At 42.7% G+C, this 1067104-nt stretch overlaps 2 protein-coding genes and 1 pseudogene across 13 annotated transcripts; 2 read left to right on the top strand and 1 right to left on the bottom strand.

Annotated features, from left to right (window-relative positions):
* The first annotated feature begins 92918 nt into the window (after positions 1-92918).
* TMEM163 (transmembrane protein 163) lies at positions 92919-347581 on the top strand. 2 transcript variants are annotated; one of them, XM_515803.7, is made up of 8 exons: positions 92919-93253; positions 98676-98795; positions 251069-251112; positions 252503-252594; positions 300334-300430; positions 337071-337182; positions 345154-345295; positions 346560-347581. In XM_515803.7, the coding sequence occupies exons 1-8, from the start codon at positions 93052-93054 to the stop codon at positions 346618-346620; spliced, it is 870 nt and encodes a 289-aa protein (XP_515803.2). In that variant the 5' UTR covers positions 92919-93051; the 3' UTR covers positions 346621-347581. The 2 variants fall into 2 exon arrangements, with proteins under 2 accessions (XP_515803.2, XP_063647190.1); XM_063791120.1 differs by lacking the exons at positions 345154-345295; positions 346560-347581 and adding an exon at positions 344643-344798 and having other exon boundaries at positions 92943-93253.
* A 1143-nt stretch (positions 347582-348724) lies between these two features.
* MGAT5 (alpha-1,6-mannosylglycoprotein 6-beta-N-acetylglucosaminyltransferase) lies at positions 348725-679246 on the bottom strand. 11 transcript variants are annotated; one of them, XR_010150065.1, is made up of 18 exons: positions 679108-679246; positions 549059-549438; positions 533102-533266; positions 486128-486204; positions 484994-485083; positions 467437-467508; positions 465327-465488; positions 462022-462191; positions 458715-458849; positions 453841-453974; positions 440928-441061; positions 400247-400396; positions 390385-390531; positions 380480-380596; positions 374952-375026; positions 361465-361622; positions 353480-354691; positions 348725-348901 (listed from the first exon to the last, which is right to left on the bottom strand). XR_010150065.1 is itself a non-coding variant. In XM_009443348.5 (18 exons), exons 3-18 carry the CDS (start codon positions 549297-549299, stop codon positions 354493-354495), a joined length of 2226 nt encoding a protein of 741 aa, XP_009441623.1. In that variant the 5' UTR covers positions 549300-549438; positions 550489-550612; positions 551377-551436; the 3' UTR covers positions 348725-354492. The 11 variants fall into 11 exon arrangements, 8 of the variants coding, with proteins under 8 accessions (XP_009441623.1, XP_009441621.1, XP_009441620.1 ...); XR_010150064.1 differs by having other exon boundaries at positions 549059-549441; positions 679108-679245; XR_010150066.1 differs by lacking the exon at positions 679108-679246 and adding an exon at positions 549525-549672 and having other exon boundaries at positions 549059-549441.
* LOC107973651 (epididymal secretory protein E3-beta-like) lies at positions 483654-484138 on the top strand (annotated as a pseudogene).
* Positions 679247-1067104: the final 387858 nt, after the last annotated feature.

Genomic DNA, 1067104 nt, shown 5'->3' with positions numbered 1-1067104 from the left:
AAGAGGCTTGGATCTGGATCCTAGATGGGAAAGTAAGGAAGAACCTGCCAATTTCATTTTATGGTGCAAACACTAATAAGACTGCTTGTACTATGTCATTTTATAGATTTTTTAAAAAACAATGGTTTGTCCCCAAATTAAGTTTCCAAAGCTGCACAGAAGAGCATAGCAAAAATAGAATAAATGCTCATATTTCACTTAGCCAGCTTGGCTCCCATTTTAGTCAGTAAACAATGTGTATGTGATATGCTATGTTGTAAAAAAAAATTTTTTTTTGAGACAGGGTCTCACTCTGTCACCCAGTGCCGTGGTGTGATCTCAGGTCACTGCAGCCTCTATCTCTCAGGCTCAAACCATCCTCCCACCTCAGCATCCCAAGTAGCTGGTACTACAGGCACATGACACCACAACCAGCTAATTTTGTTTATTTTTTGTAGAGATGAGGTCTCACTATTGAGAGGTGAAGCCACCTGGGCTTCTGGGTCAGGTGGGGACTTGGAGAACTTTTCTGTCTAGCTAAAGGATTGTAAACACACCAATCAGCGCTCTGTGTTTAGCTAAAGATTTGTAAACGCACCAATCAGCACTCTATAAAAATGGACCAATCAGCACTCTGTAAAATGGACCAATCAGCAGGACGTGGGTGGGGCCAAATAAGGGAATAAAAGCTGGCCACCTGAGTCAGCAGCAGCAACCCACTCGGGTCCCCTTCCATGCTGTGGAAGCTTTGTTCTTTTGCTCTTCACAATAAATCTTGCTGCTGCTCACTCTTTGGGTCCGCACTACCTTTATGAGCTGTAACATTCATCGTGAAGATCTGCAGCTTCCCTCCTGAAGCCAGCAAGACCACGAACCCACCAGGAGGAACAAACAACTCCAGACGTGACACCTTTAAGAGCTGTAACACTCACTGCGAAGGTCTGCAGCTTCACTCCTGAAGTCAACAAGACCACAAGCCCACCAGAAGGAAGAAACTCCAGAGGCATCTGAACATCTGAAGGAACAAACTCCGGATACACCATCTTTAAGAACTGTAACACACACCACGAGGGTCCACGGCTTCATTCTTGAAGTCAGCAAGACCAAGAACCCCCCAGAAGGAACAAATTCCAGACACATTTTGGCACCCAATGTGGGGCACATTTTGGTGACCACAAAGGAACCATCGACTATCGCCAAGTGGTGAGTAATATCGGACCCCTTTTGCTTGCTATTCTGTCCTATTTTTCCTTAGAATTTGGGGGCTAAATACCAGGCACCTGTCGGCCAGTTAAAAGCGACTAGTGCAGCCACCAGACTAAAGACATGGGTATCAGGCTTTCTGGGAAAGGGCTCTCTAACAACCCCCAAATCCTTGGAGTTGGGAGCGTCGGTTTGCCTGGAACCAGCTTCCGCTTTTCCTGTACTTCTGGGCTGAAACGAAGGTCGACAGAGAGGAAAGTCATTCAGCTCTGGGGTCCTGACAACAAGTTGGTTGACCCTGCAGCCATGAACAGAACTCTCAAAGTCATGTCGCCCAAGCGAGACTCGTCTATCCATCCTGCCTATCCTGACCCTTGCCTCTTGGGTCCCAATACCTGTCAGGCAAACTTCCTCTTGCCTCTCTTCTCCGAGGCTAGTCCCGCTTCTAAAAACCACTCCCTGTCTCTGGTGCTTTTCTAGTTTCTCCTGTAAGAATGATTTCTTGTGTAAACTCCAGGACTCTGTTACCCTTATTTAGGTACCCGGGCCCACCAATCAGAAAGACATAATTTTTGCCCAAAGTCCCATTGTAGGGGGGCTATCTGGAATTTTAGGATCCCTCCTCAGACAAGCAGGCCTAACAAAAGCTATTCCTGAAGCTAGGATATGGGAAGCCTCAGAAATTGTATCCTTCCTATTCATATAAGTAAAGACAAAAGGCATCACTCTTCCAACTCTGGAGATCCCTCCCCTCCCTCAGGGTATGGCCCTCCACTTCATTTTTGGGGCATAACATCTTTATAGGACAGGGGTAAAGTCCCAATACTAACAGGAGAATGCTCAAGACTCTAACAAGTTTTTGAGAATGTGTCATTAAGGGCCACTAAATCCAATTTTTCTCGGTCTTCTTTGTGGTCTAAGAGGACAGGCAAGGGTGCAGGTTTTTGAAAATGCGTCGGTAAGGGCCACTAAATCCGACATTCCTTGGTCCTCCTTGTGGTCTAGGAGGAAAACTAGTGTTTCTGCTGCTGCATCAGTGAGCACAACTATTCCGATCAGCAGGGCCCAGGGACTGTTGTGGGTTCTTGGGCAAGAGGTGTTTCTGCTGCTGCATTGGTGAGCGCAACTATTCCAATCAGCAGGTTCCAGGGACTGTTGCGGATTCTTGGGCAGGGGGAGAAACAAACCAAAACTGCAGGCAGTTTTGTCTTTCAGATGGGAAACACTCAGCCATCAATAGGCTCACCTTGAAATGCATCCTAAGCCGTTGGGAACAATTTGACCCGCAAACCCTGAAAAAGAGGTGGCTCATTTTTTTCTGCACTGTGGCTTGGACCCAGTATGCTCTCTCTTATGGGGAAAAATGGCCACCTAAGGGAAGTATAAATTACAATAGTATCCTGCAGCTTGACCTTTTCTGTAAGAGGGAAGGCAAATGGAGTGAAATACCTTATGTCCAAGCTTTCTTTTCATTGAAGGAGAATACACAACTATGCAAAGGTTGCAATCTGCATCCCACAGGAGGACCTTCCAGCTTACCCCCATATCCTAGCCTCCCTATAGCTCCCCTTCCTATTAATGGTAAGCCTTCTCTAATCTCCCCCACCCAGAAGGAAATAAGCAAAGAAATCTCCAAAGGACCACAAAAAAACGTGGGCTATAAGTTACGTCCCCTTTAAGCTGTAGGGGGAGGGGAATTTGGCCAAAACCGGGTACATGTCCCCTTCTCCCTCTCTGATTTAAAACAGATCAAGACAGACCTGGGGAAGTTTTCAGATGATCCTGATAGGTACGTAGATGTCCTACAGGGTCTAGGGCAAACCTTCAATCTCACTTGGAGAGATGTCATGCTATTGTTAGATCAAACTCTGGCCTTTAATGAAAAGAATGTGGCTTTAGCTGCAGCCCAAGAGTTTGGAGATACCTGGTATCTTAGTCAAGTAGATGATAGAATGACAGCCGAAGAAAGGGACAGATTCCCTACTGGTCAGCAAACTGTTCCCAGTATGGATCCCCACTGGGACCTCACCTCAGATCATGGGGACTGGAGTTGTAAACATCTGTTGACCTGTGTTCTAGAAGGACCAAGGAGAATTAGGAAAAAGCCCATGAATTATTCAATGATGTCCACCATAACTCAGGGAAAGGAAGAAAATCCTTCTGCCTTCCTCGAGCAGCTATGGGAGGACTTAAGAAAATATACTCCCCTGTCACCCGACTCACTCAAGGGTCAATTGATCCTAAAAGATAAGTTTATTCCCCAATCAGCTGCAGATATCAGGAGAAAGCTCCAAAAGCGAGCCCTGGGCCCTGAACAACATCTGGAGGCATTATTAAACCTGGCAACCTCAGTGTCCTATAATAGGGACCAAGAGGAACAGGCCTAAAAGGAAAAGTGAGATCAGAGAAAGGCCACAGCCTTAGTCATGGCCCTCAGACAAACAAACCTTGGTGGTTCAGAGAGGACAAAAAATGGAGCAGGCCAATCACCTGGTAGGGCTTGTTACCAGTGTGGTTTACAAGGACACTTTAAAAAAGATTGTCTTATGAGAAACAAGCTGCCCCCTTGCTCATGTCCACTATGCCAAGCAATCACTGGAAGGCATACTGCCCCAGAGGACAAAGGTTCTCTGGGCCAGAAGCCCCCAACCAGATGATCCAACAACAGGACTGAGGGAGCCCAGGGCAAGTGCCAGCTCATGTCATCACTCTCACTGAGCCCTGGGTATGTATAACTATTGAGGGCCAGGAAATTGACTTCCTTCTGGACACTGGCGTGGCTTTCTCAGTGTTAATCTCCTGTCCTGGACAGCTGTCCTCAAGGTCCATTACCATCTGAGGAATCCTGGGACAGCCTGTAACCAGGTATTTCTCGCACCTCCTCAGTTGTAATTAGGAGACTTTGCTCTTTTCACCTGCCTTTCTTGTTATACCTGAAAGTCCCACACCTTTATTAGGGAGGGATATATTAGCCAAAGCTGGAGATATTATCTATGTGAATATGGGGAACAAGTTACCCATTTGTTGTCCCCTACTTGAGGAGGGAATCAATGCTGAAGTCTGGGCATTGGAAGGACAATTTGGAAGGGCAAAAAATGCCTGCCCAGTCGAAATCAGGCTAAAGGATCTCACCACTTTTCCTTATCAAAGGCAATATCCCTTAAGGCCTGGAGCTCATAAAGGATTACAGGATATTGTTAAACATTTAAAAGCTCAAGACTTAGTAAGGAAATGCAGCAGTTCCTGCAACACCCTAATTCTAGGAGTACAGAAACCAAACTGTCAGTGGAGACTAGTGCAAGATCTTAGACTCATCAATGAGGCAGTAGTTCCTCTATATCCAGTTTACCCAACCCCTGTACTCTGCTCTCTCAAATAGCAGAGGAGGCAGAATGGTTCACTGTTCCGGACCTCAAGGATGTCTTCTTCTGTATTCACCTGCACTCTGACTCCCAGTTTCTCTTTGTCTTTGACGATGCCACAGACCACATGTCCCAACTTACGTGGACAGTCTTGCCCCAAGGGCTTAGGGATAGCCCTCACCTGTTTGGTCAGGCACTGGCCCAAGATCTAGGCCACTTCTCAAGTCCAGGCACTCTGGTCCTTCAGTATGTGGATGATTTACTTTTGGCTACCAGTTTGGCAGCCTTGTGCCAGCAGGCTACTCTAGATCTCTTGAACTTTCTAGCTAATCAAGAGTACAAGGCGTCTAGGTCGAAGGCCCAGCTTTGCCTACAGCAGGTCAAATATCTAGGCCTGATCTTAGCCAGAGGAACCAGGGCCCTCAGCAAGGAATGAATACAGCCTATACTGGCTTATCCTCACCCTAAGACATTAAAACAGTTGTAGGGGTTCCTTGGAATCACCAGCTTTTGCTGACTATGGATCCCCAGATACAGCGAGAAAGCCAGGCCCCTATATACTCTAATCAAAGAGAACAAGAGGGCAAATAATCATCTGGTAGAATGAGAACCAGGGGCAGAAACAGCCTTCAAAACCTTAAAGAAGGCCCTAGTACAAGCTCCAGCTTTAAGCCTTCTCACAGGACAAAACTTCTCTTTATACATCACAGAGAGAGCAGGGATAGCTCTTGGAGTCCTTACTCAGACTCATGGGACAACCCCACAACCAGTGGCATACCTAAGTAAGGAAATTGATGTAGTATCAAAAGGCTGGCCTCACTGTTTAAGGGTAGTTTGCGGCAGTGGCTGTCTTAGTGTCAGAGGCTATCAAAATAATACAAGGAAAGGATCTCACTGTCTGGACTACTCATGATGTAAATGGCACACTAGGTGCCAATGGAAGTTTATGGCTATCAGACAACCACCTGCTTAGATACCAGGTGCTACTCTTTGAGGGACCGGTGCTTCAAATATGTACCTGCATGGCCCTCAACCCTGCCACTTTTCTCCCAGAGGATGGGGAACCAATCAAGCATGACTGCCAACAAATTATAGTTCAGACTTATGCCACCTGAGATGATCTCTTAGAAGTCCCCTTAGCTAATTCTGACCTTAACCTATATACCGATGGAAGTTCATTTGTGGAGAATGGGATATGAAGGGCAGGTTATGCCATAGTTAGTGATATAACTGTATTTGAAAGTAAGCCTCTTCCCCGAGGGACCAGCACCCAGTTAGTAGAACTAGTGGTGCTTACCCGAGCCTTAGAACTGGGAAAAGGAAAAAGAATAAGTGTGTATACAGATAGCAAGTATGCTTATCTAATCCTACGTGCCCATGCTGCAATATGGAAAGAAAGGGAGTTCCTAACCTCTGGGGGAACCCTCATTAAATATCACAAAGAAACCATGGAATTACTGCACGCAGTGCAAAAACTCAAGGAGGTGGCAGTCTTACACTGCTGAAGCCATCAAAAGGGGAAGGAGAGGGGAGAACAGCAGCATAAGCAGCTGGCAGAGGCAGCAGAAAGGAAAGGGAGAAAGAGACAGGAAGTCAGAGAAAGAGAGAGAGAGGAAGAAACAGAGACAAAGAGAAGAAGGAAAGAGAGGAAGAGACAAAGAAGAAGTCAGAGAGAAAGAGAGAGATAGAAGTAGTAAAGAAAAAACAGTGTACCCTATTCCTTTAAAAGCCAAGGTAAATTTAAAACCCATAATTGATAATTGAAGGTCTTATATGTAACCCTATAACACTCCAACACCACCTTGTTGTCAGTGTAAACAAGGGCATAGCTCAAAAGCACTGAGGCCACTGACAACCCATAGCCTTCCTATCAAAAATCCTTAACCCAGCAGGTTTCCTAACAGAGGATCTGAATCTTAATTAATTACCATACAAAGATCTGACCAGATCTAGGAGGAACTCCCTTCAGGACAGGACGATAGATGGTTCCTCCCGGGAGATTAAGGAAAAAAGACACAATGGGTATTCAGTAAATGATAAGGAAGCTCTTGTAGAAGCAGAGTTAGGAAAATTGCCTAATAATTGGTCTGCTCAAATATGCGAGCCGAACCTTAAAGTACTTACAGAATCAGGAAGGAGCCATCTATACCAATTCTAAGTTAATATAGACTGAATGAGGTCTTATTAATAGCAAAGAATAATTGAAATCCCAAACTTACAAGGTTTTCAACAAAAGTAAAGTTTGCTAAAAGTTAACAGTGTAAACATATATTATCCTAACTTCCAGTCTTGTGGAAATCAGACCCTATCAGTACCCCTCAAAGCTCAAGTCCATCAGCACAGAGACATACAACTAATACCCCTACTTATAGGGTTAGGAATGGCTACTGCCACAGGAACTGGAATAGCCAATTTATCTAATTCATTATCCTACTACCACACACTCTCAAAGGATTTCTTAGACAGTTTGCAAGAAATAATGAAATTTATCCTTACTCTACAATCCCAAATAGACTCTTTGGCAGCAGTGACTCTCCAAAACTGCCAAGGCCTAGACCTTCTCACTGCTGAGAAAGGAAGACTCTACACATTCTTAGGGGAAGAGTGTTGTTTTTACACTAACCAGTCAGGGATAGTACAAGATGCCACCTGGCATTTACAGGAAAAGGCTTCTGAAATCAGACAACGCCTTTCAAACTCTTATACCAACCTCTGGAGTTGGGCAACATGGCTTCTCCCCTTTCTAGGTCCCATGGCAACCATCTTGCTGTTACTCCCCTTTGCGCCCTGTATTTTTAACCTCCTTGTCAAATTTGTTTCCTCTAGGATTGAGGCCATCAAGCTGCAGATGGTTTTACAAATGGAACCCCAAATGAGCTCAACTAACAACTTCTACCAAGGACCCCTGGACTGACTCACTGGCCCTTTCACTGGCCTGAAGAGTTCCCCTCTGGAGCACACTACAACTGCAGGGCCCCTTCTTTGCCCCTATTCAGCAGGAAGTAGCTAGAGTGGTCATCGCCCAATTCCCAACAGCAGTTGGGGTGTCCTGAGAGGTGGTACTGAGGTGGTCCTGTTTAGAGGGGGTACTGAGAGGTGAAGCCAGCTGGGCTTCTGGGTCGGGTGGGGACTTGGAGAACTTTTCTATCTAGCTAAAGGATTGTAAATACACCAATCAGCTCTCTGTGTCTAGCTAAAGGTTTGTAAATGCACCAATTAGCACTCTGTAGAAACGCACCAGTCAGTGCTCTGTGTCTAGCTAAAGGTTTGTAAATGCACCAATCAGCACTCTGTAAAAATGCACCAATCAGTGCTCTGTGTCTAGCTGAAAGATTTGTAAATGCACCAATCAGCAATCTGTAAAAATGCACCAATCAGCACTCTGTGCCTTGCTAAAGGTTTGTAAATGCACCAATCAGCACTCTGTAAAAACAGACCAATCAGCGCTCTGTAAAATGGACCAATCAGCAGGATGTGGGCAGGGCCAAATAAGGGAATAAAAACTAGCCACCTGAGCCAGCAGCAGCAACCCACTTGGATCCCCTTCCACGCTGTGGAAGCTTTGTTCTTTTGCTCTTCACAATAAATCTTGCTGCTGCTCATTCTTTGGGTCCGCACTACCTTTATGAACTGTAACACTCACTGCGAAGGTCTACAGCTTCCCTCCTGAAGCCAGCGAGACCACAAACCCACCGGGAGGAAAGAACAACTCCAGACGTGCCGCCTTTATGAGCTGTAACACTCGCCATGAAGGTCTGCAGCTTCACTCCTGAAGCCAGCAAGACCACGAACCCACTGGGAGGAATGAACACCTCCAGACGCACCACATTTATGAGCTGTAACACTCACCACGAAGGTCTGCAGCTTCACTCCTGAAGCCAGCGAGACCAGGAACCCACCGGGAGGAATGAATAACTCCAGACGTGCTGCCTTTATGAGCTGTAACACTCACCATGAAGGTCTGCAGCTTCACTCCTGAAGCCAGCGAGACCACGAACCCACCAGGAGGAATGAACAACTCCAGATGTGCTGCCTTTATGAGCTGTAACACTCACCACGAAGGTCTGCAGCTTCACCCCTGAAGCCAGCGAGACCATGAACCCACCAGGAGGAATGAACAACTCTGGATGTGCTGCATTTATGAGCTGTAACACTCACTGCGAGGGTCCGTGGCTTCATTCTTGAAGTCAGCGAGAACAAATTCTGGACACACTATGTTGCCCCAGCTGATCTTGAACTCCTGGGCTCAAGCAATTCTCCCACCTTAGCCTCCCAAAGTGCTGGGATTACAGGAGTGAGCCACTGTGACCAACCTTGGTATGTTGTAACATTAAGAGCCCTATGCTAGAAGTCGAAGTGGTTTCTAGGCACTGAACCTGGTGGCCAAGAGCACAGGCTTTAGAGTCAGAGAGAACTATGCTAGAATGCCAACTCCTCTGCTTACATGCTGAGTGACTACAGGGAAGTCACTCAATCTTTCTGAGCTTCAGTTTCTTCATCTATAAATGGAGAATAATGACACCTACCTCATAGGGTTATAGTAAGGACTCAATGAGAAAGACCTGACAATGTCTGGCACGTAACATGTGTTCAATATGGGGTAGCTGCTGCCACTACTGCTGTTTGTACTCTTGCTGCTACTGTTATAATTAATTATGCAACCTTAGACCAGTAAGTTACTTAAATTCATTCATTCATTCATTTAGTTAAAAAATCAGATATGAAAAGATGAACATTGAAAAATGTACCTCTCCCACCCCATTTACCTCATTCCACACAGCCTTGTCTTCCATAGGTAACTACTTTTTTAAGTTTTTGATGTATCCCTTCAATATTTAAGTAAGTATAAGAAAATATGAATGTATATTCTTATTTTCTCCTTTTCATACACCAAAGGTAGCACATTATATAAACTACTCTGTACTGTGCTTTTTTTCACTTAACAGTATATTTTGGAGATCTTTCCATATCAGTCTGTAGAGAGCTTCCTTGTTCTTCTTCACAGCTGTATGCTATTCCACTGTAAATTTCACTTCACTATTGCTCTAGAGATAAACAAATGTATTGTTTACAATATTTTTCTCTAATGAACAAGACTGCTGTGAATGATTTTGAACATGTGCCATTTAATGCAAAGCAGGCATATCTGTAGGATGAGGGTAAGTGGAGTAAATGCGTTGGTAATTTTTTTTTTTTTTTTAGACAGAGTCTCACTCTGTCACCCAGGCTGGAGTGCAGTGGTGTGATTTCGACCCACTGCAACCTCCGCCTCCCAGGTTCAAGCGATTCAAGCGTTTGGTTCGGCTCTTTAGTCTCTGTCTATGCCCGATACCACTTGGTCACTAAGTAGATCCTCCATATATATAAAACTTTTGGGCCAGGCGAGGTGGCTTATGCCTATAATCCCAGCACTTTGGGAGGCCGAGATGGGTGGATCATGACATCAAGAGATCGAGACCATCTTGGCTAACATGGTGAAACCCTTCTCTACTAAAAATACAAAAATTAGCTGGTCGTGGTGGCGCATGCCTGCAGTCCCAGCTACTTGGGAGCCTGAGGCAGGATAATTGCTTGAACCAGGGAGCGGAGGTTGCAGTGAGCCGAGATCATGCCACTGCACTCCAGCCTAAGCGAGACTCCGTCTCAAAAAAAAAAAAAAAAGTTTTGATATATGAAGGAATGAATGAAATTCTTAGGAAACATATAAAGCATTATGTTGAAAAACCATTTTTTGAAAGGGGATTTGTATCCCAATCATCTCAGACAGAAGATATGACAACTGTGAACTCTTGAGCCATTATTTTGCCAACTTTTAAGATTCAGTAATACAATCTGTTCTTATTCAAAACATGTGCGTTAGGCTAGGCACGGCGGCTCAGACCTGTAATCCCAGCACTTTGGGAGGCTGAAGCAGGATTGCTTGGACCCAGGAGTTTGAGACCAGCCTGGGTAATAGAGTGAGACCTTGTCTCTACAAACAATTTTTTAAAAAATGTAGCCTGGGCCAGGCATGGTGGCTCATGCCTGTAATCCCAGCACTTTGGGAGGCCAAGGTGGGCAGATCACGAGGTCAGGAGATCGAGACCATCCTGGCTAACACATGGTGAAACCCTGTCTCTACTAAAAAAAAATATGAAAAAATTAGCTGGGCATGGTGGCGGGTGCCTGTAGTCCCAGCTACTCAGGAGGCTGAGGCAGGAGAATGGGGAGGTGGAGCTTGTAGTGATCCAAGATTGTGCCACTGCACACTCCAGCCTGGGTGACAGAGTGAGACTCCATATTAAAAAAAGAAAAAAAATTTGCGTGGCGTGGTGATGTGGACCTGTAGTTCCAGCTACTCAAAAGGCTGAGGCAAGAGGATCACCTGAGCGTGGGAGATCAGGGCTGCAGTGAGCCATGACTGTGCCACTGCACTCCAGCCTGTGTGACAGGGCAAGACCCTGTCTTCAAAAAAAAAGCATATATATATATATATATATATATATATATGCTTTATATCTCAATGTAGAAAATGCATCTGCCCATGTCTAAGGAAAAAGATTTTCAATTTTTTCAATTTCAAATTAACATGTAATATAGTCTGTCCCACTTTTCCCAGCTCATGTCACTGAGTTACATGTCCGTGGACCAAGAAACAGACTGGAATAAAGCTAAGAATTCACAAGCAGGGAAGAATTCTGTTTCTATGCATCAAAAGAAAGCAACTGTTGTAGGAGAAATCGGAGGTGAATACAACAAATGAAGAAATATTTATTCAAGAGAATTTATTAAATCTCATAATTTTGAGAGTTTGTGGCACTTGAACCACAATCTTCTCTCTCCCTCCCTCTTCCCATCTCAGACCAATGACAGAAAAAGAGCTAGGAGAAACAGCCACATGTTCTTATTTATCTGTGTACTGAGGTCTTCACCATTTCTTCACTTTTAGTGATGAAAAGCCCACTTTTCATCATTAAAATGTGGGTCGTGATAGTACAGAATTGACATAAAGAGCTGTAAAAAGGAAAAAATATTGTAGACCAATTATGTCAAGTAGAGTTTATTTGAGCAAAGAAAAATTATGCAAAAGAAAACAAAAAACGATTCTCAAATCGGGCAACCCCCCAGAACCAAACAGATTCAGAGGACTCCCACCAACAGAATATGTCAGCATTTATAGAAAAGTGAGGTATAGGACTGGAGGAAGAGGGAAAAAGAAAAGAAAAGAAAAAGTGAGGTATAGAGGCAACTTAATTGGTTATAGCTTAACTGGTTAATTGGTTACAGAGCCTCCTGCAATTAACTAAAGCTCAGCTACTGGGATCAACTTCTACATTGGTTTGGTCTGTTGGGCCCAGTACAAGAGCCTAGTCCAAGTCAATGACTTTCTAAAAAAATTTATTTTAGAGAATAATTTTTTTAAATTTTATTCAGATGAAATGATACAACACTTGTAAAGTACTTAGCATAGTGCCTGAATAAATGCTAGCTACTGTTCTTATTATTGTCAGTCACTCGTATCACCACAGGGTGATGTCACAGGGTCAAACCCAAGATGAGATCATCAATAACTACCGCACCTCTAACATCTCAATGGCAATCATCCGGCTTGGACCATTGCCCCCATCCTTCCATTGGGCATACCACTTTCTCACTATCCATTACTCTCAGCTCCTTTCTTCTCAACTTAGATTCCTAAGTGCATACTATATGCCTCCCTTTTAAACATTCTTGACTTCCATAGTCCAATCTGTCCTTGTATCTGCCTGGCAGAATCCCAGCCTTGGTTAAAACCCAACTGCTTGCCTACTCAGTACCTGAGCAGTTGGCAGTAGCTGGAGAAAATCATACAACACTAAACCGTGATTTGCTTTTTCCACTGTGCTGACATTTACTCTTATAGTGTAAAAGCAATGGTGGGTAAAACTGCTGAGGCCTTATTAAAAGGAATCAAGCCAACACCACCGAACTGCACCAGCAGTGATTGTATTTTCACCATTATGCACTTGCAGTTAAAAGAAAAAGCCAGTTTCACTTAAGAATGTCCTTAATGAAGCAGTAAAAATTATTAATTGTATTAAATCTAAACTCTTGATTACATATATTTTAAATATTATGCAATATTTGGAAAATATTCCAGTGGAAAAATGGGACTGTCTGCATAAAAAATTGCTGCTGCATATTGAAGGATGCATATCTTGAGTAAAATACTTGTGTGATTGAGTTATGAGCTGAGCTAGCCACCGTTTTCATGAAATAACATTTTTACTTAAAAGAATGTCTGGTGGACAAGCTATGGTTATTAGTTTTGTGTAACTGACATAGTTTCTTGAAAATTAGCAAAGTTTGACTTTAAGGAAGGCAATCAATTTTTTTTGTCAATGATAACATTTGAGGTTTCAAGCAAAAATTAGAATTTTGGAGAACATGCATGATCCCCTATGGGCTCAACAACTTTCTGATACTTAAAGACTTTTTTCATGTGATTGATAGTGATATTAATGAATGTAACTTTAAAAAAATTATATAATATTTATAATTATGTATACAACATTATGTAATATTGCCCACTGCAAACTTATTCCTTCTCAGCTTTGATGTGGCACTGTCAGTAGTCATCTGGTCAGTGTTCCAGCTCTGAAAACCAAAGACAGTGATCCAAGGATGGCAGGCCTGACAAAATCAAAGTCAACATCCCATCAAGTTTATACTCTCCTTTTTGCAAACAGTCTTCATTTGATCCCTTTTCTTTCCTGTGTTTGTTGGGGAGTTAGTATCAAATAAAATATATTTTATTTTATAATATATTTTATTGTAAATGTATTTAAATGAAATATATTTTATTTTATTATAAAATATTTGGAGCTCAGAGAACTAATATTTTTCAGGTGACCAATGCATGATGTTCCAAAGTAATTAACAATGCAAGATAGACCACTGGGTTTTAAAGTAACAGAATAGAAAGAATTAATGTGGTTTCAGATTCCGCATTGCAACTAACTTTTAAGAAACTGCTACTTGTCAAGTTTTGGTATAGAATCAAAGGAGAATATCCACAATTATCTGAGAGTGCTATTATAATAGTTCTTCCTTTTCCAACTGTATGTCAATGTGAGCCAAGATAATCTTCATATCCTTCAACCAAAACAACATATCACAACAGCTTGAGTGCAGAAGCAAATGTGAGAATCCAGCAGTCTTCAACTAAGTCAGATATTAAGGAGATTTGAAAAACTGGAAGACACTACCACACTTGTCTCCTTTTTTTTTTTTTTTTGGCTTTGGAGAATATGGTTATTTTTCATAAAAAGTTATGCTATGATTAAGTAGGGTTATTGTTTTTATGTGAATTAATAAACGTTTAAAAAATTTTTCAGTTTTAATTTCTAATGTGGTAAAGATTCATAGATTTAGCCTACATAAACAAAAACTCTTCAGTGTCCTCAATTTTTAAGTATGTAAAAAGGTGCTGAAACCATAGTTTGAGAACCACTGCTATGATGCAAGATATATAATATAACCCTGACCTAGAAAGTCTGGGCAGAGTCAGAGCAAGGAAGAGTCGTTTTAGTGAAGGTCTATTTCATTATTGGTGGGCAGCATTTTACAAATAAATACATTTAAATAATGTGTAGTTGACTGTGTTGTAACTGAATAATCAATTTAAGTAGAAACCAGCAGGCAAGTAATTGTCTAAATATTCTTGTACTCATCATCCTTTGATTATATCATCCCCTTGAGAAAAAAGAAATTGGAAATATAATAAGGCCAAACCTGCTGTCTATGCCCAGCCTCCAACTCCAGATCAGCCAGTGAGAATGTCATACCAGGGTTCAGGGGCTGAGTAGGGTCTGTTCCAATTAGAGTGGAATTGTTGACTTCTTCAGAAAAGGAAGCAGTGGGATCAATGGCTATTTAGCTGCGGTAGCAGCCTGGAATCACTTAGTACCTGATGTCCAAGCTGGGTATCAAGGTCTTTACATACTTTTGACAGACTGAACCTCTAAATGCTGCCCATTATTGGTATCAGTGTGCCGTTGCCCACTGCAAACTGATTCCTTCTCAGCTTTGATGTGGCACTGTCAGTGGTCATCTGGTCAACGTGCCAGCTCTGAAAACCAAAGACAGTGATCCAAGGATGGCAGACCTGACAAAATCAAAGTCAATATTCCATCAAGTTTATACTCTCCTGTTTGCAAACAGTCTTCATGTGATCCCCTTTCTTTCCTGTGTTTTTTGGGGAGTTAGTATCAAATGTCAGTTTCAAACCATGACAGTTCTGGTCTTCAATAATTTATATTCCCTAAGTGTAATCAATGTTCCTGACTTTCTATGAAAGTCATACCATATCACCCCATTTCTATTCCCTAAGGCCTCTTTCATTTTCCTGCATGAGTTTGTTTTCACATCCAGTTTTACCGACCCCAAGTCAAATCCTTTGTTGAAAATGTCTCTGGGTGCTTTGCTAAGGTCAGCATGTGACAAAGAAATACGTATGAGTCTCACTAATGTCTGCCCATAAGCCGCCTTGATGAGGCCTCAAGACCAGGTGATGTGGTGGTTGCCTGAGGGTGCTGATCTGCTAGCCTCTGCGGCTGGAAGAACAAAGTAAAAAATAATTCATATTTCTGGTTTCTATTCTGGCGGTGAATTTTGCTTTGTTCTTATCTGGGATTTGGAGATTTTAAACCTCTCTATACTCAAGCATCGATTTCTCTGGATCCAGGAGGACCCTTAGAAATCTATTCCAACACCACTATTTGCTGCTGAGGCCATTAAAGGCAAAGAAGAGAAGTGACTTGAGAGGTCAGGGTCAGGCAGTGCCCAAGCTGGGATGCCTCCTCTCTCTCCTTTCCCCTGCCTTGCAACTGCAGGAGTCTCAAAGGCCTAGGTCCAATATCTGTCTGTAGGTCCTAGATTTGAGGCATTTAGCTCTAGCCTGGTGCCCTACAGCCATGGTGTGATGGATATTTGTGGTTTTTTCCTTCCTAGGATTTCTTCCTCTTTTCCTGACAGCATCCACTCCCCTTTCCCCCTCTCTCAGTCCACGTGGCTTCAGCGGGGCAAACCCTATCTCCTGATTCCAGTCTGGACAGTGGCCAAGATGATTGGTAGAGGGATGAACATGTGACCAAAACTTGGCCAATCAGACCCATCTTCAGGCTGTTGGCTGTTGCTGTGAAGAAATATGGTGTCCATTTAGTAAGATATAAAATTGAAGGTGTTCACGGTCGTTTTGCCACTACTTGGAAAGAGACTGACTGAGAAGCAAATCAACCCTGAGGAAAGCAAAGCTGAGAAGGAGAGACTGAGGGAGAAACAGACAGAGAAACAGAGAGAGGGGGAAAAGAGAGGAGCAGGGGGAGAAGGAGCAGGGAGAGGGGTTCCTGGTGAGACCCTTTGAGCACCCGAATCCAGCTACGTTTCAAGCAAGATTTACCCGTGGATTTTTTTGTGATATGAGCTAATACATTTTTTGTCCTAAGCCAATTTGAATTGATTTGCTGAAACTTGGTCTCCTTGGTTTGCTAAAATTGTGCTTGCTGGCTAGAGTTTGGAGCTCCAGGATGGCCCTGCATGCTATTTGTTCAGGTACATTATAGAAAAGTGCTAGTTGCTGGGGCAATTTGGTTTCTCATTCTGCTGGAGCCTGTTGGTGAGTTGTCTGTGCTTGAAGCTGCTCTTGCCCTCTGAGCGGCCTAAGCCCCTGAGCTATGGGTGATCTGGGTTGCCTCTGAGTCCTCATTTGATTTCGGGACTCACTTGTAGAGACTGGAAGAGGATGACTCACTGTTCACTGGCCTTTGGTAGATTTTCTCCAATGAGGAGGCCTGACTTGCTTCTTTTCTGTCTTAGATTTTAGGTTTCTATTTGTATTAGCATCTCTTATCACTAGAGGAATAAAAATAATGAACTCGGCCAGGAACGGTGGCTCAAGCCTGTAATCCCAGGACTTTGGGAGGCTGAGGCGGGCGGATCATGAGATCAAGAGATCAAGACCATCCTGGCCAAAATGGTGAAACCCCATCTCTACTAAAAATACAAAAATAGCTGGGTATGGTGGCACGTGCCTGTCCTTCCAGCTACTAGGGAGGCTGAGGCAGGAGAATCGCTTGGACCCTGGAGGTGGAGGTTGCAGTGAGCTGAGATAGCACCACTGCACTCCAGCCTGGGTGACAGAGTGAGACTCCTTCTCAAAAAAAAAGGAACTCTCATGCCAGTGAATTAAAAGGAGCTAGGAATAGTGTGCATACTCACAGTAATGACGTTATATGCATAATATGAGGTGTGTAATATAACAGATCATATAATCATACTGAGAGAATGCTGACCCATGCACAATATAAATTAACACATTTTATTTTCTGTATTCATGAAAGGTCCTGGCAGAAACTGATGGCACATTCAAACTAGAAAATTTGAGAGACCTGAATGAAGGGACTAATTACAAACTTGTGGGCAGGGTGGAGGGAAGCTGTTGGGTAAGTGCAGTGCCCCAGGGCGGGAAACATTGAGGTGCAGTTACCTCTCTGAGGCCTGAATGCACAAGGGAAGAAAGAGGTTCCAGAACCAAGACTGTGAGAGTTGTGTGGATCTGCAGCCCACAGGGAGAGAGCCAGGAAGAAATACTCTGTCAGAAGTGGATTTATCCTGAAGCTCTTGAAACTGAAGCCTGAAGTTCCCCCACTCACATGGGCCCCTGGAGTGCCAATTGCTGTTGGGATGTAAAACGTGTTCTGTGTGGGGAAGCAAAATCCATCAACAATTGAAAGTATTTCTCACTTCCGGGCATAGTGGTTCACGCCTGTAATCGCAGCAGTTTGGGAGGCTTAGGCAGGAGGATTGCCTGAGCCCAGGAGTTTGAGACCAGCCTGGGCAACAAGTGAGACTCCATCTCTAAAAATAAAATAAATAAAATAAAATAATAATAAAATAAAATAAAATAAAATAAAATAAAAATTTCTCTGTAAGCATTTTTGATAAGTTGTCTGAAGAGACCTCGAATTAAAGTGACGGGAATCTCCAAGGCTCTACTGCTTTGTTCTGATTTTTCTTCTCATTCTAAATAAATATTCATCTTTCTGTCTCCTTATGTCTTAGTATTTTTCTTAGAGAGTATCTCAAAAATTGTGTAAGCTTTTGGGCTCCACAAAACCTGGATTTGCCTCAATCTCACTCCCTCCCAGCCTCTGTTGGAACAGAGAGAAACTTAGATGAAAATGTACAATCTCTGTCCTCATGGGGCTTAGCATCTAGTGAAGGAAATAGGTGGGTAAACAGTAGTAGCCTCTCCATGGTTTTCTACGTCTCATATCACCCCATGTAAGCATTATACATCGTGGTTCTTATTGTATTGCCTTGTCACTGTCTGGGTTCGTCTTTTTCTCTTCTCAGAAATCCAGGAGCTTCTCAGGTGCAGGAAGTGAATCTCTCACACCAAGCAAAGAGTAAGAGAAGAATACATGAATGTATGCATGAATGAATGAATGAGTGGATGGAGTAGATGAAGGAGTTGGATGAAGGCTGTAACTGATCACTATAGGAGGTACAGTCAGAGTATAAGGAAGGTGCTGTTAAGTATTTCATCTTTCTTTATGGTATTCTATTTTACTTTAGATTCATGGGCATGGGATTTAAAAAGTTCTAGAAGTATATAGAACATGCATGCTGCCTTTGTCAAATAGAAAAGAAAAAGAACACACAAGAAAACTTATACCGCTCATACCTATAATCCCAGCACTTTGGGAGGCCCAGGTGGGTGGATGTCTTGAGCCCAGGAGTTCGAAACCAGCCTGGGCAACATGGCAAAACCCCATCTCTATAAAAAATACAAAAATTAGCTAGGTGTAGTGGTGCACAACTGTAATCGCACCTACTCAAGATCCCGGGATGTCGGGGCTGCAGTGAGCATGATCACACCACTGCACTCCAGCCTGAGCAATGGAGTGAGACCCTCCCTGTCTCAAAAAAATTACACGTTATATAAACCTTACCTGGGAAGTTTTTTTTTTTTAAATGCTGATGCCTGGGCCTTGCTTTAGGACTACTCAGTCAGAATTTCTATAGTTGAGGCTGGACTTCCAAATTTTTAAAAAGCCATAAATAATTCTGATGTTCACCCTTCGTTAAAAATCACTAGATTTAAACTATGTAATAATTCCATATACCAAGAATGATATTGCACCACATATCTATCTGTTGTTTTTGCCATCTCTTCTCCTTTTTCTAGTATTAATACTCTGGCTTTCCTTTGAGGGGTCTCCTACCTCACTCTCAGTTGATGTGGTTTGGGTCAGGGTGACCTTATGTCCTCAGACCTCCTCAACCACCCTGCTACCCCATCTGGCTCCAGAGATGGAGCTGAGACCCAGTTCTGGCCCATCTTATGTCCCATCCGTCTGGCCACAAAGATTGGCTCAGAGATAGGCACAAGATGTCAGTTAGTCCAGGAGCCCCCAGCTGGAAATCCTTGTGGGATATTTTGGGAAAGAGAAGTCCTCTTTCCACTGGGATGGCCAGATGATAGGAGGTCAGTCTGGGGCTGTGAGAGTGCCTGTTGGAGTGTGAAGACAACAGAGAAAAACAGATCCAAGTAATGGGGTGACAGGGAAAGTCCTGGAGACTGTCTTTAGGCCCTCAGAGCCAGCTGTTTGAAAACAACTCAACTTGGAACCATGTGACGCCTTTACTTGAGTAGTCACTTGCAACCAGAACAGTCCTAATAATTTTTATTAAGTTCTTTTTTTTGTAAATTTGATTAAAGTTTTCAATAAAAACAAGTTGGAGTAATTCTTATAGTGATAAGAGCTAACATTTATTGAGCACCTACTATGTGCCAGGCACTGTTCTGAGAGCTTAACATACTCACTCATGCAATCCCCACAGTAACCTACAAGTGAGTACATGCCTATTTTACAGATAGAGAAACTGAGGCACTTAGTGAGCCCCACTTCCATCAACTCTGTGTTCATCATGCTTCCTGCTCTTGGGTCAGGGAAATATTACAAAGACCTTGCCTGCGATTTGAGAAGCCACCATTTAAGTGAGTGATTGTACTTTTATGGGTTCAAAGTGTATTGCTGCTTCGAGAAGTGTCTCACTTTAGCCTTGAGAGGATAAGACAGAATGATGGTTACTACCATGCAGGATCACAGAGGAAAATTGGTGGTAGGCTGGTATCACACGAGGAGGTCTTTTTGTGCAGAAGAAAGGTTAGAAGGGTTCTTTTCTTTCTGCAAGATTAATTACATAATTAAGCGTGGCACACTACTCTCAGAAATTTAGACTCCTGCAGAAGGAAGATGGATGAGGAAATAACAGCACGTTGCCATGGCAGAGGAGATGGGGAGTTGGCTCCTGTGCTATCTCCTGGCAACCATTTGACAAGGAGCCGCACTTGACTTTGAATTACAGGCAAAGAAGCTGCCACTCGGGGATCATCTGTAAGGGAACTTTTATCAAGCTTACCTTGGTGCCTTGAGAGAAGCCCAGATACATTAATAGAAAATAAATACAATTTCAGGTGCCTCTCAGTGGGCCACTTCCTCACTCTGACTAGTCATGAAAGCCATGGAGGCTTTGCTTATGGAGAACCTTCTGCTTTAATTTTCTGAAAGCAGCGTGCCCTATGCCAAGGAGGATTCGCTCTTGTTTGCAAATGCCTTCAACCCAGGGACCAAACCACGGGGGTGGTGGAATCTGGGATACCTCCTAGAATAGAGTTGCCAAAAATCTTACCCTTGTCCAATAAAAGGAGCAAACCCCTCATTTGGAAAGAGGAACACTGTGTGTGGTGAGTAGGGCAACCAATTCATCTGGCTTACTTGGGACTTTTCCAGTCTTAGCACTGAAAGTCCAAGTGCCAGGAAACCTCTCAGTCCTACACAACCAGGAATGGTTTGCCAAGACCGTCCCTCTATTCAAAGGGAAAGTCCCACATCCCAGGCATCCTACTCTGTTTGGGCTGCGAAAACAAAATGCCATAGACTGGGTGGTTTAAGCAACAGATATTTATTTTTCACAGTTCTGGAGGCTGGAAGTCCGAGCTCAGGCTGCCTGCTTCATCAGGTTCTGGTGAGGGCTCTCTTCCCAGATTGCAGATGGCTGCTTTCTTGCTGTGTCTTACATAGTGGAGAGAGAGACAGAGACAGAGAGAAGGAAAGAGAGAGTGAGAGAGAAAGCTCTCTGGTCTCTTCTTATAAAAGCACTAAAATCCCATCATGAAGACTCCAAACTCATGATCTCATCTAAATTGAAATACCTCCCAAAGTGTTGGGACCTCAACATATGAGTTTTGGGGGCACATATTCAGTGTCCCCAAACTGGTACAGTTGGTCATCTGTGGATGACCCACCTTCCCCAATGGTCATCTTTCATAATGCTTTTTAGAAATAGAGAATGTACTCTTTGAGCATACAGATATGTTTATTTTCTCTTTTGAATTTCCCATAGGTTAAGCCCACTGTGACTAAATCTCAAAGGGGCAATTATCTGCTTGCATAGAAACGAAGTATCCTGTCCACCTTACAAACACAGTCTCAAGCACACCACAAGCTTCACCTGCTCTAAGTTCTTCTTGGCCAGGAGTGGTGGATCACGCCTGTAATCTTAGCACTTTGAGAGGCCAAGGCAGGAGGATTGCTTGAGGCCAGGAGTTCAAGGCCATCCTGGGAAACACAGCAGAACCCCGTCTCTATTTATTCTAAAAAATTAAAAAAAAAAAACACTTTTTTTTTTTAAAGTTCTTCTTGATCCTTTCACCTCTCCTTGAGCAGGGTCTGTGTTCTCTTTTCAAGGGCCAAGCACATAGTAGGTGCTCAATAAATAACCAAGCAAGTAAAATTTTCTCTAATTGCATATGTCTTCAAAGTTCCTTAGTTGGTTGTGTAGCTTTCACAGTCTTGTGATGGTCAGTGGTGTCTTCTCAACTCAGAGGCCAACATGTGCGTGCCTGTTCTCTGACAATAACTCATAGTTCTTGGTGAGGATGGCTTTAGCAATACCCTTCCCAGCCACTAGTCTTTGCCAGGGCATGGCAATTCCAAGCTGACTAAAGCCTCTGGGCCAGTTTTTGACTTTCTGACCCATGGAATAAAGATACCATAGAACAGGAGTTCTCAACCTTGGCTGCACATTGGAATCATTTAGGAGCTTTAAAAAAATAAATAAATAACCAGCTCCTACCACAACCAACGTATGGGGCCCGAATGCCATCATTTTGAAAAGCTGCTTAGGTTTTTCCTATGAGCAACCAAGGTTGAAAACCACTGGCCTAAAGGATCTTTAAGGACGAGGATAAACTATAGGAAGGAATTATTCTGGGAAAGCTTATCTGTTCTAAGACTAAAATTCACAGATACCAGCAGTGCTTGAGTCAAAAAAATCTCGTTTTCTGTTTTTAAAATATACTGTACTTATTTTTAATTATGGAAATTATGCACAAATTACCTTCATAAGCCTTCAAATGATTTAGAAGTTTGAAGCCTTTGTAGGTAGGTTAAAAAGGCAAAAATTCCTTCTTACCCACACTGCAGTGGTAACTCTCTTGTTGGGATGGGGTATATCCATTCAGATCTTTCCATTGCTGTTATATTTGAATATGTTTGTATAAAAATATATTTTTCATAAATGCAATTATGCTTTTTATATTCTTCTCAATTTTTTTTCTCCATAATGACTCCATCTTCTAGATATTTCCAAGCTACCCTATCTCTATCTACTTCATTCATTTTCGTTGCTGCCTGGTGCTTGTAAGATGAATGTGTCATAGTTGATATCACCATTCCCTTGTTTGTTTCCAGAGATTTGCTGTAACAAACACTGCTGCCCTCAACATCAGATTAACACTGTTTTGTGCCACACTCAAGCAGATTTGCTAGAATAGAAACCTAGTGGAGGTTTGCTGCATGCATATTTAAAAAATTGATAGCAGCAGCTAAATTGCCTCTCAAAAGACCATGGATTTACATTCTTACCAACAGCTCTCAGTGAACCCTGCCCCTGCCCCCACCCCTCTGGGGGCCTTTGCACATGCCATGCTATTACCTCTACTGGGATTCTTCTCCCTTCCTCATCTTTCAGATCTCAGTTCAAGCCCTGCTTTCTCACCCCCTTGCAGGATCATCCTCCTGTGTCCTAAGCTGTTAGGACATCAAGCGCTTGTCCTTCAGAGTGTTTAGTGTGTATATTTACTTTAATGTGGGGATTGTTTGGTTCATGTCTGGCTCTTTGTGCTGTTTTAACTCTCTCCGTGGCCCTCCCCCAGGCCCATTCCTCACCCTTCCCTGTCCCCAGAGGCTGACCCTGGACTCCCTCGCCACCTGGCTTCCCATTGGGTTTAGCCACAGGAAGCACTGGCAGGTGATCTGGAGGGCTGTGACTGATACATCTTCCCATTCTAGAAGGCATTGCAGAATGTAAGTGATGTTATTATAGGGATTACTGTAAATTTCATTTAATACACACACTTCAGTACTTCATGATGAGTCCCAGTGACAGTCCATTATACCTTAGAAGCCCCACAACAGAGAAGTTTGAGAACTAGGATAAGGTTATCAAATAGAAACTCCCAAACTGACAGCCAAATGAGGGGCTTTTAGATACAGATGATTCTTCTTATAATTGGCAGTTAGATTCTATATAGTAGCAGCAAACACTGAATTTGCAAATCTTGAACAATTGCTCCTAAGAGAAATACAGGGCTAAATTCCTATAGCTTCTGGTCACAACGTTTTTGTCAGCCAATAAATCTATAACCTTGTTTTGTGTGTATTTCTGTTTAAAGACATCTTATTTAATATACAGTGCTGGCTTGCTAATGTTGAACTCATGGCCAACAGCAATGCAACTCACGCCTGAACAAAGCTTATTTAACACATGTTATTTACCCTACAGGGCACATCACAGCCTTTTTGTGCTTAGGAACCCAAGGCAACACTTCAGCACGACACTTGGAGGTCATTTTCAACAGCAAAATCACAGACAAAAACTCCATCAAAACATGACAAATGTGGCAGTAAATAGGTAGCAGAAAGGACACTTATTTACAGTATGGCAGCTGAAACAGGAAGGCAGAGTGTGGCTAGTTTGACCTCAGCGGGGAACAGGTGGGTGGGGAGCTTCCAATTTTTGCTGCTTATGCATGCCTGCAAATGACCCACAAACACAGGCAAGTATTCATTTGGAGGCTACAAATACATTTTAGCAAGTAGGTGAATGCACAGATACAGAATCTGCAGACAATGAGGATAGTTGGTATTTTGTTTGACCAGCATGGTGATGCAAAGAAAAAAAGAAATGGAATGGGAATGATTGGGAATGAGGGATGCCTTCTGGAGCTGGCCACAGTTCCCACCACTCCCATTTGTTTCCTGTGGACTGCCTCACACATTTACTTTCCCTATCCGGACAGTGGAGGCATGAGTCTGGGGCACCTGGAGGGGGTTGCCAGAGGTAAATTGCCCCTTCTGTCAGAGGGCAGGTCTGAGAAACCATTCACTGTTACCTCTATCCCAGTGAAGTAGGGGAATGAGCATCCAGGGAAGTGGACATAGAGCATGAGAAAATCAGGGAAAACAGTGCAGCCTGCAGAGGGGAGGACAGAGGTGTGCTATTGGCTGTCCTGGTGGGGTTGGGTGTGACTCAGGCCTCTCAAGGAGTCCAAGCCCACGGGGCACTTTGGAGGCACTGCCTGACTTCTGCCTCCCACAGCCCCAGCTGCTCCCTCCAGGTAGACAGTGAAGGTGGGGCCTGGGCCAGCTGACCCTCTCACTCTGCCCTAAGGACATTCCCCTGCAGTTTCAGATGAGTGGTCTCACCTGAGCCAGCAGAACTAGGGGGAAGGCCATGGGTCAGATAAGTTCCCATCATCTATTCACAGACAATGAGGTCTGAGTTTTCCAGGGACCTGAAACGTGTCTGTTGAGCGCACAAGTTGAAATTTCTAGCCATGGGAGGGAAATCTTTTTGATCAATTTTTTTTCCTTTATTGCCAGGTAAAATGATACTAAACATAAAATAGCATAGCATCACTCTGTCACCCAGGCTGGAGTCTCGCTCGTTCACCCAGGCTGGAGTGCAGTGGTGTTATTTTAGCTCACTACTACCTCCATCTCCTGGGTTCAAGCTATTCTCCTGCATCAGCCTCCCGAGTAGCTGGGACTACCGGTGTGTGCCACCACACCCGGCTAACTTTTGTATTTTTAGTAGAGGCGGGGGTTTCATCATGTTGGCCAGGCTGGTCTCGAACTCCTGGCCTCAAGTAGTCCACCCACCTCAGCCTTGCAAAGTGCTGGGATTACAGGTGTGAGCCACCGCGCCCAGCTGTAGCATCACTCTTAACACAGTACCGTTTTGAACTAGCATGATTTCCTCAGGGCCTGAAGACTCCTACACTGAATGCCTCCTGCTATTTTCCTTTTATTTGTTGGATTTTTGTATGTTTTAGCTGATCAGTAATCCCTGTTTCCTGCTATCAATGTTCTGATGAAGTCCAGAAAAATGGCAGAGACAGACTTAGCAAAGTAGGCCTGAGCTATTTAAGTCTACAAAAGCAGGAAATATTGTTTGGAAGCTCCAGAGTGCTGCAGTAGGTGTGCTTGCTGACTGAGTTCCAGGGAGGTCTGCCAGGATAACTCTTTAGTATTGCCCCTTGGCCTAGTCTATGCTGTGCCCTGGTCAGGACTTTCGACACTAAGATGAAAAGCTATACTCCTTCAACTTTCTCCTGCTTCTGGTCTCCCAGTGACAAACCCACTGCCTTTTGCCACACTGTGGTCTTTATATTCTGATTGACAATCTTCACATGCACAGCTCCTGGCCAGCATGGGCTTTGGGGCCCCTCTCTCTTCACTGCTCACTTACTGTCTGATGCAGTTGTTGAAGCTGGTGCTGCTGGCCAGAGATGGTGAACCGTAGCCCAGAACTAAGTGTATCATTCAGAGAGGGACCAAGAAGGTGGAAAGAAAAGCTCAATGGGCAGGAGATACAGGCGTGGCAGAGCTTTCTCCTGAGAGGCTAGAGAAAGAAGACAGCAGGAAAGCAACTCTCTTAGTCTGTTTGGGCTACCATTAAAAATACCATAGACCAGATGGCCTATAAACAACAAGAATTTGTTTCTCACAGTTCTGGAGACTGGGAAGTCCAAGATCAAGGCAGATTCTGTGCGTGGTGAGGGTCCACTTCCTGGTTCTTAGATGACACTTCTCGCTTTGTGTTCACACTGAGGAAGGGGCAAGCTTGCTCTCTGGAGTCTCTTTTAAAAGGGCACTAATCTCATTCATGAGGGTTTTGCTGTCATGACCTAATCACCTCCCAAAAGCCCCACCTCCTAATACCAGCATCTTGAGGGTTAGGATTTTAACATATAAATTTTAGGGGGACATAAATATTCAGCCTATTCCAGTAAACTCAGACTGCCTGAACCATCAGAAGCAGTTTCTGGAACTCTTAATGAGGAACTATTTCCAGGAAAGTAAATTGTCTAGCAATTTCACAACCAGTAAAACAAAGACAAATTTTTCTTGCCTAGAACTAATGTTGAAATTCTGCCATGCATCAGCATCCTACTACAAGCAAACTCCTCGTGGATTAAAAGTGTCCTCCCTACCTCTGGGGATGACACCAATGGCCCATAGACCTACTCACCCAGGCCAGAAGACAGGGACCCACACAGACATTGCCTTTCCCTTACTCCCCACAGCAGATCTGTCACCAAGTTCCATCACCGCAATCCCCCAGTATCACTGGCATCTTTCCGCCTCTACCACTGCCTTGTTTCAGATTCTGGTGTCCGACATTTCAAACCTCACACTGTCACCAGAGAGAAATTCCTAAAAAGCCAATGGGATCATGTGTGCCCTTGTTGGCACGTTGCCAACAAGACAAGCCTAATTTCATTAGCATGGCATGTTCAGCTCTTCTTGATCTCACCTACAAAACACATGCCAGTAGTCAGCTAGTGACCCTTCACCAGACTCCTGGCTTGCCTGGGAGTGCCCATGCAGGTGTTAGAGCCAGAAAGACTTGGTTCTGTACCTCAGATTTGCCACCTACCAATGGTGTGACCCAGACAACTTACTTAACATTTCTGAGACTCAATTTTCTCATCTGTAAAATAGAGATAATAATATTTAGCTTCACTACTTACCAAACTGTTCATACTGGCTCCTTTTGGGAAATGCAGTCAGGGTCAGTGTGAAGAAGGGGCTTACATTTTATACAATTTTAAATTGTTGACTTCTTTCATAAGAATATGAATTGCTTTTTACCAATAGAAGTGTTCAAGGAATGAAAAAAGTCTGGTAGAGGTTGCATAGCATGGTGGTTAGACTCCGGAGCCAGGCTGCCTGGTTTAAATCCAGCTTGCCCACTTACTCGCTGTGAGACTGTGGGCAAGTTGTTCAACCTTTCTGTGCCTGCTCTACTGATTTGTAAAACAGTGCTTAGCTAGTAGGGTTGTTGTGATGATTAAATATGTAACATACATGACATGTTTGGAATAGTGCCGGCTCATACATGCTGCATATGAGTTTGCCGTTACTAGTAATGTATGGTGAAACACAGCAAGTAAGTCATACCTGTCTGATGTCCTCTGCCCTCCCCCGCAGATTTCATAGGGTTGCTATGAGGATTAAAAGGGGTCTATGCCAGTGGCAGCCGGCTCATATTGAGCACATAGTACCTGCTGAATAAATGCTAGTTCCCCTCTGTTTTGCTTTCCTTTCCTTTCCAGGCTCAGTTCAAGGACTTTTCCTTTGGAAAGGCTTTCCTGACCCCGAGGCTGTCTTGGCCACCCCTGCATTTTCCTATATTAGGACTCTTTGCACAAGGCAGCGCCATTGCTGGTTTACTTCTCTGTTCTGCACCAGACCCTAGGAACTTTGACGGTAAGGATGGTCTTAATTTAGCCTTGCATTTCTAGCACTTGACACAGTACCTGGCAAACAGTAGGAGCTCAATCCATATTCTTTGTACTTTGCATGAAATAATATGACCTCCACCTTCAAGCAGTTTATAATGTATCTAGGGTGAAATATGAACATTCAAGAGCTTAATCTCATAAAATGAAAAGACCTGTTTTCGACAATATCATGGCACTGGTGCTGAGGGTCCCCTGAGGCCTCGGGACAACCACTACACCTCTCTGGGATGAAATTCCCTTAGCTGTAAAAGGGGAGTTCGGAACATACGTTCAGGCCACATGAAAATGCTTGGTCAACACACCGGTGCTTAAGTAGCAGACTTGCGGAGAACATCTATCCATTCTGGAGAAACTCAGAGAGGGAGAAATCTACTTTGGCCTCTGTGGTTCTGTAAATCTTTATGGAAGAGGCAGTATCTGAGTTGAGCTTTGAGAGGGTGAGCAGAGATTAGGGAAATGGGGAGGAAGGCAGACTATTTCAGGCAGGATAATTTCTTGAGAAGAAAAAGTTTAAAGGAAATGAAGAGACAGATGGGAAAGAATTTTTTTTTTTTTTTTACTTTTTTGTCCAAAAAGAGGAATTAAAAGAAAAGGCACATTGTCTTGTGAATACTGGCATTTTATTTCCTCTATTAGTTTTGAAGTAAAGGAAAGGAAGGGAAACACGAACTGGAGGCTATTTAAAACAAAACGGGCTGGCACAGTGACTCATGTCTGTAATTTCAGCACTTTGGGAGGCCAAGTTGAGAGGATTGCATGAGGCCAGGAGTTCAAAGTTACAGTGAGCTATGATTGTGTCCCTGCACTCCAGCCTGGGTGACAGAGAGAGACTCTGTCTTGCCTTTTTTTTTTTTTTTTTGAGACAGGTCTTGCTCTGTTGCCCAGGCTGAAGTGCTCCAGTGATCCTCCCATCTCAGCCTCCCGAGTAGCTGGGACTACAGGCATGTGCCACCATGCCTGGCTAATTTTTGTATTTTTTGTAGAGACAGGGCTTGCCATGTTGCCCAGGCTAGTCTCAAACTCCTAGGCTCAAGCAATCTGCCTGTCTCAGCTTCTCAAAGTACTGAGATGACAGGCATGAGCCACAGCACCCAGCCAAAAAATTTTTTAAATTAAATTAAAAAAAAAAAAAGCCAGGAACACAGAGGTCTGCTCAAACCTGGAGAAAACTGTGATTCTAAAATTTGATAAGACAGTAAAATTATTTTTTTTTTAGAAAAAGCACACTAGAGTTTAAAACAAGCAAACAAAAACAGTAGGTGCAAAGATAATTAGCTAATAACCAAATGTTCTTATTGCTTTGGAATTTGACTTATTAAAATGAACTTTAATTTTCAAAATCCACGACTCAGTAAAAAGGTCTTTAAGAAATAAAACACTGACACTTAGTTGTTTTGTACTCAACTTGCAAGAACTGAAAGTGGCATAAAAAACATGTAAAAATTTACCTGTTTTTTTAAGTTTTCTACAATGTGGCATTACTCAAGTGATTTATAAAAGTTCTAAAATAAAAATAAAAGCTATTTACAATAACCTCTGAATTTTTTGAGCCCATATTTTCCCTCCTCTGGTTCATTTGCTTTCTATATGGCAATAGCCCAAAGTATAACAATACAAAGGAATCCTAATTGCAACTGCAGGTCCTCTAGCATCTGTTATGTATGTGCTTCTACCTTGCCTACATTTTTGTCATGCTGTAGAGTATGACAAAGATAACAGTAAACTTAAATACCATCTCTTCTTAGTTTAACCTTTAGCCAGTGCCAGTGCTGAGTGACAGGGATCTGTTATTAATGGATATTGCCCCCTAGTGGAAAATTGACAGGACCGTTCACATTTTGGACAGCTACTTGGCCACAGTGCAATTTTCAAACCACTCTGTTATGCAAGCGGGATGAAACTTCCCAGTTTCAAGCTGTTCTGTCAAACCTGGCTGTGGTAGACAGAACATTCTTTCCCACCCCCCCCATCAAAGATGTCTGTGTCTTAATCCCCAGAACCTGTGAATATGTTACCATACATGGCCAAAAGGACTTTGCAGATGTCATTAAGTTAAGGACATTGAGATGGGCAGTTACCCTGGATTTTCCAGGTGGGCCCAATGTAATCAGAAGGTCCCGTCAAGAAAGAGGCAGGAAGGCCAGAGTGAGACAAGGAGATAGAACAGAAGCAGAATGAGAGCTGAAAATGCTTTGATGCTGTCTCTGAAGATGGAGGAGGAGACCATGATCCAAGGAACACAGGCAGCTTCATAAAGCTAGAAAAAGCAAGGGAACAGATTCTCCCCTAGAGCCTCCGATAGGAACCCAGAACTGGTGACACCTTAATTTTAGCCCAGTGAGACCCATTTCAGAGTTCCAACCTCTAGCACTGTAAGATAATAAGAGTGTGTTGTTCGAAGCCACCAGGCTACTGGTGATTAGTTACAGCGGCCATAGGAAACGAATAGACTAGTTTTTGAGAAAAGAGAAAGCCGCTATGGGGCACGCTGCCAGGAGACCTAAAACCCTGACCCTGGTGCTGTTGCTTTTGTGTTAATCACCCAGGAAGAACGTGAACCAAATCCTTGAAAGTCATGACACTGTGAAAATGCATTTACAGGAAGAGAAATTTTACTCTCTCTGGCCCAACAGAGAGCCAACCAAGGTGGCATCCTTGCAAAAGTAAATGATGACAGTTACCTGACTGATGAGAATACACCTAACTGTCCTAGGGAGGGGGATCTTTTTTCGAAATAAACACTGTTTTCCTTAGGCAATAGATATATGTTACATGTGCACTCTAGAAAATTAGAAAATATAGGAAAACAGAGAATAAAAATCACCCATAACTCCACCACTTGGGGAACCACTAATGCAGCATTTTTCTTCTAACCAGTTTTTGTAATTGTCAAGAGTATGTAGCATGAGCAATTTTGAATCATTTTTTTTACTTCATATTATATCATGAGCATTTCCAACATCACTATAAATCCTCTGAAAATATTGCTTTTAATGATGACACAATACTCAACCGTTTTCATCTTCTAAAATGGACTTAATGTTGCTGTTTTGAGCATTTAAGCTGTTTGGGATTTCCAGTATAATGAATAACAGTGTAGTGAATATTTTTGTGCAAAGCCTTTGCTGAATTTTGGATTATTTCCTTAAGGTAGATAACCAAAGATGAAATAAGTGGTTTAGAGGTGTGGCTAATTTCAAGGTCTATGAAACTTCTTGAAAAATTATTTTCCATTAGGTTTGTACTAGTTTTCTCTCCTACTAGCAATATGATGGGCTGGGAAATCTGCGTGTAGTAATCTTAGTGGCTCTCAAAGATATTTAACTGTAACTCACCCTAAAAAACACATTTTGTATCTTAACCAAACACACACCCACACACTCATAAATGAACTGAAACAAAGCTTTCTCTTTGAACACATAATGCATTCCTCTGATGTTGTGTTTTCTTTTATCTCCTATTCTATTTTTTTAAATGCTAGCTTTAATTCATAAGTTGATTTCAAGGCCTATGAATAGGTCATGACCCAGTTTGAAAAAACACTGGTAAGATCCTGGGAGAGGACACAGCTGAGTGTAATTCACATATGCACCTAGGAGGATCACAGGAACTACCCCTTTTAAACATATCTCAAGACCCAAATTTCCTGCCACTTCAAGAAACATGCTCGTTTGATGAAATGATCATAGCACTAGATTAAAACAACATCTGCATTGAACAGCTGACCACCTTTTAAAATCTGAATTTAGCTCTGCCTCAAAGCCTAAATGTCATTCCCATTAGTTCTACATTTTCGGATGTTTGTTAATTCAAGAAATTCTCACAGGCACACATCTTGTGATTTCTATGCATTTAATAATGGAAGATGAAGTGGCAACGATGCAGAATTTTGAATTCTGTGAGATTTTGATGTAACTTCCACCTTTGGTGTTATCAACACTTTTGTGTATCTGTGAGTTCTTCTACCTAGGCTTTAAAAAAATTTAGACTTTCCAGCTAACATCTGGGAAAGGCAAATGAACAGCAGTGGGTTTTCAAAAATAGAGAAAAGGACATAGAAGAAAGAAAACAGGCTGGGCGCAGTGGCTAACACCTGTAATCCCAGCACTTTGGGAGGCCGAGGTGGGCAGATCACCTGAGGTCAAGAGTTTGAGACCAGCCTGGCCAACATGGTGAAACCCTGTCTCTACCAAAAAGTACAAACATTAGCCAGTGTGGTGGTGCAAACCTGTAGTTCTAACTACTAGGGAGGCTGGTGGAAGAATCACTTGAACCCAGGTGGCAGAGGTTGTAGTGAGCCAAGATCAAGATTGTGCCCCTGCATTCCAGCCTGGGTGACAGAGTGAGACCCTGTTCCAGAAATAAAAAAATTAGAAAAGAAACCATCTCTATTTTTAGATAGATGTCAGATTAATTTTCCGGATTCAGTGTAAGAGAAATCCCTTCTTATGTTTAACACATGAAAATTTATTTTAAATCTAAATATATTAAATACAAACATAAGAAAATATATTAAATACATATCATAGGCCACCCAGCTCTAAATTTTATAAGAGAGCTGAGGGACAAACATTTCATGAAACATCATATTTTTGATTGGTATTCTTTTTTCTTTTTCTTTTTTTCACCTGGTAAATAGAGAATACTAGAAGAAAGACAACAATGTGAAACAGTTAGACATAAAAGATTATGAAAAAGTGCCTCAAAAATTAGATCATCTTTTATTTATGATACACTTTTCCTGCAGAGAATTCAAAGCACTTCACAGACATCTTCCTTATTCATTTCCACAGTCCTTTAGTGTAAGAAACAGACAAAAGAAACTTATATCCATAGTACAGAGGTTTAGGAGAAAAGAAGTTTTGTAGCCCAAGGACCTGCCCAGATTCCAAAAGAAGATTGGACAAAAATAATTTTACATTTAAAAATTCTAAATGGTTATCTCACACGTGCCCTGTGCCTTCAACCACAGGGGACCCTCCGGAGTTTGAGGTTCTGAGAGCAGTGTTCATTCGTTAAACACAGCACCAACTGTGTGGCCAGGCGCTATTTCAAGTGCTTTTCAAATATCAACTTATTTCACGTTCATGACAACCCTAGGAAGTGGGTACTATTATTTCCATTTTACTGATGAGGAGACTGAGGCACTGAGAAAAATGACTTCCTCAAGATCACGGCTAGTCAGTGGTGGGACTGAGACAAGAGAATAGGGTCTGGAGGCAGGGAACCTAAGGCCAATTCACGCTGACTTCCTAGAACTAAATCAAAAGGAAAATCCCAACTTTCCATGCCTAAGTAGCAAAAGGACCAGAGGCTACTCCCTTTGCAATCCCTACCACCCCACTTTTCTGCAGGCATATGGAAAATGGAAAGTACCTCTGATTGGTCACAACCAATCAGACTGATTGTGAGCCACTACTTCATTTGCATGGGGTAAATATCAAGTAGCCAATGGGAAACCTCTGGTGGGTATTTGGACCCCAGAAGATTCTATAACCGGCTCTTGAGCGTTTGACGCCCTATGCTCGGGACCTGCTCCTACCCTGTGGAGTGTAATTTTGTTTTCAATAAATCTCTGCTTTTTTGCTTAATTCTTTCCTTGCTTTGTTTGTGCATTGTGAACAATTCTTTGTTCAGAATGCCAAGAACCTGGACACCATCCACTGGTAACAGAACTAGGGTCCGAAGACTCCCAGTCTGGTCCCTTGGGCTCAGTGATTATACTCTGTAATGATTATACTCTGTAAATGAATGCTCACCCTTTTCATTGGAAAGCCACCCTTCACTGGGATTTTTTGTTGTCTGCTACATCGGGCCATATTTTTTGACACGCTCGTTTCTGTCAGAGAAGGAATCCAAAAGCCTGTGTGTGTGTCTGTGTGTGTATATGAATACACACATATATACTCACATACATATATGAAGCAGGATAGAAGTTTACACACTACAACTCACACACACACAAAGCCTGTAATTTTGTATTTACTCAGTGAGCCCGTCTTGCCCGTGTTGAGGAAAACACTTAAAATTTTATATTAAATTTAACTCAGTCTCCCAGTTTAAATCTGTGAATTGTGGGTAAATAGTGGATTTTTACCCTATTTACATTCTTTCTCAAGACTGTATCTTCCCCTCTCCTTGGGCACCTGGGTATAGGTGGCAGGCGGTGGGGCGGGGTGGGGTGGTGCCCTCTATGGGTTGCCCCTGCTGACCACTAGATGGCCCTTGTCCTACAGGGCCATCTCTAACCATGATGTTGAGGACAAATAGGTCCTGGCTGGAATTTTGGATGTTACCACAAAATATGAAGGTCCCTGCTACATCCTTCAGTCATAAGATCTTACGCTGTGGGGCCTCCTCTTTTTGGTGCCCAGGCTTTCTCTGGTCCACCAATGTTCTTAGTATTTCCACATCCCCTCCTGGAGCCCTGCATGCACCATGTAGACTGTGGTCCAGTGGGACCACTAACTCCACTTGAATGAAGCTGCTCCACCACTTCCCTACAGCATCATTGCCCAGTGTGGGACTTCCTTTCCTACAGCTTCCTCATGCATAGAACGCCCAGTGTTCTCAGGTTTCTTCAAACGTAAGAGTGGGCTCATTACACGTCTTCTGGAAGTTTCCACCCCCCAGGACAAGCCAAGGCATTTGCATTTGATCTTTTGCCCCCTTTCCTCTACCCTTTTCAAATGCTCCCCCTTTATCCAAGTTCTTTCCTTCTCTATGATCGAAGCTTTGTTTCTTTTTATTTAAACAGAAGGTTTCAGAATTTAGAAAACACCCTTGTCATTCAACAAAGCCCAGCTTTCAAGATTATTGTCTTCACCATGGAATTCAAATATACTTGAAACTTAAAGCTGAGCTATGATTTCTTTGATCTCAGTGGTGTCTGCCTTCTCTCTGAAGCAAAGAAGGCCACTGCTTCAACAGGTGGGAAGTTGCTCAGCAACATGATTTACTGGTAATGATAAATAGCATTCCTTGATTCAAGTACCAGTACTAGAGAACAATGAGCCTTCAACTTAAAAGTCTTAATTATATCGGCCGGGTGCAGTGGCTTATACCTGTAATCCCAGCACTCTGGGAGGCCGAGGCAGGTGGATCAAGAGGTCAGGAGTTTGAGACCAGCCTGGCCAATATGGTGAAACCTCATCTCTACCAAAAAATACAAAAGTTAGCCAGGCGTGGTGGCGTGTACCTGTAGTCCCAGCTACTCAGGAGGCTGAGGGAGGAGAATTGCTTGAACCCGGGAGGTGGAGGTTGTGGTGAGCAGAGATCGCGCCACCGCACTCCAGCCTGGGGGTGACAGAGTGAGATTCCGTCTCAAAAAAAAAAAATCTTAATTATAGACTACTTATGGGAGTAGAATAATATTAGGGGTAAATATAAGTGAATGGGGTCTTTTTAAAAATCGCACAGTAGACTGCTGCCATGGCCTTGCCTCCCATCTTTCTTTTCTACTGCAGTCTGTCCTCGATGCCCTTTAACAAAATATTTTTGTAATAAGTTCCTTCTGTGTTTAAAATCTTCTGAATTCCTATCACCTTCAGGATTAAGTTCAATATTCTCTGTGATCTGGGCACTGCCTGGAGCTTCAGCTTTCTCTGATGCTACCCCAACCACTCTATCCTGCACCCTCCCCACCCAGTGCATCCTATGCCCCACCTGCCAAAGAGCTTAATTCCCTGCAGACTCGCCGGGGACCCCCACAGTCACAACAGCAATCCCTCACACATGCTGCCATCCCACTTGAATGCCTTTCATTCTGCTCCTCCACCCTGGCCACTTGGCTAATCCTGCAAGACTCAGATCAAGTGATCACCCTGGAAGATCGCCCCTCAAGCCTTGATGTATTGTGATGTGTCTGATCCAAGCAGCCTGATGACCCTCTATCCTAGTATTTAGCAAGCTGTGTTTTAATTGTCTATCTCTAAAGTATTTCGTGCAGTCCACATATCTTAAATACCATTATTTCACCAACGAGAATGCATATCTAACCATGAATCACATTAATCAACAAGTCGCCAATTTCATCATTCAACAGCAATTTCTGACATTTACTGTCCTAATTGGCAAAGCATTGATGGAAATGCGATCAGAAGCATGTGTTGTGGCCTTTCTGATGTAAAGCCAACTGATCACCCCTAGAACACATATGTTTGATTAAGACAACTGACATGCTCAGAGATGACATTTGAACCATCTAGCACGTATGTCTAGCACACCTGGTCTATGATGAAATGTTTAAAGCAATTTATAGACATGGGGACATGCTCTTCGAGATGTCAAGAACATCTGTTCCGAAAGCTCTCTCCTGCTGTTGCCAAAGTCCCTACTTCCGGAATGGACTTCTAGAACAGCTTTGGGCTAAATATGAACATAGGTCTTCTTGACCTCTGTGACACACTTCGTTACCTGGCCTTGAAGCAATATTGCAATAAAGTGACCACCAGCCCTTATCGTACCTTTGTGCAGATTAGAAAAATGCCCCTTCCTCCAGGTGGATGCAGCCAGTGCCAGGCATTTCAATTAGCAGGGAATGAGCTGGATTTGCATGCCTACTTGCCCCCTTGGCCAGGTGGCCTTGTGTGGAGTGGAGAAAAGTCCCTGGCTGTCCATGTATAGACTCCCATAAAAACCCTCAGAAAAAGAACTCCTTTAACTTTTTCCTTCAGCTCCTTGTCTTTTGCAAGCAATCCTCCAAGGGCATCCTCCCCTTCACAGCACACACGTACATACACCCTAGTGAAATGTGAAAAGGCAACCACTCATCCCCACAGGAACAAACAATCATCCAGGCAAATGCTAGTCTCAGTTCGTAGACAGCCAAGAAAGATTGTGCTTCCTCTCTCTTGCTGTGCCCCTCATTTCCCCTGCTCCCTTGAAAAACAAAGTAGAAGCTTCAGAGAAAAACAATCTAGTCTTGTGACTATGTATATAATTAAAATACAGCATTAAAAATCGACTTCAAGTCGATGGGACCATGTATCACTTAGGATGCTTTTGGTGGGAACGAACAGAAAACCCATCTCAAAATGGCTACAACTATAGGGGAATGTATTATGTCACTGTATAGGAGAATGTATTATTTCACTCTATAGGGGAATGTATTGTCTCACTCAGCAAGAAGTCCTGAGGTAGAGCAGCTGCAGGGCCAATTAGTCCAGCGGCTCAAACAACATTCTCTAAAGCCCAGGTTCTTTTCACCTTTTCCCTTTGTTATCTTCACATATCAGCTTAGCTCACTCTCTGTTACAAAGTGGTTGCCCTTGTTCCTGGCTTCACATACAGACATGGGCGGGTCCAGCAGAATAATAGGAGCTTTTTGTTTAATGTGCTTTCTGGTTCCCCACTCCCCAGGGAACTAGAGATTTCCCTTCTAGTTCTTAGCCAGAACTCTGTTCCATGCCCACACCCAAATGAATCACCTCCAGGGAAATGGGATTGCCAGGCCTGGTTTAGGCACTGCCACCATTCACCCCTGGAGCTGGGATGAGGAAGGAGGGTTTTTGTCGGGGTACTCAAGGAAGTGAGTCAAGTTCAGGGTGGCTGGAGGGAGCATACATCCCTCCGGATGCCCTGGCCTGTCATGCTGTGGTGAGGAGTTGGCCTTTATCCTGCCTGTCACATGGAGGCATTTAGTATCTGTTTGTAGAAATAATCTTGAAACTACAATCTTTAAGTAAAAATTGTCTTCCATTCACACACTGCTCTCCGCTGTGTCTCTTCTGAAGAAGCCTAAGTGGAAAAGGATAAGATCACTTACCTTGTGCTTTCGCGTTTCCTGTGGGGAGGACTCCCCCTTCGAAGTGTCAGGAGATTATCTGATGAAGCTGTTTATAAAAGCAGGGCTCAGGCACTCCTCTGGGACCCACATGCACGTTCTTCCACAGGCCACACCTGGGCCCAGCAATGGTTCTAATCCAAGAGGGCCTCACCGCATGGGGCTGGGACATCCGTGCCATCCCCAGGCCCCAGCAGGCCTTCCTCCTCATTAAATGTTTCTGTTGAGGCAGTTTTGGGAAGCATCTACCTTTTTCCCCAAAGAGAGTTACTCACATTTTCCCAAATTAAACTTCTCACCCCAGGTAATTTTTATTTTGAACCCTCTTTAGGCCCTGAACTGTGACTTTCAGTCTCTGAACTTCATATCAGGTTCTGTTTTAGTAAGCACTGCAAATGTCAAGGTAATGACATGTGATTCCTTTTTGGGAACACTGTGGAAGACGCTAATGGAGAAGTGTGTCACCAGATGACCTCCTGAGGTCCCCAGAAGAAACATATATAGAGAGGGAATCCACTTCCACCGGACTGGCCTCTGTGAATAGGGAAGGGAAGTCATGTTTGCTGTGACTGTACTCTAGGCCAGGGGCTTTGCAGCCATTTAGTCTGCCCAAGAGACCTGACGTGGGCATTACCATTTCCATTGTTCAGACATGGAAACTGAGTCTGAAAGAAGTTAAAGAACTTGCTCAAGGGGGAATTTGAGCCCAAATGTGCTGCCTGTAAAATCCGTGCTTTTATCAATGCATCATGCTGGGCTCTGGCAGGAGTGAGTAAGGCTGAGTGTGCTGAATTCATTGTGATAAGAGGCGCTGACCTCCATGGAAAGGAAAACCCTGAGCCTGGGGCCCCTGGGGCCATGTCACACTTTCACTTTGTCCTGGCCAGAGCATGTGGGATGATGAGGCAGGAAAGTGGGAAAGGTGTGTGGCTGGGGAGGGTCGCAGCAGATCTTGCCCCACACCCCTCCTCCATTTGTGAATCAGTATTTAGAGCAGTTGCTCCCTGGGGACTTTCACTTTGGGCCTCACATTAAGGGGGAAAAAAAAGAGCAGGCTAAAGACAGGCAGGGCATGAGTTCTGAGCCTCGTGCCAGGTCAGAAATAGAAAGGTGACAGCTCCCCTCTGAATGAGATGTTCTGGGAGCTAAGAAGACAAAATGAATTCCTGAGATTTATTTTTTTTCCCATTTTGTCTGAAACAGTTTTCTGTTTCCACTGTGAAACCACTCCTGAATAACCTTCCCTGAACCTCACAGTTTGGATAAGGAAAGAAATTTCCTGCTGCCACGGCAACAGCCTCTCACTTACCCAACTGCGGAGTGGGGGGAAGCCCAGGGCGGTAAGGTCTGTGATGCACCAGACAGTCACACCAGCGAAAGGCCCATTTACCGGTGTATTCACCAGGTGCCAGGGACCCACGTCAGAAACCCAGGCTCCCTTATCTGCTCAACAGATGGCAGAGCCACATGGCCACATGGCCCAGGGCAGGGCACTGAGAATTCTTATGCAAAACCAAGCCTCCTTGGGCAGGAAGCCTGCACTGGGGATAGTGATGGATGGTAATTCTCCACTCTTTCTCCCGGCCAGCCTCCCACTGGGGCTACCTGTTTCCCTTCTCACATTCTTTTATAAAATAAAAAAGTCAAATCAACTCATACTTTTTGGGCGGGACACTGTGTGACATACAAAATATATACTGTACACTGGCGAGAGTCTGAAAGAAAATATGTCAAATGGTTAAGAGCAATTATTTGTGATTAATGAGATTATAAATAATTTTTATTTTTGATGTTTATTATGTTTTCTTAGAAAGTCTCTAAGTTGAACATGAAATACTTTCCTACTAAAAAAGGAAAACAGAAATTAATTCTTTTACAAACAGAACAAAACAAAAACTAACAAATACAGTCGGTTCTCTCCTCGCATCTTCAGTGTAGAAGGGCAAGTGTAAGTAGATCTGGGCCCAAGCTGTGGCTTCACCAACCCATGGCCCATTGTTCTGTCAGAGGCATTTGAATCGCAGCACCTCTATCTTGAGTAAGGGCTGGGTAAAATGAGACTGAGACCTGCTGGGCTGCATTCCCAGGACGTTAGGCATTCTTAATCTCAGAATGAGCTAAGAGGTTGGTAGGTCTGGTATCACAAGATACAGGCTATAAAGCCCCTGCTGATAAAAGTGGATGCAGTAAAGAAGCTGGCCAAAACCCACCAAATCCAAGATGGCCATGAAAGCAACGTCATCACTGCTCATTATACACTAATTATAATGCAGTAGCATGCTAAAAAACTCCCACCAGCGCCATGACAGTTTACAGATGCCATGGCAACGCCCGAAGTTACCTTATATAGTCTAAAAGAGGGAGGACCCTCAGTTGGGGAGGCAATCCCCACCCCTTTCCCAAAAAACTCATGAAAGATCCACCCCTTGCTTAGCATATACTCAAGAAATAGCCATAAAAATAGCCAACCAGCAACCCTCAGGGCTGCTCTATGGGGTAGCCTCTCTGTTGCTTCTTCTCTAATCCACCTGCTTTCACTTTACTCTATGGACTCACTCTGAGTTCTTTCTTGCAGGAGATCCAAGAACCATCTCTTGAGGGTCTGGATTGGGACCCCTTTCTGGTAGCAGTTCAGTCTCATGCTTTTCAGTGCCATTTCTCTGACTCCTGATTTTCATCTCCAATCAGACCGCTCCTCTGAACTCAAGATTTGGATTTATGGCTACCCATGTATCATCTCCACTTGGATGCCTGATTCTCAAACTTAACATGTCCAAAACTAAATTCCTAATCTTTGTCTCCTGGCCCCCAGCCACTCCCAAATCTGCTTCTTTTGAAGCTCTTCCCCTTCTCCAGTGGTAGCAGTGCCATCTTTCCAACTGCTCAGACCAAAACCCTTAGAGTCATTCCTGACTTATCACTTTCTCTCACATCCCACATCCAATCTGTCTATAAATCTGTCTGGCGTATATATCATATGCTGTCGTCTCATAAAATCAAATTACTTCTCTTCACCTCTGCTGCTACTACCATGAACCACACTATCACCTTCTAATACCTGGATTACCACAATCTTTAATCCACAATCACTGCCTGGTTTCCTCCCTTACATTTTAACAGGATTTTTGTAAGACAGATCTTGTTACGCCTCTGCTCACATTCCTCCAGAAGCTTCAGGACATTCCACATGAAAAGCAGGCTTACAACGGCCTTGAAGACCCTGCACTGTGTGCCCACTCAGCTCTTTCTGGCCTTGTCTCCTACCATCTCCCTCCCCATCTCCAGCCACACATGTCATTTTCTGTGCTGCGGTGAACATTTCAGAATCACTCCAGCCTTGGAGCCATTGCATTTGCTGTTCCCTTTGCTGAGAATGCTCTTCCCCTAGATGTCTGCATAGCCACTTCTTTATCTCCCCTAGATCTTCACACCAGTGAATTAGATCTTCCCAGTGAAGGCTTTCTGGTTCTAAATTCCTCCACCCCAGTTCCAACACCCCTTCCCCCAATATCCTGCTATCTGTCTGTAGCAAGAGTCACGAGTCACCATCTAACAGTATTTATTTCATCCATGTGTGTTGTTTACTGTCTCCCTCCCCCTACTGGATGTGAATTGCCTGAGGCAGGGATTGTATGTCTTGTCGCTGCTGTATCTTCAGTCCCTGGTTCAGAGTAGGCACCAGCACAGTAAAGGGGATACCAGTTGTTTGGGCCTGGGGGAGGTCCCCAAATGCCAGTCAGACCTCGACCCCAGCTAGTGTCGAGGTTCTTGACGCCATCTCAAGAATGTGAATTCAAAGATGCATCAGAAAATAGTGAAAGTACAGGGATGGATTGCAAAGGGAAAAGTACACACTGAAGACATGGGAGTGCAAGCATACTCAAGAGAGACACGCGTGAGGGAGGTTGATCTGCTACCTTTATGGTTTTCTTTAACCAAGGGGTGGGATAGTCATGAAAATTCCTGGGAAAAGGTGGGGATTTCTCGGAACTGCCATGCCACCCATTTTTGCACCAAATATGAGTGTTCTCAAAACTGTCATGGTGCTGGTGGGTGTGTGATTTGTATGTTAATCAAATACATTACCATGTTGGGTCCAGTCGATCCTAAACCAGCTTGGTCCACACCCTGTTTTTCAGGGTCTTAATCAGTTCCTAGCTTCTGCAGCTATTTTAACGGTTTCCTTTTGCTTGTCATGTGAAACTGCTGCCTGGAATTTTCTATTCTCCTATGACCGCCTTGTATTATTCCTGTTTTAAAGGCACTTGTGGTAGCCAGAGTAATAATCCCCCAAAATGTCTATGCCCTAATCCCGAAACTTGTGAATATGTTACCTTACATGGAAAAAGGGATTTTGCAGACATGATTAAAATAAGGATTTTGAGATGAGGAGATTATCCTGGATTATGTGGGTAGATCCAACATAATCACAGTGGTTCTTATGAGAGGAAGGGTAGAAGGGTCAGAGTCAAAGGAGATGTGATGATGAAAGCAGGGCTGGAGAGATGTGATTGTTGAAAGGGGCTACGGACCAAGAAATGCGGGCAGGCTCTGGAAGCTGGAAAAGGCAAAGAGATGGGTTCTCCCTTAGAGCCTCCAGGAAGAATGCAGTCCTTCCATCCCATTTTAGACCTCCTAGAACAGTAAGAATAAACTTGTGTTGTTTTAAGCCACTGAATTAGTGGCACTTTGTTACTGCAGCAATAGGAAACGAAAAGAGCACTCAAAAGCATTCAACGAATGAATAGGCTGGGCTTCCATTCCCTTGTTTGTGAAATGGGAGGTTTGGACTCAGTTAATGATCTGTAATGTTGTATTTTCAACTACATTTTGTTTGCTTAACTGAAAACAAATGCATGTAGTTGGCAAACAATTCACATAGTCTGAATAAGATGTATGATAAAAATAAATTTATCTTCTACTGCAGACTTACAGTCCTTGGTCTCTCTCTCCAGATGCAAGCACCATATACTTTCTTGGGCATGCTTTCGGAGACTGTATGAGCACAGATACAATTTCGCCCTTTGTCCACAAATGGCGGTATATTACACACCCTGTTTTGCATATTGCTTTTGTCATTAAAATATAATTTGAAAATTGTTCTGTATCATCATACATAAGAGGCAATCATTCTTTTCCATAACAGTGTAATGTTCCATTCTCTGGCATAGATGTACCTTGGTTTGTTTAACTAATTCCCTAGTGATAGACAGGTTATATCTAGTCTTTTATTCTACAACTTTGACTATACATCTTTGCACACAGGTACTGTTCATCTGAAGGATGAGCTCTTAGAAATGGAATGCAGGGCCAAAGAGTAGATGCACATTTATTCTGATATTGCCAAACTCCCCTCCAAAGTGGATCATACCTACTCTTACCAACCGTGTAGGAGTCTGTTTGCTCATGGTCTTACTAAAACTTTGTTGTTAAATTTTTTATCTGTGTCAAGCTAATAGATGAAAAATGATATTATGTTGTTTTGTGTGAGGCTGATCATCTTTTAAGTGGTCATGAGCCATGTATGTTTATAGTTAGATTTCTGTGGATTTTCTAGTCACGGTTGGTTATTTTTAAAAATTGATTCCTTGACCTCTATTTAAAATTGATGTAGAAATACTCTATGTATTAGGGAAGTTAACCTCCTAATATTTATTATGCAAATATGTTTCCAGTCTGCAGTTCGTGTGTTTTAGGTATTTGTTGCCATGTAGAAAAAAATTTAATTTTATCAAGTCAAATGCATCAATAACTTCCTCTATGGTTTCTGGGCTTTGTGTATTCTTTAGAAAATCACTCTGCATTCTGTATTTTACATATTCTCAAATTCTGTTATACTTTATTCTAATACTTTTATAATTTCTTTTTTTAAAAAAGAAAGCCAGGTGTATGGTTTTTTTTTTTTAATCATTATACTTTAACTTCTAGGGTACATGTACACAACTGCAGGTTTGTTACATAGGTATACATGTGCCATGTTGGTTTGCTGCACCCATCAACTGGTCATTTACATTAGGTATTTCTCCTAGTGCTATTCCTCCCCCCAACCCCCCACCCCACGACAGGCCCCGGTGTGTGACGTTCCCCACCCTGTGTCCATGTGTTCTCATTGTTCAACTCCCACCTATGAGTGAGAACATGCAGTGTTAGGTTTTCTGTCCTTGTGATAGTTTCCTTAGAATGATGGTTTCCAGCTGCATCTATGTCCCTGCAAAGGATGTGAACTCATCCTTTTTTATGGCTGCATAATATTCCATGGTGTATATGTGCCACATTTTCTTTATCCAGTCTATCATTGATGGGCATTTGGGCTGGTTCCAAGTCTTTGCTATTGTGAATAGTGCCGCAATAAACATACGTGTGCATGTGTCTTTATAGTAGCATGATTTATAATCTTTGGGGTATATACCCTGTATTGGGATCACTGGATCAAATGGTATTTCTAGTTCTAGATCCTTGAGGAATTGCCACAGTGTCTTCCACAATGGTTGAACTAATTTACACTCCCATCAACAGTGTAAAAGCGTTCCTCATGATGAACAGTGGTTACCTCTAGGGGAAAGATTAGGACAGAAGAAACTGAACTTCAATACTCTACCTCATAAATTACAGAATTGCCAGAACTTTTTTTTACAATGAGCATGTATTATGTCTATAATAGAAACAGCATTTTAAGCCCATTTAAAAGTATATCAGGTATTGTAAGTATGTTATGTTACCATAAATTAATCTATAAATATAATGCTCTCCCAATGAAAATATAAATAGAGGCTTTTTGAGGGTAATATAACAAGCTGATTTTATTTTCATTAAATTAATTAATTAAATTTTTTTTAGGGATGGCGTTTCACTATTTTGCCTGGCTGGTCTTGAACTCCTGAGCTCAAGTGATCCACCCGCCTTGGTGGATCAAAGTGTGTTAGGATTACAGGTGTGAGCCACCATGCCCAGCCAACAAGCTGATTTCAAGTTAATATGAAAAAATAAACACAGTAGAATAATCAGGAATTTTGTGAAAAGGAAGAGAAATTAAAAGAGATAAACCCTAGCAGATACTAAAATTTACTGTTATGAGGTGTTCATTCTACAAGGTGCTTTCAATAAGCACATTTGTAATTATGCATACACATATATTTAACATGTGTATATTTTCTTTTTTAGACACAGCGTCCTTGCTTTGTCACCCAGACTGGAATGCAGTGGCTCACTGCCACCTCGAACTCCTGCACTCAAAGGATCGTCCCGCCTCAGCCTCCTGAGTAGCTGGGAATACAGGTATCTGCTACCGCACATGGCTAATTTTTTAATTTTCTTTTTTTGTAGAGACTGAGTCTTGCCATCTTGAACAGGGTCTTGAACTCCTAGGCTCAAGTGATCCTCCTGCCTTGGCCTCCCAAAGTCTTGGGATTACAAGTATGAGCCACCACACCCAGCCTATATTTTTTAATACAGCTATATCTAAGTTAATATCACACATACTGTATCTAACCCAATTTTTTCTTTAATTATCCGTCATATTAATACCTGGAGACCTACCTTATCCTTTTAAAGGTCACATGGTGGCCCACTGTGTGGGGAAATAAGAATGCCATAATTAATTTACCTATTCCCCCATAATGAATATTTTCATCACTTCCAGTTTTTCTTAAATACAAATGGTGCTGCAGTGAAGAGCTTCAAGATTATCTTCGTACTTTTGTGTAGATATTTCAACCAGCCAGAATCCTAGAAACAGGACTGCTGGATCGAAGTCTAAGGGTCCTTTCAATGATTAAGTGTCGTGATGTAGAAACGACTTGTCAATCAAAGGGAGACTTGTCTCAGAGTGCTCCATTCTCTAAAGCCTTCTTCCCCAAGCACACGTGGTGGCTGCTGCCATTTGTGTGGAATTCAGAAACTCTGGGGGATGCTAAGTCCCACTACAAATGCTTACAGGTCCAGTGGCTGGCTGAGTGAATGGAATTAACAACAAACTCTGGAGGCACAGAGTCTTGGTCCCACCTGCAGGCTGGCACTGGAGGCTGACCAAGGCTTTCACCACATGTTAGGCGGGGAAGCTGGAGGAGAGTCTCAGAGATGGGTGGTAAAAGGGAAGGGTGCTATTGGTCTGCTGACCTGTAACATGGAATACATTTTTCCATACAAAGCTTACAAATAGTAATAGTGGGAGTTGACATTGAAGTATTACTACAGCCATCAGCTCATGACGTCAGCGACTTTGAAGAATAAATAGACTTTGATGTGTTGCTGGTTGAAGAATCAAACCACTGTAAACAATAGTTCTGATAGGACAATGCTGTGTGAGTCCAGATAAGTCACTTAAAAATGAGTTTTCTAACCATATGTGAATTGGAGGCTGTGCGTGAAAGACACCCTTCCAGCCTTCACCATCTCCCCCGACTTCACTTCTCAGCCTCCCCTCCTTTCCCTTTGGATGGTCCCCAGGTCTCCCGGACCCAGGTCTATGATCCCTAGGACATTGCATGTAATTTAGTTACATTCTTTTACTTGTCTTTCTCCCCTTCCAAACCTTTTTCACATTCCTTAAGACCTTCACACAGTCCCAGCCCTGTCATAGTTGGATGGTTTCATCTCCCATATTACCAAAAAAAATTAACCCACTGGGCAAAAACTGCCCTAATTTCCTGCCTCCCACTTTACTCCTAATATATTCATCTATGTTCAATTTCAAAGGATGAGCACCCCAACTAAAGCCAAGCTATGTTCTAGATAGATCCCTGTCTATCTTCCTCTCACTGATGATCACTCCCTGCCTATGTGCAACTGGGCCACTGCATTGCACAACTGTAGGGGGTGCCATTCACAAGTAATACAGTGTAAATTATGCCACCTGGAGTTGGCAATGCACAGCATTGTCCTGAAAATAATACTTCTCTACCATCCCTTTCTCTCCAGTATATTATTATTAACAACAACAACAACAACAACAGCCATCTCCCTTCTTAACAGTCATTTTCTCTCCTTAAGAAGCCAACCTTCTTAAAAAAGTTACTTACACTTGTCTCCACGTCCTACCTCCCTTTGACTTTCCATTGTACAGTTCACCCATTCTTTCAATATATATTTATTAAATACCTATTATATGCCAGGTACCATCCTATATGCTCAGACTACTAAATAAATAAGGCCCTACACACTCACAGAGCTTACAGACTATTGAGAAAGAGAAACAGGGTTAATAACAAATTACATTTTTTTTTTTTTTTGAGAAAGAGTCTCGCTCTGTCACCCAGGCTGGAGTGCAGTGGTGTGATCTTGGCTCACTGCAAGCTCCGCCTCCCTGGTTCATGTCATTCTCCTGCCTCAGATTCCCAAGTAGCTAGGACTACAGGCACCCGCCACCACGCCCAGCTATTTTTTTGTATTTTTAGTAGAGACAGGGTTTCACCTTGTTAGCCAGGATGGTCTCGATCTCCTGACCTTGTGATCTGCGCACCTTGGCCTCCCAAAGTGCTGGGATTACAGGCATGAGCCACCACGCTCTGCCTACATTTTTTTTTTTCAGACAGAGTCTCACTCTGCCACCCAGGCTAGAGTGCAGTGACGTGATCTCAGCTCACTGCAAACACCGCCTCCTGGGTTCAAGCGATTCTCCTGCCTCAGTCTCCTGAGTAGCTGGGATTACAGGCATGTGCCACCATGCCCAGCTAATTTTTGTATTTTTAGTAGAGACGGGGTTTCACCATGTTGGCCAGGCTGGTCTCGAACTCCTGATCTCAGGTGATCTGCCTGCCTCAGCCTCCCAAAGTGCTGGGATTACAGGCATGAGGCATCACACCTAGCCACAAATCACATTTTAAAGGTACTTAATGTCAACTGAAAAATCATGAGATCCATAAATTTGGAAAGGGGAACTTTATTTCTTATAAAGGGCTACATCCTGCAGGCTGGCCATCCTGTGGGCTGGGAAGTGTAGCCTCCAGCAGAAACTAAAAGCAGGTACTTCAAGGGAGGGAAAGATGAGACAAGGATTTATGCTGAATAAGTTGGCCAAGTATGCATATGCAACAGGTTATAGGAGGAGCTATTAATATTCACAAAGAGAGGGATGCACACATGTGTTATAAGCTAACCAAACATGCCTGTTACATGCATCCCATGTTCACTTTGGGGCAGAGACATAACATTTAAATGTATTACAATTAAGCCCTGTGTGTCAAAGGGTAAAGCAGGGACATGAAGGCCCTCAGTGTGCGGCCTCTGTAAACTGGCCAGAACCAGTCCACCATCAGTGATCTCTTAACAGGAGAAAGTTGGCTGGGCATGGTGGCTTATACCTGTAATCCCAGCACTTTGGGAGGCTGAGGCTGGCAGATCGCTTGAGGCCAGGAATTTGAGGCCAGCCTGGACAACATGGTAAAACCCCGTCTCTACTAAAAATACAAAACTCAATCAGATGTAGTGGCACATGCCTATAATCCCAGCTACTCTGGAGGCTGAGGCATGAGAATTGCTTGAACCCGTGAGGCAGAGGTTGTAGTGAGCTGAGATCACACCATTGCACGCCAGCCTGGGTGACAGAGTGAGACTCTTGTCTAAAAACAAAGCAAAAAAAAAAAAAAGAAAGTTACTGACTTCAGTCTCTTATCCAATCAAAGCTGTAGTTACAGCTGTTTGAACATGGGGCCAGTTAGTCAGCATCTGGTTGTCAGTGAGCTCCAATTGTTTCAACATTGCTTATCTCAAGGCCAGTGCTTGTTTAGCTGCTAGAGAAAAAGCAAAAAGTCTTGTAGCAGTTAGAATATAGTTTATTCTTTGGGATGTATGACTTAACCCTTGTCTGGCATGGCTTTAGGTTCTTGTTTATAATTTGGTATCTTATTGACACAAAGAGTCCATTCTGTCAGTCTTATGATCTCTGTATTAACAATTGTTTCAAATAGAGATAGGTTTTATTTCCACATAAACGGAGGCAGCATATAAAAGCCTCCTGTGTAACAAGGAGGCTGATCTAAGCTATCCCTATTAAGTAATATATTTGCAAAATATACAAATCTGTATATTTGCAAAACATACAAATTTTGAAATACTACTATATTTCTTTGGATTGGCTAAGGGTAGGAGTTCTCACCCTATGCTAGGTCAATGGGGGAGACATCTGTAGATGACTGAAGCTTTTGGCATTCCTCAGATCTCTTTGCTTCAACAATTACAGGCCAGCCTGTTGGGGCATAGGGTTAGACCAGGAGTGGAGAGAGGAGAACACTCCAGTCACCCTCCCTGAGCCCTCTGTGTACAGTACAAGAATGAGTGGCTTGACTTCTGAGGCCTCCCAGATGAGAACATAATAATTTGGGGGAAGGATTTTCCTGTTGAGTTCTAACTCCAGAAAATAAGGCTGAGTGGAGTCAACCAAGCTCCAGACATAAGCACAGTGAAATGCAGAGTCATGAAGGCAGATGAGTGGGGAGGCTGAGTGGCTTCCTGTGAGTCTCATTGTTTATTATGATGCACTGGTGCCCCTGACTACCGTTTCCCAATGCTAGGGGATGGGGGTCCCTGGTTCCCACAGAGCTGACTTCAGGATGGTGCAGCCCAGGAGGGTGAGAAGAGCAGCTGTGTTCAGATCTATGCCCAGCAGCAGCTGCGGCTCGGGAGCCCTTGAATGCTTGTTCGACTGCAGCTGATTACAGAGTTGTAGAGTTGGAATTAAACTAGGGGTGGGACAGAGGCAAGAGCCTGGCCACTTTGGCTTTCCAGACAGACAGAGAGATAGACATGGTTTTGCAGTCTGGCAGTGCCACTTCCTAGCTGTGTGTCCTTAGGGAAGTTGCTCCTGTGTCAAGATGTTTTGGGTCCCATGTAACACGATTCTTGACTAGCCTGGCTTAATTTCTAAAGACATTTATGGTTCACTTAAGAAGCAGCCCAGAGCTAGGCAAGGTGAGGTAGCTTTCAGTGGCTCAAGGACATCACCAAGGACCGAACTTTCTCATCCTTTTCTTCTTCCATCCTCAGGTACATCTCATCCCACACTGCCCCTTATGATTGCCATAAGACTGACAAAGACCCCAGCTTCACCTCCTCTCATGATAATATCCCAAGCATGAAGTAATAGGAGCAGTGGCATAATTGTCTCCTGCTCTTTTATTTCTTGTGGGGAGAAAAGACTTCCCCAGGAGCCTTCAACAGACTTTCCCTTCTGTCTGTCATGCCCACCTCTGTACCAAACATGGATAAAGTGGACTGTGGCTAGCAAAACTGGCTTGGCTAATCTTGTCTCACTGACTCACCAGGAGCTGGGCTCATTGCCACTCCCAGCAAAATCAGGTTCTGTTAGCAAGAAGGCACAGGATAATGGCCTTAGGTAGGCACCAGCAGCATCTGTCACACTCAGCCTCCATAAGCCTCTGCCATCTCATCCTTTCAAAGGGGGAATAATAGCACCTACCTCGTTGGTTGGCATGAGGAAGGAAATAACAGAAGCAGAGCACTTAGTACAGAGTAAGCACTCAGTACAAGTCCACTTCTATGAGTTAGAATCTAGACCTTTAGGACTAGCAGAGACCTCAGATATTAGCGGGTCAGACCTGAGATATTGCTTCAGTGGGTCACAAAGCAAATGGGCATTAAAGCCAGACCTGGGAAAGAAATGCCAGTGGCTTAGACATAGGTGGTGGAAAAAATTAGGCTAGGGATATATGACGACAGTACTTCTAACTGAAAGTGCTGATGGATTGGGCATACAGGTGGGAAAGAGTAGAATCAAGGTGGACCCAGGGTTTTCATTTTTCTATTTTTTATTTTTTAAATTTGTTTATTATTATTATTTTTGAGACAGAGTCTCACTCTATTGCCCAGGCTGGAGTGCAGTGGTGTGATCTTGGCTCACTGGAACCTCTGCCTCCCGGGTTCGAGCGACTCTCGTGCTCAGCCTTCCGAGTAGCTGGGATTACAGGTGCTCACCACCACACCTGGCTAATTTTTGTATTTTTAGTAGAGACGGGGTTTTGCCATGTTGGCCAGGCTGGTCTTGAACTCCTGACCTCAGGTGATCCACCTGCCTCAGCCTCCCAAAGTGCTGGTATTACAGGTGTGAGCCACTGTGCCTGGGTGGACCCAGGGTTTTTAGATGGTGCCGTGTGCTGAGATGGGGGAGACACTTGTGGGGAAGGTAATTTGAAGTTTTCAGACATTCTTGTTGTCTTCAAATTCTGTGTTGTATAGGTTTAGGAATGATTTATACCATATAGGCATAATGGGCAATTTCTAAATACATAGAAAAATAAGATGTCTAGAGATTTCCACATAACTTAAGGTCCTACAAATTTCTCAGGATCCTATTAGCTAATGTTGACACCTGATCAATCCAAAAAGTCAAACTAATGTTTAAAAATAGTCTCTGCTTCCTGAAGTTAACATTCCCTCTATTTGACTCACTCCATCTGGGTGGCAGAAACAAAAGATGAAAAAACAAACCGTGATTGCCTTTCTGTGGATTCTGGAGGCTTCCAGGCAATGTCTTTAAGAGATATAACCCCTGCTCTCCATAAAGTGGTAGTTTTCCTTGATTTAGGAGACATCAAGGGCAGGATCTTGCATGCAACCCAGGGAGGCTGGTTTTGCTTATATGCTCGAGAACACACCTTCAAATACTGGTTCTTCATAGCCAGGCTAGATGTGGTCCTCCTTGGACTGAACAGATACACTCTCTGGTACTGACTGGGATACAGTGTACCCCACTCATCCTTGCCTTGGAGTGGTGGCCATGGGTGGGGATCATGGGAGCCAAGGAAAATACAGATCAGAGAAAGAACTTTAAGAGTTTTTTTTCTCTCTCTTTTTTTTTGAGATAGGGTCTTGCTCCGTGGCCGAGGCTGGAGTACAGTGGCACAATCACGGCTCACTGCAGCCTCGACTTCCTGGGCTCAGATGATTCTTCCACCTCAGCCTCCTGAGTAGCTGGGACTACAGGCATGTGCCACCATGCCTGACTAATTTTTGTATTTTTTGTAGAGACGGGGTTTCACCATGTTGCTCAGGCTGGTCTCAAACTCCTGGGCTCAAGCAGTCCTCCTGCCCCGGCTTCCCAAAGGCTGCCCCGGCTTCCCAAAGGCATGAGCCACTGCACCTGGCCACTTTAAGCGTTCTTAATGATCACCTTACATCAGTGGTTCTCAGCCTCAGCTGCACAGTGGAATCACCTGCGTATCTTTCAATGCTACTGAGGCCTGACTACCACCCAGGGATTCTGATTCCAGAGGTCTGGGATGTGGCCAGGGCATCAGTAGTTTTAAAAATCTCCTCCCCAGTGATTCTGATGTTCAGCTAGGGTTAAGACTTTGTTCCACTGATTTTGTTCCATGCTCCCTGTACAGATAAGCTAATTGTGTCCCTGAACTTGAAAAAGGCCACATGGCTAGTTAAGTGGGACATGAGGTTTCAAACTCAGGTTTCATAAATCAATGGTCTTAAGAAGAGGTGGATATAGTCAGAGAAAAAAGAGAGGAAGACCAATTAAAAGGGTTGGTGGGAACACTTGTGAATTCCATGAATTCTAAATAATTTCAGTGGTTCATGTCAGAATTGTGGTTACATCATTTTAAAACAGTCCCTGATAGGAAGTCTGGCATGGAAACTCCAGACACCAGCCTAGGTAAAACTTTCTCCTCCAAAGTCGTGTCCTGTCTCTTAGGAGTGGTTCTCACCATCCTGGGCAAACAAAATTAAGTGAGAAAGAACACAGTGCACAGAGAAAGCTGGACATTCCCTGAAAGAACTTTAAAAAATGAATCCATTCTTTTATTATGAGTATTCCAATGAAAAAATTTTTAAATAAAATTCATACATAATAGATGTACTTATTTTTGAAGTACATGTGATAATTTAATACATTCATATAATGCGGGATGATCAAATCAGCATAATTGGGATAACCATCACCTTAAATATTTGTCTTTTGCTAGAAATATTCAAATCATTCTCTTCTGACTATTTTGAAATATACAATAATTATAAATTATAGTTCCCCTACTGATCTATCAAATGCCTGTTCTAATTTCTTCTATCAAACTGTGCATTTGTACCCATTAATCAACCTCTCTTTATCTCACCCTCCCGCCTCCTCTTCCCAGCCTCTGGTAACTACAAGTTTACTCTCTATCTTCATGAGATCCACTTTTTTAGCTCCCAAATATGAGTGGGCAACATGCAATATTTGTCTTTCTGTGCTTGGCTTATTGCACTTAACATAATGACCTCCAGTTCCATCCAGTTTGCTGCAAATGACAGGATTTCATTCTTTTTATATGGTTGAATAATATTCCATTGTGCATATATATCACCTTTCTCCCTCCCCTCCCCTCCCATCCCCTCCCCTCCCCTCCCCTTTCTCTCTCCCTCTGTGTCTCTCCCTCTCTCTTCCTTCCTTCCCTCCCTTCCTTCCTTCCTCCTCCCCCTCCCCCTTCCTTCCTTCCGTTCTGTCCCTCTCCTTCCTTCCTTCCGTCCTTCCTTCCTTCTTTTTTCTTTCTTTCTTTCTTCTTTTTTTTTTCTAAGGCAGAGTCTCACTCTGTTGCCCAGGCTGGAGACTTCGCCTCCCAGGTTTAAGCAATTCTCCTGCCTCAGCTTCCCGAGTAGCTGGGACTCCAGATGCCCGCGACCATGCCTGGCTAATTTTTGTATTTTTAGTACAGGTGGGGTTTCACCATGTTGGCCAGGCTGGTCTTGAAATCACATTTTCTTTAACCATTCATTTATTCATGGGCACTTAGATTGATTCTATGTCTTGGCTATTGTGACTATTGCTGCAGTAAACATGGGAGTGCAGGTATATCCAAAAGAATCCAACTGATTAATATATTGATTTCCTTTCTTTTGGATATATACCCAGTAGTACATTGATAGATCATATGCCAGTTCTATTTTTAGTTTTTTTGAGGAAACTTCATACAGTTCCCATAGTGGCTGTACTGATTTACATCCCTACCAACAGTGTACAGGGGTTCCCTTTTCTCCACATCCTCACCAACATCTGTTATTTCCTCTTTTTGATAAGAAGTCACTTTAACCAGGGTAAGATGATGCCTCATTGTGGTTTTGATTTGCATTTCTCTGATTATTAGTCATGTAGAACACCTTTTCATGTACCTTTTGGCCATTTGTATGTCTTCTTTTGAGAAATGTCTATTGAGATCTTTTACTCATTTTTAATCAGGTTATTTGTTTTTTTGCTGTTGAATTGTTTGAGCTCTTTCTATATTGTGGTTGTTAATCCCTTTCAGATGCATAGTTGGCAAATATTTTCTCCCATTTTATGAGTCATTTCTTCACTTTGTTGATTGTTTCCTTTGCTGTGCAGAAGCTGTTTAGCTTGATGTAAACCTATTTGTCTATTTTTGCTTTAGTTGCCTGTGCTTTTTAGGTCTTACACACACAAAAATCTGCCCAGACCAATGGACTCAAGCATTTCCCCAAGTTTTCTTCTAGTAGTTTCATAGTTTTGAGTCTTGATTTAATTCTTTAATCCATTTTGATTTGATTTTTGTGTATGTTGAGAGATAGGAGTCTAGTTTCATTCTGCTGCAAATAGTTATCCATTTTTCCCAGCACCATTTATTGAAGAGACTTTCCCCATTGTATGTTCTTGGCTCCTTTGTTGAAAATGAGTTGGCTGTAAAAGAGTAGCTTTATATCTAGGTTTTCTATTATGTTCCATTTGTCTATGCATCTGTTTTGTTTTTGTTTTTGTTTTCTTGAAACAGAGTCTTGCACTGTCGCCCAGGCTAGAATGCAGTGGTGCAATCTCAGCTCACTGCAAACTCCACCTCCCAGGTTCAAACGTTTCTCCTGCCTCTGCCTCCTGAGTAGCTGGGATTACAGGCACCTGCCACCATGCCCAGCCTATACATCTGCTTTTATGCTAGTACTATGCTCATTTGGTTACTATAGCTTTGTAATATATTTTGAAGTCAGGTAGCATGATGCCTCAACTTTGCTCTTTTTACTCAGGATTGCTTTGGCTATGGGGGGTCTTTTGTGGTGCCATATACATTTTAGGATTGTTTTTTCTATTTCTGTGAAGAATGTCATTGGTATTTTGATAGGGATTGCATTAAATCTGCAAATTGGTTTAAGTAGTATTGTCATTTTAATGACATTAATTATTCCTATTCATGAGCATGGAATATCTTTCCTTTTTTTTGGTGTCCTCTTCAATTTCTTTCACCAGTGTTTTATAGTTTTCATTGTATAGATCTTTGATCTTTCACTTCTTTGGTTAAATTGATTCCTTGTAGCTATTGTAAATGGGATTGCTTTCTTGATTTCTTTTTCAGATTGTTCATTGTTGGCATATATAAATACTGCTGATTTTTTTTGCTGATTTTGTATCCAGCAAGTTTATTGAATTTATATATCAGTTCTAATGGTTGTTTGATGGAGTTTTGGTTGTCTTTAATTATAAGATCATATTCATCTGTGAACAAGGCTTATTTGACTTTTTTTGTGATTTCAATACCCTTTCTTCCTTTTTTTTTTTTTTTTTTTTTTTTTTTTTTGAGACAAGATCTGGCACTATCCCCCAAGCTGCAGTGAAGTGACATGATCTTGGCTCACTACAAACTCTGCCTCCTGGGATCAAGCCATCCTTTTACCTCAGCCTCCTAAGTAGCTGAGACTACAGACACACATCACCATGCCTGGTTAATTTTGGTATTTTTTGTAGATATGGGGTTTTGCCACATTGATCAGGCTTGTCTTGAACTCATGAGCTCAAGCCATCTGCCCACCTTGGCCTCCCACAGTGCTGGGATTAAAGGCATGAGCCATCGTGCCTGGACTTTTTCTTTCTTTCTCTTGCTCATTGCTCTGGCCAGGATTTACAGTATTATGTTGAATAAAAATGGTGGAAGTGGGCATCCTTGTCTTCTTCTAGATCTTAGTGGAAAGGCTTTCAGTCTTTCCCTGTTCAGTATATTAGCTGTAAGCTTGTCATATATACGGCCTTCATCATGTTGAGGTATGTTTCTTCTATACTCAGTTGTTGAGGAATTTTGTCATAAAGGAATGTTGAGTTTTATTTAATGCTTTTTCAGTGTCTATTGAAATGATCCTATGGTTTTTTTTTTTGTTTTTTTTTTTGAAAAAGAGTCTCACAGTGTTGCCCAGGCTGGAGTGCAGTGACACAGTCTTGGCTCACTGCAACCTCTGCCTCCCAGGTTTGAGCGATTCTCCTGCCTCAGCCTCCCGAGTAGCTGGGACTACAGGTGCACCACCACGCCCAGCTAATTTTTGTATTTTTAGTAGAGATGGAGTTTCACAATGTTGACCAGGAGGTCTCGATCTCTTGACTTCGTGATCCACCCACCTTGGCCTCTCAAAGTGCTGGGATTACAGGCGTGAGACACCGGCTCCCGGCTGATCCTATGGTTTTTGTTCTTGGTTCTGTTAATGTGATATATCATGTTTATTAATTTGCAAATGTTGAAACATCCTTTCATGTCTAGGATGAATCCCATTTGATCATGGTGAATACTCTTTTTAATGTATTGTTGAATTTGGTTTACTAGTATTTTGTCAAGGGTTTTTCCAACTATATTATCATTGCCATTGGCCTGTAGTTTTCCTTTCTTGTTGTATCCTAGTCTGGTTTTGGTATCAGGGTAATGCTGGACTTGCAATATGAGTTTGGAGGTAGTCCCTCTTCTTAAATTTTTTTGGAGTGTGAGTAGAATTGGTATTAGTTCTTTAAATGTTTGGTAGAATTCAGCAGTGAAGCTATCAGGTCCTGGACTTTTCTTTGATGGGAGACTTTATTATAGCTTCAATTTCTGATATAGTTTGAATATTTGTGCTCTCCAAATGTCATGTCAAAATTTGATCTCCAGTGTTGCAGGTGAGGCCTAGTGGAGATGTTTGAATGATGGGGGCAGATCCCTTATGAATGGCTTGGTGCTGTCTTCATAGTAACGAGTGAGTTCTGGGTCTATTATTTCCTAAGAAATCTGGTTGTTGAAAAGAGCCTAGCACCTCTTCCCCTCTCTCTCTTGCCCACTTCCCACCATTTGATCTCTACATGCCAACTTTCTGTCACCTTCTATCATGAGTGGAAGCATCCTGTGAGGCCCTCACCAGAAGCAGATGCTGGCACCATGCTTCTTGTATAGCCTGCAGAACAGTGAGCCAACTAAACCTCTTATTTTTTTTTTAAATAAATTACCTAGCCTTATGTATTCCTTTACAGCAATGCAAAATGGACTAAGACAATCTCATTACTTGTTACTCATTTGTTGAGGTTTTCTCGTTCTCCATGGTTCATCTTGGTAGTTTGTATGTGTCCAGCAACTTATCCATTTCTTCTAGGTTTTCCAATTTGTTGGCATGTAGTTGTTCACAATAGTCTCTAATTATTCTTTGTATTTCTCAGTTGTTATGTCTCCTTTTTCATTTTTTATTTTATTTATTTGGGTCACTTTTTTTCCTTAGTCTAGCTAAAGGTTTGCCAACTTTATCTTTCTTAAAAAAGCACAACTTTTCATTTCATTGATCTGTATTGGGTTTTGTTTTTGTTTTTGTTTTTTGAGACAGGGTCTCACTCCCATTGCCCAAGCTGGAGTGCAGTGGTGCCATCTCAGCTCATTGCAGCCTCAACTTCCCATGCTCAGGTGATTTCCTACCTCCTACCTGAGTAGCTGGGACTACAGGCATGTGCCACCATGCTCAGCTAATTTCTTGTGTTTTTAGTAGAGGCAGGGTTTTGCCATGTTGCCCAGGCTGGTTTTGAACTCCTGGGCTCAAGTGATCCGCCTGCCTCAGCCTCAAAAGTGCTGGGATTACAGGGGTGAACTACTGTGCCTGGCCTGTATTACTTCTTTCCTCCTACTCATTTTGGATTTGGTTTGTCTGGGTTTTCCTGGTTCTTTGAGGTGCCTCATTAGATCGTTCAGTCTTTCTACATTTTTGATATAGGTGTTCATTGCTACAAGCTTCCCTCTTACAACTGCTTTTGCTGTGTCCTATAGATTTTGGTATGTTGTATTTCCATTTGCATTTGTTTCAAGAAATCGTCAAATTTCCTTCTGAATTTCTTCATCAACCCATTGCTCATTCAGGAGCTGTTGTTTAATTTCCAGGTATTTGTGTATTTTCCGAGGCTCCTATTGCTACTGATTTTCGGTTTTATTTCACTGTGGTCAAAATACATACTTAATATGATTTCTACTTTTTTGAATTTGTTGAGACATGTTTTATGATATAAAATATAATCTATTCTGGAGAATCTTCCATGTACTTATTAAAAATGTGTATTTTATTGCAGTAAATGTCAATTAAGGCTATTTGGTCTAGTGTGTAGTGAAATCTAACATTTCTTTGTTGATTTTCTGTCTGGATGATCCGTCTATTACTGAGAGTGGGGTGTTGAAGTCCTCTGCTGTTATCGTATTGCAGTTTATCCCTCCTTTGGAACTCCTAATGTTTGCTTTATATACTTGGGAGCTCTGGTGTTATTTGCATAGATACTTAAAATTATTATATCCTCTTGCTGAATTGATCATTTTATCATTATACCATGACCTTCTTTGTCCTTCTTACAGTCTTAGATTTGTAGTCCATTTTTTAATCTAAGTACAGTTATTCCTGCTCTTTTTTGGTTTCCAGTTGTACAGAATATCTTTTTCCAACCCTTCACTTTTATTCTATGTGTGTCTTTATAGGTGAAGTGGGTTTCTTGTAGACAATGTATAGTTGGGTCTTGTTTCTTTATTAATTCAGCCACTCTATGCCTTTCTATTGAAGAATTTAGTCCATTTACATTCATCGTTATTATTTATAAGTAATTACTACTGCCATTTTGTTGCTTGTTTTCTGGTTATTTTGTAGTTCCTCTCTTCTGTTTTTTCCGTTCTTACTGTCTTCCTTTGTGGGTAAGTGGTTTACTCTGGTAGTATGTTTTAATTCCTTGTTATTCATTTTTAGTGAATCTGTTGTAGATTTTCACATTGTGGTTACCATGAAGCTTACAAAAAACATCTTATAGTTATAACGAGTTATTTTAAAGAGATTATATCTTCAATGGCAAAGAAAATAGAAACAAAGAAAAAAATGAAAAAAAAAAACTGTACTTTAACTCTATCCCCTCCAAATTTTGACTTTGTCATCTCTAATTACATATTTTTATATTGCCGATCTCTTAACACATTGCTGTTGCTAAGAGCTTAACATGTTGCTGTTGCTAGTTTTAATAGTTTTGTCTTTTGGGCTCTATACTAGAGTTATGAGTGGATTACATATCCCAATTACGGTATTAGAGTATTCTGGGTTTGTCCATGTAGTTAATGTTACCAGTGGGTTTTATATGTTTAAGTACTTTCTTTTTGCATGTCAGAGTTTTGTTTTGTTTTGTTTTCACACTGAAGAACTCCCTTTAGCATTTCTTGTAAAACAGGTCAGGTGGTAGTAAATTCTCTCAGAATTTTGTTTGTCCAAGAAAGACTTGATCTCTCCTTCATTTTTGAAGAATATCTTTGCTTGACACAGTATGCTTGGATGAGTTTTTTTCTTTCAGCACTTCGAAAATGTCATGCCACTCCCTCCCGACCTGTATGGTTTCTGTTGAGATGTCTGTTGCCAGATGAATTGGAGCTCCTTTGTATGTTATTTGCTTCTTATCTCTTGCTGCTTTTATCTTTTGAGAATTTGTCTTTACCCTTTGAGAGTTCGATTATTATATGACTTGGAATAGTCTTATTTTGGTCAAATCTGTTGTTCTCTTACTTTTCAGTATCTGGCTATTTGTCTCTTTCTCAAGTTTTAGAAAGTTTTCTATTATTATTTATTTGAATATACTTTCTACCCCTTGCTCTTGTTCAACTTTTTCTTGAACATCAATGATTATTAGATTTGGTCTTTTGAGATAATTTTCTTTGTCTTGCAGGCAATCTTCATTCATTTCATTCTTTTTTCTTTTTCTCCTCTGACTGCATATTTTCAAATAGCCTGTCTATGAGCTTACTGATTCTTTCCTCTGCTTGATCTATTATGTCATTGAGAGTCTCTAATGCAGGGAATGTATTTCTCAGTTCCAATATTTGATTTTTTTAAAATTTCAATCTCTTTGTTAAATTTCTCTGAGTAATTTATGAATTGCTTTTCTGTGTTATCTTAGAGATCACTGAGTTTCCTTAAAACTGCTGTTTTAGGAGGAGGTTCCAAGATACCCAAATAGGAATAGCTCCAGTCTGCAGCTCCCAGCATGAGCAACACAGAAGACAGGTGATTTCTGCATTTCCAACTGAGGTATTGGGTTCATCTCACTGGGGCTTGTTAGACAGTGTTGCAGCCCATGGGGCAGGGCAGGGCATTGCCTCACCCGGGAAGTGCAAGGGGTCAGGGAATTCCCTTTCCTAGCAAAGGGAAGCTGTAACAGACAGTACTTGGAAAATCGGGACACTCCCACCCTAATACTGTGCTTTTCCAATGGCCTTAGCAAATGGCACACCAAGAGATGATATTCCGTGCCTGGCTCAGAGGGTCCCACGCCCATGGAGCCTTGCTCACTGCTAGCACAGCAGTCTCAGATCGAACTGCAAGGCAGCAGTGAGGCTGGGGGAGGGACATCCGCCATTGCTGAGACTTGAGTAGGTAAACAAAGTGGCTGGGAAGCTCAAACTGAGTGGAGCTCACCGCAGCTCAAGGAGGCCAGCCTACCTCTGTAGGCACCACCTCTAGGGGCAGGGCATAGCTGAACAAAAGGCAGCAGAAACTTCTGCAGACTTAAACGTCCCTGTCTGACAGCTTTGAAGAGAGTAGTGGTTCTCCCAGCATGGAGTATGAGATCTGAGAACGGACAGACTGCCTCCTCAAGTGGGTCCCTGACCCCAGAGTAGCCTAACTGGGAGGCACCTCCCAGTAGGGGCCAACTGACACTTCATACAGCCAGGTGCTCCTCTGAGACAAAGCTTCCAGAGGAAGGATCAGGCAGCAACATTTGCCATTCTGCAGTATTTGCTGTTCTTCAGCCTCTGCTGGTGATACCCAGGCAAACAGGGTCTGGAGTGGACCTCCAGCAAACTCCAACAGACCTGCAGCTGAGGGTCCTGACTGTTAGAAGGAAAACTAACAAACAGAAAGGACATCCACACCAAAACCCCATCTGTACGTCGCCATAATCAAAGACCAAAGGTAGATAAAACCACAAAGATGGGAAAAACCAGAGCAGAAAAGCTGAAAATTCTAAAAATCAGAGCACCCCTTCTCCTCCAAAGGAATGCAGCTCCTCGCCAGCAACGGAACAAAGCTGGACAGAGAATGACTTTGACGAGTTTAGAGAAGAAGGCTTCAGACGATCAGTAATAACAAACTTCTCCGAGCTAAAGGAGGATGTTTGAACCCATCGCAAAGAAGCTAAAAACCTTGAAAAGAGATTAGATGAATGGCTAACTAAAATAAACAGTGTAGAGAAGTCCTTAAATGACCTGATGGAGCTGAAAACCAAGGCATGAGAACTATGTGATGCATGCACAAGTTTCAGTAGCGGATTTGATCAAGTGGAAGAAACGGTATCAGTGATTGAAGATGAAATGAAAGAAATGAAGCGAGAAGTTTAGAGTAAAAAGAGTAGAAAGAAACTAACAAAGCCTCTAAGACATATGGGACTATGTGAAAAGACCAAATCTATGTCTGATTGGTGTACCTGAAAGTGATGGGGAGAATGGAACTAAGTTGGAAAACACTCTTCAGGATATTATCCAGGAGAACTTCCTCAACCTAGCAAGGCAGGCCAACATTCAAATTCAGGAAATGCAGAGAACACCACAAAGATACTCCTCGAGAAGAGCAACTCCAAGACACATAATTGTCAGATTCACCGAAGCTGAAATGAAAGAAAAAAATGTTAAGGGCAGCCAGAGAGAAAGGTCGGGTTACCCTCAAAGGGAAGCCCATCAGACTAACAGCTGATCGCTTGGCAGAAACTCTACAAGCCAGAAGAGAGTGGGGGCCAATATTCAACATTCTTTAAGAAAAGAATTTTCAACCCAGAATTTCATATCCAGCCAAACTAAGCTTCATAAGTGAAGGAGAAATAAAATCCTTTACAGATCAACAAATGCTGAGAGATTTTGTCACCACCAGGCCTGCCTTACAAGAGCTCCTGAAGGAAGCACTAAACATGGAAAGGAACAACCAGTACAAGCCACTGCAAAAACATGCCAAATTGTAAAGACCATCCATGCTAGGAAGAAACTGTATCAACTAATGAGCAAAATAACCAGCTAACATCATAATGACAGGATCAGATTCACACATAACAATATTAACCTTAAATGTAAATGGGCTAAATGCTCCAATTAAAAGACATGGACTGGCAAATTGAATAACAGTCAAGACTCATCAGTGTGCTGTATTCAGGAGACTGGTCTCATGTGCAGAGACACACATAGGCTCAAAATAAAGGGATAGAGGAAGATCTACCAAGCAAATGGAAAACAAAAAAAAGCAGGGGTTGTAATCCTAGTCTCTGATAAAACAGACTTTAAACCAACAAAGATCAAAAGAGACAAAGAAGGCCATTACATAATGGTAAAGGGATCAATTCAACAAGAAGAGCTAACTGTCCTAAATATATACACACCCAATACAGGAGCACCCAGATTCATAAAGCAAGTCCTTAGAGACCTACAAAGAGACTTAGACTCCCACACAATAATAATGGGAGACTATAACACCCCACTGTCAACATTAGACAGATCAATGAGACAGAAAGTTAACAAGGATATCCAGGAATTGAACTCAGCTCTGCACCAAGTGGACGTAATAGACATCTACAGAACTCTCCACCCCAAATCAACAGAATATACATTTTTTTTCAGCACCACACCACACCTATTCCAAAATTGACCACATAGTTGGAAGTAAAGCACTCCTCAGCAAATGTAAAAGAACAGAAATTATAACAAACTGTCTCTCAGACCACAGTGCAATCAAACTAGAATTCAGGATTAAGAAACTCAAAACTGCTCAACTACATGGAAACTGAACAACCTGCTCCTAAATGACTGCTTGGTACACAACGAAATGAAGGCAGAAATTAAGATGTTCTTCGAAATAGATGAAAGCAAAGACACAACATACCAGAATCTCTGGGACACATTTAAAGCAGTGCGTAGAGGGAAATTTATAGCACTAAATGCCCACAAGAGAAAGCAGGAAAGATCTAAAATTGACACCCTAACATCACAATTAAAAGAACTAGAGAAGCAAGAGCAAACACATTCAAAAGCTGGCAGAAGGCAAGAAATAACTAAGATCAGAGCAGAACTGAAGGAGATAGAGACACAAAAAACCCTTAAAAAAATCAGTGAATCCAGGAGCTGGTTTTTTGAAAAGATCAACAAAACTGATAGACCACTAGCAAGATTAATAAAGAAGAAAAGAGAGTAGAATCAAAAGGACACAATAAAAAATGATAAAGGGGCTATCACCACCGATCCCACAGAAATACAAACTACCATCAGAGAATACTATAAACACCTCTATGCAAATAAACTCAAAAATCTAGAAGAAATGGATAAATTCCGTGACACATACACCATTCCAAGACTAAACCAGGAAGAAGTTGAATCCTTGAACAGACCAATAATGGGTTCTGAAATTGAGGCAATAATTAATAGCCTACTAACCAAAAAAAGTCCAGGACCAGATGGATTCACAGCCAAATTCTACCAGAGGTACAAAGAGGAGCTGGTACCATTCCTTCTGAAACTATTCCAATTAATAGAAAAAGAGGGAATCCTCCCTAATTCATTTTATGAGGCCAACATCATCCCGATATCAAAGCCTGGCAGAGACACAACGAAAAAAGAGAAATTTAGACAATATCCCTGATGAACATTGATGCAAAAATCCTCAATAAAATACTGGCAAACCGAATCCAGCAGCACATCAAAAAGCTTATCCACCACGATCAAGTTGGCTTCATCCCTGGGATGCAAGGCTGGCTCAACATACACAAATCAATAAATGTAATCTGTCATATAAACAGAACCAAAGACAAAAACCACATGATTATCTCAGTAGATGCAGAAAAGGCCTTTGGCAAAATTCAACAACCCTTCATGCTAAAAACTCTCAATAAACTAGGTATTGATGGGACGTATCTCAAAATAGTAAGAGCTATTTATGACAAACCCACAGCCAATATCATCCTGAATGGGCAAAAACTGGAAGCATTCCCTTTGAAAACTGGCACAAGACAGGGATGCCCTCTCTCACCACTCCTATTCAACATAGTGTTGGAAGTTCTGGCCAGGGCAATTAGGCAGGAGAAGGAAATAAAGGGCATTCAATTAGGAAAAGAGGAAGTCAAATTGTCCCTGTTTGCAGATGACATGATTGTATATCTAGAAAACCCCATCATCTCAGCCCAAAATCCCCTTAAGCTGATAGACAACTTCAGCAAAGTCTCAGGATACAAAATCAATGTGCAAAAATCACAAGCATTCCTATACACCAATAACAGACAGAGAGCAAAATCATGAGTGAACTCCCATTCACAATTGCTTCAAAGAGAATAAAATACCTAGAAATCCAGCTTAGAAGGGAAGTGAAGGACCTCTTCAAGGAGAACAACAAACCACTGCTCAATGAAATAAAAGAGGACACAAACAAATGGAAGAACATTCCATGCTCATGGATAGGAAGAATCAATATCGTGAAAATGGCCACACTGCCCAAGGTAATTTATAGATTCAATGCCATCCCCATCAAGCTACCAATGACTTTCTTCACAGAATTGGAAAAAACTACTTTAAATTTCATATGGAACTAAAAAAGAGCCCACATTGCCAAGTCAATTCTAAGCCAAAAGAACAAAGCTGCAGGCATCATGCTACCTGACTTCAAACTATGCTACAAATCTACAGTAACCAAAACAGCATGGTACTGGTACCAAAACGGAGATATAGACCAATGGAACAGAATAGAGCCTTTGGAAATAATACCACACATCTACAACTATCTGATCTTTGACAAACCTGACCAAAACAAGAAATGGGGAAAGGATTCCCTGTTTAATAAATGGTGCTGGGAAAACTGGCTAGCCATATGTAGAAAGGTGAAACTGGATCCCTTCCTTACACCTTATACAAAAATTAATTCAAGATGGATTAAAGACTTAAATGTTAGACCTAAAACCATGAAAACCCTAGAAGGAAACCTAGGTAATACCATTCAGGCCATAGGCATGGGCAAGGAATTCGTGACTAAAACATGAAAAGCAATGGCAACAAAAGCCAAAATTGACAAATGGGATTGAATTAAACTAAAGAGCTTCTGCACAGCAAAAGAAACTACCATCAGAGTGAACAGGCAACCTACAGAATGGGAGAAAATTTTTGCAATCTACCCATCTGACAAAGGGCTAATATCCAGAATCTACAAATAACTTAAACAAATTTACAACAAAAAATCAAACAACCCCACCAAAAAGTGGGCAAAGGAGATGAACAGACACTTCTCAAAAGAAGACATTTATGCAGCCAACAGACACATGAAAAAATGCTCATCATCATTGGCCATCAGAGAAATGGAAATCAAAACCACAATGAGATACCATCTCACACCAGTTAGAATGGCGATCATTAAAAAGTCAGGAAACAACAGGTACTGGAGAGGATGTGGAGAAATAGGAACGCTTTTACACAGTTGGTGGGACTGTAAACTAGTTCAACCATTGTGGAAGACAGTGTGGTGATTCCTCAAGGATCTAGAACTAGAAATACCATTTGACCCAGCCATCCCATTACTGGGAATATACTCAAAGGATTATAAATCATGCTGCTATAAAGACACATGCACACGTATGTTTATTGAGGCACTATTCACAATAGCAAAGACTTGGAACCAACCCAAATGTCCATCAGTGATAGAATGGATTAGGAAAATGTGGCACATATACACCATAGAATACTATGCAGCCATAAAAAAAGGATGAGTTCGTGTCCTTTGTAGGGACATTGATGAAGCTGGAAACCATCATTCTCAGCAAACTATAGCAAGGACAGAAAACCAAACACCACATATTCTCACTCATAGGTGGGAATTGAACAATGAGAACACTTGGACACAGGGTGGGGAACATCACACAGCGGGGCCTGTCGTGGGGTGGGGGGAGGTGGGAGGGATAGCATTAGGAGATATACCTAATGTAAATGAAGAGTTAATGGGTGCAGCACACCAACATGGCACATGTATACATATGTAACAAACCTCCACGTTGTGCACATGTACCCCAGAACTTAAAGCATATTAAAACAAAATCTCAAAAAAAAAAAAAAAAGAAAAAAACTGCTATTTAAAATTCTTGGTCAGAGAGTTCACATACCACCATTTCATTAGGGTGCTCATTTGCTTTGTTCGTTTGGGAAGGCATCATTCCCTGTTTGCTGTTCTTTCTCGTGGACATACATCTATGCCTTTATATTGAAGGATTAATTGTTTATTCCAGTCCTCTCTGGCTCATTTTGCTTCTTATTGTATATGTTTGCTTAGAGATTCTTTGCAATTTTCTTTTTTTTTCTCCCCTACTAGGTAACTGCTCTCTTTTTAGCGCTAGATGACACCTTAATTCCAGGTTTGCCTCAGTTCTGGTTAAACAATCAGAATGCCACCTGACCTGAGTCGGGGATGTCCCAAAGGGATTATCCCAGAAGTATGGGGAGGCTGACTAGGGGTTTGTGTCCCTGTGGAATGAATCTCCCACAGAGTGATTCTGTTGAAAAGCCACTTTGATTTGGCATCTCTTTTGGCCAAGTTACAGAGCAGTTTCCACGGCTAGGGATAGTGACCCTACTGCCCCTGTTTGTCTCTGGCTGTTCTCAGGGATATTTCTCCCACCAGGCATTCTTGATGCTTCCCATGGGTGGAGGCAGGGATAATTCTCCTGCCAGAGAACTCAAGAAAGCAGGGAAGCTGGTTGTCCACCTTCATCTCACTTTTTCCGCTGTAGAAACTGTGAGTTGTGGGGTGGAGAGGTTCCCTCATGTTGGGTGCTGGGCAGACTGCTGGGAAGGATGTGGCAGATTCTTAGCGAGAACAGTCTGTTTCTGCTCAGAAAATTTTCACTGCTCTGTGGCCCCAGGAACTGTCTCTTTTTCATATTTGAGTTCTGGGATATTGCTGGTGATAGTCTTAAGCTGTATATTTGTTTTTGGTTTTCTGTGAAGTTCCGTTTTTGAACTACGGGAAAGACTTTTGATGTTGGCTTTCTTAGGGCCAAACCAATGTGAATGGGAACAGGATATCTATACTCTTGACACTAAAGATGAACATTAGACTATAGGAATTAATTTTTTAAAATCACCCATTGTAACACTTTCAAAATAATGCATATAGCAAATTAATGTACAAATCTTGCTGTGCTTCTGAATTGCCTGAGGGAACTTTTTCTTTTTTAATGTGGATTATAGCAACAACCACTAGCAGTCCTGATTCAGTAGAAGCAGAGCCCAGGAATCTGTACTTACAGGAAGGGCCCTCCTCTCCCTCACCCAACATGCACACACATATACCTCCTCTTGCCTCCACCCACACATCAGCCAGGGCTCTCAGCTGTGGGTGATAATGAACCCTCAGAATTTAACCACAAAGCCTGTCTTTTCCAGGTCAAAATATAACCACAACTATCACCACCTCTATTCCCACAGTTCCTCTCTATCTTCTTTCCTCACTATGTGTTTCATTGTCAGCAAGTCTGGTCAACTTTACTAACACCAGAATCCCATCAGTTCTCACTATCCTCACTACAATCATGTTGGCTTAAGCCATCACCTTCACCTTAGATCACTACAACAGCTCCATTCCCCTACTAATTACCCCCAGTTTTCTAAACAGCTGTATTAAGGTATATGTTATCTTCATAAATTTCATCCATTGTAAGTGTACAAATCAATTGTTTTTAGTAAATTTATAGAGTTGTACAACTTTCACCATAATCTAGTTTGAGAACATTTCCATGTCTTCCAAACAGGGTTGACCCATTTTTGGTCAGTCCAGTGCCCACGCCCAGCCTAGGCAACCATTAAATCTTGTTTCTGACTGTATAGATTAGCCTTTTCTGGAATTTCACATACATGGAATAATACTATATGTGGTTGCTTATGTCTGATTTTTTTCACTTGGTAAAATGTTTTTGAGATTCATCCAGGTTGTAGCATGTATCAGTAGTTTGTTCCTTTTTTTGCTCAACAGTATTCCTTTGTATGGATACATCAAATTTTGATTATTCATTCACTAGTTGATGAAAAATTTTATTATTTCCAGTTTTGGGCTACTATGGATAATGCTTCTGTGAATTTTTGCATACAAGACTTTGTGTGGACATATATTTTTATTACTTTTGAGTAAATATCTAGGAGTAGAATTGCTGAATCATATGATAAGTATATATTTAACTTTTTAAGAAACTGCCAAAATACTTTCCAGAGTGATGGTACTATATTATGTTCCCATCAGCAATGTATAAGGTTTCTCCACATCCTTGCCAATGCCTAATATTGTCAGTCTTTTTGACACTAGTAGTAGATGTGTGTTGTAGCATCTCATTTTGATTTTAATTTGCATTTCTCTAATGACTGATGACATTAAGCATCTTTTCATGTGCTTGTTAGCTATTGAACATCTAATTTTTGGTGAAATGGCCTATTGAAATTCCTTTCCCATTTAAAAATGGGATTGTTTATCTTATTACTGAATTTATTAGTTCTAGTAGTATGGGTTTTTGGGTTTTGTTTTGATGATAGATTCCTTGGGATTTTCTGCATACAGAATCATGTTATCTGTAAATAAAAACAGCTTTACTTCCTCCTTTCCAATCTAGATGTTTTGTTTTTTTGTTGCCTTATTGCAGTGATAAGATTTTCTAATACCATGTTGAATAAAAATAATGAGAGGTGACACCTTTGCTTTACTACCAGTCTTAACAGTATTTCATATTAAATATGAAGTTAGCTGTAGGTTTTGCATAGATACCCTTTATCAGATTAAGGAAGTTCCTTTCTTTTCCTATTTTGCTGAGAGGTTTTGTCATGAATGGGAGTTGGATTTTTTCAAATGCATTATTTTCTAAAAAGTATTAACAGGTTTTATATTGGAATTAGATTGTCGGTGGAGCTGGAAGAGGAGAGTTCTGGAAGGCTGCAGCTGGAGGATCAGAGGAAAAGTCACTAATGATGTCAGCCTGAAACAAAGGAAAGGCTGGGCTCACAGGGAAGTCTGATCAGCTGCATGGGCTTGTGGAGAGCACTGTGATGCCACATCTGCCTGTCATGGCCTCACAGCCACAGTAGCTTTCATTTCATTTCATTTATTTATTTATTTTTGACATGGAGTCTCACTTTGTTGCAGACGCTGGAGTTCAGTGGCGTGATCTCAGCTCACTGCAACCTCCACCTCCCGAGTTCAAGCAATTCTCCTGCCACAGCCTCCCAAGTAGCTGGGACTACAGGCACACACCACCACGCCTGTCTAATTTTTGTATTTTTAGTAGAGATGGGGTTTCGTCATACTGGCCAGGATGGTCTCGAACTCCTGACCTCAAGTGATCTGCCCGCCTCAGCCACCCAAAGTGCTGGGATTACAAGCATAAGCCATCCCGCCTGGCCCCATTTTTTTTTGAATTGTAAAATGCACATACCATGAAGTTTACCATCTTAACCATTTTTAAGTGTGCAGTTCAGTAGTGTTAAGTACACTCACATTGTTGTGCTACCCTCATTACCATCCATCTCCAGAACTCTTTTCGTCTTGCAAAATGGAAACCCTATACCCATTAAACACTAATTCTCCATTCCTTTCTCCTGCTAGTGCCTGGCAACCACCATTCTACTTTCTATCTCTGAGTTTGTCTAGGTACCTCGTGTAAGGGGAATCATACAGTATTTGTCCTTTTGTGTCTGGCTTTTTTCACTTAGCATAATATCCTCTAGGTTCATTCATGTTGCAGCATATATCAGAATTTTCTTTCTTTTTAAGGCTGAATAATACTTCATTGTAGGTATATACTAAATTTTGTTTATCCATTCATCCTTTAAGGGACATTTGGGTTACTTCCAACATTGGCCCATTGTGAATAATGCTGCTGTGAACATGGGTGTACAAATATCTGTTCAAGTCCCTGCTTTTGATTCATTTGGGCATATACCCAGATGTGGAATTGCTGAATCCTGTGGTAATTCCATTTTTAACTTCTTGAGGAACTGCCATATTGTTTTCCATAGCTACGCCATTTTACATTTCCATAGCAAGTGCATTTTGTGCATCTGTTGAAGTGCATATGAAAGGTTTGTCCTTTATTCTTTTTTTTTTTTTGAGATGGAGTCTCACTCTGTCGCCCAGGCTGGAGTGCAATGGTGCGATCTCGGCTCACTGCAACCTCCACTTCCCGGATTTAAGAAATTCTCCTGCCTCAGCCTCCCAAGTAGCTGGGATTACAGGCGCCCACCACTATGCCCGGCTAACTTTTGTAATTTCATTAGAGACAGGGTTTCACCGTGTTGGCCAGGCTGGTCTGGAACTCCTGACCTCAAGTGATCTGCCTGCTGCAGCCTCCCAGAGTGCTGGGATTACAAGCATGAACCACTGTGCCCGGCCTTCTTTATTCTATTAATATGTTGCAGTTCATTAATTGATTTTTAGATGTTACTAACCTCACATTCCTGGGATAAATTTCTTGATCATGGTACATAACACTTTCTACATGTTGCTGGATTCAGCTTTCTCACATTTTGTTAAGGATTTTTGTGCATATGTTCATGGGGTTATTATTCATTAGATTTTAGTCTTCTTTTCCTGCTGTATTTGGCTTTGTTGGTAGGATAATGCCAGCTTCATATGACAAATTGGGAAGTATTCCCACATGTTCAATTTTCTGAAAGATATATATGTGGGATGTTGTAATTGCTTCCTTAAATATTGGATGAAATTATCCAGGCAAACTTTTATTTATTTATTTATTTATTTATTTAATTTTTTGAGACAGCATCTCTCTTGGTACCCAGGCTGGAGTGCGGTGGCGCAATCATAGCTCATTGCATCCTCAAACTCCTGGGCTCAAGCAATCCTCCTGCATCAGGTTCCTGTGTAGCTAAGATTACAGGCACTGCGTACCACCTATCCTGGATAATTTTTTCCTTTTTATTTTTTTGTAGAGATGAAGTCTTGCTGTGTTGCCCAGGCTGGTCTCTAATTTCTGGCCTCAAGCGATCCTCCTACCTCAAACTCCCAAAGTGCTAAGATTACAGGCATGAGCTACTGTGCCAGCTCCAGGTGACCTTTTAAAAGCCTGTTTCAGATTATATCTCTTTTTAGCTTAAAACCCTTCTGTTGCTTTCTATCCCATTTAGATTAAGAGCTAAACTCTTTACCTTGGTCTATGAAACTAAATGGTCTTTTCTGTCCACTGTTCCAAACTCATCTCTCCTCTGACCACTCCCCTTCCCCACCATACTCCAGCCACCCTGGCCTTTTGTGTGTCCCTTAAACATACTGAGCCTGTTCCCACTATGCCTAACTGTTTTACTTCAGGGCCTTTGCACTCCCTCTGAAACATACTTTCCCCAGGTGATTTCGCCAGTGGTGCTGCTCATCTGGGTTTTTGTTTTCTTTTTGAGACGGAGTCTCACTCTGTTGCTCAAGCTGGAGTATAGTGGCATGATCTCAGCTCACTGCAGCCTCTGCCTCCTGGGTTCAAGCAATTCTCCTGCCTCAGCCTCCCGAGTAGCTGAGATTACAGGCATGTGCCACCATGCCTGGCTAGTTTTTGTGTTTTTAGTAGAGAAGAGTATTTTAGTTTCACCATGTTGGCCATGGTTGGCCAGGCTGGTCTCGAACTCCTGACCTCAGGCGATCCGTCTGCCTTGGCCTCCCAAAGTGCTGGGATTACAGGCATGAGCCACCGTGCCTGGCCTCATCTGGGTTTTTGGATCTCAGCCTGAACCTCACCTCTTAGAGAGGCCTTTCTAAAGTAGAGGCCAGACTCAGGGATCTATTCCATCACTCTGTCTCATCATCCTATTTTAATTCTCTATGTGACTATCGCATCCTGTAGGTTTTCGTGGTTCTATGTTAACTATCTCTCCTCGCTTGAATGTAAGCTTCTTATGCACAGGACCCTCATGTTTTTTTCTTGCCAATGTCTTCCCACCACCAAAATCAATGTTGTCACATGGTAGACAGTAAATACTGGTTGAAAAAATGAACATCAATAACCACAATAATAGTTGCTTTTTGGCAGCAGGCACTGACTCAAATGGACTGATGTAAGACCAGGTACTGATTTAAGTGTTCACAAATACCATTTCATTTAGTTCTCTAAAATAATCCTAAATGCAAATATTATTTTCCCCCGTTAACTAAGAAGGAAATGAGGCTTAGGAGAGACTAAATAAGGTTCATGGCTACACCTTTATTAGGGTGCGGGGCAGGGCAGCCCCAACTAATCTATACCTCGACACACATCCTATCCTCTTTGATTACAGGCAGGAAAAGCTGATCCACCAAATTAAAGGTGGTGGCCTCGGGCTGACAAATCTCTGTGGAAGCCCAGGGTGAGGCCCCTTTGTTCTGAGCGGTGGCCTGTGTGAGCATTTGAGGAGCTGCTGTACAGCAAAGGCCCTATCCGTGGCACAGTCTTGATGAGTAACAGACAGACATCTTTAGAGGCTTTGTTTTCACATCCTCTTTTTGAAAATGGATTTGCTTCCTTAACACAGTTGGCTTCATCTTTTACATAATACACATTCATATTACTGCCTTTCGTGAAGCCAGTGTCTTCTTGGCCTCCATGTGTGTCAGCTGAAGCTTTAGACTGTCTGACCACAGAAGCTGATGACCCACAGTCACTTGAATGCTTCCTTCTGTTCCAAGAACCGCACCTAGAGCACCATGGGGATGACCTCATGTCATCCTTGCAACAGCCCAGCTCTGGTTACCTAGCCCATTTTATGGATTAGAACCCTGAGGCTCAAGGGGGCTAAATTTGGCACCCCAAATCACATAACTAGTCCATGGCAGGGGTGGCACAGGATATGAACAAAGGACTGTCTACATTCCTACTGCCTATGTATGTCTGTGCAGCAGCCAGCCAAGAGGCATGTGTTATGTGATGCTTACTATTTATTACTTCTCTACCACAGGGATAAGATAATGATGATGACAATGATAACTCCCAGCCTTGTGATAGGACTTGAGCTTCATTATCTCACAATAGCCCCATAAGGGGTATAGTTGGGGCCCCCACCAGATACCCTTTAATCTGCCAGGCACCACCCCGTAGCTGAGTGTTGGCTGCTCACAGGTTGCAGCTGCTTCCTTCTTCTGAATGCTCAGCTAAGGGGAGCCACCTTGCCTAGAAATGCCTGCTTTCCCCCTAGGGGTGGCCACAGACAATGAGTGACAGATATGGGGTGCAAAAGTCTGGTGCCTTGTCTCAAGGTTGCATAACTTTGTGGTGTTCTTCATGCTATGGTGGGATCAGGCTGAGGTGGGATCAGACTGAGAGGTTAAAATGCAGCTGAATCTACATTTTTCTTGGCTTCCTTTTTCTTTCTATCTTGCCACTCACATTCTCTTTCTGAGATCACTTGCACCAAGAATCTGTGTCTCAGGTCCTGCTTCTATAGAACTTTAGACAAGCCCTATGAATCCAGAACTATTGTCCATATTTTGCTGAGCGGGAGCGTGAAGCTGGAGGTGGCTGTCCCCACTTCATCTTGTCCTAGAGATGTGGCATGTCTCTGACCTCCTTAGCCGTGTTGGGAGTGTTCATCTGCAGTGCCCCTCTTTGAAACCACTGCCTCCCAAGGACCAGAGGTGCAATCTCATGGGCTGTGCTCCTCTGGGCCCACTCTTTTTTATCTTCATTCTTTCCCTGGCTTCTGTCTTATCCTGGTTGCCCATCACCCATCATGAACCATGGCCATGGGACACTCTCAGACAAGCTGGAGGCTGAGGTAACCATGAATTTGCCTTGCCCAGCATGATTTTCTTCCTGTGCCTTCTCCTGATAGTAATCCTGCCCTCCAGCTTTGCCCACAGTGTGGACACATGACCCAGGCTGAACCAGGGCACCATCCCTGGCTGGTTACAGAGATTGGCTCAGAAATGAGCACATTGCAGGAACATAAGTCCCTGGATGACCTTGGCCAACCCAGCTCTTCCCCTTCTTGCTTTTAATTCCTAGACAGAAACTACTGAAAATCCTGTAATAAGGAGGAAATGTCTGGAGCAATCCAGGCTACGTTCTTATTCCTTCTAGAATAGGATGTTCTGCAGTGCTTGCATTCAGTGGTCCAAGTGGTACCCAGGGTATATAAACCCAGGATGGAGTGCTTTCAGAGTCCCTCAGCTAGAGTGTAATGTGAGGCATGCTTAGACTGCATCTGCCCTTGGCAGCATTCCTGAACCCTGGGGAACTGCTCATGGTGGACCCTGGGTTTCTGTTGATTTTTGCTGCTTAACTGTGAGTAACAAAGTTGCTTTTCATAAATTGTGCCAATGTTCTGTCTTCCCAGACTAGACCAAAAAATGCAAGTGGTGAGGGATTGGGGCTCCTTTTTTCTCCTTGCAACTGTCCTGATGGCGTGGGGACTGCTGCAGCAGCCAGGGCTGCTTTGAGCCCCAGAGTAAGAACCCTCGCAGAACTCTGGAAGCTGGGTTTGTGCAAAACCTCCTGCCAGACTTGAACTTTGCATACATTATCAAGCCAGGATAATTAGAGCCGTTCCTTGGGACTGTTTTATAGAAACTAAGGGAAAGGACAGCCTCCTGCCTCTCGAGTTTTTAGAAGGATTCAAATCTAGGGCTGTCAGCGTTCATCTTTCCTGCCATGTGGGAAAGACCCTTCAGAGGTAATATACAGTATGCCGACATTCAGGAAGTGACAGCAGCAAGGCATGGAGAGAGTAAACAGCAGTCTAACAACAGTGATGCAGTTCAGGGTCTGCCACACCTGGTGCACCCTGTCCTTCCTGCTGACACAAGCCAGCATAGGCTCTGTCATCGATTTCTGTCTGTTTCACCTTGAGATTATCCTGGCTTATCTGGGTGGCTTTATTTGAATCACAAAGATCCTTATAAGAAGAAAGCAGGGGAATCAGAGTCAGAGAGAAGAAGGCTAACTGGCAATAAAAACAGAGATTGGAGCAATTCAGCCAGGAGCCAAGGAGTGACAGCCACCTTTAGAAGCTGGAGGATGCAAGGAAACAAATTCTCTCCTGGAGTCTCCAGAGAAAATCAGCTTTGCTGACACCCCATAAGATGATTTCAGCCCCATAAGACTCATTTCCAGCTTCTGACTCCCAGAATTGTAAGAGAATAAATTTGTGCCGTTTCAAGCCTCCAAGTCTGCAGTAATTTGTTACGGAGCAATAACAAATGAGCACACACCGCTGCACCTCAAGTTTCTCACTTGTAAATTGGAAGTCTTGCCAAATTTAGCTGACCTGTGAGGCCTCATCTAACTCTCCTTTTCGTATTTGCATTCTATAATTATTCTCTTGGCTTTCTTTTGGGCTAGGCAGAATAAGTATCTATAGTATCTATCAGCTGGCTTTTTCAGACATTCAGAAATTGAGGAGCAGTGAGGTATAAGAAGGACACACAGCTCTGGCCAAGGCGAACCAGAACCCAGTCACTCATCTCTCCAGTTCTGTTATATTACAAAGTCATAGAAGAGGTCTTTCTTGCTTATGTTTTGTTTGGATAAGAATAATTTGGGCCAATCCCAATGGCATCGGCATCATGAGATGACAACACAAGATCAGACTAAGGGAGGACTTGAAAGTCAGAGTCAAGGTGATGAATAGCAGCCCTTCCCAACAGGCATTGAGTGTTAGAACCAATTATCAAGTTTATAAACAGCCACAAAGCTTCACAGTTTCCCAAGGTGGCACAGACGCTTGCACACATGGGATTACTATTTTAGAATTAAAGTACTATCAGGACTTTTCCCCTCACTTATTAAGGGGCCTTTTCATCTGAAGATCTTGATGTCCATTTCTGCCCAGTGAGAACTTAGAATTTTCAGTCTTCATCTGAGAAAAGAGGAAGAAAAACATCACAGAGGAGAAAGAGGAACAAAAATTTCCACCCTTATGTAAAGGTTCCTTAAACAACTGTGTTGAAACAGGGTCCTTAAACAACAGTAGTGAAAAGGACTACACTGAGTTATTTTAATAGGGTCATTGTTAATTCACTCTTTTTTCATTAAATCAGTAAATATTTTTCCACTTTATAAATGTCTGTCTACCTTATCCCAGGCACTGTTCTAAGCATTCATGATACATTTTGAATTTTGAGAGGCAACCCCTCTCATCCACATGGGCCACACATTCTTAGGATGTCTGATGGAGTGTGGCATTACTGATTGTGAAAAGCTGATGGCTGTGGAATTAGAGGGCTTCCTCAGGTTCATTCCTGGGAAGTGAGTCACATTGTCAGCCTGTGTCTCCAGCAGCCATTCCTCCTTCTCCACTGTATTGCAAATATATTCTTAAATTTTCTGTATATTATGATGTTTTGACATCATCAAACATAAAACCCATTTTGGGTCCAGGGGAGACTGCCCCTCTGGGGCTAGCCAATTCCTAGAGATAACAAAAGGCCCAGCCTGGAGCGTGGTCTTCGTTTATTTTTTTATTTTATTTTATTTTATTTTTTTATGTTTGTTTGTTTCTCTTTTTGTTTTTTTTGAGAGAGGGTCTCATTTACTCTGTCGCCCAGACTGGAGTGCAGTGGTATGAACATGGCTTAATGCAGCCTTGACTTCCTGGGCTCAAGCCATCCTCCCACCTTAGCCTCCTGGGTAGCTGGGGTCACAGGCATGCACCACTACACCCAGCAAATTAAAAAAAAATTGGGGTAAAAACAGGGTTTCGCCTTGTTGCCCAGGCTGGTTTCAAACTCCTGGGATCAAGTGATTCTCCCACCTTGGCCTTCCAAAGTGCTGGGATTACCACGCCTGGCCCTAGAGCATTTGATTAGCAAACTAACCAACCAGAGCCCTCCCTCATCTGACCCATACACCCCAGGAGACAATGTCTGTCTGCGTTCATCACTCCAGGGCCAGGTGCCAGGCAACCAGGGACCACCCCTGTAGCCTAGAGCCCACTGAAATTCTTCAAACTAGCCAATCCTAAACTGTTCACCCTGCCCTACCTTGCTTTTTCCACAGAAACACCAAGGAAGGCTCTGGTCTAAACCTTGCCCTCACTCCTGTCTTCTGGCTCCTGACCACCCTGGTGTCTTCCCCTGTGGCCCTGCAAGGCATATCATGCTTCCTGTCTCTAGGACCTGTGAGTATAATAAACTTTGTTTTCCTGAGCCTCCCCTGTGTCCCCTGTTGTGCCCACACGGACTCATCCTCGCACAAAAGAACACAAAACAGCCACTCACCAAGCTCCTGTCTCTTTTAGTGGATGAGCACAGGGCCCAGCAGGAAAGGCTGGAGCTCATGGAGTCAGATTCTGTGATTCCAGTTTTGGCTCGGTCACCCCCTAGCTGTGGGACCTCAGGAAAGTCATTTTCAACCTCTCAGAGCCTCAGTTTTCTCAGCTGTAAGATGGAGGCGATAATGATGACTTTGTGTCGCTTCCATGAGGGTTAAAGAATGGAAAGTGCTGGGCCCAGAGTAGCTATGAGTCTCTCACCTGTTCTCGCCCCAATTATGGGCTGGACGAGCTCTGGTATAAACAGTTATTCTGGGATTGAAGTAGACATGGAACATGGAGGTAAGGAAACACCAGAACTGAGGGAGCCAAGCTCATTTGTAAATGGTAACCAGACAGCAGGCGCTGGGCAAGGGCATGGCAGGGAGAGGCCAGGTATCCACTTATTCATCCATTCAACAGACGTTCATCATGCCCTACTGTGCACATGCTGGGCACTGTATTAAGACCCAGGGAGACTGAGAATAAGATGGGTACAGTCACGAGAAGGGGACCAATGGAAAGCAATACAATACAATCTGATACGTGCTCTGAAAGAGGGGTGCACTGGTGTGTTTTTGGAAAAGGAGGAGGGCCTATGTCCCACCTGGGCATGGGGAGAGTGTCAGGGAAGGTTTCACAGATCATGCAAGCACGAAATGGAAGGCATTAGCCAGGTGGAAGAGCATTCCAGGCAGGTGGGAAAACAAAGGGCAAGACTTAGTGACTTGGGGGAACCCAGGATATGAGTGTGGCTGGAGCTTAGGGGTCAAAAGGGAGATAGAAAGGTGCAGAGGCCCTAAGAGGCCAGAACATGGGTGGCTTTTGATGTCAGGCTAGGGAACTTGTAAATATTAGCCTGTGATAATGAGGAGCTATTGGTGGCATTTTGGCAGGGAAAAGACACGACTAAGCTTGTGTTTTATTACTTTGACTGCATTGTGGAGAAGGAGTGGGGCAGAGGGAGCTGTTAGGGGAAGCAGAGCCAGCAGGAGGCTCTAGCTCAGTTCAGGTGAGAAACGATGACAGCTCTGGGAACATGGCAATGGGACTGGACTAGTGGTTCCCATTTGGCTGCATGTTGGAATTACCTGGACAAATTAAAAATAAAATACCCATGCCCCATTCAACAAAATCCAGCATCTGTTTATAATTAAAACTTTTAGCAAAATCAGACATACCTCAACGTAATAAAAGCCATCTATGACAAACCCACAGCCAACATAATACTGAATGGGAAAAAGTTGAAAGCATTCCCTCTGGGAACTGGAACAAGACAAGGATGCCCCCTCTCACCATTCCTCTTCAACGTAGTACTGGAAGTCCTAGCCAGAGCAATCAGAAAAGAGAAAGAAATAAAGGCCATCCATATTGGTAAAGAGGAAGTCAAACAGTCACTGTTTGCTGATGATATAATCGTTTACCTTGAAAACCCTAAAGACTCCTCCAGAAAGCTTCTAGAACTGATAAAAGAATTCAGCAAAGCTTCTGGACACAAGATTAATGTACACAAATCAGTAGCTGTTCTATAAACCAACAGTGACCAAGCGGAGAATCAAATCAAGAACTCAGCTTTTTTATTACAAGAGCTGCAATAAATAAATAAATAAATAAATAAATAAATAAAATAGTTAGAAATATACCTAACCAAGGAGGTGAAAGACCTCTACAAGGAAAACTATGAAACACTGCTGAAAGAAATAATAGACGAAGCAAACAAATGGAAACATATTCCATGCTTATGGATAGGTAGAATCAATATTGTGAAAATGGCTATACTGCCAAAAGCAATCTACAAATTCAAGGCAGTCAGCATCAAAATACCACCATCATTCTTTGCAGAATTAGAAAGAACAATTCTAAAATTCATATGGAACCAAAAAAGAGCCCACATAGCCAAAGCAAGACTAAGCAAAAAGAACAAATCTGGAGGCATCACACTACCTGATTTCAAACTATACTATAAGACCATAGTCACCAAAACAGCATGGTACTGGTAAAAAATAGGCACATAGACCAATGGAACAAAATAGAGAACCCTGAAATAAACCCAAATACTTACAGCAAACTGATCTTTGACAAAGCAAACAAAAATATAAGGCAGGGAAAGAACACCCTTTTCAACAAGTGGTGCTGGGATAATTGGATAGCCACATGTAGGAGAAAGAAACTGGGTCCTCATCTCTCACCTTATTCAAAAATCAACTGAAGATGGATAAAGGGCTTAAATCTAAGACCCAAAACTGTAAAAATTGTGGAAGATAACATTGGAAAAACCCTTCTAGACATTGGCTTACTCAAGGATTTTATGACCAAGAACCCAAAAGCAAATAGCTGGGATTTATTTAAACTAAAGAGCTTTTGCATGGTAAAAGCAACAGTAAGCAGAGTAAACAGACAACCCGCAGAGTGGGAAAAAGTCTTCACAGTCTATATATCTGACAAAAGAATAATATCCACTATCTACAACAAACTCAAACAAATCAGTAAGAATAAAACAAACAATCCCATCAAAAAGTGGGCTAAAGACATGAATAGACAATTTTCAAAAGAAGATATACAAATGGCCAACAAACATATGAAAAAATGCTCAACGTCACTAATGATCAGGGAAATGCAAATCAAAACCATAATGCGATACCAACTTACTCCTACAAGAATGGCCATAATCAAAACATTAAAAAAACAGTAGATGTTGGCATGGATGCGGTGATCAAGGAACACTTCTACACTGCTGGTGGGAATGTAAACTAGTACAGCCATTATGGAAAATAGTGTGGAGATTCCTTCAAGGACTAAAAATAGAACTACCATTTGATCCAGCAATCCCACTACTGGGTGTCTACCCAGAGGAAAATAAGTCATTATACGAAAAAGATACTTGCATATGCATGTTTATAGCGGTACAGTTCGCAATGGCAAAATCGTAGAACCAACCCAAGTGCCCATCAATCAATGAGTGGATAAAGAAACTGTGTTATACATACACGATGGAATACTACTCAGCCATAAAAAGGAATGAATTAATGGCATTCGCAGCAACCTGGATGAGATTGGAGACTATTATTCCAAGTGAAGTAACTCAGGAATGGAAAACCAAACATGGTATGTTCTCACTGATATGTGGGAGCTAAGCTATGAGGATGCAAAGGTGTAAGAATGATACAATGGACTTTGGGGGCTTGGGGGGAAGGGTGGGAGGGGGCGAGTGATAAAAGACAACAAATAGGGTGCAGTGTTTACTGCTCGGGTGATGGGTGCACCAAAATCGCACAAATCACAGCTAAAGAACTTACTCATGTAACCAAACACCACCTGTACCCCAATAACCTATGGGAAAAAAATACCCAAGCCCCATCCCAGACTAATTAACCCAGAATATCTAAGGTGGGCTTAGGCATGGGTGTTCTAAAGAGCCCCCAGGTGAATCTCATGTGCAGTCAAGGTGGCAGGCCACTGGGTTAGAGAAACAGGAAAGAGGACATATCTTCAGTGGTGTTTCTCAAAGTGTGGTCATATACCTCAGAATTACCTGAGAGTATTTGTTAAAAGTGCAGGTTTCCCAGCCCCATCACTGAACTAGTGAGTCTGCATCTCTGGAGCCGTGGTCTGGGAGTCTGAATTCACAAAGCAGTGAGTCTTAAGCCCTGAAAGATTGGAAAACCATTCATCTACAGGCACCAAATAAGGGAAGTAAGCACCAACTCTAAGCAGACTGGTGGGCAGAATCTGGGAGGAGTAGAACTGAAGGGACCACCCATCAGAGGTCAGGAAGACAAAGGGAAGAAGGGGCCTAGGAGCCACCCAGACAGCAACAGAACGTCAAGGAGGCTCCTTCTGGACCATTCAGGGGTTTCCATAGCACACTTGGGCTTGGGCATTGTATTAGTCTACTAGGGCTGCCATAGCAAAAACCACACACCAGGGGCTTTAACAATAGGAATTTGTTTTCCCTCAGTTCTGGATGCTGGAAGTCCAAGATCAAGGTGTCTACAGGATTGCTTCCTTCCAAGGCCATTCCCTTGGCTTGTTGGTGGCTGTTTCCTCCCTCTGTTTTCACATGGTCTTCCCTTTGTGGGTATCTGCGTCCTCATCTCTTCTTATAAAGACATCAGTCATATTGGACTAGAGTCCACCCAGGTGACCTCGTTTCACCTTAATTGCCTCTTTAAAGGTCCTATCTCCAAATACAGTCACATTCTGATATACTGGGGGTTAGGGCTTTGTATTAGTCCATTCTCACACTGCTATAAAGAAATACCCAGGACTTGGTAGTTTATAAAGAGAAGAGATTTAATTGACACATGGTTCTGAAGGCTGTACAGGAAGCATGATGGCATCTTCTTGGCTTCTGGGGAGGCCTCAGGAAACTTTCAATCATGGCAGAAGGCAAAGGGAAAGCACACATCACATGGCTGGAGCAGGAGCAAAAGAGAGGGGAGGGAGGTGTGACACATTTTTAAGCAACCAAATCTCATGAGAACTAATCACAAAGGGAATGGTGCTAAACCATTCATGAGAAATCCACCCCCATGATCCTATCACCTCCCTCCAGGCCCTACCTCCAACATTGAGTATTACCGTTTGACATGGGATTTGGGCAGGGACACAGATCCAAATCATATCAGCTTCAACATATGAATTTTGTGGAGATACAATGCAGCCCATAACAGATATCTTGGAGCTGGAAAGGGAGATCGAGACATATGGGCCCTGACACCCACAAGAAAATAGATCAGATGAATAGAAGATTTCCACTAAGGGCAGGTGAGAACACAGGCCTTCAGGAAGCCTCCGACAGGACGGAGCAGGCCTCTGGAGCACCTCCTTCAGGGACCCAGTTGATTCTCTGTCAGGAAGATGAGGAAAAGGGAAAGAAGTTATAATAAAAACTACAAGTAAAATATTACAGAAAAGAGTAAAGAAAGAATCATGTTTACAGTTGAATGCAATAGATAAGTTATTTCATGGAAAATTCTCCATATGAAATATTTTGTATTAAAGCTCTAAGTTGCCTCCAGGTGACACTCTAGCTAAGAGTTTGCATGTGTTTAAGTCGATTTGAGCTTGCAGGCAGGGGAATGGACTGGGCTTCCATGGATTTTGGTATCCGCGAGGGTTCTGAAACCAATCCCCCAATACCAAGGGATGACTGTATCTCTTCCAAAAATTACTTTACATTTTCTGTTTAAGATATTGTTCAGAATGAAATGGTCAATGTAGAATTTTTGCAGAAGAGATATTTAAAACAATCTAAATGTTCATCAGTTAGGGAAATAGTTAAATAAATTATTGTTCACTCATACAATGGAATATCTTGCACCTATAGAAGGTGAGGTAGATTTATATGTATATAAAGGTGCAGAATAGTGTGAGTTGCAGAATAGTGTGATTTATTATAGTTAAAAATTAACTGTGTGTGTGTGTATATATCTATATATACAAATATATATATATATATACAAAAAATGGCCTCAAAGGATATTTACAGCAATGAATAATATGGTTGCCTTCCCAGTCTCCATTCCAACTATACCCCATCATGTAGTAGCCATTTATTTGATTTGGGTGGAACTGACCCCTCATCCTTCACAGGTTGGTCCTATTCTTGGAATCAGTTAGGATAATCCCATCCTTTTTGCCACAGAGATTGATTCAGGAATGGGAACTGCTCCAATTATTACTTGACATTCCCCAGGCCTTAATGATTGGCTTGTAAGTAGGCATATAACCAAATTTGATCCAATCAGAATGAGGCCTAGGACTTTCACTCCACCGTTGTTGAGTTTCTCTCTCTTCCTTCTCTTTCTTTTCTTTCCCTCCCTACCCACTTCTCTCTGATAAAATATGTAGCCCTGTTGTCAGCTATGTTACAACCTGAAATAAGCCAGCCTCGGGATGCAGCTGATATCTTGGAAGCAGAGCAAGGAGATAGAAATGGAGTCTTTGATGACATAGTTGAGTGACTGAATTAAACAAATCCCAAAGCCTGCCCAAACTCTGGACTTTCAAGATCTCTTTACATTATCTGTTTAAAGTGTTCAAAATGAAATGGTCAATGTGGCATTGTTTGTAATAGCAAAACATTGGAAACAAATGTTCATTCACTCAGAAAATGATTAAGTAAATTATGAGAGGCAATACATTGTTTTACTGTATTGTCCACTTGGAATTGAGCTTTTCCTTACTGGTAGCATAGTTTGAACTGATAAATGCACCAAACTGTTACAAGTTTTTAACCTTGGGAATGGAGGTGGTGGAAGTCCGGGGTGGGCACAGTGTTGATAGGGAAACTCTTTCACTTTCTACAGTTTTGTACTTCTGTTAAGTTTTAACTTTTTACAATGAGCGTATGTTGCTTTCTTTTAGAATTAAAAACTTTTTTAAATAAATGGAGAGTAAAATATAGAAACTTTTCACAAAATAGTTTGTGCCAAAGCAAATTTGGAAATATTTTCATCTAGTCGTGGGAGGGGTGGGGTTAGTGCTTGGAGGGGGACAAAGGAGACACTTTAGGGGTACAGATCATACTCTGTTTATGGAAATGTTTCTGTGTGTGTTCACTTGGTGAACATTTGTTGAGTGTAACCTTAAGATTTGTGTGCCCTCTTACATGTGCGTTAAACTTCAATAAAATGTTTACATAAAATATTGCAGGCTTTTAGAGAGGGGTTAAAACACGTGTCAGGTTTGAAATAATGTAATCTCAGCAGCATCTGCCACACTGTACATATGAGACGGGAAGGGAAGGTTGTCCGCTATCTTTAGGAGGATGGTAAAAGTTACATTTTTTTTTTTTTCCTGAAAGTTCCCCCATCTTAGCAGTTTCAAAGCTAGAACATGTTTCTCTTTATTTTTCTACTGATGGAGGGGGAAGGAAGGAGGCCTAGGAGGAAGATGCAATCTCTGGGAACTGCCTCAGTGGCTGGATGTGAAGTCAGTCACAGATGACCTGGTCAGCTCAATTATCTAAGGCTTGAAGAGAGCAGCTAAGCATTTACTCATTTGTTCTTTCAACAACCTTTTCTTTTTTTCTGGGCACTTAAACTCTGCCTGCATTCTGGTAGACGCCTGAAACACTAGGATGAATAAACTGTGTTCTTGCCTCAAGAAATTTCCCATCATGCAGAAAGAAATTGGTATATTAACAAAATTAGAGAAATACAGTGTTATAAGGGCTGCAATGGAAGTATGCATAGAGTATCAATAGAGAGAGGGAAAAATCAGAGCCCCTTAGTGGGTAGTTTTTCAGGATGCAATGATCTAAGGGGTGGCAAGAAGGTGGAATTATCAGAGGTTGGTCACCTGCCGCTTGTAAGGTGTGAGGAAGAGTGAAGTCAAGGGGAGGTATTTCTTGGATCCTGGCTTGAGATGATATGGTGGATGGTGCTGAAATTCTCCAATACATGGAGGTTGAAGATGCATAGATTTTGGGATTCTGCTTTTGGACATATTGAATTTGGGGAGTGGGCTTACTCAGCAGGAGATGTTCAAGGACAATTGGATTTGTGGGTCTAGGGCGAGAGGTCAGAGGGGTAGGAAGAAAATCATGGAGAGTAGATGCCATAATTTTTTTTGATATGTGAGCAGAAGAAAATGAAACAATTTTTTGAGCGTACGTAACTCCCTTTTCCCATATCAGTTGCAGCTGACTTTGTTCTTTATTCTTTTTATTCCCCTACTCCTCTTCATCTTTGACATTTCCCATGGAGCTGAGTGAGATGACTCATTAGTTCTGCATAGTCAGTAGCCCCTAGCAACCTCTGACCGGTTTCAGTACAAACTGTTTAGCCAAGGCAGACCTATTCCTCCCAATATATGTGGTCATTCCAGATAAAAACTTTTATAAATTTTTTATTGTAAAATAGTATTGTAAAAACACAGATACTAAAAATCACAGAAATCAAATGCATGGCTTAATAAATCATTATAAAGCAAGTACCACCCAAATCAAGAAATACAACTCTCCCAGCCACCCCAGAAGTTCCTTCAATATGCCCCATCCAAATTCTTTTCTTCCCCCACAATTAAGCATTAGTCAGAGAAAATTGTGGATTTGTACACTTAACAAAGTTTTAGCTTATTTTGTTGCAGAATCCTTTATGCACACCATTGCCTTTTCCTGGGATGCCCTTCCACCCTTGTAAGTCAGTGTTAGAACCCACCCCCATTAAGCATTTCCAGATTATATGTGTCAAATACCTACTATGTGTAGTCAGTGTACTAAGGAATCCAAGAAAATGTGTCTTAGGACCTGCTCCCTCTCCTTACTGCATTACTACCTACTTATGTTTTATTTGATTTTTCCCCCTTTTGTTAATTTTGTCCTGACATCCTTCTCTTCCTGACTCTATTGTAGATTCTTTCAAAGTAGAAACAAAACATACTGCTTGTGTTTTCCAGATCCTTGCCATTCAGAGGCTGGTCTGTACACCAGCAGCACTGGCATCACCAGGGAGCTTGTTAGAACTGCAGAAAATTGGACCCCACTCCAGACCTGAGGAATTAAAATCTGCATTTTACCAAGATTGCTAGGTGATTCTTGTGTACTTTCAAGTTAAGAAGCCTGTCCTTGAGCAGGGCTTTCTTGTGCTTTGCTGTACATTGGAATCACTTGGAGATCTTTCAGAAACATTTAAGCCTGGGTCCCACCCCCAGAGATTCTGTGCAATTTGTCAGGGGTGGGTTGGCTTGAACATCAAGATTTTTAAAAGCATCCTGATAAGGTGACTAACTGTCTCAATTTCCCTGGGACTGAGATAATTTTCCAGGACATGGAATTTTCAGTGCTAAACCCAGGAATGTCTCAGGCCAACCAGGGTGAGTTTGTTGCCCTATCCCTAGTGATTGTAAAGTTGAGACCCACTGCTGATGAGAATGCACAGCAAAGGCTGGGAATGCAGAACTATGCCATTCTATTTAGACTGCAAGTCTCTTAAAGGGTGAAATGACATTTAAACATTCTTTTTGTATGTATATTTTCCAAATGAAGACTCTTAATAATGCTATAAACAACATGATATTTCTGCAAATGCGCTGTAGTCATACCTCAAGTTTATACTTTTTATTCCATGGTAAAGGGAGTTAATAAATTTAAGATTCACACTTCAGGCATGTGGACATACACATACTTCCCTCTTTCCAAGTGAAGATCTTAGAGCCCTTCCTATAAGTGCTGTTGGAGTTGACCTTGGCAGCCAGCTTAGATACTCCTGTACTGGACAGGTCCTCACTCAGCCCCAGCCCTAGAGTCCATGCCTGCAAGGGTGCCACACCCTAGGTCTTGAGTGTTGCTTATCTTTCTTCAAGACATGCAAAAGATGAATAATATGTTTATATTTGGTTTTCCAAAGTCCATACAAGAAGTGAAGTAAAGTAACTATATACCTTAACCTAAGTAACTATACACCTTAACCTGAAATCTCATGGAGCTGTATCAGGTGCAAAAGCCATGCTCTTGGCCATCTGTAGATTCTTCCATAGAGGCTGTGCATGGTAGTGGATAAAAGCAGACCTCAGGAATGAGATCTGGTTTCCTTATCTTTACAACAGGGATGCTAATAATGCCATATCTGATTTATAGGACTAAGAGGACTATGTGATTTCTTATGTGAGTTTCATTAGAACACTCATGACCCTTAGCAAGTGGCTCCACCAGAGATAACTGTGATGTTTATTCCCAGTGGAGGCTCTTATGTCTATTGTGTTTCCTTTGTCTTCTTGGTCTTTCTTCTCTTTCCTATGTATATTCCTGAAATTAGGGCTCTGGGGACATTTACTAAAAATGTTAAAAAATAAATAAGAACAAAAAAATACAGCACTCAATTTCTTACAGTCTTTCAGTTGTCAGGTTTAATGACCATGTGCTCTTACCCATATATGACTTTCTTTTATTTTATTTTGTTTAAATTTTATTTTAGGTTTGGGGGTACATGTGAAGGTTTTTTTACATAGGTAAACACATGTCACCAGGGATGTTGTACAGATTATTTCATCATCCAGGTATTAAGTGCAATACCCAATAGTTATCTTTTCTGCAGCTGGGCATGGTGGCTCATGCCTGTAGTCCCAACACTTTGGGAGGCTGAGGTGGGCAGATCACTTGAGGTCAGGAGTTGAAGACCAGCCTGGATGACATGGTTGGCAGGGGCATGGTGATCCTCAGACGGCAGGTGGAGTGCTTGGGTAAAGGGTGGTAGCAGCTGTACTGAGGCCCTGCCACTGGAGAGGGTGGGGTCATCCTCAGTGGTCACAGCCTGGGCCAGAGGGTAGGAAAACCACATCTCTCTCATGCTCCAGTTCCAGTGGGGCTTGTTCCCCACCTCAGCAGTAGTAGCCTGTTCCTAGTTTATGCCCCTCCCTGGCTGTAGGAGCTCCCACCCAGCTGGCGACTAAGACCAAGCAGCAACTCACACCCTGCTTGCATCCCAGTCTTCTGTCCCAGTGGCACTCACTTCTTGGCACCAACAACTGCTGCCCACACCTTGCTTGCTTTTTAGCTCTGGCTGTGGGACAACTTCCAGCTTGCTACCCAGTCCCAGCAGCAACAGAGTCTCTGTAATGCCCCAGTCTTGCCATTGCTGGGCTCCAGGACAGTATGCAGTCTGCCAAAGGCTAGGTCTGAAAATGGCACCTTGCCATAGCTGCTTAGGCTCAGAAAGGGTATGGGACCCAATGTGAGCTCCCTCCCTGGAGCGGTTCCATCCCATGATCTCCCAGCAGCTCCCTATGTTAGTGTCAGGAGTTGGGAGGGTTGAGGGGCTCTCTTGTGGCAGGAATGCAGGATTCCATGGTGGGGATGTGGGCCTCTGGAAGTCACTCACCCTTTCCTTGCCTTGGGAAGTTACTCCTGCTCCCAGTTCATCCCCTCCAGGCAGGCTGTCTCTCTCCCTTCTTACCTGCTTTCTGGCGTTTCTTGTTACTTCTCTATTGAATCCCGACATTCTCTCGGATGGTGTATTCAAAGTATGACTGTCTATACACACGAAGTGGAAGAGGTGGGCATGAAATGCTTCTAATCAGCCATCTTGAAGCCCCTCCTCAGCTTTCCTTTTTTAGAACAGTTTTAGATTTGCATAAAGTTGAGAAGATTAGAAAGTTCCATGTACCTTGCATCCAGTACCCCCATTACTAACATCTCACATGAGTGCACTTTTTTTTACAACTAATAATTGAGACCTTACTAACTAAAGTCCATACTTGATTCAGAATTCCTTGATTTTTACCTAATGTCTTTTTTCTGTTCCAGGATTTCATCCACAATGCCATATTTCAGCTAGTGGTTGTGTCTCCTCAGGATCTTCTTGGCTGTAATGGTCCAGTCTCCCTTTTTATACCAACTGTTTTGTTTGGTTATTTATTTATTTATTTATTTTTTGAGACAAAGTCTCGTTCTGTCGCCCAGGCTGGAGTGCAGTGGCACAATCTTGGCTCACTGCAGCCTCTGCCTTCCGGGTTAAGCAATTCTCCTGCCTCAGCCTCCCGAGTAACTGGGATTACAGGTGTGCGCCACCAGGCCTGGCTAATTTTTGTATTTTTGGTAAAGACAGGGTTTCACCATGTTGACCAGGCTGGTCTCAAACTCCTGGCCTCAGGTGATCCTTTTGCCTCGGCCTCCCAAAGTGCTGGGATTACAGGCGTGAGCCACTGTGCCTGGCCCCAACTGTTTTACATTATTCACTATTGTGATTATGAAATTAATTCATGGCTAATGCATATACACATAGTTGAAAAATCAATATAATGATCTAAATTATAATAGAGGAGGAATAAAATAAAGTAATACATAATTAATATTTAAATGCTCACTCAGAGCTACACCAGAGGTCATAAATAAGCAGTCAGATATTTGTACCTATTTATAATTTAAGAACAGAGAGTCAGGCACTCTGGAATATTTTTTACACTTTTTCTTTAAATTGCTGTTATTTTGAAACAGGAGCTAAAGAAGTATACACATATGGAATTACTGGGCTTGTGGGCATCATATATGTGTTGATTGCTGAAACAGATAACATGAATGGAACTGGCTTCTGTGTCCTGATTTTCCAAAGTGGTAAAAAGAGTACCATCCCTTCCTAGACTTATACAGCAGTTGCATTTCCAGAAATTCCTGTGTGTATTCACAAGATGCAAAAACATTTTGTGTTTATATGTAAAACAAAGTTAAAGTTCCACCGTAATTCGATGCACATTTCAACTGAAGCAAAGGTCAGGTCTGACAAATGAAAGCCATGTGGGACACAGACCAATCTCCTGCATCTGGGGCCACCCCCAACTAAATGTCAGTGGCCCCCTCCTCCCATCATTGTGATGACCAATGAAAGTACCTGCAAATTTCCAAAATGCCCCCTAGGGGGCAGTACCCCTGTGGATTATGGTGGTGGGCAGAGGTCGACAAGGCAGATCGGCCTTTGTTTGTTCATCTGTGAAATGAGGACAGTAGTAGCTGAATGAGGGAGACAATGCATGTAAAACACTTAGCTAGGTACCCGGCACATGGTATGTCCTCCAAAAATGTAAGCTAGTGTTATCTTCCAGTTAATCAGCAGAGATTGTTTGAGGGGACACTGTGTCCCCGATGCCCAGGTAGGTGTTTGTAAGGAATGCACATCAGGCAAGCACCACTATCCCTGCTCCACACATGAAATAAATGGTGAATTATTAATCAATTACAGTTTAGAAAAAGGAGCACCCAAAGGGGAGCTGGAGTCAGAGAAATCTTTCTGGAAAAGACAATAGTGGCTTGTTTAACCAGGGCAGCTGGAACATGATGGGAAATATATTTATTCCATGAATAACAAACAACTCCTAGATCCTTGCTTCTCAAAGTGTGGTCTTCAGATATGCAGCATCAGCAGCATCGGGAGGTTTGTTAGAAACAGAATCTCAGCCTGGTGGAAAACAAACAAACAAAAAGAAACTTTTAATCTGAGGAATGCAAGCCCCTTTACATTATCAGCCCCAGAGACTTACTGGAATGAAACAGCAGCAAGTGACAACCATTTGAGTGAAATAATGATATCTAGAAGCCACTGACTATGTGGGCTCTAGACTAATTTATGCCAAATAGCCATAAAATGGCCATACACTGGACACCATAACTCCTACCCGACAGTTCAACAATCTATAGCCAATCACTAACCCAAGTTATCTCTGCAAACCAATGAGGATTCCTGTCACACAACTTTATATCGGCCCTCTCTTTGTTCCCTTTGCCTTTAAAAACCTGCTTATAACAAAGGCTAATGGAGCACTCCTCAAGGCAACTTAGAAACGTCCTGGGTAGCTGTCCTCATTTGGGCTCAAGCAAATTCTTTCAATTATATTTTGTGCCTCAGCCTCTTCCTTTTAGGTTGACAGCCTCTATCCCAGACCAACTAAATTAGAATCAGCATTTTAAGAAGAATTGTGGGTGTTCATTGCCACGCTCACCTTTGAGATATGCTGGACTTACAGAACCAACTGAGGAACCAGAGGAAAGAATAATGATACCGGTTCCTTTGGTGAGAATCTGCTGCAGACCGTGTGTGTGTGTGTGTGTGTGTGTGAAGGGCACAGAGCTAGATGGTCCATATTGTGGAGAGTAATCATAAAGGGTGGTTGCAGAATAATTGACATCAGAATGTGTGTTGGAGGCCGGGGGGCGAGAGGGGTTTAAAGGAAGGTTCCCAGCCAGATCCCAGATCTATTGAACCAGAATCTCAGAGAGCCAGGGAGGAATAATTTTTTTTTTTTGAGATGGAGTCTCGCTCTGTCGCCCAGGCTGGAGTGCAGTGGCATGATCTCAGCTCACTGCAAGCTCCGCCTCCTGGGTTCATGCCATTCTCCTGCCTCAGCCTCCTGAGTAGCCGGGACTACAGGCACCTGCCACCACGCCCGGCTAATTTTCTGTATTTTTAGTAGAGACGGGGTTTCACCATGTTAGCCAGGATGGTCTCGATCTCCTGACCTTGTGATCTGCCCACCTCGGCCTCCCAAAGTGCTGGGATTACAAGCGTGAGCCACCACGCCCAGCCAATTTTTTTTAAGCCCCCAGATGACTCTTAGAATGGGGAAGGGCCTTACAAAATACCCATGCCAAGGTCCCAGCCAAGAACGATCACGTTAAATATGATATCAGAATCTCTAGCAGTCGAAGCTTCGGTATTTTTGTTCTTAGACTCCCCAGGTGATACTTTGAGAGCCATTGACAGGGGGATTAAATGGGATAGACTGGAGGAAAAAAGTGGAGGAGATGACTCTGCAAATATATCTGAAGGATGTTCTACCTTAGAGGATAGAACCAGGATTAATGGGTAGAGATTTTCATTGTCTTTATCCAAGTAATCATAGCATTTTTCTTTTTCTTTGCAGCAGGAAGGGATCTTTGAAATGACGTAGTTCAACTCTTTCAATTTGTAGTTGAAGAAATTAGTGGTCAACAAGGTAAAGTAAGTTGGTCAAGGTCAACTCAGATCTTCTCATTCCAATCCAGCAACAACAATAATAACAGCAGCAACAAAATAAAGTAAGACCCCTCTCCCCATTTCTGGTGATATTTTCAGTGCACCACAAAGGCATTTAAATCCTACTCTCATTTCAATCACAAGCAAAGCAGACAAGAAAAAGGAAAAGGGTGACTCTTCAAGAAACGAGGAGGACTCCTTTAAATGAGGAATTGACATTTTGGAGTACCCGGATTAAATTCAGAGACTGAATCAATCTAAAGACGAAAGCCGGACTCTAGAGCTTGGATGTTGATACCATTGAAACGGTAGGGGCAGAAAAGGTGTGATACCTTTCCTCCCCATCATAAGGGGCACGGCTAACATGCTTATAACAAAAGATAGGCTAATAAGAGAAAAGTGTAACAAATTTATTGAATCAAAGTTTTATGTGATACAGGAGCCTTCAGAAATGAAGATGCAAAGACTCAGGGAAAACTGCCTGTTTTTATGCTTAGATTCAGTGAAGAATGGACAGCCTTACAGAAATGTGATTGGACAAAGGGTGTGATCTAATGGTAATAGACTGAGGGTTGAACCCAGCGAGGCCTGTTCAGATTCTTCTTGGCCTCTCTGTGCAGCATGTATAGAGCAGGACCTCTTCTGGAATGAGGGTCTCAGGATCTACCATCAGACAAGGTAGGTCTGAGTATTGCTTCATGGCCAGCTCCTACACAGAAAGGCAGAGGACCAGGGAGGTTGGAGTACTATTTCTAGGTTGTATGACCACCGTAGGGAAGAGGAATTCTGGTTTCTGTGAATTGCTTAGTGGGGAGAAAGTCGGGGGGGGAGACAGACTTTGTTTCTAAGACGGCTTCAGAGGCCTGTTTAGTTTTTTAGTTCAAACTTAGCATACCAAAGTGCCATACGTTGGGGTATACTTTTCTGAGCCTCAACAAATCCAAGCTGAATTTATTAAACAGCAGGTCCTCTTTTGCTCCTCTCTGGGCATCAAGAGAGCTGGCGTGTGCCCTGCGGTGGACTCTCACTGGTGAGATCAGCCCCACCGCACAAAATGAATTAAGAGCTGCAGGGGTCAGAGTAGGGGAGACTTCTCGTAGAAGGGAGGCTTCCATGGATTTCTGAAGATCACACAAGACTTAGATGAGCAGGGGAGCGAACTGTATGGGACAAAGGCCCAGGAAGAGTCGAAATGGGGAAGCCTCGGAGTTCAAGCATCTTCTATAGCGCCCGCTGTCCTAAAGATACCCCATCCCTGGCTAAATGGGTGCTCCAGGGAGAAACTGGGAGGGGAGTTAAAGCTCCGAGAAGGACGGAGAGCGACGGGCTTGGGGACAGAGGAACCCTTTTTCCCTGGATGAGCAGTGAGAATGGAGGCCCAGGCGAAGACCCTGTACAGCCTCTGAAGCCTGTGCAGCTCCAGAAGAGAAAGATGCCAAATTAGGGGCGCTGTCTGCTACCCACGCGCGGCCGCGGGCTTCGCGGACCCCAGAGGAATCCAGTGGGAGGGGTCCCCTCTGGGCACCATCCCGCGGCGCAGGTGGGGCGGGTCCCCGCTACGCCCTAGCCAAGCTCTGCCAGGGCCGCCTGTGGGTCCTCACGCTGAGTTCCTCCCTCTCGTCCGCCTCGGTGCGCCGGCTCCCGCGCCCGGGCCTTGGGGCGGGTCCCTGCCGCCCGCACCTGCCCCCAGGGGCGGAGCGCGGCGGCAACAACGCGGCCCCAGCCTCCGCCACCGGCCGCGGAGCCGCGCGGCTCTCCGCTCGTCCCCGCCCCCGCCCGTGCACCTCCACTCCGCGGCGCCCGCCCGCCCTCCCTCCCTGTCCACGCGGCCAGTCCGTCCGCTCCTGCGCCCGCCAGAGCCGCGGCGCCTCGCACTTCTGACTCGAGTCCCCGCCGCGCTTGTCGTCGTCGCCGCCGCCGGGATCCGCAGCCCCGCGCCATGGAGCCGGCCGCGGGCATCCAGCGCCGCAGCTCCCAGGGGCCCACCGTCCCGCCGCCGCCCCGGGGCCACGCGCCACCGGCTGCCGCCCCCGGCCCGGCCCCGCTGAGCTCCCCGGTGCGCGAGCCGCCCCAGCTGGAGGAGGAGCGGCAGGTGCGGATCAGCGAGAGCGGCCAGTTCAGCGACGGGCTGGAGGACCGAGGTGAGCGCGAGCCGCCCGACCCGGCCGGCGACCGGGGTGGCTGCTCGGGGCCCGCCTCTCCCCACTCGCGGGCCGCTCTGGGCGAGGCGCGGGGCTCGGAGCGCGCGGGGGCGCGGAAGCCCCGACTTCCCGGCGAGAACGCCGCAAGCCGAGAGCGGCAGCCCCACCTTCTGCGGCCGGCACCGCCTCGGCTGCGGTTCCTTCCCTCGAAGCCCAGACCCCAGCTGCCTTCAGGCCGACCCCGCCTGGACTCGCGCCCTCCTCTCCGCCACCTCCAGGCCCTCCGGCGCCCACGGGAAAAGTTTGCGGGAGGCATTTTTTGCGTTCGGAGTCGAGCGCTTCTGGGCCACTCCGGGCCCTACTCAGCTCGGAGGGACCCAGGCTCGTTGCATCCTCCTTTCCGTAGTCCCCTGCGGCTCCGCCGGCTGCCTGGGAGAACTTCCCTCTGCGGGTGTAGCCGCGAGATGTCCCTCGGCGGCCGCCCGGCTGCCCGCCCCGGCGAAGGGCGCAAGGAGGGGAGCGAGCCGGGACTCGGGCGGCCTCTGGTCTCGGGCAGTCCCCGATTCTCATCGCGGACGCGGGTCACGGTGGGTCCCTGCCCCGTCGTCTCATGATGGGGCAGAGGAATGGGACATCTGGATTTGGGCCACCAACCTCATCTGGATGGATGCCACTGAAACCTGATGTTTCCGGAGGGCGCGTCTGCAGACCCTTCAGAGCTCCCCTCCACTGACACTGGCCTGGAGGTCAGCACACTTGCCTCTGCTGGGAGACCACACTCTGCCTCCCACCGACTGCCGATGCCCCCTTGAGTCGCCAGTGTAGGACGGGAGAGACTCCCTGCTCGTTCCCGCGTCTCTCTTCTCCATCCCTTCCGCGTTTCCTTTGGGCTTGGATTCTTTGCAGAGGGAGCCCTGTTCTTGGCCGCGTCTGCACCTTTTCTACTTCTTGCTGAATCCGAATCCAAATTGTCCCCCTCAGAACGAATCCGTGGTTCTGCTAAAACCGTTTAGTGGCCAAAGAGGGATTCTTGCAGCCAGGCCCTTTAGGGGAAGCCGGCTCTTTTGCACCTCCACCCCCTTTTCTTGGAAGCCTTATTTTGTTGGCTGTGGCGGGTTTATATATTTTAGACTTAGCAGGTTTCTGTCCTATTCTTAGTATCTCCTGTACATTTTTATTCCGGTTTAGTGTTCGGATGCACGATCTCTTTCTCCTTAGAAATTCTAAACTGTAGCATGTGAAATAAAATGACATGGAAACGGCAGTTCCCAGAGAATCCGCCTAGATGCTCAGCGAGAACTGGAGCTGCTCCAGTGGCAACGAATTCTGCACCTCTGTTGCAGTTTCTCCCCCTGTTCTCACATAACTAGATGCCATTTAAGAGGTGAGGACAGGGGACATCACGAGCATGGAACAAAACCTCTCACTTTTATTATAGGATGTGTTCATTACCTTTGCCCCTCTCCAGCTAATATCGTAGGATTTAAAAATTCCATATTGAAGAAAGACAGAAGCCTGGGTTGAGCTTATTTTTGTAGCATTGCAGGTCATCTCTAAGAGCTGGCCTGTTTCTCCCTACCCCACAAAATGATAGGAGGGAAGACAGTGCTAGGGTTAGTTCATATTTAGCATCATTTTGTAGTTCATGTTCAAGTGTAAAAAGCCCTTCTGAATTCATTCTTAAGGTTATTTTTCTCTGGTCAACGGAATTTCATTTTCCATTATATGATAGCATGAAAGCATTGACTGTTCATAAACTGTCACTGTTTGAGAGCGTGGCATATCACACACAGCCTCTCTGTTAGGATGAACCCTATTCCCCAAAGAACCAGGTGCTGTGTGGCATTGAGAGCTGAACGTCAATGTGACATTCTTTTGTTTGACCTCTTCCTGATGGCAACCAGTATGTGGTGAATAAGTGATTTTTGTTAAGTAAACCAGAACGTTACCTGGGGAGGTTTACTGTAAGATTTTGTGTTTGTTGTTTCTGTTATTTTTTTTTCTTATGGGGCTGCATTTTTCCAGTATTGATTTTTATATCCTTTGGGAATGAGTTGAGTGCAGCTACCTCTTTCCTGCTGGTGAGAGGAATTGGGGAGGAGGAAGCCCCAGCACTTGCCTGCCGTGTGTCTCTGCATCCTGCCTGGCTTGCTTTCTTTCAGGCCTAAATACCTATAGGCTGTCTGTAGAGGGGTTGAGGGGTACCTCGGATCTGCACCTGTATTTGGCATTCTCTTTTGTCCTAACTCCCTTTGGAGCTATCAGGATGTGGTTCCAGACCACGGTTAACTCTCATCAAAGATTTGCTTTAAAATCTAGTGTTTTGAGACTTTGGAGGCATTTGCGCCTTAGAAATGATGTGGGCTGGTTCTCAGAAACCTAGCTAGCTCAGAATGTCAGTAACTGCAGTGCCATCTGGTTGAACTTAAAGCTCAGGGAGCAAGAGCTCTGTGGCCTAAGACCTTTGGGGACTAAACACAAAAATTAGGCCAGGTTTATCTTAATCATTCTTCCCATCCCCTTTGAATACCTATTCTTCTCCCTACAAGTATTTTCCCATCATTCTGTCCGTAACCTTAGGGCCCAGCTTAGCCTTAGGTAATTATATGTGTCAGCATTTCCCAGTACTTCCCCATCTAACAAAATTTCCCTTTCTTCACAGAGTTCAAGCTTGACAAACTTAGGAGAAAGGAATTGGAACTAATGCATACTAGTGTAGAAATAACTGATGGCTTCAGCCTCTCCATATGTATTTGTACCTTTCCCCTCTCCAAAATAAATAAAGGATCAGTCTCTCATTAGTACTATGCTTAGTATTCCCAGGCCAAAATTGCAAATATATGAAATTTGAGTGAGTTTAGAAATTCAAATATGGGGGCCAGCTATGGGTAGGGAGGATCCAGCCCTGCCTGCAAATCCGAGGCCTGTCGTAGCTTCTCTAGGCTGTCCTGTCTCTTCAGCCTGGCTTTCTTCCAGCTTTAAAGCACAGCTTCCTGAAAACATTAGGAATTCTCACTACATCTTTGTAACTTGTGAGTGTGCCTGCATCCAACATGAGTGTGGAGGTACCTGTGTGTGGAACATTCACTAGGAACTGAGTCTTTATACATCATCATACTACACTTCCCCTTGAGGAGTGCAAAGTTTTCCATTCTTAGGATTGGCTATATTTTTAGAAAGGAAAATCAGCAGAAAATAAGCAAAAGTTGAATAGAAATGGGGAAGTCCTTCCATTTTTGGACAGTCTTCCCATTGTACTTATTCCATTTTATTTTTTAATTTTAAAAATATCACGGAGGAGGCACACACAGGCCCAGATCTGGGGAAGAAGTACTGGTCGTAATGCTGAGAAGTCCCAAGTGCCACCTTAGCGGGACAGTCCAGCTGTCCTGGGCTGTCATCTGAAACTCCTCCAGGGGGGTGCTGTTTCACTGGTGGGTGAAGCATGTAGATTGGTCCGCATGTGTGGTCAGGACCAGTTATATTATTGAAACTAGCTGACTTTGGATGGAAAAATAAATGTTATGCGGCTGAAGAGAAAATGGGCATCATTGTCATTCCTCTTAGAAAATGAAATCTACTTCTCAAAGGAACCTTGTTTTTACCTCAGTGGATGACAATCTGGAGATTGTTGCTGTCAAAATACCTAACAAACAAACTGCTTATTTGAGCCAGTACTTAAATGTTATAGCTTCACTTCTCCTGAAAATCAATTGGCCATGATGGAAGGAATATTTTTATATCATTTGGGAAAAGGGACATAAATTATTAAGGGTGCGTGGAATCTGCTCATTCTAGGATAGGGCTATAATTGGTGATTGTATAGTTGAAAACTGGAATAGGGTGGTTTTTGGCAGCTAAGGAAGATATAGACAAAGGGACATGCTATATTTTTATTTAAATTACTTGTACCTGGGCAGAATTTGACAAGAGAGAAGGTATTTATTTTTTCCCTCCAAGTCCACTCACAAAGGAAGGTTTGGGGAGATTTTTACAGAGAGAGGATGGTGATGGTGTTTATGCTCAACATTTGCATTTTCATCTCCCTTTTGATTCTGTGTAAGCCTGTGGGTTTCAATTATTTAAAAATCTCTAGGCTGTGAGCTGGGCTCACTCAGCAACCTGCTTGACATTCTGGCTTGTTTTGCTCAGGACTTGTTCAGCGATGCTCAATTCTGGGTTATAAATGAGAAGTTTTAGCAGGGTCCTGGCTTTAACTTTTGATCAGGATGCGGTTTTTGGCAACCGGAGGCTTAGTGTGGTACCCAGTTGGATGAATGAGATGGTGTCTTTTATGTGATGCGTAGGTGTGATATGTCTCACACTGTGTGATATTTTACAAATTGGTACCTGAGCTTTCATTACCAATTTCTTCATTCTTTGGAGCTACTCTGATGAGGCTGCTCAACCTCTGAAAGTTGTATTGTGGGTTGTTTCACCAGAGATGGTGTAATAAGCTCCTGTTTATGTAAATGCATGGCTGAAAATGTGGTACTGTGTGCAACTAAGAGATGCTGTATATGATCTACAGTCAAAGGAGAAGGATAAACCTATAAATCAAGACCATTCTGAAGACATTTTAGTCTTTGACCCCAGGCAGTTGTGGGCATTGCCTGGGAGTTGTTATGAATTTCTGTTGTTGTCAAGGACTCTCCATGTTGAAAGCATAGGAGATAAAAATAAAATTTGTCTTATACATGGCCTACCTGGGAAGCTACCTCTAGTTTTAGTAGGTTTGCCCCACTTTAATATTCTGAGAATTTTTTGACATGTGCTTGCTAAAAAGGATGTGTATACTATAGAGCAGAAAAAGGAGGGAAGGAAACGTGGCACATAATTTGGGCCTGGAGGCTCCTGCTGGATGTGGTTAAAGAGAAATGGTTCTTCTCCTGATTGTTGGGGGAGCAGCGAGGTCATTTGTAGACTGACTCCTTGCTTTGGGCAAAACCCAGTCCACCAGTTGGGACTGTGCTGGTGAATCAATGCAAATCAATGCTCACAGCTGAGGAGCCTGAAGGCCCGGATGAATGTGGGTGGTTTGTGCTGTTTTCCTAACAGAAAGGTCTTGTGGGCAGGAACAGCATCTACCTGAGGCCAAGCAACATAACACAGGGGCAAAGGAATGGCCTGGTGTGATATGTCAAGGAGCGGTGGGGTCTGTGGAGTTCTTCGAAAGAGGACAGCTGCTGTTACCCTGCAGAAATACACGGCCCATATTGTCAGAGCCTGTGATTTTTCAAGGGGTGCCAGAAAGCTTGATTTTCATGTGAAATCTAATTGTTAAAACACAGTGTGGGCCAAACAAAACACGTCTTGGCCCACGGGCTGTTAGTTTGCAATCTTTGGGTAAGAAATTGTAGCTCTCGCTGTGGGTTTCTTAGTAAGGAAATGTCTAACTTCCCTTTCTCCTTGTTTTTGTCAGGCTTACTAGAAAGCAGCACCCGCCTGAAACCTCACGAAGCCCAGAACTACAGGAAGAAGGCATTGTGGGTGTCCTGGTTCTCCATCATTGTCACCCTGGCCCTCGCGGTGGCTGCCTTTAGTGAGTATCAAGGGTCTCGTCGGCCAATATGTGCTGCTGTTGCCTGTTTTATTCTCTAATTCCTGTGGGATGTGCTTTTGCTTTTAGTTGACTATTATTGATGAGTAAATTTTTTTAGATTGTTGGATAGTCAGGGTACTGATAAATTAGTCAAAAGGCTTTCTTCTCTGCAGAGGAAAGGGTGGTAAGAAGATGAGGTGGAGAGTGACTGCGAGCCTTGGCTCTCATCAGTATGCGGGCTTGCGGAAGTAGATGCTGGCTGCTAGCTGAATAGTGAAAATACTCTTGGTGGATGCCTTCAGCTTGGGCTGACACGTGACACATATATATCCTTAAGATTCTTATTTTGAGCCTAATGCAAGAAGATGGGTGCAATATTGCAGCGAGCCCTCTCCTTTTCCCTGATCATATCTGTGTAAGGCTTGGAGGAAAATCCTATGCACACTTTAGTGAAAGGAAAATGGGAGGGTCTTCTGTCAAGTTTTCAGTGGCCGTGGAAACAAAAACATGTATTACAATTAAGAAAAACTAAGGAAGTGGAACAGTTTCTGCCAGATAATCCTGTTTGGGGGTTAGGAAGACTGATGGCATGTGTTTTCTGGACTAACATTTTGCAGCCTATGGAAATGTACGTGTGCTATTTATTCTTATGAATTGTGCAATGACTCACAAGCCTAAGCAGTGTCAGTTACAGCTCAACCTTGGTAGAAACCCGTGGTGTTTTGTTTTTTTTTTTGATGCTGGGGAAAAGACTGCATTTTGTGACGAATTTATTACGTAACAGAAAGATCTATTTTCTCAGTGATAGGCATCACACAAGGTGTCTCCTGTGACAACCCTCAGATTAGGAGAAAAAAAGCACATGTCTGCTAGAAGACAAGCTATGTGTGTGTGTTGTTTAAAATTCTATTCTGCAAGGGTAGATCTGCTGCTGGAAGTTGGGGTTGGCTCCCAAGAGGGAATATTAAAATTTGACCAAATGCTCCCTGCAAAACTAGGCATATATTACTTGAAGCAATTTATATTGGAAACACTATACCACATCTTGGCTCTAAAACAGCCAAACATTTAGAAGTGGAGGGCAATGCATTCCAGAGTATAAACGTTTTTTACCGGTGAGCCAGAAATCTAATCAAGGGGAATTCTGATTCCTGAAAATAGCTACTCCTTCCCCTTGCCCCCACTTTTTTAATGCTGTAACAAGAATAACAAGCTGGATTGATGTCCCTAGGGGATAATTTGGTTGTGGTGGCTGGCGGAGGACTTTGGATCAGGCACCATAATTTACATATGTAAAGAAAAAGGAAAGGAATGAAGGGAGGTGATTTACAAACAGAATAGTAGTAACTCAGACGTGTCCATGTGCCTGATAAAGCTGTTTTGATTTGTCACATGGATGTTTGAATGAGGACCTGAATGAGAAGAAATATTGGGCAAGTCTTTCTTCTAGGAGAGTAATATTACATTGGATGTTACTTAAGTCTCATAATAGACAAAAATTATGAGGAAATTTTGGTTTCACATGTTACACCTGATCAGTTGGGTTATCTTAAAAATGTTGTTCATTTCCTTTAATAAAGAAAGACAGTTGCATAGTGCATACAGAATTAGAATGTTGCTTTGTGAAAAGGGCTTCTCTTTCTTTTTCTTTTAAAAATGATTTTACACCTTCATTGCAGCAAGTATTTAATTTAAATCCTCTAACTTCTAGCCAATAAAATGTTGGTATTGGCATATAATATCATGATTTGTGTTATCTATAGTACATTCAATTTGTTCTCACATTACTTTCAGTTTGTTCTGGTTTAGTCAAACCAAAAAATGTAGAAGGTGAATTATATTTTCCTCCACTTTAACTATAGAGTAGCTTTAGTGTTTGTGTGTGTGTGTATGTGTTTCATATTTTAAACCCTTGATATGGTCTGTGATTGTGTTGTTAGGGTTGTTGATTTTACTATTTAGTTTCCTAAATGTATTTCTAATATGCAGTATTTAAAATCTCTTCCAAAGCATCATTTATATGGCACCAGACTTTTGTGAAATTATTTTCCTAGTTTTGAATGGAAATAAATAGAGATTAAGCAATATAAACTGACTTTCAAAGTTATGTTTAAATTAGTGTCTAAAGAAAAATGGAACATTTCAAAATGGCAATAAAGGTTTTTGTAAAGTGTCAAAAAACTCCCAGTCCTACTCTTCAAGGAAGGAGGTATTTAACAGATGGATGAAACGCAATGCTCTGACTTCCTGCATCTCTGTCCAAACCAGTGAAATGGCCGAGTTGCATCAATTCGTATTTTTAAGAGGATTGCTATAGAATTACTATATATGATGCTTTGGTGTGGCGGGGAAGTTTTGGAGTGTGTGCCTGTGTGTGTGTGTGTTGGCAGGGGGTGTTAATCATGATGAAGAGAAAGCGACTGTATTTATGGACATGGCTTCTTGCTACTGTTGGATGGTGAAAAATTTGGGGCAGGAAGAGCATCCATCCTTGCATGGAATCAGTACTCAAGACTGAAATAAATGAACTGAGAGATTTTTTAACACTTTTTTTTTTTTTAGTTAGGTGGAAGGACAATATTTCTTGGAAAATGATAAATTCTACCTAAAGATTTACATACAAGGCTGAGATTTCATTTATTTTATAAACAATTACAATTTTGGGGGGCAGTTGGGTCATCCTATGGCCATTCTCTTGCTAAGGGAGTTGTCTTGGAGTTGCATCTCCTGGGGTCAGCTGGAGTTCCTGTCTTCACCTCCTCAGCTGCCATTTTCTATTTATTTAATCATAGTTACTGATTTTTAGCTGAGTATCTTCTGAAGAAATGCTGTTGGCTCTTTTGAGTTTGGAAATGAGGAGGGTGGATAGAAGTTGGGGGGCACACCTCTTTTCCTCAGTCAACTGGAAAGATTTGTATTTTTACCTGACATGTACATTGTAGGTTGTGAACCCAAAAGTCTCTGAGACAGGTCTCAATCAATTGAGAAAGTTTATTTTGCCAAGGTTAAGGACGCGCTTTTGACACAGTCTCAGAAGGTCTTAAAAACATGTGCCTAAAGTGGCTTGGGTGCAGCTTGCTCTTATACTCTTTAGGGAGACATAATATATCAATGAATATTTGTAAGATGTATATTGATTTGATCTGGAAAGCTGGGACAACTGGAAGTGGATGGCTTCCAGGTTATAGGTAGATTAAAAAATGTTCTGATTGGCAATTGGTTGAAAGACTTAAGTTATTATCTAAACACCTGGAATCAATAAAAATGAATCTCTGGATTCTGATGATAAGGGGTTATAGAGACCAAAGTTTTATCATGCAGATGAAGCCTCCAGGTAGCAGACTTCAGAGAGAACAGACTGCAAATGTTTCTTATCAGACTTTATGTCTGTGTTGATGCTAATGCTGGTCAGCTTTTCCTGAATTCCAGAAGGGAGGAGGGTACAGTGAGGCACCTCCAAGTCCCCTTTCCCATCATGGCTGGAAACAGCTTTTCAGGTTAACTTTGGAGTGCCCTTGGCTGAGAGGAGAGGGCCATTCAGATGATTGGGGAGCCTTAAAATTTTATTTGCGGTTTACAAGTTAAAGATTGTTACCCTTCATCTCCTATAAGCTTCCAGGTAATCAATATACCATGTCTTCTCAAGTTAGTAGTTTCTAAAAGACCTGATGATAAAACTAGCTTACGTCAGTATTACTGAGTTATTTGTTATAGATCACATATGTAATTATGGTTGGCATTCATATGTCTGGTATAGTTTGAAAAATTAGGTGGACTTTCAAAGTTTGTGCCTTGAGTATGCTTTGAAAGGGATGTGAACTATTTTTTAATGTGAACTATTTTTGATAATACTTGGTAATGTAGTGATTTTGGATCTGTTCAAATGCTGATATAAAACCAGATGGTAATACATCTTGAATATTTCAGAGAGAGCTCTAGTTTGGTTTTAAAATTCATTCTGTTTATAATCGGTAGGCAGCATGGAAAATGGCAATCCTGTTATGAACAAATGTGAAAAAAAAGTCTGTTTTAATAATGAAGCTAGAAAGAGAACAGAAGTTCTGTTTCAAAACTCAGGGTTTTGACATCACTGATATCTTTGTTACAGTGATTTAGGAAAATGCATTCTGACTCTGTTTTTCAGGTTTGAGTGCAAGTTAATTTTTAGGCACTCAGTACATGTTCTGTGGGAAATGAAGACATATTTGAAACATTCTCAGGGGAAAACCTTTCCTAAGATACACAGCTCCGTTAAAAAAGTACTCCAAACCCAGATCTTCTCAGAAAAAGCTCACTCAAAATTAGGTGCAGCTGGCTGGGAGCGATGGCTCATGCTTGTAATCCCAGCACTTTGGAGGCTGGGGTGGGTGGATCATGAAGTCAGGAGTTTGAGACCAGCCTGGCCAATATGGTGAAACCCTGTCTCTACTAAAAAATATACACAAATTAGGCAGGTGTGTTGGCGCGTGCCTGTAGTGTCTGCTACTTGGGAGGCTGAGGCAGGAGAATTGCTCGAATCCAGGAGACGGAGGTTGCAGTGAGCCAAGATCATGCCACTGCACTCCAGCCTGGGTGACAGAGCAAGACTCTGTCTCAAAAAATAAAAATAAAAATAAATAAATAAATAAATAAATAAAATTTAAAAATATATAAAAAATTAGGTGCAGCTGTAGATTTAAGAACTAGAAAAACACCTTGGAAAGAAGTGATTTTCTTTTTAGATGTGGAGATTTTAAAATAATTTATTTGATTTTAATGTAAACTCTTAACCCTTAAAAATGGTAAGATATGTGTTTTTATTCTTTTTCTTTCTAAATTATGAGACTAAGAGTTGAGAGATGGATAAAATGAAATTGCACGATTCTTCTGTAAACTCAGCAAAAAATGTTTGGGAACTTTCTTAGGTGTTCTCTCATCTAACAGACACATTGGGAGACAGAAAAGACATAAGACTCTTCAGATACTTTCTGGTGTGCTGAGTAACATGGAAATAGTTGCAGTGGCCTTAAAGGTCTGGCCTTGGCCAGGCATGGTGGCTCATGCCTATAATCCCAGCACTCTGGGAGGCCGAGGCAGGTGGATCATTTGAAGTCAGGAGTTTGAGACCAGCCTGGCCAACGTGGTGAGATCCTGTCTCTACTAAAAATACAAAAATTTGCCAAGTGTGGTGGTGCGTGCCTGTTATCCCAGCTACTTGGGAGGCTGAAGTAGGAGAATCGCCTGAACCAGGAGGCAGAGTTGCAGTGAGCTGAGATCGCACCATTGCACTCCAGCCTGGGAGACTATGTCTCAAAAAAAAAAAAAAAAGGTCTGGTCTGCCCTGACTTTTGCCCCCCTTTTTTCAGACACCCCAAACTTCTTCTCCTCAGGACTGGAGCCCATGTCCTTTGGGCAACCCATCTCACGGATCTCACATGGCAGCCTCCTCATTGACAACTCCCCTCCCCAAAGAGGCCTCACCAACTGCAGGCGCCCATTCCCCCAGAGCAGTTTTATCCATGACACCGCCAATTTCCTTCATCACAGTTCTTCCCTTTGTGCCCCTCCTTCATGGATGAAGGCTGTGAAGCCCTTGCCTCTTCTGCCCATGTCCCTAAACTTGCCTGTTTCCCCTACCCCTGAAATACTTCCATGACCCAAAGCCTTAACCGTGCAGCTGACATTCTGCATGTGGAATGATGCTTTGCGTAGCTTGCTGGTCGTGTATTTATTTTACTGAAAAAAGCGGAATGTACACAAGATAAAAATTCCTGAAACCAAAGGTGCACAGTCCAAATCTCTGTCCCGTCCTAAAGTCTCTCTCTTCCGCTGGCAGCCTTTGTTACCAGTGTCTTAATTGTTCTTCAAGACATTTTCTGTGCATGTCCAGGCCCAGGTGTGGTGCCTGCCTACACTTCTGGCCGCTCCTCATGTCAGATGTGGCATCTAATCCTTGCTGGACTTTTCACAGCCCCGGGCCTCTTCGCAAGCTCCTGTGTCCACCTCCTTGTATGAGGTGGAACTATTGTGGAGAATCTGCAGGAATGTTTTCCTGCCTAGCGTCCGGCTGCCGCCACTGAAGCAGGCAATGGTACAGGGGCCAGGGGATGTGGGCAGGAAGTTTGAGAGCCACATCCTGGCGGTGTTCTGAGGGATAATGTGCTCCCTGTGGGTGTGCTCGGGAACGATAAACCCGGAGGCTGCTTCTGAGAGGTGGAGACCAGGAGGGAGGAACAGGCAGACCAGCGGTTTGGGAACCTTGCTCCGACAACTCTCCCTGCCTTTGCATTCTGTCTTCATACCCTGTGGCCACGTGATCAGGGATTCTGTGCCTGTCACCCTCTGTGCTGTGAGCTCAGACAGCACACGGAGTACGGACGCATATTTCAGACAGGCCCCTTTGGTTACCACGAGGTCCCTCATGATCTTGTCCCCTTCATCCTGGCTGGCCTCACCTCCTCCCATCCCCATGCACTGCAGCCCCCAGAGGCTCCTTGTGGGCCCTACAGGCTGTGTCCTGTTTCTTGCCCCAAACCCACGTACCTGCTCTTCCCTTGGTCTCAGATGCCTTTGGTTTCTGACCTCCATGCTTCTTTTTCTAGCGAAATTTTACTTATCCCTCAAGATCAAGATGAAAGATCACCTTTTCTGGGAAGCCTTCCAGGCTGATTGAAACACCTCCCTTCCCCCATAGCCCCACGGGAACCCATAGATCAGGAACTCGATGCACAATACTTGTATCATTGTGTTACTGCTTCCGGCACTCATGTGCACTCCTCCACACCAGGACCCGTCTTCTTCAGGCGGTGTTGTCAGCCGCTAACACAGTGGAAACTCAGACGCTGGTTGGACTGGAGTCAGTTTTGCCGCCTCCCTGCTTGGGCACTGTGGTTGCAGCAGGCTGAGGATGTACATTTGCAGGTAGAGATCCCAGACAAAGGAAACAAGGAGGGCGTCTTCAACTTTGTAAATGGTGGGGATGCAGGAGCTCATTCTCTCACCCCTCCTCCATGCTGCACTGCCCAGCATCCCCCTAACCCCCGATTGAAGCATCCAGGCTTCTATTGACAGGGACTTGCCTGAGGCTGTTAGGAGGACTCATCTCCCTGAGTCTCCGCTCACAGTGGGCTGCTGTTTCCAGCCAAGAGTGGGGGAGGGGTCTCAGCAGCTGCCTGCCTGCCCTGCCTCCCTTCTCAGTGCCTTCTTCACACAGCGTTTAATTGGAAGCGTGGCCAGGGTGCATTAGCACCAGGTGCCCCTGTCGCACAGCCGTGGCGGTGACACAGGGTAGCTGGGCGGCGAGCCTCAGGTGGGCTCATCTCATGCCCAGGGTCCCTCATCCCTTCTTGCCTGGGTCCTTGCTGGCAGGGGCCCTTTGGGACATTTGTCAGGGTTTTTCCTCTTGCCTCTCAGTCTTTTTCCAGTCATATTTGTTAAGCAGCTGGGTGAGAAGGGGTTTTCTGGTCTGTGGATATCTCAGGGCTATAATTTGGTCCTCTAGGAATTGCCTCTGTCAGGTGAATTTCTGGCGTAGCTCTTCTTGGACAAGACGTGACTTCTCAGTGCCTTGTGCTGTGGTTTGAGATGCAGAAGTATTGAGACACAGAAGGAACAGAGGAAGCCGGGGTAGGAAGGGAACCCCTGCTCCTACCCCAGCAGGGGAAACTCTTGCTCCCTGTCCACCTTCTCCCATGCCTGACGGCCATGCCTCCTTCCCATTGGCGAATGTGGGAAGTCCAAGATCAATGTGTCAGCAGGGTTGGTTTTCTTCTGAGGCCTCTCTCCTTGGCTCATAGATCGCCGTCTTCTCCCTGTGTCTTTGTGTGGTTGTCCCTCTGTGTGTGTCTGTTTCCTCATTTCCTCTTACTATGAGGACACCAGGCATATGGATTAGGGCCCACCTTAATGACCTCACTTGAACTTAACTACCTCTTTAAAGACCTCATCTCCAAATACAACTGCATTTTGGGGTACTGGGGGTTAGGGCATCAACATTTGAATTTTTTTTTTTTTTTTTTTGAGATGGAGTCTTGCTCTGTCGCCCAGGCTGGAGTGCAGTGGTGCGATCACAACTCACTGTAATCTCCATCTCCCAGGTTCAAGTGATTCTCCTGCCTCAGCCTCCCGAGTAGCTGGGATTACAGGCACATGCCACCATGCCTGGCTAGTTTTTGTATTTTTAGTAGAGCCGGGGTTTCGCCATGTTGGCCAGGCTGGTCTCGAACTCCTGACCTCAGGTGATCTGCCCCCACTCAGCCTCCCAAAGTACTGGGATTATAGGTGTGAACCACCACACCCGGCCTCAACATTTGAATTTTGAGGACACACAGTTCAGTCAGTAACAAATGCTTTGGCCAGCACCAAGCAGATAGAGGAAGCTAGTAACAAATTCCTTAAAAGGACTTTACCTTCAATGAAAGGGTGGACCAGAATAAATACCTCCAGCAGCCCAGAGATAATGAAGAGCTCATCTGTGTCAGAATAATTCTGTGTGGGCTGAGGAGGGGAAGAGCGTGGGGGAGCCTTCACTGGAATTCAGAACCATGAGACTGACCTCATGTACATTTGTGTTTGGAATTTTCGTAGGTTGATACCCTGGGAAATAGACTCGGAGACTCAGCTTCCCTCCAGGAGGTTTATTGGCAGTGGGGCGAGGGACTAAGGGAGACTCTCAGGAAGAACACCTGCAGGGAGCCAGGACTGGCAGAGGGGAGGTTGAACTGCAGTGTTGTTGCCTTAGAGGCTTGTCCCACACGGACCTGGAAGCTGAGATGGCTTCCAGGTGAAGCATGGGGACCAGACCAGTCTTTGGCGTGGGCTGCCACAGGGACATGTACAACCACGGGGAGGCAGCGTCCTTCAGTGGAGGGGGATTCTGGGAAAGGGATGCAGCCATCAGCAGCCCTCATTCCTGGCAGCTGGGGAAATGAGTGCCCAGGTCCAGGAGGAGAATTTAGGAGACACACCAAGGCATCCGCTCTGGGAATGTATACCCTGCACTTAGCTTGGGGGCCCTCAAGCTGAGATAGTAACATGGACATGGTCCCAGGTTGGAAATACCCCTGGAGCACCTGAAAGAAGCAGGTGCAGAAGAACTTTGACCAAGGCCCAGTAGGTGTCCCATGGAGGCAGCCCCACCAAAGATGAGCTCACAATCCAATACTAGAAAGCTCCTGAGCAGGGGACCCACCATGATTGAGTGTCATACAGATAGCGTGATTAGACCTGAAATTCTAGGTGAGAGAAGTAGCTGACAAAATCCGTAAAATAAGTGTGTTTAATATGAGTAGAAAATAAAAAAGGAATCAAATATACAAATGCTGAAAAGAGCAGCTGGAGAATAACCAAATAAAGATATTTTCGATCTTTTTTTTTTTTTTTTTTTACTTTCTAACATGGATGTAGTTATAAGAACGTTAAGAATGACAGCAGCCCCCATTCTCCATCCCTCTCTCTTATTCCCCCCTCATTCTCCCCCAGCAAGCTCTTCACCTCTTGTAGTTAGTTCTTGTATTTACTTGTGTAAATAACAAGGTTCCAATGCTAACTCTTAATTTGTTTTTCAAGTTTAGGCATTATTTGTTAACTTCCCCAAATGGAAGGAAATAATTTACTCTTTTATACTCCTGGCCCCACACAAGCAGACTGACTTCCTGCATTTCCATCCTTGTATTGTAGTTATGGTTTTCGTTATCATGACTATGTAAATCCTCCTCCTAGAGCCATAGGGTGAAGTATGATGACTTCTTTCTTGTACAATTTTTTTTCTGGATTTCATATCTGTTTTGTTTATTCCTATGTTTACTTTTCTATGAATTTATTTCTTATTAAACTTTCATTCAGCATTTCTTTTCTAACCTCAGCTTCTCTGTGATATTTTCAGATGCAGAGGTAATTCTATTGGTTTCTTCTTGAAGAAACCTCTCATGGAGCACCTGACCTCCTGTAACCGGTTCTGATTGCTCATTTCACCTGGTGCACAGCTGCATCCCAGACTCTTCCTTCCCCACTTTTTTTGGGATTTCCTTTATTTTTCTCTTCTGTTGGACCCCCTGTTTCCTGGATACCATGTTTTTCTCTTCTCTGGCTTACTCCCTTTTAGGGGGCACACATCTACTCCTAGCTCCCTAGGTAAGGTCACATGGGAGGTGTAGCTTTCAAGCCATGTAATGCCTGAAATGTCTTCAGTATATCCTGACACTGGATTGACAGCTGGATAGAAAATTCTCAGTAACAAATAATGTTCCCTTAGAGTTCTGTACACTTTGCTTCATTTTATTGTCATTTGTAGTGTGGCTATGAAAGTCCTAAGATCTTCTGAAACTTACACCTTTGCATGGGACCTGCTGTGGTGGGGGCTGTTTTATCCATACACACCCTACTTCGTATTTCTTTGTCTTTTTGTTCTACTTCCTGGGAAATTTAATCACCTTTATATTCCTACCTTTCTATTGAGCTTTTTCATTTCCATTATCAAGTTAAAAAAATTGTCTGAGTGTATTTCTTTAAAAAATTTTCCAGCTCTTGTTTTGTGGATCTTTTTTGAAAATTAAATTTTTTTATTTTTAATTAATTAATTTATTTTTTATTTTTAGATAGGATCTCTCTCTGTCACCCAGGCTGGAGTGCAGTGGCACAATCACAGCTCACTGCAGCCTTGACCTTCCAGGCTTAGGTAATCCTCCCACTTCAGCCTCCCAAGTAGCTGGGACTACAGGGGCGTGCCACCATGCCTGGCTAATTTTGGAATTTTTTGTAGAGACACGGTTTCACCTTGTTGCCCAGGCTGGTCTTGAAGTCCTGGGCTCAAGCAATCTTCCCACCTCAGCCTCCCAAAAGTGTTGGGATGACAGGTGTGAGCCACTGCTCCCCTGGTTGGATCTTTTTAATAGCGGTTATCTTTCTGAAAATATTTGTGATGGTTAAAAAATACTTTTCCATTTCTTGCATTGTCTTCCTCCAGGTGCTTCTTTCCCCTGTTGCTTTGGACTCATCATTCATGTTAGGGGAGGAATCCTATGAGTGTGGTCCTAGATAGTCTGTTCTTGTTAAAAATAGGTCGTTAAAAGGCTGTCCTGAGCTCCGAGCATGTCGGCAGTGTTCACTGTAGGGTGACATGTTGGACTGTTTTGTTGGTGGATTCCAGTTTTAAACTTTCAGATCCTTCTTTTTGGGCTGCCCAGGCTTCCCTGAGATGGTTACTCTGAGCCTCTGCTTTGAAGGTGAACTCCTGACTGCCTGAATTTTGGGAGCTGAGTTGGGGAAGAGGATGGAGATTTCAGCCTTCTGTTTGAAATTCTTTTTTTTGAGACAGTTTTGGTCTTGTCTCCCAGCCTGGAATGCAGTGGCGTGATCTCAGCTATCTGCAACCTCCGCCTCCCGGGTTCAAGTGATTCTCCTGCCTCAGCCTCCCAAGGAGCTGGGATTACAGGCATGTGCCACCACGCTTGGCTAATTTTTATATTTTTAGTAGAGATGGGGTTTTACCATGTTGGCCAGACTGGTCTCGAACTCCTGAACTCCTGACCTCAAGTAATCCGCCCACCTCAGCCTCCCAAAGTGCAGGGATTACAGGCATGAGCCACTGCGCCTGGCCTGAAACTCTTAGCCACTTTGAGTTTGGTTTCCCCATCTTTGGCTGAGTTTGGTATGCCTCAAAGAAGAGATTGTTGCACCTTCTCCAGAGAAAAATCCTCCAATAATCCAATAGGAGAGTTGGGGATGAGTGGGTATTGCCCTTCTGGGCAGAGCTGGGGAGGGATTCTGGAGAACTCCTTTTTACACAGGCTTTGAACAAACCTCCCTATTGCCAGTCTTCTCTTTATTATACTGTGCTACCAATTTCTGTTTTATTGGGTGTCCTGAGGTGTAAATTGGGTTGCCTTTTTGCTTTCACACTGTTGTGTTAGGAGTTTGCTTTCTGGAGTCTGTTAAATCAATTACCACTTGCCCATATGCTTTCTAGCTTCTAAAAATTGTTTTTGTTGCCTTTTCCATTTTCTTTTTTTTAAAATTCACTCTGATTTCTTTCTAATTTTTATGGTTTTACTTTTTATATTTAACTTTTTAATTTGTTTGAATTTACTTTGGAGTACCGAAACAACATGTTTAGTGTCTTTGTACTTCGTCTGAGCTCCAGATCTGTGAGTGTCTTTGTACATCGTCTGAGCTCCAGATCTGTGCTTCCAACTGCTGGTTAGACCATGTGGACCGTCTCTATGCCCCATGCATCTGCGTTCATCTAGTTTTCTGGAGGGGCCTCTTCCATTTTTTTTAAACTAATGGGTTTTTCTTTTTATTTTTTACTTTATTTATTTATTTATGTATTTTCAAGACAGAGTTTTGTTCTTGTCACCCAGGCTGGAGTGCAGTGTCACGGTCTCAGCTCACTGCAACCTCTGCCTCCTGGGTTCAAACAATTCTCCTGCCTCAGCCTCCCAAGTAGCTGAGATTACAGTCACCTGACACCACGCCCGGCTGATTTTTGTATTTTTAGTAGAGATGGGGTTTCACCATATTGGCCAGGCTAGTCTCGAACTCATGACCTCAGGTCATCCGCCCACCTTAGCCTCCTTAAGTGCTGGAATTACAGGCATGAGCCACCGTGCCTGGCTGGATTCGTCTTTTTAAAAACACTCCTCTGTTCTTAGTTTAGTGGGGTTTTTAGAGGAAGCAAAAGTACATGAGGAACCATCCTGCGATATTTCCTTGGAAGTGTCAGAAGAACAATTTGTAATGAAAAATATAGTATGTGAATCAGAAACCAATGAGGAATAACTAGAGAATCGAACTCTACATCAGAGGAGCTTATCCAGAATATGGAACAGGGATTCTCAAGTTCACGTTTACTAAAAAACATGGAGGATAGGATAAGCTCCAATACCAACAAGTAAGAATTCCAAAGCAGAAAAGAGAGGAAATAGAAAATAGTCAGTGTTTTTAGAGGCATCTGAAACTGTTTTGGAGCTGATGGGAGGGATGGGGTACATACCTTTCAAATCATTAGATGGAGAAAAAGAAATTAGGAAACTTCCCTTAATCAGTAGACAGCAGAAGTGAAATACATAATACAAATAGCATAGAAAGTGCAAAATAAAATGTAGAAACAAATCCAGATGTTTCAGAAATTATCAAAAGTGTAAATGAATTAAAGCCATCAGGTAAAAGTCAGAGATAGATTGCATTAAAAAAAATCAAGCTGTATGCTGTTAATAGGAGACAAATTTAAAACGTAAGACCACAGAATTCCTTAAATGTAGGGATAGAAGAAGATGATCTGGCAAATAATAACAAGATAAAGTTGGTGTAGCTATTTAATTAGTGAAAATAGATTTGAAAACAAAAAGCATTATTAGGCATAAAGGGTGTTACCATATAAACAAAAGTTCCAACCACCCAGAAGATAAAACATTTGTGAATTTGTATATACCAAACAACAAAACCCCAGAGCACTCAAACAAAAATTGATGGGATTATAGGTAGAAACAGACATATCATAATTACAGTGGTAGACTTTAATGCACCTCTTTTACTAGTTGATAGATAAAAAGAAAAAAAATTCATGAAAATATTGAAGATTTGACTTGTGGAATTCAGTGTTTTTCAAACACTTTTGACTGCCATCCATAACAGGGAATGCATATGTGACGTAGAATATATCAGAATATGTAAACTTATGTGGTTATATACTCTATGTCATCATATCTACAACATTTTTTTTTTTTTTTGAGATTGAGCCTTGCTTTGTTGCCCAGGCTGGAGTGCAGTGGCACAGTCTCGGCTCACTGCAACCTCTGCCTCTTGGGTTCAAGCGATTCTCCTGCCTCAGCCTCCCGAATCGCTGGCACTACAGACGTGTACCACACGCCTGGCTAAATTTTTGTATTTTTAGTAGAGACAGTGTTTCACCATGTTGGCCAGCCTGGTCTCGAACTCCTGATCTCAAGTGATCTGCCCGCCTTGGCCTCCCAAAGTACTGGGATTACAGGCGTGAACCACCATGCCTGGCCACTCTACAACACTTTTGATTATAATATGCTACATGATTTTTTGTACTAGAAAATAAAATATTGCTGCTATTGAACTGTGCGCTATGCTAGTCATTCTGTGAGCTATTAATACTTGATTCTAGAGTTGTTAAAATGTGAAAAAAATTTCACTTTGATAATTTCTATCCTTTTTCATTAAAAAAAAGTGCTGGTCACATCCTACCAAATTCATTTTATGCCTTACTAGTGAGTTGTTACCCTTTAGTTTAAAGAATATTGATCCAGTGGCTCAATGTGGAGCCATGCATCCAATAAGGATGTTTGCACATTATGGAATATTTGTAAAAGGTGACTGCTTCCATCATATGCAAGAGAATTCTCATCACATTCCTAAGGATGTGTATTTTACAATGTTCTCTGACCACGGTACAATAATAATTTGAAATCAAATATAGCTAAAATACCTGTACATATCATAATACATGTTGGGAAATTAAGCAACACATTTCTGAATAGTTCAAGGATAAAATTTATATTAAATATTAAACAATATTTAGAGCTTACAATGAGAAATTGAAAGTTGATAAACAAAACTGTCCAAAACAAGAAGATAAGAAACAGAAAAAAACTGTAAATGCAAGATAAATAGAAGAAAGGAAACAAAACTTTGAAGAATACAAATAAATGAAAGAGAAAAAGATATGAGAAATCAACAAAACTAAAAGCTGTTTATTTTAAGACTAATAAAATGGGCTTAACTCTGGTAAGATTGATTGAAAAAGAAAAGAAATGAGTGAAAGGTAATTAGAAGTGAAATGAGGAGTGTAATTAGTAATACGAGAAAATTTAGGAAATGAGACTATTATTTACAATTGTATGCCCATAAATTTGAAGACTTGGATGAAGTGCATAGTTTACTAGAATAACTTGCCGTGAATGGTTTATGACCATTAAAGATATTAATCCAAGACGGTAGTTCACGATCAGAGGTGATTTTGCACCCCCTCCCTTCCCTGGAAACATCCAGCAATGTCAAGAGACACTTCTGTTTGTCACAGTTGGGAATGGAGCTGCTACTGGCATCTATTGGGTGGAGGGCAAGAATGCTGTTAAACATCGTAGAGTACACAGGACAGCCCCTCACAGCGAAGAATTGTCTGGCTCAAAATGTCAGTGGTGCCCATGGTTGAGAAACTCTGATCTAGGCCAGCAGTGGCTTTATGAGTGCTTTTATGAATGTTCAAGGATCAGATAATCCCAATCTCATGCACTCCATTCTACAGAAAAAGAAGGAAAGCTTCCTATATCATTTTGGGACTACTACTACTGTGATACCTAAATCAAAGGCAACAGAGAATTTATAGGTCAGTATCACTCATGAATATAGATACAAAAAGTCTTTAATAAGATATTTGCAAACTAAATCTCATTGTGTTTATATAAAAATAAATAAATAAATGAACATGCTCACCACATGTGTTTATTTTTGGAATCTGGGATGATATAATCAGAATGTTTATTATGTAATTTACCATGTTCATAAAAGGTCAGGAGTTCGAGACTAGCCTGGCCAACATGGCGAAACCCCGTCTCTACTAAAAATGTAAAAATTAGCTGGGCATGGTGGCAGGCACCTGTAATCCCAGCTACTTGGGAGGCTGAGGCAGGAGAATCACTTGAACCCGGGAGGCGGAGGTTGCAGTCAGCTGAGATCGCACCACTGCACTCCAGCCTGGGTGACAAGAGTGAAACTCCATCTCAAAAAAAAAAAAAAAAAAAAATTGAGAAGAAACCTATAGTATCTCTCAATACAAAAAGCATTTGATAAAATTCAAGACAAGATAAAAACTTTTAGCAACTAGGGTGGGAATTGCTGATAAAGGTTATTTAACCTAAAATATTAATTGTAACTGGTAAATTAGGCAGACTCAGCCCATAAAAATCTAAAATGAAGATAAGGACGTCTGCTGTTACCACTTCTCCTTATTATTATACGTGATGTCCTACCCAGTGTAGTAGGGCAAGCAAAAGAAAGAAAGGTATGTATATGGATTGGGGAGGAAAAAAGTAACCATCATTGCTTGTGGATATTATAGTTTACATAGAGCTTTATAGATATTATAGTCAATATAGAGCTTTCCATAGCTCTACATAGAAAAGCTAAGGGAAGCCGGACATGGTGGCTCACACCTGTAATCCCAGAACTTTGGGAGGCCAAGGTGGGCAGATCACCTGAGGTCAGGAATTCGAGACCAGCCTGGCCAACATGGCGAAACCCCCTCTCTACTAAAAATACAAAAATTACCTGGGCGTGGTGGCAGGTGCCTGTAATCCCAGCTACTCGGGGGGCTGAGGCAGGAGAATCGCTTGAACCTGGGAGGTGGAGGTTGCGGTAAGCTGAGATCATGCCACTGCACTCTAGCCTGAGTGACAAGAGCAAAACAAAAGAAAAGCCAAGGGATTCTGCAGATACTATTAGAAGTAAGAAATTCCAACAAAGCTGCTGGGGTTGGGTAGAAGTTTAATATACTAAAATCAAATGTATTCTTATATAATAGCAACACAGCAATACATCTTTAATTTTCATAATGATATCATTTCTCATAGCAACAAACCAAAAGGAATAAATCTAATATAGGTATAATTCCTTCATGAAGAAAATTATAAAATGCTATTAAAATGATAAAATAAGATCTGAATAGAGAGAAATCTCATGTTCAGAGCTGGGAAGACAATCTAATAAGGATGTCATTTCTCCTTATATTAACCCTAATACATGCAATTTCACTAAGAATTCCAGTAGGCTTTTTCCAGTGCAGTTGGTAAGCTCTAAAATGTTGATGGAGGAATAAAGGGCTAAGAATAGTCAAGATAATTTTCAAGAACAAGGTGCATATATATCTCAAAACTTCTAAAACTAGGGCAGTTGAGATTGTGATATTTTTAGGAACAAATAGACCAGGAAAGTTGAATAGGGAGTCCAGAAATAGTAACCACATATATGGAAATTGGATATGTGAGAGAGGTAGCATCACACATCAGGGAGGGAAATAATGATACCACCACAATTGGCTGTCTATATGGAAAAACTAAAATAAGTTTGTACCTCCCACATATACAAATATAAATTCCATGTGATTTAAGAAACTAAACCTGAAAAGAAAGAATTTAAACTTTTTTTTTTTTTTTTGAGACGGTGTCTTTCTCTTGCTGCTCAGGCTGGAGTGCAATGGCATGATCTCGACTTGCTGCAATCTCCGCCTCCTGGGTTCAAGAAATTCTCCTACCTCAGCCTCCTGATAGCTGGGATTACAGGCACCCACCACCACGCCCGGCTAATTTTTTGTATTTTTAGTAGAGACGGGGTTTCGCCATATTGGCCAGGCTGGTCTGGAACTCCTGACGTCAGGTGATCTGCCTGCCTTGGCTTCCCAAAGTGCTGGGATTACAGGCGTGAGCTACCATGCCCAGCCAAAACTTTTAAACAATAATATGAGACTCTCCGTTTGACCTGGAAGTAAAAGAAAGGCTTTTGAATTTAAGACACAGAAAGCACAAACCATGAATAGAAACTTCAAAAAATTTAACTTCAAGCTGACTAAGAAGAACTTTGTGCACAGAAAACACTATATAAAACAACTGTGTCTTGGTAATAGCTCTTCTGGGTTAACTTTTTTCAGGTAAAAGGTAGTTTCATGTCTTTCTAGTTCAAGAAAACTACAGTTTTTAGTATTTGTTCTGTTCTGTTGCTTTGATTTAATTCCTTAGGGATTTATAATGTATGTGTATGTTGGCTCTTTTTTGCTTGTCATTTTTATCTAGTATTTTTTCCACATCATTTTTATTTTTCATTTCTTTTTGATTAAAAATTTGCCCGGGCACGGTGGCTCACGCCTGTAATCCCAGCTACTGGGAGGCCGAGATGGGTGAATCACCTGAGGTCAGGAGTTCGAGACCAGCCTGGCCAACATGGTGAAACCCCATCTCTACTGGAAATACAAAAAATTAGCCAGGTTTGGTGATGGGCACCTGTAATCCCAGCTACTCAGGAGGCTGAGGCAGGAGAATTGCTTGAATCCAGGAGGCGGAGGTTGCAGTGAGCCGAGATTGAACCACTGCACTCTAGCCTGGGTGACAGAGCGAGACTCCGTCTCAAAAAAAAATTTTTTTTTTCCTCCTTTCCATCATTTAGTTCTCTAAAAGTATTAGCTTTGTTATTGGTTTTGCTATTTTAGTTTTTCTGATGTCTTTAAGGAGGAATTCAGGGAAATCAAAAAACTTTCACCACCAGTTTTTTCTTTCCAGAAAACCATGGAGTTTGTATTTCTTTTTACCTGGGTTCCTTTTACATTATGCTTTTATTTATCCAGGGAGATTTCTGGCATTCCAGTTAATTATACTTAGAGACATTGTAGTATTTTTAGATGTCAGTTGATCTTTGTTCATTTGATAAAGTACATGTTCAAAATGGAAACTTTCTGCTATATTTTTTAAAGAATAATGTGTGTATATAGTCATTTTGTGAGAGTTTGGATCTAATCCCAGGTTATTCTTCAGTGTGAATGAGGAGATATGGTATCAGAACTGAATAGATATTTATTACAGAGTAATTGATGTACCAGTCTCCTGAAAAGAGAAGCTTAAACTTTACATGTCCCATAAAGAGAGCATTCTTAGGGAATGAATTCTGCATTACAAAAATGGCCATTTTTTTGTCCAAAGCAAGGACAGATGTGATTTATTTCTGGTGAAATAAGAATAAGTTCTTAGTGGTAAGTAAATCTCAGTACCTTTAAGTGATAAAGTCACCATGATAATGACTCTAGTCCTTTAGTTCTCCAGTATTGGCAGTGCCATTCTTCCCAGATGCCATCATTAGAGATTCGTTACCCTCTTTAGGTCAATTCCAATAGTTCTTCAGCTTTTGTTTGAATACTTCTAGTACTGGGATTCTAATAACTTAGCGAGACCCAGTTTATGTTGCCCAGTCCCAATTTCAGAAAGCTTTTTTAATGGTTAATTGAATGGTTAACCTTTTTCTAACTCCTCTTTTATAGTCATTATTTTCTTAGCTAACACTTAGCAAGCACATAGTATGCTGGGCACTGTGCTAAGTGCTTCCCACAGATCACACTTCATTCTTGCAACATTGCCCTGAGGTAACATTATCATCCCCACTTTGTAGATGGGGATTTTAAGACTCAGAAAAGTTAGGGAGCTTTCCTAAGTTTCCAAGCTCATAAGAGATAGAGTATTCACACTCTGCCCTACTTGACTCAGAGCCTCTACTCTCAACCATGGGACCCATCTCCATTGTTCACAAGACAGATCTGCAGTGCGAGCTTATTGTGTTGTTTTGTCACCTCTTCCAAAGACTGAACATCCCCAGACTCTTCAGCTGTTCCTCGTGTAGGAGGAAACCCACTCTCCTGGCCAACCTTGTCTGGACCTAAAGGTGTCCTGTTTAAAGCAGTGCCCAGAGGTGTCTTCTAAGTCATGTCATCAACAGAGAATATAGTAGACCTGCTACCTGACAGGTGTGGAATTCACAGTAATTCCTACCAAAGCAGGTCAAGGTTGATTTGTTTTTAAAAGCTCCGTCATGCTGTAGGCTCAGTTTCAGGTTTTTTTTTTTTTTTTTGATGGAGTTTTTGCTCTTGTTGCCCAGGCTGGAGTGCAGTGTTGCAATCTTGGCTCACTGCAACCTCTGCCTCTTGGGCTCAAGCAATTCTCCTGCCTCAACCTCCTGAGTAGCCAGGATTACAGGCGCATGCTTCCATGCCCGGCTAATTTTTTTCTATTTTTAGTAGAGATGGGGTTTCGCCATGTTGGCCAGGGTGGTCTCGAACTCCTGACCTCAGGTGATCCACCCGCCTTGGCCTGCCAAAGTGCTGGGATTACAGGCATGAGCCACCGCGCCTGGCAAGGTTTCAGTTTTTGATTACCTACAATTGCTGGAGTTTTAAAACAATGTTAAAATTTATTTTTTTAAATGTCTTACTCTTCAAGCAGGGCCCATATCAGTATCTGCTAATACTCAAGGTTTCTGGATGAAGAGGGAGAGTAAAGAGTTCCAGAGCCTAGAGGGTGGGGAGGGCGGAATCTCTAAAAGAAATAAGGGATTAGAGACAAAGCGAGGGTTCTGTGGCACTGTGGAGGCTGAGGCACAGGGGGGTCCAGAGATGTCTTCAGTGTGAAGATGCTGGGTTATGGCCTGGCAGTACTTTGGGAAGGAGACAACTGATGATCAGTTGGAAACGTGCAACTGGAACGTGACTGAGGTGCTGGAAGAAAGATGGATTTTGGAGTGTTTTGCTTTAGGGCAATGACTGAGGCAATGTGGTGGATGGGTCAAGTAGCCTGGGATCATGAGGAGGAGAGAGGAACTGCTTTGGACTGAATTGTATCCCTCAAAATAAATATGTGAAGCTGTCACCCACAGTGTGATGGTATTTGGAGGGGGAGGCTTTGGGAGGTGGCTCAGTTTACACAAGGTCATGAGGATGATGAGGTGATGAGGGCAGGACTCTCGTGATGGGATTGTGCACTTATAAGAAGAGACACCAGAGGGCTTGCTTCCTCTCTGCCTCCAACCTCTGCACTGAGGAACGGTCGCGTGAGGACGCAGTGAGGAGGCAGCCATCTGGAACCCACGGGGAGCCCTCCCCAGACACCAACCCTGCCGGCCCCTGGATCTTGGACTTCCAGCCTCCAAAGCTGTGAGAAATAAATTCATGGTGTTGAAGTCCCCCAGCCTGTGGTATTTTGTTATGGCAGCCCAAGCAGACTAAGGAGGGGAAACGGCAAAGGACAGAATTTGGAGAATGACTTCTCTTGGGGTAGGAAGATGATAAGGAACTAGTGGAAGACATAGAGGTCAGAAAAGTTGAAGGGAATGTATTCATTTTCTTTGGCTGTTGTAACAAATGACTGCAAACTTGGTGGCTTCTAATAACAAGATCTATTTATTCTTTCACATTTCTGGAGACCAGAAGTCCAAAATCAGGATCGCTGGGCTGAAGTGAAGGGTCAGCAGGGCTGTGCTCCTGCAGAGGTGTAGGGAAGAATACTTTCTTTGTTTCTTCTGTTCTTGGTGGCTGCTGGCATTCCTTGGCTCATGGGCACATCACTCCAGTCTTTAAGGCTGGCATCTTCAAATCTCTATTTCTCCCTGTCTCGAATCTCCCTCCACCTGTCTCTTATGAGGACACTTGTGATGGCATTTAAGGCCCACCTGGATAACTAAGGGTCATCACTCCTGCTACGGTTCTGAAATTAATCACATCTGCAAAGATATCCACTGCAGCCCCTGCCTCAATCCTATTTGTTGCTTATTTAAGGTAATGTGCACAGGTTCTAGGGATTAGGATGTGGAGCAAGGATTGTACAAGGATACAGAAAGGCGGATACAACACTTCAAGAAGGTGTGACCAGCGATGTTACATGCCGGCCAGGGTCAAGGCTGAGGAGACTGTTCATTGGAGTTGGTGTTTAGGAGGTCACTTTGCGACCCTGCAGAGAACATTTTGTCAGAGTGGTAAATAAGGAAGCCAGTTTGCTGAGAGATGGGTATGAGCATTGGAGAAGGGAAGGGACTGTCAGCATAGTGCTGTCTGTTGGAGAAGCCTGGCGGCACCTAGGGTTGTCTGAGAAGGGTGTATGTGCGCATGTGTGCATGTCTGTATGAGGATGTGTATGTGTACATGCACGTGTGTGTGTATTTACAATAGAGTTGTTTGGAAATACAATGAATAACATTCATTTTCTCTTCCCAAGTTCAGAACCAGAGGAGTCAAACAGAGGGAAAGCAAAATATCAGCTTCATGGCTGAGAAACCCGGATTGGAGAATGGGGCTCTCAGTACAGACACAAGGGCTTCTTGATGTTTGGTGCCTATGCTAGGCAGACTCAGTGACTTGACTGCTCCTCCAGGGACGCGGGTCTACTTGTGGAATGACAGGTGCTGACTTGAGATCCCCTTTTCTGCAGAAGGCCAGCAGCAGAGAGATGAAGAGGGGGCTTTGCTACCCTTGTTCTTGGAACTCACCAGGCATTTTGATTTCTCCCCTGTTCTCCCCAAAGTCCTGCTCTGGGAGAGTTGGCTGCTCCCTGCTGAGGCCCTCACTGCTGTTTGTATGAACCACTGCCCTCCTATTTCCCCAGTGATTGGCAGAGTGCCTCCCCCACCCCTGACTACCATTCCCGCCAGCCACACTGTGAGCGCCTGGAGTGTGGGACCTGATCTCCTCCGTTTTGTCACCCACCCCTGGGGCACCGATTGCCTGGACCAGGTAGATGAGTAGTCAGGGTTTCTTGAATAAATGAATGAGGAAGTTGTCTCTCAAAGTCGTTATCCAGGGCCCTGTCTTTACTTTAATAGTGTATTTCCGTTTCACTGATATTTGCATTTTGCTAGTATTAGGCTTTACACTGGTGGGAATGGCCACAACTGTGATTATACAAGGTCTAATTAGTCAGCCTTGAGAATAGCTGTGTAAAGAAAGCCAAAGTCATGAAGTTCTTAATTGTGTCAGAGGGAAGGATTGGGTTTTTTGATAGTTTGCTCAAGGCTCTGAAGAATTCAGTGGCTTTTCTTGTGGTAAATGAAATCCATCCTTCACCTTGATTTGTGACTTTTTTCCTTTATAAATTGCTGATATAGGCTGGGTGCAGTGGCTCACGCCTGTAATCCCAGCACTGGGAGGCTGAGGCTGGCGGATCACTTGAGGTCAGGAGTTCAAGACCAGCCTGGCTATCATGGTGAAACCCTGTCTCTACTAAAAATTAAAAAATTAGCCAGGTGTGGTGGCACACACTTGTAATCCCAGCTACTCAGGAGGCTGAGGCAGGAGAATCGCTGGAACCCAGGAGGTGGAGGTTACAGTGAGCCAAGATCATGCCACTGCACTCCAGCCTGGGCAACAGAGTGAGACTCTGTCTCAAAAAAAAAAAAATTGCTGATGTAGGTAAAGTTTGATAACTTGATGGATATCCAGTGTATATAAATGCAAAGAGGCCGGGTACGGCGGCTCACCCCTGTAATCCCAGCACTTTGGGAGGCCGGGGCGGGTGGATCACTTGAGGTCAGGAGTTGGAGACCAGCCTGGCCAACATGCCGAAACCTTGTCTCTACGAAAAATACAAAAATTAGCCAGGCATGGTGGTGCGTGCCTGTAGTCCCAGCTATTTCAGAGGCTGAGGCACGAGAGTCGCTTGAACCTAGGAGGTGGAAATTGCAGTGAGCCGAGATCACACCACTGCATTCCAGCTTGAGTGCCAGGGTGAGACTCTGCCTCCAAAAACAAACAAACAAACAAACCGCAAAGGAGCAAGTTGACTTTTACTTTTGGGCTCTGCATGCCGTTCTTTGGAGAAACCACATTTTTGATGGGGACCTATATTTGCTTGGGTGTTCATTTGAAATAAAGTTAAAATGTATAACTTTATGGTACATTTGGCTGTTAAAATTTAGGAAGCCATAATATTTGGTCATAAAAGCACAAGCTATTAGTTTTTCTAACTGTGTCTTTTCCTCTGAACTCATTCATGTGCACTAGGGAGAGATGAACTGTGAACGTTTCCCCCACCTCTCTCATCTTGTTTTCCTCAAGGAAGCCCCATCCCTGAAGCAGGCCTCCCTGGAAGTTTCTGGACCTCTGAGTTCCTTTGAGTGGCAGCAGGCCTCTCAGGAGTGGGCAGTTGGAGAGGATGTCACAGTGCTAGTCATTTGGGGAAGTGAGCTGAGTCTCTAGACCAGTGCTGTCCAATAGAAACAAAATATAATTCTAGTCACAAATGTGACTCTCATGTGTAATTAAAAATTGTCTCCAGGCACGGTGGCTCATGCCTGTAATCCCAGCAGTTTGGGAGGCCGAGGCAGGCAGATCACCTGAGGTCAGGAGATTGAGACCAGCCTGACCAACATGGTGAAATCCCATCTCTACTAAAAATACAAACTTAGCCAGGCGTGGTGATGCATGCCTGTAATCCCAGCTACTTGGGAGGCTGAGATAGGAGAATCGCTTGAATCTGGAAGGCAGAGGTTGCAGTGAGCCAAGATCACGCCATTGCACTCCAGCCTGGGTGACAGAGCGAGACTCCATCTCAAAAAAAAAAAAAAAAAAAACTTAGGTACTCCATTAAACAAAGAAGTAAAAACAAACATAAAATTAATTTTGCTGATATTTTTACTTATCCCAGTATATCCAAAATATTATACTTGGTAATAAAATATAAGAATTATTGAGATATTTTACATTCTATTTTTCATGTGAAATCTTTGGAATCCAGTGTGTGCTTTACACATGGAGCACATTTCAATTTGGACTAGCCACTTAGCCACGTTTCATGTACTCAGTACCTACATGTGGCTAGTGGATACCATAGTTCCAAAGAGAGTGTGCGTGTGTGGTAGCAGGGAGGAGGGAGTGGGGGGTGTGTTGGAGTCCTGAAAGGAAGATAATCTGTTGCTTAGTATTATAAGACATTAGAACAGGATTAATACTTTGATGAAGATTGAAGGTCATTTCTTCCATTGCTGCTCAATGTCTGTTGCAGGAAATATGTAGAGTGTCTATGAATGTCTCCAGTGGAGAAATAGTTACAGCTGAGGGATTTGGGTGGTGGGAGAACTAAAATTATTTCTCTTCCAAACTCCAAGTAATATATTACCTAATTACTCTTTCCTGTTTAGGAATATTTTGAAGATTAATATATTCCCCTGTAGAAGGACTGAGAGAATCTAGGAATTTGTATAAGGAGGAAATTTATAAGGACTAGAGAAATTATTTCTAATTTGTCATAGGTCGATTATTGACTTTTTATGTGTATTCGGTACACCCACCAAGGTGACATTCATTTTGATTTGTTTTCTGGCAGCCGACCTTTGAACCTCTTTCATGAGTTTGGAGACACCCACCGTTTGTGTCTTGGTGGGAGGGGAAGCAGGGCTCTGGGAGGCTGGAAGAAACTTATTTCTCAAGATGCTTGCAGCTCGGGCCGAGGCACATAACTGAAGCAGAACCAGTGAGAAGCTCCTGCTTGGGGTTGTGAGTCTGGCAGGAGTGTCTTTTGAGGTTCCTTCGCATTGGAGATGACAGCAGTGTCTGGTGCGCGGTGGGGAGCTTGCTGCGCAGCCAGAAGTCAGGTGCCTTGGTGTTGAGCGGCCAGTGGTGGCTTTGTCATTGGAGTGGTCTGGCCATGCTCTCTGCTGTGTTTCCAGTATCTGGCCTTCCTTGGTTCCTATGCCCTTCCTGAGCTTGTTTTGCCAGTCTTCCAGTCAGCTGAACTCAGAACTCTTCCCCATGTAAATCCCTTTTCTGTTTGTTAATTAGAGTTGGTGGGTGCTGTTGGCAACCAATAATTAAGCTCCTTAAGTTTGGGAATTGTCTTGATACTTTTATGTCATCCCTTGGTGCCTTGCATAGAGTTAAACATTACATTATTGGTTGATAAGCTAGGTTCTGCCTTTTACCACACTGATGTCTTTTCTGATGAAAAAGTCCAGGGTACCTAAGTAGGGTGCTGGTCACAGTATGTGATTTATAAAGAATTAACCTCCACTTGGAATAAGTTTACTGAGCTGTTACCTGAATCATGCATTGCACAGTTGAATGGCATTTAAGAATGAGTTTTGCCACCTTCGCCATATTCGCTTTGTCACAGCCACACTGCATCACTTTTAGAGAGGCCTCTGATGTTCAGCATTTTCATGACATTGTTGAAATTGTATATGCAGATGAATATACATTCATTGTGCATTGTTATTAAACGTATACATATTTTAACATTGATTTTGTTTATTAGCATAATATGTGCTCATGATTTAAGTGAAATAGTGCTAAAGTTGATCACAAAAAACAGATCCCTGTGGGTCCTTTTCCCTCTCTCCACCTCCCATGGCTACTTCTTACCCGAGAAGCAACTCTTCCCAACATTTTATCTGTGCTTTTTTTGTCAACCCCATTTCTAAAAGCCATCACGTTTTGGCATTTCTGTGGACCTATTTTAGCAAGTGGAGATTTTCACTCTCTTCCTTTCTGGGAGATGATTCTTCCTGGGTCTCACACATTTCTGGCCATCTTGCAAGTAGAGGTACTAACTCGCTTTCTTTCTGACTATTTTTTCAAGGATGTTTATATAGTCTTGGATGATATAGTGTCTTCCGCCAGAGCAAAAGGCAGTTTGCTTATAGCTTTGGAAGATAGAGATGTTATGGGCTTATTGCCCATTGTGAAAAAATCAGCTTCCCTAAGCTTGGGTTCCTCTCCTGTAGTGTAACTCACTGTGTCTGCAATTTTCATCTGCACTTCTTTGGATGGCCAGGGGAATGGGGACTTAGGGAACCAAGACAGAAATGCTGATTCTCTGGCTACTACTATTGCTGTGAGTAATAAATCGTCCTTTGTGTCTGACCCAAAAATCTCATGTCTTCTGCCAGCATTCATGAAACTGGCTAACTTGTTACCTCGCAAGTAGGGTAAAATCTCTGATCCTTCACAGCTTTTCACTTCCACGCCTCCAAATTTCTTAGTATTACAATCTTTGGTTAAATTTGTATCAAATGTATTTATAATTTTTACTGCATAAAAATTGTATCATGATGAGCCGAGTAGCATGCTATGATTCTACCTCCTTTTTGGCCCCATAAGTCAATCACTGCCTTTGAAAAATTTTTAGTTGGTGAGTTTTCTTTTACTCTCTGGTCAAGTAGTCCCTTGCTTTTTGACAGCTCTATAATACAGAAAACACAACTCACGAGTCAGCTGTCATATAACCTAGCAGTTCTTTCTTTTGACTGGGGTTCTGCCCCTGGAAGCCACCACCATCCTGCTTTAATATGTACGGATTGCTTTTTAGGCTCTAGGCTGCATGGTTGAGCCCGGGGGCAGGCTTCGCAACCCATATTCATGGCCTCCTCTCCCTTCCTCCACCTGCTGTGGAGGTTGGATAAGCCGTTCACTTAAAAAGCTTTTACCTTTTCTCTTCCCCAGCCTTTCCTGCAGTCCAGGTGGCTATGGAAAACTTCTGGCAGGTGAAATGTGAGTAGAGGCTTATCAGGCTGTGGTGGGGAGGGCAGCTGGGTTCAGGGAAGGTTTGTCCTTTTTTGATAAAAGAGACAAGTGGACCCAGATGCCACTCCTTTCCTCCTGGCTGGACTCTGGGTATGACACCAGGACCTGTGGCAGCCATTTCTGTGATCAGGGCAGACAGGTATACGGCTGGCAGAGTCTTTAAATCAAGCTATAGCTGAAGATAGTCTTGTTCTAGACATTTGTTGGTGTGTGTGACATGAGTCAATACATTTTCTTTTTGCTTAGGCCATTCAGGGTTGGAATCTCCATTTCTTGTAATGAAAAAGTACAAGTGAATGCAAAACCTATTTGCTGTCCCTAAGTAGGTAATGGAGAGTGTAATCATACTCAAGAATCTATGAGGTGGTCATTTCAGAAAATGGGTTTAATGATGATTGTATGTTTTATTTTTGGACAGAGAATTCTTAGTTTTGGTGGTGTTTCTTCCATGTTCCGTTTGTAAGTTTTATAATGATTGCATAAAATGCTGATGGGGGCAAGTGGGAAAGCAGGAGCTGTGGTGACGGGTCCTCCAGATCTAATTAGGCTAACCTTGGACCTTACAGTGACTTTTCTTGAAAATACCTTATTTTATAACTCAAATAGTAACATTATGCTAAATTATGCTTTATTACTCATAAATAATTCATGTCCATAATTTAGTATTCCTAGCATTCTGAATTGCTTCACTTAGCAAAGAGCAAAATTGCTCCCCCAAAACTGCTCGTGATAAAAAGACTTCAAGTTACAGATCCAATTATTGGTTTGTTGTTTTCTACCTACTCACAGCTCTTTCTGGATTAGAAATTAATATGCTATTAGGATATTATGATGACTTATATAAAGCAAGAGAATTGTGAGTGGTGGGCTTATAGTGGAAATCTAGAGCAACTAAATGGGAATTTTAGAAACAGTTATTCTTAAGGGTCAGACATCTTTAAGATGCAATGAGTGGCTTCAGAAGCTGACTCAGCCAGGATCTTTAAATGTTAATACTGTTTGACCCTTGAGAGAAGACATATTCTGTCCATTACCTTGTCAACTCAGCACCCAAGGGAAGGTTTGGAGAAGTAGTTCCTTTTTAATTTTAGTATAACATCAGCAAGGTGTGGACATGAAGTTTGAGAGTTAGGTGGGAGAGGATGGACGTTCTTGGAGTGCCGTGTTTGTGTAGGCCATTCTCTTGGGAGCTAATTCATTCTGCTTTTTCTTTTTTTTTTTTTTTTTGAGACAGGGTCTTGCTCTGTCTCCCAGGCTGGAGTGCTGTGGCACAATCTTGGCTCACTGCAACCTCCGCCTCCCGGGTTCAAGCAATTCTTATGCCTCAGCCTCCCTGGTAGCTGGGACTACAGGTGCCCGCCACCACACTGGCAAATTTTTGTATTTTTAGTAGAGATGGAGTTTCACCATGTTGGCCAGGATGGTCTCAATCTCCTGACCTCATGATCCACCTGCCTCGGCCTCCCAAAGTTCTGGTATTACAGGCATGAGCCACCTCGCCCGGCCTGCTTTTAAGGTATCTCTCTGTGTTCCCAAAACACTGAGGGTGTGGGGCTCCATCCTATTCTTGTGCCCTTTTATTTGATACCTCTGAAGTGCAGCCTCATTAGCTGATAGCTCAGACTCCGAGGTGCCCCTTGCTCAGGGGGTTCCCTCAGAAGAAAGCCTCTTCCCATTGTCCTTGGCCTTGGAGAAACTTTCAGCTCCTTCAAGGCACCACCTGAGCCTTCACTCATGCTCATAGAATTATTAATAATTACCATCCCACAGCACTGCTGCCTGTGGTTTTAGCTAGGGCTCATTTTGCCTGTAGGTGGTAGTTGGGTATGTCTGTAACCTTCACTAATGAAGCCTCTCGATGGTAAGGTTTATGCCTGATACATCTTTTCATTTACTCGCAAATAGAAGGTACTCACTTCAACATTTGTTAAGAGAATCGGGGGAGTGGTATATATCATCAGGCAAAGACCAAGAGCTGTTTGTTTGTTTTGTGACCTTGAACAAGTCACTAAACCTTGTTATAGGTCTTGCTTTCCTCATCTGTAAAGCAAGATAATAGTACTTACTTCCAGGACATGGTGAGTATTGGTCCTAACACATGCAACTGCTTAGGTCATTTTAGCACAAATAAATGGCAGTGATTATCATTAGTCATTGCTGGTAAAATGCCCATTTTACTGCTTTGAATTGACCAGAAGTTAAACTGTACCCTTCAGAGGCCTCTATAAATTGAGGGCATATTATGTCCATAGTCACCAGTGCTAAAAGTGTTTGTTCTGTGTTTCCCCCAATGATGACCTTGGTGTTGACATGTCAAGTTCAGGGAATTGCAGAAATGAGTCACTCTAGTTGCTATCATTGCCCTTTTGCCTGTTGCTGGCCATATTTGTTTTCATAGCAAAATCTGATAAACTTCTTCCTCCTTCCCTCCCAGCGTCTACTAAACACCTGCTATTGAGCCAGGGGCTGTGGTGGAGACAGAGGAATGAGTAAGGCCTGTCATTCAGCATGCCCAGTAATCAGCATGACTTATTATGGATTTAGTCAGCAGAGTTGCAGAACCACTAATAAGCAGAAATTTAGGTAATAGTGTCAAGTTATTCATGTTTTGTAATTGCCACCCCAGTTGTTTGCTCTATGATCAGAAAAGTTGTTCTGGTGGTTTATGGCTTCACAAATGAGTTTAGTTTAGGTTTCCATTTTCTTTTCTTTTTTTTTTTTTTTAAATTAAAGACTTTTTTAGAGCAGTTTTAGGTTCACAGCAAATGTGAGAGGAAGGTACAGAGATATTCCATATACTCTGCCCCCATAAACACATAGCTTCCCCCCGTTATCAATAGATCCCACCAGAGTGGTGCATTTGTTACACTTGATGAACCTACACAGACACATCATTATCACCCAAAGTCCATTATTTACATTAGGGCTCACTCTTGGTGTTGTACATTCTGTGGGTTTGAACAAATGTACAATGACATGTATCCACCAGTATAGTATCATGTAGAGTATCTTCACTCTCCTAAAAATCCCATCTTTCACCTATTCATCTTCTCCTCCCTTTAGGTAACCTGTTTCTATAGTTTTGTCTTTTCCAGAATGTCATACAGTTGAAATCATACAGTATGTAGCCTTTTCAGTTTGGCTTCTTTCTCTTTGCAATATGCGTTTACGGTTCCTCCGTGTCTTTTCCTGGCTTGATAGCTCATTTCCTTTTGGCACTGAGTAACATTCCATTGCCTGGATGTAACAAAGTTTATCCACTCATCTACTGAAGGACGTCTTGGTTGCTTCCAGGTTTTTGGCAAGTGTGAATAAAGCTGCTATAAACATCTGTGTGCAGGTTTTTGTATGGACATAAATTTTCAACTCTTTTGGGTAGATACCAAGGAGCACAATTGTTGGTAAGAGTGAGAAACTGCCAAACTGTCCTCCAAAGTGGCTGCACCATTTTGTATTCCCAGCAGTAATGAATGAGGGTTCCTGTTGCTCCACCTATTCATCAGTGTTTGGTGTTGACAGTATTCAGGATTTTGGTCATCCTAATAGGTGTGTTGTGGTAGCTCGTTGTTTTAATTATATTTGTAAGTGTGAGAATGAAGAACTCTCCCAAGGCTCTTCACGCTCTTAGCCTGTGGTGCTGTAGACTTGGGCCTACTTTCTCATTAGTTTTCTTTCCGTATAAAGGGATGGCCCCTACTCACCTCAGTTTACTGAGGATGCTGCTGACACAAGAAATGGTCAGCGGACTGAGACACAGCTTTGACCCTGCAAAATAAGCTGAGCATGACCTGTGTGTGTTCTTGGCCTCTCCCCAAACAAGAAGAGAAGTTGCAGCTTTGTGAAGTGATAAGGGAAAGTGAATAAAAATGTATGAGAAAATCCCCCTCCCCCAGCCTTTCTCAACCTGGGTTCTGCAAGAGATGTAAGCTCTAATACCCTGAGAAGAGTGTTGTATATGATGGATTAACCGCAGTCCCATGCATCAAGAATAGCAGTAGCCATGTACCATGCCTGGGAGAATTGAGAAAACTCACACCAGTCATTTTCTGTGCTCTGTAGGTCAGATGAGGAATCCCAATTGAGAAAGGCTGAAAGACTACGTAGGATCCTTTGGGTTAATTGAATGCAGATTCTGTATTTGTTTTCTTAGGCATCTCTTAATTGCGTGTTTGCTGTAGTAAGGTTTCTGCTGTGTGTAATGTGTGTCCCCCTCCCCCAAGCCAATTGTTTTAGAAGTTTCCTTTGAATCTGGGTTCTAAATGTACACTTATGAAAATATGCCTACTTCCAAGGTGCTTTGGGGCATGTGAAAACTAAATTGGCAGTAGGTGGGCATCAGGCTGTTTTGTTTCTTGAAGAAGGTGCTTGTTGGTGACCTGTTTATTTGTCTATTCCACACACCCTGATTGAAGTTGCCGTGTGCTGGGCACCAGGGTCATCAGGAGGAATGCAGTGTGGGATGATTTGTAAACCTAGAGTATACTGTCTCCTGGAGGTGATGCTCTGCTAAAAGAAGGCATGATAACCTGTGTGACTTATAGAAGCTGAGTGATAGGACTTACAGACGGAGGCTTCTATTCCTGTTTGCATGGGATGTAGGGGGTTGGGGCAGAAAGAGAGAAAGAGTGGGGGGTAGAGAGAAAGAGGTTTTGTGTGTGTACGCTGTGGGGCAAGAAGGCAGAGTTCTTCAAAGGCCTTTGCATCTGGGCAATTGCCAGTGGTTGGCTGAGCTTGACCGGGACACTGGAATGCGGTTTGTGTGGGAAGAGCTGTGAGGCTGAGCTGGAGAAGAGGGTAGGAGGCAGGTAATGCATAGCCAGCCTTCCTGGCATGGAACTGAGACTCTGTCAGTACCTATCGGGGTCACCAAAGGAGGTCAGACTGGAGAGAGGCATGACCAGACGTGCCTGTCAGAGATGGCCACGGTGACCCTTTGCAGTGGGGTGCACTGCTGGGTGGCTGTGTTGGACATTTAGAGAAAGGAGAGGCTTCTATGAGCCGGCAGTATAAGTTGGATGGAGGGAAGAGGATGACTTGGGAAATGATGGGAACTATTAAGGCACCCTTGAATAACCCAAGAATCTCAGGCAGTTGATCCAAGTGGTTATAAAGATGGGTGGCAGCTCCATCCTGGATTATTGAATGTGTGCTATTGAACTACTTTTATTCCAATAGTTTCCAGAGGTTGAGAAGCTCATCTTTACGCTTACTGTGTGCCAGGCAAACTAAGCTCTTCATGTGCTTTTGTGTAATTCTCATGACAACTCCACAGAGAAATGGAGGTATGGAGAGGTTAGTAACTTGCCCATGATCACAGCTGACACGTGGCGAAGCTGGGCTTGAACCCCTTTCTGGCTCCAGTGCCATAGTCCAGCCTTTCTCAACATGTCCTCATGATAAACCCTGTCTGTCCCAAACTTTCTGAGACTCTGAGCAGGGATGGGGGCCGTCCCTACTCCTTTGACCTGGCCAGGGAGTGGGTAACTGCCCAACATACAAAGTAGCTGTCAGAAGAACTGAGAGAACCTTGCTCATTAATGTGGTCCATAATGAGCCCTTGGGGATATAACACTAGAGGAAAATTACAGATTTTGATGATTTAGTTAATAAGAAAGTGAAAGATTCGTGAGAGGTGGACATTTAGTCAAGTTTGACCAGTAACTTTAAAGGTTCGTTTTTTTGTTTGTTTTTGAGACAGGGTCTAGCTCTGTAGCCCAGGTTGGAGTACAGTGGTGCGATCTCGCCTCACTACAGCCTCCATACAGAGCTTTTTTTTTTATAGGTCTCATTTTTGTGTGTTAAATCCTTTCTTTGATTTTAGTCTTTTAATTTAATCCTTTTATCTATCCCTTGAGGGTAAATATTTATTTAAAATGAAAATTTCATGAAAATAGTAATTAATTATTTAGAAAACAATTAAAAATTCTCTTAAGACCTCATTTAAGATTTTTTGCTCCAAAACATTATGTAGAAAAACTTCTTTTCTCATGCAGCCATTTACGTAGTTAACAGGCTTCTGAACAGTCAGGGTCTTGCCTTAGCAGCCTGACTTTCTCAGCCATCATGCCACCTGGCCCAGAGCCATGGAAACTCAGGTTGCCTATATTTTCTGAGCCTTCTGTATGCCCGGATTCCTTGGTATTTTTGTTGGAATTAGCACTTACAGAACAACTTAAAATACGTTTATTCTGGCAGGTATAGGGTGGAGTCATTAGGGTTGCTGGGGAAGCTGGTGTGGTTAGAGAAGGAAGTCATGGCTGAGTATCTGGGCAGGGTGGGCGGGGACCTTGTGGGTGAGCTCATCACCTCCCCATAATTCAGATGTGGGGTGGTGGTGGGAGCTGGCGACGAGGGTCTGGGATGTTTCTAGGCAGGGCACCTCTTACTAGCTTTGTTACCTTGTGTAAGACTGAATATCTCTGCGTCTCTTTGGTCATTTGTAGAATGGGTTTAGTTATCCCCATCTTAAGTCCTTTCCAGGATAGGTGTAAGAATCAAATAAAATGTCTTCGAAAGCTCCTGGGAAGCTCCTGAATGCATCTTACCTTTTTGCAAGCACTTACTTACAAAGTGCTCTTCCTTCCAACCCAGAGCACTGCGTCGCTCACTTCTATCACTCTGGTGAATTGTTCTAAGTATAAATTCTCACAGGGGCCAGGCAGGTGTGAAAATGATTGAAGTGGGTGGCCTAGGCAAGGCCATGACATATATCTGTCACCTACTTGAAATGCCAGTCTTGTTTTCATGGAAGGAAATCTTTCCTGATCTTATGATGCATGATGTAACGTGCATGAGTTTGTCCTAGAGTCATGGAACAAACACATGAGGCCAGACATATATGTATAGTCATGTACACATATTCATGAGCTGCAGGGCTGCTGTTCAGTGAGTGCGCCCCAGCATGGCTCCGCTGATTGTTAAAACACCACTTGGTAATCAGCCACTGCCCAAGCCCCTTACCTCCATCCTTGTGTCCCCCACCCCAGATCCTCTGGAGGTCCCTATCAGCCAGCAGCTGAAAGGGCTGAGGCCTGGCCTGGTCTCTGGGACCTTCCCTAGGCCAGGGACAGACACTGTGCCTTAAGCCTGACAGGGGCCAGAGCTCTGCTCGTTGTTAAATATGTTGATTGTCACCTCTGTGGACAAATCCATTATTTTCATACACATAGATAGATATTGGAAGAGATTTTCTGCTTGGTGAAAGACTGACATTCAGCAGTTGAATTAATAGCTGTTCTCACATACAGGAGCCTCATTAAAGTGTAGCTTATCCACTTGAAGTTAGAACAAAATAGCTTTATAAAAATTCAAATTTTAAAGCAATGAAAAACCAATAACTTGAGAGGATTAATTTATTCTGCAGACATTTATTGATCACCTGCTTTGTGCTTGGAAAAATAATACAAATGTGCCAGGGCTTGCTATTGCTTTTGGTACTTGCAGCCCGGTCGACCTGGGGAATGAGAAAGGACTCCCCAGGCTGACACAGCTTGTGAGTAGCAGAGACGGGGCTTGAGCCCAGGTCTGAAGATTCCAGGGCCTCTGCTCTGACCTTCAGCCTCCCTCTCAGCGGATATGTGGAAGGAGAAGGTGGAGATGGCACAGTCCTTTCCTCATCCTGGTGGGAGGATTTATATGTAAACTGGGAAAGTCCCTACAATTGTTATTTTATTTACAGAAAGACAAAAGCCTTTTCCTGTTTTTCTTTTCTGAGACCATTTGCAACCCTAAAGTCTGAAAAGGCAGCCAATGAGAATAACAGATTCACGTGTTTCCACGGGCTTGAGAATGAGACAGGGCGTACTGCCACTGCTTTGACCTTGAGGCTCAACAGCCATCTGCCTGGATTTACACAGTGAGATTGCTCCCTGTCCTGGCGCTCGCACCCGTCGGATGTAAAGCCTCGGAGTTCCTGCAGTCACTCTGTGGCTCCCTTTACCCGTGGGTGTTTGCAGCTGGACTCAGAAATGGAGCAGATGTGATAAAAACGACTTTAAATAGCCCAGTGCAGTCCAGGAAAATGGACGTTCTGGAGCAGAAGCAGCAGAATCAATTAGCTAGGGTCGATCTGCTTTCCTGAGACCGGAAAGAAACCAGGACAAAGAGTGCACTGCAGGTTGTGTTGGGCATTGCTGGCACACCTTCGTTTTTTGTGCTTGGCTGCGGGTGGGCTTACTGGAACGTGGAGGGGTGTCTCCTGGCCAGAGTCTCTCCTTACTGTCAAACTGTATGTGGAGAACTCATGGCCTCATTAGGTCGGTCCTATGTATCCAATGACATTGGAAGAACTGCTGCCCATTTCATTAGGAACTGTTGACACAGGGGTACGTTTATTTAAGAAGACAAAGATTACAGAGTTAATTACTACAAAATAATATTATAGAAGTAACACATCATTTTGGAAAAACTGGGAAATAATCCTCTACTCTTCTGTATCTCAGGGACAGCCATTTTAATATTTTTTGTTCATTCCTACAATCTTAATCCATTTTAAGAAACATATAGCTATGGTCATATTATAGATAGAGTTTTTATACACTGCTGGTCTTGGGTGACTTTATTACAAAAAGACTTTTCAGAGACAGAAACTACCTTCCCCCTGCTCCCCGCAAGAGGAATTTAACTTTTTTCTTTTGCTTATAAAAGCAATACATGGCTTGGCTTAAAAAAAAAATCCAACTATATTGAAAGCCAGTAGTTTCTTTATGATTCAAAAGGCCACTGCCACTTTTATTTTTGTCTTCTCCATGCCTTTTCGTGTGTGGATTGCATAAGCTTTTTTCTGTAGTCTTTCTCTTATAAGGAGTGGGATTTGGTTCTGAGGGAGGGGGTCTGGCAAGATCAGTTGCTGACACTTCAGAGACGCCTTTAAAAATAGCTCCATGTCGCAGGCCAGCGGGCCTCACTGCTCTGCAGCCTCCGTCCCAACGTGAGGGTCTGAAACCTCTTCAAAGCCATAATTCTCTGCACGCCAAAGCCACGAGGTCTGTGGAAGGAAGCGAGAAGAGCAGGGTCGCCGGAAGCTGACCTGCTTTGATTTGGAGCATCACAAGTTACACTCAGGGAGTGTGGACATTTTCATAGTGTTTTATCTCTCTCTCTCGGGTGGGCTGCATCTGGTTAAAATGTCTTCTGCAGAGAACTGTAGAAGAAAAGCTGCTGACAGAAAGCATCAGTACAGACTCTTGTATTTTTTTCCTGCCCTATTTATGGTGGTTTATCAGTTGGTTCTACAAGATAATCATGAGGGTAGTTAATTTTCTCATTTAGCACTGGCTCCTATGGTGCTTATCCATTAAGGTCTGTTCGTCTCAAATATTTTTATGTTTAGATGTATATGTATGATATTGTATGATATTGATTCCATTTATGTGAAGTCTTGATTCTATTTATGTGAAATATCCAGAATAGGTAAATGTATAGAGGCAGAAAGTAGATTAATGATTGCCTAGGACTGGGGCTGTTGAGGGACCGTGAGAGGTCACTTCCAAGGACTTCCAAGGACAAGAAGAATGTTTTGGGGCAGAGGAGTGATGAAAATGTTCTAAAATTAAGTCTGGTGATGGTTGTACAGTTCTGAATACACTAAAAACCATTGAATTGTACACTGGAAATCAGTGAATTGTATGGTGTATAAATTGTATATCAATAAAGATGTTAAAAAATATGAATATTTATATATATATCTATATCTACTGCAGTACTAAACAATGCAGCCAGTGTATCACCCATTGGAAGGGCATGTCCCTTAAAGAGAGAACAGACATGTAAGAAACAACACTTTACCCATAGGAATGAGTGGAGATTCAGGCCTCTGAAGATTATTTTTTATATTTCTGAGGGAGGATGGAGGGCTACTCAATAGTGCACTGGAGTGGGCTGGCTCACAAGAGCTGATGGTTACATTTTCAGTATTTTGCAAGCTAATTGACATCAAGTTGGTAGCTTGAAATTGGCAATGGGGAGAGTGTATTTACACCATAGAAATTGGCAAATGCTGCAAGTCGGGGCCTTTTTTCTTCCCAGAGAGCCAGTGAAACATTGACCATCATGCCACTGGCCCCATTCTGTTGTACCTTATGTCGCAGGTCAGTTTTACTCCAGGCAATTGAATTAAGAGCTGAGCTTAGGAGAACTGTCTTGATGTGGGGTGGGGTGCTCAGGAGGGCTGACTGTGAAATCTGCTAGGCTCACATTCCCTCCACCAGGAAGCATCTGGCTAGCTAACATGTCTATTTAGGGTTGGGGTGCTGACCTGAAGGGCCTCCTGTTTTGGGGGAGTTATGCTCTGTGGATAGTCTGCTAATCATCAGTGATTGCTTTTGCATGGCCTTTCTGCTTTTGAGAAAGAAAAATTTGATTCCTAAATCCTGGGACCGGATTTGTTAATTAGTGCTGCTGTTTCACTGGAGGCTGCCCTGTTGGGAGCTCTGGATGAAATTTGCAACAGTAACTTGTGAAGCTAAGCAACAGAATCCACCTTACTTCTTATTCATCTTCTTTAATTTATTCAATCTGATTTAGGCTTAGATATCTAAAAGTCATTTTTTTTTCAGACAGGGAATATCTGAATTATTCATATCCTTCTCATATTATGAGCTGAGCATATCGGTCCCTTGAGAAATCATTGCCACATATCTTACTGCTGTTCCCGTGTGTTACTTTGTCAACATCTCTGAGTGAGATTAGTAATTAGATGGTCAGGCACACTGGAAATTGTGGAAATAATAAAGGTTTTGAAAAACCTCAGGCGATACAAGTGGCTAAAGTTTAAACCCAGATATAAATTCTCCTTATGCCTACATGGTTTAGATTTCTTTCACTTGTTGATTATTTTTTATTAAAAGGAAAAGTCACTGCATGATCTGAGTGTTTTATTATAGTTTACTAATATTTGGTGTGTAGTTTTTCCTTCTGTAATGATCAAAATGAAATTTTAACAGGAAACTTTCCTGAGAATGGATCCTTCCCCAAAATGGAAACATTCATGTGTTTCTTTTCGATAATACATATTGTAAAATTCAATCAGTACATAAAAAGTAAAAGTGATGCTTAATTCTGTCAACCTGAATAAGAAACAGAGAGAGAGGCTCTCTAAATGAAAAAGATATTTATTTGGAAATGAGCTTTGCCATGGGAGTACACTTGCCATAGCAAATTATGTACGTATTCAGGGAGGTGAAGGAACACAAAGGTTTTTTAAAGGAACATGAAGAGGGTGACATAATTGTTTTGAGATAATTAGCCTTGGCTACAAAGATCAATAACAAGGGTGGTGCCAGTCTGAGGTTGGATAGGCAGTTGCTGGGTAGATGTACTTGCAGAGGTATTTTTAATGTAAGGTTGTGAGGGCCTTTGCGCAAGATTGTGGTTTTTGCAGTCGTTTGTGATCATTTTTGTTATTAGGCAGACAAGCATGAGAACCCTCTCTTCATGGCCTTCTTTGGCTCTATTTGTCAGGTTTTGTTTTTTTTTTAAACATTAGTCGGCAAGGTGCAGTGGCTCACGCCTGTAATCCCAGCACTTTGGGAGGCCGACAGGGGCGGATCACGAAGTCAGGAGATTGAGACCAGCCTGGACAACATGGTGAAACCCCTTCTCCACTAAAATACAAAAAATTAGCCAGATACGGTAGCGCGCCTGTAGTCCCAGCTACTTGGGAGGCTGAGGCAGGGGAATCACTTGAACCCGGGAGGCGGGAGTTTCAGTGAGCCGAGATTGTGCTACTGCACTCCAGCCTGGCGACAGAGCGAGACTCTGTCTCAAAAAAAAAAAAAAAAAATTAATGACTCTATTTTGATTTTGACAACGTTCACATCCTACCCTCCAGAGATGAGTGTGAGATACTTTTTATAAAGCTGGGCTGATACCTGTGATGTAATGTGTTAAGTGCAAAAGGCAGGTTAGAGAGCAGTGTGTAAAGTATGATGTGATTTATGTACAGAAAGTATACTCTCAGATATGGGAGAATTTATACCCTTGACAAAAGTATGTGTTTGTGCACATAAATGAGGAATAGACCAATAGCCACTTTTTCCTTCCTGATAGCAGTGAGGTACTTCATTGTACATATGCACCATAATATATGGAACCAGTCTGCTATTTGTGGATGCTCAGGAGACAGTTTTAGAATTCTAAACAGTTATGGAATGAAAATGTACAACATTCTGATTCCGTATAGTAATTTGTATTAGTTTCTTATTGCTGCTGTGACAAATGACCACAAACTTAGTGGCTTAAAACAGCACAAAGTTATTATCTGACAGTTCTGAAGGACAGAAGTCCAAGATCAGCCTCAGTAGGCTAAAGTTAAGGTGTTGGCAGGACCGTGTTTTTCCATAGGCTTTGGGGAGAATCTGCTTTCTTGCCTTTCCAGTTTCTAGAGGCTGCCTGCATTCCTCAGCTCGTGGGCTCTCTCCACCCAGCAATTACATCACTCCAATTTCTGCTTCCATTGTCACATCTCCTTCTTCCACTCTCCTACCTTGCTGTTTCCCTTATAAGGTCCCTGTGATTATGTTGGGTCCACCTGGAAAATATGGGCTAATCTCGTCATCTCAGGATCCTTAGCTTAATCAAACCTGCAAAGTCCTTTTTGCCTTGTAAGGCAATATATTCACAGGATCTGGGGATTAGGTTGTGAACATCTTTGGGGAGCACTGTTTGGGGACCTAGCTGTAGGTCCTAGGGATACAAAAATGAACAGCACAGTTTTCTGCATTTCAAGGGGTTGTAGGCTTGAAGGGAGTGGGAACTCATGAAAGGATGTGCAGTGTTGGAAGATCTGCATTCATAGTGGCTGAGCCTCGGGTATAAGGTGGGAGGCAGCCAAAAATGAAAGTGGAGGGAAAATTGGAGCCATACCAACATGTGCCAATGCGAGCTCATGAAACGGGACTGTATCTTGTGGATCAGGACTTCTTGTCCTGGGGTTAGTAGAAGGCTGCCAGGTGTTCCTCTACCACCTGGCCTTGTATGTAAAACTTTAGGCATGTGTGCATTTTTCTGTGGAGAGGGTCCATGATGATATTCATCAGATAACAATGGGGTTTATGAGCCAAAAGTTCAATGCTGCAGCTGTGGGTGATGGGATGCCTTTGGAGGACTTTAAATGACCTAATTAAAGTTGCGCCTTGGAAAACTAGCCATGAGTGGAACTTGCAGGTATAGGAGTAGAGGCAGGGACATCCTTAGGAAGCCCCCCAGTACTGGGCCAAAGATGATGGGCAGGGCAGGCAGTGGGAGCAGAGCATTGGGACTGAGTCCAGGGTAGATGGGGAGGTAGAATTGACGGAACTTGGATGATTTAATGGATGAGCAGGGCAAAGGGTAATTGGCGGCATTCTGGATGGATGAAGGCTCTGTTAGTGGACCAAGGGGATATAGATGGTGAGCAGGCTTAGGGGTTATTGTGGGTTGGGAGGGAGCTGATAAATTCAGCTTTAAGGCCAGGCACAGTGGCTTATGCCTATAATTTCAGCAATTTAGGAGGCTGAAGTGGGAGGATCGCTTTAGTCCAAGAGTCTGAGATCAGCCTGGGCAACAGAGTGATACACTGTCTCTACAAAAAAAAAAATAAAATTAGCCAGGCAGGTGTGGCTTGTGGTCCCAGCTACTGGGGAGGCTAAGGTGAGAGGATCACTTCAGTGAATCTTATTACTGCACTTCAGACTCGGCGACAGAGTGAGACCCTGTCTGTGCGCTCACATAGGCACATGTTGGTCTGCCTCCAATTTTCCCTCCACTCAAAGGCAGTAAATACATAAATTTGGTTTTGTACATATGCATATCGTAGAGCCTGTGGGACATTCAAATGGAGGTAAGTAGTATATAGTATGTGGTCATAGCCATTTCTAGAGTCCAGAGGTATAGAAATTCATGAACTTTCTATATTTTTATTCTTATTTAATATCTCCACTCTGTTCTTCTTCAGTAAAGCTAAACCCTTAAAATGGGCAGGACTTAGGAGGTTTTGAGGCAGAAATAGCAACAGCTAATACACTTTTTGTTACTTTTATAATTTATGGGACACTTTTTATAATCCAAATACCATCTTATCATTGCATCAGTCTGATGAGGGGTGGTGGATGAGCTGTCACTGACATGAGGGTGATGATAATAATGAATAATAATTATAGATAACATATATGAACATTCACCATGCCAGGCTAGGCTCTGAGCACTTTACATTTATTAGCTTAGTTCATCCTCACAGTAGCCCTATAAGAGTTGCTTTTATCATCCCATTTTATAGATGAGTCAGTCAAGTTCCAGAGAGGTTGAGAAGTTTGTCCTAAGTCACAGCTAGAGAGGGGTGGAGCTAGGATTTGGACTCAGATGGCTGGGTGTGGCTCTAAAGCTTGTGTCAAGCCCCTCAGGGGTGGGGCTGTGGCCCATATTCATGCTCGTCAACCCCAGTTCCTGTGTTCTTTCTATTCTGCGACCACTGTCTTTCCAGGGGGTGGGGAATGTGGAGGAGGTTAACAATGGCATTTCATAGCCAGTGGTGGGAAGAAAGGGATCCCAGAAGAGGGTGGTGGAGGTATTGTCAGCAAGGAGCAGAGAGCTGTGGCATCCCTGGGGGCTGCAGCACCATGCAGCAGCAGCCATGTGCAGAGGAGTTTGTTTCGGGCTTGAACCCAGGGAGGTCAGTGTTCCTGTAGAGCCAGGCTGGAGACAGAGTGGCCAGACACAGGAGAGGGAGGGCAGCGCCATGGGCATCTGTGGCTGGATCTGAAATGGTTTGGGAAGAAGTAGCAAGTGATCCTGAGACTGCAGGAGCCAGGAGTTGGGGAGGGGTGGGTCTCCTTGCTGCAGGGATGTCTGTGCTCCTGAGAGTCAGCTTAGAATCTCAGGGCCTGCTGAACTGGCACCACTAGTAGTGAGGATTCTGCCACACGGCAGGACTCACAGCCTTTGGGAGCCTGAGAACTACGGGCCAGGTGCCAGTCTTTGCCTTATTTGCTCTTAGTCTTTGCTGAGGGCCAGCTCACTGCTGGTGAGGAAAGGAGAAGCAGTCCCAAGTCCCAATCACTGGGCTGCTGACACGGCTGGACAGGGACACAGACATCGTTCCCAGAGGGGGTCCTTTGAGAGCAACCTGGGGTGCAGAGGGCAAGCCTTCCACAGGGCAGGGACTGAGTTCCTAGAGTCCTGTGAAGACCCAGCAGCTGATAGGAAGAACGGGGCAGTGCTTGAAAGAAAAGACATGAGCCAGAATATCACAAGCTGACATTTTGTTTATGCAAGCACTTATGTGGTGTTGGTTTCAAAGTCCTTTAAAATCGGGGACTTTAATGTCAAGTAATTGGCTCTTTATGGAAAGGTTTCCAGTTACAAATGGGGAGCAGGTGATCTCAGATTCCAGCCAAACTCAGTTAAAAGGCCAAGTCTTTGGTTTTCTGAAATCGAAGCTCTGGGGTCGCATGACATGCCTTCTTTCCCCTTCCCCGCTCTTGCCTGAGCTCATTAATGCACCTTTCTGTGTCATTTGCTGCTGTTGCCCACAGCCATGGTATTCCAGCAGCTCTCAGTGAATTCGATGAACGTCACCAGTGCTGTTTTGCTTTTATGTATTGACAAGTGTGCCTGATTGTGGTTTTTCAGAAGCCTGCTCTGTAGGCGTGGCTGTTGTGGTAGAGGAAGGGTAGTGTCGGGGCAAGATTGCTGGAGAGGGAGGGGAGAAGCCCAAATCTTGCCCAGCCCTGCCAGTGTTCCCCCACCTGGGGTCTGCCCTTTGGAAGCACAGGAGGCCATGCACTTCTAGCCATGGCGACTGCCCAACTCCTGTGTGAGATGCTGTGAGGTCTCCAGAGTGACCTTGAAAGAGGTATTGTGAAATTCTTAAGAGCTTGAAGTAAAAAATTAAACTCTTACTTTTTTTTTTTAAAGGTGCCATTTACTCTACTAGGAAGTAGAGTTGTGAAATTAAACACTGACAAGATGTTCTAAACCTACCCTGGAGGAGGTAAATTGCTATTTTGAGAGAAGGAGCCATGTCTACTAAAGTTCCCATGTTTCAGTCACTGTGGCTGCACAGAAAATCATCCCAAAACACAGTGGCCTAAAACAGCAGTAATCGGTTTTTATTGCTCATGGTTTCGGTGGGGCAGGAGTTTGGGAGCCCCTCATCTGGGTGGTTCTGGCCCAGGGTCCCTCGTGGGGTTACAGTTGGAGGGTTGCTGGGGCTAGGGTCATCTCACAGGCTTCTTCCTCACATGTCTGGTGCCTGGTCAGGGAACCCTTGAACAACCGGGGGCTGGAACAGATGGGGCTGTTTGTCCATCTCTCTTCTCATAGTCTTTCCACCTCATCCCTCCAGCATGGTGGCCTTGCAGTTGCCAGACGTCTTCAGTGATGGCTCTGGGCTCTGAAGGCACATGTCCCAAGAGCCAACCAGGTGGAAGCCGATTTGCCTTGTGTGACCCAGCCTCAGGAGGTGTGCTGCATCACTTTTGCCACATTCTCTCTTGGTCAAAGAAGTTGCAGAGGTCTGCCCAGGTTCAAGGGAAGGGAAACCAGACCCACTGTCAGTGACGGAATGTCAGGGTCACACTGAGAGAGATGCACATGGAATGGGAACCACATTGGCATAGCCATCTTCAGAAAAACAATCTGCTGCGCCCCGGGATGGGGAACTTGGTTGGAATTAACTTGTTATAACTGATGAGCTTTGGAATGAGGGTGTTAGAGAATCTTTACTAGGGATCTGATTTGTGTCTTCCATCTGGAGATGATCAGAATTGAAAGCAAAAGTAAAGGATGTAGAGGTAGCTGGGCTCTTGACTGTTGATTCTTCTTTTCTGTGTGATGAAGGATAGAACTAGGACTGGAGAGACTCGGTACCTTGTGACCGAGGAAGGGACCTCGTGCCCGAAGTAGGAGGGAATCTCCAGGGGAAACAGAAGCTCAGGAACACATGAGTGGGCATCAAGAGGGTTCGTATTTGCTGTGGTGAGGGACTTTGGTCCTTATAGTGCCAGCATATCCTGGTCGTGATCAAAGGACTTTTCATTGAGTCCCCATGGCCCCTCCTGTTCTTTGGAAGTGAGGGGGAGCAGCCCCAGGCTCTGCTCTCACAGATGCCTCTGCGGTGAGGATGTGGCCACGGGGCGCCCTGGCTTCTTGTTTGAGTCACTCCTTGGCGGTGGTCTCTTTCATGTAGCTCATGCTGGAGGCTGTGAGCCAGTGAGTCTCTCGGTGTGAGAGCTCCTTTAGGAAATGCTGTAGTTGTTCAGCAACTGAAGTGGAGAAATGACCGCACTGGGCAAGGTTTGGCCTTCCAAGTGTGAACACAGGCCCATCTTGCCTCCAAATATATATATACATGTATGCTTAGTCCCCTTCGTAGATTTTTTTTTTGTGTGTGTGTGACTTGGTTCTTAGAGGATCAGACATTTATTTAAGATATATTCAGTTAACTATGTGCTTACTATGTATTCACCCATGTTATGGGGTGGAGAGGAGAAAGGGCACCAGAAAACCCATTTTTCTTTTCTTTTTTTTTTTTTTTTTTTGAGACAGAGTTTCCCTCTTGTCACCCAGCCTGGAGTGCAATGGCACGGTCTCAGCTCACTGCAACCTCTGCCTCCTGCACAAAACCCATTTTTTACAATCTCTGTGTTCTCTAAGCCTAGTGGAAGAGGAAAAGAAATGGCAGTAAAGACCCCTAAAAGTGAGGACTGGCTCTCTGGGTTCAGGAACTTGAATTTGAGGTCTGAGTGTTTGGAAGAATGTTAATGCCCATCAATAAGCCAAGAGATGGGACTCTGTTGACCCCATTGCCACTGCCGTCCTTCCCCTTCCAGCCCCTCAACAACGGGTCTAGTGACCTTGGAGAGAGGGATATGTGGCCACTGATGAGCGCTGATGAGAACTGTGGGCTTGTTCCAGGAGAGGTTTGTGTGCCAACTAGGGAGACATGGTTATAAAGCAGTCTGATGGACAACTCTTGAGTTTCGGTTTTTCATTTTGTGTTCTTAGTAGTTTTCTTTCTCCTTTGAGTTGCTACTTTTGGACCATTTCTTTCTTTGGTTTGTAGGGTTTTGGTCCCTGGCCCCATCCAAGTCCCTCAGCCTTAGTATCTACAGATGCAGAAAGCGAGGCCCAGCAGGTCTTGCTGCCCTCGGCAGGGCTGGATCAGCAGATCCGATCTCCCAGCAGCTGAGCCAGTGCTTGACCTGTTGGAATGGTCTCTATTCTTCCAACTGTGGTGTTCAAAAAGTTTGTTAGAATAAAATATTCTAAATGTCACTGAATGTGTCTAGGTGATATTGGTGGATTTAGACCATTGGGTTGCTTTTTCTTCCTATTTCAGGAGATGTAACGATTAACTGTGTGACTAATTAAACAAACAGCACACAAATACTCCAGCTCAATGAGTGTTCTTTAATAAGTCACTTTGGGAAAATCCATACAGTGTTATCCTTGCTTAAAACATAGTTTAAACTTTTCTTTTGCAGATGCTTTTAGAAGCGGTTACATATATGAATTATTAATAGTTGAAACATAGGTTTGGTTGTCATAAGAGACCCCAGATAGTCATGGTATAAACACATAGCCTGGGTGGAAGCCGTCCAGGGCTGCTGTAATGACACATGGCATCAGAGATGCTGTTTCCTTCCTTCTGCTCTGCTTTTTCTAGAATGTTGAGTGCGTTAACATGGAGAGAAGAGGTTTCCATATTCTACATCCCATGTCTGCCATGTCACATGCCAGTTAGGGTGAAGGGAGAAGGGGGAGGAGAAAGCTTGGCCTCTCTCTGTAAGGGAATCCCTTGGAAAACACAGTTTGCACTCAGATCCCATTGGCTAGAACTTCATCTCATGGCCATTCCTGGCTGCAAGGAAGGCTGCGAATAAGATTTTTATTCTCAATACCAGGTGCCCAGCTAAACGCTGTGGTTCTGTTACTACAGAAGAAAGAGGAAATATCACAGCCTAGCCAGCAGCCTCTGTCACAATGTTGGTTTTGATTATTCTCAGAAGGAGCACTTCACTGGGTGCACGTTTGATTTCGGAATCAAACTTGAGTCAAATCTGGTGAATAAGGATGTTCAAGCACTAGGTCACACTCATGCTGGGATGCACAAGGGGTAATCGTGAGTGATGAGTAGACTTTTCTAGTGGGGCTCATCCACTGGTTCTGGAAGCCACAGCATCACAGAGGGGCTTTGGCGGTGCAAGGAGTGAAGGCTTTGATGGAGAAGACGACATCCTCCCAGGACGATGTCTCTGAAGGGGAGCACTCAGATTATGCAACTTCTGGTGACAGTTTACATTTATCGAATGCCTGCTGTACGCTGGCCATCATTTATTATGTGGATTATCTCATTTAATCCACATAAAATTCATATGTGGTAGGCAGACACCATTACGATCTCCTTTTTATAGATGAGGAAACTGGAGTAAATTGCTGGAGATCTTAAAATGAGGAATTGGTGGAACTAGGTTTTGAATGTGGGAGTCCCTGCTCTTAGTCTTAAGTGAAAGTCTACACTCTGGATGGTGCAGCCTCGAAGGTTGCTTCCCCTACTCAGTTCCAGAAGAGGGATAGCCAGGCTTATTCTGCCCCCAGGCAGGAAGGTGGAGGATTCTGCTCTGGAGAAGTTCACACATCATGGCTGTGCTGAAGGTGGAGAAGGTGGAGAGCCGGAAGCGCTTTCAAGGCGGAGCAGGTGGCATAGGTGGAGGCAGAAACGTCAGCAGCTTCTGAGGAACTGGAAGTCCTCTACTTAAGTTTGGAATAGATGGTCTGTGTGGGTGAGGGAGAGCCATGAGAAATTAGACCTCAGGGATGGGCAGGGGCCCAGTGTTGGAGTTTCTAGGCTGTGCCAGGGAGCTTGGGTTTTATTCTGTAGTGCAATTTGGGGGTTGGGGGAGGGTGGGAAAGGATTGCGGGAGATGAGATGAGAGGAAAGGCAGGCAGAAGTCGGCTGTTGTGAGCCCCATGGTGGAAGGTGGTGGTGGGTGGGATTTAGTCTGTGGGATTTAGTCTGATTAGCTGTATGTGCAGTGCAGTGTAGAGGATATGATTTTTTAAACTTCCTATGTATTTTTTTCTCATTACTATTCTGTCTGTTAATTTGCAGATGACAGTATCAGATCTCAGAGGGAGCTGCTTACTAATTTGGGTCAAGAAACACACATCATTAAGAAAGAGGCTTCTGTTGATCTGAGTGGGGCATATGCATTCAGCTACTTTAAAAGCAGTTTTCAGTCACAAAAATAATAATAGCTGCAGACGTTTGGTGAGAGCTTGCCACAAGCCAGGCGGAGCTTACATGCACTATCTTGTTTAATGCTCTTGAGAGTGCTTTGAGGCTGGTGGTGTTATACCCGAATTTCAGATGCAGATGCTGAGGTCCGGAGAGGCTGAGGAACTGGCTTAGCTGCAGGACCAGTAATCAGTAGAGGCAGGGTTGGAATTCAGCTCTGTAATCCCTCTGCTGTGTGCTTTCCCACTGTACGAGTTAAAGTGAAGGGGGTGGTGGGTGTGCTGTGTACTCACCTAGTATTGCACTGTTCTGAATCATCATCAGAGTTTCCAGGGGACCATTCACACAGACCCTGATCCTCCAGGTGGCGTTAGATATGGCCAGGGGTAGATGTTGATATGGTTGGGCTGTGTCCCCACCCAAATCTCATCTTGAATTGTAGCTTCTGTAATCCCCAGGTGTCATGGGAGGGACCTGGTAGGAGGTAATTGAATCATGGAGGCATGTTTTCCCGTGCCGTTCTCATCATAGTGAATAAGTCTCATGAGATCTGATGGTTTTATAAGGGGCAGTTCACCTGCACATGCACTCTTGCCTGCCACTATGTAAGACATGCCTTTGCTCCTCCTTGACCTTCTGCCATGATTGTCAGGCCTCCCCAGCCTTGTGGAACTGTGAGTCCATTAAACCTCTTTTTCTTTATAAATTACCCAGTCCTGGGAATGTCTTTATTAGTGTGAGAACAGACTAATACAGATGTCTTGCAGTAGTTTGCAAAGTGTGGACCCCCAAACAACAATATAAGCATCACAAGCTGTTTGTCTTTCCTGTGGCTGTTGTTAGAAATTACCACAAATTTAGTGGCTTAAAACACCAATTTAGGCTGGGCATGGTGGTGTACTCCTGTAGTCCCAGCTCCTCAGGGGAGCTGAGGTGGGAGGATCGCTTGAGCCTGGGAATTCGTGAACCGAGACTGCACCACTGCACTCCAGCCTGGGTGACATAGCAAGACCCTGTCTCAAACAAAACAAAACAAAACAAAACAAACAAAAAAAAAACCCCAACAATTTATTCTGTTACAGTTCTGGAGGACTGAAGTCTGAGCCGAGTCTCACAGGGCTAAAATCAAGATGGCAGCAGGGTTTGTTCCTTCTGCAAGTTGCAGCAGCAGAGAATCCGCCATTCGTTGCCCCTTCCAGCTTCTGGTGGTGGCCTGTATCCCCCTGCTTGTGACCACACGACTGCAATCTCTGCTCCTTCCTGTCACATTGCCTTCTCCTCTTCTGTCATCTAATCTTCCTCTGCCTCTCTCTCATAAAGACCCCTGAGATTATACTTCGGGTTTAGCAGATAATCCAGGATAATCTCCTTACCTCAAGTACCTTTACTGAATCACATCTGCAAAGTCCCTTTTCCCCTACAAGGTAATGTTTACAGATCCCAGGGATTAGGACCTATATATCTTTGGGGGCCATTATTCAGGCTTTCATACCCAAGAATTTATTAGAAATACAAAGTTTTAAACCCCACCCTAGACCTACAGAATCAGAGACCCTGGGGCTGGGGCCAGCATTCTGCGTCTTAACCAGTCCTCCGGGCGATTCTGATGGACCCTGAAGTTGACACTGAGCTCACACAGCTCAGCCTGTAAGTGGAAACTGTCCACTGAGCTAGGCGCTGGGAAGAGATTAGTCCAAGCCATGGACATTATAATCTCTCCACAAGGATATGAAGTGGCAACAAGAAGCAGAGGTACTCGCTGTGAGGGAGCTTGCTTTTCCTGCTGTTGGTGAAAGCTGGTCTGAGACATTTAGACCTGGAATTTATGCAAGAGGAAAGGGACACATGATCTAGATGAAAATGCTGTGACACAGATGGGAGGAGGAGAGGCATGGAACAAAAATGGGAGAGGTGACATTTGACTTGGGTCCTTCAGACAAGCCTGTGCCTATAGGGCTACTGAGGATCAGCAGGCTGGCCAGGTTGGGTGCTCACCTGCCAGAGAGGCCTCAAGGCATTGTGGAGACAGCTTCCTACTGTCAAGGCTTCAGTGGTAGCTTTTGGAGCATCTGAGAGGAAACAGGTGTGGTAAAAAAGGCAGGAGTCAGATGTGGAGGGTCCTGGCTTTGCCATCTGTTAGCTGGGCAGCCGGGCGTGCTGTCTAACACACAGCATCTCCCTGTCCTCACCTGTTGGTTGGAGACAATGCCATCTTGCAGGGTTGGGAGAGGATGCAGGAAGATGAGGAAGGATGCAGGAGGATGCTTGCAGAGCATCTAGCATTCATGCCTGACATGGAACAAAATGAACACAGACCTGACAATGCTTCCACATATGGCTGGAGCAGGACACTGCAGAAAGGGACCTGTGGTGCACACATTTAGAGCATGTGATCATGGCTCCTAGACATCTTTATCAAGACTCCTCCCAGAACCAAGTGCGGTACTCATCCAAACAGTCAGGCAGGGTCTTCTGCAAAGGGTTTATCATCTTTGATTTTTTTTGGAAGTAGCAAGACTTTGATGAGGCATTTTGCTCTGTGGCTCCTACTGAATTCTGTCCCGCATGTTTGCCTCACTTACCAGATCAAAGGCCTTGGGGTCCACCCAGCAGGCCTTGAAATATTAGGACAAACAGAAGATGTAAGTCACAGAAACCAGCCTGAGCTGTCTTAAGCCAAAATCAGTGTTTATCATAAGGAATCGCAAGGCTTATTCCTATAGGAAGGGAACCCTGGCCATCATCTCCACCTATGTGCCTTTTTGCAGTTCTGTTTAATTCTATTTCTGTAGCGAAGTTTTTTTTGTTCTTTTGGCCACAGGGTGAAGTATGGTTGCCTATGATAGAGGGTTGATCACACAAAGAGACGTAACAGTCCTGCAGACCCAACTCAAGACTCCCATGCCAGAGAGTATGACTTGTCTGTGGAGGGGGCCTGATCCCAGCCATGCTTTTAGCTGTGGCTGGTGGGAACTGGTGGGGTGGGCATGGAGGATACCATCACACAAGGTGCCCACTGGAGTGTGCTTGGTTCCCAGAGAAACAGGGTTTTGTCAGCTGGGCAGGCAGCCCCAAGTCTGCCAGGCATGGTGCAGAGAAACCGTGATTTGGTTATTAGGTACCCAGAGATATGAAAGCATGCTGGAAAGCTCCTGGCTGTTCCTCACTCTTTTGAAACCCATGATCTGATAAGTCCCAGGAGCACTGGTGGATTTCAGGTCAGCAATGTCAAGGGATGATAACAATTGCATAAGTCCCTCCCTCCCTTCTTTTCTTCCTTCCTAGGAGAAAGATAAAAGGAGAGAATAAGAATTGCTCACCTCCCGAATCCCAGAATGAAGCACTATGAACCTTTCAGTCATCTTTACAGCTAGTCTTTTTTTTTCCTGTATACATATTTTGAAATTATATGAATAATTATCTTAAGAACAGAACATTGTAGGTGAGAAGTTAGTCTCATCTTTTTAACCAATACCCATTCTGGCTCTGCCTCCCCCATATCTGAAGGTACCCATGAGCTTGACACATATACTTGTCCTTATATTGTCTCTTTCCTTACATCTTTCTGTTTGAAGAGATCACTTTTTACCCAGTTCAAAACATCAGTTTTAAAGAAGGAGAAACTATGTAATATGATTGGACCTTGTTTCCAAGGGTGGCAATCGAATGAATGAAAAGTAATAAATCAGGCCAGGTGCGGTGGCTCATGCCTGTAATCCCAGCACTTTGGGAGGCTGAGGCGGGCGGATCACGAGGTCAGGAGATCGAGACCATCCTGGCTAACACGGTGAAACCCCAACTCTACTAAAAATACAAAAAATTAACCAGGTGTGGTGGCATGCGCCTGTAGTCCCAGCTACTCAGGAGGCTGAGGCAGGAGAATGGCATAAGTAAACCCGGGAGGTGGAGCTTACAGTGAGCCTAGATTGCGCCACTGCACTCCAGCCTGGGTGACAGAGCAAGACTCCATCTCAAAAAAAAAAAAAAAAAAAAAGAAAAGAAAATTAATGAATCCATGAAAACTTACTTGAAAGACTGTATCAAATCTTGTTATTTATTCCAAATTTTGACTCCATTAAAACTCCCCATTTTGAAATCACACAGTTCTCCAGAAAATATGCAGAACTAGAGCCTTTGGGTTCTTAATCTTGGATTGGCAAAGTGCCTTCTCAAGAATGTGTGTGAGCTCTACGTACATTTGCATAATGTGTAAATGGAAGAAAAAGGTTAAAATGATCTTTATTCTACAGAATTTAAATGGACTATGTATTGTGAATGGCTGCTCTCAAGATCATCACAAGCCCCTTGAACTTAGCAAATTAGCAGGTGTCCACCTGAAAAATTAAGCAACCATAACGTTTAAAAGCCTTTGAATAGGGTTGCACGATCTTCATCTGGACTTGCTGTAAAGAAACACTTCGTAATGGTGCTGGGCTGTGGCGGGAAGCCATTGTTTTGAAACATGAATGTGGCTGCATTCCTTTCATTCGCCCATCGATATAAGTTCTCCTGCAAATAAATACCTGGTGAAAATTATGCATGTGTATGTGTGTCTGAGTTTGTTTCGTGTTGCTATAACAGAGTACTTGAGACTGGGTAACTTATAAAGAACAGAAATTTATTTGCTCTGTTGTGGTAGCTGGGAAGTGCAAGATCAAGGCACCAGCATCTGGCGAAGGACCTCTTGCTGCATACTCAAGTGACAGAAGGCATCACATGCCTTCTCTTTCACATCTCATGGGAGAGAGAGAGAGAGCAAGCAAGAGCTGTGTGTGTGTTTGTGTGTGTGTGTGAGAGAGAGAGTACGTAAGCATGTGTGAGTGCAAGAGGGGGCCAAACTCATACTTTGATAATGAACCCACTCCTGCAATAAGGACCCTAATCCTGCAGTGACAGCATCAATCCATTCATGAGGGCAGTGCCCCCATGACCGAAACGCCTCATAAAGGCCCCACCTCCCAACACCCTCTCATTGGAGATCAAGTCTTCAACACATGAACCATGGGGACACATTCAAACCATAGCAAAGTGAAACTACCTTTCCTCAGAGCTGCCTTTCATTTCTGAACTATCAGGAAATACTACTTCTGTCTCCTCCAACCCCTCTTTTAACTGAGCAATATACTGAGCTCTTCAGCAATGCCACGGGGCATGCACACTTAGACTGTGCAGCTATTGAGGATCCGATTGGGGTGTGTCTAATGGCCTGGTTTCTCTTGCTTCTCTCTGCCATGGACTGACTCCATGGTGGATGTCATGTGGCTGATTTCAGAAGCTGGCCATGGGTTACCAGTGGGCACATTTAGAAGATGAGGCAAATCTGTACCTCCTACAGGGGGACACCTTAAAGCATGCACTGCTGATTTTTAGATAAGGAAAGGAATTGTTTTTGTTCAAAAAAAGTTTCCTTTCAAAGTGATCTCTGAGCTTCTACCTATGACACTCTTGATTTACCTTTTTCTTATGCCTGTATCCAGTCCATTTGTGAGTTCTGTTAGTAATCATCCAAAATATGCCTCGAATCTGCCCCCTCTCCCTCTCTGCTGCTTTGGGCCTCTGTTATCTCTTGCCTTCCTGATTGCAGAGGCCTCCTACATGCCCTGCATCCAGGGCCCTTCAAGCTGGCTTATGCTCCTTCTCATAACAGGCAGCATCATATTTTTTTAGTTAGAAATTAATCTTCCCACTCTCTTAAAAACCCTCTGGTGTTTCTCCATTGCACTTGAACAAAAATCTAAACTCTCCACCATAGCGTCTGGGTGCTGAATGGTCTGCCCCCCACCTACCTCCCCACCTCATAGGAGCACTTGCTGACTTATTCCCTTCCAGCCACAGCTGCCTTCCATGATCCCCACTCATGTCCAGATCTGGGCAAGGCTGGCTCCTTCCCTCATTCAGGTCAAATCACCCTGTTTCACTTTCTTCATGAACTAAATAAACATTGTGTGAAGTAATTTTCTTGTCTTTGTTGACCTTTTTTTTTTCCCTCAGAGATGGGGTCTTGCTCTGTTGCCCAGGCTGTAGTGCAGTATAGCGGTTGTGGCTCACTGCAGCCTCAAACTCCTGAGCTCAAGGGACCCTCCCTCTTCAGCCTCCTTGGGACTATAGGCTCACACCACCACCCCCAGCTGATTTTTAAATTTTTCGTAGAGATGGGGTTAATCTCTCTTTGTTGCCCAGGCTGGTCTCAGACTCCTGGCCTCAAGTGAGCTGTGCCTGGCCCTTTGTTGAATTTTAAAATATTTGTCTGCCTTCACTTGAATGTAAGCTCCCTGAGGACAGGGCAAGGACTTGTCTTTCTCTTTCATCATGGCATCTGCAGAGCCTAGAACAAACAGTAGGCACTTGGTGAATATGTGTGGAGTGGGGAAGCTAACGTGCCAGCAGGAGATGGTACATCCCAGTGAGGAGCAAGGAGGTCCCTGCCATCCACACTTGCTCATGAGGGGACCTGGGCAGTGGCACACCCAGAGCCGCTGCAGTCATTCTATGCCTTAGCCTGAGGGGCCCCTCTACGGTCTGTGCTAAGCATGGGGAAAGCAGGAAACCCTGAGTCTTCTTGGACTCTCAGACTTTAAACCCTGTTTTCCTAATTCTTTTTGAAGTAAAGTTGTGTGCTGCATAATGATGTTTGGGTCCGCTGCATACATGACAGTGGTCCTATAGATTAAAATGGAGCTGGAAAACTTCTCTTGCTTAGTGACATTGTAAAGTCAAATTGCAACACATTACCTTTCCTATGTTTAGATGTGTTTAGATACACAAATACCATTGTGTTACAGTTGCCTATAGTATTCAGTCTAGTAACATGCTGTAGGTTTGTAGCCTAGGAGCAGTAGGCCATACCACATAGTCTAGGTATGCAGTACGCTATCCCATCTAGGTCTGTGTAAGTACACTCGGCGATGTTTGCACAATGATAGAATCACCTCATGATGCGTTTCTCAGAATGTATCCCTGTTGTTAAGAGACACATGACTGTATTTGAGTTCTTTTGCAAAGCAGACGCTTCATAAAAAATTATGTTTCAGGCTGGGTGCTGTGGCTTATGCCTGTAATTCCAGCACTTTGAGAGGCTGAGGAGGGCGGATCACGAGGTCAGGTGATCAAGACCATCCTGGCTAACACGGTGAAATCCCATGTCTACTAAAAATACACAAAATTAGCCAGGCATTGTGGCGGGCGCCTGTAGTCCCAGCTACTTAGGAGGCTGAGGCAGAAGAATGGCTTGAACCCGGGAGGCAGAGGTTGCAGTGAGCCAAGATTGTACCAATGCACTCCAGCCTGGGCGACAGAGTGAGACTCGGTCTCAAAAAATATATATATATATATTTCAGAGAAAAATAAGTGATGTTTATGTTACCTGTTGTTTTGGAATATGCATTCCGCTTTTTCTCCATGAGTGTGACAACTGGGGCATAGGCTCTGCTTTGCTCATACCAATACTCAGAACAACACCAGGATCTGTCCTCCGAAAACTCATGAAAAATATTTAATTTTTCATATTATACATTGACCGCCTTTCTACGTAGTGCTGGTGGGAGAGTTTGTCATTTAAACAAAACCTCACGAAGGCCTTTCATGTTGCTTTTGTTCTCTAAAACAAGTAGAATCCTGAATTCAGAGCTAGGTTTTTGTGACCTTTGAGCTGTTAAATTGGAACAGTGAATGTTACTACATTTTTCTTAGCTGCATGCTTTCTGCAAGTTCTGCTGCCTTTCGGGATGTTGCTTCATGTTCTCATAGGCTTTTGCCTATGCATAGTAGGAGGTTTCTGAAGTCTATAGGAATCCGCAAGTGGATCGCTCTGACCAGCCTGACAATCAATAAAAGTAACAATAAAATAGTCGATACTCATTTCTTCCTGTTATGGCTATTTGTTTCTAAAGCAAATGTTTACTTATTTGTCTTCTTTTTCAACTTTTAAGTTCAGGGGGTATGGGTGTCAGTTTGTTACATGGGTAAGTTGCATGTTGCTGAGGTTTAGTGTACAAGTGATCCCATCACCCAGGTAATGAGCATAGTACCCAGTAGGTAGTTTTTCAGCCCTCACCTTCCTCCCGCCCACGCCCTCTAGTGGCCTCCAGTGTCTGTTGTTCCCATCTTTTTTATTTTTTATTTTTGAGATGGAGTTTCACTCTTGTTGCCTAGGCTGGAGTGCAATGGCGCGATCTTGGCTCACTGCAACCTCCGCCTCCCAGATATAGGCGATTCTCCTGTCTCAGCCTCCCAAGTAGCTCGGATTACAGGCATGCGCCACCACGCCCAGCTAATTTTTTTGTATTTAGTAGAGATGGGGTTTCACCATGTTAGTCAGGCTGGTCATGAATTCCTGACCTCAGGTGATCCATCTGCCTCTGCCTCCCAAAGTGTTGGGATTACAGGCATGCGCCACCATGCCCAGCCTGTTGTTCCCATCTTTATGTTCATAAGTACTCAATGTTTAGCTCCCACTTATAAGTGAGAACATGTGGTGTTTGGTTTTCTGTTCCTGGGTTACTTTATTTAGAATAATGGTCTCTAGCTGTATGCATGTTGCTGTAAAGGAGGTGATTTTCTTCTTTTCTATGGCTGTGTGGTACTTCATGGTATATACACAACTTGCCAAGACTGAGTCAGGAAAAAATTGAAATCCTGAACAGACCAATATTGAGTTCTGAAATTGAATCAGTAATAAAAAACCTACCAACCAAAAAGAGCTCTGGACCAGATGGATTCACAGCTGAATTCTACCAGATGTACAAAGAAGAGCTTGTACCAATCCTACTAACTAAAAGTATTCCGAAAAATTGAGGAGGAAGGACTTCTCCCTAACTCATTCTGTGAAACCAGCATCACTCTGATATAAAATCTGGCAAAGACACAACAAAAAAAGTTCTTACAGGCCAATATCCCTTATTAACATAGATGCAAAAATCCTCAACAAAATACTAGGAAATTGAATCCAGCAGCACATCAAGAAGTTAATTCACCATGATCAAGTAGGCTTCATTCCTGGGATACAGGGCTGGTTCAAAACATGCAAATCAATAAATATGATTTACCACATAAGCAGAATTAAAAACAAAAACCATATGATCATCTCAGTAGACAAAGTAAAAGTGTTTTATAAAATTCAACATCCCTTCATGATAAAAACCCTCAACAAACAAGGCACTGAAGGGATATATCTCAAAATAATAAGAGCCATCTATGACATACCCACAGCCAAAGTCATACTGAGTGGGCAAAGGCTACAACCATTCCCCTTGAGAACTGGAACAAGACAAGGATGTCTAGTCTCACCACTCCTATTCAACATAGCATTCGATGACCTTGCCAGAGCAGTCAGTCAAGAGAAAGAAATAGAAGGCATCCAAATAGGAGAAGAAGTCAGATTCTCTGTCTTCATTGATGATATGATTCTATAAAAATGTTTATTTAAAAATAAATCTTTCAAGTTTGATTTATATCATCACCTATAATCTTGCTGCTTCAACCTTATTATTTAAATTTTTTGCTTATTTAATTGAAGATACAATTGATTTTTTTAAGTAAAAAGTTATTTATGTTAAAAATATATATGATAGAGAAGGGTAAGAAGTTAAAAATTAAAGGTTCCGAGCTCCTTTTTATGTGTTAATGAGTTGAAATATATACTTCCAGATGTTTTTATACACATACATATACATACTAAAGCATATATAATATAGTACAGTTTTTTTAAACACAAAAATGTGGTTGTACTGTGCGTATTGCCCTATACCTTCCATTTTTTCACTCAATTGTATATCATGGACATTTTTGCATGCCATAATATGCAGACCTACATCATTCTTTTTTTTTTTTTTTTTTTTTTAAGACAGGGTCTCACTCTGTTGCCCAGGCTGGAGTGCAGTGGTGTCATCATGGCTCACTGCAACCTCAGTCTCTTGGCCTCAAGAGAACCCCCACTTCAGCCACCCAAGTAGCTGGGACTACAGGCCTGTGCTACCATGCCTGGCTAATTTTTTGTAGAGGCAAGGGTTCACTACATTGCCCAGGTTGGTCTCAAATTCCTGAGATCAAGCAGTCCACCCTCTTCAGCCTCCCAAAATTCTGGAATATAGGCATGAGTCACCATGCTCAGCCTATATAGGCTGCATAATGTTCTATAGAGATACCTTATGTTATTTTACCGATTCCAACACTGATTGACACTTAAATGGTTTCAAAGTTTCAGTTATTAAAATATGCATCCATATTGTAATGTAATTTCACTGTACTTACAAGTTTAAAATCAGTGTAAGCATTTATCTATGTCTCTATCTTATTATTTAAGATTGATATCTTTCAACCAAGAATGCACCTAAACATTACCAGATTGTTATGCTCTTAAATGTCTCTTTTTCTCTACTATAGAGAGTGCTTCAATGGGCTACATTGCACTATTGTTTGCAAAAGGGATTATAAACATTTCCAATGCATTAGCGCTTTGAGGGTGTATTGGTCACTGATATCAGTCATAGGCGCTAGGACATGGGAGGGATGGAGGGGAGCATGACGATTCCTCAAGTTGTGTTTGATCATTAGTTGACATTGAACATTTCAAGTGTTTGTTTTTGTTTTGTGTAAACTGTGTGAGTCTGTTTTGCTCATTTATCTCTTGATGCCTTGATTTTTTAGTGAGTTTGATAATTTTATATATTATACGTATACTTTGTTGTATTTCATGTGAATATTTTCTTCAGCCTCTTTGCCTATTATTTTGTCGCACACATTTATTTACTTTGATGGACTCAAATGTGTTAAACTTTTTGATATGTCGCAGGTCTGAGAATTATGTCTCCAGTGTTCTGACATTCAGTTCTTTCTTCAATTTTATTTTCCCCCACTACAAATACATGGATATATAACGATTTCTTAGTAGTCAAAATGATTCTTCAGCACCAGGGAAGTTTTTAGCCGTGAGCCATCAGCTGTGGTAATACCCTGGGGAAGTATTTACTTCTGGTTGAAGCGAAACATTTACATCCCATATTAGCAAGGGCTAAATGGATATAAGAAATATTACAGTTTAATACTGTTGGCAGGAAGCAAGTTCTTAGCACCATGAATCATACTACCCATTTCAGAAAGCCTATTATAATTAGAAGCAACAACACTTACACAGATTGATGAGTTATCAGTCTGTGTGGAGTTATCACTTCCTTTCACATCTTTGTGTATACAATTCAAATAGAAAAGTAAATACAACAATCTTTCGTTGTTGCCAGCTGGATGATGGTTCTTTTTCCATATCCTTAATATGTATCTTTCCTACTCATCAGGTAGTGATAGGGACAGGAGGTAGGGAAATTCTGGGCAGAAGAGGGTGGGTCCCCAGCAACCACCCCACCCTCAAGCCTGGAACTGTGGCCCAAAGTGAGAGCATGCATGCCTGTTTTCCCGCTCGAATGTTCCCTTTTCCAAAACCACCCATGGCCTGCCCCACAGCCCCATCCTGTGCCCATAAAAACCCCAGGTTCCACACAGCAGAGAAGAGAAGAGAAGAGAAGAGGAGAAGCAGTGAGATGCCAGAGACTATGGTTGGACATTGAAGAGAAGCAGCTTGACTTCAGAGGGATGGCTTGATGGTATTGCTTCAGAGAGGAGTCCAACTGGGGATGGCCAGACTCTGGGGGAAGATTATCTTCCTGCTCCATCCCTTTTTCAGCTCTCCTTCCTGCTGAGAGCCACTTTCATCGCCAATAAAATCCCCCACATTTACCATCTCTGATTTGTTTGTGTGACCTCATTCCTCCTGGACGCTGGACAAGAATTCAGTTGCAGGTGCAAAAGGCTGTCACGCTGACCCTCCACTGAGCTGTTAACACTTAAGCCATCTGTGGACAGCACTGAAAGAGCACTGACTGTAACACACTTTCTGGGGCTTCAGGGGTCGTGGGCACCCTCCTAGATGCTGCCACGGGGCCACACAGAGTTTTGCTCCTGCCAGCATCCAAAAGCGCTTGCCCTGGCTCCTGCACCTACTCACCCGTGCTCCCCGCTCTGTGAGGGGTGGAACACAGTGGGACTGAATGAGTGGAGTCTGCCCCTGCTGGCAATGAAGCAGCCAGCTAGCTCTAGCACCCGTGCACTCCAGTTTCCACCTGTGAAGGAGTCAGGGAAAGTTTCCTGCTTCGGTAGGTTTTCCAAATGCTCAAAACTGGTGGTGGGTGATGTGGTTTTGATCTGTCAGCTGTTTTCTTAGTATCTGTGGTGTGTAGGGAATGTAAATCCCTCTATCAGTTTTGACCTAGTCTATAACCTCCACAATTTATATTGAGCCTTATTACTTAATGTACAGTGCGACAGATTGAGGGTCCAGATGCAAACCCCACTGTCCATGAGTGCTCAGGAATTGTTGACGAAGATCCTCTGTCAGTGATTTCGGAGGTTGGTAGCACATTCCAAGGCCATTTGCTCCCAGGTGCTTTTGAGAGGTGAGGGATGCTGGGGGAAACTAAGAGTCTTCCTCTTTAAATTTTATAAAAAGGCTGAGACTATTTCTTTTGTGATTGCTTTCCTTTTTGCCATAAATGTTCCCTCTGTGTCAGTTTTCTTTTTAATGTTTACTAAATGTAGTTCCTAGACATTTTGACTAATGAACTGGAAGATAATAATCATATAAACTTAATTTGAGCTGGAAGCAATGTAGAGGATATTGGGACTCTTCCTTTTATAAATGAGGAAACTGAGGCATGCAGAGATTGAATGACTTGGCTAAGGCACACAGCTGATGATTGGCAGGTCTGGATTTCCCGAGCCTGTCTTCTTGTTACTTCTCAAGCTAGGACCTTGGCATATGGTGCCCTTTGTCAGTGTTGACAGTGTATTCTGAGAAACTGGAAGAAGGGACCCATATTGGGAATGAACTTTGGCTGACTTGCCTCTTATCAATTACACAACTCCAGGTGGATTCAGAGTGTGAGGATGAATAGTTTATGAATATGACTTATCCTGTGGTCTCCTGGAATTGTTTCTTGTATGCCTTCATCATGAATCCAACCACAGTGGGTTCACATCCCTGACCCCCTTGTTGTCCCAGGATTTGTATTTAGTTTAAAAACATGGAATGGCCCAGACATGGTGGCTCATGCCTATAATCCTAGCACTTTGGGAGGCTGAGGCAGGTGGATCACTTGAGGTCAGGAGTTCGAGATCAACCTGGCCAACATTATGAAACCCCATCTCTATTAATAATACAAAAATTAGCTGGGCGTGGTGATGCACACCTGTAATCCCAGCTACTTGGGAGGCTGAGGCACAAGAATCACCTGAACCTGGGAGGTGGAGGTTGCAGTGAGCCAAGATTGTGCCACTGCAGTCTGAATGACAGAGTGAAATTATGCCTCTAAATAAATAAATAAATAAATAAAAGCATAGAATGAGGGTTGAAGCTGAAAAGAAGCAAAGCAACAACTAAAAAAGCCATCTAGGCCACGCACAGTGGCTCATGCCTGTAATCCCAGCACTTTGGGAGGCTGAGGCGGGTGGATCACCTGAAGTCAGGAGTTTGAGACCAGCCTGGCCAACATGGTGAAACGCTGTCTCTACTAAAAATAGAAAAATTCGCCAGATGTGGTGGCGGGCACCTGTAATCCCAGCTACTTGGGAGGCTGAGGCGGAAAAATCCTTTGAACCTGGGAGGTGGAGGTTGCAGTAAGCTGAGATCGTACCATTGCACTCTAGCCTGGGTGACAGAGTGAGACTGTCTAAAAAAAAAAAAAGCCATTCCATAAGTTACACATTGAGACTATGTTTGCATGTTAATCCTCAGATACTGTAAGTGAATAAATGTCTTCTACAAGGAAATCATAATATTAAGAGTAAAGTTTATCTTTAAAAAAATTTTACTTTCTAACTTAGCATAGAGTAAAATCAACTTTGTTTTTTAGTGTATACAGTACCATGACTTTTAACAATTGAAAGATCATGTTAACTACCACCATAATCAGAATACAGCACAATTTCATTATCCCCCAAAAGTCACTTTATATATACCCCCAACACCTAAAGCCTGGCAACCACTGATCTGTTCTTGCCACTATAGTTTTGTCTTTTTGGGGATGTCATATAATGAAATTGTATAGTATATAACCTTTTGAGATTGTCTTCTTTAACTCAGCTTAATGCCTTTGAGATTCATCCAAATTGTGTATATCAATAGTTTGTTCCTGTTTATTTTTGCATAGCATTCCATTATATGGATATACCACAGTTTGTTTATTTGTTCTTTTATTGAGGGACGTTTCAGTTGGTTCCAGTTTTTGGCAATTATGACTAGAGATGCCATAAATATTTGCATACAGGTTCTTGTGTTAACATAAGTTTTCTCTTTTTTGGACCAGATGTTGGCAAACTTTTTCTGTAAAGGGCCAGATAGTAAGTATCTTTGGCCTTGCTGACCATGTGGTCTCTGTTGCAGCTATTCCACTCCACTCTTACAGCACAAATGCAGCCATAAACAATACATCAATGAAAAGGACCTGGGCACAGTAGAGCTGCTGCTGGATTTGGCCTGAGGACATAGGTTGAACCCTGTTCAAGGGTAAATACTTAGGTGTAGGATTGCTGGGTCATATGGCAAGTGTATGTTTAAATTTATCAGAAATTGTCAAACTGTTTTTCAAGACTGGTTATACCATTTTGTATTCCTACCAGCGATGTATAAGAGTTCTGGTTCCTCTACATTCTTGTAAGCATTTGGTATAAGCAGCATTTTTAACTTATGCTATTCTAACAGGTATGCAGTAGTATCTCATGGTTTTAGTTTGCATTTCCCTAATGGGTAATGATGTCAAATACCTTTTCATGTGCTTGTTTGCCATTTGTATATCTTTTTTAGTAATGTGGCTTTTCAAGGCTTTTAACCATTTTTCAAAATTGTGTTGTTTACTTACAGTTGAGTTTTGACAGTTTTTAATATAGTCTGAATCCATGACCTTTGGTGGATATGTGATTTGAAAATATTATCTCCCAGTGGTAGCTTGTTTTTTTCATTTTCTTTATAGCATCTTTTGCAGAAAAATATTTTTCATTTTGGTGAAGTCAGTTGATCAATTTTTTCTTTTATGGAGCATGCTTTTGGTGTCGTGTCTAAAAACTCTTTGCCTAACTTCAGATCCCAACGGATTTCTCCTATGTTTTTTCTAAAATTTTGATAGTTTTATGTTTTACACTTAGATTTATTATCTATTTTGAATTAATTTTTGATGTATGAGGTATAGGTTGCAACTAATTATGATGTGTATAGATTGCAACTTATTTTTTGCATATGAATGTTTGGTTGTTCTAACATCATTTGTTGAAGGGGCCACCTTTTTAAATTGAATCGCATTAGTATCTGTGAAAGGAATCATATGGCCATATTTCTGCGGGTGTTTTTGGACTCTGTTCTGATCTACTTGTTTTTCTTTTGCTAATACCCCATGGTCTTAATTACCGTAGCTTTCTAGTAAGTCTTCAAATTGGGTAGTGTATTCCTTTAATATTTTTCTTTTTCAAAAACTTTGTTTTAGTTGTTCTAGTTCCGTTGGCTTTCCCTAAGAATTTTAGAATCAACTCCTCTATATCTAGAAAAAAAATCTCTCTGGAATTCAATGGCCTTTTCTTAAATCTATAGATAAGTTTACAGACATGTACATCTTTACTGTGTTTAGTCTTTCAATTCTTGAATGCAGTATGTCTATCCATTTATTTAGAACTTCTTTAACTTCTTTCATCAGTGTTTTGAAGTTTTCAGCATACTGTTACTGCACACATTTTATTAGATTTACCTGCATTTAATGTTTTGGAACTATTGTAAATGCTTTATAAAACTTATTTCCAATTATACATTGTCAATGTATAAAAATATGGCTGGTTTTAGTGTGTTTATCTTATACCCTGCATACTTGATAGTTTTACTTATTAGTCCTAGGAGTTTCCTTTTTTACTTTTTTGAAGATTCCTTGAGATTTTCTGTTTAGAAAATCATATCATCTGCAAATAAGGACAGTTTTATTTCTTCCTTTCCTATCTGTATGCCTTTTATTTCTTCTTACATTACTGTACTGGCTTTTAGTGTCATGTTGAATAGGAATGGTGAGAGTGAACATTCTTATCAGCTCCCAGAAGTCTTCTATTTGTAGTTTCCTAAGAGTTGTTTTTTTTTTTAACATGAATGAATATTGAATTTTGACAATTGTCAATTGATGTGATCAATATATTTTGCTGAATTCTTTTTATTAGTATTTTGTTGAGGATTTTTGCATCATATTCATGAAGAATATTGATCTGTAGTTTTCTCTTTTTATACTTTCTTTGGTTTTGGTATCAGGATAATGTTCACCTCATAAAATAATGTAAGAATTATTACCTCTTCTTATATTTTCCAGAAGACTTGGTGTGGAATTGGAGTTATTTCTTCTTTAAATGCTTGGTAGGATTTGCTAGTGAAACTACCTGGGCCTGGAGATTTGCTCTTCAGAGAAGGATTGTAAATTATGGATTATATTTCTATAACAGAGTACTATTCCATTTATCTCTTTCATTTTGAGTAAAGTTTGGTAGTTTAGGGAGGAATTGATCAATTTCATCTAAATTGAAAGATTCAGGTACATAAAGTTGTTGTTATATTACTTATTATTCTTTTAATGTCTGTGGGGTCTAGTGATGTCTCCTCTTTCAGTTCTGATATTGGTAATTTGTGTCTTCTCTCTTTTTGTGTCAGCATTGCTAGAGGTTTACGTATTTCTTTTTCAAATAATCAGCTTTTTGTTTCATTTATTTTGCCTTTGTAATGTTTTCAATTTCATTGGTTTCTGATCTCTTTATTATTTTTCTGCTTCTGCTTGCCATGCTTATTCTTTGTTCATCTCTTTTTTTGTAGGGTAGAAACTAAGATTATTGCTTTGATACCTGCCTTCTTTAAAAAGATAAGCATTTAATGATCTAACGTCCTTTGAAGCACTGCTTTGTCTGTATCCCACAAATTTTAATATGCTCTATTTTCATTTTTGTTGCATTTGTAATATTTTCAAATTCTTTTTTGAAGTATCCTCTTTGAGTCTGGGATTATTTACAATTGTGTTGTTTGGTTTCTAAATGTTTAAAGATTTTCTTGTCATCTTTCCATTGTTGATTGCTAATTTAATCCCATTATAGTCAGAGGATATACTTCATGTTTTGTAAACCAGGCTATGGTTTATCCTAGTGAATGTTCCATGTGCACTTGAAACACATGTGTATTCTACTGTTATGGTGTATGGTATTGTGTAAATTTCAATTAGTTCCAGTTGGATACTGGTGTTGTTCCATTCTTCTACATCTTCGCTGATTTTCTTACTAGTTCTATCTGTTACTAAGAAAGTAGTATTGAAGTCTCCAACTGTAATTATGGATTGGTGGCCGTTCGCGGTGGCTCGTGCCTGTAATGCCAGGACTGTGGGAGGTCAAGGCGGGTGGATCACCTGAGGTTAGGAGTTCGAGACCAACCTGGCCGACATGATGAAATCCCATCTCTACTAAAAAATACAAAAATTTGCTGGGCATGATGGTGCATGCCTGTAATCCCAGCTTCTCAGGAGGCTGAGGCAGGAGAATTGCTTGAACCCGGGAGGTGGAGGTTGGTTACAGTGAACTGAGATCACACCACTGCACTCCAGCCTGGGCGACAGAGCGAGACTCCATTTCAGGAAAAAAAAAAAAAATCGTGGATTGGTCTTAATAACCAATCTTTTTCCTTTTTCAGTTCTTTTTTCATGTGTTTTGAAGCTCTGCTGTTAGGTAAATATACATTTAGTATGTTGTGTTTTCTTGAATCGACCCTTCACCGCTATGTAATGTCTCTCTGTATCCTTGATAGTTGTTTTTGCTCTGAAATCTACTTTGTCTGATATTAATTTATCTGCTCTAGCTTGTTTTTGATTCTTGTTGACATGGTATATCTTTTTACATTTGGCTTTTAACCTATTTATATAATTATATTTGAGGTGAGTAGTCTGTAGATAGCACATAATTGGCTTGTTTGAAAAATGCAATCCTTATAGCCTCTGTTTTTTAATTGGTGCATTTAGAGCATTCATATTTAATATAATTATTGATGTGCTTTTCTTTAGATATACCATTTAATTATCTATTTTTTGTTTCTTTGTCTTTTCCTGATCTTTTTGAATTATTTGAACGTGTTTTAGCATTCCATTTTAATTTAATTATTGTGCTTTTGACTATGTCTTTGTATATAAATTTTTAGTGGCTCCTCTGCCAGATATATGTATTGCACATATTTTCTCCTTCTGTCTGTTGCTTGACTTTTTATTTCCTTAACTATGTCTTTCTAAGCAGAAGTTAAAAGGTTAATTTCTCTGAATGGTATTGCTTTCTATGCTATTTTAAGATATCTTTTTCTATGCTCAGTTCGCAAAGATATTTTCTTATGTTTCCTTCTAGAAGTTTTATAGTTTTAGCTTTTATGTTCATGCTCACAATCAATTTCTAGTTAGTATTTGTATATGGTGTGAGGTGGGAATCAGAGTCCATTTTTTCTTACAGTCGACTATTCAGTTATTCCACCACCACTTTTTAAAAAGATTTTCTTTTGGCTCTTGAAATACCTTGGCATCTTTGTTGAAAATCAATTGACCATATATGTGTGGGCCTGTTTCTGCATTTTATTTTGTGTGCCATTGTTTATTTGACTACCCTTATCTCAATTTTGATTACTACTGAAATTTTGTATTCATGGGCAATTTCCTTTTGTTTTTGTAGCTATGTATTATTTCCAACTGCATCTTCATCCATGTTCTCAAGAATGCTTTGAAACTTTCTTTTTGCTGTTTGTAGTATGTTTATACACATGCTTGCTCTTTGTCATAAACATGGACAGCAAAACATGGACAGCTTTATCTACAACTATTCTTTGTTTTAACAAAGTAAAGCAGATTTCTTCATGTTATCTTTCCTGTCTTAAATGAGACCTGTTTGCCTTCCTCTCTGAGCTGCAGTTTGAGGACATTGAGTATTATGTGTAAGTTTTCTATGATCTGAAGGTGCATGGTAGGTAAAGGGCTATGGGGATGGAGCTTGGCTGAGCATGGGTGTAGTCTGTTTTGAGAGACCTGGGCTGTGCTTTCTCTTCTGAGATTTGGTTAAAGGTCTTAAACCAGGGTTTGTCCCCCTGGGGCGTGTCTTTTCCCGTGGGTTGGAGGCTAGTCTCAGGCTTGAAGCATTTCCCCGGTTCATAGAGAACTGCCCAAAGAACTGTTAACAGTTTTGATGGCCTCTGCTGAGATCTAGAGATACTGCAGTGATGGTTAAAACTCATCTGTACCAATGCCATTTTGCTTGAGTTTTCTAGGCTATTATCCATTTCCTCATCTTGCTTTTCATGAAATTGGAGTGTATTAGTGAGAATTTTCAGTATATTGTCATCTTCTGCAGGCTAGGCACCCTGCAAAAGCTATTTCTTTTCTTTTTTGGGATTGATGGGTAAAGTTTTATCTACTTCATTTTTCTTTTTTCTGGGGTTGGGCGTGAGGGGAGAAGGCTGTATTTTTCATCAGTTTGTTAGGAATTAATGAAGTGAGGAGGGACCCTGGTCCTTGTGCTCTGCCATCTTTAACACAGATGTCGCACACCATGGCTCATCCCTTCCTTTTCTGCCTTTTATAATTTTATCTTCTGATTTTGTATTTCATATCCCATATTATTGACTTGAGTTTTAACCTTTTCCCAAGTACTGATTGCAGAACTGGTACTTTAAAAATTAGGACTTTGTTACCAGGAAATAGAAATGGCAGTAAAGAGAACCAAAGTCTTAGATAAACTATACTCTGGGGAAACTGGGGTTTATTTTTAAGGAAAATTGAATTGTAAGTGCTCATTGTGTCCAGGAAAGAAGTGAGTAAGAAGATAATTTAATATCTGAAAGAAGCGGCTTGCTGAATTTAATGCTATTACTGACCTGACAATAAAGGAATGAGCCAAAGAAGAAACATTAGAATCTTCCTTTCCTGGGAGACATGGGGCATATTCAGAAAAAATATTTTAATTTCATTGTCAACGGTGGTTTGAAAAGTATCTAATACGCTGGGCCTCGGAAAGAGTGGTATGTCATCTTTTGTGTTGTTGCATGTTTCTATGGCATTTTCTAGATCTTTATTTCTGATTTAGCAGACGGTTTGCTATAACTAGACAAAAGGGTCCTCCATGGATAAGGTTACACAAAAACAGCACATTTAGACGACAGCCTGTGTCAGTGATATTTTGCTGTGAGCCTCTTTGTTAGAAGCTTCTCTCACTGCAGAAACACCATTGGGGATTGGTGGCTCTCAGCATCTCCAGTGAAAGCAAAAGCTACCAGAAAATGGGAAATGGAATCAGAAACCACAAATAAAAGAGACCATGGCAGTACTACACAGTGGGCTAATTTTCAGATGGTCAGAATCTCTCAGCAGTCATGATGATGAGGCACTTGGGACCAGTTGTCCTGAGATTTTGCTATATATCAGTTATCTGCTTTGTCTCTTCTTCAATATTCTGCCTTCTTCACTTAAACCTTCTCTTCAGCTTATGAATGCCAAACAGTCTTCCTGTCCTGTGAAAAATCCACTCTGATTTTACTGCTCTCCTTCACTCCTGTGTTGATTCTGCTCAGTGTCAGCTCGGTTGAATGCAGCTCTAGTCTTACTTCCTTTGCTTCCTTTGGTGTTTTTTCAGGTTGTGTTGATAGATGACTGTGGGTCCAGGCGTCAGATCATCCCTTTCCTCCTTAAATGTTGGTGAACTGAGAGAGAAGTGGCACTTGGTGCTCTGTACCCCTCTCTCCCTGGGTGACCTTGTCCCATTCCAGGCTTCAGCCATCACCTCTGTGGGTGGTGCCTAAAGGTCTGTTCCCATTCCTGTCCCTTCTGAGTTCCATGACACATTTTCAGCCACTGTTAAAAACATCTACCTGGTTGTCCCATAAACATTTCAAGGTCACCACATGCACCATGGAGCTCACCTTCATTCAATTCAGCGTCTCCCGTGGTGAGGGTGTTGTTTTGGCACCCGTGTCCTCCTGACATCTCAGGCTTGGAAACGCTGTAGGAGCCTTTGGTTCTCCCCTCTCCTTTCCTCACTGTCCTACCCACTTGCTCTGCTCTCTGTTCCTGTCCCCATACCATCAGGCACTAACAATTAATTTTTCCCTCTGTGGTTTCTCCTGTATTGGTCCTAAATCCTTTTCCTTGTATTCTCTCCATTACCCCTGCCTTCATTCAGGTTCTCTTGCCAGCACATTGCTAGCGCCTCCTAAATGGTCTTTCTCCATCATCTCCTTCCTTTAATCCTCTTGACTCTTCTATCCAGATTTCCCACCATAACACAGATGTCTGTGATCCTGCCAGCCCCCTTTTCTTGACTTTCCTACTCATTCAGGAGCTTTCAATGATGCATGCCCTTTGATTGACGTCTTCCACTTCTACTAGGATTTATCTTGCAGATTTACGCAGATGTGCATGCAGAAAGTCTGACACACAGTTTGCTAACATGTTTGCTGTCGTGTTTTGTAATGGCAAAAGGGGTAATAACCTCTATAACCATCAATAGAGCACTGCTTAAATAAATTACGGTAGAGTAATATAATGCATAGAATATCCTGCGGCTATTAATAATAATGAGGTATGTGTCTATTTGCTGATACGGAACAAATTCCAAAGTACATTGGTAAATTTTTAAAAAGGTGAGAGGCAAAACAATGTATATATTAATACGTCTCTATTTGTGTTAAACAAGCAGGATGAATATTCATCAAATATTTTTGGAAGATTACTTAACCCTGTTTTGTGCAGTTTACTTTTTTAAGCCATGCACAGTAAGTCCCACTTCACATTGTTGATTGGTTCTTGGAAACTGACCTTACCAATTTTACCACAGGCTCATTGATATAAGCAAGAGCTAAGTTCCTAAAGGCATATTTCTTATTACAAACTTCCAAATACATCATCAAACTTCCAAATAAAGACCCAAAACACTTCTAATATTTAACATTGAAATAAATGTGAGCTGCACATACATTTAAGAAAGTTTAAGAGAAAACAAGTAAGAGAATTATTTACCCAGTTTTTGGTGAATTGGTGAGTGATGGTGGTTGTGGTGGTGGTGGGTTCATTTAAGGAATAAGTGTTTGCAAAGCAAAAATCATCAGGAGCACCTCCTACCACTAAGCAGCTCAAAAACAATCACAAGTAGGGTGGACTCACTGAGCACACTCAGCCTGCATCGGATATTGTTGTGAAATTGTATGATTATAGTAGAATTGATGAATTTTTATTTTACAATAATTTATGTTTATTCATTCATTTATTGATTCATTCATTTTTTCAACCCATTTATTCTAGTTCTAGGTTGAGAATGGCTGGAGCCCATCCTGGCAGCACAGGCTGCCAGGCGGGAACCAGCCCTAGATGGGATGCCATCTCATCTCAGGGCACACTCAGGCACACCCACACTCACTCATGTAGTATGAGTGGGGACCATGTAGACTTGGCAGTTCATCTCACATGCACAGCTTTGGGGTATGGGAGGGAACTGGAGTCTCCAGAGGAAACCCATGCAGCCGTGGGGAGAATGTGCCAACTCCACACAGACAGTGGCCCTGGTGGGGAATTGGATGATTTTTCTCATCAACGTTTTGTAATCGCCCAACAATTCACCTTGCCTGCTGCCTAGACAGAGCTAATTTATCAAGACAGAGGGACTGCAATAGAGAAAGAGTAATTCAGTCTGAGCTGGCTGTGTGGGAGACTGGAGTTTTATTATTACTCAAATCAGTCTTTCCAAGCATTCAGGGATCAGAGTTTTTAAGGATAATGTGGTGGGTGGGGGGCCAGTGAGTCAGAAGTGCTGGTTGGTTGGGTTGGAGATGAAATCATAGGGAGTTTAAGCTGTCCTTTTGCCCTGAGTCAGTTCCTGTGTGGGGACCACAAGACCAGAGGAGCCAGTTTATTGATTTGGATGGTACCAGCTGATCCATCAAGTGCAGAATCTGCAAAATATATCAAGCACTGATCTTAGGTTTTATAATAGTAATATAATCCCCAGGAGCAATTTGGGAAGGGTCAGAATCTTCTAGCCTCCAGCTGCATGACTCCTAAATCATAATTTCTAATCTTTTGGCTAATTTGTTAGTCCTACAAAGGCAGTCTAGTCCCTAGGCAAGAAGGAGGTTTGTTTTGGGAAAGGGCTGTTATGGTCTTTGTTTTAAACTTTAAACTATAAACTAAGTTCATCCCAAAGTCAGTTCACCCTATGCCCAGGAAAGAACAAGGACAGCTTGGAGGTTAGAAGCAAGATGAAGTTGGTTAGGTCAAGTCTTTTTGACTGTCTCAGTTATAATTTTGCAATGGCGGTTTCGATGATAATTAAATGACATTGAGCGAAAGATACTATATAGGAGCTGCTGTACATGTTTACGTTTTCCCTAAAGAAACCTTGGCAAGTAAATAAATTAACAAAACCTTGCAAGTAATTCTTGTGGACTGTAGAAACAAGTCTGGATTTCTGAAGCAGCCTTCCATTAAAGCACCTTTAGATTTGGTGCCTGTACCTGGTCTTTGCCAGCCAGCCTGAGCCCAGTGATGAAAGGCACAGACTTCTGATCACTGGTGTGGTGTGGTGGACACAGCCCTGACAATGCACTTAGTGCTAGATCAGGTCCTGGCAGACCCTTGGTCCACATGTCCTCGTGTTAGTGACTGGATTGCAGAGACAATTGAGAGAGTTCCATGGGGGAAGGGAAAGGAAGGGTGGCCAGGATGAGGGTAGCAGAGTTGCATGAGGCAGGAGAGGAAGGGCCAGCTAGCAGCCACATACCTTCTGATATGGAGGGTTTGGGGGATTTTAACAACCAGCAGGACCATTCTGTTGTCTCCCCAATGAGTGTCAACCCCGAATGTTGTTCATGGGGTCTCTGCTTGCTGATTCGAGTATGTGTCCACACCCACACGGTCTTTTCCACTTGGAACACTCCTTTCCAATCCCCACTTTTGCCGATCTTGCCCCTGCTTCAAGGCTGGCTGAGATCCCCTGTTCATTTTTCCTTGCTCCTGGCTACAAGTACTCACCCTCCGCTCTCTGAAGCTGGAAGGCCTTTATCTGTGTCTGGGTTTCTGTATTTCTTTCTGCATGGGCTTATTGGTTTTTTCCTTGTCTTATCTCCCCTGGTAAAGACTTTAATGACATTCTGGTAAGACCGGAGTCATTTGTCTTTGTGTCTCCTCTATTCTAGTGAAGGCATTTTCCAGGACTCTAGCGGTATCGAATGCTTGTTCTGGTCCCTCTAGTATAATACTTGTTAGTCCAAGGATCTTAGAAGATTTTGTCACTCTGAGATACCTCAAATGGTAACTCAACTGATGATTGATGGAAGAGGGATAGAGAAGGACGAATTGCTATTCCTTTAGCAAAGGAAGTAGGAGATATTTTAAGGGGGCAATTTTGGAGTTGGGTGGGAGTCTGAGGGGGTGGCTCAGGGATGCACAGAGCCAACAGATAGAAGAGCCGTCTACTGAGCATTGGGAACAAGTCCCTGTCACCAGGAAATAAGGTTGTAGTATTCCTGTTCTCCAGTCAACACAGAAATCTCAGCAAGGAGTCAGAGACTATAATTCTCTCAATTTTCGATGTAGATGGATTTTCATAAATGTTTTTACTTAGATGTTTCTTTAACTTGCTTGTTATTTTCCATGAGACCTTTTCATGTTTTTAAGCCAATCTCACTGTCTTTCCTCCTGTCCCCTTCTCCATCAACAGCAATGACACATTACACATGTGAACCCAGTTGGCACACTTGAGATTCTTCTGGCTGAGATTCTTTAAAATTTGGTTTCACTTGTTCAATGTATGTTTCTCATCTCTCTTTTATCCTTTTCTCTAAACTTAGCAGCTATTCTAGAGTTAGGGATTGAAGAAAATTTGCCCTGCTTGGCATTATTCCATCTTTTATTGCAGAGGTTAGCAAACTATGGCCTATGGGCCAACCACTGCCTGTTTCTGTAAATAAAGTTTTATTGAGATTTGTTTACATAATTGCTGTGCAAGGATAGATTTGAGTAGTTCTGACGAAGAATATATGCACCCAAAGCCTAAAATATCTACTGTCTGGCCCTTTTCAGAAAGAGTTGGTGGATCGCTGTCATATTGTGTTAAATTGTCATCCCACTTCTTCTCCCCCTCCACCTTAATCCTATTTTCTCCTTGGCTGGTTCCTCTATCATGTTCATGCCATGACATATCCAATCAGTCAGCCAAAAGCACTAGCTGGAGATGTGCAGCCCCATCCTTCTCACCTAGTCACTGCCTTGTGGTCCTCCGGTCTGGGTGAGGGTGGAGGAGGAGCTGGTCTTGAATTATTGTTCATGGTACCAGGCACTAAGTTAAGTGCTTTACATGCTCAACCTCTCTACAACTTACATGGAGAGAATGGAATTATCCTCATTTTATTGACAGAAATGAGGCACAGAGCAGCTTTGTAACTTGTCCCTTGTCTCATAATTGGCAGGTGCCAAAGCCTGGCTGTGAACTGAGTCTGTCTGACTCCAGAGAGCAGCCCATTTCCTCCTCTGCTGTGCTACTGCCTCATCAAAACCAAGCCTAGCTTTGAGGCACACAGGCTTTTTTCTTCATGCCCCATCTGACTTGATCTTTCTGTCATACTTGAACTTTTGCTGCCTATGTTTGTCTTTTCTACTTCTTCTACCTAGAGAAAGAGAAATTCCTTAGAGACTTCATTTTCTCATCCTTCCTCTTACTTTTGCATCTTAAAACAGTCATATATATATATATATTTTTTTTTTTTTTGAGACAGTTTCACTCTTGTGGCCCAGGCTAAAGTGCAGTGGCATGATCTCTGCTCCCTGCAGCCTACACCTCCCGGGTTCAAGTGATTCTCCCACCTCAGCCTCCCGAGTAGCTAGGATTGCAGGCGCACACCACCACACCCAGTTAATTTTTGTATTTTTAGTAGAGACAAGGTTTTGTCATGTTGCCCAGGCTGGTCTCGAACTCCTGACCTCAAGTGATCCACCTGCCTCGGCCTCCCAATGTGCTGGGATTACAGGTGTGAGCCACCACATGTGGCCTAAACCAGGCATATTTTAAGACTGTTCTTATTCACTCTTTTCTTCTATAGGGATCTAATCTATGGTTAGACCTTGAAGAGCCAGCTTTGTACAGAATCTGTAGTCTGCTTTTCTTTGTGAACTAAACTGTGGTCCTGATCTTTTGCAAAAGCTCCCATCTTTCTAATTTTTTATGGAACTTGTATTAAGAGTCTGCATGACATTAAAAATTCCTGTTCTTCCCTAGGATTAGTTCTTCCTCTCGCCTCAGGGTTTCTGCTCTTGGCAACATGATTCTGCCAGTCACTAAGATTTGGAAGATAATGATTACATTTCCTCCTATCCTCCTCCCTCACCTCCCGACCGCTCATGTCTCTGTCATCTCATGTATTTGTCCTGGCCTGTCCTAATCCTGCCACTCCAACCCCAGGCCAGCATTTGCAGTATCTTTTGCTTGGACCAATATAATAGCCTTTTTCTGTCTTTAGTGCTCTAGGCCAGGAATGACAGACTGCCTTGTGGTACTCTCTCCTTTTAACCAGATTGTGCCTCAGAAACCTTCTTCTGTGGTCTGAATGTATCCCTCCAAAATTCATGTTGAAACCTAATCTCCTTTGTGTTGGTATTAAGAATGTAGGGCCTTGGCCTGGTGCAGTGGCTCACTCCTGTAATCCCAGCACTTTGGGAGGCCGAGGCAGGCGGATCACGAGGTCAGGAGATCGAGACCATCCCGGCTAACATGGTGAAACCTTGTCTCTACTAAAAATACAAAAAAAAAAAAAAAAAAAAAAATTAGCTGGGTGTGGTGGCGGGTGCCTGTCGTCCCAGCTACTCCGGAGGCTGAGGCAGGAGAATGGCATGAACCCGGGAGGCAAAGCTTGCAGTGAGCTGAGATCCCGCCATTGCCCTCCAGCCTGGGTGACAGAGCGAGACTCCATCTCAAAAAGAAAAAAAAAAAAAGAACATAGGGCCTTTTGGGGAGTGATAAAGACATGAGGCTTTGCCACCATGAATGGGGTCCATGCCCTTATAAAAGAGATTGAAGGCAGCGCCCCTCTCCTTCCACCCTTTGAGGACACAGCAACAAGGTGGCACCTGTGAAGCAAAGAGCAGGTCCTCATCAGACACCACATCTGCTGTACTTTGATCGGGGATGTCCCCCGCCTCCAGAATTGTGAATAAGACATTTCTATTATTTAAAAGTTACCCAGTCTAAGGTATTTTGTTATAGCAGCTTAAATGGACTAAGACACCTTCTTGACATAGTCAGTGATGGCACTGCAGTCCATCCCATGTCTGATTTATTTATTTTATGTAGTTATGGTTGAAATAATTTTCCTCATTTATATCACTTATCTGCTTGAAAGCCCAGTTGTTCCTACTGGTGAACAAATTACTAACCAGTGTCCAGAGAGGCACATAAAGCCTTCCCTTCTATGGCCTCTGGTTTTTCTTGCTAGCTCATTGCCTGCTCTGTGTTCCGTGAGTCCCAGGCAATTGGGCAAGTCACTGGTCCTAATCTGTGGTTCCTTGCTTCCCACCTTCATGGTATTATCACTTCTTTCTGGAATGCTTTTGACATCTTGCAAAGCCCTTTTCAAGGGCTATTTCCTCCATGGTATCTCTGATTTCCAGACAAATGTGAATTTTGTCCCTTTTGAGCCTCCATATGACTTTGTTGGAAACTTTCTTGTGGAATTTAGCTCCTACATGTACCGTGGTGACTGATGAACTTGTCATACTGTCTCTTCATGGCACCACAAATACGCTAAAGCACGAAATCTTCTCTGCTTAAATAATGTTTAAGATGCCTAAGAAATGCTTAATAAATATTTGTTGAATTATTCTGAATGGAATTATAGGAGAAAAGTCATATGGTTGGCCATGAAATGTAACAGGCTTCTCATTCAGGTATTCCTAATATACTGTTGATCAAGTGGTGCTCAGTTCTTCAAAATATGCCTTTGGTAACATTTATTTTGAGCTAAAATATTATTGTCTTTAGCCAAGGCCCAGCACATACCAGCTCAGTATGATGGAACACGAAGAACCCAGAAATAGCTCCCATGGCATGTAATACCATCTTGGCCACTAACTCAGTGCTCTGGCATTGGATTTGACCCTTGGCCTTTCTGGGCTTTAGTTTTCTCATCTGTAAAGTGGGCCTGGATAAATACCCTTTCCAGTAGAGCAGCAGTACCCCCCAGGGGACGTCTGGCAATGTCTTGAAGTAGTCACTACTTCTTGGGGGTTAGTGTGCTACTAGGCCAAGAATGCTGCTAGACCTAATTGCACAGGAAGGCCCCCCAGCAAAGAATGTTTAAAAATGTCATTACAGTACAAAAACAAAACAGAACAAGAAAAAAAAGTCATTAGTGTGAGATTGAGGAACCCTAAAGTTGAGCTGAAAACTGAAGGTTTAGAAGCAACATAGCAAGAAATTAACAAGCTGTGCTTATCTAGGACCCTTCCCAACTGCCTGCGAATGTCGGAACTGCCATGTCCCCCTTGACATATTCTAGCCACCCCAGTCCAAGATCTGTAAACCTCATTTGAGCCTGCGTTTTCCTTTTTATTAGAAGCATTAGAAGGTCCTTCTGTACACCTGGAATGCCTTTAATTCATTCCTTTTAGGTTCTTGTTTGTACTTTGTTGCCGGTTTTCCCTTTTTAAACCAATTTTTTTTTTCCCTCAAGTGTTTGACACTTAGCTGAGTGAGGCTGTCAAAATGTTTTACTTCTCCATTAGCATAGCCTGTCTTAGCTCAGTATTGTGTGTGTGTTTGTGGTGGTTTTTTGTTTAATCTGCTGAGCCACAGATTAACAACCAGAACTCCCCCTCTGTCCCTCACACATCTCCCATACAAAACACAGATATTACAAAATCAGTTTCAAAAAGCATCCTAGACATTTTGCAGTGTGAAGAGGAACTGGAGGTGGTGTGCTTCTGATGGAAGGTTGCCATGGCAACTGTGTGGCGATAACTCAACCTGGGTAGGGAGGGAGGGGCCCAGGGGAGAGGACCTGGCTGTCAGACCCCTGTTCAGCCCCTCAGCAACATCTGATTTCTCAGCACAGTCTTGGGATCAGCATTTGACTCTCCAAGAGTGCAGGGGATGTGCCTGTGTCAAGATGGCCGGGCCCATGTCTAGGCTGTTTGCTTAGGTCTTTCTTTCCCATTCTAGCACTGGGGGCTTTTCCCTCTCGCCCTGCTTGTCTTATTCTCTGCACAGCACTGCATTGGATATGAGGGGCCTAATAAGGGAAATTCAGATATATGAAGACATCACTGATTTGAAAACGCTGGAAATAAAAGGAGTATTATTTAGAGTTGTTTTTTTTTTCTTTTTGGAAATAAGCTACAGCTTTGAAATAGGCTTATTGTGTGGCACTGGTACCAATGATCCCTTCCATTTCTGAGAAACCTACCCTGTCCTAGAGACTTATCATGTGTTGTCTCGTTGGGTTCTTGTGTATATTTTCATGTGTATAATTATTATTCCTATTGTACAGATGCAAAAAGTGAGGATCAGGGAGGTTAGGTGCTTGCCTAAGATCACACAGCTGGTAAGTGACAGGAATGAAGCCCAGATTGTTACTCAGTTAGGCACTGTGAACAGTCCTGACACATAGTAGGCACGTGGTGAGCATGTTGCGTGAATGGATTCAATTGCTTCTGGTGAGGCCCTCAGAGGGCCTGTGGATACTGATATTGATATATAATTCATCATGTCCTCTAATTAAAAGAGCAGCTCATAGCTGCTTAGATGTAGCTGTTCCCATTAGTTTATATGTTTATTTGGAATACCTGACCAACACTGGTCAGTTTGTCCGTCAACTCTTTTCTTTACACACAGAGATGTCAGCTAGGAGCAAGCCCCCTTGAAATCACGAATTCTGAATTGATACTCTCTTTTATTAATGAGGCTATACTCTTATGTGAAACCTGTGCATATAACTGCAATTAACACACCAACGGAATTTTATTAGAGAACTTGATAGAGTGATAGTGAAGTTTATTTAGAAAAGTAAATATGCAGAAGTAGCCTAGAGTTTGGGCAGAGATTGGAGAGGGGGAAGTAGTATAATCAGAATTATCATGAAGTTTAAATTGAAGATACTAAATTAAAACAGAATGGTACAAGGGCTGATCAGTGAAAGAAAATAGAAAAACCAGAAATAGTCCCCCCTTGTATCTATACAAACTTGCCATGTGATAAGGCAGATCTTCTAATCTACAAAAATTATATCATTAATATATTAATACTGTTACATGCTTGTTATATAGGAAGCACAGTATATCTGAAAGTTCAAAGTCAAGACCACATCTTTTCATCCTGTAATCTCACTTCTGAGAAGAAACGATTAATATAGTTTTTGAGGTATATTACAAATACACCTACAGATATGCACACTTTTGAGAGAGAGGCAGCATAGTGCATTGCTTAAGAGTGCTGGCACTGAGACAAGACAGTCTGGTTTCAAAACCTGCCTATATGATCTTGGATCCATTACTTAACCTGTCTGTGCCACAGTTTTCTTATCTTTAAAATAGTGGTGACAATAGTATTTACAGGGGTTTTGTGAGGATCAAATGAGGTAATACATGTAAAACACTTAGGTAAGACCTGGCACATCATGAATGCTCAATCCAAGATAGCTTTTTAAGATGTAAGGTCATATTTTGCAACTAACTGATCATCTAACAGTATATCGTAGGCATCTATGATGAGCATATGCTCATACACATATATTTGTTTTATTTCTTTCAATGGCTATACCCTGTGCCATGATATCAATTAAACAAAATTCCTCATTGATGGTGTGTTGGGGATCCCCAAGGCTACCCTCAGGCTTGAGGATTTGTTAGAAGGACCCACAAGACTCAGAAAAGCTGTTATACTCATGATTTATTACAATGAAATAATACAAATTAAAATCAGCAAAGGGAGATGGCACATGGCACATGGGGTGAGGTCAAGAGAAACCAGGTACAAGCTCCCACTTGAACTCCCAGTGACGTCACATGGATGTCCTTAATCCTCCCAGCAATGATGTGTGACAACACATGCAAAGTGCTGCTAGGCAGGCTCATCTGAGCCTTGGTATCTAGGATTTTATTGTGGTTCAGTTATGTAGGCAGAGAGTGCTTGTATGACTGGCTTCAGCTAATCACACTCCAGTCCCTCAGAACAAAACTAGGTGTCAATCATATATCCCATTGTTGGCATAAACTGGTGAAACCAGGACTGCATGGCCCACGGGCCCAGGCATATGAAAGTGCTCTTATCAGAGAGACTATTGCAAAGGCTCAGAGTTCATATCCTAGTCTCTGGCCAAGGGCCAGCCTTGAAAGGAGGCCTTTCTTTGGGATTGTGCAGGGTTTGAGCAATCCGGGTCTGCTGAAGTAACCTATCCTGCACAGATAGGCATGTAGGAATCTTGCGTTATTTTGCTATTGTGAACAATACTTCAAGAAGTAGCTATATACATTTTGTCTTGTGAACTTCTCTGAGAGTTTCTATAGATAGATTCATGAAATTTAAATTGTTGACTCAAAGATTCTTATAGAATTCAACTTTGACAGTTTTTGTAATATTGTCCCCAAGAAGGTTGCTCTCACATTTCCATCAAGAAAATCAGAGTTGACATTTCCCCACATTTTTTCAATGATATATAATAAACCTGTTATCATTTCTAATCTGATTGAATGACAACTTATTAATTTAGTTTGCAATTCATTGTAATTAGATAGATTATACATTTTTATATGCAAACTGGCCATTTCTATTTCTTCTTAAATTGAAGAGCATCATTTCAAATTTGAAAAATAGAAGGATTTAATACACGGTATTGGGACAATTGGTTTCTTTGAAATTTCCATTGGTACAATAGATTTCTTTGAAAAAGATATTGTATTCTATTTCTCCCCATATACACTAAAATACATTTCATAGGAATAACTTTTTCTGTAAAGGACCAGGCAGTACATATTTTAGTCACTGTGGGTTATATACTGTCTCTGTTGCGTATCCATACATCTTTTTTTCTTTCCCAAACAGCTTGTGGATCAAATAAAAATCTGTGGTAGGCCATAGTTAGCTAATTGTGTCTTTAAATTATTAAATGTAAAAAAATAAGCCATCTGTTTCTATGTGGTTGTTAACTAATTTTAGTATGAGAGTGTTTTGTATTAAATAAAACTCAAATATAAAAGTTTTCTATTAATATTTGCAATTCAGTGTTCTCTTACATCCCAGTTTAGGCTAGTAAGCAATAAAGGAAGTCAACATAAGGCAAGATATGTACCAAAGAGAAAAGCCTGGTAATTAAATATTTTTTATAAAGATTCAACTATTTAGTCCCAAACATCCATAAATAAAATGCAAAAAGAAAATAAGGCACTTGATTTTTCTAAAGTACATGTATAAGGGATGAGATTAAAAAGTTTAACACTCTTAAAGGCAGATATTTTTCAAATGCATAGGATGAAATGCCCTACTGTACCAGAGACACAGGAAAAAGACATGAGCAGACAATTTCAAAGGGAGGAATATAGGTTACCAATAAATATAATGTATAGTATACACATCACTGGAAAGAAAAGAAATACAAATTTAACATTAAGCTAGAATTTCCTATTGAATTGGCAATGCTTTTTAAAAAGTATAATATTCTGTGTTGGCAAGAGTGGCGTGAAATGGGCTCTCTTAAACGCTGCTGGCGAGCATGTAAGTAAAGTCTTTCCAGAAGGCAGTTTGGAAGCATTTCTCAAGAGGCTTAAATGTGTGCTCAGATTCTTAGATCTGAAAATAGCTGTAGGAATATTTAAATATTTACACAGTATAGTTTTCTATTTCAGCATTATTAATGATAGCAAAATATTTAGAAACAACCTAACAGAAGCAATAGGAGAATGTTTGACCTACCCATAAGCTGGAATACTAAGCATATATTAAAATTCATGTTTCTGAAGAATGTTTTATGAATACTTGTGATAGGCTGAATAATTCAACTCCTCATCACTACCCAATGATGTCCACGTCTTCATCCACAGAACTTGTGGATATATTGCCTTTCATGGCAAAAGGAACTTTGCAGGTGGGATCAAGTTAAGGATATTGAGATGGAGAGATTATGCTGGATTATCCGGATGGGCCCAACGCAACCACAATGCTCCTTTAAGAGAGTGGCAGGAGGGTCAAGGTCAGAAGAGGTGATATAATGACAGAGCAGAGGACAGAGCCATGTGGGGCTAACAGCCAAGGAATGTGGGCGGCCTTAAAAGCTGGAAAAGGAGGCTGGGCATGGTGGCTCACACCTGTAATCCCAGCACTTTGGGAGGCCGAGGCAGGCAGATCACATGAGGTCAGGAGTTCGAGACCAGCCTGGCCAACATGGTGAAACCCTGTCTCTACTAAAAATACAAAAATTAGCTGGGCGTGGTAGCACATGCCTGTAATGCCAGTTACTCGGGAGGCTAAGGCAGGAGAATCGCTTGAACCCAGGGGGTGGAGGTTGCAGTGAGCCGAGATCGTGCCACTGCCCTCCAGCCTGAGCGACAGAGCGAGACTCTGTGTCAAAAAAAAAAAAAAAAAAAAAAAAAAAAAGCTGGAAAAGTAGAGGAAACAGGTTCTCCCCAGAGCCTCCAGGTGACATGTAGCCTTGCCAATGTCTTGATCTCCAGTGAGACGATTTCTGATGTCCAATTGTAAACTAATAAATCTGCATTGTTTTCAGCCACTAAAATTTGTGGTCATTTGTTATAGCGGCAATGGGAAACCTGGACTCTGGGGCTAGCTTACACGCTGTAAGTGGGTTGGGGAGACAGGGTATCACAGTGGGACGGTTGGTGGGGTGAGGAGCTGCCCCTACAGCTGACTCTCTGATAAGCTGTTGACCCTGTCTGCCAAAAGGACAGATTTGCCAGATTGTAAACGCTTAGGCTTAATTTTGTCCTGTGTCATAGTCCCTTTTGTACCTTTTGTGTCACTATTCAGGAATAACATAGGCAATGCTGTATCTTTTCAATAGGTGATATTTTCAGCCAGTCAGGACCTATTTGGGTTTTGAGCTAAACCCAGAATCATCAGGGCCACATCTCATATAAAGGAAAAGAAGGAAGTCAGAATCACAGGTATCTCTGCTTCCAGCCTCCTGATATCCCCAAATGCCTGTTTGCCTATTGTGCTTCCGGACTCTGACTCAGAGCTGCGTATGACTTGTTTTCACAAATCCGCTCCTCTCCCTGATGGAAAGCAATACATATGTGTGTGCGTCACGGTTCCATTATGAAATGGCTCCATGTAGTTCTAGGCAGAAAAAAGGCCAGTGGCTGACTAGGTGGTGGGGTTAGGGGATATACTCTTTGTTTAGTTTACTTTGGCAATCCATGTGTATTGACTTCTTAGAACAGAGCAGTGCTTTTTGTTTTAAAAGAAAGAGGAGAAATTTCTTTTTTTGAGAGGCATTAGTTATTAAACCTTTTATTATAATTAATGGTAGTGGACACAAACTTTTTCTTTCTCTGTTTTCTGTGCAGTATGTACATTCTCTCTTTCTCTCTCCCTTTCTCTCTAACTCAGATAAGCATGTACCCACATATACAGCATATACACAGCAATATTTGCATCAATTAAGTAAAGAATAAGTTCAAAGAGTTAATTTGTTAAAATGTAATATACTAGGCATTCAGCATAATACACTAAGTAACTACAGGTAGTATAAAAAGGGTTCATTGTGGACATTTTGAAGATAAATTTTTATTATTTTTAAATTTTTTATTTTTATTTTTTGAGACAGAGTCTCACTCTGTCACCCAGGCTGGAGTGCAATGGTGAGATCTCGGCCCCCAGCAACCTCCGCCTCCTTGGGTTCAAGTAATTCTCCTGCCTCAGCCTCCTGAGTAGCTAGGATTATAGGCTCCTGCCACCATGCCTGGCTAATTTTTGTATTTTTAGTACAGACGGGGTTTCGCCATGTTCCCTAGGCTGGTCTTGAACTCCTGGCCTCAAGTGATCCGCCCACCTCAGCCTCCCAAAGTGCTGGGATTACAGGCATGAGCCACTCCACCTAGCCGTTTTTAAATTTTTAAAATTTTTATTTTAAGTTCAGGGGTACATGTGCAGGTTTGTTCCATAGGTAAACTATGTCATGGAGGTTTGTTGTACAGAATATTTCATCACCCAGGTATTAAGCCTAGTACTCATTAGTTATTTTTCTTGATCCTCTCCCTCCTCCCACCCTCCATAGACCCCAGTGTGTGTCGTTCCCCTCTTCGTGTCCACGTGTTCTCATCCTTTAGCTCCCACTTATAAGAACATGCGGTATCTGGTTTTCTGTCCCTTTGTTAGTTTGCTAAGGATAATGGCCTCCTGTTCCATCCACGTCCCAGCAAAGGACATGATCTCATGAAAGATGAGAAATTTCTATGTGCGTTTGATGCTTCTTTCTATGTAACTTTACTACCTGATCACAGTTTTCAGCAATGAGCATTCCTTCATATTAGCAGAACACAGATATTTATTTCTAGACCTGCCTTTATGTGCTGGCCCAGATTATAGAGCAGGGGCTGGTGATGCCTGGGAGGTCTGAGCATTCATGAAAATTATTATAGACCAGGGATTGCCTGCCATCTTCAACCAATGACTTCCTTATTTTAACGTCTGGATAGTGATTAAGAAACTCCAGTTCTGGGGCGGAAGGTTTCTGTGGCTTCACTGGTGAGAACAAGTAGTCATCTTACTCATCAATGATCTTACATGGTCTTCTTAAATGGTTTTCTCTTTGTTGTAAAAGTATAGTGTGGAGTAATGCAAAGAGTACTAAATTCGGGGTCAGAGGCTAGAATTCTTACTATTAGGTTGTTGCTAACTGAACTTCTAAGATTTGTTTCACCTCTTTGGGCCCCATATACTTATATCCCTTTTTTCTTTTTAAGATGGAGTTTCACTCTTGTTGCCCAGGCTGGAGTGCAATGGCGCTATCTCGGCTCACCGTAACCTCTGCCTCCCGGGTTCAAGCTGTTCTCCTGCCTCAGCCCCCCGAGTAGCTGGGATTATAGGCACCTGCCATCATGCCAGGCTAATTTCGTGTTTTTAATAGAGATGGAGTTTCTCCATGTTGGTCAGGCTGGTCTTGAACTCCCGACCTCATGTGATCTGCCTGCCTCAGCCTCCCAAAGTGCTGGGATTACAGGCGTGAGCCACTGCGGCCGGCAACTTATATCCCTTTTAGTAAAGTAGGGTGGTTTGGACATTGTGAACTTTCTGGTTTTTCCCGTGTCTAATATTCTAGCATTCTTAATAGAATCTAGTACTTGGGTGTGAGTGCTGCTCGAAAAAGTATAAATGGAAGTCTTAAGACTAACTCAAGTATAAGATTGGGTATGTGGACTCTGGTGAGTGGCTGCCATCAGAATTTGTCTGAGGTCGGCATTGTTATGCAAGAAAAATCCCCACATATATACAAAGCCAGTGTTGATGAGAAAATGATGTTTCTGTTCCTTTTCTCTTTTTTCTCCCCTCTATTTTCACCACCATCAGAAACCTTTAGAAGGGAGAGATAGAAAATAGCATGGGAGGGAAGACTTGGTGCTGTCCACTGAAAATCCTTAGGAAAATGATGGTGCTTGGGTCAGAGATGAGAGAATATTGTTTGCTTACTTGTGTGTTTTTGACACTTTCTGCTTTTGCCCTCCTCTTTTTTCCTGCTATCTTCCTATGGTAAGAAGTGGAGATTTTTGAAATCCCACCTCTACTGAAAATACAAAAAATTAGCTGGGTGTGGTGGTGGATGCCTGTAATCCCAGCAACTCGGGAGGCTGAGGCAGGAGAATTGCTTGAACCCAGTAGGCGGAGGTTGCAGTGAGCCGAGATCGTGTCACTCCACTCCAGTCTGGGCAACAAGAGCAAAACTTCGTCTCAAAAAGAAAAAAAAGAAGTGGAGATTTTATTTAATATTAGCTAGGTGAATTCAATGAAAATATCCACAATGACCATTTAGCAAGCAGGCGGCTGGTAGTTGCTCAGGATTTGAGAAAACAACTTGACTTAATTGAAATCAGCAGACACTTTAATTTACATAGACCTGTCTGTGCTGCATTTGTAATTTTCTTAAGTAAGTGGAATTAGGAGAAGCCAGTATCATTTGCCCAGTGGAGAATAACCAGACCTCTTGTTGTCTTATGCACACTGAAGCCAAATGCTTCAGTATCACTCAGTTTCACCACAATATGTTAGTGATGCAAAGACACGGCCTTTGCTGTAACTTAACAAAAATTCTTGGCATATTTCATTACAGCAAATTAGCATCCTTCCTGTACAGAAGTGAAGCCACTGACCCCCTGCCGTGGAGGCAATGGAGAGATGGGCAGCAAACATATTTGCTGAATTTATTCGAGCTATGATTTTTTAAAGTATAATTTATATATTATAAATTTGCCAGTTGTAGAATTTATAAACTTGTGTATCACCATTATTCCATTGTAAAACATTTCATCACCCCCAAAATCTCCCGGATGTCCACTTGTGTTCAGTCTCTATTCTCAACTTCAAGTAACCACAGATCTGCTTTCGGTTTCTGTAGAGTTTGCCTTTTATGGAAATTTCATATAAATCGAACCACGCAATACACAGTCTTTTGTGTTTTGCTTTTTTCAATTAGCATAATGAAATTTCAATGAGCATAATAAATTTCACTCATGTTGTGGAAAGTATCAGTAGCTTGTTCTTTTTAATTATTGAATAGTACTCCATTGTGCAGATATACCACATTGGGTTTAGTTTTTTTTTTTATTTTTTATTTCAATTTTTTTGAGACGGAGTCTTGCTCTGTCGCCCTGGCTGGAGTACAGTGGCGCCATCTCGGCTCACTGCAAGCTCCACCTCCCGGGTTCACACCATTCTCCTGCCTCAGCCTCCCGAGTAGCTGGGACTACAGGCGCCTGCCACCACGCCTGGCTAATTTTTTTGTATTTTTAGTAGAGACGGGGTTTCACTGTGTTAGCCAGGATGGTCTCGATCTCCTGACCTCGTAATTCGCCTGCCTCAGCCTCCCAAAGTGCTGGGATTACAGGGGTGAGCCACCACGCCCGGCCCACATTGGGTTTATTTATTTAGTTGATAGACTTTGGATTGCTTCCAGCTTTGGGGTGTTATGAGTGATGCTGCTATGAATATTTGCATACAATGCTTTGCATGGATGTATAGTTTCATTTCTCTTGGATAAATACTTAGTAGTGGAATTTCTGGGTTAAAGGGTAAGTCTTACATTTAACCTTTTTAGAAACTGTCAAACTGGTTTCCAAAGTGGCTGTACCATTTTACACTCCCATCAGCATCGTATAAGCATTCCAGTTTTTCCATACCATGTGCTAACATTTGTTATTGTCTGTCTTTTGATTATAGCCATGCTAATGAGTATTGTAGTAGTATCTTGTTTTTATTTGTATTGCCCTAATGACTAATATTATTAAGCATCTCTTCATGTGCTTATTAGCCATGTGTGTTTTCTTCTTTGGTGAAATATATGCTCTAATCATTAGCCTGTTTTTAAAATTGAGCTGTTTTACTCCTTTTATTGAATGATACGAGGGATATATATTCTGGATGCAAGTAGTTTATCAGAAATATGATTTGCAATTATTTTTTCACAGTAAGTAGCTTGTCTTTTCATTTTCTTAAAGATATTTTTTGAAGCACAGAAGATTTTATTTTGACTATGTTCGGTTATCAACTTTTTCCTTTGAGAATTGTGTTTTTGGTGTTGTGTCTAGGAAATCTTGGCCCTTAATCCAAGGTCATGATGATTTTCTCCTATGTTTTCCTTTATGAGTTTTGTAGTTTTAGCTCTTACATTTAGTGCTGTTACTCATTTTTCTCAGTTCTTGTATATTATATGAGGTAAGGGTTTAAGTTCAATTTTCTTTCTTTGTATATGGGTATTCAGTTGTCCCAGCATCATATATTGAAAAGACCAAGCTTCCTCTGTATTGAATTGCATTCCACTTTATTAAAAATTAATTCACCATAAATGAAAGATTTTTTCCTCCCTGCACTCTCAACTGTATTTCATTTATACATATTTCTGTCTTTACAACAGTGCCACTTTTTGATTCCTGTAGTTTTATAGTGTTGAAATTAGGTAGTGTAGCCGGGTGTGGTGCCTCACTCCTGTAATCCCAGCACTTTGGGAGGCCGAGGCAGGCGGATCACCTGAGGTCGGGAGTTCAAGACCAGCCTGACCAACATGGAGAAACCCCATCTCTACTAAAAAAATGCAAAATTAGCCAGGGTCATGGCACATGCCTGTAATCCCAGCTACTTGGGAGGCTGAGGCAGGAGAAGCGCTTGAACTCGGGAGGTGGAGGTTGCAGTGAGCTGAGATCGCGCCATTGCACTCTAGCCTGGGCAACAAGAGTGAAACTCCATCTTAAAAAAAAAAAAAAAGAAATTAGATAGTGTAGATCCTCCAACTTTGTTTTTCTTTCTAACAATTGTTTTTGGCTATTTTGGATACTTTGCATTTCCATATAAGTTTTAGGATCAGCCTGTCAGTTTCTATAAAAATAAATAAATAAGTAAACCTGCTGGGATTTAATAGTGTATGTATTACATCTATAGATCAGTTTGGGGATTATTGCCATGTTACTGTATGTAAAGAATTTCTCTTCTATTTAGATCTTTATTTTCAGTAATATTTATAGTTTCTAGTGTACGAGTCTCACACTTTATTAATTTTGCTTCTAAGTGTTTTATTCTTTTTGAAGCCATAGTGCATGGGATTGTTAATTTCACTTTTGGATTGTATATTGCTGGTATATAGAAATACAATTAATATTTGTATATTGATCTTGTGTCCTGCAATCCTACTAAACTTGTTTTTTACTTCAGTAGTTTTTTGTAGATTCCTTAGGATCATGATATCTGTAAAGATAGTTTTTCTCCCTTTTCAATCTGGGTGCCTTTAATTGCTTTTGCTTACCATATTACATTGGCTAGAACCTCTAGTGCAGTGTTGAATAGGTGTGGCAAGAGCATTTATCCTTGCTTAGTATCTGCTTTGGGGGAAACTAGTTTTTAACTGTTAGGTATTATTTAGCTGTAGGTTTCTCATAGATGCTCTTTACAAAGTGTGTGTTTCTTTTTTTCCCCATGAATGGGTATTGTCACATACTCTTTCTGCATCTACTGATGAGACCATTTGGCTCTTATTCTTATTCTATTAATGTAGAGGCATATTACATTGAATTTTGGATGTTAAACTAACCTTGCATTACTGTGCTAAATCTCTTTTACTCGTCGTGTATAATCCTGTTTATATGTTGCTAGATTTGATTTGCTAATGTTTCATTAAGGAATATTGGATCTACATTCATAAAGGACATTGGTTTCACCTTTCTTGTGATGTCCGTCTAGCTTTGGTATTAGGGTAATACTGGCTTCATAAAATTAGTTGGAAAGTGCTCCTTCGTCTTCTACTTTTTGAAAGAAATTGACTACTATTAGTGTTATTTCTTCTTTAAATGTTTGATAGATCTAATCAGTTGAGCCATCTGGGCTCAGATTTTTCTTTATGGACAAATTTTTCATTACAAATTCAGTTTTTTGCATATGTAGGGCTGTTATCATCATAGTTAAAAGTCTGTTTTGTTAATTTTAAAATAACCAACTCTTAGGTTTATTGATTTTTTAAAAATTGATTTTCTGCTTTCTATTTTTTCTTAATTTCAATTTCACTTACTATTCCATCCTGTTTACTTTGGGTTTAATGTGCTTTCCTTTAGTGATAGAAGCTTTGTCTTTTTTTCTTTTCTAATGTAAGCATTGAATGCTATAGATTTCCCTCTAAGCATGCTGTAGTAGCACCCTATACATTTTGATATGTTGTGTTTTTGTTTTCATTCAACTTGATTGTGATTTTCTTCTTCAACCTGTGAGTTATTTAGAAATGTGTTGTTTAATTTCTAAATATTTGGTGATTTCCCAAGTGTCTTTCTGTTGTTGCTTTCTAATTGGATTTTTTTGTAGTTAGAGGACAGACTTTGAATTAAGTACTTTAAATTTATTGAGACTTGTTTTGTGGTCTGTTCTGGAGAATGTTCTATATGCATCTGAAAATAATCTTGCTCTTGTTAGATGGAGTGTTCTTTAAATATTAGGTCATGATTGTTGATAATATTATTCAATTTTTTATATCTTTACTGATTCTCATTCTATTAATTATTGAGAAAGGAAATCATAGTTTCTAAGTATTATTGTTGAATTATCTATTTTTCTTTTTAATTCTGTTAGTTTTGACTACATGTGTTTTGGAGATCTTTTGTTAGATGCATATGTATTTATTATATCTTCCTTATGTATTGACCCTTTTGAATTATGAAGTATCCCTCTTTACCTCTAGTAATAGTCCTCATCTTAAAGTCTATTTTGTCTGATATTAAGATAGTCACTATAGGTCTCTTATGGTTACTGCTTGCATGGTAAATCTTTTTCCATCCTTTTACATGAAACCTAATTGTACATTTGAATTGCAAGTGTGTCTCTGGTAGATAGCATCTAGTTGGAGCTTGCCTTTTTTTTCATTATTTTTTCTGAGTCAGGGTCTCACTCTGTTACCCAGGCTGGATTGTAGTGATGTGATCATGGCTCACTGCAGCCTCAACTTCCTGGGCTCAAGTGATTCTCCCACATCAGCCTTCTAAGCAGCTAGGACCACAGATGCACGCCACTATGCCTGGCTAATGAAAAAAAATTTTTTTGGTAGAGATGGGGTCTTACTATATTGCCCAGGCTGATCTTGAACTCCTAGTCTCAAGCCCCCCTCCCACCTTGGCCTCCCAAAGTGCTGGGATCATAGTGTGGGCCACTGTGCCTGGCTGAGGCCTGCTTTTTAAATCCAGTCTGACCATCTCTTCTTTTGATTGTGGTCCTTAGTTTATTTACATTTATTGTAATTATTGATATGATTGGTTTCACATTTATCATTTGCTATTTGTTTTCTATGTCTCATTTTTTTTTGTTGTTCCCCTGTTTATTCTGTATTGCTTTGTATATTAATCAGATATTTTCTAGTATACCATTTTAGTTCCTCTAATTTTTTTTTTTTTTTTTTTGAGATGGGGTCTCACTTTTTTGCCCAGGCTGGAGTGCAGTGGCACGATCTTGGCTCACTCCAACCTCTGTCGCCCGAGTTCAAGCGATTCTCCTGCCTCAGCCTCCTGAGTAGCTGGGATTACAGGTGCCCGCCACCACACTGGGCTAATTTTGTACTTTTTTAGTAGAGTACATGTTGGCCAGGCTGGTCTAAAATTCCTGACCTCAGGTAATCTGCCCGCCTCGGCCTCCGAAAGTGCTGGGATTACAGGCATGAACCACTGCGCCTGGCCAATTCCTCTGATTTTTAAACTCCACTTATTGAGTGTTTCTTGTGATTGCTCTAGGGATTATAATGTGCATTTTAGTGTATCATAATCTACTTTGCATTAATACTAACATAATCTGAGAAAAATATAGAAACTGCCTCAAATAGTTCCATTTGTTTCTTTTTTCATTGTGTAATTGTCTTATATATTATACCTATATCTGTTACAAACCCCAAAGTATTGTGCTTATATAACCTTATGCCATTTAAAGAAATTAAAAGAAGAAAAGAGAAAAATATATGTTCATACAGTCTTTTATTTTTGCCACCATGATTACTATTTCCAGTACTCTTTATCTCTTGCTGTGCATTCATGTTACCATATGGAGTCATTTTCCTTAAGCTTCCCTTGGTATTTCTTGTAAAGCAAGTATGCTAACTACAAATTCTTTTAGTCTTCATTTGGCTGGGGATGTCCTTGTTTTGCCTTCATTTTAAAAACCATTTTATTTTGAAATATTTGTAAATTCATAAGAATTTGCAAAAAAGATATACAGGGAAGTCTTATGTACTTTGGCCCAGTCTCCTCCAATGTTAACATCTTATATAACTATAGTACAATATCAAAACCAGGTAATTGACATTGGTACAATCCATAGAACTCATACAGATTTTACCAGTTATACAAAAGGGCTTCAAAGCATTTGCGGAAAAATGGAATTAAAAAATAGAAATAAAAAGAGTAAGCTTTATTTCTCAACATGAGCTCCATCAAGTTCAAGACACTTTTTTAAGTGATGATACCAGCCACTTAGTCTATCCCTAAAGAACTGGGGGTTTTGGAAATGTAACCATATCAATGCAGTCTTTTTTACATTATTTACTGATGCAAATGGGTTCCCTTTAAAAACTTTTAAAGATTTTGAAACAAAAAGAAGTCAGGAGGAGGCAAATCAGTACTCAAAAGTGGATGCCTAAAGATCTCCCATTGGAACTCTTGCAAAATTGTCTTTGTTTGATGAGAAGAATGAGCCAGGAGAATTGCCATGGTGAAGAAGGGCTCTCTGGTGAAGCTTCCCCAGGTATTTTTCTGCTAAAGCTTTGGCTAACTTTCTCAAAATGCTCTCATAATAAGCAGATGTTGTCATTCTTTGGCCCTCCAGAAAGTCAGTAAGCAAAATACATTGAGCATCTCAAAAAACTGTTGCCATGATCTTTGCTCTTGACCAGTCCACTTTTGCTTTGACTTGACCACTTCCATCTCTTGGTAGCCATTGCTTTATCTCCCGAATCATACTGGTAAAGCCACGTCTCATCTCTTTTTACAATTCTTCAAAGAAATGCTTCAGGATCTTGATCCCACTTGTTTAAAATTTCCACTGAAAGCTCTGCTCTTAGGCTGGGCACGGTGGCTCACGCCTGTAATTCCAACACTTGGGGAGGCCAAGGCAGGCAGATCACCTGATGTCAGGAGTTTGAGACCAGTCTGGCCAACATGGTGAAACCCCATCTCTGCTAAAAATACAAAAATTAGCTGGGCATGGCAGCGGGCACCTGTAATCCCAGCTACTCAGGTGGCTGAGGCAGGAGAATCACTTGAACACAGGAAGTGGAGGTTGCAGTGAGCCGAGATTGCGCCACTGCACTACAGCTTGGGTGACAGAGCCAGATTCCATCTCAAAAAAAAAAAAAAAAAAAAAAAAAAAAAAAAAAAAAAAAAAAGCTCTGCTCTTGTTTGCAGCTGATCTGGCACAGATCAAGTGGAAAGGTTACTCAACTTTAATTTTTCAGTTAGAATTATATAAGCTGAACTGATTGAGATGTCTATGGTGTTGGTTATTGTTTCTGCTGTTAATTGTCTGTCCTTTTCAATTAGGGCACAAACAAGATTAACTTCTTCTTTGCAAATTGATGTGGATGATCTGCTGCTATGGGTTTCGTCTTCAACATTATCTCACCCCTTTTCAAAATGAGCTATCCACTTATAAACCGCTGATATTTTTGGAACATTGTCCACAAAAACTATTTGTAAAGCATTAATGATTTCACCATTCTTCCACCTAGGCTTTACCATAAATTTGATGTTTGTTCTTGCTTCAATTTTAGCAGAATTCATGTTGCTCTGATAGGGGCTCTTTTCAAATTGATGTCTTATCCTTTTTAGTGCTTCAAACTACATCTTGTTTAGACATGTTATAACAAGTTAGTACATTTTGGTGCAAAAAACATTGAAATCCATCCATAGTTTTTTTCATAATCTTCCATGAGCTTTTTGAAGACCTTTAGTACATGCACTCACTTGTGTGTCTGTGTGTCTGTGTGTGTGTGTCTATGTTAATGTTTTTGCTCATCTTCTAATTAGATTAATTTTTAATGTTGAGTTTTCATCATTTCTTACGTATTTTAGGTATGCCTTTTGTCTGATATGTAGTTTGCAAATGCTTTCTCCCAGTTTGTAATTTGTCTTTTCATTTTTAAAGTCTTTTACAGAGAAAATGTGTTTTTTTTTTTTTTTTTTTTTTTTTTTTTTTTAGATGAAGTCTCTCACTCTGTCGCGCAGGCTGGAGTGCAGTGGTGTGATCTCGGTTCACTGCAACCTCCACCTCCCAGGTTCAAGTGATTCTCCTTCCTCAGCCTCCCAGGTAGCTGGGATTACAGGCATGTGGCACCACGCCTGGCTAATTCTTGTATTTTTAGTAGAGATGGGGTTTCACCATGTTGGCCAGGCTGGTCTCAAACTCCTGGCCTCAAGTGATCCACCCACTGCAGCCTCCCAACATGCTGGGATTATGGGCATGAGCCACTGTGTCCCACTGAAAATGTTTTAATTTTGATAAGGTTCAATTTATCAATCTTTTACTGAGCATTCTTTTGTTCTCAAGTCTAAGAATTCTTGGCCTCACTGTAGATACTTAATATTTTCACCTACGTTGTGAAAATATTAGAATATTAGAAAATATTAGAAAATTTTAGAAATATTAGAAAATTAGAAATATTAGAAAAATTAGAAAATATTAGAAAAACCTTTATAGTTTTAAGTTTTACATAAAAGTTCATGTTTCATTTTGATTTAATTTTATATAAAGTGTGAGGTTGCGGTTCCCTGTTCTTTTTGCCCTTTGATATCTGATATCTCCATCATTGTATGTTGAAAAAACTGTCCCTTTGCCATTGAATTGCTTTTGCATCTTTGTCAGAAATAATTGAGCATATTTTTATAGGTCTATTTCCAGTCTCTGTTTTGTTTCATTGACATTTTTGTCTGTCTTCTTGCCAGTATTATATTGTGTTGATTACCATAGCTCTATAATAAGCCTTAACATTAGGAAAAGTGATTCATCCTACCTTTTTCTTCTTTCTCTGTTGTTTTGGCTATTGGGACATTTTCCTTTCATATAAAATTTAGAATAACCTGTCTATATCTACAAAAAAAACCTTACTGGGATTTTTACTAGAACTGAATTAAACCTATAAATAAATTTTGAAAAATTGACACCTTTACTGTGCTGAATCTTCCAAACCAAGAATGTGGTAAGTTTCTGTTATTTATTAGGGCTTTTTATTTATCAGACTCTTATAATTTTCAGCATATAGATCTCATAAGTGTTTTCTTAGATTTAGGCCTTATTTTATTTTATTTAGTGTATTTATAAATGGTATTGCCTCTTTAAATCAGCTTCCATTTGCTTGTTGTTAGTTGCCTTCATTTTTGAAGGACAATTTTGCTGGATATAGAATTCTAGATGGACAATTTTGTTTTTGTTTTTTTTCTATCTGCACCTTGAATATGTCATTCCACTGCTTTTGTATTTCCATTATAATGATAAATCCACCATTAATTGTACTGTTGTCCCACTATATGTGATGAACTATTTTTCTCTTGTTTTTCAAAATTTCCCACTGTTTTTGGCTTTCAGTATTTTGACTCTGATTTGTCTACAGTTACAGAACCCTTTCTGTTGTGCTCCTTGAAGTTCATTGATTTCCTTGGATTTCTAGATGAATTCTTTTCCTCAAATTTTGGAAGTTGTGAACCATTATTTCTCCAGTTTTGGGGGTATCTTTTACACATCTTTTGCTGGAACTCCTATTGCACATATGTTAATATACTTGATGTTGTCTCACAGGTCTCCAAACTTTATTTTCCTTTAACTTTTTTTCTTTCTCTTCTTTTGGCTAGAATATCTCAATTGACCAGTCTTCAAGTTTGCTGATTTTTTCTTTGGCAGCTCAGATCTGCTGTTAAGCACCTGCTGTAGAATTTTCATTTCAGTTATTATACTTTTCAACTCTAGTATTTTATTTGGTTCTTTTAAATAATTTATGTCTCTTTACTGATAGTCTCTATTTGCTTAGACATTGTTGTGATATTTTTAAAGACATGGTTTCCTTTAGTTCTTTGACACATTTATAAAAGCTGACTTAAAGTTTTTGTCTAGTAAGTCTAACATCTGGCTTCCTCTGAGACAGTTTTTATTAACTGCTGTCTCCCTGTGCATATGGGCCCAACTTTCTTATTTCTTCACATGTCATACTTTTTTGTTGAAGATCAGACATTTAAAATAATATAATGTGGCAACTCTGGAAATAAAATTCTCTTGCCTCCCCAAGATTTGTTGTTGTTGCTGATTTGTTTTGGCTGCTAGTTCTTTTTTAAAATAACTTTCTAGGACGAATTCTGCAACATCTATATTTCCTATAGTGTGTGATCTCTGAAGTTCTGCTCAGTTAGCTTAGTTGTCCACTAGTGATTAGTCAGAGATTTCCTTATATGCCTTTGACTAGTAAGTCTTCCATCCTTTGCCAAGGAGCTGCGTGTGTGTGTGTGTGTGTGTGTGTGTGTGTGTGTGTGTGTTGGGGCAAACCTTCATTAGTGTTCTGGCATTTTACAAACCTGCCTAGCCTTCAGTTCTTGCTTTTGTGAGGGCTTAAAATCTGCTATGGATGAGAGACTGGGGCTCTCCCAGGTCTTTCCTGAGCTTTCACACAGCCCTGCACGTGTGCAGCCTTCTGTCTTCCCAGAAAAAGTTAGAGCTTTCCAAAGGCCCCTGTGGACATCTCATTTCCTAAATCTTCAAGTTTACAGGCAGCTCTTCTTATGCCTTGACTACTAGAGGCAGCTGTGATGTCAAACAACTACTGCTGAATGTTTTCAACAAGCACCCTGGAGATAGAGCTTTTCCTGCAGGGTGATCTCTAAGCCCAGTCAAATAAAGTTTGTGTCTTGCAAATGAGGCTTTTTCAGGTGCTTGAGCTAGGTCAAATAGTGGCAATACTTTGTGGATTGGCTTTTCAGGGAGCTCCAAGTCCAGTCTGTCACCTGTGGTGGTGGCAAGGCTGTTGGTTTTTAGGTAGCCACCATATGCTGACCTCTGTGGAAGGTCCTGTTGGTTTCCCGGTGTTTCTTCCACTTCCCCTGTTGGGAGGAAGGGGATGGGAATGGATGCCAGTGTTTTCAGGCAAACTCCTGGTTTCATTTACAGGCCTATCATTGTGGCTAGTGTTTGGTTACTTTCCTGCAAGTGACTGTCGTTTTTGCCTGTTTCCCCCAACATGGGGCTCACCTCTTCACTGCCTGCCCTGGCCGTCGTTGAGAGGGCTGCAGGTGTTCCGGGTGGTTTCTCTGTCTGGAAAGCCGTGGTATAAATGGAAAGCAAAGAGTCCACTGTACCAGGTCTCCTCCGGATTACAAGAAAACGTGTTAAATGGGTTCAGTCTAGCATCATTTTCAGGAAAATAATGCAATTCTTATGATTTTAGCCTATGTGTCCTTGTTCTTTTGCTCATCACTCTCTAAAATGCTGTTCCTTGTTATTGTCCCTACCCCTCCTCCCAGTGAACACCTCTGAATATGTCACGACTAGGTCAATTGTCTGCGCTGTGGTGAGATCATACTTTCCAACATCCCTGTCCCCTAGTTAAATATGACACTCTTTAAGTGGCTTTGCTGTACTCCATAGAAATAGCTGTCAAAGCACATTTAACACTTCATTATATTTTTTGTTTGTTTGTTTAGATATTTGTCTCTTCCTTCTATCCTGTGATTCCCTTAAGGGTAGGGACTATATTTCCCTGTTTTACTAATTTTGCATCCCTAGCACTGTGCCTGAAAACTGAGTATCTATTCATTGTTGAATGAATGAGTGGGAAAATTAGGTGAGACCCAAGCTTGGAAAGTGATCTTTGCCATTTTGGGACAGCCTGGATTCTACTGGGCAGAAATCATAGCTTTAATGGAGAGATGTAGTAACTGACTTTTGGCTACATGATACATATTTTGGGTAATTGTTATTTAAATTTTATTTTTATTTGTTTGGTTTTTTTCCAAAATGCTTGAGTAAAAAACATCTGCTTTCAGTTATTTATATCTAATTTGTCAGCTGTGCATACACCATTCTATGTGCTAGTTGTGTGAAATAGTGCTGCTGACCCGTCTCTTCAAAAGACAGTTTGGGAGTGAGAATCATAGTCTCGGTATAGAAGCTCTTTGGATTTAATGATTTTGCCTAATCTGTAGCAATTAGCCCAAGCTTTGAGGCTCTACCCCCACACTCACATTCTCCCCTGGGTCCCCTCGTGCTGTGTTCTTCACCCTGGATGCTCAGAAAGATTCATCAGGGGAGCTTAAAAATATATATCCCTGGGCTCATCCCCAGACAAACTGTGTTCAAATTTCTGAAAGTGAGACCCAGGCATGGGTATCATTTGTATAGAAATCTCCAGGTGACTCAAACGTGCTACCAGGCTGAGACTCGAATCCTGTGTGCATTCCTGGAGGTCGGTTCTAAACCTGGATCCCATCGACTTATGACCTGTAGAATACCCTCTGGGCAGATGAATGAAAGCAGGGTTTCTCCAGGTGTGGTCCCAGATCATCAGCAGCAGCATCACTTGGGAATCCACCAGGACTGTATGTCCCCAGACCTCCCCCCAGACCACTAAATTGAAACTCAGGGACTGGGCCCAGCAATCTATTTTAAGAAGCGCTGCAGCTGACTCGGATCACGCTGAGATTTGCAAACTGCTGAGTTCCAGGGAGAGCTTGGCCTTGGAGCTGGCCAGCAGGCACCTGGGTGGACTTCAGCTTTCCAGGGCACAGGCTGCACGTGGCTGGCGGCCGCTGTGGCTCTGAGAGAGCCCTCCATAGGTTCTGTCCCGTCTGTCCCAGCAGTGCAGAGGACTGGTTCTGCCTTCACTTAGGGGACGAGGGTCCATCCGGTCACCAGTGTTTACGGCCATCTCTTCTCCCTTCCTCAACCCTTGTCAGAAGAGGTGTCTGGATCTCCTTGTGCTTCTTAAGATTGGCCCTGTGGCCTGTTTTCTCTCTCCCTCTTCCCCTTTCTGCTTCTGCCAGGGGTCTTGTTTGACCAGTCCCTTTTGCCTCACCCCACCCAGCAGCTTTGATTTTCTCTCTCTGCTTTCTCCTCCCCTTCCCCTGTAGGCCTCGTAAAACCTTTCCTCAGCCCTTCTGTGCCCTTTTCACCAGCACAGTTCTCAGGGTCTGTCCTCCTTTTCACCAGCACAGTTCTCGGGGTCTGTCCTCCTTTTCACCAGCACAGTTCTCGGGGTCTGTCCTTTTCACCAGCACAGTTCTCGGGGTCTGCCCTCCTTTTCACCAGTACAGTTCTCGGGGTCTGTCCTTTTCACCAGTACAGTTCTCGGGGTCTGTCCTCCTTTTCACCAGTACAGTTCTCAGGGTCTGTCCTCCTTTTCACCAGTACAGTTCTCGGGGTCTGTCCTCCTTTTCACCAGTACAGTTCTCGGGGTCTGTCCTCCTTTTCACCAGCACAGTTCTCGGGGTCTGTCCTCCTTTTCACCAGCACAGTTCTTGGGGTCTGTCCTTTTCACCAGCACAGTTCTCGGGGTCTGTCCTCACTGCTGCGCCACACCTGAGCCTGTTGCTACTTCACTGTTTTATTGAAACTGCTTTTCGCCAAACGAAAGTTTACCAAATCCAGAGATTCACTCACTGCCCCCATCAATCCTCATCTTCCCTGAATTCTTTGTGACATTCAGTGCTGTGGCCACCCTTTCCTGATGGACACTGTGTGCCGTTTGCTTGTTACTGACCCTCTTGATTTTCCCTGTCTTCCACTGGCCGGTCGCCACAGCCCTGTGCTCTGCCAGTTCATCTATAGGTGCTGGGGCGCGATGACACATGAGGCACAGCCCCTGTCTTCGCGCAGCTCCTCTTCCCCAGCCCGACTCTTCCAGGGGGATGGAGGTGGGGAGAGGCAGGGAACATGGCTCTGGAAACACCTTGGGCAGAGTGATTCTGCAGGGCGGGCCAGGAGAGACTCGAAGAGGAGGGGATTTGGAGTCAGGGTCTGAAGGATGCCCTTGACTTTGATTGTGGCGAGATGAAGGAAGAAAACATTCACTGTGAGCAGAGGGAGGAACATGGCATTTTCAGAGGGCAGAAGTATTTTTTTTTTTTTTTGAGATGGAGTTTTGCTCTTGTTGCCCAGGCTGGAGTGCAATGGCGCGGTCTTGGCTCACTGCAACTTCCACAGAGGGCAGAAGTCTTAATGCTAGAGCGTGGGATTCATGGGGGCAGGTGCTGGAAGTTGACCCTGGAGGGGGGTTTTGGTGTCAGAGAAAGACATTACGTGCTGTGTTTAGAAATTTGCAATTTACCTTGAGACCAGTGAATTCAAAAACACATATTTTAAGTTACCCATATAACTTTTACCAAAACTAACCCACTTTCAGTATATCCCCTTCTAAAACACAAACAACCCGCCACTGCCCCCTGCGTATACTCAATTGTTTAAAAGGAAAAGTGAATGTTCTTCCCAACCAAAATCACCCCCAGGGGGACTTCTGTTATCAATTTTGTATGTGTCCCAGATTTTTTGTGTGTGTATGTAATGTATATATAAATTTCTAACATGGCATCCTACTCTACAAACTATTCTGTAACTTGCTGTTGTCACTTACACAATACATTGTTGTCATCTTTACCTTTCCATGTGTTTGGATCTGGCCTATTTTTTCTCAGACTCAATCAGTGTCACATCTTTTCTTTTCTTTTTTCTCCTCTCCTCTCCTCCCCTCCCCTCCCCTCCTCTTCCTTCCCTTGCCTTTCTTTTTTTTGAGATGGAAATTTCATTCTCATCACCCAGGCTGGAGTGCAATGGCGTGATCTCAGCTCACCTCCCGGTTTCCAGTGATTTTTCTGCCTCAGCCTCCTGAATAGCTGGGATTACAGCCGCCCGCCACCATGCCCAGTTAATTTTTGTATTTTTAGTAGAGACGGGGTTTCACCATGTTGGCCAGGCTGATGTGGAACTCCTGACCTCAGGTGATCCTCGTGCCTCAGCCTCCTAAAGTGCTGATATTACAGGCTACCCTGCCTGGCCCAAATATTTCCTTTAACCACTCCCATTGAGGGGCGCTGCTGTTGTTAAATTTTCTCTATTATTAGCAATATAGTAGCAAATATCCTGCACATGTTTCTTTGCTCTTTTGGGTTCAAGTGAACTTTTGTAACATGGAATACCACAGAAAAATTGCTAAGCACAAGATTATGCTCAATCAGAAGGCCCCTGCAAGGTGGTTGAGCCAGCAGTGGATGAGGATTGTGGTTTTTTTTTTTTGCTGGAGACCAAGTCTCACTCTGTCGCCTAGGCTGGAGTGCAGTGGTGCGATCCCAGCTCACTGTAACCTCCGCTTCCCAGGTTCAAGCTATTTTCCTGCCTCAGCCTCCCAAGTAGTTCAGATTACAGATGCGCCACCATGCCCAGCTAATTTTGAATATTTAGTAGAGACAGGGTTTCACCATGTTGGCCAGACTGATCTCGAACTCCCGACCTCTGGTGATCTGCCTGCCTCAGCCTCCCAAAGTGCTGGGATTACAGGTGTGAGCCACCGCACCTGGCCAAGGATTGTGTTCTTAAAAACAAACCTTTGCCAAACTGATAGGTGAAACATTTAGATATGATAATAGGTATTCCTGTTATTAGTAAAATTGAGAATATTTTACCATGTATATTGACCAATGATTTCTTCTGTGAAGTATCTTGCATCTCATTTGCTAATTTTGAAAAATTGGGTTGCTTGCTTTCTTATTGATGTGTGGAGGTTTTAAAAATACTTTAGGTGTTACCCTTTTTATTTGAATGTAATCATTTAATTACATTTTCAATGACTGCCGCCTTGTAGGTGTGTTTCCAATTCCCATGGTTTTGCCCATCCCAGTCCCACCCCTCTTCTCCTCTCTCCAGAACTTAAGCTGTTACCAGTTTGGGAAATGACCCTTCAGACCCCTTCTTATCTCTTTACATGAACATTGGTACCTAGAGAAAATGTCTTGCTTTATTTTGAGGTTTTTTTTTTTTTTTTTTCCAGTAAAAGCTAAGGTTATGGCTCAAGTTCTCAAACTTGGTTTTTCATGAACGGCATATCTAGTTCATGTTTCTTTGTTCCACATGTAAACCTAACCATTGTCTTTCCCTGCTCTATTCCATTCTCTACGTGGTAACAGAATTTAGTCCGTCCCCCACAGATGGACATTCGGCATCCCCAGCTTTCCCTGTATTGTAAACAGCGCTGCAGCAGGCGTCCTTGGGCAGGTCTCCTTCCACACATCAATGCTTTTCATGGGAGGTTTCAGCAGGGGAGAGTTACTTAGGATCAGATGTGTCTGTCAGAAGTTAATCTGACAGCGGAGTGAAGGAAAAGGAGTTACGTTGGAGCTAAACGACTTCACTCCTTTGATTGCAGTAGTCCAGGAGAAAGTGAAAATGAATCTCAGTGGATGCAGTGGGGATGGAGAGAGGGTACCTTTGAGAGGGGCTGCATAGTGGGATAGACTGTCCAAGACTAACTGCAGAGTCCAAAAGTGGAAAGAAAGCTTCCTTCCTCGCTTCCTTCTCTCTCCCTTCCATTCCCTCCCCTCCCTTCCCCTCCCTTCTGTTCCCTCCCCTCCCCTTCTCTCCCCTCCCCTCCCCTTCCCTCCCATTCCTCTTCCCTTCCCCCACCCCCACCTTCCACCTTATATACACTCACCAGATGTGGGCAAAACAGTGCCAGCTATATCAATGTTCCTGTCATTGCTGGTCCAAGGAGAAGGAGAGGGTCCTTAGCGTGGGGGAGGTAGGTGCTAGAGGCTACAGCCTTCACCCTGCCAGGCAGGATACAACATGTACTGAGGTCTTACGTGATATGTGTGTGCATGTGTGTGCGTGTGTGGTCTCAGTAACCTGTGGGTCTTTAGGAGCCGCCATATAGCTTTTTAATTTGTTTTTGTCAGGGAGGGACAGCAGTTCTACTAGTGGTGTTCAGAAGGTGCCACAGTAGTGGGTGTGTGTCTTGTTATCTCAACGTGCCCAGGACAGAGAGTCTGAAGACGCTTTCTTTGATGGGGCTTCTTTACTAGGGCATCAGGATTTTATCAGGTCTGTCCGCTTGCCATTTTAAATTACTTCCATAAAATTCCTCATTACCATCAGTTCAAACATGGCCTTTGGGGCCAAATCCAAACCATTATAATATAATAAAATCCCTTCGTGTTTTAAAATAACGTTTATGGTTTTTGAACTTGAACTAATTTAGAGAAGAGCCTGGTAATAAAGGGAAAAAGCCCTATTAAGAAGTGTAATCTGCCCAGGTCCTTGAGTGGATTTTGGGGTGATCTCTTCCAGCAGAAAGAGACAAGGTTGAGATGATTTAGTTGTGGCTATGGGGCTGGGAAAGAAGAGTCTAGAGTGACTCTGGATTTGTAATTCAGGTGGCTAGAAGGATGATGTTATTTCTGATCCACATGGGGCAGCATCTTTTGGAGGTGAGATCAATCCTGTGTTGGACATACAGTTTTAACTTGACAGCACCTACACCCCCAAAGGCAGATATGTCCAATAGGGAGTATAGCTGGGGAGCTAGGTGAGGACTGAGATACAGGTGGTAGACTCAGGAGTGTGTAAGTGGGAGCTGAAGCTTTGAGAGCCAATGGGATCCCCAGGGAGAAGGGGGGACGGGAGGAGACAAGAGTCCTCGGCGGTGGGACACTCCCTCTCAGGGACAGGCAGAAGACCCAGGAGGGCCTGGGGAAGAGAGCATTTCAAGGAGGAGAGGAGGGAATGATTTAGACATATCCAGTAAGATAAAGGTTAATTAGTGTCTCTTGTACTTGGAAATCAGGACATTTTCATTCTCCTTTTAAAGTGGTTTCAAAAGAGGAATGATCCCTCAGTGATGCTGGTTCTTTCCACTTTATCTCCTCTGTAGAGATGTTTACTGTGCTCGTCAGGGCAATTCAGGCTACCTGCTTTGACAGCAACCCTAGAAACCTGAGGGACTTCACACAGTTAAGTCAGAGCGTCTCACTCACACCACTTCCTAACTGGGGCTAGGCAGTCCTTCTTGGCAGCAATCCTCCAAGCAGTGACTTGGGAATCTCAGAGCCATTACCTTATGATGCCACCATCTTAAAAATGAGGTCGCTGCTGTGGCTGTAGGAAGGGGAAGATCATGGACAGGCATGCGGGAGAGTTTATGGTCAGGTCTGGAAGCAGTGTAATTAACCAGAACGATGTCACCTGATTGCAGCCTAATTGCACAGGAAAGCCAAGAATGGAAAATGGAATTGGTGCACATCTAATTGTCTCTGCCACACCACAAACTGCATCCCTCCAGCCCAAGATCTCTGTCCAGTTACAGGGTCTGCACCTCTAATTTCTCACCGGACATTTCAGACTCAGCTTGTTCAAATGAGACCTTAACTACTTTCATCCTCCATTTAAAGTAGAGATTGCTTTCAGCTGCAGGTGACATTTTAATTTTCTCCTTGAAGGACAAGCTTGGGAGTGGTCAGGGAGGAACATTCCTACCTCCAAGCCTTTGTTCAAGCTGTTCCCTCTTCCTGGAATGCTCTTCCCCCAGGTATCTACTCATTGCCTTCATGTCTTTGCTACAATCTCACCTTTTAAGTGAGGCTTGCTTTGTCTACTCTGTTTAATACTGTAACCCCCACCCAGAATTCCTGATCCTCCTTACTCTATTTTTTTCATAGCTCTTACCACTTTTGGATGTACCATATGTTTATTTATTATGCGTATTGTTTGCCATCTCAGAAGAATGTTCCCAGGGCGGCGTTCTTTGTTTTTATTTCCCTGATGGTACTGATGTTGTGTCTTGAACACACAGTGCTGGCTGCATACAGCAAGCACTCCATAAGCATTTGTGAACTGGTTCTGAATTACTTAGACCAGAAAACCTTGGAACCCATTTAGGAGGCAGGCCGGGAAGGAACACAGTTGTGGTCCAGCCCTGCCGAATTGCCTTTGCAGTGGCATTGCATCTGTCTCCTGGAAGCTCATCATTTAGTTAGGACTGGCTGTTGGGTTGGTTTTCACCTCACTGGCTTCCGGGGCTCTGGCCTTGCCTTCTCCTGCTGCTCTTATTAACATGCTGCCAGATGGATCGCTGGCGATGTCGTTCCGATCCCACGATCATTTCTTGTGCATTTGAGAGGGAGGGAAGGCTGGTATTATTTGTTCCCATGAAGTAGGTTTAGGTGACTGTGGCTGACTTATCCTTTAGCCAGAACAGATGAAGTGCTTAGGGCCTATGATGCTTTTGCATTACACTCAGGAAAATGTTTTAATTTCTTTTAAAATCAGAAGAAAAAAAGACCTTTTAGGTAAAAGAAGTTTTAATCTATATTGTTAATATATTCATCTTTCCTCCATTGCAGTTGTAAAATATAATTTTTAATAGTTAACTAGACAATAGATATACTTTATAAAGTATATATTTTTACTGTGAAAGCATATATATACGTGTGTGTATGTTTTTACTATGAAGGCAAAAGTGTCCAGGGCCCATGAAAGTCTTAACACAGCCCCAGTTTTGACTTGGCTGGGGCCACCCAGGATATGGTGGGCTGAGACCTAAAGTTGTCTTTGAGTTCATGGGGCAAATGTAGTCCCCTCTTTCATGGGTGAGGGAGCTGGGGCCCAGAGAGGCTGTGCTTGGCTGAAAACCGCATGGCAACTGAGCTGCTACAGTCATGGTTAGGACTTCTGAACCTCTGGCTAATGCTTTTGCCATGTGCTGGCCTCCTTTACCTGAGAAACCTGAAGAAGGAGCAACTTAGATGAGTGGAGAGTCTAAGGATCTCATTTGTTTTCATTATTCACAGGTGCTTTTTGATGCCCTATTCCCCCTCATGACCCCATCACCTCTTAAAGGCTCCACCTGTCAATTCTGCCACACTGGGGATTAAGTTTTAACTTGAGTTTTGGAGGGGACCAGCATTCGAACTATAGCATTAATAAACCAAGTCTTAAAGGGAATCAGGCTATTAGCTAAGTAGATAAAACTCTTAAAAGGGCTAAAACCTGCTTTACTGATTTTGTGTATGTGTGTGTGATTTAAGATAAAAATGGATCTGGAGGCAAGTATTACAGGCCCTCAGGTATTAGATTCCCTTCCCTTCCTTTCACTAGACAAGATTTTTTATGCCATTGTTGGGTCATTATCCTGTTGGATCAGAGGCAAGTGAAGAATTGCACTACTAAACAATTAAGTCACATGACAACCACATTCACCTTCATTACCTGTGAGGATTAAGGAATCTTTCAAATTCCCTGTTTTGCTTATATAGACCTCATGTCACTGAGCCAGTGTCACAGTTGTATGTTATTTTCATTCATTTAGTTATGTATTCATTCATTAGAAAATATTGATTGATTGGCTTTTACGTGGTGGGCAGTTTTCTAGGGTCTGGGGATGCAGAAGGGAACAAAGCAGACAAACTCCTGCTCTCAAGGAACTTGCTTTATAATGGGAGTAACACTGGAATTGCTTAGGTAACACTTTCTATTGTGAGGTTCTTGATGACTCTAGATGCATGTAGGGTGTGTGTGTGTGTATATGTGTGTGTAGGTAAACACATCTACACACAGAAATTGTCTTAGCCAGTGCTATTAGGACCAAGTGTTTTTTGTTAATGAAAAAGTAGAATAGGATGGGTGGGTGTGGTGGCTTATGCCTGTAATCTCAACACTCTGGGAGGCCAAGGTGGGTGGATTGCTTGAGCCCAGGAGTTCAAGACCAGCCCGGGCAACATGGCGAAATCCTGTCTCTCTTAAAAAAAAAAAAAAAAAAAAGATGGGAACATAGCTATCTTCAGTGTTTGTTTTAAGTTTGTGTCTCGGGTCTTGGTCAGCTAGGCTGCTGTAACACATTACCATAGACTGGGTGGCTTATAAACAATAGAACTTTGTTTCTCATAGTCCTGGATACTGGAAGTTCTAGATGAGGGTGTACGATCAGGTTCTGCTGAGGGCCCTCCTTCGGGTGCAGACTGCCATCTTCTCATTGTATCCTCCCATGGTGGAAAGTGAGCATGAGAGACCTCTGGGCACTAATCCCATTCATGAGGGCCCCACCCTCATGACCTAATCACCTACCAAAGTCCCCACCTTCTAACACTATAGCCTTGGGGGTCAGGATTTCCACATATGAATTTTGGAGAGGCATAAACATTTAGTCCCTACTCTTTACATGTTTAAAGTTTACATGGCTACACCTAAAACGTGTAAACTCTTTCCTGGGATTCCATGGCAGGAGCTATGAATTGAACTTCTTGTCATGAACCATATGCAGAGTGTGTAGCCTCCAATTCCAGTTTGCTTGGGGTTACAGCAGAGTCAACACCTACATACTTGTAAGGTCATCTGAGCCCAGAATTCTAATTTTTAATGATTTCTTTCTCCCAGTCTTTCATAATTATCTTGTCCACAGCTGGTGTGAAGTCCTTTTTTTTTTTTTTTTTTTTTTTTTTAACAGAATGGCTTCAGTGAGTCCTTTCAAAGCATTTAATCCAATCCATAGAAATGGCGATGCTTTCTTTTCTTTCTTTCTTTTTTTTTTTTTTTTTGAGATAGAGTCTCACTCTGTCATCCAGGCTGGAGTGTAGTGGCACTATCTAGGCTCACTGCAACCCCCCACCTCCCAGGTTCAAGCAATTATCCTGCCTCAGCCTCCCAAGAAGCTGGGACTTCAGGCATGAGCCACCACACCTGGCTAATTTTTTGTATTTTTTTTTTTTTTAGTAGAGACGGGGTTTCACCATGTTGGCCAGGCTGGTCTCGAACTCCTGAGCTCAAGTGATTCTCCGCCCACCTTGGCCTCCCAAAGTGCTGGGATTACAGGCATGAGCCACCACGCCCAGCCTGCAACGCTTTCTTTTTGCCCTCTTGTGTATCAGTTTGCGTCATATTTACACAGCAAAGCCTAGTGGCTAAAAGCACGAGCCACGGAGCAGGCTGCCTAGGTTCTTATCTGAGCTCTGCCACTAGCTGGCTTAAAGCAGAGCTGTGGCCTCTATTTTTTCATTGGTAAATTAAGGCTAATGATCATATATACCTCACACGATGGCTGTGAGAATTATATCAATTAATACAAATAAAGTTCTTAGAACAATGTATAGTACATAGTGCTAGCTACTATTATTACCATAAATATTTAGTGTTTGTAAGTGTATTAACAAATACAACTGACATAAGCAGGTTTGGAAGCAGGTGACACCATTTCTTGGCTAAAAGCTGGTGAAATGAAGGAAGGACCAAGTGAGTACCCCAAGACATAGTCTAGATCAGTCAGGGCATTTTACACAGGGAATGGACTGTCAGCTACTCTGGCACATGAGTAAGTGGAGGTCAGTTTAAAAATTTATGCTTTGTGAGCAGAACTGAAGGAGATAGACACACAAAAAACCCTTCAAAACATCAATTAATCCAGGAGCTGGTTTTTTGAAAATATCAACAAAATTGATAGACTGCTAGCAAGACTAATAAAGAAGGAAAGAGAGAAGAATCAAATAGACGCAATAAAAAATGATAAAGGGGATATCACCACCGATCCCACAGAAATACAGACTACCATCAGAGAATACTATAAATACCTCTATGCAAATAAACATGAAAATCTAGAAGAAATGGATAAATTCCTCGACACATACACCCTCCCAAGACTAAACCAGGAAGAAGTTGAATCTCTGAATTGACCAATAACAGGCTCTGAAATTGAGGCAATAATTAATAGCTTACCAACCAAAAAAAGTCCAGGACCAGATGGATTCACAGCCGAATTCTACCAGAGGTACAAAGAGGAGCTGGTACCATTCCTTCTGAAACTATTCCAATCAATAGAAAAAGAGGGAATCCTCCCTAACTCATTCTATGAGGCCAGCATCATCCTGATACCAAAGCCTGGCAGAGACACAACAAAAAATGAGAATTTTAGACCAATATCCCTGATGAATATCGATGCAAAAATCCTCAATAAAATACTGACAAACCAAATCCAGCAGCACATCAAAAAGCTTATCCACCATGATCAAGTGGGCTTCATCCCTGGGATGCAAGGCAGGTTCAACATACGCAAATCAAAAAATGTAATCCAACATATAAACAGAACCAAAGACAAAAACCACATGATTATCTCAACAGATGCAGAAAAGGCCTTTGACAAAATTCAACAACCTTCATGCTAAAAACTCTCAATAAATTAGGTATTGATAGGATGTATCTCAAAATAATAAGAGCTATCTATGACAAACCCACAGCCAATATCATACTGAATGGGCAAAAACTGGAAGCATTCCCTTTGAAAACTGGCACAAGACAGGGATGCCCTCTCTCACCACTCCTATTCAACATAGTGCTGGAAGTTCTGGCCAGGGCAATCAGGCAGGAGAAAGAAATAAAGGGTATTCAATTAGGAAAAGAGGAAGTCAAATTGTCCCTGTTTGCAGATGACATGATTGTATATCTAGAAAACCTCATCGTCTCAGCCCAAAATCTCCTTAAGCTGATAAGCAACTTCAGCAAAGTCTCAGGATACAAAATCAATGTGCAAAAATCACAAGCATTCTTATACACCAATAGCAGACAAACAGAGAGCCAAATCATGAGTGAACTCCCATTCACAATTGCTTCAAAGAGAATAAAATACCTAGGAATCCAACTTACAAGGGATGTGAAGGACCTCTTCAAGGAGAACTACAAACCACTGCTCAACGAAATAAAAGAGGATACAAACAAATGGAAGAACATTCCATGCTCATGGATAGGAAGAATCAATATTGTGAAAATGGCCATACTGCCTAAGGTAATTTATAGATTCAATGCCATCCCCATCAAGCTACCAATGACTTTCTTCACAGAATTGGAAAAAACTACTCTAAAGTTCATATGGAACCAAAGAAGAGCTTGCATTGCCAAGTCAATCCGAAGCCAAAAGAACAAAGCTGGAGGCATCACGCTACCTGACTTCAAACTATGCTGTAAGGCTACAGTAACCAAAACAGCATGGTACTGGTACCAAAGCAGAGATACAGACCAATGGAACAGAACAGAGCCCTCAGAAATAATACCACACATCTACAACTATCTGATCTTTGACAAACCTGACAGAAACAAGAAATGGGGAAAGGATTCCCTATTTTAAAAATGGTGCTGGGAAAACTGGCTAGCCATACTTAGGAAGCCGAAACTGGATCCCTTCCTTACACCTTATACAAAAATTAATTCAAGATGGATTAAAGACTTAAATGTTACACCTAAAACCATAAAAACCCTAGAAGAAAACCTAGGCAATACCATTCAGGACATAGGCGTGGGCAAGGACTTCATGTCTAAAACACCAAAAGCAATGGCAACAAAAGCCAAAATTGACAAATGGGATCTAATTAAACTAAAGAGCTTCTGCACAGCAAAAGAAACTACCATCAGAGTGAACCGGCAACCTACAGAATGGGAGAAGATTTTTGCAATCTACTTATCTGACAAAGGGCTAATATCCAGAATCTACAAAGAACTCAAACAAATTTATAAGAAAAAAACAACCCCATCAACAAGTGGGCGAAGGATATGAACTGACACTTCTCAAAAGAAGACATTTATGCAGCCAACAGACACATGAAAAAATGCTTATCATCACTGGCCATCAGAGAAATGCAAATCAAAACCACAATGAGTTACTATCTCACACCAGTTAGAATGGCAATCATTAAAAAGTCAGGAAACAACAGGTGCTGGAGAGGATGTGGAGAAATAGGAACACTTTTACACTGTTGGTGGGACTGTAAACTAGTTCAACCATTGTGGAAGACAGTGTGGCGATTCCTCAGGGATCTAGAATTAGAAATACCATTTGACCCGGCCATCGAATTACTGGGTATATACCTAAAGCGTTATAAATCATGCTGCTATAAAGACACACGCACACGTATGTTTATTGCAGCACTATTCACAATAGCAAAGACTTGGAACCAACCCAAATGTCCAAAAATGATAGACTGGATTAAGAAAATGTGGCACATATACATCATGGAATACTATGCAGCCATACAAAATGATGAGTTCATGTCCCTTGTAGGGAAATGGATGAAGCTGGAAACCATCATTCTCAGCAAACTATTGCAAGGACAAAAAAACCAAACACTGCATGCTCTCACTCATAGGTGGGAATTGAACAATGAGAACACTTGGACACAGTAAGGGGAACATCACACACCAGGGCCTGTTGTGGGGTTGGGGGGAGTGGGGAGGGATAGCATTAGGAGATATACCTAATGTAAATGAGGAGTTAATGGGTGCAGCACACCAACATGGCACATGTATACATATGTAACAAACCTGCAGGTTGTGCACATGTACCCTAGAACTTAAAGTGTAATAAAATATATATATATATATAAAAAATAAATAAAAATAAAAATTTATGCTTTATGTATAATTGATAATACACTTGCACATAGTCTCATTCAGAATATGCACCAAGCTGCCTGGAAATAGATTTTCCATCTTTTTTTGTTGTTGTTTTTCAGTAACCTATTATCTTGGTATATTGCTTCTGTGCCAAAACCTTTCCTTGTCATTCTTTTTTCTTCTGAGAGAGAGGAGAGAGAGAGAAGTAGAGAGAGAGAGAGAGAGAGAGAGACTCAAGGTCTCTTGAGTCCATGTAGCATATTATTGTACCTTGAAGTTTATATTCTGCAGCTTCTGTGGGATTCAGAGAATTGGGCACCAAGCTTCCTTCTGAAGTTGGCACATTTGCATGTTTGATGAAATGATATTTACTTGCTGATCATCTAAAGCAGTAGATCGAAATGGACCTAAATGAACCAACTCAGCAAGCAGGCTTTCTGCCAGTGGGCGTGCCTCCCTGATCTACAGTTCTGCCACATCCTGGGCTCTCGGGGAACTGGAGAGTCGCTTTTTGTGCCACATATGTCTTTGTTTTTATCCCGCTGTGTGTGTGAGAGGGCACAGTGACAGGCAGCATATAAATAGCTAGCTCCTGTTTTTATTTTTAGTGGTAATGACATTTTTTTTTTGAAATGGGATTTCTTATTTAATAAGTTATGGGATGTAATTACCACCTAGCAGAAGGCAGACTGCATCACACTCACTGGAAACTCACAGTAAAGTCCACATGTAATGGAATAAAATAAGCCTGGTGATGACATAGAGAACCTTTAGATTGCATTAATGTTCAACATTTCCCACCCCCTCTCTCTGTCCCCGCTTCTCTCTTTCTCCCCCTTTCTCTCCCCCTGTCTCTCCCTCACTCTTTCCAGGCCCATCCTCCTTTCTATCTTATAAACCAGAATGATGCAGATTACAAGTGTTTCTTGAGTAAGCCAGATACACACGTTTTCTGCTGCTGGGTAAGGTGGGGAAGTTCTGCCATCTTGTCTTTTCCGTTGTTCAAGAATTGTACCTAGAACTGCCTTTTTGTTTCTTGTCTCTTCATTTAAGTAGTTGTCCACATCTTTTAAATTCTCCACCTGGAGAACCTGAAAATTTCATTAAAGGACCCTCCTGTTCCATCTGGCATGTTGATTTCTATGCCTCCCCTGCAGGAATGCTCCAGGAAGGCTAGATGGGGGCTGAGCGGCCTTCATAGGGATTAATCGCATTGCTACAAGGCAGCCGGCATCTTACTGAGTTAAACTTCTGCATGTAAAAAAAAAAAAAAATTCCCAGAGTCAGTGTCGTAGTCTTCAATTTTTTATGAATCAAGCTTTTAGGCCATAGAAATGATTAACCCTGCAGTAGCACGTGTTCTGAACTGCCTGGGTGCAGACTGATCAGGAAGCAGTAACTAAGCCGTTTCGAGACTCGGCTTACCTTCCACCCCTCCTCTCCTCTGCCCCAACTCCCTACCTAGGCTGGACATTCTCCTCACCCTAGTCCACATCCTCCTGGCCCAGGAGAACATACAAGGCTTTTCATCAGGGCACCTTCTTTGGCCATCTCCTCCAAATCAAACTGCAGACAGCAGCGGGGCATGTGCCTTTTTAAGTGTTGTCATGACAAGTCCTGCTTCCTTCCTGGCGCATGTTAATGGCAGAGGGAGAGGGGACTGTCTCTTTGGCCTGCTCTTTTCTGCAGTCTCCTCAGGGGATGGTGTGGTGTTTTGTCTGGGGTCCATGTAGCTGTCAGGCTGTGCTCTACAGAAAGGGGCTTCCTAATGCAATCTTAAGTGAATGCAATTAGAATCACAGTGGAACTTTTAGGAAATTTGCATATTTTCCAAGAAGCTGAAAGTGCCATCTCCCCCTTCCCTCCCTGTCTAAATCCTGCCCTCTCCTTTCCAGGCCAGCTCAAGTTCTGGTCCACCTCTGAAGCTAGGTCTTATCAGTTCACATGGATTTCTCTCATCTCAGAGCTCGTAGCATCTTAATCAGTACCACATAACCCAGATATTGATCACTTACTATTCTGTCTTTTTAAAAATGCCTTGTCTTGTATTCCCAATAAAACAGAAGCTCCTGGAGCCTGAGGCTGCTTAGGAAACTTTGGAAAAAAGCTGAGTAGAGCACTATGAGAATAGATGGTACTTGTGACATTGCTTTTCTAACTCTCTCATTTCCAAGGATATAGGGTTGGTCTATCTATCTATCTATCTATCTATCTATCTATCTATCTATATCTATATTAATATCTGTATCTCTATATACATGTGTATATATACATACAGGGAGAGATAGTTATCTGTTATAAACCAAAACCAAAATAAAATCCTGAGCCCTCACAACCAACTGAACAACCCCCTCCCCAACCCCCTGGGCTAAGGGGACCCCAGAGAAATCTGAAAACAGACTTCCTGCCCATGATGAGAAGGGAGGACAAGCCTTGTTATACCCCCTCCCTTTTGGAGCTTAGGCATAGCTGACCAGCATTAACATTAAAATAGAGATCCTAACACTGACAAAACAGATTCTTTGTGGCCATAAGATACTAAATTCCAACCTTACTCTGGTATAGTATCACTTGACAGATAGGCCCTGAAGGAAAAAAAATATTTTAACCCAAAATATATTTCCTTGACATATTTTGAAATGGCCTTGCAAAGCTATCTTTTGTGGGGAAATTTGCATCTGTAAAGAATATTAATGCAGCCAGGCTTTTCATGGATCTAGGAGAGATTCACTAAGAGTCTGATATCCTTAAAGGTCCAAAAGGAGACTTTTACCATCTATTCTTCCTGAAGGCTGCTACCAAAGGACATCATCTACATAACAAGAACCTTGGCTTCCACAACATCCCCACTTATCTTAAGTTTTAATTTTTACTGACTTCAAGTCTTCAGACAAACTTAACTTTTTAAACCAGTTGCCAATCCAAAAATCTTTGAATCCACTTATGGCCTATAATACTGTCCTTCTCCCTCGCTGCCTGCTTCAAAATGTCCTGCCTTTCCAGGCCGAACCAATTCTCGGGACCTCTTGCGACTGTTCCCTGGGCCATGGTCACTCATAGTAGCTCAGAGTAAATCTCTTTACATATTTTACAGGTTTTTTTTTTTTTTTAATCAACACTGTCTGTGTGTCTGAATGACTGCCTCATGTGTGCATTCATGGGCTGTGATTGCTACAGGAAAACATAAGATTGTGTTGCTTCTGAGAGCTAAATGGGAGGTAGTAGCATATTTAAGTGATGGCATTTGACGGGTGGTTGGAGTCCCTGAATGTCAGTCTTGGAATGTGAGCTTTATTTGGTAGACATTGGGGAGCCAGGAACATTTGTAAATGGAACAGTGTTGTGATGCAAACCTGGCTTTGGGCAGATTTATCTGGAAGCATTGAGTGAGAACTGGGAGAAACAGATTTGGAGGTGTGACTGTCAGAGGCATTTGAACCAGAGCAACTCCATCTTTAATAGGGGCTGGGTAAAATGAGGCTGAAACCTACTGGGCTGCATTCCCAGATGGTTAGGTGTTCTAAGTCACAGGATGAGATAGGAGATCGGCACAAGATACAGGTCATAAAGACCTGGCTATTAAAACAGGTTGCAATAAAGAAGCCAGCCAAATTTCACCCAGCCGAGATGGTGACGAGTGACCTCTGGTTGTCCTCACTGCTACACTCCCACCAGCATCACTGTTACAGTCTTCCCAATGCACCACAATGCAGCAGTCTCTCATTGTGAGAGACTCACAACTGAGAGAATTAAGGAGCATGGACACAAAGGGTGAGGTTGGAATGAAAGTTTAATAAGTGAAAGAAGAAAGCTCTCCGCCACGGAGAGGGGAACTGGAAGAGGGTTGTCACTTTTACAGTTGAATGCAAAGGCTTTTATAAGAAATTGATGAGGGATGGGTGTCTCATTTGCGTAAGGCACAGATTTCTGGTAGCTCTACCCCATCCTTCTAATGTACATGTAGGCCGTTAGCTTGAGTTACTCCATATTGCTTTGTTCCCCTTACTGCACATGTGTCAGGGAATGGAACTTTCCATTGCAGGCATGTCTGGGTAAGTCACCTGTGTAGCCTTTCTTATCTTTGCAGCTGTGGGCATGTCTTAGGCAAGGCCCTCTGTGTAAGTTCCCCCATCTGTGCCTGCAGGCTGTTCTTTTTTTGTTTGAAAGAATTCAACTGAGGACCTATCCTTACTGCCTGCCTGACAGGTTTCTTCCTTTCTTGTCTCTCACCATGACAGCTTACAAATGCCATGGAAATGTCAGGAGTTACCCTATATGGTCTAAAAAAGGGAGGCATGAATAATTCACCCCTTGTTTAGCATATAATTAGGAAATAACCATAAAAAGGGACTACCAGCAGCCCTCAGGGCTGTTCTGCCTATGGAATAGCCATTCTTTTATTCCTTTACTTTCTTAATAAACTTGCTTTCACTTTACTATATGGACTCATCCTGAATTCTTTCTTGCACAAGATCCAAGAACCCTCTCTTGGGGTCTGGATCTGGAACCCCTTTTGGGTAACATCTTTCTGGTGACCACAGAAGAAATAATACTGACCCAAAGGTTAACTTTGAATAAGTGGTGGGGTCAGTAACATGACTGGGGCAGCCACAGTAGCTCAGATGCTGAGTGACAGTGGTCAGGCTGAGCTGGGGTCTCTGAGAGTGGGAAGAAGGGTTAGGTAGAAGATTTCATGGAGATGAGGCCAGGAGGAACACAGGGCTAGAGACAGACAAGCTGGTTTGGCCACCGACTGGCTTTGTGATCTAGGGCAAGTTACTTAACCTTTCTGTTTCTGTACTAGATCCTTGTCTGAAATTGGGGACCCTAACCTTAAATTTCATAGAATTAGCTTGGGTATACTTGTCAATGACTCTTATAGAAAAAAAAAAAAAGAATCAGTTGGGCTTGGGCCTGGAGGGTGGGAGAGGGCATGAAGGATGATGGGAATTTTATGAGTGACTGATGAATAAGAGCAAGTCTATTTATTAAAACTCAGATCATATAGCTGTTGTCATTAGTACTGTGGCTGTTGATTCCCTGTCTCACCCAGGTTTCTTGAGGACTGGGTGGGAGGAGTCTTATTGATGTTTGTATTACCAGTGTGCTGTTCACAATAGGCACTCAATGAGTGCTGAATGGGTCATTCTGTTACCAGAAAGGAGTCCCAATCCAGACCCCAAGAGAGGGTTCTTGGATCTCGTGCAAGAAAAGAATTCAGGGCGAGTCCATGAAGTGAAAGCAAGTTTATTTGGAAAGTAAAGGAATAAAGAATGGCTACCCCATTGGCAGAACAGCCCTGAGGGCTGCTGGTTGGCTATTTTTATGGTTATTTCTTGATTATATGCTAAACAATGGGTGGACTATTCATGAGTTTTCCAGGCAAGGGGAGAGCAATTCCCAGAACTGAGGGTTCCTCCTCTTTTTAGACCTTATAGGGTAACTTCCTGACATTGCCATGGCATTTGTAAACTGTCATGGTGCTGGTGGGAGTGTCTTTTAGCATACTAAAACATTATAATTAGTGTATAATGAGCAGTGAGGACGACCAGAGGTCACTTTCATCGCCTTCTTGGTTTTGGTAGGTTCTGGCTGGCTTCTTTACTGCATCCTGTTTTATCAGCAAGGTCTTTGTGACCTGTATCTTGTGCCAACCTCCCATCTCATCCAGTGACTAAGAATGCCTAACCTCCTGGGAATGCAGCCCAGTGGGTCTCAGCCTTATTTTTCCCAGCCCCTATTCAAGATGGAGTCGCTCTGGTTCAAATGCCTTTAACAATTCTTCTTTGAATTTTGACCTCTTTCTTGAACATTACCTTCTCTCATTCCCTTTTCAGTGCCTGGGTCCTGGGTATTCTACCTGTACCTCAGAGCTTACCTCAGTCCCTTCTTTCTGCTGCCTCTCACTTCTGGATGTCATGACCATGTGCATGGACTATTGCAGTAGCCTCATAGTTATACTCTGCCTTTGACCTTTGTCTCTTCCTATTTATCTTTGGCATTGCTGGACAATAAACTTTTTGAGGGGTATCGCCTATTCCCTCTAACATGAAATGTCCCCCATTTCCTACTAAAGAAAGCCCCTACTCCTTTGTTTGCTGCTCTTCATGAACTCTACACTTTGGTCTAACTGGTCCTCTTCCTCCCCACCGAATGGCCTCTTCCCCTCCCAATGTTTTGCCTGTTTACTTGCCATCCTTCCATGTAGCCCTTCTTGATTCTGACATGATCAAAGAATAAATGCTATGGCCCTTGTTCTCCTGTGAGAGGCAAACCTTTCATTGTGTACATTGCCTTACTGGAATGAGTTTGTAGGGGTCAGGGTCCATGCATAACTCCTATTAGTTTCCTCTTACCCCATCTAGCATTTGTTCTTTGTATAGAGCAGGCATCTAATAAATGTGTGAATGCAAGACTGTCCCTCTGGAGAGAGTCTCAAGGCACATGAGAGAGCATGTGCCTTGGTTAATGGCACATGCTGGTTCAGTGCCCTCTCCTTGTCCCGAGGGATGACCTTGTCTTCTCTCTTACTGCCCATGCCACTCCAGTTTCATCGGGTTTAGGAACTGCTGATTGGACCCCAAGGTGATAATTGTCTTTTCTGTTTGACTTTGCTTCTCTGTCATGAATGATGATGTGACAAGGTGTGATTGGCATAGCTTAGCAGTGGTGGACGATGCCTTTATTGCAGAATCATTCATCTCTTTCCCCTTTCCCTCCTTTCTTATTGTCTGACTCACTGTTTTCTTTTGGAGTTGCCAGAGAATGGTTAATTCCATTAACAACTTAGCAGCTTTCCAGGACTGTGGCCTGGCTGATTCTCCAGGATCTGCTCACAGCTCTACCAGGAGTGGGATTTTTGGAACGATACCAATAGTTCCCACATTCACGTGGTGAATTCTCTTGGTTCCAAAAATGTCAATTGTAGGACCACAGGGTAAGTAGACTTTTGGCTTATGGAGATGTTACAAGTTGGGTAGGAACCTGGCTGATGTTGAAAGGACTCACATTTACATTTTGTCTGGCCTTCTGTAACATTTTCCTTCCCTTTGGATGTGGTGATTTATAGAGAGGTTGTAACTGCCTGGATTATTTTTCATACTACACAACAGGGAGCACTGTGAAGTTGCTTTCCTCCTAAAAGTAGATTAAATATAAAACAGTAATTGGATTTGAAGTGCATCCCTTCTTGTTATTTGTTTGAATACCTTCTTGTCAGTGCCCAGGAGGATATCTCTGGAGCCTTCCAGGTTTTCCACATTGTGTGGATAAACTGCATCTTTGTTACCTACAAAAAGAATCCCATCAGCCAGAAGCCTTTGGGCCTCTTTGGTTAAGGAACTGCTTTCTTATTGAGAGTCTTAGAGTCTTAGTTTTAGAACAGTTAGGAGACAGAGTTTCTTGATGCCCTGACTGTGTGATTGAACCACGTGTCTGGATTCTCTTGTGTCTTAGGCCTTTGACCTGGACGTGCAGGAAGACAGGCACAAAGGCTGGCCTCGGGGACTGAGGCCTGCTGCGTTCAGGTTTTCTGTGGATGGTGTTCTCAGCCTAGCTTCTCACACGGGGGTGATACTTTGTTTTTTTCTTTGTTTGTTTTGACAGAGTCCCGCTCTGTCACCCAGGCTGGAGTGCAGTGGTGTATTTTGGCTCACTGCAACCTCTGCCTCCTAGGTTCAAGCAATTCTCCTGCCTCAGACTCCCTAGTAGCCAGGATTACAGGCATGCGCCACCATGCCTAGCTAATTTTTTGTATTTTTAGTAGAAGCGGGGCCTCACCATGTTGGCCAGGTTGGTCTCGAACTCCTGACCTCAGGTGATCCTCCCAACTCGGCCTCCCAAAGTGCTGGGATTACAGGCGTGAGCCACTATGCCCTGCCAAGGGGTGGTACTTTGGTTCAAAGTTGAGGGTAGACCTTTTATTTAAGCCATTTTTTTTTCAGGACTTTAAAGGCCATGGCTTCTCAGGACTCACAGATGAGATCTTAAGTCCAAGATTTACCCTAATTAGACCCCTGTTTCCCCTTCTCATTTTGCCCGGGTTTCAGGGGAAAGGAAGTGTACTCTGTCTACAGCTTACTGGTGTGGAAAGGATAATAGGAGCCTTTGGGGTTTTTCTGGTGGATTGAATTAACAAATATAGGTGATGCTTGACTTAAGATGGCTTGCTCTAATAACCTCTGCCACTTGCTACATTTCTGTGGTTAATTACAGATGTCAATAACAGCCCACACTGGTGCTTCCTGCCATCTCGTGACTGGGCCAGGAGTTCTGCTGCTGTTGCACCAATCCCACTGCAGCCCTAGCTGACCAGGCCTGGATTCTGTCAACAGCTCTGTCATGGGTTGAATTGTGTCCCTCCAAAATTCTTATGTTGAAGTTCTAACTCCCAGTATCTCAGAATGTGACTTCCTTTGGAAATAAGATTGTTGCAGACGTAATTAATGAGTTAAGATGAGGTCATGCTGGAGTATGGTGGGACCTAATGCAACATGACTAGCATCCTTATGAAAAGGGGAAATGTGGACACAGATACGCACGCAAAGAGAATGCCACGTGAAAATGGAGGCAATGATCAGCGTGATGCAGCAGAAGCCAAGGAATGCCAAAGTTTGCCAGCAAACCACCAGCAGCTAGAGAGCGGCCTGGGGCCAGTTTCCTCTGCAGCCTGTAGAAGGAACCAATGGTGCTCACACCTTGATTTTAGACGTCTAGCCTCTAGAACTCAGACAATAAAGTTCTCCTGGTTAAGCCACCTAGTTTGTGTTACTTTGTTTTGGCAGCCCTTGCCAACTAATACAAGCTTGGCCTGAGATTAAGGAATCACTAAAGAAAAGGAAGTTGCCCTGGAAACAGCCATTTCTCCAACAGGTGCCATCCGAAGAATTTCAGTGTCATATATGTATCTTGACTCAACTGTAAAACATCTCAGAATTGATGACCCAAACTTTGAACACTGTTTTGTGGTCCTTAGAGCCTTGCTTGCTCTTCGTTCCAGACTTTGTTGAGCTCTTCTTTCAAAAAGTCTTAAGTCCATGCACAAAAATCTTCCCTGGGAGGAACATATACTATAAGGCATTTATACTAAAATGTTGGCTTTTATATTTAATAAATATTTGAAGAAGCAACTGGTTCTTCACATGACTATTTGTTAATTAAATATTCCAATTTTGCTTTGTGTTTATAAGAAATATTGATAATAACAGCTAACGTACATTGAGCATGGACTCTGTGCCAGGCACTCTTCCAGGTATTTTTTTTTTTTTTTTTTTTGAGACGGAGTCTCGCTCTGTCTCCCAGGCTGGAGTGCAGTGGCGCGATCTAGACTCACTGCAAGCTCCACCTCCCGGGTTCATGCCATTCTCCTGCTTCAGCCTCCCTAGTAGCTGGGACTACAGGTGCCCGCCACCGCGCCCGGCTAATTTTTTGTATTTTTAGTAGAGACGGGGTTTCACTGTGTTAGCCAGGATGGTCTCTATCTCCTGACCTCGTGATCTGCCCACCTCGGCCTCCCAAAGTGCTGGATTACAGGCGTGAGCCACCCCACCCGGCCATTCCAGGTATTTTTAATGTATTAACTCATTTGATTCTCACAACAACCCTCTAAGAGGAAATGGAGGAACAGAGAGATTAAATAACTTGCCTAAAGGTTTTACTAGATGGTTCTATTTGCAGCCATCACTTGAGAATCTATTAGGTCCAGAGTGTGAGGTAGCCAGACTCTGTGCCTGCAGTCCCATAGTCCCAGCTACTCAGGAGGCTGAGGTGGGAGGATCACTTGAGCCCAGGAGTTTGAATCTGGCTTGGACAACACAGTGAGACCCTGTCTCTAAAAAAGAAAAAAGAGGACGAGGTTGCCATCTCTTTCTGTCCCTGTTTCCAGGTGGGGTTGAAATGTGATGGTTAGATTTAATAAAGATCTCTACATGTGACGTAGTTATAAGAGGATGAAATGTCTGCAGGCAGAGCTCACAGTTTAGGGGCCTCTCAAGTTCTATATGAAGAATACCCAGGCATCCATGAAGTGTCCTGTCCCTGAAGTGTCTGTGGAGTAGTTGGCAGGTCACTGGTGCTGGGTCTGGAGCTGGGCATTGGACTCTGCTGCTTACCAGCTCTTTGATTCTGGACAAGTCATTGCCTTTGGTGAGCCTCATGTTCCTTAGCTAGAAATGGAAATACTACTCTAAGTTTACATGCTAAGCTTAGTACCTGGCACATTGTGGATACTTTCACATTATAGATAATTTGAATGAACATTTGTGTCTGAATCCGGTAAAAGTTGCCACCCAGACTCTCTTATTTCTTTAGCAAGAGTCTCGAGTCTTTATCACATGCCTTTGTACTTTTTTTTTTTTTTTACTAGAAATTTCAGAGAGGTCTTCTAAAATGCAATGGTCAAGAAACTCACGTTTCTGGGTACTTTATCTTCCAAACAAACATTGAGGATTGTGCCTTGCCTGGAACTTAGTTAATGGGGAGGGGTTTTTCACCTGTGATTTTTCACATGGGTGACCATAGAGCAGGCATATAGGCCACCTGGCTATCCTACATAATGATCTCTGGACATTCATTCCATGACCTCTGCCTTGTAGGATCTTAGTGCACACATGCTTTTGTGGATGTTGCTTCAGACACCATGGCTGGGCAGTGAGTCTGTGGTTTTTGCTAGAGGCTGCTGCCCTTCCCTGATGCAGCCGTCTCTTGGCAGCGTGATCTGTTTATGTTCTTCATTTCAAGGTTTTTCATTGTTCCTTAGTTCTGCTGCTGGCAGCAGTTGAGAAATTATACTTGGATATCAATTAGGGCATCTAAAATATGACTTTATCCTGGAGCAGGGCAAGGAGAGCTTAGTGATGTGCTTGCTTTATCATTTAACCTTTACATCTGCCAAGCAATAGTCTGCATTTCCTGTGCAGAGATTTTGTAGCCCATCTATTCAGCACTACTAGGAGCCAGGTGCTGCTCTAGGCCCTGGAGATGGAGCAGTGAACAAATGGTCAGAAATTCCTACCTCAGGGAGTGAGAAATAAAATACATATTATATTGTGAGAGATGCTATGGAGAAAAATGAAGCCAGAAAGGGGATGGAGGAGGACAGGAATAGCAGTTTATGTGTTCAATAATGTGGTCAGAAAAAGCCTCCCTGAGAAAGCTACAAAGATGGGAGGGATTGAGGGAGCAGAGAGCAAGCCATGGGCCTGAGAGCAGGTGGCATCTCATAGGGGGCAGGCAGACAGTGTGGCTGGAGCAGATGTAGGGGAGGGGAGGGGACCATGAGGTCACTGGGAGTGATGGTGCGTGAGTGCTAGGCTATGAAAGATCTGTTAGTGGTTTTACAGCATGGCTGACAGTAGCTGCATGGATGTGGTGAACCCCTTTTCCGAGAACTCCATTGCCTTCAGTTTCGTTATTGGCCCTTGAGTTCTTTCTCGATTGTAGATCAAACGGCCTCCCATTTCTAGGGGTCATGGCCTTCTCCATGGGGTTTGAGTGAGAAGTGTCATGGTGCTGAACTTGGTTTTATTGCTTTTGTTTCTTCAAACTCTAGGAGCCTCTTAGATTGTCGTCTGAAATTTTTATCACTGTAAGTGACAAATACAAAGCGCCCAGAAGGTAATAATGATGAGAACTATTTATTAGAAACTTACATGCCAGCAAGCACTTGCTGTGGGTCTAAATGTGTCCATGTGGCAGCTCTCTTGATACAGAGCAACTCCATTAGCTAGAACTCCCATTTTGTGGGGAAGGAAACCAAGGCACAAAGACATTAAATAAATTGTCCAATTTTATGTGGCTTGCCAGCGTGGGTTGAGGATTCGAATCTGGGTAGCTGGATTCCAAAGTTGGTGCTGTGACTGCTGTGCTGAGAGGAGCTTTCTGGTGAAGCTCCACCGTTCTCTGTCCCCAGGACTAAGCAGAAATGAAGTTCTTCTCATATTTTTTTAAAATCCAAATAATCATTGCACAGAGATGCCTGGTAAAATAGAGGAATATGTTTTAGTGCCATTTTTATAGGAAGAATGGTCCCAGAGTAGAGATCTCTTAGCATAAATGTGGAGTGTGTTCAAGCCAGTGGATTCTTCTCTACTTTGGCAGGTAGAAGGGAATTTAGGCCCCTTGGACCCAGAAGCCATTTTTCTGCCCCCTACCTTTCCTCCTCTCAGGATGGAGGCGACCCCCAGCCCCCACATGAGATATCACCACTTCCTCTTCCTCACCTGCCAGTGACTCATTGTTGCCAAAAATAAAGCATCAACTTGAGACATGATTATTTTTTTCTTCCTTGTTTCAGAGACAGCATTTATAATGACTGAGTGGCTGTATGCAAGTCATGAGAATCACATGGCAGGACCTAGCACCACCATGCACCAGCTTGGGCTTGGGTTTCTGATTAGTCTGAGTGAAGCTTTGACGTGAATTTTTGTCTTGTCAGACTCCAGTTAACTTCAACAGGGACGGCACTAGGTTCAAGAGTCCAAAGAAGAGACCCAGAGCCAGCAAATGAGATATGGGGTTTTATTTGTGAGAACTTACATGCAGGAACAGTCCAAAGGTGGCAGACTGGACAGGAGAACTGCAACCTCTTGCAAAAGCGTGTGGTTTATAGAGCACTTTCACTTAGCAGCAGCCCCCACATGGCAGCTGTCATTTCTTAAGTTATTGCTATTAGGTGCATCTACCTTCCCCCACCTACAGGAGCTGAGAACATTCTTTATGCTCTTTGGGGGATTTGGGTTGCCTTTTTTGAAGTTGATGAGAAAACAGTTTTGCAAAACTTACTCCCCTTCCCAGCCTTTGTCCTCTCTTTTAGTTCCTTTCTAACTAGGCATCTTCCCATAGCACATGGCGATCTTCTTGTCTTCCCTTTTTGACATGACTGTGGTTTCTAGGAAACTGAAAGTTTTAAACTCTTGCATACCTTGTGCTCTCTCATGGTTCTCTGCCATGTGTGTGTGAACCCAAGCAGTGCTGGTTGCAGTGCTGTTGATACTTCTATGCACACTCATGGTGACAAGGAAACCCTTCAGCTTTATGACACCGTTAGGAAGGACAAAGTCTTCAATATGTGTAGCCATATTTTGAACGATGGAATATTTAACATGGAGACTCAGTGGTTCAAGGGCAGGAGGGAGATGGAAGGGTAGTTGCCTTTTTGGTTCTGCTGCTTCTTGTAAAGTTGTGTTCTTTGGTCACTCTGGTATCATTATTGTACATGTGTATATGCATATGCTGACATGGGCAAGGGGAAAGTATGGGGAAACTAAAGGTAGGAGATCCTCCCCTCAAAATGAGCTGACTTGACTTTTGAACTTGTTTTCTCATCAACTTCATAAAAGGCATCTCCCCCCCAACCCCCATAAAGAGCATGAAGAATGTTCCCAGCTCCTGTAAGTGGGGGAATTGCTGGTGGTTTGTTTGGGTGAAGGTCAGTGCGGCAATGCAGCCAGAGTGGGGTGGCAGCTGCTATTTTACATTTGGAAGGAAGTGGACCCAGTTCTGGAATGAACATAAATGTTGACATTCAATTTCTCTCACCAAAGTAAAGTGGAGAATTTTAGATATATTCTGAAAGAGATAAGCATGATGTGTTGCTAAGGCTATTTGCATGTAGACACTTATGAAGAAGGTGTGAGAATTGTTTCTGTGGTATGTATATTCTAGTTAATTTAAAAAAAATTAATTGGCCTTTTAAGGGAAAGGAGCTTGTTGAGTTATTCATCAAGTAGCTACTTTGGGTGATAGAAGCTTGGTTTAAAAAAGAAAAAAAAGGAAGATCAAGGTCAACCAGAAATGGTGCCTCAGGAAGCAAATGTATGTACTGGACTACAAATCCTTTTCCGTTGGATTTGCCCCATGTGTCTGTGACTCTCCCTTCAGTGCCCTCCTGCCCTGATTCTGTTGTTCTTGGCACCTGCATCTGTGATGGTCAGGAAGTTTAGGTCTTCATTAGAGGGTCCAGGGACTGAATTGAGCCCCAGAGGTTATCTCATGAAGCCCCGCCTGGAGAGATTGGTTAGTCAAACCCAGAACCACCATCCACATCTTGCTCCTGTCCTAGGGCTGGTTTTTTTTGAGGCAGAGTCTCGCTCTGTCACCCAGGCTGGAGTGCAGTGGAGCCATCTTGGCTCACTGCAACCTCCACCTCTGGGGTTCAAGCGATTTTCCTGCCTCAGCCTCCTGAGTACTTGGGATTACAGACATGCACCATCACGCTCGGCTAATTTTTGTATTTTTTGGTACAGATGGGGTTTCACCATGTTGGCCAGGCTGATCTTGAACTGCTGACCTCAAGTGATCCACCTGGCTCGGCCTCCCAAAGTGCTGGGATTACAGGTGGCAGCCACTGCGCCCGGCCTCTAGGGTTGTTTGACTTATTTTTGCATTGATCTTGGGCTAATTCCAGATTAATTTCTTGTTGTCTCAAAGACTGACATCCTTTGCACAATAAATGAATGAATTTTATTCCGTATACACTTACTATAGTATATAGTATGTGGGGAAGCCAGTGAGCTCTTGAACAAGGATTTTCTTTTACGCTTCTTTTGCAAAAGGAACACTTTATAGCACCACATAGTATGTTCCATCAGCCTGCTTAATTGGGCTTGACAATTGGGCTTTGGTTCTTAAACAGTTTTGTAACCCTCCTAATTAAAATCCAGTGTATGCTGTTACGTCTCTTAAATTGATGGCTGTGACTCATGGGGTTGAGGTGGCCTAATTAATTTTCAGCCCTTAATGAATTCTAACTCTCTTCACCTTTGTTTCCCTCAGTACAAAAGTCATTGAGGTGCAGACATCTAGCATTTAATGTGCCGTGAAAATACATTGTCTCAATTTAAGAAAATTCCTTTATTACCACGTAATTGGACACGTAAAATAGTTCTGCTTTGTTTATTGAAGTGCTTGATGAAAGCCTGGGATTGAGATTTTTTTCTTAAGTCTCAAATCTTACTGAGTACTCTGGTTTGATAATTGATCTTTGGTACCTAAGGTACTTTTTGTTTCTTGTCATCATTTTATTTTTTTAAAGACTAGGTCTCTCAGTCTGGTATCATGTGAGGTCCTTCATGCCCTGTATAAGAGAACAAATCATTACCATTAGCACAGGGGCCAAGTTGTCAGCACGAAATACCCATGCAGTAAATTGTTTACTATGTGACTGATATTTTACATAGATTTCTTTTAATTTTCACAACTTTGTGAGTATTTCACTTTTCAGATGAGATAACTGAGGTTTGGAAACATTAAACAATCCGCCCTGTCTTTATGGCTGGTGTAGAGCAGGACTGGATCCAAATCCCGGTATATCTCTTCCGAAGCCCTGTGGAACCAATTTAGTTTCCTACCCCTGGGAGAGCATTCACCCTGTTCATTAGCTCCTTTGTTAAGGGAGAAAACAGGAAAAAAAAAAAAAGGATGGATTTGTTTAGGTGATGACAGCAAGAACATTCAGGACGTAGGTGAATCCAGAACTTTTAAATTCAGTGAGTCTGTTCATTTGGACAGTGAGTCTGTCCAAAAAGCTTCTTAGTGTTAGAAACTTCATATTTGTTTTAAAAAAATCATGGAAGAATCATCCTAAAACATTATGTCACTTACAGCTTTAGAGTTGTACTTGTAGATGGATAGATTATGGTGATGTGATTTTAAAATCCATTTTATTTTGTAGCGTGAGAAAAACAAATGAACTTCGTGAAAGAATTCTGTGCCCCACACTATAAATGCTTTGATAAACTGGAAAGTTTACCAGTAATCCTTGCATCAAAAGTTCTAATGGGAATAGTTGCCCCTTTGTAGATATAAAAGTGTCTTCTTGGATTGAATTGGGGATTTGGGGGAAGCCATTCACATGACAGCCTGCTGTAAAAAATCAGGTGGGACATGATAGGTCCAACGCATCCTCCCACCCAGGAGGGCCTGACGCCATCCAGCCTGGGGTGCTGGAAACTTCACTTTTGAAGTTTCTCTCCTGCAGGAATAACTGAACCATCTATTTCCTTTTGTGATCGCTCTCTCCATTCAAATACTGGGTGCATCCAGGATGGAAGTTTGTAGCTCTGTGGTAGGGAATTTGGGGTGGAGGGAATCTAGTGAGATTGTTGGTGAATAGAGCAGTCTCTTTTTACCTCCCTTCTGAAAATGCAGTTAGGCTCCACTTGGAAAATTGTTGCTTTGTATGCACACACATGCACACACACTGCCTCTCACACACACATGCACACACACACTCAAACCAGTTATTTATCACTTAGGCCATGAGATTTTACGTGATCTGAATTACTGAGTCTAGGCCCTGTGTCAGGTTACTGGACACGCAGAGAAGGGAATAATCACAGCTGCTTGTTAGTATTACTTTGATTGTGCATAGTATTTTTCACACTAATTGTACTGTGGGGGAAGGGTTGTCCAATGCCTTTTGCTCTTCGTTATCCAATCTTTCCAAATGGCTGCATGCAACATTACACATACAGACGCTAACCACGATGGGAAATGCTTCCCTGTTCACGGGCATGACAAGCTGCAAATACAACTGGCTGATAGGAACGTCACACATTACATTTCTGGTTCTAGAAAGGCGAGACCAGTGCAGTGGAGGCATTGACATACACAAAATATTATGCTCTTCCCTTAGTTAGGTGTGTCTGGGTGCTTCTGTTTGGCTTTGGTGAGAGTAATCCTTTTGAAATGGGGCACATCCAGAACAGGAAATAGTGTGAGCAGAATCTGTAAGTGGACTTTTCTTTTTTGAGCAAAATCTTGTGCTTAAGACTTTTAATGAAAGCCTGCCAGAATACTGCACAGCTCCTCTAAAACTACCCTTTCTCTTCCTCTTATTTTTAAGTTATGGAACTAATATAACTGTATTATCAAAAATAGGAAAATTGGAGGGTTAAAAGAGTTCAACATTTCTTTTTTTATGATAGAAGTAGAGTCATTCCTCCGCACCCGAGAGGGGTTGGTTCCAGGACCTCCCCATACAAAAATTCCTGGATGCCCAAGAGCCTGATGTGAAATGGGATAGCATTTTGCATGTAACCTACACACATCCTCCCGTATACTTTAAATCATCTCTAGATGTACTTACAATACCTAATACAACGTGAATGCTATGTAAATAGTTGTTATGCTGTGTTTTTATTTGTATTATTGATTGTTGTATTTTTTTCCCCCCACATGTTTTCAATCTATGGTTGATTGAATCCACAGATAAAGAACCCACAGAGAAGGGCTGACTGTAAATACCTGGTGGGCACGGAGGCTCCCAAGGGTGGGTGGGGAGGGCTGGGGAAATGCCTCCCAGCTGAGATAGGTGTGTCTGGAGTACCTGGGAACACCTGCGGAGACCTGCAGTGTGAAAAGGAGAGAGGCTGGTCCCTTTCCTGCCCCCTCTCTCCTGGCCCTGCACCTCTGGCTGTAGCCCCTCCAGACTAGCTTCTTTCTCAGTCAGCGCCTCGTGCAGGGCTCCAGCTTGCTCTGGGGATGGTCTCCTCCTCTCACTGCAGCCCTCAGCGAGGAACTGGCTTCTGACCCTTGTGCATTTCTGGTGCCTCAGCGTCCCAGCTGTGCCTCCTCTAACCCTGAGAGTAAGTTACAATCTCTTCATTTTCGCCGTCTAAGGGGACTTCTGGTCCCTGCCGGGACCTTGGCTGATATAGGTGTTTCCTGAGGGAAGGAAGAAGACCATATGAAGAGCCACGATGTGTGCTACAGAGAAAGAACACAGATTTGGGCTCTCAGAAGGTATCAAATTAGAGTCGACGGCGTCCATATCTTTATGCGTGTGCATGTCTACGTGTGTGTATATGACATGTAAATGTCTATCAAAAAAGGCTCAAAACATGGCAGGTACCCTAATTAAGTTCAAGAAAAGTCTGTTGGGTGTCTGTTTTGTGCTGGTCTCAGCCTCATACTGGGGTAAGGTTGGCGCAGGAATTCACAGATAGGAATAAGATAGCTGCAGCTCCTGGAGCTTCCAGGCCAGAGGAATCGGAACATGGCAGACAATAGTTGGGATGGAATGTGATCATGCATAAAGGTGTTTATGAGGTTTAGAAAGAGTTGGCTCTGCAGCATCTCAGCAGTGAGTAGATATTAGTGTCTGTGTTTAATAGTTCAGTTTAGGAGGTAAAAGGGTTGTTCCCCACCTCCCATCCTGAGATAGTGTTTTCCTTTTGGGAAAGGAAGGAACTCCTGTGCATCAGAGGAACTTAGGTGGACCTGTCTGCAAGGTGCCAAGTTTGTCCTTTCTTTTCAGGACTTGCAAATACTTGCAGATGCCTCAGATTTTAAGAAAGGTATGACCCCTGCTGGCCCCGAAACCTTCAGCTTTGTAACAGAGACTCAGGAGAGGCCAGGCCATTATCTGTCTCTCCTCTTGGTTCCTTTTTGTGTGGGAGACCTTTCTCTCCTAAAAAGAAAATCTTGGCCTCTGAGAGGCATTCTGTGTGATTGGGAAGGAGTCCTGCTGGGCCATTTGTTCAGGGTTAAAATTCTTATTGCCACTTAATGGGTGGCCCTTTTATGTTAGGGGAGCTTAATTCTGTCAGCTAAAATTAGGTCTATATGGGATTAAACCGTCAGCATTGGGGATACAGTTTTTCCCCAGGTGTGGCCATACCAGGGCCTTGTGGCATTTTTGTTTTTCTGGTTTAGGGTTTGGTGAGAAATGCAACAGTCACAGGCTTGTCTCACGACTAAAACCACTTCATAGAATTTCACAGGCAAGTCACAGTCCATAACCTAATTCTTAGCATGTTTCCTCCTAAGATCTCCAGGACTTTTCAGAATCCTCACGTCCCCTCAATTCTTCCTCTGTATCCCCTGGTCTCACCCCACCCCGCTCCGGCTGACTGGTCAAATACCTTTTCCTCAGGAGTTATTCTTGGACACGTCTGTGGCCACCACCCTGAAAACCCTCCCTTGACTGCACAGCCCTGCACCTTCAAATCCTCATCTTACTGTGCCCATGGGTGTCATTTGTTTCTTTCACTGGCTCTCCCATCTTTGCCCAGTTTCTTAAGCACAGGTGTTCCCTAGGACCTTCTGCATCCTGGGCTCACCTCTGTGTGGTTGGTCCCCAGGAGTCTCACTCTTCCTGGGGCCTGTCCTTTTTGGAGACCTGCCTCCCCCAGACATGCCTCGTTTTGACTTAGGATGTTCTCCCATAAATGCCACCTGCTCCCACGCACCTGCTGAAATCTGCCTAACTTAAATCAAACTAGGTTCATCTGTGCAGTCTTTTGTGTTCTCTCTCCACAAAACCAGATCCTCTTTAGGAATTGCACTCTCTTATGGTCCGGTTTGGTAGGGAGCTAAAGCTAAGGACCCTCATAGCTGCTTAGCTTTCTTCTACCTTCCTAGGGTGCTGGGCATTCACTCCGTGTGGCGAGTGACACATCTCATGAAAGCATGACCCAGAGGGATGGCATGGAGCTAGGAAAAACAATGAGAAGCCTGTGTGTGTGCCTCTCTGCTCTACCAAACTGTGACCTAAGAGGCAGAGATTGTTTTCAGCCACTTCTATACATACCGCAGGCCCCTAGCATTGAAGGCAAGTGTGAGTATGACATCAGGGTGTCTGACAGCTGAGGGGGCGATTCTCGGCCTGGCTCTTGGCTGACAGCAGCAGGAATGGTGGGCACTGGGGGTGGGGTAGGGGCCTGACCATGGTTCAGATGGCAGATGGATTTGCTTCCAGAATGGCTTAATCAGGGTCCATTCTGTAGATGAAAAATCAAGGCCAACCATCTTTATAAGTTTATTCCCAGCTCTCAGTACCTGTGGTTTGTGGTCACTTACTTCCTCTCGATTCTTCCCACTCAAGCTGTGCGGAAGAAGAACCCTACAGCGCCAAGAAGGTCATTGCGTTCCCTTCCTCCCTCTGGCCTCCCATTTTGCATGCTCAGGACTGCCACATGGTCCCCTTCCCCCACCCCCCCACAGAGCCCCACATGTCTGGGCTGGCCTTGCTTGGCAAATGGACCATGCCTTCTCTACCATACAGTTACAGCCCTGCTACACCACGGGGACCTTAGTGCATATTAGAAAAAGCCCTCTTCTCCTAATGTAGATGGAACCCCATGCCAAGGTGCTCAGTCCAGCAAGCCTAACAGCCTGGCTTTCAGCAGCCACTCCATCCCTCACCTGGGAGCCCTTAGGCAGCAAATCTCCTGCACAGCTGCATCAAATCGAGCCATCCGGCAGTCTGCTCCTTCCTTGCAGCTGGGAAACATGAAAGCATGCTGGATCCTGTTAATGAGCTAACCGTCCCATTTGGTCTTCAGATAATTTCTTCATCCAGGTGGACGTTTTCTTGGTGCAAATTTGAGGAACACTGGAAGACCCCGACAAGTACTAAATAATTTTGGAAAAGATGACATTTGAACACATCTTCCTAGATTTTTTTTGTTTTGTTTTTGTTTTGAGACAGGGTTTCTCTCTTGTTGCCCAGGCTGGAGTGCAGTGGCGCGATCTTGGCTCACTGCAACCTGCACCTCCTGGGCTCAAGCGATTCTCCTGCCTTAGCCTTCCGAGTAGCTGGGACTACAGGCGCATGCCACCGTACCTGGCTAATTTTTGTGGTTTTTGTAGAGATGGGATTTTGCCATGTTGCCCAGGCTGGTCTCGAACTACTGGGCTCAGGCATCCTGCCTGGCTCGGCCTCCCAAAGTGCTGGGATTAGAGGCGTGAGCCATTGTACACAGCTGTGTCTTCTAGATTTTGAATAGAGCCTATGTCCTAGCTCTTTTAATGCTTGGCTATTTTTTTTCTATAAGCACAGTTTGCAAATCTTATTTTTATAGTATGCATCCGCTCTGTTGCCTAGATTATAAGGATGTGCTGCTATGGTGTTTGGTAGTATGAATTTTCTTTCTTATTCCTAATTGCTATCTTGATTTCCCAGTGTTTTCACAGTGGTTTCTAAAATTTGGCTGTAAATTCTTAGAAACATAATTAAAAACACAAACTTCTGGGCAGTAGCCAGAGGCTCTGGAACACAGGCCACATAATAGCTGATGGCTGTCTGGGCAAGCTGTGTTCTGTGGGTCCCTCCGGAAGTTCACCCTGAGAGTTCTTTACTCCTGGATTCCTGGGCTCTAGAAATGGAGGCAGCATTGCTACTGCATCCCAAGCAGAATGGCCCAATTGGAAACAAAAGGCATTTGAAGTGTTGCAGAATGCAAAGACACAAAGCCTAAAACAGTGAGATAAACTAAAATTTGGTCTAAAATTTATGGGAACTGGAATCCTGGTTAACTGTGTTTTTTAATTCTGTTTTCTCATTTTTATTATATGTCATTGCACTTAACACTGAAACAGCACAGAACTCTCGGCATCACATCTGTCTCCACCCTCTCAAGAAATGTGAATTGGCCTGTATCTGCCTAGAAGGGAGTTTCTCAGCCTCGGTGCTATTGGTGTTTGGGGCCCTGATTCTTTGCTGTGGGGCTGTCCTGTACCTTGTAGGCTGTTTAGCAGCATCCCTGGCCTCTCCCGTTAGAAGCCAGTGGTGATGACCTCTCTTCCAGCTGTGACAACCAACAATGTCCCACTGCCAAATACCCCCTGGTGGCTAAAAGTGCCCCCAGTTGAGAAACACTGGCTTATACCTTTCTGATACATTTAAATACTACTTTCTAGACTGAGCCCCTTCTATCCATCAGCTTTTATGATGTGACAGATATTTCAGGTTAGAATAGGGAAGCATTCTCAGCACTTGGGTTCTTCTAGTTGCTGGATGATGCACAATGAGAATCTGTTCTGGAGAGAAATGACTGCTCTTCTGTGTTCATGCCTTTGTGGCTCCTTTGTGCAGTGTGATAATAACATGTGGGGAAGACTGAATCTCTGTTTCCTTGGGCCATGTAAATAAGCCCCTTAATTTTCTTTCAGGCCAGTTGAGCCTGAAAGAATCACAGATTGCTCAGGAACTAGACAGGGTGTGGGAGATCCCTCGGTAGCCAGTCCAGCAGCTTTGGTTGTGGGGCAAGATGTCCCAGGCATGTTGATTCTTTCCAGATCAACAGCGTGTTGTACTTCTGGGTAACTGCATATATTTAAAAGAGGATGCATATAAATCGCACCTAAATGTCATTTGAGATCGTTGCCACTGCAGCAATCATTTTTATTCTCTAATTTCAGGAATATTGGCTCTTTGCAGGGCTGTACAGGCCTCCTTGCAGGGGTCATGAAGTGGAGCTCATTTCAGATCATTAAGCGCTGAAGGGTTTATAATAAGCACACAGTCTTCCGAATTCTGAGAGTCTGGCTTGGTAGGACAGCAAGAGGCAGCAGGAAGGGCACGTGACATCAAGCCAAGTGGGGAGGATTCTGGCCCTGGCATTTAGACCTATTGATGATGGAGGCTCAGTCAAGTTGTTTCCTCTCTGAACCACAGTACTGCTTCTGTGAAATAAAGACGTTGGCATAGATAGACCATCTCTAAGGATTCCTCCAGCTTTAAATGAAGATGTATGATTTTAATTAAGGTGGTAATGAACTGGGTATTTTCAGATATAATTAAATAGGATTGGAGAAGTATCTTTGTCTAAGAGGAGGGATAGTGGTAGAATATTAAAAATTATATTCCATCAGTGAAACTTTCAAGTGAGGGATGTAATTAATGTTGCCATGGCGAATTTGTGGACTGAGAACAGAGCTATTTTCACATCAATTTGCAGTCTCTGCTCTGAAGTGGACAGACTTTGGGAGACATAGGCATCTTTGGAAGATGTTGGGGGTGTGGCTGACGACATCTTCTCTCTGCAATCCTGGAGACCTGGGTGCTGGTTCTAGCTTTGCTGTGTGATTTTGTGCAAGGTGCTGTATGTCTCAGGGCTCAGTTCTCTTTTTCATGTGAGGAATTCAACTTTGGTCTTGTGTAGAGAAGGTTAATAGAGCTGTTTTGGGATTCCCTCTCCTTAGAAAAGCCTGCTTGCAAGGTTGGCCCTTGGGTACTGTTTGGCAACATAGCTAGTAAGTAGTTCCCTATGTGAATATTAAACTTTCCGTAAAGAAGTATGGCTCAGTGTGCCCAAACCATTTGTACAAACCATGTGGTTTATGCTGAATACCTGCCTTCCTTCCAGAAGTCTGGAATTCTGGTACATGCCAGGCAGTATATGACCTATGCAACAAGCCCCCAGTAAAATCCCTGGTCACCGAGTCTCTAACAGGCTTCCCTGGTACACAACACTCTGCACCTGTTGTCCCAACTTGATGCTAGAGGAATTAAATATGTCTTCTGTGACTCCACTGGGAGAGGACTCTGGGAAGCTTATGCCTAGTTTCCTCCAGACTTTGTTCCATGCACCTTTTCCTTCTGCCGATTTAGCTTTATATCCTTTTGCTGTCATAAATCTTAGCCATGGGTGTGACTATATGCTGAGTCCTGTGAGTCCCTCTTGTGAGTCACCAAAGCTAGGATTAGTCTTGGGGACCCCTAATATAGGTACTCTAAAGCTCTCTGAAAACGTATTTTGTAAGTAGAATGCTTTAGATTTTTTTTTTCGCAGTAAAAATTATTTCTGTATTTCAGGTGTTTGTTCCCCTTAAATTGGTAGTGAGAAAAATGTCATGGCAGAGGCAAGTGGGGATGAGCCAGCAGAAGCTCCCCTGTTCTGTGGTCAAACCATAGCCTTGTTGGCCATTAGATAAACGCTTTTGATTGTGAGAAACACAAGCAAGAAAGGGTCAATGCAAAGCGAGACAGTATATGGGCAATGCCATTTCAGCCATTATTCTGTTCACTGTGTATTTTCCATATTGGTGTGTCCTTCTGTGTTTTTGAATTAGATATAATTGGATTCTTAAGACTGAGGCTATCTATAATTTGAGGGGAACTTGTTGAAGAAATTCCTTGTGTGAATCGGTTCCTAATTTATCTTTGAGGTGATGCCAAGATGAGTGGGGGAGTACTATGAGCTTTAGCATCAAGCATTTTGATTAAAAGAGACATATGTATGTGGTAGCAGCTGAGAGCATCACAGTTACAAGCAATGGAAATCCTCATGTTAGTTTAAGCAAAATAAATGAGAATGCATTTCAGAATGTAACTGGCCAGATTTATGGCGTCGAATGATGTCAGAATCCTGTTTCACTTCCTCCATTCTCCTTTCTCTCTTCTCTCCTCTATGTCAGCTTCATTCTTGGGCTGGTTCTCTACACAAGTGGCCTTGAATTGACCCCAAAGGGTCCTAGCCCTTACAGTATCAGGGGAGGAAGACCTTTTCTGTCGCACCATTTATCTCAGTCTCTGAAAAAGGATTCTGATTGTCCTATCACTGTGTCCAGGGAATGGGACACTCTGCAGTTTGGTCACTTGCTTTCCTCTGACGCAGGATAGGATCATATTACTGTCAACTGCTCCACTAAAAAGGAACAGCCCCTACTTAGAAAAAAAGAGGCTTTCTTTTATTAGAAGAAGTAAGGAGGGCAGAATGAGCAAAAATGACTATGTTGTATATGTATATGTATATGTATATATAGTAGTACCCCCTTATCTGTGGGGGCTATGTTCCAGGGCCCCCAGTGGATGCCTGTAAACTTGGATAGTGCTGAACCTGATTGTCACCTAATGGAATACATTTCTGTTCCTGCCTTGTACCCACAAATTAATGCCTTTTCCATCTTAACTAAGCGCTTATCATGCACTGTGACACTTTTGCATTTTGAGATGCAACAACAAACCTAGCACATGTTTCTTTTTTCCTTCTTCACAACTCCACAGATAGAAGATTCATTCTTACTATAGATCTTAGCAACATCAGCATGTGATTTTTTTTTTCTTTCCTTATTAACAACTTTCACCTTTTCACTTAAAGGAAGCACTTTACAGCATACCTTTGACATACATGGATTGCCAGCATCAACTACTCTTGCCTTTGGGGCCACTATGAAGTAAATTAAGGATTCCTTGAACACAAGCACTGAGATACCATGATGGTTGACCTGATTACCCAGGGGCTAATAAGTGACCAACGGGCAGGGAGTGTCTATGGTGTGGATTTGCTGGACAAAAGGATAATTTATGTCTAGGGAATAATGGAGTGGGGTAGTGTGAGATTTTATCACACTACTCAGAACAGCTTGCAACTTAAAACATATGGATCATTTAGTTCTTGAATTTTCTATTTAATATTTTCATACTATAGTCGACTGTGAGTAACAAACTGCAGACAGTAGAATCATGGACAAAGGGGACTACTGTATATGGATCCCAGGAAAAGGCTACATGACTTCCATGAAGTTGAGTGTTGGTTGGAGGTAGTTGATGAATGTCTCTGAGAACCGTCTCTGAGTACTGAAACAGAATACGACCTTATTTTCTTGGTGGGTAATAATTATATTAGAGGTTCGATCTGGGCCAGGGACTGGGGATGTGACTATGGCTAGAATTCCAGTCCTAACTACAAGGATGAATGTGGCTGGGGGGTCTTCATTCATATGTGTTTCATTTATATGTGTTTTCCAAGTGTTCTTTTTAGCTAAATCTTTGCAGGTAAATCTTTGACATAACTCTCGCTCCTAATGGAGATGATAAAGAAGTCGTTCTGATTGAAATGATGTGGGGGTGGGATGAGGGGCCCACTGTGGTCCCTTAGGGCTTAAACCTACAGGGTCTAAGGAACTTGTTTTGAAAAACCCTAAGGGTGGTGGTCCAACCGTGGCAGTGTTCAGTTCACTGCCCTGATACCTGGTTATGAGTTACTTATTAGCACTGAGTAGAAGTAAAGCTGATGCTGTCAGGGAAGAATTATTGTCATTGGATCAAGAAAAACTATGACTCCTATTTTTATTTTCTTTTGAAGCATCAACACTGATTCATTTTTGATTTATAGCTCAATATCACTGGGAAATTGTTCTGGTTCATGTAGAATGTCAAAAACACAGCTCTCCATCTATAAAATCCTATCAGAGCTCAGTCCAGGCTATTTGTAACTGGTAACCAGCGTCACTGTGGGTCTTTGGCATAGTGATTTCATGGAGTGTCTGAATCTCACTTTTGAGAGTTGTTATCTTTCATGTTTGTTCTTGTGACAGATTCCCCAGACTTCTCCTGTGAAGTTGTGTTGATTGGTTGATGGATCTGATGATGTCTTTGTGGTCGTACTCTCCTTGCTTTAGAATGCTCACAGGGCTCATGGATAGCTAATACATTTGCTAATTCAGAAGCCAGACCTAAGATTTCTTTCCTTCATTCTTTTTTCTTTCTTTCTTTGTTTCTTTGTTTGTTTCTTTCTTTTTCTTTTTTTCTTTCCTTTTTTCTTTTCTTTCCTTCCTTCCTTCCTTCCTTCTTTTTTCTCCTTTTCTTTTTCTTCTTTCTTTTTTCTTTCTCTTTCTTTCTTTTCCTTCTTTTCTTTCTTTCCTTTTTCTTTTCCTTCTTTTATTTTTTCTTTTTCTTTTCCTTCTTTTCTTTCTTTTTCTTTCTCTTTCTTTTCTTTCTTTCTTGATGGAGTCTCACTGTGTCACCCAGGCTGGAGTGCAGTGTGCTATCTCAGCTTACTGCAACCTCCACCTCCCAGGTTCAAGCAATCCTCCTGTCTCAGCCTCCCAAGTAGCTGGGATTACAGGCACCCGCCACCATGTCTGGGTAATTTTTTTGTATTTTTAGTAGAGACAGGGTTTCACCATGTTGGCCAGGCTGGTTTCAAACTCCTGACCTCAAGTGACCTGCCTGCCTCTGCCTCCCTAAGTGCTGGGATCATAGGTGTGAGCCACCATGCCCTGCCTTCTTTCCTTTATTCTTGTTTCTCTATGTGGCCTGTATACTTACACTCAAAGTTAATGAAAGCTGGTGATGCCCTACTGGAACATGATAGATCTGGGGCACCCCAAAATATATCAGTTACCACACACTTTCAAATAAAGGGAGTCATATTTGTTGAGTAAATTACCTTATTCTATTATAAATCTTAAGTCTAGTTTTATTTTAAGTTAGAAGAATGCTAAGACTATGCAGTTGCCTGGGATATGATGGCAACCTTTAAAAAGGAGAAACACGTAGGTTTTCAGCCCCTAACAGAGGAGACGATGTAGCCAAGTGGACCTTTTTTAGCCACTGCAGAATGTGTTCTCTGACCTTTGTATCTGCCCAGGGCTTGTCCAGGAGAGTTACATCATTGCAAAGACTTGCATCTGTTCCTCCTCCTCTTGATTCCCTGTTAACATCATCCACAACTAGGAAGGAAAGGTTTTGTTGCAAATGGAGAAAGGTGCTATCTTGGGGACTTAAATTTTGGAAAGTCCCTGACTCTTTATTATTATTATTTATTATTTGAGATGGAGTTTTGCTCTTGTTGCTTAGGCTAGAGTGCAATGGTGTGATCTAGGCTCACTACAACCTCTGCCTCCTGGGTTCAAGCAATTCTCCTGCCTCAGCCTCCTGAGTAGCTGGGATTACAGGCCTGTGCCACCATACTCGGCTAATTTTGTATTTGTAGTAGAGACGGGGGTTCACCATGTTGGTCAGGCTGGTCTAGAACTCCTGACCTCAGGTGATCCTCCTGCCTCGGCCTCCCAAAGTGCTGGAATTACTGGTGTGAGTCACCATGCCCAGCTCCTGACTCTTTATTTTGTGAATATTGGCAAATCAGGATCTATTTGCTTTGTAACTGTAAAAGTGGTGAGTACACCTAGGTAGTTTAAAATATCCGGAACTTAAATCTCTCGCTGCACGAGCTCTTTTTGGCCAAATTCCATTTAAGTCAGTGATGGCAAGGAACCACATAATTACTGATTCTCAGTGACTATGTGGAAAGTGGTTTGGCTGCTTTCTTTGGTTGTGGAGCATGAACCCCTATCTCCCGCCTCAGAAATACGTGCAGATATTATACATACACAGAGTAAGAAAACCGAAGCATATGGAGGGATGTAGGTGGAATGAGAGCTGCCTTTCAACCTTGTACTCCCAGTGCCCTTCTAATGAGGAAATCATCTGGAATTTCTTGTGTAGCTTCTCTGAAATTGTATCATAAAGAAAAATTTCTGTACACACCCATGCACACACAGAAGCTTTGATAATCTATTAATTACCTTGCTTTATTCTGTCACTACATTTTGCAGCGTTACACATCTATCTTTTTCAAGAGCTTAATGATATCTTATGGTATGCATGTGTGATTTATTAAACAACTCTCTTATTAATGGATGCCTAAGTGGTTAATATTTTGTTGTTATACATCTGTAATAAACACTCCTGTATGTATTCTTTCTGCATTTGTGCCAGTATAAATGTAGAATATATTTCTCAAAGTAGAACTTGTTGGATGCAAATAATGTATATCTTACCTTTTGATAAACATCTCCAAGCTGCACCTCTAAGAGGTTTCCCCACTGACACCAAATGAGACATTTGTCCTCATGCCCTCACCAACACTCAGAATTTGCAAAAAAAAATTTTTTTTTGAGATGGAGTCTCACCCTGCCACCCAGGCTGGAGTGCAGTGGCATGATCTTGGCTTACTGCAACCTCCACCTCCCTGGTTCAAGCGATTCTCCTGCCTCAGCCTCCCAAGTAGCTGGGACTACAGGCACGTGCTACCACACCTGGCTAATTTTTTATGTTTTTTAGTAGAGATGGGGTTTCACCATATTGGCTGGGCTGGTCTCGAACTCCTGACCTCGTGATCTGCCCACCTCAGGCTCCCAAAATGAAATTACAGGTGTGAGCAAAATCCTTTTATATCTGCCATTGTAAAAGGTAGAAATGGGACTGATCTTCATTTTCTTCTCGTTTTTTCAGTTTTGCTACCTTATGTTTATCAGTTATTTTAAATTCCTTTTCTAAAATTGCATGTTCATGTTGCTTTCTTGCCTTATCTTTTAGGCTCTTGGGCTTTTAAAAAATTTAGTGATTTGCAAGTATTCTTTTAAAAATTGAAGTATAATAGACATACAGAAGCATCATTGATGAAAATCCCATAGCTTAATGAAGTTTCACAAAGTGAACATAGCTGTGTAGCCACCACTCACACTCATCTTCCCACCTGAGAAGACCTGTTCATGCCCCGTCTTTGTCACCACTCCCTGCCCGGGAGGTGACCACCAGCCTGAATTCTACCACTGTGGATTTGCTTTGTCTATTTTTGAACTTTATACAAACCAAATCATACATAGATTATCCAATGAGTGCTTTTGTGTTTGCCTTTTCTGAGATGCATACGTGTAGTTGTGATTAGCTGTAATTCATGTATTGTCATTGTTGTATTTCATTGGATGAATATACCACCAGTTTATCCATTTCTACTATTGACCAACGTTTGTGCTGTTTCCAGTTTTGGCAATTAGGAATAACACTGCTGTGAACATTTTGTTAGCATCTTCAAGTATCCATATGTATGTATGGTTTTTTTTTTTTTTTTTTGAGACAGAGTCTTGCCCTCAGTCGCTCAGGCTGGAGTGCAGTGGCTCAGTCTTGGCTCACTGCAACCTCTGCCTCCCAGGTTGAAGTGATTCTCCTGCCTCAGCCTCCCGAGTAGCTGGGATTACAGGCTCCTGCCACCACGCCTGGCTAATTTTTGTATTTTCAGTAGAGATGAGGTTTCACCATGTTGGCCAGGCTGGTCTCGAACTCCTGACCTCAGGTGATCCACCTGCCTCGGCCTCCCAAAGTGCTGGGAGTACAGGCATGAGCCACTGCACCCAGCCATAAGTATGTATTTCCATTGAGTATATATCTAGGGATGGAATAGCTGGGTCATGGAGTAAGATCACTTTTGTTTTTGTTTTAGTTTTTGAGACAGTCTTGCTCTGTCACCCAGGCTGGAGTGCAGTGTTGTGATCTCAGATCACTACAACCTCTGCCTCCCGGGTTCAATCGATTCGTGTGCCTCAGCCACCTGACTAGCTGGGATTACAGGCACGCGCCACCACACCTGGCTAATTTTTGTACTTTTAGTAGAGATCAGGTTTCACTATGTTGCCCAGGCTGGTCTCAAACTCCTGGCCTCATGTGATCTGCCTGCCTCAGCTTCCCAAAGTGCTAGGATTACAGACATGAACCACCGCACCTGACCTGATCAGCTGTTATAGAGACGGGCAGCCAGTTTTTAAAAGTATTTGTACCGTTTTACACTTCCACCAGCAGTTCAAGAGTTCAGTTGTATTGCATCCTTACCAACATTTGAAACTGTCAGCTGTTTTACTTTTTAGCCACACTTTGAGTATGTAGTGGCATCTGTGGTTTTAGTTTTATTGTCCCTGGTTACCAATAAGTAGAGTATATTTTCATATGTTTATTGGTCATTTGTGTATCATCTTTCATGAAGCTTGTTAAGTCTTTCACCCATTTTCCTATTGGGTTGATTTCTCTTTCTTAGTGATTTATAAGTCTATATATTCTGGATATAAGTCCCCTGGTAGTTATGTTTTATAAATATCTTCTCAATAAACTCGATGGCTTGCTGTTTTGCTCTTTGAAGGAGGTCTTTAATGTAGTTCAGTTTACGAGTCCTTTCCCTTATGATGAATGCATTTATGTCTAGTTTAAAAAATCTTTACCTTTCCCCAAGATTATGAAACTCCATGCCAATATTCTATTTCAGACCTCTCCTATGTTAACCTTACACTTTTATATCTACAGCTCATCGACAGTTTTCTCTATATGGAGTAAGGTAGGGTCATAATTCAGTCATTACATATGGATGTCCAACTGGCCCAGTACCATTTATTGAAAAGAACTTTCTTTCCCCCGTGTATTTTAGGGGTACTTTTGAAATATATAAATCAAGTAACCATATCTGTGTGGGTCTTCTTTTGTTCTGTGGTCTCTTTGTTTATCCTTGTGCTAATATCATTTTATTTACTGTAGCTTTGAAATCTTCGTATCGGGTAGTGACTGTCTTCCAGGTTTTTTTGGTTGTGGTTGTTAACGATTGTCTTGGCTATTCTCCCTGCCCACCCTGCCACCGCCACTGCTGCCGCAGTGGAGTCTCGCTCTGTCACCCAGGCTGGAGTGTAGTGGCATGATCTCGGCTCACTGGAACCTCCGCCTCCGGATTCAAGAGATTCTCCTGCCTCAGCCTCCCGAGTAGCTGGGACTACAGACACCCACCACCACGCCTAAGTTTTTTGTATTTTTAGTAGATACAGGGTTTCTCCATGTTGTCAGGTTGGTCTCGAACTCCTGACCTTAGGTGATCCACCTGCCTTGGCCTCCCAAAGTGCTGGGATTACAGGTGTGAGCCACCGTGCCTGGCCTGTCTTGGCTATTCCTGATTCTTTTCACTTTCCACATGAACTCTGGCTTCATCTTATCAATTCTGTCACCACCTGCTAGGATTTTAATTGGCCACAGTGAGGCTTCCAATCCACAAACATGGTATGTTTCTTCATATATTTAATAGTTGTCTTTAATTTCTCCTAAAATATTTCATTGCTTTTCTAGGTAGAAGTCTTGCATATTTTTTTAGTTTCATTAGTTTTTTCCTAGGTATTTGATAATTTTGTTGTTTTGAATAGAGCCTTTTAAAAATTACATTTCCTTCGTTTGTGGCTAATATAGAAATAACTGGAATTTGTGTATTCACTTAATGTGTGGTGGCCTTGTTGAATTCACTTCTTAATTCTTTCTAGTTCCCCTATTCTGTCTGCCAGTTTGCCAGTGCCTCACTGCTCTAATAATTGTGACTTTGTGGAGAACCAGGCATGCAGGGAGCAGCAGGCAGCTTTAATTTGAGTACTTATTCTCGGGGCACCTGATCTCAGTGATCTACCTTGGGGAACATCTTCCTGCCTTGAATATAAGAGAAGACTGCCTGGCTGGCGGTGGAGCCTTGGCTCCTCTCGTTGATGGAATGGTGGTGTCTGATTCTTGTATCAGTGTCTGTCTGAGCACGCACTCCTTTGGTTCATGCCTTTGCTCTCTAGTGTGTAGAATATCAGGAAAGGGTCCAGGGGTGGATGCTGGAGCTCAGCTCCAAGCTTGCCATTGCATATAAGGGACAATTGTTTGGATTACTGATGACTGTGCCATCTAATTGTGGAAAAGTCTAAGCTCTGCCCAAGGTTTGATTGAGACATATTATCAGCTGTCAGCATCTTCTCCTAGCATGGTCTAAATTTTAATGTATTTTGTAGATTCCCTTTATAACTTAGGTTATTGGGGGTTGGCCATTTTCTGGATCTTTGATCATTTTATTCTTTTTCTAGTTTTTTCCTGTTTCTTGTTGCTTTGGGTTTTATGGAGCAGGGTGGTGAGGAGAGAGGACAAAAGGGCTGTATTCCACCATGTTTAACTTGTATTCTTTGAGTGATCACGTTAATCTTCAAATTACTTTGATTCAGATCAAATGAGTTGGTGTTTGTTCAGCATAGTTTCTTTAAGCCAAATCTCTGGACCCTTATTCAGTGTATTTTTCTTCTTCATAGTATGTTCTGTTCTTTAAAATGTTTCTTAAGCGACTTTTCAAACCAAAGAGGTTCAATGTGTTTGGAATCAGCAGTGCAGACCAAGGGCCATCTCAGTGGCCTGGCAAGGATGACCTTGGGTGACAATATCCATGCCTTTGCTAGCTCTTCTTGCCCATAGTGTTAGCTTTTGGTTCTGGTCTGAATTGACTGTCACACATTAAATAAAAGCCAGAAATTATAATTGGGGGTTAGAGATTCTTCCAGTCTTGTTCAGTTTAACAAGGATTTTTTGAGCACTGACAATGCACTTGTGCTTGAGCACACAGACCCTGAGGATAGAGACAAATATGATACAACCCTTGACTTCACGCTTTTGTGTGCTGCTTGGGAGAAGGCAAGGAGCATTTCTGTGTTTTATAAAAGAAAGGCAGCTAGGGGCAGGGAGCTTTGGGGCCCAAAAAGACACCAAGCCAAAGTAAAAAGAATGGACTGAAAATGAGTTTACCTAGAAACAAGCTTCAAACTCCCAGCAACCTCACAGGTATTTAACATAGAAGACAAGAGAAGATAAAATGCGAAAGTTCTGTTCTATAAATTTTATCCCCATCTCTGTTTATCTAATGAATGCTTTACTTACTGGGCTAAAGGAGCTGCATTCTATGATTAAGGGAAACATAAGGCTTTAAAATGTATGTTTTATCAAATTGTTGGGCAAGCAACTGCTGCATCCCCAGCTCAGCAGAATAGTGTGGGACACATAGTAGGTGCTCAGTAAGCACTTGTTGGTTGAATGAAAGAGTGATTAGTTGAGCGTGGCTACTCATGTTAGTCTGGCAATGTGGGTTGCAGGACATGAATTGAGTGTGGTCTGAGGACACCTGACCAGGCCTGCCTCCCACAGGCTTACTTGATAGCTCTGCTGGCATTGTGGGCAACCCTGGCACAAGGAGGTGTAAGAGCAAGTGTTAGGAAAGTGTGAGTGACATTCAGCAAGAACCTTGCTGCTCACTTTGGGAGGCCAAGTCAGGCGGATCACGAGGTCAGGAGATCGAGACCATTCTGGCTAACACGGTGAAACCCTGTCTCCACTAAAAAATACAAAAAAAATTAGCCGGGCGTGGTGGTGGGTGCCTGTAGTCCCAGCTACTCGGGAGGCTGAGGCTGGACCTCGGATCACAAGGTCAGGAGATCGAGACCATCCTGGCTAACATGGTGAAACCCTGTCTCCACTAAAAAAATATAAAAAAATTAGCCGGGTGTGGTGGTGGGTGCCTGTAGTCCCAGCTACTCGGGAGGCTGAGGCTGGAGAATGGCGTGAACCCAGAAGGCGGAGCTTACAGTGAGCCAAGATGGCGTCACTGCACTCCAGCCTGGGCGACAGAGCGAGACTCCGTCTCGACAACAACAAAAATAATAATAATAAAAGAACTTTGCTGCTACTTTTAGCTCTGGCGTGTGAAGTCTGTGGAGCAAATGTGCTAACAAGTTGAGGGGCTGTATACGCCATCGGAGACGGCCCATAAATGCTCATGAAAGTTGGTTAACTGTGCCTTCAGGGGATGTTCCTCCTCCTTATTCCCAGACTGAAGAAGCAGCACAGTGAAAGTGTGCTGTGGTGTTGAGGAAGTTTTGCCATTAAAAGCTGGGGTCTTGTCTTTTTGTCTCTGAGCTGGTGACTCCTGTGTGTGAGACTTCTGAGAGCTTCTTGAAACCCAGGTCTCTCCCTGTTGAGTGGCAGGCATCCTGCCCATGTCCCAGGAATGCCGATCCCTGCTTTGGAACGGGGGTCATGTGCATTTCATGTTATGCTAACTGGAACAGAGCTAGTCTGGTGGTGTGTGGTAGCAGGAACGAGGGTGCCCTGGTCCATGCTAGAGACTTTCCTTGGGTTGTTTTTATTTGGATTTTTTTTCCTGTTATACTATTCTGTGTTGGCTCTTGGCTTTCTGGGTCTGGGGCTATCCTTACTCTTTCCTTAGTCCTAGATCTTTGCCATTTGCAAATGCTTCAAGCTGTCCCTAAAGCAGTGGTCCATTTAGAGGCTGGTTTCTCCATTGTGCCCCAGAAAGTGCCGGCTGCGGCTTCATTTGCTCAGGGAAGGGCTTCTGGGTAGCACGGCTGGGCCTCCCGGTGTTTTGAGCCCTTGGTCCTGTCTGCCTTCTCCCTGAAGGCTCTGTTTGCTGCATGCTGGACCTAAGGGGAAGGTGTTAATGAATCCATCTGAAAGTTTTCCATGTTCTATGTGTTTAGGCACTGATCTTGGCATTCGGGATACATCAGGGAACAAACATTCAAAGCTTTTGCCTTTGTGGTGTATATATTCTAATAGGTGGGAGTAGGGTGGGGCAGATGAAACCTACGTAAGTACATTAGATAATGTGGTAGATGAGATGTACTTCAGATAAAGAAAATTTAGAGGTGGGTGACAGAGAGCTCAGATTGGGAACGAGGGCAGGTTTCATCGTTAAATGTGGTGGCCAGGACAGCCCTAACCTGAAGGAGGGGAGGGAGCAGGCCAGGCTGATCCCTGGAGTAAGCTTGTTCCTGGCAGAATGAAGAGCCGTGGCCTGGCTGTGGGGAGGTCAGCGAGGAGCCCCATGTGGCTGGAGTGCAGTGAGCAGGTGTGGCCCGCAGAAGAGGAGATCAGAGAACAGAGGCTTCCTCCATCCTAAGGACCATGGCCTTTCCAGGGAGGCCAATGTGTACAAGTACCAGGGGCATGGAGGGATGAATGACAGTCGCTGCTTCCTGTTAGAAATTGGAGTGCAAGTGACCTTTCATTGCAAAGTGGCCCAGAACACTAGCAAAAGGCACTCCCTACCCCCATAGCAGCAGCTCGAGGGCAATATTTTCTAACCTCTTCAAGCCCATTTTTGTGGGTTTTATAGGTTATTGTGGGTGTGGGATTGGGGCGGGGTTGTATAGTCCCTTTTTGTATGTAGCCACCCATTCGTCATGTGAGAGAGACCCATGATCATCCCTGAGGTCTTGGCAAGGGTTTGCCTGAGACAAACAGTTGCTTTCCTAACAAACACTTGCTCTCCAGACAGGCAGAGCCCCGGAGGGTGGCAGGCCAGTGCCCATGGCCTACCTAAGGCTAATAATGGTTCTCAGGGTTGTCTGTAGAAGTCAAAGAGCTCTCAAATAATGGTTTTGGCTTTGAGAACCTGACCATGGTACAGCTTTTTGTAATTTGCTGAGAGCCAGACCTTCCAGTAGAAAACATTGGGAACCACAGTCCATACAGCAAAATGAATATTTAGCAGGCACTTTGCTGGACATTGCTGGACATAGCAGGTTGCTCATGCCCTACATGTGAGGTCCAATACTCAAGCCTTACGGGGTCAACTAGATGCCACAGGGGCCAGGCAGGTGGAAGAGGTGAGTGAGGCAGGCTGGCTGTGATGTTGCAGGAGAGGTGTGTACCCCAGAGCACATGCCTCATCCGAATGTAGCATTGGCACCACTGGGAGAAAGGGACAGCCAAGGGTGGGCAGATTTCAGTGTTTTGAGAGAATCCAAAGATCCAGATTGGTGTTTTCATTATTATGTTTTCTTGTTAGGCAGCAGAGGAGGTGGAACTAAGAGGGGTCCAAATTTATGTATGTGTGTATGTATTTTTATGGTGGATGATGGAAAGATGGTTCTCCATTTGAGTTAATTACATGGCTGGAGGTGAGGTTGTTGCCAGGCCCCTGTGTAATAGAGGCTGTCCAATTAAAGTAGGATTGATTTATTAACGAAACTTACAGTCACATAATTTTGCAACTTGGAGGTGTTACGGGGCCTGGGGGCATTGCTGAAGAGTGCTAAGGCTCAAGATAATTGTTGCATGACTTTGGAGAGAATGACAGATGGGTCCTCATTTTTGCTGCAAATCCTGCCAGCGATTGAAATGGCATTCTTTGTTTAAGGTTGTGGAGGGGCTGTCTGCACTGATCCTCTGTTGCCTTGCTGGCATCCTTACCTCTTTGTGCATTTCCGAGGTATTTTGTCTCTACTGTCCAGAACCCTCCCTCAAAGCCTGCTGCTGATTCAGCTGCACGATTTAGCTTTGCCCTAACAATGGGTTGCCTGGGTCCTGTCCATTTTCCAGCTGTCTTTCTATTTGAATTCGAATTTCCAGCTGATATGCTTTCTGGCCTGGTGTGTGACTTAGTTAAAGAAGGTCTGGTCTTTTAACCAGACTTGTATAAATATTTATTTTAGACTTCTGTTGTGTGTGTGCTTCTGGGAGAGTAGCTGTTATTACCCCTTTGACACGTAAATGAAAGTAGTGTGTGTGACACGCAGCATCCTGGGAGGCAGGAGGTTCCTTAGACTGCAAGTGACATTCTGCTCGTGCTCCACTTGCTGGCTTTCTTGGTCCGCCACTGTACTTCCATGAACTTTTTGGGCCATTAACAAACCACTCATATAGGTGATTTGACCTAGAAAGATGGATTCAGAAACTTAGATGTAATAAAGACACATATGGTCATATGCCACCCTGTTAGAGCATTTGTGAACTCACAGTGCAGCCTAGTCCCAGATATGTATCACAGATCTGGTTTCTCTTGACTCCATTTTAGACCTTTGTTGATATTTTTGTGAGTTGGATATCTTTTTCCCCACATAGATTTCTTTTTCTGGTTTAAATGATGTGGTGGTTGTAGAAAATGTAGAAAATAAATCTCAGGACCCCCAAATCCCTAATCTAATGGGAAAAGTCAAGCTGGGGACAGTCTGGCAAACCTGCCTCGCATTTTATTCCTAAATAAGATAGCTACAGAGATTGAGAAGCTACATACCTCCCTCACAATTTGCCCACAAAGAAATTCTTTGTGCACAAAAGACAGACCTTGAGTCCTCCCTCTGTTCACCTGAGACAGATGTATATCCAATTGCTTCCTCTGCCCTTTTGTTTCACCAAGCTGGGCAAAGGTGTAAGTGACTGTTCCTCTACCCTCCCCTCACATAGAAATTGTGTATTCTGTGAAAGGCTAATCAAAGACTTTAAAAAATACAACCATTTGTCTGTTACCTACCTGTGACCTGGAAGCCCCCTCCCCACCTCGAGTTGTCCTGCTTTCCAGACAGAACGAATGTATATCTTACACATATTGATAGATGCCTCATGTCTCCCTAAAATGTATAAAACCAAGCTGTGCCTGGACCACTCTGGGCACATGCGGTCAGGACCTCCTGAGGCTGTGTCATGGGCATGTCTTTAACACTGGTAAAATAAACTTTCTAAATTGATTGATCTCTGTCTCAGATACTTTGGGGTTCACAGTAGAAAGGAAAGAAACCCACTCAAATATTCCCACCCTTCAAAGATTAACCACTGTTAGCATTTGAGGGAATTTTTTTCTGGTTGTTTTCAATGCAGCCTGTAAAGCTAGTTGTAGCACATGCTTCATCTTGTATCTTGCCCGAATTATCTCTCGTAACTCTCCTCCTGCTTCCTTTGGCTTTAGCCAGAATGGCCTCAGACATGCCAAGTGTTCTACCTCAGAGCGTTTTACTGACTCTTCTTCTCTGGAAGGTCCTTCCCCAGGTAACAGCATGGTTTACTGTCCCCATCTCCTTAAGTCTTTGCTTAAATGTCCCCTTCTCAATGAAGCCTCTTCTGATCTTCCCATTCAGTTTGCACCTGTGCTGGCTAGAACTCCCCCTGTTCCAGACCCATCCTTTCCTGTGGCACCCAATGCAGAACCCAACATACAACCTATCTGTTTATTATCAATGCCATTGTTCTTTCTAATATGCTAATAGAAACATTAAACAGTATTTTTCTAAAAAATATTTTGAGACAGGATCTCCCTCTGTTGCCTAGGCTGGCTTACGGTGGTGTGATCTTGGCTCATTGCAACCTCTACCTCCTGGGCGCAAGCAATCCTCCCACCTCAGCCTCCTGAGTAGCTGGGGCTACAGGTGTCTGCTACCACGCTCAGCTAATTTTAAAATTTTTTTGTAGAGATGAGGTCTCACTATATTGCCCAGTCTGGTCTCAAACTCCTGGCCTCAAGCGATGCTCCTGCCTTGGCCTCCCTAAGTGCTGGGATTATAGGTGTGAGCCACCACTGCAAGCCAGCAACAGTACTCTTTGCAAAGGCTTTAAAATATCTACCTATAGCCTATTCTTTGAATAAATCATACCTCAATCATCACCCTACTATGGAACATTTAGTTACATCTAATGTTTTGCTGTTATAAATCACATGAACCTATTATGAACCTTTTGTACTTAAAGTGTTTTTCCATTTCTTACGCATTAAAATCTTGGGCATGGGATTACTGGGTCAACATACTTTGTATTAAGACTCATGTGGCTGGAAGTGATAGAAACTCAACTCACACTGGCTTAAGCAAATCAAAGGAAATTGTTGGCTAATGTATTTGAGGAGTAGAGGGATAGATCAGGCAGGACTGATTTAAGAGGTTCAGTCTGTCTTTGGGAGTCTGATCTGTGTTTAATATCTACTTTCTTCTTGTGTTGGCTTCATTCTCAGGCAGTCTCCTCCCACTTATGTCCAAATCACTACCTGTAGCTCCTGTATTCAGCCTCCTATCTCTAAAATCCCCTCTAAGGAAGACATCCCCTTTCCAATATTTTCAGCAAAAAACTTGGCACAGGTTCTCACTGGCTCAAATTGAATTGTGCCATTTTTGAATCATTAACTCTGGACATGGGACAAGTTAATGGGATATACTAGCATGGGAATAGCGTCATCCCACCCAAATCACATAGTCTTGAGGGTAGGGCAGGTGCCATTCCCAGAGGAGAATCAGGATGCTCTTATGGGTTGGGGACTGCACGCTGGGCTGGCCCCAAATGACACATCTTCATTTTACCTATGAACATTTTAGGGACTCTGTCTCTTAAAATAAATTAATAATAAAAGCCAGCAGAGAAAGAGATAGGAGCTCAGCTGCATCCTAAGCATGCATTTTTTTGGATGTGTAACTGCTGCCTAATCAGATAGCAATGTGTTTCTACTCTGACCACATGGGGCCAAGAGCAGCCTTCATAGGAGAGCTCTGCCCCACGGCTGCCTGGTCACCCATCTCTTTGTGGATGTGTTGCCAGTTTGCAACATAATTGTCCGAGTTCAGAACGGCCCTTGTTTCTTGTCCACTGTTTAATAAGCAGCTGTCTTGAGGCCTTTGTTGGCCCTGTGGTGGCTTTCCACTACACTCAGCCACATGTGCATGGAGCTCCAGGTGCGTCTACCATGTAATCTCTCCCTTGTAATCATCCTGGCTCAGGCCTGCTGTTCTCCAAGCCAACCTCATTCTTAGCATGAGGGAAGTTGGAAACGTCCTGGTGAAAACCCCATGGAAGTTGGGGGGTGGGGTGCTGTGTAAACCATTCTGACCCTTCCATTGAGTTTGTTCTTTTCTCAAAATTGGGATGTGTCATGGTGAGTTATGAGACAAATAAAATGAAGTTACTACTTGACACTCTTCAGAAATTCCTGAAAGGCCATCTGAACTCTTTCATTCAGATCCTGTGCTAATGACTATTTGCTGTTATTTAGTAGCAAGAGTTGGGGAGTTGGCCACAAAAGGAAGCTGTCAGAGCTAAGGCTGTGTGGAGGGCCCTTCAGAGTAGTCTCAATTCCCCATGCAATTTTTGGCATTTCTCCCTTTCCATCTCATCAAGGAAATTAGATGGAGCCAATTTATAAGTAAATGATACATCTCTGTGAAGGACTCTGGGTTAACTTGGAGCCATCTCGCTCATATTTTCCTTGGTGCAGGTGGGATAGAGAGTACTAATATTCCACTTGTGCTCTAGGTCATCCATTCTCTGGGAAGGCTTTATTCTCACAAGTGGATCGTTCCTGCATAATTTTGAGGGTATTGGAAATCATGGACACAACACTCCAATTGAGTCGGGGACACCCCACCCACCATTTAGTGGCCATCTCCTTTGTTTGATTCCAGATTCCTGAGACAAGGTTCCTTGTCTTTCTCAATATAATCAAGTGAATGTCTACTTGAAATCTGTTTTGAAGCCATGGTTCACTGCTGGTGAGGCAGGTGCTCTTCTGCTGTAGCGAGTCGGGGGAAGTGATCTTTCTAGCTGTGCCTTTTCCATGGTGCTCAGCCCTAGGAGCACAGGTGGAGACAGACTGGGAGCCTGGTGGCAGCATTTCTCTCTTTTTTTTTTTTTGAGATGGGGTCTCGCTCTGTCACCAAGCTGGGGCAGTGGCGTGATCTCGGTTCACCGCAACCTCTGCCTCCTGGGTTCAAGTGATTCTCCTGCCTCAGCCTCCCGAGCAGCTGGGACTACAGGCACACGCCACCACGCCCGGCTTATTCTTTTTGCGTTTTTAGTAGAGATGGGGTTTCTTCATGTTGGCCAGGATGGTCTCGATCTCTTGACCTCATGATCCCCCCACCTTGGCCTCCCAAAATGCTGAGATTACAGGCGTGAGCCACCATGCCTGGCTCTTCTTTTATCTGTTGTAGATCTGGAGCATCTGTGCAAGATGTTAGTTGGAATTAAAAGGTTTCCACTGCTGATAAAGAAGCAACCCACAAAAAGCACATAGCTAAGATATTCTAAAAACAGGTTGTAGAGGGAAAGAAAAGATATCCTCCTTGACTTATTTCTGTGAAATTTTGTTACGCTTAGTTAACAGTTATGGAGCACGTGCTGTGAGCCAAGCTGTGTTTTATAGGCCACCTCGGTGCTTGCAGCAGTCCCGCCAGGGATCAGCTGCTTTTTTTGCACACGTCAGCATGGCTGGCATGGCTGGTGAGTTGATGTTCTCCAGGAAGGGCCAGTGCCCCTTTACAGCACCATACCTGTGTGTCCCGTGAAAGCTCCAGCTGGTCACCATGCACAGCTGGCTCTGCCCTTCTCCCTGTGCCAGTAAGAGCAACAGCAGGGACTCCTGGAGCAGCTCATGTCAAAAACAAAGGTGGTTGGGGATTTAATGGGTTGTATTCCACCTCACACAGTTTGAGGACCTGAATATGGCTGAGTTTCAGGAAGGGTCTGGAAACGCTTGGACACCAGTGGTTCACTCTCCCCAGCGCTGTGGCTTTCCCACGCTTGCCTTCCTGCTCCTCAGTCTTTATGGCAAACAGTGGCCGATGGCAACTCCAGCATTTACAAGTTACTGTTCTAACCACATAGATTGACCAACTAGACTCTCTCTGTCTCGAGTCCTAAGTCACAGAAAATGAACTCTGTTTGGTTCACAGTGGATCAGGTGCCCTCCTTATAACTGGAGGGCACAAGGCACAACACAGTTGTGTGGGGACTGTCCCTGGACCTTGTGGAGAGGACAAGGAGCAGGTCCTAGAGAAGGGATATTGTGATGAGCTGATGGAAGTCCATGTAGGCGCTGGCCTCTGTGCCTCCCACCCACGCTTCTTCTACTGCGCCACTGACCACTTGCAGAACGTAGGCCTGGGAACAAGCCACTGCCAGCTTTGCTGACCCTTAGTGTAGGGCTTTAGTCATGGTTGGAGGTGCATGTATGCTTGTTAAATATGGCTTTCTTCTGGAGATCTGCCTTTGTTATGTCAAATTGAGAAGTCTTTGAAGCTGTCATTGCTTTAGCACAAAACAGAATTAGGAAAAAGTGCTACCCAATTGACGTTCTCCAATTTAAAAATATGGATCAAGGCCGGGTGTGGTGGCTCGCACCTGTAATCCCAGCACTTTGGGAGGCTGAGGCAGGTGGGTCACCTGAGATCAGGAGTTCGAAACTAGCCTGGCCAACATGGAAAAACCCTGTCTCTGCTAAAAATAATAAAAATTAGCTGGGTGTGGTGGCAGGTGCCTGTAGTCCCAACTACTTGGGAGGCTGAGGCAGGAGAATCACTTGAACCCGGGAGGCAGAGGTTGCAGTGAGCCGAGACAGCACCATTGCACTCCAGCCTGAGTGACAGAGCAAGACTCTGTCTCAAAAAAAAAAAAAAAAAAAAAAAAAGGATCAAAATATGTCGTAATTAGAATTGTGGCATTGACATTTGTAGACATCTCTATTTGTAGACATCTGTTGTTTAAGATCATTTGTCACTCTTTTCTAAACAACTGTTACTGGTGTCTACATTGGATTTTAAACTCTGGTGCCCACAGATTTTTTTCATCTATCTTAGCAATGGTGTATGCCTTACTTAGCCACACCACCTTATTATGGGAACAGTTTGGGTGGTTGGAGTTTTACTTTGAAAGTTTGATATAGTTCCCAGTTGCTAAATTCTCAAAGTATCAGAAGTCATTTGATTGACAGCTGTTGAAGCAATTTTATTTGGAAATTGGCCCTCAGGTGCTTCAGAACACTGTGAGGGGAAGTTGTTGCAGGTGGAGTCTGGGAATCTTTTCAGTTCACTCTTCATTTTTAAAAATTCTTAGATTTTACGAGTACAGTTAATTTTTGGTTTTGTTCTCTTGGAACTTCCCCACTGATGTTTAAAAGGCCATGTGATGTATTAATATACTCAAAAATGAGAGAGGTTTTAAAATATTCTGAATAATATTTTCTTTCTTTTTAGCTGTCTCCGTTATGAGGTACAGCGCCTCTGCTTTTGGGTTTGCAGTAAGTAACCTGAAATGTACTTTCATCAAGTTTTGCACGTTTTTTCATAAGCCCATAAACCTCACCCTGAGCCCTCAAATGAGGGTGGTTAGTGTATGAGAGCTTAGCATGAGAAACATATTTTATGGAAACCCACTTCTATTAAAAAATGAAAATTTAACAGAATTAAGCGGCAATGAGGGCTGTGTAATTCTCATGCACAGATTGGGGGGAACCACATTTCCCACAACGTGGTTGGGTGAGAGGATGTTTTGGGCATTTTAGCCCTTTTTTGCCTTCCAGGTTGTATGTGGACCTGGCACGCACTGAAGCAAAGCATTTTCTGGTGTAGGCAGACGTGCTGCGAGTGAAGATCGGGGCTACTTGGGCTAGGATGAGTCAGTCTGTAGCCAGCTAGGGGTAACCTGGCTTCCCAGCTGGCCTCATGATGGAAGCTAGTTGGAGAAAGCGGGTCTCTGCTTCACAGGCTAGGTCTATTTAGAAATTGGGTGAAGTTTCCCCAGGCCCCTTGGAGAGGATGCTAGTGCTTGTGATTTTCCAGCTGAGAAGTGTGGTGTGGTGTAGTGACCCATAAAGAGAGCTCTTCTCAACACCCCCGCCGTGTAACTTTAGGGTTTCCTGTACCCAAGGGTCGGTATGCCTGTTCCCAGACCCACTTCTGCCCTTTGTTGTGAGAACTTGATATTGTAGGGACATTGCAGATTCTTTTCAGAATCTTATGAAAGATGTGGACCATCCAGGAAAAAGGCACACCACCACACACACACACACCCAGACATACCACATATACACACGTACACACACACATGCATACACACACACACCCAGAAACACACAAACACACACCTACATTTTTCTCTGTCATTCTCTCTAGCTTTCTTGTGCATTCATGCTCTCTCATTCAAACAAAAGCATTGAATTTTGTATGCAACTTTAAAGTGCTGGCAGACTTATCGCAGGTCCTGGTGACCCCCACCCTCAGCCCTGGACCCCAGATAGAATAGTCCCGTTGAGAGTCAAAAATAGAATTCTTACCCGAATCTCTTATCTGGGATGTGCAGGAAACTACTGCAATTATCTTGACTGTCATGGGGAAACCAATTCCATGTGTTTCAGAACAGTGAACTCCCCCACCTTCTGCTCTATATCTCCAGAGTGCTGGGAGCCAGGGGCCCTGGGAGCAGAGCCCCCCACATGGCACGCTGGGTGTCTGAGCTCCAGACGCCCCGGGCATGAGGGCAGTAAGTGGCTGCGTCGTAATGATGGGAGGCCTCTTTGCTCAGAGTTTACTCGTGCAGATGTTCTGAGTCACAGCACAGTTGTCCTGTGTCTTCACATTTGTGTGCTATTAACTGTGGAAAGCCTCTAATGCCATGTCTCCTTCTCCTAGTTTGATGCCATCCTGGACGTCCTGTCATCGGCGATTGTCCTGTGGCGTTACAGCAACGCGGCCGCTGTGCACTCTGCCCATAGGGAGTACATGTAAGTAGATTCTTGTCTTTCTCCAGGCTGCAGAACCCGTGCAGATGAAGGCCACGGAATGAGGCCCTCAGCACAGCTTGCCCTGCAGCTTTTGTCCCAGTGATGAGAAGAAGGTCCCCAGGTTGCTTCTGAGAGTGACTAGTGCAATGCCAGCCATGTGGTAGGGTCCTCTTGGGGTGGTCAGAGAGAGAGGATGTACCTTTATAATTTTCTCTGTTCTCAGATTTTGAGAATATGTGTTTGCTGGTCTATCCATCCGCTCATCCATCCATCCTGTTGCTTTTTCTTATCGGAATCTTTGTTCTCTTGGATTTTTATGCTGTTTTTCTTCTAAGTAAGATGAATTCTCCACTGTCATTTACAGAAGACATCTTAAGGGCATTCTAAATTATTCTATTTGCCTTCTGCCCCTCTCTGTATTAGGGGATGTTGCTTGCCCCAGTCTTCATATCCCATGGGTGAAGATTTTGACTTTGAAGGACTTAACGTTTGTAACTCTAAAACATATGTCTTTTCCAACTTCCATCTCTTTATATCATTTGTAAACCCCAGGGTAATAAGGACACAGGTTCTGTAATCAGATTTGCTATCTCTGTGATTATGGAAGCCAGTAACTGCTCTGTGCCTCATTCCCTCATCTGGAAAAGCAAGAAAAAGACAATTCCTCTTTCGTAGGATGATTGCAATGAGTACACACACACACACACACACACACACACACACACACACACACACACACATTTTTATGCATATACCTATACGCTAATATGTGTATGTATATGTGTGTGCATGTAGTTATATGTATATATGTGCATGTATACGTGTATGTGTGAGTATCAGGGCAACAGTTTTCTCTGTCTCTGCAGCTTTTGGACAGTTGAACACAAATGAGTAAATGCCCCTTTCTGTGGTTTGTAGTGGTATCCAGATGGAAAGTACTCTTGAGGCTGGGTGTGGTGGCTCACACCTGTAATTCCAGCACTTTGGGAGGCTGAGGCAGGTGGATCACTTGAGGCCAGGAGTTCAAGACCAGCCTGGCCAACATGGTGAAACCCCATCTCTACAAAAACAAAAATTAGCTGCGTGTGGTGCTGTGTGCCTGTAGCTCACCTACTCGGGAGGCTGAGGTGGGATAATTGCTTGAACCCAGGAGGTGGAGGCTGTAGTGAGCCGAGATTCTGCCATTGCAGTGCAGCCTGGGCAACAGAGCGAGACTTTGTCTCAAACAAGAAAGTACTCTTGAATGGGATGTTAGGCCATATTCCAACATACAAGTGTTGCAATACCTCTTTGAGGCCAAGTGATTCAGACAGTAACATATCTGAGATTGAATATGCCAGATGGAAAACTTTTAAAAGATGACACCATAACTGACTCACTAATGAGAGCAAATTTTAGTTCATGTCATTATTAGCTTTAGTGTACAAAAACTTACTTTAAATGTTAAATGTCTATTTTAATGGGCATTAGTTTTTTTTTTTTTAACAAATTAAGAATCAAACTTGTGATGTTACAGATGATATCATTTAGGATAAAGTTAATTTTTAAAAGTGAATTTGTGGTTGAAAAAAACTAGAAAATAGTAGTAAACTGACTTTTAAAAATTTCAAATGATGGTTGAGCATCTCTACTCTGAAAATCCAAAATTTGAAATACTCCCAAATTCAAAGCTTTTTAAGCACCAACCTGATGTCACAAGTAGAAAATTCCTCACCTGACCTCATGTGACTGGTCACAGTCAAAACTTTGTTTCATGCACAAAATTACTTAAAATATTGTATAAGATTACCTTCAGGCTATGTGTACAAGGTGTATACGAAACATAAACGAATTTCATGTTTAGATTTGGGTTCCATCCCCAATATATCTCATTATGTATATGCAGCCATCCCAAAATCCAAAAAAATCTGAAACCTGAAACCCTTCTGGTCCTAAGCATTTTGGATAAAGGATACTTAACCTGCCCTGTGATGATCAACCTTGACTTAACGCTGGTCTAGCCAAAGGAGCAACTAATGCACCCAACCCAAGCTGTTCTGGGTATTTGAGGAATTCAATAAGAAGTCTAGAGAGTATAATGTAGAGATATACTCGGATTTCAGGAGCTAGCCACTGTCGTGTCAGAAGAACATGTCATCTTTGGTTCTATAGCTGCACTGTCCAATATGGTTGCCACTAATGCAATATTTTAGCACTTGATATGTGGCTTGTCTGAACTGAGATGTGTTGTAAGTATAAAATACACACTAAATCCTAAAGACTTAATGAGAAAAAGTATTTATTAATAGTTAAAAAAATGTTCATTACATGTTGATATTAGAATATTTTGGATATATTGGTTAAACTTAAATTTTTTTTTTGCTTTAGCTTTTAAAAATGTCTTTTAGAAATTTAAAATTACATATGTGGCTTATATTATATTTGTATTGGCCAGTGCCCTCAAAGGAGAAAGTTTTTCCCTCTGCTTTTTCTTTCTTATTTTAGAGCTAATAATACATAATTTGATTTGCAGTTCCAGAAGGAATTGAATTCAGAGTTTTCCAATTTCATTATTCTAATTTGCTTTTTAATCTGATTTCCTTTCTGCTGAAATGAGTTTCGTACATGTTAGTCAGAAAGCCACGAATAACTGTGGCTTTTCTATAGTGTTGGGATCTGTGTGAACATTTGTTAGGTCTGGAGGTTTTCCAAGATCAAAATTGATGATGAGAAATGTCTTTGGTTTCACTGTTTTTAATAATCCCCCAAACAGGTTACTGTTTTTTAAAAGTATATATCATTGTCGAAAAGGCAAAAACTCACAGAGGAGTTGCTTTAATTAATTCCCAGGTAATTGTTCACGTGACAATGCCAATGCCAATGAATTCACTTGGAGATTCCTAACCTAGGGATTTAAGTGATACTCACAATCCTCTATATTGTTGGCTTTGGTTTAAAGTTTTAATCCCTGGCTTACCCCATGTAAGTTTAAAATTAATGAAATCACTGCCAGCTGAGAAGCTGATATTTGCCTATTAATGAGCATAAATGAGTTATGAGGGGCACAGCTAGAAAAGCCATTGGTTTTCAGTTAGTTGCTGGAGAGTAATATTAGAGGAAATTGGAAAATATGCAACTGGCCCTTAGCTAATTCCCTTTATTTTTTTGAACTGGACCCAAAACCTTGGGATGAATTTTGAGCTTGAATTAGTCATGCAAAGCAACTGGAAACCTTCCTTAGCCTTGCCACCTGGTGACTGTGTATCCCTACTGTGGATATGATGGGGTATTTCATACTCAGGGAAAGAGAGTTTGGTTTCAGCACCACCAGAGCGTACCTAGCCCTGATAGTTTTTGTTTTGCATTTTAAAGATTTTTATTGTGAATTTTTATTTTTATTTTATTTTGTTAAAACACATAACATAAAATGCATTAGCCTAAGTGTTTTTAAGTATACGGTTCAGTAGTGTTAAGCGTATCTCATGTTGTTGTGAAACAGATCTCCAGAACTTTTTTCATTCTGCAAAATTGAAATGCTACCCATTGAACAACTCCCCATTTTCCCCTGTCCCCTAGTCCCTAGCAATCACCATTGTACTTTCTGTTTCTATGAATTTGACTGCTTTAGATACTTCATATAAATGAAATTATACAGTATTTGTCTTTTTTGTGACTGGTTTATTTCAGTTAGCATAATGTCCTCAAGGATCCTCCATTTTTTGTAGCATGTGACACAATTTTCTTCCTTTTAAAGGCTGAATAATCTTTTTTATTTATTTTATTTATTTTTTTGAGATGGAGCCTTGCTCTGTTGCCCTGGCTGGAGTGCGGTGGCACGATCTTGGCTCACTGCAACCTCAGCCTCCCAGGTTCAGGCAATTCTCCTACCTCAGCCTCCCAAGTAGCTGGGACTACAGGCATGCACCACCACACCTGGCTAATTTTTTTTTTTTTTTTTTTTTTTTTTTGAGATGGAGTCTGGCTCTGTCACCCAGGCTGGAGTGCAGTGGCGCAATCTTGGCTCACTGCAAGCTCCGCCTCCCGGGTTCATGCCATTCTCCTGCCTCAGCCTCCTGAATAGCTGGGACTACAGGCGTCCGCCACGGGGCCCGGCTAATTTTTTTGTATTTTTAGTAGAGATGGAGTTTTGCCATGTTGGCCAGGCTGGTCTTGAACTCCTGGCCTCAGGGATCTGCCTGCCTTGACCTCTCAAAGTGCTGGTATTACAGGTGTGAGGCACCGTGCCCTGCCTAAAGGCTGAATAATATTCTATTGTAAATATATGCCACATTTTGTTTATCCATTCATCCATTGATGGACATTTGGCTATTGTGAATAATGCTGCTATGAACATGAGTATGCAAATATCTCTTTGAGACCCTGCTTCCAATTCTTTAGGATAAATGCCCAGAAGTGGGATTGCTGGATCCTATGGCAGTTCTCTTTTAAAATTTTTGAGGAACCTCTATACTGTTTTACATAGTTGTTATATCATTTTATAATTCTACCAACTAGTTTTTTTAAGTTCCAAATTTGGTTACTTTCCTGTGGTAGGAAATAAAGGTGTGGAGAAGGTGGACCATCAGGTTTACTCATGGCCAGGATTTTCAACAGGTAATATAGAAGGAGGGGCAAGGGAAAGTTATGTTTACAAGCAAGGGGTTCTAAGAAGAGAGAATAAAGTAGCCAAGGAGAGGTGGAAGGATAATGGCAAAGCTGATGAATAATCACCATGGATTAGCAGCCTTGATTAGAAGATGAGAAGCCTTGATAGGTCAGTGATTGTTGGCGTGGGGTACTAATCTGAGAGTAGGCTGCTAAAAACCAAGATTCCATAGGCGTTTCATTTATTGGCACAGATTTAGGGTAGAGTGAGTGGCTGAGGCAGGGTGGGGACAAAAGGTCAGGGACATGGGTGAGGCCAGGTGTTGGCAGTATGATCCATTTGAGATTTAAGTTACCAGGAATGTGTGTAGAATTTGGGGAGGAGGTGAAGGCCATGAAGCAGGTCATCATCAGTGAGTCATCAGTGAGTGCAGGGAAGGGGCCAGGAGGTGAGGGGGCAGTGCCAGGAGGGAGGTGTGGTGGGTGCTTTAGTCTGATGGCAACTGGCAGTGTTGAGGGAGGAAGCTGGGGGCAGCCACCAGGAAGAAAGAGGCTTGGAGAATGTGGGATCAGAGAGCCTCTACTGCAAAGGCAGGGAAAGTAGCTTCCTCAGAGAACAGCTACATTTTTATTAGGGCAAGAAAGGTAAAAGGAAGAGTCAGAAAAAGAGTTTGAGGATGTGGAGACTGGGAGGGTAGGATGAGAGTGTTTGGGAGAGAAGGGAGACAGCCTCACAGTGGGTGACAGAGGAGCCTGGGGGTGCGGGTGGGGTTGGTGACACTGATCTGGTGACAGTGGATTGCTATGCAGCCACTCTAAAGAATGAAGCACTATCTGTTTACTTAACGTCGTGACCTCCAAGCTGCATTAAGTGAAGAGAGCATGACACAAAATAGCGTGTGTGGTCTTTTCTCATTTGTTTTAACAAAAGAGGTTTGCATCCACACACACTTGTGTAGGCATATAAAGGATACAAAGGAGACTGGCAGCAGGGTCGCCTCCCCTCCAGGAGGGGGCTGGGGACAGAGGAAGGAGGGGACACATTTTATGACAACCAGAGCTGTCCAACAGATGCTCGGCGGCGATGGCTGTGTTCTGTATCTGTGCTGTGCGATATGGTAGTCACTAGCCCCATGTGGTCATTGGGTACTTGGTATGTGGACAGAGTCACTGAGGAACTGGATATTTATTTATTTATTTATTGAGACAGAGTCTCACTCTGTGGCCCAGGCTGGAGTGCAGTGGGATGATCTCAGCTCACTGCAACCTCTGCCTCCCCGGTTCAAGCAATTCTCCTGCCTCAGCCTCCCGAGCAGCTGGGATTACAGGCATGTGCCACTACACCCGGCTAATTTTTTGTATTTTTAGTAGAGACGGGGTTTCACCATGTTGGCCAGGCTGGTCTCAAACTCCTGACCCCAGGTGATCCGCCCACCTTGGCCTTCCAAAGTGTTGGGATTACAGGCACGAGCCACCACTGTGCCCAGCCAGAACTGGATTTTTAACTTGATTTAAAGAATTTAAATAGGCCCATGCAGCTAGTGGCTACTGTATTGGACAATGTCTCTTCAGTTGGGTCATTTTTAACTTGTTTTCAAAAAACAGACGAAAGTTCTTTAAAAATGAAGGTTGAGGAGATTTGGAAACGAGAAGAGTGGATACTGAGGAAAGGAAGGAGGTGCTGGAGATGGAGGGCGTGGGGAGAAATAAGTGTAGGAAGAACTTGGCAGGGCTGAATGACATGGAATTTCGTGTCTGTCCTGCCTTCTCTGCCCTGTGTACTGTGTAAGGCCCCAGGAAGAACAGCCTCCTGCCACCATCAGCTGCGAGGGCCATGGGATGCTTGCCACAGAAGGTCCAGCTTGACGCTCACTGGGGGGTCTCTGACATTTTGCATATGATTGCAGTACAGGTGGGGCTGTGTGGAGGGTCCCCAGGCCCAGCTGTCTCCTGGGCTGTCAGTCAGCTTGCTGAGATGGAAGTGAAGGCAGGTGGGAGATGTTGTTCACCTGGACAGCCTTCTAATTCTACAACACAGCGTCACAATGCAGCCCGAGAGGTGGTTCTCCTGTTCCAATGTACCTCCCAATGGTGTTCTGCTCAGCAGCACATTGGGATGGGAATTGGAGGGCCCCACAGTGGATGTCCTGAGAGAGGCATAAGTCCTTTGTGTGTCTTCTCATGTGAAATAGACAGGCCCACCGGTTCTCACCCAGGCTGCTTGCTGTGCGTTCTTTTCCAATTTGCTGAGCCAAATGCATCGGCCTGAAAACCACCAGTCAACAGGATAGCTTGATAGCCTTTTGATGACTGACTCCACCAGCACCCTTGCTGCTTTTGGAAACAACTCCAGAAATTTAAAAAGAAAATTGAGTCAAGAAGTGATGGATTGGTAATTTGCTTTTGGTGCCTGAGCTGGACTGTGAAGGCAATGAGTTATACCAAGAACATATTAAAACAGTATCATGTCTCTCCCCGCTTCTTCCCGTAGGGTGTTTGATCTGGCCCTAAATCAGAGGCTCTGAGAAAGTGAATCCTATTTATTCCACACTTGTCTAGTGCTCTTAACTTGACAAAGCTCTTGAATGTGTTTTAACTCAAGAGCAGAACCTGAACTAGAAGAATAAATAACTTCAGAGATGCCCTCGATGGCTGATGAGAGTTAAGGCAGAAGGTGGAGCCATTTCAGCAGGATGGGAGCTCCTCTGCCTTGAGTAGTGTGAATTTAGACTCACCTGGAGGCAGAAGGGAGTGGCCCTCCACTGTCCTGACCAGGACAGATGAAACCAGGCACAACACAGACATGACACTACTGGGTTATGGTGCTGCAGGTAAGATGCACTAGAGGAAGGAGTGTAGGCTTGGTTCCTGTTATGGGCTAAATTGTGTCCCCGTAAAAGATATGTTGAAGTCCTTGTCCCCCAGTACGGAAGAATGTGACCTTATTTGGAAACAGGGTCTTTGCAGATGTAAACAAGTGAAGATCAGGTTATGTTTGATTAGGGTGGGACCTAATCCGATATTACTAGTGTCCTTATAAGAAGAGAAAGCAGAGACACAATCAGACATGGGGAGTAGACTCCCACGGGACAAGGAGGCAGAGATTGTAGTAATGCATCTACAGGCCAAAGAATGCCAAAGATTGCAGCAAAGACCAGAGGCTAGAAGAGGGAGCTTCCCTGTAAGTTTAATAGGGAGGGTGGCCCTGCAGACACCTTGATTTCGGACTTGTAGCCTCCAGAACTGTGGGACGATACATTTCTGTTGCTTAAGCCAGTGGTCCCCAACCCTTTTGGCACCAGCGACTGATTTCATGGAAGAAAATTTTTCCGCGGACTGGGGTTGGGTGGGGGATGGTTTGGGGATGATTCAAGCACATTACATTTATTGTACACTTTTAGGGTTTGTGCTCCTATGAGAATCTAATGCCATTGTCGATCTGACAGGAGGTGGAGCCCAGGCGGTAATGCGAGTGATGGGGCGTGGCTATAAATACAGATAAAGCAGGTGACAGTCTGTGGCCTGGGGATTGCGGACCCCTGGTTTAAGCCACTTGGTTTGTAGTGCTGTATTGTGGCAGCCGTACGAAGCTAATGTGGTCCTGAGAAGAGTCCTCCATCAGAGCTCCACTCTGCTGCTTACCTGCTCTGTGACTCCACGTGATTTATTCATCTTTCAGAACCCCAGTTTTCTCATCCATGAAAGGGAGGGAGGGTCACGACAGCTGCCAAGTGGCGTCATGGTGAAGATTAAACATGGCATTGAATAACTTACTTTCTATCCCTAAAATTTTGAAAATTTTTTTATTTGTCATCCTGGAAGAGTTTGAAATTGTCTACCCTCGCGTTTTGTTTTGCTTTTCAAGAACATGGAATAAAAGAATTTGTAATAAAATTGTAAGAAAACCCAGACATACACTTCAGCATATTTAGAAAGTTGCTTTTGACTTAGCAACAAGGGATAGTCATGTAGTGAGGGGATAAAAAGATTGTTTCTTGATGCCTCAATTTCATTCCCACCCCCGCCCATGGTCTGCAGTAAGAAAGGTGTGGGGCAAGGCAAAGTAATATATGTTTATTGTAAACAGTTGAGGTAATTCATAAAGGTGCAGAGAATACAGTGAAACTCACTTGTTATGGGGACTTCCAGGGATAACCGGAACTAACATTTTGATGTATGCTCTGTGTGTGTGTATGTGTGTGTGTGTGTGTGTGTGTGCACGTGTGTACACACACGTATATCCATTTAGCTTTTTTAAAACATAGAGATGATCTACGTATAGTTTTTTTTTGAAAACTGTTTTTTCTGTATTTAACACCATAGTTTGAACATCTTTCCATGGATAAATAGAGGTTTGTTATTTTTTGATAGCTGTGCGGTATTCTATGTATGGGTTTAGCCTATTTTAGCAATTTTATGCTGAAGACATGGGTTATTTCCAATGTCTTGAGGTTAGAAAAAATCCAGAATAACTGTCCTTAAACATTTGTATTTTAATGCCTGTCTTGTTATTTCTTTAGGATAAATTACTAGAAGTCTGGGTCAAAGAAAATGCTTACATAATTTTGACGACCAGTGTCGAGCCGTGCTCCAAAAAGGTCATACTAATTTACCACTAGCAGGGGATGAAAATGTTTATTCTCCTTTGCCAGCACTAAGTGTTATAATTCTTTTTATCAGCAATGCTAATTCTCCATGTTAACGTGCATTTCTTTAGTTAGCAGCCTAGCTGAACATATTCTCATATGCTTTGGGAGCATTTGCATTTCTTTTGGGAAATGGGTTGCCAGGATTTCAGATGGGAATGAAAAGCCTTTTATTTCCGTCTTGGGACAGTTCCCAGACTGTGGAACCTAGGCAACTAAGGAAGTACAACTTAGTAATTGACCAGGTAGTTCCTGCTTTGCCTTCACCACTCATATTCTTTTTCTGCAATGCCATGGGTGTTTTTTGTTTAAAGATTTAATTACCTGCATTTAATTAATGTATTGGTCTATTGACTTGTCCATCTCCCTCACAAGCCTTTAAGCTCACCGAGGCAACAGTATTCCTTAACTGTCTTCTTTTTATCCCTAACCCCTAGACTCATGCTTGGCATTTAGTAGGTGCTCATAAAGAATTGCAGAAGGAAAGACTTAACTATGGAATTTCTTCATTTTATGTAAGGTTTGGATGACCCTTATTAAGATGATAGTAATAACCATGTACTGAGCACCTGATTTGTGTCATGTATTATGCTGGACTCTGTTAAGTAGAGGTATTATTTAACACCTGGTGGAGAAGGTAAATTTTGTTCCTGAAGGCTCCTGGTTAGTGATGGATAGAACTGGAGTTTAAACAGGGGCCTTGCTTGCTCTGAAATTTGCTCATAACCAACTATGCAATGCTATCTCTCCAAATGGTCATTTGCATGATTCAGTTTCACCAGTGTGACATTCCACCTTCCCTCTCCTTCCTCCTGGAAATGCATCTTCCTAGCAATTAGCTACAACCCAAAATTAACTAGAGGGAGAGAGAAAGTGGTTATGGATCCACAGAAATGGAGAACTATAAAATTCTCCAACTTGAAATGCAGTCCTGGGCTTTGGTTCTAACTGCAAGGTGGGGAAATGGCTGGCTGTTGGCCAGACACAGATAAACTGCCTGGGCCACTGCAGGGCAGTCTAGGGGCCAGGTTGGTGTTCCCAGGAGCTAGTGTTCATTTCCTGGGTCCCCAGGCAGATGGCAGCCATGACAAGTAACTGGGCTGCAGCCCTGTGGCTTTGCCATCAAGGAGTCGTAACTGGCCTTTGTCTGCAGCTGTAGCCCGTCCTCTGGCACCTGCTGCCAGGAAGCATTTGCCAAAAGGAGAGTGTTCTATCCCTGGAGTGCCAGGGCCTAGCGCTATGGATGGGGCCCCTGTTTCACCCTGAGGATGGTTACCCTTGGACACTTGCACCTGGAAGTCATGGTGTTTGGCATCCTTCCATCTTCTGCTCCCTGCTGCCCTCGGTCAGCTGCTGCCTGTGCATGGATGTGAGCGGGCTGAGTTCAGGAGCCCTCCTTGATGGTGAGATTTCAGGAAGACAGGCACGAGGGTGAGATCCTTCTCCCTTTGTGGCCACCTTTGTCAGTGGGGATTTGGGCAAGCTCCTTCCCTTCTCAGATGTCCTGTGTTCAGAAGAAATCTCTGCGGGCTTGTTTTCCCCACAGCTGTCTTTGAAGTTTTAGGCTCAGAGCATGGCATGTTTTTTCTCATTTCTGTCTCCAGATTTTGTCCAGTGTGTTTGCTACTGGACATTTAAAATTCTATTTGATTTTGCATAGGTCCTGCCATTGACTACAAATCAATACCAAAGTGTTGATGTTAGGTTATGGCTCATGCTGACTTTCTCCTTAGACTTTTTAAATTTTCTGGAAAAATATTTTATAAGATACATATACAGTTTTTTAATCATATCAAGCATACTTTTTCCCTTTAGTGGGGTACAGGGGGAAGCAAGCCAGTGTGAGAACAAAGACTAAAGCTCTCATTTCCTCTATGCTGGCATTGCTTTCCTGTGATTAGCCCACTGGGTGCTATTGTGCATACACCGTCAGCACCGCTGGGTGTGTTTACCTCCCTCATGAAGGACCCCACCACAGTGCATGTCGCCTTCCTCGGGTGTCCATGAAACTGCATCGAATGGAATTCTGGTGACTTTTTTTCTCCCCATCTCTTGCCTTTCTCTAAGTAGTTGCACCCTTTGAGCTTTCAGTCAGTGTGGGTTTTACCAGCATCTTTCTGTAGCATGATTCAGCTTGTTCCTATCACTAAATAGGAGGCATTTAAATAAATCCTTGAGTGGTTTTTCATCGTTCCTACCCACTTTGTAAGATCGTTATAAGAAACACATGAGATAATAACATTGCTTGGTACAGTGTTTGACCTAAAGTAGGTACTCAATACATGGGGGTTATTTTTAGCAGGCTTTCCAGGCAAAACAGAGATAGGTGGTTTTTATAAAGTAGCTTCATTAAAATATAATTCACATAGCTCACTATCACCCCATTAAAGAGTATGGTTCAATGGCTTTTAGTATAGTCAGTTGTGCCTCCATCACCACAGTCTATTTCAGAACATTTTCATTACCACAAAAAGCCCCAATCCCTGTAGCCTTCACCACCCAGCCCCTCCCAGGTCTCCTTCCCCATGCCCAGCCCCACACAGCCACTGTCTATTTCCTGTCCTTAGAGATTTGCCTGTGTTGGACATTTCATACACATGGAATCAGGTACTCTTGGTCCTTTGTGGCCTAGCATATCTTTTCTTTCTTTCCTTAGTCACTCAGCATAGTGTCGTCAGCTTCACCCTCACTGCGGAGTGTGGTGTGTCAGTACTCCATTTCTAGTGTGGCATCATATTCCACTGTATGGATATGCCACAGTTAAGTGATCCATTCATCGGTTGATGGGCATTTGTGTTGTTTCCGCCTTGAGGCTGTTATCAAGGATGCTGCTGTGACCCTCCGTGTGCTAGTGTTTGTGGGAAAATATGTTCTCCTTTTTATTTCTTGGGTATAGAGCTAGGAGTGGAATTGCTATGTGTCATTGTTTGGGCTGCTGTAATGAAATATCATAGACTGGGTGGCTTATAAACAACAGACGTTTATATCTCACAATACTGGAGCCTGGGAAGTCTGAGATGAAGACGGATTCAGTGTCTGGAGAGGGCCTGGTTCATAGATGGCATTTTCTTGAGGTGTCCTCATATGGCCCAAGAGGCAAGGCAGCTCTCGGGCCTCTTTTATGAGGACACTAATCCCATTCATGAGGGCTCTGGCCCCGTGACCTAGTCACCTCCCAAAGGTCCCAGCTCCTAACACCATAGCCCTGGAGGTAATGGTTTTAACATATAAATTTTGGAAACATGTAGCCCCTGGCACTGGATTATATGGTAACTCAATGCTTAACATTTCAGGAATTGCCAAAACGTTTTCCAAAGTGGCAATGTCATTTTACATTCCCACCAGCAGAGTACGAAGGCTCCAACTTCTCATCCTTGCCAACTCTTGTTATCATCTGTCTTTTTGGTTCCAGCCATTCTAGTGGGTGTGAATGGTATCTCAGTGTGGTTTTGATTTGTACTTGAGTGTTATTAAAGTACTATTGAAGTAGTGGGTCATTGTTCTGGAGGAAACTTCCAGGAGGCCCTGCACCTCACTGACGTTTGTTCTACTGGCCTCTTTACCACTCTGCACAGTCTGGCTTGTGGGCTCATGGATTGAAGCTTGATTTTAATGGCACAAAGTCAGGGGACTCAGATGAATCAAGCTCAAATAACTGACAAGCAAACATGGATAGGATAGCAGGTTATTAGTGGATGCAAAGATCTCCTTTAGAAGACCTTGTCTGGGTGTCTACTATGGACTGGGTGTTTATGTCTTCCCTGAAATTCATGTATTGAAGCCCTAATTCCCAGTGTGATGGTTTTAGGAGGTATGTGTGCTTTGGGAAGTAACTAGGCTTAGATGAGGTCATGAGGTTGGGGCCCCCATGATGGGATTAGTGCCATGATGAGAAGAGGGAGAGAGGCCAGCACTTGCTCCCCCTGCCTTGTAAGGACACAGTCTGTGAGCCAGGAGGAGGGCCCTCGCCAGAATCTGACTGTGCTGGCACCCTGATCTCAGAACTTCAGCCTCCAGAACTGTGAGAAAGTCACTGTTGCTTAAGCTGCCCAGTCAGTCTGTGGTATTTTGCTGTAGCAGCCTGAGCTCTGACAGTGTCCATGTGGTTTCTTCCCTTTTTCTCCCTGCAGGTAGACCCACATAGGGATCCTGGGCCTTGGGATAAGCAGGAATTAGGTGAATACAATATTTAGGGCCATCAGCCTCTGATTGCCTGATCTGTCAGTCTGGGTATTAGAGATGTGGTTTGGGTCTAAGTGAGACTACCTTTGAGACCAGAACAGTGGCCAAGGTCCTTTCCCTGTGGGCAACATACTTTGAAGTGATCTGCCCTATTTTCCCTTATAACTATCTTTTTTGTGTTTTCCTAGCAGACCAACCCCCTTCCTGATTAATAAGCCTTTTCTTTGGCTATGTTGATACTGTGATCATCTGCTGATAATTGAGGCTTTCTTTACTTTTTTAATTGCACATTTTCTAAGTTTCTGTAGGCCCTAGACCTAGAGCTATGGCTCTTACAGCCTGTCAGGGAACCATGGCCCAGGAGTCAAGGGGTTTTTGTATAGTTCCTTTTCTAATCTGACAGGTTTTTGACCTAAAAGTTTAACTCTGAAGATAGTTTTATTACTGACTTTCTTAGTATGCTTCGGGCACTGTACTAAGTATATTCTGTATTCTGTCTCATTTAATCCTTAGAACAATCCTGTGAGATAGAGGTTTCGCTCTTCCAGTTTTATAGGGGCAGATGGAGGTTTAGAGGCTCTCAGTGGTGGACAGAAGCCCAGAGCTGTAGAGCTGGGATCCTGCTGGTGGGGTGAGGATTCATGCCCTGTGCCGCTGGCCTCCAGAGCCCGGGGCTGCCTTCACTTCAAGGCAGCAGCACACGTCCTGCTCAGGTGGGAGGCCCCAGGGAGTCTTCGCGTGCTATGTACTCAGGAGGAAAAAGGAGGAAGAGAACAGCTGTGAACAGCCCCAACCTCAGTCACTGCCACTGGGGTGTCTCACAGATTTCCAGCAAGCTGGACAGGGAGCCCAGAAGGGGTTTTTGGGCAGAGTCTCCTTTCATTTTCCCTGCAGCCCAGAAGGAAGTTGTTTTCCCAATCTGAGAGGCAAAAAAATGGTGTTTTAGGTTTGTTTGTGCTATACATAATGTAGTACCCTTTGCTTCCATTTCCTTATCTGTTAGGTTAAGGTTGAAACTTCTTATCTTACCTGCCTTAAGAAAAGGATTAAAAGACATTGCTGTGAGACTTGAAAAGTGCACGTATATACGCGTGCGCCCTCCGTCTAAATATATATATACACACAATGTAAAACATACAAACAAGGCTGGGCGTGGTGGCTCATGCCTATAATCCCAGCACTTTGGGAGGCTGAGGCGGGCAGATCACTGGAGGTCAAGAGTTCGAGATCAGCTTGGCCAACATGGCGAAACCCTGTCTCTACTAAAAATACAAAAATAAGCCAGGCGTCGTGGTGCACATCTGTAGTCCCAGCTACTCAGGCAACTGAGGCAAGATAATTGCTTGAACTGGGAGGTGGGGGTTGCATTGAGCCTAGATCGTGCCATTGCATTCCAGCCTGGGCCTCAAAAAAAAAAAAAAAAAAAAAAAAAAACCATACAAATAAGTAAATGTATAAAATATTTATACATATAAAAGTAATATATATTAACATGAAATCTACCTTTTAAATTAAGTGTACAATACTGTATTGTTAACTATAGGCAGGTCTCCAGAACTTATTCGTCTCGTATAATTGAAACTTTATGCCCTTTGATCAGTAATTCCCATTTGCTACTCTCCCCTTAGATTCTTAAACACAAACCACTAGAGGGGGAAATCTCTGAAAGGACTTTAGTGTTTGGACAGGAAGATTGCTCCAGGCTTACATGGAAGAGTTAATAAAAATCCTCTTTCCATAGCTTTCTTAGGGCGACAGAACAAGCAAATTGCTTTGTCTCTATTTGCTTTTGTGTTTGTTGCTACATGGGTGTTAGCACCCACCAAAATTTGTTCGTTGGCATTTTCAGCCAAGAAAGTGCTTGCTCTTTGTGTGTGTGTGTGTTTTCAGTGAGAAAAGCAATGTGCACGATGTGTCAGTGGCGTGGAAGTCACCTGTGAACAACCAAGACGTGAATCTTGCCTGCTTTTAAAATCCAAGTTCAAATTCTCCTCCTCTTCCAAGGTGACTGAGGCTAAGATTATGGAAAAACCATGTTTCTATAGATGTAATTCTTCCAGAATATGAGGACATGTGTTAGAATCTGAAATTGAGTACTTTTCCAAAATAGTAGTGGTGTGAGGTGTCTGTTGACAAGTCTCTTCTGGGAAAGCAGATGGAAGTTTGGGAAATGAGACATTCAGGCCCCTGTATCTCAGTGCTCCCCTTACCCCGACTTTGAGCAAGGTACTTTGTTAGCTGCATCAAGACCAATCTGGCTCAATATCTCTTCTTCCTCAAGGATTCACTTGGCTGTTTGGGTTGATGACTCAGGACAGGTGGTCACAGAGAGACTCTTTACGGCCTTTTCTAAGTAGAATAAAGATTCATTTTTATTTTATTTTATTTTATTTTATTTTATTTTATTTTATTTTTGAGATGGAGTCTCACTGTGTCGCCCAGGCTAGAGTGCAGAGGTGCGATCTCGGCTCACTGCAACCTCCACCTCCCAGGTTCAAGCGATTCTCCTGCCTCAGCCTCCCAAGCAGCTGGGATTACAGGAGTGCGCCACCCCACCTGGCTAATTTTTTTGTATTTTTAGTAGAGACAGTGTTTCACCATGTTGGTCAGGCTGGTTTCAAACTCCTGACCTCAAGTGATCTGCCTGCCTTGGCCTCCCAAAGTGTTAGGATTACAGGCGTGAGCCACTGCACCTGGCCAAGGTTGATTTATAAATCAATCTTGAGGAACTTCCATGACAGGTTAGTGAATGTAAACTCCATTCTTGTTTGAAATTTCAGGTCAACATCTGCATCTGTGGAATGGTGGGGTGGTGGTTTGGTTTGTGGTTGGATAGCTGTTCTGTCGGTGTAGCCTACATTTTGTTTCCTATGTGAGAAGGTAACATTTTTTTTTTTTAAAGTCCAGTTTTATCAATCAGAGTCCTATCAGCTGCATTTCCTAAAACCTGTTTTATCAGAGTCCTATCAGCTGCATTTCCTAAAACCTGACCCTGATATTTACTCATTTAATGAGTAAAATATTCAGTTCAATTCAGCCCACCCTGAGCTGGCTGCTTTTTGAGGCACCAAACCAGCTCTCTGCTCTCCTGGACCTAAAGAAGGAGATGGGCAGGGAAGTGACTGCAGAGAGTAGGCAGAGCTGTGAAGGAAACAGAGCAGGGTGATGTGACAGCATGTGAGGAGGACCACTGTGAAGTTGGGGGCCAAGGAAGGTCACTGAGTAGATGACACTTCAACCTTTGGTGAAACTTCAACAAAGGAGACTTGAGAAAAAGCATCCCTGGACAGAGGGATTGCTGCAAACAAAGGGCCTGAGGTGAGACCAGCGTGGTGTGTTTAAAAGTCAGAAAAAGAGGCTCCTGTGGTGGGACCCAATTAGTGAAGGGCAAAGGTGAGATGCAGCTGAGCCTCGGGAGCCTGGGGAGGAAGTTTTGATTATAGGAGCAGTAGGAGGCCACGGGTGCATTATTAAGCCTTGGGGTGATGTGATCTGCTTATATAATTAACCTTGGAGAGCTCAGATGGTTTATTACAAGAGAACCCTGACATTCTTGTGAATATGGAAGGCCCTGTGTTTCTTTAAAAATGAACATATTTTCATTCATCTCACTGATTTGTAACAGTGGCGCATATTTGTAGAACCAATATGTTTCAATTAATATGAATGTTAAAGTGAGTGTTTTCCTGTCCTCCATTCCTCATAAAAGATCATCACAGTGAACAGTTTGGTGCATGTGCTTCCAGAATACTTACTTTGCAAATAAAGTGTGATGCACACCCATATGCTTTACACACGTGCACGTGCACACACACACACACACAACTAGGTGTAATGAAAATAGGATCTTTCTGTTCATATTGTTCTGGATCCTGGTGCTTTCTCTTAACATAAAACCAAGGACATTAAAAAACTCCCTATATATGTAACCCATTCTTTTTAATGACCTCATGGAGTTCTTCTGTTGGCTATAGCATAATTTATTTAACAGTCTATTAGGAAATCTGAGTTGTTCCATTTCTTGCTCTTTTATGTTGTGATGACATTTATGGCTGGTGCATGTATCTGTGCACACCTCTTTGTTTATTTCTTTAGGCCCTGTGCTTGAGATGTGGGGTACTTTTTTCTTTAATAAGAAACAACTGAACTGAGTTTAAACGTCCATAGTGTGTCCTAGCCCAACACGTATTCTGAATGAGAATGAAGGCTGGTTTGTTGGTAAGGGTGTGCATTATACCACAGACCTGTCACTCCCAAAGTATGGTGGGCTTGCAGTTTGCCACTGATCTGTAATTTTGATTGTTCATGGAGTGGCTGCTGTGATTGGAAACACTGCCAGCCACAAATGCATAGAACAATGAGGAACATATGTGGGGAATGGTAAGCTCACCTATTTGATATGCACATGAAGCCAGCAGTATTCCCCAAGCGGCCTTCACTGTGTGGGCACAGCTGCAGGTCTGTATTAGGTTGCTTTTCCCCAATATCATGAGTAACTAAAGCCAGGGACAGGCTTACAAACAATAGACTACAGAAAGCTGGGTCTGCCCTTTGCATAATTAACCTGCAATTCTGCATTTCAAGAAATGTGATTGTTTGAGGCAGTAGCAAGCATGTTCAGGATAAAATACATGTTTCCTTATTATTGGATCCACATTCTGCAAATATCATATCCTATCAAAAGCAAAGGAGCTTAGGGAGGAGGATTTGGCTGATGAAAGGTCTTGGGAGAAAGAAATGATTCCAGAGTAATTTTTCCGCATCTGTTGTTATACCCAATCCCTAAGACAGTTCAAGAAGATAGGCTTTACTGAGATGTTTGGAAGGAATCTCACAGCACTTGGGGCTTGTTGTGTTATCTCGACAGGAGGCCTGGTGTGCAGATTTTGGAGAACAATTTCTTTACTCGTGGTGCATCCAGCTTTAATAGCTGGGCCAGCATTTAGGCGCAGATTGGTATCTCTGCCTAAATGGCTGACTCCCAGACACAGATGCGCTAGACTTTTCACTTCTGGCTTGTCAAGGATACAAGATTATGGTCTCGTGCTGAATGCACATACCTGAACTTTGTTTTGAAACCAACTGAGTCCATCCTACCTGTGATATTATGAAATACGTATTTGGTCATCTTCCCGGTTTCCTGGCATAACAACTCCTAAAATTCTTAGAATCTTCAAAATTGTGTCCTAGTGAATGCTAATGAGTTCACTGATGGCTGGCAGCTCCTGGGTAGCTTCAGGATGGGGCTGGTCACCTGAAAGACCAAGGCAGAATTTAGAGGGTCAGGACTTCCAGCCCCAGCCCCCAGCCTCTGGCAAGGAGAGAGGGACTGAAAGTTAAGTTGATGTGCCCAGTGGTTTAATCAATTATGCCTACACAAGGAAGCCTCCATAAAAACCCATAATGACAGGGTTCAAAAAGCTCCAGATACCTGAACACGTGGAGGGTGGTGCACCCCAGAGGGCATGGAAGCACTGTACCCCCTTCTCCTGTGCCTTGCTCCATGCATCCCTTCTTCTGTATCCTCTGTAATCCTTTATAATAAACCAGTCAATGTAAGTTAAGTGTATCCCTGAGTTCTGTGAGCCACTCTAGTAAAATAATTGAACCCAAAGAGAATGGGTCATGGGAACCCTAATTCCTAGCCAGTGGGTCAGAAGCACAGGTTAAAACACCCTGGGGCTTGGAGCTGGCCTTCGAAGTGGGGCAGTCTGGTGGGACTGAGCCCTCACCTTGTGGGATCTGACACCGTCACCGAGTGGGTAGTGTCAGAATTGAACTGGAGGACACCCAGCTGCTGTCTGCTGCAGAATTGCTTGCTTAGTGTGCGGGGAAAATCTCAATATGTTTTGGTGTTCAGCAGTCACAGAAGTCTGTCACGGTTGCTGTTGAGTGACAATAGAAAAATATTTTGAGTTTGGTTTTCTCATACCCACACACCACCTCGCCTTCGTCGGCCTCTGTCCACTGCCTCTTTCTGCCCATTGCTAGCAAGGGAGGTGGGTACTGGCATGAAAAAATCCTTGGGGACACATTTAGGATGTTAGTCACAGTACATATTTCAGTGGCCTTTTAAAAGGGGGCAAAGTAAAACAAAACTGTTAGCCCCCTTACTCCCCACTCTGCATCAAAACCAGATTGATATAAGCTGATAGAAGTTGGAGCTCAGGCCAGAAAGAATCAAACCACAGTTGAGGAAATGTAGAAAAGGATATGTCAGTTTCTCCTTGAATCCTAAGCTTGATAATATTGGACTGGCTCATTTCAAAGGAAGGGTGTGTGTTGTGTGTGCGTGCGCTTGTCTGTGCACATGGGTATGTGTTGAGGAATTTTATTGTGGGCGAAAATATATTTGCACATTAGCTACTTTCCAGAAATAATTACTTTGATTTATTCTTCCTCCAACCCCAGATGGAAGCCTAGGTTATTAAATTTAGTTCCAAAGAAGGCATATGTTACTGAGTTAAAGAAAAAGCCTTAACCTAGTCATTAGTTTTGTTTGTTTTTTCTTCTATAGAATAAAAATGGTTTGGGTAGATTTGTTGAGGAAGCCTTCTTTGAATTTCTCGGGGGCCCATTTTATATTGGGAAGTAGGCCTGGCACGGTGACTCATGCCTGTAACCCAAGCACTTTGGGAGGGCAAGGTGGGAGTATCACTTGAGCCTAGGAGTTTGAGACCAGTCTGGGCAACACAGTGAGACCCTGCCTCTACAAAAAATGAAATAAATTAGCTGGGCATGGTGTTGCACACCTGTAGTCCCAGGTACTCAGGAGGCTGAGGTAGAAGGATTGATTGAGGGTAGGAGGTTGATTGAGGTTACAGTGAGCCTTAATCACACCACTGAACTCCAGCCTGGGCAACAGAGTGAGACCGTGTCTCAATGTATATATTAAACACACACATCAATCAAGGGGGCATTTTTTTTCTCTAACTGCCTTCTGGAGAGTAGAATCAGAGGGCATCCACAGTGAAAGATGGGTTGTTTCTGGGGCATTTCTAGCATGAACTTTTAGGGAGAAGGGCTTGAAGGAAGAGCAGATGCGTCCCCTTCCCCGGCCTCTACATATCTCTTGCTTCTGGTTCGAGAGTCAGATGGGGACATGGGCTTCCTACCTGTATGTCTAATTTTCCTGTGAAGGCCTGGACTGGCTGCAAGGTGGGAAGTGGCCTTGGCAGGCACTGATGCCAGCCCTTTCCTTCCAGCATAAGAATCCTCCCGACTGCATTCCTACCACAGCCCTGATGGTAGCCTTCCACGCCTCCAGCTTCTGCTTGGTTACTCGAAACTTTTCCTTTTCATAGTTTTTGAAAACCAATTGTAAAAATACATATAGTCTAAATAACATTTCATGATTTTAAAATTAGTATGTACTCATTATTTTAAAACTGGACAATTTTTTTTTTTTTGAGGTAGGGTCTTGCTGTGTCGCCCAGGCTAGAGTACAATAGTGTGATCGCCGGCGAGATCTTGGCTCACTGCAGCCTCTGCCTCCCGGGTTCAAGTGATTCTCTTGCCTCAGCCTCCCAAGTAGCTGGGACTACAGGTGTGTACCACCATGCCCGGCCAATTTTTGTACTTTTTTTGGTAGAGATAGGGGTTTCTCCATGTTGGCCAGGCTGGTCTTGAACTCCTGACCTCAGGTCATTCCACCTGCCTTGACCCCCCAAAGTGCTGGATTACAGATGTGAGCCACCATGCCTGACCAAAAACTGGACAATTTAATGTATGAAGAGTCACCCCTCATCCTACCACCCAGAGAATGGTTAGCTTTTGGAGATTTTTTTCTTTCCATTTCTTTTATGCATGTGCGCAGGTTTATATACATTTTGTTTTTGTTTTTGAGACAGAGCGAGACTCTGTCACCCAGGCTGGAGTACAGTGGCATGATCTCAGCTCACTGCAACCTCTGCCTCATGGGCGCAAGTGATCCTCCTGTCTCAGCCTCCTGAGTAGCTGGGATTACAGACATGCACCACCAGGCGCAGCTAATTTTTGTATTTTTAGTAGAGACGGGGTTTCACCATGTTGGCCAGGCTGGTCTTGAACTCCTGGCCTCAAATAATCCACTGGTCTTGGCTTCCCAAGTGCTGGGATTACAGGTGTGAGCCATAGCATCTGGCCGGGTTGGTACACATTTTTATAAAGCTGAGCTAATGGTACGTGTTCTGTTGTGCATCCTGCTTTTCCCCCCACTTTCTAAAGTGAGCATTTCTTTGTTATTGAAAATCTTGATGTACTTCCTTTTAAGTGTCAATGTTGCATCTTATTGATGCACCGTTATTAACCATTCACCTTAAATACCCAAGTATGGTTTTTCTTCTCCTATTATAACATAGCAGTGAAGGGCTTTATACAATCTTGTGTCTGATTATTTCCTTAGGAAGAATATTTCTTAAAATGGAATTTCTAATCAGAAGTGTGAGACATATTACTAAATTGTCCACTGAGATTGACACTTTGTATTCCAACCAGCACTGGCTGTTTTCATTTTTAAAAATGGACAATTGAAGAGGCAAAGTGGTATCATTACAACTTTTTTTCACTTTTCAAATGGCTTAAGAATTGACGCTAGAGATGTTACTCCAAATTGTTTGGCTGATCAAGATTTTCCAGAATGTTTGTCTAACCAGAGTTTAGTTCACCTCACCATACCCTAACTTTTCTATCTCATTCATAACAATGTTATAAGAAACTCTTATCAGATGCCTTGTTAAAATCAAAATGTATCATCTGAGGCATTCTCCTGGTTTACTAGGTTAGGGAAGCCATCTCTAAAGGAAATGGAGTTAGGCCAGTTAGATTTATTCCTGGTGAACCTAGGTGAGCTGAACAAAATGTTTTTCATTTTGGAATTGTTAGACTAAATCTGTTAAGTAAGCCATCTGATAATTGAAGTAAGCCTTTCATCAGTCTTGAATTTCTAAGATCTGCTTACAAACACCAAGACCCATTTCCCAACTTCTAGAATAGTTTCCTGTTTGCCCTGATTTTTTAAAAGGCTACTGGGAGTTTTTCCATAACAACATGGGATGATCTTTCACCATTTGGGATAATGTGATTTAGGATCTGGATGGTGTTAGAAGGACCAGGTGTTTCTTTTTCGGTCTGTCTTGTTGGACTTCTGTGTCCTCTTAGTTAGTTTTATTTTCTGTTCCTTGCCCAGTTGACAGGCCAGAAGTGGTGCTATTCTGTCTTTTGTCTCATGTAAACATTGACCATTCTTCTGGGGTTGTAGATAACGTGAGAATTTTGTTCTGAATGGCATTTGGAAATATTTTTTCCAAGACTTAGCCCATTTTGGACCTATATCTAACATACATGTTGGCGCTACTCTTTTGATTGTGTCTTTGGCTAATTATTTTCGTATGTTCCTCTTAAATATCACCTCATCAGAGGGCTTTCCATGCTGTTACAGTGATTTATTTATGGGCATCCCATCTCAATCCTGTCATTTTCCCAGCCAGTGTTTGTGGTTTCAGCCAGGACCGGAATGATTCCCAAGGCTAGGACAAGTCATTCCTATAGCCTTGCTCAGGATCCCGGGAGAGCGGGAAGTGGAGAGCCCTGTGGTGTTGGGCTCACTGTCACACACTTTTCTGGAAATTGTAAAGCCCTTAGACCTTCAATTTCCTGCCACAGCTGCTCTTCCCCTTCACTCCTCAACCCTCAGCGATAGCAGCGGGATTTGGGGATCTGGGGCTGTTTTTTTTGGCAAGTGTCTTTTGCACATGTTAAAGATTTGTTGTATTTTTTTCTGAAGGTTTTTCTTTTTCTTAAACTTCTAAAATTTCTTTATAATATACTTTCTAAGGTTTCCTCCCCTTCCTCTCTTCCTTCCTCTCTCTCTCTATAGTAAGTGTATATACACACAAGCATGCACATAAACACATGCATGTATGTATAGATGCATACATGTATGTATAGATGCATACACATATGTAAGCATGTACACTGTATAGATTTGCAGAGGAGTCAGGGCAAGTGAAAGGAGATGGAAGAGACATGATATCATAATCACCAAGAAGATGAGATTTTATCCTAGTTATAGCTAATAGTCATGACTGACAAATAGTCTGTTATCATGAAAAAGAAAATGAGAAATATGGGAGATTTCATTACCAGAATTAATTGATAACTCTCTAGAAAACTCTTTGTGGCGAGGCATTTTTATAGGGACTTAGCTGAGTGGTTACAGCTTAGACTAAATAATGGGAGACTTCATCTGTTTATCTGTCTTGAACAGCATATACTGAACCGTGCTGTTTTTTAGACATACTTAAGTTTTCATTATTAGGTTTTCTTAGTGAACACTTTTAGGGGGTTGGTAAAAGACAAGGCTTGGAGGATGAGCATTTACCATGTTCTTCTTAAAATATAATGGCCCAGTTAGGGCAAAAGCAGACATGGAACTTTTATGATGCTTTTCCAGTGGTTCTGTAAGAGGACCTGTCAGCCCCCACTGCATTGCCGGGCTATTTTCCCTGCTGGGTGTAAAGTAGCTTACACTCTGATTTTAGAAGTAGCTAATCTAGTTGGAGAGACTTTATTAATTACATAAAAGCTCAATTTCACATAGTTGATTTGTCTAGCATAATTGTGGAGGAGATTTTAATTCAGCCCCTTCTTGAGAGTCTTCTGATGTGGAAGCCTCATAAAGTATATGCATAATGGCATATGCTTTATTGTTAAGTGTTCTTTTGGTTATAGGGTTTGTAGGTTTTTCTTTGAAACCTTCTCCGATTTATGGGGGTCTAGGGATAATTATTAGTGGTGCTGTAGGATGTGGAATTGTGTTGAATTTTGGTGGGGCTTCTGTGGGGTTAATAGTCTGAGAGACTTCTGATGTGGAACACTAGTTTACTTAAAATATTTTACTTAACCTTGGGTGGTTGTATAAGATTCTGTTGTCCTGCTAAATGTGTCCTGAAGTGTACGCTCCCTTTTCTTTTATTAAAAAGAAGGAAAAACTCCTTTTCTTCTCCCATCGGTTTCCCAAGAGCAAGTGTGAAATGCGAAGGTAAAAGTGACCATGTGTTTGGACCTACTGTGTGCTGAGCAAATCTAGCTTTGCACTAGCTCTGAAAGGTCTAGTGCCCAGCACCATGGTTGGCACTAGAAGCAGCAACACCTGGGGCACACCCGAGGCCTGGCCTGAGCCAGTTCTCCAGCTGTGTTCTCTATACCCTCTGCTGAAATCCCTTCCAACAGCCTGATGAACAAATTTGTTGTGTGAATGCCCGCAGCATCCCTGCCTTCTTATTTGCAAACCGTTCTCCTTGTTGCCTTCCACCTAACTTATCTTAACCCAACTGCCCAGAAACATTCTGGAAAGCTTTTCTGGACTACTGGACACCCCCAGGTCTGGGAGACTGATGCAGGAGAGATGCCCTCAGGTCCAGCCAGGTGTCAGAGGCAGGCTTCTGAGGCTGTCTGAAGGGAATGCCCACCTTGGTCTTGGGAGTGTTAGACAGGGAAGGAGGCAGATTCTGTTTTTAGTGGGTTCTTCCCTAAACACAAACTTGGAGGTCAAAGTTCCATTGAGTGGTTCCAAACTATAGTAAACTTGTCCCCTTAGCCCAGAGGGTAGTCTCAAAAGCAAAATGTCTACTTCATTAGGCGCTATCTTCACACAACACTTATAATGTCACAACAAAGGGGGCAAGTGCCCTTCCAGTGCTCCCCAGCAATTGATTTTGTAGTTGAATTCCTGCAAAATGGGGGCTTTAATCTAGAGGTGATTGTGATACCCATCTGATGGAGAACACAACAATCTAATTGCAAATGATCAGAAATTCCACGGAAGCTAAGTCTTATCATTTAACGCAGTGCTGCTCAGACTCCACGGGCCTCAGAATCTGCTGAGGGCTTGTTAAAGGGCATGCTGCCAGGCCCACCCCAGAGTCTCTGATCAGGAGGGATGGAGTGAAGCTGAGAATTTGCATTGCTAACAAGCTCCCAGGTGATGCAGATGTTGCAAGTCTGGGGAACCACACTTTGAGTAGCACTAATTTATCCTTTTGAAGACGGTGATTCTTATATTTCACTACACACAGGAATCACCCGGGGAGCTTTTCAAACTCTTGCATTAAATTAAAACCACAATGAAATACCACCTGACGCCAATCAGAATGGCGATTATTAAAAAGTCAAGAAACAACAGATGTTGGCGAGGCTGTGGAGAAATAGGAACGCTATTACACTGTTGGTAGGAACGTAGATTAGTTCAACCATTGTGGAAGGCAATGTGGTGATTCCTCAAAGACCTAGAACCAGAAATACCATTTGACACAGCAATCCCATTACTGGGTATATACCCAAAGAAATAGAAATCATTCTATTATAAACATACATGCACATATATGTTCATTTCAGCACTATTCACAATAGCAAATACATGGAATCAACCCAAATGCCCATCAATGATAGACTGGATAAAGCAAATGTGGTACATATACACCATGGAATACTATGCAGCCATAAAAAGGAATGAGATCATGTCCTTTGCAGGGACTGGAAGCCATCATCCTCAGCAAACTGACATAGGAACAAAACCGAACACCACATGTTCTCATAAGTGGGAGCTGAACAGTGAGAACACATGGACACAGGGAGGGGAAGAACACACACTGGGGCCTATGAGTAGGGGGTGAAAGGGGGAGGGCATCAGGATAAATAGCAAATGCATGTGGGGCTTAATACCTAGGTGATGTGTTGATGGGTGCAGCAAACCACCATGGCACATGTTACCTATGTAACAAACTTGCACGTCCTGCGCATGTATCCCAGAACTTAAAATTTTAAAAACCCAAGCTCTCAATTACAGCATTAAATATTATCAATATTAAAAAACAAAAACTCTTGCATTTCCCCTAGGCTGCTTCCCAGACCAATTACACCTCTATGGCTGAGTGTGGGACCCAAGTGTTAAGCCACCTGGGTAATTCTCGTGTGTAACCAACTTTGACAACCATCGTCCTAAGACTGCAGCTCATTTTAATGCAATTACAAATCAATCTGGGCTATTCAAATGCAGGCTGTAGTTCAGGAAGTCTGGGGAAGGTCCTGAGATTCTGAGATCCTGGGTTATGTCGCTGCTGCTGGTCCAAGAACCACACTTGGGGTTGCAAGGCTCTAAAATATTGGAGTAGAACAGGGTTTCTCAGTCTCAGCTCTGTGGACACTTTGGGCTGGATAATTATTTGTTGTGTATTGTAGAATGTTTAGCAGCATCCCTGGTCTCTACCCACTAGATGCTGTCAACACTCCACCCACTTGGTTTTGACAACCAAAAATGTCTACAGAAAGTGCCAAGTATCCCCTGTGGGAGGGAGTTGGGGGAGAAGTGAGGTGGAGTTGGGGGTAAAAATCTCCTCAGGTGAGAACCACTGGAGTAGTGTTACTTACTAAGGCTGGGTTTCAGGACCCCTCCCCATTTCCCGTTTCTCTGTTTAATGGAAACTTTATTTCTTTGACTAGGAGAAAAACCACTTGTCTACCTCTAGACTGATCCTAAATGCCTGGAAGAGGCCTCACCACGATCAGAGTAATTCCTACCAAGATGAATTAGATATCAGCTCCTTTGCTGAGAAACGTGGTGTAATGGTGGCAGTGAGCAGTTGAGGGGAGACTGGGGGAGAGACAGGAGTGCTTTTCTAGGTTTTCTCAGTAATGGATTTTGAAAGACATCAGTAATAGCTTTTTAAGCATTTTTTCTAAATGAAATTTGGCTTATCCTCATTTCCAATCATCTCTGAGTTTTAAAAGCAACAAAACAACTGAGTACCGCACCTCAGCTCTTTCCTGTTAATGAAGTTTTTGGCATGTGACCTTTTAACAAGCTCACGAATAATTCCCTTAATTGACTGGCTGGTGATGTTTTTATTCTGTGGTGTTGTCGCAGTTCAGTGATAGCACATAGACGCTCCGACCCCCACCTGCAGACCCACCCCCAGGCTATTAAATCAGTGAAGGTTGCAAATTGCATGTCTCTTTCACTGTTTTGAACTGGAAGCCCTTTTTACACAAAGCATGTTCATGGTTAATAAAATTACTGTGTACACACGTATCAGTCTTATCTGCAAGACCGTAATTCTCTAATTTGGTGGAACCACCTCTGTCATTAATGGGGCAGATTGAATGTGGAGTCGTGATTACCAGCACCTCATTATATAAGTGCTGTATGAGGCGGTGTGGTTCTATCCCATCTGTCAGAAAGCCAGCAGGCTGGTAATTAGGAAGGGAATGGGCATCACAACGTCTGCTCAAAGCCACACGGCATTTTTCTTTCAACATGCAAGGGATTCGCTCTCCCCACCCCGCCCTCGTTTAAAATCAGCATGTGATTTTAATTCAAGATCATTGGGCAGACAAATGAGAGAAAAATGGGGTACTTGTAACAGTAGGGAAAATTGGGATGAGCCTTAGATATGCCAGTGGAGTAATCATGGCAGGAATAATAAATGACTTTTCTCTTTACTGTTCCCACAGTCATTCGCCCTTTGTGGCTACCTGTCCTTACAAGGCTGCTTCTGTTGTGGGCAAAATGCCACAGTTGGTGAAGCCACTATGGGATCTGTGGCCTCTAACACAAGCACCGTGGGTTATTTACAAATGTGCCCTCCTAATTTCTGGTTGTGGGACTTTTGGGAGCAAATTTTCCAGTCCATGAATCCACAGGCCTTAAAGTGCTAGCACTTCGGATGCCGTCAGTGCCAAGATGGCTTAGTTTCTGGGACTAACCTGCTTAGTTCACCTTTTAGGTGCTCTCTTAGCAGCTGGCTTCTCTCAAATAAAGGGAAGCAAATTCAAATGCATTCCTTCTCTGTGATGAATTCAGCCAGTGTGTTTTATGCTGCTTTCTTTCCTCTTGAGGGAAATCGGATAGTGGGCAGTGCCAGTCTCTCCCTCTTGTGGGAAACAAGCCCCTAGTTGGCCTGGCAGTAATTGTGCCTGGGCAGACAAAGGCTGTCACAGTGACTGTCCTGTTCTTAAACTTCTGGGTGCTCTAGAGCCATCAGTGGAGCTTATAAAGACTCCTGAGTCTAAGCCCACCCCCCCTAGAAATTCTCCACGGATCTAGGATGGGGCAGTATAACAGGTGCCTCAGGGCATGCTTCAGAGAAACGGACAGAAGGAGATGAGAAACAGGATGGTGAGTGTCCGGAGTGGAAGCTTTGAGCCTTATGGGCAGACAAGTCCACATCTCAGCTTGGCAACCTTACATGTTTCTCATACCCTTTGAACTTGGGCTTCCTCGACTGCTTAAATATCTGTCTTCTCAGACAGGTATGAGGAGTGGTGGGAGATAGTGTAGGCAGAGTGTCTCCCCAGTGCCTGCCTCCTAGGAGGGGTTATGCAGGTGCAGCTCTGCATCTGATGTGTCCCCGATCCTGGGATTATAGGATGCTCTTCAGCGAAGTTGATGTTCACCTTGTGTGCACAGAGGCTGTGGTGGCCTTTCTGTGAATTCACCATTGCTCCTTCACAAGCCTTCCTGTTAGCTGGCAGTCCACATGTTACCCAATTTGGTTCTGTTGGCTTTGTGGGTTGGCCCCAGTTGATGGCCTTGGGAATCTTATCCTTGGTACCACCAAGTCAAAGGCACACCCTAAAATGACTTACAGCAGGGTTTCCCAAAATTAGAATGGTTGACATTTTGGACCAGATAATTCTTTGTTGTCAGGAGGCTTTCCTGTGCATCGCAGCATCCCTGAGCTCTACTCACCAGAGGCCAGTAGCACCCTTGCCCAAATTATGACAATGGAAAATGCCTCCAGACATTGCTAAATGACCCCTTGTTCTCTAGGGTGCAAAATTGACCCTGGTCGAGAGCCACGGACATAGAGCCATGCCTAAGCCTTAGAAAAAAAGTTCCTGGCTGGGCGTGGTGGCTCATGCCTGTAATCGCAGCACTTTGGGAGGCCGAGGCAGGTGGATCACGAGGTCAGGAGATCAAGACCATCCTGGCTAACTCGGTGAAACCCCATCTCTACTAAAGATACAAAAACTAATTGGGCATGGTGGCATGCGCCTGCAGTCCCAGCTACTCAGGAGGCTGAGGCAGGAGAATTGCTTGCACTTGGGAGGTGGAGGTTGCAGTGAGCCGAGATTGTGCCACTGCACTCCAGCCTGGGTGACAGAAGGAGGCTGCCTCTCAAAAAAAAAAAAAAAAAGTTCCCAAGGCCCTTGCTTCATAAGGAACACCTGGAGAGCTTTGTAAAAACAAAAACTAACACCTTCCCAGACCCTAATGTAAGACTATGGAAGAAGAAACTTCAAGGGGGAGCCCAGGAATCAGAATTCTTTATGAGCCTCACAGAAGCCTCTGATCAGCAGCCAGTTTGGGGATCAAGAGACTTACCCTGTCATGATCCCCCTTCCAGTAGCTTTGGGTGAACTTGGCTGCTACAATCTCATTCTAAAGATGAGTTTAATATCTGCCCATGCTGTGTCAGAGGTTAGTAATGGGGAAGTCAGTTTGTAGACAAGAACACATTTGGACCTTATGGGGTGAGCTATAGACCCTGTCATAGGAAGATGGGAGTGTAAACAAGAAGTGTTTGTGTGTTTGAATCAGTTACATTTACTCATCATCTAAAAAGCTCACACACACAAAACTGTGCCAGGCACTTTGCTAATAAGACCTGCATGTGGATTAACTCACAACAGTAGTACTACAATCATACAGACAATGAAATCATGGCATAGAGAAGTGACACAGCTTACCTCAGGTCATACCCTGCTAGGTTGCTGGTGCTGTAAGTAGCCAGACACAGGTTCCGGGGACTGTGCTTTGTGGAGTACTCTACTGCCTTTTCTCATAGCAAGCATGAAGGGACAGCCAGAACTTCCACTGTTATTGCCAGACATTAGGGCATTGCGGTGGACTTCATGGAAATGTTCATGCATGAGAATTCCTTATTAGAGGTGTCTATACCATTAATGAATGGACAAATCAGTCATTTTTAGGACATTGATTTGATTCTGTCTTTGGGGGAATGTGTGGACCTATCAAACACACAATGACAGGTTGTCTTATTATAAGGGCCTCTCCCTCCCTTGCTTCTCTAAGGTGGTGGTATGTAGAGTTATGTAAATGAGAATGAGGTTTTCTTCCTCCACGCCCCTTCATCTTTATGTTGACATGAGAGCTCAGGTGATGCGAACTGTCTTTGTCTCTTCTTACATCTGGCCCATAATCATTCACATTTGCCTCCCTCCCCCACATTCATCTGCTCAGTCTTCAGAGGATGTTTGTGTGTGGGATTTTTTTTTTTTTTGAGGTGGGGTCTTGCTCTGTCACCCAGGCTAGAGTGCAGTGGCGCCATCTCGGCTCACTCCTGCCTCCACCTCCCAGGTTCAGGCGATTCCCCTGCCTCAGCGTCTCGAGTAGTCGGACTCCAGGCGTATACCACCACGCCTGGTGGATTTTTGTATTTTTTTTTTTTTTTTTTAATTTTTGACACGGAATCTCGCTCTGTCACCCAGGCTGGAGGGCAGTGGCACGATCTCGGCTCACCGCAAGCTCTGTCTCCTGGGTTCTGGCCATTCTCCTGCCTCAGCCTCCCGAGTAGCTGCGACTACAGGCACCCCCCACCACGCCCGGCTAATTTTTTTGTATTTTTGGTAGAGACGGGGTTTCACCGTGTTAGCCAGGATGGTCTCGATCTCCTGACCTTGTGATCTGCCCGCCTCGGCCTCCTAAAGTGCTGGGATTACAGGAGTGAGCCACTGCTCTGACCTCATTTGTGTTTTAAAGCTTGCTCACATCCCTGATGCCACCTTTGTCCACTGTGCTCATTTGAGGCCGACACAAACCTCAGGACAGACTTATCAAGGCTGCCTCGTATGGAGCCGTAGAAGGTTTTAAAGACTGCCCCAAGAGGAGGGGAACGTCAACAGAGTTCATGGCAAAATATGTAGTGATTTGAAGGCGGGAAGTCTTGCTTTTTGGGGCTCTCTAATCTGATTTATTTGGCTTGGTCTAGCGATAGCCTTGCCTTTAAGTCTGTGAGTATCTTAAATGGCAACACGGAATTGTGGGCTACTACAACACTTCTGCCAAGGACTGTCACTTTTGGTTGGACGTTTGAGTCCAGGAGAACGTCCTGATCCTGGGGTCCTGAATAGATTTAATTTGCAAAGCCAGGAGAATGTTGAAGTCCTGGGTCTGCATTTGGTTTGTTCACATGGATGTTTGTGGTTAGACTCTGAGTTTGCCTGTGTTATCTCCCAATTGTCTTGCTTTCCTTTTATTTTGACAGTATAATATACTATAACTGTCCCTGCTGTAAGTTCTTCCTGGAACACCCCCTGCCTGGGATTGGGGCCTGAGACAAGGAAGGCAGCAGATTGGACAGTGATTCCAGGCATGATCTAGGAAGTGGGAGTGAAGTAGGGGGCGAGTTAGACAGGAAAAGAGGAAAAGTCAATTGAGGTGAGATATCGTGGTCACTTCTGTAGGCAGAGGCGGCTGGATTCTACCTCTGAGAAGTCTATACCGTGCTGAATTGGGACCGTGCTAGAAAGTACATGGTGTTGGAAGGAAATCTGAGCTGGCCAAGAAGATGTGATGTGGCACCAAAAGTCTTTTACGCGACCCCGAGTGGTTAAAGGACCATCCTCCCTACCTGTCTTGACTCCGGGATGGCCTTGTATTTAGTCAGCACTGTGGCGCGTTACATTTAGGTTCCTTAATTTCCCATTTCTAGGACAGGCAGGATGATAATGGGTGTGGAAACACCAGCACTTATCTCTTGAGATGGTGTGATTGTGATCTTTTACTTGTACTAGTGATTGAGGCACAAACCAATAGCCTATTTATGGGCAGATGTGTATTTTGTAGGGAAGCCAGCATTTTGTGAATCTGATAATCTGATAACACATTTCAGTGTAACTTGATATTCCAGAATTTTCAGAAACTCGCCCTTCTAGGTGAAAGCTCTAAGATGAATCATTAATGTGCTTTTCCCAATATAGTGAGGCTCTGGGGTATTGATATTCTTCACATAATTAAATATCATTGCTCTGTTTAGAAGACCAGCTTCCCAATGCAATGGATGAATAACATTTTCTTTTAAAATTTTCTCCTTCTGCTTTCTGTATTATCCTTTTTCTCTTACTCTGGGAAATGTCAGCCTTTCAAAATAGTAGAGTGTATAGGTCACAGAGAAGTTGCAGAAATAAGTAAGATCAGCCAAAAACATGGTGCATTTTTTTTTCCATCTGACAACTCTGTAGTGATATATGAAAGGAAGCCCACAATTTGCAGATCACTCAGTGGGAAACTCATACTTTTTCTCCTAACTAGCCAGTGGGTAAATAATACCTATGGTTCAGTTCTTACATTTTGGTTATGCAAATAAATCTGAGCCTTAAACCTATTGATTTAAAATAAAAATCTTTAATGAGCCAGAATTCCCATTGCTCCATCTAGATTGGAGTTTTAGTATGTCAGGATCTTGGCGGTTAAGTCAAAGTGGCTAACTTTCAACATGAGGAAACTGAGGTCTAGAGATATTTTCCATTTTTTTTTCCAAGTTAATGACAAGAACTCCTGGGATCTGCTTCCAGTTTAGTGAATCCAGCAATATTGCTATTCCAGTTAGAAAAAATGAAACACAAAACTGTGTGTGAAAATTTTGTGTATGTGTTTAGGTTGACAAACACCCAGATAAAGAAAATTCTGGCTTGTCTACGTTGCAAGCCTCAAATTTGGCTTTGAGTCCCAGCTCAGTTGACTAGCTTCATAACACTGGGTAGCTCATAGACTTTTCCCAGACTGTCTCCAGCTCTCTATTTCTCCGTAATTCCCCATCTCCCCATCAGCCTTCTGACTTGTCAGAGGGGAAAGGTAATGTATACTCCATTTGGCAGTGTCAAGGAAAAGCATGCGAGAAGTCCACAAGAGTTCTCTGTAAGCCTCACATGCTTACCCACATGCCATGGGGTGTTTGCCTCAGGGAATTCATGTCCATGGAACTTGGCCAGCTTGATCAGCTGTGGAAGTTTGATCAGCTTCCCAAAGGGCACAGTATGGTGAATTTTACCAGAGGTCCCAATGATGGAAGATGATGCCACAGGATTAGATTAGAAATGTTATTTTTTTGGCGGGGGTGGGTGGGGGTAAAGCAAGTCAGCATGATAAGCAGTTGTGAAGTTACAAACTAATGACAGAAAAATCCATGTAAACTAATCCACTAAACACATAACCATTAATTACAGCTCACAACCTCCCTTCATGTTTGCCTCTGTTCTCTAATTTGGGGTGCTTGGTAAATCTCTAGTCTAGAGTAGCATTTTAGTTTTGCAGTCCTTGGCCGTAGACAGAGTTTGGCCTCTTCTCCACTCACCTGGGAGCCTTACCTTTCATACATATATGCATATATATATATGAATATATATATATATGCATATATATATGCATATATGTATGAAAGGTAAGACTCCCAGGTGATTCATATATATATGCGTATATATATGAATATATACACGCATATATATGCATATATATGCATATATATGAATATATGCATATATATGAATATATGTATATATATGAATGTATGTATATATGAATATATGTATATATATGAATATATGTATGAATATATGTATGAATATATGAATATATGTATGAATATATGTATGAATCTGAATATATGTATGAATATATATGAATATATAAAAAATGAATATTTATGAACATATATATGAACATATATATGAATATATATGAATATATATGAATATATATATATTTATTTATTTTTGAGACAGGGTCTTGTTCTGTTGCCCAGGCTGGAGTGCAGTGGCGCAATCTCAGCTCATTACAACCTCTGCCTCCTGAGTTCAAGTGATTCTGCTGTCTCAACTTCCCGAGTAGCTAGGATTACAGGCACCCACCACCACGCCTGACTAATCTTTGTACTTTTAGTAGAGATGGGGTTTCACCATGTTGGCCAGGCTAGTCTCAAACTCCTGACCGCGAGTGATCTGCCCGTCTGGGCCTCCCAAAGTGCTGGGATTACAGGTGTGAGCCACTGTGCCTGGCTTGAACCTCCGCACATGGCCCATATTTTATATATGCTTAATATCATCTTGGGTGACCTGTGCCTACCCATCTTATTTATGTTTGCTACAGTTTTGGGAGGGAAGTGGTCTTTTTATCATTCCCATTTTCCTTCTAAGGAAACTGAGCCTTGGAGAAGAAGCTATGAACAGCTGAGCTTGGGTAGCAGCTTTCTATGTTGCCCCAGAAACAGTGCAGAAACTCACCAAAACTGCACCTTGCACACCTGAGCCCCAGCACCCTGCAGGACACGTAGTACGTGCTCATGAAAACATGGTTGATTTACATGTCAAGTCTGAGACTTGATAGAGACCAGCATTTCATGTCTTGTGAAGATGCAAATACAGGTCAATGTTAGAAGTGATGTAGCTGGAGAAGACATTTCTAGAAATTTTGTTTTTGTTACAAAAGTACAGCACAGAAAAGTAGAAGGGAACAAAGTCTGTCTTCTTACTATTATTACTTTACTGTGTGTTTCCTTCCAAAAATTTCCCCCTGGGTTTAGATTTATTTTTATGTATTTCTAATCTGCATATGTATATTTTTATATCCTGTTTTTCATTTATCTTTAACAAAAAAAATTTTAATGGCATCTGATAGTCAACTGAATTGATGTATCACAGTTACTTAAACACTCCCTTTGTGGCACATTTAAATTTCCCACATTTAAATATAAATAACACTACTGTGAACATTCTTCTGCAAAAAGCCTTTTCTTCAGGGATTGATTCCCAGAAGTGGATCAAAGTGAATGAATAATTTAAGTCAATTACTTGAAATACTATAATCAAGGTTAGAAACACTGGAAAATAGGTTACTAAGGAAATTATGGAGTATTTTTATAGGAATCAAAATAAATAAAAGATTTAATTAACCATGTTATGCTGAGAAGCCTGTGTTCAGAAGGTGCTGAGCTCGTCATTTCCCACAGAGACAGAGCAGAAGAGTGGCTGGATGCTTCAGACCCCGTGTGAGAGTTCAGAGACCACGGGAGGCTTCCATTCTTGTCTTTTTGATTCAGTAAGATTATTCACTCAGGTGGTTTTCTGTACATCTTGTGTCAGTGGGATTGCCTGGTTTTCAGGATGGACTAAGGCTCGAGATGACTCATCTGTTATCATCGGACAGGCAACTTCTTCCCTTGGTTCCAAGTATCGCGTTGCTGAGACAGCCTTTTGCTGCCACTGCCATAAGATGCGTCCCTTTCAAGAATCTTCTATCTGTCAGCTTTGCTGCAATAGCAGCACCCAAAGTCTCAGTGACTTATGCTGCAAACTTGCATTTCTTAATCATTTCCATGTAAGCCAAGGTTTGGTGGTGGCCTTTTCCACATGAGATCTCATTCCAGGTTTTAGGCAGAAGGAATAGCTCCTCTCCTAGGACCACTGGGCAGAAATGAGGCCAAACCAATTGTGCACGTGGAAAGTTTCTGCGCAGGTACAGTGATGTCATCTCCACTCACTGTTGACCAGAGCAAGTCACACGGCCAAGTCCCATAGTGGGCAGGATGTATACATCCCCTACGCAAAGGTGCTGTGAATCACGCAGCAAAGGTAGGGGTGTGAGGTTGAGAGCAATTGATGTGAGCAATGATACACACTTCTGCAGGCCTACTGGGAATTGGCCTCCTTGTTTTCTTTTGACGACCACTCATCGCCTTCTGTACCGTAGCATAGAAACCTCAGAATCTGGCTCTGTGCGTGAACTGCATTGACCATGTGGCCCAGGATGGCTTTCAGTGCATGGGCCATGGGTTGGACAAGCTTGGTCAAAGTAGTTCATGCACAGAGCCCAAAACAAATTTGTAAACTTTCTTAAAATAATATGATTGATGTACAGACCTCTTTAAAAAAAAAAAAAAAAAAAAGATCATCAGTATCGTTAGTGTATTTTATGTGTGGCCGAAGACAATTCTTTTTATTCCAGTGTAGCAAAAAGATTGGACACCCCCGACTTTGACTCTAGCATGAGAGAATTTCTGGAAACAAAGGGTTTGCTAACATAGTACGTGACCAACCTGGTCTTGGGCCTCTTCATTCTTGTGACAGGTGGCATTTTCTGAAGATAACCACAACCATAGCCCCCCTCCACATGTTGTTCTACAATGCTACCTTGTCACTCCTCCATCAAGAGGTGGCGTCTTGTCCCCTTCTTCTTTAACCTCAGCAAGCCTATGGCTTACTTAAGGGCTGCAGAATGCCCTGGAAAGACGCGGCATGCTTCCAAGGCCTTGGAGCTTCTGCCTGGTTTGAGTGGAGCACTGGCTCGGGGGAAGATAGCCCGCCTGCTACAGGAAGCCTGGCTACACCCAGGGGTGTTGGTTCAGCACTCTGGTTGACAGTTTCAGCTGAGCATGGCCTTCTAGCCATCCCTGCTGAGGGACGAATCATCTTGGCTTTCAGTCCTTGTTATCATTCCTCTTGGATTGAAAGTCCAGGGAGAGTGTCTGATGGGCCCAGCTTGGGTCAGGGGCCTGGGTTCCAGGTGGGGTGCAGTGACTGTCAGTCCTCCCCTCAGGGAGAATGGAGCTTGGAGGGAGCATTGAGGCCCATTATCCATGAAGCGGGAGGATGAATGCAGGTCAGGCCCTGCAAGTGTGCAGCACAGACAGTGCCTGAGTCAGTGCTGGAAAATGCAGATCTAATCATCTTCATCATTTTCAAAGCTGTCAGGGGCTCTGCATGGTTTTTCGCAAGAACATTTATACAGCTTACCTTATTAGCACGTGAGGCTCCACAGGGTTGGGTCTCACTCTCCCTCCTACTCAGCTTCCCAGCTGGATCCGTCGTGGAACCTTCACTCCAGCTTTTCTAGGGCATTTGTAATTTCTTGGAGGGGGAAAGAATCTACTTGACTTTGAAAGATTTTGGTGTAATCCATGTGCTGATGATTCCTGAGTCAGGTTTGAATCTAAACTCCTGTTCCAGCTCCCTTCTCAACACCACCACTTGGATGTCTAACACACACATCCCACACTTACTGCGTCCACAGCTGCACTCCTGATCTTTTCTGCCCCCAGACCTGCTTCTCCTACAGTCTTCCCTGTCTCCAGAAATGGTAACTGTATCCTTTGCTTTTCTCAGGTTCAAAGCTTCAAATCATTCTTGGCTCCTTTGTTTCCTACCACGCATTAACAAGACTTGTCAGCTGTGCCTTCAGAATATATCCCTGAACAGACCAAAACTCAGAATCAGAAATTGTCCAGACTCACACTTCAGTACTATATCCTGATCCATATCATCATTTGCCACATCCTTACCTGCCTGGATATCCATGACATCATTTGCCACATCCTCACCTGGCCTGGATAGTCATGATATTGTTTGTCACACCTTCACCTGGCCTGGATAGTGCCACAGCCTGCACGCTGCTCTCCCTGTTTCTGCCCTTGGTGAACAGTGGTCCTGTTAAAACATGCCACATCATGTTGTTTCCAAGTTTGTGCACCCTGTGGCTTCCCATCTTTGTAAATGCCTAAATCCTGACAACAGCTCTAAGACCTTATATGATCTGCCTTCACCATTCTCCCTCTTTCTCACTCCCCTTTGGAGTTAGGAGGGTTCCATCTCAGCGCCTGAAGCTGCTTCTCCCTATACCTGCATGGCTTGCCCCCAGAACAGTGCCTGGCACAAGGTGCAGTGGAAATGTGCGGGATGAATGAATTCTGGCGTGCCTTTGGACTTGCCTTCCTTTTCCCTGGAACATACTTTTCACTCCTCTTTATCAAGTTAATTTCTTTGGTTTGTTCAAAGTCAGCTCAATTCTCAGCTTCTCTAGGAATATATATTTTTTTGAGACAGAGCCTTGCTCTGTTGCCCAGGCTAGAGTGCAGGGGTGCAGTCTCAGCTCACAGCAACCTCCACCTCCCAGGCTCGAGCGATTCTCCTGCCTCAGCTTCCTGAGTAAGCTGGGACTACAGATGTGTGCCACCCTGCCTGGCTAATTTTCATATTTTTATTAGAGATGGGGTTTCACCATGTTGGCCAGGCTAGTCTCGACCTCCTGACCTCAGGTGATCTGCCTACCCTGGCCTCCCAAAGTGCTGAGATTACAGGCATGAGACATTGCGCCTGGGCCTCTAGGAATATTTGTGTGTGATTTAAATGCCCCCTTTCTCTACTTGGAGGAAAAGGGCCATGTTTTGTCCTCATAGCTAATGCACAGCAGGTTTATTTGCAAATGGTAGACATTCGGTGTTTCTTCATGTTTCATAGGTTGTATCTGCACACACACAACTACAAAAACCATGATCAGCTTCTCTAAGAGTATTTTTTCCTAAAGCAGACTTCTATTCCCCATCCGTGTTCAGCAAAAGCTGTTGTCACTCTCTTTGGGTATCTGCCTGGATATATTCCATGCATAGACAAGCAGTTGTACCTTCAGCAGATATTTAAGAAAAAATTGGAATTGGTGCAGCTAATTGCCCTGACATTGAAAATACTTGCATGGTTTACTTGAAATAACCAGTTGGCTAAAGTAGCAAGGTTTTTAGATGTCCATATTCTCCTGAGAAGCAGGTTGACCCTGAGAGTACCTTTAAAATCTTTCAAAACAGCCACTGGTTCCCTTATTCCCTCAGCAGCTGGAATGCACTGAATTCCGGCCAGTCTGGCTTGGATCTCATGGGAGCCTGTAGGACCCGTGTTCCCTGTGCTGCCGCTTCTCCTGCCTTGTTCTAGCATCACCTCTTCCAGCATCCCTGCAGGTGCCTTCTCCTGGTCTCCCTGCTTCCACCCATGTCCCTCTTTGGTCTTTTCTCAAAAGAGCAGCCAGAGTGATCCTTTTCGAATGTGAGTCAGGTTGCGTCATTTCTTTGCGGAGTCCTCCAGTGGTGCCCTGCCATCCTTAGTGGAAAAACACAAGTCCTTATGGTAATGGCAAGGCCCCTGGGTTCCAGCCATGCCGGCCTCGTTGCTGTAGGTTGAGCATGCTGGGTTCCCTCCTGCCAGGAGCCTTTGCACTCACTGTCCCTCTGCCTGGAGTGCTCGTCCCCAGGTGGCTGCAGAGCTGACTCTCCCATCTGGTAGGTCTTTGTTCAGATGTACCCTCATTAGAAAGAAGTGTGAGTACTGGATATAAAGTAACAGCACCGCCCCCCCCACCCCGCGTTGTTCTCCCCTTTTTTCTGCTTTGTCTCTGTATATAATGTACAGAGTGTTCGTGTGTTCATTGCCTATCCCCATGTGAGTTCCACAAGAACAGGCAATTGCTGTCCTGTTCATGCCAAATCCTTACCCTGGAACACAAGAATCAGTGTTTTGCTGATTAATTGGAAGACCTTGGGCCACGAGTCTCCGCATGCATTCCCTGTGCAGTGTATATTGGAAGCAGAGATCTTGGGTAGGGTTTGGCAACCTTTAGACGGGCTGTTCCCTGTTCCTTTCTTTCTATCCATTCCCCTCCACCCTGAAATGTGAAACCTGGAAGCCCCAGGAAAATGGCCCTGGGAGCCTAGACTGGGAAGAGGCCTCTCAGGCTCAGGTCAGTGTATCTCACTGTCCAGACCTTCCTTAAGCTTGGCAAGCCCCAAACAGACTCACTACCGGCTCCTCACTTCCTGCTCTTGGATGCACCACTACCTACCTCTTCCTTTGTGTCCAGTCTCAAAATTGGGGTTGTCCTTGTACCCTTCTCCTCCTCTGCCTGTGTCCAGTCAGTCACCAAGTTCTGCCAGTTTGATCTTCTTGGTGTCTTTCCATCTTGATTCTTTTCAGCTGTCATGGCCTGTGCGTAGAGTCATCAGTTTGCTTTCGTGGCCATTGACATTGTCTTCCAGGCTATTCCCCTCCCTCTAGTTCTTACCCTTCAGCCTTCCCAATCCCAGCTGCAGTCAGGAGGGTCTTTGCAAAGCCCAGATCACATCATGGGTCTCCTTTGCTTAAAATGCTGCAGCGACTTCCTGTCACCACAAAGGTTTCCCCAACCTCAGACCTGTGTGTTCCAACTTGGTGATCCTGCCCTATCTGTGTACTATCTATCCGATCCTTTTATGAACTTAATATTTATCTCAATATAATCATATTCATTTTTTCCCTAAGCAGCAATATCTTTGCCATCATGGAGCGATGGTCTTTTTTTTCTGAGGTACATTAAAATATGTAACTATTAAATACAACAGGTTTTGGTCTGTATGCTGTCTAAGATCCGTTATGTGTACCATGGGTGATGCACCTGCCATCTTGAGGGAGCTTCCAGGACACACAGGGCCTTTCTTTGTGGCCACTGCATTGCTGCTCCCCTGGGGCCAAATGCTCCAGGAACAGCATCTCCATTTTGAACTCCTGCTGAAATAGGGCCCCACAGTGCTGTGTCTTTATGCTTTAGTCCATAAAATTTCCTCTGCTCTGTCTGGAGTAACCTCCAAAGCCTTCTAGTTTCTCTGCTTCATGATTCCTGTCCATTGTACACCCAGCTTAGATGTTGCACTACAGAGCCATCGTTTCTTCCTGTTCTGTCCTCCCAGGTTGTGTTTTATCACTCTGAGTTCTGTCTTCATTTTATTCCTTGTCCATTGCCTATTTTCACATTCACAAGTGATGGACTGTCCTGTAGTGATTTCCAGGTTTCCTATCCTAGATTCGTGCTCTCTGGAGGCTGGGTATAGATTTTGTTTGCCTTAGCCTCAGGGCTTGACATGTAGAACTTAAAATGTGAGTGACTGAATTTTCAAGTCACTTTCTAAAATGCAGATGCCCTGGTGAAGCAGTCGCTGTGGCTGGAGATAGGTTGATGTTAGATGAAAACAAGAGAGAGACTGGCATGTAGACCTGGGGCTTGGTGGGCTCCCTGGAGGGAAGGAAATGGCACATTGATTGGTGCAGGTACCAAAGGCCTGATGTGCCTTCACATAGTTTCCTAGAGCAGTCCCTGTTAGTCCACATAAATTGACCCCATCTTGAGGAGTGGCTTGGGCAACGGCCCGTTTGGTGAGCCTGTGTATTTTAAGCCCAACCTTTAGAGCTGTACTGTCCAGTATGGTAGTCACCAACTACATGTGGCCATTTGGTTTTTGATTAAAAGAAATTAAAATTTCATTTCTTCAGTTGCAGTAACCACATTTGCAATACTCAATAGATACCTGTGGTGAGTGGCTACCATATAGAATAGCATCCATCATCACAGAAAATGCCCTGGGTCTGCTCTGCTCTAGAGACTAATCATTTAACAAGTTCCTCATGTTGACTTTTGTCCCTAAAGTAGATGCCAGAAATAAAGTCCTATCTAAGTGGGATTTCAGTTGGTTGGGTTCTGTTCAGCTTGTGTATTATTACAGATGTAAACCACAGGTCATTTGTTGAGGAAGGAGAGGTTTTAATGGTTGCAACTTGAGGAAATGGAGGCTCTTACCATGGAGAGGGTAGGGAACGCTTGTGTGGAAAGTTGTGGTCTGAGTGACTGTCCCTGGTCCAAGTCAATCTCACCCACTCCACAAACACAGCGGGTAGATGAAGTTGAAGATAGAGGAGAGAGATGGGAAATGGATGGAGAGAGAGGATGAGGGGCTGGAGCTCAGGAGAGTTGAGGGAAGAAATGAGGTGAAGATGAGTACAAACATGAAGGGAAGTGGGGGAGTTCCAGAAGGAGGAGAGGAGAGAGGCATTGATAGTGACGGATTGAGGGAGGGGTGGAGTCTTAACCAGATGGTGCAGGTTTGGCTTCTCCGTGATAGACAGGAGAGAATGGCTCACAGCCATTCCTTGCTCACTTTCTCCTTTTATCCTGCCTCCAAGATGAGCTTCCTCTGTGGCTTTGTTTGAAATGTCAGAACACACGGAGAGAAAGAGGGCTTAGCTGGAGAAAACCAGCATTAGGAATTGTGCAGTCGTAAGTACCGTGTTATATGCTCACACCACTTAACTCTTTTATTTTTCATTATTTGCTTCACATTTGAGCACTGTCTCAGATTACAAATGCTTTGGAGACCAGAGTGAAAGATGATACATAAAACAATTACACGTTAAACTGTGGGATGAATTGGTTAATCACCAGGGCTACTTTGTGTTTAGATCTATCGTAAATTAGAGGGTGATTGGAGAAGCTTCTCTTGTTTGGCTCTTTTGATCTGATAGGAAGTAACCTAGAATTGATAGGCTAGGACTCAGGCAATTTTAATGTGAGCCACAGGCCTTTAAACCTACAAATGACAAAGGGCCAAAGTTTCAATCTGACAACATTTTGTGTATGAGTGTCTGTCAGTAGGTTTTGCCCTTATGACTTCAGAATCAAAAACTGATGCTTCTAGAGATTTACAGTACTGTGCACGGTTAGCAATTTGGAGCCTTTAGCAGAATAGAAAAAAAAAAAAGGAGGCTTTAACTACCTTTAATCATTTCTTTGAAGTGGCTTGTTAACCATTGCTTCCTTTCAGACATTAAGTATGTCTGTGTGTGTGTGTGTCTGTGTGTGTGTGTGTGAGACAGGGTCTCTCTCCATCACCCAGACTGCAGTGCAGTGGCACGATCATGGCTCACTATAGCCATAACCTCCTGGGCTTAAGCAATCCTCCTGCCTCAGCCTCCTGAATAGCTGGAACTACAGGCACACACCACCATGCCCAGCTAATTTACTTTTTGTGGAGGTGGGGTCTCTGTGTTGCCTAGGCTGGTCTCAAACTCCTGGCCTCAAGCAGATCTGCCTGGGCCTCTGAAAGTGCTAGAATTACAGGTGTGAGCCACCACACCCGGCCTATTCAGTGGTTCTTAAACTTGAGCGTACATCAGAATCACCTGAAGGGCTTATTAAAACACAGATTGAGGGGCCACATCCCCAGAGTTTCTGATTCAGTAGGTCTGGGGTGGACTCACTCAGAATTTGCTTTTCCACCAAGTTCTTATGTGATGCGGGTGCTGCTGATTCGTGGACCACACTGTGACAACCGCTGATCCGGTGGGTATTTATTTATTTATTTATTTAGAGGTAGAGTTTCGCTCTTGTTGCCCAGGCTGGAGTGTAGTGGTGTGATCTCAGCTTACTGCAACCACCTCCTCCCAGGTTCAAGCGATTCTCCTGCCTCTGCCTCCCAAGTAGCTGGGATTACAGGCATACACCACCATGCCCAGCTAATTTTGTATTTTTAGTAGAGACGGGGTTTGTCCGTGCTGGGCAGGCTGGTCTTGACCTCCCGACCTCAGGTGATCCACCCACCTCGGCCTCCCAAAGTCCTGGGATTACAGGCGTGAGTCACTGCACCCGGCCGGGAATTTAAATTTGGTTTCAGTCTGGGTTGACTGGGGGATTATGCTGAAGGGGTACATCTCACTTGCCTCTTTCTGATCCATGAAGTTCTCCCCCAGAGTTGGGGCAGGAGGGAGGAGTCTATATTCTTTTTAGTGACCTGGTTCCTCAATGCCCTTGTTACTGGCCAGGCCAGCCTTTCTGGGTTGAGGCCAGGGATTGCTGATGGAGCAATTACCCTTTGGCCCCCACCCGTCTCTAGTCCCCCAAGCCTGGAAGCAGCTTATACTTGCAGATGCATAAGCAGTCATATTTGCACTGTTTGCTCCTGACTCAAATCTTCACAGCATCCTGGAGACCACTAGTCCCAGGGCAGTGGTGGTGTGAGCACGTGATGTGGCTGCCCAGAGCTTTCGTGTGGCTGGATGGTTGACCAGGGCTGGCTGTTAGGAGGTTGGCAGTTGAATGGGATTCTATTTCTGGGTGGACTTCACAAACTCCTTGAGTGACCTTAGGCAAGCCGGCTAATCCTTGACTCCTCCATTTTTAAACACTAGTGTTTATAAAACACCTCTCTCCCCACCCCTCATCCGTAAAACAGCAGAAAAACAAAAACCTGGGTCCGGTGAGTGGCCTCCAGGGCACTGATGAGCTGATGTGTGGAGCTCTGAGTGCTAGAGGAGAAAACTGCTGTGTAAACACAATAAATATTAATAAATCGTTAAAAAATAGCACCGTGCCCTCTGCTAATAATAGCTGCTTTGGGCTGTTGGAGACACTCTGACATACAGGCTCCCAGCAGTGTGGAAGGAGGGGTGACTGTGGGTTTTGAATCTGTAACACATTTAAAAGATGCAAATGAGTTTTTGACACATTTTGGAGTATATTCATAGGTATATTGGTGAAGAAAATAGGATTACAATTCTGTGAAATTCAACTTTAATAAACCAAATCACAAATTTCTTTTGATTTTCATTATATTTCAGAGCTGCCTTACCGTGTGGGCTATTCCACGGGCATTTGGCTGACGTGTTGGGAGTCTCTTTCCTCCTCCCATCCCCAGTGGTAAATGGTTGATGCCTCCTCAGACTCCATGGGGGGAGCTTACGATCAGTCGGGGATGAATCCATTGATGTTCGATCCACTCTACTGCATGAGGAGTACCTGCTACATGCTATGTAGTTTTTGCCCTTACAGAATTTATAGTGTAATTTTGAGTAAAGATAAGTAAGCAATAAATTACCTACGAAGCCCTTGCATCCTTCACATTCATCTCCTTAGGTAAATGTAAACAGAATCCATATCCGCCTTTTGTGCGTGATGGAGGCGTGGCTGCAGTGAGCTGGTGAGAGGCAATTCCGGCATTATCACCACTGTTCCCTGTCAGAAAGAAGCAGGCATTTGTTCCTTCCTTCCCCCAGAGGAGTATGGAGATGGAAGCTCCCTTGGGGATATGGTGACAAATTGCGTGTAGAGTATAGCACGCAAGTTGTGGCTGCCCTACTTGATTTTCAGGGAGTGAAAGCTGGTTGACAAACAAATGCACTACAAGGCCTATTAGGTCCCACGAGACCCCCTTCCTTCCTCCCCAGCTTGGATGTCGCTTCTATCTCAGCCTCTGTTCCAGGGAGTCCTGTGTTGTCACCTCACAGTGGAAGCTTCCTAGGGACAGGGCCCCACCTGACTCTAGGCCGGACATTCTCAATCCTGTGTACACAAGAATTGCCTGGGGAGCTTTTAAACAAATGCAGAGGCTTAGGCTCACCCCTGGAAATTCTGATAAAATTGAACTGGAGTGGTGTCCAGGAAACTTTAAAAAAAAAAAAAAAAAAAAGGAATTCCCCAGGTGAGTACAATGTGCTCTCAGTGCTGGGAAGTGCTGAGTTGATGACTGAAGTTACCTGAAAAGGTTAATTGAAGAGCGAGTCTCTGTGAGTCACTCAGGAGTTTTGTGAATGGAGGGAAGAACCACATTGTGAAACTTACCTTGGAGGCTTATCCTGATTTTAGGCTCTTCTCCTGTAATGGGACCTCTCATGCACATGTGCTCATAGGGAGGAATGGTTACTCCAGGTCCCTAGCACAGCTGGTCCAGAACTGTCTTCCAAACAGGAGGCAAGTGCTTTGGGAGTGATGATCCCCAAGCCCTAGGAATCCCTGCTCTTGCTACAGTATGTAGTCATTAAAGGGCCCTCCAGTAGGTTCAGCTCATTCCTCCAGGACTCTATCATGGCCCCCTCTGTCCCTGATTCCAGCGTTAGGACTGTGGTTCCCAGCCCCAGGAGCACTGTCACATGCAGGCAGCACATTAGCACCTACTTATTACCTGAATTGTCTCTTCTGCCCCTGGTGGATCATGGGGCCACGTTGCTCACAGCATTCATGTAGGTTCTATAGGATGGCAACTTCTTTCCCCTGTTGACTTTGGTGATCAAACCCTGAACTGTATGCTCCTAGAGGTGACTTACTGTCAATCCTTGGTCTAGGGGTGGTCACCCTGGGGGTGTGGCAAGTTACAGTTGAGTCCATTCCCAGGTTGTGTCCTTGTCACTGTCATTGTGCGGACTCTTCAGCAGTGTGGAGTTCTCCCAGTTAAGATCCTCAATGTTTCATTTTTTTTTACAGAGCCTGTGTCCCTTGGGGGGTGATGTTCCTTCCATCATCCATGTGTATATTCATTTGCTCAAGTCTGTGCTGATTCCTAACCCATTCATTCCTTTTCCTTCCATCTCTGTTCTTTTTTGTGTTTTGCTCCAACCTGCGATGATTCCGTCTTTGCTTTTGAAGGAATAAAACCTACACCACAGTGTGACTTAGAAGCTGAGTGGAATCCAAGCAGCCTCGCTTACCTGCTTTTATTCCTCACTCCTAAATGTGGAGGATGGGGTCTGTTCACAGGTTTACTGGGATTATAAGTAGGTACCACTTCAAAATTAGGTGAGCAATTTGGGGCCATGCTGTTACTCTAGAGAAGGGACTCCATGGTGGATAATAAAACGTGATTTTGTTTGATAGTTGGAGCAAGATTGCTCAGGAGGCCACCAAATGGTGGAGACATCAAGCTGGGACAGGAATGATCTCAACCTCACTGTAGTCACTCTTGTATTTTTTATCTTTTTTCTCCCTCTTCATTTGATATTTTAACCCTTGTAATGGTATCATTTCCTCGGGCCTACCTTCATCTTCCATCACTCTTCATTTTTCCATCCTGAGATTTGTTGTGTCTGGGTTGTCAGAGACTTTTCCTATGTCCTGAGTCCCATAGCCTTCTTTGCCAGTCCCCATGCCACACCCCCAGCTGTGTGTCCTCTCACTTCACCCTTGGCCTCACTGCACACCTGCTCCTGCCTCCGCCTGTGCTGAGTGTCTTGGTTGACCTTCTCCTTTCTTACCCCTCATTTCTGCCTTTTAGAGTTTCTCTATCTTACCACAAACTCCTGTCTTGTCATTACCAAATCATTTCTCCTTTTCATCATTGGGAAAATGCAAAGGTGTCTATCAACGTCATATCCAAAAGTGACAGAGTAGACTTTCCTTTGCTTAAGCTAACAGTAATGGCTTCCCATTTTATGTTTGGTGCATTGTCTCATTTCCTCTTTAGGTAGGGAATATATTCCCATTTGAAAGATGAGGAAATCAAGGCTAAGAGAGACAATAATCAAGATCACACAAGTTAAGTAAATGGTAGAGCTTGGCATGTCTCATGCCAGAGCCTCCATTCTGCTGTTAAACCATGTGCCTTCCCGTTTGAGCAGGAATGAAACATCACATTTGCCAGGCAAGGGAGAAAGATTTCACGGCCTTGAAGACCCTTCCATGACAGCATTCATGGTATGCTGTGAGCTTCTGTAGGATGGTGATCTCTTTTCCCTGTGGTTGACTTTGGTGATCAAACTCTGAACTGTATTCTCCTAGAGGTGACTTAGTGTCAATCCATGGACTGTGGGTGGTCACCCTGGGGGTGTGGCAAATTACAATTGAGTTCATTCCCAGATTGTGTCTTTGTCACTGTCAATTGTGTGGACTCTTCAGCAGTGTGAGTTCTCCCAGTTAAGATTCTCAATGTTTTGTTTTTTGCAGAGCCTGTGTCATCTTGGGGGTGATATTCCTTCTGTCATCCATATGTATAGTGGTCAAAGCCATCCATGACCTCTCAACTAGGCTGCTCCCAGAAGTGGTAAGGTCCTTCTTCTTCCTTAACAATCCTTCCTGCCAGTGCTGGCCCCCTGGGCTGCCTCTTATCACAGGGTTCCCGGGTGGAGTCGGGCATGTTGAGAGGGAACAGACAACATTCTGGGGGTCAGAAGAACTTGTTGCAGGGATGCAAATGACCTGGTGGAGAGAAACACTGGGCAAGGTGAAGAGACTCCAGATAGGTGAGCTAGGACTGGGTTCTGTGTGCCTTTCCTTAGCTATTTTCACTATTTTTAAAGCAAGATTTTTTGTGTGTGTAAAGAGAAATTGGGTTATTTTTGTGAAGCAGAGTGATCCAATCTGTGTTATTTGCATCTGTTGTTCTGTGTTCATTCAATGATCGTTGTATTAAGAATTATTTTTTTCCTTTGCACCTCAATTCAATCATAAATCTATTCATGTTAGGTTTTCTGGCACAATTGACACTGGGATATTGAAACTGGAGGACACAAATTCATATTAAAATGTGTCTTTGACTGCTTTGTCCTCTGGGTGAGAGTCATTACCGGCACTCTGATTCTTTTTCCCTCCCTCCCCTTATGAGTGCTGAGAAAAGAAATATTTTTACAGCCTCCTGTCATGCAGTCTTCGTGACAGGCAGCTGATGTGGTTACCAGGAGATGAAGATGCTGCCATTACAATAATTCCCTGTGTACAAGTTGCAATGGAAATTTGAATGTAAAATCTGGTCTCCTCTTAGGATGTGATTTGATGTGAGCTTGGCTACACGCACCATCTGATATAAGACCAAAATGATTAGACCTTTAATTTTACTTTTGAAAAAAGATATTAATCCTTGTTGGGTGATGTATTGCGTGTATGTGTGTTTGTGTGTATATGTGTGTTTTTATAGGGAAGATGAAAATGAGGTGAGACATTCTCCTGCATTTAGTAGAGGCATGAAAGTGGCTGCTTTAAGTTGTTTTCCTCACTCCCTTGTAAATGATTAGTGCCATCCCTTTAATGATCCACCAGGATTTTAACTGTTATTTATCACCACAGTTGGCCAGCGCTTACTCTCTAACATCTCAGTGACAGGGAGGAAAAATGGATACGGGGATAGGAATGTACCTATTTGTGGTATTTAGTCTTTTTCAGAAGCAGAGATAGCCCGAACAAATATTACCGTTTATTACAGTCCTGTGCTCTTCATCTCCTACTTAACCAGTCTCCCTGGTTGCCTGGCATATGGGACTCTCGCATCCTCCTCCTCCATCAGACTTGCTAGCCTGCATTTCATTCAGTCAGAATCTGAACCTTAGGTAAGATATGAGGGCACCAAGTGTGATTATACATGTTAGATGTCAGTCAGGTAACGTCTACATTTTATAGGCCTTGCAAATATGCCTCCACTCTGAGAAATGTTTGTTGGTGGGAATTTTCTGCACTATGCCAGTTGACACATTCATTTATTTGGCATTAAAAATTAATTTCCAGCAGGGCTCACGTGATAGGGGATGGATGGCTGTGCTCACGGCCCTTGTAATGGCTCTCCTTGTTATTCTCCCGATAGCTGAACCACTTTTAACTGAGAGCGATCTGTTATTATCCCACAGTGCAAATACTCTTAAGAGAAGCAGCTCACCGACTTACATTCCCCCTCAAGGTGTACATGTCCAACACCCAGCCTCACCTGGGGTTCAGAGAAGCTGAAGAGTCCATGGTTGCGCCTGTCCTTACAGAACCCATACCATCTGCACCTTTGATGATTTGTGCTATGGGATTGTAAACATTTAATTTACTTATTTTTTTAAATTGACAATAATGATAATTTATGGGGTACATAGTGATGTTTTGATACATATCATGTATAGTGACCAGATTAGGGTAATTAGTGAATTACCATATCCATTATCTCAAACATTTATTATTTCTGTGTTGGGAACATTCAATATCCCTCTCCTAGCTATATAATATGTGATATATTATACAATTATAACCTATATAGTATATTATTGTTCACTCTAGTCATCCTATAATTGTTTACAACACTAGAACTTATTCCTCCTATCTAGCTGTAATTTTGTATCCTTTAACAAGTCCCTCCCTTCCCCCTCCCCTCCCCAGTCTCTGGTATCCTCTGTTTTACTTTTTACTCTTACACAATCACCTTTTTCTAACTCGCACATGAGTGAGAACATGTGATGCTTGTCTTTGTGTGTCTGGCTTATCTCACTTAACGTAATGACCTCCAGTTCCATCCGTGTTGTAGCGAATGACAGGATGTCACTTTTTTTTTTATGGCAGAATCGTATTCCATTGTGTATATATGCCACATTTTCTTTATCCTTTCATCCATTGTTGGTGTGGGATTTAAAAATCACACCCATTTATGGTCATCTCATCAGAACTCTGAAGAAGCGATGCCAGATGGTTTTGCTGGTGGTTTTGTTTAAGCCTTCAGAGTTGTTAACTAAGGAGCTTTCAAGCTGTGTGAGCTCCCATCTCCAGAGGGGAAGGCCTCCTCCTCGGCTGAGGGCTGAGTGGCCCACGGGGCCAGGTAAATGCTGCCAGGTGGCAGCTGACCGTGTCTGTCTCCATCCTGGGTCTTCTGGTTCCCTTGGCTAGAGGTTTATAGAAGCCAACAGGTGACAGCCAGGCCCCTGACCTCTGGCCTGCAGTAATCCAAAATGTGCATTTATTCACAATGCTTCATCTCAATTAGGAGTCACAAACTCAAATGCTGGTAGAAGCCAGTTCTGAAGCAAAAATAGGAGAAACTGACCAGGTCTGTGGCAACTGGGGTGTGCGCACTTGGATGAAGGGCCTGGCCTCCTCTGGAGATATCATGCTGGAATGTGGGCTGCACGGAAGACTCATCATCATCATGTCTTCTGAGTGTTAAAAAGGAAGTGGAAACCTATGTTTAATGTGAGATAAATTGGCAACTAATTAAACATTTTTGAAAACTCTGGTTGAGAGTGGGTGGATAATTTCATGCAGATTAAATAAAGCATGCCTCCTGGCTGCACATAGAGAGTTTGCTGCTTCTGCAGAAACCAGGCTGTGAGGGTAGGATCTGGGCAAAACCAGGGAGACCAGTGTTTAGGGCCTCTGTGTCACAGACTTAGCTCCGAGTGACACCTCCCCCTTAGTCTCAGTTGCAGAACTGCGTTTTACATGGGATTTCTGTCCAGCTGTGACTGTAGGTTCTGTCAGAAACAGCGTCTTCCCTTCCCCAGCCCTGTCCCTTGGCAGCCTTCTTTTTAGTTTCGCTGCACGGTTCTCAGAGTGGGAATAATTGCAGGAATGGGTGAGTTTTGAGTAAGAGAGCTGTGCAATTGGAATTTCCCAACTGTAAAGTTGGTTGACTCTGAGCCTCGTGGTGTTGCCTGCCCCTCAGGGTTTTGCTGGAGCAGTCAGGCCAGCTGGCTCTCTGGGGAACTGGAACAGGACCTGGGGACTCTGCTCCAGGGCTGTGTGGGCAAATGGCTACAGGCTGCTGCCTCCCAACCTGCAGGTGGTTCATGAAACAGATTCCGCAGAGCCGTCTCTGAAACTGCAGTTCTGGAAGCCGGGACGTGTGTGGCCTGTGCCACAATGGTAGTAATAGTGCTTTCCTTTTACCAATAGGCTGCTTTATTTTTGTTTGTTTTATTTTAGCATGAAAGGATAGTTTTAATCAAAATAAGCAGGTTCCAGAAACCCATGACACTACTGACCCTCTGCCTCCCTGACTGCATCTTTTTTATTTAGTTATTACTATATTTTTTTAATAAGTAAAAATGGTATATCTTTATGATGTCTTAACCATTCCACAGTGATGCGTATATTAATATGGGTTGTTTTAAAAGAAGTATCTTGCTCTCCCCATTTTTACCCCACCAGCCATGCCTGGCTTTGGTAAGAAGGGGCAGGTGGCAAGCTTCTCCTTTGCTCGAGGACCCAGGGGCTCTGAAAGCTGAAGTGATCTTCCTGAGATCGTCAGCTGGGTGGCGGCAGAGCCTGGATTTGAACCTGGTCTCCTTGTCCAGGACTATCTTGGCCCTGGCACATGGGGCCTTTAGGATCCTGCTGCCCATTGGCTTTTTGGCTCCGGCCTCCTGTCTGTCTTCTCCCCACACTCCTGAGGGCAGTGCTGCCGAGGGCTGTCCCAAAGCAGGAGGATGTGCAGGCCCCCAGCTGGCCCTGCCTGTCCCTGGCCTTTCTGGCTACTCCTGCCACCTACGACCCTTTCCATATGGGCCCCTTCACTCTGTGCTGCTGACCAGGGTGTGCCTCCACTGCCTTGTCTCTTGAAAGCCCACATGCTGGCTGGGCGTGGTGGCTCACGCCTATAATTCCAGCACTTTGGGAGGCCGAGACAGGCGGATCACCTAAGGCCAGGAGTTCGAGACCAGCCTGGTTAACATGGTGAAACCCCGTCTCTACTAAAAAAAAACACACACACACACACACAAAATTAGCCAGATGTGGTGGTAGCCTGTAATCCCAGCTACTCGGGAGGCGGAAGTGGAAGAATCGCTTGAACCAGATTGCACTCCAGCCTGGGCGACAGTGCAAGACCCCGTCTCAAAAAAAAAAAAAAGCCCACATGCAAGTGCACCAAGCATCGGTGGAGACTGCAGCAGGACAGTGTGGGATGAGGGGAAGGGGGGATGCGTGGAGCACGTGGAGGGTGGCGCTGGAGTGAAGCTGCTGAGCATGGTGGGAGGGCTTGGGCGTGGCCGCACCTGTCCAAGGTGTGGCGCCCTCTACCTTTTCTTACCTGTGTGACCGCAGGCAAGTCACGCAGTCACCCTGACTCTGAGCCCCCTCTTAGGTAAAATGGAGATGGCACCTCCATCCAAGGCTTATGATAAGGATCAAATGAACAGTTAGGAGAATCGGCAGTAGAGGAGAGCCCTGCTGTGGAGGCTGCTGCTCTTCTGCCTTTTGAAGTTTCTGAATTGCTAATCAAGGTTGCCCCAAATAGTGGCCAGAGGTGATTTCAGACTCAGCTCCTGAGCACCATCTCAACATGTCCAGTTGTGGCTTCTCTGATGCTTGGCCTTGTGGGGTCCCTGGATGGAGCTTGTATTGCTCTCTCTTGGGCTTCAGTCAGCTGTAGCTGTCTTTGTCTGGGGAAAGCTGAACATGCCATTGGAAGACCTGACCTCTAGGGCTAACCCACCCCTAACTGGCTGAGTGACTTTTAGCAAATCACGCTTCCTCTCTGAGCAAGTTTCTTCACGACAAAAATGGATGCAGTACCCAGTACTCCACAACAGAGCTGTGAGAAGTAAATGATGTAATAATGAATGTAGAAATGCTTTATAAACAGTTGCACGCTTTACAAAGGAAGAAGATGATATTGTTTCTAAAGTTAAGGTTCTAGAAGTCCCGTCCTTGCCCTTGAGCTTTCTCTGTGTCCTGATCAATGACCAGCTCATTAGTGGCCTCTGCCTTGCGTGGACCATGACCTCTTCACCTTGCGCTCTTGGCCGGTGTCTGGGCCCAGACTCCTTAAGTGGTCATGTGGCAATAATGCTGATTATCATTATAATTAGAATAATAAACAGCCACATGTTGTCAATAAATAATACATGAACATATGCTAATAATAATAATATTGGCTACCATTTGATTGCTCATCTCCAGACCAACCCTCTGTCTAGGCACTTGGGATTCAGAGTCAAATAGCAATAACGGCTAGAGTTTTTGCATTGCACTGCAAAGCCTTTTACTTCTTAGAGGACTTGGCTTTTGCTACCAAGGAGCACAGTTGGGGGAGAGACTCATTAGCTGCTACATTAAATATGTAGTGATAACAGCTGTAATAGACACGATCACATGAGAACACAGAGGAGCTTTTTTGTCAAGCCTGGAGTAGGGGGAGATATGTGGGGACCTTCCCCAGTAAGCAGACACTCCATGCGACATCTGAAGGAAGGGTGGTTATGGGCAAGGCAGGCAATGAGTGGGAGGAGGCGTGGGAAGAGGAGGCACTTCCAGGCGGAGCTGCAGAGGGAGCCACAGGTTCTGTGTGCACCTGTGGTCTCTGTCATACTTTTGTGTCCTGTTTACATGACAGTCTCTGGGTAGAAGGAGGAAGGAATAGGGAGAGCAAAGGAGGAGGGACAAGGAAGAAAGGAAAAATGACTTTGTGTTGTAAGTCAGAAATGATGCTTAGCAAAATTTTGTTTTATCTGTCTTAATTAGTAAGGTTACCCTTCCAAGCTCTCCTTGTCTGTCTCCTCCCTGAGTTTTTGCCTAAAATTCCTTCCCATTCACTAGAACCAAGCAGCTTCCCTCCAGTGATAAAAGGGAGCCCCTCTCAGTTGTTCATTTCCCTGCAGTCATTAGCGTCATTTGGTCTCCAGTCCCCATGGATTGTGGCTCTGGCGAGGTGGCCATCTCTGTTCACTGGTGCATCCATTCAACATATGTTTTCTGGTGTGTCCTGCTCTTGAGGCCAGGCTGGCTCTGCAGGCCCTGTAGAGGTCGGTGGTGTTCCTGTAGGAGCCTCAGATGGGATTCCATGCTCCTGAGCAAAACTGGAAATAGAACTCTTGTCAAAGATATGTTAGGTTTGGGGCCTGGTGCGGTGGCTCATATCTGTAATCCCAGCACTTTGGGAGGCTGAGGCAGGCAGATCACTTGAGGTCAGGGATTTGAGACCAGCCTGGCCAATATGGTGAAACGCTGTGTCTACTAAAAATACAAAAATTAGCTGGGCGTGGTGGTGGGCACCTGTAATCCCAGCTACTTGGGAGGCTGAGGCAGGAGAATTGGTTGAACCCTGGAGGTGGAAGCCGCAGTGAGCCAAGATTGCGCCACTGCACTCCAGCCTGGGTGACAGAGCGAGACTCCGTCTCAAAAAAAAAAAAAAAAAAATAGTTAAGCCTTGGATTTTGTGAAATTACAACAAATTTCGTTATAGATCTAACCGACTTCTATTCATGGTGGATGAACTGGGGAGTCCTCCGTTCTATAACATAGGATGGGAGCTTCCAGGGGGCAATGGCAGAATAGTGGGCTTCATGAGGTGGGAACAAGGAAACAGAAATAGAAGAAAAGCAGACTGGTTAACATTGGGTTACTTTAAATTACTTTTTTTGTATGGATTAAAGCAGAGGGGACTTTCTTGTGACACTAACTTAGGTAGACTGGAATCTTCTGTTTTCAGGAAAAAATAGTCTGTTTTGGGATCTGTCTGCTTCATGAAAGTTTCAGTTTGGTTATGTGGCATTTAGCATGAACGACTCCATTCTTGTTTGGTCTGGTCTGTTGGGGCCTAGTGCAGGAGCTCAGGCCAAAGCAATGGCCTCTCAGAGTTTTGTGTAACGATTTGGAAGCCCCCAGCCAAGAACTTTTCCCAGAGATGTCCCACCTGTGGAGGTGACTGTGATTCTTCCATCATAGGCTTCTGTGTATGCACCATGCTCAGTATTCAACCTGTAGTTTGGGGTGTCAGGAGTGATTGATATGTTCTTCAGCCATTTATTATCTCACTCTTAGTGAGTTTTGCCTTGAGGAGGATCGAGACAGCCTCGCCTGCCTTCTTCCCACACCCTTGTCTACAGTACAGCATGCCATTTGTCCTCTCACTCATCCTTCCCTCCCACTCAGGGCCGCTCCCCTCCACCCAGGCTGGAGTGCCAACCTGAACTCTGTAAGCTCCCTCCTGCTTTCCTCCTTGAAAATGTGGCTTCTATACACATGCCTTCTTTTTCGGGTGTCTCCTAGCCACTTGTGGCCAAGCCACCTTCCCAGGCATTGACTTCCAGCCCCTTCCCTGACTTTGCCACTCGTGAAAGTGCTCTCTGAAGACACTCATCCTTTCCTTTGCCTCCCTTTTGACACATCCAAGTTCAATCCCCACCTCCCCTCAGCCTGCCCTGGCAGTAGATTCTTCACGGCAACCCTTTGGAGGCAGGAAACGTTTGACAGAGGGAGGGAGATCTGGGAGGCAGCAGTAAAGGGTGAATGGTTTCCCAGGATTGCTGCCCACGCAGTCAGCGTGTCTGCCGGGGGTCTTCTGAAGCAAGTGCCTCACCCATGGGAATGAGTTCCTGAGGGTTCTCTTGGCACCAGTGAGTGCCTGGGGGACCCGGAGCATAGGGGTTAAGGATGCCCAGGAGACAGCCCAACCCTGCCATGCTCTAACTGGCTGTTTAATCTCTCTCTGTCTCAGTTTCTTTGTAACATGGAAATAATAATGGTAACTTCTTTATAGGATTTTAAGAAAATAAAAAGATGTAGGGGATGTGCTTAGCATATAACTATGAAAGGAATATTGGCTTACATGATGGCCGTTGGAGTAGAGGAGAGGCTTCCAAGCAAGTTGGTGGGCCTTTTGGCGCCTCTAGTTCTAGAAGATTAAGCCGTATCAAACAGTCCATGAAATGCCTTCAGGGATGCTCTTCTCAGCTCAGGATGGGTAATGCCGTAGGTTCCTTCTTGAGCATAACCTATAATTCCGAGATCCGCCATCAGCAATAGAAAGATTCATCCTCTAGTATGACATGCTGTCAAGTGTAACTCTGAATTTAATTGGGGAGTTTTATTAAGTGTTTTTAAAAACAATCATATGTGGTCAAAGTCCTCAACATCTGCCCATCACCATCTCCTCAGCACTGCACAGAGAAGCAGAAATCATTGTGTCAGACTATCAGTGCCATCTTACTCTTGTTACTCAAGACAAAATAATTCCATTTCCTCAGCAAGATTGACCTCTTCATTTATCCTAGAGCAAGAACCTACCAACTTCTAAACAGAATAGAACTGGGCGCTGATGAAAGTGGATTATTAACAGTCGGAAGGGAGAGAGAATGTGTGTGTGGCGGGGGGTGGCACTCTCCCTCCCTTCTGTCTGTTAACAATCCTCTTTCATCAGTGCCCAGTTCCGGTGGAGGGATATGTGTAGGTCTATTTCTGGACTTGATACTTTCTTTGTACTCCTAAGGACGTACTCATACAAGGAGAATATCAGATCCAGAAATAGACCTGCACATATCTAGTCAAGTGGTTTTTGACAGAGGTGCCAAGGTAATTCAATGGGGGAAAGGAAAGTCTCCTCAACAAATGGTGCTGGATCACCCAGGTTGCCATATGGACAAAAAGGGGCATCAACCCTTATTCAAGAGCTAACTCAAAATGGATCATAAGCCTCAATGTAAAACCTGAAACTATACAACTTCTAGAAGAAAACAAAAGAGAAAATTGTTGCAATCTTGGGATAGCCAAAATTTTCTTAGATATGGCACCAAAAGGCTGGGCGCAGTGGCTCACGCCTGTAATCCCAGCACTTTGGGAGGCCGAGGTGGGCAGATCGCCTGAGGTCAGGAGTTCAAGACTCCTGGCCAACGTGGTGAAACCCTGCCTCTACTAAAAATGAAAAAATTAGCTGGGCGTGGTGGCAGGTGCCTGTAATCTCAGCTACTTGGGAGGCTGAGGTAGGAGAATTGCTTGAACCCCAGAGACAGAGGTTGCAGTGAGCTGAGATTGCACCACTGTACTCCAGACTGGGCGACAGAGTGAGACTCCATCTCCAAAAAAAAAAAAAAAAAAAAAAAAAAAAAAAAAAAAGACACCAAAAGCTTGAACCGTAAGTCAAAAAATTGAAAATTGGACTTCATCAGAATAAACTTTTGCTCTTCCAAGACACCATTAAGAAAATGACAAGATAGCACAGACAGCATATATATATCAGATAAAGGTTTAGTATCCAGAATGTGTAAAGAATGCTTAAGAAGGCAAACAACCCAATAAGAAAATGGACTTATATGATTTATGCAGATAATTTATAAGAGAAGATAAAAATGGCCAAGAAGCACATGAAAAGATACTCAACATTACCCTAGTCTTTGGGGGATAACAAATTAAACCACTACATATCCATTACAATATCTAAAATCAGAAAACAAATGAAAACCCCCCAAAACCAAAATTTGTGTGAAGCATCTGGAACTCTTATGCTCTGATGGTGAGAGAGTAAAATGTTACAACCGCTTTGGAAAACAATCCAGGATTTCCTTAAAAAGTCAAATACCTATTTACTGTAGGACCTAGCCGTCCATCCTTAGGTATTTACCCAAGGGAAATGAAAATACATGTCTGCACAAAGACTGTTACACAAATGTTTATTGCAGTTTCATTTCTAATGTCAAAAACTGGAAACAACCTATATGTGTGTTAACAGGTGAATGGATAAAGAAATCGTGGTGCATTCACACAATGGAAGACTGCTCGGTGGTAGAAAGACACTATTGACGCATGCGGTGATGTGGGTGGGTCTCAAAATAGTGAAGGTGGATACCAGAAGCAAGGCAAAAAGGAGTATGTATTTAATACTCTATGACTCTGTTTACTTAAATTTTTACGTACAAACTATAGTGAGAGAAAGCAGACAGTGGTTGCCTGAGGCTAGAGGTGGAGGGAGGGAGGAATTATTAAAGAATCATGGGAAAACTTTTGGGGGTGACGGAAATAGTCTCTGGCTTTTGGTAACAGTTATAGATACGTTAGTCTGTTAATTATGTTAATCATAATTAAGATATGTTAATGCTGATCAAGGTGTATACTTTAAGTATATGAGGTTCAGGTGCACCCAGGGACTGTGGTTGGCCACAAACCATCTCCCGTTGCTAAGCCAAATAGCAATTCTGCTCAGATCCATGTAGGATAAATATTGTAAGGTGCTGTGAAGTGAGGTTTTGTTTTCCTGATTGTGACACATACACTCAGTACCTGAGATGTTGACCTCACTGCTAAAATTAATGCTGTAAATAGACAATAAGAAGACAAAGCGTATGATAAGAGGGGGAAGTGTAAATAGTAGGCTAAATATAACAGCTGTCACCAGAGGCAGATAGCAAGAGGAGCCTTTGCTGAACCACGGCCGATCTCATGCAGTTGCCAGAAACACCCATGAAGTGCCAGCAGGTGGCACAGGCTGGAGGGTGCTAACCACATAAACCTTTGGAAGCACGGGCAGCTTATCCTTTCCATCTCCTGCTTACAGTAGGATTTGTTTGTCAGTTCGAGTGTTACCTAGGAAATGACTGTACAAGAGTATCTGATTGGTCCTCTTTTCCTCACTCTGGAAACCTTGGATTTTAAGCAGGATGTGATACGTCTGTGAGCCGTCTGCCATGTTACTCTATTTTGTCTATTAAGCCTCTTTGTGTAAAAAGCGAAAAAAGAGCTTTTTAGCTTGATATCTCATTAGACCTTCAAGGTGTTTCTGAAGTAGGCAGAGGCGTTAGACACATTGCCATTTAATAACAAGGAAACAGATCCTCAGATAAATAAAACCACTCATTCCAGACTACATCATATCAGTGTCAGAGACACAGGGCGAGTGGAACCAGGTCTTTTAAAGGGTGGAGGGTGCTTTCTGGTCCACGGAGTGTCTCCTGAAGTACCATAGAATTTGGGATCTGAAAGCCTCCATGAAAAGCTAATACAACTGGCCAAGTTTCCTGATAGAGGAAATACGGCCCCGAGACTCAGTCTCTCAGAAGATTCTGAGAAAACTCCAAGTCTAGGACTTTTCCACACTCTCCTGAATGGGGTGAACTCCCCACCCCCATCTTCCCAGTGGCCTTGGAGACTTATCCTAGGGGGTGCTGGGTTAGGGAAAGAAAAATAGAGAAGAGAGCGAGGCGAGGGAGACACGCTCATCTCTCCAGCCCCCAGCCTGCTCTAGAGGCATCTGTGTATTTCAGGACACTGTGTTCGTCAGAGATGGGTATGGGAGTATCAGGGCTGAGTGCTTCGCTCTTCACATGCCTCTCTACTTGACCTTGGGACACTGAGTGAATCTTTTGCTTTTCATGTTTCCATCTGGAATGTGAAAACAAACTAACTTAGCTCTTCTTTCTCTCTGTAAGGTTTTGAGAACACCTTCCTATCTTTTGAAGAAAGAAGATGTTTTAAAAGGTGTTTAACAGTTTAAGGAAAATTTTTTTTTCATCGAGTTTCCTAAGTATAATATGAACAACATGATCCTCATAACATTTCTGGCTGTTTTGTTGATTGTCTAGCTAATGGAGAGAATCATACTGAATGCTTTTTTTATTTCCCAAGCTCTGAAATATCCCTGATTATGTGGTGTACACAATACACCCTAGCACAGCAAAGCGGCGTCTGTGAGCTCTGGCGGTCATGAGGGCCCCCTTTACGTGACATGTGACATGTGTTCCAGCCTCCATCTATCATAGGAGCCATGTGGTCACTTGGGAGTTTTCTGCCTGTGACCAGCATATGAGTATTTGTTACCAAAGTTGTTAGGGAAACATTTTATGCTTTTTTGGGAAGTAATTTGGGAAAAACTGAGTAAAAATTCTTAACCTTTCAGTAATCCTATTAAAATGGGCTATCTGATCATCCCAGGCCCTTGTGGGAGTTGAGAGATTCTGAGACCAAGATGAGCTAAACACAGGATCTTTTCTCTAAAGAACTTTCCAGGGAGAGTCAGAACATGGAAGCCAGGCTGACTGTGGGTGCTTGTGAAGGTCAGTTGTGTTCAGGAGGGACCCCTGGACCTGCTCCTTGAGTATCTGTAGTGTTGGCTGTTCTGAAGAGGGAGGCTGTATTCAGAGAGGGTTGTAAGAGGAAACAGCCATGAAGTGCTGTGTCCTTGACACTTCCCCACTACCGCTGGTGAGAGAGAGTGTTGCCACTGGCTTCTGCCTGCTAACCATCGAGTTTAGCTAACCCTGCCCCCCACCCCATTTTGAATGCCCCAAACATCACCCAGCTGGTGGCACTCCGATGACACCTCATGTAGATTGTTGGAGTAGCTCAGCACACTGCACTATAATTCTTTGTCTACCTTGTCTCTCAAAGGAGACTGTAAACTCTTGGAGGACTAGACTCGCTGTTCAGCAAAGCACCTAATATAGGACCTGGCATGGGGTGGGAACTCAATAAATGTTTGCTGAATGAGTGAATTCATGTGTGCACGTGGCCATTGGCTGTAGCAGGCGGTAAGCTAGTACCGCACTTAGGAAAGGGGTATGACCAGGAGGAGTTCATCTTTTGGGGAATCCCTAACAGAGGCTGCCTGGGACCTTGCTGTGGACATTTTTACACCCCTTTGGAAGAGAAAGAGATGGCAAAAAGGGCTTGTCCCAGATTATTTGCCCTCGTTCATGGTCTGAACTTCATATCCTCTCTGTGCTGTGGGGATGATGAATGTGAACAGATGATGTGCAGGTGAGGCAGCCCATGTGCATAAATATGGCCCCTTTCACCATCACCTCCAATTACTGTACAATACATAATCATATCATAGGAACTATAACATTGTTGTGGGTTATTCCATGGATGGATATTGCACATAACACACTGCAACTTTTTTTTTTTTTTGAGAGAGAGAGTCTTGCTCTGTTGCCAGGCTGGAGTGCAGTGGTGCGATCTCGGCTCAATGTAACCTCTGCCTCCCGAGTTCAAATGATTCTCCTGCCTCAGCCCTCCCAAATAGCTGGGACTACAGTGCCCACCACCGCACCTGGCTAATTTTGGTGTTTTTAGTAGAGACGGGGTTTTGCCCTGTTGGCCGGGATGGTCTTGATCTCTTAACCTCATGATCCACCCGCCTCAGCCTCCCAAAGTGCTGGGATTACAGGTGTGAACCATCACCATCGCGCCTGGCCCACACTGCAACTTTTTTACTCAACATAGTCTTAAGATCTAGAATATTTATAATGTGAATTGTTCATCATATAAATGTAGGTGCTTTAGGCATTCCCTGGTTGATGGACATTTGGGTAGTTTCCAGTTTTTTATTTATAGTGTTGTTAGAATGAACATTGTCATACTCTCATGGTAGTATGTACCGTGTGAGGATGGTGTTTCTCTAGGGTAAACATGGATTTTGGATCGTAGACTATGCCCATGTTTCATTTTATAGATCTTCCCAAGTGCCCTTCAGTGTGGCTGCCCTAGTTCATGTTCTCAGAATGTTACCACACTTTATATTTTCAAACTTATCACAATTTTCCAGACTAATGGATGGAAAATGGTATCTCATTTTAATTTGCTCTCTCCTGGTTATTGGTGAAGTTGATTATATTTTTATGCATCTGCTGACTTTTTATGTTTCCTATTTTATAAATTGCTGCTTTATATGTTTTGCCCATTTATCTATTGTTATCTTTTTCTCACAGGTTTTTAGGAGTTATTTATCTGTGTTCCAGGTACCAGTCTTGTTCTATGTTGTATTAGTCAGGGTTCTCTAGAGAGACAGAACTAATAGGATATGTGTGTATATGAAAATAAGTCTATTAAGGAGTATTGACTCACATGATCACAAGCTAAAGTCCCACAATAGGCCATCTGCGAGCTGAGGAGCAAGGAAGCCAGTCTGAGTCCCAAAACCTCAAAAGTAGGGAAGCCGATGGTGCAGCCTTCAGTCTGTGGCCAAAGGCCTGAGAGCTCCTGGCAGTTCACTGGTGTAAGTCCAGGAGTCCAAAAGCTGAAGAACTTGGAGTCTGATGTTTGAGGGCAGGAAGCACCCAGCATGGGAGAAAGATGAAGGCTGGAAGACTCAGCAAGTTCACTCCTTCCACATTCTTCTGCCTGCTTTATTCTAGCCACGCTGGCAGCTGATTAGGTCTGCTGCTCCCAGTCCACTGACTCAAAAGTTAATCTCTTTTTACTTTGGGAGGCTGAGGCAGGGGGATCATCTGAGATCAGGAGTTCAGGATAAAATGTTAATCTCCTTTGTGAACACCCTCACAGACACACCCAGGAATAATACTTTGCATCCTTCAGTCTAATCAAGTTGGCACTCAATATTAACCATCACATATGTGCATTGCAAATAATTTTGCCTAATATTTAGTTTTTCTTTTAATATTGTCTATCTGTTGCTATTAGAAATCTTCCCACCCTTTCCATTTTGGTGTGATCAAATTTATCAGTCTTTTTTTTTTAATGGAGATTGTGGTGGTTTGTTTTTGTTTGGCAAGGGAGGACATAGAGGTTTAAGAAGGTCTATTGCCCTGATGCCATGAAGATATATACCTGTATTATCTTTTAAAAGACATTAAAGGTTAGACTTTAAAATTAGATCTTTAATTCATCTAGAATTTGTATTTGGTATGAGGTAGGGATCCAATTTGGTTTTTCTTTTTCTCAGATGAATATACAACTTGCCCAAGATGATTTCAAAGGCCACCTCCATCATGTGCCATGTTCTCATAGGTGCACAGCTGTCCCTGGACTTGCCGTTCCATTCTGTGGATGTGTGGGTCCATTTTGTTCTAGAGTCATTCTCTAAAATTCCTGTAATTACAATGAGTCTTAATGTTTGGTCACCATCTTTTCTTGGATTTTCAAAGTGGTTTTGACTAACATTGCATTTGTAATATTCCATACGAATTTCAAAACTGGTTTGCCAAGTTTAATGAAAAATCCTGTTGGGGTGTTGTGTGAAGTTGCATCGAATTTATTAATTCTGAGAGAATTGGCTTGCTTTAACAATTGCATCCTCCCTTCCATTTCATCCTTCTCTGTTAAGGTTTTCTTTTATGTCCTTTGGTGAAATTTTTATCAGGGCAATTCCTTTATATTTTGTGAGTTTTATTGCTATTAAGTGTTTGTATTTAATTAATTTTCTCAATTATTACTGCATAAGAAAGCTAATGATACTTGAATATTGTTCTCATTAACCTGCAACCTTGCTGACTTTTTAAAAATTAGTTTTATTTTTATTAATGGATTATTTTGGGTATGTTTTATAATGCCACTTTGTTTCTCTTTTCAAATTCTATATTTTTTTCTTTTTTGTTTCTTATTAGCCAAGATTTTCAATATAGTGTTGGTGGTAAGGGTGCTATCCTATATCCTTCTTTTGGTTCTTACTGTAACAAAGGGCTTCTCAATTTCATTACCAAAAGTGGTTTGTTGCTGTTTGCTAAGAGGTTTGCTTGTTTGGTTAGTTATATATATATATATAGGTATTGAATTTTGAATACTTTTTCTGTTTATACTGAGATTTTCTTTTCCTTTAAGATGTGAATATTTCAAATTAATTGATATTCTAATAAGGCATCTTTGAATTCTTGGGATAAACCCTCTTTGGTCAAAGAGCATTATTCTTTCAGTCTATTGCTGGACTCAACCTACTATTTTGTTTGGAGTTTTGCATCTGTGCTTTTAAGTAACATTGGTCTAAAGTGCTTGTTCTTTGTACCACGTGTAATGAACTAGGCAGCTTTTCTACTTTTCTGTGCTCTGGTGTACTGATTTTAATGTAAGAACTATCTGTTCCTTTGAGTTTTAGTAGAATTTATCTGTAAAACCGGGCCTGTTACTTTTTGAAGATCCAATATATTTTATAGTTTATGTTTTTGTAAGAATTTTCAAATTTTGTTTCAGTAGCAAATTTATTGCATTAAAGTTGCTCATATTACTTGTGATTTGTAAAATCTCGAATCCATCTGTATTTAGATGCCCTGTTTTGTTGCTAATAGTGTTTACTTGTGCTCTTGCTTTCTCTCTCAAGCAACCTTGTCCAAAGTTTGTATGTCCTCGTCTTTTCGAAGAAGTTTTTGAAGTGTTTGATTCTGTGGATCAGACCTGTTGATTTGCTTTCTAGATCTAAGCTCTCATCGTTAGTAGTGCCTTCCTTGTGTTTTGTTCACATTCGGTTTTGGGGGTGGGTAAGTGAGCTTTATGTTTGTTTATCTTTTTGGTTTTAGCTGTTGGCACTTAATTCTTTTTTCTGTTTTATTTTTAAATGAAAGGAGATGAAATATTCAATTACGTCAGGAGCTGGCAAAGGTATTTTGCATGAAGGGTGTTGTGCATAGAGCTTCTCCATATTGTATTTTTAGGTGTTAGGCGTGGTTTTCAGATTCTGGCCTAACTTACACCCTGCCATGTGAGTACCTCTGATGGAGCCCTGATAGTTATAAATCTGAGAGTTCAGATGATTCTTCAGGCCTGATGGCCAACGAGTGCTTTCAAGGGGACTTTCTCATGGAGCAGGCCACAGGTGTGCTACCCAGTGTGAGGGGCATGTATCCCTGGTTATTCACTCCAACACCCAGCTGGATGTTGCTTTGAAGGTTTACTTGTTTACTTGCACTCTTGCTTTCTCTCTCAAGCAAACTTGCCCAAAGTTTGTATGTCCTAGTCTTTCTGAAGAAGTGTTTGATTCTGTGGATCAGATCTGTTGATTTGCTTTCAAATCAACCTTCAATATGTAAGTATTCAATATATAGGCATTTTGCAGGTGTGATGAACATCTATGATCAGTTGTCTTTAAGTAAAGGAGATTATCCTTGATAATCTGGGTGAGCCTGATGCAGTCAGTTGAAGGCCCTAAGAACAGAACGAGGTTTCCCGGAGGAAGAAGAAATTGTGCCTCGGGCAGCAGCTTCAGCTTGTACCTGAGAACCCCCGCCTACCCTTCTTGCTGGTTGGGCCTGTGGACTTCAGACTCACCTACGCAGTTCCTGTAATCATACAGGCCGACTCCTTGTAATACGTTTCTAAATCTACCAATGGTCCCCAACTTATGATGGTTCCGCTTAGGATTTTTCAGCTTTACAAGGATGTGGAAGTGATATACATTCAGCAGAAACATACTTCAAGGACCCATGTAACCATTCTGTTTTTCACATTCAGTACAGTATTCAATGCATTACATGAGATATTCCATACTTGATTATAAAACAGGCTTTGTATTAGATGATTTTGACCAACTATCGGCTAATGTAAGTGTTCTGGATATGTTTAGGCTAGGCTAAGCCAGGATGTTCAGTAGATTAGGTGTATTAAGTGCATTTTTAATTTGCAGTATTTTGAAATTACAATGGGTTTATCAGGACATAACCCCATTGTAAGTCAAGGAGCACCTGTGTATCTCTCACTGGTTCTCTTTCTCTGGTTGATCTGATTGATACAGCCAGAAATTACTGTCTTAAAATATTTTCCAAGTTTTTGTTTTTATCCAAGTTAGTCATATATATAATTTGAATAGCCATTTGTTCTACAAGGCTTATTATAGAAAGTAACTCTCTCCCTACAGCAGCCATTTATAACTCATTTCAACCTCCACACCTCTAAGTAACATGTGCAGGTTGCTGCTGCTTGATTTTTTGTTGTCAGCATGATTTATGGACTTCCTACTCTGGTTGACCCTTTAACCATTCCCCCATTGCCAAATTACCCCTCTTCCCAGTATAGTTACATGTTATTTTGGTTAGATCAAGATTTAACATTGTTGTTATTGTTGTCATTGTTATTCATAGCTGAGCTCTGTAGTCTCCAGTGATTTGTCTTTTCCTTTCTTGCGTTAGGTTTTGTGTTCCCTGTTCCTAATACATGGATATATACGTCAGTTACAGACACAGGGGCCTCAGCCTCCTGAGTAGCTGGGACTACAGGCACATGCCACCACGCCTGGCTAATTTTTAAAAAATATTTCCTAGAGATGGGGTCTTGCTGCGTTGCTCAGGCTGGTTTTGAGTTCAAGTAATCCTCCCTCTTCAGCCTCCCAAAGTGCTGGAATTATGGGTGTAAGCCACCATGCTCAGCTTGTCTTCCAATTTCTAATGTTTTTGATATGACTAATGCCATTCTAATGATCCTTTGTTTAAAAGAGAAAAAAAAACTTGTATTTTCTCTCTGGAGCTTGTAAGATCTTCTGTTTGTCTTCGGTGTTCTGAGAATTTCGTTATTTGCCTTGGTGAGGGTGTTTTTTTTCCTCCATGCGTTGTGCTAGGCACTCAGACCCTGACTGGAACCCATGTCCTTCAGTCCTGGTTTTGCCAAAAACACAAATTTTTCTTTTGAGAGGGATTCTTACCCTGTCAGCCAGGCTGGAGTGCAGTGGCTTGATCTCACTCACTGCAACATTCGTCTTCTGGGTTCAAGGGATTCTCCTGCCTCAACCTTTCCCAAGTAGCTGGGATTACAGGCTCGCCACCACGCCCAGCTAATGTTTTTGTATTGTAGAGATGAGGTTTTGCCATGTTGGCCAGGCTGGTCTCGAACTCCTGACCTCAGGTGATCCACCCATCTTGGCCTCCCAAAGTGCTGGGATTGCAGGCGTGAGCCACTGTGCCTGGCCCAAAATTGTTAATACTCTCAAAAATCATGTTTTCTCTGATCTACCATTTGGGGCTTCCTGTTGTTCAAATGCAGGGCCATCAGACAACGTTTAAAAAAAAAAGCGTCGTACATGTCTTTTTGGGTGTAAAGGGCAGTGGACTTTAGGTCAGACAGATGGGGGCTTGAATGCCTCCAGCGTCTTGACTAGCGGGTGATCTTAAGGCCGGGGGGCAGGAGTGTTATTTAACTTTTTAGGGTCGGAATTTCCACCTCGCAGGGGTCTTGTGACAGTTATGTTTCAAATAAAATTGAATCATTTATTAAGCATTTGGAAAAGAGCCTCCTCTCTAATGGGCGTTAAATAAATAGTATGGGCTTGTGTTGTTATTACTGTTACTTAAGCAACTCTAGTTTGATACTGGGGTGTTGGTGTGGTGTTCATACCAATGCAGGGAGCAAAAGCAGGCAACCAGAGGTCCTACTTCTGTCACTGAGCAGAGTTCCTCAGGAATGGCAGTGCCTCTGTGTTGCGAGGGGCTTGATGAGGGGATGTTGTGCTTGGTCCTTTAAATGCCCGACGGCCACCAGGGGAGGGAGGTGTGTGAGCCCAGCCAGGGTGGCTCATCTCAGATTCCATGGCAACCTTCAGGGGTTGGAGGGCTTGTCCCCGAGACTCTGATTCCTTCTCCTGTATCAGAAAACAGCAAACTGACGGTGCTTCCTTGACCAGAAGCTGGGCTATGTCTTGGAAGAGGCAGCCAAGCGCCTCAGAGTGCCCTCATTGTCACGGAGGTGGTCGTAGCCCTCGGCCGCTGCTGCCTTACCTTTTGCTGTGGCTTCCTGTGACCCTGCCAGCCTCAGCTTCGTGGTGCCCCTGGAGCTGAGTGTCTGCTCCCTTCTCGGTGCTCTGCAGGGCCTCACCTGGCAGGTTGGCCAGCCGGCCAGAAAATGCTGGGGACCAAGGCACCCCAGTCTGCTGGGAAGCCCACCGATGACCCTGATGTCTCTTGGCTGGGGAACTTTCTGGCTGCTCACCTGCTTGTCTAAACATCAACTCTTGACCCTCCAGACATCAAAATGGTCTGATGCTAATTTAAAAATTGTAAAGCCATTGAATGTGAATCCACGGTAATTTGTCAATATAATTTAATAACCAGGGGAAATGGAGGGCTCAGGCTTGGCGAAATTTCCTCTACATCTGCCAGCTTTTCTCATGTGCTGGTTGGGGGCGGGGAAAGTGGTGATGAAAAGTTCTCAAGACAAGAGTGACTGTTTCAATTTCACCTGGGGCCATAAATCAATATTCATTTACTATTCAGCCAGCATTAGCATTTCCCTGGGTAATACTCTAACACATGTAGTGTCAGGATGGCTTGAATTTGTCCTCATTAGGAAGGCAGAGGACGCCTTTTTGCAGGCATAAGCAAGTGAGCTCACATCTCATGAAAAAGGAAGTGTTGGTCTTTGGGGGAAGGGGTGGGTTGGGATTTCAGACATGGTCTCTGCTCAGTGTCAGTGGCCACAGTTCATCGTGACCTGGGTTTATGACTGCTGGTGTCACCCTTGATGAGGAATAAGCTTAAAGTGGGAGGTGACAACTGGCCCTGCAGAAAAGCATTTTATTTCTACATGAGATTTTTCTGTACTCATCGTTGTCTTGTCTTTGAGATGAGACTGTATGGGAAAATGGGGGTGGTGGCGAGGACAGAGAAACTTGGTGTCACAATGTTGGAAACTGCTATTGGCTGATGACCAGCTAGAAACATTTTCTTTGAAGATGAGAATTAATCAGGAGGTGGAATTTTATTTACAGATGCTCACTCTCACCGCCACCTCCATTTTGGTGTATGGAGTATCAGGTGGGAGTGATGGGGAGAGATGGTGAGGTTCATTCCTGCTGAGCACGTTGGAGGAGGTGGAAGGTCGCCTTGAGACATCCTGAGCCCCGAGGTCTTGCTCTGTGAGTGGACCAGCCATCTTCAAGGCTGCTTGTGGACTTTGACGGGAGAAATGGTTCTCACAGCACTTTCATCTCAGCTCATGTCACTCTGATATTTTGACCTGAATGTGTAGATGTCATGAAGGGAGATGATCTCCTACATAATGAGGGAGCATTAGACCCCATCAGCTTCTCTCCTATTCCTTCCCCTGTCCTTGCATCAACAACGGCCCAACTCCATTGGGAACTGAAATAAAAAAGCCTAGTATATGAGTCCATTTTCACGCTGCTGATAAAGACATACCTGAGACTGGGTAATTTACAAGGAAAAAGAGGTTTAATGGACTCACAGTTCCATGTGGCTGGGGAGGCCTCACAATCATGGTGGAAGGTGAAAGGCACGTCTCACATTGCAGCAGATAAGAGAGCTTGTGCAGGAAAACTCCCCTTTATAAAACCATCAGATCTCTTGAGACTTGTTCACTATCAGGAGAATAGCACAGGAAAAGCTCCCCCCCATGATTCAATTACCTCCCACTAGGTCTGTCCCACAACACATGGGAATTGTGGTAGTTACAGTTCAAGATGAGATGTGGGTGGAAATATAGGCCAATCATATCACCTGGTGTCGACGGGAAGCATTTAGATGGAATTATAATAAACCTGTCGGGGGAGGGCCATGAAACAAATAGCTAGAGTAAGACTCCAGGATGATACAGAATCAATAGCTGATACCTGCAACAAGATGGATGAATCTCAAAAACATGATGTTGACAAATGAAGTCTAAGTCCCCCCTCCCCCACCAAATTCATACTATGTGATTCCACTTATATAAAATCCAAGAGTAGAAGAAATTAATCCATGGTGATTGTAGTCAGAATGTGGTTGCAGGGGGCTGAGAAAGGGACGTGAAGGAACTTCGGGGGTCATGGAAATATTCTGTTTTGTTTTGCAGATGGTTAAACTGGTATTACCATTGACAGAATTTATCAAATTCAACATTTAAAATCTGTACCTTTATTGTATGCTAATTACACCTCAATAAAAAAGTATATAATAATTTAAAAACTCTTAATCCCTAGATACATTTTGGAGGCAGGGTGTTAGTCAAGCACAATGAGTTTTATTCCTGTGACTTGCCAAATCCCAGGTCCCCTCTCCTTGCCTAACTCCTTTTTGACTATTTGCCAGGTCACTGTCTCCCACGGCTCCCGTTCTTCAGTTGTCTGCACCACTTTCTAGCCACTGACTGCTTTATCCCAAGGTCAGAGGGAAAAACCAACTTGTTCCTAAATCAGTGTGATCTAATAAAACTTTCTGTGGTCATGGGAATGTTCTATGTCTACACTCTTGAGTATGATAGCCTGTAGCCATATTGAGCACTTAATTGTGGCTAATCAAATGAGGAACTGAGTGCTTAATTTTATTAATTTTAAATTTAAGCACATGTGTATAAATGTGAAAAGTGCTATTAAAAAAAAGAAAAAAGATCAGGGGGTGAGGAGTGATTGCAGTCAGGGACCACCTCACTGAGAAGCTGACACTTGAGCAGAGAGATGACACAGTGAGCCCTGTGGCTGTGTGGAACCTCCAGGCAGAGAGAGTGGCACATGCAAAGGCCCTGGGGTAGGAGCCTGCCAGTCATACTTGAGGAACAGAGGAGGCAGGGCAGCTGGAACAGAGTGAGAAAAGGGGAGAGTGTTAGGAGGTGAGGGCAGAGGAGTCCCCTTTATCCAGCTGGTTTGGTTGGGGCTGGCTTTTCTGCAAGGAGCTGGAAAAGACCGTGTCTCATAATGTACACCAGGTCATGGGGACACTTATCCACCAACTTGCAAGACTGCATATGGGGCAGTGCAGGGGCTGTGTGTCTTCCAGGAGAAAAGCTGACCTGGTCTGGCTGACCAAGGTCTCCTGAGCTAGTGTACGATAACCCACATCACAGGTCAGCACGAGAATCCTCACCCAGATCAGATTTTGTCAGCTCTCCCCTAATTGCCTTTGAATCCTAAAATTAGGCCTGTGGCTTTCGCCACATTCCAGCCTGGCTGAGAGAAGTGGAAGCGGCAGGGTGGGTAGCATCAGGCCTCCTAATCAGAGCTGGAGGATGGTTGGGAGCCCTGAGCTTGGGACACAGCTCTGTCACTGTCTCTCTGCTGTCTCTGGGGGGGTTACCTAATTTTTACAAGCCTGAACGTTCCTCAGTTTTATCACCTGTGGCATGAATTAGGTGCCCCCTAAGCCCTTTATCCTTTCTAATGCTGTATGGTTTTAAGATCACCTCAAGTTTGTACAGAAGGGATGCTTGCCCTTATCTGTGGGGGTCAGATTTGGGGCCCCAGGGATGTGTGTTTCCACAACTTGTTCTCTGAGATGACAGGATTAGTATTGGTATACACCAAAACATTTGGGATGTAATGCTTTTTATACCCCAGGGGTCCGTCAGGTTCTTGGAATCCCTGTATAAACATTTTGTTCAATAGGGTAGAGGTGTTGTTTTTCACACTTTGGGGCAATGAAGTTGGAAAATTCAAATCTGAGCATTACTAGCTCTTGGAAAAGACATTCCACTCAGATGCACTGGCCATTGGCTTTTGTCCCACACAGTCTGGAATGCAGGGGGCATGTTGGGAGAAGGGTGAGCTGGCATCTTCTACGCTTCTACGGTCCTGAAGTTTGGGCTGCAGGACTGTCTTAGTTCATTCAGGCTGCTATCACCGAATGCCATAGACTGGGCAGCTTACAAACAACAGAAATGGATCTTTCATGGTTCTGGAGGTTGGGAGGTTCAAGATCTAGTTACCAGCAGATTTGGTGTCTTGTGAGGGCCTGCCTCCAGGTTCATCAATGGCTGTCTTCTCACTGTGTTCTCACATGGGGAAGAAACAAGGACGTCCTTTGGGGTCTCTCTTATGAGGAAGGGCACTAATCCCCAGAACTGACCCCTTCCACCCCAGGATGAGGGGAGCAGTATCCCAAGGCAGCAAGAGCCCTGGGCCTGGATCCCAAAATGATTCTTTCCTCTGAGGCCTCTGGGGCTGCGATGAGAGGGGCTGACTTGAAGATTTCTGAAGTGCCTTCAAGGCCTTTTTCCCCATTGTCTTGGCTATGAACACCTGGCTCCCTTTCAGTCCTGCTAATCTCTCTAGCAAGTAGTTGCTCCACAGGCTGCTTGGATTCCTTCCCTACCACGGGCCCAGGCTGCAAATTTTGCAAACTTTTAACACTCTGCTTCCCTTTTAATTTTAAGTTCAGCTTTAACTATTTTGCTTCCACATCTGATGGTAGGTTGTTAGATGCAGCCACACCATCTCTTGAATGCTTTGCTGTTTAGAAGTTTCTTCAACCTACATACCCTAAGTCATCACTCTTAAGTTCAAACTTCCACAGATTCCTAGGGCACAAACACAAAGCAGCTAAGTTCTCTGCTAAGGCATACGTGGGCAATCTTCACTCCAGTTCCCAATAACTTCCTTGTTTCCATCTGAGACCTCTTCAGCCTGGCCTTCACTGCCCATATTTTTATGAGCATTATGGTCACAACTATTTAACAGTCTCTAAGAAATTCCAAACTTTCCCTTCTAGTCTTCTCCTGAGCCCTCCAAATTCTTCCAACCTCTGCCCATTACCCAATTCCAAAGCTGCTTCCACATTTTCAGGTATCTTAAAAGAAATACCTGATGCTAGGTAATTTATAAAGAAAACAGGTTTAATTGACTCATGGTTCTACAGGCTGTATAATCATGGCACCAACATCTGCTGGACTTCTAGTGAGGGCCTGAGGATGCTTACAGTCATGGTAGAAGGTAAAGGGCAAAGCCAAGGAATCACACGGTGAGAGCAGTAGCAAGAGTGGGAACAAGGAGGTTCCAGACTTTTAAACAATCAGATCTCACATGAAATAACTTGATAATAATCCCACTATCAAGAGGATGGTGCCAAACCATTCATGAGGGATCTGCCCCCATGATCAAGTCACCTCCCACCAGGCCTCACCTCCAACATTTGGAATCACATTTCAACATGAGATTTGGAGAGGACAAACATCCAAACCAAATCAACAAACCTGTCCATTCCACATCTTGTACAGCTTCACCACTCTGTGGGATGGGATGGACAGAAAAGTGCTATGAGGTCCATGTTCTTCCATTTCAATAGGTATGACCTTGGGTTGATAATTCATTACAGACTTCCTTGTTGGTGCTTATCCAATATTTTCTTTCTTGCTCTCTTTGAAAAAAATCTTACTTTCTAGGCCTTCATGGTATGTTTTCTCATCTGAAGGTTACTATCTTAAAAGCAAAAGCTATGCTTACTCTTTGCTTCTTGTAAAACACTTCAGCCTATACACTGGTACTCAGTGAGTCTTTATTGATGTCATTGATTGAAGTATTTGGATTGTCCAGAAATTTCCACATGGCTATGATACATACTAAACACTCTCATGAAGTCCAGGTTAGCAAACTGACGGTTCCTGAAAGGTGGGACTTACCAAATTCCACCCTGCACATCATGTATATACCATGCTGCTTATTCACTCCAACGTGGCACATTTCTCTGCCACAGCTTTTAAACAAACAGATCGCACTATGTTACAGTTAGTGGCTTGTGTGTCTATCTCTCTAACTAGGTTGTAAGTTCCTTGAGAGTAAAATGGCATCACATTTATGCCTATCTCCCTAGAAATTCACCCAGTACCTCCTGCATAGTGGTTCCCAAGTGCTCTGTCAGAGCCAGCAGTGCGACTGACACTGGACACGTGCCGGACAAAAATGAGCAACACAACGTTCTCCCTGACATAGAGCTCACAGGCAGATAAGAAAGAGGGGTGGGTGAGCCAAAGACTACGAGATGCTGCAGCAAGTGCTAAACGTAGGTGTGGTATGCAGTCTTCAGTGGGCAGAGGGTTCCTACTCAGCCTGGAGGAGTCAGACAAGGTTTTCCAGAGAAGTTGATGATAAAGAGGAAACTTGTTGAAGGAGTAAACAGAAGGCACTCAACTGGGGTTTACTAAGTTGAATTGAACATGAGGCATGGCAGTGATGATAATCATGTAGAACCCAGACTTCTGCAGGCCATACTACAGGGTCAGTGAGAACACTGATGGGCTGTCAGGAAAAGCTTAATAGAGGATAAAACACTTGAGATGTCTAGAAAAAGGAGTGTTTACCCACATCCATAGGAAGCTCCTGAGACTTAAAGCCAGCCCTCCAGGTCCATGTTCCACCACTGACCTCTAAGCCTCTGATTTAATCTTTACAACGACTGTGGTTTGATCTGTGTCCTTTACTGTACATTCCAATAATGGACATTAGGAACATTATGAACATAACGATGTACATGATCATACCAGCTTATGTGTATAAGCTGAATTATGTAAATGTCAGTAATTATCACCTAAGAATCCCTGAGATAAATAGTATTTTTTAAAACAATTAGTTTTATTGAGATATAATGTACATACAATAAAATTCACCCTTTAAGTACGCAACTTGATGAGTTTTGACAGATGTGTATTGTCACAGAACTACCACCACAATGAAGATATAGAATATTCCCATCATCCCCAGAATGATCCCTCCTGCCCCTTTGCTGTCATTAATCACCTCCTCTCCCCAGCTAGTCTGCTTTCTGTTACTTTAGGTTCCCTTTTCTGCAGTCATATAAATGAAATAGTTCAGTATTTAGTCTCTTGTGTCTATCTTCTTTTATTTAGCATAATGCTTTTGAAATGCAGCCCTATTCTTGCTGAACATATCTGTGGTTCATTCTTATTTATTGCTGAGTAATATTCTGTTGTCTGGACAGATGACAGTTTGTTATTCCATTCACCAGTGGTTGGACATTTAGGTTATTTCCAGTTTTTGACTATTATGAAATTAGCAGCTGAGAACACTGGTGTGCAAGTGTTCGTGTGGACGTATGCCTTCATTTCTCTTGGAGTAGAATTGCTGAATCCTATGGTAAGTCTATATTTAATTTCATAAGGAATGGCCAATCTCTTTTACGAAATGACTGTACCATTTTACATTCTCACCAGCAACATATGAGAGTTCCAGTTGCTGTACGTCCTCACATACTTGGTATTATGTGTTTTCTTTTTTTTAATTTTGGTGATTCTAATGAGTATGTAGTGGTCACTTACAGTGGTTTCCATGTACTTTTCCCTGTTGACCAATAATGTTGATTATCTTTATTTGTGCTTATTTGCTGTTCTTACATCTTATTTGGTAAAGTGTTTAAATTTTTGCCTTCTGTTTTAATTGAGTCATCTGTTTTCTTATTGAGATGTAGAAATTATTAAATATTCTGGATACCAGTTCTGTATCAGATATGTTTTACAATTTTTTTTTCTGTATCATGGCTTGCCTTCATTTTCTTAATAGTCTTTCAAGGAGCAAAAGTTTTAATTTTGACAAAGTCTAATTAATCACAGTTTTCTTAATAGTTAGTGCTTGTTTTTTGTTATAGGAAATACTTTGCCTAACCCAAGGTCATACATAATTTAGTTTTACAGTTTTAGCTTCACTTTGAGATCTGCAGTCCATCTAAAATTAAAATTTATATATAGTGTGAAATAAGGATCAGGATTTATTTCTTTCCTTACACGTATCCAATTGTTCTAGTGCTGTTAGTTGTAAAGACTTTACATTTTCCACTGGATTGCTTTTGTGCTTTTGTCTAAAACTAAATGACTATATCTGAGAGTGGACTGATTTCTAGGCTATTTTGTTCTGTTGATCTGTATGTCTGTCTGGCTTTATGACAGTATTACTTCTTGATTACAATAGCTTCATAATAAATCAGTTTGGAAATTACTTATTTCATAAATCAAATAAGGAAAGGCCTTGTGTAAACCTTTGAAACTTGTTCTTTTTCAAAATCACTTTACTTATTGTAAGCCCTTTCATTTACACATAACTTTTAAAACCAACTTGTCCATTTTTATTTCTTTAAAAAAGCCTGCTGGGATTTGGCTTAGGGTGGCTTTTGCATCCAGATCAGTTTGGGGAGAACTAACGTTTTAATAATAATTGAACACAGTATATCTTTCCATGTACTAAAATCTTTTAATTTATCTCCGTAATATTTTGTAGTTTTCAGTGCACAGGTCTTACATGTAAAATTTATCACTGAGTATTTAGTATTTTTATGCTACTTTAAATAGTATTTCCAAAAACTCCATATTTCTAGCTAGTGTACAGAAATACAGTTGAGTTTTACTTGCTAACTTGGTATGTGGTCTTATTAAACTCACTTATAGTTCTAATAAGTATGTTTTGTGTGTGGGAGGAGTGGTAAATTAGTGAGGGTTTTCAAAATAGAAAATTATGTAGTCTGTAAATAAAAATGGCTTTACTTCTTTCTTTTCTATCTGTATACTGGCTATTCCCTCCTAATCAGAGTCAAATGGAAGTAATGAAAGTAGATGTCCTTGCCTTTTTCCTGATCTTAGGAGTAACATTCATTTTTTTCACCATTGGTTGATATTAGTTGTAGGTTTTTCCTAGATACCATTTATCAGGTTGAGGAAATTCCTTTCCATTCCTAGAGTGCTGAGAAGTCTTTGGCTTCCTCCGTTTCTCCTTCCCTTCTCCAGGAGTGGGTAGGGAGACATTTGGCACAACAAATGCTTTTTCTGCATCTATTGAGATGATTATATGGGCTTTCTTTTTGTTCTGTCAATATGGGAAATTGCTTTGATTGATATTTGAATGTTTAATCGATATTGGTTCCCCAGGATAAACCCCATTTGGTCATGTTGTATTATCCTTTTTATATATTGCTGAATTTGTGTTGCTGATACTTTGTTGAGGACTTTTAAGTCTGATTCATGAGAGCTATTGGTCTGTAGTTTTCTTGTGATGCTTCTGCTTTTAGTGTCATGGTAATGCTGGCCTCAGAAATAAATTGGGAAGTGTTTCTTCTTTATCTTTTTTTTCTGAAAGAGATGTTTTAGAATTGGTTATTTCTCCTTTAAGTGATTAAATGTTTGGCAGAATTTGCCAGTAAAAGCATTGGGGCCTGAAGTTTTGTGAGAAGGATTTTCACTACAGTTTCAAGGTCTTCGGTTGATACAGGGTTCTTCAGGTTATCTACTTCTTGGATGACGTTTGATTTGTCTATTTCTTCTAAGTTGTCAAATTTATTGGCATCAAGTTGGTTATATTTCCTTGTTATCTTCTTAATAGATCCTGTTGGATCTGTAGTGATGTACCTTCTCTCATTCCTGATATTGGTAACATGTGTCCTCTTTCTTCTAGAAGAGTCCTGGAGGTTTATCCTACGTTACTGATCTTTATCAAGGTCTTTGGTTTTATTGATTCTTCTCTACTGTTTATCCATTTTCTGTCTCATTGGTTTCTTTTTCTTTTTTTTTTTTTCTTTTTGAGATAGTTTCACTCTTGTTGCACAGGCTAGAGTGCAATGGTGTGATCTTGGGTCACTGCAACCTCTGCCTCCCTGGTTCAAGTGATTCTCCTGCCCCAGCCTCTCATGTAGCTGGGATTACAGATGTGAGGCACCACACCCAGCTAATTTTGTATTTTTAGTAGAGACAGGGTTTCCCCATGTTGGTCAGGCTGGTCTCGAACTCCTGACCTCAAGTGATCCACCTGCCTCGGACTCCCAAAGTGCTGGGATTACAGTTGTGAGCCACCGCACCTGGTCTGTCTCATTGATTTCTGCTCATAAGTTTATTATTTCTTTCCTTCTCCTTACTTTAGGATTAATTTGATTTTCTTTTAATTTTTTCTTAAAGGCAAAGCTCAGATCATTGATATTAGGCCTTTTAAACATTTTTAAGTACATTATTTACTATAAATTTTCCTCTTAGCTCTGCTTTTGCTGCATACCACTAATTTCAGTATACTATTGTTCTACTTTATTTCACTTCAAAATATATTGTAATTTCCCTGGTGACTTATTCTTTGATTCATGAGTTTTTAAGAAGTGGGTTGTTTTATTGTTTAGTTTCCAAATACTAGAATATTCTAGATATCATCCTGTTACTGATTTCTAGTTTAATCCCATTGTCAGAGAATATGCCTTGTATAATTTCAGTTTTTTAATTGGTTGACATCTTTTTAATGGCATAGAATGTGATCTACATTAATATCACATTTAAAAAGAATGTGTGTCCTGCCTTTGTAGGGTAGATGTTCCGTAAATGTCAGGCAAAGCTGGTTGATCATGTTGTTGAAGTCTTCTGTTTACTGACTTTCTGTTAGTTTGTTCTATCAGTTATGTAAAAGTGTTTTCATTGCTGTAATGAATGGCCCATATGTGCCGTCATTTGCATACATGTACAGGTATAGCAGTAAGATAAATTCACATAAGTGGGTGGCTTGCTCAAAGGGTAGATTTGTACTTTTCAGAGAAATTGTCAAATTGTTCTCTGTACAGGTTGGACCATTTTGCACTGCCACCAGAATTGTATGAGAGACTGTTTTCTCATAGCCTTGTAATATTTTTGGTTAGATAAAAAGGATCTTACTATAGTTTTGGCTTTCATTTCTTTTATGAACATTTGAGCCTTTTTCATATGTTTAAAATTTATGTTATTTTTAACTGTCTCTCACATATATCTTTGTCCATTTTCTCTTTGTTGGTCTTTTTCCTCTAGATTTCCATGAGCCCTTTCTATAGTAAGGAGATTAACCCTTTGTGATAACCCTTTTCCTAGTTTGTATTTGATCTTTCCCCTGAATATGTTTTAACTTCTCTCTAGTCAAGTATATCAATCTTTTATGGCTTTGCTACTACAAGATGTTGAAGGAGTTTGCCAGCATGGACAAAATTTATGTGGAGTTTACCTTTAATGTACATTTATACTTGGCTTTGAATGAGTGGCTAATTTCCTTAAACCTTTTTGTCATAATCTTCCATCAATCAGTGAAGATTCAACTGTGAGAAATTATAGAGATGCAGTGCTGGTAACAGCAGGAACTGAATGCTCAGCAAGGAAATCGCTGTTGCTGTTTTCACGGAGTCCACTGTTGAGGGACATGAGAGATGATGATAAGGCCTTAGATGAGGCGACCTGGTAGAGTTTACAGCTGGGAACAATTCCAGGTCCTGCCACTGCAGAGTGACCCTGGGAAAGTCATTTAGCCTCTCTCCAACTGTTTATGCATCTGTCAGACGCCCACTCTGACAGTGCTGAGAATTCAGTGGCATGGTAGGTGCGGCCGCACCTTGAGAGGAGTCAGTGGTGGAACAGCTTACACGTGTTATGGTTTCTCATCATCAGCCATGTCTCCATGTCTGCTGTGGCTTCCTGACTCTCTGAAAGGAATCTTCTCAGAAACTTCCTTTTATTAAACTTACAGACTGTCTTAGCTTGGGGTGCCAAAGACAAATGTCGTAGACTAGGTGGCTTAAACAACAGGAATTTCTTCTTCACAGTTCTGGAGACTGAAGTCCACAATGAATGTGCCAGCAGAGTCAGCATCTGGTGAGGGATCCTTCCTTGGGTTACAGATGGCTGCCTTCTCACTGTGTCCTCATGTGTCCTTTCCTTGGTGCACGTCGGTGGTGGGGAAAAAGATCTTCTGTTTTCTTATAAGGGTACTAGTCTCATTATGAGGTCCCCCTATGACCTAATCTAACCCTAATTATCTTTCAAAGGCCCCCTCTCCAAATACTATCACATTGGGGTTAGGGCTTCAACATATGAATTTTGTAGGAACACAGACATCTAGTCCATAACAGGGACTGATGTCTTTTTAAACATAGTTTTATAGGTAGAGTCTCACTCTATTGCCCAGGCTGGAGTGCAGTGGCACTATTATAGCTCACTGCAGTCTCAACCTCCTGGCCTCAAGTGATCCACTTGCTTCAGCCTCCTGAGTAGCTGGGGCTACAAGCATGTGCCACCATGCCTGGCTAATATTTATATTTTTTGTAAAGACCAGGTCTCGCTATGTTGCCCAGGCTGGTGTTGAACTCCTGGCTTCAAGTGATCTTCCCGCCTCGGCCTCTCAAAGCACTGGGATTCCAGGCATGAGCTACCATGCCCAGCCAGGTACTGATGTCTTGAGCAGGCTGCTGACTGCATCTCTGTGACATTCTGTTCATGCCAACAGTCAACATGGCAGCCGTGTGGAGAGAGGAGCACATGCACCGCAGGAGAGCCATCTGGGCCTGGGTAGGGTAATCACAGAGCTTTCAGGACATTGAAAACTGGTTTTGGGAGAGGGGCTTTGGCAGGTCTGTGCCAGCCTGGATCCTCCTTGGGTTCCTCCGCAGGGTTCATCTGTTTCTGAGGCAGATCCACTCAGCAGTGGTCAGCTGCAGCCTGCAGCTTTGCGTGACACTCAGAGATGGCCCCAGACTCTGTTCCTCTACAGGGAAAGGTAATTGCTCTCTCAGAGCCAGTCCTAGGAGCAAAGGGTGGCTGGTAGAAATAACCCATGCTCAGAAAAAGCCTGCATTTTGCATCTTGGCTTCTCTACATTAAAAAACTTAGCTTCCCAATACTAATATAGCATTCACTCTGTGCCGGGCCCTGTTTGACCCCATGACACATCCGTATGAAGTTTTTTTTTTTTTTTTTGAGACGGAGTCTCACTCTGTCACCCAGGCTGGAGTGCAGTGGCGCTATCTCAGCTCACTGCAAGCTCCGCCTCCCGGGTTCACACAATTCTCCTGCCTCAGCCTCCCGAGTAGCTAGGACTACAGGCGCCCGCCACCGCGCCCAGCTAATTTTTTGTATTTTTAGTAGAGACGAGGTTTCACTGTGTTAGTCAGGATGGTCTTGATCTCCTGACCTCGTGATCCGCCTGCCTCAGCCTCCCAAAGTGCTAGGATTACAGGCGTGAGCCACCGCGCCCGGCCTCGTATGAAGTTTTATGGTAGGGTTCAGGCAGGGAAGCAAACCCCTCTAAGTGATGCAGAATAGGGGTTTGTGGCAGGGGTGCGACTTTCCACATGGTGGTTGCTGGTGCCGACGTCCTGGTAAAGCGGTTGCCTCTGAGTGTGGTGTTGGTCTGAAGTCAGCAGCCGTGCAGTCAGGAAAGAAGGCTGGGCAAAGAGGAAGGCGCAAGGACAAACTGGCGCCCATGAAGATGGCCTGGACCTGTACGTGACCCTCACTGTCTCAGCCTCCATGACATTGGGCATCCTGCAGAAGAAGCTGGCGCCTTTGCCACAGAGCTATATGCACGCCTGGCTTATGACTCAGCGAAGCTGGAGCGGGGAGATGCAGCAGGAGCGGAGAATCCATGGGCTCGGTGCTGCCCCTCTCTCCCCTGGGCGAGCCCGTGGAGCCACAGAACGTGCCTGGCTGAGCTGCGGCAGCACCGGAGCCGCTTCACCTCCACCTTTCACTCATGCAGATGTCTCTGGGAGTCAGCTTCAACTGGGAACCACGTAGGAAGGAAATTCTGGGCAACGTAGTTCCAGCTGAGCTCTGTGCACGCAGTATATGCAGCCACCGTGAGGGAGTCTGTTATTTTTTTCCACTTTATAGGTAGGACAGTGGAGGGAGGGAGGGGTTAAGTGACCTGCCCAGAGTCACACAGCTAGTAAGTGGGGCTCCCGCTTCAGTGCCTTTGAAGCTGCCACCCAGTGCTTCTACTTTTTTCGCCCCAGGAAGCCCACCCGAGTCCTCCAGGAGCTGGACCTCGGGGCCCTCCGGTCCATTGAGAGCTCCCCCGAGATGAAGCCTCCCAGGTACAGGAAACTTCCCGCATAGCCCCTGGATAGGCCGCGGTGGAGCTCAGTCCTGGTCTCTTGGAAGTTGAAGTTTCTTTATGTTTCACCATGCATACTTATTTCTCGGTGACAAGCTTCCTGTGTCTCTCTTACGAGAATGCTGACCAGGCTTGTCTGGGGCTCACCGTGAGCACCCGATGCGGCTGGCAGGTGGAGGACGTTTGTGTGTGGATCATGTGTTTGGGCCCCTTCACAACAACTCGTACCTTTTACTGCCAGCTGCTGCCAGGGGCTGTAGGCATCCCACTGCCGCTTACAGAGGAGGAACTGAGATCCAAGTGTTTGTTTCCCAGTAAGCCATGGAGTTTAGAGTTGAGCAAAGGCCTGCCTGGCACACGACTGCCACTGGGTCGGCCGAGCCCTGGGTCTGCAGCTCCCTTTAGGAGCTGGAGGAAGGGCTACCAAAGCCATGGGTGGCGTTTCTTGAGCTGCATCTCAGGGTGGGGCAGCACACCCCAGGCCCTGTGCCCTAGGGGCCTAGATGGGGCAAGCACAGATTTTCTCTACCTCTGGAAACTTAGGGAGGAGGGCTTTGCAAACAGCGACTGAATGGAGCCAAAGGGGATTCAGGCATCATGGGATAAGCAAAGTGAGTATTCAGTCTCCAAATCTGAGACCTCAAAGTTCTTGAATTTCCTGACTGCCTCAGTCTCCCAGCCTATGCTTCCTGAGTCCTGTTAGCACCTGGGGCTGTTGACATGCAATTCTTTGGTCATGTGTCTTAGTCAGTTCTAGCTATTATAACAAAACACCACAGACTGGGTGGCTCATAAACCACAGACACTTCCATCTCACAGTTCTGGAGGCTGGGAGTCCAAGACAAGGTGCCAGCAGATTCAGTGCCTGGTGGGGGCCCTTTTCCTGGTTCATGAGATGGTGGCTTCTTCCTGTGTCCTCACATGCGGAGGGGGCAAGCCAGCACTATGGGGCCTCTTTTATAAGGGCACTCATTCCATTAGTGAGGGCTCTGTCCTTGCAGCCTAATCACCTCCCAGAGGCCCCACCTCCTCATACCATCACCCTGGCAATTAGGTTTCCATGTGTGAATTTTGGAGGGACACATACTCAGATTGTAGCATCATGTTCACCTTATTTTCTGTGGGTGCTGTCTCCTGGACTTAGGCTGAGTCCTTCACAAAGAGAGCTTCCATCTGGGGCTCCTGACCCCCTCCCACTGTGTCCCCTGCTGTGTAACCTCTGCATAGGAGGGACTGAAGAGTTGTCAAGAGGCCTGGTTTGGGACGGTCCTTACTGGTCATTTGAGGAGGTAAAACTTCAGTGAGGTGATTACTTTAAATAAGCTTTTAAATGTGAAATAATTTTAGATTAATAGAAGAGTTTTACAGATAGTACAGAGAGTTCCCATATCCCCTCCATCCAGCCTGACCTACTGTTAACATCGCACATGGCCACGGCAAATTAATCTCTACCATGAGATGATGGCACTATTCACAAAAGCCTAGACTTTCTTCTCATGTCCCCGGTTTTCCCACTGATGACCTTTTTGTGTTCCAGGATCCAGTCTGGATGCCATGTTGCATTTACTTGTCACATCTCCTTAAGTCTCCAGTGTGTGACAGTCTCTCGGTCGTTCCTCATGTTTCATGACCTTGACACGTGAGGAGTCGGGTATTTTGTAGACGGTCCCTCCATTTGGGTTTGTTTGATGTTGTTTCGCAGTTAAAATGAGGTTATGGATTTGGGGATGGAACACCGTGGAGGTAAAGTGCCCTTCTTGTCACATCGTATCAGGGGCCACATGTTACCAACACAACTTAATAATGGTGATGTGAACCTTGATCACTTGGCTAAGGTGGTGTCTGCTTGGTTTCTCCATTGGTAAGCTACTGTTTTTCCCTTTCTCTACTCTGTGTTAGATTTGAGTCTGTTAAGTCCAGCCCAAACTCAAGGGCAGGGGATGGGGTGGGGAGATTAATCTCCAACTCTTGGAGGATGGAGTAGCAAAGAATTTGTGAACATAGGTTGCCAAAACCACCACCGTCATTGACCCATGTTTTCGGAGAGATGCTTTGACCCTATACAGATACCCTGTTTCCAGTGAAGTTGCTTTTCAAATGGCTTTGTTCAGTTTTGAACATGATGCAGGCTGTCTCCCTCTTCCCAGGTTCTGACATGAGGTTTGTGAATTTGATTAATAAAATGCATAGGGAGAAGCCGATTTCTTTGCCTATTTATGATGCTGCATCAGAGTTCTGCTGGCCATTGCATTTTAATATTGGGAAATCTGAAGGCTGTGTCTCTTGGGAGTGACACATGGGAGCTTGAAGCAGAAGAGCTGGATGGGCCCCAATGTCAGGAGAATAGTGGTGCTTACTTATTGCATATGGGACTCACTTGTTTGCTTGCGAAGGTAAGGTAACAACTTAGAGGAAGTGTTAAGATAACGTCAGTAGCAGACGATATTTTTAGATGCTATTTTCTCTGCCCATGTCTATGAACTCTCAATTGCCCTGTGTGAATTTAAGGGGAGAAAATTTGGTTTTAAGTAGCTCTGGCCCTAACTGACCCTGTGGCAAATTCAGTTGGCTCTGTTGAAGGATTGTTAGGCCGGTGGTGTGTTTACGTGTTCCAAAATTCTCAGTCAACTGCTTGGTGAGTTATCTGTGGAAAATTCTATATAGAAGATGCTGTTCTTAGCATTCTGACCAACTCTGTTATTGATCTATGACTGCTACTCATTTTAGCAGAATAGTGGGGAGGTCAATCTCCTACAGGAAAATAAATACGTAATGGTTTTTTAAGTAAATATAAATTGGGATTATCTGTTTTTGAGCATCTTTTCCAATTCCTGGTGACACATAACTGAGGTGTGAAAGCATGCAGTATACCCCCACCTGGTGGCAGCACACCTGACTATTTGTACTTGGAACAAGGCTGATCTGTAAGGCAAGTGGGTTGCAGATGATCTGCTCCAGCAGGAGGTGAACTGTTGAAATCTGGAACTTTCTCTTGCAGGACGATTTCCTGTTCAGCGTCTCCATTTTAAGTGGGATTCTTTGCAGCATCCTGGCCGTGTTGAAGTTCATGCTGGGGAAGGTTCTGACCAGTAGAGCACTCATAACAGATGGTGAGTAAGGCCAGGGTGCCTAATCTCTGGGGGCTGGGCTCACAGTGGAGGAAGATGCTGTTTGGGTCTCTTTTAGTTGTTTCCCTTGCTGGAGAACTCAATAATTTGGAATCCATTTCTCACTCTCCTACCCGCCTCAAGTTGTTTAATGATTCTCAGAGCTCCCATATCAGGGCAGATATCCTGTGCCCTGGGAATTCAATAAACTCTTCATAAATCACCTCCACTCTGACCTCCTAGCAGGGAGGCTTGGGGCTCCCCAGCCTCTTAATCATGAAGCACAAAGGGCTTCCTGGAGTCTTGGGTTTTATGTGCATTGCTCCCCATAAAAAGTAAATGCCTTTTCTGGATTCTATAAATGTTTCCTTTGTGAATTCTCCATGCTTGTTTTTCCGTCCAGCTAGTGGGACACTCACCTGGGAGTTCAGGTTGCAGTTACCAGGTGTCTGCTCTGGGGAAATGACCTGTGTGTTCTCTGCTTAGAATCTCAACCAGCTAGAAAAGTCTGTGTGTGTCCCTGTGGGACAGGAGGAACTTTCTTTATGACCTTTGGGATGACAGAGAGGGGTGTGTGAGTGCAGGAAAAGTATGTTTCAGGCCCCAGACTCGCTGATATCACTGATGTGTAGACAAGAAACTTGACAAGCAGTGCCTCCTGGACATGTTGCTTTGATTTATTCCTGGGCATGTGCGGAGCCCAGGGGTCAGGTCAAAGGGCAAAAGTCTTGTGGGTTGGTGGGTTGGTGGGTGCATCTGCACAAAATAGAGCAGAAATATGTGGATTCTTTTTTAAAAAGTTTATATATATGTGTCTGTATATGTATATATGTACACACAAACAAACATGTTTTATGTTATACACACGTGTGTGTGTATGTGTATATATATATATTTTTTGTATTGTTTTGTTTTGTTTTTGTTTTTGTTTTTTTTTAAAGATGCGGACTCACCATGTTGTTGCCCAGGCTGGTCTCAAACTCCTGAGCTCAGGCAGTCCTCCCACCTCGGCCTCCCAAAGTGCTGGGATTACAGGTGTGAGCCACCGTGCCCGGGTAGATTATTTTTTTAAGAAATACTTCCTTGTCCGAAACTCTCAAGGCTCTTTTGTGTGTGAAGTGTGGAGTGCAGACATGCATGGTGACAGTGACAGTTGTGGGGCCCTTCTCACCCGCAGGACGGAGCATGGTGACATGGCATGGGCTCCTTGTCTTAGCCGATGTTGACCTGCTGGGTGCAGAGCTGAGCTTTGCACAGTGGGCAGGGACATGGGAAGCCAAAGTGACGTTTCCACCCTGGGACAGAGCTCTGGCCCAAGAATCCATCTGCAGAGGTGGTGGGACTGTCGACAGGTGGTGGGACTGTTGGCAGATGTGACGGCAGTTCTAGGGGGTGAGGGTGGGGGTGTGGGCTGGTTGTCCTTGTTGGGGAGCCAGGAGTCCCTGTGCCAACCGCCTGCTCCCACTCCTCCTCCTGAGTCTGCAACACGGTCTCTTGGGAAGGCAAGAGGACGCCCCCAGCTTTTCACCCATGGCTACCCTCGGAAGAGCGTCACCCGTGTGCATGGATGTGCATGGGGTTCCTTTGAACAGGCCTGAAGATGTTGGGGGTTACAGGACCTGACATCCTGACTGCAAAATCCCAGACCCCAGATACTCATCAGTTGACCACTACCAGGCTGGCAGCACTGAAATTGCTTGGGGTGTTTGCTGAAAACACAGATTCCTGGGCCCACCCCGAAGATTCTAACTCCAGGGGATTGAATTGGGGCCTGGGAACTGATGCCAGCCCCCCCAGTCTATGTGGTGCACACTAAGGTTTGGTGCTGCCCCTGTGCCTGCCCCAGGGGCCAAGTACAGCATCTCCCCAGGGAAGGTGGCCCCTGCTGTGTCCAGCACTCCTGCATGCCATGTGACCAGCAGCTCAGAGTCCCTCCTAAAGTCGCCCCGACCAGCAGGGCCTGCTGTTGGTTTCTGCCCTTGTGAGATGCCACCTTGCTCCTGGGGTTGAGGAAGCCTTTAGTTCATATGAAACCAAACCTACTTAGATGGTAAAAGCAGTTTAAAATGGCGAGAGGATTGACTACCTTGACTGCCTGGGTTAAGACTGCCTCTTTCCTGTGCAGCTTTAAGCAGCGCTAAGGCCCCTCATGTGCAACAGGCAGGCAGGACCCCCTTCCTCAAGCTCCAGATGAAGCCCTGGGTTGCTGCCTCCTGCCAGGCTGGGAGAAGTCGGGATCCTGCTGCCGTCAGGTCCTGGGTTTGATGCTGTTGGAGCGTGAAGTTGCAGTAACACCGGATCAGCGGGGTTTTACACTCTGTTAGGTGCCGCACTGGCTGGGGAAACCAGCTCCAAAGCTGAGCCTCCCTTTCCAGTTTCTGCCTTATTGCTGTGAGGCATCCTGCCCTGATCCCCAAAACGTGGTTGCAACTCAGCCAAGCAACCCCTCTGCTATAAATACACAGGTCTTTCTAGCACAGCCGGATCTAAAGAACTTGCAGTTCAGCCTCCTGAGAATGACACAGCATACTGAGGCCACAGCCTGGGCTTCTGGGGTCTCCGTCACCCACTGAGACATTGTAGAATTATAGTCAGCTTGTGTCAAGTTGACCCTAATACATTGTCCTGCAAGACCTGGGTTCATCTGCATGGCCTTCCCTGTCTGGGGCAGACCTGGGATTTGGGGTAGGGAGTTCACCCACTGGGATTTTTGTAGTCTGCTGCTTTGTGGTCTGCAAAATCAAATGCCTTCCTTGGCCATGGAACCCTTCTTTCCTTAGGGATGAGCGTAGCCAGGACACTGGGTGGGTTCTGTGCTGAGAGCCGAGGGATGAGTGGGCCCTGGCCAGGGGTTTGGGTTGGGACCTCCAGCTGCCTTAGAGGTCCCTTTACGTGGTTCTGAGGGCCACACTCTGGCCCAGCCCTGTAGGGATGCAGAGTGGAGGCCTGGCTGGCCTCGGCTTCCCTCAGCTGTGTGTGCTGCCCACCTGCCCTGCAATGTCTCCTCACCTGGAACAGGAGGGAAGGGCAGGAGCCTCTGGGGTAGGCAGTGTGGGTCCGAACAGCTTTGTGGGCTCCCAGTGGTGAGTCCATAGCAGGCAGCTCCTCGGCTGGTTCCCAGGCAGGCTGTCAAGTCCCTCTGGCTCGCAGATCTGTGGGATCTTTATCCACCTCACTGACCGCAGTTGGGGTACAGGAAACCTCATTCGCCGGACACCTGGCTGTGGATCCAGCAGTCAGAGCCCCAGCAGGAGTCCCTGGCCCCACCCTGCCCATGACCATGGGACTTGACCCCCCTCCTCAGAACACTGGCCCTGTGACTTGGTTGGTGCTGTTTCCTAACATAGATATTCCAGATACATGATCTCGGTCTAGGCTTCACTGTTCTGGCTTTCATCATGTTATGTGGTGTACAGAGGAGAACAACAATAAGGCTGCTTTTCTAATGAAACAACTTCTGACTCTGGTTTGCGCACATGAATCCATCACACACGTAAGCAGTATTTCCACCATACTTGTGAACCAGGGAGGAGGTCATTACAAAGAAAAGTAGGGGGTTTGGGTGAAAACAGTCTCATAATCAGGCGAAGAGTGGGGAAGAGCCGTCCTTCAGGCGGAGGGAGTCCGAGTGAGGAAGGGGCATGGGGGAGTCCCTTCCTTACTTGGAAGTGGGGGGACAGAGCATGGCAGGGCTTGAGGTCTAGGGCGGGATTTGGAATATTTTGCCAAATGTTGAAACAGGTAGGGTGACATGAGTGCTGTTTTCTGCAGAGCCCTCTGGTCATTGGTGGTGGGGAGCAGAGTCGAGGGAGCCGGGAGCTGAGCAGAGGGAGGCCTGGGGAGTGGAGGGGATGGCAGCTTGGATAGGGTGAAGGAGAGGGTATGGGAAGTGGTGGGGTAGGTATAGAATGGTCAGCGTGGGGATGAATCGGCTGAGTGGGTTTAATGAGAGAGAGAGACAGAGAGCAGAGGCAATGCCCCCCGCCCCCGAGCCTGTTCCCAGGGGGCCCTGTGCTCTGTGGCCCTTCGATCCCCTGCTAGGTGGGTGTGTTGCCGGCAAAACATGCAGCAGTAATTACAGCCTCCTGCTAATTGTACTATCTGGGATCTGGGCTTCTTACATTCATTGATTAGCAGAACTAGGGAGCGATCTGTAATTATCTTCTCTGTTCTTTCCTCACTTTGGAAGGTGGGCGGGCAGGATGGGCTCAGGGAGCCATGGCTGTCATGAACGTTGGGGGTTCCCTGAGGCTGCCAGCCAGGCTGTGGCAGAGCCAAGCATCCCCTTTGTGGGAGAGGGCCGGCTTCCCCTGTCACCTGACGGCGGCTGGGTCCCAACACGGAGCCAGGCTGAAGTGGGCCAGGCTGATGATGCCAGCTCACTTGTTGCTGGGGTGTCCTTACAGCTGGGAGGCAGATCTTCAGGGAAAGGGACAGCAGGGTGTGGCCGATGGAGATGATGGGGAAATTCCAGACTTCCCCGCTTCACCCTGTGCGGTGCAGTGAATCTGGTCTGATCTGGTTTGTGGCTTTGGATGTGTTGTCATCATGGGTTTGTTGCTATTGGGACTGGGCTGAAGCTTGCTTTGTACTACGGTAATGTGATTTTGTACAACAAACACACACTACAAATCAGAGGAAGAGCATGAGAGGGCACCGGGGGAGTGCTCTGGATGAGGGGCACAGCTTCAGTCCTACAGGAACAGCTGGGGCAAATCTAGAAGCCCCTCTGAAACAGGGGCCTGCTGTCTTCTCCTGCTCATATCCAATTCTCAAATACCCCATCTATGATGATCTTTCAAGCACACAAGAAACTTTTAAATTAGAATATTCTGCATACAATGAATGTTTTTAACTACACAGATCCTGATCCAGTTGGCAAAGCCAGACTGGTGGAGCTCTAATCAGGATGGCCTCAGCCATCATTTTGTGCCATTGTATGCTCCTAAACTGATAACATTTCTGCGTTAGAGCGGATCTGTGGTTGCAACTGTGGGGACAGGGCCAAGCTCATGGGGCTGGCACTGCAGAGGGGAGTGACGGCAGGGCCTGCCTGCTGGGCTGGTGCGGGCTGGAGGCTCAGGGCTCTTCATGTGGAATGATGGATTGGGAAGGCCCTAACATTCGGAGCAAAGTGGCAGGTGGCCACCGACTCGGTCCCTAGTCTCTGTGTGCTTGATCCAGCATCCTCAGGCAGACTCTCAAGAAGTGAAGCTGAAATGAGTCAGGCTCTGTCATCACAAAAGGTGAGCCGAGCTGGGCAAGGCAGAGTCTCCTCCTAGAAGAAGCAGCGAACAGGTGCCCCTGCCACCAGCCTCTCAGCTGTGGGGTGTCGGGGAGCACCTGGCGGACCTGCTGTCAGGAATAGCAAGCTGGGCCGGCCTTGGTGCTGGCTGGCAGAGCGGGTGACTTGGTGGAGCTGAGCAGACATCTAGTGGCTGTCTGGGGAACCTCACGCTTTTGCCTCTTTTCTGAGCAGCACCTGGCTTGGGCTTCCTTCTCCTGGGGTGACTGTCTGCGGGAGCCAGGCAGGGGTGGCGCTCAGGCTGGGCCCGTGCCTGCCTGCCTGCCTACTTCCTCCTTCGTGTGGTCACTTGTTAATGCAGCGGTCATTTGCACCCCTGATGAATGCCGGGCCCTGTCCTGGGACTTCGAATACTGCAAGGAGAGACAAAGTTCCTGTCCTTAAGCCTAGGTTTCCAGTGAGAGGAGCGGGTCTGTTAAAATGGCAAAGCTCGCCTGTTAGCTGGAGGCAGGAGGGAGTGGTGGGTGGAGGGGAGGAAGTTTAGGGGCTGAGGGCTGAGGACAGGGTTGGGAGGGAGGCCCTGGGTGACGGTGACAAGCCCAGTGGCCCTGAGGGGAGGGCAGGATGGCTGTTGCAGGGTTGTGTGGCTGGATGTGAGGGGTCTGGTGGGATTTGAGCCCGTGACGGGGGCTTTCCTGCGGGAGAGTCTGGCTGCTGCTCACTGTCAGAGGGTCCCCCTGGCTGTGGCGGGGTACAGGGAGAGCCACAGGTGGCCAGGACAGAGCAGGGATCAGCGGGGAGAGTGAGAATGAGTCGGGGGTGGGGGTAACATCTGGCAAGGGGCTCGAGGGGCAGGTTGGTGGTGTAAGAGAAGACGGGCTCCTAGAATCTTGGCCTCTGCAGCTGGTGGCCCCATCTACAGAGCATGCAGTGGAGGGTGAGGCGGCGCTCAGGGCTTTGTCATGGCTGTGGTCAGTCTGAGATGCTTCCATGAGGAGCCTGTGCCTGAGGTCAAAGGTCAGGACAAAAGCTGGGAATTGAGGGGAGCAGGGCTCATGGATTGGCAGAGGGCCAGCTCAGAGGACAGAGCCTGGGACACTCAGGTGGGGATGCAGGGGAGGACCCAGCAAAGGGGACAGGAGGAGCCTTGGGGGGCGTGTGAGGCTAGGGATTGACCCCCACCGAAAAGGGGCCTGTCACCACTGCAGGTAGCAGGATGAGGATGACTGACTTTGGGAAGGGCTGGGGGAGGAGGGAACCCGGGCAGAAGGGAGGTGTGAGCGTGGAGGCAGCAGGCAGACTCTTCTGCGGGTTTTTTGAAGGCCAGTAGGAGATGGGGAAGGCGTGGGGTCGAAGAAGAGTTCACTGGGGATGGGAAGGTGGGTTAATCCCAGTAGGAGCGATCCAATCCAATCTGGGAAGGAGGGAGGGAGGAGCATCGCAAGAACCAGCCCTTGTTCCTGTTACAGGAACAGTTACAGGTGGGTGGTGGATGTGATGTGGGGAATATGAGGTATCCTCGACCAAACCTAGGTGTCCTGAGCACAGGGGAGAGAAGGGCGTGCCACCAAGTGCGTCACAGGGCCCAGGCCAGTCCCTGGGGTGCCCTTGCAGGTCCGCGGTTCATCTTCCATTCCTGTGAGCGGCCACTGGATCCCCTGCCTTGGATCCTAAGTAGATTTGCTCAGGTCACCCCTGCCTGGCAATCTTCTTCTGCCCCAGGGGAAGCCGGGCCTGGCGTGGGAGGTTACGGGCCTGCACAAACCTACCAGCAGGGCCTCCTTGGGCAGCGTGAACCTGGAGCTTCTCTTGGGGCCACCAGTGTGTTGGGGCAGGGGAGGAGCTGGTGTCCTTCGTGGGGAGACCCTAGAAGCTACCTTAAGCCATTCCCTTCCCTTCCCATGTGGCCTTTGACAGCTCTGGTAAAGTAGAAGTATCACATGTAAGCTGGGAGCCCCAGTGGGCTGCTGTGTGAAAGGAGATGGCAGTCACTATCTAGTAGCTCCAGTTCTGTTGTTATGGCCATTTCTCCAACCATGTAGCCAATACTTTGCAAAAAACTTAGTATAATAGACTTTACATTTCTCTTCTGGAGGGAAAGGAAAAAACCTCAGGTTACTTAGAGGAGACTCGGGAGGGAAAGGATGCAGGTTGGGGTAGAATCCCAGCCCTTCTCAATCTGGATAACCTCCATGAATGTATTTAACCTCATTCTTAGTTTTCTCATCGGAAAGCAGGGATGATGATGATAATGTGACGTCACACGATTGAGAAAGTTTATAGGTAACCACACGTCCTGAACACCCAACTCGGAATCTGGCCCAGCAGACACTCAGATATGAGTCCCCAAGTATTTGAATGTCTACTGTGAGCCTGGAACTGTCCTGGGGACTGTGGACTCAACAGAAAACCACACCCCTGCCTCTAGGAGGTTTGCGTTCTAGCGGGCACGGGCGAGACCAGCTATAAACCACATACGGCGTCAGTTCCCAGAAGAGAAATAAAGCAGGTACAGAATGATGGTGGGGGTGACGGCTCTATTCTGGGAGGTATCTGGTGACATTTGAGCAGAGACTTGATGGGCCCAGGTGGTGGCTATCACTCGTGAGAGCTTTGGGCATCATTCCTTCCAGCACATGCTCCAGTTACGTGGAGGCAGGACTGGCATTTGGGTGATTTTCTTGGATTGCTTGGCACTGCCATCTAGCCTCTCTCCACTTCCTTTGCAGGGTTTAACTCCCTCGTGGGTGGCGTGATGGGCTTCTCCATTCTTCTGAGTGCGGAAGTGTTCAAGCATGACTCGGCGGTCTGGTACCTGGACGGCAGCATAGGCGTTCTGATCGGCCTCACCATATTTGCCTATGGGGTCAAGTAGGTTCTTGTGCTTTCCTGTTTGCTTTTCTGGCAGCTAGGAGTGTCCCTTTTCCACCGCCTTCCCCAGTCAGGAAATGACAGGCTTCTGAAGGTCATATTTTGTACCTGTGCCCCTCCTGAGCCTGACCAGTGTCAGGTGACTGGAAAAGTACCCAGCAGGGGTCAGATATCCTTGGGGCTGGCACAGAAGTGAGGCAGGGACAAGAGGTATCAGGTCTTTAAGCCACAAAGGCACTCCTTGATTTCCGTCTGATGCCTTTAGGACCCTTCGTGTCCTGACATCTATGCTCCTTCCTCTCTGACAGTCTTCATGATGCCCCAGGGAAGCACCTTTGTGTGGTTTCCTCACAAGTGGAGCCCCTCCTGCCACAAATGGGGGATGCAACAGTGTGCTGGCCAGAGGCCGCATCCCTAGCCTTAGAGAATTTCTTGCAAAAGGGGACTAGTCAGTGCAGAAAGGCCGTGCTGGCATCACTGACACGGACTTCAGCACCCAGGCTGGAGCTGGCCTTTCAGAGAACCATTTCTAAAGGGTGCTCTGCTTTTAAATGTTAAAATGCTTCCATTGCTCAAGGAAAGGTGGTAGGATGGCTATCATCAAAAAGAGGGAAAACTGCCAGCGTCGGTGAGGGCATGGCGGAAGTGGAACCCTCATCCATGGCTGTGGGAATGGACGATGGTGCTGCCATGGACGCAGAGTTACCATTCGCCCCAGCACTTCCAATCCTTGGTATACACTGCAGGAGGATGGAAACAAACCTCCACACCGAAAGTTGTCCATGAAATTCACAGCAGAGTTATCCACAATAGGCAAAACGCAGAAGCAACACAATTGTCCATTAACAGATGAATGGATAAATGTGGTAGATCTGTGCAGTGGACTCTTATTCAGCCCCCAAAAAGGAATGAAGTGCTAATACTCGCTCCAACATAGATGGACCTCAAATATTATGAAGGAAGTCACAAAAGGCCACTTGTTACGTGATTTTGTTTATATAAAATATCAATAGGCAAATCCATAGAGGCCAGAAGGGAGGGTACTTCTCGTCAGGCGTGGGGAGGATGGGGATTGAATGGTACAGTGGACATGGGGTTTCTGAGATAACACAAATGGATGAATATACTAAAAACCACCGAGTCACATAGGGTGAATTTTATGGTATGTGAATTATCTCAGGAAAAAAAAAAAAAGAAAATACGCTTCCCCAAGCTCTCCAGCCCCATGCCATGGAGGTGACCTTGTCTGTCTTCGTCTTTGCAGACTCCTCATCGACATGGTGCCGAGGGTGAGGCAGACACGTCACTACGAGATGTTTGAGTGAAGGGGGGCCAGCATCCGCATGAGACCATCGAGATGAGGAGTTTCCACATAGGCAAAGGGTGCCAATATTTAACTGAACATCTGGTTTCTTTTTGGAAGTTTTCTTTCACATGGTTTGTCATTACAAGACAAGGTCTGCCCAGCCAGGTGGATCTACCTTGCCCCCATCACCTGCCGCCCCCATCAAACATGTTGGGACAATGCCCATAGGAATGGACCTCCTTCCCCGTCTCCAGCTGGGACTGGCATTTTTTAGTCTCTGGAGTATGATGGTTCTCATGGGTAGGATGAGATCTTTGGCAGAAAGGTCTTTGGTGGTGCTCTGAGCCTGCGCTGCATAGGACTGAGCAGACCCACCTCCTCCAGCTTGGGTGGCCCTGCCACTCCTGGTTCCAAGTCTCTCCTTTCCTGGCAGGTCTTAAGGGAAGATTGTACCCCACACCCTTTACATACCCAGAATCATCAGTATGTCACTTCCTAATTTCTATCATCAGTGTATCTCATTAGTTTCATACTGTTTTACTAATCCTAAATCTAAACAGATTTGCTCAAAAGGAGACCATTCTATTTTTTAAAGTACTTAGTGATATACGTATAAGCTTTGCATGGACAAATTAAATAAGCACATTGACCTTTTCTTGTACATTCAGAACCTGAACATCCATGTGAAAACTGGGTCCATTTTTGAGAGATGTGAAACTACAGTTTATTTGTAATAAATAAATATAATCTATCCGTATATGCATATATCTATATGCTGTGTTAAGTGGTAATGGTACATTACAGTCTGTGAGAGATGGATCGCTCCCTCTGTAAGGAACAAGACATTCTCAGCTGATGTCACGGTAGGTTTAGATTCTGTAGAGTGTTCCCCAACCCGCACCGTTCTGTACCTCTCACACCACTGCTTGCCCAGGCAGTAGTGGCTGACCAATAAAGACCTTTACCTGTTTTGTATGGCATGGGAAGGCAATCTTTGGCAGTCGTCACCGTGCGGCACCAACACATGGGGAGACCCGTCATGGGCAGGTTTTCCGCTGTGGCTGAAGGATGACCTGGGAGGGGAAGCTTGTGCCTAGGGGTGCTGAACGTGGAGACCCTGAAGGACTGTGGCGCAGGCCGCCCTCTCTGACCACTCAGGTAGGGGCCACACACTCACCTGGCACCTGGAGCTGAGGGACAGCTGCTCCATGGCCTTGCTGCAGCTTTGGGGCCCTGTCTGTCTCCCCTCCACGCCGGTGAAGGGAGTTTGTTCTGTGAGGTCATGGAACCTTGGTCCAGTACCATGCTTTCAGGTTGCTTCCCCAGCAGTACTGAGGAATACGTTAAGGGATGTTAATATGTAACATGAACTAAAGAAAGATTGGGAAGTGTAGGAGCCTGTAGGTTTCTCTTCTGCTGGTTTTCTCGTTGTGTCTGTCTAATATACATCATGGAAGCTCAGGGAGGGGAAGCGACACTGGTAGCGTTGCCCAAATGCAGGCACTCGGCTTTCCCTTGTGTGCTAACATGCTATGTGAACTGTGTGGGGTGTCCATTTTGGGCCGTAGCCAGGAGGCCCGCCAGCTTCAGAGAGGCCATGCAGATGAGGGCCAGTGTCATCTGCAGACAAACTGTTGGGTGGGGCATGGACTAACCTTCCCTGTCTCCAGGGCATTTGCCTAACCAGCTGCTCATGGCTCACTGCTTCCTGGCTCAAAAGCTGCTCTTGAAAGGGAGAAATCTGTTCTAGGTCCAATGGTCGCTGGTGCTCAGCCCCCTATAGAGCTATTTTTATTAGCTCATTCTTAAAGATTTTCCTCAAAATCTAGCAGTTCACTTTCTAATTGAATTTCCTTCTAGGGGAAGGCAGCACAAGGAGTGCGCGCTAACATGAGTAGCGGTGGATGTGATATAAGGGAAGGAATACACAGTAGTAAAACCTTCCCCTCTGCGCTCCTTAAATATACCTTCCTGTCTTCCTACCAGCAGTTTCAACAGTGTGCTGCAAACCGTGAAATACAGCTGGGGGAAGCTGTGTGCTGGGGACGTGCCTAGACAGCAGCTCAGCTTTGTTCTGGAGGTGACCCTGCATGCACCCGCCCCCCAAAAATCACTTCCACCTGTCACACAAGAAAAGTTTATTGAAAAATAAAGTTCTCCCTAGTTTTCTCTACAACAGTGGAAAACAAAGCAGTGCTCTCCATACCAGGACGGTACATTTGGACGGTGACACCTTGTTTGCAGAATCCTGCATTACTTAACCCCCGAAGTGAATCACACAAAATGGCTGTAACCAGGATCTGTTTGAAGACACAGATGCAAACGGCCATTAGCTTAAAGACGTCAAGGTTGTGACAGCAACTACAGTGGAAGGGACGTCACCATCTCCTTTGGCATCAACTATTATGCTATTAAAACTTGGGTAGGACAATGAGCAAAATGCTTCCCAAGTTCGCTCCCTCTCAGCTTTGGCAGACGTGAAGCTGCTCTGAGGTTCCTGACATGCTGTCCTGAGAGGCGTTTAGCCCTCCAGCACCACAGATCCTTTGAGCACCACCCCGTCCCCGCCATCCTCCATCAACAGTGGCCCTGCCCACCACATAAGCACAGGGTTCTCCAGCCGTGGGGTCAGGGTGGCATTGAGGGAGTGTCTTAAGGCTCCACAAAATCTGGGCTAGAGAGATGCTTTGCAGATGGGAAATTCCAGTCACTGCATCCACAGGACGAGACTGCTGATTTGGCGGAACAGAATCCAAAGGAATTTGAAAAAGACACCAAACTCCAGCAAATTCCACACCTGCAATCTATCCAGAGTTGTGCCAAGACAGGGCAGGAGATAAGGAGATAAAACTTTGAATCCACCAGGGAAGTAAGAGGCTAAATCCTCTCCCCCAAAACAAAAAGCAAACCGATATTTAGGTGATTTGGGAAAACATTCAGTCATGAGCAGCCTCTAGGAGCTGTTCTGAGAGGCCAAAATCCCTGCCCCATTGCCCCCAGCTGGCAGGGTGGGGTTGGTTTTCTCCAGGAGGAGGCCAGGGAATAACCTTTAATTTGATGGAAACATGCAGAACTAACCAGTCTGGGAGTCCGATCCCTGAGGACAGGAGGGGCCACCCCAGCCTGTAGGGGCCGGCAAAGGGACCTGCCTGGGGAATGTGTAAGTTCAATTGGTCATTCCTTCCCCCTTAACGCAGAAAAGCCTCTATTATTGCATTCAAAGGAATACTGTTAACTTTCACTCAAGGGGTGCAGTCTGCCAGAGAACCCATTTTAATTTCTAGCTCAAAAATGTTCCTTGAGGAAAACCCTTGGAATGTTCTGAAAGACATCAGTGGGGTAAGGTCCACTATGTGGCTAGCCAAAGGTCACCTTTACCCTTTCCAGCTGGAGTTCATAAATTCTTGCAGCCTTGTTTCCTTGGGGGCTGAAGTCTGGCATATTTTCAAACCAGTGCATTCAAGAATACAGTAAGATCCCAACCAGCAGGGTAGGCCGAGAACTGGGCTACTCTAAACCAGTAATTCCTACAACATTCAATCAACTTGGAATCATGTTTTCATGTAGGTATTATTTTTGAATCAACAGGAAGGGAATGAGCTCAGCTCTATTTCTCAAGTTTTACGAAACACTAATAACAATATTTAACATTTACTAGGGCTTACTATGTGCCAAGCACTGTGCTAAACACTGAATCCTCACAAAACCCTAAGTGCTAAGAAAGCTAGGGTAATTTTTTTCTGCATTCAAGACTCTACAGCTAATTTGGTCTTTTGCTATAAAAACTTGGTCTCCCACTTTTTGTTGAAGCCAACAAGAATCACAGGAACTCACCCTCAGCTTCACGAAACTCCCAGCTTCCTAAATGAGCATGAATCTATTTATGTCCATCCATCTACTCACATGAAGATGCTCTGCAGCCCCACAGGGATGGATGGGATTAGAATAAAGCCAATATGGAAATTAAAATACTTTTAAATAAATAAAATAATCCAGGCTTGGGATAGTAACACATACAACAGAGCCTGTCGTTAACAAAATAGACTTTTCTTTTTAAATCAAGAATTTTTGGCCAGAGGTGAGGGTGGCAATGTCTAATTATATACACAAGCTAGGTAAACCACCTTGGAGAAATGGGGTGGCCACCGTGGTCTGCCCTAAAAGGCACACGCCTACCTACAGACATACAGTTTCAGTCCAACACATCATACTGATGTCAACCCTGTCAGTGAGCTGAACTGGGCTCCACTCCCAAAGGGGAAGCTCATTATTCACTTTTATTAAATCTTGCATTCACTAAAGAAACAAAAAAGGGGTGCACGTTCTTTCCCTTTCATGATGCTAAAGTATTTCTTCTCCAAGCAGGGCCCTGAACTCCTTGGATGCACCCACTCACATGATTCTGCCTCAGCCACACCTCAGCAAGTGCGTGGGTGGCAGGGAACATAGGCTGGTTGACACACTGGCAACCAGCAGTCCCAAGGTAGACCCAAAGGTATGGCAGAATCCAGCCCTTTCTTGAGGTTCTCAAGGCTTCACACCCTCCTCTGTGGGTGGAAGTGCACAGGCATACACGCTATGGCCTGGCGGGGGGGTTATAGGGAGCTTCTGGTGTCCAGCTTGAACAGCTACAGTGGCTCAAGAACATGTCCTGTCTCTTAGCTGGAGGAGTCTGCTATTGCCCTTCAACAGCATCCGGATTCCAAAAACCCCAAAGAAAAGCGAAAAGGCACATCAAGGAAACAAATATCACCAAAGAAACTGACTAATATCTCCAAACGCACAGCAAACACACAAAAAAGCAAACTGTAATGAGCAGTGACACAAACCCAGTCCAAACAAAAATGAAAGGCATCTCCATTTATACATGTGCAAATCAAACTGCATACACAAAATAAATGAGGTGTTTACCAGCATTCAAAGAAGTCTTTTTACTCCTCAAAGTATCTACCTTTCAATGGAAAGCTTTCTCTTTTAGTAAATTAGATAAATGTTTTCCCTCAAGTTTTTTAAGAGCTTAGGATCACAATGGGGAAAATAATCCAAAAAAACAGGCAAGATACTATAGCGGGGAAAAACATTAATCATAACTTAGGATTTCTCTCCCCATGGAACTGTTATCGGCTATAAATCGGTTTAGGATTCTATCAAGATCAGCAATGGCAAAACCTCCGCAGGCTTCCAGCCCACACAGGGGCACCTTCCTCTCCTCTTCCATGCAGGGCAGTTGGAAGCCCCCTCCCCAGTTTCCTCTCCAGGATCACTGACTAGACCTGGGCCAAGTCTGAGGAGGCCTGGGAGCCAGTACACATTCAGGGGTCACTGACTCTTCAGATAATGCCCTAAACAACTGGAGTGTGGGCTTGTTTGCTCCAAGAGCAGCTGCCCTGTCAGTGGAACTCCGGCGCACTTCCACTCAATACTGGACTGGGGGGGATGAAAGAGGGATTTTTAAATGGCAGAAAAGTGTTCTTCTGGGCTGTCTGGCCCGGGGAGGGCGGGTCGTGACTTGGAAAAGAAGGGGAAGGTAGGGAGGCCTTGAACTTAGGGACAGCCAGCAAATGATCCTTGCAGCTTTTGGAACACAAGGCAGGGCTAAGGTTACCTTTCAGCTTCCTTGCTTAAGTAGCAGTGGCTAAGTGGGTTAAACTTTGCTCGGCCTGCAGGCTCCCCCTGTTGGTCAGATACTTGCATTGACATCCTCAGTGTTCAATGCTCCTGGAAGAGCCCAGGAGAGGGCGGCACTGGCCCAGGGATTGCAGGTCAGGGAACTCTAGCAAATTCCCACACCCTAGGGTACAGCCAAGAGGCCCATTCACAAGGAAAAAGCTCTTCCTTACAGCAAGGATGCCAGTCATCTGCCCTCCTACTGCAGGAAACTGCCCTTGCTTTAAACTTAAAGAAATGCACAGGCTCATACACACACACACACACACACACACACACACACACACACACACTCACCAAGGTTTCCTTTGGACTTCTGCCCTTCTTCCTAGGCCCAAGCAGAGGCTATTCTCAGCCAGGTCTGGAGGCGCCCCTGTGATGATGCTCAGGGCAGAGGCCTCCCCATGGTACTCTCCCTGGCAGATGTGCTCGGGGGCCACCTAAGGAGTGGAGGAGGCCCCGGGTGCCCCCCACCCTCCTCTTAGACTGGAGATACAATTGAGACCCACTGAGCAGGGATCTCAGTGGGCCTAAGAAAAAAGGCTGGCTGCACATTTGTGTAGCAACTGAGAAAGAAGCAGAATGTAACTTCCCAGACTTAAAGGCCCCACACTAACTCTAGTCCCCATGAAGCGGAATTCTTCCTTTCCCTCACATTCTGAAAGCTACCAGCCATTATGCCTTGCCCATCAGTTCTGCCCAGCGGAGGCTCCACTGGGCCGCCCTCTGTTAGCAGGAAGGGTGCTTGGAAGCCCCGGCACAGAGCACATCATTGAGCGACTGAGGCGCCCAGCAGGGGCCAAGTGGAGGACGCCAACCGCTCACATTAGGCAGAAGGGGTCTCACTTGCATCAGCATGGAGATGTCAGGGGCTTTTCAGAAACTTACAAACTTGTACAGAGCATGGCAGCAATGATTCAGTGGGGTGGGAACTTACACAAAGGCAGAGCATGGGGGGTCCAGGGTTTGGAAGGTGGGGTCCAGTGTGTCTGACCAGGCCAACCTGATGACTGATTACTCAACAAGTCAGAGTGATCCTGCCTGAAGGAAAAGCCAGCACCAGATTCCCACCTTTGCGAGCTACACCCTCAGGTGAGTAGCCAGGACAGGGCACTGCATTCATCCTGAGCTGCCCCCACTCCCCCAGCAGACATCAAGAGCCCCCTTCCCTGGACTTTGGTGCCATCAGAGGGGACACAACACAAGCCCACCTGTCAGGAGCCCAGCTCCGGTCGTGCCACAAATTCTTAAGGACCGACTTCACTCCTGTCCAAATCTTGGCTCAAAGATAATCCTCTTCAAGTCCATGAACAGCGTGAGTCTTTCATCTCTACTTTCCTCCTCATAGCGGGGCTGGAGGGAGGGTGAGTTTACCAGAAACTCCAAAATCCCTCAATCCTGTATTTCCTTCCCAAAGGGATTCTAAAAGAAATTATGGCCAAGGTATGTGTCTGGGCATGGGGACATGGAGGAAAGGGGCCTCATCTCCTTTTTCGTCCCTGGCTGGGCTCTCTGGACAACACAGGCACGTCCCCCTGACTGAGGCAGCCCATGCTCTAGGTGCCATCTATGACGATGCCCTGGGGAGTTTGGCTGTGCTTCCAAAGCAAAAGTTTCTTTTGTTCTGCTGCCATCCGTTTTGAGCTGCCAGGTCCCCATGGCTGTCCCTGAGCAGGCCACCAGCCCCACGGCACACGGTCTCTCTCCTGCACCCTGCCCAAAGCAGACAGAACAACAGTATAGTGAAGGTGGATGATTAACAGTGGAAATAAAAGAAGCCTGTGATCAATCCCTCCTCTCCCTCCCGCGGTCCCCTCCCTCCCACCCGAATAAATAAGTTAATGGGTTTAGGAATGTTCCCATTCAGAGTTCTTTCCCATCAGCTCAATTCCTCCTGTTTTGTTTTAAAGGACTCTTGAGACTTTCTTTTGCCCTGGAGCAGCTGCAGTGACAGTCTTCCCACAGTTGCTCCTTGAGAAACAGAAATGATGTTGTGCCAGGGACAAGCCAGGCTCCTGGCCTGACATACGCTCTTGTTTTGTTTTGGTGAAGACTCCACTGGGTTGCTCGGAGTGCAGGAAGGTCAATGCCAAATCAGAACCTTCTACGAAAAAGTTCAGGCTCTTGCCAGAGTCCCTGCATGACTTCTGTCCCTGGCCCTGCCTGACGGGGCTGGGGCCACTGTCTTCCCCAGCAGCATGGTGCAGGGCTGAGCAGGTAGCTGCTATAGGCAGTCTTTGCAGAGAGCCACCTGGCCCTTGATGAAGTCCCGGCAGGGGCAGACCCTCTGGTGCCTGGGGTGGGCGCCTGCACAGCTGAAGAGCAGGAGGTCACCTTGAAACACACAGTGCTTATTCTTAGGGTCAAAGGAGGGCACCAGGATGTCCTTGGCCAGCTCTGAGCTTTGGCAGGTCACCTTGTACCTGAAGAGGAAGAGAAAGGCACAAGTGTTGGTGATGAAGGGACAGAGTCTTTCCTTGTCACTGGCCCTGTGAGCCCCCATCTTGAGGCATGGGGGGATGTTCAGTTGTCTTGTCCTACTTTAGAAATGAAATGGTGCCCACCCTCTTCGTCTGCAATCCTCCACCTCTAGGCATCTAGACTCAGGAAGGCATGTGTGCACCAGGGAGTGTGTGCAGGGGTGTGTGTTTGAGGCTGCCTAGTGAAGCTTTGTCTGCAATGGAGAAAAACTGGAAACAACCCAAATACTCACCAAGCAGGGAATGGCCAAATAAATCATGGCCCTTCTGTGCTTTTAGAGTTCTCTGCAGCTGTTGAAAAAGAATGAGGGAGAAGAGAGGAGCAGGAGAGTCATCCTGGGGAAAGGTGAGTCCCAGAATGGGAAGCACAGGGGAATCAGCCCGCAGTGTGCACACGGGAGGTGAAGGCTGCAAGTCGAGATGGCTACATGCTAATGCCTTAGCAATGGCTGCTTCCAAGAAGTGAGAGTGGGGCAAAGCTAAGCATTATTTACGTTTTCTTTCTTAAGTATGTTTAACTTTTTAATTAAAGGCTTTAAAGAATTCCTGTTACATGGCCTTAGCCTCTTGCTGGAAAGCAATCAGACAGAAGGTGCTGTCCTGGGGCATCACCTCCCTGGGTCTTTGCAGCCACCCTTCAGCCATGGCAATGGTAACCCGTTAGAGGAAGGTGAACTGAGGCTTCAGGATGTGCAGAGAAGGCCTGAATCCAGGCCCTCTCTCCCCAGCCCTGCACTCTTCCTCCTCTGCCATCTTCTCCCAACAGCTGAGTGGTCTCAGGCTGTGGAGCCTAGTGGCTTTGCTTCCTTTGGCTGGGACCACTGCGTAGGGGGGCCAAGGATATTCTGATGTTTCCATTCCCAACAGTTTTGGCCTCTTATCTCTTATCTTTCCCTCCCACTTGGGATGACTGCTCCCATCCACCTTGGTTCCTGAAGGAGGCAGTGGCCTCACCTGGTGTCCTGCATGAATGCTAGGTGGGAACCCATGCTGTATCTGATATCAGAGAAAGTGATGTTGGGGGACGGGCAGACCTGGGTTTGAGTCCTGGCTTCGTCTTTTAGAAGCTGTGTGGCCCTGGACAAATGAGTGAGCCACTCTGTGGCTCAGATTCCCTTCCATAGAATGGGGATAAATAATTCTTTACTGCAGGAATTAAGTTAGTGCTTCTACAGCATGTGACAGAGTCAAGCTCTAAGTAAGTGGATAAATGGCAACCATCATTGTTGTCAGGATCGTGGTCATTGTTGTCATCACCCTGCCTTGGCAGACATCGGATGGGCTATACCACCTCCCCCCTTGCTTGTCCAGTGGTATGAATTTACACAACAACCATTTCTATTTCACTTGGTTCATGGAAGTCTCATTTTTCTGCTGACACGGAGGGGATGAGGATGGGGAGCCTGAGGTTTCTCGTTGCCTCTGAGAAGCTTCCAAATGGGCTTGTATGTGTATGTATGCATATGTGTGTGTACATGAGCATGTGTGTAGAGCATGTTTATGTACTTGCATTTGTGTGCGTGCATGCGTATGCATATGTGTATGTGTATGTAAAGCATCATTTTCTCTCCTACTCCTGCCCTGTCTTTCTCTAGCTAACCAACTGCCTGGGGCCTTCCTCCCCTTGCCAACATTAATCCTGCGATTCCCCGCACATCTGCTGGGGCTTCTGCTGAGATCTCCCAGGCTATCAGCCTGGCTCCTGCTCAGTTGCAGCTGAAGCCCCAACTGCTTCTGGAACTCAGCATGTCACTGGTGCTCAGGCCTCCCTCCCCCAGAGCCTGCGGCACCTCCTGCACGTGTGAACTGCACCAGGAGCCCAGGCCTGCTCAGGAGAGCGGGACTCTCTTCTCTTGCTCCCACAGTCACCGGGAGAGCACTGCAACTACCCTAAATACCCCACCACCCCTGCTCTTGATGCCAGCTGGGAGATGGTGATGCCCAGGGAGTTAAGGTCATGAATCATGAAGGGAGAGGGCAGGAAGTCAATTTTTATGGATTTCCTAAAAGGAAAAATGAGTCAGAGACTTGCAGCTACCAGCTCCTTCACAGAATACCTCAGCTGGACAACAGAGAGAAAAATATCTGGAGCTCAATTCTGAATGACAAGTTTACATATGGAACATGACCTTGGGATACAGGTTTATACTTATGACCTTTTTTTTTTAGGTGAATTACAGCAGCTGCTGTGGCTTTACTTAAACCATCTGCCGGCACACTGCTAACCAGAGCATAGAAATCTCTACGGCGACTCTCAGACCCCATGGCGAGGAATATAATTGTCAGGAGCCATGAAAAACCCTCCTGCTCGCTCCCTGGGTCACCTGGACTCAGGCTCTAGGCCACCATCTCCCGGGGTAGAAGCACACATGAGCGTGTGTCTGTGAGCAGGATTCAGCTAAGGCTGCAGCAGCAGAAGCCCGCCTGGGGTGATGCACAGAGACCACCGCAGAGTGCTCAAGCAGCAGACACTTCACCAGGCCACAGGTGAGACCCGACACCAGGCAGCTCCTCAAGGGTTCAACTGATGGATTCGGCTGTGGAATGCAGGGCTCTAACCAACTCCCTGGCCCCAGTGTCTTCTAAGCCCCCAGGGAGCTCTCCCTTTTACTGGCATGCATGTGCCCATCCCATAGCCCTGAGCAGTCAGGAAGGTGACTCCATTATCCTTGGGAGCAAAGGTCATCAGTGAGGCAAAGCAGCTTTCCCCAATCGCTAGAGCACATGGAGACCACACAGCCTCTGCAGCCCAGGATCCTCAACCCCTAGGGGGTCCCTGCCTTTCCAGGCAGTGCATGGTGCTATGTCTGCCTCTCTGTCCCTGCAGTGTCTGTCTCACAAACAAGCACATCCTCTTGCTCAGAGACCCCACCGCAGTGTGCCATCTTCCTTTCCTTTCTTCCTAGTTTCTTACAGGATGGTAGTTAAAGTTTCTGGGCCCATCAGGTCTCAGTTTACAGTTTATAGCTCTTGAAGAATAAAAAAAGGCAAAGCCTCCCTCCAATGGGGCTGGCCACACTGTGACTGAAGTCACAGGCACTGGGCTGAGAAGTCACCAGTCCCTTCCTGACACAGACCTATAATGCACAGGACAGGATGCGCTGGACAGGAGGCGAGTGCTGCTGTCTCACCTGCTGCTCCCGCCCCTCCCTCCTGCCCCTTCCCTTGAGTGCCTTCCCTCCCTTAGCCCCCTCTCTTGAGGGCTCTGTTCATTCCAGCTCTGCCTCGCCAGGTCCCACCTGGCAAAGACTCCACTGGGCTGCTCTGAGTGCAGCAGGAGTATTACCAAATCAGAACCTTCTACCAAAAAGTTCAGGGTCGTGCCAGAGTCCCTGGATGACTTCTGCCCTTGGCCCTGCCTGATGGGGCTGGGGTCACTGTCTTCCCCAGCAACATGGTGCGGGGCTGAGCAGGTGGCCTACTAAGGGTCACCTTCCCTCTCTCAGGTACCAAAGCACTCAGTCTAGACTGTACTGCTTAGAATTCTTTGCACAGAGCAACCCCAGTTGCCAATAATTTAACACTGTAGAAGAAACAACTTTAAGAGGTAGCAAAATTAGAAACTGGGCAGGAACACATGCTCCTGTGTATGGAACTGAGGTCCTCTCCACTGGGCCCCACTGGAATGGACCCTGGCACTTCCTGGAGCCTGCATCTTCCAGTGTCCACCCCAGTCTGGGAGGAGACTTGTCCAGAGGATGTGGGTCGCACCTGAATCATGCGTGCTCTGCGGTGGCCTCTTCAGTGCTCAACTGCGCCCTTGCACCCTGCATGCACAAGAACTCGAGGCTGGTTTCCTGAATGGCCCTGATTCAAGACAACACAGGACGCTCCAAAGGGTTCCCCTGATGTGATATACTAAAGTCATACTATAGAGTGAGGACAGGTGGTTCTTAAATGCTATGGATACCCAAAGACTGAAAAAGGAACTTAAACTTAGCTCAAAGCAGGCTCCAAGTTGGAGATGGCAAAGGCAGCACTGGCTTGCAGGAACTGCTAATTGCTAATTGGCTATGAATATGGATGGGCCAGGATCACCTCCACACTGAGGAGGCACTCAATAGACTGCCAGATAGCAGGGGTTTTACAACATTATCAGTATTTACAAATGCATGAACAAGTTATTCAGCAGGGTTCTTATGTTCAGAGAATTAATATCAGACAGCTTTATTGCAAAATTAGCATTCATTCTAGCCTCCTGCTAAGAAAGCCCGCATCTCTACAGTGGGGTAGGAGGTGGGGGTGGGGTCCAGCAATCCCATGGCACAGGGCCTGGCCTCAGGACAGCCCCACGCCAAGTCCTTTTGCTCTTGTGAACTCTGCATGGATACGGAGGTGGGGAGGGGCCAGGGCTGGGGCTGGCTTATCCGTCTTGGCTCAGTGGCCTCGGGCCTACTCCACTGCCCAAAGCTCTCTGGAAGAAAGGGGTGTTCTACTCTGTCTTTGGCAAGGGCTGTTCATTATCTTACCCATCACCTAGGATATCCCCATTTTACAGATGAGAAAACTGGCAGAACTGAGGGAAGTGGCCATTTGCTCTTTCTCCTTCCTGCCTTCCCTGACCTGGACCCTGGCCTGGAGGTGGCCTGCCTTTGTAGGGCCCCATGCTACCTCTGAGCCAGACCCTGAGCACAGTCCCTGGGCCAAGAGCACTGACTCCTGCCTGGCCAGGAAGGAAGCCGTGCTGTTCAGGAGTCCCATTTGGTCCCATTCCCAGGATGCGGCTTCTCGTATCTCTTCTTCCAGAAGTGGGCTTATGCCGACAGTCCCTAGTCTGTAACTAGTGAATTCTGACTTCTGATGCAGACAGACTCAGGGTTCTCAAGAATCCACCTTACTCCAAGAGCTATATGCAAAAGGAGCACGTGGAAAGCCCCTCACAGGGCCCTACAATTCAAGATTTGCGCTGTGGAACTGGAAACTTCCAGTACCATCACAGGCTTTCCAGACATCCCGGACCACTGCCCCCTCCTAAAGCTTGCCTGGTGGCAGAGCAGGGTGCCGCCCCGAGCCCCCACTTTTGGCCTATGCTTTTGTTTTCATGGTGGAATCAGGGCAGCTTCTGTGCCTGGGTCTTCTCATAAAAAGACCAGGAAAAAAATAGCATCACCAGGGCTGGGCACGATGGCTCACGCCTGTAATACCAGCACTTTGGGAGGCCTAGGTGGGCATCCTGAGGCCAGGAGTTTGAGACCAGCCTGGCCAACATGGTAAAACCCTGTCTCTACTAAAAATACAAAAGTTAGCTGGGCATGGTGGCGTGCAGTTATAGTCCCAGCTATTTGTCCCAGGCTGAGGCGTGAGAATTGCTTGAACCCGGGAGGTGGAGGTTACAGTAAGCCAAGATCGTGCCACTGCACTCCAGCCTAGGCAAAAGAGAGACCCTGTCTCAAAACAAACAAACAAACAAACAAACAAAAAAAAAACAAACATAGCTCACACCCCTACTCATGAGAACTTCCCTGCAGCAGGCAGGACACAAGAGACCACACAATCTCCCTACAAAGGGTTTTATACCACACTTAAGGATAAGACGACTCACAGGAAACAGGCCAACTCAGACCATGGTGCACAAATAACAACAATGGCCAACAGCACTCACAGGGCGTGAAGCCTGAACAGGGAAAGGTGAGCCCTGAGCCCCAGGTCCACGTGAGCCCTGAGCCCCAGGTCCACTCCACTTCCTAAACATCCTCTTTAAGCCTGGAATGGTACACCTGCTAGATCGAATATCTGGAGTTGGGACAGCAGGGTCTTATTATTTGTAGGCTAGTCTCTTGGAGAAAACACCTAATCAGAGCTACTAAGGTGGTGGGTGGGTGGGGAGGCTAGATAATTATGCAATATGTGGACTACGGTGGGCTGTGATAAAAATTGAGAGAATGGATTCAGGCCTGTCAAAGATCATGGGTGAGAGGCCAGAAGAAACCTCACATGGAAATTTGGCAACTGCAAATGCCCAACTCAAAATGCCAATGCAAAGGGAAAGGAAAGGTGCCACTAAGTAATGCAAGCACAAGGTAAGAAATTCAAGGAAGGCGCCTCCCCTGTGCAGCCCTGGGCCAGCATTCCCAGTGCCACACTTGCCTCATTACCAAGAGACCCCGCAGACTCAGGTCTGCTGGGGCCTGAGATGCACCATGTGTCAGTGACCTACAAGAAAGTGCAAAAGGGAACAGGCCGCAGGGGAAGGCTGCTTTTGGAGATTGTTGTGGGCAGTTTTGTGCCAGCTCCTTCTCCATGTTTCTCATTCCTTTCTGACTCCAGGGTTGAACAATGTCACTCGCCACCAGCCCCTTGCACTGCTCAGACTCTGCTGGGGGCCTGGCTGCCAGCAGGGGTCTGAGGAGCTGGTCCATCTATACCTGTGGCTCTGTGCCCACCTCTACTCCCACTGTTCTTGGGGTCAACATTAGCAAGCTGAACACCTCCCACAATCTTCAAACCCAGATACAGCTTTATTTATGCAAATACAACACTCCCATTCAAATTCTAAACACATCATCATGCTAGGTGACTTCATCTCACCCAACAGGAACAGTAACAACACTGGGCTAACTCTCTAGGGGGATCCTGCTGCAACCTACTCCCCTCCCACACCTTATCCCCACAGCCCAGTAGCTTGGAAGAGGAAACCTGTACCTCTCACCTGACTACCCAACAAGGCCAGCTGGAGTCTAGGGGCTGAGTCCCCACCCCCACCCCAGGGCACTTACTTCAGCATGTCTTTGTCCTTGTTGAGGTGCTGGAAGAAAGAAGGCTCGCAGATGAGCTGGCTCTCCTGGCACACCTGCTTGCAGGACTGCCCGGGCTCAGCAAGCTTGACCTGTAGGGCGCTGAGGGGTGGCCACATCACTTGCCCATGGCAGAAGTCCTAGAACGACAATGAAGCCATCAGCCACAGGTCCAAGGATACAGCTGGGGATCCCCAGCCCTGCCAACCACCCTAGCAATGGAGGTGGCACACTGGGAGAGCACAGGGACGGGGAAGAGTTGGGAGCCACATGGATGGGCTGGATTGGGGCTCAGCTGGAATATGCCTTCAGCCCAGGTCTTGACCTCCCTAACCACCAGCTTACTCAACCTCAAGACAGGGACCAACAGCAGTGCCTTCCACAAAGGGCTCCAGGATGAGAGGTCATACTTGTGATGAGCTTGGCACCACACCTGCCCGTGAAGGGTGGCTATTCTCAATCATCACCATCAACACTTATGCAGCCAGGCTATTTAGAGCCTCTGCTCTTCAAGGCCCATCTTCAGACCAGCTTCCACCAGCTGGTCTGTTCTCTTCTCTGATTCCAAAGGCACTGTGTCTACCCTATCTTGGCAGTTACCTAATACGACACTGTTTCATAAGCGCTACTTTTATCTCAATGGCAAGGTTCTGACGCTGAGGTGAAGATCACGCCAAGGAGACTGCAGACACTTCTGACACCACCTCATATGGTGCTGTGTCTTTGGTAGGGACTTAGTGCTGGTTGGTTGAAAACAAGCACAGTAAGTCCTCACTTAGTGTCGTCAATAGTCTCTCAGAAACTGCAACGTTAAGCGAAATGACAATATAAGGAAACCAATTTTACAACAGGCTAATTGATATTAACAAGAGTTAAGTTCCTATGGCACATTTCTTGTCAAAAAACATCACCAAACTTCTAAATAAAGACCCAAAACACTTCTAATATTAAACATTGAAACAAATGTGAGCTATACACACATTTAAGAAAGATGAATAAATACAAATAAGATAAATTATTTACTCAATTTTTGGTGAATCAGTGAGTGACAGCAGTTGTAGTGGTGGTGGGTTCAATCGAGGAATACACATTTGCGAAGTGAAAATCGTAAGAAGTGCCTCCTCCCACCTCATAATTCACTATCAATCAATCACTAACATGGCACCGCAATCAGGCCTGCCTCCACCAGCTGGTCTGTTCCCTTCTCTCTGATTTCTTGCATGTGTATGATTATCGTAGACTTTATGAAGTTTTATTGTATAATAATTTGTATCGATTCATTTGTTTTCGAACGCTCTTATTCCAGCTCAGGGTTGAGGGTGGCTGGAGCCTATCCCAGCAGCTCAGGGTGCCAGACGGGAAGCAGCCCTGGACAGGACACGGTTCTATCGCGGGGTGCATTCACACGCACCCCCACTCACTCATGCTGGGACCATGTAGACACGCCAGTTCACTTCAGGTGCCCAGCTTTGGAATGTGGGAGAAAACCAGAGTCCCTGGAGAAAACCCATGAAGACACAGGGAGAATGGGCTGACTCCACACAGACAGTGGGCCCGGCCAGGAATCAACTTTCTTCATTCTCAACATTATAGCAAAATGACATTATTTGAGGATCTTCTGTACAACATTTCGTATATTCAAGAACTAGAGAAATAGAAGTCTAAGTAGCATGCGATAGGATGAGCAGGAATATGGCACCCCCTACCAAGAATGTGTGTTAAGTGCTCCGAGTGGGGCAGAGCCAGTTGACCCTGGGATCTAGAGGGAATAGAGGAAACCAGCAGGTCTAAGGAGGACTCAGGGGTGAGGAGAGGGTTGGAGGACTGCCCCTTAGAAGTAACATGGAGTACCAGCACCAGGAGTGGTAAGGAGATGTACTTTTCAATGTGTGTCCTTCTAGAGTATCCTACTTTTCCTCACGTTTCCTTTCCAGATCTGTGTGGAGGAGGAGTTGATCAGAAATCTCAGGGCCCAGGGCTCCTAGCACTGACGCAGGCCGAGGAAATGTTTCTGTCCCTCCCTTGCCTGTCATGTGGAATGCCACCACAGGGATATGAGGGTCTCATGCTGCCAGGCGGGTCCCTTGGCATGGAGGTGGGTGTAGCACCAGAACCGGGGCTGGCCCAGAGCTGCATCCAGAGGGCATACTGTTGCCATTTTTGTTTTTTGGTTTTTTTTTAACCTTGTGCTTGTATATATATATTTTTGAGACGAAGTCTTGTTCTGTCGCCCAGGCTGGAGTACAGTGGTGCGATCTCGGTTCCCTGCCACCTCCGCCGCCTGGATTCACGCAATTCCCCTGCCTCAGCTTCCTCAGTAGCTGGAACTACAGGTGTGCACCCCCACACCCAGCTAATTTTTGTATTTTTAGTAGAGACGAGGTTTCGCCATGTTTGCCAGGCTGGTCTCGAACTCCTGACCTCAGGTGATCTGCCCACCTCGACCTCCCAAAGTGCCGGGATTACAGGTGTGAGCCACCGCGCCCGGCTTTGTGTTACTTTTAATGAGCCAAAAGACAGTAAGAAAGAGCAAAGCAAAACCCACCGAAGGCTCTGTGGGCAGCTGGCCCTGAGAGCACATCCTGCCTCTTGCTTTTACCAGCTATGTGAGCCTTTGGGCAAAATACCTAACAGTCTGAAGCCTTAGTTTCCTCATCAGAAAAAGGAAGATGATGACACTGATGATTTCTTAGGGTTATTGCTTCTTCCCATCTCCTTGAAGGAGGAAATGCTGAGAAAAGCATTGCCTGCTGAGAAAGGCAGCTGTAGGTTACTACTAGGTTACTTGGTGCTAGCTTCTCTTAGAGTCTCCTTAAATCAAGGATCCTGATCCCAACAAGGCAGGCAAACCCACTGTTGCCCTCCACTCATGTGTTCCTATGATGAGGGGATTCGACCACTCCAGCCCGAATGAGTTTTGGTGGTTAATGAGCAAAATGCTTCACCGAAGAGTTGGCAGGAAACCTAGAACTTGGATTCCTATCAGCTGCAAATAGAATTCCAGGAAGGTCTAATAATTCAGAGATGAAAAGAAACATATTGGATTATTGAGGGATATTAGGATGCAGCTTACTCTTCTGAAAATGATGCACAGTGGGTGAGTGGGTAAGCAGAGTGCCCCAGGACCCATACAGCCCTGGGCACCACCAGAGACAGACAACTAGACAGAAGACCCTCAAATGACTCCTTATATTCATGGTGATTTTCATCACAATCCAGGCCCCTGTTAAGCCATGGGTCGCAAGGTAACTTGAGTCTGAATGCTGCTACTAAGGCTGACAGCATGACTGTACAAACCTGTGAGACCCTGAATGGGGGCACAGTGATCACTGGTGGCCGTTGCTTTCTTAGGTGACAGGAAACCTGCTGGCTGGCCTTTGACACTCTGCCCATCCAATCGGGACAGCTGTCATCAGACAGGAAGAATGAAAGCACACAGTGATCAATGGAGTTACTGATGATCAGAGCTGAGTGGGGGCATGGGCATTGGAAAAGGTAAAGTGTTTTTTGGTTGTTTTTCTGGTTGGCTAATGCAAGCAACTTTGTTTATATAGGTTGAATATCCCTTATCTGAAATGCTTAGGATGAGAAGTGTTTGGATTTTTTCAGATTTTGGAATATTTACATATATAATAAGCTATCTTTGAGATGAGACCCAAATCTCAACATAAAATTCATTTATGTTTCATATATATCTTAAACATGGCGGCTAAAGGTAATTTTTAAAAATATTTTAAATACATTTGAGCATTACACAAAGTTAAAGTACTTTTATGTGTGAAATTTTCCATGGTAGTGTCATGTTGGTGCTCAGAAAGTTTCAGATTTTGGAGCATTTTGGATTTTCAGATTAGGGATACTCAACCTGTAAATCTTTTTTTTTTTTTGAGACGGAGTCTCGCTGTGTCACCCAGGCAGGAGTGCAGTGGCATGATCTTGGTTCACTGCAACCTCCCTCTGCCAGGTTCATGTGATTCTCCTGCCTCAGTCTCCTGAGTACCTGGGGTTACAGGTACATGCCATCACATGCAGCTAATTTTTGTATTTTTAGTAAAGACGGGGTTTCGCCATGTTTGCCAGGCTGACCTCGAACTCCTAGCCTCAGGGGATTCGCTTGCCTCGGCCTCCCAAAGTGTGGGATTAGAGGTGTAAGCCACCATGCCAGCCCGCTCAACCTGTAATTCTTTAGGAGCAACTGGATAACTTCTGCAGCCTTTTAATTTTATAATAAAGAGGTTTTAAAATCCACATACACCAAATCATGTGACTGAACAGAAAAGATAAGTCAACCGGGAAATCTAGACCAGATCACATCATTTACATCAGAAGAAGCCAAGTGGGAATGTTTCTCTCTGCACCTTGGATTTGGCTTGACCCAGTCCTGGATTAGGCTGGGGAAATGAAGACCCACGAAGGCTGAAAGCTCCTGTTTAGGCTTTCATGGCTGGCAAGAAAACTGTGGAACATCTCTACTTACATGACATCTACAAACAGAGCTGAGGGCAGTATCTCTGTACCTACTGAGTTTGAAGACTCTTTAGGAACTTGACTTCTTATTCATGCTCAGCCTCATGGGGTACAGGAAGCAGCACAAAGGTTAACACTGAAGCTAGAGGCCGGGCAGGGTGGCTCATGCCTGTAATCCCAGCACTTTGGGAGGCCAAGGTGTGTGGATCACCTGAGCTGAGGAGTTTGAGACCAGCCTGACCAATGTGGTAAAATCCCATCTCTACTAAAAATACAAAAAAATTGCTAGGCATGGTGGCGCGCGCCTGAAATCCCAGCTACCCAGGAGGCTAAGACAGGAGAATTGCTTGAACCCGGGAGGCGGAGGTTGCCATGAGCCGAGATGGCGCCACTGCTCTCCAGCCTGGGTGACAGAGCGAGACTCCGTGTCAAAAAACAAAACAAAACCCTGAAGCTAGTGCAGAGTCTTGCTTTGTTTGACAAGGAGGAAGTGATGAGTGATATGGCGATGGAATGTGCTTCAAGTCAGAAGGAGCAGATTGGGAGCCTTGCCCCACCACTGTGGTGCTTTGGGCGTGTTACCCAGTCTGGTCTCATCTCCTGCTTGTCTGCAGAGAGTGAGGCTAACAGATAGTAAGACATGGAGCTGAGCAGAATGCTGGCAAATGGCAGGTGCTCCATAAATGCTCCTTTTCCACCTGTGAGCCCTTCTTGGAAGAGCTGCCTGTGCCCCGTAGAGCTTCCAAGGTACTGTATCGGAGACATCTGCAGAATCTGGGGCAGCCCTAGATGAATGGACATCTTGCACCTCAGCTCCAGCAGGGCAGGATGGCACCGCAAGGCCCAAACCATGGGAGATGTCCTTAAAGCTGCACTGCAGGGCTGATATGCCCTATTTGTTCATTTCTTTGTAAACTACAGCAGCCTCCCCTCTCAAGGTCCCCCTCAACGGGTGTGCTTAGTTCAATCCTGCAGCTGAACACTGGAGCTCCAGGAACCCTTTCTGGTGCTCCCCAGGAGCATGGTCTAGCATCCTCTCAGCAGTCTGTTCTGGGGGTCAACAGAATCAGGAATAGTAAAAATAGCAGCAGGACCTTCTCAAAGCTTGCTGCCACCTGGAGAGTCTAAAGATGATCACACTGAACAGAGGGAGGCCTGAAGGTGGCAGGAGAAAGCTGGGGATCTGGGTTAGGATTCTGGCTCCCAGCTGTGGGACTTCATAGATGTCTCTTCAGCTCTGCCTGCTCTCACACATAAAATGAGGATGATGCCATCTCTTCTTCCCTCCTTATCTAATTCCTGTGAGAAGAAAATGAGGTGACTGATAAGAAAGAACTTTGAGATGTTAAAGATAATGTTCCAAGGTTGACCATTCTTTGCTGCAAGAGTCTGGAGGTAAAAGTTGAGTTGGCTGATTACATATGATAATTCACCTACATCCACAAGATCCACCTTTTGGCCCAGCTGCTTTTAGGGCACAACTGAAATGGAAGCCCCTGTCATAGCCTCTTCTCTCCCGTAAGTGCCAGTCCCATTGGGTGCTCAGAGAAGGCTGGGCATCCTCTGTTTCATTCAACTGCAGCACAGGCTAATAAGGCAGTGCCAGCTTGCCTTATCTCCTTATCATAAGTACTCATTCCTTCATTCTTTGAACAAATACTTGCTACTAGGCAGAAAAGCATAAGGGCTCAGAGCTCAGACTGCCTGGTGGACTCTTACCTCCTCCGTTTATTAATCATAATGTATAACGTGCTCAGAAAAGCGCCTGACACAAAAACACCATCTGCATGTTGGCTGTCACCATGACGACGTGCAATCTAGTCCCTGGAGTGCGAGGGAAAGGATGATGAACCAGAGGAACCACAAACCCCTGCCTTCATAGGGCTTGCATTCAGTGAGGGAGACAAAAACAATGGATAAGTCAATATATATAGTACATTAAAAGGTGGTAAGTATTCTAGAAAAGAATGAAGTGAGACTGTTGGCAGAGATGATGTCCTGATAAGGCATCACTGAAATCGTGGCAGCTGGGAAAAGACACGAGGAAGTAAAGAAGTGAGCCATGCAAGCATCTGGGAAGAACATTCTACGCAGAGGAACATCTAGATCAGAAGAATTGACAAGGGAGTACATTCCAGGGGGAGCAGGCGCTTCTGGGTAGCTTGGTAGAGTGTGTATATTATGGGTCAGAAGTGATGGGGTTCAGGAGGGCCCTGGGAGTCAGATCTTTGGGGTCTAATTGAATGCTCTAGCTTTTCCTTGAAGTAAGATGGAAGACACTGGAGATTTCCGGGAAGAGGGGTGATGGGATCTGCATGCTGGGAACAGACTGCAGGAGCAAAGCAGCAGCAGAGAGACAGGAAGCTGCCGCAACAGCACAGGAGAGAGATACGGGACTGAGACCCTGAGACAGGGCATCTCTGTTCAACAAATCCCCATGAAACACTCATGTAAGCTGGCTTTGAAGGTTTCCTCATTCATTCAGTACTTTACCAATGACTATTAAAGTCTCCCACTGGGTGCTGGAAATACAAACATGAAGGAGACACAGTCCCTGGACTCAGAGGTTCAGTGCGCAGTCTAGTAAGAGAGGCCAATGCTAAAAAATTACCGAACAGTATGAAACAAATGCCCAAATAGGATGCACAGGCCACTTGCAGAAAGGAAAAGATTAACTCTAGGGAAGGGGAAAGTGGTGGTAGCAGTCAGAGAAGGCTTCCAGGAGATAGGGAAGGCCATCTGGGTTTTGTAGGCTGTATGGAAGTTAGCAGCTTACCTCTAACGTGGCGCTTTGCAGATAGCTGGTGCTGGGAACAGACTGCAGGAGCTGCTCAACTAAACTGAATGTGTTTTGCATCTTGAGGCTTTGACAGTAGCAGAAGTAGAAAAGGAAACTATTCTAACTCAACGAGCTCCTATGCAGCAAAAATGAGATATAAACAGTAATTTCCAATCTGGTTAACAAGCCTGCTTAGAACACAGAACATCTGCATCCTTCCCTAACAATTATTTCAACCAGTCACCAAATTTCTCTAAATGTGCTTGACTATCCTGAAATTTCCATGCAGTAGTCATAAACCAACAAAAAGTCTAATAACCAACCAATTTATGAGACGGAACAATGTTCTAAACAAATGAACACAGCCAACCCTGAAGAAGAGGTGAGAGCACCGCCTTTGTAAAGAAGGCTAATTAATTAGCAGCCTGGGGAAAACACCATAAAAATACAGAAGGGGCCAGAGAAGGGGAGGAGAATGCTCCCTGGGAGAAGCGCTAGGTAGCGGGACTGGCTTGTTCACGCCCTCTTGGTTTGCTGGGCCAGGGGAAGGGTCACTTGTTCAGAGCAAAGCAGAGGAGTGGTAACAGAAGGGCCAGTCAGAGAGGGCTAAGTGGTATGTGAAGGGGGTCCAGAAACCCCTCATCCCACCCACTGCAGCCAACTCTTTCACAGAGTTACTAATAAGCCCGTGAGGGTTCGGTGCAAGTGGGTTTTGGTGGGAACCCACATTGTCTGGAACCAAGAACACAGGTTCAAATATAAATGTCTGCAGGCAGGATCTAGAGGAAGAAAAACCAGAAATTGCAAAAAAAAAAAAAAAAAAAAGTTGGTAGGACAGGTAGGACCATGAAAATGGGGTTTGGGCCCCGTTCGGTCAGCTATTTGAGGGATGAGGCACATATTGGTTATCTGTGTTACAGCTGAGAAATCCAGGGCCTGGCACAGGAAGTGTTCCATAAATATTGAGTAACTGACTGGATTAGCACACCTCAGGTGCCAGGCTGAAACCAACCATTCTCGGCGTGTGCTTTCCCTTAAAACACAGTGAACTGTGTCCACACACGGCCCCAGAGGTTGTTTCCCAGAAGTGAGTGTGAATTTTTGTTTCCACAAAAGAAACAGTGACGGTGCCTATAAAACTGAGCAGTAGGCAGCAATCTCCATGGATTATCTCTACACATGCAAAATTCCACTGAGCAAAAAACTCACCTTTGAAGAGCCAGAACAGAAATCTACCTTATTCACACACTTCTAGGAGTCTACCCAGGAGAAACGAAAACAGGTCCATACACAGATTGCATGTGAATGTTCACAAGAGCACCTACCACATTAGTCAAAACGTGGATATAATCCAAAAGCCTATCAATTGGTGAATGGATAAACAAATTTTGATATTAATCTGTACATACATGGAATACTATTCAGCAATAAAATCAGTTCTGACACATTTAACAACATGGGTGAACCCCCAAAACATCATGCTAAGTGAAAGCCAGAAATCTCCAGAAAAGGCTCATCTAAAAAGGCAGGAAACAGATCAGTGGTTTCCTAGGCCTGGGGTGGGAGCAAGGATTGATTGCTAACAGGGACAAATGAGTTTTTTGGGGTGACGGAAATGCTGCAAAACTAGAGTGTGGTGGTAGTTGTGTAACACTACCAATTTGCTAAAAAAAAATTGAATTGTGTCCTTATATGCAGTGAACTTTATGGTCTGTAAACTATACCTCAGTGAGCCAGTTTGAAAAACACACCTTGGTTGGTTTCTGGGCTCCTGCGGCAACTCGTAGCGAAGGCTTTGAGAGCACCCACATGGGCCAGGCATTGTTCTTAGTGCTAAACATTATCAAACTACCTTTTCCTTCACCAGCCTGATGGGTAGGTTGCATTATCCCTATTTCTCAGAAGAGGAAAGAGCATAGAGATGTTAGGTAACTTGCCCAAAGTCAGAAACACAGTGACAAGCAGAGCTAAGATGTGAACCCAGGCAGTCAGCTGCTAGGGTTCGGTGCTTAATCATTACCTGCCTAGTCTCTCTGGGTGCAGGAAAGGCTGGGTAAACAAAAGCTATTGATTTCTCAAGAGTAAACATTCCTCAAGCTAGTACCAACCTTCTCCCCTTTTCAATTTCTCCCTCTTTCCTTGCAATCTGTCACCTCTACCATTGCTCCCACCTTTGGACTATCCAGATTCATAACAGGCTTGTCCTTGCATCTAGAACACTCCATAGTGGGCTTATTCTGGGCTCTGATGAACAGACATCCTAGGACCTTCAGCTGATTCCACAGCCAGTGTTGGAGTTAACTCTTTTTTTACCCTCCTTCTCTCCAGAATGCTTCTCAGATGAATCACACAGCTCTTTACAAATTAACATGACTGTGACCATGCTATATATTTACAGTGTCTTTACAGGAAACAGAAAATATAATTCAAGAGCATATGTATGGTTTTAATAAATCAATCTGAAATTGCCATTCCTTCAAAAAAGTCCTGCTATACTCTCTGACCTGAGGCTAATACAAAAGACTTTCCCAAGAAATGCATAATGAAAAGCTTAACAAGCCCACACATACTGAGGATAGGGAACAACAGTGCTTGATCTTAGATTACAAAGAAGTTCTCCCTGCTGGAGACAGCGTCTCTTTGAGAAAGCTGATTTAAAAGAGCATGCACTCTGAATCAACATTTTCAGTACAGTAAAGGAAGTGGGGACATTAAGAGAAAAGAGCAAGTGGTTTTCCTAGATCCAGGAGTCTTTCTCATTGGATGCCTGTACCCAGGGAGGGCTGGGTATGAGGTGGGTTTCCTGCTGGCGACTGCTCAACTGCACACTGAAGCCCGGGGTGCCCTCGATTGCTGTCTGTTGGCTCCCTCTGGCTCCCACTGCCTTGGCTGAGCGTGACGGACAACCCTGAAAGGTTTCTGGGGTAAAAGCTTCTGTGTTCTCCTTGCAGATCACATGGAGAACTCTGAAGGCAGATATCGGCCTAATTAGGGCTGCAGTGTTCCTACCATTCAAGGGATGGGAAGGGCCTCCTCGGAGCTGCAGGCTTTCTTGTTCATACCAGGAACACCTCCTCTCCATCCTCGCTGCCCTTTGAAGATATTCGTCTAGTTGCAAAAAATAATGAATACTCCAACCTCTAAAACACTGGGGTCTGGAGCTAAAAGAGGTAGCAGACCCAATCTGTGAACCAATGGGGTCTTGGCTTCCTATCTTCCTTCTGGCATCAGGGGAACATTCTGGGTTCAATAGAATCTCTGAGATAAACTCAAAATAGGCCCCCTTTATTGCTCATTTAGGAACATTTGGAGAATGTTTAATAAGAAATGCCCCTAACACAAGATTCCTGGAATGATTTTTCTAAGCACCCATCTGACAGTTCCACTGCCCCTTAGCCTGTGACAAAGCCCTTCTTTAGCTTCCTATTATCCCAGAATCAAACTGGAATTCTTCAGCCGAGCCTCAGCGTCTTTTCACATTCTGCAATCTCCTCCTCCAGCCTGGTCTCTTACCTCATCCCTCTCTTCAGTCAAGTGCCTATCATTCCCCATGACATTTCTCCCCTCTCCAGGCCTTCACATCTGGACTTGTCCAGCCTTCAGTCTGTGCTACCAGTTTGCCTTCAGGACTCACCTCCTGCAAGATGCCTTCAGATACACTCTACCATTTCTCCCCCGTCCTCCCTCGGCGGGCTGGGCCATGTGATCCCAAAGCATCCTGTTGCTTCACTATTACCAGGCTGAACCTACAGCAGTGGCACTTACTGCCTGTGGACTTGGCTGCCTTCTCCATGAAACTTGCAGCTACTTGAGGGCAGGGATGGGGACCTGGAGCTATTGTCCTCCCCGACTGACCACACAGCCCATGGCATGTTCCAGCTGACAAATAATTCAGAGTAGAAGAATGAATCAACAACAGCAGGCAAAAAAGAAACCTCTGGATTTCTGTGAACTGCAGATTTCTGCAGAAAGGCCTATATGGTGGGGGTTGGGGGGGGGTGCAGTTTTATTAGCATGCTTTCCAGCAGACAATTTTGGTAACATGTATTCCAAATCATGAAGTCCAAGATGAGCTTCCTGGTTCCTGACACACAGGAATAAAAAGCACACTCACCCTCCCTTCCTCCCTTCCTTCCTTCCTTGTTTCTGTCACCTGGAAGTTACTGTGCACCGACCATGTGTCCAGCAGGTTACTAGGGATATAGAGGTGAAGCCAGGTGGAGCCTCTGCATTATGGAGCATTTAGCAAGGTCTATTTGGTGAACAGGACCTTCCTGTTTGAAAGGAAGCCCAGCAAGGCTTACAGAGGACCTGGTAACTTTTAAAGACTGGCTGGAATTCCTGAGCCTCAGGGGAGAAATAAAAGCCTTCAAATAAACCTGATCAAGAGTCATTTATGCCTGGCAGTTGGGTAACTATTTTCCCTAAGAGGACGTGGAGACAGGCAAAGAGGGTTTCAGCAGCAGCTGCAGTGATCTTAGTATGATCTCAAGAGAGCTGCCGAGATGGCGGCAAGAGCTGTGATGTCTTAAGACCCACAATTGAAGGAGGCCCTGCAACTCCTCTTTGCAGCTGCAGGAAGGGTGAGCAGCCCTTGATGATGCAAGAAGACGGGAAGCAAAGCTCTGGACACCTTCTGTCTCCTGAGGCCCTGGTAAGCATGGTTGGTGTAGACTTGGCCTCACATCAAACCGTATCAAATCTTGATTCCACAATCTGTGAGCCTGATAACTGTGAGTCTTGGTTTCCACTATCCAGATAATGGGGTTATTACTACCACCTCCTGGAATTACCGTGAGAATTAAATGAGATGTTATATTATGATGTGTCTGGCACATGCTGGCACAAAATCTGTATGGATGTGGTTGCTAGAGTTGTGATGATACTGTCATTCTGGTGTCATATAAAGGCTGAATGAGATAAAGATTCAAATGGTTTCTCGTGAAACCAAATAATTATACTACAAAGTAGTGTATTACAATACAATATAGCATAACGTATTAAATAATCAACAGTACCAGTTTGCATTTATTGAGCACTATGTATGTGCCAGGCTCTGTTCTAAGCACTTTGTATGTATTAGCTCATTAAATCCTCACATCAGCCCTATGAAGTAGGTCCTATTAGCATCATCCTTATTTTACAGACAAGGAAACTAAGGTATAGAGAGGCCAAGTAACATGCCCAAGTCATATAACTAGAAACACATGGTGCCAGGAGTAAAACCCACATGGCCTGGCTGCAGAGCGCGCTCTCTTGCTGCTAACAAAAGCTCAGCATATCAGACACACCACCCCGAAGTATATGACCACGGCTCCCAGCTCCAACAGCAGCACCCAGGGCTGCTGGCTGCTCGCCACAGCTTCAGTCTCCTCAAACCATCAACTCTTCCTTTGAAGCCCACCTTGGGCCTACTTAGATTTTCAATACACCATTTCTATTTTCAGCGTGCACCATCCTCATCCCCTATTGTGTAAAGATCCCTTGATTGCCTTAAAAAATGCTTTATCCTTTAGGAAGAGCACCTTATTTCTGGGATCTAGTCAAAGAGTTCATATTCTCCTACCCACAGGGGTTCTGAGTCCGTCTATTTCTAGCTCTGTGTTGCTTTTGAAGTCCAAGGAATTAAAATGCTATAAAATGACAGCAACAGGCTCCTGGCCTTTACTTCTAGGAGCACATGCTGCAGTTTCCAAACCTTGTTGGGGAAGGTGGGACTCTTGGCACCCTCCTTGGCTTTGTCCTGCTTTTTATCTGTTTTATATACTTATAAGGTTTCATTTGACAAAGGGTCCTGCTATTAGAAGATGTCTGAAAACCTCTAAAAAGTCCTAACATTTAGAATTGCTGAACATGTATTATTAAAATAATGCTTAGAAAAAGCTGGTTTCAATTCTTGCCTTTCTTAAGGTGAGAATGGGCCTCAGAACCCACTCAGGGCACAGACCCCGATGGTCAGGGGCATCTTCACAGTAATCATCCCATCTCTCTTGTTATAAGTTTCCATTTCACCTTACACTGTCATCAAGAACATACCTACTCCAAGGGAATACTGGTTCTCTTGGGTGACCATGACAATGCTACTATTATCCAGCTTCTAGAGTCTCCCAAAGCAGGAAAATAGCCACAGAAACACAGTGAGCTCTTAAATGTTCTTGAGAGCCCTATGGCGTCACAGGAAGCAGTACACAGCCAAGACAGACTGACTTCTGATAAGCCTTACCTGTTTTTCAATGAAAGCATTGATTCTCTGTAGCATCCCCTCGCACGTAAATTCATATGGCATGTATGGCTCAATCTGTGGAAACAGAGCATGATACCATGAAGGAGAAGGACAGAGAACATGTAGCACCTCCTCAGTCCTCCGACTCACTCAATACACGGGTGCTAACACCAGGAGTCGGCCTCATGAGGGTTGACTATGGACTTGCAAGTCGTGATCTCAAGCTGATCCTTACTAGGTGTGGGACTCTGAGCAAATGACTTGCCATCTCTAAGTCTCAGGTTCCTCATATGTAAAAGGGTGATAAGAAAAACTCACCTCTTTTAAGCTGCAAAGATTATCTGGGAGAAAAAAGGTGCTTAGTTTAGTGACTAGCACATAGTGGGCATTCAACAAAAGATGGAAGTTATCACTTGCTAGCAGGTAATTTCCACAGGGCAGAGTCCATGCTGTTGGGTCATCTTTACATTCTAGTGATGAGCACAGTGTGGCACATATAGGAAATTAGCAAACATCTGTTGAATGAATGCATGGTCACTGCTCTAAGGCAACAATGAACAACTGAAGGATCCGTGACAGTGACCTGTATTTGGTCTGTATTGGTAGGTGAGGTTAGCCTGTATCCAAAGAACTCACGGTGTAAAAATAAAGTTATAAAGTGTCACAAGAAGTCAGCTAGGGGGTCCTGGGAGGCTAGAGGGTCAAAGCAGACTTCTACTCATGCTGGGCTTTTAAGGCAGGCTGAGTCTAGCAGGCCCAAACTGGAGAGGGCCAAGATGCTGAAGACATCCTTGGTGAACAAGTAGTGTGGTCTTTAACATGAAAGGACAGCAGGTAACTGCAGCTCAGTATTATGGGAACTGGTGAGACGAGGTAGAAAATTCACTGAATTTCCAAAAAAGCCTTGAGGTTTCTATGCTAAAGAGCCCGATTTTATTTGAGGGGAGTAGGAAACGCTACAGGATGCTTCATTAGGGTAGAGGAGGCAATCTTATCAATATTGTGACACCTTGGAGAAGGGGAAGAAATGTGGGTTTGATCTCTGCTGCGCAGTGTCTGCCAACACTATGAGGCCTGTGTTTTCAGGGGTATTACCAATCTAAAATGGAAATTTCATTTGAGAGAAAATCACCAGCAATATAGTCTATTATTGCTTCAGGGAGCCCAACAGCTCCTCTCAGCAATAGGGTAGACGGGGGGGCACCTTCACCAGCACCAGCTACCTCTAAAATGTTTGCTGGGATCTACAGGGTGGAGAACTAGGCAAAACTTCTATAATTGAAGCTTGCTGAAAATGGGACAATGAACAGAAATAACATTCCTTAGTTGGCAGCCAAGCAGTTGGTCTCAGGGCATCATCTCCCCCTTTCTCGTGTGCCAAATCACACATTACATTGAAATCTTCAACCATGATTTTCAGAAATTTTAATTGTCTTCAAATGCTGAACAAATGCACAAATGTGGGCCACAGTGGCCTACAGCTGTCAGAATAGAGCTCAAAGAGGCTGAGCCGTAAATACTGTAATATCATGGCAGACTATTCTACAAGAACAGAGAGGTCACTCTATTCCTAGACAGCTCATCTCTGAAGAGCTCAAAATACTATGAAGAACTGACTTTCATGTTCTCAGTTTGTTCCTTGTCAACTCAAGCTTTTGAACTTACTGTTCCCTCTCTAACCCAGACACAGCCCTTCATACAAAATGTAAAATTTTTTCTTTTCTTTTAAAGGATGTTTACTCAACCCATGGGTGACTCCAGAAGCTTTCTATTGCTGGCCTAGAGATAAGTTTCCTCTCAAAGATTCATAGAAGGATTGATCTAAAACAAAGAACATGGCATATCTGGGTTCATTTATCAGTGTTAAAGTAGGATTTGTACAGTGAAATAAACATCCATGGTCATCTTTCATGAGATGAACAGATTTAGTTATGTTAGGAAGCACGCCGAGTACCCAAGCACCATTCCAACAACATTTCCAAAGGGAATCCATTAGAAAATGAAAGAAAGTTAATTCAAAGGGTTCAAAGCCAAAAATACAGAAAAATGGCTCCTCCTCTGTTCTCCTACCAACCTAGCCCACTTTAACCAAAGGGATGTTGACTCATTCACTGCTTTGGGGCAGTTCACTGTTTTAAAGGATATGAAGCAAACAATTTTCCTATAAAAGAAAAGCAAAAAGGAGGGAGAGATGGAGGGACGGAAGGAATGAAGGAAGGAAGGAAGGAAGTCGGTGAGTCAGAAGGTAGGTCTATATTGCTGGATCCTGTGGGTGAGGGCAGGCAGGGGCTTCTGCATTGGAAAGCTCTTCAGAGTCCTGGCAGCCTCTGAAGTGACAGCTGTTAATGTGGACTGGGGGCTGGGAGAGCGGGCAGTTTTCTGCATAAAAGTTCTTTAGGAACAAGTGAAGGCCTCTTTGGGGGACAGAATGAAGAAGAATGCTAAATCACATCCAGTCATTGAGAAACCCAAGCTAGGCCAGCTGTGGAGAAGCAAGGAAGTATTCTTGGGCATCCTGCTTTGTTAAAAAAAAAAAAAAAAAAAAGGACTGTTACTCATATGGCGAGGGCCACAGGAAGGATGCCTACAGATTGCACTGTGAAGTTCCTGCTGACCTTGGAAATTTTCCCTTATCTTCCCCTCCATTTTCTCTTCTTGACCTCCCTCCTTGTGAGATTTCCTGTCTCCACTAGTACCAACTCACCTTTCCAAGTCAGGGACAACTTCTGCAGGCAATTGCTTTTAGAGATCAGCCTCCATGAGAAGCCCTCCATGGTCTGACCTGACAGATGTGGCTTGGCATCATTCAATAAGAAATGGTCTTAGAAAGTATCAGGAGGCCAGGGTTTGAGTCACGGCTCCTCCATTTACTAACCATAGGATTCTGAGTAAGCAGAATCTGTAATTTCTCTTCATAATTTCAAAGTAAACTAGGTCATCTCATCCCCCTGTTCAAAACTTCCCATCATACTTATAAAATCCTCAACACTTAAAAAGAAAGAAAGAAAGAAACAAAAAAACCAACCACACACACACAAAAACCAACCACAAAAAAACAAAACAAAACAAAAACAAAAACAAAAACAAAAAAAACTAAAAACACAAATGAGAAAAAAAACCCCTGAACGTTTACCATGGCCTATTGAAAGGCCCCACACATATTCTGGCTCCTGAGGACCCTTTTACGGTCTCCATTATTTCTGATGAGAAGTTGGCTGTGTTAATACCATTATTCCTCTAAATGTAATACACTTTTCTCTGGCTGCTTTCAAGGTTTTCTTCCTTATCTTTGCTTTTCAGCAGTTTGATTATAATGTATCTTGGTGTGTTTTTCTTTTCTGCTTCTACCTCAGCTTTTAAATTACTCTCCTCAAGAGTACAAGCATTAACTAAGTGTTGTGGATTGAATTGTACCCCTTTTACAAGATATGCTGTCCTAACCCCCAGCACCCGTGAATGTGATCTTATTTGGAAATAGGGTCTTTGTAGATGTAAACAAGTTAGATGAGGTCACACTGAATTAGGGTGGGCCCTAATCTTGTATAAAACGAAAAGACAGAGATACATACAGGGAGAAGCCATAGGATAATGGAGGCAGAGATCAAACCTTTGAGGCCGCAAGCCAAGAAATGCCTAGGCCTACCAGAAGCTGAAAGAGGCAAGGGAGGATATCTAGCTAGAGACTTCAGGGGCGGGCCATGACCCTGCTGACATTTTGACTTCAGACTTCTTGCTTCCAGAACAGAGAGAATAAATTTCTGCTGTTTTAAGCCACTCAGTTGTTTGCACTACTGTGTTACGGCAGCCCTAGGAAGCTCATATACTAAGGGACTGGGAGAATCAAGAAAGAAGAACCTTCACCCTTCCATAGGAATGACTCCAGTAGTGAAGCTTTTGGTGTGTGGCAGATATTTTGAGGCAGCCTAGAGGAACCACATTCCATTTGGCACTTCTTTTATCAGCTCGGTCTCCTGATGTTGGGGACTGCTGAAACTGCTGAAACTGGGATTGGGATTGTATGTATCATCAACGGGAAGCTGACACCAAAGCCCCATAACCAGACCACCTTGAAGCGGGTAGAGCACAGATAATGCATCGGAGTGCCCTCACTCCCCTGGAGATGTTCTGAATTAACTGAAATCAGCAGTTCAGTGGGCCACAAACTGATTATCCTGTTCTGTTTCCCAGAGGGTAAGATGGCCTCCACATGGGCACACTGGCTATCCCTCCCAGGATATATGCCTTTCCAGCCTCTTCCCTTTCAGTCACACTGTGCTTTGAGCCCATGCCTTTCTGCACCCACTTCTGAGTTTTACTTTGCAAATTACTCCTCATCCTGTAAGACTTAACTAAAAGGCTGCATTCTCCAGAAAGCCTTCCCCAGCTTCCACTCCTGGAGCGTTTGCATGTTGCTTTGGCACTGAACATATTCAGCCTTGTATTATGCTTACTTGCAGACATCTATTCCTCTCTCCCATCTATCCATTGGGTAAATCCCTATGTGGGCACCGGAAATACAGAAATGAGACAGATGTATATCCTGACTTCATGTTGCTAACGGTGTAGTAGAAATTTAGACTATCAACAAAAATCATAATACTTAATATTGACTAAACACTATCTAGTAGACATTGAACTTAAGGACTTTATATACATTATCTCATTTACTCCTCACAAGTGACCAATCAAATGGTAATATTAGCCCTACATTATACATGAAGGGAAGCTGCTAGTAAGTGGTAGAGCTAGAACTGAACCCACACTGTGTGCGTCCAGCCTGCCCTCCCACATGCCTACCCCGGCTTCTCTTAAAGCATCGCAACTAAGTGTAAAAAGTGCTCCCACCAAAGTACAGCAGCAGAGTGCAGCTGTGAGAGTCCACGGTGGGCTCCGAGTTGGGAGAAAGGATAACTGAACTCGTCTTTACTGGATGGTAAACTTCTGATAGGTGGGAAGCCAGCCTCCTCTATGATTATGGAAGTAAACACCCCACCCTCCACAACCCCAGGTGACTCAGAGAGCACTCTGTGTATGGTAGGTACCTACAAATGTCTGTTGAATTGATCAGAAGAGGCCAGAAATGTAGTTACTTTTACAAAATTCTACTACATGTTTAGATAGAACAAACAAACAAACAGATGTTCTATAAAAACATTCCTCAGCATTTCCTTGCACTTCTCCCTCTTTTGTAGAGGAAGCAGGGCTATCTTTTCAGATCTTTGTGAGAGCAACATAATCAGGTCACTGAACCAAGTATGACTCCAGTTCCTGCTCCTGTGCCTGGGATCCACGGTCATGTCTAAACGGTCTATGGAATCCATGCCCACATCAGGATACCAGCTCTGTTTCCATTTCACAGAACATTCATGAAATCCACAGGCCAAATCCTGCAGCTTGGTTATTTTCTAATTCCAGAGTTAAGCTGATGTGGTAAAGATCTGTTTGCTAAAAACAAGGACCTATGGTGTGTTTTATACACATTTCAGGTCACATTAGAAAGGAGGGAAAGTGGAATAAAATGAACCAACCTTCTGATTTAAAATTGCTTTCACTGCATCCTCTACTTCCTCCTGATTGTTGAGGTCAACAGTCCACACATGTGGCCGCCCGATGAAAACTTCAGCGTAAGGATGCTGGGATGTCAGCTGGAAAAGAACCGAACACCTCAGTCTCACAAGCAATTTTTAAAATAACCTGTGCTAGATGGAGTGCTATGCTTTTTATGGTACTGAGTTATAATCGTGTAGGTAACAAGACACTGTGTCCTTCCCCTTGATGATCAAAACCATCCATAAGCAGATAACAAAACAGTGATGGTTCTGTACCTTGAATCCCACTTGGAAATAAGATAATGTCACAACCAGGTGACAAGGAAGCTGCTACAGGAGGCTTTAGCCCCCAACATCACACCAAGAAATGATGAACAGTTTCTCCTACCCAGAACCCAGCCCCGAAAATCACCTATTAATAGATCAAACCAGTATCTATTATCCTGGCTAAGACAGAAAGGTCAGCATAGACAATTACAAGAAAAATCAAGGCTTTTAAAGTCCCAGGAGGCTAAGTCATGGTGCATACAAAAGGTGATAGAAAAAAATGACACCATCAGAAATACACAGAATTTTTGGGATGGTTTCAGGAATAATCATTAGCATAATATTCAGAAAAACAAGGAATGGCAGTTTTTGTCCTAAAGGGGGTTTTATTTTAAAAACAACGTGTGGTCAAAGAAACCAAGTGCAAACCATGACAATTCTGAATTCATGAAGTGTCCATTCTTCTTTTTTTTTCCCCAAAGGGTCTTGCTCTGTTGCCCAGTCATAGTTCACTGCAGCCTCAAACTCCTGGGCTCAAGAGATCACCTTGCTCAGCATTCTGAGTAGTTGGGACTACAGATGTGCACATCATGCCTGGCTAATTAAAAACAATTTTTTTTTTTTGTATACACACGGTCTCTGTATGTTGCCCAGGTGGGTCTCAAACTCCTGCCCTCAAATGATTCTCCTGTGTCTGCCTCCCAAACTCCCGGGATTACAGGCACAAGCCACTGTGCTCAGTTGAGTCCATTCTTTAATACAGCTAAATTTATCCCCTGATTTTGTTTCCACCTCTATCCTCATATCCCTTTAAGGTCATGTTGTAAAGGGAGCATTCTAGCCACGTGTGAGAGCATTTTCAGCTACCATAATAACTGGAGAATGTTACCCTTAGTCTGTGGGTGGGAACCAGGGATATAAGCGCTTCACAATGTCCAAGGACAGTCCTGCACAGGAAGAACCGTCCACTGCCCACGAAACTTTCAAATGCCCTGTGGGGCTTTCACGTGGGCTTAGAGAATCTAGTTTTTAATTTTTTTTTTTGAAACAGAGTCTTGCTTTGTCACCCCAGCTGGAATGCAGTAGTACGATCCAGCTCACTGCAACCTCTGCCTCCTGGGTTCAAGCAATTCTCCTGCTTCAGCCTCCTGAGTAGCTGGAACTATAGGTGCACACCACCACGCCTGGCTAAGTTTTTGTATTTTTAGTAGAGATGGGGTTTCACCATGTTGGCCAGGTTGGTCTCGAACTCCTGGCCTCAAGTGATCCACCTGTCTCAGCCCCCAAAGTGCTAGGATTACAGGCATGAACCACCATGCCCAGTCAGACTCTAACTTTTTGACAGTTCAAACATACATTGAATTATCCAGAGACATAATCACCATGTAAATAAAGCAATGTCTCTGCTCTGTTTTATCTGAAACGTCACCTATGAGCTGTCACCATTTCAGAAAGATCAAAGCAACAAAGTCAGCGCCACTGAGGATGTCAGAGTCTCCAGTAAAACATACCCACATTAGTCTATATTTGGAGCTATCACATTACTGGCAATTCTATTTATATGTGGGTATACGTAAACACACTCAGGCTTTGCTCCTCCTTCATAATGTCAATTTTAAGTAAAAAGGCTGACCATATTCAGCTGAATGTTTCATTCCTTTTAAATAAAAACACTCATTGTGAGGAGGAACAAGGCATCATAGTGCCTGGTATAGCTCTTGGGTATGGGACAGTACAGTTCTTGACTCCATAATACTGAAATATGTATTGCTTTATTAGAAATTCTTTTCCTTTTATTTCTCCTTTATATTTGTTAGAGAATTATTCCCTTTTGAAATTACACAGGTAGGCAAGGTTATATAATTTACAAATTTCATCTCATATTTATAATAGGAAATATTGGGTTTGGCAGTGCTGAGGCCTTTGCTTTGGAGGTCAAGCTGGCTCTTCTCTTCTCCTCAGGCCTTTGTTTTGGAGGTCAAGCTGGCTCTCCTCTTTTCCTCAGGATACTCACAGGGCTAGAGGAATTAACTGGCACCCCTCCGTCTTTCCCTTAGCCACTGTTCTTTGTATCCTGCTACACCAAGAGCATGCATATGCTATTCAAGGCAGGAAGCCCGACAAGCCCCTGGGCCCAGCAGTGAGCCTCTGCTGGCTGCAGGTTATCTGGGCCTCTACCCAGCAGCAGCCCGTCATCAGTCTCTTCAGTTTCCCGCCCTTCTGACAGGTGCCGTCTTCCTCGGCTCAGCTCTATGGTCACTGATAAAAGCTACAGACTCTCTGCAGGCCCACGGAACTCAGAAAACTTCCATTTTTTTTTCTCTGCACACTTTTGAATTCAACACTTACCAAGGAAGTCCTAGGCTTCCTGCTAATCACCTGCACAAACGTTATTTCTCAGGTTTATTCTGCATCAATGACGATTCTGAGACTGAGGGGCGATTACATTTCCCCTAAGACCCCACAGCTGGAAAGGAGAAGAGCCAACTTCAAATCTAGGTCCTTCAACAACTTCTTAGCTTTGGATAAAAAGGAAGGTGACAATTTTAAACGATGTCTTTAAGTTCTTAAGACAAAGGCCCAATGTAAACACCAGCTTTTTAATCCAGCTCTTAAAACTTGCCAACCTAAATTCAGGACTGAATTTATGCCTGTATTTTCTGAAGATCAGCAAAATGTCACATCATTTTCATTTTGTGGCCTGGAGAACTGATTAGATTTTCTGACGGAATCAGGGTAAGTTAAAGTTGCCATCAATGTCACTATTTAGTAATTTACATGTCAGCAGTCTCCCTCCTCTCCTGCCTTTTAAGGTCTCTGCTTATTTACAAGGTTGCTCCAAGCACTTGGAAAATACAAAATGCTGAGCTATTATCCTTTTATTCATTTACATTTACTGAAGGTTACTTAACTTTATGAGTGAGGCATTTTGTGATTCATTAGTTCCCCTCTGAATGTTACGTTCCTTCTTGCTAATTTATTGAGAACTGTCTGATCTAAGATACTTCATTGTATATCAATCAATAAATTTACTGGAGTATAGTTTGTAAAAGTAATGAAAATCTTAGTAAATATGAGACATTACTTCAGAGTGGCTATTAAATCTCCAAGGAGAACATGAGTTCTCTTTATGGAAACACACACACACACACACACACACACACACACACACACACACACACAAACCCTGAAGCCAGAGTATTTCTAATGGCTTAAAAAATGTCAGAAAAATGATCAAGAACCTACTCATATGTTTCCCAATATAAAGATTAAAATCCAATTTATATTAAAACATAACCTGAACCAGTCACATTACTTAAGGCCTTGCAGAACTTTTCTCCCTCTGAGTAGACATCATGGTTTGAAAAATGGTCCAGCACAAAAATAAAAACAAAGCTAAACCCACATTTAGATATCCAGACCTTTTCTTCTCTTCAACTGAAGGCAAAGAGACATGTATGCAGTTGATATGATCAATTTAGGTGGATCAATTATTACTTAATATGAAAGATTTGTGTGGGTGTAAAAAGATAGTTTTGTAATTATGTATACTCTGGTTACAATGTTTCCATTTGCTAAGGGAAAAAGATAATTTCTAGGGATTTTTGATTCTTAGAAATGAACCTGTTGACAGCTCTTTTCCCATTAAAAGCTTCTTTGGTTACAGGGATTTTGTGGACTTTTGTGAGCTGGCAGAGCAGGACAGGGTAACCCACCTGGCCATGAGATCAAGCTCGCTGGTCCCTCTCAATGCTGTCTGATGTTGCTGGAGGGAGCTAGATATCAGATGGAACCTGCCCTCTTGCATAAAGCAAACTGACCTTCTTGGGGTATCCCCGACTTGTCAGTATTCATGCTTCTCAGGCTTGAGACCCGCTCGCCTCCTTTTCCTTGAAAGCACAGCTCCTCCACTATCCCCTTCGCAGCTAACCCTGCACATCCTCCACCCAGCACAACTCCAAGTTCACTCCCCTCCTGAATTCACTTAGCTATTTCTTCATGCACTTCCACTGATTATGCATTTGTCCTATAACTCTTTCATATCAGATTTGGAGCTCCTGGAAAACAGGAAATGTACATTGATGAATTCTCCCAGTGCAGCAACTAGTACCACCCTGCGGGGATGCATTAAACACCTGTCAACTCCCCTCTGCATCCTGCCCTCCTGGGGGAGCCTAGGACTGATGGAGTCATCTGTGTGAGGTCACTTGCTGAGCGACTGTTGAAAGGATCCCACAGTTTCTCTAATAGAGTCACATTTAAGGGCTGGTGGAATCATCTGAAGGGTTGAAGGGACAGGAGGAACCAAATGTCCGTGTGACAGCTCCAATGCCTATTCTCTTCTTACAGCATGAAGAATGAAAACCTTCCATGACCTCAGCAAAAAGTAAATTACAAAATGATGGCAACTGATAGAAAACAATGAAATGCTTTTCTTGATAACTTCACGCTGGCTGATCTCATCCATGTAACATTACATCATTCACTGGGCAATGTTCAGATTGTGTTTAAGAGTGTCCTAATTTTTTTTTTCCCGGGAAAAAAATACTCAGTGGCCACAGTGTCATTAAAACCTTTAGAGTCAGTTTTAACAAAAGCGTGTCAGTTGCCAACTTAATCTCAGCTACTTTTGATTCATTTCCCAAAGGCTTGTATATAGAAACTGCAGTAAGAAAAGATAGGGGCTTCTTTGCTTTTCATGCATTTAAAAAATCATGAGGGAATCAGAAAATCACCATCAGAATACCACAGTAATCATTGTTGCAGACATGATCCAGTCCTATATGATACAATAAATACTGTATTTATTTGTATAGTATGTGATACTATACAAATCCACTGATATGATACAAAAATTTGAGGATAAACAGGATATTCTAACATAGCCCCAGAGTACTACCCCTACCACAGAGAAAAGACTGAAAGAGTAACTTCATAGTGGAGAAACCTGGGGTCAATCAGTACAACATATTGACATCATATGCCCCCTAATGTGATGTGCTGAGAAAGGTACATCACTTCTGGGATATTCTTGCCAAAAATGCATAACTTCAAATTTGACTGATGGGAAAATATCAGTCAAATCCAAATTGAGAAACAGTGTACAAAAAGCTAACCTGTGCTCCTTAAAAGTGGTTAAGGTCATGGGTGATAGTGAAAGACTGAATTGGCACAGATCAGAGGAGACTAAGGAGACACGACTATTAAATGCAATGTGGGTCCAGAATTGGATCCAGGAACAGAAAAAGGATCTCGGTGGAAAAACTGGTGAAGTCCAAATAAAGTCTGTAGTTTAGATAATACTATGGTACCAATGTTAATTTCTTGGTTTTGACCACTGTACTGTAGTTTTGTAGAAGCTGCCATAAGAAGAAGCTAGATGAAGGGTATGCCTGAACTCCATAATATTTTTGCAACTTTTCTGTACCAGTAAAATTATTTCAAAGTAAAAAGTAAATTCTAGCAAGTCTACTTGTAGGTACATTCCTCAAAGTATTGAAAGCAGAGACTCAAAATACTTGTATACCAATGTTCATAGTAGCATTACAATGGGCAAAAGGTGACTACAACCTTTTGCCCATTTATCCATCAATAAATGAATAAACAAAATGATTTATATATATATTCAATGGAATATTCAGCCTTAAAAAAGTAGTGTGTAGATATTCATAAAAAGGAGTGAAATATATATATATTTTTTCATAAAAAGGAGTGACATAGGCCAGGCATGGTGACTCATGCTGTAATCCCAGCACTTTGGGAGGCTGAGGTGGGGGGGATCACTTGAGCCCAGGAGTTGGAGACCAGCCTAAGCAACATAGTAAGACCTTTGTTTCCAAAAAAAAAAAAAATTAATTAGCTGGGTGTGGTGGGGTGTGTCTGTAATCCTAAGCTACTTGGAAGGGTCGCTTTAGTCCAGGAGTTCAAGATCAGCCTAGTTAATACAGTGAGATCCCATCTCTACCAAATATAAAAAGAGTAGCCAGGTGTCGTGGCACACAACTGTAGTCCCAGCTACTCAGGAGGCTGAGGAAGAAATATCACTAGAGCCCAGGAGTTTGAGACTGCAGTGAGCCATGATCACACCATTGCACTCCTCCAGCCTGGGTGGCAGAGCAAGACCCGGTCTCCAGAAAAAAAAAAGTAAGGAATGAGATTCTGAAACAGGTTACAACATGAACAAACCTTGAAAACATGCTAAGTTAGTGAGCCAGACACAAAAGGACAGACATTATATGGTTCCACTTATATGAGGTACCTAGAATAGGCAAATTCACAGAGACACAAAGTAGAAGAGAGGTTTACCAGGGGTTGAGAAGTGGGGAGAATGGGGAGTTAGTGTTTAACGGGTGCAGAATTTCTGTTTAGAATGATGAACAAGTTCTGGAAATGGATAGCAGTGATGGTTGCACAATATTGCAAATATACTTAATGCCAGTGAATTGTACACTTAAAAATGGTTAAAAACTTTAACGATAAATGGTAAGTTTTATGTTGTATATACTTTATCTCAAATGTTAAACAAACATGGAAAATTAATATCTACAATTTGGGCATAAAACATGGAAAAATAATATCTACAATTTGGGCAGAAGTAGAACTTTAGAGATTTCCTAGACCTAATTTCAAATGTACAGGTGATTTTGGCATAAAAACAGACATACAGACCAATGGAACAGAACAGAGAAACCAGAAAAGAACTGATTCCCAACGAGGCTCACAAGAATACACAATGGAGAAGCACAGTGTCATCAATAAATAATATTTGGAAAACTTGATTTCCACAAGCATTAAGAATGAAATCAAATCTTTATCTCACACTATCTATAAAAATGAATTCAAAATTGATTAGACTTCAATATAAGACCTGAAACAGCACAACTACGAGGAAAAAAAAAAGTGCAAAAGCTTCTTGACACTAGTCTGGGCAATGATGTTTGGGTATGATACTAAAAGCACAGGCAACAAAAGCAAAAACAGGCAACTGAGATTGCATCAAACTAAAGAGCTTCTGCACAGCAAAGGAAACAATCAATAGAGTGAAAAGGCAACCTATGGAATGGGAGAAAATATTTGCAAACCACATATTTAATAAGCGGTTAATTCCCAAAGTATATAAGGAACTCCTACAACTCAACTGTGGAAAAAACCCAACCAATCAAATTAAAATATACGCAAATAACCTGAAGACATTTCTCGAAAGAAGACATACACAAGGCAAACAAACATATGAAAAGGTGCTCAACATCTTTCATCATCAGGGAGATGCACATCGAAACCACAAGGAGATATCACCTCATGCTTGTTAAAATGGCTTTTATCAAAAAGACAAAAGATAACAAGTGTCTGGCAAGAATGTGGTAAAAAGGGAAGCTTGGTACCCTGCTGGTGAAAATGTAATGTGTTACAGCCATAAATGAAAAAGAAAATGGAGGTTTCTCAAAAAATAAGAAATAGAACTCCACATAATCCAGCAATCCCACTGCTGGGTATATATCCAAAGCAGTTAAAATCAGTATGTTAAAGCAGTATCTGCACTCGCATGTACACTGCAGCATTATTCATAATAGCCAAGATATGGAAACAAACTAAGTTTGTTTGGCCTTCAGTGGATGAATAGATAAACAAATTATGTGTATATGAAATATTTAGCCTGCAAAAGAAGGAAATCCCATCACTGGCGGCAACATGGATGAATGTGGAAAATATTATGCTAAGTAAAATAAGCCAGGCACAGAAGGAAAATTCTGCATGATCCCACATGCAGACCAGCCTAGCTGAACTCACAGTTCAACTCACAGTAAAATGGTTGAACTCGCAGAGCAGAGAATACATTCGTGATTCCCAGAGACTGGTGCATGGGGATACGGGGAGATGTTGGTCAAAGTCTCAGTTATACAAGTTGATTAAGTTCTGGAGAACTAGTGTGCAGCATTATGACCATAGTTAACAATACTGTATTGCATACTTGAAATTTGCCAAAAAAGGAGATCTTAAGTGTTTTTACCATGAAAAAAATATCTATTTAATATGTAAGGTGATGGATTAGCTTGATTGTAATGACTATCTCACAATGTGTATATTTATCAAAACATCAAGGTGTACACCTTAAGTATATTTTTTGTCAAAAATAAACAAAAAACCCGAGGGATGATTTACTAGTTTCTTTCCCCCCGCCAAACTCCAAAGTTTCAAAGAAGTCAGTCACATGCTAAAGCAGAGATTCCTAAACTGAGATATTTTCACTGCTGGGCAGCATCTTTTTAAACTTTTCAAAAGAATAGGTTCACGGCAGACTGAATGTCCCCAGTCTCTGTGTCCTAGCACTTCCTACAGCACCTAGCACACAGATGTACATTAAGTATTGCCGACTTATAAATGAACAAACTGACCTCTTAATACAAAACCACTCCCCAAATGAAGAATTCAAATTTATTATTCTAGCAGAAGGAAAAAAAAAAAACCACACACACACACACACACACACAAGTGTGTGCACAACCCTTGTCAAAGGTTATCTGGGCCACAGATTAACCTTTTATAGATAAACATAGATCTTATTGAACTTCTATCTCCTTTGGCTATTTCACCAATGACAGGAAGGGTCAGAGAAAAATAACTCTCAAAGTAATCAGTTCTATAAATTGTCAAGGTTTCTGACTGATCAATAAAAAATAACCATTGAAAATGCATCTTATATACTATTTGAGAGAGAAAATGACTCAGAAGGGGTTTAAAAGTAGAACTGAAACATATATGTTTTATAAACTGTCCTTCTACATTGATATGCCATGGGACGGATGCTAATCAATGTAATCCCCCAGCCAAAGGCCCTGAATGACAAGGATGCTGCTATGACTTCCCTTCATAAGCTGCCTGCAGAGTCACTTACTACTAACTACATAGAAATAATCAGAAAATCAATCTTATGGTTTCTTGCACACACCTATTTCTGACCAGATGAAGAAACACCCAGCTTGATCACTCACATGTAGCTGTAAAAGACTTTTGTTTATTGCCCTAAATCAAATCCAACTACCCTCAATGGTGATTCATCACACACTGCAGATTTTCAACAGGATCTCTGAAGGCAATTCAAATGAGGCTTCTGCAAATGGTTCTAGCAATGGTAGGATTACTTCTTGGGATGGTGGGTGAAAAAAATCAGTCACATTACTTCAGTTATCCATGATACATATGGTATCCTGAGGCTGATGGCTCTTTGAAAACTCCCACAGCCCACTTTTTATTCTCCAAAGCCCATCATGGGGAGCAGATTCTTCACAAGTATCTGCTAACCAGTTGATCTCACTCCCTAAACTTCAAACATTCAGGAAACCAGAGTTCAGCTATAATCAGAGGCTAGATTGTCTGAGTTTACAGTAAGCTAGAGTGGGGGTAGAGTGTCAAGATCCCTTACTTGGTGAAGGCAGAAGTAGATTCAAATCCTGCCCCTAACTTGCAAGGTGATGTGATCAGGTCATTTGCCTCTCTGAGCCTCTACACCCTCACCCTCCCACCCAATCATGTTAGATGAAGTTAATACCTACATGAGCACTCAATAAATAGCTATTATTCATATTATTCAAAATGGAATAATTTTGATAGATGCTTACCTCTCTCAGAGTTGGCTTGCCAATGAAAAAGTCTGTGTTTTTGCTGCTTTTGGGTGGGTTGAACTTGGGATTCAGAAAAGCACATCCATTTGCGATAGCTTCCAGGGGAGCTGGGCCCTCGTAAGGGAACCCAAGTCCAACAAACAACTGTAAGACAGAAAACCACACAGCGTATGAACACATCAGGCAGGACCATCAGGCAGGACGGGCATTCCTAGCTTGCAGGCGGCGATTCTGTGGCCCATTCCCGTGTGGACACCTCACTTTGGAAGGCTCCCAGGCCCTGGGGGGTGGGGCAGAGAGAATTCAGCTTACACCAGGATCTGAAAAACTACGAACTTTTAAAGTCCCCACAAAGCTGCTCAACTCACTATGCTCTCCTCCACCAAGGAAGTAAAAAATTAAGTGTCTAGGGGTATCCACGGGGTAGGGAGGATGGAGTATTAAAAGAAAAACCACCACCACCACCAAGACCCAACAATAATCCTTCTGTAACTCACCAGGAGACATGACTGGAAAAACACTTGCTTAACTACACAGAAGGTTTCTTCATTGAACCAAAGAAACAACAGGCCCTTTCAGGAATGCTGGGCGGAGGGACAGAAAGGTCACTTGGAGGTTTGATTGCAGTTCAAACGGAACTGCTTTAAAATGATGGTAGGTCAGTAAACACAGGTTTTCATAATGGGGTTTACACTGGGGACACCAACATCTTGGTGTTGATTTTCCCCTCAGAGGGGAGAGAGGGTGCTGTGTTGCTGAATCTGCAAGGCAGCTGCTTCCCTCTCCAGCAGGCAAACCATGTGCTTCCCCCAAGACAGACCATAGATGGCAGCAACAACTTGCTCTCAGTCCTCAGAGCAACCACAGCAGCTGGAAGCCACGATGACAAAGGGGACAAGCTGCAGTTCAGTAGTGCTGATTTCCTGCGTCCAAAAATGAAATAACTGCTCCCAGAAATGCCTCGGCACGTACCATCACAGTGGGTGTACTTCACACTGCTGGAGCACTGCAGGTTGTTGATGGGCAGGGTCCAGGTCTGGGCTTGACGAAGCTGTGTCCTCTCTACCCACATAAAAGCCTATTCTGTTTCAGCCCCCAGGGGCACATTAAGTGAGAAAAGATAACTGGGCCCCAGGGCGTCCTTTCCTTCTGCCATCACAGAGCATCACCCAACCACAAGGCCAGGCGTTGAGAATGAAGGAGATGGCTCAACTAGATTTAGCTGCAAGCTTGGTTCTGTTTTTCCCTCGGTCTTTTCACAGCAATCCCCTCCTTCTCACCAGCTTTCCTCTCTTAGCAGCTGCTCTAATTGAATGATCGTTTAGAAAGGTTCAGCTGGAGGGTGCCAGGCCCAAGCTGCCGGGCTGCATGTGTCAGGCCAACCCTGAGCACAGCCCATGGGTGACATACTGGAGAACCAGGTAGCTCCTGAAGGAATTCTGGGGCAAAGCACTAACATCTCAGGTTTTCTGGACCTATTTACTTTTGTTTTGAACAGAATAGGGTACTCAATCTTTTTGGTTTTTGGAAAGAATAAATTTTCGTTTCCTGAAAACTGCGTGATCACAATGCCAGAGATGTCCACAGGGCAGGGAGCTGGGAAGAAAAGAAGCTTTAGAGGCCAGCAGAGCCCCTAATGCTGGCTGGGTCATTTCCCCCTTGGGCAGCAGAACCACCAGAGATCACGGGTGGGGGTGATGGTGGTGAGGAAAACATGGTAGCCAGGAGCCTGGAAGCTGTAGGATAAAGGGCAAGCTCTACTACCATTAGGAAGCTCCTGCTTTGCATCTTACTCTTATTATACAGCTAACAGAAACGAGATTGTCAGAGAGAACTTCTAACTATAGGGTGTGGCCTGGACATGTGGCTCAGGGGTGGGGGAGATCTGACTGCTGCAGATGAAACGGAAGGAAACAGTGGGAATGTACTAGTCCCACGACATCCCAGCTTTATGGAATATGAAGAATCCAGGGTTGTTATCTACCAGACTTGTGATCTCTGATTTGCCCTCTCCTATCAGACTTTGGAGAGGATGTGCCGGCTCTCCAGTGGAAAACAAATGACCTCTGTCAGGCCGTGGTTGGGCATAAGACAGCACAGGGAGTCCAGATCTTTCTGACTGAGGAGAAAAGTGCCAGAAGACGCAGATCAGGATCTCTGCAGGTTTAGTCAGAGAACCCACAGTGCCTCCTGACCTCTGAAAATCAGGGCCTGCCATGAAGTGTGGATACCTTCATCAACTCTAAGTTTCAAAGAACAGCTTTGGAGGAAACGCAAGCAGCACAATGTTTGTCTATTTAAATAGAAAATCTTGGGAAAAATTTAATTAGCTTCTTTAGATCAATCTGAACCCATTAATTAAAAGGATTTGAGGCTGTTGCTTAATGGACTTGAATGTGACCTAGGTTTAATTATATCTGAACAACAATATGAACCATCTCTTCTGCCCTGTGGGCACCAGAATATCTCAGTACACATAAAATAAAAACTTTATTAACTCTCCCAAAGCCTCATATGTTTAGAATGAAGCCTAAGCAAATACAACATAATTTCCTGGCAATGAGTTTTTCTGTCACACAATTAGGATTGTAGGAAATACATTACTTGGAAACACCAAAATAACAGTTTTTTGTCACTTCAGTCAATAAGCAATTTTTTTCTTGCTTCCTGTGTGCTTATTACCTGTGATATTACAATGGAGCAGATGTATTAAGGTCAAATAGCACATCTGAGGTTTGAATGAAAACACAACAGGCAGAGAGAGTTCATCACCACCAAACAGCACTCTGTAAACTTCCTTGCACTTATGGTCTTGCCACACATTGGCACCTTAACCACATTGAATTGCTTTTCCCCTAATCTCCTGCTATTCTGCCTACTTAACCGATTTCCTTAGCAAGGAGGCAAGAGACACTGCAAGAATGTACATAAGTGCCAAGGCTTAACTCTGCTGGAGAAAACTGGCCATATTTTATTTATACTTCACCTTGCCTTCAGAAGCCCAGAATCTAATGAGGATATTCCAGATGACAAAATATCTCCATGGCTGCAACTCCAGCTCCATCAATGAGTATTTCTACACAGAGGGATTGTGGGATCTAGGATTAAATTTCTGAACTAATGCTAAGCAGAGAGAACAGATGAGGCACCATACGTTTTCTTCACAGTATAGGATTGGGACGTTCCTACACATTCACAAAGGGTCCAGTAAAACCACTCAGATTTTTCCCACTCTGTGAAAGAAGAAACAATTGTTTTAAACTGCTAAGTGGAGTACTTAAAGAATCTTTTAAACATGGATAAAGGGGGTTCTTCTCCATGGGCTTGGTCAGTTTCACTCTTGATGGGGAACATTGAGGATAATCATAAATAGGAAACACACACACAACACATACTTTTCTGGCCAGTTTTAATTAGCGAAGTTGGCATGGTGACTCTAGAGGGAAACTGAGCAATGAATCACCCCCGGTTCACCAAATGAATTGATGAATCCATTATTGACACAAAGTGCCCAGAACAATGTGGTAATTAACAGCGCAGGTTCTGGAGACAGATTAGGCTTCAAGGTCTAGCTCCATCATTTCCCAGGTCAGTCACTGTGACACACTGCTAGGTGCTTCTGTCTATGGATTAGTTAAGGCCCATTTATAATCTATTCTATTTATAGGACCTTAGTCCGGGTAACAAGCTTGCTAAACCTCAGAGTTTTCATGTGTAAAATGAGTAAAACAATAGTGCTTTATTTCATGGGGTTGCTGTGAGGATTACATGAGATAGTACATGGAAAGGATTCATTCCAAGTCTTGGCACTTAGTAAGTGCTGGATAATCAGTCACTCAAGTTCAAATCCATATGCAACTTCACACAGCTGCATATCATGGCCTTGTATCATTTAGACGGAGTTTACGTGTGCAGGAGTTATGTTTGTGGGTTTTTACAAGATGTTCAGCACCTGCATGTATATTTATGAGTTCTCATTGTTTCATAAAGTATCTGCACTAAAAAACGGGGAGGGATATTCATCAGAAGAGAGAGATAAGAGATGATATGGTTTACAGTGACTGCCACATAAGCCAGTCCCACGAGTCACATGCTATTGCTAAGCTTTGCTTGTTTATTTTTATACAATGACTGGGAATCATTATATCAATGTTTCTGGTAATAGGCATCCCTTTTATATCTTAAAAATAACCCAGACAAGGGGCTGGGTATGAAGAAAACAATTTTTCCAAAATGTGATGCTTTCATGTAGCCCAAAGGGTCCCTCTCTGGCCATCTGCCTTCTTTCAGGTACCTGATGCTTAAGGAAGGGATAAACAGTGGCCAGACTCTCTTCCATCCAGGCTGGCTCTATCCTCCCAAGGGCTCCACAAGCCCCTGACTCATGTGACCTGAAGACTCTCTAGGGAAGAGCTGGAAGGTCCACGGAGGCCAAGAAAAGAAGACTCACCAAGCACGTTTACATGCCCAAAGCAGACTTTTGTCAGAGTCTGCTGCTAAACCAAAGACTATTTCCTGAAGACCAGCTGGCTGATTATGCCAAGCTACCTAACTACCGTTTCAGAAACAAAAACCCAAACCACAAACAACAGCATCAGGATAAAAAGTTCCTGAGTTTCGGTCATTTAAAAGCCCCAATATAAAATCAAACGCATTACAATTCACATTGTAAATTTATTAACTTGGAGATAGGGGAGTAAAAGAGTATTTGCATAAATTTAAACCTGTAGATGCTGAACATGTTCAGTTGGGCCAGCCTCAAGTGCTCACCATTAAAAGTCCACTGAGGCATCATCTCCTGGGAGGACCCTTTCCTGACCACGCCTCTCTCCCCCAAATTCCACACCAGGACAACCCCTCAGCCGCCAACACGGAGGCAGCAAAACAGGCTTATTTACGACTGGAGCCTCAGTGGCTGCTTCATTAAAATGGTACCGTTTATAACAGTACCAAGATCATTGGATTTTTGTGATGCAAAGAGAGAATACACAGAAAGGGCTTAGCATAGGGCCTAGTACATGGTAGAGGGGAGAGATAATGGCTGTTACTGTTATGGTAAATCCCATAGGCAGGTGCATCGCAATAGCATGGAGGTGTTAAACTGTGACTGACAGTGGCTCCTGTCCTCTGAATGGGACTGCCCAATTCACTACATTGATTTCACAAGTCACAGAACCACATTTTACACAACTGAACTGTTGGCCCCACTCAGCGTGACAGTGAAGTTTTATGCTTGTATCATTATTTCATATTATGACTAGTTCTACCTGTGTACTTTCCACATTGTTACAGTTACCTGCTTTCCTCCTCCAGCATACCTGTATGCTCCTTGTGGGCAAAACTGCTTGAGTCATCACTGTCTCTAGAATGGCTAGACTAAGGCCTAGAATATATCTAGTACTTAATATTATACTTACTTGCTGGATGAAACAGTAAAAGAATAAATACTATGAGACTGGATCTTTCCAGCAATCAAGTGTCTCTGTGCACAGAAGTTGAACGTGTTGTATTTATTTGAGTGTAGGGATGCACTTTTGCTCTGAAAGTCAGACAGGTTACTGACTCATACCTCTGTACACTCTTCAGTCTATATACATGTGTAGATAAGGGGGAGGGAAGGAGGCATGGATGTGTTCGTACAATTTTTTCCCCATCTAGATGGCATGGGAATGACTTGAAGTATGCTCACTAGGATGAAACTTGCTTCAATTGGCTGCCTGAGGGCAAATGGGAACCAGTATCTGTAATAGAAACGGAAGAAGGACTGCTCCTCCTAAGGAAGCAAGCTCTTGGGCTATCACTCACAGGGCCTGGAGATGTAGGCAACATCACAGACAGGCAGGAACGGGGTATCAGAAGGGTAGTGTCCCTAGCTGGTGAGATCTAAGAGATCTAGGCGCAGGGTATACGAGAACAGGAAGAAATCTCAGAGATCCCAGATGGTCAATGTGTTTCATTTTGACTCCTTCTTTCATTCTTTATACAATCATCTAAATGCCTTTTAGAAGCCAGGCACTGTGAATGCACCTGTGGATAGAACAAGCAAAGGCCCTCTGCCCTCATGCAGCTGCATGAGAGTCTGCTGCCTCAAGCCCTGGGTATTTCAGACAGCCTTTTTTAAAGACAGGGTCTCCCTCTGTCACTCAGGCTGGAGTGCAGGTGTCCTCAGCTCACCACAACCTCAGCCTTCTGGACTCAAGTGACCCTCCCATTTCAGCTTCCTGAAAATCTAGAACTGCAGGTAAATGCCACCACGCACAGCTTTTTTTTTGTATTTTTTGTAGAAATGGGGTTTTGCCATGTTGCCCAGGCTGGTCTTGAACTCCTCGGCTCAAGCAATTTGCCCGACTCAGCCTCTCCCAAAGTGCTAAGATTACAGATGTGAGCTACTGCACTGCACCTGCCTTAGACAGGTTTTGTGAGCACATCCAAGCTCAGTAAGAAGAGACATAGTTGGTGGGGGGCAGGGTGGCACAGTCAGTCATGAGGATAAGATGAGTCAGAGGGAGCACTGCATATTTGCCAGGCCTGCCCAGGTTCCTAGGTGAGTCCCACAGGTAAGCTGATAAGCCGACATGATGGGGAAACAGTGCCGTCATGACCCAGCCAAGTCTTGGAGAGGTGAATGAGTGGAGGTCTGGGTACAGAAGGGGTACAGCGACAGTATGTGCAGAAGCCACAGCTTTGCCTGTTTTCTTCCCCACAACCAGAATTTGTTTTCAACTATAGAAAGGACGGTACTGGTCCAGCTCACAAAGCACTCAGTGAGTTGCAGATGCAAATGCACTATTCAGTATCATATATGAAACAGGGAAGACTGAGGGAGGTGGACATGAAGAGGTTAAATCCAGGAAGATGAAGAAAGAAGCCACTTTAAAAGAGATGGAGATTTAAACCAAAAATAAAAACATGCCACCCTAGTGAGTCCTGATTTGCTGGCTTAAACTGCACTCCTGGGGTTTGCTGGACTGAATGACTCGGCTGTAGTCCTGTGATAAGTAATTCATTCATCCAAATTTATACCCCAATTAGAAGGATCTGCTAGATTCCAACAACTTCCTGGCTCTTTTAGCCCCAGTATTAGTGTTACATTGAATTCCTTCCATCTTCACAGGTTCCCTGAAGCAAGAGGCTACTAATGACGCCTGCACCCCTAATGGCATGCCTGGACAAAATTCTGCTGAGCAGAGGGTTTCCTAAGATTGGTGCAGAGATTCAAAGATGGCTTGTAAAGAAAAATAATGAGTCAGAAGCTGATCAAGCATCAATCATCTCTCTGTGTCTCTAACTCTCTTGAGGAGGTCAGCCCTGCTTCTCTTGCCAGTAAGGAGTCCAAGAAGCGTGTGAATCCCATTCATGCTGCAGACATCTGCTTCTCGGCTGCTCCAGTTCCCCATTTCCAATGTGGATTAGAATAAATCGCTTTTAAATTGCTCATAGACAGAGAGAAAGGAGTCAGAGACAGAAAGGGTTATAGATGCAAAGCCTGACTGGTCTTTCATGTCATTATTTCAAAGCCAAAGGTTCATTCATTTTGGAGCTTGTAGCTGTGTGCCGGGTGTGAGGGGAGTCTCAGCAATATGCTGCCCCACCCTTGTCACATTTGCCAAATGTCTGAGCCATGATTCCACTCAGAGTATTTTAATATACTCTACTCAAGGAGCAGGCAATAGGTAATGTGATCAGTGACATCCTCTACACGGGTCCCAGTTTTTCAAGGATGAACATACACCCCTCGTGCTCTTTAACTCAGGCTGCAATCCTTGCTCATTAGACAAACTTGGACATCTTGGCCTGGGCCTTCCCTGCCTCTTTTCTTCTCCTCCCCTAGACATCAGCCATCTCCGTTTTGGCCTATTTCCTAATCTCTGACAGGGTAATGGATGGTAGGTAAGTAAGGGTTCTTTCAAAATTTGCGAAGCTGAGAGAGACATTCATGAGGTTGGGTTAATAAAAGTGTGTGAGACAGTAATGACACGCTGCTGAAAACCAGCTCTGCCAAGTGTTTTTTAAAGGAGCTTGAGCTCTTTCCACAATCTGATGTGGAGAAAAGTAAAATGAGGCAAATGGCAAAAATAGCACTGCCATTAAAGGGCCCAGACATTCTGATGATTCTAAAATGTCAGCCTAAGACAGAAGGTGATAGAAAGCAAATAGTGAAAACTAGAGAACACACTTCACTCCTGGATAACAAAAAACAGTCATCAGACTACAGATGACCTTGGAAGGAAATAAAATCTTAAAACAAACCAGGTCTTTGGCCAATAAGCTAAAGAAATTGTCAAATCATTTTATTTGTGGCATCATACAAATGTCTTGGACATAGATAGGATCAAATGCATTTACAGATGGAGAAACTGAGGCAAAGAGGAGATATACATTCCTTTGGCTAGTGGGTGTCCACTAAGAGTTCTTGAGTGTTTATGACGACAGTACATCAAGGGGCTAGCAGAGCTTTAATGTGCAATTAAAAAAATCATGAGTTAGGGCCACCTCCAGGACTTGACCCCAGTTTACTGTGGGCAAGCCAAACTCTGTAGCCTATTTCCTCATGTTCAAAATAAAGTTAACAATAATACCTGCTCTATCTACCTCTTAATGCTGTTGTGAGAATCAAAGAGGATAGCATATGTGAATACACTTTTTATAAATGAAGTATCACATAATGATTGGACAACTGAGATTATGCCATAGAAGTCCACCTGCTCAACCTCTCTCCCCTACCTTGAACATGAAAACAAAGCGAGCCAGAGATGAGAGCTGAGAAATCCACTACTGAAAATAAGCTTCCTTGTGCTTAGGACATACCACAAGAGAGATCCATGTGCCTTCTTCACACTTGCATCCCTTGTACAACGCCTAGCACATTGCAGCTACTCAATAAATATTTGTGAAATTCATAAAAACTTATTAATAAACCTGAGGGAGTTTATCTAATACATTGAAATGCCAGCCAACCCTTCAAGGCCAAACTCTGGTTTCTTCACAAGTTCCTGAACTTCATTTGGTACTTCCATGGCAGCATTACAGAAAAAACACAGACCACTGGGTGGACTTCCCTATAGTGTAAAAGCAACAGGTCATCATGCTACTGCTGAGCAAAATGATCCTCAAGGGCTTGCCCGGCTACCTCCACCACATGGACTGAACTCTGCCTCCATCTGTGCCAATCAGACCCTCACATTCCCTCATCCAATTTTACCTCCACTATTTTTCAACACTTAGACTAGCTGGGTTGGCTTCTAGCTCTTTCCTGAATATGCCACCTCCACCTCCACCACCTGACTCTAACTCCTGTCTGGCCCACATGCCAGGTGTGTCTACACTCCATCCATCTTTCATCTCTTGCATCTCTCCTGATCCTTGTTCTGCTTCCTGAGCCCACAGGGACTTTGCCCTCATCTGAACTTCTTCACTGTCCAATGCATACTTGGTGAACAAGGAGGTATGAGGAAAAGCTGGTTGGGAAACCCACTCCTTGAACAGTGGATGATTGGGTTGGGGGAAGAGTTCAGCACCCCTGGCTTACTATGAAAGCTGCTGCTCTATTAGAAAGTCTGTCCTTCCAGGCAGGGCTTTACCTTTTCCATTTGCAGCCTTATCCTTAGCCCCTTGCTTGACACCTAACACTGAGTAGGTCCTTAGTAAATACGATTTTTGAATAAATCAATGAACAAAACTGTAGCAATCTCATTCCACAATTCACTTACTTTTCAGCTGCCGTTGGTCTAGCAAACTGCTGCCCCAAAATAGCCACAAGAGTTTATTGCAGCATTGAAAAACAAGCATGAAATATTCTGATCCCATTTTCACAGCCAATGGCAATAACCTGAACACCACATCCGTGGTGAATTTTTACCTTGGTTTCTCGAAGAAGGAACTGCAGGTCCCGTCCACTGAGGATACCATGGTTTTTCACGTAACTGGGAATATTCTTTGTGCTGGAGCCATAAACAGTTGCATGCACTTCCATGTATGTGTGAATAATGTCCAAGTAGATCTTCTTATTCTAAAGAAGAAAACAAGCAGAAGACATTTCTCTTTTTCTTTCATTTGCATAACAACCTGTATCATGGACTAGAACTTCTAAGACTAGAGGCCACAGACAGAGAGTTCTTAATATGGAGATCATAGGAATTTGGCAATCAAACTGCTAAAATTTCTTTGAAAAGTAATCTGGCTGGACTTTGTGGACATAAACAGTCATATAGCCATTGTATAATTTTTTAAGAAGAAATACATTATATGGCAACATATTACTGAATACCAACTGTATAATTTTGCAAGAAGAAATACATTATATAGCCAACTGTTTTGAAATATCATCCTTGCTTTGTAAATTACCACAGACCTAACAGTTGATTTTGGCTCTTCCTACCTCTAGGAGAGGAAGTTTGGGGAAGGACAGCCCGGGGAAGGCAGTCAGTTGGACAGCAATATTTACCCAGAGATGCTAAGCTGTCCCAGAGGAATACAAACATTCCCCAGCTCTTGCCAATGTTTCTAGTGATGATTAACTCATGTTGTCAGAACTGGATCCCACCTAATTTGGGATCATGGGAAGATGAGAGTTTCTCACAGCTGGAGAGATAATGAGAATACTCAGGTAGATAAAAGTAGAAAAAAGAGAATAAATGTAAATTTTCATGAGCCCTGAAACATTCAAGAGTAATTTTACTTATACTATTAGAAGCACAACCAAACCCCTTTTCTTGTATTTGTAGGCACTGAATTTTGAGGCACGTTTTCTAAATCAAAACCACCTGTGAAGTGGAAGCAAGTTCACCTTTTTTACCTCTGTGTTTCCCTGTGACTAAACTGTACAAGCTGGGGTTTGTGGGTTTTTCTTTTCCTTTTTTTGGGAAATTTTCAAAAAGTCAAATTCTGTAATGTTTTCCAGTTGTCTAAAAGTGGGACAAGGTTTCCTCATTCTAAGCCTGTTTTCAGACACTCCAGGCAAATCTAATAATAGCTGGTTTTGTGACTTAAGACCACAAGGGACACAGGGGTGTGGTATTAGCAGCCACAGCGTGCAGGGAAGCCCGGAGGCAGGCTCTAAATGAAGCGATTCATGATCTGGTCTCTGCCATTCACTGCCCTGGTGATATTACAAAAGACCCTCAACTTCAGGAGAAACATTTCAAGTGATGTATCAAAAGTCTTCATGACTGGGAAAACTGCACAGTCCACATTCTTCATTTCATGAACCAGGATGACTTTGCTTGCAATGAGCAAGACCACCCTTGCCACCCTAATGTATGAATAAAATGAACAGTGGGACTGAAAGTTTAATTCCATGCCATGTCTGGTATGGCTGCAAGATGCTGAATTCATTAACTTAGAAATGTATAGTTTTAAATTAGTACAGAAGCTTACACCTACCTGGCATATGTTAGTTTGAAGGGTTCTAGGATATGGTTCTTGTGCTAGATGTATCTGGTAACTCCTGCCCCCACCCACAGCTCCTGTTAAGTAGGCAGGGGGCTCTGTTACCCTGTGCCCACTGCTGGCTGCTGACCTGCCCAGGGTGTGTCTGACCTGAGGGGACCCACTCCTAGGCTGGCCAGCAGCCCAGGAATGATGTAGCAGACTCAGGAAGGCAAGGGGAGCCAACCAGATGCTCTCTTGGGAACTCAGAATCCTGTATACAGGGAGATTACTGCCAGATGGCCACTGGCTTTAGAGCAAAAAGGTCATTTGAGCGTTGGAGTCTGGGCAATTACGAGCCAGATAACAAGTTCTGAGGAAGCTGGTTGCCAGTTTTGGCGGGTGGGTTGGGAAAAGAACCAAGTAAAGGCTAAAGGAGAGGGGAAGACACAGACAGTCGGTCATAAGAGGGACCCAAGAGCATGACTACAACCAAAACATCACCACTGCAAGCATGACACAGAGATAGAAAAAAAAAAAGAGGAGTAGAAGAAGAATAAGGAGAAGGAAGGGGAGAGAAGAGAGTGGGAAAAGAAAGCAGAGAGACAGAGGAGAAAAAACTAGGGCCTGGAGCCACTCTGGTTCTTATCCCACCCACAGTGGTTCCCTATCCTAAATTCCCCAGGTCCCTCTGGATCCTTATAATAAACACAGCTCTTCCCAGACCCCACCCCATATTTTTACTTGAGTTTCCCTGTGTGGATTTCACTCATCTACAAGGAGGCCTCTCGGGACATCTTGCTGGCCTTAAAGCAGGAGATGGGCGGTGCAGGTGGGGACAGGCATCTCTCCTTTATGCAAAAGGAGGCATTTCGCCTAAAAAGCCAGTTGCCAACTAGTGAAGATGGGCCAAAGGCCCCTAGGCTATGTCTGTGGTGAGCTACAGGGCAGACCAGTAACTGGCCCATTTGGTTCCTGTCCTGGAGAAAAATATCCACTGTAGACAGACTCAAGATTAGGGTTCCCAGACTAAATGCCTGGGAAAGTAACAAGGTACTAGATTACATATGTATTGCCATTAAATCCCAGAAAAGGCTGGGGTTTCTTGAAGTATAACAAGGAAGCAAGTTCAGGCAAATATAAACAGGTATATGTAAAGACTAATAAAGTGTATGAACTTACTAACTTTTAGGCATGGTAAAATCCAAAACTAGAGATTACCTTCAGAAAGGATTTACCAATTTCATAAACGTGAAAATCCCAACAGCTGATTAGAGGAAAAAAAATGTTTCAAGACTAACTTTAGCCTTTGACATTGATGTAACAATTAGGTACTCCTACCTCAGGTCTCTTGTTACCACTTGTAAGAGTTCTGAGTAGAATCCTGGTGCAGATGAACCACGCTGCCTATTCCAGGTAAAGGTGCCCCAGAAGCCTCTCATACCAAACTCCCAGCCAAGTACCTACACCAGTTTTGCACCTGTGGTTCTGTCCCCTTCAAGCTCCATGGACACACATGTCGAATTAGTCACACAGTCCTGTATATTCTGCCTCCATAATATCAAATTGGTCTCCTCTTCTCCAGGATGGAAGGGTCAGTTCTTGCCATCAAGGGGCTCAAAGGATCCCCTTCTGTCTTCATGGACACTCTTATCTTTTGTGTTTAAGATGCAGGATATTCAGGATTTTTAAAATTAAAGGTGTCCTTGTCTGCCTTTCCCCTACACATGGGAAGGCTCAAAGTGGGGAGGGCGTTAGAGGTAAGAGACATTTTCCAGCATACACTCCCCCTTCCCTTCCCTTACTTTGGTCATCCAGGCCCAGGGTGAGGGTGACCATAGGTGACCACCATAGACCTGGATGTCCCACTGATCTAAGAACTGGATGGAGATCACTTCTTAGAAAGCTTTCCTTCTCCAACTTAAGAGACTAAGGTCAAAGAAAATTATCTGCTCTAAAAACTTTATCACCAACAGATCTCTGGAGATGCAGTCAAAAAGGGCCTGCACTGAGTATCATATCACAGCATGCAACCACCTCTGTCGCCCAAAGGTTCCAGCTGAGCAACCAGCAGCCCCCCTAATGCTTTTATTCTCTAGTTCAATTTAAATTCTCATTAAGAACAACTGATCTAACTGATTAAAATTTAAATCCACCTAAGCTCATTTGAGGGGAGGAGATGCAAAGGGAAGGAGGGCGCATGCTGGAGTCAATGAGCAGTGTTGTCAGTGTCTCTTCAGCTGTTTATGGTTGTAGCAGGAGGCAGGTACATGTTCAGAACCAGTCATAAGATATTTAGAGCTTGGAGAGAAAGCTTTAGAAAAACAATTCAATTTACACAACACTCCTGTAAGTCCACAGCAGGGGGGAGTGGTAGAATGCAGAACTAGAGAATCAGAAGCTTTCCCCAACTTATTTTACAACATTTTTAAATTGATAATAATTGTACATGTTTATGGGATATATGTGATATTTCAATACATGGATACTACATGTGATGATCAAATCAGGGTATTTAGGGTATCCATCACCTCAAACATTTATCATTTCTTTGTTTTGGGAACATTTCAAGTCCTTTCTTCTAGCTAATCTGAAATAGACAATATACTGTTGGTAACTATAGTCACCCTTGTCTACTGTTGAACACTAGAACTTATTCCTTCTATCCACCTTTATGTTTGCACATTAACTCACTACTCTTTATTCCCACCTACCCCTTTTCCCAGCCTCTGGTATCTGTCATTCTACTTTCTACCTCCATGAGGGCCACCTTTTTAGCTCCTACATAGGAGTGAGAACATTTGACATCTGTGACTTGCTTATTTCACTTAACATAATGATCTCCAGCTCCATCCATATTGCTGCAAACTACAGACTGCCATTTTTTTAAATGGCTGAATCGTATTCCATTATGTACATATTTTCTTTATCCATTCATCCGCTGATGGACACTCAAGCTAATTCCGTATCTTGGCTATTGTAAATAGTGCTGCAATAAACATGGGGATGCGGATATCTCTTTGATCTCCAACTTCCTTTTTAGCTGGTGAATTAGGGTATAGGAATGTTCTTTGGTGAATAGCAGTATCCTCCCCAGTAACACCCCTGCTCCCCACTGCAGACACACATATTTCTCCTGGACATCAGTTCCCCTCATTCACGCAGCACCTTATGACCTGTCATTAAAAAATTCTGCAGCTCAGCCCAAAGTTGGCTCCTCAGGGGTGAACATCTGTGAGTCTTAGGCAGCAGTAGTCCTCCCCGGGAAGTGCTGTCAATCCCTCTCCAGGGTGACAAAACCAGGCTGCAGAGGCAAGCGTGTGTCCCACTCCATGGAGGGCAGAGAAAAATTTAAGTCCTACAGAGAAGGCCTAACAGGACAGTGGCAGGGTCTCGGTCCACAGCTCAGGTCATCCAAAATGCTGAGCACTGGAGCATTTTCAACCTCAGATTTTCGGGAATATGAATGTTCAACCAGTTAAGTATTTGCTAATATCTCCAAATCTGAAAAAATCCAAAATCAAAAACACTTCTGGTCCCAAGAATTTTGGATAAGGGATACTCAGCCTGTGGCAGCTCCTCCTCTTTCCCCACAAATATGGAAATTGGCCTGTTACATGGTTTTACAAACATACAATAATGAATCCTATTTTTTATTTAAGAAACACAAGGCCACAGAGTATGCATTGACCAGAAGCAGCCATGGGAGTACTTTACTGTTACTGTAACGTAACTCCTATAAAGGTTGAGGTTGGGGCTGTCAACTGCACAGAATGAAGATCTTGTAAACCTCCCTCCACTACAGGTCGCCTCCATTTGCTCTGCCAGCCCCCTCCTGCATGAACTGCTATCGTAATGTCTGGGCTGGGCTCGTTGTCTCAATAGTGGCACGCTCCTTAGGAGCCCTTTCAGATTGCCCCTACTCCTCTCTTTTTCAGTCAGTGCTCACACAAACCAGGCTGCCCTCTGCTGCCAGATGGGGAATAAGCTTACCATGGGATGGGGTGATGGTGTCCTCCTTCCTAAATAGCATCGCAGAATTATAGGGGCCTTAGAAATCTATGAGGTGAACCAAGGTTGATGGCAAACAGGACACAGGAAGGAGCAGGGCGAATAAAACCCACCTCCTTTCTCTCCTCCAGACTATTCCACTATTCCAAGGTAGAGCTCCTCCTTGCAGGCCTTTGGGGAGAGTCCAGGCAGCCTAATGTGCTGCTGTGTCTCTGTGGCCCCTGGTGAGGCAGGAGCCAGCATGGTCAGACACACCATCTGTTACCCTGCACTTCCCTTTTCCTTCATCCTTGCTGCCCTGGATTTGCAACTCCTTCTGCAGCAAAATATTGGTACTTTAGTCTTTGTCTCAGGCCCTGCTTCCTAGAGGCTGTGGGCTAAGACATTGTCTGTAGGCTCTCATTCCTTCAACCCATCCTCCTTATTGTCACTAGGTTCCAAAACTCAAAAGTTTTGTTCCCCTATATAAAGAGCTTCCCAGCACTGCACACAAGGCCCTTCACAATCTGGGCTTCTGCAAGCTCTCCAGCTTTAACTCCAACTATTCCCTCTGCCATCTGCTAAGGTCTCTGCCTACACTTAACTTATCCCTCATTCCCAAACCTCTCCTGCTCTCTCACACCTGGTCTGCCACTGCTAATGCCCAAAAGAACCTTCTCTCCTCCCTCCTTTTCTTCTGGATGGACTCCTGCCTCCCCCTCCTTTACAAGCAGGCAGTCCTGGATCCACCCAGGTGAAGGTCATTGCTGTCTCCTCTGTGCCTTAACCATCTTCCTGCTTGGGCTGCACTGTCACTGGATGTTCCCAGATGGCTGGAACTGTGAACTTCTCCAGGGCAGAACCAGTAGGCTTGGCAGAGGCCTGGCACAGGGCGAGCGCTCAGTAAATACAAGCTGGCTGAGTGAAAAACACAAGGAGGGCAGGCACACAAACCACAAAGCACTTATGGACTTGTGGGAAACATGGATCTCGGGCACGGCACATTCCTTCACTTTCCACCTGCTTCCAGCAAACGAGCTTAAAGTCCACGACTACCTAAGTGTGTATTCTAATCAAAAACAAAATAAAAAGAGTTGTAAAACTTAAAAGGTATATTTTATAGTTGATTCATCCTCCTTTTTATATTGCTCCTAAGTACCACATTCACTTAGGAACTGCAAGGCAAACAAAAAAGAAAAAGAGAGGAGAGAGACAAAAAGAAACTACCTCATCTGCTTGCTCCTGAAGTCTAAAATTCAACAAAGATGAAAAATTCTTTTATTCCAAGATTGGAAGTAAGTTCTAAAATGCAAATCTCTGTGAATTTCAGCAGTGTAGCAGAAAAAATTTACATTTCAGAACAATTTAAAGTCTCTGCAGTCTTTGGCTCATTTACCTCAAGTAACCACCCAAGGTCAAGGTATATATGTATGGGGTGGTCCTTGTTGTGTCCCACTCAAACCTTGTGGGGCTCTGAAAAACCCTTGGAAGCTAAGAATCTCAAAGCCTGTTCACCTCTGCCTCTTCCTTCCCAAACCCTTACCTCTCTAAGAGAAAAAGATGGTGCTCAATGATTGCAGTGGCACAATAAGGGGAAGCTTGCTGTCTTGTTTCCAGCCCAGTCTGTGGTCCACCTATTGGCCCACAGGCACTAAAAAGAGGGGAGTCTGCTTCCTTTCATGTACTGGCCTCCACATTTAGTCTTGGCTTGAGCTCATCTGGTATAAATTACGATTCATCTTGGGCAATGGGTCTCAAGTATGATACTGAGTGGCTCCAGAATTTGCCTATCTGGGGGAACGAACAGGAGGAAAGAACAGCCACAAACACTTTACTTATTATTCTCTACTGTCCAATTAGGTGAGAATTTTGGTTTCTGGTCCAAAGACAGACATAGAGAGATTTCTGAGGCTAAATGGGTGGTACGGAAAGAGCAATGGTCCTGTATTTGCAACTTGATGGCAAATGTCTCATCCATAAATAGGAAGTAATACCACTTAATGGTTCTTTTAGACAACTATTACATGTGCAGTGCTGAGCCAGCACTGGGAATAAAATGCATTTAAAATATGTTTAAGTATGTACCCTTGCTTTTAAAAACAAGGTGCTAATACTACTCCAAAGCCATAAAATGGGACAAGCTAGACATGAGAGTCCTGAGCTGGCTAGCACCTTCACATCACTGCCCATGTGGAACCAATGCTTATGCCCACTCTACATCTCTCAGTCCGAACTGGTCAGTGTGGGTCTCTATTTTCCAGCACTTTTGTTTTTCAGGATTTTCTCTGCCTTAGCACAGAGCTTTCTGCCATTTAACGAATGGCTCTTAAAGGACCCTGGGGAACCACCAGCCAGTTTGTGAAAACAAGAAACCCTTTGGCATGACCTCCTTTCTGCTTTAAGAAGGGCAGGAGGCCTTCAAATTGCAGAGCTGGTTTCTCTTTTCCTCAATGCAAATGCAGTCACTTACGGATAATGATGTTCCTTCATCTACTCTGATTGGCATGGTCCTAAAGCAACAAAGCCCACCAGCTATACTACCATGCAGAAAACAGGCTGGTAGGTTGAAAACACACCACCACAGCCCAAATGTGTCAGCAGACTCCTCCATGAGCTTTCTGTTTTCCACCTATCTGGGCAGTAACCACAGAAAACAGACTGTTTAGTGACAAAGAGGGCTGTCACAGTGGAAGGTTTTGCCTTGGCAAACTGAAATTCCATGTTTTATAGAATCCCTAAAGGGTCAGGAAATCATGGACTGAATATCCTTTCCTGAAAGTAGGAGATAGCTTGATGAGCTTGGCCAGATACTGTTTAAAGGCAAGGGAGAAGTGTCTCCTATTATTACAGGACCATCCTGTGAGAGTTGTCAGGGAAGAATTTGGAAAACTGCATGGTCACACTGGCAGTAGCTGTGACGGGGCTTCCTCTGACAATTAAACTGAGGCCCCAAAGGCCAGGAACCAAACCACAGAGGCCAAGTACCACCCAATCACATCAGTAAAGAATAAATTAAAAATAATATGAAAAATATAAAGTAATACATTAATACTTTTAAATCATTTTAGTGTATTTCTTGGTAACAAGAAGGGGGAAGAATTCTATCTATATATTGGTCTCTCTTAGTAAGGAATAACATTACATTTTGTGTTTTCCAGTATTAACTGTTGTAAATCTGTGAGGGATTCCATCAAAGTAATACTCTTCATATATTCATGTTAAAGGACAGTATTAGCAGATGTCAATTGATCTTTACTCAGTTGATCAAGAAACATTCTTAAAATTAATTTCAAAAAGTTTTTTTTCATACGAAGCAAAATATAAAAATACGAACACACACAGTGACTGGCAGAACACAATTTCTGCAGGCCAGGATGAAAAGTAATTGCTTTCTTGTAATTTCCAACTTTTCTACTTGTAATTATCTTACAACCAAGGGAGAAAGATAAGACCTGTCTGCAAAATCACATTTGGCAGCTCCAATGGGCACGTCTCATATATAGTAATTATGTAGAAATCTGGGAGGTGGGATGATTGGAGAAGGCCCAGTTTCATTGGGAAACCAGAAAGGGAAAAAGGCGTGTGAGGCAGGGCCCACTTCTATGGGATGGTACACACCTTTACCTTTCATCCCAAGGGCCTTACCTTCCTGCCAGCCTCTCAAAGTTAGGAATAAAAAGGGCAGCCTGAATTCAATGCACCACACATAAGGAAGGAGTTTATACTCCACTCAATATGCATGTGCTTCTCCCTGGATCCTTCCAAAGCAGCAGGTGGTGGGGGTGGGGGTGGGGTGCAACCAGGACAGCTTCATTAGTTTGATTCTGAATTACATAAAACATGAGACCAGGCCACCATGTTGTGGAGAAGCATGGCGGCACAGAGTCAAGGGCTGAAACAATTTCACTCGGTGCTTAATTTACTGTAAAATAATAAATCATGATTCTAGAGTAGTATTTGGAGATGTTCCTCTCTTTGAAGCCCCAATAGATAATAAAAGGCACCTCTCTGGGGACACCAGGACAGCCAGATTCAGGCAGGTTGCAATGCCCCTTCTGGTGCCATCCCAGCTCTTGACTTCATTGTCTGCACGGGGGATGACAGACTCCAAGTAAGACATAATTTAATGTGCCAGGAAGCTCTCATTGTTATAATAATTATACGCAGGGTAAACAGCACTGCTTCAAAAAGACAAGACTTTTTGAAGATCCTTATGCTTGGCAGCTCTTACCAGCAGTCTCACAGAAGGGGTGGCATTAATTACTCAGAGTGAAGACAGGGGAGAATTAGTCTCTGTCTGTAAATAGCCTTTACACAGGCAGGCCAGCCCTCCCACACTGATCTGAGGTAATCTGGCCTTTTCTGGGGCCCTATCCATATTTGTGTAAAATTTAGCAGGCAGTTTGGGGTCAAGAATGAAGTAATCTGTGTTTTTATTCCAGTTCTCTGACTAACTTCTTATGGGACTTCGGCAAGTTCCCAAAGTTCAGTTTTCTTATCTGTAAAATGAAGGAATATTAAACCTGCCCTATTATCTCACGTGGGTGTTCACGGAAACAAATGAGATTTTTAAATTATTATGTGAAGGCACATTCTTTCACAAACTCGCTGTCCCCAAGGCTCATGCATCTGAAAGAGCTCTACCCAGCACTTAGTTATGGCTGAGATTGGGCACACCATGGACGTCAGAGGATGCAATGCCTTCGTGTGGTGTGGGGCAGACCCATCCCTCACCAAAGGGCTTTGTGTCCTAGATGCTGGGTCCACTGACCCAGGGGTGCCCCCTTCTGGGTGGGACGGCATAGGCTGGTTTCCACTATGCCACATCACTAAGGTGCATTTCTAATTTTAAGCTCTAGTTGTAGGGCTGTGCTTGCTAAATTTCCTTGCTGAGGCACTCAGCCCCATGCCATATGCATTAATACCCATGGCTTCATGATGATGGATGTGTCCACTGGTAATAATGCACATAATCTCTCCCCTCAGAATACCGAGTGTCAACACGCTGTTGTTGTAGGCGGGGACTTGACATGTGACAAACCAGGCCACTTAAAACACAAGACTCTCTTGGGCTCCTTCCTTCCCCTGCTCCCACCAAGCTAAGAACAAACTTCTAAATTCCAGGCACGATCTCTTTGTGTTTGAGGTGTACAGATTGAGATTCTGATTCAGGTATAGCAGCGTAAGGTCCCTTTAAAGGACAGCTGACCACCAGGCTTTAAATGAAGAGCTGATTTTTAAGACAGAAGCTAAAAATATCCTCTCCATCCCTCTCCTCAAAATAAATCACATGCCTCTTGAAATTTATTCACCTCATTCCTGATTTCTTAAAAACATGAAGATAGCAAAATAAAAGTGATCACTCTAATTAGAGTGCCTTCCAATCTAAAATGCTGCAAATAAACATATTTGAAAGGAAAAGCAGCTGAAGTGTCTAATTTGCAAGCAGCAGTTTGAAAACAGGAACAATTAAAATACACTGGTAAAGCAAAGCCGAGGTCTCATACTCATTGATGGTTTCAGAAAATCTCTCACTTTCTAAGTCCTCCTCCCCATTTCTCAGGCAGCTTCTGAGTGCTGAAGCTCTGCCCTGTTACCAATGCCAACACGACACACCCTATAGAGAGGTGTGTCTATAAGAAAAAGGGAGAAGGACCCAGAGCCAGGAAACCAGGATTTCAAACTTTGACATTGCCCTTTGCTGGCTATGTGCCCTTGGGAAGTGGTTTCACCCACCTGCACCTGGACTCTTCAGGTAATAACCACCCTCCCTCCTGGAGAGGCCCAAAGGATCACATGAGATAATGTGGTTAAGTGACTCAAACTACAAAGGATTCTTCTCATGACTTCTCAACCTTGTGGTTCTATTCTAGCCAAGTCTTTCTTGTCCATCCCACGTCCAGGATTGTTACAGACTAATTGTCTGTGTCCCCCAAAATTCATATCCCCACTGTTGAAATCCTTATCCCCCCTGTGATGGTACTAGGAGGTGAGGCCTGTGGGAAGTAAAGAGGTCACAAGGGTGAAGTCCTCATGGATAGGAATAGTGCCCTTTTAAGAAGAGACCAGAGATCTAGGTCACTCTTTCCACCAGGTAAGGATAAGACATTGGCTGTCTGTAACCCAGAAGAGGGCCCTCACCAGAACCCAACCATAGTGGCACCCTGATCTCAGACTTTCAGCCTCCAGAACTGTGAGAAATAAATTTCTGCTATTTATAAGTCACCTAGTCTATGGTACTTTATCACAGCAGCCCAAACACTCAGCCAAGGCTAACTAACTGTAGTTTCCAGTCTTTGTTCAAGACACTCTCTCCTGCTTAGAAATGCCATCCTGCCATTCATCACCCCAGGTAAGACCCCTTTTGAAGAGCTCCAAGTGGTAGCCTCTTTTGGATGGTTTCCTCAAGCAGATCACTAACGGCACCACCTACCTCCTCAACTCTCTCAGCACTCAATCCCCATCCCCAGCCAATGGAGCCCTAATCCTCTGCTTATTGCTGTCTCCCACCTGGTTAAACACTGCTTGAGAGTTCAATATGTCCCCTCCTCTTACTTGATTCCAAGCTTCAGTGGGGCAAGGACCTGATCAGATAGTCTAGATCAACAGCATCTGAAGTTGCTCAATTGACACATGCTAAAAGAAATAGGAGTCCAAGAAACGAAGACCTTTAGGGTCTGAAACAAGACAAAGAGAGGCAAAAGTCTGAGAGATGGCATAAAAGATGCTAAAGAAGAGACGTTTATCCAGTAAAAGAAACCATACAGAGAGGCTGGAAATGGCCCGCTTCAGTGGAGACCTAGGCCCAAATAACTTGCTATGTTAAAGGAACTCTGCAGCAACTATTTTTACCAAAAATCAGTGACCATTATATTTCACTTAGATTTGGGGGCGGGAGGGTTAGGGGGAAGTGTTTTCAGACAGAATACATATCATGTGACATAAATCTGTGTTTGTTAAGACAGACTCCTCCATGAAAATAACAGTAGACATAGGACAAGGTTAAAGTCTTTGGATTAGTCCTACATTTAAAATAGTTACAGGGTTCTGCCATGTGATTTGAATACACTTTAATTTCTGAAAACAAAAGAAACATATATTGAAATAAAAATAATTCCTTTCTATATTTTCTGATTTAAAAAAGATAGCATTAGGAGATATACCTAATGTAAATGACGAGTTAATGGGTGCAGCACACCAACATGGCACATGTATACATATGTAACAAACCTGCACGTTGTGCACATGTACCCTAGAAAAAGTATAATAAAAAAACAAACAAACAAACAAACAAAGTAACTGAAGTTGGATTTTGCTTTTGGTGTTTGATTTGATTGGAGGGTAGCTGTTTTGCTGGCACCTCAAGCAGTGCCTGATCTAAAAAGTGAACCTCAAAAAGGGGATGCATGAGATGATCCACGGGGATGCACAAAAAAATAGGAACGTGTTTCTTTACAGTGTAATATTTGTATACCATACATACCATTATTCTACTCTCCATTTTTATCAATAAATTAGTATCCATATATTGAGAGGTCAAACTCAGCCTTTTTTCATTGACATGGCTCCAACAATCAAAAACAAACTGAAGACCCAGTGGCAGTCTGAAGCGTGGAATGGAAGGCTTGCAAAAAACTGCAGGAAGGATTGGGAAAAAGTGATGAAACCACACCAACGCCCTGCCTGTCCTAGTTATTCACGTTCTCAGTTTAGAAAGAATAATTGTAAAAGGAGAATGATGATATTTTTCTGAACTCCAGTTGAATGTGAGAAAGGGAAAGTGAACATGTTCAATACAAGGTTCACAAGAGGAGGCATTTGGTCTCCTGTGTCCTTAACAGAATTTCTGAACTCAGGACCACATAGTTTCTCTCCAAAGGAGTCACCTAACACTTACTTAGGCAAGAATACAAGTACTCCAAATTTATGATGGGACCAGCTTGCCGTAACCTGTATTAGTTTTGATTCCAAATTTATTCAGGTCACCTTCACACACCATTAACTCAGTTATCCACCAAGCCATTAGACACCATATGTGCATGACTACAGGCCTCAGGGGCTCCAAGAAAAAATTAATCACCAGGGAACCTATCTAGCTGGTTGGTCTGATAGTTCAGCTGGGAAAGCATATGGAGTAGCACAGAGGCTGAGGCTAAACGCCACTTAGAAAAATTAAAGTGAGAAACAGCCTTCCTTTAAAAAAGGAGCAAATCTGGAAAAGACAGAGGGTGCTAGCTTAGTGCAGATGTTGTCTAGGTCTGTTTCCTGAGATGACTTTTCAGAGATTCCCAAGCTTAGTCTTTACAAGCTATATTTACTAGTCAATATAGCATTACTCGTCAGCATAGAATGCAATGGACTGGAAAACAAATATATTTAAATTAAGTGAGTTCATAAAGACACTTAATTAGACTATCACTAGCAAGTACTAATGAACTAATGGGTCTAGGCAGTTATTCTTAATGGCTGCTAACATGAAGAAAAAAGCAAGATAACCAGACATTATGTGCCTCCTGATGCCAATACCTCAAAACCCCTTATAAAGTAGCCCTGCAAAAATCAAACCTGGGCTGGGGGCGGTGGCTCACGCACTTGGGGAGGCCAATCCCAGCACTTTGGGAGGCCGAGGCAGGCCGATCACTGGAGATCAAGAGTTTGAGACCAGCCTGGCCAACATGGTGAAACCCCATCTCTACTAAAAATACAAAAATTGGCCAGATGTGGTGGTGTGCACCTGTAATAACAGCTACCCGGGAGGCTGAGGCAGGAGAATTGCTTGAACCGGGAGGTGGAGGTTGCAGTGAGCCGAGATTGCACCACTGCACTCCAGTTTGGGCAACAGAGCGAGACTCTGACCACCCCCCCACCCCCCAAAAAAAATCAAACCTGAATTTGATCAGGCTGCTGTATCTCATCTACCAACTTCAGAAAATATACTGGAGGAAGACCACAGGTATGCAATTAGTAAAATTTAGACTGTGGGCAACTCTACAGGATAAATAACCTGGTATAACAAATAAGCTCCCGTTAAAGGAGACTTAAAGAATCTACCCAATCACAATGTATGGATCTTATTTGCATCTTTATTTAAATAAAATGAAAAAATCGAGACAATCTAAGAAATCTGAACCCTGTATATTTCAATATTAAAAAATTTACTGTTTATTATTTTCAGGTGTAATAGCAGTGGGTTTTTTTTTAAAGATCTTCATATCTTAGAGATACATACTATACTGAAATACTTTAATAATGAAAGAATAAGATGTCTTGAATTTGCTTCACAATATTCTGGGGGCGGAGGGCAGATAAAGAGGAAACATGACTGGCTGTGAGTTGATCATTGGTGAAGCTGGGTGAGAGGTACATGGGGGCTCATTATACAATTCTTTTATTAGAAATGTTTCGTGGCAAAATTTAAAGAAAAAGAGTCATCACAGTTTATTCTGAGAAAAGCTTTCAAATACTCAAAGTGGAGAGAAAGAACACTTTCTTTTTCATTGTCCTTGACTTTTTGGGAAGAGGTGGCAATTTTGAGCTTTAGGGACCTTCCATGTTAGTTCTGTGCCTCCCTTCTACTCATCTTTTGTGCATCCTTCTAAAATCCAAGGCTCTAATCCCCATGAATTTTAGCTGGAGATTTTGGAGTCTCCTGACTTCTCATTATTGGAAGAGCTGTCATCAAAGAATTACATGTGGAAAGTACCCTGATTCTTTAACAATCACCTTATAAGTCACCTTCCATTGGAGGTCTCCATTCTTAGTCTTCTGTTCAGAGGCAAATTCCCATCACTGGACTTTGGAGCTCTTGGGTACACATTTGAATACTCAACCATCTGTGGCTATAAATGGGCAGCTTTCTCCCAATATTCGTGTCTTTTTTTGTTCCCCTTCACCAAACTCTTTTGTGCTGTTCAGAACCAAGTCATTAGGATGATGATTCTTCTCCTTCCCTCCAACATGAGGTAGCATGCAGCAAGAGCTTGCTAGGTGTTTTGTTACCAGCTGCAGGAACTTCTAGCGGAAAATGGCTCAGCCATGTTAGTGGGCATGTTGCCTCCTGTGTGCTCAGCTCTGTAGGAAGACTTTACTTGCCTCATTCCAGCTAATCCTTACAACGATCTTAGGTAGAACAGACTCCTGTTTCTGCTTTACAGACAGACAAACTCAGGCCCAGAAACTTGCTTAAGGTCCTCTAGTCCTCTAATAAGTTAGCCGATAGAACCAGGATTGGAACACAGTTCTTAACCAATACTCTATGAAATCTAGTTTCTGTGCTGGTTTGGTTAAAAAAAAAATGTATCATACATATCTTTTCATTTTTATTTTTTATTTTTGAGATGGAGTTCACTCTTGGTGCCCAGGCTGGAGTGCAATGGAGCAATCTCGGCTCACTGCAACCTCCACCTCCCGGGTTCAAGCAATTCTCCTGCCTCAGCCTCCCGAGTAGCTGGGATTACAGGCATGTGCCACCATGCCCAGCTAATTTTGTATTTTTAGTAGAGATGGGGTTTCTCCATGTTGGTCAGGCTGGTCTCAAACTCCTGACCTCAGGTGATCTGCCCGCCTTGGCCTCCCAAAGTGCTGGGATTACATGTGTGAGCCACCGCACCCGGCTCATACATATCTTTTATCTGGCCAAATGGTCTCTTGTGTATTCTTAGTGTGTTAACATTTTGTTATTTTCTATTTTAATCTTCACTCCAACTTTTCCTTATTTTGAGATATCCCATATATACATATTTCCTAAGCATATAGAACTACTTCTCTACCCCTTTATCTAATGCAAAGATATCCCCTTTTCCTTATGAACAGAATCTCACTTTTTCTTGGGGCAGCAATAGTAGTTGAAATTTCCTAATCTCCCTAGTAACTAGCAGTAGGTAAAGACTAGACACAGCTTCAGAGAAAGCTCTTTAGAGGGGGCTGCCTCAGCAGAGAAACACACACTCTTTTATCCTTCACTTCTTGCTTTTGCCTCCTAAGTGAATTGAGGCCCTAATGGCTACAGCTTCAGCAGCCATCTTGGACCAAGAGTGCCTCTGAGGGCAGATGCAATTACTAAGATGACAGTTGAAAGACAGAAACAGCTGGAGTCCCTAATAACAGATCACTAAAGCAGTGCGATTTACTTATCTATTTTAAGAGAAAAAGGAAATTCTTTAAGAGATTTTTTTATGGTTTAATCTAATATTCACATTTGAATGCAATTCTTAATTTGATACACCAACCCATTTGCATGTTCTGACTACGGGAAATTTTAATGCCAACATTTGATTTTTTTCTATGTAGTCCCTTGTTTAAATGACATTTCTTCTAACTTCTCTGACATCATTCCTGTTTTTTGCTTTTCCTATCAATCGTTGGTTCAAATATTTCGTATTTTGCCTCTGACAGCTTCTCATCCTGATGCTTAAGTGATTTTTCCATGGTCCAACTGCAAGCTAATTTCGCACACCTTAAAATAACACATTATTTTACTTTGCATCAAAATTTTTACCCTGACACCTTTTTGAGAATTTGTCACCGGATCAAAATGTCCCCAGTGCTTACTGTGCTGTGATTCCGCCTGATAACAAGGTGCTTCTTACATCTTATCTCACCATCTGAGATTTTGCTGTTGATTAGCACAGCTTTTTAGTTGTTCCATATTTCCCCACTCTATTAGAACCAATATGACCTTATTTTATATGCCCTAAGTAAAAACAAACAAAAAAACCCTGCTAAATCCATCTTCCTTCCAATAAGCATTTATCAAGCCGAATCATCTGCATTTCTTCCTCCTCCCAAAAATACTCAATATTATCTTCAGTGGCTTTATGTTTCCCTAGTGTCATATTGTCAAAACTTTTCATTTTTTAATCGTCATGCCCTATATATGTTTCATATGTATTTATAAATATCCAACCTTATGTGTGTACCTTTTAAAAACCATACTTACCTTACTACCTCGAATTTTGGTGGCATTAAAAACTATGTTGTCCTCTGCCCTCCATTTGTGATTGAACACCCCAGGTCTACTCAATCAGCAGCTGAGGGCTTCTCAAGTCAGGAGCCAATAGCGAGGGAGTGAGGGGCTTTTGATGGCACAAGAAGGATTAAGTGACTAAGGACATTCTAGTCACACTTTTATTCTTCCTTCTCTTTGGATTTAATATATATTGTGGTATATACATGCTGTCTTGACATAAATGCTGACCTGAAATTTTTAATGCTTATTTGATATCTGCTTGATTTTTTGCTGGTTATTATGAGGCAGGTTTTGCTGCTATTGCTGTTTAATGCATAGCAGTACTTGGAGAGATAGACTCAGAGAGTGAAGAAAGTAGTACAGTGGGTTCTGCTAAAATGTGTGTTTCTCTAATGTCAATTATCTCATAGACGAAGGATAAGTAGGAAATGATGTAAACAGAGCATGTAAGTCACTTTGGTTCATAACCATTTTTCTCCAGCACATTATTATTTTGTAGAATCAATAACAGCAGCTTAATATAAGATACATTTACTCAGCTGCAGGTAGTAATCTGCAGAGGGTATAGTATGTATACCATGACTAGTTTCCAGCCCAGTATGTGTAGCCATGGCTCTTCCATGGACATGCTTCTGTGGAGTTCTCTTCCATCAGGAAAGGTCAGGTGCATCTTACCCTTCTTTCTCTAAACTAAAAGTAGCCTCAAACCATTCCCACCCCCAACATGCTAATTTGACCTTTTTAAAGGTAAAGTTGTATATTTACTATAGTATTTGCTTTTTAGCTTTTAAATGTTTTCACTCTACCATTTTTATTTGGATTGTTATTTTTATAACTGCTGCTGTTCAAAAATGTGTAGATTTGATTTGCAGTGGTTTGGCCCTTACTTTTATCATAAATTCTATCACTTTGAATCTGTAGTTTTCAAGATTTTTCAGAAATGCAGATATCATGATATAGCATAAATGCTTGTACACCAAACTTCCGAAAGGTAAGTGTACTTCTGGTGCCATCAAATGTGAACTTGAGAAATTTAAGTTAAATGTGTAATCGTAAAAATCAAATAGTTATAAAGAATCCATATTTTTTTTAACTGAGACTTTGTTTTACTAATATTTTGTGGTTCACAGTTCTAGTAAGAACTAGGAGTTTGGTTCTTATGTACAAAGGGGGTTGGCTCCAATGAAGCCGGTGAAGAAAGAACCCTGAAAAACTGAACCAGTTACATTCAACACATTTACTTTCAAAGGCAGGTTCCAAACAAACCCTCAATCAAAAAGGATAGCGGACAGGAAGGAACTTGTAGGGGCAAGAGCATTGTATGCCCGGATAGAGAGAGAGAAAAGGCCTAGGACTTGGGCACAGCATACATCTGGATGAGAGGATGATGACTCTTTTTTTTTTTTTTTCCCAAGGGCCAGATAATAAATATTTTAGTCTTTGTGTACCATGAGGTCCCTATGGTACTCAACTCTACCACTGAGGCTCAAAAGCAGCCACAGACAGTAGTAAACAAATGACCTTAGATGTGTCCCACTGAAACTTTATGGGACATTGAAATGTGAATTACATAAAATTTTTATGTCCAATATACCCTTCTTTTGATTCTTTCTCAATAGTTTAAAAACATAAAAACCATGCTTAGCGGCCAGGCGCGGTGGCTGACACCTGTAATCCCAGCACTTTGGGAGGCCGAGGCAGGCGGTGACGAGGTCAGGATATAAAGACCATCCTGGCTAACACGGTAAAACCCCGTCTCTACTAAAAAATACAAAAAATTAGCCGGGCGTGGTGGTGGGCGCCTGAGGCAGGAGAATGGTGTGAACCCAGGAGGCGGAGCTTGCAGTGAGCCAAGATCGTGCCACTGCACTCCAGCCTGGGCGACACAGTGAGACTGTCTCAAAAAAAAAAAAAAAAAAATGCTTAGCTCATTGGCTATACAAAAACAGGTGACAGGTATGTGGGCTGGAGTTTGTGAACTACTGATTTAGAGCTTTGAGATTAATCCCTGTATTATTAATATAAAAACAAGTGGATACCAGCTGCAGAAGTGGACAACAGCAGTATTTAAAACAGCCTGGGGCAGCCAGCAGGAACAAAACAATTTCAAAAGCAAATCTTTTAATGAAGTACAGTTCAATAGCTAGATTAGTAATAAAGTACTTGACTAATACTCTCCTTTCAGTGCTTGATTTAAATTGGAGGCATTTGGCGTTTTATAAGAAAATACAAAGTTCATCAAATTGTGTATTGTTTAAATAATAAGCAGAAAATTAAATGCTCAGGTGAGTATGTTAATGGCTAATCACAGCAGTCTGACCTAACCACAGCAGATATCATTGCTCATTGTTTTTTATTCAGAAGAGGGAGAAATAGGTGATGAACTAATAGAAAAAATCCTCTGATGCAGGCAAAGTAAAAAGTGATACCCATATATCACGAACATTTTACCATAAAACTATAACGCTGTCTCTGAAATCTCTTGAAAATGTCAGGTAAGTGTAAAAATACTTGCAGAGCAAGTTAAATGCAGACTCCACATTTTTGTGAACTTCCCCATTATTTTACTGGTACCTTGACTACCCCAAATTTAACAGCAATATTTTAAAAGGACTCGCCTCTATCAAATCTTTCCAAAGCTACCAACTAAGTTTATATAGAAGTGTGTGCTCTTACTTTTCACATTTATATTTCATCAGTTTATGTGTTAATGATACTACATAATTACAACACAAATATGTGGCATAAACAGGTTTGGTAGTAAACTCTCTCAACATTTGATGTGCACACAGCTCAAGCTGTGGGTGCAGAAATTCATGGTATCTGTTGGGAGTAGTCTGGCTGCCCCAATGTTCAGTGGGCTGTTGGCCTCAGCAGGTCTGACAAAGGAAATGGTAGAAGTAGGCAACCAGGACTTTGAGAAGTAGAAGTCCACCAAGAGATCTTCTGGTCTACTCCCAAACCTTCACAGTAGTGTTCAATCCTGGAATGCCCAAGAATTAGCTGGGGAGGTACAGGCTTAAAAGCTCTACCTAAGTTTGGTTCCCCCACTACCTGTATCAAATCACCTAGAATACTCGTGTTCCTAAGGCCCTATATTTAGCTTTACTGTAGCCAAATCCCTAAGGGTGGTACTGCTTTTGACGAGTTCCACCCATGATTTTCAGGCACACGATATTTGAAAAACACTCTTTAAAGAAGCATTCCGGGCAGCCTCAGTCTTCCTATTTAGACACAATAGAAAAGTCTCCAGAACAGCAGTTTTCAACCTTTGTTGCATACTATAATCACCTGGGGAGCTTCTATCACAATGTCAGAGATCTGATCTACTGATCTGGGGCTGGGCCTGGGCACTGGGACTTTATTTTTTTTTTTTTAGACAGGGTATTGCTGTTGCCCAGGCTGGAGTATAGCGGCATGATCATAGCTCACTACAGCCTCAAACTCCTGGCTTCAAGTGACCCTCCTGCTTTGGCCTCCCAATGTGCTGGGATTACAGATGTGAGCCACTGTACCTGTCCATCACTGGGGTTTTATTGGCTCTCCGGGTGATTCCAAAGAGCAACAGCTTAGCTGAGAACCATAGCAAAACTCCAGGGGTAGCATTAAGAATGGGGTCAGGCACTTCTCAATTCCTGAAAACCCAAACTTGTTTCATATAACCAGGCTCTATTAGAAAAATAATTTTTGTTTTTATTAAGAATATACATTTCAAATGTATTTTTACCATAAAAAACCTATGTTCATGCTTAAGCAGGGTCCAGGAAGCAGCTAAAAATCAACTTCTAAAGAATTACAAATTGAAATGATTTAGAGAACAAACCTAAAGACCAAGTCCACAAAAGCCAATTACAAAATTTGAAGAAGCTAAGACTAAGACTTGCATTTAAGAGCCTGGGCAGGATTTTGGAAAACTGTTTGCATTTCCATGGAAAGTAGGAAGCCAACCACCCTTTCCTGGAACTATAATGATTCTATCTAATCTCTCTCTGGCTAATCTCTCCTGTTTGTCTGTCTGTCTATCTATTTTAGAGACAGGTCTTGCTATGTTGCCCAGGCTGGAGTGCTATCTATCTATCTATCTATCTATCTATCTATCTGTCTGTCTGTCTGTCTGTCTGGTCTGGTCTGGTCTGTCTATCTCTCTACCTACCTACCTACCTACCTACCTACCTATCTTAGAGACAGGTCTTGCTATGTTGCCCAGGCTATCTATCTTATCTATCTTATCTATCTTATCTATCTATCTATCTATCTATCTATCTATCTATCTATCTATCTATCTATGAGACAGGTCTTGCTATGCTGCCCAGGCTGGAGTGCAGTGGAGTGCATTCACAAACATGATGATGGCTAACTACAATACAAGCAATCGTCCTGGCTTCAAGCAATCCTCTTACCTCATCTTCTCAAGTAGCTGTGACTGAAGGAACACACCACCATACCCAGCTATAATAGTCATTATAATCAGGCAAAATTCAATCTTCCCATGATTCAAAGAGTTCAGAATTCATTTCCACAAATGATTGCATGGGCTCTTCTATATGCAAGGATTTCATTGGAATTTGGGATGGGGGGAGGTAGGTGGATTTTAAAAAGAGCAAGAAAGGGGGGCAACTTCTGTCATTCTGTTTCTCTACGTTTATTTTTCATAGAACATATCACTGCACTATGTATGAATTTAATGGTGTATTACCTTCTTTTTCCTCTTTAGAGTATCAGATCCATAAAGGCAAGCATACAACGTGTTTACTCTTTCATTACCAAACCTTACAACAGTGTCTGCTCTACAGATGTATGTACTGTCAATGAATGAAACCAGGTTCTTGCGCTCTGTTAAGTTACAAATTGAATATAACCAACTTGGCTTGGGTGGGCAGAAATAAGAGAGCTAAACAGGACAATATCTGACCATAAGCAGGACAGTGAAAGTAATACTAAATTAAGATATAATCAGAAAAATGAGGGCTACCATTCCAACATGGTATCAGTATTTATACTCTTCTCTCATGAGAGCTTCACAGTGAACCTGCCGGGTAACAGATGAAGAAACGGAAGCTCACAGAGACAAGTGGCTTGCCCAAGACTGCAAGGCTGGGTGGCAAGGGGAGAAGGAGAGGGTCTGCCTATAATCCATGTCCCTTTTTCTTAACCACTCCACTTGCATCACAACAGGCCAGAAAGGGTGCACTTGCATTCTAACAAGAGCATAAAGCCGGGCCAGACTGACACCACTGTTTTCTGTTAAGAGGCTAACTTTAGTGCAATAAGTATGTGGTGCAAATAAAAGATAGTAACTACCATTTGAATATTTACTATGCTCCAGAAGAAACTATGCCACATGCATATTTCTAGCTTATTTCTTTCCACAATCCCATGAGGTAAGTATTATGCCTGTTTAACATATGAAATTCAGGATGGGGAGAGACTGGACCATAAAATGACCTCTTAAACCCTTACTGCTAAAAATCTCTAAGTCTGAACAACACGCTCCTTGTCTTAGGGAAAGGAATCTCCAAGCAAACCTTTCTTGGGAACTTACTACATGCCAGACACTATACTATGCACTTTTTGACATGCGTCATCTCACCTCTACAGCCCTATGAGCCAAGCACTGTTCATGTCATTCTTGTTTTACAGGTGAGAAAACTGGGTTGACAGAAGTTAAAATATGCCCAAGGCCACAGGCCAAGTGACAGAATCAGAACAAGTGCAGAGCCACGGCCTAATCCTTTCGCCACAAGGACACAGCTCTCAGATGCAAACCACTTGATTTGTCCCTGTCCATGAGAAATGCCAGAGTTCTTATCAAGAGGGGATGAAACAGACTTGATGCTCCTAGGACTGGCTGACTTCCATCCAAACGTTCACATTTTATTCTCTTGAAATATGTATTTTGTACCTCCTGAGGCTAGGCCTAGCTAGTCACCAGGGATACAAATGTAAGACCACTGGGTGCCTGCCCTCATAATGCCTGCAGTCCAGCCATAAAAACCTCTGTCCCATCAGAGGCAGCACTCGCCCACAGAACCACTTTCTCTGGGCTTGCAGGTGCTGGCGGGCTGCCTCCATCTGCTGGTGTGCCTGCCTAAAACTTAATTCTTTGAACTCCTTATCCAGCTGGCAAAGGGAAGCCGTTGGAAGTTACAGATGTTTCCTAGCAAGGACAAGAAATCGCTTACACTAAGACCTCTGTGTCTATTCCTGAGCTCTGACTCACCTATCTTTTGGGTACTGGCCACAATAACACTTCTTTATTTTATTCCTAAAAGAACAAAGCTGGAAAGGAATACTTGATCTTGGAGACGGGAATACTAGCAAGTCATCACAAGATGATAAAATATGCAGCACAAAAGTACACACGTTTCTGCAAGGGACTAAGAAAATATTTAGAAACTGTTTCATCAGACAACTGTTAATTCATTACAGCAAAAGTGTAGACATAGGGAGAAAGAATTGATATAAGCAAAAGGTGGGGAAGAACAAGGGAGAAGACAAAGTGGGAGAAAAAGCCAGAAGGCCTGAGGCATCCATGTTATCATGAGGATTTAGAGTAGAAAGGACTCAAATTATCCAGTCCCATCACCCACTGAAAGCCGGGGGCCTCAACCACAGCCACAACATAATCATTACTATGTGCCAGGAACTGCACTGAATGCTCTCACATATCATCATTTCAGGTAATCCAGGCCAGGCGCGATGGCTCATGCCTATGATCCCAGCACTTTGGGAAACTGAGGCAGGTGGATCACCTGAGGTCAGGAGTTTGAGACCAGCCTGGCCAACATGGCAAAACCCCATCTCTATTAAAAATACAAAAATTAGCTGGGTATGGTGGTGCACGCCTGTTATCCCAGCTACTAGGGAGGCTGAGGCAGGAGAATCACTTGAACCCGGGAGTCACAGGTGGCAGTGAGCCGAGATCATGCCACTGTACACAAGCCTGGGCGACAGAGTGAGATTCTGTCTCAAGAAAAAAAAAAAAAGTAATCCAGATAACCCTGTGAGTTGTATATGATTAGTGTTCTGATTTAACGGTCGAGAACACTGAGACTTAGATTAGTTAAATGTCCAGTAAAAGAGCACAGAGAGAGTAAATGGCACAGCTTGGAAACAAATTCCGGTCTGTCTCTAAAGCCCATGCTCTTAACTGCATTCTGCCTCTCGGGTTTGACAGACACTTCTATGCCTGAGTGCCTTGTCAAGTAGATCTGACCCTGGGGAAGGTAAAGCACAGACAGAGAAGAATTATAAAAGATGAGAACCTTGCTATGGGCTCTGCCTGCCAGTCACAAAGTCCTGAGCTCACACATTCTGCTCCCCAATACGGTCTCCACCTCCCCACTTCTAGTGCTGGGGCGGCAGGATCCTGATGCTGTAGAAGTTTCCCGGGAACCAGATATAAAACACTTTTCCTCCTGTAGCATCTTTCCACACCCTCTACTGACAACACTTTAGTGCCAGCTCCAAAGAAAACATACTTCCAGGGGCCAGATCCATTTTCACTGAGCAATTAGAAACGATGAATTTGGAGCTGAACATCAATCCACTGAAAACTGGTACACTGGCTGACCCTCCATGCCAAGGCCAGGAAACAACGTGTTTGAAGGCCTTCTAAGCAGGGCTGGCAGAAGAGGCTAGGTATGCTGGGTATAGCATATGCCACGTGGACTCTGTTGAGAACTGCTGGAATTAAGCCCAAGGTACCTCCTTGGACACGTCTGGTATCTGCTAGTATGAGCATTAGTCATTTCTCTCTAAAAAAGGAGTTGGAGGCCCTTTTGCTCCGGCTAACAGGAATGGAAAAACAGGTGAGGAAAAAGTACTCAACATGAAAAGAATTAATAGTTTTGATGGTGGGAGTCCTTTGAAAGACCAAGTCACATCATCTGGGGAAGGCAGGGCCCTGGGAAGATATAAACTATCTCCTGTATCTCTATGACCACTGCCTACATTGCCTTTGTCCATGTAAGTGTTGTGTGACTTTGATAGAAAGAAACTGGAAGGTAAAGGAGCCGTGGTCATAAAACTTATTTTTCTTCCTTTCTACCTTGTTACTACAATCATGTACTCTTGAGGACACAGCTATTGAGTCCTGATTGAGAAACCAATCTCAATTGGCCCATCCCAACTTTCCTGGCCTCCCCTGCAGCCAAGAATGGTCATGTGACCTAGGTCAAATAATGGGGGGAAAGAATCAGAGGAAGGGAAGCTTTAGGAGAAGCTTCTGTTTCTTGAGAAAAGGCTCCAGCCCCTTCACCTTTCTTTCTGCTTAGACCACAGCTATGAGGCCTGCAGGCCTTGTGACGCTAAGGTGGCAAGCCAATGCATGAGGGATGCCAAAGGAGAGACCAAAGTGGCCTGGGTCTTTGCAGACATCCAGTGAAGAAACCAGCCCCCTACCCCACACTGTGTTATATCAGAAAAGTTAACCCTTGCTTCATGGTTGTGAGGTATTTTGCTAATTATAGCTGGGCACACTTTTAATTTATCCAAACAGGTTCCCAGACGTAGCTGACTAGCTTGTGACAGTTTGCAAAGAATTTTCAAACCTGTCTCTTATCTGATCCCTGTGTCAACAATGTGAGCTAGGAAGAACAAGTGCTGTGAGCCCGTTTTAAGGATAAAAACATGGTTTAGGTAGGTGAAAGGATCTGGGCAGAGCATGGAGATGGTTAGTGGCAGAGTAGGATTTGTCTGGGCCTACTGAGTTACCATCTTGGATGGTGCTGGTAGGAAGACCTACCCTGGCTGCTAAATGAGTACCATTTTCAGGGGGCCTATCCTTGGATCACGGTCCTACAGAAGCCAGCACACTGTCACAAAATATAAACAAGGCTAATTCAATATTTTGGTCTCTGGCCTCAGCTGAGAAATAAAGATTGGCCTGCTAGTTTCAGCTGCTTCCACTGAGCCACTGCATGAGGATGAGGGATAATTTCTTTCCTCCCCTAGGTCCAACAGCAAGGAAGGCTCTTCTAGACAGGAGGCATGCTGGGGTTAGAGGTCACAGAGGAGGAATGAGTATCTGGTCCAAATAGTGAGGGATCGGTCCATGAAAGTGGTTAAACTTCTGCTTCTCCTTCAAGTTGTTACTTACATTGTCACTCGTTTAAATGATTCATTTGCCAACTCCTTCGAAGTAAACATTATCATTAAGAATAAGAAAATAAAAAGACACTGTCTTTAGGACAATTTAGGACAAACTGTGTGTATCTCCAGTAAATGATATCCATTTTAAAAACGGTAAAGAAAACGAGGGAAGAGGAAGGAGGAGAAGTGAGGGAAGGGGAAGAAGGAGAAAAGGAGAAAGGGAAAGAAAGAGAAAGAATGAAAAGGGAGCGTTTGAATTGAGTATTTCAGTGAAGACTCTCTTAGGCAATAGGTTAACATTCCACGTCTCCCAGAGCCTGGTTTCCTCCTGGAAAAACACAGACAGTGCTGCTGCCTTATAGGGTTGTTGGGAAGCTCCTCATTATTCATTGTCGGTGTGCTGGCACCATCTGGAGGCCTGGCCAAACCTTAGCACGCCTTGAGAACCTGGAAGATCACTAACTGGTCTGGATCAACAGGGCTGTACATTGCTCTACTAATGCCTTATGGTGGCAATGTTACTCTCTGGAGTGCCTGGGGACAACCTGCAGGACCCTCTGGGGCAGCCCTGTACTGACTCTCACCTCTGTGGTCATGAAACACTCCCAGCAGCCTGGAAGAAGATGAAAATACTTCGTGAAAGCCAGCACTACTGACTTTCTGGGCCCCCTCCAGTTGACGAGATGTGCTCTGACATAATTAGGGAAGTGAGATGAAATCCCCCCAACCCACATGTGGACAATCACTCCTGCCTTTTCCCTTAAAGCCCATTTGGGCTCAAGAGATATGCTCTACCACCCAATTTTTAACTTCATTTAAAAATTTCCCTTATTTTTCCCTTGACCAAGTCGGTATTTCTGCTCTCCAAGCTCTCTAAAGGCAGACATATCTTTTGAAGTCCTGATATGCAAGTAAGTTCCTAATAATTGGTTCTGGATGACAAGAATCACATGCAGTGAAAACTGAAAACCAACACATTTCATCTTTAGAATAAAGCTTTGTTTCACTTGTTTTGGAACAAAGGCAAACAGTTGTAGCCCATTTCGGTTTCACTACTCTGCATAGTGGATTTCAGGTTTCCACACAGAACCGTACAGAACCTTTCCTTGAAATCAGCACCATGCCAACATAAATGTATTTATTTAGGCTTTTGGGATTTGAGAGGATGGGTTGGAGACAGAGGAGGAAATTACCAAGAGAGAATCCATTCCTTGTAGTCCAGTGTGTTGGCTACAATGCATGATGTAATTCAAATCCTGACCACCTGAGGAATCTTTACCTCTATCTGCCTCAGTTCTTTCACTCAAAAGTGGGGTTAATAATAGTATTTACTTCATAGTCATTGTGAAGGCCATGCCCGGAACACAGGAAGCACTAAAATGTCAGCCATTATCATCTCCTCAAGGAGCTCAATCTATCAAAAACAGAATCAAGAGGGAGAGAATCAAAGGCTGGCCAGCAGTACAAATTACAACTAAGCAGGGATAACTCCAGCGTTCCCTGGAGCTCTGCTATCCCTCGAGACTAGAGCAAGAGTCTCGATTTATCCAGTGCAGTGGCACTATCTCAGCTCACTGCAGCCTTGACCTCCCAGACTGAAGCGATCCTCCCACCTCAGCTTCCCGAGTAGCTGGGACCACAGGAGCATATCACCACACCCAGTTAATTTATGTATTTTTAGAAGAGATAGGGTTTCGCCAGGTTGCCCAGGCTGGTCTCAGACTCCTAGGCTCAAGTGATCTGCCCACCTCGGCCTTCCAAAGTACTGGGATTACAGGCATGAGCCACTGTGCCCAGGCTAGTCCTGATTATGTTGACTGCAGATGGACTCGTTCAGTACTGAGGGCTGCACCAGCCACCACCGGATTTTGAGCATATGCTGCATATGTGATTTTTATTTAAGTAAAGAATTGTGTATAGATGCTAAATATGACTTTAGAAGCCAATATATTAAAAATATTTTCTAAGTTGGTTTATCACTGATTCTCAATGCCATAATACCCTTTCTTGCAATTGAAGGTTGAAATCTGCTTCCAACAAATATTCCACATTGTAAAGTCTGCTCCCAATCTGTATTTTTTATATAAAACTCCATCAACAAGCTCTGTTCTTGCAGGGCCTATGTTTCAAGGTGTTTATGACATGGATCTGCACTGATGTAGAAGGTTCCACAGGGTAAATCTCATGATTTTCACGTCTATCAAAAATTTAAGTATTCCAACTGGCATGGTAAGCCCCCCGGTACAAATCCATACTAACACTTCATATACTTGTGTATGTGTAAACAGCCACCGCAAAGAGGTCAGACTTCCTTCAACTGGCTCAATGCATTCCACTGGCTTATATGAATCCCCCACCCTTCCCAGATTTAAGATTTGCTTCTCCACCTCCATTTTAAAATCATACAACTAACTTTGCTTTTCTCTTCAAGTAAAAGGCAGAAATCTACACAAACTTCTGTTTCCTTCTACTGCTGTGATTTTGCTCCATTGGCTGATGTTTTAAACAATGGTTGATAAGGACCATAGAGAACTCATTCCAAGGCATCCTATTTTTGGTGTGTCTGAACCTCTAGCAGTGTTGACGAGGAATCAACATTATTCTCCCAAGATGAAGCTGGAGCAACCTCAGGGATTTTCACCCTTGAACCAAATGAAGCCCCCAGTTCTCCTTCCCCAGCTGAGAAGGCTTCATCGAGCTGGGAGGGTGGCAGTGCCCTTGACTGTCTCTCCATGCCTGGACTGCACCGCCTCAGGAGGGCTGAGATGCCACGAGGAGCTCTGTGGGAACACTGGAAGGAGCACCCCAGTATCTCAGTATTGAACAGTGAGGCGATCTCCTGCCAGCCCAGCAACCTGCTGTCTGGGATGGACCAGTATAGGTCTATCTCCTCAATTTGTCACCATGCTCTTAGAATATGGACTATGCCTAGAAATCTAATCCAAACTCTGTTTTCCTACAAGCTATATTTTAATAAGGTTCTATTTAGGTGGAAAATTGCATAATCAACACAATTACCTCATTCTTATAAATCTGTGCCCAATCACATTCAGAAGACCATGCCTTTCAGACTGTTTCAAATTCAGAGGCATTACAGTTCTGTCTCCCTTCAAGAACGCGCTGTCAACCCTTTCCTCACTTGAGGGAAACAATCTCGCAATGCTTTTCTAACAGCCTTCCACACAGGTCCTCTGGCTTCTCTCCCTGTACTGCTCATCTTCTGGGCACCAAAGGCCCCTGGGTCACTATGTGAGACGCTGCCTCCTCATTGTCCATGGAGAACAGCTTCCACACACTTGCACTTGCTTGGTGGCTTCTGTCCAGGGGCAGCTGCCACCCATCTCTCTTTGCTCTCAGATAGCAACTTCTTTTCCCATCCCTCAACACCGCAGCTCCCATATCGGCTGCCAAACTGTTAGGGTTGGAGTAATAGTAAAAAGCCTCCAGGCAAATTACAACCACAACAGCTGTGTTTACTAAGAGCTACAAATGAACTCATCCCAGCACTATTGGAGCAGGAAGGCAGTGATTCGGAACCTTCCAGAAGTGCCCCACCCTCAGGATGTTCACTGGCTGCCTGAGCCTCCAGCTTCCCAAGCCAGCCCTGGTGTTCGCAGGAGACCCTCTGCTGAGCACCAAGGGCCTCTTTTCATGGACAGCAGTCTTGTATGTTTTCTTCTCACAGCTGCAGTGATTTGCACTTAGCTGTTTATGCTGCTGGGAGGGCTGCCAGCCACCCACGCAATAAGCAACTGGCTAGTGGTTTTCATGCGGGGGCACCAAGAAAACTACTCTCCATTCCCAGGCTTCTGGAACACCTCCCTAACCACCTGCGACAAAGGCCTAAGATTCTATCATCCATCATTCAAACATTTGTACCATGAGTGGCCTGCTCTAGCTCTACAGTGTAAAGGTCACAGGAAAGGAGGGACACTGAGAAGAGTATGACTTATCCTAAAGGTGGACTGTTTCTTCTAAATGTCTCTGAGGCTTTATCACCTGTAAAATAGACACATGCTTCAAGAGGCTACGAGACAGTGCTTTAAGAGATCTAAAATTCATACAAATTTTTATTTGCATTCCTGGGTTAAAAGATAAGCATTCTTGAGAGATATATCACTGAAACCCATAACCATGTTTTGTACCCCACATGGATTTATGCGATTGGCTGTTATCATGGAAACAAGGGGGCAAGTCCTTGGAAGCCGTGCGGTTGGTCAGCTGTACTGGGAAGCAAAGGCCCAGAGCACTGGATGCAACCGAGGTAAAACAAAGGAATAGCAAGTGTCTTCTACAGCCTGATGTGGTTGCTGGCTACATGGCAGCCATATACCACACATGGACAGGAAGAGATTAAGGTTTTTCTGAACAAGGAAAATGGGTGGCTACCTAGTGTAGCATTTCCCAAGCCTGCCTGTTTGGAGCACCTGTTGGAGCACACAGATTTCCTGGTCCCTCCCCTGGAAATTCTAACTAAATGAGGGTGACAAGAGGCCCTGGCATATGGATGCTGAACAAGTTCCCAGCTGGCACTTATGATCAGGCAAGTTTTTTTTTTTTTTTTTAAACAAAACAAAACAACAAACACAGACCTAGGTTCTAAGAATGAACTTCAGCTTTCCTGAATCTCCCTGGAACACAGACTGGAAATCATCTTAGCAAAGAACCCAACACATCAATGCTATTCCAGAGGGCCATGTCAGAGTCCTGCCTGGACCTACAACCAAGCTATTGCTTGGAACTGTAAGCTATGAGAAGCTCTACCAGTTGAGTTCTAAGGGGGAGTTTTCTCTCACAAATAGGAAGAAGTCCACAGACTATTCCATTATCAAAGAGCAGGGAGCTGATAGGCTCCAAGTCCCAGGTGCAGGGCTGGTTGGCATGCATTCTTCCCAACCACCTCAAGCCCCAATCCAAAGAAGAAAACTGTGGCAATCCCAAGCATGATTCGATAGAAGCCACAGCGGCCCATATCTGGGCTGGGCTGTCAACTGTAAAGTGTCAGTGGGCTGGGCTCTGACAAGGAGAAAAAACCAGCAGTCTACTATACAGATTTCAAGAATTTGGGGTATCTACTGAAGCTGTATGCTGACAAAGGGGCCTTGATTTTATTTTCCTCCCACCCTTATGCTCCAAAACTTGATAGACTTTTAAACAGGAGACTGAAAGCATGACTTGTCCTGGAACGTGGAACTCGTTATTCAACTCAAAAGCTTCTTCTGAAACCTCACAGATTTCAGAAAGCTGCTGGGAGGGCTGCCAGATAAGGAAAGTGAGACCCAGAGGGCAAATGACTTCAGAGGACACGTACCCAATAAATGGCTCAACGGAAATGAGAATGTGAGCATCTCCTTTGCCACCCAAGCCTCCTCCAACTCCTCTACACCATGTCCAATCAGTGTCTCCGGGTTGAAATGGGTACAAGAAGAAGAATGTGTGACAAGGAAACCTCATGGATCTAAGACGATTGCATAAAGCTTGCTGAAACAGGGAATGGACCAGTAGGGTGATGACATCGGGTAAGGCTACCCCCCGGGTCCCATGGGCTCCTAGTTCCACACTTATTCCTACTCACATACACTTATCAAACACTGACACGCTTACACAGGGGATGCCACATGGGGTTATGTTATAGTCAGCATGCAGCCAACACCCATTAAAATAAATCCTTAAGGCTCCTGGATCATGGCTCTTGGAATCTTAAAAGCTAATGATTCATTTCTGATGTTTCCCTTTGCATTTTATTTCTCCTCTGTTCCTCCCTTGCCTATTCCAATCCTATCCTTGAATTTAGAGAACAGGCTCTGTGATGTGAGTGCCCTTTATCATGTGCTAGGCACAAAACAGGCACAGGTAACCATGGCTTGGTGAGTGGCTGCCCCTGGGGGCTCACCATCTCCACTGATGCCTACACTCCTCCCTGCCTCTGGCAAGCGCCATCTCCAAGGGATCATGAAAAGATCTTTTCTGACTTTTACCCCAGGGGAAATAAGCAGGAGACACATTATTTTCTAATTTTTAATGTTCTTCTGGTTGGAACCAGAACAAATGGCTATGATCACATCAGACTTTCCAGTAAATCCAACAAAACTGATTCTAACTTTGTTATTTCAAAATATATGCCAATTTGAGTTAGGGTGGGTTTAAATTTATCTGGTTTATTTATCTCTACATTATCTGGGCAGAGAAGCTTGGCTAAGTAGCCTGAAGAACAAAACAGAATGACGAGGTTTAATCTACTTACAAAAATGTGTTCTTTTCAAGGGTTTCAGTACATTCTTTAATTACAAAGGTCTTGGGTGGTTCATTAAAACAATGAGCTAAGAGCAGTTAATTCCTACTATGAAATAAAATGGCATTTCTCCAAATGACTCCCATTCCCAATTTTGCATTAATTTAAACTAAGCCCAAGTCAACCAAATTAGCAAGCTAGATAATTACATAGTTTTCAGAATGGGATTCTATCTCAGATGCAGCAGTCACCTAGTCTGAGACTTTAACCACCCTTTTCCCCAGTTAAATCTTACTGGAAAGCCAAAAGCCAAATCTATGCCACAGATATATTAGAACTGCTCTGTTGAGGCAGGGCCCATCCTGTGTGGCTGCTCCTTGACCTCCTATAATAGCAGACCCTAGGGCTCCGAAAACACACAGGTGAATAATGATTGATCTCATCCAGTTGTCATCAAATTTTTTCCGTAAAGGATAAGATAGCAAATTTCTAGACTTTATGGGAACACATAAAAGTCTGTCATTCTCTCACACACACACACACACACACACACACACACACACACACAAAATGTAAAAACCATAAAGCTATCACCACACCCAAGACAGCAAACATATCCATCTCTCCTCCTCTCCCCTCCCTAAGTAACCAGTGACCTCTTTTTGGTCACTATGGATTGGTTTGCATTTTCTAGAGTTTTATATGTATAATATATACAGAATCAAACAGAATAAATGCTCCTCTTACTTTGAAGTCATCTATGTTGTTGTGTATAATAATTCATTCTTTTTTTAAACCAATACCTTCATTTATGCAAGTGAGGAAACTGAGGCTGGAGTGGCCTGTCCCAATCATATGACAGCAGAGCTGGCCCAGAGCCAGGTTCCCATTTCCCTGTGCAGTATCCTGTTCCCATCCATCTCCCTGCTAATCTCACAAGAGGTTTAGAAAAACTTTTGAAGCCTCTATGGGGTCTGTAGAATTTGCATGTGTAGCTCTGTTCCTTTTCTACCAGACTCCCTCTTCCTGGTCTCCCTGGGGTCAGCAAAGAACACAGGGAAATGTTCTAGGCAGAAGGCATTCCAAGTTGTATCCCAAGTTCCACAGATAAATCAGTAATTTAAGCTAAACTTAGGGGAGATTCATTCAGTCATCAAGTAGTTTCCGAGTGCCTACCATGTGCCAGGCAGCTGGGTAAGCAAAGCAGGTGCAATTCCTACTCTCACAGAGCATATAGTCTAGTAAGGAAGAGAGATTGACAAAAAAAGATAATTATATGATTACAAGATGAATCAAATGATATAAAGGGAATAAACAGGGTGCTGTGCTAGGGAGGGGGAGGGGTGACATCTGGCTGAGGGCACAAGTGTGGAACAGGGTGGTCTTGGCGGCTCCAGTTGGGGTGAACAGGACAGGCAGCAGCCATTAAGGAGGGTGGTGGCCCCTGGTGGAATGGGTGACACACAGGACCCTTGTGGCTACAGCCCAGGAGCCAGAGAGGAGTAGGTACAGAGCAGGAGTGGCTGGCTTGCAGAGAGCCTCGCTAAAACACACTACCCAGACTGGATTTCACTGTAAATGTAAGGTGTTCTAAGTGTGAAATGAAGTCATTGGAGAGTCTGAGCAAAGGAGTAGCACGATTCAGTTTGCATTTTAGAAAAGATCACTCTGGCTGCTGTTGTATGGAGAATGAAGTAGAAAAGGGCAGGAGCAGGGGAAGTGGGATCACATTTCTGAAAGTTCTGCTGCCTGATTTCTCAGGCATATAGGAAAGGGATCATGTGTCATTTCAGGGGATGCTTTAAAACCACAAAGTCTTTGAAGTCTAGATAAAAAGGAACTTTTCAAATTCAGTTAAGACTGGTTGACTTTGGTTGTTGCCAAGGCAGGCGAGGGCTGGACCACATCAGGCCCTAGGGTCTGGAGCTGGAAACTATTTGAAATGCTCATATCAGGCTTATTTACTCACTCTACAGAACTGGCTGCAAGGCTGTCGCTGACTTGGCGATCCTGTGGTGGGCAGCCAGGAGCAACATTTTACCTGTGATGCCAGTATTTGCTCAGGGCTTCTGCTGTACACTTAGCTCACCCAGAGAGACCTTCCTTCCTAGCTTTAGAATCCTGCTGTAACCACAGACTCACTCCCTCCAGGGTAGTGGCAGTGGAGCAGCTCCATGGAACAACTGGCAGCAGGGAGGCAAGTCTCCAAGAGGAGAGGTCAGAGCCTGACCCTGGTTCTGGCTTTGCCAGTCATGTGCTGTAGGACTTGGCCATGTCACTCCCCCTCCTTGAGCCAGCTCCTCATCTACACACCAGGATGGTTAAGGAAGATAATAGCTGCCCTTGCTTCCTTAAAAGGCATCAGCCTGTACCACCTTAAATGATGGCTGTGGAGGGCTCCAAGAAGCAGAAACACTGTGCAGATTCACGACTCCTTTATTATCAATGCATTAGTTACTAAATAAGCACTAGCTTTTGCTGAATGCCTACAAAGAGGTACCAGGCTCAATGCCTGGAGCTCCATCTCTAGAGTGATCAGGATTTCAGTTAAGTTACACTTCACTTTTCCACATATTGGCCATCCACCAGCCTCAATCATACAGAAGAATACAGTCAAGAACCCTGAAAGACCTCTGATGAGATCAATGCCAGGGACTGTTGGCCAATGTGTTCTGAGAGAGAGCTGGTTTACTTGGGACGTGGCATAATTCAGGGGTCAGAAAACTTTTCCCAGAAAAGGCCAGAGAGTAAGTATTTTAAGGCTTTGTGGGTCACACAGTCTGCCACAATTATCTAACTCTATAATTTTAGTGCAAAAGCAGCCATGGACAAGGAATGGCCATGGCCATGTTCCAGTAAAATGTAATTGACAAAAACAGATGTTGGGCTAGATTTGGTCCACAGTCTAGAGTTCGCCAACCACTTATATAGATTAAGAATTAGAATTTGAGTATCTTTGGGCAGGCTTATATTTTCCATTTCCTCATAGGATAGAACTCCCTGGCTCACATCCCCACCAATTCCCTCTGCAGCATTTTCTATCTGGCCCCAATAATGATATTAGTAAGAGCAGCAAACATGTATTTAGACTTACTGTGCACCAGCTAAGTAATGTACCCAACCTTAGGCAGCTGGTGGCCCAGTCAAGATTTGAACCCAGCCATCTGTCTCCAAGTCTATGCTCCTGATCACACTGCCCAGGGGCACCTGAATGTATAAACCAGGACAGCAGGACACGAGGAAGACACTGTGCCTCTCACCTCCTCTCAGAGCCCACTGCTCACCACAGCTTTACCTGGCTCTTGGGGCTAAGTGGCAGAGATTAGAAGTAGCAAGGTCTGCAAATATCAAAGTAGGAATGAGGGTGACTGAACTAGGCACCTACAGTAGCAAAAAGTGACAGGCAGCAGTCTGATAAAAGCAGCAGGAAGACAAAGATAAATAGAAAAGAGGAGTTATTTATTTGCGGATTGGTCAGCTACTTTGTACCACACATTGTACAAATCCCACCTATCCTAAGACCTTGCTGCTCAAAGCATGCTCTTCCAACAGCCCATCGGTATCACCTGGATGCTTGTGAGAAAGAGAGTCTCGGTCTCATCCCAGGTATGAACCAGAGTCTGCATTCTAACAAGATCCTCAGGTGATGTGTGCATTAGTAAGGCTGAGAAGCCATCAGCTATTACTGCCGCAACTTTACAGGCTAGGAACCTGAGGCTCAGGACAGTCAACCACCTTACATGTGGTTAAGTTGCAAGTCTGAACCCCAATGTGTGATTCAGAGGCAACTCTTGTTCTCCTGACGCGGTCAAAGAAAGGCCTCCAGGACATTTACCTTAGCAGCGATCATGTATTATCTTGTATTAAGATCATAGTAGGATCATGAATACATAAGATACTAACCCTGCACCATCACTTGAAGATTCAGTTATGCTCAGTATACTATTTTTAAAGAAACACAGAAATTAAAGTAATATAGTTAACACTTCAATTCCCATATTTCAAAAATCTCTTTTTACAAAGTTGACCAATTTTCCATTCTCTGATGACTTTATTTAAAAGAATGTAGAAGGATTTTGAAATTGACCATACTGGACAGATTGCTGTTCTTCTGGGTACATCTCTAGTGTTAGCAGGAGCGAATGATTAGATGGCCTCAGAGGTAGAGGCCAGGGACCCAGAACTGCAGGTTCCTGAGTTAAGAAGAGAGACTTCTATTTGGGATTAGGCTGTTAGTAGTCTCATTTGATATTAAGGGGCTTGGGCAGAGGTGGTTCCTAAGTTGATGCCCTTGGGATTCTGGAGTCTGACGGCAAGATTCCCCTCCCTACCTCAACCTCCCCACCATGTACTATAACATCACGACAAGACCATTGAGTACCTTGGTCATGAATCTGGGGACAGGATATTAAAGGACAAGCTCGCTCCTCCTTAGCCTGTATATTTAATACACTTGTTTTTCTTGATAGGCATTTAGTATCTAGTATTTTAGTAAGTATATTGATATGACTATAGGAACAGAGCACTTAGATACTGCAAGACCAGAGTGTGAGAAAGGATATATAATCTGGGAAAAGAAAGCTGCCAGAAACTCCAGCAGCTACTTTCTCTTTCTCTCCAGGCTGCAGGAGTTCTATCTGTGTCTTCCACTCTATCAGGCCCTCCACTGCACCCTAATTCTGTCAGGGTGGTGCCTCTCCTTGTGGAGGAATGCATTATCCTCTCAACAGCGCCCTCTCCCTGTCAACATTGGTCCTGCTTCATCATGTGGACTCCTGGAAGGCTTCCGCCTCGCCCTCCTGCCACAGACGCATTTTTTTGATTTCTGTTAACATGGCTCACTCTCAAGTGACTCTGTTTTCCAACATGAACTGAAGAATCTCATTGATGCAGCTCAGTTTTCTGAGCCAGAATTACAGTTCCAGCCACCAAAAAGCTGGACTGCACTGGGTCAGAGGACAACTCCAGGGTCCAATCAGCCAACACTGGAGGGAGTTACATGGTTGCATTTCCCACTTAAGTGCCGAGGTGAGTAGGGAGATTCCCTCAAGAAGGAGGGTGGTGGGAAGAGTGAAGCAGGATTTATGACAGCAGGAATCTTCAGAATTTAAAGTCCTACAATCTGAGGTGAAGGAAGACCTTCCAAAGTCATCTGGTCCAAATTGTGCCCTCCCACATCCTCCAGTTGCAATCCTAAACCTCCCAGGACACAAAGGTGCCACTTCCCTTCCTGAAGCTCTCTGAGGTGAATCGGGATTGGGTAGGGGAGAGGGGAATGGGACACAAGAACAAGATAGGGAAGACGACTGATAAAACATCCTGCTAGCTAAAGCCTATGTTGAATGTAACTTCAGAAATGCGGTTGGAATAACATCTCACTTAAAAGGCACATTGGTTTTCTGTGTGCATTCACTAAATACTCCGGGACGCACATGCTTTGGAAAAAGAAACTAAATTCTCACATACTGTGCCGTGTTCTAGAGTTGGAGAAGATGTCCTGAATTCATGTGAAAACTTTATAGGATTTTTCATCTTTTGGGCTTTTTCCAGCACAGAATGCTGGATGTAATAAAATTGAAATAACACCCAGGATTTTTGGGTGTTATTACTCAGGCAAAGATGAATGTGGACACACTGCAACCCAACCTTTTATAATCTTTAGGTGACGCACAGCACAGGTACACAGAAGCTTGGGCACCCATGGAGTTTTCACACCTCAAAACATGGAAGGATTTCTAAATCTCACTCCAGATCACTTGAGCAACATGGTTAATGGTTTTGGGATTCCTTTTCTTTTTTGAGACAGAGTTTCACTCTTGTTGCCCAGGCTGGAGTGCAATGGCATGGTCTCAGCTCACTGCAACATCCGCCTCCCAGGTACAAGTGGTTCTCCTGTCTCAGCCTCCCAAGTAGCTTGGATTACAGTCACCCGCCACCACGCCTAGCTAATTGTTTTGTATTTAGTACAGACAGGGTTTCACCACGTTAGTCAGGCTGGTTGCAAACTCCTGACCTCAGGTGATCCACCCGCCTCAGCCTCCCAAAGGGCTGGGATTACAGGCATGCACCACTGCGCCTGGCCTCGGAATTCTTACTGGCATGGAAAAGTCACCCTTTTAGTGGCAATATTAATTTATCCAAAACAGGTGACCAAAATCTTTCAGAACCAATTTATTGTTTTGTTTTTCTAGGGAAAGGGAAAAAGTTGCCAGAGAGTGCTAGGAGGTGGTTGCACTTGGCCCCAAAACAAAGTGATATAATTTCAATATTAAGCCCACATGGACATACAAGCTATCTTCTTCAAGCAGATGCAGAGGCTTTTCTTTAAAAGCCACAGTCCTCCTAAAACCAATGCTGTAAACCATTAATTTCACAAACAAGCTGAGCATGAGAACACCCAATATGCCTGTTTTAACCCGACTTTGGCTGAAAGTCAGCTGGAAAATGCACTATCAACACAGGACACATTTTTATACAAGGAAAGCAACACAAATTTATGGGACCATCTTCGATAGCCATTTACAATCTAGACTGACTTTCATTTTACTTGAGGCAACAAAGTATGGCATAACATACATAGGAAACATTCTTACCAGCCGAGGGTTTTCCACCTTTGGAATTACTGGTATTTTGTGCCAGGGGCCATCCCATTCATTGTAGGACATGTACAGCATCCCTGGCCTCTACCCACTACATGCTTGTAGCACCACTGACCAGACATCACAACCAAAATTGTCTCCAGACACTGTCAGATGTTCCCTGGGCATAGGGGAATCGGTAAATAAAATCGTCTGCAGTTGAGAACTACTGTACTAAACAAAGACAAAGGTCTAGCTGTTTAAGACAAAGAGTTGTCTGGAATTAAATCTGCCTCCCTGGAGATGGGCTGATCTCATCATCCCTTTGGTGTAGTTAGTACCTTAGAGCTGAGGGGTAGGGCACTGCTTTTCCTTTTCTGAACACAGGGTCAGAAAAGCAGTACCAAGGAATTCTTTATTCTGTACATCACCTGTACTCCCTCAGCTGTAGGATTCCTAACTTCCTTGGCTAGCAAGAAACATGAGACCACAGTCTGTGATCATTTAAGAAAGCAATGAATTCTTACATTTAGGAAGAGGCATGTTGTGAGCTCCTGAAGACTTCTATCTTCTAAAAACATTTCCTCAAAAAAAGTTATGACATTTGGCCATTGAGGCAGACTTCCCACATAAAAAGATCTGCATTACCTGTCAACAGGTCACATCCAATCTGGTTCCTCTCCTGTTATACTTTCCCCAGATGTACTCAGGAAATCAACTCAGGAGGGCCAAGGGGCCCAATGCTTTTGGAGAACTTGGTTTGGTCTGTGGCCAAGAGTGCTGTTTCAGCCAAGACCTCCCTGAACAAAGTGCCTACAGTCAGCCCCAGCAAGAATTTACTTTCTACGTCAGGTGAGTAGTGACTATAGCCAAGAGGATGTGAAGGCCACTGCATTTCCCAGGAAAGGGAACTGCCTACCTCCACAGACTACCTCCCAGAAGCAGAGGGAAAGACTCCCTTGGTAAAGTTTCTCCCTGTGCAGTATCTTGCTCCAGAAAGATATTCAACCCCTGGAGGGCCCTGGCTCTCAGAAGCAAGTACAAGGTGTGAAAAAGCAGCTAGAATGTGTCCCTTCTGACATGCAGAGAGTGAAGGTGGCTGTTGTACAGCCACTACCAGAAGAGCAGGTACATACAGCCTTGGTTAGAAACCCAAATGCTGAGCAACTGAATCTTTGCACATTCTTGTTTATGTCTAAGTAGATCCCATTAAGCCCTGGGCACTTGGCTTGATTATTCCCTGGATCAAAGTTAAATTAAATTACCCAACAAGCTTCTTTTCAGAGAGAGAGACACACACAGACTGACTCACCTTCCAGAAGCTATCCACTTTGCCATACACAAGGGACTGGTTCTGCCTTTTGATTTCATTAATGTGGTGGATATCACTGGAGTTCAGGTGCTGCTCAACCACAAACCCCAGAAAGCTGTTGTCTGGGGTATGAGCTGGTGTGCAAAGAAATGGAGAGGACAGTTAGTGTCCAATAAGCAAGAAGAAATAACAATCACATATTTAACACAGGCCATCTTACCCATAACAAAATGTTTGTTTTCATCTTACCCTGTTCTTTCTTACCTGAGGGAGGTGAGGGATTGTTATTTCTCCCACACATTCCCAGTAAAACCGTCATAAGAATATTTCTCTCTAGGATGGATTAACCTGAACCAAAACCTGCTCTTTTTAGGGGAAAATACATCTGTCTGAAAATCATTAAGCTGTGTACTCTCTTCCTTGTTGCCTCAGAATAAGGCTACTGTCCATTTCCCAGCAGAAATGCTTTCACCCGGGTTTCACCACCTACTGGCCAGAAATCTGTAGGGGGCAGGGCTGATTGGGAGTTCTGAATAGGCGCAGAGTCCCCACGTAACTGAATCTGACTCCAGCTGTGTTTTTCACCCAGCTACATAACAGGAGGTTGAGGGACAAAGTGATGAATAATCCTCAGAACCTTTCATCTCCTCTAAGAATTACTCACTCATAAAAGATGTAATTATGGGTCTATATTGAACAGGTGCATGGAATGAAGACAGAATAAAAGGTAAAGCCTGCTGGGGCACAAACCACTCCAAAAAAACCAACCACTGCAAAGGAATACCGTCTACAGAGTAGGCTATTCTGGAAGAGAAAATTTTGGATTTCTCTCATTTGGGTTCTGTAACTTCTCTAACGCTTGACCAAGGGGGACAGCAACCCCACACCCTCTCCAAACATCCGCATCTTGTGCCTATAATTTTAAAAGGCATTTCACCAGCAAGTGACAATCAGAAAATAATTCTCTCTAGATTAAACAGAGATGCTCCTCTCCTCTACCTTCATTCTGTCAAGAGAAATCTCCATTTTTCAGGAGATGAGCCTGCAGAGCCCATGTGTGGCTGATATTAAATGAACCAACTGCTCTGCTTGGCTCTGACCTGAATAGAACAGCTAAAAATAACATGAAACCAAATTCCTCCTGGTGATTGAGATATACACAAGATTCTGAAAAGTCCACCACATCCATTCACAGATAGGTGGTCAACAAACAGAGGAAGCTGGTCCCTTCATCTTGTTCTGGTTGTGCTAGGACTGAGAAGCCGTTTCCCATGCTTGTAGCAGCATAGAAATCCTTTCAGACAGACAGATGGGCAAAGGCGAGCCTGCAGCACAGGCCTAGGACTCCGATGCCCAGCCTCCAATGTCACCCGCCATGCACGCAGGGGAACACAATGAAGAAGGGACAGTGGCAGGAAGCCCTGAGCTGTGGAAATGCACGAGCCATGTAAAAACTGTGTTGTCACCCTCCGTTTCCCAGGCTTTTGCCTAATGGGGGTGACAGAATGAGGAGATAATAGGGTTGTGACTGGGGAGTTGTGTTCAGTCTGGCCAATCTGTTATTTCATTTCTGCGTTTTTGAACAAGTGCCCAGAGGCAACGGCAATGGCTGCAGTTGGCTGGAAAGTAAATTACTGAATAAATTCTACTGCCAACAAGAGGCGATGGTTGCTTTTCTCCCCCCTTTTGAGGAGCTGAGGGCATAGGGAATTTTCAAGGATTAGTGGGGAGAGGAACAAAACCTGTGTGCATTCTCAGTGTTATTATGCAGCTTAAAATATTTCTAAAATTTTTTGTTAATTCTAAAAGTTTTGAACTCAAACCTGACACTATACTTCAGGATCAGGTGTTTTTAAATTTTATTTTCAGAAAATTTACATGGTGATTAAAGCACGATGCTTGAAATACTTGCTTCTGAAATGTACTTATTTAGTCCCTAGGTAGGCACTTAAAAAATAATCCAGCAAGTGAAACAATGGGTTTTATTTCATGTTATAATATACTAATGTATAGTAAAAAATAAAATGATTAAGCCCCCCAAATGAAAAAATACATATATGTAACATATTTTTGTGTGAAAGATTCTCCTAGCTTCTAGCTTGACTGGTGAGAGGGAGAAGCAAATATCCGAAAAACTTGTGAGGAATGGTGGGCTTTTGCTGCTATGACTATAATTTGGTACTCAATTAACTCTGACACTATGAATTTCACATCTAAGCTCTCTTCTACGTTTTCATCCAAATACTTTAACTCCTGTCTCACCTTGTGAAATGTTAACTTAGGGATCAACAACCTGCAAGTGTGGTTTCAAGGACCTCAGGTGAGACTTAAGATTTACAAACAGTATCACCACATTTAATGAGCCAAGGCCTGAGCACTGGTCTGACCTCTACATGCCTTCGCCTCCCAGGTGACTCTAAACTTGCCACAGGACACTAAACCTTGACCACATAAGGGTTTGCTGAGCCGTGACTCGCCCCAGCAGGTGATTCTGAAGTAACTACCGGCCCAGTGTGGCTTGCTTCCAAGGATCTGAACACCAGCTGGAGCCCGCCCGGTAACATCTGCCGAGAGCGCCCTGGTCTTATCACAAGTGTTCTTAATGGTGCTTATAATAAATCAAAAGCCACAAGTCCAGGAGGATGTTATCTGAAATGCTCATTTCATTGAGTTCAAATTTCAGGCCAACCTTTCTTTTTTGCTCTGCCTTAGGAAGGGAACAGAGACTTTCATTGTGTTGGGAGGGTTTCAAAGAGAAGGTATTTACATTTTAAGGTAAATCAAACAAATCTCATCATAAACGGGATGCAGGAAATCCTGTACTTTTAGTAATCCCTCCATCCCAGAGGATAAACAAATGTGATTTTTAAAAAGGATGGCTGATATTTTGAGTTCTGACTACATGCCAAGTTCTGTGCTAAGCGCATTATAGTGACTCTTCCATTTTAACCTCATAACCGTGTAACATGTTTGTACAGATGAGAAAACAAAGATTTGGTTTAACTACCCAAGTCTACATGCTAGGAAATGGCAACACTGGGATTCAGAGCCAGATTGGCTGCTTTCGGGGCATCAGCTCCTTAAGTCACTCTAATACACAGCCTCATAGTCCAAATAATTTTCTGGACCCTGTGAACAGCAGTGGTAAACCATGCTTCAGAGGAAAATAATGTTCTAAGGTAGAGCAAAATACACAAGAGTGATCTAGAATACATATGCAATGTCACCTCAGTTTCTTGAGTATCTTGTGCCATATGTATGTGGGACCACACAGATTTTTTCACATGCTAAAAAACTGCAGGAGATTTGCCAAACATTAGCAATGATTTTAAGACAATTTAGAACAAAATGTCTCTTATTAAGAGAAACACTATTTTAAGCACTTTGGAAGCACCTATTTACAAATGATTACAAATCAGCTTGATGTGGTCCCTGAGCAGAGTATGATGATAACTACTTCTAAGAAATACTATTAGCTTAGCTTGAATAATTCATTCAATGACAAATGTTTTGGAGCATTTCTACAAACCAGCTTATATGATAAGTATTGACAAACTACAATATAAAGATGAGTTTCTGCCCTCAAGGAGCTTACCAGCTACTTAATAAATGAAGCATACACTATATCTACCAAGCAGTCATAATATCATCTTTTAAACTATAATTCAAAATGCATACTAAGTCGAGTTGACCTTTCTTTCAACTGCATAAATCTCTGAGGTCTGTTTTTTCTACCAGTAAGTCCCAAACATCTCTAAGAATGTAATGTATCTTCACATCTCCTGATCACCAAGAGAAGAAACCCCAGCGCCAGCCTGGGCCCATTCCTTAGCCCTCACAGTCGGTGTAGTCCCAGGGATATTAGTTTCTCAAAAATCCATCAACTCATCCTTTCCTTTTTGTATTTGTTAGTCCAGGCCTTCTCACTTTTTGCTAAGACTTCTGCAATGAACACGCTTTTCCTTTTCCTAAATACAGATGGATTTATTGGTTTTCCTCATTATAACAGAAATATATCCTCATATTAAAACTTTTTTCAGATAATAAAGATATGAGAAAAAATAAGTTACATTTTCATCACCTAGAAATAACCACTATTACTGGACTTTTTTCTAAGCTTGTGGATCATTTTTCCCCTCAAAATATTGAATTATAGTTAATGATGTGAAGCTGAAGCATCAGAGAGTTCTTTTATGCATCCAAAAAAAAAAAAAAAAAGGTGGAGTGATGGATAGAGAGAGGACTGGGGCATATAGATTGACACAGTAAATGGTTAATTGTAGAATCTAGATTTGTGGGTTTCTAGTAACATTTCTTCTATTTTTTTGTATGACTGAAAACATCATTTAAAATACTGAAGAAGAATACTGATTGTCATCATATTCATGCCGTTTTTGCTGATCCTGATAAAACTGACGGTAGAAAAAAATTCATTGAAAAATAGTTATGTCACACAAGAAATCTGGATTAAAAAACTATACATAGTAATGTTATGCTTCAAATTTTACAAAAACTGATTTTTTTTTTTTCCAAATGGTGGTGATACTAGTTTCTTCAAGAGAGAAGGCTGGGATGCAGGCTAGGGAAACTGTAATATAAGTTGAGCTGAGAAGATGAGCGCCTAAATTGTTGACAAAAGGCACTTCAGGGTAAAATTTTCAAGTGTCAAAAAGCAATTTAAGAGGGAATGGACTCCTTAGAAGAGTAACACTCCTGAAAGCTGAGACTCAGACTGAAGGAACCACGAGGCTGATCCTAATCCTCAGTGGTCTGCACAGAACTTAAAGGCAAGAGCCCTCCTGATTCAAGTTAAAGGCCAAAATGGCAGTTTCAATCACAAATAACTCCTTTGGTTATCATGTCCTAAAAATAAAATTGTACATGGAAGTTAACTGATCCTTTGCTACAGCCAACAGGCTTATTATCTCATGAATGGGAATTGACTTGGTTCTAAAATTCCTGTTTTGCCAGGCAAAATTTTTGATCTGCAAGCCATCATTCAATTTGATCATGCAAATAAAAATGGCTGTGAGCCCCAAATCCTGGGAGAAATTCAGGGTTGGAATATCAATGATACTGACAATCATTACGGTCTGAATGCCACTTGAAAGCCCAAAAATGTGAGTAAGTTCCCTGGGAAGACACAAGAAAGTAAGATGAGGCCACTGGCCTAAAGAAGTTTCTACAATCTTAAATTTGTACAACAGTCTCCTTCCCTACATTGTTGCATGGATTAAAAACATAATAGGCAATATTGTTCATTCTAGTTTAATTCTATCAATAAAAGACTTTCTGAATGCCTACTATGTGCCAGCCACTCTTCAGGAAGTTAGAGTTCCAGCAATAAACAAAGCAGCTAAAATTCCTGCCATTATATGTCTCAGATTCCAGGGAAGGAAAAAGAAAATAAAAATAAGTGAAACATAAATACTGGGTAGCAATAAAGTCATGGAGGAAAATAAAGCAGGGAAGGGGAGTAGAAAGTTGGGGAAGGAAGGAGTTGCATTTTAAAAGAGGAGGTCACAGTCAGTCTCACTGAAATGATATTTGAATTAAAAACCTGAAGGAGGAGATGGGGAAGTCTAAAAGAAGAATGTTCCAGGAGATGGGACAACCAATGCAAAGGTCCTGAGGGGGAGTGTGCCTATTCTACTCAAGAAACAGCAAGGAAGTAGAGAGAAATGAGCAAAAAGCCGCGTAGTAAGCGACAGGGTCTTGAGGACCCTGGGAAAACTTGCCTCTAGTTGCCACAACTAGGATGTTCCCCACCTCTGCATTCAAATTTTCCCTACTCCATTCACCTGGGTCTGTAATTTTTAAAGTGGAAGTATGAGAAAGTCTTATTTTTGCGTACCTCCTGACTCTACCGAAAGTAAGCTTCTGGAGAACAGAGACTTAGACATCCCACAGATGGTCAGGAAACACACACTGTTCAGTGGATAAAATCGACAACCTAATAAAGATTCCAATCTAACTCCTAAACTGACGCTCATAAGGAACAAGAAAATACTTAGGCTTAGTCAGCTCTGTAGCCTTTACTAAGGAGCGCCTTACAAGGATTTAGGAAAGAGGAGGAGGGGGTAAAAAGAAAAAAAAAAAAATCAAAGAAGTGGAAGGTGAAATGGGAAAGTTCTAAACACCTCCAGAATCCCCCATCTGCTCTTCTCTCCACTTTGTTATAGCTCCGTCTTTTCTGCTCCAAATTTCCACAAGTACCAAGAAATGCTGAATATTCTCTAGTCTTGACTATACAGAATGTGAGCACCCAGAAGGCAAATTCTTGTGTGTCTTCACATTGTGAATGATAGCCAAAATGTTGCAGGTACTTAACACATACACGCATAAATAAAATAAAATAAAATAAATAAAACTATACGAACATAGTTTGCTCAGGCAATGTAGTAAATGCTCTATGGTAATGATATGAAAAGTGAGGCTGTTAAGCAGAACTGATTTCAAAGGTTATTGAAATTTTTGTAGGATATAAAAATAAGGTCTGAGATCTGAAACCAGGGATGGGCTATCTTGTAATGCCTGCTATTGCTACTTTCAGCCATCGACTCTAGGGAAAGAGAGGAAAAAACTCAATTAGATAAAGATGATTTACCACTGCCAATGTTTTTATACAAGCCAGACGAAGTTGTAAATGTGGGTGTGCTGCAGATAATTAGAGCTATCCAAATACCGGAAAATTTACAGTGCAAGTCATCAATTTTAGAGCTTTCTCTTCTAAATGGTAAAGGCAAATGCCTTCGCTCTTATTTTTCTGTGCGGGCAGATTTCTTGCATTTATTTACTGAGATATAATGCATCTTGTTTGAGACTGTCAAAAATAAAAGATCGCCTTCAGAAATTTAAAACAAGCCGTATGCATAGTTAAATAATACGTAAATATAAGCCAAGCCAGGTACCTGGCAACCATAAAAAAAGCATCAGTTAAGTCTCAACAAGAAATAACAAAAGCATCCCCAAATAACTATGACTTAGGAACTAGCCACTTGAGTGTAGAAGAGTCTTGGACACAATGGTTTTCAAATCTGAGTAGAGTCTTGAAGGAAAAAAAAAGATGATATATTAAGTGGAAAAAAGGAAAACACAAAATTTTAGTACGTATGTGACAAGTATGTAAAACTACACTTGTGAAAAAGATAAAAGTTACATCAGGGTTAGGGGAGCCTTTTTCAGTGGGAGGAAGTCTTTCCCTGTTTTTGTAATTGGGTTACATTTCTTTATAAATTTGATTGGAAAATTGGAGGAAGTCACTTACATAGAGTTTTAAAGAAAAAATTAAATTTTGCTTCTCAGGGACCAGCAGGCTGTTTGGTGAGACTGGGGCCAGGACCTGGGGAGGAATATGGTCGGGAGTTGAGGCCAGAGAGCCTAAGGTCTTGAATACTTTGCTGTGGAGTTTGAAAATGATCCCATGTCGTCTGCAAAATGTGGCACATATACACCATGGAATACTATGCAGCCATAAAAAATGATGAGTTCATATCCTTTGTAGGGACATGGATGAAATTGGAAACCATCATTCTCAGTAAACTATCGCAAGAACAAAAAACCAAACACCGCATATTCTCACTCATAGGTGGGAATTGAACAATGAGATCACATGGACACAGGAAGGGGAATATCACACTCTGGGGACTGTGGTGGGGAGGGGGGAGGGGGGAGGGATAGCATTGGGAGATATACCTAATGCTAGATGACGAGTTAGTGGGTGCAGCGCACCAGCATGGCACATGTATACATATGTAACTAACCTGCACAATGTGCACATGTACCCTAAAACTTAAAGTATAATAAAAAAAAAAAAAAAAGAAAAAAAAAAAAAAAAAAAAAAAAAGAAAATGATCCCATGGACAAAAGGAAGGCACTGCAGTCTCTGAGGAGAAATAGCCTGATCCAAGCTGAGCTTTCAAGAGCTGGTTTTTGTGGTTGGAAAGCCTTAGTGCCTAGTTCAGAGGTCATTTTAGCATGCGGACAGGAGGAGTGAGCAGGAATGGGGGCCTAGAAGGAGGAACAACCAGACTTACCAGATTCCTGGGGAAAACCCAACACTTAATAGATCTAATCAAATGGCCTTAGTATTGTCTGGCCACCAGTCCCTCCAGAAGCTGCTTAGGAAGGTGTCAGGAATAGTTTATGTGGACACCACCTAAAATGCCTAACTGCAAAGAGAACACATGACGACGATGGTGCCAGTGAACCTCTGAGACTGGGGGCAAAATAATACAGAAATGCAAGGTTTTTCAACTTGTAGAAACCCCACCAACTTAGGAAACGAGTTAGAGGAGAAACAGAAGGAGCCTTAAAGTGAGACGTGTACCATGAATATTTAAGAACGCAAACACATTCCGGTCCAGCGTATTTCATTTCACTCTTCCTCAAGATGCATCCCAATGGTGTATTTTTCTTTATCTTCCCACTGGGTTCGTTTGGACTGGCCTTCCCCACGCTCTCTGTCTGCACATGAACCACAATACTGCTACATCTTACTATAAGGCAGCTAGTCCTGAAGACTTGGTTCCTCAAGTATAGCACTCTATTTCTGCAGTCTCCAAACTTTTCATTGTGCATTCCATCAGTAGAACACAATCTAAGCACACAGGAACCTGAGTACATCCTCAGTATATGTGCATATTTATACAGAAATTATATAATGATTACTATCCAGCTCATATATTAAGCACTAGTATTTGTTTCACTTTTGAAAAATTAACAAGAAATAAATATAAGTTTTGATATTCAAAGGAACGGTATTTCTCTTCAGACCGCTAAAATAGCCACACTGACCCAAAAGGTAAAGGAATGGAGGGCTCTATGGGAAGGACCTAGCTGGACTGGACTCCAGGCCTTTGTCACATGGGAAGAAAGGGACCCTCTTGCAAGCATGCATCCAAGTTCACTGTGGGCAGGCGCTGGAAAACAGAGTGTAGGAGCTATTTTTTGTTGTTGTTGTTGCAAATTTTCCAGCTCAGACACATCTCAATAGGATAAAGGTATCAAACTGCTTTATTTCTCTATTCATTTCCATATTTCCTCCATTCAAGTCAGCCTCGTCCATGAGAAAGTTTTCCATCAACCTGTTACTTGATGGATTTAGCGACCACTGATGATGACTGTTTTGCTCTACTGTCTCATCAGGAGTTTTATAACGCTCATTTTCTAATTCATTCCTTTTGCATTTATTAGTTGTGATTTCTCCATAATTAATGACTTTCTCTCATCAACTATTTGATTATCTTCAAATACAATTTGTGCTAGAAAGGCATGATCAAAGCTGAATTCTTTCACTTTACTTTTTACAGTAATGAGGTAGTATCCTAGCAATTTGCAAAGGTGACCCACTACACTTTGTGGAGTTTTCTTGGTTGGTGTATCATTCCGGAATCTAGAATCTTTAGGTACTGTCCTCTTTTTGTATACTAAACATCGTGGTTCCTACAACATACCCATAACAGTTTCAAGTAACAATATAAATATTTCCCACTACAACTGTATAGTCAAAAGATTGTCTTTTAAAGCCACTTAAGTAATAATCTTCTCTGTATGAGAGGTTAACACCAACCTCACGCGTACAGCTAGGTTTGTCTCTATCTGTTTTCAATTTTTAGTGAATGCTTTTCTTTTTTATTTGAATTTTTATTGTGGTAAAAAACAAATAACACTAAATTTACCATCTTAACCTTTTTTAAGTGTTCAGTAGTGTTAAGTATATTCACACTGTTATGCAAGAGATCTTCAGAACTTTTTCATCTTGTAATACTGAAACCCCATAGCCATTAAACACTAATTCCTCCTCCCAACTTGGTAACCACCTTTCTGCTTTCTGCTTCTATGATTTTGACTACCTTAGATACTTTACGAGTGGAATCATATGGTATTCATCCTTTTGTGACTAGCTTATTTCGCTTAGCATAATATGCTTGAGGTTCATCCATGTTGTAGCATATGACAGGATTTCCTTCCTTTTTAAGGCTAAATAATATTCCATATGTATGTATACTACATTTTCTTTATCCACTTGTGTGGATGGACATTTGGGTTGCTTCTATCTCATGGCTATTAGGAATACTACTGCAGTGAACATGAATGTGCAAACACTTTTTCGAGATCTTACTTTGAATTCCTTAGAGTATTTCTCTTTTTAAATTAGGTAAAACATTTACATGGTCCTAAAGTCAAAATAGGGAACATTAAGAGACATCACCCTTCTAGCCCCATCCCTGGATACCTTTATCCAATGGGAATCACTTTATCCAATGGCAATCATTTTTATTAGTTTATTTATCCTTTCATTGTTTCTTTTGGAAACATAAGTTCATTCATATATACTAACATGACCACACACACTCTTCCTTTGTATCTGACATATATAAAAGGGAGTAGCTCTACATTGTCCTGCACGTTGGCTCTTATCACTTAAAATATCCTAGACATGCCCCTCCTAGAATGAAAGCCTTCCTCATTTCTTTTTATAGCTATGTAGTACTTCACTCTATTAATGGACCATATTATTCACTCAGTCTCCTATGATGATTACTTGGGTTGTTTCTTGTTGCTTCCTATTACAACTAGTGCTGCACTAAATGCCCTTGAGCACATGCCACATCTTGATTTTGCTCATTATCTTTGGGATAGATTCATATATATGAGGTGCTTAGTTGAAGAAAGAAAATGCAGAGGCGGTTTTGCTAGATCCTGACAAACGCCATCCCCACTGGGGTAGTACCATGCTGCATTCTAACCACTAGGGTTGAAGAGGGCTGGTTTTGCTCACTGCACCATCAGAATAGCTATGCTGTTTAACTTTTGCATTTCTGCCAATCTGTACATGGGACGTGGTATCTTGGTGCAGTTTAAAAATGCATTTCTCTTACTGTGAGTGAGGTTAACATCTTTCCATATGTTCAGAGCAGTAAATTTCTCTTTCCTCTAAACTGTTAATAGCCTTTTCCCATTTTTCTGTTGGAACATGGAACTTTTTCTTCTCAATTTTTATATGTATGTATGTATATATAAGGGTCTATGTTAGTAATTTAGCTCTCTGTGACATGATTTGCTTATGATGTTACTGGTTGTTGTTTTGCCATACAGGTTCTTCTTTTTTTAAAATATAGTCAAGCATATCAATTTTCCCTGATTTCTGCTGAATTCTGAGTCATGGTTAGGAAACTTATTCCCTTCCCAGATTAATAGAAATTAATCCATGTTTTTGTCTTCAGTTACATTTTAAGCAGTGAACTTCTTTCAATTTAATCAACCAATACTGCTGAAATTCTCCATCCATGGAGAACAAAATAGGTTTGCAGGACTCTGAATTCCAATATTCTAAAATAGAACTTTATGTTTTCTAGGAAAAAAGAAACCTCTCTTCTCTACTCCCTGGAAACTCCATCTCTTGTAGGGCACACGCCTGCCATATCACCCAGCGGTTTTAGTCACTTTGAACACAGTTAATGTTTTATTTCACTTGGTTTAACACATAGGTCACTTCTTAGGCTATTCTGTGCCATCTCATCCCATCCCTCAAAGTTACACAGCAAAGTCAAACCAGAGGCAAACTCTGAGCATCCTCACCATACTGAAAGCCATCTGTTATCTAATGTGCCAAAAATCAATTTGCCCCATGAACTGTGCCCCAGGGACAGTGTGTAATAGCAGGATGATACAGCTCCATGAACAATAATGTTTATGAAGCATACAACACACCTTCACAAATCTGAGCTTAATAGAACACTTAAGGATGAGTTGATTTTTAAAATTACTCTCCATTCTTAATTCTCCCTTTTCATGCCTAACACCCAAAGATTAGTCCAATGCATGTGCTGTTTCATTTAGTGAGTGTGAGACAGGGGTCACCTTCAGGTAGCTGCGTACAAGGGGGAGGGGCAACCACATGGGAAGAAGATCAGGAAGGGGTCTTTTGGGTCCTGTTTCCACAAAGCAAACAGATTCATCTCAGAAGTTATAAAGTGGAAACCTCTGGATTAAAATTATCCTGATAATTTTAGAAAATAGGAATTCTCTCATCAACCAAATTATCTCATGTGGCCTTTCACTTCTGGAATAGGACTTCATCTCATTACTAAGGACTACTGACTTATAAAATAAATTCGTTTTTGGTACTAACACTATCAAATGTGGTTTTTTGAGTTCACAGTCCTCAGCTAATTAGAAATGAGGCCAGTGCCAAGTAAACAGAAAGCAGCAGGAAGAAATGGTAAAAGTGGGAAAATAACCCTATAGAAACAGAAAATGTCTAAGAGCCTAGCATCTGTGGTCAGTTAATTCATCATCATTTGGTGTGCTGTTCTTACTATATCGGCTCATGAAATAATCACTGCTGCTGAAAACAATGATACCAAGTCAGTAAGAGAAGATAAAATTTCATTCTGGGCCTAGGATTGAAAAAAATCAGTAAAATACAAAACTGAGTTTAAAACAGCTCCATTTTTAAAAAGCTATTTTTTTCTTTAAAAAGTTTGATGCTTAAATAATTAAGGTTTAATTATGTGGAAAATAGATCTGCATGAAAGACTTCACCTCTCATTAGTGACAAAGTGTACCCTAAATAGCATCCATGTGGCATAAAATGTGTTTAGTGCCTGCCAATCTAAAGTAACTGCAAAGTCCTTTCCCAAATAGTTTCTAAAGATACTTTGTATTGAACATTTTTTCTCCAGAACATTTTCAAGGCTTTTCAAAAAATATTCATGTGGCCTTTCGATTTCAACTAAAAAACAAAAACAAAAAAAACAAATACAGTAATTCCCAAGGAAAAGGTTCAACAGCACACACTTCTACAGCTAATGGTCCTGAGAATCATAACCCAAAATAGATGGTGGCTAATTTTGCCATCTATCTTTGGTGGCATTCTGGAAAGCATACATGAAACAGGAATACTCACGGAACATGGTATAAAACTGCTGAGGGTTCAGATTCCATTTTCCCCAAGGGGTCTTGTGGCCTTTCGATTGGGCATAATTTGCATGATTAAATTCGGGTTCAGTACCAAATGAATCAAGGACTCGGAGCATGCACCTGAAAGTAAAAAGCAATGTGTTGAACACTACATACTTGCCCCCAAAGTTGAAAAGGTAAAAGCTCTAACCCTTCCTTCAAGACTACTAAAAATAGGTAAATCATTTTAAATAGAAGCAGGACCAGACAAGAATTGTGATGTTTTAGAATAGCTTGTGTACCGAACATCTACTTGTGTCACTTTAGAGTCTGAGACATCACACAGCAGATACGATTTGCTTCAGATCGGGTAACTAATTACAGAAGATCATTCAACTACCAGCAAAATAAAAAGTTCTATGAAAGCTTGAACTGGGGACTGCCATGTTCAATGCTGTACCCCCAGCACCTAGCCAGAGCTGAGCACACAGTAGGTGTCTAATCAACTGATGCCAAAGAAACAGAGCTACCATCTATAGAGGTCTCATTCTGCTTAAAGCATATGACACGTGTTATCTCTAGGAGCAATCATTCAACATTTTCATCAACTGGAGTATTTGACTTTACATTAAGCTTAGAATCTCATTCAATAGGCAATGGTATTCTTTTATATATCTGATAGTAATAGAACTTTATTTGCTTTCTCCTAGAACTTGAAGATACAAGTGAAAATGTTTTGTTTACTATTCCACCAAAGCCATAAAACAGGGCCAAATCTGGTCTACCGCCTATTTTTGTACGGTCTGTGAGCTTAGAATAATCTTTACATCCTTAAATGGTTTTTAAAAAATATTTTGTGACATGTACAAATTACATAAAATTCCAATTTCCATGTTCGAAAATAAAAATTGTACTTGAACGCGGCCACACCCTGTTGTTGACCTATTCTCTATGGCTGCTTTCATCCTGCAACAGCACAGCTAAGTAGCTGCAGCGACGCATATATGGCTCAAAAAGCTTACAATGTTTACTGGCTGGCTCTTTTCAGAAAGTTTTCTGACCACTGCTCTAGAGTGCACGAAGAGCAACCAATTGGAAGAAAGGAATCAATCCTAAAACAAAATTTATTGATTTTGGTAATATTTCATCACTGACTTTCAAAATATTTGATGTAAATTAAACTTGAGGATGGCCAATAAAAGCAGCTCTATTTTCTATTATGTATCAGTAATAACTTCTGAATAACTTTTAGAAGACTAAGAAGCATAAAAGTAAAGATTGAAACCCACATTTTAGAATCAGATGATGGCAATGACTTTTAAAAATCTGGCTCAGTTTTTTCCTACTATCAGAAAAGCATTCTTTCAACTTTTATTTTCACTTCAATGTATGATTCAGGGGGAAAAATCCAAACATGAGAATGGACTTTTTAGGAAGTATACTCATAAATTTTCATTTCTGTGTGCTAGTTTTGTCATTAGAGATCACTACCATTCGTCAAGGCCAGGAAGTGAAGAAAAGAAAGGCAGGCAGGCCACCACCACAAGTCAAATACAAGCTAACCACAGGAGGAATTTCCCTGTCTTAGATTCTTGTGTGGCTCTCACGGAATATGCTCTCATCATAGTGGCAGTTTTCACAGTATCATCAAAGATATGTCATTGGCCTCGTGGCCGATAGGTGGGCAGAAATAAAGCCCACAGTCCCGAAAAAAGAAAGCTAGGGACCCAAGGAACTGATCAGTGTTTGTTTTCGTTGCTCTTTGAATAGCTCAGAGCATCCCTTTCCACTTCTTAATAAAACATACCCATTTCTTAACTTATATTTTTCCGTTTAAAAAAAGATGTACAAGGAACTGGTTTGAGCCACTATATATTCTTCTGCAAAAGCTGGCAGTGTTAATGGTGGCAGCTCTGCAGGTCACTGCAAAAAGTGGGAGGAGAGGACAGGACCCACGCTGATTTGTGGGGCTGGGGAATGCTCCACTCCTACCAAAGAACCAGAGCTGGGATTCACCAGCACTACTTTGTGAGTCAAAGATTACAGCACTCTGTGCAGGCAAAGCAGGGAGAAATGGGCCACTGTGGTCATGTGGAGCCTTGGCTTGAAGGCTCAGCTTCTTTCATTTATTGGCAATTGACTCCAACAGTCTACAGCCGTCTTTGGTATCTGGTGGATTTGTTCCAGGACCCCTGCGGACACCAAAATCCAAGGATACTCAAGTCCCTTATATAAAGTGGTATAGTACTTTCACATAACCTATGCACATCCTCTCATATTTAAATCATCTCTAGATTACTTATAATGCCTAATATCATATTTGTATTTTTATTGTTGTATTATTATCTTTTTCCTTCAGATATTTTTGGTCTGCGGTTGATCCGTTGATGTGGAACTCATGGATATAAAATGCTAACGATATACGCTTCTCTAGCTTTGGCTAGTGACATTTTTAACTTTGAAGTTTTATTATTGTTATCTTTGATTTGGGCAATTAAAACAAATCCTGATGAGTAAAGTTGTCTGCTAAGGGCCTAACTCCTGAAAGCCCGGACTTTGCACAGCGCCTAGATGTAAGCTATGCGGCATTGGGCTCTTCCTGAAAGAGGAATGGAATGATCGGATGTCTCTCAGAAATTTATAATTCGACATCCTTTTACTTGAGGCTTTGGCTTGGGAATTGCTTTTCTAGCTTATCTAGGTTTAATTTATAAAGCACAGACAGGACACTGGACTTGGTCTATGACATGGAAGGTTTGACATTACAGTTTTCCTTCTTCAATCACATCCTGCATCTGTGTGTTTTGCAACTATTTTTATAATGTGCTGCTAATATTTATGTCTTCCCTCTAATGTCTCTGTGTCTGGAGCATCATAGGCAGACTAATGACTTAAAAAGATGTTTGTTTTGATGCCCAAGGCAGCTCGCCTTCCTGTAACAGGGATCGCAGCAGCCATGCCAAGTAACTCCTAGAAACTTCTCTTTGCTCTCAGCCACACTACTATGAAATGGATGTTCAGGAGCTCCTTGCATTCCCTAATTTCTAATCTGGTGTTTGACATAAAACATGGCATATCTTGGACTACTTGCAGTTTACTTTCTTGTATGTCCTTCAACAAAGGCCTTGTAGGAAGTAAAATGCGTATGAGCTTTGCAGTACCTAGCAGAATACTAGTTGTGTGTAGGCATTTAATATATGTTTAATTGAATTTCCTAGGTCCCTACGTAAATTGGACAAAATTTACAATTATTTTTCCAAGACCAACTGGCCTCAAGGGTTTGTTGCTAATTGAAAGATCAGATAACAGCAATACATTTAATGGAATACATTCCATTAAATTTCTGATTTTTAAAAGGGAAAATTTTAAATTTTCCCTGACAATTTCTAATTTTTAAAAGGGAAAGAAATCAGCTAGAAACTTCCAAGAGGATCTGAGTAGGCTTTTAATGGAATCTTTGCTTCATCATACCACAAAGACTGCAGAGCTAAAGCACTAACAGACCTCCTGCCAGGTAATATCACTAACATAGATGATTTATTAAAGAAAGGCAGATAAACATTACACTCATCCATAAAACCCCCTCTGAGATGGTGCCTTTTCATCCAACAAGAAATCAAATACCAATCAATGGTGACCATTTTAATAACAAAATTATCCTTTTTTAATTCACCTAAACAGTACCACTGAGAATATTTTTCCATCCAAAGAACTCTTCTTAACAGCGAGGATATGTGAGTCAAGGGAAGCCTATACCATGTAGATTCCTTTGCACATTTATCAGATGTCTGCCGTTTACAAAATGGTAGAAAACAACAGCTCTACTTGGGTCAAGATTTCAAGAAACAAGCCAAAAACCAGAAAAACACCTCATGCAAAAGGTAGAGCACTATCTTGGCCCGCAGCAAGTTTTTAGTTTTGCTTTTTTTATATTTATGTGCCATTTACATTGTTAAATATATTTAAGTTTATTCACCTTTTAAAATTGATTTTTTAAAGGAAACTTTTAAAGACCATAAATAAAACCCAGTATTGACTGCCATAAATGCAAGATAACAACAACAAAAAAAGCATATAACCTTTAGGAAGTATTTTACAATTCAGAATAGATACTTTTGCCTGCTGAATGCTGAGACTCACAGCTACTCTCACATTGTTAAAAATGCATGTGTTAAAAGTAGTGTCGGACACAGAGTAGCATCAAACTACACCTTTTCTCAAAAAGACTGAAAGAAAATTGAAAAATTAATAAATTTCGTTATATAATTCATTGTGATTTAGTGCCATGTTTGTATACCAGGTAAAAGCATTTCAAATACTAAATCGTGGTCCCAAACCCACACTCAGGCAAACACTGAGCTACTCTACTAAATAATAAAGACTGCACAGAGTACACATGTACCACAGACATACTAATCTTAATGGGCTTATCTTAAAAAGTGCAAGACCCTAGCATTCAGATAACGTATTCCCAGATTTCCCTTCCAGGAATGACAAGAATACTGATGAGGTAAAGGGTAAGAAAAGCGAATCATGATCTAAAACCCACGGAACACAAGAAATGACACTGTACATATTTTATCAAAATTGTTATTTGATTAAATAGATGACACTGGCATACGCATACTGAGAGGAAGGCTAAGTATTAATATTAGTCAAGGTAGAAAGGAGGTTGACACTTGTTTTCCAAGAAACCAATGAAAATAACGAATAGCCATAGAAAGTACAAAGTCACTGAGAATCTGAATTTCAATTACGAATGAGCAACACTCCATACAGCTGAAAAGATACTATTTGATAAGCTTTTTCTACCCACAACCATGCAACCTTTGTTAAGGAGGGGAAAAAAAACCTTAAGTCAGAACACCATGTAGCACTTACTGGTAATGAACCCAGGATGGTCCAAGAGTTTTCTTGAATTGAGCAAGTCCTACAATATCAATGTAAATGAGCTCAACAATTCTGTCTCCTACAGTTGGGCAGCCAGATCGGTTTCCTACAACCTTCTTCATGATTCTAGAGAAACGGCAAAAGAGAGGGGAGAAAAAAGAGAAAAATCATTTACTTAAAAGGTAATAAACTTGGCAAATTTAATGGGCAAATGCCACCCCAAAAATCCTTTTTAGAGATGGCAGCATGGCCCTTTCAAATCTGCTACCTATATAAATTATTTCCATCCATTAAGGCCAACCCAGTACCCTGATTCTGACTCTTGCAAAAGCAAATGGTGGCATATAAACACAGTCTTTGAAATCAAGGAAGATATGGGTCTGACTCCATCACTACTATGTAGCAGCTGTGAGACCTTAAACAAGTTACCTAACCTCTCTCAATCTCTTTGCTCATCTTCCAGAAAACAAGGACTGGATACAAAGAACATTGGATACCAGTCTCTCAGGGGTTCTTCACAATGAGATATTGAAAAGAAAGTGCCTAATGAATACCAGATACTCAATAACTTAGTTTTCTCCCCCAGAGCCTGTTCTTACCGCTTAGCACCCTTACTAACCTTCCCCTCCCCTTTTTCTAAATGTCTTCAATTTCTAGCCTCTATAGTATTAACTTCTTTCTACCTGCCTCATACTGTTCCTTAACTTTTTCTCTTATGTCAAATTTTTCCTCCTCGCTTGACCATATTACAGAACTAGCACTATGGTTTATAGTTTTTTTTTAATCACCCTTTCCCCCACCCATGCATCCATCCACACAAAACCATACTTGCGCTCAGAGCGTGACGATGTACTTGATTGGTAGGCCAACTTCATGTGTAGGAACGAGTCAGTGCTAACCCTACTGCCATCCACTCACTAATCAGTCACCACTGTTGCTTATCTGCAACACCCCATGATAATCCTTCACCAAATTATGGATATCCTGCTTCAAAGGACAAGAGTCACAAACAGGACTCTGCTTGACAGCTCTGTACTACCACCATATCAGCCACCCTTCTTCCTCTCCCCTGTTTAAGAAAGAACTAGGTTCTGCAGAACCAGTTTCCTCCCAAGAGTCAGAAAACCCTTTCTGTTAAGGGCCAGACAGTGATTATCTTCATCTTTGCAGGCCATACATTTTCAGTCACAACTGGCCCATTCTCCCATTGTGGAATGAAGACAGCTATATATGATACGTAAACAATAGGCATGGCTGTGTTCCCATGAAACTGTATTTACAAAAAAAGACAGAGGGCTGATTTGGCCTGCTGAGCCATAGTTTGCTGATCTCTGGTCCACCCCATGTTCAGTGTTTCCCAAACTTGTCTGTATAATGAAATTACCTGGAGGCATCACAAAATACTTATGGCTGTGTCCTACCCCCAAGGGTTGTGATCTAATTAGCCTATAGCATGGTCTATGGGATTTTTAAAAGATCCCCCAAAGTTAAAAAATAAATACAAAGATCTCCAGGTGGTTCTAACGTACAGATATATTTAAAGACCACTGCTCTATACTGCTTCCACAATTATCTTCTTAAATAAAACACATCTAGCCCTGACCCCAGTGTGCATAAAGACTACTAGAATTAAGTCCTCACTTAACATCATCAATAGGTTCCTGAAAACTGGGACTTTAAACAAAACAACAGATAGCAGGCCCTCCAATAAAGTCATTTCCTTCAAATCACTGGTTATAATGTTGATGAAAAAAATTGGTTTCATTTTACATAATTTCATTTATAGTCCTAGTTTCCAAGAACCTATCAACGATGTTAAGTGAGGACATACTGAACAAATTTTCCCTTGACCATCAAATTCAGTCTCTGACTGATAAATCCCTAACATGCCTTTCCTGACCTCCCCAGGCAGTACTTGTCCCTGGTACTACCACGGCACTCCATTTATTTACCTACCCACTCATTCATTCACCTATTTATTCCTTCGCTCATTCATTCTATAAAAAGTTATGTGAGTACTCATTACTTGCTAGGCACTATCTAGGTGCCCACTACACAGTGACAAACGATACTCAGTTTTCTGCAATCCCAGTGCTTACATTCTAGCATCCACGTACACCTCAATTAGCACCAATAGAACTGGAATTTGTGTAATTATTTTTAATATATTAGTTGTAATTATCAAAAGATTGGCAGCAAGATCCTTGACCACAAGCTGGCCATCTCTGTATGTCCGACACCAAAACTAGCCTACAGAAGACACCAGATGAGTGACTGCTAACTGTATAAATGCAGCCACTTTGTAGGTTGTGTATCCAATTTTTTTTTTTTTTTTATTAAGACAGAGACTTGCTCTGTCACCCAGGCTGGAGTGCAGTGGCATGATCTCGGCTCACTGCAGCCTCTGCCTCTCGAGTAGATGGGACTACAGGCATGGGCCACCACACCCGGTTAATTCTTGTATTTTTAGTACAGACAGGGTCTCACCATGTTGGCCAGGTTGTTCTTGAACCCCTGGCCTCAAGTGATCTACCTACCTTGGCCTCCCAAAGTGCTGGGAGCCACCATATATTGTTTTAACATGTCTCTCATCTCAATGAGCTCTAGAATGTTCATTCAAGGTATTCCTTCTGGAAATATATGACATATAGCAACATGGCAACTTGACTGTTGGGTGGGAAGTCTCCATGGGCAGTAATCCTAAGTGACTGCAGGGGATGGAAGCGTCCCTGCTCAGCCAGCTATGCCAATATAGAAGGGATTACAGGAGGGCTGGAGCTAGAAGCAAATTTCAGTGAAATGAAAAACCCAAGTAGAGTTAACAGACTCAGCTGAAAGTTGGCTAATTGAAAAAGGATCAGCTCAGGGCTTTCAGGAAATTTATTCTATCCAAATTGAATTACAAACAGGAACCTGCCCTGTTTCAAGATTTAGCAAGATTGATGTTGAGTAGGCAGTGGTATGAATTTCAGCAAGAGACAGGGAATTAGGAAAGTCAATAATGTTTTGTGCTACAGATGTTGGAAGCACCTGTAATAGCAAAGAATAAGCTCCTTAGTTTGAATTTTCTGGCATTCATTTATGAAGCCTCTGGAGCCTTCAGTGACAATGAAAACATATTATCCTTTTCACAGTGTATGTATTTAGCTCCTGAAAATAATCTTCTTATCTCCTGTTTAGTGAATTATCACTTTCATTTTCCTCGACAAAAAATTATACACTAATAGAGGTAATACTTTAAGAGTTTACAATTTCTGTTTTGTATTCTGATTTTAAAATTGAAAAGTAATCTCCTTACTCCTTGAGCTCAGCCAGTGAAGCTGAAATCCTAATGTCATGGCCCAGTAAGTACAGAGATGTAATTAAATCACTCCACTGAACTAATTCACCAAGAGGGCCACCACTGAAAGCTGTCTCTGCAATCTTAAATCCAGATTCCTTGGTCAGGAGTCCCAGGTGAACGAGGACCTGGAAAACAAAGAGGCATATACTGATTCACACTGAACCACATACAAAAGGCACAGTAATGCGCCAAGAAATGATTGACCAATCCCAAAGTCATGTTTACATCCTAACAAAATCAAAGGGTGGGGAATGCTGTTTTTCTAGAAGGTACAAAGGAAGGAAATCATTTTTCATTGTGGTTTTAGAGAAACAAAATCACTGCAGCCCTTGGTATGGCTATGAGTACAAGGTATGGACAGATAATTCCACCTTTTAAAAGCACAGTGTATTTGTAAAATCGGGATTAAAGGAAGGTAAGACAGGACAGTATTTTCTAACACTATTGGTCTTTTATCTACAGCTAAAATACTTCTAACCTCTTACCATGGAAAATTTCAAACACATGGAAAGGCAAACATGACAATATAGTCACAATTATTAATGCATATTTAATCTATACCCCCATTTTCTCCCAACCCCTCTAGATTATCTCAAAGCAAATTCTAGACATATCCTTTCATCTGTAAATATTTCGGTATGTATCCCTAAAAGGAACAAACCTTCACTTGAAAAATATAACTTGAACATCACTATTATCCCTAAAAAACCTAGTAATTCCTTAACATCATCTGATATCCAGTTAATATTCATACTTCTTCAACTGCCCTTTATTTTTTCTAAATGCACCTGTGTGATTCAAGAGTCAGAGAGCGTACGTAATAATTGCCTCATATGTCTCTTAGCCTCATAGGAAACAATGTACAGGTGTCTCTGTCTTGGGATGTTAGCAGTCCCGGATGGTCACTAGCTAGATCCATTAATCCATTACGGACTGCAAAATGATGATATTTTACCATTCCTTCTTTGTTTATTAGCTGGAATAATACCTCTCTATAAAGAGAAACTACCCCTCATCAACCATTTGGTCACCCTGAGGTAACTCTAAGGTTTGTAAAGAAGGAGCCTGGTAAATACTTGATTCTTTCTCTTCATTTGCCAGTTTTTCAGAATAATAAACTTGTTCTTTAGCCTACTCTAATGATGATCTATGAGGATTTTTAATTTAAAAAATCATTATGACATCAAAGCATATTTGATATGCTTCAAAATATTGTGGATATTCCTCTCACTGACTATCCAATTGTCCCATCTAGGCCTGTGGTAGGCTATCCAAGCTGGCTCCTAAGTTCTTTTGACACAATCCTAGTCTTCTTTGACAGCTTCTCTGCACATGGGTAGACAGATGTGCCTGACAAGACTGTTGTAGGCTCAACAGGTACAACTTCTGTCTTGGACCTTAATAAGCCATTTTTCCAAGAACCTCTTATACCACTTAGTAGAAACAGCATTTAGAGACTAAAGTGTGGGGCTTAAGGGACTCAATTTTATTACTATTTATAGGCCTGATAGTGGCCCTAGCTAGGAAATTTGTTCTTCCTCAAAGATAGAACAAATCATGAGTTTAGACTGGTGCTTCCAATTCAAACTCAAGGTCATAGTGTTTTTACATAACATCACCAATCCTACCATCCATTAATTCTTCTCTTCCACACTGCAAATCCCACTTCTCAAAGACACTAACATAATTACTCATCTGCTTTACTCCAATGTTCACAATGGATTCAGAATGAGAATATCAATGCTACCACATATTACATGATTAATAAAAATGGTTTTAAGATGTTTTTACAGTTTTTATCCTTTGTGATATCCCATCAGAAGTGTACAGTTTACTGTGTTCTGAAGTCACTAAGAACAGTCTTTTTCTGTGTGCTTCCATCAAAACTGGATGGATATATAGTCAGTTCATTTGTTTTATATTCCTTTTAATTTTTAGTTTTTGGTAATAACATTTTGTTTAACACTTACATAAAATGATTCCAGCATCAAATCTACAAAGTCAGATATATTCAGAAGTCTAGTTTCTATGGCAGTTTCTGTTGCCTCCATGCTAATCCCAACTCCCCTTAATAATTGGACCATTTTTTTCCTTATTGTAGTAAAATTTACCTAACATAAAATTTACTATTTTAATGTATACGGTTCAGTAGCATGACGCACATTCACATTATTGTGCAACCATCATCACCATCTCCTTTATTTTTAATTTTAGTTTATCAAAATAAGAAAAATACGTTTTCAAACTAAGAGCAAGAAGCAAATATATGTATCTGTATATATCTTTATGTATACATAGATATAAATTCCCTCTCTCTCTCAAAAATAATGTAAACTATTCTCTACTTTTCTTCACCTAACAATATATCCTCGAGGTTACTCCACAGGAATATACAGAAAAATTCTTTCTTTCTTTTTACAGCCCACCTGCACATCTGAACACATGCTCTTCCATACACAACCATTTGGTGACAGAATGTGTGGTCCTGTTGTCTCACAAATTCAAGAGATCTAGGCAAAACTGACCTAGCAAACTGTGACTTGGGATCCTGCAAATGTATCTTTATTTTCTTTTTCAAACATATCAAATTAGTTGGATTAGGAATAGCAAACTCATTTTTAAGTTTTTTAGATGTGGGAGCAAATTACTCACTTTGCTCAGTTCTGAAATCAGAACAGTTAATCTAAAGCCAGACCACCAAATCTATAGCTAACAGGGCATAAAGTCTTCTAAGCCCAGGGGTATTCGAGAGGTTTTCCATGCCTCTCCTCATAAACTAGAAAGAAACTGGCTCAAATTTAATCAAATTTCTCTCTCTCTCTCTCCTACGGGCATAAGCAGAAGCACCAACCAGACAGAGTAACAATGAAACTCACTGGCTATCCAAAAGCCAGGGATGAAAAACAACAAAAATACAAAATTTTCATGATGATATAATAGGAAGCTGTCGAAGGTTGGATTCAGGTAAGGAAATGGGGGAAAGTTTCCTGATACCCTGACAAAGACAGGTTCAAAGGAAAAGTCTTACAGGCAGATATTCTGCTTGGCTTCACCCAAGAAACTTGTGCCAGACCCTGCTAAGTGGGAGCATTGTAAGTGGGGAAAGGACAACCCAAAAACAGCTGTACAAGAGACTGAGCAGATTCACCCTAAGGGAATATCATTTGAGATATGACATTTCTCTTAGTCTTGTTTCCAAGCAAAATCAAATTTTAAAAGAAAACTGGCATCTAACTGCACTGAATTAATAAGAAACTCACTTTCTTCCGCTTTCTCTTTTCAAGGTTCTGCTTTTCTGCCAGGGACTTGATTGCTTGGATCCATGCGTCAGCCATTCGCCGGATCCGTAGTCTCATCCACCGGAATTCTTCATGCTTTTTCATCATACTGTAGAGAATATTAAAATCTGTACGAATTTCCGCCTAGCAACAGAAATTTAATAAAATGAATAGAAGATAAAAAGTCAGAAAGCATAATAGTTTTCATGATGTGACATCTGAAAACTTAAAAGGGTTAGTCAATTAAATTGAGAGCTTCAAAAGTAAGTCTTGTCTGCTGCAGCTTTGACTTTAAGGTCCCAGGATTGCAAACTGCTGATCTGCCCAAAGGGACATCATTAAAAAATTAGAAATTGAGAAAAGCAGCACAGGCATTACAAAGCCCTGAGCTATGTTAAAATGCAGTTTTTATAATGAGTATGGTTGATGTACCTTGAAATTCTCAGCACTCAAATTTACTGTTCCACTTGGATCTACCACAGGACAGCAGACTTCTAAGAAAACTGAAGTCAATTCTTAGCAGGCTGTTTGACAACGTGGAAGTTGCCAGAAAGCCTCTTTCTGTCCACAGAGTTAAATAGGGAAATAAATGCTCATCTTCTGGTTTTGTCCCAGTCCAAACAAAAATTCATTGTTTTCTAAGGAATTTAAAGAGCCAAGAATACTACTTTTCTGCCATGAGTGAGAACAATTTAAAATTCCAAACAGAATAACTTAAAAGCCAGGAAGAATATTTTTCCTAATGCTCTGGATAATATAGCTGGATACAACCAGTGATTGGAATAATAGAGAAACATAATAACCAGTATTTATTTCATAGAACATCTCAAACATGCTGAGTCCACCTTTTCAGTAATCACCATAGCTCATTCTGAACACTCATCTCTTTTCCTTCTTTATCCCCCTTTGAGATAGGGTCTCACACTCCCACCCAGACTGGAATGCAGTGGCATAATCACAGCTCACTGGAGCCTTGAACTTGGGCTCAAGCGATCCTCTTGTCACCTCAGCCTTCCAAGTAGCTGAAACTATAGGCACACGCCACCACGCTCAGCTAGTTTTTAAATTTTTTGTAGTGATGGGGTCTTGCTGTATTGCCCAGGCTGGTCTCAAATGGCTGGCCTCAAGCAATCCTCCTGCCTCAGCCTCCTAAAGTGCTGAAATTACAGGCATGAGCCGCCACATCCAGTTTCATTTCCCTTCTTGACTAAACAATATCCTACGACTCCTGTGGTTTACAGCATGGAACAGCAAACTACAGCCCTTGGGCTAAATCCTCACAGCTTGTTTTTGTGCATAAAATTTTACTGGAACTCAGCCATGCCCCTTCATTTACATATCATATACAGCTGCTCTCTGTGCTACAATGGCAGAACTGAGGAGCTGCAATGAGACCAATATGGCCTGCAAAGATGAAACTATTTACTATCTGGGTATTTTGTAGAAGTTTAGTGATCTATGGTCTAAAGAGTAAAGACTTAAGCTTTTAATGTGGCAACAAGTACTTTCACAGTCCCCTTCCTACCTTCCCAATTTCATCTTCAGCCTAGCTCATCCAGTCACCTATGGCCTTGGCCAACTGAACCATGCATGCATGCTCTCCTCCCTGAAACTGCCATGCTCTCATTTTCCCACACGAGAGATACCCTTTTCTCCTTGACCTTATATAAACTCACTCATTTAAATTCGGCCCCAATGTCACCTTCACTATTCAATCTACCCTGAACCTTGCAGACTAAAATGACCTCTTCCTCATTAATTCCCACAGGCCTATATTACAGCATTTGTGACAGAGATGGTCATTATTTGCCATCACCCTTATTAGATCACTAAGGGCCTCCACAGCTGGTACCAGGTCTTACTCATATCAGTAGCCTATCATTCAGGAACCCTCAGAGAATTGCTCAGTAAACAAACCTATGCTAATGGTTGACTGATTTAGTCACTTAGACTTCCACAGAGACGAATACAGAAGTTTTTCAGTGTAACACTATTTCAGGTTATAGTTGGCATTTCTAGAAGATTCCACATGTATCACTTGGCATCTGACCTAAATGCACAAGTCTAGAAAGAGTTTTCCAAAATCACTTACCAATGAATTATGATCAGCTTCTTCGTAGGGATTTTTTGCTCTCCAAGGTAAATGAGGACACCAATTTTCAACCTAAAAAGCATCAGTGACACTAAATATGCAGCTTCATCTATAATGAATTAATATACATAAAAAGCACCGAGAACAGCTCCTGGCACACAACTAGCACTATATTAATATGTGCTATTTTTATTATTAGCCAAATTCCCATGCTTTTAGCTAGTATTCCAGATACAAGTGCCCTCTCAGATGAAACAATCAGCAGCAAAGGTCAGAAGGAAGAGATTATACTTTACATCTGTCCTTCGAAGTACTTTACAGCAATTAATTCCTTAGTCATTTAAGCCTCACATCTCTGTACCAGAAGGAAAGGCAGTCTAATGGCAGAAAGTTAAAAGACTGAAACATTGCCACTGGGGAATGAGAATGTAAGGTGTCTCTGTGACCCTTTAGCAAATGGACAGGAAAGATCCTTATCTGCTGTGGCATATCTGGAAAGGAAATTGAATGGCATTGGAGCCATAGAACTCAATCCTTTATCTGAGTTAGGAATGCCACTGATAGCTTAAGGCTAATTGGTCAAGGTTTCCCTCATTTTCTAGCTATTTACTTCACACTATCTCAAGAAATAAGGTGGTAAAACCTATCTGAGAAAGAAATGAAAGGAGGAGAAAAAAAAAAAAAAACCTTGATGATCTTGTGAGAGCCATTCTGGAAGATGGATTGTTCTGTCAATGAATAAGGTTTAGAAATTGAGGGGAGGAGGAAAGAGAAAGGAAAAAAGAACTTGATTCTATAGAAATTATTTCAGCAAAGGTTATCAAAGACTATTAGGCAACTTAATTTCTAGCAAAAAAAATGAGAAATGCATTAAAGTTATATTGATGTCTGTTCTCTGTCAAAACTAGCCATAAAATTTGAAGACAGCATTATCACCCGTTTACTAATAAATAATGAGATTATGAAATATGGCTAACAGGCATTGAAAATAATTTTTCTATGGCCGGTAGATCTATAAAATTTAATGAGCAGTAGAGTGAGGGAATGTCCTTAAAGGGGTCACTAAGATGGCAGAGACGTGTGTGGAACTATAGCCTCATGGGTCAGCACAAGACAGTGTGCCCTCTCAGTCTGGGTAAGTTTTCAAAGAAACATGTCAGTTTTACTTAATCTGGAAGTTACTCATAATGCAAGGTGATCTTTACTATAACCAAAGTAATTGGCCTGATTTGCATAAAGCCATCTGCCACTGCAGATGATCCCAAAGCAATAAGCAGAGAGAAGCAAAGCTTGGGGAGAGGGCGGAATCTCTGAATAGGAAAAGTGAAATATTCTCTTATCTTCTTACGGGATAAAATTAGACCTTACCATATTTGTGAATGATTCAGAGACTCAAAAGGATTCCCCACAAGGAAAGCTAAAATGGTTTTTACTCATAAAAAGGAAAAGACCAACTTGCCTTGGAGGCCTACAGTCTAATTACTGGGATCTGACAACAACATGACCATGAAAGGCAATATCTGCAGCTCCACAAATGAGAAAAATGAGGAAAAACAGCAGAGAAAAAGCCTGCAAGTGGATGAAGCCCAAGCTGGTCTCAGTAGCATTATGCACATCTGTACCTTGTATTCTTAGGCCAGATCGAATTATTTAGCTCCAATTAGATTTGTGCAAATGGACTCAATAAAGCATATTTATAACATGAAGGCTTCAAATGGATTGTAGACTTGATTGTGAGATCTTTAACCTCACCCCATCCCACCCCCATCCCCGCAAAAAAAAAAAAAAAAAAAAAAAAAAAATAGGATGAGCAAGGAAAGTAGAGATTTGAAATAAACCTTACACCAAGTAAATAACCAAATTTACCAGCCACCCACCAGGATGAAGTTTTCCCAGGAATAGCATGATGGGGAAAGATGAAACAAGACTAAAGAAAATCAACTAAGAGGAGAGACATGAGCGAGACCAGATATTCATAAAGTTCTCTCCTCACTCTGCCACTGCAAGAAGAATCTTTCAAGATTCACTGTGATGAAAATACAGTCCCAGGTGATTTTTAAAAAGATGACTTCCCTACAGAAGCCTGAAGACTGTAATGCCTCTTTGAAACTGATCATTTATCTTAGTTCTTCTTATTCTAAATCACTGGGTATTACTTCCTAAGGCTCCAAGGGCACTCCTGAAAATGTAAAATATAGAGTCAATCCAATTCAGCTTCTAGCAAGAAATTTCGCTGTTATACATGCACTCGTAATGGTGGGAAAATCAATTATGAACATCTTAGCACAGAGCGGGAAGGTGGGTTTTTAAGGTTGTTTTTGTATGCTGTGATAGGATAACTGGTTAACAAAATAATTAAATTATACATAAACCAATTATCCCATGGGGAGAAGGGAAAAACCAAACAAAGCGTTTCTTTCTCTGGGAAACCTCGGAGGATTACCAGGATTGGAAGAAAGCCAGCATTGGCAATAACTCCAAGTACTGAAACAAACAGCTCTCAAATGAGCAACATTTTCCTAAATAAGAACACCATTAATAACATTCAAGGAAAATCTTGCTGAAGGCTAGTAACAACCTCCTAATCCCTAACTTTGTTTTCTTTTGATCTGTCCAGGGTCCTTTAACAAGCTTAACCCACCAGTAGAGGATGCTACCAATAAAGCTGGACCCCAAGGTGAGCCCCACCACCTTCTTTTTTTTATTTTTTTATTTTATTTTTATTATTATTATACTTTAAGTTTTAGGGTACATGTGCACATTGTGCAGGTTAGTTACATATGTATACATGTGCCATGCTGGTGTGCTGCACCCATTAACTCGTCATTTAGCATTAGATATATCTCCTAATGCTATCCCTCCCCCCTCCCCCCACCCCACAACAGTCCCCAGAGTGTGATGTTCCCCTTCCTGTGTCCATGTGTTTTCATTGTTCAATTCCCACCTATGAGTGAGAACATGTGGTGTTTGGTTTTGTGTCCTTGCAATAGTTTACTAAGAATGATGATTTCCAATTTCATCCATGTCCCTACAAAGGACATGAACTCATCATTTTTTATGGCTGCATAGTATTCCATGGTGTATATGTGCCACATTTTCTTAGTCCAGTCTATCATTGTTGGACATTTGGGTTGGTTCCAAGTCTTTGCTATTGTGAATAGTGCCGCTATAAACATACGTGTGCATGTGTCTTTATAGCAGCATGATTTATAGTCCTTTGGGTATATACCCAGTAATGGGATGGCTGGGTCAAATGGTATTTCTAGTTCTAGATCCCTGAGGAATCGCCACACTGACTTCCACAATGGTTGAACTAGTTTACAGTCCCACCAACAGTGTAAAAGTGTTCCTATTTCTCCACATCCTCTACTGCACCTGTTGTTTCCTGACTTTTTAATGATTGCCATTCTAACTGGTAGGAGATGGTATCTCATTGTGGTTTTGATTTGCATTTCTCTGATGGCCAGTGATGGTGAGCATTTTTTCATGTGTTTTTTGGCTGCATAAATGTCTTCTTTTGAGAAGTGTCTGTTCATGTCCTTTGCCCACTTTTTGATGGGGTTGTTTTTTTCTTGTAAATTTGTTTGAGTTCATTGTAGATTCTGGATATTAGCCCTTTGTCAGATGAGTAGGTTGTGAAAATTTTCTTCCATTTCGTAGGTTGTCTGTTCACTCTGATGGTAGTTTCTTTTGCTGTGCAGAAGCTCTTTAGTTTAATTAGATCCCATTTGTCAATTTTGGCTTTTGTTGCCATTGCTTTTGGTGTTTTAGACATGAAGTCCTTACCCATGCCTATGTCTTGAATGGTAATGCCTAGGTTTTCTTCTAGGGATTTTATGGTTTTAGGTCTAACATGGTAAGTCTTTAATCCATCTTGAATTAATTTTTGTATAAGGTGTAAGGAAGGGATCCAGTTTCAGCTTTCTACATATGGCTAGCCAGTTTTCCCAGCACCATTTATTAAATAGGGAATCCTTTCCCCATTGCTTGTTTTTCTCAGGTTTGTCAAAGATCAGATAGTTGTAGATATGTGGCATTATTTCTGAGGGCTCTGTTCTGTTCCATTGATCTAGATCACTGTTTTGGTACCAGTACCATGCTGTTTTGGTTACTGTAGCCTTGTAGTGTAGTTTGAAGTCAGGTAGCGTGATGCCTCCAGCTTTGTTCTTTTGGCTTAGGATTGACTTCGTGATGCGGGCTCTTTTTTGGTTCCATATGAACTTTAAAGTAGTTTTTTCCAATTCTGTGAAGAAAGTCATTGGTAGCTTGATGGGAATGGCATTGAATCTATAAATTACCTTGGGCAGTACGGCCATTTTCATGATATTGATTCTTCCTACCCATGAGCATGGAATGTTCTTCCATTTGTTTGTATCCTCTTTTATTTCATTGAGCAGTGGTTTGTAGTTCTCCTTGAAGAGGTCCTTCACATCCCTTGTAAGTTGGAATCCTACCCACCACCTTCTTGACCTGAAAATGGTTCTATTTCAAGTCATTCTCAATAGCTCTTCTACTCTTGGCTCTCAGAGCCCTAGCGTCCTACAGCTGTCTATGACCACCTTCCTTCACACTTTCTCAACTGTGGCTCCTGGTACTCTCTTCCTGGGACATGATTTTATATTTCCCCTCAGTATGGAGACACACTGGGTACCCTGCCTCCCCCCGCCAACCCCCTGCCATCAACGCCATCTCTACCCAGCTTTTATGGCCTGGGAAAGACCTCCCTCAAGCCCTCTGCCAGGGAAGGGACTGGACAGTCTTAAAAGTAGCCTACAATTTACCACCATAAGTCTAAGAAATTAAAACTGTCTGAGCTCACGGCAACACGCACACAACAATTGATTGAGGAGAAGCATTCCTCCAGTAACCTTCAATTGGAAAGCAAACTCTGACATGAACTAATCTTTTTAGCTCACTAGCCTCAGGCCACAAAATGAAGAGGCAACAAAAACAAACAAAGACCAGCCAGGCTAAAACTTTAGAACATCAATGCACATTCCATGGAAAGGACCCTATGAAATCCCTTTTCTTGAACAAGGAGATATAAAATACAACAATTTGTTTTTTTGACATTCCTCCTCATAGTGATTTAAACTTCTTTGAACAAAAAGGGTTTTGCAGCTTAAACATGAACATTGTGAATCAAAGCATTCTCTGAGTCCCTAGAAGTCTAATCTGGTCAGACTTATTTCTAAGGTCTGTAGGATGGACAATTCATTATATTAAGGGGAAAAAAGTTGCTGGCAGATACATAAGACAGCTCAAGTTGGAGTTTAAAGATGGAAAGAAAAAGTAATAAAGCTACTGTGAAAACTAATAAATCCAATGTATATATGCATGTTGTTAGCTATAATATGGCAAAACTCTTAGTAGTAATGTTCTATTCTTTTGAAAGAATAATGATTAGTCTTTGTTATGGCTTTTTCTTTCATGATTAATGTGAAATATTCTGTTCTAATGGGTCACCAACACACAGGATTTCATGCTGTATTTTTCAGATGATTTAAGTATAATCAAAACTAAATGAGAGAAATGCATACGAGAAGTCTGAGATTGTCTCTGGATGATGGTGTTCTGGGTGCTTTTCATTTTCTTTTTGCTAATCTACATATTATACATTTCACAATGAACATTAAGAGAATAATTTTTAAAGGAGTTATATAAGCATACCATCATGTATGAAGGCTTAGAATATGTTGGGCTTCGTAACACACACACACACACACACACACACACACACACACACACACTACACAATTTAATTCCCCATAGGGCCTTATAACACAGGTACTATCAACATGTTACATGGGATGAAGTCAAGGCTTAATGTGAATTTGCCACTGTAACTTCTCTAGTGAGTGGCAGGGCTGAGTGACAACTGAAATTTGTTGCCTCTCTGACCAGGATACATTAGAGTTACCTTTAGGCCAAGCTTAGTGAGGGATAAGAGACCTATTTCAGTGGGGAAAGATAACTGAATCTGGGATCAGTCAAAATGGACTCTATGCCCAACTCTGCAAATAACTAGGCATGTAATTTTAAACCATTTGGCTTTCAAGTTTTCTCATCTACTTTAGAGTTGGATCAGGTAACCCTCTTAATTTTATTATCCTATAAGATCTGAAAGATAGAATTTATGTCATCCTGTTAGGCTAGTTGGTCATATATCAAATCAATACAGTTGACTATATATCTAAATATTCATTTGACACACTGATTACGCTTATATATACATGCATACATAAACATATACACATTTGTTGTACTGATGACATCCAGTGAAGTTACTCATTAAGGGATACACTAAAAAAAAGTAAGCCCCCTGCACTTCTCTCTACCACATGCCAACTCCCGATTCCTCTACTTTCTAAAGTTTTAATGATAAAATGCAGATGGTAAAGGATGTCTACTCATGTAAGTGGTAAGTGGTTCAGCTTTCTAGACTAGTTCTCTGCACCAACACCTGAGTTGATTAATATTTTGGTCCGACTCCTTATCTGAAGAGCTGTGTAGGGGGAGTGGGCTGGGAGAGACAAAGAATAAAAGTTGCGATGTACTAGGAGCCAAGCATGAGGATAAGCCCTTTACACACGTCATCTCATTTGGTCTTTTCAAATAACCTCTTGAGAAAGGCTAATTATCATGCTAGATGAAGACGCCAAAGCACAGACTAGACACAGCTAAAGATGGAAATGCCACCTGTCTTGCCCCAGAGCTGGTATGCTCAATCACTATTTGAAGCACATTGGCTAAACTTTTGGTTCCTACAGTCCCAAAAACACAGTCCAGTCTTCAATATTGGAGTATCATCGCCTAGGTCTTCTGTATGAAATCCTTTAAAGTGATTATACTCCCGCTGCGTGGCAGTACTGTACGGTTAATGAATGTAGCAACAATTCTGCTTCCAACTCTTGCTCCTACCATTTGTTCTATGTAGCAAGAGCAAACGAAACGCCAAAATTGGATCACATTCTACACATACTCAAATGCTGCAATGGCTTCTCCTTGCTCTCAGAATAAAACCCAGAATTTATACCAAGATCTTATAGAATCTGACTTCAACTCTTACACTGTATGCCTCATTCACCCTACCCTACATAAGCCAACCTCCTTGCAAGTCCCAAGAACATGCAAGTTCATTCCTACCTCAGTGGGGTTGCCAGATTTAGGGAAAAGAAACAGGGCACTCAATTACATTTTAACCGTAGACAAACAACAGTTTTTGTTTTAGTGTAAGTATGTCCCACACAGCGTTTGTCACATACTTATATTTGAAAAAATTCATTGTTTACCTGAAATTCAAACTTCATTGGCTGTAATGTATTTTATCTGGTAACCCTACAGCTCAGGGCATCTGCATTTGCTCTTCCTTCTACTTGAAACCCTCTTCCTTCTAGAGTGCTCCATGCCTCACTCCCTTACTTCCTTCCACACTATGCTCAAACTTCTCATTACAGAAGCCTTCCCTGACCCACTGACCTGGCCACTCTGCATCCTCCCTAGTTTATTTTTCCTCAGAGTATTCAACCCTTGAGGCAATTCTTTTATATACTGATTTTATTGTTTGCTGCCCCATCTGCATGCAAGCTCCTTGAGGACAGAAACCTCATCTGTCTGGTTCTCACTCTATCTCCAGTCCTGAAAGCAGTACCTGGCACACAGGTAATGTCCAATTAGTATTTGTTAAGTAGTGAATGAATAAATCAAAAAGCATGACTTGGGCACTAAAGAGACTCATGATAATGATACTCTTTTCCACTTATGCGGCGCTTTACTGTTCTCATTTTATTGGAACCGTTCAATAATACACTGAGGGAGGCAAAGCAGACTTTATCTTGACCTCAATGAAGAGAAACCAGACTGAAAACTCAAGGGAAAGCTCAAAGCCACATAGGGAAGTGGTGGGATCCAGACAGCAAATCAGGTCTTGTGTGTTTCCTCTAACACTGTACTGCTGCCCCCTGACAAGACAGGGAGGAATATTATTAACACAAAGTACAGAACTGGCTACCCGCAAGAGACAGAGTACAGGGCCAGAGGGATCCATGAGAGTTCTGCTCAGCATATCAGGGGTGGGGGGGGGGGTGCAGAATTTAAAGGGATGCTGTAGTAAGTGTTCAGTGTGCCACAAAACCAGTGGGGTTCTAACAAGAGGATAAGACACTTTCAATAATCCATCCCAAATTGCTCTAAGAGGAGAAAGGCCAATTTTCCCTTATACATGAGAAGCAGCAAATAAATTCCTCTGTAGCCAACCAAACAGATAATGCATAGAGATACTTTCTATAGCAACTCTCACTAGGCACAGCTCCCACTGGATGCTGGCAAAACTGGTCCCAACTGGTCTGTATCCACATAAGGATATTTTGACAACTAAAGTCACTCAATTTTAAGAGGTAGTCATATTTTAGACAACAATGATATAGCTCTTTTTTTGTGTTTAATGTGCAATTATGCTAAGTGACAATGAAAATAAAAAATGGGCAAGAAAGCTGTGCCTTCTAATACAATTGGCTCATTCCATTCTAACAGTCTAATCTGAGCCCTTGTATGTTCTCATAATATTACAGAGCATTACAGTAGTCCTCTCTTATCCATGGTTTCACTTTCTGATATTTCAGCTACCCACAGTCAACTGCAGTCTGAAAATATTAAATAAAAAATTCCAGAAATAAACAATTCAAAAGTTTTAAATTGCGCAATGCTCTTAGTAGCATGATGAAACCTTGTGATTCCTGCTCCATCATGCCCAGGGCTGGAACAGCTCCTTTGTCCAGGGGATCCATGATATAGACACAACCCACTCACATTAGTCACTTAGTAGCCTTTATGTTACCAGATCAACTGTCTCAGTATCTCAGTGCCTGTGTTCAATAAACCCTTATTTTGCTTAATAGCAGCCCCAAAGCTCAAGAGTAATGATGCTGGCAATTCAGATATGCCAAAGAGAAGCCATAACATTGTGAAGAAGAAAAAAGTATAGTATATGGAGGGTTCGGTACCACTCTCAGTTTCAGGTACCACTGGGTCTTAAAATATATCCCTCATGGATAAGAGAGGACTCCTGTATATTAAATGTGTTAATCAGTGCTCAAAACGCCCCTGCTTCATGTCTCAACTCAAATGTCTTAGCGGATTTTAATGTTACAAAGTTTACGACATTTTTTTTAAGATTGGAAGGGTTAGAGCTAGAAGTTACCCACTCAAAACAAAAAACTATAGCCAATTTTAAAAAATGCTTCAGACAGAATCATTCATTCAATAAACCCATGTGCCAGACATCATTGTACGTGAGAACAAAACAGACAAAACTCTCTGTGGAGATGACTTTCCTTGTACTTGTTGTTAACATTAGGTGTTAATGGTCACTCCAGGGCGACTGCACTTCTCTTTCCACTGCCTGCTAAACATCTGTCAGATATCTGCACTTCTTACTCCCTCACTTTCTTCAAATATGGTCCAACATCATTTTCTCACCTTCTCAGTAGGGCCTATCCTGACCACTCTATCCAAAACTGACACCATCACTTCTCATAAGTACTTCTTGCCCTCTCTTTAGTATTTCTCCCCAGGCATGCACTACAATCTAGATGATACATCTTACTTTTTTGATGTTGCTAGCTATCTCTCCTTACATAACACAACCATAATGAGGAATGTTTATTCATTGTTAAATCTCCAGCAGCCAGAAAAAAATCAATAGCAATTAATGCTCCTGGCACTCAGGTTGTGGCCCCTAAGCATTATTTCTAAGAGAAACTGGGGTGGTATGCAGGCCAGGGGAGCAAGATGGTTCTTAGAGATGCTGGTTCCAGGCCTAGGGCAGGAACTGTATAAGATGAATCTGGAAGATCTTGGCATACCACAGAACAAGAAAACTATTACAAACTACCATGGTCATGTCAAAAGGTCTGAGAAAGCAGTATGAATAGGTCCTCACTGGCCAACTTGACAATCAGTAAGAAAATAACTGCAATGGATTGTTCAAATGTTTTAATCCATTACTACATAATGATAATAAAAAACAAAAAGCAAGCAAGCAAAAAGAAGAAAAGCTGGAAATTCTAGGAAACGAACTGGGAAATAAATGGTTTCTTCTATGAATTTCCTCTTAGGGTGATCACATACCTGATGAAGAGTCACATCTCTGCACAGAAGTTTTCCTGATATATTAAGAAGGTACCTTTAATGAATTAATTAACCTGGGCACTGATCAATGATTGCTAACATCAAAAAAAAAAAAAAAGAGAGAGAGAGAAGGAGAAATCAGGCATTATGTGCCTCCCAACTCAAGTATATAATACCATTATCCATGAAATAACTTGCACAGACAATATTAGGCACTATTCTGATCAAACCTCAGAGCTAGCTATCACTTTACTGGAAATACAAGGGGGCAAAGAGCCAGGTTATGCAACAACATGGGCTGTAACCAAAATTCAGAGTAAGACAAACTCTAAGGCAATGAAGCAGTTTCTCTAACAAAAAATTAGAAGGAGGAAAAATAAGAGACGGAAGAGAACCTAAAATGAAGAGAGATTTAGGAGACATCAACAATTGCAATTTAGGGTCCTTACTGGAAACCCAGTTCAAATAAATAAACTTTAATTTATACAATGGCCTGAAAATGTGAATACTAATCTGATGTGAAGGAATTATGTTAACTTTCAGGTGTGAAATAGTATTAGCAGTTATAATGAGAATAGTTGTACAGTATGTTTTAAAAGTCTCTTTTAGAGATACACATTGAAACAGATGATATGATGCTTGAGATTTGTCCTAAAATAATGAAGCAGAGGAGGTTATAAATGAAATGAGACTGGCTATGGATTGACAATTGTTGAATATGGATCACGGGCACACAGGAGTTTGTTAAACTCTTTTGTAGTACATGCTGGAAATTTTGCATATTAAAAAGTTTAAAACATAATTTTAAAAGTATTTTTAGGGTCATACAATAGAAATCACATGAGACAATATTTAAATGTGTATAAAAAACAAATTGGAGATGACAGCATTGAAGCCCCATCCTGCCACATGTGTTCCAAGAAGCAGTCAAAGAAGTGTTGATTTGGGTTTTGGCAAGCCTTGTCCTTTGCCCTTCTGATTTTTGTAGAGCGGAGGCCAGAACAAGAAGTCTAAATATAAATGTTGTGGTATATAACATTCATAAACAGGAAGTGTTGCTAAGAACTTTAGTGGGTGAGGGGCTAAAGGGAGAAACTAAGAGATCAGTTAGGCTGACTAACAAATACTGTTCTGTAAACTCAGGATTTTTTTTTTTTTAAATTCTTTTACTAAGGATGTCTTAGAACTCAGGTAGTAAGAGCAACAAATATATACAGATGAAAAAGATACCAATAAAGGCTGAACAGAGAAGGTGAAAAGAACATGATCATAAATCTCTGCCACCTCCTTTACTGCCCAGAAATATTATCTTGAGGAAAAGGAATTTCCCATGTCAAATGGCTGAACATTTGAATGGTGTGTGTTGGTATTCTCGGGCAACAATCTGGTGATATTTTTAAAGTACTCCCTGACCCACCCCAAAACGTTAGTTGTTTTTACATTCAGGTTTTGTCCTGTAACCTAAGCAGTCTATTCTTTATCACTGCCCACTTTGACAAATTAGTCTGTGCAACACCATTTCCAAGTTATCTTTAGCAGCCAACACAGCTCATAAATCCAAATAATTGTACTGGTTATTAGGATTTCATTTCATGCTCGCATTCACAAACATTTAAGCTTTCAACCTTTCCTGTTGGGCATTAATCTTAGCATTAATCAAGGGATTAAGTACGCTGAATTTAAACTCAAGGTTAATTACATGCTCAGCCAATATTAGTTTTACATACTGCCAAGGGAGAACAGAAAGAAGCAAAGACCTTTACGTCTGTTGTTTATGAAATATAAGAACTAGATTGACAAGTAAGGCATGAAACTGCTTCTTTTGCTCCTTTGTGAAAGAGTCATAGACACACTCTCATGCATCTAGTCCAAATTGGCATTTGAAGCAATAGCTTGCACACATCCTAAGATCTAGCAGTCATTCACTGGGCAATTTGATTATTTCAGAGCAACTCTACTTGCAATGGCAACAGAAGTGCATACAAGAAAAGCATAAACAAATTAGGAACTCTGGAAAGGTATGATGCTTCCTAGGTTCTGTAACAACTGTTTAAAAAGAAAAAAAAGGGCCAGTGTCAAATACATCAGTATCATCTATCAACATAATATCAACAGAGATGAAGAAATTCATTCTAAATTTTGTAAAAGCTGATAGCAGTAAAAGGCTCTGCAGATGGTTAAGTTAATATACCTGAAACAATGACATTCAGAGTAATTACTTTATAGGGCCCTGTCTCTGTAATGGGAGTAGTTACATGGCTCACGAAAACAGATACAGAAAATGAACTGCCTGATGTTCTGGAAATACAAGGCTGCCTAATGAATCATTTGCTCATTCCTACCACTTGGAATGGCTGACACCTGGTTTTCATGAGTTATGGCAGCAAGAGAGTTTGTGTTTTTTTGGAGGCGTAGGGTATCGAAATTATGGAGTATTAGAAAACTAGCAATGAAGATCTATTCATTCAAGTTAGCTAAATTAGAGCCATTTTCCCATCACAAGTGGATTTAACCATACAACTGAATGCAAAGTCAATGGCTGCAAGTCAGCTACCTAAGATCAGTTTTCCTTCATCATAAAGGAGACAGCAGGAACAAAAAGTGCAGGACTTTGGGGATAAGCGACTTGACCTCTCTGAGCTATCTATGACTTGGCTCTCCATTACTCTTTAGAGTTGGCAAGAGGTTTAAATAAGATTGTGTATAGCTGACCCACAGTATCTGTTGGGGACTGGTTTCAAGACCCCCGTGGATATTAAAATCCTCAGATGCTGAAGTCACTTAAATAAAATGGGGTTATTCTGTATTTGAGGTGTCTGGTACAGTGGAGCATCAATAGTCTTTCATTCTTCTCTTGTCTGCCCCAAAGTCCCACCTCTAAAGAAAGGCAACCACTCAGCTTTTATCTCTACCATCTCTAGTACAGCATCAGACATATAACAAACAGCTGTGGGGGTATTTTAAGGAAAAATATTGATGGCTTTGCTTCCTGGGATTTAACCAAAAAAGATCCATAGACTACAAGTTGGTGAGGGTGGAAGTACTAACAGAAGTTTCTAATCCCATAACTCAGCGGAAGCTGGTGAACTGAGACAACCCTAAGAAAGAAAAATGAAGAAAGAGTACCATCTCTTAAGATGGGTCTGAATCTAAATGCTCCAATTCAACTAGTGACTGACTATACAAGAGACATTTTACTTCATGTCCTTTTGGCATCTGTTAAAGCTCTGATGTTAAACATAGATCAAAACAAGAACTGGCTCTTTCAATAAGGATTAGGAATAGAATAAAAGTCACTGGTGCATGTGTTGATCACATTAACAACTCAAATGAAGATGTCTCTCTCAATCATCTCCCCAGTTGCAAGAGAAACCTAGATGATACAGGAAATAAAAATGCAGGTTTCAGAGTTAACTTAAATAACAGAATAAGGAAAGTTTCAAGACAGCAGGAAAGAATAAAACCACACAAGTGAACCAACAGCTTCTACAAAGCCACAGATATTGTCCAGGATTTTAAAAATACTAAAAAGGAATTAATCGGTTTTACAAAACATCTCTACTAATCTCACATTAACAATGGTAGGGTGCACTAGGTCCATACGTGCAGCTAATTCCAGTGCAAACCCAAGTATCATGTCCAGAAATGACCAATCAAGGGAAAATACTCTCACCACAAATAAATATGTATGTGAAGTAATGCACATGTTAATTAGCTTGATTTAGCCATTCCACAATGCAGACCCATATCAAAACACCAAGTTGTATACCATGAATACATACACACGTTGTCAATTTAAAAACAGGCATTAAGGGAAACAGCTGAATTTCTATATTACCAGAAGTCAAAGGATCTAAAATTGCATTACACTGGTAAATGAGAACCAGAAATTGATTCTAATTCTAAAATGGAACAATGTTCCCACATATAATGTCCAAGGCTAAGTGACACCCCACAACTATTCCAAAAAGATCACAACATTTAAAACCACGGAAGTGTCAGTTATGCTTATTGAGTGTCTTTTATCTGCCGGGTTGTACTCTAAGTATATTCCTATTATTTCATAAAGGAAGAATCCTAGGCACAAAAGGTTAAGTGACCTCATAGAGCTGAGAAAGCAGCAGAAACAGAAGCTGATGTCAGGTGTGACTCTAAGATAGTATTCCTATTGAAGGGACCATATTGGTGACATTCTCCTTTAACTCTCACAGGGTACTTATTACAATGCTATGATAACATAGAAAAGCCCTGAGGTTCAGGGTTATATTCAGATTAAAACTTGTAAGAAGGGGTCCCTAGTTATCTCCACCCATTCTCCTGGTTCAGTTACCTGCATCCTTTCTTCCTGTTGCTTTTACAATGATTAACACATAACGTGGTGTCAAGAAAATGTGTTTTCATTAATTGTTGACAATGAATTCAATAACTGCTCACTGAACAGAATTCAGCCAAGCAACAAAAAGACCACCCGATATCTGCATAAGAAGAGAGTGGTATGAGCTAATGAAGCGTATTTCACACCTCAGGAAGAGAAAACGTAGTTGCTCTTTCCAAAATGAAATACTCAGCCTCAGATAGCAAGTGATATGTGATCCATCATGTCTCTTCATCCCGTATTCCTCTCTACTTCCCTTCCCCAGAACCTCACTTTTCTCTCAGCTTAGCCATATACTTCACTGGGAGCAGGGGTGAGGTGTGACAAAGGGAGGGAAAGAAGTCACAAATAACCGCAGTCTCTTCCATTTGGATCACTCTCCATGCCTTCCAAGGAGATGGAAGTATGGGAATGTAAAATCCTCTGCCTCGGCAGTATACCCCAACATGCAAAGGCTTAGGAAGGCATGAAATTAGCCCAGCTTGTCAATCATGGAGCTTGGTCAGACTCTGGCTAAATTCTTTCAAGTAGAAAGGGGAATAAAACTTTTGAAAATTAAACTAAATGAGGAACCTTTTCCTCAGGGCAGGAGAGGTACTTCTAATTGACTTTTCAACTAGAGTGAAGGTTCACGCATGGCCCCAGGCTTTACTCCTCTGGAGAAGGAAATGAGAAGGCAGGCCACAAGCCACCCAAGCCGGAAGCCAGAAACTCAGATAAATGCTATCAAGTCAATTTGCCAGCAGCCTGCTAATGAGGAGCCTCACACACCCAACTCTCAGAGCTGTTCATTTCCAAGAGGTATTTTAACTATGTTAGCTCTGGGGTTTTCATGATGGCAATGGAACAACCTTGTCCCCCTTCCCCCAAAAAATCATGGAGCCCAGTTGGACCCCCCAAAAAGTGTAACTTGAATGCACCCAGGCAAAAGGAGTAATAGTCTGAGAGAGGGGCAAACCCCACAGAAACAGGGCCACATGCCCTATTAGCAATACTGTTTGGCCTCTATCCCCATCACCCTATGGCAAAGAAAAGAGAGGCATCTGAATCCCACAAAAGGAAAACTATGGCAAGAATATTTTATTTAGCCTCAAAAATGAAGGTATTCTCCTTCCTGCATGGCATCACCAGCTGTTATTATTGGTCAAATAACAACAGCAACAGCAAACAAAAACGGGAGACAGAATAAAAAGAAAGGGCAGCAGAGGGTCTGTGGAGGCATGACCTCAGAATTGGCCAGAACCTGTTTCACAAGACCCCAAAGCTGCCTACTCTGCTCCAACCCCTTCCTCCCCTAGTCCATAAAGGGGAAGCCAGCCGGTTTTGATTCCCAAGAGGTTCTAGGTGAAATGGATATCCTTAAAGTCTGTAAAAAATTCAAGTGGCCCATAAAGTTCTCTGCAACCATTAAAAAAAAAAATACAAAAGCTGCTATTTAAATTCGAGGGTACAAATGAAAATGACGCTCAGATTTAGGGAAAAAAGGAAGGTAAATGTAACTAACTTTCAGTTACTTCCCTCCCAAACCTAGCCTTACGCATCTCTTCCCTCTGGCTGTTTCTGAGTTGTTTCTGTTATAATAAACCAGTAAATGCTTCCTGGTCTTTAAAAGGAGGAGGAGGACATAGACTCTGCTATTCAGATCCACACACTGATCCCTCTACAAGCAGTGACTCAAACACTGAATCTGAATAGGGTGGCTCTGGTGACTGAGATGGCAACCTCTCTAAAGAGCTGGAGCCTGCTCTTGGCCCTGCTTTGATCCTATGCAGGCTGCTTGTACACAGGAAGAACATCTACTGGCGGGAACTCATAAAACATCACTACCCACGTTCAAGAGTATAGATGTGATGTCCTCATGAGAGAAAAAGAAGTGCTCTAAAAGATAAGAGCTCTCACATGTTCATCTAAATCTCAGGTTACCAAATTGAGCATACACATGCTAATGACAACTGGGATGACTGCTATAGACATGCATATGTACGGACCCAGAATGCACCCAATGTACTCAAGTGTCACTGGGAGAATTCCAAAAATAGCTACACAGAGAGCAGGAGCTTCAGCTACATTGAATTCCACCACAGCATGGATGAGTATGTTGATGGCATAGAGGACCTGAAGATAAAGCCTATCGGCAACCAGAAGGTCTACCCACATTCCCAGGTTTTGGTAGAGTATTCCATACTTCCCAAGTGGTAGCCCCTGCCTATGTCCATTGTCCCACCACTCCCACTGTGTAACTGATACCATAACTTTCCCTATGTTGTTTCTCTGCCTTGAATACACTTCTGTCTTTCATTTACCTAACTTACTTCTAACATTTTTTTTTTCTCAAGAATCAGATCATGTGGCATCTCTTCTTGACAAACCCAGGAGATTTCCTGATATTGACTCTCTTTATACCTAACCCAAGCTGAATGATCCTCCTTTCTCTAAATAATTTGTATTATTCAAAAAACAAAACCAGAAAATAACAAGTGTAGGAGAGAATATGAAGACATTAAAATGCTTGCACACTGTTGGTATAAAATGGGGCAGCTGCTTTACAAAATGGTATGGCAATTCCCCCCAAAATTAACAATACAGTTACCATATGATCCATCAATTTCACTTCTGGGTATATTTCCAAAATAACTGAAAGCAGGGTCTTAAGGGGGAGTTAGTGTTTAATGAGTCTAGAGGTTCAGTTTTGCAAGATACAAGGAATTCTAGAGAGGGACAGTGGTGATGGTTGCACAATGATGTGAATATACTTAATGCCACTGAACTATACACATTTGAAAATGGTTAAGATGGCAAATCTCATGTCTATTTTACTACAATTTAAAGAAAAGCTAGAAAAAAAGGAAATAGCTAACTAACTCCGCTTATTTTTCCCTCAAGGAGAAAAGAAAAACATCATTCCTGGAGAGGTAGGGAGAGTAATGAAGGACGGAACCATAGGTCCTCCACATAAAAATACCACACGTTTTCAAGCTTTTCAAATTTCAGACTCAGCTACAGAACAGTCCAACCAGTCACATCTACCCCCAGGAGCCACAGAAAGCTACTCACCTCACTGAGGTAAATAAAAAAAGAGCAGGTGGATCCATCCACTCCATAGTCTGCGTAGCAGGGATCTGAACGCCACATGTCTTTCATCCACTGAAACAAGAAGAACATCTCTGAGCAGCCCATTCACAGGCCCTCCACATCTGCTGACAGGGAAGGCGAGGATAGAATGGTGAAGATGGAGTGAATGGCTCAAGCTGTGGCCTAAAGAACTGAGTGACAGAGTCACTGAGCCGAGGTCAAGATAGCCAGGTGTGCAGCTCACCTCCTTGGACGATTAACAGGAAGACACTGGCTTACGTTAGGCCTCAGCAGAAGCGCTTAGAGTGGAGAGTAAGGTCGTGGTACAGCAGGCAATAAAGCCCAGGAGAGGCGGTGGCTTAGGGATTTTTATCAAGATCAAGTGCCTAATGGGACTCTGATATCTACACCCCCTCCAGGAACTCCATTTCCAACAGCCCACAGCATGGTACCTGAAATACAGTGCGTGAAGGAGGGCACACACGAGCGTTGACGGACGGCCCACACGGATACCACCCAAATGCTTCTGGGGTTGGTCCCACTGTCCTAACTACATCCCTGAATGGACACTGTTCTCTGAAAACTACTGAGCAGGGAGTGGTCTCCCCAGGGGCAGGCCATACAAATAGGATTTCTGGAAAAAAAAGCAGCCAAGTAAAAGAGCAGCCAAGTGTCTCTCAGTACTCAACCACAAATACAAATGTGACACTTAAACCACAATCTGGAGGCTTCAGAGCAGGAGCCTGGGGACTGAGAGGGTGGGGAGTTGGACACTAAATAACAGCAGTTCCTTGTCATTGGTCCTTCAAGGATCACTTGCTGGAGGCTGGGAAACAGAGAGGGGAAGTCAGCTTCAAAGACTCAGCAGGTGCCTGAAATGGCCCAGGCTCTCTCATGCTGACCAGTGAGAGCCATTGTTGACCAACCCCACATGGCTGACATAGGCATAGCAGGGTTGTCATAGCCACAGACAAAGCCGGCAGGATGGAGGCACCCCATAAATGATCCATGTCAAGGGCTCACTCACCCATTTGTGTCACTGAGGAGGAAAAGGAAGAGAAGGGAAAAAGAAGGGGTGTTTGTGCAGATTGGGGATGATGCTTGCCTCTGCCTTACCTTGATCTTTCCCTCACAGTGAGGGTAGCCGTCCATAGGAGGCAATACACATTTTTCTTGAGCTCCGTTAATGATATCTGTGAAGAATGAAAAACAACAAAGGATACAATGAGATCTATAAAACACAAGCCTAACATTCTTGTAAGCCAAGAGGTAGGGAGAGAAACCAAAAAAGAAAGGTCTCTGTTGGCAGCCATGCTCTGATACATGGAGCCCCTCCAGCTCCAATATATCTAACTGGTCCAGAGTGATGACTGACCTGAGGACAGCCCAACTACAGGCTGGCCAGAGACCTATGACAACATGTGTGGCCCGGCTTAAAAAAGTGAGCCAAGCCAACCAGAGCGCTTACTTAGAAATCAGCAATAGGGAAACTAAGAAACCAAACAAGCAGGGAGCAGGAAATAAAGCCATGTGATTAGGAGGGTCCTCCAGCACTGGTAGGGACATTCTAGGCTATGTGGGCAAGCTGGGGCCATGAACAGACCTCGTGAAGACAACTGCATGAACTGAGAAAGCCAACAGGCCAGAGAGGTGTGAATAGAGCTGGTACACAGAGAGCCATGAGATGTATCTACACCATCCTAAGGAACTCCTGCCCTGCATCCATGGGATACAGCTTCTTACAGACCCAGTCCTTAGATTTCCATGAAGTTCTCCTTATTGTTTTAAATACTTCCTCACAATAAACTCCTTTTATATTAGCTAGCTTGAATGGGTTCCTATTCCTTGTAATTGTAGGGTCAAAATGAAAACAAATGCCTTTGAGAAGCTAAGGGTCATTTCTTTCTGATAGAAACATTCAATATGCTCCTCCTAGCTATTTAAAACCATGTATTATTGTGAACTAGAGTCATCCTACAGTGCCATAGAACACCAGAGCTTATTCCTCCTGTCTAGCTATAAAGAAATGAGAAATGTTTGAGATTATGAATATGCTAATTACCCTAATCTGATCACTATACATTTTATGTATCACAACATCATATCACTAAGTACCCTATAAATATGTGTAATTATGTCGATTTAAAAAAAATTAAATGAAGCTTACGGTCTAATGGTGGAGAACATACAAATAAATGAACAATGAACAATGTAACAACAGTATAACAGGCATTATGGCAGGGCTGGGCAAGGCAAGATACCCAACCCACTCTCCAAAGCTCCAAGAAGGCCTCCTGCATCCAGTGACATCTTAGCCAAGATGTGAAGACAAAGTAGGAGTGAGCCAGCCAAAGGGACAATCTGACGATGCCGTTCAAGGAACTGAGGTGGTCTCAAACAGAAAGAAGTGTGAGGTACTCAGGCCAGACAGGAGATGCAACAACAGGAAAGGCTTCAAATGCCACAATAAGTACCCTGATCTTTACCCTAAGAACATGGCGGAATAATGTTATGGAGGGGAAGATTATGATCACACTGTTATGTAGGAATGACCATTTTAGTCGGAAAACAAGACAACCCTAAACCTATATGCTTCTCTTTTCAGAGCTACTATATTTTCCAGAAATGTCTGGAAAATATCATTACCTACTGCCGATACTTTTCTAAAGAAAGCATTAATCAAAAATTAGATTCCAAACTGCAGTATTATTTCACAGGGGTATTGAAATGATAACTCAGTGGCTGCTGGGACTGAGACAGAAGTTAGTGCTAAGGAGGATTTTACCCGCCCCTTGAAAACCAGTTATTTTGATAGTCTGTCACCAAAATTCTTGACCTCTTGATTCAAGTATTTCAACAAGCCCTCTACCTGCTAAGAATAACTAGAGCATAAAAATAAATACCCTATTTCTCATGGGTCTCTTACCAGTTAAAATGGAGGTTACTTGGCTTGTCAGAGCCCCTGTTGCATGATCTGTAAAATGGGAATGACTCCGCCTCTATTTCATCCAGCTCTTACTAACCATCAAGAGGCTGGCCTGGCACGCCCAATGGCAGATACCACGGACCACAGCAGGTGCTTAAAAGTTGGCATTTGCTATGTAATTCCACACAACTTTCACTTGCTATATCTGGGAAAGCAGCATTTCAAATGCACAGACACTTCTGGAAAAGCATTCTGTGTTTTTGAAATAGATGCAGACTTGAGGTGGGGCTCTCCTTCTAGCTGCCAGCTCCAGAAGCCCTAAACAAATGGAATGCCTCACCAAAGAATAGTATTTTGCAATGACCATTATTCCTATCACTATTTTTCATTCTGATTTTGCTTGTCAATGCTTACTTGGCATGATGGGGGGTTTTGGCCAAGCAAATGAGCAGCAGCAGAGGTTCCACAAAATTAGGCACAGTCTATGAGAGCCTGGGGTTGGTAATCAGACATTTTAGGGGGTACTTGGTGGGGAAATGCCACCCCCTTTACACCACAGATACTATTCTACTCCTGAAATATTCACTGCCATCTAGAGGCTACTGACATGGTGGTGTGGTAGGGCAGGGTGAAGCAGGCTCACTGAATGAGAAAATAAACTAACAGGTGCATGAAGGCCTGCAAGCAACGCCCCAGTGCTGACAGTGTGGGTCCATTCATTAAGAATTTCAAAGAATAAAGTTAAGGGTCAGCAAACTTTTTTTGTAAAGAAACAGAGAGTAAATATTTAAGGCTCTGTGAGCCACAAGGTCCCTTTCTCAACTACTCAACTCTGCTGTTGTCATGAAAAAGCAGCCACAGATAACAGCTGAACGAATGGATGGGCTGTGTTCCAATAAAATGTTATTTACAGAATCAGGCACAGACCCCCCTGTTGCTATGCTAGGAGATTCCCAAAGCAAGGCCCCTCGTTTCTGCCAAAGCCTGCTGGACTGACTTCTTTCAAGGCTCCCTGCGGGCCTTCCTCTCCCTGGAACGTCCTTCTCCTCAGTCCTTCCAGGCCACCACTCTTCCTCTGCCCAGTTAAAGCCCCTTCCTCTTTCTTCAGCTAAAGCAACAGTCCTTAATTCTTCCTTCCCAAGCCTAGTCAGGATTTGGTTAGGAATCCTGTCCTCCTCTGGGCTTCCCTGGCCTCCTGCTCATGTCTCTCCTACTGCAGAGAGTGATCACGTTATTCCTTTATGGCAGTCCATCTCCCATCCTAGCACATGAGGAACCTATAGGAAGGTTACGTCTTCCTGCTGGATCTCCAGACACTAAGTGCCATCTGACTGAATAAACACAGGCATGTTCCCCTCTGCCCAACGGGCCTGACTCCTGGGCTCAGGGAGAACTAGACTGAGCAGAGACTCCCACCAGGCCAGGGCCTTTCCTCTTCCTCAAACTGGTGGTTTGTCAGCTAATTCGACAGAGTCTCCTCTGCAACTCCATGTTCTTATACACGAATTTTCTCCCCTTTATTTAGTTACACAGTGATGGGTCTGAATAGATAAGGGGCTTCCAGAGGCATTGGCTTAAGAGTGCTCAAGGTTCTCAGGTAGAGGGAATCTGTGACTGGGAGAAACTGGGAGTCCCAGCCTTCCCAGCATGGGGCAGAACTGCTCCCAAACCTGACCGGGAATAACCTGACCAAGACTTTCCATCACACCATAGCTCATAAGGACTTTCAGCTCCTTTTCAGAGGATGGCTCCTCATTTTGTTTCTATCAAATGACCAAAATTCTATAAACATTTTTATTAGTTTTTGTCCATGGAGGACCTTCCTACCTGTGGAAATGTCTCTCATTTAAGTTTGGTTAAGAAACAAAACTTTGAGCCAAAAAAGGTTAAAGTTACTGCTTTCCAGAGGAAACTGAGCTTACCATACACAAGCTCTCTTCAAAAGAGGGAGGTGGGTACTATGCTTATAGCCTGGGTGACGGTATCCACGGGACCTCAAGCCTCAGCATCACATAGTTTACTCATGTAACAAACTTTTATTATAAAGAGTCCACGTCATACAAGTTGAAATAAAATAAAAAGTGAGGGCATAGAAAGAAAAAAGGAGAAAGATCCTGCCAAGATATGTAACTTGAAAGCTCTGCCTACTGTTTATCCCAAGCTTTCCCCATGCCATTTTTTTTAAATGTTGAAAGGGCAAGGGAAAATAAACATTTTAAGTGTAAGCAATGAAGCTCAGCTCTGTTTAGGATTCGGTTTAATCCGTTACCCTTACACCAGCCCAGGTTGCAACATCTTTCCCCCAAAACTTCACCTCTGTATGATCCTATGGCATTGGCAACCAGGTATCTACACAGAAGGCAGATTACGCAGGTGTAAAAATTCTGTTGCTTTATCAGTCACTTGTGCCCATACGATGTAGTGGGTGTTCGAATATGGGTTTAATCTAAGTGAACAAACACTTTTCCTGCCATCAAAAATGCTTAAGATTCAGGAGGAACATACACACTGCAGGAGCAGAAGCAGCACGAGATGTCACAAATACACGCAGCGGGGGTGTTCCTGTGAGGCGTGGAGACAGATTCTCCCTGACAGTCCCAACAGACACACACGTATCGAGAGAGACGTGTACAGAGGGAAACAATGGCATTTCACATTCATATTAAGAAGCAAAAGGGACAAAGAAATATGAAACCAGACAGATATGTATATGTGTGTGGGTGTGTGTGTATTTCTTGCTGTCTGTGGCCTCAGAGCAAGGAAGGAAAAAGGGGAGAGTCAGGGCAGGAGAAGTTGGTACGGCGGTCTCAAAGGAACGGTGAGAATAGAAATAGCGTAATACAGGACAGGAAAAGAAATGGATGGGGGATAACTTGCCTTGATACATCACATACATTATCCCGTTTTAGAAAAAAGGAAGATGGTTACCTCATCTGACAGTCTGAAAAGGAAAGCCTTTAAAATCCTCAGCACTGACCTCCTAATTTAGCCCACCTTCACTGGGCATCTGCTGCCTGCCACGTGCTGAAATGCCAACACTGCATCCTTGTAAGACTCAGCCCTGCCTTCTGGGGGCTGGCACACGTGGGAGGAAGGGAAACCACACACAACAGTGAATGAGGTACCCAGCAACGAAGCCTCCTCTACCCGTCGGTACTCCCAGGATATATGCCCAGCACACTGGAGACCCCATCTTGTTTAATAACGGAAGGAACAAATGCAATGAAGAAATGGAGTGCCCAAGTTCCAGAGAACTGAAGAGGAAAGAAAGTGCCACAGATAAAAAGCAGTGGGAGAGCCTTACTTGGAGTCACTGACCCAAGGAGTCCGAGTTCTGGACTGCACATGCCACACAGCTGAGGAAAACAGCAGGAAGCTGCAGTAGTGGGAGACAAGTCATTCCTGATGCTGGGAGAAGGGACATGGCCTAGCCCCCATGTGAATTACTGACAGTCACATCTTACTGGTATTCAAAAAAGAGAGGTTTATGGTTGTATGAGAGATTTTTTTGTTGTTGTTTTGTTTTTAGTTTTGAGACAAAGTCTGGCTCTGTCACCTAGGTTGGAGTGCAGTGGCACAACCTCAGCCTCCCAGGTTCAAGCAATTCTCCTGCATCAGCCTCCCAAGTAGCTGGAACTACAGGTGTGTGCCATTGTGACTGGTTAGTTTTTGCATTTTTAGTAGAAATGTGGTTTCGCCATGTTGGCCAGGCTGGTCTCGAACTCCTGGCCTCAATCGATCCATCTGCCACAGCCTCCCAAAGTGCTGGGATTACAGGCATAAGCCACTGTACCCGGCCTGGAGAAAATCTTAATAAATCATTTGTTAACTGTCCCACTGCTTGTATAAATCAGATGCTAGGTGCCTTGGGTGTCACACAAGGCTACTTGCATCTTCTAATTGCCTAGGATCAATATTTATACGTATATAAAGATACTATCGTCCATTTTTTAAGTATCACCAACTATCAACTACGCGGCATCATAAAACATTCACTTACTACAAACAAAGTTTTTAATAACCACTCCTCACTGCTGAACAAAGGAGATCTGGAAATATGGTTACAAAAAGAATCTCAAAAACAAAGAGGCTGGAAGTCAGGGGCTAATCTCACTTCTGCCAATGCTTAAAGGTGGTACCATGTGTAAGAATCTCAACTACCTGTTCCTAGGCGAGGATGATAAAGTGAGGAAGTGGAATGGAGGAGAGTGGATGCAAGAGAGAGAGAGAGACAGGAGTTTGCATGCGAGCTCACACAGAAGACAGTTCTTTCAGAGCAATGGCTGACCATATTAGGAAGTGAGCCTTTATTAAGGCTCACTTTTCCATACACTAATTCTATATAGCAAAGACGACAGGTGTTGTTTGAGATGACACTTGTTTTTAACAACCTGTAGAACACAGGTCCATTAACTTTTTATCTAGTTCTGGACAGGCATCTGATAGATTAAGGGCATCTAAATCCATCGCCATTGCCATTTTAAAGGTTAAAAAAAGGAAAGAAAAAAATAGAAGAAAAAGTAGGTTTATAAAAACTCTCAGAAACCTCAAAGAACATGAGTATCTGTTGACCCCAGGAAGTTACAGGAAACTGATTCAATCTCCTTACCCAGTTGTTTTGCCGACCCTAAGATAATCAACTTCACGAGCAAGGGCTCCATTCAGGGCAATGACACTCTAAACATATTTTCTCTCAAAAGATAAAGGTCTCCAGCAATTCTATTTTGTGTCAGACAAGGTAGCATTTCTCTTGGCACACCTGATATGAACATGTGGCCACGCTTATCAGATGGCTCCTGCAAAGTGCAGCCAAATGAGCGTGCCACTGGCCTGGCTGCTCAGCCATGGCTGGGAACCGACTCAATCTCCACAATGGGCTTGGAGACACAGCTCTTGCCAGCACCTCCATCAGCTGGCTTGGCTTCAGGAGTGGATGGCAATAAATCAGACTGAAGCCAGCCATGATGGAATATAGTCTCCCATTGAAAATGACCTCACCAGTCACTCAGCTTGGCAAATATTCATTTAGGAATGCTTTACTTTTGCGCCATAAAAAAAGTAATTTGATTTCTGTAACTAAGTCATGTACATGAATTCCAGAACCAGGGCCCCACAGCAATAGGAAGTTCCCTCCCCAACAAAGCAATTGAGAAGTCAAGACATGGGAAACAGGCAAGAATCACTCATGGACCCCCAGAGGTGTATACTGGGATCTTTGAAAATACTTGTTTGTATATCGTTTTTGTTTTGTTTTTTAATCTAAGTTGAAAATAGAATCATCATTGCATAAAATAATTTTAGAGCTGCAAGGGACTTCTGAAACCACACCATTCAACCCTCTACTTTTCCTGATTCATAACAGTAAGGCCTAGCGAGATGAAGTGCCTTCCTCATTTATGGATTAAACAAAATCCACTAGCACCTTCCATATGCAAAGCACTCTGCATGTTCAACGAGGCATTTGCCTTCTGAGTCAAGATTATTTCCACAACACTGTTGAAATGCACATCATCATCTTCATGTTCTGCATGGGAAATTTCAAGAGTGAACACAATTAACAAATTCTTATTCCCTCTTGAAGAAGCACCTCCAAGGGCCTCATGGACTTGCTGTATAAAAACCAGAAGCTACAGTACTGCCTGTGTACAAATACTATGGACATAATGGAACTCAACAAGAAAATCAAATTCAGTGTATATATATGGGTTCTCTATGTATAGCTTTTCAAGAATAGAACTAATGTATAAAAAGAATAAAGTTGTGATGACTATGAAAACACACTGCCAAGATAATGTCATAAAATTTCAAATCACAATTCAGCCAAATAACTGCAGATTCTTCATACCTCCTTTTGTCATACCCTCTGTCATTTATTTAATCTATTTTATGGCAGGATTGTCGAATTAAGCTGTTAAGCCAGCATTAAGATTTTTCCTTTTTTTGGTAAATTAGTATTAAAAAGGGGACCTAGGACTGAGATTCTCAGTATGAAAAACAGTTATATAAGAATGCTATACATACACACAGCCACAACATCATATATACACCAACCCTCCATTCTGATAAGCCCCACGGTGCTGCTACTAGAAATGGTCAGCCAGGGAAAAGGTTATCCACACAAGTAGGAGCACACACATGATAGGAAGAACACAGCTGGGGTTAAATAATTGCTACTGACAAAAGTAGGCAGAGCTTATCATCATTAGTCATCAGGGAAATGGAAATCAAGAGCACAATGAGGTATGACTTCACATCAACTAAAATAGTTATAATAAAAATTCAGACAATAACAAGTGTTGACAAGGATGTAAAGAAAGCAGAACCCTCAACTAGTAGAAATATAAAATAGTGTAGCTGCTTTGGAAAACAGTCTAGCAGTCCTTAAAAAGTTAAAGAGACTTATCATCTGAGTCAACAATTCTACTCCTTGGTTTACACTATGAAAGAATAAAAACATAACTACACAAAAATTTGTATGTAAACATTCATAATAGCCTTATTCATAACAGCCACAATTTGGAAACAATACAAACACCCATCATCCAATTAACAGACCAAATATGGTATATCCATAAAATGGAATATTATTCAGCCAGTAAAAGGAATGAGGTGCTAATCCATGCTTCACAGATGAACCTTGAAAACATTATGCTAGATGAAAGCAACCAGTCACACAGGCCACATATGAGATTTCCATTTACATGAAATCTTCAGAACCTATAGGCAAATCTAGAGAGAGAGTGAATTCGTGGTTGTTTAGGGTTGAGGAAAGGGAGGAGAGGTGATATGGTGTTTCTTTTTGAGGTGATGAAAATATTCTAACACTGACTATTGTGGTGGTTGCACAACTGAATATACTAAAAGCCACATTGAACTAATTATTTTCATTTTTTGTAGAGATGAGGTCTTGCTATGTTGCCCAGGCTGGTCTCAAACTCTTGAGCTCAAGCCATCCTCCCATCTCAGCCTTCCAAAGTGCTGGGATTACAGGCATGAGCCACCACACTCGGCCCTAAAAGCCTCAAATCAAACACTTTAAATATGTGAAATGTGTGGTATGTAAATTATCTCAATAAAGCTGTTACAAAAACCAGAAAAGTTCTGACATTGACTCATTCAACAAATACTGCACCTAAATTAGAGCATTTGTCATGATTTCAGTACCTTCCTGGGAAGCAAAGAGAAACACAAAACATTATTCACCTTGAGGGAGCCTTAAATATGCTTAGAACCCAAAACTTGCTCACCACAAAAGGCAATTAACAGCCCAATGCCATATACACTTTCCATGGGCTAGTAGATGGGACATGCAATGAGCCAGCAAAATGGGAAGAATGTGGAGCCCTGAATGTCAGTGCAGAGAAGAGCCATTCTATTGGTCTGGACTGCTCACTACTGGATTATCGTGTGACAAGAGAAACCATCCTCTGTCTCATTTCAACCCTGAATTTTTGGGTCTCTTTGTTGCAGCAACTTAGTTTAAACCTTAAGTAACCACTGGAAAAATGGGATTTGAGTTGAGCTCTAAAGTAGAAGTAGACAGGAGAGAAAAGGAAAGATGAGTACACTGAAGAACAGCAGTAATAATGATGGTAGCCAACAGACTGAGCATCTACTAGTAACACCACTGTATCTTATGTACACCGATTACTCGATTGAGCCTCACAATAATAAGTACTATTATCCTTCATTCTACTACAGAAGACACTGAGGCCCAGGCAAATTAAGTAACTTGGCCAAGGTCACAAGTTAGCCATTCCTAGCCCTATCTGCACATTTAAAAATTTCTTGGGGACCTTTTAAGAATGTGCCTCACCCTCCAGGCATTCTTATTTGAGTGGCCCCAGGCAGTGGTTCTGCTACCCCCTTTTTTAATGCTCTCCCAACCTCAAGTGATTCTAAAAGGCAGCCACAGCTGGGAATCAATAGAATAAAAGGTGAAATAACACCGAGGAAAAGGAACGGCCAGAGATGGAAAATGGATTTTATGTTATGTTTCAACAATTAGAGTGTTTTACCAGGACAGCAAATCTACCCACAGTGGGTAGGCATAACCAATCAATCATCTCTGTCTGAGAGGGCACAGGAGAGCAGAGCGGGACAATTTGGTTAAAGCAGGGGCTCAGGGTAGGGTAGTAAGAAATACGGTTGGAAAGGTATGCTGACACGGCCTGCCACAGAATCATGAATTCCAGCCTCAGAACATAATTTATCACTGTTATCACAGCAGGAAACCGGAAGGCAACTGAAAACACTTGCGGAGTTTCAGTACAATGGCCAGGGGAAGTAACTAATGGTCTTTGAGTGGAGAAACAACATTTTGAAAAAAAGGTGACATCAAGAGGAAAAGGGGAATGAAAGTCACATTTTGTGGATAAAAATGTGACCATGTGTAATTTAAAAGATATTACTGTATAAAATCTTTACAGTTGAATAGAGTTTATATCTAACATTGTAAATGGCCTCGGAGTTGAAAACTGTCTTTCATTAGTAAGGAAGTCAGGGGTGTTTTTCTGACACAAGGTCTTCAAAACAAATTAAGAATGCTCAAGCCCCCTTCTTTGATTAACAGCAGCTTCTAATGCTTTTCTTAAATAGTCTCTTTAACATCCATTTTCATTAAATTAATGAAAATTGATTAAACATATTCCAAAATGCCATCATCCCATCGGCCTCTAAAGTTACAAAGCTATAAAAATCTGTGTTCTCTAAATCTCCAAACAGTAGATCAACCCTCTCATAAGATACTATCTGGCCACCATGCAAGATGCCTCCTCATTAGGAAGAGGCCTGCTCCTGGAACTGACACTGAAATGTATCAGCAGAGAGTAGCACCCGCATGTCCCGGTCTTTTAAAGTCCTTGACCACACTGAACCTCAGCAATGAAAAAGGTAGAAAATGTCATGACTATGCCCTGGAAAAGGCAGGGGCTTTGTCTTGTAAGAGATCTCAGCTGGGATTATCTCTCTGCCTTTTATTAATCACATAAGCTGAGCAGGTTACTTAACCTTCAGGAGTTTCTTCACTCAAAAAACAGAGTCAGCAAAGCCTTCTAATATCTGAGTCACCCTGGCTCCAGGTACTGTATCTGGCACTCATTTATAGCCTCATTCACCCTCAGGACAAACTTCCGAAGTAAAATATGGGATTTTGAAAAAGATAAAGCCACGAGAAGGAGAGATTGCCTGCACCACACTGAAACATCACACACTAGCTCTCATTAGATCATTTAATCTATTTGTACAATATACTCGTCCTATTGTATATTCTCTGTGCCTGTCTTGTCCGTCCCTAATTAATTTTGTCACAATGCTTGGTGGGGTATGAGGTATAGTCAACGACAAAAATGCTTTAGATCTTTTTCAATGAATATAATAGCAAAACAGTGTATGCTATATATATTCTAGCAGCTTTGAGACTGGAAGACAAAACTGAGTTTGTAATATAGTTTGGATAATTAGAGTGCTTTTTAATGCAAAACTCTGCATGTATTCATTTCTATGTAAATACCATTTTCTGTACGTTTATATTTAATTTTTGCTATCATTTCTTCTGCAACAAAATGTTCCTTAGTATTTTAAGTAATGATGAAATATTCCACGTGGGTATCATATATGTACTTAGTTACAACAAATGGGCCTAATAGGAAATAAACTAGGAGAATGCTAGTTTTATACATCAAAACAAACAAAAAGTTATACAGATATATTCCCAGAAAAAAAATGTTTCTATACATACATTTAGAAGAATAAGATATAATGCTAACATACTGAGACAACCTCAGCTGTCAATTTTGATTTAAGAAAATATACTGAGAAATAGGTGGGAGACATTAAAAATTCAAGATACTTGCAAAACTGTATTATATTCTCGAGTTGGGGGCCTAAGGTGATATTTATAACGATTCTCCTTTTCCAATAAACAAAATAGTGCCAAGCTTTTGCCAAGTCCCCTCTTCTCACATGCAGTTTACTAGAAGAAGGAAAGGGTGTTACACAGATAACTTACTGTAACAGTGACATGCCCTTGCAACACAGAGCACCCATATCTCACTTCAACCTCTCAAAGAGAGGTTTGATTTTTCTTCTAAAACAGGGTTCCATGTTAAGCACAGTTCATAGATTTCTGCCTGTTCTTATCAAACTGTCAAAGGTGTCTTGAGTTTGCATTTTGTTAAAAATGAAAAGCAAAGCCATACATGTAGTTTATGTGTGTATATTTGTATTTCCTTTTCGCAACTGAAGAAGAAAAGAAATATGGAATCAATAACTGAGAGAAGGCTAGCTATATCCTTGGGCTGTTTTAAGATAGTATAAATTGCCCAAAATAGGTGTGTGCTCTTCATATCACACAATGCCCACTTTCTGAATCACTTGTCACAAGCGTCTTATAGCTGTTGGTTAGAAACAGGGATTCTATCTGGCCAGCCAGACATCTAGAGGCAAGGCGGAAGTGCTTCGACTATTCTCTTAACAGGAGATCAAGAAAAATTTTTGTTTTCACCGTCTCGCATAAACTGAGGTTTTCATTTTGTTTTGGTTGCTTGGTTGTGGTCTCTTACCTTACTTTTTTAAACAGAAAAATAAATTGCAAGATAATGCAGAATTGAGATGACACCTTGATAATAAGGTTTTGGTCCTAGAGAAAGTAGGACAGAGAGAATGTATAAAAGAAGCTGAAAGCCAGAATATTTCAAACACCCACAAGCACAACAAATTCTTGGGTACGGTTTGAAGAAAGGCTAAAAGCTATTTAAATTGTAAGTCTCCTGTGACTGATCCAGAGTGATATGAAACCTACAAGCCATTGGCATAAAATATACACGCCAAGCCTGCTAGGTAATGTCCTTGGCTAGGATGCCTCTCAAAAACCAGATTGTGCCAGGTGCAGTAGTGCATGCCTACAGTCCCACCTACTGAGAAGGCTGAGGCAGGAAGACTGCTTGTGCCCAGTAGGTTGAGACCAGCCTGGGCAACATAGCAAGACATGTTAAAAAACAAAAAATCAGGCTATCTTACAACTTAATTCCTTAGAACTTCTCCCGGCCCTTAGCAGGTATTCCTTCATGTAGAAAAGAACATGCTTTGTGTTAAGACCATGTAAATTTGGATACCAATACCCTGCTTGTAAAGTTAAGAGACTAATGTGCATATTCTGGGATGTTACAAGTATTCTTATAATCCTGGAATGCTATTCATCAACTCCACATGAAAGGCTAATGAATTTGTGAATGCAGGTTATTCCCAGTAGGAAACACAAAGGTTTTCAACTGCCTGGGAATTTGTTCGTTTCAGCAAGTAGTCTGTTCCCAGATGAATATTTGGTTTTTGAGTTAGCTCTTAGAAGGCACTGATCCTCAGGTGGTGGGATTACTACCTGAAAACCCATTCACCATCCCAGTATCCAGAATAAAGTGCAGTCCCTTGCTTACCCTCCAGCCATGGCATCCGGATAGGAGAGCAACTGTTAAATACATATGGTCCTTGCCAACCTAGAAATGGTGGTTATTGTATATTGTACCTAACAGAAAAGAGCTAGCATGCATACCAAAACCAGGGGGAAGGCAGCACTGTGGTAACAGATAATTCAGACAGCTTCCCAGCCCAGAGCACGCTGCTAAACTACACTACCTGTGTAAGATCCACATAACAGTTAACCTAGGATTCTTTAAAAACAAAGCTGAGAAACTATGCATTGGCAATAGCAGAGAAGCTTGTATTGGAACAATCTTCCCACAGATAACACTTACAATATGACACTGAAGAGTGAGGGAAAGTGAGCAGAAACTAGAAGGGATTTGATCCTTAAATTCTTTCTGGAAACTACACTGAATAAGACTCACATTTACATGGCTGTGCCCCAGAGGGGACTATCAAGTCTGGAAGGTAGCAAACAAAAGGCTACAGTCTCATTGGCTTGAGGTTTCATAGAATGAAGTTTTGCATAGTAGTGAAAAATTAAGGTAGCATATTCCCAAAAAGAGGGAGCCCAAAGAGGAGAACCCCAAAGTCTGTATATAAACTACCTTAAACTTCTTGAGCGACCCTAAAACTAAGCATTTGTGAGAGAGGCTCCAATAAAAGTTCAAAGTATTCACAAGACTTCAGCTGCTGCTCACTGCAGGGCAGCCACAGTTTAAACCCCCAAAAGTCAAAGGGTCAACATTTCAGGCTTTCCAGTGAAACCCCAGAAGGGCCTCCTATCAGGCCCAGGACTTCAGATGGTCCAAGACTAGGGAAAAAAATGGAAACAGACACACCCTAACAAATCATAAAAGCAAGTCTTCTTAAGTTCAAGGCAGTAAGTCAGTAATTTAACTGCCTACTAGAAAAAAAATCAGTACTCTTCAGAGGAAGTTTATCGAACCCAGACACTCTATAGCATATCCTTGTCATGTCCAATACATAATAAAGAATTATTAAACATGTGGAGAAACAGGAAAACGTGAACAAGGCAAGAAAAACAGTCAACAAAAACAAGATGACGCAACTGTTGGAGAACTAACAAAGAATTTAAAGCGGTTATTATAAATAAGATTAAAGACAAAGGAAAAACGGTCATCAGTGAATAAAAGATCAGTAAATTTGAAAAAAAAAAAAGGAAATTACTTAACCTAAAAACAGAGACATTCAAGATTAAGACAAATAAAACACATAGAGTCTCCATGACCTGTGGAGAACATCATGTAGGCGAACCTTTGTGTAAACGGATGCCCAGAGGTAGAAAAGAGAAAAGAGACAAAAAATATTCGAAGAAATAATGGCTGACAACTTCCCAAATATGTTGAGGAACATTAACTTCAGATCCAGCAACTCAGTGAACCACAAGATAAAGACAAGCACATTTATTATAATCAAACTGCTAAAAGCAAATGAGAAAGAGAAAATGTTGAAAGCAGACAGAGAAAAACAAGACACATTACATAAAAGGGAACAAAGATGGCAATGTCACCTGACATCTCATCAGAAAAAGGAGGCTGGAAAACACACACACACACACACACACACACACACACAGCATTTCTCAAATGCTGAGAGAAAACTTACTGTCAGCTCAGAATTCTATATTTATGTCTTTGAAAAATGCCAGCCCCTACCAAAAAAAGCCTTTTTAAGATAAATGAATAAAGATTTCACCCCCAGCAGACCTGTATGGCAAGAAATAATAAAAGAAGCTCTAGGTTGAAAGGGAAAGGACATTAGATGGTAACTTGGAACTACAGAAGGGATTAAGAGAATCAGAAATATTAATATGGGGCTAAATATAAAACACTATAGTGTTTTCCTTCTCTTCATTTCTTTATCAGACAATTGACTGCTAAATATAAAAATCATATTAGGGCATAGTGAGATTTAAGGCCTTTATAGACGTAAGACATTGAACAACAATAGTACAAAGGATGGTGAATCAATATGCATTAAACATGAAATATATAATATTAACTCTAACTATACTGTGATAAGAAAATATATTACAATCTCTGTAACAAGGGATGGCAAACTAAAGCCCTTAAGCCAAATCTGGCCCACTGCCTGTTTTTGTAAATAAAGTCTTATTGGAATATGCCCAAGCCAATCATTTACATATTGTCCAGTGTTGCTCTTGTAGTACAATGACAGAATTAAATCACTGCAACAGATCACAGACCATACGGTTCGCAAAGCTAAAAATATTTAATACTTGGCTGACATAAAAAGTCCGGCTTTACATAAGAAGTTTGTCAACCCCTACCCTATACAGTTCTTTGGTCTTACTATTTAAGAATTTTTTTGGTATCTAGGAAGTGGAATAGTGAAGACTTGCATCCCCCATGTCTCTTTCATTTTGAGACAAAGGGTCCCAGCTTGTGCAGGAATATCCATACTCCAAGGCTGGAGGCAAAATCAAGCCAAAACCAAAAGCGAACTGACATGAGTGTTGCTTTGTAATTATGTGCTCCAGCTCATACTCATGTGTTCCAGCACGTCCTTATTCTCGTCCAGTTACCGTTTATCTTCCCTTCCTAGCTGCCTGCCCTGTGGATGCCAACTCCATCATCAGACATAAAAGCAACAGCGTTACAGAAAATGTTAAACCAGCTCCCACAGCTGTGTAAGGTCAAACCCCTTTGACAAATCCCTTAATAGACACACACCTCTCTTGGCAGTTCTGCCTCTCTGATTTAATCCTAAATAGAGAAAAATTAACCAAAAAAAAGTAGGTTCTTTAAAAAGATGAATAAGATTTATAAACCTCTGGCAAGAGGGATCAAGAAAAAGAAAACGTAAATGAGTAATATTAAGAATGAAAGAGGGATATCACTATAATTCCTATAGATGTTAAAAGAATAATAAAAGAATGTTATGAGTAACTTCATGGCAATAGACTCTACTACTTAGAAAAAAAGACAGGCTCATGTGTCTCTAGCAGCATTATTCATAACAGCTCACAACTGGAAATGACTCACATGCTCATTATCAGGAAAACAGATAAACCAATTATGGTATGTTCATACAACAAAGTACTGCTCTGCGATTTTTTAAAAAGAATAAACTATTGACATATGCAGCACCATGGATCAATCTTGAAAACGCTATGCTGAGAAAAAGAGGCCGGACTCTGCAAAAATGTTCATACTGTAAGATTTCATTTTGATGATGCTCAAGAACAGGCAAAATTAACCTATGGTGATTGAAATCAGAGTAGAGACTGCCTATGGGGGATGCAGACTGAATGGAAAGAGGCATGGGGGAACATTCTGGGGTGACGAATATGTTCCTTATCTTGCCTGTGGTGATTTTATAGATATATACATTTATTAAAACTTGTCAGATTGTATACTTAAGAACTGGGCTGTGCAGGGCATGAAAATTAAGCTAAGTTGCTTAAATGTGTGCTTTCTCTGTGACTTAAGCACACAGATGAAGGATAATTTTCCTTTGCTAATCTTTAACAACTAACCCTTTGCCAATGACCTTCACTGGAACTTACTCTACAACAAGCTCACATGCAACCTAAAGCACCTCAAATAACACCTTCAGTGACTTCCAATATTACATTTCATTGTGGGCTGGCAGTGCTAAAGGGTCCATCTCTTTAGTTTGGTTACAAAAGTGCATAAAACTAAAGTTTAATCTTCATCTTGGAAATTATAATCTTGGACTTAAGTACAAACTGTTGGTAAAGTGTTCTTCTCTGTCACTGAGTGCATTTAGGTGTCTCCTATTTGCAGTGAACTAGTTAATTATGTATAGTGTTGGGCCCAAAGCTGAAGAGAGGTTTAAAAAACAGCCTTTACTCCATTAAGGTTAACCGCACATGTGCAGAAAGAGTCACTAGTACTAGGAAATAATTCACCCTCAAGACATTCAACAGAAGGCAGGCTGTGATTTCATTCCTAATCCTGTCTGTAGGCTTCGACAGAAATCACCCGACTTCAATTTTACAACATGCCATCTTGATTTTTCAGCCTATCTGCAGGACCTGGCTCTGTCTTACACAGTAAGTGCCAATGTAAGTACTGAAAAGAGAAGATGGTCTAAATGAGGGAAATCTGAAAGGTAATCAGGAATTTGTTATTTTCCAGCATCATGCAGTGCTAATAAACCCAAGGGTCAGAGAATGGTTGCTTCTTGCAAAAGTTATACAGAACAACCAACAGTGTAAGGAATTAATCTTCACTTTACTTCTGTTCTGCTCACTAGAACATAGAAATGAATATAACAGCAACCTCTGCAACAGGGCTGCAGATCAAAGAGTAATCACTAAAGCTTTCTATAATGATATGACAAAATTTCATGATATGAGCTTACAGGTATTCAGAGAGTTATATTCAAGGTGAGTGCAAGTCAACTGGAAAGCCAGGGAGGAATTTCTTAAGCAGCAGCAAGGTTTGTGTGTTCCAGGGAAGATCCAAGGGTGGGTGTTTGCTACAGGAAGAGAGAACTGCAACAAGAGGCCTTTGGACATGGACTATGGGATTAAAGGAAACCAGCTTTGAAATGGGAACTTCTAAAAATTTTTGAATGGAGTCTGTACACATCCAATCTGAAAAAATTCATGAGGAATAAAAGAGGGGACAGGGGATAAATATTAGATACTGGGTTTGGGCTCTACCACTATGAAATCAGAAGAGGGGATTTTAACTACCTTTACCAACACTCGTAGTTCATCTTGCTGAAATAAAGAAGATCCTGATTCAGACACACTGCATTTTAAAAAACAAAAAAGCTACAAAACCTTAAATACAAATCTCACTTCAATTTATTCAACTTGAAGGTTGCAATTAGCATTCCAAACCCTACCTTACCTGCAGGCCTAGCTCAAGCTCTCCTCTATCTGTGAAACTTCACAAGAGTACTCCAGCTCGCACAGGTACTTCCAGGGTGCCTGTGAACACCTATAAAATTTTTAGTCTATACTGAACAATCTAAAACTAAAAATCTGGTGTTTGCTTTGACCATCCTCTAATTGGAATTTGTTTGTGTGCAGAAATGCACATACCTACAAAGACTGCAAAGCCAGTGAGACCAACTTCCACAAAGTCAGTGGCCATGTGTCAGTCTGCTTTTGTATGCTCCAGAATAACACTGGCTCACAGAATTGATGGAGATTTTGTGGACTACAGATGATGATAGTGGTATTGACGCTTGGAAAGATATAAATTCTAGGGAAGAAGAAGAAATGATGGGCAAGTGTTTTTGGGCAAGAAGGAAAAGTACAATTGGGAAGATCTAGGTAAGAATATTATTCTCAAATGGGACACTAACTTTCACAAGAAAGCAGAAGAATTCTTATCTTCTAAATGTGACTTCCTTCTTCTTCCATTCTTCTTTTGCCTTTTTCATTCAGAGGGAAGGTACAGTCTTAAATTGCTTTCATGCTTCCTGCCTGGAATCGTCTTTCATACAGAACACTCAACCAGCCCCAATCCCAACCCATGGTTCCTGCCTACATAAACACACTCAACCATCACCATTATGAACTACCTCTTCTCCAATTCCTATCCTAGACTAAGCTCTCAAGTATACTTCTGATCACATCTAATCAAAAGAGACTCCAGGAGACCACCCAAACCATCTGCAGTACCAAATTTATTGAAAACATCTTCCAACATCTGGAAATTCAAAACTATATTTAGTTGATGTTAAATTATGATAAACAAGGATTTGTTACAACAGAATATGATCCGCATGGTGTCTAACTGCCCTAACAGCTCCTCTGATTCGCTGATCATTCTTAGGAGTGGAAAAAACATAAGTGACATAACTTACTATGAAAAGAAATAGTGTTCTAACTCTACATTTTTTATAAACAGCATAATTTTTATTTGGTGATAAATAATACAGAGATAGGCCAGGCATGGTGGCTCATGCTTGTAATCCCAGTACTTTGGGAGGCCGAGGCAGGTAGATCACTTGAGGTCGGGAGTTCAGGACGAGCCTGGCCAACATGGTGAAACATCGTCTCTACTAAAAATACAAAAAAATGAGCCTGGTATGGTAGCATATGCCTATAATCTCAGCTACTTGGGAGGCTGAGGTAGGAGAATTGCTTGAACCCAGGAGGCGGAGGTGGCAGTGAGCCAAGAGTACGCTATTGCACTCCAGCCTGGGAGACAGAGTGAGATCCTGTTTCAAAAATAATAATACAGAGATAATATTTTTCTCTATTATTTATACAAATAATTCAACATTAACCCAAAGAAATACACGTTCATACTCTAAAAGAAAATAACTGGTTTTAGAACCTCAATTTAGCTAAACAGAAGACAGAACAAAACTTAAGGATCTAGTAGACTTATTTTTTTAACCTATATTTGTTTTCCTCAATTTTTATCAGAAAAAAATTTGAAACATACACAAGGATACAGAGAATGATACAACAAATCCCTTCTACCCATCACTTAACTTCAACAGTTAACAAATATATTATTGAATAGAAGTGGCAAGAGTGAACAGCCTTGCCATTTTCCTAATCTTAGGAGAAAAAAAAAAATTAAACAGTTCTTTTCTAGTAAGTATGATGTTAACCTGTACGTTTTTCCTAGTTTGTTGAGAATTGCTTTCATGAATCAGATTTTCTCAAATGCTTTTCTGCTTATATTAAGGTAACATGATTTCTGACCTTTGTTCTATTATGGAGTATTATATTAATAGATTTCTGAATGTTAAACCAACCTTGTGTTTCTAGAATAAATTCCAATTGTTCATTATATATAACCCTTTTCATATGTTGCCAAATTTGGGGTTCTAATATTTTAAGAATTTGTGTCAGTGTTTATAGGAGTTCATGGTCTGTTGTTCACTTGTGATGTCTTTGTCTAGCTTTGGTAACAGGGTGTTACCGGCAGAATGAATTGCAAGGTATTCCCTCCTTCTATATTTCATGGAAGAATCTGTGAAGAATCAGTGTCATTTCCTCTTAACATACCTGAAAGAATTCACCAGTGAAGCCATCTGAGCATGGGTTTTTCTTTGTGGGAAAAGTTCTAATTATTAGTTCAAATTCTTTGTTATTGAGCTATTCAGATGATTTTTTTTTTTTTTTTTTTTTTGAGACCAGGTCTCAGTCTGTTGCCCAAGCTGGACTGTAGGGGCACAATCAAGGCTCACTGCAATCTTAATCTCCTGGGCTCAAGTGATTCTCCCACCTCAGCCTCCCAAGTAGCTAGGACCACAAGTGTGTGTCACCACACCCAGCTAATTTTATTTTTTGTAGATAATGGGGTCTCACTGTGTTGCCCAGGCTGATCTTAAACTCTTGGTTTCAAGCACTCCTCCCGCCTCTGCCTCCCAAAGTGCTAGAATTACAGGTATGAGCCACTCCACCCCACCTTCAGATGATTTTGAGTCAGTACAGATTGTGTCTAGGAATTTTTCCATGTCATCAAAGTTGTGTCATTTCATAGTATGAACTTATTCATTGTATTACCTTGTAATCTTTTACATTTATTTTTAATTTCTGCAATCTTCCCTTTTTTGGATTCTATATCTCATAACATTTGAATGCATATTTTTTTTCCTAATCAAATGTCAAGTCTATCTTAACAAAGTAAAATAACAGAAGAAAGAGAGGTTAAGTGGAATAGATTACAATGTCTGCAGAAACAAGGTCAGTTGTATAAAAAGATTTTCTATTTTTTACTGTCTCTTATGTACTTTATAAGAATAAGGAAAGTGGTTTTCTTTCAAGTACTATAATTAATTCCTGGGGTGAAAGGGAAAAACAAGACAAGGGGAAAAAAAGAGGAAGCAAAAGAACCATAGGTTTAGTCATACGCTACAAAGGAAAAAAAAAGAATATTTAACCTTCCATCAATAAAAACTTGAAGCCAAGGATAAAAAGAACAGGAAATTCACAAAAACTGTTAAGAGCCAGGCAGCCACTCCCTCGATACCAAACCAAGTAATTTAATATTCGGCATTTCTTTAATGCCCACAAATTCCAGAAACTGACTCCCAGGTCCAGCTAGTTTTATATGGTGGTAATACCTTTTAAAATTGTGTGTTATTTTTTAAATTCCATGTGTCCATCCCCAATTCCCTGACACAGCCACAAAGAAAACATGGTAACTAAACTAGAGTCGACTTGGCCTACCCAGCTACATGAAATTCTATGAGTTTAGTCTGTTTCCCATCCTCCTCTCTACCCCACCTCTTGGCCTAAACCGCCAAGATCACAGTATTTCAAGAGTCAAAATTCAAATAAGAACAAACATGTTTGCATGAGGCTGCCAAACACTCCTAGATGAAATCCTCTTCCCTTCCAAAGAATTTTACCTCTAATTTCCACCTCCCAAATAAAAATTGTAGTTATTTTTGGGTTGCACTACAAATAATAAAACCGCAGATTCTTAGGGTTCAGAAGGAATGCTGTAAATCCACCGAACCCATCTCCCCACCCTTAGGCACTGTTTAGATTAAGACGGGAGTATCTGTTATATTAAGGCAAGAGGCTGAACTGAAACAGACTGCAACTTGGTATAATTCAAGCTTTCCAAAACCATTCCTGTCAGGTAGCAAAGCTGACCAAACAGTATTCCTGATGGTTCCAATGGAAACTCCGAACAGCCCTTTCCTGTTTGGCTGCAGCCAGCAACAGCACAGAAGAGCCCCAAGCCAGCCACTACTGGCTGTTCTTGTCATCCTCGAAGAGAATCTGGGTGACAAGTCGAAATGGAATGAATGCCCTTAAAGTGACAACAAAACTCCCTACTAAAATTATGACTAAGTGAGAATAAAAGAGAAGGCTAATCCAGAGGGAAAAATATTTTCAACACCAATGAAGATTTTTTTCCAATTATAACTTATTTCGCAGCTCTTATGTTTGGAAATTACTGCAAGAGGATCCTAAGATACCACATTTTCCCTGCCTAAGTGAAGAAAGCCACACAGTTGATTGGGCCTACCAAGCTCCCAATTCCACTGCCAACCTTAGTCACTTCTAGCACAATCCAGTTCTATTATGGCTATATTCAACTTGTAAGTACTTTCACCATAGTTCTAGATTTTTCTGGCCATTCCCATTGTTCTTTTCTGGCATCTTCGAACCACTGAAGAGCCATCAAATGTCAAGCAACATAAGGAACATCTAAACTATATACTAAAACCTACTGTTAGAAATGCTTGTTCCTCGGTGCAATAAAGAAATAGCACTTGAACATAAATTTAATTTCCTTAGCAAGGCCATTTTTACTTTCTACAGAAAGGGTACACTTGCCAGCAGTTTTGCCACGCGAGTACACCGAACAAAGGAGGCAGGGTCATTTATAAGTTGACGCGTCCACCTTACTGCTGTGTCCAGTTTCCATTGGCTGGAACAGGACCTCACATTCTGTATTTGTCCTGATTGGCTAGCAACTTAGAACATTTTAAAAGAGGCAAAGGCAGAGGAGAACAAAGGAAGGAGAAAGTAACTTGTGGAATGCTGAGAAAGGTAAAAACACATTTAAATAAGGAAGAGGAACAGACTGTGACCTGTGACCTAATGCTTGCTTGGACCAGTATAAACATACTTATAAGCAAATATTTAGGCTAAATTGTGGGAGCTAAGGACATAAAGTACATTGATTTCTTTATTACGGCTAGCAGATATTTAAGAATGTTAGCACAGGTCTTTGAATAAATTTTGCTTCTAAGAGAAGTTACTATTTATTCTTAATTAGACGGGGAGGAAAGTCTTTGAAGAGGAACCTCTACTTTTTACACCTACCTTCTATAAAACCAAGCCCTTGGCATTCACAACTACAAATCCCCTTATACAGAACCTGACCTGCAGTGGTATATACCTGGAACAAAAATCCTTGGGTAGACTGTATGTATTTCTAAATTTGTCTCAGAAATACGAACATCATACCCCGAATACTTAGTCTTAGTGGTTTGTGAGGCAAAATCATCCAGCAGCTCCAAAAAGCCCCTACGTTAAGACCTTATATTAAGACTTGGAAACATGAAAATAAAAATAAAAACACTGAAAACAAAAAGTTACTTTACTGCCAGTGCAGAGATCTTCCCATGACTTAAAAGGTCTATGGGGCTAAACCGCAGAGAACAATGGATGCCTTATTTACCTGATGATGCCTAAAACAGTGCAGAATAGCCACCCTGGAAGGTAGAATAAAACTTCTCTCTCCTCCATTTGCCTCCTCACTCAGAGGCAAAAGATTTGAGGCTGTAAGAAAAGTGACACATCTTTACACTGAACATGCAGTGCTCCGTGAGGCAATCTTTTCTAGATCCACCTAAAACAACTACGAGGAGTCTGGGAAGCCAACGAACAAAGGGGGCAAGTTACCTGCCTAGGATGTGGTCCAGCCCTCCTACCTCCCTACTCTGTTTCACATCCTCCACACACTTCTGTATGAGGAGAGGAGATGGTCTCATTTCATGCTAGCAAAGCCATAGTCGCAGACCTGGGAGCCATCACACATCATGGTGTCAGCCAACTGCAGACTCAAGGGGTTTGGCTGCTATCAAAATCTATAGTTTTCCAGCTTGGCTTTTCTTCAATTTAAAGCAAGGAAGCACTTTCGGAGGCCGAGATGGGTAGATCGCTTGAGCTCAGGAGTTTGAGACCAGCCTGGGCAACATGGTGAAATCTCATCTCTACGAAAAATACAAAAAATTAGCCAGGCGTGGTGGTGTATACCTATAGCTCCAGCTACTCAGGAGGCTGAGGTGGGAGGATCACTTGAGCCTGGTGGGCAGAGGTTGCAGTGAACCCAGATCGCACCACTACACTCCAGCCTAGGTGACAGAGTTTGACCCTGTCTCAAAAAAATAAAAATAAAAAAATAAAGCAAAGTTGGGGAGGAATAAGAAAAGGAAGGGAGGAAGAATACGGAGGCACATACGTAAAAGAGGGAAGAAAAGGAACGGAGCAAAGCACTTACTCTTAACATCTGTGGGCTTAAATGTTATTTCCCTCGCATACGTATACTAAAATCACAGCACAAGTAACCAGCCTAGTGCCTGGAAACAAGTACCCACTGATAATGTATTCATTTCCAATTTAATGAATCTACCATCCATTTTCAATTTTCTATTCACTGAGTAGTAATGCTTATTATCATATACATGTTATAAAAGCATGCAAGAGAAGCAAGGGTGCACAGTGATACCCAAAATGAATTGTAATGAAATGAGAATAGGCTACCTTTCATGTGTGAAGGTGCCTTTCATGTGTTAAGGACCCACACTGCCTGGAGGCATGCTTGCTAGCTATTTTTCCCAGTGACAACAATGCATTTGCCCTATGCCAGGCACACATCTGTGAAGGTCCATGACCTCCATCTGTTATCTGTTTGGAGACCCCACCTTGAAGCCTGGCCTTCTGAGTACCTGCTTATTCTTATCACAGGTATGTGGCTCAACTGCAGGGCGTTTCAAAGAGCTGCAAGAGCAGCAAGTCACATAACACGCTTTGATAAAGATCCTCTGTATGTCGTTGAGAGTCTACAGCACAGCCACTGGTTACAAGAGCTACCCCTTGCTCGGAGTGTTAACACCAGGTGTGGCCCATGGCATAGAACACAGATGAAGGTGGATCCTAACAGGAAAAACAAACAAGACAAACAAAACACCACCACACCTAGTAATGACTGGCAGAGCAAAGGTGAGGGATAGCAGAAAATAAACCTGAATTGTATTAAAATCACAGAAGTTGAAGACCTTAAGGAAAATCCAAAGCTCCTAATTTCAAAAAGAAAGAAACCAGAACCTGGCTTTATCCCCACGTTTAAACCTTCAGTTAGCAGCAGACCTGGCAACAGAAAGCAGTTCTCCTTTTACCCAATGCACGCTGTCGGATTGAAGAGAGTTGTTCCACCTGTGAACTGAGGGACCTGAATCAAACCACTCCTCTTTGACCTTCACTGACCTCCTCCAGAAGAGGAGAGACTTGTGAGGATTAAATGAGATGCTATATATGAAGCAGAGTCAGCACTGAGTAAAAGGCATTGGGTCTCAGAATGTGTTTTCCTGTCTCTCAATTCCAGTTGCTATTAACAGTAAATACCTTCCCTGAGGTACACTCAGTTCTGAGGACCCAGACGCAATCTGAAAACCACACACTACTGCTATGACATTCACTAAATTGATATTCACTAAATTAGGCAACATTTACCTTGCAAGATAAAGAAATGTTTCCTTTTATTTTAAAATTATCAGTGGGCCCAACCCTTTTAAAAATTAGAAATGCCCATCTCTGAACAAAAAAAAATGGTATAATCATATATGCCAACCAGGCCTGACAGAACCACTGAGTTAATGAATCTGAGACGGACACCTTCTAGAGAAACAGTCACGGAAAGTTCCAGAATGAACCAGATTCTATGACTGCCGATATAAAGGGAGAGACGAAGCACTATACCTAATGCCACTTGAGTGACCACCAAATGTAAAACATCAAAAGATTCTAGCAGGGCCCAAACTTTAAAAGCTTCTAGGGAAAACTGACTAAGCAAGTAGTCATAGCAGCTGTTATCACACTTAAATATATTCTCACAGTATCAAATGAGTGACCCTAACTTGCCTTACAGGGCTCTCAACCTCAGTCCATATGTCTCTTGCCCTCATTCACTGCACGCCAGCCACACTGACCTTACTTCGCCCTATGAACGTGCTAAGGAACTTCTCAAGTCCTGGACTCTCTCCCTGCTGTTCCTTGTCATGAATGCTTTTCCAGGTAGTGGCTCATTTCATTTATATATTGGTTCAAACATCACTCCTTCAGAGGCCTTCCCCATCCTAAACGTACCTTGTCTTAGTCTGGGCTGCTATAACAAATTACCACAGACTTTTAATTTATTTCTCATAATTCTGGAGACTAAAATTCTAAGATCAACATGTGGGAAGATTCCGTGTCTGGTGAGGACCCTCTTCCTGGTTAGCTAATAGCTATCTTCTCCTTGTATCCTCACAGACAAGAACAGAGAGAAAAAACAAGCTCTGGTGTCTTCTTCTAAGGGCAATAATCTCATTCATGAGGGCTCTCCCCTGAAAACCTAATCACCTCCCAAAGGCCCCCGACCGTCTAACACCATCGCCTTGGGGGTTAGGATCTCAACGTATATATTTGGAGAGGACACAAACATTCAGTCCACTACACACCTTCAACCTCTTTCCCAGGCAATTTTCTCTTTTAACCTTGCTTTATGTTTTGTGTGTGTGTGTGTGTTTTCTAAATAAGATTTCTCACTCCTTGACATTACATGTAAACTGTCTATGGCCAGTCTCCTTTGCTAGAATATAAGCTCTCTGAAGTGAGGTATTTTTGTGTATTTTGTTTTGCATTACGTTTCTGGCACCTAGAAGACACGCAATAAGCACTTACTGAGTCACATAATTGATCCTCCAACTCCATATGGCCAATCTGATCAAGTGGATTCCCTCTGCATGGCTCATCTGAGAGAATTATTCCACCATGCTTTGTAAATTTTTTTTAAACCACAACTGTAAAGCACTGGATAAACTGGCTTTGCTTTGCAGCTCAATCTCTCCCATGTTTCTCTACTCATAGCAGACACCAGATAGAGATAAAGTCACAGGATCAGCAAGCCCCTCTGTCATAGCAATCAACTGTGCATGGCCATCCTGCCAGTGCTGTTTTCAGGGGGAGCACCCCTTGTAAAGTAAAACCAGCCATGGAGGATGCATGTCCAACACAGAAATGAAGGATGATCTGGAGAGGTTTTAGAAGAACAATTTCTATGACCAAAGATAGAACAAACCAAACTATATGAAATGACTAAAGACAGGAAGCCATACCTCAAGTTTGCATGTGGAAAAGACACAGGAAGGAAGTGTGTAAGAAAGGAAGAGGATGACTAGATCATCAGTCCCCAATTTGCAGCACAGTAAGTGCAACTGGCCTCAACCTATAATCTACTTTAATTCCCCACAAAGAGCTGAGTGGCTCTTGCTAGGCAACATCAACGGAGTAATTTTTAAAAGTGACAGCTCTGGCCAGAAATGGTAAAAGTAGAAAAACTAAGAACGCACAACAATACAACAAGTGGCCAAGATCAAGCTGGTAGAAGCAGCTCTTCTCAAAATCATCTGTTTCAAGTGTGCACTTTTGGAAAGATGGGATGCAAATGAGAACACACGAGTAGGACTATCAAATACCTCACAGTCTGCCTTGAATCTGCATGACCTGGAAAGCTCTCCAGCTCTGAGAAGTCCTTGTGTCAGGGGTGGGTTCCCAGGACCACTCCCAAGTTCTATGATTTGCTAGGAGGACTCATAGCACTCAGCATATATACTCACAGTACATACTCATGAATATGTACTAACAGTTCAGATTTATTATAGCAAAAAGATACAAAGCAAAAATCAGGAAAGGAAAAAGGTACATGGGGCAATGTCCAGAGACCAGGCACAAGCTTCCAAGAATCCTCTCCCAGCGGAGTCATATAGGGCATGCTTAATTCCTCCAGCAACAAGCTGTGACGACAAATGTGGTCTACCAAGGAAGGTCTTTAGAGACTCTGTGTCTTACTGAGTGTTGGTCACTGTACCTAACATGTGCCAAGATTCCAGACTCCCAGAAGGAATGCAGGTGTTCAGCATAAACCATATTATTTGTACACATGGTTGAAGCATAGTCAGTCACTCTTATCAGCATATGGTAGGAAACTGGATTTCCAAGATCCAAATTCTCAGATGCTAGTCCATGGTTAGTCTTGCAAGCAGACCTTTCTAAAGACAGCTATGTCAGGCCTGCTACGCTGACAACTTTCGGCAGAACCCTGCAACCACACCAAAGTCCCTCAACATCTACATGCACACAACACACAGTGTTCCGCTGACTCAGGTAGCACATGGGAGACTGGCAGGAAGCAGCTGGCTGATGGCTTTGTGCCCGGGCCACTACCAAGGGGCAGTATTGGCAAGGACTTAGGAAGGGCCACAGAAGAGAGATCGGCACCCTGGAAGAGAAAAGCGTTCCCCAAGAACATGCAGCCCAGCAATGGTTGCCTTCTCAAAGTCAGGGGGAACAAGACAGGTCCATGGAGTAGAAGAGCAGTCCTGCCGAGCAAAGGGCATGTGGGAAGAGGAGAGACTGGCACACTGGGGTGCCCAACCTACAGGGCAAGCAGAGACCTTGAGGAGTAAGTCTGGGTCTTGAAGAGGATGGAAGTGATGGCCACACAGGGGGACGCAGAGAAGCCTCAGGAAAAAGAATGGGGCCCTAGAGACAAGGGAGATGAAGGGCACCCAAAAAAGACTGGCAGTTTAAACATGCGCCAAGTCTTTCACCTTCTAGGTGCTAACCACTGGCTTCCACCAGCTGGTTTGTTTTTTAATGTAATGTGTTTTACAATGCTGTGAAAACAGTGACAATGAGAGGTTTGAGCAAGTAAAGCCCATTTTGTACATCTGATATTTCCAGAAGGTGTGGGAGTAGGGGAGAGGGAGAAGAGTGGGAAGGGGAATGGGTGGCTGTCAGGGGAGAGCATGGCTACAACAGCAATATTTCTGGAAACCAGTTATCGGGGGAATTCACAGGAAGATAGGCTGACAGAGGTATTACACTCACATACATCATTTGAAGGAAGATGACTGCCACTGTCATTTACTGGTTTTTGCAAAAGGCATGACATTCATGCTTATTAGTTTTTATTCATAAGAACAATGAACCATCAATTTCCATAAGCCTTTGCAAATACTTACATGGTATCAAGCACCAAACAAACAAACATCTACTTCAGGGGTTGAATTTTTTTTTTTTTTTTAAAGAGCTAGATGGTAAATATTCTAGATTTGCTGCCCACGTAGTCTCTGTATCAACTACTCAATTTCTGATATTGTGATGTGAAAGCAGCCACAGGCAACATGGCAACACATCAACAAAGGAGCACAGCTGTGTTCCAGCATGACTTTATTTACAGACTGGGCTAGATTTTGGCGCACAGGCCGTCATTTGCCAACTACTGATCTAATTCCTATATGGAACTTGAAACAGGCAGAAACAGGTCTTGAATGGCCATTTAGGTTTTTTGTGGAACTGATGTTGAGCCATTTGATAGGCAATGTCTATCATGTGCCCGATAAAGTGTTTCAGGTGCCTCCACCCTCACAAGAAACTACCAGAGCCATGTCAGGAGACAAAATCATGCCAAACCAGCAAAAATAAAGGAGGCCTTTGCTTCCAGACACCAGCAAGAGAATTCAAAATTCAGTAAGCACTTGAGAATAAAAACCAAAGAAAGACATCGACAGAAAATTCACAAAATATACAAATCCCATAAAACATATGGAAAACAACCTCTCTAACAATCAAAGAAACATATGTAAAATATCATTTTCCATTTATTATACTGGTGAATTTTTCAAAGGAAAATACCAAGTATTTACACAGAGGATGTAAGACAGGAATATTCATACATTATTGATCAGAGTATAACTTGTAATGTCTATCAAGTCTTAAGATGCTTATACTAGAGCCTTCCAGTTATAAATAGCAAAGGCTTACTCTCTAGAGAGATTGAACAAAAAAGGCTCTAGATTCACAACAGTGGATAGGGTAGGGAAAAGGAAGTGAGGTCTCTACTACAAATTTTAAAAGGTCCTGGTCTCTAGCTATGAAGCAAAGTTCTGGCAGCCCCTGGGCAGAAGGCTGAAGGATCCATCTATGAGGAAACTAAGCAGAAGAGAAAAGACTGAAATAAACATTTAGGGTCCAACGTCATCTATGGTTCCCTAGGAGGTGGCCCAGCAGCTGCCAGCCCTCACTCACAGCCAACCTCACCCTCAAATATGAAACCAGCACTACAGATTACCAGATATGTGAGAAAACATTCTCACACCAAAGAAAGAAAAGTGAACTCAAACTGAAAAAGAAAAACTCTCAGATGATACATACAACAGAAAATGATTTAACAATATTTTTAAATATAATACCTCACAGATGAGCGAAGAATATTGATTCATGAAATCAGAGCAAGAATAGGATTTTTGTTTTTTAAAAGACCTTGAGAGAACAACAACTCTTGGAAAGAAGACTAAAATAGAAGAATTAAATTCAGGAGACGAGCTGGATGTAAAGTTGTGAAAATCTTACAGAAAATACAGCCATAAGATGAACAGGAAGGATAAGATGAGAGAAAAGTGATATGAGAGAAGGGGTAGGAATAGAGCCCCAATGTGCACAATCCACCCAGTGAGTTCTAGAAGAAAGACTGTAGGGAGATGAGACTACTGAATAAACAGTTCACAAAAATTTCCCAGACAAGAAAGATGTCACAGAAGAGTCAGAACAAGGATGAAATGTGGTCCACACCAGGCACAGGAAACATCTGAACACAAGGTAGAAGCAAATCCCACCAGCTTCCAGAAGGCCAAAAGTCACATCTAGGTGTGATAATGCCTCTGGACTTTGCAAAAATGACTCTGAAAAGCAGAAGTCAAAGGAACAAGATCTTCACATTGTTTAGGGAAAAACATGTTCAAACCTAGAATTTTATATGCAACGAATGTATCATTCAAGTGGGAAGGCAGAATAAAGACATTTTCCAAAATTCAAGAAACCTCAGTTGGGCGCGGTGGCTCACCTATAATCTCAGCACTTTGGGAGGGCAAGGCAGGCAGATCACCTGAGGTCAGGAGTTCAAGACTAGCCTGGCCAACATGGTAAAACCCCGTCTCTACTAAAAATACAAAAATTAGCTGGGTGCCTGTAATCTCAGCTACTTGGGAGGCTGAGGCAGGAAAATTGCTTGAACCCAGGAGGGAGAAGTTGCAGTGAGCCGAGACTGCGCCACTGTACTCCAGCCTAGGCAATAGAGCGAGACTCCATCTTAAAAAAAAAAAAAAAAAAAAAAAGAAATCTCATGATTTCCCCTCCATTTACCTTCTTCTCTCAGAAAACTATTACAGGATGAGGCAAGAAACCAACAAAGGGGAAAATGTGGAATCTAAGAAATAAAAGACCCAGCACCAAAGGGGGAAAGGGGCTTTGGAAACAGTCCTACAACAACTGTACAGCAGGCCCAGGATGCAGCCAGGCCAGCCTGTCACAGGAGGGCAGAAAGCATCAGGAAGACGACTACTGAATAAAAGCATGGTAAACTATTTGATCTGTGGGCCGCAGTAAGAAGGGTTCTCTGATGGAATGTTTAGGGCTGAATTTTGGTAAGGGTAAGAATTTTTTTTGTTTTGTTCACTGATGTGTGGCTTGGCACACAGAAGATAATTAGTAAATATTGTCCTAATTAATCAAAACAATGCAAACATAAGAAGTAAATTATTAATGCTGGGAAAAACAGAAAGATGTATCAGAATGGCAATTTACTATCACCTTTTTTATTTTAGTAAGTGGCTAAGCAGTGTCCTTATAAAGTAAGCACTGACCACTAAATTTGACCCCAGCAAATATTTAGGACATTCTGATTCTGGAAAACAGAGAGGAGCCATGTAGCGGAGGGGTTGCTGGCAATGGTGGCAGTGTCAGAGAGCTAAATTCCCATCTTCCATAACAGAAAATCAGTAGATAACCTCAAAAAAATGCAAGATAAGAAAAAAGCAACATAAACATGTTATGGAGAAATATGAAAATATATTACTGGAAGAAACAAGAGTTAGAAGTATTTGTGTTTCCAGAACAAAAGTCAGGGGTAAGGAGGAATAAGTATATAGCAGAAGACAGACTGGTTACAGTCTTATACTATTTGACCTTTAAATTTATACTTTTAAAATTATATACATGTACTAATTTGACAGAAATAAATACTAAACTTAAAAAGGGCTTATGCCCTTTGACCTAGCCATTCTGTTTCTAAGAAACTCTCCCAAGAGAATAATGCAAAGATTTATGTTCACCACAATGATCTTTGTAGTAGAAAAAAGGAAAAACAAAAATTGAGAACCTAGTTATTATGTAGTTATTTAAAAATAAAGCTTTTGAAGAATAAAGAGAATGCTCCCTTAAAAATCAAGACTTTAAAACAAAGAGTACAATTATAATCTTTATGCAATATACGCACAGAAAAAAAAAGCTGTCAAGTGCTCTAGAAAACAGGATTACAAGACTTTTTTTCCTTATTCTTTTCTGTATTTTCCAAATTTCCTACATAACTTGGCCTTATCAAGCATTATAAAAAGTGTTTTTAATTTTTAAATCAGAAAAAGAATTGGAAAACAATTCTAGATATTTCTCTAGAGACAATTACCTCATTTAAAATATATAACGGTAAAGAAGAAAATCAAAGGGCAATCAATACACAATAACAAAAAGAAGACCAAAACAAAAAATCAAAACTCACAAAATTAAGTATGCTTAACACCTGAAACATTTACAACAATATCCAAATGGCCAGAAAGGTGTGGACTCTTAGATTATCTTCCATTCTTGAGCCTTAAACTATTTTCATCTTTAAAAATGCCACACGTGACCTTCTGGTGTGATGCACAATAAAATGCGATTGTCCCAGCAGTGGCAGATTAAATGGGCATATTAGAGATGCACCAGCCAGGATCTGAACCCTGGCTCAGACTGCCACCATTTTGGGTAGATTACACATCATATCCTACCCTGATCCTCTTAAATTGAGATAACTGTTCTGCAGGTTTGCTCTGAGGAAAGAACTAATAAAGTATTTTAAAGTTATTATTTGTGTCTGGGACACAGCGATCTCTCCATAAACAGTGGCTTTTTTTTTTGCTCTATTTTATGAACACTTTACAAATCTAATATGTTTAGCACACAGGGTTGCATGCAGACTATGTACTGCATTCCAGACAGCACCATTCATTTAGGCCAGGGGTTGGCAAACTTTTTCTGTAAAAAGCCAGATAGTAAATATTTTCAATTTTGTGGGCCTTATGGTCTCCTGTACAACCACTAAATTCTGCAGCTGTAGCATGAAAGCAGCCACAGACAGTAAGTAAACAAATGGGCAAGGTTGTGTTCTAATAAAACTTTATTTATAAATTTAGGCAGTGGACTAAATTTGGCCCATGGGCCACAGTTTGTTGACCCCTGACACAGGCTATGTAAATGTGGCCCACTAAAGTTCAACAGTATGGCAGCTAAAAGTTCCAGCACTAGAACTGTTGAGATAAATCTGGAGAACCATCCACCGAGGATTTTGGAAAGTTGCAATCTCCCATTTGGAGGAAATGTTAGAACATCTAAATCTTTTCCACTTATAAAAGCTCATGAATCTCTGAATCTGAAAGAGGAAACAAAGATAAGGTGATGTGCTAAAGGTCTCAGCATCAATTCTGTCAGCAGTGGGCTTAATCCCAGCCTCCTGAGCCCTGACCCTACATTTCTTCACTAGGGCTCACAGTCTCTAGCCTGGAATTCCTCAATCTGTGGCCAGTTTACATTCTCAACTCTAATTGCTAGCCAGTCACAAATTTCTCAGAGAGCCTAGTGCAGCGATGTATCCTTGCATCACAGAAAGAGAACCCAGCGGCCGGGAGAAGCTGTATCGTTCTCCTGTTAAGAACAGGACCCAGCTTAAGTCAAGCCTCATAAATAACCATGAAGACCAATGACGACTTCACGGTGGGATTCTGAAGCCTCAAAGCCACACACCCACATTCTCCAAACTGAGAACAGTTTCTGTAAAAAAAAAAAAAAAAAGAAAAAAAAAAGATACTACATTCCTCAACAATGGCTTTAAATGTGAATAGAGACAGGCACCTACAGACAAGGGAAGTTGAACCCTATATAAACTGTGCACTGACTTCATGACTGAAACTCCAAACCCTACCTCAAATGTGTGATCCTTCTGTTAAATCTTAATTTTATTTAGCTCCTTCTTTGATGAATGACTAGAACCTGCTCCCCATTTGGTGCCTCTAACATAATTTTCGAGGTTCCTTAGTTTTGGTTAAAAACTTATGGAACAAAGGCACATACAGACCCTCTTAAAACCATTTGCCAAAACCACATTTTGTTAATTATAGCAACAGCCAGTATTTCCTGAGCACTTACCATGTGCCAGCCCTCCCTCCACAGACACTTTCTCACGTGGCCCCATGAGCTAGTTTCTGCTGTACAGATGAGAGAACTGAGACTTAACCTCTCTAAATGACTTCACCACAGTTGCACCACTGTGGAACTCAGACTTGAACCCCAGCAGCCTGAGTCTGTACTGCGCACACAGGTCTCATCACATGCTGAACCAATGCGTTAACACATCCAGACCTTTCTGTGGTTCCAACACTGCTCTCTCAAAAGTCTAGTTTGAGCCTAGCAGAAACATAAATGACAGATGATACAGTAAAGGGTCCTTTTTTTTTTTTTCGGTTTGGTTTTAATAGGCCACCTTCTGTATTAGAATTAAAAGGGCCCAACAGTGGTTCTTAAACGCACCCAGGAAGAATGTGCCCTGGGCTGTTGTACAGACTGATCCTGCTGGCAGCTAGCTGGAGAGCCCCAGGCCTCCCTCACTCAATAATATGGGTCTCTGCTCAATCTCTCTTCTTCAGAGAGGCTTTCTTGACAAGCCCCAAACCTGAAACAGCACCCACTTCCTTCGCTAATTTCTTACCCTATTTTGCTGTTCCTCAAGCATTTTTCACCAGATGTGTTTATGTATTTGTTTCCTATCTGCCTTCACTGCTGGAGTGTAATCTCCAGAAAGAAGAGATGGTTTTGCTCATCACTATCTCCAGTGCCTAGACAGTGCCTGGCACAGAACAGGCACTTGCCGTATCTGTTAGTAAAGAAACAAATCGATCTCTGGGTGGTAGAATAACAGCTACTTTGTACTTTCATCTTTTTGCTTAGCTGTAATTTCCAGATTTTCAGCAGAGCATCCCTCCTTGTACTATAGAAGCACTGTTTTTTAAGCCTTTCCTTTTGAAAACACAGCACTATTATTCAGTTATACACATCAACTCAAAGGTAGAGATGATGGCTGTATGGTCACTGGTAGCCAGGGGGCATGAAAACCCATGCTAAATTAATCCCCAGGTGCCTGGCTTGACAGCTCCGTACACCCAGCCCGGCATGGCACACACTCCTGGCCAACTCAGTTGCTAATAATGGCCTTCTGCCCTCAGGGAGCAACCATCCTCCCCATGTGGCATAGACACAGGCTAAAAGCCACCTTCTTAATCCTCATTGCATTCCTGGGCAGTACAGGGAAGGCAGTTTATCTTCATCACCATGTCATTCATGTCTGACAGAGGCCAGAAGCGAAAGGAGGAAACCTGAACACACAACCATCTCCAGGAGACACCCATCTGCCTCTCCAGAGTTAGGATTCTGTGGACCACTGATGAGAAATGACTGGCACTTCTGCCAAGAGGTTCACTGTGTTTCAACCTCAGATACCATCAGATACAGCTTCTACTAATCTTCTCTTTGCCTCGACCCAACTGCATCCTGAAATAAAGTCTTAAATATTTACTTTGTTCTTCTGCAAATCTTGCTATAACTTGTACTGTTCACATTAACCACACGTAATGAAAGCAATTATCGAGAAGGTTCTATTAACATAGAGTTTAGACAGGTTAATGACTGTCTTCCCTTGAGAGCTGAGCACTCCCGCACAGGAGTTCCCCTCCCCATTTTGGAGTGGGAAGGCACAGTAAAGGGTCAGGAAGTTTCTGGATCTGCTTAAGTTTGCTGTGACAAGTAGCACAGGAGCCATACAACTTCTGCCTTGTGACAGGAGAAAATTCCTTCTGTGCCAGTTCCTGTACATCATTGCTATCCCTATCCTGAGATGGCTATAGTGTTTGAAGGTCATTTCTAAGGCCAAAAGGTCAGGCAAAGCCAATAGGTTCTCTTGGACTAGGGTGAATGCATCTACAAGTTGAGGGTCAAAAAAGACATGAGCGCAGCCAATACTTTCAGTCATTCTCCTCCGGTAGATGGTGAACTCAACATTCCCAAAAGGAGCCCTAGTTTCCTACCCAGCTGCATTTCCGATGCCTGACACAGACCTGGCATCATACTGTCCGCATAGGTTGGATAAAAGATACATCAGTGTTTGCCACGTTATGTTTGTGACCACTGCTTTGTAACAGGGTATTAATCACAGAGGGCAAGGTCAGTAGGTAGGTCACAGGAAGATGTTGGACCAGGATCTCAATATGCATCATCTCATTGCATCCTCACCATGAGGACAGTGTTGGTGTCACTACCACCATTGCACAGAGCACGAATCGGAGGGTCAGCAATGGTTAAGCATAATAAAATGCTAACAGCAAGTATGTAAGTGGACCCAGAGTTCTGCTCAAAAATGTCTGATGCCAAAGACCAGGTCCAGGCTGTGACTGCCAAATAGCTTCTGGACAGCCCTTTCACAAGGTCCGGTTTTCTGTATAAAATGCAACATTGGGAATGGGTAGTTTACATGCCCATCAAGCACTGACCATCTGCTACATGCCTGGCCCAGGAGTGAAAACCTGAGTTGGACACTTAAGAAGCATATGAGGCAATAGCCAAAACTTACTGAGCTCTTATTTTGTGCCCAGCACCTTGAGTGTGTTCCATGTGTTAACTCATACTCCTAGCAACAATACCATGGTACAGGTTCTTATCCTCACTTTATCAATGAGGAAACTGACTGGGTTTATCCAGGGTCCCATAATCACGTGGCTGCTGTTTAATCAAGTCCCCCGAGGGGGAAAAACATTAGCACAAGTCCTTCACTCGGTGTCCACTTTTCTCTGGTTCAAGAGCCCATCTCTAGCTGCACCAAGGTAAAGGAAAGTTTCCACAGTAAACGTTGACTAGAAAACCTCTCCAACATGAAACTTCAAGACAGCTTAAAACCAGCTAAGAGTGCAGCTGTCCAACTCTGACAATGCAAATCAAAATGCAGTTTATAATGCTCTGTCAATCCCAGACATGTCGTCCTCAGGTGGCTCTGTCCACGCCATGGGCCCTCTGCTTGACATAAGTGGATTTGGGGTTCGTGATCCCACACGTGAGACTTGCTGAATGTTCAAGGGTAAAAGAAGTACAGAAAAAGGAGGCTGTGAGATGAAGATTATTTCTGCTGTCCTGAACTGTAGGGCAGTTCAGTCACATCCCTAATTGAATCCCTCTTTCTGTCATTTCTAAACCCAAAGAATTTCAAACCATCTTCACCCCACATTGCTTTCTCTCCTTTTTCTGGGATGTAAGCGAGAAGGGAAAAACAAAAACTAGCAACTGATTTTTATTTAGGCTGCCTAATTTTAGAAGCTGTGGATATGCAAAGCCAAAAGCACAGCTTAAAGGAAAATCTCTCAAAACCCCAGAAATCTTCAAACCTACAAAACCTTTTCAAAAACATGGAGTCAGATACCTCTCTTCCATGTCTCACCAAATCAGCTTTATTCCAAGTATTTTTTTAAATTTTAAAATCTCAGGCTCTACAGTGAGTTTGTTGAAATACTTGTCAGTGAAAACAGGTAAAGGATGAAACAGCACAGACAAGGGACTATCTGAGGAAGCATATGCTATGCTGTAGCTGTGGAATGTCTATTGAATCAATACCATATGTAAGCTGATATCACAACTGTATACACATACCTCATTAAGCCAAATTAAGCAAGTGGGATCTGTTACCTCCTGATTAAAACAAACAAGTCTAATTTCAGCATGTCCTATCACCAATACAAAGAACAACCCTGAGTAGACGCACTTTCAAGGTCCCCAGGACAGCCCTGCAGTGTATGTTACTGAGTTCCCCCATCAAGTGGCTGGGGAGGAACATTATTCCCGACAGGGATATATACAGTCTCACTTTTCGAAATGAAACAAGCCATGTATTCCTTGAAGGGTCAGTAATTAGTCCAACAGAATTAGAAATTCTGGGTCCCTGTTTCTTTTCTGCAAGAACTATTCATTCAAAGCAACCTCTCAGGTAGTGGAGGTGGCCTGAATTTTTTAAATCCTACGTACATGTTTATAATTAGCCACCAAGAAACACAAAATAAATTCTTATTATGGAATCTCAGTTTTCAAAAGTGAAGTGAAACAAAGGCTTTTCCGGTCTTAACAATTTAGCAGTGAACTTTCCAGGTGCTTCTGGGAATTCCAAAAGGATTCAGGGACCTGTCAAAGCACATAAGTGGCAGAAATGGTGATCTAGAAGTGAAAGCATGGCCATCAGTGTCATGGCAAGGGTTCTAGGACACAGTGGCTGACCAGCAGGAGTTGTGTTTAGGAGAGGGAGGAGTGTACCCAGCTGGACATTTATTGATAAAACCTGTGATTTGCCAGACTCCAAGCTCAGCACTGAACTGAAAAGAAAAATATGAGATCCCACTCATGCCTTTGAGGAGCTTACAGACTGGCTGTGAAGACAAGCAAAGAGTGGAAAAGTCCAAGGACACACATGGTAGGAACACAAGGCAAGGACATCACAAACCTCTGGGGTGTGAGGGGCATCAAGCAAGTCTTAGGGAGACAGAGCTTCAAATGAGACTTGAAAAAGGTGGTAAAGAAGAGTCAGCCAGAACAACAGAAGCATGCCAGGCTGTGGACAAAAACATGTTAAGTGTGTAAGAGCATGAATAAACTGCAGGCAGGGGTTTGGGCTCGTTCCAAGTGGGGCTGAGGCACATTTGGCCACAGTAGTGCTTAAAATGGAGGCAGAAAGTTAGCAGTCCTGAGGCTTTGCCCTCCAAACACTCAGGGAGAGAAAAGCTTGAGTCAGGTTTAGGATAGCTCCAGAAAGCCAAACCATGACATGACCAGGGTCTCTAGCAGCCATATGCATTTTATCTGCTCATCTGGAATCTCTTCAGGGACCCTCTCCTATACCATGAATTCCCAGGGGTGACCCATGTGACCCAGGCCTAGCCAATCAGGATGGAACATGATACTGGTCACTCTGACTGGATCATGAATAGGCACAGAGGCCAAGCCAAGCCAATCATAACTCTGCTCTAGAGAGTTGCCAAAACTTCCTGGAAAGCAGCACAGCCGTCTGGGACTGAAAACTAAAACCTAGAGCCTCCTTGGGACCATCCATCTCTGCCCTCACCATGCAAAGATGGCCTAAGAATGAAGGCAAAATAAAAGACAGAACATATTAACATAGCCTTGAAGGACAGCATCACTTCTGAACTGTATTTTCTTCTTAATGATAAAAAGCAAAACCCTCTTGACAACACAAAGTGAAAACTATACCAACAATGAGAAGAATTTTCGGTAAACATACCAAAAGAATGGCTTCTGACAGTATCCAATACCTGAGAGGACACAGCTGAGGTTCTTAAAGACAGCTCCCATGTCTGAACCTCTCAACAGCATCCCACAAACTTTCAAATGACATGAGCCCCAAGTTCCCTTTTAGTTTAATATAAGCTAAGTGGTTGGCCTCTTGCAACCAAGAGATTATTGACAAAACATGAATTTCGTGATGAGCTAAATATTGATAACAGAGGCACAAAAAGATCAATTTGGGAACTTCAAATTTAAAATGTTCCAGTGAAATACTATATACAAAATTATTTTCTAATCTATAAAGCACTATACAAATATTAATTTCACTATTAGTGGTGATATCCAAATAAGAAGTCACTACAATGTTCCATTTTTATGTCAATATTCCAAATATGTAACTTTTAAACTGTAATTAACAAATGCTCGTACAGTACCGACTTTATGCCAGGCATGTTTCTAAGAACGTTATTGGTCTCACCTAATCCTCCTGACATGGTTTGGCTCTGTGTCCCTACCCAAATCTCATCTCAAATTTTAATCCCATGTCAGGGGAGGGAGCTGGTGGGAGGTGAATGGATTATGGGGGCAGTTTCCCTCATGCTGTTCTCATGGTAGTGAGTTCTCAGGAGAGCAGATTATTTTAAAGTGTGGCACTTCCTTGCTCTCTCGCTCGCTCTCTCCTGTCGCCATGTAAGACGTGCCTTCCTTCCCCTTCCACTATGATTCAAGTTTCCTGATGCCTCCCCAGCCATGTGGAACTCTGAGTCAGTTAAACCTCCTTTCTTTATAAATTACCCAGTCTCAGGTAGTATCTTTATAGCACTGTAAAAATGGACTAATATACCTCCTAACAATACTGTGAAATGGGCACTACTATTATTTCCCCCATTTTACAAATGGGGAAACTCAGCCAGAGGAAGGTTAAGAAACTTACCCAAAGTCACACTGCTATGAAGTGGTGGAGCCAGTATTTGAACCAAGCCAGTCTGGTTCCACAGATGCTGCCTTTCATTGTCCCTCATCCCCTCAACACTAGCATCAAAGTTTCAACTGCCTTTAAACCGATATTCTGAAACAAATGGCTTGTGGCTACAGTCCTCATGGAACCTTGTCTCTCTGCTGGGTTGTTTCCTCAATAATGAGTCACCCAGTTATCCTTCAAGCTACACCCTTGGAAATAATTATGACAAATTCTCCCTTGCCCTTTCCCACGGTCTGTCCGTGTCCCCATAACACCAGCTTCACCCTAACGTGGGTCTCAAATTCTTTCTCCCTGGGCCACAGGAACATCTCTAACCCAGGGCATTCTCCTCCTAACTGAAGATTAAATGCAGTCTCTCTCACCCATTCATATGCATCTCACTCCACATGGCCGGTAATTATTCTCTGGAAATACAGACCTCACACCTATTCATCCTCCTACTTTAAACCTCTCATCAACTGCCACCGCCCAGGGAACAAAATAGAAACTCCTTCATTTAACATTGAAAATGCATCACAAATCCCAATTAACTCTCTAGTCTCATTTTCTTCAATATTGCTCCAAGTATGCTGTGAAGGGTATTTTCTGATGTAAAGTAGATCTTTGGGGACCTGTCTTGTTTTCTTTAACTTATTTAATTTACTCTCTCATATCTTGATAATTATATACTTTGCTTAAAATAACAAAGAATTTCTTCTAAAACATTCTGCAATTTAAACCCATTCTCTAAGACTACTTTGTACCATTGTTATCCGGAATTAGTGGTCCTTTCATGAGAAGAAATAATTACCTTCTATAGAAGCAGAAGTAAAATGTACATTGCCAAAAGCACACTGTGGGCCAGGAAAGGAGTTCCTTAAGGTCAGGATCCTAAAATAGTCTTCTGGGAGTTTCTAAAATCTCTTTCCTTGGAGGCCTCCAAGACCAGTGGCAAAGCTAAATGAGGTGGAGATTGGGGGGCGGCGGGGGTGGGGGGGCTTGTGAACAGCCTTGCTAGGAAAAGGGAAAGGAACTTTAGGTCTCAGCTGGCCAATCAGGAAACTTCAGCGTCTCAGGCATCTTTCTGCACTAACTTCAGCGTCTCAAGCGTCTTTCTGCACTAACCATAGGTGAAAATATCTGCTGGCACCAGATTCTAACAGTATCTCATAGATCAGAATTTCACAAACCTGCCACAATTGACATTTGGGGCTGGATACTTCTATTGTGGGCCGTGCCTTATATATTGTAGGATGCTTTTTGCAGCATCTCTTGTCCTCATCTATTAGAAATAAATAGGCCAGTCACAGTGGCTCATGCTTGTAATCCCAGCACTTTGGGAGGCTGAGGTGGGAGGATCGTTTGAGCCTAGGAGCCCAACCAGCCTGGGCAACATAGCAAGACCCCATTCTCTACAAAAAATAAGAAAAAAGAATTTGCCGGGCATGATGGCACATTGCCTGTAGTCCCAGCTACTCAGAAGGCTGAGGCGGCAGGGGGTGGGGACATGGAAGGTCGAGGCTGCAAAGAGCTGTGATAGTGCCACTGCATTCTGGCCTGAGCAACAGAGCGAGACTGTCTCAAAAAAAAAAAAGGAAATAGCACCTCTTCATTTGTGAAAACCAAAATGTGTCCTGACATTGCCATGTGTCCCCTGGGGGCAAAATCGCCCACAGCTGTTAATCACTGCTATAAATTCACTTCCTCAAAGATCACCATCACTTCTGAACTATGTCTTTCTTCTTCTAAATAAAAACAAAATATCCTTGACCACACAAAGTGAAAACCATACCAACAAAGACAAGCATTTTTCTGTAAAGATACCAAAAGAATAGCTTCTGACAAGGGTCCACATATTTACTGTTACCATTGCAAATAACAAAACAGAAAGTGACAGGTAGATAGACAGAACATATTTGCTTCTTGCTCAACTTAATAGGAAGCCACCTGCAATCTCATCTCTCTCCCGTCTCTCAGTAGCATCTGGGATCTCACTGACATACCAGTATCTGACCCTGGGAAAGTCATCTGCTGAGCCACTGCCCAGGGGTGGAGCTGGGACACTTCAGGTGCTACTTCAACACAAACTGATGACATGGGTACACATACAAGGAAAGAGCACAGGTACAACTAAACTTCAAGGTCCATTAGCAGCACAAAGAGGGGGAAATTGCACTTCCAAATGCAAGCCCTGGAACTCAGCAGGGACATTTTTCATTTTCAACTTTCAAATGGTAAGAATAATAATAATGGTTGCTGTTTTTAAGAACAGCTTACCAAATTCAAATACATTGCACTTCAACCCCAAATACTAGAAAGTGTTGCATATCGCTCCCCACTTTGGAAAAAATGCAGGGTTGCTGGAAGTTCAACTTGGATTAAATACCAGGAAACTGTCGCTTGAGTTATACCTGTACCTTTGATTTTGTGGTTCTGCTTCCCAAGTGACCTTGCAATTGTTAAGTCATCACAACACCACATGGATGCTATCATTATGGTTTTGGCTTTTAAGGAACAGTCAGCACTGGCCAGTTATTCAGCTGACCTTGAATGACAACTCTTTATTGAGAGTATAAATAAATGTGTACACATGCACATACATACACTACCCCGTAGAGAGCTGCACAATGTTCTTGTCCTCTAAAGTATCACAATCTAGGATTGTAACTATCACATCCTATGAAGCCTCCACATCCCATAACCATCGATGGGAAGTTCAGTCCTGACCAACAAAAAAGGCAGTCCCACTTCTTAGGTGGTGTCTGCTAAGGTCTGAGAACTAGGGAAACAAAATACCAAGTCCGACTTCTAGGCAAATCACCACAAATGTAAATTGAGAAGAAGAACTATAAGAAGAAACTCCTCCGGGTGAGGAAACCAAATGCTGTTCCCTCCAATAGAAACCAATCCATGTGAGCAATATTTACTGAATTATCTTCAACAGGTAAGGCTACAATCAAGACACTATGGGCAGAACAAAGATATATCAGACATTCAGTCCTTAGAAGGCAAGCATTTTCATGATCAGATATGTATACTTTTTACCTTTTCCCCATTTCAGGTACATGACAAAGAACCACAGATCCAATCCTATTCGCTCCACTTCCTCATTTAAGATCACAAAACTAGAGAAAGACAGAATGGGTCTTTCTAAAATTCAAAGCATCATTCTAAAAGGAGAGAATTTTGACGAAGGCCTTTCAAGCCCTTTCAGAAAGTGAATATGGAGAAATTAATTTACTGTGTGATTGGTGGAAGGGTGGGGATTTTAAAAATCTGCTTTTTCATTCCTTTGAGTCCCCTTTCTCTTCAACAAGACAAACAGAGCTCAAAAATCCAGTTCAATCTGATTTCTTGATTTTAATAAAGCTCATTTCCACCTAAATTTCCCTAGGGGCAAATTTACTTTCACATTAAAAAACCCTCGGTGATAAATTTGTGAAGATAAGCCATACTGGATAAAAGCTACACAGAACACAGCTACAGACAGAAAATGAGACACACACACACACACACACACACACAGAGCTATCCCTCTAAAGAAAATAAATTTAGGGAATCCTTCTTCAATTGCTATGGTACCCAATTTAGAGACAGTTTATAGCCAACCAGAAGATATATTAGCAAGCAATAAGACACAACAATAAGCAATCAGAAACATCAGTGAGCAATAAGACACCAGAGTCAGCTGTAAAGACACACCAGGGAGAACGTTTCTGAGCAATTACCACATGTCTCCATTCAGGGAGGGAGAGAGAAAAACTTTACTTGGCGAGGACTGGAACCCCATAAAACTGAACTCTCACAGCTCAGGAGCCATTCTTGGGTTGACAGAGGGGTCTGAAGACACCAGCATGGTTGTGGATCAGAGAGAGGGCAGAAAAGCAAGGAAGGGCTGCTCATAAATGAGAACTGTTCACTTAAGTCCTTGTCCTTCTTTCTGGTACTCTATAGACATGGCAAATCGTTTTTCAAAAATATGTAGTTGACTGACAAGATATAAAGGACCCCCCCCCCACCTTCTGGGGGAAATGAAGAAGGCTGTCCAGCATATCTATATCCACTTTGGCCAAGACAGTGTCTATGAAAGGGATGCCTCTGCATGCATGCACGCGCACGCGCGCACACACACACACAGACACACACACACACATACACGGACCAGCTTTTATAAACATTAGCCTGAGAGCAGACACTGAGACAGAGAAATCCTTAATGAGACAGATGATTAAATCTAGGAAACTGGCAGCTCTCTTCTAGGTAAGAAAATGGTAGCATCTTTTTACAGACACGTGCCTTTATGATAATTTACAAATGGAAGGAGAGATGGAGTTAACACTCAGAATCTCTTCTCTACATAGCACTAGCAGATCTGAAGCTGAGCTCAGGGACTCCAGTACCAACAGTTACCCACTCCCAAGTACTTAAACTCAACAAAACCTGTGAAAACCCTTCTCAGAGATGCTAAGAAGATTAAGTAAAATCATGTACATTGGAGGGTCAGGCAGAGGAACTTGTATATACTGGACAGCTACTAAATGTTAGTTTCCTCTCCTTCCCTGCCTCCCAATTTTTTTCTGAGTCACCCCTACTTTACAGCAACCATGGTTTGTGTCATTTTATGCATGTGTATTCTTTTCCTAATTAGCCAGTAAAAATCATGATGGTATGGACTGTGTCCCACACATACCCGAGAGATGCAAAGACATGCAAATGAGGTTAATCATTAAATGTGTAACTCTAAATTTGCTCCCATTGCCCAAAAAGGAAAACAAAAACAAAACACAACACTCTGGTTCTTTAAATATTATTAAAAACACAGCACCAGTGGCACATTTAAAGGAGTCCCGCTCAGAGCCATTGGCTTAGAGAACATGATGCTTGTTAAGCGGTACACTAGCTCAATACATACGGCTGGTATATTTCCAGACTTCGTTTGAAAGTAGTCCCCAAGTCCTTCCCATTTCCTTCTTAGAGGTGTACCCACGACCCTGTGCTCTGTGGCTTAAAGCCCAGGTAGCAAAGTCCTTGTGAGCCTTGCAACAAACAGGACAGCCAGAGGCAGCAAGATGCCACGTTGGGGGAAAGAATGACAGCAGATGTGTTTATAGAGGTTCACAAGCCACAGGACTTCAGAGGCAGTGGAGAACAGCAAAGTTAAAGGCAGAACACTCCATCCCACCTCCAGAAATATGACACAGAACAGTGATGAAACCACATAGGGCCTTTCCAGTAGCATTTTCTACAGGGTACAGGGGTGGCAAGTGGAGAGTGAAGAGGCATGGTTCCAGTTATTAAAAAGCAGCTAAACACAGTGGGAGGTTCTCTTGTCTAATTACAGAAGCTGTTGGAAACTGCAAGGAAGACAGGATTTATGGCCTAGATGACACTGCCTCTGTGTTGTAATTAAAAGTTATTTTTAATACCTTTGGTTGAATACTTTGAATTATTAGAAATATATTTTGCAATTTAAAATTTGCTAAAGGGCAAAGAACATTTAAAAAGGTAATAACAACCACCTTGCATAATGTAAAACAATTAAATGTTTTGACGCTGGGAGGTGGGAAAGGTAAAGAATCTCTCCCACTTAAGTGTGTGAATTTTTACAAGCAAAAGGGAAAGGAAAATAAGCTTAAAAGTATATGAAACAAGATTTTTTTTTAAAGCAGGAACTGATGTCAAAAGTAACCTAGTTACTTACTTTATCTATTAACCAGAGTTTGGCTACCACCCACCAAAAGTATAGACAGCTTGTTCACAACCATTCACCCAAAGCACTGAATCCTAATCCTCAGGCTCTTCACTTTGTCCTGGGTCCCCAGAAAATCGTGGTCACCCTAACAAGAGCAGTCCTGGCTCAAGCACAAAGACCCAGGGGCTGACCTCAGAGCAGTGTGATGGTGGGGGAGTTGCGGGGGTGGGGAGGTTCTAATGTGAGCTGCAGGCAACAACATGCAGCGTATAATCTGGGTGTTGTTTTTAGTCAATTTTCCTTGTCTCATCCAATATTCCAGTTTCCAGAAGGAGCCAAACAAAATGCCTCCCAGTGGGAACCGCATGGTGGTGTACATGAGTGGCTACAGAATCTGCCTAGGATTAGGCAGGGGTTATCTCCTAAAAGCCATTTCCAGAATTTCTGTTTCTCCATATATACATAGGAGGCATTTTCGGCAATGGTGGCTCTTTTTTAACAACAGGGAGGAGAGAACCTATTATACGTAACAGACTTTCAAAATTGTCTGATGGGAGTACGGAGGAGGAAGAACTCTCAAAGGCACGAGCTTCTCAAATAACCTCTGGTATTTCATTTAATCTATGCCATGAATCTTCTCTTTACAAGTGAATTCCAGGAGCTCATTAAGAGCAAATGTGTCACACAAACCACCAAATATTATGCATCATGATAAAACTATAAAAAGCATTTTAACATCTGCTATTAAAAAATAAATTTAGACTTATCTTTACAATGGCCATGCCAAGTTTATAGAATTTATATTATGCAGGTTCCAGTAAGAACCACTGCTCTCCTTTATTCTCTTCTTGGTCCAAAGCAGGGTGTGACTCCATATCAGGGCAGAGAATTGCTATTTTTACCTGCCACATTAATTTTCTCAAGTGCAACCAAGCTGGGAACAGCTGTAGTGGAGTTGGTTGAGTTTGTTCCGGTGCCATTGACAACAAGATTGTCCACCTTCGACTCCAACTTGCCAATGCGCTGCAAAATGTTATCTAATAACACAGCAAGGGTTTTCTTCAGATCTGTAAAAGAAAGTGCAGACAATTTTAAAATTCTATGGCCTCTACATATCTGTCTGGCTTGCTCTCTCTTTATCATGGAGAACAAAACTTCTCAAATGTTTCTGAAGTGATACAAAAGATCTGTCAAACCACACCTGAAAGATGACAAGGGCCGTCTTCAACTGGCCCAGATCCTACTAAATACATCAGTCTGTCATGGAATGCAAGTCTGGCAATAAGTAACATGGTATAACTATTTCCAGCTACTTGGTCAAGAGAGAAAACTCCTTGTTATTTAGCATCCTGCTATAGCACTACACTGAATTCCTCCTCCTTACAGCACCATAGTTTCTCACACAAAGCTTGACACCCCAAGGGTGCAGCAAGATCCCAAAGTAGCCTCTGGATCAAGTTCGTTATTTTTCGTGTTGCATACTCTAGCATGTCCCAGTTTTTAAAAAAGTGTTTAATTCTGTTAGTTACATACACTAACACGTCATAAAAGCTACAGCTCCAGATTTTCAGGTCTGCTAGGTAACCCAGAGTTGACTATAATCAGATTTAGGAAATATTTAAAATAAAGATTAGTCTCATTCATTTGCTCACAAATATTTATTAAGCTACTACTATGTGCCAGATATTATTCTAGATGCTGGGGATATACTCTCATCGTTCTTACATTTAAGAGTTGGTTCCCTTTCTCACACATCTGACTACACATTAAAGAGTACTGCACTCCCCTCTGGAAAAATTACAGGAACTCCTTCTTCACCCCTATGGATGCATTTACTATTTGTAGACAAGATATTCAAAGAAAAAAGAAAAGATAAGCTTAGACTCTCTCCTCTAAAAATTCATAATCACAGAAAGATATACTGACTTGTATGTGTCAGAAAAGCAGATGGGTGACTGCATAACCATCCACAGAAATAGAATCCAGACCCATTTCTGAATTGGGAGTGGGCCAGGGGAAAAGTGCACAGTGTGGGTAGCAGGACTGAGAAAAGCCCTGAGTTAAGACAAACGGGAAGGTGCCATCTTCCATTCTCCTAAAAACAGAGCAAACTTGTCCCTGAGCAGATGCGGTAATCTGGCCATGAAATAAACACACATGCTCACATAAACAGCACAGATCACAGCCAGCGAATCTCAACAAAGGTGCACCAGCCTGTTCCATTATGCCTCATGAACCAGCAGCAGATGCTGGTGCTGTGCTTCTTGTACAGCTGCAGAATCTTGAGCCAAATAAACCTCTTTTCTTTATAAATTACCCAGGCTCAGGTATTTTTTACAGCAATGCAAAATGGACAACTGTTTTATCTTCACATCCTCCCCATGAGGTAGATGTGACTCCGTTTTACAGATAAGAAAACTGAGGTTCACAGATATTAAATAATGAGCTGATAAAATGAGGGCTTGCCTCAGGACTGCTTAATTCCCTGACATCTCAATGGGACCAATCAGAAGTCAAGAACCTGAGTAGAAAAAAGAAACCAAGGGTGAAGTTCAGAGTCTTTCATCCATAACACAGTGGTTAAGGGCCTGACTTTGGAGCCAGAGTTCCTAGGTTTGAGTCCTACCTCTGGCATTCCTGTTTCCTTACCTGTAAAAGAGGGACATGAACAACACTTCAGCTTTGAGGTTGTCAAGAGAAGTTAAAGAGTTAATATTTATAAAGTGTTTTGAATACTGGCTGGCACATAATAAGCACTGCATAACTGCCTGTTAAATATATAAGTAAAATAAAACCTTTCACTGGAAAATGTTCTCATCCTTCCCAAAGAACTCTCTCCTCAGGTGATGCAGAGCTCCACTGCTTTATCCAAGGGGTCATGAGAGCACTCTCCTCTGCGGTCTGCAGTCCCACGGTCAGCATGACTCAGTTTGTCACAGGCACATCATTAGTTGGCACAGACAGCGGGAGTCAGTCACCTGTTCTGTCACTAAGTCTAATCATCAACTGGCTCTCCAGAGTTCTGAAGAGTGCCAGAGGCCAGTCACACAGAAGGGGGCAGTCGTGCCAGTGAGAAGTGGCAATGTTCAGTATAAAGAAATACTCTTCAGATACAAAAGATCAATCTCCCCCATTTCAGCCTCTTTGCCTAGAGCCTGTGTCATCAGCCAGCTAGAATCCGAATACAATCTAGAATAGCATTTAACTATCACCGGTAATTGTAGTTGGCCAAGCACAGAAGCCCTGACCCTCTAGTGTGACTTAACTCAGGATTTCTCAACTTCGGCACTACTGACACTTTGGGCCAGGTAATTCTTTGTCGTGGTGACTGTCCTTGCATTGTAAGATGTTTAGCAGCATCCCTGGTCTCTACTCCCTGAATGACAACAGCAATTATCCAGGCGTGGCAATCAAAAACGTCTCCAGACACTGCTAAATATCCTTTGGAGGGACAAAACTGCCCTGATTTGATAACCGCTGAATTAGGTGCATTCTCTCAACCCCTCTGTATTCCCCACTGCCCCTCTGTGGAGACATAGAGAGAGAACTGTGATAGAGAGGTTACAGGATAGGAAATGCCTACTGAATGAACCTGCATCATGTGTGACTTCCATTCACTGGAGGGACTGCTACAAATACAACAGAAAGTTGCAGTGAGAGAAGTCTGCCTTCCTCCCTATGGGGGAGCTAACAGAACATGAGCCAATGCTGATGGGCTCTCATCAGACTACTGGACACAGTCCCTCAATCCATTGTTATTGGTGATAGTTATTAGTGGAGTATACTCTAGGTAGCATATGAAGTTGTCATACTTACAATTAAGAAGATATTCTCCCTCAATTCTCAAATTACAGTGACCAGTAAATACGACTGACCTACTATCTCTTGTTGACCCCATCTGCCAAAGATTGACCTTCTGTGACTGTGTGACATGGAGTGTAAAAGGGGATTCATAATGAGGAGGAGGGATCACCATCACCACGGCCACCCCAATATAACCTCCTCCACTTATTGAACTTTCTATATGCCAGGCAGTGTGCTGAGCACTTTACATGAACTAATTCATTTAATCCTACCAAGACAATCTGAGGAGCATGTGATCATCCCTATGCTCCTCTTAACAAATGAATAAATCACAGCACAGAGAGGCTAAATAACTTAGCAGAGGTGATTACAGATCCAGGACTCAAACCCAGTCTGGTTCCAGGGCTGATGGCTCTTACCCACCATGCTTCACCACCTCTTAAGAACTACAACGGACCTGTCCACCAGCAAGCATCTCTGACTTGCTCCCCCTGAATCTACTTGTTAGGGAATAACCTCTGGGATTTTGCCATGTGTTCGTGGAACAACATATACCAATCACTCTTAAGACTCACTCATGTCCCTGTCCTGTGGTAACTCTGTCCACCCGACCCAGTATCACTAAACATCCACCAGCTGACACTGGAGACTACCAAATACATCAAGTGATCCAAGATTTTTTTAAAATTAAGACTCTTTCTTTATCTTCTCCCTTAAAATGAAGACGGAATATAAGGCTACTAAAACCCTTGAATTCTCTAAGCACTTTACCTAGGTAGGCATGTTTTCTCTCCCAATATGAAAGAAAAAAGTTCATTTTCAACTCAAGCAGCTACCTGAGTCACCATTTCAAAGCAGCCAACCCAAGATTAAGGATGCTGTTAATAAAAAACACAATGACAGAGATGACGCCAAGCCCATATCTGTATCATTATACAGTGCTAGGCACATTAAGCATGTGTTACGTAAGTGAACAAATGAATGAGTGAAACAAACTATAGTACTCTCACAAATAAGGCTCAATAAATTATACCTTTCCGGGCAATGAAATTATTTTGCACCTTTGTATTTTACTGTTAAACCTCCAAAAATTGTTAACAGTTTTATCACAACTTTAAAGAAATAACAGGCTGGCGCGGCGGCTCACGCCTGTAATCCTAGCACTTTGGGAGGCCGAGGCAGGCGGATCACCTGAGGTCAGGAGTTAGAGACCGGCCTGACCAACATGGTGCAACCCCGTCTCTACAAAAAATACAAAAAATAGCTGGGCATGGTGGCGTGTGCCTGTAGTCCCAACTACTCGGAAAGCTGAGGCAGGAGAATCGCTTGAACCTGGGAGGTGGAGGTTGCAGTGAGCCAAGATTGCACCGCTGCACTCCAGCCTGGGTAACAGAGCCAGAGCAATACTCCATCTCAAATAAACAAAAATAAAATAAAATAAAGAAATAACAGTATTTTTGTGTTTTAATCTTTTTTTTTTTTTTTTTTTTTTGAGATGGAGTCTTGCTCTGTGGCCAAGGCTGGAGTGCAGTGGCACGATTTCAGCTCACTGCATCTGCCTCCTGGGTTCAAGCAGTTCTCCTGCCTCAGCTTCCTGAGTAGCTGGGATTACAGGTGCCACCACACCCAGCTAATTTTTGTATTTTTAGTAGAGACAGGGTTTCACCATCTTGGTCAGGCTGGTCTCAAACTCCTAACCTTGTGATCCACCAGCCTCAGCCTCCCAAAATGCTCGGATTACAGGCATGAGCCACCGCACCCAGACCGTTTGTGTTTTAATCCTAATGGTAACCCTTTTATTCAATACAACTGTACAAATAATTTCTATAGTTTAATAAAAATAGAAAAATACTACTCCAAATTCTAGTATATTTTAATATTTCATTGCATCTTATAGTTATTATAGCCATAAAATGCGTCCTCAACAAGATTATCATTTTCAATTACTAATGAGCTTTTAAAATTTTGTTTGTGCTTCAAAGCCTTTGCAATAAAAATTTAATCCCAACATTACTACTGCAATTCTGCATTCCTAAAACTTACTGTACATGATGAAGACGAGATCAAAGTAGTTGAAAAACATTTAAAATGTCTCTCTGGGGAAAGCAGGCTTTGGTTTCTATCATGCCAGCATTCTTTGATAAATGGTAAGGTCGATTAAACTGCATTGGAACAGGTTATTTGACAGCTTCTGTTAAGTTTTCATTTCCAGGAAGCCATGGTATTGATGGGTAAGAAGTGATTGGAAGGGCCTGACAGACACATCCTTGAGCAGACAGCCAAGGAGCTATAACTGCAAGTCACACTTTTCTCCATCTCTGGAATTCAAGGAGATGGGATCTCAGTAAAAAGGAGGGCCCTGCTGGTGGAATAAGGTTTATAGATCTATCAGCTAATGCTGTGAGACTGGGTGGTAAACCTTCATTTCCCAGATCATCAAAATCAATCCGTATTTGAGGAATTATCAAAAATGGCCATGCTTGGGAGCTATGCTGTCCACCACCCCATTTTTCCTGGAACATGCTTCTAAAGCAGTGGTTCTTAGCCCTGCTGTGCATCAGACTCACTTTGTGCAGTCAGTTACCAGGTTGCATCTTCAACACACTAAATCCGGATCTGCAGAGTCCGTCAAGGATTAGGGCACAGCCAAGGTTGAGATCTACTGTGAAGGTACGGCCGCCATGATACTATGGCACAGAACCAACTACGCAATGAGCAAGGTCTTACATCTGAAATGCCAAAAATTATTTACATCTGTGCCTGCTCCTAAATCAAATCCCTTTCACCATGGCTGCCCGAGAGGCAGAGCGTGAACAACAGAGCCACAGAGCAGCTTCACTTGCTGCTCTGGAGAAACCGGCAAAGACAGGGCGTTAATGAGAAAGGAAGGTGCTAATGAAAAAAGAATTAACCTCAACCTCTTATTTCCATTGACTGTCAGGAATGTCAAGTTTCATCAATTATATATTTTTAAATTAATTTTAGAGTGATCTTTCCACAGAAAGATAATAGAGTTACAGTAATGACCCAAATACAGTCCATTTATTATGTACAAGGACATTCAAAGCAGTGTTATTTATAAAATAGCGTTATTACAGATAAGAACTGGAAATTACCCAAACACAAAATAAAAAGATTAAATTACATTATGTCAGCCATTCATAAGATAGAATAAATCACTAGACTGTAAACTTAGGGAGGGCAGAGACCAAGTCTGCTTGTCATCTCTGTTTACAGCCACTAGCTATTAATATCAGGAGTTCAATAAATATTTGTTAAGTGGATGGATAAAAGATGAAAAGTATACAGTCATCAAAAATACTTAATGGCTGGCCGGGTGCGGTGGCTCATGCCTGTAATCCCAGCACTTTGGGAGGCCGAGGGGGACCGATCACCTGAGGTCGGGAGTTTGAGACCAGCCTGACCAACATGGAGAAACCCCGTCTCTACTAAAAATACAAAATTAACTGGGCATGGTGGCACACGCCTGTAATCCCAGCTACTAAGGAGGCTGAGGCAGGAGAATTGCTTGAACCTGGGAGGCGGAGATTGCGGCGAGCCGAGATCGTGCCATTGCACTTCAGCCTGGGCAACAAGAGTGAAACTCCATCTCAAAAAAAAAAAAAAAAAAAAAAACCTAATGGCATAAGGAAATGCAGTATCTTAATTTTTAAAAAGGCATATATTCATGTACATATATACACATATACACACATGTACGTATCACTTTTTTTTTTTAAAGAACTAAAGGGAAATCAATTTTATCTGGTAAGATCTGCATTTAGAGGTAAAGAGTGTATTTATTCTTTATTCTTCTCCATACTTCCTCATATGCTTTAATTTTACATAAAAATTCACATTATTTTCAAAGTCACAAAGGCATTAAGTGTTATTTTAAATATATATACATAGTAAAATGAATTGTACTCTTAAGAATCAAAGATAGTGCCACCAGTACCCTAAAGTCATGTAAGGCAATACCCACCAGAAACATCTTAGTGACCCTTACTGCCTTATCTCATTTGAATTTTAAAGCCACATGTTAGATAATTTGCCTGCTCCTGAACTGACAAAAAGGTGGCTTCCACCCTGCAGTTGTCCCAGTCAGCAGATTCTGGACAGAAAAGGGCATAAAACAATTATCACCAAAGTCAAAGAGCAGCTCAGATGCTCAGCAACACTGACTAGCCTTCTCTTCTGGGTTAGAACTACAGATTTAAGCTTTCATCAGAACTTGTGCCCAGAAGCGAATGTTTTTCCCAAGGTGTTGCAGAGGGTGTCATTACTATTGAGGAAGTTTCCATGCATCGAAATCTGGTAAAAGATCCTTTCTAGGCCTGTTGATGATATTAAGTGCTTTATGGAACCTGAATAGAGTTCTTAAGCTATTCTTTGAATCTTCCTAACATGTAGCCAGCTGCATGGCATAGGAACCAAGAATTTTAGCCTTTTTTATAGAAAAGATAAGGAATCAGAGAAGTGCTGAGAGGTCAAGCCTATTGTTATCCATTGTCCCCCACCTGACGCCAGGGCCCGCACCTTCTTGGAAAGGGTAGCCTCGCACACTACTGCTTCCTGCTTGCTGTACCATGCCAGAAACACCACCACCACCAATGCCCTGGTTAGATCCAAAGGTGAACTTGGCCATACCCAGCTTATCTTACAGCCCACAGAAGAAAACTGTATCTTTTGAACAGGGCAATGACAACCACATCTCCTAGTTTAGTAGGGTGGTGGCAAGCCTGACCTCTTCTGAAACAGAGCATATTTCCTCTCATGTCTGGTCAGGCTCTACCCCTGTAAATGCTAAGAATAGCTACATAAACAGGTTGCTGAAGCCCTGTGTTCAAACAAATGAACAATGTCAGATCTACATGAACAGTTATGCCTGGGTGGTAACAGATGCAGGTACATTCAAGCCAGAGTTAGTGATAACTAATAGGAATGAATGCATTTTAATTAAGTGCTGGTTGGGCACAGTGGCTCACACCTGTAATCCCAGCACTTTGGAAGGCTGAGGTGGGAGGATCGCTTGAGGCCAGGAGTTTGAGACCAGCCTGGGCAATACAGTGAGATTCCATCTTTAGGAAAAAAACTTTTGTTTTAAATTAGCCTAGTGTGGTGGCACATGCCTATAGTCCCAGCTACTCTGGAGGCTGAGATGGGAGGATCACTTGAGGCCAGGAGTTTGAGACCAGCCTGGGCAATACAGTGAGATTCCATCTTCAGAAAAAAACTTTTGTTTTAAATTAGCCTAGTGTGGTGGCACATGCCTATAGTCCCAGCTACTCTGGAGGCTGAGGTGGGCATAAGGCTTGAGTCTGGGAGGCGGAGGTTGCTAGAGCCTGATCACACTACTGTACTTCAGCCTTGGCGACAGAGCAAGACTCTATCTCCAAAACAAAACAAAACAAAATAAAACAAAAACAACACCAAAAAAAAAAAAAGAACAAGAATAATCTAAATTAATCTAAGTGCCTTAATAAACTTTGTCATTTGTAATCCTTACAACAAGCCCATGAGGTTAAATGATATTATATTGTCTGTTTTACAAAAGAGGAAGTAAGCTTTAAGATGATCGGTGACTTGTTCAAGGTCACACATCAGTAAGGAACACAATGTGTTCCATCCGCCCAACAGAAACACTAACTACCTTCCAGAATAAACAATGGTTCCCATGTTAGGATCATGCATAAGAGCTACTTGGAGCCTCTTAGATGCAGAGCCCATAGGGAATTTCTTCTCATTTCCTGCTTCACTAAAAACATTACTGTGATTTTCAAATGAGTCCCAGCTGTAACTGTACCACACAGAGCATCACAGAGTTTCACCAGGGGCTGCTGCTATTCATTCATGGCTCTTACTATGTGCCAGGCAAAAGGTACTAAGCTCTGGGGCACAGTGGGGAACAAAACAGACCAAAGTCCCTCCTCTTTCAGAACTTACATTGTAAGTGGGAGAGACACATGATCAGCTCATACAACAAATACTTGATGTTAAGTAGCTTGAGTGTTATAAAGAATGAGAGTAACAGTGGGTTTGGGCCCTCCTGTGAAGGAGGGAAGGCTAACTTCTCTGAAACAGAATGGAATGCGCATGGCTGTGTTCTAACCAACTTTATTTACAAACAAAGAGGGAAGAGAGGAAGGGGTGGGGGAGAGCAAATGCAGAGGCTCAAAGACAGGCGAATGCTCAGCCACCACCCAACAGTCTTGTCCTAGAAGAGAGCCGCCATGCCTTAGTAGACTTGAGAGGGTGCGGAGCTTTTTAGGGTGTCCACAGCAGCAAGAGGTCTGCTCAAGCACTTCTGACAGCAAAAGAGCACCAGGACACAGCTGGGAAGAAGCAGAGGGTCATAGAGAGCTATGGCCATCAGGTAAGACAAGGGACATTCTAAGCCTCATCGTTTGAACATGGCAATGACAATCACATTGAGATTGAGACTCCAACCTCACACATGTGCGTGCAATCCCTCCTCAATCCAGACTTGAAGTAGCGGTGCTGCATGAAAGAAAGGGTCTTAATGACTGAGGGGTAGAAGAATGAGCCCCTTATTCTGAGTTTACTCCTCCTGTCTAAAACATTCCTGAGGTCTTCCTCAGACCTTTTGACTGGCCTGGGCGTGCTTGTGAACTTGGCCTGGCTTTGATGAGGATACTGGGCAGGCTGGACTCTACCACAGGATGGCTGGAAAAGTCCCAAGCCACAGACAGGCCCATTTTTAGGTTCCAAGCTTTTTAAAGCAGAAAGCCCTTTCTTTAATCACACCAGCCACGTCACCATACAGTAACTAAAAGCCTTCTCAGACACACTGAACAGCCCAGCTATTTTTTTCCCTACCATTTTCACTTCAAGAACAGTGTATTTCCCTCAAGGGCAGGGGATTTCTACTTTGGCAACAGTGGTTTTCCACATTATCCCACAACAGTCCCAGCCCTCAAAAAAAAAAAAAAAAAAAGAAAAAGAAAAAGAAAAAAGAAACCATTCCTATTCCTTGGCCATATTTCCCTATTTGTAGGAAGAGAGACACAAAAAAAAAGTGGAAAAAAAACAAACTAAAAAACCCTTTACATGCTTGCATCTTTAATGAAATCCAACCTGTTTTTATTCCTTTTTCACGAGAGGTAGAAGGAAACACTTGCAAAAGCTCTCATCCGAATCTCAGAACGTTATCTGGATCTGCAACACAGGGCAGCTGCTAACCTTTCAGAGCAATCTTCGGCAGCCCTAAATGGTATTAACATCTTAGACATAGCATCCCAAGCCAACGAGGGCCAATCAGAAGTCCAAAGCAGTTACCTCTCCACTGCCCCCAACCAGCAACCAAAAGCCCTATGCTGGTTCTCCAACCGGCGTGTGTGCCTCCTTAAGGAAAAAACTTCCTTCCTCCCATAGAGAAAGCAGTGAACTATAGGGTGAGGTCAACATCTGGTTTCTGCATAAGAACATCCATATTGATACCAGAAGTCATAGCCTACAGGGCTCTGCATAAGCTGCCGGCTTCTCACTGCCTCAACACCTTCCATGCCACTGCTTGCTTGCTTCGTTCTAGCTACAGTGGCCTCCCTTCTACCCTGGAGTACATATGCTGGCCTTAGGGCCTAGCATACGCCGTGCCTTCTCCCTGGCATGCTCTGCCTCCACCTCTCTCTTTCCACTGTACCTGGCTGCTCCGTGTGTCATTCTGGTTAAAAGATACCTCCAGAGAGGTGACCTTCTAGTGCAAAGTAGCCCCTCAGATATTTTAAACCCTATCACCATTTTTCTTCCTGGAATGTACTGCTATCTGACTTTCTCTTGCTTATTATTTCTCCCTTCCAAAGATAACAAAGCATCTATGAGAGCAGGGCCTTTGTCCATCTGTTTCTCACTGTATGCACAAAATGTGGGAGATATTCCAGCCAATGACAGACATTTCCTGAAGGACCAGGCTTGAAAGACAGAAGCCAAAGGGCCAGTCCAGGACTAAAAAGCTCAGGGAACCAGGAGACAGGCAGAACATAGGGAAGAACAGGCACACAGAACCTGGAGGTCAAGGAGGAAACAGGCAGCAGGCAAAGTGGGATGGGGGTCGGCAGAGAGAAGCTGGGAGCCCACAGCTGCTTGAGCCTGAACTGGCAGCTTTTCTAGGACAGTGCCCCAGCCCAGAGAAGCCAGGGTTAACAACGTGTGGATGGACCATAAGGGGAAATGTCACCTCGCCTCAGATTTCCATTACTGTTCATTAGAGAACACAAGTGGACCGGGTTTGTCCTGTTAGATAAGAGGTGATCACTAGGGATCAGAATTTGGGTCAGGCTGCTGGAGACAGAGATCAATTCACCTCAGAAACAAGAATAGCATTGACTCGGGTGAGTGGCACCATCCATGACACAATTCCCGAGACGTCACTGGCAGGCATGGCCCCTGCCACACTGGCTGGGAGATGCAGATGGGGCTGACCTGCAGAGGGCTCTGGCTCTACACTTGCCTGGGAGGCAAAAGCCAACACACTCCTCTCTGGACTGACAGAGTTAATACGCAGAAAAGTCCTCCACATTCCAAGAACAAACGCACTGAATGTTCCACACAGGCTGCCCGGGAGATCTTCTGAGTATCACTTTGGAGTTGCCAAATCCCAAAGAAGTTCAGAAGTCTCTTTTCAAATCACCAAAACAAGGATGGGTTGGGGAAGGGAAGATACTCTTCAAGTTCTATTATTGTTTGAGTACTAGTCACAAGTCACACTAACAGCCAACAACAAGCACACAATGTCAGGCACCTGACACACAGCACTTTGCTCATGTCTCACAGTCCTTGGTGAGAGGCACTGACACCCCACTTTAAAGCAGTTTTGTGCTTCTAGGGCCTAAGCCATGCAGACAGGATGTGGCAAAGACAAACCAGTTGGCTCCAAACCCATGCTCCTAACCACTACAACTCTCGACCTGCCACTTAGAAGAAGCATTTTCAGAGGGCAGAGAAATGCTACATTTTATATGTGCGGCTTATGAAGATGTCGTGAGCGAATCCAAACACAGGCGTGAAAGAGACTTGGGACACACACATACACACAAAATCCAGTAGAGAGAGAGACTCACCCAGAGACTATCTAGGTCAGAGACTGATAAACATTTTTGGTAAAGAACCAGACAGTAAATATTTAGGCTTTGCAGTCTGTATGACAACTACTCAACTCTGCCACTATAGTGCAAAAGCAGCCATAGACAGCATATAATCAAATGGGCATGGCTTTCTTTACAAACACAGGTACCAAGGAAGACTTGGCCCGTAGGCCATAGTTTGCTGACTCTGCCTTAGACCATGGGAGTCCTGGGAAATAGTTGAATCAATAAGGAACTTAATCAGATGAGTATTTAGAATAACGATGGTGACTGCTGATCAATGGATTCAGAATGTTTCAGATGTTTTATGAAATAAATACTGGAATTACCGTGTTTATCTGTTATTGCATTTGTTACAAACAAATGGGAGTGGAGGTGTTCCAATAAAACTATTTACACAATCAGACAAAGGTCCTGAATTTGGCGCATAGGTCATAGTTCACCGAGCCCTGCTGCCTTGGAATCTCTAACCAGAAATTCTAATAAATCAGCAATCATCTAAAATCAGCTACTACAATCCCTCAAATACCTACTGTATACCCATTTATCCTAAAAACCTCTGATTATACCAATATGGGGATGAGATAAAGAAGGAATTTTTTTCTTCTTTTTGCTGGATTCATTTAAACCAGACACAAATCCTAGCCATACAGGATTAACTCTTCACTCTCAAAGCAGATGTGTAGGCAATGTACTGCACATAGGCTGCATTTATGGCAAAAAAAAAAAAAAAAGAGACTGCAAACTAATGGCCCATGCATCCACATCACTGTTCTGCCAGCCCAGCTATACCATTGAGAATCCTACAGTCTCTGCACCACCATGTGACATTAACTACCAGAGCTGCCTGCATGTCACACAATGTTACTGATACTGACAGATTCCAAGGGAAGCATATATCATCAGAATGGCTCTCCAGCTTCTAGGACTGGCCCTGGACTATACTAACTAATCCCTAGTACAATCCTCTTGTTCAATCCAAATTGTTGGTGCCAGAACTGGAAACCAGGGGGAACACTAGGCTTTCAAGTTTGAAATAACTAAAACCAGGCCAGGCACAGCAGCTCACACCTGTAATCCCAGCACTTTGGGAGGCTGAGGCGGGCAGATCATCTGAGGTCAGGTGTTTGAGACCAGCCTGGCCAACATGGTGAAACCCCGTATCTACTAAAAACACAAAAATTAGGCAGGCGTGGTGGTGTGTGCCTGTAATCCCAGCTACTCTGGAGGCTGAGGCTTGAACCCAGGAGGCGGGTGTTGCAGTGAGCCAAGATCACACCACTGCACTCCAGCCTGGGCAACAACGCAAGACTCCATCTCAGAAACAAACAAACAAAAAAACTAAAACCAGTTATCTGCTTGATAACATCCTTCAAAAGATGATGTCAGATAGCGTTTGTGGTTTCCACTCTTAGTACAGTTCTCCAAGGTGGCAGGAAGGGGATAATTATCACATGTCTAAAGACATTTTGATTGTCACAACTAGGGAGCTGTTACTGGCATCTAGTGGGTAGAGACCCCTGAGATGCTGCTGAAATCCTACCACAATCAAGACCTATTTACACCAAAAGTCAATAGCAAATGAGACACTGTCTTAGTAGGATCTTACCATGTGATAACCCCCCAATACCTCAAGCACATACATACAAGTCCAATAAAAATTCCAGAAACTCAGCTCCCAAAACCACTTTGATACGTTAAAGTTGATTGGATGAAAGAGAAAACTAGCAGTGTCAGTTAGAGTTGCTGATGTGACCTGTTTGATTGTTTCTTTGTTGTTTTTGAGAAAAAGACAAATTATTTTGCTAAGGTTCATCTACGAAAGTAAGTTGGAATAAATAATTTCTATAGTTTCTTTGAGATGCAAAGTCTTATGATTACAGGCATATAAGGTGGCTGAAATTCTAACAGCCTATTCTGGGATTTTTTTGTAACTTAAAAAATAATATTTCTGTGAGGCTGAAAAGCTAAGACCAAATTATTGTCCTTTAAAATGTGGGGAAGCCTTCCCTATGAGATTTTTATCAATACACAAGAAATACAAACAGCCAAAACAACTGGAGAAATTTAAAGCCTATAAATTTGCTATTTGTAGGGCTTCTTCTTGCCCATGGAAAAGGTTTGACAGACTGAGAGAAACAAGAGAAAATTACCACTGAGCTGTAACTCTTTCCCTTCAAAGCTGTAACATGAAATGCATACAACCAGAAACTTTAAAACTACACCTGTGTTACCTGCTATGTCATATACATTGGTAACACTAATGGTGACAATCAGCTTTATTTTCTGTTGGTTTATCTAAACTACTCTGGAAACGTGACACAAGTGTGAGTCAATGAGCAATTTTAAAATGCAACTCTAGGAAAAACTACCTAGTTACTTTTCAGTGTAAGCTCCCACAGTGGAATCCCATTTTTTAAATCCATCAGTTCAAAAAAGGTACCATTTTTTAAGATATATTAAAAGCCAATGCCTACAGACACTTTTAACAGATTAAATGCAGAGAGTGTGATTATTTACATAGTAAGAACTAGAAAAGAATTTCTAAAATGTTCCTCAGAAGTAAGCACCTTCTAATATATACACATACACACACACACACATACACATACGTGTGTATAAAATTTTACATACTTTTTTAAAAACAAGTTTTTTTCCCCTTTTGGAAAGAAAGAAGCACATGTATAACTGAGTATGATTTCCTGTGTCTGAACTCAACCTGCACTGAACTGAACTGTTGCTGCACATTTTTGGGAATCACGATTTGAAATCAGCATACTTCAGGGCACCTTCCTTGAGTGGGTCACAAAACACAACTCTACTTTCTCCACCTCACCTAACCCCATTCTTGTATCTCATCTATACTATCAGGGAGACCACTTCAGTGAGACCACTGAAACCTCAATTCAATGATCAGACTCTTGTCACTCAACAACAGGTCATCTTCTACAGACCAAGTCTGCTCTGCAAAACACAGCATGATCTAAATTCCATTTGCAATTTTTTTCTAAGTATTTGTGTATGTGTATGTGTGTATATATATATATATATATATATATGTATGTATATATATGTGTATGTGTATATATATATGTATGTATATATATGTGTATGTATATATATGTGTATATATATATATTTGTGTGTGTATGCAAAGTATCAGAAAAATACACACTGAAATGTTAATTGTGGTTATTGCCTGGAGTAGTAGACTTATGTGTAATTTTTTTCTTTTTTTGCTTGTCTACAGCTTCCAACTTTTTCTATATTAAACATAAAAGAAAAATAAGTTACATTCCATATGTGTATTTTTTTACTCTTTCTGATTTCAAAAAGAATTCTGAAAAAAATTCTTTAAAGAAAAAGCAACAAGTACACAAAGATTCCTTTCAAAGTGAGGGCAGTTAGAGACAAGGGCAAGAAGAAGAGCAACATAACCTCAAGAAGCCAAAGGTTAAAACTCACCAGCATGCAAGTGCCAGTGTCATATTTATTAGCTGGAGGGAGGAACACAATTGGCTCTAAGTTTACTGGCTTCCATAGAACATTCCTCCCCATCCTCTTCACCTCACCCCCACCAGCCTTAATTAAGTTTTGTTTAGGGAAAGATGAGAATATTTTTCAGCATTCCCTGAACTCACTCCCACACGAGATCACATGGTTCCTGAAATGTGTTCAGGGAGAAGGAGCTAGCTGCAAACACAACCAATAGAGCCCTAACTATACTAACCCACTGACTCCAGGGGAAAGTGTGTCTGCATACACCAGCTCAGAACCCCCAAAATGGCATTGCTTTAATTTCCTAAAGATGCCTCTCTGTGTGCAATTCACTGCTTATGAAGGCAGTGGCAAAGGACATTCAGTCCATGACAAGACCATATCTGGGAGCTTCTAGGGCCATTTCAAGGCCAGGGCACACTTTAATGGAGAGGTCCCAGAAACAGTGCTTACCATAAGCTGTCATGACTCCAGCGTACGGCCCATCCACCACATTCCTGTTTTCTTCTGCCAGTGCCTTGATGTACCTTTTGCTGAGGTCCAGGATCTGCTCGCGCAGCATGGAGCTGCTTTCAGGCTGAGTTCGCTGCTGGATGGTAAAGTGCAGAAGCATCATACCCCAAATGAAGCCAAAAGTCACCAGGAAAAAGCCCAGCTTCTGAGAGGACAATTTCCACGGAGTGAAGAGAGCCATTGCTCTCTGGCAACTTCACCTGTCCTCGGCTCTTAACGCGTAGAAGATAGACACAAATTCATGGTGTAGGTTGAGTGTGAGAGTCTGCTGGTCTCACTCTGGCTCCTGTGTCAGCTGGTTGCCTTTCCTCACTTCCATTCTGCTGTGAAGGAGGAGAAGAATTAGCCAAGTGGTCATGGCACAATACAGCCAAATAAACCAGAAGCCATGTTTTCACTTGAATACCTCTAAGTAAAATGTCAACTCTTAAATTTGCTGGTTCAATATCTTATGATTCAGGAACTGTAAGCTGAGGGGAAATCTGGCTAGGCAACAAGAAGCTAAGCAATTATGAAGGGGGAAGTGTGCGTCTGCGTGTGTTAACAGGTGTAGTGGGGCTGTTCCAGCCTGGACCAAATTCAAAACAGGAAGTTTGTTTTGCAAGGTGGGGAGGAGACAGAAGGATATTTCGCGGAATCTCAGCAAAAACCCAAGCGGAGGGTGGAGTCATATCACCATCAGGCCCTTTTGTGTGCCTGTAACTTAAGCTTACAAAGTCATTATTATGTGCTTCTGGCAAGGACTAGAACATGCAACTGGTGAGGTGAGCAAGAAAGTGGATGCCCCCTTGGGGGTAACTAGACAAAGAAGAGGTGCATTGCTACATCTTATTTGAGCATGGCCAGCTTTCACCATCAGTGTTTAGTGATGAGATGGCTCTCTCAGGGCCACCAGGCAACCTCTCTAGGTGCACCAGCACAGAGAAGATATGCCAGAGGTACAAGCAGGGGTATTGCTTTCCCAGCTACATGAGGGAAAGCTACACCTCACTGCTCACTTGCATGCTGTAGCACAAGAAATGTGGAACACCTGGCAGGCAGATTTTCTGTGGTTCTCACTTTCACTCCCACCATGAGGCAAAATGAGACATTAAAAGGCAGAGAAGTTTCAATATTAATGCAGCCAGATCCTATCTAATGCCAACATAGACCAGGCCACTCTTCTCAATCAGGGCTTCCCAACAAGTAGGACCTGAGCATAGGTTGCAAATGGTTTCCGGTATGCCCACCCCTTCAGCCAGAGTCCTGGGCCCAATACCAGTCAGCTTACGAATAGCGCCATTTTCTAAGTGCCACTCAAGGGAGAGGCTGAGCAATGATCCGATCCCTTATAAGGGACTAACCCAGGATGTACTTCAGAGTGTACATACATGCTTCAGTCAAAGGATTCTTCTTTGCAAGCAGCCCAAAAGAAAATGGTAGCAGGATCTTGAAGCAATTAGCTTTCAGAGCCCTGGATCACTGTTGGTCTGCCTCTTACTATTTTCCCATTGCCTATCAACAGAGTAAAAATAAATTATAAATTCTAGCTATGTCCCAGACATTGTGACATACAATCTTTTGTGGCTTTGCTCACTGAATCCTCAGAAGTTCTGTATGGTAAGAAGTATGAATATTATCATCTCTGTTTTATGAGAAACATGAGAAAATAAAGGCAAAAGGTGATTAACTTGGCAAAGGTCAGCCAGCTATGTGGCAGAGGACTGATCATCTAGGCATGGCCCAGGGGTTATTAAACCATGCCCCACCTTCCCTACATCATCCTCACTCCCCCAACAGCCTGTTTGTATATGGCAGAGAATGATACGTATATGCTTAATGGGTCATGAAAAGCAATAAAAAATATGTAACAGGTACTCTTTGTAGCCCAGAAGGCCTAAAATATTTACTATCTACCTCTCAACAGAGAAGGTTTGCCAACCTCTCAATTCTAGACCAGTGGTTCTCCAAATGTGGTCCCAAACTCAGTAACGGCAGCATCACCAGTGAGAAATGTGAATTCTCAGGCCCCACCCACACCCACTGAATCAGCAACTGAGGAGATGTGGTCCACAGCCTATACTTTAACAAGCCTCGAGGTGATTCTGATGCACACTCATGTTTCAGAGCCCTTGACCAGGCAGCCTGATTCCAGACCCATACATTCCATCACTATTCAACACCCACCACAATGCCTATTAAAATGAGGCTCAACCTCTGTCTTGTACTATCATAACGTAAGTTCCTCTGCCCCATCACGCCCCTCTCCCACTACGTACCTGCTGGTCTGCTCATCACCATAAACCCTGCACATGCTTCCTGAGAGGCTTCCCCTTCTTCACTCGGCTGCTCCTCCCACCCAGCTGGCACATGAGTGCTCTCTATTATGCTGACAATCAAACCCAGCCTGTTTGCCAGACCCCAGCTCTAGTCCCACCACCTGCCTCAGACCACTTTCCCCAGGGCTCCAGCCTGCAGTGTTCCTTTCCTAGTCTTATAACACTTCTCTGACAATGGAATACTATTCAACCAGAAAAAGAGAGAGAAATCCTGTCTTTTGCAGCAACAGGGATATACCCGAAGGACATTATGCTAAATGAAATAATCCAGGCACAGAAAGGCAACTACCGTACAATCTCACATGCAGAAGCTAAAAAGTTGCTATCATAGGAGATAACAGAACAGTGGTTACCAGGGGTGGGGAGGAGACAGGGGGATGAGGAGGGAGTGGTCAATGGGTAAACAGTTACATTTAGGAGGAATAAGTTCTGGTGTTCTATTGCACAGCAAGGTGACTATGGTTAATAATAACGTATATTTCTAAAAGAGACAATTTTAAGTGTTCTCACCACAGAAGTAATAATTATTTGGGGGTGATGTGCATGCTAACTATCCTAATTTGATCATTTCACAATGTATATGTGGATTGAATCTCACATGGTACTCCATTATTATGTATAATTATTGTATCAAATTTAAAAAAAATTTTAAAACAGGGAATAAAGGAGTATTATGAGTTAAAAACACCTGTCTACCTTGGATTGTTCAAAGTTTCTATGTGGGACTCTATGACATCCTTTAGGGAGCCCCTCCCCACACACACACCTTCTCAGAGAAAGGCACTGACCACGGTGGCACAATAAAGTATCTGCTAAATCAATATGTCGCCTAGGGCACTACAGCACTTTATTCAGCCCGTCTAACTGCAGGCCAGCCAACCAGCACCTGCCCTCTTTCCTTCCTCCACTCCGCTCCGCGCCAAGTCTATATTGAGCATAAGCTGCCATCAGGCCCTGGTGACTGAACAGTGAACAAGATGGAGTTTCTACCCCACGGGAATTACACTCTGACAGCCACATTACGAACTAGGTGCTGCACCTAGCTCCAAGGGAATTGGCTTTTTTTTTTTTTTTTGATAACCCATACTCATTACTCATTACTTAATTTTGCCCCAGGGCTGAAGGAATTTTCCTAGGGCAAGCCAATGAGGTGCTATATCAAAAAAGGTGATTTTCTTTCACTATTTTAGTAAAGAGCCCGAATCACTGGTAGGAATTAGCTGTCCACTTTCAGACAGGAAACCCCACTCTACTTCCTCAATTAACCCTACTGAATAGGCTGCTCAAGCTATGGAGTTAAAACAAAGGAAAGATCAAGGGCTAGGAACTGAACAATAGCTTCCTTAGAAGGCAGAAGGCTTCTTCTCTGCCCTTGCCTTGAAGAGGGTCAGACACATCCAGATGGTGTATCAGAGGGGCAAAGAGATGGCCAAAAAATCTCAGCCTAGGTAAAATTATCCCAGTTCAGAGACATGCAAATTTGAAGTGAAAATCCCTAGCTATGAGGAGTTCAGAGTACAGTTCTGATTAGTGAGGGCCCAGATTTTAAGTGACTATAGAAGTGCCAGGAAACTTCTCTTCTCCAGTGGTACTTAGAGCTTGAAATAATAGAAGCAATATCAGCATACACACAGCACACAGAGAATCACAGAATGCATCTCTACAATTCCTATTAAAATGACAGAACTTAAGACTTTTCAAAAGCATTATTCAGGAGACACCCCTATCTCTCACAGTAACAGGTGGACAATGAGGAGGAAAAATGAACAGCCATCCTCATAGTCTTGGTGCCACAAAATGACAATGAAGATCATCAGGAATGACCAGACAACTAATGAGGAAGCCCTAGACTAACAGTGATCAAGAAGTTGTTGCTGGAGCTAAGAAGATGCCTACCTCCAGACCTTCTAACGGCTGTGTCCTCTAGCTAAGTCATCCAATGGGCACAGTGGGACTATACAGTGGATCTCAGAAGACCTTGTTGCCAACCAGAGTAATGTCAGCTCATGGCCGTGACTTCATCAATTCACTTCCAGAAAAAAGTTTGCATCAAGTCTGTTTGCAGAATTAGCCACCTCAATATGCATCCCCTCTATCCTCCTACTTCCTAGAAGAGTAGCAATCACCTTGTTCCTTCCCACTGACGCCTCAACACAACAAAATCACCTTCAACCTTTATAAAGATGGTTAGAGATCTCTGGCAAAGAAATGTGTCAATTCTCCTGAAAGAAAGAAAAAAAAAAGCACATGAAAAGATGCTCAACATCATTAGTCATTAGAGGAAATGCAAATCAAAACCACAATGAGATACTAACTTCACACTCATAAGGACATACAGATAAGAACAAGTGTTGGTGAAGATGTGGAGAAATTGGAACCCTCATCTACCACTGGTGGGAAATGTCAAATGGCGCAGCCAGTGTGGGAAATAATCTGGCAGTACCTCAAATAGTTAAACATGGAGTTACCATACGATCCAAACAATTCTACTTCTAGGAACTCTCCCAAGAGAAATGAAAATACGTGTCTACACAAAAACTTGTACACAGAAGTACTCAGCAGCAGTATCCATACTCAGCACCATTATCCATAATAAACTAAAGTAAAACCAGCCTAATGTGCATCAACTGAGGAAATGGAAACAAAACTGCCATATCCATGCAATTAAATATTATCTGGCTATAAAAAGGAATGAACTGATTATGCTACACATAGATGACTCTTAAGAACATTATACTAAGCAAAAAAAAAAAAAAACACACATTGCATGATTCCATTGATATTAAATGTCTAGAATAGGCAAATCTGTAAAGGCAGAAAATACATTAGCACTTGCTTAGGGCTGGGGTATGGAGAATGGAGGAAATGAGAGGTGATAGCTAAGGTGTATAGGGTTTTTCTAGGGGGTAACAAAAAGGTTCTAAAATTGTGGTGATGGGAGCATACTTCTGTGGACATACCAAAAGCCATGGAGTTGTATACTTTTAAATAGAAGGATGGTATGATATGTGTATCATATCTCAAAAAAAAAAAAAACTGTTAAAAAAAAAAAGCAAGTCCACCTCTAAAGCTATGGGGAAAAGGAGGAGGTTGGCTTAGAGCAGGCAGATGAGTGTCATGGGCCTAGCACAGCCAAGACCAGGGCAGGAACTAAGGGCTGGCCATGGGCCTAGCAACAGAAGGAAACCACAGTGATCTACTTCCAGTTCACCACATATGACCGCTCTTATAACCTCTGGATCAACCTTACAGGCTCCTGGCCAGGAGCCTGGCTTCAGATTGGCAAATGCCAATTTCTCAACCCACCTGAGAACACTGAGCAGCAGCCCAGTTCCAATGGAGTGAGAACGAGACCAATGAAGCAGTTCCTCCAGGTGGCCATCCAACATCCCTGGAGGCCCTATTTCTGACACAAGGGCCTGCCTCCTCAGAGGATAAACAAAGGCAGAAATGCCCATCCCTTCAGAAGCAATGCCAGCCCCAAGCAGAGATTTGGTCTCTTCAAATAGCCCTGCAGGACAATACCATTCCATGCGCCACATTCACATAGGACAGCGCTGCTCTAACTTAGTGGTTCCCAGACCTCTCTGTCCTTACTGTGTACCACCTGAGCTACTTCATAGTCATCATTAAATGGTGGCTAAGGAGCCTACATTTAGCTTCATCCTGTACAGTAACCTTCAAGAAATCCTAAGTCACTGTGTCCACCCAATTTCCTTGGAAAATCCCACCCACATCTCCAGCCTCCAATCTCACCCCACCTCCTGCATAAAGCCTCCAGGGGCTCCCTAGACTGAGGAAAGCTCCCCTTCCATAGAGTACTCGTAACTCATAGCAGTTCGTGCTCCTTCCTTGCTCTACAGGACAATCCCGTTTCATCTCGCCTATGGGGTCTGTGAGTCCCCCAAAGACAAGAAATGCCGGCAATGGTCATGCCTTGCACACAGAGGGTGGTCATTAAGTATTTGCTAGATGGAAGGACAGGATGGTGGAAATGAGGTGAAGAAATGCAAATTAGCAAAGACCTCCAAGACCTCCTTCTGGTATGAGCCACAGAACCTGGGCATTCTGACAATACATTTGCACCTTACCTTTTACAAGATTTTACCCTTAGTAGTGAAACCCTTGAAGAGGCAGGGTTAAACTAAAGTGGATGTGATGGTAGTCAGGTATTAACAGAGAAGAAAACTGCAAAAAAACACTCCAGAAGAAAATTCTAGGGGGGCAGGGCAGTGAGATTACAGAAACAAAATATGTCTAAGACAAGGGATGGAGGGGAAAATACCTGGGAACCTTTCTTGGAGGCCACTTGTCTTGTCACTGTTATGCTGAGAAGATCACAGAAAATAAGACCTGAAAGGGTGACAAGGAGGAACTGAGAGAACCTTGCATCAAAAACCTGAAAATCTCTTATCTGCAGCTTGTTCTACCATTGGCATTGTGTGATCCTAAGTGTGTCCATCTCAGTTTCCACATGTATAACATGGAGAAAGTTCTAGAAACACAGAACACTGTTAGAGCCAGAGGAGTAGGGGTGAGCAACTGAGTTATTGGTTCTCAAACTGTGCTCCAAAGAACATCAAAGATTCATTCACAGAGATGTTCCAGAGGTTCCACAAATGTTTCATTTGACTTTTGGTTTTGTTTAAAATGTTTTTAAACATTTTTCAAAAAAAAAGTTTGACATGCCAAATCCTAAGATACTAGAGACAATCAATATATGTATCAATTTATATCGCAGAGACTCAGCAAAACTGCCCTGGCTACCTCCATACACTGAAGTTTGAACTTCAAATTTCCACCTTATTGGTCACAAAACTAATGCTCTAGTTTTGTGGTCTAGTTTACGTTTTTTTTTTTTTTTTTTTTTTTTTTTTTTTTTTTTTTTTAAATTCAGGCCCAGGTATCTATTCACATGAAATTGTATGACAAAAAAGCACTACCCTAATTAAATGCCAGATGAGAGTTGGTCACACATCTTGAAGTTCCAAGGCTGCTTGCCTGACTCCCATATTTTAAGTGACAACTGTCTTTAGATGTTAATAATTCAACTTTGAAACAATTTCTACTACTTCTCTTTTCAGCCTCCATCTCAATTTACATTAAAAGCAACTTAGAGTGCTTGGTAAGTTATTCTTTAAAATGATAGCCACTCCCATTCATAATTGGATGAATATGGACTGCTTCTACTGTGAACCAAAACACAGTGCAGAAATCAACTGGGTGCTAACCTTGCATTGACTGCACAACCTCTTACCAAACTCCTGGTTTTGTGCTCACCACAGAACCACATCTCCCTGGTCTAACAATCAACTTTAACAGGAAATATGATAAATTAAAATGTATAAAATACCTTTTTACAGACTGGAAGACAACGTCTGGTTTTGCTTAGGAAAATATCAAATGCAAACCCTCAATTTACAGAGGAAGACCCTGAGGCCAGAAAATGTTATGTTTTCCAGTTAGAATCAGAATCAAACCAGCACCCCAATTCCTGCCTAATACTACATGGCCTCCGCCAAACCAAGCTGAGTCTACCAGCTGCATGCGGAAACTCAGAAAGGAAGAGACCTCTCCGTATGGAACACAAAACAGAAACCAAAGTCCAGTACTATTAAGAAGCCGTGAGTCTAATGCAATGTCCCACCAACCTCAAGGGTTGAATTAACACATGAAAGGGAGAAAAATACACATTTACAGGATTACTGGTGTAAGAAAGACAGATGGAACGGGGACGGTGGTGGGGGGCAGTCTTCATCTCAATACAGTTGGTGTTAAAAGGAGAAGCAGAGGAGGAGAAGGGACAGGCAAAGCAGCTTTCTCTTCTAAAATAAATCCAAATTCCTGGGAAGAAGCTCTGAGGTCATTCACTCCCCCAGATGGCCCAGTGCCACCAACCTGATAGAGCCCACTCAGCAGGTGCCCAAAGCTCAACTGTGAATCCCTGACAGCTCTGATGCCACCGACTCTCTTCTAGCTCTAGGAAGCAAAGGAGCTCAGGAGCAGGCAGGGTGCTGCCCAAGAAATAGGTATGAACAGAGACCTTTCACTTTCAGGACCTGGGTCCTTTTTTTTTTTTTTTTTTTTTTTTTTTTTATAAACAGGAAAAACACATTCTAAATGAAAACAGTCTGTTCCCTTTGGAACTGGCTAAACTAGTCTTATTTTAATTAACTAGCTGAAATACACCTGCTAAAAACAACACACCTTTGCTATCTTGGGAATACTCTTTGAATATCTGGGTTTTAAACAGCCCATCCCCTCTTACATTTGAAGTGATCAAAGCAAGACAGTCCTGTACCCAGAGTTTTAATTCACTACGCTACACTTGCATTTTTCCTGTGGGCAGAGAAAGGAAAACCTCCAATGCCACCCGCCTGAAGCGCATATTTGTCTTGCAGTTATACCACCCACTCAGTGGAGTTCAGGGCTCCATATCTGGCATCAATAGCAAAATAAATTTCCAAACACTGTTAACAGGGCTGGTGAATCTGGGTCCAGAACATGCACTCTTCTTCCTGCCCTCTCTATTCCCAGGTTCTGCCACACCTACCCCAGCTGTTCTCTGACATTCACAGGTATAAAGAAGACAGATGGAAAGGGGATGGGGGTAGTCTTCACCTAAATACAGTTGGTGTTAAAAGGAGAAGCAGAGGAGGAAGGGACAGGCAAAGCAGCTTTAGAGGCAAAACAGACCACTAGAGGGCGTGGGTGGGGTAAGAGAAAACCAACATTTGATGATTTTATCCTGACTTAGTCTCTTGGATGTGCACATTACTGGCAGGTGGACAAAAGGGAAAGAGGACAAGAGTGAGAAGGAAGCTGTGGTTGCTGGAGCAGATAAGATCTTCACATGTTCTATGAGTTTCATTCACCAGGCCCATACGATATTCACAGTTGACAGAATTTCCTAACAACAAAAAAAGGCAACAGCGGTAACTCCAAGAATTCTGAGGGGCTGGGCGCGGTGGCTCACGCCTGTAATCCGCACTTTGGGAGGCCGAGGGGGCGGATCACGAGGTTGGGAGGTCGAGACCATCCTGGCTAACACGGTGAAACCCTGTCTCTCCTAAAAATACAAAAAATTAGCCGGGCGTGGTGGCAGGCGCCTGCAGTCCCAGCTACTTGGGAGGCTGAGGCAGGAGAATGGCGTGAACCCGGGAGGCAGAGCTTGCAGTGAGCCGAGATCGCGCCACTGCATTCCAGCCTAGGCGACAGAGCAAGACGCTGCCTCAAAAAAAAATAATAATAATAATTCTGAAAACAACTACTAAACCAAAACAAAGCACGGGTCCCTGAAAAATGAAATAAATCACTTTAATCCAATGTTTCTCAATCTTTGCACAATTGACATATGGGTCTGAATAATTTTTTTGTTGTGGGAAGCTATTAGAGGTTTAACAGCATTGCTGGCCTCTAGCCACTAGATGCCATTAGAGCCCTCCAATAACCCTCTATAACTAGAGGGTTGTGACAATCGAAAACTGTCTCTCAACACTGCCAAAACTGCCTCGGTTGAGAGGGACTGCCTTACCAATCAACAGGATCTTACTCACCCACTGGAAGATGCTCAGACAGGTTCTGCCCATGTAACTAGAATGCAGAGTGAGAGAGAAGCAGACCAAGGTGAACCTGGGAGTCCATCACCACCCCTCAAGACCAGCAGGCTCAGAAGCCTGTGCTGAGGCTGTGGAAGGCCTCAGAGTGAAGGAAGGTGGCCGACTGCTGATGCTGTCTCAAGGTGACTGATAAATGAGTCTCATTTTCTCCACATCTCTCAGTGCTGTCTGGGCACTGACTGAGAATCTCATTCCTAGGCTAGCTGTGCCCAATTTACTAATGAGTATTAAGGCACTGGGCCTCTGCTCCAAAGACCTGGTCCATAAATCAATGAGCACAGGGAAGAAGGCTTTGAGCAAGACCAAATCTGGATGATGCTTCATCAGACAGCCATTAAAAAAAAAAACAAAAAACGCTAGGATTGTCACCTGGCATCCGGCCCAGGAAACCATGAACAGGCTTTAAGATAGGTTGATAATGACTCTCTAAGAAGAAAGAAAGAATCGTCTGTGAAAAGATCACACAGCATGTCAATTTGTCAGGTAGGTCTCCTTAATGTTGAATGAAAATACTCAAAAGATTTGCTTCCACTCTCAAAGGACAGTAAAGCCACAAAGAAATTTTATAATAAGTGTAAAATGCACCTTTTCTCTGAGGATCAGACTTCTGGCAACACTCTACATCTAGAAAAAAAACCAAGAATGACAACAGGCCAAAATGGCCCCAGTAATAAAGAAAATCACAGTCACAAAAATCACCACACTTATTTCAAAAATATGGGTAATGCCTTCAAGATAAAGCTCATTATTTCCAAATGCTTCCTAAGCCCTCCAGCCCAATTACCCCGACCCCTAGTACCCCTCTCCTCCACCTCGGGAGGAGCACAGGCTGGGTACTGGCCTACCCCAGGAGTGTTCTAGCTGCCCTATTTGCAGAAAAGGGACAGTCCTCCCCAAATCTGATTTGGTTAAAAAAATGAACTAGCTAAGCAGTGAAGAAATACATATGTGTGCACACACATGCACAATCTGAAGTGACCACTCAGGCTTATCCAACTTAACCTTATAAAGAATTTCTCATCACTTCTAAAATAAGGTTACAGTAGTCAAGCCACTCAATCGCACAGCCCTAAGCTTTAACAGACCCAGAGTCATAAAAGTCAAGGTCTGAATTTTCTTAGGGAAGAAATCATTGGTTAGATGCTGGCTGATAAGTTCACTAGTTCCTTAATGTATACACCAAGGTCAACTCTCCCAAACACTGCAAATAACTTGGGTCAGCCTGACTGGTTTCTGGTCACAAACCCTCAGTTTGCACAAATGATAAACCAGCTCAAGTTAAAAATGGAGCTTCTCAGGAGAGTTTCTTGCCCTCAGAGCTTAGGACTGACTAAACCAGGACCTCCCAACCATGATGTACATAGAATCACCTGGGCTGCTCTTTAAAAAATAGAGATGCCCAGCTATCACACCCAAAGATTTTGATTTACTTTGTCTGAGGTGTGGCCCAAGCAGAGGTATTTTTATTTTAAGCTGCTTAGATGATTTTAATACACAGCCAGGCATGAGAACATTTAAAAGACATTCTATAACAACTCTATTGGCCCTATCTAGTGAAACCCAAAATGTGATCCATTCTAGAATTTTAAGAGGTAAGCTCTCTGCTCTTCTCCCACCCCACAAATGTAGAGTCACTGGCTTACTAGATAATTCATCTGCCAAGGTAGGCTTGTTTTCTCCTTAAAGGAATCACAAACTGGCCTTAGGCCAATGCCCTGCCTGAATAGCCAGACTTTCAATAGCTAGTCTACCACAGAGCCTTGTTAGATCATCCCACACTATGGAAGGACTTGTAGAGAATAATGCTGAACTAATACAGCTTTTATTAACCTCTCCTGGGCATTTGGCTCCAAAGATGAGAAATGATTTGAGGCTAGCCTAAAAGCCTCGATGTCTACAATGCTTTTAGCAACTAGCACCTCTGTAACATTGCTACTCGAACTCTCATCTATGGAAAGGTAGCACTGAAATGATCTGGCAGGTTGTTAAAAATGCAGAATCTTAGGCCCAATCCCAAAACAATAGAATCAATTGGTGTTTATAACCAGACTGCAAGGTTACTTGTTTTCACATGAGAAGCACTGCTTTTTACCTTATCTAGGATAGTAAGAGCAGGGGCAGATCAGATCCTAATTTCCAGTGGAGGATAACAGAGAACATGGCACAATTCTCCTTTTCATAACACGTACGGAACTTATATTACTTTTGAATAAGCTGGATGTACATCCTACTGACACATATCCAGCTGAGATGAGCATTATATACATAAATGGCATAGTTTAATCACTGTGAACTAGGAGTCCTTATAGGACAACTGGTCCTACTTTCTAGTTGCTGACAAAAAGCAAACATTTTGATCCATCAGGTTAAAAATGAAGACACAGTTTGGATACATGTTTTCCAAACATCTAACTCTGATAAAGCAGTAATTCCACACAGCAAAGCGCCTTATGCAGCTACCCAACACACACCTTGCACTGCTCAAAGTTCAACATCGTGGGGGTTTGAGTTTTTGTTGTTTTATAATCCAAAGTGCTCTCTTTAGAACAAGTGCTTTGCAATCACAAGTACTTTCCCAGTTGACTTCAAAGTGAAATAGCCTTCAACTGAGATAAGCATGCTCATTAGGTCCCTTCATTCTGCATAAGAGTATTTCAACCAATAGTTAAAAGTTTCTGGAAATGATTCTAATTCCGATATTTTCCAGGGTACTTCGGTGACTTCACAGCCCCTGAAATCTAAGTTTGGTTGAAAGAAATTGTATTTGAATGATGACTTAAGGGATACACAATCCATCCATTGCTCTAGGTCGGCTTTGCCCAACCTCTTATGTATGACCTGTGAGGCTTTTAACAGTAATATATGATCTCTCTCACTCATACACACACACACTTCCACCCCTTAGGAACTTTTCAGTCATTTCTCAGTGTTTACATATATATGAGAAAGATAGGATATTAAAGTCATAATCCATTTCTGAAACAAGGTATTGAAAGTTTATGAAGTTCATTTTGATACCATCTTTGCTAATGTTCCAAATGATTAATGGCAAATTACCATTTGCCCATTTAACCTGTAATACACAGCATTTAACTTAATTATGTCGGTAAAAAAGTATAATTTGTCAATAAAATTCATTCTGAATTTATATACTTGTTAGTACATATTTGGTGTGGGGACCAAATGCATATTCAAAACAGAGAGCAATCTACTTACAACCCCCAATTAGACAAAATGTCCCATGTTTGCATTTCTTACATCTGGACTTCAAAACAAATCAAAGAGTTTATAAGAGAACTCATTGCTTCCTTTGAACATGTTTTCCGGCAGAATGTTCACCCCATTTCCCAGGAAGAAACCATAGTGGGGAATTATGTCTGCTCCTTCTTTGGGGTACTCACAGTTCTCCCAGAGGGGGAAGGACAGGATTTCAGCTTGAACAGGCTGCTGGACACACTCTCTGTTCCTGCTCCCATGGGTTATATGGGCAGAGCCCACCCACAGATGCTCAGCCATCACCTGGGTGGCTATGAAGATTACATTTAGGGTGGATAAGGAAGTCTTACATCCAAAACACATCTCCCAACTTCGCTTTACACTAATAAAACTGGTACTGTATTTTAATTTTTGTCTAGCTTCTTCTGTTTCCTCTAGTTCAGAATCCAGAAGGGAGGAAGGATGTGATTAACTGCCATCTCCAATACCTTGAAAGTTTATTTTTATATATTTTTTCCAGTTGTGTTTCTAAATATCAGGCTAAGACAGATGGTTTTCCAGCCGCTATTTGAAAGCATTTCTCAACAAATAACACACTGCAGGTGTATGAATCTTTAGTCCTAATAAATTAAAAGACAAAATGACTATAACAGTCATAATATTTTCTATTTCTAAATATTGATTTTTAAAAAAATACTATCAGATATGCCAAAAGATTTCAGATGAATGCAACTTTTGACTACAGGGAAAATAGCACGAGGAAAATCAACAGAATTCTCATATACTCCTCAATAATTTATACTTCAATTTAACTTTTCCTAATGCATCCTGTCTTTAAACAACACTCCATTAAGAACATAAATTTTTTTTATTATAATGCAACATATAATGGTCCAAAACCTCACAGACTGCTAGTGCAGATCACTCTTCTGACTACAACTAACCACCATATCCAAGCTCTTAATAAATACTGGTAGGCTTTCACTCTTCCGTCTTAAGGGGAAATCAGAGATTATATACGTAAATACATACTTTATGTCCTTCAAACATACAAATAGTAAAAAAAAAAAAAAAAAAAAAAAAATCACTTTCATTTTAGAATGAAAGCTCAGGGCACCCTCAAAAATCCCTAGGGGGTGAGAGCCACCAGATGGGAATCACTGCTCCAGCTGTTCCAAATTCCCGCATTTGGCCTGACCCTGGACCACATGTCTTACAAGAGATCTTCAAAGAATGCGTATTTGACCTTAAATATAAAGCAGTAAACGAAAGAAGAGAAAGGCCAGGTGAAACACACCATTGGGTTTACTGTAAACATGTCAAAGGTTTTGCTCATTATACACTTTATGTATCCATGAAGACTTCGGAAGAAATTTTTTTTCATCTTCATATCAAGAATATTCATCTAGGTATCTGAACAACCAGTTGGATTTTACTAGATCGACACACTACAACATAACTGACAGTGCTTCCCTCTTCAAGAAGGCTGGCAAGAAAAGCTCACCATCCACTTCCAGAAGTAAAGTGGACTCACTAATTTTTTGTATAAATCCCACTCCTGACTCATTTTCCTACTCTCTTCTCCTTGTCTTTTTTCTTACTTAATGGTAAATGTATTTTTATCTTCTTGTATTACGTTTTACTCCTTTTTGGAACATATCATAATTATAAACAAAAAGAGCAAGATAGCTATGGTAGGCAGAATACCGGCCCCCCTAGATCCATCCACATCCTCATCCCCAGGACATACATGGCAAAGGGAAATCAAGGTATTAGGTGGAATTAAGGTTAATCAGCTGACCTTAAAAGGGGAAAAAGAGTCTAGACTACCCAGGTGGGCTCAATGTCATTACAGGGTCATTAGAAGTGGAAGAGGGAGTCAGAGGGTAGGTAAGAAGGATGTCAACAGTCTTTCCTTAAGACAGCTCAGACTATTAAGTGATTTGCATAAATCAAGGTTATTGATTTAACAAGTCTGGTTATTTGGTTTCTCTGGTAACCTTTGGTTCTATTCTAGTAGTAATCAGATTAGGAATTTAAGAAGAATGAGGGAGCTCCCCAACAAAGGTGACAGCCCCAAAAAGTAATTGATAATACTGAGGGGGAAACCCCAAGATATATAGAGCAGAAAAGAACAGGGCTGGGCGCGGTGGCTCGCGCCTGTAATCCCAGCACTTTGGGAGGCTGAGGTGGGTGGATCATGAGGTCAGGAGATCGAGACCATCCTGGCTAACACGGTGAACCCCTGCCTCTACGAAAAATACAAAAAATTAGCCAGGTGTGGTGGCATGTGCCTGTAGTCCCAGCTACTCGGGAGGCTGAGGCAGGAGAATCGCTTGAAGCTGAGAGTCAGACGTTGCAGTGAGGTGAGATGGCGCCACTGCACTCCAGCCTGGGTGACAGAGCAAGACTCTGTCTCAAAACAAAAATAAATAAATAAATAAAACACGTTTAGGGCAATATTTCTTTTTTTGTTGTTGTTTGTTTTTGAGACAGAGTTTCCCTCTTGTCGCCCAGGCTGGAATACAGTAGTGGCATGATCTCGGCTCACCGCAACCTCCACCTCCTGGGTTCCAGCGATTCTCCCACCTCAGCCTCCCCAGTAGCTGGGATTACAGGCATGCACCACCATGCCTGGCTAATTTTGTATTTTTAGTAGAGACAGGGTTTCATCATGTTGGCCAGGCTGGTCTTGAACTCCTGACCTCAGCTGATCTGCCCATCTCAGCCTCCCAAAGTGCTGGGATTATAGGCGTGAGCCACCACGCTTGGCCTAGGGCCATATTTCATCAGGGCAACAGCCTTATATATCTCAGAACTGCCTGGAAGCATCGCACAATGACACCACATCTTTCCTAAACAGGATGTAATACAGATTTGCGGGATGATCCCAGAAAAGTCTTATAGCTGAACTCCTGACAAGGATACATAAACAAGACATGACGAGGTGGGGAAAGCACAGATAAGGTCAAAGGCCACATGTGTCATTTGCTATCACATTGCTTCTCCTCTGAACCTCTCCTTTATGTTTCCACCTAACTTTATGCTCTATGAAGGTAAGATGATCTTAATTACCACTATAAGAAAATCTAACAATTATGGACCGTGATCCTTAACAGACTTTCTCTCTTCCAATGCTTACTCTAAGCCTGTGAAGTAGGTACTAACCATCTCCATTCAGAGTAGGGAAAATTGAGGCACAAAGAACTAAGCAATCTGTTCAATGTCACACAGCTACCAGGTAGTACAGCTGTTGTAGACTGGGCATCAGGCTCTTTAATCAGTGTTCTCTAGTGCCTCAGTACCTCTCAGAGAGCTTCACGCTTAGAAGGTCTCCAAACTTATGAAATGAATAAATGGAACAAGTCTAGAAAAAAAAAAAAAAAAGGAGGCCAGGCGTGGTGGCTCACGCCTGTAATCCCAGCACTTTGGGAGGTCAAGGTGGGCGGATCACAAGGTCAGGAGTTGGAGATCAGCCTGGCCAACATGGTGAAACACCATCTCTACTAAAAATACAAAAATTAGCTGAGCGTGGTAGCACACGTCTGTAATCCCAGCTACTCAGGAGGCTGAGGCAGGAGAATTGCTTGAACCCAGGAGGCAGAGGCTGCGGTGAGCCAAGATTGCACCACTGCACTCCAACCTGAGTGACAGAGCAAGACTCCATCTCAAAAAAAAACAAAAACAAAAACTGCACTCCAACCTGGGCGACAGAGCAAGACTCCATCTCAAAAAAAAAAAAAGAATTAAATCATTTATAAAAGTTGAGTTCCTTTGAGTGATAGGCTTTCCGCCCCATTTCATCCAGGAAACTCTGCTAGTCAGCTATTTTCAAATGAGCCAGGTAGGTATTATGAATTCCCACCTGGGGAATGTTTCAAAAAGCAGTTTCTCCTTTATCCTCCTCCCCCAGTACTGCTTTTGTCATTGCAGGTTTGGTTTATATCTGGAAATTTAAAAAGAAAACTTCCCAGATTATTCTGCAAACATTTACTTATATCCTTCCCCCAGCCAGTGGAGCATCTCTGCTAGGAGGTGTCTTGCCTCCCATGACAGAGAGTAGAATCCAGAATGGCTGAGTGGGAAGTCTCACACGAGGGACTTAATTTCAAAGACATTAGGAGGCACAAGTAAAATTTAGGCAGTGAGCAAAACAATTCTTTTAGGGCTCAGCAGCCAAGTACAGAACAAGAGGGTAAAAATTCACACACACGCACACACACACACACACACATACACATACACTCCTTCTACATAACCTACCTATCCTACCTACCTCAAACTTGCAAAGGCTATCCTGAGGAAAAGGAGAGATTACTAGCACATTTGTTAGTTTAGAAAGATATCAAATCTTACTATTTTTCTCTTGCAATTATATTAAAGTGACATTAGAGTATCTTCCACAGGATGAAAACTATATAAAAGGGTGATAAGAGGCCAACTAGAGAGTTGCAACCTCATCAGACAAATATTCATGGAAGGGGCTTACTGGGTGCTCCCAATGATGCTAAAGTTTTGAGGAGAAAACACCGAGGGTACAAGACAGAGTCCCTGCACTTAGAAACATCCTCCAACCATGCACACACCCACCACCACTCCCACAGAGCAGCCAGAACATGCTGAAATCAGGGGCCCTATTGGCGTGTCCCTGTATTAGTCTGTTCTCACACTGCTAATAAAGACATACCAGAGACTGGGTAATTTATAAAGGAAAGAGGTTTGACTCACAGTTCAGCATGGCTGCCAAGGCCTCAGGGAAGGGGAAGCAAACATGTCCTTCTTCACATGGTGGCAGCAAGAAGTGCCAAGCAAAAGGCGGGGGAAGGTCCCTATAAAACCATTAGATCTTGTAAGAACTCACTATCACGAGGACAGCATAAGGGTAACCGCCTCTGTGATTAAATTACCTCCCACGACACGTGTGAATTATGGGAACTACTAAGATGAGATTTGGGTAGGGACGCAGCCAAACCATATCAGAGACTCTTTTGGGCTGCAGAGAAGCCTCAAGAGGTTTCATGGAGATCCTGTGGCCTAAACTGGGTCTCATCCCTTCATATCTCTCCAACTAATCTCAAGGTCCAGGCTAAACACCAGGAATAAAAGCTGAAGAAAAAGAAGTTCCTGGAACCACTGCCTGCAAGCTCCAAGCTTTCTCTGCAGTCATGGGACCCGTGAAGAACAACTCTGAACACTGCGCAGAGTTACAGGGCTAGAGGCAGAGCTTTGAACAAGCCACATCTCAAAACTTTGGTTTTGTATGCCCATAAAATTAAGCAGCAGAAATAGGTGGTGTCTGAGGCTCTTCCATTTTCAACTTAACTGAGAAAAACAGGTCTGTATTTTCCAGCTACTTGGATGTTTTCACTACTTCAGAATGATGACACTCACAGCCTAGAATGTGATCATGGTAGGAAGGGGAGGGGGAGCAAGACAGAAACTGAGTTACAGTGAGAATTATAGATGAATGAAGTCATTATGCAAAACAGAAAACCAAAGCTAATTTGACTGTGCCCCCTCCCCCCTTTTATCCCTTGCCTCAAATACACTAAATCTATGTCACTTGCCTCTCATGACCACTAGATTTATAAGCCCATTAAAAATACTTTTATAATCACTCCATGCAAAAAAAAAAAAAACCCCTATTATTATTACAATGATTTAAATCCCTACAGCAGTACAGCAGGATCTGGGGTGGGGAGAGTTTATTAATACCTTAGCAAAACGTGCCATGAATACACCATTTGGATATTCATTTTTTTAAAGTGCCCTGATTTTTCCCAGGGTGTTCAGTTAACATTTAGCTCATGGTGTTACCGGCCCTGTCGATTGGATTAGGTTATTTTCCTCAATTCCTCTGCTCTGTGGCTCTTCTCTCTCTCCATCAAAACCCACCCAAGGATCAAGCTGAGGTACTAGTTTCTCAACCCTCACTGGGTATCACGATCATGTTGGAAGACGTTTTAAATACAAATGGTAGCCCTCCCCAAGATCATAATTCAATTGGTCTACACAGGGCCAGGAAAGCAGTATAATTTAAAGCAATCCCAAGAGACTCTAAGGTGCAGTCAGAGTTGAGAACTATTGATCTAAGATAACCACCTTCCCAGGCAGATAAGTGGGTAGAAGGGTACTGAGGGAAGAGAAACAGGTATGAGGTCGGGGAGCATGGCAGGGGAGACAGGGGCTGTGTTGAACCAAAGACCAGGCACCCCTCTGATAGGGCAGCCACTTCTCAGCTCTAACCACCAGACAACTTGAGCTAAGACAGCCTGGGTTAGCTAGATCTTCCAATTTTCCAAAGAAGCCAGAAACCCAGAGTTTTGGTCAAATCTGTGTATTTTTAAATGCTGGTGCTAATTTAGATTAAAAAAAAAATTCTGGTGGTCCAAATAAAACGCATCTGCAACCTTCCTTACAACCACCACCCTAAGCACTTGAAGTTGGGGAGTCTTATAAAAAGACTGAGGCAAATATACAAGACCTTGAATTGAAGGCAGTTTACAATCTCACTCACCTGCTCAGTCCACCTCATGACAGGTGTCTGTTACTTTCTCCTAATTGCTCAACTATTCTGGACTTTCTAAACATCAGCTGGTATTGTTCTCAAATACTGACTTCTGCTAATCACTTTCAAAGGATTCTGAGCACTGGCTTCCAGCCCTCATTCACCACCCAACACAAGCTTGTGACTTAGTCACACCTTATTGCTAATCCCAAGAAACGAAGGGAATTTAAAAGCACCTGGTGAGAGAGAAGCAGGCCTCAGAATCCAGAAAGCCTAAGTGACTTGCCCAGGGCCACAAAGACTGTCAAGGTAGGGTGAACAAACTTGTCCCCGTTGGTCACCCTAGTTGAAGGACAGAGCCACATTGCTGTGTCTTATGTATGGACCCCCATAGTCTTATAATTCTTGATATATACATACATTTGACTTTTAGCTTTATGATCTGCTCCCTGTTGAGACTCAAACTTCTTGAAGGAAGAGATTCAAATCTTTCTGTGAACTAACTACTTAATATCTGTTGGGAAAAGTCCTTGTAGCCCCCTTGGTTAATAAAGATGGTTGCTGGTGGTGCCCTTGCAAACTATAGGCATCACTGCTCTAGGAGTCTCTTGGAAGAACCTGTAAGTCTTGACTCCCACCAACCCCTGCCCCCAATCCCCGGCTTCCTTCTCAGCCCCCAACTACTTCATCACATCAATAACAAAGTATGAGAAACACAGAAAAATGAAACACATGAGCAACTTTCAACTGACTGTTTCCTTCTCTCTTTAGACCACAAAGTCTCCCTGCTCTAATGAGATTATTACCCATCATGAAAGGACATAGCATCTAGTGTTCTGATTTCTCCACTCAGAGATACACCTCAGAAGGCAGCTTCTCAGCTGTGAAAGAAGTTGGCCTTTGCAATCCTCTCTTAGAAGTCTGCTTCGGAATTATTCAAGAGAGCCAGAGCCAAACCTAGAGTGTTGTGCATGAATAGAGAGGCAATCTGGTGTGGCAGAGAGGCTTGGGAATTAGATTCAGATTAAAATCTCTGCACTGACATAAGCCAGCCCTGTGCCCTCTTGAAGTTACAGAAATGAAGATCCAGTTTCCTTATCTGTAAAATGTCTACCTGCAGGGTTTAAATTTGCAAAGGGCCTAGTCTAGTGACCGATCCTTGATGAGAGTTACTGGAGAAGTCTCATGACTCCTACAATGAGCCCCAGAGGCCTCTGTGAGTAAGGTGGAAGGACCTAGCCTTCTGCCTGATCTAAATACATTAAGATCTGCCTTTGCTGACCTAGTTTTATTCTAAAGCAGCTGTGGTTTTCTTTCTTCCCTTCAGTTCCTTTTCTCAAAGGATGTAAGCATATCTGTGTGAAACACATAAAAAAAATGCACCAAGTGTCAGCAAAATGTTACTGCAACTGATAAAAAGGCATTTTCTATCTTGTCCATCAGTTTTGATGAGGAAGCAAAGCAGACTAGCCCAATTCCTAGCATTGGTAAAGATTGCTACTTCAAAGAATTTTCTGGGTCAGCACCTAAAAGTCTGAAATCCATTCCACTGAATTCATTATGACCCATAGTAATACCCCATCTCTCAAAGCAAAATTACACTGTGATTCATTGCACAGAGCCATTCCCTGGTAGACATTATATTTTAGACTTATGAATAAAACAAGTACAGAAAACAAAATAAAACACAGAACCAGCCCTGTACCCTTATATTCTACAATCTACAAAAAACAAAGTCAGATTTACACATACCTGGAAAACAACTCACGATGACATCATTTTAAGCTAACTGAATCTTGGATTCAAGAAGAATCAATGTCTATACTATTCTTCTAGCATAAAACCTGTTGTCGCAGTTTTAACTTTTTAACTTAAGAAAGTTATGACCTTAGGTCACTAGACAGAATTACATTACTCAAATATATTCTTGGCAAACTCTTTGGGGATATAATTCACTCTGCAAGGAAAAACTGGTAATTGCCACCAATATCTCACACACATGTACATACACAAGACACACCATAACCACCACCACCCACAGAATCAAGAAGACCCATGCCATTCTTAAATGAAAATGTGTCCCAGTTAAGAAATAATCTAACATCTCAGGTTAGCATGAAGTGCCACACTCCAACCTAGCAAGAAAAATGGGCATTAAAAAAACATTACATAGGTCTGTGGTCTATAAACAGTAACCTATTAGTATCAACTTCCTGGTTTGGTATTGTAACAGAGCATGAAATCTGGGGAAGGATGGGTCCGTGGGTCTCTTTGTATTGTTTTTACAACTTCCTGTGAAATTATTTCAAAATAAATTGTTTTCTAAGCATTACTTATTGGGTATTGTCCTGTTTGGGGAGATTTTTCAAGATGTAGAAGCCCTTTCCCAAGGCCCCTCTTCAGCTAATGGGTCCAGAATAGGATATACACCTAAATACTTTGAAAAGGGTTCTGGTTCCTAGATGATCTGAAACTCCTCCCCTGTTCAATAAGAACCACCACCAAATGGCAGGTAAATCACTGAAGACATTTAACAGTGCTGAGGCCACCATATTTGATATTGGCTGCTGTGTAGAGGATGGGTTTGAAGGGTGGCTCATGAAAATCCGGGTGAGAAATGAGTCCAATAAAGGCCTGAACAGGGTAGTGGCAGTCCAGTCATAATAAGAAACCAAATGCTAGAAATATGTAAGAGGTCAAATCAGCAGGACAGTGGGCAATGACTAACTGGAAGGAATGAGGGAAGACGAGGAGGAGGAGGAGGAGTATAGAATGACCACTAGGCTTCCAGCTTGGGCAGCTGAGGAAAAGGTGACATGTCATTCACCATGACAGGAAAATGGAGGAGCTGGTTTGTGAGGGAGGATGGCTGCCTGAAGCTTCCACAGAGCAATAGTACTATATCATATATTGCAGACAGAACGATCTTTGTCTAGAGAGGTAATTCCTTCTTCCTCAACTCACTGGGTGTAAAGTACCAGGGGACAGACAACTCGGCACAGCAGGCAAGAAGGACCAGCCACTACTCAGCCATGTCAGCCACTTGGCCCTGCCCTGGTCTGATCATTTTCACAGCCAGCCACAAACCCAGTCATCTTTCCCCAAATACCTCCAGTGGGTAGAGAGCTACTCAACCAAGCTGCTCCCCACAGGTTCTAGAGGGTCTGGGTTTCTAACACTTCTATTAAAAGAACTCCAGAGGGTGAATGAGGGAAATCATCCATCAATAAATCAAGCAACTAATCATTTCACTTTGCCATAATCTCTTTAAGAAATGGTGTTCCAAAGTGAAAGGAAGAATTCCACATGAGAAGACATCAAGACAGCCTATGAAGATCTTGACATAGGAATTTGTACATTGCTACACAGGAAGCATTTACCACCCACCACAGAGGAATGCAGTTTATTTGATAATTATTTGTCTAGGTTATAAACCCTTTTTGTAACAGTTTACTGAAATATAATTCACATACCATACAATTAACCAATTTAAAATATACAATATAATGGTTTTTACTGGGCTCAGAGTTGTACAAGCATTACAACAATCAGCTTTATAACTTTTCTCCCATATAAGTGCCAACCAGGCTCAACTCTGCTTAGCTTCCAATATCAGAACAGATTGGACACATTCAAGGTAGTGTGGCTGTAGAGAATTTCATATAACATTTTATCATACCCAAAAGAAACCCACACCCTTTAGCTACCACCTCCTAACCCCTCCTCCTCCCCACTCCAGCTCTAAGCAAGCACTCATTCTACTTTGGTGTCTCTATAGATATGCCTATTCTGGACACTTGATATAAATAGAATCATAATATGCAGTGTTCTTTGACAGCTTTCTTTCACAAGGTCCAATGTTGTAGCACATATCAGTACTTCATTTTGTTTACAGCCAAACAATATTCCATTGAATAGATGCATCACATTTTGTTGATCTATTCATCAATTGATACTATTATGAATAAAACTGCTATGAGCATTTGTGTATGACTTGATGGGTGTGTGTGTGTGTGTGTGTGTGTGTTTTCATTCCCCTTGAGTATATACCTAGGAGTAGAATTACTGGGTCATATGATAACTCTGTATTTAACATTTTGAGGAACTGCTAAAATGTTTTCCACAGTAGCTACACCATTTTACATTCCTACCACCAGTGTATGAAGGTTCCAATTTCACCATATTCTTGCCAACACTTATTTGTCTCTTTAACAATTTTTTAAATTGACAAATAATTGTACATAGTCAAGGGGTACATAGTGATGTTTTAATACATAGAATGTATAAAGAGCAGATTAGGGTAATTGCATAGCCATCATCTCAAACATTTACAATTTGTGTTGGCAAGGTTCAATATCCTATTTGAAACTATATATCATGGCTAACTATAGTCATCCTACAGTGGTACGAAACACTAGAACTTATTTCACCTATCTAGCTGTAATTTGGTATCCTTTAACACAGGGGTCCCCAACCCCCAGGCAGTGGACCAGTACCAGTCCTTGGCCTGTTAGGAACTGGGCCACACAGCAGGAGGCAAGCAGCCAGCAAGTGAGCATTACCACCTGAGCTCCACCTCCTGTCATATCAGCGGTTGCATTAGATTCTCATAGGAGCACAAACCCTGTTGTGAACTGTGCATGTGAGGGATCCAGGTTGCACACTCCTTATGAGAATCTAATGCCTGATGATCTGAGGTGGAACAGTTTCATCCCAAAACAATCCCTTCATCTGTGGAAAAATTATCCGCCATGAAACCAGTCCCTGGTGCCAAAAAGTTTGGGGGCTGCTGTTTTAGTAAATCTCTCCCTATCCTTCACTTTCCCCATCTTTCCCATCTGTCTTTTTGATGACAGCCATCCTAACAGATGTAAAGTGCTATTTCATTGTGGTTTTGATTTCCATTTTCCTGCTGACTAAAGAGAGTGAGCATCTTATCTTTTCATGTACTTACTGATTATTTGTTTTTCTTTTGGGGGAAATATCTGTTCAGATCCTTTGCTCATTTATTAATTGGCTCATCTGTCTTTGTCACTGAGTTGTAGGAGTTATTCACATATTCTAAATACGGGTCTCTTACCAGATATTATTTGCAAATATTTTCTCCCATTCTGTGGGTATGTTATGAATGTTCTGTTTTCGATACATAATAGTGATACTTTTTCTTTTTAGTTCATAAGATGATTTCATCCATGTCTGTCCAGTTATAAAGCATTAAAATGCATTTAAATCATTTTTCTAACAATTCATATCTCCATTTTCTGTGGCATTTTTAACATATATGGGCATATCCTGTAAGCTCCTTATCAGTTATAGAATATTTTAAAACATAAAACTATGACTTTTACAAATATAAAATAAACACGCCAAAGATCTTATTTAGCTGATTAATTAATGCAGGAACCAGAAAGATGTTAAAACAGGTCCAAAGAATACGAAACACACATGTGTGTAGGCAATCAGGAATGCCAATCTGTTAATATATAAAATGCTTTTTGGGAGGGATCAATAATACCTCTACTGGGCAAAATTCATGTGCCATTCTATGAACAAGAACCATTTCCATTACTATCACTTTCCTATAACTTGCCAAAATGTAAATCAGTCCAAAGAAAATGAAAGACACAGATAACCTAGAAGGTTGCATTAGATTTTAATCTGTTTTGCCCATTTCTGAGTCTTCCACAATTTTTCCTGATTTTTTTTTTGGTAAGGTTTGTTCTATCAGTTAGGGTTCAATGAGCAGATGGAAAACATACTAATTTGAACAGGGAAAGCTTAATATAAACAATTATTAACTACAACCTGGGATTCTGCTAACAAGATGTTGACTAGGAAGAAGTAATGCAAGGAACTCTAAATCATACAGAAAGGCCAGATATAAGGAGTAACCACTATCCCTCGGACTGAGAAAACATCCATGAAGAAGATGAAACATGCATGAAAATACCTAGGTGGGGGACTGAGACCCTGACTTTGTTGGAGAAGACACAACTACAACTCACTAGATGGCAGAAAAGGCACTGTGGTGCCCTCTATGGTGCAGAAAAGCTGATCACAGGGAGGTAGCACACTGGCAACACTCCGCTACAAGACACCCCAAGGGGGTGCCAGAGGAAGCTGCTGGCCACCACACATCATAAAAGAAGGTCACCAGAGAGGACACACTCTGGAAGAGCCTTCCCAGAAACCACTGGAAAGCAGGAAGCAAAACTCTCTGCCTTCTGCAATGTTTCTCCAGCGCCCTCTACTGGAAAAGCTTAACATTGTACCGGCTGCAAAGGAAAAATATTCAAGAGGCCCAGATCCATTTTCACAGAGCAAGAAAAAGGGGTGAAGTTGAGAGGCCATAAATCAATAAATGGCATTTGTACTAGAGTCAAAAACATCTGGAAAATGTCAGATATTTATCCGGGAGAAAAACAGTTGTTTATTCTCTGGCTAGAGGACCTTTTAGGCAACTAGGGCACCAAAAGTAAAAATAAGGATTTTTATCAGGGCTTTTCTTACCCTATAATTTGCCAAGGGCAGACTCTAAGCATTTAAACATCTACAATGCTAAGAACAACTCTCAACTTTCCTGTGAAATCTGTCACTTTCCCCTTCCAAGAAACACCTTACTTTCCACTGCACCCATTCTTTTCTACCTTCCTAAACTCACACAGTCACACACTCATCACTAACACACATTGTTCCTGTGACTGGTCTCACACAAATGCGGTGACCTTCTGAAACTATGCCTTAAAATGACGACAAGAGGATCCCCACCTTTCCTCTTTTATCAAAAAGATTGCTCCTTCTGTAAAAATTTGTCCCATTTTGTGCTAAAATTCTCATATGGAAATCATCTCCTTGAGTCTTGATATTTTCTCACTGTCTCGAGTATTTAAACAAGGGTGCATTCTGTCTACCTAATTTCTGGCAGGTGAGTGAAAAGCCTGCCAACCAGCCCTGTCTAGGTAAAATAATGTGGCTCATTCCACCTGTTCTGCCCCAGAGCTATTGCCAAAACCATCTCATTACCACCACCAGCCGCCACTCCAAAGCTCATGAACGGTCTGAAGAATACAATGGTCCCTACCTGCCATGAACCAGAACTCTTTTGAGTCCGTACAAGATGCTAAGAAAATCACAGCTGAAGAGGATCCTAGAGTAAACCAAGAGCCTTCCCTTCTTGAGAAAGTTTTCCCTCCCAAGGTCACACCCAGGAATGGGCAATGCAATTCAAAGGTAAGTAGATATGTGTTAGTGTTTACCTCTTCCAGAATACAGCCTATACCCATACTAACAAAGAGGTTTGAGAGGTATTATTTTTTATTTGTTTTAGGCAATAATTTGTAGCTCAGTATTTGAGTGCTCATACATGCTAAACTCTGCAGTGAATGAGTAAAAAGTCAAGTCCTACCTGCCAGGAATAGCTAGTCTCTGAAGCTTACCACTGCAGATTCTCATCTTTGGCCTCAAGAGGAAGGAGCAACCAAAACAGAGTAGTAAGAAGACAATACCCAGAGCTCAATCCAGTATGGGCCTTTTAAACTATTTGTTTCCCCAAAGACAAGGAGCCACCCCAGGGTCAAGTTTCTCACTGTTGCAGTCCATAATTCACAAGGAGAGAAGAGGCAAAGCCCTGAAATACAGAGCCCAAGGATGTCTCTTTTCAGTGGGAAAGAGTATGGGATGGCAGATGGGAGCCATTCTTTGTGTTATCATTGATGGGCCAGAGAGAACACAACACCAGTTACACTCATTGATAAGGATATATCCTTGGTATTTGATGCTAAACTAGAAGTCAGAGGTTAGGAAGTTTATTAGTTACCAACATTTGAAAAATGGAGATCTCACATAAAAATCTGAGTTTCTGGCCTTTCCAAAAAAAAAAAAAAAAATAGGACTATCTGGTACCACAGAACCATTTTCCTGTGAGAAGACTTCGGCAGGAATGAAGAGTTGGGGCATGGCTTTCCAATTTGCCACAGAACCCATGCAGGCTGCTTTACATGCCTGTGTGACCTGCCCAGCCCCTGCTGGTGTTTTAGTCATGTACTAAAGAACCATAAACCCCATAAGAGCAGGGCATGTCCGTTTTTATCTGTAAGCATATTTCAACACACTGCCTAGCATACAGTTCCCAGGAACTGTGCCTGCTAGGCGCTAGGGGCTCAAATCAAGTAAATGACTGCATGAACTCTACCAGACTTTCTGTCTACACTAGCTCATTTCATTCTTAACATCATCTTGAAATATTTGCTTCCCATTTTACATGTGTGGTTCAGAGAACGAACTTCCAAAACCCACCTAGCTAGTAAATAACTATACAATTTCATCCCAAGTTTGTGACACCAAAGCAAAGGAGTATGTAAAAGCAAGTAGAAACATAGAAAAAGAATACAGTAAAAGCAAGCAGAGAGAAATATAGAAAAAGAACTTCTAGTTTTTAAGAAAAGGCAATAGGCTGATTGCAAACACTCTGGTTTCCCACATAGTCTTTGTTCCATACTTATGGACAAAAAGTAGATATGTTATATGGTTATTGCATCTCTCTTCTGCAAAATTCTTAAGACATCTTGCATTAAGAGAGCCAAAATCCACCTGCTAAATCTTCAATTAGGGTTAATTCTACTACAAGGATTAGTGACCATGCATCAACTAGGCAATTTGGAAGGAAAAGCTTTAAAGATGTAAAGATAACATGACTTCCATTTGAGTTCAAAGACAAAAAGAGAGGGTAGTCATTCCATTTAATGGAAAGCAGGAATCCTTAGCCAGGGGGCAGAGCAGAACAACCACTCAACAGTAAACACTCCTCTCCTAAGGCTACACACCAGCAGGTGGTAACTAAACAAATGACTGTTTAGGCTACTTAACACACAAAAGGTGCTATCATTCGGTTTGAAGAGGAATCAGGACAGCTCCCAGAAGTGGTCAAAAGTCTGGTAAAGCTCTAAAACTGTCTTTATCATATAAAGTTGTCCATCTATCCTAGTACACTGTTAGTGACACCCCAGCAGTGGGATAAAGAACTACAGGCTATTCTCTCTGGTCCCTTATGCTATCACGAGATGTAGTTTATTGAGATAAAGTTTTCCCTTTACATATTTATCTCCCTGGACCAGACTTATCAAATGTAGAAGCAGTGTCTTACTGCTTCTATCTCCAGCATGTCCTATAATGACTGTACACAACAGGCACTGTTATCTTCCCATCCTGAGACCTCATGGAAGATAATAAAGAATTCTTTTCCTGATCTATACACTTGAACGTGAATACCCACAGAAAGGTAAAAAACCAAATCACATACTGACATATGGATATATAACTAGATCACTTTGTATTAGAATTTATCAAAAAAATGATAGAAAATCAGAACTTAAACTAAAACACGGCAAGACCACGCCCACAACACAATCCCTCTAAGATGTGGCCACCACTGCTGCCCATGAAACAGGCTGAGCCTATAACTGCTCCTTGAACATCACTGTTGTGTGACTCGTGTGAGGATCTGGTCATCCAGATTCTGAATCAGCAGGCCTAAGGAGACTGCATTTCTAACAAGCTCCCAGGTGTTGCTGAAACTGCCAGTTTGTGGCCCACCCTTGAGAACAAAGGATCTAGGAACACCAGTGGGAACCCATAACCACCTTTGTTCCTTGCAGTGGACACCACATTCCTTGAGTTAGCAGAGCTCTTGTCAGAGGACAGAGCCTGATGCGGTGCCTTGAGATTGGAAATTCCCCCCCCATTTCCACCGCTTTTTTTTTTTTTTTTTTTTTTTTTTTTGTGAGACAGGGTCTCACTCTGTCACCCAGGCTGGCTTGCAGTAAGATCATAGCTCACTGAAGCCTCCGCCTCCCAGGCTCAAGCAATCCTCCACCTCAGCCTCCCAAGTAGCTGGGACTACAGGTGCACAACACCACACCTGGCTAATTTTTGTATTTTTTGTAGAGATGGGGTTTCCCCATGTTTCCCTGGCTGGTCTTGAACTCCTGGGCTTAAGTGATCCTCCCACCTTGGCCTCCCAAAGTGCTGGGATAACAGGTATGAGCCTCCATGCCTGGCCTAGATTGGAAATTCCTAAGGCACCCAATGATCTTTGTCTTTTATTCCATTAAGCGTCTAACGGTCTATTAGCAATCAACCCTAAGAGGTAAGAATTGGTACAGGCAGAAAACTCTCTACCATAGCTTTTTTTGGATGTCATAGTTTTGGAGACCTAGACTGGTGTAACTCCAAGTGCCTAGGCTTTATTCTTAAAAGAAACAGGTGTGTGTTCCTATCCTTTTCTTTCAGATCACTCATTATCATTTCAAATCTCTCAAGGGCTTTCTAAATAACCCAGGCCGGAGATCCTAGTATTTGGGGGCCACAGTGTTTAAGTAAAAGCTATAAACACTCTTCTCCCTCAAAATTCACGGATACTAAAGGTTTAACATTTTAGGTGTTTCATTGACTATATCCCAATCTCATTTATAAAAGGAAGCTGCCTCCCTGTCTTCCAGAAGACATACTTTAAAGACACAGGTTATCACTCATTCATAGCACTTTACACAAATCCTTTCTGACTAATACTTATGGAAGATACCAAGTACCGCTCTGGAAACTTCCCACAGATCATGAAACGCCTGCTAATAGGACCCATATTGTATCTATCACTAAGCAAGATGACAGACGAATAAAACCCCAAATGTCAAGACAAAGCCACAACCTTGGGAACAATAAATAAATGCCATGACGAGCATTGCTCAAACCCATGTTCAGTTTGTAAATGGCATTTCCAAGTTAAACAAACATCTTGTTTTAAAAGCTGCTGCTCTGGTTAAAGAAGAGTCAAGAAAATCTTTTAAGTTATTTGGGTAAAGTATGTTTTTGTAAGCAAATTTACCTGAGTTCTCCAAAATTCAGATTGTAATTTTATGACAATATAGTTGTCTGTATAAGTTCAATAACAGTTTTTTAAACAATTGGAGACACTGGTTATTTTACCAAGACTGAAACTAAAATAGCCTATTTTTAGGTAAAGCTTCAGCAAAACCAACTTTAAAAGGAGTCTACATGGCCAGTCAAAAAATTTCTTGCTGCATTTTATATAAGTATTCATCAGGCAAGCATAATAAGGCTAAAACTAACCTTGCACATAAATTGGCCTTGCTATAATATTCTCTTTAATAAAAAAAGGTAGCTTAAAAACTGTTTCGAGGGTAAAACGTAACACTTAATACTAGATTTCAGCCCTAATTTTTTGAGTGCAGATTAAAGCATTATTTCTTGGCTACAATAATCCTCTAGAAAGTAGCAGATTATAATTTTTCTTCACATTTTTAGTTGGTGCCCTAATGGAAGAGGTTCCTTTTTCTGTTCTAACATACAAATTACTCTTATAACTGTCAAAATATAAATGTTTTACTTCCAAGAAAACAAAAATCATGGTATTCTGAAGACTAGAGATAAGGATCTCCCTCATTTGGCATCCCACTGGCCCCGGATCTGTTTCACTGCTAATGCTCTGTTGCTAAAACTATAGGAGCTACCCTGCTCTACGCCCAGGGACAAACGCAGAAAAGGTGGGCACGTAAGATTGTAAGGTCCGGTTTGAGGAATACAATTAGGACAAGATCAAACCCTCCAAATCAAGAAGGGGGTACAAAAAATGCCTAAACAGCTGGTAAAACAAGTTCAGTTGCCTTCTAAACTATGATGTGTCACTTCTGCATCCACCCCAGCCATAAAAATTTTCTGCTTACTATAAAATTAAGGGAAAATATTTACTAACAGGATAAAATACTTTGTAACAAAGCCTCTTGGTTATAATACTCCCAATTATAAGTTGTGAAGATAAATATAGATATAGATATATAATATACATATTTTTAATTATTTTTCAGAACAATGCTTATGTTTTGTATAGCTAATTGCTGTAAGTCTAACAGAAACCAAGCTTACAGTAGCTTAACACAAAAAAGTTAAAAATAAGTCAGTCTTTTAACTTTGCCTTTTGGTTTTATTGTCAGTTTTTACTTAATAATTTTAAGAAGTAATGCATGCCTGTCCACATCCATTCCTATATGGCCTAGAACAATTAATTGGCTATAAGTCTTTTGACTCTTAAAGCCCTCAGCCATAGGGAGTCCTGCCGAGGAAAAAATAACACTGCAGAATTATATGACTTCTCCTGTGACAAAAGCTTTTCTCTCCCAAATACTAGTATATGGTGCAATACAAAAGTGATGGGAAAAATAGATTTGTCTACTGTTAACAAGTCTATAACAATTTAAACACCAAGGACCAGGCACTTTTTGCATTTAATTTATACCCTCCTCAGGATACTATACCTATGGAGATAAATTGGCTGGAAAAGAAATTAAATTTATTAAATTCTAATTAAATGTTGGTCCCACAATTTTCAAGTAAGATATATCATAGAATTCAAATAACCCTTAATAAGGAGGGTAAACACATTGTAAGTCTAATCAAAGAATATAATGATGCACGCAGGGTTTTTTTTTCTGGCTGATTGGGTTGTTTACTGCCCTCAGATTCTACCTATAGCCCTGGACGCCCACATCTTCACTATCTTTATGATATTTGTTACTATATTAACATTAGACATTCCTTGTAAATGTTATGCCAGATACAGCAGAAGGAAAGGCACAATTAAAGACCCGGATCATGATAGCTCAGAAAATAGATCTGATCCAGGATTGTTTTAGACTAAACCCTAGGCCTGACTCCATCTCACCTGTTAAAGAATTGGCTACTACCTCAGGTCAGAGCATGTCCTCTCCCCATTATCCAAATTGCTAATATTTAAAACTATTACCATCAAATCAGAGGAACAAGCCTTTCTAGCACCGTGGGACCTGGACAAATGACCAGATCAGACAACTCCAGGAATGAGCGTTCCTAGAGCCATGGGACCTGCTGCTGTTGGCCTTCTGTGGAATGATTTTTGGCTAAGAGTGGGGGACTGAGGACTAAGCTCTGATTTTTTATCTTGCCCAAATTCCTATCTGAAAGGTCCTAATTTTATTCCTCAAACCAGACCTTACAATCTTACGTGCCCACCTTTTCTGCATTTGTCCCTGGGCCTAGATTCTCATCAGATGGGTTTTATTTCATGCTGTATATAGTGACTTAACTTTCCACTCTGACTCTGGCATAACAAGCAAGAAAATAAAAAAGTTTTACCCCAAAATATATTTCCTTGCCATACCTTGAAATCGTCCTGCAAAGTCTCTTGTGGGAAAAATCCACATTCTATAGAGAATCCCCTTTCCGCTTTGTTTTCCTTCCTTCCTTCCTCCCCAGGAGATAATCAACTAAGAGCCAGGCATCCTTTTAGGTCAGATAAGCAACATTTTACAACCTGCTCTCTCTCTCTCTCTCTGAAGTCTGCTGAGAGATTCTTCGGCACAAGAAAACTTGGTCTCCACAATCCTTTACCTTAACCTGAATATTTCTTTCCATTAATCCCAGGTCTTTAGATAAACTCAACCAACTGTCAACCAGAAAATGTTTAAATTTACCTATAGCCTGGAAGTCCCCACTTTGAGTTGTCCTGCCTTTCTAAATCAAACCAATGCATTTCTTAAATGTATTTGATTGATGTCTCCTGCCTTCCTAAAATACATAAAACCAAGCTGTACCCCAACCACCTTCGGCACATGTTCTCAGGACCTCCCGAGGGCTGTGTCACGGGCCATGGTCACTCATACTTGGCTCGGAATAAATCTCTTCAAATATTTTACAGAGTTTGACTCTTTTTGTCAACACCCACATTTTCTTAAAAATCACACAAGAAAGAGTGGGGCTCTCAACTCTTATCCACAAAAAAACTGCAGGACAAGGGGGTGGAGAAGCAGGAGAAGAAAACTAATTAAAAAGTAAATGGGGAAAAATTAGCTTGGAAAGGGCTTGCTGAACTGCCGACAGCGTGGAGTACTGAGGTGAAAAACAAATGCGAAAGAGATTTGGCAGAATCCGAAAAGAACACCATCAGAATGAGCAATGAGGCCACAGCTAACTCCCTGCTACAAGTCAGAGTGAGGAGTCAGTAACATACGTGAAGATAAAAAAGGAAGTTCCCTGGACAAGAGCGAGCACACCGACTAGAGCAAAGGAAAGAGGAGGGTGAGGAGGGGAGAAGGCTGATCCCTGCTACAGAAAGCAAAAAACAGCAGCAGCGTGCATACACATACACATACGCACTAAGGACAGAAAATCTAACCCAGTGTAATCTGAGGCCCTCTTAAGGAAAATAGAGAGGAGACCAAATGTAGATGGGGCACAACGGGCTGGCTAAGCCATCACAAATCAGCTCTTAATTACAGACTGAAGCCTTCCTGGTGTGTGGAGCAGATTTCCTGGCACTGGCGGGAGACATCCCCCCACCAACCCCAACAACTATTATTGGGCCATCCTGCTCCTTTCCATTAGTGCAGGAAACAAGGCAGAGACACCATCTTATGTGCCTTTTATCTGAGCCATTTATGGCAGAGACAGGTCATTTCATTTGGTCGGGGTGGGGGATACATGGGAAAGAAAAACGGAGTGAATGTGCCCAAGGACACTACTCTGAAACTAGAGCTGCATTTGGAAATGCAGTCTCCTGAAATGAGAGGCTGGCGAAGAACTAGTTTTCCATCGAAGAGCATACAGCTATGTAACACTATTACATTGTAATTTCATGCAGAATATAAAGTCCTACTTACCATTCTGAGCCTCAACTACTCTGCTGGTCCTCCTTCCAAGAACAGGGGTACCTATGTCATGCATTTGCTGCCTTCACAAGATAATGACCTTGCAACAGCCCAGGTACTGTGGCATTACTTAATAATGCTAATATTAGTATTTATGCTGTGCCAAGCTCCATTTAAATTCCTTTACTCCTATGAATTCAGTTGTTCCTCTCAATAACTCAACCAAGTAAGGGAGTAGTGCCATCTCCACTTTACAGAGGAAACAGGTCAAGAAAGTTCAAGAAAGTAACTCTCTCGCTCAAGGGACAGGAGGCAGGAACAAGATTTGAAAACAATACTCCTAACAACTTCACCAGAAGTTCCCAAATTCAAACACTCCCACTTTACTGTGTTTTTGTGATTCCGTAATTTTTTCAGGATCTCCTAAAAGAACTCATAAAAGCTCCATTTACTGAGTAGTTAGGTCCCAACAACTTAGTAGTGATGGTTAAGTGGTGCCTGACAGATGTCTGTGTTTCCTCAAAGTTTTAAAATATCCCATGCCAGCCTTGTGACTTTGCTGTGGCACTCCGGGGCACCTCAGGACAGTTTGGAATTCACACAACTATACTATCCCGGCTTCCTCATTCTGGTGAGGAAAAAGCATTAGGGTGCAATAATTGAACTGTCTGTTCGTTAAAGTAGATGAGTCACCGGCATGGGAGAGAGAAGAATCCTGTTAACTTCCTTCTTAGCCATCAAAAACATCTGAGCCCCTTAGCTCTCACAGCAGGTTTTCCCACCTGGCCCAGGTGGGCTTTTCCAGCCTTGTCTCCTGCCACTCCCACCCCTACAGTAAACTGTGCACTGCAGAAGCAGCTACACAAGCCTTGTTGCCCACCTTGGGCCCCTCTGCACCTGCCACATGTGCTCTCTTCTTGCTTTCTCGCTCAGCCATTTCCTGCTCCTGGGTGACTGAGCTCCTCCTCGATGAAGCCGCTGCACCCTGACAGGTGGCTCGCTGCTACTTCCTCTGGGTTCCCAGCCCACTCCACCGCACTCACACCTCCCTGGGCTTCCTCAAATTCTCTAATTACTGGCCACTGACATGTCCATCTCCCCCGGCCCTTTGCTTACCAACTTCTGCAAAGTAGGACTGGGATCTTACTCATCTCTGTGGCTTTCCCAGAGACTATGGACAGTAAATGACACACAGCCTTTAAGAAGTTTTAATTAGTAAAGAATGGAACAACAGAATGAAGCATTGCTTAAGGAACCACGTGAAGTATAACAGAATCAATGAATAAAAGAAAGGATGTGGCAGGCTAATCGAATGAATAGTCCCAATTAAGAGTCTCCCTGTATCCCATTCCCCTTGCAATAAGACTCAACAGCAACTCCCATCAACAAGTCTATATCCTTACCCTTTGAATCTGGGCTAGTCTTGCACCTTGCTTTGGCTGATAAAATGCAGAAGTCACAGTACACCAGGTCCCAACCTGGGCCTCCAAAGGTACTGCATGCTTCTACTTCCTTCTTAGAACCAAGCAGATGGCCTGGGCTAGCCTGCCACAGGACGGCAGACCATGTGGAAGGGAGCCCCGTGGAACCCATCCTAGACCAGATCCAGCCAGCCTACCCCTCAAATACATAAGAAAGCCCAGCTGAGACCAGCAGCCTGACCCCTCACCCTGCCCCTTGCATCAGTAGTGAACCCAGCTAAGACTAAAAGAACGACCCAACTCACCCACAGACTAGTGAACACCAATGAAGGCTTACTGTTTTAAGCCATTAAGTTTTGGGACAGGGTGTCATGTGGTAACAGTTAACTGATACGTTGAATTAATGAACAGCCTAATTTATGATAGTGAAGTTCCTAGGAGGCTGGGGTTATGAGTCTTTGTTCTGTGTCAGACTGAGAACCACAGTTCTTAAACATGGTGTTGCAACAAGTCGAGATACATCAAGATCTGCTGTGGGGGCATTTGCACAAAGTATTTCTGAATTTTGCAAGTGATTAAGTTAGTGTAGATTCATCATCACCCTCATCTATACCACTGAGACTCACTTAAGCTTTCTTGAAAAGGAAAGTGGAAGAGTAGGACCAAGAACCTGCTTCTCATTTCCACTGACACCTTCTGCCAGCCAGTAATAGTAACAGCAGTGTTTATTAATCACCTGTCTTATTCTCCCCCTATGTATATCATCTGTCACATGAACCAGCTCTCAAAGAATCTCAATTTTTGGTGAAGATGTCAAATCCTTTAAGGAAAGGGCAAGGCATAAGAACATCTTTAAACATCTAGTACTGTACTCACATCTAGCATACAAAAGATATGGTCTTCTGCCCTCAGGGACTCATCTGGTGGAACTAAACAGTCCTTTTCTCTCAGAAGAGGACCAAATAAGAGCCCAGTCTTATTTTTTCTAACTGTAAGTCAGAAATCCACAGCAGGAGGTGAGCCCCAGGGCTTGTCTTCTAAAATGAAAAAGCCCAGGTAACAAAACCAACCTTATTTACAGCCATCTATTTGGGAAATCACCCAAAGTCAATCATACTTCTTAAATGAAGGACTTTAATGAATGTTCTTACTGAGGTTAATTGCTGCATTGGCAGCCAATGCAGTGTCTTTCCATGATGTATTTCCTCTTGATGGTGGCTTTCAAGTTCAGTTCTCAGCTACCCACACCTGCTTTCTCAGGTAACTCTGGTCTAGCAGATTAAGCCCCGTGAGCCTCAGTTTCACATACATACAATGAAAACTCAAATAAGATTGAATGAGATAATTTAACATGAAAGTCCAAAGGTTTGGCATAGCCCAGACCCTTGTAAGTGCTCAAAAAAGATGTATTTCCTTCCTTTCAGCTATAAAAACACATTTGGTATATTTTACACACGCACACACACACACACACACACACACCACTCTCTCTCCCTCAGACCCCACTCATCCCTTCTGCTCAAGTCACATTTGCAATACCAGCAATAGCGTAAGTTATGAAAATCATACCCAAAAACCACATTTCATTTAACAAATTTTTACCCAACACCATGCTAGGTATGGTCAACACGGGGCCCCTAAGGATCCTGCCAGCCTCCTGGAACAACCTCCATCTACAATCCACAGAGATAGTTTATGAGAAACTGGCCACCACAGCCCTAGGAAACAGCATTCTGTTATCTTACTAAAGATAGTCTTCTGCCAAGCCCATCATGGCTTTATTTTCTGACAAAAGGGTCCCTATGCTAAGCCAGATTCCTGTCATGTGCAGACTAGAGCGCCAATCTATTCCTATGGCTCTTAACTCTCAAGCACAGCAATAGTCACATCTCCCCAGCCCGCTCAGGATCCCACTCTCACCTGCTTCATTCACTGGGCACCTGAGAAACCACAAGAATCACCCCTAGAGGGAGAGCAGAAATGGCAAAAGTAGCAGCATAAAAAATGATACCAAATTCATCTTCATTAATCACCTTCCTATGTCAGGTGTGAACTGTCTCATGAACACAGCTCGAGGATGAATCACATTTCGCCATCACACAGGGCAACCTGGGTTTCTTTAGTATGCTTCCTGTGCCAGCCCTATTTCCTAGTCAAGCTTTCATTTTCCTTCAAGATTTTCACAGTAAATTCTGTAGATCCTGAAATTGCCTCGACAAACAGAAAAACCTGGACTCCATGGTAAGGAAGAAACACAATGGCTGTGCTTTCAGTTGTCAAGTGGTTTTAAACTACTTCACCTTCATTCTTCTTCATTCTCTACCCTGGAAGTATATCGGATCACAACATGGGAATTTCCCACTCAAAACCTGAAAATCAAGTTCGGTCTCATAGGACGACAACATGAACAAGCTTCAGACTTAGCCATCTTTCACCCACTGACTGGCCCTGTATAGAACTATAAGTGTCCCGGTTTAGTACTAATAAATTCTGCTAGCTCAAATTAAGCTCGCCTCATTTGGACTTGGTTCCTTATTTCTGCTGATCTCACTGCAACAAACCAAACATATGGTGAGAGTAGAATATAATTCAGTACAAGACACCGACTTTACCAGCTTCTTACAGAACCACTGAGAGATGATGGCATCTAATGGAACACATCAGCCTTTCTGAAAAGTTAATAATAATGCCTTTCTAAGGTCACCGTCTAAAGACAGTGGAGATTAGAGTTCATTAAAAGCACCAAGCAGATAACCAAGTCCTTCAGAATCAAAAATAAAGGATGGGATTAAAACCACAGACTAATTCCACTAAATACTCACCAGAATGGCTAAGGTGAAAAAGACAAATACCAACCATGGAGAGGATGTGAGGGAGAGAAGCTCTCATGCACTGCTGGTACAATTATATATTGATACAACTGCTTAGGAAAACTGGCAGTATCTCATATTGCTAAACATGTGTACCCCCATGATCCCAAAATCCCACTTCTAAGTATATACTTGCTATGGTTTGGATATGGATTTACTGGCTGAAACTTACATGGAAGTTTAGCTGACTTCAGTTGCAATGTGTTTGGGTCATGGAGCCAGATCCCTCATGAATAGGATTAATGCAGTATCAAGAGAGTGACTGAGTTCTCAATCTCTTGAGAATGGATAAGCTTCCTTGAGAGCAGGTTGTTAATAAAGCCAAATCCCTTCTCATGTTTGGTCCCTCTCCACACATGCCTGTTCCTCTTCCATTTTTCCACCATGTCTTGATGCAGCATGAGGCCCTCGCCAAAAGCTGAGCAGATGTAGCCACCCAGTCTTGAACTTCCCAGCCTCCAGAACTGTGAGCTAAAAAAACAAACAAACCTCTTTTCTTTATAAGCTATCCAGTCCCAGGTGTTGTATTATAGCAACACCTAACAGCCTAAGACAAGAGTCAACTGTAATGTGTACCTATGTTCACCATTCAATGGCAATGTGTATATCATATACTAGAATGTTTCCAGAAGCACTAATCCTAGTAGCTGAAAACTGGAAATTATCTAAATGCCCATCTACGGTAGAATGGGTGGATCAATAAATTTTGGTATATGCACACAATGGAATACTATACAGCAATGAGAATGATTACATGCAACAATATACATGAATTTCACAAACATAATACTGAGCAAAAGAAAGCAAACATAAAATAGTTTACATTTTATGAGTTTATACAGAGTACTAAAACAGTCAGGATTGAGGCATAGGGATTGTAGAGGTAGAAGCTGGAAGAGAGGACATGAGGGGGCTTCTGAAGGCTGAGAATGCTCTGTGTATCTGGTGGTTAGGTGGGTGTCCATTTGAAACTCATCAAGCTCTACATGCGGGATGTGTATTTTTCTGATATAATATATATCAGAAAGTTAAAACTAAAATCAAGGGTACTGGTTTGCTTACTAAGTTACCTCAATGACTTAAAATGTTCGTTGGCTGTTAGGTTGCGACATAAGAAATATTTGTTCCTCCCCACCCCACCCTATATTCCTAATACAAAGCTCCCTAAGACCTTCATAATTTCCCAAGTGATAGGATGAGAAGAGTATCTTTTGTTATAATATTTGGTCTTACTCCCTAGTTCCCTTCCAAAGAGCTTCCAAGACCCTTGAAAGCTCTATAGCTAGCTTGTCCAACCCATGGCCCAAGGGCTGCATGCAGCCAAGGACAGCTTTGAATGCGGCCCAAAACAAATTCATAAACTTTCTTAAAACATAGATTGGTTTTGCAATTTTTGTAGCTCATCAACTATCGTTAGTGTATTTTATGTGTGGCCCAAGACAATTCTTCTTCCAATGTGGCCCAGGGAAGCCAAAAGATTGAACACTCCTGCTCTAAAGTGAGAAATGTCTTTTTGTATGCTATTGACTGGTGGCTGAGGTCCCTAAATAGCTTCGGGATGGGACTGGCTACCACAAAGACCACTGTATGACTAGAGGATTGGAACTTTCAGTCCCACCCCTAAAATCTCTGGGGAGGGAAGAACGGGTGGACATTGATTTAATCGATCGTCCCTACATAATGAGGCCTCCATGAAGTCCCACGTGACAGGGTTCAGGGAACTTCCAGGTTGCTGAACACAACCATGTGCCAAGAAGGTGGCATACCCCAACTCCACAAGGACAGAGGCTCCTGTGTTTAGGACCCTTCTGGACCTCATCAAATGTACTTCTTCACCTGAACATTTGTATCCTTGGTAATATCCTTTCCAACAAACCAGCAAATATAAGTAAATGTTTCTGAGTTTTGTGAGCCATTGTGGAAAATCATCAAATTGAAGAGGGGGTTGTAGGAACCCCTCAATATACAGCCAATTGGTCAGAAGTACAGGTAACAACATGGGACTTGTGACTGGTGTCTGAAGTGGGGGCAGTTTTGTGGGACTGAGCCCTAAACTTGTAGGGTATGCAATAACTCCCGGTAGTGTCAGAATTGAATTGTAGGACATCCAGTTATTACCTGGAGAGTTGGATAATTCATTGGTGTGAGGGGAAAAAAACACCCACATTTGGTGTCACAAGTATTTTGAGAAACAGAATTTTTGACACTGACCCTCTTCATTTTAGAACATGAGATTTAAAAGGCAGCGGTGGGGGGCGGGGGGGCTCCCAAGTCTCCCTCACCTGGCTGTGTTTAATACGTTTGCAAAGCCAGTCCAGTATCTGATTGAACACAACTTCACTTCATTTCACCACCTGGGCCACCTATTTATCAACCTGCAAATTCAGTCCAATAGTCCCATTTGTTACCAGCCTGTCATCTGGCTGCCTTTCTTTCCTCTAAGAAAATGAAGTGAGGGGCATGCAAAGTGATGCTTTTACCCAAGTCAGCAGCAAAGACTTCCTGAAAATAAAATGCAAATATCCAAAAGGCCTATGCAGACTGACTCTTCCAAACAGCAAAACAGTATTTCAATGTCAAGGAGAAGATGAGACAAACATTTTCCCACACGCATCAACTTCAGCAAATCAGCATTCTATGCCCAGTGAAGCTCGGCATTCAAGCTGGCTCACTTACGCCATCACTCAGGAGACAAGCAAGTCTCAAGGTCTTACTGATATCTTCCCTCTCTCTGGAAGATAATAGTTGGATACACTGGAACTGAATAATAGAGGATTATCTCTGGAGAAGTGCAAGAATACAATGAAGACGAGGGAAACAGACTGAAAGCATGGGGAAATCCAACCTCTTCCCACCATTTTCCATGGAAAACTCGATTCTTGATTTTTCAGGAAGTTGGAGCTGTCCCAAATTTCCAGAGAGCTCTGATTTAACATTTTCCCAAGGCTGGGCAAGAGGCAACCCAAAGATCAAGTTGATCATTTTACGGGGTTTTATGTTGTTATGTTAAAAATAAGCCAGTTCTATATACAATCCCTCTGCCCATCCACCTCCTCATCCCCGGTAAATACACAAAAACAAAAGAGGAAGACAAGTGACTGCAAGTGACACAGGGGAAGTGAGGTCTGGGTCTTCCCATGCACAAGGCCTCCTTCATGCTGATGTAACAGAACACCAGGAAACCCTGCTCCCAGAACACTGGGGAAAAACAGACACTGACCACAACACTGGGGCATCTCCTTATTGATTCTCTTGGTTATTTAACTTGTTTTCCCCAGAGGCTGGGAGTAAGATAATGCTTTCCTAAAACAAAGAATATGGTATAAAAACAAAATTTTTTAGAAGTCCAGCCAAGAAAGGCCACATGGGTGGGTAAGGTAATGTTTTATTAAATGTTTACATTCCCTAGATATTAAGTTTCAGAACTTGTCTAGGCTCTGTTCCCTTGGGCATTTCATACATAAGTAATACAAGTTCTTCCTTAGCTTTTATCCACAAATGGGATAAAGACCATGTTTCTGGTATACATATGCATCTATGTTATTTATATCATAACAACTATAGTAAATAAATGCATGTTTTTGCCTGCTGGGAATAAAGGCATATCCTATCCTCATTTCTCACATATTCTACTTAAAACGTTCCTAAGTAGCTTACCAGCTACTCTCTTATCTGCTGAAACTAACCAAATTCTGGCTGATGGTCAACGACTATTTCCCTTGGGCACCAAGCTTCCTAAACAGTCAGGATGGTCTAATAAGGTTTTTTCTGAGTGTGGTACATTTACACCGTAGCATACATACTAATAGTTAAGTATTTGTTGCAACATGCATAAGCACATCAAATTCATAAGCTGCTATATGCTGTCAATTAGAATGAGACCAAATTAAAATAAATGAGTTGATGCAGGATAAACTGAAGAAAATATTTTAAGTAACAAGTATAGGTGGTAACGTGAATACGGTGGAAATTAAGTCCAAAGTTTGGAAAATACTGGTCTGCTTAAAAAAAAAAAAAAAGTTCGGCCAAGAGTCAGAAAGCTCTGATTCTATGTGCTGTCTTAATGTGTCCTTGGGGATCCTTCACTTATCATCCCTAGGCAGGCCTCACTACAATGATAGCAACAAAGCTGATAGGGTTAGGACAGTGTGACAAATGTGAAAACCTTTGGAAGTAGAACGCAAAGTCTTTTCACCTTCCAATCAGGTGTGACCACTGGCCAGCTGAGAAGCATGGACCTTTAAGTTATGACACACAAACCAACAAGGCATCAGAGTCAATGCTAATCCCTCTCCTTAAAACCTCCCTGAGTTGTGGAAAGTCATCTTGCCAAGCCTCTGGGCAAAGACCTCCTGAGGTTGGCTTGGTGGCAGGCAGGGGGCGGTAGATGGCAAGAGCACAAATGATACATATCACTGCAACCTGGTGTCTGATCTCAATAACACCTCTGCACAAGACCCCCGGTAAGGCAGGGCTTTCCAAGGTCAGGATTTGCCGCTAAGCTCTTAAAATCTCTTCTGATCCTAGCAGAAGTAAACGATCAGTATCTCTGGTAAGCAACTGTATTTTTCTTTTCTTTTTTTTAACCTTTCAGTGTCATTGTGAGGTTTGCCACATGCCTTGAGAAATAAAGCCCAATCTGAATGCTCAAACATCAAAGTCTGGCTGGCTCAGGCAATTGGAAGAAGATACCCATGCATGGTAACCGCTGAATGACAAGTTGGGTTTCCTGGAGAGAAAGACCTAACTATTCACCTTATATACTTAAATAATTGCCTCCTTTTTAAGGCAAAATAACAGCTCCTAAAGATGTCTCTGTCATAGCCCCAGAATCTGAGTATGTTACACCTTACATGGCAAAGGGCAATTAAGGATGCAGATGGAGTTAAGGTAGCTAATCAGCTGACCTTAAGATAATTATCAAGGTGGGTCTAATGCAATCACAGGGTCCTTAAATGCGGAAGAGGGAAGCAGAAGAATCACTATCTAAAAAGTGTCAAAGACGGGCTTGAAGACATAAGAAGCCATGAGTGAAGGAATGTGGACAGGCTCTAGAAGCTGGAAGAGTCAAGAAAACAGATTCTAAGAGCCTCCTGAAAGGAACACAGTCCTGCTGACACTGGATTAGCCCAGTGAGACTCTGTATTGGTTCCCTATTGCTGCTATAACAAATTGTCATTAATAATTACCTATACTTAGTGGCTTAAAACAACAGAAAACTCTTCTCTCACAGTTCCAGACTCCAGATGTCTGAAATCGGTATCACTGGGTAGAAGCGAAGGGGTAGGCAGGACAGGGCCGTGCTCCCTCCAGAGGCTCTAGGGACAGTCGGTTCCTTGCCTCTTCCAGCTTCTGGTGGCTGCATGTATTTTTTGGCTTGTGGCCACAGCATGCTAATTCCTACTTCTGTGGTCACACTGCCTTCTCTTCTGAGTAATCCTCCTCTGCATCTCTGTGAGGAGAACATTTGAGGTGGCATTTAGGGCCCATCTTGACAATCCACGATAATTGCCCTATCTCAAGGCGCTTAATCACATCTGCAAAGACCCTTATTCCACATAAGGCTACATCCACATGTTTCAGGAGTTACAGCCTAACACCTGGAGGGTGTTAGCCTACTACAGAGCCGTTTCAGATTTCTTACCTCCAGAACCATAAAATAAACATGTTCTTTTAAGCCACTAAGTGTAATAATTTGTTACAGCAGCAATAGGCAATTAATACAGCTCCTGTCTCTCAAATGTGTGCTACAGATCAGGACAAGGTCTGGGCATGAGGACAGAGCTAGCTCACCCCTACTATTCACATCAGCATCCTGGGGATCCTTTGTATCCAGAGATGCTGCTCCTTCTCCCATTAGCATATTTGACATGATAGAATGCTAAGACTCAGCAGGAAGTGGTCATTAGAAGCTTCAGAAATCACTTCTCTTTCCTCTCGCTGATCACAGGTTTCTTAAGTAAACTGTATAGTAATTCAAAGCAAAGCTTAGGGGAAAAAAGGAACTGACATTCATTTCAGAAAATTCCTCTCAATAATGAGTACACTCCATCCACAAATGTCAAAGAGCTTTGCTCACAAAGCCAATAATCCCTATCACAAATATAAGGCAATGTAAACATTTAAGAACCATATTCCTCAATTAGGAACAGCCTTTTTGGGTAGCTTTCCTAGCATTCCAGTGGCAGAACATACACTTTTAAGCAGTTATTAATCACTATTCTATCTCTTGGCATGCTGTAATGCTGGTTTTCTAACATCTCTGCAGGGATTTCTATTTATAGAACTGCTCCTTCTCATTGATCTGCCTTCAGGACACTGCAGCAATTCCCCAGCTGACTTCTCTCCCAGAACTCACCTTGTTGGGACACCCCTGGGCTCTGTCCTCAAATCTCTTCTCTATCCGTATTCTCTCCCTCAGCAAGTGTACCCTGTCCCACGATTGCAAATGCTAACTGTAAGTGGAGGCTCTCAAATTCATGTATCTATCCTTGACCCCTCAACTGAACAAGGTCCAGATCCAAACATCCATGTGCCACTCATGAGCTCCACTTCAGTGTTTAGCATGCATCCCCAGCTTAGCAGGCCCGAAACAGAGCCGCTGCTTTCTGACAGACGCACAAAGCAGCTCAGCAAACAGCATCTCCCACTCCGGCTGCTCCAGTAAGACCCTTAAGCCCTCATGTGTACGTTCTCTTCACTCCTTCCCACCCCTCATATTTAATCCATCAGTATCTACCAGCTCTGCCTCCAAAATGTACCCCAAATCTATTTTCACTATCTCCACTATTTCAATCTCATTCCAAGCTACCCTCACCTCCCACCCACATTATAGCAATAGGCTCCTAGCTCGTCTTCCTGCCTGCTCTAGCCCCACCCTCCACAGGGCTAAAAGCCATCTTTCTGAAGTGTAAATGTCAGAGGATGTCACTCACAGGTATAAAATTATCAGGGGCTTCTGGCTACAAGCAAACTCCAAACTGGACCATTACCTACATGGTCTGGCCACTGCCTACCCCTTGACCTCTCTCCTACTCTCTTTCTTACTCACATGCCATGCACACAACTCTGGCCTTCTGTCCTCTCCTGAACATGCCGAGGCTTGTTCCTGACCCATGGCCGTTGCACTTGCTGCTCCTTCTGCTGTAAACACTCTTCCTGCAGGTCTATGTATTATCATCCTTTCCTTCCCTGAAGCCTCACCTGCAACTTTTCAGTTATCACCCTAGCCTACCAAAAGCAACCACTCACCACCCTTTCTTCCTGCCTGACTTTGTCTTTTCAGAACACTTTGGAAGACCTGAAGCAGTCTTAATTGTTTGTCTATGGAGTGTGACTCCCCTCCAGCAAACTACATGCTCACTGAGGGCAGGGCTTTTCCCATAGTATCCCCAGAGAGATACCTGTTCACAAGCTGACTGAATGGTTTTACAATTGAAGAGCAATATCAAGTCCTCTTAAAAAGGTACAGTGTTAGTCAATCTCCTTGGTTTTAAGGAATAGTGATTTCCTGGGTTCCTACAGGAAAGAGACCAAAATCTCCTTCCTGGGGTACTGCCCTTCATTCTCACTCCCTCTCCCAGCATCTGTTTTTTCTTTTTATGTGCCCAATTCTCCCCTCTACCAACTGGCCAGCTCTCTTACCTTCCATGACATCTTGTTTCTGCTCCATCATAGTTCTGGCTAGCCAACGCCCTCACTTAACCCCAGGACATCACACCACTTGCTAACTACCAAGTTTTCTTTTGAGTCTCTCAATTCAACTTGAGACTTAATTTCATTAGCCAAGGAAGAAAGGGGCACAGTACAGAACAGGGACTTAGGCAGAAATTAGAATTTCTCGTACTGAGATTAAGAAATCCAACAGCAGTAAGGCCCAGTGCATCTCCATTCATTCTCCTTTAATAGATGAATATGTGACTGCACCATCCTCCCAAAGGGTGGGAGAGCTGTCAAACCCTACAGATGGTGGGAATCACCAGGATGCATGAAATGAGTGCTAGCATGAATAAGAATGAAGATTAGGAGGGAAAAGAATCTCCATGTAAACAGCATGGTTAATTAAGAAAAATTACAGTTATTAGACAGATCTGATCCTTTTGTAAGTACCTGTACAAAGGGTCACTGTTAAATGGAATGCTTTCTCTTCGCCCATGTATGATAACTCCTAGCTTGTGCCAGGTAGTAAGTACTCAGAGGGAATTACTCCCATCAGATCATATCCCCACAACATACCTGCAAAGTAGCTACCATCACATTTTTCAGGTGAAGAAATGAATGTCCAGAGAGGTGTGAGGCCAACTTAAACAAGTGCCTAAAGGCCCACCAAACTTTTAGGGGCCCATGAGAATTTTCTTTCTTTTAAAGTCAGAAGGAAAAAATGAATACAATTCATCCTGGACACAGTCATGAAAATATAATTTTTTATTTTAAATGGAGGAAGAGGTCTACTAAACCCAGTCTTGGGCCCCCAAGCGTCACAACATGGCTCTGGTGGAGTGACTTGCCCAAGGTCACAAGCAGCAAGGAGCTGTGTATGGAGTCCCGATCAGCCCCGTCCTCTCTTCCATTCAGCCTCCGCACACCCTCATGCCTTAGAAAACCCTAGGGAGTGCTAGGATTTCAGAATGTCCCATCACCTAAGCTTTTGGGGAAAAAAAAAACATTTAATGTAAAAATCAATGGCACTAGAAATGTTCCTTACAAGCCTCACCAAAAATCTGATTAGTCATCCTGTGACTGATCCTTAGCTTAAGTGAAAAACCACTTATCCTTGGACCCACTAACTGCACTGGGATAACCTGGGGTGCTCGTTAAAAATGCAGATTCCAAAGCCCTACCTCACACTTGCTGAATCTCAAGGATGGGACTAAAATCTGCATTATAAATGAGCACCCAGGGGTTTCTGACCTTCTGTGCACACTAAGACCCCACTGGTCAGGAAAACCTATGGGGATAATCTAATTTTTGCATAGTTTTAACACATTTAAAATTGTCCCAGAATACAACTACCATGTATAATGAGCTAAGAACATACTTTCTGTTCTGAAATTTACAAGTTATTAACCATAAAAAAAGTTATATTATTGATGATAGAGCCACTCCTGTAATATGAGTCACCAAATCAATCCTGTATTTGGAGATGTTGCATTTATAGGTGATTTTGCCAACAGGTGCAAGGATCTGGCTATTTCATTTTGTCTTAGGACAGGTGGGCCCACGCATTTACATGACGAAATGCCTGTTTGACTCCGCATGACTTTCCTTTTTTTTTCCTTTCACATTACAGTTAGGAAATTGCATTGATTTTTTGGGGGAGAATTGTGTTTGTTGTTGGGTTACGTTATCTGTGACTTGCATTCTACATGGTAAAGATAGCATTAGAAAATAGTTGTTAAAAGGAGACAATTGGCCGTATAGGATTAAAGAATGTCTTTAAAAAGATCCTGGCTAAAACATGCTCTTAAGACACTGCTTATCTTACAAGTCCCTAAGGACATTCCTACCCCACCCATCCCCACAAAGTGAGCTGGGCTGTAGAGGCTGGCAGCCAGAGGCTGATGCCTGGGGCAACACTTCTGAATGCTAAACCCTGGGCCAGTGCCTTAGTCTGTTCAGCCTAGTAAAACAAAACACTTTAGACTGGGCAATTTATGAACAACAGCAATTTACTGCTCACAGCTCTGGAGGCTGGAACATCCAAGATCAAGGCGCCAACAAATTTGGCATCTGGTAAGGGCCTACTGTCTGCTTCATAGATGCCACTTCTAGCTGTGTACTCAAATGGCAGAAGGAGCAAACAAACTCCCTGCAGCTTCTTTTATAAGGGCATGAACCCCATTCACAAGGGCTCCTCCCTCTGATTTAATCAGAGGCCTGAAAGGCCCCACACCTCTTAACACTATCAGGTTGGGGATTAGATTTCAACATATGAATTTTGGAGGGACACAAACATTCAGACCATAGCAGTCGGCAAAAGACAGAGAAGCTGAACAAGAAAATGAAGTTTTGAATAGTGGCTGCTGGGTCAGGAGGCAGAGGATGGAAGAAGAGAGGATGTCATAGATAGATGTGAGTTACTGATAAGTCCAAGTTCTTGGGGTGGGTGGTTTCAAGGGTATTCAATAATAATATAATGAAAATAGTTGCATCTCTTCATTAGTATCAACCAGCCAATTATCAGAGAAGGGAAAATAATTTAGTGACCATACCAAACCCTGGCATCTTTGTAGCAAACTACATTTTAGCATGGAGCCTTTCAAGCCAGAGTGCTAATCAGCAGCTTTTGGAGGGATAGTCACTCCTCTCAATTAAAAAAAAAAAAAAAAAAAAAAAAGCAGTGCTCGGCCCAGAGAGCTGGCCTTCTGAGCAGCATGTCAGAGCTGATAAAGGTGCTGGCGCCTGGCGGCCACCAAGGCCACCCTGGACAACCATTCTGCCTTCTCATTAGCATTGTTCCACTGTTACCTCACTTGACAATAACAACTGCCATGGAGGATCTGACAAGCACAGGTCACCCCGAAGGTGAAAGGAGAAAAGGATCTGAAGACAAATCATAAAAATTATTTCACCCTGTCTGGAACCATCACAAGCTGAACCGGTGCTGTGGAAGATGCTGACTTCTTTTCTGAGACTGCTGAAGGGGAATCTAATTACTCACTCCCCACACCCCCATTATCCCATCTTCCCTCCCATCTACTGGTTCCCTAATGTAAAACAGTATGAAAAGAAAAAGGCTTTTTAAATAGAAAAGATACAGAAAAATAATTTATTATGGCCAAAGCATAAGAGGATTACAATATCCCAACCCCATACTCCAGTCCACCAGCTCAAAGAGAACAAAAGATAGTTCTTCCTGCTCCTACAAACCCCTGGACCTACTTTTGCCTTATTTAACACTCGACTATAGCTATTGGTTCACAGCCCAACCTGTCTCAACTAAACCAAAGCGGCCCTCCAGAGGGCAAAGACCACAGCCTCTCCAGATTATATTTTTAGGAAATAGCCCCCGAAGTAAGATCAAGCACAGAGGGCATCCTTAATAAAGGTATTTGAATGATTAAACACAAGACAAGCAGGGAGTAGTGGCACACACCTGTAGTCCCAGCTACTCAGGAGGCTGAGGCAGGAAGATGGCTTGAGCCCAGGAGTTCAAGGCTGCAGTGAGCTATGATCATGTCACATAGCAATCAGGAGACAGAGCAAGACCAAGCAATCCTCCTGCCTCAGCCTTCTGAATAGCTGGGACTACAGGTGCATACCACAACACTGGGCTAATTTTTTTTATTTTTATTTTTGTAGAGACGGAGTGTCACCATGTTGCCCAGGGTGGTCTTGAATGCCTGTCCTCAAACGATCCTTCCATCTTGGCCTCCCAAGACGCTAGGATCACAGACTTGAGCCACCATGCCCAGCAAATCCTGTTTATTTCGTTTACCAGAACATAGGCTCCACAGAAGCAGAGAACTCATCTGTTTTGCTCACTCCATACTTCGTGATTAAAACAGAGTTTAGGGCACACTGAGTGCTCAACTATTCCCTGAATGAGTGAATAAATGGAGAAAGGCTAATGCTAATAGAGGTTATATAGAAAGACACTCAGTCTACACCAAATAGGGTTTCTCTGATTACATTTAGGGAGTGAAGGACAAAGAGAGGCTCAACAGAGAAAAGAAGAAAAAGAGACTTGTAACACCATTAATTGGCAACAACTGCCATTAGCCAGGAAGAACAGCTGTGCCCCTGTGAAGGCAGCATCACTGCAGACATGAGAGAAATTTCCAGAAGAATCTACAAATGAAGGAAGATGTCAGTCAGGGGACTTGCAGACATCCCTGTCTGAAGTATTCAGGCTAGAGGCTATATTCCCTTGGCAGAAAATCTGTTTAACCCCCTCAAGCGTGACCACTATGGTGTCCTTACCAAGGTCAGTCAGTCAGATATTTCTGGAATACTTCCCAAAAGCTGTGACTTTCTCAGCCTTGGGGGGTGGGGGAATGGGGGAATTGGGGGACGGGGTAGGGAGGCAGGGACACCAGCTAAAATAGTCCTCATTGCCAAATAAAAGACTTACTATCTGCACGTAATTAATTCCTCATTTCAACATGACATCCTTTACCTGAGACAGAGAAAAATTCTCAGGTGTTTACCAAAATTGTACCTCTAATCAATGATTTTAAGACTGTTTGTGGGTTTTATTTTTTCACTGGACCACTGAAGCTTCTTGCAGGCAAGAAGCATGTTCATTCTTGCCAGCACAACCTCCACATACGGAGCACCAATCAGTATCTGCTTCCCTCAAACTCCAACAGAACTCATGAGCAACAATGGATAGTAGCCATATGCAGGGGGAGCATTTCCCAAGCAAAACACTTTTCAGTAAGCTTCCCACAGTTGAAGGTACAAATAATAAAGGAAACAAAGAAAAAGCAAGTGATTCTAAACAACTAGGAGAATAAACCCACAAAATGAGTATTCGAGTCATCCAAAAGTCAGAGAAAAAAATCATGGAATACTGACAGAGAGCTGTTGGACCAGCCGATAGAACAAGGCAAAGATCACTGTTTTCTAAGCAGGGATTTAATGCTCCATCCTCACAGAACAAATAGTGGAAGGAGGTTCAGGCCACTGTTTTTAGAAGAAAAAAAAAAAAGGAGCAGGCAAGCAAAATACGGTCGCAGCCAGCAGCCAGCCCTAAAATTTCAGCCTCCACCAGAGAACTGAGAGTCCACAGGTGACACAAAGAACAGCTTTCAGTCCACAGCTGGTCCCAAAGCTTGCACCCTCTGCCAGGACTCCCTCCGAGACTTCAGTTCCATCCCGGGAGGCTGTCTTCTGAGATATATGTACATGCTTCTGAGTCACATCACGGAACAGGAAAACACACTGCCCTCTTCTCAGAGGAGTAGGAGAGGCAAAGATGTGCAATTAAGAAAGGAAGGGAAGACAGTTACTCCAAGAATTTAGTCAAATTATATACATGAGATTTCCCCAAGAAATAGCGGCTTAACATAGCAAGTCCAGAATGGAGTTTAATGTTTACTTTCAAATCTATCATCAACTCTGGAAAATATGGAAGCATTTAGTTTTTCTAAAATGGAAATGCAGCATTTCCTGGTGTGCTAATTTTTACCTTCTGTTAACTAAAATGTTTTAAGACAATGTGCCACAAGAATACATTTCAAGGGAACTATGTAACAACACACAAATACCATTCATTCAAAAAATAAACTTTGGCCTCGTTTATACTTGCTGAGTGTCAGAAACAACTAAATACCTAACATTTACAAGTTAAGCTGTAATATAAACCCCTCAAAGGAAGGGAAACATGATGCAGTTACCAAAAGTTATAAGTAGTAAGATGAAGAATGCAAAGCAGTGGTTCCCAAAGTGGGCCCATGATCAGACCTGAGAAGGTGTTTGCTTAAAAGTCCAGTCCTGGGTACCTCCCTGAGAACGTGCACTACTTGATCCACTACAATATATCATAGGAACCCATTAGTCTTCTCCAGGTAGTTTTGACCACTAGGCAGGTTTGGGGGCAGCTGCCATAAGGAACATGGACAGAGTAGGTTGACTATGCTCCCCTACACCAACGGAATTCCAGCTTGACAAGCTGCTTTGTAGCACAATGCCCAAAAGATCTTAACTCAGCCACCTTGGATGGAGACCAGATGGGCCAAAACAGCCAAGCCTCACACACCCAGCTAGACTCAAGGGTAAAAGGCATCTCCCAGCCAACTTCCTGCTCCTTGCTTGGTAATTCTGAAGCTGCTTGGTAGTCTGAAGAACACTGGATCAGAATGCTGGTGATCTTCAGAGCTACACAGAGCTTGACAGCAAGGAAAGTGCACCTTCCACAGTGCACATGGGTTGCCTATGATGGCAAAGTTCAGGGAGGGCAACTGAGGGCTGGTGAACAGGCTCACTGAGCTAGCAGAGGCAGACACAGCTTATAAAATCAGTTTCATTTTTCAATATGAAGAATCAGAAGAAGAAGGACTATTGCTACCCTTCTTGGCTATACAGGCTTAAAAATTCATTTCTAGTTACCAGTAGCTTCTGGTACAGATGACAAGGCCCAAATGGGATATACTGGATCCTTATTGCTCCCCCAAAGCTATTCTCCCTTTCTTCCATAGGAGCAGGAATTTTGCAGAGTATCTCACTACAGAGTATAATTATCTCTTGCAGCTGAGTGGCAGAGTGATTATATTTTGCCAAGTGGAACAGGAGTAGAAAAAAATCTACCCAACCTCTGGGTTATCATTCTTCCTTGCCCTTCCTCCTACCCTTTTTTTCTCCTTTATTTCAGGGCATACAAAGAACAGCAACACTGGGGGTGGCAGGGCAACCAGAAGGAAGGAGCCCAGCCCCCTATAACTTTAGCAGGCAGAAATGCCATTCTAGCTGACTTTAAAGTAAAAGGAAACTAAACTGTCTTGTTTAAATCAGTATTGTTTGAGGTTTCTGTTACAGCAGCTGAACATGTTCCTTAATACAAAGATTTTCCGTCCTACATGGAACATGACAAGAACTACTGATCAAGAAGCAAATCCTTCATACTTTCCTTTTCCTCCTTAGCCTAACAAGATGGCCGACATTATCGTCTTTGACTCCAAAGGATAGCAAGTTATACCAGGAGGTTCAAGAAATCTCTCTTTAATCTCAAATCCCAATTTTTAAGTGCTAGATCCACCTGAAAATACAAGCTTTGCTTTTGCAGTCACTCAATGTCTCAACCGACCTTTTGAATTGAATTTTCTACCAGACTCTCTCATATAAATTACTCAATTTCTGGAACAGGTCTAGCATCACCTCGTAATGCTAATGCTGTTTCTCCTGCCTAGAAGGCCCTTCCTGAGCTAGAAAATTCCACAACATCACGGTCAAGTTCAAACGTAAAAATGTTCCAACTCCTAAGGGCTTGGAAGACTTTGAAATATTGACTGAAGTATATTGGGGCATACATACCTGCTAACCCACCAATCTGCAGAGTTCCTAAAAGCAGAAGTAGTTTTTCATCTTTGTATCCCTGACCACCCCCCATACCATCCACCACATACATCCCAGTACCTGGCACAGTAAAAACTCAATAAATATTTGATGAACTAATTAAGAAATCATTGAACTGTGTTAAGGTTGTCCTTAGAGTATTTTTTAAAGTAGTTGAAAATTCAAAGGCAGAGGCCACAACTTTAGGAAATCCCCTTGTAAATCAAACACACATATTCCTGTTAAACTAGTACAACTTAGCCTATTAAAATATGAGATAGGAGACATAGCCTTTAAACCAGGGGCAGCCAATGTTTTGGCTTCACCAAAGGGCCACACTAGAAGAACTGTCTTGGGCCACACATAAAATACACTAACACTAAGGAAACCTGATGAGCTAAAAAAAATTCCATTTTTTAAGAAACTTTACAAATTTGTGTTGGGCCGCATTCAAAGCCGTCCTGGGCCACAGGTGGCCCGCAGTCTGGACAAGCTTGCTCTAAACTATAAAAGCGGAGCTAAAGATCCATGTCACTTACAAGCATCAACTATCATTAGGAGTTGAACCTTATGGGAAAACAATTTTGCACTTAACAGCAACAATTTGCTAGCTCATTAACAAATCTGGGCTGTCATATTTTTAAATGATCACTTTGCTTTGAAAATGAATCCTACATTAAATAGAAAACAAAACATGTATTTTAAAGAGTGTTTTAAAAAGCTCCCTTGGATCCATAGTTTTTTTATTTTTTAAGCCTTAAGATCTGAAAAAAAAGGCCATATACCACACATTCAGACCCTCCATACTGGTACTTGAGTACCAGAAGCAACGGCCTAAAATCGTTTCAAAGAAAGGGGAAAAATATACTTTCAAACACCAACAATAGGTAAATTCCCAAGCACAGGCATATCCAAACCAATTAATTCTATGCTCCACAAAAATTTCCACTTCTGCTAACTTGTTTACAGCTTGGCATAGAGACTAAATGTCTAACTAATGGTTAAGAAACAACAGAGGCAATGAGCAAATTCAACTTCCGAAGAGCACCATGTCCAGAGTGCTACAGAGGAGCCTCCAGGGAACTACACCTTGAATAATATGTTGGGGAAAAAGTTGCTTTTAGTTTCATGAGGATCATCCTGACTTTTTACCCTGGAATTTTTGGAATGGGGTTTTCTAGACCATTTGTTCTAGACACTCAGATATATTAAGTGACTTGCTGGAGATCACAAGCCAGTTATAGGCACTGCAAAGCCTAGACCCCCCTGGTCTTCCAGTACATTCTCCAGCACAGCACACAGAATAAAGTCCATTTCTTAATACAATTGTCACAAATAAAATCCACTACGGAAAATGAGATTACCCAGCCATTAAGAAGTTTTTCCAAGTTCTTCCTAAAACACAGGCTCACGCACACCAGACATCAAACACAGAAAAGATTACAGACGTTAAAAAGGCTCTAGGTGAACTTTACAATGAGATTCACTTAATGCAGTAGGTACTAGGAATTAAAAAATGAGTAAGGCCAAAGGACACTCATCCACAAGTAGCTTAGTGAAGCAAACGGAAACCTACGTACATAAATTATGAAACCACCTGCTGCAGCCGATATGGGAGATAAAAACAGGGTATTATGGGATATTTCAGACTCCAGAATTTAAAGGTTTAGATCTTTCTTATCATTTCTAGGATAATTCTAGGAAAGTATACTCCAACTTAAGCAGATAAAAACATAAGAATTGTTCAACAGAATGCCTAGACTAAAACTGAAAGGCGATTTCAGAACTTTTGAGAAGATAAATCCTTGTCTAGAAACAGAAAATTCACACTTGAATCTTTTTTCTGAGTTAAAAATGTAAAGGGGTATTAAATTTGTTTATGACTAATAAGGTTTGAAGTCTAACACAGTACCTGCTAATTCAGATTCAAGTCACCCTCTTAGGTGGGTGAGAAATGAGCCATTGGTTTAGGAACCTGAAGGAATCCAAACTGTTCACAGGAATATTCCAAATGGTGTTTCAGTCCTGGAGGTTAACAACCTCCACTATGCATTATATGGATGCCGACTGTGTTCTGGGGGATATTTGAGATCAGAGGCCATAAAAATAAAATAGGTATGTGACTTTCACAGCCAGTCACAAATAAAATGCTGCTGGACCTTTTAAGTCTGAACAATCCACTCAGACTACAGAGAAAAGACTAGATATTAGTAAAAGAGCACCCAACTTCAACTGCATTATCAGCTTCCAGAAGTGAGGTTCTTACAGCAACATGAACCACCTGAACCACAAAATACCAAATAATATCAAGAAGGGGAGCAAATGCTCATGGAAGATATTCCACCAGGGCCTTGAACAGTACATGAAGTGAGGGCAGATTTGGAGAACACTCCTGTCTCTCCAAAGTCCTGGTGAAGGGGGCATTATTTCACAATCTGGTTCAATGACAGAAGCAAGACAGTACTCTCTATATCTACCTTGAAGTATCTAGACCTCCCGGGGGAGGGAGAGAATGCACGCTAGCAGGACCAAAACTCAAGGACTCTAAACACCCCCTATCATCTGTTTCCCAGAGTGTGAGCAAAAGATTAGATTGATTCAAACACTTATTATTACTGAAAAGCACACAGACGTATCTCATCTTCAAGATACTGACTAATAAGTAGACTTAGAGGTAATATTCCACCCTCCGCCCCCTTGTAACTGTCCAAGGTTGTAGTAAGAATACAGGATCAAGAATACATGTGGAAAACTGTAACAGCAGTAGTATTAAAGCCACAAGGACCATTTTTTCTGCCCCCACCCCCACAAACTAATATATAAGCATCCTGCACCACCTAATGCAGAAGTTGAAGTGTATTTTAAAGCCATCATTGCAGATAGCTCCGAGAAGAAATTTACTCTGTGCCCCCAAGTTGGCACAACATAGTTATTTAGGGATACAGATTTATAACAATACTAGCAATAAAACTAATTCAATTCATTCACAGGAAATTATTCCAGAAAGTCACCTCTTTCTCCTTCCTAAAATAGAAAGATGGAGAGAAAAAGAAACAAATGCAAATTGCCACTGGCAGAGTTTTGTATTGAAAGTGCATGGAATGATTCAAGAGCAATTCAAGGTTTTCGGCAAATGCCTGTTCATTAACCCAGTAGGAGGTGCAATACCATCTGGCACCAGTGTCCAGCGGAAGATATATCGCTCAGGGTCAATTCTGAGCAGCAGGCAAGTTTATTTTTACTCGTTCTAAGATTTTATGCACAAAAGTACAAGGACATAAATGTCTTGAGTTAGGCGTGCCAGGAAGATTTAACAAGCCTGGAAAATGGGATCCAAAAATGGGATCTAGCAGAAGCCAACTTTCATCGCGATTGATTAAAACACTCTCCCAGCAAACCCCACAGGGCCTGGGCTAGAAACTTGTCAAAACACACACACACACACACACACACACACACACACACACAAAGATTTGGGGTATGTAAGAGAGGGGAGATTGCCCTGTATCCTCTGATGTCAAAAAACTCAGAGGGGCTCACTCACATTCAGGTTGGGACTCCCAAGAGGGCTAGGAAGGAGGGCTTAGGGGGCATGTCCACCACCGCCTGGGCACAAGGGCAGCTGCTGTGTGAAGAGCCAGCTAGCCACTGGGTGGTGGGGACCCCTATAAACAGGCCCATTTTGCCAGGTTCTCCCCCTGGGGATCATTCTCTTTTAACCTCATGTAACAGCTGGATGTGGTACATGTCTATAATCCCAGATATTCAGGAGGCTGAAGTGGGAGGACTGCTTAAGTCCGAGAGTTTAAGATGAGCCCATGCAACACAGGGAGACCCCATCTCTACAAAATAAAGTAGCTAGGCATGTTGGCATGTCCCTGTAGTCCCAGCTGCTTGGGAGGCTGAGGTAGGAGAATTGCTTGAATCTGGGAATTCAAGGCTGCAGTGAGTCATGACTGCATCACTGTACTCTAGCCTGGGTAACATAGCGAGACCTTGTCTCAAAAAAAAAATAAAAAATAAAAAATAAAAATAAAAATAAAGTAACCTCACAGAGCCAATCAAAATATCACTTTTCCAAGTGAAATTACTGTTTTTTTCTAATAGACCAAAATACTTGCTCAATCACAAAAAAATTATTAAATACTGGAAAACCACAAAGAAAAAATTTTTTAAACATCATTCATCATTCCACTCCCTACAGATGGTAAAATTTTAGTATGTTCCATATATATTCCCATATATGGTATATCATCCATACACATATATCACAAAAATACACTTATATTTATGCTTGCTTTCTTACAGCCTTTTATATCACAACAGATTTTAAACATTTTCCCATGATAAATATTTTACCACAATTTAAAAGCTAAGTGGTAATTGCATGTTTTACTTAAATAATCCCACAGTACTAGGCATTTAATTTGTTCAATTTTTCTATTTAAAAAAGTAATAAAAATAAAAATAAAAATAAATTTTAAAAAGTAATGCAATAGTCTTTCACTCCTACATTTGTATATCATACCCCTGTATATTTCCTTAGAGCAAAGGAATTATCTGATACAATAATACGAGGATTTTTAGGCTTGTGTAGCAGTGATATCCCATGTTTCTTTCAGTAAAATTGTACTGATTTACATCCCCAAAACTAGCAAGATATAGCTAGCAAGATATAAGGATGCCTACATACCTGTTTCATTCCAATTTGTGCTGCTATGACAGAATACCTGAGACAAGTAAAGAACAGAGATTTATTTCTTGCAGGTCTGGAGGCTGCGAAAGCCCAAGTTCAAGGGGCCTGCATTTGAGGGCATTCTTGCCAAGTCACTCCACGATGCAAGAGCACACTCATGGGAGGAGGAAGAGAAAAGGAGGAGGAAGAGAAAAGAAGGGAGCCAAACCCACTCTTTCATCAGGAACCCGCTCGCGCAAGCAGAAGAAAAAATGAGCGAACCCACCTTTTCATCAGGAACCCGCTCGCGCGAGAAGGAAGAGGGCGCGAACCCACCCTTCCATCAGGAACCCGCTCGCGCGAGGAGGGCGCAAACCCACCCTTCCATCAGGAACCCGCTCGCGCCAGGAGGAGGAGGAAGGCGCGAACCCACCCTTCCATCTGGAACCTGCTGGTGTGGGGGGGTAGGGGGAGGGGGCGAACCCACCCTTTCATCAGGAACGCGCTCCCGCGATAACCCACGCGCTCCCGCGATAACCTCATTCATCTATTCAGGAGGGTTGAGTCTGCATGACTTAATCACCTCTTAAAGTTCTCACCTGTAAACAGTATTGCACTGGGATGTTTCCAACACATGAACTTTGGAGGACACATTCAAACCATGACAATACCCCATGCCCTCAAAGTCTGTCGTGTACGTTTTATTGTCACTTTAAAACAGCATATGCCAATTAGGTACAACCAACTATTACTAATAAAAATCACAATCACAACAGGTACTGGGTGCGTACTATGTGCCAGGCACATAATACAGAAAAAGAACAGACGGTGCCAGGGACTGGCGGGGAGGGACACAGTTTCGGCTTGGGAACATGAAACGTTCCAAAGCAGGGGGATGGGCTGAGCCCAGGAATTGGAGACCAGCCTGGGCAACTTGGCAAGATTCTGTCTCTAAAAAAATTTTTTTAAATAGCTGACTGGGTGCACTGGCTCACACTTGTAATCCCAGCACTCTGGGAGGCCGAGACGGGCAGATCACTTGAGCACAGGAGCTCAAGACCAGCCTGGGCAACATGGCAAAACCCCATTTCTATTAAAAAAATACATAAATTAGCCAGCCATGGTGGCATGCACCTGTAGTCCCAGCTACTCGGGAGGCTGAGGTGGGAGGATCACCTGAGCCTGGGGAGGTTGTGGCTGCAGTGTTCCATGGATCATGCCACGGCACTCCAGCCTGGGCAAAGAGAGGCTGTCTGAAAAAAACAAAAACAAAGGAGAGGAGATTTGAAAACAAAGGGCCTCCTTTGAGCTTTGTAACTAGTTAGGGTGCTCCAGCCACTTGGGCTCCAATCAAATCCTCATCAAGTCCTTTGGAGTAATGCTAGTCTACACAATTTTTGTTGTTGTGGGGTTGGGTGGTGGGGAAGGGAGCTGGGACTACAAACTCTTCAGATAAAATGAAAATACTCCCAGGAACATTCAATCTTTAATTGCAGGGACAAACATGTACTGTGAAATTCATGAAAGTGAGAAGTCTGCAGTAGCAAGAGAAAAACAGCAAATCAAAGAAATGAACTACAGAAACCACACTTGCTACAAAAATCAAACATGGGAAAATCAGGTGACTGTTCACTAATAACTGAGATAGCAGGGAAGACCACAAAAAAATCTTACCACAAGCCTGCCCATCACCAGATTGCAAGTCTTCAGTGGCCAAGAACTTCAGATGCATAAAGCAGAAAGACAGCCTGCCCATCCACAAGCCAGCACCCCATGTCCATCCAAAGTTGGGGTGCATATGTTATTCAGAAGGGCATATCTGAAAGCCAGAGAGATAGCTTATAACCAGCAACTCAGTGGATTCCCAAAGAATGTCACAGAAAAGTTTTAAAACCACATTCTCCAAAGACTCAAATTCAGAAAAGCAGTATTTGTGGTATATTTAGTAAAAGGTCACCATAAAATTCCAGAAGACAACTTAATTGCCATGAGACTAAATAAAGTTATTCTAAAGAAAAGGAAAAGAGGCCAAGCACAGTGTCTCATGCCTGTAATCCCAGCACTTTGGGAGGCCGAGGTGGGTGGATCAGGAGGTCAGGAGATGGAGACCATCCTGGCCAACATGGTGAAAACCTGTTTCTAGTAAAAATATAAAAATTAGCTGGGCATGCTGGCAGGCACCTGTAGTCCCAGCTACTCGGGAGGCTGAGGCAGGAGAATCGCTTGAACCCAGGAGGCAGAGGTTGCAGTGAGCCAAGATCACGCCATTGCACTTCAGTCTGGCAACAGAGCGAGACTCTGTCTTAAAAACAAAACAAAACAAAACAAAACAAAACTAGAGCCATGAGGTTAGTCATATGTTATTGCATAACCAGAAACCCAACCTGACATTGGATTAGAGCAGCAGCACCAACATGAGAAAAGAGCTGGGCCCACTTCTCCCAAGAAGCCCTTCCCAGGCCACCATCTTGTATTTTGCTATCTCACATATAATCTCCCTATTGTACAGTAAAGAATCTGACTGGCCTTTGCCCCTGGTTGGGAAGAGGGAGGGTTCAAAATCCTTGGACTACCTGCTGTAGTAGGAGTGTATTTATTTTTGATAAACCCCTTGGATCACACCTGAGTTTACACTAAGATGAGATGACTCAGGCTGGAGTCTGGTCACCAGAAAAACCAACCATGCAATTAGAGGATCAGGGCTCTAAGCCAGCCCAATCCAGAGAGGGGAAAGGAGGGGACTGGAAATTGAATCATTGGCCACGTGGTTGTACTCAATCAATCCTGCCTATGTAACGAAACCCCAATAGAAACTGGACACCAGGCTCACTGGAGCTTTTTGGTTGGTAAACACATCAACGTGCCAGGCAGGTGACACACCCTAGTTCCAAAGGACAAGACACAGGAGCTCTGCATTCGCGACCCTCCCAGACATCAGCCCATGTGTCTCTTCATTTGACTGACCTTCACTTAGACCCTTTATAATAAAACCATAGTTGAAAATATAGTGCTTTCCTGAGTTCTGAGATTCATTCTAGTAGATTATCAAACCTAAGAAGGCCATGGGAACCCCTTGGATTGTAACCAGTCAGTCAAAAGGGTGAATGGCCTGGAAGTCCCACTTACAGTGGGCATCTGAAGTGGGAACAGCCTTGTTGGGAACCATACCCTTTAACTGATGGGGTCTGCACTAACTCTGGGTGGTTACAATAGAATTATATTGTAGTATACTAGGAGGTGTCAGAACACACCCCCACCACCTCCTTTTTCCAGTTAATTCAAGTGCTACACACCAGTTCAACACTCAGGTCCAAATAACACAACTTTTACCTGCCAATATTTATGCCAACTGTTAATGACCAACAATCTTCTTCCTTTTAGTAACAGCTAAAATGTTTTCAGTACTTACTACCCCAGACATGGTTCTAAGACCTTCCACATGTATTAACTCAATCATCACAGCAACCTCATAGGATAGGTACTGTATCATTCCCACTTTGCAGATGAGAGCACTGAGGCATAAAGTGGTTAAGGGACTTGTGCAAGGCCACATGGCAGAGGGGCCAGGATTCAAAGAAAAAGCTCCTCCATCCCTAGAGGCTGTCCCTTAGCCACAAGTCTACAGGAAAAGCTGTGCCTTATGGCTGCCTACCCTTGAGGGCCCTTGGACAGCCACTACTCTCTATCCTCACTTGCTCCCATTCTCCATCCTCAGAATGGCCTCATGCCGATTTCCTTAGGGAAGAATGTGTGCTTTTTGATGGCAAAATTATCCAGCTTTGACTGCAGCTCAGGAAAACTAATTTTGAGAACACAGCACTGAGGGAGGTTAACTATTTCCCTGAAAGTCTTTTCCAACAAAAACACAAATTAGCAGCTAGATGGTACTGGATGTGAATAAAAGTGACAAATTTCACTGCAATAAATGAAGAGGTTCAAAGTTCTTCCTTTTCAGCACTGTCTCCTTCACCACAGGCGGAATCTCTCCACGGCTGACACAAACCTCCTCTCCCTTATTTTTCCCTATTACTTAAAGTGTTCAATACTTCTTCATTTTTATTAAATTGATAATACAGTTTGAAGTTTTCAGCGTGTTTACTGTAGCAATTAAAACCTCAGGCAGTCACGGTGAAAATTTTTCAAATAAAAATTATATAATGAGATCAGTGGGTGGCCTTTCAATTTCATTCACTTATCCAATCAATATTTTGAACATTTGCTGCCTGCAGCAACATTCTAGACACTCGGGACATAGCAACAAAGTTGACAAAGTCCCTGCCTGCCCTCATGACACTTACATGCCAGAAGGAGAGACAAAGAAGGAATGGGCAAACATACATGTGTGTGCATGTACATGCACATGTGTGTATAACTTCAAGAAATGGTAAGAGTTCAAAGAAACAGAGCAAGTAAAGATCTGGGGGAAGTAAAAGACAACGTGTGTGGCTGGAGTGAAATAAATCATAGGGAAGGTAGCAGGAGATAAAGTCAGAGAGGGGCCAATTCATTCTCAACGGATACATCCAACCCCTTATCATTACCTCCCTCCCCTCACCTGAGTCCATGTCACTATCACTTCCACTGGAAGATTGTCATACCTTCCTAGCTGATATCTGCTTCTATTCTTGCCCCTTACAGACAATTCTCCATGCAAGCGGAATGATCCTTGTAAAAACAAATCCAATCAACTCAGGACCTCCTCCTGCTCAAAATTCTTCACACACGTCCATCATAATCATGATGGAACCCAAATTCTGAGCCCTGCCCAGCAAGGCTTTCCATATACGGGCACTACTTGCCCTCCACACTCAGCCCCTGGCTCCCTTTACTCCACCCACATGGCCCTCAAGCTAGGTCAAGTTTGTTCCTGCCTCAAGGCCCCTGCAGGTACCCTCTCTTCCTCACGGAACTTTCTTCACCTTGGATACTGCCTTGGCACTCTGCTCAAACATCACTCCTTCAAGCAGCCTCCTGGACCACCCAACCTAGAATAGCTCCCCACGCGGCACTATCTCCTGCCCTACTTGGTTTTTCTTCACAGCCTGAATCTCCACCTGACATCAGATTTACCTGTTTCTTCCTCTGCCTTTATTCATCACTGTACCTCCAGTGGCTACAACAATTCTGAGTGCAGAGTAGGACCTCAATCAATGCATGTCAAATGAAGGAATGAATGACTTTGATGATGCCATCACTGACTCGGTTATACAGAGTAAAGTCACGATCCACAATCCTGGGCATCCATGCTATCCACACCAGCTGGCAGGGACAAGGCACACCTGGTTCACATCCTGTCACCTGCTAAGCCCAGAAGGCAAGATCATCCATCAGACTCAGCCAACTGCTCCAATTAACGTGCTCCGATTCTGACCCTAAGAAGACATGGACTCCCTACAAAATCATTTGACAACCCAACATGTATGCAAAAAGGCCAACAAGTACTCCTTAATTGATGAATTTCTCTAAATCTCAGGTAAGTGGCACTGACATCTCAAATCCTCTTTGCCAGTAAATGGGTGGGCAGAAATTCCAAGTAAAAAAAAAAAAAAAGAAACGACTCCAGGGCTCTTTTTTCCTTGACTATCCCCTCTGGCTGCTCAGTCTTTACACACCTCCTCTCTGCCCATTAGATTGGGCAAAATCTCCCCCATCACTAGGAGAGCACAGTGTGTTCCATCCAGAGTAACTCTCACTACACAAAAGGCCGACACATTCTACGCTGAAATCATAACTGGGCTTTAACTGGACCCTTCCACATTGAACTGCTCTTTCCCATTTGGGGAGACAGGCAGGATTGAGGAATCTGTCTTCTGACAATTTGGGATCAGTCTTCTCTCTTGCTTTCTTTCCCTCAAGTTGCAAACAGTAAGTCATGCTATGTGAGCCCCGAGCCCCAAGCCCCACACAGGTGCCTCTATTCATAATCTACAGTTCCTCATCCTCATGAGGACAGCAGAACCCAAATATCACAGGCTCTCAGCAGAACACCAGGCGATCCTGCAACATGGATTCTCTTCTTCTGAACCAGGAGCAATTGGACTCGGGGAAACAGAACCATGCTGTGGACAGCAGCCTCTGCATCTCCAAAGAATGCAGAAAACATTCCATCTCTCCTCTTCCCTACAAGGTCTGGATTTTTCCTTGGTTATTCATTTTGCCACTCGTTGGTACTCACTGGCAGATAAGCAATTGCCCAAAAATTGAGCAGGTTAGGGAAAGATGGTCTTAAAATTGGGAAAGCTCTATTCTGTTTTTTAATTTCTTTTTCTGGGAACTGAAAAAAATATCACTGATATGAATCTAGGGGCCCAGTACCTGAATCAGTTAAGCACTTACATCAAAATTACTGCAGAAATGAAACAAGATATGCAACATACAGGGCCCTTGTTGGCTGCACAGTAATCATGTAAAAATGGCAATTAGTTCCTTTAAAGGATGATAATTAACACTGCCTTTACATAACCCACTTTTAAGTTTCTTTTTTACTGATGTTTTCCTGCATCAGCAATCAGCAAAGTAATCAGCTCAACGTCAAGCATTTTCTCTGAGACACGAACACTTTCATCAGCACCTTCATATACACAAAGCCATTCCCATTTGGAAAACAAGAGGGGTAAAGATAGGGGATTGAAAGGCATAGTTCTTATCCTTCAGCATTCTGGAATTCCCTCGATGACCACAGGGCTGCAGGATGAGGTTCTGCCCTTAAGGACTCAAGACTTAATGTAAATGACTACAGAGTACACTGTACCCAATATGTAGTCTTTTGTCCCTCACCCACTCCCACCCTTCCCCCAGAGTCCCCAAAGTCCATCATATCATTCTTATGCCTTTGCATCCTCACAGCTTAGTTCCCACTTATAAGTGAGAACATATAATATTTGGTTTTCCATCCCTGAGTTACTTCACTTGGCATATACTGCTCGAGGGACAGGTGCACCAAGATCTCAGAAGTCACCACTAAAAAATTTATTCATGTAGCCAAAAACCACCTGTTCCCCCAAACTATTGAAATAAAATAAATGACTGCAGAGCAAAGAAAAGTCTCCCTTGCCTCTGAAATGTCCCCCCTCTGGCCAGCCTTGCATGGAGATGCAGACGTTTCTGAGCACCTTTGTCAGGCACTAAATATGTGAACAGTCATGCTCTCTGCTCTCTGCTCAGTCATGTTCTCTGCTCTCAAAATGTAGTAGGGTACAGACACATCAGTAATTATATTTTATAATTATCTACTGATCTGTCTGTACCCTACTACAACAAGTATCTGTTGAGGCTCTACTACGTGCCAAGCACCATTGTGGATCCTGGGTTCACAGCAGTGTGCAAATGCAGCAGTGCATGATATGCACACAGTATCACAAGAACACAGAAGAAACATCTCCCATATGATCCAAGAGGATGAAGGAAGACTTCTCTAAAAAGGAATGAGTTCTAGCTTCTGGAAGGAGCCTTGAAGGACAAAGAGAAGACGGTGGGGAAGGCATCCCCGGCAGAGAGAAGAGCACATGCCCAGAGCAGAACTAGCACCAGTCACACTCAAGGGTACCCTTCCCTGCAGGCTGGAATGTAAAGGCAGGCAGGGAGAGGCCAAGGAGAGTCTATAGAGGCCAAAGTGGGCAGGGGCCTGAAATGCCACAGTAGGACTCAGGACTCTCCTGTCCTCAAAGGCTGACTTTGAAGAGCCCTGAAACTCACAAGCAACATGATCCATTTCCCGTCTCAGATACAGTTTCCTCCTAAACTGGTTTTTATTTGCAACCATTGCTTCTCCATCATCAGAGGCTGGAAAATGCAAAAAATAAAGGCAGATTTAGAAAGTGGGTACAAATAAGTTTCAAAAAATAAAGCTAAGATTCTTTATTTTAATTAGAGACGATGGCTAGAAACCACTGAAGGAGAGAATTAAAAAAGAGAAAGGCTTTCACAGACAAAAAAAATTAAGTGAGCTAAAAAAGCAACTTTACAGAGACAAACATCCCTGACTTAGCAATTTTGCTAGAACTGTTCATTTTCGTCTCGGCTGGGACCAACAGAAACTGCATGGCAAACGTTTTTCATGTCCCGCATGGCCTGCTGCCCACATAACACCTCAATGGAAGCCACATCAAGCTCCAAACTTGGCCGCCTTGCTCAACATGAGCGAGCCAGCCCGTGACAGATCCAAGAAGGAGAATACAAATCCTCACCATGGATGATGGCTGCAGACAGCCTATTTTTTAAAAATAATAGTTTAAAGTGAATTTAACAGTTCCACATTACAAAGGGCCTTCAAACTGAGTGCTCCATTTCCCCATGGCATGAAGGGCAATTTCAGCTCCTCCTGGCCCAAACTTCAACTATTAAACAGGCTATCCATTCAGTTTCTATAGACAAGACTACTACTACTCAGAAAATGGTATTCAGAATATAATATACTGATGTAGTAAGATTGCACTGCAATGCTATTGTTTCCAACTCAAATCCAATGATAAGTTTCTATACAGTGTACCCAGCTCACTGGTCACATCTTAAGCTTGTAAGTTACTCTAGCTTCAAATGAACTTGATTGCGTCAATCCATACATGAACACAAATCTAATTTCTATATTATCTTCCTTCCAAATAAAGTTCTAAAGCCCAACGAGTGACGTAATTATGTTGTTTTCTTCATTATGAAAGCAACCGTATTAATTTTACTACCTTGAAGAACAATATTATGATTAGTGAACCCATGCATGGAACAAGGAATTTTTGTGACTCTACCACTGAAAATTACCCAGTTTGTTTAATTGCCACATTTGGGAATATTTCAAATATCAACAGTTAGAATCAAAACCAAGAAATTGGTTAAAAATTAATCTTATGGCCAGGTGCGGTGGCTCACGCCTGTAATCCCAGCACTTTGGGAGGCCGAGGCGGGTGGATCACGAGGTCAGGAGATGGAGACCATCCTGGCTAACACGGTGAAACCCTGTCTCTACTAAAACTACAAAAACAAAATTAGCCAGGTGTGGTGGTGGGCGCCTGTAGTCACAGCTACTCGGGAGGCTGAGGCAAGAGAATGGCGTGAACCCGGGAGGCGGAGCTTGCAGTGAGCTGAGATCAGGCCACTGCGCTCTAGCCTGGGCGACAAAGGGAGACTCTGTCTCAAAAAAAAAAAAAAAAAAAAAAAAAACTAATCTTCTAACATGCACTATATAATTCCATTTATGTAACAAAGAAAAACAGGTGAAACTGATCTGTGCTGTTAGAAGTCAATGCAGTGATTAAGTACGCTTGTGATGGGGTGGCGGTGACAGTGACCGGAAACGGGGACACGAGGAGCTTCCAGGGCTGTGCATGTTTTGTTTCTCTACCTAGGTACTCCTAACACAGGTGTGTTTGGTTGTAAATCATGCTGCATACCAATGATGTGTGCACTGTTCTTTGTATAAATGTATCAATCAACACAAAGTCTTAAAATACTGAGGATGAAGGGCAGAGTTTGGTCTACTCTCACAAAGACCATCATGGGTCAGAATTTCAATTCTATGTAGCATTTAAAAGAGCACCAGTTTCCTGTGGACAGATGCCACAGATCAACAGAAATAACATATTGTTTTATTGGGCCTGCTTTCATTCTCTCACTCATTTCTCCTAAAGATCTCAACCATCCTATGTATGGCATATAGCCATCATAGATGACAATAGGTCAGATCACTAATTGAAATTCCCTCCTCCATACAAAATTATTTCTAATAATCATGTAATGATCAATAATCATAACATCCTTTTGAATCATTCTTTAGTTTTGAAAACAACTATTTAGAAAGAGTGTCAATTTTAAAGTTATTTCTGAGCCTCAATATTATATTTCTTCTATGAACTACCAAAGCATACCATATGCACTTAACCAGATGTTATACTCACAGTTCACTTCTTCACCGTTTTACATTTTAATCACACATAAAATCTCCTAGTGATCACACACAATGAGGGAAGTGAAGAAACTCAAGTTCTGTTTCTTCACCTTAAACTGTGCTATCATTTTTTATTACAAATCTCTAAACACAAGAGCATATTGTACCATAAGGGTTAGAGATGTGAACTGCACCTAGAGGAAGCTCCAACAATTCTAAACAGGAATTTACTCAAGGCAAAGTGTGGAGCTGAGTCCATGTGCATTGGGACCAACTGTGTAATAGGGAGTTCTCCAAATTAACTTTCATGTGGCATGCAATAATTAAGGTGTAAGAAGTGTACTAATCTGAGGTGTATATATAAATATATATGTGTTTATCTATACATATGTAATTAGTGACAGTAGCAATTATTTAGAATTTAGACAAACCAAAGATTTTTCAGGAAGTATTTTATCACCAGCTTAGAACTGCCCATGCATTGTAATAAAAAAAAAAGAAAAGAAAAAAACAGACTGGCTGAGGTCAGATTGTTTTCAGTCTCTACAGACAATGTGTCCCCTCACAACAGCTGCACCTGGGGAGGACCTTTTCCGTTGCCCCACCCTCAGGAGACAAAAGGAACCACACCAACAAAAACCTCCCAACCACACAAGAAAAACAAGTTTAGGCACAAAAGCTCTTGTGGACACACGTAAGCCCTTCCGGTTTACATGAGTGTAGAGCAGGGTTTCTCAACCTCAACACTACTATTTATGTTGGATAATTCTTGGCTGTGGGGACCGTCCTGTGCATTGTAGGATGTTTAGCAGCATCCCTGGACTCTACCTACTGGAAGCTGCCAGTAACACTCTCCCAACCTCCACCAAGATGTAAAAATGACCATGGAGAACAAAATTGTCCCTGGTTGAGAGTCACTGTTAGAACATCTTTGGAAGAGTACACAAGCAATCAGGTACATTGCTTACTTCTGGGGTGGAAGGCTTCAAAGTACCTTTTGAATTCTTAACATGTATATCTATTATTCAAATAAATACACTTAAATACACAAAGGAAACTAGAGAAGAAATGAGAACAAATGTTTAGGTGAGACAGGGTATCGCTGAGAAAGTATCTGCAGCTCTTTCAAATTATCTTCCCTTTGTTTTCTTTCAAAAATGTGCCCCTTGAAAAGAAAAACAAATTAACATCTTTCCAAGAAGGTTATTACACCCTATAAAAGATTTTCTGTAAACATGGAAATGGGCATTTTACAGAAAAAACTCCTGGCCCCTAAAGAAAACATTCCTGGTCTCCTTCTTGGAATCTCTTATTTTACACACAGTTCTAACATTATGTGCTTTCTCCAGGTCAGGTCAAAGTAGAACAGAAGCGGCAGATGAGAACCGTGGTGAGGGCAGGAGTGCGGTCCTCACAGAGCCTAGTCCTGAGCCAGCCTTGGTATGGTAACAAGAGTGAGGCATTTGGAGGCACATTCTGCCGCTTTCTAATCATGGAACCCTAAGCAAATCACAGCCTTCCAAGACCTCAGTTTTTATTTCTGAAATGAAGGGTAACACATGCTTCATAGCGTTGCTGTGTGAACTGATCCTATGAAATACATGGTTTTACACCAGGATTACAAACATCCTGGTAAACCAGTGGTACCTGTTGACTTTACCAAGAGGAATTTGAGTATTAAAAATAGCCCTAGGGTTGGTTCCAGCAGCATCCGCAGCAGATTTGTTACTGGAAAGAGGTCCCAATACAGACCCCAAGAGAGGGTTCTTGGATTTCCCACAAGAAGGAATTCAGAGTGAGTCCATAAAGTGAAAACAAGTTCATTAGAGAAGAAACAAAAGAATGGCTACTCCACAGGCAGAGCGGCAGCATGGGCTGCTGGACTGAGTATACTTACAGTTATTTCTTGATTATATACTAAACAAGTAGTGAAATATTTTCTGGGAAAGGGGTGGGGAGCTCCTGGAACTGAAGGTTCCTCTCCCTTTTAGACCATATAGGATAACTTCTGGGCGTTGCCATGGCATTTGTAAATTGTCACGGTGCTGCTGGGAGTCTTTTAGCATGCAATGCATTATTATTCGCCTGTAGTGAGCAGTGAGGATGACCAGAGGTCCCTTTCATCACCATCTTGGTTTTGGTGGGATTTGGCCAGCTTCTTTATTGCATCCTGCTTTACCAGCAAGGTCTTTGTGACCTGTATCTTGTGCCAACCTCCTACCTCATCCTGTGAACTAAGAATGCCCCGCCTCCTGGAAATGCAGCCCGGCAGGTCTCACTCTCATATTTAGCCCCTATTTAAGATGGAGTCACTCTCGTTCAAATGCCTCTGACAGATTCAGAAGTGTAAAAGAGCATGAAGCAGATATGAAGGGCAAGAAAGCAGAACAGGGAAGAATAAAGGGTTGGGGACCAGACTGCCTGGGTTCCGATCCTACGGGTGACCCTGGACAACTTCTAGACTTCTACTTGCCTCAGTCTCTATAAGCTGATAATAGGACAGCCAACTTGCAGTGCCCAGAATGGTCTTGTTCTATAAAGTCTCTTCAGACACTGAATTAGTGAATCCTGAAACATTGCTCCTAGAGAAGATACAGGGTTGGGTACCCGCGAGCCTCTGGTCACAACATTTTCACCAACTGATCAATGCATAGTCGATGTGTGTGTTTGACGACACCTTATGTTACTGATTCTTTAACACTGAAATCACAGCCAACACTACTACTACAACTTACGCCTGCATGAAGCTTATCTAGCAAACGTATTTTCTCCCTAAGATACGTCGCAGCCTTCTCCAGCCTTCTTGTGCTTAATAACACTAGACAACCCCTCAGCACTATGCTTGGAGGCCATTTTAAGCAGTAAAATCACTTTTTTTAAAAAAGGCACAAAAAAAGGATAAACACGGTACTAACCAGGTAGAAGAAGAACACTTATTTGCAATATAAGAGCTGAAGCAAGAAGGCCTTGTTCATCCGCAGCTGGGAACATGGACACCAGGCAACTCAAATCTTCTACTCTGTATGTCCATGAATGACCAGGAAAGTGCAGAGTATTGATTTCAGGGTTACAAATAAGTATTAATGAGGACACAAATTCACAAATACAGAAATCTGAGAATAATGAAGATGGACTATACCTGCCTTCACAGATGGCTTTGATGAGTCAATGAATTAATGCAGATAAAGCACACAGGAAACATTCAGTAAATGTTAGTTATTAACAGGGAGTCAAATATGTAAATATCATGCAGTGTAAAGAGCATGACAGAAACATGAAGAGAGGACACAGGTGTTAACAAAGCCACAAAGGAATGTGGCACGGGGGAAGGGAATCAAGAATTCAAGTTCTTTCCCTAGAGCAATCTCTTACTCCTCGACTTATCTTCCTTTGCACCAACGTTATAATCCTTGTGCCACAGCCATCTGCCTTTTTGCTCTCAAATCCATTCTCTGCATACTTTGTCCTTTTACAAATATCACAGGAAACTACATTTCCCAAGCTCCCTTGCCACCTGGTTTCTAGTAGTGCTGGCCTGTGGGAGGTACCATCAGAAGCTGGGAGGGGAAGGTGCCTGGGTCTCTCTCCCAACTCCATTTGCTGGGTGGGATAACCTTCTCTAGGGAGACAGCTCTCTCCAAAGGACCCAATGCCCTTTCCATCAGCTGCCACCCCCACCACCCTGCCTCCACAGTCCTGGGGATGGACATCTTCCTGAGGTTACAAATCTCTAGGTTGCTGTAACAGTCTGGTAACTCTCCTCTTCCATCACCTAAATATGCAATTATCTGTATTAGAATCTGTTAGAAATGCCTAGTCTAGTTTTCCTGATTCATGCCCTATGAAACACTGGCTCTAGAAGCAATTTTTAGAAGTTTTAGTTTTAGACGTTTTTACAGCCTAAAAGTTTTCTGCCTAGAATCTCTCCCAAACTCACTCCCAAAATCTCACCTCTTTTTTTTTTGAGAGAAAAAAACAAAACAAAACTGTTTTTGTCTTTAATTCACCACTGCACGAAGAAAAAAAGCACACTTATGCAAATATTACAGCTATTTAAGTTTTTTAAATCACATTACATTACCTCTGCCACATTTCATCATGGGCTACCAATTGGCCTCACACCGATACACCTATGCAGTTTCCCTCTGCTTAAGTGCTGTGTACTTTTTGAGAACCGAGCACTACTCTCAACTCATAAATACCTTGACTTTTTAAACAAAATCCAGATGCAGCCTATGGCACATCGCCAATTCACTCTCATTGTCAGCATTGGCCATTCCGTGCTGCTGACTGCGAGCCTACATGAGCACTGGCCATTAATTCTGAGGCAACTTCCATTCTCTGCTTTCCATTGTTTCTTACCCCAGTGCATAAAAATTTCATGCCTGACCATCATCATGCCCAGGCGTAATAGATTAATAAATGAGTTCATTTGGACAGAAGAATGCAATAGTGAGTAAGATTCTAATCAGTGAATCAGAAGAACGGGAAAGGGCAGGTGAGAGGAATGCCAGCTACTCACTGAAATCCACACTCTTGTCATCTTCCTGGGCACACAGCTGGACCTCGCTTCCCTGCCAGGGGTGACCAGGTGACTGTGTTCTTGGCAATGGAATGCGAGTAGAAAGTGACGCTAACTACGGCCAGACCCGGCCCTAAAAACCTCCATGCTGGCTCCTCCATCAGATCCCCCCAGGCCTGTGGGCTGGAATGACAGTTACAGCAGGATGACCTAGAGAACCTGTTTTCAAAAAGTCAAGACCTAAAGCCTGGGTTGCTACAGAACTTCTTTAAAGAGGTCATTCCCTCCCATCCCACAGAACTGTTTATCAACCTAAAACTATGAACAAGAAAAAACTTACACTAGATGCAAGATTACTATAAATAGAGATACATACATACACACACACACACACACACACACACGGGTTCATTTGTTACAGGAGGTCCCTATCACAGGACACGTGCCTTTCAAATGAGTGGGTCAGATATCTGGTCATGGTGGCTGAGGGGGTATATGAGATAACTGCAGCATGTCCCTTCCAGAAGGAGCCCTAAGGGGAACCCACTTGGGCAAAGGCTCAGAAACAAGCACCTGTTCCCGGTCCCACATGTCCTGTCGGGAGACCAGTGACCTGTTAAACCACCACTTTCATCCTATAGCCTAAAAACCAAGACCCTTGGAGGTCAAGGTGGGCCTCCAGGCATCCAAAGGCAGAAAAGAGCTGAGACCCACCTCTCCAAGGTCAGTGCCACTCCAAGGGGAGCCTGCAGCACACTGCCAGTCCACCAAGTATTTGTTTCTGCTCTATGATCAATACTGAAATTGAGTGTAAGTGTTCTAGAAACTTTTATAGCAATTTGCTAAGGTAATATTATGTCTTTGAATCTAATAAAATTAGGGGCTTGTATTATAGACTTTTTAAATGTCATTTTTCTAGTCATTTATTCTTATCAGTTCTTGATGGTTTAGAATTTTTTTTTTTTTTTTTTAAGACAGAGTCTCCCTCTGTCACCCAGGCTGGAGTGCAGTGGTGTGATCTCGGCTCACTGCAACCTCCGTTTCCTGGGTTCAAGCGATTCTCCTGCCTCAGCCTCCCTGAGTAGCTAGAATTACAGGCATATGCCAGCACACCCAGCTAATTTTTGTATTTTTAATAGAGAAGGGGTTTCACCACGTTGGCCAGGCTGTTCTCAAACTCCTGACCTCGCGATCCACCCACCCGGGCCTCCTAAAGTGCTGGGATTACAGGCGTAAACCACTGTGTCCAGCCTAGAATTTTTAAGAACTATTTTTCCTCCTTCCCAGAGTCCCAAAACTCTTCAGCCAATTCCCAAGCCCTCCACACCCCCTTCCCAATCCTTCCTGCTTTACTCTCAGGAGGCTCTCCTCCATGTTCTGGCCCAGCAACCCCCTTCAGCCTTCCTCTCAAGGTGGTACCTCTCTCTGTAAACAGTAGTCTTAACCTTCCCCAGCCCCTCCAACGTGCTAGCCATGGGCACCAATTCCTATAAGCCATCCTGAGGATCTGGCCAAAACAAACAGTTAAATGGATGACTAGTCATAAAACAACATGATTGTAAGCTATCATAAAATAATCCAGGACCCTGCTCCCAGAAAATAGCCAGTTAAAAGAAAGAAGGAAAAACCTGTCTGTGGGTCCTACCCACATTAATTAACCTGAGGAAGCACCTCCACCTGCCTGACAGATGCCATCTATCCATCACTCTCAACCCCAAAGACAAAGTAAAGCGGCCTCCACCCCTTTCTTCCAGGGAGGTGGACACACATGGAGAAATCCCAAACCTGGCTTGGAGAGAAAAGAGAAATTATTCACAAAGTGGCATCAACTATGATGAAGTATTATGGGAAGGGAACAGGATGTGGAGACAGCATCAGCTCCGCCAAGTGGGACCCACTGAATTACCCCATCACAGGGGAGTCCTGAACTAGCTGGAAGAGGAGGGAGGAAAGAGGAAGGGGATTCTCTCTCACACACTCATGGCTCCTTGAAACTGAATTAAGAGGAGAAATAGATGGCAGTGACCTAACAACAAAGGAACCCGTAGCTAAGGGTGGATCCAGGTAGTGCCAACCTTCCTCAGACAGGAGGTACACTAGAGTTCCTGATGGGTCTGAGTCCCAGGCCAACCACACATTTCAGAACTTCCAGGGACAAAATAACAGTAATTTTAACACAAGCCAAAGCAAATATCTTCCAAAGTTAATAAGACATATTAGCAGCAAGATCAGAAAGGCAGGGAATATGGAGGGGTAGGTACATAAGAGCCTGCCCTATTCACTCTCTGTACTTGTGTGGATATTTGAAATATTTAAAATATTTAGACATTTTCTAGGGAAAGACAAAGAAACATGAAAACCCCTTGCTATGAACCAGAATCCTGATTAGATGCAGCAGACCTGGACACTGCGGGTGAAGGAACACTGCTCTGCTGCTCCACATACCCGGACACATACTCCCTGGTAGGGAGATATGGGCTGGCCCACAGCCCCACCCTGCCCATGGGCCAGGAGGAAAGCAAGGTCTCACCCACCTCGCCACTCTGTCAATGGGCAGTGGTATCTAGAGTGCAACCGTGGGGATTCTGAGCCACTTCCCAGGCTCTGAGAATGAGGACTGAGATGAGATACTGACATGCATCACAAGCAAAGCACCCAGAAGAGGTGACAACATTCCTCAGCTAACAATCTTGCCAAAGCCCATGGTCACCATCAAGCGGCTCAAGAGGCCTATTTCTGCCCAACGCTAGGCAAGCTATGCACCCCAGCCAAGATCAGGCATTGGCCTTTTATAAGATATGACTGACCAACATCCTGGGAAGCACAGGAAGAAATCTGAGCAGAGACAATGAAGGTGCTTTATTTTATCATGTTTAAGACTTGCCATCTAGTTCCCATGACTTGTCTCAAATTATTTGTCTTTGATGCCAACAGGAAAATGTCATTAGTTTTTAATCTCATACTCTGCATTTGTTGATTAACACATTTCAATGTCTGTGCTACCCAGGTAAAAATAAAATGAAACAAAACTTTTACTGCCTAAAAATTAGACTGCTTTATACTCATTCAGCTCATATGCTGCTATGTGCCAGCCACTGGCACTAGCCATGCATGGCATAGAGGGGAGTGAAGCCAGCGCTAGCCCTCAAAGAATGTCTAGACAGACCCACAGTAACTAAATCCATTCCAATTCTGCCCTTTCTCTACTTTCTTTGGCAGTATGTGTTTCTCAGATCCACTGGGGTGGCTTTCATTTTTACTTGTACCAGGAACATGGCATCTTTCTCTTCCAGCTATGTCTTAAGAAATGAGATGTAAAAACAGGCTGTCTTAGAAACTAGGGCATAAATGACCAGACACAAGATCCACTGGCCATGTGAGAAACGTTTCCTGACATCCAATTCCCAGGGACACCCTCTTATCACAGGCTCTGTGGCTGCTAGAGGTAAAGGCTCATTTGGGCTTGGAAGCTAATGCTCTTCCCCAATCTAAACTGACTTCGTATGATCTCACATAAATCTAAGCATAAAGCCAGGACAACTTCTTCCTACCTAAGTCAGAAGAGAGATGATGATTTATAACCTGGGTGGGGGAGAACAGTGAGCCACTTCACCACCTTCAGGATGATCCAACTATTTCCTCACTCTCTAAGGTGGAGAAAGCGTGTAGAGGCCACGTGCTTTATACGCTGAAGGCTATTTAAAGGATTACAAGGAAAGTAAAGTCATCTGTGATATGGCTTTCGAGTTATAAATGTCAATGGCAGTTAAGTCTGCTGCTTTGGGAACTCCTCCAACAACAGGTTGACAACAGCCCAAGCCGACGGCTCTGGAGGAGGCTGACAGACAGCTGCTCTTTCGGTAGTTATTCCTGAAAGAGCCAAGAGGCCTCTCCAAAGGCAGCTAGGTATATGACATGCTGGAGGGGGAAAGCGACAACATATTTAGTGGCAGAAAGACACAGCCGAGGAGTCCCACATGACGCCAACACGTCTGCCTGCCTCATGAAGGCTGTCAAACCCACATGGTGCAGAGCTGAGAACAAGGGGGCGCAGATACTGGCGTGAGAATCGCAGCACAGTAAATGCAGGAAGACGACCATCTTTCCCAGAGCATAAACCACAGCACTGGGTGGCAGGGCTGACAGACCCAGCTCCAGCCTCCCCAGTGCCAGGCTACTATCCCCAGCTGCCCCACCTGGCAACCCTTGAAGAGCAGACTTCCCTACCTGGCAGCACTAAACCAGTTTCAGGGGAAACAGACCCTGGAAGACAGATTGTTCAGTTGTCCAGTCCCTAAAATGAAGTCACATTCCTATTAAGCAGGGTGTGGGATGTATATATGGGGGACATGAAAGGATGGATTAAATATGCTTGTATTTGAGACAAAAATCTCATGTTTTTAGAGATTAAAAATCCCTTTGAGTTTCCAAAGGACATATTTTCTGTTTCTCCGGTTTCTCCCAGTGGGACAAACTCTCAAGGTGACAGCTAGAGAGAAGCCTTAGATAGAAATCATGTGGTCACATCATTTCCTAGCTCTAACGTTAATGCTTTTATTCACATCAAGACATTCATCTAGTTGTGGGATGCTGGAGTGTTTTTTCTCCTGTGATGTTGTCAGAGACAAAGTGTGTTCAAAGACCCACATACATAAAAGAAACAAGAATTAGGAATGTTTAATGTTTCATTCTGTTGACCCCATAACCTTGACACCCAATTCCTATCAGCCTGTGAAATATAAATGTTCTGCTCCAAGGTGAACATCTGATTTACCAAGCTAACTTCTCAAGGGTCTGCCCCTTAGGCAGTGGGTTTAAGTGCTACAAACAATTCAGATGGTTAAAATAAGAAGTACTGGCTGGGCATGGTGGCTCACACCTGTAATCCCAGCACTTTGGGAGGTGGAGGCGGGAGGATCATGAGGTCAGGAGATCAAGACCATCCTGGCTAACACGGTGAAACCCCGTCTCTACTAAAAATACAAAAAATTAGCCGGGCGTGGTGGTGGGCACCTGCAGTCCCAGCTACTTGGGAGGCTGATGCAGGAGAATGGCATGAACCAAGGAGGCAGAGCTTGCAGTGAGCTGAGATCGTGCCACTGCACTCCAGCCTGGGAGACAGAGCGAGACTCCATCTCAAAAATAATTAATTAAAAAAAAAAAAGGGGGTACTTAGCAAATTCCTTCCTCCACAAAATATGCTCAGAATTGAGGACTTAAGAAAATACACCTCTTGGAGCAATGGTTCCTCAATACAGACACGGTTCAGAGACCATACTGTCCTTAGGAGTCACACGTTCCAGTTCAGTGGGCTTCCTTCCACTGACATCATGATGATGTGTGTGTTGGGCCCAGGTTGGGCTGCTCTAAAGGGCCAGCCTTTCTACATAAGAATTAAGTGGCCATGGTCAAGCTCAATAAATTTGTACTGATAATGACTGAATGAAGTAAAAAGTAGCCTTCTGCTCCAGTCACTTCACTAATTCTATACACATAAAATAATCTTGTCCAATTACTCTGAAAAAATTCTACCAGGCCTTCACCAGATAGCCAGAGATGTCCCCTCAGGATTATGGGTGGTGCCAAGAGAGCCACCCCCTTGCTCTTTGGGACCAGAGTGCCAAAGTGTATTTTGATGGCCCCAAATCATAACATGGGACTACTCTACATAACTTGGCCCTCTCCCCGACAAGGGCAAATACCCCGGCTCTCTGCTTAGCCCAGGTGAGTATCTGCTTACTATAGTACTTACATGGCTTAACAGAGCCTCCTCCAATGTCCACTTTAGAATAGGAATCACTTCTGAAATCACAAGGACAAGGATGGTTTTAAGTTCCTCCTCTTAAAGGACTTGATCCATTGCAAACAGGCTGACAAAGAGCTTGTATGAACTTTGGTTCTCCGTTTTTTTGGAGCCCAACTGCCTTTAAGATCGTCTCCCAAAAAAAGATACTTAAAAATAGCTAGGTGGGCGGCCCTATCACTTCGACACCCAGAGGCATTTGTCTAAAAATTATTATCTCACTTGTTATGATCCAAATCCATCCATTATTAGTTCAGCGGGAGTAAGGTGACACTTGGCAAAGACAGAGCCTCTGCACAAAACTGCTTCTTGTCCCAGGTCTCAGGAGGCATTAAACCAAAGCTCTTACCAATCCTAATGCTTTCCGGACTAGCCTACAGTAATATATACACACAGTCCCAAATATATATGCACAATTTTAAAAATAGCGCCATTACAAAAAAAACTCAGGAGTTTATAGTATGAAATAAACCCAACTGAATTACAAGCCTGTTTGTTCAAATAGATTCCTTGTAGCTGTTTCTCCCTGAAGAATAAAACCAAAAGAAGCAATAAAAAGCCATTTTGGAAATACATCTCGGCCGGACACAGTGGCTCATGCGTGGAATCCCAGCGCTTTGGGAGGCTAAGGCAGGCAGATCACCTGAGGTCAGGAGTTTAAAACCAGCCTGGCCAACATGGCAAAACCCTTTCTGTACTAAAAATACAAAAATTAGCTGGGTGTGATGGTACGTGCCTGTAATCCCAGCTACTCAGGGAGGTTGAGGCATGAGAAATCACTTGGACCCAGGAGGCAGAGGTTACAGTGAGCTGAAATTGCACCATTGCACTCCAGCCTGGGTGACAGAGCAATATTCTGTCTCAAAAAAAAGAAAAAAAAAATAGTAGAGATCTATATCTACTATGTGCTTCTGATTGGCTATTTTCCCTCTACAAAACTCCTTTATAAAAAAGAAACCAGGGAAAAATACGTACATTAAAAGACATGTATAGTGTGTTTCTGATGTTCATGGACTATGAGCAGAAAATTGTAAAACTGAGAAGGACCTCAGTAAGGGAGGGAGGGACAGATCCACCTTCAAGCTGACTGTTGTCTTAATACTAACTTATTCTTAAGGACTTCATGGAAGAGCATACTGTATAATCATCTGAAAAGTTTCTGGAAGAGTTTCATTATTTTTAATCCAAACGAAGCCAATTCCTGCAAACCGCATAAAGTATTAGCATTTTTGTCTGTGTCAACAAGCCCTGAGCAGTAACAGAGGTTTGTACACTTGGGCGACTTAGGAGAACAGGCTCAACCTACAGTCATTACAAATCCACCATCTCTATGAAACAGTCTGGGCTCAATAAATGTTTACTAAAGGATGGACGGTTGGAAAGAATTGATTCCACGCCAGTGACCCTTTTTAAACTAGCATGTGTCTGAGATAGCCTTGAGGTGAAGGAATGGGTTTTGAAAATGGATTATCGTGATACAGAAAAAGCTGTAACTCTAGTAAGTGCAGTCAAGATTTGTTTCTAGAAAACAATCCTCAGCATCTTGGTCAGATCAAGAGCACTTCATTCATGAGTAGTGGTGTAGGCCAATGGAATATATACCCACATGCCTCAGGCCTAAATGATACCGACTTAGTTTCAGTGCTTTTAATCTTTTATTTTTTCATAAACACCTACTTGGCGCATCATATGGCAATTTTCCTTATGAGTACTGTCCATGGGTGGCAGGTGACTTATGAATCATACCAGTAATAAAACTGTAAGATTCAAAAAAGAGTTCATGATATAAAGAAGTAGTTTATTATCCTTTACTTCACCAATGCTTTCAAATCTCGATTTTACCTTAAGAATCAGACAAGCTACTTCCTGAGTCACCTGAAAACTACTGCGCCACCCTTGGCTCTCTGTTCATTTGCAGAACACCTGGTCACCAAGAAACCAAAAGGCCCTTTAATTCTACCGTCAGCAAAAGCTTTAATGTTCAACTAATCTTAAATGTCATTTCCTGCAGAGCCAAGTACATAACATTAATAGAAATTTATAGTCATTTCTAGCTGTGTCTATAGATAAAGAAAATATTGAAGAAGTCCTTTCTCCTTCCTGATTTTCAAATCAGGTGCTGCATACCACCACAGCATTCATCAAGATTTCACCCAAAGTAATTTTTGGAGATTAATTGGCTCCCTCAATTTCTTCTTGGGATTATGCTGTAATTTTCTTCCCTTTCTTAATTATAACTCAGCTGTGAAAGCATTTGTAGATGGATATCATGGAAGTACAATTCAATCTTTTATGTGTGTGTGTGTGTGTGTGTGTGTGTGTATTTTTAAATTATGGAGATGAGGTCTCACTATATTGCTCAGGCTGGTCTCAAACCCCTAAGCTCAAGTGAGCCTCCTGCCTCGGCCTCCCAAAGTGCTGGGATTACAGGCATAAGCCACTGCGCCCGGCCTTGAAATCCCATTTTCAACCAACATTTATTCCTTTCATTTTATTTTTTGGATGAAAGTTATAAATGCCCTACAAACAAAATAACCTACTTGATACATTCTTACTCTACCACAGCATTCTACCAGAAACCTGCATTGTCTCTTTGCCCTCCCCCAAAGTATTTCTAAAGGTGAGCCATGACAAGCCAATACAGGTACAGGGGGCCCAGCTGTGTGGTGCCCACCCAGGATCCAATGGCACAGGACAAAGGTGGCCAATTCCAGACCTGCAGGTCTCACATCTCCCCACCCACTTATGACCCTCAGCACTGGAACCTGTCAGGTTGATCCCTTCTCAAGGGGTCAACCTCAAGCATTTCTTTCTCTTATTCCCTATGGACGACGTCTTTCCCAGTAGAAGAATCTCAGAATCTTGAATACCAAAAACAACCACGGATTTCCCTATCTTTGTCCACATCTAAGACAAAGGTGGCTGAGAACATCAAAGTAAAGAGTGTCTGTGGTTCTGCCTTAAACTCCTTTATGCCTAGAGAAAGTATTTCAAATAAGACCAACTGATATGCACTAGAAACAAATCATGACCACATTTATAAACTTTAAGGCTTTCAATCTTCCTTGTCATGCATCAGATAATCACATAGAAAAGAGCCCTACAATTACAATACTAGCTTCACGTGGCTTTCATCCACATAGGCAGAGCAGCTAAATTCACCATACTGTGAAGCCCAGTTTCATAGATCTAGGTTGGTCTTTGACGCCAGAACATATTAAATGGTAACCTTAAATAGGTTTAGATTCACTCAACTCAAAACTTTCTCTCATCTTTCCATTTCAATGAGGCCTCTCATCAAGTCTCCATGAAAAGTGTCCCCCAAATACAATAAAATCGAAATCTGTCCCAACTCACTAATACTGCCTGGGCTCAAATACAAAGCTCCAGCTGTCAAACTGTGTGACAGCAACCAAGTGATCTCCAACCCCCCGTCTTTTTGTGTCTAAAACAGAGGTCGTCATGGGGCCTCATTATGAAAATGGGGATTCACAGCCAAGGCAAGGGAGACACAGTCTGTGTGTGGCACCAGGGTCAGTGCGCCTTCCACAAATGTTAGCAATTAGGATTACTCTGGTTGCTGTTGCTTTAATGCAACAATAAATTAATAGGATTATAAACGGGCAGTTCTAGAACCACTGCGAAGCCTGGAACCATAGGAGCAGGTGGTGCCTGATGCTACCTGACAGTTATTTTGCTGATAGCTACTTTGTCAGGCAGGTGTGACAAGGATGATTTAATGGCTTGCAACTTGGAATGCCCTTAGTTAAAATGACTGCTGTCCTACAAATGGTCCCCAGGTACAGCATGTTTGATTTACAGTTGAGAAAAAAATAGCCAAACTTCTGAATCCATCACTAACTTGGATTACAGAGATAATAGTTGTAGCCAAAGCTTATCCAAAATTTTAACCAAGACATGATGAAACCGTGCTGGGAGACCACTTATGTAGGTTTGCAACCATTTTTAATGTTCATTTGCAGTATCACAAAGAACAGATTCCCTTTACAAGACTTGCACACCATAACAAATGAAATTTGGTATTGTCATCAAAATTTTAACAAGCACCAGGGTATTAATCTTAAAATTCTGTTTTCTAAACCATCCCCAAGCTACTTGTGTTTCTTTCCTTTAGCGCAGTGGTTCTCAAAGTGTAGACCCCGAACCGGCAACATCATCACCTGGGAAGGTATGAATGCAAAAATCTAAGACCCTGCCACAGGCCCACTCAATCAGAAACTCTGGGATGGGGCCAGCGCTGTTTTAACAAGGCCTCCAGGTGATTCTTGGATGCATGCTCAAGTTGGAGAACCACTGCCAACACGCTGTAAACATGTGGGCTGGGCCATTACTTCAGACAGCTCTTTTCCTTAAACTATCTGGCATTTTTCTGTCCCTTAGAAACCTGCTATAGGATGATGTCAACTGTTCTATTTTTAATTCCTCATGATGAGGCTGAGGATGATTCATTCAGCACCTTATGTGATCACTTAAATAGTAAGGATCCTTCCCTCCCGCCCCTAATGGAAGGTGACTGCTGCCTGTTATTTCTGATGTAATTGCAGGAACAATTCAGTAACAAAAGCTTGTCCTTTATCAACCTCAGCTAATGTTGTAATAGAGACTTATAACTCCCTGTTAGTTTCCATAATGTGTTCCTCGTAATGTATCCTTTGAAACCCATCTTACCATATGTCATAACAAGGAAACACAGAACCCAGGATCAAATTTGTAGTTAATAGAGATCAAAACTGCAAGTCTTTGGGCAAACCTTTTTCAATTGACAAGAGACAAGTCTGTATCAACCATCTGGTTTTATCTCATTTATCTAAGTGAATTCCCTATAAAGAAAAAAAACAGTTGATTTAAAGCTTTCTACGGGTCCTGAGGTGACCTCATCTATTGTGCATGGTCCCATCACCACCCAACATCTAACTTAACTAATTACCAAAGTAGGAAGCATTCAGAGACATTTCCTAAATATTAAATAAAACCTTTTCTATACCTTTAATTTGTTGAGGTGTGTATTAATTCAGAGAAGTTAATTTCATACCTGCTATGAGGTCTCCTGATGAATTGTGAATACCAACATGTTATTAATTTCCCTTGTTTTTGATTAATCTCGCACTTAATGCCAGACAAGAAAGGCAACATTAATGTCTGAAAGACGAAGTTCAGTTCTTGTAATATGCTAAATCGACCTCATGTGTTCAAGTCAACAGAAAGCCCACATAAGGAAACAATGGAATTGGCTCCAGAAAGTGTCCAAGGTGTGATGTAAATAAATGCCCAGAAACCCAGAATGTTTAAGCTGTAAACTCCAGTTTTAATACTCCTCGGGGAGAGGAAGAGAATAAAAGTCAGAATTCTGAAGACTGCACTATGCACGAATAAACTTGTGCCCTTACTGTTGACCAGAGACATGATTTATCACACTATAGTTCTTACATTTCCAAGGGTCCCTCTGTGTATCACTCAGGCTCTTCACACCTTTCTCCTTGTCTTCTCTCAACTGTCTCTGCGATCATCTCAGCACTCCTGGCTCAATACGTGTGAAAAGACAGTCTCCCTCATCAGAGGCTATGAAGGAAAGCAGCAAGAACCCAGTCTTATGAAGTTTTAGATCTTCAGGGACCTTTGTGTCTACATGCCAATCCTATTCCCCTTAATAATGCCTATAGTGAGAACCTGCTATGTGCCGAGACACTAGGAGCCTCAGGCAAGTTATCAAACATAGCTGTACCTCTTTGAGGTACTATTTTTCATACCTTAGAGGAGAAGAAACAGATTCAGAAAGCTAACTATCTTGCATAGTTGATCCCCATCTTAACACACATCTGCCAGGCTCCCAAGCCTGGAGTCTTCCATATCACACTGCTTCCCTAGGAACATGAGTTACAGAACATTGCTGGCTCCCTAGAATTTTTTTTTTTGAGACAGAGTTTCACTCTGTCGCCCAGGCTGGAGTGCAGTGGCACCATCTCAGCTCACTGCAAGCTCCGCCTCCCGGGTTCACGCCATTCTCCTGCCTCAGCCTCCCGAGTAGCTGGGACTACAGGCGCCCGCCACCATGCCTGGCTAATTTTTTGTATTTTTAGGAGAGATGGGGTTTCACCCTGTTAGCCAGGATGGTGTCAATCTCCTGACCTCATGATCCACCTGCCTCAGCTTCCCAAAGTGCTGAGATTACAGGCATGAGCCACCGCGCCCGGCCCTGGATAATTTTTTTAGAAAACCTGAATGCTATGAGCATGCCATCTTCCTCTAAAAAAAACTTCCCTTCCCACTTCCAGCTCCAACTCACCAAAGTCTTCTTTGAATTCCAACATGAAACAACCTCACAATCCCATGCAATATATTAAATTTTCTAATGTGCATTAGAGTATCCATGTCTTAAATCTCCATTCACAAATGAGCCAGCCCCACTAGGACTTACATCCCAGCTCTGTGGCTAAATAGAGCAATCAGTCATCTCTGGCCATCAGCTAGAGCAGCGATGCCCAACAAGGAAGCCACTTATGACGTGTGGTTATTTCAACCTAAAGAAAATTTTAAGATTTCATTCCTCAGATGCTCTAGCCATATTTTAAGTGCTCAAAAGCCAGTTGACTAATGGCTACCATACTGGATAGCACAGATACAGAACACTTCCATCACCACAGAAAGTTCTACCACACAGCCCTGGTGGAGAGTTATCTCAGGGCAGCATCTTTTCATCTTATACCCTACCAACACCGTGCTGGAGGACACAGCCTCCTTACCACAGAATTAAGGGACTGTCAGGCTAAATGTGGCCATACTCACGTTTGTTTTGTTTTTTTGTTGTTTTGTTTTTGCTTTGTTTTGTTTGGTTTTTGTTTTTTTTTTGAGACGGGTGTCACTATGTTGCCCAGGCTGGAACAGAGTGGCTATTCACAGGCCCAATTATAGCACACAACAGCCTCAACCTTCTGGACTCAAGCGATCCTCTTGTCTCAGCACATCTCATCTTTTAACGAATAACATTTCTGGAGGAGTTAAGTCATTTGGCATACTTATTAATATAGAATACTAACTAGTAAGTAGACTGACCTCATAGGACAGAAAGCATCAGAAATGAGAGGCACTAAGAGAAAATCATAGTAAGCCCTTGCATTCAGGAATAACCACCCTGTGCAACCGCACCTCAGGAAGCACCCAAGCGCAAGCCCCACAGACAAGCAGAGCCACCCACACAGGCTCACCTCTAAGGTGCATCCTAATCAAGGCCCTCTCCACATGAGAGGTTAACCTCTACAATTCTTCCTTGGCAAGATGAGGTCCCCAAATTTGGTCTCATTTCTATTTATTAAAGAGGACAATGCTAGGAAACCAACCAACTCTCAAAGCTTATTTCCTACTGATCACTCACTGAATTGCTTCACTGAAAGTTGGAATAATTAGCATGTAGACAAGCTTTTGTTGACAATGACAGCAGGCTAGAAAACAGCCTCAGTTCCCCTGGGGACAACTGACCTAGAAGTTTTAGTTTAAAAGATTTTCAGGAATTAAAAGCCTGAGAAATTCTGGGGGTAGCTCCAATTTGGGGAAGGACCCTAGAATACAATACTGGTTACTGCTGGATTAGAACAGCCAGAGTGAGGCACATGGAGTGGTAAATAGGCAAGATCATTGATATGAGTTTCAACTGTTACCACCTGCAGGTTCCCTACACACTGCATTTCTTCTCTCTCTGTTGTTCATTGTCCCCTATCCTCTCTTCCTGCTGTCTGTGCATTCAGCCACTAAAACTGAATTCCGCACCCAGGACAAGCCAGCCTTCGTGGCTGCCAATATTGGTCTATAAAGAAGTGGATCCAAGTCATAATGCTACTTCTGTTGCCAACTCCTTTAGATGACTTTGGCAACCCCTTTGACAGCCCCCCGACTCAAACTGCTATACAGGTCAGACCTGGGTCTCTCTCAGTACAATGTTAAGGTAATGAATGGGAACTGTGTAGAGCTAAGACAAGAAACCAAAGTGGAGAATTTTCTAATAACAAATGCAAATCCATCCTTCTGGGGGAAAATAAACTCACATGTTCCTCTTAGAGCCTCTGACAATCATCCAGTCCTGGACAAATGTACCTCTCTCCTCTGAGCATCCAACTCAATCACATCAGTAAGATGTCTGCCTTTTTTCTCAACATCACTCACCTTTGCTTAAGAACCACAGCCAGTCGAATTGCTAACTCTGACAAGAGTCCCTGTCTTAACTGTCTCCTACTCAGTAGCTTACACCAGCTTTCTAACCTGGTGGGCCTTTCTCCATCCTCATGCCCCTCCCCTGATTTCATCCTGCACACCTGCCAGGTGAACCGTCCGGAACACCCTTACTCCAGCCCCTACTCACTAAAAGCAGGGCCTTCAATAAGGCGTCTTAGGTACCAACATCTCTAAGATCAAACCCTGGCCTCCAAGGCCCTCCAGAATCAGGAAGGTCTGCTCTAACTAAGAAATCTACCTTTTCTCCATATCGTAGCTAGGTTATTTTCCCTGTCCCCAATACATCCCCCTTCCAAGCCCACCTTACCCTTGCACAACTCAAACATCTCCTCTGGGAAACTTTCCCTCCTGGGTGTAGTAACTCTCCTAAGCAGACTGTCAACTCCTCAAGAGCAGGGCACATCTTACATTTCTCGGTGTCTCTGAAGAGTATTTCAAACACAGAATCTTCAGCAACACTGACACTCCACAAATATTTGACAATCCACTGAAAATACAGTTTCTATTCATGCCCCTAAGTTCATTATTCCAACAGTAGATTCTCAGACCACTAAGGTCATTCCACTTCAATACACAGTTTGCAAGGCACTTAACATCTCTAAACCTCGGTTTCATCTTCTGTGAAATTGCAGTAACAACAGCACCTACCCCACATGGTCATTGGTGTTAAAGAAATAATGGTGAAGCACTTAGCATCATGTCTGGTGCATAGTAGGCATCCCAAACATGTTATTTCTACCCCTCCTCCTAATATCAGTAAGTCTCCTTAAGGGGACAATGTAACACAGTAGAAATAACATGGTTGGGAGGACAGAACGAACCTGGGTTGAAATCCCAACTCTGTTCAGATCCTAACTGTGGGACCTTAGGGAAGTCACTCATCACTTAGCTGTATTACCCTCAATGGTAAAAGGAGATCAATAACCTCAAAGGATTCGTCTAAGGACTAAATGAGAGAATATACCTAAAGTTCCCAGTACATAGTCAGCAGCTCAATTAGTAGCATTTACTAAATATGGTTTTAATTCCGTTAAAGCCCTAACAACTAGAAAAGAAAGACACACCTTTGCACTCCTCGCTTGCCTCACTGCCATCTCCTTCTGGTCATATTCTTTAAGGGAAGTCCCTAAATCAGGCCCAGGGTTTCAGCTGACAACCCGCCAGTCTTCAGCAAAAGGTCCTAACACCACGAGTACAAGAAAATTACATGGTGAGCTGCAAGGAGACCCATTTCTTTAAGGAGAGCAGGTGTATCTTGTTTTTGTTTTTTTTTTGACATGGAGTCCTGCTCTGTCACCCAGGCTGCAGTGCAATGGCGTGATCTCGACTCACTGCAACCTCCACTTCCTGGGTTCAAGTAATTCTCCTGCCTCAGCCTCCCAAGCAGTTGGAGTTACAGGCGTGCGCCACCATGCCCAGCTAATTTTTTTTTTAAAGGACAGCCAGGGTTTCACCATGTTGGCCAGGCTGGTCTCAAACTCCTAACCTCATGTGATCTGCCCGCCTCAGCCTCCCAAAGTGCAGGGATTACAGTCATGAGCCACTGCGCCCGGCCAAACATGTGTATTCTCATTCTTATCACTTCACCACTCTCCAAATATTCATATCTACTCCTATTTTACACATGTTTAGCAAGGTCCTTCTAGAAAGAAAAATACACTGGTACTATTAATCATTTAAAAAAAAATAAATCTATGAAACTATTCTAACAAAAGGAGAGCCGGAAGTGCTGAGAGAAAAATCCACAGATTGAACTCGATATGCAAACAAGTAGATAAAATATGACAACCCCATGAAAAGCCCCCAGCCAAGATCACACCCTTACTAGAAGGAAAAATAAACTCTACTCTTCCAGACCACACCAGGAGTTTTTGAAAACTGAAGGGAAGTCAGAGCAGAAGACAATCCTGAGGCTCCTACTCCCCTCTTCCTAGCGGCCCAGGCTTCCGCCTCCTGCCAGCCAGAGTCCAGGGCCCTGGGAGATCCTGCAGGAGGGGAGACAAGATGAGGGCAAGAGGCCAGCATTCAGAAGTTAAATGAGTTACCAGGTAACAAGGCTCCCACCAGAAATATGTCTTCTAGGCAATGGTCTGATTACACAAAGCTGAAAAATGACTTCACTTCCTTCCTGTTGCTCCCAGGCCCAACCCAGCCCCCAAGGCTAGCCCCACGGTCTTGGCAACGCACTGGCCTGGCTCCAGCTCAACAGGATCTTCCCCGAGTCCTGCTCAGTTATCAATGCAAGGACAGTCATTCCCTCCTGAGGCAGGCTAAGAAAGCCTTATTGGAATCCATGGTGACAGCGTCTGCCCGTCACAAGGGCTTATATATCCTGTAAAGAGCTGCAAACGCACAACCACAGGCAAATACTGCAGGTAGCTTCCCTGTCTCCAAGCTTCTTCACCTCCTTCCACCACCTTCAGCTGTCCTAATTTCTTCAAGCCAGAGCCTGCCGCGGGGCTCACAGATGTTCTTTGCTAAAACTATTAAGTCTGCTTAGATCGTCCTGGCAGATCCTAGCCTGAAGTTCACCAGAAGTGTCAGATAACACTAATGATCACGGCAGAGCAGCTGGACCATTACCCAATGCTCACTAGCCAGCCAGATGCTTCCGAAGAACTGCATGCAACTTTCCCCACAACCCCTTTCAGGGGCTACCCTTATTATCTCCACTTGCAGATGAAGGAACTAAGCACAGAGGGTTAAAGTAACCTGCATAAAGTCACAGCTGACAAGGGAAGCCAGGATGTAAACCCTACACAGCACCTACACCTGTAGCTACTCTCCACCCTTTGTCCTTTTGCTAACCCCTAGAAGAAAGAATGACCCCTTACACACAACAAACCAGCATCAGGTGCTGGTGGGGGAAGTGGAGGACCAGATGTGTTCATACAATACCCGCACCCAATCCTTAACCTACACCAACAGCTGCACCCAGCCTTCACATCCCCCATGAGCAGTTTGGGTGAGCCAGCCTGCATTTTGCAAAAGTGGAAACCAGGCCAGGAGCAGTGGCCTGTAATCCCAGCACTTTGGGAGGCCGAGGCAGGTGGATCACGAGGTCAGGAGGTCGAGACCATCCTGGCTAACGAGATGAAACCCTGTCTCTATTAAAAATACAAAAATTAGCCGGGCCTGGTGGCAGGCGCCTGTAGTCCCAGCTGCTCGGGAGGCTGATGCAGGAGAGTGGCATGAACCTGGGAAGCGGAGCTTGCAGTGAGCCGAGATTGCGCCACTGCACTCCAGCCTGGACAACAGAGCGAGACTCCGTCTCAAAAATAATAATAATAATAATAATAAAATTAAAAAGTGGAAACCGTATTACCACTTACCCCAGGCTCCACCACACCAGTCAGGCAAATATGCTGATTGACTTGTCTGGTGTAAACCCATCCCCCTTCCTAGGAAAGCACAGCAGCAGCCAGCTGAGGAATCTACATTTTCTCTCCCCAAAGGACTCTGATGCAGTTTAGGATACATGGCACCACCACCCTTCTCCAGAGAGCTAATTTTCAGGGCAGACTTGGGAAAAGGATGTTAGAATCCCATAAGGAACTTTTAAAGAGATATGCCACGCCAGCAACTGAATCTTCTAGGGAGTAAGGAGAGAAGAGGAGCTAAAGTAGTGCTTAACTTCTAGGAGTCCTTATCATACCCCCACTATTGAGGCAATGCCTTTCCAGCACAGTCTCCACTCACTGCAACCTCCACCTCTGGGGCGGGAGTGGAGAGGGGCAGCAGCTGGGACTATAGGCTGTGCCACCATGCTCAACTAATTTTTAGTAGATACAGGGTTTCCCCATGTTGGCCAGGCTGGTCTCAAACTCCTGGCCTCAAGTAATCCACCTGCCTCAGCCTCCCAAAAGCCTCCCAAGGTACTGGGATTGCAGGCGTTAGCCACCATGCCCAGCCTCATACTACTTATGAAGATAGTAAAATTAGATCATGTGAAAGTACAAACACCCTGTAAAAACTCCTCTACAGATGTTTGCTGTTCACTTGTAATCAGAGATAACACAACTGTCTTAACTCTTTGGACTGGTATAAAGCACTAGAAACCTTCTGTCTGAGCAATCTTGTCACCGTTCAAATGCTTTAACATTCTCTCCTCCAGAGATTCACTTAGCAGACACATTGCAAGCAAAGAGAAGGGAAGAAAAAAAAAGAGGAAGGGAAGCGAGAAGGGAAAGGATGGATGAATCCTGGGGCCTTTTACAGGACACTATGTTGGGAATACAGGGACCACACACACACACACACGAATTTAGACCAGTGTTCTCCAGAAGAAATGTAATGCAAGCCACAGATGTAATTTTAAATGTTCTGGTAGCCACATAAAAGGTAAATAGAAACAGGTAAACTTAATTTTTAAAATGTATTTTATGTAACGTAATATACACAAAATATCACCATGTAAAACATGTAATCAACATTGAAACATGTATGAAATAGTTTACATTCTTTTCTTCATATTTAGAATTTGGTGTGTATTTTACATTTATAGTCTACCTCAATTCAGATTCGCAGCATTTCAAGAGCTCAATAGCCACATGTGCCTAGTGGTTATCATGTGAGACAGCCCAGATTCAGACAGTGAAGGGCAGATAAAGGGGAAGAGAAAGGGTAAGAATAAAACTCTAAAAGCTCTTTGGGGGGGTCCATTTGGGGAGACAGTAGTAGTGATGGCAGTGGGGGCCCATATGGAGCAGCCGCTGCTGTAGCAGGGGAGGCACAGGTGGGACAGGGCAGCCAGCGGGAGACGAGAACAGGCAAGAGCCCCGCCCCCTTCCGAATTGGTGGGGCAGAAGCCCTGACCTCCTGGATGCAGCTGCAGCCACCCAGCCATGGCTGTGGAGCCGGGCATCCCTGCACTCTTGGGGGCCCAGTTAGCACCCCCAGCCCCCACAGGCTTGGAAGGGCCTGCTCTCGCTGCCTAGACACTCTCGGCTCCCGGCACCAGCTCTGATTTCAGAGCAAAGTCGAGGCCAAGTCCTAGGCACTGTCGCAACCTGGCCACGTATAAGCACACTTGGGGCAGCACTGACATGCCAGCCCTCTGCCACCCCTCCAGACTTTGGGCACCAATGAACACAGGAGGGAAGCCAAGGGGGCGCTTAGAGGGGGTGAGGGTGGCTCGGTATGGGCCTGCAGGCGCCCCTTGGCACAATTTAGGTGCCATGGACAGTGGGAGGAGGCAGACATACTCCCAGGCAAAAAGGGCAGGTCCCTGGTAAAACCCCACCTTCACGCCAGGGATGGCCTGAGGCCTGGGGGCCAGGCTGCCAGTTCCACCTACCAGAGTGATAACTTATGGTGCTTTTTCTGGCCTGCCCATGGCCACCCATGGACCAATCAGCACACGCTTCCTTCCTTCTGAAGCCCATAAAAACGCTGGACTCAGCCAGACTCGGCCAGATATCAGAACAACCTGTCCACAGAGACAAGCTACCCACTGTGGGTCTCCCCTCAGCTGAGAACTGAACAGACTTGTCAGGACACTGTGCCTGTGGATAGAAGCTACCCACTTCAAGTATTCTGAGAACTGTACTGCTGCTCATTGAAGACCCTCTCTGCCTTGCTCACCCTCTGGTTGTCCACGTACCTGGCAGGATCTAGGCTGTGTGCCCCTTATGATAATCTAATGCCTGATGATCTGTCACTGTCTCCCATCACCCCCAGATGAGACCATCTAGTTGCAGGAAAACAAGCTCAGGGCTCCCACTGATTCTACATTACGGTGAGTTGTATAAGTTTTCATTATATATTACAATGTAATAATAGAAATAAAGTACACAATAGATGTAACGTACTTGAATCATCCCAAAACCACCATCCCCCACAACCACCAGTCCATGGAAGACTTGTCTTCCATGCAACCAGTCCCTGGTGCCAAAAAGGTTGGGGACCACTGAGCTAGACAACACATTGGTTATAATGACCCTTCAAAATATCAATAGTAGTAACCATGGTTTTGTTAGTAACACTAGTAATGGTCACCATTTACTAAGGGCTTACTAAACCCCCAAGCACTTTGCAAATGTTTCACAAGCTTTTTTAAAAAATAAGCTTTCATTTTTGAATCATTTTAAATTCGCAGAAAAGTTGCAAAGATAGTACAGAGTCCCCGTACGCTCTTTGGCCAGCTTCCCCTAAAGTTAACGTCTTACAAAACCATGATATATCTGTCAAAACAAAAAAATTAACATTGGCATGATACTATTAACTACAGATTTGATTTGGATTTTAGCAGTTTTATAAGTATTTTATCTTCCCAAGAACCCTACGAAGTAAGTACCATTCTAAACCCAGTATGATGGAGGATGCTGAGGCTTAGTAAGAATCAATCACTTGCTTATATTAACAGTAAAATGCCAAAGACTAGCAAGACTTAGATTATGATTTTGGTTCCTCCATATCTGGAGGCTCTGCTTAATCCCTACACCATAAACTTACCTAGATATCATCATTCCCAATTTATAGAACGAGAAACCCTGACAAGAAGCGAGCTACCTGAAGGCATGCTGCATCAAACCTGGATGTGTCCAAGTCCAACGTCCCAGTTGCACTCTGGCCACACCACCATCTCCCTCCATAACACAAGAGAGATGAGGAGTTGCTCAGAGCCCATGCAAAGCCCCTGAAACCCATGAGGAATGTCGTGAAGGCTGTGATGTGGAGGGAGGGGATCACAGCCCTCGAAACTGACTACTTGTTCCAGGGCTACTGGTAAACCTGAGAGCTCTCTCGTGGCTCTCGTCAGGTAAAAGGGACACAGAGAGCCAACTCAAGAGTGCCTTACAAGGAGCATGTCTAGAGGAATGAGTGGCAGAAGGAGCAGCCACCAACTACTCTAAATTTAGCTACAACCAAACCACTGGGATCCTTGCTTTGGGCCTCTATAAGGAACTCTTTTAAAACATTCTTCTCCTGGGGGATCCTGTAGCTCAGTCCTTTCTAGCCCCTAGATTTTACCACCTGGGCAACAAAAGAGGCAGGAGTCGTTAACAACCTCACACAGACCTAAGAAGAATGACACAGGCCATGCAGACAGAGACCTGGACGAACTTATCTGGACAGCCCATAACAAGCCATGTTTTGCAGTTTTCTTCCAGCCTTCATTTCCTTTTTGGCACTCCACGATCCCCTCCAGGTGTTTCTGATGCACACTACGGTTTGAGAGCCTGTGATCTAGAAATGTATTCGGAAGGGTCTCTGTATGCAAATAAACAAGATCTCATGCATAGACTGGGGGCCCGTGCAGAAGCGCATAAGCTGAGCTGGGGGAGCAGCATTCATTCATCTCACAGTTAGGGAGCAGTAGAGGCCAGGCCTGCGTTGTGTGCTGCTGGACGTCCTAGGCTTCCTGGAGCATAAAGTATAGGAGAGCTTGAAGACATAAATCAAGCAAGCGCACGGATGAATACAGAATTACAAACTGTGGCAACTACTATGAAAGAAAAGAACGGCGGGGAGAGCAGCAGAGAATAATGGGGATCTGCTCTCAGCTGAGGGGTCCAGGGAGGCCTCCCTGCAGAAGGAAAGGACATTTAAGTGCAGATAGGAAGAGGCAGGAGTTGGCCAGAAAAAGAGGGAAGGAAGTAAGCTTTCTCAGAAAAAGAACACCATGTGCAAAGGCCCTGGAGCTAGGGAGAGCATGGTACTTTGGAGATCCTGAAAGAGCCAGTGTGGCTAGAAACAGAGGGAGGCAGGAGGACAAGTGAAAATGAAGCTGGAGATGTCACCTGGGCCAGAGGTATGACCAAGAGTCTGTGTTGGCATCTAAGCTTAAAAAGGATGGCCCTGAATTTTAGTAGAATATTGACAATAAAAATAACAACCAACATTTTTTCCAGTACTTACTATGTGCCAGGCCCTGTCCTAAGTGCTCCATATAAAAAGGTAATCCTTACAACATTCCAACAAGTAGGTTCCACTCCTATCAGCATGCCACTTTACAGATGAGGACACAATTCAATTCAGCTGCTCCAAGTCAGACCTAGTTAAGGACTGGAACACAATCAGACCAACTTCAGAAACCAAGCTCTCAACCACTTCGTCACTCTGCAGGAGAATGGAGAAGCAGATGGACCTCAATGATCTGCTTTGCATTTTCAGAAGCTCAATGTGGATGCCGTGCAGACAGGGAAGTGAGAATGGAAGCAAAGGACACGGCATCTTCCAGGCCAGAAATGGCAGGAGCCTGGGCCAGGGTGGTGACAGCAGAGATGTCCAAGACACAGGAATTCTGGGCGGTGGGGAAAGAGAGCACTCTCCTAGGGACTGTTTCACATGTGCCAAACTCCTGACCATGAACAAAGTTTGCGCGTCCTAACCCACCCCATCCACCTGCCATCAGACAATGCGAATAAGCGCCCAGGAGAGTTCTCCCTCTTCTGCAGGACTGACCCAAAACACAGGGTGGTCACTGAGCCTCTGTTATTCCTAAGAGTTAGCATTGATGAAAAAGTCTGTTCTTTGTTTAGAAGGGATGTCATTATCCTCCAGGAAAGGTCACAGATGACCAAGACACCTCATGGTGGTGCCCTCAAGAACACTGACCAGATTCAAACTTAGATACAAAAAGATGCTTCTAGCTTGAATTTTAACAAGCAGAGTTTCTCTTTAATTAACTTGATCGCCTCACAGCTCATTAGAGAGAGTCGGACAGCACAGTTGTCAGGATGGCTCGTGTTTCTAGAAAACTCCCACCTATGGCTTGGTAAAACGGTATGGATCTTGGAGAGGCCATTTCCTTGGATGAGATTTAGAGTCTCAAGGGTGTGGTCAGTGTCCTCTGACTTCAAATAAAAAGAGTGTTGTGGGGTAGATAATGGAGGCTTACCACCAGCTTACACAGCCTGAGAATCAAAACCACTGACAGCTCCGTGCAGGCAATGGCGACACCTGGACGGGCGGAACCACTGAGTTTCTTGTCTCCTGTGACAGGTCTAATCAGGACTTCCCCAAAACGGGGCTTGCCTGTGCCCTCTGACCTGCATGTCTGAACACAGCATGGATAGGCCTGGCAGGATATGGAGGAGGACACAGAAGGGGAGGAGTGGGTGGGAGCAGGGCCATTTCCTTATGTAAATAAGTCGCAGCCTCTCGTATTGCAACAGTTGTGAAAAAGTCCACACCCATTTCAGAGTTTTGAAAGACTTCATCTGAGATAGGTGGAGAGGGCCAAGTGCCCCTCTGAAGCTCTCTCCTGCGTGCCATCCATTCCCTGACCCATATTCGTTTCTCCCAAATTCCTCCTCATTACCTGCTGCCTTAATTGGCCACAAAGTCTATGTATTATAAGTGGAAACTATTAATAACACCTGGTGGGTGAAAATGCTATGGCTCTTATTTACAAAAGTATTAAATTAAGTACCTCTTGTTTTGCGGGGCTCTGGGTATTTTTTTTCCATAGGATAAAAAAATAAAATAAAATAGGGCATAAGAACAAAGAGCTACAGCCCTGCTGTTGCCCCTATGGAAGGGGCCGAGAAACTTCTAATGATGAGGGAAGGGATGGAGAGAGTGGAGCGGAGAAGCCCATGTCTCTGGGCCTTAACCCCCATAGCATTAGGGCCTTCTCTTCCCAAGGAACCATAAGCAAGAGTTAATATGTCACTCAGCAAACACTGCTCGAGAAGTATAGTCAGTCGTCTGCTATAAGGAAATTGTTCTCGAGTGGCCTGTAAGACTCTGAGTGAGTGGCTTAATCACCCAGCAGGGCCTAGCAGGCAATACAGAAAACTCCTCCGAGACAGCAAGCCTGTAAAGGCAAAGCATTATCATTTGTAACAGGATTAATAACAACATGGGCTGGAAACAAACAGACACCACTGGATTACGTTTCCAGCCTCTTCAGGGAGACCATCGAGTTCAATGAAGGGTTTTATTTCTTTGTTTTTAAACAAGACAGCATCTCCCACCATGTGACACCAAGAACCCTCTCCAGGGAAATCAGTTCTTGTGCATTTGTCCTGCCAATGACAGGCAGCCTGAGGTACAGGGATTAAAACAGTTAGTCAGGAGAAGGTCCAGGAGGAATTTTACAATTCCAATTTAATAATAAAAAAAAGAAAGAAGACCAAGGGTCTCCTGATTAAGCCTCAGCACTTTAAAAAGGGCTTAAGGGGATCAATATTCCCATGTCACAGTGCTCCCTAAGTTATTTTTTTAACCACTTGGGGCCTTGATTAAAAATGTGGACTCTGGCCCGGCGTGGTGGCTCACGCCAGTAATCCCAACACTCTGGGAGGCTGATCAGGCAGCCAGATCATTTGGGGTCAGGAGTTTGAGACCAGCCTGACCAATATGGTGAAAGGCCATCTCTACTAACCCATCTCTACTAAAAATACAAAAAAATTAGCCGGGCGTGGTGGCACATGCCTATAGTCCCAGCTACTTGGAAGGCTGAGACAGGAGAACTGCTTGAACTCAGGAGGTGGAGGTTGCAGTGAGCCAAGATCACACCACTGCACTCCAGCCTGGGCGACAGAGTGAGATTCCATCTCAAAAAAAAAAAAAAAAAAAAAAAAAGTGGACTCCATGCCTGGAAAGGGTATGCTTAGAGATCTCCCCTTTTGACAAGTTCCTTTGGACTTTCTTACGCAACTGAGGTTGCCAAAGCACTGCCCTATTTCATTAATGCACTGCTGATATACAGCTAAAGTCAGAGAACGATTCATACTTTTCTTTTAAAACTAAGAAGATAAACTCAGTCACATTTGCACATAACTTGGAGACAAACATAGTTACCACGTTCATTAGTGAAGTCTCTGGCTTCCCAATTTTTTCAACAGATAGTTCATGATTTTGTAAAAAATTAAAAAGACATTGATTTTACATTTACTTCCTTTATTTCCTTTGGGGAAGATTGGCAGTGCAACATTTGGCAACAGAAAGAAGAGCTGTGAGTGACTGAGGTCCCATGGCAGTGAGTGGGTCCCACAGGGGATGAGTGAGTGAGGTCCCATGGCAGTGGACGGGTCCCATAGGGCGTGAGTGAGGTCCCATGGCGGTGGGCGGGTCCTATAGGGCGTGAGTGAGGTCCCATGGCAGTGGACGGGTCCCATAGGGCGTGAGTGAGGTCCCATGGCGGTGGGCGGGTCCCATAGGGCGTGAGTGAGGTCCCATGGCGGTGGGCGGGTCCCATAGGGCGTGAGTGAGTTTCCATGGTGGTAAGCGGGTCCCATGGTGGTAAGCAGGTCCCACAGTGCGTGAGTGAGGTCCCATGGCGGTGGGCGGGTCCCATAGGGCGTGAGTGAGGTCCCATGGCGGTGGGCGGGTCCCATAGGGCGTGAGTGAGTTTCCATGGTGGTAAGCGGGTCCCATGGTGGTAAGCAGGTCCCACAGTGCGTGAGTGAGGTCCCATGGTGGTAAGCGGGTCCCATAGAGTGTGAGTGAGGTCCCATGGCGGTGAGTGGGTCCCACAGGGCATGCGTGAGTGAGGTCCCAAGGTGGTGGGCGGGTCCCAGAGGGGGATGAGTGAGTGAGTTCCCATGGCGGTGGGCGGGCCCATAGGGCGTGAGTGAATGAGGTCCCATGGTGGTGGGTGGGTCCCATAGGGCGTGAGTGAGTGAGGTCCCATGGTGGTGGGTGGGTCCCATAGGGGATGAGTGAGTGAGTTCCCATGGCGGTGGGCGGGTCCCATAGGGCGTGAGTGAATGAGGTCCCATGGCGGTGGGCGGGTCCCAGAGGGGATGAGTGAGTGAGGTCCCATGGTGGTGGGCGGGTCCCAGAGGGGATGAGTGAGTGAGGTCCCATGCTGGTGGGCGGGTCCCACAGGGCATGGGTGAGGTTCCATGGCAGTGGGCGGGTCCCATAGGGCATGAGTGAGGTCCCACGGCGGTAAGTAGGTCCCATAGGGCATGAGTGAGTGAGGTCCCATGGCAGTGGGCGGGTCCCATAGGGCTTGAGTGAGTGAGGTCCCATGGCGGTGAGTGGGTCCCACAGGGCATGGGTGAGTGAGGTCCCATGGCATTGAGTGGGTCCCACAGGGCGTGAGTGAGTGAGGTCCCATGGCGGTGAGCGGGTCCCACAGGGGATAAGTGAGTGACGTCCCATGGCGGTGGGCGGGTCCCATAGGGCGTGAGTGAGTGAGGTCCCATGGCAGTGGGCGGGTCCCATGGGGCTTGAGTGAGTGAGGTCCCATGGCGGTGAGTGGGTCCCACAGGGCATGGGTGAGTGAGGTCCCATGGCGGTGAGTGGGTCCCACAGGGCATGGGTGAGTGAGGTCCCATGGCATTGAGTGGGTCCCACAGGGCGTGAGTGAGGTCCCATGGCGGTGAGTGGGACGTCACTCACTCACCTCTATGGGCTGCATAATTATGCAAAATGCAGGCATGCCCCAACCTTGAATCTTTCCAAACCTGGGACTGAGAAGGCCTAGAGGCAAGGGGAATCCAAGTGTACAGAACATGCAGGGGTGGGGTGCAGATTTGGTACCAGCCCAAGTCACAACAGCCTCAGATTCAGACTTCTGATCCTCTCTCCCAATGGAGTCCTGGAGCCTCACAGAGATCCAAACAATGGGATTGAAAGCAGAAGACATTTGTCACATAACTTTGAGCATATATTCATTACCAGGCCACACCTATAATGTGCTATGTCTCCATATTTTTGTGACTCCTATTATTATCTTGTGAAAAGCATAACTGTATTCTATTATGTTTCCTTGTGTTAAAAAGCATCCAGGTCTTCAATGTAAATATTTAAAACTGTCTATGGTGTTTCTAACCCTATGTACTTTTTCACTTTTTAAATACACTGAAAGGCTCAAATTATGGAGGTAGCCACTCTTCTCTTAATCTCTGAGAGGCCCAACCTGCAGAGTGGCTGATGGAGCAAACTCAGCACAAGCGTGGTCCTCTATCTACCACAGGGGATGAGAGGAAATCTCCAGGCACTGGTGTCAGAAGAAGCAAGGGAGGGGGCCTCCCAATTATTAATAATATCTCCTTGCTTGGTGTCATGGCTGTCTTGCCTGCCCAGGGGCACCTATGGGCTGTGAATTAGACTGCTTCTGGGCGTAGGGAGCAGAAACCAGGGGACAATTTACATGGAGAACTTCTCTGCTGGACACCAGGAGAGCCAGAGCTCAGGAAAATATAGCATCATGATCCAGAGGGTTTGCTTTTTAGTATTCCTCCTTCTGTCTCAATGGCCTTGCTGATAGGGGTAAACACACTACTATCAAGATGCTAGGAGGCCAGGGAAAGGGAACATTTACATCTAGCACCTGAGTGCTCAGCATTCTGCCGGGAGCCTCACAGTGCTGACATCTGACAGCCTCCCTGCCTGTTATCTGGTGATTCTCTTGGCCTCACCCCCACCCATTCTCACCCTCCAACCAGCTGACCCCTGTATACACCTGGCTTCCCTGCCTGCTGGCTTTACATTGGTTCAGCCAATCAGGCACCCAGTGGGGAATCGGAGGAAGGAAGAGAGAGGTCTGGGTATTTCTCTCTGGCTCCCTCTCTCACTGGGTGCCACATCTTTGGGTAACCTTCTTCCTTGACTATAGCTCCTTCTGGGCAGCTCCTCCTCCACTGTTCCAGGTCTCACTGCACTCCAGTAACTCTACTTCCTCCCCAGGCCCCTCAGCCTTAGAGGTGATAGGGCTTTTCCACTGCTGTTAGTGCCTTGGTGGATCCCTCAACCTCTATAATTATTCCTTTCATTAGGCTTCATTCAAACCATCTGAGGTGAATTGTTTCCTGCCAGGAGCTCTGATACCAACTCTCATTTTCAATGTAATTGCTTTCCCAATTGAGATGAAATGCACAGATGTGGGTCTATAAGCATGTGGGGGCATTTCCAAGAGTTTATTAACCTGGTATAAGTACTAGGTTAATAAAGAAGAGCTCACAAGGCTCATTCAACATCTGTGTGACCTTGAACCCACCTCCAAATCCAACCAGATAACCATGGCAATCCCAAGGCATGGGTGTAGAGCCTCTAAATTCTGTCTGTAGTAGATGCACAGGGATTTTTTTTTTTTTACTCACCCTTGCTTTCTACCACATGCTTGCTAGTGGAAAAATCTCTGGGGGGCCTATAAAACATTTCAGCTTCTCTGGGGAGTAGAATCCACAAGGAGGATAATGGTAATAGCTGCCTGTCACTGATCTTGTACATTGCACAACAGCCCTGTAAGGAAGCTTTCTTTATCTCCACCTAACAGATGAGCAAAAAGATTCACAGATGGATAAGCAACTTGCCTGGGCCTGACCTCACGGCTGTTCTTTCCTTCCCATTGCACTATTTCTTAAAACAGGGAAATAGGATCCATGGTCTCCAAGTTACTCCTAAATTAAGCCTGGAGGGATAAAGCTCCCCAGGCAAATCATAAACACCAGGCTGGGCACGGTGGCTCACGGCTGTAATCCCAGCACTTTGGAAGGCCGAGGTGGGCAGATCACCTGAAGTCAGGAGTTCCAGACCAGCATGGCCAACATGGCGAAACCAAGCCTCTACTAAAAGTACAAAAACAAAAATTAGCTAGGTGTGGTGGCAGGCTCCTGTAATTCCAGCTACTCGGGAGGCTGAGGCAGGAAAATCACCTGAACCAGGGAGGCAGAGGTTGCGGTGAGCCGAGATCACACTACTGCACTCCAGCCTGGGTGACAGAGACTCTGTCTCAAAAAAAAAAAAAACCTAAGAAAGAGAACTTAATTTCAAGGAACAACAGCTAGCTCAGAAAGTTCTCTACGATAGAAGTGAAAAACTGCATACAGTGTGTCCATGTGTATAACATGTATAGTATAATCTCATCGTGGATAATGTATGGATGTGTGATGTCTACAAATGATTGTTTATGCACAAAACTTGTCAGCAATAGTTTTTTCTGGAAAGGTAAGAGAGCCATGCTCTCCTGCACAGTTTGAGTTTTCTATCATAAGCATGAAACTTAATTTCTTATTTAAAGAATCAGAAAGGAAGAAGAGAGGGAAGAAGGTTAGTTTGTATGAACACTTAGACCAATGGTTCTCAACTTTCACTGCACACTGGAATCCCCTGGAACCAAGGGCAATCACCAGGGGAATCCTGAGATCTGCAGTTAATTAGTCTGGGGTATGGCCGGAGTGCTAGAATTCTTAAAACTCCCCCAGGTGATTCCAAAGGGCAGCAAGGGTTGAGGACCACTGCATTATCAGTCAGGATAAAATTTAGACCAGAGGTGACAGAGCAGGTGTCTTAACTTTTGCATGCTCTGGACTCCCCCAGCAATCTGATGAAGCCCGTGGATGTTTCCTCAAAATAACATTTTTAAATGCATGAAATAAAACACCAAAGATTACAAGGCAAACAAATTGGATTTAGTTATCACAATATTTTTCCATTGTGATATGGTATGAGTGCTTCTTTATTAAGTTACACCAAGTAACAAGATCTAAAAATGGCTTTATTATCTACCATCATTTTTAAGTAGTGATGAGTGTAAAAAATATTTAGAGATCTCTGCAACAACTGTAGTGTGATATGGATTCATTAATGACAAAGGTCAAGGTATTTCTAATATTACTTTGATTTGTTCCCTATATTCACAATGGAAGAAAATGCCAAATTTCAGTTAGAACTCAGCGTCTATTTTTTTCCCATCCAAGCTTACAGACTGCCAGGCATAGAGGTGGAAGGAGGAGGACAGGATGCCATCAGTGAACACAGTCATAGGACTTGCTCATCCCAACGCTGATTCTATTACCGGGTGTAAGACCTCAGACAGAAGGAGAGAGGACAACAAAACAAAAATAACTTCAATCACATGCTAATTTCCATTAGAGGCTGTTCCTTTTTTTTTTTCTTTTTTTTTTTTATTAACTCTGTAAGGCTCCTTCAAGATACACAAAAATGTACATTTCCTGATAACTACACTGTATATTTTAATTATGGCAATATTTTTCAAGTACAACTTCATGTGAAAAGATCTGTGTTTCTTCCACTAAAAAGATTCAACTGTGTTATCTGCCTCAAGACATCCATCACATGAATGCCAATATCTTAGGATTTAAAAGGGGGCTTTTTGAAACTTTCTAAGTATTTAATCAATAGGTTCCTTTTCATATAGAGCTACACTGCCTGCATAGACCGTGAACATGTTTTTTCTTTAATCTAAATTTGAAATAGCATTTACTATGTACTGAGCAGCTATTAGACTTTCATTACAGCACTGGGTTCTTTTCCCAAATCACAGTATTCTAATGCTCACATCCATGCTGTACCGTTATCCCATTTTACTGATAAAGAAACAAAATGACTAAGAACTTCAAAACAGTCTGATGGTACAAAATCACTCTCTCAGGAAAAAAGAAAGAGAGCGAGAGAGAGCAGGAACCCAAACTACATTAACATTCATGTTGAAATTCCAGTTATAAATTAAAAGGGTTTTTTTTTTAACAATAAAATATTTTCTTCGAGTGGAAAGGGACCACCACACCCACTTACCCTAGCAACAGACTAAGCTAAGAAACTCAAAGACCTACTTTTCTTCATAGCCATACTTTTCTAATGACTCCAGAGTGACTTTTTAAATTCCTTCCATTCATGAAGTAATACAACACTCCAATGAAATGCAGAAGAGAATGGCATCCTCAGACCCAGCATGCAGGCACATGGCTGTGGAAGAGCGGTGGCCAGTCCCCAGGGCTGAAAGAAACCCAGCTGCCAATGCCAGTACCCAGCGATCCAGGAAGCCCTGGTCTATGTAAAGCAGCAAACAGGTTAGGGAGGTTCCCCAGGCCCTCTCACATCCATTAGAGACAACAGCAGCATTATCTTCAAACAGTAAGGTTCTCATTCCATAACTACCAGAGAGCTTTTCAAATGAGCCTAATCAATTTTTTTTTTTAAATAGGGTCCTGCTGTGTTGCACAGGCTGGAGCGCAGTGGTGCTATCATAGCTCACTGCAACCTCAACCTCCTGGGCTCAAAAGACACTACCACCTCAGCCTCCCAAGTAACTAGCACTATAGGCTCATGACACCACACCCGGCTAATTTTTGTATTTTTTTTGTAGAGACGAGGTCTCACTATGTTGCCCAGGCTGGTCTGGAACTCCTGGGCTGAAGCAATCCTCCCACCTGGGCCTCCCAACATGATGGGATTACAGACGTGAGCCACCGCACCTGGCCTACTCAAACGTTTTCATTCTCAATGTTCTCAAGACTCATTTCCTTTTACTTAATATATGCAATGGGGTAGGAGGTATACGATGGCATTATTTCTTAAATTTTTTGTCTCCTATGAAATTAAGGCATTTAATGGGGATGGGGAGGCTCATAATGAATGAGTTATTTCAACATCAGCCAAACACCACACTTAACTAAGAATGCCCAAAACTCTCCTTAAAGCAGAATAAAGACTGGAGTAAAGAACTCATGAGAGAGATCACAGAGAAAAGACCAGTCTAACCAAAATCAAGGACACCTTAAAAAACAGTCTAACAGTAAGTCTCAGCAATGCACATTTTGTTCTCATCTTTGTTTTCCAGCAAGGTGGAAATGTACAGAGTGAGCGTGAAGAGATTGGGGGTTGGGGGAAGGTGTTAGGAAGGAGACAGAACTGGCATTTAGTAAGTCCTAGCAAGTTTAAGGGACTTTCATGTGTTTCATTAATTTTTCCCACAACCTCACCAGATAGATTAGCACCTCTTCAACTTTAAAATAAAACTGGAAATCAGAGAGGTTAAGCAACTTGCCCAGAGGCACACAGCTATAAAGAGCAGAGTCAGAATTAGAAGGCAGGTCAACCTGTCTCAGGGCCTCGCTCTTTTTCCTGCCCCACACTCCTCAGATCTTGTTAGTTATTTTCAGTTCAAATGTCAAGGCTCAGGAAAATTGCATCCCAGGTTCTCTTTTTTTGAGACGGAGTCTAGCTCTGTCGCCCAGGCTGGAGTGCAGTGGCACAATCTCGGCTCACTACAGGCTCCACCTCCTGAATTCAAGCAATTCTCCTGCCTCAGCCTCCCACGTAGCTAGGACTACAGGGGCCTGCCACCACGCCCAGCTAATTTTTTGTATTTTTAGTAGAGACGGGGTTTCACCATGTTAGCCAGGATGGTCTCAATCTCCTGACCTCGTGATCTGCCTGCCTCAGCCTCCCAAAGTGCTGGGATTACAGGCGTGAGCCACTGCGCCCAGCCCTCATTCCAGGTTCTTTACACACACACACACACACACACACACACACACACACCACACACACACACACACACACACACAGACACACACACCTTACTTTGGTTATAATTCCTTGGAAGGAAGGGGAAAACATCAATGCATATCCAAGAAGTCAGAGAGGAGGGGAAAAAAAAGCAAACAGCCCAATTTTCCAAAAGACCAAGGTGGGGGTTGGGATGGATTCCAGAAAATGGTGACATTGGTGAGGATTCAAGTTCCACAAGTATTCAGCAAATGGTTTGTGATCACTTTTAAAAGGTGGTCTGCACAGCAGAATGAATTTAGAAAGAATCAAGCAGGCCAGCGTGACCTCATGCCTGTCCATATTGGAGGAGACCCCTTGTTTGGTCAGAACACAGGGCATCTGTTTCCACAAGCCATAAGACCCGTTTCCCACATCATGACATCATCACTCCAAAGGACTCACCCAGCAGCCGTCCAAGCCAGTACCTTCCAAAATGATTTTGGTCCCATAGCTCACCAGTCAAAAATGAGCATGCATCCCTAATATATATGACTTATTTTTAAATTAAAAACATGTACTACTGCCAACTTATAAATATGAGTACAATTTAAGACCTTACTTTTTAGGGAAGAAAATATATATAAATTAAAGCTTTTACATTTTCTTCCCATTCCCCAAAGGATTATCCTGAGCACCAAATGTTCGAACTTAGTGCGTGATATGGTTTGGATCTGTGTTCCTGCCTGAATCTCATGTAGAATTGTAATCCCCAGTGTTGGAGGTGGGGCCTGGTGGGAGCTAATTGGATCAGGGGGGCGGAGTTCTCATGAATGGGTTAGCACCATCCCCTAGGTGCTATTCTCCTGATAGTGAGTAAGTTATTGTGAGATATTGTTGTTTAAAAGCATGTAGCACCTCCCGCCTCTCTCTTCCTCCTGCTCTGGCCATGGGAAGTGCTGGCTTCCCTTCACCTTCTGCCATGATGGTGAGTTTCCTTGTACCTCCCCAGAAGCCGAGCAGATGGCCAGCATCATGCTTCCTTACAGCCTGTGAAACTGTAAGCCAATTAAACCTCTTTTCTTTATAAATTACCCAGTCTCAAGTATTTCTTTAGAGCAGTGCAAGAACAGACTAATCCAGTGACCTTGATGCCACATAGTGGTTGCTTGGAGCCCAGTGAGCTTCATCTTCACCCGGCATCCCTGACACACCTTGTCCTGGCCTCTACTCCCAAGGCTGATGGCCTGCTCTTCCTCCCTGAGCATCCCAGAATCACTTCTTTCCATTTCCTCCCCCAGCATAGCCTTTCCCTCCTAAATTCCCTCACCTCCCTGAACTTGTTACAATGTCTTCTTCTCCCCTACATCCCTATCTTCTCACTGTAATAATTACCCAGCAAAATCCTTATGTGGTAACAGAAAACTGTGCCTTCATTTCATAGTCTGACTTCTCTTCTGCATTCAGGCGGTTCAATAGTACCAGAAAGATTAAATGAATACACAGTAACCACATAAACATTGTTACCAGGTTACTGCACACCCTCCTCTTCCACAGGTCTTCTAACAGAGTAACTAGGATTTTTCTTGTCTTCAGCCAGCTCCATTTCCCTTTATCCTCAGCCAACCATTCCAGCCCAGCACCACCCTTCCACCCCTCTATTTCCAGGCGCCTGCCTGATGTTCCTCATCCATCCACTCAACCATTCCTTCATTCATTCCAATGCTTCCCAGGCATCCAGGATGCGCCGAGTGCGGTTTCAGCTCACAGTGAATCCTACATCCTAGGAAACAAGAACATGTCAGGAGTTGGGAAGATCATGAAAACAAAGCTCCCCGTTACAAAATAGGCAGCAAGCAGGGGCCTGACATACAACCCACTTCACTCCCTGCCCACTTCTGCCCTCTCCAGTGCTTTTTCAAATTGAGATATTAATAAAATCCACAAAACACAGAATCAGTCTTTAACAGTAAACAAACTTAGCGGCATTGAGTATGTTCATCATGTTGTGTGACCATCACCTCAATCTAGTTCCAAAACATTTATATCACCATCCCCCCACCAAATAAAACCCAGATCCATCAAGCATTCTCCCCATGCCCCTGCCCCCAGCAACACTAATCTGCTTCCTGTCTCTGCGGGTTCACCTATTCTGTGTATTCCATGTCAGTGAGTCATCCGTTACCATTCCAATTCAGAAACAGCCCTGCCTCCCTTTGGTGCTCTCCCAGCCTCCTTGAGGAGGGCCTGTCTCACATTTGTCCTCACACCCCCACGCCCCCTCCGGCCTGTATCTCTAAAATCTCGGAACAGGCTCTCTAAACCTTTGAGCAATTCTATCACTCTTGAAAAAAAACCAAAACAGGGCCAGGTGCAGTGGTTCACACATGTAATCCTAACACTTTGGGAGGTCAAGGCAGGAGAATCAATTGAGGCCAGGAGTTTGAAAACAGCCTGGGCAACACAGTGAGACCTTGTCTTTATCCCGCCCCTTCTCCACAAAAAAAGAGTTAAAAAACAAAAAACAAACAAAACAAACACTTCCCTGACATTTCTTCCTCTGTCAAGACAGCCCCAACACCTTCCTTCCCTTCTCAGCTTCTGATTCATTCCGTGGGATTTGCAACTTGCCAAAACCAATAAAAACGCAGAAGGCCTTGGCTCCCCAGTGCCCTTTGGTCATGTGAAGCATGTGACCTCAGATAATTATTGGTGTTGCCCCTCTGCGCCTCAGTTCACTCATCTGTAAAATGGAGATCCGAGTAACACTTACCTCACTGGATTTGTATGATGAATCAGAACTACCTGAGTGCTCACAAATGTCCCCAGCACACTGTAAGGGCTCCAATGTTGTCACTATGGTCAAAATGATCTGTCCCATAAAACCCATAGGCCTGCTCCACTCAGGCGGGGCCGGGCCTTTCTGGCCATTGGTTCTCTTTGGCTCAGCCTGTAAATGCAGAAATTTTCCAAGAATTGGCTCTTCCAGGTTAACACTCTTTTCGGGGTGGTATCATCTGGTCTCCTGACTTTAACCACCATCAATGCCAACAACACCTAAACCACAAGGCCCGCCCTTCCCCTCTCAGGCTCAGCACAGCTTTGCACTCACATGGGAACACCTGGGCAACGTGTCAGTAACCTCAGGAGGCCCTGAACTATGCAAGACCAGAATTAAGCGTCAGCCTCCCCTTGCACTCCTCAGCCACCTCTCCTCACTTCCTCCACTTCAAGTTCCCCTGCTCTCCCATGGGGACCACTGCGGTACCCTGCCCCGCCACCCCACCTCCTGAGCCAGGCTTGCTCCTATTCCCTCCTTTTCACACTGCAAGCAGAACAGACCATCTGAAAACCAAATCTGCCCAAGCCATGCACCTTTCAGGTGCTCTCCACTGCTCTCAGGAGCAAGTCCAAATGCATTCTGAAGGAAGGCTTTTCCTGACCTCGCCCCATCCCCAGCAGCTCCTGCTCTGTCCTCTAGGCTCTGGGAATGCTGACTGCTGCCAGCAATGCTGGAGTTGGCCCACATGGCCCCTGCTGGCAATGTCTTTCCCACCCCATTCTCCCAAATTCCGCATATCTTTCAAGGCTCAGTTCAGCCACCACCACCTCAAGGAAGCCTTTTCTGATGCCCTAGATTGGACTAAGCCCCCTCCCTGCCTGCAACTCACTGACATTAGTGTGAGTCTGTTTTCCTCATTAGGCTGTAAGCTCCCCGAAGACCTTGTTTATTTCCTCCATCTACCCATTCATCTACCCATCCATCCACCCACCCCCATCTATCCATCCACTTACCCATCCAACTATCCATCTATCTATTCAACAAAAATGTCCCAAGAGCCTACATTAGGCTAAGCAATAGGAATATAATAGCTAATAAGACAGACAAGGTTGCTGCCCATCAATGGAGGCAGACAAAAACATGTGACCACCACATCCCCCCATATTAGTCCATTTTTCTGCTATAACAATACCACAGACTAGGTTATTTATAAAAATAGAAGTTTATTTGGCTTATGGTTCTGGAGGCTGAGAAGTCTTAAGAGTGTGGTGCTTGGCATCCGGTGAGGGTCTTCTTGCTGTGTCAGAACATGGTAGAAAAGCATGTGAGACCAAGAGGGAAGTGGGCTGAACACATCCTTTCTATCAGGAACCCTAGATAACTCTCTTAATAACTAACCCATTCCCTGGATAACAGCATTAATCTCTTCATCAGGGCAGTGCCCTCATGATCTACCCGTTTTTAAAGGCCTCACTTCTTCATTCTGCTACAATGGCAATTAAATCACAACATTTGTTTAGGAGGGAATATTCAAACCATAGCACCTCCACAGCAGCCACACAGTGTGGGTTCTGGAGCTAGGTTCCCTAGGTTGAAATTCTGGCTCCTTCACTTGTTAGCTACGAAACCTGGGGCAAATTACTTAACCTCTCCGTGCCTTAGTTTCCTCCTCTTTCTAATCAGAACAGTAGTGCCCAGCTAGCACTTTTTTTTCCTGCTAATTCATTTTGCTAATGTATTTCATGAATAGATAAATCAATGGAAAGTATCCAGAACACTGCCTGGTACAACTTAGCTATTCCCCGATTATTGGAGCTTATGACATGGCCCCACCCTGGATGTGGGCACAGGTGTTATATTAACCTTTGTGCCCTGTTTCTGATATAAAGTACTCATCAAATGTTTACTGAGTCACACTGGTAAGCCCTACAAGAATGGCTCATTGGCTTGGCATTAAAGACTTTTAGAGCTGGCAGTCACGCTGGATAACATCTGACCCAACTCGCCCACTTTTATGGAAGAGACAGAGGCTCACAAAGTGGCAGGGAAAGCGTCAGTCCCCAGATCTCCTGACTTGCCAGCCAGTGCCTTGTCCCCCATTCTAAGCAGACTTGTGGCGCCCACAGCAGCACAGCTGCTCCACATCGTCCCATCTCTCCTTTCCCACAGTGGAACGGCCACAGCTCCCACACCCAGGCCGCCTCCTTCTCTGTTGGCTTTGCCTTCTCATGCCTCTCTTTTTTCTTTTTCTCCCTGTTTTGTAGCCAGTGGTTCTCCTATTTCCAGGGAGATAGCTGACCATTCATAAAGACAGCCAGAGATCATTGTCCTCTTCAGGGAGTGGCTCACACAACCCAGTGGGGCAGGTGCAGGCCGTGAGCCCCCAAGTGCCTCTCCAGGTCCTGCTGGTCACTCCTGATGGAGGAAGGACTTTTTCTTCATCACCAGCAAGTTTCACTTTACCTACTTCAGGATTCATGCTTTTACAGGTGTTCCAAGAGTCAGAAGGCAGGTCCTCCCTAAACCTGGGTGTAGAAGGAAGGCCACGTAAGAACTCTCAACTAAAAGCTGTTCTCGAATGGCCAGCAAGTGCAAAACCAGCACCCCTCCCTCTGCTTGCTCTGGGTTGCCAGCAGTGGCCTGGCCTGTGGATGGCATGTCATCCTCTGGCACTGCTTACCTGATGACAAGTGGTAATCTAGCAGGGCTGTTTTACAGTCTTTGGTATTTACAGAACCACTCTGTTATGAAACTTTTGATTTTGCACCTCAGCTGGCTTAGAAGGCTGCAAGAGAACATGACACTGCGAACAAATAATTCCTGCGATACTGTGCGAGGTTTTTCATTCCTTTTCATGGCTGGGCTGTAATATCATTTATAAGAACCCTGCGCTTCATCTGTCTTCATGTCTGAGCCTCCGCTGGTTGTGTTTGCATGCCTGTGTCTGAAGCTCACAGAGGTACAAAGGCTTGTCACAAGCCCCAGTGTGGCAAAGCAGTGTATTTGAGGGCTGGGATTTTTACCTTAACATCTCAGAGTAATGATTATACCATACACAAAATTGCCTCATTGATAGCAGCCACGGCCAGAGTGCTAAAAACAAGAGTAGTAAATTTGTATCTACACACCTTACTATTAAAGAATTCATCTACCATTCTGGATCTTAACAGCCACAGGCTATGAAGATGTTTGCCCTGGATATGAGATTCTGTGACTCTTACTCCGTCTTTCTTATAAATGCTAAAGCAGACCCATTCTTTTAAACAAACAATGGAAAACCATTTTTATGAAGGAAGAAACTGTCTTTCCAACAAAACCCTTTCCATGTTTTTACATGAAAGAAGATCTCTAGTAGACATTTCTCTGGCCAAAAAAACCTTTCGCCTAGCCTTAGAGAATTTCTCTTCGGCTGTATTCTTAGAGCAGAACTCATCTTCAGAAGGTTCTTCCATCTGTGCCTTACCAATTCATTTGCAGACAGAGTGGCCTGATCTAACAGCATGTAATGGAAAGTAGGCACAATTTAAGATCAGAGACCTGCATTCAACCCCCAATCTGTACCTTATCAGTAGGGGGACCATATATCCCCTTTTATGCCTGTTATCCCAGCATAATCATCAATAGCACCCCTCTTCACTCTCAAAAGCATCCTGATTTGGATGATAAATTATATGACCACCTTGCTTATTATGTGAGTCACCCCAGACAACATACTTCACTTTCCCACATAAGTTTCACGTTTGTCCAGTGAAAATAAGGGAAGCTAATATACATGGTTATCCCAAGCATGACATTAGACAGTGTGCACAAGACACAGTCACAGGAGGACCCAGTATTCCCAGTACACCAGCTACCATGCCCAAAAGGTCTGTTCTCAGAGAGAAAGTATTCATCTGCATGTGTGAGGTCCTCACCTTTTGGTTGTCAAGTTGAAGACAGGACCTACATTTTCCACTTTCTACTGTGATATGGTCTATAAAATGGTAATGCGATCTATCCGTGTCCAGCAGCTGCACAATTAATTCTGTCATCCATCTGACCAGAAGATGGACCACACATGGGTACTTTAACTCCTACACTCTAGACCTTCTGGACTTTATTTATGCTCTCCACAAAGTAGGATTAAAATATGAAACAGTCTGAGTGAATGTGGTTCAGAGTGGGGGAGGGGAGTGGTCAGAGATCCTACAGACTGAATCACTAACTCTTAGCGAGTAAATTTGGTGAATTTCTTGCTTTCTCAAGCCAAAAAAAAAAAAAGGGCAATGATAGAAGAACAGCTTCTTAATAAAATTATGTTAGGTATCTCACTTTAAAAATTAGGCCTAGGTCAGACTCACCTCTATAATCCCAGGACTTTGGGAGGCTGAGGTGGGAAGATCACTTGATCCCAACGAGTTTAAGACCAGTGACCAGTGACCAGCACCACTGCCCTCTAGCCTGGGCAACAGAGCAAGACTCTGTCTCAAAACAAAACAAAAAAAAAACAGGCCTAATTGTGCCAACAATCTTGAACACAAATCTGTAATATCAATCAGTGACTCAGAAAGCAACATAACTTTGCTATTTCCATTTGCAAAAAAAAAAAAAGACAAGATGCTATCCCTTCATTGATAAACTTGTTAAATACAAATACATTATCTTTAAACAGTAAGAATATAATGTAATGTAACTGCCTCAATAATAAAACTGACCAATAACAAAACCCATAGAAAAATGAAGCAGAAAAAAAATAGAGACTATTCTAGTCCAAGCTTCAGCGTTAATATTTTTTTAAACAAATAACGAAAAATTATTATTCCCATTATCTTTTAATATGGTTATCCGAGGGATTTGTGTTGAATACAAGAAATCCCTCCCCGCTCTGACTTCTAAAGAAACAGGAAGGAAATGTTCAGCATTTTCATGCTCTAAATATAGCTACAAGAGGAAAGAGATGCCCATGGCAGCACAGCAATGACTTCAAGTCTGAAGCCCGACGAGGTGCAGTACAATAAGCTCTTCTGTGGACAGAGTCATTTCCTATCAAGAGACGTTTCCAGAAACAGAAAAGGGCTGACTCCACTCTCAGAAATCCAGGTACAGCAGCGGCAGAGCACCCTCTGGGCTGGTCTCACTGAGTGGCAAGCGGGAAGCCAAGAGGAAGTGCATTCCTATGGCGCTGACTACCTCCAAGCCAAGCCCCAGTTCCTAGGGGATGCCCCTCTCTCCAAAGCCATACACCAACAGGAAAACACCCCTGGCAACCATGTGCACAACATATTTCTTGGGCAGAGACGTATTTCTTAGAGTGCTGTTGTCGATGATATAACCTTAAAGCATACCAAGAGGAAAACAGGGGGTTAATGTGTATTTAGGGCATTTTCCTGCAGAATGTCTGTGGGTTTTCTCCACTTGAAAAACTGAAACTGAAGCTGAAATCAGACTTCTGTTTAGGATTCAGATAATTAAGACATTTGGCTTTAAATGAATCACATACCTTGTAGTGACAGATACGGCCTTGCTAGAGGAACGTTCTGACAAACTTGCCTCCTTGCATATGATAAACCAGTGAGCCAAGAATAGAGCTCAATTCTTTGACCAGGTCTAAGATAAAAAGTTGGAGATAAGCCCACACCCACTCTACAAACGCAACTGACAGCCTTGGAGAAAGCCCAAGTCAGGAGGAGGTCAACTCTTGATGAAGAGGAGGGAAAGGGGAGCAGTGGGTGTGCAGGGTCTAGAACACACCACAATTCTACTGTACCCCTTGGCAAACTAGGGGCAGCCTATGGACTCCTTCTCAGAAAGACTTTTTTAATGCATAAAATAAAATACACAGGACTGCAGAGGAAATCAATGATATTGAAATACAGTTACCAAAATATTTTTTATATTTATTTATTTATTTTATTTATTCATGTATTTTGAGACAGAGTCTCACCCTGTTGCCCAGGCTGGAGTGCAGTGGTGCAATCTCAGCTCACTGCAACCTTTGCCTCTGGGATTCAAGTGATTCTCCTGCCTCAGCCACCCTAGTAGCTGGGATTACAGGCACCCGCCACCACGCTCAGCTAATTTTTTATTTTTGGTAAGAGACAGGATTTTGCCATGTTGGCCATGCTGGTCTCAAACTCCTGGCCTCAAGTGGTCCGCCCACCTCGGCCTCCCAAAGTGCTGGTATTACAGGCATGAGCCACCGCGTCTGGCCCCCCAATTTTTTAAATTGGGATATGGCAATACCTGCAGCTTGTATCTTAGCACATTAAATAATACTATCTAGCAACAGGTGCAACAACCACCATAATTTCAAAGTGGTGATGAATACTGATATTTCAACACACCTGTTAATCATCTCTAATGTGACATGAAAATATTAGATTTCTATTGGTGACAAAGTCACAAACAGCACTAATACTACTGTGACTTATGTCCAACCTTCCAAAGTGAAAGAATTGCCAAATTTTGGCTAGAAGTTAGTGAAAATGAAAGTGTAATATTTTCCCATGCAAGTTCACAGGTTTCCCCGAAACCTTATGCAGTTATGAAACTCATGTGACAACCTAATTTTACCTTCCATTTCTGCAGTTTTTCCAGAATAATGCAGAGACCTACATGGGAGCCAGGCCCAGCAAGAGCCAAAAACCACCTGTATGCATGGGAGGGTGGAGGTTGTACAACAAGGACAGTCCACCACCCATGGCTGTGGCTCAGGGAGGAGCACTATGGGACCAATATCTCTATTTCTGCTATACCCCACACGTGGGCCAAGGTTTCTTTTTTTTTTTTTTTTTTTTTTTGAGATGGAGTCTCACTCTGTTGCCAGGCTAGAGTGCAGTGGTGCGATCTCGGCTCACTGCAACCTCCACCTCCCGGGTTCAAGCAATTCTCCTGCCTCTGCCTCCCAAGTAGCTGGGACTGCAGGCACGTACCACTATGCCCAGCTAATTTTTGTATTTTTAGTAGAGACAGGGTTTCACCATGTTGGCCAGGATGGTCTCGATCTCTTGACCTCGTGATCCGCCCGCCTCTGCCTCCCAAAGTGCTGGGATTACAGGTGTGAGCCACCGCACCAGGCTGGTTTGCTTTTTTAAAAAATGCTTCACATTAAAAGTATTAATTCAGCTGAATCATTAGTCTAGAGAAAAAACATTACTTTACAATTCATTTCCCCTAGTGCAATGTTCTAAACCCTATCAGTCCCAAAGCCCCTGGGGCTTACAGTGAACTTATAACACTCTCTTTACTATCTGAACCAAATGCTCAGATAACCTACCTAAACACAATTTCAAACATATACATTTAATGTCCTAATATTGACAGAAAAGACAATAAAGGAAAGTAATTTATGACAAATCTAATGTATTTCAATATGCAATTAGCTGGGCCAGACCACTCTAAAAGACATAATGGAGCCATTAGATGCCTTCATTTTAATGTGAAATTTTTAAAATGTGTCATGTCAGCTACAAAGATGGACTGATACAGGTGATGTGCTAATTCTACAGGTAACATGAGTTTCCAAAATGGTAAATTTCCTAACAAAAGAAAGCACAACCTTTCTTCATTAACTGGAAACGTCGATGTTTACTTAAAATGTGCAACGATTATTTGCTTATACCTAAGTTAGGTCTAGGTTCAGATTTTGCTTGTCCATTATTGTCTAGTGGGTAACAGGAAACATTTTGTGATACATAACTGTGCTACCCATTACAGATGTTTAGCATCCCTGGTCCCCATCCAGTAAATGCTAGTAGCTCTCCTCAATCACTGACAATCAAAATTGCCCCCCCAAATTGCTGATATGCCCCCAATAACATTGTAGGGCCTGGGACTAGACCAGAGTCCTCTCTCCAGGTGCCACGCCCTGCCCACCCCTGGGTGATCTCAAGCTGGGCACTGAGGGAAAACCAGAACTGGCATTACAAAAGAAAGATCAGCCTTATTGTGTGGCTTACACCCTGTAACAAATCCCCTTACCCAGAGTTCTGCCCTTGGGACAGGAAAAGCAGAATAGGCAAGGAGGAGAATTAAGCAGCCAGACACATGGAAGCAGAAAGGAGAGCAACAAGGATTTGTGGGGTTCCTAGAGCCTCGATCCCAGGCTGCAGGGGGCTCCTGGACCCTATTCCTGTGTTCCTAATGTGAGTTCTCTCCTTCCACTGAAGCAAGGTCTGGCAGGTTTCTGTTGCTAGCACCCAGAAGAATCTTTATTAATTAAAGGCATCCAACCACCTGGAAGGACAGCCATCCATCTGAACAAAGGGCAGCAGCTAACAGCAAAAACGCTTAGGAGTGAAACCATCCCCACAGGGTTGATAAGAATTGCATGCCAGGTTCTGGACTGAAATATGGTTACAATGAAGCACTAGTCAGGCTGCACCTTGGCCCGCTTCCCTGTTGCTAAAAGTCACATAGCACTAGATAGTGGCCATTTGCATCCCCATTGTTCCTATGAGTAGGAGTTCTGATATTGGGGTCCTAAGACAGTTTAGGAATTGATTTGCATCCCCATTGTTCCTATAGACAGGATCTCTGACAGTAGTATCATAAGGTCTTTTTTTTAAAGGATGGCTTAAAATGTTTTCAGACCCTGAATGCCAACAACCAGTTTGAAGACCCCCACAGAGGAACGGATCAGCATGAGAATGCAGGTGGTTCACCTCCCTGTCCCATGTTCACCCTGCACTTTTCGACCAATCAACAACCTCCAAGCTTGCCCCTCTCCAAAACCCTTAAAAACTCTAACCCAAACTCCTCAGAGAGATGGATTTGAGGTTTCCTCCCCTCTCATTCGGTGGCCCTTTGATTAAACCTTTCTCTGCTGCAACCCAGTTTCTCTACATATTGACTTGATGTGTGCAATGAATCTATTAAGATTACAGGATAACCTATTCTAATGTCAATAAACGGACCCTATTTGGGGGATTTTTCTCAGATTTTACCTAAGCTCTTCATGCTGTAGTTTAAGCTCATTTATTTTGATTCCATTCTCACTGACAATAAATAAATGGGCCAGGGACCATCCTTCACCTGGCATTTCAGATTCTACAAAGACATATCCAGATCCCTCTGAAGTTTTTCTGCCTCAGCTCTTTCTCATCAATCCCATGAGCCACGCAACATAAATAACAATGTTGTCCTTTCTTGACAGGCTTGGAAAAATGAAGGTATTGGAGAAATTTGGCCTTTAAGGAGCCAATTAAATCTGAGTTTTAAAAAAATTCCAAAGTCTTTTCAACCACAGAAGTCCATGATTTAATGTCTCTAAATTTTATTCTGCTCAGATATAATACCACCCTAATTCAGAAATGTGGCAATAAGGCCCAGCTGCCAGAAAGGTGGTGTAAGAGAAGCTAGGATCACTGTTTCTTTGCCTTTCCCACTAATGGACTCCATTATATCACCAAAAAAGGCACTGCTGGGATCTAATGGATAAATAACTAGCACTTGAATGGAATTTGTGCCCATTTTAATTCCAGTTAGTTTCCACTAGAAAGCCTTATTTAAAATTAAATTAAGAAGGGGGGGCATAACACTACTTATAATGAAACAATTTAGAAATGCTTGAAAAGTTTCCTATATAAGCCAATCGGGTGTAATGTTAGATGGCAAGGACCTAATTGTTGATTACAAGTAAACAGAGAAGGGTGAGTTTTCACATCCGCCACATGTGTTCACTGTCATTTCTACAAGGGTATGAGGAGACCAAAGGGTCACTTGAACAGGGTCTTCCAAACAGAAGGTCACAACTAACTGATGGGTTATGAAATCCATTCAGTGCAAAGGTCAGAAAACTTTTTCTTCTCGGGCCAGAGAGTAAATACTTGAGACTTTGTAGGCCAGATCATCTCTTATCAGTCACAACCACTGGCCTCTGCCATTGTAGTGTGAAAATAGCCATAAACAACAGAAGAACAAATGGGATTGGGTATGTGCCAATAAAACTTTATTTACAAAATAGGCAGCCAGTCACCTGCCGCCTGACCTCTGACCAAAATTTTTTAAGACAATGAAATAGAACAAAATAGAAAACACCAGAGGCCACGATAAAGGTTAAGTACTTTTTATGAAACTTTTCTTACTGTTATCTACTTCCATATGTGAGCTCTGATTCAGCATGTATTTCTTACTCCAGGGTGGGGTCAAAAGCCACCATATTACAAGATAAACAGTTTCAGAAAGGAAAACTAGTCTGTTTCTGAGTGTAATTGGTAAAAATATAAAGGATTTTAATGGTTTTCTAAAAAGGGAAAAAGGGGCAGATATAATGGACAAGTCCTTGAACTTAAGTACAATCTTAAAAGAATATTAGTTACAAGTAACTAACAAAAAGATTTTTAAAAGGACACTAAAATTACTTTCTACACTATTCAAACATCTGATACGAGCTGTGCATCAGTTAACCACTGCTCTATAGCAAACTTACCCCAAACTCAGTGGCTTACAACAACCATGGATGATTTACACATCTCTACAGGTCAGCCAGTGGGTGATTCAGGTGACCCTGGCCGACCTAGACCTGCTCAGGAGACAGCACACAGCTGACAGGTCAGATGGCATTGGCCGGTCTAGGATGAAATCGGCAAGCACAAACCTGGCCCCCTCCACTGGGCTAGCCTGCGCACGATCTCATGGAGGTGGCGGGGTCTGAAAGTGCAAGCCCAGTCCTGTAAAAGGATCAGAAACAGCCTCTTTTTACAACTCTGTTTATACACAGCATGTGCTAACATCCCACTGGCCAAAGCAAGTCACATAGTCAAAAGGGGGCGGGGGACCAGGGTGGGGGAAGAAGGAAGGAGGAAGAGAACCTGCAAAGTTATAGGGCAAAGAGTGTGGATAGTGGATACAGGGAGTTCAGGGAGGCCATTAACAGAGGCCAATAGTAAAAAAAAAAAAAAAATATCAATCTACCACAGGCAAATATTTATCGTTTATCATCATCACCCTGGCAGAAGCAGAGAGGTTTTACATTATTTTAACGTTTTCCATTACCATTTCTCACTGTGTTTTTGCCTTATCGCTTGTAAGGCAGAAAAGCAGAGTGAAAAGAATACCAATTTCGGGAATTCAGCCTTTTGTACCCTGGCTCTGCCAGTTCTGGCTGTGTGACTCCAGGCAAGTTTCCTTTGCACCTCGGTTTCCCCACTGTAACAGTAGTGTGGCCCGAATTGGTGGGTTCTTGGTCTCACTGACTTCAAGAATGAAGCCGCGGACGCTCGCGGTGAGTGTGACGGTTCTTAAAGGCAGCGTGACCGGAGTTTGTTCCTTCTGATGTTCGGACGTGTTCGGAGTCTCTTCCTTCTGGTGGGTTTGTGATCTCGCTGGCCTCGGGAGTGAAGCTGCAGACCTTCCCAGTGAGTGTTACAGCACATAAAGGCAGTGTGGACCCAAAGAGTGACCAGCAGCAAAATTTATTGCAAAGAGCAAAAGAACAAAGCTTCCGCACTATGGAAGGGGACCCCAGGGGGTTGCCAGTGCCAGCTCAGGCAGCCTGCTTTTATTCCCTCATCTGGCCCCACCCGCATCCTGCTGATTGGCCCATTTTACAGAGGGCTGATTGGTCCATTTTGACAGAGTGCTGATTGGTGCATTTACAATCCTTTAGCTAGACACAAAAGTTCTCCAAGTCCCCACTAGATTAGCTAGACACAGAGCACTGATTGGTGCGTTTACAAACCTTGAGTTAGACACAGAGTGCTGATTGGTGCATTTTTACAATCCTTTAGCTAGACACAAAAGTTCTCCAAGTCCCCACTAGATTAGCTAGACACAGGGTACTGATTGGTGCATTTACAAACCTTGAGCTAGACATAGGGTGCTGATTGGTGCATTTACAAACCTTTAGCTAGACATAAAAGTTCTCTGAGTCCCCACTAGATTAGCTAGACACAGAGCATTGATTGGTGCATTTACAAACCTTTAGCTAGACACAGAGTGCTGATTGGTGCATTTACAACCCTCTAGCAGACATAAAAGTTCCCTAAGTCCCCACCAGATCAGCTAGATACAAAGTGCTGATTGGTGCATCCACAAACCCCCGAGCTAGACACAGAGTGCTGATTGGTGCATACACAATCCTCCAGCTAGACATAAAAGTTCTCCAAGTCCTCACTTGACTCAGAAGCCCAGCTGGCTTCGCCTAGTGGATCTGTGCCAGGGCCGCAGGCAGAGCTGCCCACCAATCCCACGCCCCGCGCCTGCACTCCTCAGCCCTTGGGCAGTTGATGGGACCCGGCGCAGCAGAGCAGGGGGTGGTGCCCGTGGGGGAGGCTGGGGCTACCGGGGAGGCTCAGGCCACTCGGGAGCCCACCGCCAGGGTGTGGGGCGGGGCGGGGCGGGGCGGGGCGGGGCGGGGCGGGGCGGGGCGGGGCGGGGCGGGGCGGGGCGGGGCGGGGCGGGGCGGGGCGGGGCTCCAGCAAGGCGGGCTGCAGATCCCCAGCCCTGCCCCGCGGGAAGATGGCTGAGGCCAGGCGAGAATTCCAGCGTGGTGCGGACGGGCCGGCAGTGCTGGGGGACCCGGCGCTCCTCCGCAGCTGCTGGCACGGGTGCTAAGCCCCTCACTGCCCCAGCCGGCCGCTCCGAGTGCGGGGCCCGCGGAACCCACGCCCACCTGGAACTTGCGCTGGCCTGTGAGTGCTGCAGCCCTGGTTCCCGCCTGCGCCTCTCCCTCCACACCTCCCCGCAAGCAGAGGGAGCCGGCTGCGGTCTCAGCCAGCCCAGAGAGGGGCTCCCACAGTGCAGCGGCGGGCTGAAGGGCTGCTCAACCGTGGCCAGAGTGGACACTGAGGCCGAGGAGGTGCTGAGAGCGAGCGAGGGCTGCTAGCACATTGTCACCTCTCAGTAGGACGGCTCACAATTACATAAGCCAGAACAAGTAAAAAAAGTACTCAGCTCAGCCAGAACAAGTAAAAAAAGTAAAAAAAAAAAAGTACTCAGCTCAACATTTGGCCTTAGCAGACCTCAAACCTTATTTAAATACCAATGTTTTGGCAAATAGTTGATTTGAATATGTTCAAAGGGGAGAAGAACAGATCCTATAACAGTAAACCTTCTTTGCAAAGAAAAATAGTTCCTTTACATAAAGAGCAAAGAACCAGTTCCTTATTTGGAGTTTTGAGGACTGTGGTAGGCAGAAAAGGGGCCCCCAAAGATGTTCATCATATACTAATCCCCGGAACCTGTGTTTATGTTGCCTTACAGGGAGATGGCATTATATCAAGTACCTGTAGATGGGAGATTACGCTGCATTACCCTGCTTGGTCTAATCTAATCACATCAATCCTGAAAAGCAGAGAACTTTTCCCAGCTTGGTGAGAGTATCAGTGTGATGGCAGAGAGACAAGGACTCAGCTGGACATTGCTGGCATTGAAACTGGAGAAGGGGGCATGAGCCTAGGAACACAGGCAGCCTCTAGAAGCTAGAAAAGGCAAGGAGACCGATTCTCCCTTCAAGCCTCCAGAAAGGAATAGACACCTTGATCTCGGCCAGTGAGACCCATAAGGGACCTCTGACCTACAGAATTCAAAGAGAATAAATGTGTGTGACTTTCGCTGCTAAGTTTGTGGCTGTTACAGCAGCAATAGAAGTAATCTTGTAGTATTTCTATTAGAGACTGACAGTGAGGAAATAGAACAGTCACACTTGAAACCACTGAACTAGGAGGAAGAAACTCAGAAACTTAAGAGTATTAACCAGACGTGGCCTCAAAAAATGGAAAGCTGTCCAGACACGGTGGCTCACAACTGTGAGCACTAAGAGAGACTAAGGCATTTTGAAAGACTAAGGCAGTAGGATCGCTTGAGGCCAGGACTTCGAGACCAGCTTGAGCAACATAGTAAGACTCGTGTCTCTCCAAAAACTAAAATTTTTAAAAAAAATTTAGCCAGGCGTGGTGACACATGCCTGTAGCCCTAGCTACTCAAGAAGCTGAGGCAAGAGAATCACTTCAGCCCAGGAGTTGGAGGTTACAGTGAGCTATGATTGCACCACTGCACTCTAGCCTGGGTGACAGAGAAAGACCCTGTCTCTAAAAAAAAAAAGAACTAATAAAACTTGAAAGTTGTATTTGATTCTGCTTACAGAAATAGAGAAAAGGCACTATTATAAAATAAGCAACTCATTACCATGAAAAACACTTTACAGGAAGAACAATAAAATCTTAATACACAGTATTACCAAGGATCCCCTACCTATACTACTTAACAAGCTGGTACTAGTGGAAAGGCCATAGTAACAAAATCCTTTCACAGAAACTTTCTGCAGACTTCCTTTAACTGATGGCTACTCCAAACCTGCAGCTCTCTGATCACTCCCTCTTTCTTTTTTCTTTCTCTCTTTCTTTTCTTTTTCTTTTCTTTCATTCTCTCCTTCTCTTTCTCTCTTTCTCTCTCTCTCTTTTTTTTTTTTCTTTGTAGTGGCAGGAGTCTTGCTTTGTTGCTCAGGCTGGTCTCAAACTCCTGGGCTCAAGCAATCCTCCCATCTCAGCCTCTGAGAGTGCTGGGATTACAGGCATGAGCCACTGCACCCAGCCTCCACTTTTTCTTAAGATAACATTGACAGTAAGGTAATAAGCCCTAGTGGTGTGTGGACACACACACTCACATTCAGAGTCCCAATTTGTTGACCTGCATGAGACCATAAACTGTGCTAAGAGGAAAAAAAAAATGTCCACAGAAAGACTGATTTTAAAAGATGAACTCTGAAAGAGCATAATGACCAAATGGAACCTCAAAATCAGGAACACACCTAGGAATCTTTTTAAGGATAGACTAAAGAAACTAAAGTAGCTGAGTGTGCAGAACCCAGCCACGCAGGCACACTAGTAGAACCCTCCAAGTGTGGGAGGGGCTAAGTGATGCACCACTTTTCAGATGAGAAATCAGAATCACTAACCACAGAATCGGCCCACATGAAGACAGCCAGCTAAGTGCAGAAGCCTCATCTGCCACGGTCGGAGTTCACTCACGATGCCATGCTGCCTGGACAGCTCATCTCGTGACTCCAGCACGCCAGGCCTGGAGCTTCCAGCCTGCACCCATGAGAGCTCCATGACACTCCTTTCTTTATTGGACCTACATGTTTCTTTTGTTTTGGGGGGGTCGGAACAAGCCTGGGGGGGAAAAAACCTTTTCCTTGAAGGAGCTCACTGGACATAAGAATTGCCAAGGAGGAATGGTGAACCTCTAAAAGTTGATCGTATTTACCCAGGAGAATTACATTTGTGTGTAATGTACAGTGAAGACTGCCCAATAACAATGTCATCTTTAAACCCGCCAAGCATAATAGCTAAAAATCAAATAAAGGAAGAATGTTAACATTCTTAGTCACAGAGACTAGAACTTTTTTACAGAGGGAAGGCAATCAAGATGAACAGAGGGGCTTGAAGCTGTGTTTGCAAAGGTCTTACACAGGACTGGGGACACCGCATGATGAAGATTACTGGGGGAAGGGAATAGAGGGAAACTCCCCTTCCCTGCCATATCCTCACCGGGTGGGGCCTCTAACCCTAGGTGCTCTAAAAAATTACAGGAAAGGGGAGGAAGGAAGTATACCAAACAAATACTAAGAAAGGTGCCAAAGGAAAACAGAGAAATCACACAGAGCATGAGGCAGAGATGGTACTTTCTCTTTGCATCCAAGAAAGAATCGGTCATTCAGAAAACTCCTCACCAGCATGGATGCTTGTAAATAACAAACTGGAGGTGAAAATAAGATGGTTTTAAAAAAAAAAAGCAGCTGCAAGAAGACTGATACCAAACTCCCTTATGTTGAAAGGTAGTAGTTACACACTGAATGTGTAGACAGAATTTGGCCCTGCTTGTGGCAGTGTGTAAACACCTAGCCACGTCCCCAGGGCACTGTGCGAGGAACCACAGAAGGCTATGAGCCTGGTCATCTTCTCTACTCTTTGAATCTCAATTTCCCAAGGGAAAAAATAGCTTCACTAAAGGAAAGCAGGTTATTTCAGGGCTGAAAGTAAGGACCAAGGTTTTTTATTTCTAAACATACAAAGGTAAACATCCCCAAAGAGAGTAACAATAAAGGGCTGATTTTTCTTAGTTAAGCTTTTCGGCTGCCTGCTAAAGAGAGTCTACTGGCCAGGGCAAAAACAACCTGAATGTGTTCTCAACCTTCTTTTTAATTTAATAAGGGAATTTCATTTAATTTATGTTACAAGTCTTTTGCCACATGTATAGAATTAAGCAACATTAGGAACTGAACAGATCTTTGGCGCGCGTTCAATCCCCTCTTACTTCTCAACCTAACAACTGAGGCCCAAAGTGGTCACATGGGCTGAATTAGTATGTTCATCTACATTTCCCTTTATCACTGAACTTAACTCTTCTGGGTGTGCATTGACCAGGCTTAGACTTTAAACTCCTTGGGTAGCCAGTGACTATTTATTTGGCAGAAGCATTCCGAATCAGGAACAGGTGAGGGCAGGAAAGGAAACAGGTGCTCACTGCTATGTCCAATGGGAAGATTCCACAAAGTATGGCGATCTTGGGTTCAGAAAAGCATTTTGTGTGGCTTCTGCTCTCTTTCTAGGACTCCGCAGACACTGCGGGAATGTCTTCACAGGCACCGTTTATCAGAAATGTTAAGGAATGGTCCTGATACCTCTTCCAGGTCACTCCTCACCTACCCCATGCTCCTAAAGAAAGGAAATCAATGCTGAGAGGAGCCAGGAGCCCTAAAACACAGAGAATTAATAAGAGTGAAATGTAAAATCCAGCCCAGACTGGATTCTTATCATGTCAAACTTAAAAGGTGACATGAGAAAGGGAACCCCTCATTCCAAAGGATATACGTCACTTAGATTCTCCCAGCTGGGGATGGTAGGAGGGAACTGGGCCACACCAACCTGCTCCCTACCACATTCCAAAGTGAAGCTGGGTGTGAGCACACAGTGGGCTCCAGTGAGGAACAGATGCCCAGTGGCCATCAATTCTCTTCCTGTATCATTGCTATAAACAAAGCAGGCAGGCACCCGTTATCAACTGTTACCAATTGTTCCTGTGGGACCACAGAGGAGATGTGAGGTCCAGCTTTGCCACTGCTGCCTGCTGGTGAGACTTTGAGAAAGTCCCTCCACCTCTCTGCACCTCGGTGACCTCAGCTAGAAAGAGGAGGGCCCTCCCTGCAGTGCCCCTGGGTATCTATGAAGCCCTCTCGGCTTAGGTTGGAAAGAAGGTGCTGGCTAGTACAGGGCATACTCACCAGCCTTAACCACTACTCACAGCCCAACCCACACTGGCTCTGGACCTAGACCACCTGGCTTCAAATCCTTGCTCTGCCACTGAGTAGCTGTTTGTAACCTTAGCTAGATTTCCTGACCTCATGATGTTATGGTCTCTCCATGTATAAACTTGGAATAACAACAGAATCTACCTCATTGTTGAGCGAAATACCTGTAGTACAAAAGAAGCATTTGCAATAATGCCAATCGGAGAAGGTGGATTTTTTTCATCGCCATCATTCCTATTTTCTTGTCTACCCTTTCTTGATGTTTCTCCACCAAGACATATAATAAAATCTCTACGATGATCACCAACATAACACACTCCCATGAGGGGACCCAGACATGGAAAAGACCCAAAACTAATAGAGTGGAAGACTTTTCTGTGTAGGATACTTATAATAATAATTTTTAAAAAACATTTTACCAGCATGACAGGACTTATAAGAAGTCTGTGCACCGAACTACAACTTTAAAGCGTGAAGTTCAAACAGGAGTGGGTGGGTGGCACATGTTCCCTCAAGGGCCAGCCACAAAAATCACAAAGGGATGCAAATAAGTGAGGCTGTTATTATTCTAGGGATAACCTTGAAGTGCTGACATTTTAAAAAGTAAACCTATTGCAAGCACCAGTAGTTAACTCTTACTAGTAACAGAAGTACTTGGGTGTAACTCACTCCTGAGTTCACTTTGTCAGGAAATAGAGTGGAGAAATATTCCTTAGCCATTGCAGGGAGCCACCTGAGCAAGGGTCAAGGTCCAGCAGGCATTAATGCCAGCCTGGCAGTGAAGGTGACAAAGAGAGAGTGCTAGTTTACAAGACAAACTGCTCCCACCAAACCAAGCCACAGTAGCTTATAACCCTTGCCTGTCCTGATTTTTAAGACTGGGCAGAGTCCCGAGAGGAAAGCCCTGTTCCCATTCCAGAAGATTGTATGTTTAGACAAGAGAACTGTGGGATTTTGAACAAATAAAGTGATTCCTCCAACCCCTCCCATGCACACACATAGCCCTGCAGATATGACAAAGTCAGGGAAGGATGCACTTAATTGTGGCAATGAAAAAAATAAATACAACAGTCCAAATGGGCAAACACACAGCTCGAGTCCAAACTCCTCTAGCTGAGAAGGTGGTTACAGTGCTAAGGCTCCTGGGACCCACCTTGGCAGCTTTCCAAGAGCTATTAGTTTGTATTAACACACAGTAAGAGAAGGTCTGCTAAATTAAAAGTGAGATAATTTAGGAGGACATCTTTATACCCAGCACCAGCCCAGTGCACGGCACATGGCAGATGCTGGAAAAATGCTCATCAGCAGCCAGCATCAGTCACAAATGTGGATGTTGACATAGGATGTAAAACAGTATAGGGATATGGCTTAGATTAGAGACTTTAAGGGTTGGAGAGATCATTACTTAATTTCAAAGAGAAATTTGAAAGTGTAGCCATCTTCTGGCTACTAAGAGTGATTCCATACTTCAAAGCAATTATTAACATTAAAGGCAGCCTGGTAAAACCTGCACTGACAAGTCCCAAATGCTTATTTATTTCTCATCCTATCTTCTCAATTGTCACCCAGATAGCAATCCCCCTGTATAAAATTATTTCCTCCCTTTTCTCAAGTATCATCTGAATTACAGTAATCAAAACTACCCATCAACCTGTTCACCTGACACCAGGAGCCTTCCCCAAACTTTGAAACTCACCATACGAAACCCCCAGAGACAAAGCTAACAGCACACACTTTCCTGAGGCCTGTTATAACAGCATCAACACAGAATGCCACCCCCAACCACTCCTCCTCCATGCCTCCTAGGGCCAGGAGCCCATGACACACAAGGAGGAAGGAAGACAGTGAGTCCCTACTGAGCTTAAAGCCTCTTGAGAAAGAGCAGAGCAGTCACCTGTCTGTATGACTCTGGGAAGGAGAGGACATAAACTTTCCAACCCAGATCTTACAGATGACTGCTCTGCAGTTTTCTACACATCTCTGCAGGGTACACTAGTCACTGCCCGTCCCCTGCCAAAATTAATCCAGGGATGTCTCTGTAGTGACTTAGATCCTGAGACACATGGAACATTAGGGAAAAGTTGTGTCAAATGTCAGAGTGACAACTAGAATGGTTCCTGGGAACTCATACTTCCAAAGGCCTCCCCGTCAGCTAGGGTAACAGGGGAGTCTAGCATTTCAATGCTTTTGGAGGACAGCTGGGCAGAAGGTGGGTTGCTTATTTTAAAACAAAAAAAAATTGAATGGGATGAGAGATTATGTGAATTCCTGTGATCTCTTGAGGTCCCTTCCAGCTTCCAGATTCTACCAAAGAACATGGCATATGCATGTGCATATGCACACACCTCTTTATAAAAATGTATACAGATGTGGGAATATATATAAATGAGTACTATATTCACACTTCCAAACACAAAGCACTTGAAATGCACACTGCTGAGGAGATCCAAAAGCCCACGAGCTGCTCTGCAGCAGCAGTTGGAGCATACGGTTGCCACCGGCAGATCTGGGCAGAGCCCTCCACCCCTCCTGCCATTGCAGTTCACCTTAAAACCAACTGGTGGCTGCTTGTGCAGGTGCAAACCCTGCAAAGCTCCAAACCAGGACTGCAGATTCCTTTCTCCTAATGACTCCAGTCACGAGTGTCCCAGAGTGAAGAAGGCAGGCTGAAACAAAGGAGGAGATGAAAGAAGAAGCCCAAACCCTATATCCAGGTGGAGCCACCCCAGCAGAGGCAGATGCCAGACAGAGCAACTTCCTTCTCCTCTTCTCCCAGCCCCTACAAAGGGTGAAACAGTCACCCTCTTGCCCCTCCTCCATCACCTTGCTTTTCAGGGCCTCTCCAGGTAAGGCTGACAACATGGGCATTTAAATGAGCATTTAAAAGCAGGGTGATGGAGGAGGGCAAGAGAAAAAAACTAAGCTGGAAAAAACTAAAAAGCTCTCTAGAAAGGAGAGGTTTGCACTAGGCCGGGCACGGTGGCTCACGCCTGTAATCCCAGCACTTTGGGAGGCCGAGGCAGCTGGATCACCGGAGGTCAGGAGTTCGCGACCAGCCTGGCCAATATGGTGAAACCTCGTCTCTACTAAAAATTAAAAATTAGCCGGGTGTGGTGACGGGCGCCTGTAATCCCAGCTACTTGAGAGGCTGAGGCAGGAGAATCTCTTGAACCCGGAAAGCTGAGGTTGCAGTGAGCCGAGATCGCACCATTGCACTCCAGCCTGGGCAACAAGAGCAAAACTCCATCTTTAAAAAAAAAAAAAGACAGGAGAGCTTTGCTCTAATCTTTACTGCCAGATAAATCTGAGGATGCCCATCTCAGCCCTGAACAATAGCAACAAAAATAATTTATAGGAAAGCAGTGAGGACGGGGGGAGGAGGGTGAAAATTCATTCACCACAAATCTCAGATGCTTTGCCCTTCATGAAAAACTGTTCAGTGATTTTCTCGGAACAGACAAGGGAGTTCTGATGCAGCCGTAAGGCTTAGGATGTGCATGACACAGAGATTAACACTGGCGAGTCTCTTGGAGTAAAAACCAAGTTGATCAGGTCCTGACAATAAACTGGGGGTGGGGGTCAGTTCAACGACCCAGCTTCCCACTCGCATCTCCTTAGAATGAGATACCTCTAACACTTTGGTCTGGGTGTGTTTACAAGTGCGATGTTGCCATCCACCCGAACCCCACACACAACTGAGTTTGCCCCTTCCCAACTTCACAGACCCAGAAGTACTCATCTCCCCTAACTGGGCCGCCAGAGCCAGGTGCAGATAGCGGCGGCCGCCCGGGGCCAGGCCTGGCAGTCGGTCCCAGGAGGGCCGGGCCCTATACCGAATCCATCCACATCGCCCGGTTCCCGCAGCCCTGAGGAGCCAAGCACCCCCTCTGCGCTCCAAACGCCTCTGGACAATGCAAGCGCCACCCCCTTCCCTCTTCGGCTCTTCCGCGCGGCGGCTACAAAACCGCGGCTTTGTGTGTGACAGCAAGTGTATGCGCGAGCGTCCCTGGGCTCACACACCCCCTTGCACCCCGCCTGCTCGCCGCGCCAGGTCCGGGCACCAAGCGGGCGCACCGCGCGCGGGTCCACCAGGCTGAGAGCCGCGCTCCAGGCCTCTGGCCACCCCGCCACGGGGAGCAGGGGCTAACACCCACGCCCCCAATCCCGGCTGTGAGGGCAGCCGGGGAGAGCAGTGCGCGTAGCTCAACTGAGGCGAGGCAGGGGCCAGGGGCGCGAAAGAGCCACAGGCGAGAGCGGCGCCCACGACTCCCTAGCCCCGCCGCCCCCAACTTTGCGAGCTGAGGGCCGGGAGTGGGCCGGGGCGGCTCACGACTCGGCAGGAAGTTCCCAGGGCCGCACTGAGCATGCTCTCGGGGAGTGTGTGCGCGGGTGTGGGCTCTGCGCTCCCTGCAGCCTCCCAGACCCGGCAGCAGCGCTGAGCGCGCCGGCGGGATCGCGGACCCGCGGGCCGTCCCCTAACAGCCGGGGCGCCCCCGGGCCTCCTGGATCCTCTGGCCCGGAGCGCCGGCCCGCCGCATCCCTCCTCCCTAGGGGCTCGGGGCCAGCCTCCCTCCTTCTTCCTTCCTCCCTACTGGCCCCTGGCCGAGCCCGCCCAGTGCCCCTGGGTCCCGAGGACCCCGGCCCGGCCCGGCCCACGCCTGCGGCGTGACCCCCACTGGGCTCCTCCGCTGTCCGAGCGCCCATCTGCCATCCCCGGCCGCTCGCCTCCAGCCCGCGCAACCAGAGCTTCCTTTGGACTGTCCCTAGGAATGCCTACAAGCCCCCTCGTCACGGGGCCTGGGGGGTTCAGCCTCCCCTGGGAGGGGCTGCCCGGGGCAGGTGGGCTCGTCAAGGCGCGTCTCCCGGCTCCACTCCGGCGTCCTGCAGAGCGGCCGGGGCCGGGGCACCCACGCAGGCGGCAGAGGAGCGACGGAAGGAAGCCCCCGACCGCGCCGACCCCGGTGCGGGCTCTCCTCGCCCGCGCCTGGTTCCCCGTGCCCCCCGCGGTCCCCTCTGCGCGCATCACCCCGCGGGGATGACGAGCTCCCTCCGACGCGATCACCCGGATCCGGCAGCTCTTACCTCCTTGTTGGGCAGCAGCAGCAGCCGGGAGCACCCGCCGGCCGCCGTGCCCACGCGGCCCGAGGCGCGAGGTCGCGACGCCCCGAGCCTGCGGCGCGGCTACCTGGGCTGGATCGCGCCCGGGGCCGCCGCCGCGGGAGCCGCAGGGCCGCCGCCGAGCGGGCCGCGGCAGGGACGGTCTGCAAACTACCAGCCCTGGCGGGGCCGCGCGCGGCGCGTCCACACTCAGCCCCGAGACGCAGCAGAGGCGCTCCTGTGGGAGCTCAGTCGACCAGGGCGGGAGTCCGTCCTCAATTTCTGGCAACCTTCCCCTAGCCGACCTCGCCAACTTCTCCCCGCTTCTGGGCTCGCGGCTCTAGGAGGCAGAAATTCCGGCCGGGGACGTTTGGCAAACTCCCCGCCCCCGGCCGCGCGCTCAGCCAATTCGGAACGCCCCAGCTTCTCAGGGGCCGTCGGCAAACTCTCAACCCTGTCTAGGAGGACTTCTCCCAGCCACTCTGTTCCGCAGCCCAAGGGGAGAGAAAGGAGCGAGCGGGACCTTCTGATCGCGGCCATAAATAATATTCTAACAAGGTCAGGGGCAGTGTGCAAATATTGATATGACGATGCATCCTCCGGAGTGGTGCAGTCCAAGCCCCAAAGGACAAGGGACCTTCCAGCAGCGAAGCCCACTGATGGGGAGACTGTGGTCTCAACCATCTTAGAGGTGCAGGCAACTTTAACAAAACGCCCTGAGGCTCAGTTTCCTCTTTCGTAGAACGCATTACACAAAGCAGTATGTATACTGCCATTTGGTTTTTGTGACCTTGGGCAAGCCACTTAACCATTTGAATTCATCTTTATGAGCATAACAAATGCTGCTTCATGAGGTTATTGTGAAGATGATATGAAATACATGTGAAATACTTAGGGATATGTGGCACTTATAAATGAAATCCATTCTTTCTTCTCTGCCCTGCTCCCACTCCCGGATTTTAGGAACACTCTGGACGAGCTAGCTGAAAACTGCACTGTTGTAAATTCACAAATAAAACACATCCCGTGCCCTGAAGGCACCACAAAGAACATTGACTGACATGAGAGATTAAACCCAACCAAGCCCCAGGAGAGAGAATGCCATACATTTACATCGATAAGCATTATAGTTTCTTGTTAAGTAGTATCTGGAATGGAGGAAGAGTGGGCTATTGAGCTAGTGGTAGAATCCACAAGACCATAACCCCAGCAATTTCCAGACCCCATAACCAGTCACTACATCCAGACCTCATAAGGATTCATGTTCAGTGTCCCCTCATCTGCCCTGCAGGACTTCACCCCTACTTCGTTGTCCTCTCTGGGGTCTTATTTCTTGGACTTAGCTCGCCCCCACCCTACTACGCACCCTCCCCACCAGAGGTATTTACAAACGAGGATCATGGAATTTTTCGACCCTAGAAATGATTCAGTCCCTTTCCTTCATTTTGTAAGTGAGCTCATAGCTGGTTGAGGTCTCCGGACCCCAGGACCTTTTAATAGGGCATATCCATAGCCTCTCCTGCACTGAGCAAGCTCTGGGCTTTGGGCACCTTATGTCAATCCTGTCTTCAAGTTTAGCTGGAGGAAATGGCTCTAGCACTTCCTGACCAGATGAGCCCCAAATTATCAGCCACTTGGCTCCTCAGCTGTTAGAAACTGTCGAGTCAAGATACTCAAAAACCACAGGGAAATCTGCAAGGCCAGGATGACTAAGAAAAGACCTTTTGGTGAAATCCCGGTAATGTTCTGAGGCACGTATTTCCCTCAGTCCCTTGAGAGAAAATAGTATCTTTAGCTCTCCCCAAGCACCAGGAGGGAAATAGAAGAATGGTGACATCTGGTGGCCGGGACTTGCTGTACTGGATACAGATCATGTAGATTGTAATCATAATAGATTGGATTTGAAGTCAAGTTCCCACGGGTGGTTAATAATGGTACCACCCGGCTGCCTAGAGATTTCTGAAAGGCATCAATCATTTCAACTTTATGAACCCACTGCTATAGAGGATATTACAGATGGTTTTTGTTTCAGGATATTTTTTATAAAAAGTATATGTGTATATAGAGAAATTAAGTAAATTCGTTTGTATACACAAATATGCATTTTCCATATTTGTATTACATAGTCCATTTATTTATATAAATCATATACTTGCCATGCCTTTAAGAAAAAGTAATACTAAGTTGTTTTCCCCACAGTTAAGATTACAATTTTTATTATTAATTGCTAAAGGATACTGTTTATGGACATAAGGATGCTTATTAGGATGCAGCTGTATATTTCATCACATCCTCTCAAGAGACAGTTCATTACAAGCTTAGGAAGAAAATAACATAGCAGGATTTCAATAGTGAAAGCCCTGGCAGCTGATGGCCAAGGTCGTGCATTCCTGGTGAACAGAGATTCATTTTTAGCATTTCCACCACTTGCAAACAATGGGTGTCAGGTTAGAAAAAGAAAGATATTTAGGACTATTTCACAACAATGCAACAGTGTCTGCTGGTATTGCTAAGTCTACTCTAACTGTATTGCTTCATTTCTTCTCATTTGTCTGTCACATGTATAGTACTTTAAATAATTGCTCAATTATAAGCATAGTAAACACAGCTTTTTACATATAATCAAGTATAGTCAGCCCTCCATATCTGCGGATTTCGATCTGTGATTGATTGAATCTGAGGATTTAGGATCCTCCAAATCCATGCTTACAGACGGCCAACTATATATTGTTTCTCAGCATCTCTTACTAAGCTGTATGTGAATTACATTTTAACAATTCATGGAGTAGATTTTACTATACGTATTTCATAGAAAAAGAAGCCAAGACTTAGTAAAGGTAAGTAATATACTTACAGATAGGCACTGTTGATAAGGATCACAGCCAGGATTGAATCCAAAGTTTGCCTGACTCCAAAGCCCAGAACCTTTCTATTACACCATGCTTCTCACCCCAGATAACCAGGAAGAAAGGAAGATCCATGCCGAAAGTACTGTGAATAATACAGTAAATATTAAAGGGGATATTTAAGGTACCCTACATAGACCAGGTTTCTTGACCTATTCAAATTGCATGAAAATTATAGCAACAAAATAACAATTATGTATGTAAACCTTATAAAGCTGGGACCCATGTGGTTCAGTCTTGGAACTGGTGTCTGTGAAATAAACAAATGAAATTGTTTTTCTGCCCAGGACCTGAGCTCTAATGGCTTGAGGAATTATCCACTATGTAATCTTGGTACAAGGTAAAACCTCTGATGGTAAAGGTGCTGACCAAATTTTTAGGGCAGCATTGCTAGTGGTAGTGCCCAGTGGCTGATGCCATAATGTTGATGATGTAAGCTGTGATGCCTGGCAGATAGTGATCCAGGTGACAGTATCTTCACCTTGCCAGATTTTAGGAGTTCTTTCTACGTGCATTCCTCTGGCCTCTGTCTTCTTCTTCTTTCTTCTTTCCTCTTTTTTTGAGACAGATTCTCACTCTTTTGCCCAGGCTGGAGTGCAGTGGCATGATCACAGCTCACTGGCAGCCTCGACCTTCTAGGCTCAAGTGATCCTCCCACCTCAGCCTCCCAAGTAGCTGGGACTACAGGTGCAGGCCATCATACCCAGCTAACTTTTTAATTATTTTACAGAGATGGGGGGTCTCTCTATTTTGCCTAGGCTGGTCTTGAACCCCTGGGCTCAAGTGATCTTCCTTAATTAGTCACAGTAACTTTCTGTTGCTTGTGGTTAAGTAGCCTGACTGATACAGACATTTGAATTAACAGGTGTAGACCCTAAGGGAAATAGATGAAATCAGGGATAGGTTATCTAGTCTGATTAAGGTTGAGGGTTGAAAACTTGGCTTCTTTAAAGGTCTTTGATGCAGGCAGCCTATGGTATACAGTGGCAAAAGTGTGTTATCAACTGTATATATCTACAATGAAGTACCCATTGAAATCAAACTTTTGGGTAACCAAGTGACAACTGAGCAATAAGACTTAGGAATAGGCTGGGTGCGGTGACTCACACCTGTAATCCCAGCACTTTGGGAGGCCGAGGCGGGCGGATCACAAGGTCAGGAAATTGAGACCATCCTGGCTAACATGGTGAAACCCCATCTCTACTAAAAATACAAAACATTAGCCGGGCATGGTGGCAGGTGCCTGTAGTCCCAGCTACTTGGGAGGCTGAGACAGGAGAATGGCATGAACCCGGGAGGTGGAGCTTGCAGTGAGCCGAGATCAGGCCACTGCATTCCAGAACAAGACTCTGTCTCAAAAAAAAAAAAACCAAACAACAACAAAAAAACACTTAGGAAAAAGACTCTCACAATAAGACTGTGAGAGTAAGGTGGTTGTTTTTTATGGAGCCGAACAGCTTTTTTTTTTTTTTTTTTGAGACAGTCTTGCTCTGTCACCCAGGTTGGAGTGCAGTGACGCGCTCTCGGCTCACTGCAACCTCTGCCTCCTGGGTTCAAGCAATTCTCCTGCCTCAGCCTCCTGAGTAGCTGGAACTACAGGTGCATGCCACCTTGCCTGGCTAATTTTTTGTATTTTTAATAGAGATGGAGTTTCACCATGTTAGCCAGGATGGTCTCCATCTCCTGACCTCGTGATCCACCCGCCTTGGCCTCCCAAAGTGCTGGGATTACAGGCATGAGCCACTGCACCCAGCCTGAACAGCTTTAAAAAAGAGAATTATGAGCTGAAACTCTTACATTTTCAGCTCAAGGTACCTATAAACCAGGGCTTTTCTATGACTTCTGAAACAGACAAGCAGAAAACCTTTTGATTTTTAGCAGGTGGAGGCCAAAATAAGTGAAAAAAAAAACTCAACTATTAATCGTTTGGATTGCTGAATTACAAAGTCACTTGTATTCATAGCCTAACCACTCTCTTATTTGAAACCAAAAGCATTGATTAGAACTCATTAGGACCCTGAGGATTGCATGGAGTTACATAGGACAATTCAGATGACTTAATTTGATGTACTCCACACCCCTCAGGCCTTATGTTGGCTTCCTTTGCCAAATAAAGGCAGTCATGAGGTTCTTGTTGCTTTGATTGAGATCCTCTAATGACCTGGCTTGAGGGTGTTGCCTTGAAACTTTATGCCCTGTGCCAAATACTCCTCATTTTCTCTCACTAGAAAGCCCAGCACACCTCAAAAGGCCAATTGGAAAGGCAGACTCTGAAGGAAAAGACTTACCCGTCACAGGAGGTGTGAGATTCTGCTAATTTATAAAAGCAAAAATCTGGGGAATACATGTGGAGAGAAATTTTGAGAATGCTAGACCAAGGAGGGAAGAACATAGCCTTAGATGAGGCTGAATGTATTGATATGGAGGCATTAGCAAAGTTCTAGACTCAATGTGTTCACTTGGGCAGTTGGGAGTAGTATTAATCATCTGCTTTGTTGGCTGCTGAAATCTAGACTTATGAGGACTGGTGTAAACAATAATGCTAGTTGGCATACATGTAACCCCTACTAGGTGCCAAGCACTTTTCAAAGTGCTGTCATACATCAAATTATCTAATCATAATAATAAACCTATGAGACAGGTAGTATCATCCTCATTTATAAAAGGGAAAACTGAGGCATATATAGGTTAAACAACTTTCCACATGCAGCTTGTAAGTGGTACAGCTGGGATTCAAATCAGATACCTGGTTCCAGAGTCTGAGCTTTTTAGGTCTATGCTAAGTTATATTTATGAAAGTGAGATGCCAGGGATACCTTGCTATGTGGAAGGAGAATTCAAGAATTTAAGAAAATGCTCTAATAGATGTATCAAGTGTTACCTACTTATCTACCTCAATGCTATGTTCTCTAAAGTGCCCCAGAAGAAACATATTCACCTCAGCGCTGAGGAATCCACTGGTGAGGGGAATGCCAGCGTTTTTGGAGAGCTCTGTAGTGGCTTTTCTCTGGAGGACAGACCTCTTAACAAAAAATGTGGCCCTTGCTCAGTTTCCAAACGCGTTAGCCTCAAGCCCTTCCAGTAAAAGAGAGAGTGGATATACTTGTGACAGACACCATTGGACGGTCAACCTAAAGCCATTGCAAGTCCAATTTCCTTTGCTACATCCTACTTTGGAGTCTGCAAAACCAGATATTTGCTTCCTCAGGCTCTACTCTAGTAGTGCGAGGGGATGAGGCAGCATGCGACCCAGTTCTGGCCAAAGGAAAGTCCACTGAGGGATTCTGGGAAAGATATTTTGTTTCCTTTAAAAACAAATGCAGGAGATGCTAAGTGCTTACCCTGGACACCCCTGGACTTGCTGCCTTTGAATGAGGTCATGAAGTCTGGAACTGTAACAGCTATCTTTCAAACTCAAGGTATAAGCCTAAACTGAAAGGCCACTTGGATAATGCAGTACGGAAAGATGAAAGGAGCCTGGGTCTTTGAAGAACCATTCCGCTACAACTCTGAAGCTCCAGGCTTGTTGTTAAACGAGGGAAACAAATTCCTACTTGTTATGGTATTATTATTCCACTTTTCTAACACCTATAGCCTAAACACATTTCTAAATGATCAAGTAACCTTTGAGGAAGGAACCCAGATAATACCACTGATATATACTATGTATCTTCCTTCCAACAATCAGAAGAAATTTCCAAACAGTTTGTATTCTTACCCTGTATTTCTTGCAAACTTGGAGGAGAATCCAAATACATGTACGTAACTTGCAGGAATACATTTTTTAAGGCCCCTTTCCCTTTCTATATAAGCTGCACTGATCACATGGTACAGTTGCTCCAGAGCATCTAGTTCCATAGGTCTCCAGCTCTTCCCTTTCTCCTCTCTCCTTCCCCACTGTTTCTATGTTTATGATGTGGACTCCCCAGCGTCTCTCCAGCAAGACTGAGGAGGGGGGAGGGGGCACTTGTAACTACAAAATCCCCTTCAGTGACTTCCAATACTCTCATATTAATAGTTGTTATCCCATCACACATAACCTTTCAACTAACTGTTGTTACTGTTGCTTATAATAAACGTTTCTGCATTTCCAATCCAATTACTCACTGACTTTTATTTTTAACTTAAAGATGCTTTCTTTTGGAAGACAGATTGGTCCAGTACAAGGTCAACTCACATTTGAGAACGTCAAATGTTCACAAACTGTCTATTTTAAAAATAATGATAATGCTTAAGATAATTTTTATGTGTAAAAACAGGGGAGCAAGGTTTATTTCTACAGAAGATTGTATTAATGACCCTGTATTAGTTCTCAATTGCTGCTCTAGCAAATTACTTCAAACATAGCAACTAAAAATAAGACAAATTTATTATTTCACAATTCTGGAAGTCAGAAGTCTAGAATGAGTCTAAAGGAATAAAAATTGTCAGCAGACCTAAGTCTCTTCTGGAGACCATAAGGGAGAATCTATTCCTTGCTTCTTCTAATTTCTAGAGCTGTGGTACTCACTGGATCCAGGCAGCATCTCTCCAATCTCTGCCTTTTTTTTTTTTTTTTGAGATGGAGTTTTGCTCTGTCGCCCAGGCTAGAGTGCAGTGGTGCAATCTCAGCTCACTGCAACCTCTGCCTGCCAGGTTCAAGCAATTCTGCCTCAGCCTTCTGAGTAGCTGGGATTACAGGCACCCACCATCATGCCCGGCTAATTTCTGTATTTTTGTAGAGATGGGATTTTATCATGTTGGCCAGGCTGGTCTTGAACTCCTGACCTTAGGTGATCTGCCACCTCCACCTCCCAAAGTGCTGGGATTACAGGCATGAGCCACTGTGCCCAGCCAAATCTCTGCTTTTGTGATCACATTTTGGCCCTCTTCCTGCATTTTTTTTTTTTTTTTTGTCAGAGTCTCACAGAGTCCAGCCCAGGCTGGAATGCAATGGAGCAGTCTCGGCTCACTGCAATCTCTCTGCCTCCTGGGTACAAGCAATTTTCCTGTCTCAGCCTCCTGAGTAGCTGGGATTACAGGTGCGTGCTGCCACACTCAGCTAATTTTTTGTAATTTTAGTAGAGATGGGATTTCACTATGTTGGCCAGGCTGGTCTCAAACTCCTGACTTCGTGATCCACCTGCCTCAGCCTCCCAAAGTGCTGGGATTACAGGCATGAGCCACTGCACCTGGCCCTTCTTGCCCTCTTATAAGGATTCTTGTGATATATTTAGGGTCTGCCTAGATAATCCAGGATAATCTCCCCATTTTAAGACCCTTGGCAACCATGTGCAAAGTCCTTTTTTGCCATATAAAGTAATGTTCACAAGATCCAGGGATTATGTTGGGAACATCTTTGGGGGATCATTATTTAGCTTACCACCATCTGCCCTCTGAATCCCAAAGATTCACATCCATTCCATGTCAAGCTACATTCGCCCCTTCTCAATATCCCCAAAAGTCTCAACCTATCATAACATCAATTCAAAGTTCAAATTCTCTTTGAATGTTACTATTTCAAAAATCCCAAATTTATTCATCTAAATTATCTAAATAAAAAATGGGTAAGACTCTGAGTACGATCCATCTTGGGGAAAAATTCCTCTCTGTCAGTGGACCCATAAAACTAGAAAATAAGTTATCTACTCCTAAAATACACTAGTGAGACAGGCACAGGATAACAGTTACAGACATTCCTATTCAAGAAGGCGAAAATGGAAGGAAGAAAGGAGTCTCCAGTCCCAAGCAATTTTGAAATCCAACTGTGAAAACTCCATTTCAAAAACTGAGATTAATCCTCTGTGGCTCTTGGCTCAACACTTTGAGCCTGAAGCTCTATGCTCTGAATCATACTTCCTTTTTCATGAAGAGTGCACATGTTTTCATCTAAGTAGGTTTTTTTCTTGTTTGTTTGTTTTTGTTTTTGAGATGGAGTCTCGCTTTGTCATGCAGGCTGGAGTGCAGTGGCATGATCTCGGTGCACTGAACCTCCACCTCCTGGGTTCAAGCGATTCTCCTGCCTCAGCCTCCTGAGTAGCTGGGACTACAGGCATGCACCACCATGCCCAGCTAATTTTTGTATTTTTAGTAGAGGCAGGGTTTTACCATGTTATCCAGGCTGGTCTTGAACTCCTGACCTCAAGCAATCCACCCACCACGGCCTCCCACAGTGCTGGGATTACAGGCATGAGCCATCGTGCCTGGCCCATCTAAGTAGTTTTATCAGCCTGTTTCCTGTCTGTATAATTTTGGGAGTCCAACAACCTTTTAAAATTTTTGTCTTCTTTTTGTCCCTTTCTGGCTACGCTGGCAGTGTTGCTGCTAGTATAACATCATCAAGAATCTTGTGGGTCTCCTATGTATGTCACAGGGATTCACTCCATTAGATAAGAGGCTCTTCCACAGATCTTTCCTAGATAGTCCCATGAGATGGCTGAAAGAATCCATGAGTCATATATTTAATCTCTTCAAAGAGCTCTCTGTGTGACAGAATACTGTGACATTTTGTTTCTTCTCAGACACTAGCAAAATGTTGTCCAGGCCAGGTGTGGTGGCTTACGCCTATAATTCTAGCACTTTGAGAAGCTGAGGCAGGAAGATCACTTGAGATCAGGAGCTGAAGATCAGCCTGGGCAACATAGTGAGACATCACCTCTACGAAAAAAAATTTTTAAAGTAACTGGGCATGGTGGCATGTGCCTGTAGTCCCAGCTACTTGGGTGGCTGAGGCAGGAGTATCGCTTGAGCCCAGGTGTTTGAGAATGCAGTGAGCCATGATTGCACCATGGCAATCCAGCCTGGGCTACAGAGTAAGATACTGTCTCAAGAAAAAAAAAAAAAAAAGCCATACTTGTGGCTTTCTCTCTAGAACACACTTTCCTGACAGTAAATCTCCTAATTTTATCCTTTTTTGTAATCTGGACAGGCTGAGAATTCACAAAATCGTTAAATCCTGGTTCCTTTAGCTTAGCAGTCCTTTCCTCAATTTATCTCCTTCTTCTGACATTTGCTGTAAGTTATAAAAGAATAAGCCAGGTTGTACCTTCAATACTTTGCTTGGAGCTATCCTCAGCTAAATACCCAAGTACATGGTTGACAAGTTCCTCATTCCACATAAATATATAACATGATTCTGCTAACCCTTCCTGCCACTACTGAGAGGTGACAGCGTGCTGGCAGCCCTCACAGCCCTCGCTCGCTCTCGGCGCCTCCTCTGCCTGGGCTCCCACTTTGGCAGCACTTGAGGAGCCCTTCAGCCTGCTGCTGCACTGTGGGAGCCCCTTCGTGGGCTGGCCAAGGCCTAAGCCGGCTCCCTCAGCTTGCGGGGAGGTGTGGAGGGAGAGGCGCTAGCAGGAACCAGGGCTGCCCGTGGAGCTTGTGGGCCAGCTGGAGTTCCGGGTGGGCGTGGGCTTGGCGGCCCCACACTCCCTAGCTGCCAGCAGGCCGGCCCTGCTGGCCCTGGGCAATGAGGGGCTTAGCACCTGGGCCAGCGGCTGCGGAGGGTGTGCTGGGTCCCCCAGCAGTGCCGGCCCACCAGCGCTGCACTCAATTTCTCGCCCGGCCTTAGCTGCCTCCCTGGGGGGCAGGCAGGGCTCCGGACCTGCAGTCCGCCATGCCTGAGCCTCCCCCTCCTCTGTGGGCTCCTGTGTGGCCCCAGCCTCCCCGACGAGCGCAGCCCCCTGCTCCACAGCACCCAGTCCCATCCACCACCCAAGGGCTAAGGAGTGCGGGTGCACAGCGCAGGACTGGCAGGCAGCTCCACCTGCCGCCCCGCTGTGGGATCCACTGGGTGAAGCCAGCTGGGCTTCTGACTCTGGTGGGGACTTGGAGAACCTTTATGTCTAACTAAGGGATTGTAAATACACCAATCAGCACTCTGTATCTAGCTCAAGGTTTGTAAACACACCAATTAGCACCCTGTGTCTAGCTCAGGGTTTGTGAATGCACCAATCGACACTCTGTATCTAGCTACTCTGGTGGGGACTTGGAGAACCTTTGTGTCCACACTCTGTATCTAGCTAATCTAGTGGAGACGTGGACAACTTTTGGGTCTAGCTCAGGGATTGTAAACGCACCAATCAGTGCCCTGTCAAAACAGACCACTCGGCTCTCTGTAAAATGGACCAATCAGCAGGATGTGGGTGGGGCCAGATAGGAGAATAAAAGCAGGGTGCCTCAGCCAGCAGTGGCAACCCGCTCCGGTCTTCTTCCACACTGTGGGAGCTTTGTTCTTTTGCTCTTTGCAATAAATCTTGCTGCTGCTTACTCTTTGGGTCCATGCTACCTTTATGAGCTGTAACATTCACCACGAAGGTCTGCAGCTTCACTCCTGAAGCCAGCGAGACCACGAACCCACCGGGAGGAAGGAACAACTCCAGACGTGCCGCCTGAAGAGCTGTAACACTCACCGCGAAGGTCTGCAGCTTCACTCCTGAGCCAGCGAGACCACGAACCCACCAGAAGGAAGAAACTCTGAACGCATCCAAACATCAGAAGGAAAAAACTCCGGACATGCTGCCTTTAAGAACTGTAACACTCACCGCGAGGGTCCATGGCTTCATTCTTGAAGTCAGTGAGACCAAGAACCCACCAGAAGGAAGAGACTCTGAACGCATCCGAACATCAGAAGGAACAAACTCCGGACATGCTGCCTTTAAGAACTGTAACACTCACCGCGAGGGTCCACGGCTTCATTCTTGAAGTCAGTGAGACCAAGAACCCACCAATTCCGGACACACTATGTTACAGGATCCCCTTTCCTCTAGTTTCCAATAATGTTCCTCATTTCCTCCTGAGTCCTCACCGGTAGAGTCTTTAACATCCATTTTTCTACCAACAGTCTGTTCAGTGCAAACTAGGCCTTTCTACCCAATTCCAGTTCCACTTCCACATGTGCGGGCATTTGTTGCATCAGCACCCCACTTCCTGATACCACAATCTGTACTAGTTTTCTACTGCTGCGGTAAAAAAATTACCACAAACCTAGTGGATACTATTTGGTTTACATTTAAGGCAACAAATATTCTCTTATATTTCTGGATAGCAGAAGCCTGAAATCAAGGTGTTGGCAGGGCTGCATTCATTCTTGAAGCTTCAGAGAAGATTCTGCTTCCTTGCCTTTTCCATCTTCTGCAGGCTGTTCTCATTCCTTGGCTCATGACCTCACATCATGTTGCCTTTTCTTCCTGCTTCTGTCACCCCACATACTACTTCTAACTCTGATCTCCTGTCTCCCTCTTAGAAGGACCCTTGGGATTACACAGGGCCCATCCAGAAAATCCAGGATAATCTCCCCATCCTTAATTTAATCACATCTGCAAAGCTCTTTTGCAAACCTAAAGTAAATTCACAGGTTCCAGAGATTAGGATGTAGAGATTTTTGGAGTGCATTATTCAGCCTTCCACAAGCCCCAATTCTTCCCTCCTCCTTGGAACAATTACCTTTGGCATGTAATTTTGCACTGCCCTCTCACTGTGGTGGGAGACAGGGAGTGACTTGCTTTGGCTAATAGAAAGACACAAAAGTGATGCCCTCCAGGGATCTTTACAATTTCCTCCTGCTCTCTTGAACGTTTCCATTGTTATAAGCGGCATGGTTTCTTCAGTCTAGCCCTGTGGTCCCAAGAGATGGATTTGGGGTATCTGAAACAAAGCTGCCCAAACCAAACCCAGCTCAGAGTGGAGCCCCCAACTGCTCCACAGACGAGAGTAGGCAGATGGTCCCTGCAGCTAACCCTCAATTGTGTGAGAAATGAACGCTTATTGTTGAATGCCATTGACTTTTAGGGTGGTTTGTTATGTAGCCATATGATTCTTTTATTTCCAAAATAATTTTAAGGCTTAAGGGAAAATTACTAATGATCATTCAATTGTTTAGAATACCTGGAGTCATGTGAATTTACACACACACACACACACCCTTCACCTTTCATTTTATAGTGTATCGGACTTAATTTTTACTGCTTTATAAAAACTGCTTCCAAAGAAAATATCATCTGGCTGAAGCACAATGTTTCAGAACCACAGAAGAATCAAAGAAGGCAGAGATTAAAATAGAGGAGGCTGGGCGCGGTGGCTCACGCCTGTAATCCCAGCACTTTGGGAGGCCAAGGTGGGTGAATCATGAGGTCAGGAGTTAGAGACCAGCCTGACCAACAGGGTGAAACCCCATCTCTACTAAAAATACAAAAATTAGCCGGGCCTGGTGGCATGCTCCTGTAATCCCAGCTACTCAGGAGGCTGAGACAGGAGGATTGCTTGAACCCGGGAGGCGGATGTTGGACCAGCCGAGATCACGCTATTGCGCTCCAGCCTGGGCAACAGAGTGAGACTCCGTCTCAAAAAAATAAAATAAAATAAGATCAATAAATAAATAAAATAGAGGAACCACCTTTCTTAGAATATTACCAACAGAAGATTAACTTACGAGAGAGGATGTTTTGCTGAAACAGGCTTCCAACAGACTTCTGCAAAGAAAACTTTCAGGTATTACACATAGACTCTTCCCCCTGATTTACAAGCTCTGCGATTTAGATAGTTTCCCAAAATATGTTATTTGCAACACCTTCTGTTCAGCAGTTTCTTAATCGTTGTTATTGTGTGTGTGTGTGTGTGTGTGTGTAGCAGTTGTGTGCTGACAGCTGATTGTACACACCTCTTCCCAACTCATGTTCAGTGGTTCTGTGACATGAGGTTGATAGCTAGTAATGAGCCAAGGTGGGAGTACTTATACCATGGAAGTTTTGCTTCAGTTATGGATGTGTGCATTGGGTCATAATAAAAGTGTATTTCTTACACTGGGTCATGGTCAGAAGCTCTGAAAGCCGTGGCTCTTGTAGTGATTGAGTAAACTTCAACTCCCTACAGTACTAACGATCTATTTGTGTAAAACCTTTCTGCCCCTGGAAGCAAGGCTTGACATAATAGCAAAGCAAATGGTGACACTACCCAAATTAATTTGGAAACAGAGGCATTTTTCTGTGGATGTTTCTGCCATGAGTGTTCAGGTTTCTGTGTTCTCTTTGTCCTCTATCCAGCTGAAGGGGTGGGGTGGGGGTAATATTTCATTCTAATGTTTTAAGCTATGACTTCAAACTTATGGGAAAAGAATAGATATTCAACAATGGAAAAACAATGGGTATTTTGCTTGCACGACATCAAAAGATGGTAGCAGTCCCTGCTGCCCTGTTCTCAGGCCATGACAAATGCCCCCACAGTGCCATTCTTGAGTGAGGTGGGGGACAGAAATTGGCTTTGAACCATGCTGGGGGCCTGTGTCTGCAGCCAGCAGACACTTGCACAGCAATATGAGAGACCTTATGCTCTAAAAAAATTCCCCAGCTCAGCTGGGCTGGGAACTAGTAGCAAATCAAGTTGGCATTCCTAATGAAGGTTAGAACAATCCCTGAGACAAACAAGAATCTTAAAATCTACTCCTGTGTGTGCAAACTTATGAGGAAGCTGAGATGCTGTTCTTTTAATTTCTCATATTTTGATGAAACGTATCATATACATATATATTTTATTTTACTTTAAGTTCTGGGATACATGTGAACAATGTGCAGGTTTGTTACACAGATATACATGTGCCATGGTGGTTTGCTGCACCTATCAACCCATCATCTAGGTTTTAAGCCACACATGCATTAGGTATTTGTCCTAATGCTTTCCCTCCCCTTTCCCCATTCCTCCCAACAGGCCCCGGTGTGTGATGTTCCCCGCCCTGTATCCATGCGTTCTCATTGTTAACTCTCATTTATGAGTGAAAACATGCTGTGTTTGGTTTTCTGTTCCTGTGTTAGTTTACTGAGAATGATGGCTTCCAGCTTCATCCATGTCCCTGCAAAGGGCATGAAGTCATTCTTTTTTATGGCTGCACAGTGTGCCACATTTTCTTAATCCAGTCTATCATTGATGGGCATTTGGTTGGTTCCAAGTCTTTGCTATTGTAAATAGTGCTGCAATAAACATACGTGTGCTGAAGCACATCATATATTTTAACAAACAAACTCAACCTTTGCCATGGCTTTGTAACTTCCTCTGCATTTCAAGTCTCAGACATATTTAGACCATTGGTGCTTCTCCCCATCCATCTTACCTTAGTTCCCTGCTTTCATTGTAGAGCAGAGGTTTAAGCAGGAGCACTAAGTAGATACTGATGTAAAAGGAACTTTCCTAGAGCTGTATAGTGTTAGCCATTGCCATAGATCTTAGTCAATCTCATTTCCTGCCCTCCCCCACACACAATACGTGTAGCATTAGCAAGACCTTAACCACACCCTAACCTCCAGAACCTCATTATTTTATTTGATCAGTTAACTTTAGTCACTCTTGCCTGAATAGCTATGCAGATATGGTATCAAGTGGAACGTTTACCTACCTCCACAACTTCCAACCAGATTGATGTTACTCAGTCACTCCTATAAGGGAATATTGGAGGCCCACTGGTGTCAGAGCTCCCAGGCAGCAACACTTAGCCAAGAAAGCACAAAAAGATAACAATGACTGAAGTTCTAGTAGTAGTCATGGCTAATTCTACATACCAGGTGTAATTCTGCTCATTTTAACTACAGTGTCACAACACTCCTCTGAAATAGATGCTATTAACATCATTTTACAATGGAAGAAAACTCTGGTTAAGGAACTTGTTCAAGATTACAGAGCCATGGTGGCAAAGCCTAGATCCAAACCCAGAGAGCTTGGCCCTGCTGCTCAGGCTCCTAGCAAAATGGCATCGCACGCCTAACTCCAAGCCCTTTCCACCTCCCTGCAGACTGGGTTCTAATTTGTGTGAGAGGCCCAGATGTCCCTCCCCATCCTGTCCTTGACTACCTCTCCAGCCTCCCCTTTCCTTGAAGCCACCTCAATGTACACTGTCTGGAACTCTTGGTGCCCTGAAGTTGCAACACTGTTTGTAGATGCTTTTGTACAACTTCTTCCTTTCCACATGACCCCCTCAAGGGAATAGGAATGTCACTGACTCTGTCTGAAGTAATATTTTAAAAGATAATCATTTGTAAACTTTAGTATTTGACTTTTATGGTAAAAAAAAAATTTTTAAGACCGGCATGGTGGCTCACACCTATAATTCTAGCACTTTGGGAGGCTGAGGCAGGCAGATTGCCTGAGCTCAGGAGTTCAAGACCACCCTGGGCAACATGGCAAAACCCTGCCTCTATGAAAATACAAAAAATTAGCCAGGCGTGGTGGCAGGAGCCTGTAGTCCCAGCTACTCGGGAGGCTGAGGCAGGAGAATCGCTTGAACCCGGGAGGCAGAGGTTGCAGTGAGCCAAGATCATGCCAATGCACTCCAGCCTGGGTGACAGAGTAAGACACTGTCTCAAAAAAAAAAAAGTTTCTAACTATGATTTTACAGTAGATTACAATAATCACTGTGGAATGATGCCAACTTGAAAGTCACTAAAATAACCAAAATGATCATGGTTTACATTTAGTAGCTTGATAAGCTCTCAACAATACTAAACTTTTCCTGACCCCTGTACTCCAGGAAAACAGCAACAGGTAAGAAATCCTCCTATTCTTTTGTTTTCTGAAATCCCTTACCCCTTTGTGTTCCACAAAACTGCCTGCTGCAAATAACCCTCCCCTCTACCAATAGATAAGACTTACCTCCATTCTTCCTGACAATTCCTTTATTTGCCTGATTTTATGAAACCCCAGATCCACTTCCTTTTCTTTGAGATTCTTCACTAAAGCATGTTTTCCCTGTTGCAATAGACTGAATTCAGTCATCTCCTTTATTGTTCAGTTCATTTTGTCTTTGACAGTTTGGGGCCATGACTCAGGTCTGAGCCTTTCCCTTGAGTCCTCTGGTTCTCGGGTTTGCTCCCCTGACCACTGGCTGGAGGACCTGATGGTGAGTCTGCCTCTCAAGTTTGTGTTTGAGACTCTTGTCCATTGATGGCGTGGTAAAAATTGGATTTTGATTATTTTTGAGTACTTTCTTGATTTCTACTGCCAGCTTCTTTTGGTTTTATGGTCCGACCATTTGTAACCTCTGTAAATGGGTCAACAGCTTATGGAGATCCTGTCTCTGCTGGGGGAGGCACGACAATCTGCTTTGTTACTCTTTTCTGTTTGTGTATTTGTCTTTTTGAGATTAAATCAATTAAGAAAACAATGAGTTTTATATCTATATTTATGCTTGACCCATGGCTAAAATTTTATTTTATTTTATTTTTTGAGACAGGGTCTCTGTCACCCAGGTGGGAGTGCAGTGGAGTGACCACAGTTCACTGCAGCTTCAACTTCTTGGGCTCAAGTGATCTTTCCACCTCAGCCTCCTAAGTACCTGGGACTACAGGCATGCACCACCATGCCCAGCTGTTTTTTGTGTTTTTTGTAGAGACGAGGTCTTGCTGTGTTGCCCAGGCTGGTCTTGAACTCCTGAGCTCAAGTGATCTGCCCGCCTTGGCCTCCCAAATTACGGGGATTACAGGCGTGAGTCCCTGTGCCCGATCCCATGGCTAAAATTTTAAAATTGAAGCTATAAGCTCTCTATCTGTATCTGTATGTACAGTGTATACATGTCAGTGAGTTTGTTACATTTTCCTACCTCTGGATGGCATTATATTATAAAATCTCTTAAAGGTCCTCTATAATGATTGGCTTAGGAATAAATAAATATTTATATAGATAGCATATTCCTGAAGTTCCCATGTATGACATGGAGAGGCTATACCTTTTGGTCTGTTAATAAGCGTGGTTTTTGTTGTTGTTGTTTGTTTGTTTTGCCACTTTCAGAAGTTGAACTAAAGGGGATGTGCTTTTGTTAAGTGAAAAAGAGAGTAGTTTTGTTCTAAAGTAAAATGACTCGTTGTTCCAAATGAGACAGAGGAAAGTTTTGGACAAAACACAAATGGATATAGAAAGTTTGCAGAAATGGAATTTTGTTTGCTGTGGTCAAAGCTGGCTGTGGTTTGTGATTTATTTGTAAGATTTTCAAAAAGATCTTTAGTAGCAGGGATTGTACTGATGCAAAACTATAGTTTGATTCTCTCAAACTATATTTTGAGAGAATTTTGCTCAAATGACAAAATTTTCTTCTATTATTGGTCTGCTCTTGATAAGAAATTATAAAAGCAATTATTCTTACCTTCTGTGTAATCTGCCTAGATAACAAAGATTCTGAGTACTGTGAAATGTACTGTGCTTTTGTTGACTTTGTCATGTCCTTGATTATTTAAGAGAACAAAGTGTTCTCACTTTTGAAAGAGCTGAGTTAAGGTTCTTCACCATCATGTTACCTCCTACATTTATTTCTTAAAGCTGTTATCATCACTTTGATGAAAGTGATAGCCAAGTATTGTTCTCAGTAATCCATGATCATATCTTGATCAATGCTCAAATCTCCTGACAGCTTTTGATATTTTGCCATTCCTAAATTGAATCCTAAATGATATTTTTTATACCTAAGACTGTCTTTTAGATTTTTGAGAGGGCCCCTAAAAAATCACAAGAGATTTGCTCTTTTACCTTGTAAAAAAGGAAGGGTCTAGAAATAATTAGGTTTATTCGATATGTTACTATTGATGAAGTCCATGGAAAGCATTGGCAAATCAGAAAAGAAGCATAACCTTCCCTAGGTTAAATTTGTATCAGTTAAATGTTGTTACTATAAATATTTTGAAATTATAGGCTATATGGGAAGTTTCTAGAGAATTGTCAATGCCCTCTCTGTCCACGATGTATTTCTATTTCCCAGAGTCCTGGTACTATTTTGCCTGATATTAGACAGCAACAGTATGGTGTTAGCAGTCATCATTTCATTTACTTTTTATCAATGTTAACTTGGTCAGAACTTTACTTCTTTAATTTGAATCTAGCATCTTTTAGACCAGTGGTTTTCAAGTTGGGATTCATATCACTTCCCTATGGAGTTTTATTAGTATACAGATGTTTAGGACTTACTCCAGACTTACTGAATTCCTGAACTTGATCTTTTCCACATATTTTTGATATATTCTAACTATGCGCTTAATATTCATGGTGTATTATGTCTCAGGATTATTTTATGCCATATCTGAAGAATTTTTTTTTTTTTTTTGAGACGGAGTCTCACTGTGTCACCCAGTCTGGAGTGCAGTGGCATAATCTCGGCTCACTGCAATCTCCGCCTCCCAGATTCAAGTGATTCTCCTGCCTCAGCTTCCCAAGTAGCTGGGATTAGAGGCATCTGCCACCACGCCCAGCTAATTTTTGTATTTTTGGTAGAGACGGGGTTTCACTGTGTTGGCGGGGCTGGCCTCGAACTTCTGATTTCAGGTGATCCACCTGCCTTGGCCTCCCAAAGTGCTGGCATTACAGGTGTGAGCCACCGCGATCAGCCAAAGAAATTTTTCTCTGTAAAAATTATGTTCATCCACTTTCACAAACTAGATATAATATCCACTCTTCCTTGAAAGTAGGATTAATCACTATATTTATGGATATTTTATCTAAAACGTGTTTTGGATTGGCTTTATTTTGTTTTGCAAGCCATAGAAACAAACAAACTTTCTTGTCAGTTACATTATTCTTATAATAAACTTTCCTCAGGCTTTTTTCATTTTTGAAAAAATGACAATTTGGGCAAGGTAACAGGATCCAGTCCAGTTTGCAAGTAGATACCACAGGTGTTTTTTAAAATAAATTAAACACAACCAGTTTAAATCTTGTCATCTACAGATAAGTTTTGCTTTACTCTGATGCTTCCCTGAGAGGTCTTGCAATCAGCCACAGGTCTGAGTGGTTTTTCTTCAACAAAGGACAATCTCAGAGCCCTATGGAAACAATGTTGTGAGGGATGTTGGGTGCAGGCTTCTGAAGGCCTTGGTTAAACAACTTAGAGGCCATATATCCTTATCAGTGGACTGAGTCAGAATTTTCAGGATTTCAGTCAAAAAACTAATAGGTTCATGAGATTGCTAACCCAACATTGAAAGGAGCAAGGATTAATCACATAGTACTGAATGAACTGATGGGGGATGTTCGAGGTTCTTGGTGAATAGTGTTGCTTTTTTTTTTTTTTTTTTTGGGACAAGAGTCTTGCTTTATTGCCCAGGCTGGAGTGCAGTGGCACGATCTCGGCTCACTGCATCCTCCATCTCCTGGATTCAAGCAATTCTTCTGCCTCAGTCTCCCAAGTAGCAGGGACTATAGACACGCGCCACCATGCCCGGCTAATTTTTTTTTGTATTTTTAGTAGTGACTACTATGAGTGTCACCATATTGGCCAGGCTGGTCTTGACTCCTGACCTCGTGATCCACCTGCCTCAGCCTCCCAAAATGCTGGGATTACAGGCATGAGCCACCCGGCCTATTATTGCTATATTAATGCTTTATTTTTTATTATTTATAATTTTTATGTTATTTATATTTATTTATATTATATTTATATTATTTATATTTTAGGAACCCTCTAAGCTGTCTTTTCTCTTAAGCTGTCTATAACTCATAACAACTTAGTTGATTATGCTTTTATAAACAGAAATGAAACATTTATCTTTTCCTCCCTTTCTAATCTCTCCAGAATTCAGGAACTATTAAGTATTTTCTTTTCACAGCACTATAACTATTGGAATAGGTTCAATAATGAGGTCTTCGTTGTTAGCAGGACATAATTGGAAACCTTGCTTATGCAATTGTGTCTTTGCCTGGAATGTCATATTTGAGAATGATGCTTATTTAATTAGATATGACCAAGCACTTTTAAGGAACAAAGGCTGACTTTATGGAGCCAGTGCTTACAGAGCCCTCTTGGGAAAACTGTCCTCTATTTGGCTTGTAGGATTCCTAGCATTTCAGTTGAGTAAGACAAGTTATTTCCCGGGAGGTTCAGAAATGTGAAGATATTTTGGGAACCTGAAGAAGTGTGGAATTCACGGAAATCTATAGGTACTGCAGGTGAGATCTGGTGATAAGTTCTTGGCTCTTGGTTTCCTAAACTTAAATGGCTTTTAGAAGTCCAATCTGAGATTCCTTATGAACACGTTCATTAAAGCAAACTTAAGAAGACCTACATATGGTAAATTATACTCTTCTTGCTGCACTTATATAAATAATCAGGCTAAATGTAATGAGACCACTATTATTTTGTGTTGAAGGATAATCTTTCTTTGGGAATATTTTTGATCAAGAAAACGGTGACTGTAGAGAGAAATTCTGTGTATCAATGGAAAGTTATTTCCCAGAGTAAATCTTTCCCAGTTATCAGATTTTAGCCCTCTTCATTCCTTTTGAGCTATTTTGCACCTTTATGTAAATTGCAGATACTTCATGGATATGCACAATCTATCTTTCTGGTAGATATTTAGTTGTCTTTGTTCCCTCCCTATCAGGTGTAAAAAAAAAAAAAAAAAACACTCATGGTACCTACTCGCAAACTGGACTGGATCCTGTTACCTTGCCCAAATTGTCAGTCCACACCAAATATTCAGTTCTTCCAGTTTCCTTCAATATCTAGCTACAACACTCCATGCTAAGTTTCCCAGTTTTCATCCCTCCCACCTGAGCTGGTATCATGAAGAACAAAAACTTGATTACTCAAATTCCTATTTATTGAAACTCCAAGTTGCCTTGCTCTGGCTCTTTTCTCTAGGATCCTAAGAAGCCCTGAGAGCTGAGGTCCAACAACTTGATGTAAACCTCAAAGGATTCATCATTGCAACAGATTATTCATGGGCTGAACTTTTCCCTGGACACGCTGCTGTCTGGCTGCTGTTTGGGCCATTAAAGAAGGAAGTCCAGCAAAATGCTCAGGTCATGCATGCTCTTATATGGGAGGCAACCAAGACTGTGGACAATATCACCAGAGTATTGACATCCTAACTTCAAGAAACCCAATGAATGGTGTTGTGTAAGCGAAAGATTTTCCTCCACTGACCTCCTGGCATCTGTCAGACTATTTACTGTCTGGTTTCAATTCCTAGCTCTTTAGTTTAATGCAATCTTTTACATTAAATATCTGCCTTTTTAAATGTAAGATGCCTGATATCCAGGACTTGAAAAGAACTGATCTTTGCCACCACCTGTCAACAGATGGTTCAACTAATTTTACAAGAACAATGCCAACAAGAGCCCCTGAGAAACTGTTTCTTAGACCCTGCTTTGCGCCACACCAGAGGGCTTATGATCACTTCTGAGTTGTTCAGTGAGGAATAATATTCACCTGTTTTGAACTGAAGGAGGAACTGGGAATGTTAAACTTTATCTGAGCCCTGACCTCACAGGAAACAGTGACAGTTAAGAAATCTTCCCACTGTTTTGTATTCTGCGAAATGATTAACAACAAAGAATCATCCTCCTCCACATGCGATAGGTAAGACCTGCCTCCATGCATCCTCATGATTTTCTTGTTTACCTACCTCTATAAAACCCCAAACTCCCTACTTGCTCTTTAGCGTTCCTCACTCATGAGTGTTCTCTCTGTTGCAATAGCCTGAATAAAATAATATCTTTAGTTGTCTGGTGCATTTTGTGTTTCACATCCCATAGAGTACATTCCAGCTGCCTGGAAGGATAGGATAGGGCAACATTGCCTGGGATGTGAAGTAAAAGACCATGAAGAAGAGGAGAATGCTGTGAGCATGATGGACAGAGTCCTAACCATAAATATCTCCCTCATCGCTAGCAACAGTGTCAACAGGGCCAGCAGTAAATTGCTGAGTATCTTCCATTTGTCTCTCCAGACCCAGTGCTCTTTATGGACAATGTCAATAGGCTCCAGTTTCTTGTTGGGTTAAACCTACCAAGAGATTTGGCAGAATATTGGAGGCACAGGAGGATGGAGGTTGGGGGATTTATTTTCCTGATCTCTCCCTGGCTGTGCCCCTACACAACTCTCTTCTATACTACTTTCCCCTTTTGAGTTCCCATAATGATTCCCTCCCCTTGTCCCTTTAACCTTCAGAGTGGTAGTACCTCCTCTGCCTCTGGCGCTAACCTCTGCACTTTCCCTTGTGGTTTTCCTATGCCTCTATTCATAGTCCCTTTGTAAATAAACACATCCTTGAAATATCCTAATGCGAATATGCTGTTTCCTGTTGAGACCTGGTTGACACAGTTAAAATTCATTTTAGGACCTCAGGAGACACTTTGTCCTTCCAAAATCCAATCTCCAACCACCCTTGAGAAGAACCATTGCTTGAATTATTTTGAGAGAACAAGGTCCACCATGATCTAGCTCCCTTCTCACCTCTACACCTCTTATTCATTCCACGCTCAACGAACTGAAATTATTTGAAGTTCTGTAAGCATGGAATGTTATTTTATTATATTGTGCTTTGGCCTAGGCTAAGGCTGGGACACCCTTGTTCCCACACCCTTCCCCAGAACCTGCCTCTGGCAAACTTGTATTGATTTTTCAGGCCTCAGGTTAAGGACTCTTTCTCAGAAATCTCCCTGTGAGCCCCTCAAGCAGTGATGTGCACCCCCACCTCCCCACCCTGTTGTACATACGTCCAGTGCTGCACCTGCCACACTCCTGGAGTGGTTTGTCTTCATGTTTGTCTCCCCAGGACTTTCCTAGCCCCATGCACACAGGGACTGGGGTCTTCTCAGTTCACAATAGCACATGGTTTGCATATTACTAGTATTCAAGAAATATTGGTGGGTCGAATTACATCAAGAATACAATTCATGGCCAGGCGGGGTGGCTCACACCTGTAATCCCAGGCGTGGGATTACTTTGGGAGGCTGAGGCGGGCGGATCACAAGGTCTGGAGTTCGAGACCAGCCTGACCAACATGGTGAACCCCCAGCTCTACTAAAAATACAAAAATTAGCTGGGTGTGGTGGCATGTGCCTGTAATCCCAGCTACTCGGGAGGCTGAGGGAGGAGAATTGCTTGAATCTGGGAGGTGGAGGTTGCAGTGAGCCGAGATCACACCACTGCACTCCAGCCTGGGCAACAGAGTGAGACTCCATCTCAGAAAAACAAATAAACAAAAAAGAATACAATTCATGTAGGGATAGTGAAGGAGGAGAGAAGCATTGGTAAGGGGAGAAGTGAGGTGTTGAATCTTGACCTTTTGCTAGCATGGCCCCAAATACCTTTTACAGCATAATAAGAAAAGAGAAAGAAAAAGCTTCAGAGTTAATATCTCAGCTCAAACTGGGTCATCCTAAAGCAGGGGATTTTCAAATTTGTCTTCTGTCTAGGGAGGCAAACTACATAAACTAATACACTGAACCCTGGCCTGAACAGCCCCAAGGCTTTAATAAATAAAGAGTTGCACTGGGCCAAATAAGAACATAACACTATCAAATGTCCCTGCGTCTCAGTTACAACAGTGTTTCCTGGGCTCAGGCCCAAGAGCAGCTCAGAGAACATGAAAGAATTTTTTTGCTTCTTTTAAAATCTTCTTTGATCGAAGAGACAACTTTGGTATTTCCCAAAACAAAAGTGGACATCTCCAGTCTGCTTAAGGCTCCTTCTTGACTCTGGCTTGAAATGAAAGGCTATTTCTGGATCCTTTCTGTCTAAGCTATTCTCTCCTCTGTGGCTTCTCCATTTATTTGGACAACAACACAGCTTGTGTTAAAAACATAATTCTGCTGAGTATGGTGGGTCCTTTGTTAACAGGATCTCTCTTATGGAGAAAGAGAGAGTAATTCTTGGGATGAATGGCCCCTACCCCACCATAGAATATTAGAATATTTGGATTAGAAGGTACCTTAGAAATTATATAATCAATCTCTAATTTTTACAGATGAGAGAACTAAGGTCTAGCATGGTGATTAAATTTGCCAGTGTCATACATTAGGGACAAAATTGGTTTAGAATTCTGATATTGTGCTCTATTCATTAAACACTTTCTGTTACTTTAAATATCTCTAACTTTCAATCCATTCATCAATAAAAAGTTATTTCAAGCATCTGTTAAGTTCTCAATACCTATCATACCACTATTAAAAAGAAAGCTTAATTTTTACAAACCCATTGCATGGTAGAAACTTCTGTGTTTCACCCACGTCCAATTTTCCTTTCCTTCTGGTCACATGAGATAATTAGACTTCTCTGCCCCACTACATTTGGAAAGGACCACATAACTAGTTCTAACCAATGGGCTGTGAGCAGAAGTGACTTTTGTTGCTTCTGGGCCAAGGCATGATACATCCAATGTGAGATCTCTAGCACTCTTTTCTCTAGCTGCAGCAACTGAGGAGGCCATTGGTCAAGCCACCATGATGAGCCTGGGTCCTGAGTGACTGTGTGGAGCAGAGCCCTCTGCTGACTCATTGTGAGATATGCAACATGTAGAAGAAACTTTTATTGGATTAAATCACAGAAATTTGGGGCCTGTTTGTTACTGCAGCATAAACCTAATTTGTCCAGGGTGATAGAGCATGAGAAATGATTCATTAATTTACAGTAAAGTTTAAATGATTATGGTAGCTCTTTTCCTGGGACATAGTTTTGAAAATCAACTTATGAGACTGAATAGGACATAGACTCTTTCTTCTATTATTTTATAATTTAGTGCTGGAAAGAGAATGTGTATAAAAGTTATAAGAAAGATTATGAAAATTACCATTGAATAGTGCAGATAATGTGTGATGGGAATGTGGGGGAGAGAGGTGATTCCCTGCTGACAGGAGAAATATGGCAGAATCAATGCTCAACAAGCATTGTTTAAGCTCTTCTCAGATACTAGGTATTGAAAGCAGGGGACTTGAAGGATAGTTTGAACTGAGAATTTCAGAGAAGGGAGGAGATCATTCAATATCTAAATGGAAAGACAATGAAATCTACTTTTATCTATTTTCTTCACAATTTTACTTTGAGTTTTCTTGAGATTCTGGTATTCATAGTTGAAAACCACTTGGAAACTAAGTCAGAAGCCTCAGGCCTCTGTTTTCTGAGAGTATGGAAAAGAATGGAATTAGTGTGGTTGTTTGGAAAAAGCCCTAGACTAATAATCAGACTTCTATCAACTGTGTCGTTTGGAGGAAGTCGTTTAATTTATCTGGATCTCACTTTCAATGTCTGTAGGTAAGAAAGATGGCCCGAAACAGTGTTTTCTATTGTGCATGTCTAAACTGTGCACTATGGAACACTTGTTTCTCAAGACATTTAATGGAAAAATATTCTAAAGTCAATAACTTTAGAAAATTCTGCACCCTGCCTACATCTGAGGTCCCCCTCTTGGAGATTCATGGTGTACATTAGCTTATTAAAGACTCTGAGAAGTCCTACCACAAAGACATTGGTTTAGATTTGTTTAACCCAGTATTTCCCAGATTTACTCAACTATACGTAACTCCCTTCCCCATCCCAGTACTTGTTACCATCACCTGGAATAAGCGTTGTTTGAAACACACCTTGGAAACTGCTGATTGCTGACTGCATGATTCTGTATAATGAAGCTGTTCCCTTAGCTTTCTCACTTCTCACAGCCTCAGCACGTTTGTTTCTCACTTAACATTTTCTACAACTCATCTGTGAAGAGCAGTATGCAAATTATCATAGGTCAGACCAATGCCTTTGTTCCAGAGTCATTAAAAAGAAATAAGATGGGTTTGGAAAATAAATATTTTTACATTTGATGATTGTCCTATACTTTCTATAAATTCATTATCTCATGATAGCGTCACAACATTATGGAGACAGAGGAGGGTGAAAGACACTATTATCCTGATCTAATGTGTAAGGCCTCTTAAGGGGTGGCCAGAACTCAAGTTTTTTTCAACTCTTTTTTTTTTTTTTTTTTGAGACAGAGGCTTGCTCTGTCATCCAGGCTGGAGTGCAGTGGTGTGATCTCGGTTGACTGCAACCTCCGCCTCCTAGGTTCAAGTGATTCTCATGCCTCAGCCTCCCAAGTAGCTGGGACTACATGTGTGCACCACCACGCCCAGCTACTTTTTTGTATTTTTGGTAGAGCGGGGTTTTCACCATGTTGGCCAGGCTGGTCTCGAACTCCTGACCTCAGGTGATCCTCCTGCCGTGGCCTCCGAAGTGCTAGGATTACAGGTATGAGCCACCATGGCTGGCCCGTTTCTTTCAAGTCTTAATTCAGTGCCCCAGGCACTGTATTATGCTCCTAGAAACCAAGGGTGTGGACAATAATGACTCATATATAAAGTGCTCAGTAAACATTTGTTTAATGAATAAATGGTGTCAGGCAGACAGCAAGAAAAGAAGGGAAGGAGATTTACAAGTCTAACTTACATTTATTAAATGCTTACTGTGGACGAGCGGATACAGAAATCAAAAACATACTGCTATCTTCACAGAGCTTACAACCCAGTGAGGTAAACAGACAAGTCAGTAATAATAATAACAATGACCAACTCTATTAAACTGCTTATTAATTGCCAAGCCCTGTTCTAAGTGCTTTCTTTGTATATTAACTCATCCGGTCTTCACAATCTAATAAGGTAGGCACTCATCAACCCCATTTTACAGATAAAGAAACTGAGGTACAGACCATTAAGTGCATTATCCAAGGTCACACAGCTAGTAAACATCAGAGCTGGGATTCAAACGCTGAAATTTCAGCTCAGAGTCTGTGTGTTTAGCGCTGGGCTCTCTTGCACCTCCAGGGTGATAAGTGTTAGGATAGATGAGCACAGATATCAGCAAGGGGCTCTGTGAGACCCACAGTTGGAGCAGCTAAGTTAGCAGACGAGGAGGGTCAGGGAAGGCTCTTTGGAGGAGGTTTCAACTTGAGTTGAGTCTTAAAGGTTGGGAAAAGAATTCGCCAGGCAGAGATGAAGAAAGGGCTTTCTAGGTGGAGGAGAACACAATATGTTATCTGGAGACAGAGAGCAGCAATTATAAGCAGCTTCGGAAGGCAGAAGTGTGCTATGTGGGGAGGGCAGTGGGGCAGGCCAGACGGGTGAGGCCAGCAAGAGGCAGCTCACAGAGGCTTGTGAGTCCCAAGGGTCCAGGATCTCATGCAGGCACTGGGTGAGGAGGGGAAGCATTGATGGCTTTTAACTAGGGAAGCCACATGCTCAGAGAGTTTATGTTGACTTAGGAGGGATGACCTTGTCATCCAAAAGTTCATTTAAGAAGCTATTGTAGGCCAGGCACGGTGGCTCAAGCTATAATCCTAGCACTTTGGGAGGCCAAGGCAGGAGGATCCCTTGATACAAAGAGTTCAAAACAAACCTGGACAACACAGTAAGACCCCATCTCTACAGAAAAAAATAATAAAAAAATAAATTAGCCAGATGTGGTGGCATGCACCTGTAGTACCAGCCATTTGGGAGGCTGAGGTGGGAGGATCACTTGAGCCTGGGAGTGCAAGTTTACAGTGAGCTATGACGGTGCCTCTGAACTCCAGCATGGGTGACAGACACAGACCCTGTCTCAAAAAAAAAGAAAAAAAAGAAAAAAAAGAAGGAAAAAATAATGAAACATAAGCACTAAAAAGTAAGTAAATAAAAAGAAGCTATTGTAGTAAGTAATGCATATGGGAGGTTATGAAGTCGGAACCAAGAAGGGACAGTGGAAATAAACAAGTGAGGACAGGTGGGACTATAAGGCCATGGGGATGACAGATGGACAAGGAGAAGATGTCAGAGACTAGCCAGCCAAGGAAGAAATCTTTGAGGCAGGGTTTCTCAACCTCAGCACCATTGGTATTTTGGGTCAGATAATTCTTTGTTGGCCACGGGGGGATGGGGCTGTTCCCTGCTTCCTACTTATCAGATTTCAGTAGCATCTCCCCGCTCCCTTGCCTCTCCCTCCAGCTGTGACAACCAAGAATGTCTCGAGACATTGCGAAATGTTCAAAGGGGAGTGGTGCAAATTCACCCCCAGCAATGTGTGTGAGTGTGTCGTCTGCAGACCAGCAGCATGGGCATCGCCAGGGAACTCATTAGCAATGCACACTCCAGCATCCCAAACCAGACCTCTCAGTCAGAAACTCCAAGGTGGAGCCTGGCACACTTTGTCTGAAAAAAGCCCTTCCAGGTGATTTTGATGCTCACTAAAGTTCACAAAATCACCGGTGATTTTGATGCTCACGGGTTCCAGGGAGGAGGGAGGAATCCTTGAGGTCAGATGCTAAGGACAGGGCCAGACATGTCAGGCCTGAAGATGGGGACGTTCTAGGTGGATATTAGGAGAATCCTGGTAACACTGGTAAAGGCAGGGTCAGGAGTGTGTGGGGGCAGAAGCCCCCCTGTCTCAGGTTGGAGGTGGGAGGTGGAGGAAATGGGAACTCTGAGTACAGACCACTTCTTCCTTAAGCTTGGGTATAAAGGCTGGAGTGAAAGCTAGGAGATCATGCAGGGTCCAAGGAAGGGGATTTATTTTTTGGACGAGGGTTGATTATGTGTGTAAGTTCAGGCAAAAGAGCCAGTTGGAACAGGGCTTAAATGCTGCAAAAGAAAGAAGGTCTAGGAGAGAGAAGCAGTTCAGATGAAAGTGAAATTTGTGAATAAATGGTTCAAGACAACAAATAACTCAGTGGCAGAGGCCGTGGTGTGGTTGACACCACAGATTCATGGGAGACGTAGGGAAAAATCCATCTTTGGGGTTGAAAGTCAGCCCTGGGAATGAGCCTGGATTCAGGGAGGGTTTCACTGGAGATTCAGGCCTGGCCTACACACATGCAAAATAGCTACCGATGTAGGCCAAGGACAAAGTCCTCAATTTTTGGACATACCAATTAAAACTTTTCCTTTATTTAATGGGTTTCATTGCTCAAATTAAGAAGCTCTCTTTTTCTACCTCATTGATTCATTTATCTTGCACATAGATCCTGATTCAGTGGTCTGGAAACTCTAAGTTCATAAATCACTATAGAATTCTAGATTCTGGGTATGAGACAGTACCTAAAGAGGTGAACTAGTCCTTCCCCTCTCTTTGGGCAAATAAAGCATTTTTGTGCTCACATTCATAGGCAATTCAACTAAGCTCGCAAGAGAGAAAGAGACTTGCTCAAGGAAACAGAGAGTGTCATTTTGTTGTTAATACATTAAATAATGAGCTTGATACTGATAGCTCTATAACTGGATGTCTGAACATTATCAGAGCATAAACTGTAACTGACAATTTCAGGATGACAAATAAAGATCCTGTAATAAAACAAGTACCGTTGTTGAGAAAACAGCTAATTAATGCTACACAGCAGTAAAAAGCGTGGGGGACCAGAGAGGAAAGTCCTCAGTGTATTTGCTGCACTCCCATTCCCGATGAGGACTTTCTTCCAGTGAGTCATCACGCTGGTGCCTCTGAGCCTCTTTTCTGAACCTCAGCTCATTGGATGAGAAGCAGACACCTGACTTAAGCACAGCCAGGAGTTAGCCAGGTGGAAATCTCTTAGTCTGTGCTAACAGACTTCACTGATCACCTGGGCCAATCAGATTCCTTCTGTCTGGACTTTGAACTAGGGCTAAGGTGAGAATGTGGTAAATTGGTAATGGGAGCACCTTAGAGAGAGGAGTGAAAAACTTGTCACACTGACTATGGAGCCTTGGGGTGAAGTTCACTGTGACCTGGGCAGCAGTATTGCCTTGGATTCAGAGCAAGCTCTGAGCTCCTGACCGGAGTCCCAGGCTCTGTGAAGCCCAGTTGCTGAGGGATCCTGGTATGGATGCTGTTTCTGGCATATGCTTGCTGCTGAAGAAGCATAACGTTGGGTTTCCAACCAACCAACCAAAACACAACACAACACAACAATCTTCCTTGCTTCCTTTAGGAGTCTCTGTTTCTTGAAACCAGAAGTGTCTGGCCTGGTACCCTGCTCTAGAACTCTTCCTGAAGTGAGGCTAGAGCATCCCAAGCAAAATCTCCAGGTCCCAGTCCATAGGCAACTTCCTGTCAAAGGAATAATTTCAGGAGGAAGGAAGACCACGTGCTCCATGGTTGGTCTCTGTACTGTCAGTATCATGGATGCAATGGCGGTTGGAGAGAATAGGAGTGTCTGTGGAAGAGAAGGTAAGAGGCAGTACATAATCAGCAGAATTCTAGACAGCTTCTAGTAACACACATAGTGCTTTTTCTGCAATTCTGGGTATGTACACTGAGGTAAATCGGATCTGTTCCTTATTCTCAAGAAGCTCACAGTCTAGTGAGAAAACAAATCTACAACCACGTCAATACAATTCAAGGTGATGGGTGCAGTTACAGGCATTACAGGTGATTGAGTGTATATGGAGGAGAAAGAAGACCATTCCCAATGGAGTCAAGAGCTCATGTGAAGTCCTAGGGCTGAGGAGGCACGGCAAGCCTGGTGAACAGCACCCAGTGCCCCATGGAAAGGCATAGAATGGGGGAGCAGGGGAGCGCTAGAGATGGATGGGGTGGGAACAGGTCACAAGGTGCCACAACAGAGGTCCCCAAACTTCCTCAGTTCACTGCTCTCTTAGTGCAGCAGACATTTTTTTAATAGTGTCCTGAGGCCAAAAGAAATACTTAGCACTTCCATTTATTGAGTAGTTGGGTCTAAACCACTTAAGGGATATTTATGTCCTAATAATTCTAGCCTTTTGTAAACAAAGTATATAAATTGAAACAAAAACTGATATTATTATTATTATTATTATTTGAGACAGTCTCGCTCATCGCCCAGGCTGGAGTACACTGGGGCGATCTCAGCTCAATGCAACCTCCACCTCTCGGGTCCAAGCAATTCTCCTATCTCAGCCTCCCAAGTAGCTGGGATAACAGATGTGTGCCACTATGCCCAGCTATTTTTTTTTTTTTTTGGTATTTTTAGTAGAGACAGGGTTTCACCATGTTGGCCAGCCTGGTCTCGAACTCCTGACCTCAGGTGATCCACCTGCCTCGGCCTCCCAAAGTGCTGGGATTACAGGCATGAGCCACCATGCCCAGCCAAAAGCGAATATTATTATTCCATTCTTAAATACTCACCATTACTTACCAAGAGGATATGTATACCTGTTGCACACTGCACAGTTTCTCAAACTTTGGAATTAGATTGGACACTGCCACCTTCATTTCTGCTCCATGTTGAATTTGGGTTGACACTTCCCTTTTACCACAATAACCACCAAAAATTCAGTTTGAAAAGAGAGGATATTATTGTAAAGAATATAGTTGGGTCTAATGCTGAACTCTAAACTATCTCAGTTCATGAGGTATCTGTCAATGTCAAGTATTGCTGCATTTCCCTCAAAAATTTAAAATATTCCCACTGCCATTGTGAGTTCCCTACAGTGCTCTGAGGCACCCCAGCCCAGTTTGGGAATTCCTGGGCCACTAGTAGCTCATGGTCTCTAAAAGAGAGACAGCAGTGAAACCACAAAATGCAAAACTTGGAGTAAGTACCTGGGGATCCCAAGCAATTGTTTACATTGATAGTGAAAGACAAAGAAAATTCTCAAACATTCTCAAAGCAGATGGAGAAATGAAATACTCAAAGGTAATGATTATAGCAAAGGAGATATTGTGTGCTTGAGAGATTACTATTAATCCTTTGTAAATGATTTTGGTGTTGGTTACCTATTAACAGTCCTCAGTCTGGGTGGGAGGAGTCACCTCTGTGTGGAGGAAGGTGTAGAGTCAAAGCCTGACGTCTCGCCCAGACTTGTGGCTGGGGAGGCAGACCCTGGGTAGCCATTACACTCACCTTCTTGTTGTTTTGTGGGTGGTGTGCTGTGTGTGTGCACTTCTTTACTTGTTTCACACAAGCATAAAGACACTCCGAAGTCCCTGCTGTGAAAACTCTAGCACTCTTACATGCCAATCCCCAGTTTTCAGGACATTCTTAGTAGAATTCCAGGCTTTCCAAAGGGCTGTAGCAGCAACAAATGTCAAAGAAGACAGAAGACATGACAAAAAGAGAAAAAGTCAGCAGGCTGCAAAGGCATAACTTACCCAGAATGGAAAGACCTGTGAGTGAAGGACGTAAAGGACAGAGTGGCTGACCTTTGCCTGTGGGAGACCAGATAGTCAAAGGAGGTGGTGCCATGAAAAGAAAGGGGAATGGGAACCCTAGAGAGAAAGGAGTGTTTTCCTGCCACTTGGAGGCTGGTAACATTATTGAGTCCCTGCCCGTGTTGCCTCTGACAGGAATTGTCTCTCTAGACCACCTGAGGAATGAGTGCAGACACATTCGTAGGAAGAACAGGCAGCTGGCTGCATGGCGTAATTAGAAAGTCACAGAAACTCCCCAGCCCTAGATCAAAAATAACCTCCCTACATGCCTACCAACAAGTCGGAAATATTCACCATTGTCACAGTGCTTTCGAATTGGGGCACTGCAGCTCTAGGTAGGTTACTCTGTTAAAATAGAAAGGCATTATTTTGGAAGGATAAAGCATCACCCACCAGTGTTTGTCAAAACTTTACCACAGATTAGCTCATTGTTACCAATACAATCTAACAGATTGTTATCTAATCGTGTATTTTACTGTATCTTATGTTAACTAATGCTGCCTAACAGATTAACCCAAAATTTAGTGGCTTAAGATAATAAACATGTATCATCTTACAGTTTCTGCAGCTTAGGAATTTGGGAGCAAATTAGCTGGTGGTTCTAGCTGAGGGTCTCTCATGAAGATGCAGTGAAGATCCTGGCCGAGGCGCGGTCACATGTAGGCTTGACTGTGGTTGGAGGATCTGCTTCTTAGATGGGTCATTCAGGTGGCTTTTGGTAGCAGGCCTCAGTTCCTCACCACATGCGCTCTCCAGGGGGCTGTCTGAGTGTCCTCACAACGTGGCTGCTGGGTTCCTTCAAGGATGAGTGATCCAAGGAAGAGAAGCAAGGGGGAAGCTGTAATGCCTGCTATTGGGAGTTATACTTTCTGACTACTAGCAAATGCTATTATTGTTATTTATAATTTATTTATTTATTTTTTTTGAGACAGAGTCTTGCTCTGTCGCCCAGGCTGGAGTGCAGTGGCACGATCTCCGCTCACTGCAAGCTCCGCCTCCTGGGTTCACGCCATTCTCCTGCCTCAGCCTCCTGGGACTACAGGCGTCCACCACCTCACCCCAGCTAATTTTTTGTATTTTGTTTAGTAGAGACGGGGTTTCACCGTGTTAGCCAGGATGGTCTCGATCTCCTGATCTCGTGATCTGCCCGCCTCGGCCTCCCAAAGTGCTGGGATTACAGGCGTGAGCCACCATGCCCGGCCAGCAAATGCTATTATTATTATTATTTGGACTATCACCCATGCCGGGGTGCAGTGGCATAATTATAGCTCACAGTAGCTTTGATATCCTGGGCACTAGTGATCCTCCTACCTCAGCCTCCTCAGTAGCTAAGACTACACAGCTAATTTTTGTGGGTTTTGTAGATACAGGGTCTTCCTATGTTGGTCAGGCTGGTCTTGAACTCCTGGGCTCAAGTGGTCCGTCTGCCTTGGCCACCCAAACTGTTGGGATTACAGGTATAAGCCACCACCCCTAGCCTGGCACATGCGATTGTTAGGATAAAAGTTACTAAGTCCAGACCATACTCAAGGGGAGCGTTACTAAGTTCCATCTCTTCAGTGGAAAAGAACCAAAGTATTTACAGACGTATTTAAAACCCACCACATCTAATCACCTAATAGCCATGAAAAGATGGGAAATGAAACAAGTAATGTTCTGTTAACAGTTTTTTTGAGGTGTAACTGACACACCACACAACTCATTAATATAAGGTGTACATTTCAGTGGTTTTTAATATATCCGCAGTGCTGTACAACAATCACTACTATCTAATTCCAAAATATTTTCAGCAACCCAAAAGAAACCTTGTACCCATCAGTGGTCACTCCTCCTTCTTCCCCATTCCCCCAGCCCTAGGCAACCGCTAACCTATCTTTGGGATAGGCAATTTTTGTTATTGCTGTTGTTGAGACGGAGTCTTGCTCTGTTGCCCAGACTAGAGTGCTGGAGTGCAGTGGTAAGATCTTGGCTTACTGCAACCTCCGCCTCCTGAGTTCAAGCGATTCTCCTGTCTCAGCCTCCCAAGTAGCTGGGATTACAGGCAAGTGCCTCCATGCCCAGCTAATTTTTGTATTTTTTAGTAGAGATGGGGTTTTTCCATGTTGGCCAGGCTGGTCTCAAACTCCTGACCTCAGGTGATCCGCTGTCCTCGGCCTCCCAAAGTGCTGGGATTACAGGCGTGAGCTATTGCACCTGGCCTGGAATAGGTAATTTTTGATAGAAGGTTAGTGAGAAAGAATAAATCAGAACAGATTTCTATCCTGGTCTCCAATCTTGCTAAAACTGATCAGTGGAAGGTAGACAGAAGGCAGGAATAATAGACATGGGGCCAGGCCTCCCTGCATGCTGCAAAGCATAGTCAGAGGTTACCCGGGAACTTCTCACCATCATCGTTAGGTTACAGACACTGCTTAGGAAACTGGGTCTGCCTGGTGGTCTTTAGTGGGATCCCCGAGCAGCCTCTCAGGGGTCCCTAAGACCAGCAACCTGAGGATTCTGGTGACTTGTGGGTGGAAATGGTGGCCCAAATGCACTGCTATGGGTTGAGAGATGCTGTATCTAGAACCAGGTACACCTGTGTTGGGATCCCAGCCGGGCTAGCTTGTGTCCTTAGTTGGGTCATAAAACTTTATTTAAATCAAGGCTTTCTCCAGAGGATGGTACAGGTTTTCATTTTGGTTTCTACCCCTTGCCTACCAGTCCCTGAGACCCACCTGTGGAGCACCAACCTGGGTGTGTTGTGAGAATTAGAGATGCACAGAACATACTTAACCTGTGTACTCTGCACATAGTGTTTCCTTAGTGGAGGATGACTATTACCTCTATTATTCACAAGGTGGCCTGGGATAAACTTGGATTTAGGCTGGGAGCCTTTCAGTTACCTCTGGGGCATTTGCAATAGGAGCTCAGATGAGTCCCTCTTGGTTTCTCTTCCTGAAGCTTGAGACATCCCAGGCCCATTCTTGCCTCCCCTGGGTGGCTTCAGGCTTTCTTTTGAATGAAGGGTGAATCTGAGAAGCTGTTTTGCTCTCACTGCACTTGGAAGTACAGCGAAAGCTTAGAAATACAGTTCTGTAACTTTGTACATTTATATAAAAGTTTGTTTCATTTTAAATGCATACCATTTCACACATAAACATGCACAAATGTGCTGTTTTGCGGTGTTAGCAGAAAATAAAAAATCACTCTACAATCCAAACAGACAGCTTGGCCCAGCTGTGGAGGCAGTGTGGAAGGAAGGCACGTAGCTGACTGGGCTCCCTGCTACCTCTGACCTCCTTCGGGCTCCTGTTCTGGATCTGTGCATGGATGAGAATCATGTTACACCAGCCACAGCCTCCACTGCCTTGCTTGGTGCCACCAGCCCCAGACAAGCCTCAGGGAAGAGAAAAAGGCTGGGGGGAGGAGCTTCAGTTGGAAAAAGGAGAAAACGACCCAGCCGTCTGCCAACTTTCCTCTCAAGGCTGCCATGCCCCTGGCACTACTGGGCACAAATAATTTATATCTGGCCTCGACACCCTTCCTTCATTGCCTTGGGTGGCGACCAGCTCTATGGGAACCCCTTGAGCAGGCCACCCTTCTGACCTCCCTGTCTCACTTGGGCACCCATCTGACCACTTACTCACCTCTCTGTGTGTTATTTCCTTCTTAGCACTACCTTTCAAACTCTCTTCTTTGCTTATTTGTTTATCCTGCCCACACCCTGAGAATATAAGCTCCGTAGGGCATGGGGTCGCGTCAGCTTTCCAGCCAGCATCCAGGGCCTGGAACTCTGTGGTTCACAGCCGGCACACGGCAATATTGCCAAGAGAGTGAATATATCCATCTAGCACTTAATGTTTTCCAAAGACTTCTGTCTCGTGCATTGTCTCACTGGATTCTTCCAAAAACTAGTGAAATAGGCATTTTTTATCGGTGCTGTTTTATAGGTGAGAAAACTGAGGATCTAGGTCCAAGAGTGACTTGTCTAAGGTTGCATAGCAAGAGAAGGAGCCAGAGTTTGAACCAGCTTCTGACTCTAGATCCTTTATTCCTTCAGTCACACAGTGTGCTTGTCCCCTGTGCCCCATGATGATGTTCTTGCTTCCAGAATGTTTCCCTCCCCAACTCCCCCATTTAAATTTAATGAACTATTTATACCATAGGTTTTCCTCAACAGGGTTTTTTTTTCCAATGGGTTTTTTCATCTTTCATGACCATGTCTCATCAAATGGCTATCAAAGAAAAAAGTGTTCTTGTTTTCATAAGCTTAGATGCATAATCCTTCCCATGCATTTTTTTTTTTTACTGACATAAAGAGTTCATTGGAGATAATATGGAATGATCTCTAAAATATAACAAAAAAGCAAGATGCAGAACATTGTATATGGATAAAAGGGGGTGAGGGAGACAACGTGATTCAGAAATCACACTCCTTGATATTGACCCAAACGAGTTGAAAACCTATGTCTACACAAAAACCTGCATGTGGATACTGATGGCAGCTTTATTCATAATTGCCAAAACTTAGATGCAACCATGACACCCTTCAGTAAGTGAATAGATAAACTCTGGTACATCCAGACAATGGAGTATTATTCAGCACCGAAAAGAAATGAGCTGTCAAGTCAAAAAAAGACACAGAGAAAACTTAAAATGCATATTACTAAATGAAAGAAGCCAATCTGAAAAGGCTACATATTGTAGAAGTCCAGCTATGTGACATTTGTGAAAAGGCGAAACCACAGAGACAGTAGAAAGATCAGTGATTGCCAGGGGTTGGGGTACGGAGGGATGAAAAGGCACAGTACAGGGACTTTTGGGGCAGTGATACCTATGCAATGCTGGATACATGTCATTATATATTTTCCCAAATATCTACAGTGTTCAACAGTAAGAGTGTCCCTAATGTAAACTATGGATTTTGGGTGGTAATGTGGCATCAGTGTAGGTTCATTGACTGTAACAGCATGTACCACTCTGGTGAGGGATGTTGATAAGCATGGAGGCTGTCGGTGTATGGGGCAGAGAGTATATGGGAAGTCTCTGTGCCTTCTGCTCAATTTTGCCATGCATCTAAAACTGACCTAAAGAAGAAATTCCTTTTAAAATTATACAATTAAATTTTAAAAGAAGGGGAGAGGAAACTTATGTATGTTTGCTTATATATGCATTAAATACTTCTGGCAGGGTGTGCAAGAAATTAATTACATTAGTTGGTTCCAGTGAAGGAATTAGGTGTCTGGAGTCAAGGGTGGAAGGAAACCTTTTCACTGTGTACTCTCTCATTCCTTTGCAATTTTACACTATGTGACTATGTTATCTATTCAAAAATAAAATGACTCACTCATAGAAGCCGTGACTGCTCCTAGCAGCTCTCGTGCTAAGGTGTATTGATACAGATGAGCTCTGACTTCTCAGTTTGCGTCTCCCCTGCCTTTTCACCAAAAAGTGGCAGGGCAGCAGGATCCAGGAGGGAACTAGGGTGAGTCCCTACATCAGCTGTCCCACCAAGACACGTACAGACCAGGTGCTGCCTGAAGTGTGGCTCCCACACTGCCAGAGAACGTCCCTCTTGGAGAGCACCAGGCCACACGCTCTGACTCCCTCTCTCCCTCCAGATGCAGAGATGGAACTGGGGCAAGTCCTTGGGGGAACAGTTGCTTTCTGTGAGCACATTCTCTAAAAGGAAAGCTTTTTCATTTTTTTTTTCCTACCAGTTAATTTGTTGACAGGACCGTGATGAAAAACTCTTGACAAGACCATGCAACACCAGACAAGGCGGGCAAAAGTAGTTGCTGCTCTTTTTTTTAATCTAACTTTTAAACCTGTTCATTCTCCCATCAACTATTGTCTTACCAACTATTTTCCCATGCTGCTACATCCTCAACCCCTCTCTTCTCCTGCCCTTGATGTTAGAACCTGTTTATTCCTCTACTTGGCACCCACCACCAGCACTTTTTTTCTCTTTGAGGACAAAATGGTGAGAATGACTCACACTCAGGATCCCATTTTCCCCTTCTGGTCTGTATCTCCTGCTCTGGACAACCAGCAGGCCTTCCATAGTCTCCTGAATTACAAAGCCAAGCAGCTTGCACGAGGCTTTCATAATTGATGACAAGATGTTTCCCTGTTGACTGTGACTGCGTCTTCCCAGGAGGTAAGAGTAAGACTGCAGTCTGACTGCTGCTCAAGGATTCAGAACAACCCCCAGAGGTTCCCTCACCATCAGATGCCCTCTCTCAGGCACTGAAAACATGCACCATTCTCTGAGGGAGTCTTGATTCAAGTAAGGGAGGCGCACATCATACTTTTAAAAACCCAAACATAATAACATAGTGCAATAGCAGCAGAAGCACAAGTGTGCAACTAATTACAGACAGGGAAGCAGATGGCCTCATCCTCATGGAATACATGAAGAAAACCTCCACAAAGCGAGGTGAAATGATGGCTCCGATAGGCCCGTGGCAGATGGAAGAAAGGCAAGCTGTCTCTTCGGTCCTCCCCACTGTTTCAAGGCTAGCAAAGTCCCCTGTCATTAACATGTCAAAGCCACAGCCATAAACAAAGGAAAAGCTCCCACCTTTTTGGCAACTTCAAATCCTGGGAGGATAAAAGAAGTTAAGTGGAGGAAATGAAATGTTTCTATAACAGTAAATCCTTTTCCCTTCCTGTTTGGGAGCATTCCACCTAGTGGGGCTCTCTCTGGTTGCGTCTGTCCCACTAAACAAGCTGGGGAAATGGGTTTTTGTTTGTTTGTTTGTTTTTGCATATCTCCTTCACCTCGATTACTGTGGTAAGCATAATCATGGCCCACACACGCATCCCCGTCCTGGTCCCAGGAGCCTGTGAATGTTATGTTACATGGAAGGGGGAATGAAGGGAGCAGATGGAATGAGATTGTTAATGAGCTAACCTGAAGAAAACGAGGTGGTCCTGGATTATCCTGGCAGTCTCAACATGATCACAGGGTTGTTAAATGTGGCAGAGGAAGGGAGAAGCATCGGTACCAGAGTGCTGCCTTGTGAGAAAGCCTCGGCCACCCACTGCCGGCTTGAAGATGGAAGAGGCTGAGGCCACGACATGCAGGAAGCCTCTAGAAGCTGGAAAAGGCAAGAAGAAGGGTTCTCCCTTACGGCCTCCAGAAGAAATGCAACCTACTGACACCTTGGTATTAGCCCAGTGAGACCTGTGTCAGCCTTCCAACCTTCAGAAGGGTGAGATTATCAATCTCTGGGTGGTTTTCAGCCACCACGTTTGTGGTATGTTATTACAGCTGCAACAAGAAATGAATAGAAATAGAAAATTGGGTCCTGCTTGACCCATGACAGGGCAGAGCCTGCCTACAGAACCCTCCTGCTGGGAGTTGGCTCAGAAATCATCTTTATCAAGTGAAGGTGGATCCCACCCACTGGCTCTGAGCTAGGGCAACAGGAAGGTCTGAAAAGGCGTCTCTGACCTTTGGCTTCTAATGTCTTGGGGAAAGATGAGGTGGCACCCAACACTCATAAGAGGAACTGAGAGGAGCACTTGCTTAGAGGCCCAGGCATTCAGCGTTGGAGTCTATCATAGTATGAAAGGACTGGGTGACCTCGGATGGAAGCAGATCGGGCTGGGGCCTGAAGGTTGGAAGCATCTGGAGGGGTAGCATTCAGGTGAAGGATGCTGCCCCACAAGGGGTCCCCATGAGGCTGGAGCACCCTAGAAAGGAGGCTGCTTATCCACTTGTTAGAAAGAATGACCTTGGCCTGAGGAGCTCTCTAACATACAGAGTCTCTCCTGAAACTCTGAATTTCTTGCCAATCGTAAAACTAACCTTGTGGATTCATTAAAAAGGGATAATGACCACTGAATGATGTGACAAGTACAACTTTAAAAAATGTAGCAGAAACTCATTACTAATTAATGCCTAGAATCAGCTTTTTAAAATCCCTTTCTTCAATGCCCATGAGATACAGAATTGGGCTTCACAAGCTGTTTAATTGTTCCCCTGCAGGAAAGGCGAGGTGCAGTGAATCCAAGCCTCCTTTCACTCTCAACCCTCCACCCTCCCCTGCTGACCCTGTCTTCTTTCCTCAAGAAAACCATGGGGATGAAGCAGGAGAGGGAGGACCAACATTGAGTAGCACCCAGAAAAGCCTATCCTGATCAGTGGAGGTGAGCCCTGTTTACTGTCCAGGAAATATAACCTGAAAGAGGACATGGTCTGAGACAGGACAGGCTGAGGGGTGAAGGCAGGGCACGTGCCACAGATACAGCACTTTTATGAGACATGCTTTGCCTTTTGCTGGAACCCAACCTTTATGCTGGAGCTTCTAGGAGCAGAGATTGCCTCTGTTCACACTTTTCACTCCACTCCAACCCTCTATCCCAAGTGCCAAATACTTGTGCTGGACACAGAAAGAGGTTCCATTAAACGTTTGCTGAATTGTGTGAGGCTGAAAGTGCAGCCAAGGTTCCTGTTTTTCTCTTAGCAGCTGTGACTGAAGGTCTCATTTCCAACAGACTCCAGACCTCTCTGTGTCACCGGAGTTTAAATGACACTGTGTAGCACTAATGAGTTTGGAGATGATGCAATTAAATGACTGATTCCAATTTGAACAGTATTAGTTGGCTAATGGCCTTTGGGATACAATCCAACTCCTTAGCAAAAAATGATTATGATAACTAAACTTGTCCCCTAGCCCTCCTCACTCCTCCAGCTTATCTTCCTCTCCACTATGTACCCACGGAATGTCTCCTCTGAGCACACCAGATTCTTTTTGGTTGTTCCTCTGGCTGAAATGCCCTCCCTTCCTCTCCCAGTGTCTGGCAAATTGCCCACCTCTCTGGAAAATTCACATTCATTTTCTAAGACTCTGGCTATATCATCTCTGCTAGGGGCTTTTCCTGACACTCCGGGCTGGTTGGGTGCCTCCTGCCCATGGACGCCTAGTTACCAAATACCTGTTTCGGGGACTGTACTAGTTATCTTTATATCATGACAGCCTAGAAAAATTCCTAGCATTTTCAAACAAATGTAGAAAGTTTCCAACAAATGTCTGTTGAATAGCTGTTATTAACAGCTACTATTTATTGAGCCCATTTTCTATGCACAACACCCTATGCTAAGCTCTCTATACTGTCTCATTTAGTCATCCCAGCAGTCATGTAAAGCAGGCTTATTTCTCTCATTTTACAAACTCAGGGACTTAGGCCTGAGAAACATAAATAATCTGCCCAAAGTTACCTAGCCACCTAGCGAAGGAGCCAACATTGAAACCCAGAAGCTTTTTTTTTTTTTTGAGATGGAGTTTTGCTCTTTCCCCCAGGCTGGAGTGAAGTGGCGCGATCTCGGCTCACTGCAACCTCCGCTCCCCTGGATTCAAACGATTCTCCTGCCTCAGCCTCCCGAGTAGCCGGGATTATAGGCAACTGCCATCACACCCAGCTAATTTTTGTATTTTTAGTAGAGACGGGGTTTCGCCATGTTGGCCAGGCTGGTCTCAAACACCAGACCTCAGGTGGTCCACCTGCCTTGGTCTCCCACAGAGTTAGGATTACAGGCATGAACCACCACAACCGGCCAGAAGCTTTTTTTTTAATTTTTAAAAATAATAATAATTTCAACTTTTGTTTCGGATTCATAGGGTGAACATGCAAGTTTCTTAAATGAATATATTGCCTGATACTGAGGTTTGGGGTACGAATGGTCCCACCACCACAGAGTGAGCATAGTACCTACCCAATAGGTGTTTTTCAGCCCTTACCCCCTTCCAGCTCTCCCCCTTTGAGTAGTCTCCAGTGTTTATTGTTCCCGTCTTTATGTCCATGAGCACTCAATGTTTAGTTCCCATTTATGAGTGAGAACATGTAGTGTTTGGTTTTCTGTTCCTGCATTAATTCACTTAGGATAACGGCCTCCAGCTGCATCCATGTTGCTGCAAAGGGTATGATTTCATTCTTTTTATGGCTGCATAGTATTCCATGGTGTATATGTGTATTAGCCCGTTCTTGCACTGCAATAAAGAAATACCTGAGACTGGGTAATTTGTAAAGAAAAGAGGTTCAATTGACTCACAGTTCCACAGGCTGTACAGGAAGCATGGATGAAGAGGCCTCAGGAAACTCACAATCATGGTGAAAGATGAAGGGGAAGCAGGCCCATCTTACATGGCCAGAGTAGGAGGCGGGCAGGGAGGTGCTGCACACTTTTAAACAACCAGATCTCATGAGAACTCCATCACAAGATAGCGCTAGGGGGATGGTGCTAAACCATTAAAAACTGTTCCCATGATCTAATTGATGGCAGCAGTGGCCCACCTGGAACGACCACTGCCATGATGCTGGCTGCAGTGGGGGAGGCAGGGCTGGGGCTGCATGCTCCATGGAGCCGGTGGGAGCTAGGAACAGGTGGAAGCCCCGCCCCCTCCTGAGTTGAAGGGGCAGGAGCCTCATGCACCTCAGGCAGAGCTGCAGATGCAGACCTGGGCATCTCTGCATTCTTGGGGGTCTGGGAAGCCCTCCTTATACCCACAGGCTCAGAAGTGCTTGCTCCTGCTGCCTGGCCTCTCCCCATTCCCGGTGCCTGCTCTGATCTCAGAGCAAAGTTGAGGATGAGTCTGGGTGCTGTTGCAACCTGGCTGGGTGTGCCCACACTTGGGGCAGTGCTAACACACCAGCCCTCTGCTGCCTCAGCCCCCTCCAGACTTTGGGCACTGACAAGCATGGGAGGGAGGCTGAGAAGGTGCTGAGGGAGGCTCCACAGGGGCCTGCAGGTGCCCCTCAACACAAACAGCCTGAGCAACAGCAAAAAGCAGACAGACTTCTGGGTGGAAAGGGGTGGGTCCTGGGTGAAGCCCCACCTTCAAGCCAGAGACAACCTGAAGCCTGGGGGCTGGACTGATGGACCAGAATGTGAACTTATGATGCATTTTCTGAGCCTGCCCATGGCCGTCCATGAACGAATCAGCACACACTTCCTCTTCTCTGAAGCCCATAAAAGCCCAGACTCAGCCAGACTTGAAGAGATGATGGGATGACCTGCCTGTGGAGAGGAGCTACCTACTGCAGGGTCTCCTGTCTGCTATGAGCTGAACATTCGTCGGGATGACCTGCCTGAGGGTCTCCTTTGAGCTGTTTGTCTCTCAGTAAAACTCCTTTTCGCGTTGCTCATCCTATCCTTGTCTGTGCACCTCATTCTTCCTGGACACAGGACAAGAAGTTGAGACCTGCTGAATGGCAGGGCTTAAAGATCTGTAACACAAATAGGGCTGAAACACATCCCTTGCTTGCCACATTGTGGGTGACAAGGAGAGAAGAGAGAAAGAGAGAAGAGCTGTGGCCCTTTGGGGAGCCCAGATCTAGGAGCTCCCCGAGCCAGGACTGTGACAACCTTTTTGAGGCTCTGCAGTTCCTGGTGTCTCCAAGCCTCCAGGCACCACCACATTCCCTGGTGCCAGCAGTGGAAGCTGCTTGTGGTACGCCTGGTCCAGCTGCAGCTTCGCAGAGAGCCAGTGTCAGTGCTAGCACTTGGAGCTGCCCACCCCACTGCAGCCTGCATGCCTGGCTGTGTTTAGTGGCCAGACCCCATACTTGCTTGCTCACACACCCCTTGCTCACTCGCTCACACACCCCTCGCTGCTCCATGCCTGGCTTGCCCTTGGCAGGCATGAGATTTGGGCCAGTAGTGCTAGCTGAGTGCAGCCTGCCAGGCCAAGGGGGTGGAACAAGCCCAGTGGCCCTAAGTAAAAACTAGGGTAAAGGCGACACTGGCCACAGAGGTTTCTGGCTGGCAAAGCGACACTCCAAGTATCCTGTGATGCAATTACCTCCTACCAGGCCCTACCTCCAACACTGGGGATTACAATCCAATATGAGATTTGGATGGGGACACAGAGTCAAACCATATCAATAGGTACCACATTTTCTTGATCCAGTTCACCAGTGATGGGTACCTAGGTTGATTCCATGTCTTTGCTATTGTGAATGATGCTGTGATGAACATACATGTGCATGTATCTTTTTTCTAGAATAACTTTTTTTCCTTTGGGTATATACCCAGTAATGGGGAAATTCAGAAGCTTATCTGAGTCTCTGTGGGGTCTTCTAACGTTCCAAACATGGTAATAACTATAGCTTTAGTTTAAAATAGAAAATATTTGGGTGGTAGATTACATTATTTTTCCCACTTGCCCTTCAGCGCACACTCTTGTCATGTGAGTTTGTGGTTCCACCATGGACAGTAGGGTTTATTGTTTGGCTCCATTGATGTTAGGTTTGGCCGTGTGATTTGCTTTGGCCAAAGGAATGTTAGTGGGTGTGAAGCAGACGTAGGCTTTACATCTACCAGTGGGGTTGGGCTTGTTCATTTGTGCTTCTGCTTTTCCTCACACAGGAAGACCAGACCTCTGGAAGCTGCTGATCTGAGGAGAATGAGAGACAAGTAGAGTAGACCTCGTCTCAACCCATGGCTTGAATGCCAAACTAGCTGAGGTCAACCCAGGTTCATCAAATCTCTAACGACACAAATACCTGAGCAAGAACGAATACATTTGTTATACCATTGAGTTTCCAGATTGCTTCTTATGCAGTATATTTTTGGTAATAGCTGATAACTACAGTTAAGAAAGTAACATTAGGGACATAAATAATAATATGAGAACAATATTTCCCTCTCAGTGAGGGCTGAAATAAGGCCTCTATCTTTTAGATACATAGAAGACAGAATTTGTCGATGGTATCTGTGTTGTCCTAGATTGGTTAATTGGGGGAACACTGGAAAATTTTGTTTCTGGATAGCTTAATGAAGAGTCATCTTTCTGGGATAATTTCTTGCAGAGACTCAGATGTGCTAGGAGAATAAGCTAGAGGTCTTTGAAAAATCCCTTAAAGCCCAGCACATTTTGCTGGCTTGTGATGATTTAGAAAAGGAGTTTAAAAGATTTTGAAGTCAGAAATACACAATTAGATAGAAAATTTAGCTTGAGCCTGGGAAGTTGAGGCTGCAGTGAGCTGTAATTATGCCACTACACTCCAGGGTGGGCGACAGAGTGAGACTCTGCCTCACCAAAAAAATAATAAAATAAAATAAAATAAACTGGCAACATTTTGATTCTGTGACTAAATTGTACCGTTTACTTCCTGGCAAGGTTGCTCTTAGGTGCACCTGTATCCCTTTGTGGTTAAGGAAGAAGTATAAGAGGGGCCAAAAAAAAAAAAAAAAAAAAAAAAGGATTTGGATTCAGAAACAATATGCCCCCAGGGACTTAGAATATGCAAGCTTCCAGGATATTTGCATCACCCCACACACCTCCATCAAAATCTGTGCCTTCTAGGAAGTTTCTCCTGAATTCTGGGCTTAAAAAACACCATCCCTGGACACCCCTGGAGAGGGATGTCAACCTGAGAGAGGTCGGGTTCATTCCAGTTTTCTCTTCTTGCAGCTTGGTCTTGGCCTCTCCTGAAGCTGCGTCAGCTCAGACACGAGGAGGGAGAATGAATGTCCGCAGTCAACCATGGCAGGCCATGGAAGCATCAGTTGTATAATAATTGCGTCACTACCAGTGATTCTTTTGATAGTAATTTTAATGTTGATGAACTCACCGGGGTTAGAGATAGAGATCCTTGGCACTTCTGGAGCCTTTCTTTCACTACTGTAATTTTTCTTTAATTAATTGAAGGAATTATTCTCCCTCCAAGCCCTCAAATGTAATGAGTGAAAGTATTAAAAAGAATTGTTAAGATTTGTAGCAATACAGTCTGACCTACTTTGGAGCAAGCACATTCTGGGAAGGCAAGGTGCCCAGATTTCAACTATCTGTTTTCTTTGTGTCTAAATCCTTCACTCTTTTAGTTAAGAAAGGCCAAACACAGACATTATTTCATTGAGATTTAGAGAATTTCATTTTCCGTGGCTGGTGATAGACTCATAAGCTTCCTTCCCATATGGGTGAAAGTCATTACGTAAAGGAAGAGCTTTTGTAGCTGGGTCAAGAGAGCAGTGTTAATTTCAGCTTTGTTAAAAAAAAAAAAAAAACTCAGGGCAAAAATTTTGGCACTTGCTAAAGCAGGCCAAAATTGGAGGGATAAACATTAAGCTTTTTCAGAGGATCTTAAAAACAGAAAGAGAGGATAAAACTTCAAATGAATCAATGTTACTTGATGGTGTTGCTTGAATTCTTCAAGAATATTCTCTTAAAAAACAGCTATTAAAAAACTTGAGGCAATGATAAAAAAAATTGTTCCTAATTCAGGCAATTAGTCAAATGTTTCAGAAGAACTTTAGCATCTATAGCATTTTTCATTTAATGATCAAAAAGACAAAGAAAGAGTTAGACTTCACCTTTTTTCAATCAATAAATGTCTGAGTATATGACCTTCTATCTCCTACAGGCCTCAGAGCTCCTCCAGGAAAGGAGTTTGGGAATTGATCACAGGGGGAGTTGGGAGCACAGTTTCTCCTGGAATTTTTTTTCGCTCTTCTACTTTCAGCAGGGGTTTTCCTACATGTATTTCCACCTGCCAAGTTGTTCTGGGTCCAACTCATTCATTCCACTACTGCTGTTTCCTTTCCACCCTCTCCAGGATGGCATAACACAAATTTAGTAACTGCAGAACTGTACCCAGAATCTATGCATATCTGGGGAACAGCTCACGATCACAGGCTACTTAGCTTAGTGAGCTCAGCCCAGGAAAAATTAGGTACAATATTCTTGTGCAAGAATATTCATTGCTGTGCCTCTGTGGTGGTAAAACATGTCCTAAATGTTCACAAACCTGAGAATAGGTAAATATATTGTGACACGTTCATAGTCTGGAATATTCTTGATGTTAAAATGTAGGTGAATCTTTAAAAGCATTGAGTGAAACAAAAAAAGTTGCAAAAGGGTCCCAAAGTATGATGGCAAGTATATGTAGTTTAAAATGTGAAAAAATATAATTTCAGCCGGGCATGGTGGCTCATGCTTGTAATCCCAGCACTTCAGGAGGCTGAGGCAGGCGAATCACCTGAGGTCAGGAGTTCGAGACTAGCCTGGCCAACATGGTGGCACCCCTCGTCTCTACCAAAAATACAAAAATTAGCCAGATGTGGTGGTGCACACTTGCAATTCCAGGTGCGCGGGAGGCTGAGGCGGGAGAATTGCTTGAACTTGGGAGGTGGTGGTTGCAGTGAGATGAGATTGTGCCATTGCACTCCAGCCTGGGTGACAGCCTGGGTGACAAGAGTGAAACTACATCTCAATTTAAAAAAAATATGATTTTTTGTATGCATATGCAATAAAGATATGAAAATTTCTGTGGCATGAAGACCAAAAACTTGGGACTGTGGTCACTATTTAGGGGGAGGTGAGGAGGAAGGGTGAGAAATGGGAAGGGGAACTGAGGAAGTTCAGAGATATTTTTATTTCTGAAGTTGAGTGGGGGAAACAAAGTATTTATCTTCTTGGATTATGCTTTTTTGTATGCCTGAAAAAAAACTTCATTATAATAAAAGGAGGGATAGGAGCAAGCATGAGGGCCTAGGCCTGCGTTCCTGTCTCAGGGCTGCCCCTCACAAGCCACTGCCTCCACTCTCTAGGTCTCTGTGTTCTCCCCCAGGGGTTGGAAAGAGGTGGACCTGAAAGTCTAGGATTTTAGGCACTGGCCTGCAGGTAAGAGACAAGCGCACTTGTTTGTCAGCATCCTCCCAGGGCTGTATCTTGATGGCAGGGTGAGGGAAGGAGTAAAAACCTAAGGTGACTGGTTATGACCCCAGATGACTGGCATGCCTGAGAAACTTTTTTAAAAGCTGCAGCCCCCACTAGAGGGGACTTTTCATTCTGAAATTCTTCTAGAGAAAAAAAAGATCCCACCATTTCTCTGGGTAGCCCACCTTGGTAAATGGCAATCACTGCTAAGGAGTTCAGAGCATGAGGAAATCAAGCTACCATCAGCCCCTTTCCCTTTCGCATTTTTACATGAATAGATTCATGCACTTAGGTAAAGGTCACACATGGAAAATGCCACAAAAACCGTATTTTTTTTGAAGAACACTTAATGACTTGACAATACATCCATGATAAATGTTGTTAAATGACAAAGGAGGATATATATATATATATACATATATATGGTATGATCCCAATTCTGTACACACACACACACACACACACACACACACACACTCTCACACATGACTGGAAGGAAGTGCACCTAAGCAGTGGGATTATGGGTAATTTAAATTTTCTTCTTTATACTTAAATTATTTTTTTCAATTTTTCTATAATAAGCATTCATTGTTGTTATAACCAGGCTATCTATGTATGTATCTGCATGACTATATATTTTTCAATGTGGTTTGTTTTGCTGGAAGCCACATTCCTCTGCCCACCCTCCTGGCCCCAGCAGAGTGGAGGAGCCTATGCAGGCTGAATCAGTTGGCAGGGATGGAGAGCGACGTTCACTGACGGTCATTCATACACCAAGCCACATTTTCAAAAGCTTGATCTCAAGAAGGCTTTCGAAGCTCCAGTTGGCGCATTGCAAAGGAATAAGCACGTTGCCAGAATGGATTCAAACATTTCCAGAGAGTTATAGAGTGGAACAAAGCTGGTTTTGATTGCCAGCATGAAGCCTCTGTCCAGAGGATGATAATGTTTCCTTAGGCAGCTCAATAGCCCAAAAGCGGATGTGAGACATCCCTTAAAACCAAAGATCTCTATGCTGGTCTGCTCAGGCAACATAACAAAATACCACAGACTGCATGGTTTAAACAACAGACATTTATTTTCTCACAGTTCTGGAGGCTGAGAAGTCCAAGATCAAGGGGCCAGCAGGGCTTGGTTTCAGGTGAGGGTTCTCTTCTTGGCTTGCAGATGGCTGCCTTCTTGTTGCATCCTCACGTGGCCTTTCCTTGGTATGTGTGTGGGAAGGAAGAGGGTCAGCTCTCTGGTGTCTCTTCTTATAAGGGCACTAATCCTGTCAGTTCAGGCCCCCACCCTTATGGTCTCATTTAATCTTAATTACCTTCTGAAGGCCTCCTCGTTTCCAAATACAGACATGTGCCCCATAACAATGGTTTGGTCAATAATGAACAACATATGCAATGGTAGTCCCACATTATAATGCCATACTTTAGTAGGCTATGCCATCTAGGTTTGTGTAAGCACACCCTGCAATGTCACTATGATAAAACTGCCTGGTGATGCATTTCTCAGAATGTATCCCCATTGCTAAGCAGTGCATGATTGTGCAGTCACATGAAGGGTTAGGGCTTCAACATATGAATTTTGGGGAGGATACAATTTAGTCCATAGCACTAGAATGAATTTGAGAGAGAGCCCAGGATGCCTGTTCTCTGTGGGATCAGACTGCCAAAGCCCTCACCATGGCTGCCCCTGTAGAGGTGAATTCTTTGAAGAACAGCAGTGAAAAGGGCACAGGTCTATGTGGCGGTAGATGAGGAGTAGACAACAGTTGTGGGAAGACACAGTGATATTTGGTGGCGAGGGCATCTGTAAGGGAATGCCACTGGCATTCTTTTTTTTTTTTTTTTTTTTTTTTTTTTTTGAGACAGAATCTCACTCTGTTGCTCGGCTGGAGTGCAGTGGTGCTATCTCAGCTCACTGCAACCTCTGCCTCCCAGGATCAAGTGATTCTCCTGCCTCGGCCTTCCAAGCAGCTGGGACTATAGGCATGCACCACCATGCCTGGCTAATTTTTGTATTTTAGTAGAGAAAAGGTTTCACTGTGTTGGCCAGGCTGGTCTCAAACTCCTGACCTCAGGTGATACGCCTGCCTTGGCCTCTCAAAGTGCTAGGGTTACAGGTGTGAGCCACCATGCCTGGCTGCCACTGGCATTCCTAATAAACCACCACCCAATCCTATAAGGTTGGAAGTAAAGGGAGAAACTCCAAGTGTGTGGGACTGGTTGGAAATTGGGACCCAAAGATTTATTCTTGTTTCTAAAAATCTCTCCCAGCTTGCTACTGACAATCATCATGATGGTCTAGGGGATTTCTGTTGTCTCTTAACAATCCCATTACCAAAGGTATCCCTGACTTTCTTTTCTCTGTTCCCTGATGTATACAAGGGCTTTTTTTCTTTTCTTTCCTTTTCTTTTTTTCTTTTCCTTCCCTTCCCCTCTTTCCCTTTCCCTTTCCTTTTCCCTTTCCCTTCCTTCCTTTCCATTTCCCTTTCTCTCTCTCTTTCTTTCTTTCTTTCTTTCTTCTTCCTTTCTTCCTTCCTTCCTTTCTTTCTTTCTTCTTCCTTTTTTGAGACAGAGTTTTGGTCTGTCACCCAAGCTGGAGTGGAGTGGCACAATCTTGGGTCACTGCAACCTCCTATGCTATCTTGGACACCCAGGGTTGACTTATTCTCAGACTGACTCATCTGGGAGGCTCCTTGGTTGACAACTCAGGGTATTTACTCAGTGTTACCTCTTACAATGCTGTTCTTGAAAAAGCAAATAACCAGTTGCCGGAGACTGGTTAAGAAGGTGGCTGTGGAATGAGCCTGGATTGGGGTTGATTTCTGCAGGTGTCTGTCACTGTATTAGGTCTATTATTAATACTAACCTGTGACTGCTAGTAGCCATGGAGAGGCCTACCATTCTTGTGTTAGAATGACAATAGGCTTCAAATGATCCAGGACTAGTCAAGCATCTGAACACATACTAGGCTGTCCAAAAATTACTTGTTGAATATATACATGAACAAAGCGGCCAGTCAGGATGTTCCTATATCATCATCAACTGTGATAATAGTTAATATTTATTGTGTATTTACTATATGGCTTGAACTTTTGAAACTACTTTTGAAAGGGAAAGTCATTCCTAAATTAAAAGTCCTCAAAACTCATGTAATCCAGTGATCTAACCTACGAACCTTAGGGTTGTCCGTATTATCTCAGAGGGTTTGGGTGGGAATAATTAGGAGGAAGATGAAAGCCCCAGAGCTGGGGCTCAAGCCCTGCTTCAATTAAACCAGCAACACTTTTATCTATCTTCTGTACTGATAGTGTTAAATATATGTATATTTAACAATGTATTTTAGCAATGACATATATATTAGATACATAATTAGATATATATATCTAATATATATAATTAGAAACAGGGTTTCATTGCTAAAACAATATATTAAGGCAATCCACATACTTTGATCACTATGTATAATATTATATATCATATATAATATATATTTTATTTTCATTTTTATTTATTTATTTTTTATTTTTATTTTTATTTTTTATTATACTTTAACTTTTAGGGTACATGTGCACAACGTGCAGGTTTGTTACATATGTATACATGTGCCATGTTGGTGTGCTGCACCCATTAACTCATCATTTAGCATTAGGTATATCTCCTAGTGCTATCCCTCCCCCCTCCCACCGCCCCACAACAGTCCCCAGTGTGTGATGTTTCCCTTCCTGTGTCCATGTGTTCTCATTGTTCAATTCCCACCTATGAGTGAGAACATGCGGTGTTTGGTTTTTTGTCCTTGCGACAGTTTGCTGAGAATGATGGTTTCCAGTTTCATCCATGTCCCTACAAAGGACAAGAACTCATCATTTTTTATGGCTGCATAGTATTCCATGGTGTATACGTGCCACATTTTCTTAATCCAGTCTATCCTTGTTGGACATTTGGGTTGGTTCGAAGTCTTTGCTATTGTGAATAGTGCCGCTATAAACGTACGTGTGCATGTGTCTTTATAGCAGCATGATTTACAATCCTTTGGGTATATACCCAGTAATGGGATGGCTGGGTCAAATGGTATTTCTAGTTCTAGATCCCTGAGGAATCGCCACGCTGACTTCCACAATGGTTGAACTAGTTTACAGTCCCACCAACAGTGTAAAAGTATTCCTATTTCCCCACATCCTCTCCAGTATCTGTTGTTTCCTGACTTTTTAATGATCGCCATTCTAACTGGTGTGAGTTGGTATCTCATTGTGGTTTTGATTTGCATTTCTCTGATGGCCAGTGATGATGAGCATTTTTTCATGTGTCTTTTGGCTGCATAAATGTCTTCTTTTTAGAAGTGTATGTTCATATCCTTTGCCCACTTTTTGATGGGGTTGTTTGTTTTTTTCTTGTAAATTTGTTTGAGTTCTTTGTAGATTCTGGATATTAGCCCTTTGTCAGATGAGTAAGTTGCAAAAATTTTCTCCCATTCTGTAGGTTGCCTCTTCACTGTGATGGTAGTTTCTTTTGCTGCGCAGAAGCTCTTTAGTTTAATTAGATCCCATTTGTCAATTTTGGCTTTTGTTGCCATTGCTTTTGGTGTTTTAGACATGAAGTCCTTGCCCATGCCTATGTCCTGAATGGTATTGCCTAGGTTTTCTTCTAGGGTTTTTATGGTTTTAGGTCTAACATTTAAGTCTTTAATCCGTCTTGAATTAATTTTTATATAAGGTGTAAGGAAGGGATCCAGTTTCAGCTTTCTACATATGGCTAGCCAGTTTTCCCAGCACCATTTATTTTTTACTTATTTATTTATTATTATTATTTTTTAAATTTTATTATTATTATACTTTAAGTTTTAGGGTACATGTGCACAATGTGCAGGTTTGTTACATATGTATACATGTGCCATATTGGTGTGCTGCACCCATTAACTCATCATTTAGCATTAGGCATATCTCCTAATGCTATCCCTCCCCCATCCTCCCACCCCACAACAGTCCCCAGTATGTGATGTTCCCCTTCCTGTGTCCATGTGTTCTCATTGTTCAATTCCCACCTATGAGTGAGAACATGCGGTGTTTGGTTTTTTGTCCTTGCGACAGTTTGCTGAGAATGATGGTTTCCAGTTTCATCCATGTCCCTACAAAGGACATGAACTCATCATTTTTTATGGCTGCATAGTATTCCATGGTGTATATGTGCCACATTTGCTTAATCCAGTCTATCATTGTTGGACATTTGGGTTGGTTCGAAGTCTTTGCTATTGTGAATAGTGCCGCTATAAACATACGTGTGCATGTGTCTTTATAGCAGCATGATTTATAATCCTTTGGGTATATACCCAGTAATGGGATGGCTGGGTCAAATGGTATTTCTAGTTCTAGATCCCTGAAAAATTGCCACACTGACTTCCACAATGGTTGAACTAGTTTACAGTCCCACCAACAGTGTAAAAGTGTTCCTATTTCTCCACATCCTCTACAGCACCTGTTGTTTCCTGACTTTTTAATGATCACCATTCTATCTGGTATGAGATGGTATCTCATTGTGGTTTTTATTTGCATTTCTCTGATGGCCAGTGATGATGAGCATTTTTTCATGTGTTTTTTGGCTGCGTAAATGTCTTCTTTTGAGAAGTTTCTGTTCAAATCCTTTGCCCACTTTTTGATGGGGTTGTTTGTTTTTTCTTGTAAATTTGTTTGAGTTCGTTGTAGATTCTGGATATCAGCCCTTTGTCAGATGAGTAAGTTGCAAAAATTTTCTCCCATTCTGTAGGTTGCCTGTTCACTCTGAAGGTAGTTTCTTTTCCCAGCACCATTTATTAAATAGGGAATCCTTTCCCCATTTCTTGTTTTTGTCAGATTTGTCAAAGACCAGATAGTTGTAAATATGTGGCATTATTTCTGAGGTCTCTGTTCTGTTCCATTGGTCTATATCTCTGTTTTGGTACCAGTACCATGATGTTTTGGTTACTGTAGCCTTGTAGTATAGTTTGAAGTCAGGTAGCGTGATGCCTCCAGCTTTGTTCTTTTGACTTAGGACTGATTTGGCAATGCAGGCTCTTTTTTGGTTCCATATGAACTTTAAAGTAGTTTTTTCCAGTTCTGTGAAGAAAGTCATTGGTAGCTTGATGGGGATGGCATTGAATCTATAAGTTACCTTGGGCAGTATGGCCATTTTCACAATATTGATTCTTCCTATCCATGAGCATGGAATGTTCTTCCATTTGTTTGTATCCTCTTTTATTTCATTGAGCAGTGGTTTGTAGTTCTCCTTGAAGAGGTCCTTCACATCCCTTGTAAGTTGGATTCCTAGGTATTTTATTCCCTTTGAAGAAGTTGTGAATGGGAGTTTACTCATGATTTGGCTCTCTGTTTGTCTGTTATTGGTGTATAAGAATGCTTGTGATTTTTGCACATTGATTTTGTATCCTGAGACTTTGCTGAAGTTGCCTATCAGCTTAAGGAGATTTTGGGCTGAGATGATGGGGTTTTCTAGATGTACAATCATGTCATCTGCAAACAGGGACAATTTGACAATTTGACTTCCTCTTTTCCTAATAGAATACCCTTTATTTCCTTCTCCTGCCTGATTGCCCTGGCCAGAACTTCCAACACTATGTTGAATAGGAGTGGTGAGAGAGGGTATCCCTGTCTTGTGCCAGTTTTCAAAGGGAACGCTTTCAGTTTTTGTCCATTCAGGATGAGATTGGCTGTGGGTTTGTCATAGATAGCTCTTATTATTTTGAGATGTGTCCCATCAATACCTAATGTATTGAGAGTTTTTAGCATGAAGGGTTGTTGAATTTTGTCAAAGGCCTTTTCTGCATCTGTTGAGATAATCATGTGGTTTTTGTCTTTGATTCTGTTTATATGCTGCATTATGTTTATTGATTTTTGTATGTTGAACCAGCCTTGCATCCCAGGGATGAGGCCCACTTGATCACGGTGGATAAGCTTTTTGATGTGCTGCTGGATTTGGTTTGTCAGTATTTTATTGAGGATTTTTGCATCGATGTTTACCAGGGATATTGTTCTAAAATTCTCTTTGTTTGTTGTGTCTCTGCCAGGCTTTGGTATCAGGATGATGCTGGCCTCATAAAATGAGTTAGGGAGAGTTCCCTCTTTTTCTATTGATTGGAATAGTTTCAGAAGGAATGGTACCAGCTCCTCCTTGTACCTCTGGTAGAATTTGGCTGTGAATCCATCTGGTCCTGGACTTTTTTTGGTTGGTAAGATATTAATTATTGCCTCAACTTCAGAGCCTGTTATTGGTCTATTCAGAGATTCAGCTTCTTCCTGGTTTAGTCTTGGGAGGGTGTATGTGTCCAGGAATTTATCCATTTCTTCTAGATTTTCTAGTTCATTTGTGTAGAGGTGTTTATAGTATTCTCCTATGGTAGTTTGTATTTCTGTGGGATCGGTGATGATATCCCCTTTATCATTTTTTATTGTGTCTATTTGATTCTTCTCTCTTTTCTTCTTTATTAGTCTTGCTAGTGGTCTATCAATTCTGTTGATCTTTTCAAAAAACCAGCTCCTGCATTCATTGATTTTTTGAAGGGTTTTTTGTGTCTCTATTTCCTTCAGTTCTGCCCTGATCTTAGTTATTTCTTGCCTTCTGCCAGCTTTTGAATGTGTTTGCTCTAGCTTCTCTAGTTCTTTTTTTTTTTCATTTTTTTTTTTTTATTGATCATTCTTGGGTGATCAGAGGGGGATTTGGCAGGGTCACAGGACAATAGTGGAGGGAAGTCGCAGAGGGGGATTTGGCAGGGTCACAGGACAATAGTGGAGGGAAGGTCAGCAGATAAACAAGTGAACAAAGGTCTCTGGTTTTCCTAGGCAGAGGACCCTGGGGCCTTCTGCAGTGTTTGTGTCCCTGGGTACTTGAGATTAGGGAGTGGTGATGACTCTTAACGAGCATGCTGCCTTCAAGCATCTGTTTAACAAAGCACATCTTGCACCGCCCTTAATCCTTTCAACCCTGAGTGGACACAGCGCTTGTTTCAGAGAGCACAGGGTTGGGGGTAAGGTCAAAGATCAACAGGATCCCAAGACAGAAGAATTTTTCTTAGTACAGAACAAAATGAAAAGTCTCCCATGTCTACCTCTTTCTACACATAGACACGGCAACCATCCGATTTCTCAATCTTTTCCCCACCTTTCCCCCCTTTCTATTCCACAAAACCGCCATTATCATCATGGTCTTTTCTCAATGAGCTGTTGGGTACACCTCCCAGACGGGGTGGTGGCCGGGCAGAGAGGCTCCTCACTTCCCAGTAGGGGCGGCCGGGCAGAGGCATCCCTCACCTCCCGGACGGGGCGGCTGGCCGGGCGGGGGGCTGACCCCCCCACCTCCCTCCCGGGCGGGGCGGCTGGCCGCTCGGGGGCTGACCTCCCCACCGCCCTCCCAGACGGGGAGGCTGACCGGGCTGGGGGCTGACCCCCCCACCTCCCTCCCGGATGGGGCGGCTGGCCGGGCGGTGGGCTGACCCCCCCACCTCCCTCCCAGATGGGGCGGCTGGCCGGGCAGAGGGGTTCCTCACTTCCCAGTAGGGGCGGCCGGGCAGAGGCACCCCTCACCTCCTGGATGGGGCAGCTGGCCGGGCGGGGGGCTGACGCCCCCACCTCCCTCCCGGATGGGGCGGCTGGCCTGGCGGGGGCTGACCCCCCACCTCCCTCCCGGACGGGGCGGCTGGCCTGGCAGGGGCTGACCCCCACCTCCCTCCTGGACGGGGTGGCTGCCAGGTAGAGACGCTCCTCACTTCCCAGACGGGGTGGCTGCCGGGCGGAGGGGCTCCTCACTTCTCAGACGGGGCGGTTGCCAGGCAGAGGGTCTCCTCACTTCTCAGACGGGGTGGCCGGGCAGAGACGGTCCTCACCTCCTAGACGGGGTCACGGCCGGGCAGAGGTGCTCCTCACATCCCAGATGGGGCGGCAGGGCAGAGATGCTCCCCACATCCCAGACGATGGGCGGCCGGGAAGAGGCGCTCCTCACTTCCCAGATGGGATGGCGGCCGGGCAGAGACGCTCCCCACTTTCCAGACTGGGCAGCCAGGCAGAGGGGCTCCTCACATCCCAGATGATGGGCGGCCAGGCAGAGACGCTCCTCACCTCCCAGATGGGGTGGCAGCCGGGCAGAGGCTGCAATCTTGGCATTTTGGGAGGCCAAGGCAGGCGGCTGGGAGGTGGAGGCCGTAGCGAGCCGAGATCACGCCACTGCACTCCAGCCTGGGCACCATTGAGCACTGAGTGAACGAGGCTCCGTCTGCAATCCCGGCACCTCCGGAGGCTGAGGCTGGCGGATCACTCGCGGTTAGGAGCTGGACACCTGCCTGGCCAACACAGCGAAACTCCATCTCCCCCAAAAAAACACGAAAACCAGTCAGGCGTGGCGGCGCGCGCCCGCAATGGCAGGCACTCGGCAGGCTGAGGCAGGAGAATCAGGCAGGAGGTTGCAGTGAGCCGAGATGGCAGCAGTACAGTCCAGCTTCGGCTCGGCATAGGAGGGAGACCACGGAAAGAGAGGGAGAGGGAGACCGTGGGGAGAGGGAGACGGGAGAGGGAGAGGGAGAGGGAGAGGGAGAGGGAGAGGGAGAGTGCTTCTCTAGTTCTTTTAATTGTGATGTTAGGATGTCAATTTTAGATCTTTCCTGCTTTCTCTTGTGGGTATTTAGTGCTATAAATTTCTCTCTATACACTGCTTTGAATGTGTCCCAGAGATTCTGGTATGTTGTGTCTTTGTTCTCACTGGTTTCAAAAAACATCTTTATTTCTGCCTTCATTTCGTTATTTACCCAGTAGTCATTCAGGAGCAGGTTGTTCAGTTTCCATGTAGTTGAGTGGTTTCGAGTGAGTTTCTTAATCCTGAGTTCTAGTTTGATTGTACTTGGTCTGAGAGACAGTTTGTTATAATTTCTATTCTTTTACATTTGCTGAGGAGTGCTTTACTTCCAACTGTGTGGTCAATTTTGGAATAGGTGTGGTGTGGTGCTGAAAAGAATGTATATTCTGTTGATTTGGGGTGGAGAGTTCTGTAGATGTCTATTAGGTCTGCATGGTGCAGAGCTGAGGTCAATTTCTGGATAGCCTTGTTAACTTTCTGTCTCGTTGATCTGTCTAATGTTGACAGTGGGGTGTTAAAGTCTCCCATTATTATTGTGTGGGAGTCTAAGTCTCTTTACAGGTCTCTAAGGACTTGCTTTATGAATCTGGGTCCTCCTGTATTGGGTGCATCTATATTTAGGATAGTTAGCTCTTCTTGTTGAATTGATCCCTTTACCATTATGTCATGGCCTTCTTTGTCTCTTTTGATCTTTGTTGGTTTAAAGTCTGTTTCATCCGAGACTAGGAGTGCAACCTCTGCCCTTTTTTGTTTTCCATTTGCTTGGTAGATCTTCCTCCATCCCTTTATTTTGAGCCTATGTGTGTCTCTGCATGTGAGATGGGTTTCCTGAATACAGCACACTGATGGGTCTTGACTGTTTATCCAATTTGCCAGTCTGTGTCTTTTAATTGGAGAATTTAGCCCATTTACATTTAAGATTAATATTGTTATGTGTGAATTTGATCCTGTCATTATGATGTTAGCTGGTTATTTTGCTCGTTAGTTGATGCAGTTTCATCCTAACCTCGATGGTCTTTACAATTTGGCATGTTTTTGCAGTGGCTGGTACCGATTGTTCCTTTCCATGTTGAGTGCTTCCTTCAGGAGCTCTTTTAGGGCAGACCTGGTGGAGACAAAATCTCTCAGCATTTGCTTGTCTGTAAAGGATTTTATTTCTCCTTCACTTATGAAACTTAGTTTGGCTGGATATGACATTCTGGGTTGGAAATTCTTGTCTTTAAGAATGTTGAATATTGGCCCCCACTCTCCTCTGGCTTGTAGAGTTTCTGCCAAGAGATCACCTGTTAGTCTGACGGGCTTCCCTTTTTGGGTAACCCGACCTTTCTCTCTGGCTGCCCTTAACATTTTTTCCTTCATTTCAACTTTGGTGAATCTGACAATTATGTGTCTTGGAGTTGCTCTTCTCGAGGAGTATCTTTGTGGCATTCTCTGTATTTCCTGAATGTGAATGTTGGCCTGTCTTGCTAGACTGGGGAAGTTCTCCTGGATAATATCCTGCAGAGTGTTTTCCAACTTGGTTCCATTCTCCCCGTCACTTTCATGTACACCAATCAGATGTAGATTTGGTCTTTTCACATAGTCCCATATTTCTTGGAGGCTTTGTTTGTTTCTTTTTATTCTTTTTTCTCTAAACTTCTCTTCTCACTTCATTTCATTCATTTCATCTCCCATCACTGGTACCCTTTTTTCCAGTTGATCAAATCAGCTACTGAGGCTTGTGCATTCGTGTCACATAGTTCTCATGCCATGGTTTTCAGCTCCATCAGGTCCTTTAAGGTCTTCTCTGCGCTGGTTATTCTAGTTAGCCATTTGTGTAATTTTTTTTCAAGGTTTTTAACTTCTTTGCCATGGGTTCGAACTTCCTCCTTTAGCTCGGAGTAGTTTGATCTTCTGAAGCCTTCTTCTCTCAACTCGTCAAAGTCATTCTCCGTCCAGCTTTGTTCCGTTGCTGGTGAGAAGCTGTGTTCCTTTGGAGGAGGAGAGGTGCTCTGATTTTTAGAGTTTCCAGTTTTTCTGCTCTGTTTTTTCCCTGACTTTGTGGTTTTATCTACCTTTGGTCTTTGATGATGGTGACGTACAGATGTGGTTTTGGTGTGGATATCCTTTCTGTTTGTTAGTTTTGTTTTTAACAGTTGTTACCCTGAGCTCCAGGTCTGTTGGAGTTTGCTGGAGGGACACTCCAGACCCTGTTTGCCTGGGTATCAGCAGCGGAGGCTGCCGAACAGCAGATATTGGTGAACAGCAAATGTTGCTGCCTGATCGTTCCTCTGGAAGTTTTGTCTCAGAGGAGTACCTGGTCGTGTGAGGTGTCAGTCTGCCCCTACTGGGGCATGCCTCCCAGTTAGGCTACTCAGGGGTCAGGGACCCACTTGAAGAGGCAAGCTGTCCGTTCTCAGATCTCAAGCTGCATGCTGGGAGAACCACTACTCTCTTCAAAGCTGTCAGACAGGGACATTTAAGTCTGCAGAGATTTCTGTTGCCTTTTGTTTGGCTATGCCCTGCTTGCAGAGGTGGAGTCTACAGAGTCAGGCAGGCCTCCTTGAGCTAAGGTGGACTCCACCAAGTTCGAGCTTCCAGGCCGCTTTGTTTACTTACTCAAGCCTCGGCAATGGTGGGCACCCCTCCCCCAGCCTTGCTGCCGCCTTGCAGTTTGATCTCAGACTGCTGTGCTAGCAATAAGCAAGGCTCCATGTGTTGTAGGACCCTCCGAGCCAGGTGCAGGATATAATCTCTTGGTGTGCCGTTTGCTCAGACCGTCGGAAAAGCACAGTGTTAGGGTGGGAGTGACCCGATTTTCCAGGTGCCATCTGTCACCCCTTTCTTTGACTAGGAAAGGGAATTCCCTGACCCCTTATGCTTCCTGGGTGAGGCGATGCCTTGCCCCGCTTCGGCTCACGCTCAGTGCGCTGCACCCACTGTCCTGCACCCTCAGTCCGACAGTCCCCAGTGAGATGAACCTGGTACCCTAGTTGGAAATGCAGAAATCACCTGTCTTCTGCGTCGCTCACTCTGGGAGCTGTAGACTGGAGCTGTTCCTATTTGGCCATCTTGGCTCCACCCCCCCAGTAATACATATTTTATATAATTTATATAAATTATATATAATGTGTATTTATTTACATATAATTATATATAATATATATTTATTCATATGTAATATATAATATCTATTTTATATAATATATGATTATATAATATCTATTTTATATAATATATGATTATATAATATCTATTTTATATAATATATGATTATATAATATCTATTTTATATAATATATGATTATATAATATCTATTTTACATATATAAAAATATATATTTTATAAAATATATTATATACAATTATCAAGGTATGTGGATTGCCATTATATATATTATATATAATGATCAAGGTATGTGGATTGCCTAAAGATATTGTTCAATGAGAACACATGGACACAGGGAGAGGAACAACACACACTGGGCCCTCTCAGGGGAGGGCAAGGGGGAAGCACATTAGGAAAAAGAGCTAATGCATGCTGGGCTTAATACCTAGGTGGTGGGTTGATAGGTGCAGCAAACCACCATGGCACATGCTTACCTATGTAGCAAACCTGCACATCCTTCACATGTATCCTGGAACTTACAAAATAAAAAATAAATAAAAATAAAAATATTGTTCAGGCACATCAGCATCTCTCTCTTGGAAAACTGCAACAGCTTCCTAACTCATTTCCCTGACCACCCCCACCCCTTCTTGTGCAATCTTGCCCCACCTCCAAGTCCAACCCAATCTTCACTATGCAAAATTATATATATACACAAATATATACACACACACATATACATGTAAAAATATGTATAATCATATATATGTATATATATCATTAGAAAGAGGGTTTTATTGCTAAAATTTGAATAACTTTGCTTTGTTCAACACTCTTATTGGGAAAATCAAGTACTACCATTAGGATGAGCCTCAACAAATGCCACACAATTAGTGAGTGGAAGAGCAGAGACTAGAAACTAGGTCTCTGGGACAATGTTCATTCAACCACACTCCATCACCCTCTCCCATGACAATACCATCAAGGAATCAATATGGTGACCTTTGGTTTACAAATTGCAGTATAATAATGAAACCTTTACTGAGTCCTCACTTCATGCCAGGCATTATGCTAAGTATTTTACAAGCATTAATTTATTTAACTCTCATAAAAATCCAGATAAGTGCTGTTACTGTTATCATTTAACAAATCCAGAAATTGAGTCCCTGAGGAATTAAATAACTTGCTCAAAGAGTCACTGGAGTATGTGATGGAGGCAGGATGTGGCTCTGGATGACATGGTTCAGAGCTCATCTTCTGATTTGTATATTATTCTGTATCCCAAGACTGAAAAGACTTTTATAACAAAGCAAAGATACATAGAGTCAGTGCTTAGCCTTTCCCTCTGCTCGACAATTCTGTTTTTCTAGTCATCTTATTTTCCAGCTTTTAAGAAATGGAAGTATTTTGGAAAGTAGTGTGGCAATTTCTCAAACAACTTACAACAGAAGTACCATTCAACCCAACAATCCCAATATTGGGTGTATACCCCTCAAAATATAAATTGTTTTACCATAAAGACACATGCAACCATTATGTTTGCATAATGCAACCATTATTAATGCCTTATTAATGCAACCATTAAGTTGTTGCAGCACTATTCACAACAACGAAGACATGGAATCAACCTACGTGTCCACCAACGGTGAATTGGATAGAGAAAATGTGGTACATATACATCATGAAATACTACATAGCCATAAAAAAGAACGAGATCATGTCCTTTGCAGCAACATGGATGGAGATGGAGGCCATAATCCTAAGCAAACTAATGCAGGAACAGAGAGTCAAATACGGCATGTTCTTACTGAGAGATGGGAGCTAAATATTGAAAACACATGGACACAAAGAAAGGAACAACAGACGGGCCTACTTGAGGATTGAGGGTGGGAGTAGGGAAAGGAGCAGGAAACTGTGTGTCGGATACTGTGCTTATTAGCCCGGTGATGAAATAATCTGTACATCAAACCCCCATGACATGCAATTTACCTATATAACAAACCTGCACATTTACCTCTGAACCTAAAATAAAATTTATAAAAAGAAATGAAAGTTATATAACCCCCAATGGATACACTGAAATCTCTGCTGAGAAAATTAGCAATGAGAGAATTATTTTTCTTCATAGATGAGGGGCTTGGACTCATAGAGGCTTAGACACAAGTCACCATTTCTCATTCACAAATGCAGATAAAGTGGGAAACTGCATTTGTTTGAGTCCCCAGATTTGGTTTACACGATAGTGTGAACTAAGTGCACATGCAGTAAAATGATGGTGTGTGTATGTATGTGTGTGTGTGTGTGTGTGTGTGTGTGTGGTGAGGGGATGGGGAGCGAAGGTGGTAGATGTTGAAAGATAAGGCCAGAGAGATATGCAAGCGATGAATCCTCAGTGGCCTTGAACTCTTCAGTTGCTGTGCATTGCACAGAGGCCACTGAAGAGCTTTAAGAGAGTGTGTGAACGATTAGCTTTATGTTTATAAATATCACTTTGCGTAGTGAAGACTAGGTTGAACTCGGAGGTGTGGCAAGACTGCACAAGAAAGAGGGGTCAGGGAAACGAGTTAGGAAGCTGTTGTAGTTTTCCAAGAGAAAGATGCTGATGATTTGTTCAAGCAATGGCAAAAGTGCTTGAACAATATTTGTAGGCAATCCACATACCTTGATCAATATGCATTTCAGTGATGAAAAATAATTTCAAGCATCCCTTAAGCTCTTGGGAGTTAGTTGATTGAATATAATGTTGGCTGAATGCTGGTGGTGTGTGGATGCTTGATTAGAGATTTCAAATGAACTATCCCCTGTACTTGGGGGTGGCAGAGGATGAAAACTGACAAACAGATTTATCACATTGTTGATGCTGAAGAATTTAAAATTAAAATACTCAGTTGACAGCATAACTGAATGATGTGGATGTGGATGGTGGCTCAAAGAAAAGTGAATTGGAAGAGATCCTTATCCTACAGAATGCTTCAGTCTACTGGAGATGAGATGAAAAAAATGGGCACAGTTGCCTGATTAGATTAGGGAGTGAATAAGGAAAGATGCAAGTGCAGGTGATAAGAGCTACAGATATCACCATAGTTGGCAGGTGGTAAAATGGGCTAAGAGTCAGGAGTAGGCTTAACTTTTCATTCATTTAGCAAATATTTATTTAGCAGCTACCATGTGTCAGTAATTGTGGGGATATAACAGTGAACAGAATAGACAAAAAAGTCTCTCCCTATGGGCAGTTTACGTTCTTGGGCTTGAGCTGGATCTGGAAGGAAGAAGAGGCTTGATTAGAAGAGAGAAGACAACATCGATGGGGGACAGCAAGTATGAAACTTAGACTCAAGGAAACTCAAGGAGATTTAGGGGAGAGGCCAAGGAGAGTTGGCAGTAGCGGGCAACAGGAAATCAAATTTAAGGGGGAGGTTGGGGTTTGGCTTGACAGCTTGGCAGGGGAGATGGAACTTTATGTGCAAACTTCACAGAGCTCTGGGGATGTGTGCAAACTTCACATTGAAAGGATGCAGCAAAAACAGCAGAGCAGATGGTGGGGCAGGAAAATCTGTGGCCATCTCGCAATAAGTCATTTTTCTCTCTCACTCTGCCCTGTCTTTTTCTCCTTCCTCTGAGTTTTAAAGATATCTAAAATATTGCAATTATGTGTGAATGCATGAGTAGAATCAGGTGAAACAGCATACAGATCGGTGGAAATTATTATGCAAATGACTTAGCAATAATGCAGAGAGAGTTCTCGGAATGAACACTTAACCATTCTTCTTCTGGCCATTTAACTATATTGTGAGCTTAAGAATAAACCCAGACAATTGATGTACTTGGGTGGAGTGGGTCCCTGGGCAGGATTATATGGACAGAGTTCCTTCATTGGAAGTCCCTCAGGAATTTAATTTTAAATGACTGGTAATAAAGTGGAGAATTAAGATTCAGCGAGAGGGAGGGGAAATGAATAAAGTTTCCAAATTCTTTTCTCTGCCTGTTATTCATACCACATGCTTTATGGAATCTTTTATCATTCTGACACTTGCCATTTATATCCCCAGTGTCCTCTCCTGCCAGATTTATTTTACTTAGTGTTGAAGAGAAATAAAGCTGCTTATGCAATTCTCTAGCTTGCCCTGAAAAATGTAGAACCCCATGATGATTTTCGTAGTAATGAATCCCTTGAATTCATCAGAGCAAAGATGTGCATCACCACTACACATCATCATTACCTTGAACGCGGGAAGCTTCCCTGTTCAGCCCAGATGTCCCCAAGCTGCAACAACCTGATGGCTCAAATCATGGTGGAACAATTGTGGAGACTCCAAGCCTGGGTAGAATCTCCCCCAGTGATTTCTGGGAGTCTCCAGAGGGGCCTCATCTGTGCTCAGGGACATGTCTGCTCACATCCTACTTCTGCTGCTGGTGACTTCTGAGATAATTCTCTCTGTGTGGCATAGCATTCCTTCAACCTTCAGCTGCCTGTGGCCTCAGAGGACAAGGAGGCATGGTATTTTACGGTAAGTTCTTGCATCTTATCATCAAGGCCCAAAGCATCACTGCTTGAATCTGGACCCACAAAATCCTTATGATTTTCAGCCTTGAACTACTCTCTCTACAGAGTTTAACACTAAGCCATCAGAAATATGCATAACAATGTGTGTTCAGTTTTAGTATTTAAAGACTGGAAATAAACTGAATTTCAAGCAAGAGAAGATATTGTATGAATAAATGATGTTATATCCATACTGTGGAATAAAATGCAGACATTGCAAAGAATGAATTAGATTTATTTCAGATGACTTAGAGGGATTTGGGTTGCAAACTAAAGACATAGAAATGCTTAGAAATGTAATTCCCTTTTATACAACAATATATTTTAATATATGTGTATGTGTAAGGGTTTCATACTTTTTTTTTTTTTAGAGACAGAGTCTTGCTCTGTTGCCCAGGCTGGAATGCACTGGTTGCAATCATAGCTCACTGCAGCCTCAAACTCTTGGGTTCAGGTGTTCCTCTGGCCTCAGCCTCCTGAGTAGCTGGGACTATAGGCATGTAGCAACATGCCCAGCTATTTTTTTCATTTTTAGTAGAGATGGGGTCTATGTTGCCCAGGCTGGTCTTGAACTCCTGGCCTCAAGTATCAGATGGTCTTTATATGATTTTGTTAGTATAAAGTAATAGAAGGGAAGGACATAACGTAGGTTATTAAAATGGTATCACACACCATTTTGGGTCCTGCCTATAAACCAAAAACAAAATGCTAAGCCAAACCAACCAAATGGACCCCCTTTGGGCCAAGGGAAGCCTGAAAAACTAAATTCCCAGCTACGATGGGAAGGGAGGTTGCACAAGCCTTGTTATATCCCTTCCCTTTTGGAGCTTAGGCACAACTGACCAGCATTAACGTTAAAATATGAAGTCATAGGACTGACAAAACAGACTCTTTATGACAATAGGATCCCAAATTTCAACCTGACTCTGGTATAGCATCACATGACAGAAAGGATATCTTGAAGAAAATAAGAATATTTTACCCCAAAATACATTTCTTTGACATATTTTTAAATGGCCCTGCAAAGCTGCCTTTCAACCAATTGCCAAACAGAAAATCTTTGAATCCACCTCTCCTGCTCTGCCTCCTTTGGGATGTCCTGCCCTTTCAGGATGAACCAATATATACCTTATGTGTATTGATTTATGTCTTTGCCTGTAATTTCAGTCTCCCTAAAATGTATAAAACCAAGCTGTAACCCGATCGCCTCGGGCACGCCTTCTCAGAACCTCTTAAGACTGTTCCTGGGCCATGGTCACTCATATTGGCTCAGAAGAAAACTCTTTAAATATTTAAACTTTTCTTTTGTTGTTGTTGTTGTTGTTGTTAATATGCCTCATATTTATTCAGTTAACTTTAAAAATTGGTTAATTTTTAAAAATTATGGCAACATACACATAATGTGAAATTTACCTTCTGAATCATTTTTCAGCCTATAGTTCAGTGGCATTAGTACATTGCTGTGCAACCACCACCACTATCTATCTCCAGAACTTTTTTCATCTTCTCAAACTGAAAGACAATTACCATAGCTCTACTAAACACCAACTCCTCATTCTCCTTACTCCCAGCCCCCATCAACCACCACTCTATTTTCTGTCTCTGTGAATTTGCCTATCCCAGCTACCTCATATGATTGGAATCATACAATATTGTATTTGTTTTTCTGTGACTGGCTTCTTTCACTTAGCGTCATGTCCTCAAGTTTCATCCATGTTGTACCATGGTCAGAATTTCCTTCCTTTTAAGGCTGAATGATATTCCATTGTATGTCTATATCACATTTTATCTATCCATCCATCAGTGGTACTTGAATTGCTTTCACTTTTTGGATATTGTAAGGAATGCTGCTATGAACATGGGTGTACAAATATCTCTTTTTTTTTTGTTTTTTTTTTTGAGACAGAGTCTCGCCCTGTTGCCCAGGCTGGAGTGCAGTGGCGCAATCTCAGCTCACTGCAAGCTCCGCCTCCTGGATTCACGCCATTCTCCTGCCTCAGCCTCCCAAGTAGCTGGGATTACAGGCACCTGCCACCACACCCGGCTAATTTTTTGTATTTTTAGTGGAGGTGGGGTTTCACTCTGTTAGCCAGGATGGTCTCAATCTCCTGACCTCGTGATCTGCCCATCTCAGCCTCCCAAAGTACTGGGATTACAGGCATGAGCCACTGCTCCCAGCCAAATATCTCTTCTTGTCCTTGCTTTCAATTCTTTTGGGTCTATACCCAGAAGTGGAATTGCTGAATAATATCATAATTCTATTTTTCATTTTTTGAGGAACTGCCATATTATTTTTCATAGCAGCTGTACCATTTTACGTTCCCAAGAAAAATGCACAAGTGTTCCAATTTCTCCACATCCTTAATGATACTCGTTATTTTCTGGTTTTTTTTTTTTTTTTAAAATAGTAGTTCTACTAGTGGTTGTGAGGTGATATTTTACTGTGATTTGAACTTGCATTTCCCTAATGATTAGTGAGGTTGAGCATCTTTTCATGTGTTTGTTGGCCATTTCTATAGGTTTTTTTGGAGAAATGTCTATTCAATTCCTTTGCCCATTTTTTATTCATGGGTGTGTGTACCTGTGTGCCTATCTCTGTGTTTGTGTGTTTTGTTGGTGGTGAGTTGCAGGACTTCTGTTATGGGTTAAATTGTGTTTCCCCCAAATTCATATGTTGAAGTCCTTACCCCCAGTACCTCAGTATGTGACTACATTTGTAGATAGGACCTTTAAAGAGGTAATTAAATTAAAATGAGGACGTTAGGGTGGGCACTGGTGTCTTTATAAGAAGAAGACACTAGCACATAGACTGACACAGAAGGAAGACTATGTGAAGATCTAGGGAGAAGGTGGCCATCCATGAGGCAAAGAGAGAGACCTCTAATGAAATCAATCTTGCCAGCACCTTACTCTTAGTCTTCTAGCCTCCAGCATTGGGAGAAAATACATTTCTGTTATTTAAGTCACTGTGGTTCTTTATTATGGCAACCTTAGCAAACTAATGCATATTCTTTATATAGTGTTCTGGATATTAACCACTTATCAGATACGTGATTTGAAAATATATTTTTTCATTCTGTAGGATGTCTCTTCATCTGTTGATTGTGTCCCTTGATGAACAGAGGTTTTACATTTTGATGTACTCTAATGTTGGTATCATTTGGCTCTGTGTCCCCACCCAAATTTCATGTTGAATTGTAATCCCCAGTGTTGGATGTGGGGCCTGGTGGGAGGTGATTGGATCATGGGGTGGTTTGTAATGGTTTAGCACCATTAGCACCCTAGCGCTGTCTCGTGATAGAGTTCTCCTAAGATCTGGTTGTTTAAAAGTGTGTGGCACTTCCCCCTTAGCTTGCTCTCTCCTGCTTCACCATGTGAATATGTGCCTGCTTCCCCTTTGCCTTCTCCCAAGATGGTAAGTTTCCTGAGGCCTCCCCAACCATGCTTCCTGTACAGCCTGCAGAACTGTGAGTCAATTAAACCTCTTGTCTTCATAAATTACCCAGTCTCAGGTAGTTCCTTATACCAATGCAAGAATGGACTAATGCAAATGTTTCTATTTTTTCTGTTGCCTGTACTTCAGTCTTCCTCTTATGCCAGCCAAGCTTTGCTGCAGCTACCGGCTTCAGGGAGGTAAGTTGACAATACCACCTCTCAGCTGCACTGCCCACTTTCACTTAGGATTTCTGATGCCACTGTGTGGATGCCTGCTGGGTCCTATGTACATTCACACATGCATACCAACCTGGGAGCTCAAGGTGGGAAACACCCATGTGGCAAGCATTGAACAATGGGGCTTGGGAACTGGTGGATTAACTCTTGCCTGTTCCTTCCCTCAAGTGGGCAATTTTGAGGTGTGCTCTATAAAACTCCTCAAGTGTCTGTGCTAGGCCAAAAAAAAGGCTCCCCAAAGGGATCTATGTTAAATCTCTAGAACATACAAATGTTATTACTTTTGGAAAAAGAGTCTTTGCCGATGTGATTAAATTCAGGATTTTGAGATGAGATTATCCTGGATTATCCAGGTGGGTTCTAAATCCAGTGACAAGTATCTTTTTCTAAGGCTATTTTTTTGGAGCAGTTTTAGGGTCACAGTAAAATTGAGAGGAAAGTACAGAGATATCCAATATACCCCCTACCCTCACACATGCACAGTCTCCCCCATTATCAACATGCTACCACCAGAGTGGTACTTTGGAAAAACTGGTGAACCTACATTGACACATCATTCTCACCACAAGTCCAGAGTTTTCATTAAGGTTCACTCTTGGTGAAACTTACATATTCTGTGAATTTTTACAAATGTGTAATGAGATGTATCCACTATAATAGTATCACACAGTGTGGTTTCACTGTCCTAACAAGTTTCTGTGCTGTGCCTATTCATTCCTCCCTCCCCTGATTTTTTCCTGTGTCCATTGCTTTGCCTTTTCCAGAACATCATGTGGTTGGAATCCTATGGTACGTAGCCTTTTCAGATTGGCTTCTTTCACTTAATAACATGCATTTAAGTTTCCCCCATGTTTTTTCATGGCTTGATAGCTCATTTCTTTTCAGTGCTGAGTGATATTCCATTGCCCAGATGTACTAGAGTTTATGTATTCATTCACCTACAGAAGGACAACCTGGATGCTTCTAAGTTTTAGCAATTATGAATAAAGCTGTTATAAGCATCTGTGTCCAGGTTTTTGTGTGGACATAAGTTTTCAACTTCTCTGGGTTAATACCAAGCAGAATAATTACTGGCTCATATGATAAGAGTATATTTAGTTTTGGGTGCCAAACTGAATTCAAAGGGGCTATACCATTTTGTGTTTCCACCAGCAATGAATACGAATTCCTGTTGCTCCATATCCTTGCCAGAATTTGCTATTGTTGGTGTTCTGGATTTTAGCCATTCTAGTAGGTGTGGTGGTGTCTACACCTACTAGATGCCACTACACATCTAGTAGTGGCATCTCATTGTTGTTTTAATTGGCAATTCCCTGATGACACATGATGTGTGATATCTTTGCATATGTCTATTTGCCATCTATATTTATCTTCTTTGGTGAGGTGGCTATTAAGGTCTTTGACCCATTTTTTAGTCTGGTTGTTTGTTTTCTTATTGCTGAGGTTTCAGAGTTTTTTGTACATTGTGGATAACAGTTATTTATTAGATATGTCTTTTGCAAATATTTCTCCCTGTTTGTGACTTGTGTTTTCATTCTCTTGACAGTGTCTTTCAAAGAACAGAAGTTTTTAATTTTAGGGAAGTCTAACATCAATTATTTCTAATGTGAATCATGACTTTTATATCATATCTAAAATGTCACTGCCAAACCTAAGGTCATCTTGATTTTTTCCTATGCTATCTTTCAGGAGTTTTATAGTTTTTACATATAGTTATACAGTCAGGTCTGTGATCCATTTTGGGTAAATTTTTGTGAAGAGTCTAAAATCTGTGCCTAGGTTCATTACTGTTTGCATGTAGATGTCCAGTTGCTCCAACACTATTTGTTAAAAATATTATCTTTTATTTAATTAATTAATTTTATTTTATTTTTGAAACAGGGTCTCACTCTGTCGCCCAGGCTGGAGTGCAGTGGCACAGTCATAGCTCGCTGCAGCCTTGACCTCCCAGGTTCAAGCGATCCTCCCACCTCAGCCTCCCAAGTAGCTGGGACAACAGGTGCACACCACCACACCTGGCTAATTTTTTGTAGAGAGGAGTTCTCCCTATGTTATCCAGCCTAGTCTCAAACTCCTGGGCTTAAGTGATCCTTCTACTCTAGCCTCCAAAAATGTTGGGATTACAGGCATGAGCCACTGTGCCTGGCTTCATCTTTTCTTATCATATTTCCCTTGTTCCTTGGTCAAAGATCAGTTGACTATTTTTATGTGAGCCTATTTCCGGGCTCCCTATTCTGCTCCATTGATCTATTTGTCTATCCTTTCTCCAATGCCAAACTGTCTTCATTACTATAGCTTTATCATAACTTTTGAAGTATACAGCATCACTCCTCTAACTTTGTTCTTCTCCTTTAATATTGTGTTGGAAATTCTGGATCTTTTGCTTCTATATACAAACTTTAGATCTGTTGATATTCACAAAATAATTTATTGGGATTTTGATAGGCATTGCATTGAATATATAGATCAAACTGAGAAAAATTGACATGTTGACAATATTGTGTCTTCCTATCTATGAGTATGGAACATCTTTCCATTTATTTAGTTCTTTGATTTCTGTGGTTTTCCTCATATAGGTCTTGCATATGCTTTGTTAGATTTATACCTAAGTATTTCATTTTTTGGACTATTAATATAAATGCCATTGTGCTTTGAATTTCAAATTTTACTTGTTAATTGCTGGTATATAGAAAAAAATGGACTTTTGTATATTAACCTTGTATCTTGCAACCTTGCTATAATTACCCATTAGTTCCAGGAGATGTTTGTCAATTCTATCAGATTTTCTTTACACAGAGTCATATCATCTGTGAAAGTTTTATTTCTTCCTTCTCCATCAGTAAACCTCTTACTTAATTTTCTTGTCTGATTGCATTAGTTAAGACTTCCAGTACAATTCTGAAAGGAGTGGTAAGGGGAGACATGCTTGCCTTGTTCTTGATCTTATTGGGAAAGCTTACAGTTTCTCACCATTAAGTAGGATTTTAGCAGTTGGTTTTTTGTAGATATTCTTTATCAAGTTGAGAAATGTCCTCTATTCCTAGTTTATTGAGTTTTTTTTTAAATCATGAAGGGGTGTTGGATTTGTCAAATTCTTTATCTGCATCTATTGATATAATCACATTTTTTCCTCCTTTTTAAAATTGTATTTTATTTTATTATTATTATGCTTTAAGTTTTAGGGTACACGTGCACAAAGTGCAGGTTTGTTACATATGCATACCTGTGCCATGCTGGTGTGCTGCACCCATTAACTCGCATTTAGCATTAGGTATATCACCTAATGCTATCCCTCCCCCCTCCCCCCACCCCACAACAATCCCTGGTGTGTGATGTTCCCTGTCCTGTGTCCATGTGTTCTCATTGTTCAATTCCCACCTATGAGTGAGAACATGCGGTGTTTGGTTTTTTGTCCTTGCAACAGTTTCCTGAGAATGATGGTTTCCAGTTTCATCCATGTCCCTACAAAGGACATGAACTCATCATTTTTTATGGCTGCATAGTATTCCATGGTGTATATGTGCCACATTTTCTTAATCCAGTCTATCATTGTTGGACATTTGGGTTGGTTCGAAGTCTTTGCTATTGTGAATAGTGCCGCAACAAACATACGTGTGCATGTGTCTTTATAGCAGCATGTTTTGTAATCCTTTGGGTATATACCCAGTAATGGGATGGCTGGGTCAAATGGTATTTCTAGTTCTAGATCCCTGAGGAATTGCCACACTGACTTCCACAGTGGTTGAACTAGTTTACAGTCCCACCAACAGTGTAAAAATGTTCCTATTTCTCCACATGCTCTCCAGCACCTGTTGTTTCCTGACTTTTTAATGATCGCCATTCTGACTGGTGTGAGATCGTATCTCATTGTGGTTTTGATTTGCATTTCTCTGGTGGCCAGCGATGATGAGCATTTTTTCATGTGTCTTTTGGCTGCATAAATGTCTTCTTGTGAGAAGTGTCTGTTCATATCCTTCGCCCACTTTTTGATGTGGTTGTTTGTTTTTTTCTTGTAAATTTGTTTGAGTTCATTGTAGATTCTGGATATTAGCCCTTTGTCAGATGAGTAGGTTGCAAAAATTTTTTCCCATTCTGTAGATTGCCTGTTCACTCTGATGGCCGTTTCCTTTGCTGTGCAGAAGCTCTTTAGTTTCATTAGATCCCATTTGTCAATTTTGGCTTCTGTTGCCATTGCTTTTGGTGTTTTAGACATGAAGTCCTTGCCCATGCCTATGTCCTGAATGGTATTGCCTGGGTTTTCTTCTAGGGTTTTTATGGTTTTAGGTCTAACATTTAAGTCTTTAATCCATCTTGAATTAATTTTTGTATAAGGTGTAAGGAAGGGATCCAGTTTCAGCTTTCTACATATGGCTAGCCAGTTTTCCCAGCACCATTTATTAAATAGGGAATCCTTTCCCCATTGCTTGTTTTTGTCAGGTTTGTCAAAGATCAGATAGTTGTAGATATGTGGCATTATTTCTGAGGCCTCTGTTCTGTTCCATTGATCTATATCTCTGTTTTGGTACCAGTACCATGCTGTTTTGGTACCAGTACCATGCTGTTTTGGTTACTGTAGCCTTGTAGTGTAGTTTGAAGTCAGGTAGTGTGATGCCTCCAGCTTTGTTCTTTTGGCTTAGGATTGACTTGGCAATGCAGGCTCTTTTTTGGTTCCATATGAACTTTAAAGTAGTTTTTTCCAATTCTGTGAAGAAAGTCATTGGTAACTTGATGGGGATGGCATTGAATCTGTAAATTACCTTGGGCAGTATGGCCATTTTCATGATATTGATTCTTCCTATCCATGAGCATGGAATGTTCTTCCATTTGTTTGTATCCTCTTTTATTTCCTTGAGCAGTGGTTTGTAGTTCTCCTTGAAGAGGTCCTTCACATCCCTTGTAAGTTGGATTCCTAGGTATTTTATTCCCTTTGAAGAAGTTGTGAAAGGGAGTTCACTCATAATTTGGCTCTCTGTTTGTCTGTTATTGGTGTATAAGAATGCTTGTGATTTTTGCACATTGATTTTGTATCCTGAGACTTTGCTGAAAGTTGCTTATCAGCTTAAGGAGATTTTGGGCTGCGATGATGGGGTTTTCTAGATATACAATCATGTCATCTGCAAACAGGGACAATTTGACTTCCTCTTTTCCTAATAGAATACCCTTTATTTCCTTCTCCTGCCTGATTGCCCTGGCCAGAACTTCCAACACTATGTTGAATAGGAGTGGTGAGAGAGGGCATCCCTGTCTTGTGCCAGTTTTCAAAGGGAATGCTTCCAGTTTTTGTCCATTCAGGACGATATTGTCTGTGGGTTTGTCATAGATAGCTCTTATTATTTTGAGATACATACCATCAATACCTAATTTATTGAGAGTTTTTAGCATGAAGGGTTGTTGAATTTTGTCAAAGGCCTTTTCTGCATCTGTTGAGATAATCATGTGGTTTTTGTCTTTGGTTCTGTTTATGTGCTGGATTATGTTTATTGATTTTTGTATGTTGAACCAGCCTTGCATGCCAGGGTTGAAGCCCACTTGATCATGGTGGATAAGCTTTTCGATATGCTGCTGGATTCGGTTTGTCAGTATTTTATTGAGGATTTTTGCATCAATGTTCATCAGGGATATTGGTCTAAAATTCTCTTTGTTTGTTGTGTCTCTGCCAGGCTTTGGTATCAGGATGATGCTGGCCTCATAAAATGAGTTAGGGAGAGTTCCCTCTTTTTCTATTGATTGGAATAGTTTCAGAAGGAATGGTACCAGCTTCTCCTTGTACCTCTGGTAGAATTTGGCTGTGAATCCATCTGGTCCTGTACTTTTTTTGGTTGGTAAGCTATTAATTATTGCCTCAATTTCAGAGCCTGTTATTGGTCTATTCAGAGATTCAGCTTCTTCCTGGTTTAGTCTTGGGAGGGTGTATATGTCCAGGAATTTATCCATTTCTTCTAGATTTTCTAGTTCATTTGCGTAGAGGTGTTTATAGTATTCTCCTATGGTAGTTTGTATTTCTGTGGGATCGGTGGTGATATCCCCTTTTTCATTTTTGATTGCGTCTATTTGATTCTTCTCTGTTTTCTTCTTTATTAGTGTTGCCAGTGGTCTATCAATTTTGTTGATCTTTTCAAAAATCCAGCTCCTGGATTCATTGATTTTTTGAAGGGCTTTTTGTGTCTCTATTTCCTTCAGTTCTCCTCTGATCTTAGTTATTTCTTGCCTTCTGCTAGCTTTTGAATGTGTTTGCTCTTGGTTCTCTAGTTCTTTTAATTGCGATGTTAGGGTGTCAATTTTAGATCTTTCCTGCTTTCTCTTGTGGGCATTTAGTGCTATAAATTTCCCTCTACACAATGCTTTGAATGTGTCCCAGAGATTCTGGTATGTCGTGTCTTTGTTCTCGTTGGTTTCAAAGAACATCTTCATTTCATTATTTACCCAGTAGTCATTCAGGAGCAGGTTGTTCAGTTTCCATGTAGTTGAGTGGTTTGGAGTAAGTTTCTTAATCCTGAGTTCTAGTTTGATTGTACTTGGTCTGAGAGACAGTTTGTTATAATTTCTGTTCTTTTACATTTGCTGGGGAGTGCTTCGCTTCCAACTATGTGATCAATTTTGGAATAGGTGTGGTGTGGTGCTGAAAAGAATGTATATTCTGTTGATTTGGGGTGGAGAGCTCTGTAGATGTCTATTAGGTCCGCTTGGTGCAGAGCCGAGTTCAATTTCTGGATATCCTTGTTAACTTTTGGTCTTATTGATCTGTCTAATGTTGACAGTGTGGTGTTGAAGTCTCCCATTATTATTGTGTGGGAGTCTAAGTCTCTTTGTAGGTCACTAAGGACTTGCTTTATGAATCTGGGTGCTCCTGTGTTGGGTGCATCTATATTTAGGATAGTTAGCTCTTCTTGTTGAATTGATCCCTTTACCATTATGTCATGGCCTTCTTTGTCTCTTTTGATCTTTGTTGGTTTAAAGTCTGCTTCATCTGAGACTGGGAGTGTAATCCCTGCCTTTTTTTGTTTTCCATTTGCTTGGTAGATCTTCCTCCGTCCCTTTATTTTGAGCCTATGTGTGTCTCTGCACGTGAGATGGATTTCCTGAATACAGCACACTGATGGGTCTTGACTGTTTATCCAATTTGCCAGTCTGAGTCTTTTAATTGGAGCATTTAGTCCATTTACATTTAAGTTAATATTGTTATGTGTGAATTTGATCCTGTCATTATGATGTTAGCTGGTTATTTTGCTCATTAGTTGATGCAGTTTCTTCCTAACCTCGATGGTCTTTACAATTTGGCATGTTTTTGCAGTGGCTGGTACCGGTTGTTCCTTTCCACATTTAGTGCTTCCTTCAGGAGCTCTTTTAGGGCAGGCTGGTGGAGACAAAATCTCTCAGCATTTGCTTGTCTGTAAAGGATTTTATTTCTCCTTCACTTATGAAGCTTAGTTTGGCTGGATATGAAATTCTGGGTTGAAAATTCTTGTCTTTAAGAATGTTGAATATTGGTCCCCACTCTCTTCTGGCTTGTAGAGTTTCTGCCGAGAGATCACCTGTTAGTCTGATGGGCTTCCCTTTTTGGGTAACCCGACATTTCTCTCTGGCTGCCCTTAACATTTTTTCCTTCATTTCAACTTTGGTGAATCTGACAATTATGTGTCTTGGAGTTGCTCTTCTCGAGGAGTATCTTTGTGGCATTCTCTGTATTTCCTGAATGTGAATGTTGGCCTGCCTTGCTAGATTGGGGAAGTTCTCCTGGATAATATCCTGCAGAGTGTTTTCCAACTTAGTTCCATTCTCCCCGTCATTTTCAGGTACACCAATCAGATGTAGATTTGGTCTTTTCACATAGTCCCATATTTCTTGGAGGCTTTGTTTGTTTCTTTTTATTCTTTTTTCTCTAAACTTCTCTTCTCACTTCATTTCATTCATTTTGTCTTCCATCGCTGATACCCTTTCTTCCAGTTGATCGCTTTGGCTACTGAGGCTTGTGTATTTGTCACGTAGTTCTCGTGCCATGGTTTTCAGCCCCATCAGGTCCTTTAAGGCCTTCTCTGCATTGGTTATTCTAGTTAGCCATTTGTCTAATTTTTTTTCAAGGTTTTTAACTTCTTTGCCTTGGGTTCGAACTTCCTCCTTTAGCTTGGAGCAGTTTGATCTTCTGAAGCCTTCCTCTCTCAACTCGTCAAAGTCATTCTCCATCCAGCTTTGTTCCATTGCTGGTGAGGAGCTGTGTTCCTTTGTAAGAGGAGGGGCACTCTGATTTTTAGAGTTTCAGGTTTTTCTGCTCTTTTTTTTCCCCATCTTTGTGGTTTTATCTACCTTTGGTCTTTGATGATGGTGACATACAGATGGGTTTTTGGTGTGGATGTCCTTTCTGTTTGTTAGTTTTCCTTCTAACAGTCAGGACCCTCAGCTGCAGGTCTGTCGGAATTTGCTGGAGGTCCACTCCACACCCTTTTTGCCTCAGTATCAGCAGTGGTGGCTGCAGAACAGTGGATTTTGGTGAACCGCAAATGCTGCTGCCTGATTGTTCCTCTGGAAATTTTGTCTCAGAGGAGTTCCTGGCCATGTGAGGTGTCAGTCCGTCCCTACTGGGGGTTGCCTCCCAGTTAGGCTACTTGGGGGTCAGGGACCCACTTGAGGAGGCAGTCTGCCCATTCTCAGATCTCACGCTGCATGCTGGGAGAATGACTACTCTCTTCAAAGCTGTCAGACAGGGACATTTAAGTCTGTAGAGGTTATTGCTGCCTTTGGTTTGTCTATGCCCTGCCCCCAGAGGTGCAGCCTACAGAGGCAGGCAGGCCTCCTTGAGCTGCGGTGGGCTCCACCCATTTCGAGCTTCCTGGCCGCTTTGTTTACCTACTCAAGCCTGGGCAATGGCGAGTGCCCCTCCCCCAGGCTCGCTGCCGCCTTGCAGTTTGATCTCAGACTGCTGTGCTTGCAACGAGCGAGTCTCCTTGGGCATAGGACCCTCCAAGCCATGTGTGGGATATAATCTCCTGGTGTGCCATTTGTTAAGCCCATTGGAAAAGCGCAGTATTAGGGTGGGAGCGACCCGATTTTCCAGATGCCATCTGTCACCCCTTTCTTTGACTAGGAAAGGGAATTCCCTGACCCGTTGTGCTTCCCAGGTGAGGTGATGACTTGCCCTGCTTTGGCTTATGCACAGTGCACTGCACCCACTGTCCTGTACCCTCTGTCCGGCACTCCCCAGTGAGATAAACCCGGTATCTCAGTTGGAAATGCAGAAATCACCCATCTTCTGCATTGCTCACACTGGGATCTGTAGACTGGAGCTGTTCCTTGTTTTTATCCTTCTTTACCTTGTTGATGTGATATATTATATCAATTGATTTTCAAATGTTAAAACTGCTTTGCATACCCAGGATAAATTCTACTGTCATGATGTATAATTTTTTTTATTTATTGTTGGATTTGGTCTAGTAATATTTTGTTGAGGATTTTGCATCTATGTTGATGAGAAATACCTGTGATTTTCTTTTTTTGTAATGTTTTTGTCTGGTTTTGGTATTAGGGGGATGCTGGCCTCATAGAATGAGTTAGCAAGGATTCCCTCTACTTCTATCTGCTGAAAGAGATTGAAGAGAATTGCTATAATTTCTTTCTTAAGCATTTGATAGAATTCACCAGTGAACCTCTCTGGTCTCATGCTTTCTGTATTGGAAGATTATTAATTATTGATTGAATTTCTTTAATAGATATGGGCCTATTCTGTTTCTGCTTCTGTGAGTCTTGGCAGATTGCATCTTTCAAGGAATTAGTCTGTTTCATCTGGTTATCAAATTTGTGGGCATACAGTTATTCATAGTGTTGTTCATTATCTTTTAATGTCCATGGAATCTGTACCAATGTCTCTTATTTCATTTCTGATATTAATAATTTGTGTCCTCTCTTTTTTCTTAGTTAGCCTGGCTAGAGACTTACTAATTTTATCTGTCTTTTGAAAGAACCAAGTTTTTGCTTCATAGATTTTCTCTGCTGATTTTCTGTTTTTCACTTCCTTTATATTTGCTCTAATTTCTGTCTTTGCTTTTCTTCTGACTACTTTTGATTTAATATGTTCTTCTTTTTCTAGTTTCCTAGTAAAAGATGATATTATTGATTTTATATTTTTTCTGTTGTAATATCTGTATTCAATGCTACAAATTTCTCTGTAAACACTGCTTTTATTGCATCCCACACATTTTGTTGCATATTAATTTTGAATTTGTTATAAATATTTTAAAATTTCTCTTGAGATTTACTTCTTGACCCATGTGTTATTTAGAAGTGTCTTGTTTAATCTCCATCTAGTTTGTGATTGTTCTTTGTGTTGTTAATTTTTAGTTTAATTCCATTGTGTCTGAGAGCAGACATTGCATGATTTCTATTCTTTTAAATCTGTTGAAGTACGTTTTACAGTCCAGGATGTTGTCTATTTTGGTGGATGTTTCATATGAACCTGAGAAAAATGTGTATTTCACTGTTGTTGGATGAAATGTCTGTAGATGTTGATTATATTCAGCTGAGTGACAATGTTGTTGAGTGATAATGTTGTTGAGTTCAATTATGTTTTTCCTAATTTTCTGCCTGCTGGATTGATCCATTTCTGATAGAGGGGTGTTGAAATCTCCACCTATAATAATGGATTCATTTATTTCTCCTTGTAGTGGATCCATTTTTGGTTGGTGTATTTTTATGCTTTGTTGTTAGGTACATGCATATTAAGGATTGTTACGTCCACTTGGAGAACTGACCCCTTTATCCTATGTAGTGCCTCCCTTTATCTCTGATAACTTTCCTTGCTTTGAAGACTACTTTGTCTGAAATTAATATAGCTACTAATGCATTTCTGCTTACTTTTGATTGATGTTAGCTTGGTGTATCTTTCTCCATCCATTTGTTTTAATCTATATGTAGCTGATATGGTTTGGCTCTGTGTCCCCACCCAAATCTCATGTTGAATTGCAATCCCCAATGTTGAGGGAGGGACCTGGTGGGAGGTGATTGGATCAAGCTGCAGATTTCCCCCTTGCTATTCTCATGATAGTGAGTGAGTTCTCATGAGATCTAGTTGTTTGAAAGTGTGTAGCACTTCCCCCTTCCCTGACTGTCTCTCCTGCTTCACCTTGGTAAGACGTGTTTGCTTCCCCTTCCCCTTCTGCCATGATTGTAAGTTTCCTGAGGCCTCCCAGCCATGCGTCCTGTTCAGCCTGTGTAACTGTGAGTTAGTTAACCTCTTTTCTTCATAAACTACTCCGTCTCAGGTAGTTATTTATAGCAATGTGAGAACAGACTAATACAGAAATTGGTACCAGAGAAGTGGTCCATTGCTATAAAGATACTTGAAAATGTGGAAATGACTTTGGAACTGGGCTATGGGCAGAGGTTGGAACATTTTAGAGGGCTCAGAAGAAGTCAGGAAGATGAGGGAAGGTTTGGAACTTCCTAGAGATTTTGAATGGTTGTGACCAAAATGCTGACAGTGATATGGACAATGAAGTTCAGGCTGAGGTTGTCTCAGATGGAGATGAGGAACTTATTGGGAACTGGAATAAAGGTCACTCTTGCTATGCTTTAGCAAAGAGACTGGGAGTATTGTGACTCTGCTATAGAGATCTGTGGAACTTTGAACTTGAGAGAGGTGAGTTAGGGTATCTGGCAGAAGAAATTTCTAAGCAGCAAAGCATTCAGGATGTGGTCTCGCTGCTTCTAAAAGACTATTCTCATTTGCATAAGCAAAGAAATGAACTGAAACTAGAACTTATATTTACAAGGGAAGCAGAGAGTAAAAGTTTGGAAAATTTGCAGCTGACCATGTGGCAGAAAAGAAAAACCCATTTTCTGGGGAGGAATTCAAGTCTGCAAAAATTTGCATAAGTAAAGGAGAATCAAATGTTAATAGCCAAGATAGTGGTGAAAATGCCTCCAGGGCATTTCAGAGACCTTTGCAGCAGCTCCTCCCATCACAGGCTTGGAGGCCCAGGGAGGAAAAATGGTTTTGTGGGCCAGGCTGAAGGCCCCACTGCTCTGTGCAGCCTCAGGACATAGCACCCTGTGTCCCAGCTGCTCCAGCTCCAGCTGTGGCTAAAAGGGGCAAAGGTACAGCTTGGGCTGCTACTTCAGAGGGTGTAAGTCCCAATCCTCAGTGACTTCCACATGGTATTGGGCCTGCAGGTGCACAGAAGGCAAGAGTTGAGGTTTTGGAGACTCCACCTAGATTTCAAGGAATGTGTGGAAACACCCAAATATCCAGGCAGAAGTCTTCTGCAGGGGTAGAGCCCTCATGGAGAACCTCTACTAGTGCAGTGCAGAGGGGAAATGTAGGGTTGGAGCCCCCACACAGAGTACTCACTGGGACACTGCCTAATAGAGCTGTGAGAAGAGGGCCACAATCCTCCAGAATCCAGAAGAGTGGATCAACTGACAGTTTGCACCATGCACCTGGAAAAGCCTCAGGCACTCAACACCAGCCTGTGAAAGAAGCTGTGGGGGCTGTACCTTGCAGAGCCACAGGCACAGAAGTGCCCAAGTCCTTGGGAGCCCATCCCTTGCATCGGTGTGGCTTGGATGTGAGACATGGAGTCAAAGGAGATTATTTTGGAGCCTTAAGATTTAATGACTGCCTTGCTGGGTTTCAGATTTGCATGGGGCCTGTAGACCCTTTGTTTAGGTGGATTTCTCTCTTTTGGAAAGGTAGTATTTACCAGTGCCCGCATCCTGTATTTGCCCGTGCCTGCATCCTGTATTTACCCAATACCTCTACCCTCATTGTATCTTAGAAGTAACTAATTTGTTTTTGACTTTACAGGCTCATAGGCAGAAGGGACTTGCCTTGTCTCAAATGAGACTTTGGACTTGAACTTTGGAGTTAATGCAGGAATGAGTTAAGACACTGGGGGACTGTTGAAAAGGCATGATTATGTTTGAAATGTGAGAAGGACACAAGATTTGGGAGGGGCCAAAGGTGGAATGATGTAGTTTGGCTCTGTGGCCCCACCCAAATTTCATGTTGAATTATAATCCCCAGTGTTGAGGTAGGGACCTGGTAGGAAGTAATTGGATCATCGGGGTAGATTTCCCCCTTGCTCTTCTTGTGATAGTGACTTCTCATGAGAACTGGTTGTTTGAAAGTATGTAGCACTCCCCCCTTCCCTCACTCTCTCTCCTGCTCCACCATGGTAACATGTGCTTGCTTCCCCTTCTGCCATGACTGTAGATTTCCTGAGGCCTTGTCAGTTATGCCCCCTGTACAGCCTGTGGAACTGTGAGTCAACTAAACCTCTTTTCTTCATAAACTACTCAGTCTCAAGTAGTTCTTTATAGCAGTGTGAGAATGGACAAGTACAGTAGATTTACATTTAAAATGAGTTTTTTTGTAGAAAATATATAGTAGGGCCTTGTTTTTTCATCTACTCTGACAATCTTTCTCTCTCTATTTTTTTTTTTTTTTTTGAGACAGGACCTCACTCTGTCACCCAGGCTGGAGTGCAGTGGTGTGATCATGGCTCACTGAAGCCTCAACATTTCAGGCTCAGGTCATCCTTCCACTTCAGCCTCCTGAGTAGCTGGGACCACAGAGATGTGCCACTGTGCCCACCTACTTTAAAAATTTTGTAGAGATGGGGTCTCCATATGCTGCCCAGGCTGGTCTTAAACTCCTAGGCTCAAGCAATCCACCTGTCTTGGTCTCCCAAAGTGCTGGGATTACAGGCATGAGCTACTGTGCCTGGCCTTCTCTTACAATCTCTGTCTTAATTTGTGCATTTAGACCATTGGTGTTCAAAGTGGTTGTTGATATATTTGGATTAATATCTACCCATATTTGTTACTGTTTTCTATTTGTTGCCCTTGTTCTTTGTTCCTACTTTTGTCTTCCATTCTTTTCCTGCTTTTGGTTGTAATTGAGTATTTTATATGATTCCATTTTCTCTCCTTTCTTAGCATATCAGTTATACTTATTTTTTAAAACATTTTTTAGTGGCTGCCCAAAGTTTGCAATATGCATTATTTACAACTAATTGAAGCCCACTTTCAAACAACACTATACCACTTCACAGGTAGTGTGAGTATCTTATAATAAAATAATTTGAATTCCTCCCACTCATCCCTTGCAGCAATTGTTGTCACCCATTTTACTTACACATAACCATGCATAATCAAATACATTGCTGATACTTGATATTATTTTGAACAAACTGTTACCTATTAGATAAATTGAGAATAAAAACTCAGTTTTTATTTTACCTTCATTTATTCCTTCTTTGATGCTCTTCTTTTCTATGTAGATCCAAATTTCTAACCTATATATATTTTTCTCTCTAAAGAACTTCTTTTCACATTTCTTGGAAGGCAGGTTGACAAGTATTTTTCAAGAGAGAGACAGGAGGAAATTTGAGATAGAAGAGGAGAAGACAAGACACAGAGAAGAGAAGCTGATGTGAAGATGGAGCAGAGAGAGATGCAGACAGAAGCCAAGGAATGCTGACAGCTACCAGGAGCTGGAAGAGGCAGAGAAGGATTACTTTCCAGATCCTTTAGTGGGACCGTGGCCCTGCCAACACCTTGATTTCAGCTGTCTAGCCTCCAGAACTGTGGGAGAAAAAGTTTTTATTGTTTTAAGCCACTAAGTTTGTGGTGATTCATTACAGCACCCCCCAGGAAATGAATATAGTATCCCAAGTAGGATTAGCCCTAGTTACCTACTGTGGTGGTGAGCTCAATAATTTAAGAGTTAGTTTTTCTTCCTTTCTTAGGTTGCTCTTCCCAGTTCTCCATTCTTGTTCCCTATGATCATTTCCCAAAATAAATTCCCTGCATGCAAGACCTGGTCTCAGGCTCTGACTTCTGGGGAAAATCTAGGCTAATATACTTGGTTCCAGAAGTGACCATAGGAAGCAGAACCTCAAGATGTTATGGTGGAACTGCTTCATTCACTGTCCAAACAGTGGGAAGAACTCTGTTTGTGGTGGTGAGTTGGTAACAACTTCTGGCACCCAATGCATCAGTGAAGTGACCGAAAGGTCTAGGGCATGTGAGGAACAGTGCCTCCAAGGTAAAGAACAATGTATTGTTTCTTACATCTCCTGTTACTGGGAGGCACTGTATTTGGTGTGGCTCTTTCAATTTGGGAGGTTGCATTGAATGCATTTGGGAATTTTGCTCTAACCCTTTTATTGGGTGACTCAGAATCCCATCAGTTTTGGGAAGTCTCTGCAGCGGTTCTAGGCTCTGGGGCAGGCTTTGCTGCCACTTAGGTCAGAAGACCTAACATGGTGCTAGAAGTATCCACAATGGATAAGGATGCCTGTGTGGAGTTCGCTGAGGGATAAACTCAATATTTCAGTGCTAACTGAAAATAGACCCCTCTGTACTGTAGCCCCACTTAGGGGTGCCCTGTAGAACAGTAAGAAGAGAATTCCTCATTATGGGAAGAGCTGCAAGCAGTACGGTGATTCTTAATTTGTATGGAAGCAGAGATGGCCTTAAGTATGGCTACACATCAACTCCTGGCAGTGGTAAGTGGTTTTCTGGGTGTCCAGGCATGAGAGGAACAAGACTGAGAGATGTGTCAAGAAGTTAGGAGATGAGGCATTTGGGAGGGCCTGTGGGAGTGGGCACAGCATATAATGATATTTGAGTGTAATGTTCATGCTCACCAGAGGGCTTCTACTACAGAGGAGTTCCCTTCATATGAACATCAGCTCCCATTGTTCCTTGGCCATCTCGGGGCTTGTGCAATGAGCCCCTGAATGCCACAGTGGCCAGAAACAAGGCTACACACTTGGGCCCAGCAGCACAAACTTCTTTTCATCAAGGCTGATCTAGCCACTGCCACTGATAAATGCCCAGACTTCTAGCCAAAGAGACCACAGCCAAGCTCTGGATGTGAAAATATTGCTCTAGGAAACCAGCCAACTACCTGGTGGGAGGTGGATTTTTTTCAGATCCCTTCAACCCTGGTGGAAGCAGCAATTTGTTCTTATCAAAATTAATGCCTACTCTGGATATGAGATTCTTATCCCTGGCTGTCAGCATTGCCATCCAAGGGCCAAGAGAGTGCCTGATTTATCAGCACAGAGCCTATATAACATTGCCTCCGGTCAGAGACCCATTTGATAGCAAAGAGGTGTACTACTGCATATGTGGCTATAGGAATCTCTGGTTCTACCATTTAGCACATCATCTGGAAGTTGGCAGCCCAATACAAGGATGGAAGGACCTATGAGAGACTCTTTTAAGGTATTATCTTGGGGACAGCACCTTGTGGGTTTGGCGTGTAGCTTTCAGGATTGTTATTAATATATGCATTGAGCCAATGGCCCTTATATGGTCTGCGTCCCCTGTAGCTAGAGTACATGGATCCTGGAACCAAGGCATGAAAGAAGGAGTAGCCACTCTCACCATTATTCCCAGTGACCCACTGGAGGAATTAATATTTTCCACACTGAAACCCTAGGCTCTATTGGATTGGAGCCTCTCTAAAAGGTGGAGGCATGCTTGTACCAGGTGGGTTCTGTTGAACTTGAAGTTACAGCTACTGCCTAGTCATCTTAGATCCCTTGAGCCAGTGGGCCATAAAAAACAATATTGTTGGGGATAATTGAGCCTAATTACTATGAGAAGTTGGGTTTCTACTCCCCAGCAGGGTTAAGAAAATAACATGTCTGGAATGAGAGGACACTGGTGCTTCATGCCAAGAGGAAGCTGTAAATGGGCCATGGCAGTAACCACAACTGCCTAACTGTGGCCAAGGGAACCAAAGCTCCAACTCAGCAGGGATGAAGGGTAAAAGTCTGGCTGAGAGTGAGGGGAGTCAAATGTGTGCAGGTTAAAGAAATGATGCACATCCACTGTGGTATTGAGTCCAGTTGCAGCAGGACGACTGTAGCTTGTTCCAATAACTCTCCTGTAGTGTCTCTCATAGAAATTTCCACTGACCTCCCCCAGTAAAGACCTTGTAATTGATTGTATTGAACACCTCTCATGCCTCATAACTTACACTTCTTCAACTCACCTTCTACTATGGCCACTGCTGCAGTGACCAGCGTCATACCGGTGTGGCTTTCCAGCACCTTCCCTTGGTAGCACTTCATGTCTCACCTTCTGTGTGGAGACCTCTCTGAAGCTGCTCTGTAAGATGACTGCTAAACCAGTCTGGCACTCACTCACTCATGCACAATCTATAGAAGTAAGAGGCAATGAATACCTTATGTGGCAATCCTTGACCAATGGGAGACAGAAGTTAGGGAATAAATCAGTGCTTCTGTATTCCTTCCCACAGGCAGACAATTTTGAGGTGCATTACACACAGCTCCTTGGAAGGTCCCAGGGAGACTGAGCCCCAGTTACCATGGTGGTGGCCAGTTCAATAAAGCACCCTTGTAGTGGCCTTCCTTCCTTCTCTGCTTTACTCTTTTCAGTCCCTCGCTCTTGTTCCTTGGGTCACTTCTCCAATAAATGACCTGCATGCAAATGCAAACCCTTGTCTCAGGCTCTGCGTTTTGGCTAAGACACATAGGTTCCTTGGGGAAAATGGAGATAGTTGTGGAGTGCTGATATGAGTGAGGACAGAGAAAGTTAGGGAAAGGTTCACAGGGAAAAATATCATTCGTATTAGATCCTACTTCTTAAAAATTACATAGATGTGTACTTGTACGCATAAAGAGATGTTTGTGAAAATAGTCACCAAAATATTAATGTTGATTATCTTAAAATGGTGAATATACTTTATTATATTTTATATTTTAAAAAGTATTTATGGCCAGGCACATGACTCATGCCTGTAATCCCAGCACTTTGGGAGGCTGAGATGGGAGGATCACTTGATATCAGGAAGCTGAGATCAGCCTGGGCAACATAGTGAGACCCCGTATCTACAAAACATTTTAAAAAGTATAAAAAGATAGAAAAGTACTTATTACATTTTTGTAAGTTGTTTGAATTATTTACAACAAACAGGTGATATTTATGTATTGTAATCAGAAAAACATCCTAAGAAGGAAGGTATAAATAAATGGTGGGGGGAAAAGGAGACCTTTAGACCAAGGTGGGTTTCCTCTTTTCTGGCATCTGTGCACAAAATCGTCCTTTCTCTCTCCTGATGCCAGAACGCTTCTCTATACATCAGCTTAATGCAAACAGAAATTCGACCAGAGCCCACTAGTTCCACAGCAGGAGCCGGACTTCAATTGAGGCTCAGTTGGGAACCCCTGCTATGCATACGCACAAGCTTCCAATCTTGTTGAAATCAGCTGACTCAAACCTCAACTTGCAGGAAAAGAAAATGGAAGTCCTGAGCTCACAGGGAGTTGCTATTTCCTCAAAATTTTCACTTATGGCAGATAGAAAGGGGGCCTAAATAAGTCAACAGGTTACAAAGAGAAAATTGGATCCTCTGAGAAATGATACCTTCTATTTATTATCTATTTATTATAGTCACTACATGGGGTACTAATCCAATCCAGTTCTAAAGGTCCTGATCCATTACCTAGAGTCAACTGTCTCATTTAAACTGTCTTCAGTACAGCTCGGCACAGTTCATCAGTTAATCAGGCCCCGGGTTGAACAGTGGGTAGGACCCAAGGCTGTGCTCTCAGGAGGTGGGGAAAGCTATTGCACCTCTTTTTTGAACGCGGATTTGAATTTTGGAAGATACAAGTAAGTTTCTAATTTGGAGAGTAGGGTGGTATGTACCTTGCAGAGGAAACCTTCTAGGTAGAAGGATTTTAAAATGTGTCCCAGAAGATTGGTGAATCAGGTCCAAAATCCTGGGTTGGCAGCAGTTTCATATGTTATTAAATCTTGACTTTAGAGTTGAAAGGAATTTCCCACTGGAAAAAACATAACAAAAGCTGAAAACTTGGCACTTGACTAGAGAATCAAGAGGAGCGAAAAGGCAGCTCTCTGCAAACCTCAGTTTAGGGATCTCAATCACCAGGGGCATCTTTCTTCAGCCTTAAGACCAATGTTTCTACCACTCAGTATCTATAAAACAAGCTTATACACATTATTCCTTATTGAAAACCATAATTTACAAGTTGACTCTCTCAGGTTTCATTGTTACCTTTCCCCTGCCCCCAACTCTAGGTTTTCCATAAGCTTCAAATTCATTGCCATCCTCACTCTCCACTTACTCTCTTTTCCTTTGTTTTAAGACTTATTTTACCTTGTCAGGAAAAGAGTCTCAGGGTATGAGCCTACTTTGAAAAGGTAGGGTTGAAGGTGGGCAGTTCTGGAAAAGTGAGCCTCAACATCTTTCACCTGTCTTCAGGATAAATTTTTCCTCCTATCTCAGCGGGCTACCAGGGGTAGACTTTCCCAGAGCTGAGATGGGCTGGCTACCCAGGTGACAAAGGTTGGATGCTCCAAGTTGCATGATATTTAATGGTGATTTAAATATTTTTATACTCTAGGAATCTTCTAGAGTGCTGGAAACGTTCTCTATCTTGGTCAGGGTTGTGGTTACCAAGTATACAATATAAACAAATTCACCAGTCTTGCACACTTTATTATATATAAAGTATACTTCAATTAAAAAGTAATTAAAAATACACTACCCTCAAAATATCCAGTGCCATGCATAAAACTTCAAACTGTCCTCTTACGATTTTGGGCTTTGAAACATGGAAGAGAGCTAATTGTTTTTTTCTTGGACATTAAACACCACTAAGATAACACATTTTGAACTGGCAACAATTTTGGTTAGCATTCTCGTCTCATAACTAGAAAAACATTCAATTTTCCTAGGAGAAAAGGAGAACTTAGAGAAGAAATGGACCTTTAATTGCAAGATGTTGTGATAGGAGGCAACAGTCTCCATTTAGTTGATTACTTTCTTTTCCTTTCCTTTTTTCAAAAGGCAACATTTGATTTATAGTTGGCAGTACCCTCAAATGCAGTTTCATTTCAAAATGAAAAAATGTTCAATTCTTGAGTGATTTGTGGACAGTGCCTGCCTTCAGGATCTTTTCCCAGTGTGTGGCTTCCCAGGAGACTGCCCCGGACAACCAGCAGGACTGTGCTTCTCATGTGCTCGTAGCTGGAGCCTGCTGGCTGGAAGTAGGGCCCCTGATGCCATTCCACTGAGGCCGAGGGTCCCAGCTGCTTCCCCACTCTGGACCCTTGAAGCAGCACAGGATGCTCCATGGACCGCTGGTCAGCTGTCTGTTTCTAACTTGGAATTGTTTGCCTCGACTAAATCAGCCACTCTGTGGGCAATCTGGACAAGTTGTTTACCTTCTGAGCTTTCAGGTTTTTTTGCCCGCAAAATGAGGGAGTTAGTTGGTCAGACCCAGTGGATGGCAGCTCTGGCTGTGGGTGAAACCACAGGTGAAACTCACCTGGGAGGATTTAACCTGAATAGGGAAGTAGGTGCTGTAGCAAACATTTTTCAGGGCTTTGGCTTTAAGACTGTCAGTTCTTAGGGTTTTTGGTTGCAGAGCACATGTCTTTAAAAAATGCAAGCCTGGTGCGACACACTTCTTCATCATTCATGCCACCGAATGACATTGACTATATTTACTGGGTAGTCTGATCCGAATATGTCACATAACCTGCCTGTTTGTTTCCCTTTACTGCTTCTAAAGTTATCTACCCTCTGTTAGAATAAGTGAGACCATCACTGGTTAGTTTTATTATTGTTTTAAACCTTCTCCTCTTTAAATATTTTTAGATTCCAAGAAGTTGCAAAAATAACACAGAGAGTTCCTGTGTACCTTTCACCCAGCTCCCCCAATGATAACATCTTACATAACCATCATCACCGGTTATTATTCCATGATTAACTCTCCTTTCTACCCTCAGTGGAGGCCCAGAGCAATCAGCCTTCACATCTGAAAGAGCCTAATAGCAAGCTGCAGCATTTTTGCAATGTGAGAGTGAGGAGCTGAGATGAAAACCCAAGCTTCCTAGTTCCTAATCCAGAGCTTGTAGTGTCTTTGTGATACAGCCTTGCAGAGAGGTTAAAAAAAAATCCCCAAATGAAAACTGATGGCTTATCTATTTAAAGTAGAGGCAGCAAATAAGTCATGAATTCATGCCTTTGCTTATTACGTCCCTTGCAGTGGAGATGGATGGATGAGTCGATCTATCTCTGCCTACATGTCTCTCTGCACTATGCAAGGAAGATGAGATAGGTTGGGGAAAGCAGTCAGGTATGATGGATAGAGGACATGGCCGAGACTCAGAGAACTGAAGATATAGCCCTAGTTCTGCCGACTGAGTGAACTTGGTAAGTCATTCTCTGAGCTGTTATTTCTCTGTTTGTAAAATGGCAATGGAGGAAGACTAGGCTGGGGAAGGAAAAGTTGGAGGCTCAAAATTGTATGAGTCTATGGAAATGGGTGTGTCAGGCTGGGCTTCCTAGGAAGCTAACTCTGAGAAGTAGGGTAATATGCAGGCTACTTGTTAAGGCGAAGCTTTCATGGGAGGAAGGGGCTGAAGCAGGATTGGGCAGGGAGAGAAGTTGAGGCCCAATGACAGCCTTGGCAACTGCGTGAGGAGCTGTGGAGCTAGAACACCCTTTGGCATAGTATCAAGTAGAGGTGAAAGGTCCAAGCCTTGACACCCACATCCATCTGGTCAGGCAGCCCTCTGCAGCAGAGGCCATTTTTCCCGATGACACTCTCAACTGCTGGTCAACAAGGTCTTCATTAAAGGGTTATCTGGAAGGCCCACCACCATGTCCACCATAAGGCAAAAACATGACATGGCTTTTAATCAATAGAATAATAGAAATAATAAACATTAACATTCACAGGGATATTAGAGATCATGTAGCTCAACCTCCTCATTGAACGGGGGAGGAAAAAGGAAGATTCAGTGACTTGCCCAAGGTCATACAGCAAGGTCATGGCCAACCGAGTCCTGGCCCTTGTCTCCATTCTTTCCAGAATAGGACAGCTCACATGCTATATACCTGCTAAACATCCTCCTCTCTATGTAGAGAGGGCCAGGCAGGCCACAAGCAGTCCTGAGGGTGCTACAAGGTGGCCTTGGCCACAGCCATGGGGGTCTGAAGCCCATGCTGGTTGTTTCTAACAACTCTTTTACCCCCAGTGCCTTCAGTCTTTCAAATAAAGTGACATTCATCCTTCTGGCTGTCTGTGAGCCTGTCCAGGGAGTATTTTCAAAGCAATCTTTTCTCCTTGGAGCCTGGTTAAAAAGGGGAAAAAGTTAAAAACACATTAGGATTAGGCTCAGTGGTGATGGTGTCTCAGAGCCTTAGGCCGAATGGGAAATTCATCAATTCATCATTCAAAGCTGGACTGACAGAACACAGAGCCAAGCCAGAGAGGACTGGAAACTGGCATTTCCCCCTGGATTTGCACAATTCCGCTGCAAGGATTGTGGGGGCCTGGGTTGGAGAGCCCTACATGGCTGGATAATGAACTTCCGTTGTCCTGCTGAGAGCTGGCCTCTGTGTCTGGCAGCACTTGGGGAGTGTGCATGTGTGAGGAATCCGGGGAAAGCATGCCAGAAATGGTTACATTTTATAAGAAATGTCTTATCTTTTTCCATTCACAGAGGAAAAGAAAACATCAGCACCAGAGCCAAACCTATTTCTCCGGGTAATCCATCTCTGTACTGCTGCTCCCTGCAAATCTCTCTCGCGTTAGGTTCCCTGGCTTCAGACTAATGCACACACTGTATTCCTCAGAAATTTAGTAAGAGACCTACGTGTCTTTTGTAATTTGTATTATCTGTGTCTTATCTCCACATAATGTGCTAATATGGAAATTAATTTCGTGCTCATCAGATAGCAAAGTAAATTATCAAGGTATGGGTTTCTTTTAGTATTGTTGAAAGTTCTCCCCACCCCACTGTCTGGCAGCTGAATACTTAATATTATCCAAACAGGGAAAATTAACTTGCTGCAAATACATTGGAGCTAATTTAGAGCTGAAGCGATTCCTTCGCTTCTCAAGCCCATGTGGGACTTGACCCTACTTGCTCAGTCTCTTCTCATCACTCTGTCTGGGTACCCCCTGCATCCTCTCTAACTCAACTGCCCTCCAGAAGGTCAGTTAAATGCATTACACGTTCTCAAGCCACTGTCCTTTGTGTAGACCTGTCCCTTTGCCTAGATCATCCTTCCTTGCCTTCTTTCCCTGAGCAACATCTGCTTCATCTTTCAAGAATGCTAAAATGTCACTTCTCTGAAAGCTTGGGGTTGGGGCTCTCTTTGTGTGTGTTCATGTGTTATCTGAGGCTGGGGATGGCACAATCCCACAGGTGGGGGTGTCAGATATCCCCCAGGGAGCTGAGATTTGATTCGTTGCTCCCTCCCCACAGGGAGAGGATTCCTGCAGGGGAGGTCTGCTCATGTTCTGGGGGCTGCCCTCCATCATGGCTACCTACCTTCGGAACGTTTGCTTTCATTGGGTCCTCCTGGATGGATTGGCAACTCTTCCCAAGTCAGACCCTGGTATGCCCTTGTTGGTTTCTAGCAGTTAGCAGGCTGGGCAAGGAGGCGACTGGGAAGAGTCCTCCTCAATGAACGCATGCGTGTAAGAGGGAAGGAATGAACTACGAACAGGAAGTAAATTTCTTTCCAAGAGAAAAAAGCTGGAAAAATAATTGTTCCTCTTGTTTAGAAGATGACAGCTTTTTTTTTTCTTCATTAAGCGCCCTTCTCTTCAAAAGACAAAAAAGGTAAGATTCTCCGGATCAGAAGCCAGACAGACTTTTTCACAGCTCTGAAAAAGTGAGAACAGCGAATTCACTTCCCTTCTCCCAAAAGGCATGTGCCACCGGGTGCTCCTGCTCCCTGCAAGATCCCTTCCTGTAGAGTTAGGAGGTAGAGGTGTGGCTCAGATGTGTTCCCCAGGCGTCCCTGTGAGGTCGGCGCCCTCCCCTGTCCATTCCCCTTAGAGCCTTGGGTCGCTTCCCACCCCGCGTCCCCTGGGACACCACTGGACGCCTGGCCCTGCCCGTGAGCGCCGCTCCACTCCGCCTGGATGTGGGCACGCGGGAAGGCCACTGCCCAGCCGCCACTCCCGGCTTCCCTGAAGGGCAGGGCAGGGGCGGGAACGGAAGGGAGCTGCATGGAAGGAAGCCGTTTGGGAACTGTGGTTGGTCTGACTGGATGTTGGGTTTGTGGCTACCCAGAGAAAGGCACGGAGTTAGCCCTTCGCAGTGGGTGACGCCCTGCTCCTCGCCCGGTCCCCCTCAGCTCAGCCTCCTGTGAAAGAGAATCTGGGGCTACAACGCACTTCCCTCCCCAACTCCGGGGAGCGCCGTCTCCCTGCAGCGTAGTAGGAAAGGCGCCCCTGCAGGGGTGCAGCTGCAGCCCCAGGGAGAAGCCCCTTCAACCCCCCACGCTAGGAGAGGCCCACCGCCCTGGCCCAGAGGTCGGCCTGGCCTCAGTTTCCCTCCCTCTGTCCTCCGCCCCCAGGTCCCTCTCCCCAGAACTAGGCAGGGCAGGACAGCCCTTGGGGGTCTTGGCTCTTTACTTGGGTCCCTTTAGAGCTCTTCCTATCAGTGAGAGGTTTATTCACAAAGACGATTCTTTTTGTTTTTCTGGGGCTATTGACTCAAATACACAAAATACAAACACGGAGTCACTCAGATACTACGATCTCTCTAGTCTGTGTTAATCTAGTACAATTTCTCCCTAAGTAGAACATTGATCCAGGCACTGACCCCATCCCACGATGAGGAGTATTATTTTCTGTTGCTCTGCACGACGATGTCAGGACAGCATCCCCCTTCCCCACCCTGCCCAGTCCTCCCAGGCTTGCCTGGGCCTGTGTGAAGGGATAGTGCCTGTCCCAGAACCACCACTCACCCCTTGGTGGCAACACAAAGAATAAGCACGACTGCTTTTGGGCCCTTAGCCCAGATCCTGGGCCAGGTGTCCCCACACCTGTTAGGGAAGCAGTAAGGATTTCTTCCTGTGCCAGCAATCTCTTGCTGAGGGGATGGGAGGGGGATTCATTCTCTGATTTCACGTATGGTTTTAGTTCCCATGAGATCCCCCAAGGACTTTGTAGCCACAGCTGTTTGTCTATTCTCAGCTATGCAGGCAGAAAGGCAGGCAACAGGGTCTTCTCCTTGGAGGAGCTATGGTGTCTGCCTTCAGGGAGTGCTCCCACACTTCGGGAGGCTAAACTTTCCTCATTGAGACAGCACAGCTTCCTGTGAAGCTGTAGAGTAAGGAACGCTGCCCAGCACACACTGGGGGTTGAGGGCTGTGGGGAGAGGATCCTCACTCAGAGAGGGGGCAGGTTGCCATCAGGCAATGCAGGGACTTTGTCAAGGGCCAGAAACCTGTTTTCCGTTCCTATGTCCCACCCTGGATCTCCTCGTTCTCCTTCCCCAGTATTTGCCAGGCATAGGAGACTCTGTAGTGGCTTTAACTATGGTGCTGGAGGGAGCATGACTGGGTTGTGTGTTTGGGGAGGGGTGGAAGAGTGGAGGTGCATGGCATGTATGTGTATGTGTACATGGATCACATATGATGGGCACTTACATGTTGCTTTTTAATGAGAGATGTATTCAGTTCAAAGGACATTTAAGGCGTTTATGCTGAGCTGGTGCTGCCAGGTGTGTGCTGCTTAGAATGAAAAGATACATCACACATGTTCTATGCAGTAAAATAACCTCAATCCAGTGGAACAGTGTTTCTCCAACTTTTCAGGCCGTGATTCACAGTAAAAATTCTTTTCTTAAAAATTATATTTATTTGTGTGAAATATAACAAAATTTATTATCTTAACCATTTTAAGTGTACAGTTCAGTAGTGTTGAGTATATTCATGTACAACAGATCTCCATAACTCTTTCAATGTGAAAAATTAAACTCTGTACCCATTAAAAATAAATCCCCATTAGAAATATCTTTTATGTTGCAACCTCAGTGCACACACACGTGTGTGCGCACACACACGTGTGTGCGCACACACACACACACACACAACTGCTTGAAAATTTTCATGAAACAAATACTTGCTCTTACTCCATGGAACACACTCTGATATTCTTTTCTATTCTACTTACTTATTTTTGAAAATGCTGGTCAAGACCCAATAACTTCTTTCAGTTAGTGTGCTTTAGTGGGTTTCACACCTGCAGTTTGAAATGCTCTGCTGTAGAATACAGACAAGATCACAAATTGCCATGTGATCAGGCAGAGTCAGGTTCGGGGCACAGGGCAGGAGCAGGAAGACAGTTCTGGAGGATTTGTAGGAGGGAGGGAAACCACTGAGTCAGGAAGATCAGAATAGGTCTCCTGGGAGAGTTGCTGCCAGAAATATTCCTCGAAATGTCAATAAGATTTCAACTGAGGGCCGGGCATGGTGGCTCACACCTGTAATGCCAGCACTTTGGGAGACCGAGGCGGGTGGATCACCTGAGGTCAGGAGTTCAAGACCAGCCTGGCCAACATAGTGAAACCCTGTCTCTACTAAAAGTACAAAAATTAGCCAGGAGTGGTGGCAGGCACCTGTAGTCCCGGCTACTCAGGAGGCTGAGGCAGGAGAACTGCTTCAATCTGAGAGGTGGAGGTTGCAGTGAGTTGAAATCACACCACTGCAGTCCAGCCTGGGTGACAAGAGCGAAACTGCCTCTCAAATAAATAAATAAATAAATAAATAAATATAAAAAGAGGTTTCAATTGAGAGTAGGGAATAAGAGGGATAAGATTTGTAAATAAAAGGAGGATGTTCCAGGCAGATGAAATAGCAAGTGTGATCGTAACTGCACAACTCACTAATTAAGTAAATTTGTGCCTCTGTTTTCTTATCTGTAAAATGGGGATAGTAATAGTGCTTACTTCTTAGTAACTTGCAGGTTTAGTAAATTAACCCATGTAAAGCACTTAGAAAAGTGCCTGGTACATAGAAAACATGTAATGCTAGTTCTTACTATATATTATATTATATTGAATTTTAAGGAACCTTATTCAGCTAATCTACCTATTTACAACTGAGCTGAAAAAAATGAATCAGAAGATAACTTCCATCACAAAGCTCTTCCCTAAAATGGAGTTATTGGCAATAGTTATAGACCATTGTCTGTTCAATAGCAAGTGATAAAATAGTAAAAGCAGGAATAATAATAACAACTAGCATTTATTAAATGTCCAGGATGGTACTGAGCACTTTACACACATTATTTCATCTAATCAGTAGTTATAGTCAGAAGCACAGCCATTCATACCTAAGCCCTGGACTATCTGGGTTCTGTATCAGTTTTTCATAGGGAGACCTCTGCCTCTACAAGAAGATCATTGATAGAGAAGAAGGGAGTTTGTCAGATAGAGAGAAGTCTTTTTAAATCTAGGCAGGCTGTGGGGACTGTCTTGGGAAAGGTGGCAGGTTCTTGAGGAGCAACAAATGAAGTGTATCTCTGTTGCCGTGGCCGCCCAAGGCCACAGAGAGCATTCCCAGGGTAAGCCTTTGACCCTCACAATGAGAGCCGACGAAAATTTCCCACCTCTGAGTCTAATTCTATCAGGGGTTCCTAGTGTTTCCATAGGGAAACAGGCAGCTAAACAAAATATAGCATGGGGTTTGTAGAAACCTAGGAAATTCTATGGAGAAGACTTTGCTGTCTTCATCCTGCATACTCAGCTACAGGGTGGCTCACTGAAGACCCTGCACAGAAGCTCATGCCCTTACTCAAAAGATCACCTTTCAGGCCCTCCCTGAGATCCTGCTAAGTCTCATATTAGGTATGACTTTGATCAGTCCAAATAGCTTTCTGTCTTGAAGCAGACTAGGAGCCTGAATTAAAAGGGATTGGAGGGTGTGTGTGGAGGCTGCTGAAGACAAGCATGCTGACTGCAAGACTATGAAGGAAGGAGGACCTGAGACATTACACTTAACAAATGCCCCATGCATAGAAAACAGTGCTCAGAATGTTCTGGGAGCAGAACCACGCTACATGGCTTTGTAGCCCACCTAGACCCTGTGCAGAATAATGCACGGGCAGAAGGAGACCCTGTGTTCTCAACACAAGGTGAACCAGCATGCCTAAGTGGAAGGAAAACGAGAGGATGACTCAGAAGACCTGGGGTCAGCCCCAGTTCCACCATGTACCAGTTTTGTGACTTTCAGCAAGTCATCATCTCTTTTAGAGTCTCAGTGTCATGTTTGCCAAATGGGGGTGAGGTGCCTGATAATAATAGGACATCGGCTACAGGCTTGTAGTGAAGACAAGATAATATAGATGGAAAGTTCTCTGTGAGTTTAAAAGCACTGAATAAATGTTTGAGTTTAATTATTCAGCTCAGTGTTTAAGGCAAAAAGAATATGTACAGTAAGATTTAAAAATAGTTCTCTCCAAAATTGGAGAAATGAGTTTTGGAATGGAAAGGGATGACTTTCAGCTTGTTAAATGGGGAATAATCATACTTACCTCTTAGGGTTGCTGTGAGGGTTAAATGAGATAATACATCTAGAACAGGGTTTCCTAACCTCTGTGTGATAGGTGTTTGGGCTGGATTATTCCTTGTGATGGGGTCTGTCCTGTACACTGCAGGATGTTTAGCAGCACTCCTGGCTTCTACCTACTACATTCCAGTGAGTAGGCAGTCCTTCCCCAGCACTGTGACAACCAGAAATATCTCCAGACATTGCCAAATACCCACTTTTGGCCCTCGTTGAGAAACGCTGGTCTAGAGCATGTAGAGCAGCATCTGGCACATGTTGAATGCTCAATATGTGTTTGCTTTTAGAATTTTCAGGCTTATGCCTGTAATCTCAGCACTTTGGGAGGCCGAGGCAGGCAGATCACCTAGGTCAGGAGTTCAAGACCAGCCTGGCCAACATGTTGAAACCCCATCTCTACTAAAAATACAAAAAAATTAGCCGGGCATGGTGGTGCACGCCTATAGTCCCAGCTACTCAGGAGGTTGAAGCAGGAGAATCACTTGAACCTGGGAGGCAGAGGTTGTAGTGAGCCGAGATCATGCCACTGCACTCCAGCCTGGATGACAGAGCAAGACTCTGTCTCAAGAAAAAAAAAAAAAATCATTAAGGAAAGGTACACAGGAAAAAACAGAGATCCCTGGTATTGACACTGACTAGCTGTGGAACCTAATCTTGAGAATATTAATGAATTTGTGTGAACCTTGGTTTCTCCTTCTCTAAAAAATGTTGATCATCATATATACCTTACTTAGTGGATATTACATAAAATAATGGATTAAGTATTACTTTAGTTCCACGTGAGGATATCTAAAACAATGATGGTACTGTATCTTTAAGGCAGGGGTCAGCAAACAACCCCCCATGGGCTAAATCTAGCTGCCATCTGTTTTTGTACAGCACATAAGCTAAAATGGCTTTTCGACTTTTTAAATTGAGTCTCGCTCTGTCGCCCAGGATGGAGTGCAGTGGTGCAACCTTGGCTCAGGGCAGCCTCTGCCTCCTGGGTTCAAGCGATTCTCCCACCTCAGCCTACCAAGTAGGTGGGATTACAAGTGCCTGCCACCACACCTGGCTAATTTTTGTATTTTTAATAGAGATGAAGTTTCACCACGTTGGCCAGGCTGGTCTCAAACTCCTGACCTCAGGTGATCCGCCCGCCTTGGCCTCCCAAAGTGCTGGGATTACAGACCTGAGCCACCACACCTGGCCAGCTTTTACATTTTTTAAAAAAATCAAAAGAAGAGTAACATTTCCTGACATGTCAAAACTATATGAAATTCACATCAGTATTGTTGGAACATAGCCCCACTTATTTTACACCTGCTTTCTTGCCACAAGGGCAGAGTTGAGCAGCTGTGAAAGAGACAGCACGGCCCACAAAGCCTGACATATTTACTATCTGATCCTTTGCAGAAAAGTTGTCTGACCCTTGCTTTAAGGTCTTAACAAGACTGGCGAGTTGGACCACTTACTTTTGGATATTATGTGCTTCCCCCTTCCATTTGATGATTGATTTTAGTGAATGATGGAGTTTACCCGAACACCTGAACAGCTGGTATGGCTTTCTTTATCAATTTGGTGTAGTCTGCAGGATCTGTGTCCATGTGGCCCTCGAGGCCAGTGAAGAGGACTGGCATCATAAGGACTAGGGGCACACAGTGAAGCCTCCTGCCATCTAACTTTCAGTTCCTTTTCTGAACTCCTCTTTGCTGTCTGGGGCTGACTCAGTTGTCTCTGGACCTGAACAGTTTCAGTTTGAAAGGCTTTGTCATTTCAATTCTAGGTCATAAATGAAGTCTGCCCTTTGTCTGTCTATTCTCTGTGTCACCTATTTCCACTTACAATATCTTTTCTTTTTTCTTTTCTTTTCTTTTTTTTTTTTTTTTTTGAGACAGAATCTCACTCTATTGCCCAGGATGGAGTGCAGTGTCATGATCTTAGATCACTGCAACCTCCGCGTCCTGGATTCAAGGGATTTCTGTGCCTCAGCCTTTCAAGTAGCTGGGATTACAGGTGTACACCACCATGCGGGGCTAATTTTTGTATTTTTAGTAGAGACGAGGTTTCACCATGTTGGCCAGGCTGGTCTTGAACTCATGACCTCAAGTAATCTGCCCACTTCGGCCTCCCAAAGTGTTGAGATTACAGGCGTGAGCCACCGCACCTGGCTACAATATCTTTTCTATAAGACTTTATAAAACATTTGAGTGTCCTGTTTTCATCCCTGGCCTGAATCTGTTGACCATGGGGGCGCTTCCTGGTCCAAGGATTTAATAGGGCTTTCCAGCATTGCTTAGTTTTTGCTAATCCATTAGATTACCTGGTTGGAAAGTTTGTTAAAATATGGAACAAGTACAACCAGGAGGACTCACAATTACGCCTTCTTTTTGATGGGCCATAATGTAGGGATACCTGAAGAAGATTTATCTTGAGCAGATGGAGGTAAGGTGGAAGTGGGAGGAGAAACTTATATGAGAGACAAAATGCTGGAGTGCTTCCCACACAAATACCCTAGAAAGTCTGCAAATTTGAGTCCACATTGAAGAAGAAGCCTTCTAAGGGGCCTGAAAAAGCCTTTCAGCAGGTTCACTCCCCATATGCCCACTGGAGTATGCTTCTGCACAGTTTCCTGGCCTCAAGCCATCCCTGAACATTTCATGAAGAACATCTCTTCTTGACCTGTGTGTGTTTTGAATTGAGATTTACTTTGCACATTAATTGCAGCGATGGACTGCAAGTTGAACATGGTATAGACTGATCAGGTCTTCCTACCTGAACCATCTTGAGTGGAAAACTAACAATGACTAAGCCACAAGGACTATCCAGATTTGCCTCTTGCAGAAGTCCTATCTGTCTGTGGGTAGCTGCCCTAATGAGAATTAGCTTAGAGCACTTCCTGCTAAAACCAAAGTCACATTTCCTATGTGGTCACTTTGATGTCTTAATACTTATGTTTACAATAAGCATAAAAGGCACGAAGCCCTTCGTGAATAAACCTCCTTAAACAGGGTGTCTTAGTTCTAGCCCAGAGTCCATGTACCTCTAGATATGTGGTAAAGCAGTCAGGACATTTAACTCTGATGGCAGACAGGTAGCCTACTGTTTGGCTGAGAACTTATGCCACCTTAATGGGTATGCCAGCTTTGTTCATTCTATAATTCCTAATTCTAATATCGTCGTCTCCAGGATTCCAACTCAGGTCTCTGTTGTTTATCTGGCCAATACATTATTTTTCCTCGCCAGTACATTCCCATTCATGATTCCTCTTAGCTTTTCCACCATGACCAATAGCCCACATCAATTACATGGATGAGCTTAGTCAGGGAATTGCTTGAGTTGTTGCAGCTGCTAAAGCTGCTTCTCTCAAGGACCATCTATTTCCTCTTGCCACTTGCCAACCATAAAACAACCATATAACTAAAAGAATGAGGCCCCTGATTAGAAAGAGGCCATCAGGAAAACAGCACGTTGCTTCCTTCACCCTGTTTACAACTTGTTTATGCCCATATAGGCATCCTATGATTCCTAAGTCCCCTCTACCAGTCAATACATCAGTTGGAGGAGACACCTGGGAAAGTGGAGAAGTGGAACAAATCAGAACTGCCTGTGCGTGCCTGGATTTTCCATTACTGCAGCTTGTTATCACATAGAGTTCTCTGCTTGTAATGCAGAGAAGCTGGTATCAGAAGCCCTTCACCCACTGGCAAATTGAACGTATTGACCTTCTCTTATCAAGTGGTGACCCCATGTCCTATTTGTAATATGATTATTTTTTGGAAAGTCCAAGACTTTTCCCTATATCAGCTGTTTCAAACTTTAATGCACATCAGGATCACTTGGAGGACTTTTGTTAAAGCACAGATTTCTGAGCCCCACTTCCAGATTTTCATGCAGCAAGTCTGGGGCTGAAGAATTTGCATTTCTAGAAAGTGCCCAGGTGATGCTAATATTATTGATCAGGAGACTACATTTTGAGAACCATTGTTCTACAAGAAAGCAGACAGGATTACTCTGCCAAAACATTGGTCCAAACATATATTCCTCAACACAGACTCAGATTAAATCTCAAATGCTACAGGACAAGTTTTACCATTTTTTATATAATAGCTTAAACATTAAATCCGACCATAGAACCCATAAGTTTGAAAGCTTTTGCAAGGTAGAGAGCAACAATTATGACATTAAGCTAGAATTAAGTAGACTTTTCAATGAACACTTGAAGGGTCCCAAAACCTTATTAATGATCATAATGACATGTAGTTCTGTAGCCAGAAAGCTCAGTTTAAATAAAATTGTAAGGGGATGGCCCAGGAGGGTTTTAGCTTACCTTACAGCTGTTTTTGTCCAACACCTAGAATAGCAGTTGGCAAACAATGCCAGCAGGTCAAACCTGGCCTGCCAGCTGTATTTGTATGGCCTGTAAGCAAAGAATGATTTTCCCACTTTTAAATGGTTGTCAAAAAATGACTGTTTCATGAATGTGAAAATTACGTGAAATTCAAATAACAGCCAATTGCAATGATGGTTTCATTAGTACATAAAATTTTATTAGTACACAGCCATTTCTACTGTTTTTGTGTTGTCTATGGCAGAGTTGAGTATTTGCAACAGAGATGATCTGGACAACAGAGCCTAAAATATTTACCATCTGGTCCTTTACAGAAAACATTTTGCTGACCCCTACGCAAGCAGGAAGGGGATTGTATTGTGGTATCCATTTGCATGAGTGAAGCTCACAAAGAGGCCATAAACAACCCTTAGGAGATGCAGGCCCAGTGGCCTTAGGACTTGGAGCATGGACTGAAAAATTCTAGGTTTTAATATTCCCATCAGATTATTAACTGTCATGGCAATTAGCTGTGTCTGCCAAAAAGACTCTTTCTTTTGGCCCCTTGCCGTGTCCCTCAGTTCCCGGTGTCTCTGCACTCTTGCTCACTTGCATTTTTGTTTTTTGAGATGGATTTTCGCTCTTGTTGCCCAGGCTGGAGTGCAATGGTGCAATCCTGGTTCACTGCAACCTCCCTCTCCTGGGTTCAAGCAATTCTCTTGCCTCAGCCTCCTGAGTAGCTGGGGTTACAGGCATGTGCCACTATGCCCGGCTAATTATTATTATTATTATTATTTTTAGTAGAGACAGGGTTTCTCCATGTTGGTCAGGCTGGTCTCGAACTCCCCACCTCAGGTGATCCACCTGCCTTGGCATCCCAAAGTGCTGGGATTAAAGGCATGAGCCAGGCGCACCTGCACTCTTACTCATCTTCACACAATACTCCAGAAAATGGGTTAGTTACCAGTTCTCTAAGCTCAGCAACTGCACTGGAAAAAAATTTAGTGCTGCGGTTGTGTTTATGTACTTCCTGATGGTGGTGAGTGGCCCCTTTATGGTCTCACTACAAATATATCATCTTGCAGCAGTGGTGGGTGAAGTCCTCCAGACAGAAACAGAGCTGGCACAGTGCTGAGCAAGATGCTGCATATCCATCAGCGTGGTCACAAAGAGGCCCCTTGAGCTTCACAGGACTGACATAAACCAACCCATAGCCTGGTGGCAAAAGTACAGCCTGACATTCTCCTAGGAATGACCAGAGTGGAATACTGAATCATAGCAAATTTCCCAAAGACACAAACATTCAGCAAAACAAACACAGATATTTTTGAATACTGAATAAAATTAGTATTTTGTGATTTCAGGGTCTCGATAATGACTGACTACTTGGAACAATTCCCAAGCAAACAATTAAAAATACATATTTTGAATATGAAGCTTTCATTGATAAAGCTATAAAGTACTTCGGCTTGAAAACATTTCCCTAACTTCTGTGTACTTTTGTAACCGTGAAAAATGTGAGGACTTTTTTTACGTAAAACTAAAAATTATGAATTAAACTGCTTTAAAAACAAGAATTCTATTTCTCTAGGTTGGTCATCTATTTAAAAGATTTTGATCTGTTAATAAGAGAACACAAGCCACAGAATAAAAAGTCCATGTTCTAGAAATAGCAAAAATATGGTATGGAGCTGTTTTTTTTGGCTTAAAAAGTCATTTGTAGATCTTGTTTCTCTAAAATATATTTTTCAAATATGGAGACCTTTGTATACGATCCCTTTTCAACTTCAAAAAGTGGTTAAAAACATTTATATAATAAAAATGATAAATTTAACACTTTACTGTAATATTAAGAATGTGATTTGCTGTTTTTTCTCCATAGGGAAAGAGCAATTGCTTTATGCAAATGTAATGCAAGATGGGATTTCAATTGGAATGTATTGTAATTGAGTTATGCTAGTTGCAATGGTAAGAAATGGTGTCTTTTGTGAATTGGTGCTAGGCAAACTCTAATAATCTAATAAATATGTGCATCTAGAGAAATGTTTCCACTAGAACATTTTATATAAATTTTATTTTATTTGAATAGGTAATACAGTTTCGTGGTTAAATAAAATCAAAACAATACAAAAAGGTATGCACTAAAACATTTGCACTCACTCCTGTTTTCATCCACTCCAGTTTGTTCCCCAGAGGTAATCATTTGTATTAATTTTATGTTTATTATCTTATTGTTTCTTTTTTGCAAATGCAAGGAAGTATGAATATTTATTCTTATTTCTCTGCTTTTTCTCATATAAAAAGTAGCATTGTAAAGGCACTGTTAGATACTTTGCTTTCTTCACTTACTGTTTAACCTGTAGATTTTTCTTTGTCATATATAGAGAGCCTCCACATTCTTTCTTTAGCCGTATAGTACTCCGTCCTGTGGCTACAGTGACCTCTTCAATTGATTTCATTGCCAGATCTTGCTTGTTTCTAACCTTTTGCTATTGTGCTTTTAAGAACGTTTAAAATTTTTCCTGTGTAGGCTTTGCACATTTCCTCTTAAGCAATGGTTTTTATTTATATGTAGTTCTTTCTCTTGTTCTGAGTAAAATTTTAAGGTGTAATACCTGTCACATTTTTCTAATATCTGTTTATTAAGCAATGTATTTTATCTGGTTATATTTTGTTATATTTCCTAATATTCTTAATTTGCTGTTAGAAGTCTAAACTTACATGATATTATAGTACTAAACATATTTGTTTAAAGGCTTCTTAGAATGTGGCATTCCACGGCCGGTGCTGTGGTTCACAATTGCAATCCCAGTACTTTGGGAGGCCGAGGTGGGCGGATCACGAGGTCAAGAGATCAAGACCATCCTGGCCAACATGGTGAAACCCCATGTCCACTAAAAATACAAAAATTAGCTGGGTGTGGTAGCACGTGCCTATAGTCCCAGCTACTCAGGAGGCTGAGGCAGGAGAATTGCTTGAACCCGGGAGGTGGAGGTTCCAGTGAACTGAGATTGTGCCACTGTACTCCAGCCTGGCGAGAGTGAGACTCAGTCTCAAAAAAAAAAAATTTTTGGCATTCCATACTAGGACTGCCTTTAATTTAAAATAAGATTCCTAATTAGCTGCGTGTGGTGGTGCATGCCTATAGTCCCAGCTACTCAGGAGGCTGAGGTGGGAGGATCACCTCACCCTGGGAAGGTCAAGGCTGTGATGAGCTGTGATCATGCCACCACTGTATTCCAGCCTGAGCAACTGCGTGAGACTCTGTCTCAAAAAAAGTAAGATTCCTAAGAATATATTCCTGATATACTCTATAAAGTAATACTCTCATACACAGTCATAATAACTTGTGTTTACATGTATCCTTCCTTGGTTATCACATGGAATTCCAAGACACTACGATTCTCTGTAAAATGAGCAAAAGGAAAATTAAAGACTTTAACTGGTGCTGATCCAAAATAACACAAATTAGAAGAATGATTTTGATTTATGAACTATAAACTTTAGGATAATTATACTTTATATAATTTTTTAGGTAAGAGAATATTTATTGCTCTTTACAAAAAGAGGAAAATTAGTTCAGAAAAGGTATACAGATAATTTAAAAATTCTAATATCAGATCAGAATTCCATAAAGTCAAATTTTAACTGAATATTCAATGTCTAATATGACTAGAAATTGAACAGTAGAATGCACAATTGGTTTGCATATCAGGATCTTATGTTTATGACTCTTCAGATATGACCCTGCATTTACTAATTGTGGATGGCCCAGAGGTGCCTAAACTCTTATAAAAGACTTTCCACATATCTCTTAAAGTGGTGGGACAGGACTAATTTCTACTCTACTGTACTAGCTGAATATTGCTACTGAGAAAATACTATTAATAGTAGTCAAAGCTACTCTCTTTTGAAAACTTAGAACTACCATCTGTCAGAATGTCAACACCTTTGTTGAAAAATAAAGGGAAATAATGAGACTATAGAAAACTTCAGATAAGTATTTTAAAAAGCAACAAAGAATGTGGGATAATGAGTGACTTTAAAATTCATTCATTCAACAATATTTATTGACAACTATTATTGGGCACGAATACAAAGAGTTCTGGGAATACACCAGAATACAAATTAACGGGACTGCCATTCTTACTGAGATGTGTTCTAAGGGTAAAAAAGAAGCAATTACTCTATTGAGCTTCACTGAGTAGGATCACTGTTTGTATTAATATTGGTACTGCTATTTTGAAATTTATTTATTGTCAATTAAAGGAAATACGGCAATTATTTTTTCTAGGAATAAGATTTTGATATAAGTTAATATAAACTATTACTAAATAATCTAGTATAAATACATACAGGCACACATAAAGACATTAGTTTACTTTCCATTGGTAGGATGATATCATAGATTGTGACTTTAAGTCAGACAAAGCTGTAGAAAATGTTCGAAGCTCAACTGGATGTAATTGTAAATGTCAGTAACAGTAGTAAAGTAGTTGGAAGTATAAAAGAATGCAACAGTTTATAAAATTCTAAGGTCTTTAGTCTTAGATCGAAAAGATATTTACATATTTAAGAACTCCAAAAATTTTATAGGCCAAAGTTCCTATTTTAGTGGAAAATTTTTCAACATGTAAGTGGCTTTACTCATCAAATTTCAACCATAGACATCAGTTTCTTGGAATGTGCTTGACTAAATATTTAAAACAATCATACCAATGAAAACCACCAGAAATGTTACACAAAATATAATTTAAAAATATTCTTAAAAGCACTGAAGAGCCAACACGGGAATGAATAATTTTCAGGCCAAAATCTCAGTGAGAAAAAAAGTACAGAAGGCAGCATAAAGAGACAGGGAGATGGTAAATATGAAAAAATAATTAAGATACATGGAGGATAGAATGATAAGGTCTAACACACATGTAATTGGACTTCCAGAAATAGAGGAGATGGAGAATGTGATGGAGGCAATGTTGTAGAAGGTAATTCTTGAGACTATTGCCCAACCGATGAAAGATACCAATCGACTGATTCAAGAAATCCAACAAATCATCTCAAGATTAAAAAGAAAGGAAGGAAACTCACATCTACAGAAAACTAATGACAAAGAAACTACTTAAAAGCAGACCAAGAGCAAAGACAGATCACTATCAAAGGAGACGCAGGTAGACTGACAGCTGACTTCTCAACAGCAAACATGGAGGGCAAAAAAACATCTCCTCAATGTGGTGGAAGAAAACAGCTGCCAAATTATAATTCTGTACACAGTGAAAATATCTTTTAAGTATGAGGGCAAAATCAAGAGGTATCACTTTTGGCATCTACTATAGATGTAGTGCAGACTGTAAGGAAGTCCTAAAGAACTGCATAGAGATGCAGGCCAGATATCTCAGGCCTCATATTGTGGACTGGGAGGCCATTGGGTTTTAGTATGTCCTGTATATTTCTCAATGATCTTTGCTTGCTCTTGTAGCTTGTTATCACTTGCCAGGAAAAAATGCTTCCTCTCATACTGAATGTCCTTGACCTGATAGATGATTACTATATGACTTTTCCCTGTGTTATTCAAAGAGAGCACTGTAAACTTGGTGTGCTAAGATGGAGAGATAACATTCTATAGAAGAAATCTGCCTGCCCTCCTCATCCCCCAACAAAAAAGCTACATGTCACAGATACTGTTGATTCAGAACTTGGAAAACAAGTAAGAATCATGTTTTACTTGGCTTGAACAAATAGTGTGACCCTTTTCAAAAGTCACTTATAAGTGGGCTTTACAAACGGCTCTTTAGAAATTACTAACCTAGGCTCTATTTTAAGAGAACATCACAGAACGTCTTGCCATATTATAATATTTTGCTATGCTCAGCTTGCTTCTTAATTCAGTGTACCTAAAAGAATCAATCCACTGTTGTATTTCTAGATTTAAATCGTGTGTCTAGAAAGGCCAGTCAAGGAACTGGGTGTACAAGTAGTAGAGATTCTGCATTGCATGTGCTTGCTTTGTTCCTTCCTGTATGAGGCTTTTTAGTTAATAACAAAGTCTTCCTCAAAGCCTTGTGTCCGAGGTCTTACAACAGACACCAGGCTTTTCTATAACAATTCATCAAAATTATTCTTGAGAAGTTTAATAAGCCCATGATAGAGTGGCTAAGACCCCAAGGTCTTCAAGGGAAAAAACATAATCTGCAAACCACCTTCAAAGGAAGATGAGCTGTGTGACAGAAGAGACCCTCATTTTGCCCTGACCAGGTAGCTGAGGTGAATTGCTCTGTATAGTGGAAAGGGGTGAGAAAAGAGGGGTGTATATGAGAATCTGGGAGTGAAGAGAGAAGAACTAGTGAGGATCAGGATACAGATTAGGAAACAAAAACAACTGAATGCCTTGGGAGAATATATTTACTATTCTGGGGTGAGGGCTCTTAATCTTTTTTTTTTTTTTTTTTTTTTGACATGGAGTCTCCCTGTCGCCCAGGCTGGAGTGCAGTGGCGTGATCTTGGCTCACTGCAACCTCCGCCTCTCGGATTCAAGTGATTCTCCTGCCTCAGCCTCCCTGAGTGGCTGGGACTACAGGCATGTGCCACCACACCGTTAATTTTTTTTTGTATTTTTAGTAGAGACGAGGTTTCACCATGTTGGCCAGGCTGGTCTCCCAACTCTTGACCTCAGATGATCTGCCCGCCTCAATCTTAACTTTTTATGTGCCATGTCGCCCTTTGGCAGCCTGGTAAACATAGAGATCCCTTTCATGCAGAAAATAAAATACATAGGTTTACAAAGCAAACATGACATTGAAATACAGTTATCAAAATATAAAAAGAAACAAATTTGAGATAGAACAACATATGCACTTTGTTATTAACACTTTACATAAAAAGATCTAGAAGTGGGTCTAATGGCCACCATATAGTTTGAAGTAGTGGTGAGCATAGATAACATATTTCCAGATAAAACAACTGTAATATGATATTAAAAAAAATCTGTGGTTTCTGTTGCTGAGAAAGCCACAGCTACAGCTTACATAGTTGCCTACTTTAATATCAGAAGGAAGTGCTTAACTTCAGTATTTTTGTCCAACCAAGGTCATAGACCCTAGATAACTTCTGCTGTAGGGATAATATAAATTTCCTCCTTCTCCATGTTAAGTCTCTAGCAAGTATTACACTGAAAGGCAATGCTTCCATGGGAGCGGATTCTCTTGGGGGGCCTGGTCTCCTGCCAACTCTCAATGCCAAGGCATTTACCAAGGGCTCTGTGGACCACGGCGCTGGCCTGCGGTAGGTGGAGTTGGGGCCCCTGCTTGTGATCTTGCATACTCATAATCAGGTGACTCGTTAAAAACACACAACGAATATCTGCTTATAAGAGAAATGCACTTAAAGACCAGAAAACAGTAGATTAAATATTTTCCCTGAAGTATGTTAAGAGCCTGTAACAGGAAGGCTAAAAGGGGTGATTCCTTCCACCTCTTCCTATCAGTGAGGCACTTTTAACATGTCAAAACATTTTTCCATCCATTATCTAACTTGTTTTTCACAACCACCCTGTGGTTGGCAATGCAGCTCTTATTCTTTTGCTTATATATATATATATATACACACAAAACTTCAATATGGAATAATCAGTAGTATTTCTGAGAAGACTACAACTATTCCATGCTCAGAGGGAATATTTAAATGAAATATTTAACGTACAGTCTCCCCTTGCTGCTAAAGAAGAGAAAAGGCAGTACTAAGTGCTTATTAAAGGAGAACACATTTTTGGAAAGTATGTGCTTATGAAAAATTCAAACAATACAGAAGCATTGAAGAGATCACTTAAAAATTTTCACTCCCCCTAATAAAAATACATCAGAGAAACGGTATCAGACAGAGCCCAGTTAAGGGACAGAAATAACTACAGTTATTTAAACATAGACAATTCAATCTACAGAATTATTAATTAGGTCCAAAGTTGTTAACGAGGTAACTGGAAAGGTAGAAAGATAACCAGAAGGCAGGGGTCCGCAAACTATGACCCGTGGGCCAAATCCGGCCTGCGCCTGTTTTTGTAAATAAAGCTTTATTAGAACACAGCCATGCTCATTTGTTTACATATGGTTTATGTCTGCTTTTGTGCTGTCACAACAGAGTTAAATAGTCTCAACAGAGATTATATGGCTTCCAAATTCTAAAATATCGATTATCTATCTAGCTCTTTGCCAGAGAGGTTTGCTGACCCCTGCTCAGTACCGAGGTATCAAGGAGGTAGTGACTGTAGAAAGCAGCTTCTACTTCCAGGACTGCGTGAACAAAGACATAGGGCTGGAAACTCCTTCTAAAACTTAGAAGCTTGGAGGAGTTAAAACTCAGACTCTGAGGAGGGGCCACTGTTGGCTGCTGCTGGTGTCTCTTAGGGAGAGGAGGCCTGCAAGTGCAGGAAAGCTGTGGCCCATTTCCATTTGAGTGAGTGAAGAAATGAAGCCCGAGAGAACTGCGTTAGACCACATGGCCTGGGCTCCAGTTCTTCTTGAAGATGGAATTTCAGCACTGGTTTAAAAGAAAGGAGAGAGGGTGGCAGGACATGGCATGGGAAGGGCATTCTTGCTTAGGGAATGTCTTATAGGGAATATGCAGTGCAGGAATAGAGCTTGGAAGAGAGAATGAAAGCTCCTCAGACCCCCATGCTCAGGTCACTGTCCACACAGGTGAAACTGTGATCTCTGCGCATGGCCCCGAGGCATCAGTATTTTCTTTTTCTTTTTTTAAACAAACACCTAATGTTTATTAATAAATCAGTACACTTGAAGGCATTTTTCTGTTATCAGTCCTTCACCACTACCCACAAACCCCACCCACACAAAGGGAGTCCACGCCACCTTTGCATTGGAATCTGGCAACTGAGCATTAGAAGGTACATTTGTAAATGGGAGCATAGTTGCAAATATATCAGACAAGGGTTCTTACAGCTACAGCCATTTTTAATTAAAGTAATTGGTGAAGGAAGCAAGGTATCAGTATTTTCGAAAGCTCTCCAAGTGATTCCAGCTTGTGGCCAAGGCTGAGACCAATGCTTGAAACCGTGAAATGCTTGTGCTCAAGTTCACAGAAGTGCTTCCTCTCCTCTTCCTGCCTCACTCGTGGAGTCTTCCCATGTTGGAAGGAGTCCATTGTTTTTGGGCAGAGGTGGCTGCTTCTGCATCTGGTGGGCAGGTGGCAATGGCTGGCTGGGAAGCAGCAGCTCCGTATCCCTCACAAACAACCTCAGGCATGCCTGTTTCTGGTGCTGAGGCCACCAGGAGCGAGCGGGCTTTCCCTGGGCTACTTGCTAAGAGCAGTGTGGCTCCTTCTCCCGTGTCCCCAGCGCTGTCAAGCCCCAGAGTGAAGCTCATTTCAGAGCAGCAGCATTTGTGTAATGAAGGCAAAATAAACCTTCCTGAGGGAGGAAAACTCCTATGCAAGAGGAGGCAGGGGCAGCCAAGTCACAGGCCCAGGTAGCTCTGAATGCAGGACCTGAGGGGGTGGATTCGCCAAGCTGCACAACCCCCAGGGCCTTTGTCGGCCTCGCTGATGCTTTCCAGCCGGGAGAATACACTGAGCGATGGACTGAAAAAGCAAGTCTGCTTCTTCCTTAAATTTTTTTTTCCACAACAGAAGTGCTATATGGTCATTGTAAAACAAATGTTTTTTGGGAAAATACTGAAAAGCACAAAGTAGAAAATGATTATCTGTCATTCCTTCCACGACCCAGATATAACTACAGGTAGAATTTTGGGGTAATCAGCCTGAACATTCAATGCATACAAAAAATGTAATATAGACATAGCAAAATTTGCATCCTGTTTTAAAAATGTAATGTACCTTGAGCATTGTCAACTGCACTATTATTTTTAATGGCTTGCTGGTTCTATCATCATATCACACAGCTTTATTTAATCATTTCTCTGTTTGTGGATGCCTGGGTTGTTTTTATTTTTCATTCTCCATAAATAATACCACAAGAAACATCCTTACAGATAAGTCTTGACCCACTTACTTGATTATTTTTAAGTTCCTCTTAAGTTCCAAGCTGTGGGCTTGCATGCCTTCTGCCTGGAGCTCTTCTGCCTCCAGGCTCTTTACTTAGTTAATCTTTGTTTATCCCTTCAAGTCTGAGCTTAGGATGTCAGTTCTTCCAGGAGCCTTCCTGACCTCAAGGCTAAAGAAATAGCTTTCCACATGGATCTTTTGGTTATGAACCTTGGTAGCACTTTGCTCTTTTCCTTTACAACACTAACACATTTATTTCTGTCTTGTTTCCTATCAGGCCCCCAAACTTTGAATAGCACTGGGCCCGTGGTAGGTATCCAAGCATTTGCTGATTAGATACATACATACATATGTCAACCTTTCTTTTTTTTCTTTTTCTTTTTTTTTTTTTTTTGAGACAGAGTCTCTCTCTGTTGCCCAGGGTGGAATGTAGTGGCATGATTTCAGCTCACTGCAAACTCCGGCTCCCGGGTTCAAGCGATTCTTGTGCCTCAGCCTCCCAAGTAGCTGGGATAACAGGAGCGTGCCACCATGCCCAGCTAATTTCTGTATTTTTAGTAGAGACAGGGTTTCACCACATTGGCCAAGCTGGTCTCGAACTCCTGACCTCAAGTGATCTGGCCGCCTGGGCCTCCCAAAATGCTGGAATTCCAGGCATGAACCACCGTGCCCAGCTATACATCAGCGTTCCTAAGCTGGGTTTTTAGGTATCTTTTCATCTTCCACAGAGGCAAAGCTGTAGAAGACTGATTTAGCCTCTGTTTCACTCACAATCCCAAGGTTTCAATGAATAGGCTACAGGTAATGAAGCCAAGACCGGGGACAGATCACCCCAAATGTTAAGTTAGCTAACTGTGCTTATTTGATGGCCAAAGTCAGCTTCTCCAACCCAGCCTAGTAAGCTCAGAAAGCATGCCTTGGTTTCCCGAAGGACAAATTTACCTTTACTAGAGGAAAATATCTGTCCATCCGTCCATCCATCTTGTATAGATTGATTATATTTCCTTCCTTCCTTCCTTCCTTCCTTCCTTCCTTCCTTCCTTCCTTCCTTCCTTCTCCCTCCCTCCCTCCCTCCCTGCTTCCCTTCCCTTCCCTTCCCTTTCCTTCCTTTCCCTTCCCTCTCTCCTTGAGACACAGTCTCATTCTGTTTCCCAGATTGGAGTGCAGTGGCACAATCATGGCTCACTACAGCCTTGACTTCCCAGGCTCAATGGATTCTCCCACCTCAGTCTCCTGAGTAGCTGGGACTACGAGTGTTTACCACCATGCCTGGCTAATTTTTTTTTTTTTTTTAGAAACGCGGCTTTGCCATGTTGCAGGGAGGCTGGTCTCGAACTCCTGGGCTCAAGTGATCCTCCTGCCTCAGCATCCCAAAGTGGTAGGATTATAGGCATGAGCCATTGTGCCCAGCCTTATATATTATTTCTTTACTCAACAAATATTTTTTGAGTGCCTACCATGTCCCAGGCATGGTTCAAGTTTCATTGAAAATGGTGGCTAAATCTCTTTCCATTTGGAGCTTATAGTTCATATAGTATGTGGAAAGCACTGTGCTATCAATTTAGAGAATATCCACTGAGTAAAGGATACAGTTCCTACTCCCAAGGAACTTACAGTCTACTGAAGATTTATGGCAAGCACACAAGTAGCTGTGCCACTAGTTGAAGGTGATATGAAAGCTGGAAACTAAGAATTATGGGAGAGTAAAATATTTCCTTCTTTGTTTTTTCTGAAGGAATTTCCATGTCTGTATACAATTTCAACTCTTGGTCCAGTGGTGGGAACAGCATTCAAGCTGATCCATACTCTCTGGCTTTAGTTGATGGGTCTAGGGAAGGAGGCTGATCCTAACTTGACCAATTTGCTTCCTTCTCTGAGATATTTCAGAATAAAATTAAGAGGTTCTGTTTCTTCCTAGGACGGCACATTTTAAGAGGCAAAGTTCTCAGGAGCTGTAGGCAGCCATATTTCCTGCCACATGGATGTGCCAATCTAAACAACAGAGAGGGAGACTTTCTAAAAGAAAATTATATTTGGGAATAGGCATTGCAATGGGGATATGCGTGCCATGGAAAACTATGTGCATGGGAGATAGTTTCAGGGAGATAAAGGAAGACAAAGAATTTTAAAGGAAAAATGAGGAAGATTACATAATAGTTTTGAGATATTATCTTTGGCTACAAGGATTAATAACAAGAGTGACGCCAGACCTAGGTTGGACAGGTAGTTGCTGGGCAGATGTCCTAGCAGAAGTATTTTTTTGTGTAAGGTTGTGATGGCCTTTGTGCAAGGTTGTGGTTTTTGCAGTCTTTTGTGATAGTTCTTGTCATCAGGCTTTCATGGTTGAGAACCTCCCTTTGTGACCTTCCTTGTCTCTGTATGTCAGAATTTTTAAGACAAGTGACTCCATTTTGATTCTGACAACTTTCATGGAATAAAATGGGCTTCAGTGAGAAAGAATGTATCCTAAGTGAAGACAGAGTTAGGAGATGGAGCGTCTGGGGACCTTTTATTCCATAGTCCCAGTTGTACCCGCAGCCTAGCTGTAGCTTCTCCCTTTTTTGGTTTTGCTTGTTCAAAGCTTTCGTGTATTCCATTGGCCAATATATTCACTTCTGATACTTATTAGTTAAGCTTGCACCTAACCAAAAGACCCTTTTCTAAATTGGAAGGCTTTCTGGAGCAGGTGACATTTGACCTGAATCTTAAAGGTTTCAGAGGACTTAGATGTTTTAAGTTTTGCCTTTTGGTTCAAGCCTGAACTACAAACAAACAAACAATCAAGTCACGTTTTCATGGTTGTTTTGTACTTAAAAAATTAAAATAATCTCTTTCCCCCAATAATATTGAAAGTAGGAAAATGTCAGCCTGAACTACCGAAAAAAATAAATAAAGTCACATTTTGATGGTTGTTTTGTACTTAAAAATTAAAATAGGCTGGGCGCGGTGGCTCACGCCTGTAATCCCAGCACTTCGGGAGGCTGAGGCGGGCTGGTCATGAGGTCAGGAGTTTGAGACCAGCTTGGCCAACATAGTGAAACTCTGTCTCTACTAAAAATACAAAAAATTAGCCAGGCATGGTGGTGGGTGTCTGAAATCCCAGCTACTCAGGAGGCTGAGGCAGGAGAATCACTTGAAGCCAGGAGTCAGAGGTTGCAGTGAGCCGAGATCGCACCACTGCACTCCAGCCTGGGCAACAGTGTGAGACTCTGTCTCAAAAAAAAAAAAGATAAAATAAAATAAAATAATCTCTTTCCCCCAATAATATTGAAAGTAGGAAAATGTCAAATAATATAGAAAAATTTAATGTTTACCCCCATCACCTCATAGTCCTCATAACCCTTCAGAAATAACAACTGTTAATTTGGGATGATCATTTAATAAACAGTAATCTATAGTGTGCTGTTTTCTCAATATAAGCATTTAAAAAATGTTTTTGGTTTTTGAAAAAACTTTACTTGGAAATTTCAAACTTACAAAAATTTGTAAAATTAAAAATACTACAATGAAAAGAAATCCTACCTGATATATCTTATTTTAGTTATTTATTTATTATTTATTATTATTTTTTCAGATAGGGTCTTGCCGTGTCACCCAGGCTGGAGTGCAGTGGTGTGATCATGGCTCACTGCAGCCTCAGCTGGGCTCATGTGATCCTCCCACTTCAGCCTACCAAACAGCTTGGACTATAGGTGTGTACCACCATGCCTGGCTAATTTTTAAATTTTTTGTAAAGTTAAGGTGTTACTATATTGGCCAGGCTGGTCTGAAACTCCTCCTGCCTTGGCCTCCCAAAGTGCTGGGATTACAGGAGTGAGCCACTGTGCCTGGCCTCATCTTATATGTATTTTTTATTGTTCACCTTTGAGTCATTGGAAGGCAAATTATATACATTATGGACCTTTACCTCTCATTTCTGTAGGGTATGTATTCCAAGAAAAGGAGTAATCTGTCACATAATTACAGTGCAATTGTCACCTTCATAAATTTTCACTGATTGATAGAATAATGTTATCTAACTTATTGTCTATCTTCCAGTTTTTTCAGTTGTTCTAGTAATATCATTTATAGCATTCTTCCCTTCTGGTGTATGATTCAATGTAGGGTCAGGTATTGTTTTTAGCTGTCACATCTCCACAGCCTCCTTCAATGTGGAACTTTTTCACAGCCTTTCTTTGTATTTTACAATATTTACATGTTTTTAAAATAGAAAGTTCCTTGTTTTATGTTTCCCTGATATTTCCTAGTGATTAGATTGATTATATTCTGCATTCTCTGCCAGAATACTGCATAGGTGATGTGTCCTTTTCAGGGGATAACATCTGGAAGTATAATTTAACTGCAGGAAAATGCATGAATCATAAGTGTACAGCTTGATGACTTTTTGCATATTTACATACCTGTATAACTAACAAGATCGAAATCAAGAATATTTCCATCCGCTCAGGGAGTTTTGTTGTGCTGCTTCCTGTAAAGGACCACTCTTCCCTCTCTACCCACAGGTAGCCCCTCTTCTTCCTTCTAACATCATATATTAGTTTTTCATGTTTTTGGATTTCATATAAAATGAATTATACAGTCAGTATTATTTTATGTCTTACTTCTTCATTTTTTTTTTTTTCCTGAGACGGAGTCTCGCTTTGTTGCCCAGGATGGAGTGCAGTGGGATTATCTCGGCTCACTGCAACCTCCACCTCCTGAGTTCAAGTGATTCTCCTGCCTCAGCCTCCCAAGTAGCTGGGATTACAGACTCCCACCACCATGCCTGGCTAATTTTTGTATTTTTAGTAGAGACTGGATTTCACCATGTTGGCCATGGCTGGTCTTGAACTCCTGACCTCAGGTATTCCACCTGCCTCGGCCTTCCAAAGTGCTGGGATTACAGGCGTGAGCCATTGTGCCAGGTCTGTCTTACTTACCTCTTTCATCTAATATGTTGTTTTTGAGTTTCTGCTACATTGATGCATAGATCCACAGTTGTTTTTTTCCTCTGCCATTTAGTATTCCATTGCATGAATACATTGCAGTTTGTTTATCCATTTTCCTTTTGCTGGAGAATGTTTTCAGTTTTTGGTCATTATAAATAAAATTTTTATAAAAAATCCTTTATAAGCCTTTTGTGGATATATATTTTATATATCTTTATATGTTGGAATCCAATTGCTAGACCATACAGAAAGCTTATGTTTACATTTTTAAGGAAGTGCTAAATAGTTTCCAAAAGTGCTTTTACCATTTTACACTCATAACAGGTGTTTATGAGAATTCTAATGGCTCCACATTCTAACCAATGCTTGCAGTACTCAGTCTTTTTTATTTTAGCTCATTCTGGTGATAATATAGTAGCATCTCTTTGTGGGTTTTCTTTGCATTTCCCTGATCAGTTTTAAGCATCTTCCTATAAGCTTTTTGGTCACCTGGATAGCTTTTTTTGTGAAATGCCTTCTCAAGTCTTTTGCCCATTGTGTTAATTGGGCAATATGGTTTCTGTTATTGATTTCTAAGAGTTCTTTACATATTTTGGATACAAGTTATATCATGTATGTGTGTGTATATATATATTATATATATTTATGGTGAATATTTTCTCTCAGCTTATCTTTTAATTCTTTTAATGGTATCTTTTCATGGACAAAAGTCTTTCACTTTGACCAAGTTCAATTTATCAATTAAAAAAATAAATTGCAGCTTTCACATTTCACATAGCCATCTCAAATTAATTTTTGCATATGGTGAGAAATAAGGGCCAAGGTTCCATTCTGTGTAGGTTCTAGGCCCTGCCTCTAGCAGGGCTCTGGACTCTGAGCTCCTCATGCTGTGGGTGTCTCCTCTCTCCAGCCTGGTCCAACTTCTCTCACTGCTGCGACTGCATGGCCAGCAGATGTGGTGGACACAGAGAATTAGCTCTGCATTTAAAGCTCTTACAGATTCCAATCTCTCTTGCCAGCCCACAGGTTGTTCTAAGCTCAGCTAGTTTCTCCTCATTTTTGTAAAGTCCCTGTGCCTATGGCAGGCTGGATTCTCCACATACTCAGCAGACCGCTCTAGGGAGGAGAGCAGCCTCTGACCTCTTTTCACCTAGGAGGGCCTCCTTCACCAGCACTCTGTTCCTTTAGACTTCTTTGCTTCCACAACTCTCTGATGTCATTTACAAATATACAATGGTTTTTAGCTTATTTATGCTTTTCCGAGTTGTTATAGTGAGTGTGATGACCCATTGCAACTGTCCACATCATCACTGAAAGCTAGAGATAGTTCCATGACTTTCAATTACTATCTACAGAGTAACAATTCTCCTATTTTTATTTTGAGTCAGAACTTGGCTAATGAATCCCAGACCTTTATCTCTGGTTATCCTAATGTTTCATAAACCTCTTAAATGTACATACCTGAGATGGGATTCATCATCTTTCCCTGTAAAACAGCTGCTACCTGGAATTTGTTGTCTTGGTGATCACCATTCCCACCCACCTAGTCACCCAATTCCTGAACTTGTTGACTCTTTCTCCCTCACCACCCACATCAATGAGTTACTAATTTCACTGGAACCTATCTTGGAAAACCTCATATATCTCAATGCCTTGATTCCCCTGCCACCGTGCTGCTCAAGGCCCTCACAGTCCCTGGTCAGAACAATTGCAATCTCTTCCTAACTGAACCCTAGTCTCAGTCTCTCTGTCTCCTTCTCCTCACATTATTTTCCTTACTGCTTGCAAACTGACTTTTTGACCAGGCATGGTGGCTCACATCTGTAAGCTCAGCACTTTGGGAGGCAGAGGCAGGTGGATCACTTGAGGTCAGTTCAAGACCAGCCTGGGCAACATGGTGAAACGCTGTCTCTAACAAAAATACAAAAATTAGCCAGGTGTGGTGGCACATGCCTGTAATCCCACCTACTTGGGAAACTGAAGCAGGAGAATTGCTTGAACCCAGGAGGCGGAGGTTGCAATGAGCCGAGATTGCACCACTGCACTCCAGCTTGGGTGACAGGGTGAGACTTAGTCTCAAAAAAAAAATAAAAATAGGAGTGATTTTTAAAAATAAATGTCTTTTTGATATGCAGAAGTAGCTAAAATAAATACACATCTCTTTGAATACTCATACGTGATGGAGTCACTCCAAGGCTTTAAAATTCCTGATAGCTCTCTTAATTTTCACAGAATAAAGTATAAATCTTACAGAACTCAAAGTCCCTCCTAGCCCAAGCCCATTTTTCAAATCATGTGTTCAGTCAGTCCCACATTGATGACTGGGGGCCAGTGCTGTGCAGGATGGTAGGATGGGGTGTTACTCACATTGTATTTCTATATGAATGGCAATGCCATTCGTGCCATTAGAGTTTTGCAGTGAAATATCCGTTATTCTCCAGCAGCTCTGGATTGCTCTCGGTTCTCTGAAAATAAAATGTTCATTCATACCTTTTCACTGTTTTCTCAATAGCCTTCCTTAGTTTCACCACTGGCAAAATTCCTCTCTACTCCAAGAGCCAGCTCAGGTGACTCCAAGACCTTTTAGGATTTTCTGTAGCCACTCAGCCAATACAAAATAATAAGTTATTCCGTTATTTGGGTTCCCTTATAAATGCCATTCCACACTGTATTACCAGTTTGGTTTATATATCTGTCTCTCCTGCTAGACAGTCAGGTTTTAAGGGGAAGTTTATGCAGTCAAGCACCCTCAACTGTTAGGCTGAGTACATCTTTGCTAATTTGAGTTGGAATTAATATATGTGGACAGGGTGTGACCTGATTGTTGAGAGCTTTGAACATCAGTTTTTGGAGTTTGTATTTTATCCAGAAGACAATGAAGAGGCATTAGGATTGGGGCTGGGCAGGCAGTAGCTGATGAAATGGACTCTGCCACGCTTAACAAAAATGGGGCAGCATGAAACAAAGAGAAGTCTAGGCAGGAAGGGCAGCTGGGTCGCCTGTCCAGCCTGCAGCCCTGGATGGCAGTCTCCCTCAGACACTGTGAACGGGCATGTGAAAGCCCTCTTCCTGCAGAGGACAGCAATTAGTCAATTTCAGAATTGACTCCATGTTAGCTTTTAATTTTAATATCCAATTTAATGTTCCAAATGCTGGTTTGTTTAAATCATCCCATAAGCACATTTGCAGATGTTTCTTCTTTTTCCCTTTTTTTTTTGGAGACAAAGTCCCACTGTTACTTAGGCTGGAGTGCAGTGGCGCAATCATAGCTCACTGTAGCCTTGAATTCCCGGGCTCAAGTGAATCTCTTACCTCAGCCTCCCAAGTAGCTGGGACTACAGGCGCACGTCACTATGCCCAGCTAATTTTTAAAAATTTGTAGAGACAGGGCCTTGCTATGTTTCCCAGGCTGGTCTCAAACTGCTGGGCTCAAGTGATTCTCCTGTGCTGTCCTCCCAAAGTGCTGGGATTACAGGTGTGAGCCACCGCACGCAGCCTGTAGATGTTTTTTTGATGGTAGTGGCTAGGCTGGTTCTAGGTGTAAACAGCAGCTTCTTTATGACAGGCTACATGTTCTGCTTCTAGGCTGGGATATGTGAAGAAATAACCCTTCAGCTCTAGGGTAGATGTACGTCCAGTCTCTGCTTCACCCCCATCTGACTTCCTTTTCCCCCGCTGGAACCCACAGACCTACAACAGGACTTTGGGCCCATCCAGGCTGGACATGGCAGGGACATGGCAGCAACATATTTTTCTACAGAATCAGGTCATCCTTGCAGCTCCTTTGTTTCTCTCAATTTTCTTTATTTATTTTCTTTGTTTTCCCCTTGGTCCTGATTTTCTATTTCATTAACTTTGTTATGTATTTCTTCTGCTGAAAACAACATCAGATACATTTTGGAAAAAGGCAGGCTATAAATAAAACCAATAAAATAAAATAAAAAAATAGGATGCCTTGAAAAATATACATGTTTATTGTAGAAATTTTATGAAATGTAGACAGATATAAAGCAGAAAGTGAGAATTATTCTTTTAGAGAACACCAGAATTAACATTTTGGCATGTACCTTTCTGTATTTTTACATAAAATTTATATATTTGTATATTATACTTTATATGTTGACATACAGATATTATTATGGTTTAAGCATCCTCTCCAAAACTCATGTTGAAACGTAATTGCCAGTGTAATAATATTAAGAAGTGAGATCTTTAAGAGGTGATTAGATCCTGAGGGTTCTGCTCTCATGGGTTGATTAATGCCATTATCCACTGGAGCGGGTGAGTTATCATGGGAGTGGGTTCCTGATAAAAGGGGTAAGTGTGGCCCAATTTCCTATCTCTGTCCCTCCCACTTGCTTGCCCTTCTACCTTCCATCATGGGATAAATAAGCAGGAAGGCCCTCACCAGATGCTGGCACCATGGGCTTGGACTCCCCAGACTCTAAAACCAAGCACCAAATAAATTTATCTGCTTTATAAATACGTAATATTTTTTATGAGCAGCACAAAATGGACTAAGACAGATATAGATATATATACACACACATTGATTAAATATGCAATAACAATAAAATGATTGTGTAATTACAAATTGATTAAAATGTAATAAAGCAATCATAAATACTGTATTTTATAACCTGCTCAAGTCCCATATATAAAATAATGTAGTATTTGCATATAACCTACTCATGTCCTCCCAAGTACTTTAAATCATCTCTAGATTTTAATAATACCAACATAAATGTTATATAAATATAGTTGTTATACTGTATTTTTAAAACTGGTATGATTTATCTTTTAAAAATTTTTTTCTGGATATTTTTGATTGGACATTGGTTGAATCTGAGGTATCGAGGAGGTGGATACAGAGGGCTGACTGTATTTCATGCTACACAACAATTTAAGAAGAATTTGATTAGATCTTTAAAGGAGCTCAGAAATTGGATGATAAAACATCTGAATGAGATGGAATTGGAGGTTGCAAAGCTAAGGAAAGAAAACGAGGAATAAAACACTATCACTATAAAAGTAATTAATTAAAACAGAAAGGAATAGAATAATCATGGCTGAAAATGTAATCATTGAAATTCAGGAAAAGCTAAAGATAATTTTGTTAAACATAGGCTGGGTATGGTGGATCATGCCTGTAATCCTAGCACCTTGGGAGGCTGACGCAGGTGGACCACAGGAATTCAAGACTAGCCTGGGCAACATGGCAAAACCCGGTCTCTACAAAAAATACAAAAATTAGCTGGGCATGGTGGCATACACCTGTAGTCCTAGCTACTCAGAAGGCTGAGGTGGGAGGATAGCCTGACCCAGGGTTTTGAGGCTGCAAGTGAGCCGTGATCACACCACTGCACTCCAGCCTGGGTGACAGAGTGAGACCCTGTCTCAAACAAAACAAAACAAAACAAAAAAAACTTAAATGATTTACTTACTTAATTTTGAGACAAGGTCTCATTCTGTCACCCAGGTTGCTCACTGCAACCTCCACCTCTCAGGCTCAGGTGATCTTCCCACCTCAGCCTCCTGAATAGCTGGGACCACAGGCATGCACCACCACACCTGGCTTATTTTTTTGTATTTGTTTTTTGAGAGGAGGTTTTGCCATGTTGCCCAGGCTGGTCTCGAACTCCTGTACTCAAGCAATTTGCCCTACTTGGCCTCTTAAAGTGCTGGGATTACAGGCAAGAGCCACCACGTCTGGCCAAAACTTAGATGATTTATAAAAGAGAATAAAAGAAATAGAGAAAAAGATGATAACAGCTATGGAATAGAGATAATAATAATCAAATGTTGATAAACATGAAGTAAAGAACTCAATGAATAGAAAAGTTGTTAAAAGATTTCATAGAAGAAAAATTTCTCTGGAATGAATACCTGACTTTGATGTAAAAGACAAACTATATTGTAGAATAAAATTGGTCCAGATGATAGACTCTGAAATGTATCCTTTTAAATTTATTGGAGAAAGAAAAAGATAGGCATTATTTAGGTCATCATGCAGAATAAGCAAGTCTTTTGAACAAGGGTCAGATTATTATGAGACTTTCCACAGCAACAATATAGTCAATGGAGCAATGTCTATAATTATGAGAGAAAGCATGAAATAAAACAAAACATCAGCAATTATCAAACATAAAAAAAGCAGGGAATAATTACTTTAGAGCCATTCTGGAAGTGAATAAATCAACTACTTTGTGGTAAAATTCCAGTAAACCAAGAGACAAGTGGAGATGCCTTTAGAGAAAAAAAAAAAAAAAAAAAAAGCAAAAACACCAAAACAAGTGGATCAACACATGTAAAAACACAGTGAGATAATACCCAGAAAGTTCTGAGGTAAAGAGTGTGACAAGAATTTTATAGCCACGTTGATTTTCTAGTAGAAAGGGGAGGACTCTCTCTCTGTCCCCCAACATACACTTGTGGAAATTTGCATTTGGTGCTCAGACCCAGAACTGTTGTAAAACAGAGCTAAAGTCCTCTAATGCCAAGCAGGAGCTCTGGTGGCCCTTTTCCTTGAGACCACTGCTGTTTCTGTGCCATCTTTTATTCTGGTCTCAGTATCTCTACTACTTCAATTTCTAGCCCCTCCTGCTTTGCCAATAGAAAAAGCACAACAATTCGTGTAGGGATTTTGCATGATATTCATGAATGAGGTTAGACTGTAATGTTACTTTCTAATAATGTCTTTGTTCTGTTTTCAAATTAAAGTTATGTTTGCCTCATAATACGAGTTAGAGTATCTTTCTATGGTTTAAGATTGGAACTATTTTTTTTTTTTTTTTTTAATTACATGGAGTCTCTGTCACCCAGGCTAGAGTGCGGTGGCAAGATCTTGGCTCACTGCAACCTCCACCTCCTGGGTTCAATCAATTCTCCTGCTTCAGCCTCCCGGGTAGCTGGAATTACAGGTGTGTGCCACCACGCCCAGCTAATTTTTGTATTTTTAGTAGAGACGGGTTTCACCATGTTGGCCAGGCTGGTCTCGAGTTCCTGACCTGAGGTGATCCGCCTGCCTTGGCTTCCCAAAGTGCTGGGATTACAGGCATCAGCCACTGTGCCCAACCAAGATTTGAAATAATTTTTTAAAATGTTATAATGTAGTACATGTTTCAGTTGTGAGCTTTTGTACTGATAGTGTAGTAGTAAAAACAAAGTCTGATGTTACCAGTGGTTTGAAATTTACTGAGATTTATTTTATGGCCTGGTACAAAGTCAATTTTTACAAATACTTCATTTGCACCTCATCTGTTCTCTCTGATTATTGATTCCAGATATATATATACATGGGTATTAAACCAAGACTGTTTATTATGTTGTTCAAATTTTCTATATCCTTACTTTTTAATTTAATAAAAAATTAAATTTTGTCTTGAAACCATACATTTCTTAGATAGGCATCTTAAAATCTCCCACTATGATTTAAAAATTTTTATTTCTCCTAGTAGTTCTGTCAAACTTTGCTTTATATATTTCAAGCCCATGTCATTAGAATCCTATATATCAATTAAGTAAATTATAACATTAATGCTTAACTTCTAAAGTTAACCAATATGTTTGCTTTCCATCCCAAACAATGCAGGACCTTGGGCCATCATCATTCCAATTATGCCCTTCTTTCCTTTTATGATATTTCTGTCATATGTTTGCATTGTATCTTGTTTTACTTTCTCTTCATAAGACATTATTATTTTCTGATATTTATTTATTTGGTTTTGTAGTATACTCCCATGGTTCAAAATACAATATATGAGGTGAAAATTCAATCAAAAATTCTTTCTCCCACTACTGACTACCACCTCGCCCCATAGAAGACTTATGTAATCCTCTGATATTCTTTTTTTTTTTCCCTCAAAGAATTTACAATTTAATAAGGAAGATGAGACATCTGTGAAAATACATTTAATACCAACCAACACCTTGAAAATGGAAATGTGAGTAAGGGAGTATGCTGTGCTAGCTGTCCCCAAGGTGGCTGCCATTAATTTCTTCTCTCCCTGTATGTCCATGCCATGCTCTTGGCAATGAGCAGAGACTTTCTTTCCACTCTTGAATCTGAGCTGGCCTGTGATTTCAGTGACCAATAGAGTACCATGGAAGTATTGGTATGTCAGTTCCAGACCTAGCCTTTAAGAGGAATGGCAGCTTCCATCTTGGTCTCCTGATGGCTTTAAGAAGTTGTCATGCTGAGAAAAGCCAAAGCTCAGAAGGATGAGGTGCCATGCAGAGGTGGAGAAAGGCCAAGAAGCACTGAGGTGCCAAACTTGTGAGTGAATAAGCCATCTTGAAAATTGATCCTCTAGTCCCAGCTACTTCAGCTGATGAGTCACGCACCCGAGTCCTTCATGTATTTCTAACCCACAAAATCACAAGCAAGGTAAAATTGATATTCTTTTTTTTTTTTTTTTTAGTATTTATTGATCATTCTTGGGTGTTTCTCGGAGAGGGGGATTTGGCAGGGTCATAGGACAATAGTGGAGGGAAGGTCAGCAGATAAACATGTGAACAAAGGTCTCTGGTTTTCCTAGGCAGAGGACCCTGCGGCCTTCCACAGTGTGTGTGTCCCTGGGTACTTGAGATTAGGGAGTGGTGATGACTCTTAACGAGCATGCCGCCTTCAAGCATCTGTTTAACAAAGCACATTTTGCACCGCCCTTAATCCATTTAACCCTGAGTTGACACAGCACATGTTTCAGAGAGCACGGGGTTGGGGGTAAGGTTATAGATTAACAGCATCCCAAGGCAGAAGAATTTTTCTTAGTACAGAACAAAATGGAGTCTCCCATGTCTACTTCTTTCTACACAGACACAGTAACAATCTGATCTTTCTTTTCCCCACCTTTCCCCCTTTTCTATTCGACAAAACTGCCATCGTCATCATGGCCCGTTCTCAATGACCCGTTCTCAATGAGCTGTTGGGTACACCTCCCAGGTGGGGTGGTGGCCGGGCAGAGGCGCCCCCCACCTCCCAGACGGGGCAGTGGCCAGGCGGGGGCTGCCCCCAACCTCCCTCCTGGATGGGGCGGCTGGCCGGGCAGGGGCTGCCCCCCACCTCCCTCCCGGACAGGGCGGCTGCCGGGCGGGGGCTGCCCCCCACCTCCTGGACGGGGCGGCTGCCAGGTGGAAGGGCTCCTCACTTCCCAGACGGGGCGCCTGCCGGTGGAGGGGCTCCTCACTTCTCAGATGCGGTGGCCGGGCAGAGATGCTCCTCACCTCCCAGACGGGGTGGCGGTCCGGCAGAGACACTCCTCAGTTCCCAGACGGGGTCGCGGCTGGGCAGAGGTGCTCCTCACATCCCAGACGGGGTGGCGGGGCAGAGGTTCTCTCCACATCTCAGACGATGCGCCGCCAGGCAGAGACACTCCTCACTTCCTAGACGGGATGGCGGCCGGGAAGAGGCGCTCCTCACTTCCCAGACTGGGCTGCCGGGCAGAGGGGCTCCTCACATCCCAGGTGATGGGTGGCCGGGCAGAGACGCTCCTCACTTCCCAGACGGGGTGGCGGCCAGGCAGAGGCTGCAATCTCGGCACTTTGGGAGGCCAAGACAGGCGGCTGGGAGGTGGAGGTTGTAGTGAGCCAAGATCACGCCACTGCACTCCAGCCTGGGCAACACTGAGCACTGAGTGAGCGAGACTCCGTCTGCAATCCTGGCACCTTGGGAGGCCGAGGCAGGCAGATCACTCGCGGTCAGGAGCTGGAGACCAGCCCGGCCAACACGGCGAAACCCCGTCTCCACCAAAAAATGCAAAAACCAGTCAGGTGTGGCGGCGCGCGCCTGCAATCCCAGGCACTCTGCAGGCCGAGGCAGGAGAATCAGGCAGGGAGGTTGCAGTGAGCGGAGATGGCGGCAGTACAGTACAGCCTAGGCTTTCACAACTTTGGTGGCATCAGAGGGAGACTGGGGAGGGGAAGGGGGAGGGGGAGAGGGAGAGGGAGAGGATCCTCTGATATTTCTTGGTATTCACACAACTATGAATATGAATTCTTATTTTTCTACTTTCACATACAACAGTCAGCATAATGCAAACACTTCTGTACTTTGAGTTTTTAAACTTAACAGTATATCTCAGTGATCTTTCACATCAATATATAGGATTGTCATCATTCATTTTTGTATAACAATATTCCATTGTATGGATGTATAATAATTTGTTTAATGAGAGCTTTATTGTTGGAAACTTGGGTTGTCTCCAATCTTTCTAATACAAACAATGATGTAATGAGTACTCTATATTGTAGTGAACACTGGTCAATTTCTATGAGGGTAGTTAAATCTGTGAGATGAATTCCCAGAATTAGCGTTGCCAGGCCACAGGGTAAATGCCTTTTTAATTGCACAGATTTTGCCAAATTGCCCTTGTGGATTTGATTTGCTAATATACTTTGATAAAAAATTTTGCATCTATGTGCATGAGTGAGATTGATTTATAATTTTGCTTTCTTACCATTCTTTTTGGTCATTTTGTGTATCAGGATTATGTTTGCCTCAAAAAGGGAATTTGGGATGTTCTTCTCCCACCCCCTGTAGAGTTTGTATAATATTGGCTTTATTTTTTTCTTAAACATTTGGTAGAATTTGTTAGTGAGTCCATCTGGGCCTGAAGTTTTCCTTGTGGGAAGGTTTTAAATTACAGATTAAAATTTTTAATTGAATTATATAGTCTGTCATTACTGAAAGAGGAAACTGAGGCCTCGTTATAGAAAGATACTTTGGAAAAGAATTCAGGCTGACATGATTTCTCTCAGCACAGAGAGTTAGTTGACGATAGTAGTTAAGAGCATAGTCTCTGAAACAAGGCCAACTTGGTTTGAATTCTGACTCTGACATTTGCTAGCTGTGTGGGAAAATTAGTTCAGTTTTCTGGTTCAGTTTTCTTGTGTGTAAAATGTGCATAATAGTAATGCCTACCTCATTGTGATTTTGAAGATTAAACGGGTTAATGTAAGTAAAGCACTTCTGGGTACATCATAGACACAAATAAGTACTTATTTCCATTGTTGAAGATATCCCACTGTATTCTGGTTTACGTTGAGAAGAGTCTTGTAACATAATTTTTCTTCCTTTGATAGTAATTTATCTTTCCTTCCTGGCTACTTTTATAATCTGCTCTTTGTTTTGGTATTTTCTAGTTTGATTATGATGTATCTTAGAATGTATTTCTCTATCCTCTTTCTTCTGAAATCTGTGGATTAGAGTACTTAATCCGTTCTAGAAAATGCTTACCTCTTATTTTTTTTTCAAAGATTGCTTCTGCCTGGTTCTCCTTCTCTTCTTTCTGGAATTCTGATTGAAATCTGTGGATTAGAGTACTTAATCTGTTCTAGAAAATGCTTACCTCTTATTACTATTATTTTTTTTCAAAGATTGCTTCTGCCTAGTTCTCCTTCTCTTCTTTCTGGAATTCTGACCATAATGTGTTGTACCTTCCTACTCCATTGTTCATGCCTCTTGACTTCTTTTTGGTATTTTTCCATCTCTTCATCTATTTGTGGCTACTTTTAATAATCTCTTTAGTCCTCATTTCTAGTTCACTATGTGTCTCTCAGCTATGACTAATCTGCTTTGCAGTCAATCATTAAGGTTTTAATCTCAATTATTAGTTTTTTTAAAAACTTCCAGAAGTTTTGTTTGGTTCTTTTTGAAATGGTTGGGCACACTTCATATTTTTAGTTCCCTGTTCATTTTCAAGCGTCCCCTCTATTTCTTTAAGCGTGGTAAACATAATTTTATTTTTATTTTTATTTTTTGAGGCAGAGTCTCACTCTGCTGCCCAGGCTGGAGTGCAGTGGTACGATCTTGGCTTACTGCAACTTCCGCCTGCCCAGTTCAAGTGATTCTCCTGCCTCAGATTCCTGAGTAGCTGGAATTATAGGTGCCTGCCTGACTTATTTTTTGTATTTTTAGTAGAGACGGGTTTCACCATGTTGGCCAGGTTGGTCTCGAACTCCTGACCTTGGGTGATCCACCTGCCTCGGCCTCCCAAAGTGCTGTAATTACAGGAGTGAGCCACAGCGCCCAGCCAAGCATAGTAAACATAATTTTAAATAATGTTTCTGAATAATTCTAAATCTGAAATTTTTCATGATGTTTCCACCCTTTCTTGTTTTGGCTTATTCTCAAACATGGCACCTTGTTTTCTTGGGTATTTTATGATGTTAAATTCTAGGCTGCTCCTTGGAACTTTATCTGTAGGAATTCTTGGGGGCTGGGCAGAAGGTAGGTCCTCCAGAGAGAAACTTCAGTTGCTTCTGCTGTGTACTTTAAGGCAATATCATAGTCTGGGATGACTTGAAATCCTATTTTTTGCTTGCGGTTTTACAAAACATGAGGAAGTAAAAATTTGGGCCACAAATTTAAGTACATTTTAAACTTAATCTTAATACTTAAAAAATACCAGTTAGTAAAATCTAGCTGTGTGTCTGAGGGTCCATCTGTGTGTTTTTCTCTGTATATGTGCCTAGAGTTATTAGAAATGAAATCTACAAACATTAACGAGGCTTATTCCTAGGTAATGCAATTTAATGAGTTTTACTTTGTTGTATTTTGTATTGCTTAATTTTATTTTGTTATGACTACTATTTGCCCCCCACCTAATACAATAAAGTTCTTGCTTTAAGAACAAACAAATATGAGAAAACTTTGCTATAACATATTAAATACCTTCCCTCAATCCAACTGGAGGCGTCCTGCCTGGGCCTCCCCTGTGCTTCTGTTCTGTAACTGGATTCCTGCCCTGTGCTCTGTGTCTAGGTCCCTGTTTGTAACCTTGGATTAGAGTCCAGTCTCTGGTTTCTAATCCAACATCTCCAGCTTCAGTACTTGCTGACAGACTTATCAAGCCTGCCTGCTAGGTTTTAATATCTGGCTCACATCAAGAGTTCTTTTGCCAGGGCCTGTCCAGCAGGTTGCTCTTGTCAGATCCTTGCTGCCAGTTCCTGTCTTGCTGTTGCACCAGGCTCCTCTGTCAGCCCCTCCAGATGGTGTGCTCTGCTGGCTCCACTGCAGTCCTCAGCTCCTTCTGCTGGACCGGGGCTTCCCTTAGGAAAAAGCTACTTGTAGGTACCAGTTGGTCTGTCTCTAAATCCCTCCCTCCCTAACTCTCTCCCTCTCTCATTCTAGTCCCTTTCTTCCCATCTCGCCTGTCCTCATCACTCCCTTCTCCACCTTCCCCTTCTCCTCTCTATTCTATCCCACCCCCTCTTCTTTCCTCTCTCTTTCTATCCTCTTTCTCTTTTATTCTTCTCCTCCCCTTGGCTGCCCTCCCATTCCCTCCCTTGATCCTTCTTTCCTCTTTTCGTTTCTGATTCATTCTTCCTCCTCCCATTTCTTATCTGTAAAATGGTTTGTACAGGTGATTAGATTAAATAATAAAATCTAGTTTGCTTAGCATACTGTTGGATTCATAGTCAATGCCATTGTAATTATTACATATTTGATAAATCATTCATTCATTCATTCAACAAACATTAATATCCTATCATGCACCAGGGATAGTGCTAGGCATTCATGATTGAGTCACAACCAAGTAAGGAGAATAACCAGGGAACAGACACATGCTCCAGGGTTGGCTGGCTGGTCTGTGCTACTAGGTGCAACGGTATGTGTCCCCTTGTATACAGAGGCCATGGATTGTCAGGCCTGTGGCAGAATTCAAGAGCACTACTCCACAGCTGGTTAATATTGCCCACTGAAGGATCTGTTTCCTGATTTGTTTTCCTCAGCAGAGTGTTATTGCCAAGAAGATGGATGTCCATACTTCTAAATATATGGAGCTTTTTGGTTGGCACAGAACTGTAAGTCAGCCTGCCTGGACTCTAAGCCTGGGACATTCTCAGAACAGAATTCAGAAAAACTATATTTGAGTGATTTTTATAAACAAGGCAGTAGATAGGAAATAACGGGGTGTAGGTGCTTGCCACACCTTTTTCAGGAGGTAAGCCGGATCTCTGCAAGACTTGAGATTTCTTTTTAAAAGGAATCTATGCAGTCTCTGAGTTTCATTATGAGCCAGACTTAGGCTCCCAGTACCAGTTCTTGTCCAGAAAATTTTGTCTTTGGAAAATAAGATGTCCCAGAAGACAATTTTATACAAGTAGTTGAGCTGTTTTTAAAGTGCTGTTGAGTGTGAAATGTATGATTTCCACCTGTATTGGACATTTGGCCTTTGAGGCAGGCCCCCTGTCAAGCTCCTGTGCAGGGTCACTGTCCGGAGGAGGCACGGCAGGGCCAGCTTGGAGCTTCAGTGCAACCCGGCAGCCCTGTTGCCAGGCTGGGGCCTGCAGGCTCTCGATCTTCATTATTTATGTAAGTCTGTCTTAGCTCCCTCTCTTCAGGTCCCCTTTCCTGGGCTGACCTCTGGATGCACACAGCTGGGCTCCCTCTTTCCTTCAGGCTGGATCACGTGACCTGGAACTTCTGATATTGAACCTGCCATCAAAATCTGCCTGTCACTTGTCCCAACCCCTTAGATTCCTGCTCACTCCTAGAGACCTGAGGTCAATGAAGATGTTGCATTACATCACAGCTTTCCCTGGTTGGAAAGTTAACAATGTCCCTACCAGATAACATAGAGGCTGGGGTGACAACGCACATCTTCTAAAGTCCTTTAGGAATTAGCCTGTTGAGGAATTTTTCACACACTATAGCAGGTGGGTAAGGGAGATATTTAAGGACCTGTGGGATTTTCCTTATTTCTCAAATCATACACATTTTGTGGCTACTTTCTTTGTATATAAAAAGGACTGGTCTTCATTGTAAAACATCTACAGCAAAAGGTTCAGGGACTGGAAGGACCAACCCAGGTCTGTAAGGAAGGTGAGAGCCTGGCTGTTGAGTCAGTCTCATTTCCTTGGGCTGTTGTTCGCTGGATCCCAGCTAGCCAAGTCTCTTTATCTTTTTGGGTAACATTCTGTCATATACGTTTCTTCAGATTTTCAAAGTAATACATGCTCATTTTAGGTAACTAGAATGCACAAAATAAAAAATATGAGTCATTCATCATCCTACGATCTAATTAGACCCACAGCTGCCATTTGGTATATGCGCTTCTGATCAGAGACAGATCGATAGATGGAGAAGCCTCAACATCACTCCATTTAGCTTGGTGGAGATAAGGCAGTTATTATAGTTCTTTAACTCTAGAACCGTGGTTCTCAAGGTGTCATCCCTGAACCAGCAGCATTGGCATCATTTGGGACTTGTTAGAAATGCAAATTCTCAGGTCCCACCTCAGATCTTCTGGGAATCAGAAATTCTAGGGGTTAGCCCAGCAATCTGTGATCAAATAAGCTCTCTAGGTGATTCTAATGCGCACCAAAGTCTGAGAATTACTGCTGTATAATGAATCGGACCCTCTGAACCAGTGCCCCCTCCTGACCCCTATCTCATCTACTTTGAGGGATTGCTAGAAGAGAGCCTCAATTTAGCTCAGTTGAGTTTAAGCTTAATCCAAGCCCACAATTTATACAGTCTTTTTAGATTTAACGTCATCTTCTTGGGACAATTGCTCAGGCTTTTAGATTCTTTCCCTGCCTGTCTCACGCATTTCTTCTCATAATGACATTTGGGAGATCAGGGGATGATCCTTACATGTCCACATGGCTAGGTGGACCCCTGCCTTGTGCTGGCACCTCCAGGGGTGCTGTCTTCTGTTGCTGAGATACAGCTAGCCTGGTCTCATCTTTAGACATTCTGCTGGCATTTTCCCAGGTATCTGTGGACTGCTGACATGTGTCCTGTTCTCTCCCTCAGCTTGTTCAGGATCCAGGGGCCTCCCCCTGCTACCTAGGTCTTCTCCTAGCTCCCATGGGTACTGTAGACCCTGGGTTTCTTCCATGTCTTCCACTTGCCCTGACCCAGTTGGTCCACATAGGCTGCCCCCTGTCCAGGTCTTAGCTCAGGGTCCCTGCCCATGATGCTCATGCCAATCAGCAGTGACTTTCTGCCTTCTTAGCCAAGCTGGGGTCAGGTCATGTGTCACAGGGTGCTTTGCACAGCAGTTCTTTCCCTGAGCCCCAAGGGGAGAGTAGGTTCAAGTCCTGTCTACCTCAGTGGTCCCGTGAGCTCTTGGGACACAGTTTCTTCTCCCGGAACATCTTCCCCACTCTTTCTCCATTTATCTTCCCTCCAATCTCTTAAGCAAAGCCGCTGATGTATTGACTGGTCCGTTGTCACCAGTTCCCAGCTTTCAGGCCTATCTCAGGGGTAAAATCCTATTGTGAATGTCGACAACGAAACAGCAATTCTTTCTCTTGGCATCTGTAATAATGCCTTGCCCTGAGGCAGATGGATGTAGGATGGTAAAATAGGAAAACACAACAATGTTTCCAAATCTTCCCCTCTTTTCATAATCAAATATATACACAATTTTTATATAATTTGGATTCTACTGCACGTACTTTTAGATAGGTCTTTTTTTGTCACTTATCCATATGCCATGAGCACTGTTTCCATGTCATTAAATACTTTTCTACAACATGACTTTTAATGGCTCTGAGGAATTCAATTAAATGTGTGGTGGGAAGGAAAATAAATTGCTATTTTAAAACCTTTTGGCAGTTTGTCTTGGTTTCTCTAGGGTGTGGTGGCAAACTTCATTTTAGGGAGACTTTTCATTGTTGTTGTTACTGGGATCAAAGAAACACTTCTATGGGCCTTTTGAATACGCAAAGGCAGGGACCAATGCTTGCATTAGGGCCATAGTTTGAGACAAAAAGGGAGATGGCAGGCAAGGTGCAGTGGCTCACACCTGTAATCCCAGCACTTTGGGAGACTGAGGTGGTGGATCACTTGAGGTCAGGAGTTCGAGACCAGCCTGGTCAATATAGTGAAACCCCATCTCTACTAAAAATACAAAAATTAGCCAGGCATGGTGGCACATGCCTGTAACCCCAGCTACTGGGGAGGTTGAGGCAGGATAATTGCCTGAACCTGGGAGGCGGAGGTTGCAGTGAGCCAAGATCATGCCATTGCACTCCAGCCTGGGTGAAGAAGTGAGCCTCCATCTCAAAAAAAAAAAAAAAAAAAAAAAAAGGAGATGGCAGAGTCGTTCTGGTGGTTGTAGAGTTTTGGCTTCCTGTGGGGACTGTGAGTCAGGGATTACAGGCCTAGGACCCAGGCACTTGAGAAGAACTTAGATACATGTAAGAGTGTAGTCTACCAAGGGGAGGTGGGCCAGGACAAACAGGCGAGATGACTAGCAAGAAGTGTTTGAGCAGGTATCCAGGCAAGCAGGAGCAGGGCAGGAGAGGCCCCCCAACACCTCCACAAGAATGCTAGGCAACCATCAGGTGATGGTCAGGTGGTTGTTAAATTGTCTCGCTAAAATAATAATTGGTTGTAGCTGGTGCCAGGGAAAGGCAGTCTCCCAATAGATAGAAAACACTTAAAGCTGGTGATCAGCCTCCCAATAAGATCTTAGGAGTTGGGCGAGAGGGCCCAGGCATGCCTAAAAGGCAAAATGGCGGCACTTAACGGGTGTGTGACCTTCCTATAGGAACGCTCCACTGGCAAGGGGAGAATGCCTCAGATAAGCATGTGCACAACTTCAGTAAACACACTGCGCATGCAGCCCCTCCCAGGCGCTGGCAGGCTACTGCGCATGTGCACAGCCTGCCTCAAGGGAAACGCAAGGGAGGAGAGACGCAAAATGTTGGAAGCATGGAAGCTATGAAACCCCAAGTCAATGGTCAAACAGGGCACTCGAATCTCTCAGGTCACCTGCTTGGCCCTCTTCCAAGTGTACTTCATTCCTTTCATTCCTGCTCTATAACTTTTTAATAAACTTTCACTCCTGCTCTAAAACTTGCCTCAGTCTCTCACTCAACTTTATGCCCCTCGGATGAATTATTTCCTCTGAAGAGGCAAGAATTGAGTTGCTGCAGACCCGTACGATTTGCCACTGTTAACAGAAGCAACTTAAAGTATGAGAGATGGATTTAGGAATACTGAGGTCTGACTTGGAGATAGAAGTTTTAATTACACATCTAAGTGATACCTTGAGAAATTAATGAAGGGGACTGTTTCCATGTTGCTGGTAAACTAGGAAGGGGATAAAAATGTGGCCAAAAGACATGAGAAGCCAAAAACAACATGAACACCAGAGGTGACAGCTACTCCCTGTGAATTTTTAGAAATACTCAAAAATCCCTGCCTCATAAAGAATGGGTAGTTCAGTTATTTTATTGGAATATTATGCATTTGGGTAATTACAGAAGCCTGGAAAACTGGGGATACTTTAACAATAAGTATATTTTAATTTATTTAACCACCACTTATTTGGGGTATTTTTTCCCATTTTCCACTATTATTTAGAACACTGCTATAAACAGCTTTACAGATTAAAGTTTTGAGCGTATTATTGATTGCTTCCTTGGGGCACATTTCTAGAAGGGGAATTGCATGGGTGATGGCTATGCCCATCTTAAACACTTGTGATATAGAACAATTTCAAGTCTTTGACTCCTCAGGAAGAATAGTCATTTGTAGGGTCTGACTCTACTAGAACTGCTACTTTGCACGTAGCCCCTGAACCAGATGGAGAATTCCAGTGTTTGATGGCATGATCACCCATATGGGTGGGGACACGCTGAGCGGGTCACATGTCTCTCTCAGACTTTCCTAGTTTCAAAACCAAGGATGATTCAATACCAACCTTGTCAGTTTGATTTCACAGAAATTACATTTAGAAAGTGCACACAACTCTTTATATACTAAAAAAATCCGTAGATATTAATAATATTGAATTCTCTGCCCTTTCTTTTTTCAGGGTGAGAGAAACTTGAAGACTTCAGTCCTTTTTGTATCTATGACTCCGGAAAGGAAAGAAAAATAAACCATGTAGAACCTGCTTGCTGTCCTGTCCTCTGCCAGCCACTGGCCTCAGTAATCGGATTCAAGGATATTTATGACCTACTTTTTGAATCACTGCAGCTCAGGCTGCGCAATTTCTTATGTTCTCTTGCTGAGAAACCAACATACAAGCAGAGATTGTGTATTTTTCTGTAAAGGTAGAGGTAGGCGCTTCTGGAAATTCTGGAAACCTTTCCAAGTTTACAGCACAAACGACCGGAATGTTAAGAAGGGGTTTTGTTAACAGGTCTGTTTTGCTAGGATTCTGCAGGGGATTGGAGCCCTGGGGAGGCTTCTTCTTGTCCCCATTGGTGTTGATTCTGTCTCTGATATTCACAGGTAGCAATCAGATCTCACCTGGCATAAAGCACTGGCTCCATCTCTTTTCTAGGAATGGATTTTTTTTCCATTAAGAATAGAGTCATCTCAGTATGAACTGCTGATACAAGGGAAAAAGAAGCATTTCCAGCAGTGCTTGTTTACCAGTCCTGTATGACCAAATTGATGCAAAGTGGGCCACAAACATGTTTATTGACACCTGGAGTGTCCAAACTCCAGAAATAGATAAGAGTCCCTCATGAAAATATATATAAAGCAAAGAGATAGAAGAAATTGATTAAACCCATAAAGATATGGACAAGGAAGAGAAAGCAACCAACATTTACCGTGTCTTTCTATTAATAGCTACCCAACACTGTCCTGGAGGCTTTTTAAAGAGCTTATCTCATTGAAGCCAAGGCTGGGGCTAGCGAGAGGCCAATGAGGTGAGTCATGCTTCTGCAGGGGTGGATTCTGTCTTTATTTAGAATTTTGAAATTTTGTTCCTTATGGATTTTTTGCATTGATTTTGATTTTTTTTAAGAAGATTCCTCTATTGAGTTGAATAGTATCTCTCCAAAATTCATGTCCTCTCCAAACCTCAGAATGTGAGCTTATTTGGAAATAGAGTCTTTGCAGATGTAATTGGTTATGATGAAATCATTCTAGATTAGAGTGGAGTCTAAATCCAAAGACTGCAGTCCTTATTAGGAGGCTGTGTGAACACACAGAGACCCAAGGGGAAGGTGGTTAATGTGAAGATAGAGGCAGCAATTGGAGTGAGGCAGCAATTGGAGTGATGCAGCTACAAGCCAAGGAGCACCAAGGACAGCCAGCAGCCAGCAGAGCTAGGAGAGGCAAGGAAGGGTTCTTTCTTGGGCCTTCAGAGGGAGCACGGTCCTGCTGACACCTCGATTTCTGATGCATAGCCTCTAGAACTGTGGCAGAATAAATGTCTGTTGTTTTAAGCTACTGAGCTTGTGATAGAATAGTCCCCTCTTACCCAAGGTTTTGCTTTCTGAGGGTTCAGTTCTGTAGTCAACTTGGAAAATTCCAGGAATAAACACTTCAAAAGTTTTAAATTGCACACCATTCTGAGTAGCATGATGAAATCTTGTGCTGTCCTGCCCCGGACATGGAACATCCCTTTGTCATTGACATCGTTTGCTCCTGACATTCAACCGTGGACATCATCATGGCTTGATGATCCAGAATCAACTGAGGCAGATGATCCTCCTTTCCGACATCATCAGAAACTCAGGAGTGGCCCGATGCTATGTCACAATGCCTGGATCATTCACCTCCATTCACATCATGTAGGCATTGCATCATCTCCCATCATCACAAGAAGAGGGGTGAGTGTAGTACAGTAAGATACTGAGAGAGATAAAGAAAGACCATATTCACATAGCTTTTGTTACAGTATATTGTTATAATTGTTCTATTTGAATACTATTGTTGTTAATCTCTTACTGTGCCTAATTTATAAATTAAACTTTATCATAGTTATGTATGTATAGGATAAAACTGTGTCTTTGGGTTCAGTACTATCTCCGTCTGTGGTTTCAGGCATCTGCTGGGGGTTTTGGAATGCATTTCCCCATGGATAAGGGAGAATACTGTACTTCATTACAGTAGTAGCCCTAAAAAGCTAATACAGTTGCGTGACAATATTACTTCTCTTGATCACTGAGGATATTGGTGCCCCCTTAAGTTTTGCGCCTGAGTGCCTTGCTCTCCTCACCCTAATGCTAGTCCTGCCCTGTAATTTCTCCATTGTAACCACCCAGTGAGGAACACACAGAGGAAAATTTTCTCTAGGCTCTTTGATATGATACACATGATATATGAATGGTGTACAAAATTTAGAAAATATGTAATAGGTTGGGAAAAATTAAAAAGACAGTGTGAATCAGAGGACTAGTAGGCCTGAGAGTTAACCTAAAGGAATAATCCTAAATATGAAGGGAAATTTTATCCCACAAAAGCATTAACTGTTGAGTTAGAAGAGTAAAATCTAGAAGCAACTGAAAGTCACACCACAGAGGAAGGTTAAGTAAACGATGACATAGCTTCTCAATGGGCTATTATGCAGTCATTAAAAATGAAGTTTATAAAAATATGTTATAGCTTGTAAAATGTTTTAGCTGTAGCTAATTAAAATTAATTAGAAAAGTGTTTATACAGTATGACTACTTCCATGTTAAAAAAAAAAAAACTGCAAAAATAACAATATCTGGCCTCACCAGAAACAGGAAAAACAATAGTGTCTGTTGGTGATAGTGATATGGGAGAATTATTTATGCCTAAATTCCTATATTAATTATTTTTTATGAGCACACATATTTGTTTTCTATTGCTCTGTAGTAAATTGCCACAGCTTAGCAGGTTAAAACAATGTCTATTTATTATCTTGCAGTTTTGTGGGGCAGACATCTGGGCATGGTCCAACCAGGTTCTCTGTGTAGGGTCTCACAAGTCTGAAATCAACGTGTTGGCCAAGCTGTGTTCTCATGTGAAGCTCATGGTCCTCTTCCAATCCCTTTTGAGTTGCTGATGAAATTTACTTCTTTATGGTTGTAGGACTGAGGTCTGTCCCTATGTTCTTGCTGTTTGCCAACTGAGGCTGACACTCAACTCCTGGAGGCCGCCCTCAGGGTCTGGCCTTGTGGACTCCTCATAGCATGGTGACTTCCTTCTCCAAAGCCAGTAGGAGATTCTCTCTCCAGTCAGCTATGACAGAGTCTTATATAAAATAACCCCATCAAGGGAGTAACTATGCTAGCCACGCTCAAGGGGAGGGGATTCTACAAGACATATGTAATGGGGTGGGAATGTGGGAGTGATCTTAGAATTCAGCTACTAGAATAAAGAAAGGAAATATGTTGCTTCTAGAATAAAGAAAGAAATCGGGGCCTCAGAGCCACAGGGTCGAACCCGTCGTTGTAGCACTGTTCTGGGCTGGGTGACTGGCTGGCTCACCTAGGGTGAGTTCCATGGGGAGAAGGATGCTCTAGGGAGATGCTGCTGCTGCTGTCTCTCCAAACCAGCTCAGTCTGAAGGTATTTTTATTTCCTCCCTGCACAGGCATCCATGTGCTGTGTGTATGAGACAGAATCGACATGTTCACTCCACTCCCACTGGGGATTATAAGCATTCCTTGAAGGAATAGAAAGAAAACTAACATTGACAGACATTTTGGTATTTGGCAGGCCCTAGAGTGAATGCCTGATATAGTCTGCATGTTCTGTCCCCTCCAAATCTCATGCTAAAATGTGATTCCTGGTGTTGAATGTGGGGCCACTGGGAGGTGTTTCGGTCATGGGCCGTGATTGGAAGCTTCCTGAGGCCTCACCAGCAGCAGATGCCAGCACCATGCTTCCTGTAAAGCCTGCCGAACTGTGAGCCAATTAAACCTCTTTTCTTGGCCAGGCACAGTGGCTCACACCTGTAATCCCAGCACTTTGGGAGGCCAAGGCAGATGAATCACTTCAGCCCAAGATGGATCACTTGAGCCTGGCTAGCAAAAATTAGCCAAGTATGGTGGTGCACACCTGTAGTCCCAGCTAACTCAGAAGGCTGAGGTGGGAGAATCACTTGAGCCCAAGAGGCAGAGGCTGCAGTGAGCTGAGATTGCACCACTGCATTCTACCTTGGAAAACAGAGCTAGACCCTATCTTAAAAAACAAGCAAACAAACAAACAAAACTGTTTTCTTTATAAATTACCCAGCCTCAGGTATTTCGTTATAGCAACAAAAGAGTAGACTAACACCATGCTTTATATAAGTTGTCATTGTTTAAAAATTTATTTTTATTTTTATTTTTAGGGACAGAGTCTCACTCTGTCGCCCAGGCTGGAGTGCAGTGGCACAATCTCAGCTCAGATTGCAACCTCGGCCTCCCAGGTTCAAGTGATTCTCCCACCTCAGCCTCCTGAGTAGCTGGGACTACAGGTGTGCACCATCACGCCCAGCTAATTTTTAAATTTTTAATAGAGACAAGGTTTCGCCATGTTGGCCAGACTGGTCTTGAACTCCTGGCCTCAAGCAATCCACCTGTCTTGGCCTCCGAAAGTGCTGGGATTACAGGCGTGAGCCACCACACCTGGCCGTAGTTGTCATTTTTAGTCCTCACAATAGCCTTAAGAGAGGAAAAGGAAGACTCAGAAAGATTAAGAAGCTCTCCTCAGGTTGCACAGCCACTTAGTTTCAACAGCAAGCGTTTGAGCCTGGAGCTTTCGACTCCATGAGCAATATTACTTTCATCGTTTCAACAGTCATTCATTTCACAGAGTTGTTGAATTCCTCTGTGCAGGCACTATAAGGAATGCCAGCGTCATGACAGTGAAGGGGCAGGTCCTGGCCTCTCCCTTGGTGGAGCCACAAGTTCTGTAAGGAGAACAGACATTCAACAAATAGTGCACAAACATTCAAATCGTGATAAGGGCCTCTGGGGCAGCTGGTGCTATGGGAGTTGGAAGATTGAACTTGACCCAGTCTGAACTAAGATCTGAATGGCTTCTGGGGAGCACAAAGGGCAATAGACTATGAGTTGGCTGTGCAAAGATAGTGAGGCAAAGGGCGTGCCAGGGAGAGAGCAGGTGCAGGGCCTGGCTGGAGGAAGCACCACAGCACAACACAGGTGCTTGCAGAAGGCCCAGTGGGCCCGAGTCAAGGGCGCAGGGGGGAGGACGTGTATACAGGGCCTTGGTGGCTGTGCAAAGGGCTTTGGACTTTCTCCTAATTGCTGTGGGAAGACTGTTACGCTACGCAGAGGCTCAAATAGGCAGGTAAGACGATGTCTTTCTGTGCTGCATATTTTTATTCATGTATTTAACACAGTTGATCTCAACCATGCCTATTTGAATCACCTGGAGAGTTAAAAAGCTAAAACCAATATCCTGCCATAGACCAATTAATTAAGAATGTGGAGGGATGCCGTTAGAATCAGCATTGATTTAACACTTCCCAGATGATTTTCATGTACAGCCAATTTTGCTAATTACTGACTTAATTGTCATTAAAGTTCTGCCTGGGGCCCCTCTGTGCCGGGGACTAGCACAGTATTAGGAAACACGGACCTTGCCCTCAAGGAGCTTGGCTTTCTTGGGCATGTTCAAGCTTCCTCTGTTCATTGGCTCCTTTGGTCATTAATTCACACCTGCTGGGCTCCCAGCCTATGTCCTACCTGATCCTTGGGGACAGTGCCCCTACCTGGCACTCATAGGCACCGTTCCTTCCAAGCCTGTGTTTAGTAATAAATGACAATCAATCAGAGGTGAAGAAGGACCGGCATGCAGAGGTGGAGGCCGGCATGCAGAATGAAAGGGATACACAGAAACGCTAACTCAGCCCAGCGTCAGGGACAGGGCATGGCCATGTCCAGATCTGTGGCAACCACAGAGTGACAGAGAGTAGGAGCTGTCAGCTCAGGAGGTCAGTGACCAAAGGTATCACTAAGGGCCTCAAGGAGGAGGTTCTTTCTCCACCCCTTTTCTATGGACACACAGGCCTAGTGATGTGAGCTTTCTTTCCCTAGAGCCTAAATAGCCTAAAGGCCCAGCAGAGAGAACTCCCAGGACCCACTCATTGCCTACTGGTGCTGGGTCTTCCTTCTTCTTCCTTTTTTTTTTTTTTTTTTTTTTTTGAGATGGAGTCTTGCTCTTGTTGCCCATGCTGGAGTGCAGTGGCGCGATCTTGGCTCACTGCAGCCCCTGCCTCCCAGGTTCAAGCAATTCTCCCACCTCAGCCTCCTGAGTAGCTGGGAGTACAGGTGCCCCCCACCATACCCAGCTAATTTTTGTATTTTTAGTAGAGACAGGGTTTCACCACATTGGCCAGGCTGGTCTTGAACTCCTGGCCTCAGATGATCCACCCGCCTCTGCCTCCCAAAGTGCTGGGATTACAGGCATGAGCCACCAAGCCCAGCCCGGGGCCTTCCTTCTTGTCTCACCTCCAGCCCACCTGTCTTGCTCTGACATGGAGGGGCAGAACATGGCAATCTGTGTGTGGCAAAACACAACACAACAAAAACAGCCATAAAAGACACTCTTGGGACATTTAGGGAAAACTGAATATGGACTGGATACTAGAGGGTGTTGTGGATTGCTTGCAATTTTCTTAGATGTGGTGTATTATGGTTCTGTGAGAGGTTGACCTTTATTCATAGGAGATGTATGCAGGAAAATTTAGGCGTGATGCATCATGGGGTCTTCACCTTAATTTCAAACGGTTTGGCAAAAAATATTTTTATAAACGTATGCATGTATAGATGTACACAGAGAGACAGAGAGGGGAAAGCACATATGGGAAAATATTAACAACTGTTGAAATCAAAAGCGCACCAGTGCTCAGTTTACTATTTTAATGTCTTCTGTATGTTTAAATATTTTCATCATAAAATATTGAGAGGGACATTACACTTTAAAATGCAAAAAAAAAAAAAAAGGCCAGGCACAGTGGCTCAAGCCTGTAATCCCAGCACTTTGGGAGGCTGAGGTGGGTGGATCACGAGGTCAGGAGATCAAGACCATCCTGGCTAACATGGTGAAACCCCGTCTCTACTAAAAATACAAAAAAATTAGCCGGGCATGGTGGCGGGCACCTGTAGTCCCAGCTACTCGGGAGGCTGAGGCAGGAGAATGGCGTGAACCCGGGAGGCAGAGCTTGCAGTGAGCCAAGGTGGCACCACTGCACTCCAGCCTGGGCAACAGAGTAAGACTCCATCTCAAAAATAAATAAATAAATAAATAAATAAATAAATAAATAAATAAAATAAAATCCAAAAATAATTAGTCATAGCTGAGTTCAAATACTGGCTGTACCTCTTCTTAGCAGAGTGGACTTGAACTCCTTACTTTACCCTTCTGGGCTTTTGCTTCTTTATCTCACCATCAGGGACAGCGACACCTGCTTGGAGGGCAGTTAGGACTGTTGGAGATGACAACTGTAAAGCACTCAGCACGGTGTGGGCCCAAGCCAGGTGCTACACAGGGCCCATCCTGGCCAGAGAGATTCAGACACATCCAGAGAGTTGCACCCTATGGCACCCTTCTCTGAAGAATCCATTGGTCATTGAGACTGCAGTGAGGTCTCCTTGATATCATCCACCTTCAGGGTTCAGGCATATTCAGATGTGAAAGATGGGTGGAGGGGAAAGGGGTCTGAAAGATGCAATGATGAAGGGCTGGGTGGTGGCCCCCACGGCAGGCAGAATCTGTAAAGTGCCCACTCCCTACCCCCAGTATCTCATCCTAACCCCTGAAGCCTGTGAATACGATGAGACTGCACACCTGTGATTGTGTTATATGGCAACATTGACCTTAACGAGTACCCAGATGGGCCTGATCTAATCACACGAGCCTTAAAGCCAGAGCTTTCTCCAGTTGCTGGTGGAAGAAGAAGGCAGAGAAAGTGAAAGCACGAGGGGAATTTGACCCGCTGTTGCTTGCTTGAGGATGGAGGCGCCCCATGAGGGCAAGGCTGTTGGCATTGAGGAACTGACAGCAGCCCCTGCTGACAGCCATCAAGGAAACAGGGACCTCAGTCCCACACCCCCAAGGAACTAAGTCCTGCCACCCACTCGAGTGAGTGGAAGTAGATCCGTCCTCAGAGCCTCCAGACAAGATCCCAACCCGGTGGATACCGTGACTTCAGTGAGTGAGACTCAGTGGAGAACCCAGTTGAGCCCACCTGCACCTCTGAGCCACAGGACTGTGAGCTGATTGATGTTGTGAAACTGTGGGGCCAAACGGAACCCCATGTGACACCTAGCGTAAGCCAGTCCTGTGCTATTCGCTCAGGATAACAGCCGCTAAGTTTGTGGTACTCTGCTATGTAGTAATCGTGAAGTTATATCCCCCTTAATTAATCCTAAATGAAGAAGGATCTGGCTGCATTCGCAACAGAGGAGTGGGTAGTGGTGTTGAACTTGCTGTCCTGACCCAGCCACTGGATTTAAGAATTAACTTATCAAACTCTGTGACGTTTTGGGAGTCCCAGCAACCTGCCCCCAACAGGTGAGCGTGTTTGTTCTCACTCCATCAGGGGTTGCTCTTCTGTCACCAGCCAGGGAGGAAGAACCAGTAGGATCTGAACCTCAGGGGGCAAAGCAGCCTTGAAAGCTGCAATCGATGGTGGCACCATCAGCGCAGCTCCAGCTCAGCCACTTCCATAGCAATGACGTCAAGGGTGGGCCGAGGAGCCTCATGGCAGAGGTGACAGCAGAGTCACCAACTGTCCAATAACAGCTGTGCCACCCAACGATGACTTGGACTGGTTGGAGGGCATTGAAAACACCTCTTGGAGGATCCCTCAATTCTCCTGGTGGGAGGGGAGACTTTTGCAATGGACCAGAATAACTGGTAGTGTGACCAGGGGACAATTATTAACATTAGTGTGACTTTACTTGAACCCCGGGTTGGTGAGGACTGAACATATCCAGGCTATAGAAATGCCCAATTCTATTTGTTCATTTAACAAGTGCTTATGGTATCAGACACTGCTGGGTGACAACAGGAAAATATACAGGCTCTGCCTTGATGGGCTCACCGTATAGATGGGGAGAGAGAAGACAGGCATGGGTGGGTGCCACAGAAAGAAACAGTGCAAAGCAGGGGTCATGCTTCCCCAGAGCTTTTGTCTGCTCTTGACTCTTTCCAGGTTATTTGCCAGGAATCTCTCCATGGGGCAAGAGATGAGAGGTGGGGAGTGTTTCTTTGCCTTGTCCCCTCCCTCCTGCTTCCCAGTAGGTACAGTCCTCCTTGTGTCCCACCAACAGCACCTCTCTCTGCAGAGGCTGCGAGACAGGCCAAGCCCATGATGATGCCACCCAGCGCCAGGAGGCCCACCCTGGGTTCAGAGAGAGCATTGTCAAAATAAAACTAGAAATACACATTTCCTTTGGGAATGGTGGGGTAAGATAGGCGATCAGGGTTCAAGAGCCACTGGGTATCCACACATGGGGATGTGAAGAATTGAATCTCTGCTGATTTGGAGAACCTAGTTGGGAAGGGAGGGCATGAAGGGAGGAACGGGCTGGTGGTCCCATGAGCCTGGGACTTGCAGGTGATACCATGTTGGAAGAAGAACCTCAAAGGAAACAGGGATGGGCAGTGACTCTGCTACAGTTTTCCCAGCTGGAGAAAACTCAGCCCTCTGAGAACCAGCTAAACATAAAACCATTTGCCTTAGTGATGCAGGTTAAAAATAGTGGTAATTGCCAGCTCCCCCGAGTGTGGCCAATTATTACCATTATTATAATTGGACTAGAAATTAACCCGTTGTGTATGAAACCCACATGTATCCAAACTTGTTTCAGGCCAGCTGGTTTGTGAAACTCAAGCGTTAGCATGGTTGGTGTGTTCCTGGAAGAACTCAGGCAGGGGTGGGGGCTAGGGGAACAGTGCCAGCTGCAGCCCTTTCTTTCTTCTGCTGCAGGAGCTGTGAAACCCAAAGCAATGAGAAGTTGTGCCACAAGGCTGACTGGCTTTGCCCTTCCCAGTAAAGTGGCCTCCAGACTGACCATCCAGACCTGTTTGCCTGCTCTCAGAGGGGCAGGGGCCTGTGGCTGTGAGGGTGCAGCCTATGTGTTCTGCAGGGTCTTCAGACCCCAGACAATGCAGAGGTCTGAGGGCATTGGTGAATCCCAAACTGATCTAAATTTCGACGCTCACATAAGAGGTTTCCCCATTCTGGAAAACCAGATGTCATGGGAAGAAATTGCCCTGCACAATGTGGTAAAGGGGACAGAGGGGTTAGTGTTTTGCAACGCTATGGCAAGAATGGACTAGGATGAGATAAGCAAGGTGCCTGGGATGCAAAATGTAAGGAGGCACTCAAGCTCAGCTTTACGCAAGGGCAGGTCCAGCAGTTGCAGGAAACTGAGTGTGAGCCCCTCCTTACATTTTGTGCCCTAGCCAAAGTCCTGCCCTAGGGATGCCTGCCTGTGGTCCTCATTGAGAGAAGAGATGCCTGTGATGGGGAAAGCCCTAGAAGGGGACTTGGGAGGATAGAGGCTCTTGAAGCAGACTTCATTTTTCTCTCTTCCTTAGTAACAGATGCCCAAATTAATTTAGAAGGGGTGAGCATGAACTCAGTTTAATAAAAGCACCTAAAGGATGATTTCCCAGACACTCACCCAGCCTGGTGTGGCCATGTGTGAAAGAGAAGCAGAGTGTGTACTGTGTGGGCAGGGAAGGCTGCTTAGAAGGAGCTGACTAATCTGAGAGAAGCCTCCTTGTTTTGCCATTTTGACTTTTCTCCTCCTTCCAGCCTGGAATTTGGAAGCTGGAAGGGCATCTTGGACCATTAGGTGACCTTGAAAATTGAAGCCACATACTGGGAAGACAGAATAGAAAGATAGAAGCCAGACACAGCAGAGCTGTTAATGATGCTGTCATTGACTTCATAATAGCATATAACAGAGGTCTTTATAGATAAAGAATTGTAACTCAGATATAAATTAACCAGCTCAGCTCTTCCTCCTAAGATAGGGCAGAATGGGAACTAAGACCCAGGACTATCTGATTCCAAAGTGTGCTCTTAGCTATGACCTAGTACTGCTGTACAGGAGCCTCTTGGGACACAGCTGAAAGTCACCTCCTTTTCTGACTCTGCTGAAAGGGTTTTTATCAAGACCCCCTGAGCAGCTTGTGCTCCCTGAACCTGAAGCCTGATCAATGACTCTACAGTCCCCTTGCCTCCATGGGCTGGGCCTAAAAAGATCAGGCTCCCTCTTGGGGCCTTCAAGCTCTCAGTTTCCAGCTCACCACCTGCACAGTGCTGGTCCTGCCTGCCCAGCAGGGAGGGAAACACCTGCTAGGTTTTTTTTTCCCCAACCTCCACATGCTCAACTAGATTAGGTTCCCATGAAATATGTATACTTTCTCCTAAGGCCTTGGAAAGTCTGCGTCTGTCCAGATCAGCTGGCCTGATTGGCAAGCCAGGCTGAGGAGAGCCACTGTCTTATTCCACTGCTTTGCCCTTTATCAAGGGGGAAGGGAGAGGAATTCTGGCTGCAGCATCTTTGGGATTCAAAGGCAGCTCAGGACTAGAAAGGCTGTCCAAGGACAGGTTCTGAAGGTGGCAGCATGGAAACTGGATTATTCTCAAGAAAACTTTCAGCCAGGAAATAGACAGGGCTTATCTCATACAATTTGAAGCCCTCAGTCATATTCCACATCCCCTAAACTTCTTGCTGCTTCTCTGCTTGCAGAGTCTCAGGACACTGGTGACTCATTGGTTTTGTTTTGAAGACTTTTGAGATTTTTCAGCAGGCTTCTGAAATTGGGTTCTGATTTGGGTTTAAATTTTGAATTGTACTCATCAAAGGGTTCAAGCTTGCCTGACCAGGTGGAGGGCTGATGAGGGAAGAGGACACATGAGGGACCTGCCGCAGGGGCTGTTTATATGGAAAATAAGGGGCTGGGGTGGGGAGAGAGCTTGTGTTAATGGAAGAGAAAGTTGAAGTGCATCAGTTTGTTTCAAAGAGTGGGGAAGGGGATAAAGGTGAGGTAGGTCATGGTGCATGCCCTCTGTCAGGGAAGGCAGCCACAGTAAAGGGTGTGGTGCAAACAATGCAAACTATGTGCCTGCATTCTTACTGGGACCTCAGGCTGTACGATCTCAGCCTCCTGTTTCCAGGGGGTATGTTTGACTGTGCAGTGATAGGTGATGGTGCTAGGCCTCTGGGCACCTGCAGTGCAGGCTGCAGTGGGCACCAGCAACCATGTCAGTGCTCAGTGACACCTGCTCCAGTGGGGCTCAGCTGGGTCTGAGCAGTGCAACCACCACCTCTGCCACTGGCCCTGTGTGACAGTGAATTTCATGTGTCAACTTGGCTGGGCCACAGAGTACCCAGATAGTTGGTCAAACATGATTCTGGGTGTGTCTGTGAGAGTGTTTTTGGGTGAGATGAACATTTGAATCAGTAGACTGGGTAAAGCAGATTGCTCTCCCTAATACGGGTGGGCCTTGTACAATCAGTTCGAGGCCTGAATACAACAAAAGGCTGACCTTCCCCCAAGTAAGAGAGGTTTTTTTGCCTGACTGCCTTTGAACTTAGACATCAGCTGTTCCTGGTTCTATAGGATATTCCAGTCTTTGGACATAGGCTATGTAGATTTTATATTTGTCAACCTCCGTAATCTTGTGAGTCAATTCCTTATAACAAATCTCTTTTATATATGTACTTATGTATCAATATGTGCATCTGTGTATGTGTATCTTCCAGTGTTTCTCTGGAGAACACCTGATCAATTCACACTCTCAAGAGGCATCACCATAGTGAGGCAGGACATCAGCAGGACTAGTTTTCACAACCCTGTTCATCAAAATAGGATGTAGCAAAGAAGCAGGCCCAAACCAACTAGGGCTAGAAATTAAAATATATTTGCATAAGACACTCCCACCAGCACCATGACAGTTTACAAATGCCATGGCCATGCCTGAAAGTTACCGTATATGGTTCTGAGAACTTCTGGCCCCATTTCCAGAAAGTTCATGAGTAATCCTCCCCTTATTTAGCATATAATTAAGAGTGGGTATAAATATAGCCAGCCCTCAATCCATGAGTGCCACTCTGCCTAAGGGACAGCTCTGCTCTGTCTATGGAGCAGCCATTTTGCTGCACACTGTTGTCCTAGTCAACTTGCTTTCCTTCGCTGTCAGCTTACTCTCGATTCCTTCCTAAGTGAAGCCAAGAACCTCCCCAAGCTGAGCCCCAATTTTAGGTTTGCTCCATCAGTGGTACCATAGTGACCAAATTAAAGGGAAAATGGCAACTGTTATAGGGTAGCCTAAAGGGATGTTTCAAGAACACATCTGGAACTTTCCAGAAATACCTGACAGAAATCTTTAGGGGGAGTGGCTTATTTCCTTAGAGTCAGTAAGAACACAGGCGAAGAGGGCCTGTGATTGGCTGGATAATGCCTCCCAAGGATGTCCATATCCTAATGCCCAGAACCTGTGACTTTGTTATCCTGCATGGCAAAGGGAACTTTGCAGATATGCTGAGCTTAAGGATCTTGAGTTGAGGAGATTGTCCTGGATGGTCTGGGTGGACCTAATGTAGCCAAAGGGTCCTTACAGGAGTGAGGCAGGAGGATCAGAAGGAGAGGGTGTGAGATGTGATGATGGGAGCAGAGGCTGCAGTGAGGCACTTGGAAGGTGGAAGAAGGGGCTGTGAGCCAAGGAGAGCAGTTGCTCTCAGAAGCTAGAAAAGGCATGGGAGGCTAACAGAAGCCCTCTGCGGGAAACACATTACTTTCCTCTGGAAAGAGCAGGGCATCAAGACATCAGCCTGAGCAGCAAAGGAGTCTCTCTACATAATCTGGTGGGAGACACTGAGGAAGGTCCCCTGCCACCCGTCCCTGCCAGTTGCACTGACTGATGTCCTGATGATGTGGAACTACTGAACTGACCTTGGAACTACTTTTTCCCAAATTACACTTTAAAAAATGTTCTTATGGGTGAAGTCACTGTTTTGGAGGGTTTTCTGATGTGGCAGGCAAATGCATCCTAATGGACCAAAATTTCGGCTGGATTTCCTCTGACCACCTCAAAATGTCATATGTAAGGACCAGGGGGCTGGGCACGTTTTAGAGACACTTAAGATTTCACAATTATTTCACCTGCATGTAAGGCGGACCCATCCCATGGATAGTAGGAAATGGTGTAGGGACCCCTCTCTCTGTGCTAGGATTTGGTTTGGTGTGAGCATGCCACCGGACAGGGAGGTTTGCTTACCTGATCCGGATGCTTTGACGTACAGTAAAGACCCAAGAGAGTTTTCACCACGAAGAAACAGTGGGAGAGAGTTCTGCTAAGCAAACAGACAGTAATTAGGGGTGTAATTATTGCCAGAGAGCGAGGCAAAGGGCTGTCTCCTTGCTCACCACCCATCTTGTAGTTTCTCTAAGTTTGGCTCGGTTTCCCAAATCATCTGAATTGCACATTCTGTCTTTGTGTTTTCTTGAACTATTTTTAGGTCCTTTGATTCAGCTTTGTTGGCAGCTGCTCTTCCCCCAAATACTTGAAGAACTTCCAGTTCCACAGTCGGATGAGGCAAAGACTCGGTGGCTGGGAAGCCGCCCTCTTCCCCCTGCAGCATCCCTGATTTACGGGGATGCAGGACCTTAGGCTCAACAGGGCGCCTGCTGGCCCATAGTTGGCATTCTCCATGCACCCTCCAACAGAGGCGTTCCCACATGATGTCAGAGCCCAGGTCGCCCTTTGTGAATGCAGTGCTCACCAACATTTTGAGGTGGCCCTTTTAGACTTCTAGTCTTCCCTTCAGAAAACATGCGATATTTCTTCTAAGGTTCTCTCTGTAGGTGTGGGCAAGGGCAAGCCTTCTGATGGACTCCACAGAAAACACATGGCTTTTAAACTCAGCTGAGCTTTCAATACTACTTCAGGATCTTTTACCCATTCCTGGGGTATTCCTTCTCTGAATTCTCACATTGGTTGGTCACTGCTTGGGCTCAAATCACAGCTTTGCCACTCACCACCTATGTCACTGTAATCGCACTGTGCCTCAGTTTTGTCTTCTGTGGAATGAGTTTGATAATGATAGCATTGATCTCCTGGTGGTGTTGTGAGGATTCAATGAGTATGTATGCACAGTGCCTGACAAAGAACACACACCCTAGGGGTATTAACTGCTGTTTGTTCCAAACCTTGGTGGCACTTCTCAAATTCCCACCCTTAGCCCTGACCCTGCATTCTCAGGCCACAATGTTGATATCTTCATTATTGAGAAAACGGAGACCTCTGGTAGAGATGATCCCACTTCTCTTTGACTTCACACATTTGTGTTTCATGAATTCTTAGCCCCTTCTTTCCTGTCTCAGAGGACAAACAGTCCCTCCTGCTTGCCAGCGCTTCCACTTGAGGGCGTATACCCTGCTCTTCTCATTTCTTAATTCTCATCTCCAGGGTGTCCCTGTCCTGTGTGGCTCCTTCTGTTCACAGTTGTACTTCATTATTGCAAAGGAAGTGCTGAGCAGAACACATTCCTGGTAGAAAAAAAGCACAAATACAGTCAAGAGCCACATAACAACATTTTGGTCAGGAGAGACCACATGTATGACAGTGGACTCGTAAGATGAGAGTATCATATTTGTGCTGTACCTTTTCTATGTTTTGATATGTTTAGACACATAAATACCATTGTGACACAATTGCCTACAATAATCAGTGCAATAACCTGCTATACAGATCTAGATCTGTAGCCTAGGAGCAATAGGATACCATATAGCCTAGGTGTGTACCAGGCTATGCCACCTAGGTTTGTGTGAGTACACTCTATCACGTTCACACAATAAAATTGTCTAATGATGCATTTCTCAGAATGGAATGTATGCCCATAGTTAAGCAACTTGTGACTGTAAATGAAAATTAGAAATCACTCGGAATCCCAATCTCTCCGATTGGCCACCTCTCCAATCTCCTTTTTCCACCCATACAAAGTGATCTTTCTATTTGTCAGTTTCACCACACCATTCCTCTCTTCAAAACTTCCCATGAGTTCCCCTTCCTACAAAATGAAGCGGATCTTCCTCAGCCTGGCAATGGGGCTCTCTGGCCCCCACACTGAGTGCCTTCCCATCCTTCTCCCCTTCCAGGAGGTCTTTCTGACCTCCGACTTTTGCTCCTGCTCTTTTCCCTAACTGGCAAATTCTACTTGAAATTCAAGCTCCAGATGAAATGTTGTCTGTTTGGCAAAACCTCCTTCCAGCTATCTGCAGCCAGCAGCAATGATTGCTTCCTATGTTCTCTGTGGCATTGTGCAAATCTCTAATAAGGCACTTATCACATCCTAACACCTGTGTAGCGTCATATTTACATGATTTTTCTAGACTCATGGAATTTGGTGGTTGTTGGGTGATTTCCTCTCACGCAGCACTCCTTGGAATAGCTGAAATAAGGGCGCGAGTTCTCCCCCAGTGTTTGAATAGTCATTTAACTTACATTTGGAACTGGCATCTCGTAAACAGCCCTCAATCCTAACTTGCAACGGAAACAGGGCAGTTTTGGGGGCTTATGTTGGGTGATCATCTGTTAGGGGCCCCTTTTCTGGTCTTTCCAGGAGGCTCCGGTGACTCGTCCATGCCAGGTTTCCTGCTGCGTTTGCCTCCCCGAGTTATTCATGATCTGCCACTCACTTAACTTTAGATCAGTAGTCCTGCAGCTTCAGCAATTCGCATCACTCGGAGGTAGGGGGATTAAGAGGGAGAAGGAGGACAAGGATGTATTAAAATGCAGATGACTGGGTCCCCACCAGAGTTGTGGATACCCAGAAGGTCTGAGGTGGGGGCCCAGACCCAAGATTGTGCATTTCTTGTGAGACCCCAGGAGATGCTGCAGCTGCTGGTCTGGGGAACACACTTTGAGAACCCTAGCCCTCAGAACATGGTCAAGCTTGGGCCTGGCTTTCCAGAGCTGCTGTTCTCTTACATTTTCTCTCTATCTCTATGGCAATGGCCATGGTTTTTCCTTTGTTCATTAGCTTCATGACTGTTGAACCTCATTCCTTTTAAGCCTGTTTGTTCCTCCTTCCTGGTCCTCTTTCCTAACCTGCCTGGTTTGAGCACCCAAAGGACAAGGACTATGCCAATGTGGCTTGTCATCCTTAGTGTCAACAATGACTGGCAGTCACTAGGAGCTTGAATACTGTGAGAATAATGGAGCTGGATGTCTGGTTCTGGTCCTGCTATTGAACAGGTTCTTTTAGCAGTGAGTTAAATAATCTCTGCTCAATTTTTATTATGGGCAAATGAAAGAAACGGTGCTTGACAACAGATAGGGGTTAGAGAATTGAGTACAAAAAGTCTTTTAGGAGGAAGGTTAATTCATAACCAGTCTTCACAAGCTGGAGGCAGTGGCTGAGAGAGAACACACACAGTGGATGTGGTGGGGCAACCGGGAGCACGGGGGTCCTGTAGAACCGATTCTAGGGTAGGAGATGTCCAAGTTTTTATTTTTTATTTTGATTGAAGAATTTTTAATTGATACATAATATTTGAATACTTTCATACTTGCACATTGTGTTTTGTACAATATATTGTATTTATACAATGTGTATTGTATTTGTATATTTGTATATTGAGGTGCATGTGATATTTGGGTACATGCATAGAATGTGTGGTGATCAAGCTGGGGTGTTTAGGATATCTATTCAGTGGTGGCCCAAGTTTTGTTCTGTAACATTCTTCACAGGAATACAGCTATTGCAGCATCTGTGAGAAAAATCCCCACAGAGAATCTCCGTTTGGGGAAAATAAAAAGAAAATGTGAGTCCCGTGCAGCTGCTCTGGCCTAGCATGTCACAGGATACTATATAAAGGCTGGCTATAAAAAAAGTGATAATGTCTATTTTTTTATTAAAAAATTAATTCACAATTTAGAATTTCTGAGAATATAAAAGGTATCCTGAAGGACGTAAGTTACCTGTAATCTTAACACCCAGAAAATATCAACATTTTCATATTGAAGGATTTCCTTCTTTTCAGTGTCTTTTTTTGAAGCAATATTTTGTGGTGTTTTTAGCTTTTATACATTCTGTGTCATGTTGTTAAAAATTCACCTTTTATTATGAACATTTTTCTGTCATTTACCAGACTTCAAAAATATGATTTTTAAAAATTCTTATTTTCTAATTACAAAAATAATTGTAACTAAATCAAAGGATTGTAACTAAATCAAAGGATTCAGAAATATTTCCTGTACTCCAATTCACTCCCCAGAAGAAATCTCTGCTAACAGCTTGAGATTTTTTTGTTGTTGTTTCTGGGCATAGTCAGTAATTCAAATTTTAGAGCAAACAAACAAATGGGCTTATATGCCACTTGCTCTTAAAAAAGATTTAGCATTGTGTGGGCACTTCTTTTTTTACTAAAAATAGCGGAAGCATGATTCTTCATAGCTACTCAATGTTCTGCGATTGAACATTCCCATTGTTGGGCAGTTTTAGTATTCTAAAGAATGCTGAAATGGACATTCTAATATGTACTTCTTTATCCGTGAGAAGTTGGAGTATTTTTAATGGCTCTTGGATGCTAAGCAAGTTGGTATTAAGAATTCAGCTTCCAAATAGAGCTCTTGGCTTTGGTCTCACCTTGCCTCCTGCCTCTGCCTGTCTCTCAGTCAGTTTCTCAAGCTGCTTTGGGGTTGGCTGCAGTTTGCAGTGAGGATCACTGAGCCCCAGGACCCCCTAGTCATGCCTCAGTGGTAGCATTTTCCAAGAAGAAGGAGAAGTTTTGAGGAATTCAGAGTTGCAGAAATGGCCTGGCGGGTATAGGGGGTTCCCATTATTCCCCACTGTGAACACCCAGGATTGGGGGTGGCTGGGGTATGGGGAATAGGGGAAGTAGGGGTGTGGGGAAAGGAGAGGAAGTGAGCCTTTCTCCGCTGAAGGGGAGCTTCCATCTCCATCTCTGCTCCTGAGTCACAGTAGAACAAATAGCTGTGGGACATAAAAATGTGAAGTTAGTATGGTTAAAGGTAGGGGAGAAACTGTTATTCGCCCTTCTGGAAAGGTCAGGTCAACTGCAAAGAGAAAGCAATAGAAACAAGAGATTGCAGGACTGAGGTTTCTAGAATGGGAGCTCACAGAGTGTCTTGCATCAGAGCAGATATGTGATGTGCCATTTCACGTGATGGGAAAATGTGCTTCTTGGGGAAAGGCTGGAGAGGGTTCATGGTTCACTGAGAATGAGCAGGAAATCATATCCTTCCAAAATATGCAGAGATAGGGAAGAATCTTGGGTTCTTGCAGAATACAGCTGATGTGTGATTACTCCAGACAAGGCGTTATGATACAAGGATCTCAGCAGCCATTTCTCTTTTCCTCAAGCATTTCTTGCTCTGGGATAATCCCTATATAAACTCCTCCCTGAGATGTGCAATGGGAGAAAAGGATCAGTTTAGAAGGAAAAGAAACCATGAAGGCACGAAGGTTCTTCCTTCAGACACAAAGCTGAAGTTTACAACGGCAGCTGCCCAGGATGGGATGGGATGGGAGCTCTTCAAAGACTCACGGAACATGTGCCTGGTGGTCACAAGTCTCCAACACTTTGGGCCATGTATCAGTCAGGATTCAGAGAAGCCGAACTACTGGGGCACACACACACACACACACACACACAATCCCTGCAACCAATTATATATGTATATTATATATAATATTGTATATTTATATTTAGAGAGTTTCTACTATTGGTAAGGTCAAATCCCTGCAATGAATTTATATAAATAGGTGTGTATATAATTTAATATTATTATACTATGTATTTATAGAGTGAGACAGTTCCTATAATTTTTGGTAAGGCTGAATCCCTGCAACACATTTTATATATATATGAAGTAAAACAGAGTAAGAACAGGCTGGAAAGAACAAGCCGGAGCCCACAGGATGAGCTGAGCCCCCTGTCAGTCCCCATTGTCTCTGGCCGGGGTGGGTGGGGGACATGGATGTCCTATAGAAGCTGAGGCTCCTTATCAAGTGTGAAACACACCTGGGCAGGAGTTGCAGTGGCTGAAGAAGGATCTAGAGAAGGCAGAGCAGTCGCAGGCCTGACCACTCCCTCACACCTATGAGTGAGCTGGCAGACATGTGAACATGTGTGAGCTATGAAACACCTGCTGGCTGGGCATGGAGGCTCACGTGTGTAATCTCAGCACTTCATGAGGCCGTGGTAGGAGGATCACTTGAGGTCAGGAGTTTGAGAACAGCCTGGCAACATAGCAAGACCTCGTCTCTACAAAACAGAAAATTAGCCAGGTGTGGGGGTGCACGCTCATAGAGCCAGCTACCTGGGAGGTTGAGGCAGCAGGATTGCTTGAGCCAAGGAGATTGAGGCTGTAGTGAACTGTGATGGCACCTCTGTACTCCAGCCTGGGTGATGGAGTGAGACCCTCTCTCAAAAACAAACCAACCCCCACCCAACCACAAAACACCTGCTGCTTCCCTATGCTCACAAAATTTCCACAAGAATCTCTCTTGTGGTCCACCTTAACCAGAAACATACAGGAAAGGAAATTCTAGGAACTGTAGTTCAGCCTAACCAAGCTGATATATTACAAAGCCGCTACAGTCCTCTTGTTGATCACTTGTCACTCATACACATCTCCTGAAACCAGACTTAATCTCCAAATAAAGACATGATACAACCATCTGATGTACAAACGGAAACACCCTAAATCTGTCTCCAAAAGAAGATATATAGTCCTTTTTTTGTCTTTGGGTAATGTTCATTCTTCTTCTGGGAAGTTCATGCCCCCACTTTTATATCCTACCTTAGATACTGAAATATATGGTTAACATCTATTAGCATATTTTTATATATGATAAGGAGAAGAGAGAGAGAAAGAAACAAGTATTTAGCTAATACATATATAAACATTAATATCTAAACAAGGAATAAATATTCATGGCTGCTACAGTCCTCTATGCAACTGGCCACAGGGTCGTAGCTGGTATTTTTATCTACCTTCTTTTACTATCCATTCCACTTTCCTTCCCTTCGCCAAACACCTAAGCTGGTCATGGCTCCTTGCCCAGTGGATGACCCAGACCTTCATTGCTGGTATGGGCATTGCTAGTCCTGCCTCAACTAGGTTGTTGAATTTAATCATAGGGCATGAGAATACTAACATATGTCCATTCCAAACATACATCCCCCTATGCCCTTTATGTGGCAGCAACTCAATTTTGTCATGACAGGCAGGAGTGATTCCCTCAGTGTATTCAGCAACCCCCTTTTTGGCCTATTGATTCACAGGCACAAGGGATCCCAAAATGGCCAGAGGGAAGTCTCCAATTCCAGGTCAATGGAATCATTGTTGTGCTATTAGAAATTCTCCCTTCAGAACGAAGACCACTAGCCCAGTAGAACCCAAAGTTGAGGGGACAGGAAGCACAATGTTGCCAATGGATTACTAGGTGAGTAGTGAGGGGAGCCCCTCCCATTCTCAGCAATTGATTTGCAAACCTGTGCTTCCTGGCTACAGGAGAAATAGCACCAAATATCAGATACTGATTGGCTGCATTTGCTGCTTCCTAGAAGATATTGGCCCACTCCTTTAATGTTCTGCCACCTACCTAATGCTGTAATAGAATCTTTACAAGGCCATTTCATCATCCTGCCAAGCTAGCTGTTTCAGGTTTATGGGGAGCATCATATGATCAGTGAATTCCATGAGTTCCAGATATATGGGCTGATTGTTGTACTTCATTTTCTGTGAAGTGAGTTCCTTGGTCATATCATATACAAAGCTGTTTGGGATAACAGGAAGGTAGGTAAGGCACTGTGTAAGTCTATAGATAGTAGTCTTGGCAGAAGCCTTGCAGGCAGAAAATGCAAATTCATAAACAGAATAAGTGGCTAAGAACAAATTATTCTGTCTTCCATAATGGAAGCAATCCAAGGTGATCAACCTGCCACAGTCCTCCTGAGGAATGGGGCCATATCAAGTGCTCAGTGTTGGTCTTTCTGTTGGCAGATTCAACGGTCAGTGTGGCTGAAACCAGACTGGCCTTGGTGAATAGCAGTCCGTGTTCCAGAGCCATAGGGCTACTTTATTCATGAGTCCATTGGCCAATGACAGGAGTGGCTGGGGAAACAGGCCGAGTGGTATCCACAGAATGGGTCATCCTACCCACTTGATTGTTAAATTTCTCCCCTGATGAAGTCACCCTTTAGTAAGCTTGTACGTGAGGTACGAACATCTTCACACCCCATTTCCATGTGGAGTGGTGCATCCACATACCTCTTCCTAGATCTCCTTTCCATTCACTTTTCAGTCTTGTTCTTTCTAAGTCCCTGACCATCCAGCCAAACCATGAGCAGCCCATGAAGCAGTTTAGACCCATGCTTCTGGCCATATCCCCTAGGAAACATGAACAATCAGCACCTACTCCAAGTTCTACTTATTAGGAGTATTCCCATTTATGACTGTCCTGGTCATCCCCATGTGGAGCTGCAGTGCTGCAGCCATCCACTTTCATGTGCAGAACCATCTGTAAACCATGCACAAAGCTTTCTCTTTCTCCTGCTCAATAAACTGGTTTTAGGGAACTCCTCAGGAGGCTAGAGGTATAGGTGGAAAGAGAGAAGTCAGAGTAGCAGAAATAGAGACCTTGGGGATCTGGGCTACATCCTCATTCAATCTGTGTCCTCAAGACCTGCTCAAGCCTGATCTCATGTATACCACTTTCATTTGATGATGGAGTGCTCCTGTGAATGCTGACATTTATGGCTTGATGGGTCAGGCAACCCCAGTTTATGCTGGGTAGCTCAGGTCAGATAATAACTTGGGGTCCTATGGTCATTTTGTCTCTACTAAGGCCCAGTAGCAAGACAAAAGCTGTTGTTATTTCTCAAAGGGATTGTGGTTATCTGCAGAGGATAGCATGGCTTTGTTCCCAAATCTGAAGAGTCTGCATTATAATTCACACATATTGCCGACCAAAGTCTCCATATATCATCACTATCAGCTACTGACTCTTCATGCGTGGTTATATCTGTGGGTTATATGGTCAAAGTGGTAGAACAACTTGCATTGCAGCCTGAACCTGCTTCAAAGCCTTCACTTTTCTGGGATCAACTCAAACTGGCAGATTTTGGGGTCACTTGGCAAATGGGCAGATGTTGCCTACAAAATCCAAAGAAACCCACTATGCATTATGCCTCTTTCCTAGGTAAGATGGGCCCAATGTAGCAACTTGTCCTTTACCTCGAAAGAGATAGATCATGAAATTTTCTGAAGGTTTTTGTGGAGTTTATTTCTCTTACCCTGATGCAAATATTGTTTCAATGTGCCTAAAATGGTTGCTTATTAGGTCTGATCAGCATCACCTCATCAATGTAATGGACCAGTATGGTGTCCTGTGGCGTGGAAATGTGGTGGTGTCCCTATGGGCTAGATTATGGCATGGAGCTGGAGAGTTTCCCTAGCCTTGAGGTAGAACAGTGAAGGTATATTGCTGGCATTGCCAACTGAAAGAAAAGAGCTTCTGATGGTCTTATTAATAGGCATTTGTTGGATCAATAGCTACATAAAAGGTGACATACAAGCCGCATGCATACAGTGGATGTATTGCTTTGTTCCAACAACAGCTGCATCTGGAAGAGCAGCTGCCGTTGAAGTCACCACCTACTTAACTTCAGGATAATCCACTGTCATTCTACAAGCTCCCTCTGTCTTCTACACAGGCCAACTATTATAGGCCAGTTATATGGGGATGGGGTGGTAATCACCATCCCTGAATCTTTCAAGTTCTCGCTGGTGACACTAATCTTTACAGGAATGTGGTTTTGCCTTTGGTTTACTATTTTTCCACGTAGAGAACAGTACTAGTGACTTCCACTTGGTCTTTCCTACCATGATAGCTCATGCTCCTCTGCAGGTTAGGGAACCAATGTGGGGATTCTGCTCAGAATGTCCATGCTAACGAATGCACCCCAGAACTTGGGAAATGACCATAGGATGATTTCAGGCCCCATTGGGCCTACTGTGAGATGGAACCAAACCCAAACTGCATTAACCATTTGACCTTCATAAGTGCCTACTCTGATTGGTGGATTGCAGTAACATTTTACGCATTCGGGAATTAGTGCTAGTTCAGGGCCAGCATCCCATAATTCCTGAAAAAGTCTAATAGTTACTCCTTCCACAAGGTACAACCACCCTAGTAAATGGCCACGGATCTTTTGGGAAAGATTGGGAGGGAGATACACACTTATACATTTTTCACGGTATGGCAGGGTCCTTCTTCAAGGATTCACAAACTCTATTTTGGTGAATCAGTTCAAGTCTGGGAACTGATTGAGAGGCTATGACTCTGTCATTTGGTGACTTAATCCAGAACTTCTGATCACTAGACTTAGAGCTTTTCCATTCACACAGATACAGAAGACTTAATAGACTACCTATCTACTTTATTTCTAGGGACAGTATGATCAACTTAGTCAATGCCAACAATTTCTGTGAATCAGACTATTTTTATTATTGCTTTGGTTCTGATGTCCCTTGGTCCCTGCCACCCTAGAGTCCTATCACCTTCATTGCATTCAGGAATCTTAATTCAATCATAGTCGATGCCCTAATATCTGATCTACAGAGATGAACGAGCACTGAACTCTTCAAAGATGCTGAGGGAGGGTTCACCTCATGAATTTATCACAGCCTTGGCAAAGTATGTGTCCTCTGGACCCTTCCAGAATGGATGAGCAGGTCTTGCATGATCAATCCATTCTAGCATTTTAATCTCCTTAGGTCTTTGAATACTTGCCTTTATAGTACACTAAGAAGTTGTGGCATTTTGATTTCATTTACTGTAGACCACCTTTGGATACATATTTCAGTTAACCAACCAAACAATTGTTAGAGCTCTTCCTGTCTCCTTGAAATAAAGCATGGAATACATACTCTCTGCTCAATGCACCCTCATTAGTAAATTTGTCCTGATCCAGTTTGTACTCCTTCCTCCTGAACTCAGGCAAGAGTGGAGAGGAGTGGTTGAGAAAGCTAGACTAAAGAATCAAGAAGATTTAATGAACTTACCGGTCACCATTTACGTCATGATATACATTCTGGAAGGGACCTAGGAGACTGGTCAGGAATACCTCCTAACTAGCAAGGGAGCTAACTTTCTCCTTAATTCGCTTTACCTTTCATTGTTAGCTCATTCTTGGTTTTCTTGAGGTGAGCAGATGACAGAGTTGGGAAAGGATGCCATTGTCACTTGGATTCTTTCCCGATAATTCCTTCCTCTTGGTAGGAAGAGTAGATAGCTCTTCAGCTTCCTCCTCTTCGAATAGGGTAGTGCTTTATGTAAATTGTGAGGATTAGAGAGACTATAAAGAGCTTGGCACATTGCAGACATGTAATACATAGTTGGCATCTATTCTTATCATTAGACCTAACTATGGGAGTAAAATCAATTTTCATCCTTTTTGTTTGAATACGTTTGAGAGCTTTCTTGCTTTTAGTTTGTTAATTTCATTCTATATATCCTGAATTTTTGCAGTCAGCAGATTATAGCCATTTGCCATTTCTTCAGATAACTATCTGAAAGATCTGAAATTTTAGAATCAGACAGTGCTGTGGCTGAAATATCCAAGCATAGCCATGATTGCTTTATTCCAGTGTAAACCTCAGTGCAAATGCTGCTTGACTAGTGACTGATTTGCACCATTCGTGGAAATTAGAAAACTAGAAAATTAGTTCGTTTTCTAGTGTTTTTCGATAGTCATCCACTGAATGGAGGCATGAGTACAAGGGAAGAACAATCCACTGAATATGGAACCCTGTAGGTGGTACTTTATTCCTAATTTAGAAAAAAATATTCAAAACAACTTAATTTTTGTAAGTAAACAGAAGACGGTACAAGTAACTTAGCCAAGGTCGCATAGAAAAAACCCAGGGTAGTGTAGTGCTTCAAAGCATAGGTTTCAGGGCCAGGTAGTCTGGGTTGAATTTTGGCTAAGGGCAATTTATCTAATCTCTTTGTGCCTTGGTTTCCTCAGCTGTAAAATGGAGGTTACTATGTCTATCCCAAAGCCTTGCTGTGAGGATTAAAGGAGTTATCACTTTAAAGCCCATAGAACAGTTCCTGCACATTGTCTATGTGCTCAGTAAGTGTTTGCTAGTGAAAGCAGGTCTGTTGATATCCTGTGTTTATGCTTTGCCATTGGGGGAAGCTGAGTGAAGGGTACATGGGAACTCTGTACAGTTTTTGCAACTTCTTGTGAGTCTTAAATTATTTCAAAATAAAATGTTACATAAAACAAAGGCAGGTCTCCTGGCTCCAAAGCCTGTACCTGTGCCTGTCCTTGGATATCCTTCTGTCCATCATTAGGAAAAGGCATTCCTTAAAAGTCCCAGTGCAGGAGCTGCTCCAGCCTAAGGGCTGCAAGGTTAATCAAAAGATGAGTGTTTCAGGATCCAACTGTACATTTAGAGAACAGCTCCACTACTTAGAGTAACTAATTAAACCTGCAAGGAACTGCAAACCTGTGGTTTAAAATCCCCAGAATTGAAAGCTGTGAGAAACATCATTCTGTCCCATTTAATGATGAATGGAGGATCTAAACAAAAACTCCTCAGTAGCCTGTGTGAGTTCAGGATTACACATGTATGCACACACCACACATTTGCCTTAGAAACCTCAAAGGTTAACTACTTGTTATGTGCTTATGGCCTAAGTGTCAGATAAAATCCTGTATAAGCACTGGGAACATACCCTATAATTTTGTTCATCAAAGTAAAAGAAACATGAGGCCGGATGCAGTGGCTCCTGCTTGTAATCTCAGCACTTTGGGAGGCCAAGGCAGGCAGATCGTGTGAGTCTAGGAGTTTGAGACCAGCCTGGGCAACAAAGGAAGACCCCATCTCTACAAAAAATTGAAAAATTAGCCAGGTGTGGTGGGAGTGCCTGTAGTCCCAGCCCCTCATGGGATTGAAGTGGGAGGATTGCTTGAGCCCAGGAGGTTGGAGCTGCAATGAGCCATGATTGCACCAGTGCACTCCAGCCTGAGCAACAGAATGATACCTTGTCTCAAAAAAAAAAAAAAAAAAAAAAGGAAAAGAAAAAGAAAAAAGAGGCTGGGTGCGGTGGCTCATACCTATAATCCCAGCACTTTGGGAAGCTGAGGTGGGCGGATCGTGAGGTCAAGAGATCCAGACCATCCTGGCCAACATGGTGAAATCCCATCTCTACTAAAAATACAAAAATTAGCTGGGCGTGGTGGCATGCTCCTGTAGTCTGAGCTACTCAGGAGGCTGAGGCAAGAGAATCACTTGAACCTGGGAGGCAGAGGTTGCAGTGAGCTAAGACCATGCCACTGCACTCCAGCCTGGTGACAGAGCGAGACTGTCTCAAAAAAAAAAAAAAAAAGACAGAAAGAAAAGAAACATAAGGAAAATATCTGGGAATATCATTTTTAAGACATTGAAAGGAATTATGTGTCCAAATTTGTGCAGATCAGGTGATTTTGCTGATCCAGTGAGGTATATGAGAATTTGTAAAACCCAGGGCTGAGGCAGAAACCAGTTTTCTGACCTCTTGAATTTGCTCTTGAACTCTAGTCAGCATTTCAGAAAAAAATATGTTCAGAAGGAAGTTCCTAGTAGCACTCAGGGATCCTCAAAAGTGTTGGGAGGGTGGGGTCTCTCAAAGAGAGTGGGCATGGGTAGATTTAAAACTCGATTTAAATTGTAACAAAATGAATATTTGGAAAACAAGCCAAAAAAGGCTTTTTGTAATTTCTAACTGGATAAAATAAGGAAGAATAAAATCTTCCTGACTGTGAGGAATATGTCAAAGAAAACAGATTCTTGCACATCAAGAATTCTTAGGGTGATGGACAAAAAATTCCTCAAAAGGCATGGGTTAAAAAACGGTTTTGAAGAATTCAGGACTAGATGGAATGACTCTGTTACCCCAAGAATGACATCTCATCGATCCCATCTCTACCTTCCCTACTCTTCACCATTAGCCAAGACAAATCAGGACAACTGCTAAATTATTAGCAGAAATTTTACTTTGACTTCACTGAGGACTCAGTGTTTGAAAGGGAAATTGGAAAAATATTTTTTTCCAGGGAGTCTACTTTTTCACTGATCCAAAAGAACTGAGTTCATTGGGCTTCAGAGAATAACTGAAGGCTGGTTGTTAAAGACATGGGCTCCATGAACTAGAGTCCACATCCACTCTTGCCTGCCCCGTGTGGCCTTGCTTCACCAGCCTGACTGCTGGGCTTGCTTCCTGCCTCAACAGCTTAGGAAGTGAACTGTTCTGGGTGAGACATGTAATCTCTCTGAGCCTCAATCTCCTCATCTGTACAATGAAGATGATGATAGAATGCTCCTAAGGTGGTGGATGAAATGCTTAAATGAGATAATGCATTTAAGGCACCCAGCACCTTAAAAGTTGTCAGTAAAACTAGCTGTACTCATTACTATCCTGGAGTGGAATCAGGTGATCTTCTGCCCACCTCCACCTGACACCCCACCACCCTCCATACAGTGCCAGTGCTTTCAGTCCTATCATGGGGTCTTATATAAATGCCTGGCCATGCTCCAAGTATAAATTGTTGTATGTATAGGAAGACAGCCTTAATTAAATAGAAACAGGATTTGGAAGATCTAGACATCTAATCTGTAATTCAGTTCCTGGTCAAGATGGAAGCTGAGTATAAAAGGCACCTGAATTCCAGGTGACTCAACCTGGGACCTCTCTCTAGGAAGGAGGGGAGGTAATAATAAGACTTAGTAATACTCTACCTTCCCTGCGAATTCCTTAAGTTCCAAGTGCTGTCCTGTCCGGGACCTCCCTTGGGGATCCTTCCATAACTCAAATTTTACAAAATGGGACCCTTGTCATCCACCTCCCTTTCAGGTAAGGTTGCTTCCATCTGGTGAGAACTTAAGTCAGAAGTCTTCGTCCTGCTGACAAATGGTCAGCTTCTCCAGCGGATGTTCCAGTGCCTGGAGCTCATGCTCCCTGAACGCCTGGCTTGGTGTCTCTTCTCAGTGAGCACAGCCTTTCTTGAATTCACACCAGCGAACTTCGTGAAAGTGCACTTAGGGCTACTAGCATTTGAATTTCCAACTTTTTTTTTCCTCTTTGGCATTTTGTTTCTATTTTTTATGCTTCTTTTTTGTATTTTATGTATCCTTGTGAGCCATCTGCTATCCTTTCTGGAATGAGATGGCATATAAATGCATACATATATGCATACATAAAATATATACTGATATTTGAGAAAGACTTATCAAACACAGGCATCCCTCAAGGTCATTGGTATTCAAGAGAGTGAGGGGGAGGGATGGGGGAGATAATGGTATTTTTCAAAACATATATGCCAGTAGTCTTCTGGTCCCCTCTTTACCTTTATTTCAGAGACCCAGGTAATTTTAGAGTCACTCTGGAGGGAAGATTCATATCTTGAAAAATTCTTCCAGATGATTTGGACATACCTTTCTGCCTCCCAGCCCCCCACCCATGGCTCATAGCCACGTCTCCGGGATTCCTCAGCTCTATTCCTGGATTTGGTCAGAAAACAGCCTGCTCTGCTGGATTAGCTCATCTCTCCATGGAAATGCCACCCTGGAGTTATGAGGTAGTGTTATGTCCTTGGCTTTTAGAGAGAGATAATATAAGAAACAGACAGTTGAAAGGCATTTCTGAATCTTTTGCAAAGCCTGAGATGAGGGCATTGTCCATTATGTGACCAAATGTCACCCAAATAAAGATTTCTCTTCACAATCCCTTATAATATTCAGTGCTAGAGAAAAGTTCAATTCTCCAGGAAAACCTGAATTCTTTCTTTTTATAGATAAGCAGAATTGCAGTGCCCATCATGCTGTCATTTATTTTTTCATTATCTTCCAGGGGATTCTGTTCAATCCAGCAAATATTGGATGCTAGCTACCATGTAATATACTGGATTATAAAGATCAATAGGGCCAGTTCTGGGCTCTGAGACATGGTCTAGGGAACACAGACCAAAATACATTATAGCTATGCTTTCCTCAGATGCCTTTTGTAATGATATCTCTTTGTTCCCAGTAGTTTCTGAAAAGCTTTGTTCTCTAAATTTTTATGTGCCATGTTGTATTTATGTAGTTTTCCCCAGTGGAAGACAGACTTTTGGAGGAGTTTTTTGTTTTATTTGTTTTTGGCTAGTTGTTGTCCTATATTTCCTACTGCCCTACATCCCCCTTTCAGAGCACGGCCTCTTTCTAAGGCTTTCTGGTGCAATGCAACCCTCCTTGATGGCCACAGCTGATTGACTGGAGTGAACCTGTGACCCGAACTGGGCCAGTCAGATTTTTCATACTGGAAATTTGGCATCGGAGCCCTGAGAAACAAGTCAGGTGGTCTCGGGGGCTGAAGCTACCCCTGTGGGGTGACTAGTGGAACTCCTGGTAGTGAGAAAAAGTGAGATGAGACTGATGATCTTCAGAAGGAAAAGTTTGGACTAAACACCCAGAGGAAAGCTGAAATGAGAGACCACATGGAATGAAGGAGAACGTGAGTATGAGCAAGCGAGGGTGAGAAAAACACATGGAAGCACATGAAAGTTCTTTTTGGCTTGTTTCTATTTTCTCTGTGACATAAAAGGGAAGGTCTTTGGTGGAGAGTAGGAATGGGAAGAGGGTGGGCAATTTGAGAAGAGAGAGGGTGTGAATTACTCATCATGGAGTAGGGGTGTGAATTGACTGAGGGAATGTGGTTGGAGGGACAAACAGCACTACAGGCACGCTGGAGGTTTTTGTCATGAGTTTACATGGAGACAAGTCATCCTAGCTGCATGCTTTTTCTCTGGACACTTTCAGTTGTGTGGGTGTGGCACAGGCAGAAAGTCAGATTTAACCAGGGCTGGGTTTTCTGCCAGGTGACTGTGACAGAGGAAGAGAGGAGCAAAGGAGTTGATGGTGTCTTCAAAGGACTGATGATAACAACGGACCACAGAGCCTAATAAGAAAGCTTAGGGTACAAGTGGACAGCGCAATGATGGCAGTGTTAAACATCTTAGTGTGGGCTAAGAATCATTGGTATTCCAGTACAGGGGGAGTAAGCTGGGGAGATAAAAGATGATGTTTGGAAAATAGGATATGTGAAACACAGATTGTGAAGGAGGGCAAGAAGTGGCAATGCCATAGAATAAGGTGGGGGAGAGCAGAGGTAGGGTGGACAAAATAATTGGAGATGAGAAGATCAAGAAACTGAGAGATAAAGACCCTCGAGGTGTCATCTGCATGAATACTGAAATCATCAAGTGTTAGTACAAGAGTGGTCTTAGAGGGAGAGAGAGGGAAATGGAGCAGAGTCTCTTGGAGACCTTTAAGTGTCTCCTACAAAAAGGAGCAACAGAGGGATTGAACAGTGCATAAGCTTCACAGAAGCTGTGTGTGGGGGTGGTTTATGGAAAAGATAGGAAGAACCAAACTGTTTTTCCTATTTTTACACACTCACTCAATACTCAACACAGAATATTTCACCTCTAGGCACCAAAATGTGCAGGAGTTTCTCCCAACCCCAAACCAGTTCTTCAGCAGACATCAGCTGGGCATCCTCCAATTTAATTCAATTCTGACACTACCTACCTGGAGACAGTATCAGATCCCACAGATTGAGGGCTCCATCCCACAAGACTGCCCTCTACTCCAGATGCCAGTTGTAAGTCCCGAGTTGAGACCTGTGCTGCTGACCAACAGGCTATAAATTGGGCATTCCCAAGACCCCCTTAGGGGTTGATTTGCTATGGCAGATCACAGAACTCAGGGAAACTCTTTACTTATGTTTACCCTTCTAGTATAAAGGATATTACAAAGGATATAGATTAATGGCCAGATGAAGAGGTATATAGGGCAAGGTAAGGGGTGAGGGGCAGAGCTTCTGTGCCCTTTCCCAGAACCTTCACACTTTCAGCAACCTACGAGCTCTCTAAATCCTGTTTCTTTTTTTTGTTTGTTTGTTTTTTGTGTTTTTTTTTTATGGAGGCTTCATTACACATGCATGATTGACTAAACCATTGGATGTTGGTGATCAATTTGACCTTCAGCCTGTCTCCTCCCTGGAGCCACCTCCAGGGTTGGGGTTGAACGTTTCAACCTTCTCATCATGTGGTTGGTTTCCTGGACAGCTAGCCCCACCCTGAGGCTACCCAGGAGCCTCCAGCCACCAGTCATCTCATTAGCATACAGAAAGACACATCACTTTGGAGACTCCAAGAGTCTTAGGAGCTGTGTTTCAAGAAAAGGAGGTGAAGACCAAATATGTATTTCTTATTATAAATATTATCATAACAGTTTATAGGGGAGGAATGGAGTTCTGAAAATAGCAATGAGAAGTGGGACACCTTCCCACTCACAAACTCAGTGGTACCAGAGGAGTGAGATAAAACAAATCTTGAGGGGGCTGTGTGGGGGTGTTGGGTGGGTAGAAGTGTCCTCAGGGAAGAGCCTGGCTTCAGCAGAGCAAGAAATAGAAGGAAACACTCAGAGAAGAAGATAAGGCTCTCCTCCTTCATACTGGAAATGAACATTCAGAGAAGAGGTTAAGGACAGATGGTATTTTGCTGGTGATAGGCCATGAGTTTCAGCAGTCACAGTGAAATAGTTTGAAGGGGTAGGAATTTGGGTTCTATTATGAGATGTTCAGAACTTTGTGAGGGCGAGAGTCCAGGTGGAGAGGAAAGAACTGTGGTTGTGGACATCCTGTAATGATCTAGGGAAACAGAAATGTAGGGCCAGGTGGTAGTGAGACGGATGGCTTCTTACCAGGAGGTGAGTGACCCACTATTTCAAAATAAGTAATTCAAAATTTAAGCTGTTGGAATCTTAAAATATTCTGAGCCTCAAGAGAATGTGATTATGGGACCTGACTCAGGTAAACAGGGAGCTATAACCTTTGTTTCTCTGATTATAGATTAGCTCTTTTCCTTACCTACACTGGTTTGTAAAATGTTGTAAATGACTAAGGAGCCCCAGGGAAGACTTATTTTCTCTGTTGATTGTCATTATAGATTAACTTCTCTCTTACTTTTCTCACATAAAGACTTCATTATTTCATTGCCTAAGATGGAATGTTAAGTACACTCTTTTAAATTGGAAAGGAAATGAAACTAAGCTGTATGGAAAGGACAACAAACTGTAACTAAGTTGTAACTCATAAACCAGTCTTGTATAGAAAATGTTATAATCCTACTAAATTTCTTTGTTTTCTTCCTATATAAGCAATAACTTTTACCTCTGGAGCACTGACCCCGTTACTCTGGAGTCCGTGTTTTTAGGATGGATATTTTCAGATTTTGTGTGAATAAACTCTTTAAAACTGGATTCTGATCCTTTTGATTATTTCAGGTTCACAATTGTAAATGTAGGTTCTATTACTAACATGCCAGGGGTCTGATCTAGGTTTCATTGCTTGCTGTACAGAAAGCCAATCACTGAGACAAGTATTGCCAGGGAAGAAGGCTTTTTTGGGTGCTACAGCTGAGGATCTGGGAGGTAAGTCTTAAATTTGTCCCTCCAACCAACTAAAATTGGTGGTTTATATAGCAGGGAAAGAATGTAGCTGCCTGTGGTGGGTAGAGTGGTGGGAATTGTGAAGAGGAAATAATTAGAAAGGGGTAAGGAAGCAATCAAAAGTTTAATAAAATAAAATCTAGGTTTAATAAAAAAAGACCATAAACATCAGTTCTGTGGGACAATTGGGCTGATTTCAGTTCCTTCTTGCAAGTAGGTTCTTAGACAGATGGTAGCAGTGAGGTGGGAAGTATGGGGAAATGTTGCTCTGCAGTGCTCCGAATGGGAGGCATGGCTGGCAGTAGGGGCACGGGACACAGGAGCAGGCCCACGGCTCAATCAGTCACAGACTCCAGCTCTGGTCAGAGTTGGTCTCTAACCCTGGGAACCAATAGTCCGGGCTTTTAGTTATCACTTTCAACATCTCTTGTGTAGACCCACAGTCTCTTAACCATCATTCTTAAATCTCCAAAGTCTGAAAACCAACTTTTTTTTTTTATATTATGCATTTAGTAGCAAAACCTGACCTGACCTAAACTAACAGGAGTGTCTATATAAACATTAATTATCCTAAAAAGTGTGAATATGTATATATTTTAACCATAAAATGTTTAATGAATTTGACTATGGGGGCTGTTCTATACTCCATGAGGAGTATATCTTGTATACTACCCTGTATTTTGTTTTAAAAATCTGAAAAGTGCTTAAACTCATCTGATTCCAAAGGTCATGGATAAGGGCTTTTGGATTTATGCACCCAAACAAGGGTGTAAAAGCATCTCCCAAGCCTTCTCAAGGTGGAGACAGCTTCATGGGTCTTGCCCCACCACCTGTGAACCCCCTGAAGAGTGCATCGAGGCCCCGTGGGCTTGTTTGCCCAGGACCCGGATGTCCTGTGGGCTTCACCTGCTTGTTATTCACCTTCCTGTTTCTGTTCTCCCTTGTCTTCTACAGGTCAAAACAGTGTGGGAAAAGAAATTTAAAAAATGTTATTAAAGAAGCTACTGTCAACCTAAAGGAAGAAACTGAGGCAAAATTAATGTAAGTAAAGAGTTTATTTGGGCCAAGATGAGGACAGCTGCTCGGAAGATTCAGGCCCAAGTGATCTTGGATAGGAGCCCTGTTTGGCCTTTGTTACCAGCAGGTTTTTAAAGGCAAAAGCAAGGGGATACGTAGGGGGATGATACAAAGTTGCTTGTCAGGAATTCTCTTTGGTTTACAGAAATGTCATTCATTAGTTATTGGCTATATATTATTGACATATAGATTATGACCTAATGATATCTATCATGTGGTGTCATTAGGTTAATTTTGAGCTACTTGTGAAAATAGGCCTAGAGTCCACATAGCAAGCAAATTCAAGAGATGATTACTTAGCTCAGGAGGGGAAGTGGGATGTGACTGTAGCCTCATTCTCATGCCTCACTGGGCCTGATAATTTAAAGGAGGTTCACATTCCTCAGATAGAAAGTTTCTTTTCTTTCTCACTATAAGCCTCTGTCTTTCTTGTCTCTCTATTGCTAAGTGGTTTGGCATAAAATCATCTGCTCTGGTAGAAACCTAAGGGCTTTTTATTCAGCTGTTGAAATTCATACCCACTGGAATTCTAGAGCCATCAGTGGCCATGGTTCCTGCCACTGGAGGAAACTGTCTTTAGAGAGTGAAGGTGAAGCTGACATTTATAAACAGCCACGGTGAGAGGCAGGGCTGGAAAGCAGGCCTGGCTCTGTTCCAGTTCCTGTGTCCATTTTGGAGACGAGTTTCCCTTTCCTATGGTTTGATTACGTGATCCCATGAATCTCCATCTCCTGCTTAAGCTGTTTTGAGTGTCTTGTCCATACAAGAAGTGTCAGGGTGTCCTAAGAAGACAGTGGAAAGTGATGGGGTCCAGCATCTGGGATGTTGGGCATCTTAGTACTGGGGGAGTGTGTCAGTCTATAGCAAAATCTTCACTTCTGGGCTGGGCTTCAGGATGGAACTCAAGTCTTTTGGAGGGAGGAGGAGCAACTTATAGTCCTAGAGGAACTGGGGTCACAAATGAGTTCCAAGTCAAGGACTCAAGACCATGAGTCAAATATAGATGCCTGAGTGCTGTCCTCAGCAAGCAGTCAAGGGTGTTGGACCCAGACGCCCAGATGGAGTCCAGGGTAGGCATCACTTACAGGTCGTCTTTGATGCATAGAAATAAAAAAGGCAATCTAAGGGGCAGAATTTGGGTTGAAGCCCAATAATAAAAATCAAGCAGCTTGTTCTAAGTAGCAGTTGTCATTTGGAAGAGGCTAGGCAGAAAGGGTGACATGGTAACATTTACAGATAGAAAGAAGGATAAGCAGATGAGAGAGGAGAACTTCAAAGAAAAACGAAGGAGGTAGAATCTGAAAAAAAAGTCCTGGACTGAAGAGAACATGGTGTTGCTGCTTTTGTAAGTTATCTGTGGGCTAGGTTGTGGATATAGAGAAAGCTGCTAAAGGTGATAGTTCACTGAAGATGGCAAAAGCACCATGAGCAGAACTGGGACACAGGATCAGGGCCAGATGAGACTACAAGATGACAAATTTTGGGGGTCAGGAGGGGAAGTGGGATGTGACTATGGCCTCATTCGTAGACTTTTCCATTCATGGCCCCCAAGGGACCGTGTCTCTCAATATTCATGCTCTTGTGCATTGTCTCCCATATTGGACTTTGGGCTTGGCAAGGTGACTTGCTTTGGCCAATAATATGAACAAATTAAATAGGGATAAATTAGAGGCCTGATAGGCATTTGCATATTGGACCTATGCTCTTTGAATTCTGAGATTGCCAGAGGATGGATTGACTAGCTGTCATTATCTTACTACAAGCCTATGGATGAAGCCAGCACAGGAGGTAATGGAAGGAATTGCAGAGCTACGAAGCTGTGACTATAATGCAGCATGCCTGGTCCCCTTCCTACCTCTAGTCTTCTTGTTATATGAACTGATAACTTACAGTTTAAACTTCTCAGTAAGTTCACTTTCTTGCAACTGAAAGTGTCCTAATGACACAGTGTATTAGTCCATTTTCATACTACTCTAAAGAACTTCCTGAGCCTGGGTAATTTATAAATGAAAGAGGTTTAATTGACTCACAGCTTAGCATGGCTGGGGAGGCCTCAGGAAACTTACAATTACAGTGGAAAGCAAAGAGGAAGCAAGAGACCTTCTTCATAGGCAGCAGGAAGGAGAAGTCCTGAGCGAAGCAGGGAAGAGCCCCTTATAAAACCATCAGACCTTGTGAGAACTCACTCACTATCACAAGAACAGCATGAGGGAAACCGCCCTCTGATTCAATTACCTCCACCTGGTCTCTCCCTTGACATGTGGGGATTATGGGGATTACAAGTCAAGATGAGATTTGGATGGGGACACAAAGCCTAACCACATCACACACCCTTTTGTTTTTAATTTTTTGAGGCAAATTCACATAATGACGTGGTTTTTTGTTGAAGCTGGGAATTCTATAAGTAAAAATATTTGCAAGGCACTTAACAGCTTCAATGGGGAAACTCTATCCCTGTGTCCATGCTTTCTACTTACGTGATCCCCTAAGTACCATTTTCTGAAATGCTGTCCACTGGGATGCAGCAAGGAGTCCAGTTGGTGATTTTAGAGCATCACAGCCATGAAGAGTTACTGAGTTGTGCTACTCATCTGAAACTAAGACAGCCTTTTTGGTTCCAGTTGTCAGCTTGTGATCTATTTATCTTTGCTCCCAGGGGGCTATATAAAGGATACCAGAAACAGGTACTTCTCATGTCCCTTCTAGCTCAATGAGTAATAGACTTGATGGTTTTTCCCTCTGATATCTGAAACTTTAAAAAGACAATAAAAACACACAGATCAATATATTGAATAACTGTATCTTCCAAATCTCATACTCTGTTTCTCATTATAAACATATAAATTAGCCTCATGCAAAGAAAAGAAGCATAGCTTGTAACATCTTTTCTATCTGACATGTGCTGCTGCCTAGAAGACTCCTTAACATGCTCCCTTTATTACATCTCCCATCATATTCTCCACTTGAGTATCCAGCAACTGGAATACAGTGTTATAGAAATGAGTAGTTATATATCTGTAATTATTTCCAGCTTCAACCGTGTCTATAATAAGCCAATGTACTTAGGTCACTAAGCTCTAAATAGGCCAGAGGGTACGGAAGACATATCTATCCCCACCACTGGAAGAAAGCTCAAAGCTTGTCCTTGTTGCTCACGCTGTGATGTCTTCCCAAAGGGAGGGCAGCAGGGCTGTTATTTGGGGACAGCTGAGACCTGCGAATGCGTAAGAGCAGAAATGATCAATGGAGCATCCCCATTGTCCATCACAGGGAAAACCCAGAGAGGGAAAATAGGGCATATTTTCCCTCACTGCCCTTAATGCAGTACAAATCTCATCACTCCATCTCCCTTTTTAGCCTGTGCTGGAGCAAATAGTTTTAGAATATGCACAATTTGAAGCAACCCCATTAAGTCACGATGGCAAATGCTGTAATTTATCCATGCTCCCTCCTTGGAGAAGTTGAACAAATATTGCAGATGAGCTTTATAGGTAAAGACTGTAGCAGAGCCTTATTAACTAGGTTTAGAACAGTAGGTTGAAGCCCTTTCTCAGACAAGAATCACAGACTCTGTTTCCACTTGATGTGATAGATCTGTTAGGGGTGCTTGTGTCTGCACTAAGATTACAGCTCTAGGCAGGGTAGTTCTTGAGACACTTAGACCACAGCTCTGCTCTTCGAGGAATGAGGCAATTCAAGTGTTAAATGGGCTCCACGTTTTAATCTTTAGCACTTATTCTATTTCTGTCCCCTTCTTTGCAATGTTAGGCTCAGCTGTCTGTGGTGGCAGGACTTCTTCCACAGCCAACCAGCATACAGCTGGTCACTACAGCCCTAGGTGCTGCCAAAGGCTGAGAGGAATGAGAAATGCTAGTACTTTCCTTTGTGCAAGAGTGGGAGATGGTGCAAGGGCATTTCTGTCTAGTTCAAGTAAGCATATATTGAGTTCTCCCTACTGGCTAGGCCATTAGAGACACAGAAATGAATAAAGCATGGCCCCTGCCTCAAAAGCTTTCATTGTCTACAGTAAGGTTTGGCAAACTATACCTGTGAGGGTGAAGATGCTGCCTGTTGTAAATAAAGTTTATTTAAACACAACCACGCACACTCATTTACATATCGTCTATGGCTGCTTTTGTTCTACAATGGCAGAGTAGGTCTAACAAGATCATATGGGCCCAAAAGCCTAAAATATCTACTAACTGATCCTTCACAGAAAATGTTTGCTCACCTCTGCACAACTTAGTAATTTTTGGTATATTTACAGAATTATGCAGCCATTACCACTACCAAATTTCAGAACATTTTCATCACCCCAGGAGACATCTCATATCCATTAGCAGTCAGTAGCAGTCAGCCCCAGCCCTTGATAACCACTAATCTATTCTCTATCTTTATGAATTTGTCTATTCCTGACATTGCATAAAAGTGTAGTAATGCAAAATGTGGCCTTTTGTGACTGGCTTCTTTCACTTGCAATACTGTTTTAAAGGTTCATTAATGTTTTAGCATGCATCAGTGCTTCATTTCTTTTTATTGCCTAATAACATTCCATTATATGTATATACCATATTTGGTTTATCTGTTCCTCAGTTGATGAATGTTTCGGTTATTTCCACTTTTTGACTATTGTAGTTAATGATATTATGAAGATTTGTGTATGAGTTTTGTGAGGATATGTGCTTTTGCTTGGGTACATACCTCGGCATGAAATTTCTGGGTCATAGGATAACTGCATTTAACATTTTGAAGGACTGGCAAACTGCTTTCCAAAGCAGCTATGCTGTTTGCAATCCTACCAGCAATGTATGAAGGTTTCCATTTCCCGACATTCTTGCTAACACTTGTTATTGTCTGTCTTTTTGATTCTGGTTGTCCTAGTGAGTGTAAGGTGGTCCTTCATTGTGGTTTTGATTTGCATTTCCCTCAAGGCTAATGATGTTGACTATTTTTTCTTGTACTCATTAGCTATCTGTACAATGTCTTCTCTGAAGAAATGTCTATCAAATCCTTTGCCCATTTAAAAATTAGGTTATTTGCTTTTTGGGTTAAGTTGTAAGTGTTCTTTATATATTCTGAATTCTAGTTTCCTATCAGACAATATATATTATGCAAATATGTCCTCTCATTCTGTGGGTTGTTTTTTCACCTTTTTGATGGTGTTTTTGGAAGTGAAAACAGTTTGTAACCTTGATGATATCCCATTTGCCTATTTTTTCTTTTGTTGCTTGTGCTTTTGATGACCAATCTAAGAAACCATTGCCTAATCCAAGGCTACAAAGATGTACTCCTATGTTTTTTTCTAAGAGTTTTACGGTTTTAGCTTTTATGTTTAGGTTTATTATCCATTTTGACTTCATTTTTATATATAGTGTGAGGTAGAGGTCCAAAAATTCCTCTTGCACGTGAATAGACAGTTGTCCCAGTACCATTTGTTGAAAAGACTATTCTTTCCCCATTCTTCACACCCTTCGTAAAAATCAATTGACTGTAAATGTGAAGATTTATTTCTGGATTCTCAGTTCTATTCCGCTGATCTATATGTCTATCCTTATGCCAGTACCACACAATCTTAATCACTGAAACTTTGTAGTAGGTTTTGAAATTGGGAAGTGTGAGTCCTCCAACTTTGCTCTTCCTTTTCAAGATTGTTTTGGCTATTTTGGATTCCTTGCATTTCTGTATGAATTTTAGGATAACTTTGTCAGTTTATGCAAAAAAAAAAAGCCAGCTGGGATTTTGACAAGGAATGCATTGATTTGTAGATCAGCTTGGGGAGTATTCCAAGATCAGTTTTAATCTTTTTGTTTCCAAGATGTTTTGAGCATGGATCATCTGGGTAACTTGCATCAATGATTCCCAGCATTTCTGAGGGTTAAGTTTTTTTTATAATGTAAACCATTATTACTGACTTCTCAAAGGATAAAACTTTTGCTTTTCTATTGAAAGCATCATTTTATTGCCTAAGTACATAAGATCAAAAACTATTATGAACTAGAGAATGCTTTTAAGTGAATTTGTATTTTATTAATTCATAATAGTGTCTATATATACTTCAGAAATTATAGAGCAAAATGTGGAGAAATGGTAAATATTCTGTCTTCAGCCACTGCTTGCTATATTTATGGAGTCGTTGTCCGGTTTGCAAAAAAGAAAAATCAGCTCCCACTTAGGGAACCTCTAGTTAGCAAGAAAATCCTTCTTCTAAAGCAGGTCTGTCTTTCTGTCCAGAGTGCCTCAGCCATAGAATAGGGCGGCATGAGCAGGACTGGCCTTTGTAAACTGAATAAAGATGCCAAATAGCTCACGATCAACCTGGTGCTTTTAAAGGTTGACTTTCTTGTGAGGGAAGGAAATTGTATCCCAAGCTGCTTCCCCTGTTGTCTAAAGCTGACTTTGCCTCACCTGGCCTGGGAAACTTTGCTCCCTGGATGCTCTGCCAATTGGGTTAATTGGCAGTATGCTCAGATGAACAAATTCAGCCACAGAAATACCTCTAAGATTTTTCTTTGACACCTTCAATTACCAGTTTTTATTAAAAAGAAAAAAGAAAGCAAGCAAACAGAAATCTCATGTGAACATTCTAATCTTTCCTGCTGGCATCACCTTTCTTTATATTTGGAACAAAGTGGAGAAGTAAAAAATTGTCCTTTTTTTTTTCTCTCAGTCAAGACGCTCTATTGAAGAAAAGAATGAAGTAAATTGATTGCTTATACCAGTCCAGAAAATTGTTCAGATTTGTATTCTCTTCTACTTAGAAACATCCACTTTGCCATATGGTAGTGGAAAGGTTATTGATACTAGAATCAGAATATCTTAACTCAAATACCAAATCCCTGTCTTGCTGATCTCAGTCGCTTTACAGTTAAATAGAATTAGTAATAGCTAACTTTTGAATGTGAGAATTAAGGAGAAACTTGAAGAGAGTAAAGCAGTTAAATAATTCAAGTCTTTTTTTTTTTTTTTTTTTTTACTAGAGTGCTATTTTTGCACGAAAGATAATGCACCCACCACCTCCTGAGATTCCCAACCTCCTTCTAGAGGGCTACAATTTTCAGGTGAGGCATGGGTCCCCACAGGCTTCCCTTCCTGCTGGAGCAAGTGGAGACTATGCCCCTCCCCAGGTGTGTGCCCAAATCATGCAGAGAGGGCTCAGGAGCTCCCAGGGCCCAGCAGCTTCTTCCTGATGGCAGGAGTGGGCCAAGGCAGCATGCCAGGGCCCAGGTAAAGTGAGACCCAGACAGTGGGGAGAGAGGGCGAGGACGTCACCAGACAGAGAGATGAACATAGCCCTTCTTTTCCTCCCTTCCCATTTCCCACCTGTCCATGTAACTAGCATGACTTACATCTTCGTATGTGTTCTTTGACCCCCTGTGGTGTTCTTTCTTTTTTAGTGTTAAACATTTTCTAGGCTTCTGGCTTGGTGCAAATGATTTGCCTTTGGAAAAAATTATATTTATTGAAAGCTTCACCATTTAAATAAAACCCCTCTAATAATTCCCACTTCCCTCCTTATTACCCCTCCTTCCTCTGCTGGCTAGATTCCCATCTGTGTTCATTGCCTTGGGGAGGAGCTTGAAAAGGCGGGGTAACCTGCTAGTCACTGGCTTCCTGTTTCTGGAGCCTGGCCCATGATGGGAAGCAGTGAGGTGCCCTGGGTGGGGTGAGGTGTAATAGGAAAGCATGAAGATAGTGGAAGTGGGAGTGCCTCTGAGGGGAATGCTCAAGGTCAACACAGAAGAGCTTCTGTCCCTACTTTCCTGCTCTTGGACTACAGAAACGTCCTCTGGGCCGAGGGCAGGCTCAGAGTAAGGAGGAGAGAGAGAGAGAGACAGAGAAGCAGCAAGAAGAGCAGAAAAGTCAACAGGCCTGAGAGGGCCATGGTGCAAACTGCTTCAAAGGCAGGTCCTCGGAGCCCATGTCACTGCAGAGTAGTTGGAGGGCTAGAGATCAGAGAAGTTTGGCAGCCATCATCCTTGGCCATAGTCCCAGAAGGCTGCAAGAGGCTAGGTGGGCAATGTATGAGCAGGACATCTAGCAAATGGGCCATGGAGAGCCTGGCTGAGACTCTTATGTCCTATTCTGGCCCACAAACTTCACAATGGGTCTTAAATAGCACAGAGAAGTGCAGCCCTGAAAGATTCACATGGACAGGAGTCTCAGCATGTGGACAGGTGATAGAGGAGCAAATAGGGTGAGGCACATTTTAGCCAACACCTGTAACTGAGGCTTAGGAGATGCCTTCCCCTTTTCCCCCATGACCTGGTACTAAGGTACTCTCTCTTGAACTGGTGAACTACCCTGGACAAAGGACTGAATTCCCATGGACTGAGATTACATTTTTGTCACCCTAGCAAGAAGAGGGCTCAAATAACAATTCTAAGGCGTTATAGAAAATTTTGTATTTCTTGCACACTTGAGTTGGTGGAATGAAATTCATACCCACCACACTGTTCTTTGTCTATTCCTTGTATGTGTTCCAGTCTAGTTGATGTGACTTGGTGAGTCTTTTGGACTGGATTAAATATGGCACAACAAGTCTTTGTCAAGCTTACCATTTGCCTGTTCCTGTATTAGGTACCAGGAACAGGTGTGTGAATGAGAAGTGGTTGGTAGTAGGCAGCCTCGAAGGCCCTCATGAGCTGCACCTCCTGGTATTCTTGACCTTGTGAATGCTCTCCATTTGAATATGGGCTGGCTCTAGTGATGGAGCAAACAGAATATGGCAAACAGAATATGACAAAAGTGATGGGATGTCACCTCCAATATCAGATTACAATTAGACTGTGGCTTTCCTTTTGCTCATTCTATCTCTGGCTGGTTCGGAGGGAAGCCAGCTGCCATACTGCAAGCTGCCTGAAGAATAGATCCAGAGAAAAGGAACTGATATCTCCAGAACTGAAGACCTAGTTCCTACTAATAGCCCTGCTGGGGAGCTTGGTTTCTTCAAGTGTTGAACCTTGAGATGACTGTAGTCCTGTTTGACACTTTGCAGCCTTGGGAGAGACTCAGCCAGAGGCACCCAGCTAAACCTCCAGGATTCCTGACCCTCAGAATCTATGAGAAAATAAATGTTTCTGTTTTGAGTTGCTGTGTTTTGGAGTTACTCATTATGCAGCAAGAGATAACCAGTCCTTGCCCTCCAGGAACTCTTGCTCTAGGATGAGAATTTCTTTGGAAAGAGCATTCATGATAATAAAGATCAGAGAGCTAGGCATAATGGCATGGATTCTGTTAATTAGGCTTCAGGCAGTGAGAAGAGGAGATGAGACGCAGGATGCTGAACAGGCAATAATGCCTGTGAGGTCTGGGATCGGTTTCCTCTGGCCAACACATTCTCTTTAATTACAAAGCTTAGTTCCTGAAATGACAATTTTCTATTTTTACTCAGTGGATTGGTGGAAGTAAGAGAAGTAGCATCCCGTGGTAGAAATGAGAAAGCAGGGCTGTTTAGGGAATTTAGCTCAAATCAACAACTGTTTTTGGGGCGGCCACTCTGTACCTATGAGCCCTTCTCTCACATACTCATAGATGTTGTGCCCCAGCCTCTACTGAATCACCCTTTATCGAGGGCATTTTGCTAGGATAGACTGTGCTTGTGACTGATGTTCTTAGTCATCACCCCTTCTGTGAGGTGGAGCCACTGAAGAATGGTAACTCTCATCTGTCATTGTTATAGTTGCAACAGATTTAAAGACAACTTCATTGAAAATAGGAAAGGGTGGTGGTGGAGGCGGCTGCGAAAGAGAATTGGTTTTTCTTCTAAAAAGCCCTGACTCAGGCCACACATTGAGAGTGCTGCAATCTTTTTGGTTCTACAACTTATATCCCAGAATCCCCAACCCACTATGAAGATACACTCCCTTCTCATCTGAAACATTGTGTGCTAACAATAGCAACACTGGGAACTTCGGATATTTCCTTGCAAATGGATTTTTCCTTTGGGTGTGACTATATTAAAATATTGTTCCTGGTTCTGGTTCTTAATTTTAGGTGAGTTCAGAAAAAAAGATGCATCAGATTGAAGGAGGACATTGAAATCAATTATATACTGATTAGCTCGGAGGAAAGGTTTCCTTGTTCTTTTTCTTTTTTTCCCTCTTTCTGTATTGGCAAATCCCCATGCACACTGCAATTGGGTGCAGTCAAGCTGCTCCAGGCTTCTGATAACTGCCTCAATTGTCAGAAGTCACTGGGAGTGCCAGCAGTCAGCCACAGAACTACCACTGAGCCTTATGGAACTTTGCAAATCTTACTGGAATCCATCGCATTTCATCTTGTCAGTCCAACCAGCTCACTGTTTGTTGTATGTGATGTTTTAGAGATAATCTCTCTCTGGGCACAGCACAGTGTTTGTTTTGTCTGCTGAGCATTGACTGCCTTATCTTCTGTTACCAATATTCTGATTCTGTGGGGAAGAAAATCCCACTCTCAGTCTACATGATTGGGGTGGGACTGATCCCAATCCTGGTTCCAGAAGGGGGCAGGTAACCCATGTATGGGCGATTACAGTGCTTTATCCCCTGGTCCCAACGCTTGGTTTAGGATGGACATATGACCCAATCCAGGCCAGACATAGCCATTGAGACTTGGTTCTAGGACTTCTATTTGAGGAGTGAGAAAAGGCCTGTTATGCTCCATTGGGGTTGGTGCTACAGGCAGCTTTCTTATGATCACAGGGGAGTGCCTGTCCATGAATGGAGACCACATAGAGGATAGGAGGAGAGAGAGAGAGAGAAAGAGAGAGAGAGACAGTGAGAGAGAGACACACACACACAGAGAGAGAGAGAGAGAGTCAGAGAGAGAGACAGGAGTTTCATGGTCAATACATTTTTTGTCATTCTTCCTTTTGTTTAATTAAGTTTAAGCTGGGTTTTTGTAATTTGCAGCTCAAGTAATCTTGACTATATGCTGGAGCACAGTCTGCAATGGGCCCTGCACATTTTTGCAGGATATGCCAAGAATTCAAGGCCAGGCATCTCTTTCCTAAGACCTTTCTCAGAATCGTGTTTGCAGGGAGCAATGTTGCAGGATGAAGTAACCTCTCTCACAAAGAGCAGGCTTGCATCTGCTTCCTATAAAAGCAGTGAGTCTCCTATGTTCAGTGTTCCTTTCTTGCAACACAATCCTTCTTGGGTGCATGCGTTCATCTACACGCCCACTGTGTTGTCCCTGTGGGACTTGGGGGCATGAGGAACAGATACAAACCAACAGCATGTTCTTGCTGTTACTGGGCTGTGACTACTAAAGACTTTTGCCTCTGACCGAGGGGTCTTGTGACTTCTGCCAACATTCATGAAAAATAACAGTCTGGCTTATTAGCTTAAAAAGTAAAGCAAACCCTTAACCCTTCTTGACACTGTATGGCTCCTTCGGACTTCTGTAGGCTATTGAATGTTGCATAGAAGCTTGGTTAAGAGCACATGCTTGATAGGAAGACAGATGGATTTGAGTCCTGGCTCTACCATTCTCTATCTGATTTTGAGTGAGTTATTTAACCTCTCTGGCCTTCTGGTTTCTCCTCTATGAAATAAAAATAATACTTCCAATTACAAAATACATGTAATGCCCTTGGCTGAGAACCTGGCTCAGAGGAAGTTCAGTAAGTGGTAGCTATATGTAACTGCCTAGTGGTAGCACTTAGCACATGATTTTTAAAAAAATATTTAATCATATTTTCTCATTACAAAAGTAAAAAAAAGTCATTGTTGAAAAATTGGGAAATATATGTCAGAAAGATAAGAAAAGTTTTTTAAAAATTATAATTCCACAACCTAGATAACCATTATTATCATTTGGTGAATATCAATATGGAGTGTGTGTGTGTGTGTGTGTGTGTGTGTGTGTTTTAAACCAAAGCAGAATCATGTCATATGCACAATTGTATCTGTTTTTTTCTTACTTAATATATCATGACCATCTTTCTAGTTCCTACTTCTTTTGTAGCTTTTTATGAAAACATATTATAAAATAGTTGGTATGTATAACACAATATAAATAGCATAGAAATAATTAAGAATAATAAAATGGACACTTAGGAAGCCACCATGCAACTTATGCAGTAGAAAATTACCATACCATGGGAGGCTTCCGTGTGATCCTCCCTGATCACATCAGCCCACCTTCTTCACTTACCCTCAGGATACCATGATCCTGAATTTTGTGTTTTTCATTCTCTTACAATTTGTGCAGTTTTACCATGCATACCTATATTTGTAAAAATTTAGTCTGCTCATTTCAGAACTCAATGTCATGGTATTCTGCTTGCACGTATTTTCTGTGACTTGCTTTTATGCTGGACATATGTTCCTGAGATCCATCTATGTTGATGCATAGAGTTGTAATTTATTCACTTTTGGGGGTGTATGGTATTCTCATGTACACATGTGCCATGATTTAGTCAAGGGTATCTGGAAAAATCACAAAGGAAAAGGATTTGATTGACATCATCTGCCTCCCTTGGCAGGTGCTTCACACTCTGGATGGGGGATGGATGTCTCACCCTGAACCTAGCTGTTTGCTTTCAGGCAGGCCAATTCCAGGTTTCCCAGCCCCAGGCAAGCTGACCCCAGACAATGCAGGCCCCAGGAGTATCATGGAGGAAGAAAAGAAGGGTTGAGGGCTGGAGGTTATGGGACAGAAGACAGCCTGGATGTCTCAGGTAGTTTACAGCTATTTAACTGAGGGAAAATGTAGAAGAGACAGAAACATTCTTCCATCAGGATGTATGGCTGGAGATACAGAATTGAAGAGGCTGAGATTACTCTGCATAAGAAAGGGCATGGAAAATGTTAGAAAACTTAACCTATGTAAGAAAGCTAACACTCTAACCTTACTAAGAGGAGGCTAAGTCAGCATAACCTACATGTAGGACAATTTGGCTAAATCTACAAAAATTAAAAATTCACCTTCCCTTTGATCCAATGATTAAATTTCTAGAAATTTACGGATGTATAAAATCATATATGAACAGTTACTTATTGCAGCAATTTTTATGATAACAACATAGTAAAACAATTTAAATGTCTATAAATGTGGAAATAGATAAATAAATTATGGCTTATTTATCCAATGGAAAACAATGCAGTGCATTAAGGAGAAGGAGGCAACTCTATAGATACTAATATGGTACAATCTCCAAGTTTTATTAAATGTAAAAGCAAATTGCAGTGGTGTAAAATGGGGTGTGTGTGTGTGTGTATGTGTGTGTGTGTTTCTATCTGCTGTCTGTATATAGAATATCTCTGGTTACAGTGGTTACTTCTGGGGATCTGGATAACTGGGGATGTAGATGGGAGAAAGATAAATTACTTTTTATGTCTTTAAAATTTTCTTTTTTTTAAAAATTATACTTTAAGTTTTAGGGCACATGTGCACAACGTGCAAGTTGGTTACATATGTATACATGTGCCATGTTGGTGTGCTGCACCCAGTAGCTCGTCATTTAACATTAGGTATATCTCCAAATGCTATCCCTCCCCTCTCCCCCCACCCGACAACAGGCCCCGGTGTGTGATGTTCCCCTTCCTGTATCCATGTGTCCTTATCGTTCAATTCCTACCTATGAGTGAGAACATGCGGTGTTTGGTTTTTTGTCCTTGCAATAGTTTGCTGAGAATGGTGGTTTCCAGCTTCATCCATGTCCCTACAAAGGACATGAACTCATCATTTTTTATGGCTGCATAGTATTCCATGGTGTCTATGTGCAACATTTTCTTAATCCAGTCTATCATTGTTGGACATTTGGGTTGGTTCCAAGTCTTTGCTATTGTGAGTAGTGTCACAATAAACATACATGTGCATGTGTCTTTAAGGCAGCATGATTTATAATCCTTTGGGTATATACCCAGTAATGGGATGGCTGGGTCAAATGGTATTTCTAGTTCTAAATCCCTGAGGAATTGCACATATGAAGCTACCAATGAGCCAAAAAATAAGTGAAATAAAAATAAAAATATGTGGAAGGCAGGAGTCAAAGAGCAGAAAGTAGGTAAGTGAAGATGCTGGTATGGAGCTTTGCGGAGAGGCAGGAGGGATTTGTTCGGAGAGGGACGACTGGGAAATTTGTTGTGAAGAGGACTTTTGAGGAGTTTTGCAGACTATTGGGAGGCTGTATAGCCTTTTGCCAGCATCCCTTTTGTCCAAGAAAACCTTTACTTCTTAATGCCACTTTTGAAGCTGGATTCTTTTTCCTTTGTTATGTGTTCCACTCAAAGAGAGGACTAAAGGCAACAGACGCAAGGCTCTTTTTAGGCGAAAGTTGTAATAATAACATAATAGCAAAATAAAGACAATACTGATAAAGAATGGCTACTATTTTAGCATTTACAGTGTGGCAGACATTGACTAAGCGTTTTACATATATTATCTCATTTAATCCCCATATAAACTATATAATGTTGGTGGTACTATTCCCATTTTATAGATAAAGAAACTGAGGCACAAAAAGATTAAGTAACACATGTTCAACATTATATAGCTAGTAAGTGATAGTACTGAAATTTGAGCTAATTTGGTTTGCCTTTGAAGATTGTGCTTTTAACACTTCACTATATTCTTTTCCTAAGGAATGAGGAATTTCTTAGGCCTAGCAGCATGATCGTGTGCACGTGCGCGCGTGCACACACACACACACATCTAACTTAAGATTTAACTGTGTACAAATATTTATGGGCCAATTTTCAGGTAGAGCTGAGACAAGAATGTAGAAACATTATAATCTTGTTCACCCAAGAAAAATCTAGAGAAGTTAGGATTTTAGGCAGGGTAATCATTTGGGGAATATTGGTAAGAAAGATGCCTGCAAACTGACAGGCAAGCAGGTGTTGTCGCCATTGCTATTAGGCCATTGGGAATTCCCAGAATGGGAGGCTGAGGAGGAAATCAAATAAATAGTTTGCTGACTCCTCTAACTGGCAAAAGTATTTTCAAAACTCCGTGTAGATTACTCACCCTTGAGCGGCCCTGAGAACTTGTGTGATATATTTCAGAGATGACGTGTTAACCCAAAAGCTCTGAAAAATCTCCCTGGAGCTCAGATGAGCCAAGCTGCTTCAGCTCCCATTGTGAATGAAATAGTCAGTGTTTTCATAGGAAGACTGACTAGTTCTTCTTTCTTGTCTCTTATCGTTCCAACAAGGCTAATTCCAATGAGTTTATGAGAACAATTTAAGGCTTATTTTCTCAGCCGCTTTTCCAGAGGGAGCTGAAGTAATGTCAGTTCCTTCATTACTACCTACAGAGGGGTAAAGTACATCTCTGTATTGTTCCCTATATGAAACTGTTGTTTATTTGGACAAGAGAATTTCCAGGCAGATACTTGTATTCCCACCAACACCAACACTTTTCATCTCTAATTTAAAGAGAAAAGACACTCTAGATTTGGGCTTCCAAATAGCATAGCCACTAGCCTATGATGCAGCTGTTAGCATTTGAAATGTGGCTAGTCTGAATTAAGCTGTTCTGTAAGTATACACCACATTTCAATGACTTAATGTGAAAAAAAGGATGTAATATATCCCCAAACTTTTATATTGGTTACATGTTATAATGATAATAGAGGCAGTCCTTGCTTTGCCTGTTGGTGTAGAACCATGAAAATGATCCTGCAAGCTGAAATGATACAAGTGATTTTAATTAACAATGGGTGAAAATTATGATTATTATGCAACCTTTAAAACATTTTTGTCTAAACTTTAAACATTCTTACTGTCAGCCATAAATGTACGCAGAAATTTAAAAGTGGTAAAATGAACCTATTTAGTACACAGTAATTTCAAATAATGGAAACATCAAGAGTTAAAGTACTTCTTTTCTTCTTTGTGAGTAGTTTGAATAGTGCTTTCCTTCTTCTTGTCCTATAACTTGTATTGTGGAGACAGCATCTTTTCTAAGCTTTGCCAAATTGTCATATTACTTCCTAAGATCAGCTTCCAACATTTTCTCCTTGCTTTCCCAATGTTGTGAAATCTGAGAGTTTCTTCAATGAGAAGTTTTGTTTCGTTTTTTGGGTTTTTTGTTGGGACAGGGCCTCACTCTGTCATCCAGGCTGGAGTGCAGTGGCTCGATCATGGCTCACTGCAGCCTCAAACTCCCTGGCTCAAAAGATTGTTCCCTGACCTCAGCCACCCTGGTAGCTGGGACTACAGGTGCACACAACCATGCCAAAATAATTTTTGTATTTTTTATAGAGATAGGGTTTTGCCATGTCGCCTAGGCTGGTCTTGAATTCCTGGACTCAAGCAATCTGCCTGCATCGGCTTCCCAAAGTGCTGAGATCATAAGCCTGAGCCACAGCTCCTGACCCAATGTAAGTTTTTTGCTGGTGTCCCTTCCTCTGGGTTATCATCGTTTCTGGGACAGTATCGTTTTTGGGACAGTCATGTTCCACATTTATGTCCATGCGTTTGCCTTCACTAAGTGCCTCTGGCTGCGTGTCTTGAGACTCTCGAACAGCAGTAGTGTCAACAATCCCTACAGTGATCCATCTTCTGATCACGCCTACATTCACTTCCAACAATATCACTTTTTGTTTCTTTGCTGCACTTCCATCTTTGTTGGCCATTCCCTCCTTAGATTATTCATTTCTGTAAAATGTCACATGAGTTTACCTCTGGGAGACAAGGAATCAACACAACTCCATGCACGCTTCACTGTCTGCGCCTGGACTGAATAACAGATGCATAGTGACCAATCGCTGATAGACTTCAAAAGAAATGGCATGACTGGTCACTGCTATTGATGCACACGTGTTGTTTACGTAGTGATTTGTGGACTGAAAGTCTAGCAGCAAAGTTTTTACTTTATGCAATAAAGTAAAACTGTATATTAACTGTATGCAATAAAGTACAGTTAAGCATAATGTACAGTTAATATACCAGAGTTAATATACCACAGTAACTGAAATTTGAACCATGTTGTTGGAAGATTAGTGTTATTTAATTAAGTGGTGGTAATGGAATTTATGCATATTGGAACCATGCAAAGTAAAGTATGCCTGTATTTTTGGATACTGGGTTAAAGTATATAATTAAAATTATTTGTACCTGTTTCTTTTTACTTTTTGAATTAACTAATAGAAAAATTTAAATCACATTTGTGGCTCACACTATATCCCTATTGGACAGTCCTGCTCTGTACCATACATTAACACAAAATTTAGGAGAAGAAAATAAAGAAATATACAGTTGAAAAAGAATGAAATATTGTTAGAGTTTTAAGTAGCTGGCAACAAAGTAAGAGATTCCAATCTTCACAAATTGAACATGATTGTATGGTGAAAAACAGTAAAGCTAAAATTAAAGAGATAATAGATTGGGAAAACATTTGCATCATATATGTAAGCCAAAGACAAATTGCCGATATTATGAAATTACTCATTCAAACTCATTCCAAAATTATCAACATCCCAGTAGATTGTTAAACAGATGAATAGGCAATTTATATGAGAGAAAATTGAAATAGCAAATGAATACCTAGAAAAATGTTTATCTTGTCTAGTTATCAAAGGCATGGAAATTACTGTTAACTTTGAGTTACAATTTACTATCCACTCTATTAATAAAACAATTACAACCCTCTACACTGTGGGAAATTTGGTGATTTCATGCACCATGACTGACATTGTAATTAGATACAATACTTTTAGTTAGCAATATTGTATAAATAGGAAAAGACAAAAAGACATTTTTAACCCTTGAACCTAGTAATGCCACTCCTGAGAATTTAAGAAAATGAATTAATTCAACAGGGACAAAAAGTTATATATACAGTAAGATGTATATTGTGTAATTTCTTATAATAGCAAAAAAAAAGAAAAAGAAAAATTAAGGACATTCTAAATGTCTGATATAGAACACTACATCCAACAATGACAAAATGCATTGTGTTTTCCAAATGCTTATGGAAGGTTTACTAGAGTTTAGCACATGCTGTGTCATAAAGCAAGCTGAAATATATTTCAAAGGAGTGAAATCATTCAGAATATGCTCTTTGAGCACAGTAGAATTATGCTAGAAATCTGTAACAAAAGCTAACCAGAAAATCACCAACTGCTTTAAAAGTAAGCTATTAAATTACAAATAACTCATGAATCAAAGAAGGAAACACAATAAAAATTAGAAGATATTTTGAACTAAATGATAGTGGAGACATGGCATATCAAAACATGTAGAAAACAGATAAATGATGCTCAAGGAAATAACTGCCAACCTAGAGTTCTATAATAATAAAAATATTTTTCAAATAGGATGGTGAAATAAATATATCATCAGATTAGCAAAAACTAGGAGAATTCCTTTAATGCCTAGAGGAAAATTTATATTCTCAAATGTATATATTAGAAAAGAATTAAATGCTACATATCAATATTCAAGTTTTCACCTCAAAACGAAACATAATTTTAAATATCACCACACACAAAAAATTAGTCCAAAGAAAGTAGTAGGAAGTTAATAGTAAAAATAAAAGCAGAAAAAAGATAAGTAGAAAACAAGTATTAATGCAATAAAGAAAAAAACCTAATTTCTTGAAAAAGACACATTAAATTGATAAAACTATGACAAGACTGATGTAAAAAAGAGAGCAAATTACCAATTCCAGTAACAAATAAGGAGACATTAGTATAGATGCTATAGACATTTAAAAGAGAAAAAGACATCACAAATAATGTTATGCCAATTTCAGTGAATGAAATTCCTTGAAAAACATAGCTTACCAAAATTGACACAATAAGAAAGAGCAATTAGAGTATTATATGTCTACTAAAGAATTTAAATGTTTTATTTAAAGCCTCTGTGCAAAGTATACTCCTGGTCTGGGTGGTTTCTTTGGTGATTTGTAGCAAATATTAAAGCAAGTGATAACTCCAATTTTTATATACTCTTCCAGAATATAAAAAAGACGGTAGCCTTCCTAGACTTTCTATAGGACCAGCATAATCTTGATAGGTAAATTACTTAAGGAAATTGTAAGAAAGGAAAATTACAGACAAATTTGTAGCATGAATTACATATATGTGAATTCTAAATAATATATTAGCAAATAGAATTCTTTGATATGTAAATGGAGAAGGTATCACAATAAAATGAAGTTTATTTCAGAAATGCTGATGATGATTTATTATGAATAAACAATATAGTTCACCATATTTGCAGAAAAGTGGAGATAAATAAAATTTTCTTAATGATTACAAAAACACATTTGATAAAACACAATATTAATTCATGATAAAAACTCTTAGCAAACCAGGAAGTCAATTTGATGGTGAATTATTGAAAACTTTCTTCCTATGCTTAGGAGCGTGATATGGATACTTGCTACTTCTATTAAAAGAAAAATGGAAATCTTAACCAAGGCAATAAGGCTATAAAAAGAAATTTTGAAAAGACAGTTTGGAAAAGGGTGAAATAAAACTGTCACTCTTCATGGACAACATAATTGTACATAGAAAATCTAAAATAGAATCTAGAGACAACTACTAGAATTTATAAGTAAATTTGGCATGGTTGTTGGATCCAAGATCAATGTATGAAATCAATTGCATTTTTATATATTGGCAACAAAAATGCAAATAAAATTAAAATTAAAATTAAAAAGATATGATTTACATTAGCATAAAAACTTTCAAATCTAGAAATGTATTTAATGATAGACATTTAAGACCTTTATGCTGAAAACTATAAAACTTTGCCAAGAGAAATTTTAGGAGCCTAAATATAGAGAGATTCCACCCCCCCCCCCCATTTTTGTGGTTTAGAATTAAAATGGTCAGGATGTAAATTGTCTCCAAACTAATCTTTAGATTAAACACAATCCTGATTAAAATCTCAGCAGGTTTTGTGTAGAAATTGACAAGCTGATTCTAAAATTCATATAAGAATGCAAACGGCAAAACATAGTCAAGGAGATTATTTATAAAAAGAAAGATTATTTTGAGGACTTACACTCTCAGATATTGAGACATATCACAAAGCTATTGAAATTAAGAGAGATTGAAGTTTGCATAACAATAGATAAAAAGACCAGTGGAACAGAACAGAGAGTCCACATCTCTATAGTTATCTGATATTTTACAAAAGTGACACTGCTGTATAGGGTAGAAAGGATGACCTTTTTAACAAATGGTGCTGTTATTTGGATATCCACATGGGAAAAATGAATCTTTATCTTACACAAATCAATTCCAGTCAGATTGTAGATCTATAGGCAAAAGTTAAACAAATAAATGCTTTTAGGAAAAAAAAAAACCCACAGAAGATATATTTATTATCTCAGGTAGACAAAATTTTCTTAATTCGGATATAAAATGTACTAGTTATAAAATGTTCACTTGGACTACATTAAAGTTAGAAATTTCCTATTCATTAAAAGACACCATTAGAGTGAAAACATAAGCCACACAATATTGAGTATATTGTTAATAAATATAAAAAGACTCATATCCAGAATATATAAAGAACTGAAAATCATTGAGAAAAATTAAATAATGCAATATAAAAATAGGCAAATGACTTAAACAGTCATTTCATGAAAGAGGATATCCAAATGGTCAATAAATGTGAGAGCATGTTTAACTTCATCATCAGGGAATGTAGATTGAAATCACAATATGACACTACTACTCATTCATTGGAATAGCCAAACAAAGAAGATGGATAATACAAAATATCAGTGAGGGTATGGAACAAGTGAACTCTCATTCATTGCCGGCAGGAGTGTACATTGGTACAACCACTTTGAAAAAATGTTTGGAAGACTCTACTAGCCATATACGTATCCTATGAGGCAGCAATTGCACTCCTGGCTATATACCCAATAGAAATGCATGCACAGTGCACCCAAAATATACAAGAATGTTTATTGTATTATCTGAAATAGTTCCAAACTGGAACAACATGTGTTCATCAACAAAAAATGAATACATGAACTTTGGCATATTTATAAAATAAATACTATAAAGTAGTAAAAAAAATGAACCATTGCTACATGCAACAAAGGGTAAGTTTTCAGATGTTAATGTTGAGTTAAATAAGCCTGACACATATGACTTTATACTGTATGATTATATTTATGTTAAGCACAAAAATGTAGGCAAAACCAGTCTTTATTTATGGAAGTCAACGTAATGGCTAACTTTGGGTGGGTACAGTGATTGAGGTGGGTTGCTGGTAATGTTTTGTCATTCATCTAAGTGGCTGTTTATAAACTTTGTAAAAACTCATCAAGCTTTATTAAGTTTTGTGCACCTTTTGCATGAATGTTATATTTCATAAGAAAGTTTATAAAGCAGAATATGAACAGGGAAATGTGTGTGTGTGTGTGTGTGTGTGATGTGTTCAGTGGTCAGGATTGCTGACTGTTTCTGCACACTTTAGAAAAAGGAGAGGCACAGGAGAGAAACAACCTTGAGCCCAATCGAGTTGAAAGTGAGGAAACCTACATAGGATTCATGAAGATGGATAGTCTGCCATGTGTTCTGTGATTTATAGCTCATAAAGGACTTCTCTGTACATTAACTCAATTCCTCTTCACAACAACCTTTTGATGTAAAAATTAATTATTATCTCCATTTTGCCTTTCAGAAAACTGAGACAGATATTGGGTGATATTTATTTTCTTTTCTTTTCTCTTTTCTTCTTTTCTTTTTTTTTGAGATGGAGTCTCGCTCTGTCGCCCAGGCTAGACTGCAATGGCACGACCTTGGCTCACTGCAACCTCTGCCTCCCGGGTTCAAGCGATTCTCCTGCCTCAACCTCCTGAGTAGCTGGGATTATAAGCATGCGCCACCACGCCTGGCTAATTTTTGTGTTTTTAGTAGAGACGGGGTTTCACCATGCGTGATGTTTCTAAGGAAGCAAAGCCATGAAGTGTAGAGCCACCATGCTCTTTTCACTACACTGCTGTTAGAAAACTAGACATTTGGATGGAAGAATATGCTGTGGTCTGAAGGTTTGTGTCCCTCCAAAATTCATGTTGAAACTTAAACTCCATTGTGGTAGGTTTTTTTTTTTTTTTTTTTTTGTGACGAAGTGTCACTCGGTTGCCCAAGCTGGAGTGCAGTGGTGCGATCTCGGCTCACTGCAACCTACAGGCATGTACCATTGTGCCTGGCTAATTTTTGTATTTTTAGTAGAGACGGGGTTTCACTATGTTGTCCAGGCTGGTCTTGAACTCCTGACTTCGTGATCCGTCTGCCTCGGCCTCCCAAAGTGTGGGGATTACAGGTGTGAGCCACCGCACCTGGCCTGTGGTAGTTTTAGGAGGTGAAGCCTTTTGGGAAGTGACTAAGTAATGCGGCCTCCACCCACATAGATGAGATTAGTGTCCTTATAAAAGAGGCTTTGGAGAGCTGCCTGGCCCTTCATTCCTTCCACCATATGAGGACACAGCATTTGTCCCTTCCAGAAGATGCAGCAACATGGTGCCATCTTGGAAACAGAGAGTGAACCCTCACCAGGCACATTGGTCTTGGACTTCCCAGGCCCCAGAACTGTGAGAAATCAATTTCTATTATTTATATATTTCCCAGTGTAAAGTATTTCATTATGACAACAGGAATGGACCAAAACAGAATATGCTATATGCTATTTGGAATAAATTATTCCTCACAACTTTTCTATGAAATTGGCATTATCATCCTCAGTTTGCAGATGTGGTTCAGGAATACCTAATAACCTATGAGCATACAATCTAGTAAGTGGCCAAGGCAGTATCTCAACATGTATCTGTCTCACTCTAAAGCTCATCTCTTTCTCTCAAATGTAGCTGCTAGCTGCTTGTGTGTGGTATAAATGATTCAGCTGCAAGAGCTCAGACAGCAGAAAGATCACTGCAGGGTGGGTCAGGGAGCCTTCGTGGAGGTGAAGGTACCCTTTGGGATAGATTTAATTAATAAATGAATTAATTAATTTTTTCTCAACTTTTATTTTCTCTTCAGGGTGTACATGCACAGATTTGTTACCTTGGTATATCGCATGATGCTTAGGTTTGGGGGTACAAATGATTCCATCACCCAGGTACTGAGCATAGTACCCAATAGTTAGTTTTTCAACCCTTGACCCCCTTATTCTCTCCCTCCTCTAGGAGTCCCCAGTTTCTATTGTTGCCACCTTTATATCCATGGGTACCCAATATTTAGCTCCCATTTATGAGTGAGAACGTGCAGTACTTGGTTTTCTGTTTCTGCATTAATTCACTTAGGATAATGGCCTCCAGCTACATCCACGTTGCTGCAAAGAACATAATTTCATTCTTTTTATGGCTGCATAGTAGTCCGTAGTGTATATGTACCACATTTTCTTTACCCAGTCCACCACTGATGGGTTGATTCCATGTGTTTGCTATTGTGAAAGTGCTGCAATGAACATGTGAGTGCATGTGTCTTTTTGGTAGAAAGGCTTGTTTTCTTTTGGATATATACTCAATAATGGTTTTGCTGGGTCAAATGGTAATTCTGTTTTAACTTCTTTGAGAAATGAGATGGGATTAAATAGGAGACCAAGATGTGGAAAGAACTCTGAGTTTGGGGGGAATGGAGGAGATCAAGAAAGTGTTGGAAGGCTCATTGGTCAGTGAGCAGCTTTGTTTGGCTGAAGTACAGGGTTTTTTAAGTTCCAAGAAGTCAGAGACTGTTTTGTGAATTGACTTATCCCCAATGCTCAACACAAATTAAATGCTCCAGATAAATGAATAAACTGATTGGTTAGCATCAAAATTTGTGCACTTTTTAGAAACGTAACAGTTTATGGATGGCATCGTTCATCCAGTCCACTGGTAACACAATGAGGTTTAATTTGACGCACTAGTTAAAAAACTGAAAAGTACCGAGAAAACAAGATGGTACCAGCTAAGCCAGTTGAGAAAATATTCAGGAAAATCAGAGTGTTCCAAGTGTGACTGCTTTTGAGTCCTAAAGGTATCTGAAGGCACAGGGTGAATATGGCTTAGATGAGTGCCTATCCTGGGGCCAGCATCTGCAGATCGTACTGAGAGTGCCTGCCCAACTCCTTCCATTTGGGACTTTTGAGCCTTTGTCCTTGCTGTCGTACTGGTGCTTTTGGGAAACTTCTCTATAAGCTCTGTTTTCACAAGAAAAATAATTTGTTGGGATAATGATCTACACGATGCGACAGTATTTCAGGCACTACCTCCTGTTTGAATGGAAAAATAGTGTTACAGGTCGCTCTCTAAGGATTCCTCTTTTTTGATCTTGCAGGAACACTACTCCCCAAATAGGTTCTGCCCATGGGATGTGGAGATGATGAATTTTCTAACCTCCGTGTTGCTGACACTTAGATCCATGCACTTCTGGAAAGACTCATTTCTAAGCCATCATGGCTGATTGAATGATTGTATCCCCCAGGTGTTTAATAATTGATCCATGTCAATCCTAAAAGAAGTATCTGGTGGACTGCAATAAGGTTCTGCCTGTGATCGTCTCCATTTTATCATCCACTCATGAAGATGTGAAAGCCAGACTTCAGACAGACAATTAGAGGGTATTAGTAATGCATATTGGATGAGAAGTTGTGACACAAAATTTTAATAGGCTGCAAAGATGTGCTAAAATTCACTAGGTATAAATGATGTCATAGATTCAGGGAGATACTGAGACAAGTGTGAACAGAATACATGAGATTACACTGAAGTTCAATTAACTGCTAGTCAAAAACTAAAAACTAAATATATTCTGTAGTGAACACTTGCAGATCTGTGTGCTTAGTTCACCTTTTCTAGAAGTTGCCCCTTCCCTTGTCCAGATGGTTGCAAAAAAGCATTGAAGTCACAACATGACCTGGTTCCTGGCCACAGTTGATAGGTCCAGAAACTGATACTCAACTTAAGAATAAGGATCTGTTCTGTTTATTTTAAAATCAGAACAAAGAATGGTAAGCTGGACTATCGTCGAAAGCCTGGACTCTAAGAAGTAAAGCTTTGGATTTATAGGCAGCCATGTCCCCCACCACTGGGGTGGCAGAGGAATCTAGTCTTTGGAGAGAGGGGTGGACATGAGAGATGGAAAGAGACTCCTGTCTACATGTTCCTATGGCTCAGTTGCATTTCTCTTCCTTGAGTATCACTGTATTCTAATAACCTAATAGATCCTCATATCTTCCCTTTCAACTCAAGCTAACTAAGTGTCTGGTATTTGCAAAGCAAAATGTTCCAAGTACATGACTTAAGCTCCAGCTACAGTGCCCTGAATAAGGGTGGGATAATCATAATAGTAAATTTCCAAGTGGCCAAGTCTAAACTTTGCCTTGGCCACACTAATGTGGTCTGTGTGGTCATTTCCAGGCTCAACTTTCTGAAGATGATGGTCAGGAGACATAAGTCTCTGAGGAAGAGGAGGTAGCTGTTTAGAAATGTTTAAAGGGTTGCCATGTATAAGTCAAAGTAGGTGTTCTATGTTGCTCCAACAGACAAAAATGATACCAATAGTCAAAAGTTGGAATGCAGATTTTGACTGGACACAACAATTGTTTTTGTAAGTATTAGACTTATCCAATAAAGGAATGGATGACCTAGTGAAGGATCAAGGTCTCTGTCAATGGAAGTTTGGGTCAGAACTTAGATATACATTTATTTGGGAGTTTGATGAATAGATGGCTACTAATAGCTGTCATTTATCAAAGGCTTTTTATGTGTGAAACACTGTGCTTGACATATGCTTTATGTAAATTTACTCATCTTCATAATAATCATATGAATAGATATATCTTATACATTTAATAATAGTTATCAAATATTTATAAGAACAATATTTTGGTAATTTTAAACGTAAAATTAAAAAAATTTGTTATGCTTCAATTGTAGAATTATGCTACAATTAATTTCAGTCTTTGAAGTATTTGTAATTTTACCACTTCATGGCATTTTTCTACTTTTTTTTTTTTGAGACGGAGTCTCGCTGTGTCACCCATGCTGGAGTGCAGTGGTGCGATCTCGGCTCACTGCAAGCTCCGCCTCCCGGGTTCACACCATTCTCCTGCCTCAGCCTCCCGAATAGCTGGGACTACAGGTGCCCACCACCATGCCCGGCTAATTTTTTTGTATCTTTAGGAGAGACGAGTTTTCACCGTGTTAGCCAGGATGGTCTCAATCTCCTGACCTCGGGATCCGTCCACCTCGGCCTCCCAAAGGCATTTTTGCTACTTTTAAGTTTTAAATTCTTTTACTGATACATAATTTTATGCATATTTATGGGGTAGGTGTGATATTTTATTACATGCATAGAATGTGTAATGATGAAATCAGGGTTTAGGGTATTCATCACCTCGAGGACTTATCATTTCTGTGTGTTGGAAACATTTCAAATCCTCTCTTCTGGCTATTTTGAAATATACAATACATTGTTGTTAACTATAATCTACCTACTCTGCTATTAAATATTAGAACTTATTCCTTTTCTTTAACTGTATGTTAGTTCTCACCAACCCACCTCTTTTCATCCCCTAGCAACACCCCACCAACACACACACACACACACACACACACACACACACACACACACACACATTTTCCAGCCTCTGGTAACTATCATTCTACTCTCTATCTCCATGAGATCAACTTTTTTAGTTCTCATATATGAGTGAGAACATGCCATATGTGTCATTCTGTGCCTGGCTTACTTCATTTAACATAATGACCTCCAGTTCCATCCATGTTGCTGCAAATGACAGGATTTCATTTTTTTATGGCTGAATAGTATTCCCCTGTGTATTTTTGCCATACTTTCATTATCCATTCATTGACTGATGGATATTTTAAATTAATGAATAATTCTCAATTTTGACTCAATTCTATAGGATATAGTGGCCCTTCCAGATTTTCAAATAATACAAGCTACCACATTTTCATTTCCATTATGATTATTTCAGTTATATTTACCCAATTGCTTCCCATATATTTTTCTGGATACAATTGATAATGTCCTTTTGTTTACTATATAGCAGGAAAACCAACTTTTGTTGTCTTAATATTCTCTAGCTGTGGAGTTCACTATTTTATCTTTCATAGCTGGGTAAGAACAGGAGTAATATTTTCTATTTTACTGTTGATCACCATCCCCCAAATCCCTAATATTATCTGCTCCATAAAAATCCCCAAAACCAACACTCAAGGGTTTGCTTAACATCAGACTGAATGAATAATTTCTTTGAAAAGATAACCCGAATTTGATATCTAGTCTGACCTATGATATTCTTTATAAAATAAGGAATTATTATGTATCATACTGAATTCTAAAATATATGTTCTTGAGCTTTAAAATGCTTTCTAAAACTTTCTATTTAAATCTGCATTTTTTAACCAGCTACTGTAAAAATTCTGCCATATCACATCATTGTTGCTTTACTTTGTTCATCCTTTTTTTCTAGTTTGTCCCACATTTTTTATCTCTATAAAATGTCAGTGAAGAGACTAAACATAAATATACAAAGATCATGGCTAAGCCAGATGCAGACAGCCTGATAGTGAATGCCAGATGCCAGAGATTCTCTTCAGTTTAAATATTCAGCACCAGGTGGTTCAGTTGACCTAACAAAAGAACACGTGTTCATGAGATGCAAAGATAGAATTGGAGATACTAGTTCTCATTTGGATCAAATTTAGTTATTTAATGAAAGCATGCAAGAAGGGTTTGAAATCAAGTAAAAATGAAATTAAGTTAAATCATTCATTCACATCTATACAGAAAGAAAATTTTATTGCAATTTGTAAAATTTCTTTTCAGAAGTAATTCTTAGAACAAATGCTAGTATTTATAATATCAGCTAGAGAAAAAAATCCTTTAATTACGCTTTAGTGAAAGCATAATATTAAGTCTGTTTCCAACTCCCTAAAGAGTGGCAATAATTAAGATAATCAATGTTTCCTAATATGGGTTAGAGTAGAAATAGAATTTCTTATAAAATACGTTGTATTTCTTGTTTTGAAAGATCTCATAGCTCAAATTTAAGTTGGTGCCTTTATAACTAGCTACAGTAAATAAGCTGGCCATGGACTTTGACCTTACACAGAAACTAATGACCTTAGGAGTATTTCAAGATGTTTTATTAACATAAGTGAAGTGAGTTAACACAGATATGCTGCAATATGTGCTTGTGATATGTGTTCACATACATGTGAAGCATATGTGTGTGCATGCAGTTGAGTACTTCTGTTGTCAAAGTGGCCACTGTCTTAGAAAGCAATCAAATGAGGGCAGGATGTTAACTTTACCATTAACTAAGCAAGACGACATTGCCACCACTTACATTTATTCCTTACAAGTTACTTTTTAAGTGTACAATAGAGGTTCATGAGGAAGCAGCCCCTTAAAAATGTTTTAGACAATATTTAAAATATATATATAGCAAATGAATAACTATATAGTCAATGCATTGGAATGATACACTTGCTGTACATTATTGCTTTGTAAGGGGTTGTATTAGTTTTCTGTTACTTCTGTAACCAATTCCTACAAATTTGACAGCTTAAACAGTGCAGACTTATCATCTTAGGGTTCTAGAGAGTTGAAGTCCCACATGGGTTGCCCTGGGCTAAAATCAAGGTATCCGTTGTGTTCTTTCCTGGATACTCCAGGGCAGAATCCATTTCCTTGCCTTTTCTAGCTTGTAGAGGCCACCACATTCCTTGACTCACAGTCCCCTTCATCCATCTTGAAAGCCATCATCATTGCCTCACTGTGGTCACATCCTCTGACCGACTGTGCCTCCCTCTTCAACTTTTGTGGGCCTTCGTGATTACATTGAGCTCACTGGACAAATCAGCACAATCTTCCTATTATAATGTCAATGGATTAACAATCTCAATTCCACCTGGTCCCTTAATTCCTCTTTGCTATGTAAACACTTGCAGCCCTGTGTTCACAGGTTCTGAGGATTAGAATGTGAACATTTGGGGGCAACACTTATTCTGCCCATTACGAGGGGATTTGGGGGGCTTCACCATCCAAAAAGCAGACTTTTGCATAATTTCTTTCTTTTTAAGACAGCAGCCCATCTCTTGCTACTCCTGGTGTTTGGACTCCCTTGATTCAATTTCTCTTCCTGTCTTCTGCTATTGCAAAGGAAGGCCATAGTCTAACTGCATGTGGCTGAGGAGGAAACCTTGGGGTTTATCTCCTTGACCAACTCTTCTCTTTTCTGTCCCATTCTATTTCCCTATTTTTAGCAGTGCCATGTCCTCCCAATTTTGAGGCTCTTTAGGGTTCCAGCCTGTGAATTAGTTTCCAAGCTTGGCCACTGAAAGAAGTTTCGTTCTACTTAATAGCATTTTTTACCCACGATTTTTCTCTCTCTAATTCTCGTTTCTTATGGATAAAAAATTAATTGCTATAATTTTAGAAAGGTTTCAGGAGAAAGTAGAGACATACATGTGTGTTCCATCAGCCAGATAAGCAAATAACCAGAAGTCTAAGGTATTTATTTTTTATAAGACAAAGTCCTAAGGCTGACAAGTAATTTGTCTAAGATCACAAAGACAAATAAATTGGAACCAGAATTCTATTCTGGGCTTTTCTGATCTTTGTTTTGGGAGGACGATTAGATGCAATAAACTTTAAGGTCTCTCTTTAATATAATATATTAAAGATACATTAAACCACAGTGATTCTCAAGATTTATTATCTGTCTCAGCTGAGAGGCAATTTGTATTATACACATGCCATATAGTTCCTACAAGATTTTAATTAGCTTGAGAAATTTATATGTCTTCATAACTCATATTGTATCATATACATGATGGTCACCTGATAAATATTATAAAGAAAGAATGTGAATGCTTATTTGCCAAACAGAATTGATCTTCAGAGTTTCCTAACCTGTAATCCTAGGGTCTGGCCTAGGGCTCAGATTAAACTCCTGATATAATGTAATGGTAATTCCATAGCAAGATTCTTCACTCGAGTCAGCTGTCTGCTCACATGTTGCTCCCAAAGCTCTTATAGAAGCACATTTGAGATAAGATGGTCAAGGTTAACTGTGTGTATTATTACTGCTGGGCAGCTATTGGCATAGTGTCTAAATTTCAGGTAACTGTTTTGGTAACACATTTGATACCTGGAGAACATTAATGGGAGTCATCAATGTTAGCGATATTTTCTTTGTAGTCTCCTAGCCTCAGGCATAGTGGAGATAGTGTTTAGGCTGAGCTATGACCTTCACTGCTTTAAGAATTAAAAAGTTTGCAGTGTCAAGGGAATGAGAAGACAAGCCACAGACTGGGAGAAAATATCTGCAAAAGACATATCTGATAAATAACAATTATACAAAATATACAAGAAAACTCTTAAAACTCAACAATAAGAATACAAACAATTTGGTTAAATAGTAGGTAAAAGACCTTAACAGACAACTTACCAAAGGATATATTCAGTTGGAGAATAAGCCTATGAAAAGATGGTCTACATTTTATGTTATCATGGAAATGAAAATTAAAATGACAAAGAGATATCACTATGCACCTATTAGAATGGCCAAAATCCAGAATGCTGATAAAACCAAATGCTGGCAAGGATGTGGAGCAACAGGAACTCTCATTCATTGCTGGTGGAAATACAAAATGGTACATCACTTTGGAAGACAGTTTGGCAATTTCTTACAAAACTAAACATGCTGTTACCATATGATCCAGCAATCATGCTACTTGGTGTTTACACAAAAGAGTTGAAAACTTATGTCCACACAAAAACATGAACATGGATGTTTATAGCAGCTTTATTCATAGTTGCCCAAACTCAAAGGCAACCAAGATGTCCTTCAGCAGGTGAATGGGTAAATAAACTCTGGTGCATCCAGACAATAGAAAACTATTCAGTGCTAAAAAGAAATAAGCTGTCAAGCCATGAAAAGACATGGAGGAAATTTAAATGCATGTTACTAAGTGAAAGAAGCCAATCTGAAAAGGCTACATACTGTGTGATACCAACTACAGATGCTCCTCTACTTACTATAGGCTACTTCCCAATAAACCCATTGTAAATTGAAAATATCCTAAGTCAAAGATGGCTGTTTTTGTTAGACATGATGGGATGGGAAATCACAGACACAACACCCAAAAAACGCTGGCAAGACAGTACACTTTAGAGCATCAATTGTTTACCCTCATGACGGCGTGGCTGACTGGGAGATACTGCTCACTGCTGTTTTCTAGTATGGCAAGAGCTGCAACAGAGAGTCTCCTATCATGTATTGCCAGCCCAGGAAAAGATCAGAATTCACAATTTGAGGTACAGATTCTACTGAATGCATATCACTTTTGCACAGTGCTAAAGTTGAAAAACAGTAAGCCAAACCATCATAAGTTGGAGACCATCTGTATATGACACCCTGGAAAAGGAAAAGCTATTCAGATAGGAAAAAGATCAGTGGTTGCCAGGGGTTGATGGGGGGATGAACAGGTGGAGCTCTGAGGATTTTTAGGCAGTGAAAATACTCTGTCTGATGCTGTAACTATGGATATGTATCATTACAGATTTCTCCAAACCCATAGAATGTACAACACAAGAATGAATCATAATGTAAACTATGGACTTCGGGTGATAACGTTTCAGAGTATGTTCAGCAATTGTAAAAATGCACCACTGTGGTGGGGGATGTTGATAATGGGGAGGCTATGCATGTGTGGAGGTAAGAGGTATAGGGGAATTCTCTGTACCTTCTGCTCAATTTTGCTGTGAATCTAAAACTGCTTTAAAAAATAAAGTCTATAAAAAAAAGGATTACAGTGCCCCCCCAACTCCCACATATTTTTAAATCACAAATTTTAAAATTATGATATCCTTCATATATAATTCAAAATTGGTACAGTACTAAATTGAAAATTATTTTTTAAAATTTCCTAAATGACAGCATCCTTGATTTTGGGAGGAAATAGCAAATTCTATTTTTTTTTTTTTTTTTTTGAGACTAAGACTTGCTCTGTCACCCAGGCTGGAGTGCAGTGGTGCGATCTCAGCTCACTGCAACCTCTGCCTCCCGGGTTCAAGCGATTCTCCTGCCTCAGCCTCCCGAGTAGCTGGGATTACAGGCGCCCGCCATGATGCGCGGCTAATTTTTGTATTTTTAGCAGAGACGGAGTTTCACCATGTTGCCCAAGCTAGTCTCATACTCCTGACCTCAAGTGTTCCGCCCACCTTGGCCTTCCAAAGTGCTGGAATTACAGGCGCAAATATTTCCACTGAGCCCAGCTAGCAAATTCTTTCAAAGAATATTTTCACTCTCCTTTTTCTGTGGGTGCTCCTGCTTACTGCAGCTTGGGGTGCTGCCTTTTCGGTTACCTGAGGTGGGTAGCGGAGATTCCCAATTCCCATATCGCTTTTCTTTCCCCAGTGGTTCCTTCGGTTCCCATGGCCGGGACACATGGAAAGGTGCAAGGTATGAAAAACCCCGCCCATGGTGAGGGACCTGTTTGGGCCTCGAGATCCATTTGTTTTGGTTCCTCAAGTTTCTGGTGAGTTTGGCAAGTCTTCAGAGGTCCCTTCCAGGGTGGTACATGAAGTTTTTGACAGATGGGTGTGAATTTGAGAGCTATCCTCTCTTGTCTAGCAGGGTGAACTTAGATAATTCATTCTATGTCTTTGAATCTTGGGTTCTTTTACGACATTTGTTTTAAAGCTTTTGTAATATGCATAAAATACCAACCTCTTAGGGAGAATGCCAGGAAGAAATGGCATAAGACACACAGAGGAGTCAGTGCAGTCCCTTCAATAAGTATCATTTCCACTGTTCTCTTTCCCAACTCCATCATAAAAAAGGTGGCCCTGGTGATCATAATAGGGCACATTTTATAGTAATTCACACATTACAAAGCAATTTCATACACATTGGTAGCATTATCAAATATTAGTGTTTGAAGGCAACTGGAAAATCTAGTTCTTATCTTATCAATAAATAACCTAATCCCAAGAAACCTCATGTAATTCATCCCAGGTCATGCAGCTAGGTAAAGTCACGAGCATGATTGAAAGCATGGGTGATATTCTGATCCTAAATATGCCTTTTGATATATCTTATCCTTATTGCATATGTAATGTCTTAGAATAATAGCTGCTCTGTATATTCACCTACCAAAATGCCACACAAGTTCCCCAATATTTTCTCATCTAATTCCTACAACTATCTTCCAAGGTGAGTACTATTATTTTCTCATTTAAGGAATCACAGAATGAGGGCTCAAACAAGTTGAGTACCATCTGCAAGGTCACCCAGCCCATAAGAGGCAGGGTAGAAATGGGTCTGACAAACAGGCTTATGCTCCCAATACTCAAGGTTGTTGTCTAGATGGGGTTATTATAGGACAAGGCAGATGGAATTAGTTGAGCTGTTCAAATCATCTGTGTGAGTGACTCCCTGCGATTGGTATTTATTGCTAGGAAACATGGCAGTGGAGTGTGTATATGCTTTGTAGTTAGACTTCGGTTGGAATCCAAACTCTAGAGAAGGTGGCCTGTCAAGTGGAATGATTGAGCATGGACTTTGCTGTCAATCTGACCTGTGTCCAAGTCCCTGTTCTGGTACTCACTAACTATATGACCTTGGGCAAGTTCCTTATCTTCTCTAACTTCTGTCTGTGGGATGGGATAATAACAGCATCAATCTCCTGGTGTTGTTCTAAAGAGGAAATGAGAGATATTGTTTATAAAGTGTACACACAGTACTTTGTACAGTACTTGCTACCTAGTGGGTGCTTACTAACTGTTAACTTTTCTTATTATTGTTTTCATTATTGTATACACAGTACTTTGCACAGTACTTGCTACCTAGTAGGTGCTTACTAAATGTTAACTTTTCTTATTATTGTTTTCATTATTGTATACACAGTACTTTGCACAGTACTTGCTACCTAGTGGGTGCTTACTAAATGTTAATTTTTCTCGTTGTTTGCATTATTGTATACACAGTACTTTGCACGGTGCTTGCTACCTAGTGAGTGCTTACTAAATGTTAATTTTCTTATTATTGTTTTCATTATTGTATACACAGTACTTTGCACAGTACTTGCTACCTAGTAGGTGCTTACTAAATGTTAACTTTTCTTATTATTGTTTTCATTATTGTATACACAGTACTTTGCACAGTACTTGCTACCTAGTGGGTGCTTACTAAATGTTAATTTTTCTCATTGTTTGCATTATTGTATACACAGTACTTTGCACAGTGCTTGCTACCTAGTGAGTGCTTACTAAATGTTAACTTTTCTTATTATTGTTTTCATTATTAATTTAGCCTCTCTGAGTCTTGGTTAACTCATTAGTAAAATGGAAAAATGATAACTATGTTATAGTGTCAGTGTAATAATTAGAGAACTCTATGTAAAGTGTCTGGTCCCCAACATATGGTCACTCAAAGGAGTGGTATGACTCAAGTGTATACTAGAGGCTTCTATAATGAAGTCACAGATAACTGCAGATAAATATTAACCTATTGGAAAAGTATAGATAAGTAGTCTTAATGGCAATAATGTTGTTCTCTGTGGGAAGCTGTTTCCAAATCTCCATTTTCCATTTTGTAAAATCAACATCAGGGTTAAATGTAAAGCTACGGGTTAGGATAGAGATGAGCTTTGCCCAGGACTAAGTGGAGGAATGGCCAAAATGTCTTCAACTCCAAGGTTGAAATGCAAAAATCTATTGGTCTCTGTTGATTGCTTTCCCTTGATCATGGAATTAAATGGCAGGCATGTCGTGGCTTTGCAGCAGACTGCTGTGTGCAATCTCAGCTCAGTTTTCTGTCAGGTGTGGGCCCTGTGTGTAAATAAACCAACCACGCTGTTACCCCATGATGCAACCATCTGTAAAATGGGGATTAGGAGTGCTGTGAAAATGAAATGTGGGAATGTGTTTGACATGATGTATTGTCATGCTCCATAAATGTCTTCAAACATTAAAAAACAATTTAAAAGTTGAATGTTGGAGAAATACAGAATACATTATGACCAAAAAAGAAGCCTAGCTTTCCAGACCTCCCATTCAAAGCATGAAATAACACCCAGGGAATTATGTTGATAATTACCCAAGTCTAAAACAGTAGTACCGTTTAAAAAATAACCTTTTATTTAGGTTTTAGTGGCTTAAAACTGCCTTGACAGGCATTTTTATCAAACATTGACATACTCTTCCTAAATTATTTTGAGAGGCAAAGTCTTAAGGATTGTTTGGAAGAAAAAATTTAATCTTCTTGAACATGCGGTATCTCAGAAAGCAAATGAATTTCTAACATTAGTATTTTAATTATTTGGCTATTGTCTAGAAGAAAGTCCTTTTATAGTTCCGAAAAGCTCCCTACTGTCATCTGAATTATGACAAAGTATTTCGTTTTGTAGGAATACCAGCTCTTTCACAAATTACATAATTGCAGAAAGATCAATTAATAAGTGCTGAATTCCTTATTTGCATACAGTTTAAGGACATCACTATGAAGACTCAGAATATTCTTTTTTATAAATTCGCTCATTTCTGAAGAGCAGCCAATACTGGATCTCTTGAGTATTCCAACTGTCCTTTATAGAAAATAAAAGCATGGAAGAAACAACATAGATTTCTATACAGAAAGACAAAACTCCCACTTCCCTCAAATAATGGTGCCCTAGAGAGGAGGGGGAATAATATTTATTGAGCACCTGCTATGAAGCAGGAATTGTGCCAAGAGCATTAGATGCATGATTTCTTCATTGTAATCTTGGCAACAACCCCATGACGTAGACATCTCTTCACATCTTTGTTCATTGTGCTGCCCAAACCTATCTTTCTCCCCATTCCCTTCATCTTCACTTCAACTCCAGGTAGAGAAATGCCTCCCAGTGTTTTCATGCTATGGCTCACGGAGAAAAGTGTAACATTTGCACGGCACACTGCAACAAACAGCAGAGTATTCTGGAATATTTAGATAAAGCTTGGTGAAAAAAATCCTTTTTATATATAGTATAATTTACAAGAAAAAAATCATGTATTGTAGGAGATATTAAATATTGAATTTGTACTGTTGCAGGACTCTCTCCTTAGTTCAGCTTAAGATGGGTCCTTGTCACACAGTCATGAAAAATTAGCCTCGCATGCAATTTGAAGGGTGAGAATAAATGGAATTTATTGGGCAAAAAGGCGGGGGGATAAGGGAAACAGAGACCCTCTACAAAGCCAGAATGCTGCTAGTGTGCTTCCTGCCTCGCAGATTGAATTCCACGTTCCACCCAGGAAGAGGAGGGGCCAGGCTCCTCCTTGCTGCAAACAGTGCGAACTTCCCAAGGCTCCCCACCAGTGCACATCCCTCCCAGTGCGCAGGCTGGTTGGAGTTTCTCATGGGACCCCTTCCCACCTGGCTGTCTCAGTACTACTCTTACAAATAAAACCATTTAATGGATATAAGGCTATTTATATATTTTTCTTTTTTGTTGTGTCAGTTTGGGTAACTTGTGCTTTTCAAAAACTATGTCCATGTTATCTGACTTGTCAACTTCATTAATACAAAACTGTTCATAGTATATATGCCCTTATTATCATTTTAATGTCTACAGAATCTGTAATTTTGTCCCCTCTTACATTGCTGATAATAGCAATTTGTGTTTTCTCCTTTTTTCTCGAAGCTAGAGGTTCAGCAACCTTATTGATCTTTTCAAGGACTTTAGGTTCGTTGATTTTCTCTATTGTTTTCTGTTTTCCCTGATTTGGCTCTAATTTTATTGTGTTTCTTTTTCTTTTTTGGGGTTTAATTTGCTCTGCCTTTTCTTGCTCCTTAAAGTACAAGCTTTGAGCATTGATTTTACAACCTTCCTCCTCTTAAATACAGACATTTATGACTATGAAGTTCCCTCTAAGTACTGCTTTATCTGTATCACACGAATTGCAAAATGATATGTTTTATTATCATTCTGTTCATATTTTCTAATTTCCCTTGTGATGTGTATATATGTATATTTATATATGTATGTACATATATGTATATATGTTTATATAGACACACACATCTGTAATGAGCTATTAGAAATGTGCTATTTAATTTCCAAGTATCTAGAGATGGTGTATATTTGTTCTGTTTATTTTATATATATTTATATATACACACATATATATAATCTAGAGATTGTCTAGATTTGTTCTATTTTATATATATATATATACACACACACACACACACACATATATTACCTGGTGATATATATACATACACACACATATGTAATGAGTTATTAGAAATGTGCTGTTTAATTTCTGATTATCTAGCAATTGTCTAGATTTGTGCTGTTTAATACAGTAGCCACTGGCTATATGTGGATATTCAAATTAAAATTACAATGAATTAAAATTAAAAACTCAGTTGCTAAGATGATCTATCTAAACTTCAATTCTTCAATAGTCACATGTGGATATGACTACCAGACTACTACCTTGGGCAGCACAGATATTTCCATCATTGTAGAAAATCATATTAAAATATCGTATTGTTATTGATGTCTAATTTAATACTGCTGTGGTCAGAGAGTGTATTCTGTATGATTTCTGATCTTTGAGATATTTGGAGACTTGTTTTATGATCCGGAAAATAGTCCACCTTGGTGAATGTTTTGTGCGCACTTCAGAAGATCACTCAGTCCTTTTCTGTTGTTGGGCGTCATGCTCTAGTACTTTCAATTAAGTCGAGTTATATCTTCTCTATCTTGTTTAAATTTTTTAAAATCTAGTTGTGCTATCAACTGCTAAGAGAGTGGTATTCAATTCTTCAAAATATTGATTTTACATTCGTTGTAAAATCAATGCTCAAAGCTTGTTCTTTAAGAAGCAAGAAAAGGCAGAGCAAATTAAACCCAAAATAATGATGAACTTATCTATATTTTTCTTGTGTTCTGTCACATTTAAAATGGTTATGTTTTCTTCATCACGTAATTCATTTATCATTATGAAATACCTGTCTTTATCTCAGTATGAAATACTGTCTGTGCTGAAGTCTCCTTTCTGTTATATAACATAGTCGTGGCAGATTTCTCATAATTAGTGTTTGCGTGGTGTATGTTGTTCCATTTTCCATCCTTTTACTTTCAACTTTTCTGTGTTTTTATGTTTAAAATGTATTCCTTGTCAAAAACATATACTTTGGTCTTCCTTTTTAAACCAATACATACTTGCTGATATATTTGTGTTTTATTCCACCTGCTTTTTGTTTTTTTGTTCCTCCTTTTCTGCCTCTTTTATGTGTGAGTTAAGTATTTTTACATATTAATTTTTGTGTTATTTTCTGTTAGTTATCATTAGTTGCTTTTATGTCTGTCATTTTTATATAGATATTACTATATGCATCTCTAATTTATCACATCAACAACAAAAATTATTTTACTACTTCACAAACAATATAAAACTCTTAATATATTTTAATTGCCTTTCTCCTACCCTCTATACTCTTGTCATACAGCTTATTTCTAAATATGTCAGAACAATGTAAAATAACTACATTGTTTTTAGTTTTACTTTTAGAAACCAATGGTCTTTAAAATATTTATGTATGCGTGTGTGTGTGTGTGTGTGTGTGTGTGTGTGTTTTAATGTCTTTTATATTTACTAACTTGCTTTCTCTTTCCAGAGTTCTCATTCTTTCCTAAGGAACTGGGTGTCTAATATTGTTTCCTTTTGGCCTAAATAACTTATTTGAGTATTTCCTGGTAGTAGAGATCTGCTCGAGGCAATTTCCTTCACTTTTGTTTTCCTGAAAATATGTTTATTTTGGCTGGTTTCATTTTTGGAAAAGATTTCACTGGCATAGAATTCTAGATTGATTTTTTTTTTTCCTGTCAGCACTTTAAAATGTCATTTCACTGTCTCCTGGTCTCCATTGTTTCCAGTGAGAAGCTGTAATTTCTATGTTGCTCCCCTGTATGTAATCTCTCTTGTTTTCTCTGCCAATTTTCCAGATTTTCCCTTTATGTTTGGAATTCATCTGTTTGATTCTGATGTGTCTATGGGTGCTTTTACTGGTATTTCTTTGAATTCATTCTTTGGGTTTTCAGAGCTTATTCCATCTTGCGTTGATGTCTTTCATATATTTTAGAAAATTCTAGGTCATTTAAATTTTTCCTAGAACTCAACGTTTGTGTTTGTTTGGCTGTTTTAAATGTATCAGATATCTTGAATGCAAGTAGAGTGTTGAGATACAAATTGTCTTCACTTTCACGGTTCTTTCCTTTTCTGTGTCTAGTGTGCTAACAATGTGTTGAAATTCTTTATCGATAAAGTATTTTTCATTTCTAGCATCTTCATTTGGCTCTGAAATTGTCCACCTGTCCAGAGATTTTGCTCACTTTTCCACCCAATCCTTTTATACATTGTAATTATTTTACAGTCCCCATATGATAATTACAATAATTCTGTGGCTCTGGTTCTATCTGCTGTTTTCTCTCTTGAGGAAGATCATTTGCTTAACTTGCTCATGTGCCTTATAATTTTTGATTAATTATAAATGAACAGTAGAGTCAGAAGAAAATAATAATCATATCCAGAAAAGGGCAGGCATTTTTATTCTGGCAGGCCATAAGCTTATTTTTACACTAGAATTTTTGAGATAATTTAGTCTAGTTGATCTAGGTCTGAAATTGTTGACTTAGTTAGATTCAATTCACCACAGGCTTCACATTGTTCAATGGAGAAATCAGAACTTGGGGTATGAGTGCCTGAGGGAGTTGATCAGTCCTTCTTTCCTGCCCTAGTACTTTAGCCAGCCCGGTTTGCCTTTGCTTCATGCCTGTCTCAGCTCTTAGGAGAGCTGTCACATACTCAGTGAAAGGCATGGAGTAGCTGGGGGTTTCTCTTAATAGTCTTGTTCTGCCCCTGGACTTCAGCAATACCTGTGCACTTGGGTTTGGAGTGAGATGTCTTTCTTAGCTCTTTGGCCCCTCCCACAATAGGTAGATGGTCTTTACCTTATTAGGTAAGGACTATAGTGTCTGTGGGGTTTCCTGTAGTTCTTCTTAGACTCCAGCAGGCTTGGCACACTTGTACCTGGAGAAGAGGGGATGTTTCTCTCAGCTCTCCAGCATCTCCCCAGTAGCAGATGGCTGTTGTCTAGTGTGCAATGTAATGTCCAGAAAGCCAGTGGAGTTTCTCAGTTCTCCCCTCAGCCTTTGGACTTCAGCAGACCCCATGCACCGTGCCTCACTGTGCACTCAGCTCACCTGTTCCTCCCCCAGTGGTAGAGAATTGCTGCCTTATAATCACCATGACCAAAGTGCCTGTGGGATTTCCTTCAGTTCACCTGCTCAGACTTAGAAGCTCTGAACATCTGTGTCTTGGGGTTTCTGTCTTGCTCTCCTGATCTTTCTGTGAGCACTCAGTGAAAGCCTGTAGAAAAGAGTTGGTGGGTAAGTGGAGACTCCCCTGGTGTCTGAGATTCCTGGGGATTCTAAATGACCATGCAAGCTATACTCTCCCTTTACAATTGCACTAAAATTTCAGCTGTTTTTTTCTTATCTGTGTCCATGGCAGCTTCTTCTTCCACTCACTGTACAGCCAAAGATAAAAGCAGTTGTGGGGTCTCCTCTCTCCTGAGAGGTTTCTGTCATTTTTCTCAATTTTGGTTCATTAGGTTTTTTTACAACCTGAGCTCCCTTACAGGCTTTTAAAAATTATGATTTTTTAGATTATCTGGTTTATTCTTGCTGTTAGGGTGGGTGCAATGTTCTCTCTTGACTTTCTATATCTCTAGTGGAAGTGGGATTCAACATAGGCTTTGTATGTTGGGTTTTATGCTGAAATGGGTACAAGCCAATTCTAATTGACTTTTTAATGTACTCTCCTCAAATTCTTGATCATCATCATTGAAAACAGAGTTTCCCACAGAGATGATAAAATATTTAAAACCATTTTTTACAATCATTCAAACATTTGTAAGAGTTATATTTAAAGACTTTAATAGCTATTTTTATTGACAAATGCTATGTTAAATTTTATTTTGTAACAAGGCAAATAGAATTCAAATGCGAGCTGTCTTTTGCATATCAAGTATTTGAAAATAACAGTGGAGCTCTAATTTACAGAGCATGCATGGCAGAGCATTCACCAGGAAGTTAACTGGGTTGCTAGTGAGAGCACCATCAGCTACAAAGAAACAATTAACAGATATATGAGAAATAGAAATTTGGAGTTACAGAGGAAATGAAATCGGTATGTTGAAGAAATATGTACATTTCTATATTAATTGCAGCATTTTTTCAATAGCCAAATTATAGAATCAGCCTAAATGTCCATTAACTGATGGATGGATAAAGAAAATGTGGTGTATATATATACACACATATATATATATACACACACACACACACATTGGAATACTATTCAGCCTTTAAAAAAAAAGGAAATCCTGTCATTTGTGACAACATGGATACAGCTGGAGGACATTGTATTAAATGAAACAAGCCAGACACAGAGAGACTAATACCACATGACCTCTCTTGTATGTGGAATCTAAAAAAGTTGAACTCATAGAAGCAGAGACTAGAATGGTGGTTACCAGAGGCTAATGGTGGGGAAATTGGGGAGATGTTGATCAAAGAAAATAAAATTTCAGTTAGGAGGAATAAGGTCAAGAGATCCATTATACAACATGGTAACTATAGTTAAAAACACTATATTATATACTTAAAAATTACTACAAAAGTAGATTTTAAGTGTTTGCCATAATTTGAATGTGTTCCCTACAAAATTCAGGTGTTGCCAATGTGGTAGTGTTAACAGGTGGGGCCTTTAGAAGGCAATTAGGCCGTGAGGGCTTCTCCCTTGTGATGGAATTAAGGCCTTTATAAAAGAGGCTTCATACAGCATTCAGCCCCCTTGCCTTTCCACCTTCCACCATGTAGGGGCTCAGCATTTCTCCCCTCTGGAGGACAGAGCATCAAGGTGCCATCTTGGAAAGCAGCTCTCATCAGACAAGGGAACTTGCCAGTGCCTCTATCTCAGACTTCCTAGCCTCCAGAACTATGAAAAGGTAAGTTTCTTTTGTTTATAAATTACCCAGTCACAGGTATTCAGTGATAGCAGCACAAAAATGGACTAAGATTGTATTCTACCCCCAATAAGATAAATATGAGGTAGTGCATATGTTAATTAGCTTGATTTAGGACACTTAACCTCTGTATCATTGTCAGCTCTACTGTCTGACAGAGCTCAACTGAGATAATGGATGCACGTGCTGTTGGTGTATGATGCATTATAGTATAGAGATAGAGACAGCATAATGATTATAGAAATGACTAAGCATGCTAAAATGTGTAACTACTTTAAAAAGTGCCCTTGTAATGCCCTCATTCTGGGCAGTGCGATAGCCAGTGGGAGAGGAAGTATAGTATATTTAGGGACCTCTAAAGTGATTAGAATCCTGACTTGACCACTTAGCTAATTGTGGGATGCTGGACAAAACGATCTGCCATTTCTACGTCTTGATCTTCCTATTTGTAAAGTGAAGATACTATTAGTACACTGCTCACAGGATGCTATGTGCCAGCACTCAGTACCGCACAGGCACGTTGCAAGTGCTCAAAAAGGGTACACTGTTTTAGTGAAAGGAGATTTTTCGTACTCCTGACATCACAAGAAACGGGACACTACCTCCCCTACTATTTTAGAAGCATTTCCCTAAAATGTGAATAAATGTTCTGTGGAGGAAAGTAACCAACCAAATATGTTTCTATGATCAAGTTTGTGAAACTCTATACACTATGCATCCTTCAGAAGTTTCACACTGTGGATTTGCACTTCAAAGCTTCTGAATTGCTCCATTATAGAGAAATTTGTTCTATTTCATTTATCCAGGATGTCTTAAATGTATTTACACATGAAACACTTCTGTTACAAACCATTTATGAACATCTGGTGTAACTATTTTCACCTGTCGACATCCCAGTTTTTTTTTTTCTAAATCCCTTCAGTGAAAGGGAGAAAAAGAGGCACAAGTGTTTATGGACAATGGAACAGAAAACAAAGGTTATAGTATATCATCTAAAGTGACAAAATAATAGTCACTACATAATAGTGATCACTAAATAATAGTATATTACTAAATAATTGTGATACAAATAGTGATAAAACTATACTGGGGTTAGGGTTGGTGTGATAATTTAGGTGAGTGAAACTGATCTACTAAAGGAAGTCAGGAGATCTCTCAAATTAATACACAAAGAGACACAAATACATGATTACAGAAGTTTTGATGTGCAAATCCAGACTAATGTATTTGTGTATTTGAGAGACACAAATACATTATTTGTAGATAGGGCAGGAACCACTCAACTGAAATTGCTGTCTTTCACTAAAAGTCCCTCTGTAAAACCTGATTTTAAAGAAATGCATGAGTTACTTTGATAAAAATGTACACAAAAATAAAATCTTTGAATATTCCAAATTTCTAGGCTTAGTTTATTCTATACTGAGCCAACTCTAAAACTGGTGAAAAAAGGAATATCAAGAGAATCAGGGCCCCCACCCCACCACCTCCACAAATCTAACAGCGAATGGAGCTGTGATCAATCACCACTAGCCAGCTGGAACTTCAGGGGCCGCTTTCCGCTTGCTCCCTTTCTATTTTGTGTGTGCTTTAATCATTTTTCCTCCCTCCTCTGCTTCTTTTTCGCAATTCATGCCATCCTGCAGTTCTATATTGCGGTGTAAGATTAAAAAGAAACTAATAAGCCCAGGGCAACTGGCTGATTGGTGAATTCAACCACCATACTATCTCGACAATATTATGACTATTTTTCTTCCCAGCAACTCCATATATGCCTGCTTCTTTAAGACATTTTTTTTAAAGAGCCAACAGACTCTGAGAATTCACTACAAATCCTCAGCTAAGAAGAATTTCAAGATGGAGCAAGCTTTAGAAATGGGGTTCATGTTGCACTATCTACTAAGCTCTCTTAAATTGCCAAAGCAAATCAAGGTAGCCTGACTGGCTGATTAAATGATTAATTCTGCCTGGATTTAATTTCTGGCTTTTCTGGGATTCAGCTGTGGTCTAAATTAAAGCATTAACCTTTTAACTAGAAACCTGAATTTAGTTTTCCCTTGGTTTACATGCATGGCTCCCATCAGAGATTAATCTTCATCCTTCAAAATACAGCCCAGAATTCATCTTTCTGAATGCCCCTATGCTCTGCCCAGGACCCCATTTTCTTCCTCTTTCCCAGGAACTTTGACTCATAGTTGTCCAGAAGGTCTCTCACACACCTTTGTGACAGCACCTCCCATGCTGTCCCACTATCTGATTACCTGTCTGTCCACCTTGCTAAAAGGCATATCTTAGACACACAACTGGTGTGTACAGTCCCCTTCTGTTGAATGTGGCTAGGCCCTGTGAATACGATGGGATATCATGCCATTGATTAGGTTACCCTATATTGGCAGAGGTGATATGATACACTCTGTGACTACCATAAGTTAGGTAAGGCTCTCATAGCAGCCTGTAGGAATGCAGCCTTGCCAGTGCCTTGATGTTAGCCCACTGAGATTGATTGTGGACTTCTGACTGCTACAACTGTAAAACAATAAATTCGTGGTGTTTAAAGTGTGTGGTAATTTGTCGTAGCAGCAATACAAGATTAATAGATTTCAATTCCTATCCCATTCAATATAATCTTGGAGGAACTATCCATCACAAAGCTGACTCTCCTTTCTCCCGAAGGAAAAACATGACCCAGATTTTCTGAGACCAGAATCAGAATGGAAGGCCATTGCTGCTGGGTCACCCCAGCAACAACACTCAGGATAAGGTTCCGCATGAAGGCTGGGTTCCCTGTAGGCCCAACCCTCCCCAAATTGATCTTATTACCTTGAGCTAATTAGTGACCCAGGATCTTTATGATGAACTTCATTTTTTTTTTTTTTGCTTTGATTGGCTAAATGCAATTTCTTTTACTCGCAGTCAAAAAACCTTACCAGCTATCATTTGCTCAGCATTTACCATCTTCTTTCCCAAATATTCTCTCCAGCTTAACTTCCCCTTCCAGATATTGTTCTGTGTGTTTTAATTACATTTTAACACTTCATAATAATTTACTCTTTACACTGTAACTCTTGATGATAACTTTCACAATAATCCTAAGGTTAACTATTTTTAAGCCCATTTCACTGACAGAAATCAGCACAAAGAGGTTAACTTGCCCAATGTCATGTATCTATTTGGTGGCAGCACCTGAAATGAAATACGGTCTTTTGTTGTTGTTGTGATTTTTTTTTTTTTTTTTTTTTTTTTTTTTGAGACAAGGTCTTGCTCTGTCTCCCAGGCTGGAGTGCAGTGGCGCAATCACGGCTTGCTGTATGTAACCTTGACCTCCTGGGCTCAAAGGATCCTCCCACTTCACCCTCCCAAGTAGCTGGGACCACATGGACTACCAAGCCCGGCTGGTTTTTTTCTTTTTATTTGTAAAGACAGGGTCTCACTATGTTACCTAGGTTCATCTTGAACTCCTGGGCTCAAATCCTTCTGCCTCAGCCTCCCAAAGTGCTGAGATTACAGATGTGAGCCACTGTGCCTTGCGGGTCTCTTATTTTCAAAAGTTCATTTGCCCAGCCACCAGGCTCTATTGCTTTGAAATAAGTAATGGCCATCAAATAAATGTAACAGAGGCATTCCTCACAGAACAGAAGAATCTAAAATAGAGCAAGGAATGGGCTATGTAGCTGCTGTAGATACAGAAGCTAATAAAGAAGGAGAATATTTTCAGAAGGAAGGAAAATCCCAGGGTGGAGGAAATAAACAATGGCTCTTCCTCCCAGAACTGAATTCTGTGCTGTGATGTTTGGACAAAATATTAAGCAAAAGAATCACGAGAAACAAAAGACATGGTTCGTATTCCCATGGGTTTAGGAATCTCATTCTTATAAGACCAACAGTAGCAAAGAAAAGGGCTGTTGGGAGGATTACAGGAGGTAATGCAAGGAGATGTTTTGGCAAGATGTTTGGCAAGTAATGAGGCTAAACAAACATCTACATAATTCCAGGGCCAACCCACTCCTTTGAAGGAGAGATCCTTCCTTTAGATATGGCTGTGCCTCCACCTGAGATTTGGCCAAGCTTGCACCCCTGATCCAAGGTTGCTCAGTTTCCTATTTACCTAAGGGCAATCTTATTTTCTTCTTTTTCAGTACTCCAGAGGGCTCTCATCTCTGGGCTCTCATCGTTCACCCCCAGTGCCTGTTGGTTAGTATAGCAGGAGGGGGTTTTACCTTCCATGCTCCCTTCCCTGCCTTCTCAAACTGGGTGGCCAGAAGGCCCTCTTTGATGAGGAGATGTCTACTTAATAATGCATCAGCACTAGGTCTTTTATGAGAGAATGGTCGGTTAACTTCAATGATTCCTGCCCAGGCTGGATTATTTCAAGCCAATATCCTATAGGAGAAATGGAGGGGCCTAAAACCTTCCACTCCAGCATTGTGTTGGGGAAATACAGTCAGACTCAGGGACCTAGAGGACAAAGTGGGGAAGGGCAGAGATAAAAAGACCAAAAGAATCAAGGGGAGAACTGAGAGTAGAATAGACAGCAGGTGGACCAAGAGGCAACTCAAGGAAGGTCATTAATTCACTCATTCTTGGATATTTATGGATGTCTCCTTTATTTCAGGGAATATGCTCACAGGAAAAGGCTTCTGCCCTCAAGGAACTCCCATGACATCTCAGGTGTGGGCAACACACTTGTGAACAAATTAGATAATTTCAGAGTGATAAGTACTAAGACAAAGAAAAAAGAGGATGATGTGACAGAGTGGGGAGGGGAGGAGGCAATATATCAGATAAGGAGGCCTGGGAAGGTCTCTCTGAAGTGGTGAAAGTCAAGTCTAGACCTGATTGATGAGAAGGTAGCATGTGGAGATGGAAAGAATGTTCCAGGTAAAAAAAAAAAAAAAAAAAAAAAGGACAGCAAGTTCAACGTGGAGGTGAAGAGAAAGACTGGTCCCGGTAGGGTTAGAGCAAATTCAAAGTCTTAGTGGTCATGCACTTGGTATGGGCAAACAACAAGAAGCAGACCAGGGTTAGAGCTGTTTCTGCTGCATCCTTTGGAGTGCCAGCATGGGCAAGAATTATTCCTGGTTGAAATTTTCTCTCATGTATGGACTCTACCAGCCTCCCCTCCAAAATCTCAAGGGGAAAGCACAGATAATGATACATGCCTCTTATAGATGAGGAATCCTAGGCACAGATCAGTGATCATCCCGGAGAAACAGAATGTGAGTGGCCAAGGTTCAGGCCCTAGTCCTCTCCATCATAGACACGTGTTCTTTGCTTGAATCCACAGAAATGCTCACTGCATCCAGTTCTTGGCCTGCCTGATTTCAAAAGAAGCTTCTATCTTTTCTTTCCTCTTTCCACAATGTGTTTAAGAAACCTGGACATCATTCTTAGCTAATATTAACCTTCATTATTTGTTAACCCTATATTTTTCCTCTTGTTTCTTCTCCATCCCTTTTTCCCTCGTGAATTCGAGCCTCTCTACCTCCGCTTGGTTTGTTCGGCTGTTGGCCCGCCTTGGCAGGCCTCGGAGACAAGGTCCTTCCTGTACACTGTCCTTATCAAGTACCTTGGAGCATGGGGAGGCTGGGGGCCCAGTTCTTACCCTCCCACTCTGGGTCTTCTAACATTCCCACTTACCTGAGGGGCAGACATTGCAGGGCATCTCAAACCTCACAGGTTTGGGGGGAAAAGAACTGAGAATTCTGAGTGGAGCCTGGTAAGAATGCAAGTACCAAGCCTCTACCACCAGATTCTGATTCAGTGGACCTGGGATGGGTCCCAGGAATCTGCATTTAAAGAGACTTCTCTATCAATTTGTTTTCTCTAAATCAAATTAAATCTGTTTCCAGAGACAGAAACAGTCTGACTTCAATTTTCATTTGAATATATTTTAATGAGTTTCAAAGTATGACTTAATAGTTCTTGAATATAATTTGAATTTAATACTGAATAAATATTAGATATTAAAACTACTGAGAAACTAAAGAATGCATATTATCAAAGGTTAAGATGATGATATAATTTACCTACTTTATGGTTAGTGGTAAAAACAATTTTAAAAATCACATCTTTATTTCTTATTAAAAATAATCTGATTTTAAGCCTCAATCTCAGCCAGTACCAGAGACCCCCCACTTCCCAGGGGTCGCAGATTAAAGAAGAGCTAGACCGTGTCTGAAAACTGGGGAGGGCCCTCATATATCCTGTCTGCCACGCTTGCTACTGAGAGCCACATATACTGAGCTCACAGGTATCCCTGCAAGGCTGACAGCTCTGCTGCTTCTTAGCCATGCTTGGTGCCTGGGAACCTGGATGGGCTGGGGTGATGGGGAGGGCTGGGAACCCTATGCCAAGTACCTACCCTCCTGGGTGGCCAAGCAGTCATTCCCTTCACCTTGCCTCTTGCCTTCCTCTGGAGGCCTCTATACAGGTGGGGTGGGGGGTGGGTGCGGGGGTAGGGTGGTGGGGGGTGGATGCTGATGACAGTGTAGTGGGACGAGCTGCAGACAAAACCCCTCAGACACAGATTTGAGGAAGGAAAGGGCTTTATTCAGCCAGGAGTGTTGGCAGACTTACATCCCAAAAAACTGAGCTCCCTGAGTGAGCAATTCTTGTCCCTTTTAAGGGCTTATAGCTCTAAGGGGGTCTGCGTGAGAGGGTCATGATCGATTGAGCAAGCAGGGGGTACGTGACTGGGAGCTGCATGCGCCAGTAATCAGAACAGAACAGAACGGAACAGGACAGGGATTTTCATGATGCTTTTCCATACAATGTCTGGAATCTATAGATAACACAAGCAGTTAAGTCAGGGGTTGATTTTTAACTACCAGGCCCAGGGCGCAGCACCAGGCTGTCTGTGGATTTCATTTCTACCTTTTAGTTTTTACTTCTTCTTTCTTTGGAGGCAGAAATTGGGCATAAGACAATATGAGGGGTGGTCTCCTCCCTTATCACCCCCCTTTGAGAACTTTACTCATTAGTGGGAGTTCTCACTTTCATCCTCACTACCCGTGTCTTCTGGTAAGACAGATCGATAGTGATTCATATAGTAAAGGTCCACCCACAATACCACCACACATCCGCTCGAGGATGAACAAGGGCTGACTTACTGGTAAGCTCTTGAAAGTTCTTAAGCTCATCGCATCCCTTCAGGTCTCCAAGGAATGCTAAATTTCTGCCTTGTTGTGAGAGACACAAAGTGAACTTAGTGTTGGGAGATGGAAATTGGATGGCCCTTGGGGGCTGACCCGCAGGGTGCTGAACTTTGGGATATAGCGGAGAGAGCTTGGCATGACTTATTACTCCAGGCTGTAGAATCCTGGAAAAAAGCTACCATGCAGCCCACCCCTGGTTGACTGGAGGACCACCTTAGTGGAAGGGGGACAATCTGGGCCTCTGGCCTGCCATGTGCACAAGCATAACAATTGCTTTTGTTTAATGTGCAGATGGAATATTTGATCCATTCTAACCAGGCATTTGCATCTTGGTATCCTGTCTTAATTGCCAAAGTTTGTTTTAAGTCCTTAACTTCTATGATCCTCTAGTAAAATGAATGTATGGTTTTAGGAAATTACAAAAACTGGTTGGGGCAGTCCATCCTTGCTCTTTAGTGGTCCACAGAACATTGGACCAACTACGGCATAAAAGCTCTACATTCGGGGGGCAAGACTCCTGGTTGACACTGGGGTCTTTATCAAAATCTCCCCAGATTAAATGGTCCCAATTTACTAATGCCCAGTCTGAGGAGAGTCAGGAGGGACAGAGGTACTTTTCTGAAGTAGAGAGCTGTCTTTGACTTGGCAAGTCCCCACAGGGTATAACAAGGCAAGCATTAAATGCAATAGTTTGAGGTGAAATCGACTTGGTTATGTTAATAACTAGATGGTCAGCAATAGAGTGAAGAAAGAAGAAAGAGTAATAGAATAGATGAAAGAGTTAAATTTTTCTTAGCTTTAGTTTGGTAGGGTTTTCCCCTGGGACTATGGCCCAAGACACTGGAGGGGGTGGCGCTTTCTTGACTCAGGTGTGATGAATCCATCCCTTTTTCTCTGTACAAACAGAAGTCTTGGTGGTTAGCAGCATAAGGTAGGTTCCTCCCAGGCTGGCTCGAGTTTTTCTTCTTTCCACCTTTTGATGAGAACATAGTCTTTGGGCTGGTGCTGGTTTACCGGAAATTCTAGGGGTGGTACATGTGCTAAAAGACTTTTAGTTTTGAGGGAAATGAAAGTGGAAGATAAACAAAGTATATAATTTCTAAGAAATTGACCTTTTGTTTTAAATGTGGGGACATCAGCAGTGGACTTCATAGTCCTCGGTGCCTTCTTACTGAGAAATTTCCTTTAGCACCTATTTTTTAGTTTTTAGACCAAAGAAAGCCAAACACCATTTTATATCTGACAATGCTTCCTGTGTGTTTATACCAGATAAGCTAGATTTCGCCTTTACATTAGTGTGTTATTAATGTTAAACTTAGTTTTAATAAAACTTTGTAGCCATAGTTATTCAATTTTTAATGTCTGACCATAAGGTAAGATTTTTATAGCCTCTTTTTAACCTTTTATAATTTTTGTTAAAGGGCAGGTTAGTGCTTTAAGGAAAACCTGTTGTGTTTTTACTTTAATGTACAGAAAAACTGGATGATACCCCTTTAACTTTAGCCAATATGTTTACACACAGAATTTCCTTTACAATTAACATCTTAAAACTTGCTTAAACCTTCAAAACAAAATTTTTTAACCTTTTAATGTAGGTAAAAATTCACATTTTTACACCTCCTTATAATACTTTTACTAAAAGTATATTTCACTTTTCTTATACACCTTGTACATGTATAAACTGTTTCTTCAATAGTTTTACATTCAGGAGGCCTAATTACTTTTAAATTATACAACATTTCTTGCATAAATTCCTTTTTTATAACACAAATTTTTTTCTTCTTTCACGACTTTCACAGACAATTTTTCGACATGTATCAACTTTCTGACTTACTGCAAACATCCCTTTCTTTAAACAACCAGTTAATTAATTTTAGGATAAGAATTTACTATATAACATTCTTTTGACATAAATTCTCCACCCCCAACCCTCTCTTTTTTTTTTTTTTTGGATAGTTCTGAACTGGTGAGGTGTGCTCACAATGAGGTTTCCTTTAAAGGTTATTTTTCTACTTTTTTCTGTTAGCAAAGCCGATGCCGCTACAGATTGAATGTATTTGGGCCATCCGCAGGTTACTGGGTTAAGGAATTTTGATAGGAAGGCTACGGGTTGTGGGTTGTCAGTGGCCTCAGTGCTTTCAGGCTACACCCTTGTTTACACTGACAACAAAGTGGTATTGGAGTGTTACATGGTCACCGATAAGACCTTTAATTATCAATTATAGGTTCTAAATTTACCATGGCTTTTAAAGGAATAGAGTACACTTTTTTTTCTTAACTGCTTGTATATCTCTTTTTCTCTCTCTTTGACTTTCTTTTTGTCTGTCTGTTCCTCTCTCTGCCTTTCTTTCTCTCTTTTGAATACTTCTTCCCCTCTCTCTCCCTCCCCTCTCTCTCCCTCCCCCTCTCTCCCTCCCCTCTCTCTCCCTCCCCTCTCTCTCCCTCCCCTCTCTCTCCCTCCCCTCTCTTCCTCCCCTCTCTTCCTCCCCTCTCTCCCTCCCCTCTCTCTCCCTCCCCTCTCTCTCCCTCCCCTCTCTCTCCCTCCCCTCTCTCTCCCTCCCCTCTCTCTCCCTCCCCTCTCTCTCCCTCCCCTCTCTCTCCCTCCCCTCTCTCTCCCTCCCCTCTCTCTCCCTCCCCTCTCTCTCCCTCCCCTCTCTCTTTCTCTCTCTCTCTCTTTCTCTCTCTGCTGGTCTTTCCTTGCCTCTGCCAGCTGCTTATGCTGCTGTTCTCCTCTCTCCTTCCTCTTCCCCTAGGGGAGGGACCGGCGGGAGTAGAGCTACTCTTTCTTCCTTGGCTGCCTGTCCCTTTGCCACTAGTACTACTGCTGCCTGTCATCTTAACCACTGTCGGGGGTCTAAAACCAGCTGTAACCAACTATCTATGTATGGAAACTGATCTGGGTGTCCTAATTTACCAGTTACTTTGTGTTATACCTTTGAAAATAGGGACCTGTCTAGGCTTCTTTCTGATGGCCATCCCAACTCTAATGCTGGCCAATCTATCTCACACAAAGCCTTAAGCTTTCCAGGTGTCATAGTGATTCCATAGTCCCCATTCAATCCTTTCTTGAAATTCTTTAACATAGTTCCTATCGGGTAGGCTTACTTTGTGTTTTACTCATTTTCCTCTCTCAGGAGACAAAACAACACTCTTAACTACAAACAGAGAGGGGGAAAAGGGGCAAAAAGTCACTCACTCACCAAGCAGTTCACACTAAAACCAAAGTATGGATAAGGAGTTACTCATTCATCAAGCAATTTGAGCCAAGTCAGAACCGAAATCAAATCCAAAACAGTTCAAATCCAAAAGTCAATACTGAAATCTAAACCAAAACAGTGCAAATCTAGTCAAAATCAAAACCGAAACCAAGGTGCCGATTAAGGCACGCTGTGGGTGATCAGGCCACATTTCCACTCAGAGTGGGCAAGTTCCAAGATTGGTCTTACCGTGTTCCAGATGTCAGGACTCCAGGTGCCGATTTCTTCCTGGTGTTCAGCCACTGTTAATCCTCCGTGGGGGGCCTACCGTGTACTCTCTGGTGAGGCATTCCACTGAGGCAATTGCCTACCTGGGAGTGCTCTCAGGATTCATGTCACTAAAGCTGGCCGGAGTCCCCTGCAGGGATGCTCCACAGGGCAGGCCTAAGCCGACTAAGGGGCTGCCTCGACCATCCACCAATCACCTCACTTCCCGGTCAGAGAACCAAGAAATGTAGCAGGATGAGCTGCAGATGAAACCCCTCAGACACTGAGTTGAGGAAGGAAAGGGCTTTATTCGACAGGAGCTTTGGCGGACTTATGTCTCAAAAAACCAAGCTCCCCTAGTAAGCAATCCCTGTTCCTTTTAAGGAACTTACAACTCTAAGGGGGTCTGCGTGAGAGGGCCGTGATCGATTGAGCACGCAGGGGGTACGTGACTGGGGGCTGCATGCACCGGTGATCAGAACGGAACAGAACAGGAGAGGGATTTTCACAGTGCTTTTCCATACAATGTCTGGAATCTATAGATAACACAAGCAGTTAAGTCAGGGGTTGATTTTTAGCTACCAGGCCCAGGCATGGCACTAGGCTGGCTGGCTGTGGATTTCATTTCTGCTTTTTAGTTTTTACTTCTTTTTTCTTTGGAGGCAGAAATTGGGCATAAGACAATATGAGGGGTGGTCTCCTCCCTTCACAGAACGATGAAAATGCCATTTCCTTCCTAGCCAGGAATCTGCATGTGTAAGTCCTCTAAGGAATTCTGACCCAAGTGGTCCTTGGATTTACTTCTGGTAATGCCTTAGGGAGTATATTCTGCGCTGACTGGTGGATTGACTGATGAACTCACTTCCTTCATTCAGCAAGCATTTATTTACTTCTACTCTGGACTGCGCGCCGAAGACAGAGCAGTGAACAAAACAGACGCAAGTCCCTCTCCTCATGGAGCTTACGTTTCTGTCTTAGGCAGACAATGAACGGATTCACAAAGAATATGTGCAATGTGGTGTTGGGCAGTGATGAGGAAAAGGGAGGCAAGGTGAAAGGAAGAGGGGCCGCAGTGCTCTTTCTTTTCTCTTTGAGAGAGAGGGTCTTGCTCTGTCACTCACCCAGGCTGAGGGCAGTGATGTGACTGTGGCTCATTGCAGCCTCAACCTCCGTGGTTCAAATGATCCTCCTGCCTTGGCCTCCCAAAGTGTTGGGATTACAGGCATGAGAGGTGCTACTCTTAAAAGGGCAATCCACATATCTCAGAGAAGGTGACATCTGGGGTGAGGTCTGGATGGAGGGAGGAAAGTCTCCAGGGAACAGGGTCCTAAGCAGAGAACAGCAATTGTGCAGGCTTGAGGCTGCAGTGTGTGTGTGGATTTTGGAGGCCAGAGTTGCTGAAGCAGAACAAGGGAGGCAGGGGTGGAGGCCTGAGTTATTCAGGCTGGCAGGGGCAGTCGGGACCCTTCACTGGGGCCAGGGAAGGACTGGGTTTTACTGGATTTCAGAAGATGAACCCCTTTGGATGCTGGCAGTGACTAGTGTGGAGCACACACCCTTGAAGCCCTGCCCAGAGCCTCTGGGATCCTTTGACCAGCTCTGGGTGCCTGCAGAGGACAGCTGGAGGGCACTGGGGCCCCTTTACCCCAGGAAAAACTTCAAGAGTCCAAATAGCCTGAAGAGTATCAAGACTGTCTTAAACTCATGGAGTCATAGCCCACGCCTGACTGTGGGGTTGTGTAAAAGTCACTTACTCCCCATCCCATTTATTTTATTCCACTTGGAGTCTCATTCTGGGAGAATTCACCCCGTGACAACCCTGAGGGGATAATACCCAGTTAGCCTTCTCTGGTCAGACCACAGCCCTGTGCCCCCTGAGGCGACCTGGCTGTGTCTACAGCCGTGACTCTGTGCCTTGTACTGCCCACTTGCCTTCTGCTGAGACTTGGATCTTCCTGACACCTCTGAATTTTACTATCTCCCAATCGTTGAGAGTGAAAAAGCACATTGCTGGGGAGGCGGCTGGGCTGCCGCATCAGACTTTCCCATGTAAGACTTTCAGTCTTGGCTCTGGCGCCATCGGCTGTGGGCCTTACGCCATCTGAGCTCGGCTTTCTCATATGGGAGTCAGTGATAACCACAGCCCCCTGCCAGGGGTTTGTGTCAGTTAAATGCCGCAAAGCACATGAAATGCCTGGCACCCAGGAGTTGCTCAACAAATGCTATAACCTTCCTTTTCCATTCTACCCTTAGATATTAAAAATTTCCTTCCTTTCTTCAAGGAGATGGAGAAGGGCTTCTAAAAAAGCAATTACAGCAAAAGCGAGCATTTATTCTATATTTACTAGTGTGCCAGGAACAGTGCTAAGGGCTTTGCACATGGGATCTCTGAGTATCTTTCACAGCTCTGTTAATGGTGTCTGTGATTTACTTTGAGTCTTTGAACCAGATGATGTGTTCCTGGGTGTGTGTGATTTCAGTGAAGCCACAGCCCAGGTGCAGCTGTTAGTCTAATGTGGGTGGAACACGCAGGAGTGGCCTGCTAGCATTCTAATCAAAAAACCTCCTGAAGGCGAAAATAGGCGTCTGTTATATGCATTTCTATTAACATCAGATACATTGCCAATTAGCTTAGAGAATGTCAGAAATATTTCTAGACTGGTGAAATCAGTGTCTTGTTAAATAGCATGGCAAGCGTTAGAAATGGGTTTTCAAAGGTGAGATAAAGATCTTCAAGATATTTATTTGGTCTGGATAAAATATTTTAGAAATATTCTCTACCCTTACATGAGTTGGATATAAAGATCCAGAGACACCTATGGCCTGAGTCCATGGAAATAACTCAGGAGGTGAATTCCTTTACCTGCCTGGTGTCCAGCCACGAGTAAGCAAGAAGATCTGGTGTTGGATGCCAGTTGTAACATTAGCAGAATCCTGCCTTGCTGTCAGTGTTGTCTGCCTCCCAGGACTCTTCCATGCAAATGAGGCTTCAGGCAGTCAAGGGGCAGAGAGCTGGGACATTGTGGAGCTTACAGAACAGGTACTGTGATTCCTTTTGGGTTTGGTTGCTAATACATGTCTATATACATGGCAGAATTTTGAAATTTCCTTCCTTTTTAACCTGATAGCCAGCTTGTAGAGAAAGGGTCCCCAACTCTCACCCATCTTGAACTTCTGAGGTTACCCAATCTACCCGAAGGAACCTAAGAAACGTGTGTGACGAAACTGACTTAGGTCAGTTCATAGTAGATCCTATGAATGATGTATTGCTGTTAGAGGAGTTAAGTATTAATAACTTGGTCCTGCTCATCAGGAAGTTGCAGAGCCAGGGTCCAAGTCCCACCCTTAATCCAGATTTACTCTCTGGATCACTATGCTGTCCTGACACCAGAGAATCCTTCTGTTATTCATTTCCTCCTCCATTCGTCTCCATGGATAGGCAACCTGGGCATGATTGACATTTGGGACTAGATAATTCTTTGTCGTGGGAACTTTGTAAGATGTGCATTGTCGGATGTTTGGCAGCATCCCTGGCCTCTACCCACTAGATATAGTAGCATCATGGGCCCCAGCTGTGACAACCAAAAAATTGTCTCTAGTCATTGGCAAATGTTCTCTGGAGGACAGAATTGTTTCTGGTTGAGAAGCACTGACATAGGTTCTATTTCCTTGGCAAAATTCTACCTCTTCATAAATAAATAAAAAATCCCCCAAAACCAATAGCTATGTTTTACTAAGTGCTTACGATGGGTCAGGCACTGTGTCCAGTGTTAGCTGTGAGAGGAGCTATCATCAACCACAGCATCACCTCAGGGGAGTAAGCTTATTCTCTAGAGCTGCTCCACATACAAGGATGAGGAGCCGGCACAACACTACCCTACAGGGTACCCAAGACCTTTATTAGGCTTGAGATACCTCTGTACAAGCGTGCCTTTTGTGAATGGATCTTTGCCATCTGGGCCTTTCTGAGGTTGTTTTTGGTAGACATCCTTAACATCTCACTGCAAGACATAGCTGAGATCTGTAGGTCCTGACAGACTGAGTATACAGACAATGGCCAAGCCATATATGACAATATGACCTTGACCTACAACCTCTGCAGCAATCAGTCCTGGGAGCCAAACCAACACCTCTGTAGCAATCGGCCCAGAGTGCTCAGGGCTTGTTCAATGACTGCTAGCTTCTCTATTTTTTGCCCCTGTTGAGAGTCAAATATGCTCCTCAAACCCACCCCATAGGAAGCCCCATTTCTAGCAAGCCTGTCCCCAGCTTCCCGGTAATCAGAGAGCCCCCGAAGCTTGGCTTTTTTCTACTCTGAAGCTTTCTTACTGCCCTGCCTACCTTGGAGTCTCTGCCAAATGCAAGTGATGGAAGCTGCCTTCTTTGCTCTAGCAAGGTCCGAATAAATAGTCTCTGCATGTTCTCATTTGGGCGGTCTCCATTTAGTTTCACAATCTCCTCCCCACCACCAGGCTACCAGCTAGTATGCTACAAGGAAAGCAGGTCTCAGGAGGAATTCTGCCACACAGACAAGTATGGAGTGGCAAAGCTCACACAGAAATGGTCAGACCCACTTGTTCTGTTGGTTTATGGAAGCTCCAGCCTCAGTTTCTCAAGGGCTTCCATAATATCTTACATGAAAGCTTCAACTGGAAATAGATGAACTGCCGTTATAAACAAGAGTGGCAAGATAGCTGAGCTGTCCTCTTGGAATCCTGCTACAAGTATCAGAACACAGGGTCAAATCAGAGTGCCAGGCCTAGTGTTTCTCTCAAGAGGGTTTAGCTGCTGGGCTTACTAATTTCTTGTATTCCTGTTCATGTAAGGGTATGTACACCTAGATAATATTTCCATCCTTTCTACACGTGTTGAACACCACTCATGTCACCAGTGAAAAATGGCTTTTATTATCCCTGTTGCTAACTTTTCAGCCCTCTAGCACGAATCAGGATAGTCAGATTGGAAGAGCTGCCAGTGCTCTGGGGTGGGAGTGCCTAACTGGAGTCTTTCATGTGCTAACAGTTCTGGGAGGGTGAATCTCTGATTAAGCCCTTCAAATGTTAACAAACAGCAGGCCCTAGAATGGAGGTTCTTAATCTTTTCTGTGCCTGGACCCCTTTGGACTGCTAGTAAAACCCACAGATGCCTTCCCAGAATACTGTTTATAAAGGAATTAAAAATACATAAGAGGAAACCAATTATGTTGAAATATACAGTAGCTATCAAAATTTTAAAAAACAAATACATGCCATGTAATAATACATGTGTTTCTTTATTAACGCATTAAATATTAAGGTCTGGTGGCAGGTCTCAGAACTACCATAAATTTGGAGTAGTCATGAGCATAAATATTTCAACGAATCTGCAACTGTTGTAATGTGATATGCACAATCTCTAATTTCTAGTTCTTAAAGTCATGGGAACCTCTGGTTTTCTGCATTCATATTTGAAGGAAATGGTAAATTTTAGTTAGAGGTGAATAAAAATAAATACGTAATTCTTTCTCCCCTCCAAGTTCATGAACTCCCCTGAATGCTCTCTGCAGGTCTCAGCATAAGAAGCCCTGCCCTGGAATGTAATGTTAAATATTCATACAGCACAGTGTCTATGCTGAAGCAAGGTACAGTATGCCACTGTTCCCGGTAGGGGGAATTGTCATTTATTTGGCATTTTCTACCCCATTGCCTCTAGACGATGAACTTCAGTGCAGCAGAGATCACGTTGTGTTGCCTGCTGGATCGCCAGTGTTAGAACAGTGCCTGACACATAGTTGGAATTTAGCTGTCAATCATTTATTGAATGACAGCATCAGATGGAGACAGCGGGTGCTGTGTCTGGACAACACCTCATCTGCGCAGGGTATCACTGCTGCCAAAGTCAAGGTCTCCCCAAGAACAGAGAGAAGGAATATTGGCACAGCCCTGGGCAAGTGAGGAGAGGTGGGTGCCTGTGGCTCTGAGCACTCCACCAGACTGCTCCTGGGAGCTCCAGGCCTGTGCACTCTTCCTGTTCTTCTGGGGTGATGGCTATCTTCTACTAGAACCTTCTTCTAGAATGGGCATCAAGCTCTTGTCCCTCTGCCCTCCATGCCCTTCACTTGTCCTTTGCTGCTTCTCCTGTCAGGTCTCAAGATTTTTTGTTTGTTCGTTGGTTGGTTGGCTTTTTGAGACAGGGTCTTGCTAGGTTGCCCAGGCTGGTCTTGAACTCCTGGGCTCAAGCAATCTGCCCGCCTTGACCTCCCAAAGTACTGGGATTACAGGCGTGAGCCACCGTGCTGGCCTCAAGACTTCTTTTTGTCCTTTTGTCCAAGAACAATCCTTCCTTCCATTTTTACTCTCCGCCTCACCTCCTTCCCCCCACCTCTTTTCTCTTTTGTTCATTATTCTAGAATTCTCTCCTCCCTTCATAGGCGAACTTGATGTTCTTTATGCTTCGGGCATAAAGAACCCCATGATGGTATTGAGAACACTATTTCCTTGGGGGTAAGGAAGGCTTTATTTTAAAAACCCTCTCAAGATGTATAGAGAGATTGAAGGAGAGATTGAGAAAGAGGTATGAAAACAATCTGAGCACTGTCTCACCACACCCATCTTGTTTCCTATTATTCTTACAACCTCTCTATGAAGGTACATACTATAAACTACATTTTTGTACAGATCTGGAAGTTTAGGTAACATGCCTAAGTCCACACAGCTGGTAATTAATAGAGGAGACTGCATCTGCTTCTTCCCGTCTGCTAAGCCCACACCCATAGCTCCTAGACTCCTTGTCTAAGGCTGTGGAACTGGATGGTCAAGGTGGGAGTCATCTGCCTTACATTCCTAGGGTTGTGTTTCTCAAACTCCCATGGCGGAGGGCCCATTTGACTGAATTTCTAATCTGTTTCAGACTGGTAAGTGCTTACCTGGCAGGACTAGTTCACAGCCCTTGCCATAAATGAATCACCAGCAAGTTGGCAACATCCTGATGGGTCCAGCTCTGTTGAACAGGTTATTCCGGCCCTGGATATTATGGCGATGTCGAATTGCTATACACATTTCTAATGATCATCTTCACATTCCGCACTTGTCTACTTGTGGAGTGGCAGCACACAGTTTGCAATGCGCAGCATTGGGTGGTCCCACGCTCGGAGTAACAGTGGTGCACGACGTGGCAACTTGCACCATAGCCAGGTCTCCACGAATGCAGCTGCCCCATCAGCTATCCTTCTTCCTACTAAGCACATAGCAATCTGCAGATGTTTTACAACGTGGAGAATTCGCAGCTGGCTCAAGATAAATAATTTGACAATGTCCTCATTTACAGGGCAGCATATCTATGATTCCTTTGAGATGTTAAAGGAAATATTTTCAAAGTCTCCCTTGCTCTGCATGTGATGTTAATTATAGTGTTATTTATGGCTGTTGCTATGCGTTTTGGCTAAGAGGCATTTGAATCATTTAAGAGCTGCCGTTTCAATAAGGACTTGTTAAGGTGTTTGGACATCCTCGCTGTTGGCAATGGTGCCTGTAATTTTTCCTTCCTTGGGGCACCCGCAGGGATTTCTGTGCTCCTGGTAAACAGATGTATTTAAATAGTCTGCATTCCTCAGGATTATGATTTCTACCTGACATACAGGCATGTGGATTTGCTGCTATCTTTTTCTATCAGCATCAGACACCCGAGGGAACATGTTCGCTAATCCGTTTCTTTGAACCTTGGCTTGATTCCTTCTGGGTGGTTCTGGTTCCTCCTTTGCACACAGCTCACCTTTAGGAATCCCACAGAGCTGGAAACCGCCCTGCCGTGCTGGCTTCTGTGTCTCAAACACACTTTTTGGTGCCACCCAGTGGCCAATTAGGTTGATTTCGGGTCCTGGAATTGTGACTCTCAGACATCTGACTGGTAAACCTGGACTCATTGTTTAAGGAAGGCCCCGAATGTTTGAGAAACTGAGGTGCTTTAAGACAGTGGCCAAGGAAATGACCATCTAGAAGAGTATGATTTTTTTTTTACCCCCAAAATACCCTACTTAGAGCACAGCTTGGAAAGCCTGTCTGATTTGGACTTGAATTTTGCTCAGAGGCTTGCTAGTTGGATGACACTAAGCAAGTTCTGTAATCTCTCTTAGCCTGGCTTATTCGTTTATAAAAAGGAGATAATAATAATAATATGATGGTGAGGTTTAAATGATACACTTCTAGTGCTTAGCACAGTACTTGGCACATGATAACTGCTCATTAGTTATAATGGTCATTACTATAATTCTGATTCTTTGATGTTTCTAGTATAGTGGCTGGTAAATCCTCTATCAATGGTTGTTATTAGTAATAATAGCCAATTAAAAATTATTAATCAATTAGCCAATATTTATCAGTTACCTTTTATACATTCGAATCTTTGTTTTGAGCCTGACATTGAACAACAGACTTGGGGTTAGTAATAGGCTTTTGCCTCCAAGGGCTTGGAATTCATTCAAGTGGAGAAACATGGCCAACAAATAGTAGTTCTGTCTGGCACAGAAGCCAGAGGCGTGGAGGAGGCTGGGGACAGGGTAAAGAAGGAGCTCTACCTCCCGAGCTCTTTCCAGCCAGCCAGCTCAGCCCTGGAGCACTGGGGCGGGGCCTGGCTGGGAGGAAGGAAAGGAAAGGGGTGTATAGTGGCAAAAGCACCCGAGGCAGGAGACTAAGGAGGATGGGAGGGGAAGTCGGATTCTACGCAGGGAAGGTTAGGGAGTGACTGTCAAATAGAATGGTGAATCTTTCCTTGTCATCTTGTGGGTTAGTTTCCTGGGGCTTCTGTAACAAATGATGCAAACTGGGTGGCTTAGAACAATAGAAATGTCTTCTTTCGCAGTTCTGGAGCCAGAAGTCCAAAACCAAGCTGCTGGCAGGGCCCTGTTCCACCAGAGTCTCTACTGAGAATCTATTCTTGCCTCTTCCAGCTTCTGGTAGCACTGGGTGTTCTCGGGTTTGTGGCCATGTGGTTCCAACCTCTGCCTCTCAAATCATATGGCTTTGTCATCACTCCTATGCAGTAATGTAGGGCCCACAGGATAATGGTCTCATCACGAATCCTTAATTTCATCACATCTGCAAAGACCCTTTCTCCAAATAAGGTCACCTCTACACGTTCCAGGGATGAGGGCTTGACATTTTAGGGGGCTAGTATGTAGGGTACCTTATTTCTTATTTTCTCCTCTAGTCTGAATTTATTAGATTTCCTGGCTTTTTTTCTAGTTGTCTTTTCCTTAAACCTACTTCGTGTTTTTCTCATTCTCCTGGACTATAGTTTCTCCCCCCACCACCTCCAGGCTCTTTCCTTTTCTCTGGTAAGAATTGAGGTGGTAGCAGTTTTTCCAGGAAAGGAGTTGTTGGGTTTGCCAGGCCTTTGGTGCTATGTGGCCCGTACTGGGGACTCTACTCTCTTCCCTCCTTTTCTCCTTCCTTTTCCTAGACCACTTCCTTCCCACTCTATACCACCCACCCCGTGTGTCCTCATCACCCACTCATCCTTCACTCCCACTCAGCACCAGCACAGCCTCTTCTGGGAATCCTCCCTGACCAGCTTCCCCTTCTCTAGGAGTTCTGCTAGGTTCCCCTCCTAGGGACCCCTATGGCTGCTGCTTTGACTACATGTCCACTGAGGACTTTCTGGCAGCTCTGTTCAAACTTATGTCTTCAGGACCCAGGCTGACAGGAGGTTTATTTCAATATTTGTTTCTAGCACAATACTGACACCTAAAGCCTCCACCTAGAAATGACACACATCACTTCTCATGATTTACTTATTTATGAATGAGATGGGGATCTTTCTATGTTGTCCAGGCTGGGCTCAAGCTGTCCTCCCACCTCTGCTTCTCAAGTAGCTGGGATTACAGGTACACATTAGCTAATTAAAAAAAGGTTTTTAAAGAAGTGACAGTCTAGCTATGTTGCTCAGAGTGGTCTCAAAATTCTGGGTTCAAGCAATCCTTCTGCCTCAGCCTCCTGAGTAGCTGGGATTACAGGGATGATGCCACCATGCCCCGCTTTCTGCTCACATTTTATTGATAAAAGCGAGCTACATGGCCATTCTTATCTTTAAAGGGGCTAGAGAAGTGCAATCATACCCGTGCCCAGAAGAAGACCTGGCAATATTTGGTAGATGACACAGCTGACCAGCTCAAAGATGAACCTGCTGTAGAGTTCAAGTCCAACTCAGGGAGGACAGCCTCTCCTCTGTTCAGGTAACCCTGGGCTTAGTCCATTTCAGTATGTAGGAATTTGTACCAACTTCATAAATTCAGGAAAGATGTAGGTGGGGAGGGGGTGGGGGTCCGTGCTTGCCCTTGAATGCACCTATTTGATTCCTGGGAAGCAGGGTGGGGTAAGGGAAGGAGAAGCCCACTCACAGGCTTAAGTTAGGTTCGGAATGGGCAGAGGAGTTGCATGGCTACATCCAAGGGATGTGCCTCAGCTTCCCCCTGAACCTGTCTCTGCTGGAGAGATTCAGGTAACCAGGGAAAATGGGTAACTTTGTGCCAACCCAGGCTCTACGGCCTCCCCAAGAAGCTCCAAGAATGCATGGGAGCAAAATCCGCTATGCCTAGACAGAGTGGGCCCAGGAGAAGGGATTAGGGTCTTTCTGGCTCATGGGTGAAGAACATGCCTGCGGACTCCAGATGTGAGCACTGGGGTCCCTCCAGGGCTGCTCGGGGGTTCCCCAGCTTGCCTTTTGGCTCTCACTGAAAGCAAAGTGAAACTTTGGACTTGGTGTTTTTTCAGGGTGTTCAGTTTCCTTAGTGGCAGAGGCGAGCTCCACTTTAAGGAAACTAGCCATATGAAACTGTAGATAAATTAGGGACTGGCTTTGTGCTCTGCGAAAGGGTTCTTTGATGTAGAAAAAGGATTTGTCATAAAATTTAATGGACTTGAAATATCTGACTACAGAAACTCAGTTTGTGTACAACATTACATGGACACATGTCTTTCTTATCTAAAGCTTATCTGCATATTGGAATCTGAAGTACAGGGAACCATTAAAATAAAAAAATATAGAAACTGCCTGCTTATTCAGAGAGGGAAAAATGCCAGACTTTGGAGCATGCAGATGGGGTATCAAACCCTGTCTCTGTCATTTATGAATAGTCAAGTAGTATTAGGGAAGATGCAAATCTGAGTTTCATTGATGAGCGTGAAACAATATATCTCACGGGGCTATGCGATGAGCTAACAGGTGCGTAGCTGCAGCTCAGCGCCCTGCACTGAATTGGCTCTTGGTACAATTTCATGTTTTCTGTTTCCTGAGGAGGTGATCACGATTGTATCCTCATGGTGAATATGCTGTGTGTAGATCTGGAAACAGAATTGTTCATCTTCAGACTTTACGGGAGCAGGGTAAGAGGCTGGGTTTCAGGCTGTAGGGGTCTGGCCGTCTCTGGTCTCCAGCCCAAGGCTGAGTGAAACCACAGTGAGTGCAATTGCTTGGGTTTCTTTCCAAGTTGCCTCTCAGAGGGTCCAAGGTTTCTTCCTCCGAAAACCTCAGAGTAGAGGAAATAACTACTCATGAGGCAGAAACATTAGTGGGTTATAAGTTGCTAATATTTAGTGGCCAGAAATTTCCATTTGGGATTGGACTGTGCACAGAGCTAAATGGGAAAGTGCCTCTTGTTCTAGGCCAGGTAGATGAGGGAGGAAGGGTCACCAGAAGTGGCACAGGCTTCTGCTGCCCGCCTCTCCAGCATCCTGGATTCATGGGCCTCATCTGACTGCTTCCCATCCTTCTTTGGAAAAAAGACAGGGAAACCAGCAGCACTGTTCCCAGACAGGTACAGATCATTCTCTGCTGATGTGGCATGAATACATTTTCCTCTCCTTCTTCCTCCCCATCCTCTCCTCCCTATCCTCTCCTCTTTCTCTTTTTCTTCTTACTCCTCTTTTCCTCCTGCTCCTCCTTCTCCTTTTCTTCCTTCTCCACTTCTTCTCCTTCCTCCTATTTAATTCTTTTTTTTTATTGTTATACTTTAAGTTCTGGGATACATGTACAGAATGTGCAGGTTTGTTACATAGGTATACACATGCCATGGTGGTTTGCTGCACCCGTCAACCCATCATCTACATCAGGTATTTCTGCTAATGCTATCCCTCCACCAGCTCCCCACCGCCTGACAGGCCTGGTGTGTGATGTTCCCCTCCCTGTGTCCATGTGTTCTCATTGTTCAATTCCCACTTATGAGTGAGAACATGTGGTGTTTGGTTTTCTGTTCCTGTGTTAGTTCGCTGAGAATGATGGTTTCCAGCTTCATGTCCCTGCAAAAGACATGAACTCATCCTTTTTTATGGCTGCATAGCACTCCATGGTGTATATGTGCCACATTTTCTTTATCTAGTCTATCACTGACGGGCATTTGGGTTGGTTCTAAGTCTTTGCTATTGTGAACAGTGCTGCAATAAACATACCTGTGCATGTGTCCTTATAGTAGAATGATTTATAATCCTTTGGGTATACACCCAGTAATGTGATTGCTGGGTCAAACGGTATTATATTAAATGGTTCTAGATCCTTGAAGAATTGCCACACTGTCTTCCACAATGGTTGAACTAATTTACAGTCCCACCAACAGTGTAAAAGCATTCCTTTTTCTCCACATCCTTTCCAGCATCTGTTGTTTCCTGATTTTTTAATGATCGCTATTCTAACTGGAGTGAGATGGTATCTCATTGCGGTTTTGATTTGCATTTAATTTTTTTTCCAGAGGTGATTATTCCCTTCTGAGATTATTTTACCCTCTGGATTTGGATGCACTGATTTTTCTTGTCCCTCTTCCCACCTCTCTAACTGTCCCTGCTCAGCCTCCTCTGTGGACTGACTCCTTCACTCCTGAATTGCAAGGCCCCTCTATTTTCCCTTCATATTTGCTCGCCTCTCCCCAGGCAATTAGACCTTCTACTATAGCTTCAGGAGCTGCCCCCTCAAGACTCCTAAATCCTTATTTCTGGATGAGATCTAAGCTCAGCTGCCAAACATGCATCATCAGTGAGGTGTCCCACTGATACCTCAAGTTCAGCTGCCTTGGACTGAGCTCACATCCTGGATCCTACCTACCTAGCTTCTCCATCCAGAGACCTGCATATTAATTTTACTGCTTTCTTTCCATCAACCCTCAAAGACAGTCAATGACTGTTTTCCTACTTTCATTTCTTCTTGTTCCTTCCCTGGTTCAGGCTCCGGTCTCTGTTACCTGCATTATACCCCTGATAAGCCTGTGGCCTTCCATCTTGACAATGTGTTCTACGTGAAACCCTCAAGGTCAATTTCTAAAAACACAAATTGGGACTTTTCTTTAATTAAATTTTAGTGGCTCTCATCATCCATAGGATAAGCTTCATTCTCCCTTGTGAGTCAAGCAAGGTCCTCTGAAGTCTAGTTCCTGGCTTCCCCTCCAGCTTTATTTTCCCCACTGCCACACTGTTACCATCAGTCATCTTATGGGTCCCCAAGCGGGCCACACTACTTCAAACTTCTCAGTTTCTGCAAAGTCCTTTGCTCTGCCATATACTTGGTGAATTTGAAGATGTCCTTTGATTTTTACTTTTTTTTCTCTAGAGTTGTCTCTGACTTTCCACACTGAATTAATCACTCCCCGCTTGGGGCAATCGCTGTATCTCATACCATTGCACCTCTGTTCTTGCACTTGAAATTGCTTTTTATGAGTTCATCGTTCCCATTAGACTGAATGCTTGAGGTCAGGGACTGAGCCGTATTCATCTTTTTATCATCAAGTTTGGGCCCAAGGCCATATCGTCAATATTAAATAGACACTCTGGTTCAGACCTTGAGTGTTTTATAAGAGCCTTTCTGTGCGTTTAGTAGGGAAGGATACAGAAAATCATCTGCCCAGCTGTCACGTGGCCCTCCCACATGGCTCCAAGAATTGCCCTGCCACCCAAGAGCTGCTAGGGATCCCCTGTACCTCCTCCCAACCACTGCATCCCTTTCAGCTCTATAAACTTTCTGAACTCTTCTTTCTTCCCAAACTGTGCTCTTTTGTTTTCCAATGTGATAGATACACTAACTTGGTTAATTTAGACAAAAGTATTGATGGCCAAAGGTAATGATATATATAGGCAGTTTATATTTATATAATATAATTGCTTCTCATGTTATTTGTTTTAGTAAAAGTTTCTACCATTTGAATTTCTTTTTAAAAATTTGAGCTTATAGTTTGCATGTTATTAAACTAAAAATATCATTATTGATATGAATGAAGAAAAAGAATCTCAATTGCTGAACTTTAGCTAAATGTTTCTTCCAGCATGAGATATTGAAATATTGGTGTCTTGAAAAGCCTTTTTCAATTCATAAAGCAGATTATGAAAAACTGCCAGGAATGAGAGTCATTACATTTGTTTAACTGTTTCAACTTCAGGCTGTGTCTATTGACGTCCTTGTTATAATTTTGTTCTGGTGTCTCCCTCCTGTACGTGTACTAATGAATTTGTGACCATTATGATAGTCTCATCCACATAGAGATTGGATTAAGAGTGATCATGCAATTCAGTTCTGGCAATAAAATGTGAGGGAGGGTCTGCAGGAGAGACTTAATTTTTTTTTACTCTTATTCTACTGGACACTATCACATCCACATAGATTCCTGCAGTTGTGGCAGCTTTGGGGAGGAGGTAAGCAAGGACTAAGCCAACAAGATAATCACAGGGCAGACACACAGAAGTAACCTGGATTCTCCTTGACATCTCAGCTGCTGAGTTAACTCACCCAGAGCTTCTCCGCATTGGATATTCTTGCAATGTGAGTCAGTAAATCTTCCTTCTTGTTTATGCTAGTGGTTCTTTGAAAAGATGAACAAAATAGACCTTTGGCTAGACAAAATGAGAAGAAAAAAGATGACTTAAATTACTAAAATTGGGAATGAAAGATGGCTTTACTACTGACTTCATGGAAATAAAAAGGATTATAAAGCTATGATTGCAAATTAGTATTTTGCAAATTAAAATTCTGAAAATTAAAATTTTACAAATTGCAAATTAAAAGTTTCTACAAATTAGAAAACTATGATAAAATAGAAAAATTCATTGAAAGAACAAAACTACCAAAACTTGACTCAAGAAACAATGGAACATCTGAACAGACCTATAACAAATAATGAGATTGAATTAGTAATCAAAAATGTTCCCCCAAAGAAAAGCTCAGGACCAGATGGTTTCACTGGTGAATTCTACCAACCATTTAAAGGAAAACTAACACTTATCTTTCACAAAGTCTTAAAAAAAAAAAAATAGAAGAAAAGGGAATACTTCTCAACTCATTATAAAACAAGATGAAGATAACATACCCCAAAAAAACCATCTCTTATATAGACCAAAAATCCCCTATAAAATACTAGCAAATCATTCCAGCAATATGAAAAGAAATTTATACGTTGGGACCAACTGGGATTTATCCCAGGAATGCAAGGTATGTTTAGAATACAAAAATTAATCAATGTATTAATAGAATAAAGGACAAAAATTACCTTACACCAAATAAAAAATTAATTCAGAATAGATCATAGGCTAAAAGTAAGAGTCAAAACCATAAAACTCTTATAAGAAAACACACAGGAATAAACTTTTGTGAGCTTGTATCAAGCAATAGCTTCTTAGAAATGACACAAAAGCACAAGCAACAAAAGAAAAAGATGAGACTCCATCAAAATTGGAAACTTTTGTGTTTCAAAGAACTCGTTTCAAGAAAGTGAAAACCAACCCACAGAATGGGAGACATATTTGCATATTATGTATCTGGACAAGGGACTTATATTCAGACTATAAGAAGCACACCTACAACTCAACAACAAAAATTGGACAAAGGGGAGAGTGATTTGAGTAATGATAACTCTGGTCTCCCACACAGCTGGCTCTGCATGAATTACTCTTTCTCTATTGCAATTATTCTGTCTTGATAAATTGGCTCTGTCTAGGCAGCAGGCAAGGTGAACCCATTGGGAGTTTACAAATTTGGGGGCTTATTTGGTGTTGGCCTTGTGGCTAGCTGCCCTTGGTTCAGTAGCCCCCTTCCGGCGATGGATCCAGAGGCCAGCCCAAGCAGTTGCCTAGTTCTCTTGTACTGGGTGCCGACTCTGGTAGTCTCTTTACTTGTGGGGCGCTGTTGACCCAATGTGTGTGGATTTAATTGCAATAGAGAAATAGTCCTGGGAGATGTCCCATAACTGTAGCCCTGTCACATGTGTCTGTCTGTAGCCCCATTGTGGGGTGTCTGGGTTGGTGAGTATCCTAGGCACTGTGAATACCTCCTTTCTTCTTCTGCCTGGTTCTGTATCTCCATGGTGGGGTGTCTTTCTGTAGCTCCACCATGGGGTATCTGTCCAGTTTGGCTCCTAGGGAGCCTTGGTTGCCTCTTCCTAACTAGTAGGAAGAGTCTTGGTTTGGGAGACTTCTCAATCAGGAAGATTTTGGAGAGATTTCTCAGATGGAGAATAGGAGGATAGTTTGGAAAGGATAACCTTGGAGTTCTTGGTTAGGGATCTGATTTGGAAGGCCTTCTGTCTGTCTCATCTTTTATGTGTTTGTGGATGTGGAGGAGATCTCAGAAGGAATTGCTGACAGAAGTCCAGCAGGCCTAACTCAGAGAACCCTCCTTATTTGTCTGATCACATTCAGTGAGCCCTGAAGAAAGCTTGAGAAGCCTGTCTCAGGGTGACTATCCACTCTTTGCCTTGCCCAGAGACCACCCATTGTGAATTGCTATTCAGAGGTGACCCTCCCCACCTGGAGTGGATGAAAAACAATAGAGACCAACAAGGAGAAAGTTTGAGCTTTTAGGTTGATACTGGGTACTGAACAAGGTGACTAGTATCTGTTTTATGTGTATTTTGCTCAGATGGGAAAATCTTAATTCAGTTCCCTATGCAACCTGTTGGGCAACATCTTGCAAACTTGAGAATCTCTTGCCTATGGTTCTATAAAACATAAAAGGGTGATTTTATTTTATACAGTGGCTTGACCCCCACAGCAATGAGCAGAGTCATCAAAAGCCACTTTCTTCTTCTGGAAGGTACAGAGAAAGGGAACCCAGAAACCCAGTATGCCAGGAAAAAGGGTAAGAAATTCTTACCAGCCAAATTTCTGGTCAGTATGTGTGTTTGTAAATGGTAAATGTCACTATTTGTCTCAAGGGTTTGATTAATAGAAAAAAGGATTTGTGAGACTGGTCTTAGGCTGTAGCAAATCTGGTGTACTTTGTGCTAATAATTTGTCTTTCTTTGTTGTTATGTAATGGAGAGAAGGATATCACAGAATAAAATGTGGGTTTAAGACCCCTATAAACCTGCTTTTTAAGCCAGCCAGGAAGGCTGGTGATTTACAAATGTTGCTACAGGTCCCTGAAATCAATACTAGATGAAATTTCTCTGTCTTGTTTTGTGTCCTTAAGAGCATAACCTTGTGACCGTGTGGGGATACTTTCTCTTGGTTTCTGCCATCCAGAGGACAGGAATTTTGGGGTTCATGTCATAGTCCTAAAAATTATCTTGAGCAGTTGAAAGGCTTTGCAAGGTTGAAACTGGCTGCTTTAGACTTGTGGGGAAAGCAATAGGAGCTGCTCAATGCTGTGTAGCTCAGTAGCTAAGGCTTTGCCTTTTGACAATGGCAGGCTAGGTTCAATGTTTGGCTTCTGAATGATTCCTTTCTGGTTTGTTATTTGTGTTACTGCCATTTATTGAGAGTTCCACCCATCCCCCTGTCCAGCCATGGAGAACTTCTGATTTCCTATCTTGAATTTTCCTTGCTCTGAACTACCCTTGGGGAGATTCTAAATCTTATTAAAAACAAAAAACAAAAAAAACACTGCTTACCATCTCTTTGAGACACCTTATGTGTCCATGGTTAAGTTATAACCTTAGTTAAAACTTATTATATTCATTTGGGATGTTACCTGTCATAGAACTCAAAAGCCAGAAATATTGGTTGTCCTGGCTAGAGTTTGGTAATAAGAAATTTAAAAAGATTTCTTTTTTAAACAAAGGAACTCTATGGTTAAAATCAGCTTAATTAAAAACAGATATCCAAACTATATGTATATAAAAGGGCTATCTTTTTCTTCTTCTGGAATCATGTTTTTCTGAAAAGTGTTTCTTCTTGGTCGACTGAATTGTTTTTCTCCATTTTTGTCTTCTTGCCACTGTTGATGCCCACGTGAGAGAACCTAAGATAATTACTAACAGCCTGAGATGCCTGGGGAAAAACAGAGGAGGCACCACAGACCCCATTCTGGGAAAACCTCTGTTTTCCTCATGGAACCCCAGGAATGGAAAGAAAATAGATCCCTCTCAAAATCTAAGACTCTGTTCTATTTTGCATTGTGATGGTTTTGACTTTTGGGGGTATCAGAATTGCTTTGCATTATGGCAGAGCTTTTAGTCTTGGTGTGTAATAACTAGATAAGAAATATACTTTAAGGGATGGCTAATGGCAGTTACGGAGGGATACTCGGCTCTTTGCACACTTGGTTCAGAGAAGCATGCTCTAGGCCATCTGGAAGGTGTGGAAACATCCCCAATCCCCATCGAGAGATGAGACTTGCATGGGGGATGGGGCTGATTACAAAATGGGCTGATTGACTTCGGGTTGCCTTGCAATGAAATGCACAGTGGAAGCACAGCACTATCTTCTCCAGTAGTATTTCCCTCCTTGTTGGGGATCCAGGATCCAGTATAAAATGGCACCCTTAATTTTGGGGATCTGTGTTAGCCTTCCAGTTTTGCCTCATTAGGTCCTAGAAACTGCATGCTTTCCTGGCCCTGTTCCTCCAAGGGCTCCACTCTGAAACCAGTCATCCAATTAAGAAACTGGCAAATGAAAAATCTTACAACTACTGGATCTTCTGTCTGTGTATTTATATGTGTTGTGTACATGATGTTTATATATAAAAGAGCTCTGATTAATTGGCTTAGGAAAATAAGCACTTAAATCATATTTTGTCAGAAAAATAGAAACACTAATGCCTTTTGTTCATATGACTTTAGTAATCTTTCAGAAATAAAGACAGTTTTAATGATTATTGGTAAATAAAACTATCTTCAAAATTAGATACTGGGCCTAAATTTAGGTCAGATATCAGATTTGCTAAATGGTTTAAGGTCATAAACTACTTTGACTTTTGAAAACCATTCAGTTTACCTACTTTGGAGCATGAGATTCTAGATAAGGTCTGGGAATATATGGAGTTAGCCATGCCCCCTAGCTATGCTAGGAAGAGTAAGACCTTATCTGCACTTCTGATGTCCTAGGCTCCATATCTAGTACTTAATTAAAAATCACATACTTACCAGGTTTTTCTCCAAAAATAAAAGTTGCTAAGAGTTAACTTTGTAACATATAATTGAGACGACTGGAGAAACAGTTTTACATACAAGGTGTGTAAGCAAAGTAGAATGTGTTTTGGCAAAAGATTATAAGAAGACAATGTGTTTTTGTGCCTAGTTTAGAGGGTTAAAGGACTGTTTTAAGTTAAAATAAAGGGTTCATGAGGGGTTGACCTTGTACAGAAAGTTCTGTGGAGATGAGCAAGTTGGCTAAGATTTGAAGGAGATTTATTTAGTTTTTTTTTTTTTTCCTGTAGGTCAAACATTCAAATGAAAGCACACTAATGCAGGTCCAGAATCTGGGCCCAAGTGCCCGAATAACAGGGTTTGCTTAGAAAATTAATCTGTTGTTTAACGGAAAATTGTAAAGCGTTCTAAAAAGTTTATGAAAATCTTACCTTATGGTCAAAATAATTTAAAACTGGATAGATTTATAAAATTTTATTTAAAAACTAGTTTTAGCGTTAAAGACGCACTAGTGCAAACATGAACTTTTGTTTCCTCTTTTGAAAATTTTTTGTGTAATATTGAGAGACAATGAAAGATTTTTGTTTGCCTTTTGAGTAAAACACATGCACACACACACACAAAATGGAGGGGAGAGAGAAGAGACAGATTGATTTGGCCTCATGCTATCTTCATCGAGTCTTGTTGTTTGGAAAGTTAAGTCCTCTATCAGAATAAAGGTTTTCATTGTTTAAAATTTTGGAGTTATCATTCTGGCCAAATGAATGACTAATGGTTACCTGGGATTCTATTTTGTGATATCCAGTGTTTTACACCTTTTGATATTTAACAAATGTTCCAAAATCAAATTACAAAGTATGTCTTTTTCTGACCTAATTAATCTTTTAGATATTATATCCCCTAAAGTCCAAAAATGACACATTTGGCTTATTTGGCATAGAAATCATACAGGAAGCATTGTCAAATATGAAATAGTGTAGCTTTCTTTGGGCTATATTTGTATAAATATGTTATTGGCATGTGTTCCAAAATTACGGGAAATGCCTATAATTCTCACATGACTTAGTGTATATTCTTAATAGTTATAATTGTTTTGTAAAGTTGTATGCCACAGAAGTAACCAAAATTCCTAGTCAATTGTGGCTTTAATGGTGGTTGTCCTAAGACTTTTTGTCATACACAGACAACTGTTGTCTTCTTTTGATTCTCTTCAAAAGGTGGTTTGTAATCAGCTGTAGGACTTTGACAGGTGCTCTTGAATGCAGATTTCTAATAGCTTTGGATAATATGACATTAGAATAGAGAAAAAACTTTTGGGACTCTTATGGAAACCTGAAGTGTTCATGAATATCAAGCAGAACAGGAGTTAACTGAGTGGACTGAACTAATAGAAAACCAAAGTAATATTTTTTTGACTTCTATGGTTAAAACCTCACTGATCCTTTTTGTTTTCCAGAGCCAGGAAAACTTTTCTTTTGAGCTATTTATAGCTTTTAACAACTGAGTAAAATATACTCCTGTGAAAAAAATTTGGAGCATATTTGTTTCTCTCTACCTGATTTCTCCAGAATTCTCCAGAATTTGGAAACTATTTGTGAATATTCTCAACTTATGGCAGTATACTTATTTGCATAAGTGCAATAAGAATTTGTTTTCTTCTGTAACAAGACACAATTGGAGAAACTGGTTATTTTACTAAGGCTTTAACTGGAATGGCATGCTTTCCTTAAAGAATCAAGGTTGACTTGTAGAGCCAATAAAAGTCCCTTGGGAAATCTTGCCCCATACCTTGTCTACACAGTCCCTGTAGAAAGTTCCTGACCTGTGGTAAGTAAGGAATGTCACTTTCTAATAGGCCCAGGAGCCCCAAGTTATCTTGTGACCTCAAGAGGAGAGGAATTTACCCAACTGATAGTATTTGAGGGTACAAACCCATGGCTGGGCTTGGCTTTAAAAAAGTCTTGGCTGAGATTGATTATGGAACAGAGTTTCATCGAAGCCAATTTAAAAAGCCTATGTGAAGAATAATTATTCTTGCTGTGCTTTATGTAAATAATCAGGCCAAGTACAATAAGACTAAAGTTTACTTTGTAAACAAATCAGTTGTATCATGATTTGTTTTTAATAAAAATGGGGCCTGGAGAGAGAAAAATAATGCTTCAAAAGAAGAGCTATACTATACCTGTTGTTAGCTATTCTTGAGGTTTTTTATTTTTATTTTTTGGAATTTGGACTAAATTCTAAATTCTTTGTGGGCTACAAGTCCCCAAACTAATGCTTTCAAATCTTTACTTTTAAAACTGGGAATTTCACTCCTTACCCTAGTACTTATTATTTACCTTATAATACACTGTTCCCTTAAATGCAGTACTAAAACTATACATGACAATACTAATTCCTTTGCCATGCAAAACTTGGAACCCCAGCCAGGCCTGCGTGAGTACACTCAGACGGTTGCAAAGTGGTTCCACTCCTCTCACCTTGGGGTCAACACCTACTGCTACTATGCCCCTGATCAGCAGGAGGAAGTTAGTGGTCTTCACTCCTTTTCCATCTTCATTAGCCAACACCTTAAGATCAAGGTGCTATAAAACCCAAAAGGAGGGATTGAAACCGCCATTGCAAAATTATAACTGAGACACTGAAAGAGATCTGACCTAAACAACTCCATCTTACTTCTAACCACCAAACTGTCCTTGTTCATTCCTGGGCATAGGCTGAACTAATTTAGGGAGGAACTTAGTTTCTAAGTTTATTATAGTTTAAAACAAAGACAAGGGGCTTGGCATGGTGGCTCACACCTATAATCCCAGCACTTTGGGAGACAGAGGCGTGTCAATCATTTGAGGTTAGGAGTTTGAGACCAGCCTGGCCGATACAGTGAAACCCTGTCTCTACTAAAAATTCAAAAATTAGCTGAGCGTTGTGGTGGGCGCCTGTAATCCAGCTACTCGGGGGGCTGAGGCAGGAGAATTGCTTGAACCCGGAAGGCAGAAGCTGCAGTGAGCTGAGATTGTGCCACCATGCTCCTGCCTGGGTGACAGAGCGAGGCTCCATCTCAAAAAAAGACGATAACAGTCCTTCCAAAACAAACCTCCTTCTTGCCTGTGGACTAGACTGCCTTAGTAGGACTAACAAATTAGCCATAAGACTGAGATTCTGACCCTCCCAAAACTGCTTCTCAGATCAGTGCTTGAGATATTTTACAGACCTTATTTACACTTGATGGATCAGCTGGCACCACCCAGATCAATTAAACTGGCTCATCAGATTTTGTGGCCCTCATCCAGGAACTGACTCAGTGCAAGACGACAGCTTCAGTTCCCCGTGATTTCATCTTTAACCCAACCAATCAGCACTTTTGACTCACTGGCCTTCCCCTACCCATCAAATTATCCTTAAAAACTCTGATCCCTGAATGCTCAGGGAGGTTGATTTGAGTAATAATAAAACTCTGGTCTCCCGCAAAAAAAGGCAAAGGATTTGAATAGATATTCCTCTAAACAAGATATGCAGATGTCCAATAAACACATGAAAAGTTATAAACATTAGTCACTAGGGAAATGCAAATCAAATTATAATGAGTTACCACTTTACACACACTAAGATGGCTAGAATAAGAATAGACTATTGTAATAATAAGAACAGACTATTATAAGTTGACAAAAACGTGGAGAAATCAGAACCCCCATATATTGTGGTAGAAATGTAAAATGGTTCAGCCTTTTTGGAAAGCAATTTGGCAGTTTTCTTCAAAAGCTTACCCATAGCATTGTCATATGATCCAGCAATTCCACTCCTAAGAATATATCCAAAATAATTGAAAACATGTGTCTGCCTAACTACCTTGGTTAGAACCTATAGTACAATGTCAGATATAAGTGGTGAGAGTAGACATCCTTGTCTTGTTCTGTATCTCATAGGAATGATCTTAGTCTTTAAATATTAAATATGACGTTGGATTTTTCATAGATGCCCTTTATGAGATTGAGAAAGTTCCCTTCTATTCCTAGTTTGTTGAAATTTTTTTAAAATCATAAATGGGAGTTTAATTTTGCCAAATGCTTCTCCTGCAGCTATTGCTTTACATTCTTGTTTACACTTCTGTGTAGGTTATGTTTGGCTTTTTAACTCTACCATGTTAAAAATTATACCAGGCTGGGCGTGGTGGCTCATGCCTGCAATCCCAGCACTTTGGGAGGCCAAGGTGGTGTGGATCACGAGGTCAGGAGTTCGAGACCAGCCTGGCCAATATGGTGAAACTCCATCTCTACTAAAAATACAAAAATTAGCCGGGTGTGGCAGCGCGCGCCTGTAATTCCAGCTACTTAGGAGGCTGAGGCAGAAGAATCTCTTGAACCTGAGAGGCGGAGGTTGCAGTGAGCTGAGCTGAGATCATGCCATTTCACTCCAGCCTGGGTGACAAACGGAGACTCTGTCTCAAAAAAAAAAAAAAAAGTTATACCAATGGTAGCTTATTGTAGTTGTAATATGCATTTTCTTTAATGAATCTGGCCACATTTTCATGTTGATTGGTCATTTGGATACTCATTTATGTGAAGTGCCTATTCAAATGTCTTTCCTATTTCTGTATAAGCTTGTCTGTCTTTTTCTTATTTATTGGTAGGAGTTTTCATATTGTCTAGATATGTGTCCCTTCTAGTTATTTATATTATAAAAATCTCCCATTCTTTGGCTGTCTTTTCATACTCCTAATAGTATCTTTTGATGAATGCAAGTTTTTATTTTTAACTTAGCCTAATTTATCACCTTTTCCTTTATGTTAGTAGATTTTGTGTCCTTTTCAGAAATCTCTGCCTATGCCAAGGGCATAAAAATATTCTACTCCTTATTATCTTTTAGAAGACTAATCATTTTATATTTCATATGTAGATATGCAATCTGTGTGGAATTAAGTATTTCATATGGTGTGAGGTAGGAATCAGATTTTATGTCTTTACATATGGCTGTCTAATTGATCAGCAATACCTATTGACAAGACTATCTTTTCTCATGCTTTCAGTGCCACATGTGTCATGAATCAAGTGTCCATACTGCATGGGTCTGTTTCTGAAATTTCTATTCCATTCTTTTTAACTGTATTTTCTTGCACCAGTACCACACTGATGTTTTTTAGTTTATTTTTAACTTTTTATCGTGCCAGTTGTGCTTCCAAATAGTTTTTTTTCTTTGTGTATTCTTTTTTTTTTTCCAATAGGTTTTCGGGAACAGGTGGTATTTGGTTACATGGATAAGTTCTTTAGTGGTGATTTCTGAGATTTTGGTGCACCCATCACTTGAGCAGTAAACACTGCACCCAATATGTAGTCTTTTATCCCTCACCCTGCTCCCACCCTTTCCCTTGAGTCCCCAAAGTCCATCATATCATTCTTATGCCTTTGCGCCCTCACAGCTTAGCTCACACTTACAGGTAACATATGATGTCTGGTTTTCCATTCCTGAGTTACTTCACTTAGCATAATGGTCTCTAATTCCATCTAGGTTGATGTGAATGCCATTATTTTGTTCCTTTTAATGGCTGAGTAGTATTCCATGGTGTGTGTGTGTGTATATATACACACACACACCTATATATATTTATACACTTGATTGATGGGCATTGGGCGGGGTCCATATTTTTCCAGTTGGAATTTGTGCTGCTATAAACATGCCTGAGTACCATGCTGATGTAATTCTGTTGCTTTATTATAAGTCTTGACGTCTTCAAAAGTAAATATTTCCTTTTTGCTCTTGTTTGAATTTGTTGTGGGTATTCTTGGTACTTTACACTGCTGTATCAGTTTTAGAAACAGTTTGTCAAATTACACACACACACACACACACACACACACATGCATAAGTCTTGTTGAGATTTTGATTGGAATTGAATCTATAGATCACTTTGGGGAGAATTCGACACATTTATAATATTGAAACTTCTAATTCAGGAACATAGTATTTCAACTTATTTCAGTTTTATTTAGTTTCTCTCAATAATGTTTTAGAGTTTTCTCTGTAGAGATCATGCATGTAATTCTGTCAGATTTATTTCCTAGGCATTTGATTTTTCAATGTCATTATAAATAGTATAATTAAAACATTTAAAATTTTCTAATTCTTTGTTCCTAGCATGTAGAAATATAATTTTTTCATATGTTGACCACTTTTCCAGCATAATTGCTAAGCCCATGTATTAATCTAATAATTTATCTATAGTTTATTTTGTATGTCTATATACACAATTATGTTTCCTGCAAATAATGGTAGTTTTTCTTCTTTCTAATCTTTTTTCTTGCCTTATTAGGCTGGACTTACTAGATTAATCCAGTACAATGTAAACCTAATGGGCTTATGATATTAGTCTAGCACAGTAGTTAATAAGTTCCAATCTTGTTTCATTCCCAGTTTCACAGGGAAAGCTTTCCGCATTTGATCATTAAACATGATATGCATTATTGGCTTATTGTAGATAGCATGTATCATATTATGAAGTTCACCTTTCTTCCTAGTTTGCTGAGATTTTGTTATGAATAAGTGTTAAATTTTAACAACTTTTTTTCTGCACCTGTTGAAAAAATATTTTTTTCTTTTTATGTAACTATAATAAATCATTTTAGTTTCAAATGTTAAACTACCCTTGCATTTCTGGAATTAACTAGTCATAATGTATTGTGGTTCTCATATATTGTTAAATTCTTTTTGATCATATTTTGTTGTGGGTTTTTGAATTCTAGCATTATGTTTAGGATTCATGAGTAAGTTTAGTAAATAATTTTCATGTAATGTCCCTTATCAGGTTTTGATATCAACATTATGCTGACCTTATAAAATGAGTTAGGAAGTACTCATTATTTTGAAAAATCTCTAGAAGCATTTATGGGAGATTGATGTCATTTCTTCCCTAGTGATTGTGGCTTTTGGGAAAATCTGCATATTCTTTGAAGTCTAGCTCTCACCATCTTCCCTCAACTAGCCTCAGATCTGACAGTTTTGGGTAGGTGTGCTTCATAGTTTATGTTTTGGGCTCGTGCTTGTTTCTTTACTTCTTTGAAAATGGTATCTTTTTCTTGATCTTTTTTGTATGTATGTTTTGCATTGAAATATGCTGAGTACCAAACCAGTATAATGGGCAAAACATTTTAATGGGTTTTAATGGAGTTGTAAGAAGAGAGTACAGCAAAAATATTTCTCTTCTATCTCTTGGGGAAAATACTTCTCTGTTTTAATACAGGAACCTTTGCTTTAAGCCAAAGTAATGAAGCTTTTTCTTTGGAAATTTTAGACATCTAAGATGGAAGAATGAAGGAACTGTTTTGGGAGAAACATGGTTCTTAAGGAGAGAAACCATGGCGTGTGGGAAAGACACTGGATTGGGAGTCAGCAGGCCTGGGTATTTGACTACATCCTCTCCCTTATTATCTGTGAGGCACTTAACTTATTTGAGCCTTTAGTTTCTTTTCCCGTAAGACAAAGAGAGCAACACCAGCCTTGCCAAGCTCACTGGATTAGTGGGGAGATCAAATGGGATAAAAAACATATATTATCCTATTTGTAAAATGCTATAGAAATTAAAGTATATTATTTTTATGTTTTCATATTGAGGTCCCTGGAAAGCTGTCAGGGAATAAGAAACAAAAGGCTGTTACAGCTACTCTTGCCTTTTTATTCCATCTTAATGAATATCCCCCAGCTAATCTGCAGTCACAGAGGAGTCACATTAATATGGAACTTATATAATTCATAAACTGCCACAGTAGCTTGGAAAGGGTTTAATCAGTTGCCTTCACTCTTAATTATTTTAAAACCTCAATAATAGTCAAATGAGCTGCATGGCAGTTTAATTAATTTGCATTAAGCCCAAAGGTCTTGAATGAGCAGCGAGTTTATGAACATGAAGTGTAAGAGCTTGGTGGCAGCCTATCAAGCCTGAATGGATATCTGGGCTGCTTTCCATTGGTTCCTCCTAAGTCAGGCTTGGAGTGTGTGTGTGTGTGTGTGTGTGTGTGTGTGTGTGTGTAGCATTCACACAATTCCTACCTGTTTATTACATTAGAATTGGCCTTAAAGCCTCTGAAAATGAGCTCATTTGCTGTCACTTGCTAGTGAAAATCTTTGGAATTATCTGTAAATTGCAATTGCCTATGTTCTTCCTGCTCCAGTTTCTATGGTTAACAGAATTGGCTGGATGTTACTTTTATTTTTATAGAGGAGAATTGGTGCTTTATTTTGCTCATCATATTGGTTCGGTAATTAGCATATGTCAAGGCAAAAAAATCCCACTAGGTGACAATGTCATTTCTGCATTGTTTTAATCCGAGCATATACAACAGTGAGATGGCTGTTCATTCCCAATCCAGGAAGCCGCCCTCTCAGGCACGGTTCTGGGAGGAATTTATAACTCACATTACCATCTCTCTGGGTTTGGAGTTATAACCCATCTCATCATGAGACATTTATGCCAAAAGGGTCAAGTGGACAAAGAGGGAGAAAAAGGATGTGGGTAAGTGGAGTCAGTCATTTGACTTGTTTTATTGCTCTGTTTTCTATCGGCACTGGACAACTGCTGGTTTTAGGGAAACAAAGCAATCTGGTGTGATGGTCAGGTAGCCCTGACGCTCACCCACCTCTAATCCCATTGGCAGTATTGGTCCCATCAAGGGACAAAGCAGTGGTAGGTAGAATAAATGGGTCCGGAGACTCTCAGAAATGGAGTGACTAAATGTACCATCCTATCCAGTATATGCTTACCTTGTTTATACTTAGATGCTAAATGTTGACCAAAAGTTGCTGATATGGCCAGTTTAAACCTATGAGGTAACTGACAGACAACGAATGTTGCTGGGAAGTCTCGTGTGCTTACTCTAGGATGGTATAGGCATGCACTGCCACAGGTGCATCAAGTCAGGGAGGGCAGGGAACTGCCAGCTTCAGCCGTATGTGGCTAACTCAGCTGGTTAGAGTATAGTTGATGCTCTGGGATATGGATCAGATTTGATCCTAAGTGAGCAAGTCAGTTTCTTCAGATCTACTTCTCTACAAGCCAGTTCTCAAATGGGTGCTCTTGGTCACAAGATGATAGATAGGAATCATTAGACTATAATGTTGCATGCAGGAAACTCGGATCTTTTGGGTTGCACTGCTAAGTTTAATTTCTCTGTGTCTGTTTCCTCATCTACAAAAATGAGAGTGTTATGGGATAAATTGTCTCCTCAAAATTCATGTTGAAGTCCCAACCCCCAGTAGCTCAGAAAAATGTGACTGCATTTGGAGATGGGGGTCTTTAAAGAGGTAGGTAAGTTAGGTTACTTTGTAGGGCCCGAATCCATTATGACTCATGTCCTTATAAGAAGAAGTGAGATCCGCCTGTAATCCCAGCACTTTGGGAGGCTGTGGCAGGCGGATCACGAGGTCGGGAGATTGAGACCATCCTGGCTAACAAGGTGAAACCCCGTTTCTACTAAAAATACAAAAAATTAGCCGGGCGAGGTGGCAGGTGCCTGTAGTCCCAGCTACTCGGAAGGCTGAGGCAGGAGAATGGCGTGAACCCGGGAGGTGGAGCTTGCAGTGAGCCGAGATTGCGCCACTGCACTCCAGCCTAGGTAACAGTGAGACTCCATCTCAAAATAAAGAAAGAAAGTGAGATGAGAGACAATCACAGAAAAAGGACCATGTGAGGACATAGGGAGAAGACAGCCACCAACAAGCTGAGGAAAGAGTCTTTAGAAGAAATAAACTCTGCAGAAACATTGATCTTGAACTTCCCCAGAACTTCCCCAATCCCCAGAACTGCAAGGAAACAAATTTATGTTTTTTAAAGCACCCAGTCTGTGGTACTTTGTTCACAGCCCTAGCAGACTAACATAGGGGAGTCGTAATGTACTACCAACCTTCCAAGTTGTGAGGATTTACTGAGATGCTTGATGTGAAGCAGGTGCAACAGAATCTGGCACTTAGTACAAAGAGTGCTTATTTATGGAATGGTTATTGTGTAAGCACAAGTCCTCCTGCTGAGACAATTTTTCAACTTGGTGTGTGTTCAAGGCACCTAGAGTAGAGCTGTTCCATAGAACTTTCTGTATTAATAGAAATGTTATGTAGCAATGTCCAGTATGGTAGCACTTTAATTGTGACTAGTGATACTGAGAAACTTAATTTAAAAAATTGGATTTAAATTTAAATAGCCACAGGTAGCTAGTAGCTATTGTATTATACAGTTTAGATTACACAGATCTGTATTAGACAGATAGTAGAAGATACTTATGTGAGGCCCATTTCTGATTTAAATAGCTAAAATATCATATCTTTCATCAGCATTAGGTACCAGATTCTTCACAGTCCTATAGGCTAGTTTACAAAAGTCATCAATCTCATTTTCACTTAGAATTACTGTATTCGATGTCAACTCTTGAGTGTCCAACACATTAAATTGAGTTCTTTGCTATTTTCAACCAAACATGTTAAAATCCCCTATTGCTGTATGCCTTAGTGGTAGGAAATTGTACTTAAGGCTGAGGTGGGAGGATGGCCTGAGGCCAGGGGTTTGAGACCAGTCTGGGCAACATAATGAGATCCCATCTCTACAAAAAATTAAAAAAAAATAGCCAGGCATAGTGGCATCTGTAGTCTCAGCTTTCTGGAGGCTGAAGTGGGAGGATCACCTGAGCCCAGGAGGTCAACGCTTCAGTGAGCCATGATCATGCCACTGCACTCCAGCCTGGGTGACAGAGTAAGACCCTGTCTCACTAATTTAAAAAAAATAGTATTGAAAAAAGGACCCAAATGAAAATGGCCCATAAAGGGCTTTTATTTGGATGTTTGAGGGAATTTTAATTTATTCTCAGGTTTGTATAGATCTCTCTCTCGTGAAGAAGGAAAATTGGAAAGCAAGAAGGATTTTTCTAACTGGATCTGAGGCATGAAAGTGAGGTGGGGTCCCCAGACTGTGGCTCAGGACCTTGTTGATGAGGAATATGGACAAGGACCTAGATTCTTACTAGTTGCTTCTCAAAGCAGGAGCCTCTGCTTTTACCTTAGGGGAGAATGATCACCCCATGACTTCCAGCATACCTCACCACTTCAAAAACACAGGCATAGCTGTAAGAGAAACAGCTCTATGGTAAGGTGAGCAAGATTTTTCTTAAGTCAAATTCATTAGAATGGCTACTGAGTAACAGTTCTCTAGGCAGGAAAGATGGAGAGTGAGCCAAAAGGGAGGCCACCGTTGCCGTCAGGGAATATGCCATCTGGCAATGCAGGCAAACGTGAGGAAATAATGACACAAATGGCTGTGATAATGGTAAGAAAAGTTACTGAATGGTATGATAGTGTCTGATAATGATACAGACAGGAGACAGGGAAGTACTGGGTAGAAGAGGGCGCTTTCCCAGCAAAAGACCACCCTCAAGCCTGGAAACCCATGGCCCTAAATGGGAATAGGCATTCCTGTTTTTGCACCCAAAAATTGACTTTTGGCCTGCCATGCCCCCTGTCCTGTACCCATATAAATTCCAAACCCCAGTCTCCATGAACAGATGAACAGAAAAGCAGAAGAGTGCCAAAAGAGCATGGCAGAGAAGGAGAAAAGAGAAGCATCTGAACGTCAAGAGGAGTTCAGCTGGGGATGGTTGGAGGGGAGATTTGCTGGTGGACGGCCATACTCCAGGGTCAGGTCACCTTCCCACTCCATCCCCTTTGCAGCTCCCCATCTATCCCACTGAAAGCCACCTCCACCACTCAGTAAAACCCCCGCATTCACCATCTTTCAAGTCTGTGTGTGACCCAGTATTCCTGGATGTTGGACAAGAACCTGGGTACCAAGAGGGCACTGAGCTGGTTAACACTTAAGCTGTCTGTGGATGGCAGAACTAAAAGAGCACTGTAGCATGCCCGCTGGGGCTTTGGGAGTCGTAGGCACCCACTCCTAGATGCTACCATGGGGCTGGAGCGCAAGAGCACTCATCCTGGCTCCTGTACCTGCCAGTGTGCATGCTCCCACTCCTGTAAGGGGTTTGAGTGCACACTGTGGCCAAACAGATGAAACACACCCCTTTCGCACATCCTGCAAGTGGGGGGTCAGGGAACTCTCCTATTTTCATCAGGGGCAGCTTCCCTGAGAAAGAAATATTTAGGCTGAATTCTACAGGAAGTCCTTCCAGTCTTGAGGAAGAAAGGACAGGAGATGTTTAACCATTCATTCAATACCTTAATATATAAGTACTACATTAGCCACTGGTTGGAGATGCAAATGTGATGAAGATGTTTTTTTCCTGTGAAGATTGGGGTGCGGCTATGTCGAGGGGTAAATGTGTACCAAATAGATGCCAAGACAGAGGCTAGAGGGCAGTCAATGTCAAATGTGGGGTGAAGAGATGGGGTTCAGCAGAGACAAACATCTGTCCTAATGGAAGCTGGAAAGGCCTCACTGAGGGCAGGCTATGCACTGGATATTGGGGATAGGCAGGAGGGGATGGAGCCCAGTGCTTTAACCTGACCATATGGGTCAGGTGACAGTGAGCAGCTGAGCTGACTCCACCCTACTCAAAGGAAGAGATCCTGTCCATGTTTTCTGGTCCCACATAAACCCAGTTGTAAGGAGCATGGCTGTGCTGTGGCCAAGTGGGTATAGGCCAAGGTAAACATCCTGTGTGACTCTGAGTTTAGAGCCCCGGTGTATAACTCCACTTGTTATCACAGCCATGTAGCCATAATGTGAGAAGGCTCATCACTTGGTTCTAAGCCACTATTGTCTGTAAGATATAATTGCCCTGCTGACACTATACAGGCACACTCATGCCCAGAGAGAGGGTTAAGCTGCTGACCCTGAAGGGAGAGCTGGCCACGCAGCTGTGCATGGGAGCAGCCGGCTCAAGCAGCTGAGACAAAGCAGTATAAGAGAGTTGCTGAATAAAGCCATAGTTCACCTACCTACACCCCTCTGAGTGTTCTTATAGCTGTCTACCATTCATCTACTCAGTCCCTTCGGACCTCAGCATGGGCTGGAGCCTGGAGTTGAACCCGACGCCAGCATTCTTGTGTAGTCTCATGGTGGTGGTGAGAGGGGAGGTACGAGCAAGCAGCCCAAATGGCTGAAATTTAACATTTCTCCTGCTGGGTGGCAGGACTTAGAACCAATGTAATTTGGTTTAAAGAAAGATTGAAGTGCGTTTTGTTGTATCTTAGAGTTCAGGAGTAAAAGTCAAACCTCTTGTGTTTGTTTTTTACCTTCGGTAAACTTGTTAGGAGGGTGAGTGGATAAAAATGTGTTAATATTTACCACAGTACAATTAGTGCCAGTGAGACATCTTACAGGGCATTCAGAAGAAAAAGCCACTTCCAGCTGGAAGAACCAGGAAAGTCTTACAGGATGAGACGGCAGTTGGAATTGCTCATTAAGAACAGGTTGGGGCTCAGTGCGGTGGCTCATGCCTGTAATCCCAGCACTTTGGGAGGCTGAGACGGTGAATCCTGAGATAAGGAGTTCGAGATCAGTCTGGCCAACATGGGGAAACCCCGTCTCTACTAAAAATACAAAAATTAGCCAGACGTGGTGGTGGGTGCCTGTAATCCTAGCTACTCAGGAGGCTGAGGCAAGAGAATCGCTTGAACCTGGGAGGCGGAAGTTGCAATGAGTCAAGATTGCGCCACCACACTCCAGCAAGGCCCTGTCTCAAAAAGAAGAAGAATAAGAAGCAAAAGAACAGGTGGGATCACATAGAGGCAGAGGGAGGGTATACCAGGTAGGGAAAAGTTAGAACAAAGTCTTACGAAACATGGGCTTTGGTTGGGTGTGGTAGCTCCCGCCTGTAATCCCAGAGACTTGGAAGGCTGAGTCAGGAGCATAGCTTGAGTCCCAGGAGTTTGAGACCAGTCTGGGAAGCATAGGAAGACCCCATCGCTACAAAAAATATAAAAAATTAGCCAGGCATGGTGGTATCCACCTGTAATCCCAGCTACTTGGGAGGCTGTAGCAGGAAGATTGAGTACAGGATATGGAGGCCGCAGTGAGCTATGATCATACCACTGCCCTCCAGCCTGGGCAATACAGTGTGACCCCATCTCTATTCAATAGATAATTTTTAAAAAGAAAACATGGACCTTCTTCTGGGACAAAGATTAATACTTCTAAGGCAGACTAACAGAAAAACTGGACCCTTCAGCTCTGGGGCTGATGATCTCCCACAGGGACACATCTCCATTGAGAATCACTACATGTGTGTTGTGTCCCTCTAATTCAAGAATATTTTATCAAGCTATACTTGTTATAATTTGAGTTGTAAAAATCAATACAAATATGTGAAATACAGTATAACATTGGGTATTATTTTATAAACTATAAATGGCTCTCTTAAGGGTGTGATTCAAGCCGGGCGCAGTGGCTCACGCCTGTAATCCCAGCACTCTCGGAGGCCGAGGTGGGTGGATTGCCTGAGGTCAGGAGTTCGAGACCAGCCTGGCCAACGTGGTGAAATGCCGTCTCTACTAAAAATACAAAAAAATTAGCTGGGTGTGGTTGTGGGTGCCTGTAATCCCAGCTACTTGGGAGGCTGAGGCAGGAGAGTTGCTTGAACCCAGGAGGTGGAGGTTGCAGTCAGCCAAGATTGCGCCATTGTACTCCAGCCTGAGCAACAGGAGCGAAACTCTGTCTCAAAAAAAAAAAAAAAAAAAGAAAAACAAAAACAGTGTGATTCACCACCACTTGTCCTCCACATTTGAAAAACACTAGACTCAATTACAGCTTAAGATATGTGTGTGGAGAGCCATGGGGGTTAGCACTAGAAGGTTTGATTCAGACTAAGCTGTTAATACTGAGTGAACCAATCAGATCAGAGGGCTCTGGTCAGAGAAGGATGGATTTGATCAAGGAAGACATTCTGGAAGATGGGCTATGAACAAGGCATTGAAAAGCATAAAGAAAAGTTAGTGGAGGAATAGGTAGGGTTAGGGGAACCAGTATCTACTTAGTGCTTGTTGAGTGAATAAGCAAATAAGGAATGAATGCATGAGTACAAGGTGATACGAAATTACTCAGGTGAAAGTTCCCTTTGATAGAATTGGTCACCAAGGGACAGGTTCTCCAAAGATGAACAAGCCACAAAAATGCATGGCTTATATTTGAAACTCTGATGGTTGATAGCATATGAAGGAAAAAAAGTTATTATTGCTGCATGTCACATGAGAAGAGAGGGTTTACTTGGGGCTAATTGAAATTGAATGCAGCCACCAGACTGGTTACACGAAGTCAGCAGGAGTGTTTGGCTGACTGAGGTGTCCCCTGGGAATTTTCTCTATTAGTTGAAAATAAGAGCTCTCTTCCTTTCATGTGAAATAACCCCAGAAAATTTCCTGGGCCTTTAGCAGATGAGCTGTGAGCAAAATTCAGGCAGAAAATAGAGGCGATGGGTCAGCTGTTCAACGCAGGGAGTGGAATTGGATTTAATTCAGCAGAAAATAATGTTCTGGGCGAGAAGCTCACGCGGTTGGACTCCCAAGACTGAAGGAGAGTTAGTAACCTTGGTGGCCTGGCTGCCCAGCAAAGACAGGTTGGATCCCTCTTTCCAAAGACAGCCAGCTGCATGAGAGAAGAGAGGGGAGGAGAAGCAAGCTCATTAGTGTCTGGTGGGAGACGGTTGTTTTCTCTGAGGGGCAGGGCCTCCTGCCTTGAGGCACGCAGAAGCCAACTTGCAGGCTAGTTTTCATGATTTGGGGATAGTCATGGAACATTTCATAGGTGCTCTTACTCAAGAGTCTGCTGCCGTTTTTAAACAGAAGGCAAAGCACAGTAATTTTCCAGAAGATCAGAAACCTGGTCAGCTCCTCTTTCCCAACCCAGATTCTGAATGCTTTGGGGACTAAGACAAAGGAGAAGCAGATAGAAGCTAAATGTTACTTTAGTACCAATAGAAGTCAGGATGGAGGGCATGGCTTTAGGTCTGTGAGTGTGCCCCGAATTAGGCATAATCATCCCTCTCCCCAGCCCCTGACAACTGAGGATGCTTGAAAGGGCAGGCCCAACCTCCCCATGCTAGACAGACCCTGCCCCAGGAGGAACAGCAGAAATCAAGCTCCCCTAGGGCAGCTCATTCCCTAGAGGGCAGAAGGAGAAGCTGAGATAGGCAGGCCAATTGTTCTCACATTTATCAATCTGCCCCTGGAAAGGAAAAGAAGCCAGAACTGTGGTAGCCAGCACAGTGGGGAAAACAATACTCTCCTCTAGTATCCAGCTGAACCAAGAGCTTTTCCTAATTCATTCAGGAACTACACTCAGAGGACCCAGTGGGTAGCAGCTCCTCCGACTCCTCTCATGCCCCACCCTGAGTTAACCTACCGTGGGCTTTGAAATCAACTGGCCTCTCTAGGACTTTAGGGCAAGAAAGGCAGATGCTATTCTAGTTTACAGAAAAAGGCATCCAACAGTGTTTTGGAGGTTGAGACTATTCAATTCAGTGACCTGCTCCAGATCTATTGGAAGAATTTTGGATTCCGGATACTAGGGAATTGGCAATAAACTGGCATACAGGATTGGCTTCATAATTTGCAGGACCCAGGGTAAAAGGAAAATGCAGGACCCAGGTTCAAAAATTAAAAACATTGAACAAAGTTCAGGAACCTGTAAGTATGGGGTCCTATGTCACTGCACAGCTTGTGTGCCATGAAGCCAGCCCACGCTGTGCTTAAGGATGTTACTTATGGTCTTTGTATTTTTCCTTCTGTACTTATTCTCCAGTTGGGAGCATATCTCTTTCTCTCTCTCTCTCTCTCTCTGTCTCTCTCTCTCCCCCTCCCTCCCTCCCTCCCTCTCCCTCCCTCCCTGTCTCTCCCTCTGTCTCCCTTCCTCCCTCTCTCCCTCTCCCTCTTTCCCTCTCTCCCTTCTCTCCCTCTCTTTCCCCCAATTCACCCTTCTGCTAGTAGTATGTGAGTATAGCATGTGCTCTAGAGGAAGAATAAAGAGTTCTAGTTGCTGTACATTCTTGCCAACATTGGTTTTGTTATTTTTTAAAATTAAAAAAAAAACAATTTTTAGCCATTCTGGCTGGTGAATTTTATAAACATTGACTTTTAAAAATAAGTCTACTTCAGAAAAGATTGAAGGGTTCTTAGACATAAAACCACACCTCCTATCTTAGCTTCTCTCTCTACAGTGGCCTTACTCTCTTGCACTGTATTTCTCCTTGTCATGGCAAATAGAGCCATGGCAAATTCTGTTGGGAAAGAAGAACCCTTCAGACTAGAAGAGTCAGGGAAGAGTTTATGGAAGTGAAGGAATTTGAGTTAGTTTGAAGAACTTGGAAAAGGTGGGGAGGAGGGGGAGGGAATTCCCAGGAGGATTAATTAGAGGCATCAAGTCAAGCTATTCTGGCTGTAGAGAAGATTCTAGGGGGAGATGGTTGGTGTGGCTGAAGGTGGCAGGTGATTCCTTGTGGCTGAGAAGCTTGGCTGACACCACTGGTTTGCACATATCTTTTCTAGGGGATAAGAAAATTAATCTGGCCAAATTCTATTTAAAGGAACAAAAGAGGGAAAGGCTGGAAGCTGGAGACAGAATGGAGGGATGATGGAGGGCCTACATTAGGGTTCAGAGCAGTATCAGAAGACCAAGAAAGTCACACATATTTGGAAGGATGATTTGATAGTCCTTGGCTACATTCCTAGTTCTCAGGCTATCACCGTGGGCTGTAGTGGGATGCCTGGTTGGATTGCTCATGGTGACACATGTGCCATGTCACTGTTTGGCCCTTCCCTGTCCACCTCAAGGGAGAAACACCAATATAAAGATACACACAGTAGGTGCCACTCATGAAATCATTGTCTGAGTCAGTAGTCCCCAACCTTTTTGGCACCAGGGACTGGTTTTGTGGGAGACAATTTTTCCACAGATGGCAGGTGAGGGGCAGGGGTAGTTTCAGGATAAAACTGTTCTGCCTCAGATGATCAGGCATTAGATTCTCATAAGGAGCATGCGACCTAGATCCCTTTCACATGCTGTTCATGATAGGGTTCGAGCTTCTATATGAATCTAATGCTGTTGCTGGTCTGACAGGAGGTGGAGGTCAGGTGGTGATGCTTTCTCGCCTGCTGCTCACCTCCTGCTGTGCAGCCCAGTATCTAACAGCAATGGACCAGCAGCGGTCCACGGTCTGGGATTGGGGACCCATGGTCTAAGTCACTAACAGACTGTGGCAGTGTCTATTAGGCCTGAATATAAAAGAATGTTACAGGATTAAAGTGCTTTAGTGCACTTCAGCTGATTTCATGTCTGTTTAGTGCCCTTCAGCTGATTTCATGTCTGTTCAGGATGGAAAGTTTCTTTTCATTTCCCTTTCTTTCTATCTTTCTCTCTCTCCTTCTTTCCTTCTCTCTTTGTCTCTCTCTTTCTCTTTCTTCCTTTCTTTCTCTTTCTCTCCTTCCTTTCTTTTCTCTCTCTCTCTTCCCTTCCTTTCCCTTCCTTTTCTTTTTTCTTTTCTTTTCTTTCTTTTCACTTTTCTTTCCTCTTTTCCAGTTAGGATATAGAACTTATTTTGATATTCTGGAGCCCCACAATATATTGACTGTATGGCATGTTTGCAGCTACTGCATGATACAGGATATTTTACACAGTTCTTTCTTCATGGTTGCAAGTGATCTCTTCCTTCTTCCTTGCTTGAAAAATGGCAAGTTACCGTATCAATTTGTTTCTCATATTAATATGTGCATATTATCCTGTGTGTCTATGAAGTTGACTGTCTTGCTATTGAGACACATGTGGTTCTTTTAAATATATTTATTTTAAAATTTCTATTTTCTCAACCCCAAATGCCCGTTTTAGGATGTAGGAGACATGTACATAAATCTCTCTTGTGTCCAGAAGATATGAGAACATGCGTAGAACCAACTTAACAATGGTTTGTGCTGAAGGGAGGTGGCGATGGCAGAGGACTGAGCAGGAGTCTCCCACCTTTGCTGTGAGAAGCCCGACAGTGGTTGTTAATGTGTGTGGTTGGGTATGCATGTGAACATCTTTTGGAAAGCCTGTGTGGGCTGAGTTGGGGAGCAGTGTGCTGAAGGTGGGCTCCACTTGGTCAGTGAACAGGAGGGGGAGTCCATTTCTAGACTGAGATTTCATGCCCTTTTCTCCAGAAATATTTGGGAGCCTCCAGACAAATCACCAGCACTCACAGGCCTTGGTTCCCAACTGTCTAGTATGAGGTTGTGGCCAGTCGTCCTGTTCTCCTCTGTGCCATATCATGAGCATTACACATATGTGAGATGTCTGTGCAATACAAAGAATTTTTGTAGTTAACAAGTACTCCAGAAACCCTTCAGACATTTCCCATGAGACATTTAGATTCAGAGCATTTGGCTTTGAATAATTAGACAGAAAAAGGGTATTTATTACCACTTCTCATTTAGGCCAAGTTTGCTTATCCTATTTGTCTAAAATAAGAGCCAACAATCTGGAGTGGTTTTGATTGGATCTAAATATTTCTCCACATTTGAATGAGCTCCAACGGCCTGTTCCAGCCCTGGGGCCAGAACACCTGTGTGTTCTGGAGGAGACCAAGCTCGTCTATGTGTGCAATGGCTTTGTCCTGGCTAGAGATGGCCAGTGGGGCCCTTGTCCCCACCCCACTGACTATAGTCATTCAGCTGCCTCCTGCTGCTCTAAGCACTTGGTGGGGGCCGAGCCCAGAAATTAAATCGCTACGGGAATCAAGCTTCTGCCTCTAGCAACTCAGGCTACTCTGTCTGAACTCTGGGAAGTTGGCTTTTTCTCAAGCATGGTTAACACTTTGAGAGAAAAAGAATAATCATAGCTAATATTTACTGAGAACACGTTAGGCTCCCAGGCACTGTTCTAAGCACAGTCCTTATGATAACTCACTTAATCCTCATAACCCTTGAGGTAGGTATTGTTACTACTCCCATTTTACAGATAAGGAAGTGGAGATGTGGAGAGGCTAAAAAACTTAAGTTCATTCTACCAGTAAGTGACAACAGGGGTGATATTGCTATAACACTAGTATCATGACAACCAGGATGATCCAGGCACCAGCCAACAGAGGTAAGGCTGTGACCAGACAAAGCAGATGCTGCCTATGAACACAGCTGGCTTGGCTCTGCAGGTACTGCTGGCTGAGCCCACCTGAGGTGGGGATCCAAGCCCAGGTAGTCGGGCTGCAGCATCCACATTCTTACCACATCTCAACCTTGTCTCTGCTTTCCTGTGGGCCTAGCCACAGTAGGTGCTCAAGAAATAGTATGCTAAACTAAGTCCTATGTTGTCTAACTGCTCTGTTGTGGGGCATTCCTGAGTTTTCTGTCTCCTGCCCAGAGTCCAGTTGTGCTCTCCTGGCACCACTCATGAGTGGCTTTCCAGTCTCTGCTCCAGGGGGGACCCCTTATCTCCCTCTTTTTTCAGTATCTAATGAACACTCACCTTCTTCCACCCTCTCTCCTAAACAGCCTGTTACTCTGTGTGTCAGCACACTCAACCCCTCTTCCTTCCTCCTCGGACAGCATGTGATGGGATTCCTGAAGGCGTGGCACATCTGTGGTTCTCAGGAGGTGGCCCAGTCTGGTCCCGGAGAAGTGAGCAGGCCCACACCAAGGTTGAATGACTAGTCCCAGTAGGTCCTTCAAGGTCCCATTCTTCTTCGGGGGAGAGAAATAGCATTTCTAGAGTAGAATTCCTCCATAGATTAAATACTGATACTGAGTCTCTGATTCAGTAGGTCTGGAGTGGAGCCTGAGAATCTGCATTTCTAACAAATTTCCAGGGGGTGATGCTGCTGCTGGTTTTTGACACCACACCTTGAGACCACTGCACTAGATTATTCCTGTTTCTGGAGCCAGTCTTCCTCTACTTCAAGGCAACTCTTATAGCTTTCACGTGGGAGCTTCGAAGGACACCCAAAGCCCCTGGAGGGGCTGTTCTCATCCTTTCTTAGTGTTCTTGGCCACATCTTCATAGCAGCCACTTGTTTGAAAAGAGTTAATCTTGGCCAAAGTCCCAACTGCCTGGCCTTCTGGCTGAAAATGAAGGGCTGCACAAATGCTGGGGTGTGGTGGTAGCTGTGGGCAGCAGAGAGCATGCGTGACCTATGTCCTCTCACTGGGGGCCTCTCACCCATCTCTCCACATGCTGGTATCATCCCACTGGGGGCCCGATGTCCAAAAGACACAAAAGGGTGCACAGTGAAAATTCTCCCTCTTATCTACCCTCTGGCCACCAAGTTTTCCTCCTCAGAACAGTCAATGTCAGCTCCTCTCTGAAACCTTCTTCACACCTCCAGGGAGATTACACCTTTAACCTCTGGGATACAAAGCCTTTTAGGCAGATCTTTACCACCACATATGAGGCATTGATTTAAACTGTGAGCAACTTGAAGGCAGATCTGTCTTCATATATATATTTTTTTCTTCAGAGATGGGAGCTGGAGTGCTGTGGTGTAATCATAGCTCATTGTAACCCCAAACTCCTGGGCCCAAGCCGTCTTCCTGCCTTACCCTCCTGAGTAACTGGGACACTACAGGCATACGCCACCACACCTGGCTAATATTTATACAATTTTTTTTTGTAGAGATGGGGTCTCACTATGTTGCCCAGGCTGGTCTCAAACTCCTGCACTGAAGTGATCCTCCTGCCTTGGCCTCCAAAAGTGCTGGGATTACAGGAGTGAGCCACTGTACTTGGCCTTGTTTATTCTTGTGATTGTATGGAACATATTATAGGCATTCTCTGAATGCTTGCTAAATGAAAACAAAAGCAATGATTAGTGTATGAGTCTGTTTTCATGCTGCTGATAAAGACATACCAGAGACTGAGCAATTTACAAAAGAAAGAGGTTTAACGGACTTACAGTTCCACATGGCTGGGAACTTACAGTTCCACACTGCCTTAGAAGAGGTTCTCCATGAGCACCCTGCCCCTGCAGCAAACTTCTGCCTGGACATTCAGGCATTTCCATACATCTGCTGAAATCTAGGTGGAGGTTCCCAAACCTTAATTCTTGACTTCTGTGCACTTGCAGGCTTAACAGCACATGGAAGTTGCCAAGGCTTGGTGCTTGCAGTCTCTGAAGCCATGGCCTGAGCATTACATTGACCCCTTTCAAACATGGCTGGAGCACCCGGGATGCAGGGCACTAGACCCTAGGCTGCACACGGCACAGGGACCCTGGGCCTGGCCCATGAAACCACTTTTTCCTCCTAGGCCTCCAGGCCTGTGATGGGAGGGGCTGCTGTGAAGACCTCTGACATGCCCTGGAGACATTTTCCCCGTTGTTTTGGGGATTAACATTTGGCTCCTTGTTACTTATGCAAATTACTGCAGCCGGCTTGAATTTCTTCTCAGAAAATGGGTTTTTCTTTTCTGTTGCATAGCCAGGCTGCAAATTTTCCAACCTTTTATGCTCTGTATCCCTTTTAAAACTGAATGCCTTTAACAGCACCAAAGCCACCTCTTGAAAGCTTTGCTGCTTAGAAATTTCTTCTGCCAGATACCCTAAATCATCTCTCTTAAGTTCAAAGTGCCACAAATCTCTAGGACCGGGGCAAAATGCTGCCAGTCTCTTTGCTAAAACATAACAAGAGTCACCTTTGCTCCAGTTCCCAACAAGTTCCTCATCTCCATCTGAGACCACCTCAGCCTGAATTTCATTGTCCATATCATTATCAGCATTTTGGTCAAAGCCATTCAACAAGTCTTTAGGGAGTTCCAAACTTTCCCACATTTTCCTGTCTTCTGAGCTTTCCAAACTATTCCAACCTCTGCCTGTTACCCAGTTCCAAAGTCGCTTCCACATTTTCAGTTATCTTCTCAGCAGTGCCCCACTCTACTGGTACCAATTTACTGTAGTAGTCTGTTCTCATGCTGCTGATAAAGACATACCCAAGACTGGGCAATTTACAAAAGAAAGAGGTTTATTGGACTCTCAATTCCACGTGACTGAGGAGGCCTCCCAATCATGGTGGAAGGTGAAGGGCACATCTCATGGTGGCAAACAAGAGAGGAGAGCTTATACAGGGAAACTCACAGTTTTAAAACCATCAGATCTCATGACTCATTCACTATCATGAGAACAGTGCAGGAAAGACCCACCCCCATAATTCAATCATTTCCCCACTGGGTTCCTCCCAGGACACATGGCCATTATGGAGTTACAATTCAAGGTGAGCTTTGGGTGGGGACACAGCCAAACCACATCAATTAGGAAGGCACAATAGATATAACATAGTCTGACTCTGGAGTCCTCAGACCTGAGTACAGGTTCTAGCACTGCCATTTATTAATGTGTAGCCTCGAACAGAAGCTAGTTAGCCTAGGTTATTCTCAGTCTTCTCATCTGCAAAATGGGCACAAGAGTATCATCCTGACATGTTGTGGTATTAAATAAGATGACACATAAAACTCCTGCTGCAGTGCCTGGCACAAAATAGGTGTTCAGGTATTGGTATGTATGAGTGAAAGAGACCATGTGCTGGACAGACGAGGGGTTGGAGGATGAGATGGGCACAGGAAGAGGAGTCCTGGGGCCCTTATCTTTCAGGGTTTTGAGCAATGTTATCTTTTAGCCTGCAATATCGAAGTGGGATAAAGCAAGAGACTCTTGAGGGTAGAAGATGGAGCTGGAGAGAGTGGAATGAGATCAGAAGGCAGATATAGGGAACCCTTCACTGCCGGTTTGGTCTTTGTTTCCATTTCTGGTTTTTATTAATGTATGAATTCACAGTCTGTCATCTTTCACACATACCCCTTTTATTTGTATCCATCAGCTGATCTTAGTCCTGCTAAGGGTAGAGGCAATCACAGTAAAACTTGAAAAGGCCTGTGCTGAGAACCATGAGATCATGGATCTGTGTTTAATAGATGTTTGGGAATGGGAATGAGATTGTTGTTTATTATGTGCACATGATATGTCTGGGCTATTAAAAAACACTCCTGGTTCAGTCCTCCTCTAAGCTGTACTTGGCTTTTGTATTGGCTAAGCTCCCTTTTGTGCTATGGAAAGATACACTGCATGATGTGGTAGACATTACAAGTTCCCACATTATGAGTACCATATCCAGTTCTTTTCCCCTTCCAGGCCTATGGAAGACAGGACCCCCTTGCACGTGGACAAGGCCATGTGCCTGCTTCTGGTCATCTGTGAGCAGAGGCAGTACAAAGCCCACAATTCTCTCTCTGTCTTTTCTCAGGCCTGTGATCATGGAGGAGGCTTTGGTATAGGGACAGAACTGCAAGATTAAAGCAACTGGGAGCCCTGAGCCACAACATGGGGGAAAGATGCCTTGAGGAAGCACCCGGCTTGCTCAGAATTCTCTGTTGCATTAAGCCACTGAATTTGGGGGTTGTTACTGTAAGATAACCTGGCTTGTTCTAATATACAAATCAATGAGAAGACACGACAAGTCTTTTTACACTTTTTCCATCACCGGTAGGTTATATATGGCACTGAAAACCCATGTTTTTAGTATAGTGGTCGAGACTAAACATTTTATAATTATATCTCTGGCCTAGAATTACCTTCCCTCCCCTATTATTGGTTATGTTGGAGCCATGCAGTTCCCAAATAAGATATAACTTTCCAAATTTAATTTTTTAAATTATTATACCTTTTATAATGTATTTCTATTAATCCAAGTTTATTTATGCTATAGTTTAAATAATTAAACCCGTATTTCTTAGTAATATGTAGTAAGTTAGGATTTCAGGAACATATCTCTATGAAGTCTAATCATATTCATTTTGGAGTCATCATAGAAGTCAAGACTGTTGTAGCTACAGAAACCCAATGACAGAAACCCAATCCAACTCAAACTAAAGTTTAAAAAGTTAATTTTTTTAAGTTTGAATTTATTGTTTATCAAAGTTAAACTCTAGGGCTGATGTTCATCTAAGGCAAGAGGAGAGTCAAGGTAAGGGCTTGCTGGGGTCCTTGCTTCTTCATCTCTTGCCTCTGGTTCTCTCTGCGGTGGAAGAGTTTCTCATCTTTTCAGCTCAGCATTTCTACCTGGTGGAGGAATATGGCTGCCATCCACTCCATAAGCCTTTAGTTCCTACGCTTGGGTCTTCACAATCAGAGAAGAAAAGAGCTTTCTTCTCCCAAATCTAGTCAGAAAACTCCTGGGAAGAACGCTCTCCTGGCTTCTCCTCCATTAGATCAATCCCTTTACTAGCATTGACCAGAGTATTTTAGGAACACACCTTTTGTTACCAGGGGAGGGGAAGAAAGGAGGCAGTACAGATGGAAAATCTGGGGCTGGGCACAGTAGCTCATGCCTGTAATCCCAGTGATTTGGGAGACCAGGGCAGGAGGATCATTTCAGCCCAGGAGTTTGAGACTAGCCTGGTCGATATGGCAAAACCCTGTTGCTAAAAAAGAAAAATCAAACAGAACAAACAAAAATAACACCTAAAAATTAGATAGTTTCAGAAATGTTATTGGTCACAGAATGGGGCCAATATCGCCATTTTGATTTTAGTGTGAATTTAATAACTTTGCTTTCACTGATGGTTACGATCTCCTCTGAGGTTCTCCTCACCCAACTAATGTCAGACAAGGTGTGAATAAGAAGAGTTTATTGGGGTTGGCACATGATACCTAGGGTTACACAGAACCAAGTTATTAGTGCCATGGTTGTTGAGTTCATGTTGTACAGATATTTGGGGAACTCCATGAATAAGGTTAGCTGTAAAATAGCCCCTCTAGGTGTGGGAATCCTATAAATCTCCAGCTCCCAAGGCAAAATGCTCCTTAAGTACAGTTAGCAGGTACCAACTTGCAGCTATATAATTACCGAGTTCCAGGTGAACATGTTGTTATTCATCCAGCGTTGCTTCTTTCTGATGGGTGTCAACTAATGAACTCTGGGAGCTGGTCTTTAGAAGATGAAATCAAGCAATGTTGTACAGGCTTTTGTTTAGTTTTTTTTGCTGACCTACCTCTCTAACGCCCTTCCCTGCCTCTCCTCCCTCATATCCCCTCTGGGACATTAGTTAATTGGCACCAGGATTGTTACAGGAGCCACTTGGCTAAAAGGGAAAGATGGTAGGCGAGAGAGTGAGTCCAGGGCTGCTGCCCATAAGAGTTCTTACATTTAAACTCAGCTTTAAAGGAAGAAGGCTGGAGTCTTCCTACCTGTGAGGCTTCAGGATGTGAATTTCATGAGTGAGATCCTGCTTTTGTTGAACGCTTGAAAAGTCTCTTCACACACTCACATACAGCTAGGAGGGTGGAGTGAAAGGGGAGCTTGTGCTGATCCTTACTCTTCTATACAAATCAGACCTGGTTCGTTCTCTCTCTCTCTCTCTGTCTCTGTCTCTGTCTCTCTCTCTCTCTCTTTTTGAGATGGAGTCTCGCTCCATTGCCCAGGCTGGAGTGCAGTGGTGCGATCTTGGCTCACTGCAAGCTCCTCCTCCCGGGTTCACGCCATTCTCCTGCCTCAGCCTCCAGAGTAGCTGGAACTACAGTTGCCAGCCACTACGCCCGGCTAATTTTTTGTATTTTTAGTAGAGACGGGGTTTCACCGTGTTAGCCAGGATGGTCTCGGTCTCCTGACCCTGTGATCCGCCTGCCTCGGCCTCCCAAAGTGCTGGGATTACAGGTGTGAGCCACCGCGCCTGGCCAGACCTGATTCTCTTTGAGGCTGGGCTTGGGTTTTTTGGGAGGAATCTCAGAGACAGCCAACGGAGGCTGGAATTTACTGTGAGCCCTTCTTTCTCCACCCCACCCTCCCCAGTCCTCCCTGGGAGCTGCTCTCCTCTTCTCTAAATTTGGGGCCCTCCAGACTTAAGAGAAAGCACAGCTGTTCCGATGCCTCCACAGGGAATCCCATTGCAGCACATTTCTGGTTGAAATTGGCTCAGTCATACCAATCATGTGTGAGATGTGATGACAGCTGGGAGCATGGCTGATTGTCCAAGGACTGAGGAGTCAGGGCCAAGGTTTCAAAAGGGAGACTCCCTGCACCTCTGCTCTACTCCAGTAAGGGGCTCTTGTGTTGGGGCTTGTCTCTTCCCGTAGGGCTTGCAAGGACCTGGAGGAAAGTGGAGTCAGTTCCCAGACAAGCAAACAAACAAACAAACAAACAAAAAACCAAACCCCAAACCAAATTAGGTGCCTGGATATTCCACAGTCTCTGCTTCTTTCTCTGTCCCTCCGGGAAACTCCTGCTTATCCTGCAAGATGCAGTTTTAGGACCATGTCACTCATCTTCTCTAAGAAGCCCTTCCTGATCTCCCTGTTAGGGGCTGGTGTCTTCCCTCTTTGGGCTTCCAGAATACATGTTTATCCCAGCACTTTCACGTTGCTTGAGTTACCATGTTACATACCTATTTTTTCCTCCTGAACCACATACTCCTTTATTTTTCCTATTTAAAAATGCATACTATGTCCTAACTCTTCCAAGTGAGGACAAATATTAACTCATTTAATCTTCATGTCAACCGTATAAGGTAGGTATTATTATCATGCCCATTTTGCAGATGAGAATACTGAGTTTCAAAGAGGTTACGTAATTGCCTGCAGCCACAGGTGTCGTAAATGGAAGAGCTGCTGTTCACACCTTGGCAGTCAGGCTCCAGAGTCTTAACCAATGTGCTACGCTGCTGTCAGGTGAGGGTAGCATTTATGTTTTATTCATTTTTAATTTCCAATTTCTAACAATAGGCCTGGCACAAGACCTTAACAAATGTTTTTGAAAGAAAGAACATAGTATTTATTTGTTACAGAGGGAGAGGAATGAATAACTTTTTGAAGTCAGTATATATATATTCCGTGTAATAAAATCTGCACTGTACTAATTTATTATGTTGTTTCTGAACTTTTTCCCTAAGAAGATGTATGTATGTGTGCGTGTATGAAAAATCCAATTTACTGTTATAAATTTATCTCCATGTTTTAAGTACTCTTGTATACTTTTGCTCAAAAACAGAGTAGAAATTGTTCTGCACACTCTTAGACAATGAGACCTGGCATTGTATGATGCAAACTCTCTCTGCCAATGAGCCTGTACCCTCAACTCTCTTGAGTTGAATGTATTCCACTAAAGAGGGTTGTTAATTTTTCTGTTGCCTCTCTTTTTGCCATTTATTTCATATTCTAGAAAATCACTTTAGCCCATGATGACTGGCAGGAAAAAACCAAACAAAGCTGTGTAATTTAAGGGCCTGAATCTGTCTCAAAGAAACACAGCAGAGAGGATCAAGCTGGGTGGTAAAAGGCATGAAATCATTCTCTAGACCTAGCAATGGCAGCCACCAATGCAGCTGTAAAGCAGTGTCGGCAGCTCGTTATCTGAGAGAAATCAGAGGAACTCTTCAACCACCTCCAAGAACAACAACAACAACAAAAAAAGGCCCATGAACAAAAATCTCTCTCTGGAGCCGGAACTGGCTGTTTTGACAGACTGACACACTGCGGCAGCTTCACAGTGTAAAAGGGGAGACAGACAGCAGTGCTGACCAGCAAGCTGTGTTTGGATGCCCCAGCACTCCAGTGACTCCTGAGCCTGGTATCCACCCTCCCGGCTTACCTGCATTGTGGGTAACCTGCCTTTTATTGGAAGTATGTGCCACCAAGTCCTTTATTGGCAGAAAGAACCACGCATTAGTGTGTAAAGACCCCAAGGACAGTTTCGCACCCTTGCTGGGGGCCACGCTTTGGTGGAGTCTAAGTTATGCCTTGAGATTATCAGTAAATGACAACCAATACTTGCTCTCATGGGGGCCACACTGGTTATGTTCAAGCCGTGAGTTCCCAAATAAGCATGTAACTTTTCAAATTTAATTTTAAAAATTAGTATGCCTTTTATAATATATATTTCTATTAATCCAAGTTTATTTACACTATAGTTTAAGTAAACCCATACTTCTTAGTAATATGTAATAAGTTGGGATTTCAGGAACATATCTCTATGAAATCTAATCAGATAATATCCCTTTCCTGCACAGATTTGGCTATATCTCCAGTTCACAGAATGCATTTCCTACACGAAATAAGGAACACATTAAATGTGCCACACATTGTGCAAAGCTTTTTACAGATTTTATCTCACTCAGTTGTCATGACTTAAATTGTCATGGAAAGTACAAAGGTGAAATTGGATCCAGGAAATAGAATTTAGATGTTATGCAGACAATTTCTGTTGTCTTCTTTGTGCTTAGAATTGGTAGGTAAATACTGAATGCTGACAAAGTACCAAATATTCCTATTCAGAACCTAGAATAGCACTGATGAAGAAAGGAGAAAAAAAGTACTTCCTTCCTCCATCACTTACTGGGCAGTTGATTATTCAATAATAACTATCCTATATCACTTAGGACTTACTTTCAACTCTAAGTACTAGATGTTAAGAAAATATTGACTTATTCCAATGAAAGGTTTTGTTTTTCTGGCATAATGTGAAGTCTGGATGTAGTCAGTCCGGGACTAGGAGAGCAGCTTCACAATGTCATCAGAGATGCAGGCTACTTCTATCTGCTGTCTTCCATGATCGTTAGTGCATGCTTGTCTCATGGGCATGAGATGGCTGCCAACCTCCAACCCTCTCATTCACATTTCTAGCAGGAGGAAGGGAATGGGCCAGGGCTGAACGGAACATACTGGCTGAGTCGGCTCCCTTTTATGGAACTTACCCAGCATTCTCACCTATTACCTTCCTCTTGCTTCCATTAGCCAGATTCGTATCACATATTCACCCCTAGCTGCAAAGGTGGCTGAGAAAATGAGTTATTTTTTTTTTGGGGGGGGGGGTGTTTACTGTTGTTTCTAAAGGGATGTGAGTCTGCCACACATCTCTGAGCTTTAGTTTACTGTTTCCAGCTTATAGAGTCTCTCTGGTAACTCTTGGAGGTGGGGAGGGCTGCAGCAGGCATAGGCAGACCGCCTACAAAGTGTAGATTGAGGAACACTTGGAAGGCTCAGAGGTCAATTCATATAGGCGGATAGTAGCATAAGATAGACACAGCATCTTTGGGACCCTCATGACCTTTCTACTCTTACACTTCATCTGAGAGCTCAAGCTCCAATAATTTGACAGCTCATTGAACATCTGGCTGGATGGCTGTGGACCACTAAAGGTTCTTTCTAGAACCATATGACCTCTAAGTGGCTGGTGGACATTCACACCCCTAGAGGGGCAGGCTAGGATGGAAAATGTCCAGGGTGCTTCTTACCACCCATCCTCTGGGCAAATGCAACATAGGAATGATCATTCTAGAGACCACTGAGCTGCCATCTGTCTTTACTACAGGCAGATTGGGGTTGGAATATGGGTGGAACAAAGTCCTTTTTATCGCACAGACACAATTCTAGGGCAGAAAGAAGAAATGGACCCACATGTGACAGCAATATTTTTTGAGATGGTGCAGTCATCATGATAGACAGATTTAATTTTAGATTGAATTTAATAACATCATGAATGACAGAGTCATAGAGATAAAATTGTGTCCCATCTTTGGGGTTGGCTACATTTAGGAGCTCTACATCCATTAACATATTTAATCCAGGTAACCAACCTCCAAGGCAGTTGGTCATTGCTCTTTTACAACTGAGGAAACAGCATGAGTAATTTGCCTAGGACACAAAGCTCGGGGGGCTTAATTGAATTAGAGCTAGTTCATAGTCCTGAATTCTTCTCACCACATGATGCAAACCTCATAACACACCTGGAATCCTTTTAGTGCAAATAGGGGCAGGTTGGAATTGGAATTGGAGAGAATTAAAATAATCTGGGGAGGTGTTTCCTCTGCTTCCCTGGGACTCTGGGAAACTGGACTTTGGCCATGATTGCAGTTGTCCAGCAGATGGCACCAGATAGCTTAGAATCGGTTCCAGCGAGGGCTGCACAGACTCGGAAGGAATTGGACTAAACCACACACAGCTCAGGTTGCAGGAGAGAGGGGAGAAATCTCAGCCGAGATCTGGGCACCGCAAGCAGTTAGGCATTCTCCATCCACTGGGGACCTCTGGGGTGGTGCAGGCAGGCTGAGACGTGTAGCCCTCTGAGGATCCAGGTGACTTGCGATGTGAGAGGTGTTTGGGAAGGGGCTTGACGCTTTAAAGGTGAGGCTGGCTTCTGCGAATGGAGAGATTGACTGCTGAATAGTTTGAAAGAAGCTACAAAACAACCCGCCTTTGTAAGGACATGGAGCCCTCTGTGACATCTCCCCAGCGATGTCATCATACATACATCAGCTAAGTATTTCATCTATAAGAACAGTAGGATGTCCAGGGCCTACAAAAGCCACAGGACAGTGAACAAGTACTAACTCCAATTGGTTCTCTTCCTAAGGCAAAACAGGGGTAAAAAGAAAAAACAAACACCCAACTTCACATCAGTCTTTTTTTCTGGCAAACTTCTCTAACATGTATCCTCCCAAACCACTGCCAACAAAATCCAGGTGGTCTCCTTGGCCTTCACCCTCCCTGCGAGTTTGCTGGGGGCAGTTGACTGCATGGGCACAAGGCAGGGCCTGCTGTCAGCCTGACGCGGGGCTTTCCGGAGCTGCCGGGTGATGTCAGCCACCTCCCCTTATTCTGGAGCCCCTTCAGGTTCAATTCCACATCCATAAATCAGCACTTTCACCTGAGGCCTTGAGCCACTGGGGAGTTCCCTAGTGGCCCAAAGTGAATGCTCTTTCCCTTAGGTGTTTCCATTGCTCCCTGTCAAAAGTGCTTTGAATTGAATATGAGGATAAAGACTTTTTTTTTAAACATGTGTTTATAAATGTTATCAAAATGACAGCAGCATGCAGCTTGATTCCATGTGGAGAACTTAATAATCTTCAAAGCAGTCTAATTCAGAAACAGACAAACAGGCCATTTTTACAGTGTCCCATTTTAAGCTGCTGTTGTTTGTGCTTGCATGTCTGTGTGTGCATGTGTGCATTTGAAGCCGAGAATGGTATGTTCTCTATGCCCTTGCTACTCAAAGTGTGGTCCCTGGACTGGCAACATCAGCAACATCAGGGAGCTTGTTGGACTTGCATCATTTTGGGCCTCACTCCAGACCCACTGCATCAGAATCTGCATTTTAACATAATCCCCAGGGGATTTGTGAGTTGCTTAGAGTCTGAGCACCAAATGCTTTCTGTTCCAGCAGCTTTCTCAATACCTGGGGAAGGAGAAGGGAGAACCACAGAACTGGGCTCTGTCTTCTAGGTGGGCACATTATTCCCACTCATTGGGGACCGTGTCTCTGTTCCTTTGTTCTCTTTGAGAAGGGAGGGTCTGGTTGGTGGGGATTAGCACATTCTGTTGGGCAATAATGGGCTGGGGCTACATATTTGTGCCATTTTATGGCAAGAGGTGTGGACTGGGGACATATGGAGAAAATAGGTCTTCTGATAAGCAAGTGGTGGGCATGGAGTATCCAGCAGGGTGCGGTGGCAGGAAGGGGCAGGAAGGCAGTGAAGTCTCAGCACAGACACATTTGGGCAACAGCAGCTCACCTGGAATTATATGACATCTCCTTAGATGGGAGTGGGGGCAGGGATTCTGAACTGGAAGCATCCAGCCTTTTCAGGAAACATCCAGAGATACGAAGGACTTATCAGTGGCTGAGGGGACCCAGGTGTTGCCTCGGACTGTGTCCTGGGACTCTCCCCAGGGACTCTCCATGCTAAGTGGAACAATTTGGGTGGCCAGGTTGGATGGCAGATGGAGACAGTGTGCAGATGTATGGCCCTGGAAGATAAGAGATTTTTTGTGCACATTAAATAGGCTATTGTTGTCCCAAAGGAGCCATTCCCATTCTTTTCCTGACCCTCACAAATGTCAGTTACGTAACAGAGCCAGATCAATATCTGTTTCTATGTAAGTATTGTAAGTGCTTTTCAGGAAGATCCAGCTTTTGGCTGAGATGAAGACACATTCCTTCTCTCAATTAAGTTCCCAACCTAGTGGCATGAATAGAGTGTCTCTTGGTCTGGTTTCCCTTCCTTTAAAATCTGAGCGATATTAATTTCTACTGTTGAAGGAATAATTGGAGTTGATGGAGGTAGTTCTACCCACCAGGGAGGCCTGGTCTAGCTAGATGTGGTGGGAGCAGTGCAGGTGAGTGGTGTTTGGCTGGAAGCAATGATCCATTCTTTCTTCATATGTGTACACGTCACTGGGAGTCAGGCTTCCGCTTCAGAGCATGCTTCATTTCCTGACCCACCCCTGAGTCTCAGAGGCCACCCAAGTCTTTGGAATTTACTTTTGGCACAAGGGCAAGAAAAAGTATCTCTCTCTCTTATTGACTTCTTTTATTCCCATGTGGGCCTCAGTTACTCATCAGACTCCAGTTTCTATTTGCAGGATAAACCCAGAAAGAAATATAATCCTCAGAGAAAATGGTATCATGTCCCACTGGGCCTCTGTTAGGCATGTTGGGCCTTGGAATGAGTTCACAATCCCAAATCCTAAAGTTAAGGTCCCAGACAGTCTGAGTCTCTTCTGTGTGCTGCTGAGTTTCCAGTGCACGATTCGATGCTTCAGAAGTCAGCCAGCCTCACTCCTGCTTTCCTCTCCCCTTGCAGAGTTGGCCCTCCCTGTTGGATGGGACCTCGTCATGATTCTCTGCAAGCTGATTGGTTGGCCAACCTGGTTCTCTGGACCTAGCTGGGGACATCTGAACCCACTGAATGCCTGGGGCCTGGCCAACTGTATTAAGCATATCTTTTAGGCAGGGTGTGGTGGCTCACACCTGTAATCCTAGCACTTTGGGAGGCCAAGGTGAAAGAATTACTTGAGACCAGGAGTTCAAGACCCACCTGGGCAACATAGTGAAACCCCCTGTCTCTTAAAATAAATTAGCTAGGTATAGTAGTGCATACCTGTAGTCCCAGCTACCCTGGAAGCTGAGATGAGAGGACAGCTTGAGCCTGGGAGTTCAAAGCTGCACTGAGCCATGATTGTGCCACTGCACTCCTGCCTCTGCGACAAAGTGAGACTCGGTCTCCAAAAAAGAAAAAAAAAACATGTCTTTTGATTTGAATGTTTTGACATCTGGGCCTTGCTGACACTGGAGAGATTTCCCTACCAGCTAGCCAGTTCCTAGAGAAAGTAAGGAACTCTTCTGCAAGTGTGCCTTTCATAGGCAAAACAATCGATCCAGAGACCGTATCCCATGCCTTCTCTATCAGGCTCTTACACTCTGGACCGATAATCACTCCAGGGCCGGGTACTAGATGACTTGGGACAGCCCTTATAACCCAGAGCCTCCCCAAATGATTTAACCTAATCAATCCTCAGCCTATTCATGCTGCCTCACCTGTCCCTTCTCATGCAAACCACAATATGGGCTTGTGCTCGTGTTTTCCCCTTGCTCCCTCTGCCTCTGACCAGCGCTGGTTCTTCTCATGTGGCCCTGCGTGGTGTGTTGTGCCGGGCCTCTTTTGTCTGGGGATCTGTGAACACACACATTTCTCCTTGCGTGACAGCTATTTCCATATGTTGTGTCTTATCAGATTAAAACAAATCTGGGTGCATTTTAAAAGACCAACCCTCCTCCCCCTAGCTTGGACCATGCTCCTTGAACCCACAGTTCACCAAGCTTCCTGTCTTGTATGTGTAGACCTCCTGCCCTTCCTGACTTCTAACTTGGAATGACCATCCCTCCTCCAAGTTTTTTTTTTTTTTTTTTTTAACTGTTACAGATATCCCAAGGCCCGAAACATCTAGAAATTAGGAATATGGCTGTTGTACACACTTTAAATGTGGCACCCAACCCACTGGGATGCACGTTCCTGAGCTGGTGCTGTTATTTCTATGGGAAGGATTCCAAGAGTAAAACGGCTGGGCTGGGGGACACAGATGCCATTAATTTTGATAGATATTTGCAGACAGCTTTGCAAAAAAGCTGCCACCATTCACATTTCTGCTGGCAAGATATGAAATGAACTCTTTCTCCGGAAGCTCCCTGGGATCTTGGCATTCTTGGAGTCTAACCCCCCCAGGCATCCCAGGTGAGCACTGTCAGCTGCCAAGAGCCCAGAGCTCCCAAGGGGTTGGGGTGGGGCTGTGGCCGCTCACAGGTGCCGATGCCACCTAAGAACCCAGGCTGACTGGTGAAGGCAGGATGATTCCCACTGGTCTGGTCGTGGTGGGCACTGGTTCTTTGACCTGAGACTCTGCAGGTGACATTGTCTCTGATCCCCCTCCCTGTTGGCTGGGCCTCCCAACAGACCTCTCAAATTATTTTTGCTATATTTGGTTTCACGATTAGTTAAATATTAAGAATTTCATGATTTCTGGGTAAATTTGTCTTTTTTTTTTTTTTTTTTAAGTCTTATCCATTATCCACAGAACTTGACTTGCAAGCCAGGAGGCGTCTTGGTGGCAATTAGCTCGTGTGGGGTAAGGGATTTCCTGGTGCTACTCAGGCCATACAGCCCTGCTATTTACTCCTTAAGACCATGTCAGCAATTTTCTCCTTCTATGCTCAAGGGCCCATTTAAAATACACATTTTATTTTTCAGAAAACTGCACAATTATTGTTTCTCTTTCTTTCTTTTTTTCTTTTTGAGATGTAGTCTTGCCCTGTCACCCAGGCTGGAGTATAATGGCGCGATCTCGGCTCCCTGCAACCTCTGAGGCCTCCCGGGTTCGAACAACTTTCCCACCTCAGTCTCCTGAGTAACTGGGACTACAGTCAACCACGCTCATGCCAGGCTAATTTTTGTATTTTTGTAGAGAGGGGGTTTCAACATGTTGGCCAGGCTGGTCTTGAACTCCTGACCTCAGGTGATCCACCCATTATTATTTTTGTAGCAGAAAATATAGCCAAGCAAGAGAAAAAAATATTATTTAAAATATTGCTAACCAGAAAAAAACATTACTAGCATTTTTTGGTAGGTTGTTTTCCAGGTTTTTTTTTTTTTTTTTTTTTTTATGAGAAAGCTTATTTTTGGCCTGTAACCTGCACATTTCAGTGGAAAAAAAAATGTGTGTCATTCCTTGTCAGTAAATTGGTTTATAGCACCATTTTCTATGGCTGTGTAAGCATTTTGTCACCCTTTACATGGTTTAACCAAACACCTATTGTTGGTTGCTTTTCCTAGATTTTTGCTGTTGAAATAACATCTATAACAAATGGCTTTGCACATATGTTCGTATAATTGTCCAATTATATTCTTAGGCAAAATGCCTAGAAATGAGATTACAGAATTAAAACGGAGTCACTTTTTAAGGGCTTTTATGTTGAATTGCACTCCAGAAAATGTGCGCCACTTTATACTCTCCCAAGAAGGATTTGAGTAACTATTTCTTCAAACTTTTTCAAACAATTGAGAATTGTTATTATTTTTCATCTTGACCAGTTTGATAAGTGAATTTAATGTTTGCCAACAAGGGCAATAAATCCCTCTCCTTCACCATCTCACTGTCAACACAAAGGGCTGGGAGCGTGGAGTCTTCAGTCAGATGGACCATGTTGATGGGACCCTGGACAAGTCATGTGACCCCTGCGAGTTTCAGTTTCCTTAGCTTTAAAATGGGCATAATAAAAGCTTGTCTCGCTGGGTTCTTGAGAAGTTTACATGAAGTACTACAAGGAAAGTGCTTACGAGGGTGCTTGGCACAAAGAGTATTTTCAATAAATAGCCTTTCAAACAGTCCTCAAGATGTCACCTGGTCTGCCTCTTGCCTTAAGCAAACTCCTACTCAAGGCTTACAGACCTCTCATGAAATAGGCAAGACCCCATGGAAAGATGTGCAATCCCTTTGAGCATTGCCTACCATGAGAAGCTCTACACACAACCTTAGCTCTGCTTATAGTAACGTGGAAGTAGTTACATGCACCCCACATGTGAGTTCCCTCTTTCACATGCACAGTCTGTAAGATTTCAATTTCGTTGATCATCCATGAGGAGTCACAGCATGTTAAGATTTGGCTTCTAAGGAAATTTGGGCAAATTACTTTACCTCTCTATGCCTCAGTTTCCTCTTTTGTAAAATGGGGGTAATCATAGTCCCTGCCTTGGAGAATTACGGTGAGGATTAAATGCATTAATATTTATAATGTACTTAGACCGGTGCCTGGTGTGTGGTGAGCCACGTTTGTTTCCTAACGTAACAGGTGAGTGCAGGCGCGGTATTTATGCCATGTGCCTGGTAGGCCCTTGCTACTGGGAGTGTTACAGCCACACAGGAAGTGTGAGCAGGGGAGCCAGCTGCAGTAGAGGCTCTGTGCAGTGCACATGAGGATGGTCCATCTGCCTGGCCCTGGATGGAGGAGTGAATGGAGATAGATGTCTGTGTGCTTTCTTTCATTGGAGCAGAAGGGCAGAAAAGAGAGTTAACACAGGGTTTCTTTGAAGGGAGCTCTGCCAGTTGGATGAGGGTCAAATGACTCGATCAAACGTCTGTCTCATCCTATCTCCCTCCTTGTCATTTCAACTCCAGGATCATCTCAGGGGAGACAATTCCCCAGTGAAACTCGACACTAAAATCCAGATCAGAGAGTCTCAGGCAGCCTCTGGCTGAGCATCCGGATGAGGAATGGGCATCTGGCTGATGGGAAAGCTGGGGATGCACAGCTCTCAGTCATCACACTCCTCACTGGGGGGATGCTGTAGGGTGCATGTGCCAGGCCAGCCCCGAGCAGAGGAGAGGCCCTGTTCCTGGAGGACTGCAGTCAGCCTCGGGCTGGCTCCCACTGGAGCAGCGGACAGCCTGAGCGAGGGCTGTGGCTCACCCCTGTGCCACCTCAGGGTGTGTCCTGGGGTCCTCATATCTGTAATCTGCCAGCCTTAGGTGATGCTGACTCCCAGAGCCATTGTGTTTGGCCAACAGAGTACTTTTCAAAATTTGTTTGGCAAGCCTTGGGCATGAGTGTTGGGAGCTGGGCTCATACTTCCAGCTGCTTCCTGTCACCTGACCTCCTCCTGATGCCCTGGGGACTAGCTTGGCTCTGTGGGCCTTTAGGATTTCCACCTGCATATGGAAGAGACCCTAAAACTTGTGTGCTTCTCACTGAGCAACAGCTGAGCAGACCCAAAACACAAGATGTGGCCTCTGCTGTTTAGCCCCTAGCACCCTTTAGGGGCTGTTCTCTGTCCCTGCTCTGCTGGAGGCTCCTCCTCCTATTCTCCCTGGTTCTCCAGCTATGGGTGGATGCTGAGCTCGTGACCACTCGCACTCTGCTGCACTTCGCAGAAAGACCTCGGGAATCCCCTATTGCCTGGATTTTCTTACCACTGAGCCCCACCCCTGGACAGGAGCACCCTACGCAGGAGCATCTGCCTGAATGAAGACCAACTTCATAATACCGCTTTGGGTGACTACACATAGACATCCCTCAGGGTCCAGCCTGAAAGTGAGATCGGATCTCCTGGCCCCAGCCCTACCACTCCTGCCTCTGCCTCCCCACTGGTCACACTGTGAGGCCCAAGCAAGTCTAGGACTCTGAGAATGACCTCAGGCCTTGCCTGAGAACTTATTCACAGTATCCTAGCAGACTTGGGTGTGTGACTTAGCCTGCAGCAGTCGAAAATCAATGAGCTGTATAGCAGGACAAAAGGTATCCAGAAGGAAAAGGGACATTTGGCAGGCAGCAGAAGTCACGGTCACTGGATAGCTTCACTAAGTCATAAACTACACGGGCCCAGCCGAGAGGCTGCCTGTGGCCACTGGGTGGGCTATGGGTGAAGGCTGAGGCGTGCGTTCCAGCAGCAGCGCTGGGCAGGAGAAGCTTGTTTCCTAGGGAGGTGATTGTGTGCTGGACTAAGGTGGGCATGGAGCTTAGGTTCTCTCTCCACATCTGGCACCAGTAGATCACACGAACTTCAAGTTTCTTATGGAGGGGAGAATAACCCCTCTGAATCTAGTGGAAGCCACTCTGAAAACCAAGCCCGATGTGGGGCACATGTCAGGGCTTCAGTTTCAGTTCCCTTTCTGTTTGTACTGAACTTGCTTAGAATGGACTTGGACTCAAGGCATGAAATTTTGAAGTTTTGCAGTTGCTGCATTTCTAATTTTTATTTTATTTTGTTTTTTAGAGACAGGGTCTTGCTCTGACACTCAGGCTAGAGTACAGTGGTAAAATCATAGCTCACTGTAGCCTCAAACTCCTGGGCTCATGCCTCAGCCTCCTGAATAGCAGAGATGACAAGTGCGCACTGCAGTGCCTGGTTAATTTAAAAAAAAAATTATGGAGACATGTCTCACTATGTTGCCTAGGCTGGCCTTAGACTCCTGGATTCAAGTGATCCTCCCACCTTGGCTTCCCAAAGTGTTGGAATTACAAGTGTGAGCCACTACATCTGGCCCTATCTCTGACTCATCAGATGTATTATAAGATGCATCTGGATTTCAGAGATGCTAAAATGGCAAAATAAATTTGCATCTTAGAGTCAATGACATCCATTATTGGTTTGGGAAACCTACTTCCTGGAGATCTACAGTGTCCATTTTCCAACTGTGAAAAGTGCTGTCATAAAAGCACCTGCTTAACTTAGGATGAGTCCTCTTTTTCCAGACTTACTTGACCAGAGAATCCCCTCTGTGTAGCTCCTGTAGCTTTCTCTGAAACTTATATTCTATGAAACATATTTTAGGTCACCTTAAGTCATTTAGAAGAGCTTAAATTGTATTCAATATAATCTCTTCATTGGCTTTAGTTCTGTGATGTGTGAAACATTTTAGAAAGATTTCCATAAAAATACTCAAAGAAATATCACTTTTAGCTCAGATTTGCAAGAATCCTTTGGTGAGCTTGGGCCACTTGTTGCCTGCTGCAGTGGCTGATTTGCATAAAGGGCCCTAGGTTTTGGGGAAATTGCTGGTTTTTCCTGATTTAAATTAAGATTGTGCTCCCCTAGAGGCAATGTAGAACACCCACCAAAAGCCAGAAGTGCCTCCATGTCCCACCTTTCTCCCATAGCCAGGTACTGGTGCCGGGCTATGAAAGGTCAGCTCCTTTGCCTTCAGGTGAGCCAATTTCTATAGTGTAATTTCCACTGCAGAGCTCCCTGTAGGATCAGGCTGAGGCTGGGACTTTGCCTCAGATTGCACCCTTGCCTGATTTTCTCTTTTTCCCTCACTTTCTTACCAGTTTTTCCAGAGGTACTACCTTAATAGATCACTAGCACATGAATTCTCACCTCAGAGTCTGCCTCCAGGGACCCTAACCACAGGCAGGCACCTGAAAAAATCAACAAGCGTTCTTAAATATGTTCAATATTTAGTTTGCATTGCAATTTCTCCAGTATTTCATTATTTCTTTTAATAATTTGCTTGCTTGAATTAGGATCGATGTGTGGTTTATGCACATTGAGGGGATAACTTTTAAAATCTCTTTTAATCTTTAGGCACCTCTTCTTTTCCATTGCATTTATTTATTTATTTATTTGGTTGGTTGGTTGGTTGGTTGGCTGTGGGGTGGGAGGTGGTTCTGTTTTTGAGAAACAAGACTGTTCCAAGAGATTTCCAGAGTCTGGATTTCCCTGGTGTTACTATTTGACATGATCTTCTGTCCTTGTTTTCCTTGTGAATTGGTATCTACCTCTAGAGGCGGGACCAGATTCAGGGGTGATTTATTGGTAGGATTCCTTCATAGGTGGCGTGTTTTCCATCAGCTGGTGCCTAATTTCTAATTGTCTTTCTTTTTGTGATGCTGCCACCTATTGAAGCTTCATGTTCAGACCTGTTATTGGGGGTTGCTAAATGATAATATTCAAATTCTGTTATTTCTTCTCTTTTAGATGGAATATTCTAAGATGCTTCCCTTTACCAACTCTTTGGTTACTTAAAGTACAGTTTGCATAGAGAGGAGAAGAACAAATGTTTGATTTTATCCTTTGTTTATCTGCTTTCAAAATGAGTTGGTTTCCCTAGCATTCTTGAATGTCTTATTAGATTTCTTTTTGTATCCTGATGAGCTCAAAGATTTATACGTATATCATGCTTTTCGATCCATCACAATTATACAGTGAATATATGTTTCGCTTTGTGATTTCCTGTTTAAAAAACTCAGAAGTTTGTCTTGTAGATCTTTTCATGAGTGTGTGTAAAGATCTACCTCATTTTTTTTTTTTTTAATCGCTACTGAGTAGGACCCAATAGACACGTCTAGGGTTTACATTAGACTCTTGCTATCAGGCTAAGCTTTCTATAGTACTTAAGACAATTAACGATGGAAGTATAGAATTTTTACCTTCTGAATGAAAAAACAGAGCCCAAGGTCACCTAGTTTAGAAGTGGTGACCAGGGATTTGATCCCAGCAATTTTGGCCTCCAGAACCCCTGCTCTTGATGACTGAGGCTCTGACTGGGCCAACCTGAGCTGCTTTCCTGTTCCAAGGGAGTTACTCAGGCATCCCCTCCTTAGTCTGAAGCCAGACCTTCTCTAGGCTGCTGGCTGCACCTTCCAGCCTCCTCAGGGATCCTCGTCCAATCAATTCTCCCTCTTGTGTGGACTTGTCTGCCTCTGGAATCAGCACCTTTTCCTCGGCAGTGAGCATGCCCGCATCTTCTCCATCTTAAGTAAACAAAGCATCCTCCTCTTGGCCCCATGTGCCCTTTGAGTTGAGGCCCACCTTTCTCCTCCTGTGACCAGTTTTTTTTTTTTTTTTTTTTTTTATCACATCAGAGGAGAGCAGGAGGCCTGTGAACTGGCTCTGTATGTTCCCTGTGTGACCTTCGGGGCCTTTGTACCTCACAGGGCAGGGAAAGGGGGCGGTGGGGACGGTCTCAGCCCACCCAGGCCATTAGCTCTGTCTTTGCAGATCCCACATGGAGGGCTCCCACCTGCCCCTGCTGGGTTAGCCCTGAGGAGCAGGTAAATTTTGGAAAGTCAAACATGGCCTTTGCACTCTTGGCTTGGAAGTATTAGGACAGTAGAAACTGCAAGAGAAAAGTTTTGATTTGTAGAGGGGTATTCTTTTGACTTTTATCAGACTCTGACTATTCATTCTTTCTTCATGGATTCTTCCTTGACATGCTCAGCCTTCATTAGTGTTTCTTTTTTCTGTGTAACTATTACCAGTTCTCCAAATGTTTTGCTTTGCATTATTAGCTAGGTTTGGATAAATATATTTGTAAATTTTGGGGGGCTGCTATGCCTTCTAATCTTTGATTCCCTTACAGTCAGCTAGCCCACTGGCTACCCTGCACATGGCAGGCACTCTGTAGTTGGATGATGGCCTCATTCATTGTCCTTACTGGCCTGGGAGGAAGAATGGGATCATATTAATAGGCAAACCAGACAGCATAGTCTTTAGCTTCTATCTTCTGATACAAGACATCAGACTAATAATGTCTTACATGTGCTCCCCCAAAAGCTTATTTCTGCCACCATTACTGTCTGATGTTTCTTTCTTGGGATTGTCTGATAGAAAAACCCAGTAATAGGAGCTTAAACCACTAAGGATTTAATTTTGCCATGTACAGAGGAGTCTGTAGGTAGGTGTTGGTGCCAATGAGGGAAGCAATAATATCAGGTCAACTCCTCTGCCATCCCTTGGGTCATGCTTGGTCTTCCTCCATCATACTGCTGCCTCATAATCACAAAGTGGCTGCTGCTACTCCAGACATCATATCCATATGTAAGGCAGAAGCAAGATGGAGAAGAGATGGTTATACCACTTCCATCTCTCCCCTTTCACTTGGGAAAATGGATGTTTTCCCAGAATCTCTGCAGATTTCTGTTCATGTCTTATTGGCCAGAACTCAGTAAGGTGACCACTCCTACTTTCAAGGAAGGCTGGGAAAACATTTTCAGGTAGGCATATTGACACCCCTACTAATATCTGGGTTCTTTTAGCAAGAAAGAGGTGGGAATGGCTACTAGTTACTCAACAAACGTGTGCCTGTTCTGCCTCAACCCCTTTAGCATGAATTCTTTTCTAGAAAGTTTCTGAAAGTCCTTGCCTAAAAAGGGGCTCCTGGCAGGTCTAACTTGCCAGATTGACAGACCTGTCTAAAGCCCAGCTAAAAGACACTCTGAGCCCCCCTCCACATTTGACAAAAGTAGACTCATTTGACAAGAGCAAGGGCTAATTTAGAAATACCAGTGTTGCAACTTACCATGTAAAAGGGTGTCATAAACATGACTACATATGGTGCATAAAGATAAAAGATATTAAGTACCTAACGTAGTGCCTAGCACATGATTGGCATCCAATCAATATTAATTTCCTTCTCCCACTGTCTCTTCCCTACTATTACCCCTCCTTCCTTGTGTTAGCAGGAAAGGTCATTGTAATGGGCACTGGGCATTTCAGCTCTTTGGCTCATGACCCAGAATTCCCAGAGAAGGATCTCAAAGAACAGGCCAACTCTCAAGGACTCAAGGAAGCCAGAGATGGAAGCCAGAAATGTCACACGTCTTGGTTTAATTCAATTCACAAGTTGCTTATCCAGAAAACTTGAATCTATAGCAAACCAGGCCTAATTAGCTCTGGCGCTTGCTCGATGGATCTGCTTGTTATCCTGTAATAATGTAATCAATACTGCCCGCCTGGCATGCTATCAGAGGTTCTACGAGATGCACAGAAACTCAAGAGGTCATCCAGTCTGCAGCATGACAAAATGGAGCTTACCCGAGCTTCTGTAGTAGAATCACTTCTCCATGTAGGCAGAGAGGATGGCTGCATATACGGTGTAGTTTGGTAAGATCAACAGTAAGGAGTATTTTGCCTTATTATTATTATTATTTTTACTTTTTACCTTCTTGATAGATTATATACTAAAGTGAAAGGAGCATTCAACTAGAAGTGAAAATATGGGTTTGAATTTTGCTCCCACCACTAATTTGCTTTATGATTTTTAGGAAAATTATGCAACCTCTGTAATTCTCCATCTTTCCTAGGAAAATGGGTTGCTGTGAAGGTTAAATAAGAAAACTTTTGTAAAAGCATATGGCACATAGTAGGTTTTTAATTAATGCATATTTCTTTTCCTGCCAAAACAATAACAGCAATGACTATGGACCAGGAATTTTTAATATGTTAGCTCATTAGTTCTCAAACTGTTGAAGTATAGGTAAAATCCCCAGTTACAGATGAGAATATTGAAGCTCTAAAATACTAAATAACTTGCCCCAAATCACAGACTGGTTAAGTGGTGGAGCCAAAATTTGTACCAAAGTTTGTTTTATTTTAGATCTTTCTCTTCACAGACATACCAGCTAGTCCTTTCACTATTCTTGGCCTAAAATCTTAGTATCCTGCCTGCCATATTTTTATTTTAATAGCAAGTAAAGTCTTACACTAAATGCAAAGCCTCCATAGTGGCATTGCAGGTATCAGCAAGTTAGTTGAAGAAATCAACCAACCAACTAAAGTGGACTTGAGCTATAAGATACTGACACTGTTGCAAATTCACTCTACCCAGAGGAATATCATTGGGAAGTGTGAGTCGACACAGCTTCTCTGGACCCCATGGCCTTTCTGAGGGGCTCACTCCTTCCCACTCCTCTTTTCTTCTGCATGCCTTTGGCACATGGCCCACCCTCCCTTTATGAAAGTGCAGTAGAGAATGCAATATTTTTCTTTTTTAAAAAAATTTTTGTGGGTACATAGTAGGCATACATATTTATGGGGTACATGAGATGCTTTGATGCAGACATGCAATGTGAAATAAGCACATCATGGAGAATAGGATATCCATCCCCTCAAACATTTATCCTTTGCATTACAAATAATCCAATTACATTCTTTAAGTGATTTTAAAATACGCAATGAAGTTATTATTGACTATAGTCACCCTATTGTACTATCAAATAGTAAGTCTTATTCATTCTTTATCTATTTTTTTTTGTACCTATTAACCATCCCCACCTCCCACACAACACCTCCTGCGCTTCCCAGCGTCTGGTAACCCTCCTTCTACTCTCTATGTCCATCAGTTCGATTGTTTTGATTTTTAGAACCCACAAATAAGTGAGAACATGCGGGAATGCAGCATTTTCCTTTCTCTCCCATCCTGTTGTTTTCAAAACAATATAAAATCCATTTTGATTTCTCTAAGCCATAGAGAAAGAGAAACAGGTTAACCAAAAGGTGAACTACTTGATACATTGTATAAAAACAGGAAAACCCTGAAACTGTGGCGGGCATCATCCCTGCTGACATGCGAAGGAGGCACTCTCCCACGCCTCCTTGGGAGCATCCAGATTGGTTTCCTTTCATTCTTTTCCCTCCCCTCTTCTCTGGGAAGGGAGTATCTCCCAGTTTCACTGAGATTAGTACAGTTTGGTAGGAAAGAGACTGGACTTGGCACCTGACATACTTGGTTGGGGTTTAGCTCTGCCACTGTATGACTTCACCTCTCGTGCCTCAGTTTCCTCCTCATCCAAATGTTGATAATAGTGGCACTTTTCCCCTGGGTTTGTCATGAGGATTAAATGAAAGCACACATGAAAAGGGCTCAGCATAGTGCCAGGCATGTGGTAAGCAATTAATAACTGGTAGCTACTTATAATCACCACTATCCTGTGGGGAATTCCAAGTATCTCCATTTTTTTTTTTTTGCTTGTTTTCACTGAGGAGCTGCAACAAAAATGCCCAGCTAACCCAGACCTAGAGTTCACAATCAATCATTAGTCTGCGTGTTCCCAAGGGGAAAGAATCATATTCAAAAAGATAAATCATTTAATTCATGGAAGAAACATATAAGTCCAGAGAGCTAATGATTGAAGGACTGCAGAGGAGTCCTGTAAAGTGACTGAGGATGGAATGTGTTGTCACAATGTCATTGGGTAGGTTAGTATTTTTTTTTTTTTTTTTTGAAAAATTTTAAAGGAAGTCAGCAGACAATGGAGTGAAAGATTTGTCTGGAGTTTTTCCTCTGTCTTTCCTTCTTTAATCTGAGACAGGTCTGTTCTTTGAAGGCTTGGTTTCTGATGCTACTGATGAGATGCAGGTGGCTTTCTGAACAGTCGTGTTGTCATTTATCATTCTTTATTATGTAGTTTGCTAACACCAAGGTGGAAGTTTTGAAACCTTTTTGGCTGATTTATGAAAGCTAAATATGAAAGGTACATTGTAGGTCTTTATTTGGGGCCACAGCATGGCTCTGCCTGCTTCATCAGTGAACCCACTCAGATATCTATCAAAACATTAGAATCGCTGGTGGGGATGATGTCTGCAGACCACCCCAGAGGTCATCCAAACATCAGGAATCATTTACAAATGAACAGCTGTGTTCTCTACACAAAGTAACTGTGTGGGTGGAGACAAAAAAGTATAAATATTCAAAATTTCCTTGGTGCGTAGGATGCTATTTTTGTGATTCCTGTAAACCATTTGAAGCGTGATTTTTTCCCCCTATTTGTCATACACATTAGCAGAAAAGAATCAAGGAAAATCATTGGAAATCTTTAGAATATTAGGTAGTATCTGAATTTGTGAGCACACAAGTTTTGGACTTGAAATATCTTGGAATATTCTTTTAGGATATTATTTAGTAATTTAAAATATTTAAGATTTTTAGAAATTAAGATTTTTTTTGTATTTTCCCAACCCGATGTTTCGATAGACTCTGAGCCCAAACTGATAGTTACTGGATTGCCATCAACAACGAAATATTTTGTTTGGACCAGTTCTATGCAATTGAGCTTTTATGCTGATGGAAATGTTCACCGTCTGGGCTGTCTAAAATGTTGCATCTAGCCACCTGTGAAACTGGGTTTTAAATTTAATTACATTTTAATGAATTTCAATTTCAATTGCACACGAGGCTAGTGTTTACCTTATTGGACAGAGCAGGTTTGGGCTATTCTGTGGAGGAGATGTCAGAGGACCACTGTAGTTCTGAGCTTGGCTGAGGACACGTACCAAAGCCTCAGTCCTCTCCCAGGTCATGAGAAGCAGTGTTGCCATGAGACCACTGGCTCCTGTCTTTCGAGTCTTTCCAGCCCCACCCAAGCGTCTCTTCACAAAGCCTTCCCTGGACTCCCTCTCTTTTTCTGGTTACCTAAAATCACCTGTGCCGCTGTTCAGGTACTCTGTGTGTGCTACCCTGCAGAGCTAACTTTCACCCTGCAGGTCACATTCTGTGTTCTCATGAGACTGTAAGTTCATGGCACCATCTGGCTACTGGAAAGTCCTATCCCAGCAAAGGTGGAAGAACCAACCCAGGCAAAACAAAGCAGAAACACCACAAGCCCCAGGGACTATGAAATCCATCCTGCACTCACCTTGACCTGCTGTGCACCCTCATCCTCTATCCCTACTTTACCTCCATTTCTATTTGTTTGCTTGCTTGCTTGCTTCTTGCCTGCCTGCCTTCTTTCCTTCCTTCCTTTCTCTTTTCTCTATTCTTTTCTTCTCTTTTCTTTCTTTTTTTTGAGATGGTGTCCCACTCTGTCACCCAGGCTGGAGTGCAGTGGCACAATCTCAGCTCACTGTAACCTCTGTCTCTTGTGTTCAAGCGATTCTCCTGCCTCACCTTCTCAAGTAGCTGGGATTACAGGCACCCACCACCATGCCTGGCTAATTTTTGCATTTTTAGTAGAGACAGGGTTTCATCATGTTGGCCAGGCTGGTCTTGAACTCCTGACCTTAGGTGATCTGCCCGCCTTGTAAGGCACTTCGGGAGCAAAGTGCTGTGATTACAGGCGTGAGCCACCACGCCTGGCCCATTTCTACTTGCTTTTTAGAATCCCTGTATTTTCTTGCTCCATTATCCTGTTCTACTGATGTCCTGGCTTTCACTCACCCACTCAGTTCCATGTGAAGACCTCTCTTTAGTTTCCAGTACCTTGGGACTTTCCTGTTGTGCTTCCAGCAACCGACCTCTTTGGCATGAACACTGGTGTCCTCCTGAGGTCCAACCCAGGGCAGACCCTGACGAGGCGAAGCCTGGTGTCCTGGGATTGTCCTCCTCCTTCATGAAACACAGGAACCCATCAATTTTTGCTGAGTGCTTAATGTTGACAAGAACCTATTTTAAAAATACATTTATGTTTTGTTTTGTTTTTAATTGCTTCTCAGATGTAAACTGGGTGTAGTTGCTTTGAGAAAGCAAAACCAAATGGCAACATGATAATCTAAGCTGTCTCTCCAATCTATCTTCTCCTCTCTGTTTTCTTTGACCTGCAGTGAGGTTCATGAGCCTTCATAGTCTCTGTATCTAGTAATAGTGTAGGGGTTTGTGAAAAAGGTAAATCATAGGGTAAATGATTTCATTCCTTTGTCTTCAGTGTATGGACATTATGGCCCCGGGTGGAGGGAGATTTTCCACCGTAAAGGGTTAGGAAAGGGACAGAGATGAGAGAAGAAGCTTTGCCAGGTTAGGGGGTGAGTGGCATTCCTGTGCTGTATTCTATCGGGGCATGTGAGCAGGTGGTAAATGCTTTGGATACAAATGAAAAAGGGCCATCAGAGGCTTCCCTGAACAATTTTAAATCAGAGATAATACTCTTCTAAAATTTAGGCAGCATTCAATCCTTCCTTTGAAGGAATAGCTTGATTGTAAGGCACTAGCTGGTCTTACACAAAATATATGTATGTACACATACTTATAGATATACGTGCTCATAAAAGATATAGCAGAGCAATGGATTACTCTTATGACACTCAGATTGCCAAAAATGTGTTTTTCTTATTTTGCCTGTTACTGATATGATTTGCCTTATGACAACCATCTCTATGGGAGGTGGGAAGCCCCAGAAGGGACTTAATGTAGTCCAATTTAGAATCTTAGCCTGAGCCAATCAGTTGAACACTTTATCTGAGTAATTGTGTTTTTTTAAGGATAAATGCTGCCTTTCCTATTCCTGCCCCTCCCTGCCTACTTCCCTTCTCTTTAACAATATATGCCCCATGTGTGTGCAGGGAGAGATGCTGCTTAGGTGCTCAGCGCAGTGGAGGGAAGTCTGGGCCGTCGCATCCACAGGCATCCTCTGGGGACTCCCTGGCCACTGGTACAGAGCAGCAGGACTAGTATATGTGAAAGTGGAACCAATGAGGTGTCCACATGGTTTGATGTGTTGGTATCACTGCTACAGACATTGGCTCTCACCTTTTGAATCTGGTTTCTAAGTTTCCCCCATCCTTAAGGACCCCAGGCTTCTGCTGAGGCACTAGGACTTGCAGCACCTCCAAGTCCCCTCACTGGGGCAAATGGCAACCTCAGGGGCCCTGCACACTATGCCAGGGGAACCCACAAAGCTGACTAAGGCTGCTGGTGCTGGGAGAGCACACCCAGCCATGGTCCAAGGTGACATTGGGGGTGTATTCGTCAGCTCAGGCTGCCATAACAAAATACCAGAGACCGGGAGACTTAAAAAACAGAAATTCATTTGCTCACAGTTCTGGGGGCTGGAAGTCCAAGGTCAAAGTGTCAGCAGGGTTGGTTTCTGGGGAGACCTCTCTCGGCTTGCATTTGGCCTCCTTCTTGCTGTGTCCTCACACGGCCTCTTTTCTGCAGGCACACTCCTGGCACCGCTTCCTCTTCTTAGAAGGACACCAGTGCTATTGAATTAGGGCCTACCCTCATGATCTCATTTAACCTCAGTTACCTCTTTAAAGACCTTATTTCCAAGTAAAGTCACATAGTTGATTAGAGCTTCAACACAGCTCCCTGCCTCCTCCATATCCATTTGGGTGTTTCTAAATGGCCTACCTCTTCCAGAGAAGTACAATAAATGAAGACCCCGAGATTAAACACAACATCCCTTTCTCCCACAATCACTGAGGAAATTCTGTCCCCTGAGTCTGCCAGTCTTCATCCTGGATGTGCTAACACAAATGTAGGTGCTCCTTTTTTTCCTGCATGATGTTGGGCTTTCAAACATTTAGTCAAACAAGAATCTATATTGACTTTGCTCTGTTGGGAGCTAACTTCTCCCTGAATCTCTGAGACCAGTTGTCTGGAAGCCTCAGGAGAGGGAGAGTCATAGGATGAGAAATATACATGAAATTATAAAAAGAAAATTCTCTTTTTTACACATCCAATTATATTTATTGCATAAACACACAACACCTGCAATGCCATCTCTTCTGCTTTCCTTGAATTTGATGAAATTACTTGTGTGAGTGTTAATGTCAGTATATATAAATAATTAGTTATATTTTAATACTTATGGAATTTCATCTTCTTTCATTGTGATATTCCAAACTGGGGACAACAGGGATGTCCAAAAGGAAAGTGGAAATTAATAAAGACCAGCCAAATGCGAACAGGCAAAGGCTATTTATTCAGAGCCTGCTATAGCAGAGGTGTCAGCCACTGTCACTTTTTGACAGAGACTCAAAGGCAGGCAGAGTGGGAAAGCTTCAGGTGTGTGCCAATTGGGCTTCTGGCATGGGGAAGCTGCAGGCTGGACAACTAGAAGCAGAGTAGCCTATGTGATTTGTTAGGGATGTATATTTGACTTTCTCTGGTTGGCCTTAATTTGGAAGTGGGGACAAAAATTAGGGAAGCTGTCAGTTATTAATCAAGGCCTGGCCATTTTGGGCCAACGGTTACAGGATTTGTTGCTTGGATTCCTGGACTAGTAACTAGAGATAGCAATCTGACTTATAGACAGCAGGCTGGCTATCTATAGCTAGATAATAGGTTGGTTTCTTGTGCTGGTTGCTGCAGGTTGGGGGTCAGTTATTGACTTTTTCATGTGGTCTACCCAAGGTCATTTGTATGTTCAGTGTCTCAGGAGTTTGTTGAACTCCCTGCTAAGCCCTCGTGTTTCCTTCAGGTACATCCAAGTGAACTGATGCTGAGTCTCAGAGCAGGTACCTCGTGTGGCTCTTATGCCTGAGAACCATGAGGTCTCGAGAAGACACAGTAGTGCTGTATTGTCAGGTCCCACCATGTTCCCTCTGCCTCTCTCCGTGTTGTTCTCAGGGTCCAGGCCCAGTGATGCCTCCACTTCTGGACTTGACATTTATGAAGAAATGTGTTCGTGTTTTAGGTCATAACCCATTCATAGGGTTCAAAATGCCAAACAATAAAGGGACAGGCCTTCTCCCACCTGGCGTCCATCTATCTCGTAGCCCAACAGTGTCCCACATAGGTAAACATTTTTTTATTCCTTTTTCATGTATACATGAAAGACCTTCCAGAGTTTTAGAAAGCCAAATGGAGGCTGGGCATGGTGTGTCATGCCTATAATCCCAGCACTTTGGGAGGCCAAGCTGGATGGATCACCTGAGTCGGGAGTTTGAGACCAGCCTGGCCAAGATGGTAAAACCCTGTCTCTACTAAAACTACAAAATTAAGCCAGGAGTGGTGGTGGGCACCTGTAATCCCAGCTAGTCGAGAGGCTGAGGCAGAAGAATTGCTCGAACTTGGGAAGCAGACTTGCAGTGAACTGAGATCGTGCCACTGCAATCTGGCCTGGGTGACAGAACGAGACTCTGTCTCAAAAGAAAAACAAACAAACAAAAAAACAAATGGAGCAAACATGGGTAAAGATTTTGTTTTTCCTGCTTTCATATAGAAAGTTAATACACTATACATACTGTTCTGTACCTTACTTTTTTCACTTAATTTTTTAATTTTTCCCCGTATACATAGAAAACACCACATTTTTTCTTATTGCTTTTAAAAAATGACATAGTATTCCATTCTTTGTACCACAAACTATTTCTTGAGAAACATTGGATTATTTCCAATCTTTTTCTGGTGTGAACAGAACTGCAGTGGATAAACCTGTATACATGCCATTTGGTACCTGTGTAGTTGTACCTATAAAATAAATTCCAAGAAGTTGGACTCATGGGTGAAAGCGTAGATTCTTTGGCAGTTTTGCCAGTGATGGTCAAGTTGCCCTCTCTTGGAGATGCACCAGTTTACACCCCTTCCAGCAGCCTGTGACAAGTGTGTAGACTTGATCTAATAATCCCTTTTGTGAATAACGTTGATTGAGGGTCTTCAGTGACACATGGAGCTGGGTTTGATGGAGGCAGCAGGCTCATTGGGGACCTCACCCTCCCCATCCTTAGGCACTAGTTTCAGAGACTTCCATTTTTGGTTTTATGGAGGAGAGTGCCCCCATGTGAGTGGGATGCAGAACCTTCTAAAGGCAAATCCCCCAAGTTAAGGGAATTTATTCCTCTAGTCGAGCCCTCACAGCTCCTGCTTGCCTTTGGTCTTGACGGCTTTTGACCCTGACTGCTCATTGCTTCTGCTTGGGATTTCCTGGCAGCCATTCCTGAGGCCTGGCCCTGACATCACTCCCACCCCAATGGGTATGCTTTGGTACCTGCTGCTGCTCCTCCGGAAGGGAGCGGGTCAACATTTACATCTGCATGTCTTCGGCAGGAAGGGCCAGGGAGGAACTGAGGAAATGTGAGTCTGGGCAATGGCCAATGTCAGTTTGCTGGCTGTTGTCACCTTTGGTCCTTGGAGCTGCCTTGTGTGTTTCTTGGCTTATCCTCCAAATCGTTGCTTCAGCACTAGAGGAGAGGTCCCAAACTCAGCTGCATACAGGAACCACCCAGATGAAACAGATGAGGGCCATGGGCTGCAGGTACCTGGGGAGGAGGAGAGAGCACCGCTACCCTTTGAGGCTCCAGCGAATTGCTGTCATGTCGGAATCCTGGGCCCAGGAAGCCAGAGCTTTTGCTACTTTCGAAAGAAGTTAGAAATGGAGATTTTTATGTTAAATTTCACAGTATTAAAATGCTGGTAACTAATTCACATTGAAATAACAACAACATCTATGATAGCTCTAGGGACTCTAAATAGCACATCTAAGAGTAGGGGTTGGTTTAGGGGCTGTCAGTTTGCAACTCTGCCTTAGCTCTGTGTCTTGTGTCTCAGAATGGCCCAGCCTTTCTGTTCCCTCAGTCTCACTATGGGCCTGGATGTGAGGTGCTTGCTGCTATTTAGACTTGTAGACCTTAAAGGTGCTGCTTGTTTGACTTTATTTTATTTTAGCGATGGGGTCTCTCTCTGTCTCCCAGGCAGGAGTGCAGTCGGGCAATCATGGCTCATTGTAATCTCAAACACCTGGGCTCAAATGATCCTCCTGCCTTAGCCTCCTGAATAGCTGGGACTACAGGTACACATCACCATGTCTAGCTAATTTTTAAGGTTTTTTTTGTAGAGATGAAGAGTTTCCTTGTGTTGCCCAGCCTGGTCTCCCAGGCTCAAATGATCCTCCTGCCTTAGCCTCCGAAAATAATAGGATTGCAGGGATAAACCACTGCGCTGGGCTAGCTTGTTAATATTATTGGTTCGTGGTAACTTTTCTTGGGCAACCGTCTCTTCTATAAAATCTAGACCCATTTTAAAGTCAACAAGTTACAATCAAAATGTTATGGCTCCCAAGAACTTTTATCTGGGAAAGCCCAGTGCTCCCACCTACCCCTCCCATCTCCATTCCTGTTGGGGCTTGACTCTCTTCTTGGGAGGAGAGGCCTGCTGCTCCCATGTGCGTCCATGAACCTTCAAGGAATGCTTCTCACAGGGAAGATCGGTGCAATCTTAGTCTCTCTGCTTTCAGAGACTGAAGCAGTCATGTCTTCAGTCATAGCCTCATTTGGTTCTTTCTAGAACAATCTTCTGAGGAACCTTTTGCTTAATCATCCTCCTCCTATTAGTTTTTCCTACAGCAGCATCTCCTTTTCATTTGGGAGGTAGAGCCAGTAATGGAAAGAATGTATTGATCCTGGAGCTGGTGTTATCTCTCCAAGCCTCGGTTTCCATAGCTATAAAATGGGGTCAATAACAGTGCCCTCTTTCTGGAGCAGTAGTAAGAATCAAGTGGCATATGTGAAAATGCTCTGTGAATTGCAAAGTGTTGCAAAGGATATATAAAGGTTTTTATTCTTATTTATTGCACAAGAGCATTTATTTATTGCACAAGAGCATTACAACTATAAAAAAGGAGACATTGAAGATATAAAAAAGACAATGAAGACCCCTGCAATCTCACTATGCTAACCCATGTGCAGTTATATTTTCCGGTATTTTGTATTCTGTTCCACTTCTTACCCACATAAAAACAATCGGAGCGATCCCGAGCTGAATCACTTCTCCCTCCAGGCTGCTCTCTGCCCTTCTGTTCTCCAGCATATGGGAGGGAAGCAGAACCGACCCACTTGGAAGATGCTGGGTGAATGATTTATTCACTGAGCATTTTTAAAGAGACTAGACATTTTATGCAGATGAGATGTGGAGTTCACCTAACACCAAACATACAAAACAGCAAAGAAATGAAACTCAAGAAAGTCTTCGGCTGGGTGCGGTGGCTTATGCCTGTAATCCCAACACTTTGGGAGGTTGAGGCAGGAGGATCGCTTGAGGTCAGGAGTTCGAGACCAGCCTGGCCAACATAGTGCAACCCCGTCTCTACTAAAAATACAAATATTAGCTGGGCGTGGTGGCAGGTACCTGTAATCCCATCTACTACGGGAGACTGAGGCAGGAGAATCGCTTGAATCCAGGAGACAGAGGTTGCAGTGAGTCGAGATTGTGCCACTGCACTCTAGCCTGGGCAACAGAGCGAGACTCTTTTCAAAAGAAAGTCTTCATAGCGATAGTGATGCCTTATTTTACAGAGTATTTCAGAGTTTTTAAAGAGTTTTCATGTGTATTATTTCTCTCCTTCTAATAGTGCTTTGAGGAAGATAGGATGGAGTGAACATATGTATTATTTTATGGCTGAAACAAGTAGCCCAAAGAGGCTAAGTGATTGTTCAGGGTTATGGTTAGTTTGTGCTAGAGTTGGGCTTGGAAAGCAGATTTCATAGACTCTTTTTCTGTCCTCTTAGTTTCTGTCGATTTACTTCTCTGTGTTCAGTGACCACGTATTAATACTTTTTATGTATTAATCCCTCCATAATATCAGTTACATAATAACAAATCCTGACTGATTATTTGATTAATAGGATATGTTGAAAGCCACATGTAAAGTTGTTTGAATATCGTAACAACTGTAAGATATAACTTACTATAGCTCTTTAAAATGAACTCCAGTGAGCTACAAATCTTGCTTTACATTTGCTGGGAAGGAGTAGGTTATAGCCTGAGATGTAAAGATCCACTTGTTATTCCATGAGTGCCTTACTTTGTATGTTATTGTAAAGTTTGCTAATTACTTCCACATCTGTTATTTTACGTGGTCCCCAGTGCATCTCTCTAAGGTGTGTCAATCGAGTAGCATCTGTTGCCTGTTATCAGGATGGGAGTCTGAACTCTTCCTCCAGTGTCTCGGTATTGGAGTTGCCAAGGAAAACATAATGCAGTCAAGCCCTGGATGGAACATGTTTTGCTCATATAGAGAAGAGATAGAGAAAGAGCAGCTTCAATAGAGGGCGTCAGTCCCCCATGGTGAGTGGGGCCCTCCAGCAGCCCATGAAGGCCCATTGGCCTGTGTGCACTCATCTTGTGCTGCAGCAGAAGCATCCATTCCCTGCCCAAAGGGACAGAAATAGCAGTGGGGTTGGCCAGGTGCCATATAATGTACATGCTTGTGCAGAACAAAGGGGTACGCATTGGGTCTGAAACAGGGAAAGCTATTCCGACAAGCCCAGCTCAGTCTGTGAGGACTCTACCTCTTGGTAAGAAAGTATGCTGGGCCCAAGGCCCATTCCCTTGCACCTGAAAGGGGGTTGGGAGACTGTGCAAGAGAATGTCTTTCTCAGCAAGTTGGTCAGCACAGCCATGAGACCGAGATGTGCACAGACCCTCCAGACTTGTGGTGTCACCTTCCACTGGGATATCCAAATCAGAGGGTTCCTGTCTCCCTTCTATATGTTGCAGGCAGGTCCACCCAGTGGTTCCGTGAATTTCCAATGGAGACAAGCTTGGCGCTGGGGATGGAGGGGTGACAAATTCCGTTTTGGGCTCCTCAAGGAGGCTTACAGCCCCTCACCAGCCTATGCTACTGTCATCTGCTCCCAAGACACTGCCCGGTCCTCAGAATTGCTTGAGCCTCTCCTACCTGTTGTCCCATCAGCAGCCTTTCTTCATCGTGACAATTCATCTCTCATACCTGTTGTGTGTTGCAGACTTTATTGATATTTTGGGGAAAATAGAAGGTAATTACACCACAGGCAGAAAACCACTTCCAATTCCATTCAGATGTTCTTGTTCATAGAAATCTACTGAGCAGTTTTCTCCATGGGGAATTTCTTATCTACCTGCTGCCATGTTGTGAGGGCCTTCTTGCTGCCTATCTGGTCTGTGTTTTTCCTTTCTCTCACTTCTGATGATTCTCAACCCCTTTCTTTGGGGCTTAATTTTATTTTTCACATTGATGTGCAAAATGATTCCTTTCTCCCCACTTTTTAATTTTTTTAATGCTTCCCTTTCCATACCATGCTCTGGAAGTTTTTACCTTTTATTCTCAAAGAAGCTCATTGAGGTATTTTATACAAAAAGAGATCTCTCCAGATTTGAATTCTAAATTATATAAAAGTGGCTGCAGCTGGTTCTTATGTTAAATACCAATTTTCTTTCTTTTTAATGAATATTTCCATTTTACAGATGAAGAAACTGAGGCTTTGAGTGTTTAAACGGTTTGTATGAACATCAGACCTAAGGCCTTGTTCTGAGGTTTTCCCACTCTACCCTTCTATTTTTCAAGAGACTGCAATGTTAATAGCATTTGTTCTAACGATATCAATCCTTATCTTCATTTACTTTTTTCTGTCATAAGTTATTACATCAAATAATACTTCACATTGACTTTCCACTGCTCAGAATTCAAGGAGCAAAATCTTAATGCTTAGGAGCAACAAATGTTGTGGATGCTGTTAACCCAGCAGAGCCAGGCTGTTTATATTCCTTGTAAAAATAATTGTCTCATTAATCTTCACCTCAACCACCTAATCCTGTTGCCAAGGTCAAGGTGAGGATGCAGGTGAATTGCAGATATGTCATCATGCACACAGAGCACAGTGCCCACGCCTGTTGTTTGAAGTGGCAATGAGTGTTGAGGGTCAGCAGAGATGAGAGAGATAAAGGTCCCTTCTTTGCGATGGTGCAAAATGGACCCACTCTGAGTCATGCCAGAAACATATCCTGCATGGTAACCAGGCACGGAAAGGCCTGTCTAGCAAGGGAGGTGTAATTTCCTGTGGAATTCATTTCTACCAGATCTACTCAATGTTGAATTAACTGGTAAACTTTTACTCCCTTCCTAGATAAACATTTCTATTTTAGTGGTCAGCCTGCTATCAGAGAGGCAGTGACTTAAGTGCAAGAGAATCTACACAGACAACAGTTTTTGCTTCAGTGCACAAATTACATCACTGGATAATAACTGGAAAAGAATGTATCATGAAAGATCCTTGATTTATGAGCTACACTTAGGAGAAGAAAATGAAGATAAAGGATCCTCAGGGGTTGATTATACATTTTTAGGCAAGATGAATGAGTTTCTGTCATTAATTTGGCTTTCTTTAAAATTTTCTTATTGACACGTAATATTTGTACAGATTTATGGGGTATACGTGATATTTTGTTACATGCATAGAATGTGTAATGATCAAGTCAGGAGACTCAGGGTATCCGTCATCTCAAGTATTTATCCTTTCTTTGTGTTGGTAACAATAAGCCCTCTCTTGTAGCTGCTTTGAAAGATATAATACATTGTTAACTATACTCACCTTACTCTGCTATCAAATATTAGAACTTATTTCTTCTGTGGAACTGTGTTTGTACCCATTAACTTACCTCTCTTCATCCCCCTCCTACACCTCCATATCCACATCCTTCCCAGCCTCTGGTGTCTATCATTCTACTCTCTATCTCCATAAAGTCAACTTTTTTAGCTCCCACATATAAGTGAGAACATGTGATATTCGAATGTGCCTGGAATATTTCATTTAACATAATAATCTCCAGTTGTATCCACGTTGCTGCAAATGACAGAATTTTATTCTTTTTTATGGCCAAATAGTATTCAATTGTGTATATATACTACATTTTCTTTCTTCGTTCATTGTTGATGGGCCCATATGTTGATTTCATATCTTTGAGATTGTGAATAGTGCTACAATAAACATGAGGGTGCAGGAATTCCTTTGATACACTGATTTCCTTTCCTTTGGATAAATACACAGTAGTGAGATTGCTGAATTTGATGGTAGTTTAGTTTTAGTTTTTTGAGGAAGCTCCATACTGTCTTCCTAATTTACATTCTAATTGTTATACTAATTTACATTCCCACCAACTATCCCTTTTCTCCACATCCTTGCCAGCATCTGTTATTTATTATTTTCTTAAAGTAGTCCTTGTAACTGAGGTATGATTATATCTCATTGTGGTTTTGATCTGGCTTTCATTGATGATTAGTGATATTGAGCATTTTAAAAATATACCTGTCAACCATTTGGATGTCTTTTTTTGAGGAATGTTTATTCATATACTTTACCCACTTTTTGATTGGATTATTATTATTATTTTTTTTTGCTGTTGTTTGAGTTTCTTGTATATTCTGGATATTTGCCCATTAGATGAATTGTTTGCAGATATTTTCTCCAATTCAACATGTTGTCGTTTCACTCAGTTGATTGCTTACTTTGCTGTGCAGAAGTTTTCTAGTTTAATATTATATATTTCCATTTGTCTATTTTTGGTTTTGTTGCCTGTGCTTTTTATATCTAAGCCATAAAATCTTTGCCTAGACCAATGTCCAAGAGGGTTTTCCATATGTTTTCTTCTAGTAGTTTTACAGTTTCAAGTCTTATGTTTAAATACATGGATTTATTTCTGGGTTTTCTATTCTGTTATATCGGTCTATGTGTCCATTTTTATACCAACATCATGCTATTTTAGCTACTATAGCCTTGCAATATATTTTGAGGTAAGATAGCATGATATCTCCAAATTTGTTCTTTTTGCTCAAGATTGATTTGGCTATTCATGTTCTTTTTTGGATTCCATGTGAATTTTAAGGTTGTTTTTTCTATTTCTGTGAAGAATGTCATTGGTGTTTTGATAGAGATTGCATTGAATCTTTAGATTGTTTTTGGTAGTATGGTCATTTTAACAATATTCATATTTCTGATCCACGAGCATGGGTGCTGAATGTGGTGGTGGCGGCTGAGTGGTCCTGACCTCAGGCCCCTGGAAGGAGTGCACAGATCCCAGCAAAGGTGAATGGGGTGGGGTTACTCCCAGGCCCCAGGCAGCACACTTGTGCACTAGGTGGGTGGTGACAGGCTGGGAGGGCCTGTCCTCAGGGCCCCTGGTGGTGCACATGGGTGCTGGCTGCGGTGGGCAGGGTAAGGTGATCCCAGGCCCCCCAGCAGACTACTTTGGTGGCAGTAATAGGGAAAGTCAGTCCTCAGGCTGTGTAGAAGTGCATGGCACTCCTGCTGCTTAGTGAATGGGGTGGGGTCTCTGGCAGTGACAGCAGCCATAGGCAGGTAGGTCTCAGGCTCTGAGGAGTAAATGCTTTAGCTCCAGCAGTGGTGGCAGAGGAGCCAGCAGGGAAATCTAGCCCCCAGGGTACATGCAAGTGTGTCGTGTTCCTGCTGCTGGAGGGGGACAGGGTCATTGCCAGTGGCATGTGCTTTGGCCCCAGTAGCAGTGGCAGTAGCAGGGAAAGCCAGTCCTCAGGGTGCATGCAAGTTCACAGTGACCCTGCTGCTGGAGGGGGACAGGGTCATTGCCAGTGGCATGTGCTTTGGCCCCCAGCAGCAGTGGCAGCAGCAGGGAAAGCCTGTCTTCAGGGTGCATGCAAGGGTGTGATGGCCCTGCTGCTCGAGGGGGATGGGGTCATTGTCAGTGGCAGCAGCCATATGCAGGTGGATTTCAGGCTCTGGGGAGCATTCACTTTGGCTCTCTTTGTCCTGGAGGCAGCCTCTCCAGGGCACTGCACTGCCCATTCCCGGGGTGCATGACGCTGTGTATGCTAGAGTGCTGGGGACCCTGCTGCTTTGCTTGGTCCAACTAATGTCACACTGCTAAAGCCCTCCAAGTAGATTCAGGGGCTGTCACTGCGGCTCCAGGGTGTGGAGATGCAGGGAATATTGGGTCCCCAGGCAGTATTCAGTCTGGTCAGGGCTGGCCTCTCCATATGGCACCTTGCTATAGCTGCTTAGGTCTTCAGTGTATATGGGAACCAGGGTGAGTTTCCTCTCTGGAGCAATGCCATCATGTGGTCTCCAGGCAGCTGCCTATGCTAGTCTCTGGCGCCACGAGGGTAGAGGGTTCTCCTGTGGGTATGGTTGCAGGATTCTGCAGTGGGAATGGGGACCACTGGGGATCTCTCTCTTACCCTTTCCCTGCACTGGTGAGCCTCTCTCCGCTCCCAGCCAGTTGCAGCTGAGCCAACTACCTCACTTACTTCCCTCTCCTTCCCTGCCTCGGGGGTTTCCTGTCCCTTCTCTGTTGAATTCCAGTGTTCTCTCTTAAGTGCTTTATTCAAAGTGTGATTATTGTGATTATCTATTCACTATTTTGGTTATTCTTTGCGGAGAAGGTGAGTGCTGGATGCCTGTAGTCAGCCATCTTCAAGCCTTCCAATCTTTTAATTCGGTTTTCCTATTCAACAGTTATTCACTGGGCTAGGTACAGTGTTAGATAAAGAAGAAACAACAGTGAACAAGAAGACATTGTGCCCGTCTTTAAGGAGCTCATGGTAAATGAATAAATTATGACTGCACAAATCGTGCTGTGAAAGAGGTAAAAAATCCAGGGTACAGTGAGAGCACAGAGAAGCATAGTCTTGGTGGTCAAGAAGAGCTCTTCTTTCAACAGCTTCTTTGAAGCTGATATCTGACAGATGAGGAGTTTGCCAGAGAATAGAGAGGTAGAAGTGTTGGCTTTATTTCAACCATTAAAATAACAAAGTTCAGAGGTTGGAGCAGTGGTGATGTCAGAGGCATATAAACCAGAGCAACTCCATCTTGAATAGGCGCTGAGTAAAATAAGGCTGAAACCTACTGGGCTGCATTACTAGACAGTTAAGGCATTCTAAGTTGCAGGATGAGACAGAAGGTCGGCACAAGGTACAGGTCGTAGAGACCTTACTGATAAAACAGGTTGCAGTAAAGAAGCCAGCTAAATCCCACCAAAACTAAGATGGCCATGAGAGTGACCTCTGGCCATCCTCACTGCTGCACTCCCACCAGTGCCATGACAGTTTACAAATGCCATGGCAGCATCAGAAAGTTACCCTACATGGTCTAAAAAGGGGAGGCATGAGTAACTCACCCCTTGTTTAGCATATCATCAAGAAATAACCATACACATGGGCGACAAGCAGCCCCTGAGGCTACTCTGTCTATGGAGTAGCCATTCTTTTATTCCTTCACTTTCCTAATAAACTTGCTTTCGCTTTACTCTATGGACTCACTCTGAATTCTTTCTTGTGTGAGATCCAGGAACCCTCTCTTGGGGTCTGGATTGGGACCCCTTTTCTGTAACAGTGAGGGCAACTAGATGTGGAGTGGTAGAGAGAGAGAACATGTGGTTTAAATTTCGGACATGTTGAGATTGAGGTGTTTTTGGAATACCCAGGTAGGGATGCCCAAGAAAAGTAGGAAATTCATGTCCAGGGAAAGGAACAGATTAGGATTAAACGTGCAGGTCAAGGGAGTCATGAACACTCAGCCCTGTGAGCACTGAGTTGAAATGAGCACCCAGGGTGAGGTGTATAGACTGGGATGAAGAGGATCCCAAAGGACCCCAACATTTAAGAGATGGATGGAAGAAGCAAAGTCCCCAAAGGAGATTAGGAAAGAAGATCAGAGGTGGAAGGGAGATTGGAAGAGAGAGTGGCACCTTGTTAGTTTTCCACTTGTGGGAATAGGTACTGCATTGTTACAGTAAGGACCTTCAGACTGACCAGGCTGAAAGATGTACACAAGCAGTGTGCATCAACAAACAGGTCAAGAGCCAGGCAGATCTGGTGTGAGACAGCACTTGCCTCAGACACAGCAGTTCTATTATCCAGATTCAGTCTGAGGACTGTTAGTTTGAGAACCCTAAACTCAAGAAGGTCTTTCATTTTTCCGACAAGGAAATTGACAATCAATGTAGTTCAGTGACTAACTTGATGACTCACCTTTAGTTATTGTCAAAGCAGAGGGAAAACATATCCCAGTCCAAGGCACCTTCCCATGTACTCTACTGCTTCAGTACTGGGCAGATCTCTGTAACCCACAGATTCTCTGTTAGATTTTTGGCATTTTAGGGGAGTACGAGATGCTCATTTATCCTTAAGGTCATTAAAAATCTCCATGCTATGCTGAAGAAATGATAGTTTTCATGCTTTTTTTTTTTCTATTGAAAACAGAAGATAGTGTGTTGGCTCATCTTCCAGTTGATAGACATGGTATCCTCATTTCCCAGATCCAGAAAGCAGTGAGGCAGAACATTCGGGAGATTACCAGAAACCACAGCTGGTTTCTTTGACATCCTTTGACAGCATGGCATCTTGAAATTAGAAAGAGATCAACATTCCATCTAATACCACTCACATGTTTGGGGCATTTGCTATGAGCTTGGGCACTGTGCAAAATGGTTCTTTGGATTTGTTTTTCATTTCTTTCCATGTAGATGCTAGTGGTAGAGAGTGGCTTAGTGCTTAATGCTAGAGCAGAAATAATACCAAACCTATCTTGCATATCCTCTGGAACCCTTCAAATTTCTCTCCATAAGCCACCACAGCTTTAGAGTAAATAATAAATGATCTACTTGCAAAGCTTGCCCAGTGTAGCCAGATCCTATGCATCTTCTGAAGATGGAGCAGATGACCAGAGCATCACCTACCTGGAGAAACATGAATGACTATAATAAATTCCTTTATTCTTTCATGCTTTGGAAAACAAAGATTTCACTCTGTGGAGTTGCCAGATCAGGCTCTCATTACAGAACCACTTTATTCAACAAGTCTTCTCTTTGGCCCCTGCCAGCACACGCCCATTCCTCACAATGCCCTGAGCACAGGAAGCAAAGCATTTTTGTCTTTCCTTCTGTTCTCTCCTCTGCTTTGATTTCTGTCTAATTTCTTGTGTAGTGGGGCTTAGGCCAAGATAACCTATGAATCTGGGAAGAACCCCCATTTAGAACTGAGTATGTAAATGGCTGCCATCACTTGACCCTTCTTGTGTGTATCTGAAAGTGTTCCTCCCTTTCTCCTTCCCTCCCTTCCTTACTATCTCTTTGTCTTCCCTTTTCTTGCTTTCCTTTTCTTCCTTCCTCTTGTTACTTCCTTTATTGCTTTCCTTTCTTCTCCCCTTTCTTGCAACCCTTTCCTTTCTTGCTTGCTCCTCTTTCTTGCTCTCCTTTTCTTGTTTCTTTCTGGCTTTTGTTTCTTGCTTCCTGCTGCCCTTCCATGCATCTTTCTTCGTGCTTCTGCTTTCTTCTTTTTTCACTTCCCTTTATCGCTTCCCTTTTCTTATTTCTCTTTTCTTCCCTCCTTTTTCTTGCTCCTGATTTTTTGCTTCCCTGTTCCTTCTTCCCATTCTTACTTTGTTATTTTACTTCTCTTTGTTCTTTTAGCTTCTCTTGTTTCCCTTTCTCACTTCCCTTTTTTCATGTCCTCTTTTCTTTGCTTCAAGTTTCTGGCTTCCCTTTTCTTCCTTCCCATTCTTACTTCCCTAGTTTTGTGCTTCCATTTCCCTGTTCCCATTCTTTCATGCTTCTCTATTCTATCTTCCCTTTTCTAACTTTTTTTTTTTTTTTGCTTCTAATCCCTTGCTTCTCTTTCCTTGGTTCTCTTTCCTTGATTGTCATTTTTACTTCTCCTTTCTTATTTCCCTTTACTTGATTTCCTTTTTCTGCTTCCTTATTCTCCCTTCTCTTTCTTACTTCCATTATCTCATTTCCTGCTTTACTTTCCTCATTTCCTTTTCTTGCCTCCCTTTCAAGCTTCTCTCTCACACTTGTCTATTTTGCTTTTCTTTAACTTTTTTCTCACTTCTCTTTCTTTTTCTTCAGTTCCTCTTCTTACTTCTATATTACACTTTCTTTTATTGCTTCTTTTTTTCTTACTTCCTTCTTCTTTTCTTGATTTTCTTTTTAATTTCCTACTTCGATTTTTTTCCCGATTTTCAGTTTTCTCTTTCCTTTCCTTTCTTTTTCACTTCTTGCTTCCATTATTTTGTTCCCATTTTCTTTTCTTACTTACTTACTTTCCTATTTTCCTTACCTTCTATTGATCCCATTTTAACCTCCTTTCTTTTTCCTTCCTTAAAAAATATCTTGTATTCTAATGTGTCTTTCTTCCCCTTTATTCCTTCACTTTTCTTGCACCTCTTTTTTGTTCTTTTTTATACTTTTGTTCTCCTTCTCCCTTTTCTCATTTTCCTTTCTCACCACCTTTTTCTCACTTCCCTCTTCCACTTTCCTTGTCTTGCTTCCCTTTTCTCAGTTCCTTTCTCACCCCCTTTTATTGACTACCATTTCCTACTTTCCCATCTTGCTTCCCTATTCTTGCATCTCTTAGTCTTAATTTTTCATCTCTTTTCTCACTGTTTTTTGCTTGCTTGCTTTTTCTCATTTTCTATTTTGTGCTTTCCTTTTCTAGGTTCTCTTTCTTACTTCTGTTTCTTGATTCTTTTTTCTAGCTTCCCTTTCTTGCTTTCTTCTCTTCTTTTTCCTTCCCTTTCTTGCTCTTTTCTCATTTTTCTTTTTAGCTTTTTTTCCTCATTTCTCTTTTCTTGCTTTCATTTTTTACCTCCTTATTCTTGGTTCCCCGTCTTACTCTTCTATTTTGCTTCCTCTTTTTGACTTGCTTTTCCTGCTTTCCTTTTCATCCACACTTTCTCTTTCTCCCCTTTCCTTGCCTGCTTTTTTCTGTTGCTTTCCCGATGCTACCTTTTTCTGTCTTCATTCTCCATTTTGCTTTTCTTTCTTGCTTCCTGTTTCTCACTTCCCTTTCTGGTTACTCATCACATGCTTCCCTTTCTCATGCCCCTTTTTCTCTCTCTCTCTCTCTCTCTTTTTTTTGCTTTCATATTTTGTCCCCACCTTCTTGTTTCCCTTTTTTTCACTCCTCTTTCTTCTTCTTCTTTTTCTTCTTCTTCTTCTTCTTCCTCTTCTTCTTCTTCTTCTTCTTCTTCTTCTTCTTCTTCTTCTTCTTCCTCTTCTACTTTAAGTTGTAGGGTACATGTGCACAACGTGCAGGTTTGTTACATATGTATACATGTGCCATGTTGGTGTGCTGCACCCATTAACTCGTCATTTAGCATTAGGTATATCTCCCAATGCTATCCCTCCCCACTCCCCCCTCCCCACAACAGTCCCCAGTGTGTGATGTTCCCCTTCCTGTGTCCATGTGTTCTCATTGTTCAATTCCCACCTATGAGTGAGGACATGCGGTGTTTGGTTTTTTGTCCTTGTGATAGTTTGCTGAGAATGATGGTTTCCAGCTTCATTCATGTTCCTACAAAGGACATGAACTCATCATTTTTTATGACTGCATAGTATTCCATGGTGTATATGTGCCACATTTTCTTAATCCAGTCTATCATTGTTGGACATTCGGGTTGGTTCCAAGTCTTTGCTATTGTGAATAGTGCCGCAACAAACATAAGTGTGCGTGTGTCTTTATAGCAGCATGATTTATAATCCTTTGGGTATATACCCAGTAATGGGATGGCTGGGTCAAATGTGTAAATAAAATAGAGACATATGAAAGAAGAGTCAGCCATTTGACTCCTCTTTCTTATGTCTCTATTTTACTTACATATTTTGCTTCCTGCCTTTTCATACCCCTTTCTTCCTTTACTACCTTTCTCCTGCTTTCCTTTTCTACTTTCCTATTTTGTGTTCCTTTATTCTATTTTCTTTTCTTTTCTTTTTCCTGTTCCTTCTTTCATGCTTCCCTTTTTATTCCTCTATTTTCTTGTTTCTTGCTTTCCTTTTCTTACTTCCGTTGTTGGCTTCCTTTGTCTGTTATCTCTTTTTTGCCCCCCTTTCCTATTTCCTGATTTTAGTTTCCTTCTTGCTTGCAGTTTTTACTTCCCCTTCCTCATTTCCCTTTCCTTATTTCCCTTTCATCATTTCTGTTTTCTCAGTTCCTATTCTCACTTCTCCTCTTTCTAGATTCCTTTGCACATTCCCCCTTTCTCATTCCCTTTCTTGGCTTCCCAATTCTCACTTCCTTTTTCTTGCTTCTTATTTTGTTTCACTCTTTTTGCTTCTCTTCCTCACTTTCTTTATCCTTTTCCATGTTCTCAGTTCCCATTCTCACTTCTTTCTTACTATTCTTTCTAGATTTCCCTTTCTCCTTTTCTTACTGCCTTGCCCCTCCCCCATTTTTACCTCCTTTTTCTTACTTTTTATTCTTCCCTACTTTGTTCCCTCTTTTTGCTTCTCTCTCCTTTCCTCATCCTTCTGGTTTTCGTTTCCCTTTCCTTTACTTTCCTACATTTCTTACTTTTTCTTGCTTTCCTTTTGCATTCTCATTTTTCACTTCTCTTTTCTTACATCTCTTTTCTCATATTCTTTTCTTTCTTTGTCTTTGAAATAGGATCATATTATATTTCTTAGTCTGGCCTCAAACCCCATACTCAAGCAATCCTCCTGCCTCAGCCTCCCAAGTAGTTGGGACCACAGGCGTGTACCACACTCTTCCCTTGCCTTGCTTCCTATTCTTACTTCCCTGTTCTTGTTTCATTTTTCTCACTTCCTTTTTCTTGCATCTCATTCTTCCATTCCTGTTTTCCTTCCCTCTTCTTGCCTTTTTCCCTCTCTCCCCTTTTCTCACCTCACTTTTGCTATTTCTCTCTCTTATTTCTTTCTTCCCATCTTTTCACTTTCCTTTCTTTTTTCCCTTTCTGCTTCCCTTTTCCTGCTTCCCTTTCTTCTCTTTTAGGCTTCCCTCTTTTACTTGCCTATTTTAATCACTTTTTCTTCCTCTTTTTCTCACATTTTTAGTGTTCCTTTTTCCTCTCTTCCCTTTATTTGCTTTTCTTTCATTTCTCCTTTCTTCCCCTGCTTTTTGCCTTCTTTTCTTCTCTTCCATAGTTCGCTATATGCTTCCCTTTCTTGTTTCTTTTTCTCTTCCCGTTTTCACTTTCCTTTCCAACTACCTTTTCATGATTCTTTTTTCTTCCTTCCCTTTCCCATTTCTCTCTTTTTTTGTTCTTAATTTTTACTTCCCTTGCTCAATTTCATTTCTTCCTTCCCTTTTCCTGCTCCCATGTTTTGCTTCTGTTTGCTCACTTGCATATTTTGCTTCTCTTTTCTTGTGTCCCTTTTCTTCCTTATTTTTCTTCCATGTTTTGCTTCCCTTTCCTGATTCCCTTATGTTGCTTTTTTCTTTTTTCCTTTCCCTTTCTCTCTTTTTCTTCCCTTCTCTTACATTTGTTACTTTCTTTTCTTTCCTTTCTCCCTGCTCCCCTCTCTCTCTGTCTTTCCTCCTCCTCTGCTGCCGCTGCCTCTTCATCATCATCTTTGTCTTCTCCACTAGATAAGCTTTGATCACTGTGGAGTTTGGAATGGGGTTCCTAAAGAGCATCTGCTTTCCAATAAGTGAGACCAGCATTCAAATCCTGCTTCCACCACCTTTTAACTGTGTGGAACCTAGAAAATTATTCCATCTCTCCGAGCTCAAATCTCTTCATCTTAGGCGATCTACTTGATAGCTGAGTTATGTTTCTTTTTATTCCAGATGAAATTGGCTTGAACCCCATCCACTGTGCATAGGTGGGTGGGTGGGATCAGCATCTCTCTAGATTATAGGTGAGAGGGTTGCTTTGTCTTTCCCCAGTGGCTGTGTCAGCCACAGAGTTGAAGAAATGGCTTATTATTATTATTATTATTATTATTATTATTATTTTTACAGAGTCTCACTCTGTTGCCCAGGATGGAGTACAGTGGCACAATCTCAGCTCACTGCAACCTCTACCTCCCACGTTCAAGAGATTCTCCTACTTCAGCCTCCCTAGTAGCTGGGACTATAGGTGCCCACCACCACACCCAGCTAATTTTTGTATTTTTAGTATAGGCGGAGTTTCCCCATGTTGACCAGGCTGGTCTCGAACTCCTGACCTCAGGTGATCCACCTGCCTCAGCCTCCCAAAGTGCTGGGATTACAGGAGTGAGCCACCGCGCCCGGCAAGAAATGGGTCTTTTTACGGTCCTGTGCTTTCTGTCTATTCTGAGCTGCAGCATTTCAGATATAAAATGCCACCACTTTCCTGCCTTCCTTCTGAAAATGTCTCTTGTGCAGTGTTTCTGTAGCAGGCTATACTGATGGGTTGGGGCCAATGACGGGTTTTAGATCTCCATGTTGCTGTGTGAATTTCATCCCTCTCTAAAGTAAAGGTGGCAAACTTGTGGTCAACAGGCTAAATCTGGCCAGAAGACAAAGGCAGCCCACAGATACATTGTATTTAGCTGGCACAGTGTTGTACAAAAACTTTTGAATTAGTTGTCAGCATTTGAAAAATCAGAAGATTTCATGTAAGAGTCAGCTTTCTGGCTGCTCTTGAACAATGGAAGAAGAGGTGATGCGGGGTTTGCATTTCTTCATGATTGGATACAGCTGAGTATCATTTGCTCCCTTAGAAGAGCCTCAAGTCCCGCTCAGCCCACTCTACTGGCTCCTTTGCTCCATATTACCTTCCTGGTCCCTTGTCCCCAGAGGCCTTGGGGAAAAAGGAAACCTTCTGTTTAATAATGCTTCTCCAAAACATCTTGCGTGTGATCGAAATCCTCTAAGATTCACTAGCACTTCCTTTCTGGTACAGACTCTCCTTAAAGCACTGAACACAGGGCAGACTATATCTTCTTACATAGAGGGGAGGGAAAGAGTTTATCAGGAGAAAAAATTATTAGAAAGAATTTTATCCTGAATTTTTTCTTGAAATAAACAGATCTATAAGGTCAGCCCCCCTGGAGCAGAGAGTCTGGTACAGATAGTAGAGGAGGATCTGGAAGGACTGAGGAAAGGCAGGTAGCATAATAGCTCTCCTGCTGTGTTCCCAGAAGAATCCCTTTTTTATTAAGCAGAGTTGAGGTTGACAACCAGCAAAGGGAACTGTTGGGATGCTGGAAGGGCTGCTCCCCATTCTAGATAGCAGGCAGTCGAGAGACAGTTAAGTAATCCAAAGTCAGAAAACATAGCCAGAAGGCTGCTCAAAGTTTGTGGAAACAGCAAATTTGGGGGGCAGTCTATAGAAACTGAGGGACAAGAATGAAGAAGGTGACCAAGAGCCTGCAAGCCACCGCAACATGGTGCTCACAGGACAGGGCCCTGCATGGGCTTTTCTGGCCACCAGCTTGCCCAAGAGCTGATGGCCAGGTGGCTTTGGCCTGGTACCTCCCCATCCCCTCAGTCAGCCTGAGGTTTTCTGCTGTGCTGCAGCTGGAAGTCAGAGCTATGAACATCAAGGCAGGACTGGCAGATGTGCTTCTGACTGGGAATCTGTTGAGAAAAAAGCATTTTTCTATGTGTGGGGAGGATGCCGGGGATTTACCCAAAGGGGCCTCCCAGTTTGGTCCTTTCAGTCCACTGCCCCAACCTTCTTGGCACTGAAGTCACTTTTTTCCGTCCACGACATCATCAGAGACCTATGCCCCTTTCCTCTTCTCAAGGCAGAATTAACTATTCCTGTGTCTCTGATGCCTTTGCTTTAGGTGTATTCTCATGTGAGGGCACTTTTCACATTTGCAATACATCTGGATGTTAATGGGTCTGCTTTCTCCCTTACAGAGTTGCACATTTCGTGCACACGCAGTTATGCTTGTACCTTCATTAAGGGCTCGGTTCATTTTTGTATTCCCATCTGTAGTGCCTGGGACCTGGTAAGATGTCAGGAAATGTTTGTTGGATGAATAAGAGACTGAATGAGAATTGACCCTACAGGATCACCTCTCTCTTTTTGTACCCTTTTCTAGGTCATAGCTGTCACCTCCCTTTCTCAGAAGCTTTTCTATATGCTTCATTGCTTTTTCAAGGTCTTGCAAGGTGATCAGCTAAGTAATTTGATATTCCAACCCATGGCAATGCAGCGGTTCCAACAATTGGATCATATATTTCTCTGTACTGGCAGTTTTGCAGACACATGTCTTTATTTTCTAATGAGGAAGTCAATCCAATGCAACGAAAATCCCATTTACCCTCTTCAGCAACATCCAATTGTTGAGCAGTATTTCTTGTCAAGTTGTCTCTTAAATGACATGCCATGATCAGCCACCTACATTGCCTTATTATGATGCGTCTTTGATTTTACTCTTCTCCAATCTGATTGTCCATCTTCTACCACCTTCCTTATCCTTGCAATATTTCCCAAACCATGGTAAGGGCCCGGGACATGGTAGTTTTGTACTGAGCTTCTCTTGTTGTGTCTTGGTGAATGGGGCTGGTGTTCCTCCCCTTCCTGAAGATGTTGGATACAATCTTCTGATATCTCTGAAGATGCTGTGGGAGAGGCTGCATATATTTGTGCATGTGTATCAGGCCTGAGCTTCCCTTGTTCTAAAAATTTGAATGTGACCAAAGAAGCAGGTTCAGCATACAGAGAAAAAATTAAAGTGATATTTTTTTTTTTTTCTAAAATGGTGTCAACCTCATGTCCATTTGAATCAAGTTCATTTTGCAGATGTTTGCCTCCACCCAATTAGCCAGCATTCTACCACCTGGCAGCTGACAATTCAAAATTTGCTGATGCAAAGATGCTTATGGGTACAGAAATTTAATCCACTCTCTCTGTCTAACCAGTAGCTCCTTTGCCCATGTCAAATCCCCCACAGGTGCTATCAACCCTATGTGTGCCAGGTTTTGACAAGCCATTTTTGCTCATATACAATTAAATTATTTCACAGGGAAAGGAAAGGAGCTAGGGAGGAGAATGTGGAAGGCTCCAGGAAAGGGGAAAACAAGCTCACAGCATGGTTTTCCTTTCCTGAACGCTACAGGAATCCCTACAAGTTTGCTGGTTTAGGGAAATGACTCTGATGTATCCGATCATTTTCCTCAATTGCTTTGTTCAAAGACCACAAGCCTAAAGGTTTGAAACAAAAGAGGAGCAATAAAGTCAGGCCTCAGGATAACTCTTAGGTAGCTGAAATACCATAGACGTCCCTCCTCTCGCTTTCACAGCAGCTTCTTTGCTGAAGTGCCTAGCATGTTTATTTACTGTTTAAGTTATCAGCATATCCTCTGAACTCTAGGTTTCTTGATGGTAGTGATTCAGTTTTATTTATCAGAATGATTGTGCCTGCTAAAGATGCTCCTTGAATACAAAGGAGAGGGTGGTGAAGGACACAGTGACAGCACATTGGAGAGAAACACCACGAGAGAGGGGTCTGGGCTGCCGAGAGTGGCTGAGACCAATAGACCTTGGCAGGCCATGCTGGGCTGCTTTCTGGTTTTAGCTACTTGTTGAACATGGGAGGACATGGTAAGGCAGGCTGGAACCCTAATTTAAGCCAAGAGCACCACTTTGGTGCATAACACACAATCAGGATGTCCCAGAACGTGACTCAAGGCAAATCACCACTGACCTGTGTGGAATCAGCATTTATTCTGTGGCTTTGATTGCAAATTAGATGGGATTGACTTGTGTTGTGGGTGTCAGATAAGCAAGGGTGAGGGTGGGCAAATTAAATCTTCAAGTTCTTTCTACTTGGCATTTGGAAGCCACATTGATCCCTTGGGTTTGACAAAGGCCTCAGTAATATAATTGGGATATGCGTCCCCACTCAAATCTTGGGTTGAATTTGTTATTATCAGTGTTGGAGGTGGGGCCTGGTGAGAGGGGATTGCATCATGCAGGTGGATTTCTCATGAATGGTTTAGTACATCCCCTTGGTGCTTTTACTATGATAGTGAGTGAGTTCTTGCAAGATCTGGTCATTTGAAAGTGTGTGGCACCTCCTTGTTCCTGTTTTCACCATGTGGGATGCCTGCTCCTGCTTTGCCTTCTGCCTTGAGTAAAAGCTCCCTGAGGCCACTATCATTCCTGTACAGCCTGCAGAACCCTGAGCCAATTAAACCTCTTTTCTTATAAGTGGTTGAAACTTATAAGTTTCATATAAGTCTTATAATACTTGAGACTTATAAGTCTCAAGTATTTCTTTACAGCAGTGTGAGAACTGACAAATACACTCGGGATCTCCAAGAATCATGGTAAATGCTGGTCTTTAGAGAGGGGAGCACTTCGACTTCCTATTGATAAGAACAGGTTGACACTCCATTGATTAACAAAAAAAGAAAAAAAAAGAAACGTTTTTGTCCCCAAGTTGATGAGGCTATATGTAAAGTTTCACATATAAAGTCTGAAGTGTCTACGGAACATCAAGGTGGAGATTGCAGAGGCAGATAGAAATATTGACCTAAAATATAAGGAGAAGTTGAGAATGAACATAAAACTTTGAAAATCATTAGCATAAAGATAAGTCTTATTTATATATTCCAGTAAAGTAGGGGAGAAATTACTTGTTGAATGAACAAATTGATGAATAAGTGAATGAGTGGAGTTCTTACTATGAAGTAGTATAATTAATTTTTAAACACAAATATCCTGGGACTTTTACATCCAGATAAGCTTTCTCTACTTCAAAGTAATCAACTTGGATTTATTCCCATAATATACTTATTGCCCAGGGCAGTTTCAAGCTCCTGTAGGAATTAGCTGCGTTCAGAGCACATGTTTCTACTAATCTTCAGTGATGGTGACTTTTCATATGTTAAGGAAGAATGTGATTTCTGTAAACAATCAAAAGTAGTTCAAGGCCACATTTGGTGAATGATTTGAGGAATACGAGAGATAACCATTTTGGTCATTATCAGTTTTAAATTCTAAAGAAACATAATTTAATTTTTAGTTCTGAAGTCAGTTTTAAAATAGCAACACCGAAGTGTTCAAGCCTCAGACCATAGCCTCCCACGGTGATAACTTTGAAGTTCGACATTGTATGGATTCTAGTGGAAAATCCTAAAACAAAAGACATACATTTATAGACATAGCACATATATAAATTATATATTTTTAAATATAAAGTTTGTGTGTTCAGCATTGGCTGTGCACATGCAGCCTCTACTTCTTGTTCGTCCCTATTTGCTTTCTCCCTCCGCCCCACTCCCATTCTGTTTTGCGTTCCTTGGGTCATAACAGCTGCCATGTTAAAGCACTCTTTGAGTAGAGCTAAGTACTGATAACAACAGAAAAGATTCCGAGAACAGTAAATGGCAGGGGAGGTGGGCAGTACCTTACTGTACTTTGATTCTTTTACTCTTTGTCACTTTGTCTGACCCCTGAGCAGTTCTGACTGGGATAAACTAAGTCTTTGGTTGGGTAGATTCTGTGGCATTCAAGTTTTACTAAGAGGACTTGACTTCAGTATTGAGGGGAGTGGTAGAAAGAAACCAGCATGAGTGGTAAACTCAGGAGACCTAGATGCTGGTTCTGCCAATATTAATAATTATATTGCTACTGTTACTACTACTGATGCTGCTCTTGTTACCACTACTTCTGCTCTTTAGATTGGCAGTGTTTTGTACTTTACAAATCTTTTTAACATACTTTGTCTCATTCTTCACAACGGGTCCATGAAATAAATAGGAAGTTATCAACTGAGTCATTTTCAGGTAGGTGAAGTGAGCACACTAAGCTTTCAAGTACTCATTCAAGAATGACAAGGCAAGTCGCTTTGACTCTTGGGACTAGACTCCCCAAGATACACTTACGCTGCAAATTTTATGCTCCTCTCTTTTAGTAGAGTATAATATATTAGGTATCGAAGTGTAGTTTTGCATTTCATGAGGTCCCCAAAAACAGGTGATCATGGGGAATCACTCCGCATGGTAAGAGTTAGAATATGTGAAACAAGCAAGTGCAAGTTACATTAAAATTAAATACTTAAGGAAAAGATAAAGTCATAAAAGTGCTTATTTTGAGCCCATTTCAGTCTTAATACTCCCTCCAGACTGGGTAGAACCATTGCACTTATCTGCGAAGTTGCTATGGAAACCGATCGCGCTCTTCTCCCTCTGCAGTAGTATTTTTCTCAGGCACTCTCTATCTCTCAAAAATCTTAGCAGTGAAACAGACATCAAACCCCAGCGGATTAAAAAATGGGATTTGTGTTTCTTCTCCCCGCCCTCACCCTCCTCCTTTCAAAGGCATGACTATTGACAAATTGGTGGCTCATGAATTCTCCCTACAGTGATCCTTTTTCTATGCAGAAGGATGCTGACAGAGGGACTGCTGCGCTGATGGAGGGAGGCCTGTGACTGCCAGGCCGCAGGGCTCCTGCAGATGACAGTCCCACCTGCCGTGGGCACAGGTGCTCTGTCCTGGTTTGAAGGATGAGAGCCACTCATCGCACTTAGAGGAACATGAGAAACATAGAATTATTGCTCATCAACATCAAAACAGTCGAGCAGGTGACAGAAATGGGGATGAAGAAGAGGCTTGTTTTCTTTTTTGGATTCTGAATTCACTGAACAAATGGGGGTTAGGGAAACCTGGGAAGAATCTGGAAACACTTGGTTCTTGGGTTTCTTAATCTTGCAGGCAATTTTTTATTATGGTCTGATGAGAATACTCATCAGGCCACGTTAAGTCTATCCCCCACTATAGGCAAATGAGATATTCTACATAAGTGTTCTTGTTACTGCTGTTGTAGTGCTGCCTATGAGTGGCCTCTCCAGCATGGTGGTTTCAGGACAGCTGGGCTTCTTGCATGTTGGCCGGCTTCCCCGACAGTGAGTATCCCAAGAGAAGTAGGCAGAAGCTGCACGGCCTTTGATGTGCCAGCCTCACAGACATATAGCATCACCTCCGTGAGACTTTGTTCAAGTAACTATAAGCCTGCAAAGACACAAGGAGAGGGGCACATAGACCCACCCCTTGATGAGAGGGCTGTTAAATAATTTGTCACCATTTGAAACACCTCCAAAATAAGTGCGTTTTCTGGAAATCTATAGCAGACTTGTTTTTTTTTTTTTTTTTTTTTTTTTTTTTAACAGTTGTTGGGGTAGGGGTTGGAGTCTCACTGTGTTGCCCAGGCTGGAGTGCAGTGGTGTGATCTTGGCTCACTGCAACCTCCACCTCCCGGGTTCAAGTGATTCTTCTGTCTCAGCCTCCTGAGTAGCTGAGATTACAGGTGACCTCCACCATGCACAGCTAATTTTTGTATTTTTAGTGGAGATGGGGTTTCACCGTGTTGGCCAGGCTGGTCTCAAACTCCTGACCTCAAGTGATCCACCTGCCTCAGCCCCCCAAAGTGCTGGGATTACAGGCGTGAACCACCATGCCCAGCTCAGGCTCCTTTAAGTGCCAAACTTTAAAGCTTCTAACTCTTTGTTGATGTCTCAGGATCTTCATTAATAGCATGGATTAATGTGTGGAAATAAATGTTATCTCCAGGGCATACTGAATAGAATAAGATTTTCTTTAAAAATTACCTTTTGCTTAGTGTGCACGTTGTTCTGTGTGTTTTACGTATTTTATCTCATTTAATTCTGGAATAATCCAATGGTAGGTAGACAGAATGTGAGCTGCATTTCAAAGATGAGGAAGCTGAGGCTCAGAGGGAAACTACCCGAAGCCACACAGCTAATAATCTCTGCAGGTTACTAACTCTGAAGCGTTCGATTGCAAAACTCAGAATTTTGGAGGAGGAGTGAGGGTGTTCACTTTTGCTTCTATTTGGAGGATGTAGGATGTCTCCTCAGGCCCTGGCCCTCTTCACACTCTCCTTCTCCGCCTTAAGGGCAGCTACTTTCCTTTCTTCTGTGATGAAGTTGCTGCTTCCTCTACCACTTGGAATTCTTTTTCTCTGCAAAACTGATGAATACCGATATGCTCTCTCCTCAATTTTCCCTTTCCCTTTTATTGCCACACCAAAGACCACTGCAGAAGCTGTTTTTTCTTTTAGAGCTTTACTGCTAATCACCATAGAAAAGGTAGACAGAAGTTGATAATGATTTCCCTGGGGAAATTCTAAACTTAATCTAGTCCACATCGTTTTTTACTATGTCCTTGACTCTGGCCTAAAGTTTCTGACTCCTCTATTCCTGTAACTAGTAGGTCCACATTTACTCATAAACGAGGCCACATTTCCATTAGTTATATGCAGAAGAAGATTGAGTGCCAGCCACACCTTTGTGGGTGATTCCTGAGAATCCTTCCCAGCCTTGTCTCATGAGACCTCAGAAACAGCTTGCTGCTTGCTGTGTCCCCAGCTGTGGCCCCTCTTGGGCTGCCCAGCCATGCCTTTGCTGCTGCTGCCTCCACAGTGCCCCCTGCTACCACCACCCATCTGGCCTGAGATGACGGGGCAGTAGGCAGAGAGGGGTTATTGCTTTCCTTGCTACCATCTTTTTCCAAGCAGAGGGTAGCTCTTTCTCTGGCTTCCCCACCACACAGCCAAGGTCAGGTTACTTTTGATAATTGGAGGCTTAGATACAGTATTTAGAATGGTCATCAACTCAGTCATCACTAGGAGCTCTTAGCAGATGAGGTCCCTCTTGGAGGGTCTATAAACAGAGATCGTCTTTTCCACAGGTGAGCAAGGCCCTCCTTGGCCCAGCTGCTGGCCTTCCTAATATCCTCTGTGGTGTCTGCACTGTAAAGTTCCAGTCCTAACAGCCCTGAAGCCCAGAGAGCAAAGTTTTCCCCTTTCCCCAGTCTAAGTCCCACTTTAGGACTCTTCATTTCCTGCCACAGAACTGACTTCTTTTTAGAAAGATCGATGGTAGGAATATTCACTTTCCTTAGGGAAAAACCATCTCCGCCCTGTAGCATCTATTTCTGGATTCTCATTGTCTTTCCTCCACCCCCTACTTCTGAGGTTTGGAGAGTGTCAGTTTGGGGATAGGAGATACTCACTTAATGGAGATGATGAAAGAAGGATTTGCCTTCATTAGCTCATCACACACCTCTAAGCCATGCAAGGGGGAGCTAGGAATTCATGATGAGAGAGTCATCAGCATGCCTTCTGCAGACCCCAGATCTTGACTGAAAGTAGATGAGGTGGGGTAAAAGGCTTTGCCTCACCTTAAGTCAAACTTTAAAATGCTGCTTGGAAAATTTTCTTATTCCCCTTGAAATCAGGGGATATAAGAAAATATACCTAAATTATACCTGATAAAACTTACAGTTGCATCCCTTAAGTGAAAGTCAAGTTTGCATTGGAAACACCCTGCAGTTTGGTGGGGCAAGGATGTGTACAGACATGTTCCCTGCAGGTCTGGTGTGGACCAATTAGGTGAGAAGCACAGCAGTCTCCTGAAAAAGGATCCTACCCAAGGGGACCATGAGGAGGAATGAGGCAACCCCAAGGGGAGGAAGGACCACAGGGACCCAGGGACTGAGGGGGCATCAGAAGTGGATTGTCAGAGGAGATATAATCCATAGCAAGGGACCTTCAGGTAGGAGACCTCCTAGCAGGGAATTTGCTCTCTGGAGAACCCTCGAAATGCCTCGTTAGGGAAAGAATCAGCAATTGCTCAATGTGAAGTATCCAGAAATCTCCAGGCCCATCACAACTGCCTCAGCCATGTAAATTGTACTTTCTTCCTTTTCTCCCTCCCCCAGTCCAACCTAGGAGTGGCTACAAATTTCAGCTACTGGGTAAGGAAGGAAATGATGGGGAGAATACAACATTTCTTACCAATCCTCTCCTCCCTACTGCTGACTTCCAAGTCTGGGGCAGGTACAAACTGGGGAGATAAGAAGTTTCTGATACAATGAACAATTGAAGTTTTAATATTGTAATACTAAAAGAAAAAAAGTTTTAAATAATACTGACCTGAACATTCTAATACCTGGAAGAATGAGACTAGTCACTATTATCTGATCTGTTGAAAAAGCCATAGAATCTCAAATCCAACATGTATAAAAATAATTATTGTCACAATCAACTGGGATTTGTTCCAGGCAGGCACACAAGGCAAGTTCAACATTCGAAATTAAGAATCAATTATTTTAATCTACCACATAAACAGACTAAAGAAGAAGAATCATATGTTCTTATCAATCAATCCCGCAAAAGCTTTTGACAAAATCCAACACCCATTCTTGATAAGAAATTTCAGCAAAGTAGAGATAGAGGGGAACTTTCTCAACTTGATAAAAAACTACTTCTAAACCATACTTAGTGGTAAAAAACTGGATGCTTTAACACTAAAATTGAGAAGAAGGAGAGGTTGTCCCCTGTTAGCACTTCAATTCAGCATCTACCAGAAGTCATAGCTAATGTAATATAACAAGAAAAGGAAATAAAATGCATAAAGATAGGGAAGGAAGAAATCAAATGGTCTTTGTTCATAGATGACATTACTGTCTACGTAGAAAATCCCCAAAGAGTCAACAACAACAACAAAATACTCATGGAACTAATAAGCAATTATAGCAAAGGTCACAAGGTACAAGGTTAATATACAAATGTCAGTTGACTTCCTATATGTCAAAAATGAACAACTGGAATTTGAAATTTCAAAACACAATATCATTTACATTAGTGCCAATAAAGAGGAAGAAATAGTTATAAAACAAAATATATTCAAAATATGAAGAAAACTATAAACTCTGATGAGAAATAAAAGAAGATCTAAATTAATATTCTGTGGTTGTAGATTAGAAGACTCTATGTTATTAAGATGTGAATTCTTTCCAATTTGACCTATGGATTTAAGGCAATTTCAGTCAAAGTCCAATAAAGCTATCTTGTGGATATTGATAAATGGTTTCTAAAGTTTATATAGAAAGGCAAAAGCCTAGAATAGCCACACAATACTAAAGAGAAAAAATAGAATCATACTCAATGGTGAAAAGTTGAAAGCTTTTCCTTTAAGAGCAATAACAAGAATGTCTACTCTCATCACTTCTATTCAACATAGTACTGGAGTCCTAGTAAGAGCAATTAGGCAAAAAATAGAAATAAAAGCCATGACAATCAGAAAGGAAGAAGTAAAATGGTCTCTGTTTGCAGCTGACATAATTCGATTTGTAGAAAATCCTAAATACACTACCAAAAAACTGTTAGAACTAATAAACAAATTAAGTTGCAGGATAAAAAAAATCAATAAGTTGCATTTTTAGATACTAACAATACAAAATCTGAAAAAGACATTTAAAAGAACAATATTATTTTTATAGTATCACAGAGATAAGATACTTAGTAATAAATTTAATCAAGCTGATGAAAGATCTGTGTACTTAAAATTATCAACCACTGATGAAAGAAATAGAAGCTGACACAAATGGAAAGATATCACAAAAATCAGTATTGTGTCAAAATATCCATACTACCCTAAGTCATCTACAGATTCAATGCAATCCCTGTCAAAATTTCAATGGCATTTTTTACAGAAATAGTTTTTAAAAATCCTAAAATTCATATGGAACCACAAAAGATCCTGAATAGCTAAAGCAATCTTGAGCAAGAAGAACAAAGCTAGAGGCATCACACTTCTTGACTTTAAATTATATTGCAGAGCTGTAGTAGTCAAAACAGTATGGTACTGGCATAAACTCATATACTTAGAAAAATGGAATAGAGAGCCCAGAAATAAACCCATACATATATGGTCAATTAATAGTCAACAAAGTCTCCAAAAATAGGCAGTGGGGGAAAGGATAGTATCTCCAATAAAGTGTTAGGAAAACTGTATGTCCATTTGCAAAAAAGTGAAATTGGATCTTTATCTTATACTATATATAACAATCAACTCAAAATGAATTAAAGATTTGAACATAAGATCTGAAACTATAAAATTCCTATGAGAAAACTGGGGAAAAGCTCCATGATATTGGTCTTGGCAATGATTTTTTTAATATGATGAAAAACACACACCAAAAACAAAACTAAACAAGTGGGACTACATCAAATAAACAAACTTCTGCATGGCAAAGACAATAATCAAAGCAAAAAGGCAACAAACCGAATGAAAGAAAATATTTGCAAACATATACCCAATAAAGGGTAAATATCCAAAATATACAAGGAACTCATGCAACTCAATAGGAAAAAAAAAAAAAAAACCCAAACCAAAACCCCCACCTGAAAAAAGGCTTCGATTTTAAAATGGTCAAAGGACCTTAGTAGACATTTTCATTTCACAGCAATGGCTAACAGGTATACAAAAAGGTGCTCAGCATCACTAATCATCAGGGAAATGCAAATTAAAGCCAAAACAAGATATAAGCTCACTCCTGTTAAGATGGTTGTTATAAAAAAGTCAAAAGATAAGAAGTGTTGGTGAGAATGTGGAAAAAAGTCAAAAGATAAGAAGTGCTGGTGAGAATGTGGAACCCTTAAATGTTGGGAATGTAAATTGTTACAGATATTATGACAAACAGCATGGAGAGTCATCAAAAAATTAAAAATAGAAAAAACATATGATCCAGTAATTCCACAAGTGGGTATATATGCAAAAGATACAAAATCAGTATGTTGAAGAGCTATTTGCACTCTCAAGTTTATTGCAGCATTATTCACAATAGCCAATACATAAAAACAATTTACATGTCTATCGGTGGATTAATGGAGAAAGAAAATGTGAGACATATGTATCTCACATATACCATATATATATAAAATACTATTTAGCCCAAAAAAGAAAACAAATTTTTGTCATTTGTAATAATACATGTGAACCTTGGAGGACATTATGTTATGAAAAATAAGCCAGGCATAGAAAGACAAATACTGCATGATCTCACTTACATGTGGAATCTGAAAAAGTAGAACTTTAAACAGAGAGTAGAAGGGTAGCTACCAGGGTTTGGTGGTTAGGGAAAATGGGGAGATTTGCCCCAAAGGGTACAAACTTTTGGTTATAAGATGAATAAGTTCTGGAGAGCTAATGTACAGCATGATGACTATAGTTAATTATTGTATACTTGGAATGTGCTAAGAGAGTTGATCTTAAGTATTAACACCATATACATAAACAAAAAGGACTGTGAAATAATGTGTATGTTAATTAGCTTAATTGTGGTAACCATTGCACAATATATGTGTATATCAAAACATCCTGTTATACACTTTGAATATATAGAGTTTTTTTGTTAATTATACCTCAATAAAGCTGAAAAAAAAACAAAGTTAGAGGACTGATACTATTTGACTTCAAGTCCTACTATTAAGCTATAATAATTAGGATGGCATGGTATTGCAAAAGAATACATGCATAAATAAATAGAAGAGAACAGAGTGCCCAGAAATAGAGCCACACAAATACAGTCAACTGTTGTTTGACAAAGGAGCAAAGAAATTCAATGGAGAAAAGAAATCATTTACTCAACACTAAATGATATTAGAACAATTAGACATCCACAAACAAAAAACAAATCTAGACACAGACTTTGTACCTTTCACAAAAATTAAAATAAGCCATATACCTAAATATAAAAAGCAAAATTTAAAAACTTCTGGAAGATAGTCTGGAGAAAATTTATATGGCTTTGAGTTTGGCATTAAGTTTTTAGATACAACAGAAAAAGCACAATTCATGAAAAAAATGATGTTGGACTTTATTAAAATTTAAAAACTTTGCTTTTTTTAAAGACACTGTTAAGAGAATAAAATCACAAAGCACCAACTGGAAGAAAATATTTGCAAAACACACATCTGGTAAAGGACTTCTATTCAAAATATACAAATAACTCTTATGTTTGATATCATTTGTGGTTAGGGAATTTCAAACTAAAACAACAATGATACACCGCTATGTATCTATTAGAATGGCTAAAGTCCAGAAAATTGACAATACCAAATGCTGGTGAGGATGTGGAGCAAAAGAGACTCATTCATTGCTGGTGAGAATGCAGAATAATACAGCTGCTTTGGAAGATAGATTAGCAGTTTATTACAAAGCTAAAAATAGTCTCACCATGTGATCCCACAATCTTGATTCTAGGCATTTATCTGAATTAAATTTTGTCCCCAAAAAAACCTGCCCACAAATGTTTATTGTAGCTTCATTTATAATTGCCCCAAACTGGAAGTGATCAAGATGACCTTCAATAAGTGAATAGATAAAAAACTGTGGTATATCCATAAAATAGAATATTATTAATCAATAAAAATGAGATATCAAGCAATGAAAAGACATTGGGAAACCTTAAATTTGTTTTGCTAAGTGAAAGAAGCCAGTCTAACAAGATGACAAACTGTAAGATTCTAACTATATGACACTCTGGAAAAGGCAAAACTATAGAGACATTAAAAAGATCAGTAGTTGCCAGTGGGGAATGGGGGAGGGATAAATAGGTGAAGCACAGGTGACTTTTTTTGTTGGGGGGGGTGGGTGAACTATTCTGTATGATACTGTAATGTTGGATATGACAATTATACAATTGTCAAACCCATAGAATTTTATAATATAAAGAGTGAACCTTAATGCATACAATTAAGAAGTAATGTATGTGGTTAGGGGATTCTAGGAAAGAATGTGTAGTTTGACGAGAGATTCTGATTGTGTTGCAAATGTATGAAACAACCTCACTGAAGGGAGGGGTGATAAAGGTGCTGACCTAAGTAATTTTGGAAGTGAGTAGAGACTAAGAATAAAGACAAAAGGTATTGCACATAAGCACTGTACTTTAGTTGATAAAGTTGTTTGTTATGGGTTTACAGGTTAACAATTCTGATACTGCTATACATGTATGCTGAAAGTGAACAATTAAACAAATGGATGCTGGATGGTGAGATCCAGGTTTCTCATAGTTGCTGTGGAAATTTACAGATAAGCAAGAGGAGGAGGTTAGAATGATCCAGGTAGGGTAATGGATTAAAGTTAGAGACATTAGTCAGCCATAATGTTTAACTTGATATAGATACCAATGTTTACACATAGAAATATTTATAGATAGTAATATACACAAATTTATTTCTTCTGTCAGCTGAGAGATTCCAAAAGAAATACCCCAGTAGCAAAAAGGAACTGGGTCTCCTTGGAGAAATGGCTGATTCTAAGACTGGGGCAGAAAATACACAAGGTTAATCCTGAGCATCTTTTAGTATCAGAAATTAAGGTGATCAAAACAAAAACAACTCATTAATGTAGTATGTCAAAGGGGCACAGGAACCAACGGAAAAACCTCCCAATCACCAAAGCTGAAACAATGTGAGCCACAAAATTATAACATAGTGTTGGGTTATAACCCAGAATATAATATGACTATCCATTTGCACATATATTGATATAAATCAAAGATCAAATGCATTAGTAAATGGGGAGAAGAGACCATTCTCTTGTACAGAATAATTCCAAATAAATTATGTAGCTACTCCACCCTAAAGGTGGAGGGATACAACGCTTTACTCCTGGAGTGTGGGCTGCACACAGTGACTTCCTTTCAAAGTGTACAACGTGAAAAGGGAAGAAAAAGTACAGTAAAGAACAGTGACAAACATTATGTCAGCCACATGATCATTGACAACATCAGCAGCCATAAATCATGTCAGTAGTTTGTACTTTTCATATGATGTGCTGAAAATGGCATTTTAACGCTGTAATCTTCTTCTCAAAAATGCAGATCCCATGTCATGAGAAAACACCAGAAAAAAATTCTATAGAAGGGCATTATACAGTGTACCTGACTAGTACTCATCAAAGGTCATAAAAAGCAGTCTGAGAAACCATCAAAGCCAAGAAAATCCTGAGGAGACACAACAATAAAATGTAATGTGATATCCTGGATGAGTTCTGGGAATAGAAAAAGGAAGTTAGGTAAAAACTAAGAAAATCTGAATAAAGTATGACATTTTAGTTAATAATAATATATCATTATTGGTTCATTACTTTTAGCAAATGCATCATACTAATGTAAAACGTTGATGATAGGGGAAGCAGTTTGTGGTGGTGTATGTGGGAACTCTTTGTGTTATCTGTTTAATTTCTGTGCAAATCTAAAACTATTTTACAAAGTAAAGTCTATTAAGTAAAAAATAAAGCTATGTGTTTTTTTTTTTTTTTGGAGGATGGAGTTTTGACCTTCTTGCCTAGGCTGGAGTGCAATGGCACGATCTCAACTCACTGCAACCTCTGTCTCCTGAGTTCAAGCGATTCTCCTGCCTCAGCCTCCCAAGTAGCTGGGATTACAAGTGCCCACCACCACACCCAGCTAATTTTGTATGTTCAGTAGAGGCTGGGTTTTGCCATGTTGTTCAGGCTGGTCTCAAACTCCTAACCTCAGGTGATCCACCCACCTCGGCCTCCCAAAGTTTTGGGATTACAGATATGAGCCACTACACCCGGCTCCTATTCATGATCTTATCCTAAGCTCATCCAGGAAAGCCAATTCTTCATTTCAAGTCTGAAGAAGGCAAAAAACCAACAACCCAGTTTGAAAACAGTCAGGCAGGAGAAATTCCCTCTTGTCTGGGAGAGGGTTGGCTTTTTGTACTTACTATTCATGCCTTCAACTGATGGGATAAGGCCCACCTACACTAGGGAGCCAATCCCCTTTACTCGTGCAAAAACAGCCTCACAGAAACACGTTTGACCAAATATCTGGGCAACTTGTGACCCAGGAAAGTAGACACATAAATTAACCATTACAATTGTCTTCTCACATACACCCTTGTTTATGAGAATCAAATAGGATAATTAAAGTTGAAGCACCTTGTAAAAACATAAAATGCTTAGCTGTTGAATGAATGTTCAGACTAATGAAAAACTTTCTTCTTAATCCCAACCTTTTCCACTCATATTATTTAGGGATTTTAGATATTTCTATGCAGTCACCCGAGCTTGTCTTGTATTATCTTCCCACATGCTCTATTATCTTGTATTATCTTCCCACATGCTGTATGGGAACAGCAGCATGAGGTCTCCATGAACACGGGGCTTGGCTCTCCCTGCTGTGTCTCTGATTGCCTAGGTCTCTCTCTCTGCCTCTGCTCATGTTGTTTCTTGCATCTAATTCTGTTATTTCTAGTTTGCACCCCATGCTTTGCTCTTGGGTCCCTGCTTGCTCTTGCCCTTGGCACATCAAGACTGACTTCGGCTTCCCCACTTTGTGTTCATCCATACTGTGCATGGACTCAGTTCCTCTCCATGCCCCAGTTCTCCTTGCTCTTTGCCCATTTCGTATTATTTCCTGGGGACCCATCTCTGATTGGTGCCTCCTAGCCAATATTTTTGCAGGCTCTTCTCACCTTCAGTACCCACACTTGTTCTTTATATTTTGTCAGGGGTCAACTCTGTTCTTTTCCTACTAGAGGGCAGACAGGAAAAAAAGGAAGAAAAGGAAAGAGGATAACTTGGCCTCTCCATAACTATGCTGCTGTGATGCTGGGTACTGGGACCCTCAGGGTCTCTCAGGAACTCTGTACCCGAGTACTCAGGAGACACACTGAAATCCTGACTGGTGCACAAGTGAGGAAGCTACTTTTCTCCTGGGTCGGATGGCCTCACACATCTGATGTCATTTCAAAATAATTTCCTTTCTGCCAGCTGCTCTGGTTTTCAAGTAGGAAAAAGTTGTCGCCCTAAATGACTCACATTTGTGACTCTTCCTTTTGCATTGCATACTTAAGAATGTTCCCATCCTGCTTCATTCGGGTCTCAGCAGGATCCTGGAACCAATAGGTCTAAGACTGGAGATTAACAGCATAACTAATGTCGGTGTCTAATAAGTGGCCAGCCTTCCCAGTGGCTCTGCCTTCAAGTCTTTCCTTTAAGCTTGGGAGTCTGATTCACTTTAGACCCCAGACGGCTGCTCACGTCTTTCCTAGCAGCTGCTAAGTGTGCAAATGAGAACACTTTCATGAAAATACTTCTATGGCTATTATGGGCCTCTACTCTTATCTTAGAGAGAAAATGCTTATCTCTGAGTCTTATATAATTCAAATGAGAGACCTGTATAATGTGGCTCTCTTCTTTAAATTACAGGGAATCAGTGGTCTGTCCTTCTGAAAGGTCCTCTGCATCTGCCTGAATGAAAATGACTCAAAGTGAGGAATGTCTAATGATGCTTGTCACTAACATGCTCTTAGCATCCTTATCAGGCAGGGCAGCCAGCAGGAGCCTCAGACATTTCAGATATTTTCGGCCCTTGAGATCTCCTTTAGGTGCCTACATTAATTAACCTATTACATTCACATCAGATAAATATCAGGGAGAAACACTTTGGTAAAAGGAAGGTTTTGGAACTCTCTTCAATGGATGAGAAAATTAGACTGAAAATGCCTACCTGTTATTATTTGTGGATGAATCAGACTCTTTATGCAAAGATTATAAGAATGGCTGCTTTTTTTGCAGAATACTTCTCAGCCTGAAGGCTAGATATCAATTCGCAGGATTTGAAAAATCTATGATTGTGGCTAATTTGCTGATTTATTTCTTTCTGCTGTGCCTTCTGGAAACTAATTTTAAACCTGTAAAACAATTAGTTCTCAGGAAGCTCCTCAACCCCTCCAATTGTTTTATCTGTGAAGGCTGGTTTAAAAGTACAGCTACTAGCCATGTTTGGGGGGAAGCAAATTTTATTCATTTTCAGGTCCTACTGCAAATCTTTATATGGAGTGTCACTGTTGGTGACTACCCATTTCTAGGAGCTACACACTCCAGGATCTTCATCATGGAGGGGGCTCTGATATGGGTTAAGGACAAAAGTCAATGCTTAGGGATGCATGTGAGGCCATCTCTCAAGGGGAGGTATTTTAGAAGAAGGAGGACGACAGGAAATCTACATGAAACCATGAGGGGTAAATGCTTTCTTGGAATTCTCTTCCTCATGGTGCATTTTAATGTAGTTGGTGCGATGACCTTACCCTTGCAAAGATGGAAGGAACTGGGTTAGGGCTGAGAGGGAAGCAGGCACAGGGCAGGCTTCTGAGACTCTCCTCTAATCTAGGCAAACTGTTCCCTCCTCACATCTCGCATGCATAGGCAGCTTGCCAGGTAGACGTCAAGCTGAGCTTTGGCCCCAAATCCCTAGCTAGTGTTTACAAAGCCAAGGACTTGCCTGGGATGCCTTAGGCCTGTAGAGAGATGTTGGCTCTGGCTGTGGTAGGGGATTGATGAAAGCTTAGAAATGTCAGGTTCTTGGGTGCATTATTTAACATCTCTTAGTAAAGCACCATACATTTACCGAGTGATGGGGATAAGGCTTTGAATCTGAGAGGTGAAGTGTGGTTGTAATTCACATTTGCTGGTCTCCCGCTAGACCATGCATCACTTGCACTTGCCCTTCTTCCTGAATCTTGTCATAATCTTTTGATATTCATGATGGAGGGAAATATGTCAACAAGTTGGCAGAAACAATTTTCATATTTAAAACATATGACAAATTTCCACTTTGTCTAAGTGCCATGTTTAGGAACTCAGCTATTTCAATTGAAGGGTATACTTAATTGTAAGCTGAGACACGTGTCCACCTTGCAGAGTGGCTATAAGTACTTAACATTATATTGAGTTTCCCTGGCATATTGAGTACGGTATACTATTAATTAATCCAATCTCAAGTTTCATGTGATGAGGGAAGTGAGACAGGACAACAAATCTGTGGAGCTAATTATTCAAAAGGCACACATGTTGAAAATGATAAATTGAAAAACTTAAAAATAGGTTTGAAAGTAGTAAATGGAGATGATAGATAATTACTGGCATAACTGAGTTATTAGGGGCATTCGGGAGACAAAGTTATTAATATGGCATCTGCCATGTTCTTTCACAATGCTCTACGGACCCTTTCCTGGGCAAGATGGACCATATAGACCATGAGTCTGACCATTTGATTTTGTATTTTGAGTCTTAATGCCATACACAGTGATTTAAAATACATATCTACAGAAATATTTATACACATATACACATACGCATATGTTAGTAACTAGGAGAAGACATCTTTATCTGACATTCTCAAGTCAGATAAACCTGAGGTTCTCAAGTGTCAATTTGGATGAAAGCACAAATTCTTTCTCATGGCTCTCACAGACAACCTAATAATTAAATCAGATTTCCTTCTTTTCCTTGGTCTCTGTAGGAGGTGCTGGTAACAGGTAGGACCTCCTAGAAGAGCAGCAGAAGAGAGGAGGAGGAGAAAGAAACAGATGCTAGAGAATTCACTTCTGGTAACAGGTAGGACTTCCTAGAAGAGCAGCAGAAGAGAGGAGGAGGAGAAAGAAACAGATGCTGGAGAATTCACTTCTGTATCCTTCAAACATTGCATCTGTGTCTGCAGGACAGTTCTCCAAGTGGCCTTGGACTGACCCAGATCTCCTTACTTTCTTGCTCATAGTTCTCCAGAATAACTGTAGAATGAGTTGGGAATGTATCATCCTGAGACAGGGGAACTGCCTGAAAGAGGTTGGGCTGTTTCTATTTCTTCTAGGGAATGTAACATCTTGAGTTAGGGAGGAATGCCCAGGATAGCCCAAGCTTTGTTTCTGTCTTGCTGGGAAGCAGGATGACCTTCAAAGACTTGCCTAATGAGTCCTGTCTCCCCTGAGGTTTGTCAACCACGACAGGCAGCATTTTGGGGCACTCAGCTGTGGTGCAAGTGGGACACATGCATTGAGACTCTGTCTGCCCTGGAAGCCTTCTTGAGCCTTGCAGGGCCAGCACACAATGGCTCCTAGGCTTGTCTTATCCTTTGCTGCAAGTACTAACCTACTTCATGTAACTTGTTGTGTATGAAAATGTTCTGTCTCACTGGACTCAGGTGAGTTGGTAACCAGTGCACAGGGAACCTGCTCTGCAGTGTCCTTTTCGTGTTAAAAATGAGCCCGACTTTCATTTAGGTGGTTAATAAGCCTTCTTCAAGATTAACCAGCCCTTCTTAAATAGTTCACTCTGCTATGAGTCTAGAAGACTTGCACCTAGCCAGGTAGGCAGACAACAGTTTATTTTCCTACTCCTAAAATCCATGAATCCTTTGATCTCATCTGTCACCATTGCTTTCTGAGTCCAGATATTGTCCTGACCATCTGACCAGCTGACTGCCACAGCTGTTTTTGGTGATACTCATCCTGACATCTGGGAGGATGGAATTCAACTTTTGCCCTCAGCTGTGTGTATTCACAAATGTGGACCAGTTGAGATGGCCGCGGTGGGGACTGACCACAGGCTGGACCTCATTTCAGGGTTTCTCTGATTTATGTGAGGCCATTTCCCACCACTCTATTCTTAGAGGTTCACATGAAAATATGGCAGATTTGGAAGACTTGGTTGTTCTAGAATTTCAATTTTCACTTTTTAATGAAGCGGCCCAGCTGTGGAATTAGATTAGTTATTGGAATTTTATGGTATGTGAGGTTTAAGAAATCAAGGGAATAGAGCAGAAAACACAAAATAATTAGCTATGAATTCATCCTCTTAACTGTATCCTCAGTGGATATGTAAAGGAAGATAGGTAACTACATTCAGCATCAGAGGACCAGGATCTAGCCCAGTTACTTTCTGATTCAGCTTCTGCTTTGAGTAATCACTCACTGTCTCTGGGCATCAGTTGCATTTCCTATCAAGGGACATGTTGAGCTGGACCTTAGGAATTTAGCTTGGGAAACCATTGTCCAGGAGCCTTCTGAACCTGCTCAAATTGAATACATAACTATGGTTTTCTTTTTGGTTGGAGGGGAGGGGATGAGTGTTCAAAACTTTCATCAAATTCTAAAGGGTCTGTGAGCAGGCAAATATTATGAACCATTGAATTGGACGCTCCCTATGGCCCATTCCAGCCTAGATGTTCCAGAATTCCAGAACATTCTATAACAAGGAGAAGTTGACCTCAGGCTCAGCTTATGTCTGCCTATCTAAACCAATCCATGCTGACCTCTGCCACCTCTAAACTCCTCTATACTTTAGTTAAATCATCAATTATTTATTAATTTATTCATTAATCAAACATTTACTAGGATGCCAGTTAACACATATAGACTGAGTACCTATTATGTGTCACACAATGTCAAAATGGAGCCAAAGGCTCAAATCAGCAGCATGTAATGAGGCGACATGCATTTTCAGAACCCCTGTTATGCAGTCAGTACTATTGAGATCAGCAGAGTTTAATTGTGGCTGGATTTGAGAAGCATTGGGCAGTCCTTAAAGTTTTCCTGTCCAGGCCTCAGCCTAAACCTGTTATATCAGAATTTCTTGGAGGTGGAATGGCAGTATGTCTCCCCTCGCTCCTCATCTGATTTCAAAATGTAGCCAAGGTTGATACTTATTGATTGGAATGGTGATCCTTGCCCCACAAGGACACTATCAGGTTAAGAAAGCCAAAGAAACAATTAGATAACCCGCACATAAGTTGTTTACTTATTTATTTTTATTCGTTTATTTTTCTTTTTTTTTTTAAGTTCTGGGATACATGTGGAGAACATACATAGGTATACATGTGCCATGGTGGTTTGTTGCACCTATCAACTGGTCATCTAGGTTTTAAGCCCCACATTCATTAAGTATTTGTCCTAATGCTCTCCCTCCCCTAACCCCCCCACCCACCGCCGACAGGCCCCAGTGTGTGATTGTCCCCTCCCTGTGTCCATGTGTTCTCATTGTTTGGCTCCCACTTATGAGTGAGAACATGCCATGTCTGGTTTTCTGTTCCCGTGTTAGTTTGCTGAGAATAACGGCTTCCAGCTTCATCTATGTCCCTGCAAAGGACATAAACTCATTCTTTTTTATGGCTGCATAGTATTCCATGGTGTATGTATATGTGCCACATTTTCTTTATCCAGTCTATCATTGATGGACATTTGGGTTGGCTCCAAGTCTTTGGTATTGTGAATAGTGCTGCAATAAACATATGTGTGCATGTGTCTTTATAGTAGAATGTTTTATAATCCTTTGGGTATGTACCCAGTAATGGGATGGCTGGGTCAAATGATATTTCTGGTTCTAGATCCTTGAGGAATTGCCATACTGTCTTCCACAATGGTTGAACTAGTTTACACTCCCACCAACAGTGTAAGAGCTTTCCTATTTCTCCACAACCTCGCCAGCACCTGTTGTTTCCTGACTTTTTAATAATTACCATTCTGGTTGTTTATAACTATCAAATTGCACCAGTGCTTCCCAGTGCATTTGGAATAAAATCTAAACTGTGGCTACCAGGCCCTAGGTGATCTGGCCTCTGTTTACACTTATTCATTCATTTAATTAAATTTATTGTACATCCTACATGTGCCGGTCAAGTGTCTTAAGCAGTAAAGACAGAATAAATCACACAAGTTTCTTGCTCTTTGGAGCTTATATTCTGGTGGAAGAGACAAACCATTGTAAACCATATGTAAACACATGTATTGATAAAAGAGTCTTAAAGAGCGGTAAGACCTGTTTAGAAAACAAATCAGGATAGTGGACCTGAAGTGGAGGAGTGGCGATGAGCTAATTTAGGGTGACTGGTCAGGGAAGGTCTTTCTGAAGAGGTCTGCTTGCCCTTAAGGCTTCAATGCCTGAAAGGAGCCAGCCTTCTGAAAATCTGGAGGAAATGACTCTAGGCAGATAGAATGGCATGTGCAAAGGTTCTGGGCAGGAATAAACTTGGCACAAAGTCCCTGGGGCTGGAGTGTAGTGAAAAGGGGAAGAGCTGAGGATGAGGGCTGAGGTGGGCAAAGGCCAGTTGTGTAGGGCCTTAGAGGCATGGTTCTAATTTCATTTTAAATACCCTGAGAAGAACTGGTACTAAGGGTCCCACCTCACTGTTGAGCATTTATCATTAAGTACTATTATTATTTTTATTGTATAAAGCAATCCTTGCTTTACATGGCACTGCAGGATCAAATCTCAGTTACCACAGAATCTTGCAAAGCAAGGACTGAATTCCTATGTGCACAATTTTCACTTAACATGGTACCGTGCAAAGTGAAGCTGGCCTGTATCCGATAATGATTCTCTAGTTATTTTTATGCTGGTCTTATTTTCTTAATTGAATTTTGAGATCACCTGAAAAGGGTGAAGAGACTTTGAACTATTGGATGATTGTTCCTGACCATTCACTCCCTCTGAGTGACTAGTCTATGTACCCATGGGAGACCTAGACAGCCTCCCCCAGTTGACTTTGGGCTTGGCCATGTGACTTACTTTGGCTAATGAGAGGTGAACAAAATAAACATTTGCTGTGTTCAAGCAGAGGCCGTAAATGCATGTGCTCTGCTCAGCTTATCTTTACGATTCTTGAATTCCTTCCCACTGCAAATCCCAGAGAGGAGCTTCTGGATGAAGGATACTGGTTCTACAAGAAGACAGGCATTGCTGGGCTGTGGTGAGCCAAGCTGAGCCCAGAAGGGCTGATCAGAGGCGTGGTCAACTCACAGTCCTTATGTAATAAGGGCAAGAAAAAAACATTTATTGCAGTAAACCACTAGAAGTTGGGGGTTGTCTGACCACAGTAAAAACTGACTAATATGGTCTAGGAAGTACAGAAAACATAGTCCTTATGAAGTACTCATGAAATATTTACTGGCCGATTAAAAGTGATTAGAAGTATGGACCCTGGAGCCAGACTGCTTGGATTTAAGTCCCAGCTCTGACACTCACTATTTGTAGGAATGCAGGCAAGTTACTCAACTTCTCTGTGCCTCAGTTTCTCTATCTGTAAAATGGGTATATTAGTACATTCCTCAAAAAGTGTTTGTGAAGATTGTTAGTTATATATATATATATAATATATAAAAATATATAAACTAGTATGTGCATAGTAATATATATATTTTTTTCTTAGAATTATGTATGGGCACACAGTGTGTGCTAATATTATTACTCAATATTTATCTTAGTTTCATTTTGACCATACAGTAACCTTTATCATACATTGTTTTAGTTTTCCTGCATTTCATGTGTTATATAAAGTGATTTCTTATAAAACACAGCTTATTTTGACAGAGAATAGTTAAGATATTCCCACTGCATTTACTATTTCCCTGTGTTCAATGAACCTGTTTTTTATTCTCATTTTTTAGGTCAAAGATGAAAATGTTCAGCAGAACCATATTTGGCAATACATATCTGATATTTTAACAAGTGGCAAAGTGGCAAAGTACTTTTGTTAAGTGGAAAATAATTCATTAAAAAAGGGAGTGAAATGAAATGTCAAGCAGTTGAGAACATTTCAGTATTGGAAATTGTGAATGCATGACAGGGGCAGAGACACTCATATTTAATAAAAATGTTGGGCCCCAACTTAAAAACAAGAAGCAACACCAAGAATCAAACGTACATTCTCATCTTGCAGGAAAATAAAAAGATCTGAAAGTCAGTAGGTCTGTCAGTACGAAAAGTTACTTTTATTTCTTTTTCTCTCTCAATGGTGATGCCTATTCATTAAGCTTTTATTATATGATAAACATCTTTTACTATAGCTCACTGTGTTTCAATTAAGCTTTAGCTGCCCACCATAAAGCCTAATGCAAGCTAAAGGTTTCCTTTTATTCCTTTATCTTTACTGGGCACCAAACCTAAGCCATCTATCAGTGCTTTATACTCAGTTCCTGAATAGACGTTTGTTACCCAGAACTTCTTCCCCAGTTTCCCAGAGTTTTTGAAACATTCAGTGCCCTTTGAAATACTTTTAAATCCAAAAATATAAACCTTTCTGCCAGAACTGATACTGCCACAGTGCAACCACTGATCGCCTGGGTTTTCGTTTTTGAAACATCATTAGACAATGGATTTGAACAGAAATGGAAAATTCATCCAACTTGCTGGGTTTCACTCCATGGTGTTTTGTCATTTAATGGCTATGTTTAGCAGCACAGAATTTTCCATGGGCGTCAGAAGTCTTGAGACCAGAGGTAGAGTCATTACTTAAGGACATCTTATTGCTGCAGATAAATCCATCTTTGGGTGAGCTGATGATAATATAGAAATAATTTTAAAAACTAGAAATAAAACTTACAGCTATTGAGTGACCATAAGATAGACTGGAAAGTTCATGGACTGTGGAAGCGAGTTATCTGTGTCCATGTCTTCACTTAACATGTCTTTGGGTAAGTATTCTATTACTTTTGCCATCAATTTTAATGGCAAAAGCTGCAATTACTTTTGCACCAACATAATGGGTCTAATTTTCCTCATCTATGTTTCCCAAGGGTCCTTGGAGCAAATGGAAAAAAAATTTTTTTTTCTCATGTAGGATCCAATCCAGGATCACATTTTGCATTTTGTTATCACATTTCTTTGGTCTCATTTAACATGGGATATTTATTCCATTTTTCCTTGACTTTCATGATCTTGACAATTTGGGAAGTACAGGGGCTTTATTTTATAGGCTGTCTTTCAGTTTGTTTTCATCCTTTCCATATGATTAGACTCGGGTTTTACATTTTTGTCTGGGCAGCCATAGAAGTGATGTTGTGTTCTCCTCAGTGCATCAGATGAGGAGGCACGCCATGGCTATGTCCTGGAGGTGGTGATGTTAACTTTGGTCACTTGGATAAGGTGGGGACTTCCAGGTTTTCCTGATATAGAATCATTTGTTTTCCTTTTTTAGTTAATAAGTATTTTATAAGAACATACTCTGACACCCTGTAAGTATTCTATTTCTCATCTTAGTTTTGCTCATTAGTTTTAGTGTCCATGTACATGTCTTAGAGACCCCACTAACTCCAAGATTCTCTTTGATATGCTTTAGGCATAATCGTGAATATGTCACTCATCAGCCTAAAAGTCTTCAGTTGTTTCCCTTTCATACAGCAAAGTGTACCCTCCTCAGCACAGCACGGAAAGTCCTCACAACCTGGCCACATCCAACCTTTGCAGCTTTACACTTCATCTACAGAAGCCCAATCATATTGCTTTTGGTTCTCAAGACTTGTCATGTGCTTTCTTGCTCCCCTTGCCCTTGTTCAGGTATAGTGGGCTGAATGGTGACCCCACAAAGATATGACCACATCTTGTTCTCTGCAACCTGGAAATGCTACATTACTTTGAAGAAGGGACTTTACAGATGTAACTAAGGAACTTGAGTCAAGAAGATCATTTTGTATTATTGGGTGGGCCCTAAATTCAATAACAAGTGTTTTGTAGAAGTGAAATATAGGGAGATTTGACAGAAGAAGAGGAGGAGGCAATATGATAGAGATTTGGAGTGGTGCAACCACAAGTCAAGGAATGCTGACAGCTACCAGAATTTGGAAGAGGAAAGGACAGATTCTCTGTTAGAGCCTCTAGAAGGAGCAGGACCCTGCCAACACCTTGTTTTTAAACTGTTGGCCTCCAGAACTGTAAGAATATAAATTTCTGTTTTTCTTTAGAAGACATCTACTATCTGGTTATTTGTTACAGCAAACACAAGAAACTAATTCATTCTTCTTCCTCTGCCTGGAGTGCCCTTCTGACCTCATTTACTGGCTGAAATCTTACTATCTTATTTATCTTTAATGACCCAGCTCATGCATGCATCCTGCACAAAGCCTTCCATGATCTCTCAGACTTAGTTTTCTCTTTGTATTGGATAATAATCTGTACTTTTCTCATAGATTTCAAGCCCTCGGTCTTGCTATCCAGAATAACTGGCTTAAAAATCTTACTTCTGCCTTTCATTATATATAGATACATGGGTGGAAGAAACTTAACCTCTCTTATCTATAAAATGAGTCAGATAATCATATCAATTTCCCAGAGTTTTTGCACACACAAATGCTGTAATATTTGTAACATGCTTGGCATAAGAGAACATTTAACACTGGTAGTTATTGTTATCATCATAGTCCTTCGTCCCTCCTTCTATGACATTAGAGTTATTTGATCACCTCTCTTCTGCCCTACTGGACCACATTCCTCTTGATGGACTTAATTGGGATGTGATCATCTTTGTGCCTCTCCCCTTAAAATGACTGTCACGATTATTTTTAGGTTAATAATCCTCAAGCCTTTAATCAATTTGAATTTGCAAAAATGACTGTATCTCTTAGTTTTGTTTTGTCTTCTGAAACATAGAGAGGAAACTGTACCCAAGTTGTCTTCAAGGCCTCTTCCTGCTCCAGTAGCATCAGCCCATGAAGCTCCTGACAACAAAGCTGTTCTGTCTTTGGGGAAGACAAACATATTGCCTGTTAGTCATGGTACAGCATGATTGTCTGTGTGCATGTGTGTCAGCATGTGTGTGTGTGGATAAATGAGAAACGAAGACCAAACAGCCCAAACAGAATAAGATCTGCAAAGGTGGACCACGGGCTCTTGGATGTTGCTATGTTGCTCTGGTCTGTTCTGACTTTGGAGATGGGATACTACTTCTGGAAGTAATGTTGTTTTTCTAAATTTAAAAATTAGATCTTGTCTGTTTTGACTTTGGAGATGGGATACTACTTCTGGAAGTAATGTTGTTTTTCTAAATTTAAAAATTAGATCTTGTCTGTTTTGACTTTGGAGATGGGATACTACTTCTGGAAGTAATGTTGTTTTTCTAAATTTAAAAATTAGTACTATTTTGAACATCATTATGAATAATCAATAATATTATTAATAATGTCATCATCATTATTAAGGGCACTTCCTCTGGATTTGAATTGCCTTGGTTCACATCTGGCATCTCCTTCTGATTAGCTTTGTGGTTCAGGGAAAATAACTTGGCTGTTTTCTGCCTCCGTTTCTTCAACAGCAAATTGGAAGTTACAGGTGGTTTTGGGGTGGTTTAATAAGTTATCGTGGGTGCATAGAACTTGAGACATGATAAGCACTCCACGAATGTCAACTCTCATCATCATCATCACTACCATCACCATCATCATCACCATCGTTACTGCCATCACCATTATCACCATCACCATCATTACCATCGTCATTAATACATCACTATCACCATCACCATCATTACCACCATCACCATTATCACCGTCACCATTACCATCATTACCATCGTCATTAATACATCACCATCATTATCACCATCACCATCATTATCATTACCATCATTACCACCATCACTATTAACACATTGTCACCATCATCACCGTCATTATCATTACCATGATTACCACCATTACTGTTAACACATAGTCACCATCATCATCATCACCAACACCATTATCATCACCATCACCATTACCATCATTACTACCATTACTATTAACACATTGTCACCGTCATTATCGTCATTACCAGCATCATCATCATTACCACTGTTAACACCATCACCATTAACACATTGTCACCATCATCATCATCACCACCGTCACCATTACTATCATTACCACCATCACAATAAACACATCGTTACCATCATTATCACCATCACCGTCATTATCTCTACCATCATTATCACCGTCATTACCATCATCGCCGTTATTACATCATTACCATCATTATCATCATCATCATCACTTTAAAATCCATGTGTACTGGATACTGAATATGGTGAACACCATTTTTTGGTTCATAAATTGTTTTTTGTTCACAAACTTACCATATCTCATTGGGAAGGTCTAGTTTCTCCTCTTCCATTCTTATTTGCCTTTTCCTGACCAACTCTCAACCTCTACCTTTAAGGCTCATCTCTACAATAGGAGAGGAAGACTTAATAGGGGGCGGACAGATAAAAGAAGCTCTTGTCATTAAGAATTTGCTGATCATTAGATGTTCTAACAATATAGTAGTATACTTCAATGCACGAGAACAACGAGGCTTACTTTTTGCTTCCTGGCCAAGCTGCAGGCAAACACGACAGGTCTCAAAAGTCAACTGGGAGCAACTTGCTTCAAGGCTCCTGGTCTACCCATTCCTACCGCTAGATAGCGCTGTATCCATAGTTTTAGATTCATTATCAATTTATAAGAATGAGAGCAGCTCACAAAATATACAAAGGAGCTTGTCAGCAGGATTACTTGGTGTGAAAAGGTACCTCCCAGGATTAAATTAAGAGCTTTTAGAAACAGTTGGTGGATAGAACAATTTAAACCTTTTCTGTGTTTTTAAAATTCCCAATAAGATGATTAGCCAGCAAGCAGAAAATTGGTAAAATTCCTCTGAAAAGAGTGAAGTTACTGCATTAGTACTCTTAATAAAGCAGCGACCATTTTTTTCGTCCCCCTCCCTCCCCCTCACCTTCTAATCCTGAAATATAATGTTGCTACTTGGGCAAATGGAATTTCGAACTTATTTTTTAAAATGGCCAGTAAGTGATACCAAAAAATGGTGTGGATTAGAGTAATACCTAAATAGCTGGAATGGATTAAGCAATTAAAGTCACTTTCCTTTATGGTTTCCCTTTTGGATACAGGGAATTGGGTCAGAAACAGCACCTGGAATTTGTGAAACAGAAGATCATAATTGCAAAACTACTTTTAAATATATAAAGTATCATTAAACTATTAGTAATTTTTTATTACATTCATTTCATTCAATATGTGGGAATTGCCTATTGAATTGTTATCTTGACAAATGCCAGATAAAGTTGTTTTTAGATGAGAAAATAACTACAATGGGAGAGTATGAGGAGAGGAAGAGAGAGAGAATCGATGATATCTCCAAATGAATTAGATGTTTTGGGGCAGAGAAATGAGAAAGTCATTGAAGAAAAGATGAATCTCTGATTTCTGCCCTTGAGAATTTACATTCTAAGGAGAGAAAACATCACCCTCTACAAGGAAAATGTGGTAAGATATACAGAAGTATATGTCACTTAATTTAGGGCAAAGTATAGCGTGTACCTGTTGCTAGTAGGCTGCATTTTGACCTGATTAAAAGGAAACATGAAAAATGGCAGAGGATGAATGAATTTCACATTTGGTAAAATGGAGGAGAGAGGCATGGTTTGATGAAGGCTGGGTAGATGGCATTTTGGGGAACGTGTGTGTTGGGAGAAAATTGGCACTTCTTGAAGATTCAGCCATGAAGGAAAGAGCAGATGGGAGGAGATGTCCTGTTGAAATTACGAAGTTTCCAGAGTAGATTCTAACTTTAGGGTAAAAACTATCTTGTCTAGAGGAGGCCAATTTACTTTTAGAATTAGGAGTATTTATTGCTCACCATTGATGAAATCACGGTCGAGTTTTGTTTTTCCCTCCTAACCCTCTCTTTTTAAAAGCATGATGCCTCACACATAAAAGCACTTGCTCAGGACTGAGGAATTGGTTGAGTGGTCAGTGGTTCTTTATAAAATAGATTCTCTTGGCCAGGTGTGGTGGCTCACACCTGTAATCCCAGTACTTTGCTAGGCCGAGGCAGGCAGATCAGTTGAGGTCAGGAGTTCGAGACCAGCCTGGCCAACATGGTGAAACCCTGTCTCTACTAAAAATAGAAAAATTAGCCAAATATGGTGGCAGGCACCTATAATTCCAGCTACTTGGGAGGCTGTGGAAGGAGAATCACCTGAACCTGGGAGGCGGAGGTTGCAGTAAGCTGAGATTGTACCACTGCACTCCATCCTGGGTGACAGGGTGAGACTCTGCCTCAAAAAGATTTCTTTTAGATACAAGATTCAGGGTAATTTTTTTTTTCAAATTTGTTTCTTCCTGGTAGCTCACATTTAGGAAACCATTGTGGAGTGTCGCAATTGAGAACCAGGGGTGCAATTGTTAATGGAGGTAAAGTGCAAGAGAGGAGCCAACAAAGAGCCAGGGCTTCTGCCTTACCCAGCTACAAGACTATGATGCATCCTGTCCTCTAGGTCTTAGTTTCTTCATCTGTGAAATGGAAATAATATTACCTGATGCCCCCAATCGTATGGTTGTGGAATAGAAAATATAAATGAAAACTCTCTGAGAAGTGAAGAAGGTGAAGCAAAGATGATTATCATCTTTATAAAATGCTATGATAGACATAATCAATGTCATCATTCAAATGCCTCCTACCAACATCTTTAGGGAAATATTCATCTCAGCTTTGGAGCGAATATATTTTCTCATTCTTTGTGTACATAACCTTATAACATTAGTGTTTACTGAGTACTTACTACATACCAGGTACTGTTTGAGGCCCCTACCCCTTTTTTTCTTCTACCAAAGAGCAAAAGGGATGCAAAGGTCCATAAATAAGCTTTTTAATATTTTTATTACATGATTATTTTTCTTTTCTCCTTTTTTAAAGGTGGAGAAATATCGAAAACCAGTGGTAAGAAAGGCATGATTGTAAAATTTTAAAAAAGTTTAAAATAAACACATCGTTAGTGGTGTTTAAGTGGTAAGAAAGGCGTGATTGTAAAAATTTTTAAAAGCTTATTTGGGTGCTCATTAAAGGTATCCAATTACATCATTGCCAAATGAGTCAGCCCATAACAGCGTGCTGTTTCCTTCAGCACCTCAAGGCCGCACATGGTCCTTTAGTGGCCTCCTGGGTGCTGTCTGGGCCTATCACTTTAAGCTGGCAGTGCCCTGTGGACTAGTCAGAGGCAGCAGCAGCATCAGAGGTGGCTGCTGCTTTACATGTGGCTGCTGTTTTGAATGTCGCTGCTGGTGGATTTTAAGTATTCTAATTAATTGCACTTTTTAATTGTGCAGGTTCTCCAGGGTTTCTGAAATGAAGAGCATTGGTTTTGGAAAAGGAAAATCAACCACCAGCTGTTCTACCCAGAGTGGGTTATTTTGTGGGTCAGCTGCACACTACTTTTAGGAAGTGCTAAGGGAGGGAATTTGACCCCTGACTTTTAAGCCACAATAGGGAGGGTTATCAGATTTTTGATGCAGTCCAAGGTCAAGGTGAAAAAACTGTGTTGTAATCAAACATTAAAGCAATCTAGAAGTAGGCTTGGGGAGTTTTGGGAATGTCGGAATTGGTGATTCTAGACAAGCCGCTGGACACTGGGAAGGCAGGGGTCAGGACATCTGAAGGTCAGCCCTCAGGGTACCTGGGGATTGTCACAGTCCAGGCTCAAGGGCTGGAGCTGTGTGGGGGGGCTTAAAATCAGACCGACTGAGAGAGAGTATCTGTGGACTTTGACTATCTGTTGGGCCTGGTCCGCTTGGCAGACAGGTAAATTTGAACATTTGCCTTCCTGCCCATCTACCGTGCCCTTCAAGCACGCTCCACAGAATCAGTGGCTCACAGCGGCAGGGGAGCCTGTAAGGAACACCTGCTTTTTAGGTGCCCCTGAGGCTTGATGTGGGCATCCTCTGCTTGGAACATCATCCTCAATCCTGGTGTCCAACTCCTAGACTCATGCCACAGTTCCTCTTCTAGGCAGCTTCCCTGCGTCCTCTGGGCCTGGTGGGTCCCTTGCCCCTTGTGTCTACAGTGACCATAGGATATTCTTTTGTAATGATTTACTGGTCTCACTACCCTGAGACTATAAACTAGAGGGCGGGCACCCCTGTATGGCACATGGTGCTTGGCACAAAGCAGGAACAAAATCAATTTTGGCTGAGAAAATATGAGGATCTAAATAAGGGTTTTCAAAACTTCCATCATTTGGATGCCAGCTTCCCAATGTTTGTTATGTCTGAGGACCCCTTGTAATTTAACTTGGCATTTTCCATCAAATTGATTTTATTTATTTGTTTTTGTATTGAGGTAAATATACATATGTAATCTACCATCTTTACCATGTTTGAGTATACAGTTCAGTGGCAATAAAGAATACGTTTATCTTTTTTTCTTCTTCACTAAATCACTTTTTAAAAAACCTACCCTTGTTTTAAAGCACTAAAATCTGTAAAACAACAGCCTTGCTCTCCTGGCAATAATTTTTCTTAAGTATGTTAAAATGAGTGCAGTCAAATTAAGGCACAAGTTCCATCTGAATAGTCTTCTTGCGCTCCACGTATGCAGCATCCACGTGCTACAGGGTCTGTGTTGGCCCCGGTGACCTAACTCCCTTGCCCTGTCCCTACTGACATCACCACCACCTTGCTACTGCCACAACTGCCATTGGCCTGTCCCACCTCTGCTGCCCTCCCGCTCGCCCTCAGCTGCCCTCCATCCCCAGGCCTTGCTGCCTTCTTCTGTCTGAAGTGAATCTACTCAGCCTCCTCTTTCCACATGGCCTTACTCTCTAGGGCCACGATTCTGTCTGTGAGTGGTGGATTTGAATCTGTGACAAGGTATAAAAGATTCATAAGGTATCACGAATGAATGTCAATCGTGGGCTCCAGAAAATGGAATTTGGAGCATTGGTAGCAGATCCTTCAAGGAAGAAATTTGGACTGGAGGGAGCTTTTGGCATCTCTCACTTTTGGGTGAGATACGTCTTGACACTTTATTTAATTGAGAATTATTTATTATATGATTGCAACCTTTTCCATTTCAAAGTGAAACCATCCTAGCTTCTGTAACTTTTCTGTTCATTAGTTATTTTGAATCCCTCTTTTCTGAATTCTCCTTATTTTCTTCCCTGGGATTTTTTGGGTAGAGTAAAGGTGGTGAAATGATCAGTGACTTTGTGGGAAATGAAAGATTCAGTACCTGGGTTTGTGAGTGTAATTGCGCACGTTTGTTGCTCACACACCACTGTGTATAAGAAACACACTCAATGGCTCTACAAACACTAGAATCAGGAAGGCCACTGGGATAAGCAGGTCCTTTGGGTCCAGGAGAGCAAGTTCAAATCCCACCTCTGTGAGTTTCTAGCTCTGGGGCTTTGACTAAGTCATTGATCTCTTCTTCTTAGCTTTTTTTGTATGTATTAAGTTGGTGCACAAGTAATTGTGTTTTTTGCAATTACTTGTAATGGCAAAACCGCAATTACTTGTGCACCAACTGGGATTCCCTGGATAAAAGAGGAATAGTGATATTTTCCATATCCTATTCCTGCAGGCTTATTGTGAGGAGTCTCATGCCTGTACACCCTCCAGGAGTGCACAGGCACGGAGGAGTCTCAAGTGTGCGTCCTTATGCCTGTGCCGGCCTCATCCCAGACGCCTGACGCAGAGCCTGGGTCTGATTTTGCTGTCAGTACTGACTGACCTGCTCGAGCCCAGTGAGTCTCTCCTCTCCTAGACTGAGGTTCATCTTATCATGAGGGTGCCTCTATGGAGGCTTCAGATGCTGTGTGAAATCCAGGGAAGACATCCAGGATTCCAGAATGCTGCAGACCCTTAGAGTATGTACACGACACATGGATGTATGCAGTTAACATTGACTGGAATATGGCTCCCATCATTTGAATGAGGTGAAGCGAACTTGCAATGTTTAGCTGTTACATTGTAAGGTCTCCTTGTTTTGGTTCCATTGCTTTAAAAAGTCTGTAGAGCAGGCCGTGAGCCAACTCTTTGGTGGTGTCTGCCAGGCTTGTCTGAAAGCCAAATATGAGCCTTCTGGGCCAAGAGTGGTTTTTGGCCCAGAGAGTCCACAACACCTCATATCCAACGGGGCGGGGGGGGGGGGGGAATCCGCTGCCCATAAAACTCAGTAAAAAAAGAACAAAAAGAGACATTGAAGTCAGTATAACTCAGAATTTCAATGGAGTCTGGCAGATAAAGCCTCAAATTCTGGAATCTTAGGTTGAATTGTTGCCTCCAAGCACAGAGGTGACACTCCCAGGGACTTAGTGACCTCATTTTGCTCTGGAGGGACATGGATAGGTATCACAAGACTCTCATCTGACTAGGTCTGAATGGCAGCCTCTGTTTAAAACAGATGTCTGACAGGGCCAGCCAGGATGATGTAGGATGTCAGGAGAACCCTGACAAGGACAGGGGAGCCACTCAAACAGTGCTTGCCTCTGTGACAGCTGGAACCAGTTCCATGTGTCCAGAAACTCAGTTCACAAGATTCTCATTTCCCCTTTCCCCACCCCCAACCAAAATGATGTCACTGTGATAAATAATCACAATCAGCATCCTTGCCTGCATAAATCTATCCTTGTTATTTGTGCTCGGTTTGGAGCCTTTGTCATCACAGATCACACCTAATCCAAACACATGCCTAAACTTAGTTCTTGATCTGCAATGTTATTAGTAAATTATGTTGGTTGGAGATGAAGGTAATATATTTTCAGCAGGCTAATCAGCTGGAGGAGGGAGCATGGGTGTTCTCATAGGACTCGAATGAAAACATGATGTCTAATATTTCAGCAAGTGCCCCTCCCCACATACCCTCAGCCTTTGCAAAACCCAGCCATTAGGGCTGCTACTGTGAATCTTGGCATATTCTTTCTGAATCATTGCTGGGAATCATTTGTAAAGTTCTGTTGTGGCAATGTACTAGAATGATACTAATCATGTCCAACTCTGTTATTTCTTTCACATGAGGGACTCTGTGTTAGTAACCAACTCAGAGCCCATCACAAAAATCAATTTATTTCTCTCTGTGGCTTTAGGATGAAATTTCTTCTTAAAAATCACACACTTTGATTACAGTTGACCCTTCTCTAGTCTTGAGATAAACTCAGACCAGAAACCATCAGTCTGAAATATATTTCCAGGATCATTTCTTGGCATGAGTTTATCTGTATAGAAAAGATTGAATGAGCGTGCTTTGAAGGAGCATTAAATCTGTCTTAATAGAAGAGGTTTAATGAAATGAAATGGCTATTGTGTTTTTCTAATTAAAAGTTAGGGAGGGGGCCTAGAAAATTCTTGAGCATAGTAACAAATAGTAACAAAAGATAAACAGAGTGAAAGTGAAGTATCACACTCTGGTCCCTCAACCTCGTGGTGTACCTGTCCCAGGAAATAATGGCTACCTGATTCTTTTTGTCATTGCAAAGATAGTCTATGCATATAGAATGTAGTGAAATGTAAGCTCCATGTCCTACATTTTTTTCTTGTTCAGCTCCAGCTTCCAGAATAGTGCTGGGCATCTAAAAGGAGCTCAAATAATATTTGTTGAATAAATGAATAAGCAGAAATGCAAACACACACACACACATGGTAGTGTACTACACACACTGCTCTGTACCTCATTTGTTCATTTAATATAATTTACAGCTATACCTATGGAGTTGCCTTATTCTATCAGCAATTGCCTAAATTCCATCGTATGAATGTATATAATCTGTTTCTACCTATCCACTAATAATGGGGATTTCAATTGTGTCTTTCCTTTCTCTATTGAAAGCAAGTTGCAATGATATCTATGTGTTTATGTCTTTGTGTATATTTTGTCTTCATGTAAATTTATCCATAAGATAAATTTCTAGGCCGAGCACGGTGGCTCACACCTGTAATCCCAGCACTTTGGGAGGCCAAGGCAGGCAGATCACCTGGGCTCAGGAGCTTCTGACCAGCCTGGGAAACATGATGAAACCCCATCTCTACTAAAAATACAAAAAATTAGCCGGGCATGGTGGCACATGCCTGTAATTCCAGCTACTTGGGAGGCTGAGGCATAAGAATTGCTTGAACTCGCGAGGTGGAGGTTGCAGTGAGCCAAGATCACACCACTGCACTCCAGCCTGGATGACAGAGTGAGACTCTGTCTCAAACAAAACAAAACAAAACAAAAAGATAAATTTCTGGTTAGGTTGAGAGTATCTATAAAATAGTTTCTTAGAATTACTTGGTCTAAATAATCCGTGTATGAAACAGCTACTTTCTGAATAACTAACCATTGTAAACTCTAAGGAGTTTTCTATTTTCATTTAATGCAAAACTTTTCTCCCTTTGCCTGGAACCCTTCCTCTGCTCTTTAATTAGAGGATTCCCTGTTAGTTTTCCTGAGGCCTCCTAATGTCACCACCTCTATGGAAGTTTTCATTGAACTCTCTAGGCAGAATTAATTGCTACCTCCTTTGTATCCTCTTATCACTGCGCACATATCTCTACGGGAGCAGTTGTCATGTTAAATTATTATTTACTTATATGCCTGTTTCCCCAACTAGACTCAACATTTCTTGATGAGCAGGGTTGTGTCTTATGTCATCTCTGTATCCCCAAGAACTAGCACAAAGCCTGCCTTATAGCAAGTACTGTTAATGATTTGTCCAGTGGTGAATATGCCAGTGAATTTTAGTGGCATATTCACTATTGGAAAAAACATGATCTGTTCTTGCTATAAGGCAGCCTTAACATCAATCTGGAGAACAAAAGTATAAGTGTTCCTTAAGGCTGAGACTTTGACAATGGTGGAAAGGGTGACATATTTGAAGTTAGTCCTGTGAGATTCAAAAATAAGACTGGAAGGTTAGGCAAGCGTTGGATCCCAGCTGGCCAGGGGAGTGTCTGGACAGTCAGCTCAGGGGATAAGAGTCAAGTGCACAGCCTGCCAGTAGCTTAAAGTTAGGCAAATGGCTTGGAACCTAGTGGATGCAGATACAAAGTAGAATATGAATCTAGGCAATTACTTGAGCAGAACAGATGGGATGAAAACAGGGATGGGAATTAAGGTGAGTTGTCTGGGCTCCAAGGAGTGTTATCCCCAAGGATTGAGTGTAGTGGCATGGGTTCAGGTCTGGTCCTTTCAACCAGAAGAAACAAAAGCGTATTCAAACTTGTTGAGGGAAGTGGATGCTTTTTGAAACGAAGCTTATGGGGCATTAAATGAAACAGATCTCCCAGGAGCTAAGAAAAGTATATTAGTTGTCTAATGCTGTGTAACAAATTACCTGAAAACTTAGTAATTTAAAAACAGTAAACATTTATTATCTTATAGTTTCTGTGGTTCAGAAATCTAAGAGCAGCTTAACAGGGTAGTTCTGGCTCCAGCTTTCTCATGAGGTTGCTGTCAAGCAATCATCTCCAGGCTTAACTAGTAGAATTTGCTTCTAAACCCACTCATGGGGTTATTGGAAGGCTTTAGTTCCTTGCTGGCTGTTGACTGAAAACTTCTTTTCCTCCAGGTGAGCTTCTCCATAGACCACCTGAGTGTCCTCATGATATGGCAGCTTGTCTGCCCCAGAGTGAGTAATTCAAAAGAGAGAACTCAGGACAGAAGCCACAGTCTTTTGCAACCTAAGTCTAGTCTTCCCATCCAACTGTCTTTTATAACCTAATCCTTAAAGTAGCGTATCATCGCTTCTGCCATATTCTATCTATCATTCATACCAGCCCTGTGGGCAGAGGTTCCATAAGGGTAGGGGAATCATTGGTGCCATCTGGAAGGCTAGTTACCAGAGAAATGAACTGAACAACATCTAGACCTCTGCAACTAGAACTAGAAGACTGTAAGATAACAAATCTACTTTTTTATGGACTCCTGGAGGGACTGTTTGGTCTTTTGCACATGGCATTGCTGTTACTTTCTGCACATCTATTCCATCCTCTTCTGGTTTTACTCCATGGACTTCCTCTCCTCATTTCATCAGCTGGCTTGTACATAGTCCCATAAGGGCTCTCTGCTTCAATCCAACTCATGCTCATATAACTTTATTTCTCCTTCCTAACCACTAAGTAAGTATCTCAGTTGCTCACATCTAATGTCCCACAAGAGAAATCTAATTGTTTCAGCTTACATTTTCATGTCCAATCATAGGCAGGAGGTCAGCCTCTAGGAGAAAAACAGGTGGGTTGAATGCCCACTTCCAAGCCATCAGTCATTTTTAGGGGCTGGGATTAGGTGGGATTCATGCAATAGGAATGCTGTGACATAGATATTTAAGGTGGGGGCCAGGTCTTCTAGAAGCCCCGTGGACAGGGCAAACACTGACCGACATCTTTAGTGATTAAGAACACAACCTCTGGAGCCTGCCAAGGTAGGGCCTGAAACTTGGTCATCAATTTACTAGCCATGTTTCCTTCAGTAAAGTATATATCTCATCTCTATAAAATTGGTGTAATAATAATAGTATTGTACTTAATAGCATTGTCACAAAGATTAAATGAGATTTTGTATGTAATATGCCTGGCACAGTGCCGGGAACATAAAAACCTTCAACAAATGCTAACTCTCCTGTCTATTGATAGAGCTTATTTTCGGTGATGTTTCTGGGAGCCAATGGAGGGAGGCAGAGGAGGTGTCTCTATCAGTTTCATTCATTCATTTATTCAATAAATATTTATTAATGATTCTTCATTTCTGTTGGAATATGCTTTTTGGTTATAACATATACATCAAAATTGTACCTATTATTGATTTATTATCATATTACTCACAAAAGCTCTTTCAAGCTTTTTTGTTTTTAAAAATATTTTAGATATAGGTGCCCAGTTCCCTAAGAACCTTCTGTCACTCTTCATGGATGACATCTTTGTCTCCTTTACCAAGAAGTAACAATAGGTAATGGAAACTACCCTGGATTTGGCACAAGAAGATGTCGATTCGAATCTTGGCTCAGCCTCTGACTGGTTGGCAAGTTACTTGTCTTCACTGAACTGGTTTTCTCCTCTATAAAATGGTTGTAATAAAACTGACCTCACCTCACATCAGAGAATATAGGGTGTGGTGGTTAAGAACAAAGACAATGAAGCCAGACCATTGGGTTCAAGTTCGAGATCTGCCTTTCACAAGCTGAACTTGCACAAGTTACTTAACCTCTTGGTGCCTTGGTTTCTTCATCTGTAACATGAGATGACAATACTAGAACCATACCCATAGGGTTGAGCTGGGAGGACTCAGCTGGCTGATGTAAAACACATAGGATGACCTGGCACATAGTAATTGCTACATAAATCTTATTTATTTTTATATATTTTTGTTCCTGTCTCTAAGAACCAATAGCATTTTACTAATTCCATCAGAAAGAGAGGCAAAACAATGAACATAGATATTCAGAGGTTGGAAGTTATAAGTTCCTCATTCTTACCACATCTCTCCCAGGAGTGTTTTTCATCATAGTTCTCTCTCTCTTGCAATGTCAGGAAAAAATATACCATGCTGCTACTACCTTTATCTCTTTATCATCAGCTATTCATAAAAAGGGAGTCACAGTTACACTTCCTTTTTGACAATTTCCAACTCCATTGACCATTGAGTCTGGCTTCTAGCCTTCTGCCTGCTGCCACTCACTGCACTGCCCCACTTTCTTGAGCCTTGTAGGACACCAAAGGCCTCTTTTTCTGGCACAGTTCAGTCAGTTGGCAGAGCTTGCTTCCTCTGAATACTCATCTTTAATTCTGTTCTGTACCACTCCCCTTTGAGATAAATTTGTATCATTCTCTTCTCTCTTGTTTTTAAAATGCTTTTCTTTGGTTGTGTTCCCTTAGTTCCCAAGTCTGCCCTCAATAATGTCATCAAGTATTTATCCTTTCCAATGGTTTAAATTATCTTCTCTGTGAAGGGAACATCAAAATATGTAGATCTGGCTCTAACTTCCCTTTCTGTGTTTGAGTCCTATGAGTTTTAGTTTCCATATGTCTGAAACCAAACGCATCATGCACCTCAATTGAACTTCTCAGGCTTCTTACTTTTATGAATAGCTCCACCCTTGCCCTGGGCACCCAAGGATCAGAGTCACCCGCTCGTTTTTTCATTCAGTGATTTCAACATCCATTGTGTGACAAGCGTTGTGCTAGGCTTGGAGAATACAAATATGCATCCACACAGTCCTTGGCTTTAAAGATTAGGAAGAGGTAGGCATGGTGGTGGAGGATATGGTGAGAGTGGCTGGGGCTCCAGGGAGGGCATGGTCTGCTATGTCTGGTGAGGGGCAGTGCTCAGAAAAGACTGCAATGAGGAGGTGAAGCTTAATTAGAATGTTAAAGGTGGGAAGATTTTCAAAAAGAGGGAGGAAAATTCAAACAAAGGAGAGTTTGAGCCAAGGCAAGAGGAGAAGAAACAGCCAAGAGCTGTCAGGACCTGAGAACCTCCTCAGCTGGGCGCTCTGCCAGAGGCCAGGTTCCCCGCAGGCTTACACAGATAGGTCTCTGGCATTTGTCCTTGCCTCTTGCTCCCCAGTTCCCTGTTCAATCCTTCATTGCTTTATTATTGTTTTGATTTCATTACTAACTTTTTATTGTGAAACACTAAAAACACATACAAAAGTATATGGTTTAATGAACTCCCACACACCCATCATAGGCTTAGGAATAGTCAATTCTATATTCCCACCCATTAGTATAATATTGACTCAAATCTTACTCATTATTTTATTCACAAACACTTTTAATAGATTAGGAAATTTTAAGAGACATAACTGAAATGTACTATTTTTAGCTCAAATAAGGAAATATTGGTTTCTTAATAGTATCATATACCTAAATCTCATAAATGGTTTTATTATTCACAATTCATTTTGACGAAGATCTAAATCAAATCACATTTGTGATGAGTTGATAACATTTTTAAGTGTCTCTTAAACTATAGGTTCTCTATCCATTTTTTTTTTGTTTCCCTTGTAATATATTTGTTAAAGAAACTGGGTCTTTTGTCCTTAGATTTCTCCCCTACAACCTCAATCTTGCTAATTGTATCCCTGTGGTGTCAGTAGAGCTATTCCATTGTTCATTGTATTTCGTGTAAATTGCTTGGTAGACCTATAGATTTGATCTATAGATTAAGTTATTTTTTGGCAAGACCACTTCATGGTGGCATAGGAGGCACATAACATGGACTTGTCTGTCTTCTAATAGTTATTGATGCTTAGAATGACTCATTCATAAAGAGTAGCAAAACTGTGATATTCTAGTTCTATCATTTCTTATTCATTTACTGGCAGGAATATGTCTATAAAGTTCTCTTCATTTAACATTTGGGTTCTTACTGGTACATTTCACATAGGAAAGATAAGATAAATGTATGATTCTTTCCCTCACTTTATCAGTTGGTTTCCTAGCATCTTCCAGGAATGACCAATCAGTGTCTTTCTTTTTAAAATCACTGTGAAATTATGGATTTAATACATGTGATGTGTTTCAATTTACTACAGTTAATTTACTGATTTGATACTTGAATTTCCCTGCATTTGGCCTGTGGTCATTTCTCCAAGTTGACTCTGAGTTCTTTGTACAAAAACCAGTCATCCTTGTTATCTGACGTAACAAGATATTCTAGACTCATCTACTTTATCTTCTGCTCTGGTCTTGAAGCCAGTCACCTCTCCAAGGACTGTTGATTTCTTTTAGTGGAAAATCTATTTCAAGACCACAGTTTGACTACTAGGGTTCTTCTTTACTCTGAACTTCAACAGTTATAGCAAACTTGACCTCCTGGCTTCTGATTCCTATAGACTGCAAATGTGCCGTGTTTTTGCTGCCAGATCCCCTAGAACTAGTCAGGTCCCACTTGCATCTAGACATTTTCACTGGCCTCTCTGATCTACCAGGTCATTCCAAATGTGCTTCTCAGCCTGGCCTAACCTGAAGTCCTGCCTGCAGCTTTGCTTCTCTCCTGCATACCCTATCATGTACTGGCCAAGTGGACCCACTAGTTGTTTCCTGACCATGTCTCTTGTTTCCCTACCTCTGAGCTTTTGTTTATGCTCTTCCTTCACTTGGATTACCTTTCCTCTGTCTCTATTAATATGTCTTTAGATGCCCTTGGGGACATAGCTGATTTCAGGTCTGGGTCAGGAAATGTATAAGCCCGCCCTTAAATGCCACCTCTCTTTGGGGGCTGGCCTCACCACCTCATAATGAAAGTCATTCTTTCTCTGAACTCCCATGGCTCTGTCTCATGGCATAGACATATTCACATTTCCAGTGGGACCATGAATTCCTAGAAGGCTCAGATCCTGGCTTATTTATTCTTTAAATTCTCAGTGCTTGACACATAGCAGATACTCCAATAAATGTCTGTAGAATAAAAGAACTCACAAATGACTAAATGAATAATTTATGTTCTGCTTGGTATTATAATTAGTAGCTTCCTATGCTGTTTTCAGCTAACCTCAATCTCACCAGACCATAATCTTGAAGGCAGGAATAGGGCATCCCTACTTTTATCTCTCTTGCAGTCCCTAACACAATGTCTGGCTCAGCTTAAGGTAGCCACTCAATGCATACTGGTTGAGTTGAATTTATGCCAAGAAAGAGAATTTTACATCCAAAGACTCACTCTTGCTTTAGCCTACAAAGATTTGAGCTTTTGACCTGCTCTGTTCTACCTTAGTAACAGGGGATTTTGGAGCAAAGGAAACCACAATTCTATTTTTCCAGTTTTGCCATTATACAATTTGGCATCTGCCAGCTTAATATTGCAATTTTCCCCACTTCTTGCCCTCCCCACCCTGCCTTTTTTTTCCCCTCTTTGAAGCATCCTGTGTGATAAAGGCTCTTCTAGGCTCATTGCAAAGGCTCAGTGTGGCAGTAAAAAAGCTTCCCAGAATACAGTCCAAGAACAAACAACCAGTGACCCTGCGGATGATAGCACAAAAATGCTATTGACAAAAGATGGTCAGAGAGCAGTTGCCTTTATTTGGACAGAGTGAGGAAAGAACTCCAAGTGAGTCTGTTAGCCAAGCACACCCTGGGTGTTCTATTGCTCTTTAGGGGAGTGTCACATGCCTATAATATCTGGAGCCAGGGAAGGGATCCAGAGCTCTCAGCGGCTGTACAAGGGACTCCTGACCACAGATGTACACATGGGTGATATTACATGTACCAAGTCACTCATCCTGCTGGCCAGAGTTGGGCTTGAATTCCATAGGCTGAATTGTTTAGGCCCATGCCCTTTCTGCCATACCAATCTCTCCTTCTTTCATGAGGAAGCCCAGGGTTGTGTGTGTGTATGTGTGTGTGTGTTTTCCTAAGGAAATCTTAAAGTCACAGGACATAATGGAAACTGGGTGTCCTGAAACCTTCTTTCTAATTCTTGTTCTTTCAGTAACTAGCTGTGAGACACTGAACTAGTTCTCTCACCTTTTTTGTTCTCAGTCTCTTTATCTACCAAATATCTAGTTTTCTAGATCCCTTCAGTTATCTCTGAAGTCCTTTCTAGCTGTGAATATTATTTATGACTTTCTTGTTGCTGGAAATTCAGCTGATTCAAGTAATTTCTAAAGGAGTCTTTAGAATCCGGTGGCTGGTGATTGTAAGGAAATCAAGTCTGGAATTTCTTTTTTTTTTTTTTTATTATACCTTAAGTTCTGGGATACATGTGCAGAACGTGCAGGTTCGTTACATAGGTATACATGTGCCATGGTGGTTTGCTGCACCCATCAACCCATCATCTACATTAGGTATTTCTCCTAATGCTATTCCTCCCCTAGCCCTCCACCCCCAGAGAGGCCCCAGTGTGTGATGTTCCCCTCCCTGTGTCCATGTTTTCTCATTGTTCAACTCCCACTTATGAGTGAGAACATGAGGTGTTTGGTTTTCTGTTCCTTGTTAGTTTGCTGAGAATGATGGTTTCTAGCTTCATCCATGTCCCTGCAAAGGACATGAACTCATTGTTTTTTATGGCTGCACAGTATTCCATGGTATATATGTGCCACATTTTCTTTAACCAGACTATCATTGATGGGCATTTGGGTTGGTTCCAAGTCTTTGCTATTGTGAATAGTGCTGCAATAAACATATGTGTGCATGGGTCTTTATAGTAGAACAATTTATAATCCTTTGGGTATATACTCAGTAATGTGATTGCTGGGTCAAATGATATTTCTGGTTCTAGATCCTTGAGGAATTGCCACACTGTCTTCCACATTGGTTGAACTAATTTACACCCCACCAACAGTGTAAAAGTGTTCCTATTTCTCCACTCCCTCTCCAGCATCTGTTGTTTCTTGACTTTTTAATGATTGCCATTCTAACTGGCGTGATATGGTATCTAATTGTGGTTTTGATTTGCATTTCTCTAATGACCAGTGATGATGAACTTTTTTTTTAATATGTTTTTTGGCTGCATAAATGTCTTCTTTTGAGAAGTGTCTGTTCATATCCTTTGCCCACTTTTTGATGGGGTTGTTTTTTTCTTGTAAATTTGTTTAAGTTCCTTGTAGATTCTGGATATTAGCCTTTTGTTAGATGAATAGATTGCAAAAATTTTCTCTGGAATTTCTAAAGGAGTCTTTAGAATCTGGTGGGTGGTGATTGTAAAGAAATCATCAACTGGAATTCTCAACTCTGAATTGGAGGACTCTTCTCAACCAGTAGGATTTTGAACACAAAAGGACAGCTTCCCAAACAACATTCCATGGCCTAAGTCCTTGCTCTTTTGCCTACCTATGAAGGCTCAGCTGTTTTAGCTTCCTCTTTCTCTCCCACATAGAGAACACACACATTTATGCTAAGGATATTCAAGTTTCCTATGTAAAGAAAAAGATGTCTGGCCACCTAGGGCTAATATGAAGAATTAAGCTCTTTCCTGAACTCCTTGAGTATTCAATTCAGCTAACTGAGGTTTTGTTATTATACAAAGAAGTTTGGGAATTTCCGTTCCGAAAATGCCTCCTCTGCTAGGCATGCTTTATGTATAGTTCCTAATTGAATTCTTCTAACAGTCTTCCCGGCAGTTATTATTTTCCTCAATATACACATGAACCCAGTATTGAGAAGGTGTTCACTAAAATGTTCTTATCGAAAGAGAAGAAAAAGAGGAAAGTCAGGAGAGAAGAGGAGAAACAACATGCTTAAAGTGAAGTTATTTGCTCAAAACCACTTTGAATACCATGCTTTGAAGCCAGATTTATCCTATTCGAAATTTGGTGTTTTATTTCTTCCTAATCATTACATTCAAAAATGCCTGCTAATATCTCCTTTCTTCCACTTAGCATTTTCTGGGTTATGTCATTGAAGGGTTGTGTGAAAAATGTTTTCTGTGAGACGAATGAGTTGAGAAGCCCTCATCTGTCTTTCCCATGTCACGCTGGATGACTTGATTGGAGTAACTTTGCCTTCCAGCTGGGTTTGAAGCAAAGGCACCCCAAATAGGCAAATCCTGAGAAGGTTCTGGAAGAACGGCCAGCAGCTCAGGCACCTGGAAAAGCACCCCCATACATGTGTCATCTTGTCCTTGTCAGGAGAGAGGCCTGGAAAGAGACATGATGTGTCCCAGGCCATTTCTGCTTGTCTGTATCCTGCTTCGGGGTGACGTGTTGTAGCTCTATCCTGTGCTGTTAATAAGCTGAACATGGCTCATTTCCATTATGTAATAAAACCGAACTCTTGACTAGGGAAGTATGGTTTTGATTGGCACTGCCGGGCTTTGTTCTAATAATCTCTCCCTTCTGTTTGCTGCTGACAATAAACAACTTGATTTTTCCCAATGTCCAAGTCCCCCCTTAGAAGCAAAAGACACTGGCACTCCATTACAGGTCATGGTGGTGGTATGGGGGTTACACATTTAAAAGCCATCTTTAATTATTGTTGCTTAGTGGTGTGGGCCAGAGTTTGTTTGTGGGTTCAATTTTAGTGTGAATTGGTCAATATTTTTTTCATGGCCCTAGGCTATACTTTCAATCCGGGCCAGCCGCTTGCAACACCATGAGGTGTTTGTAGGACCAGAATGCTAATGACTGGAGAGAAACTCTTTGTCTCTATCACTGAAGTCACTTATTTCACACGCTCCCCTGACAGAGACTCTTCATCCCACATTCCTTCCACACTGATTGACATCTGGAAAGGAAATGCTTTCTTTCTTAAAGAGAAAACCGAATGCTGAGAATAACATTCAAAACAGTTAAGGGGCTGCTGGTCCATATGGCACCCATTCTGCTCACCACTCACCGCCCCCCCCCCCCCCACCCCTGAGTACCACCTCCTCACTGGTTTGGTTTGGGCCAGGGCTCAGAAGGTGGTGTTACTTACTCTTGAACACTTTGGCACAAGCATGGAAGAAAACTCTTACACTTCAAACTTTTTCATGCCGCCAAAGCAAGAAGGAGATTTCCAATCATTTGAATGGAAGGCAAAGGAAGACTAAAGGTCATTTCCTGACTGCTCCAATTTGTTCCCTGTTGCTCTGTATTCTCAGGGACCCACCGGGCCATGGATCAGGAAAATGGAAGAAGCCCCATTTTGGCAGCTCCATCTTGGTAAGCACTCAGTCCAGCTGATGATTCTTTTCTGACCTTACTGCCACTGTATAGCTGAGGATGGTTTTTCAGCCTTGAAATCCTATCTCTTAGGGTTTTCTTTACACTAGATTACTTCCCTGAAGCAGACTTCTAGCTATTTTACTGATGCCCTTTGACACTGCTCAAGCTCTTAGCTTTGGACTTGATGCAACCTTCTAGAGTTGGGTCCACTTAGGGTTGTACATTTCCCCTCATCCCTGAGCTCTTATATTTGAACTTCTGGTAACTGATTTTCCCAATCCTCCAATTCTGTAAAAAAGACTGGGTGGGGCTGGCCTGGCTGGCCTTGCTGTCTAGGGTTGGATTGGAAAGTGAGAGGGCCCTTTAGCCACAACCCTGTCGTGTACGGTAAGAAAGTGAAGCTTAGAACCAAGGTTGTAAGGGCAAGGAGATCTGATTCAAATTTTAGGAGCCACAGGGTGTTGTCAGGCTGGGTTCACATCTCAGAGGAAAGAAGATGAAAATGGGAAACAGTGAGCAGGAACGAAACGATGGCACAGCCCTAAGGACTGCATGTTCCCTATATACCCTCACCCCTGAATTTTGTACATTTACATCAGTGTTTGTATGGATGAGGCAGATCCAGTCACAGAGAATAGGGCAAGATATGCCTCCAGCAGGTAAACCCATACTTCTGGGTGAAGTCATTGCTGAACTTAGTGTCTTACAAATAATTTTTAATTGATACATAATAATTGTACATATTTATGGGGTCATGTGATATTTTGATACATACATACAATGTGTAATGACCAAATCAGGGTAATTAGGATATCTGTCACCTCAAATGTGTATCATTTCTTTGTCTTGGGAATATTCCAGATCTTCTCTTCTAGATATTTTTAAATACACAACAAATTTTTGTGAACTATAGTCACCCTTCTGTGCTATCAAACACTAGAACTTACTCCTTCTATCTAACTGCGTTTTTGTGCCCATTAACCAGCCTCTCTTTGTCTTTTGAGATGGAGTCTCACTCTGTCACCAGGGTGGAGTGCAGTGGTGAGATCTCGGCTCACTGCAACCTCCTCTTCTTGGGTTCAAGTGATTCTCCTGCCTCAGGCTCCTGAGTAGCTGGGTCTACAGATGTGTGCCACCACACCCAGTTAATTTTTTTTCTCTTTTTTTGAGACAGAGTTTCGCTCTGTCACCCAGGCTGGAGTGCAGTGGCGTGATCTCGGCTCACTGCATCCTCTGCCTTCCGGGTTTGAGCAGTTCTCTGCCTCAGCCTCCCAAGTAGCTGGGATTACAGGTGCCCACCACCATGCCTGGCTAATTTTTTTTTTTTCGTATTTTTAGTAGAGATGGGGTTTCACCATGTTGGCCAGGATGATCTCTTGACCTCGTGATCTGCCAATCTCGGCCTCCCAAACTGCTGGGATTATAATAATCAACCTCTCTTTATCCCCTACTCTCCTCTCTACTTCTTCCCAGCCTCTGAACTTGGTTTTGACACTGTGGTTTAATAATGGGAAGAATAAAATCCTAATGAAAGCACAGGCAACCACATATAATATCTGTTTTCTTATTCTGGGCACCTCAAAGAACTGGATGGGGAGAGTATCTTTTCTTCCCTTTCTAGATGCCAAAGTCTGGCTCTAGTTTTCTTTAGCAGTTGACTTTGTCAAGCTTACTCCAACAGAACAGCCTTTTGTGTATTTTTTTTTGTGCCAAATCCCCCTGGCCTCTGAACTAAAGCAAACTCCACTGAATGTTATTGCTGAATAGCTCACGGCATGTTTACGATATGTATGACTTTCTCTGGCTGACCTCACCAAAGAGGGCTGTTGCTTAGTCAGGGAACCATATAGAGTGGCAGGGGATGAGAAATTATAGACCGTCCAGCCTAACCTCAGAGGTAGGCAGATCTGAGAGACATTAAGAAGGAATGAGATCACAAAACATCTGGAGAAATATGAACTGACAAAAACTAGCCATTGTGGTTTCGTAAAGGGTAAATCTTATTTGACAAATGTGGTGGGAAAAAAGAGAGAGAGAATGCAGGAGATAATGTAGAAAGCAGAGGGTTTTTGAGACAGTAGGCAAAAACTATTAGGATTTCCAAAAGGCTTTTGACAAGGTGTTGTTAAATGGGTGCACACATTGGGTGGCACCTCCAGCCTTCCCAAAGGGGAGAGCCTCAATCATTGCAATAAAGAGCTCAAGTCAATTGGTAATTATCTTCTTTCTTTTCCTAAGGGCACTCTCTTAAATCCTCAATTATTATACACTTGGGTAGGGAAAATAGAGCCAAGTAAGCCTGTGTTGTTTAAGACCTCCGACTTTCTCTGCAAGGTGCTTTGAGTAATAGGTTGGCTTTGGAACATCTGCAAAAGCTGTTCTGGAAAGACAGCCGAGCCACTTGACTATGACCATCAAGCCATCTATGAAATAGATTTCTAGTCAAGAGGTCAACCAACTGTGGCCCATAGGTCAAATCCACCTGGGTTTGTAATAAAGTTTTATTGGAACACAGCTGTGACTATTCATTTTCATATTGTCTATGGTTCCTTTTGTGCTGCAGTAGCAGAGTTGAATCGTTGTGACTATTATTTGGTCCACAAAGCCTAAAATATTTACTATCTGACTGTTTACAGAAAAAAGTTTGCAGATCCCTATTCTAGTTTATCTGCGACTTTCTTCAGCCATTTAAGGTAGCCCCAAGGTGGCTATCTATCACTTTACCCTATTTTTTTCTTCATAGCATATGTCACTATTGCAACTAGCTTGTCTAATTTTTTACTTATAGTTTGGCTGTTTTATTTCCAACCAGAAAACAAGCCTCAGAAGGCAGGGATCTTGCCTATTCTGTTCATCACAATGTATCCCCAGTTCCTAGCATATAGAAGTTGTTCAATTATTAGTTATTGTAAGAATGAATGAATGAAAACTTGCATATGAGAAAAAAATGGTGAGACAAGGGAATGAAAATGAAGCATGAAAATGCTTAGTGACTGATCATATATTTGTGCTTTTTGCTTAACTAGCAAGACAATATTACCCCCACATTAGCCGGAAGAAACATCCAAATCGATCTTCCCAATCACTGTTTTTTTGTCAAATTATAACCCACCTTAATCCATAGTAGGCAAATATTGCCTTCCACAGTTAGTAAAAATGATCAGGAATAGATATTCCATACTTACCAGTGGTGGCCTGACTTCTTTCTGAAATGACTTCTTTACCCTCTTGTTGCTGTCTCATTGCTAGGTTGCATGCCTAGGATCAAGGTAACCACAGTGTCTGGTAATGTCTGGGTCATACATCTGAGATGGGAAAGCTGACCATTGCTAAACAGAAGGAGGCAAAGAGAAGCCTAGCCCATTGGATGATCTTGATTAATCCTGCTTGCCTTTGGAACTTGGGGCTTACCTACATTATTTTTACTTCTAGCAGAAACCATTATAAAATTGATTGCTGTAGTTACATACTCTTGCAAGCCAATCAACATGTCAAATGAAGCTTTGTGGTCTTAAGAAAATAATAATGTGAACCTCATAAGACTTAATAAAAAAAATTCTCATATTTCCTGAGTGCTTAGAGAATAATCTGAAAGATAAAAGGACATGACTCTATTCCCTGGGTTATCTGTTTCCTAGAGCATTCCTCAAGGTAGCTCTGAAACAAGCATAGTTGAATGGGTAGCATGGCATTTTGCTAGCTATGCTATCTAAGAGAGAACAGAGGTGCTTATCTGCATCAAAATTGTCTTTATTCCATGGATATGTTAATTTATCTTAAAATGTCTGTCCTGGGCTACTAGGGTCAGATCAAAAAGACTCAGGGGCCAATTTTAACCAGGCTTCATTGGTGAAAGATGAAACAATTTGTGCATTAAATAGGATAATAACTGCAGTGGATGGATGATACTCATCAAATATAATTAAATCCATGAGTTCAAAATGTCACTAGGGGAGAAAAACTACAACAGCTAATTGTTCACCATTGTCTGGTGTTAAGGAACCAACTCATTATTTTGAACACTAAAAAGAAAGAATCAAATATTTTGTTTTTTCTTTTCTATATAAACTGTACCGCTGAGTAACCAAATGAGTTGATAATAGGAAATTTGTATTTATAGAAGTATCTAGCTAATAAGTTAAGAAGAGATGATAGAACTGGAATATCACCCTTATGAAACTGCTAACGAATTAGTGGATCCTGGCCACTAACTCCACAAAAAGAGACCACCAGACATTATGTGCCTCTTGACGAAAGAACACATAACTATCTTTGAAGTAGTCTTGCCAGTGGATGAAACTTGAATCTGATCAAGCCTCTAAATGCAACCACCAATTTACAGGAAGTGCAGTGGGCAGAGGATCATGTTCAAAGACAGCACATGAATAGCAAAATACAGACTGGAAAGTTCTGTGACATAAATATCCTTGTTTTTTTCAATAAATAAATTGTAAGAAAGAAAGGGAGACGAAGGGGAAAATCTATGAATTGAAAGAAAGTCAAGAAATTTATCAATCAATCAGTCATAATGTATGAATGTTTTAGCATTCTGATTCAATAAGAAAACTATGAAAATCATTAAAATTTCTGTTTCAATTGGAAATTTGAACACTGACTAGATATTTGATATTAAGAAATGATTATTTTTTAGGTATAATATTGATATTGTATTTTAAAAGAAATCCTTATCTTTTAGAGATAGATACTAAAATATTTATAGATGAAATTGTGTGATGTCTGGGATTTGCTGGCAGAGGGTTAGGTGAGGGTATAGATGAAACAAGATTAGTTGTGAGTTGAAAATTGTTGGGTGATGAGTTCATGGGGCTCATTATTTTGTTCTTTTCACATTTATGTATGAGTGACATGTCTATTATAAAAAAAATTTAAAAACTGACTAGCTTGGCAAAAATAACCATGGTTGTTCAAACTAATTATTTTAATGACATTTAGGGAAGATGACGTAGAACTATAAAACATTCATCGTGAAACCTTCCTGTGTGAACCTATACTATATAAAAATAATACTTTGTCTATAATATAATATAAAGTTATCAATATGATAATGTTATTTTGTACTATCTAGATTATTACCAGGTTATCACAGTGATTTAAAACCTTTTAAATAATCAGTAAAAATGATTTGCTTAATATAATTCATGTTTCCATTTTATTATGGAATAACACATAAATAAAAGCAGTACAAATCACATTCATTAATTTGTTCTTTGTTTTCCAAGGGTCCACTGTGTGCTAGCACCAGGTCATGCTCTAAGGATAAAAATTATCTAAGTGACGTGGTTTGGCTGGGTCCCCACCCAAATGTCATCTTTAATTGTGGTTCCCATGGTCCCTCTGTGGCATAGGAGGAACCCAGTGGGAGGTGATTGGGTCATGGGGGTGGTTTCCCCTGTCCTGTTCTCATGGTGGTGGGTGGGTTCTCATGAGATCTGATAGTTTTATGGGGGGCTTCCTTCTTTACTCGGCTATCATTCTTCTCCTTCCTGCTGTCATGTGAAGAAGGACGAGTTTGCCTCCCATTCCACCATGATTCTGAGGCCTCCCCAGCCCTGCAGAACAGTGAGTCAATTCAACTTCTTTCCTTTATAAATTACTCAGTCTCGGGTATTTCTTCATAACAGCATGAAAACGGACTAATACACTAAGTCGTGGTGTGACTCTGGAGAAGCTCATTTTCTTCTGGGGAAGATGGACAAGTGAGAAACCACAGAAAGTGGAAAGGCAGGCCTGTGAGCTATGGTACCTAATGCAGAGCGAGGGAGAGCAGTCCACTTGTCCTGGAGAGAAGGCTGCCCTGGCTGGAAGGCTGAGCCTTCATTAGGGAAAAGGGCAGGGCAGGAGGTGAGGAGAAGGTGGGAGGCAGTGATAACTGCAAGGCACTCAGAGAGGGCATTTACCAGGTTTTAGCTAAACAGGGCTGGACTGTAGAGTGTGAGGGGAAGAGTGAAGAGGGAGTAGGTTATTTGGTGAGCATTTTGTGCTGAGAATCTTGGAGGATGTGGAAGAAGCAAAAGTCATGCTGCTCTGTGCAAAGTCCCGAAGATCCTGTCTCACAGAGGGGCTCGCACTGCTCTCTACTGTGATGGTTGATGAGAAGCAAAGCTGCCCTTGGGTGCTGCCGCTCGGAATCCCAACTGCATGTTCCTTTCTTGCCAAGCTCTCTCTGCTGTAGTCTTTTCTTCTTAACCTCCCTGGGTGTCCTCGTTCCCAGCCCAGGCTTCCTTTTCTTCCCTTTCCATCTGAGTCTCAAGAGGGCAAAGGCTCTGACCTTCTTTGACTGCATTTAGCTACAACTGGCTGCTGCCTGAATTGGTGTTCATCGGTGACTCTCATGGCTTTTCTCCAGTTGAGTTTGCCAACTAGAAAGGACTTCGGAAATTAAACAATTTTAAAACTTTTTTTTTCTTTAACGATCTCAAAGCAGTAGTATGTATTATATGATGACTTATCTCTATTGTTTTGGTTTAACTTACCCCTTTAGAGAGAGAAAAAAAAAACACTCAAACTTAAATAGTCCAATGAGGGTGATTCCTTGTCATTTATGGAGAGCTTTTTCTTGGTCAAGGCAAAACATTAGCATTCTTAGCTGTTCACTTATTTATACTACAGGAAACCTACAGTTATGCAAAGCCACTGCCAACATAATCACGAGCTGCTGTGTGGAGTCTTAAGTACCTCATGGAAAAATAACTCTGAATTGGAATTCTTCCCAAAAGCCAGCTTCGTTAATGCTTCGACAACTGAGAAGGCAAAAAAAAAAATAAAAAAATCTAGAAAGCAGTTATAAATATGAATGGCTGTTAAACCTTTCAGCAGGGTGCTTTAGTGTAAAAAAATGTAAGATAATAGCACCAATGCTCTTGCAATAGTACCATGGCTGTGTCATGCCTTTAATTTACCTAGAATTAATTAGAGGTTTAAAATGCTTTATAGTTTAATGAAAAAACATAACACAGCCTCAAGTATGTTTTATTAACCTGGCTGTGCCTTGTATTTCAAGACAGTCTTTGAGAATGTGGGAGGCAAGCTGTGCATGTGCATGTGTGTCTGCATGTATGTGTGTGTCTGTGCATGTATGTATGTGTCCCCACACAGAAGAAATGTGGAGCAAGATGGACATTGGGTTATTGACACAGCCATTCTCAAAATCATACATTTCAATCATATGGCAATTCAGTTTTAGATGGGCCCCTTCTGAGCCCTTGTCTTTAAAAGAAGTTTCTGATATTTTAAATTTTGTTCCTTTTTTTTTAACACAGGCTCTTTCATGAGCACTTCCTGAATACATATTCTTTTCTTATAAGTATAAGGAGGAGCTATGAACCAAGAGCAAGAACTTTGGATATGAGAAGGACTTATAAGGTTATTGGGAGCTTTTCATCCTTACTGAGTGCTGTGGTGTAACTGTTTTTATAGGTGGAAACCTAATCCTCAACGTAATAGTACAAAGAAGTGAAGGCTTTGGGAGATAACTAGCTCATGAGGGTGAAGCCTTCATGAACAGGATTAGTGCCTTTATATAAGAGACCTCATAGAGCTCCCTGGTCTCTTCTACCATGTTAGGACTTGGTGAGAAGGCATCATCTATGAACCAGGAAATGGTCCCTCACCAGACAGTGAATCTGCCAACACCTTGATTTTGGACTTCTCAGCCTCTGGAACTATAGAAATAGTGTTTGTTGTTTATAAGCCACTTACTTTATAGTACAGGTTGAGGATCTCTTATTCAAAATGCTTAGAGGTGTTTTGGATTTCAGATTTTTTTTAAATTTTAGAATATTTACAAGATACTAATTGAGTATCTAATCCAAAAACCTGAAATTTAAAATGCTCCAATAAGTATTTCCTTTGAGCATCATGTCAACGATCAAAATGTTTGTATTTTGGAGCATTTTGGGTTTCAAAATTTTGGATTAGGGATACTCAACCTATATTTTGCTATAGTAGTCTGAATGAACTAAGACACTGAGCAAATAGGACAGTGATGATAGACACCACTTTTCTGAATAAAATCATCCCTTTATTCTAAGAGCAGATGAACATAGGTTGGATTTCTTGGAACGCAAATGTCTGTAGCATTTCAGGGGGTGATCATTGTGTTCATATACTGGGCCTTCTAATTCTTTTCATCAGTAGTTACTTGGCCATTGTCTCTCATTTATACCCACATGCCAAGTTAGTGGTCCTAGTCTTTTGGCTGCTTTAGATAATTTCAGATCAGCTTGCAATCTTGATTTCAAATTGCCAGGAGAGGGTGGTGATGAGAGTTTGAAGTGGCAATGAGGAGCATGGCAGCCAATGTTAATTGAGATGAAAAATACACCAGACATTCCATAAAAACCTTAACTTTGACCACATTCCAACTCACCCCAAGCCTGTGGAGGGAGATCAATCATCATTTTCTTTATGCAGGTGAGGAAACCAAGGGTTAGGGTGGCCAAGTCATGACCCAAGGACAGACAGCTTGGTGGACAAGTCACAGTCACAGTGCAGGCAACTGGCTCCAGAGCTTGGCACCTGGCCAGCGTGCTCGTGGGTTTTACAAGTCTCCTGAAACCAGAGGACTCCACTTATCTTCAGCCTTTGCCAGGAGACGAATGCTCTCTCTCTAGATTCCTGGATATCCAAGAAGTTACCAATCACATTTATACTCTCTCAGTTTTAAGAATAAAAAGCAATATTTCTTAATCCTTTGGAGAAAATGAAATAGAATGTTTTTTCAGATTTAAATATTTTATGTGCAAAAGTGATAATGCTTGTTATAAAAATTTGCATATTACAAAATTGTAATAAGTGAAAAATTCCTTGCTTGCTGCTTTTACTAAAACTCACTTGCACATTCTTATCTAACCACACCTCTAAGTCCAATTCCCCTCCCCAGATGTAATAAAGGTTAACAATTTAGAATGTTCCTCTTTCTCTATCTCTATTTCTCCCCACCCCCTTCACCCAACATGTACACAACTACTTGGCCGTGTTAAGTGGACAGACCCTGGAATCAAATCTTGATTCTGCCATTAATTAGCAACGTGATTTTGTGCTAGTGATCTCTCCAGGCTTCTGTTTCCTTATATGTCAAGCAGACATAATAATGTTACCTACATCATGTGTGTGAAGATTACATGAATTATATAAAGCCATTAGAACAGAGATTGGCACATGATAAGCCCTCAATGAGCATACAATCTACACTTCTGTGTATACATGTATGTTAATACACATAAGGATGACATTATATAAATTTTTTTCTGTTTTGTATTTCTTTTTTTTTTTTTTTTGGAGACAGAGTCTCACTTTATCCCCCAGGCTGGAGTGTGGTGGCATGATCTCAGCTCACTTCTACCTCCGCCTCCTGGATTCAAGTGATTCTCATGCCTCAGCCTCCTGCTGTTTTGTATTTTTGAAAGAACAATATATTATTTGAGTTATATATTATTTGAGTTGTATATATAAAACTGCTTTTTAAAAACACCAGTTACACAATATTCTATTATATACGTATAACCTGCTGATAGACTTTTAGATGTATCTGTTTTTTACTCTTATAAACAATGCTTTAATAAACTACTAGGTACATAAATGTCTATGCATTTGCCTTAGTATTGCTGTCAGATAAATTTCTAGACAGGGAATTGCTGATGAAAATGTATGCACATTTAAAATTTTGGTTGAAACTGCCAAAGTGCCCTCCCCAAAGGCCATACTAATTTACAATTCAGAACATCAAGGTTGGATGTGTCTATTTCCCCATAACCTTGCTAGTGCTAATTATGAGAGCATTTAAAAATCTTTATCAGACTGGCAGGTGAAAAATGTCTTATTGTTATTTTAATTGCATTTCTTTGATTAGTAGTAAGGTTAGGCTTTTTTAATGAATAAAATGACTATTTGTATTCTGTGAATTGGCTATTCTTATCTTTTGTCTATTTTTCTACTAGGTGTTTTTTAATGAATTTTTACATTTCTTATATATTAAGGATTTAATCCCTTATCACTCACATATGCTATACAGTTCCCTGCATGTTTGTTGGTCTTTTCATATTTTTACCTTATTAGAAACTTACAACTCACACATAGACAAATCTGCGTCTTTTCCTCTCTGGTGTGAAAATTCTCCCCATCTCACATTTGTGTAATTCTTCTCCTATATTTTCTTTCAGTAGTTTTTGTTTTTCTTTTTAAAAATATGAAATGTATGTCAAGTAAGATAGCTCTGAGTACTACGGTGGGAGGTAGGAAATTTAACTTTATTTATGCTGAACAAATAGGCAATTTTTGTAGAAGTTGAAGAGAGACAAAAGGAAAAAATTACATTTGGAAAAACTACAATATGTAGTCACACATTCATTTAGTCAATTAGTTAACACATATCTCCTAAGTGTTTATCATATTGTGCAAACCATACAGGTGTGTACACTGGCCAGTAGAACTTTCTGTAATGATCGAAATGTTCTACAAGTTGAACATACCAAATCCGAAAATCTGAAATCTGAAATGCTCCAAAATTTGAAACTTTTTGAGCACTGATGTGACTTTCACAGGAAATGCTCGTTGGAGCATTCTGTGTTTTGAATTTTGGGATTTGGATGATCAACTGGTAAGTAGACATAACGCAAATATTCTCAACTCAAAAAAAAAAATCTGAAATCTGAAACACTTGTGGTTACAAGCATTGTAGATAAAGAATACTCAACCTGTATATCTGTGCTGTTAAATGCAGTAGCAACTGGCACATGTGGTATTGAAATATGGCTAGTGTGATCAAGTAAATGATTTTTTATTTTTTAATTTTAAATTTAAGTGACAGAGTTACTCGTGGCTACTGCTACCTTATAGGGCAGTACAGGTATAGATGACTGTGAAAAAAACAGAGAAATATGTGTATGTATGTGCACTCACGTGTGTGTACCTGCACATGTGGCTATGATGAGAGCAAAAGAGAATGCATGTGAGAATGCAAAAGGAGTAGCCAGATGCTCTCTGTTGGAAATTATTGTCGAATTTTAGAAAAATTCCCATTTTGTATCTCTTTGTGATTTAGGGATCTGAAAAAGAGGACATTTAGACAAAAGAGAGCATGCATTTTTGGCCTTTAGATTCCTAGTCAGTAGCCCTTTCTTTTCAAGGTTGTAAACTGACTGTCTGCCTCAATTCTGCATCCCAGCTCTTTTCTGCATGTCACACATCTCTTTTTCAGGAAGGCTGTACCAAATCTGCAAACCTAATGACCTACCTCTATATTCGCTTCTCTTTTCTGGGGAAAAAGATGAGCATTCTTCTGAAATCTCTTTGATCTTTTCTGTAGGGTCCCATTAGTGTTTTAAGAGTTTGGGGACATGGCTGTTAACTCTCTTGATACTGAATAGTTTAGAGACACCCCCAAAATGCTCACTGGATGATATTAACATGCAGATATATTTGCATGGTGAAAAGCCTTGCGATTCTAGGCGAGGAATCCTTTCTATTTCCATTTGCAAAAGAAAACAGGCCTATTTCTCTGTTGTGTAACATTTGTGTAACTTGTCTGACCTAAGACAGTTAGTTAGAATCAGAGCAAGGCCATTCTTGTGGCTCTAGGAGCAGATAGCTGTATGTGGAGGAGGTCGTTGTTTTCTGTATGAGAGCAGGATGAGGAAATGCCAGCCTGGGTCCAGAAGCATGAATATGCAGGTGTCTGGAGCCATGGGCAGGTTGTCAGATGTATGGTCGCCAGATTTATTACCAAGGTAAAAGACATACATCATATGTAGAGCCAGCTGGTCACCTGTCAGGTGGGGAGCTGAGACTGAAAGCGGGCTGCTCAACACTGAGGAGATAACAGCTTTACAGAGAATCAGTGGTAGGGTGCCTAAAGGAAAAAAAAAAAAACCTATCCTGCAAGGTGCACCTGCATGCTTTGTTTGTGGTAAAAACTGGAGGACGAGAAAACAAAAGCAAGTGCTGTGGAAGTATTAGACCTTGAGATTTAGAGAATATTTGATGTGGCATCTCATGAAACTTTAATCATGAAATTCATTCAAATTCATTGAGATATGTGGGATGATAGGAACTGACAAGCAGCAGAAGTCGTCTCCATTCAGGGTGGTGATTTATGGAGAGGTAGAGAGCGGGATGCCTCTGTCTTCCCTCTCCAGCCTCACTTAACAACTTCATTAATAACCCAGATAAACAAGCCATCTAGTTCATGAATAGCATCTGATATTAGATTGAGAGGTGTTGGGAATAACAAAGAAACCCCAAGCTGACAATGGACCCTCATAAAGAAAAACAGAGAATAGTGACCACAAGTAAATAGGATTCCATTGAGTTCAAAATGATTAAAATTATTCTGATAGTTTCCAAACACATTTGAGGAAAGAATGAAAACCCACTGAGTAATAGCTAGTAATTATTATTATGAGTTCCTATTCTAGACACTTTCATTTTATCCTCACAGCAACCTTATGATTTGGATTGTATTATCCTCTTTTACAAATGCTGCAAACTGAGGATCAGGAAGCATAAGCGATTAACAAAGAACCATTCAGGTAGTAAATATTAGAGTTAGGATTTGACGTGCAGGTGTGTTAGGCTTTGCAAGATAGTGCTCTTTCTTCTGTGTTCTTCCTACTCAAAATGTGGTCCACGAACCTGCAGCATCAGCCTCAGCATCACCTGGGAACTTGTTAGAAATGCAGACTCCCAAGCCCCTTCCTCCACCCCACTGAATCAAAAGCTGCATTTTTAGCAGGATTTGCAGATAATTCATACGCATGTGAAAGTCTGAGAGGACCTGGTCTGTACTCGGTGCACATGGGAAAGCTAGATCCTCATGTAGACAAGACTCTGTGATCTCCTCTTTCTTGTGCCAGGGTCATCATCTGAGTTCACCCTCAGATTTAGTGCTATCTGCATCTTACGAGGGAATCACCAGCCTCACACAACCACAATGGCCCTGCCCATTCAGCAAGTAAAGAGCAATTCAGAATGACCAGAGCAAATAACGCAAACTTTTACTTCATTCACATCCTGTGTTTACTGTGATCCCAGCTTATACCACTTATACCACATAGCATTGGAGTTGTTGATTTAATTGCTGTCAGGTTTTCAGAAGGGTCTAAAATCTTTTTTTTTTTTTTTTTTTTTGAGACAGCGTCTCGCTTTGTCACTGAGACTGGAGTGCAGTGTCGTGATCTCGGCTCACTGCAACTGCCACCTCCTGGGTTGAAGCAATTCTCATGCCTCAGCTGAGACTACAGGCATGCACCACCATGCCTGGCTAATTTTTGTATTTTTAGTGGAGACCAAAAGTGACCATGTTTAGTTGAGACTAAAAATGACCATGTTGGCCAAGCTGGTCTTGAACTCCTGACCTCAAGTGATCAGCCCACCTCAGCCTCCCAAAGTGTAGGGATTACAGGCGAGAGCCACTGTGCCCGGCAGGGGCTAAAATCTGAAAGGGCAAAGTTTGTCTGTTAACCCAAATCTTTGTTTCCCTGACACCTAGCACAGAGCCTCACCTGGTCTGGAGAAGATGCTCAACAAATGTTTGTTGAATGACTGTATGAATGAATGAATGGACACTGGGGATTGTTTTACTCTACCTACACTACTTCTCATTGATGACTTTGCCTAGACATTTACAAATCAGAAGTTTGCTGAAAACCTCTGGAAAGTTCTTTCATTCCTTCCCCACCCTTAAGCATAGGTATATTTTCCTTCTAGGCCCCTGCAGGTGTTCTCTTCTGGCAGAAACCAAAGAGAGGAAATCTACAGTATCCTCCTGACAATGAATTTAAAAAACAACAGTTGCAAATAAAAAAAATACTTTCACAGATGGAATTTTCATGTTCTCATTTCTACTGCATATTGTAATTTGTGGTGGAAGGCTAAGGTCAGAACAGACTTATTCAGTCATTCAACAAATATTTATAAAGCCCTGATATGCAGCAAATGTTAGAGATAGGCAGACAATCAGACACACATCTTACCCACCCTTGTGGAGAAGAGAGACTGACAAGGGAGATAAGAAGTAAACTGGGATAATGAATTCAAAGCAGTTCATGAAGCTCAACAAACATATATTGAGTTATAGCTCTCAGCCATGCACTGTGCTAGCTGCTGGGAGGGAAAGATACTTCAGATGAATCCCTTGCCTAACGCAGATCGCAATGCAGTGAGACCAACACATGAACAGATCCTCTCTCTGCTGTGGCAAGGGCAGAGATAGGAGTGTCCGGGATGCTGAAGGAGCACATGGTGTGGGGGAGGGCACTGAATGGGGTGAGTGGCCAAAGAGAGGTGAGTCTTGGAAGAGTTCTTAGAGGACATTAGCCTGTGCTGAGTCTTGAGGCATAATAGGACTTGGAGGAGTGAACATTAAAGTCAAAGTTTCCTTGACTGAAGGATCAAAATAGTTAAATGCCACAGTGCTGAAGGACTATGGGGATTCTAGGGAGGGAGAAGTCGTATGTTTCAGAGACAGGAGGACAGGGACTACATGAAGGCTAAAACAGAGTTTGTGGTTTTGATTTGCATTTCTCTAATGACCAGTGATGATGAGCTTTTCTTCACATGTTTTTTGGCTGCATAAATGTCTTCTTTTGAGAAGTGTCTGTTCACATCCCTTACCCATTTTTGATGGGGTTATTTTTTTCTTATAAATTTGTTTAAGTTCCTTGTAGATTCTGGATATTAGCCCTTTGTCAGATGAATAGATTGCAAAATTTTTCTTCCATTCTGTAGGTTGCCTGTTCCCTTTTCACTCTGATGATAGTGTTTTTAAATTTTATTTTATTTTATTTTTTGCTGTGCAGAAGCTCTTTAGAGTAATTAGATCCCATTTGTCAATTTTGGCTTTTGTTACCATTGCTTTTGGTGTTTTAGTCATGAAGTCTTCGCCCATGCCTATGTCCTGAATGGTGTTGCCTAGGTTTTCTTTTATGGTTTTTATGGTTTTAGGTCTTACGTTTAAGTCTTTAATCCACCTTGAGTTAATTTTTGTATAAGGTGTAAGGAAGGGGTCCAGTTTCAGTTTTCTCATGCTAGTTAGAATGGTGATCATTAAAAAGTCAGGAAACAACAGATGCTGGAGAGGATGTGGAGAAATAGGAATGCTTTTACACTGTTGGTGGGAGTGTAAATTACTTCAACCATTGTGGAAGACAGTGTGGTGATTCCTCAAGGATCTAGAACCAGAAATACCATTTGACCCAGCAATCCCATTAGTGGGTATATACCCAAAGGATTATAAATCATTCCACTATAAAGACACATGCACACGTATGTTTACTGTGGCACTATTCACAATAGCAAAGACTTGGAACCAACCCAAATGCCCATCAATGATAGACTGGATAAAGAAAATGTGGCACATATATACCATAGAATACTATGCAGCCATAAAAAAGCTTTGTCCTTTGCAGGGACATGGATGAAGCTGGAAACCATCATTCTCAGCAAACTAACACAGGAACAGAAAACCAAACACTGCATGTTCTCATTTATAAGTGGGAGTTGAACTATGAGAACACATGGACACAAGGAGGGGAACATCACACACTGGGGCTTGTCAGTGGATGAAGGGCTAGGGGAGGGATAGCGTTAGGAGAAATGCCTAACGTAGATGACGGGTTGATGGGTGCAGCAATTACCATGGCATGTGTATACCTATGTAACAAACCTGCACGTTCTGCACATGTATCCCAGAACTTTAATAAAAAAAAAAAAGAAAAAATAGAGTTTGTGGCACTGAGATGGAGAAAGGTCATTCTATACTATGGAAAGAGTCTGCATAGATGTACAAGTGGGTCCCTTTCTCTTTCATTCTCCTTCTTTCTCTCTCGACTCTTTAGCATTTGAAGTTTTTAGTAAATTAAAAATCATATTATTAAAAATGGCAATTTTAAAAGTGTTTAAATGAAAAAGAAATATTTAAATACAAATATAAATTTAACACAAACATAACAATTTTGAACACAAAAGATAATCATAGGATTTATTATATGCATCAATTTGTTCACTAAAGTTGGTGTAGTTCAGCCAGTGGACAAATAATTAACTGCCTATGATCATCATCTTCACTTTGAATACTGTTGGTATATCTCTGTAACTCATTATATGTATAACCTTCTTTGATGATGGCTTCGGAGGTCTTCATTTAAAAGCCCCTTGAGAATGGGAAGGTGGGCCAAATGGTTCTTCTGGCCTAGCTACATGCTACAGTGGAGTTTTTTTTTTTTTTTTTTTTTTTAAGTTAAGAAGATCACTGCTGAGAATGTTATGGGTGTGCTTTGTGTTTGGCCTGGGACGATCCAGTTCTAGCTCACACATTTCGCCACTGCCTGTTCCCTGAATGTTCTATCATGTTAGGTAGGCTTCCAGAAGGGACAGAGTTTAATCTACACAGTCTGCAATTACTTCAGAGCCCTTGGAGGACAGCAAAAAGCCTTCCATGGCCACATCCCTTGGCTAAGATGTGGGATTTGCCTGCATCGCAAATCAGTGATGAATGACCAAGAAAAGCTTCTTGATGCTTTTTAAAGATGTTGATGGAGAGACTTTGATTGGAAATTCCAAGGTGCTTTAGAGCAGAGAAACTCCCCAGTGAAAGGATGTTAATCTGGAGCACCAGTGTCCTTGTTTCTTTCCTCTCCTTGTCTTCCATTCCTCCACAGGCTAGAAATGTGATCTCAAGACTTTTCTTAGTTTTAATTTTTGCTATGTTTAAAAATTAGAATTCTTCCACACTCTGGAGTCCTCCTCTTTGGTATTCCAGATGTAAATTATGAGTAATGTGGAGGGTTATTCAAAACTCAGAGGTTTCATATGACTTACAACTGCCCGTGATATGAGTGGGGTCAGAACCTGCTGTGACCACTCCTCACTATGTCTCCCTAAATCATGCCAAGTCCTTTATGGGAGGATTTTAAGGGAAGCCAAAGGTTATGTTCTCTGCTTTCTTTTGTAAGTATGTCACAGTATGTTTGACCTGGAGACTGGTTCCCCTCACAGCTGGTGATAGAGTCAGATCTGTGGTCTTTATTAAGATTTAAATCACTTAAAAGCCTATTTCTCTTCCCCTTACCCCAGACATAAAGAAGACTTACTGTGTCAAAAAGTGATTTCTTTTTAAAGCAAAAACATTGTTGACATATGAAAGTGTAATTCTTTCAGGTACAAAACCTATACCACATAATGATTTTTTTAAAGTAAGCTCAAAGGGGATTTTTTTTCTATATTACAAAGACTCCCTACTGTGGCATTTTTCATATTCAGTTCAAATGATATGGGGATATGTTAGTTGATTTAGTTGATTTACAGGGGATATGTTAGTTGATTTACTTACATAAAATCAAGGGTAGTTGTCTTGGTAATAGTAATGGTAGCAGCAGTGGGAGTAGTGCCATTATACCGTAGAGTAGAATATGAATAATTTTCATGTCATTACTGTATAAAACCCATAATTCTTAGGACAAAATCCATTTAAATATAGCTTTAATGGCAGAAACTTGAGCAAATTTCCAAAGTTGGGTCTCATATTACCTAGCTTTCATGATTTAGACATATTTACTATAAAGTAACATCATAAATACTTAAAATTAAACAACTGTCAAGATGAATAAAATATGCTTTATGATCCAGAATGTCTCCTTTTGTGGCTAGATTTGGTAGCTACTCATCCCTCAATTTCATTAATCCATAAAACATTTCCTAGTCAATTATACAAAATAAGAATATGTAATATTTTGTTTTTAGTGTAATTTTTAAAGCAAAATTGCATACATGTATTTGTGCTTGTTTGGACATGGGAAAGAGAATGATTATTTTCATTCCCTGAGATGGCATAGTAAAGTGATAAATAGCAAATGCCCTTATTGTGAGTGTACTCTCCTTTGTTTTAAAAACACTCGATGCTTATCATGAATAGGGTATTCAATTTCTTGAAGTTTATGATGGAGTTACATTGATTTGCATTGAAATTCAGGTGGCATCATTAACTACTATGTATTCTTATATAAACCAGTTAACCCCTTAAGCCTCAGTTTCTTCAACTGTAGAATAGGGATAATATGTAACTTATGTTTTTGTAAGGATTAGAGGTATTGTATATATAGTTAGTATAGTGTCTAGTCCCAAGTTAGAGCTAAATAAATGTACCAATAATATGCTAAACGAATATTTCTATTGTATGAAAATATGGTTTTGCTGTGTCCCCACCCAAATCTCACCTTGAATTGTAATAATCCCTATGCGTCAAGTGGGGCACCTGTTGGAGATAAATGAATCATGGGGGTAGTTTCCCCCATACTGTTCTCATGGTAGTGAATAAGTCTCATGAGATCTGATGGTTTTATAAATGGGAATTCCCCTACACAAACTCTCTTGCCCACCACTGCATAAGATGTGACTTTCTTCCCCTTTGCCTTCTGCCACAATTGTGAGGCCTCTCCAGCCACATGGAACTGAGTCCATTAAGCCTCTTTTTCTTTATAAATTATCCAGTCTTGGTTATGTCTTTATTAGCAGTATGAGAACTGACTAATACAGAGGACAAATAAATGCATAAAATAAATTACAAATATATTACATTTATGTATTCTATACTAGACACTGGGTTATCTACTAGAAGACTTAACAAAGAAGAAATCTTAGTATCTGTGTTCAAAGAGATAATAATTTTGGTTGAGGGGAGCAACCCAAGAGAGACATGTACACACCAAATTATAAAATAAATTAGACCATGTTTAGACCTCTTAGCAGAGGATTACAAACAGTGCCTGAGATCCCAAAGGTGGGAGTAATTCATTCTGATTGGGAAAATGTAATGAGGGCAATCCATGGGGTATCAGGGAGAACTTCACTTAAATACGAACATTTGAGAATGCTCTTAAAGAATAGACAGAATTTCAGCAAGTGGAGAAGAAAGAATATCTGAGGAAGGGCAGATAGCATCAGAAAAGGCACAGTGGCATGGGACATGATATGGTTTGGCTGTGTCCCCACCTAAACCTCAACTTAAATTGTATCTCCCAGAATTCCCACATGTTGGGAAGGATCCAAGGGGAGGTAATTGAATCATGTGGGCCAGTCTCTTCCATGCTATTCTCATGATAGTGAATAAGTTTCACGGGATCTGATAGGTTTATCAGGGATGTCCGCTTTTGCTTCTTCCTCATTTTATCTTGCTGCCACTGTGTAAGAAGTGCCTTTTGCCTCCTGCCATGGTTCTGAGGCCTCCCCAGCCATGTGGAACTTTAAGTCCAATTAAACCTCTTTTTATTCCCAGCCTCGGGTTTGTCTTTATCAGTCGTGTGAAAATGGACTAATACAGTAAATTGGTACCAGTAGAGTGGGGCATTGCTGAAAAGATATCCAAAAATGTGGAAGTGACTTTGGAACTGGGTAACAGGCAAAGGTTGGAACAGTTGGAGGGCTCAGAGGAAGACAGGAAAATGTGGGAAAATTTGGAACTTCCTAGAGACTTGTTAAATGGCTTTGCTCAAGATGCTGATAGCGATATGGACAATAAGGTCCAGGCTGAGGTGGTCTCAGATGGAGATAAGGAACTTTTTGGGAACTGGAGTAAGGTGGCTCTTGTTATGTTTTAGCAAAGAGACTGGTGGCATTTTGCCCCTGCCCTAGAGATTTGTGAAAATTTGAACTTGAGAAAGATGCCTTAGGGTATCTGGTGGAAGAAATTTCTAAGCAGCAAAGCATTCAAGAGGTGACTTGGGTACTGTTAAAGATATTCAGTTTTAAAAGGGAAGCAGAGCATGAAAGTTTGGAAAATTTGCAGCCTGACTATGCAATAGAAAAGAAAAATCCATCTTCCGGGGGAGAAATTCAATAAAGCTGCAGAAATTTGCATAAGTAAAAAGGAACCTAATGTTAATCTCCAAGATCATGGGAAAAATGTCTCTAGGCCATGTCAGAGACCTTCATGGAAGCCCCTCCCATCACAGGCCCAGAGGCCCTGGAGGAAAAAGGGTTTCTGTGGGCTGGGCCCTGGGTCCCTATGCTGTGTGCAGCCTAGGGACTTGGTACCCTGTGTCGCAGCTGCTCTAGCTGTGGCTGAAAGGGACCAACGTACAGCTTGGGCTGTGGCTTCAGAGGGTGGAAGCCCCAAGCCTTGGCAGCTTCCATGTGGTGTTGAGCTTGCAGGTGCACAGAAGTCAAGAATTGAGGTTTGGGAACCTCAACTTAGATTTCAGAAGAGGTATGGAAACGTCTAGATGCCCAGGCAAAAGTTTTCTGCAAGGGTGGGACCCTCATGGAGAACCTCTGCTAGGGCAGTGCAGAAGGGAAATGTGGGGTCATAGCCCCCACACAGAGTCCCTACTGGGGCACTGCCTAGTGGAACTGTGAGAAGAGGGCCACCATCCTCCAGACCCCAGAATGGTAGATCCACTGACAGCTTGCACTGTGTACCTGGAAAAGCCGGAGACACTAAACACCAGCCTGTGAAAGCAGCCAGGAGGGAGGCTTTACCCTGCAAAGCCACAGGGGCAGAGCTGCCCAAGATCATGGGAACCCACCTCTTGCATCAGTGTGAGCTGAATGTGAGACCTGGAGTCAAAGGAGATCATTTTGGAGCTTTAAAATGTGACTGCCCCACTGGATTTCAGACTTGCATGGGCCCTGTAACCCCTTTGTTTTGGCCAATTTCTCCCATTTGGAATGCCTGTACTTACCAAATACCTGTACCTCCATTGTATCTAGGAATTAACTAGCTTGCGTTTGGTTTTACAGGCTCATAGGCAGAATGGACTTGCCTTGTCTTAGATGAGACTTTGGACTCTGGACTTTTGGGTTAGTGCTGAAAAGAGTTAAGATTTGGGGGGCTGTTGGGAAGACATGACTGGTTTTGAGATGTGAGGACATGAGATTTGGAAGGGCCAGGGGTTGGCAAATGATATGGATTGGCTGTGTCCCCACCCAAATCTCAACTTGAATTGTATCTCCCAGAATTCCCATGTGTTGTGGGAGAGACCCAAGGGGAGGTAATTGAATCACGGGGGCTGGTCTTTCTCATGCTATGCTTGTGATAGTGAATAAGTACCATGAGACCTGATTGGTTTATCAGGGGTTTCTGCTTTTGCTTCTTCCTCATTTTTTTCTTTTTTTTTTTTTTTTGGCTGACACCATGTAAGAAATGCCTTTTGCCTCCCACTGTGATTCTGAGGCCTCCCCAGCCATGCGGAACTGTAAGTCCAATTAAACCTCTTTTTCTTCCCAGCCTTGAATATGTCTTTATCAGCAGTGTGAAAACGGACTAATACAGGACATGAATGTGCAGTGTTTTCTGGGAAAAATGAACACTCCAGCATGGTAGGGGCAAGCAGGAAAAGTCAGCTGTAGGAAAGTGATGGCAGACTTTGAATGCAAAGCTAAGAGTTTGTGCTTTATTCTGTGAGCAATGGTGAACCATTAAATGGGTTTTATTGTGGAAGTGACACATTAGATCCAAGTTTTAAAATGATATATTAAAATGGTACTTTTTTGTGGTGTGGTGAATGAAGGTGAGGTGGTTGGTTGGTTGGTGGTTGTTTAACTAGAACAGTAATTGGCAAATATTTTCTGTAAGGACCAGAAAATAATTATTTTTGGCTTTGAGGGTCATATGGTCTTTGTTGCAACTACTCAGTACTGCATTGTAGCAGAAAAGCAGCCATAGACAATATATTAATGTATGAGTGCTGCTGTTTCAATAAAACTTTATTTACAAAAACAGGCAACTAGCTAAATGTGGCCCTAGGGCCATAGTTTGCCCAGTTCTGTATGTAATAGACCAGATGAGAGAGGATGAAGACCTGCACTTGGGTAGTGGCAGATAATGAAAACAGAATAAACAAATTTGAGAGAGACTACGGACATAGTAGTTTTGGATTCATATTTAGCATTTGGTGAGAGCATGAAGTTTAAGGGCACTGGACAAGTATCAAAACTTTTTGATATCAGGGTGGATATTGGAAACGAAATAAAGATTGAAATAGTAAAAAGTTTTTGACTGAAAAAAGCATATTTCAACAGATAATTTGGTTTGGGCATACAAAGATTTAAATGAAATAAAATATATTCTAACACATAATTTGGTATAGGCATGCTAAATGAACAAGTACTGTAGCCTATAAAGGCAGAAATCATAAAGGAAACATTGTTAGATTTAACTACATGAACTAGAAAACCATAAAGAAAATTATTGGATTAAATCCAATGACATTTCTAATGGTAGACTATTTTTTGCCTAAAAAAGGCAATTTCTGACCAGGTGCAGTGGCTCACATCTGTAATCCCAGCACTTGGGGAAGCCAAGGCAGGAGGATGGCTTGAGCCCAGGAGTTCGAGACCAGCCTGGGCAACATAGTGAGACTCCATCTCTACAAAAAAATTTAAATTAAAAAATGCAATTTCATACAGTATAATGTATACATGGTAAAGAACAAAGAAAAAGGAATGTTTAGAACAAATATGAGAGGGTGGAATAATGCTTTTTATGTGTAAAGAACTCTTTAAAACCAATGAGAAAAAGACAAACTTTCCAGAGGAAATCTGGACAAAACATATGAATGGGCAATTCACAAATATTTCTGATTTAAATATTTGAGAAAATGCTCAACCTCGGTGATAAATAAATACACATATAGTGATAATATTGTACAGGTTTTCACCTGCAGTGCAGACATTTTTAAAGACACCGGGAAATTCTGATAATTTTAAGTGTCCAAAGGAAATAAGAGCTCAACACAATTTTTGGTAAGCTTGTAAAGTGATATGACCATTATGGATGACTGTTTGCTAAAAATGTGCATAGCTTTTGACCAAATGATTCTATTTCTAGTAACTTGCCCTAAGGATACAATCTAAAATGTGTGCGGTACCTTATGTATGAGGTTGTTCATTATAGAGTTATTTATAAGAGCCAAATGTTAGATAAGACAAATAACTTATAATAGTAAGATGTAATATCTAACAGTGCCCAGATATCTGATTGAACATTATTCTGTGTGGGCTTCTGTGAGGGATTTTTTTAAATGTGAGATTAATGTTTAAATTCATGGACTACTCTTCATAATGAGGACTGGCCTCATCCAATCAGTGGAAAGCCTAAAAAGAACAAAGACTGACCTCTCCAGAGCAAGAGAGAATTCTGCCAATAGATGACCTTTGGACTTGAACTGAAATGTCAGCTCTTTCCTAGTCTCCAGCCTGCAGCCCCACCCTACAGATTTTGGATTTGCTGGCCTCTACAATTGCATAAGCCAATTCCTTAAAATAAATCTCTCTCTATATATATTTGTATACACCCTACTGGTACTGTTTCTCTGGAGAACACTGACTAATGAAATATAAAATCTCACATTTAAGAGTGTATATAAAATTGAGAGGGCTTATTCTTATTTAGACATGAATTATGGTCATATGCAATATCAAGACAAGCTATTGGCTTCAGAGTTACTAAAAAGAGGTTGGACTCCATTGTTGGATTCATCCTCTGTTTTTGTCAACTCGCTGCTTCTTGGGTTTTGTTCAACCTTACTGCTTCTTACACGGCCTCAATCAAGTGGTGTTTTGGATGTAACAGAGTTAAGGTGCACTGACTGTGCGCTATGCTCTTGCAGCTGCCTGAGATGATTGTGTCTTTTGGCCTCTTGCTTCGCTTTATTGCTTCAGGAACCACGGAGAATAAGGCACATGTTATCTTGTCATGTTTTGTACACGGCTGTCTGAATTCCTTAACACCTAGATGCACATTACCAGATTCCAAGGTTTGCAGCCACTTGAGCTGAATTATTCTTAAATGAAAATAGTAAAAATCATAATAACTTTCCAGGCCCTGCAAAAGCTGATGTGTGCTGCATAAAAACCAAGCCTAGACCCATCTTCACTGATGCTGCCTTTATTATAATAATAATAATGATATTCATAGTTGACGGCGGCTTCATTTACTGCTTCATTTACTTTTATAAGTATTATCTCATTTGATCCTCAAAAATATTAGATAGAGAGGAGATTCTTATTCTAATTTTATATACATCTATATGGAAATGAAAGCCCTGAGAAGTTAGATGTATAAGAACACATACCTAATGGCAGTTGGGGGCGCTGGGATCCCCATTCTCATTTTCTGGTTCTAAATTCCATCCCCATTCCTCTTTCCTCTTAGTCTTTTTTCTTTCAGTTCCATAATTCAACAATATTCATTTATGAAGTTCTATGCCCAAGTATTGTTCTAGGTCTTAGGATATGTCAGGCAGTAAGACAGATTTCTTCATGAACTATTTCTGTGGACTGACTTCATGAAGCTTAGAGTCCAAGAAGGAAGATGGGCATAAAAAATACAAATAATTTCAATTGTGAGACCTGCTATTGAGGATAAACATAGGAGGCCTTTAAAGTGTATAAGTGAAATCATTTACTCAGCCTTGCCTTAGAATAAAATGTTTCACATAAACAAATATTCCAGATAACTCTTGCCACTTCAAATGCAACATTTCCATTTTGGATGGAAATCCATCGAAAATACATTAGAAGATTATTTGCTTTATAAGGGGCATGTGTGAGAGAGATACATTATATTTTTCTTGAACTCTGAGTCATTCTGCTGCATTCAGCATTGGTCTATGTTTTAATACTGTAGGGAGTTCATATATCGGTCAGTCTCTTAGCAGGAAACAAATGACACACTTAAGTAGGGAAATAGGGGAGAATTAAAGAAAGAGAATCTTTACAAAGGTGTAGGCAAGGCTGAAGGGACAAGAGTGGGAGCAGTTACAAGAACCCAGATTGCATAGCTGTAGGAAAAGGCTGCCCCGTGGGAGCTATAACCCTTAGTTGACCTGTGGGAATGCAGCAGGAGGGAGTTGGGGGTGACAAATGTCCATGCCATTCTCCTGCCCTCTGATTTGCTGTGTCCAACCAGGAGTGAGAAGGTCAGGGGCATATTGAAGGCATCCATACAGCACCCTCTAGGGTAGACAGCAGGGTGAGAAGGATGGAGAGGAGGTCTGGATTGGCAAATGAAAGATGTACAGTGTAGCTTCTCCTGATCTTTGTTACCAGTTCTGCTTCTAACAGCCTTTTCTGCCACTATTTTTAACTCCAACAGCCTCATGAATGGTCTGCTTGCTTGCATGCACTGTTGCCCCTTATAGCACAACCCTTTTTTTCCCTCAGCAGCCAAGGTTATTTTAGAAAAATGCCATAAATCAAGTAATATGCACCCCCCATGCTTACAACTGGCCATTTGCTTCCCATTGCCCTTAAAATCTAAACTCTTCCATAACCTATAAAGCCCTGTTTGAGCAGCCCTCTCCCCTTTTTTTTAGCTTCATCAGGTGCCTGCATCTGGCCTTCCTGCTGCTGTCTATGCCAAGCTTGTTCTCATTTCAGGCGTTGTCACGTTCTGTTTCCTGTGTCTGAAATCCTCCTGATGACCTTACAAATGGCGATGGCTTGTTCTCCTCCTCTTTCTTCTCTTCCTCGTCCTTCTCTCCCTCCTCCCCCTTCTCCTCTTCTTTTTGTTTTCTTCCTCTTCCTCTCCCTTTTCCTCATTTTCCTTCCACCTCCCTCTTTCTCTCTTCCTCCTCCTCTTTCTCCTCCTGCATCATCATCATCATTATTAAAGCAATTCACTTTTTGGAGGTACAACATTATACACTAAATGGCCCCGTATTTTAACTATACAGCCTGATGAATGTTCACATACATATACACCCATAAAACCACCACTCAGATCAAGCAGAAAGCATTTCCAACCCCCAGAAGGCTCTCTTGTGCTCCTGCCAGTCAATATCTGCCCCCTCCCCAAAAGGTATTTTGAACTCTATTACCATAGATCATTTGTGCCTGTTTCTGAAGTTCATCTAAGTGCAGTCGTACAATTTGTATCCCTTTTTGTGTAGTTTCTGCTGTTCAATATAATGACTGTGAGAGCTATCCATGTTGTTTCTTATAACAGTAGTTGGTTGTTTTGCTATGTGATATTCCATTGTGTGTACATACCAGAGTTTATCCATTCCATTGCTAAGGACATTTGGTTTCTAGTTTTGGTCTTTATGAATAACACTGCATGGGGAATTTGCTGGTTATACATCAAGAGTGGAATTATTGGGCTGTAAGATAAGGATATGTTTATAGTAGGTGATATTTCTAAACAGTTTTTCAAAAATGGTTGTGCCAATTTACCATCCCACTAGCAGTATGTGAGAGCTCCCATTATCTTACATCCTTGTCAGCACTTGGTACTGACTATTTAATTTTGGCCATTCTGGTGGATGTGTAGAGGTATCTCATTATGGTTTTAATTTGCATTTTGTTGCTAACAAGGTTGAGCATCTTTTCATATGCATAGTGGCTGATTGCCTCTTATATAAAGTACCAATCAAATCTTTCCGCCATTTTTTAGAAAAAATGATTGCCTCACTTTTTCCTATTGATTTATAGTTCTTGATATATTTTGAGTATGCATTCCTTGTTAGACACATGTTTTGTAAATATCTTCTCCTAGTCTATCTGAGAAAGCTTGCCTTTTCACTCTCTTAATAGTGTTTTTGATAAATGGAAGGTCTGAAGTCAAATTTAACAAACATTTCTTCTATGGTCGATGTGTTCTGTGACCTGTTTCAGAAATCTTTGAACATTCACTTATTATAACCTCCTCAGAGAGACGTGCACTGAGCTCCTCGTATGTTTCACCCTCCTGGCCAACCACTGACCTCTCTGGGCCTGGAGCATCAGTGAAGTCCAGCAATGCTCCTGGGGGTTGTCCAGTAGCAGTGGCCTTGAGTTCAGACTGAGGTTCAAATTCACAAGCCCCAATCAACTTTACTGGCATCAAGGACAGGCAACAACATGGTATGACACGGTGGTCACAAGAGACAGAGCTTAGCAGGTAGAGAGCATCTCAGCTACAGAAAGCCATAAGCTTTGGGGTCCCTTCAGATTTATAAGTAGCTTGTCACATATCCTCTGAGGTGGATTCTGGGGAGCTCTTCCCAGATCTTCCACAGCAAAACCAAGGCACCTGTTGCCTCCCTTCCCCCGTCTTCCCCAGCCATGTTGGCAGCTGATGTCTTACAGCTGACTGTCTTTCAGGAATCATCCTCAATATGGGAAATCTCTGAAGGACCATCACGCTCACTCTCCCAGGTCAGCTGAGGCCTCTTTTGCAAATGAGTCAAAATGCACTTTCTCCATCTATCGAATCTCCTTACCTTTGCTCCTTCAGGATTGTGGATCCTGGGAGCCCTCTTCCAGAAACTTCCTGCATGCAAATCTCCCTCTCAGAGGCAGCTTCCCTGGACCCCCTCAGGGACTAACAGGGGTCTCACTTGCATGGCAGAGATGGTGGGGAGGGTTTTCTGCTGCAGCTGTTGCTCATCCATACTGGCTCCTCAGTTCTCAATAAGTCTCAATAATGAGGTTCAGGTCCTTGGAAGGGCACACAGTGCTCAGCTGGATTTTCATTCATTCTGGAACCAGTACAGGCATTCTCCAAATGCTTTGCTATTCCCTGAAGCAATGTTGACCAAGGGTCAAATCCTCAAGGATCTCTGAGGCTAGAAGACAACCACAGAACCAGCCGTTAATCTTATTGTTCCAAAGTGTGTGTTTGTATATATCTGTGTGTACACACACATATGCCTGTGTATATACACACATAAATATATACATGTGTACATATACATGTATAGATGTGTGTGTGTACTCAGTCAGCAAATTCTTAAATAAAATATATTCTGCCTTCATACCCTGACAAAATAGGAAGGCCAGATACCCGTTCAGAAATTTTAGATTCTTTGGACTTTTGTGCCAGAACATGGCAGCGTGAGGAGAAACAGCCCCCGTGCCTGACCCATGACCATAGCCCACCCTAATTTTGCTCCCATTCCCAAATCCACTCAACTTTACTGTCCCTAAATCCCCAAATCCACTCAACTTTACTGTCGCTGGCCCTCTTCAGCATGCGCCTCTTCTATTATGGTATTTCTTCATCATTCTTACCACTCTGGAGTTATCTTGTTTCTTATTATTTTTTGGTTGTTTATTATCAATCACCCCTACTGAAATTGATGTTAGGAGGGCAAAGTTCTCACGTCTCTTGCTCACCATTCTATCCCTAGTGACTGGCACATGAACGATGAAACAGAGGCCCAGGCTTGTTAAAAATACTCATTAAATAACTGCTACAGACATTGGAAACAAGGGCCTGAGGGGGAATCGTAGTTTAGGGGAGCAATGGGCCCTTTCTGCTTGCTCCGTGGTTTTTGCTCCAGAGGCTTGGGATGGTAGGGTGACCAACCCACCCTGGAATTTCCTGGTTTTAACACTAGAGTCCTGCATACTTACAAACCCTCATTCCCAGGCAAATGGGGACCCCTGATTGGTCACCTCACTCAGCCAAATATGGTCAGGAAGCTGGCTAATAAAGAGATTTTTCTGATAGTTGAAGGGCCAGCTCTGTCTTCTTAGCAGCTACTTACAATAATTAAGAAAATGTAACGAAAAAGTATTTATCAGAATTTAGTGAGGCCAAAAGATTTATGCTTTATTCTCAACATACCAAAATCGGATTAAGCATCATGAGGTGACAGCCATTTTCAAAAGTATGTCACACTGAGGTTAAAAAGTGAGTCTTGGTAAATACAAAGTAATTGGACGGCATCTTATTTTCAGCAGCTTCCCCTTCATTACAGTCTAGACGAGGCATGGTTTACCGTTCTTTCTCCATTCATTTGGAGATTTTATGAGAATGTGTAAGTCGTTGACATTTTGGGCACCACTAACGATGAAAACTTATTATCCATTATGCCAGATTGAAGGGAACAGAAATTACAGAGTCTGAGGAAGGTCTGGCAACAGCAGCACAGCCACAAATTCCAGTGAAAAAAGCAGAGCTCCAGGAAGCCTGAATAGAAAGACTGTGTGAGGAGAGTGCTGCAGTCCAAACGACTTCCTGCCTGATCAGAATGCTTGGCTGCTGGGACACCCTCCTAGCCAGGGTATCAGTTATGATGGCTTCCTGCTGAGGGTCACAGAAACCTGGCCACTGGTTGCTAAACTTAGGGGTTTAATTTTTCTCACATAAAGTGAAGTTTTGGAAGGTAGCCAGTCCTAGGCTGTGACTCCACTATGACATCAGGTCTCATTGGCTAGGACTGTGTCACATGGCCACCTAGACATTTCACTGGGTAGGACTGTGTCACATGGCCACATAGACATCTCATTGGCTATGACTGTGTCACAAGGCCACATAGACATCTCATTGGCTATGACTGTGTCACATGGCCACCTAGACATTTCATTGGGTAGGACTGTGTCACATGGCCACATAGACATCTCATTGGCTAGGACTGTGTCACAAGGCCACATAGACATCTTATTGGCTAGGATTGTGTCATATGACTATCTATGGCTGCAAGGGGGATTGGGAGCATCACTGCCTTCTAGCCCTCCCTACCTTGAATCAGGGTTCTGCTGATGAGGAAAGGTAGAAATAGGGAGCAGCTGGCAGTTTTTGGCACAAGATGAAACCTACCGGCCTCCTGCCAGAAGATAGGTTAGAAATCTGTGTCTAATTAGGGCATCTGCTTGGATGGAGGGCATGTACACAGTCTAAGCTCCAGGTGACATGTTTCATAGAGTCCACTGGTGAGATGAAATGCCAACTGAATGGGAATTAGCAGGAGGAAGAATTCATGGGACTCCGAGATGATAAAGAAAATGTCATTTAAGTGCAATGTAAGGGGAAAATAGTTCAAATTTTACTTAGAAAAAATGAGTTACAATAGTTTATAATTAATCTAGCACATAGTTCATGCTGTAGCTAAAATTGTGCCTAGCACTGTGCTGTTGATTTGAGAGGTAATGATAATCCCTTATTTCTAGGACTAATAAATGAAAAGTTAAATGGTAGTCAACTGAATAACTTCCCTCAGGCATCAGAAAAGGGGAGTTCATTCTGGTCTGGGGTAGTCAGGAAAGGCTTCGTGGAGGAAGTGAAGCATGCCTGGATACTTGGATGAGGGGTTGGATTTGGCAGTTAGAGAAGATAGTGCAGGAGTCACACAGTCAACATAGTCTTGGGCCTGGGGTGACCAGTGAGCTATGACAGTTAATTTTATGTGTCAACTTGTCTGATTTAAGGGATACCCAGATAGCTCGTAAAACTTTATTTCTTGGTGTGTCTGTGAGGGTGTTTCCAGAAGAGATTAGCATTTGAGTAAAGAAGATCTGCCTTCACCAATATGGGCAGGCACCACCCAATCTGTTGATGGCCTGAAAAGAACAAAAAGGCAGAGGAAAGACAAATTCACTTTGTTTTCTGGAGCTCAGACATCCATTGTCTCCTGCCTTCACATGTCAGAATTTCAGGTTCTTAGGCCTTTGGACTCTGGAACTTATACCATTGGCTCCTCTGATTTTCAGGCCTTCAGACTTAGACCGAATTACACCCAGGTTTCCTGGTTTCCTGTTTGTGGAAGGCATGGGATGGGACTTCTCAGACTCCATAATCACTTGTGC

Source organism: Pan troglodytes, chromosome 13, assembly GCF_028858775.2.
Source record: "Pan troglodytes isolate AG18354 chromosome 13, NHGRI_mPanTro3-v2.0_pri, whole genome shotgun sequence".
In the NCBI taxonomy this organism is placed as follows: domain Eukaryota; kingdom Metazoa; phylum Chordata; class Mammalia; order Primates; family Hominidae; genus Pan; species Pan troglodytes.
This window is presented reverse-complemented; position numbering and strand designations above follow the sequence as displayed.

Bases quoted from the DNA above. Each gene is read 5' to 3' on its own strand.
- TMEM163 (XM_515803.7), top strand. From the start codon at position 93,052: ATGGAGCCGGCCGCGGGCATCCAGCGCCGCAGCTCCCAGGGGCCCACC. The intron at 93,254-98,675 runs GTGAGCGCGAGC...TGTTTTTGTCAG, and splicing joins CGACGGGCTGGAGGACCGAG to GCTTACTAGAAAGCAGCACC. The intron at 300,431-337,070 runs GTAAGGTCCTTC...TTTCTCTTGCAG, and splicing joins CTAGGCTGCTCCCAGAAGTG to GACGATTTCCTGTTCAGCGT.
- MGAT5 (XM_009443346.5), bottom strand. From the start codon at position 549,299: ATGGCTCTCTTCACTCCGTGGAAATTGTCCTCTCAGAAGCTGGGCTTT. The intron at 458,850-462,021 runs GTAAGGAGATTA...CCGTTTCTCTAG, and splicing joins TCACTGGCTGAGCTCAAGGA to AATCATGAAGAAGGTTGTAG. The intron at 453,975-458,714 runs GTAAGTGCTACA...TTTTACTTTCAG, and splicing joins CCATCCTGGGTTCATTACCA to GTGCATGCTCCGAGTCCTTG.